General features: G+C 47.1%; 1 protein-coding gene across 6 annotated transcripts; it reads right to left on the reverse strand.

Annotated features, from left to right (window-relative positions):
• Nucleotides 1-227,839: 227,839 nt before the first annotated feature.
• CDADC1 (cytidine and dCMP deaminase domain containing 1) lies at nucleotides 227,840-899,362 on the reverse strand. Of its 6 annotated transcripts, none has more exons than XM_069639919.1 (11): nucleotides 899,169-899,362; nucleotides 865,484-865,593; nucleotides 838,858-839,035; nucleotides 706,948-706,989; nucleotides 581,176-581,754; nucleotides 534,142-534,191; nucleotides 505,336-505,511; nucleotides 417,431-417,620; nucleotides 374,341-374,402; nucleotides 334,400-334,439; nucleotides 227,840-228,060 (listed from the first exon to the last, which is right to left on the reverse strand). In XM_069639919.1, exons 1-11 carry the CDS (start codon nucleotides 899,245-899,247, stop codon nucleotides 227,908-227,910), a joined length of 1,659 nt encoding a protein of 552 aa, XP_069496020.1. In that variant the 5' UTR covers nucleotides 899,248-899,362; the 3' UTR covers nucleotides 227,840-227,907. The 6 variants fall into 6 exon arrangements, with proteins under 6 accessions (XP_069496020.1, XP_069496024.1, XP_069496022.1 ...); XM_069639923.1 differs by having other exon boundaries at nucleotides 334,386-334,439; XM_069639921.1 differs by lacking the exon at nucleotides 706,948-706,989.
• Nucleotides 899,363-1,070,114: the final 170,752 nt, after the last annotated feature.

The raw sequence follows: 1,070,114 nt of genomic DNA on the forward strand, positions 1-1,070,114 counted from the left end.
ATGCTGTTTGACTATTCCCTGTTGTCAGGCTGGGAATCCTCAGTAATATTAAAGCAGTTTCATTTAGAAAATAAAAGAAACTGCGGATCCGCTGAGAGGGGGGGGTGGCGCAAGATGGCCTCGGGCTAGTGGAGCTCCTGACAGTGCAGGGACGGATCTGCAAAATTATGCCTGAGATAACAATCTAATTGCACCACATGGAGGAGAGCTGAAGCGCATCCAACCAGGATCCAGAAAAACAAAAGTGCAAGTAAATCGGTGCACGATATCCCAAACTATCAGACAGCGGCCGCTCCAAGTAAGCGGCTCTAGCAAAAGCCTGCCAAAACCATTGCATACTACCAACGGGCACCTGGACGGTCGGCAACGAACAGACACAACAGGGCACACAACAGCTCTGACCAACAGAGGAGCAGACTCCCGATCCTCCTTCCCCTTCGGATTGGGCCTTTGCAGACCCCACGGTACATCCCCATGAAGTCCAATCAGCCCCCAACGTCGAATAAAGAACCGCAAGACCGAGTGAGTGAACGCTGCGTCTATCCCATGGCAGATGGCCAGGGGAAGTGGGGACATCGGCCCCTGCACTGCTGAGCAGGGAAATCCCCCCCCGGGCTGCAACACCCGGGCGGATAGTGCTCCACCGTCTCCAGACATCCTGCCACCCCCTCCGGAAAGCAGAAGGGCCCAGCCAAAGGACGTCACACCCGGAAGCCGAGGCATTCGAGGAAAAGAGCCTTCAAAAGCATATAACAAGTAAGTGGGTTGAGGGGAGGGTGTGCACGGAGCAGGCCCGGCGAGCGGAGGTCACATCAGCTCCAAACTGCAGAAGGGAGCCTCATAAACGCATACAGTGGGCAGAATCCCCTCAGCCTGGGCCCCTCCCCCCATCCATCCCGGTATGGGGAAGTACGTAGCACTGAGAGCGAACCAGGGGGGCAGTGTACCCATGAACTGCACACCCCCATGACAGCCGCATCCACGGTAGCTAACGGGAAGTCAGACTGTGCATAGCATATGTTCCTGCGAAAAAAGGAATTTAATCCCTCAGGCCCTGCGCAACACCAGGCTCCGCCGGGGACCCACTGGCCTATCCCCTCCCCCCACTTAACTGGAGGCTACAATCGGAGAGCCTCAACAGTGGGCCCCGCACAAGCATACACCGCACATGTTCAGAGGAGGGGCATCCAACAAGGAATCTCACCGGACCATCCCAGCCCCCTGCCAGAGCTCTGCTACAGCGGGTGGGGAGAATCTCAACCACCCCACAGCAGCAGGGGGAAGTCAAGCCTCCAGCACACGGGTAAGAGCACAGCCACAGTGCACCAGCTTGAACCGCAGCGGTACGGTTCGGCAGCCTCCACAACCAGCACAGTGAACGCTAGCAAACGGCGCACAAACTGCCCATGGACCGCACCACATAGTACTTGGGGCGCCTACCCCGCAGAAGGTTGCGGAACACGCACGGCAAGCCCTACAACGGACTCCACTGCCCCCCACAACCCAGTGGATGATCGCCCAGACACCAGGTCAATAACCCGGCTACTTTGCAGATTGGCAAATGCACACTAGTCCTATCACACCCCCAAGATTTCTGCCTCCTTGCCAGCAAACCGAGGGAGGAGCACGTGGACACAGAGGAAGTGAAGACTGTTTGTTGTTTGTTATTATTGTAAAGTTACTTGCTGATGATAAACTGTATCGAAGTACACATGCAACAATAATTGATAATTGTGCAGTGAACTGTTACATGTAAATTAGAAAAACCAATAAAAACATTTCAAAATAAATCAGAATGGACCCCACAAACGGCGACCTGTGCCTGCACAAATCCTGGTGTCGGGGAGATCCCCCAGCAGACAGACGAAACCGGACTCTCTAAAACGCGACGGAAAAATCAAAAGTGCGTGGATCCCACGCAGAGCACAAACGCAAGGTGCCACAACCCACCAACCCAGCAGGCACCACGAAGGGGATCAAGAACAACGGGTTGACCGTGCATGCTAAAAGAAAGCTGCACCCCATTAGCAGAAGAGCCACCGGCCCCCGCTAATCCCAATCAGCCAAGGAGCTCCAACCGGAACAAGGCGGAGATGGACGTGCAAACGCAGTTACAGACCATCCTGGCTGAAATGCGGCTCATCTGACAACGGACTCAAGAAACAAATACAGTACTGGACATTAAGCACGATCTTCAGGACGTCCATACCCGCCTAGGCGCTCAGGCAGAACGCATCACAGACAACGAACAGCAGATTAGCACAATAGAAGACAATCAGACAACAACTCAAACTGACCTAGACGGGTTTGGGCGTGAAAATAGATGATCAAGAAAAACGCTCCCGCTGGAACAACCGAAGGGTGGTGGACCTACCTGAGAACGCTGAAGGAGCAAACCTCGAGACATACATTCACGGCTTCCTACGCGACACCCTCAAAATCCCACGAGAACTCATTGAGAGGGTACACAGGGCACCAATACTGAAACCATCACCGGATCAATGCCCACAGATCATAACTATCCGCCTTCTCAACTTTCAGTACAAGATGGCAATCCTAAAAGCCTACAGGGTGGCCAGCACCATCAAAGTAGGAACAGCAGACATTTGAATATACAATGAATACTCAATGAAGGTCTTCAGGCGACACAAGGAATTCAGCCTGATATTCGAAGCGCTGAAAGACTCTGAAGTCCGTCACTACTTGAAATTTCCAGCAACATGGTGTGTCCAATTAGACAAACAATGGCACAGCTAGGAGGACCTGGAAGCAGGGTGGCGCTTCCTCCAACAGCGTGACATAGTCACCAGAAACTTTGAACGACCACCACCAGAGACCCAGTGACCAGACCACTGTCCGTACCCCAACCCAGAAAGACCACAGACAAGTGGAAAGTGGCACAAAAATAGCTGACGCCCGAAAGTCTGGGGACCAAAGCTCTGAAAGTATAAGGCCACACCAATGGACCACACAACAACCACCAATTAACTAACACTTATCTGGGCCCCAAGCTGGGCCAGACCCGCAGATAATATCTGTATCCTTGCATACAGCGCATCGGACGCCTCTCCTTTAGAAAGTCAAACGAACACGAAGCACATGCCGCAGCAGCCGTGCCCGGCTAATTGAGGCAGGCCGCAGCCTCGTCAGGATCACATGGGGGCGTAAAGCACCCGATGTCGGCTGGGGCACGAGGCAATGGAGGACGCAGGGAACATTGGCTCCACAGCACCTCTTTTGTTGGGGTCTGGCGACTGATTAGACCTACCCAACGTTTGAAATAAAAATGTTGGTTAAGAGTTAGTAATGGCTAATGTTGGAATCAGAATGAGTTGCATGCTCCCAGGGTAAGACGGCGGCAGCACCACCAAGCTGCCATCACATACAATAACACCTCAGGACAAAATCAATCCGTGAACGACAAGACGCAAAAACACATACACACAAGCTATTGCACTCACTATCAACTTAGTGGCAATTAACATCCAGGGCTTGGGCCACCCTATCAAACGCAGAAGAATGATTAACAACATGCGGGATCTCCAAGGAGACATAATATTCCTCCAAGAAACACATCTAGGAAGCGTAGAATCTGGGAAGCTACAGCAGGGGATGGGTTCAGTACCGCAATTCACTCTCCACACCATGGAAAAAGAGGTGTATCCATACTCAGATCCAGGGCAGATATGTACTTGTTCAGGGCCTATTACACCAACATCCCATCACGCTCCTCAATGTGTACGCACCCACCTTGGACACCCCATCCTTTTTCACCAAGATGGTTGAGACCTGCGCACAGTATATGGGTAATCTCACGTTTATACGGGGAGACCTCAACTTAGCCCTAGAGCCTCTACTAGATCGCCAAGGCATGGCCGCAGGAGGCCCTAGCTCACCCAAGAAACGGGCAGCACTTCACTCATTAATACACAACCTTTGCCTAATCGACATATGGAGAGATATGCACAGGCAAAAACAGGACTTTACGTTCTACTCACACCCACATGACAGCTACTCCCGGCTGGACTACTGGCTAGCACCAGCTAACACACGCTACCTGATGACTGACTGTATTATCCTCCCGACCACCCTATCAGATCACGACCGGTCCGCCTAAGCATCACCCTACAAGACACAACACGCCAACCATCCCCTTGGAGACTAAACCTGTGCATGCTCCAATACCCTGACCTCGTAGGGCAGCTTGTAGCAGACACAGAGCGGTTCTGGGAGGTCAATCTAGTACAGGACTACACAGCCCATATGTGCTGGGATGCATTCAAAGCCTACGTGAGGGGACAATGCATCTTGCGCTGGGCACATAAGCGTAAAACGTGGGGGGAAGAAGTAGCCTGCCTAACAGCACAACTAGACAAAGTAGAGAGGGACCACAAAAGCCCCAGGAACAAACACCTACGACCACTACTAAAAAATCTCAGCGCCAAAATTGGTCAGTTACCGGCTGACAGGGCCCAAAAATCATACACCAGCTGGTCTCAATCATACTATATCAAAAGCGACAAGCACCTAAGGTCAATGGCCCTGCCCTTGAAACGAAGACAAGCCGCGCAAACAATAGTCTCCATTCAAGACAAGGAGGGAAAGCTACTGGTGGGGACGCCCAGATCAATGCACGTTTCGCAGAATTCTACAAAGAGCTATACATGGCTTCGGACGCTTCCACAACCCAAGATATTGAACTCTTCCTAGACTGTATACAGATCCCAAAAATCCCCCGACCATAAAGCCGCCCTGGAGGCCCGGAACACGGCGACAGAAATATCTAATGCTATAGCCACATTATCCGCGGGGAAGGCAGCAGGGCCCGACGGGATCCCTATTGACCTCTATAAAGAGTTGGGGGAAGAAATTGCACTCTGGTTAGAAGAGGTATTCAATGAGGCAATCTCCCAGGGCCGCCTCCCCCAGTCTATGCTTGCTGCATATATAATAGTCTTCCACAAGGGGGGGAGGGACCCGGAAATGTGCGGGTCCTATAGGCCCATATCTCTCATAAATGCAGACGCCAACTTTCTAGCGAAGTGCCTAGCTAAACGCATAGAAAACAGCCTCCCAACCATCATCCATAAAGACCAAACGGGCTTCATACGAAATAGACACTCGAGCGACAACATCAGAAGACTGCTGCACATGGTATTGGGCGATGGAGACCCGAAAGACCTAATACTGGCAGTGGACACGGAAAAGGCTTTCAACAAGGTGCAGTGGGAGTTCATATTCAGAGTTTTACCACGATACGGCTTCCCCCCCACCTCGTCCAACTGATTAAACTACTATATACAGGCCCTACCCTTGCTGTAGTAACCAATGGAATTACCTTTCCCGCTTTCAAACTACTGATTCAAACTACAATCAAGCATGCGCAAAGGGTGCCCGCTGTCGCCCTTACTCTACGCCCTATCTTTAGAGCCAATAGCAATCAAGCTCCACACAGGGGATGGGCAGGCATCATACAGGGGGGCGAGGAACACTGTGTGTCCCTTTACCTAAGCAACGGTCCCACATCTCTCCCATACATTGGAGCGTTGCTACTCGAGATCGGCCCAATGGCCGGATCCAAAATCAATTGGAGCATATCAGAGGTTATGCCCAGATATCCGTGCCCCGGGGAGGGGAGAATGGGTAGCAGCCCCATTCTCTCTGCAGATGGACCATCTTAAATACCTCGGCATTAATATAAGCGCCTCATTCAGTAACCTCAGGGACCTAAATTACCCACATAAAATAATGGACATGTGTCAGGATCTCAAAAGATGGGATACCCTAAACTTTTTCTTGACAGGTTGGATAAACGCCCTGAAAATGAAATAATGAAGCATGTTTGACGCTTACATTATCATTCTAAGTTGCACTTGTCGTATACAACTGAAACTATGCGCAAAAATATGCTTTTTGTCTGCACATTGATTCCAACTGTATGGTACTTGGTTTACAAATGCCAATAAAAATATGTTTTAAAAAAAGAAAAGAAGCTGCAGTGGCTTTAGTTGTTATAGTGTTATAGTGTTGTTTTGGGTCATTTGCCCCTTAGCCAATAGGCAGTGCTCTGCCCCGAAGGCCATCTTTAGATTCTTACCGTACGGTCAAGTGTTGGAAGTCCTCTCCTGTTACTCTACTTTCACTGGATATTTTGGAGAAGAATTCTACAAACTTGCTTTTCACACTGTTGGCAAGCCTAAGATAAGTACTTTTTTATTGTGGGTCTATAGAAGTGCTTCACCCGTTTGGTACTCACCTACCAGGTACATACCTCCTGTGTTCCCCAGGGCTGGGCCCTGTGGAGTGTCTCTTCTTTTCTCCTACCATGACTGAATCCAAGATTAAAAACAGTCTTTTAAAGGCCTGTTCTACTTACCACCTCAAGAACATCTATATTGAAGACCAACATCAAGTATGTCTTTGTTTATATCCACGCCATGATCTCAACTCCTACTCCATATGTCACTCCTTTATTTATTAAACTTTGAAAGACCATCACAGGAGACAGGTACCTGGCTGGGTGAGCGGACTGTGGCCTCGGACTCCACATCCGTGAAGAACCATGCCTCACTATGCCATAGTAGGACCCCAGAGCGTACTCTTCCCTTCTAAGAGATTGAGATCCTAAGAAGAGGCTTCCTGTGGGAAAAGAGTGAGAAAAGGTAATGCGACCCATGCTCCTCAACCCTGGGTAAGGCTGCTTTGGTGTGGGGGCATGGCTAAGTAGCCATGGAATAGGACGTGTGTCTCCTGTTGATCCTACAATACCCTGTTGTGCACCAATGCTACAACTAGTGCACTTGTGACATAAATGAAGCTACTGCTGTGGGAATATGCTAGGAACAAGATGACTGTCTTTTTGTGATGACCCGCGGTGTGAAACTACAGCTATGACGAAAAGAAATGAGAGAGAATCCCAAGCTGCAATAACTAAAATGGTCCTGCCCCGTAACAAAGGGCAATACTGTGAGCTGGACCGCAACACGACGGGGTCGGTCACTTACAATTGTTTGCTGTAAACGCTGCAAGCCACTGGAAACAGCGGACACATAAGACTCTACAGACTCGATGCCTATATGAATTGCCGGTAGACGGAGGAAGACAGTGAATTGTGCCCCAACGACGAGGCGTGTATGGCATGAAAGCAAATCTTTCTCCCCAGAGTGCAGTGATGTCGACCGGAGACCCACAGTCGTTCGTTATGGGAGCCCCAGCAGGACATGATTGCTCGACATGAAACAAGTCGGTACAGGCGGACGTACAGAAAGGCAAAACACTCCTTGATTTTGCAGCACAGACAAGGTTACACTACTGATCATATTAGTAATAGCTACCGTATGGCGCTGTTGTGGCCAGAATCTGCCAACAGAGCGGATAGAGGTGCCACGCGGGGCCTGTGGAGAAACCGGTGCAGTTGAACCCAACTCACAAAACCAATTGGAGCGGCAATAACAGGTTTTCAAGGCGGCTACAGTAGCCGGAGCAGAGAAGTGTGGCTCATATCCCGTACAAAAATGAAATGCCAAGCATCAATCAATCCGAGTTTTAAAGGGTTACATTGTATCCGCAGAGGAGCAGCAATGACCAATAGGGCAGGGCAATAGCTGGAGCCCGCGGTAGGGGTGAAACTGACAAAGCCAGTGTCCAGGAGAATCCAAACAGTAAGGACGCTGGAGGAACAGTTAACACAAAGCGACACACAGAATAAAAACATTAACCAGCAGATGACGGCACAGATGAATATGAACTCCATGACCGAGCTCTCGCCGATCGTGATGTAGGTGATTTCCCCATGAGGAAAAGCAGCAGGGTGACGTCCCAAATAACAAGAGCCAGCGTGGACTAAACAGCCCCGACAGCAGTCCCGCGAGGGCAAGTGGAGGTGAGAGCCAAACAAGGGTCACATGTATTGATTGCTGGTGGATTTTGAGCCCGGGACACTGAATATGCAGGAGTACTGAGAAAAAATATGGCTAAATGGTGGGACTCCCAGAGCAGGGAACATAACAGTTAAACACTTGAGCCTGATGCCCGAATTGGGGTGGGAGGGAAATGCCACTAAATTGTGTAAACTGCGCTCATAATTGGGGCGCTGGGCTGGAAAGTAACACTACGGAATTGTTGCAGTGGGGCAGGAGCTCACAAAAAGCCCTTACACCACAGTAAACAACTGGCAAGGCGGAGGTGCGCAACAATCGCCGTAGAACGGCTGGAACTGCACCTCCCTTAAGTGAGATTGCTGGCCCCAGCAGATAAGCAAACACTGGCAAAATGGATACAAGACTGGCACCAGCAGAAGCAAAGGTGAAAGCCACATCTGCGAACTGCAAGGATGGAGAATAACAGGAATTACTGCACAAGAGTGGGCTCCTATCGAGTCATAAAGGACACATGGCATCAAAACTGGGTAAATCCAAAGGGAAACAGCTGTCAATAGATATTTGTTCTAAACTAGCTCAACTCAAGCAAGGGAGACTGCAAAAGCCGGGTACAAAGCATGCAAGGAGAAGTAACCCCACCACAGGATGATCACCAGATCCTGGAAGCCATTTCAGAGTTTAAATCATCATGGGAGTCCAAGATTGACACCGCCATCGGAGAACTGAAGACCTCCTTGGAGTGCAAGATTGACGCCCTAAGTGTAGATGTTAACCTGCTGAGACAAGATGTTATTGCGCTAGCCAAACGCACAGGAGGGTTAGAAAAAGAGGTTAAGACGAACCCAGCATTTGCAATACCAGCCCCAAGGTCGTCTACACATTGCAGCAACAAGTGCGCAACCTAGAGTGCAGAGTAGAAGAAGCAGAAGGACGCATTGTGGGATTTCCAGAAACAGAGGAAAGTCCGGATACGAGCAATTACATCAAAAATATGTTGCTGCAAGAAATAGTGGGGGAATGCTCACCCTGGGGTTCACAGTGGAGAGATCGCACAGAGCACTGACTCTGCAAGAAATAGTGGGGGAACGCTCACCCTGGGGTTCACAGTGGAGAGATCGCACAGTGCCCTGACTAGGAAGCCGCCACCAGGAGCCCCTCCCCGGCCGATCAGAGCCAAGATATTGAACTACAAAGACAGGGAGAAGATCCTGGAGCACTTTCACAAAGGGGGGACAATAAGCAGAGCGTCAGCGACCATTACGGCGTACCCAGATTATACTTTCCTGGTACAGAAGCAACGTCTGAGCTATGTGGCAGTGAAAAGAAAGTTAGGCGAGTCTGGCTTCAAATATATGTTGCTGTACCCAGCAAAACTAAAGGGCCTGCACAAAGACAGAGCGTTTTTATTCCGAGACTCCGGAGGACGTCACAAAGTGGATGGACATGATGAAATGCCCAGCAGGAGCGGAGGACCAGACGGAGAACGGAAGGGGTAAGTGAATCTGTATTTCTTCTATGACACGCTATCGGACAGAACGTATGCAGGTGTGTAATGTAATTTAAATGACATTGAACTTGATATAAGAGCATAACCCAGAATAAGATATAACGGATATAATGAGAACACATAGATGATCAAGTATTAATTAATGTGCAGCGTACTATTAGCAGAATGCAGGAGATGCTGGGAGTGCACCCTTATAGACAGCGATAAAGAACACGTTCACTCCCCAGTAGGTAGTTAGTCAGATTACAGGTACTGCAGTATCCTCCTGCAGCACACCGAGTACCAACTGTCGGCCGGGAAAAGGATGAGATGCAGGGTAGCCTGAGATCCAGGGATGGAGCTGGGCAACAGTTGGGGACAGTTGGGGTAGAGGGAGGGGTGTGATTTGGGGTAATTAAGGTGGGGGCGAGCCTACAGACACAAGCCAAAAAGTGTGATCAGGAGGGTGGGGGCGTAGATGGGAGGAGTGGAAAATGGATAAGATGGCTGAAATGAAGATAGTAACCTAGAATGTGAGGGGACTCAATAACTACATTAAACGTAATAGGGTTATGATGTACTTGAAGAGACAGAAAATAGATATAGCATTGCTGCAGGAAACTCATCTGACCGAGGAAAAGCAGGATGTGATAACAAGGAAATGGAAAGGGTTAACCCTGGGAGAAACATATTCAGCGTACACTAGAGGGGTCATAACATGGATAGCGCCACATGTCCCGTTCAAGCTACTACAGTCCACCATAGATAAAGATGGTTGGATGGTATTAATAAGGGGGCTGGTGGAAAATTAAGAAGTGTGTATCATCAACGTTTATGCCCTGAATCAAGATACTAGAGCCTACTTTAGAACCCTATATACCAAGATAAGTCCGTATATGGACAGAGGGGTGGGGGGACTTTAACTGTAACCTGGATCCGGTGATGGATAGGTCGGACAAAAAGGTCACAAAACCGACCCCGGCAGCGAAGGCTCTATAAGCACCCTGCTAAAAGCGTTTCGGCTAGTATGGAGGCTGAGACACCCACAGGATATAGGATACTCACACTACACCGCCCCACAGAACCTGCACAAGGCTAGATTATATATTTATTGGAACGGAGCTAGCAAAAGAAGCGACACAAGCAGAATACAAAGCCTTGGTCCTCTCAGACCATGCCCTGCAAGTGGTAACGTGGCAGATTCTACCACCCAGAGCCAGAATCCTGACATGGAGACTTAGGGTCTGAATCATTAAAAGATAGTGTTCAGAGAAGACATGAGATAGAAGAGTATTTCGAACACAACACGGGTAGTGTAGATTCGGCTGGGACACTGTGGGAGGCATTTAAGGTAGTAGCGAGGGGAATGGCAATGTCTAAATCAAAGGGGTTGCAAGGCGGTATAACAAGGGAATTACAAAACGCAGAACGGGAGTTAGAAACGAGGATGCGGGAGGGCACGGGATTCCCAGAGGAGGCCAAGACCATAAACCAATTACAAGAAGAGTGCAGGGATCACTGGGAGAGGCTAAGTAACCTAAGTTATAGGAAATATGTTGAGAGGCAGCATGCCGAAGGTGACAAGCCAGGCAGACTACAGGCCTGGTTATACAAAGGTGAGACCCCTAGACAAACAATTAGAGCAATGCAAGGGATGGATGGTCAGATACAAGAAACCCAGGAAGGAGTGAACAAATGCTTTTTTGAATACTGTTAGGGACTATATGCAGACCACACTGAAGGAGAAGAGATAGACGTACGGGGAGCATTAACAGAGATCAAACTCCCAAACTCGATGAGACAGAAAGGGAGAACCTAGAGGCCCAATAACGTCAGAAGAGGTAGAACAAGTAATCAAGCTACTGCCCACCAGCAAGGCCCCAGAGGCAGATGGACTCCCGAGTGAATTCTACACATTTTATAAGACAGAAATACTCCTCCCCCCCCCCCCAAACCCCATGCTAACAATGCGCAATGAGGCGGTTAATACAGGCACATTGCCTGGACTTTACGAGAAGCAATCATTATTCCGCTCCTGAAACCCAACAAAACGGACATGGAGTGCGGGTCCTACAGGCCGCTCTCGCTGCTGAATCAGGACAGTAAGATCCTGACAGCAGTGATGGAAAAGAATAATAAATAAAAAAATAATAAATAAAAAAAGGCTGCTTTGCTGCCTGCCAAAATCCTGATCACATAAATCTCCAGCTTCGTCGACAAAGCCTCCAGCAGCGGCACTGTCAATGAAACCATACTGTATGCCAACAAGCTGCCCCCCATCCAAGACATGATCGTCCACTACACAATCTCCACTTACAAAGCTTCAACAGTCGCTGATTTGTTCATCAACGACTATGCAAATCTCGTCAAGCCTGCTTCAACAAGGGCCACCACGCCCAATACAAAGAAATCGTGTTGACTGCATCTTTGACGACCACCACCTCATCGACGGCAACCACCAAGCCAACCACTCTGTCGATGATGTCACCACATCCATAATGGGTGCCTCCACTGCTCAAGTTCTCTAAGAGACCTAAAGAGACAATCTTCACTCTCCAGCCATATGCTCGGCTGGCTTTTTCCCAGAACATCAAATGTGCCTCCCAAGGAAATTTTGGAACAAGTGATTGACAAAGATTTTGAGGGCCCGGAAGGAGTTTTGTTCAGAAGAGGAAGATAAAAGATTTCCTCCTGCGCAACCACCTCATGCAGCACCACACCACCAGCACAGCCTGGCCCATCACTGCTGGGGTCTGATTACATCTCCATGGACATCCTGTCCACACTTACATACATTAGTGTCGGAGCTGCAAACACAAGCTCCCTCTTTTTCCCCTCCACAGGGCCAGCCTCCTATCCAACTTCACCCCCATAATCGCCTTCCTCCATCAGCACCTCCTCCTTCAGAACCTCTATCAGACTCTGACTATCATGCAGATCCTCCTCTGGACACTGCTTCCACCCATTCTTCATCCCTGGACAACTTTGATGTTTTGGTACGCGCTTAAAGAGAACCAGAGAAGCTCCCGATCAGAAACTCTCCACCCAATGAAATTGGGACATTGCATACCGTCATATCCAAGGCAGCAGAAATGTTGGATCTTCTCCCCATAGAGCAGAGAAAAGAGGGTCTCCTCTATCAACAATGTGAACAGGATAGTAAGACTGTAATTTCTACTCCTGTTGTAAACACCATCTGAGAGGATGGCCTACTTACCATGAAGAAACCGTTTACTGCACCTTCTAAGAAGAACTGTTTTTTTAATTAAAAGGAATGGGGCACCAGACATTGCCCCCAAGTGTTTCCATGCCCAACCCAGTCCTAACTCGGTTGTTTCTGCAGCAGCTTGGAAGAAATCCGTCAACTTCTCCTCTCCATGCTCTGTACCCCGTGCCTTCAGCCTCTGCATGCCCACAGCACTTGCCTTGACACGCACTGGCCTTCGCCACTGTAGGCCTGCACTTAGCCATGTATGTATTAAAGCTGAAAGTGCCTAGCACTTCCTACACTGGGCACTTAAACCTGCTGCTCACTCACGAGCACGAGCACTCCAGCACTTCCCCCCCCTCCCCTCCCCCTCTCTTTCTGAACTTGTATGCTCTGAACGCTCACAAGGCCTAGTAGATTAGCCTTTATCCTCCATTGTTTTAATAGTTTTCTATTCCATGTTATATCCCTGTTGCCCTGTGGGCGCTTTGAAACACAATTTACTTGTATAAGCGCCTAACAAATGCACAATAAATAAAATAAACTATGGCTACTACCATCAAAGCCCTAATTCCCTTGCCATTTTGTCCAGGTAAGATCTAAAACTTTGGCATAAATTGTGCCCCCATTCTCATTTCCTGGGTGACAGTTAGGAGGAAGCCTTTGCGTTACTTCATGAAGGCAAATCTGCATCAGATTATGCCATCGCCATTACTTGTTTCTTTCTAATGGGCAATGGAGTTTTGCTAGGTCGTCAAGGGTGGCTGGAGGCCACACACTTCTTCCCAGATGTCCAGGGCGAGGTTGTAAATATGCCTTTTTATGGGGAATACCTCTTTGGCAAGGAAGTTGGCAATACCCTACAGGCAATTAAATCAGTTAAAACACATTAATACTGCCCGATCCCTGGGCACTTTGCACCAACATTGCTCATACTAGTCCTTTCTATGCAAGCAGAGCCATTTTTCCAGATTGGCCATGATTATCGATCTGCATCCCGCTCCCATTCTTACAAAGAAGCAACCTATGCATCAGGTGACGACTTCAAAACCAGGTTGCAGCTGCACAAAGGCAACCAACAGCGCTGTGTTCTTCCAAGGCCAAGGACCAGCTCAGCAACCAAACCTGATTCTGACATAGCACTGCCCTTCTGCTTCCGCGCCCAAGTAGGAAGACTCTCCTCGTTCCAACATCAATGGAAACAAATTACTACAGATAAATGGGTGCTTTCACTGCTAAGCCAAGGGCATACCCTGGAATCCCTCAAATTACCTTCCACCACCCTTCCCGCAGCAAACAAGGAGGAAAAACAACTTCACACACTCAAAATGGGAAGTTCTCACGCTCTGTTAAAAGGGAGCAGTGGAGCAGGACCCCTGCGCCCAGTGGAACCATGGTGTTTTTTTCTAGCTACTTTCTTGTCGAGAAGAAATCAGGTGGTTGGAGACCCATACTAGACCTCTGCTTTCAAAACACTTTATTCGTTCCCAGTCCTTTTGGATGGTCACTTTGCAACAATTCCTCATTCAACTAGTCAAAGGGGATTTTGTGTCGTCCCTGGACTGGAAGGAACCATATTTCCACATCCCCATTCACCACTGCCGCCATGGGAAGTTACTGCGATTTTCACTGTGCCAGGCCTGCATTACCAATTCAAGGTCCTTCCCTTTGGCCCCATGCCCACCCCAAGAGTGTTCACAAGATGCCTGGCCCCTGCGGCTGCACACATCTGGAAGTTGGGCATCCATGTTTTTCCTGTATTTGAACAACTAGTTGGTTAGGGCCCCATCCCTGCACCTTGCCTAAAAACACACGCAGGCCACAATATCCAACCTTTCCTCATTGGGTTTCTCGATCAACTACGACAAATCTTTCAACTCCCTCCCAGCAAATGCTATTTCTGGGGCCACAGCTGGACACCATTTCCTCCACTGCTACACCGTCAACCGAAAGGATAAATACTCCTTTTCCCAACACGCCTTGCTGTCACAGCAGCAGGTCGCCTCAGTTCAGACACTCATATAGCATTGTCAGCTTCACAAGCAACATATCCAGGAGTTCTTCGATGCCCTCTAGCAACACATCTTTGGACATTGGGACATAAGACATTCTTCACAGTCTGTTCTACGATGCCCTACTTTGGTGGTCAGATATCACCCATCTTGGGGAGGGAGCTTCGTTCGTCATCCCCTATCACCAAGTGTCGGTGACAACAGACACGTCTATGGAGGGTTGCGGACCTCACACTGCCGGTTTTCGCGCCGGGGCCTTTGTTAGTTGGACGAAAAAGCCCTGCACATCAACATTCTAGAACGAAGGGCGGTGAACTGGGCTCTGAAGTTGAAGTCCTTTCTGCCTCAACCGCAGGGGAAGATGATTTGTGTGTTCACAGACCACAATGTTCTTTAATTCGAAACAGGGTGGCACCAGATCACCTATCCTGTTCACCGAAGCACAATCTCTATGGAACTGGACCATTTTGAACAGGAAGTTCCTATCCCTATTCCAACTGCCAGGTATCCACAACTCCAGGACCAATTTCTGTTAGCAGATTACTCTCTGGAAACTCCTCCAAGGTCAAGTCCTACTCCCATTTCGGACATTAGGCACCCTAGACATAGACCCCTTTGCCACCAAGGACAACAAAGTGCCTTGCACTCACAAGCCGGTTACCGCAACCGGACAGTCTGGTAGACATCTTCACACCTTCCTTTGTGCTTTTCACCCATTCCCGCTCATATCGAGAGTCCTACACTCACCCAAACAGCAGCGGCGCAAACTGATCCTTGTTGCTCTGGATTGGCCTAGACAATTTTGGTTCTCTGTACTACTGCCACTTTCTGCGGTCCTGCCCATCAAGCTTCCGCCAGTGTTCAACCTACTGTCCAGGAACAAGGCACCAGTCCTTCATCACAGCAGCCTCACTCAACCAGATGGCCTGGCGCCTGCATCCATAGATTTTGGAAATATTGACGGCTCCACAACTTCAGAGACATCTTGATGAAGGCTCAAGCACCTGCTAGCCTTCTCCAGCTATAACAGTGAAAGGAAACGCTTCACTGTGTGGTGCACTGCTTATGGAGTGGATGTTCTCCACTTCCAGCCACAACATATTCTGCTGAACTTACTCGCTTTAGCACATTGCAGTCTGGCCCATGCCAGGGTTCACTTAGTAGTGACATCTCGCTTCAGGGTCACTCCAGCTATGCCTTCATTGTGGTCTCATCGTAAATGGGAATTTCTTAAAGGCCTCTTCCTTTCCACCAGTAAGTGCATTGGCTCCTGCTTGGCAACTAAACATCATACTCTCTAAATTAATGGGCCATCCTTTTGAGCCATTACATAAGGCCGACATTAAGTACCTTTCATGGAAAACCGCTTTCTTCGTCATTACCTCAGCCAGGAGAGTTGGCAAAATCCAGGCTCTGTCCCCCAAACCACCTTTACTTTTTATAACTTGCCAGCACACCCAAGGGCCTTGGGTACACCTTACCTTGTTTACCACAGTTCCAAGTTTCTTTTGGGGACAAACCCTTTGTTCATACCTAAAATTCCCTCATTGTTTCACCTCAGTGAGCCTCTGGTACTGCCAGTGTACTTCGGCTCTCCTTCCTCACCTGCTGGGCACTTCTGGATATCATGCAAGCACTTAAGTATTATGTTGGCCGTACCAAACCATTCCGGAAGTCCTCACAACTATTGTGGTGTTTGGACTCATTGCTATTAGCAAAGGTCTGTCTAAGTCTTACATCTCCCGATGGCTCTCTGCTTGCATTTTCTTTTGCCACCACCTTGCTAACAGGCCGCTTCAAGGTCATCCTATGGCGCATTCCACAAAGGCTGCCTCATCTACTGCCGACTTCTTCTCCAGTGCTCCTCTGGCAGACATTTGCAAGGCGGCTACGTGGAAGTCTGTTCATTCCTTCACCAAGTTTTACTGCCTCGACAAAGACTTGATGGAAGAGTCCAAAAAAGTGCCTATACTAAAAAACCTATTGACAATTCCTTACAACTAATTATAGAAAGAGTGTGAGATAGGGGTTTCAATAATGAGAGAAGTGTTCACAAATAATAAGTCGGGATGTGATTGCCAGGGGTCTCCCATCCTCACGTTTTAAGCATGGGACAAGATGGATCTCCTGAGCACAGCACACACTCGAGCTTTCCCAGCACAAGCCAGAAGTTCAGTTCCAGCTATCAGGTTCTTAGATGGTTAAGTCTGTTTGTAATAAAAAGTCTCTCCTTCGAGGGCCTGATCATTTCCACAAACAAACACAAAGTTCTGTTTTTTTTTTTCAACCTTTCACTTTTTTGTTTTATAGTAGTGATAAGTAAAACAAAGTAAACACGGGAAACGTATAGCTTTCGGCAAGACATCGGGTCTAGGGAGACATTAAAGCTTTGTTTCAACAAATCTGACAGAACAGTCATACTGAGGTCCGAAAAGGGAACAGTGGGAGGGGGGGGGAGTGGATACGTAGGGAGCATAAGTTTACACAATAAGCTGTATTGGGGGTCAGTCTCTTTCTTGCTGCGTTGCCTTGGGGTAGGCGGGGAGGGCCGTCGTCAGGCCTGGGTTTGCCCTGCTGTTCGGGAGGCGAGAGGATGTTGGTGTTGGGCTCCGGCAAGGCCAACAAAGATGTCTCCATTTTGCCTCCGTCGGGTGTTCAGTCCATTTTCTCCAGCCATCGCAGGTTTGGGGGCTGTCTTGCCACTTCGGGGAATTGCTGCGTATAGTCCAGGAATGGGGCCCATGTTTGGTAGAATTTGCATCTGCTGTCGAAGCGCACAGCTGTGATTTTTTTCAGCTGCAACTATCTCCCAACATTTGGTCCACCACATTGGGATTGATGGGCCCTCGGGGTGTTTCCATAGTCTGGCGATCGATATTTTTGCCGCCGTTAGTAGGTGCAGGCAGAGGTCAGCTAGACAGCGGGACAGAGGGAATCGACCTTCGCCTGTTGACCCCAACAGGACTGCTCCAGGGTCCCACGGAATCGTGAGGCCTGTGATTAATTTGATTTGGTCGAGGACGTTCCTCCAGAATTGGGCCGCTTTGGGACAGGTCCATAATAGATGGTATAGTGTGCCTTTGTCTGAGCATCCTCTCCAGCAGTTTGGTGGGATGGAGGGGTTACATTTGTTGAGGATTTCTGGGGTTCGGTACCATCTGTAACACACCTTGAAGGCCCCTTCTTTGTTGGTTACGCATTTGGAGCTTTTGTGGACACGGGACCAGATGTGGCCCCATTCCGCAGGGTCAATCTCTCTTCCCATGTCCTTTTCCCAACTTATGTAAGGCTCCTTCTTGTTCGGGTCCGTTCTATCTAGTAGTCTATATAGGGTGCCCACTTTCCCTTTGGGGGGTGGTCTTGAGAGTGCTCTCTAGGGCTGACAGCTCTCTGCTTCCGCCTTGCCTGACTCCATCGCTTGATAGCCAGTGCCTGAGCTGGGCGTACCTGAACCTTTCTGTTTCCGGGACCTGGAATTTAGTCTTACAGGCTTCAAAGTTCAGCGGAACGCCGTTTTCAAAGAAGTCTGCGATGACGCGCAGTCCGCCCGCTTTCCACTTGTCGAAGCTGTTCGGGGAGATGCCGGGAGAGAAGTCCGGGTTGTCCCAGATGGGGGTGAGAGGGCCTGTCGTAGTTCTACGGTTCCATTGGCGGGCTGCTTTCTTCCAGCTTGTCACTATGTTTTTTGTCGCCGTCAGCGGTTCCTCGTTGTTGGAGTGGTCGGGCCTTCTCCTGTGTGGAAGGCCTTCTATCGGCGACTGGCACCAATTGTCCTCCAGAGTTAGATACGGGGTCGGGGGTCCTGTAGTTTCCATGCGAAGGAGTGAGAGAGCTGGGCTGCGAGGCAGTATCTGCTAATGTCTGGGACCCCTAGGCCACCCGCCGCAGTACTTCGGAGCATGATACGTCTTGGTATTTGCGTCTTCTTTCCTTCCCAGACGAACTTTAGGAGATCTGCCTGTAGCTTTTGGATGGCAGTTTTTGGGACCGTAACTGGGAGGGCCAGATAATGATATAGTAGTCTTGGGATTAAGTTCATTTTCACCACGGTAATCCTTCCGAACCACGAGATTTCCTGCTTTTGCCATCTGATTAGATCTTATCGGAATTCTGCGAATAGTGGGCGAAAGTTTATTTTGTAGATCCTTTCCGTTTTAGTTGGCATTTGGACTCCCAGGTAGGTGAGATGCTGCTTTGCCCATGGGATTGGGTATTTGGCCGCTAGGGGGGCCTTGTGTTTCTCTTGCATGTTGAGACCCATTACTGCGGATTTCGAGAAGTTTACCTGGAATCCTGCTGCTTCTTCGAACTTTTCTAATTCTTGCCATATTGCTTGCATGGACTCTTTAGGCTGAGCGGCTGTTAAAAGAATGTCATCTGCGTAGAGGGCTACTTTGTAGGACTCGCCCACCGACCGAGAGACCGTGGATCGCTGGGTTCGCTCTTATTCTGTCTGCAAAGGGCTCCATGGAGAACGCGAATATAAGGGGAGATAGGGGGCAGCCTTGCCTGGTGCCTCTTGTGATAGTGATTCTCTCGGACTTGATACTGTTCACTCTGAGATGTGTAGAGGGGTGCTGGTAGTTGGCTAGGACCCATATGGTGAAGTTTGGGCCGAATTTGTAGTGTCTTAATGTTTCCTTGATGTAGCCCCAGTCCAGCCTATTGCAGGCTTTGTGTGCATCGAGTGACATGACTATCAGCTCCGACCCCATCCTGTTGGCCGACTCGATTGTGTTGATTGTACGCCTGATGTTATCGTGTGTGCTGCGGTCTGGGATAAAGCCGGTTTGGTCCGGGTGGATTATACTTGGGAGAGTCGGTGCCAATCTGTTCGCCAGGATCTCTGCGAACAGTTTTGCGTCGTTGTTGAGCAGAGTGATAGGTCTGTATGAGGGTCATTGGGCCCAGTCTTTCTCCGGCTTTGGGATGAGGACTGTCACTGACTCCTCCATTGACCGGGTTGTGGTGCCCGTTTCGAGGAAGGAATTGAATAGGATTGCCAGCTGGGGAGATAAGATATTGGTGTATTTCTTGTAGAACTGGGCGGTAAAGCCGCCCGGGGCCGTGTTCTTCAGGGTGCGGATCGTATCGCCTACTTCCTCCGCTGTGATTGGGCGCTCCAGCGATTCGAGTTGGAGCTGTGGCGGTGCTCCTTGGGCGGGAGCCAGGAAGCTCAGCTCTGCCCGCTTGGATGTGGGGGGTCCGGACATGGTTTCTTTGTGGTGTTGTGCCATGAGTTCAAGGATTTCCGGCTTTGTATAGTGGATTTTGCCGCTCGGGTCTGCCAGGCCTTGGATGTTGTTTTGCGAGTGAACTTTTTTCAACTTGTACGCTAGGAGGCGATTCGCCTTGTTGCCATTTAGGTAGTAGAATTGTTTTGTATATGCCAGGGCCTTGGCTGAGCGGTCCGCCAGGTGCATCTCTAGTTCAGATTTCGCTCTCTTCAGTGCCCGGCCGGTAGCTTTAATCTGGCGCTTTTTAAAAGTATCCTCCAGAACCTTGACCCTTTGCTCCAGCTTGTCTTGCTGTAGTTGGTTAAGTCTCTTGAGCCTTGCTGCGCAGTTGATTGCTCCGCTATGAATCACCGGTTCCATGGCATCCCAGAGGATTGCCCCTGAGGTGTCGATGGTAGAGTTCTCTGCGAAGTAGTTTGTGATTGCCTCGGCAGTTTCTGTTCTGCAAGCGGAGTCCGCTAGGGTTTGGTCTTGTAGCTTCCAGGACCATTTCAGCGGTTCCGGCATTACCAGTGTTCGCAGGCGCATTATCACTGGAGCGTGATCCGAGATGGCTCTCAGGCCGATTCGGGTGTCTTCTGTGCAGGGGAAGAGCTCGCTGGAGGTCAGGAGCAGGTCGATTCGTGAATGGCCTCTGTGGACATGCAAGAAGAATGAATAGTCCCGTTCCTTTTTGTTAAACAGCCTCCAGGCATCTACGTTGTCGGTTTCCCGCAAGAACTCCGCCATGGCCAGGGCTTTGATGTAGTCCTCCCTAGTAGGAGGGAGTGTTTTGTCCAGGTCAGGGTCTGGTGTTAGATTGAAGTCCCCGCCGATCAAAAGCCGGCCCTCGGAGAATGATGCCACAACTGGAATCAGGCTGTGGAACAAAGTTCCGTTTTACGTATGGCTTTGGGTGATGACTTCACCCCTGGGTCCCCCTTTTCTGGGCGCAAACCCCAAACACAAAGTTCTGTTTCACGTATGGCTTTGGGTGACTGAAGTCGTGCTCACCAAATCAAATAAACCGTTCCTCTGTCAATGAACTTTGGGTGGTGGCTTTCCACCCCTGGATATCCCTCCTTCGGGCTAGGATCTCTTCTCAATCATCAGCCTCCCTCCTTCGGGTTCACAATGGCTTTTCTTGTATTCACCACTCACAATGTTTTTTTACACATATCACTGGGGACATCCCTCCGCCGGGTTCACTCCTGTCAACACAATGGTCATGAGACTTCAGAGTTCGTCCCTTCTTGTTAGCATCCCTCCGCCAGGTTCACTCTTGCCAACCTTTACGTGTACTACTTTGACCATGCAGGCTTTGTTTCCCTTAATTTCCCAATCTGTCAGTCAATGACTTTTGACTCTACAGAGGATTTGTCATGACCCCCGTTTGACCACTTTGACCCCCCTTTCTCTCCTTTCTCCCAAGGCCTTCTGGTTACTATAGTGCAATAGCAGGGTAATCGCCTAGCGTTTCTCAAGTGAACACCCACAGGGTGTTTTGATTTTGTTATGCTGGCTTTACCCTTTTCCAGTAAGCAATCAGTAATTTGTTTATTTAAAGTTCAATTGGCTGCTTGCTACTTTCTTTTAGCACCGTTCGGTTTCTTTATCAGCTCTCTCCTCGACTGTGATGAACTGCTTTGCTATCTTGTCTTGTTGTCCTGTAGAGTCAAGGCCAGTACCATTGGGCCATGCGTCTCTCCCTGGCTTGGCTGTCAGCGGAGGAGGCGCCCGGGTACCGCTACTGCAACACACGCTTCCTATTGTTGGCGGTCTTACGATTCCTGCTCTTGAGGCTTCACGGGTCTCTGTCAATAAGGGCAAGGTCACTTCTCCCCTTGGTATCCTCTCGAATCGCGCCATTTTGACTGCGGTGACAGACCGTTTAAGACACAAACAACTTTTCCAATTGAACTCTAGATTTATAAATCCAGAACCAGTAACACTTGCATGGAACAAAAATCATTAGTGCACTCGGTTTTATTTCGCATGCTTAAAAACATCTTTATTTTAAACATTCATGAATATCCAAATTGCAATTCATTCAACCAGTATGGACTTACAAACAGTGTGAGTAGTCCCCAGCGTTGTTCAACACGCCACGCGTTCCTCCCCAAACACTGGGATTTATTCAGGGCAAAATTACATGGTGTTTTCCCTGGCATTGTTTGTTTCTACACACTTATGAGTCACCTATTTGTGAACATGTGACTCGCTCCTACTGCAATAGTAAACATGAAGAAAAGCCAGCGGCCAGTTTAGCCTGGCTTTGTAATAGTTAATCTATGCTCGCATTTATTGATAATTTGTATTGTCTGTTTTAAATGAACATTCAATATACTCAATTTCTTAGAACTCACTGCCTGTATGTTATGAAATCTTTTTTGCCCATCCAGCCAAGTGGCTTAAAAATCTCCATTGTTAATAGCCACAACAGTATAGTCCTGCATGGCACGTTTAGGGCCTACTCACATTCTAAGAAGTTGAATAGTATGGCGGATTTCATTGCCTAATCCTCTAATATATTGTGCTGACAATTTGACACTGACATTGATTGAGATTCGATATAATCTTTCAAGTTCACCCCAGTGGGCTTGATCCCAATGAATCTCAACCAAATAGTGTGCTATCTTCATTGTTCAATTAAAAAAATGTAATGTTAAGGTGCTAAATGTTCAGTGCATGGATTGTGTGCAACTAGTGCAACGATTTCTATATGATACAAAGTGCTATGTGCTCAGTGCAATTTCAGTTTGCAAATCATTCTGTTTTCAAATTAGGTCAAATCTCAACAACCTTCAAATATAAATTGTTAAACTAGGTCTATTATACCTGATTTTAAGTTTTCTAAAATCATTTTCACCTATAAAACCAATTAATACATTTATTCTAATTGTTCTAAAAACATCTTCACACTTCTGATTAAATTCATATTCTGTTACATTAAAACCAATAACCTCATTGATATCAAAACATTATACAAATTCAATTAATCCATGTGCTTTAAATTCAAATTTTGATTTTGACTCTCTTTAATACTAAAGTTCTATTTAGAATGGATTGTGTCCTCCCACGTATTCCTCATCTTGTGATCTTGTGATATTCGTATTCGTCAGCTTCGCTGCTTCAGAATGTTTTTTTCGCCAGAGGGCGCTGTGCATGAGGTCATGGCGTCGATGTCCCTCGACAGGCTCCGTACCGTGTCGACGTCACCATCAGTATAAATAGCTTGTGCCGCACCCATTGGCTTCAGTTCCGTTTTTCCGATTGCTTTGCTCTCGAGAACGGCGCTTTGACATTTTCTCCGAAAATGTCGTCTTCATCTACCGCTTCTACACCCAACATGGGGTTAAAAAAATGTATCGACTGCGGTTCGAAGATGTCGATAACAGATCCTCACCGCATTTGTCTTTGGTGCCTGGGTTCAGATCTTCGAACCGGCGACTATGGCTCCTGTCAGTCAATGACAGAGAATGCCCTTCGTGAGAAGAAAGGTAAACTGGCGGTGGGGCGGGATGCTTCTAAGGCCTCGTCAAAAAGACATAAAAAAATCATCCGATTTGAAGGAATCGGAGCGTCACAAAAAACACTAAGAGATCCCGATCTCGTAGATCGAGGCACTCTTCATCTTCCTCTTCTAAAACAGTTAAAAGGAGAGCTAGATCTCCCTCATCATCATCCGATACGTCGATTGAATGGGTACGATGCCCAACTAAATCGGATTCCCCAAGAAAATGGGAAGATTTTGGAAGAAAGATGATGAAGGTCTTTGCGAATGCGCCTCGACCCCCTCAAAGAAGCCTCAAAAGAGCCAGACCCCGGTCGCTGCATCGGACGACACAGGGAAGTCAGAAATACTGCGATAAAACCCTGTAGTATGGGTGAAACTCATAAGACTCAAGCCAACGTCAAGTTGTTGAGGAATCCTCGAGAGTCGAGTGTTTCTCCGACACGAACAGAAGTCATCGAAAACATCTGCGACTTCGTCGACACCATCAGCGCTGATAGCTTCGACAGTGAAGCCTAAAGCGTCTTCGACGCCTTTGTCGAAGACACCATCAGTGTCGTCGAAGATTCCTTCGATACCATCGAAGGATCCTCCTAATCCTTCGACTAAAACTCATGAACAGGACAGGAGATTTACTCCATTACCAATTTCAGACTTTTTTAAGTCTGTCTTCGATGTTTGAAGAAAGTGGCTCTGAAGATGAGGTTTTTCCCTTTGGAATGCAATATGGCACTAGACAGGTTCCAAAAGAACTAATAGATCCAGAATCAAATATGAGAGACCTGTGTGAGACTCTTTACTCTGCTAGCGGCATTGATACGTCACCTGTGCTAGAGTTTGCGAGATCTGACCCTGCAGAATATGCAGATTCAGGGTACGGGATTTTAATGAATAGAGTAGTGGAATATATGGGTTGGAGTAGAGCCTCACCCACCTTTGATCAGGATGACATGACGGACATTCTAGATCGGGGCGCCCAGAAGGATCCAGTTCTCCCCTTCCATAGGACACTTCAGAGAACAGTAGAAAATAACTGGGAAGCTCTTTACAACATTGCTGCAGTAAACAGTAATTTTCCTAAGAAGTATAGAACTTCAACTTCTGGTCCTGAGGATTTGAACAGGCATCCCACTCCAGAAAGTCTGGTTATTCAGGCTGCAACTACCTCAAGACAGACTGCATATCCAACTATCCCTCCGGATAAAGAGGATAAAAAGGTAGATGCTTGGGCCTGTGAAGTTTTTACTTCGGGTAGCATGGCTTTAAAGTCAACTAATGTCACCTGTACCTTGGCCAGGTTCACACATACCCTGTGGGACTGTATTTCAGCGGTGGCCGAACATATTCCGGAAGGCAAGGAAAGGGAAGGCTTCCTGAATATAGTCAAAGACGGAAAGGAGGCAATGGGGGAATGTCTCCAGTCTGGACTGGACACTGCTGAAAGTATTAGCAGGTCCATGGCAACAAGCACAGTGCTACCCAGATTTGCGTGGTTGAGGAAGTCAGGGTTTCACCAGATGTGCAGGCCAGACTTCTCAACATGCCTTTTGATGGCTTGAGGCTGTTTAGTAGTAAGGCTGATGAAAGCCTAGAAAGACTACAGACCTCAAAAGCGGGCGCTAAATCTCTTAGCGCCGCCATGCAACAGCCTCAGAAACCCTATTCGGGCTCATCTTCCTGGAGGGGTCGTTCTTTTCGGTACTACACCTATTTTGGTAGAGGGAGAGGACAGGCCTTTCAAAGAGGCAAAAGAAATGTCACTCGTGGTGGACGAGGAAAGACTGCAAAGCCATCCTCAGGAACAGCATCTTTACCCTCAGCCGCTCCTGCAGCCGCCTCCAAATCACTCTGAGGCTTTATCACACAAAACCCCAGTGGGAGGCAGAATATCTCAGCATCTGAAAGAATGGCGGGGCATTACTTCAGATGCTTGGGCACTGGAAACAGTAGCTCAAGGTTACTGCCTTCCCTTCCTAAAAAGTCCTCAGGACCATCCACCGGGAGACACCTATACCAAAATTCCACACCTGCTCCTGTTGCAGGAAATTTTAACCCTGCTAGAGAAAGGTGCAATAGAACATGTACCTGTAGCGGAGAGGAACAAGGATGGTACTCCCCTTACTTTCTCATCCCAAAGAAGGACGGATGATTGAGACCCATCTTGGACTTAAGAAACTTGAACAAGTTCCTCAGGAAGGACAAGTTGAAGATGGTAACCGTTTCTCAGATCCTTCAGGCTCTCCAACTCCAAGACTGGTTGGTATCATTGGACCTTCAGGATGCTTACTTTCATGTGCCAATCCATCACAGGTACAGAAAGTACCTGAGGTTCGCAGTTGGCGGTTCTCACTATCCGTTTCGAGTTCTGCCATTTGGGCTGATCTCCCCCAAAGGTTTTCACCAAGCTGATGGCGGTAGTGGCATCGAGTCTCAGGAGAGGGGGGATTCATGTCTACCCCTACCTGGACGATTGGTTGATCAGAGCACGTTCTCCCGAACAAGCTCAGAAACATCTGTTGATCACCTGTCACTTCCTTCACAAACTGGGCTTCTCTCTCAATTTCAAGAAGTCCCACAAAATACCATCCCAAAAACTCCAGTTTATCAGAGCAGTTTTGGACACTTCCTCGGGCAAAGCCTCGCCTCTCGAGATGAGAGCTCCCCACATTCTGCAGATGGCAACAAAATTCCAGAATGCCCAGCATCTGCTGGCCTTCGATTTTCTGAGGTTGCTCGGCCTCATGGCATCCTTTATCTTTCTGGTGCCAGAGGCCAGATTGAGAATGAGATCCCTTCACTGGGCCCTCAGAACTCAGTGGTCCCATTCTCGGGGAGTATGTCGGATCTTCTGCAAGTCCTGAGCGCAGTTGCTCAGGATCTACTATGGTGGGCTTGCAACAACAACATCCTCAAGGGAGAATCATTTTGGCAACCATGGCCGGGCATAACAGTAGTAACGGACGCCTCACTCACGGGGTGGGGAGCCCACACCAACGATCTGACAATCAGCAGACTTTGGTCTCCATCGGAGTCCAAACTACACATCAACCTATTGGAGCTGAGGGCAATCAGACTAACTGTTAGGAAGAAACCTGTGCAGTTCCATTGGGGACCACTGCAAAAGATTTAGGACTACAGGTGTTGGTAGTAAACCCACTTGGTAGCAGTCTGTACCACCCAGATTTACCTGGTAGCTGTGGCTGAGCAGTCAGACATCCCTCAAGAAGAGTTAGGCAGTATGTAAAGTATACTCAATAGGCACTCGGACACAATAGCACAAGCAAACACTGACCAGAGCTTTGGCATCAAGGTATATAATTATTTATTTTAAAACACACTTATTGAAACACTCTAGCACTATTATTGTAAATCACTCTAAACACAGTTACTATTATTATATATACATCCCTTATTCCTTATCAGACAAGTCTTAGTTAACACCACTTATTTCCAGACAGAGGTGAGCGCTTAACTATAGATGGCACTCCAATAAATTAACGAAAAAGGGAGGGAAAAAGGCAGAATGTAGGAAAATACACCACACTAATACTTAGGAACTCTTAAGCAAGGCAGGAAAGTCAAAAGTTACTTGTGAGCCAAAGTCCACTCTTGGAGAGAGCAGGGCACAAATGCATCTAAGATCACACAATGACAACAGGCTTAAAAAGCCTTGCAGGGAGTTCAGAAAGGTTTTAGTTAGGCTCAGAAAAGTTTAGCCAGGGTGTCCCAGGCTAACCCAGGGTCAAAAGCCGGGGGCTAAATCTACCCCGTACAGTCGGTTGCAAGGGAAGCCAGGCGGAACACGGTACCTTATGTGGAAAGGATCCTCCAGCGGAGGCAGTTGTTCCTGGCAGCGGGTGCAAGTCGCGGCTTCGTCCAGAGGAAGAGAAGATCTCGACATGGTGGAAAGATGAAGGTCGTTGCACTGCCAGAGAAGAAACCAGCCGTGGAGTTTTACGGTTAAAGGTACTACCCTTTGATTCGCGGTAGTGGTAAAACGTATCCCGGTTGCCGGGGTGCTTGGCACAGGCAAGGCAGCCACGAGATGCTCCAGGAAGCGAAAAAGGAAGCAGACTGGTTATCCCCACCAGTCGAAGGAAGAAGACTCTCCGGGCTGGAGATCTCCTCTGTCGTTGGGAAAAGTGGTGAGACGGTTCAGCAGGGCTCCACCGGTGGTGTCGTAGCAGGTCGGCTCAGCTTCTCCCTCGTCGGATTCTTAGGTCATGTGGCGACTTCTAAAGTTCCAGTCCGCAAAGCCCTGCTTTTATGCAGAAAACCCCCATTCACTCAGCCTAGCTGTCACTCAAACATGCTAAGTGGTGAGCCGGGCGGCTCACCACTTGGGCCAATCAGGACGGAGTGCGACTTGAGTTGCCTAGGCAACTCAGTCCAGGGTGCCTAAATCCCCCTCCACCCCTCCTAAGTACCCCAGACAGTGTGGCACCACTTTGGAGGGATTCTGTGGAGAAGCCCGCCAAAAAAGTGGAACAAAGGGCTCACCTTGGGTTGGAGTCACAGAAGCGAACACAAACGCCATTTTAGAACCGAGTTCTGGCAAAAAATACCAACCGGAGAATTAATATTAAATAAATAAACCGGTGGTATGTTCGAGGCTATAGGAATTAAATAATTAAAGTTGGTAGCCTCAAACAATGGGAAATCCCATAGAGATATATTTGTGGTCGAATATAAAAAGTAGTATCCACTGCCAGCAGCCAAAACTCGATTAGGGGGGACGGAGACGTGCCCCCTCGACTAACAGACCCTGGGGCAATCGAATTGCCCCGGCCAGTACATCCACAATATGATGGTTTGCACTGGTTCTGTTCAGAATTTGAGACTAGCAAAGTCAATGGTGATCTTACATGCCCTGGGAGACAGTAGTCAGTCCCAGGGTATGGAGTCTATCTTGGGGGGTCACTATGACACCCCTGTGTTACTGCACTGAGAGTGCTGTGTAACACACATCACAAAAACACATGAAGCCCTATGGAGTAAAAGACCCCATAGCCCATTAAACACATCTAGCGTCAAAGAAACACTCAAATCATGCCCAAGAGTGAGGGTAAAAGGGTCTCACTCTTGGCAGGAGAAAAAAATAAACCCCAAAAATCCAGCAAAGCTGCTGGCGGACTCACTAGGTTAGGAAATTCAGCCTAAACAGAGAATTCTCCCTAACACTAGCGCTGAAAGCTTTCCTGCCCTCTGTACAGGGAAAGAATGTCCTGATAATGACGGTCAACACGGTGGCCATGTACTACCTCAACAAGAGCGGAGGCGTAGGGTCACTACCACTGTGCAGAGAGGCAATGCAGCTCTGGTTCTGGGCAATACGAGAAGGAATCTCTATCGGCAGTTCACCTAGCCGGAGAGCAGAACACGGCAGCAGACGCTCTGAGCAGGCAGAGCACAGTCTGCCACGAGTGGGAGCTTACTCAGGAAGTCCTTCTGGAGATCTTCGCCCTTTGAGGAACCCTTCAAGTGGATCTGTCCGCGACCACGGTAAACCAGAATTGCAAACAGTACTGCTCAAGGGAATTTCCTCCGAGAGGAGCTCTAGGAGACACATTTGTGGTGGACTGGAAGTTTCCTCTGCTGTTCGCGTTTCCTCCAGTCCCCGTGATTCCTCAAGTAACCAGGAGGTTGAGAAAGTTCAGGAAAACCATGATCCTAATTGCCCCGGATTGGGCCAGGAGGACGTGGTACCCGGACCTTCCGGACATGTCCATTTGCCCTACAATACGTCTTCCGCAAAGAGAGGATCTTCTCTCGCAAGAGGAAGGCCGCGTTCTCCATCCAGAGGTCAAGACACTCAACCTTCACGCATGGTTTCTGAGAGTTTGAGATACAAGGATTGGGATCTTCCGGATTACGTAATGGAGATTTTGCTTTCGGCCAGAAGGCCAGCAACAAAACCCTTGTAGTGGTGTTGGAACAAATTCAGTAACTGGTGCAAAGATAAGGATGTGGACCCTTTTCAATGTGGCACCCCAATGGTGCTCTATTCCCTATTGCATCTAGCCAATCTCGGGCTCCAGATCGGAACAATTAAAAGTATATCTAGCTGTGCTGTCCATTTTCAAGCGCTCATCGGAAGAGGTTTCTTACTTGAAAATTCCATTAATCATTCAATCCCTAAAAGGGCTTACTAACGTATATCCTCCAGTACCTTTTCATGTCCCAACTTGGGATTTAAATCTAGTACTTAAGTTTCTACCTTGTATCCCTTTTGAGCCTCTGCACTCCTGTCCCTTGAGGCTTCTAACATTGAAGACTGTCCTTCTTGTAGCATTAACATCAGCCTGCAGGGTTAGTGAACTACAGGCTCTCTCATGTAAAACCCCATATACTACATTTTACAAGGACAAGGTAGTTCTTAAAGTTAAACCATCTTTCTTACCAAAAGTAGTTTCTGACTTCCATTTGTCACAAAAAATCATATTACCAACATTCTATCCTCCTCCTCATTTGGGCAAAGAAGAGGAGAGACTGCATAGACTGGACCCTAAAAGGGCTCTCAGTTTTTACATTTCAAGAATGTCAAAGTTACGTCAAGATGACCAACTTTTTGTAGGATATACAGGTCATAAATTGGGATTAGCGGCGACAAAACAACAAACTATATCCCGCTGGATCATTCTGGCTATAATTGAGTGCTACTGATTGGCAGGAAAAGACCCACTGGATGGGCTACGAGCCCATTCCACCAGGGGGATGGCTACTTCTGCGGCTTTGAAGAGGGGAGTCCCTGCAGCAGATATTTGTTTGGCTGCAACATGGGCATCAATGCATGCCTTCATCAAGCATTATTGATTAGATGCCTCTTCCTCCAATGAGGGTTTGTTTGCCAAGGTGCTACTTCATTCCGTCCATGAGAACAATAACTAGTACTCCCACTTCCAAATTCTCCACTGCTATGGGAGTCTATCACAAAATGAGGAATACATGGGAGGACACAATCCATTCAAAGAACAAGTTACTTACCAACTGTAACGTTCTTTCGACTGGATGATCCTCCCACGTATTCCTGTGTTTCTTACACATTCCTCTCACGAACAATCTATCAGTCACGTGGCACGCCACGGTGTTCCTCAAATATTTCCTCGTAAAAACAGAACTGAAGCCAAAGGGCGCGGCACAACCTGTTTATGCTGATGGTGACGTCGGCACGGTGAGGAGCCCATTGAGGGACATCAACGCCACGACCTCGTGAACATCGTCCTCTGCCGAATTATTTTTTCCGAAGCAGCGATGCTGGCGAATACGAATATCACAAGACCACAAGATGAGGAATACGTGGGAGGAACATCCAGTCGAAAGAATGTTACAGTTGGTAAGTAACTTATTGGTCTGTCTCTTTCGTTTGTCATTATTAGAATTCTCTACATAACAGCAGATTCAAATATAATGCAACCATCATTTCTTCAAAAATATATACTTAAATGGTTGAAATAGAGTGCAATATTTTCAGAAATCATATTTGGTTTGGTTACTCAATCTTGTAGTAGATGTACAGGCAATTCCTCATCAGAATTATGACCCATTGATTTTTTTGAATTAATTGCTATTATAAGTTTCGATTCCAACTCGCACAATTTGCATTCTTTATTCCCCTTTCTTTTATGTGCTGGTATATGTACAAGGTCAAAGCATCTGATCTGTGTGGCATCACTGTTGTGTTTCTCTGCAAAATGTATCGCTAGGCGATAATTATCATCCCCATTCAAAATAGCCCGATAATGTTGCAGTATAAATATCTTTAGTTGCCAGATAGTAGAGCCTATATACATCTGTTCACATGGGCAAAGAATTGCCTATACCACAAATTTGGTCAGACAATTGATCTTGTGTGTCGTATACCAATGTTTTTGTTGATTAATGCCATAATGTATTTTTTCTTTACTTTCAGCATATCTACAAATTTTGCAACTTTTGCATTTTACAAACCCTCTCTTTGAAGATATTTTCTTTAACCAATTCCCTTTGGGTTCTTCAATTCTTAACATACTTTGATAACATGTCTTTAAGTGACTTAGCCTTAGAGAAAGTAAGCAACAGATTAGTACATACGCAAGGCTATAGCAGGACCCCACGTGCATGTCAGCTACAGGCCCAGGCAACACTGGGTGGTACCGCTAGAGTATGTATGTGAGCAAGCGGCGAGGAAAGCCACGAAACACGTTAACGTTCCCTGCGCGCACAATATTCTTTGCACTTTGGGAGAGCCAAACTTTGATGGCTTTTTAACTTGTTTTTGCTGTTTGCAAGGCACTAATAAAAACTGTTATTTTAACTTGATTTGGTGTCCGGACTTCGTTTACATTGGAGAAGTGAAGAGTGCTACTCATCCTGCCTGATTCAATCAGTCCGAAAAAAAAAGATATATATATATAGATATATGTTGGGCACTATTGGAAAATGTGTCTAAACTGGTAGATGAAACATTGATTAAATTTGTTACTAGCCTACCGTCATACTTAAAAGACACGAAGGATTTCCTGAATAAAATTGACGGTATACCATGGGAAAAGACCTACCAACTAGCCACATTAGATGTAGTCTCCCTGTACACTTCCATTAATCACAAAGATGGACTACAGTCTTGTGAGTACTTCTTAAAGACAAGATCCTTGAACTACCTCGAGCATGGTAAAATGATTTTGGAAATTATCAACTTTTGCCTAACGAACAACAGTTTCCTATTTGACAACAAGTTTTATACCCAGTTGCAAGGCACGGCCATGGGAACAACATTTGCTCCTTCATACGCAAATCTAACGATGGGCTGGTGGGAGAAATTTGTAGTATGGGTCCCTTCTAATAAAGACTTCACGGACAAAATTGTCCTATGGCTTCGTTATATAGACGATTTATTTGTCATTTGGGATGGACCCACAGATGAACGGATGGTCTCTGTTAAGTCACTCAACTCAAACGAATACAACTTACAGTTTACTGAGTGTCACAGCAAGACCACTATTGTCTTTTTAGACATAACTGTAACTGTGGCCCAAGACAGTTTAGTGACTGAATTGTATCGCAAACCCACAAGTTCTAACACACCCCTCCATGCCAAAAGTAACCATCCAACATTGTTAAAATGGAGCATCCCTTATGGTGAATTCATTCGAATTAGACACAACTGCTCACAATTGGAAACTTTTGACAAGGAATCTAAGTTTATGGCACAGAGGTTCCAACAAAGGGGTTATCCGAAAAAAGTGTTGGACCGCGCCTATTCTAAGGCACGACAGAAAGATCGTTCAACATTGTTGATGCCTAAGGTACAAATTGCAAAAGACATAGAAGAGACGGAAACGCGACTCATCTTGACATTTAGCAAAGCCTCTAAGTACATTCGACACATAATGCAAAAACATTGGCATGTACTTAAGCAAGATGAGCATTTGGGGCGTACCTTGGGGGCTAACGTCAACATCACTTATAGACGATCTACCTCTTTGAAAGACAGCCTAGTCTCAAGTTATATGAGTCCCAAAAGTACATCAGTGTTCCCGGGTTGGCTGCGAGCAAATCCTGAAGGTTTCTATAAATGTACAAAATGTAAGGCATGCAAGTTTGCTAAAAATATTAAGAACTATCAACATCCAATATTGAAAAACAATGTGAGCATAAAATCTAGAATTACATGCGACACAGAGTTTGTTGTATATGTCCTGCCCGTGTAACCAATGGTATGTCGGAAGTACGATTTGTAAGCTAAAATTGCATATTTTACAACATATAAGAGCAATTAAAAATATCGATCCGACATACCCCATGGCTTTACATTTTCAAGAGAAACACGGAGGGAAATTGGAAGGCTTTGGATATTTTGGAATACATGCCATCACCAATCCTGTAAGGGGTGGACATCGGGAACTCGTTTTGAGACAAACAGAAACTAGATACATTCTGGATTATGAAAGCCACATGGCCATAATCTGGATGAAGAATTATATACATTCCTTGGCACCTGATTGATGAAATGACATTTGAAACTAGTTTGATGCATGATAAGATTTTAACAAACTCCTAACTCCAACACGGTTGATTTAGTCCTTACCTCCTCAAATAGTGTATGGTTTTAGTACTAATGTAATGTCTAATTTAACTAATAGCCTCATGATATCGTAAATGCAGAACATATTAGTTTGCTTGCAGCTTATCTGGCAACTATGCTGTCCACTAGTTCAAGGGTGCGTAGGTCTCTCAACAGATTATTTTTTACATCATTTGAGAACTTCATGCATAATGAATCTCCAGTGAGGCCTGGACGCCGTTTATTTTAAAGTATTTAAACATTTATTTTCACATTACTTTTTCTCTTTTTTTTGGCAGGGCTAGCATTTCATCTTTTGCTTAAATATGTATGGACACAGGAACTATACGCGCATTTCTCTTTCCAGAAGGGTAAATTAGAACTTTATATTGATGCAGCAAATCATGACACATGTAATCTTTAATGTACCAAAGGGAAGCCTTTTATGCACTAAGCACTTTATTCCATATTGAAATGGAGAATTTTAATGAAGGTCATTAGATGCACTAAGCACTTTATTATCCGGAGTTACACTCCGTGGAGCCTGCTAGCACATAGCACTTTAACAGCATTAAGCTGTACAGAGCATATTTTGCACAGCAATTCCAAAAAGGTACTACTGCATTAGAACTTGTAATTTAAACATACTTGTGTCTTAAAAACGAAGAGTTTGTGGGCACTATGCACTATAATCCGTTCTTGTTTTTATCAAATGGGTAAAATAACTGCATTGATTCAATTACAAAAACTTAAAAATCAAAAGATTTAATATTGATGTGACTTGAATATGTTTCCATTTATGTTTTAGAAATGGTCGTCTTGAACACATGTTCCACTTAAGTCTATTAAAATATGTGCTTGTTTTTAACTTTTGAACCCAACGTAAAATGGTGGACACGTGTGTGAGAGAAGGGTCTCAACGACCGGTGGGGGGTGTCTGTACTTCCGCTCCCTATATGGTGGAGGAGAGGCACAGGAGACCTCAGCCAAGATTCTCTATTCGGTAGCAATGGTCGAGCAATCAAGGCCTAGCTTCTCAGGAGGTGATGCAGGCTGGTTCTTAAGTACAGTGTATTCCCCAAGCCCCCACAAAGGAATATCCACACTCTGTATTGGTTAGAACACAGTCTTTATATAATCAATATTTAAGGTTATGTACATTTATCATAACTCACTTTGTACTCCGGAAAAATCAACAATGGCAAATATATACAATCCTAAAGTGGTACCACCCTAGATCTCATTACAGTGCATTAACAATACTGTACAATGTCACACAGACCAATAGAGTGAAACCAGCAATAGAGAGAGGAGAGAAAACAAGATGGTTGAGCAGTAGGCAGAATACTGGCCCCTACCACTAGGCACAGTTCTGTGTGGAGATCCCCCCACCTGGGCAACCTGTAAAACAAGATATAGCACACGCCCAGTCCATATACTGCTCTGCAAGTCTTACTCTCTCCTATAATGTTTTTACCCCCCCAATGTACCTGGTGGAGTCGAGCTCCTTGAAGAGACGTCGACAAACGTCGAGGAACTCGCTGTTCGGCGACGGGGAATCGACGGCCCTTCTTGAATGCCTTCCCTTTCAAGCGGGAGGCACGGGGCGTCGAACGTCCGTCGACAAATGAGGTAGAAAGATGTCGATGAGGCGGCAGCTTCGTCCGAGCGGTGCTCGTCGGCTTCGGAGCGTCGGCGTCCTGCAAGGTGGAGGTGTGCGGGGCACCTCGGTGACAATAGTTCTGGATCGCAAAGATTGTAGAGACGGAGGCCCAGCAAGGGCGTCGAGTCGTCCGAGTCTTTGAGGTCGTTGGAGTTGCGGGAAACCCACCGGCAGGTTTCTCCTCGGCGCGTTGGTCGCCCTCGACTTTCTCCGGCAGGATAAGCGGTCGACGATGTGGTCGAGAGAGTCCTTCGATTGAATGTTCTTAGGCAAAGGAGCGGACGGCTCCAGTCGTCGGCGGCACAGCGTCAAGTGGTTCCCACGGCTGGGCAACACAACTTCGACGGGCCTCCAGCGGTTACACCAACCTGCGAACCCTGGTCAACGGCAATGGACTTCGTCGATGTCCGGGTGCTTCACTTCGATCTCCTCAGCGGTCCCGTCCCGTCTCGGGTCGACAGCCTTTCGAGGGTCTGTCTTCCAGGGCGCTTCGGCGAAGAAGGAGCGGTGCTCGATGGTCCCTCGGAGCACGGGAAGAGGGCGCCTTACACGGTCCTCTCTCGGGTCAGCCCTCGACGATCTCGTCAGCCTTCAGATCGGTCGAAGCAAATGCCACAGCAAGTCTTCTTCTTCCAGATGGACGTCGAGGATCAGCAGTTCCAGTTACTCGTAGAGTGGAGACTCAGCTCCCTGGCTGCTTTAGGAGCACAATGGTCGCTTCTCAACCAAAGGTCCCTTCTGAACACTTTTCCAGTGGTGAGAGGTCCCCAGATATACTATCCTCTCTCTCATCCACGCTGCTGGCACACACTCAGCAGCCAATCATACTGCAGGGCATTCATGCAGTCAGTCAGCCAATCAGGCACACAGTGCATTCAGGCCACACTCCTCCCTTCCAGACACTCACAACAGGGAATGTGGATTGGGACAAGTACCCAGCCATTCAACACTACACATTGCATTCAGGCCAGTTTCGGGCAGGGCTGTCTCAGTCTTTGTCTCTCATGCCAGGAACCAGACAACCACAACAAGGAGCGTATATTGATCACACACTCCATTCACCCAGGTCCCACCCACAGGAGGTACCCACAACATACAGACACTGGGAAGGCTCCAGTCAGTCTAGCTGGGCCTTCACAACAATACCATACATGGAACTTCCACCCAACAGCCAGTCAGGGGGAAGGGACAGAGACAGGGCTTCCCAGGACTTTGGGAAAACAAGATAACAGGCCATAGAAAGCAAGAGGCCACAGGGGCCATCTTGTTTCCTATCAGGAATCAACAGATCCCAATGGCAGGGCCGGGGTATCCCAAAATGGAGGACACCCGGAGCACCTGTCAAATTCAGCACGGAGCTGCCACCAGCCCATACCCTGCTCTGGGGTCACCCACAGGTACCCAAAAACATACACTAGGGGCACAGGGTTGTACCCCTACCCATGGGTGCCATAAGGGTATCCCATGGGTCTGTTCACCAAACCAAAAGAGAGAGCTGCACTGCCAGGAGTCCCACATGGACTCCGGGGCAGAAAACATAACAGAACACACGGTAAAAACAGTAACAGGACAAGGATTCAGAGGCCCTGTCCCTCAGATGCATTTCCACCATCACAGTCGCCCCCCCCAGACTGAGGTGGAGGGTGTCTAATCTCCCACGGGATAGACACCCTCATCCAGACGGTCAACATACCTTCTGGAAAGGCCATCTGCATTATCGTGACTCTTCCCTGGTCTGTGCTCTATGGTGAAGTCTAGCCCTTGCAGGCTAATGGACCACCTGAGCAATTTCGGGTTCTCACCCTTCATCTGCATAAGCCACTTCAGGGGCTTATGATCTGTTTGGACCTTGAAGGTAGACCCCGTAAGGTAGGGCCTAAAACGCCTAAGGCTCCAAACTATACTAAAACACTCCTTTTCAACAGTAGCCCACCTAAGTTCTCTACCCTTGAGTTGTCTACTGATGAATATGATAGGGTGTTCTCTCCCTTTGTCATCTAACTGGGACAAGACAGCTCCAATTCCGGTGTCGCAGGCATCCGTCTGGATGATAAAGGGTCGGCTGTAGTCAGGCGCACTCAACACAGGTGCCCTACACAGACTTTCTTTCAAGCCATCAAAGGCCCTCTGACAGTCTTCGGTCCAATTAACCTTCCTAGGCTGCTTGGGTGACGTGAAAGCTGTCAGGGGGGCAGCTATGGTCCCATAGTCTGCCATGAAATTGCGATAGTACCCAGTGAGGCCCAAAAAGGCTCTCACCTGGGTTTGAGTAGTGGGAGTCTCCCAGTTCTGTACATCCTGCACTTTACTGGCGAGAGGTTGGATTTGACCCCCTCCTACCTCATGACCAAGATAGGTAACTTTCCCATGAGCTATCTGGCACTTAGTGGCCTTGATAGTGAGGTTAGCCCTTTTCAAGGCCTGCAACACCTTATCCAGATGTGTCAAATGCTCTTCCCAGGTGGAACTGTAGACGGCAATGTCGTCTAAGTAAGCCACACAAAAGGCTTCCAGCCCACTGAGCGCATGGTTGACCAATCTCTGGAAGGTGGCAGGGGCATTCTTCAACCCAAAAGGCATGACCCTAAACTGGTAGAGTCCCTCAGGTGTTGAGAAGGCCGTCTTTTCCTTGGCATGGTCCGTCAGAGCTATTTGCCAATAGCCTGAGGTAAGGTCAAAGGTGCTCACAAACTTGACAGCACCGATGGTGTCCACGAGCTCATCAGCCCTGGGCAATGGGTGCGCATCAGTTTTGGTGACGGCATTGACTCCTCGGTAGTCCACACAGAACCTCCAATCCTTGGTACCCGCCTGGGAACTTGCCTTGGGGACAAGGACCACTGGACTGGACCAGGGACTGGTTGAGGGTTCAATAACACCCAGATCCAACATCTTGGCGACCTCAGCCTGGATGTGGTTCTTGACGGTATCTGACATACGGTAGCACCTGCTTTTGACAGGTACACTGTCACCAGTGTCAATTTCGTGCTTACACCACGGTGTAAGGCCTGGCTTCAGTGAAAACAGAGAGGCGTACTGTTGGAGCAAAGCCCTACAGGCCCTCTGTTGCTCTGTTGTCAAATCTGGAGAGAGATGTACTCCCTCCACTGAGCCATCCTGAGGGTTGCTATGCAGCAAATCAGGAAGGGGCTCACTCTCATCCTCTTCTTGCCCGGAAGCTAGCAAGAGACATGAGACCTCTGCTCGCCGGTGGAAAGGCTTGAGCCTGTTGACATGGAATAGCTGAGGGGCTACCCCAGGGGCTCCCATGTCAACCAGATAATTGACTTCGCCCATCTTGGAGATGATCCTGAAGGGTCCAGTCCACTTGTCTGCCAAAGCTCTAGGCTTGGTAGGCTCCATCACAAGGATTTCCTGTCCCGGAGTCCAATCCACTTGCGAGGCTTTAAGGTCATGTCAGTACTTATTCAATTCCTGGCTGGCCTTGAGATTTGCTGTTGCCTGCCCCATCATCTGTGTCATCCTCCGTCTGAGGCCTAACACATAGTCCCCCACTTGCTTGGCGGGACCCGGAGGGGTGGCTTCCAAGCCTTCTCTGATCAAGGCGAGGGGCCCCCTCACGGGATGTCGAAAGAGTAACTCAAAGGGGCTGAAACCAACACCCTCTTGAGGTACCTCCCTGTAAGCAAACAGCAGGCATGGCAGGAGGAGATCCCATTTCCTCCTTAGGGGTTCTTCCAAAGCCCCTAGCATGCCCTTGAGAGTTTTATTAAATCTCTCAACCAGACCATTGGTCTGGGGGTGGTAAGAGGTGGAGAACTTGTAGGTTACCCCGCACTCTTTCCACATGGTTTTCATGTAACTAGACATGAAGTTGGATCCTCTGTCAGAGACAACCTCCTTGGGGAATCCAACACGGGTGAAAATGCCCAGGAGAGCCCGGGCAACCACCTTGGCCGTAACAGTCCGAAGGGGTATCGCCTCAGGGTACCTGGTGGCATGATCTACCAAGACCAGGATGAACCGATGTCCACCTGAAGTGGGAGGGTCAAGGGGACCGACGATGTCGATGCCCACCCTCTCAAATGGGGTGCCAACCACTGGCAACGGCTGCAGTGGGGCAATGACACTGCCTCCAGTCTTGCCAGACAACTGACAAGTTGGGCAGGTCCTGCAGTGGGACTCCACCTCTACTCCCATCCGTGGCCAGTAGAAATGGGCAGAGAGCCTCTGCTTAGTCTTCTTGGTCCCAAGATGACCAGCCAAGGGCACCTCATGCGCCAACTGCAGTAGGAAGGGCCTGTAAACCTGGGGTACCACCAACCTCTTGCGGGCACCAGGTTCAGGCTTAGTGGGCTCACTAACAAGGAGCTCACCCTCCCAATGAATCCGGAAATTCCTAGGCACCTCTCCTTGTGCCTGGGCCAGGGCCTGTTTCCTCAGTCCCTCGAGAGAGTGGCACTCTCTCTGTCCCTTACAGAAGTCTGCCCGGGAGGGTCCCCCTTCAGCTAACAAGCATTGAAGGTCGGGATGATCCTCCGGGTTGAGAACCTCTCCCACAGGAGAGTCTTCTGTCTCTTCTCCCAAAGGAGTTGAGTTTGGGTTTCCCACTGGACCCAGCCCGTCCGGAGCATGGATCCCAATGGGTGCTGTCGGAACAGCAGGAAGAGAAGGTGCTCCCTCCACAGAGGTGGCCTTCTTGGTCTTCCTTCTTCTTACCTTAGGCCTCGCCTTTGGCTCGGGTACCTGACCCACAGCCAGACCCGGTGTCACCTGTGACCTAGTGACTGCAGCAGCAGTCATGGGAAGACCATCCGAGATCAACCCCAACTCTACTAGATCATTCCCTAACAAAATGTTAGCAGGGACATTGTCCTGAACCAGGACAGGAAGCTTCGCTGTCTTGTCTCCAATCATGAGTGTGACTAAGGCTACAGGTGATAATTTGGGAGGCCCACCAGCTAACCTGGTGGTTTGCAGAGGAGCACCTTCATAGTCCTCTGGCCTGAGCAGGGTCCTGTCCACCACTGTCATGCTTGCCCCAGTGTCTCTCAAACCAGTAGAAGGCTGGCCATTCAAGAGGACACTTCTCAAAAACCTACGGGTGTTCTGTGGGATAGTCGCCAGTACTTCCGCATACTGGTCCCAGGCCCCAAGGGACACTAAGGAAATCTCCACCGGAGCACCAAATGTGACCCGGGCAGAGGAGGGGAGGACAGTGGCCTCCACCTCAGACACGGGGTAAGGGTAGGTCAGGCTGACAGCCTGTACTCCAAGTGCCTTACCTTTACACTTGGGGTCACCCCTTTTGTGATCCAGAGCCCCACAGTCCCAACAAGCGCCAGGAGTGCGGGGTATGGTACTGGAACCACTGGGAGCCTGCTTTGCAGCAGGTGGACCACTACTCTTATTCCCACCTCCAGATGACTTATCCCCACTAGATTTTTGGGTCTTAGGAGAGGAAGGTTTTGGTTTACTCGACTGTGATTGCTTGGGGGACTCCTCAGCTTTCTGAGAGGCCCCCTTCTCTTTGTCCTTGTCCTTCCCACTGGAGTCCTTAGGGGACACCCGGTGGGAGACCCACTTGTCAGCCAACCTAGCCAGCTTAAAGGGGTCCAAAATGTTCTGGTCAGCCATATACTGACGCAGCTCTGGTGAACAGGCTTCAGAGAAATGCTCAAAAAACAAAAGGTGGGACAATTCAACAAAAGTCTTAACCTTGTATCCATCGATCCACCCCATCATGTTCATGTGCGCAGCACTCACCCAGTCAACCCAAGACATATTCTCCTTTTTCTTAAAATCCCTGAACCTTCTAAGGTATTGGGTAGGTGTCATGCCGAACTTGGCAATCAAAGCAGACTTCATACACTCGTACTGACCCCTTTCTTCCACACTCAGCTTCAGAATACAGTCATACCCGGTTTGAGGCACTCTGCTTAACAAACACTTCGCCCAATCTCTTTTATCCACATCATGAATCGCACAAGCCATTTCAAACGCTTCAATCCATTGGAGGATATCCGAACCCTCCACAAATACACCAACCAAATCTTTCATAAACTTGGTGGCTGGGGACCTGACACTCTCACTGGTTCTAGCTGAAGTCTCCACTCTAGCTTTCTCTAGCTGGATCCTCTGACATTCAGTGTCCTGGCTCTTGAGTTCAAGGTCCTTATTTTTGAGTGCAACTTGTTGAGCCAACTCCTCTTTCTTAAGCTCAGCATTTATTTCCAACTTGCGGTATTCAAAGGCCAATTTCATCCTTAATAACTCAAGCTCTAAGGAATTGCTGGAGTTTGGAACAGAGGCAGCAGGAATGGCGGCATTCCCAGAAACAGATTCAGCAGAAACCCCAGGGGCAGAGTCCTCATTGGTTGCATTCCCCCCCTCATCAAGAGTTTCACTATCAGTCTGGTAGTCCACCAGGGCAGCTATCAGCTCAGCCCTAGACTTATCCACAAAGTCTAACTCCCTAGCTTCACAAGCACTCTGGAGAGCCTCCAAGCTCATCCGAGTTAATTTGCCATTCGCAATAGACTCCATCGTTTGTAATGCAGTTACCTTGTACACAACTAAACCTTAATTTAATAAAGGGCAAATATCCTTTGTAAGTGGCACGGTTATACACTGATTCTTAAAACCATAAGCATCCCACCGCTTGCCACCAGTGTGAGAGAAGGGTCTCAACGACCGGTGGGGGGTGTCTGTACTTCCGCTCCCTATATGGTGGAGGAGAGGCACAGGAGACCCCAGCCAAGATTCTCTATTCGGTAGCAATGGTCGAGCAATCAAGGCCTAGCTTCTCAGGAGGTGATGCAGGCTGGTTCTTAAGTACAGTGTATTCCCCAAGTCCCCACAAAGGAATATCCACACTCTGTATTGGTTAGAACACAGTCTTTATATAATCAATATTTAAGGTTATGTACATTTATCATAATAACTCACTTTGTACTCCGGAAAAATCAACAATGGCAAATATATACAATCCTAAAGTGGTACCACCCTAGATCTCATTACAGTGCATTCACAATACTGTACAATGTCACACAGACCAATAGAGTGAAACCAGCAATAGAGAGAGGAGAGAAAACAAGATGGTTGAGCAGTAGGCAGAATACTGGCCCCTACCACTAGGCACAGTTCTGTGTGGAGATCCCCCCACCTGGGCAACCTGTAAAACAAGATATAGCACACGCCCAGTCCATATACTGCTCTGCAAGTCTTACTCTCTCCTATAATGTTTTTACCCCCCAATGTACCTGGTGGAGTCGAGCTCCTTGAAGAGACGTCGACAAACGTCGAGGAACTCGCTGTTCCGCGACGGGGAATCGACGGCCCTTCTTGAATGCCTTCCCTTTCAAGCGGGAGGCACGGGGCGTCGAACGTCCGTCGACAAACGAGGTAGAACGATGTCGATGAGGCGGCAGCTTCGTCCGAGCGGTGCTCGTCGGCGTCGGAGCGTCGGCGTCCTGCAAGGCGGAGGTGTGCGGGGCACCTCGGTGACAATAGTTCTGGACCGCAAAGATTGTAGAGACGGAGGCCCAGCAAGGGCGTCGAGTCGTCCGAGTCTTTGAGGTCGTTGGAGTTGCGGGAAACCCACCGGCAGGTTTCTCCTCGGCGCGTTGGTCGTCCTCGACTTTCTCCGGCAGGATAAGCGGTCGACGATGCGGTCGAGAGAGTCCTTCGATTGAATGTTCTTAGGCAAAGGAGCGGACGGCTCCAGTCGTCGGGCACGGCGTCAAGTGGTTCCCACGGCTGGGCAACACAACTTCGACGGGCCTCCAGCGGTTACACCAACCTGCGAAACCTGGTCGACAGCAATGGACTTCGACGGCGTCGATGTCCGGGTGCTTCACTTCGATCTCCTCAGCGGTCCCGTCTCGGGTCGACAGCCTTTCGAGGGTCTGTCTTCCAGGGCGCTTCGGCAAAGATGGAGCAGTGCTCGATGGTCCCTCGGAGCACGGGAAGAGGGCGCCTTACCAGGTCCTCTCTCGGGTCAGCCCTCGACGATCTCGTCAGCCTTCAGATCGGTCGAAGCAAATGCCACAGCAAGTCTTCTTCTTCCAGCTGGACGTCGAGGATCAGCAGTTCCAGTTACTCGTAGAGTGGAGACTCAGCTCCCTCGCTGCTTTAGGAGCACAATGGTCGCTTCTCAACCAAAGGTCCCTTCTGAACACTTTTCCAGTGGTGAGAGGTCCCCAGATATACTATCCTCTCTCTCATCCACGCTGCTGGCACACACTCAGCAGCCAATCATACTGCAGGGCATTCATGCAGTCAGTCAGCCAATCAGGCACACAGTGCATTCAGGCCACACTCCTCCCTTCCAGACACTCACAACAGGGAATGTGGATTGGGACAAGTACCCAGCCATTCAACACTACACACTGCATTCAGGCCAGTTTCGGGCAGGGCTGTCTCAGTCTTTGTCTCTCATGCCAGGAACCAGACAACCACAACAAGGAGCGTATATTGGTCACACACTCCATTCACCCAGGTCCCACCCACAGGAGGTACCCACAACATACAGACACTGGGAAGGCTCAAGTCAGTCTAGCTGGGCCTTCACAACAATACCATACATGGAACTTCCACCCAACAGCCTGTCAGGGGGAAGGGACAGAGACAGGGCTTCCCAGGACTTTGGGAAAACAAGATAACAGGCCATAGAAAGCAAGAGGCCACAGGGGCCATCTTGTTTCCTATCAGGAATCAACAGATCCCAATGGCAGGGCCGGGGTATCCCAAAATGGAGGACACCCGGAGCACCTGTCAAATTCAGCACGGAGCTGCCACCAGCCCATACCCTGCTCTGGGGTCACCCACAGGTACCCAAAAACATACACTAGGGGCACAGGGTTGTACCCCTACCCATGGGTGCCATAAGGGTATCCCATGGGTCTGTTCACCAAACCAAAAGAGAGAGCTGCACTGCCAGGAGTCCCACATGGACTCCGGGGCAGAAAACATAACAGAACACACGGTAAAAACAGTAACAGGACAAGGATTCAGAGGCCCTGTCCCTCAGATGCATTTCCAGCATCACAACGTGAAACGAACGAATAGAGAATGAGCGTGACTTTCTACACCGCAATCATAGAGTTTCAATGTGGATAAATTGTCCTTCCTTAGTGTTCATTGCCCTGAACGTGAGCAAGCGGCCAGTTGCTGCGAAACGCGTCGTGTATCGTGTGTTTTCTTTTTCTGTCCTGGACATATGTCGAAATAAAGTATAATTTTTTGACTGAACTTAAATGGATTGCTGCCTCAGTGTTTTGCCGTAATTATTACCAGCAGAACTCGCTTCCTGGAGTGCCTTCCGCTTTCCCTGAACTTGCGTACAGGGTTGACTATATATATATATATATATTTGGAAAAAAACACTACGACAACAGGGGAGGGGGGAAGGAAGGGCAACAATAATAACGCTGAACTAAAAATAGAATGCTCTCCTAGTAAGCAAGAGCTGGGATATCACCGTAAGTGAATGATCTTTAATACAGGAAGTTGTCTTTGTAGCACATTGTCCCTTTCCTGAGCCTCCTAGACCTAAGTTTACTACACCCGTTACTCTCCATGTGACAAAAACCATCTTCCTCATGCACACCATCTTCTTCACATACACTTCCTTTAGTTTCATCGGGTGTGTGTACGATATAATCATGAGACCATTTTGTACCGTCCTTCAATATCACTCTTTTTGTACCCACACTTTCCACTACCTGACACTCTCTATATTTGGATAAATCTTAACACTTTGCAGGATTCCTCAATTTGCCCCAATCTGCTTTGCTGAAATTGGCTTCAGATGTTACTTTAGTGTGATCATAGTATTCTTTGTATCTACTCTGTTTATCTTTTACTCTTCTCAAAATCCCTTCCCTTTTCTTCACGTGTTTCTTCGTACACCAAAACGAATTTAGACTATTGCAAACTGCTCTCCCTCTCATCGCAAAAGGCTCTACATCTGTATTGGAATGAGTTGTCACCCTGTAGGCAATTAAAGTATCTTTCAGCATGTCCTTCAAGGCAACAAATGTTCTAACGCCAGTTGTATAGTGTTTTTAATGAAACCATCCACTCGGCTATTTTCCATGGGATGATACAGAGGGGTACGCCTGTGGCATATACGTCTATCTCTCAAGAATTCTTTCATTTACTTCCGAAAATGAATTGAACTCCATTATCTGTTATTTCTTCAGGATCACCCTCCCTTACATTTTTCCAAAAATGTGCTACCTTCCTGTGTTTTGCACCACTCCCTACTCAACCCACTTGGACGTATAGTCCATAAGAATGATGATATAAACTTTGTAGCTTTCTAATGTTACAAATGGCCCCACAATGCCCATTACAAGTTTGCTTCACACATTTTCGGGTAGCTAAACAGATGGAAGCGGTGTTGTGCAGGGTTTTCTCTCTTTGGCACTATTTTTATTCCATAGGCACTATGATGAATCGGAGGACCCTTCTCATGTAGCCAGGGAAAGGCAGATGCTTCCTGATCCTGCCCCTGGGGGTGGTGGTCCGTGGGAGGATCACAGGGGAGGGACTCGGGTCAGGAGAATTGGGAGAACCCTCGAACTTCCCTAATGATCCACAGTCATAATGGCCTATTGTAAAATTGAAGCCTTTGATGTAAAAAAGAACAAAGGAACAAGAACATTAGTACTGGGACGAGGAAGAGGGGCTCAGAGGTGCACAACTGCAATGCACAGTCTAGTGGTTCCAATGACCCACACCTGAGCAGGACTTTAACATGTCAAGTTGAATCAAGAGATGTGCCATGGAACTTGACACTTTTCTGACCACTGAAATGGCACATTCTTCTTCAATACGCCCCACATGCTCTGTTTTATCGGTAAAGTGTGGGATACATTTTGTATAATACTCCACCATCCCTAGGAAGGACCGTAGATGATTCTTGTTGATTGGTGAAGGCGCCTTAGATATTGTTTCAGCACGTTTTTCTTTGGGTTTTATGACATCACAGATGATGATGTGCCCTAGATATGTCACTTCAGGCACATTAATTGAGCATTTTTCCAGTTTCCGGATGAAACCTCTTTCCCGGATAGTCTGCAGAACACCTAGTAACTTCATGCTCCTCCTCTTTTAGAACCACTATAAATTTATCATCTTGAAAATAATGCACGCTGTCTATCCCCCCAAAAAGTTGTTCCATTCATCTTTGAAACACAGCAGCTACTGAAGCAAAGCCAAATGGCATGGTTTAAACATGTCACAAATTAAGTTAAATGCTTCAATCCTTCTAAAACAATCTGATAGTAAGCAAATTACAAGTCTAGGCTTGTGAAAAATATGACTGGTTTCTTGGTAGTTAGCATTTCATTGATGTTCGAAAGGGGGTGTCTATCGACCCATATATTGGCATTCAGAGCCCTCATATCGACACACATTCTGATAAAGTTATCAGGTTTACAGACTATCCCTATTGGGGCAAGCCATTCAGAAGATTCGGTGAGTTCAATGATATCCCCTTTAGATAACCTGTCTAATCTTGTAAGGCATCTTTTGTCCCTATGAGTATGCTCCTCATTTGTGCACAGTGGCCTTTGCTCCCTTTTTTAAGACTGTATGGGGTTTAAATCCTTTAAGTTGACCAGTTATGTCAGTGAAAACTTCAGGAAATGCCCTCACTAACCCTTCCTTAGATTACACTTCTTGTTCGGTGATGTACAATATTGGATTTTCCTCTCCTGGGTGTTAATTTGTAGGGTTTACTGTTCTTAGCATCCAACTATAAAAGAATCATTTCTGACAACAAACAACTTGAAGTAAACAAACATGTATGTTTAAATGAACCCATTTGTAACTGAGGATAGAAATGGGAGTTTTTTCATAGCCAACCACTCTAACCTTTTAGGATCTTAAGTCTTCTATGTTGCCTTTCAGTTCATTAGCATACGTGCCAATATTGTGTATGGTGACCCTGTGTTTGCTATCATGTTCAGTACTGTGTCATTTATCCTCATTTGTTCCCATGGTCCTTTTTTCCTGTTGACACTTATGGTCACTGTTAGGCAGACACCTGTGCAGTTCCCTTAGGGAACACTGCAAAAGATTTAGGACTACAGGTGTTGGCAGTAAACCCACTTGGTAGCAGTCTGTACCACCCAGATTTATCTGGTAGCTGTGGCTGAGCAGTCAGACTTCCCTCAAGAAGAGTTAGGCAGTATGCAAAGTATACACAATAGGCACCCAGATACAATAATACAAGCAAACACTGACCAGAGCTTTTGTATCAAAGTATATAATTATTTATTTAAAAACACACTGTTTGCAACACTCCAGCACTCTTATTGTAAAACACTCTAAACACAGTTACTATTATAATATACACACCCCTATTCCTTATCAGATAAGTCTTAGTAAAACACCACTTATTTTCATACAGAGGTGAGCACTTAACTAGATGGCACTCCAATAAGTTTGTGAAAAAGGGAGGGAAAAAGACAGAATATGGAAAGGTACACCACTCTAAGATTTAGGAACACTGTTAGCAAGGCAGAAGAGCAAAAGTCACTGGTGAGCCAAAGTCCAAAGGCTGGGCCCACTCTTGGAGAGGGCAGAGCACAAATGCGCCCAAGATCACACAGTTACACTAGGCTTAGAAAGTCTTGCAGAGAGTTCAGAAAGAGTTTAGAGAGGCTCAGAAAAGTTTCGCCAAGGTGTCCCAGGCTAACCCAGGTTTGAAAGCCGGGGGCTAAATCTACCCCGTACAGTCCGTGGCAAGGGAAGCCAGGCGGGACACAGTACCTTAAGTGGGAAGGATCCTCCAGCGGTGGCAGTTGTTCCTGGCAGTGGGTGCAAGTCGCGTCGTCTTCCAGGGGAAGATAAGATCTCGACTTGGAGGAAAGATGAAGGTCGTTGCACTGCCAGGGAAGAAACCAGCCACACAGTTTTCTGGTTAAAGGTAGTACCTTGTAATTCGCGGTCCTGGTAAAATGTGGTATCCCGGTTGCCGGGGTGCTTGGCACAGGCAAGGCGGCCACAAGATACGTCGGGAAGGCGAAAAGAGGGTGAAACTGGTTATCCCCACCAGTCAAAGGAAGAAGACTCTCCGGCGGGAGATCTCCTCTGTCGTTAGGAAAAGTGGTGAGACGGTCCAGCAGGGCTCCACCGGTGGTGTCGTCGTGGCAGGTCGACTCAGCTTCTCCCTCGTCGGATTCTTAGGTCCTGTGGCAACTTCTGAAGTTCCAGTCCCCAAAGCCCTGCTTTTATGCAGAAAACCCCCATTCACTCAGCCTAGCTGTCACTCAAACATGCTAAGTGGTGAGCCGCCCGGCTCACCACTTGAGCCAAGCAGGACGGAGTGTGACTTGAGTTACCTAGGCAACTCAGTCCTGGGTGCCTAAATCCCCCTCCACCCCTCCTAAGTACCCCAGACAGAGTGGCACCACTTTGGAGGGCTTCTGTGGAACAAAGGGCTCGACTTGGATTGGAGTCACAGAAGAGAACAGAAACGCCATTTTAGAACCGAGTTTTGGCAAAAAATACCAACCGGAGAATTAATATTAATTAAATAAACCGGCGGTATGTTCGAGGCTATCGTAATTAAATAAATAAAGATAGTAGCCTCGAACAATGGGAAAATCCCATAGAAAAATATTTGTGGTTGAATATAAAAAGTAGTATCCACTGCCACCAGCCAAAACTCGATCAGGGGGGACGGAGACGTGCCCCCTCGACTAACAGACCCCGGGGCAATTGAATTGCCCCAGCCAGTACGTCCACAATATGATGGTTTGTACTGGTTCTGTTCAGAATTTAAGACTAGTAAAGTCAATGGTGACTTTACATGCCCTGGGAGACAGTAGTCAGTCCCAGGGTATGGAGTCTATACTGGGGGGTCACTATGACACCCCTGTGTTACTGCACTGAGGGTGCTGTGTAACACACATCACAAAAACACATGAAGCCCTATGGAGTAAAAGACCCCATAGCCCATTAAACACATCTAGAGCCAAAGGAACACACTCAAACCATGCCCAAGAGTGAGGGTAAAAGAGTCTCACTCTTGGCAGGAGAAAAAAATAAACCCCAAAAATCCAGCAAAGCTGCTGGCGGACTCACTAGGTTAGGAAATTCAGCCTAAACAGAGAATTCTCCCTAACACTCGCCCTCCCCCCGCAGACTAAGGGACAGGAGGATTTAATCCACTCTGGATGAACCTCACACCTCTAATCGATGACATACATCCTAGAGAGTCCATCAGCATTTTGATGGTGACACCCTGACCTGTGCTCAATGGTGAAATCAAACCCCTTGCAGGCAGATTGACCATCTCAATAGTTTTGGATTTTCTCCCTCCATTTGCATTAACCATCTCAAGGGTTGGTGGTCAGTCTGAATGGCAAAAGGAGAACCATACAAGTATGGCCTAAACCTCTTCAGTGCCCACACAATAGCAAAGCATTCTCTTTCGATTGTTGCCCACCTTGTCTCAGGATCCTTCAGCTTACAGCTGATGAAGCAAATGGGGTGCTCCCTACCCTTCTCATCCAGTTGGCTTAGAACCACACCTATACCTACATTGGAAGCATCAGTTTGTACAATGAAAGTTTGGTGGTAGTCAGGAGCTCTCAGTACTGGAGCTTGGCAAAGAGCTTTCTTCAGTTTTTCAAAGGCCTGATTGCACTCCTCATTCCATTTGACCTTTTTAGGAAATTTTGGAGAGGAGATTACATTCAGTGGAGAAGCTATGGTCCCATAGTTCTCAATTAAATTCCTGTAATACCCAGTGAGGCTTAGGAAGGCTCTCACCTGAGTTTGAGTAGTAGGTGTTGTCCAATTTTGCACAGCTTCAATTTTGCTGGGCAAAGGCCTTATTTCTCCACCTCCTACCTCATGCCCAAAGTAGACCACCTTACTTTGACCTATCTGGCATTTACTTGCCTTGATAGTCAAATTGGCCTGTCCAAGAGCCTGCAAAACATGCCCTGGGTGGTTCACATGATCCTCCCAGGAGTGGCTGAAGACTGCAATGTCAATCAAATATGCCATGCAGAAGTCCTCCATCCCAGCTAGAACTTGATTCACCATCCTTTGGAATGTAGCAGGTGCATTTTTTAATCCAAAAGGCATGACCTTAAACTGGTACAAGCCAACTGGGGTGGCAAATGCTGTTTTCTCCTTGGCATGGTCTGTCAAAGCTATTTGCCAATAGCCTGACGTAAGGTCAAATCTGCTGAGGTACTTGGCTGCACCAAGTTTATCCACCAACTCATCTGTCCTTGGCAAAGGGTGGGCATCAGTCTTAGCGACTGCATTAAGAGCTCTATAGTCCACACAGAATCTCAAGTCTTTGGATCCTGCCTTTGGTACTAACACAACTGGGCTAGACCATGGACTAGTAGAGGGTTCTATTACCCCGAGATCAAGCATCTTCTTGACCTCCCCCTTGATATGGGTTCTCACATTTTCTGATATTCTGTATCCTCTGCCTTTGACTGGCAGACAGTCACCAGTGAGTATCTCGTGCTGTCCCCAAGGGGTCAAGCCTGGTGAGAGTGAGAACAGGGAGGCAAACTGATTTAACATAGATTTGCACTCCTCTTGTTGCTCAGGTGTCAGACCTGAAGAGAGATTGACTCCTTCAATTTTTTCATCTAACGGTACACCTCTGAGGAGATCAGGGATAGACTCACTCTCTTCTTCCTCTGCTGCTGAAGCTAGAAGAAAGGCTCCTACCTCAGGTCTGGAGACGTATGCTTTCAGTCGGTTGGTGTGGAAGACTCTAGGAGCTTCCCTGGGTCTGCCCAGATCCACCAGATAGTTGACCTCCCCAAGTTTTCCCACAACTTTGAAGGGTCCCATCCATTTGTCTTGCAAGGCTCTCTGCCTTGTTGGGAGCATAACGAGAACTAGCTGGTCTTGAGTGAACTCAACCATGTTAGCCTTTTGATCATGCCAATGCTTGACCAAAGCTTGTCCAGCTTTCAGGTTATCACTAGCTTCTGCCATCATGTGTGACATTCTCCTCTGGAGACCTATCACATAGTCAGTCACTCTGACTGGCTTGAGGGGAGGAGCACCTTCCAATCCCTCCTTAATCAGGGCCAATGGACCTCTGACTGGATGGCCATAGAGAAGTTCAAAGGGAGAATAACCTACTCCCTCCTGAGGGACTTCTCTATAAGCAAAAAGAAGGCATGGCAGTAGAAGGTCCAACTTTCTTTTCAGAGGTTCCTCTAAAGCACCTATCATGCTCTTCATGGTTCTGTTAAACCTTTCTACCAATCCATTGGTCTGGGGGTGGTATGCGGTTGAGAACTTGTAAGTAACTCCACAGGTTTTCCACATGGCTTTCATGTAGTGGGACATAAAGTTTGACCCCCTGTCGGATATTACTTCCTTAGGAAACCCAACCCTGGTAAAAATACCAAGGAGGGCCTTAGCCACAGCCGGAGCTGTAACAGTCCTCATAGGAATTGCCTCAGTGTACCTAGTAGCATGGTCTACTACAACAAGGATAAACCTGTTGCCTGAGGAGGTTGGGGGATCAAGGTGACCAACAATTTCAATCCCTACCCTCTCAAATGGGACTCCCACAACTGAGAGAGTCACTAAAGGTGCCACATTCTTGGAGCCAACCTTACCAGAGGTTTGGCAGGTATGGCAGCTCTTGCAAAACTTATCTACTTCTGCCCCCATTTTTGGCCAATAGAAGTAGAGTGAGAGCCTTTCCTTGGTCTTCTTGAAACTCAAGTGACCAGCCAAAGGAATCTCGTGGGCTAAGTGCAAGAACTGTTGTCTGTTTTCTTGAGGTACTACAAGGCGTTTGTAGTCTGCAGGTTCAGACTCAGTTGGTTCACTGTAGAAGAGGCCATCTTCCCAGTGCAACCTATACTTCCCAGGCTCTTGCCCATCAGCATGAGCAGCTGCCTGGTGGTGGAGACCCTCCAGAGTTGGACATTCTCTTTGCCCCTTACGGAAAGCTGCCCTGCTGGGCCCACCTTCTGCCAGTAAAGACTGCAGCTCAGGATGTTCCCCAGGGTCTAGATCTCCAATAGGTTCTTGGCCTCCCACTAGCTCTTCTTCAGAGTCTAGTTCAACTACACAGGGTTGTACCTCCCTCTCAGCCTCAGCTAGAGGTGGAGTTACAGGTGTAACTGTTGGAAGCACAGGAGTGCTTGCTGCTGACTTCTTCCTAGGAGTCTTGGGTTGCCCCTTTGCTCCCGATCTGGTGGTTACTGCAGTGAGTTGCTCCAGTGGTAACGGAGTGATCTCGGCCATCATCTCCTGAGATAACCCTTGCAGGGATTTCTCTCTTGCACGTTTTGTGAGCTCCTGTAACCTTTTACTAGGTGGTCTGGGGGTATGTCGCACAACTCCAAGAGCTTTCAGGTCATTACCCAACAGAACCCTACCTGGTACTTCACATTGTATACTGACAGGTATCTTTACAGCCATATCATTACACTGGATGAAAACTGGTAACTGGGGACACATCTGCACAGGCCCTCCAGCTAACTTGGTGAGGCATTTGGGTGCCTTAGCAACATCCTCTGCCTTGAAAAATGATTCATCCACCACAGTTATGCTGGCCCCAGTGTCTCTAATGGCAGGAGTCTCCTGACCATTCACCAGGACACTGTCTTTATAATACTCTTTAGTATTATCTGGGATAGAATTATACACATCTAAGTTCTGTTGTTCCCACAACCCCAGAGAGACTAAAGAAACACTGGCTGATACACCAATGGGTTCATCAGCCAGCAGTAGAAAGTTTCCACTTGCCATTGGGACTTCCTCTTCTGGAGTGAAGGCTAAGGAGGCAAGTTGGATCCCTGAAGGTTTACCCTTGCATCTGGGATATCCTTTCACATGGTCAGTAGAGCCACAAGCAAAGCATTTTCCGAATGCCTTTTGGAATGGTGGCTTGTTCTGACCTCCCTCTGGTTTGGCACCAGAGGAGACACTATTCTGCTGTGGGTTCCCTTGTGGCTTACCCTTATGGTTTTGTTTGGGGCCCTCTTTGGAATTTGCAGTATTAGAATTCTCTTTGGAGTCCTTTTTAGGCTGTTTCCCCTCATCCTTCTTCTGAGTTACCCCAGAATCCTTGTGAGTGGCCCTGTTGGCAACCCGCAAGTCAGCAGCCTTAGCTAGTATTCGGGAATCTAATTCCTTTGAATCAGCCAAGTGCTGTCTCAGTTCAGGAGAGCAGGCATCATAAATTGACTCCAACATAAAAAGAGTCTTCATACCTTCATAAGTGTTCACCTTGTAACCCTTAATCCATCCCTCTAAGTTTTTCAACCCTTCACTCACCCAGGTAGCCCAAGGGGTACCATCATGCTTTTTGAGAGTCCTAAACCTCTTAAGATACTGGGAAGGGGTCTTCCCAAATGTAGCTATCAGAGCTAGTTTCACACATTCATACTCTTTTCTATCCTCCTCCCCCAACTCCATTACCACATCAGTTGCAACAGGGGGAAGCCTAGAGAACAACCACGTGAGTAAGTCATTTCCTGTGATGTTCTGGAGCCCATGATTATATTCAAACAGAGACAACCAATCCAACACATCTAACTTAGGCTCATACATACCAACCAATTCTTTAGGCATCCGGGGTCTTTTAGGACTGGAACTTCTAGAGGAGCCAGAGAGAGAAGTATTTTCAACAGATAATTTCTTCATTTCTAGCTCATGCTTGAGCTCCATTTCCCTTAGCCTTAGTTATTTTTCAGTTTGAGCATTAAGTTTCTTATACTCCAATTCTAGTTTCATTCTCTCCTGTTCAAAGTATTGTGGACCAAATGTGGGACCTGATAAAGGTCCAGTAGGTACAGCAGGTAGAGCAGACCGAGGCCTAGGAAGGACAGTCACAGCAGCCTCACCCTCCTCTTCTGACTCTTCCTAAAGATCATCAACATTTTGTTCATTTTCAATCTCAATACTGTTATCTACAGTTGCTGGAGTGGTAGGTTCCTCTGAACCATCATCCAGACTTTGGTTAGCTAACAACCTTTCTATCAATTCCATTTTCTTGCCTTTAGTTAGGAGATTCTTATGCTTACAGAGAACTCTTAAACAATCAGCAGTTTTTGTAGCAAGGGACTCTTGACTATAATTTTCCATAGTTGACATGTTAGAAAGATTACTTTTTCAGTGCTAAGATTTGTGGTTCGTTGCACTAAGGTATCCTAAAGCACTCTAAAATGTATACTCAATACAAATCCCACCGCTGTACACCAGTGTTAGGCAGAAACCTGTGCAGTTCCCTTAGGGAGCACTGCAAAAAATTTAGGACTACAGGTGTTAGCAGTAAACCCACTTGGTAGCATCTGTACCACCCAGATTTACCTGGTAGCTGTGGCTGAGCAGTCAGACTTCCCTCAAGAAGAGTTAGGCAGTATACACAATAGGCACCCAGATACAGTAATACAAACAAACACTGACCAGAGCTTTGGTATCAAAGTATATAATTATTTATTTAAAAACACACTTTTTGAAACACTCCAGCACTCTTATTGTAAAACACTCTAAACACAGTTACTATTATAATATATACAACCCTTATTCCTTATCAGATAAGTCTTAGTAAAACACCACTTATTTTCATACAGAGGTGAGCGCTTAACTATAGATGGCACTCCAATAAGTTTATGAAAAAGGGAGATAAAAAAACAGAATATGGAAAGGTACACCACTCTAAGATTTAGGAACAATATTAGCAAGGCAGAAGAGCAAAAGTCACTTGTGAGCCAAAGTTCATAGGCTGGGCCCACTCTTAGAGCGAGCAGAGCACAAATGCGCCCAAGATCACACAGTTATACTAGGCTTGGAAAGTCTTGCAGAGAGTTCGAAAAAGAGTTTAGAGAGGCTCAGAAAAGTTTAGCCAGGGCGTACCAGGCTAATCCAGGTTCGAAAGCCGGGGGCTAAATCTACCCCATACAGTCGTTGGCAAGGGAAGCCAGGCGGGACACAGTACCTTAAGTGGGAAGGATCCTCCAGCGGTGGCAGTTGTTCCTGGCAGTGGGTGCAAGTCTTGTCGTCGTCCAGGGGAAGAGAAGATCTCGACTTGGAGGAAAGATGAAGGTCGTTGCACTACCAGGGAAGAAACCAGCCGCAGAGTTTTCCGGTTAAAGGTAGTACCCTTTAATTCGCGGTCGTGGTAAAACATGGTATCCCGGTTGCCGGGGTGCTTGGCACAGGCAAGGCGGCCACGAGATACGTCGGGAAGGCGAAAAGACGGTGAAACTGGTTATCCCCAGGAGTCAAAGGAAGAAGACTCTCCGGCGGAAGATCTCCTCTGTCGTTGGGAAAAGTGGTGAGACGGTCCAGCAGAGCTACACCGGTGGTGTCGTCGTGGCAGGTCGGCTCAGCTTCTCCCTCGTCGGATTCTTAGGTCTTGTGGCGACTTCTGAAGTTCCAGTCCCCAAAGCCCTGCTTTTATGCAGAAAACCCCCATTCACTCAGCCTAGCTGTCACTCAAACATGCTAAGTGGTGAGCCGGCCGGCTCACCACTTGGGCCATTCAGGACGGAGTGCGACTTGAGTTGCCTAGGCAACTCAGTCCAGGGTGCCTAAATCCCCCTCCACCCCTCCTAAGTACCCCAGACAGAGTGGCACCACTTTGGAGGGCTTCTGTGGAGAAGCCCGCCAAAAAGTGGAACAAAGGGCTCGACTTGGGTTGGAGTCACAGAAGAGAACACAAACGCCATTTTAGAACCGGGTTTTGGCAAAAAATACCAACCGGAAAATTAATATTAATTAAATAAACCGGCGGTATGTTCGAGGCTATCGTAATTAAATAATTAAAGATAGTAGCCTCAAACAATGGGAAAATCCCATAGAGAAATATTCGCGGTTGAATATAAAAAGTAGTATCCACTGCCACCAGCCAAAACTCAATCAGGGGGGACAGAGACGTGCCCCTTCGACTAACAGACCCCGGGGCAATTGAATTGCCCCAGCCAGTACGTCTACAATTTGATGGTTTGTACTGGTTCTGTTCAGAATTTAAGACTAGTAAAGTCAATGGTGACTTTACATGCCCTGGGAGACAGTAGTCAGTCCCAGGGTATGGAGTCTATACTGGGGGGTCACTATGACACCCCTGTGTTACTGCACTGAGGGTGCTGTGTAACACACATCACAAAACCACATGAAGCCCTATGGGGTAAAAGACCCCATAGCCCATTAAACACATCTAGATTCAAAGAAACACACTCAAACCATGCCCAAGAGTGAGGGTAAAAGAGTCTCACTCTTGGCAGGAGAAAAAAAATAAACCCCAAAAATCCAGCAAACCTGCTGGGGGACTCACTAGGTTAGGAAATTCAGCCTAAACAGAGAATTCTCCCTAACAACAACCCACTAGAAGAAAGGCCAAAGTCGATCTTGTAAGGATAACCAGTTTTAATCTCATACACAGATGACCGCAACAGCAAAGGGCTCTGCTTCCAAGAACGTTCTGCCGAAAAGTAGTACATGCAGAATCTTATAGAAGAAAAACATCATCTCTAATGATTCAATATATACAGTAGAAACACGCGCGGCTGTTTGGTGTGCACCTATCCACCTGCTTCATAACAGATGCCAGGTCATTGGTTCCAGCCCAGACCATCGTCTTCCATCACATGGGTGCTGCAGTGATCCTCTTCTTCTCATGTCGAAGGTCACGGAACAAATTAACTATACTCCTATCACATTGCTACTTTGTCATTATACTGTGCACCTGACAGACTTTAGGGCTGGCTCAAAGGAGGTTCTGGGGCCCTCTGACCTTCACACTCGCTCCCTTCCACGCCATCCGGCACCAGGTCTCCACCCTTGTGTTGAACTGTAATTTCTCTCCCAGCACCTTGCAAGAAAAATCACATGGTTGTATTTCAAAGACATACAATGGCTGTTCTCTTTGAACATCCAGGACCTGTTACTTTTAGGGTTGGTGGTCAGAGGGCATATGGTCCCATTGAATTCTGGGGTCTCAGCGCTCAGTCAGTTAAAGGGCTATAACTCGTGGTCACCTGGGGATGGACCGGGTCATGCTATGGCCAGTGTGAGATAACATGCACACCTGGCACTCGTCTCTGATTGCAGCCTTGTAGGGCACATTCCTCTTGGGTAAAAAACACATCTTTGCAACACTGTTGGAACAATGAATAGGCGTTGTGGCGGTTGGGGGTGGGGACTGTCCTCATGGGAGCTTGGGCATGGCTGGAGATTTCCCTTGTCTCGCAATTTGGGCCTAATGCATGCACTGCTGCATTTGCCACGCAGGCCTTATCTATTAACTACAATTACTAACATCTATGCAAAAATAGTAATGTTGCTCGCACTCTGCGCTACACTATGTGGTTTGATTATATTATATTATATTGAGGTGGGGTGGTCTTTTCACTGTCTCCCCTCCCACCTGACCCATTATAGTTTTTCAAATGCAGCTTGCCTCACTCTAAAGCGCTTGGGGGGGTGGGACAGGGCTTTCCCTTCCCAACATTCCACCGTTTTGTTACTTCTACAGTAACAAACTCCGTAATACCTCTGCGCTCCCTCCTCTATGCTTCTACATATGGCTGAGTTCCCTTTATTAGCACCCAGGCCCTACATACTGACCGCAAGCTCTCCCCCCTACGCGCATACTCTTCATATGAGCAAGTTGTATAGATGCACCCCACCTCCCAAAAACCTGTGTAATTTTCTAGATCAGGGGGTGGGATAATGATAGTATTTTATAAACGGTCCCCCTCCCCCTCCCGTCTCCATACGGGAGGGGGAACATTTCATACTTCAGACCACTCTGTGGGCTGACAGTCTGTGCTTTATTTTTTGTCTTTGAGGTGCTTTTGGAACCTCAATTGATACCATCATTTTTGCGCTATGGGATGCTGCACTAGTACATCGAAGGCCTCTTTGGCAGATACAGAAGATGATTAGTGCAAACACGATAATGGGTATCAACATCTTCGATTGCTCTGAGCCAAGACAGGCCCAATTGAACACCAAAGTAAACCAATCACTGTCCTGTATTCCTCCCTCCTTCATGCGAACACCTAGACCATGGACAGCTGCAATGATGTGGGAATAGCGATGCATTCTCTGCATGCTCTGGAGACACTAATGTGCAGCCGGAATCACCAAATTGTTTGCAAACCCCCCCCCTTCCACTGTTGTTAACATGTCCAACACATATCGGTTTTGCATCGTCATAAGTCTTAATGCACACAACTCAATGTTGAGCACATTGAACCCGTTCTCTATCGTTGGCCAGCTGCGGCCTTCGCTCCCAGCAAAAGTAAAGATGCGAAAAAGGATTCTGCTGAGCTGAAGAGCCTGAATTCTGCTGGTATTTCAGCAAGCAATGCGGAAGAGTCTTTAGATATGTAATGCAATCTTTTTCTCCTCTTTAGTTGTTGGAACTGTCCTTTTCCTGACGGGATGTGGAGCGCTTGTGTGGGGAACAGGTCCTTATCCTCATTTTCGAATGCGGGGAAACTGGTGGCCCCTCGGCAGGCAGTGCTGCCCCTTCAGGTGTTTTTCTGTGATTACTAATATGGCTGAGTGCAATGTGCCCAGCGAACAACAGCAGTAATCCATCATCGCTGCTGTTGCCTTCCTCATGTCTGAAATCAGGAGAATCTTATTGTAACGTTCGTTCGAGCTGGCGAAGACTATTGCTGCTGAAATAGTCTATATTGTTCTTCCTTGTGCACTCGCACTGACTTTTCCATTGTTGCAATCCACGTCAGCTTTGTGATATGCTCTGTCCAGATTTGTGCACAGAAATTGTCCACCCGTGCTATCCTTTCCTTGCTGTATATTACCAGTCCTTCTGCCAACCAAGGTAGTGTGGTATCCTGCCAGTTATTTTTGACATGTTTATACCCTTTCCCCATCAGATGGGGTAGCTCGGACACTTGATGTTTTTTAAATCGCTGCTGCACTGTACAAGATCTGGACCAACCATTTGCAGTTGCACACTGTGTGCCTGGAACGTTCCTTTTATTCTACAAAGCGCAAGATGAACTAGGCATTGTGCCTCTATAATTGAGACCACTTGTGTTACGCTCACCTGGTTCCCACAGGGGCGTCGATCGGACCCGGACAGCTGCGGTCTCTACCAACGTGATGCGTAGTGAAGAGATGACAGTGTGGACTGGCCCGCCTAATCTTGTCTGCTGGACTCGTAGAAGTATTCTCCTGCAAGTGGAGAAAGGTATTTAGCCACCTGTGGACTTTAGTGATGGCCCCCCCCAACTGTTCTCGTTCTCCCCACTAATCACCTCCGATATCCCCTCTTGGTAACCTCACCTTATGTTTTTAAATGATGAGCTCTCCATCCTGCATGGCATGCACGGGCGCTTAGATACCAGTTACTTCACTGGTTTGAAGGTACTGGAGGAGTTCCAGAGGAATATTGACTCCAGTGTCTATAAAGTTCAAATAGTACAATATGTCCGATGTTCACTCTTGTTCCATTCCCTCGTTAGGTTGCAGCTGGGTCCAAAAGAATATTGCCTGGAGGCAGCTGATGGCGTTCAGGTAAGAGTCTTTATTACCAAACACGGTAAAAGTTGCATGAGTTTAACTTGCTGTTTTCTCTCCCTTTATAGGTGCGGCATAGAAAGATGCGGCGAATTAAAGGATAATACCTCCGGTGCTAAAGCAGGTAAGCCTATAGTGGCAAAGAGATTGTCTTTGTCAGTTCTCTCGGCTCACCTTGTTATTCCTTTTGTTTTCCCCCCAGGTGCTGGGTTTCGACGAAGAAAATGATGGAGGCAGCGCCGAGTTGAAAGATGCAGTGGACCGGTGAGTATAACGCGGCGCTGCTGCTGGCGACGCATGCTGAAATAATGTCCTTTCCAGGCTCGGAGATGTGCTGGGTCCGGAATCAGGTAAGGAATCAAATAATGTCCGTGATCTAACCTCTTCTCCTTTCTTTTCCTTTTGTCTAGGAGCTCCAGATTCGAGGCGGGCGTGGCAGAAGACTGGATGCTGACTTGCAGACACGGTGAGCGTTACGCTGCTGGATGCAGAATAACACAAAGCATGAGCTGCTGTTCGGGCGTGGTTTAAATAGCCTGCAAAGTAGTCCCAGGTAAGAAGTTCCCCAGAACCACACCCAAGTAAAAAATAGTCCCTGTAATAAAATAGTCCCATCCAGGCCTCACGTTGGCTTGGACTCATTTGCAGCATGGTCTGCATAAGGTAAGTAAAGTCTATGAGCCTGGCGCCAGGACTGATTTCTATGATGAGCCTGGCGCCTAAGGCGCCAGGACTGAATCCAAACTGCCCCCAGCCGGGGCTGTTGGGGTTTTAATGAGTATCTGGATGCCTGCTCCCGGGGCTGATGGACTCGATCCGGATGCCCGGGGGTAGGCATCATGACAACTTGTGGTACGAACACCTTGGGAGTCCCTGACGCTTGCAGAATGAGTGAACACACATAACCGCTTCCATTCACAGCGTTTCTTCCCATACCACTCATGTCGGAATACCATGAGTTGGTAAACTCGGGATGACGGATATCCTCAATCTCATACAAACCCAGTCCTTGATTCCTATCATACTTTCTTCGTACTTCACTTTTCATTATTCTATACACACTGTCAGGGATGCCAGCTTTAACAGTGCTATCGAAAATAACATCATATTGTTTCAAATTGTTAGACAATCTCCTACTTGCTAAAAACAACCTTTTCACTGTTTCTCCATTGTTGTGTTGTACCTGTTATAATCACCACTAACACTTGTGTCAGTAATATTGCTACTCCTATATTAATTTCCATTATTATTGTTAGCATTCACACTATAACTAATATATGTAACTCAGCTAACATGTATATGTACTCTCCCATTTAGATGATATACAATCCCATTCCCCCCCTTTATAGGACCTCCCCCCTCTATCAGCCTTCCCCGAATACAGTCCCAATAGTACCATCAATATTACACAGACACTTGTGATAATGGTCAACCCACAATAATGACCATAGGTCCATATTTTATCATTCGTGCATCTACACCTATGGCCCCTACTTAAATTATTTATATTAGTCATGCCCATCTTCTTCTCTCCTGAAATGAAAACACAGATACACAAGACAACGGAAAGGAGAGATGAGCCAGATGTACTTCTTACACAGAGAAAGAGAGAGAGAAAGAAAGAGCTCCTGAAAAAGAAAGATATGCAGCTAGCAGCTGAACTTCGGCCCATCAATGGAGTGTGTCACTGCACACCTATAGCGCCTGGGCAGGACGGTGAGGTAGATGGGGTACAGGCATTGCTACCCCTCCTTTTAATATAACTGATGTGCCAACATATTATCTGGAGGTGCCCTGCGTACATCGGAGAGGAGGACTCAATAGCGCAAGCCCTTTACTTTCACCGTGAGAGGAGTGCAAAACACCACCTTGTAAGGCCCATGGAACCGAGGGTTGTTCCACTTGTACATGAAAGTATGAACATATACGAAATCACCAGGCAGCAGCAGTTTGTGGTCATGTGCTCAGGATCTGTCAAACAGTACACCCAGTTCTTCTTCAACGAGGTACAGTTTGACAATTTACTTTTGAGTAGCCCATTGATCCTCTCCACAACGCTGTTGGCCTGTGGGTGATAAATTGAACACATCTGGTGCTTAATGCCGAGTAGTGCTTTGACATGCTGAAACAGTGGATTGAAAACTTTTGTGCCGTTGTCTGACCTTAAATCCTCGAACAGACCCCACCGAGAGAAATTCTCATGTACCAAAAATCTAGCAGCACGTTTGGCATCCGGATGTGCGCACAGCCCCGCCTTCACACACCTTGAGAAGGGGCAAACCAATACTATGACGTACCGGGAGCCATTGCAACGGTCACCCATATCGGCATAGTCTATGTGTAATTCACGGAACAGCCCCGTAATGTCATCCGTGTACTGAAACTCGAATGTGGCGTAGTGTATGACCATTTCTGTAATGCTTTCCTGGATGTTTGGTATACACCAGTCCTCGTGTAGATCTGCTGCTATGTGCTGCATCAAACTGTGAGATGGGTAGTTTAACTGTTCTAATGCCACTGCTAGCAGCTCCTGGGGCATTACTGTCTTCCCAGAGCTCTCTTGTCTCCATAACAAATCTGTTGAGGATTGCTTGCAACCCCTTTGTAGCCATAATTCTTTCTCCCTCCCTGGTGCCCTTCCTTGTAACTCGATAATCTGAGAGATGGGCAATGCTGAATAAGGTATTGGAGGTTCGCTTACTAGTGGGGTGGTGACAATGTATTCAGCAGGCCGTTCATTTGGCAGATACACTGCCATTTTGACTGCCGCGACAGACCGTTTAAGACACAAACTACTTTTCCAATTGAACTCTGATTCATAAATCCAGAACCAGTAACACTTGCATGGAACAAAAATCATTAGTGCACTCAGTCTTATTTCACATGCTTAAAAACATCTTTATTTTAACCGTTCATGAATATACAAATTGCAATTTATTCAACCAGCATGGATTTACAAACATTGTGAGTAGTCCCCAACATTGTTCGCCACGCGTTCCACCCCACTTCTTCAGGCGAAATTACATGGTGTTTTCCCTGGGCATTGTTTGTTTCTACACACTCATGAGTCACCTATATGTGAACATGTGACTCACTCCCATTGCAATAGTAAACATGAAGAAAACCCAGTGGCCATCTTAGCCTGGCTTTGTAATAGTTACATTTATGCTTGCATTTATTGATAATTTGTATTGTCTGTTTTAAATGAACATTCAATATACTCAATTTCTTAGAATGAATTGTGTGTATGTTATGAAATCTTTTTTGCCCATTCAGCTAAGTGGCTTAAAAATCTCCATTGTTAATAGCTACAACAGTATAGTTCTACACGGCACGTTTAGGGTCTACTCACATTCTAAAAAGCTGAATAGTACGGCGGATTTCATTGCCTAATCCTCTAATATATTGTGCTGACAATTTGACCCTGACATTGATTGGGATTTGATATCATCTTTCAACTGCGCCCCAGTGGGCTTGATCCAATGAATCTCAACCAAATAATCTGCTATCTTCATTGTTCAATTAAGAAAATGTAATGTTAAGGTGCTAAATGTTCAGTGCATGGATTGTGTGCAAATAGCACAACATTTTCTATGTAATACAAAGTGCTATGTGCTCAGTGCAATTTCAGTGTTGCAAATCATTCTGTTTTCAAATTAGGTCAAATCTCAACAACCTTCAAATATAAATTGTTAAAATATGTCAATTTTATCTGATTTTAATTTTTAATTTTAAAATGTTTTATTGGCATTTGCATACGTACAAACATGCATTTCAAATGTTACATATCAAGTAAAGAGCTTTATACTTGTAGCGTTATATTGGTAGCAACAACAAACAACAAACAACTTTCTTCACTTGTCAGGCATTATTTCTTTTCCAAACTCTTAGTGTGAGCCTACCAGGATCTGGGGCCCAGCCTATGCTTCCCATTTCTACTCCAAGGCAGCGATCGGTCTGGACAAACTTTATTCCGACTGCATCAAAATCAGGGTCAGATACTGTGCGGTAAGACAGATAGATTTCAAGGGGATTTGTTGTCAGATGGGGGGAACATGTCCCAAACCAGCGCCTTCCAGGCCGCACATTTATCACTTCCATCAGGACCCGCTCTATTTGCCCCTTCCATCCACACCTTAGTCTCTGCTTCAGCACAACGCTCAAATTCCCTGTGCCATCTTACGTATTGTGGGCCCCCAGCAGATTTCCAGGACATAGCAATAGTCCTTTTGGCTAATATACATGCCATGTCCATAAACTTGATCACATGTTTATATTTGCTAATTCGAATGGATTGTATCCTCCAACGTATTCCACATCGTTCGAGGAACATCCAATCGAAAGAATGTTACCAGTTGGTAAGTAACTTGTCCTCTGGGGGAATGCTCCAAGCAAGCATTCTTTTGGTTACCACTCATAGTTCACTATTCCAGCCTCCCTGCAGGCCTGTTCAATTCGTACCCAAAACCCTTGCACACGCACACACCCAAAACATTTGTATTAAGTCTGCATCACCCACCCCATACCATGGGCATAGTGGTCGCACATTCTTATAGAACGTTGCTATCTTGTGCAGCGTCATATATGTGCGGTATAATATGTTTAGTTGTATCAACATGAAGCAGGGGTTTCTCGATACTTCTTTGGGGTACCCCAGTATCCTTTCCCATTCCTTCTCTGTTATGTCTGTGCCCAAGTCCTTTTCCCATAGCTCTTTCAGCACCGTGCTTTTGGGGTTGGGTTTATCTATCAGTGAACTAAACAATCTGGATACCGGCCGCCATCCATCACTCAGACTATACATTAGGGTCAGCAGGGGGTTCACTGACGGTTCCTCAGGCCAGCCCTCCCACTTTTCTTTGGCCGCCTTTTGAACTCTTTAGTACCAGAGAAACTGTCCTCCAGGCACTTCTTCCTTGTATTGCAGCGAATCAAACTCCCTGAAGACCCTCTACTCGTATACATCGCCCCAAGTGTATAAGCCCCATCTTGTCTCACTATTGCCATGTTTGCGCTATCTCTACAGGTGTCAGCCGCAATCGGCACCTCGGGTGAATAGGAGTTTCCGAGTTTCAACATAGACACTGCCCTCCATATCTTCCTTCCCAATACCACCACCATGGGGGAGTGTCCCAAGCAGGCACAGTGTAGCAAGTGACATCTTGTGGTGGGCCGCGCCCCACAAAAATTCACAGTGCAGCGTTTCCAGTAGGCGGAAGAAGGACGCCTTAACGTAACAGTGTACATTGTTAAAATAGTACAGAAATCTTGGTAGGATAATCATTTTGGTGATAGCCACCCTACCCATTAGGGACAGCGGCAGCCTGAACCAAAATTTCATGGATTTGCTCAAACCTTTCACCACTGTTGCTGTGTTGTTTTCGTGCGTTTGTTCTGGTGTGTGTCGTATGTTTACCCCCAAGTACTTGAATGATTCCAGCTCCCATCGGAGTCCTACTTCCGGCAGTTCTCGTGTGTCGTCCCCCTCAAGCCAGCTTTTGGGAATATGCAGGATTTGGTTTTGCTGAAGCAAATCCCAGACACTCTTGCATAGTTGTCTGGTATATCCAGAAACACTGGGACGTTTAGATGTGGATCTCTCAAGTACAATAGCACATCGTCCGCGTAGAGTGATATCCATTGTCCCACTCCCCCCACCCAGATGCCTGCATCCAGGTACTGCTTTCGAAGATAGATTGCTATTGGCTCTAGTCCCAGCACATACAGCAGCACGTACAGCATTGGAGACAGTGGGCAGCCCTGTCTGGTACCCCTCTGTATGTCCCTGGCTAGTTATACCATCCTTCCAGTTTTCACTCTTGCTACTAGGGCTGTGTATAGTATCTGCACCCATTTGGTGAAATGTTCCCCGAATCCAAATTCCTTTAGCGTTGCCACTAACCATTCCCAATTTATTGAATTGAACGCTTTTATTGCGTCTAGGTCGAGTATGGCGTATTGTGTCTGGGAGTTTACCGTTTGCGCAAGGACATGCTGCAGTCTGCATAGATTTAACACAGTACTGCGCCCCGGAATTAAACCATTCGGATCACTGTGGATCAAGTCCCCCATTACCCTGCTCAGTCGCTTGGCTAGTATTGTGGTTAGGATCTTAACATCATAATTTAACATTGCTAGTGGGCGGTATGAGTCACACTCATCAGTTGGCTTCCCTGGTTTGGCTATCGGGATAACTAGGGTTTCCCTCATGGACTCTGGCAGCACCCCTTTCGTGTATGCCTCCTTGAACACCTCGAGCAGCACTGGGGACAAGACTGCCTCATATGTCTTATAGAACTCCTGGGGGAGTCCATCGCTTCCGGGTGTTTTGCTCGAGGCAGTGATCTTATCGCCTCAGATATGCCCTCAACTGTTATGTTCCTCTCCAGTGCCTCCCGCTGCGTTGCCCCCAGATTGGGCAGACCGATTTCCTCAAGTGTGTCCAGTATGTCCAACTGGGGCACCTGGTAGTCATTTCTGTAAAGTCGGGAATAGCATTTCCCAAAAATGTCATTGATCACCACTGTACCTGTTTCATCCTTAAGTTCTGTGGTCGGGTGTTTTGGATAGTCCTTTCTGCACAGCCACACCAGCAGCCTACCTGGTCTATCGCCCTCTGCATGCGCTCTGGTGGTTTTAACTGTGTAGCCAAATTTTGACAGCCTTCCTCACGCATCTTGGCAGCTACCCCTCATCTGTGCTAATTCAAGCTCCTCCTCGCGTGTCCCTTGCATGCGGAATGCTCTTTGTTTTATTTCGTCTTCCCACTTTTCCAATTCTAGTCTGTGTTTTTCTGATGCCTCCCACACTAGCAATAACCTCCCCTCTCGCCACCATCTTCATTGCTTCCCAGACCGTGCCCCACCGCTCAAAACTGCCCAAGTTCCTCTCAATATATTCCTCTAATTTGCTTTGTAATTCTTCTTTGAAGGCCTGATCTGTTAACGCTTCCCAGGGCATACGCCACAGCGGTATAGGGGGCCTAGGGCCTCGTATTCTCCAGGTCAACAGCAGTGGCGAGTGCTCCGATATTGACCTGCCCATGTATTGTGCCGATTCCACCTGCGTGAATCCTGGTGTGTAGGTTATGCGGCGAGGAAAAGAAAGAATAACCCCTATCTGTCGAGTGTAGTTCTCTCCACACATCCACCAGATCTAGGGCCCGTAGTGTGGCATTCAGTGCCCCCATAGCCGCCTCGTTCCGGCTTCCCGGAAGTCTAGATCGATCCAACTCCCAGTCTCGCACGCAATTAAAGTCACCACCCCAGATGAAGAAACATTCTCGGTATGGGGCTATCTTAGCACCCAGTGTGTTAAGGTGCATCGGGATCCCATGATTGGGGAAGTAAGAGTTAACTATACATATTTGTACCTGTTCAATGTAGCCCATTGATATCAGATACCTTCCCTCTGGGTCTGTTTCCCTCCCAAGTAGCTTAAAGGGAACTGCTGGGTTTATCCAAGTGAGAACCCCACGGGCATATTTAGAGTAGACAGCCCCACAGCACTGTCCACCCCAGTGTTCCTCAACCGTGGCCATGGATTTCTGCATTAGGTGGGTCTGTTACAGCAGTGCAATAGACACTCTTTTGCTATTGAGGAAGGACTTCACCCGGTTCCTACGCAAATACGTGCCCAGTCCCCGGACATTCCACGTCAGCACCTTAATGTCAGCAGCCATAACAATGTTGTGTCCCCCCTCCGTACCTCCTTATTTCTGTGCACCCAGACTCCCGACACAAACACTCTCAGCTTTTCCACACTCTGGGCAACCCTCACTCCTGTCCGTTCACTCAACAGCTCATATGCACCCTGCTAATACATGCCTCTTTTCGTAAAGAATTCAAAACATTAATAACAACAAACCAAAACCAAAGAACTGCGCTCAGCAGCCATGTTCCGTCCACAGCGCTCTAGCGCCCCCGCACCTTCTTGACCCATCCGGGACATAGTGTGCGAGCTGTGTTGTGTCAGCAACTGGCCGACACCTAACAATTCGTGGGATGGGTCTTCCGACTCTGTTCGAGGATCCTGGTATCACCCCCGCCATACAAAAGAACAAAAACTTGATTGCAGTAGCACTGTGTGTCCACTGCCTCACCGCAGCACACCTGCGGTCCCATCAATTGCTATGCTCGCCCCACTCCCCGCACCCCCATCGGGCCAGCTGTCTCTCATGTAACTGCTTCTTTGCCTCCGTCCAAGTTGTGTTCCATCCACATTGTGGCCGCTACAGGTGTTTCAAGGAAGACAGGTCGTCCTCAGTAGATTACTTTGAGCCTAGATGGGTACATCAACATGTATTTGAGGTTTAGTTGCCTGACTCTTGCTTTGATTGGCACGAAGGAGTTCCTCGCTCTTTGAACTGTGGGCATGTAGTTCGGGTATATGGCTATGTTGGAGTTGTTGCTTCAGTTCTCCCCACCTTCTCTCGAGTATTTCAAGATAGCCTCCCTGTTGTGGAGGTTCAGAATTATTGCTATCATGGGGCGAGGGTGCGAACCCGGTGGCAGTCTTTGTGGGGTTTGAACCTTCCATTCCCTCTGGAATTTCTAGAAGACATATGTTGTTGCGCCTGGCGCGTTCCTCAGTGTATTATGACCGGGCTTCCAGTGCCACATTTTTCCTCTCTAGTTCTGATAGTCTCTTTTCAAGGTCCTTGGTGGTCTCCATCATTTCTTTCAGACCCGTCTGCAGTCGTGACTCTTTCTGTGAGGTTGCGAACATCTTGTCGCATCAATTGCATATCAGCCTTAACCACCTCAATTTTCGTGTCTATAAAGGATCTCAAAGCTGCAATTGCATCTAGCACCTGGTTCTCCTTGGTTCCAGCCTCCATGTCCGGTTGACCTTTTTTGTGCCTCTGCGTTGCTCTGTGGCTGCCCCTTGGGCTTGGTCACGTTGAAGGAGTCGATGATTGTGGAGTCCTTCTTTCCTTTAGATGAGGGCATGTCAGCGATATCAATGTAGGGCTATTCGATGATTGCCGTCAGCTTCGCATCCTCTCCACCACTTTGTGGTCACTGGCCCGCATGTGGGCAAAGTTCCTCAGACCAGATCAGTGACCTGCCAACAGAACTCTCACGCTGTATGCTCATTGGTCTGTTCCTCGCCCCCTAAGAGGTGCTCCGTGGGTGCTCTGCGTTTCAGCGTGGGGCCAGAGGGCCCTAACTGCGGAGTAGGTGTTGCAGCTGGCTATGGCTCTGCCTTCGTGGCAGCTGAGGGACTTTACTGTGGTTGCCTCAGTAGGTGGTCCGTGATGCCTTGTGACATAGGCGAGCACAGTAATATCTTATAGTCCAGTGAGACTAGCATTCTGCTGAATTGTGCCGTGCCCAGTTTCCTGCCTGCACAGTCAATGTTCCGGGGCAATTTCACAGTTGTACTGTGTAGTGAATGCAGCTGTGGCTTCCTGCCTCCGTCTTCCTCACCCTTTATTACGCGTGGTGGCCTACATGCTGTGCAGGATTTGTAGTGCGCCTGCTGCAGGTGTCTCGCCAGCAACCGCCGCACTCGGCACTTGATTGTGGTGTGCCGTGTCTATGACAATGTGGGGGCCCTCTCAATTCCAGATCTTTGTTTCCCCTTTTGTCAGGAAGCATAGCATGCTGGTTAGCTGTTGTGGCTTTCGTGGGTGCTACCGCAAGTGATCTCTGTGCCCAACGTCCCACTGTGTCAGGGTTATCTCACTTATGACTGCTCACCCTTCGTTGCTTCGTTATGCCCCCCCATCCCTGGGTCTTCTCCACTTAATTCATGTGCGTATTCCACTGCCTGTAAGGCTTCACCATTGTAGCCCCTCAATTATGCAGTATTGCGGCCACTAGGTAGCTGCCAGCTTGTTAGCCTACCTTCTGCTGTTTCAGGGCGACTGCAGCACTTCTTAGCGTCCTCCTTTCCGCTTGGCCCTTTTCCGTGTAGCTTGCTCTCTGGGCTCTGCGTCGTTCCTGCAGCCAATGATCACGCCGTGCCTCCACTGGTCAATTTTGAGTGCTGACATGTGGCAGGGGTGAACCTCTCGGGCCCACTGTTCCCCAACCAGCTACATCCCAGTCCTGGTGCACGGTTCCGCTCTGTGACACCAGCCGGTAGTGGCCGCAGCGCAGGCTCCTTGGTTTAGTACTCCTTGTCTGATTTTGTGGCGTATTATCTGTCGCCTTTCCGCTTTGCAGATGTGTTTTGCTGCCTTCCTTCCTGCTCATTCCAACAATAACACGCTCGGCTCACCGATATGATACCGTCATCGGTCACCCGCGGTGTAAAGTACCGCTCTTCAGCCCCAGTTTGCCCGCCAAGATGAGACACCTGCTCTGTGGGGGCTACCACTCGACGTGTGCAGTTAGTGACTTCTACATCAACTTCACCAGTGTCCTCCTTCAGGACACCTACTCGCCTGAGGTTCCCTCCAGATGCAGCTCATCCGCCCGCTTCCTTGCTTCCCTGTAGCTGTTTGAGGCCACCCAGCCTCTCACGGAGCCCCAACTGTCACGTTGGGTCTGCCGCAGTGTTCAAAGCTCCCGGGCAATAACCGTGGGGGATCCGGGGTACAGGGCTTTGCCCATTGCCGCAGTCTGCCATGCGTGTGATTGCCGCGCTATGGCTCGTAGGCAGCCCTTCCCACTTTGCAGCACCGCAGACACCTCTTGCCAACTCGCCCGCACCAGCCCCTCCTCCACTCCACTGCCATCTTGGCCACACCAGGCCTCAACTTCGCTGGCAAATTTCACTTAAATCCCTTTCTGATTTTCACCCACACTGCACTCCGGGGCTGGGGAATCAGTTTCAGTACCGGCAGGTATGCTTAATTTTGCTCAGATCACCATTTATTGCAAGTTTCCAAGATAAAATAAAGGATCTCGGCGGGAGCTTTAAGGAGGCGCAGCCTCACACCATGAGCTCAGGCCACGTCCCCATCTATTTTACCTTATTTTAAGTTTTCTAAAATCATTTCCACGCATAAAACCAATTAGACCATTGATTCTAATTCTTCTAAAAACATCTTCACACTTCTGATTAAATTCATATCCTGTTTCATTAAAACCAATTACCTCTTTGGTATCAAAACATTATACAAATACAATTAATCCATGTGCTTTAAATTCACATTTTGATTTCGACTCTCTTTAATACTAAAGTTCTATGTCTGTCTCTTTTGCGTTTGTCATGATTAGGATTCTCTACATAACAGCACATTCAAATATAATGCAACCATCATTTCTTCAAAAATGTATACTTTAAATGGTTGAAATAGATTGCAATATTTTCAGAAATCATAATTGGTTACTCAATCTTATAGTAGATGTACGACCAATTCCTCATCAGAATTATGACCCATTGTTTTTTTTGTATTCATTTCAACTATAAGTTTCGATTCCAACAATTTGCATTCTTTATTGCCCTTTTTTATGTGCTGGTATATGTACTAGTGCAAAGCATCTGATCTGTGTGGCATCACTGTTGTGTTTCTCTGCAAAATGTATTGCCAGGGGATAATTATCATCCCTATTCAAATTAGCCCGATAATGTTACAGTATAAATACCTTTAGTTGGCAGATAGCCTATATACATCTGTTCACATGGGCAAAGAATTGCATATACCACAAATTTGGTCAGACAATTGATCTTGTGTGTGATATACCAATGTTTTTGTTGATTAATGCCATGATGTATTTTTTCTTTATTTTCAGCATATCTACACATTTTGCAACATTTGCATTTTACAAACCCTCTCTTTGAAGATATTTTCTTTAACCAATTCCCTTTGGGTTCTTCAATTCTTAACATACTTGGTGATGACATGTCTTTAAGTGACAGCCTTAGAGAAAGTAAGCAACGGATTAGTACATACGCAAGGCTATAGCAGGACCCCATGTGCATGTCAGCTACAGGCCCGGGCAATATCGGGTGGTACCGCTAGAGTATGTATGTATGTATGTATGTATGTATGTATGTGTGTATATTACATGGCCTGCGGTAGCGGCCATGTAGTTATGGTTAAGTTGCTAAACCCATAGGAAGAGCACTTTTTGGGTGGCTTTTAACTTCGCTCCCCCTGGACAAATCCTCGCCAAACTTTGCAAAAAAAAGTATATGGCCCACTCTGAATTTGTTTACTAAGTTGAGTGAGGTTTGGTCAAGGGGGGGCAAAGTTATAAGGGGGGGGTCCCAACATTTATTTTTTTCCCATAGACTGAATGGATAAAAAACTTTGCTCATGCCTACAACCCAAACCGCTGGACGGATTTTCACCAAATCTGTGGCAGGAGCTGTGGCTTGGTCCCGAAAGCGTGCTTTTGTAAATTTGGTGGAAATCCGTCCAGTTTTTTTTTTAAATGTCCAAAAAGTAGTTCCCAAAAAATGTGATTTCTATGTCCGCTCCGCGGACACACTTCCCTGTTCGCTCCGCGGACAGGACTCTGATTAGCTTAGAAGGCAACGTGGTGTCGCGGACATCGGACGCGCCCACTGATTGGATGGTGAAATGCGTGAAGTGCGTCAGATTTCTGGAAACTCCCGTCATCTTGGATTCGTGGACATCGGCCGGTGTCCGCGGACATTGCGGTAAAATCATATTAAAAAACACAACATTGCACTTGTCAAACTTATCAAATAATCTCAGGGGAGGTGATGGGTGATGAGGTTGGGATGGCACATGGCTGCAAGAAGCAAAAAAAATGGTGTTTTTCACTGTGAAAGTCCGCAAACGGTTCGGATGTTTGCGAACGGTCCTGGGAAGTTGGCGGACACCTCGGAATTACAGGGTTGTTGAAGAGGAGAGAAGCTGAAGACATCTGCAATGATTGAACCAATGCTGAAGCCCTGCTGCAGATCCTCACCACTTTTCTCCAACGACTCGAGAAGATCTTCACCTGCAAGAGTCTTCTTCCCTTGAGCTGGTGGGGCCAACCAGTTCACCAATTGGCTTCCAGGACCTCCCTTGGTCCAATCACCAGTGCCCTGCACTCAGAGACCGGATAGCCAGGCACCTGTCCACCACGACCGCGATTTAAAGGAGAGTACCTTTTATTCATTTTGGCAGCACCACGGCTGGCTTCATCCCTGGGCAGTGCAGTAACTCGAACCTTCCTCCATGATGAGAGCCTCTCTTCCTCTGCTGGATCTCCCGAGCTGCAGGAACAGCCAGGAACTACCGCCACCACAGGAGCCTCTTCTACTTTAAAGGTACATTGTTCCGCCAGGCCTCCCGTTTCGTTGGGTATCGCTAAAGGTGTTTTAAATCCTTTACTTACCTACTGGGTTGGCCGCCCCTATCGTCTAACATTGTCTTTTACCTTCTGCAACTGCCTTTTCAATTAGTTAAACGAAGACTTGACTGCAGCTACTAGAACAGTTTGATCCTGGGCACATTGCATTGTACCATTGACTCTGGCACAGGCCTATTGACTCTGGCTAAATCTGTTACTACTGCCTTCACTAGATTGCTTTTCACCTAGAAACGTGTTGGTGCACCTAACGCTTATAACCACCTTTTTCCTTCCCCGTCTTAACATTGTGAAGTGCCATTTTGCTTGGTTATCACCTCAGTATTGCATATGCTAAAGTACTGCCTTGCCTAACTTGTTCGCAATCTACTTGGGAAGTGTTGCTGGTGTGTTAAAGAGTCTAATCACATCACATATAACTTGTCCTTTCCCTCCCTTTTGAGAAATTGTTAGAGTGCCATTTCTGCTTGGTTTACACTGTGCCGTTTTGCTCAGTTTTCACTCTTGCTCAAACTTGTCTACAATTTAAATAGGGAGTTGTGTATACTTTTCTTGACTGTTTTAACTTGCTTTAATAATAGTGATTTGTGTGTGAACATCAGAGTGTGTAAAATAAATATATATTCTTTTGATACAAAGCTTTGGTCAGTGTTTCCTTGTGCCATAGTATTGTAGTCCTATTGTGTAAACCCTGAATACTGCTCATCTCCCTCTTAGGATAAGTCTGACTGCTCAGCCACAGCTACCAACTAAATCTGTGTGGTACGGACTGACACCAAAGGGGATTTATTGCATATACCTGTAGTCCTAATCTTCTGTAGTGCTCCCTAAGGGAACTGCATAGGATTCTGCCTAACAGCTAAGTAAATGGTCCATAACGCAAACGTGTGAATGAAAAAAAATCCTTTCATGTGTCAATGTCTTGCTGCTCTCCCTGAAGCAAGGCTGTGCCCAATCCCTGACTCTTGGGTAGGTGCGGAGGCCTATGGCCTCCGCCCCTGCACCCGAAAGCCTACGCCTTGCCCACAACCACTACAAGGCAATGGAGGCATGCATGGGAACATGTGGCCACGTACCATACTTTACAAAAGTACCACAGCCACCGACACCCCTATCCACTGCCACAACACAATGGGAACCCACAAAGTCAAGATACCCACCGGCACCCATAGCCCACAGCACAACCTATTCTCAATTCCTTTACATCATCTGCAATGCAGTCCCCATTCCCAAGGGAGCGTCCATGCAATCGCAACAGAAGGTAGTCGCCTGATGATCTACTCGCAAATTGCCTCAGTCCTCTCCCATGCATGGCAGCATTGCATCGCGGGGGTGGTGCCCAAGCCCTAGGCTCTTGGGTACAAGCAGAGGCCTACGTCCTCCGCCCATGCACCCAAAAGCCTACGCCTTGCCCACAACCACTACAAGGCAACTGAGGCATGCATGGGAACATTTGGCCACATACCATACTTGCCCAACGTTCCACTGCCACCAACACCCCTACCCACTGCCACAACACAATGGAAACCCACAAAGACAACATAAGCACCGACACCCCTAGTCAACAGCACAACACTTTGTCAATTTCTTCGCATTATCTGCAATGCAGTCCCCATTCCCAATGGAGCATCCATGCAGTCACCACAGAAGGTTGTCGCCTGAGGAGCTACCCACAAATTGCAGCATTGCTTGCGTACACTCCTCGCACACCACCGTCTTCTTTGACCTAAACAAATTCATCATATTTTCTGCTTTTCACTCCCCCAAACTTTTCTTCCCCTCATTCACCCACCTGGTCCAGCAAACCATGTTTTCCAACCCCTTGCGGTGCAGCACTATCCTCTGATACACCATGGCAGCGCTTCCCAAAAATGTTGACGCACAGCACCTTTCCCTCCAGCCAACCACCGGCTGTGTCCAATATTCAACGACATCACGGCATACTGCAAGACAATGAGACTTTTGTCTGCGGAGTGAACAGGGAAATGCGTTTGTGGAGCGGAGCCAGATTTCGCTAATTTTTTGAGACATACATTTCAATTCTTTGCAACAAAAGTACTGGTCGAATTTCCACCAAACACACAAAAGCACGCTTTCGGTACCAAGTCCCCGCTCCTGCCACAAATTTGGTTAAAATCCTCCAGCCGTTTGGGCTGCAGCTGTGCGCAAAGTTTTTCCCATTCAGTCTATGAAAAAAAAAAAAAAAGAATTTGGACCCCTCCTATAACATACCCCTGCACGAAACCTCACCAAACTTGCCAAAAAAAGTCTGAGCGGCCATATACTTGTTTTTCAAAGTTTGGTGAGGATTCCCCCAGGGGCAGCAAAGTTATAAGCCGCCCAAAAAGTGGTCTTCCTATGGGTTTAGGAACGTAACCATAACTACACGGCCGCTACTGCGGGCCGTGTAACATACATATACAGAAGAAAAATCAACATATTGGAATAAAACAACATGACAACAGGGGAGGGGGGGGAAGTAAGGACAACAATAATAACACTGAACTAAAAATAGATGCTCTCCTAGTAAGCAAGAGCTTGGATATCAACGTAAGTGAATGATCAGTAATACAGGAAGTTGTCTTTGTAGAAAAGTGTCACTTTCCTGAGCCTCCTAGACCTAAGTTTACTACACCCGTTACTCTCCAGGTGACAAAAACCATCTTCATCATGCCACCATCTTCTTCCCATGCACTTCCTTTATTTTCATTGGGTGCGTGTATGATATAATCATGAGACCATTTTGTATCGTCCATCAATATCACACACTTTTTTCCCCCCACACTTTCCACTTCCTGATGCTCTCTATATTTGGATAACTCTTAACACTTTGCAGGATTCCTCAATTTGCCCAAATCCCCTTTGCTGAAATTGGCTTCAGATGTTGTTTTAGTGTGATCATAGTATTCTTTGTAACTACTCTGTTTGGCTTTTACTCTTCTCAAAATCCCTTCCCTTTTCTTCGTGTGTTTCTTCGTACACCAAAACAGATTTAGCCGATTGCAAACTGCTCTTCATCTCATCACACAAGGCTCTACATCTGTAGTGGAATGAGGAGTCACCCTGTAGGCAATTAAAGTATCTTTCAGCATGTCCTTCCAAGGCAACACATGTTCTAACGCCAGTTGTATAGTATTGAAACCATCCGCTCTACCAGGCCGTTCTCCATGGGATGATACAGAGAGGTACGCCTGCGCCATATACTTCAATTTCTCAAGAATTCTTTCATTTACTTCCGAAAATGAATTGAACTCCATTATCTGTCACGATTTCTTCAGGATCACCCTCCCTATTAAATAATGTTTCCAAAAATCTGATTACCTCCCTAGTGGTAACTGTGTTTTGCACCACTCCCTACTGAATCCACTTGGACGTATAGTCCATAAGAATGATGTTAAAAATGTTGTAGTTTTCTAATGTCACAAATGGCCCCACAATTCCCATTGCAAGTTTGCTCCACACACTTTTGGGTATCTGAACAGGTAGAAGCGGTGTTGTGCAAGGTTTCCTCTCTTTGGCACTATTAGCACAGGCTTAGCATGTCTTCATTAGTCTCTCTGCTTCGCTCATCATGCCTGGTCACCAATAATTTTCTCTTAGTCGCTGTTTCGTAAGGGTCTTACCAAGAGGCCCTTCATGGGCAGGCTGTAAGGTTTTATTCCATAGGCACTGTGATGAATCGGAGGACCCTTCTCATGTGGCTAGGAAAAGGCAGATGCTTCCTGACCATGGGGGTGGTGTTCTGCAGGAGGATCACATGGGAGGGACTCAGGTCAAGAGAATTTGGAGAACCCTCTAACTTCCCTAATTATCCCACAGTCTCAATGGCCTATTGTAAAATTGAAGCCTTTGATGTAAAAAGGAACAAGAACATTAGTACTGGGATGAGGAAGAGTGGCTCAGAGGTGCATAACTGCAATGCGCAGTCTAGTGGTTCCAATGACCCACACCTGAGCAGGACTTTTACATTTTTAAAGCCCTTTCAGGTGTCGGCCATTAGACAGCAGCAGTGGGAGCAGCAGAAGCAGACCCCAGAGCCGCCGCTGTGTTTGCAGCGGAACGTGGCACAGAGAGAGACGTAGAAGGTGAAACCCTGAAGTGCAGAGGATGCACAGCGGGTATCAGTGCTGTTACTGGCTGTCCGACGGGAGAAAGAAGCTCTCCTGGTCTGGTATGCCACTCCGGTGGTTGGCTTTCACAAAAGTGCGAGGAGCAAGATAAGCTCCCTTTTCAGAAGGTACAGGTCACAGGAGTGTGACCAGAGCTGTCAGACGCCCAGGACCCGACGAGAGAAGAAGGAATTAAAGCAGCAGCAGGTCGAATGGAAGCGCAGGGAAAGAGCAATGAGTTGACCCAGGGGCGCTCTGCAATAGACTGCTTGCTGCCAGGGAGCCTTTTGAATACTGAACTAATGAATTAAAGCAATGTTGGCCTAACACTCATATTGAGAGAGAAATATTGTAACCAGCATTACCAAAGTAAAGAGGGGGTCATATTTTAACTAGATGAAGATAATCTACAAAAAGGAGATTTCCTGAAAAAGAAAATAACAACCAGCATTGCCTAAGCCAAATAAAGGCAATTAGAAATAAAAGGGGATACAGCTTTCCTAAAGGTGGCCCTCTGAAAAAGAGACATTACCAGCAGCTAAATTATGCTGTAGAAGGAACCCAAAGGTGGCAGGAGAGAAGCCCTCCTTGTAGAAATCATCAAGGGGGAGAGGAACATGACTGCCATTGCATGTGGTAAACAAATCAGTGGAACAAACGGCATCAATGTGTACTGTACATCTATGGAAGAATTTGTTAACCCCAATGTTGCTGTTGAAAGTCAAAGACTTTCCTAAAGTGTGAAACAAGCCTCACCACAGTTTATGTTTAGTAGCGGTAGGAGTTTTATCTTGGCAGGTGAATATACTAGGAAAGGGGTTTTTAGTGGTTAGTCCGGGCAGGTTTGTGGACCGGGAAGAAGACATTGCAGTGTGGTGGAAGGTTGTGATGGAAAGAAAGTGGCAAATCCACTAATGTGTTATGATGAACTGTGGTAAAACCATCCTGACAAAACATTGTTTACGAACAAGAAATGTGGAAGTGGTTGTTCTCCAAAGAAGAGAAGTTATATTGAATACTGTCTAGAAGTGTAAAGACAAAGGGCCTCATTACAAGCTTACCGGCACAGTTGTTTCCGGAAAGGCAAACTACGAGTCCGCCTGCAGGAGCCGCTGTGCCAGACAGGTCTGACCTTGCTGGGCACAGAGGCCACGGTAGGCAGACCGTCATGGAAGCACCAGCACCGTCATTAACGGTGCCGGTGCTTCTGTGTTCCCCATGTGTTCCCCCGTGTTCCCCATTCCCAGAAAGTCCAATGGCGCTCTATGGGAATGGGGAATTACAATTTACCGGCACCTGACTTTCCAGACTGCCAGGGTTTTAATACCCCTGTGTTACCGGCAAGTCAGGCGCTGATAAATATTCAAGGGTCCAGCGGCAACCGGCGGGTAATACTGGCATGGTTACCGCCGGACTCGTAATGAGCTCCAAAGTCTTTTTAGTTTATCAAGCAAGAGATTGTGGAAACTTTGACCAACATTTTGAAGAGTTATAAGTCCTGTTTAAAGGAATAGTGCGCTCAAAAATGTCATTGTTCTGAGCGTTTGGGCATGTTGTTTTAAGCAAACTGTGATTGATCGTAAAAACATTTCCTATGCACCTTACCTTCGTTTCCCTCACTTTTACACATGCAAAATCAACGAGTAGAGCGTGACCATCTTGTGCTAATCTTATCCGTGGATTGATCGCCCTAAGTTCAAGTGCCCCTGCGGCACTAAATCATATCACCCGCCCCTGAAGCTGACATCACTATTCCTAGCGATATTCTCCACATATTTTCATGATGTTAGTGGGCAGTGTAGCCAAACGTGTCCAGTCATTGCCTATGTCTTAACATCAGTTGGTGCAGAACCCGGAATAGCAACACACACATCCTCTCACAGCAGAGCGTCTCCCAAATCGGAAAAAAACACTATTTTTAAAGGAAACATCAATATGCTGCAATTTATAATCTGCTTTTATTTCACAAAAAACGCTGCGAGAACATCTGCTGATTTTTATTAACCACACATTTTTTGAATGTCCTTGGGTTAGAGCATCAAAACTTTATCATGTGGCGCACACTGCTACTTTTGGGAGAAGATGCACATTCGACGCACCTTGAATCGCAAGGCTTCGGCATCGGCTTCTTGCTAGACTGTAAATGATGACAGGTTGCTCATTGTCGCTGGTACCGCTATAGGGCATATCGGTCCCGGGCGATCGTCCCACATCAGCGTAATGGAAATCCATCCGTTTAGGCGTATCTGCCACTGCTGGCTGAAGAAACCATCTGTCGGTATCTGGAAACTATGGCATTCGCAGAAAGGCAGAATGTAGCTGTGCAGAAAACATAATAAAAATATATTTTAGTAGCCGTTCTTTATTCAAATGTGCCATTTACCCTGTAATTTTGCACCGGATGAAACCCAATAACGAACACTAACCACAAACAATGGAAACACACAGAAAATATCGGGGAAAGTTTGAGTCTAGCATGTGCTTGAGAGGTTAGCGCTGTGGAGTATGTATAGCTCCCAATGGGATGTGGAAGCTGACGGAAAAATGTAACACCACATAGACGGCATTATAATCTGAATATTTGCAAGGAACTTGTGGTTGGTGAACCTAAATTCCCTGGGGGAAACCAGACGTGGACTCCATGGTCACTGTGCTCAGAGAGGCACAGCTCCACCTCACTGATGCGGCCCAACAAGGCTGAAACACGCACATGGTGTTGCTGTAGGTACTCTTGTTCAGAAGGGAATTGCCATAGCATTTCGGTGCCTGACTGCCTATGTGGGTGCGGATATGCAAATGGGTATTTCCCATCTATAAAAGGTACATTGTGCAAAAGGCAATGAAACTCAAAGTGTGAAAAAAAACCACATCCCACCGTGTACCACCAGTAATGGGAGAAGAAGAGAAAGGAGAGAGCACAGATACCATATGTAGATTCCATAGTTCTGGCGAGGGAACGACTAAAAGGGTGTCGGTTGGGGCTTGCCTGGAGGAAACACTGGTATAGGTATCAGCGATGGGGAGGCCAGGATTGGAGAACAGGATGTCCTTTTTAAACTTCTATCTACCTGATTTAGTGAGGAGAGCAGAATATTCGGCAGAGAAGCATTTAGAAACGAAAGGAGAGACAGAGAACACCATACAGTATGGAGGTTGTGGAGAGAAGAGGAAGGGTGGTGGAGGCGGCAGGGGGAACACATGGGATGGACACAGGAAGGGGCTCATGAAAAGCAAAACCCTGTTATGTTAGTTTGTTATGGGGTTGACACAGGTCAGGCAATTGATCATTGCTATGAAAATCTTACCCACTATAGGACATCAACGCCAGTGCCATGAACGTCATGTGTGGATGTGGTTTGGGTCTAGCGGAGGGATTTACAGACACCAAGCCTCAGTGTACCTTTGCCTAATGGCAAATATCCATTTTCCTAGCAATAATTCAGAAACCCAAATGGGCAGTGTTGCACCGATGTGCTAGGGCAATTCTATTTTGAAATATATCACCAATAGCAACCACAGACATGTGTCTTATCGATCTAGGACCAGTAATATAAATGAAGGGAAGGCAAAAGATATATTAGAGTGTTTTCCTTTAGTCTTATTTTAACAGGTAGGGAAATCCTTGTTAGGTTATGGAAAGCAAGGCGTTTATCTCACCCTTATTTAATGAAATGGCTACTTGTGAGATAACTCGATCTACTTGTCCATCTCACATTCCTTACTCCTCACAGCACAAAGGGGGTATCAAACGTTTGCCTCTGATTAAACATCCAGAACTCTCTCCTATCTCTACACTTACTCGTGCATAACTGGAAATGTGTCTTTTTCATCTCTCCATTTTGAACCATCAATCGTAGCCAATACATTTCAGTGTCCTCCTTTGTGGCTTCAACCCATTCTTCCTTTGATATTGCAGGTTGGATTCTTACTACGACACTCTCTCTGAGTTCTTCACTATCTGCTCTCACATCTTCACTTTCCCAAGGTAATCTCGAAAAGCAATCTGCCACAACATTTACATTTCCTTGGGTGTACACTACTTGGATGTTGTATTGCATGATTTCAACCAGCCATTTATTAATCCTGGGAGACATTGCCAACGACTTAGTTGAACACATAATGTGAACAAGCGGTTTATAATCAGTTTTAACTATTACTGGTAGCCCCCATATCAGTGTCTTGAAATGTTACACAAATGATTTCTGGGAATGAATAACTGCAGGGCATAACATCTTACTAACCAATTAAGTGTAAAACATATTGCAGAGGGTGGATTTACTGACATTTTAGCAGTTTAAAAACATAGTGTTTCAATGAATTGGTGCCTTTTATTATTTGTTTTTTTCTTTTTTTTATCTTGTTTCTCATGTTTTCCTTGTTTTTATTTTTCTCTTTTCTATTTTCTTATTTTAAAATATGTTCTGAATGTATTCATGTTATGAAAAGTCGATTTGTTTCGGCTGTATCATCATAATAATTTTAAAAAAAATAAAAAATGTGCAGGGCCCAGTAAATCCCCAGTGCCCCCTTTTCAGCCGTCGAGTAATTCTGTTCCGACTTGTTCAGAATTCGAGATGCAAATATTACCATCACATCATTACCACGTTGAATCTGCTTAAGTACACTACCTAAGCCCACGTTGCTGGGATCCATTGTTAGTGCATTAACTTCTGTTGGTGAAAACATCTTGAGTGTGGGGGTTTCCATGACACATCTCTTGATTCAACTTGACACTTTTCTGACCCCTTAAATGGCACATTCTTCTTCCAAACGCCCCTCATGCTCTTTATTTTATTGGTAAAGTGTGGGATACATTTTGAATAATACTCTGCCATCCCTAGGAAGGAGCGTAGATGATCCTTGTTGATTGGTGAAGGCGCCTTAGATATTGTTTTTGCACGTTTTTTCTTTGGGTTTTATGCCATCACAGATGATGATATGCCCTAGATATGTCACCTCAGGCATATTAATTTAGCATTTTTCCAGTTTCCGGATTAAACCACTTTCCCGGATTGTCTGCAGAACACCTAGTAATTTCATGCTCCTCCTCTTTTACAGCCACTATGAGTATATCATCTTGAAAATAATACATGCTGTCTAACCACCCAAAAGGTTGTTCCAGTCATCTTTGGAAGACAGTGGCCGCTGAGGCAAAGCCATATGGCAACCTGTGTCATGAATGAAGTTAAATGCTTCTATCCTTTTAAAACAATCTGATAGTAAGCTGATTACAAGTCTAGGCTTGTGAAAAATGTGTTTGGTTTCTTGGTCGTTAGCATTTCATTGATGTTCGGAAGGGGGTGTCTATCAACCCATTTATTGGCATTCAGATCCTTCAAATCGACACACATTCTGATCGAGTTGTCAGGTTTACAGACTATCCATATTGGGGCAAGCCATTCGGAAGGTTCAGTGGGTTCGATGATATCCCCTTTACATAACCTGTCTAATTCATCTTGTAAGGCAACTTTTGTCCCTATTAGTATGTTCCTCATTTGTGCACAGTGGCCTTTGCTCCCTTTTTTAAGACTTTTGGGTGTTTAAACCCTATAAATTCACCCATTTTGTCAGTAAAAAATCAGGAAATGCCCTCACTAACCCTACCTTAGATTACACTTCAAGTTCGGTGATGTAAAATATTGGATTTGCCTCTCCTGGGTGTTAATTTGTAGGGTTTACTGTTCTTACCATCCAACTATGGAAGCACCATTTTGGCAACAAACAACTTGAAGTAAACACGCCTGTCCTTTTAAATGAACCCATTTGTAACTGAGGATATAAATGGGACTTTTGTCATAGCCAACCGCTCTAACCTTTTTGGATCTTAGGTCTTCTATGTTGCCTTTCAGTTTATTAGCATACGTGCCAATATCGTGTATGGTGACCCTATGTCTACTATCATGTTCAGTACTGTGTCATTTATCCTCATTTGTTCCCATGGTCCTTTTTTCCTGTTGGCACTTATGGTCAATATGTATTCGGGACCACTGTCATTTTATGTGAGGGTGAGCAAACTACTAGGTTCACTATTTCTTCAAGAGCCCTAATTGTCCCTCTTTTGGCCTTTTCTCAGGACTTCCTGCAAGCTCTTCTGTAATGACCAATCCTATCTGAAACATTTAGTGTTGGCGGCAGGGCATTCTTTTTCTCCATCAAAATGCTTGGTGCTTCCACACCTGAAGCATATGGATAATGATCAATTGATCACTGCATTTTGATTCATTGATTTACTCTTGCCATCTGCCAAGTTCACTTTGGATCTTACAGTAGGCTTTTGGCCCTTCGTAATGAGTGCTACTTCAACCTCTTGATCTTCTGCTATCGGTTGTAAAATGTTTGCATAGTGGGTGGATTCTTCTAACGCAGAGAATACAACCCACTAAGTAAGAAAGGCCCAAGTCAATCTTGTAAGGATAACACTTTTTTATCTCATACACAGATAAGCGCAACAGCAGAGGGCTGTGCTGCCAAGAACGGTCTGCCGAAAAGTAGTACAGGCAGAATCTTATAAAGAAAAACATCATCACTTATGACGCAATATATACAATAGAAACATGTGCGGCTGTTTGGTGTGCACCTATACAAGATCTGCCTGCTCCACAACAGATGCCAGGTCACTGGTTCCAGCCCAGTCCTTTCGTCTTCCATCACGTGGGTGCTGCAGTGAGCCTCTTCTTCTCTCGAAAGTTAAGGAACACATTAACTATACTCCTATCACATTGCTACTTTGTCATTATACTGTGAACCTAACAGACTTCAGTCCTGGCTCAAAGGAAGATATGGGGCACTCTGATCTTCACACTCACTCCTTTCTGCACCATTCGGCTCGAAGGTCTCCACCCTTGTGTTGAACTATAATTTCTTTCCCAGCACCTCACAATAAAAATCACATGGTTGTATTTCAATGACATACAATGTCTGTGCTCTTTGAACATCTAGGACCTGTTACTTTGCATTTGCCACGAAGGCCTGGTCTCTTAACTATAATTACTAACATCTATGCAAAAATAGCAATGTTGCTCGTGCTCTGCGCTACGCTATGTGGGTTGATTATATTTTATTATATTGAGGTGGGGTCCTTTTATATTAGGGGTGGTCGTTTCACTGTCTCCCCTCCCACCTGACCCATTATAGTGTTCCAAATGCATCTTGCCTCACTCTAAAGCACTTGGGGGGGTGGGACTGGGCGGTCCCCTTCCCAACATTCCCCCCTTTTGTTACTTCTTCATTAACAAACTCTGTAATACCTCTGCGCTCCCGCCTCTCTGCTTCCACATATGGCTGAGTTCCCTTTATTGACACCCAGGCCCTACACAGTGACCGCAAACTCTCCCCCCTACGTGTGTACTCTTCAGTTGAGCAAGTCGTATAGATGCACCCCACCCCACAATAACCTGTGTAATTTTCTAGATCAGGGGTGGGATAACGATAGTATTTTATAAACAGTCAACTTCATCTCCATACAGGAGGGGGAACATTTCATACTTCGGACCACTCTGTGGGATATCAGTCTGTGGTTCGCTATTTTTTGTCTTGCAAGGTGCTTTTGGAACCCCAATTGATACCATCATTCTTGCGCTATGGTGTGCCACACTAGCACAACATCAAAGGCCTCATTGACAGGTACAGATGATGTCTAGGGCAAAAACAATAATGGGCATCAACAGCTTCAAGATTGCTCTGAGCCAAGACGGGGCCCAATTGAACGCCATAGGAAACCAATCACTGTCCTGTATTCCTCCCCTCTTCATGCGAACACCTAGGCCATGGACAGCTGCAATGATGTGGGATAGCGATGCATTCTCTGCATCCTCTGGAGGCACAAATGTGCAGCAGGAATCACCAAATTGTTTTCAAACCCTCCCCCCCTTCCGTTGCTGTTAACATGTCCAACATAAATCGGTTTTGCATTGTCGTAAGTCTTAATGCACGCAACTCAACGTTGATCACATTGAACCCGTTCTCTATCATTGGACCATCTCCCCTGTCGCGATCTGCACCCATTTGTCATTTGCTGAGGCTTTCACTGCCGGCAAAAGTACAGATGCGAAAAAGCATTCTTTTGAGCTGAAGAGCCTGTATTCTTCTAGTATTTCAGCAAGCAATGCGGAAGAGTCTTTGGATATGTAATTCGATCTTTTCATCCTCTCTAGTTGTTGGAACTTTTCTTTTCCTGGCAAGATGTGGAGCTCTTGTGTGGGGAACAGGCCTTATCTTCATTTTCAAATGCAGGGAGACTGTTTGACCCCTCGGCAGGCAGTGCACCCCCTTCAGGTGTTCTTCTGGGATTACTAATATTGCTGAGTACAATGTGGCCAGCGAACAACAGCCCCTCCATGATAGTGGGATGTGCAAGTAAGCTTGTTGGCTACAGACCCAGTAGTAATCCATCATCACTGCTGCTCCCTTCCTCATGTCTGCATTCAGGAGAGTCTTATTGCAACGTTCGTTCGAGCAGACAAAGACTGTACTCTTGCTGCGGAAATAGTCTATATTCTTCTTCCTTGTGCACTCGCACTGGCTTTTCCATTGTTGCAATCCACGTCAGCTTTGTGATATGCTCTGTTCAGATTTGTGCACAGAAATTGTCCACCCGTGCTATCCTTTCCTTGCTGTATGCTACCAGTCCTTCTTCCAAGCAAGGTAGTGTGGTGTCCTGCCAGTTATTATTGACATGTTTTTGCCCGTTCCCCATCAGATAGGGTAGCTCCACACACTTGATGTTTTTTAAATTGCTGCTGCACTGTACAAGATCTGGACCCACCATTTGCAGTTGCACACTATGTGCCTGGAATGTTCCTTTTATTCTGTATAGCGCAAGATGAACTAGGCATTGTGCCTCTATAATTGGGACTACTTGCGGTAGTAACACCTTGGGAGCCCCTGACGCTTGCGGAGTGAGTGAACACACAACTGCTTCCATTCACAGCGTTTCTTCCCACACCACTCCTGTCGGAATACCATGAGTTGGTAAACTCGGGATGACGGATATCCTCAATCGCATCCAAACCCAGTCCTTGATTCCTATCGTACTTTCTTTGTACTTCTCTTTTCATTGTTCGATACAAGCTGTCAGGGATGCCAGCTTTAACAGTGCTATCGAAAATAATATCATATTGTTTCAAATTGTTAGACAATTTCCTACTTGCTGAAAACCACCTTTTCACTGTTTCCCCATTGTTGTGTTGTACTTGTTATAATCACCACTAACACTTGTGTCAGCACAATTGATACTCCTAAATTAATTTCCATTAACATTGTTAGCATTCACACTATAACTAATATATGTAACTCTGCTAACTTTAACATTTATATGTACTGTCCCATTTGGATGATATACAATCACATTCCCCCCCTTTATAGGACCTCTCCCTATAACAGCCTCCTCCAAAATACAGTGCCAATAGTACCATCAATGTTACACAGAGACCTGTGATAATGGTCAACCTACAATAATGAACATAGGTCCATATTTTATCATTCGTGCATCTACACCTCTGGCCCCTATTTAAATTATTTTTATTATTCACGTCCATCTTCTCTCCTGAAATGAAAGCACAGATACACAAGACAACAGAAAGGGGAGACGTACAAGAAGAAGAGAGAGAGATAGAAAGATCTCCTAAAAAAGCAAGATCTGGTGCTAGCAGCTGAGCTTTGGGCCATCAATGGAGTGTGTCACCGCACACCTATAGTGCCTGGGCAGGCCGGTGAAATAGATGGATACAGGTATTGCTATCTCTGCTTTTAAGATAACTGATGTGCCAACATAATATCTGGAGGTGCCCTGCGTATGTCGGAGAGGTGGACTCTTTACTTTCACTGTGAGGGGAGTGCAAAACACCACCTCGTAGGGCCCATGGAACTGAGGGTTGTTCCACTTGCACACACAATTACGAACGTATACGAAATCACCAGGCAGCAGAAGTTGTGTGGTCATTTGCTCAGGATCTGTTGCCCTTGTGGTTGCTACGTCTGGTGTCTCTGTCATCTCAATCCTGGAAGGTGCAATGTGTCAGGAGACACATTTACTTGCCCTAGTTAATGTGGTCAAACAATCTTTGAACTCATCGCCTAACACCGCTGCTGCCCTATGTGCATCTGAAACTCTTCTTACAGGGGACATAGGGATGTGCATACTCTGACCAGTGACCACTTCGTGAGGTGACAAATGGTGGTCTTTGCTGGGCTGTGTGCGTAAACTGAAGAGGGACAGGGGCAAACAGTGCACCCAGTTCTTCTTCAATGAAGTACACAGTTTGGACAATTTGAGAAACCCATTGATCCTCTCCACAACGCTGTTGGCCTGTGGGTGGTAAATTTAACACATCCGGTGCTTAATGCTGAGTAGAGTTGTGACGTGCTGAAACAGTGCATTGAAAACATTTGTGTTGTTGTCTGACCTTAAAGCCTCGAACAGAGCCCACCGAGAGAAAACTCCATGTACCAGAAATCTAGAAGCACATTTGGCATCCGGATGTCCACACAGCCCCGCCTTCACACACCTTGAGAATGGACAAACCACTACTATGAGGTACTGGGAGCCATTGCAACGCTCACCCATTTCAGCATAGTCTATGGGTAATTCATGGAACAGGAACAAAGAGTAGTTCCCAATTAGGGAACTCCTGTCCCCTGCACACTTTCTATGGCCGAATATACAAGCCAAACAGCTTAAAGTTTTTCTTGAAGAGTATTTCAAATTTACACAGTGTTGTTTTTCAATAATTCATACACAATTTCTTAAATCAGTACCCTTTACCATTAAGTTGCAATTCCATATACAATTTATTAAAACAAATAGTGTGGCCCAACGCGTTTCGAGATAGTTCTCTTCTTCAGGGGCGAATAATCTTTTCCAATTTAATCTATAGAGAAAGTCAAACATACATTTCAATTATAATTGTGTCTCAATATCATTACAACAATTAATTGTAGTTTAAGATTATTACAATTGTTCACCAGAAGATTTTGGGAGAATGTTTTGAAAATCATTTCAAATCATAAATTCAAATGAACCCTATCATGGACCTCGTGGTCTGTTCCATGATCATCACTTATACCGTCTTATCTAGTAATCTATTGGAATCAAAATGTGTTTTTTGAAATGTGTTCTTGAAACCTGCTTCACAAACTAATGGGAATGTACAATAGTAAAATCGCAGAATAGGTATTAACTATGACATATAGATATGAATATCTATCATTACAAACACCAAGATGAAAACCATCTTTAGTCTTTACTAAACTAATCACATACATAATTTCCATCATTTCACTGTGATTACGTCACCGTAAATCAATCACATTTCCTTGCTGCCTTTTTACTTTGCCACATGACTTCTTATTAATTATGGGGCAACGTTCCAATTTTTACAGAGTCGCAATTCTACAATGTGACATAGGAAATTGCTGTATATAAAGGAAGATGCACACAATGAAGATTGTTTTTAGGACATTTCATAACACCGGACACACGTGGTGTCAAACTTACTTCATTCTAAGCACACAGTAGGAACTTTATTTATTTTTATGACGTCATGCATGTTAGAATGTGTTGACGTCACCAGTAAACAAAAACACTGCACTTCTTTGCGGCCATCTTACTTTGCCACATTAATCAAGCGTACCTTATTAATCAAGAGGTAACAATCTAAATCTTTCCAGAACCACATAATGTAATGTGAGAATGATGTTCCCTGAGTATACTCCCCTGACCTAGATCCCAAAAAAACAGACCAAAATATTTTTGTTATACAAAAAAAATAAGATCTATTTACCATCATGACGTCATGCAAATTCTAACGAGATGACGTGACTACAAATCGCCGCGATATAAGCGGCCATCTTAAACTGCCACATCACATCTGTTTGGCAGGCAGACTCATCCGGCTCACAGTTCTACTCCAAGTAAGTACAATTAGCAATGCTAATTTAGACCCTAGACTGCCTTAGGCTTTATTTCTTTATTTTGATCGCTGAGGCTCTATCTTCAGGAATTTCTCCATTATTGAGATTCTGACATCCTGTTTAAAAATTTACTTACACATACTTTCGTAGATTACTTTGCATAATCGTCAAACCGCTTCATATAATGCAGGATTCTGGCAGCTGCCCAGGTTCTTCTACTTACATGATGAACTCAACTTCCTTGGTGAGATTTCTTAGAATGCTCTATTAGTGCAGAAAGTTCTGATAGTAGATAACATGTACTTAACCGTTATGCATGGAATGCCCTAATAGAACACCTTTAATTATAACCTCTTAGAAATACCATTTTGGGCCATCCTAAAGAACGTATTTCGGTGTGATCGACACCATCTAAACTTTTGGAGAGTAAGACAACGTCATATTCCACTTTGGTAAGAACTTTTACCAGATCTTTTTACCTCTAACTTAGTGCAAAACCTTAAACAAGGGACCTGGGCGTGGCTTGAGGCTCTGACGATGCAGACGCCTCACTAAGAGCACCATGGGACGCCCGGCTTGCTGCCACAAAATACCTTATTTTTAGCTCAACTCCCGACTTGGAGATAACCTGACTAGCGGCGGAACCTCCCAAGAACCTTCGGCCCGACTCTGGGTGAAAATCGGATCGGCAAAGCCCCTGCTTACTGGTCCGCTGAAGCTCACCCGGGGCCCGAACTCAATGCCCAATATGGCAGCCATGTGGAGCCGATGAACCGGGGGATCGAGGACAGCCGCTAGGACACTGCCCCGCGGCTTGGGGGGGTACGGCAACAGACCAGAGCCACCTAAACCATGAGTTCCACAACCCGAAACATCCCGTAACGAAATCCTGACAACAATCGGGACCCCTGACTCCTGTGGCGAGCGAAGACTGCAGGCCCCGGTGGTCCATTGCGCGCCAAAACACTTGCACTCTTTGGAGCACGGTAGCCCACTGTCCGCGGGCACAGCCATACGCCTGAGGAGGAGCTGATCCTGGTGCAGAGGAGAGCCATCTAAAGACTCCCCTGGGGTGCGACGAACGCACCAAGAAGACAAACGGACAAACGGTACCAGGCGTGCTCGTTTCTTACACGTAGGACCCAAGGATCGGATGCTGCTGGGAAATCCTGAGCATACGTGGGCTGCAGACCGTGGGTTGCCTACCACCCGGGGGCGGTCCATGGGGCCGAGCTGTAGCGGGCAGCAATCACACCAGCTGGTGTTCGGAATGCCTGAAGCAGCCTGCTCCTCGGTGCTGGCCCTTGCCCCCACCAACACTGCAGGAGGCGAGGAGGACCTCACATAGCCCCGGATCCTGTGGGTTGGTCCCCTACCCTGAAAGCCTGTGCGGACCAGAACCAACCTCAACCTGGTGCAGTGGGTGAGGCGGAGTGGCGAGCCTGAAGGTACGTGCCCAGAGCACTGTGGGGGAGGGTCCCTGCCTCTGCAGGCCCATCCAGGGAGCCTGAACTCTGGGCAGGAGGTGCAGCGGCTCTAGCGGTGAGACCGGGGGCACCTGACACCCACACACTGCCACAACAACGAGCCATTCCGGTCGGCTGAACTCTGAGGCCTCCGGCCCATTTGAAACATTCCACACAGCAAGTGAATGCCCGGCCCATGAGGGTCCTCACCCACTGATGCTGAACATCACACGTCATGCAGCAATAAGCAAACGGCCGCCCCAGGCTCACAGCAGTCATCCTTTAGCCCTTGGTGGGACAAACAGCCCGGGCATAAATGAGCTGTGAGGCAATCCTACGACGTTAACTGGCAGGGCCTAGGAAACATAGCACCCTGCTAAAGATGGTCGGTCGGCCGGCCGTGTCCCCCCGGACGTGCTCCACTGCACTAACTGTATCATAGCTGCCAGACCAACCGGTAGCATCTTTGAACACTGAACCTCCCCAGCCCGCACAGATATCGATGCGCCCAACACCAGTTTGGGCCTGCCCATCGTCAGACCAGCACTACGCCTCTTGGCCCGTGACAGGCCTACATACCCTGACATTGGCGTGGGGAGGGCCAAGGCAGCCCTCCTTGATCTTCATTTGCCCCATTTGATGCCCCCCTCGGGGTCCATCCACCCCGGCCCTCGTGGACCCAACGGGCCACCTTGGGGCATCCCCCCCATACACACTATTGAAGGGCTACAGGGACACAGCGCCAGCCATATCTCACCAACCCCACCACACACCTGAAGCCTACGGGCTTTCGCCACTGCAGGCAACATGGAAGGATCCGCCTAGGTGGGCCCCCTGCATTAAAAGGGGAGCATGGAGAGCAGCAGGTGACCAGCAGCCCAAACGTCATGGCGAAGCAGTAGTAAATGGCCCAGCCACTGCAGTAAACCTCAGCAAACACTAGTCAGTAGAGGCCCTGGAACCCCTGCCGGCGGGACCTGACAGGCGGCATTGTCAAGGTAGGGCCCCCCCCCAGGACGCCCTGTGAAGATCCAAGCTCCCAGCTTGGACGAAAAGGGGGTCACACCCGAAACTGCCCCCCCCCCCCTCAATGACAGCCTGCAGATACCACTCAACTGTGCGGAGGGCTACCCAGACCCCAAAATGTCTAAGTAGAAGGGCCCGAAGTCAGCAGACATAGCCAACTTCACCTGAAGAAGAAACCTAAACAGCCGGACGCCCCCCAACCTAACCTTCCTCGCCCACAAGAGCCCAAGGACAATGGGCTACAAAAGACGATATTCAGGGCCTCCTCGCCGACATCAAAATGGAATTCCGCAACTGCATAGCAGAGGTTACAACCAAAATAGATAGCGGGGACAACCGCGTTGAGGAGGTGGAACATACTGTCAGGGATACAGAAGATCAAGTCCTGGAGCACATGGTGCAGATTGCAAAACTGCAACAGAAAATCCGGACTCTGGAGGACAACACAGAAACTATGCACCGCAAACAGGAGGACCTGGAAAACAGGACCCACAGAAACAACATCCATATCAAAGGGGTCCCCACCCGACCCCAGACCAAACCCTCCTGGCCTACATCGGAGATCTCTTCCAGACTCTCCTACCGGACTGTGATAAGTCGCTACTTCTGCTCGATCACACTCATAGACTGCGAGGCCGCAGGAATGCCCAATCGGCGGCTAGCCCTGAAGTAATCACCAGTGTAAATTTTTTCTCGACAAAACAGGAGATGATGAAAGCGAGCCGCTCATATGGCGACCTGACATACCAGGGAGCCGCCATACAGCTGTTCCAGGATCTAGCTGCCCCCACAGTCCAACGGTGGAGAGCCCTGCAGCCTCTAACATGCCTACTGCAGGAGCGGAAAAATCAAATATCATTGGCTCTATCCGGCCTCGCTTCAGTTCACACTTGAAGGCCAAACAAGGGTAATTCATGCCCTGGAGGAGGCAGGCAGCATTATGGGAAGCAAGCCCTCGACACCCAAAGAAGATACAACTACCTCCCCGACGGATAAACCACGCAGCTCAACACCGAAGCCCCAGCATAGCCGCTGGATGAAAGTTCCAAAAGGAGGGAAAACTCCCGCTGCACACGATTAGTAACCGACCATCAGCTCTCCAAGCTGGAACCGGCACTCTTGGCACCCGGACGTCCCACGCAATGCCCCAGCCAAGTGGATGGACAGTCACTTCGGCCAGAGGCCCGTATGGGCTAGTTTGGTTAACTTTTGTTCCTTCCTTTCTTCTCTTTGGGCTGGAACTTTCCCCAGCCCCCTAGATTGCTGGGGCCCGGTTGGCCCTGAGTTGGACAAAGTTAAAACTCGGTTACAGCTGAGTCATGCTGACATCGGCTACCCGTGGTATTCCCCCAAGCACAGGATTAACCCCCGCCCACCACCCACCTGAATCCTAGTAGCACCCCGCTGACTCCCCCCCCCTTGGCACACACCAAACTCTGCTACATCTCATTGAATGTCGGGGGCTGAACTCTCCTACAAAACGTGAGTCTGTCCTTCGACGCCTGCAGGACCTTCAGGCCTCGGTGGGGTTCCTCCAGGAGACCCACCTCTTAGCAGAGGACTTCATCAGACTGCGCTGCAGAGCATTCCCAACACAATATCTGGCCTCTGGTCCCAGCAAGAAAGGGGGCACAGCGGTTCTGCTAGCGAAAGGCATCCCCTTTAAAGAGAAGGAGACCCTGCGCAGCCCAGATGGCAGGTTCGTAGCGATCAAGGTGGATCTCTACGGTCAACTCCACATGCTGATCGCGGTCTAAGCACCAAACGATGGCCAGGCAGCCTTCTACACAACCCTGGAAACATCTCTCCTGCCCTTCCTCGAAGGACAGGTGGTCCTGGGCGGAGACTTCAATCGGGTACCCAACCCCTCACTGGACATGCGCCTCATCCACCAGGGACTTCAGGTTAGCTTTGGGCCTCTGCCACCTGTTCAAAACACTAGGCATAGTAGACACCTGGAGGGTCCTTCACCTGGACACCGCCGACTACTCTTTCTTCTCCCACGTCCACCGTGCCTCATCCCGAATAGACCTGATTCTAGCTAGCCCGCAGCTCCTGCAGTTCACAGATGATGTGGAAATCAGCGCGAGGGTGTTGTCAGACCATGCCCCAATTCTCCTCACGGCAAGGGTCTTTGACCCGGATCCCCTAGAAAGACGCAGATGGTCCCTATATGAACCAATGCTCCATGATATGGCGGTGCGCGATGCCATAGCCAAGGCTATCAGCAATTACTTTAAGGTATACCACCCTGACCTCACCTCTACAGCAATGAGATGGGAAGCCATGAAGGCCGTAATCAGGAGGAGAACCATAAGCAGAAACCAGCTAGAGAAGGAAATGATGGAGGCAGATGCGACCCTAAAAAAAGAAGTGGTCGCCCAAAGCGGGCAAAATGGTTAGGCTAGCTCGCACCAAGCTGAAAGCTCACTATGCTGAGGAAACAGCCCAGACCCTGCTCCGGACCAAACAGAGCTACTACGTGAATGGCAACAAAGCTAATAAATACCTGGTGAGCAAACTAGACAAAACCCGCCGACGGAACCACATTGTCGCACTGAAGGACCCGAAAGGCAGAACCCTGTACGGAGAAGGGGCGAAACTATGGGTGGCGGCAGCCCATCTAGCCAACACCCTGACCTCAGCCCCCTGCCCACAGGTCTTCCAGGAACAATATATAGCAGATGCCTGACTACCACACATATCAGAAGCAGACTGAGCCGCCCTGGAAGCCCCAATTACAACTGAAGAGGTGGAAGAAGTACTCAAAAATCTGAAACCCAGGGCCCCAGGCCCAGACGGCTTTCTGCCAAAGTTTTACAAACTCTTTCGCCCCCTGTTGCTGCACCCAATGACAGAGCTATTTAACTCTTTTCGGGACACAGGCACTATCACGCCCTCCATGCAAGAGTCTACCACAAACATTCTATTAAAACCCGGCAAGGACCCAAAGGAGTGCTCTTCAAATAGGCCGATATCCCTGCTCAATGTGGACGCTAACGCATACTCAAAGGTACTGGCGAACAGGTTGGTGCAAACCCTCCCAACTATCATAGACCAGGACCAGGCAGGGTTTATCAGAGGGAGAAGCACCATGGACAACATCCGCCGAGCGCTCAATCTCATCGAAGTCACGACTCGAGCGACAGGGCCTGGCAGTCTTAACTCTGGACATCACCAAAGCATTCGACATGGTGGACTGGAACTTCATGCGCCTCACTCTGGAGGCATTCCGGTTCGGCCCAACATTCCAGAAAATGGTGTTAGCAAACTACAAAGCCCAGAGAAATTCACTCCGGCTGATTCAGAAAACCTTGTCCCAGATCCGGCTCTTATGCGGAACGAGACAAGGTTGTCCACTCTCCCCACTGATCTTTGCCCTGGTCATGGAACCATTCGTCCAAAGGACACGAGCAACCGAGCACATCACTGGGCTAGAGATAAACGGCGAACAATTCAAGATCTCCCTGTATGCCGATGACGTGATGATCTCCATCACCAACTGCCAATCCTCCTTGCCTGCTACCCTAACTGAGCTGGAGGCGTTCGAAAGAGTGGCTGGATTCCAGGTGAACTACTCCAAATCCGAGGCACTGAGCGTCAACCTGGGCGCTCCCCTTGTAGCCAACCTCCAGGCACTCTGCCCGCTAACATGGCCACCTCTTCAATGGCCTACCTGGGAATACGCCTCACAGCAGACCCGAAGCAGCTCTACACTACCAATTTCCCCACGCTGCTCAAGGAACTGGAGGAGGACCTCCAACGATGGGACAACCAAGAGATCTCTCTATTGGGATGTATCACAGCATGTAAAATGAACCTCCTCCCTAGACTGTTGTACCTGTGCTCCGCCCTCCCGGCCATCCACCCCCCCCCAAAACAGGCCTTGGAGCAACTACAGAGGAATCTAGCGAAATTTGTGTGGAGGGGACGCAGAGCCAGAATACCTTTGAGGGTCATGACCGGGGCTGCAAAATGGGACGGCTTCGGACTCCCCAACCTGATGAACTATTTCCTGGCGGCCCAACTAGCGAGCGCTGTCGCCTGGGCGAGCTTGGAGGCCCCCCAAAATGGGCCCGCATTGATCAATCCAGATGCCAGCTACACTCCCTGCTACATATCGCAGGGTCTCACCGGAGCCACGGACCTCAGATGCTATCGTCTACCAAAGCGACCCTCGAGGCCTGGGCGTGGTCCCGACAGAGGAGGAAGGTGCCCAGGGGCACGAGCCCACTCACCCCGGTCATTTGGAACCCTGACTTCAGGCCAGGAATGGAGGCAGCTCGCTTCGCCGATGGACCACAGGAGGCCTCCGTTCCCTCTCCCAACTCTACGAGGCCAACAACCCGCTCAGCTTCGAGGAATGCAAAGACTGCTTTCAGCTGACGGAAAGAGAGAGGTTTGCATACGTCCAACTTTGCCACTGGATCTCGCAGCCCGCAGTTTGTATGGGAGCCACTGGGGACCCCCACTCTCTTGAACAGGCGATGGGGGATGAAACAGGCCTGGGTCGGATCACCAAACTGTACCACCTCCTCCAGGAGGACATGCTAAAAGTTAGACCGCCATACATGTCCGGATGGGAAGCGGACCCGGGACACCACATAGAGGACCAAACATGGGTGGAGATATGGTCCAGGATTAACTCAACTTCCAGATGCGTCACAAACAAGAATGTGCCCTAAAGCTTCTCCACCGCTGGTATTACTCCCCAGTTCGCCTGCACCACTGCAACGCTGAGATAGACCCGAGCTGCTGGAGATGCTGCGGCGAGCAGGGATACTTTTTCCACATGTGGTGGGAATGCCCGACAGTACAGTCCTTCTGGAGGGAGGTCCAGCGGATCACTGAAGACATCACCCAACGTAAAGTACTGATGGACCCGGAGGTGGTCCTTCTCGGGGTGGCAAGCCCAGACTGCTATCCCAAAACAGGTCGATCTGCCAAACTGCTCACACACCTACCGCTCACAGCCAAGATCACAGTGGCACGGAAGTGGAAAGCCCAGGAGGGTCCTCTTTTGGCCCTCTGGTGGATACAGGTTTGGGAGATCCTGGTGGCGGAGAAGGTCACAGCGACTAAGGAGGGCTCCCCCCACCACTTCACCGGCTGCTGGGCCCCGGTACTGGAATGCCACTCCCGATTCCCGGCATTAACATTTCAATCCCGCCTGGTATCGAACTTCCTGGGCCCCCAAAGCCCTGACAGGTCTCCAACCCATCAGAACACCACAGAATAAAGAGGTTGCAGAAGTGGGACCATTGGGAGGGGGTAATGGTCAAGCCACATGCATACTAAATGTAAAGGGAGTCACAATAACACATGTAATACAAAGATAATGCTGTAACCGAAATAAATAAAGCTGTTTAAAAAAAAAAACAAGGCACCTTGCACTTACCTTGTCCATTGCCACAGGTTAGGACTCTAGAACCTACCTTCTTTAAGACAGTAAAGGCAGATCCACACTCGGACTGATTAAGGCATAACGTATTGCTTCAAAAAGGAAAAACTACCTTCTATTAGAAACTAATGGGATACTTGAAAGTATAGGGGGAAAAGGTTAGTGATTGATGTACCTAATATAAGAATTAAACTTTTTTGGAAACATCCACACACAAATGTAAAGGGTTAATGTCTGGGAATGTCCAATATGGCAAATGTGTAAATATGTTCCATTTTATCTATTGTTTTGAGTCCTTTCTGAAATCAGATCCCCAGCTGGGATTAGAGTGTACAAGTGATGATCATGGCACAGACCACAAGGTCAATTCTCCCAAAATCTTCTGGTTAGAAATTGTAATAATCTAAAGCTACAATTAATTGTTGTAATGGTATTGAGACACAATTGTAATTGAAATGTATGTTTGACTTTCTCTATAGATTACATTTGAAAAGATTATTCACCCCTGGAGAAGAGAACTATCTTGAAACGTGTTCGGCCACACTATTTGTTTTAATAAATTGTATATGAAATTGCAACTTAATGGTGAATTGTACTAATTTAAGAAATTGTATGAATTATTGAAAAACAACATCGTGTAAATTTGAAATACTCTTCAAGAAAAAACTTTATACTGTTTGGCTTGTACATTTGGCCATAAAAAGTGTGCAGGGGACGGGATTCCCTAATTGGGAACTACTCTTTGTTCTTGTCCAGTTTACAACCCATATGCCAGGGTTGATTTTCTTCTCCCCTGCACCTAAAAATTCCATACAAATGAAATCAAGATTCTGCAATAAAACTTTCATAAAATCAAATTACACTAGGAGTGCGAAGTGTCTCATTTCGCTTAATTCACAGAACGGCCCAGTAGGGTGGGGCAATGTGCCCCGTAAAGTCTGTAGTGTCATCCCTGTACTGAAACTCTGACATGTGTTGCAGTGTATGATCATTTCTGTAATGCTTTCCTGGATGTTTGGTATACACCAGTCCTCCAGTATATCTGCTGCTATGTGCTACATCGAACTGTGAGATAGGTAGTGTAACTGTTCAAATGCCACTGGTAGCAGCTCCTGGGTCATTATTGTCTTCCCAGAACTCTCTTGTCTCAATAACAAATCTGTTGGGGATTGCTTGCAACCCCTTTGTAGCCATCATTCTTTCTCCCTCACGGGTGACCTTCCTTGTAACTCGATAATCTGAGGGGTGGGTGATGCTGTATAAGGTAGTCGATGTACGCTTGCTAGTGGGGTGGTCATAATGTATTTACCAGGCATTTCATTTGGCCGATACACTGTGATTTTGACTGCCACGTCAGCGACTGCGCTCCCCATTGATATTTCGTCTGTTGCGTGAGTGTCGTTGGCGCACTTGACGATCTCCACAACAGAAGGCTTGGATTATAATTTTATCAGTATTTCTAGCAGGGGATCTATGTGCCCTCTGAAATCCCCTCCTCTTCCAGCGGGATAGACCGGCATTTACTGTTGTTGTGACGTGCGCTGACTCTATAATGCATGGGCACTCTTTTCATGACCACTGTCTTGTACTCTCCTTCCTCAAGTCGTACCACTGCTGCCCCTGTATGTCTTTGCCCACTCTCCTGGTCATTTGTGGATGGCCCGTCAGTGAAAAATAGCTCACCCTCTGACAATGCCAGTCTCTTGCTTTGGGTATGTTGTCCTCCCCCTCGTATGTTGCACAGTCATGCACTATTAAATCCTCTGTAGTAGGCATGTCTGCTAGGAAGGTGGCAGAGTTCACTGTTTTGCATTTAACCACATGAATGTGGGGTTTAGAAATGATCATCTCATAAGCAGAAGACCTTTGTGTAGTCAAGAGTAGATTGTGATCTGTCTATAATGGCAAACAAAGTCTGTTCCACATACAACGTGTCTGAGCACCCCATTACACTTGTAGAACTTTTTCTATTGCAAAAGCAGCAGCTGTTGAAGCTTGTTTGCACGCGAATTGCCCTTGCATCACTGCATCCAGAGTGCTGCTGTAATAGGCCAGTGGCTTATGGCCCATAGTGTTTTTTCTGTGTCAGTACCACTGTCATGAGCTGGCCATCTGAATGAGGGAGTAAGTAAAATTCCTGCGTGTACTCTGGGGGGCGCCTTCTCCAACGTCTAGAGAGACTCTGGCTCAAAACCCCCTTGCTTTCCAACCAAACCTCCTATTTCTCTTACCACGCTCTCTTCGACTCTTGTCTTGCCTCGGCTAAACGCTCCTACTACTCTAACCTTCTCCACTCCCAAGCCTCCCACCCTCGCCGTATCTTCCAAACTCTCTCTCGACTCCTCTCCCCTCCCACTCCTGATCCCTCCTCCTCTTCCACACTTTCTCCCTCTGACTTTGCTAACTTCTTTTCCTCCAAGATTCTCACCCTTCGGCAAATAATCAACTGCTCCTCGGACTTCCCCTCTTCTCCTCCCTCTGAGCCCCCTTCATCCTGCATGTCCTGCTTCTCACCTATCTCCCCTTCTGAAGTCTCCACCCTCCTCTCCAAAGCCCACCCCACGTCCGCTCCAACTGACCCTCTCCCATCCCTTCTCATCCCTATGATCTACCCTCTTCTTATCCCCTACCTTACTTCCTTCTTCAACATCTGTCTTTCCTCAGCTACCTTTCCCTCTGCTTTCAAACATGCCACGATCATCCCTATTCCGAAAAAACCATCTGCCGATCCCCTCCTCACCTCTAACTACCGACCTATCTCTCTTCTCCCATTCCTCTCCAAGCTTCTCGAGCACCTCGCCTACTCCCAGCTCTCATCCTTTGTCACCAATCTCTCTCTCCTACTCCCGTCCCAATCTGGATTCCGCCCTAAACACTCTCCTGAAACTGCTCTCACCTATATCCTTAACTCGCTCCTCTCTGCTACGCACTCTAAGCAATCCTCTATTCTTATTCTCCTTGACCTCTCCGCTGCCTTCGACACGGTCGATCATCCCCTTCTTCTCCACACTCTTTCCTCCTTTGGGTTCAAAGGCTCTGTTCTCAACTGGCTATCTTCTTACCTCTCTTCCTGCCCTTTTACTGTTTCTTGGGGTGTCCGATCCTCCCCATCCCAACCTCTTGAATACGGCGTACCTCAAGGTTCGGTGCTTGGACCTTTCCTCTTTTCCCTTTACACCTCCCTCCTAGCCCCTGTTATCTCCTCATTTGGCATTTCCCACCACTTCTATGCTGACGACACTCAACTTTTCCTCTCTTTCTCCTCTTTTTCAACTGACCTCCACCTAAAACTTTCTTCCTGCCTTACTGCCATAAAGAACTGGATGTCTTCCCGCTTTCTCTCCCTTAACACTGATAAGACTGAAGTCTTATTCTTTCCCTCAAACTCTCTACCCTCTCCCTCTCTACCGCCTTTCATTCACTTTCCTCCCTCCAATCTCCCTATCTCTCTCCATGCTCGTAACTTAGGCATTCACTTTGACTCCTCTCTCTCTTTCTCCCACCAAATCTCGCTCACTTCTCGCACCTGTCGCTACCACCTATTCAACATTCGCAAAGTCCGTCCCTCTCTCACCTTCCATGCTACCAAACTTTTAATCTCCTCCCTTATCTTCTCCCGCCTCTTCTACTGCTCTTCCTTATCTTCGGACTACCTACTTCTCATCTCGCCCCCCTCAAATCCATCTACCACTCTGCTGTTCGTACTCTGTCTCCTTACCACCCGAGACTCCATCACTACTTCCCTCTCCTCTCTTGGCTGGCTTCCATTTCACTCTCAACTCAAATTTCACTTCCTTTGCCTTGTCTTCAAATCACTCCATGGTCTTGCTCCCCCTTACCTCTGCTCCCTCATCTCTCTCTACTCCCCCTCCCGTTCCCTTCGGTCTGCTGACCATTTCCTTCTCACTGTACCTCTGTCCTCTTGTGCCCCTCCCGTTTCCGCTCCTTCCAACTCCTAGCCCCCCTGCACTGGAACTCCCTACCTCTTGCAATCCGCTCTTCCCCCCACCTTCTCCTCATTCCGCACCTCCCTTAAATCTCTCCTTCTCCACTCCCCTCCTTGAAACTCCTTCCCCTTCCTGCCTCCCCTCCCTCCCTCTCTTTCCCCTTTACCATTTGCCTCCCCTCCCCACCTCCCCACTCTCTCCCTTCCCCTTCCCTCCTCCTACCCCTCACCTGTCCCCACCCCACCTAGTCCTACTCCACTATTCTCCCTATCTCCCTTCAGTTAATTGCTCTTCTTGCTGTTTTATTGACTGATTCATATTGTAACTTCGCTTCTACTGTTATATTGTTTACGTTTATGTTTTATGTATTAAGTTGTTCACTTGTACATCGTGTTGGTGTAAAGTGCTTTATAAATCAATAAATACAAATACAAATACAAATACAGGTGCCGAACTAATGACTTCTTTTAAATTGTTAAACTGTTTGATCATGTCTGTCGTTCACTGTTACCTATGGTCTTTTATTTTTGGTGCTTCCATACAGGCTTGCAAAAAGGGGCCTTGTGTATGCCACGTAATCGAAAATCCATGCCATACTGTAATTGCACAGCCCCAAAACCTCTTTGTTTCTTTAACTGAGGCGGGTCTGGGGATGGGGCGTACTGACGCTGCCCTATCTTGCAGTATCCTTTTACCATTCACTGATGTAAACTGCCCTAGATAGAGCACCTCCTGTTAGCAGTATTGTAACTTGGCCTTATCAACCTTGTACCCCTGGTAGGCCAGCAATTGTAGGAGCGTAATGGAATCCTTGCGGCAGTGTTTCTCACTGTTGCTAAACACTAACAAAGTGTCCATGTACTGGATAATCATACTGGGGACATGAATGTTCCCTAAATCGGCATGCAATATCCTGTTAATGCTTGGGCTCTCGTAGAACCCCTGATGTAAACTAGTTTGTTCAAACCGCATCTGGCCCTGTGTAAATGCTGTGAGATACCTTGATTCAGGATGGAGTGGAATCGAGAAAAATGCATTTTTCAAGTCCACTACAATGAAGTATGTAGCTTCTTTATGGATACTGCATAAAATTGTCACAGGATTAGGAACGACTGGAAATTCTTTTTGCACCACATCATTTAGGGGGCGCAAGTCCTGGATCATACTCCAGTTGCCCCTGTCGATTTGTTAACAAGGTATATTGCTGAGTTACACGGAGACGTGGGCAGTACGATAATGCTCTGGTCCATTAGGGCCTGTAGTGTATTTCTAATACCTTCCGTGATAACGGATATTGTGTTACCCTATGTAGCACCGCACCTGGCTTCAATGCTATATGCACAGGGGTCACGTCTTACAGTAATCCCACATCATGTGGATTTGCAGTTCACAAATGAAGAGGCAAGTGTTGAAAGTCTTCATCAAGAAATAGAGGAGGGTTAGTGCTGCCATCAAAGGGCACTTCACCCAACGGTATTGTACCATTATGTCACAGGGGATACAAATTTCTAATATTATTTCACCATCTTTATCATTGTTCTCAAACAGCTGGGTAGCCGCCAGTTCCGATAATTGTACTGTTCGAGATATACAGAGCACTGTGCGCCAATCATACCAGTCCCTGTCAATTCCTAGTAGGGCAACCCTCTTGTCAGAAACCAACAATCCCTGTAAATCCAATGACAATATTCTTCCCGCAACCATCTCAGGTGACACAACTGGGCGAAAAATGAAATCTGTGGGCACCCTCCAACACTGCTTGGCAATCCCGAGGCACTGCCTCCACAAGCACAGTAATACCATAAATGAACAGGTCCGGGTCCACGGGAATCCTGTGAACCACCACCTCCCTAGTTGCTGTGTGTATTATCAGCATTGCCCTTATCACGCACATCCCAGGTGTGGAACAAACTATACAGCGATCAGTAAATGATATATGTTTAATTTGCTGAGAAAGTCCCTGCCCAGCAAATTGACCGGGGAACTTTCAGAATATAGCAAGAGAGCCTGCACCACCTTCCCTCCCACTTTTATGTCCAGCTCCTCAGCATATGGAACCTTGAAAATAGCCCCAGAGAATCCCTGCGTGTCAAGATATTTGCCTGATAATGGAAAATTCCCCTTGATAATGCATGATTTCATTGCACAGGAGTCCACCATAAATATCCACTGCTTGTTTTCTATCTCCACCTCCACGAAGGGTTCCTCCTCAGGGTGGATGGTCGCTGACAATACCGGACACACAAGTGCTCTCTGTGGGCTGTCCTAATAAGGGTATATGTTTGTTCCAGGGAATGAGAAGGGGGTATCCCCATTACTGCTCCTCCTCCAAAGGGAGCAATGGTCCCACCCAGTACCCTATTGACCAGTGTAGCACAGCCCTGCTGCTGCTGCTGTGGCGACTGCTGCACATGTATATCAGATACATGAGACTGCTAGTTATATGTCTAGGGCTGTCCCTGTAGATACTCTTGACTTTGATACCCTTGACACTGTTGCGGATACCCTAGTCCTTGGGGCTATTGGCCCTGCTGCAGTGACCCATAATTATAGCCAATTGTAGGCCTACTCCTGCACTCCCTTGCAATTCCAACATTGTGATTATCCAAACCCACCACCTGTGCATCCAAATCCTCCTGCTCTCGCTCCTCGGACGCCCCCTCTTCTTTGCTGTGGTCCTCCCTGCTGCCACTGTGGGCTGTGGTACTGTTGTCACCTGCCCCACTGTCCTTGTCCCCCTTCTGTCCAGAGCGCAGCAATGGCGGCACTCACAACTTGTTGGGAACTCTCTGTCCCCTCCGCCTGTACAGTCATCAACACAGGTACCTATATGACAACCTTTGCCAATTTCCTTTCTACCAATTTAGCTTCCTCCGCCTGACTCCTTTCAGCTGTTTCCCTCTCCTGTTTCTTAATCCTTTTGCAATGATGCACTATTATACTCTGTATCTCCGGTCACCCCTTTGCCTCAATACCCACAATCTTGCCTAATGCCTTTCGCACTTCGTTTGGCAATACTCTCTTTACAATAAAATAGAAAAATGATATTGAACGATCCCACGGACCTCCCACTTCAGCTCTCCACATCTCTTATAATTTAAGTATGAATTTTGCTGGATCCTCATCATCACCCATTGTACAATGCATCAGGGACTGTAAAGCAGGGGTTTCTGGCAAAGCTCTCCGTAACGCATCACACACCTGTGCTCTACTTCCGTTAAACAATGCTCCATCATATTCATTGTCCCCAGAGTTATACCCGGATTCCCAGCTTTGACCCACACATACCCAGCCTGGTCCCCAATTATAGCAACCATCAAGCTCTTAATATCACCCACTGCCAGGGGCACCCCCGCTGTTTACTTTTCAAACTCATATATCCATTTGCTTGCTCCTGCTGTGAGCTCTGTGAGAGCCTTAAATTATTCTTATCCATCTGGGGCCAAGGCACATGCTGTGTTCTCCCCGCTCCCTTACGTATCGGGGGCATCTGCATCTTTGTCCCACTTCCCACATCCTTCTTCACAATTCCCCTTTTTCTTGCTAATGCCTTCCAGCCGGCTATACTCCTCAACCTTCCCCCTCCCCACATGCCTGCTGCTTGGGAGGTATTATCTGCCGCCTCTTCACCCTTTCCTTCTCCTTCAGCCCTTCCTTCTCCTTCACCCTGTTCCTCAGCAAACAAGTCACTATCATCCTCCCTCTCAATATTTCCCTCCACTGTATCCTCTTGTCCAAAGATTGTCCTCTACCTCCTTCCTTTTCAACACATACATTTCGTATTCCTCTCTTATCCATTCTGAGCAAAACAATCTACCTCCTGATCTCCATTCCCCTGATCCGTTTGCCAGTGTGCCCTACATCCCCCACCTCTCTTGAGGATGCTTGTATCATGTTCAGTTCTGCTAACAACTATGACAACCTGTCCTTTAACTATTTTGACCTAACACCTGTGGATGCCGACGTTTCAGGCGGGTTTGCATACAGGGGTGAGAGAGCGGTATCCTGCATTATTACTGGTGTTGAATGGGTCCCTATCACAGCTGAGGAGGTCCCTATCACGGTGGGTACATACATTGGATTTGTGTACCCTTCTGCAGGGCACGCTGTCAAGGGATATAATCCCTGCGTTCTGCTGGTGTCCCTTCCTCTCCCTTCCTGCACTTTCCATCCCTCTGTCTTTATGCCCATCTTCCGTCCCCTTGATCCTCTGTGTCCTCGAACATACACCAGAGAGCCAAATGTTTTTTCTCTTCTGTAGCTGTTTCCCCTTATACTTAGCTACTAGAAATGTGGACAGATTATTTCAGGATGCTCTTATTGTGGGAGCCCTGCTCTGGCCACAGGCAGGGCATCCCTCCTCCTCCCATTTCTGCGATGCAGTGCTTATGGTATTTCTCCACCCTGTCATGATACAATGGCTGGGTCTTATACCTACACTCTAATGGTGTTCCCCCACCCATGTTAGTGCTGTCAGTTATCTTACTAATCCCACAATGCCCCAATAACACGCCATGCACGCTGCCGCTGCTTGTAATGAGAAAAAGGAAAATCAACCTCCACCCTTTTCTGTTCCCCAGCCCCACGCCTACACACTACCGTTCAATGACACACCGCGACACACACAATTAATGCCCCTGCTAGGGCCTGTCCTTCATCCAATGAAACATGAATACAATAAACTGAAATAACATACTAAAATAACCACTTCTTATTCCAGGCCTATTACTTATATGAGACCCCCACTTTTATTTCTGTATTCCTCCTTTAAATATACTTTATAGTGGTACCACCTTCCCTCCCCTTCCGAGGAGGGGCTCCCTGCCTTACCTTTGCCTTACCTTATAATGCCTTACCAAAATAATCTCTTCACAGTACAAACACCAACAAGAAATAACACAAACCTCACCCATGTCACATCGAAAACCTTGTTCTCCATGTGTTCACACCTCTCACCCCATGCATCTGTCCCCTACTTGTTATTGCTTACAAGAGTATACTCACATGTGTGTGCTCACCCAAACTCCTCCATGACAGGGGTCCTAACACCGGCCTGCACTCTCCTCTGAGCCTCGCCGCACTTTAAAGAGCAGAGAGAACTTCTCTTAACCTTTTAACTCCCATGGGTTCCCCCCCAGTGCCAAGGCCTTTTTTGGTGATTTTGGTATTTCGCCATTCAATGCCTTCTAATGTTTTCTGTTTCATTAACCCCTTAAGTGCCAAGGACGAGGTATCTCGTCCTTGGCAACAGGGAGGTAATCCTAAGGACGAAATACCTCACCCATGGCACTTAAGAGGTTAAAATGGCTCCTGCTAAACCACTCGGAACACATGTTTTTTCGGGACCGGTCGCTGTAGGTGGACGTGGCTCCTTCTGTAGAAGCGGCCTGGAAGCCTCTGCAAGTACGGGGAGCGATGTGATCACATCAGGGTCACCAATTGAAGGCAAGTCCCTGAACGCTCACATTAGAGAGAAAACAACCCCCTAGGGAAGAAAGCCCCAAGTTGATCTTGTAAGGATAAAAAGTTTTAATCTTATACACAGATAAGTGCAACAGCAAAGCACTTTGCTGCCAAGAATGTTCTGCCGAAAAGTAGTACAAGCAGAATCTTATAAAGAAAAACATTTTCACTTATGTCGCAACATATTCAGTAGAAACCTAGGCTGCTGGTTGGTTTGTGCCGATACATGATCTGCCTGCTCCATAAGAGATGCCAGGTCATTGGTTCCAGCCCAGTCTGGCCATCTTCCATCATGTGGGTGCTGCAGTGATCCTCTTGTTCTCACGTCGAAGGTCAAGGAATAAATTAACTATACTCCTATCACATTGCTACTTTGTCATTATACTGTGCACCTGACAGACTTTAGGGCTGGCTCAAAGGAGGTTCTGGGGCACTCTGACCTTCACACACACATCTCAGTCACTCACTCCCTTTCATGCCAACCGGCTCCAAGGTCTTCACCCTCATTTTGAAGTATAATTTATCCCTCCCAGCACCTCGCAATACAAATCACATGTTTGTATTTCGAAGACATTCAATGTCTGTGCTCTTTGAACATCTAGGACTTGTTACTTTTAGGGTTGTAGTCAGAGGGCACCTGGTGCCATGGAATTCGGAGGTCTCATGGCTGAGTCAATTATATGTGCTATAACTCATGGTCGCCTGGGGGTGGGCCGTGTCATGCTTTGGCCAGTGTGAGATAACATGCACAATTGGGGCTGGTCTCTGATCGCATCCTTGTAGGGCACATTCCTCTTTGGTAAAAAACACATCTTTGCAACACTGTTGGAACAATGAATAGGCGTTGTGGCGGTTGAGAGTGGGGACTGTCCTCATGGGAGCCCTGGCATGGCTGTAGATTTCCCTCGTCTCGCAATTTGGGCATACTGCATGCACTGCTGCATTTGCTGCGCAGGCCTTTTCTCTTAACTACAGTTACATCTATGCAAAAATAGCAATGTTGCTGCGCCCTGTGCTACACTATGTGGGTTGATTATATTGTATTATATTGAGGTGGTGTCCTTTATATTATGGAGTGGTCTTTTCACTTTCTCCCCTCCCCTCCCCACTGACCCATCATAGTGTTTCAAATGCATTTCGCCTCACTCTAACGTACTTAGGGGGTGGGACGGGGCTATCCCCTTCCCAACACAGCTTTCTAGCATGTATTGGCCAATTCTATTGTTCTTGCTATATCTATGGCTTTCTCTAGTGTAGGATCTTTTGCTTGCCACAATCTTTGTTGGGTGTGATGATCCGCTGTATGTAACATGAGTTGATCCCTGAAGTATTCATCAGCCACTTCAGTGAATTTGCAGGTCACAATTAGGTCTCTTATGGCTCCTATATAATTGTCCAAGGATTCTTCTTTATTTTACCTTCTTGTAAAGAAATAGTACCATTCCAGGACTATATTAGTCTTCTTGCCAACATATTTCCCAATTTGGCCAGCCCCCCCCCCCCTTCTATTTTGTTGAAGATGTGGCGCTAGGCTCACCATAGCCATCCTGAACCACACACTCTGGTAGAGTACGAAAAATCTGCAGCCCTTCAACTCCTAGGCAGTTTAAGAGTGTTGCCTCTTTTAAGTCATCACTGAATTTTGCTCCACCTATAGCTGTTAGTGTTAGATTAGGGAGACCCGGACGCTCATAATGATTTAAAGGCCTTTATTAAGAAGCTAACTCTATAAAAAGACCCCCAGCACTGCTAAAACAGCACTCATACAAATTGCTGGCCTTCCACTGCCTAACATAGAACTCCCAACAGAAAGTAAACAAGTACATCATAACATAGAACAATGACAACGCCTGATGACACCATCACATTCCAGCCTCAGCAGCATTGCATATTACACAATACACTTATCAGGCTAAATAACACTGGCTTACAAGCCAACACTATAACACATCTTCCTCCGTTTATTCATGCCAAGCATCTGCAATGCATATGGCATACCATCCATCACCCTCTTCTCACAACCACTATTCTATCCTTGTTTCACACCTGCCCTCCTACCACACGAACAGCACCATGCATCACGGCCACTACCCTGACGGGGTCGGAGTACAACATTCCCCTTTTCTTCTTATTACACCCTTCTTAATTCTCACCATGTCCCCACATTCAACCCTCAATTCTTTCTTACCTCTCCTCACATTCTCCCTTCTTCCTCTTCAACTCTCTCCTCATACCATCTACCACATAGTCACTCTCTCTGCTTCTACCCAACCACGGTGGACTAACTGCAGTGTTGGGCTTTCACCCTCTCATCAGCTCAAATGGGCTTCTTTCCGTGGTACATGTGGCGACATCCGCATTGCAAATAGTCTTTCCTGAATTGCCACCTTTTTGTATCATCCAGTTTCCATGGCTATACGTATGCTCTCCATGATGCATCTATTTATTCTTTCAACACATCCATTAGTTTCGGGATGATATAGGGCCATTTTCTAATGTCTCATCCCACACTTCATTAAATACTTGCCAAAACAGGACCATTGTCGATTAAAATACATTCCTGAATACCCTCCCTGGAAAACACTTCCTGAATCTCCCTCACCATAGCTTCTCCCGAGATTTCCCTCACAATACAATTTTTTTTTTCTTTTTTCTACCTCCCTCACAATACTAAAGTCGCACCATCGGGAAAATAAATCAATAATGACTACCACAAACTTTCCTCTCCCGTAACCCAGATCCACTGGGCCGAGAATGTCCATAGTAAGTCTTTCCAGACACCAGCTGGCACATCAACTTCCACTAGAGTCTGTTTTCACGCCTCATGCCACTTCCCTATTTTGATACACAATTGACACTCCAACAACCTCCTCCCTACATCTCTGTCAAAACCAGGCCACCAGTAGTCGTTCCTCAAAACACCCTTGGTTTTAGTGATTCCTATGTGTCCTCCATGAGCTATGTCAATAACCCTGTTGTGCATCCCTTTAGGCACTACAGCACGCTCCCATCTGAATATCACTCCATCCACCACACTTAACTCGTTCCTCACCTCCCAAAACCGTATGACCTCCTGACGAATATCTGCCTTTCTAGGCCACGTACCCGACTCCACATAAACCTCAAATAACTCCAAAATCCCATCCTTACTGACATCTTCTAAGCACTCCTCCTTAGACACAATCCCTTCTGTGTTAACAAATACCAATTCCATATTCTCACATTCCATGTCAGCATCACTCCTCCCTCTCAACCTCGATAGGCTATCAGCTAAGATATTTTCCTTTCCAGGAACAATTTCTACCACAAAACTATGGCACTTCATCCGAGTAATCCATCCAGCCACTCTCCTCGACACTTTGTCTAATCCTTTATTCTTCAATATGTCCTTCAGGGGTTTATGGTCTGTACGTAAGACAAAATCAGTCCCCCATACAAAATTCCTAAACTTCTCTATGGCCCAATAACATGTGAGAGCCTCTTTCTCCAACACCGAATAACGAACTTCGGCACCCCTCAAACCCTGCGAGGCATGAGCAATAAATATCTCTGCACCCCCCTCATCCATCTGAGACAAGACAGCACCAGTGCCTCTTTCCGATGCATCAACTGTAATCCTGCTCTGATGCCTTGTATCAAAATGCCCCAGGGGTTGCGCTAGATCTATCTCGTTCTTCAAATTGTCAAACTCCTCTTCACACTTTGTGGACCACACAAATTCCCATCCTTTCTTCAGCAATTTTCTCAATTCCACTACTTTACTAGCATAATTGCAAACAAATTTCTGATAACATTCTGTCATTCCCAGAAAGGACCTTAATTGCACATTGTCCTCCGGACACTTGATCTCTTTTATGGCATTTACTAGGCTCTCCTTAGGTCTCATCCCATCTACGGATATCTCATGAACCAAGTATTCCACCTGGTTAACACCAAATTTGCATTTCTCCTCCCTCAATACAGTGCTACTCTTCTCAAAAATCTCCAATACTTATCCAATCTCACATCATGTTCTTCTTCCTTTCTCCCACACACCAGCACATCATCCTGAAAACAAAACACTCCACCTATCTCTATACCACCAACTAGTTTGTCCATGACCTTCTGAAACACTGCTGACACAGACAAAGTCCAAAAGTCATTTGTCTGAATTGGAACACCCCCTCATGGGTAATAAACACGTCAACTTGCGACACCTCTCTTCCAATTCCACCTGGTGGTACGATGATGCCATATCCAGCTTAGAAAACACTTTCTCTTGCCCTATTCTTGACAGCATTTCTCCCATGTTCGGTAGAGGATGACGGTCCACTAAAACACACTTGTTGAGTTGGCGTAAGTGGACACACAAACGTAGCTCACCCAAGCTTTTCTTAACCACAACCAGAGGAGAGGTCCAATCTACCCCTCCCACTCTCTCAATAATCTCATATTGCAACAGTTTCTCAAGCTCCCTTTTAACCCCTTTCATCACTGCCAGAGGGCCGGGTCTCAATTTGGCCACAATTGGTACACTACCTTTCCTCAGTATAATCTGGTGCTGCACACCTTCGATCTTACCAACTCCCTTTCTGAACACCCTCGGGTGCCTACTCAGAGCAGTGCTTCCAATTTGTAACACTTGCTCTACTTCATTAGGATCCAATCTGATCTTCAGTTTCCTCTGCTCCCTCCACCCCAACAATGTGAGGCCCTTTTTAGTTACGTTAACCTTCTCTTCACACATAAGCCCTTTAAATTTAAACTGCCCTATGGTATACCCCAAGAATTCAATGGTATCCGATTGTACCCACCAGGGCTAATATCAGGCTTCAACAAACTCTGGACATCACCTCTCATATCCCTCTCAAACACTTCCCTAGACACCAAAGTAATCTTTGACCCAGAATCTGCCATCATCCAGACATCCCTTCCATTGACCTTCACATTCGCGTAAGGATGCTCACATTCTTCATCATCATCCCCACATTTATGGTATTAACAGTAATGTTTTCCACAGGGTAATCAATTTCTTTATCCGACGACTTCTGACCTTCTTCCTCATTTACATACAAGACCCTCCTTTGATTGAATGGGTAATTCTTACAGCTGTTGGCAAAGTGTCCTTTCCTCTTACACTTTGAACATGTCGTCTTCCTCCCAGGACATATGGCTGAAGCTGCATAATGGGTGATACTGGCGCACTGATAGCACAAGCGTTCCTCTCTTCTGGCTTTTTCACCCTTTTGTTTCCCCACTTTCATATCAGTGCCACTAAGAGACAGTTGCTTGTCTTTGTCTTTCATTTTGTTTTTGTTCTTGGATTCACTCACACTCAGAACCTCTGACTTTACTTCGCTTGTCTCTTTTCTTGACAGTTTTGCAATACAAGCTAAAGAATGTTCTACTCTGCGGACAATGCTCAAAACTTCATCTAAGCTTGGCTCGTCCATAAACCATAATTCTTCCCGTATTCGGTCTGAACTGCAATGCGTCATAAATTGCTCTCGTAAATGTTCATCATAGGATCCCAAAAATGTGCAAGAAGAAACCAATTGCCGGAGAGCAGTCACATACTCCTCTACGGATTCTCCTGGCTCTGGAACTCTCATGCGAAAGTTAAAGCGTTCCAGAATAGTGCTGGTTCTGGGGTTAAAGTGTGCATCTAGCTTGGCAAACGCACTTTCAAGTTTGTTCATGGCATCACCCTTGCCTTCAATTGGGATCTGCGGAAGAGTGTCAAAGATTCGTTGCCCCTCATAGCGTGGATGGTGCATTAAGAGGGCAAGCTTCCTGTCATTGGAGAAGGAATTTCCACCTACTGCTTTGAGATAATGTAAAAATCCCTTCTATACTGCGCCCCCTTGATTTTTACAGGTCCCAGGACAGCCATAAACATTGGTGGCCCACTTACATTGCCATGTCTGCGTGAGTGTTCTGATGGGGGCTCTTCTAAACAGTTCAGACCTTCTCCACTTTTACTTCTCCTTTATTTCTTTTCTTCTTTCTCCTCTAGGGCTCATGTCACTCCTCTCTTAGGAAGTGGAGGCTTCTCTTCCCTTATTTCTTGTTTTGTCCTCTTGTGGTCCTAAAGCTTAGGATCACTCCTTTCCTTTACTTCTGATTTCTTTGATTTCCTGAAAGACTCCTTCTCTCCTTCACTTCTGCTTTCTCCTCTTGTGCGCTTTCCCCACTCCTCCTTCTTCTGCTCTCTCCTCTTGTACGCTTTCCCCACTCCTTCGTGCCCCTCCTGCTCACCTCTCTCTTTTCTGCTCCCTTCTCATCTGTTTTCTTTCTGCCCTTTCAGTCTGTGTTTGCCTGCTGCTCTCCTGTACTCCCTATGCTCTCTTCTCTCTTGTGCCACTGGCTTCAGGCTGCTGGGGTACCGTATCTGTCGACCTTCAGGTTTGCTGCTCTGCTATACCAAGCGTTACAGTGCCTTTGCCGAACTTGGCGGGCGGGGCGTAGGCGTTGCACGACTGTGCACAGAGGATCGGGACGCGACTACAGCGGAGGCTGGGTAGGCGGCAGGCAGGGATGGGGCTGCGATCTCTGGCGAGAGGTGCTGGGACTAAGATGCGGGGGGCGTGGGTGGGAAAGAGAGACTTACTTGGTGCCTGTGTATGATTAGCGGTGGCCGCTGCAACGGTAATGAAAGTGGAGCGGCTGTCTTTGTTGCCCGTGGTGTGGGAGGCAACGAATGTTCCGCGTCATCCGCTGCTCTTCCTTCCTTCGTTGGGGGTCTTACACATTAGATCCTCATCACCAATGTTAGATTAGGGAGATCCGGACGCTCATAATGATTTAAAGGCCTTTATTAAGAAGATAACTGTATATAAAGACCTCCAGCAATGCTAGGACAGCACCAATACAAATTGCTGGCCTTCCACTGCCTAACATAGAACTCCCAACAGAAAGTAAACAAATACATCATAACATAGAACAATGACAACGCCTGATGACATGATCACATTCCAGCCTCAGCAGCATTGCATATTACAAAATACACTTATCAGGCTAAATAACACTGGCTTACAAGCCAACACTATAACACATCTGCCTCCGTTTATTTATGCCAAACAATGGCTTACAAGCCAACGATATAACAGTTAGGTATACCTGAAATTAACCAGTCCGATGCTCCCATGGGATTGGTGGTTCGCCCAGGGTGGCATGGAAAAGGCACAGGACAGGCATGTTTAACATTGCAGCCAGGATTCATTTGTGTTGTTACTCTTTATTTTAGCTCTCCCTCTTTTTTTAATTTTTTTATTTGTATTGCTCACTCACATTATTTTGCTTTATATTGTTATTCTGTTCTGTACTCTTCAGTAGTCAAAACCTTCCCACCATATGTCATAAAGGCAGTGGGTTCCTTTGTTCTTGGAACCAATTTCCTTCCAACATTCCTGGCTGCACGTCACAATGCAGCTGAACTTAAATCGTCTTGGAACTGCAGAGCTATATAATTCCTGGCGTGACATCACAATGCCTGTCCGTTACCAACCAGGCTTTCTTGTAGTTGTAGCAACATGCATCTGGTCCCGGCATGGTCCTTTTCTCTGACCCACACCGATGCAGAATGGCAATTTGAAAGAGTGGCGCTTGGGGCTGCGCTCATGCTCTGTCACTATGTGCATGAGCCTTGCGGCCCAAAACTGGTCCATACCGCCTCCACTGCACCCCAGACAATGGATGCTTCTCACCACCGCAGGACCAAAGCCGTGGGACCTAATTTCCACCCCACAGAGCTGGAATGAGTGCTGCCCCTGCACCCAAGGGGTCACAACGATGGGCAGTCACCAGCAGTGTTAAGATGTGAGGTAAGGCTCTGACCAAGTACACAGACCAGCCGTGGAGCCATAAACCAGGATGCTTTCTTTTACATAGTCACATATGTACAAACTCCAGTTACTTGCAGGTATGTACATTGAAGGATCAGGTAGACACAGGTAGACATTAAAGGGACAGGCACACAGGCCATCCTCTCCCTCCCAGCTCAGGCCCCTGTTGCGTATAAAGTTATTATATATATATATATAATACGCAGACGAAGTCTTCTTGTATACAGGTTGGTTTATTTATACGAGAGTTCCCCCGAAGTGTGTATGCTCCGGTGTCGTCCTCTTTCCGTCAGTCTCCTGGTTCCAGAATCCGACGGAAACAGACGTCACGGAGATTTCAGAACATAAGGTTCTGAACTTCAAGATCATAACAGCCCCCAACTGATATTCATTGAACACTCACACACAACACTCAATCAACATTCTCCTGAGCTGTCTATCATGCATATATCAACATTCCACCAGCATGCACTCCTGGCCAGTGACACATAACAAGACTGACTCACATTACAAAAAGCAGCTCCCAGAATCCTCCTCCAGATCCCACCTTCATCACCAAAATATGTGGTGGTTGATAAGATCGAAGCAACACTCAGTTAAGTGGTAGAATGTGGTTTATTGAGGACCCTGGTGAGCCGCTACAAGAAGCTCTACTTTCCCTCTCAACAGTATCCTCTTTAATCCCTCAGGGTTCCAGAATAAGATGCAAGAATAGAACGTACACATCATGGCAGATACATAACATTGTAACTGTATTGTGTTCAAACAGCGTGTGAATCTATGATAGATACAATGCAGAAGAAGGAATAAGTTGCTTTCCTGTAACTCCTGTTCTCCAACATGGCATCATTCATAGATTAACATGCGACTCTCCCGCTTACTCATCATGTGGCTCAACTTAGCATTGTTACGTGCATTATATGAATCTGAAGATGACCTCTAGGGGGTGGAGCTATTGGAGGCACTGCCTATTGGCTAAGGGGTAGGTGACCCAAAACAACACTAAGAGAACACCAAAGTGACTGCAGTTTCTTCAATTTTCTAAATAAAACTGCGTCATTATTACCGAGGATTCCCAGCCTGACGATAGGCAGTGTTCAAACAGCATATGAATTTATGACAGATACCAATGCTGGAGAACAGGAGTTACAGGTAAGTAACCTATTCCTCCTGAGTCAGCATGGCACTTTTCCCAGTGTCTCCCTCTGCTTATGTGACCAATGCTACAGCCAAATAAGCCTTTCAAAAGTAACTTGTATGGGGAGGGGAGGGACGTGGCTTGGCAGCCATGGACTAGGCTGCTCTCCTTATGAGCTCCTGGATCCGACAATCGATACAGACAGGCGCATGCCTATTAACATCAAAAACCAATGCGAAAAAGAAGATGACTGAAATATGAAACATAGCAGACTTTAATGCACGTTGCCGTGGGCTGATCGAGCAAGCACATCAAAAGTTATGGAACTTTGAAGTTCCAGACGAAAGCTGCTGGTCTGCTATCAAAATGGCGGTGGGCCCCGAACAAAGGAGCCTCTGAGCGTAAGGATAGTGCCCGGCAAAGAGAGCGAGGTACCTAGAGAAACCGGCGTCCTCGCGAAGGGTGCCGATTACCGCAGACAACAAGAAACACGCCCAGCGGGTACACTGGGAAACCCGACAAAGGCAAGCAGTACGCTCCCGGGCACCAGCAAGATAGATGCGGCAGTGGCCTCCCTGGAAGAGTTGCAGAGTGTGAAGCGCACCTCTGAGGAGGCGCAAGATTGACCGTGCGTGATGCCCAGAGTCCCCCATAGCGAGGATATGACAAGCCACGAACCCGGGCTAACCCAGGAGCTGCGGCCGAATGCGAAATAAATACGAAGTGTGGTCGGCACAAAGCAGGTCAGTGTGTGTAAAACAAGCGTGCGACTGCCGCACTTCAAAGACGTGCTGCAGTGAAAGAGAAACGGAGGCCCCGGCGGACTGCACGGAACGGAAAACAAAAGGACGGTGGACACCGCCAACGGAAAAGGACTGATACATGTTGCAAGGCAAAGTCTGTAGCCCTGCCATAAGAAGAAAAATGGGAACATTGATGCATCATTACCCCTGTAGACAACGTGCTCTCTCTTTAATGGAACAGTGCACCCAGACCTCGGAAATAATGTTATAGTAAAATGCGCTGGGCACGTGGCACGGAAGAGATAGCCCCCCCCCCTCCTTGAGATAAGAACGGTGGATGCTCAGCCCCAGGGTGCCAAGAGACTGCCTCCAGAGAGCGCGGGCACCGAGACGGGCACCGAAGCAAAGCCACAAATACAGAGCACAAGAAAAAGGAGCCCTGGAGAGACGTGACAAGTGGATAACACGATGCTGATGCAACGAAGGAGAGGTAGCAATTAAGCCCCAATAATAAGTGCACGGGAAGCTAGCTGTGCCGCAGGAGGGAAGAGTTTACGGAGGCACACTTCACATAAATAAGAACAGTGATAGACTATCAGGAGGGCGAAACTGAGGAGCACACCACCGGTGAAGAAAGCAAAGACCGCTATACAACTGGAATAGCCGCTGAACAACAATCAGACCCCGCCAGCCACACATCAGGCTATCCGACCAGCAGAACCAGCAACAGACTCATCTCACCCTGCCGAACGGCACCCAAGTCCCGGGAGGAGATATAAACACATCCCAATAGCTGGCAAAGGCCATTGCCTGATGAGAAGGGGTGCACGTGGGACATATAGGAAAGGGGCCTGTGGAAACTAAGCTAAGGCCCCTACACAGAACTGAGTAGTGCCTGGACCCCCGATAAACAGTTGAGAACCGGCAGGCCCGAGAAGCCGGGGCGGCCTATACACTAAGGAACAAACGTGCGCAGCCAGCAGCGCCACTAGGAGGCCCGACAACTGCAGGCCAAACCTGAATCAAATTATGGCCAACAGCACGCAACCTTAAGCTGAAGACGGGCTGAGCCGAGGACGTATGGTGTAATGGCTCTCAAGGGAGGCAAATGAAAAGGCAAGCAACCAACAATGGATATTTTCACCAAACCACATCATACCCAAAATACGCCCACACAAGCAACGACCACCACACCGGAAGGCGAGACTTTGCTGATAAGTGAACACCAGATTTTGGCAGCCATAACCAAACTGAAATCCTCATGGGGGCTGCGATGGCAGACCTGAAAGCGGCCCTGGAAACGAAGATTGATGCAGTAGGGATGGAGGTCAGCTTACTTAGGCAAGATGTAAGAGCACTGACAGAAAGAACGAGCGGTCTGGGGAGCGCAGTGAAAGTTAACACAGAGGCCAGTACTACCAATGCTAAGGAGATCCACATACTAAAACAGCAAGTGTCCAATCTGGAGAACCGTGCTGAGGAGGCCGAAGGGAGAGCGCGGCGCAACAATATACGCTTGGTAACCCTGCCGGAAGGAGAAGAAGGCCCGGACCCTACAGACTGTGTGGAAAATATGCTTATCCAGGAAATTGGGGCCAGCAAGCTCTCGCAGGGATTTGCAATAGAACGAGCGCACAGGACTCTGATGAGGAGACCTCAACCCGGAGCCGCACCCCGGGCAATCATAGCAAAGATACTGAATTACAGAGACAGGGAAAAGATCCTGGAATTTTTCCAGAAAGGGGGAACAATAACACGCGCATCGGCGACGGTCAATGCACACCTGGATTACACTATGTTGGTACAGAGACAACAGTACAGCTATGTGGCGGTGAAAAGAAGATTGCGGACAACTGGCCTCAAATACATGCTTTTGTATCCTGCAAAACTTAAGTCTTACACAAAGGCAAAGCACACTTCTTTGACACTCTGGAGGAGGTGACGGATTGGCTAGACGCTCAGGGCCTCCCAGAGTCTGGAGACGGGCAAGGAGGAGAAGGACAGGATAAGTGACCCGGCGCTTTACCTGAAATTGTGGGAGGTGGGGGGAGCTCCAATGGGGAGATCAGAAATGAGGAGGGTGTTGGTAAAGTATTGATTTAAACACCTTATATGCATAATAGATGAACTTGTTCGACTGGAATATAAAACTGTATAATGAAGCTATGAGCAACAAATGCGCGATGTGTGGTACCAACATAGGATACACGGGATGTAGAGGACCTAACCCTAGTAGGTAGAGTAGTTAAGGCGCCAGTAGGGCGACACTTCCCTGCTGTGCCCCGAGTACAGATGAAAGCCAAGAAAAGGGCTAGATGCAGGGGTGCCTGAGATCCAGGGATGGAGCTGGGCTTCAGTTGGGAGGGGGGGCAACGTTGGGAGTTAGGAAGTATGTAGGGGCTGGGAGGGGACAGGGGAGGGAGGTTGGGGGAGTTGGAGTGTTTAAAGTTAAGGGAAGTTTATGTTGGGGAACAAGCTTACACTCTGGACAGGGGCTGGGAAGATACTGGAGGGAGGCGGAAAGTGGCTGAAACATGGGGGACCTTAAGGTAATCTCCTGGAATGTCAGGTGGCTCAACAGCCACCTAAAGAGGAATAAGGTCATGATGTACTTAAGAAGGCATAAAATAGACATAGCTCTCCTACAGGAGACGCATCTTACGAAAGAAGTTGGAGGTGCTCCAAAAGAAATGGAAGGGAACTGTCATCGGGGCAACATATTCGGCGTACGCCAGGAGGGTTATCACATGGGTAGCACGCAAGTCCCATTTCAATTACTACAGTCCATAGTTGAAGCGGGCAGGGGGATGGTGGCGATACAGGGATTGGTTGAAAATAAAGAAATTTGCATAATAAACACATATGCCCTGAATCAGGACACAGTGAAATACTTCAGGAACCTATATAATAAATTGAGCTTGTACATGGGGGTGCGGCGATCTGGGGAGGTGACTATAATTGCACACTGAACCCGAAGGTAGACCGTTCGACCATAAACAAGACAGGCCCTCCCCGGCAGCTAAGGCACTACAGACTCTGTTGACAGAGTTCCGCCTAGAAGACACATGGGGGGGTCCACTACCCACAGGATAGACAATACTCACATTACTCTGCCCCACAAAACTATAGAATATAAGGCAAGGGTCCTATCAGACCACTCGCCATTAGCCCTAATATGGCAATATAGACGTCCAAGAGCCAAGAAACCAACTTGGCGACTAAGAGCTGAAGCACTGAAGGACATGGTATTTAGGGAGACCTGAGAGAAGAGATTGTAAGATATTTTGAGACGGTGGCCTGGAGCGCCGACGATGAGGCAGCTCCTTTAATGGCCTCCGCATGGGTCCGCGGTCACCATTGATTTTCCCCCGGTTCCTGCTCTGCCCGCCGTGCAATTTATCAGAATGCTGCAGGGGAGCATCCCCCGCACCGATGGCCACAATCTGGGAGCCTAACGCCCCCGAGATCCCTAAAAACGCAGCAGAAGATCTTTTCTCCGGCGGCCGGTGCGGCGACCATGATGGCGGCTGCTTCCTTCTCCCTGCTGGTGTGCAGCAGACCTTGGAGACGGGGGTTCCCCCCTGTGCACTCGGGAGGTGCAGTGACGGCGCACGCCTTCGCCCGCTAGCCTCACCCCCACCCCACATGGATCGCCTGTGCCGCTGGCTCGCCCCGCTCCCCCTGAGCCCTGGAGGCACGAACTGAGTCTCCCGCCACCCGCGGCCACCTGTCCGGCCCGGGTGCGTCATCGCTCCGGCCTTCCACCATTCGGAGACTCTCCCGCTCCATGTCCGCAGTCCGTGGGTTCCTGGCCTGCAACCCCATTGGCCCCGCCTGCGCCAGGGCCCCTGTGCCCATCCTGCGGGAGCCTGGGGCGGGGATCCTCAACTGCTGGCCCCCTCCTGGAGGAGTGGGGCCCCCATGCCACTTGCCTGCCCCTCGGCCCCCGGCTTTCAAGAGGGACCCTTCCGCCATTTGGGTGAGCCCGGTGGCCCCCCAACACCGGAGGAGGGGCCCCCATGCCGCCTTGCTGCGCCTCGGCCCCTGAGAGGAGGCCCCCAGCACCAGACCCACAACTGCTGGCCCCTCCGAGAGGGGGGCCCCATGCTGCCCACCTATGTCTCGGCTCCCAGCTCCTGAGAGGGACCCTTCCACCATCCAGGTGGGCCCGGTGGCCCTCGGTGCTGGTGGCGATCCCGCTCTCTCCTGCCTGGAGCGCTCTGGGGATTTTCCTCTTCTGTCCCCCGTTGGCTCCGGGGCCTTCTGAGTCTCACAGCATTCCTACAGCCCGCCGGGTTGCCCCTGGTCCATCGTGACAACCTCCTTGGCCTCCTGGGGCGCCCCTGCACACCCCTCCTCACCGCCTACCGCCTGCACCTTGGGCCCCTGCAGCGGAGGATGAATCGGAGACCCATAGCTATCCTGCACAGCGGAGCCCCAGCCTGAGCTACGCCGCTGACTTTCCTGGAGTGCCCCTGACCATCCCCATTTTACAGATGAGGGGAACAGACCTACGACCCTGGCTGCCTGACCTGCTCTATGGAGGGTGACCTGTGGACCTGCTACCTCCTGGCCTCTTGAAGCGAGGCCACCAAGGTATTTGATCACTCTTGGGGGGGACTTGACCATTGACTGTTTGCACTGCCTCCTGGGGCGCCCCGGCCCACTCCACTCCCCTAGCTTTGCTGTCCCCAGAATCCGCGGCCGGTGCCCTGAGTCTCGGTGCGTGGTTGCCGGGCCGAGCCCCCTGAACTGATCCTTCACCTTGAAACCATGTCTAAAGCCTCAAAAACCACTAAATCGGGTGACATTTCCACCATGCTGCTGGCCCCAGAGAGAGGGAAGAAGTCCGACCCCGCCCCCCAAACTCACTCCCAGAAATCCACTGAAGATAAGGGGTTGCTTGCAACCAAGGAGGACCTCCAGGCTTTTATGACCGACATCAAGTCGGAATTCAGGTCCTGCATGACCGAACTAACGTCCAGGCTGGAGCAAATGGAACAACGACTCAGCAACATCGAAAGTAGGTTGGGGGAGTCGGAGGAGCTGGCTACGGATCACACTAATGCACTAACGGAGGTCCAGCGCTCTATCCAGACGCTAATGGACAGAACCGAAATCCTCTAGTTTAAGCAGGAGGATTTGGAGAATCGCTCCCGGCGCAACAACCTCTGTATTCGTGGGGTCCCTTCCACGATCTCCGATAAGGAGCTTCCCGGATAAGTAAGCCTCTTTTTTCAATCCCTGCTGCCAGACATGGATGAGACACAGCTCCTGCTTGACCGCACTCACCGACTGCGGCCCCGCCGGGGATTGGACACAGAAACTCCTCCGGACGTCATTACAAGAGTGCACTTCTACACCACTAAGGAAGCCATCTCGGTGATAGGCCGTTCCAAAGATGAACTCTCTTTCCAAGGCTCCCCATTGCAGATTCTTCAGGATCTCTCCCCCTTGACCCTCTAAAAGCGCAGGTTGCTGCGCCCTCTCTCGCTCTTCTTGTGAGACCAACAGATTCGCTACCGCTGGCTGTTCCCCACAGCGCTACAGTTTTCATATAAGGGCACTTCTCGCACCATTAGCCATTTGGACGACGCAGCTGCCATCCTCCGTCCGAACTCCCCTGGGTCTACAGAACCACACTCCTCAAGCTAGACAAGCTTTGGTCAAGACGCTGCATCACCCAAGCCAAAGCGGACCCCGTGGTCGAGAGTGCAGCGGAACCGCAAACCCAGATAGCGGGGGCTAGTAGCTCCAAAACACATATAACGCAGGAACCACTGAAATACCCACAAGCTTACCGTGGACCCAATACGGTCCATACCCTCCTCCAGGGTGGATGTCATTTATTTTACCCCTGGAGAGACTCTCAATTACATTGGAGATGTCGCCCTGCGACGTCCAGGGTGGCCGGGGGAGTCACCGACTAATCAAATTCGGTCCCCCCGGTCACAGTTTGGCCCTCTCGTTGGAGGCCACTGTTGGAAGTTTTTGTCTCCCGTTGGAGACTTCCTTTAAAAACGTTCAGCCATTGGAAACCTTAATCCTGCATGTCCCTCACGGTTATGGCTGACTCGGTTCGCACCACTTCCCCCCCCCCGCAACAAGCGGACTCGGGGCTTCACCGCCCGCACCTAACTTTGAAGCTCACCACTCTAAACGTCAGAGGCTTGAACTCTCCCGCGAAGCGGAAATCCATCCTACACATGCTGCATAATGAGGGAACCTCTATCGCATTCCTGCAAGAAACACATCTGCTCCCGACGGACTTCTCTCGCTTACGAAGCAAGCTCTACCCCCTGCAATTCCTGGCCTCCGGAGGTACCAAGAAAGGAGGCACTGCGATTTTATTTGCAAGGACCCTGAAACCTCAGATCCTAGTCTCGTTGAGTTGCCCCGAGGGCCGCTTCATAGCAGTCAAATGCTCAGTACTTGGTCAACTCTACACCGTGGTCTCAGCTTACACCCCGACTGAGCACCAGGAATGCTTCTACCAGGACCTGGAGGATTCCCTCCTTCCATTCGTTGAGGGACAGGTGATCATTGGAGGTGACTTCAACGGGGTCCCGGACCCACTCAGAGATAGGTCTCACCCCTCGCCAGCTAGAGACCTGAAGCTGGCCACGGCCCTACTCCACTTATTCCGTGTGCTGAACGTTGTTGACTCCTGGAGAGTGCTATCTCCTGAAGAGAGAGACTTCACCTTCTATTCATACGTTCATCATACCTTCTCCAGGATCGACTTGATGCTGGTTTCCCCCCAGATTCTGTCCTTCACAAACAATGTTAAGATTGGCTCCCGGATCCTCTCAGACCATGCCCCGGTTTCTCTCACCTTGCGGGCTCACGACCCGGATCCACCTCCCCGCCGCCAGTGGAGCCTGTACGACCCCATCCTGGGAGACATGGCTATAAGAGATACGATTGCTACAACAATTAAAAACTTTTTCGCTGAAAAGCCCGACGAAGACACCTCCCCGGACAATACCTGGGATGCTATGAACGCTTACCACAAACAAAAGCAGGCAGCACGGACTATCCTAGAAGCGGAGGTTCGCGAGGCAGAGGCCGTTCACAAACGCAAAGGCTGGTCCCCGAAATCCTACAGGGCCCTACGGATGGCGCGGCAGAAACTTGAAACGCATTACGCTGACGCTACAGCGAATCTGTTGACCAGAACCAAGCAATGGTACTACGTCCACAGCAACAAAGCCAACAAATTACTGGTCACTAAACTGGCCAAGGAGAAGAGCAGGAATTTCATGCCAGGCCTGCGTAATGCGCAAGGAAGGATCCATCACTCGGAAGACGAGAAATTACAGTTGGCGACAGCCCACCAGTTGGAGATAATGACCGCGACCCTGCGAGACCCAGATCTTCAGCGCGCCTACATTCAGGAAGCCTCGCTTCCGCCCCTCAATCCGGAGGCGAGGGTGGAATTGGAGTCCCCGATTACTATTGAGGAAGTGGAGGAAGCTATCAAAGGCCTAAAGCCGAGGGATCCTGGCCCTGACGGGTTCTTCACACGCTTCTATAAAGTCTTCCGCCCTCAACTGGTGGCCCCCATGACCCGCCTCTTCAACTCGTTCACGGTCTCCGGCACCGTCACCCCATCGATGCAGGAATCTATCACCATTTTAATTCTTAAACCTGGAAAAGACCCCCTAGAAAATAGCTCTTATAGACCAATCTCCTTGTTGAACTTGGACGCTAACATCTACTCCAAAGTCCTGGCCAATCACCTTGCCCCAATCCTCCCGAGCATTATAGATCCAGACCAGACGGGGTTCATCCTCCACAGATCAACGAAGGACAACATCCGCAGGGCTCTAGATCTAATAGAAGTCACTGCCCAGGGTTCCCAGCAATTGGCCCTGATCGCCCTGGACGCAACTAAAGCCTTTGATAAAATAGACTGGCCTTACCTCTCTTTCGCCTTAACGGCCTTTGGCTTTGGACCAACGTTCATGCAGATGGCCCTGGCGAACTACCAGACCCCGAGGATCCGGCTGAGAGTCAACGGTCGCATGTCGGATCCGATCTCCCTCACATGCGGCATGCGACAGGGATGTCCGCTATCTCCCCTGCTCTTCGCGTTGGCCATGGAGCCGTTGGCCCAGTGAGTTTGCCAGAACCCCCTCATCTCTGGCCCGAAGATCAGCGCTACCCAACACAAGATTGCCCCCTATGCGGACGATGTGCTGCTGACCATCACAAACATCAAAGATTCTATGACGGTGGCCCTAGCAGAGATCCAGACTTTTGGGGACGTTTTGGGTTTCGCTATCAACTTCCACAAGTCAGTTGCCCTCGGCGTGGGACTGTCCCCAGGCGAGATAGAAGCCTTGCAGAATCTTAGCCCGCTCCAATGGAATACTCAGGCGATCCCTTATCTGGGTGTCCAGATCCCCGCTGACCCTGCGAAGATCTACCAGGCCAACTTTCCCCCACTCTTTGCGGAACTAGAGAAGGACCTAGCCCGTTGGCAGACACAGGAAATCTTGCTTCTGGGGCGCATTACGGCAAGCAAAATGAACCTTCTCCCCCGATTCCTCTACTTATGTGCTGCCCTTCCAACCACAATCCTCCTCCCCCCTCTGCAGCGGCTCCAGAGGAAAATCGTTGGCTTTATATGGAAAGGCAAGAAAGCCCGGATTCCCCGGAGAACAATGATGTCCCGTACAAAACTGGGAGGGCTGGGAGTCCCGGACCTCTGGAAATATCACATTGCAGCACAATTGGCCCAATTTCAAACTTGGGACCTGGCCTCCAATTGCCCGAAATGGGTGGAAATTGAACAATCTCGCCTTCCTCTTCCCCTCCCCTTCCTCCCGTTCACTATTCTTAGACGCAACTGGCCAGGGATACTGACTGCCACTAAGCAGACCTTGAAAGCATTGGAATGGGCCCGCAGGCGTGGAGGCATCCCTGGATCCCTTAGCGCAGCCTCCCCGATTTTTCTTAACCCCGCCTTCACCCCGGGAGCTCGCCCGCAAAACTTCAGGAACTGGGTGGCAGGAGGCCTCGAAACTTTGGGACAGCTCTTTGAGAACGATGCTCCTCTCACCTTTGAACGATGCAAATTGATTTTCCAGCTTGCAGAGACGGACAGATTCTCTTATGCCCAACTAAGGCATTGGTGCACTCACCCCCAGACTCGAGCCGCTGCAATCAGACCCCTGGCCCCCCTAGAACTTATGATTAAGGACCTGCCGGCCCGGGGTAAAATCCCGGCCCTATACAAACTCTTGCAGGATGACCCTCCTACTCTTCAGGCCCTCCTATATGGCCCAATGGGAATCGGACCTGGGTCGAGCGATCGAAGACCACACATGGATAGACGTTTGGACGATAACACGTACGACATTCCGATGCATTACCAATCGGGAATGCGCTCATAAACTCTTGTTGCGCTGGTACTACCCTCCCCCTTACGCCTCCATCATTTCCAGCGAACCCTGGACCCCCAATGCTGGCGCCAAAGTGGCTCTATAGGTTACTACTTCCACATGTGGTGGACTTGCCCCAGAGTAAAAGAATTCTGGACTCAATGCCTGGCCATTATCCGAGAGATGACCCAGATGGATCCCCCTGACGCCTGAACAGATCCTCTTGGGGATTCCACTTCCGGACTTGTATCCGAGAACAGGGAGAAGAGCGGCACTGGTCTCCCAGCTGTTATTGGCTACCAAAATCACAGTGGCTCGCACTTGGAAGTCTGTAGAAGGCCCCCTGATAAGTCTCTGGTGGCTTAAACTATGGGATATCTTAATAGTCACAGCAGCCAAAGCGGGTCTGCTTCACTGATTCGCTGACATGTGGGCCCCAGTTTTGGACTATGACCGGAATTACCCGGCCTTGACTTTTAAACCCCGCCTGATCGCCCGGGCCCTCTCCCCGTCGGAGGGGGGCTCCCAACTCGCTCAGGCCGAATGAGACTTCCTCTGCCGCTGACGCGGGATCCTGTGGGGGTGGGGAGGGAAGGGGATTTTAATCTATTTTGTTTGATTTGCCTGTGGGACTTACATGCCATTAGTGTCTTGTTTCCTCTGTGCTGTGTTATAAATAAACAAATAAAAAAAAAAAGATATTTTGAGACCAATACTGGGAGCATGGAGTCAGCCGGCACATTGTTGGAAGCCTTCAAGGTGGTGGTGAGAAGGTTAGCGATAGCTAAATCCAAGGGGCTGCAGGGGGGCATACTAAGAGACCTGCAGCAGACAGAAGCCGAACTTGAGATAACCTTGAGTAAAGGTGGGGACACAAAGGAAGATTCTGAAATTATAAGCCAATTGCAACAGAAATGTGTAGAGCACTGGGAAAGACTACGTAACTTGAATTATAAAAAGTACGTGGAAAGGCAACACGCAGGAGTTGACAAACCGGGAAGGATGTTGGCATGGTTTTTCAAAAGGGAGACCCCCAGACCTCTGATCAGAGCCACAATAGAACAAAATGGGCAGGTAGCAGACACTCAGGAGGGCATTAACCGGGAGTTCTTAGAATATTATCAGAAATGATATGAGGACAATGAATGGTGCGATAGCCGGGAAATAACGGACACACTGGAGGATATAGGCTTACAACGAATAAGCGCGGAGGAGTGAGAGGACCTAGATGCCCCGATCATACTAGTAGAGCTAGAAGAGGTGGTAGTGCAGCTACCCACTAGTAAGACCCTAGGGGCTGATGGGCTCCCCAGTGAATTTTATAAAACGTACAAAAGTGAGGTGCTTCCCCCACTGCTAATAATGCTAAGTGAGGCACACGAGACAGGAAGGCTACCAGAGTCCCTAAGAGAAGCAATTATTATCCCATTACCCAAACCCAACAAACTAGGTAAATATTGTGGATCCCTCAGGCCGCTATCGATGTTGAATCAAGATAGCAAAATACTTACAGCGGTATTAGCAAATAGAATGAAACGGATTATTAACAAACTAATACACCCAGACCAGACAGGATATGTCCCGCGCAGGAACATATCCGACAACCTTAGAAGACTTCATCGGGTCATAGAATATACAAAAGAAGACCCGGATGAAATGGCTATTGTATCACTAGATGCAGTTAAGGCCTTTGACTCAGTCAAATGGCCCTGGCTGATTGCAGCTTTGACGCACTATGGGAAAGGACCAGTGTATCTTAAATTGGTCAAACTACTGTATAGTGCACTGATAGCTCGAGTAAAAATGGAGCTATTATCTCCACAAAATGGCAGCTGGACAGGGGCACTAGACAGGGATGCCTGTGGTCTCCGATGCTTTACATCCTAGCACTAGAACCTCTTGCAATATGCCTGCGACAGCAGCACAAGGAAATAGGAATCAGAATAAAAGGGGAGCCGCACTTACTTTCACTATATGCAGATGACATGCTACTGTATTTGAGATACCCTGCAGAAAACCTCCAAAATATCTTGGAGGTGATGGAGAGATTTGCGCTGTTCTCCGGTATAGCAGTGAACCCAAAAAAATCATGCATATTTCCATTAGGAAGATATGTAGGGACCCCATACAGCAAATTACCGGTTTTACAAATACCATGGGAGCCAAATACGTTTAGGTACCTGGGAATAGATATTTATCACATGGTAGAAGCTGAACATCAGCACAACACTGATAAAGCAGTACAGAAAATTGAGAATAGTATGAAGTTTTGGTCCAAGCGCCCCTTGGAAATGATGGGTAGAGGGGCGCTGCTGAAAATGGTGGTATTGCCGAGACTATTGCATTATTTTGGGAATATACCATACTTGATACCGGGGCGATTCTTCATGAAACTACAGAGCATATGCAGGGGATTCTTGTGGCATGCGTCAAGGAATAGAATCGCCCTTAGGAAGTTGCAGAATACACATGATGAGGGGGGATAAAACTGCCAAACTATGAGATCTATTATCTAGCTAGTCAACTGCAATACGTGGCCAAATGGTTATCCGAAGACCCCACCTCAGAATTGAGATTCCTAAGATTAGAATGTGCCCCGTTCTTCCTTAAAGAGATGATATGGCTGCCCAAATCAGAGTTGAAAGTGCGCTCAAGGATGCTGGTTCTGGGATGGGAAGTATGGCGCAGAGCGTGTCAGGTAATGGAGAACCCAACCCCGTGCTCGCCACAGATACCGGTGGTAGCACTGGCAGGAGGGGACGAGCAGCTAATAAGGACAATAAGGAGGCACTGGGAACCGGCGAGTATTCTAACAATAGGAGACATATGGCAAGAAGGGGAGATAAAGGCATTTGAGGCGTTGTCGGAGGAAATGGGGCTCCATGAAGGACAATATATCACATACAATAGATTGATACGGTGGATTAAAGATACATGGTCGGAAGTAACGCTAGATGAGCAACCCAACCCTACCATAGAAACGATATAGCAGATGGGGGGCACGAGATATCCAGATTATACAAACTATTGATGTCTAGAGTGGGGAAAGAGGTGCCACAATTAAGACATAATTGGGAAAAAGAAGTTGGCGAGCCCATGAGTGATGGGATGTGGGAGTGGGTCCAAGGATGCCATAAGAAAGTGTCAAGAAATGCAAGGCTTCAACTGATACACTTATATATAACTCACTGGGCATATATGACTCCCCAAAAAGTTGCCAGATTTAAGAATGCAAACAGGCAGACATGTCCCAAATGCGGGGAAGCGAATGTGGGGATGACACACATGTTTTGGGCATAGCCAGAAATTGGGAAATTCTGGGCACAGGTAGCCCACCGGCTAGATGAAAAGGGGATCAAAATAAACATTGGATCAGTGTGGGCATGTTTAGTAGGAGGATTCCCTAGGCCACGGCACCTAAAGCATGTAAGCAAATTAAAAGATCTGGCGTATATACTTGCCAAGCGTAGAATTGCCATGGGATGGAAGGCATGCAATAGACCTCAGATAGAAGTCTGGTGGAAAGACTTCCAAAAATGGGTTGAAGCCAAAACAGCAATATGGCAGGAAGTGGGAAGCAGAGGAGGGGAGGAGGAAGCGGATTCCATGAGGGCCTGGAAGCACTTAGTAGCCACATTATACGGGCCCACCCAGGACTGGTCGAGTGACCAGGACTCAGATGAGGATATTGGAAAAAGATCCCCTGAAGTAAGAACTGAGGCAAATCAAGAAGCCGAGTAGGCTTGGAAGGGAGGGAGGGCGGGATGTAGGCAATAGACATGGACACATAAATGCACATTTTTTGTAATATAACGTTAAGCATTGTAAGTCTGTTGTATGTTGTTTTGGTTGTAAAATTAATAAAAATTGTTTTTAAAAAAACTTGTATGGGGAGGGGGCATGCAGTGTGCTCAGTATCTACTAGCTCCTGCATGGATACCAAAATATGTATATTAAAAGGTCATCCATAAGAAATGTACCTATACCCAGTGGTAGTTTCTCATTAGGGGGAGAAGGGCTTTGATCCCACTTTGATTGATTGTTTATTTGTATAGCGCCTATACACAGTGTGTTTCAAAGCGCTTCAAGGAGGAAGGGAGCATGGGAAAATACAGTTACATTCTTACAGGTCCTTCAAACAAATCAGAATGTGAGAAAAAAAACGCTCATATCAAAACCGATAGTACAAGTGCATGAAACAATGAGGGAGAAGTGGGGAATGAAAAAAAGGAGACAATACTAGCAGTAACATTACTATGCCTGACAGCAATTCTTGCAGTGCAAGAATGACAAGAGGAGGGGGAGGAGGGGAAGGTGTGGGGTAGGCGAGAGAGGGGAAGAGGAGAGGAACAAAATAAGTGACTATCTTAAAGGGTCGGCGACTGAATAAGGTAGTGCTGGGGAGGGAGAGGGAGAAGAGGACAAGAAGGATAGGAGGGGGACAGACAAGCTATTATCAGAGGTCAAAGGACAGTGATAAGAGTAAGTGCTTTGGTGGAGGAAAAGTGAAAAGGGGGAAGGGGAAGGGGAAGGGAAGATGGCTGCAAAAAGCAAGCAACTACAAATACTATGCCTGACGGCAATTGAGGTACTGCTGACTTACACAGGACAAGTGGTGGGAGAGGAGGGAAGCTGCTGCAAAGGACAAGCGGCTACAATTACTATGCCTAAGGACAATTGGGGTAGTGCCTGAGTTTAACAGAAGGAGGGAAGGGAGGGGATGGAGGGGAGAGGTAATGGGGAGGAGAGAGAGGGAGGAGGGGCTAAGGATGAAAGAGCAAGCAGGGGGAAGGGAGGAGGCAAGTAAGGAAGGTAAGGGGTAAGAGAGTGGGGAACTAGGGGACAAAGAGGGGGGACACACAGGTGGACACGAGGGCAAGGGTGTCACACAGGTGGACATGGGGGAAAGGGTGGGCGCACACAGGTGGACACAGGGATAAGGGGGGGCACACAGGTGGACATGGGGGAAAGGGGGGCACACAGGTGGACATGGGGGCACACAGGTGGACAAGGGGGAAAGGGGTGCACACAGGTGGACACAGGGGCAAGGCAGGGCACAAAGGTGGACACGGGGGCACAACAGTGGACAGGGGTGCAAGGAGGGGCACACAGGTGGACACTGGGGCCAGGTGGGGCGCACAGGTGGACACAGGGGCAAGGGGGGGTGCACAGGTGGACATGGGGGCATACAGGTTGATGGACATGGGGGGCATACAGGTGGACAAGGGGGGTATACAGGTGGACAAGGGGGGCATACAGGTGGACAAGGGGGAAAGGGGGCACACAGGGGCAAGGCAGGGCACACAGGCGGACACAGGGGCACACAGGTAGACACAGGGGCAAGGGGGCACACAGGTGGACACAGGTGGCACACAGGTGGACATGGGGGAAAGGGGGAGCACACAGGTGGACAAGGGGGGCGCACACAGGTGGACACGGGGGGCACATAAGTGGACACAGGGGCAAACAGGTGGACACAGGTGTAAGGGGGGCACACAGGTGGACGGGGGGAGCAAACAGGTGGGCACGGGGGCAAGGCAAGGGGGGGCACACAGGTGGACATGGGGACACACATACTCATGGGGGGCGTCCCTGCGGCGTACCGTGGTGGACAGGGGTAGACGGGGCCTTGTTGTGGGCCTTGGTTAGTGTGTGCCGGCTCCCACCTCCCAGTTGCTCTGATTGGCCTATCTAGGTCAATGCAACCAGTGGGAGGGGGAGCAAGGCCACACCAGGCATCTCACTTAAGTGCAGATAGAAAACGTCCCTCTTGGAAGGGCCAAGCATGTGAGGCACCACAATCAAGCCACAGTGCAGGAAAACGAAAAACCCAAGCAGTGGGTAATAAACAAGAAGTAGATTGCTCTTCACGCCTCGGGCCTCAGGCAATTTAAATTTCAAAATTGGCAGTTCTGATGCAAAATCCACAACAGCAGCGCGAAGCTACTTTCCCACAATACCTTACATCATACTGCTACTGAAGCAAGGCACTCCCTCCCCAATGTGATTTGATTTGCAGTGTTTGTATACAGATTAATTGGAAATGCAATCACTACAGTACCTGCCACCATGTGCTGTGGTGTGCTGTGATGGTCCAAAGACAACGATGAACAGATTGCATATGGGTCAAGAAAGTCGTCCTGTTGTTTCTCAACAAAAATGTTTGGTACCATAAAGAACAATAGTGTACATACAAAGATTAAAATGATTAGTACAGCATACGTTTATTCTCCAAAACCTGCATATTATCATTCTGACCTTTAAGTTAGATGGCACACTGAAACGCGTAGCTGACAAAGAAAAGCAAACCTTACCCCACCGATCCCCTCTCCCCCCCCCCATCAGCACAAAAGTGCACTCAACAACATGTTCCTCATTGAGCATAGTAGACTGGTAGCAGATCAAGTGCTCAGAGTCTTTTAGCCACGTACAGTTCGAAAGGTAATGGCCCAAAAGGTCGCCCTCACAATTACGATGGCCGAAAATGCAGATTTTTTATTTTATTTTGAACCCCCCTTACACCACATATATATGTGTGGGGGTATATGATGTAATATTAATATGTGGGGGTCGCATATATATGTGGTGTGAAGGGGGTTAGAAAAATAAAATAAACAAAAAGAAGTCGGCATTTTCGGGTCGTAATTATTACGGTCTCAGTGATCACATAGATCTGTTGGAAATGATCCCTTGCTGCATATATCAGGAAGCATGACCAAATCTTACTGAATTGTCCGTGTGTACCCCTAATCGTAGATACTTAGTATGCCTCATACTTTCTGATACCATTGTAGTTCAGAGGGAGGTGTAGGTTTTCTCCACTGACTTACACCGTTTTGCGCATAATGAAAGAAGCTTACAGACCAAATATTTCGTATGTTCCATGTTCTCTCCCTCCTCCTGACTGATTCCCAATAGACAGGACGCAAGCTCGTCCAACATCATAGTCACTGTAATTTCAGGGATTCTAGATTTGACCATCTGCCAGAAACCATGCAGCTGCAAGCAATAGCACCATTTATGGAGTGTAGATCCCACTTGTTTGCACCCCCCCCCCCGCCATCCCCACCAAACCGAGGATATGTCTGGGTCGATTTGATGCATATGTATGGTTGTGTGGTGCCATCTGGGCACCAGCTTACACTGCAACTCCTGCCTCTGAACACACCCTAAGGAAGAGTAAATAGATGAGGAGGTATATCCCCACTCATTCTCTGTAAACTCCCTCCTTAAGTTCCTGGACCACTTAGCTTCATGCAGGTGGCAGCCAGGATGATCACTCGCCATGCGTAGTTCATATATAGCTGAGCTCAGTCTCTAGAGAAAACAACATCGAGAACCAGAGATTCACCCTGGCCACTACATATAAAGCGCTTCGAACCCAATGTCTTAGTTGATGAAAGGCTAGCTGCTCACTGTTGGTCAGGTTGATTCTTTCATGCCATCTCTAAATGATTCTTCCCACTTTTGAACAAATCTCCTAGTCTGACCACTCCCCCGACCCGTCTCCTAAACTCCAATCCAGTGGGAAATCAGGGTTTCTGAAAAGGGGAGGGATAGGACGAGGATATGGCTACAGGATCTTCCCCTTGTTAACCAAATTCCACACACTCAGCACGCACCTACTAACAGGGTTAAGTTCTAAGAACTGAGCACTCCTTCCTCTTGCCAACCATGGCTGCTTCCATAACTGTGCACCTGCGGGGGCCCTAAAGCCACCCAGTGTTCCTTATCTATCTGATGCAATTTGTCCAGTACCCTAACCGGTGCTACCTGATGGTATCTTAGTATATACGAGCATGGGATCCCTCCCCTTTCTTTGGGCTGATACAAGATTCTCCTAGAGATACTGGGTTTCTTTCCACTCCACAAACACTGCATACATTAATTCTGAATTTGTCGCAAGACTTTGTGGGGCACCAGGCTTGGGATAGCTTAGAAAAAAAAGAAAGTCATCTCAGTAGAAGGCTCATCTTTAAAATGGCCACTCAAAGTATTCAAGAAATGCTCAGTCCCCACCATCTCATCAAGTCTTTCTGGATTTGGCCTAGTAATTTAGAATAGTTGGAGTGATAATTCCACAAACTGAGCAAAACAAACAAGCTCTAGCCACCAGAAGTAAAAGCGCCTCTCGAACCTTCGCCTGAACCACAACATAAAAGGCTAACAGACCAGAAATAATGCTCATTGAAGAATTTGAATCATTGTGCAGGATGCTTTGCCCGCACCTTTAACGGATGCTAGCGTAATGAGCACCTCTCATACCCGAAATGTGTTATTAGAAAGAGAACTGGACCCACCATTGCCTAAACTTTCCAACTAGAACAAAAGAAAGAAGCAGAAACCAAAATGTAATGAGAAAAAGCAATCAAGAGATTCTCAGAAAGAAAACAAAAGTTCACATTTATTATATATAAACTGGTATGATGTGACCATCGGTTCCACAACTTTGCCCAAGAAAACTACAACAAAAAATAAAAATGCTAAAAACAAAACCCATGTTCGGTAATTGGCTAATTAAATTAGCCTGCTGATTTAAAGAACTCCTCCAGTATTGAGTGCAAGTGTTAGTGTTGTATTTATAGACATCATGGAAATTGAAAATTTGTAATCGATCGACAAAGGCGCTAGGAAGTATCAAGTGAAGGCACCTACCGCAATGAACCTATCAGCACAGACAGTGGAGCAGTTATGGATGTGGTTTCTTTTACAATTATTGATTTTTTTGGAATGGATTCTTGTGCAGAACATCACTGAACAGGAGCAAGATACTTGCTCTGTTGAATTTCATACTATCACAACTAGGGATTTAGATCACGTAGAATTCTTCTCAGATAAGGGCAGTTATGCCACAACGGTTCACTGAGTTTCTTCACATATAGTTGCATTGCTATTAGCTTATGTAGCTAATTTTCAACAGGTGGGGTATGAGATTGTAAAATGCACTGAGAGCACCAGAACAACTCAGATTAATAATCTGACTTGTTTTGAAAACATTATGATCATTAGTACTGTAATGGGTAGGCAAACATGGTTGCCAACCACAACAAAGCAAGAAATTGCATCAAATAATACGGCTATGTCATGGGATTGGTTTCCCTCTGTTTAAACAACTAAATGTCAGAGTAATTCCTAGCCCTGAATTCACGGATTTACATTTTTTTACACCAGACGACATACACAAACACATTACACACATCGAATAAATACAATTTAACAGAGTATACACTCTTGGGGAATAATCCAAATATATTAATAAGTGTTTCGACAATCTGTATTAACAAACAAATTCTGACAACCCTGGTTGTAACTATGTATGATCCTCTGGGAATAGCACGTACAAACAATGTAATGTTACACATATTAGAAGTATCAAGATAACTAATGTGAATAAATGAAGAGATAATGGTTTTAGTCAGGGGCGATTTAAATGCATATTGTGCCATGACAGATGTAGAGTATACAGTAACAAGACTATACAACCATCATAAACCAGTTATGCAAATAAATAAAAAAGAGTAGGATTAAGGGAAAAATGGGCCCAATTCATAGAAGACCTCAGACTTCTAATGTTTAATGAGAGAACCCCAGGCGATACACCTGGCCATATAACCTGGGAGATGCAAAGGAAATCAAATATTATAGACTACATATGTGTAACTGGCACATTCCATAATCTGAATAACAATTTAAAAATAACATTCAATAATTGTAGCTATCATGCTACTTTGGAATTAACATTAACTTTACAGATAACCCAAAACGTTAAATAGGATGTAGGCCAACTTTCCATCTACTTCAGACAAAACACACATAATATGGCATGAATCCAAACTATGCAACATGAATAGGCATTTGATGAATTAACTTAAGTTATAAAGGATAGTTAGGTTAGCTGGTATAATAAAAAAAAGCATGTCATCCGTGAAAAGGGGCACTATATATAACCTTAGCCCACTGGATTCCCTTGACAAGATTATTACGCCCCGATGTTCCCATGAAGGGTTCCATAAACAGCACAAAGTGCAAGGGGGAGAAGGGGCATCCTTGTTTGCAGAGGCGTTATAAGGAGAGCTGAGGGGGCTATAGCTCCCGGTCTTTTTGTTGTAGCCCCGATAGAAGCTCGGGGGCTACAACCAAAAGGCTAGCCAATCCCAACAGTCCCAACATTAGTGTAGAGGCAGATCTTTCCAAGACCTAGCAACACCCCTGCTTGTTTGATAGCGAACTGTATGGTAAAAGGTTCTGTGAGCACCCCATTAACCCTCAGGCTTGCCTTGGGTTCAGCATAATTTGCTCTGACCGTTCTCCCTGCTATGGGGGCAAATCCTATCCCATGGATAACTTTTAACAGGAAAGATCAGCTTTCCCGTTCAAACGCCTTCTCGGCATCCAGAGTGAGTCTCAAAGAAGACTTGTATGTTTTTGATGATTTATCAATTATATGAAGAGTTCTCTGGATAATATAAAAAGCAGTGCACTATTTAATGAAGGCAGTGTGTGCTACAAATTGCAGGTTTCCCTCAATCCTGGAAGCCAGGACACTGTGATAGATTTTTGTATCTGTTACAGGACGATATGCGGAGCGAGCTGTTCATCTTTACCCTACTTGAGCAGCAACATAATATTTGTTACTTTCATAGACCTTGCTATATTATCATTGGCTCTAAAAGTATTGCATAGCTTAGTCAAAAAGGGTGCGAACGACGGGGGAAAAACTGTATACAAAACGGATGGGTATCTATCAGGGCCTAGACTTTCTTTTTTTATTTAGTCAGATTATGCCTTTTGTTTTTTATCTCTCTTACCATGATATGCTGTTCTAAAAACACGTCATGCTTCGCTGCGGGAGCGGGAACCTCCCATCCATCAAGAACACTATCTTGTGCTTCCTCATCGCATCTATCTACCGCATACAAGCTTTTGTAAAAGCTATGCATGACTGTCCTCTTGTCCTTTTTGAGATAGCGAATGTGACATTTAGCTTGCTCACTTTTTCTATAAACACTTTCGGCTCCCTTCCCTTCAATCTCTAGCTACCAGAATCCCAGATTTGGTGCAATGTTCATAGAAGAACTGTTTTGCTGGTAGCATTTTACTTTCTGTTTTTTGTTTAGGACTGCCAGCAGTTGGCTCTTTAAGTTTGCCAATTTTTTACAGTTGTGTATTCACTCTGTTAGTTTACTCTGCCTCTCTAGAGCAGATATTTCCAAGAACAGTTATTTTTCACCATGCTGGATAATTGCACCCACCATTGTGGCCCTTTCCCAGATCTCCTCTGTATCTAAATCTATCCTGCTTATCTACATCAGACCCATACACTAGATTGCAAACTCTTCTGTTTTGATCCTTTCTACATACTGTTTATCTCTTAGAACATTGTTTTCTAACCTCCACTCTCCCTTACTCTTAATTGTCCCGCCCACTCCCCATTTGGGGGGGACTGGTGAATGGTTCAACAAAGCAGTGATGCCCATGTAAGCGTCAAGTAATGATTGTACTATAGTACTAACAGTTTATGCAAGATATATATGTACCTGGGGGTAGAAAGAGTAGCCTTTCTCCATAGGGTACCAGTATCTCCATGTGCCTATCGATCAAGCCCCGCTCGCTCAGTATATTCCTCACAGAAGCAGACATAGCCCTGTCCCAAACAACAACCTCTCGTGCAATCTATCCTTCCCAGGGTCAGCTATCCAATTAAGATCGCCAGTCATGAGGACTTCCCCTTCTCCAAAAGCTTACAGTTCACACAGGTCCCTCTACAGGAAGGTCTCTTTACCTTGGTTAAAGGCATAGATGGAGATAAATGTGTACTTATGATGCTGCCAAACTTCTTTGATAAATATGTACCTTCCGTACCTCTTTTCACTGAAATATTCTTAAGGTCCACACCCTTACGTAAGAGTTTTTCTACACTCACCTTTGTGATAGCCGGCACTTCATGATCTTGGTTTGGGTGCTCCGTACTTAACAAACTTCCTCCGTCCTCTTTAAAACAATACGTTTCTAGCAAACACACCTGATCAGGACTTGCTTCTCAAGATGCCTCAGGATCCCAGCACTTTTGCACTAGGAGTTACCGCCCCTTACATACCTGGATAAAAGATGTGACATTGAGTTTCTGATATGCCATCATATGCGCCAATCATTCGCCCCCTGAACCAGAATCCAAGATCCTAAGAGAAGTGTTAACATGGATAACTGTTTTAAGACCACACTGGCCTGGTGACTAAATTCCTGCCCTACAACATGGCTCTACTCTGGAGTCTCTCTCCAGCATCATAGCATGCCCTGAAAGCCATTGCTGACTGTGGAGCCCCACCCCTAGCCCTGAACAGAGCTCATACTCATTCAGCAGAGATTGCAAGATTTCTATCAAACAGTAAGTAAAATAATAAACCAGTTCCTTCTCAATACAATTAATTATGAGAAGCCTTACATGCTTCTTTTTCTTGACCTTTGTGTCAGGGTGCTCCCGACCACCTCCTCATGCCAAGTGTGTCCCTACGACAATGTGTGGACAGGCCACCATTGTTTCCCTTGAGGTCTAAAATTGTATCACCCTCTTTAACCATGCTGGTGGTCTTTTAAACATTGTCAATCTTCACCTGTATCTTAGTGGGAAAAAACCAGTGATATCTCCTACTTTTCACCGGTTCTGTTGTGCTAGGTCTTAACATCCTTTTTTTAAAACATTTTTTTATTTTATTGTGTTTTAGCCAAAACGAAATCTTGACATTTTACACATTTCATCTTCAAAAACACAAAAAGTTGAAGAAAAATTCAACAGCATAAATACAAAGAATCTCCAATTTAATACAGTCTTAAAACAATAAAATTTCATGTAATAAAAGAAGCACCAGATAATAAAAGAAATGAAAATAGGGGAAAACAGAGAAAAAACATTATCTAAAAAAATCAGGGGATCAAGTACGAACTCGAGAGGAGCAGTCATCTAAAGCTTTTTATGTTTCCAGCTTTTACATTACGTTCTTTCCAGTGAGATTTAGTTTTTTCAAAAGTTTCACCACTTAAACCACAAGGAAGAGTTAATTTCCCGACGCCAGCCTTTCCCAAAACATAATGGTATCTAAAGACCCAGCATCATGTACAAATCTTTGAAATCTTTGCACTCTCCGGTCCCAAGTCTGTGAACATTTTGATAGAAGATGTTGGATTGATTGTCTTTCCATTTACTCACATTTTTCACATATATCTGTGGGAAAATGTACTTTATGTCATGTGTTGGATTTCTAAGGTAGACAAAATATAAAGTCTAAATCTAAGGAAGTCTGTTCTAATTCCTGGGTCCGGCAATTTCTTTAGATAGACAGGCAGAAAAGACCTAGGTTTGTTGGTTGAAGTGAAAGAAGATATTTTTGCTAATCTCATCTTCTCTATGGTCCTTATCCAATCCATTTTCTTCATGGATTCCTTCGTTTTTAGGGGGTTTTGAATCAGGATTTCAATCATACTATCTGATTGAATTAATATATCATTACACTTTGATCTTAGTTTATTCACAAATACATTATCTGCTTTATGCATTAGTGTTGCCACATCCTCATATAGGGACTATATGGGAGATTCGAGGATTAGTCTATGCATAGACACCAATTTCCATTCCAGCCAAGCCTGAAGATAGGTGAAACCCAGTTGATATCTTATTCAGGCTATTGGGATGCAATTAGGAAGTGCAAAGGTTCTTTTCCATAGTTTTGCTTCAATTTTGTCCCAATCTATATCAAAGACTTGGCGATTAGAGTCTAAGCCAAATAGAATAACCGGTACTACTTTTCCAATGTAAAATTTTATTATGGGAAGAATGGAAAATGTACAGTATTTTTATCAGATTTTCTTCATTGCGATCCCATATTTAATATCTTTAGGTCTAAGGTTGAGAGTAAATGGATTTTAGTCAGGAATGCTCTAATCTGTGATCCCAGATAGGTTACCTCGTTTGTGACTGGAATTGGTTGATTGTCATTGTGCCAAGTAAATGCTTTTGTAGCCCTCATAGGATGTTTAAATATGAGTATTTTTGATTTGTTCGGATTTATTTTCAAGTCATTTTGTAATGCATATTCAACTAAGACAGTCAGTAAGCGTTGTAATCCAACTTGTGTATTGTCTAATATTGCAATATCATCGGCATATGCCAACTAGTTTATTTTCATAGTGACGATTTTAGGACTAACCAAAACAATCTCTTCAAGCCATTGGAACAGATGTGATAAATACAAATTGAAGAGAAATGGTGCAATCAAATAACCTTGCCAAACTCCTCATTCGATACCAATAGCTTGAGACAGATCCCCAATCGAGTCATTCTAACTCTTAGGGATGATTTTTGATGCAGTTCTATTAGGATAGCTAGCAGATTTTCAGGTAGACCTCAGCCTTTTAGGTTACCCCATAACCGATCACTATTAATGATATCGAAATCCTGGGATAAATCTACCCAGACTCTGAATAGGGGTATACCTCCCTTTATGAAGGACCCTGAGCTGACACAGCTCAGGATGAGGCCATTCACCGAAGTAGATAATCCCCTTCTAAATCCTGTCTGCTGTTTTGGAATTATCCCCTTAGCCCAATTTTCCAGATCTCTTACGATTATGCCCGCAAAATGTTTGCCATCCGCGTCTAGGAGTGAGATTGGGCGGTAGTTGGATGCTGCTAATTGGTCTTCTCTCCTATAAATCAGGATAATAATGGAATTTCTCCATGACTCTGGAATTTTTTTTGTATCGATTATGTTATCAAACAAAGTTTTTAGGACCCTTGCCCATAGGGCCGGGTTCATCTTCAGTTAGTTAGAATGTCTTCACTTGTACAGGTTAAGGCCCAATTTGAGTTTATTTTAATCTTTGATTCAAGGGTATCCGATTGCCCATAAACCTTAGAAAAATGATCTACACAGGTCTGCTCCTGAATAATTGTATTTTGAGAGTAATTAATCGGATTCTCTATAGAGCCTATTTCGCAAATTTTTCAAGCAAATTGCTTTCAGCATTACCTCCCCGTCTCTTTGTAATCTCATAAACCTATGAGACCTAATCCAATTTCTGCAACTATTATTTATTAGTCTAATTTCTTCTTCACATTCTTTTACATCTTTTGCTGTTTTTTAATAGGGCTTTTTGACGTCTTCTATTTATTTTCTTGTCTTGGAATTGCGTATCAAAAGAGTGTTTGTGGGACATGTGCTGTGTTGGCCATGGTGGCCCAGTCATATTCTGCAAGGTTTCTCCTCTCTTCCCCCTCCAGTGGTTTTAGGAATCACAGCTTAGTTTGAACCACCTTCCCTTTTCCCCAGGACGAAATGCCATTGTTCCACCAGACTGCCTCCCTTGTTTTATGGCTTGGTGTTGTTTTCTTGATCCTATCCAAATGCAGGCAATTTCATGCAGAAGCATACAAACATCCAAGTACTACTACGGTGGTAGCTAGCCCTGGTTTGCCAGCCACTTGACACTGGCAAGGGTTAGGCGCACTCCCTAGAATGCCTGAAGGAGCCACTCATGCCTGTATGTGTGGGAGGAGAGCTCTCAGCAGGCCGTCCTAGAATGAGCCTGAGCAGCACCCTGGGGCATGCCTGAAACCGGCTTTGTGCCGTGCTCACCCTGGTCAGCTCCTACTGGGTGTGTATACTAAAAAGTATTCCCCGCTGTATTTGTGTCTCAGGGGCCTCCATGCACTGTCCAGCCTCTGCACAATCCTGTCTTGTCTGGGGTTTTAGGCGGCTGCCCCAACCCCCCATAAAGCAGAAGAGGGTGTCCTGATCCCAGCTGAGCGCCCACAAATCCTACGGCTCCTCTCCCGAGCTTTGGGGCTCCACTCGACCGCCTCCAGCCTGCGGCAGTCCCCAAGTTGCTTCAGGGCAGCATCAGCCTCTCCCCACCAGGAGAGCTCCGTGGCTCTCACCCCAAGCTTTGTTCCACTCGTGCTCCAAACCACTAAAATATCTGTGATGTTGCTGTTAGGTCTGTCTCCATGCCACAGCGCATATTTTATGGGTACATTGTGTGAAGCGAGAGCCTTTCACTTCCAATTAAGTTGATGTCTTGGACACACTCCAGTACTTTTATTTTTGTGATGGGAAGCATTGAAGCACTTGCACACAGGCCACTGGGGCAGTAGAATGAGAACAGTTCTGGAGGGCAATGTGAATAACACATGGGATCTCTGGAGCATTGTATAGAGTCTTGGGGCTGTTTGGGTCAATGCATAGTGGCATGTGGGGTTTAGGTCTACTTGGTCGAAAATATTTGACCTTTTCACATTTGACTGAATTTGTTTTGGTCGAATATGCGGGGGGAGACCTCTGCAACACCCCCACCCCCATTTCCCCTACCCCACCCCCATATATATATTTAATTAAATTTGACCAGATTTCAACCCAGAAATAATTTTAAAAATTCAGTCAAAAGTAAAAAGTCCAATTTTTTTTTAACAAGTAGTCTAATATCAGACGGGGTAATGAAGATTCCCCCTGCTAATAGCGCAGGGAGCTTTTGATTCTATTAAAGACAAGGAGGCGAGCATTAAGCTTTCTCTTCTCTTTAATTCACTCTCCAGCAGTTTCAACAAATACATCATATTTCGTGAAAATATAAAAACTTTTTTTTTTTCAATAAAAACTTCAAGTCCCATCATTCCCTGTAGTTCCAGTCTCTAGTCTCTGTGCCTTGGCCCTTCCTGTTCCTGTGTACTTCCTCTTCTTTGACTGCTTAACTGTAAACCTCTGTAACATTAACTTGCCAATGGGCTCAACAACTTCCCTTTTTCCTGCTTTCAGCAGCGTTCTATCTCTTGCCTCGGAACTTGCAATCCGATCGGAATCATCCACCCTCATCGAATATTATCATTCGTTCTTTTGGTCATCTCCTAGTGTTGGAAAGTAAACAATAGAGATATGTTAGGGCTGGGAATACACCCCTATATCGAGGAGAAATCGGTCATCATGATTATTCGCAATTCATATCTCTTACATTACAATATTCTTCCCGTTTTCTGTGTATCTGGGTCGGGAATTTAATGCTTGCCTCCTTGTCTTTAATAGAATCAAGAGCTCCCTGCGCTATTAGCAGGGGGAATCTTCATTCTATGTCAAGACAGAGGCGAGCATTAAGCTTGTTCAAATCTTCTTGCTACCGCAGTTGCCATCGTGCTGATTGGTCTAAAATAAAACGTCCTAAATGTTTTATCACTAGACCAATCTGCTGCCTTCATGATATCTTGTAATGATGCGCCTTGTCCTAATGCTTTCGACGCCATCGCTCCTCTGACAGAGTGTGCTCCAAATGCCGATACATCAATGCTCGCTAGGCTCATGATAGTTCTGACCCATCTTGCTATTGTGGCTGATGCTACGCCTTTGTGTGGTTTTCTGCGCGCTATAAGTAGTTGGGTTGTACCTACTGGTCTCCTTTCCGCTGTCCTACTTTAATATTCCTTAATACATGAAGCCACGCACCATTTGGGGTAGTCCTGCATGTATGGGTATGTGATTGTAGATGAGTCTGTTTTCATTCTCTTCGCCAGGAAGAAAGTTACTCCCTCTGGTCCATATGTTTTCCTATCTATTTCCAGCACCTTCACATCTGCTACTCTCCTGCACGATACCATACACAGTAATATGGCTAGTTTCCCTGATAGCTGTTCTAGTGATAGGTATCTGTTGCTAGGCCAGTCTGATAATAGTTTCAGCAGCACCGATACGTCCCATAGTACCTTGTACTTAGGTTGAGGTGGCTTCCTAAATCTTATGCCTTTCAGGAGTCTAATCACTGCTATGTTTTCCCCTACCGGAATATCATCCAGTGGCACGTGGCCTGCAGAAATTGCAGATCTGTAGACTCCTATGGTTCTATATGCCTTGCCGTCCTGCAGAAGTTCTGCTAGGAAATTCAGAATTTCGACTAAAGGTGCAGAAACGGGATGAAGATCTCTCCTTCTGCACCATGACGACCACTTATTCCAAGCTGCGTCGTAGCTCCTTCTGGTTGAGGGTGCCCAGGACTCGGCGATAAGACTTGCAGCCTGCGCCGAAATGCCCGGGAGGTTCCAGCGTCTCCTGCTATCCTGCACGCCATCAATGGCAACGTCCCCTTCACTCTCAGAGGGTGAAATGACCCAACTGGGTCCGTGAGCAGGTCCACTGCTTGTGGCAGCCTTCTCGGATAATCTACTAGCATTTCTATGAGAGTTGGGAACCAAACTTGTGATTTCCATATTGGTGCTATTAGTATCAGATTCGCCGCCTCTCTGCGAGCTTTCGCTAGCACTCTGCTCAACATTAAGAACGGCGGGAAGGCATACAGCGTCCGTTCCCTCCAGTCCTGCAGGAATGCATCTACTCCAGCTGCTGCTGGGTCTAATCTCCAACTGAAGAACCTCGTTGTCTGTGCGTTCAGTCTGGACGCAAACAGATCTGTATGGGCCGGTCCCCAACGTTCTTCCAGCTGTCGAAAAACTACTCGGTCCAGCTTCCAGTCGCTGGAGTCCGAGAGGTATCTGGAGTTCCAGTCTGTTATCACGTTTTGTGATCCTGGCAGGTATTCCGCTACTACTGAAATCCCTGATGCCAGGCAGGAGTGCCAGAAATCCTTGGCTATCTCTGCCAGAAGTTTGGATCTCGTTCCACCTAGATGATTGATATATTTCACTGCTGAAATGTTGTCCATTTTCAACAGAATACAGGAGTTCACTTTCCCTTTCGTAAACGCCTTGATCGCAAATGACCCTGCTAGTAATTACAGACAGTTGATGTGAAGTTTGAGTTCTTCCGAGCTCCACTCCCCTCCTGTCTGAAGGTCTCCGCAACGGCTCCCCAGCCTGCTCTGCTGGCGTCCGACTCTATGATCAGGTCTGGGCGATCGCCGAAAATGGCTCTCCCGTTCCATGCTTCCATATTTGCTAGTCACCACTCCAGCTCTGTTCTGGCCTCTTGGTCGATGTGGACCATCTGATGATATTGCAGACCCTGCTGCAGGTGTCTTATCTTTAGTCTCTGCAGGGCTCGATAGTGCAGGGGTCCTGGAAATAGTGCTTGTATGGAGGCTGCTAGGAGGCCTACCACTCGGGCTATCGCGCGTAGTGATATAACTGGTCTGCTGCGACATGTCTTTATCTCTCTTTTTATGTCTCGAATTTTTCTGTTCGGAAGCTCTAGTGTCGCTGATCTGGTGTCTATCATGAAGCCTAGAAATTCTATTCTCTTGGCTGGTTTCATTTCCGATTTTTCTCGGTTCACTAAAAATCCCAGCGATGTCAGGAGATTCACTACCCAGTCGGTCTGATAGTGGAGCGCCTCCCTGCAGCTGGCCATCAGTAGGATATCGTCCAGGTATATAATCATACGAATCCCTTTCTCTCTGATCGCTGCCGCTACTGGTTTCATAATTTCTGTGAAGGCCCAAGGTGCTGATGCCAGGCCAAACGGCATGGTAGCAAACTGCCATAATTGCTCGCCCCAGTAAAATGCTAGGAATGGGCGGAACTCTTTTCGAACTGGTATTGTCAAATAAGCGTCTTTGAGGTCTATCCTCACTAACCAATCGTCTTGTCGGAGTGTGTCTCTGAGGTGATGAGTACCTTCCATTTTGAAGTGGTTGTAAGCTACCCATCTGTTCATGTCCTTTAGGTTTATTACGGGTCTCACTTTGTCCTTTCGATGGACTAAAAACATGTTGCTCACGAATTTGGGAGGTGTCACGCAAGGCTCTATCACTTGCTTCTCTGCTAACTGCAGCAGTTCTGTGTGCAGAAGAGCTCTCTCTTTTCGTGTTTTCGCTAGAAGGCGTGGTTACTGACCCTGGTAAGGAGTCTCTATAAAATCTATAAGCATGCCTTTTGTTGTCTGTAACACCCATGCATCGCCAGAAAGCGCTTGCCAGTTCTTCCAGAATATTGCTGTTCTCCCCCCAACTGGTGGATAATTTGAGACTCTCACCTGCGGGAGAATTGTGTCCTCTCCCTTGTCCTCTGCTACGTCTTCCTCTCAGGAAGCGACCCCTTGGAGGGAAGAAGGCGTCTGGCTGTCTGTTTTCCCAGTAATTACTCCTGTTTCCTTGAGGCCTCCTGAATGTTTGGTAGCGACCGGCCGCTCGGCCTCTAGACCGACCGGTCCCTCCAAAAATTCGTGTCGGGAAAATCTTTTTCATGGATGCTTGGGCCTTTTCTAGGGATGTGTATGTTCCAACAAACCTCCCCATTTCTTTTCCGAAGGTTTCTCCGAATAGAAGGCCTTGTGCGGCTTCGCCCGCTTCATAGGATGACAGGTCTCCTAACTTCTGATCAATTTTTAGTAGGAGTCCTTTCCTGCGTTCAGAAGAAATTGCGCAGTTCGCATTGCCTAGCAGACATACTGCTCTCTGGGCCCAGTTTGCCAGAACTCCTGGGTCCACTTCTTCCCCCGTGTCCTACGCACGTTCTGCTAGATCCATGATCTTCGCTAATGGTCCCGCTATGTCAAGAAGCTTCTCCTGACAGCTTTTCCAAGAGCGGTCAATGCCCTTTCTTGGATCTTTATTCGCCTTTGATACAAATGACAGCATTTTGGGATCAAGCTCCAGCGCCTCTGCTACCTTCCCCGGTAATTCTGGTTTCGGGCACTCTGCCCTCATCCTCTGCCTCACTTCTTTTTCTAAGGCCTTTCGCAATCTCTGCGTCATGTATTTCGCCACTCTTGGCGACGGTACCCATTTCTGATGATCTTGGGTTTCTGATATCCTCGGGATTAAACATATCGGAGGTCTCTTCCTCCTCTAAATTGTTGAGCTTTCTGAGCCTCTTCATCAGCGGAGGCTGGCTGCTCTCGTCCCCTTCGTTGTCCGCCTCTTCTTGCGAGGAGGTAGGGGATTCTGGGATTTCCTCTTCGGGAAAAACACCCTCCAAATTGCCCATATTATCATCCCTGGGTAGGGGGTCTCGAGGCTCGGCACCTGTGTTTTCTTTATGAACGCTTCTCTTAGCTTACTAAAAGCGTCTTCAGCCTCCGGGGCCTCAGTATTCGCCCCCTCAGTTTGGCCCGGGGGGTCAGAAGAGTCCTTGCTCTTCCGGGCCTTGATACACCCCTTGGGGTCCTTTGCAACGACCCTGGTGGACGTGCTGTCTCCGGTGTATTTACCTTGAGTACTCAGGTATAATTCTATGGTATGTAGCCTGTCTTGCAGGGGTCTCACACCCTGCGCTATTGCCTCTGTCAGCGAGTCTCCCAGCACTTCTTTAAAGCTGTAGGCTAAATCTTCTGGGTAGGTAGCCTCTTGCTCCTCATCACTCCACTCAAAGTTAGACATTATTGTGCTGTTCAGGTGCCTTCTCAATACCTTTCCAGGTGTAAGTGCACGTCCACTGCTCCGCTCTATGAGGCTGCACCTGTTCGCCATTTTTTCCTGCAGTGCAGGGTACTTCAGATATGGGCTTTCTGATTTATCAGTGAAAGAATGTGCTTTTCAGCTATCTGCCGTGTAATGAGTCTTTTCCGTGAGCTTATTAGTGCTCCGAACACGAAACGCGGTGAAAAAACCCTTTCAAATTCCGTATTTCACCGCTTTGTGTATATTGCTCCTCCTCCCCAAAGGTGGGGGCTCTCAGGAGCTTCACTCTTCCAGGAGGAGGAAGTTCCCCTCTCCTAGAGCACGAGCTTCCAGGTCCTCATGCTCTGCCACCACGATGGTGGGGGCTATCTCACTCCCTAGCGCGAGCGGGAAGACAAGATCTCCCGCTCGCGCTGCTTGCTCCGCCTCCCCAAGGGTGGGGGCCGCAAGCCCTCGATCGCGCTGTGGAGCGCTGCGGGCTTACCTGAGGAGATCGGCAGGCCCCTACTGTGTCGGGTAACGCGACACAGAGCCGCCGAATCTCCTCAACCAAGTGTAAATTGCTATGCTGCGCGCTGCACTCACGTCTCGCAAATACTCTTATAACAATGTCTGCCTTATAAAAATGTTAACACACGATCTACATGTCTATTAAATAAACACATTCGCGGAGCTCTATAATAACGTGTTACTTACCTGGAGAGCAGGAAAAGAAGAGGAAGTACACAGGAACAGGAAGGGCTAAGGCACAGAGACTAGAGACTGGAACTACAGGGAATGATGGGACTTGAAGTTTTTATTGAAAAAAAAAACTTTTAATATTTTCACGAAATATGATGTATTTGTTAAAACTGCTGGAGAGTGAATTAAAGAGAAGAGAAAGCTTAATGCTCGCCTCCGTCTTGACATAGAATTTCTTCGTTATTGTGAGTTGCATGAGGCATTTCTGGGAGAATGTGTAGTGCTTTGGGGAAACTATATGGGAAATATGTCGTGCTATGAAGAAGGTTTGGAGGTAATGAGTGCCATGGGAAAATCGGGGCAACCTGCAGTGGCATTAGGCAGTTTTGGGGGCATTATGAAATGACATGGAGCAGTTTTCTAGGGGTATTGTGGCATGTGTCATTTTCAAAGACAACAATCTGTTAGACCAATTTCCTGAGGGTAATGGAGGAACTAGAATACCAATGCACTTAACTGCCATAACTGGCATGGCACTGTTGGAACTGACATGATATTTTTCTGGAGGTAAGGAAGAAACTAGTATCACTGTGATCAAAAGTGGTAACGCTGGGATTGCACTGTTGAAACTTCCATGATTCTGTGATCAATTGTGGCAGTTTTAAACTGGATTGGAAATGTGATGATTTACGTGGCAATTAATAAACCGACAGGCTAACACGTTCAGTTGAACACTAGCATTTTCAATAGTACCACAGTGCCCCTAGAAGGTTGCCACATTGAGCATCAGATTGTTAGCAGCACTTTAGAGATTCTGAGATGTACCATGTTATTACTTAGTACCCTGGATTATTTGAGAAATACTTGGATATGGATTGTAATCATTCAGGTCAACTGTGATGAATCTGATGTCCTCACTCCTTTCCCGGAGGTGGCCTCTCCTCATGTGGCCGGTGGACAGCAGCAGTTACCTGGTTATTTGAGGGAGGACCACATGAGGGGAGGCGATCCTCAGGGGGGTGGAGCGATATCATTGGGTGAGACATTGTATCCCCCATTCCTTCTTAGAGACACCCCTTCAGTACGTAAGGTCCACATGTCATATTGATATGATATGGCATTTATAATGCGCCTATGCACAAATGTTTCAAGGTTCAACGAGGCAAGGGAGGGGGAACAAAGGGAAGACAGAGACAGCTATCCTACTAGGCCAGGATACATGGAGATTGCGCAAATGCAGGGGTGGGGGAAGGTGAAAAGTGTGAAGAGAAAGGGGAGGGGGCAGTGCAGTACATAGGAATAACAGTAAAATATATAAATAATAAATAAGTGCAGCAGGGTGGTGGCAAGTGCTGGTAGGGGATGTAGGGCTACAGAGAACCGCCCCCGAGTGCAGGGGGGCAGTGCAGGTGTGGAACTGGCTGGGCGGGGACATGGGCCCGAGAACAGAGCGTAGCCAGGTGACCAGTGCAGTTTCAGTTTCAGCCAGGAATTTAGCAGGGGAGAGGAGGAGAGAAAGCAGAAGCAAAGAGGAAGGTATTTAGGTGCTTACGGAACCATAGATGGTTCTCTTCAAGTTTCATTGAGGCAGGGAGTCTGTTCCAAAGGGAGGCCCCAGCTGAGGAAAGAGATTTACCACCAACTTGTTGCTTGGAGAAGCGACTGACCTTGAGGGAGTTGGAGGTGAATGAGCGAAGGCCTTGAGAAGGAAGATATTTAGGAAGAGAGAGTTGAAGGTATTGAGGCCCCAGGCCCCAAAAGGCCTTGTGGATAATGCAGAGGGTTTTTAACTTAATCCTCGCAGCCACTGTGAGCCAGTGCAGAGATTTCAGTCCTGGAGAGATACAATCCCTGGGCTTGAGGCCAAGGACAAGTCTCACAGTCCTGTTTTGGATGAGTTGCAGAGGGCAGTGTCTAGAAGCAGGCAGATTTAGAAAGAGGCTGTTGCAGTAGTCCACCCTGAAAAGAACCAGAGCTCTGGAGACAGTGAGCCTCTGGGGGAAGGAGAGGAAAGGAAGAATGCCTCTGAGAAGGTGCAGCTGGTAGTGTGACTTCTTAGAGACATCAGAGATGTGAGGAGAGAAGGAGAGCGTGGAGTCGAAGATGACTCGACCTTCCACTGTAGCCGTAACCCTCAATATTCTCCAACACTTAGTCATAGAACTTTTAAACATCACACATTTACATCAGTGGCAAATATTGACACGAGGAGGAGAGCAACCTGAATGAAGATTGCTCAGCTAGACCCAAATGAGCGGTCTAGTTGCTTGAGAAATCCAATTGTCACCAAAGGACTCCTTTCAGTAACGTGGGAGTTCAAAGATGGAGCCATGGAGAACTGCAGAGAGATCTGACCGGCTATTGACTACCGTGGAAGCCAAGTTGTCAGGTGGACACGCGAGCAAAGAAGCGGCATGAAGAAAGAGGGAGGTGGCATCTGTGTCTCATTCATGGTTCCTCACACAACTCTAAATCTTAATCCGGTCTAATTTGATCTACATCTAATACGCCTTTTTTCAGAATCTAACAAGATCCTAGACACTGCCCAATCAGTCTTCAGACCACTCCAGGGAACAGAGTCTTGCTTAATTTCCATTTGGGACAATCTAAAAAAACACACTGACTCAGATGGATGTACTCCCCTAATCCTGCTCGACCTCTCGGCAGCTTTTAAAACCATTGACCACTCCATCCTCACTGAGTGACTAACCCCCTAGGCATGCTTTTTCTAGCTCTGAACTGGATTGCCTCCTTCCTCTCCAACAGAATGCAAATATTCCACTTACCTCTGTTCTCATCGCTCCACCCGGTCCTTCATAGGGTTCTGCAAGGTGCCCTCTCTCTCTCTCACTCCCCTCTCCTCTTAAACCTCAGCACGCTGGCCGCCCCCATTCGATTTCACGGTCTATTAAGCTACAACTAAGCAGACGACACCCAACTCGTCTTCAAAATCTCAAATAACTCTTTTCTCCATCTCTCCCAATCTCACAACCTGCCTCTTCGAGATCGAAGACTAGATGACAGCTAATCACCGGCTACTCAAACCATGTAAAACCGAGATCAAGCTATGTGGAAAAAAATACTCTCTTCCCTGAACCCATCCCCTGGCCCCCCTCTCTGGGCCCAACACCCTCGACCTCTAATATAGTTAAAAATCTTGGGTGGCTTATTGACTCCGACCTGACTCTGTCACCTCACATGAACTCAGTGGTAAAAAGCTATTTCCTCCAGTGTCCTTTGCCACTTGTTCCCCTTTCCTAACAGAGTTACTGCAATTATTTCAATCTTACTATCACACCTAGACTATGCCAATGGACTATATTTAGGAGCCCCCACCATGCATCTGAGTAAACTCTAAGTTCAAAATACGAAACTCTTTAGGTCCTTGAGAACACATCTCTCCTGACCTCGGAGTCCTCCATTGGCTTCCGATCGGTTGACGTGCTACCTTCAAAGTGATATGTATCACTCATTGAGCCTTCTACAATAAAGGACCTGAATACTTGCAACAAAAGTTTACTTGCTACAGACTGTGAGGAACCAGGAATGAGGCACGGACACAGAGGACTCATAGTGGTTGTGTGAAGACATTATGAAGTACGACTCAGACAACAGACTTAAAATTCCAATACCAGATATTTATAAAATTAAATGTCAGGATGGTTGAAAGCCTAACTTGCCCTATCCTAAGGTGGAATTTCCCTACCTGAACGAAACTAATGAAAGTCTGAGTTAAAGGGTTCAACTTAAGTCTGTCTGTGTCCAAACCTATTCTTGCCCTCACAACTACAATTAACCAATGTGTAGGGCTGTCAAAGTCAACATAAATAGTGTTCAACACAAAGTTTGGAGCTGCTTCCAGCTCTAAGCTCTTTCTTCAGCTCCCTTCCCCAAGTTCAAGAAAGTTCCACAAAAGTTTTAGAGTTACCTTTCTTCCACTCAAGGTAAAATAGTTCCACACAAGTCTAAGGGTTCCCCTTCCCATGTTCCAAGCAATAGAGTTCAAATAGTTTTTTTAGTGTTATATTGGTTAATTAAACCATTTAACACTAGAAACGACATGTTTATATATCTTAAACGTATTACAAATATACAATAACATTACAAATTTACTGCTAAATCTTTTCAACAAAACCGATTAAAAATACATAATATGATAGAGCTACGATATATCAATATAAACATATAAATATCATTCTTAAAACCTATTTCACATATCAATTCACCAATACAAATCATAAACTATCAACCAATTTCATATGTAATGCGAGAAACCCAAAGGTATTCTCACTTCTTTTCCCCCTGGATCCTCTGCTCAGGTGGCCAGGGCATGGCCATCGCCTTTGGGTGCAGACCCTGGGGGTGGACCAGTGCAGGAGGATCACCTGGGTGGAGGGACCTTGGGAATTGGGAGTGGGATGCCCACAGGTGAGACGCAGTATTCCCCTTTCCCTAATTGCCAAACATCCTATTCCTCCCAACCCTAGCAGGATATTGTGAATCTTACTCTGTCTCCCCAACACAATTTTGAAAGCCACTGGGAAAAAGAAGAAGAGGAACAGAGTTATGAAGATTTCCCATAGGAACCAATGTACCATGGATCCCTATGGGGCAGTCTCCATCTTGTTCCATTAACGAGGACAGCCAGAGTCAGGCCTCCCTTTTGAACCACCCACACCTGAAACTTGTTAAATCTCCATACTAGTATAAAAAGAAGAGCACATGAACTGACTCTGAGAGAGCTGTGGATGCTGGAGGGTGCAAAGAAGCCAGAGGGAGACCAATCGAGCTGGAGAGAACCTGGAAGGCCTGAAGGATGAGGAACTGCCCAGATACTGCACCTTTGAGTGCTGGGGAGGCTGCAGTGTGGAGTATGAGCTCTGCCTCCAGGGAGCCAAACCAGGGGGAGCTGGGGTTGCCTGGTGCCACCCACATCAGGGCTCATCCCCTGGGGGAAACAGGAGAGCCCAGGCCTTTGAGGGGCACGTGGTAGGACACTGACCTCAGTCAGACACCCCCTTGTGCTCCTGTTGCTCCCTAACCCAGAAGAATGCTGTTTTCAGGGAGCTGGTGATGTAGGAGCGAAATACACGTAACTGCATTCGGGGACTGGAAGTCCAAAACCATTTCGTTTTGAAAACTGAGAAGGGTCCAAGCCTGGCTGAGGGAAACCCTTGTGTGTGAACATTAAGGAGGGGTCTGAGAACCCAAAGAGCTTTCGGGAAGAAATTGAGAGCAAGGAGAGGACCTGGAAAGCCAAAGTGCAGAAAAAAGCCTTGAGAGAATGGAGGGGAACGAGACGCTGACTCAGTGCTGGAGAGAGACTGTGGTGTGGCTAGGGAGATTTATCTCCAGGAAACCGGGAGAAGGCAGGTTGCAAGCTGCTGGCCATGCCCTGAATGAAGGCAAAATACAGGAGGACTGCGAACACGTCAACGGGTGAGTTTTCCAGAATGAAAGAAACCATGTGCGTGGAAGTGTCAAAGGAATGAATGTGAAATACATCAAAGTGGTCATGCAGAGGTTAAGCAAAGACTTCACACAGTCGAAAGTTTTCGATTATCTATGGAAGAAGGAATTGTGAACAATAGGTCTGAACCCGGCTGAGCAAGATCTGTAAACGTGTGAATAAGGTGTCAGAGTCCAAACGAGGGAGACCAATTGTGAGCATTATGTTTAAGGTGTCTGAGCCCGAATGAGGGAGACCAATTGTGAACATTGTGCTAAAGGGGTCCGAGCCCAAACGAGAGAGATCTGTGTTCTGATCCTGATCGAGGGAGACCAATTGTGAACGACAGGTCTGAGCCCAGCTGAGGGAGACCTTTTGGGAATTTGTGTTTGAGAGGTTCTGAGCACGGCCGAGGGAGACCCACTGCAGACCGTGAACCCCTAAACTTGTGAATTTTGAAAAAACCTGAAGATGAGAAGGAACTTTGTTTTGTTTTGTATGTGTGCAGGCATCCTGCGAACAAGAGATTTTATTTTGGGGAAAAAACTTTGTCGCAGAAAGCCCTGACTTATGTCCTGAACTGCATCTTCCAGCCACAGATGCCAGAGTGTGTACGAAGCTCAAGTGTGCCACCATGTCTCATGTTGTAAACGTGGGGAAGGGACCTCATTTATTCCGTCATTCTGCCCTATTATTTTCTGATCACACTTTCTTTTGCATACATAATTTCCCCACACCATTTGTATTTAGAAGTAAGGATTGGCAATAGGTTTATTAGTATAGGCTCTTTTTATTTTGTCAAGACTCTACTAGGACTGCATTATTTTTGCTTTGATGGTTGTAGCTTTCTCCCATCCTTAGATTTAGGGTTAGATAGGCGTCCAGCCAACCCTTTTAATGTCAATAAACACCCTTGAACTGTGATCACAAGACTGTCTGTCTTCATTGTTTGATACCATGCCTTCCTTACAGTATTCATAAAATCATCCTACTAAGTACTAAAATCCCCATTGTCATACATTTGATAACCTATTAACAATTTCGTTCCACATATGGTATAGTGCAACATTTTAAATGATACTTTGTCCTGAATACATCAAATTCCGTGTTTGATCTGTCTGGTAGTTAACAATCAGATATCGTACATTTAAAAAGCCTTTAGTATGGATATCATGTAACCCAGTGCCTTTTGTAAGGAGATGTTTAGGTGTTTCTATCTCACACCAAATAAACGACACAGTCTCATCTCGTATGCTATATTATTCCATGTGAGATAATGTAGGTAATAACTTCAATCTCAAAAAGAGAATACATCTTCTGATGCGATGATTAAAATGGTTAGTTAGGTATGTACATGGAGTATCTATAGGGAAGCCTTGTTTAACAATAAGAATGTATTTTTCTTTTTCCTCAAGAGATTTTGCCCTTGGATGTCTTACATTGTGCATTCAATGAGATGATACCCAATTCAAAGATAATTGCCCTCTATTGTGGCGTTCTTCGGTAAACCTACAATTCTTCTCCACTGTTTACCTTCAACTTTCTCTTTCCATTCAGTTTCCTTTATTGAAAAAATGTCCAAACCATAAGAAAAGCTAGGAAATCAAGGAGGTTTTATACATTTTTTTAAACTCTAATGAGTAACCACCTTTATGTTTAATGAAGTTTAATATTGAGATAAATCTTCTTTCCATTTTCAGTGTTATATAGCTTTCAATTGTCCTTATTTTCAGAGAGTCAGAGATATACATACCCTGGTATAAATATCATCACACATTCTCAATGGACTCTTTCCCCATCTTCCAATTCCATTTAGGACTTCTCCTTTTTCCTGGTTGAACAACCATCATTTTTGCTTTCTGATGATTTATAATCAGACTGTTTCTCCTGGAGAAGTCGAATAATGTATGCATACTCCGTTGCAGTCCTATTTTGTGTTTTATCCATTAACCGAGTATCATCAGCATAGCCCAACCAACTCATTTTCTATTTATTTATTTTCGGGGGAAGTTATTGCAGTCATCTAAATGTGGACCAATATCCAAGACATATAAGTTACATAAGGTAGGTGCCAATGGGCAACCTTGCTTCAGGCCAAAATTAGTATCCATTTCATCGTTCAACAAACCCACCTGGTCTAACCTAAACTGGATTTTAGTGTTTGTATAAAATTCCCTGATGAAATATAGGATCATAGGGTTCATATTCAGGTTTTAACCATAACAAGCTGTGATTAACAGTGTCGAATGCTCCTTTAAAATCTATAAGGTATATAAACAGTGCACCTTCTTTTTTCCTTAAACAATCTCGCATTAAATAAGTCAAGGACCATAGATTAGATAACACAGCCTTGTTTTTCCTAAACACACTCTGTTGATTAAAGAGGAGCTTATTACTTTTTATCCATTTGTTTATTTCTGGGAGTAATAATTTAGCAACAATCTTAGCACATACATCGGTCATAGCCACCAATCTGTAATTAGCGGGATTTTCTCTGGCCCCCTTTTTAATTACAGGAATTAATATCAAGGCTTTCCAACTAACCGGTATCAGGCCCGTTAGGACAATGTTAGTATAGATATGTCCCAATGTAGTAACCCAAAAAGCAGGGTCTTTTTTATATACTAAATTGGGTATCTCATCCGGGCCAGGTGCTCTTGTCTTTTTTAAATTAATGATTGCTCTTTCAACATCTTCATCCCAGAAAATGCTCCTCATAAGATCCGTCACTCACATACAATTGATTGATATGTTTTTCCACTCATACTCAGTTATACAATTTCGTTCCCTCACTTCTACTTCTACTTATGGTATATTTGTGCATAATCCAAAAACAGGAAAAATCAGATCCTCTGATCATATCCCATGGCCAAAGCAGAGGTTTTTATGTCACCTAACAAAGTTCCTATATCTTGTTTTGATATTAGCAAGTCTCTTTGATGTTAGCACCCTATCCACTCCTTCCTTTTTCAAATTTCCTATCTCCTTACCTAATAATCTTTTTTCTTCAGCTATAACTACATCAAATGCTTTGCTGTGGAAGGAGCTTTTTTCCCGAATCGCTTTGATTTTTGTCAATAACCTGTCACTTTAGATAACCAGCATAAATCTTGCACCCGCATAGTGCCATGTGGACAATGAGATTCTCAAAACATAACCTTTAATTATCAATGTTTTTTACCGACCAGTGTATTCTATTCCCGGCTCCATTGATCATAGTCTGTCCAAAAGTTGTATTATTATTTGTTTCCAATTTTAGGCTAAATCTGTTAACAACATGATCGCTTAAAGTGTTACGAATCAATGATAATTTTCCGATTATTTGGAATAGGGATGCTGGGAATAATATGTAATCAATCCATGATGCAGTGTCACCAGAAGACCAGGTAAACTGTTTAAAAAGTTCATCACTTTGGGTTGTAAACAGCTGGTATAAACAATTAGCTCTAATAAATACTGACCACCGGTCTTTTAACACATTCTAATCATCCATACAATGAATGATAATAGAACCTATTTCATTACAGGATAACACGGTTCGTTCCAGATCACAATCATTATTTTTATATCATAGTGATTTTGTCGAGTGCAGTTTGTAGCAGGAAGGACTTCTAGGGCTCAGCGCATCTACTACAAACCATTGTGGACCTTTGGGGACTATTGTGCAACTTTATTTGATTTTTAACCAATGTGCAGTCACTAGCTCCACCCTCTGCTACCCACTGACTGCAAAGGTATCTGGCTGCGCGCATTTGCAAGAGTGCTTTTGTCGAGTGCAGTTGGCAGCAGGAAGGACTTGTAACGCTCAGCTGTACGTCGTAAGGAATACTACATATCTGCAAGTCTTCATCATACTGGGAATACAGCTATATATTTATCGCATCTTTCCTTACTATTTTAGCATCTACTACAAACCATGTGGACCTTTGGGAACTATTGTGGAACTTTTTTAGAATTTTAACCAACATGCAATCATTAACTCGGCCCTCTACCTCCCACCGACAAAAGAACCTACCCGCCGCATATGCGTGAGTGCTTTTGTCGAGTGCAGTTGGCAGTTGAGTTGGTGAGCCTCCACCTACACTATATGCTTTGTCTGGGTTGTTGTATTGTTTTGTTTAGCACTGTTAACATGATTCAGCTGTAAGCACCTGTGGCGTGTGTTTGAAAAAGCCTCTCGTTCAAGTTGGTGTAGACATGAGTCCTGCGTACAGCCTAAAGTCGGCTATGACAATCGTTACTATGGCGGCTCCAAGGATGAAAGAGATACCCACTGTTGTGGTGTCTCATACCCCTAGCGGGTCTCCATGAGCCCCCAGCCCCCTCTGTCACAGACTCACACGGAAGCGTGTTGTAGGCTAGGGCTCCCCGGTTGCACTGCACGACACGGGCATGTCCCCTTTATTTAAAGGCACACGGTGGAGTGCAATGTCACTCCACCGCGTGCCGAAACCCTTAAAGGGGCAGCCCCACACTCCTCCTTTTTCATGAGGACAACACATAACAACATGAACTGAATAATCACTCTGAACTCAAAACTCATTAACAATATCAAACCACACAACTGTACCCAACAAACCCCTTTATTCACAGCCACCCCAGGGCCCTCCGGCCCCCACGCTTGGCAGACCCTACTCGGGTCAAACACAGTCATTGCTCCAAAACATAGTCACTGAGGTGAACAGGCTTCCCTCGCCCTGTCCTCAGGGGGTACCTCCTGCTCACCTAGGGGATGGGAGTTCCACTGGTAGCCGTTATACTGACAGGAGACAGAGGGAGGGATTCAGCACCCCCGCCCTCGTCGGTATTGTCCGCAATGTCCTGGTCATGGGGTACCTCCGCCCTGGGCTCCCCCAGCTTCTTGAAGAAACTGACATTCCTCGTGACCGAAGCCCAGCCATCCGAGGCGGTCACCATTGACCCTTTTACCGCAATCACGTCCAGCGGCTCCGGTTCATATGTCAGCAATAACTTCCCCCGGGGGTGCCTGTTTCGAATTAGCACCTCGTTCCCGGGCACCAGTTGTTGACATCTGAGGCCTCTCCTCGCAGTCTCCTGCTCGATCCTCAACCGTCGGTCCTGCTCCACCTGCTGGTCATTGATGACTCCCGGTTCCTTCTCACCGACCTCAGGCAGCAGCCCCCTCGGTCACCGCTTGAACAGGGCTTCTGCCGGGGCCTGCCCCGTCAAGGTGTGGGGGGTTGTCCGATAGACCCGCAGGAACTGATACAGGGCTCTCTCCAGGCACTGCCCTTTTCCTTGTGCAATTCGGAAAATGTTGTTCAAAGTGCGCATTAGCCTCTCTGCCTCCCCGTTGGCCCTCGGCCAGAGCAGAGTGACCTTCCGATGCTGTACTCCATAATCGTCCATTAGGGCAGTAAATCACTTTCCTTGGAAATGGGCCCCATTGTCTGAGCACAGGGTTGTGGGGAGACCATGAGTGGCAAACACTTTCTCCATCGCCACCTCATGTGTTCGAAGGCCACAGCCTGGTTGAATTCCACCTCTGGATACCTGGAGTACTCATCAACCACCACCAGGAAGTGAGTTCCTTGCGAATTGGAACCAAAGTCTGCATGGACAACCTCCCAGGGATGCGTTCCTGAGGGCATAGCTTTGATGGCGGACTCCCTCTGTGCAGGAGAAGCTGCCTGGCACCACACACATGAGGCTACGTATTCATCGACCCGTCGCTCGAGCTCCAGGAACCATACCTTGAGGCGTAGGCGTGCCTTGGTCTTTCCGGCCCCCTGGTGGCCTTGATGGGCTAGGCCAATCACCTCTTGGACTTTGGCCTGCGGGACCACAATCCGATCGCCTCTCAATAGCAGTCCGTTTGCTGAGAATGACAGTTCTTCCCGCACCCTCCACAGCTGTTCGAGCACCACCTTCGCCTCCTGCGTGTGCCCTGCCAACGACTCCAGCCTGCTCATCCAGGACCCTTGTTGCATGGCCACTCTGAGGACGGGGAAGCACTCGTCCTGCATGGCCGCCACCTCCAGTTCCTCCAGTGGCAGAGCATTTGGGGTTGCTGCCTCGACCACCAGTTGAACGTGATCATCGCCTCTTCTGCACAGGCATCCACCTTGCCATCGTGGCACCCACCGGATGGCGAGAGAGAAAGTCGACTGCGTTGTTGGAGCCAGGCCGATATACCAGAGAGACCCCATACTCCAGAAGAGCAAGCATCCACCTATCGATCCTCGACTGAGGTTTTGATGACGATCTGGCCAGGATAGGCAGCAGGGGCTTATGGTCGGTCACCTCTGTCACCGGCCTCCTGAGAATGTTCAGCCGGAAGTGCCTACACCCCCAAAGAAGAGCCAGCACCTTCTGCTTTATCTGAGAGTTACGCTGTTCAGTTTCAGACAAAGCTTTGCTGGCGTAGGCCACGGGTCGGACGCTGGATTCAAGCCCAACTTGTGTCAGCACGGCTCCCAGACCAAATGGGCTAGTGTCTACGATTATCTCGGAATGGAGGGCAGAGTCAAAGAAAGCCATCGTGTCCTCCTCGGTGAGGGCACTCTTAATGTCCTTGAATGGCCAGGGGAAGGAAGTAATTGTGTAAACAAGTCTTTGCTGCGCCATAAGACCCATCTGTAGGCTGGAGGGAATCACAAATCTCGTACACCGCAGGTCCGGCGGCATAAAGTAACGTGGCCAGCTTGCTGTCATCACTGGTTTCCATTGTTGCCCGAAAATACATGTCTAATCGATCAACCCATCGCCTCCACCTAGGTCCCCGGCTGGATGCAGGGCCAAACACATCAAACTCAGGGATGGGGAGAAGTGACGCCGGGGCCCTCATCTGGGCCATTCCTGGAGGTGGAGGTTGGGGCAGTCCTTGAGGCTGCTGTTGTGCTGCTGGCTGGCCTCCATCTTGGTTCGCTGGATCACTCATGGGTCAAGCGCACGAGCACCCCTCTTGGATTGCACAGGGGCCACAAATCACCCAGCTAGATTGGCCTATTGAGGCCAACTTGATCTTCCGAACTTCCACACCAGGACACACACAGGACAAAACCCTTGCAGGCCTTTTTGATCTTCAGAAATCCCCACCAGCACAGCTCCAGGGCACAGAGCACCCTACAGAAAGTCCAGACAGGGTAAATGGCCACCGAAGGTGTAAACAGGCCCCCAAAGTTCAGTGAGGAGTGTCCAAAAATTGAGCCAGGAAGGCCTAGGGTAGATGCATAGAATAGTCAGTATCCCCCAGTACCTCACCTTCACTCGACGAGATTCACCTCGTCAAAAATTGCAGAAAAATCAAAATTCCAGGCATGTCCATGTAGGAATAGCTATCAGCTATTCAAATTTCCAAAAATTATGCATGGATGGCATTCACGGGCCCCTCCAGAGCGCTGCGAAACATCTGTGTTATGAAGGACAAAATGGCCACCGCCTCGTGGGCTGCACCCTCCCCAGGTGTAGAACGAGTGGATTCCGTCCCTCGTTCATGAACAAAAATTGCAGTAGTTGCCACTGCTGGGTCCGGGTTCATCACCGGCCTCGTCGCCACTGCTGTGGGGGTGTCCCATACCCTTAGCGAGTCTCCGTGAGCCCCCAGCCCTCCTCTGTCACAGACTCACACAGAGACATGTTGTGGGTTCGGGCTCCCCGGTCGCACTGCGCGACGCATGCACGTCCCCTTTATTCAAAGGCACGCGGTGGAGTGCAACGTCACTCCGCTGCGTGCCGAACCCCTGTACCCACGAAAACAACAAATAATGAGGTTATCAAATTACCATCTTGTCAATTACCAACACGCTCTTGTAAGCAAACAAAGTCACTCACCTCAGATATACGAGAGTTATGTAAGGTAAAAATGAATCTGGCGACTCCTCTGGCTGAGCTGACTCACGGCAGCAGGGAGCTAGCCGTGAGGCATGCAGTCCCAGATATTTCTGATAACATGCTAATTGACTTTGCAAACATGCCAAGAGTTGAGGCGGTGCTGGGATGCCAGTCCGTAGAGAACACAATTCTAACGCCAACCCAAGCCTCATCTGCTAATTTCCCTACTGCTGTGCAGATAAATCATTCACTCGGAAATTACTGAGCAACCATTTTTGTCCAGCCCTCATCCTACCTTGGTAGTCGCATATTCTTTGTCCTTATCTAATACAGTAGACACCATGAAGGAACATGACTCTGGCACCTCTGGCATAAATTTTGCGCAGGTGTTGAATCATAATGCTATGGATAAGAACAAAGCCATTCAGTCGGAGGTGAACAATATTAATAAATATTGATTACAGCAATGCCGATATAGCAGAAGAGCACAAACATTAAGCAGGTGTGTCCTTGCACAACCTGGGGCGCCGGTCTGCGGTCACGTGGTAGAACATGTCAATCTGAGTTGTCCCCTTACAATGCCTGCACCTCCTTCCTCTTTCACGGAATGTGAAATCTCAACTCATTCCCCTCAAATGCCTGTATCATTCACCACTGTCAGTTTCCTATGCCAATCCAACACCCCGCAGAGTATCACTCCAAAAGCAAGTCCCCCCCGCTGCTGTTGGAGGTTACATTGGGGGACGATGAACGTGGCACTGATATCACTAACTAAGTTTTATGAGAATTTGGACGACAATATGCGCAAAAATAATGAACTGCTGACAATACTATTGAAAAGACAGCAAACAGCCGAAAAGGGTGCAGTGCATTCTGTACTAGATAAAAGAGGTTTTAATGAACTACTAAGGAATAAGCATGACATACAACTAGGTACAGTGACGCCAGAGAGTCGAAGGCCCTACAAGGTTACTCTGACTGTGCCACTAAATGAACAGTTACATTCACAATATGCTGTCCTTGATGGCTTGCCCATCTTGGTTGAAACAACTCTCGTGGAGCAAACAATGTCCCCTCTTTTTGACAAGCTCAAGAATCCACCCAATCCCCCAGAAGAAGAATGCATTGTGATACAAGAAACAGTGTAGAATTTGGATTTAAAGAAGTCTAATTCCACGTGCTTACCATATACCATATTTACCAATACAAAAACTGTCAAACAGCCTACACAATTGATTTAAAAAACTAAAAATCAACAAGCCCCAGTCAAATCTTGCCAAGTGAGATCTCATGACTTTATTCAATCTTTATCATAAGCAAATTCACAAAGATACAAAATTAATAACCAAAAAGTATGCCAAAATGGCAAAGGCGTGGAAAACTGTAGCTGAGGTTAGCATAGATAAGCCACCAAAAAACACAACATCTGTGATGAATTACGAGCCGCTCAATTAACTGCTATGTGAAGTTGAGCACCTGAACAACAATACTGCGCCGTTGGAGGAAACAGCTAATCCTGGTTTGGTCTCAATCACAAATACGAGATCAGAAACATGTGTGGGAGACAGATAGAGTAGGCTACCTCCTATGCTTGAATCTAAATTCCTCACATTAGAACAAAAGAGAAATGAACTTGTCAAGTCTGCCACTTCTTATACCACATCTTTTCATTCAGGCATGATGACAACAACTCGAACCAATAGCTGGACCGACATAACCCATAACAATATAAATCAAAATCTAGCAAATAAATATGCGAGACCTCAAGTAACTTTAAATACACACACTACTCATCAAGAGAGGTGTCTTATTACTTCCCAAAACTTTCACTCCTTGCTATTACAATGTAGAGGTGGTGAATATCAATCCTACACCCTGAATAGGTCCAGTATACTGGCTATCTTCCGTGACATTCAATTACTCGAAGATCTCTGCTGACCAGATATACCCCAATTTGAGTTCCTCCATGATTGAGATCTTACGCAGGTTAGATTATGGATTCAGTCTGGAATCGTACTAAATACCATATGGGAAGTGAGAACAGTTGTATTTCACATGGGCTTCATCTTGAAGCAGGACCATACCCGTAAAGTGGAGATCACAATAGATCAAGATGATGGAAATGACTGCAACTCTGAGGCACTATGTTTAGAATCGCCTCTGCTCATGGTGCCTTTGATTCTTTAGAGAGGTTATGGGCAATGCTGCAAGTACCAGGCGAGGCCAGGTAACCTGTGCCGCATGGCAGCCAGACTGGGGAGAGGGACGAGCAACAGCCCCAACAAAACGGTGGGGGGTGCTTCTCCCTCTCCCCCAGGACACTACGAAGCGACACACTGTCGCCTCTGGCCCGGGAAGAGAAGAAGGAAGGGCGAGGTGTGAAACAACACCTTGCCCTTCCTCCCCAAGGGGTGCTAAGCGCCAGCGTCAGGAAGAGGGGCAGGAACAGAGGATTTCAGGCACCACATGGTGCATCTATTACCATCGGCATCATCCAGCCAGGGGCCAGCACCCAGCCCCCAACAGAGGACAACAAAGAACCAGGGGCAGCCCGGGGCATAATATAAGGAAATGCTCTGCAATGACAACCAGAATCAGCTTGTGGTCCCTGCATGGGGACCTAAACAACAGAGTTCTCTGCAAACACAGAGTCTCTTCTTTTTCCCAGAACCCTCCCACCCTAGAAAAAGGGAGAGAAGAAAGAGAAAGAAAGCAGGTCACCGAACAGTGACCACACACTGTCGTGGGACAAGAAATGCGGCATGGGCCAGAGGGGGTAACCTCGGGCCCGATGCCCAAAAGTACAGCATATTATGGTTACTGTAATTATGATTATGTTTTGTTATGACTATAAGTGTGCAATAAAATCTCACACCTTTTTATTGCCAACACTCACCCAATGCTTTAGCATACTACCTGGGAGGGAAAAGGTATGGGGCGTCTGTCACACCCAGGCTATGTTACCACTCTGCCTGCATATGGGTCCACTGGTTACACCGGTTCCCATGGTCACTTCACAGGATTCATGGAGACCTAACCATACGCAGGTTAATATGAGAGTATGTGATGTATAGCAACCTGTGCAACTACCACCGTCCACTTTCAAGATAGCCTGTTGGAATACGAGAGGATTTAAACTTCTGCTCCGCATTGAGCACAATCCTCTTAATGACTTTGATATTGTACTACTACAAGAAAGGTGGCTCTCTGAACCTTCGACGTGGCACGGGTTCATACTATCTTTATTACCTGCTAAAGCCTCTTCCCGCGGTAGACCCTCTGCGGGGTTGTTGGTTGCAGTAAGCACAAAATCTGGCATTATTTTAGAGCACTGGGCCTCTCCGAAGATTGTTGGCCAATTTTGCATATGGGATCCACATTTCTTGAACATTTGGATCAAATGTTGGAATTAATTATGCAAGACAATTATTAGCTGGCGACATACATTACCTTGCGGGTATTAGAGTCCACATAAATGATTGAAATCAGAAATGGCTGGAAATTATGGAGGAGAGATACTTTAATATGCTCAATGGATCCCTCAAGGGTGATATTCCTCTGAAACCGACATGAAAAAGGGGAAAACATCTGCCATCATCAATTTATATATTTGTTCAGCAAGCCATGCTTAATATTGTTCAAGAATTCCAGGTATTCCCGCAGGTTCATAGTGATCATGATTTATTAGCCATGACTTTGTGTCTGATGATGCCCTCACATGAGTCGGAACACTATGTGCCTGCTTTAGAAATTTTTGGTGGCCGCAACAGATTTCGATGTTCAGCTGCCCTAGTGACAGACCTTGAACATCTTCTGCGAGCTGACCCTTGTCATTTAAACCATGACTTAATAATGTCAGAGGGCCTCTATGTAGCAGCAATTAATTTGTTCAAATTGCAACCATATCTTAATCAAAAACCAATCTTCAAACACAAGCATGTGTTTGATAAGGAGATAAATAACAAAAAAACAGAATTGCGCAGAGACATAGGAATATTATGCCATCTGACTATGAGTGCAAGTCGCCTAGCCATTCGAACCTTAAAGATGAAATTCAAGAATTGGCTAAAATGTCATTCTGCCATTGTCTATCAAAGGGAATTATCAGAACAAATGATCATGACATAGCATCTAAAAACAGTGCCCACATTTGGACATGCCCCATATCAAGCAGCACAAATCACCTATCAGATTAATTCTGTTTCCAAAGAAACCCGGATACAACATTTCCAAGATCTATACGCTTGTTGTAATCATGATTCAGCAAAGGACTCATGTCTATGGACAACTGATGATAATTTGTCGTTTGATAAAGTTGACATACTGTACCAAATAGCAACATTAAGCACCTCACGCGCCCCAGGTCTCAATGGACTCACTAACAAAATGCTCAAAAACCACCCAGAGGAATGGGAATTGGTTCTATATGCTGTCTTTTGCAAGCTAATTAAGCAGAGACAAAATCCTCCAACGTGGAAAAAGTCAATTATTGTACCAATATTTAAGAAAGGAGATGGCGAGTGCCCGGGCAATTATCGTCCATTATCCCTACTAGATATCCCGGGAAAAATATTTGCAAGACTGTTGCTGAGAGATTTCGCTATATGGGTTAAAGGATGTTTTTTTCTCGATGTATCTCAAACAGGTTTTGTTCTGGGCTTGGGAACTGCAGTCAATTTGTTCTCTCTAAGGACCCTCAAAAGCCATGGATTGCAAACCCTTATATATGCCCTTTGTTGATTTTCGAGCTGCCCTTGATTCTGCATCGAGAAATATATTATTTACCAAAATGCAAAGAGTGAAGTGTCCACCATACATACGAGCCCTAGTTTCTCAACTCCATAAGAATACATCGGTGCAAGTGCGTTTGTCCATAGAGGACAATCTATCCAAGCCTATACTAACTTATCGAGCACTCAAGCAAGGGTGCATCCTAGTGTCCTCTCTATTCCATTTTTTCATAGGTGATATTGGACATTATTTTAAGTCAGATAGCTCAGATCCCCCAAAAATTGGACAACATGCATTACCATGGCTATTGTATGCTGATGACTTAGTCTTATTTTCTAAACTCCAAAAGGCCTACAAAATCTACTTTCTGCATTAGAATCCTATGCTAATGACAATGCTTTGAGCATAAATTTGGAAAAGACCATGATAATGATATGCACCTCTAAACAGGAGATCAAAAAGCCCAATTGGCTCCTGTATGGGACCAAAGTAGATGTAATTAATGAGTATTGTTACCTTGGCCTCTATACAAATAACCATCCTACTGACTTTGCCTACATTGAAGAAAGAAAGAAAAAAGCTCAGACAGCAACTGCACAAGCCACGATAATTCATAAAAGATATGAAAAATGTGCCTTAGAATGTGTAATTAAATTTTACATGCAAAAAGTAATACCAGTATTAACGTATGGAGCAGAAGCTAAGGCCCATCAAGAGGTGGCCTTTTGGACAAAGTTAGAAGGTCATTTATAAGAAATGTATGATGAATAATGTTGAAGGATCGTTACTATCAATTCTAGCTACTCATCTAAAATGCTGGACAGTAAATAATCTAGTGCCTTGGAAGAAAAACTTTGCAGACACCATGTTAGCAGCAGGAATCTCGCTAGATATGCTAGTAAGTGACCTGGAGCGTGCAAAAAAGAAGCTGTGGCTCCATGATTGGATACTCACTCGGCAACAATGTATGCACTACAAACCTTTTGAGGAAGGCAATTCTCAAATGAAAAGCCTTAATAAACCGGAAATATATTTGATAAGATTTCCCAGCTCAGAATACAGAACTATGTCCTTTAGGCTTAATCTATGGCCTACTCGCGAGCTCATAGGTAGAAGGACAAAAGCTGCACATTCCTTAGAGCTTGAAACACTCAAATATCTACTTGTTTCTTGTCCAGCATTACTAGCAAAAAGATGTTATTTAGAGCGTTCATACTAGGACTTTCAGTATACGTCCTGTAGTATGTTATGGGAAAGTATATGTAACGGAAAGCGTAATTTGATGATCTTTGCCACAATTAACTTTTTAGACTCATTCAGACTTGAAAACATTTAGCTAAAAATGTATAATACCATATACTGAAAAACAGATATGTTGACATTTTGATAAACACTGACAATTTAAATAATTATATAATCAACATTGTGCATTGCATTAGTTATTTAATCTCATAACAGCATGATACAAATTGAAATTCCTTGGAATCTTAAGGTGCGGCTTCGACTAGCAAATAATGTTAATATAGATCACTCTCACATGAAAGGCGAACTTAGAAGTGTCACTTGGTGTTGTATATTTTAGATATTGCACCGTTTCAAAAACACTTTGAAAGAGATGAAACCCATTCTATTATTGTATTGATTTTAAACTATTGTCTGTGAAATTGTGCTATATTTGTATTGTAGAATACAGTTGAAAGGTTGAAAATCAACCACACCAAATAAACATGTTTTAAAAAATATATTTTTATTACATCTCTGGTAATTAGTGCCTCAGGAAGATTCCATCTCCATGCATCAAGTATTTTCTCTAATGCCTCTATAATTTCCACAGTGCATCTGTTATTTGGAAGATTATACACATTTAGAATCCGTACCATCTGTTCTCTCTCCAACAACCTCATTTATTCGCACAACCGCTGTTAATATATATGGTGAGTTTTCGACCACACCATACTTGAATATTTTTAAACGTTTTTTGTCTCCCAACACCAAACCCCTAAATGGTCGTCCTCTTTCCCCTCTTGTAGCCTTTCTCTGCAATAGTAACACGAGGGACAGCCCTAGGTCGGACAGGACATGGTGGGCTAGAAATGTAGTATATATAAACAGGGGGTAGCCCTGTCCTCAAAAAGATAATGACTGCAACAACTTTTTGCAGAAATTATTTAAACCTTCCTGATCAACCAGATCAACAGTTAACTCATACGTGCCGCTGGGGGACGAACCATCCAACTACTGAGGTTGGTCTACATTTGCCTTTTTATTATTTAGGCTAAGTATGTAGCTTTCATTAATTTTTTATAAAGAAATGTAAAAACAGGCTTGACTTTTTTCAAAACAAACATAAAGTAAGTCACACTATGCAAACAACAATCAGTGAGTATACAATCAACTACAAAAATAGAGCAGGAGAAACATCTTAACAGTTTGATGTGCCTATACATATATAGCCAAAACAGAAAGGGATCAGGCTAAATATTACTTTATATAAGTCTCATCCTAAACATCAGTTCCTGTTTTGTGCAAAATCACATTTGTACCTGCATGAATTAGTACAAAAATGGATCAAAAAGACCAATGTGAGTGGACCCTAGATCAAGTACATATTAATGCGTCTACACGTTCCTGGTGTAATGAGTAATTATGTCTCTTTCCGGGCATTAGGATCCCAACACTGAGATGTTAGGTCTGTTGGCTGTCCGGTCTGCAAATCCCAGTAAACTGGTGTGTATGTCCACTATTGTGAACCACTCAGACTTGTGAGGTTAAGTCTGTTTGCGCCTAGCGCTTGTGGAATGACCAAGAGAGACTGGTCGACGTCTGTTAAAAGATAGAGAGAATTTGGTGTGGTCCTTGAACGTGGTCCTGGGATCTCTGCCACGTGGATCACTGACTTTTCATTTTCAATAAATCACAACCTTCATCTGGGGCCATGTGTATGCAGGTCTCCCTAAAGAGAAAAAGGACATATGTATGCTCAGTGCCAAGTGCGTTGGTGGAGCAAGGCTGAATAAGCAATTGGAAGGTTTAAAACCTTTTTATATAAAAAATAAAGGTAAAAGCATGTGATGGGCTCGTGGCTCTGTAGCCCTAAGACTGACTTTAGCGTGGGGCAGTAAAGGGATACTACCCTGAATATTTTTCTTTATGGACAGCAGGCACCCTTTTGAGTATTGGCTGCTGCTAATGTATTACAGGGCTGCTTTAATGGAAACTTGATAGGCTGCAAAGCTGGACAGGGCAGGGACTTGATCGTGACCCTGTGATATGGAGAGGAAAAGGGGAGCAACAGAAACAGGAGGGTTGGGGGAAAAGAAAGGAGAGGGCACAGTTAGGTGGTTGCCGGCATGGAGCATTAAGGGATACAGTAAGGAAAGCCAAGAAAAAGTGTTCCTTGGTGCACCGGGAATGCACTGACCTGAATAAAAAGAAAAGCCGGTAGCTCAAATTCAAACCGTAGCTTCCCGTCAGTTTGAGTCGCTGACAAAAAATGGAGCTGTGTGTAGGAAATGCCATAGCGCATGTGTAAAACAAGAGTGGCTCTGTATCGCACATGCGCAGACAGTGTCGTCGCCTGTGGTCATGGCGACAGGAGAGCAATGTAGCTCTCATAATGGAGGTTGATAGTGTAACATCTGTTGTAGATCGGTGGCATGGATCTTAAATTCACTTTGGTTCTGTGCAATTTCTGCGGATTCTGAGAAATTGTCCATAGGGGCGATTATTGCATAGATTCTTCGGGTGATGGCTATTAAAGTGCAGGATCGTGTTTCTATCCGTTTCCTTTCTAAAGACACAACATTTCAGTTTGTTACTTGTGACACTGATGTTAAGGTCCAGAAAATTGATGTTTGTATTGCTGTTGTCAATGGTGAATTGAATGTCCACAGATTGGGCATTAATCTATTTGAAGAAATTCTGTAGTTCTTGCTTCTGTCCTTCCCAGATTAAGATGATGTCATCGATATATCTGCGCCATAATCGGATGTTTTGCTGGAATGGGTTGTTCGTGTTCAGTACAAAGCTCTGTTCATATTCTGCCATATAGATTATGGCCATGCTAGGGGCAAACGCCGCGCCCATGGCAGTTCCGCAAGTTTATAGATAAAAAGTGTCATTAAAGGAGAGGAAGTTGTTGGTGAGAGCTAACTCGAGTAGTTCCACTATGAAATTAGCTGGAACTCTCCTTTGTATCATATGTGCGGTGAGATGGTGTCTGATACACTCAATTGCTTTATCCTGTGGGATGCTTGCATATAAGCTTTTTATGTCCATAGTTACTAGTTGGTTGTTGTTACTGTCAAATGGTAGATGCTCAAAGGTCATGATGGTGGCCATTGTATCTCTGAGATAAGATGGAGTCTTTTGGCACAAAGGTTTGAGAAAATAGTCAATGAATTTACAAATTGGTCTCAGGATAGAACCGCAGCCTGAGACTATCGGTCTTCCTGGAGGTGTATTGCTATTCTTATGTATCTTGGGCGGCAGTGCATAGAAAACGGGAATTCTCTCGTTCTGTGGTGTTGTCAGGTGAGTTTTGCTGCCGTTTTATATATTAGGGTAGCGTTCCGGCCCGTTGCGGGTACTTTTTCGTGTGAAAATGTAGATTTTGGTCAGTAATGGGTTAATGACAGCACATTGTTCAACCTCCCCCATTTCCAAAATGTTCTTCATGTGTGTTTGCATCTTTTTCAGGTGAGTTTTGCTGCCGTTTCATATATTAGGGTAGAGTTCCGGTCCGTTCCGGGTACTTTTTCGTGTGAAAATGTAGATTTTGGGCAGTAATGGGTTAATTACAGCACATTGTTTACCTTACCCATTTTCAAAATGTTCTTCATGTGTGTTTGCATCATTTTCAGGTGAGTTTTGCTGCCTTTTTATATATTAGGGTAGCATTCCGGCCCGTTCTGGGTACTTTTTTGTGTGAAAATTTAGATTTTGGGCAGTAATGGGTTAATGACAGCACGTTGTTCAACCTTCCCCATTTCCAAAATGTTCTTCATGTGTGTTTGCATCGTTTTCAGGTGAGTTTTTCTGCCGTTTTATCTATTAGGGTAGCGTTCCGGCCCGTTCCGGGTACTTTTCTATGTGAAAATGTAGATTTTGGGCAGTAATGGGTTAATGACAGCACATTGTTCAACCTTCCCCATTTCTAAAATGTTCTTCATGTGTGTTTGCAAAATTTTCAGGTGAGTTTTGCTGCCGTTTTATATATTAGGGTAGCGTTCTGGCCCGTTCCAGGTACTTTTTCGTGTGAAAATGAAGATTTTGGGCAGTAATGGGTTAATGAAAGCACATTGTTCAACCTTCCCCATTTCCAAAATGTTCTTCATGTGTGTTTGCATCATTTTCAGGTGAATTCTGCTGCCGTTTTATATATTAGGGTAGCATTCCGGGTTTTACACTGTTCCGTTTTTAAACAATGCCTTTATTTTAGCTAAAAGAGACATTGCAGCTCTTTGGATCAAGTCAGACCCACCGTCCGTCACTAAATGGAGACAGGGTGTGGACAGGACAATGGAATGGGAAAGGTTGATCTACAAAAATAGGGGATGTCCACAAAAGTTTGGGAAAGTTTGGGATACATGGGCGAACCTTCAGAACTGGGATTAGGGGTATTCAGAGATGTTGTGGCATTTTGAAGAATTGTTAGAACTTGGCCTTATTTGTGGTGTATGCGCTTCTCGTTCAACCTGGAACAGTTACAAGGAGTGGGGAAGGGGAGAAAATGCATCACATTGTCCTTGTTTAATACCGTTTTTATTATAGTTTATATGGAAAGATGAATTGTGATTGATATTTGTTTAGTATTCTTGTTGTATACATTAGGCTGCCTTTTCATGGCCTTACGGCCGGACTAAGTTATTGATTATAGTTTATTAAGTGTCACAAATGAAAAAAAGAGATTTAAAAAAAAAGAGGGTCAAATACCCCTTTCTCGGTTCGTTGGGTGTTGCATGATTCCTGAGCACTTATCCCAGTAATGGACTATTTGTGAGCTTTCTAGAGTCCCTTGTCCAATGGCTGATTTCAGAGCTTAGACTTGCAGCAGACTAGTCAGCAGCAGTAGTAGACTTGCAGACATGGATCGTATCCCTTTGGGTCTGCCCTAAATTGCCCTTCCTGCTTCTTCTCCCTTCTTCCCCCGTTCCTCCCTGATCTTGCCATAATCTCCCTGGCTGATACTAGCTCCTCTTCCCACCTGCTGGCCCAGCTTTGTGCCAACCAGGCCTCCCAGAACATTCCGATTCTGGCTAACCACAAGATGCGCTCAGTTCCACCTCCACCTCCTAATGTTAACAGTTCCTCCTCTGCACGGTCATCAGATCCTGGAGATATCACCACCCCCTCTTTGGTATCTTACACTTGTTGATGTTATCCCGCCTCCTCTTTACCACCTGATGTTATCCCCAACACATCTTCACCATTTCCACCGGTTATCCCTTCCTCCTTCTCTGTGCCACCTTCCCTACTTGTTACTTCCTCCTTGTGCCCCCTTTGTCTCACCACCTCCTCCTTCACCCTTGTAGCTCTCACCACCATCTCCTTGTCTATGCTGGTGGCAACTTTACAAACTCCCCCATTTTTTTTTGTTGTTGTTGAAACATCTTTTTATTAAATGTTTAGAAAGAACATCATAAGAAAACTTCACAGTGCCACATCGATGAACATTAGCATGTTACACTGCTACAAGAAAGAAATATATGTAATTATATAATGTCAGTGCCTGGTGATCTCCGGCCACTGCCTACTCCCCTGTCTCTCCTACCCCACCAATAAACCCCAACCCCAGCATCAATGTTGTTATCTACCATTAGGCCATATAGCAACCATCCACTAGGATTTGCCCTGGCCGGGTTCGAGTCCAATCACCTGATATGGGTGTCAACAAGGTCCCAGATTAAATCCGCTTGTGTAGTCTTCCTTCATCTCCTCAACGCAGCACACTCCATTGTACACACCCTAAGGATCAGGCCCAAATAGGCTTGCTTGGTAGGGGGCTGGGGCGACTTCCATTGCATAATCAACAGTTTGCGTGCCGAGAACAGTATTATGTGAACCAGGTGTCTCACCACCGGGTCTGTGTGTCAAGTTTCATCATTGGTACCAAAATGCATGGGCCGAGGGGCAAGGTCAACAGTTGCATTTGGGATACGAGAGATGAGATCATACACATGATTCCAATAACCAAGTGTGACTGGGCAGGACCATATGATGTGGCCCAGGGTGCCGAGCCCGTCACACTGACACCAACATGCGGGGGAATGTATAAACCCATTTGGTGTAATTTACTAGGAGTGAAATAAAGCTGTTAAATCAATTTGTATTGGATTTCCCTGTTGCGTACGTTGTAAGATATGGAGGGTATGCTCTCAAAATACTCGTATACATCCCCTGGGTCAACTGGAGTATGTAGGTCCCCGGCCCAATGCGCCACTAAAGTCAAATTCTGTGTGGTGTTGTTGGGGGTGCAGATGGAGTCAAATGGGCATAGTCTGGGGATTTCGGTATGGTTCCGGCCCATTTCCTGTTCACCTGACATGGTGGTATCATGTAGCATCTGCATGGTTGTTTTTGCTTTGATCAATCTGTGTATGGTGTGGCATTGTAACCACTATGTTCGTCGGAGTTGCCTTGATAGCTTCTGTGAATCCCATTGGGTCGTCATCATTGTATAAATCGGCTACCCGAATTTCCGACCACAGGAAGTTCTGGTGCTTCTGTAGGGTATAGTCTAAACCTATAGATAGGATTGCACGCACACTAATCCACACCGGTGCGGCCTGAGTGTCGGCTCCCAGGAGTCCTCTCAGTCTGTGACACTGGGCGAGGGTAGGGCCAATTAGCGGGTGAATTCTAATATTGTCTGACAGTTTTTTCCATGGGATAGCTAAGATTTCCGCTGGCTTATAAGGCACTATTAAGGAGGCTTCGATCTGGCACCAGATGGAAAGATCAGTCGAATCCAGCCATCTCTTTGGCCAACATACTTGGGCGGCTTGGTAGTAGTTGCGCCAGGCCGGAACCGCTAGGCCACCATCACCATTTGGACACTTGCAGCATCTCCAGCCGGACCCTGGCCTTTTTACCCATCCAAAGAAACCTGGACAGTTGCTTGTCCAAGTCCTTGAACATTTTCTGTGGGAGCGCATGGGGGCATTAATGCTACATATATCAGTTTCAGTAGCGCATTCATTTTTTAAGCGTCAATACGTCCTACCAGCAATAGTGGGAGCGTGTTCCACCTAGCCAGGTCTTCCGCGATCTTTGCCAAAAGAGTCGTATAGTTCAGGTGTCTAAATTCCTGGACAGACGGGGTAATACAAATCCCTAAATATTATATGGAATGTTCCCGCAATTGCAATGGGGCCAGGGTCCCATGGAATATCTGGCCTGAACGGTACCACCTTAGATTTTCACTAATTCACCCGATAACCCTTCATGGGTCCGTAATACTGTAGCAGATGGCAGAGGCGTGGGAGTGAGTATGCAGCGTCCTGAAGGTAGACCAATAGGTTGTCTGCATACAAGGAAATATGGTGCTCCTCCGTTCAGGAGAGGGGACAGAGGGCAGCCTTGCCTGGTCCCTGAATATAGGATAAATTTATCCGAGGTGTACCCTTTTGTGATTACAGAGGCTTGGGTGTCAGTGTATAGTAGGTGTATAAGCCTTAACAGCTCCGGCGGGAAGCTTGAGCATCAAGTCTCACCTCACCTTATTGAATGCTTTCTCAGCGTCGATTGTCAATATGAATTCATCGGGATTATTCTGCCAGGACATGAAGAAGTCTCCGGACATTGTCCACAGAGTGGCGACAGGGGATGAATTCCGTCTGGTCCTTATGGACGAGTTAGTGGAGCAGTCTGTCGATCCTGCACACTAAGCACTTGGACAAAATTGTTGCGTCCGCATTTATGAGCATTTACGAGCGAAATTGGCCAGTAAGATCCACAGTCTTTGTGGTCCCGCCCCGGTGTGTGGAAGACAATGATGTTGGAGGCCAGCATCAAGGTCGCTAGGTTTCCCAAAGAGGCTGCATCAGAGAAAACCGAAGCAAGTAATGGAGCCATAGTGTCATGATCACCTCCAGGGTTGAAGGTTTGGGACCAGGTATGCAGGCTAGCAAGAGTTCTTTGTGCAGATCTGTGGGGGCTAGATGGCTACTAGCAGGGCGTACCAGGCATTCTTCACAATCCTCAGTATCAGATTCACGGTGGGCTCCCATAGAGATCTAATGGTTAACTGGTTCCCTTAAAATGGTTGCCCTGCGGGTCGCAGACTGAGTAGCAATAGTGAACTAGTAGTTGGGCGTGGAGGACTATATAAGCCCCACCCACGCAGTAACACATGCCTTGCGTTAGTTCCGCTGACAGCGGGGTAACGCTCACCAGCGCTCTGCTCACAGACCTGTAGAGACAATAGAAAAGTCATGTTATGAACTTATCTAGTTAACAGAAAATCCACAGACCAAAATTCACTGTACCTGACAAGAATTTCCGCAGCAGCAGTAGTCCTCCAGCAGTTGGAATCTTCCTCCGAGTTCAGCGGTTCATTCCGCTACCTTCTTCTTCAGCCTCGGCTTCACCGTGGATCCTTTGACCTCCGTTCAACCTGCAAGACAAGGTATTACAGTTAAAGAAAAACCTTTTAAAATATTAGTCGCAAGTGAAATTTAACTACGCGCTTACTTACCCGAAGCTCCCACGAACGTTTCTGAGCATTCCAAAATCTTGGCTTCACAGAGGGAGAATCTTCAGCTTGGTCACAAAGGCATGTATCACTGCGCGCCTTTCCAATTACGCGTGCATGCTTGCCTCAAGAGAAGACTTCATGTTTTTTCTTCGACAACGCCCGTGTTTCCTCAGGTGTGATTCTCTCCTCATCTAACCTGCAAAAGAAAGAGAAAGATTTTAGACTTTCATCAAGTAAGGCTATCGCAACAGTTAAAATTTTCCCTCAGAGTCTTCAACACCCAACTGACTACAGCAAAGGCCCTCAGCCATCAAGACCCTTACCTCTTTGAGGCTTTCAACGCTTTCCAGTCTAGAGCATTCTTGTGCCTCATATCAACGCACCTCTGCAGGAAAGCAGGACGGAGAGCTCCCTAACAAAAAAACACAGGTGAGAAGGGGAACGGGACATTTAGATATTATAAGGGCACTCAGCAGTTTGGGGAAGGGGAGAGCCATAGTATAGTGACCCGGATTAGATTAATTCCATTCTCCCACCTTTTTTCTCGCTTTGATGACAAGGGAAGGTCCTGTATATCCAGTAATTGCAGAACACGAGGAGGGTATTCAGGCCATTTACGCTCCTGCAGAGATAAGGTAAGCGTTACACATACAGTCACTCAATACCTTGTAAAGATCTATCGGTATGCCATCCGGCCCGGACGCCTTTCCCCCTGATAGTGAAGCAATGGCTTGGGAGACTTCATGTACCGAAATTGGTTGTTCAACCACTGCCTTTTGTGGATCACTAATGGTGCGCAGCTGAAGCGAGGCGAGGAACATCGATATATGCTCGGGAGCAAGTTGGCAAGGCTATTCACATAGCTCGCAGTAAAATTCCTCAAAACGTTTGTTCATATCCTTTTCATCTTTGAGCAACCTTCCCTCCTTGTCTCTAATGCTGAGAATTTGCTGGGAGGCCTGTCTCGTGGGTAGGGCAAGCAGCATTAGATGGAGGGGCCTGTCGGCATCTGAGAAGTAGGTATGTGACCAATTGGTGAACGACTTCTGTGTGCGCTGGGTTGAGATTTGCTTGAGTTCCCCCCCTAAGCCTATTGAGTCAGGCTTAAATGTTACGGTCTTAGGTCCGCTTTTGTTGAGCTTCTGTGTGTGCAATGTCCGCTTCCAGCCTGTCTCCTCTCTTCTGCCACCCTTTCAATTTGTAGGCCCACCGTGATATACACTGTCCCTGGTAATAAGCTTTAAAGGCACCCCAGCATGAGCCCGGGGTGTATCCTGGAGTTAGGTTAGTACGCCTGAACAGGTCAATATCCTCTCCCAAGAGTTCTGTAACATCTGGGTACGTAAGTGTTCTCAGGTTCAGATGCCATGCCGGTCGCACTGTGGGTGTGTCAGTTATTCTAATGAATAGGCACACGGGGCGTTGTCTGATATAGTCATCAGGAGGATTGAGCATTGGTGTATAAAGGAAAGGGCACTCAACAGGGCCAGCCAAAAGTCCAATCTAGAATATGACCTATGAAAGTTGGACTAGAATGTGAAGTCTTGACGAAGGGGGTGAAGGTGTCACTAGATGTTAGTGAGCCTCAGGTCAAACATGAGTGAGAGTAGGGACATTGCTTTATGCGGGTTGAGGGGGACTGCAGTGGTGCGCCCTTTCGGTCCAATGTTGTATCGAGGATCGTATTCGTATCCCCACCCAGGAGTGTAACCTTCCACCAAAACGGTGCACACTTTGCCATTACCTGAGTAAAGAACTTGGGCGAGTCTCCATTAGGGGCATATACATTACGAAGACCGATAGGTTGTTATCAGAACAGGCCCTGTAGTATCATGACAAATCTGCCCTCTGCGTCAGTGACCTTATTGAGTATGCTAAAAGGGACACGTTTGTGGATTAGGATAGAGACACCGCTATCCCCCCGATGGGGAAAGTGGACCGCCAACCTGACCTGATCCATCCCAGTTTTAGTTTGTCAGATTCTAATTGATCTAAATGGGTCTCCTGCAGGAAGGCCGATATCGCAGAGCGTGTCACGCAGATAATTGACGTTTAATTGGGTGCTCCATGCCTTGCACGTTTAGGGTTAGGTGGGTAATTTAACCGTATTTGGACATTTTTGCTATGGTTTTAAGCAAGAAAGTCACAACACTAGTATCAAAACTAACTTTAACATTAACATTGGGGCTAAGGAACATTGCCCCAATACTTCAGTGAGCCTGCCCATGCACTGCGGAGTGAGGGAAGGAGGGGTTAGCCTCTATTCCTCCATCTCCCAGAATGGCGTGATCCCCATCTGTGGCTATCCGTATAGCCAGTGGGGTCTCAAGGAAGGGGCAAAGGGGTGAGGCCGGGTCGCGGCTGCAGGCAGGAAAAAACCAGTCCCTGGACTGAAGTATTTATTCAAGGACCATACGCTGTTAATGGTAGCCTTCGGTACATGTATATATGCTGTATATTTTTGTAACTCACTGTTACAACTGCTTTTTGTAACATGTTTAAGAGTATGTACATGTATATATGCTGTATATTTTTGTAACTTCTGTAACTACTGCTTTTTGTAACATGTTTAAGAGTATGCGCCCGGTTGCACCTGGGCCTGGTTTTTTGCACTTTATAAATAAAATAAAATCAAATCAAATCAAAAGGTATGCAAGTGTATCTCGTTCTTGGTCAGGTGTGGTCACTCAGGGGTGAACAGGTGCTAAAGCGAAGGGTGCCACATTGGCATTTTCGAGAAGTCCATACCTGTGTGCTGGCTTGATCTGTCCATCAGGTCATTGGCAGAGTCGCCGTGCGAGCCGGCCCCTCTGGCTGTCTACCGAGCGTTGTCGCCTACCACGTGGGCATTTTTGTTGCTGGGGCTGCCAAAGCGGGCATCCGGTTGCTGGGAAGCACCTGCATCATCAGAGTCAATGGAGAAGTCTGTAGAGACCAGGTCGTGTTGCCTCAGGAGGTGCCATTCGTCTTGTGGATCATCAAATGAGTGCCATGTTTTATCCAGAAGAATGCACCAAATTGCTAGGAATTTCAAATAGAATTTATGCGATGAACCTCGGAGCGCGTTAAACAATGGGGCGAACCTCTTTCTCCTTCGAGATACCTGCATGGAGTAGTCGTTGAAAATGCAAATTTCTGCCCCCTCCGACCATATGACTCCGGCTTCTCTGTAGTATGGCGACCTTATGCTGGAAGTTCAGCAGTCGCAAAGTTATTGGCCTTGGTCGTTCTCCAGCTGGTGCTTTCGGTATCAGTGCCCTGTGGATTCTTTCAATGGTATATGAGTTTGGGTCTGGGATCCGTAGCTGGTCTTTCAATAGGCGGTAGACGTAGGCCTCAAGGTCTGGGCCCTATGCTTGCTCCGGAAGGACAACAATTTGCAGGTTATTTTGTCGAGAGCGATTTTCTTGATCCTCAACTTTGGCCCTATGGCGCTGCACCTCTTTGATGAGGCCGTCAAAGTCAGGGGCTGCTACTGCACAGTTATCCTCAAGCACGTGATTCTCTGCTCGTTATCTGTGGTCCGCTCAGCCTGGGCGTTGAGGCGAATTTGCATGTCTTGAATGTCCCTCTTGATCTCTAATACCGTGACATTAGTTTCCTGTGTGCTGTGACCGATAGCACTAATTTCCGTAAGCAGGGTCTGGAGCTGATTTTGCACGTCCATCTTCCTGAGTTCTCTTGTCAACCGGCGTTGCAGTGGGGCGACGGGCCTTGATGTGTGATCCCTTTTTTTGGCGCTGTCAACAAGGGCTTCTGCCATGCCCCCCTCAGGGGCCGCTTGGTAGTAGAGGATTAAGCAAAATGGAGTGCGGATGATGTTCTTGGAGTTGCGGGTGCTCCGCTGGGGATGTAGGGCATGACCCTTTCCTCCTAGCGTTCCCCCTTCCCCACACCCAGAGGGGTACCGCAGCCTGGTCCCCTGACTGTGGTGTTGCTAGGCGGAATGCACTGGCTGTGGTTGTGGTTTTGATCACTAGCGCCCACACAGATTCGACCGTCGCTTCATTCAGCTCCCTCTGTCATCATGCGCTGCGTTGGTGTGACTATTGCCTGGGGTGAGGGCCAGACCATATCCTGTGATCGTTGTGCTATCCCCTCCTCTCCAGGGTGTGGGGGGGATGTACGGGCACCTCCTGGTCTCAATTTTGCATGCAATGTGAGGTCATTCATCCCTGGTGTGATATTGATTATTGGTTCCTGGAATAATACGTGTCCCTCCCAGGGGGGAGTTTAGGTCAGCCAGCAAGTATTGTATGCCCTCCAGGCGCCGCTGGTGAAAAAAAAGGGTGCATGGTCCACTGCCCGCCATAAGCCACTGTTGTGGGAGCGGTAATCCTGCGGTGCTCTGGTCTCCAGCGCTATCGATCAGCGATGGGGGTATCGCATAGGTGCCCCAGTCAGCGTTGCTGAACCAAGCTCTGGTGCATATGGGTGTCTTCAGCTTGGGTTACTGACTTACGGGCCAGGTCTGGGTCTGGCCTGTATGCAGGTGGATCTCTGCCACAGTGAAATGCAGCCCCGGGTAAAGTTGGGACTGTGGCTACAGGCCCGCGCTGCACAGCTTCCCTCACCTGCTTCTCGTGGTGTGGCTGTTTTATGGTGCCACGCTCCTCCATCGCCTTGTGGTCTCACCGCGTTACAGGAGCCTTCTCGCTCTGCTTGGGTGCACACCAGCCCTTTGCTACCCCGGGCTATGTCAGGATGTAGGCGGAATGTTGTGGGTTCAGCACTGGCCACTTCAGCGCGTGGACTGCTGAAGGCTTGTTGTGCGTTAGTGGGAGCAGGGAGGAGCACACCCCTTACCCCACCTGCTGGAGGAGCGCACCCTTCACCCCATCCGCTGCTTATGTGACAAATGGCAACTTCAGAGAGTATTTTCATATGCTCTATCCAATCAAATGTATGCACAATATGTGTTTTGTGTAGATTGCTAATGTGGTACAGTGCAGCAAGACCACCAATAATGGCAGAAGGGTACTATACAAGACCACTTACATTACAGCAAGAAAACATTAGGCACTTTGCAAAACTTTTACATATGTCAGAGATATGTAGTAGTAACAACGTTGGGGGTGTTCAATGAATCAAGAAACGGTATGATGTTGTAGGAAGTGCAAATGTTGATTGTCCTTGCTAATGACAGTTTACTTTGTTTGCTGTCTGAAGATAAGGTATGTGCCTCTTGTTGATTTAGGGCTAATATTCTGTTGATCCCTCTTTTGATGGGTGCTGTCTGCTGTATCATCCCAAAACGTTTGATGTTCACTAAGGTGTTTTCTTGCAAATGTCTAGAGAGTAGTTATGTAGCATATTGTTTCTGATGGCTCTCAAGTGTTCAGCAGTTCTTTCTTTGAGAGGCCCCATAGTGCTGCCAGTATAGGCTTTGTTGCAGACACAGATCTGAGTGCAAATGTATTAATGTGGTTTTCAGTGAATTAAATGTTTTTATTTTGTGACTGGTGCTACTCTGGAAGTCAATGGTTCTGTTGAGTGCGACAAGGCAAAGAACTAATGCCTCACTCGAAACGCCCCAGGACTAATGCAGGTATCCATGTGTGTTTGTGTTATCTGCCGGATTATCCGTGAACTTCTAAGGCCTTTATCAAGTTTGAGGATGTACAAGTGCTGATGTAGTTTACCATTGATCTGATTGCTGTGTGCAGAATATTGAGCGATGAATCAGACTTTCTTGAGAAGTGTTTTTGTGGGGTACATTTGATGTAAGGAGTACAGGTCTTTTCTTTGTGTTAGTAGCCCTTACTGATTTGTTGTCATCTTGTTTTTTGTATCCTCTCGTGAGAAATCTTTCCTGAATGTAATAGTTTGCACACAATTTATATCTGTATGTATGCAGTTCCCATGGCTCCAAGAAATTCACACACATACATGTTGGACATGTGGTTTAATCAATTCACATTTTAGACATAAATCAGTTTGTTTCTTTTCGCTTATGAAAAAGTGTGGCTTCTTATGTTCCTTGGACGATATATAGTTCAAGATCCAAGAAGGCAAATCTGGTTTTGCCAAATGTGAGTGCGAGTTGTATGGAAAAAGCGTGTCATTTAAGTTAGGGACACTTGTTGAGATCTTTATTTTCACCATCTGATCAGATTAAAAGGTTCATTTATGCAGCTATTCTATCTGATGAGGTGTGTCATGTGCTTGTCGTTGGTGGTGTGACAGGCAAGTTGGAGTTCGTAGAAGGACATGAACTGGTTCACCAGGGATCCCATGGATACCCCTTGTCTTTAACTATAGTAATTAACACAAAGAAATATGTTGTTCTTCATGGTGAAGGTTAGCATCACAATGATCATGCTGTGTTGTGAATAATGGCTGTTGGAGCTGGAGGACAAGAAAAAGAGTAACAGTGTTGATAGTGAGATCTTGTCTGATGCCAGTGTATAGCGTTGCTGCATACAGTGTAACTAATATGCACGTATTTTTCCATTCAAGCGTGCTCAGCTAGCTGGTTGACAACATCCATAGTGTCCATGGAGATTGCTAGAGGTGTTCCGTCAATGGCCCAATTCTTCTGATAATGGCCCAAAAGATGGGAATGCGTTTTACATCCTGCGCACTTTGGATAAGAAATATATGATAGTTAGTTACCTTGGGGTGAGGTATTCGTAGGCAGTGTCTTTCATCTTTGTCCTTCACATAAGTCCATCTGACTGCCCCCCTTGAATCTTACTCAGTGATTGTTTGTAGCTCTCAGATTCGCACTCAGAAGAACAAATTACTTACCTCTGGTGATGTTCTTTCTGATGGATAGTCCCACGCATTGTTCATTTCAGATGTATTCTGCTGCAGCCGAACAATTTCGGAATTTTCTGACAAAAGGAGCATTGGAGTCGAGCAGCTCAATACTCCTTGACATTGAGTGACGAGTAGGAGTAGTAAGTATATGGCAATGCGCCTTCCCTGGATTCATTGATTAGTGGATTAGTAGCTTTCCTTTTATTTTGTTACCTGCTAGCAGATCCTGGCCATGACTGATACTCACCAGTCAGTCGGATTGTGAAATTCTTAATTGGAATGCTAGGTCTAAATCATGCGCCTGGGTGCCTATTTGAATTGAAAAAAATTACTTTATTCCTAATTTGTTTAAGTTAGTGTTTTATTAACATCTTGATTTCAGATTGTGCACGGTGCCAACATTCTCCTTTTTGGAGGCACGTGCCAGTGTATAATATGCATAGTTGTGAGCTGTGTGTCCTATTAGTTTAGTTTGTATTCAGATACCCAATATTACTTTGAAATGTATCGGTATAAGGTAAACATTCCATGCTGATGCGTCTCATCACAGCTGTAAACTTTTTCTTTTTACATACAAATCTAATACATTCACAATTGTTAGTGTACCACACAATTTATTCTCAACACACACTTCTAGTAAGTCATGTCACATATTGTGGTTTTCCTCATAGTCAATAAACTAAGTTTAGATCCTAGGTGGTTCCTGTGAAAATCACTGTTGTGCCCATTCCCGTTAAGTTGCGTTATCCTTGTTAGCTATGCTCATCTAGTGGTCCAAATTTACAATTGAAGGCACCTTATTAGGTTGCTGTATGGTTTCTTCTCATTTCCTTTCAGGATGGTGGTATTGATTCCAGACGCAACTCCGACGCTAGTATAAATAGGCAGCATTCACTCAGTTTCTCTTTTCCGTATTGCTCAATCACGAAATTGACTTGTATCTCACACTCCTCAAGGAAGCCGTAGGACTTGCAGACTATCCTGAGCCTCACGGCAGAGAAGGAGAGGTTTAAGAAAAGCCAATTAGCGCTCTAATTTGTGGGCCAGGTTGGGAGAACGATGAAGAATCTGTGGGAGGACTATCAAGCAGAAAGAACATTCCAGAGGTAAGTAATTTGTTCTTCTAATGGATAGTGCCCTTGCACAGATTCCTCATCTTAGATGGACTCTCAAAGCAGCACTAGCCCCTTTGAGGAGGGAAAAAGAGAGACAGGGACAGAGACAGAGAGAGGGAGAGCGCCACTCCCATCCTCAAAACCCTTACAAAGCCTCTTGTAAGACAGCTCTGCCAAATTGGGCCTCTTTACTACCCAGGTGTCCCGGCAAAAATGCTTGGTGAACATGTCGATAGAAGAGCATATCGCTGCCTTGAAACTGTCAACAGTGGGGGCTCCCCTTTGTAGGGCTGAGGAGGCTGCGATTTCCTTAGCTGAATGGGCCCTCAACCCTTCAGGGAGTGATTTGCCTCAATGGTGTAGCATTCCGAAATAGCCAAAATGATCCATCTTGAAATTATTGATTTGTTATTTATTATGCACCTATACACAAGTGTTTCAAGGCGCAACAAGGCAAGGAAGGGGAACAAAGGGAGGACAAAACAAACAATCTTACTAGGCCTTGTGACATTCAGATCGTACACGTGCGCAAGTGCAGGGGATGAGGTGTAGGGGGGGGTAGTGCAACCAGGGCAGCAGGCTCATGGTTAAGTGCAATGGAGACTGGGCAACACGGTGCAAACCCAGCCAGGAAGTGCAAGGTAGGCCAGGTGGCAGTACAAGGCGGGCCATGTGGCAAGTGCATGAGGACTGGTTGGGGGGGCTGGTGCCCTGTAAGACTCAGAGGGCACCACACAGCCAGTCAGCAGAGTAGGAGGAACCCGAGCAAGGGTAGGTTACCAGGGAAGAGGGAGGGAGAAAGAAGGGGAGACAAGGAAGGTCTTGAGGAGCTTATGGAATTTAAGGAAATCCGCTCAAGATGGAGGGGGGCATGCTCCAGAGGGGCACGCCTGCAAAAGAGAGAGATTTTCCGCCCATTCTCTGCTTGGCAAAGCGAGTGACCCGCAGAGAGGTAGAGGTAGATGAGCAGAGGGCTCCAGAAGGAAGGTATTTAGGAAGAGAGAGTTGAAGATAGTGAAGGCCACGGCCCCAAAAAGCCTTTTGGACGATGCAGAGGGTCTTGAACTTACTCCTTGCAGCCACTGGGAGCCACTGGAGGGATTTCAGGGCCAGTGAGATGCGGTCCCTGGGCTTGAGGCCAAGGATAAGTCTTGCAGTCCTGTTCTGGATAAGTTGCAGAGGACAAAGAGCAGAGTTAGGCAGATTGAGAAAGAGGCTGTTGCTGGAGTACAGACTTGAGCAAACCAGGGCTCTGGAGACAGTGAGCTTCTGGGGTAAGGTGAGAAAAGGGAGAATACCTCTGAGGAGATGTAGCTGGAAGTGGGCCTTGATACAAGGTCCGTGATGTGGGGAGAGAAAGAGAGAGAGGAGTCGAAGATGACCCCAAGTTTATTTGCCTCACAGGAGGATAAGGGCAGAGGGCCCAAGGAGGGCAGCCAGAGTGAGAGAGGAAAAGCGGGAGAAGGGGTCCAGATGAGGAGGATCTCTGTCTTACTGGCAATAAGGCAGAGAACGTTGGAGGCGCAGCATGCCCTAATAGTGGATAGACAGTCAGGAATGAGCGAGGTGGGGGCGGAGCCTGAGGGCAGCCTGAAAGAGAGCTGTGTGTCATCCACATAACACTGAAAGTTAGAGGAGAAGGTAGAGATCAGGAGGGCCAAAGGGGCTAGATAGATATTGAAGAGCCAGGGTGAGAGGATAGAGCCCTGGGGAACACAAAATGTAGAAAGAGAGGTGGTGGAGAGAAAGGACCCAGGCTGGACCTGGGAGGGTGGGTCTGAGAGGAAGGAGGTCAGCCATGACAGGGCCTGATCTGTGATGCTCAGGTTCCTGTGGAGTCGGCTAATCAGGATGACGTAGTTGAGCGTGTCAAAAGAAGAGGAAAGGTCAAGGAGGACAGAGGGAGAGCTGGCGTCAAGGTTAGAGAGCAGATCTTCACGGGTGTTCAGGAGAGCAGTTCTAGTGCCTGTGGCTGCTCTAACGCCAAACTGATGGTCGTGGAGACAACCAACAGATTCATTTTCAGTGTGGAGGGTTAGCTGGGAGATAGTCAGCTTCTCTAGTAATCAGGCGATAGTTAGCCAGACAGGAGGGGACGGCAGAAGGCTTTTTTTTAGTAGCAGGTGCACAAGGGAGTGCTTAAGAAGAGAGGGGAACGATTCAGTGATGAAGGAGTGATTACAGAAAATGGCCAAGGCTGGAGCGAGAGAAACAATGTTGTCCTCAATGGTACTGGAGGAGCAGTGGGGTCACCTGTTAGGATGAAACTTTCATAGACCAGACTTGTCTAAAGACATCATCAGGTGTTATAGGAGAGAAGGAGAGGAGGTGGGTGGGGGTGGCTAACGGGGGCATGGGAGAGGAAAGAGAGATATGGGAAGCAGGAGAGAGTGCAGACAGGATGTTCTGGGTTTTGTGGTGAAGTGAGAAGCCAGAGCTATGCAGACGGCCTGAATGGGTATAGAAGAGGTGGATTAGGATTGGCCAGCTCCTTGCATATTTTGAAAAGTTTGGCCGTGTTACTAGAGGGCGCAGAGATGCGGGCTTGAACATTGACCTGCTGCCATGATGCATACCCCCGGGCATCCAGACCACGTCCATCAGCCCCGGGAGCAGGCATCATGTTGCCTTGAGAAAACCCAGCAACCCCTGCTAGGGGCTGTCTGGGTTCAGTCCTGGCGCCAATGGCGCCAGGCTCATATGGGACATCAGTCCTGGCGCCATAGGCGCCAGGCTCATAAGTGCACACTTACCTGATGCAGACCATGCTGCAAGAAGATCCAAGCCCATGTGAGGCCTGGAAGGGACTTCTTTACCTTAGGGACTATTTGTTACTCGGTGTGGTCGGGGAGGAATACCTACCTTGGGACTACTTTGGAGGCTATTTAAACCATGCCCGAAGAGCAGCACACGCTTCGCGTTATTCTGCATCCAGCAGCGTAACGTTTACCGTGCCAGCAGCAGCATCCAGCTTTCTGCCATGCCCGCCTCGAACCTGGAGCACCTAGAAAGAAGAAAAGAAGCAAAGGTTAGAACAAGAGTATTACCTGATTTCTTACCTGATCCCGGATTCATCGCATCTTTAAACCTGAGGAAAGACTTTGTTTTAAACGCGTTGCATCGCCTGCAGCAGCGCTGCGCCATACTCACCGTTCCACGCAGCATCTCTTCCATCCGGCGCTGTCTCCATCTTTACATCGCCGAATTCCGGCATCTAAGGGGGACAAGAAACAACAAGGTGAGCAGAGAGAACAGACAGAGACAATCTCTTTAGCCGCCATATGCTTACCTGATTTTACCGCAGAGGTATTATTCATCAGCACGCTACATCTTCTTATGCCGCACCTGTGAGAAGAGGAGAAAGCAGCAAGTTTAACCCTTGGCATTATTTACCGGACAGAATTGGGTAAGACAGACTTTTACCGGAGCACTTTCAGCTGTTAATCTTCTTATTGGGTCAAAGCTGCAAGATAAAAGAGGAATTGGACAGGAGCGAATTCCAGACATTTTGAACTCTTACAAACTATATACTTATGGCTCTTCGCCAGGATCTTTTGGAGTCAGGATTCGTCTACAACTCTTCCAATATCTTCAGGCCAGTGAAGTAACTGGTCATCAACGCGCCCCTGTGTACTTCGCAGGATGGAGGGCTCATCCTTCAAGAATATAAGGTGAGATTGCTGAGAGGGCACTTCAGTGGTGATTAGAGGGGAGGACAGTAGGGGTGCTATCAATTGAATCCACAAGTGGCTAAATCCATCTCTCCATTTGTAGGAGAATATTTCTACGGGTCAAGCAGACAAGAATTGGAGGGCAGATCCAGTCAGTCATCGCTGCACTACGCATCAAGTGGGTGGAGGCCGCAGCAGTCGGGGTCCGACCGACGCCCCTGTGGGAGCCAGGTGAGCGTAACACCCTCTTTTTAGTGAGGATGGAGAGTCTGTATTGCCTTTGGAGCAGGCAGCAGGCCAGTTTGTCAGAGGGTGTGCCTGAAGTGCCCCACTTCTACTCTGCACTTGTGTTTTAGAGCAGCCAGGTCGGAGTCATTCAAAGAGTTGCACTTGGAGGCAGGCTTCAGGCGGATCCTCATGACAGGGGCAAGGATATCAAGAGTGTTAGAGATAAAAAGGTGAAGGTTGGAAAGGGCTGTGCCAGAGTGGGAGTCAGTCGCAGGGGTAGGGGGGGGAGAAGGTGGAGGCAAAGGGGGCACTGACACTCGCTTCATAGGTCGAATAACCGCGAAGGAAGGTGGCAGTGCTGGGTGTGGCTTTGCCAAAGGGACAGGCAGTTTCAAGTGAGAAGAAAAAAGAAAGTGATCACGCTAAGAGAGTGGAGTAGTAAGACGATTAGAGAGGGGGATGTCTGAGGAGATGAGAACATCCAGGGTGTGTCTAGCTGAGTGAGTCAGACCAGAGGGTAGGATAGAGAGGGAGAGAGAGTCACAGAGGTTGCGGAAGATGGAGGATGGGTCTGGGGAGTCCAGGTGGATGTTAAGATCCCCAAGGAGGAGAAGCCGAGAGGAAGAGAAACAGAGATAGGAAGTGAGGTCAGACCATTCAGCGAAGAAGAGGATTACCTTGCCAGGTGGCCTGGGTCAGACAGAGGCCAGGAGAGATAATGAGCCTACAGACCAGGTATTCAAAGGAGGAATAGGTCTGAGTGTGGATGATAGAAGCAGGGATGCACTCGGGAAAGATCAGGGCCACTTCACCTGCAGGCTGGTTGGGCCTCGACTAGGAGAGGCTCTTGTTTAGTTTAGTTTATTATTTATATAGCACTCCTAAACCTGGGGTAACTGGGCGCTGGAACTTGTGACAGAGTTACAGGCAAACATAAGATTCCATCAGACAAACGTGCTAGTTGACCATGGGCTACAGGTTAGTTGATATGCATATAAATACATGGGCATCAGCACTTTTTCTGGCCTACATTGGAGATATACAATCAATTGAGGCGTCTACAAGAACCTTTCCTTCGAAGATTGGTAACAACATAATAGGACGTTTGCTTTACGCAGACGACCTCACGTTGTTAGACCAGACACAAATAGGGCTGCAACGCCAACTAAACGGCCTTCTACAATATGCAAACAACAATCACCTTGAAATCATCAGAGACAAAACCAAAATCATGATCCTCCAAAAACACGAAAGGACAAACACAGACTTCAACTGGTACTTGGGGCAAAAAAGAATTGAGATTGTCAAAACATTTAAATATCTGGGAGTCTACCTACACAGCTCACAGCAGGAAACGACCATGCACTACGAGCTGCAGACAAAAATCAACAAATTAGCGGCCCAAGCAAAGGCCATAGACAATACATTTGGGAAATGTTCCATGTTGCCAATCATCAATTTTTATAGAATGAAAGTTGTACCCGCCGTCACATACGGCACCGAAGCTGTGCCAACCATTCCCAAGCAAATATGGACCAAACTCGAAGCCTCGTTCTGGCGACAGGTGCTTTAACTCCCGAATTCAACATCAGGAGTAGCAATCAGACGTGAACTAAGTCTCCAGTCATTAGAATGCACTGTGAGCTGCAACACCTGGTTTAATGCAGCCTCTGGACCATCTCTGGCCCTTGCTATATCAAATGACTATGCTATCATAAGATGCGATAGAAACACCAACCAAGTGAAGGGAGGCAGACTTGCCCTCATCTGCAGAAACACCTACGACATTAGAGTCATTCAGGATGCTCAAATTCCCTCTGCCGAATCCCTGTCCATCAAACTGCCACTATCACCTAACCACACAGCAACAGTGCACCTTATCTACCGACCACCAGGACCCATTTCCTCATTCATAGAGGATATTGTATCCCTTGTATCCACTGACAATAAACCTAATTCACAAACTATCCTACTAGGGGACTTCAACCTTGCATTTAATGACCCCACGAATAATAATGCCCGTGATCCAGCTAACGCTCTATCAAACTTGGGTCATACCCATATTATTCATGAGCCCACACATATCAAAGGAAGAACACTGGACTGGCTCACCAACCTTAACTGCTTGATCGATCTTCTATCCAATGATCCATGTATTTGGTCGGATCATAAAATAACCTTTTCCATCAGAGCCAACACACAACACCCTGCTCCTATCATCGCTCCAGCCACCCGCACTAGAAATAAGAAAGACATTACACCAGATAAACTCCTACTGCTATTACTTCCCCCTTCTTGACAACATGGCCACCTCCGACCCCACAGTCTTAGTAGACATTTACAATCAGGCAATACTGAAAGCCTTGAATACCATCGCCCCCCTAAAATTGCAGAAACCTAAACCACAACGTCACCTGAATACATGGTTCACGCCGCATCTTAGAGAACTACGTAAAACTAAGAGAACTGCAGAAGCACATTGGAAAAAGTGCCCTTCAGTAAAAAATAAAAATGAACTAATTCTAGCAACTTCTAGCTATAAACAAGCCATTATACTTGCCAAAAAAGACACCTATAACAAAAGGATCGAACAAGCGGAATCTAACACAAAAGAACTTTTTAAGATTCTAAAAGAATTAGAATCCCTGATTGCCCCTATTGATAAATGTGTCACAGATGCACTATGGTGCAGCAACATCCAGAAGGCACTTCTAGATAAAATAGCCCGTTTACAATCTAAAATCAATGCGAAAAAAACCTGTTACTCGCTGACCCTGACCACAAACAGCTTCCTAGCAAGTCACCTACCTTTGAGCCAACCTGTAAACCATTTAGTTTCTCACCCTTCTCAATTTGGGAAGTAGAAAACATCATTAGGAAACTTAAACCATCGAATTGCCAAGGCGACGCTTGTCCTGCTCCGATTATCAAAGCAGCAGCTCATGAACTGGCACCATTCATTACTAACCTTATCAACGCCTCCTTCAAAATGGTAGTAGTGCCTGATAACCTAAAAGACGCCTGGGTCATCCCACTAATCAAAAAAACCCACTCTTGACCCAGCCAACCCGTCTAACTGTAGGCCGATAACAACTGTACCCTTCTTACTAAAGATACTAGATAGAACAGCCTACCTGCAAATACAGGCTTATCTAGAAACAAACAATCTTCTGGGACTAAGACTATCCGGCTTCCGACCTAGGCATGGCACGGAAACTGCCCTAATACATCTCACTACTCAGATTCAAATTTTAAAAGACAATGGCAAACTAGCACTGCTCTTATTGCTTGATCTGTCAGTAGCTTTTGACTTGGTCAACCACCAAACGCTTTGCCACCACCTGAAATCTGCAGCTCACTTTTCCGACGCAGCCACTGCCTGGATCAGCTCCTTCTTGGCTAACAGAACCATGAGGGTCTTTTCTCCTACTGACTTGGCTGAACCCTCACCAGTCCCGTGTGGTGTCCCGCAAGGCTCTTGCGTGTCCCCAACGCTCTATAGTGTATTTACGAAGCCCCTTTTCGATGTCCTTGACTATCTGGGTGTCACGTATACTAATTATGCGGATGACACCCAGATATTCATTCCCATCTCTGGCGACTATTTTTTTTGTTAAACGTATTTTATTGGCATTTATATAAGTACATAATAACCATCAAACGGTAACATAACAAACGAACAACAACTAATTAACTACCACAGTCTTCATAACTCAACGTATTGTTCTTAATTGTGATGAGGGGGAGGGGGGCCGGTGGTCGGTTTACCCAAGGTCACGGGGGTCGAGTTTCCGGGTTGTCCATTCTTGGGGGTAAACCCCAGACAAGTCTCTGGTAGGGGTGAGAACTCAGAGGGGTTTGTGATCCGAAGCGTATTGGATGTCGCGCAACAGGGCCCTCCATGCTTCTAGGGTGTCATTGGAGTTATCATCGCTTGAGTTGATTCCATCTTGCCAGGCTCTGGTCTCTGCCTCTGTCCACTTTTCCAGGTCCTTAAACCAGTGTCCATGCCTCGGGCCCCCTGGTGATTTCCATGCCATAGCTATGGACCTTTATGCGAGGATGCAGGCTGGGTCCATTAGTTTGACCAGATGTTTGTATTTGCTGAGTCTGGGGTGGGCTCCCAGTAAGCATTCCTTTGGGTTCCATTCATATCTTGTGAGTCCCGCTTTGGTGCAGGTGCTTTCTACCATGGACCAGAATTTCGCCGTTTTGGTGAAGGTCCAGAACATGTGGATCATGTCCGCTTTATCATTTCCGCACCAGGGGCAGTTCGGAGATGCTTGTTTGTTAAAGGTAGCAACTCTTAGTGGGGTCATGTATGTTCTGTATACCACATTCAGTTGAACTTGTTTGAATCTAATGTTCCTCGACACCTCTTTGGGGAATAGTAATATTCGCTCCCATTCACTGTTAAATAGTGTGATCCCCAATTTGGTTTCCCATTTTTGTCTCAGGGATGCGCTTTTTGGATTGGATCTATCATTCAGTTTGATGTATAAGCGAGAGACCGGCTTCCAACCATCTTCTAGGTCGTACATTTCCTGAAGGAGGGGGTCCGGTGGGGGTTCCTCTGGCCAGACGGGCCATTGTGCCCTAGCTGTCCTCTTGAGGCGGTGGTACCACAGGAATTGGGTGTTTGAGATGCCTTCATTAAATTGTAGCGATTCAAGTTCTCTGAACATGCCGTCTTCAAAAAGGTCTCCCCATGTGTAGATTCCGGCTCTCTCCCATTTCCTAGCTGTCGCTAGGTCCACCTGAGTTTTGCATTCATCCACCAGAATGGGGGTGTTGGGATTGTAGGGATGTTCTAATTGTCGAAGGAAGCCAGTTGTGGCCCATATCTGCCTGCCCAGGGTAACAATCATGGGAATTTCAGATGTTTGTTTCGTCGGGTTCCAAAGCATTTCTTTGGGGAATAGCTTGGAGGTTGCATGTCGCATGAGCCCCAATTCAGCTGACGTGTCATCGGAGAGCCATTTCGTCACGTGGCTGAGCTGTGCAGCTAGATAGTACCTTTGCAGATCGGGCAGTTGTATCCCTCCTTCCTTGTACGGGAGCGTAAGTGTAGGTAAAGAGAGCTTGTGTCTGGATGACCCCCATATGAAGTCCTTGATTAGAGTCCAGTTTTTTGAAGAAGGGAGGTCTGATGTAGAAGCAGACGTTCGTGAAGTGATATAAAAGACGGGGGAGAACTATCATCTTGACTATTGCCGCTCTGCCCATCACTGCCAGTGGTAGCTTCGACAAAAAGTTCATGGATTTGCGGAGGGCACCCACTGCTTTTTCAGTGTTGTGTTCATGCGTGAGTGCAGGGGTATGACACACATCGACTCCTAGGTACTTAAACTTCTCTAATTGCCATTGTATCCCGACGTCTGGTAGATCGGACTTATCCAGACCCCCGAGTCTGGCCAGTAGAAATGCACATGACTTTAGCTTGCTAAATGTTATCCCAGAGTATCGGGCATAATTGTCTAGGATGTCCAACGCGACTTGTGCATTGAGTTGAGGGTTATTTAAATACAGGAGGACGTCGTCCACGTACATGAATATTATGGAATGGTCACTGCCCAGCTCAATGCCCGCGTCAAAGTGTTGTTTCCTGAAATAGGCGGCCACTGGCTCCAGGCCCAGTATGTATAACATCGGGGACAGCGGGCACCCTAGCCTCGTGCCCCGCTGTATCGCCCAGGCTTTGGACACCGTCCCTCCAGTCTTCACTCTCGCTGCTGGTGAATTATACAGTACCTCGACCCATTTTACAAAGCCCTCGCCAAAGCCGAATCCCCTTAGTACTTCGATCAGCCACTCCCAGTAGATGGAATCAAAGTCTTTTATGGCATCTAGCGATAGCACCGCTAGGTCCTCATCTCGATCATAGGTCTCTGCCATGATGTGCTGCAGCCTCCTCAGGTTTGCGGTAGTATTGCGTCCTGGAACGAAACCATTCTGGTCCTCGTGAATCAGGGTTCCTACCACCCTTGCCAGCCTCTTAGCCAGTATTGTGGTCAGGATCTTGCAGTCATAGTTTAGCATGGCGATTGGGTGGTATGATTCACAGTTGTCGACAAGTTTGTTGGGTTTAAGTATAGGGATGATAATTGTTTCTTTCATGGAGTTGGGTAGGATTCCGTTTTCGTACGCCTCCATATACACCTTGTGGAGTATCGGGGTGAGGGTCGCTTCATACGCTTTATAGAATTCTGGCGGAAGCCCATCACTCCCGGGGGTCTTGCAGGTGGCTAGCGATCTAATCGCCTCTGTCACGTCTTCTGGAGTGATTTCGGCATCCATTAGCTCACTTTGGGCCTCCGTCAGTCTTGGGAGCTCAATCTCTGCCAGTGTAGCCCTTATGTCCTCCACTGGTATTTTGGTGTCGTGGGCATACAGTTTGGAGTAGAAGGCCGCAAACGCAGAGTTAACATCTTGTTGCGTCCTGTGGGTTGTCCCCCTTTCATCAGTTATTTCGGTTGGGAGGTGTCTTGGGAACTCGCGTTTACACAGCCAGGCCAACATTCTACCAGGTTTATCTGCTTCTTTGTGCACCCTGGCTATGTAGGTCGTCTAGTCGAATTTAGACAGTCTATTCCAGGCCAAAAGGCATTCCTCCCGGGTGCCCTTCAGTTCTGTTTCAGCGTCCGGCATGATGTCGATTTCAGATTCCATGTGTGTAATCTTATTCTCCAGATCCTCCAGTTCCGACTTCAGATGCAGCTCCGGATATGACTTCTTCCCGTGTCACAACCTTCATAGCCTCCCAAAGTGGGCTCCAACTTGACACTGAGCCTGTGTTAATGTCTAAGTATTCCTCGAGTTTAGCACCAAGTTCCTCCTTAAATGCGTGGTCTGTGAGTGCTGCCGGTGGCATTCTCCATAGTGGGATTGGCGGTCTGGGTCCTCTAGGAGCCCATTGCATAATCAGCGGAGAGTGATCGGATATGGTTCTGCCCAGATACATTGTGGAGTCTACTTGTTGAGCCAGCTCACGATCTATGAACTATTATCCTCGTATAGACCTTGTGCGGGGCCGAGTAATAAGAATAGCTCCTCTCGGTGCGATGTTGTTCCCTCCAGATGTCCACTAGGTCGAGTTGCTCTATTGTGGTGTTTAGCATGTTAGATGCAGGGCTATTTAAAAGACGGGGGGGGGGGGCTCTGATCTGTCCATAGCTCAGTTCCTGATGCAATTAAAGACGCCACTCCATATGAACGCACTCTCTCTGCGAAGAATCATTTTAGCACTAAGAATTTCGAGGTGTGAGGGTATTCCGTGTTGTGGTAAGTATGAGTTCACCAGGCACACTGGCGTGGATTCGATAGTTCCCCATAGTATTCGATATCTGCCCTCTTTGTTGGCTTCATAGTCCAGTAGCTGGAAGGGCACTGTCGGGTTCAGCCACGTGAACACTCCTCTAGCAAATTTGGAGTATGGCGCCCCTCTTCCGATCCCACTCCATCTTTTGGATAATTTGGCTGTGGATTCTTCCGTGAGATGGGTCTCTTGAAGCATCGCTATCGATACCTTTTTCCTGCGCAGGTAAGAGTGGATCCGATTCCTTCTCAGGTACGTGCCCATACCCCTCACATTCCACGTCATCACCTTAAGTTGGAGTGCCATTGAATTGGTGTCTTGGTTTCATCTTTCCGGTCGCCCCAGATTTCACAGGGCGGCCCCTTCTCTGGGTGATGAGGCTCTCCTCCTGGGTTCCGGTGTTTTCTCATCCTCGGCCCCCATGGACCTCCGGACCCGTGCTTCCCAATATTTCGAGGACTGTGGTGTGAACGAAACGATTAACAAAACTGGAACTGGTGCGCCCAGCAACGACAAGTTCCTGCTGGTGCTCAGGTGCTCTCATACTGTCAGGACCCATCCGGTGTCAGGCACGAGGGAGGTCGGTCAGGCAACTGGCCTGTCCTGTACTGTTCGTGGGGGTAGGGCTCTGTCCTGGCGTGGGCCGAGCGAGGGCCGCATCTATGTAGCTGACTGTTGGGTGATTTTACTTTCTCTTTGGTCATTTGCCCTGTGTCTGAGTTAGCTTTATGAGTCATGGATCCGTCCATGTCTCAAGCGCAGGGGATTCTTCAGTTTTCCGTGGGTTGAGGATCCTTATCTGCAGCTAGATTGTTGTCTTCCAGCCACATGTTGGCAGCTGCTGGGGATTCCAGGAAAATGGCCCTCCCCTTGTGGATCACTTTCAGTCTGGAGGGGTATAATAGCATGTACTTCAGGTTCAGTTGCCTGAGCCAGGCTTTAATCGGCACACATGAGTTCCTCTCTCGTTGGACCTTCGGGGTGTAATCAGGGTAGATCGTTATCCTGGAGCTCCCACGTTCAATGGGGCCCTCTACTCTGGAGTGCCAGAGGATGGTCTCTCTATCCTGGAAGTTGAGTACTTTAGCGATTATAGGGTGAGGATGCGAGCCCGGCGGGGGTCTCTTCTGAAGTGATCTATGCGCCCTTTCGATCGAGAATCCTTGCGTTAGTCTTCCAGCACCCACCTCCTGTTGTATCAGGGATTCTATATAGGCTGTCGGATTCGAGCCCTCGCTTCCTTCCGGGACCCCAAGTATTCTGATGTTGGCGCGTCTGGCCCGGCCCTCAGCCTCCTCAGCTCTGGCCTCAAGTGTGAACACCTTTCGTTCCAGGTCCAGCACCTTAGCTTTCAGCTCCACGGTTTCGTCTGACGTTTCTTTTATGGCTGTTTAGACAGTGGTCACTCTTTCTGTTAAGTTGCGGCATCCTGGCGCATGAGTTGTAGCTCGGATTTGAACTCCCCGATTCTGGAATCTATAATTGTGCGCAGTGACGCAATTGCCTCCAGTACCTGGGCTTGATTTTCGAGGGAGTCCGCCGGTTTTGCTTGGGGAGGTTCGGGGGTGAAAGAGCGTGGCTGCGGAGGAGTTTTCGCTTTAGTAGATACATACGTGTCCATGGTGCTTGTTTTCGTCTTATTCCTGGCCGCCATGATGAGGGACGTTCAGGGACGCCACTCGGTTATGTGTGGGTAGATGATAGTGGACGTCGCCTCCTCAGCTATGCCCCCACCAGCCCAGTGATTTTAGTGTGTGGGCTGGGGGAGCTTATGGTTCCAGGGTGGGGTGGTCAGCTTGCAGCATGTGGGGACTGTTTTTCGCGGGTCTCCAGGGATCAACAGGGAGGCAGCGGGTGGGGGCCCCTCTGTAAAGGCTGCATCGGCCTGTTGGGATCAGTGTTCAAGTTCTCAGAGTGGCATACAACAGCCCACCGATGGTGCGGCGCTGTGGTCCCCTATGCTGGGGGTGTTCGATTGGGCGTGTCTCTCCGGTTCTCACTCCTCAGCCGCTACGGATGCCAGAGCCCAGGGCCCAGGCCCAGTCTCCCCGGGCGGGAGCGCCGCTTGTCTCCCCGGTCAGCCGCTGCAGCAACAGCAGATCGGACCCGGTTGGAGGGGCAGGCTCCTCGGTCGTGGCAGCAGCTTATGGGCCGGCTTCGCTGCGAAGGCAGTTGACGTTTTCCTCCGGCGCCGGCTTCAAGAGGTGGCCGCCATCTTGGGTCCTGCCAGCAGTGGGGGGGGGACCTTTACAGGGGAAAATCCGTGGGTTTGGAGGTCCAAACCCAGGAGAAAATCACAGGATCGTGTCCGGGGTCGGTTCTCCTTCCCTCGGAACCGGTTCTTTCTGTCTCAGATGTAATTTCAGGCAGGCAAAAGGATCGAGATACGGCGTCTCGGCCGGAGCACGACGACTCAGCTTCCACTCGCCATGAGCTCCAGGCAACGCCCCCCCTGGCGACTATGAAACTGATAGCAAAACCCTCAATGAAATATACGCAGTAATATAAGCGTGGATGGGACACCATGGACTTTGTCTCAATGACGAAAAAACAGAGTTGATTATCCTTGGTACACACGCTTAGCTAAAAAAACTAAATACTGCTTTCAAATCGTTCACTATTGATGGTAATCCCATCCCTGTCTCTAATAATACTAAAACCCTTGGTATCTACCTCGATGCCACATTATCGTTCACCAAACAAACCAATGAAGTAGCGTCTTCAGCCGCCTACACATGTAAACTTATTACCGCACGTAGGCTGTTTATCTCCACTCCCAACTGCATTACTCTTGCTAGAACGTTAGTCTTGTCCAAAGTAGATTATTGTAATGCCCTCTACTTAGGCAATAGCCGCAAAAATATTCACAAACTTCAAGTAACTCAAAATAACGCCATTAGGGCAGCCCTCAACATCCCTAAGAAGTCGCATATATCTGAGATTAGACATAATCTGCATTGGATCCCTATAGAGCAAAGAATATCCCTCAAAGCTCTTGCCCTTACCCACAAAGCCAGGGCTAACCTCGCACCATCCTACATCTCTAACCAATTTACCCCACACACATCTACAAGACCACTTAGAACAGCTCAAGTTAAAACTATGTCTATACCAAGATTCAAACTCCATAACTCGGGAGGAGTTAGTTTTCCCTGTACAAGCCTCAAAGCTATGGAACACGCTACCTGTTCCAATCAGGTCTGTAACCTCCTTTAACCTATTTAAACGCAACACCAAACGTTGGCTTCATGACCTGGACACATTGACAGCTTAACATTTTAGAGCTTAGATTTACTGCCTACCCACTGTACATATTGTAAATAATAGTACTATCGGTCTCACCTTCGGCCCACCCCCTTAATTGCAACATGTATGCTTGTACCTGTAATACCAATGTATGTATTTATTTGTAACCGCAACTATTGTAACTGTTGCCTACTGCTTGCTAATGTAACTGTACTCTTATGTAACATGATCAAAAAATTACGCGCCCGTATGCCCCTGGGCTTGGTTGCGCTTTATAAATAAACCAAATACAAAATACAAACACCATAATGCTTTTTAGAAAATGCAGAATGGAAAACAGCAATGCAATATTCCGCATGATTAAACTCGAGATGGATGGGCAAAAATCTGAGATGCTGATCAAATGGCAAAAAGAAAATCAAACTGTGCTCCAGACAATCGCGTCAGATGAAGATGAATTAATTTCAAATCCCTGTAGAGTTTTACGTAAACCCAAAGACGCGGATTGGGATAAGACTAATGACATGGCAGCTAAACTAAACTCATTTCACATCTTCCAAGCAACACAACAAAACGAAACGAGCCACAGCAGCTAATAAAGCAATTTCCAAATAAAAAAGCTTGTAACTTAATCCTACTCGCTCGTCTGAATCTCTTCAAAACTAATGAAATTCTCCATATTAGAGGTCTCAGTCAATCGTCGCAGTGCCGATTTTGCCATAACGCCACACCCCCTCCAACTGAAACAATACATCTTTTGATGGCGTGCCCAACAACCAAAGAAATCAGGCAATGCTATTTGTTCACCATGGTTGGACTTGATATCCTACAAGAACAAGAGACATGGTGGCACAGACTCATTGGAGGCAATCGCACAGTTTGGCAAATCGCGACATCAAAGATTTTAGAACACATTGACAGCAAGTTGCTTACTGCTGATCTGTGACTCGGTTAAGCAGTCATTCACAACTAATTAATAATGAACAATCAACAGCAGCAGAACCACCCAAGACAAAAATGGACTTTACAAGCACACAATGTGCATGTGCATGCAAGAATGATTGTACAATATTGTAAAAATCTTATTTTGATTAAACAATAAAAATAAAAAAGAAATACATGTAAGAGCATAAAGAGGTTGCTGATGTTTACAGTTTAGACGACAGTGCAGGACGGACAGTGATACATACATTGAAACAGAAAAGGTGAGCAGGGGAGTATACGTTTTTTGGCAGAGGAAGGTAGAGAATTGGCTGGCAGCCAGTTAGTGGTTCTCATTGGAGAGCCCACTTTACTTTAGCTCTAAAAGACCAGAAGGAGGGTTCCATTCTGATGGGGAGAGGGAGAGAGTTCCAGTATTTGGCAGCAAGCACTGGGAAGCTGGCTCCTCCAGCCATTTTAAGTTTGTTCCTCGGGATAGTAAGGCAACGAGAGTTAAAAGATCTAGTGGGTCTGGCTGGTTGGTGTTTGGAGAATTTGTCCGACAGGTATTTAGGGGCGGAGTTTGACAAGCATTTATGAGTGATGATTAAGGTGCGGAGCGAGATTCTGTTATGCACAGGGAGCCAGTAGACATCCTGTCTAAAGCTAGAGATATGGTTGGACCTAGCGATCTTTAACGCTGATATCAATGGATTTTTTTGTAAGACCTGTAGTCTGTTGCCCTCAGGGAGGAGAGTGTCGAAACTCATGAGAGAGCTGTCCTTAAACCATGTGTGGGTAAGAGGGAGAACATCTAGGTCTTGGAGTTCAAGGAGATGGCAGATGTCGGAAGAGTGTTTGACAGCCGAGCGAGAGTTGAGAGTCGATACATGGAGCAGGTTGCCACTTTTGAAAGATTTCCATGGAGGGGTACAGGAGAACGTAGTACTCATAGGAAGTGGCAGAGGAGCGGAGGGGGCAGAGGAGCCAGAGAGGTGGTAGGAGGGGTGGAAGAGGAGCCAGTGAGGAGAAAGAGGGAGTAGCAGGAGAAGGAAGGAAATTGATGAGGCGAGGGAGGTGTCTATCAATAGGAGGAGATTGGGCTGAGGGCCCCAGACCATGACAGTGCCGTTTAGATAGACATTAATGATGACTCTGAAGGACAGGCAGGAGGCCATGAGACCTCCTACCGAGGGCCACCATTAATGGCAGAGGAGGAAGAGGGAGAGAGAAGTGTGACCATATGAAGGGTCCATAGGTCAGGGAAAAAAACAACAAAGTGGATGTCAGTGAGAGTCTGTCTGGTGGAGGCACTGACATAGGTGTCCATGATGGGGAGGCCTGGGTTTGAGACCAGGGTTTCCTTATTAAGCTTCTTCCTTCCTGACTTAGTGAGAGGGATAGGATAGGAGATAGAATAGCAGTTAGGATGGGGGAAATTGAGAGCACCATAGAGGGTGTGCTAGAGGAGGGAGAGCGCAGGCGAGAAGAAAAGGATGCATAGCACAGAGGTATGCCACACAGGAAACACATGGAGGGGTCTAGGGAAGGGGTAGGGGGAACAGAGGGAAATAGCAAGCAACAGCAGAGCACAGACAGATAGGAGTCAACAGAGGGCAGTACAACAGCAGTGAGTGGAACAGTAGTGAGCCAACCGGGCTCAGCTATGACCTAGGGAGGAAAAAGGCCTAGAGGACACAACAATAAGCAGTGTGACAGGCACACGCAGGATCATCTCACCTAGAGGTAAAATCAGAAATGTGCACAAGAATGCAAAGAGACAGTAGCGGAAACACAAAGCTACACGGGAGAGGGGAAAACCCTATGGGTTGCCAGAATCAATGTAGAATGCGTCATGCGTTGCAAAAGGAGTAAGCGCAAGTTAGGGTAGTTTAGTAGGGATCATTAATTGCTACTCCCCCCCTACTCGCACCTTTCCTACCTTAGGGTTGCTACATGCTCACACTCCCCTTCATCGCCAAACACCTGCATTGCACACCAGCGCACCCTTAGCCTATGCAGCCTTTGCCACAGTGTCCGATCCTCAGTTCTTAAAGGATACGCTGTGTGGGTGTACTGCAACATGTACTGCAACATTCACCGTATCAATTGGTCAGTGTTTCCTGCGGTCCTGGGTCAACACTGCAGCCTTGGCATACATGGATTTTGACACAGAGGGTCCGATCCTGGGTTCTTAAAGGATAAGCTGCGTGGGCATATGGCAACATGTTATATATCAATGAGCCAGCATCTCCTGCGGTCCTGTGTCGCACAACACTGCACCCTTAGCCTATGCAGGCTTTGCCATGGAAGGTCCGATCCTCGGTTTTTAAAGGATACACTGCGTGGGTGTAGTGCAACATGCTACGTATCAATCAGCAAGGGTCTGCTGCGGTCCTGCGTCGCACAACACCACGCCCTTAGTGTCACGCTCACCTGAATCTCTGTGGGAGCGATGGAGTTTGCCGACCTTGGCCCTGCCCTCTTCTCACCCGGAATACTGGGAGTTTAACCTGGAAGGAGAATGACGGGTTAGTGAGTGGTGCTACCCAAACCCAGGAACCCCCTCTCCCCTCTGTGTGCTGCAATATAGTGTCTGGGGGCTCACCTCTTAGTTTGGGATGGCGGGCTCTCCGTCCTGCCTCTGCAGGTGAGCTACGGTGCGGGACCAGCAGGCCTTTGCGCTGACTCGATGCAGGTTTTGCTGGTTGCTGCACTGGTTCGGCGATGTAAACTCCACCTTTTATTTTAGATAGTGGAGTTCTGGAGCTCCCAAAGAGTGTCCCAAGGCCAGTTACCTCACTGGATCCTTCGTACTGCGGGAATAGCAGATGTGCACAAAAGGAGTCATTTTCGGAATAAGGTAAGTGCTATATGTCCTTGGAATCCCACCATTTGCTGCACTGGGTTAGCGCGTGTGAAAGAGTCCAGGTTTGTATTGTCTATGAAGGTCTTTGCCAACAAAGTGTCTTTAAGTCCTAACCTGCTTTTCCTTTGGTTTTTCTCTTTGCAGGTTGCCGGAGTCACTCAGGGATGGAAAATCCGGATGAGCTTGCAGAGAAGATGAGCGGGAGTGACTTGTCGGTCCGCAAGTGATAAGGAGTGGCGAAAACTCCAGAGGGGCGCTGAAAAAAGGTGAGTAGAAAACCGCTTGTTAGCTTAGGTCTCTGTGCTTCTCTTTTCAGGAGAGGTGATCGCAGTGAAGAAGACTGATCTGCCAGTCACAAGGGCTGAAGAAAGCTGTAGAAGTCTCAGGAACCAGGTAAGCGTGTGCTCGAAGCTACAGAAATCACACGAAGCATGGGTTGCTCATTGGGCGTGGCTTTTATAGAGAGCCACGCCCGAAGACTAGAGTGTTCAACTTAGTTCCAAGTTGGCACAAAAAAGGATCCATACTAGTGGAAACAGGAAGTCTCATGTTATTCTATGGGAGTAGAGAGTACCAATGGATGAAATGGATACTAACCCTATCCTTGCTCGCCATGCTCTCACCCACATTGCTCCTATCTATTTACCCTCTTGCCATGAATTGAATATGGAGGTGACTTGGAAGTGCTAGCTACGCTAGTGCCCATGACAGTCCTCCCCCCCAAGGCCCCTCTCAAAGGTGTGCTTCCTGGACCAGGCTTGGTGGAATTGTTCCGATGGTATTTGAGTAGTAACCGAGGGGCATGAATGTTCTCGCTTGGCTCCCATGACCTATCTTGGGGCCCATATCATTTCCAATCCACTAAGTAATACAGGGTGTTTCGTACTATCTTGGAATCCAGTATTTGCTTTACCTCGTACTCTGTTTCCTCCCCTCTGATTTCTATGGGGGCTGGTGGAGTTAGTGTTCTAGTCCCAGGGTGTACAGGTTTCAACAAGGGAACATGAAAAACCGGGTGTATGTGCATTTGTGGTGGTAGAGTCAACTTCATGGCAACAGGAGTAACTACGCTTTCAATTGTGAACGGGCCTACGAACTTGGGTTGGAATTTTCTTGGTCCTTTTAATGCTATATATTTAGATGCAAGCCATACCGAATCTCCTGCTTGGTAATTTGGGGCCTCTCATCGGTGCCGATCAGCATACCTTTTTTGTGTAGCCTTGGCTGCCTCGAGATGTTCAACCGCATCTTTGGTTGCGTGTGAGATGTTTTCGTGTAAGGTCTTAATGGCTGGCATCAAGGCGCTGGTTACAATAAGCACAGTTTGTGAGTCAGATCTGTATGGTACAGTACATGCAGATTTGAGTCAGTTACATGGATACAATGCATGCAGAGGTTTTTGTTTATAAATCTTGTGTGACCAGCCACGTTTTGAGGCGTTTTGTGGAATGTCCAGAATGACGGTTTGATTCTTAAAGGTAGTGATAAGGCATTCCAGTGTTTTGGGCCACTACCAGGAAACTGGTGCCCTCAGCTCTTTGTGATTTGAATCTAGAGATGGAGATCATGTGTGAATGGGTGGCCTTGGTTGGTCTGATGGATTGCGATTCGGTAAACTGCCTAGATAAATATCTTGGTTCCGTATTTGAGAGGCATTTGTGACTTATGGTGAGAGATTTAAACAGAATGCGCTCTCGAACGGGCAGCCAATGAATAGCTTTTCTCGCATGTGATCTGTGGTCTTTTTTGGGAATGTTAAAGGCTGCTCTTTCTGCATTGTTTTGAATGATTTGTAATTTCTTGATGTTGCCAGTGGTAGAGCCTACGAGACATTAGCCTCAACGTATGTATCCCATTGCACCTGCGTAAATCTTTTCAGGATTTATACAACTACAGACCTAATATCTTATGTGTGACACGCTGTTCATTAGGACAATTTCTGCGATTCCTGTCTGCAGCACACCCTTTATTTAGTAGTACCACATATCCACTACAGTCCCACACAACAAACAATGCATCGGATATCAACAAACACAACACTGTCGATGTTTATATGTACTCTGATTTGGAGGTACAGACCTCTGTAATGTTTTGAATCCGTATAATAATTCTACATGATGTTTGTGTTGACCGTGTTACTTTCTGTGCTCATTATTCATATGCACATTATGCAATTTATTTATAATTTTTTTTTTTTTTTATTTTTAAGGCGCCAAACCCCACAGGCATTAGAGCAATCTTTGTTACTTTTCTGTTTTTTAATCTGTTTATGACCAATACAAGTACTTTACATTTACAACACTACTGTATTATTGCTTCTCCCATACCATACTTGCAAACGCACTCTCGGCTATGGTTATGCAGATTTCTTTCACCGATATGCAGAACCTTCAGTCTAGAGAAAGTGATCCGTTAGCATGAAACACGTGTCAGCTGTACTTTTAATTCTTTGAACTTTTTGCACAATAAACCGTGCAGCCATATCTATGATTCCACATGCATTGAAGCTAAACCAGTCTGGACAATGATTCTTCCACTTGCGTGACTGTCGTAAAACAAGCAGAAGCTACAGCCCACAAACCCACACAATAGGCCTCATTACAAGTTTGCCGGTCCGGACATAAGGGTGCGGTAACAACGTACTGGCACCCTTTCCGTACCGGAAGACTATAACTCTGCTTTCCTGGGCCTCTGCGCCTGGTAGGGCTGACCTGCTCGGCGCAACAGCCCCGGAAAGCAGAGTTGTCACGGAAGCACTGGCACCATTATAAACGGTGCCGGTGCTTCCATGTCCTCACTCCCATGGATTCCTGTGGGACTCCATGGGAATGCAGACTAACATTTTCCGTTGCCTGATGTCCCGAGCCATCAGGGCGTGTAATGTCCCAGTGGCACATTTTAAAAAGTTTTTTTATTGTGTTTATTTATGGTTAATTAAACCTTTAAAACACATATGCCAACAAGGAAAAGCAATAGAATAAAATACAATAAGATAAAATGTCAAGAATAAACAATGCATTGAATAATGTAGCAGCGTACAAAATTACAGATTCAATGGTTATTATAAAAACATTTAAGTGAGGAATAAAATTAAGAAACAAACAAACACACACACACCGATTAGCCTATGATCCAAATAGCTGCAATTGCTTGTAGAATACATTACGCTTGTTAAAGTCCATCCGGCGGAAAAGTGATACTCGTTGATCTTATTTCTATTACAGTCCAAGCATGTTATGCAGCAGAATTCGCCTAAGTACAATTACCAGAAAAAAAGATCAGACTGGTAATTAGTGATAGGGTATTTCAAATTCAAATACCCTCTACTGTATACCTAACTTAGCATACCACAATTTGTTAAGAGATGCCTGGAAGTCCCAATTTCCCACATAGTCTGCAAAGTCATTGTCCTAGTCTATTCCTGCTCTCGACAATGTTGGAAGCAGCTCCAATCTTAATAGTAAGACAAATCTCCTGAATTTGTAGTTAAAATGATTGATCAAATAAAGGCAAGGTGTGTCCTTAGCAAATAGCTGAGAGCTATACAACTGATAAGCTCTAAGTTCTTTCAATCTCGAGATACTTAATTCTCTATCCCAAATGTAGGTACACTCTTTTAATGTCTTCTCATTTCCAGTGTCTGATACACTGAAACCTATTTTAGAAAATTAGGTCTTACATCAATTAGCCACACAGCCAATGCCTTACAAGGAGTCTCTTCCATAAGCATATTTTTGAAATTATAGAACATAGACTCAATCAGGACAGATACATTTGTCTAGCATCTTATATAGAAAATGCCCATGGCAATACTTCTTTGTGTGGACAATGATGTAAGAGCAAGTTCACGATTGATAGCCTCCATTGGGGCACTCTTTGGTAAATCCAACACATTTTTACAGATCTTCTGCTCCAATTATTTGATCCAGGAGACTTCATCAAGTATTGCGGCAGGGTGTCTATTTTTCTGTGTTCATTAGCTGCATTTCTTTGACATTTATATTCTAACTTTTGTTCTCTATGCAGTCTTCTCTTTTTACCTTTTCTTTTACTTTGTCTGGATTCGTGATTAGTTTTTCCAGTGTTGAGTCAAGGCTGTCTAGTTGTTTGATACAGCTGTCCTTCCAGATTTTAAGTGAGGCCGCACTCCTTCGTTCTCTGTTATTTGATAAGATTTTATAGCCAACCACAGGTGCCGGTAGGGACAGCTTTCTCAGTAGGGCCAGGGACTTCCATCTTCCTACTGAGTAAAGAGAGGACAGGCCTAGCTCAGCTCTTATGGCAGCGAATGGCAAGCAGCTTGGAAGTTTTAAGATTTGTTTCCAGAACCTACTTTCAAGCTTTGGCCATGTTTTCCAGTGTATGTTCAAGCCTGCTTCCCCACCATACGTATGGGCATTATTTTCTGAACGTAAAAAGAGCGCAGAGGTGCCAATGAAAATGTTCCAAATCTACTGTTCAGTATTGCTCCTTGTGAGTTTAGCATTTTTATATTTTAAAGAGGTCATTTTCCTAGCTTTTTTCTGCTACTGACTGGAATTTGATAGCCAAGTAGGGAATCATTTTAACCTTGCCAAGACTCTTCTCACCAATTCTCCATTTGAATTTCTTCAATAGTGTCTCCTATTGTTAACATTTTGGCTTTGTTAATGTTTATCTCTAGGCTGTTGATCTTCATGTACTCTTGCAGCTTGTTTAGTAGATATTGTAGACCGATTTGAGTCTGGTCTGCGAGAACTATGTCATCAGCATAGCATAGTATTGAAATCTCATTGTTGTTAATTTTCGGGGGAATGTACCTTGTTTGGCTCAGACCTTCTGGTAGATCGCATATGTTTAACTTAAAGAAGGTGGTGGCCAATGGGCAGCCCTGTTTAACACCTCTTTTTGTTTTTATGGGTCCAGATAACGCTCCTTTGTTGTTGTTCCTTACTCGCATTGTGGTACTCTCGTTAAGAGCTTTGATGGGTTCCAAGATCTCCACAGGACACTTCCACATCTGTAATTTTAGCCATAGCTTTTGACGGTTAACACTTTCAAAACCTTGCCTTAGATCTATAAAGGCTATATGTAATCTCAGAGGAGGAATGGCAGAGAGAGACTGATTGAGAGCCAGCGCTAGACCCAAGGAAAATTAATTGCTGATGGGCTGCAGGTAAGAGCAAGGTGTGGGTTGCCTGCCAAGTTCCCCACAGTCAAGGGTACTATTCACAAAAAAGATTTTGCTTTCACACTGCGCACTTAGACAAGAGTCACTGCAATATTTGCAAGAATTTAATTGAGTACAGGACAGCCTGACACATGTTTTGAGCTGTAAGGCTCTTCCTCTGAGGCTGAGAACAACATATACACCAATAATGCAAAATTGCACCATAGATGGTAATCAATGCAATATTATCCAACACACAAGGGAAGCACAGTTGGTGAATGATTGGTCATTAGTTAGGCAAACGGGTTAATCAATGGGCAGTAGCCAAATTGAATAAAAGTATAATTGCCCACATTGGAACACATATAAAAAATTATACAAAACAAATTGTGTGGCCATTGCATAAGATACCATGTAAAAAAAGGATATTGGTCATCAGTTAGATGTCGCAGAATGTTCAATTTTGAGGGGATGCAATGCAGCAACAACAAAACAAAGGAGAGGGGAAAGACACAGCCATATTAGCATAGAGTCCATAATGGTTCAACATGTGCACTTATACTAGATGCATGAAAGCCATATTGATACTTTACACTACAAAATTAATGTTGTACCTTTGAATTACTTGTTAGTCATGCGTAATGCTAGAGAGAAAAATGAGGGGTTTCGTTGTCGGTGAGAAGCTTGTGCACAAGATTCCATAGAAAGAAAGAAATGCCAGTGACTCTAGAAGACTATTGCCACTTACCAATTAGTTATTGTAAATTCTGCTGATCGTACAATTCATAACAATGGGCTCCACTGAAAGTGAGAAATATTGCTGTCACTTAGTCTGCATTTAAAGTTCATTGCTGCCAGCCAATTCTATTGATCAAGAATAATTAATATAAAATAAAACAAGTGCACATACCTATATATGTCGCTGTTGCAACATTATCTGTTGCAAGATAATGTCCCTCTAATTAGTTGGGGACAATTCTTCAACCACATTGGGCAAGTTGCAAATCACATAGGTGAAGCAGAGAGGAGAAGGGGAGAAAGTACGCTAAATTAGTCCAATTCATTTGGCTGAAAGGTCACATGCGCTTTCTCAGCCCCTAATGGGCCTGCTAAAGGACGTGCGCAAAAGACCTCATTTACCAGCGTTTCCGCGTGAATGCCGAGTACGGAGCCTATCGCGGCAATGGCTTGTTGCTTTTTTATCTTTTCAGCAAAGCTAGTGCATACGTCATGTTGGCGTGCGGCTGTTGCCTGCGGCCATGCTGGATGTGTGGAAGGGATCATAGTAAAACCTAATAGTCAGTTACACAAAGTGTGCATGGAGGTTACCAGCTACGTCTGATGAACCTAAGATCAAATTATGGTTGGATGATAATTAGCAATAAAACAATCCATGGAGAATTGGATTGTATATAGAAGGAGTATGTGGGAAAACAGTATGGTCATAATTAGTAGACCACGCATTTGGTTATACAAAGGCATATACTTGGAGTGGTAATCCACAGAGATCCGCATGCTTATCTGCACCTTCTCCATAAGCATAGAGTGAGCCAATACAGCTTGGACTAACACCGTTCATGCACTAAAGATTGATTAAGAAAACTGGCTTCCGCGCACCTGTAAAGGGCAACATGCATCTCCGGTGATGGACACGGTACATATATTACCATAATGATCGTAAGCAGTTGGACCAATCTTATTCATGAATTCAATTAAAACACCACAAGTAACACATGTGCTGTACATGGCTTCAAAGGAACACAGATAGTTCATGGTCTGTATTAAGTCCGTGTGCAACAGTACAATATCGACGTATAAGGCAGGCTTCCAATCGCCTCCGCTTCAGAACGAGGTTGCCCCCTCACTGAGGTAAATATACTTTTGCCATACCCACAAATCTGATCAGTTGTTTGTTATCCATTTGGTGAGATTTTTGCCAATTAATTGCCAAAGGGTATTTTGACTCCTTATTCGAAATAGTGGACAGGTGTTCACGCATTTTAATTTTGAGTGGCCGAATTGTACTGCCTATATAATGCTGCCCACATATACAGATAATACAATACACACAAAATGTGGTGTTACAATTGATAAAAGAATTAACATTATATGTTCCTAATTTGCCAATATCAACTTTTCTAGTTTCAAACACGTGGGCACACATTGAACAACCCCCACATTTGTAGAAGCCATTGTTGTGGGCTTGGTGAAGCCAAGTATGCTTAGATTGTGGGTTGGACATGAATGATGGGCACAGTATATTCTTTAGAGTTCCCGCTTTGTTGTAAATAAAGTTGGGGGGAGGGATCCAACCATGTCACGATGTCTCTGTAGTAAATGCCAATGTCTTTTGACAATTGTATATATACTTGAACTATCTGCATAAGCGTGTAATGAATTTCAGTTTGTTACTGTGTGTTATATTTGTACGTGTTTTTGGAGTGAGCAGATCCACCCTATTGATGCTTTTGACAGCCTGTTCGGCCTTGGTTAAAATCTGATGATCATAGCCATTTGCCAAAAATCTTTGGCATATCAGATGACATTCTTGTTTGAAGTCACCAGTGTTTGAGCAGTTCCTTCTTGCCCTTATGAATTTGGCCTTTGGAATGTTAGAAATTACCGCTTTTTTGTGACAACTGTTAGCGTGTAATACTGCATTAACTGAAGTAGACCTACGGAATGTCCTAGTCTCGAAACCCTGTTCTGATATACTGATTGTTAAGTCAAGAAAGTTAATGCATCTGTCACTATATGTGTGTGTAAATTGGATCCCCAATCATTGGTGTTGAGGTATGTCACAAATACATTTGGGCACTCCACTGTCGCAGTCCATACCATAATCACATCATATATGTAGCGTTTCTACACATAAACATATTGCAAAAAAGTATCGTTAATAAATGCATACTGGTGCATAAAGATATTAGCTAGGGCTGGCGCAAAGCTTGTCCCCATAGCTACACCAATTAGTTGGTTGTAATAGGTGTTGTTAAACAGAATGATATTATTAGAGATTGCACATGACAATAATTCTTTCACCTTTTCAATATGTTCAAAATACGAAGTGGAATGCTCACGAAAAATATAATCCACACTTGCTATTGCCTTCTGATGGTCTATAGAAGTGTACAAAGCGTTCACATCAAGTGTGACCACCAACAGATTTGGAATGATAGTTAGCTGCTCAAATATTTGAAGAATATGCATAGTATCTCTTACAAAGGTTGGTCTTGTGACTACCAATGGTGCTAGGCATTCATTAATATAAATCGAAATTGGTTCCATTATGCCGCCACCTCCACTTAGAATGGGTCTCCCTTCAGGGATTTTAGTAAATGGTTGGTTTACTTTCGGAAGAAAGTAGGCTGTAGGCATAACTGGTCCAACTACAGTCAGGAATTGTTTTTCCACGTCTGTTAGAAGGCCACGTGAATACCATTTAGTCAGGAGTGTGCTACTGCTGTACGTAGGCTCGGCCGGGATTGGATGGAAGTGACTCATAACATCCAGGGGAGTTAAGATGTAATCTCTCTTTGGTTTTGATGGAGTTTAGCTTCAGGAGTGATAAAATGAACAGATTTAGGTCCATTCCGATACCTTTTGTGAATCCCATCTGACGGGGGATCAATGAATTGTCTTTTCTCTGCCCATTCTGACAGACTTCTCTGCAGATGTGATGCAAATAACTTCCCATTTACATCGAGAAGTGCAATGGGCCGGTAATTTCATGGGTCGACTCGTTGGCCTTTTTTGAAGATTGGTACAGTGATGCTTGCTGTCCTGGATTCAGGAACCAATCTCTGCTTCGCAATGTTCCTTACGATCAAATTGATCATGCAGGCCCATTTTTGGGGGATCTTTTTTTTAGGTGTAGATTAGTTAACTCATCTGGCCCAGCTGCTGAGTCATCTTTCAGCTTTTTAATCTGGATCTCAATTTTGTCTTCTTCCATCAGTGTCCTCTATTGGTAGGTTCTAGTTGCCAAATTGCGTTTTCCTTCGTTGTCTGCGCTACCAAAAACTCTTGAGTAGTGGTTAATCCAGTCGTTTTCGGACACTCCATTTATTAAGCAACATTGTTGGTGTAGGGTTTGATGGTTTATAAGCGCCCACATGTCTCTTGTTGTCACTTGTGCCATTGCCCTGAGCATTCTTTCCCCTTGTTCAAAGTCTCGGTTTTGTCTGAATTCAATCAACCAGTTTTTATAATGTTGCTTCTCAAATTTAATTTGGCAGATTTGCTCTTCGCAGGTTTAGTTTGTTTTCTTCAATAGTTTTATGTCATGTCTTAGTTGTTTCTTCTCTTTTACCACTATCTCACTGTATTGATGTTTTGGCTCGAGTAGTGGTCATTTCATTCCAGTTTTTTTTTCTTTGTATATTTTTAGTAGGGAATCATATGATGTGTTGTGTGATCCGTTCCTCGTTTGTTCATCGTATTTGTCTGTTATTGCTATAATATCTATTTTCCTTGATCTCAGTCGGTTGCCACCCTGACTGAGTTTCAGGGACGCTAAGTAGTCATGTGCTTTGGTCTCTTTTTCTTCGATCCATGTTAATCTCAAGATATTGTGGTTGCTTGCATGTTGTGGTAACGCGTCAAAACATTTCACCTTATGAAGCTGGTTCTTTGAAATACGGATGTAGTCAATCGTTGATTCATGAAACCCGTTCGTCCACGTTGGCTTACCTGGGATATCTCCCTCTAACTGTCCATTTAGCATGAATAAGATGTTTGCTTCTGCCATCTGTACCCACTTTGCTGCGTCACTCTCTATTTTTAAGTGATCAGTTCTTGGGAGACCCTGTTTACTCATACATTGCATATTTAGATCACCACATAAAACAATAGTCGTGTGAGACTCTTCTTCCATACCTTCGCTTATTTTTTTGTTCATTCTGCTTGTAGGCTTTGATGTCTGGAGTCTTGCGTAATTCCAATATAAGTTTATCAACAGTTTTGGACTTTTTGAGGCTTTCTGGTCTTTCCTTTCAATTATTGCCCACTGAACATAAATGTTAAGATTTCCGTGTCTTGTTATCGTGACATTAGAAGGTTGTTTTACCAACATCAGTAGTCCAGCAAAGGGTCTTCCGTTGATTCCTTTTTTTGCTGGATTCATTATTACTTCATAGTTTTCACATATTGGCATTTCCTGAAGCCATGTCTCTTGCAGGCAAATAATTGTGGCACTCATCAAGTGTTGGTCTGATCGATTAAACAGATGCCTAAAGCCTCTTGTGTTCAAAGAGATTAAAAAGTCTGCTTGCTCTTTTCCCTTTGTTTGCTAATCTTTGTTTGGGTTATTTAATGCCGACGCCAACCAGGATCAATCCTTCATGGTCCCTTTGTGTTCGTTCTTGTCATCCATTTGTTTAGTCTTTGATCTTTCCAGACTTGTGTTAGTGAATGTTACTTTTAAGGATTTCCTTCCTTATTGCTCAATAAGCCCTCCATTGTTGTTTTGGTTAGTGTGTTCCATTTTTTAAAATTCTTTTCCTGTTTTTTGTTTGTCTTCATGTTCTTGTGAAGGACTGTCGATCAACCTGTTTGTGTGCTCGTTTACCTCAATCCCAGTTTGAGTAGTTTGGAGCTTCCTTTTATCAGGAGATCTTTAACTTTCCATGATCTTACGTGTAAAATCACCTTTATCCACTCTTTTTCATCTATCTATATATTCTACGACTGCAGTGACGTCTGATGAGATACTTTTCAGTGTTTCTACACAATGAAGTAGGTGTAGCACATTTTTCCGGTTTAGGTTTGTGTCTTTCCTTTTTTTAAAGATATTTTCAAGTCTCACCTTTAATCTGTCAGTGAAATCTGTCCTTTTTGAGTGATGTGGGCTGTGTGCCTTTGTAACCGCAAGTCTTTTCGTGTTCCAGTTTTTAGGTTCAGCTGTGTCTCTCTTTGGCTGGTTAATGTTTGAGTGCTTGTCTGGAGTGCATCTTGATTTTCGCTTTTGCGTCACAGAAAGAAATGGAGATTCTTGCTGATAGCTTTCATCTTCTGTTTCTTCCTCTTGCCTGAGTGAGCTTTCATTTGCCAATTGTTCGCTGTGAATGTTTTGTGATTGTGCCTGCTCTTTTAGAGGCTCTACGTTATCTTCCATGTCTGTTTGAGATTAGTTTAGCTCGATGTAAAACGAGACGTTGTCTATCAAGTCAGGTGTCTTTTCTCTGTCTTCTCCATCAGAGCTGATTTCGCACTCTTCTTCTGTTGTGTCTTGTATTATGTCAACCTTCCGTACTATTACTGCTCCGTTAGCGTGCCCCCCAGCCTCTACATGTTTGTTGCAGGTTGATGGTTTGGTTCGGGGTGGCATGTGGATGTTCCGTAAGAATGCCCGAAATCCGTTTGCCCTTCCCGTGTCCCCGTTTTTTATGTTTAGTTTTTTTCTCTCTGGCATTTCCTGCCATGGTTTTGATTTTGTATTTTGATTGTTGTACTTTGTGCTCCTCTAAATCTTTTCTATCCGTCATTGGGCATGTTTTTCCAAGAAAACTAGGTAGATTGTTCCTTTTCTCCCTTCTACACTATTTGATGGCTTACTTCTGTGATTGTTCCCGTTGGGACCTAGTTGTTCTTCCTGTGCTATTTTCATTTGAAGTGTTGTTTCCTTTTTTTTCACAAGGGTTATCGATACCTCCAACTGCTACAGAGCTTTTCCTTCCATTGATACCTGTCAATTGATTGTAACTGTCTGTCCCTTGTCGTCCTCCTTGCGCCTTCCTGTTTTCTCTTTTCTGTTATCCCTCGAAGCTTCAAAGTCGTTTTCTTTATATCGCTCTGATCTTGTTCGGGTGGCCTTTTAGCATAGCCTGCGTTGGGGTGAATTGGGCTGATTGGAAGTTGCCCTAATCCTCGCACTACCTGTTTTCCTTGTGTTCGCCACCTCAAATTCTCTATGTTGGCCCTTCTCTGTCATCAACCAGTTTTCTCATGCATTTTATGGAGTCCATTAGTGCTTCCATTGTGGTAGTTTTTTTCCCCTTGCTCGTTGCTTGCTAGCTCGCAAAGCTTTCTTAGCCATGATGCTGAAGCTTCAGCCTCTTGGCTTAGTCGCGCTTCGACTTTTGTTGTAAATGTTTACAAATGTACCAATTCGAATGTAGCATTGCAAGCATAGTCGAGTTGTCCTTTACATTTTCATTTAACATCTCGTATAACTTTGTGTATGGTGCTAGCGAGATGGTCATTGCCGCCATAACATTATTGTGGATTTGTATCCCTGCTGAGAAGATGTTTTTCTTCTGTATTTTGCATATTGAGGTCTTTAGTGTTGGAACTTGAGCCAGCTGGAGCCCTTTGGCAATCAGTTCCTTTAAATGGTAATTGTGTTTCCTGAGCGTCTACTCCTTTGGCTCTCTCTCAATGCTTTGTGAGACTACAAGTTTCTGCTGTCTATTTCCTCTGTCCCATCTCTTCTCGTTTTACTGCGTTGTTTACCTTCAATTGTTTCAGTTTGTTGTGACCTTTTTTGTGGTTCCGAAGATTTTACTTCTTCCCCTTGTTCTTTTCTTAAGTTGTTTTCAACTGCCCCTTGATCTGATTTTTCTTCATATTCATGAGGGCTTTCTGTAGATCCTTTGTCATCCCTTCCTTTTAATTCTCCTTGTGGAGATTTCGGTTTTACTTCCTGAGCTGGGGTGTTTGTGCCAATGTTTTAAATGATTGCCAGGTGACCAGGTGTCTTTTCCCTTCATCTTGTTAATGAAACTAATGCGTCATTCGAATTCTCTTATATCGTCCGCTATCGAATTTTGGTGCAGGTTAACATGCCATACTTTCCTCCTATTCCCAGTTAAGGGAGTTGACAATTGTATCCTTGTTGGTTCATTCCTTGAGCCATATAGTGTCACTGTGTTGTCTATGGGCTGTTCCGTCCGCTCTCTGGCATCTTCGTTATGTCTGGAATTTGTTTTTGGACCGGTAGTAAGTCATTGTAGTCATTGTTCACTTCTACATCTATTTCGTCTGTCTCGATGTTGGAATTGTCAGAGGACTCATTTGTTTCTGTGAGTTTGGTGGTGTCTATGCCCTCCATGGACTCGTTTGTTGCCACAATCATTTTTTTGACATTTTTGTTGGATTTGGATTGGTTTGTGTCCTCGCTGCCAATCTCAGCATTTTTTATATCCCGACCTCTACAGTCATATCTTGGGACGTATCAAACATATATTATGGTGGAATTGTGATTTACATTTGGCACTCCAGACCCTTTGTTCGGTGTAAGGATTGCATTGTTGTTTCCATCTTGTATCTCTCCGACTGTGTCATTGAAATTGCCATGCTATACCCTCTCCTTTTGTGGTTTTCGAGCAGCATGTGTTCAAAATGACATTTTTGCTTTCACTTTCGCCTTCTGGCTGAAAGAGCTCTCGGTAGCTACTAACTGTATTCGGGTGCTCCTTCCTTACGGCAGGTGAGTTTCTGTGGTCTTAAGAATTGTGTTGGTGTTTGGGAGTGCCTTAAGTTGCTCCTTGTGGGTTGTATGGGTTGTGTGAGCTGCGGCGGGCTGTCCATGAGAGACGTCTATAAAAGAACCGATCTCAATCAGCTCGGCATCTGTTAGATCGAGAATTGTTGTTTGTACGATCAATGGTTTTGAATTTTCCAGGCCTTCAGCATTCGCTTCACTCTCGAATACAGCCGCGTCCCCTTCACTTGCTCCACTCGCACAACACTCTTGTTCATAATCAGTTTCACTTACAGACTGCTGCAAGGTGCTTAATTTACCTTTTAGCCTTGCGCTCAATATTATGTTGATTGCTTGTTTCCCAATCAGTGTTACGAGCCGCAGCTTGGCCCTTGGGTTTTGGCCGAGTTGATGTATCTCGAAGCTTTTCAACGTCCATGACTCCAGACACTTCCGGACTCTGACTGAAGTATGACTGGCTTACACGCCTCAGTAGGGTTTTTAAAGGAGGTGCCTCCAGTTAAAGATGCAGTCCTTAATTTCAATGTTGCAACAGGCGACAGAAACACGGATTCAATTCTCAACACACTGGAGTACGACTGGACTCCAAATCGGACTCACCCGCCATCCATTTATTCAATTCCACCAACAAGAGTTTAGCAAATATTTTGGCGCACACATCAGTCATGGCTAATAATCTATAGTTGGCCGGATTACGTATTGCACCTTTTTTGAATATGGGCATCACGACAATGCTTTCCAGCGAACATGTATTGTGCCAGTTTCTTTTATGGTTAAGAATATGCTTGTCAAGGTTTTGGCCCAATAACATGAATCTCTTTTGCACATCAGATTCCATATCCCTTCAGGACCTGAAGCCCTGGAGTTGTTTAATTTGGATATAATCCAGTGGAGATCATCAATATCTCATGTTAGGGCATTCATACCCAATTGGATTTCTGACCAATTATAGAAGTCTGGTTTCTTATAATAGAATTGTTCTATATAATGTACCCACTGTTGTTCTGAGGTGCAGTCAATCTCCATTTTTACAATCTCTTTTGCACCTGGGTGTGTTTGAAAGTCCCTTGTTAAATATTAGGAACCAGTTTTTTACAACCATGGAAGTATTATGTCTCTTAACGAAGTTTCTATACTTCATTTTGAGATTAGCATTTTTTTAAATATCACTATCAAGCCCATCACTTTTTAAATTTTTGACATCTTTATATAATATTCTTTTTGCAACTGCTATTATTTATCATAGGTTTTCGATCTGTATGAGCTGTTAGTCATTGTTTTCATTGCTTGCTGTGCAAACTGTTTGGCACCAGAGATAAAGATTCAACATTCAAATATCTATTCATATTGTTTGATCCTGGTTTGACCACTTGTACCAATGTTGAATGTCAGATACGATTGTTTTACCACATGGTCACTTACATTAGTCAGGATTAGTGTCAACTCTCCCATCAGATGGAACATTGTAATCGGGAACAGTATATAGTCAATCCATGATGAACTTTTACCCACCAACCATGAGTGTTGTAGTGAGTTACGATCCTCCATGTTCACAAACAATTTAAATAGACCATTGGTATCAATAAAGGAGGACCACAGATTATACGAGATACAATCATCCTCTGTATAATGTATAAGCGTGGCCCCCAGCCTATCTTTTGACCAAGTCATGTTTTTGTGCCCAAGAGAGGTACATTTCCTCGAGTGTTGGAAGGTGGGTCGCCCAATATCAAGAATAACGACTCAGGGTTTGCTTCCCTCCACAGATCTGTAATTCTTTCAAGCTCTTCAATAATCTCAACTCCATACACATTGTCTGGTGGATTATATACATTTAATATAAGTAGGCTAAGATCTTTATCTGCCACCTTGACTTCCACTTTACCGGCTAATATATTGTGCTGATCTAGGCCTACATCATAGTTTAAGTTTCAGATGATTTTTTGTCCCCAAGGCTAAACCCCCAAACGGTCGACCTCTCATTCCTTTTTGCACTTTTCTGAATAATGTAATACCTATTCAGTTCAAATTCTTTCATTGGACAGGTTTCTTGGAGAGCAAATATGTCAACATTAAGGATATAACTAAGACCTGTTTAGATAAAAAAAAAGAGTGATGGCCTCTAGTATTCCAGGACAAGAAGTCCAATTTATCTCTATGATGTTTTGTTCTATATCAATTGACTTCCTCACAACTCTCCACAACATTCCTTGTCCTACCCTTATCCATACTGGCTGACGAGAGTTTAGCTAGTTCTTCCACAATCCGCTTAACCAAATTGTCTGTGTCAGTATCCACCAAACTGTTTCTCTTTTTCTTATCCTTCACTACTTCCTTAGTAGATCTAATGGGAAGGTTTTTATCAAAATCATATCCTGATTGTGCAAATTCGGCTCAATAGGCCATCATCAATTCCGCTATAATTGGAGATACCAATTGTATAATAGCCCAGTTGGGCTCATAAGGAGAAGTACGGATTTGTACCAGTAGGATATCTTTACTTGAGATGATCACCAGGTCAGGGATCTTGTGAATCAATTCCAGTGTATTCACTCTATTTAAAAAAAGGACTATTGGTAGAAGCGTATATATCTGTGACCTTAATAGAAGATGTTTTCAGTTCTGGGTGGGCCAAGAAGGTTTTTATATCCATTTCTTTTTTTTCATTGTTATGCTAGCTTAGTCCCTGACATTAATATCCTCAGCTTTCACTGTCCCACACTCAGTCAGATTAAGAACATCTGTAGTCTCCCAGTAAGGAGGCTCCTCTATATTTATGTCACTATGCTCAAATGTGACTTTTTTCCACATAACCAGGCGGTTTACTGCTCAGCCATGTATCGATACCATGTGTTTTTTCCTTTCATTCCATACTTTTTTATTCTCCTCCTTGGTATTGTTTTTTTTATTAGTTTCTCCTGCACTAATCAGTCAGAATATCTTATCTGTTTCAATACATCTAGTTCTCTTCTCTTAGCAATGATGTCCGCCAAAGCACCCGAGTTTCTATGTCCACCATTATTCTTAGGCGGAATATTCAGGTGTTTCCTCTTTTGTTTGCACTTCCTATGTCTTTGACATAAAAGATCTTGAACTGATTTAGGTGGTGGAGAATCACTCATCACGTTTACCTGAACCCTAGGAACCACCATCTTCTCAGCATGCACTGTGAGTATAGAGTCGTCCCCATTTATTATCCTCTCTAAAGATCTTTCTGCCACTGCCTGCATTTCCAGTTCATTTTGCACATTAGAGCAGCCTGTCCACGTTATCCTATTGTCATTATTATTATTGCTATCCAGGAGCACATCCACAAGCATAATTAAATCCTGCTTCATTATTTTTTGTTCATTAAGTAAATTGTTACATACTATAAATAAGTTTTTGTTCCGGCTCATAGATAATATCCTCTGAAGAGTCTTGAGGATGAGAGTGAATTATGCCTAGCTGGACAGGTGGCATAAACAGTGGCTGCAATCGTGGCCGGGTCAGGAGTTTTCTCTAAATTGGTTTGAGGAATATAATCTTGCCTAGACATCCCTGCTTCTTCAACAATAATCCTGCCCTGTACTTCACTGGTCTTGTCCCTTAGGTTCAAGCATATATTTAAGAGAGAATTATTGTCTATGAGGTCCACCTCTAACCAATCATCTGTCCCCATAGGGGCATTAGGGTCTAATACCTGGGGCAGACTGTTATCCACCGGTTTATTCAGTACTTTAAAAAAAAGTGGTAATTTTTTCCTGACCCTTGCCGGACTTGCCCCTCTTGTCCCAGACTGTTTCTATGACAAAAATCTCTACAAGCCAATCGAACAGCACTTCTACGTTGGTACCTCTTGCAGATTGGAGGCATCCTCCTATTTCAATTGCGTAGTTTAAAATTCAACAAGGAATATATTAATCAATTCAAGCTATGTCACAAGATAAAATCAATATCAGTTACATATAATACACAACATATGAACGAGCCCAACATAGGGCACACAATACTGCATGTACTAAGGGCTTGCAGTGATTTACAGCATCAATATCGGAGAGCTTTTAGCCCCCGATATACACCCACCACAACACTGCCAAAAAGCACTCACTGGAGTACTCCTTGGTGTCTGCGCCTGGTGGTTTAAATCCTCATTTGGCGGGCTAGGGGCATGGCTAATGTCTGTGCCACTAAAGTTAAAAACATCCAGCAATATACTCCCGAATAGTCCACCTGTAAGGGATAAAAATTTAAGAGCTTGTTTGAACCTTCCAGGTATGTCTCTGTATCACTATAATCAAGGTCGATGCTCGAATACCTGCTCTGCTCGTATAATCCAAATGTTAGTCACAGCGTCACGTGATCCACAGCGAAACAGCGCCCACTGGAGCATGCGCTGGTGCGCATGCCCAGTGGTTTGAATCCTCTTTTGGCGGGCTAAGGGTGGGACTAATGTTCATGCCAAAAAAGTTTGAAACATCCAGCAATATAATCCCCAATAGTCCCCCTGCTCCGCTCGTATCATCCAAATGTTGCTTAGAATCACATTGTTGCGTGATCCACAGCGAAACAGCACTCCCTGGAGCACTCCTTGGTGCTCCAGTGAGTAAACAGACTAGTTCCGCAATTGTTGAGTTAGTGCCGATGTGAACAATCTCTAGTGGGTAATGATGAACTTGACATTTCAACCATTGTGAATGTGTTGAATACCAGTCTATGCAAAGTGAACAAGGCAGTCAACATAATTCAATACAAAGCTTAAGAGAAAGCACACTGAAATTTACCTTCCTAGAAACCTTGGTGCCCAGCCTCAGGGAAGCCCTCCTTCTTGAAAGTACCTGTCGGCAGGGATATGTAGGGGCACCGATGACAGTAATTTGCCAAAAGGTAGACTATAATCATGAAGGAGTCTCACAAGAGGACCCCATCTTTACCATCCCGAAAACGTAATGGCCACATGGAAAACTGCAAATTAACGTGCAGTGGCAAAATGTTTCTGGTGATCAGGAAGGTATTGCCCAGATTAGGAGTAATTGACACATTCCCATTCTCCGTCCTTTCCTTGAACCTCTCCCCTCCTTCCCTCACATTACCTTCCTGCTTTGAAGTGGCATGGTACAAAACTTGAATGAATAAATAAAAGAAACAAGTGTGCCCTCAAACACAGGGACTTTCATGGCCAAAACATGGGCAAAACACTCTCCCAAAGAGAACTAGACTGTTTAAGTGATTCATCCGTTCAATCAGACATGACCCCCTTAGGGAGAAAGTGCCCCAAAGGCACAGTATGAGTAGGTATAAGATTGCACACACCCCCCTAGCAGCTGCCCCTTACACAGGATGTGGTGCATGTTTGAAAATCCTATCCTGCTCCACTTCCCTCATGGATACATTATCAGAAAAAAAGGAACAAGTTACTTACCTGTAACTGTTGTTCTCCAGCATGGGTCTGGCATGGATTCACATGCTCATGAATATTCCCCGTCGTCAGGCCGGGAATACTCAGTAAAGAAAACATCAACATCAGTTTTGTTTCTGATCTGTCTTTCTCAGTAGTAACCAATCACTGGTCTCTGGGTCATACTACCCCCAGCCAATGACTTCCCTCTCCCTAAGCCCCGCCTCTGGCAGCCATCCTCAGATTTGGTAGCACGCAAAGTGGCAGTATGACCATGTGAAGAGCCGCAGAGGAGTAGGAGGGAGGGTTTGCATGTGAATCCATGCCAGACCCATGCTGGAGAACAACAGTTACAGGTAAGTAACTTGTTCCTTCTCCAGCATGGGGTCTGGCATGGATTCACATGCTCATGAATATAAGAATACATAGCAGTACACACATGCACAACCAACGGGAGGTGGCAAAGGCTCAACATTAAGCATTACATCAAAACTCAACATTAAGCAATTCTTACCTCCTCACCAGGCTCACCTTAGGCGAACAGGTTGCGCAGCACTGCTTGGCCGACCCTGGACTCCTCCCTGGAATCCCGGTCGATGCAGTAGAATCTCGTGAAGGTGTGCATCGACCTCCACGCAGCAGCCCTGCAGATGTCCAGCAGGGGCACACCAGACAAGAACGCTGTGGTAGCAGCGATTGTTCTGGTCGAATGGGCTCTCGGACGGCCAGGCAATGGTCGGTTTGCCAACCGATGACGGTGCATGATGCAGCCAGAGAGCCATCTGGAAATGGAAGCCTTCAAGAGAGCCTTCCCTTGGTTCACAGGTCCAAAGTTCACAAATAGCTGTGATGTCTTCCGAAAACTCTTTGTGCGGTCCACGTAGAACTTCAGCGCTCTAGCCACATCCAACGAGTGCAAAGTCGTCTCGGCCGGCGACGAAGGCGACGGGAAGAAAACAGGTAACACCAAGGGCTCATTGAGGTGGAAGTCCGACGGCACCTTGGGCATAAAAGGAGGGGTACGTCCTCAGCACCACCCTCATGTCGTGAAAAGTCAAGTATGGAGGCTTGCCGGATAGGGCCTGGATCTCTCCCACTCGTCGTGCGGAGGTGATGGCCATAAGAAATGCTGTTTTCCACGACAGGAACTTCAACAGTGCTGAATGCAGGGGCTCGAATGGCACCCCCATGAGCCTGGTCAGCACCACGTTGAGCTCCCACGCCGGGGCAGGGGCCTTCACCGGCAGGAACGATCGGAACAGTCCCTTCATAAATTCCTTCACCAGGCGATGGGACCACAAGGATGCCTGTCCTGTGGTTCTGGTGTATCGGGAGATCGCAGGCAGATGTATCTTGATGGAGGCGTGAGCCAGTCCAGCCTTGGCCAGCGACAGTAGGTACGGCAGCACTTGAGGAGCCGTAATCTGTAGAGGGTTAATCTTCTGTGCACGGCACCAGACAGAGAACCTCTTCCACTTATGTCCATAGCACTTGAGAGTTGAGGACGCCCTGGCCTTTGCAAAAACCTCTCTGCAGTCAGCCGGAATATCGTCCCCTCCAAACTCTAGTGCTGCAGGAGCCAGGCCTGCAAGTTCAGCGACTACAGGTCGTGGTGAAGTATGGCACCTCCTTCTCTGGAGAGAAGATCCGCGTCCGTCGGCAGCTTGACTGGTGGGGACGCTGACAAGTCCAGAAGGTCCGGGAACCAGATCTGTCTCGGCCACGCCGGTGCAACGAGGATCATCCTGCACCGGGAACTCTTGAGCTGGTTGACGAGTCGGAGCAGCAACGGAAACGGAGGGAACGCATATAGGAACAGGCTGTCCCAGGGGAACGAGAAACCATCGCCCATGCTCCTTGGCTGGGGAAACCTGCTGGCGAACCTCTGGCACTTGGAGTTCGTCGCTGTCGCAAACAGGTTGATCTGCGGTTTTCCCCATCGTCGGAAGAGTCGAACCACTTGATCCCGACGTAGTTCCCACTCGTGGCACGAGCGCAGCTCCCTCCTGAGTGAGTCGGCGATGGTGTTTTTTATCCCTGCCAGATGAAAGGGCACCAGAAACATCCCTTGGGCGACGGCCCAATGCCACAGATCCTGGGCTTCCTTGGAGAGAGCTGGGGATCTGGTTCCTCCCTGCTTCCGGATGTAGAACATTGTGGTGGTGTTGTTGGTGAAGATTCTCACCACCTTGCCCTTGAGGGACGGGAGAAAGGACCTGAGAGCCCAGAACACTGCACGGAGCTCCAGGATGTTGATGTGGAGCGGTTTCTCCCCCGGTAGCCAAAGGCCTTTCGCGTGAAGTTCTCCGGTGTGCGCTCCCCACCCTTCCAGGGAGGCCTCCGTCGTCACCGTTATCTGGTGAGATGGGGTCTGAAAGTCTGTGCCCGCCGTCAGATGAGCGCGGGTGCCCCAACACTGAATCGCTCGTCGGGAGGTCTCGTTGAGCGGGATCCTGTCCTCGAAGCTGCCTGTCGCTTGGATCCAGCGGGCGTTGAGGAACTCTTGCAGAGGGCGCATCGGAAGCCTGCACAGGCGCACGAGATATATGCAGAAGGACATCATCCCGAGGAGGGACTTGATGGACCTCACCCTGGCCACGTCTGTGGCCAGCAGACGCTGCACCTTGCCCAGGATGGCCTTCGTCCTTTCCTCCGACGGCGAGGCCAGGCGCGCCACTGTGTCGAGCTTGGCTCCCAGAAACAGTGCGACTTGCAACAGGACCAGGTGGGATTTGGGAAAGTTGATGGAGAATCCCAGGTCCGTGAGCAGATGGACGGTCTTCGCTGTGTGTCCTATGGCGAGCTCCCTTGTCCTTGCTCGGATGAGTCAGTCGTGTAGACATGGATCCCCTACCTGCGCAGCCGCGCCGCCACCGGTGCGAGGCACTTGGTGAACACTCTGGGTGCCGACTTCAATCCGAACGGGAGGGCCTTGAACTGGTAGTGCCGTCCTTGGACCACGAACCTGAGGAACTTTCGGTGTCCTTTTAGAATGGGGATGTGGAAGTACGCATCCTCCAAATCCAACGACGAGAGGAAATCACCCTCCTCCAGCTGTCCCAGCACGTGCTGGAGGGTGACCATCCAGAACTTCTGTGCCTTGATGTACTTGTTCAGTCGTCGCAGGTCCAGGATGGGGCGCCATCCCCCCGTTTTCTTTTTCACGAGGAAGTTCCTTGAGTATACTCCGGAGCCCCGCAGCCTCTTCGGGACGAGCTCAATGGCACCTTTTTTGAGCATCGCCCTTACCTCCAATAGCAGTTGAGGATCGTGACTTTCCTTCCTGGCCACAGATGGAATGCGGGGGCATTTTTTTAGAAATTCGAGGGCGTGCCCCTGGGCCAGGGCGTCCAGCACCCAACGGTCGGTGGCGATGGACTCCCACACGCTGATGAACTTCACCAGCCGGCCTCCCGCCGGGGTGCTTCGGTGGGGGCCCGACACCACGGTCGGTTCAATCTTGCTTGGAGGACGCCTTGCCACCTTGGCCTCCCTGGCGATGACGGCGGGGTCCACCCGACTTGCCTCGTCCTCTATAGGCTTCCTGCGACAAGGAGCAGGCCGCTTGGCGGTAAATAGAGGAGCCACCGCCGAATCCCTTGGAGGCACCCTGCTTGCCTCCGGTGCTCCGAAAGGACAGCCTTCGTTGCCGGAGAACGCCTTGGGCCTTAGCTGTCTTCGTGTCCGCCTTGATGGCTTGGAGGGACTCATCCACTGTTTTCCCAAACAGATTGTTCCCTTCGAACGGCATGTCCAAAACCTTGGCTTGTACGCCCTGGCGGAAATCCATCGCCTTGAGCCACCCTCTTCGTCTAAGGCAAACGCTGTTGCCTAGCTGGCGGAAACCAGTGTCGGCAATGTCCGTTGCCACCGTAATGGCGTGGTACGACGCCACTTCGCCTTCTTGCAAGATCTCCAGGGCCTCGGCCCTCTTGTCGTCCGGTAGGAAGTCCAACAGGGGGGCGATCTTGTACCATAACTCCCTGTCGTAGCGGGCCACGATCACAAGGGCGTTGGCCACCTTAATCGTTGTTGCCGCCGACGAGATAACTCGTCCCATTGAGTCCAGCTTCTTTCCTTCGCCGTCCGGCGGGGAAGTTGATGTTGAGGCCGAAGCCCCCCCGCTTTCTTCTTGGCCGACGCTGGGATGACCGAGTCAGGGGTCGGTTGTGCCCTAAGGCACAAAGGGGCCACGTCGGGGACCCAGTACTTCTTCTCATACCGATCCCTCTTGGCAGGCGTCGTGGACGGGTTCTTGAGAAGGGTGAGGCCCTCGTCCCAGATGTCATCCAGCAGAGGCCCAGCGAGGACTGTTTTCCTCTTGGCCTCGCGCCATTGGTAAAGGAAGCCTTCCTTTTTGTCTTCGGGGCAGAGCTGAAAAAGCTTGGATGCCCTGGCGATCATTGCATGGAAAGATCCGATCTCGTCGGGCGGGGAGGCCCGGGCTGGGGGCGATGGGAGCTCCGTCCCGTCGTCATCGCCGTTGTCGTCGGTACCCGTCGTGGCCGTGTCCGTTCCTGTGTCATCCCCAGGGACGGGGGACGTGGGCAAAAGTTGAGTAGGCTGCGAGGGCTGAAAAGACAGGGCTGGATGGATCTGTCTTCTCTTGTTCAGGGGGCTTCCCGCCGGGCCTGGCTCTGGCTCCTCCGTAGAGCTTGGTTCCGGTTCCTCCTTCGGTGGTAAGGGAAATCTCGTCCTCATCTCCGAACCTAACGATTGTATTGCCAGCTCCGGAAGCGACGGGTGACTAGGACCCTTGCCGGCGCCGCCGTCACTCTCGTTGTCACCTTCGTCGGGATCCCTCCCGTGGGAACGGGCCTCTTCGACGCCCTCTAAGACTTCTACCAGCTCCTCCTTGGATGCTGTGTCCGTGTCCACAATGGCCACGGGCCCCCTCCCTTTTTTTCCGCCAGGGTCTACACGGGTGTCTTTTCGATGGGTCTGAAAGAGGCTTCCCTCTGCGGAGGCAGGGAGACTCTGGGCCCCAAGGTCGCTTCCACTGGTGTAGCCTCCACAGGCTGCACCAGGGCCGCTGCGACTTCCTCGATAGAGGCCTTGGCCGGGTGAATCAAGGCCTTTGCCACCTTATGCGGGCCTGTGGCCTTCACCTTGGGGGGAGGGTCACTGCCTCGCTCCCCCTAGGCGGGGGCCTCTGCAGAAGCTTCGCCGGGTTCTTGGCCTTCCTCTTCCCTGAGCCAGAGCGTTGGCTCGTGGTTGATGGCGCTGGGGAGGATGCGCCCTGCCTGGCAGCCGAGGAGCCCGACCGTTCGGCGCTCCCGGTGCCCGCGGACTCGCTGTGCTTTGCCTTCTGTTGGGCCCCCGTCACCAGGGCACCCTCACAGGACTTAGAAGACTGCTCAGACTTCTTATTCTTCTTCTCACCTGACGGGCTCTTTCCTTCCAGCCAGTTGGAGAGACAAAGGTGTCGGTCCCTGATGGTCTGTACCGACATGTTCCCGCAAAACGCACAGTCCTTCTCCACGTGTGTTTTGTCCTCATGAAGGCAGTAGAGACATTTCGAGTGCTCGTCCTCCTTGAACACATTCTGCAGCTGGCATCCAGGGCAAACCCTAAACGGCTATCCGGGCGTCGAGCTTCCGTTCTCCTGGGCCATGTTCGGGTAGGCCGCAGAAACTCCTGGACCCCTCCAAGAAGCATAACTCGACGAAATCTTCACCCTTGAGGGGCGTAAAAAAATCTGACACGGATCCCTGTTAATCGGATGTAGAGACGGTGGAGCTTGAGGCTCTATTTGACCGAAAAATGAGAAATTCTCTGTGAAAAAGCGCAAAAATGCAGCAAAAGCTTGAGAGCTAAACACGAGGACTCCCAACACTTGAGCGGGAGGTAAAAATCTGAGGATGGCTGCCAGAGGCGGGACTTAGGGAGAGGGGAGTCATTGGCTGGGGGCAGTATGACCCAGAGACCAGTGATTGGTTACTACTGAGAATGACAGATCAGAAACGGAACTGATATTGATTTTTTCTTTACCGAGGATTCCCGGCCTGACGACGGGGAATATTCATGAGCATGTGAATCCATGCCAGCCCCCATGCTGGAGAAGATCTCAATTTGTCTCTGTTCCCATCTGACCTCTCAATTTTGCATTGTCAGGCATACGTTACATGGGAAATACAAATGAGACATGGGAAGCAGGCAAGGAATCGAGCCCCGTCGAGGAAGATGGCAATAGTTTGTCTTCTATTCTATCACTGGGGGCTCTAACGTGGTGAAGCAGATGATGCTTTGAGGTATTTTAAACAGTAGCTCAAAGTTAAAGTTATTTTGTTGATTTTTAAATATTCCAATTATAGGATGACCCTTTTCATAACATTAATGTTGTCTTGTGTGCTTGCAGATGAGAAAAATTGCCATTTGGTCTATTAGGGCGATTCCTAGATAGGACTGCTTTGGAGCTTGCGGTTCTATTTTCCATAGCGTCTGTTGGGGCAAGGTTGCATTGCCGAATAAAGAAATTGGCAAGGTAGCTGATTCAATCGGAGTTTTGAATATGTGCCACTGTTATCACAGAGATAGGAATTTGAGGTAAAACCGCATTCCTGTGTCCCCCAAAAGGTTAATAAATTACTAACTCTTTCCGTTGCTTGCTCGCCTCTGCATAAAAATCATTAAACATATGTTCGCGGTTCCATCAGTCTGCACCTCTCACACTGCTTTGTACACCCTCTGCAATTAATTTGTTGTGCTGAAAGCTGAGCATTACAGAATTCATAGGTGTTGGCCTCTCCGACCTTGTTGGTTTTGGGATGGGAGTTCTGTGGGCTATTTCGATGAGGAGATCTTGAGTGTCTGAGGTGTGAAGTGTGAAGCTGCTCTCAACATTCTGGTGATGAAGGTGATAAGCTAGTCCCACCTCCTGGGCCCACCATCGACACACTCACAGCATAATTATATTACAATACAATCTATTGTCTTGATGATCATTTGTAGTTGTGAGACTCTGGATTTCACAAACAGGTGTGTCACGCTCTGTCACAAAGGTTTCAATTATTTCCAGATGTGCAGACCTTGTATGCGTTCCGCTTGGGATGGCATTCAGACACCCAATTCTTTAATTGATTTCATAGTATTCTCACTGTTTTGATTTGATTACTCATGGCTCTGAGGAATGCTTCCACGAAGGGTCTTCTTGGATGTATTATACACCTTTTCGAATGTATTTGAGGCTGATCCACCAACACTACTAGCCCCAGAGACAGAGGTCATGTTGCAGCACAGCCACAAACATGAGTGTGTTCTCAAATATCAGGTGCAATATCGAGAGTATACAGCTGGAACTGGTGGCACACCGCAAGTGAAAGCACTTCACGGTGCGTCCACCACTTGTAGATGTCTCCAGTAGGTCGTAACACACTTTTGATACTAGCAAGCAGAGTCCCCGCTGCAGCTTCCCGTGAGTCTGTTGCCCAATTCTGCCAGCACCTGAAGTCCCGAAGTTGGTCCATCAAGCGGGACAACCTTGCCCTCCAAGTACCTGCTTTCCGCAGTCAACTCTGATTTCTACTGGGTTTTACACTATCTTTGCCTCAGGTGCATCTTTAACTCTGCCATCCCAGCTTCCTGAGTCTGCAGCTTACAGGAGGGTTATTAGCAAAGCAGGGCGGACAGTGGCATTCTCTAAGCATTCGGCATTTGGCTAGCCAGATCATTGTTTAATTATGATATGGGAACATATTTGTGTGATGAGAAAAAGGAGACCCGACATCCTAAACTACCTTGCAAGCTCATGCAGAACTGCTTTATTACTTTCAATCTTTTAAAACGTTTTAAATGTGCGTCTTTTAATATTTGTACACAGAGGCAAGACTTGATGAAATGTATTTTAAAAATGTGTGTTTACCTCTTCTAATCATGAACAAGACAATAAAAAAAAGAACAGAAAAAATAGGACGACCACACTTGACATATAAAATAAATATATATTTACAAGTAAATAGGACTTAACATTTAAAATGATCAAATAAATTACTTATTTAAAAATCAATGCTCATTTTCATCAACAAGCAAAGTGCATTAGCAACAAATGTAAAATCATGTTTCTTTGTCCATTTTTGATTTCTCAAGACACATTTTCTTGAAGTGGTGTGGGTGATCCACATCGTCCGATGTAATATTTTCTCTGCAATCTAAATAGGAGATAATCACAAGATTGAGTTAGATATTTCAGATTTGAACAAAATAAACATTTTTAATTTGCCTTAAGATCACAGTAACAATATATGGTAGCCAGAAAGTCTTGCACCATGTGCCAACAATGCTGCACAGATACACGAGCAACCATTTTCTAAGAGAGAATAACATTTATTCGGCATCAGTCATTACCAAAAAATGCACATCACGACATAAATGATAAAATATAAAACCAAAACTCTAATATTGTTATAAAAACGGTCTACCGTACCTTCTGAGAGCCTCTTTTACAAACGTCTAATATAAAATCCAAATAATTAAAATTCATAAATAAACACATAGCATTCGAGATGTCTCTGATGCCAAACTTAACAAAACGATTTCTAAAAGACGTTCTTCTAAAAGCATTCAAAACAGGACATGTCAACAGGAAATGTAAAATATCTTCAAACCCTAACCCACAAGAACATTCTTTATGGCCACTCAACTAGGTAATTCTTGCTAAAAATGGTAAGATATTTAAGCGAACCATTAATATTATTTTGCTATGCTCTGGAAATCTCAAGGAGCTTACAAAGCCTTGCTCAACAATATTCAAGTGGAAGGCGACGGAAAATGCCATTGACGGTAATGAGCATAAGCGATTCATCATGCATACTTGTTCCAGCCTAACAGCCTTATCCCTAAGAACAGTCTTCAGTTATGCTGGTCAATTAATTTGATTAAGTACAATTATTTATCTGAATATTTCTGTATTTGTACCATGTATATTTCTCTTGGGCTGGAGACAGCCTCATTTCCCTCTCTGCACTTAGCCTAATGGGGTTTTGAATAACAAACCTATTGTTTTTAACATAACATTCCAAAAACCTACGCTCAACAAGAACATCAATGCTATGAACCCCAAGTTCTGCTCGTAAAGCATCCCCTGCAGCACTGGGGCCAATGGCTTCTATATTCCTTAGGAATTTGTTCTGTACCACATCCAATCTTGGGCAGTTAGAGAAGCCCCATATTTCAGAGCCGTATAATGCAGACAAATGTACTTTAGCTTCCATTACCCTTAAACATGTATCCATTCTCTTACATCCATATTTATAATAGAAGCACCGTAGACCTCTAAATCATGTTTGAATTAGTTTTACTATCCTTTTAATATGATGGTGCCATTCCAATGGAACAAAATGCCTGAATAGTTATGTGTATTCTCCACTAAGATATTGACATAATTTATAGCCCACACAAAGATCTTTTTACAATTTCCAAATTGCACTTTCTTTGTTTTCTCGAAATTCAGTTCAAGACCATCTTCTTAAAAAAACCTAGCTGCTGGAGATCAGAAAAAACAGGCAGAAATAAAAAGCCTGAGACCTGACCCAAGCGCAACCCACCAGAGCGTCCACCACAGGAGCAGGAACCAGTCCCACCTCCACCCATGAGAGACGATTGAGGTGTAGACCTCCAGGCTGGAATATTGTACTCAACGACCGGATAAACCCAAGGGGCACAACACTATGTATAGAGTGAAGCCCACCTCAGCCATGCATGGAACTTAGGCTATGCGGCCCGGCACCCCACCCCACCAGATACGTCACACTGGCACTGCCAAACCCATTGTGCTTCTGAAGCCAGTGACGCAACTTATTTGTATGTTTGTTGTTTGACTTTCTGGTAGCCGACTGTTTTCTTCTACCAGCAAGTTCGGGCGATAGATGCTTCAGGTTGGGACGGAGTATAGGGGCAACGGGAAGTTTGTAAAGTTTATTATTGTTCTCCAATTCACTAGTTGGAACATAGACACACATGGCACCCTCAAGCCTACCTCGCTGATTCGCATACATGCATCGCCCTCTAGTTTTCCCTCATGCAAGGACGCATACAGGACAACCAAGCAGAAATGGTTGGAAACAGTGTTAAGGCGTTGACATTTCTGACATGGAAGATTAATGACTTGGGCACTGGAATAAAACGACGCCTAGTTATCCAGTTTCTGAATAGACACTCCCCTGATATTGTTCTCCTCACAGAAACATATCTAGCAGGTACTACATGCAATTTATTCCGACGCACGAACTACCGCACAGCACTACATGCTGGCTTCTCCATGGGCTCCAGGGGAGTTCTGACATTGTTGCACAAGAGGTTCCCCCTCAAAATGTCTAAAGTGATACAGGACACTAGTGGTAGATATGTCCTGCTACACGGCACACTATGGAATGAAACCCTTAGCATTCTAACAGTGTATTCTCCGAGCTGATCCCGGACATCACCCCCGTAATCACAGCCCACGCAGCTGACATTTGGATAATGGGGGGCGACTTCAATGATGTGATGGATGTAACAGTAGACCGCACACAACTGCAGGGCAGAAATCCTATGGCAGGCACCAAGCTTGCCACCTTTACCTCTGTGCTCGGACTAATAGATGTATGGCGAAACCTACACCTGATGGAATGTGGATATTCCTAGCATTCTGGAGTCCATGCCTCCCCCTCGAGACTAGACTATTTCTTCCTTCCAGAAATAGACGCATAGTGCCACTTTGCTTCCATGTGGTATATCCAACCATTCACGAATAGGCCACTCCCCCCACCCCTCACGGCGTCTAAATAACTACTACCTCGGCTTCCTGGAACTTATTGAACATATTCAACAGACAACAACCGCTTACTTTGAACTGAATACCGGAACAGTAGACAACCCAGCAACACTGTGGGAAGCATATAAGCCAGTACTCGGGGGTGAGATTCTCTCCTGGACCTCAGCCCACAGAAAAAACCACCGACAAGTGGTGACAGAAGCAGAGGGAGAAGTAATGCAAAAGGAAAGGAGCACATAACCATTGGGTCCCCTGACACACACCGATCCCTCCTAGTGGCTAAGGAACGCCTTTGTAATGTAGCTCTAAATAATGCTAAACAGACGTACTTGGAGATGCGCATGAGAATTTATAAAACTGGGGACAAAGTTGGCAAGATCCTGGCCGTGCTGGAGCGAAAAGGTGCTGGCCACCAGCATGTCAGGCAAATTTAAACAACGCAGTTGAGACTATTACAATCTGATCGCGATATAGCCTAGGGTTTCACTGTCTATTATGCAGACCTATACAAAGCCCCCAGTGAACCTATCAACACCACTCTACACGAAGACATTACATTCCCCTGCCTAGACCCTGCACAAAAAACACTCCTGCATAATGACATTACGGAAGATGAGGTAGTATGGGCAATGTCACAACTGCAATCAGGGAAAAGACCAGGACCCAACAGGTTCCCAATAGACATATGGAAGAAACTTGAAGGGAATGAGATGGTCCTGCACCTGTTCAACATGTTCCGGCATTGTAAGGAGCAGGAAATCCTACCCCCTGATCTACGCAAAGCTAATATAAGTGTCCTCCCCAAACCAGATAAGCCCCCGGATCTCTGTAGCTCATACAGACCGTTCTCCCCATCAACAGCGAGACGAAAATCTTGGTGAAAATCCTCACAAACAGATTACAGAGAGTAATATCGTCGCTGGTCCATCCTGACCAGTGTGGATTTATGCCACAAAGATCCACGCGCATGAACATTCGTAGGCTTTATCTTATATTGGAAAAGGCCTATACCCTCCAAGAACCTCTAGCAATGCTGGCAATTAATTTTGAGAAGGCCTTCGACTCGGTCTTCTAGGAAGCCCTCTGGGAAATCATGACGCAAATGGGGTTCGGGAAGCCTTTATGTGATGGGCCCAGCTCCTGTACGGATCTCCAGTGGCGGAGGTCTGGGTAAATGGGTGGCCCTCAAGGCTTTCAGCTGGGGAAGAGAACAAGACAAGGGTGCCCCCTCTCTGCATTACTTTTTGCACTAATTATCGAACCCCTAGCCATACTTCTACGTCAAACAAATTTGTGGATGGGCTTCTGCTGACCTGAGGGTGAAGAGGATAAAATCTCCCTATATGCAGATGACCTAACATACTTAAGAGACCCGGTTCGCTCCTGCCCAGAAGTTACAAAGGTACTTGAAATGCATGGGTCCTTTAGTGGTCTAAGAGTGAACTGGAGCAAGTCCATTCTTGTCCCAGTCAAAGGGGAGGCGCAAGCAATCCCGCCACATTGCCCGTATCGCATTCAATTAGAAAATGTTCGCTACCTAGGGATACAGATCACGACAAATATTTTGGAGTACACAGCTAGGAACCTACACCCGATCATGGAAAAGTTTGCAGCGGATGTCCAACACTGGGTGTTACTCCCACTGACATTGCTAGGTAGAGCTGTGCTTTGTAAAATGCTTGCCCTACCACGCTTTCTATACATCCTCCATAATGCCCCACTCCGGATAGCAGACCTAGAATTCCATAAGACTGATAGTAGTCTCAGCCAGCTGCTATGGAGTGAAGGGCACTCGCATATTGTATTATGAACGCTGCAATGAACTGTTTGGTTGGGTGGTGGAATTAGGCTGCCCCACCGCAATCGTATTACTAGGCTAGCCAAATGGCGGTGGTCAATGACATCCTACACAGACAAAAAACTACCCCAGATTCGAGCGGAGATCGCCACGAAGCGGGCCATGTCCCCGCTCATGTGCCTTCACCAACTCTACTGAAACCTCCTCCCCCCACAATGACAGCCCACATCACCCTGATCTGGAAAGACACTCACAATCATATTGACTGGGATGAAAAGATTACCCCAGTGCAAACACTATGGAAAAACAGTAACCTGCCTGAACTGGGCACACTACCGCTATGGCTGAGCTAGATAGCAGTAGGGATAAGTAAAATAGGAGATGTAGTAGTCGAGGGCAAACTGACCTCCTTTGATGATCTGTCTAAGTTTTGGCCTCCCCCTCACAGAACACTATCGCTACCTCCAACTAGCACATGCACTGCTAACACATCTCCCTACACTATCGGATATGCCAGAGTGTACACCACTGGAGAGGAATATAGTGATAGAGCGTATACCCAGCAGAATCACCTCCATCATGTACAATGTCATATCCTCCTTTGCCACATCTGACTCATGTAACCTAAAGCTCAAATGGGAGAGGGATGTTGGACCGATACAATCGGAAGACTGGCTGGGAGCACTGATGTACCCGCAGGAGACCGCGATCTCTGCCAGAATTCGACTGATACAGCAACATTTTTTACATAGAGTATACTACCCACGAGTCAAACTGTATCAATGGAATCGTGCCACCAACCCCAATTGTTTACGATGTCTGCAGGAAGAAGGCATGTTCTTTCATATCTTGTGGGAATGCCCCCATATTCAGTAATACTGGCAGGAATGCTGTACTCGGCTCAATGACGTTCTGTGACATACCGTTGCTAGAGATCCAAAATTGATGCAGTTTGGTATTGTGGAGGAGGGAGAGGTGACACGCTGTGAGAATATATTCCTATCCATGGCCACATGATTAATCAAACGAAATATAGCGAAGCTGTGGGGATCCGGTGTCACTCCGCTCCTCGCACAATGGGTAGTGGATGTAAACATCTGTATGTCAATGGAGTACTGCATATATACAGCCAAAGGGTGCCCTGGGAAAGCGAAAAAGATCTGGCAGAAATGGGAAGATGCAAATTGAAACATACCTAGAACATCGCACTAATATATGGGAATGGGTACAGAGGGTGATGCACTGTGCTAAATGTTACGCTCTTATGCTATTGTGTAGATTATGTTATGATGGATTTGTATGTTCTATTATTATTGTTACAAAACCAATAAAATGCATAATTTAAAGACTGTTAGAGACCCTTGTGTGTTATGTAGGCCAGAGCCTTGTCATTGGCATACATTAGTGCCCTGTATTTTGTTCCATTAATAACCAGTGAATTAGTCTTCATCAAAGAATTGCATGGTTCAAAATCTGATAAAAATAGGACAGACAATAATGGGGGAATGGGGCACCCTTGTCTAACCCCTTTATTAGTAGCAAATTCCTTGGAATAACTAGTCAAGTCTGGGCATCTTATGACAGCAGATATTTCTGTATTTAAAAGTTGGATTAGCTGAAGTAATCCTGCAGGCACACCCAGCCTGTTCAGTTTTTTCCACAAAATGGCCCCATCTCAAGATTTTGAATGCTTTCGACAGATCCAGTAATGCAACAAAAACACATCCCTCCCTAATCGCAACATATATTTTTCTATAATTATATTCAATAAATAGCAGTGGTCCACCATGAGATAGCCTTTTCTAAATCCTGCCTGTGTTTGGGAGAGAATGCTGTTAATATCTGCCCATTCTAATAAACCTTGTCAAAATACATTTTGAAAACATTTTACTCGTACTGTCAAGCAAAGAGATACAATGTGTATCACTGCCTGAACATTTTTTTTTTTTTTTAATCAGAACAATTAAACTATTTTTCCATGACGCCGGCAGTATCTGAGATCTCCCTATAGCGTTAAAAACCCTGGCGAGGGTGGGGACCCATCACATAGGAAACTACTTAATGACCTCGATATTAATACCATTTGGTCCAGATGCTTTTCCACCCCTAGATGCCAAGAAGGAGGCAATAACTTCTTCTTCTATAAATAGTGGACTATCAGTGGCAATAGCTCCATACCCTGTCATAGGGCTACCAACCCGTGATGGATTAAATAACATTGCTGAAAAATCGGAACTCCAGACCTTAGGCTCAATTACACTGATGTCATAATTCACTGGGTTTTAGCCCTTTAGCTACCATCCTGCAAAACACCAGAATATTATTTTCTCAAACCATTTGATCCAAACTGTCCCACAGTTTTTCTGTGTGGTCAGCTTTTTTTTCTTTTTACATAGGCTTTTGTAGCCCAGCTTTAAAGCATGAAGTACCCCGCCTTCAGCACCGTGATCTTAATTTCCTGACATAATTTCAGTTTTGCCAGTTAAGAGCACCACTAATATCTGTCATAGCAGCTCAAAAGAGACAACTATTTTGAAATCACCCTCATGACGATCAAGTATAGCTCATTTTAGGAGACCAATATCTACACGATTTAACATTGTTTCAATCAGTCCCTTATTTAAGCTAATTCTTCTTGAATATGGCTTGCCAAAGTCTCTTCAATTATCTAGCCAGGTTCATCACCTGGTATTTCCCACTTAACCACCAGGGGATTATGTTCACTCTATGACCAATTAATAACAGAAAAATCTAGAATATTTGTATGCACAAAATAATTTACCAACCTGTCATCAATAACAGAGGCCCGCACCCCTGATCTAAACGTGGTCTTCCGAGGACTATATCCAAAGCATCTTCCATTTAACTCTACCAACCAGACATGCTTCATGAAGTCATTAATCAGACATCCCCTGGCATCCTGTTTTGGAAGAAACAGACTATGATCCGGGAATGCCACAAGCCTTAGCTAAGGCGGACTGGTCCTCCTCAAGTTCTTCCTTTGCCCCTAATTTTGCATTAAAATCCCCCAATATCAAGCAGCTAAAATTGTCATTGTGTGACAGGAAATTACTGAGAATACCCCCAGTCTTAAACAAATGACCATATACCTCCTTGGGGTGAATATACATATTAATGATACAGAGTTTCTCACCTAGACTTGGTTTAATATGTAGAGAACCTATAATACCTACTTTATTATCAGAATCATGTCCCTCCACTTTGGCAGGGAGACTTACGAATAAAAGTAGCAATTCCAGCACTTGGGCGACCTGGTCCTAATTGCCTTGCATCAACTGAGAATACTTGAAACTCTTTAAAATAGTTCAATAGGCAGCTCTCATCAACAAGGCATGCTTCCTGCGTACAAATTACTTTGTGCTCTATAAGCAATTATTAGGACATGCTTGGGGGTCCATGTGTAATGCAGCCATATACTGACTCACATGCCTGAAGTGAAATTCTGCTTTGAGTTAACGTATAGGGGAGGGAACTCGTCTCAGATTGTGTTCCAATTGGTCCATAAAAAGAGGATTATCATCAACAGAGGGAAATAAAATACTACATTGGGATTGTACTGATTTGGTGTCATGCAAATGACATGTGTTATGCTTTGTATCTTTGAACACCTGAATACCCTTATGTGACCGTGCTTCTCTACAATGTATTACACATGCCCTAAAAAACGGGTTGACCAACCACAGAACATACAGTCTGATCAAATCTGTGTCACAGTAAAAATATTAAAAAGATAAATCTCGGACTCCCAGAATTTCTGCTATTCTAAACCTTATAAATTGCGCAAAGGAGGCCTTTTACGTTTGCACGCAAGTGCACGCTCCATGTAATTTCGACATTGTCACTATGCAAAAGGAAGCAAAAATCAGGAAAAATACTGTTTACTCCTTTCTGCCCCTAGTATTGCAAAATGTAAAAATGTCACCTGCCTTTTATGCATGGCATGTAGTATTTACAATAGATCCTTAATGAATCATCCTGCTTTTAGCAGTCGAAAAAAGCAGGTGCTTTCCATAGGAATCCAATATTCTAACGTCAGCAAGAAAATCAGGTGCTGGAAAAAATGCATGTGGATTTGTACGAGCGATCGAATGGAGGTGGCGAAAGTCCACTCTGTGTACCCGCTCCGCCAACAAATCAAAGAAAATGTGGCAGAACGTAAAAGTATGCGGAAAATGGTTTGGCATGCCAGAGGGGAAGGCCCTCCAGAATGTTACTTCATTTAGCGCTGGATCTCCAAGGTCGAAATCCTAGCAAATTTCAAACAACGTTTGGAACAATTCCTCCAGAGTCTGCAAGGCTCATGGACAATGTAGATGTTAAATAATATATACCGCTCAAGATCACTGCAAGGTAAGCATGAATTCTTCTGAATTTCTGTCAATGGCCCACCTTAGAATTCATTTTTAGTTTTGACTACTAGATGGCGCTTTAGCCCCAACTATAAGCTGAAACTAATGCATTGGAGTAGAGCTAGCGAGAGATGGTAGATGAGGAGAGAGACAATGCTTGTAGGAGTGGTTTGGTTATTTACTCACCCATTGACTGCCTATGGGCATGCTAATCCCTATGGCCATTCCCATCCACTACCTGCCCGTCCCCAGCCAAAACATACCCTCCTGCGATCTATTTGAGCTAACTTTATGATGCCGTAAAATCATACTTTTGAAAAAGCCCTGGCAGGCACTTATAGTGCAGTTTTCTGAGAGGCAATGGTTTAATTGGGGCTGTAAATAAGAAACTGGTGTAAGGAAAAGGTCTTAAACCGGTCTGACTTATAAGCAGTATGCTTGTCCTTCACTGAAGTCCTGTTAAAAACAAGCATTAGCAAAGCCATCAGTTTCGGCTTTTGCCTAGGCATTAGATAGGCATTCGCCAGGCACTGCTATCATATGCCTGGGTATGTTCACCATTTTCCAGCTGCTACCATTAATGGCAAGTTAGCACCATTGTGGCAATGCCTGGAAAATACCTTTCCCATATCTACTCAAAATCCAAAAATGTTGGCATTGGCAATGCTTGTTTAAGAAGTGATAGCGAAAATGCACAGTACCCCAGGATGGGCGGTCACAGATGTCTCTGAAAGATACCAATGTTGCAGAATCAATGCTCTCAGGATCAGCACCCTGGCCAACCTGTGAGCCGTACATGTATTCAATATCAAGGCAGCAGTGTCGAAAAAATGTAAAGGTGTATACATATCCCATTTATAAGCAACCCTGATATCTTGCCTACCTGAGGACTGGACCGTGCAGTATGTAAGCAAGGAAGTTTTATTTACTGGAATTCCATGCAGGCTGCAACCCACTTGCTTAGAAAGAGCATTCGCTTTTCAACCAGAGCCATAGACAACAAAATGAAAAGTAGTTAGTAATTATTAGTCGGGGGAATAAAATATCCAAGTGCCCTTTTGATATGAACAGTATTTAGAGCCTGATCCACTAGAGTGGGCAGTGAAGAAAAGATCTGGGAGAAAATACAAATGAATATATGATACTGTCGTGTGGCAAGGGTATCCACGTTTACAGAAATGTTATAAGAGAGAAAGCAAAACAGATATGATGCTGCAGGTGAAAGTGAATAGTGGTAGGGTCTGTCAGTGATCTTGGAAATAACCGAACACTTTCGTTCAGTGTTCCTGACCTTCCCCACTTCCCACCTGAACGGGCCCAAAGGGAACTGAGACAGGACAAGTTAAAAGAGCACTGTTTCCAAATCCAATGATGCACTAAAACAAGGTAGGTTTTACACAGTTCTTGAGTTGGGCTCTTTGACTCTAGTCCACAGTCTGCTCGATTGCCCTGGTTATTGTATTCAAGGCTTTCACGGTTCTCAAACCTTCTTACTCTGGCCAGGTAGCTGGCTGTGGGTTTCCTCCAGTAGCTTGAGGTACCATTGGATCTTCCTCTGGATGGGGACGTTCTCCCATGGTCAGGTGAATAGGCTCAGGGCTCAAGCCTCTTCTGACCACATTCCTGGTCGAAGATCCTTGTCCCCAAGGCACTCCTCTGCTAAATAGTCCCTGTCATAAGCTCCATGACACTCTGTGATCTTGCACCATCTCATAACACCTCCTCACGCCTTCAAAACCTGCCTTGACCGACCTGGTCTGCCGGAACATACCTCACCTCCTTTTTGTTTCTCTGGGCCTCACCCCCTCTAGCTTTCTTCCGTCGCCCTGCCAATGGAGTGTTGGTCTATATTGCCACGACCTCCAGGCATCCCCCTCCAGGTGTCTCTTCTACTTTAACCCCCCTCAAGGTGTCTTATTTCAGATGTTTTTCCTTCTCCAACCACTTCAATACTCTCCCTCCAAACTGCAAATCAGATGGTCTTCAATACGCTCCCTAGCCAACTCTCTTCTCTAGATGGATGCAAGTTTGTATCCGTAGGGTTTCCTCTGACTGTGTGTGAATGAGTATATTTACTGAAGAGTCGATGCCTAAAGGAGAAATGTATTTATTGAGCGTAAGCGACTTTGTAATGTAGCAATTTGTTTTCCTTAAAAGGGAAGGTGTTACTTCCTAGGTTAGGTGTTGGGGTCTGGCCAGGGGCGCTGCAAAAGTTCCCTAAGTGGTTCCAACTTATGGAAAGGGATCTCTGTAAGGGTCTATGTTCCCCTTTTCATCACTTGTGGCCACTGGTGTCTGCAGGGGTGGTGTGATATGAGTGGCCCTGTGACTGCCCCATTGATAGCCAATGGGGTCTGTAGGAGTGGCAGGGTTAAATGTGTTCATGTGACTGTCCCTGTGTTAGTCATGGGAGTCTGCAGGTGTGCAAAGTGGCTTTAGAAGTTCCTGTGAATGCCCTGTGCATTAGTTTAGGGAGCCAGCTGGGGTAGTGTGGTGATCCCCCATACACCTCCTCTGGGTGCACCATCCAATAGCTTGGGGTAGAATACTAGCCTCTGTGACCAACCCACCCACTGTCGGTCCCCAAGATTAGGCAGATGACTGATACACTACACATACAAAGAGACCCAAAAGGCTTGGCAAAAACAACACTAATCTACTATGAAAGATACTTCTCAAGACGAGGTTGGAATACATCACACTTAATTGGAAGAAAGTAATCTGGCGCTCCAATCAGTGCTTCTTTAAGGAGTACACGAATCAACTTGCATGAAATAGCCAGTTAAAGAAGTTGACAAGTAATATGTATTGATCATTGAACATTTATAAGATTGATATCCCTTTAGCAAATTTAGTGCAAAACCAAAGCCATTTGCTTTGTCTGAATAGACAGCCTCCAGACCAGTTTGAGGTTTTTCAAGTATCTTGAATGGGGGGAAATCCTATATGACCATAGGTTAATGTGCCTGGTACGTGCTGCAAAATACAAGAATGCTGTGGAGAAATCCACTGAATTCTCCTTTTGTGACAGAAGATACCTGCCTTACGTGGCAAGCAGGGAGAGATTCAATGGTCAATTCCAAATGATCTGGGAAATTGTGTTGGGTCTTTTGGGCGTCTCCCTAGAACCATTGGATACCTTGCAAAGCTTCAGAAGTACATTGACATGAGTTGGTTAGGAAGACAACCTAGAAAAGAACCAGCACAATCACTACACGAGGAATGCATTCACCAGAGAGCAAGATCATCTCTCACTCCAAAAGGTGAATGGTGTTGCATTTGTAGCAGGCATTAGTTGCAAATGGATCCATCTCTGGGTACCCCAAGTGGAACAAACGGCTCCCAATCTCGTTTTAGAGGTCCTGCTGGTGAGGAGCTCAGCTCAGCCTGCTGAACTGGCTATATGTTCTGTATACCTTAGGAGTGGACCAGTGACACCTGAATGCCCTTGCCCTGCACCCACAGCTGAAGATCACTTATTGCATGACACAGGCTTGAGTACCTCCATCCTTGCTTACATAGAACAGGGCCATGGTATTCTGGGTCAACACCACCACCATCCTTTGGTGTACTAGAGGGAGGAAGCCCTTGAATACCAGGACTATTGCTTCAACTGTTTCTATGGAGAGCTGTGTCTTTGGAGGGTGAGACCTGCTATATATGGGAAGATTCCAGTATAGTCACCCTAAGCATCCACCTGCTTTCTGAACTGTTATTTTAAATGTCAGAAATGTCGCAGGGTCTTCCTGATTCGGTAGATTAAAAAAAGAAAGCGTACCATGTGTGCGCCCATTTTGGACCACCTAATACAGAATTTGTAAAACCTCAGATGAAATTCAAAATGTACTAAGTTGTGGATACAACAACAACATAGTTAAGACTGGGTCCTTTGCCTCCCCAGCTTGTATCCCCGTAGCACTTTGTATCCCCCTAACCCAATCGTACAAATGGCGCAATCAATATTCTGTCCTAATTGTATCCATAGTATTGTACCCTGTAACTATATCCCCCTGTTGTACAGCGCTGCTTCTTCACAGCTAGGTCTGCACTAAATAAACCCAGTATATACCTACATAAATACATATAAGAGACCCCATGGAGTCTATAGGGTCATGTGCCAGCCTAGAACATGAATGGGGCTAACATTCGATTTTGACCAGAGGCAACATGATCCTACTCTTAGACAAGTGTTTATTTCAGAGAAGACAGTGGAGGAGTTTACATAACCCTCAATGTGCTTCTTCCACAGTACACCCTGAGCAGAAAAGGTCGGACTAGCCTTGATATTTTGTAACCAGAGCCTTGGTCACTAATGCCATGAAAGAGCTAATAAAAGCATATATTGCAGATGCCACACAGTGGAGGTCCATCAACAAATAGGCCAGACCAGGGAATCGGGCAAACAAAGCGTTTTATACAGGATTGGTGAAAATAAACAAATAGTGACTGAATTAAAACTAAAAGTTGTCAGGATGGTTCCTTTCCATGGCAGGGTAGTGCTCTGGCACAACATAGCCAAAGAAAGTGTCTCTCATGAAAGTAAAGTGTTTCAACAAAGGTTCTGCTAGTGCTACGTCTGTCCAGGGGCTGGGTGTCCCCCCGTTAAATCCACACAATACTTGTGAGCTAACAGTCCTGAGTTTAAAGGGGATCGGGCACCCTACTTCTCACACTTATTGATCTCTTTTACTAGGTTCTCAGTCCCAGGTGTTCGCACCTTCCAAGATGATTGAGCCCAGGGGTGACAGGAGGCTGCCCTAAAGTTGGAACAAGTTTCTCACTATGTCCCTTACTTCATCCCTCTGTGTAAGGGTTCAGCTCTGCCCGCCACTGCTCCATTCTCTCTCCTCACCAGTGTCTCACCCACACATCCTTGCCCTCTACTATTGTCTTCTTGGGTGTACCATTTTTCTTTTATGATCAGAACCACCACCTCTGCTTAACAATTCTCTGCTTCCCACTTTGATCTAATACTGCCTCGCCTAGTCTCTTAAGAGCTCTCCCCCTCAACTGTTCAGTTTCTCCTACTACCTCTGCCTGCTCCTGGAGGATACCCAACATTCCCCTTTCACTTTCTGTCACCCCAATTCCTGCCTTCCTGCGGGTTCTCCACTCCTTCACTGCCTGCAATACTTCCTCCGCCCACTCTTCTTCACTTTCCTCAATCTCCTGTTCTGTTCTTATCCATCCCTCATCAATAGATTTTTGCAATAGCCATCTATTCTCTTCTTGCTCATCCCATTGGGCCCCTCTCCCACAACACTTAAGATAGTCCAAGTCACTTTCAACTTTACCAACTTCCTTACCCCTTTGGGCTCTTTCTTAATAGCCGCTACTGTTCTCAACTTCTCCCCTATTTCTGCCACTTTCTAGACCTTTCTTTCCTCGACTTCCCACATCGTCCTGCCAGCACACTGGGTCTCTTAACTCCCTACACTTTAGGCCTGCCTTTGGCCAACCTCCTAGATCCTCCCTGCAGCCTCCTGTCTCTTCTTTACCTCAGCCTTCCCGGTCTCTCCTCCAGCCTCTTGCTTCCTGCTCTACCCAGGCTCCAAGAGCTCTGCTACAATCTCCTGTCTCCAGCACGAACGTCAACTCCTTCTCTTCTTCCCACCAGCCAGCACTGAATTAGTGCTTTCTCCAAAATCCACCACCTATTAACTGAGCACTTGAGGTTTTAAAGAGTTTCGGTCCCTCATTCTAGCTTTGCTCTGGTGGAAGCAGATGGGGAGTTTTCATATAGGGAGCTTGAATATTGTAGTTCTCTGCCTGGATGTGTCTGGACTGCAGCTTTCAGAAACACGTTCACCATATTGGAGTTCTGAACACACACTTGTTTTTCTCAAGACAAGGTTGATGTACATTACACTTAATTTGAAGCAAGTAATTTGGTGCCCCTATCACAGGTGCTTTAAGGTTTGCTTGAATCACCTTGCATGGCAACGTTGGTTATAAAGCCAACAATTAAAATAGTTTAATCGCTGAGCACTTATAAGATCAATACACCTTTAGCGAATTCAGTGCAAAATCAAAGACATATGCTTCATCTGAATCCACACCATGCATGCCGCTTTCGGGATTTTAAAAGTATTTTGATTTGGGAAATCCCAGATGACCATAGGTTAATGTGCCTGGTACCATGCAGCAAAATACAAAAATGATGTCTAATTGGCTCAGGGGTATCTTAAAGGATAGTTCCGGGACTTTTTTTTTATTGTCCCTACGGGTCGGCCATGTGTTTGTAAGCATAAATCGGTAGATCGTAGGAAACTTTCCTATGGACCTTACCCGACTTTTCGCCCATTATCGCACTCGAAATCAGCCTCCATTTTGTGATAATCCTATCATTCCGCCGCATCGACCTGGCTCACCTGCCTTTGCGGCACTAAATCAAATCCCCCGCCCCTGAGCCTGACATCAGCAGACGCGTACTGCCCATTTCAAGCACGTCTCGTGTCAACAATCGCTGCGCCTCAGCTATTGACGTGTTGCCATGGAAATGGCAGGACGCCTCTTTCCCCAATAAGTATAAACAGACCGTTTCACAACACACAGCAGCAGATTTTCGATTCCATTCCTCTCTCTGTGTTACTTTGAGTATTCTGTGACTCGTTTCAGTGCTCTGGTCAGCTACCTTCGCCGCTTGTAGCCCGTGTGAACACCTGTACCATCTCTGTAAATTATTTTACTATCTTTACCGCACAATGGCCACAATAATGCCGTATATGTACGAGCCCGAGTACACCGAGGAAGAACTACTGGAAAGTCAAGCACGCGAAAACGATGGGGATTCGGACGGCAGTTGGGAGGACCAGTCAACGGATGAAGAGCCTGGACCATGTCGCATGGACGGCGTCTCCACCTGGTGCACGTGCAATCGGTGCGAGCTAATGCCAACTGAGGAGGAGAACTGCTGCTGCCGTGAAAATTCCGGGTGCTTGGCCTACATTTCGGAAAGCGAGCAAAGTCTGCAGGAAGGCGAGCAAAGTCCGCAATGCATCACCGAGCTGCCAGAGTTCAGGGAAGCCTGCCTCTCACGGACCGTGTTGAGGATGATGATGGTGCTTATGCACGAACTTCGCGGCACTGTTCGTCCGCGTAATCCGAGTAACGAGTAAGTATACTCTGTTTGTGATGTCAGTGATGCCACCACTATTTCATGGTCGTCTCCCACATATAAAATTACATTTACATATCATTCGAACGCATGTAAATTTGTTCCATATAGTGCATTTTCTAGATATAATTTTTTTCTAAGAAAAATGACATGTGTTACCTGAATCGACATTGATAAGAAAGTTTGGTCAGTTTAATACAGTTTGCATCTTTTTTTTTCACAGGTGGTACAGGCTGGTGGCCTATCGTTGCTTCACTTGGTGGCTTCACGGGAGGCTCGGACACCGCGTTCGGAGAGTAATACCTGCCTGTGCGGTACTTGCCATTAGACAACATTTCCCCAGTGACAGTGGACAATACCGCGGATTTTCCCTCGATGTGCTGCAACCTCAACTTTACAATGTGTAATGTTTATTATTTATGTTTAATTAAAATCTAAAATAAAGCCCAACATATATTTTAACAATGGTTGTTTTGATTTTTTAAATGAATCTAGTGTATATTCTCCTGGGAGGGTGAGGTATTTATAAACTCACCCCCCTGCATTCCATGTAGTAGATCCTGCAGCCATCCTCTTACATTCAGTTAGATGGCCTCTCCTTGGTGAGGCCCTGCGGCAAACGGGTCTTGTCTGCACGACCACCGCCCCGATCCACCCCCCGCCCTATCAAAGGCAGTTCGCACCGGGGTACTTGTGCTGGCAAGTGGAGCTGTCAGGGAGCGATAAAGGCCAAGAGGTGCCAAAGACCATGTACACTTCAAAGTGGTCTATAGAGCATGGGTTGTTGTTCCCATGTCTACCTCCAGACCCCGTGTCTCCTGCCAAGCATCCCCCCTCACGCTGGACGGCCCCCTGCAATCCACATAAGTGTGTCTCCATTCACGAGTCTTCCTGTGTCTTGTCTGCACGACCACCGCCCCGATCCACCCCCCCGCCCTATCAAAGGCAGTTCGCACCGGGGTACTTGTGCTGGCAAGTGGAGCTGTCAGGGAGCGATAAAGGCCAAGAGGTGCCAAAGACCATGTACACTTCAAAGTGGTCTATAGAGCATGGGTTGTTGTTCCCATGTCTACCTCCAGACCCCGTGTCTCCTGCCAAGCATCCCCCCTCACGCTGGACGGCCCCCTGCAATCCACATAAGTGTGTCTCCATTCACGAGTCTTCCTGTGTCTTGTCTGCACGACCACCGCCCCGATCCACCCCCCCGCCCTATCAAAGGCAGTTCGCACCGGGGTACTTGTGCTGGCAAGTGGAGCTGTCAGGGAGCGATAAAGGCCAAGAGGTGCCAAAGACCATGTACACTTCAAAGTGGTCTATAGAGCATGGGTTGTTGTTCCCATGTCTACCTCCAGACCCCGTGTCTCCTGCCAAGCATCCCCCCTCACGCTGGACGGCCCCCTGCAATCCACATAAGTGTGTCTCCATTCACGAGTCTTCCTGTGTCTTGTCTGCACGACCACCGCCCCGATCCACCCCCCCGCCCTATCAAAGGCAGTTCGCACCGGGGTACTTGTGCTGGCAAGTGGAGCTGTCAGGGAGCGATAAAGGCCAAGAGGTGCCAAAGACCATGTACACTTCAAAGTGGTCTATAGAGCATGGGTTGTTGTTCCCATGTCTACCTCCAGACCCCGTGTCTCCTGCCAAGCATCCCCCCTCACGCTGGACGGCCCCCTGCAGACCGCATAATGCCACGACATATACACGTCATTCATTCACAAACACACCCCTGTTTCGAATTCTTTATAACCCACTTCATATTTCTAATGAGAACTTCTTTGCGCTTTGCTAGTCAACCCGTGAAGGTGCTGGTTATCTGCTCTTCGTCTCTGTGAACTTCCGTGACCACTTTGAGCAAACTCGTCAGTTTGCAACCTGTGAACTGCTCCCTGTTCTACGACAAGAAACTACTCTGATCCCTGCATCTAACTGTTTGTTCGTCAAGGTAAGTCCATGTACCATAATCATTTTGCGTCCAATTTTTTAATTTATATCTATTTGCTAGTAGTCATCAAATTGCATCCATGTTTTCTTTTCGTTCACGACAGTACATGCAAGGAACTAGTCACATGTTCTGAGTTTAGTCAAATTACTTTTTCTATTTTTTGAAAGTTATTGAAATACTTATCCGCATGTGAATAACATGTATAGTTCCAAGAACCAAAACGGACCTTGCATTGAACCTTTTATGTGTCATTTAATGTTTTAACACATTGGTATTCATAGAGAATTGTTGATCTTTACTTTTCAGAACTTTCCATAATGCCTGCCTGTTCCATTGGCGGTTGCCCTTCGAAGACCCATAACAAATCTGAAGGTACTATAATGCATGTTTTCCCTAAGACAATAGATCAGATAAGAGAATGGGTCCGATATTGCGGATATCCAGCCTCTGAGATAGAAAGTAGAGTCCTAGAAGTCTTTGCGGACAAGAGGGGTGATCGATACCGCATCTGCAGCAGGCACTTTAGCCCAGACATGTACTCCACATCATTGCTAATAAGGACGAAAACACTGCGAGCGAGGCGAAAATTGCTCTCAACCGCTATTCCCACTCTATTCGTCCACATCCCTCCACTGGTGAGTCAAGTTTACGTATTTATCTCTCGGCATTGCGGTAGTGTGTAGCATTAGCTAACAATAATTTCCCCATTTATGTATCCACTCAATATGAAGGCTGAAGATTCTCCATCCGTGTCGTTATTGCAGTCATCAGCCACTTCAAGCGCCTATCGGGTAATCTTACTTAGCTATTCTGACACTGACTTGTTTTAGGCATGTAAATCAATAGTTTTAATTGATCGTGTAATTATTTTACCTAATGGTACACCACAGTACTCGTCCTCTAGTCTTTGTTTTCAGTTATAATTATTGTTATCCAAAATAATGCAAGTACTGTCTTTCAGGGAGATGCTGAGGAGTCCAACGCATTGACGACAACCGTAGATGTCACTCAGATGCTCGAGGTACGTTTCAGGACAGTTCCATCGATGGAGATCATCAGATCTTGCATTCTTGTAGCGTGATTGTTACACACAATGTTTCTTTCGTTTTTAGCCATTGATATGTCCTTCTGTCGTCGCCCTCGTATGTGTCTTCTTTTTTCAATATTGTGTTCATTACTAATGAAAGTCCTATGTTTCAGGGAGTCGATGGAGCATTAGTCCAAGAAGAAGGGGGAGCGTGCAGTTACGGGTCGGCGCAACAGCTTGCAGAAGTGTGCACCGCAGTTACAGCGTCCCTTGATGTTCTTATGCATTTCGAGGTATGGATACTGACAGATCGATCAAGCGAGATCAAATGACGTGATTACATCCGCTATACTTCCTTCTTTATTAACGCAAGTACTATGTTTCAGGGAGCTGACGGAGCTTCTTCAACAAGAACATCACCCCTAGTAGTTGATGCAGATCTCTGGGTGGTGACACTTCCAACGATGGAGCAAATCGAATCATATTTAGATATCCATTATTTATTTTAGACAACTGATCAAAGATTGTGCAGGTCTATTTAGATGAGCTGTTGACGCCTGCACAAAGTTTATGTTCTTTTTAACAAAATAGAAAACCATACTAATGCAATTACTGTGTTTCAGGGAGTTGCTGAAGCGTCATCTTCAATAATATCATCAATGGAAGTCTATGCGGAGCCCGAGGTATGGATCTTGACAGTTCAATCTAACTAGATCAACAATGCGTGAACTATTGTCGTTTGAATGTTCTACACAATGCGTTCATTCGTGTTTTGCTATTGAGATGTACGTATGGGTATTGGTCCCCAAGTACATTTTGTGTTTTCAATATTATTATACATACTAATGAAAGTTCTATGTTTCAGCGAGTCGATGGAGCCTCAGTGAGTGATGGATATGCTTATCATGAAAGTATAGTCGTTGCAGCGCGAGAGGAAGTGGAGACATGCACACACGAGTCGGAGCAACAGCGTCCAGATGTTGAAGTTCGAGGAAAGAAAGTTTCAAAGAAAAGAAAGCAAAAGAAGGTTAGTGTCCTGTTCACTATATTATGTTGTCTTTCACTGTCAATAGTTCAATACTGTAAGTTGTGTTTAAACTGAACATCCCTTTTCTAATCTGTCCTCTAGTTGCGAGTGGGTGTAAGAACTAGATCTACACAGACAGTGAAGCGAACGAGAGATGTTGCTTGTCAAACCTTTTGGCAGGGACTTGAGACTGGAGATGCATCGTGCCAATGGGAAGAATATGAAGTGATTGACAACGGAGCTATACCACCACCAGCCATTGATAGTGAATGTCCTCCTGGTAGTTTGGATGCAGTCGTAGATCAATTCACAGAATCCACACCCGCAAAAAATAAGAGCACGCGAAAGTTGAAGACATTGTTTTTTTCTCCCATCTCCGGACAAGGAACAGATGTTGCAATGGAAGAGAATGAAGTGGACGACAATGAAACACCATCAATATCACTCAGCATAGCGGAAGACGATATCAGAGATTGTACCTTTCATGCGAGTGACATGTCCTCAACGTTACAGGCCGAACCAGCTGGGATGCAGAGTGACAGTATAAGGAAAGAGGCCAAATTCATTGTATTCGATAGCTGTTTGATGGATATTATTATGATGATGAAATGTGGGCATTGGGTTGGTGGGGAAGTATGTGGGGAGCCATTGATTAATGTGACTCGTGCAATTCGAGGCACTAACCTTAAAATACATGCCACCTGTACACAATATCATCCGTTCGCATGGTCTGCACAACCCATGCTGGGGCAACTGCCAGCAGGCAATCTACTTTGTGCAGCGGCCGCACTTTTTAGTGGTTCAAGTTTTAAAAAGTTACAGTATTTCTTTCAGTTTGTGGGAATCCATTTCATTGCGAAAAGTCAGTTCTACAAATACCAAACCGATTATCTATTTCCAGCCATCAGCGAAGCTTGGAGAATGGAAAAAATGTCAATGGAAAGTACATTCGCGGGCAAACGCTTCAGGCTAGCCGGTGATGGACAATGCGACAGTCCAGGATTTTCAGCCAAGTACTGCACCTACCACTTTCAGGACATGGAAAGTAAGAAAATTGTGAGTTCGGTGGTCGTGCAGGTGTCACAAAGTACATCCTCAGTGGCCATGGAGAAAGTTGGCTTTGTAGCATCATTGCAAGAACTACAATCGCGGGGAATGGTGATCGACCTGATAGCCACGGACAGACACGTTTCAATTGCCAAGACAATGAGAGAACAGTACAAAAATATAAATCACCAATTTGACGTATGGCATCTTGCAAAAACAATCAATAAAAAATTGTCGGCTGCAGGAAAAAAAAAAGATATGCAAGGTATTTCACAGTGGTCCAAGTCAATCAGCAACCATCTTTGGTGGAGCTCAAAACCATGTGAAGGGTCGTTGGAAATTCTACTGGAAAAATGGCGGTCAGTAATGTTGCACTGTAGCAACGTACATCAATGGTCGACAAATGAGCATTTCCACAAATGTGAACATGGCCATTTGTCCACAGAGGAGGCACGGAAGAAGAAGTGGTTGATTCCTTCATCACCCACTCACAAGGCCATTGAAAAGATTGTATTTGATAAAACTATAACAAGAGATTTGAGGGGACTCACGGAATTCTGCCACACAGGAGATTTGGAGGTGTTCCACAATATGTGCCTAAAGTACAGGCCCAAAAGATTGCATTTTGGCATGGAAGGCATGATAAATCGGACTCTTCTAGCGGTCTTGGCACATAACCATAATGTTGGCCGTCAACAAAGTAGGACGACCGGAACTTTAGGGACGCTTCGCTACAATAAGGCCTTCACTAAAAGAAGTAAACAATGGGTGATCAAACCAGTGTTTGAGGATATGCAATATGAGTTTATTGAGAGACTTATCGTAGATGTCCTCGATAGGCACATACATGGAGTGGTGAACGAACCTATGCAGGGGACAACTGCATTGCCACCCAACATTGCCTCTGTTCCATGTCCACCTAAAGCAGAGCTCATTGAGAAATACACATCACGGTTTAAATGATTGTAATTCGATTGTCTGTTCTCTCGAGTCTCCTCATGTTGCAGGCCCATTGCAATTAAACCAAACAGTAATATAAATCATTTTTACAAAAATTATAGAATGTTTCCGTATTACAAACACATGGCCGACCCATAGGGACAATAAAAAAAAAGGCACGCAGACAAGATGCCCTTACACTAACTGGAGCTAACTAGAAATGTGTGCTCGCTCAAAGTGAAGGTCAGCTGCTTTGATGTTTTGCTCGGGTGGCGGAAAGGCCCACGACCCAATATAAGGTTCTATTGTGATTTGACCTTGACAGGCCGGGACCATCCTGAAAGACTAAGAAAAGATAATGAATAAAATTTCAGAAACGAAACGATGAGCCACGTTCATTAGAAGAAGTAACGTCGGCAAAGAAGGAGTGGTGTTTCGGGTCTGCCCTACACAGAGACACAATGGAAAATGCAAATATAATGTAAGTAACTTTTGATGAGTTTATACCGCAATTTCATTACTATACAGTGGCTTTAAAGACGGGTTCAGTTGTACTTGTTCGTTCTATGTGGCATAGTGTTTTCTACCGCGCACTATCTGGAGGAGAACCATCTTCTTTTACTGAAGCACCTCAAAACCTTCCTCTTTGCTTCTGCTTTCTCTCTCCCTCTCCCCTGCTACAACTGGTCCACTGTCTGCGACCTCGGTCCTGGGCCCTTCCACTCTCCACCTGCACTGCCTCCCTGTCAACCCCTGCACTGGGGGACTGTCTCAGTATCCTACAGCCCCCCCTTCCCAGCACTTGTTCTGCACTTACCTTGCACTTGCCACCAGCTGGCCCTATTTATTTATTATTTTATGCTACTTACCTTGTACTCCACTCCCCCCCCCTCCATGCCTCGCCACGCCTTTAAACACTTGTGTACACCCAGTAGCGCTGTCCTCGCTATGAAATGAATAATTTTAATAAGGATCTGATGGTGAGACTAATTTCATTTTTTATGTTTTTAGGTACATCATTCACTACTGTCTGTGTCACGAGTACCAGACACCGGCGGACGGCTTCTACAGCCGCCAGTTGCTTCTCCGCGTGAACAACGTTACCACCCTGACCATTTTATGGGACGATCGCCAAGTACAAGTATGCCCTTACGCGGTACTAACGGTTAGATGCAACATACCTACCGTTGTGGTGGCCTAGTGCCTCGTTGTTGGAACAGCCATGCGATTATCAGTGCGACAGAAGAGCTTATTTTTATCGTAAACCAACACCCTGTGTACTGCACACGAACATCGCTTCCCTCAAGACGAACTAATTTGGATCGAGAGCAAAGAAAAATGCAAATCGCTGAATATTCTCTAAACATTTGATGTCCAATAAACGTACTTTGCCAAATGTACAATCTTGCCGTTTGCTTTTAAACCACGGTTTCACATTCCGAATTGTGGTGCTGTATTGTGAGATGCTCTAAGACCCTGTGTACAGCAAAGGACCATCGCGTTCCTCAATACGAACTTTTTGGAACATGAGCAAATAAAAATGCAAATCGCTGAATATTCTCTAAACATTTGATGTCCAATAAACGTACTTTGCCAAATGTACAATCTTGCCGTTTGCTTTTAAACCACGGTTTCACATTCCGAATTGTGGTGCTGTATTGTGAGATGCTCTAAGACCCTGTGTACAGCAAAGGACCATCGCGTTCCTCAATACGAACTTTTTGGAACATGAGCAAATAAAAATGCAAATCGCTGAATATTCTCTAAACATTTGATGTCAAATAAATGTACTTTACCACATTTACAATCTTGCGGTTTGATTTCAAAGTACAGTTTCATATTCCGAATTGTGGTGCGCTGTATTGTGAGCTGATCTGTGTTGATTTCCGGGGTCTGTGTGGAGTCGCGTAGAAGACGCCTGGGCGCGTTTGCCTACGCAGCTCAGTCACGTCACGGATAGAGGCGGGGAATATGAATGTTTTGATAAAGTCTGTTTCAGGGGCGGGGGATTTGATTTAGTGCCGCAAAGGCAGGTGAGCCAGGTCGATGCGGCGGAATGATAGGATTATCACAAAATGGAGGCTGATTTCGAGTGCGATAATGGGCGAAAAGTCGGGTAAGGTCCATAGGAAAGTTTCCTACGATCTACCGATTTATGCTTACAAACACATGGCCGACCCGTAGGGACAATAAAAAAAAAGTCCCGGAACTATCCTTTAATCCAGCTCAGTTCCCAGTCATTATTTAAATGGACTCGCACCAGAGTAGCATCAGCACCTGTGGCGCGTTATGAAGACAGGAGGGAAACCGTTTTCCCTGGTGGGGTGACCACTAGATAACAGTGGTGGCCCTGGTGCTCAGCAACCGAAGCAGGGAACAGGAAAAAGCCTGAAAACCCAAACTCCACAAAGCGAGTGGCAGCACAGACAAGACAAGAATGAAAGTACAGACAAGACAAGAATGAAAAGGAAAGCGACCAACTTAAGGACACCAGTGAGAGCTGTAAACTTTGGGGTCACAGACTGCCAAAGCCATCCACGGTACAAGAGGATGGGAAAACGGAACAGGCATAAGACCCAGATAAAACTGAGTGAGTGAGATAGGAGTACTGCATATCATGGCTGGAGAAGACACCAACAGTATGAAAGTCTGAACGAGTGGAACGGGCACGCGACCCAAGTAAAACAGAGGGGAAGAGATACGAGCACTGCATATCAAGGCTGGGGAAAGCGCCCACAGTACAAGAATCTAAGAGAATCGAATGGGCACACGCCCTGTTAACAAGAGAGTGAAAGGGATACGTGTGCGTGTTACCAAGGCTGCAAAAGCCGAACAATATATGAGATTAATTGGACTGAGAACCAATAACCCTATTAAAGGGCCACATGACCAGTGGTCGAAGTGAGCGGGAGCGGTGCTCCTCTACTTTTTTAAATTACCTTTTACAGCTCCTATACTTTTATTTAAAAAAGAAACCATTCCGGAATGGTTTTGTTTTAAAATAAAAGTGTAGGAAGAAGTAGAAACTTGCCCTTTCAGTGCAATGCACTGAACGTTCCCTTAAACAGCAGGTGCAAGTGTTTGGTGTTGTGTATTGTGTGTGGGAGGCAACGTGATGATGGAGTTTGTGGGGAGTAGGTGCAGGCCAGCAGGGTACATAGTTCCACTACTTCTTTTTGTGCACTTCGACCACTGCACATGACTTTGGGGGAGTCCCAGTGCCACAAAAGTGGGATACAAGGAAGAGTGTGCAAAGTAATCCGGAGGGATTTAACCACTGATAAAAAGCTGACGTGATCCTAGAGGGATATATCCATTGGTAAAAAGCAGAAAAACATAAGTAGAACCATTCTTCTTTTCCCACAGGGGGAGGAGAAAACAATCCAGAAGATATTTAAAATGTTAACCGACTAACTCTATACAAAGACTGTGAACTGTGTAAAGACATTCTAAAGAAACTCCGTGATGAATAATAAGTCCTCTAAGGTTCGGGCCAGGCAGAAGCTCATTCCGAGGCTTTTGTGCAAGCCTCCATTTCTTTTCAGTTACATTTTCTAAAGTGGTAGGGCCAGCTAGCAACTAGGAATTTGCACTGAGGACTCTTTATTTTCGGCCTTTCCACAAGCACCCTTAGTTTTCTGTTTTACAGGGTAGGGAACTTCCCTCATAGCGATATGGCCAGATAGGCATTTTTCTTTTTATTTGAATAAACACATCTGCACCATGACCCATTGTAGTACGAGTCCTCCTCCTGTTTCGCTACAGGGTCCACTTTGCAATGGAGCACGAGCCACGTCAAGGAATGTCATAATGAAAGTCCATTCATACACGTTGAAAGAAAGCCTGTTGAAAGGGCATTAGGAACAACAGCCTATGAGGGAAAATCGGTGCTCAAATTTTAAGACATTCAACCACGATTCTACAAAAAAGGCAGGCTTTCAGACCACCAAGATGAAGCCAGCCTGGTGGACATCAAGCACACGTGGACATTTCATTTTGGACTGCTATTAACATAGGAGGGGGAACATGGCTGTTGCAACAACTTGGAGGAGGTGGACTTTCCTATCAGCATAGCTCTTCAAGCATATACAGATACTAGAAAGACATATAAGGAACAGTGAACAGTCTTGGCATGGTGAAAGAACATTAAAAAGAAGCAAAAGAGCAAGCAATGCTCTGTCCACTTTACAATTAGCTTCTTGAGATTTTCCTTTCTAACAATAACTTCAATTATGGAGTTTAGTATAGCAAACATGCTAAGATTACGATACAAGTTTGGCGTTATCCCTTTGGGGAGGCAAGACACATCCTTGAACAATTTACCTTGATGGTCAATAAGAATGTTAACTGGCCCTAGGTTTGTGAGCTGTTAAACATGCTAAACGTACCTCTGCTAAACCCCTTGATGATGCTGTTTTTGCACAACAAATGCTCACCTTGATGGAAATGGAAGTTTACTTCCCATGTGATAGGGTGATGGGAGGCACACCAGGGCAGAGCTTGGGTTCAGGAGATGCTATTGAGCATTCTAGGGTTTCTCTCCATGCACCATTGCCTTGCACGCTTGGTAGCTGACCCTGGATATCTGGGAGCTTTCAACAAGAGACAGATCACTTTGTGGATTCCTCTGAATGTTGTGTTAAATGTTTTTACTGGGTTGGGGTGGTTGTATCTGTTAAGACGGATTTCTGAACTCTGACCTGGTGGGCAGAGGTTCAGAAGGCCTGCATAGTTTCCTGGAACAGGGTTACCTTCTGGACAAGCCAGACCAATCAAGGTAGCAGTGGCGGCGGTCAAGACTAGGTCTCGGGAGGGGTGAGGGTGACTGAAAGACCTCAATGAGCACACAGAGTAAAGGACACTTACAAAACACTCAGAGAGATATATATATATATACAAATACATTTATTTCAAGGCCTTTGAGATTCAACACACAATAATACAAACACAGTAATACTTCTAAGCCAACACAATCCTATCAATATACATATATACAAGACCAAAGGGGCCTAAAGGATTAATGCACAAAATGGGCCCACAACCTGGAAAGGGAAGGAAGCAGGTAGTGCAAATAGTTTTTAGGCAGTTCAGCATCAAATACAATCTTAACTGAAAGGCAGTCCAATCCCTAAGATGAGGGGAGCTTAGTGCTCAAATGTACTTGCGATGCTGGCGCACGCGGTAGAGCAGATGGGCGAAACAGGGTCTTTTTTAGGGGCTGTAGCAGCTCAGGAAGGCAGGTGAGGTGATGCAGAATAGATTCCCACTATTCGAGGAGGGTCTCCCCTTGAGGGCGGGGCAGGTTCCAAGTGTTGGGAATAGTTTGCACTAGCAGTGGAAAGGAGAGGGGTCGTCAGGGGCCACTCGTGTGTAAAAATTGATGGATGCGCTAGGGGCCACCGGTTAAGGTTGCAATTACTCACCGACCCCTGGCACACTCCGGACCAAACTTCAGCAGTCAAGTCCACTTTGGTTGCAGGTTCAAATGCAGCATTCTCGCGGCTCTCAGCAACAAAGTTAAGCGATGATTCCCAAACGGGACTGTGGCAATTTCTCCACTCCTGGTGGATGGATCAGGCCAGTTCCGCTGTAGCAGGCTTCAGGGCACAGAGGGGGACAGCTGCAATGAACTTGCAAAGTTCGTCCCCACGGCTGGGCAACACAGTAACCGCGGATACTCCGGTCTGGACGCTCTCTCTTTACTCCAGACCTGGGAACGCCAAGTGTATGAAATTCGGTTTGATAGTGCCGTGAACACAGAGCTTGCAATGTCCCAAGTTTCAAGGGCCTCCTCAAAACGGCAGCGTACCAGGGCAAAGATCCAGCGAAAGCCGATGAGCCCACTGGTTGGCCCAGGGACACTTCCGAAAAGGCTTACTTGCAGGGTTTGATTAAGGTGCAGAGAATAGTTGGTCCCACTATTCCAATGGGTCGAAGCGTCTTCACAGACCTTCTAGGATGAACAGATGCAGAGGGGACCAGCGGAACAACAGCAGGCTCAGGGTGCCAAACCTTCCAGCCGGTCACCAGCGGTTCCTCGACTCAGCTTCTTAATTTCAGGATACTTGGATCCTATCCTTCGTTCAGTAAGAACTCCAGGGATCGACATGTTATGGGTGTTTGGAGCCTTCTCTTATCCAAAATCTCCTTCGCGCAAAAAAGGAAGAGGACCCAATGGGAGATCTGCTTACATACAGGCATACCATATGTGGACCAATCATAGACCACGGTGGTCCCAGGTATTCACAGCACACCAGACCCTCTGGCACCCAGGATGTGTATTGGAACCAGACAGTCCAGCCCACATCCTGGAAGCACACACACAAGGCATGCAGAAGCCTGCAAAAGCTTGGCGTTTCGTGGCAGAATGCATGCCCAAAGAAGGACTGACCCGGGTCGGCACGACCTGGGGAAGATGAAGGGGCAAGATGGCCAAAGGACAGGACAAAGAACATCGTGGCATGGCGATTTTGTAGCCAGGCCACCTATTCGCGCCAAATGTGGTATCCGCGGTTTACCTGGCAGGAAAGGGTTGAAAATACATGAAAAGATAAACTGCCACCAGCCCTCTCCAAGGCACATCTGCACTTCTAAAAAAATCCTTCCAGAGCATACAGGGCCTCTAGAAATGACGGGAAGACCCAAGTGCACTGTACTGCAAGGTAAATTGTGAACTTGCAACATGTTGCAGAAAAGTTGCAACATTGACAAGGACTAAGGGAACCAAAGTCTCACAGCACTTACTGTCTTTAAGGGCATGTCAGTTTCCCCATAACAAAGTGAGCGAAAAGCCCAGGGGAGTGCAGCTTAAGGCTGTGCTCCTATGGTAAAGTCAGACTATGGTGTTTAAACAAAGCAAAAGGTTGGGGGGTACACAACTGGAGGGAAAATTACACATGAAATGGGAATCTTTCCTAACAGTATCCATGAGGGATAGAGCTCACAGAGTTCTGGGTCTCCTCCTAACACAAGTTGCTAAATCACATTTTGAGGCGATCTGTGGAGCCTCTGTTAGTGCACAATATGCTGAACATGCCTATAAAGTGATCTCTAGGTGGTACGTTATTCGAGACCGTAAAAAAACATTTCTCAAAAGCATAGACTGGTCTCTGTTGGTGGGGCGGCAGAGGTGCCGATACCTGCTTTTATACTGTCCTAAATTGAAAGGTATAGGCAAGTTTTTGGATATTTTAGAAATACCTGGGGTTTTCACCCTAAGTTATGAAGGGAAATTCAAATGTGAAACCTTTGCTCTGGGTGCCTAGAGAGACATAGCGTCACTTTCTTCACTGAAGACGCAGAACAAGACAAAGGCATGTATCTAGAGTTGCTGTTGGTACTGTTGTTCCGAGGAGAAATGCCTAGCATTTCAGTGGTGATCATCCTTGGACCACCAGTCTGGTCAGCAATTGGATATTTCTTCTCTGGTAAGGTACAGTGGGCTAAAACATGATTTTTTACCCTCCTGAGTGGGCCCCTTCCAACAGAACAGAGCATTTTAGCCGTGCCTGTCCTCAGAAGAGGGGCTCGCACATTTAATGGCTAATTTTGAAAAAAGGTTGAAGGAAAGGAAAAGGAAAAAAGACCCTCTAATACAAAGGGTCTAGTCTCAAAGTTATATCAATGTCTAATGTCACAAGATAGAAGTTTGAAAAGATACCTCAGATTACACTCAAACATGGCATAGGGATTTACAAGGGGTGTTGGAAGAGGAGCGTCAAGGGAACATTTTGAGGCAAGCCCATGAAACCTCGCTCAATGTACAATATGCTGAAAGTGCCTATAAAGTGATCTCTAGGCGGTACCACAGAGAGTAAAAACATTTTCTTGAAAGACAAAATGGAGCCTGTATGGTGGTGCTGTGAAGGTGCAGGCACTTACCTTCATATGTTTGTGGTTTTGTCCTAAGTTGCAAGGTTATTGGGAATAGATATTATCCGTGATAAGAGATTTAAGGAATACCGTGACCTCTTATCCCAGACTTCTGCTTATTAGGAAATGATGATGGAATGCATTTTCTTACAGGGGGAATTTGTTGCAAAGGTGATACTGGTTGTTAAAAAGACCACAGCACCCAGATGAAAGTCCCTACCTTCCCCCACAGTTAATGACTGGATGACTAAACTATGGAACCTGCAAAATACATGATAGAACAACCATATTCTTTGTGGTTTGGAAGGATTTTAGAACTATGTCAAGGTTTCAAACAAGAATTGTACCCGACCTAGGAGACTAAGAACATGGACTTCTTAACTAGACTTATCAATATGAAGAATGGTGAAAAAGGGACATGGGTATTAACTTTTGAAAACAGTTTGTTTTGTTACACGTGGCTCATGGTGTATATGTGAAAATGTTAGGAGCAGTGAGCCAAGACACAGGGTTTCATGATAGCTTTGTAGAGTCTCTGGCCTCTCCAGCCCTCGAGCCATCCTAGTAGCCCATACATAACTAGAGCATGAGTGGAGTGGGTGTGTAGTACCCCCTGCTTCTGTGATGACAACCCCTAAAATGGCGGGCACTTCCCTCAAGGTTTGCCTTGATGTAGGTCAGGCTCGGTGCTCAGGGGCATAGAACAGATGGGCCATGGTACAGAAAACCCCAGAAATTTGAAACGACGACGAACAGCACAAACTACGATACCCATGGTACCTAACAAGTATCAGAGTAACGCAGTGACATCATTGTGCAAACCACATCGACTGAATGGGGGCGTCTCTGATTCTGGAAGACCGCGGTCACTGGCATAAGGTACCGTGACAGCAGAATCACAGAGCTTTCTCAAACAAGTGAGTGTATGGCTTGTGACTGGCATTTTGATGTTCAAGTCTGGATTGTCTTGTGTTCTGAATTCTGCCCGACACTTGAACTCGCCTCCGGTTTGTCCTTCATTGATTACTGCCCTCAACATTTGTGTCTGACACCTGGCTGGCCCTAGAGTGCTATGAATTTTGATTCTGATGCTGTCATGCCTCCATGGTTCCAACCCTGGTTCTGTTCCTGGATTGCTTTGGACAACTCTCCAAGTCTGGTTGCATGTATTGTCTTGGCCCCTGCCTGTCCTTGGATAGTTTAAACCCCTTTGTAAAGACTGCTTCATCCTCATGTTTTTTGTTCTCTGTTTATCCCGGATGAACTCTAGGGACTTTACCAGCTACTCTTCTTGCTTCACTCAACCCTTGGATTACATATACTTGTTATTAGAGACTGGATGTGTGTATCCTGGAATTTTGATACACTACACGGAAGGAGGATTGTTTGGTGTTGTACCCCAGCCGTGATCGGTGTCTTGTAGGTGAGTCCTTGTTCCAAACAGGTCCGGTGCCAGCGCAGTTCTATTTCTTTCTATTTTTTCTCCTACTTTTTCTGTTCCGTACCCTGCTGGGCGCTGTCTGGTCTAGGGACCTCTCCACATATCCAGTTCTCTTTAATGTGTGACTGCGTCCTCAACTCTTCTACAGGTATACACAGATGGAATATCAGTAGAGTGGTAAGGAATGTAGGTACTTTAGCCTGTGGTAATTCTGTTTCTGTCTCTTTTCCCCTGCAGCCCTGGACATGTGTTGATCAACATCCTTTTTATTTTCATCGGAGCCATCTGCAGCTAGTAGTTATATTCTCCAAGAGGAAGTTCTCTCAGAAAGAAAGTCCTTCATAGGGGGACCCCACACCTGGGTTACAGTTAATAAGACCCTGTCAAATTCTGACAGGTTCGTAAGCCCATTATTCCTATACCAGAGTGTGTGGAGGCAGTAGCAAATCCTATTTCAGCCATTGTGAAGGTAATTAATGATTTACATATTGACACAACCCCTGCTCATACCACCATAAACCAAAGAACTGATGCATTACAGTGCAGTTTTCATCCTATCACAGCGGATGAAGAATTTGCTGGGGCAGGAATTGATGTTGTGCAATGCACCCTGCATCTGCCCTCAGCCGAGGCACTGCCTTCAGGTCTGGCGCCTTTGCTGGTCCCATCCCCATTTCCCCTAGCCATCACCTAAGCAGTTTCCAAGAAATTCAAAACAAATACTGTACCTTTAAGGTAAATTGCATTTTTTGTGTCGTCCAGCAGCATTTTCTGATGCCACTATGAAACCTGCCTTTGCCCTTTCTCATTTAGGAGGTAGAGCGGCAGCTTGGGCTAATCCACTCCTCATAGCTAGCAATCCTATACTCTGACATCTATGTGCTATTGGCTGTGTAGTTTTGTTTCTTTGTAATTTTTACCAGGTTACTCACCATAGTGACCACCTTACTCCTAGTCCATACTGCCCTTTCCTCCATACTTATGGGACATCTCTCCGTCCTGTGGGACGGGACCGGAGCACTTTTGTAAAAAGCATCCACATTTTTTAAAAAAATGTGTCCCTCCTCTCTTTCCTGCGTGGGGCCCGGCACGCGCCGTAACCCCGCTCACCTTGGCTCCGCCCCGCGCATCGCCCATCAGTCCTTTTCTATCGCGGGTCCAAGACCCATTAGCAATAACAGAGGAACCTTATTAGAGGGTACGGCGGGCGGGCGTATGGAGGAAAGGGGACTATGGACTAGGAGTAAGGTGGTCACTATGGTGAGTAACCTGGTAATACTCCTACGTCCCGTCCCCTTTCCTCCATACTTATGTGAGATTCCCAAGCACTCCTTACAGGAACTATGAGTGGATGGAAATACCCCTTACTGAAATAGGTTCTTCAGCACAGCCTGGCCGAACTGAGCGTCAGCCCTAGAGCTCATATCGAGGCAGTAATGCTTACAGAAAGCAGATGGGGAGGCCCAAGTAGCCACTCTAGCGATGGGCTCCCAGGGAACATACTTCTGAAAAGCAACCGCAGCTGCCTTGCCTCGCACCTGATGTGCATGGATACCCTTATCAGGTTTCAGCTTTTGGACGTTGAAAGATTCTGTGATACAGGCAGCAATCCATCTGGAAATGGATGCCTTAGACGCCGGCCTGCCCTGGGGTTTACCGAAGGTCACAAACAGTTCAGAAGAGCTCCGAAGCTTGGCAGTCCTGTCCAGGTAGAACTTAAGAGCTCTTCGGACATCCAGGCAGTGTAGAACCCTTTCCGCCTCTGAGGCTGGGTTCGGAAAAAAGACCGGAAGGGAAATCGACTGATTCAGATGGAATTCGGTCACTACCTTTGGTAGGAAAGCTAGGTTCGCCCGAAGGGCTTCCTTGTCCTTGTGAAAGACCAAGAAAGGATGCTCCACCGACAATGCCTGGAGCTCACTCACTTTCCTCGCTGACGTAACGGTGACCAGAAAGGACACTTTCCAGGACACGTACTTGAGGTCAACCGTAGCCATTGGCTCGAAAGGTTTATGGCACAGCGCCGTCAGGACTACGTTTAGGTCCCAGGGCGGGTGCAGACTACGAACCGGAGGGTAGATGCGTGTCAAACCAGCAAAATGTCTCTTCGCCACCGGCTTAGTTAACGAATAAGAACACTGGTCTGTAGAGAGGTAGGCGGAAATCGCTGAAAGATAAGTCCTGCAGCACAAGACATGAACCCCTGACTCTGCTAGGGAGGAGACAAAGGACAGCACCGTGTCAATCGTCGCCACCCTCGGGTACAATTCTTTCTCCAAACACCAATGACAGAACCTGAGCCATTTACTCTTGTATTGAGATCTGGTCGAGGGCTTCCTGGCTGCTTTGATAATGTGCATGTTATCCGCAAACAAACCCAAATGCTCTAGAGCCATGAACTCAGGCACCATGCCGCCAAGTTGAGCGATTGTGGGGAGGGGTGCCACATCTGCTGTTTCCCTTGGTGAAGAAGATTGGGAGTTACTGGTAACCTGATCGACGGACACACCGACAGGTGTTGAAATTCTGAGAACCAAAACCTGGCCGGCCACCACAGAGCTATCAGTAGAAGAGAACAGTTGACAGAGCTCTTCAAGTTCCAAATTGCTCGATGAACCAGAGGAAGAGGCGGGAAGGCGTAAGCTCTCATGTTGTGCCATGGAATCTCAAGTGCGTCCCCCAGAGAGGAGGCTCCCAGCCCCCCTCTGGAGGCGTACTGAGGAAGCTTCTTGTTTACCGCCGTGGCGAAGAGGTCCACCTCCAGTGTGCTCCAACACGAAAAAATCCATGAGAGGATCTCCGCCTTCAACTCCCACTCGTAGCTGACCACTGTCCGCCGGCTGAGGGCATCCACGGTGACATTCAGCCGGCCCGGGATGTGCACTGCAAGCAGCCAGACCCCATGGAGCACGGCCCACTCCCAAATCTGGATGGACAGATCCACGAGAGGGGGAGACTTCGTTCCCCCTTGCTTGTTTATGTAGTACATTGACACCGCATTGTCCGTTCTTATGCGGACCACCTTGTTGACAATGAGAGGTCTGAATGTCTTGAGCGCCAGAAAAATCGCCAGAAGCTCCAATTGATTTATGTGCTTGACCTGAGGTGACCAGAGGTCCGAGACCTGAAGAAGATCCAATGTCGCGTCCCACCCGAAAAGGGAGGAGTCTGTCGTGATCGTCACCATGGGGGCTGGGTCCTGGAACCCCACGCCCACTGACAGGTTGCTGAGAGATGACCACCAGTCCAGGTCCACTCTCATGGAATCCGGAATTATTATCCGTTTGGAATCCGGGTCCACAGCCCGATGCCAGGAACTCCGAAGAGCCATCTGGGTCCGTCTCATTTTGAGACGAGCAAGAGGAAGAGCCAGTACACACGAGGCCATGAGGCCCAGAAGCCTCTGCAACCACCAGGCCAACATGCTCTCCGACTGCGTAAACATCTGACACGTGGCCAACAGATCCGCCATTCTGTCCCCGGTCAGATACTCGGCAGTCTATCGTGTTCCAACGAAAACCCAGGAAAATCAGGTCTTGTGAGACCGTCATGGAGGATTTCCACCAGTTCACCGACAGCCCAAGATGGAACAGGAGCTGAAGGAGAGACTGGAGGTTGCCCGCTGCTGTCAATGGACAAGGGCTGTGTAGGAGCCGGTCGTCCAAATAGGGATACACATGGATACCCTGGAGACGAAGATAAGCCGCGATCACCAACATAATCTTTGTGAAGATACGCGGCGCCGAACTGAGGCCAAAAGGAAGCACCCGAAACTGGAAGTGCTCCTCTCCCAAAGAGAAACGGAGGTATCTCCTGTGTGGGTTGCAAATCAGGATATGCATGTACCCATCCTGAAGATCCACCACGCTGAGCCAGTCGCCCGTCTGCAACGAGGAGCGAATCTGGCCGGGCGTGATCATCTTGAATTTCTCTTGGGGTAGGGAAAGATTGAAATGGGAAAGGTCTAGGATGGTGCGCAGGCCAGCCTGGTTGGGTTTGGGCACCGTAAACAGCTGGGAGTAGAAGCCCTCCCCTCGCTCCCCAAGGGGAACGGGTTCCACAGCTCTGAGGAGCAGAAGTTTCTGAACCTCGGCCTTGAGGGAGGGTGAGCCCGACAGCTGAAAAGGAGGGTTGAGGGGTGGGGTAGTGGGTAAAGGTAAGCAGAAGCCTGCTCGAGCGACTGACAAGACCCATCTGTTTTCTGTGATGGCTTGCCACACCTCCCAATGAGACGCAATGCGTCCTCCCACCGGGGTCTCATGCGAGCGTGGAAAACCCTCATTTGGCAGGTTTATCGTTGGCGGTGCCACCTGAACCTGATGAGGCGGCTGAGGAGCGGGAGAAATACCGCGTACGGTGTTGTCTACGGCAGTTATTCCCTGCAGGGGTATCCACTCTGCGATTTTGCGGTCGAGGAAGCCCCTAAAACCAGAGGAAGGTCGACCTTGCGACAACGGCCTTTGAGCCTTGAAGGGAGCTTTGACCAGAACAGAATGATTTGGCCGTCTGAGTGCTGTCTTTGGTTTTGGTGAGTTCTACATCAGTAGAAGAGTGCAAAAGCTCCTTACCATCAAATGGAAGGTCCAGAACCTTGTCTTGCACCTTTTTCGAGAACTTAGTGGCATGTAGCCATGCTTGCCGCGAGGTATCAACCCCAAGCATCAGACCCTGAGCTGAGGTGTCTATGTGATGAACCGCAGCCTCCAGGAGATCCTGGGCTAAGACCCTGGCATTGGAAAGGCCTCCTCTGAAATCCTCCAGCTTCTCGACCGGAATGTGCTCCTCAAACTCCGACAGACCGCTCCACATCCGCATTTTAGCTCCCGCCAAAATCAATTCTGCATTGGCCTGCCTGAGCTGCAAGGCCGAACTGGCAAAGATTTTCCTCCCTAGGGAGTCCAGGAGCTTGTCCTCCTTTCCCAAGACCTGAGTAGCCGTCGCGGAGGAGGATGCTGCAGGTCTGGATTGCAACGTGGCCGCAGCCACCACTGTGGAGGAGGGAGGCGGACAAGACGACAAGGCCACTTCTTCCGAGGAAAGTAGCCTGTACCTCGCATCAATCTTTTTATTGACAAAAAGTCCTGAGTGTGGCTTTTCCCAAACTCTTCGGACCTTGGCCAGAACGTCCTTCTGCAAGAACAGGCCGGTATGCTCCAAAGGAGACAAGATGAACGCCCCAGAAAGCACGCCCTCCTGCGGAGCAGGTGCCTCGGGCACCGGAACATCTAAGAAGCTCATCATGTCCAGTAACCGGTCATGGAAAGCTCTGGTAGAGCGGGGCAGGTCCTTGTTGTCCTGATCGCCTTGAGGGTCATCTGACAGGTCAGGATCCTGTTGAACCGTGTCAGGCACTGCCTTGTCTACTGGGGACAATGGTGGCACAGACGGAAGCGCAGGGGGAGGCACCACGGGCAAGGGAGTCGCCGGCAGAACCACCGTCGGAACGGGCAGAGCCGGAGGCGCGGGTGGACATATCTCCTTGAAAAGCCCTTTGAAATATTCCCTCATTGGGTCGGTGCGCATAAGCACTTGAAAATTACCGAAAAAAGCGTCCTCAGGAGATTGTTTCAGAACCTGAGGAGGCCTCTCATGAGGTGGACAAATCCAGGGACATAACGGGGAAGGGTGCCATACCGGCCCCTCCGCCGACGTATCCACATAAATCAAGGGAGTCGCCCCCGCGGGCAACGAAACATTGTGCGGAAGAGGCATCTGGGCGTTCCAATCATAAACCGGCCGGTAAGGATGCGCACAAGGGACCTTGGGTTCACCCGAAGGACCGAACCCTACACCAGGGGCCGATGGCGTAGTTGTAGGGGTAGTACCTAAAATGGCCGCCGTGGTCGTGGCGGGAACGGCCGCCATTTTGTCCTCATCTGAGGGGAACTGCGGCACGTGAGGAAGTGAGGTAGGGGTCCCCGTTGATGGATCAGGGGTCTTAATTTTAGCCTTAACTTAAGGAACCTCGGCAGAGCCGGTACTATGAGGCCTGCAATGTTTCTGCGACATACCAACCGCCGACTGAGCCTTCGAAGGAAGAGCCTCGGCACTGCCGGTAAAAGAAGAAACTTTCTTCTTTGCCCCCTCAACAGATCTGGTGTCACCACAAGAGCGGGAACGGTGCGCTGTCACCGACAGGGCCTTGCCGGGCCCCTCAGAACTGTTGGTTTCCTTAGCCTCTGTACGAGGGACCTCGGACCTAGGCCCGGTAGAAGCCTTATCAGCACGGGCCAAGCTCCGGTACCCCACGACTCAGTAGAACTGGGTCTACAAACAGCCCCCACAGGAGGGGCCTCGGAGCGTACTCCGGTGTTCACAGGCCCCTTACGGAGACCCTCGGAGAAAACGCCGGTAGAATTATTAGGCCCGACAGGCACCTCAGGGCGAACCCCGGTAACAGAGCGATCAACGCCCCTCCCGGCTCGATAGGAACCCGGGAAGGTATCCCCCGGCCGGGGTGCTCTGAAAATTAAAGAACTTACCGTGCGTTTTTTCTTCTCGTCGATAAACGCCTGAAAATGCAAAGGAGGAGTCCGTCCGAACACCTCCTCCCACCGCTCCAACCGACGTTGAAGTGCCCGGACCGAAAGGGAGTCACAGTAAAAACAGGAGTCCCAACAGTGTTCCGGACCCAAACACTCTAAACAAAGAGGATGGGGATCCGCCCTCGCGAAGCGACGGTGACACTATGAATAGTCTGGAAAATCTAGTTTAAAAGACATAGACAGACTAGTAAGCGAACGCTAGCGAGAGCCAGAGAGGGAAAAAAAGGGAAGAAAATCTTGCGAGGGTGCAAGTGCGTCCGGCCCCGATCGTGCGGAGAAAAGGACTGATGGGTAATGCGCGGGGCGGAGCCAAGGTGGGCGGGGTTGCGGCCGCGTGCCGGGCCCCGCACAGGAAAGAGAGGAGGGACACATTTTTGAAAAAAATGTGGATGCTTTTTACAAAAGTGCTCCGGTCCCGTCCCACAGGACGGAGAGATGTCCCATAAGTATGGAGGAAAGGGGACGGAATGTAGGAGTATTATTTTTTTAAACATATTTTTATAAAGTTTTATCATTATCAAGAACCAATAAATTCCTTACCTCCCCCAAACAAACACAAAAAGTGAAACAACCAACAGCAGAAGGTACATATGAAGCTCATCGGGTTAAAAGTTTCCAGAAATGTGCAAACAGTGTCACAACTAAGCACCATGAACATCGACTTTCCACTGATAACCCAATCTACTTAGGGGATCAACTCCCAAACGTTCTGGAGCTTGGGAGCACTTCCGCCCTAGGATTCTTTCTCGACAGGTTCTCCCCTCAACTACCTATCCTTCCTCCCCTTTCTTCTTCCCCTCATTTGCCTATCCCCCTCTGTTACTGTGTCTTTCCCCTTTCCCCTTTCTTCCCTCTCTTCTTCTCGTGGTTCACACCTTGATGGATGTAACTTCTAGTGCCCCCGAACCTCACTGACTTCCCCATTCTTCCTCAAAGGGTCCCATGTCCTTGTGTACCAAGTACATCATTTTTTCCATTGAATAAATGTCCCAAACCTTGATATGATATATGTCATTTGTAACGCGCCTATACAGAAGTGTTCCATCACTTGTGCAGTCATTCCTGTTCATCACTTAACCCCTAGCTTTTCAATTTTTGGGCCACTGCCAACCTGCCGCCCTAAACATGGCTTCCACTGGAAACCGGTACAATTCACTACCTTAGGGGGAATACCCAAGAGAACAAGCATGGGGCTCAATTCTAGTTGTTCTCCCGTCACCTCTTTCATCCAACTTAACACTTCCGCCCAATGCATTTGAGTAAGAGGACATACCACCAGATGTGAGAGAACCAACCTGCCCCCAACCCCGAGCACACAATAGAGAGGCCCCGGGATACAAAATTTCAATATCTTACGCGGATCACTGTGCCAACCATGCAATATCTTGAAATTGTGTTCCATGGGATGCGTGGAACGGTTACAATGGAAGTAACCTTGTAGATATTTTCCCAGGTGAACTACAGGATGTCCTCCCTGGCCAAAGTATCCCAATACTTTTTTTAAGTTGGTCTAACCTTAAATTCACTATTGATAAGAACCCTATATATTTTCTAGATTATGCCTTTCCTAGAGGTTGATTTGCTTTTCAGACCTTCTCAAATGCATAAAGGTCCCTCTCAAAGTGTGTGGCCCATCCTGGGTCCATCAGGTGTCCCTTTAACTGTACATACTCAAAAACACCTATGTTCTTTCAACCTAACATTTTGATGACCTCTTCATATTCCTTAAACTTGCCCTTTGTGAACTGACACAGTCGTTCTAAGCCCCTGTCAGAACACTCTTGTAAGTTTCAGAATCCCAGACTAGACAGATTGACAGGAGCACCACACAGAGAGCTGAATGGAGACGGCCACGTGGATACTTTCTCTGTCCGACCCAGTTGTATTTTTTTCTTTTAAGTTTTGTAACAATCCCCCAGATTATGTCACTGCTCCCCAGAGGGGAGCCCCTTTCTATGAGGCTTGGGAGGTGAGGCCGCTAACTGATAGTCCCCCTAGAGGTGGTAACATGCAGGCGGATTTCATGCGGAGGGACTCCCCTCCTGGGGATAAGGATGTAAGTCTGGGGCGCAACCCTTTATCTCCCAACCATACAAGGTAATAACGCCCAACCCTTCCTTACATATGATAAAGTCTGAGACTATGGACCTCATTAGGAGGTTGAGCGGTAACCCACTGGTGCCACAGGCGAGTCGCCGCCGACCCCAAAAAACTGTTTCATGGCGCCTGACTTCCCGGTGCCTCCGGGACATTACAAGTCCCGGCGGCGCGGGAAGTCAGGACTCCATGGGGGATAGAGACTCGGAAGCACCGGCACCTTTGTTAACGGTGCTTCTGTGACAGCTCTGCTTACTGGGGCCGTTGCTTCCGGCAGGGACAGACCAGTCAGCCGCAACGGCCCCTGCAGGCAGACTTGTAGTGTGGCAGCACGGAAACAAGAGTGCCGGTAAGTTTACCGGCTCCCTTGTTTCTGGACCTCCACACTCGTAATAAGGCCCTATGTGTTACTGTAATGTGCCAAACAGTCTCACTATGATAAGTACTCAGACGAAGAAGAACCCAAGAACGCCACAGTCCAGTATGAATAGTGTTTGACCAGCTGTTCTTAATCAAACTGATGTTACGCTGGGGAAGTCTCAGTTACTTAAGCTAAACAGTTAAGATGGACGAGGAGAGAGACATCCGGAAGGAGACATTGGCGAGCTAAGAGGCCGCCAAAAAGCCTGTGAGTCGGAAACGGGGCGAACAAAGGCTGTGTCGAAGCAGCAGTGTGGCCTGGCGAGAACGAACAGAGGGATGCCAGGAAAGCATCTCACCAGTCGGCTGAAAGTAAACAGCCTTGAAACTGAGTCAGTGTGGTGGTGGCATGACCTGTGGTGGGTGGACTGTGCAGTCCAAAAACTTTGCAGCCAACACTAGCCTACTGCAGAGCCATGTAGGTGATGGCATGTGAAGTATGAGGAATTGTGGTGGTTGCACACCTGCAACGGGTGGACCAGCTTGTCTGAAACTTGTGCCCAGACCGCCAACAGAAATGGGCCGTGAAGTCAAGCGGGCTGAAGAAGAAAGATAAAGAACGAACGAACGAACGAACGAACGCGTGACCCCTGGCGAAACCAGTGAAGAGTTCCCTGAAAAAAGTAAAAGGAACAGTAAAAAGTCTGGGAGAGGGCTTGGAAAACTTGAGAAAGTGAAACCAGAAGACAAGAGAGACATAGATCATTTTGTGAGGCAACTCCCTGACCAGTTTCATAAGACTGTGGTATTGAAGAGTCAAGAAAAACTCAGGGAACCTCTTCCTTGTCCCGGTGGGGGCAGTTTGAAAATTGGTAAAACAATAAAGAGTCAAGGGGAGCTTGGGGAGTCTCTCCCTCATCCCAGAGGGGGCAAGTTGAGGGACGGTGTTCAACTGGAGTTAATACAAAATCCATGCAGAGAACGTAAAGTAACTCAAGGAAAACCTGTTGAAAACTGGGTGAAAACTAGGAAACAGGAGACATTTTCCTAGTGATATTTCTGGAACTTTGGGGAAACCTGAACTTTGAGAGACTTCTACCGAATTTGTGTTTGAATGACAGAATAGGAGTTTTGACTAAGACAGTACCTTTTCTTTTGACAACAGACTTCCTGACTGGCCCAAATTTTAGTTTTGTTGAGGTAGGGAAAACCACCTCTAGTTTTAGATATAGATAGTATTGTATTTCCTGTTAAATAAGTTTGTAACAAAAAACATGCCTTCATTTAGTCAGACTCCTCATTCCAGGTTCCCAGTTTGTTCTGTTCTGTGCCCCGGTGGGTAGTTGTCTGGTCTAGGGGTTCTTTCACAAATCCGGTTCTCCTTCAGGTGTGACTGAGTCTTCAAGTTTTTTTTTTTTTTAAACAACGTTTATTTTTGTATAACCATAGCAATTTACAGACTTGCATAAACATACACAGTGCATTACATTTCAATTCCTGGCTGTCTGCTGCCCTATGCCCCCCAAAACCCTCCTCCCCTACCCCGGCCTACGTCGCACCAAATAATTCCACCACCTCCCCTGTTAATCTTCATCAACCACCCTGCTATCAGCACCCTTCTGTATGGGAATATTCTCAGGGTCTTTGGCCCCCCCTGTGCAGAAGTGGCCAAATCCGCAATCATCTGCCTCCAAGTGTCCACACCCCCTTCTTGTTCCGTGTTCTGACCTATTGCTTCTTGCCACACCACAGTTTCTGCATTCGCCCATTTTAACAGGTCCCTCCACCATACCTGTACTACAGGCCTTGTCTGAGCTTTCCATCACATCACTATCCTGCGTTTCGCCAGTATATATGCCAGATCCTTAAGCTTACTCACGTGTTTAGCCCTCTTGGGCCTTGCAAAGCCCCCTAGCAGACAAGCCAGGGGGGATCCGATATCCAGGGTGATATCTGCCTTTGCTAGTGCTTGGGCTACCTCCTCCCAGAATCTAGCATTCTCTGTGCAGGCCCAGAACATATGAACCAGATCTGCATTAATCTCTCCGTACTTCGGGCATGATTGTGTTGCTGCCTGGTTGAACTCTGCTATTTTGTTCGAGGTTAGATATGCTCTGAGGGTCCCATATAATTGAATCAATTGGAGCCTTGCATTTCTAGACACCTTTTTGTGGCACGCCATAGCTCTAATCCACATTGCTTCTGACATTGGTTCCTGTAAGTCTGTCTTCCAATTTTGCTTTGTCTGCCCTAACTCCTTCCCTACGTTGGACATCAATAGCTCATATATCCGTGAGACTTCGTGTCCCCCTTCCGACACATTATAGAATGTCTCGATCATCTCGTCTAATTGTAAGGGCGCTTCGGTTTCTGGCCATCTGCGTCCAAGATTTCTCAGAATGCAGGAATACGTGATGTGCTGCTCCCGGTGCACTCCAGTATCAGCTGTCAGTTCCCCAAAATCCTTAGGCAAACCCTCCTTTAGTACATCTCCCACCATCGCCACGCCCGTAGGTTCCCAGTACTTACTCACATTTAACCTCAATTGCTCATCAACCCCTTCCAGCACAACGAGCGGGATGTGTGGGGAATATGGTGTTACGTTCCCTATCAATTGTCAGGCTTTGCGCCACATTACATACCCCAGTCGCAACAGCAAGGGTGAGCGAGTCAAATAAAGGTCGGTTGTCTATATCACTTAGTTTAGAAAGAACAGGGAACTCATTGCTCGCAACAACCGTGCTTCGGGTGTTTGTTCATCAGACAGCCATTTAGCTACAAATTGCAACTGACTAGCAACAGAATATACTTCAAAATTGGGCAATTTTAGGCCCCCTTGTTCATAAGGGTTCTGGAGCTTCCACAATGCCACCCTGCATCTTGAATTATGCCACAGGAAGCTCTTGCATATACCATGTAGTTTTTTTGAAGAACAGTTTCGGTATCGCAAACGGGACATTATGATGAAATAAAGAAGGAGTCTCGGTAGCACCACCATCTTTAGCAATGCTGCACGTCCCATCATGGATAACGGCAATCTGGCCCAGAAAGACAAAGGGCCTCATTACGAGTCCGGCGGTAACCGAGGCGGTAAAACCGCCTGGTTACCCCCAGACTCGTATTACCATTCCGCCTCCGTGATTCCCGGAATTACAGGGGCATTACAACCCCGGTTTTCCGGGAATCACGGAGGCGGAATGGTGTTAATCCCCATTCCGATTGAGTCCTATGGGACTCAATGGGAATGGGGATCATGGAAACACCGGCAGCATCTCGTAATGCTGCCAGTGTTTCCTCGTCCGCCTGCAGGCGGGCAGTGTTAAACCCGCCAGGTCAGACCTGGCGGGAACATCACCTCCCGCCTGCAGGAGTCGGGATCAGGCGGTCTGGAAACAACGGTGGCAGCGGTTTTACCATCACCGTTATTTCCGGACCGCCTGATTTGTAATGAGGCCCAAAGTCTTCAATTTTGTTCACTGCTCTCACCGTGTTCTGTGTGTGCTCTGTCTGAGGAACACGATAAAGGTCTACCCCCAGGTACCGCAATGTGTCTATTTTCCATTTGATTGGTTGCACCGGCAGCTTGCGCAGGGGCTCCCCAGCGTATCCTCCCAAAGGGAACAGACTCCACTTCTGTTGGTACATTGTTAGGCCTAACAAAGCAGCATATCGTTCCATCACATCTAAAATGTATTGCAAATTCATCTCAGGGTGTTGCAAGTACAGAAGCACGTCGTCTGCGTACAATGAAATTAAATGCCTCCCTCCCAGAGTGACTATGCCCGCCTCCCCATATTCCTCCCTTAAATAGACCGCCAATGGCTCCAACGCTAAAACGAAGAGCATCAGGGACCACAGACATCCTTGTCTTGTGCCCTTTCTTAACTGCCACTGTTCTGAGATGATTGTGCCAGTTTTGACCCTAGCTATCGGTTCATTATACAGCAATCACACCCACTTGATGTACGTGGGCCCCATACGGAACCTTTCCAGCACTGATAGCAGCCAAGGCTATCTGACTTAGTCAAACGCCTTAACTGCATCTAGTGATGCCACTACGAATTGCTGTGTATCGCCTCGGGTGCCATCTATTACGTGGTGCAATCTTCGCAGGTTATTGGTAATATTTCTATGTGGGACATATCCTGTGTGGTCCGAGTGTATAAGCTTGGCTATAACCGGTTTAAGCCTTTGTGCCATTACTGCTGTAAGAATCTTCTCATCTTGGTTCAGTAACGAAAGGGGCCTATACGAGCCACAGTCTGTATCCGGCTTATTCAGTTTAGGAAGGGGGACAGTGATTGACTCCTTCAAGGATCCGGGCAGTCTGCCCGTGTCCAATGCTTCATTAAGCATTGCCAGCATTGGAGCCAGGATTTCGGTCCTGTATTCTTTATAGAATTCACTGGGAAGCCCATCCGCTCCTGGGACTTTACCGGTCGGTAGGTCTTTAATCAAATACTCCAATTCTTCTATCGTTATGGGGACTTCCAGCCTGTCTCTCTCCTCCGTATTTAGCTTGGGCACCTCTGACATATCACACTCTGAGGTTTCCTCATGCTATCGCTTATAATAATCATAAAAACATTTATTTACCCCTTCCTGCGTCTCACACAATGCTCCGTCGGTTCCCACAATTGCTCTAACTGTCTCCCGTTTACTCTCACTTTTGTAGAGTCAGGCTAACAATCGCCCGGTTTGTCCCCTTCTGCACGTTGTCTCTCAATATATTTCCTATAGCTTAAGTTGCTCAACCTATCCCGGTGTTCCAGACATTCTTGTTGTAGGCGGGTCACCTCCTGTGCCTCTACTAGGGACCTCTCTCCTGCCTGCGCTATGGCTTCCAGCCTACATTCTGCTTTTTGTAAATCCAATAAAATGACATCTTGCATCCCTTTCGACTTCGCTATAGCCGCTCCTCTCACCACTACTTTAAAAGCCTCCCACAGTGTACCTGCAGATTTCACACTGCCCGTGTTATACTAATAATATTCCTTCAACTCCTCGCTCAGATATTCTCGAAACCCTGTGTCTCTGAGTGCCTCGACTCTAAGTCTCCATGTTGGAATTCTAGCTGGATGTGGGGGGGGGCATGTAGCTGTTCAGGCCTCTAACATTCCAGGTTGCTATTTTAAGTTCCCCCATCTTCTCTCATGGTTCTCGCTCTCATTTCTACCCTGTCGCATTCGCTATACCCTCTCCGTGCGTATCTGTAGGCTAACTCCTCTCTAACTACCCCAACTCGCTTCCCTCCCTCTTCCCCAACATTTCCCAACTTTTGCCCAGCTCCAAATCTAGAGCTCAGGCCTCCCTGCATCTCAATCCTATCCCTGCACTATTGCTGGTATTCGGAGTGCACCAGGAGGATACTGTACTACTAGTATGCTAACCTATCAAAGGTACTGTGGGTTATAGTGTGATTCCTTGGCGCCACCCATATCAGTGTGGCACCGGTGGTTCCTGCATTTAGCAAATTTGAAGGTCGGACCATGTGACCTTCCACCTGTATAATAATCTTGGGTCATCCGTAACAGCTACTATGCAGCTTAAGTATGCATGATTTAACAATACAGGTACACTTATCGCTCCCGCCTGGTCCTTTGTTTCAGCCGGCATGTACGCTGCATCCATCCACTTGCTCACCTCTTCCGGGGTCTCAAAGAAAAGAGCGCAATCTTTATACAGGACCTTCAATTTAGCCGGATACAACACGACGTATTTGAGATTAGCGAACGTAATCTTCTCTTGACTGCTAAGTAGCACATCCTCTGCTTCTGCACCAAAAAAGTATAGCCCGGGTATGCCGTGATGTTCGCTGATGCTCGACGGATCGTTCCCCCTTTGCGAAAGTGTTCTAGGAATTTCTTCATGTCTTTGTAATTTAGGATCTGGGCTATTATCGACCGAGGTTGGGCCCCAGGTGGTGGTTTTCTTGTCAGGGCCCTGTGCACCTTCTCCACCGTGAACCCTTGAGTGAGTGCACCTGGGCCTATTTCCTGCAGCAGCATATTTTCGATGAAGACTGTCAGGTTTGGTCCTCCTCTCTCCGTAAGCCCGACAATTCGCACATTGTTCCTCCGTGCTCGTCATTCCGCCTCCTCTGCTCTACCCTCAATAATTCGTACCTGTTGCTGCAGTGACTGAGTCTTCAAATTATGTTATGTTGTCTTGCAACTCACACTGTTACCATTGGCATAGTCTCCAGGCACTCTAAGAAAGTGGGTTGAGAAGGTTAGTGAGGGAAGAGGGAGTGGGATAGAGGTTGTGCTTTTCTTTTGGTGCTTGTAGAACCAGGAGGAACTTGCTCTAGTGGGGGTCTGGTTTCTAGGTGTGTTTGGATTCTGCACACTGGGACTATTGTGTCCGGATGGGAAGCATCCAGTAATTATGTGCTTGTTTGTGGCAGTTATGTGGTGGATGTGCGGGTTGTGTGTTTCAGTGGGAGTTAAACTGATCCAAAGGATTGTGTGAGGTAAATGTGGGGTATGCTGGAGAGTGCATGGAAGTGGGGGATTAGTAGTAAGTGGCTTTCCTTTTGTCCCCATAGGCATCACTGGCAGTGTCCATTTTGTGTTGGTCATTTGGGCGCTGAATACCTATGTTTTTGGTTGTTTCTGAAGGTGAGGTAGTCTTCTGTCATCCTATTTTCCATCAGTGGTGTGTTTCATAGATTAGTATTTAGACGCGAGTATGCATTTCCTCCGAATTTCTTTTTTTTTTAATTGTTTTGTTTAGGAGGTTGTTGCTTGATCTAAGAAGGTCTCTTCCTGGTTGGTAGCGTTTGATCTTGGCCTGGAGGAATTCAGCTCTTTGTCCATGTAATTATTTGTGGGCAATGCAGAGGGCTTTGAATTGAATGTGTTTTTTACTGAGAGCCAATCTGGCTGCTGAGAGCCGGTGTGATGTGATCTTTCCAGTTTAGTCTCAGGAGTATTCTTGCTGCAGTGTTTTGGATGCCTTGGGAGTTTTTTGGTGAGCCGTTATGGCATTCCAAGCTAGAGGCTGTTTGCCTGGTCGATTCTTGATAATAATAGGGAGAGGATTGTGAGGGTTCTATGTGGGAATGAGAGGTAAGGAAGCATCCCTCTAAGTAGTACCAGGAGGTAGAAGCATTTCTTTGTAATAGCGTTGATTTGTGGTTCCAGTGCGAGTCTGTTGTCTATGAGTATTACCAGGTTCTTTATCAGGTTCGATATCTCCAGTTGGGTTCCCATGCCGGGTGGCCAGTCCAATTGTAAGTCAGTTGTGTTGTCCTCAGAGAGTGAGAACATTATTTCTGTTTTGGTCCGGTTTAATTTGAGGGTGTTCGTTGTCATCCAGCTATATGTAGGTGCGGCAATTGTTAAGGGTGTTGCTTGGGTCATGGGAAGCTTGACAATGAGGTGTGTGCCGTCTGCGTAGTTGTGGGCAGTCAGTCTTCTACAGGTACACACAGAGGAATAAGGGAAGAGTGGGATGGTTACTAGGTACTTTAGCCTGTGGCAACTCTGGTTCTGTTTGTATTCTCCTACAGCCATGGACAGGTGCTGGTCGACTTCCTTTACCTTTTTATTGGAGATATCAACACTCGATAGTTATATTCTCTAGGAGGCAGTTCTCTCAGAAAGAAAGTCCTCCCTAAGGGAGCCCCATACTGGGGTTACAGTCAATAAGACCACGTTAGATTCTGACAGCCGGCCACTAAGCAGATGAAGACCAGGCTCGGGTATAGCCTGTCAAACACATGGCAGCTGACCTGCAGCTGCATGGTTCTTTAATTACAGTAGTATCTGGCCAGTGAGGAGTGATGCTGTAAGCAAGCTGAGGAAGTGCAGGGATTTTGATGGAGCAGAGCTTGCCCATACTCAAGGTGCAACTCGAAGCACAGTCCAGGCCTTTACTGCGGGTCAAGTGTATGCAATTATAAGAGTAGAGTCAACCTGATAATGCCCAGTGTTTAGTGCTCATGGCTCTGCGACCGGCGTAGCCCAGTGCAGTCCTAGATTGGGAAGACACAGGAAACACATGCAAAGCAAAATAAGGCTCCATATTAAAAGATATGCTCTGTGTATTCTTGTGGAAGTGTATGCTGTTGCTGCCTATTCATTCTGCTTTGCTGGATACTGGAGCCTATCTGGTAGTCTGTCAACCATTTCCGTGAATTGACTGACTAAAAGCCCCAACACAAGCGGCGCACGATATGTCCGCTGTGGGTTCTTGTATTCCCGGGCAGCCGAGTGGCTGAGCGGCAGGGCGCGCATCGAGCAACCTGCAAGTCCTGGACTGATCTGCTTATATCCATCTCGCCTGCTACATTGGCACTACAGGTACTGTTTATTGATGAGCTCTGCTACACAATGCCCCTGCATGCATACTGCTAAATCTCCTCTGATCTGAACACCCTGTTACCTTGCTGTGGAACATCGGAGTGTGCCAGTTATCTGTCATAGCCGGTGATATCCACAACTTCATTCAGCGTATGGGAGTGTGACGTGAGGTTTCCCCCGCCATAGCTTGCCGCTTGGACTTTAGGGTAATAACAGGGGTGCTCCTTCTTAGAATTTGCCATTCTATACGATCAAGAAATGCCGCATTACACTAAATCACAGAGGCCTTGCTACAATTTAAGGAAAGGGGGGAACAGGATGCTCCCCCCAAGCTACGTTCTGAAGGACCTGATAAGGTCAAAACTAACAATGTGGCCTCACCAGCACACAGGGGTACTATACTGTCTTTTTTCCCATGCGAGAAGGCTGGGTCAAAACTCCCATCTGTGCAGGAGGCGGCTGAATGTTCTTTGCAGAAGGGGGACATATCACATGGTTCCCTCAATTTCAAAGACATTGACAATAATTCTCTACTTGACCTTTGCTTATCTATTCAAAAGACTATGGTGGCTACAGTAGAAAATCCTCTACTATCCAAAGGGGATCAAGAGACTGAGCGCACATGTAATACATGCAGAGGAGAGTTTTGCACCTATGATGTCTTCAGCCTGGATATCGGCATCCCCCAATCTTATGATAGACACGGAGGGGGCTGTTCAAATTGAGGAATCAATCGCCTTGGAAGCCTCTTTCAGTAACAGTGATTTATGCTGAACTGCACTCAGTTCGCAATGAAGATCCTATTAAAGCTTTGTGGACACATACATGAAAATATTCAACAGCCCTCTAATACAACCAATCCTCGGAGGAACAAGAATCTGCAGGGAACTTGCTGAATTCTCCTAATCAGAGTTTGCCCGTAGCCTCTCCCACTACAGTGGCGAATTATGCTATCTCTCAAACCTCTGCCATCTTTTTTTCTAGGAAACAACGGTGTATGGCAAGACGTGCTGCTGCCCGGAACATCCCTTACAAAATGGCACCTTCACTTCCTAACACTAACCTTCCAGTGAAGAAATCTAAGAGAGCACGTAAAAAGGCTGTCCCCAGTAAAAACCATCTGAGTAAATTAATGGGCAGTCTCACAAGTTTGATAATTCCAGACAAAATGGGAGATATTTCCAATGCCAGCATGGACCATCAAGAATCTAATTTGTTACAGAATCCGGTGTAGCCTTTGGCTAACAATTCTACTCCCAACAGGCCGCCTAAGAGAATTCTATTAAGTGCTCCTATGCAAAAGGAGACACAAATAGAAATTGTACCTCTTCTCAGCAGCTGTCCAGAAAGTAAGATCTGCTTTTTAAAAGATCTTAACCAGAAACCTCGGGATAAATGGTTGGCTAGATCAGCCTGTCTGGCATGGCTTCATTCAATCCCTCAACTACGTGTGCAGCTCACCGAGGACTTTGAGTTCTCCAGCATGGGGTCTGGCATGGATTCACATGCTCATGAATATTCCCCGTCGTCAGGTCGGGAATCCTCGGTAAAGAAAAAAATCAGTATCAGTTTCGTTTCTGATCTGTCTTTCTTAGTAGTAACCAATCACTGATCTCTGGGTCGTACTGCCCCCAGCCAATGACTGCCCTCTCCCTAAGTCCCTCCCCTGGCAGCCATCCTCAGATTTGGTAGCACGTAAAGTGGCAGTATGACCAAGTGAAGAGCCGCAGAGGGGAAGGAGGGAGGGTTCGCATGTGAATCCATGCCAGACCCATGCTGGAGAACAACATTTATAGGTAAGTAACTTGTTCCTTCTCCAGCATGGGGTCTGGCATGGATTCACATGCTCATGAATATAAGAATACATAGCAGTACACACATGCACAACCACGGGAGATGGCAAAGGCTCAACATTAAGCATTACATAACTCAACATTAAGCAACTCTTACCTCCTCACCAGGCCCACCTTCAGGCGAACAGGTTGCGCAGCACTGCTTGACCGAGCCTGGACTCCTCCCTGGAGTCCCGATCGACGCAGTGGAATCTCGTGAAGGTGTGCGTCGACCTCCACGTAGCAGCCCTGCAGATGTCCAGCAGGGGCACACCAGACAGGAACGCCGTGGTAGCAGCAATCGCTCTGGTCGAATGGGCTCTCGGACGGCCGGGCAGCGGTCGGTTTGCCAACCGGTGACAGTGCATGATGCAGCCGGAGAGCCATCTGGAAATGGAAGCCTTCGAGAGAGCTTTCCCTTGGTTCACAGGTCCAAAGTTTACTAACAGCTGTGACGTCTTCCGAAAACTCTTCGTGCGGTCCACGTAGCACTTTAGCTACATCCAGCGAGTGCAAAGTCCTCTCGGCCGGCGACGAAGGTGACGGGAAGAAAACTGGTAACACCAAGGGCTCGTTGAGGTGGAAGTCCGACGGCACCTTGGGCATAAAGGAGGGGTGCGTCCTCAGCACCACCCTCGTGTCATGAAAAGTCAAGTATGGAGGCTTGCAGGATAGGGCCTGGATCTCTCCCACTCGTCGTGCGGAGGTGATGGCCACAAGAAATGCTGTTTTCCACGGCAGGAACATCAAAGGCGCCGAATGCATAGGCTCGAATGGCGCCCCCATGAGCCTGGCCAGCACCACATTGAGCTCCCACGCCGGGGCAGGGGGCTTCACCGGCGGGAATGATCGGAACAGTCCCTTCATGAATTAATTCACCAGACGATGAGACCACAAAGACTCCCGTCCTGTAGTTCTGGTGTATCGGGAGATCGCAGCCAGACGTATCTTGATGGAGGCATGAGCTAGTCCAGCCTTGGCCAGGGACAGTAGGTATGGCAGCACTTGAGGGGACGTAATCCATAGCGGGTTAATCTTCTGTGCACGGCATCAGACAGAGAACCTCTTCCACTTGTGTCGGTAGCACTTGAGAGTTGAGGACGCCCTTGCTTTTGCAAGAACCTATCTGCAGTCAGCTGTGATATCGTACCCTCCAAACTCTAGTGCTGCAGGAGCCAGGCCTGCAAGTTCAGCGACTCCGGGTCGTGATGAAGGATGGCGCCTCCTTCTCTGGAGAGAAGATCCACGTCCGTCGGCAGCTTGACTGGTGGGGACGCTGACAAGTCCAGAAGGTCCGGGAACCAGATCTGTCTTGGCCACGCGGGTGCGACGAGGATCATCCTGCACCGGGACCTCTTGAGCTGGTTGATGAGTCGGAGCAGCAACAGCAACAGAGGGAACGCATATAGGAACAGGCCGTCCCATGCTCCTCGGCTGGGGAAACCTGCTGGCGAACCTCTGGCACTTGGAGTTCGTCGCTGTCGCGAACAGGTCGATCTGGGGTTTGCCCCATTGCTGGAAGAGTCGATCCACTTGATCCTGATGCAGTTCCCACTCATGGCACGAGCGCAGCTCCCTGCTGTGTGAATCGGCAATGGTGTTCTTTATCCCTGCCAGATGAAAGGGTACCAGAAACATCCCATGGGTGACGGCCCAATGTCACAGGTCCTGGGCTTCCTTGGACAGAGCTGGGGATCTGGTTCCTCCCTGCTTTCCGATGTAAAACATTGTGGTGGTGTTGTCGGTGAAGATCCTCACCACCTTGCCCTTGAGGGACAGGAGAAAGGACCTGAGGGCCCAGAACACTGCACGGAGCTCCAGGATGTTGATGTGGAGCGGCTTCTCCTACGGGAGTCAAAGGTCTCTTGCGTGAAGATCTCTGGTGTGCGCTCCCCACCCCTCCACGGAGGCATCCGTAGTCACCGTCACCTGGTGAGTCGGGGTCTGAAAGTCTGTGCCTGCCGTCAGATGAGCGCGGGTGCCCCACCACCGGATCGCTTGTCGGAAAGTCTCGTTGAGAGGGATCCTGTCCTCGAAGCTGCCCGCCGCCTGGATCCAGCGGGCGTCGCGAAACTCCTGTAGAGGACGCATCCGAAGCCTGCACAGGCGCACGAGGTAAATACATGAGGACATCATCCCGAGGAGGGACTTGATGGACCTCATCCTGGCCACGTCCATGGCCAGTAGACGGTGCACCTTGCCCAGGATGACCCTTGTCCTTTCCTCTGACGTCGAGGCCAGTCAAGCCACTGTATTGAGCTTGGCTCCCAGAAACAGTGCGACCAGTGACGGGACCAGGTGGGATTTGGGGAAGTTGATGGAGAACCCCAGGTCCGTGAGCAGCTGGACTGTCTTCGCTGTGTGTTCTATGGCGAGCTCCCTTGACCTTGCTCGGATGAGCCAATCGTCCAGGTAGGGGTAGACGTGGATCCCCTGCAGGCACAGCCGCGCCGGCACCGGTGCTAGGCACTTGGTGAATACCCCGGGCGCTGACTTCAGTCCGAACGGGAGGGCCTTGAACTAGTAGTGCCGTCCTTGGACTACGAACCTGAGGAACTTGCGGTGTCCCTTTAGAATAGGGATGTGGAAGTACGCCTCCTCCAAATCCAATGACGACAGGAAGTCGCCTTCCTCCAGCTGTCCCAGCACGTGCTGGAGGGTAACCATCCAGAACTTCTGTGCCTTGATGTACTTGGTTAGTCGACGCAGGTCCAGGATGGGACACCATCCTCCTGTCTACTTTTTTACGAGGAAGTATCTGGAGTAAACTCCAGAGCCCCGGAGCCTCTTCGGGACGAGCTTGATGGCACCTTTCTTGAGCATCGCTCTTACCTCCAACAGTAGTTGAGGGACGTGGTTTTCCTTCCTGGCCACGGGTGGAATGGGAAGGCACTTCTTTAGAAATTTGAGGGCGTGCCCCTGGGCCAGGGCATCCAGCACCCAACGGTCATTGGAGATGGACTCCCACGCGCTGACGAACTTCGCCAGCCGGCCTCCCTCCGGGGTGCTTCGGTGGGGGCCCGACGCAACGGCCGGTTCAGTCCTGCTTGGAGGCCGCCTTGGCCTCCCTGGCGATGACGGCGAGATCCCCCAGACTTGCCTCGTACCCTGTAGGCTTCTTGCGATGAGGATCGGGCCGCCTGGCGGTACGTAGAGGAGCCACCGCCGAATCCCTTGGAGGCACCTTGCTTGCCTCCGGAGTTCCGAAAGGACGGCTGTCGTTGCTGAAGAACTCCTAGGGCCCGAGCCGTCTCTGTGTCGGTCTTGATGGCTTGGAGGGACTCATCCACTGTCTTCCCAAACAGATTGTTCCCATCGAAGGGCATGTCCAAAACCTTGACTTGCACGTCTTGGCGGAAATCCTTCGCCTTGAGCCCCCCCGCCGTCTAAGGCAAACGCTGTTGCCCAACTAGCGGAAACCGGTGTCGGCAATGTCCGTGGCCACCGTTATGGTGTGGTCCGACGCCACCTCGCCTTCCTGCAAGATCGCCAGGGCCTCCGCCCTCTTGTCATCTGGTAGGAAGTCCAACAGGGGGGCGGATCTTATACCACAATTCCCTGTCGTAGCAGGCCACGATCGCCAGGGCGTTGGCCGCCTTAATCGTCGTCGCCGCCTCTTGGCAGGCGTCGTGGACGGGTTCTTAAGGAGAGCAAGTCCCTCGTCCCAAATGTCATCCAGCAACGCTACCGCGAGGACCGTCTTCCTCTTGGCCTTGCGCCGCTGGTAGAGGAAGCCTTCCTTCTTCTCTTCGGGGCAGAGCTGGAAAAGCTCAGACGCCCTGGCAATCATGGCGTGAAACGAGCCAATTTCGTTGGGCGGGGAAGCCCGAGGAATCGGCGACGGGAGATCCGTTCCGTCGTCACCACCGTCGTCATCCGTCCCCACCATCGTCATCTGTCCCCGTCGTGGCCGTATCTGTTCCCGTGTCATCCCTTGGGATCGGGGAAGGAGACAAAGGCTGAGAGGGCTGTGAGGGCTGACAAGGCAGGGCTGGATGAATCCTACTCCTCTTGCTTGGAGGGCTTCCCGACTGACCCGGCTCAGCCGGGTCGTCCGTCGGGGGGAAGAGGCAATCTGGTCCTTATCTCCGTGCATAAGGCCTGGATTGCTGTCAAGATGGCCGCCGAGTTGTCCTGTGGCTCGGGCCGTGACGGTTGCAACGGTTGCTCCTCCTCCACGGGAGCCTCGTCATCGCCACCCTCGCTCTCGTCGTCCCCCTCGTCGGGATCCCTCCCGTGGGAACGGGCCTCTTCCAAATTCTTGTTGAGTCCCTCTTCGACTTCTACCAGCTCCTCCTCGGAGGCTGTGTCCGTGTCCATAATGGCCACCGCCCCCCTCTTTTTCCACCGGGGTCTTCACGGGGTCTTCTCGATGGGCTTAAAAGAGGATTCCCTCTGGTGAGGCAGGGAAACTCTGGGCCCCGAGACCGCCACCACAGGGCCGCAGCGACTCCCTCGATAGAGGCCTTGGCCGGGTGAATCAAGGCCTTCTCCACCTTGGGCGCGCTTGAGGCCTTCACCTTAGGGGGAGGGTCACCACCTCGCTCCCCCTCGGCCGGTTCCTCCGTGATCGACCGGGGCCTCTCCAGAAGCTTAGCCGGGTTCTCGGATTTTCTCTTCCCCGAGCCAGAGCGATGGTGTCGGCGAAGGTGCGCCCTGCCTGGCAGCCGAGGAGCCCGATCGTTCGGCGCTACCTGTGCCCGCGGACTCGCGGTGCTTAGCCTTCTTTTGGGCCTCCATCGCCAGGGCGCCCTCACAGGACTTAGAAGACCGTTCTGACGACGACTTCTTCTCACCTGCTGGGCTCTTGCCTTCCAGCCAGTTGGCGAAACGGGTCCGACGATCCCTCATGGTCCGTTCCGACATGTTCATGCAAAACGCACAGTCCTTCTCCCCGTGCGTTTTGTCTTTGTGAAGGCAGTAGAGGTACCTCGAGTGCTCGTCCTCCTTGAACAGGTTCTGTAGCTTGCATCCAGGGCAGTTCCTAAACAGCTTGCCGGGCGTCGAGCTTCCTTTCTCCTGGGCCATGTCCACGAGGTAGGCCTCAAACTTCTGGAATCCTCCAAGAAGCGTAGCTCGATGAAAACTTCACCCTTGAGGGGCACAGAAAATTCCAAAATGGGTCCCCGTTAATCGGAAGTAGAAACGGTAGAGCTTGAGGCTCAATTTAACCGAAAAATGAGATAAATCTCTTTGAAAAAGCGCAAAACGCAGTAAAAGCTCGAGAGCTATAGCACGAGGACTCCCAACACTTGAACGTGCGGTAAAAATCTGAGGATGGCTGCCAGGGGAGGGGCTTAGGGAGAGGGCAGTCACTGGCTGGGGGCAGTATGATCAGTGATTGGTTACTACTAAGAAAGACAGATCAGAAACAAAACTGATACTGATTTCTTTCTTTACCGAGGATTCCCGGCCTGACGACGGGGAATATTCATGAGCATGTGAATCCATGCCAGACCCCATGCTGGAGAACAACAGTTACAGGTAAGTAACTGGTTCCTTATTTGAATCATTGAAAGGCAACAATCCTAATGTTTTGGCAATACATTGCAAGTATATGGCTACAGCACAGTTGCCCCATAAACATTGTGAATCCCTACTGGTGGCAGGTGTTGAGTTAGATGTGGACCGTGTTTTGATGGATCCGTTATTGACGATTGAGAACAGCGACCTAGGTGACAGCACTGGAACAAAGACGATTCTTCCGGCCAAGGATAAAGTCCAGTTGTCTGATATACAGACCATGCTGAAGTGGCTGGCTGATTCTTTGCCAGCAGCTATGCATAGACAATGAGATTAGACACTTATGTCCTGGAACACTAGGGGGGGGTTTACCCATTTTCTGTCATCTACCAGTTCATTACCCTATATTACTAACCATACATTCTTTCTTTTACAGGAAACTTGGTTAACCTCCCCAATTTCTATAGATGGTTATACCATCCACCAAACTTTGGGCAAGAAGACCTTATGGGGGCCTTACCACTGGGGTTATACACAGTTTGAAGTCAAGAAAGATCATGTCAACTCAATGTGAATATATGTTAGCAGTGGAGGTAACTATCCCTGCCATAGATCAGTGTGATAAGGTACTACTGGTTAATGTGTATAACCTGCTGGGGCAGATCAGAGAGAACAGCTGCAAGAGGAGTTGCAAGAGTTATTTATCAGCTGGGCAGATGACTTAGTAGAGAAAAGTATCATAATCGGTGGTGACTAACTGTCATATGGCTGAGGGTGTGGATACAACTGATAATCCTGAACTACTATCTACAAGTATAATGAAACAAAGCAATATGGACCGTAAGGGCTCCGGCTGGCTGAATTTCTTTAACAGCTGGGAATTAGAGATACTAAATGGATTCACAAAAAGTGATACACCGGGGAATTGTACCTGGAAAAGGGATAAGGCTATTGCAACCCTTGATATTGGTTTCATAAGCTATGAAGTGGCTTTGAGGGTGTAGGACTTATCTATTAGTCATACATAATACCTGGAGCGACAACAAAGCTCTTATTCTAAATTTTAGTGGTCCCGCCATCAGAACTCTTGTAAATCTGGTGGGGGACTTGCTGACTAACCATTCAGCTAATCCGATCATATGGTCCGAGAATAACATTATTAATGCCAACAGAGCCACGTTCCACATGACTCCTATTAACCATCAGTCATTTCAAGAAATGCCCCTTGATGATATTGAGAGATGGATATTATCCTTCTCAGGTGAATATGCCACAACGAAAGCTAAAATGACAATGAGAGAGCATAGGTCACACAATCTATGATGAAACTATCAGAAATGCGAAACGCAAACTTCGGGGTGATCTCTGGAAAGCTAAGCTGGCAATTTTATCGCAGGGGAATTACCTTCGAGTAGCAAGGAAGCTTATAAATCTCTATCGTAATTGGCTCAAACAGTGGAGGCGCTCCGGCAAAGATTCCCTATGGTAACAGATGGTGACCACACTTTGTGGAGGAAACTCTTGCAGTATTTGGTCCCTTTTGGGTGAGGCAAAAGGAAGCAGGGAAAAGCCCTTAATCAATCCGATTAGTGCGCACTCATGGGTCTCTGCTCTGACTAATCGTAATTCTCATCGGCCAACGCATCAATACCTACAGGTCGATCTTAAACCTGAGTGGCCCCCTTTCACAATAGATGCTGAAGACATAGCAACAAAAATTAAGAACCTTAAATCCTCGAGGGCCCCAAGGCCAAATGGGTTGGCTAATGTGATTCTTAAGAGCAATCGCCCATTTTGGTCCCTCTTATTTAAAATCTTATTTGATAAAGTGCTCATAGAGGGGAAGATACCAGACTCATGGCAAATGGCAATCTTGATTCCAGTGCTAAAAAAGGGTAATAAGACCGACCCTAGTAACTATCGTTTACTTTCCGTGCTGTACTGATCCGGGAAGCTCTTTGCATCTCTACTGCATTAATTACATGGATGGGTGGAACAGAGTGGCATCCTGGACAGATTCTAATGTGGATTTTGCCCAGATTACTCTACAGCCCATAATCTCCTATTAACGGATACCATGGTCACTCGTGCGCTTCGCCCAAATAGCGCTCCACTGTTCGCTTTATTCATAGATTTTAAAGCAGCTTTCAATACAGTGTGCAGGGAACGACTTTGGAGTAAATAAGAATTGCTGGGCTGCCCACCGGGGATCTTGTATTATTTAAAACTGCTGCATAAGAATAACACTGTATGCCTAAAATTAGATGGAAAGGGCAGATGACTGAACCTATTATCCAGAAATGTGGTGTAAAACAGGTATGTGTGGCAGCGCCCTTGTTGTACAACTTATTTGTGTCAGACCTGCCTGCCTTTTTGGCATCGATTCGTAATTGTCCCCCTAAAATTGATGCCACGCATTGTACAGTCCTGGCCTACGCCGACGATCTGGTGCTGCTGGATCACACCTTTAATGACATACAGCGTTCAGCAGAGGCACGTTGGGCTTATGTAGACATGAATGGCCTGATAATCAAAAACTCAACTGATGTTATTCTCTGGTAAACATATTGCTAGACTTCGTCTGTATGTTCACGCCATAGAAATTTCTTATGCTTCGCATTATAAATATTTGGGTGTTCAATTTGATACTATTCCAGGTTTTAGTACCTGTATTGAGATGCGTAGCAGGAAGGCGGCACAGTTGACTGCACTGGAGGACCAATTCTCTGAAAGAAGAGGCAGGTATACACTGGTGGGAGCCATACAACTGTATTTGCTGTGCCTGGTACCTGCAGTTATATATGTGCTTGAGTCTCTTATTGGTATCAATCTGAAATGGCTTCAGCAGGTGGAGGGTAGGCTCTGGAGGAAGCTGCTGGGGTATTCCCAACTGTGTTCTGATGGCGATAATCAGGCTAGAACTTGCTATTATTCCAGTGAAATCACTTGTTATAAAAAAGAGAGCTCTAATGTATGTTAAGATGCTGAATGGCCCTGCTAACCCGCTCTTGACAAGTATGGGCAAGGAAGAGCGCAGGCAACAGATGAAATCCCCTCTCAGTAAGAGTATAAACATCCTATTCCATAGCGTGGTGTGGACCCCTAATTTGGGGGATGATTACATCAACATGAGATACTCACTGGGAAATCGTATTGATCTTTGGGATTGGAATGAAAACATATTGCATTTGGGCCTACTAAAATGTTAACCATTTGTGTCAGACGTCTTATATACATTTAAGAAAGCTCAACCCTATTTGAACATATGTCCATCTTAGAAGATTTATTCTCCTTCTACGTATGAACGGCTTACCGGTGTTGGCTGTAGTGGGCGCGGCACTCTGTTGCGGAACAGGAGCACTTCTGCCGCATTTGCTTCAACCAAGTCGGAGACTGCGAAGCATGTCCTGACTGAATGCCCTTGTCTGGGGAAAGTTTACATATCACATCTAGGTAGATTTGTACATCATCTAGACACAATTAAAGAGCCCCTATTTTGGAATCAATGTGTCAATATTAACAATAGGGGACTTTATATGGCACTATACAGGATATGGAAGGTGGCAGAAAAGTGCATGCTTATGGTGGAATAGGCATGTATAGTCTGTGATTTCTGAGGCTGATAAAATCATTCAGATGTTGATATTATGATATCAGCTAATATATTGTAACTACCTTATTATTTGGTGCCTTTGGAACACCGTCATAACATTAATTGGTGAATGTGACGATAAGGGGTTAGAGTTGTTATGGCCCATACCCTTACTATTCTCACTTTTGTATTCTACATTGAAATACATATGAATTCTATCTACATCAAAACATGCGCAACGAGTCTGGTAACATGTGCGACCAATTGCCATTAATTGTTAGTGTACGGTGTACCTCTAAGAGGAGGGGCAATGTTAAAACATAGAAGTATGGAGATTAAATGTTATGCTATGATATGTTAAGATTTATTAACATCAATATTTTCCCTTGTGATCTGCACTATGATTATTTGAGTCTGCCAGTGCCCCATTCTGTTTCAGGAGTATGGTTTTACTTATTCTTATTTCTAAATAATGAATGTAATGAATTATGAATCAAAGTGATCATGAATAATGAATAAGGTATTGTTTGTGTATATTTAAAAAACATTTTTTATGTGTAAAGTTTTATGTTAAAACTGTATCACATTAAATAAAATATTAAAAGAAATGCTATTTTTTTTTATTGCAGACAAACAGCAAAACAGAAGACTTAATAAGAAGATAGCTATCACTGAATTAGTCATGCGAAGTGCCACTAGGTGTTTATTTTTAATACATGTACATTCTGCTCTTCTAATAACTAAACAAAGAGCAACCATTTGGCTGAGTTCTGCAACCTGAAAGTAACTCTTGAGTGTTGGAATCCAATCTCCGAGTGGATCGGATTGAATCTGGAGACTTTACAACAATGTGCATCAGGCTATACAGCTCGAGTTGCCATTTATGTGCAACGTGATCATACTTCCCGCGCAACCTCTGGAGCTGGGACCATTTAAGGCTCCTAGGGCTTGCACCACACTGACCCGACGCAAGCACAATTCAATGGCAAAGACACAAAGGAAATGGAAAGGTTTTATATGGCTAACAATTCATGATGCAGGCACAAGAGCAGAATAGAAGCGACAACAAACAGCAGCAAAAATTCATGCCTCTCCTAAAATGAAGGGATGGTGGCCCTGGCTACCAAGAATTAGCTCCCTCTCCTAGTACTGGAACTGAAAAAAGAAATTAAATGGGGTCCTGTAGAGCTGTCAAACTCTATAGCTGATTTGAAAACATGTCTTGGCAGCTGAAACAAGTCTGAATAAAATGGATGATAAAATATGCGACCAAGCGTGCAAACAAGACAGACTTTCTTGGCGAATGGAACAGCGTGAGTTCATACTCTTAAAACAAGAAGATCTCACAAATTGGTGTAGACGGAACAATGTTAGGGTCCGCAGAATTCCGAAACAAATACAAGATTCAGAATTAGAATAGTTTGTCTAAGGATTGTTTGAACCCATTCTGAGTCTACTGGATGACGCTGGACTGCTGGAATTTATTTCACATATCAACAATGTAATATTCTGACACTGGACGTTCGAACTCGAGTCAATGTTTTACATGTGAAGGAGAAAGTTATGCTAATTGCCAGCAGATCAAAGTACATTCGGTTTCAGGATGCAAACCTCTTGCTGTTCAGCAAGGGCTGGAGCAAGCTATGGTAGCAAGGAGGAAAAGTGTCTGAAGGGTCATGAACGGGCTACAAGACGAGGGCATCAAATATAGATGGAACCATTGATGCAGGCTCATTATTTCCTATGATAACAGAGTATTTAACTTAATTTAATTAATTAAAAAAGCAACATCTTTAATGAACCCAGGATTTACTGGCATAACACTGTATATGCATTTAGCAGACACCAAATTGGAAGGAAACCAAGAGGAAAAGAAGGTACTCTGGAAAAGGCAGAGGAAAAAGTTGGGCTTTTAAAGTCTAAAAGGAATGCAGACGTGGTGCACAATCTGACAAATTCACCCAATCGCACTGCCAATAGTTGTTTAAAAATTAACAAAATATCGGGGCATGGCCAGCCGAGGACGACATCGGATGCCTCCCATCCTGAGGCCCCAGAACCCCTTAAACAGACTTAATTGCCCAAAGAAACAGCTCTGAGGGGTTCCATGTGATAATATTGCCGCAAAAATATCGCCATACAAAAGTTTCGCCATATTTTTGCTGTGATATTACCCCATGGAACCTGCGGGGGACACCCCCGCAACCCCCATCCATTTACCCCATAAATTATCCCCACCAAAAATATCGCCTATGGCCGTTCCTGACGACCATATGTACGGCGATATTTTTGGTGGAGATAATATTACCTGATACCCTCTGAGGGCGTCGGTGGAGTGTGGGAGCCGACTGTGCTAAGCTGGAGAGCAGCAGACATGGAGGGGTAAGGAGCCAAAAGGCGAGGAGCCCAACGGTTCCAGCCAAAATGGTGAATGAGACCATGAGACTGATCGCAGCACCTGCAGGGGCGTTCAACAACCTCCGATGAAGATATGAGCAACAGAAGGGATTAACCGGACGGAATCCTGAACACGTGGAGAGCACCCTGCCCTGAGCCGCTGGTGATCGTGAGCGAGGGGCCCTGGCTCTGAATCCGGAGCCAAAGTGCCTTGGTGGAAGACTCTTCCCCCCCCCCCCAGGCTCGCGGACCGTCTCCCCTGAGTCGGGTCCTGAGGAGCGAACCCGAGGAAAAGTGGGTAAGGAGACGCTGGGGGGCAGCAAGGGCGGGTGCAGGAGAAAGGAATTGCCACGCTTCTCAGGGCGCATCGAGGGGCCGCACCCCGGCATGGATTTCAAACGCGTTGTCAGACCCTGGGCTGGCATTGAGGTGCGCGGACACCAGCGTGACATAAAGCTGCCGGAGCTGTCCTGTACTGCCGGCGGGGAAATAACGTGGAGGCATAACGAAGTACCTGGCAAGTACAAAGAAACTTGAATGTGCACGCGCCCAGAGACGGGCTGCAGGAGTTGCTTGTGATCCTAGAGGGAGTGCTCTGCATGAGCCGCCGCAAGATATTTGAAGGGCACCGCTCCGAGTCTTCCGGAGCTCTCCAGTAGGCAATACATCTGTGAAAGGAACGTGGAGCAAAACACACCAATTCATAACGATAACTCCATGATCAGCTAAAAAGGCAGCAGAAAGGACTCAGAACGGGAGAAGGGCATCCAACGTTGACCTGGAGTGGGGAGCAGGAGCTCCGGCTCGGAGCCCAGAGCCAAGCCGATGCATCAAGAGGTCCCTCCCCACACCCCCCGGCCCATCTCCTCTACAGCAGGCTTGAAGAGGAGGGCCCGAACCAGGAGCGGGTAAGGAGGCGCGGGAGGCTTAGGGGTAATAGGGTTGGATGTGGAAGATCGCACGGCTTGCCGCATCCAGGAGGGCTCCCTTATGCGCTCGAAGGGGATCCCAAGCGCACAGTGAGCAGAGCGAACACGGAGGGGCGGGGGCACCCACGTATTACAAGTCTGGAGCTGCTCTGGATCTCCAGCTGGGAACTAAGGCGGCAATCAACACCCGGCAGAATCATTAACATCTGGGCAGCCACCCGGATTGAAACAAATGGCAGACTCCTGGCAACGAGATCTGGGGGAAAGGCGGCATATGTCTGAACCAGGGAAGAGCCAGGTGGAGCACTCTTAAGGTTATTACCCTAATTGTTCATTTACAATTGTTCGAACCAACAATTGACTGAAATTAAAGGGCCACAATTGACCTTATATATGTGTATATATATATCAATTGTGAAAAGGTCAATTGTAATTCGAACAGTTGTAAGATGAACAATTCGTATACAACCCTCTTAAGTGGCCATACCCTGGTGGGAATGCTCAGCAGGGGCTGCAACAGGACAAAGGGAGAACACTGCTCCTGCCAACAGCGGCTGAAAGGGATTAAGGCCTGCCAAAGGGCAATACCTGCAGATAACATAAGGTACGGCTAGGCGAGCCTAAACCGGGGCAACAAGCAAGAGTACCCGTCTTCATCTAATACTAAGCAATATGTCCAAGCAAACAAAGAAATCAAAGGGTCAAGGCTCCAGAGACATCAAGACCCTGATGCAGACTGCAGAGATTCAGAAACGTAACCAACTGCAGGCAATGGCCCAGATACACGCCCCCCTCCGGAGAGGTCAAGAGATCTTGAGGATCCGCCTATTTGTAAATCGGACCTGCTGGCAATGGTGCAAGAGCTCAAAAAAGACATTAAAGACAGTGCAGCTGACCTGGCCAAATCCATTTCTGACCTTAACAAAGGGGTTCTGGCGGTAGAGAAGAGGATCGTCGAGGTGGAAACCGTGGTAGCTGAACAAGGTCATGAACATGAAGTGTTAGTCTAGAGGGTGTACGAACTTGAGCAGCAAATGGAGCGCGTCCAGAGTAAACAGGAGGATGACGAAAACAGGTCCAGACGAAATAACATTCGGATCCGTGGAATCCCAAAGTCGGTAATGGACTCTGACCTGCAACAATATGCGACAGACCTGTTTCGGCAAATCCTGGGCGCAGAGGAGAATAGAGAAATCATATTGGACCGGACGCACATGGTCTACACCGCATACCAACTCAATAAAAAGAACAAGTTACTCTCTTACCTTGTAATGTTCTTTCGATAGGATGGTGTGACGACGTATTCCATATCTATGACAGTGATCACCACAGCTGTGCTGCTTCGGAAATCTTTCGGCGTCGTGCGTCCTGCTTCGATGACGTCGATACGCCGCCCCCGAGGACCTCCTCCGACGGCCGACGTCACTGGATGTTATAAGTAGGACGCATGACGCCCGTAGCCTCAGTTGTAGTTTTTTCCCCAGAACGTGTGGCACCAGTCTTCTGCCAGTTTGACCACACAAAGCCTTGCGGAAACGTAAGCTGCAATCACCTAAGAAATTCTGTAGCGGGGACAAAGGCCAGATCCTGCCCATGGATGGAATAGAGGGAGTACTGACGTACAAAAGTATGGACCGAAGCCCAGGTGGCTGCATCACAGATGTTACAAATAGGAACCCCCCTCTATAGGGCAGTAGAGGCAGCCATACCCCTGGTAGAATGGGCCCGCAAGCCGATCGGTGGGTCCTTACCTGCCAAGCGGTAACATTCTGAAATTGCCAGAATAATCCAGCGAGACAAAGTCTGCTTAGTCACAGCTTGTCCCAAACGCTTTCCAGCATAACCAATGAAGAGTTGATCGTCCACTCTGACCCGGGACATGCGTGAAATATAAAAGCTTAAAGATCTCCTAGGATCGAGCTTATTGAGCCTCTCCTCTTCCTTACCAGGATGCGGAGGAGGAGAAAATGCCGGAAGAATAACCTTCTGGCCTAAATGAAATTCCGACACCACCTTCGGAAGAAAGGAAGGACAAACTCTAAGGACAACCCTGTCCTTATGAATTACAGTGAAGGGTAGCTTAACTGAAAGTGCCTGTAACTCACTCACTCTGCGAGCGGAAGTGACCGCAACCAAAAATAGTTTTAAGAGTTAACAGTCTCAAAGGGCACTAATGCAAAGGCTCAAACTGAGCATCCATCAGAAATTTGAGGATAAGGTTCAAATCCCAACCGGGCACCTGGAAAGGTGACGGAGGGAACACATTAGTGAGCCCTTTTAGAAACTGAGAAATTAAAGGTATTTTAAAATAAGAACACTCTTCAGACGAGTGCTTAAATATGGACAGCGCCGCCGGGAACCTTTAATGGTACCCACTTGCAAGCCCCTGTGGGCTAAAGAAAGCAAAAAAGACAGAACCACAGGAATGTCACATGAAAACGGATCCACATTCTTAACCCTGCACCAGTTGCAGAACTTTCACCAACAGCAACGGTACAGGGACTTTGTTGCGGGCCTTTTGGCCAAAAGCAACACCTCCATCACGTCCTCAGGGAGGTCCCAATCCTTATACCTCAACCTTTCAGAAACCAAGCGTGAAGGTTGAGGGATCTGACCTCTGGATGGAGAACCTGACCCCCCTCCCTTGAGAGCAGATCGTCTCGATAGGGAAGACGACGTGGAGGGCAGATGGACAAGTCGAGAAGGTCCGGGTACCACGTCCCCCGGGCCCACGCCGGAGCAATGAAGATCATCCGGGAACCGAACCTTCATAACCTCCGCAGCACTTGCGGGATGACGGGACTGGAGGAAACGGGTACACCAGTGGGAATGACCACTCCACCACGAACGCGTCTCCTAAGGCTCCTCTTGGAGGAAATTCCCGCAAGCAGAACCTTTTGCACTTCCGGTTGACACTGGAGGCGAAGAGATCCACTTGAGGGGTCCCCCAAAGGGCGAAGATCTCCAGGAGAATCTCCTGAGCCAACTCCCACTTGTGAAAGATCCTCTGCCTGCTCAGAACGTTGGCCGTCTCGTTTTCGTCTCCCGCCAGATGAATTGCCGAGATCGAAACTTCCTGCTGGATTGCCCAGAACCAGAGCTGCATCGCCTCCCTGCACAGAGGAAGTGACCATGCTCCCCCCTTTTTGTTGAGGTAGTGCATGGCCACTGTGTTGTCCATCAGGATCAGGACATTCTTTCCTCGCACAGTCGGCAGAAAAGCCTTCAGGGCAAGCCTGGCGGCCCTCAGCTCCAACAGATTGATATGGAGTCTGGACTCCGACAGAGACCAAAGACCGCTGACTGTCAATTTGTTGGCATGAGCTCCCCATCCCGTGAGGGATGCGTCCGTCACAATCGTCACCTCCAGCCAGGGCAGCCAAAACGGAGCCCCCCTCATCAGATTGCCTTCGACGGCCCACCACAGAGGGTCCTGGGTGACCGAGGACGGCACCTGAACAGGGTCCGACATCCTTCTGGAGGACTGAGACCACTGGAGCTTGAGTGTCCATTGCAAAGATCTCATCTGCAACCTGGCCTCTGGCACCAGAGGAATGCAGGCTGCCATGAGGCCGAGCAATCTCAAGAACTCGAACGCTGGTAGACTCTGGGCATGCTGAAACTTGTGCACCATCTGCTGAATGTGATGAGCCCTCACCTGGGGAGGAAAACACTGCCCCAGGGACGTGTCGAGCACTGCTCCGATGTAGTGGAGCCTCTGAGTTGGCGTCAAGTGGGACTTCTTTAAGTTGAGGGAGAAGCCCAGCTTGTGGAGGGAGTGGCAGGTGACTGACAGATGATCCAGGACTTGCTCGGGAGAGCGCGCCCTGATCAACCAATCGTCCAGGTAGGGGTAGACGTGAATCCCCCCTTTCCTGAGATGCGCTGCCACCACTAACATGAGCTTGGGTCGGAGGTCAATCCGAACGGCAGGACCCGAAACTGAAAGTGCGAGTCGCCAACCGCGAACATCAGGTACTTCTTGTGCTTTGGATGGATCGGCATATAAAAATAAGCGTCCTTGAGATCGAGAGGCACCAACCAGTCCTGAAGTTGAAGGGCCTGGAGGACTTGAGAAAGAGTAACCATCTTCAACTTGTCCTTCCTGAGGAGTTTGTTCAAACCGCGCAAGTCCATGATGGGTCTCAACACCCCGTCTTTCTTGGAATTAAAAAAATAAGGGGAATACCATCCCTTGTTCCTCTCCGCTACAGGCACCAGTTCTATGGCGCCTTTCTCCAGCAGGGCTTGAACCTCCTGCACAAGGAGCGGATCCGGACTCTGCAAAGAGAGATTCCCCAGTGGATTGTCGTGAGGCCTCAGCCGAATGGGAAGACAGTAGCCGTGGGCTATGATCTACAGAACCCACACATCTGAAGTAATGGCACGCCATTCGACAAGATGCTGCGCCAGCCTTCCCCCAACCGGCGAACCATGGGACATGGCCTCATGACTGAGCTGAAGCGGTTGCGGCGTTGCCTGAGGGCAAAGAGGCAACTGCCCGAGCGGCCTTGGCACCACGAGTACCCTGCTTTCCACCTCTGGCACTCCTACGGTGGCCCCTTTGACTGGCAGCTCCTCTCGCTTTACCAAAGGATGAGTAATAACGAAAGGAACCTCCCCTCCATTGCTGTCCCCTAGGATGAAAAGGCAGAGGTTGGCGAACTGCAGTGCCCAACGACTTCACTGCAGCTTTGAAGGTCTGCAACCTCTCAAGGCTCTCGTCAGCCTTGCTGCCAAAAAGATGTTCACCGTCAAAGGGCATGTTGAGGAGCCAGGCCTGCACATCAGGAGCAAACCCCGACCTCCGCAACCACGCAAACCTGCGTATTACGGTGCTCGCCGCCATGGACCGGCTGACGCAATCTGCCATGTCCAAACCCGACTGAACGACCTCACACATGGCGCCGTTGCCATCCTGGACCATACCAATAAAACCATCCCATTCGTCCCCTTTGGGAATATGTTCAGCCGCTAAGGAAACACAGTTCCACAAAGTATGCATGAAACATGACAAGGCACATACGGAGTTGGCCGCCTGAAGAGCCATACCCCATGAAGAAAACACTTTCTTCGCCCAACCATCAAAATGCTTGTCGTCCACATCAGGAGGGATGGTAGGATATGACGCCTGCTTTGCTGGGGCCGTAGCCGCCTGCACCACCAAACTCTCCGGAGTGGGGTGCTTGGTCAAGTAGCAGGGGTCGCTACTGGCTGGGTGGTATTTTCGCGGCAAAGACTTGCCCACTGCTGGGAGACTCTCCGGAGCAGTCCTAGCCGCCGCCGCCGCCGCCGCCACCCTCCTCTGTAGAGCCATATGGAACGGCAGTACCGGGTCAGTTGGTGGACCTTGGTCGAGGATATCCGTGAGGTCATCCTGAAGAAAATCCCCAGGGGGAGCAGACCACCCCAAGTCCTCGGTGACCCTAGACATAAGGCACCGGTACGAGGAGTCGGCATGGGTTCCAGGCTCAGGCCTACAAAACTCCACCTCCGGAGAGGTGTCCAGACCACTGGCGTCGTGCAGGGACTGACGCAGGTCCTCAATCTGGCTATGGCCCGAGAGAATCTCATCTGGCACCGTATCAGGAACGTATCAGGCGCCGCCCCGTTGGCAGGTACCGTACCCCGGCCCCTATGGGGAAAGGACAAGAGACATTTCTGGTGAATGATAAGGACATTTAGAGGGATCGCCCTCATCACTACTCACCTCGGCAGTTTAACCCCTCGACGCATCGCCTTCATTCTGCACCTGAAATAAAGGACATATCACAGGTCAGAAAGACAACATAAAGGGGGCCTCACTTGAACTTTAAACTTTCATACTTACGGCGCATCGCTCAGGAAAGTCAAGTGGATTTTGCCAGCGCCATTCTGAAAACCAGTGAAGTAACTGGACGAACGCGCGCCCCTGCACCAGAAGCAGGATGGAGAGTTCATCCTTCCAAACCATAAGGTGAGCTTAAACCGGGGTTTGGAGGAAGTTAGAGAGGAACGAAGGGGGAAAGGGGGGAGCTAGCACACTATTCTGCAGACTGTTAATCCACTTTCTCATCTGCAGAAGGATATTCCTACGGGCCAGGATTTGGAGGTCCTGTCCAATCGGTGTTCCGGGTCCTGCGCATCACGCTAGAAGAGGCCACAGCAATCCAGACTAGACCAGCGCCCCCGTGGGAACCAGGTGAGCTTTACAAAAACCCTCCCAGCCACTCCTAATGGCCACATGTTCAGACAGGCCCTAGCTAAATTTGTGAGGGAATTACACCTATTAGAAACATGGCGATTTTTTCACCCGTAAGGGAAGGTATATACCCATTACTCAGTGGTGCACAGGGGTCAATCCCGCATTGATATGGTGCTCATCTCTGACACGCTGATCCCACAAGTTACGGGCCTAGAAATCGGAGTGAGTTGTCTATCAGACCACGCCCCGGTCCTCTTAAAGCTGGAACCGATTAGTCCACAGCAGCAGCCCCACAAACCATGGCGCCTAAATGAGGTGATACTGAGAGATCTAGCCATTAGAGCAGGCATAGAGCAGGCCTTAAAGAATTATTTTCAAGAAAATGTGACACCGGGAGTTGACTGGTCCACTATTTGGGACGCCAGTAAAGCGGTGGTAAGGAGTGAATTTATCGCGCACACATCGAACTTCATTAAGAGACAAAAGAGGGTGAGGCAGGACATGGAGGCCAAAGAAACAAAGGCTGAGGCGGAATATAAAGAAAGCATGGGGAGGATTTAAAAAGGTTATGGCGGCACTAGAAGCTCATTTAGCGGATGAAGCTGCACGACTCCTTGTGCAAACTAAGCAATTTTATTATATAAATGGGGACAAGGCCAACCGATTCCTCGCAGCAAAATTGAGACAGCAGAAGCTCCGGGAAACATATAGTCCAATTTAGAAATGGGGACGGGGATCTGGTGAGGGGGGAGAAAGAAATAGAGGAGGTCTTACTCATACTACACCGATAACTTGAAAGGGGAAGATCTGCAGAGGGAGGCACAGATAGTATTTCTAAATCAGGTGGCTTTGCCGCAAATCAATGACTCAACCCATAACAGAGGAAGAAGTAGGGAAGGCTATAGGTGCACTGCAAGGGCACAAATCCCCGGGTCCAGACGGGCTAAGTAATGCATACTGTAAAATATTTAGGGTTACCTTAGTGGGCCCCCTAACAAACTTGTTTAATTTCATTAGGGATATGGGGCAAACTTCCGGAGATATGAGCCCGGCGACCACAGTGCTCCTATTGAAACCGGATAGGGACCCGCTGGATTGTGTAAGTTATCGCCCTATCTCCTATTAAATGGGGATGCGAAAATGTACTCCATGGTCCTGGCCTGAAGGTTAGCAGTGGTCCTCCCGGGGATGGGCCACCCAAACCAAGCGACCTTCATGAAAGGGCGGCACACCTACGACAATGTTTGCAGGGCCATAGACACGATAGGCTCGGGACGAAGAACGGGGCAGGGGTTCTCGGTAGTAGTGCTGGATGCCTCCAGAGCCTTTGACAACCTGCATTGGGGATTTTTACAACTGACCCTTGAAAAGTTTGGGTGTGGGCCGACCTTCACCCGCATGGTGTTGGCCAATTTCGCACAACCATCCACACGATCAATGATCAACGGGCGGCTCACAGAGAGTATACCTATCCAGAAGGGCACGAGGCAGGGGTGCCCATTGTCGCCTCTGAGCTTTGCTATGGCTATGGAGCCGTTAGCACAGAGGGCCCGTGACGATCCGAGAATCCATGGGGTGGGGTGGGCACCAAGAGACCCCAAAGGGTAGCTCTCTACGCGGATGACGTCCTCATGTTCTTGAAGGACACTGCAAACTCACTACTGAAGGCCATAGAGGGTCTCGGGGTTTCTTATCAACTACCCTAAATCCACGTCTCTTAACATCACTGAAAAGACAGAACAAGTGACAGAATGGGAGAATCAGTAACCTTTGAAATGGGAACAGAAATCAGTAAAATACCTGGGAATACAACTGACTCCCAAGTATGAAAGACTATACAGGGCTAATATCCCGGACCTACTGAAGGCATTGGCAGGGGACCTAAAGTGCTGGGACATGCAGGAGATGTCATGGCTGGCATGGATAATAGCGGTTAAAATGACCCTGCTCCCTAGGTTTCTGTATGTGGTAGGCACCCTCCCTATACGCATCCCGGGCACAGCCATCCAAAAATTACAGAGGGAGGTGATGTCCTTTATCTGGGGAGGGAAGAAACCAAGAGTTCCAAAAAAGGTATTATTCAGACCACAAGCCCTGGGGGGCTGGGGGTTCCAGAATTCTCGCGCCTTGAAACATTTGTGTATAGGCGCGTTATAAATGCCATATCATATCGTAGGTACTTATGGGCAGCACAAGTAGCACCAATGCTACAATGGCCATCACGGGAAGGTCATAACCGATGGGCAGCCCTAGAAGTGAGGCAACCAAGACACCCCTGGGGAACCTAGGCTTTTTTGCTGCACGACACAGAGGCAAAGGAGGCACACTACTGGAATCGATTTAGGCCACCCTATGTACTGGCACAAAGGCACAAAGCACTAAGGGGTAGGAAGGTGAGGGTGGGGGGCGGGGGGTCCTTCAACACTAGTTGCTTATAACCCAGATTTCACCCCAGGGATGCAGGCTGATTTTTGGGTACATTGGGGGGGGAGAGGGAGGGGAAGCAAACTCTGGTATTGAAAGACTTCTATGCAGAGGGGACACTCCTAACATTTGAGGGCTGTAAGGCTAAGTTTGATATACCGGAGTGCGAGCGATTTCACTATATTCAACTCCGACATTGGGTTTCGAATGCAAAGGTTCGGGAGGGGGCAACTAGGGATCCAGTAGGGTTGGAGCTTGCAGTACAAGAGGGCCAGCCTGAAGAACAAGTTACTTTCTTACCTGGTAACGTTCTTTCGATGGGATGGTCCGACGATGTATTCCATATCTATGACATGTAATCACCACAGCTGTGCTGCTTCGGAAACTTTTTTCGGCGTCTGCGTCGATGATGTCGATGCGCCGTCGTCGAGGACCTCCTCCGACGTCATCCGATGTGATAAGTAGGACGCACGACGCCCGTAGCCCCAGTTGTAGTTTTTTCCCCCAGAACGTGTGACATTAGTCAACTGCCAGTCAGACGCAAAGCCTTGCGGAACGTAAGCTGCAATCGCAAAAGAAATTCTGCAGCGGGGAAGGCAGGGAGGGAGCGATATGGAATACGTCGTCAGACCATCCCATCGAAAGAACGTTACCAGGTAAGAAAGTAACTTGTTCTTCGAGGGGATTGGGTCCTCCGACGTATTCCATATCTATGACAGACTCCCAAAGCAGTACCAGAGCAAGGAGGAGGGAAAGAATTTAGAATCAAAATTTAGAATAGCCAATCAAATAGCAGAGCAAAGGACAGCCTTGCCAAAGGCCAGATCCTGTCCTCGGATGGAATCGAGGGAATAGTGACGTACAAATGTATGTACTGAAGCCCAGGTGGCTGCATCACAGATGTTGCGAATAGGAACACCCCTCTGCAGGGCAGTAGATGCAGCCATACCCCTGGTAGAATGGGCCCGCAAGCCAGCCGGTGGGTCCTTACCCTCCAAGCGGTATCACTCCGAGATGGCCAAAATAATCCAGCGAGACAAAGTCTGTTTCGTCACAGCGTGCCCCAAACGCTTTCCAGTGTAACCAATAAAGAGTTGATTGTCCCCTCTGACCCGGGACATGCGTGAAACATAAAAGCTTAAAGCTCTCCTAGCATCAAGCCTATGGAGCCTCTTCCTTACCAGGATGCGGAGGAGGATAGAATGCCGGAAGAACAACCTTCTGGCCAAATTAAATTCCGTCACTACCTTCGGAAGAAAAGAAGGACGAACTCTAAGGACAACCCTGTCCTTGTGAAATACAGCGAAAGGTGGCTTAACTGAAAGTGCCTGTAACTCACTCACTCTGCGAGCGGAAGTAACCGCAAACTAAAAACACAGTTTTCAGAGTTAACAGCCTCAAAGGGCAAGAATGTAAAGGCTCAAATGGAGCACCCATAAGAAACGTAAGAACAAGGTTTAAATCCCAACCGGACACCAGGAAAGGTGATGGAGGGAACACATTAGTGAGCCCTTTCAGAAACTGTGAAATTAAAGGGATTTTAAAGTAAGAACACTCTTCAGACGAGCGCTTAAAGATGGACAGTGCCGCCAGGTAACCTTTAATGGTACCCACTTGCAAGCCCCTGTGGGCCAAAGAAAGCAAAAAGGACAGAACCATGGGGATGTCACATACAAAAGGATCCACATTCTGAAATCTGCACCAGTTGCAGAATTTACACCAACGGCAACGGTACAGAGACTTTGTTGCTGGCCTTCGGGCCGAAAGCAACACCTCCATCACGTCTTCAGGGAGGTCCCAATCCTTATACCTCAACCTTTCAGAAGCCAAGCGTGAAGGTTGAGGGATCTGACCTCTGGATGGAGAACCTGACCCCCCTCCCGTGAGAGCAGATCGTCTCGGTAGGGAAGACGACGTGGAGGGCAGATGGACAAGTCGAGAAGGTCTGGGTACCACGTCCTCCGAGCCCACGCCGGAGCAATGAGGATCATCCGGGAACCGAACTTCTGTAACCTCCGCAGCACTGGCGGGATGACGGGGACTGGAGGAAACGCGTACAGCAGCGGGAATGACCACTCCACCACGAACGCGTCTCCTAAGGCTCCTTTTGGAGGAAATTCCCGCGAGCAAAACCTTTCGCACTTCCGGTTGACAATGGAGGCGAAAGAGATCCACTTGAGGGGTCTCCCAAAGGGCGAAGATCTCCAGGAGAATCTCCTGAGCCAACTCCCACTCATGAGAGATCGCGCTCTGCCTGCTCAGAGCGTCCGCCGTCACGTTTTCGTCTCCAGCCAGATGAACTGTCGAGATCGAAACTTCCTGCTGGATGGCCCAGAACTCGAGCTGCATCGCCTCCATGCACAGAGGAAGTGACCCTGCCCCGCCCTTTATGTTGAGGTAGTGCATGGCCACTGTGTTGTCCGTCAGGATCAGGACACTCTTTCCTCTCACAGTCGGCAGAAAAGCCTTCAGGGCTAGCCTGACGGCCCTCAGCTCCAACAGATTGATATGGAGTCTGGACTCCGACGGAGACCAACGACCGCTGACTGTCAGCCCGTTGGCATGAGCTCCCCATCCCGTGAGGGATGCATCCGTCACGATCGTCACCTCTGGCCAGGGCAGCCAAAATGGAGCCCCTTCATCAAGTTGCCTTCGACGGCCCACCACAGAAGGTCCCGGGCGACCGAGGGCGGCACCTGAACCGGGTCCGACATCCTGCGACCATTGCGTCTTGAGTGCCCACTGCAAAGATCTCATCCGCAGGCGAGCCTCTGGCACCAGAAGAATGCAGGATGCCATGAGGCCGAGCAACCTCAAGAACTCGAACGCTGGGAGCGTCTGGGCATGCTGAAACTTGTGCACCATCTGCTGAATGTGAAGAGCCCTCACCTGGGGAGGAAAACACTGCCCCAGGGAAGTGTCGAGCACTGCTCCAATGTACTGGAGCCGCTGGGTTGGCGTCAAATGGGTCTTCTTTAAATTGAGGGAGAAGCCCAGCCTGTGAAGGGAGTGGCAGGTGACGGACAGATGATCCAGGACTTGCTCGGGAGAGCTCCCCCTGATCAACCAATCGTCCAGGTAGGGGTAGACGTGAATCCCCCCTTGCCTGAGATGCGCTGCCACCACCACCATGAGCTTGGTGAAAACCCTCGGGGCGGAGGTCAATCCGAACGGCAGGACCCGAAACTGAAAGTGCGAGTCGCCAACCGCGAACCTCAGGTACTTTTTGTGCTTGGGATGGATCGGCACATGGAAGTAAGCATCCTTGAGGTCGAGTGACACCAACCAGTCCTGAAGCTGAAGGGCCTGGAGGACTTGAGAGAGAGTAACCATCTTGAACTTTTCCTTCCTGAGGAGTTTGTTCAAACCGCGCAAGTCCATGATGGGTCTCAATCCCCCGTCTTTCTTCAAAATCAAAAAATAAGGGGAATACCATCCCTTGTTCCTCTCCGCTACAGGCACCAGTTCTATGGCGCCTTTCTCCAGCAGGGCTTGAATTTCCTGCGCAAGGAGCGGATCCGGACTCTGCAAAGAGAGGTTCCCCGGTGGATTGTCGCGAGGCCTGTGCCGAAAAGGAAGACAGTAGCCGTGGGTTATGATCTCCAGAACCCACACATCTGAAGTAATGGCTTGCCACTCTACAAGATGCTGCGCCAGCCTTCCCCCAACCGGTGAACCATGGGACATGGCCTCATGACTGAGTGGGAGCGGCTGCGGCGTTACCTGAGGGCAAAGAGGCAACTGCCCGAGCTGCCTTGGCACCACGGGTACCCTGTCGTCCACCTCTGGTACCCCTCTTTGACTACCAGCTCCTCTCGCTTTACTAAAGGACGAGTAATAGCGAAAGGAACCACCCCTCCACTGCTGTCCCCTAGGACGAAAAGGCGGAGGTTGGCGAACTGCAGCGCCCAATGACTTTGCTGCAGCTTTTGAGGTCTGCAACCTCTCAAGGCTCTCGTCAGCCTTGCTGCCAAAAAGGTGTTCACCTTCAAAGGGCATGTTGAGGAGCCGGGACTGCAAATTAGGAGCAAACCCCGACTTCCGCAACCACGCAAACCTGCGTATCACGGTGCTCGCCGCCATGGACCTACTGACGCATTCAGCTAAGTCCAAACCCGACTGAACGGACTCACACATGGCATCCTTACCATCCTGGACCATAGCAAGGAAACCATCCCGTTCGTCCCCTTCGGGAATATGTTCAGCCGCTAACGCAACACAGTTCCACAGAGTGTGTGTGAAACGAGACAAGGCACAAATGCAGTTGACCGCCTGAAGCGCCATACCACCAGAAGAAAACACTTACTTCGCCCAGCCATCAAAACGTTTGTCGTCCCTATCAGGAGGGATGGTAGGGTACGACGCCTGCTTTGCCGGGGGCCGTGGCCGCCTGCACCACCAAACTCTCCGGAGTGGGGTGCCTGGTCAAGTAGCAGGGGTCGCTACTGGCTGGATGGTAGTTTCGCGACAAGGATCTGCCCACCGCCGGGAGACTCTCTGGAGCAGTTCAAGCCGCCGCCACCCTTCTCTGTAAAGCCATATGGAACGGCAGTACCGGGTCAGTTGGGGGACCAACATCAAGGATGTCCGTTAGATCATCCTGCACAAACTCCTCTGGGGGAGCAGACCATCCCAAGTACTCAGAAACCCTAGCCATAAGGCGCCGGTACGAGGAATCGGCATGAGAGCCAGGCTCAGGCCTACAAAACTCCACTTCCGGAGAGGTGTCCAGTCCACTGGCATCATGCAGTGACTGCCTCAAATCGTCAAACTGACTATGGCCCGAGACAATTTCATCTGGAACCTGACTAGGAACCAGGCCATCACAATCCTCATCCGCCTCTGAAATATATTCCAGGTGGTGAAAAGAAGGCACCCGAGAGTGCTTGCTCTTAACCAGAGCATTCCTAGGGGGTTCCCCCGTGCCATGGGGTACCTCCGACACGAAAGGCGTTGATGGCGTCGAGCGAATCGGCGCCGGCGTCGAGAGAACAGGCATCGGCGCCGAGAGGATCGGCGTCGACGTCGAGGAAATCGGCGTTGACGTCAGATGCAGCGCTGCCAGCATCGGCGGCATCGACACAGCCCTCAAAGCCGGAGCCCCGAGCGTGTCCTTCGACGACCTGAGCGTCGACGGCTTCGACGACTTCCTCGGAGCCGGAACCTCGAGAAAGCCTGTCGACGCCCTCGACGCCTCAGACGTCGATGTCTTCCTCGAAGACCTCACAGGTGCACACTGTCTCGAACGCGTCGAGGACCGGGACCTGGAACGGGTACGTCGAGAACGAGTCTCCTTGTCCGAACGGGACCTCTCCCGTGACTCGTGCCGATCACTCTTGCGAGCGGTGTCTCTCGACCTCTCACGACCGACCCCACTCGGGGGCGCGGACGGCTTAGTACCCTGCGACTCAAGAATCGCCAGCATTTTCTTCCCGAAGGAAGCCCATTCCTCCGGCGTCGCACGGCTGGTGGGGTAAGCGACGTGCGGGGCAGAGTCCTCCGAAGTGGACCTTGAAGACGACCGGTGTCGGCGCTTCCGAGAATGCCTCGAAGAGGCCGAGGAGTGGCGAGACCGACTCCTAGAAGCAGACCCACGAGACCTCCGACGATGACGCGGAGAGTCACCCCTCGAATCATCCGTCGAAAGCCCTGCAGACCTCGACTTCCGGGGCTTGGACACCCGACCTACCGACAACTTCTTCTTACGTTCGCGTAAGGCTTTGGACGTGAGCGACTGGCAGTTGAGTCATCCGTGTCGTGGGCCTCCCCGAGGCACCAGAGGCAGGCGTCGTGCGAGTCCGTCACCGACATCTTGGACCCACACTCCCCGCACTTCTTGAAGCCCGGACGCGGGGTCGAAGACGAAGTAGAAGACATCTTCACACGAAGGATTTTCACAAAACAAACAGGTTCGAAGAACCGAGAAGAACAGAACTCCAAAGAGTCGAGGCGTTAACCGAGATTCACGAAGCAACACGTTCGCGGAAAAAACGGAACTGAGGCTACGGGCGTCGTGCGTCCTACTTATCACATCGGATGACGTCGGAGGAGGTCCTCGACGACAGCGCATCGACGTCATCGACGCAGGACGCAGACGCCGAAAAAAGTTTCAGAAGCAGCACAGCTGTGGTGATTACATGTCATAGATATGGAATACGTCGGAGGACCCAATCCCCTCGAAAAAGGGGTATCAAACTGTATCGAATGATGGGGGTGGTGGACCCAGAAGAAACTCGATCGTATATGCAAAGATGGGAGACGGATGTGGGGAGGCCAATCTCCGGGGAGACTTGGGGCCGCATATGGCATAGAGCCGCCAAAAGTTCCAAATGTGCTTCAATCAAGGAGGCGGCATACAAACTTTTTTTGCTATGGTACATGACACCCTTACGCATGCACTCCATTAATCCGGAATACCCCATGTCTAGCTGGAGGGACTGCAGACAACTTGGGGACCTAATCCACATGTGGTGGTCCTGCCCAGTGGCACAGATCTACTGGAAGGAGATCTTGAGTCACATCAAAGAGATAACAGGGGCGCAACTTCCTTTTGACCCGCTGGTGGTTTTACTGGGAGAGGCAGTTGAAGGGTGCTACGCGAACGATGGGTCCAAAACTACTCTTATTACCCATCTGCTAAGCGCGGCCAGAATAACCTTGGCGCAAGCATGGAAGAACAAGCAAGGACCAGTGGTAGCCACGTGGTGGGTGAGACTATGGGGAGTAATGGCTATGGAAAAAGTAATGCCGATAACCCATGCTTCCTATTCGAAATACCTGAACACTTGGCTGCCATTACATGAATTCACAGACAACAAGGAACAGATGTATTTCAAACCTAGGCTACTTCATACAAATTTCTGTTATCTTACAATGCAAACTTTGAGCTGAAAGAGCGACTCAACCCATTGAACACTTAGGAAAACCTGAAAAGTGCAGTTCTTCACCCAAATGTTTGGGTGTTTTGTTGGGGGTGGGGCGGGTTTGGGGGTCGGGGGGGGAGAGTTCCAACAGTTACTACTCATGAGCAAAAGAAACTTAAAAGCTGGAACAAATAAAAGGGAAGACATGGCGAAGCTATTGTTTATTACTCTCTTATGCATGCATGTCTATAATCTATGCTCTTGAAAACTAAATAAAGTTGTTAAAAAAAAATTAACAAAATATCACAACAACTTGTTATTTGGGGCTGTTAATGAGGAGCTTTGTCTTTTATCCACCTGTCTCTGAACATCAAGAGAGACGGTAAAGAGGTTACTTATCTTGTATTGGTATACTCATAGAGCAAGACAGGGAATCCACAAAAGGAACACACCATTTAACGATAAAGGTTGTGTGCTGGGGTCGAGGACTGATTGGGATCTGGGGGAATAATGATCTTTCATATAGGTGAACCCACTGTTAATATTTCTCAAATAGAGGGCAATTTACTTTGAATTCTAACCTTATGGGTTGGATGAGATGCATTGGTTTGAAATTATTTCTATTGATATTGGTTTTATTTTGGTTACCATTCCTAAATATTACCTTGACCAGTGGAGAGGGGTCCAGATGGAACTTGAATATGTGCTCACAGAAGACTTCTAGGTTAGAATCTCTACAAGTCTTTCCTACCCAATGGCTGCCTGAAGGATAGATACCTTGAATGTTTCGGGACTTAATTTCCCCATCTAAATGAAACTCCATTGCACAAAGACTGATTGATCTGGATATCTCAATTGCTTTCCTTGAATAGACACAGCTCCTTAAAACAGGACAAAAAAAGATTAAGCCATAAAGTGTTTATGAAACTTTCTTTTGCATCCAGTGGCATGAATGGTTCTATGATATTTCCGCATTTTAAAAAACCCAACACCAAAAAATACGATTTATTTTCAGCTGTTTTTGTGTAGTTTTAAATTGCGGAAATATTTTCTGCGCCCTCGTCTGGTGATACCCACCCCACTCTCCCCTAGTCGTATTCATAATCGGGTGGTTTAACCCCCCCCATGCCCCCAGACTCCCCATTTCCCCAGCCACCTCCCCCTTCCCAGTACAACAAACACACAGGCCAAAATACATTTTCCTGACACTCCCTCAAAGACTCTTCCGGGTCTCGCTGTGCCCGTCAGCCCCTGTGAGCACTTGTGTGCGTCGCAGGCGCTGACAGTTCGATTTAGAAAGAGCGCTCTGTGCTCTCACAGAGAGGTCTTTCTAATTGATTTTTTTCTCAGTATAGTTAAAACGATGTTTTCACTTAATAACGAAGGAACAGGAGTGGCGATTCTCATAAATCAAGAAATTAACTTTACTGAATGGTCTATATATGGAGGGCACATTTTTAGACTTCTTATGGTTTATGGTAAAGGGTAACTGGAATGATCAAATGTTTTCCCTTATTGATATACATGCAGCACATGCAAAACAGTAACAGTTTTTTTTAAAGAGATTGTCAATGTAATGGAATCCTTCTGCGAAGGGAAACTAATATTTGTTGATGATTTCAATTGCACATTAGGCCCAAAAACTGCCAGAACTCTGTCTCTAATTCAGACGGATGTGAGAAGTCAGCATGCTCTATCTAAAATACTTAGGGTTTTGTCAGTGATCGATGCCTGGCGGTTTTTCCAATGGGAGGGAAGACATTATGCCTTTGTTTCTTTTGTTCAGATGGGGTTCTCTAGAATATTTAAATTATTGGTTTCATCTATCTTGATTCCAAGGGTGTCCTTACGAGAGGCCAAATATATTTTCAGATCACTCCCCAGCATCACACTTCAACCACTTAACCAGCCCACAGGAAGGAGAGTCCATTGGAAACTAGACTTTATGATCTAATGAGCCCCCATCATTTGCACTACCATCTCTCAGGCCTACCCATTAAAAAAATTAAAAAGATACTTATAATTTAATTTAAACTGGAGTGTGGTTGGGGATGCAGGTGAAGCAGTGATTAGAGAGGATATCAAAAGTAGGAGAGTAGTTTTTATGAGGTCAACTGAGGCACTATGCAAAAAGCTAGAAGACAGGGTGACCAAATGTGATCAACATCACAATCGATTGGTTATGTGAAAGTGTTACCAGCCCTGAGAACAGTTAAAATACAACGAAAAAACACATTTAGCGGACCATAATTCAAACAATCCTATTGAGAAAAAGGAAATAAGCAAATGGTTTCCTTGCTGCTGAACTATGGAAACAAAAGGGCACAAAACTAGACTGAAATTTAGTGATCAAACGGGTATAGATATGTTTGGTGAAGGGGAAAATTGAGTCTATGGAACCCTTTTACAAATCTCTCATGACAGGGGATTCTTTGGACCACATGAATCAGGATAATTATGTGGTTTCTCTTGATCTACCTAGGCTCTCCCAGATGGATAGAGATGCTATAAAAAGACCTAAAACCACATATAGATACCCACGATTGTGCCTCCTATTGTCCTATTTCCCCTTCTCAATAATGATGTTGGAATCTTCACTAAAGCTCAATCAGGGTTTAGGATCCATCTAAAAGTACATGATAATATTTGCAGAGTGATCTTCTTGGCACGCAGGACATAACTTTACTTTCCTGGCACTTGATGCCCATAAAGCTTCTGTTTTCATTGACTGGACATACATCAAACCTCCTACATAAACCTTTTTGGCTTTGGGCCGGTCTTCAGTACATTTATTTTGGAAAATGTTTTTATACCACACACCTAAATTAATGTTAACAACTCTTTGACTAACTCAATACCAATTACTGGAACAACATGACAAGGCTTTCCCCTTACCCTCTGATTTGTGCTTTGGCAATGGAGTGTGATGAAGTGCAAGGCGTTGTCACTCCGAAAGGGGGAGGAGCCCCTGTTTATGACTAGACCATGAAAAGAAGATTGCAGTATCCTCGCCCATCATCTGACCTTAGACTCCCTTCTTCCAAACCTAAGAACAAACCCTTCCCAAATAGGCTCATGAATTGTGGTCCTCTTAACATTTCCCTAGAAAATACTGGGATGAGGAAGATCCCCAATAACTAACAAGGAAGTCTAAAGATCAGTACTGTGATGAGGGAGATGCACGGAAGCATGAGGATCACACTTGAGAACCACAAGGAATCGTCTAGTTATTACTGGTTTCCGATTGGTCCATCTAGTTTAGATATAGAGGAGGGAAACCAGGATGTGTTGTCAATCCTTCCCTGGGGAGCAGGAATCCTGTGCTTCAACAGAGGGGCTGTGGACCACTGCAATACCCAGAGCGAAGGGGAACCCTTGATCCCTAGCAGCCTGTGGGGAACTGAGAGAAGTTGGAATCACTCTCACTGGGGAAACCCTGGAGTACTGGCAGTCTGCAAGGGTCTAAGGAAAGCAGAAGACTCCTTCACTGAATGATCAGCTGGGGAGCTGCTGAAGGAAGACCTGAGAGCCATGGGGAAACCACAAAAGCTTACTGGTGTTGCAGAGGACCGGAACCCTCATGGACCAAGTGCAAGGGTACGCAGAGGGCGACCAGGAAGGCACAGGGAGACCCCAGCGAGTGCAAAAGGGCCAGGGACCCATTGAAGTCTAAGGACGTAATGCAGAAAAAGTAGAAGCAGCCGAAGCAGAAGGGGAAGCAGAAGCAGTAGAAGATCTTTATGAAACATGAAGAAGGCAAGTCTGTTGGAACTCGCACCCATATGAAGAGTGCAGCATGCTGAATCGTCATAATCACAGCACTTGGCAGGATAGTGCACCAGGTTGGCTGTGGTACCAGCAACAGTATATTGACCATGCGAGGGGAGTCACTCCACCTGGTGTTGAAACCATAGGGAAATAAGCCAGGAGGAGGGAAGCACCCTCTTCACCAGTGATTATTTGTGAGACTTACAAGCCCCTCATTGAGCATTTGGAGGGCACGACAGTCTGAGAATAGGACTGTCTTTGAGAACTTTTGTGTGGCAGCAAACCATGGCAAGGGAATCGTCCCGCCTGGTTTAACTGGAACTTTCATATTTGGAGAACTGTCAGGAGGAGGGAGGCACTCAGGAACTTTAGTTTTGGATCTTCTTTTTGCACCCTGTTTTTGGAAAGTATACAGAGTTACAAGTGTAAGGGATGGAAATAAGTTTGGACACGTTTTCAATTTCGACATCCTGACAAAGACACGTGGTTAGGGAAACCCCTGTTAGCTTTAGGGCAGCTAGGAATGTCCCCAACCCCTTTTTGCTTTTAATAAAAGTTTGTAGCAAACAAAATGCCACCTTTGTGTCCACCTCGTGCTTCTGATTCCTTACAGGAGCTATTAGCCCAAAGTATAACAGCAATAGTAAATTTCAGGGACTGGACCATGAAGGCTCCTACCACCAGGCATTGGTATACACAGATGATACTCCTTTTTTTGTTTTTTGTTAAAGAAGCAGATGCGTCTCTACTGAGCTACCATGCAGGAGCTTAATATGTTAAATTGTTCCCCTGCTCATTGTCCAATAAACAGCTAGATAATTTAGGTACATCGATAATTCCATCACATGAGCTGCAACAAAGGGTTCATTTTCCACGTTTATTTAAATTGGTGAGGGAAAACCTTGAAAGATTGGGATCCGAGGAAATGTCCTAGCTGGTTTATATAACTGCTATAAAGAGGACTTTCTTCACAAACCTTTATGTGCCTTCCGTGCACCCCCTAATAGGAATCCGATAGGGGCTATACATTGCTTTGAGGGATTGATTTTTAAGTTCATTTGGGTGGGGAAGTTACCAGAATTTTGCAAAGAGTTCTTTTTTGCTCGCCTCTGTTGTTTTATGTGGTGGGCTTGCCCGCTAGCGCCAAATTATTGAAAAGAGATGTTAAGTTACATCAAGATACTCATAATTCTTATCTCAATTCATGCTTCTTGTATATATCTGTATGCTACACATGTTTTATTTGTAATTATTTTGTAAATACTTTGATTGCTTTATCACTGCCCTGTGTGAGACCTTTGTAACCATGTAACGCGCCCATATACCTCTGGGTTTGGTGCGCTTTATAAATAAAGAAACAAACAAACAAACCTAGGTCTGAAAGTCTGATCCTCCACATGGACCTGCGGTTGCTTGTGCTTCGCAACACTGGCCTAGAATGGACTTAGGCTATTGTCAGTTGTGATAACTGCTTTAATAAACACACCTATAAAATGCAGCAAGATTGACAACAGCACAATTTTGAAAGCCCACATCTGGCCCATTAATAGGGAACTGATGGGCTGAGATTTGCAACATTTTGGCTAATGAGAAAGTTACACCCCTTGTTTATAATAGATTTCCATAATACTTTCAAATGTGCTTCCCCTTTCTGGAGTATTTGAAGAATAGTCAGCAAGTATTCAAAAGACCTAAAATTTTACAAATATTCTCCATGATTTGAAATGTCCTAACTCGGTTTGACTACCTAACTTGTATGTTGATAAATTCATATAGGAGCGGGCTTTGACTATGACGCCTGAATTGGAGCACTTTGAGACTATTGGGACAATACCGCCTTTCCAGTTGTTTCATTTATTTTATAAACCTATACAGGAACAAACTACTGTCTGATGTCAATCCTTTTGAACACCATATTAGGCTGTGGAAGAGGTACATCGATGATGTACTGTTGATTTGGCAGGGTGATGCTATGAAGTTTGATGATTTCTTTTGGCTGAATCAACGGAATCCATATTTGAAAATCACAAATAATAAGAGCAATAGCAAAATACATTTTTTGGATCTAACTATTTATGCAGACCAGATGAGCAGTGAACTGAAGGTTAAATCATTTCACAAATTGACAGATAAGAACTCGTTGCTCTGTTTCAGTAGCTTCCAACTCAAGCACATGAGAGAAAATCTACCTGTAGGACAATTCCTACGTTTGAAACGCAACAGTTGAAGCCAAGAAGAATTTAAAAAAAGAGACCACTAACTTAAGTTGTAAACTACAAGCAGAGAGTGTATCCTAAGAAAATAATTAGGAAAGCATGGGAATGAGCCTCCAATACCCACAGGGGAGCACTACTGGAATACAAGAAAGAATGAGTTGACAATGACAACATTACATTTGTAAGTACTTTCAACACATTGTTCAACCATTTCCAAAGAATAATTCTCAAAAAATGGAACATTCTAGCCAAAGGAGATAATGCATTAAAGCAACCCATATGCACTTATATAAAGCTGCAAAAACCTGAAGGATATTGTGACACAAAATGATGTATATGAAGCAGTGGACACCCAGTTGACACTGACAGAGAAATAGGGGATGCCGAGACCCATAGGACATAGTCCATGGGGTATGGCAAATGTTGTGCACAGACCATGAGGACTTTTGAGGTGGACATAGGTCTTGGAATGCAGCAACACAATTTTACTAATTGCAACAGCAGTTGGGTTATTTATACGCTTTGGTGCCCTTGTCAAAAAATCTATATAGTGAACACTGAAAGAAAGGTGTAGATAAGGATCACAGAACACAAAAGCTGCATTAGGAACTCCATATTGACAGCCCCCATGGTGGGTCATTTCAAAGCAGTTTGGCATACCCGTGAGGAATTGAAACAGACTATCCTGATGAAATTGAATCCCGAGCATGAGAAAATGAAATTGTCTACGTTGGAAACACACCGCATTTTTTTAACCAGGAGTCACAAACTGATTGATGAAAAAATGGTTTGGCACTTGATAAACTGAGTGTGGATGACTTCAGAAGTACAGAAAATCAATACTGTGATGTCACCCACACGTTAGAGATGTTTTTTCACATTGACAATAAAGGTCCATGTTGATCAGCAATTTGAGATATGAATTGAGATAAACACTAATGTGTAACTAGGCTAAAGTGGCTGCTTGCTTTACGCCTGAAAGGCAAGTGCTTGAATTCTTAAACCCACGTGACTGCTATTTATGTCTCTAAGTCGGAGATCATGTGACACACAGTGTACAGAGGATGTGCCTGTAACACGTAAGAATTCCATTCTGAGATCACAGAGGCAGTAAGTGGTGAGCGGAGACGTTTTCGTTGCCGTATTGAGATAGCGATTACTTGATATACGACCTTTAGCTAAACAAAGCACTAGGCACATTTAAATACCACAGCTATTAGTGCCGCTCTTTTACATCGTTCTGCTGACTGAATATAAAGCTAGTATTATGTTTACGTAATGCGCAGTACACAGCAATAGTTGCCCCCACAGTAACGAAGCATGTTTGGTTACCCCACAGCCCGTAACTAACGTTATGTCCCTTGCTTGAAAGCAAAATAGAGCCGGTGTCATGGCCATGGGCATGGAACACAAGACCCTGCACCATTAGGGTACGAGAGTAAGGGGTAACACAACCTTTAATAGTCCCTTGGGGACAAGGCAACATGGAGGGCCCAGCTGGACTCAGTCCTGGCGCCTTTGGCGCCAGGCTCATAAATAAATGTGCACTAGCACATTTTTATTTGGTGCAAGTACTTTGTTTCCCCTGCAGGAGCCCCCACGTGCATTCGGTCGGGCGTGGCTGCTTGGGAGAGTCAGACTGCACGTGTAAGCATTCTTTAGGAGTGGCAGGGTGGGGCCGATGAGTCAGGACTAATGGCCGTGGACAGATCTAGGCTATATAAGCCTGCTCAGCCCTCATGCATCGCTTCGAGTTATTCTGCTATTGCAGCATAACGCTCACAGCCGCCTAAGCGCATCTTACCTGTTTCCAGCTACCAGCCTGAGCGCATCTTACCTGTTTTCAGCTACTCGCCAGAGCGCATCTTACCTTGTTTCCAGCTACCAGCCGCAGCACTTACCTAGGAACCTGCTTCCTTCGGCACGCATCATCGTGGACTCTGGCATTCATCTTCCATCTCCAGACCTCCGGAAAGCAGCGCTCCAGCCCGACGTCGTGACAGACGGTGCCTGCAAGAGAAATAGATAAAGACAAGGTTAGAATTTGCTGAGACATTACGTGTAAGGTCGCGCTTAGACAAATCCTTGCCCTTCACCTTAAACCAACACTCACCTGTCGTCAGAGCATAGTGGACTCCATTATCTTCCCATTTGGCCCCGCTTCATGCACTGCAACTACCGCTGGGCCGCATATCATCTATTGGGAGAAAGCAGAGCAAAGACATCATTAAAAGAACACGGACAATAATCACGAATCAACATTACAATATTTTTTTCATAACATTTTATTAGGTTGCACAAATCAACAAGACATCAACGACAGCACAGTGATCATTAATCGCAACATTTGAGTAATACAGGATCATAGGGATGAGGAGGAATTAGTTGATGTTAGCCAGAACTCCATTGTCCGATACTTTGTTTGGTCTTGGTGGACATATCGGCAGCTGTAGGTAAGGTGACTATAATTGAAGACTATGAGCTGGTCAATAGAGGGGGCTGCTTTGTAGCCATCTAGTGAATGGTGGCCTTCTGGACAATATCGGGAATCTAGTTGCATAATCCATGAAAGGATCCCAGATGTTCATGGTTTTGGTGAAGGAATTATTTCGGATAGCAGTCACCTTTTCCGCCAACGCAATGTCCCAACATTTGGACCACCATAATGCTACTGAGGGTCCTTCCTCGTGTTTCCACAGATGGGCCATGGCAATTTTTGCTGCGAGGAGTAAGTGCGTACACAAACGAGGAATGTGACCTGAGATTGGTAATGCCCCGCCCCCCATTTCCCCTAGAAGAACGATCTCCAGATCCCAAGGAATGGTGAGTCCAGTGATGTCTATGTCTGGCACCCCCAGCCCACCCCGATTCTTGTCCCGCATCATTATTCGTTTACCAATGCGTGGCTTTTTCCCTCCCCAGACAAAGCCCTGCAATTTCTTTTGCATGTGCACCCGTACTGGGCCCGGAATGCGGGTCAGTATTGCTGTGCAGAAGTATAGCCACCTGGGGGCAATATTCATTTTTATGGCCGCAGTTCGCCCAAACCAGGAAATTTCCCTAGAGGACCAGGTCTTTAGGTCATTCTTAAGATTTGTAATAAATTGTGGAAAATTTGCAGCATATAGTTGGGCCGGGTCTTTAGTGATTCGTACCCCTAGGTATTCTATCGCATCTTTTGCCCATGGGATCGGCATTAACGGACGAAGGGCGACTCTTCCAAGATTAGGGGCATTGATCGCCATAGCCAATGATTTGTCTAGGTTAATTTTAAACCCTGATAATGCTCCAAATTCGTCAATTTCCTTCCATAAGGATTCAAGGGATGATGCCAAGTTCGATGCTGTTATTAATACATCATCCGCATATAGTGCGATTTTATATTCCCGGCCTCCTATCTTGACCCCCCCCCCTATCCTGGCATTCTGCCTAATTTTGGCTGCAAAGGGCTCCATTGATAAAGCAAAAATCAGCGGGGATAGTGGGCACCCCTGTCTAGTGCCTCTTGATATCTGTATTGTTTCAGATCTTCTGCCATTGACCCGTAACTGTGTTGTGGGAGTTTGGTAATTGGACATAACCCATGTGGTGAAATTTGGGCCAAATCCGAAATGTTCCAAGATCGCCCGCAGGTACCCTCAGTGATTTGATGGCTTCGGTTATTTCCTCCGCCGAAATAGGCATCTCAAGGTGCTTCAGCTGATTCATGTTCTGCTTGGGTATTGACTGTAAATACTTTGGTAGGGTATCTAGTACAGTTGGTGACCCTCTCATGATTTCTGAGTGGTATCTTGATAGCTCCTCTATTTTATCCGCGTCAGTGTAGAGTGTTTTACCGTCCGCCCCAGCTATTTTAAGGATGTTGTTTCTGCTTCGAGTCTTTTTCAGTTTTTGCACTAGTACTCTGTTCGCTTTGTTCCCCTTCATGTAGTAAAACTGTCTTGTGAAGGCTAAGGATGTAGCGCTGCGGTCGGCGCAATGCATTTCCAAAGCTGTTTTGGCTTTTCTTAGCTCTCTCTCGGCTTTACTGGAGTACCGCCTTTTCAGATCGGTCTCCAGTTGGTTCACCCTCTCCTCCAGCCTGGCTGCGGCTATGTTAGAGACCCTTTGTTGTTCCGCTCCTGCGCTAATCAGAGAGCCTCTGACAACTGCCTTCATTGCGTCCCAGATGATATTGATAGGGGAGGTCTCTGTGGTGTTTTCTTTGAAATAGTTGACTATTGTGTTCTCGACTTCCATCTTAATGCATTCATCCAGTAGCAGAGTGTCATTTAGTTTCCAGTGTCTTTGTGTAGGGCGCTTTTGCCCCGATACAGCTAATTTCGCCGTCACTGGGGCATGATCCGAGATCATGCAGGTGTGTATTGACGTTGCATCCAAGCATGGGTAAATGACTCCTGAGATCAAAATGAGGCTGATTCTTGAGAAGCCTTTGTGCACCTGGGAATAGTGGGTGTAGTCTCTTGAGGTCCCGTTAAAGAGCCTGCAGGCATCCACGGTTTCCGTTTCCCTTAGTAGCTTGGCTAGTGCGAGTGCTTGTACATAGTCAGATTTAGTGGGCGGAAGGGTCTTGTCCATCTGGGGATTTGGCATTAGTCCCCACCCATGATTAGATGCCCTTCCTGGAACGCTAAAATGGTTGGGATTAGATTTGTGATGAAGTTAGCTTGAGCAGAGTTGGGACCATAGATTGCAGCGATGGTGATTGGGAGCTCCTCGAATATCCCCTTGAGTAGGAGGAATCGCCCATTTGGAACTCTTTTTATAGTCATTTTTGTTAGGGGGATCCTATCGCTTAAGAGTATTGCTACTCCTTTTTTCTTCTGGCAGAGGTGGCAAAATATGCTTTTTGGTACCTGTTAAATCTTACTCTATGTTAGTCTTCCTGTAGTAAGTGAGTTTCTTGAAGAAGCACAATGTCCCCCGCTAATTCCCCAAGCCAGTGTTCGACGGATTTCCGTTTCTGTGACGAGTTGAGCCCTTGCACATTCCATGATAGGATTGTTATTGCGGTCGTATCCGCCATATTTTCCTGTTCGTTTTTTATCTGAGATTGAGTTCATGTCCGCCTGCTGGTTGTGATCTTCCCTTCCTGAAGTTACTTTAATGTGTCGGTGATGCTTCGTTGTTGTCGTTGATGTCATGATGTGATCTTGATGTCTGGGCCGAGCAACTAACTGGGGCTCCAAGACCCACGGTATTTGTTTATCTTCCGATAATCCCATTCCCCTACCCCACCCCCCTTAGAACGAACATGTAGGAAGAACAACGTCCTACTGCCACTGGGAAACTGGTGGCACCTATGCGCTTATATAGGCCAACTGGGCCGCCGAACAAATTGTCAACTAGAAATGATGCCGTATACCCACACTGCCCGGGGTATCGATCTCTGTACCGCAATAAGAATTAGCCCCAACATGAGACTCCCATCTTCTTTTGGACCCGTAGATACGTCCGTCTTGCCTAGCGCAGATCAGCTCGTTCCATTGTAAGGTTTCTATGATCCGCAGATTTTGGTGGATGTATGTGACTAGATCATCCGGGGTTGGAGTTTTTCCTGGGTGGCCCTCGTGGTCTGCGTCGTCGGGCAGGTTTCGACCACGCTCTGTCGGAAGGTCTGTTGTGCCGAGATCGGGATGGTTCCTCGGAGTCCGACCCGCCTCCTGTTTCTCCGATGCCCATGAATTTGTCGGCCTCTTTCAGAGAACGGATTTGTGTCTGAGCCCTCTCCCATGTGAACCTGACTGAAGTTGGGAATCCCCAATGATAGGCAATCTTTTTCCCCCTCAGCCATTCCGTGAATGTCCGCAGGGCTCTACGCTTCTTAAGCGTGGAGTTCGCTAGGTCTTGATATAGTGATATTATAGATCCTTGAAATGTTATTTGGCCCATTTTTCGTACTTCATTCATGACTTCTTCCTTGATTTGGTAGAAATTAACCCTTAACAGGACGTCTGGGGGGAAGTTGGATGTCGATCTCAGAACTGCCCTATGTACTCGGTCCAGCTCCAGAGGTGCCTCATCCGGTAGGGTTATGATGAATCTGAGCAGCTGCGAGACGTAACTTCTTAGCTCTGTGTCTGGTATGGATGATGGGATCCCCCGGAGGTGAATGTTATTTCTCTGCGACCGATTTTCCGCATCCTCCTGTCTAGCTTCTATGAGTTCACATCTTTCCTCTAGAGCTTTGATTTTATCTCTGTCGATCTGGTCTTCAAACCGCTGGTCACAAACTTCTGATTCGAGCTCCGCCGTCCTTCTCTCCACCTCAACCACTCTTTTGTCCAGGGAGTTTATTTTTTTTGTTACTTCTTCTGTGCTTTTGTGAATTTCTTTTGTCAGTGCGGTGAGTAGTTCCTGCAGGTCATTCTTGGTCACCATTTGTGCTGTACTATGCGCCGATGCTGCATTGGCGGGGCCCTCTTCACCGGGGGGAGTCTTAGGCGTTTCCCCTTTCTTCGAGCGATCGGTCGAGGCGCTGGCCATTAATGCCACAATGTCTGTTTGCTTGGACATCTCTGCTCCCGACTGCTCACTGCCTTTCCCCCTTACTGCTCTATCCGCTTGTTTACCCTGCTTCAGGGCGCAGGGGACATATATGAGTTGAGGGGGGGAAGTGGGGTCAGGTAAAGCAACTTCTTTGGTGATTTGGGACAGCAGTAACATTATAGCAAAGCTTTAAGAATGGCCGCACCGGATAAAGTGCGGGGCGCTGCTTCTCTGCAGCGGACTCCCTCCCCACTATGGTTGATCTCTCAGGCCTTGTTGTGGGTGTATGCTGGGACGAATCTGCAGAGTACGGTGACCTGCTCCTCACCTTATGTCAGCCAGACTGCAGTATTTATTGCTGGGCTGTTTATCCCGCCCGTCTCCAGGGCAGCGGAGGCTCTGGTGTGTTGCCTGCAGCAGGCAGGTCGGGTGGGTGCTTGATCTTTAATGCGCTCTGTAGCGCTACGCTGTGGCTCCGTAATAGCGCTGTCTCGCCTAGGCCTCCTTCACATGCCTCGAGGCGGGCGGTGCCATTTTTGTGAACGGTGCTCGTTTAAGTGCCGCGGTTCCACGCGGCAAGTGAGATCTGCGTAGGTGGGCTCCAGTTCGTAATACCATGGGACGGCGTGAGCTGCCTCTCCTGCTTCCTCCGGATGCTATTCGGGCTAGGGGTGTGGATTGATGCCAGGGCGGGATCCCCGGAGAGGCAAGATAAGTTCTAAGGTCTCCTTGAGTCCACCCCTGGTCCGGGCCCCCTCCGTCGGGATTCTCCTCCGCTCAGCTACCGGTTACCTCCCAGGAGCTCTCTGTACATGGGTTTTGGAGCGCCTCCAACCTCCCGGGACCAGCTGTTGGACTTCGGGCACACGGTACTGTTCATTAGGGCATTGCCGGACTGCTTGGGTCGGTCAGTTCACTCGGCGGCCTGTGTTGTTTTCATACGACTGCCCCTACCCCATTCCGCCGCTTCTTGTGGCCCAGTGATGCGGCCGCCGTCTTGCCGCCCGGAGATCTCCGGGACCAAAATGTGTCCAAACTCGGAAAATTGGTCGCCGTTCTGGGAGCCACTCGCCATGGAGCTGCTGCGGAACTTCCCCCACGCTATGAGCCGTTTTCGGTGGAAAACAGGGGCTGGAAACAGCGTTGTCACATTCTGCGCCTCAGCCCAGCCAGGAGCTCCTACGAAGACATGCCGATCGGGCCAGCTCCAAGCCACGCCCCCCAACATTACAATATTATAAAAGCCATAAGACACTTACCTTCAGGAGTGGTTCAGCCACAGCCTGTCTGGGATGCCATGCCAAGGAACTCGATCCATCAAAAGCGCCCCTGCGGTGAGAAGCAGGATGGAGAGCTCCCCATCATCAATCAAAAGGTGAGACTATATGGGTCGGCGCATGCTCACCACATTCTGGGAAGAAGGGTTCGAGAGAGACAGCAGTCATATAGCAGCATTCTCACGATCTCTCATATCCTAGCATGAGCAGTGCCCACATCCAGCGCAGTCCACAGCACACGAACAGGGTAAGAAGCCTGACAAGGGGAATTCACTTCCAGGGAGGGCTGCAACCGTGCCCCAAAGTCCCCGCAGAGACCAGGTAGTTGTCTACCTACAGCCTCCAGAATTGATTAAGAAGCTAGATTACTCTTCGTGCACCCTGCGCAGTAATCTCATTTTTTTTACAAGCAGCAGCCCGCTTTATTATCTGCCCCAACTAACGTACATAATTGTACGCGCATCGTGAGGAAAAAGTGCTTTTTAAACTGCCCGCCATTGATGCACACGAGGAAAGCATCCATGCAAAGATGGCCGCCCTGCCTCCACACTACCTCGAAATGGCCCAGCCAGCCCACAGTGCTCTTTGATTGGCTGCAGCTGTTCTCAAAGCAGCCAATCACGCACCGGAGGCGAGAGCCGGCTCTCCTCCCGAAAGGCCCACGAATGCAAGGCCATAGCCTGTCCCAGCCTGTCCTGAGCGGTCCGGACCGTCGGCCAGACACGCTGCCTTAACAGCCCCTCACTATGTAAGTACATGAGCGTCTATGATTAATACTGCTAATCCAAACATTTGCATCGACGTCCCAGTCATCCCCAACTTCACCCTTCATGATCCCAAAGAGCCTGTGGCGCTATGACCACCTCCAAACTACAGACTCACCCGAGACTCTCTCCATGCCTGTTGTTGGTAATGCCTGTAAATTGCTTGTTGCGTCGTGTTAACCCTACCATTTCCAGCGAACAACGATCTGCATTCATTGTGAAAGTGTACACAGGCAAACTACGGTCATGATATTCGCCCCATTGCTTATATCATGAAAACTGAACCTAGGTATACTATAAAGTGACCCATCCCCCACCTCTGAAATTGTACTTAGTTATCTGATTATTGCACACCCAGCTTATACTGTGCTTGTTGAACCCAGGTGAACCCCTATTGTTGAGACTGGACCTAGCCATCGGTATACTGCATTTCTAGCTTATATTGTGATTGTCAAATCTAGGTGAACCCCCATTGTTGAAAATACACCCAACCATCTGCACACTGCATTTTTAGCTTAAATTGTGACTCTCAAATCTAGGTGAACCACTATTGTTGAAACTGCACCTAGCCATCTGCACACTGCATTTTTAGCTTATATTGTGATTGTCGAATTTAAGTGAACCCCTACTGTTGAAACTGCACCTAGCCATCTGCATACTGCATTTCTAGCTTATATTGTGATTGTCGAATCTAGGTGAACCCCTATTGTTGAAACTGCTTTTAGCCATTTATATACTGCATTTTAGCTTATATTGAGACAGTTGAATCTAGGTGAACCCCTACTGCTGAAACTGCATTGAGCTATCAGTATATAACATTCCAACCTATACAAAGGATTGAACCTAGTTACAGTACAAAACACTATGGCTCTCAACTTAAAATTGCATCTACCTAATTGTATACAACCTCTCAGACCCTACTGTGGAGATTTAACCTAGTCATAGCCCTTTAGCGACACCTGACGCTAATTGCAACTAACTGATAGCGCTAGCAAAGCAGCTACTGCCTACAACTACCTTGCCTAACATGAGTAAAAACATACATACCCAGACTCTCCTACTCACGGTTGGTCTCCTCACAATCATGGCCTCTGCTACTTCTAGCACAAGCCCACCCATAGACAGAAACATGAGACTCAGGTCAAGATTACCTTGCATTTATGAACCCAAAAGAAACAAAACAAGTAATACCACTAGACTCCTCTCCATCCATGACCACCTGGCTATGCGAACACAGGTAACTTAAACAGACACCCTAAACTTTGTGCCTGCCCACTCTTACACAAAGAAGCACTCGAGCCAAAATAGACATACAATCAAACCCTCTCACAATCCCAATCTTACGAGTAACTTGATGTTAACCGGGTCGCTCATCAACGCTAGATCCATGGTAGCCCATGCCACCGAAATTGCAGACATCCTAAGTAACAGTAGCCTGGACCTACTCGCCATAACAGAGACCTGGCTCCACGAGACAGCAGGACCTACCCTAATGATAACTGTACCCGACAGCCACCAGATCCTCAGAGTAGATAGACCCAACGCCAAAGGCAGTGGCCTAGCCATCATCACCAAACCTACCCTGCCCATTAGGCTCGCCACCGCACCTCCTTGCTCATCCTGTGAAATACTCACAGCTAAACTGCTGTTATCCAATAACTGCACGCTGACCATCCACTTGATTTACAGGCCCCTAGGACCACTAGGAACATTCGAAGATGACAACACTAGCCACATAGCGAATAATATTCAAAACTACTCCCAAACCCTGCTGATGGGTGATTTCAATATTGGCTTCAACGACTCAGACAACAAACATGCCCACTCAATAGCAGCCCTACTTAATGATCAGGGGCTCACCCAAAAAGTCCTCTCCCCTACCCACATCAAAGGTAGAACCCTCAACTAGGTATCCGATCTCAACTGTCACATTGCCATCACAGACATCACCCCACAACTTTGGACGGACCAGCACTTAATAAACTTCACCGCCACACTTGATCTCCTCAGCCCTAAAACTATCAGTATGATACCCCCCCTACCAGAAGCAAAAAAATATTACTGCCGAAAAACTCATCCCTCTTCTCCTCCCCGCTATTAATGGCCTGGTAAATAACACTGATCCAGACACTTTAGTGGACACCTTCAACAAAGCTATGACCACTGCACTAGACACTATCGCACCAACCAAACTGCGCAAAGGCAAGCAGGTAGCGCACTCGAATGCCTGCTTCACACCTCAACTCAAGGATCTAAGAAAACAGAAAAGAAAGCTTCAAGCCATCTGGCACAACTCACCTACCTACAACAACAAAGATAAATTAGCCCAACTCTCCAAACTCTATAAGAAAGAAATTATCAACACAAAAAAATATCTATTTGATGACAGAATCACAAAAGCCAAATCAAACGCTAAGGAATTCTTTTCCATCCTCCGGGAAATGGAATCCCCCTTACAGCCATTAGACATTGTCCCCAAGGACAAGATATGGTGTACTAACATACAAAACGCCCTATCGAATAAAATCTCCACCCTCCAACTCAAAATAACAAAAGAGTCTCTGCCCCTCTCTGACCAACAAATACCACTGCCCGCCGAGCCCAATATTATTCCACCCTTCAGTTTCAAAACTATTTCAATCATTGACACTGAAAAGGTCATTCTCTCCCTGAAACCTTCCAATTGCAAGGGCGACAGCTGCCAAGCGCAAATAATAAAGGATGCAGCTAGGGACTTAGCCCCTTTTATCTCGAAGCTTATAAACTCCTCCTTTAAATCAAATACAGTACCTACCAACCTGAAAGAATCTTGGGTTCTCCCCTTACTTAAAAAACAAACCCTTGATCAAGCCATCCCAACCAACTACAGACCTATCACCACCGTGCCATTCCTACTCAAAATTATCAACAGAGTAGCCTATTTACACATTCAGGACTACCTGGAAGCCAACCACCTGCTGGGCTCTCGGCAATTGGGCTTCCGCCCCCTCCATGGCACCGAAACAGCCTTGCTAGACCTTAAGACAAAAATCGAGTTAAAGAAGTGGAAAAACAGCTTTGCTATTTCTACTGGACTTGTCAGCAGCCTTCGACCTGGTGGATCACGCAGTTTTATGCAGCCACCTCAGGCTTGCTGCCAACTTCATAGGGGAAGCTATAGCCTGGGTCCAATCCTTTCTAGCTAACCGGACTGAGAGTTTTCTCCACCTCAACCTGTGCTGATCCCATCCAAATAACATGCGGAGTCCCACAGGGATCCTGTTTCTCGCCTACCATGTATAACATTTTCACCAAGCCACTGTTTGACAAGCTGGTCAGACTGGGCGTCACCTACACTAATTATGCAGATGACACCCAGATCCTCATACCCCTTTCGGGCAACTATGAAGCGGACTCGGCCTTGGTGAATAAGATATACATCCTCATTCAGGCATGGATGGCGACCCATGGCCTCTGCCTGAATGACGATAAAACTGAGATACTGCTCCTCGGCTCTGACTCCAACCTAAAAAAGAACCCCAAACTACGCATCCTTTAACATTGATAACAATATCATTAAGGTTATGCCTGTGGTAAAAACCCTAGGATTCTATCTGGACTCCTCTCTCACCCTCAAGAAGCAAGTCAACTCGCTTGCCTCCACAACAGCCTACACTTGCAAATTAATCCGAGCTGCCAGACCATTCCTTTCCAGTGCCAGCTGTGTCACCTTGGCCAATGCTCTTATGTCCAGACTAGACTATTGCAATGCCCTGTACTCAGGAGCCAACAAGTATGTCACTGACAAACTTCAAAGATTGCAAAACAATGCCTTAAGAGCAGCGTTGAACATCAGGAAAGAAACCCACTTGCTAAAAACAAAGGATAGAATATTCCTCAAAACTATCTCTATCACTTCCAAATACCTAAACAATCTAGCACCTCCTTACTTATCGGAAAAAATCTCCAGGAGAATTACGACCCGACCCACGAGATCTGCCAATACATTTATGCTTGAAATCCCTAGATTTAAACTGACCATGGCCGGAGGAACCAATTTCCCAGTCAAAGCTGCGCAATCATGGAATACACTCCCAGTTGACCTTACACGACCCCAACCCTACACCAGATTTAGACACAATGCACTCAAATGGCTTCGTACTAACGACTTATAACCGTTTCTTCCCTCTATTGCCGCTCTACCCTCTTGACATAACCCGGACAACCACTGCCCTTAACATTACAACTCCAACCAATACAATGGACCCTGTTGTCCATAGCTGTAGGCGCTCCCTTAAGTATCCGCAATTTTAAGCTTGGTCCCTGTCATGTATCTATGATCAGCTATATCCTCCATGCTCATTGAATGACAAATGTCTGTACTGTATAATATGTTGTATACACATGTATGTACCTGCCTGCGACAGGCACTGTAACTAAGCTTCGAGACTTCTTGTACTGCTGCGCCAAGCTACCTAAGGGTTTGTTGCGCATTATCAAATCAATAAACAAACAGGTGAGCGTAACAGCAGGCTGGACCTTCTAAGAATCCAGTTAACAGTATCTATTCCAATGAACGTGCAATCTGAAGTAGTGTTGTGTATTGAGCGGACTTGATGAAATACAGGTTGTCTGACTGTGTCCATAATGCTAGTCTAAATATTACACTCAATTCAGATGAGATTGAAACAGCTATGTACATTTATTTTGTTACAGCACCATAACGGATTAGAGTGCATTTAACGTTTGAGAACAAGAACTACTTCGCTAAATAAATCCATATCAATGTCAAGCGAATTAACTGATATCTAATTACACAACTAAGTGCTGCTTACTTTCCTTGATAATTATGGATTCAGATTAGCAAATAGTTGTTAGTTCATTTTTCCCTTCGGGAACACTAATGGTGAGAATCAACATGGGATATTTGACTTGTGTTTTCTCAGGAGAAATAAATGAAGAATTAACTCTTCACTGCTTACCAGACATATCGGTCCAACAACGGTCTGAGGTAAGCTTCCACTGTAAACCATCACTTTTCATAACTTCAGTTCTATATACATATTTCTTTTGCTTAATATGAATAGCACTAAAAATAGCTGTTTCGGTAGCTACGCATTGCAGTTCCAAATTAGTTGGTCTGAAACCTACGGGCATGACATCATACAACTGAAAAAGGGTCGCTGTTTACAGCAAAGAAGGCTATTCGCCCCCGAAATATTTCCCGTTATTTCAAACATATCGAGATGGAATGAAACATGTTGGGTTGTTAACGTAGACACCTATTGGGAAGGAGTGTACCACTAGGAGCCAATTGTTTGTTAGAGGTTGTGCAGAACATTTGACAGCACCCAGCACGACCTATCGTTTATTGTGACTTATTTGTTTTGTTTATGTTTGAGTCCTTCTTTGCTCTTTGGTTAACCTTATGTATTAATTACTAGACTGAACATCTTAATTATATATACACGATTAAGTTATATTTCTGATGCACATGCCACTTTATGTATTACACTTTATACTTGCCTAGAATCCTAGAGTAAGTTTTTAAGGTTTCAATGAATATAATACATTGAATGTATTATTAAAATGGGTAATAGGCTAATGGAATAGTTTATTCTTGCTGAAGCTCTGCTATCCTCCTGTATCATGAACACTTTACATGCTCAAGGTCTGTTGGATTAGAGTTGTTTAATTTTTTACCGGAAATTACCTTGTAGCATTATATCCTGGAGTCCCTTCTTTTGTTTCAAGAGTTTCTAGTATGGCTATCGGTCGTGGGACAATCATTGTCGAGGTGATTTCAACAACATAGTCGGGTGGAGGTTCTTCCATCATCACATGTTGCTAAAACCATTTTTGCACTGGATGTTGGATGACTTTGACCCGGCAGGAGCCTGGATGACCCTGCAGCCGAGAGCCAAATATATCACTTATCACTCGATGCTTCAAGATATGTAATTTTTTCCCATTTTGACCTTCTGGCAAATTGGGTCATTCTTCGTTGCATATTCTTCAATCATTCCCCTATTGCACTCACTGTGCAATTTAAGGAGCTACCAACCCGAGACCTCCTTGGCACTTGGCTGCACCTTCATTACTGGACCCTACATTGTAATGCTACGTCTCCCAAAAAGACAGATCTCTATTTTCTAATCAATGTGTGCTTCGTATGCTCCTAAGCTACCCTTTTGTAGTCCTTTAAGATCTATATTTGTTCAATTGCTTTGTCTACTACCTATAGGTCTGTAAAAGCTGTTCCGTTGGAGTTAGACACTATTAAAGAACAGCTTAATACACTAAAGTAACAGCATTCTATTGCTTCATCGCCCTCTACTCCAAGGGCCATTAACAAAACACTGCAGGAATTATGCTCTCAGTTCGTGAAGTAGAATTAATTGTTGGCTTGTTCAGGCCCCAGGTTATAGAAAGGCAGGGTATTACCCAAATTGACCTTTTACAATTGACCTTTTGCACAATTGACCTAATTATAGTGGTCCCAATTGACCTTCTGCACAATTGACCTTTATATTATTTTAGTTATTTTATATATGTATTGGGTTGGTTTTGGATTATAAATAATATAAGGAGATTGGGTGGGGTGTTGCGGGGGGGTTTGGATTGGGTGGGAGCTGCGGGGGGTTTCCCCCTGTATACATGTCCTAATTGACCTTCTAAATTAGGTCAATTCTCCCGAGGTCAATTCTCCCGAGGTTAATTGTGAAAAGGTCAATTAGTATACAACCGAAAGGCAGATAGGCCTGGAAGAGCATGTGCCAGGCTTTTGCATGGTGAATCAGGTCAGATGTACATATATACCATGCAAGGCAAGGATTGTTCTTTCGAACATCACTCTTATGTTATTACCAAATCCTTTGCTTTTTATAGCTTTCTGTAGGTCAATCCTGATAAAGTAATCGCTAAGGACATGTCGTGCACCTCAATAATATTCCCCACCCAACCCTGACCCTTGAGACTGCTGTATAGATATTTTCTTATTTGAGGCCCCCCTACCTCGGTGGGCTATTTGCAGAATTTTATAAAGAATTGAAAGTGATACTGGCTCCACATTTTCACCAATTATGACAGGAACCGCTTCATAAAGTGCAGACTCTGCCGCCTCTTCCCCAGCTTGTAATAACATTGCTTCTCAAGCCAAGTAAACCCCCACTAATTGCTGATAAAATCGTTTGATACATTTTAACACAAAGATTGTTTTCCAGGTTGCTTACTTCTGGAATGTTGCCATATATGACCATTTGGTCCATCCAGATCAATCCAATTTTATACCCCAAAGATCTACAGCATTAAACCTCCAGATTTGTATCATGTTACAACCGGACCTGCGAATCCCAGCTGTAGATGCGATGCTGGAAGCTGAGAAAGTGTGTGATTTGTCTCTTGGCTACCTTTAAATATCTTAAATGTAATCCTGATTTCCTCACTTGTATAAGGCTTTGTAGTCCTCTGCTATGGCCAGGGTGAATACGAATAGCTTTTTCTCTGCTCCTTTTTCCTTTTGGCCGCAGTACTCCCAGGCTTCCCTGCTGTTTGTTTGTGGGTGAGACCCTTATTCGCTCTAGACCTGGTTTCAGGGCGTTTGTATGTTCCATGTTCCTAATCTAATTTCATGTCTTTGTTTATTGGTACTTCCTGTAGCAATCTTGAGCCAATTATGCAAGAAGTCAGAACTGTTGGGACCTATTCTGCTTTCAAGGTAAACTGAACTAAGTCTGCACTCTTCCTACTAACAGGTACGAGTTACCCCCCTGAAGACATCCAAGGCATTAACTGGGTTCCTTCACATATTGGGCTTCATCATCAGTTGGACGGTATCCCAGCAGTATTACCGCTGGGATTCTGCCCACGCTAATAGTGTTACTGCCACCCGGTCCAGCGCTATTAGTGCTGGATCAAGGGTTGAGCGGTAATGGGGCATTTTCAGCGCATTTAGCTCGCGCTAATAGCGCCGTGCTCATTGCGCCCGAAAATGGCCATTAAGTTGGTGCAGTTACCCCCAGTTTAGAGCTGGGGGTAAATGCTGCCAGACTCGTGATTCTCCAATGTTCCTATTTAGCTTAGTTGACCCTTCTTTGACATTCTCCATTGTATAACGATTAGCTGTATATGGATGTTCTTGCATTAAGTGGTAAATAAGGTTCTTCCTTATGCTCTTGGTGGTAATGCCGTCCCTGATTTTGCGCTGTATTACCTTGTTTTCCAGGTCACCAAAAGATGTGCAGTGATTGACATGCAGTGGGTTCTAGGTCACATGATCTAGATCCACTTGCAGCAGCTCAACAACTACCAAAATTCTAGAAAAATAGGAACATAAATAAAAAAATAACAATGCTACAACTAATTAATACCCTAAAGACCCACCTCTGTAAAGGAAACATAAAGAATGCAGACTTAGTATAAAGGACACTCAGCATTGATAGGCAGGGGTGCTCAGGAAAAAGATTTCAGTAGCAATGTCAATGTTCCAGGATATATGTCTTCTATAAGATAAAGAAGGGCGCTTGAAAGTCAATAAGGGCCTACAAATTGGACCATGTGGACCGGGCCTCTTCAAATACCTTATGTTCATGTTGTTGGTGATCAACAGCATCGAGGCAGTGACTGGCTCTAATGATGCAGTTCTCTTCAACAGCAGCAAAAGCTTGCGATTCAAAGATGCTGGGGATAGCAGGTGAGGCCAGGTCAGTAGCGCTGAAAGACACAGTAACCTTGGGTGCAGAGAAGCGGAGACTGACATTTAGCAGTGAGAGGGCTCGACTGGCATAACATGTCATAGGGGGTACTGTAGCAGCTACAGCTTCGAGCTCGAAGAAGCTTGTGCTCGGCAGTGGAGATGAGTTGGAGACACTGGAAACATTTGTAGGTCTTGGATGCAGAGACAGTGCAGTTTGGCTGTGAAGCTAACCTCGGAGAGGCAGAGGCACAAACCGCAGAGGATGGATATAAGTGGCAGTTCCCATGCAACAGTTTGGACAGTGTCATAAGTGCCCAACCAGCATCAAGGTGGTGTGAAGATGTAGAGAGCCAGGGGTCACTTGCTTTAATCTGTGGTTGCAAAGGAACCCACTCCAGACTTTCAGCAGCAAATCAAGTCCTTTTGTGTGCTTCCCAGGCAGGAAGGATTGTAGATTACACTTGCAGGGTTCTGCCACCTCCAGTAAGCAGGTTCCTGGGTACCATTGCCTCAGTTGCAGAGGTCTTGTCCAAAGCAGAGATAGATTGCATTCCCAACAGAGTTCCAGTAATCCTCCTCCTTCTGAGAGCCCAAAGAAGTAAAGACAGGATTTCCTGCCCTTATAAAGGTACATCGGTCCGACAGCACAGCGAGTAGAGCGCTCGCTTTGACATCTGTGCAGAGCCTGCTGATCCAGGTTTAAATCCTGGCAAGGGCAAATTCAGCCTTTCATCCTTCCGAGGTGGATAAATGTGCATCACACACAGTGGGTAATAATAAGCAGTGCTCTGATGCCTGAGGGTTCGTAGCGCTATATAAATGTTAAATTATTATTTTTACATTGCTACAGGAGATTGATCCAAAGCAAGCCTGTTGTCGGGTGTCCAATCCAGGCTGCTGTCCTTTGCCTTCTGATATTCTACCCAGAGTGCTCTGTCTGTAGGATTTGAGGGGGCAGGATGTGTAGAGAGCCCTAGAAGAAACCAAGATGTTAGAACTCCTCTCTCAGCCTAAAGGACTCCTCTGGCTACTCCAACTCAATGCCATTCCTACGTCTGCATACTTCAAAAGGGACACAAGTGATCAACACCCTGGTGTGAGAGTGGCTTTGTTATGTGAGGACTGTCTTTGAAGTCCGGTTCCCAGGGTACCTCCGGGGACGGTTCCTGTGCCATGGAAGAGAGTTGTTGGCTTTCCTTAGTGGGATCAAAGAATTAGCTTCTCGGGCATCGCCCCACATTGCTGTTGTGGAGATATTCATGCCAGACAGCTAATATACAAAAGCCCTGTCGTGGCTGCAGCACTGCTAATTAACCTGACACAATAGGATATTCAAATGCTGTTGCTGTAGAATTGTTTGACCTAAGTAGGCACCATGTCAAAACCAGACATCTCTCATATTATAGTTTATTGTCCAAACAGGCTGAATAGGGTATACAATTATTATGTTTTGAATCTGAGGTGCAGAAGATTAAAAAGCCACCTCTTTGTGTTCTAGGAACGGTCAGGTATAAACATGTAACCTTTGCACCTGTCCTGCTGCCACTGCAGGGCAGCTGCTAGAGATGCTAGGACTCTGTCGCAACTAAGGCACTTGAGTGTACTATGCTTTTGGCATTGATGATTACAAAGTGGGGGGGGGGGTGGATATGATTAGCAGACCTCCCTTCAGAAACACAATTACCAGCATCATTTTATTTATAAAAATTAAAATAGCCTGCCATACATGGCTAAATGGGAAGCTTATCTGGGGAGCCCCACTGAGGACGAGGCATGGCTGAGAATCTGTGATAGGATGATGAAGTCCTCTCGTTGTGTTACTTCTAGGGAATGCAGTTATAAGTTTTGATACAGATGGCATCTCATGCCGGAGAGGCTGCATCATATGGACGGGGGTTACCCGGCTACCTGCTGGCGGGGATGTGAAGCTGTAGGCTCCCTCTTTCACATGGTTTGGTCATGCCCCAAGGTGAGCGTCTACTGTAAGGAGGTGCTGGCCAGAATAAAAGATCACAGGGTTGTCCCTCCCTATGGACCCACATGTGGGGATTTTGGGCGATACGGGGGGTGACGGGTAAGGGGGGAGGGGGGAATTCCCTCTTATGGCCTCAATGGCTTCCCTAATTGGCCACCTTCTTTCGGTAGCAAAGCTGGCAATTGCCCGCACTTGGAAAGCGCCTGAGGGCCCAGTGGCTCAAATGTGGTGGGTTAAGGTCTGGGACATACTGGTGGCAGACAAAATGTCATCACTTTATGATGGCCGTTATCCATAGTATGTCGCAGTGTGGACCCTGTTCATTGACTATGCCATAAAATACCCTGCGATGATTGCTAGGCCCCCACTGTTGCACCACTTCTTTGTGACTTTGTCCTGTCCCCGTGGAGGTGGGGGAACGAGGCTGGCACCATCACCCCTCCTGGAGCCTCTGGTGATTGGGTTATCTAGTCGGACTGTTTTTAAAAAGGCCAGGAATGCAAGTGTTTTCAGACCCAGGGGGAGGGTAGTGAGGGCAAATTACATACAATCGCAATGTCATGCTATCCAGCTAACCTGTACTCAGAGGGTTATTTTCAATATGCATACCAACTGTACTGTACCTAATGTGGCACGTTTTCCTGTACTCACAATATGTTAATTTAAATAATGGTCATTTGGAGAAAAAAAAAATAGCACTCACCAGGCATTCTGTCACATCTGTCCTTCCTGTTGCTTTGTAATAACTACCCTCACACCCCTTTTGCTCCCTTGTGCTTCCCTTTACCTCACGGCGGGTGGTCCTGGTCTCTGAACCACCTCCTCCAACCTCTCAGGCTCTCTTGCCGCCTACCTCCCTCCTATGGGGCTCTGTAATCTCTGTCTTCCCTGGTTAAATTCTTCTAATTTTCTCTCACAGCTTCTGGCCTCTACCCCTGGTTGGTTCCATGGGTTTATATCGCCGCATAAATATCGGCATACAAAAATATTGCCACATTTTTTAGCGATATTACACCCCTGCAGCCCCCATATTTTTTTTTATGGAGTAGGGGACACCCTTGCACCCCCGGTCCTAATAACCCCATACATTATCCCCACTAATAATATCGCCTATGGCCTTACCCCACGACAATATATATGGTGATATTATTGGTGGGGATAATAATAACCGATACCCCCTGGTCTAGCCAAACCTCCACCTTAGTCTACTTGAGGCCGTCCTCTAGGAATGTCTCCTATAGACTCCTCTACTTCCTTTCCCTCCTTGAGGTTTTTTGGGGCACTCCTGCACCACCTAAATCTCAGGTGCGCCAATGCACCCCCCTCGCCATGGGGTAACCCCTGTACTGCCAAACCACAGGTAGACCCCTGTGCATGCCAGAATCTTGAGGTGAAGGCCCACTGCACCAGGGTGATGCCTGTGCCACCGAATCTTGCGGTGCACGTCCTGGAGCCCCTCCTCAGAATTCCTAGTTACCTTCTGTTCCCCATTCCTCGTTACTCTATAGTGTTTCAAATCAGCCAGGCTCTGCTCCAGCATCTCCTCTCCAGTTGGTCCGCTCTTCCATCTTTTTAAGGTTCCATCTTCCAATGTCTTCTCCTACTACATTGCCTCTTAGACCTAGGGCTCTGGCTGTTTAGTTTGAGTACTCCTGCCTCTGGACTCGCCTTCTATGCATGTCCTGCCCCTGCCCCTGTGTGACCTGGGCTGTGCTTGTTCCTACCTAGGTCATGTGACATAGGGGTTAGGTGAAGATGCGTCTTTCTCTATGCTGGTGTTTTTGGGCTGTGGTACATTGACACTGCTGGGATCGTTTGATGCTACCCATCCCATTCAACCATTGCATTGTATGTCCCCAAAGTCAGGCAGGGGAGGTTGTCAAACTCTGCCTGAACATTAATGTGGAAATCAGCAACCAACAAAAAGTCCAGATTCACATCAACCAATCCTTGAAGAACTTGCATTGGCTCCCATTAGCATCGAGGATCAAGTTAAAGATACTAGGGTTTCAGGTTTAGGCCCTAGTAAAATTAAGCAGGAACACAATTGTTTGCTCATGTTAAAGGATTTCCATAACCTAGGGTTTTAGGTTTTACTGCTTGGTGATTTGTTTTTTTCCCCCTCATCTTGTAAAACATGCATCTGTAAATTTGTTGCGATAGGGACAATGGCCTTTTGCTCTCACTTACAGTGCTGAAAACCCATGAAAGCCTCAGTAACAACAGAATTGTCCATATTCATCTCACGTCTGGATAAATATGTTTGCTAGAGATACAGATCACAGTTCAATGGTCCAGGCTGCTGGAGGAGAAACAAGAGTTCATGTGACTTTCCCTTCAGTAATCTCCAAGATAAACTAGCAGAAACTGTACCCAAAAGGTACATTCCATTTCAATGAAGTGCCATTTAAAGCCATTTCCAATAACCCTCAAACCTAAAAACAAAGATATTCTCCAAAAGACCTTATACCATCACAAGTATTAAAAGTGTTTGTCGGAATGATTACCCCTACCATAATGAATTTCATAAATGTCCCCAAAACTCTGGAAGAGGCAACCATCTTCCAAGCTTTCAAAAGAACCTAGCTCAGACACAGCCCTTATGCAGAATACTTCTAGATACCAAACGTTTTTGCACAGCTTGAAGAACACCTCAAAAGTTGTGAAAATTACCAGAAATCATAAACACATGGGGTTCCAAGCTGGTCGCTTCTGCATGTGATAGAGTTTAACACTTCACCATTGTTAACCTTCTTAAAGCAGTTGAAGGACCATCAGAGAAGGACGTTCACGTTTTCCCTTTTTTTCTCTTGAATGGAAAGCAAAACACAAAAAACAAGATACCTTTTCGCTAAAACATGTCGCTGAGTTTTAGAGTCAGTAACTTTCAGTATTGTCATTATTTTTCAATTCTATTCCCAACGTCCTGTGAAGTCCAGCCAAACATTGGGATACATTAAAATCCATTACATGGAGTGACGTCTTACGGTTTGAAACTCACTCTGCTCAGCAGCACTGGAATACGACTGATGTAACTGCCACTGCAGAAATAAAAAAGGTAACATTAATTTACAAATACGAAAATAAAAATCTAACATTTTGTATATAATAGTAATACTGAGCAATAAAAGGTATAGCATCCATAAAATTAGTTTTCCTAACGTGCTTGGGTTACCCTGACTTAATCAAAGGAGGCAGGATTATATGTTTTATGTAGGATCGCTAATGTGCTCACATAGATTGCTGGTATCAAGAAGGAGAGAGTACTGGAACAAAGTGGTTGAAAGGAATAGAGGATAAATGCTGTGGGAGAGGGATAGACTGGTGGTGGGCTTCATGAAACAGAGTTCTGAACACTTGAAATATGAAAAGATTTCCAATAGGGATTGTGTGTGGCAGGTGCTCCAGAGCAGATCCCCCTGTATATTATGAGCCAAAAGTAAGAACTTGATCTAAACAATATCCTATCCGTGCCAAAGGTTATGGTTGTAGATAGAAATAGACTGGTGTAATCTATGGATAGTGACTGAACTATACAGAGACCAGCTGAGGAGAACAGCAGCCGAAAGGCACAGCAGCCCACCGGGGGTTAGGGGGTAACTTCCATAGGATCGCCAAGCCACAGATACCTGTGTCTTGCGCAAAACACTCAACTGAGTCAAGGTATCGTCTCCACTTTGCCAACAAGATTGTCCAACCAACAAGCCAGTCACCCATCAACCATGGGCAGTCAAGAATCAGTTTAGCCTCGAGAAAGACCCTTATGGGTCAAAACATGTGTCAGCTGACATACTTGAATCACTAATTAAATCCTGTATATGAAAAACTCAAAAAATGTAATCTTTCGTAATATCAGCGCAAGCATTACGGGGTCCAAACCTTTCATGCTATATACACATTAAAAATCTAAAGAAAAAACAATATACAGTATAGACATAAAATACAATGCTCTGAACCTACACTAACATACATCAATTTAATATATTCTCAAAGATAACAGAATTCATACAAATCCGTAGTAAAATTAGAAAAATAAAAATGGTTGTCCTACAGATCCTCACATAAAACTGCAAAAAAGAATTCCAAAATGTCCATCTCTTCATTGCATATTTGCATTTGTCTTTTATACCATGAAACTAGCTCGCGAGCAATGGAGTACTTTACACACGTTAAAGAGAACAAAATTGGTAAATTTACAAGACAATTGCAGAGCAGTTGTAATCGACGTACAGTAGATTCTTAGTCACATCTAGGAATTTCTTAAAACGCAGGGTCTTCAAGTTTTTTTCTGAACTGCAGTAGCGGTATTGATTGCAACCAGTATGGTATTCCAGTATGGTGGAGCACAGCAGGAGAAGGACTGTTTCCTGGTCTTCACACTGCATACCACTTTTATTACAAACCTTGCAATGGTCTAGCTCGTGGAGGAATGTGTGCCACCAGCAATGAAGTTCGGCAGCAAAATAGGCAGGCTGTCAGGTGGTGGTTCCCTCATATGTGACAAAGGTGATTTTGAAGAGAATCCTGATGAAGATAGGGAGCCAGTGAAGTTCACGCAAAATGGAGATGATATGGGAGATTTGCTTGGGAACCAGTTATGAGGTGTGCCTCAGTATGATGGTCTGCCTTAGAGGGGCCATTTGTACAACAGGGAGCCCTGGTAGGAGGGAGTCTCCCTCGTGAATGTGTACAATCTCGAGGGCTAGTAAAAGGAAGGGCTCAATGTTACGGAGCAGTGTGAGCTGATACGAAGTGGTTGGATTCCATTTGTTAATATGCTGCAGGAAAGGGATGTTACGGTCTATGATGAACCCAAAGGATTTGGCTGAGTTGAAGAGTGAACCCATCCAAGTGCATGTCATTCAGCCATCATTCGATGATTTCCTGTTTGGAGGGGTGACTGGGGAGAACAAATTATGTTTGCTTTGGGTTGAGCTTTAGGTATTGCAGAGGGTCAGAAGAGGAGACAGATTAGACTTTTCCATTTTGAACACAGGTTTATTAATAACAAAAGAAAAATGCCTCACTTTCCCTAAGATATGGGTTTCCCTACCTAACACAGCAAACTAGGGTGCTCGTTATCAGTTGTGAAGTCCAAAGTAAAAGTCTGTCTGTCCAAAACTAGGCTGCTCTGACCCTCCCACTAATACTAAAACACTAATGACTCCCTTCTCATGGGGCTGCTTTCGCAGCATATTTTATCAATATACAATCTTGAGATAATTGTTGGCTATCTCTTGTAACAGTTTGTTTAACTCGCTTGTCGGGCTTTCCGATGCCCCTTTGTTCCCTCTCTCTTGGCTTTTCAAGTCCCTCTGTACATATGCTACGATACCTTGAGGTTCCTTCACTCTATCCTTCTCATATGAACTTGAAAGTCTCTCCCTCTCTCTGACACCCAACTTATGCCTTGAGAATTATAAACAGTCTTTTTAACACGGCTCGTAATCCTCTGATCTCTTGGCTTTTCACTGGGACGAGTATGATGTACCCAATGATGACTTTTATTCTTCTGGTTATTTGGTTTTTCACTGGGACGAGTATGCTATGTCAATTTATACCATGCACCGTTACCACCCAAGGGCAATCTCCAGGTGCTCACGTGGCTCTGCAAGAGGGGAGGGCTGGGTGTGTTAGTGGGGATGGGACAGGTTCAGAACCGGGAGGAACTGGCGTCTAAGTGTTGTTTGCATGTGGGAGTTGCTTCAGAAGGCCCCTTTATGACTCCATTGGTTGTCTTTGTCTCAGTACCAGGCAGGTACTTGTTTTCACATAAAACACCTCAGTATCAGATGTATAAGGATTCTTCCTGTTTTCTCCCAACAGGGTTTACATTGTTGGGTTGCTGAGTGAGTTGGGAAGAGAGTTCCTCATCGGAACCAGCGTCCTTGGCCCCATTGGTGTTTTTAGGGGGGTGGGGGGAGACTCTCCCGGTGAGAACCTGCTTGCCTCTATCCCTAGGGAGGGTATCGCGTAGTGGGCTCACCTCCCTAGCCTCATAAGAAAAGGCTCCCCCTTGGGGAGAAGTGACAGAATCCAGCGATTCTTCACAGTATGCACCATACCATTCCCTTTGAAATGGGGGAAAGACATTTTTGGAGTCTTTTGATCGCATGGGAGCAGTTCACTCGGAGGTACAGCTTTCCATCGTCTGCTGTGGAACTCCACAGGTAACCATGCAGTGGTCAGATCTGAGGTTGCCCACTTCAACAGCTTGGTGCCTGTCTGATAGTTAGCAGAGAACCAACTGAGAACCGTACCTAAGAAGCCCATTCTTTGTGTGAGGAGGCTGGTCCGATGTGGTGGTCGACCGTATTCACAGCAGCAGAAAGGTCCAGAAGGAAGGGGTCTCCTTTGTTGATGATCTGGAGGCATCGTCAATAACCTGTATAGTTGCTGTTTCTGTACTGCACTTTGGATCGAACCACGGGTGGTATTCCCCGGGCAGGTCATGGGGGTCGATTTGCTCAAGGAGTTAATTGCCTACGGTCTTCTGCATAATTTTAATGATAAATGAGAGGCTGGTGATTAGCCAGTAGTTTCTAGAGCGCTTGTTTATTCATTGTCAGTGACACAGCAATAATGAACCCTCACCATGAATATAAAGATCTAAGACAATTGCTTCATATTGGGGTGCCCCTTAGAGGAAGAAGTTCTTTAAACCTTAAGGATATTGTACCCCAATGAGCAACTTCAATCCTTTTTGACCATCTCCCATGTTGACAACAAGAGAAGCACAATATTATGGAAACATGAATTACCTCCCACAAACTGCTGTCATAATCTATACATTTGTTTAGTCTGGTTGTCACAGAAGGCTGGCTGATAACCCAACATGTGGGAAATATTTTGATCCCTTTAACATTCTTAAGGTTGTTTAAGAGTTTAAGGTGCTGCTACTTCCAATGATGAGGCAGCTGAGAAATCCAGTAAGGCAGGGAGCTCTGATCCTTCCACAGCATCGATGTATGTTCTCTACCAGTCCATGGCATCGGACACAGCTGTTAAACAAGGTTTAAACTAGACTGACTCAGGCCTATCAGGCTTTTTGGGTTGCCTTCATGAGGTTGAGCAGTGTGTGTCGGATCATAAAGTCATGATTCGCAGGAACGATTTTGAATCCAGGGAAGGACAAAATTACATTTGCATTCCTAGAGTTTCCGTGGGGCCTGAGGCATTTAACAAAGAAGATAGTGACTCTGCTTTTAGATGCTGTGCTTCATTTACAAATTCCAGATTATACTGAGATTGACTGAACACACCACTCTCTCCGACCACATCTGAGAAATCCAATAAAACGGGGAGCTCTGATCCGGACCACATCTCCATGCTGGATAGACTTTGCGTCCAATAATGGTTTGTTTCCTGTGACAAGCTACTCAAGAGAAACACCCACTACTTAAAAAAAGAGAAGAAACTGATTCTATTGGAAGGTCATGAAATATAATTTACTCAGGATCTAGAGCCTGGAATCCTTGTGAAAAGAAAAAACTTCCACAGTGCAAAACCTTTACTTCAGGAGATAGGGCTTTGTAACATATGGGGGTTTTCGCGGTTTCTCTAACATTCCATATTAGAGAAGAGTCTTTTGAAGGTGCTCAAAAGAGGTTTCAAATATATCAGATTGCTCTTAAAACCAAAATGGGTCACGATCTCTGCCTATGCCTCCGAACGCTGCCTCCTCAGCGGGGTCAGAATGGTTTACGGGCATATCATTGATGGAGAACTGAATGGGACACATTTAAATCAAATTTGGATAAGTTTGTTCCTTGAATAATGTCATTGTTTTCTGTTTTTACACATATGCCACTGTTTGAGATACGGGTATGCTCTGTGTGACGAATCCTATGATGTGCCCTTTCCCGAGACTGAGACCCTTTCAATGAGGCCAGGCAGGTGAGGCCGCTACCCGATAGTTCCCCTGGGGGTGGTTGGTGCTCAGCGGGTGAATCTCATGGGGAGGGATTCCCCCTCTAGGATTCAGGGAGGAGATAATGGGTCAATACGGTATGTGTACCCTCAACCTCCTTTCTTCCCTCACCTTCTTTCTCTTAGTTTGGTCACCCAAGTTCCCCCCTATATCTTTGCTACACCAATAGCACCACTTTTACTGAGACAAGGAAGATCAAGACGGACCCCAATGAACTATTACATCAAAATACTGAGATGAAGGAGATGCTCCACACTAAAAAGAACTCACTAAATCTTTCTGTTGAGCAGTCTAGTTTTTTATCTTCCATGGAACTTAAAAATAGAAGAGGGACTAAAAACATGGTCAGTCCCTCCTCATTGGCACCGCGAGCGGAGGTCCTTTCCTGCACCAGGAAGAGCTGATCCTATGGCAGCTAACAGGGAGGAAACGGGGAGAGTTCAGAAGCCCCTACCTGCTTTGCCAAACAACTGACGTGCCCAAAACTAGCAGAATAGACGGCCCGGGGAGCACTGCACGTCATAGACGAGCAGCGACGCTCTGCATGGCTCCACAGAAGAGTGGCAGAGCTGCGTAACCCATCATGAGAACAGGAAGAATCAGAGGAGAGTTGCCAGAGGACGCCTGGAGACCCGAGAAGAAGGAGAAGGACCAGCATCCATGAAAGAAGGAAATGGGGCTGCCCTGAGACCGCTGGGACTCAAGAGAGGCTACTCTGAAGGGATCTGGGACCCACATTTAAGAAACCAAGATAAAGGGGTCTGGGACCTGACATTAAGAAACCAATATGAAGGGATCTGGGACCCACATATGAGGCTTGAAACCCCGGGCAGGAGAGTATGCAAGGGCTGCCTAATGAAGAACCAAGAGGAGCCAATGAAGGGGTCAGGGACCCACCAGGGCTGTCCAGTGAACTGCCGAAAGAAACCTGAGAAAGGCCTGAGGTAGGGAGGCATTCCCCCAACCACTATGAAATGTCAGAATGAGCCTGAGAAAGGCTTGGGGAAGGGAAACATTCCCCCAACCACTTTGAACTGTCAAAAGGAGCCTGAGAAAGACCTGGGAAAGGGAGACATTCCCCCAACCATTTTGAACTGTTGAAAGAAGCCTGAGAAAGGCCTGGGAAATGGAGACATTCCCCCCCAACTACATTGAACTACCAAAGAAACCCGAGAAAGGTCAGGCGAAGGGAGACATCCCCCTTATTTTACAAACCACAACCGTCCAGAAGAAGGGAGTCATTCTTCTGGACCAAGAAGAGACAAATGTACTTTAGTTGGGTTATAAGTGTAAAGTATAGAAGTCGGTGTTTGACACTGGAGGGTGGGTACTTTATTTTCAGACATTCTGACATTTCCTTAGTTTTTGCTAGGGAGGGAAACCTCTTAGAGTTAGGGATAGATAGGTTTTCCTCTTTCTTTTGATGAAAATAAAAGTCTTTACCCAAAAAATATGCCACCAGTGTGTCAGACTCCTCCTTTCACACCCTTACATCTGGTGTAAATTCCCTTGACTAGTCTTCTCTGTTCAGCCCAGGGTATTCTTACTTTTGATTAGGGCTAATGCCCACCATGCAAGTCAAATGGCTGACATCACATTTCAAGTGATGGAGACCAGACTATAGTTTCATTCCAAGCATTACCACTGGTGTTATGGCAGCCTCCATTCTTAAGATACTTAAGTGAGCATTAATGGGGTTAACAACCCAGTTAAGCGAACTAAGATACTAACCCTCATTATGAGTGAGCCGGTTCGGAAATAAGGTGCCGGTAGTAACATTACAGGCACCATTTCCAGACCGGCTCACACCGTGTTTACTGGTAGGGGCTGTGAACTACCGGCAGGCCTGAACTGCCGGTAGTTCAGGTCCCTACCGTCAAATAAATCATTGAAGCACTGGCACCATTAACAACGGTGCCAGTGCTTCAGTGTTCCCATTCCCATGAAGTCCTATGGGACGGAATGGGAACTTACTGTTCCGGCGCCATCCGTAATGTCCTGGTATTACCGGGATATCAGGAGGTGGAAACAGTAAGCCGAGGTTGCCCGTAGGCCGCCGGTTACATAAAAGACAAGGCTCCAATATTGCAATAAACTTTTATTAAGGAAAGAAACATGACAAATTATGATTATGCTGGAAGGGTCAAATAATTTATAACTCAGACTCAGCTTTGAAGGAGTTTGGCGTAGCCTTTTTCAAATTCCTTCTAGTCTATAAAGCTGTCGATGGTCTTGCTCCTCAGTACCTGGCTGACTGTATCCAAGTATACTCACCATCTCATTCCACCCGCTCCTCTTTAGCACTCAACCTCACTGTTCTATGCCCTTATGACTCCTCTCACTTCCGCTCTTTCTCCCCACTCCCCCGCTCCATTGGAACCCATTGCCCGTCAAAGTCAAAGCCAGACCGACTGTAGATCTCTTTAAAGCTTGGCTTAAACTTCATATACTAACCAAAGACTGATTTCCCTCCTCCCTCCCCCATCCTCCCTACATGAACCACCAGTCCCTCCAGTGCTGCCTAATGATGTAATTTTGTATATTTGTACAGTAATCCTCTTTAGTTTGCAGCACATGCCCCCTTAGGTTAATGTGACCTTTCTAGGCCATCTGTGTTTTTGTTATTTTGCCCCTAATTTATTTATCACACCCTCATAAATTGGCTCACCACTTATACTCATCATTATCTTAATGTACCAGCACCCGTCTGAGGAATGCCTCCCTCATCTGTCAAAATTGACATCCATGTTCTTCAACTAAATTCAGAATACAAATACAAATTGGTCTTTGAATTTCCTTTTAGCGATTACTGTCCTTACGGATAATGTGAGATGATGGTTCCTGGTATGCTGGGCTTTCAACCAATCAATTTAGGTTCAGTATATGGTCCTAATCAATGAGTCAGCTTCTGCCAATAAGTCAGCTTCTACTTTTCTCATCTCAGTAAAGTTTTCTAGCCATCTGAATATATGTTGAGATTGGAAGGAATTTCTTGATATCAAAAGCCCTCGCAAGGCTGCAGTGTTGTGCGACGCAGGTGCGCAGGAGATGCTGCCCGTTGACATGTAATATGTTGTGCCTAGGTACACAAATCCAAATCTTTAAAAACCGAGGATTGGACCCTATGTGGTAAAGCCCTTGCAGGACAAGGCCGCAGTACTGTTTCGACGCAGGTGCACAGGAGACGCTGCCAGTCAACACGTAATATGTTGCGCTTGCATACATGCATCCAAAACTTTAAGAACTGAGGATCGGAAACTCTGTGGCAAAGCCCTCACAGGACAAGGCTGCAGTGTTGTGCTACACAGGTGTCTGGCGGCAAAGGGGTCGCGGCGTAGAGTGCGATCGCGCGGTGCACCTGTCGACCTTCAGCGTCCAAAAGGTAAGAAAGGTGTGGGTGGGGGGAGCAGCCACTACTGCGCTCTACTAAACTTCCCAGCCTTTGCGCGTACTTCCACCTAACCATCTATCATAACATACCCTGTTCCTGCACAACCCTAGGCTCTCCCCTTCCAGCGGTTAGCCGTACTCTTCTCTTTTCTCTAGGTCTCTCTTTTGCGATTACTATGGTACTGTGATCTGTGTCTTTTTAGGCTCCCTCCCACACTCTAGGACCCCCCCCTCAAGTGGGGTTATTGTGTACTGTGTTTGCGTACTGTGTTTGTGTCTTTAGGCTCTCTCCCATTTTCTAGAAGCCCACTAGCTGTACTGTTGAGTGTGCTTGTCTGCCCCTTCTGTGTGTTCCCTTCTGTGTGACCTCCTTCACCCTCCCACTCCCCGCTGTGCATCCTGCGTTGTGCGGCACAGGCTGTGCATTTCTTTGTCTGTCTCCCTTGCTCCCTCCTCCTCCCTACTTCCTCCTCGCACCCTCTATGGTGCTCCCTGTCTCTCCTATCTTCTCTAACTGCTACTCTATCTCCTATCCTATCCCTCCCACTAAGTCAGGAAGGAGGAGGTTCAAGAGGGACATCCTGGTTGCCAATCCAGACCTCCCTATCGCTGATACCAACATCAGTGCTTCCCCAGACAGACACTTACCAACATCCTCTTTGTCGTTCCCTCCCCAGGCCTACCGACCCCTCATATAGTCTCTGTTCTCTCTCCTCTCGCCTTCTCTCCCATGAATGGTGGCACTCGGTGGGAGGTCCTCGTGGCCTCCTCTCCCTCCTCCAAGACCCTCATTAATGCATATCTGAATGGCACTGTCTTGGACCAGGGCCTGAGTCCAATCTCCTCCTTTTTGATAGGCGTCACCTGCGTCTAATCAACTTCCTTTCTTGTCCTGCTAGTCCTACCAGCACCTCTCTGGCTCCTCCACCACCTCCTTCTGCCACCACCACTCTGGCACCTACCTCATCCTCTTTGGCTACCTTGCCATCTCCTTTTACCGCCTCTGCCCCCTCTCGGGCCCCTCTACCACCTCTGCAGGGCATACCACAAGCCTGTACCCCTCCACAGAAGTTTTTCAAACATGGCAAAATGCTCCACGTCGCTACTCTCAACTCTCGCTCAAACACTCATCTGCCATCTGCCACCTCCTTAAAAAAACTTGACCAGGATGTTCTCGCTCTCACCGAGCCATGGTTCACGGCCAGCTCTGTCTCAAGTTTTGACACTCTCCTCCCTGATGGCTACAGAATCCTCTCTGAACCCAGAACCAACCGTCCCATAGCTGGAGTAGCTCTGATCTTTCCCGAGTGGGTCCCTACCTCTGTCATTCCTACGCAGGCCTAATCCTCCTTTGAATGCCTGGTCTGCAGGCTCTCCATCTCTCCTGGCCTCTCACTTACTGTGGCCACCATCTACAGGCCACCTGGCCAGGTCACCCATTTCCTCTCAGAGTGGGCTGACCTCTCGCCTTCTCTCCTTGCTCTACCTCTCAAACTCCCCTCCGAGACCTCAACATTCATCTGGATGCTTCTAATCCCTCCTCGGGACTCTTCTGCAACCTCTGCGACACTCTCTCTCTCCATTCTACCCTGTGGTCTGACGCATTCTGCCGGGCACACCTTGAATGTTCTCATCTCCTCAGACATCCCCCTCTCAAACCCTCTCACCACTCCTCTCTTGGACGGACCACTTTCTGCTTTCCTGCACCTGAAGCTCTCTGTCCCCCAGGCAAAGCGGACTCCAACACTGCCACCTAGCTTCTCAGTCATCCGGCCCATGAAGCGTGTGTCAGTGGAAGCCTTTGCCGCTACTTTCTCTGCTCCTCCTACACCTGCAGCTGACCTGCACTCTGCCACAGCCCTCTCTAACCGGAAATGGTCCAAAATGTCGCCCTCACAATTGCGATGGCCGAAATGCCTGACTTTTTTTTTTTAAACATCCCCTTTACACCACATATATATGTGGGGGGGGGGGGATGGGATATTATAGAAATATGTGCGGTTGCGGGTGGTCTCCCCCCGCATATCTATGTGGTGTAAAGGGGGTTTAATTTTTAAAAAGTATGCATTTTCGGCTGTCGCAATTATATGTGGTGGCAGTGATCATATAGATCCTCTCTAACCTACATCTTTCTATCTCCAACACACTGGATGCCCTTTCCCCTGTCATGAGAATCCACCTGAAGCCTACCTCCAAATGCAACTCTTGGTATGACTCCGATCTCTCCACCCTGAAACGCAAGTACAGAGTGGATGAGAGACAGTGGAGGGCTGTGGGCGCATCGTCTGACAAACTGGCTTGCCGCCTGCTCCAAAGGCTGTACAGACTCTCCATCCTGTCCAAGAAGAGAGCTCACATCCAACCCGCATCTCTGTGGCCTCTAACACAGCCAAACTCTTTAAAATCTGCAAAGAACGGGCCAATCCTTCTGCAGTCTCCACCTCTACTATTCCCTCCCAGACCCTCTGCACGGCTCCGACATCACCACTAAAACTCAGGACATCCTGGTCTCTCTCTCTCTCCTCTTTCTCTCCCTACTTTCTCCTCTTTCTCTCTGACCACTCCCGACGATGTTTCTAGATAAGTCCGATCTATTAAAGTTTTGTTCAAGCGGTGCTCCCTTGCTCCTCCAGAACCATCAAGGACCACATTGACACCATCGTCCCAGCCCAGGCCGATTTCTGTAATCACTTTTTTGCCACTGGAACTTTCCCCTCTCCCCTCAAGCACTCTCTTGTGCACCCCCTCTTGAAAAAGCCTTATGCCAATCCTTCCTGTCATGCAAACTACAGTCCGATCTCTATCACTCCTTTCCTGGGCAAACTCATGGAAAAGCTGGCCATCTCCAAACTTACTCTCCAAACTGAATCTGTTGGTGGTCTCCATGACCATCAGTCTGGCTTTAGAGCAGCAGAGAGACATGGAAACTGCACTCCTGAACACCTGTGAAGATTTGCTCACTAATATTGATGCTAACCTTCCATATGTTCTCATCCTCCTACATCTGTCTTCTGCTTTTGACATGGTCAATCATGCCATCCTGATCAATCATCTCTGTGAGAACCTGACCTCCTTCCTCCTGGACCGACCCTCCCAGGTCCAACTTGGGTCCTTTCTCTCCACCACCTCTCTCCACATGTGGTGTTCCCCAGGGCTCTAACCTCTCACCCTGGCTCTTCAATGTCCTACCTTATACCTTGACACTCCGCTCTCATTCAGGCTCCCCTCCGCCTCCTCATCTTTCGCTCATTCTTGACTGTCTATCTGCTATTCAGGAATGGTGCGCTTCCAGCGATCTCTTCCTTAATGCCAGTAAGACTGAGATCCTTCTCATTGGGACCACTGCTCCCGCTTTTCCCGCTCTCACTCTGGCCGCCCTGCTTGGGCCCTCTTCCTTCGCCTTCCTGTGAGGCTAAAAACCTTGGGGTCATCTTCGACTCCACTCTCTCCTTCTCGCGTCACATCACGGACCTTGCCAAGAATGCCGACTACCAGCTGCACCTCCTCAGAAATATTCTTCCCTTGCTCACGTTTCTGCAGAAGCTCACTTGTCTCCAGAGCTCTGGTTGTCTCTAGGCTGGACTACAGCCCCTTTCTCAATCTGCCTTCCTCTACTGTCTGCCCTCTGCAACTAATCCAAAATAGGACTGCGAGACTTGTCCTAGAACTCAATCCCAGGGACTGTATCTCTCTAGCCCTGAAATCTCTCCACAGACTCCCGGTGGCTGCAAAGATCAAGTTCAAGACCCTCTGCATCGTCCATAAGGCTTTCTGGGGCTGGAACCGGCACTACATTCAACTCTCTCTTCCTAAACACCTTCCTTCTCGAGACCTTCGTTCAGCACCACCAACTCTGAGGGTCAGACACTTCTCCAGGCAGAAAGTGGGGGGTAGAACTCCCTCCTCTGCATGTGCCTCCCTCTGGAATGGCCTCCCTGCCCCTCTCAAACTTGAACTGGACCACCTTAAGTTCCGGAAGCAGCTCAAAATCTTCCTTTTCGCTTCTGCTTTCTCTCTCCGCAAACGGTTGTGGTAAATGTAAACCTATGTAGTTCAAAACGAAACCACTGCCATCAGCCAGTCAATTAAGGAACGGGTAACATAAAAAATGTTACATGAGGATTTAGACACAGGGCATACTAAGTAACCCCTCCAGCACTCTATTGTAAGATAGGATGTGCTGGGTCTAGCAAGTACAATGCTAAGTAAAGTCAATTAGTTAGTTAGACTCCATAACCAAAATGAAATAGTGTATAAAATCACATTAAAATACATGAGAGAGTGGGAAAAAGGGTCTCACTCTCTCCATGTAAAATAAAAATCAATTCCTCAAAATCCAGCTGGGGGTCTCTAAGGTGGAGGGAATTAGCACATTTTTGAGAATTCTCCCCAACAGTGGGTGTGGTGTGAGGTCTGTCTCCCCCCCCTCCTTACCAGTGAGCTCCCGATGGGGGGAGGTGGAGTGCCTTAACTGCAGCGGCGCGCGTCATCAGCAGATCTGGACCACGGGGCACTTCCACTCGGCCTCCCAGTTGTTACGGCTGTTGTTAGGGAGAATTCTCTCTTTAGGCTGAATTTCCTAACCTAGTGAGTCCCCCAGCAGCTCTGCTGGATTTCTGGAGTTTGTTTTTTTCTCCTACCAAGAGTGAGACTCTTTTTCTCCCACTCTTGGACATGATTTATGGTGTTCCTTTGACTGTTAATGTGTTTTATGGGCTATGGGGTCCTTTACTCCATAGGGTCTCGTGTTTTTACGATGTGTGTTACACAGCACCCTCCGTGCAGTAACACAGGGGTGTCATAGTGACACCCCACCATAGACTCCATACCCTGGGACTGACTACTGTCTCCCAGGGCATGTAAAGTCACCATTGGCTTTACTGGTCCCAAATTATTAATAGAAACCAGTACAAACCATCATATTGTGGACGTACTGGTCGAGGCAATTCGATTGCCCCGGGGTCTGTTAGTCGAGGGGGCACGTCTCCGTCCCCCCTGATCGAGTTTTGGCTGGTGGCAGTGGATACTACTTTTTATATCCGACTGCAAATATTTCCCTATGGGATTTTCCCATTGTTCGAGGCTACCAACTTTAATTATTTAATTCTCATAGCCTCGAACATACCGCAGGTTTATTTAATTAATATTAATTCGCCGGTTGGTATTTTTTGCCAGGACTCGATTCTAAAATGGCGTTTGTGTTCTTTTCTGTGACTCCAACCCGAGTCGAGCCCTTTGTTCCACTTTTTGGTGGGCTTCTCCACAGAAGCCTCCAAAAGTGGTGCCACTCTGTCTGGGTACCACAGCGGGTGTAGGAGGGGGTTTAGGCACCCTGGACTGAGTTACCTTGGTAACTCAAGTTGCACTCTTGTGTGATTGGCCCAAGTGGTGAGCCGGCCGGCTCACCACTTAGCATGTTTGATTGACAGCTAGGCTGAGTGAATGGGGGTATGCTGCATAAAAGCAGGGCTTTGGGGACTGGAACTTCAGAAGTTGCCACAGGACCTGAGAATCCGACGAGGGAGAAGCTGAGCCGACCTACCACGACGACACCACCGGTGGAGCCCTGCGGAACCGACTCACCACTTCCCGATGACAGAGAAGTTCTCCCGGCTGGAGAGGCTTCTTCCCCTGACTGCTGGGCACAACCAGTTTACCTTCTTTCTTCGCACCCAAGACCGGTTTGTGGTCGAACTGCCCGTGCCAAGCACCCCGGCAGCCGGATAGCCACTCACCACTGAACCGCGAATCAACGGACCGCTCCTTGTACCCGAGAAACTCCGCGGCTGGTTTCTTCCCTGGCAGACAACGGACTCCTATTTTCCTCCCCGACGAGATCCTCTCTTCCCCCGGACAAAGCACTGACTTGCATCCGCTGCCAGGAACAACTGCCCCCGCTGGAGTGTTCTCACCACTTTAAGGTACCGTGTACGCCAGGCCTCCCTTTCTAAAGATTGCTACAAGGTAATAATAACCCCTTAACCTTCTGGACTGGGCTGGCCGTCTTGACCCTCTAACTGGTCCCTTTCGCTGGTCCAACTCCTTTTTGAACCGTTACAAGACTTTCGTGAACTGAAACCGTGTGACCATGGATACATTTCGTTTGGATCCTCTTAAGCGGATCCGGCCTACTGACTCTGAATTCCTAGTGTTACTTTGCCTTCCTCCCTTGTGTTCGTGAAAAAGTGTTGGGATCTGTTTCAATTTATTCTCTGTTTTTCTCTCCCTTTTTAAAACGAATTATTAGAGAGCCATCTACGTTAAGCGCTCACCGCTGTCTGAAAATAAGTGGGACTTTACTTAAGACTTGTCTAATATTCTTTTAAGGGAGTGTATATCTTTTACTGACCGTGTTTTTGAATTGCTAACTATTAGTGCCTGTGTGTTTTTCTAGATGTGGTTTTAAATAAATAATTATATCTCTTTTACACCAAGCCCTGGTCAGTGTTTACTTGTTCTATTGTGTTCTCTTGACCTATTGTGAATACTCTGTATACTGCCTAACTCTTCTTGAGGGAAGTCTGACTGCTCAGCCACAGCTACCAAGTGAATCTGTGTGGTACAGACTGCTACCAAGTGGGTTTACTGCCAAACACCTGTAGTCCTAAATCTTTTGCAGTGGTCCCAGAGGTTACTGCACAGGTTTCTGCCTAACAGCTGTGAAGTGCGCCGCAGAGGAATGGTCCCTGAGCCGTGCTCCTCGCGCCCGGTCGTTGGCTGGCGCTCACCTCGTTGTTGTGAGGGTGCGCCAATTCGCTCAGAGCCTGGCCCGCCCGGGTAGCTCCCAGGGGATGGGAGGGCCAGCGAGCCACATCTTCAGGAGTACGCTTCTCTTGGAATACGTCTGGGCGCCCTCTGTGTTCTCAGCACTGGTGCGTAGCCTCGCCATGCCATCCGGCCCACTCTCCTAGAACGCTAGGGCCACAGCATGGATCTTAGGCAATCATGGTCCGATTCCCGCAAGGATTGCACTGAAATGTAACTGGCTGCTTCCGACTGCTTTCCTGAGGGTCGGGACGGCCTGCGGGCTGGGCAAAGCTGTTGAAGATCGATGTTGCTCTCAGACTCAGAAGTAGGTGAGTGTTCAGGCGTCCATGTTGCCTGCGCCCCCTGGTGGTCTCCCTGCTGGGCAGTTGTGAATGAGAAGACCACCATTGTAGATCGTGAAGCAATTCCAAGCGGTCAAACCAGGAACCCCATCCACGGCCTGATCTCCAGCGTGGAAAGCAACTTTACGCTCCTGGAGGATGAGAACACAGAATAAGAAGGGATCTCTCTGTTCCCCTGATTGGCTCCAGCATTGTAGAGAGGCAACACGTGCACCATAATTTAACCATCAAAGACATGGGGCATTTAGAAGTACAGTAGCTTATTTGGGAAAAAGGGGCACAGAGTTGCACAGAGGGGTGTACGTGTATAACGGATTTCTGGGTCCAGACAGCTCACTAAAGCTGTAAGTCAATCTCTTGCTATTGTGTTAGGTCAGATGCAGGAGTCAGGCACAAGGGTGGTATTTTGGTTATAAACGTATTTCCAATAACAAAACAATGCCTACCTTTCCCTAACTCTAAAGAGAAATCCCTAACTAAAGTAAAGCTACCTTGATGCTCTTCGTCAGGTTAAATGTCCAACCAAAATAAGCATCCTCTGTCCAAAACATAATCTTCTGTCCTGACCACTAATCAAAAGAAATAACTAAGAAAGAAAGATCAGGAGGAGACGCCCTGCTACTGAAATAGTGCACCATAATCATGTGACAAATAACTAGGGAAATGTTTGATGTCAATTGAAGGGCTTAGGAGAATGACTCCCTTCTCCTAATACATCAAATTCCAACCACGATGACAGTCTCTAAAATACTGGTGGAAATTCAACAAACAATTCTCTTCTGGTCTTGGGACCCCTTTCAGGCATGCCTCTGTAGTCTGTTGCTTTAGTGTCCGATTTAACAGCCAGTAGGATGCCCTCTTTCTCCTGGTACAACATAGGCTTTCTTCAGGATCAAACAATACCTTTCAAGAGCCTTGTAGCTTCTTCCAAACTCTTTTGAAGGTGAACTTAAATTCCTCCTTTTTATTCTGGTTTCTTCCGCACTGAGGGAACTTAATTACCTCACCTTGTTTAACTTGAATGTTAAAACAAAAAAAACAAGCATTGAGAGTCATCGGACCACTAGGACTAGAAATGCCCACGGTACTCGTCTGGTCTTGAACCTCCTTTCTGGCTTCATTCTGTACTCTTTGGTTTGGCTCCCTTCTCCTGGTTTCACATATGCGTTCAAGACCAAACAATACATCTCCAGAGCCCTTATAGCTCCTTCCAAACTCCTTTTTATAAACAACAATCTTCTGGTTTTGAACCTCCTTTCAGGTTTGACGCTGCATTCTGTTGCTTGAGTATCTGATTTAACAGACAGAAGAGTTAACTCCCTTCTCCTGTTACAACAGAGGCGTTCTTCAAGATCAAACAATACTTTAAGAGCTCTTGTAGCTCCTTCCAAACCCCTTTTACAGTGAACTTAAACTCCTCCTTTTTGGGGTCCCTCACCCACTGAGGAGACTTAGTTGCTTCGTCTTTTTGAACTTTACAGTCCTTCAGAGAAGCACTGAGGTTCAAAGGGCCAATAGGACTAGAAAGACCAGCCCAGATGGGATCTTCCTCCTTCTGACTCTTAGTGGTAATTCTTAAATCGGGTATGTCAATCCCACTGCTTCTTCTATCTTTCTCTCTTATACCAGACTCATGGTGATGAAGGGCATCACTCCCCAAGAGACCTTGTAGCTCCTTCCAAACTCCTTTTAAGGTGAACTTATAAACCTCCTTTTCCTGGTTTCTCCCCCACTGAGGGAACTTAGTTACTTTGCTTTATTTTTATTTTTTTTAACTTGAATGTCTCTCAAACAAGCATGGGGATTTGCTAGGACTAGAAAGACTAATTCTGCTAAAATCTTCTTCCTTTTGACTCTTATTGGTGATTCTTAAATCAGGGAGATTAACCCAACTGCTTCTTAAGTCTCTCTCACTTACATCCCACTCACAATGAGGAAGGGAATAATTCCCAGTGTACTTGCTATTTAAGCTTATTGTATCCCAGTCTCTCTGCGGAGGGAGATCACTCCTGTAGCTTCTCACACTGGCTCTATATTCATCACCCTCTCTACGACCTGGGGGACCCTTCTTATTCGTGTTCACCCTTGAGGCACTTGCAATGTTTCTGTCTCTATCACAGAGATGAGGGAGCTTACTTCCTGGATACTTTCCCTTTTTTGCAGCTATGACTGAACTAATGGGACGAGTAAGAACGCTTTGGATACTGCTCTTGGCTGTCCTCACTCCCTTGCCGGACCTCCTGTGTTCCCAGTTACCTGTGGTTGTAGCAGGACACATCATTGGTTCTTCGAGGGGCAGTGGATCACTGTGCCAGCCTTTAGGACTGCTTTCCTCTCTCACGTCCTGCTGCGACTCGCAGCCACCTCTGCAGCTCAAAGCTGTCGGTGCCGCTCTTGGAACAGCCTGTCCACCTCAACAAGGTCGCGCCACCGTTTTTCAATTTCAATCTTCATAGTAAGCCTTCACTCCATCAGACTTCAGCGGACTCTCTCAGTTTACCACTGGCTTCCTCATCGGCTTCCCCAACCTTTGTCCTCTCGCACATTTTGAATCTGCCAGGCTCTCCAAGCTTCACACATGGTGCTCCTCTTTTCAGGTAGTCCATCCTCTCTGTTTATACAAATAGGGTGGGTCGTCCCCAGCATACGGTCACATTCCTTACCCGGTTTCCTTTGGTCCATCTTCATCCTTCCTACAGGTCTCCTCGTCTAAGTACTTAATGGGTGAACACTCTATATGCTTCCCTGAGTGCTCTTTCTCTTATCAATAGCTTCAGGAAAGACTTGTAACTGCCCTGACATTTTATTCATTTTACTGTGCTCAACCGCTGAACAAATATTGGCTAGAGAATTACAATACAAAACAGTAGTGCTTTCAGGTGAGCTGGTAATACTTTGATGTCTTGAAGTCTCATGGATGAGAGGAGTAAGGGGATCCTGAACAGAAAGGTAGTCCCTATGCCCAAAACGAGAATCCCTCCTTGTGATGTCCTCCCGCTTTTTACCACCCCTAGGTGGATTATTGGGTAGCGGCTTCACCTCCCTAGCCTCACAGGGAAGGACTCCCCTCTGTATCCCATGAATCATAATACCATGTCTAAACCCTCAGCCAAATCCAAAGGTCAAGATATTAAAGCATTCCTGGAAGAACCCACTGATAAACAGCTGCTGATGGTAGTGGCGCAAATCCATGGCGAAGCACAACACTCAGAATCCATGGAGATCTTAGCAACAAAGCAAGATCTGCAGATCGTACTGCAGAAACGAAAACACTAAATCAAAGGCAGCGCTGAGAAACTCTTTCAGTCAATAGCAGACTTAGGGGCTCATTACGAGTTCCCCAGTCCGGACAAAATGCCGGTAATTTTAGCACCAGCATTTTTCACGGACCGGGGAAACACAAGTTTGTCGGTGGGGCAGTGGTCTACTGACAGGCCTGACTTGCTGGGAGTTCAGGCTCCTACTAGCAAATAAATGCTGGCATCACCGGCACAGGTACTAACAGTGCTAGTAATTCTGGCAATCCCATCCATGGGGTCCTATGCAACTCCATGGAATGGGAATTTACCAGCGTCTCTGCCACCCGTAATATCCTGGTCCTAACGGAATATCGGGTGGCGGAAACGGTAAGGCAGTTTTGCCGGTAGGCAAACTATAATGGGGCCTTAGACAAGCACGTAAGGGCAGTCTAAAACCGTTTGGAGGAAACAGAATGCAATTTGTGAACAAGTGCACAAGCATGAAGAACTGAAACAGCGTAACTGGGCTGGAGGAGGAAATGGAAGTGATATACTCACCCATGAGGATGCTAAAAACCATGCTCAGCGCAATAGTTTTAATGTTAGGGGCATCTCAAAGGAGGTACTGGATCAAAAGCTGGAAATAATTAATCCGGAAGCTCTTTGTTTGGTTTGTGCATCTAGTTCTATATGCTTTGGGGATGATAGGGGCAAAGCATTACAGTTCAGAGGGTGGGGTGCCCGAGAGGTCTATGATACATTTTCAAATGGAAAATGTATAGAACGACAATCAGTCGTCCACATGACATTAAAATACAGACCCTTAATGTTAGGAGCTTTAATTCCCTGATGAAGAGTAGGGCTTTATTGCAAAGGGTGGTTGCAAAATATCTTACGATTATCTCATCAGGAGACTCAGCTTTCAATATACGAGAGAAGGCTAACAAACAGAATTCAATCGCTGCTTTATTGCATCAAGTAACAGCAAAAAAAGAGGGGTGGCAATTGTCTTTCAGGAGGGCTTATCATTTACAAAGCAGGCAGTGGAGGATCTGGAGGGGAGGTATAATGAATAAGGGGGTTACATATAATCACAATATATGGTCCCAATGAAAATCTAGACCACATTACTGTAAGCTCCTTCCAGTTTTTGGAGCCTTCGCAGAAGGGAACCTAATAAATCGGTGGAGATTTTATTGCGTGAAGGATCCGCTGATCAATAAAACCCTACTTTATCTCCAGGAGACAGCAGAAACTGGATGATGTTGGGCAAGTTACTTAGGGACTTTTCTCTGATTGAAACTTGTACGTTCTTTCACCAAACAAATAGGGAATACACTTTGTTTTTGGCTGTTCATAGAGGGTTCTCCAGTTTGGAAATGTTTTTATTCGCCTAAACACTAATCCCTAAATCGCTATAAATCTCTATGGGGACTAAGGTTTCTTCTGACCACACCTCTGGCAATTGACTCTTGAGCTGGGTGGCTTCCCTCGCCTCCATTTTAGACCCTGGCAATTCAATGAACTCTTCTTACAGGACCCAGTCATGGTTCAAAATATAAAGGAATCCTTGGAGAATTACTTTAAAGATAACTCTGATAATATTGGTCAGAGAATCCTCTGGGACGCTGGGAAGGCAGTACTAAGGGGAGAGATATGTCAGAAACTCACGGCCTGCATTACGCCCACATGGTAAAGGCAGGGTGGTTGCAGGGATTGTGGGTGGAACGTTTCTGAGTCGCTGCCACCTTTGTCCCCATTGCAGATGTACTTGGTGTAGGGGTACAAGGTGTGCAGGACTCAGAAAACCAGGAAGACTACGCTTCCCAGCAGCCCCGGGCTTGAAACTGCAGTTCCAGCAGCCCAGGAAACGCCCAGGACAACGCCCGACACAACGCGCATGCGCGAAGAAGCTACCGCGCATGCGCGATCCCAGAAAGCTTGTCCGTGCTCGACTCAGCTGCCGAGAGGACGCATCTCACGGAGCTCCAGCGAAGCTTCTCGCGGGGCCGCCCTCGCCACTGGACACACCCTCAGGCCCCGCGATGTCAAAGATAAGTACCCTGCCTGCTTTTTAAAGTTAACCAGAGGGAAGTGTGCACTGGAAAGAGACTCCGCTTACCAGTGACTTTTGATGAAACTTACTCTGCGGGGGAGATACGCGAAAGTTCGCAAACTAACTAACCCACTAAACTTGCATGTGACATGCATTCGCCAGTTGCGGGTGCAAAACGTAGCAGTATACTCGCCTGTTGCGGGTCATTCTATGCTGTATTCGCAGTAGCGAGCACTTGTGAAAAGCCACAAGGCGTGAAAGGGCAAAGCTAATTTTCTCCCTTTTTGTCAGGAGTGAGCCGCTATCGACAACGACCAGATCGTTTCGCAACGCACAGTCTGCGGAGCCGGCGGGCGGAAGAAGCACACTGGAACACTCAGAACACTAGAGCTAAGTGCATTATGTGTCAGAATATATGTTTTACTTGTGGTGTTCCGTAACAAGGGGCAGACGTTATTTGCATATTGAAGCCCGATAGACTATTGTGTTTACAGAAAATCCGAAAACTGGGGCAAACTTGTGAATGTGGTGAACAAGTGCTGGGTTCCAGTTTGAGGGTAAAGCATGCATGTGGTAAGAATGCATGACTGAATGAATGCCCAAGGAGTTACAAAGGCAACTACAAAGAGAAGGTAGTGCAGGCTCAGAAGGTCAGAGTCTGGGAACAACTCAACCGTAAAAACCCCTCCCTATCCATAACAGCTCCCTAACCCTCAATCCGGTTATCCTACCATCCCGAAACCCATCCAATCCGTGGACCCTAACCCTCTTTCCCCGTGGGGGTCGCGGTGACCTGTGCTTCAGCTAATCCAGGCGCCAAGACCGTCAAGGGGAGGTAGGAGTTCTTGCTACTTCCGCGTTGGGACAGACTTCGCCTTGACAAGATATAGCAGCTCTAACTAAAGCCCGCAAGCAGCACAGAGAATCCCTAGAATGGAAGGTCAAAAGATTTGAGATTAGCCATAAACAGAAAAGCTCAATCAAATCCCTAAGAGAACTCTAAATAACGAGAAATATTCTGGAGGCCCATTTGGCATGAAAGGCAGCCCAATCACTTTTAAACACTAAATAATTTTATTACACCAGGGGCAACACAGCTAAACTGATTTTGGCTGCCAGGCTGAGGAACTGCTCCTCCAGAAATGTCATCAGTGGTCTTAAAAACTATTCCTATGCACTGATTATGTCAGAGGAAGGGAAACGAGAGATTTTGGGAAACTACTCCTCTGTACTCTTGTCAGAAGTCCTGACAGACGTCAGGGAAATAGACTATTTTGCCCCACCGGACATCCCTACAGTAACAAAGGAAGATAGGGAACCTTTAGAAAGCCCAATAACAGCACAGGGAATAGAAGAGACCAATATGAAACTCCCTGCCGTGAAAAATCGAGGCCCAGATGGCTTGCCGGGCTCCATCTACAGGGCATATAAAGTTATCCCAAATCCTAAACTCCTACAGCTTTTCAACTTGTTTGTAACTTCAAGGGTTGTGATCCGTTCCATGACAGAATCCAACACAACCTTGCTCCTAAAACCGGGCAAGGATCCCAGGGAATGCACATCCTACCATCCAATTTCACTTTTGAACAGTAATGCTAAAGTTGTTGATAACATTCTGTATAATAGACTAATGGAAGTCCTCCCTGCATTGAGAGATGCAGATCAAACAGGTTTCATAAGAGGAAGACGCACACATGATAATATAAGGTATGCAGCAATATAATACAGCATGTTCCACAATCGGATCTGAAAGTCATACTTTGGGCACTATACACTAACAAAATCTTCTATAGCATCAATTTGGCCTACCTGCTTAAATTAATGGGTACATTTGGATTTGTCCCCAAAACTAACAATCGGCCTCATTAAAAGTCAGCTGTTCCGGTAATAAAGTGCTGGTATTAATGTATACCAGCACTTTACCGGACCAGTGACTACAGGTTTGCTGGTGGGGCACCTGTGTTACCTCCAGCTGAGAGCTGGAGGTAAGGCAGATGCCTTACCGGCAACAAAATCTGTCATTGCCAGGTATTGCCAGTGCCGGTAACGACGTCCTATGGGACTCCATAAATGGGGATTAACACCGTCACTCCAGCACACGAAATTCGGCTGCAATACCGCCGGACCGAGATCCGGAAACGGTAAGGACATTTGCTGGTATCCTGGCGAATCTACCGCCAGGATACCGGCAACCTTATAATGAGGTCAATAGCAAACTTACTGAAGCTATTAGAATAAGACGAGCTACACGACAGGGTTGCCCCTTTCCCCTCTCTTATTTTTGCCATTGCCATGGAGCCGTTTGCTCACTCAATTAGGGCAAATGCAAAGATTGAAGGGATCTCAGCTTTTGGGACCACATGCAGACGATCTCCTGGTATTTTTAGTGAACCCGGGAGGTTCCCTACCAGAATCGTCATTAAGGATGAAGCAATTCAGTGATAACTCCAGCTTTAAAATAGACCCTCAAATCAAAAATCTAAAGGGTTAAACATAACAGAGTCAAGGGACACAATAGAACAATTGTGGACACTAACACAATAGGCTTGGTCTGAACATCCAATCCAATACTATATATTTTACCTCTCGTTATGATTCCCTATATCGAGTCAATATCCCAGAATTATGGAAAAAAGCCTAGGCACAACTAACTAGATGGGACATTCAAGAGATCACATGGCTAGGTCATGTCACTGCAGTTAAAATTACCCTTATTCCCAAACTTGTATGTGTATTCAGGACCCTACCCATTCAAATATTGTACAAAATGCTTAATTGCCTTCAAGGGGCAATTTTTAAGTTTATATGGGTAGGAAAAATTACCAAGAGTATCCCGTAAAATACTGATGAAAAGCTCTTTTCTAGGTGGACTGGACCCCCTGTGTTAATCATAACTGATTGGAGCACAAACGAGTAATTTCAGCATGGACGAGGCACTGAAATGGGGATAGATCAGCCGCCATGGAGCTGGGAGCATCCAAATTCCCACTCTTTCAACTTCCCTTTTTACCCCAGTGGTCGCAGGACCTGCAAGAGTCTCTTCTATCAACTACAAGTTGCACTTTAAGCTACTGGGAAAGAGCCTGCAAACTCTTGGGAATAAAACAGGGCCTAAGCCGACTTACCCCTTTCACACGCAACCCAGAATTTACAACGGATATGGAGGAAGCAGCATGCTGCGAATGAGAGGATCATGGCCACCTAAGGTTAATTATATCAAGGAAATTCCACCTAAACATTAATTGAATGCAAAGGGAAATGTAATCTCCTCGAAACTGAAAGGTTCCATTACACCCTATTATGCCATTGGCTAACCAGCAGGGAAGTGCTATACATTTTTTGAATTGGTAGATCCAGAGGATATGCTCCTGTATATGACCGTGTGGGAAAAGGGACTTAGAATTTAGCATCCCAGCAGAATATTGTTCACATATATATTGTCACATATATAGGAACAGGCCAAAGGAAGCTCTAAACGATTAAAGAATGTGTCTATAAGATCTGTCTCCAATGGCACATTACCCCAAATAAATTGAATAGGATCTCCCCCCCAAATCTGTGAGCTCTGCTGTAGAGGGTGTGGACTAGTTGGCACCATGAGACATTTGTGGTAGGGTTGTCCAACTATTGAAACTTACTGGAAGGAAATGCCGGTGCAAATTAAGAACACGGTAGGCACCACTATCCCATGGGACCCTTTAATCATAATACTGGGAGAGTCCGACACAGATGGTAGCTATCCAATGTTGGGCGACAGCAATGTTAATTACTCATTCGATCTCAGAAGACTGAATAAAGTTAGCACAATTTTAGAAAAGCCCAGAGAGTCGCAATATCACCACATGGTGGGAGAGAATCTGGGGAATTTTTGCAAGATCTCATCTAAGTTCATGCAAATATGGGATCCATTTATCCAATAAGTTAAGGACACAGAGCAAATATTTGGGAGACCTCAATTGTTGAAGCATGTATCTTTGATATAGCTATGAACTCCATTGATTAATAAACCGTTATCATAGGTCATCAAAACCACTGAAGAACAGAAATTAGAATTGTTGGATTACAAAATGGATTACTAAAATTATGCCTCACACCCTATACCTTAACTGTAGATATTCCATGTAACTATTTAATCAACGGTCAATCCTTTGTCCCTGTAATTCTAAACATATCTGTTTTAATGTACTATAATGAACTTGTTAATGTTTGCTTTAACTGTAATATTCTTTTAATTGAAAAATGTGAAAATAAAGCATGAAAAAAATGCATTTCTGTTATCAAATCACTGGGCACAAACAAAACCTCAGATTACATAACAATTTCAACATCCTAATACACACATATAAACATACAATTCATATATGATAACAATAGATCTCCAGATTATTCTAACAATTACCAATTCAACATTTTAGCAAGTTATAACTGATCACCACAAACCCCAGGTAACCACTTATCCCTTTCCCTCAGTTGGATAATTAAAAAATATATATGTAGTTCCTCCAAAGACTTCCAAAAATGTAAAACTGCAGTAACCATCCTGATTAGTGTCCCCAGAAACAAACGATTCCAAAATGCATCCCCTATCATTATTCTGTATTCGCCTATAAAGCGGTCAAAAACTAACCATCTCAGAGAACCTATGTTATCACAGTCAACATACAAGTGCCACAGAGTCTCCATACTTCCATCCCTTTCACAAATTCTGCATGGGGAATTTTTGCTCTTCCACCCAATCTGTCCCAGGTAGGTAGCAAATTTAATTTAAAAAAAGCATAAAATGCCTTGCCATTCCTTACTGGGACCTCTTCTGCAATAGGACTGAGCTTGTTTGAAGGCAACAACAGGTTTGGCAGAACAAGTCAAAGTCCACAGCGCTTGCACACTGAAGAAATTAGGGAAGCACTAAAGCTGCAGGTGGCTGAGGGGTGTGGGAGCACTGCCAGATGCCACCCACAGTTAAGAACCTAAATGAACACGGACAGTTCTCAGTCTCAATGCGCTGAACAGTGCAATAGTGACAGGTGTTCCAAGTAATTCAAAGAAGGAGGGATTTCTCATGAGTCCAATGAGTTTAATAACGAAGTAGCCTGACACGTGTTTTGAGTCATCACCGACTCTTCCTCTGAGGCTGAAAGTTTCAAGAGCTAGCCTAACCAATTAAGTATATCGTGGCCAGTGCCAGATGCACTCTCTCACTGCTTTGCAATTGCGGAACTCTGTGCAATGCTGCTGAACTGAATTAAATGAAAGTAAGCCCAGGCTTACTTTAATTTCTTTCAGTTCAGTAGCATTGCCACGATATACTTAATTGGTTAGGCTAGCTCTTGAAACTTTCAGCCTCAGATGAAGAGTCGGTGATGACTCGAAACACGTGTCAGGCTACTTCGTTATTAAACTCATTGGACTCATGAGAAATCCCTCCTTTGAATTACTTGGAACACCTGTCGCTATTGCACTGTTCAGCGCAGTGAGACTGAACTGTCTGTGTTCATTTTTGTTTGAAGGCAAGGCACATAGTGGCTAGATATGAGAGTGATTGAGTACTTACAAATGTAAATAATCCCTTTCTATTTCCCACACCTCTATTTTATGGAAGCGATTCCAATGCCACTTCCAGTGTTTCTAACAAATTCTCTGCATTTAACTTAAGAGTTCTACCAGACTTCCACTTCCCCTGTTGCATGATGACTAAGTGCCCCCCACCCCCCAAATGGTGGAATAATCTGTTAGGGCATACATTATTTTTTCGCAAAAAGTATAAGCCTTCTTTTCATTATATGTATCCTTAAGGATGATAGTGCCAGGTCTTCTTTTATTGCTTGCATAGGGATACATACAAGTAAGCCCTAAAGATATCTTAATATAATGCCTTCTAACCCATCAATCCCTTTTCAGTCAATCCCGAAGTTGATTTCCAGCCCATAAATCAACACAGGAACACTGTTTGACTGTTATAGTTCTATCATGGGCAGCCATGAATACTTTCCCCTCATTCTATCAAAATGTTTGACTTTGAAAAGGATAGGCAAAACTTTCTGTTTTAGGCTTTGAAGCAAATTACATTTGCCTAGACTTTTAGAAATAGTGAAACCAAGTATTTGAACTCTTTCACCACCTCCACAGACTCCACTCCGAGGCCCCACCTATACTTTTTCAATTTGAACCCTTTCTCATGGATAACCATAATCTTGGTTTTTTCTTCATTCAAAATGAGGGTGTTCTGCGCATATCTGTGTATAGACTTGAGGCTCTGCTGTAGCCCAATAGGTGTCTTGTCCAGTAGAGTAAGGTCATCAGCATAAGCCATCCATCTAACCCTCAGTCCGCCTAACCTAGACGGGAAATTTAAAGTCTGATCGATTACTCTTGCATAATCCGACAGATAATGATTAAACGGGAACAGAGACAGGACACACCACTGTTTTACTCCTCTGGTTAATAGAATGTTTCTAGATAACCATCCCTCCTCATTTAATCAAACCCTGACCCCTTTCTCCTCATATAGCATAGTGACTATAGCTAAAAACTCCTCTGTAATGCTTAGGAACTAGAGTTTCTTCCAGAATTTCCTTTTATCGTCTGTTTCAAAAGCAGATTTAAACGTTCAAGAAAGCAATGTATAGTGGACTCCTATTACCATTACCCTGTTGTTCTATAGGCATTTTAGAATGAACCCTCATACCTGGGTACCAACACCTTTCCTGACCCCAGTTTGGAAAATACTCTGTTTTTTCTTATTAGCCCAGAAATCTAATCTTTGCAAAATGCAACAATCTTTCCCACTGTACCCAACAGCAATATGGGCCTATGATTATTAATGTCCATTCCGGGTCTTTTCCTATACATGAGGACCAGCATACTTTGGCACCAGGGGACTGGAATGCTATGCTTGAATAAACATTTTTTCTTTTAACATGTTTTTATTGATTTTCACATATCAACTCATAACAAACAGAAATTCCCCCCCGCACCCCGACTCCTCCCTCCCTACTTTCGGGCAGGCATAGTTCTCTTTCATGGCTACATTATGCATGGAAGATGTCTGTTACTTTAATATTGTGTGGGCACCATTGTTCCATAGAGTCTGATCGGAGCTACTCTACAACACCTCTGCACTCGTCCTCAAACCTGTCTCTCGTTCCTTGGATTGTGTGAGTGACTTTTTCCATCGCCAATTGTGCCCATATTTTTTGTAGCCACGTAAATGTCAGAGGGGTGTCTTTCTTTTTCTTTTTCCAACTTTGTGCTATTGTAGACCATTCCGCTATAAGTAGACCCATGAAGGATCTCCATTGGGCTTTTTTGTACTTCCTCGCCCTTTCATCCCTCATCCCGCACATCCACACCCCATCTCCCAGTTGACCCACATCCCGAAACATTTTCCCCATCTCTCCCTTCACCTCCTCCCAGAACGGCACAATCTCTTTACAGGTCCACCAAATATGCTTCCATGTTCCCTCTTCTCCACATTGCCTCCAGCATCTGTTTGACGTGTTGGGGAACATTGAGTGTAGCCTCTCCGGGGTGTAGTGCCATTGCGTAACAACTTTGATCCACATTTCTCTTGTCTGGGCTGATCTAGTCATCTTGGGGATCAGCGACCATAAATCCACCCATTGATCTCTTGTAGGTTCCTCCCCCAAAGTTCTACTCCATTTAACCATGTAAGCCCACTTAACCTCTTCCTCTTGAGTGTTTATGAAGGAGTATAAAGTCGACACCCAGTTCTTTGCACCTGTGTTGGTTATAACGTAGTTCTCAAACGGAGTGAGGACTCTAGTGGCTGCCCTAGTAATTTCCAGTGTTTTTAGCCAATGCTTAAGTTGCTCATATCTATATTTGTCTCGTTTGGAGAGTGCTTCACAAGGGAGGCACAATTCGGGAGGTCTAATTTCGTCATCGATGAACATTTCTCCAATTTCTGTTATTCCTGCCTCCTCCCATTTTTCATACGCCCCCTGCTCCATACCCGGTGGGAATTGCGGGTTTCGCCATAAGGGGGTGAATAGGCCTAGGGTGGTGGTCATTATACCTCTCCGTGTCTGACTGTCCCACGCTTACATTGTTGTTCTCAGTATTTCACTAATCCCTATGTTGGGATATCTATTTTGTTCCTGCTTCCAGAGAAGCTCCACCAGTGGGGTTCTTGCAAACGCCCTGTCTTGCTTAGCCCAAATCTGTTGCGGGTTATCGCCCAGCCATTCCCGGAGTACTTTTAGCTGCGCTGCTTGGAAGTATCTCTGAAAGTGGGGTAGTGCCAGTCCACCCTCCTTGGTTGGAGCGGTTAGGATCGCTCTGGCTAGTCTAGGGGTTTTCCCTTTCCAGATATAGGAAGAGATCGCTTTCGCTAATGACTTGAAAAAGGTTCTGGGGACACCCACCGGAATAGCCTGAAAGAGGTAGAGAAGTTTAGGGAGAATGGTCATCTTAACCGATTGAATTCTGCCCCACCAGGAAATCATCAACAGATTCCACCTTTCCAGATCTCTACGAATACTTGCAAGGATGTGCGGATAGTTCTTCCCATATAGTTGCCCCACCTTACTAGTTAGAGTAATTCCAGATATTTGATGCCGTCCCTTGCAATTCTAATGCCCATTGTTTTTGCTTCCCTCTCTATTTGGTCCCGGTCCCCCGCAGTATTAAGATATCTGACATGCTCCTATTAATTTATAGACCTGAGATGGCCCCAAATTCCTCCAGCGCGCCCACTACCCCTGCCAGGGATCTGTCCGGGTCTTCTAATGCAATTAATATATCATCTGCGTACGCCATCGCCTTGTGTTGCAGCCCTGCCATGTCAATCCCTTTAATGTGCGTGGATTCTCTAATCTTCATAAGTAGGGGTTCTAGAAAGATTGCATACAGAAGTGGGGAAAGCGGGCAGCCTTGTTTTGTCCCTCTTGTTATTATTACCCTTTCTGTTACTTCCCCGTTAACGGCCACTCTGCTACTCGGGGAGTTGTAGTTCGCTTTAATTCTCGCTATAAATTGCTCCCTAAACCCCATGTATTCCAAAGTTCTAAACAGCATGGACCATTCAACCCGGTCAAAAGCTTTCTCAGCGTCTACTGCAAGCAAAATCGCCGGGGTATGCGTTATGCCTATTTTCTCCACTAAGTGGATGATCCTCCTAATGTTGTCATGGGTTTGTCTACCCGGGATAAATCCTGATTGATCTAAGTTTATTCATTTTGGAAGTAGCGGGGAAATTCTTGCCGCCAAGATCTTGGTATACATTTTGGCGTCTATATTTATGAGGGAGATTGGTCTATAAGATGCGGGGAGAGCCGGGTCCTTCCCTGGTTTGTGAAAAACTAGAACCTTCGCTTCATTCATTGTGGTTGTAATGTTTCCGCTGTCTTTAAATGAATTTAGAAGCTTAGTTAGAGCCGGGGTCTGTATGTCCACATATTTTTTGTAAAAAGGGGCTGTGAAGCCATCTGGGCCCGGGACTTTATTTGTCGGGAGATCTTTTATTGCCTTTCTAACTTCCTCCTCTCTTATTGGATCTTCTAGGGCCAGTTTGTCTTCTTCTGAAATTTGTGTGAAGTGAAGGGTTCTAAGATATCTGTCCTGAGCCTCCTCATCCGGGTGGTCTGTGGAGTATAAATTTTGGTAGTATTTCCTAAACGCCTCCCCTATATCCTGCGTACTAGTCAGCTGCCCCCCTGTCCCATCGCTGATATTCTTAATTGTTGTATCTTTCTGTTTCGCTCGGAGTTGCCTCGCCGGTAGCCTGTCTGCCTTATTTGCTTTTAGGTAGTATCTTTGTCTTAGAAATAGTAAGATTCGTTCTGCTCCTTTCGTGCAAAGCATCTCTAATTGGCCCTGTGTGTGTTTTAGCTGTTTCTTTAGTACTCTAGTGGGGTGGGCCGATATTTTCTCCTGTAGGTCTGTTATAGTCTTTTCTAGTTCTTTTTCCCACATATGCCTCTGCCTATCCTTCGTAACCTTCAGTGCCATCATCTTCCCCCGGATTACAGCCTTAAAAGCCTCCCAGACTGTACTCATGGATACCTCTCCTGTGTCATTTTGTGTAAAATACTCCAAGATCATTTCCCTTACCGATTCTCTCAAGACCGGGTCCTGTATTATATCCCCTGGTAGCCTCCACCTCCAAAGCCCATTTTTTTGCCCAGGGAAGTTTAGCTCTAGCCATAGGGGGGCATGGTCGGACAAGGCGATAGTCCCCAGTTCCAACCCTTGTATCCTGCTGAGTAACCCCACCGATGCCCAGAAGTAATCTATCCTTGACAAGGAATTGTGGACATGTGAAAAATACGTTTACCCCCTCTGTTCTCCCATCCTCTCCCTCCACACATCATTCAGGGCCATTTGGTCCATCTGTTGTTTTAGGCGTTTAGAGGGTGCCCCTTGACCATGCATACCCCCTGTGCTTCTGTCAAGTTGCGGGTTCCATGCCATGTTAAGGTCTCCCCCCTGGAGCACCTCCCCCTTTGCGAAGGCTTCCAGTTTTCCCACAGCATCTATAAGAAAGCCATCTTGGCCCACATTTGGTGCATAAACTGACGCCAGAGTTGACCGTTGGCCCTCTATCACCACATTTGCGAACACAAACCTTCCTTCTTTGTCTGTGGTTACTTCCTCCAGCATGGCGTCCAGTCCTTCTCTTATCGCTACCAACACCCCGCTCTTTTTTCTGTTGCATTTGCTTGGGCCCAGATTTTATATCCCCTTATGCGTGTTTTGTGTCTGTCCCGCATTCTGATATGGGTTTCCTGAAGTAGGAGAAGATCCCCTCTTTCCCTTTTAAGAAATTTCTCCAATTTTGTCCTCTCTGTGGGGTGATTCATGCCCCTGATGTTAAAAGTTACAATGCATATTTTCCCCATTTTATAGAGTACATGGTGCCTGACCTTGATTCCCTCCTCTTTGCCGCTGCAAATGTTTGCCTGCCCCCCACCCCGACCTATCCCTTTGAACTCATCCCCCCAACTAATACCCATGAACAAAACAACTTGCCCCCGAGTAGGGCAAGGGTTCCTACTGATGCTAGAGCGTTGCGCCCTGAGCTCCCTGCCCTGCTTGTACTCAGGGATATTTTCGTAGGGAATCCTAAACCCCACATTACCTTCCGATCTTACCGGATTCCACGCCGGCTTGGCCCGCCCAGGCCGCCAGGTCTGCCGCATCTGTAGCAATTCTTACTCCTTCACCCACCCCGGTGGGGGCCTTGTCCGTGTCGCCTCCCGTTTGTACTGCCCTCCTCTTTGCTTTATGTTTCAAAGCTTCTTCCTGTGGCCTTCCATTCCCACGGTTGGCCTTTTCTTTTTTATCGTTTCCCAGACCCTAGGTTTCCTCAACAGTTCTCCTCTAGGTTTTGCTTGGTCAAATTCCTCTTTGTCCTCCTGGATTCCCATAATATTGAGGCCTTCCTCCCAGGTGGTCACTCTTCTCTGTTTCCTTTCCCACGTGAAGGTCAGCCCAAAAGGGAAGGTCCATTTGTATCGTATTTGTTTTGCCACCAGAGCCTTAACCAGTGGGGCCATGGCTCTTATTTTTTGCAAAGTCATCAGGGCTAGATCTTGGTATAACTGTATGTCTTGTGCATTCATTCTAATATGGTCCATTTCGCTGGCCCTTCTCAAGATCTCCTCTTTCTGTGGATACGAGGAAAGACCCACCAGTACGTCCCGTGGTCTCTCTCCCGGTGCTCCTGATCTCTTCGGACCGACCCTATGGACCCGGTCAATCCTGATCATGTCCGTCTCAGGTACTTCGAAGATGTCCCTGAACACTTCCTTCACTGCGGTCTTAAGATCTTTATCCAGGACTGTCTCTGCCATGTTTTTAATGCGTATATTGGAGCGTCTGGAGCGGTTCTCCAAGTCCTCACATTGAATTTCCAGATTATGGGTAAGGGTCACCAATCGTTCCTGCGTTTCACTGACCTGCTGCGTTTCTTCTTCGCTGCCCTGTACTGCCCTCTCTAGGATATCTGCTCTCTCCATTTTTGCCAGATCTGTTCTAAAATCTTGCACCACCTGTTTCATGTCATTTTTCATTGTAATAAACTGTTCCTGTACTGTAGTCATGAATTTCTCCTGCAGGTCCTGGAACCAAGCATGCATATCTTCTCTAGAGGGGGCTAGCTGTTGGTGTGTCCGTGTCATTCCCTCCTCCAGTTGGTCCTCATGGGGCTTCCCCCTTGGTTGCGTGCTGTGGTCGGATGACCACATCTATAGGATGTTTGCATCTTGCTTTTGTGCCAGTGGAGTCTGTTGAGAGGCGTTGCTTTTCCCTTTGGCCCTTGACATGGTCTCAATGAGTTCCTGGGCTCCTGAGTTATGCGGGGGGTCACCGCTTCTTGTCAATGCTATATGTAGATTTCCTTCCTCTGCGGGTGCCTTTTCAGATCCTAATGATCTGCGTGTTCAGGAGGGCTTCTTCCTCCGGAGTCCTAGCTTGGGTCGTCTCCCGCTGGTTTCCTCCTTAAGTGGCACACTTCCCTGAGTCTAATCGTGCTGGGGTCTCCCCCTCTCCACACCCCCCCAACCTCAATGTCCAGGGGGTGCTGATCGGGGAAACCAAACACCCGCTGAGCTCTCCTCTGTGCTCCTCAGCACTCCCCGCTCATCTCTCCCCTCAAGTCGGCAGCTTCAACGGTCTCTTATGAAGGCAGGGGGCGGGGCAGTGTGGGGTCACAGGCACCCAACACACGGTTGCAGTCCGCCCCTGTGTCCCACCACCCCTATTCCCCTGTGTATGTTGCTGCGCCACTCCGGTCCCCTCGTTTCGGGGAGGACGGGGGACCTCTCCGGTCTCCTCGTCACAGGGAGTTTCCTCGTTGTGGGGGCGTCGGGGGGACACCTCTGATGGGTGCAACTCACCTCCTCTCCGCGGCCCGATCCGCCACAGCCGCTCCTGATGGTATCAGGGAGGAGGATTGATTCTCCCCGTCCTCCGGCCCCGCTCCTCCTTTCCTCGATGCCCCCGCCGCGGATCGCGCACCACCGGCGAAGGGAGGGGGCTGTCCGTCCCGGCACCTCCGAGCCAGCTCCAGGGGTTCCTTCGGCCTCCCTGCTCTGCTACGAGGGTGGCGGCGGGCATTCAAGCTTCTTCCCGTTGGGGGGATGGGCCGTCCCGCACCCCGTGTCCGCTCGATATATGTAGCGTATTGTGAGCGCGATTGTCTCTCCGGGAGCCCAGGTGGTTTCCGGGAAGAGAACAGATCACTTTCCTCGTCCGAATTGCTGCTTTACTAAGCTTTCTCTGACGGCCCAGGCGGAGCGCGGTTTAAACGCGACCAACTTCGCCGGCGGCTATCTTGTAAAACTCTGAATAAACAATTTTTAAAACAGTACAACTAAGATTTGCAACCAGATATCGGGATTTTGTTTTTATGATCCAAGGTGGTAATCCATCCCCACCCGCTTAGTAGCGGGTGGAGATGGATTATCACTAGAGGTATTAGCGTGGCGGTAATAGGGCAGAAGAGATTGTATCTCTTCTAAGGAAAAAGACAGTACATTGTTGCTCCATTATTACTGTAGCAGATCTTTGAAGTAGTTTTCCCCCTCAAATATTCTACCCATCCCGCTTCCTCTATTTTTTTCCTTTCACTTATTAGTTATCAAAATGTACATATTTACAAATTCCATCCCCTATACTATACCTCAGCTTCCTTATAGGCGTATTCTAATTGACCAGTTTGCAGCGCATGAGGTGCGAGGAGTCGTCCAGGTCGGTCAGTTTCCTAAATAGTCACCCCCCCCTAACTAAATCTTCCTGCCTCTACTCACCGACCGTTCCAACTTATCCAGAACAGCACTGCCAGATTTATCCTTGGCCTCAAGCCCAGGGATCGTATATCTCCTGCTCTGAAATCTCTTCACTGGCAACCCATGGCTGCAAGAATCAACTCCAAGACCTTCAGCATCGTCCACAAGACTTTCTGGGGCCTGGCACTGCTCTACCTCCACCTTTCTCTTCCAAAACATCTTCCTTCTCAAGCCCTACGCTCATACACCTCCAACTCTCTGAGGGTCAGACGCTTCTCCAAGCAGAGAGTTGGGGGCAGATTTATCTCCTCGGCTGGGGCCTCCCTCTGGAACAACCTCCTGGCCTCTCTCAAACTTGAGCAGAACCACTTCTGGTTCCGGAAGCACCTCAAGACCTTCCTGTTTGCTTCCGCTTTCCCTCTTCCTCTTCCCTACTGATGCACCTGACTGCTCTTTGCACTGGTCACCTGGTCACCCTCTGAACCAGGGCCCAGTCTCCTGCATGTCCACTTGCCCTTGCACTGCCTCTGGGCTCCCCAGCACTTAAGGGTCTGTATCTGCAACCCTACAGTCCCTGCTCTCTGCACTTATGAGAAACCCATTGGCTGCACTTGTGAGTTAACTACACTTCCCCCTTCCACTCCCCGCTGGTACTTCTCCCCTTCTCTCTTCCCCGCACTTGCATGATCTAAATGACACAAGGCCTAGTAAAATCGTCATTTTGTCCTCCCTTTATTTCCCGCTCCTTGTCTTGTTGTGCCTAGAAACATTTGTGTACAGGTGCGTTATAAATGCCACATCATTTCATATCATATATCATATCATGGCTGAGCAAGAGTGGTCTGTACATCAACATTCAATTTATGTGCATTTTGATCCAACCATTTAATGCACTTTTTCCCCATTATTCGCCTCCAGTACCCCCTTGCCACACTCGCGTGTTTCATGTTCCCATTCCAGTTTTACTGTTAGCTGTTTATGGTCACTGTCCTCCACATCCGTTACAATCAATTCTTGCACCTCCCCCCACAGAGTAGTGGACACAAAAATATAAATCGAGGGTATATCTTCTTTGGCCATTTGACCAAGTCAAAATCCCAGGAGAATCACCTTTCGTCTCACCATTTTGCATCAGAAAATCCCACGAGTGAAAATAATCTGCCCATAACTGTACATATTTGTCACTTACTTGTTCTTGACTTCTAAAGAACAAACACTGTCCCACATTTTATCAGAAATACAATACCTATCAGGATACCAAGCATTGAAGTCACCAATAATCAGCACATTGAACAAATAACCTGCCCCCTCGAAATCTTAAAATATCAAATTCTCTCTTATAATAGCTGCCTTAACCCTCTTTGGCAGATTATACAAATTAATAATTAGAGTAGCACCCCTAGCCTCCTTAATCCCTACGCCTACATTTTCTATAATCTTGATCGGCAGACAATTTATAGAGAAGTTTAGCAAGTTCTTAATCATAACTAATAGTCCTTCCTCAAGACCTTCCTTTTTGCTTCTGCCTTCGCTCTTCCTCTCCCCTGCTGATCTGACTGCTTCGGCAGTGGGCACTTGGTTACCCTCTGATTTCGGGCCCAGATCCCTGCCCACCCAGCCACACACCTGCACTGTCTCCTGGCAACCCTTGAACTTCGGTCTGTATCTGCTATCCTACAGTCCCCTTCTTGCACTTATTAGACACCCATTGTCTACACATTATTCTTGCACTTACCACCTGTTGGCCGCACTATCTGTCGTTGTTCTATCACGTGTCCAGCACTTTTCACTCCCCCTCTGCCCCTCACACTTTCCTCCTTCCCTCTCCCTGCACTTGCATGTTCTCAATGTCACTGTGCCTAGTAAGATTGTTGTTATGTCCTCCCTTGTTCCCCTTCCTTGCCTAGTCGCGCTCTGAAACATGTGTATGGGCGCAATAAAAAATAAAATATATCATATCCAAAGGCCTACATCTAGGCCCCTGCCGAGCTGGATACAGCATGAAAACATAACTGTCTACATTCGGTACTTCCCTCAACTATACCTCTTGGCAGCAAATAATATCGAAGCACTGGCAACAAGTTGCTAGTTTCTCATTACACAAGAAACTATTAACACCATCAGAATTCCATGATAAAATTGGGAGGGCGTCAGTTTGAAGGATGCCTGCCCACCATCCTTCCCAAACTACTTGGGTCGAGACCCAGGGAGCACTGGGAGCATAGCTGGGAGCCATGACCAGTCCATGACAGCTTCCTCCCTACCCTCTGGTCTCGTTACTTTACGTTGTGCACCATCTTCATTAGGGTTAGAGATTTGTAAACCCAACCTCAGACCGCCCCACATCCCGCTGTTCCGTGTGGAAGATACACACAGGCCTGGATGATGTTACATTCAAACCTGACCTTCATCTTCCAGGAGCGAGGGGTGTACATCACCCCTATATGGGACAGGTAAAACATCAACACCCAAAATCAAGAACACGTCCAATTCAGTGAAAACTCAGTTCCTAAAGTACACAACCACCGAGCCCACACAATGGTCCTCCCCCAGTTACACCCAGTTAATGTCTGATGCCTTTAACACTCCCAATCTTGGAATCTTATTAAATAGTGTATGTATTCTTGATCGATTTAAATTAAGATGGTTTCCAGGTGTGCAAGCAGTCTAGATTACTATTCTTGCATATGAGTCAATCTAGGAGCACATTCACTTTACTTTCATGCCCACTCTCTCCAATTTGGCTAGCTGGCTGCCTGAGGAGCCGTTCAATGCTGATCTTTGGGCTCACTGGTAATGTGGTTACCTTGCAGTCTGAAAGGTTCCCTCCCTGCTTCTCGGCCCTGTGAGGTGGATTTACTGTGGGTTAAACTGTATTGAACACACACAGCTCCTGGCATAGGAACCCTGAGCTATGCAGTAACTCACTCTCAGACAATATATTGTCACAATATCAAACACTCCTCCCTCTTTCCGAGTGCCATGCTGGCAACATATCCTAGAATGTGTTCACAGATCCATAGCAGACTGTCATAGCCTTTTGTTCAGCAACGACATTCACCTTACACAGTGTCTATCTTAGACCAGGCCATAACTGGCCTCCTGAATTGGCAATCGCAAACTAGTTTTCTGTAGTTTGCTCCGTGAAATAACTGAAAAGAATTCCTGGGTCGAAACGCCAAGACGATTCGACTGGATGGCTGCAACACGTCTCAAGCCCATCAAAAAGCCAAACACAAAGTGTTTTTGACTACCTAATGCCCACTACAATGCCTTACATAGACAATCGCCTCATTGCAGTGCTAATCTCTCCAAAGAGATTTATATATCACCAAGATTAGGGTCTACATTTTAGAATGAATGCACACTACCATGGTGTAGGATTCTCACATCTACCCACATAACAGCTAGCAAATCAGGGTGGGCCTGGGAGGCGTTACCTGCCAATTTGATATAACTGGGCTAAGGAACTACAATGTTCAGGACAGTTTGTAAAATAACTTACCTTTGGCATCTATGCCTTTAGGTCATGAAAAACCAGATAATAATGTAAGTAAAGAACATGTTTATCAGATAATCTCAGAATTGGTTTACTAAATTTTCACTATTCTACATCTGCATGACTGGATCATAAGCAGTATGAGAGACCCCACACCTTTTTCCAAATCCCACCAAAAAAGACATTGGGCCTCATTACAAGTTAGCCGGTCCGGATTTAACGGTGCTGGTAAAACCGTAACGGCACCATTTCTGGACCGGCTAACTACGAGTTCTGCGGCCAGTGGTGTTACACCTGCCAGGTCTGATCTGGCGGGTGTAACGCCAACAGCCGCAGACGAACGTGGAAATACCGGCACCATTACCGCATGGTGGCAGTGTTTCCACGGCCCCCATTCCCGTGGAGTCCTAATGGACTCCAAGGGAATGAGGTGTAACGGAATGCCGGCTCTGGAATTACCGGACCACCGGGGCTGTAATGCCCTGGTAATTCTGGCAATTCCAGAGCCGGTAATTCATTCCAAGTACGGCAGCAACCTGCCGTTTCTCCGGCTCGGTTACCGCCAGATTTGGAATCAGGCCCATTATCTCATAAATCAACGCAAGAATTACAAGGAACATATGTAGATTACTTCCCTTAATCTTTAGGTACCAGGGATAACTAGTTTACTTGATTCATTCGGGCTAGCCCACTCCCATGCCTATGGTTGCCAACAACATTCACCTTCTGACACGTACCTATCTTGGACTAGGCCACATTCTGGAGTGCACTTGGCAGTTCTGTAATTATTAATCAGGCCCTTAACTGTGAATAAATAGACACTGACGATATTATAAGCTAACATATCTCAGAGGATTGCTCAAGCATGCACTCAACACCCTCACGCACTTAACACTACTTGATCTTTACCTAAAATTCTTCAAAATTTGCCTTGGAATCACAATGTGTATATAAACCCAAAACATACTTTTCAGTGCCTTACCTCACTGGATGATTGTCCATGTACTAACACACAACCACGTTAATACAAAGCATTTTCCCTGCCTGAATCGCCTCCTGCGTCTGCAACCTACTTCCCTGCTTTCCTTTTCTTTTGCTTCACTTTTTCTATAGTTGCCAGCAGACCAAGGTTTGGCTTCCCCAGGCGGTGGCACCAAACGACACTGACAAGGCTTGGCACTTTGAAACTCCTGCAGTGGTGATTCATGTGAAAAACAGAAGGTGTCTCACCCACTCGTACCCGGGGATCGGTCATCCAGGTGGCCAGGAAACAGCCATCAATTTTTGATCCAGTTACTGGGGGTGGACCAGTGCAGGAGGATCACCTGGGTGAGGGGTCTTGTGGGAGTAAGACACTGGATGGTGAAACGCGGTATCCCCTTCCTTATAACACCTTTACCCCATCCTACCAAGTAGGATATTTAAGAACTCGAACCCCCCCCAACACCCTTACAACACAAAAACTTTCTCACGGACAGCCGCTATGAGAGAAAACGGATTAACACCCGAGCCGTATACGTGACGTGTCCTAATACAATGGTCAGGCAAGGTCAGGCAATTACAGAAGGGGATTGCAAGGAGGGAAGTTCCCTTGACCTTTTCGACAAGGACCCGTTGCTTTCATGAGCCTTCGAGATTGGAAAGCATAAGACCAGAAACGGGCTGAAGAATCCTGTATTGTGTGTTGGAAATACCTGGGGCACTCCTGCGTCAAGAATCAAGGTAGGGGGAATCACCTGCTGTGGTACTGTCCTTGGCGCCCAGAACAAAGCAGCGTCAGTGAAGCAACACAGCCGGTGAGTTGAGGCGACTGATACAGGACCAGTCTATACGTATTAAAGCCAAGGTTGCAAGCGGCAATATTGTCTGGCGAGCGCTGGAACAAACATGGTTTGAAATACGTGTGATAAAAGAAACAAGTTAAGTTGAACTGCTGATGAGTGATTGAACTTTGAAACAAAGATACAATACCTTTGACAGAGTGGTCCGGCACCACGTGGGTGCTCAATCGAAGGTCTCTGTAATGTATCCAGCTAAAAAGTGGAAGAGTTGTAGAGAATTAAGAATCAAAGTGGTCCTGCGACTGGTCAAGCAAAAGCCCACGCACAATCGAAAGTCTTCGATGTTGATACAGTAAAGAACATTTGTGGCAAAGTTGATGAAGTTGGTCCAAGCCTGGCAGAGGGAGATCAGTTGAAAGCGTTGTGTTAAAGTGGGTCAGAGCCCGACATAGGGGGATCCGGAGTGAAGCAAAAAATCACCCAAGAAGGTTTTGTGTTCAAGTAGCTCTGAGCCTGGCGAAAGGGGACCCGGGGTGAACAGAAAATCACCCGAGAATTTTACGTGTTCTAAGGAGAAAGGAACTTTGTTGTTTGTCGTATGGCATCAGGCACTCTGTAAAAGAGACTTTGAATGGCAGAGAGACTGTTGAAGTTTTGAACTGCACCTTTGTGCTAGGAAAGCCAGAGACTTTGCTAAGCTTGAGTGTGTTGCCTTGTCCCGTGTTGGAAAAGTGGGGAAGGGAAGCCAATGGCTTGAATATCCTGACATATCATTTCTTGAACACTGTTCTTTTGCATAACATTGTTTCCCACACTGTGTATTTAGAAGTAAGGATTGACAATAGCTTTATTAGTATAGGCTCTTATTTTGACAGACTCAACTAGGACTGCATTATTATTTTTGATGGTCATAGCTTGCTCCCATCTTTAGATTTCAAACCCAATTGAAGTTCAATAAACACCCTTAAACTGTGATCCCTTGTGTCTGTCTGTCTTACTGTTTGATACCATGCCTTCCTTACATTCAGCACTGCCCAAAAGCATAGTTACATAACATAGCATAACTATGAAACAACCCCACACCTTTTTATTACTAAACCTGGGGAAATACACATCCTCCTGTGGGAGCCATCACCCTATTTCCCTTCTTGATTGATTATTAACATTTATTTAGGCCACCACACCTCTTAAACAGGTAGGTCTCAGGGTGCTCGAAATCAATACTGCTTAATGAAAAAGGAAGGGTTTCAGGTCTCTCCTAAAAGAGAAATAAGAATATATCGATTGAATCTGGGCTGGGTTGGAATAACAGGCTTTGGCAACCTCTAATGAAAAGAATAAACCCCAACCCACCCCTATGAAGTGAGTTTAAAGCGAGGGTCTTGGGGAAACAGCCTGTGTGAGCTTCTCAAAGTATGTAAACGAGAATACTTTTGAAATCTTACATTCCAAACATTGTGAAACAAGTCCATTAATACTCTTAAAGCCAAACAGTCCGATTTAAATTCAACTTTATTGGTTATCCCCAGCCAATGGGGAGATTTCCATTCCTTGGAACGTAATGCTTTTTATGGAGAACACAGACTGCCCTGATAGGTGTCCATTTCTGCTCATGGGTCGAATGGCTGGGACAAGGGAGTCACATGTTTCCTTTGTGTGGGACGCTGGTCATTTGAGGGTGAAGGGGCTTAGCACTGATGTGACTTTGTGCCTAGGGAAGCACAGCGGGCACACACAAATTAAGCTGTGGTAGCGGGATGTGTATCTGAGTGGCAGCAGAAGCATGTTGTTGGCAGTACAGGGTGCCTGTGCTGTTTTCTAGGTGTATTAGTGGCATGAGTGATGTTTTGGGTAGGGGGTATGTCGTGTGTGCACCCAGGTTGCTGTTGGGGGTGGGGGGGCACACAGGGCTTTATTGGTGTTGTGGACGATGCCCTTGACATTCATGTCACATGTTGATACAGTAGTGTGTGCAGGGTGGACAGGGGGGTTGACATTACATTGGGGTTCCGTATACTCACCAGCCTCTTCAGGTGTCCTGGCTCCAGCCTCTGCAGCACCAACGCCTTTGATGGCCTCGAGGTGCAACACACTGCTGCACGTCTCCTCCCAGGGCAGCAGGCGTATTGGGGATGCACTTGCACCACCTAGGGCCATGCATTGTCTGCGCTGGGCCAAGAGGAGGTTATGCACCCTCAAGCGTAGGTCGTCCCACCTCTTGTGGCAGTCTCGCACTGTGCCAGGCGTTGTGCAGACTCCAGAGACTTTCTGGGAAGCCTCTTCCCAGATGCTCTTTTTGCACACATGGGCTTGCCTGCGCTGGTCGTTTGCAAAGAGGTCTGCAGCATGCTGGACTATGGTCTCCGATAACATGTTAAGCTCTGCCTCACTGAAGCGTGGCTTACACCTCTGGGTCTCACAGACACTTGATGACATAGTAAGGGTGGAGTGGTGGAAGTCGCTTGTGCTCTCAGGATTGAAATGGATTGTGTTTTAGTAATGGCTGCCGGACGATTTCCTGTTCCGACAATCACTGAATTTCCGGTCACGGTATTTGCGGCAACGCTGTTACTGGTGCCGGTGTCTCCGGGACCATGTTGCTGGATTCTGAGTCACCGGCACCGAGAATGACAGTGTTGTCATTTTTGGGGGGGTTTTGAAGGTGTTTCCAGCATGCCGGTACCGCTGTTTCTGGCATGCCGGAATGTGCATGCATGCCAACACGGAATCAGCCGGAGATTGCAGCACCGCAGGTTGCCAGACACGGTGTAACCGGCATGCCGGAAAATCAGATTTCGTAAAGGGCAGACTTGTAATGAGGCCCAATGTCTTGTTTGACAGATATATTACTTAATTCTTCCTCAGCCATTTAAATGTTGCTTCCTTGTTTTTGAGCTGATAACTCTTCTTGTGGAGTGCCAATCTCTGTCTGGTCCTCCTCTTATCTCCCCTCTTTCCTCTAAATTCATAGCGCATGTTTACGCATCTGATTCTGCGGGTTGGAATTGTACATGTTTTACTATCCGTCTCTGGTTGGCCCTTTTGTACCATTTGATCTGTTCTAAACAGCCTCTGCCAACAGTAGAGGTTTCTATAGATGTAGTGCTGCTCGAAACTGATGTTTCCAATATACCTTGTGATGTTTCAGGTTCAGAATCTATGTCTGAGCTGAGCTAGAGAGGGTGCTAATGTGGAATCCCTAGATTGCGTCTTTCGATTATCGTCCTATTTGGGTTGAAATGTGTATACTCTACCTTCCCTGTCGTTACAGTCATCCCTAAAGAACTTCTGTGATTTTCTCAACTTAACATCATCCTGATATTCCTTCAATATCCTGGACATAGTGGTATAGTTCTTAGTTGTAACTGTTTCTTGGAATCCATGTCTGCTATTTCTTGTTTAATTGTGTCAATCTGTGTTTGGATGCTCTTGATTGATCAATGGACACTCATTTTGCACATGGTGATTTTCACTCCACTATCACCTCCCCATTATCCGCGCTGTACTGGAGATGGGTATCAACTTTATGGTGAATAGCTGTCAGGGCACTGGCATCCTGGAAGGCGCATGTGTGTTAATCACCACAAATTAACATTTTGCAATGTGCTGTAATTGCATATAGCTTTCTAGATGGAGTATTTAGTTGCACTTTCTTTTTTTTGTTCCCCTTTTCTCTCTACAACTTTCCTTTATCCTATGGGACATTTAATTTTGTGTTGTTGAACAAATTATACAATTTTTGCATTTGATGCATTGACACCGATAATGGTCGGTCTGGATTTCATCTGACATGTCTGTCCTTATTTCTGACACTTCTCTTATGTTTATATTTTGCTTTCAAATTTCAATTGTTTATTTGATGGATTGATTGATGTACAAATTAATAATGTTTTGAAACATTTGTGTAAATATGCAATTAACAAAGACTGCATTAGGTTGAAACACGTGTTGGCTTAGTTAGGACACTACAGGGATTTGTTAGCAAGGAAATATTGTATTATGATTACATATTTAAATATAACAACCCCAGTTGCCTCAGCGCAGTAGGTCTGTTTTTACATACAGCATTCCAGTCTTTGGCAGCTATAACCATGCTAGCACGGTTACGGCCAGGGGTTTGCTTAAAATGAGGTATATGTACAATACCATTTCTGGTGATATATGCATTCATCTCGAAGAATTAGAGGTTATGCATACTACAGTATTTTGCAGAACATGAAAATATTTACGGCATATTCCAGATAGCCTGCATGAATATTACAACAATCAATCTTAGAGCAAATAATGGCTCGACCAACGCACAATGTATCTCTGAAAGCAAAGGACTGTTTGTCTAAGCAGAATAAGATGACAATTGGCAGTAGTAAGAATGGAATTAATCTGCGGTAAAGTAGACTGGAGTCAAATATATCTTTAAATGTTTTCACCTTCTGTTGCACAGTCAGAAAAAGATATTTCAGGGTAATTACTCAGAACGGACTTCAAAGACTAATGAAGCTACAGAAAGGAGCTGTTTTATTGGATTTCATCCTAGCCAGATAGCTGCCATCCATCTTTCCACCTGTCTGAAGGTGTACTTCATCTTTCCCTAGCCTAGATAAAATACAATTTGCATGTCATCAACATAATTCTGAAACACTGCGCCTAAATCCTTCAAAAGGTTGTTGAGAGGTTTTATGTAAATGTTACAAACAGCATGGATAAGATACAGAACCTCTATGACACACCAGAGACTTTGGTATCAAGTTTAGATGTAAAATCTCACATCTTCACCATAGATGTTCTATCGGGCAAAAAGGATGTAATCCATAGAGCAGGGTTGACTGATACTCCAGAACCTCTTGAAGGCTTTTGAATCAGAAACGCATGAACTAAAGTATCAAACGCAGAAGCTAGATCCAAAAGAACGAGCAGCCCAGAGTCTCCTCGATTAATGATTTGGGATAGGGAATTCTTGATATCGATTTCAACAAGTTCTCTGCCTCTCACTAGGCGTAAGCCCAATTGGTGATTGCCTAATAAAGACTAGCCTTCCACAAAGAGCTGAAGGTGTTAAGTGGCTGCTTTGTCCAACATTTTTAAACAGAAGGGGGCATTGGTGATAGGACGATAACTAGAAGAGGTCTAAAGTAGATTTTATTTGAAGAAAGGAGGGACCCATGGCTGGTTGCAATCATAAAGAACATGTGAGTTTTAGATGTGTGTGTTTAAAAGGACTGTAATGATAGGGCTTAGTGTCTTGATGCAATATTTAACAATGTTGGATGGACATGAGTCATTAGGACACATTGTGGGGTTCAAGCTGGATATGATGGGCCAAGCGCCTTGTAAAGAGATTCTAATGGGACACGAGTTAATGCTTTTCCAGATAGGGACAGTTGGCCACAGCCACTTTCTCCATGATTGTAGTTTTAAGAGGTAGAGATGTAGCCAGCCTGTGATTGGCAGGAACAGAGGGATGAAAGGCAATTTTCTTGAGTAGAAGATACAGAATTTCTAATTCAGGGAGGTGGGTACTAGTCCTGCCTCAAAGCTGGCTTTGAGTATCAATGAACTATCTTGTGATAATAACTAGGGATGAACTGGCGTTATCGACCCAGCCGTTTAAGGTGAGGTAGCAATGCTTTGAGATGGATGGGGATGCAGAAGATACTCAAACATCAATAATAAAACTAACTCAGGAAGTTGACAAATCACATCTGTTTTATTTGTGATTGTCTAAAACAGGGACTTACAACGAACATCGACAATTCTCTCGATCTTCTCGCTCAGCAGGTTTAATAAAAAAGCAGGTTATCAAGTAAAAACATATGTGCATATATGTCGAGCTGACAAACAGGACCCGCATTTAGATTTACATATATGTCGAGCTGACAAACAGTGGTACATAGTATCACTCTTTGTACAGTCTCAACTACATATGTAGAATTCATATGTTATGCAATTTATGCTATGAACCAATGTAATCTTTCAGCATATAATTCTTATTTGATTTACATGGTTGTTTTGATTTGTCCACATTTTTGTCTAATATAATTGTTTGGCGTTTTGTTTTTAGTATCACAATTGTTTTATGCGTTGATACATGAATTACACTTAATGACATACATCCTGTTTATGTGAAAAGAAGTTTAGATTAAATATGGACATTAATGGTTTGAAAAAATTACAACTATGTAGACTGATCTTTATTTCAGCTACTTCACTTTACGGACAAGTTGTATATCTGTAAAAGTGTTTTCCAAGACCTAATTAGATTTTAGGTTCTTGGTTTCTCTTGTGTTTATTTTCATTTTTTAGGTTGAGGATGGTGTATTTTTTCACACCTCAGTCGTAATACTGGTTTTATTTTGAAGCAATTTTCCATAACTGGAACTTGCACATACATGTTGGGAACCCACCCCTGGTTCACGTTATGAAGTAAAAACTCAGCATTACTAACGTCATCCCACGTAGTAAACTACAAAAACCTACTTGAGAAAGTGATAGGATTAGATAGATAGGATACATCTAGGTATACGTTCCATACTTGTCGGGAAAGTGATTGGGTCTCTAACATCAGGTTGGACAATTTAGCCCTCCTCTAGTGCAGGTCACTACAACCTTTATCGAATACACAATGTCCCATTGGTTACACAAACTATAGGTCCCTTTACTACGTGGCCCTCTATAATTGGTTGTTACCCTTGTATCCGTCAGTAGTTTCCAAATACGCCAGTAGCACGCAGGCTGGAATCCAGGTGCTGGTGGGCTGGTCTTGACCATAGCTTACCACCAATTAGCCTACTATCCATCATCACTCTGCTGTCTGCCAGTCAATTAGCCCTTTGAAGTTTGGCCCCGAGTTTGTTCTTCGTGCCTGGGAATAAGAGGAGTATAGCATACTCTGTCTCCTGGATTTGGAGTAGCACGTCATGATTATCTATTTTTCACTCCACCACGTGACTGAAGACCATGTTTTAGAGTTATGCTGCATTTAAAATACCCTTATTTAATGAACCTCTGACGTCTTCATTGTTCTCGTGCCCATCTTCTGAACAGGAGATTGTTCTTTTCATACAATTGTAACCACTGTCTGATCCTTCAGGCCCAGAACAGCCTTGGCTTCTTGGTGCTGGCCCAGCCTCTCCTTTCTTTGCTTCACCTCTGTAATTCAATTGCTTTTCAACTGCGACACACTGGAAAAGCCTTTCTCTCTCCGGGTCGAGCTCTGCTAAAATGCGTAGTGGAATCATCCACAGTTGTTTCACTCCTATACATATATATTTGGCGCATGCCGCAATCTATTCACTACATAGCTAGCCTTAAGAATACTTTGTCTGCTTGCGTTTCCTGCATCTGAACACGTATAAAAAGATTTGATATCTTCACCTTTTCTGTAGCATAAACATCTTCATCTCGATCTCGAAATGTTGCTCATCTTCAACACTTTCTTAAGACCTATAGAATGTTTATGTTCTCTTGCCTCTTCATCTCTTCTGGGTGTGTCAGCCCTGCTTTGTGTGACATCACCAATCTTCCCTTTTGCTTACTTTTCCCACTTCTGGGATTTCATTCAAATGATCATCATATTGCCAAGTATGCAGGTATGGTTTTCTCAATGGGAACCTTGCTTCCAGGATTCTCCTTGGTATTGGCATCTTCACTGGCACTGCACTTATTTCACACTCTGGTTCCCAACATATAGGCAACATGGGAGCGGTGCTTTAGATGGGGGTACTTGGCTCCTTCTCTACACTCCCCCCCACTGGGCGATCCATCAACCACTCTCCCATCAGTCTTCATATCTAGACATCCTAGTCTGAAGAAATGCTTCTTTGGGACCCGTGTTTTTACCAGTCTTTTTAGGCATCCAGCTGATTTCACATGCTCATCCTTATTACAAGTCATAAGCATGCACTGTCCACTTGGACTGCAGCAGATCCACTTCCCCAGAAATTTCTTGTGATCCTTTGGATACAGGAACTTTGTTCCCTCAGGTGCATGGATGCTGGCCTTCACATAGTCTCTGATTTCTTCATCTGTTATCTCTTTAGTTTTCCATCCTGATTCGACATCAATCATGATCTTCATTCCTATTGTTTTTTTGCAGTCTTCTTACATTGAGAGATAGCCAATCTGATTACACAGAATCCAAGCAAAAGCATCACTATCAGGGCTTCAAGGAACTTCAACATATCTGCCATCCATTGTGGAACCCTTGAAAAGAGTGATGTAAACCAACTATCATCAGCAATGTTTTCCACTTAATCTACCACTTGGACGTGTAGCTTTGTCAGTATCTCTATGGCCTCTGTCAAGATGCCATTTTCGTCATCATGAGATGGTATGAACGTGCAACATGATTCTCCAATTTTGGCCCAAACACCTCCATCCATAGCTGTGATCATGTCCAAGACGTATCTGTTCTGTAGAGTCATCAGTCGTATGGCTCTCAACTCTTCCTTGATAGCGTTGAATGCCTTTAGGGCATTGTTGACTGTCTGCAACCACTTCCATCTGGTTATTTGTAACCACTTAGTATTTGCTGCTGTCTGGATCCTTGGTATGAAGATTATCGTGAATATCTATGAAGTCTGGCTGAACAATCTGTGCTCATATGGAATGGAATCAAAAGCTTTTACTGACTTAGCTGAGATATAGTTCTCTCTCTTCATTCGATTTATCAGCTCCACAGATCTCTTCTTCCTCAGATGAGCATCTGCTTTTAGAAAGTCGCCAATGTTTAAATCGCTTTTAGGGATCACCAATGCTGGAACAATAATGTTCACTATAGAACACTGTCCTCCCCAATCTTTGGGCAGCTTCATGTAAGCGCTGGATCCACAAGCCCAGTATTGATACATTATCGCTGCTGTTCCAATGCTCATTCGTGGCACGTCAAAGATTCGACCACAATTCTGGTTCTCTCCAACTTTTCTTGTGCCATTGTTTCTGAAACACAGCTTTGCATTTTCCAGAGGCACTATCTGTAAAGGCCCGCCTTTGTCTTCGAAACAAGTCAATAGTTTAGCAAGTCTCAGCCATAAAGGTTTGCATCCATTCTGTACAATATCAATGGTTGGTTTGTAGAAACCAATGACTAACCACGCTCTGCAGATGACCACACCTTCCTCCCATCCATCTGGTGAAAGTACTGATCTCCAAATCTGCGTCTGGCCTCTATTCTTCCATCTTCGAACGTCTTCTGCAGTTTTTCCTGGACTCTCAAGTTTTCGGTTTACTTCCCATCTGATTCCAGCTCCTTTCACTCCAGGTGGTTTCGCATCTTATCACATAATTTTTAATGTGGGCTCTTCATCTTGTCTTTGTGTCTTGCACATAGTCGTCTTCTCCTGGATCCGCCATTCAGTTGCCCATTTTAGGTAGGCTGTTCGGCCATGAACTGACCTCTTGTTCGACAGAGTGCAATGTCAGATAGACAACGTGCTGTCTGGACATCTATTTCAATGGCTATGAACATCTTAGACTTGCCCATACTATAAGGAGTTGTTCTTACTGTCTCTGTTGCCCATTCTCAATCTTTTTTAAGGAAGAAAAAAAATCAAGCTTTATTCGGACATCAGAAAATACTCTAGTAGTAGCTGGATCTGCTCCACAAGCAGCTGGCTGATTGCCGGACGATTAACAGGATTCCTGATGAACAGAAGGGGGGAGTCCTTTCGCCAAACGAAATGAGGATGTGCTTCTAGTAAATAATAGAAGACCAAGGACAGTAAATTCTGAACTTCTTCTCTCAAAAGCGTCATTCAAGATGTTCTGTGTGCTCTCTCTGAAAATACATGTACTTGCCCTATGATGTCATGTAGCAATTGATTGATCACCACTAGAATGCCGTAAGAGGTCTGCGCAGGGACTCGCCCCAGCACAGGTCATGCAGGACACTCCTCAACTGTAAGTAGAGCAACAGGGCTATTGCAGTCCCATGCTGTGCTTCTTCCAGCTCGGCTTTGGAAATGTAGGTGCCCTCCGTCCACATCTGCCCCGCTCTCACCAGACCATTGTCGTACTGAGGTTGAAAGCGATGGACTCTGGCTAGTTTATCTCTAATGGAGGGTTCCCAGATACAGCTGATGAGAGAAGGCCAGGACGTAACCCCTTTCATGCTTTGGGAGGGATGCCAGAGACCAGAACACAGATAATATTGGGTGCTCCCTAATTCTGCATAGTAGGGACCATAGCCATTCACCCAGGGTGACCAGAGAGAATAGATTGTTTTCCAGAGCCACCCATTGCTTCTCTGGGTTTTCCCACAGATGGTCTGCAAGGACGCAGAACTGAGAAGCCAAAAGTACTCAAAGATCAGGATATCCCATACCTCCCCTATCTTTCAGTTGAATCAGAGTGGAGTAGGGGACCCGAGGTTTCAGATTCGCCCAGTTATGCTAGAAGAGATTGCTTAACTTCTGTGTAAAATGCTACTGGGAGAATCACAGGGAGGGATTGAAAGAGAAATAAAAAACGGGGACGGACATTCATTTTGATCGAGGGATACCTTGCGGCCCAGGAGAGCATCAATGTAGACCACCTCTCCATGTCTGTCTTAACCGCTTTCCAGAGGGGCCCAAAGTTTGCCTCGAATAAGTTGGCCAGGTCTGCCGTGATCCCCACCCCCAGGTACCGCAGCCCTGTGGTATGCACTTGGAAGCCCCATTCTTTCACTAGGTTGGCCCGGAAGGGTCTCATTCAACCAAAGCGTGAGGGCCACTGTTTTAGTGAGATTTGCTTTGAAGCCCGACAGCTCCCCATACTGCCTCAAGGTTGCGAACAGAGTAGGAATAGAATCCAGTGGCCGAGTGATATAGGCCAAGATGTCATCCGCAAATAACACTAATTTGTACTCCCTTTCCCCCTCTTCTCATCCCATGAATACAGGGATTCACCCTCATTGCCTGCGCGAAGGGCTCCACTACCAGAGTGTATAAAAGGGGGGATAACGGGCATCCCTGCCGTGTGCCCCTTGTCAGGCCGAAGAGTTCTGAGGCCACCCAATTTACCAGAACTCGTCCAGATAAAGTGCTGCCGCGCCTGATATCCACTGACTTCCCAGTCCCACCCAACTCATGACCGCCCGCAGGAAGGGCCATTCGACTGTCGAAAGCCTTCTCTATGTCGATCAATAACAAAATAGGGCAGTCCTCACTGTCCGGAATAGTTGCCATCAAATCGAGGGTTTTACAGACATTATCTGCACCCTATATGCCTCTCATGTAACCAACCTGGTCTGTGTGTGTACCAGCCGGGGCAAGGCCTGGGCCAGGCTGTTAGCCAAAATACTGGCATAAATCTTTGCATCCACATTTGTTTCAATGAGATCGGACGGTATGATGCACATTCTGTGGGGCCTTTACCCTCTCGGGCAGGAGTACTATTCTAGATTAAGTAAAGGAGGGTGGGGGGGTGCTTGGCTGGATTGCATAATCAAGTAAAAAAGTTTCACTAAAAGGGGGTGAGTGTGTTCCAGTTTGCTTTGTGAAAGGCTGGTGTAAATCCCGGGGCCGAGCCGGCCTTCATCTTAGAGATAGCTAATTGAGTCTTGGTGGCAGAGATCGGAGCGTTAAGCATGACCAGGTGTTCCTCTGACAACTGTGCCTCGGGAAATCTTGACAGATATTGATCAAGTTCTAATTCTGCCCCCCCCCCCCTTCTCCAGTATACAAGGAGGCATAGAATTTCGAGAACTGTCCAACTATGTCTAGGGGATCCATGAGGTCCGGCCCCCGCCTATCCTTAATCCTGGGGATTGCTCTATCTGCCCTCTGCTTCCTCATTCCATTAGCCAGCATAGTGTCAACTTTGTCCTCCCTTTTTTAAAACCTTTGCTTCAGATATCGCAGTTGCAAAAGCACTTTATTCTGGCAGATACCTCGCAGTTCTTCCCGAAGCTCACTAATCTGTGGCATAATTTCCTCCCTCCAAGCAGGATGTGTCTGGAGGTCCCTCTCTCTGCCTGTTATCTCCGCTTTCAGGTCTTTTTCCCTCTTCAGCCTTAGTCTATGTGTATGTGTCCCTTCAGCAATTAGGACCCCTCAGATCGTGGCTTTTGCTGCCTCCCAAACTGTGTTTAAAGATGTTGCGCCCTTGTAGTATTCAACAAAGTAATTCTCAATAGCGTCAGTGAGGGTTTCCTTAAATAATGGGTCTTTATAGAGAGTGTCATTGCACGTACATCTACGTTCAGTGCATGGTGGAAGGCCCATATCCAGTTGAAGGAGGCAGAGATCGCGATCTGTCCAGGCCACTATTTCAATGGATGTATTTAAGATAGCACTTTCACTCTCTGCACCTACCAACACATAATAGATTCTTGAGTAAGTGATATGTGGGGTGAGTAAAAGGTGAAGGCTCTCACATTCGGGTGTGTTGTGCGCCAGGTGTCAATTAAGTGGCTGGCTCGCAATTGGCTGCAGAATCTTTCCCCCGGGGAGCTATTTGGTTGTTGGTCACCATGTCTCATAATGTTGTCGCCTCCGCACACCAGCGTTCCCTCCCTCCAAGAAGTCAAAAAGTGATTCACTAAAATGTGTCTGGTTTTGGTTGGGGGCGTAAGCGGAGCAAAGTGTGACTGTGTATGTACTCATCTTCCCTTTCAGAGCAGGAAACCGTCCCTCCACATCCCAGTGAATTTGATCAATGTGTAAGCCCAATGATGCCTTATATATGATTCCCACTCCCTCTCTCTTGCTGCCCCCCAGACGCCCATAGTGTACCCCCTATTCCCTTGCCGATCACTTTAAATTCCTTCCCTTGAGCATATTTTGTTTCCCGTACAAACAATACATCGGACCTCGAAAGTCTGAATTCCCTTGCCAGCATTGAACGCTTGTGTGGGGAATTGAGGCACTTAAAGTTGAGGTACCAGAATTTTATGCCCACAAGTGTAGCCATGTTGGTATATTAAGAGTTGGGCGACTGCCCCACCGGGATGATTGGCCATGCGACAGACACTGTTGCAAGCTTCTGTGATGTGTTGGGCATGTATGGCTGAGTTTGCAAATAACAGACTCTAGTGCAAATCCTTTCCCCCTGATGCAAGTCCCTTCCCCCATGCCCCTCCCTTTTCCCCTGAAAAACGCCATTCTTCGGCACCCTTCAAGTAAAGAGATGCCCTTGAAAAAGAAGGGCCACAATACAGGGGCCCCCTCTATATGACTATATGAAGCTCAAGTGTTCAAAAAAGAAAAAACTTCACGGCGGGAAGATCCCATAACGTTACCAAACTCTAACCACATCGTAACTGTCACAACTAAGGTAACCATGAGTTTCCGTCCCTTTTCATGGACTGTGTGCGGGCGACAAGATGCCCACTATCAGAAAGATCAGCGGTTCGCTACAGAGTGCTCAAGTCAAAACACTCCCGGAAAAACATTTACAGGCCTGGGTCTCCTTCCAAATACGTTAACTGTCGGGAAGTGTTAAAGCGCTTGTATTTCCTGGATCCTGATGCTCGGCCCCTCCTCAGTGATGAGGGTAAAGGTTTGTTCAGCGGGCCCGTGGGCTTTCTGGATGGGTCTCTGCCGGAGCCCGACGCCCCCATTTGTAAGTTCTCCAAGGCTCCCATGGCTTCATGCTCTGAGGGGATGCAGAAGCTCTCTCCATGTTCGAATTTGAGAGACAATGGGAACCCCCAGCGATACCGGACTTCATGGGCCTGCAGCCAAGTGCTCAGAGGGCGGCACTCTCTGCGTCGGTTCCGCGTGGCGACTGAAAGGTCCCGATAGATTTTTATGTTGGAGCCTTCGAATTCTATGGGCTCCCTTTCTCTTGCCCTTTGAGGTATGTCCTGCCTCTGCCGATAGTAATGGCATTTAACAAGAACCAACCTAGGGCCGTTTGGGCGGCCGCCCGCTCTATATATTCTGTCAAAATCCATGGTCGTGGCTTCTGCAGGGTCAAAAAGGGATGCCACCAGGGCCTGCACCCTGCCCTTTAGGCTAGCCGGAGTTTCGCCTTGCTTCTCGCTGAGACCCAGTATGCGAACATTCATCCTGTGCTACCGGTTTTCCAAGTCATCCAGTTTTAGTTGTATGTCCCTCTTTTTTTGCTCCAAGTCTTGGAACCTCGCTTCGTAGTTCATCGCCACCAAGTCTCCCGTCAGCTGGTTGCTCTCCACCGCTTCCAACCTGTCCTCGACCTTCCCATCCTGGTCTGTAGGTCTGACTGTTTCTGTGAGAGTGAATTATATAGAGCGGAGTTCCCCAAGCAGGAGGCGCATGTCCACTTTAGTGGCGCTGTCTCTATCGTTTCCGGGTATTTCTGTGGAACTCTGGACCTCATCCTACTCCATTTCTCCCGGGGGGCGGCTGAAGGATCTCAGTCTTTGGAGAGTGCTTGGGTCCAGCGTTTTGGCGGTGGTGAGTTATGCAGCGCTGTGGGATGCCCCCTATGCTCTCCAAGTGATGGGGCTTCGAGTCTGCACTCCGTTTCTATTTGAGGGGTACTCTTCTTCTCGCACAGGCTGAACCCTGAATCCTGGATCTATCTTTGTCCAACTACCCCGGGTACCCCCTTCTTTCTTGGGCTAAAGTTGTACTGCGGCCTTTGATTGTGGCGTGGACAGAGGTATTCACTGGCCCCTGTGCTCTCCTCGCTGTGGGGCGGTTACAACGGGCGGAGCGATTGCGAAGGTGCTTGTCAATAGTGAGACCCCTCCTGGGTGACTGTCTTCCCTGCCTGGTCCGCTTCCACCGGTGTAAACAGATGCTCTGACGTTGACTTAGAGGGAGATCCAATTTTTTGTTGTGGTAAGTTGCAGCAGTTCGCTGGCCCAGCTTTTTCCCAGCAAAGTGCCCTCCCGATGCACCAGGGCCAGGGAGTGAGTCTGAATCCTTCAGTGTGGCCTTAGTGGTGCTTGAGTGGGGCTCTCTCCTTTATCTATTGCTCCTGACCCAGTTAGCAGTGTGTCACCCCTTTCAATGTGTCCCTTAGGGGCCCCTGCTGTGCTAGTTGCTGTCGTGCCAGTCACTGAGCACTGCTGCCGGTGTGGGGGGGGCTAAGGCCTACTCGCCCTTGCTGTCTGGTAGCCTGAGGGATGCAGTAAGTTGCTTAGCTCTGCTTTAACTGCAGAGGTTTGTGGACGCTTCTGGGGGTATGCTGCCCTTCGTTGGGGCCCCTGCATGGCTCAATGCCATGCTGGCTTGGAGTGCTAATGCCGCAGATGATTTGGCCCAACAAGCAGTGTCTCTGCATGTTGGGACACTGGGAGTTGCTGCAGGAGCGCTGTGCCTTACCGTGCAGAGGTAGAGTTGGTTGAGTGAATCTCCATGCACGCTCCACTGTGAATGGCGCAGGCTGCCGTTCGGTGAGGAGCAGTCTGCAGCAGTAAGAGCGGTCCGCCTCTCTGCTCTTTAGTATGTGGCGGTTGGCCCTCAATTATGCGAGAGGGTACTTTCTGCGCTTCCCCATCACATTTGGCCTGAATGCCACGCCGCCTCCATCTGGAGGGTGTTTCCACTCTGGTAAAGGTGCCGGGGACGTCTTCTGCCATCTTCACTGTGTGCCCTGTGGTGGCGAACGTGGCGGCCTCGTCGGGACGGCTTCAGGGCCATCTTGGAGACGTTACACAGATGGAGCTGGTACGAACTGCCATGCTCAATAACACGCCAAGTCGGGTACGATTTTGCCTTTCCTTGTACCCACCGCTGCCTGAGCCATTAGGGCACCGAATCTTCTCGTTTATAGTTGTGTGGTAGATGTTTCAAGGGGGAACTCCTCGCCATTTTCTGCAGCCCAGAGAGGAAGACAACGGCTTAAGCAGCCACGATGCCTGCGCCTCCTGGTGGTCTCCCTCTGTCCATCATTTTGATCTATTTTTGAAGAACCGTCAATAAAGAGAATTTTTTCCAGCTGCTAAAGCATTTTCTTTCACCCTTGCGATCTCATCATAAAATTCCTCATAATGTGGGCAATCATGTGCTTGCCCGTCTTCTGCCAGTGGTTCCACTATAAACATGGCAGTGTTCACTACTTTGTCCCTGAATATTTTTATTGCTGGATTTGATATGACCACCTCATAAGCAGAAGCCCTTTGAGATGTGAAAGTACCTTTGGGTTTCTCCAAAATAGCAAATAAAGCATGCTCAACAAATAACGTCATGGAACACCCCATCACTATGCTGGCAGCACGGCGGCTGCCAAAGATTGTTCGCAAGGGAAGTGACCCCTCATTACTGGGTGCAGAATCCCACTGTAATATGCTAGAGGCTTATACCCCAACTTAGTTCTCTGCGTGAGGGCTGCTGTCATGACTGTGCCATTTGTGTGTGAAAACAAAATAAATTCCTCAGCATAATTGGGAGACTGGAGCTGTGGAAATTGCCTTTTTCAACTCATCAAACCCTTCCTCCATTTCCTCAGTCCGGGCAATCTTTTCCTGTCTTGCCTGTGCCTTTTTCAGAGCCTGTAACAAGGGTCTTATATATTAACAGAATTAACAGAATTCCGCCTCCGGAATTAACGGGTCACCAGAGTTGTAATGCCTCAGTGATTCTGGCAATCACGGAGGCGTAATGGTAATACAAGTCCGGCGGTAACCTGCCAGAATTTCTGGCACAGTTACCACCGGACTCGTAATGAGGCCCATTGTTTTAGACTTCTGCTACATTTAAAATACCCTTATTTAATGAACCTCTGACGTCTTCATTGTTCTCGTGTCCATCTTCTGAACAGGAGTTTGTTCTTTTCAGACACTTGTAACCACTATCTGATCCTTCCGGCCCAGAACGGCCTCGGCTTCTTGGTGCTGGTTTAGCCTCGCCTTTGATTCACCTCTGTAATTCAATTGCTTTTCAACTGTGACACACTGGAAAAGCCTTTCTTTCTCTGGGTCCAGCTCTGCTAAATTGGGTAGTGGAATCTTCCATAGTTCATTCACTACTCAACATATATATTTGGCACATGCCGCAACCTAGTCACTACATAGCTAGCCATAAGAATACTTTGTCTGCTTGACTTTCTTGCATCTGTACATGTTTAAAAGGACTTAATATCTTCATTGTTTCTGTAGCATAAACATCTTCATCTCGATCTTGAAATGTTGCTTATCTTGAACACTTTTTTAACACCTATAGAATGTTTATGTTCTCTTGCCTCTTCATCTCTTCTGGGTGTGTCAGGCCTGCTTCGTGTGAAGTCACCAATCTTCCCTTTTGCTCACTTTTCTCACTTCTGGGATTTCATTCAAATGGCCATCATATTGTTGTGTATGCAGCTATAGTTTTCTCAATGGGAACCTTGCTTCCAGGATTCTCCTTGGTATTGGCATCTTCACTGGCACTGCACGCATTTCACACTTTGGTTCCCAACATACAGGCAACATGTGAGCGGTGCGTGAGGTGGGGTACTTGGCTCCTTCTCTACAGGGATGTTATAACAATACCTACTCAGCACAGAATCACACTTTGTTTGCAGCTTTCACTTGCTTATTAAGAGACTGAACCCAGTGAGGTTCAACTGGTGACATCAAGAAAACTTTAGACATAGATCATAGAACTTTAGACATAGAATAGTCGGTTGTATAAGAATTGTTCGTTTTACAACTGCTGGAATTACAATTGACCTTTTCACAATTGACCAAATTGTGAAGGTCAATTGTAACATATATGTGGGGGGAAACGCCCCACCCAACACCAAACCCCCCAAAACCCCTATATATATATGTATTACCAAACCGATATATATATATATATATATATATATATACGGTCAATTGTGAAAAGGTCAATTGCGACCCTTTAAATTCGGTCAATTGTTCATTCGAACAATTGTAAACGAACAATTTGGGTAATACCGAATAGTCACAGAAGAAAGAGTAGGCCAGTTAGGCCTTTGTTCAGTCTTAATATTGATCTTAGGATTCTGACTAAGATTTTAGAATAGTGAGTTCAAAAATGTATTCAGCACATTATTCACACTTACAAGACGGAGTCTAATAAAACGGATGTCATTTGACAACCTTCAACGGATCATGCATATAATACACCACTGTAAGACAATGGAGGGCACCCCAGCCCTGGTTTCAGTCGATGCAGAAAAAGCATTTAACCATGTGTACCCCTTTATTAGAGGCTCTTTTCTCGGATTTGGTTTAATTTTGTATCCTAGTTTAGTAACTTTATAGTGCCTCCACGGCTCAAGTTTCCTCAGGCAACCTGAGAGCACAGCTTTTCATATTAACAAAAGGGGCACATCAAGGATGCCCCTGCTTTCTGTCATTGCTTTTCCTAATTAATGTGAAGTGGGAACTTGTCCTCTGGCATGGATTAACAAAGAAATACCTTGTTTACCCTTTGCGATTAAGATTAGGCCACCCTCTGAAATTGAGTGCATCACATGTGTTCAGAGAATAAATTACTACTCTACAATGATGACCTTCTTTTAACATTAAAGGATACGGGTATCAGTGTTCTGGAAATGTTCTCTTGGTAGAAGATTATGGATTGCATTCTTGTATAGAATCAAATGGCATAATATGGAACTACTCTCAATGACCCACGACCAGACAGTTTTTTTTAGATGGAGGCGACAGGTTTGCAGTATACACTATGCTTAGATATGTAGGCATATCCCTCCTTAGAAATGTATACAATTTAGTAAAAATACATTTTGACAAATTTAGGGGGAAACAAACCAGGATTTTCAGAAGTAGGCCACTTTACCCAATTTTCTTGCTGGGGAGGATACCTTTATTCAAGATGATTGTTACACCTCAGGCCTTATATTCCAATCTGTGTAGAAAATAAATACTTTGAAGTCATGGAAAGGTGGTCGGTGAAATATTTGTGGGCTAGGGGAAACCCTAGATCCAACTATTAGATCTCTATTAAGTTCAGCCTACATGATACAAATGTAAAGTTACATATGTGGGTTACTAGCTTGGCTCAGCTTGCGAAGATGCACCTCCAAGTCCCCGAAACAATCAGCATGGGTCAGGTCTTCTTGTTATCTCCATTTACCACTCTTCAATGGCTGGGTTTCCCTACAGATTCTGCCCCATTCATTGGGTAAGATGTCTCAGGAACCTGAAATTGTTTAAGCAGCCAAGAAATCTGAACTCAACTTTAAGATGTTCAGCCAAACTGATTCAGTAAGCCATAAGCATAAGTCTAATTTACTCCTTTTCTTGTGCCTGCTTCCACATAGGGAAAACTCGCCCTGAGGAAGGCATCCTTTGAAACCATTGCCTGGCAGGAGGCACTGTTGCCGAAAAGTGTGGCAGATGTCCATTTTGTCCACCAGCACGTAGGCAGACCTGCCCAGAGAATATTGAATCATGAATAATGAAGGACAACTAAACTGAGAATTTAGAAGTTTAGAAAATTACTCCTCCTCCTCTTTTTCTTTACACCAAATGTTTCCACACTTTTTCTTGTTTCAAATCTATTTTCTGTTCTAATATTATATATATGCTCAAGTGTGATTTTGAAAATGTTGCCCAAAATGTTTTTTTCACTCAGTCCTAAATATGTTGTTAATAATTCCCCTTTTTCCTTAAGAAATTTTTTCCCCCCACAAAGGTTTTATTTATGTATAATGGAATAATTTGATGTTATTTATGATTAAAAAAAATTACTTGCTGGCTTACAGAATCGTGATTTGTCTCACATCAGAACCCCAGTGAAATAACTATAATACTGTAACAAAAAGAATTACCTCTGAGAGTTACTGAATTTCCTTCTTTATCACGGTGGAACTGTTTTATTTTTTAATATTCCTGTCCTACTCCACCATAGTATACAGAACACTCCCCATCACGTGAATGTAATGATCTATGGTCATTTGGATATCCATTATTAAGGTCTTAGATCTTTCACCTAATTTTCAGGGTAATTCATAGAATTTCGCAGAAAAGTGTCGCAAGCGGCTGGCGCAGAGTGTCCGCGTGCGATTGACTGCGCCAGGCACGTGCGCTAAAACCGATTTCCGCGCACAGCGTATTCATGGATTTCATGCTCCCAAACCAGCCGTGGCGCAGAGTATCGCAGCGACCCTGCAGCAGCGCCAGTAACGCCCCCAAGAACGCCCTCGCGCAAGGAAAAGCCAGCAAAATCGCTAAATCATCGCAAAGGGCTGCGCTAACCCTGGACCAGTTTACAGGGCAGCCAAACAAGGAACGCAAAGCGGGTAACGTGCATATCAGGGGTACACGTGAAGTCATACACGCGATTAGCCAGGGTAAGTGTATTACAGGGGTACACGTGAAGTCATACACGCGATTAGCCAGGGTACGTGTATTACAGGGGTACGCGGGAAGTTTAACACGCGATTGGCCAGGGTATGTGTATTACAGGGGTACGCGGGAAGTTTAACACGCGATTGGCCAGGGTACGTGTATTACAGGGGTACGCGGGAAGTTTAACACGCGATTAGCCAGGGTAAGTGTATTACAGGGGTACACGTGAAGTCATACACGCGATTAGCCAGGGTACGTGTATTACAGGGGTACGCGGGAAGTTTAACACGCGATTGGCCAGGGTACGTGTATTACAGGGGTACGCGGGAAGTTTAACACGCGATTGGCCAGGGTACGTGTATCACAGGGGTACGCGGGAAGTTTAACACGCGATTAGCCAGTGTAAGTGTATTACAGGGGTACACGTGAAGTCATACACGCGATTAGCCAGGGTACGTGTATTACAGGGGTACGCGGGAAATTTAACACGCGATTGGCCAGGGTACGTGTATTACAGGGGTACGCGGGAAGTTTAACACGCGATTAGCCAGGGTAAGTGTATTACAGGGGTACACGTGAAGTCATACACGCGATTAGCCAGGGTACGTGTATTACAGGGGTACGCGGGAAGTTTAACACGCGATTAGCCAGGGTAAGTGTATTACAGGGGTACGCGGGAAGTTTAACACGCGATTAGCCAGGGTACGTGTATTACAGGGGTACGCGGGAAGTTTAACACGCGATTGGCCAGGGTACATGTATTACAGGGGTACGCGGGAAGTTTAACACGCGATTGGCCAGGGTACGTGTATTACAGGGGTACGCGTGAAGTTATACACGCGATTAGCCAGGGTACGTGTATTACAGGGGTACGCGGGAAGTTTAACACGCGATTGGCCAGGGTACGTGTATTACAGGGGTACGCGGGAAGTACAACACGCGATTGGCCAGGGTACGTGTATTACAGGGGTACGCGGGAAGTTTCACATGCGATTTGGCCAGGTACGTGTATTACAGGGGTGCGTGGGAATTATCACACGCGATTTGGCTTGGTACGTGTATTACAGGGGTGTGCGGGAATTATCACACGCAATTAGGCTGGGTGGGTCCTCACAGGTGTTCCCTGTACACCCTCCACAGCCCCTGCAGGCAGCCCACAAAACAGGGGACTACCCTGCACACCTGCTCATGTCCCCCTGCACCCCCACCCCCCAGCAGTGCAGGGGCACCCTCCACCAGGCCCCCACTCATGTCTCCCACCACCCCCACCCCCCAGCAGTGCAGGGGCAGCCTCCACCAGGCCCCCACTCATGTCTCCCACCACCCCCACCCCCCAGCAGTGCAGGGGCAGCCTCCACCAGGCCCCCACTCATGTCCCCTATCACCCCCACCCCCCCGCCACCAGGGTCACCCTCCACCAGGCCCCCACTCATGTCTCCCACCACCCCCACCCCCCAGCAGTGCAGGGGCAGCCTCCACCAGGCCCCCACTCATGTCTCCCACCACCCCCACCCCCCAGCAGTGCAGGGGCAGCCTCCACCAGGCCCCCACTCATGTCTCCCACCACCCCCACCCCCCAGCAGTGCAGGGGCAGCCTCCACCAGGCCCCCACTCATGTCTCCCACCACCCCCACCCCCCAGCAGTGCAGGGGCAGCCTCCACCAGGCCCCCACTCATGTCTCCCACCACCCCCACCCCCCAGCAGTGCAGGGGCAGCCTCCACCAGGCCCCCACTCATGTCTCCCACCACCCCCACCCCCCAGCAGTGCAGGGGCAGCCTCCACCAGGCCCCCACTCATGTCCCCTATCACCCCCACCCCCCCGCCACCAGGGTCACCCTCCACCAGGCCCCCACTCATGTCTCCCACCACCCCCACCCCCCAGCAGTGCAGGGGCAGCCTCCACCAGACCCCCACTCATGTCTCCCACCACCCCCACCCCCCAGCAGTGCAGGGGCAGCCTCCACCAGGCCCCCACTCATGTCTCCCACCACCCCCACCCCCCAGCAGTGCAGGGGCAGCCTCCACCAGGCCCCCACTCATGTCCCCTATCACCCCCACCCCCCCGCCACCAGGGTCACCCTCCACCAGGCCCCCACTCATGTCTCCCACCACCCCCACCCCCCAGCAGTGCAGGGGCAGCCTCCACCAGGCCCCCACTCATGTCCCCTATCACCCCCACCCCCCGCCACCAGGGGCACCCTCCACCAGGCCCCCACTCATGTCTCCCACCACCCCCACCCCCCAGCAGTGCAGGGGCAGCCTCCACCAGGCCCCCACTCATGTCTCCCACCACCCCCACCCCCCAGCAGTGCAGGGGCAGCCTCCACCAGGCCCCCACTCATGTCCCCTATCACCCCCACCCCCCGCCACCAGGGGCACCCTCCACCAGGCCCCCACTCATGTCTCCCACCACCCCCACCCCCCAGCAGTGCAGGGGCACCCTCCACCAGGCCCCCACTCATCTCTCCCACCACCCCCACCCCCCAGCCACCAGGGGCACCCTCCACCAGGCCCCCACTCATGTCTCCCACCACCCCCACCCCCCAGCAGTGCAGGGGCAGCCTCCACCAGGCCCCCACTCATGTCTCCCACCACCCCCACCCCCCAGCCACCAGGGTCACCCTCCACCAGGCCCCCACTCATGTCTCCCACCACCCCCACCCCCCAGCAGTGCAGGGGCAGCCTCCACCAGACCCCCACTCATGTCTCCCACCACCCCCACCCCCCAGCAGTGCAGGGGCAGCCTCCACCAGGCCCCCACTCATGTCTCCCACCACCCCCACCCCCCAGCAGTGCAGGGGCAGCCTCCACCAGGCCCCCACTCATGTCTCCCACCACCCCCACCCCCCAGCAGTGCAGGGGCAGCCTCCACCAGGCCCCCACTCATGTCCCCTATCACCCCCACCCCCCCGCCACCAGGGGCACCCTCCACCAGGCCCCCACTCATGTCTCCCACCACCCCCACCCCCCAGCCACCAGGGTCACCCTCCACCAGGCCCCCACTCATGTCTCCCACCACCCCCACCCCCCAGCAGTGCAGGGGCAGCCTCCACCAGACCCCCACTCATGTCTCCCACCACCCCCACCCCCCAGCAGTGCAGGGGCAGCCTCCACCAGGCCCCCACTCATGTCTCCCACCACCCCCACCCCCCAGCAGTGCAGGGGCAGCCTCCACCAGGCCCCCACTCATGTCTCCCACCACCCCCACCCCCCAGCAGTGCAGGGGCAGCCTCCACCAGGCCCCCACTCATGTCCCCTATCACCCCCACCCCCCCGCCACCAGGGGCACCCTCCACCAGGCCCCCACTCATGTCTCCCACCACCCCCACCCCCCAGCAGTGCAGGGGCAGCCTCCACCAGGCCCCCACTCATGTCTCCCACCACCCCCACCCCCCAGCCACCAGGGTCACCCTCCACCAGGCCCCCACTCATGTCTCCCACCACCCCCACCCCCCAGCAGTGCAGGGGCAGCCTCCACCAGACCCCCACTCATGTCTCCCACCACCCCCACCCCCCAGCCACCAGGGTCACCCTCCACCAGGTCCCCACTCATGTCTCCCACCACCTCCACCCCCCTGCCACCAGGGGCACCCTCCACCAGGCCCCCACTCATGTCTCCCACCACCCCCACCCCCCAGCAGTGCAGGGGCAGCCTCCACCAGGCCCCCACTCATGTCTCCCACCACCCCCACCCCCCAGCCACCAGGGTCACCCTCCACCAGGCCCCCACTCATGTCTCCCACCACCCCCACCCCCCTGCCACCATGTGCAGCCCCCACCAGGTCCTCACAATGTGCGTAATGGTCAGCCTCCACAGCCAAAAAGCCCTACCAAGTAACCCATTCACCCACATGGAAATGGAAATCACATGTTACACCCCCAATGTTCATGAAGCAAATGAACCCATGTCCGTCACACACATATTTTCCAAATGAATGGGAAAACACACAACATGACATGCATGAAACCAATGAGATGAAACCACACAGTGAACAATGTAAAAAAAAAATGTATTAGAAAAAAATACGAATGCTAAAGAAAGAAAACTAACTACAATGTAAATGTGAAAAAAGAAGCTGCATGTCCGCATAAAAACACAAAACTAGAAAATCAAATCCAAAAAATTTTGTCCAAAGTGAAATGTCAAAACTCTCCGTGCAACAAAGAACTATGTACAAAAATAACAAGGGTCCATCATCACAACAGAACTAAGGAAACCTCCTAAAAAACCTACCTAAATATCAACTATATACAAAAAGTGGAGCAGTGTCCGTCGACTCCAAATCATAAGAAAAAACAAAGGAAACCTAAAACTAAAGAACTATATACAAAGGCGGCGGGCAAGTCCAGCGGCTCACTCTGTGGTGTTCCGGGCCAGGGCATCATCGAACTCCTGTTCGATGTCCCGGAGGTGGTCCAGTTCCATGGCCCCGAGGGTCCGCAGGGACGACGCCGTGTCCTCCTCCAACCCCCTGCGGATTGCCTCGAGGCACTCGGCCCGCCTCAGGGCCCTCCGCATGGAGTTCTCCGCCCTGACCATTGTGAGCCGCGCCTCTTCCGCCCGCCGCCGCTCCGCACCTATGGCGTGGCCCAACCGCTGCCACACGGAAGACACTCTCTGTCCTGGGTCCTCCTGCCCTCCGGCCGATGCCTGCCCCTCCGATGTCGAAGGCCCCGAGCCTTCATGGCTCCCACCATCTTGCTGCTGCTCTGCCTCTGCCTCTGCCCGTGCACTGCCTCCTGCTGCCTGCACATCCTCCGCCGGCTGGGGTGCAGTTGTTGATGTGGCCACCCCTGCTGGACGTCCGACTCCCGACTGTGGCAGGGATGCCTCCTCCACCAGCCTGGCCGCACTGTCAGAGGCAGCTCCACAGGGCACCCAGGTGACTGATGGGTGGGAAGATGGCACAGAGGACGACTGGCGCGTAGGGGGTCCAGTTGAGGAGGGGGTCGGAACAAGCCCCATCAGACGGAGGAATCCGGTCTGGGTGACCTGTCCCAGCAGGCTGACGTGGTCAACGAGCCATTCGAGATGACGTGCAGTCTCTCCATGAAAAGACTGCAGGTCACCTCGCATGGCCCGTTGACGCAACGCCACACCAGCCAGGACAGGCTCAACCCGGACCTGGATAGCCACGTCCGCAGGCAGAGGAAGGCCAGTTGACGTCAGCTCATCCCCTGCCTGAAAACGGGTCTGGACGTAGGCATCCCTGCTGGTGCAAGATGATGCAGGGACAGGATCGGGGACAGGATTGCACACAGGCACCTCCGCGGCCGCCTGTGCTGCCTCCTGTCCCTGGTCCTGGACTGCACCACTAGCACCAGTGGGATCCCCACCTCCAGACCCCGTCTCTGGTGCTTGCGCGGCCCCCTCCTCCACCAAACCCCCCACCAACCTGGATGACTCTGTGCCATCTTCCCCTGTTGGGCCCTGTGGGGTCCCAGCTGCCCCTTCTGCTGCCGAGGAGTCCAACTGCAACCTCCGCCTCTTGGACCTCCCCCCGGCAGCTGCGGCCTGGGACGCGGCACCGGACTCCTCACTCCCCGACGAGATGACAACACGGGAGGGGAGCCGGGCCTTGCGTCTCCGGCTGGCGGTCGGATCCCCGCCGCTGTGCTCCACAACACCTTCTCCGCCCTCTTCATCAGTTGACGCTGCAGACAGGGAGAAACAAAACACAGGCATCAGGGCACTGTACAATGGACACATACACGCATGACAGTTGCACATGAGTGGCATTGGCAAACCTCAGACATGTCATCACAATCCCCAACACACATGTCATTGCAACTGGCACACATGAGCCATACCACAGCCATATCGCAACTGCCACCACCATCCCTACACATACAACAGCATCAGCAGCCAAAGGGGAGCCATACATCACATGCAACACAGGAAGTGCACCACACATGTACACACACCACCACACTTGCATGCATGTCTACACCTCTGCCAAGTGTCGCACTGTTCAGACGGGCATCCATGTCACATCTGCAAATCAGGCTTCCACATACCGCTGTCACATGCATCCATGTAGCATCACTGTTGCACCTTTGACAAATACACACACATGCACATGTACACAGTGCTCATACATGCAGCCGAAAACAACATACATGCCTGACATCACGGACATGTCTACTTACATACACATTCATCCAAACATGTGTGCACGCACAACTGCATTTGCCATGCAAGCCCACACACACAAGCACCATCCATGTCTCACACATTACAGCCCTCGCATGTGTCAGCCCCACGGCCCTGTACACCCCCACCCATACTCCACCCCATACAAACAGATGTGCAACCGGCACAATGGGGAATGATCACCACACGCCCTGCTCACAACCAGGATGCATGTACACTCACCGCTCGACTCCAGACGGCTCTGCTTCTCTAGGACCTGGACGTGGAGCGCTGGGGATATGCGTTCCAGGACCCCCATCTGTTCTTCCGACAAGTGGCCCCGGCGCCCCTTGGCATCCGCTGCCTTCAAGAGGCGCCGGGCCTTGTTCAGGGTCCTGGACCTGAAGTCCTCCCAGCGCTTCCTGACATGTTGTAAGTCCCGGACTGCCACCCCCTCCGCGTTGATGGCAGTCACGATGTCTGTCCAGATCCGAGTCCGTCCTTCCTTGTCGGCGCGGGAACTTCCAAAGAGGTCAGAGTCTCATTGCGTGTGATTGGTGGAAATGGCCGTACACCGGGATACAGGTGCGCTGACGTACTTGCGTGTGTAAGTGTCCGCGCACACCTCATATACACGTACATAGGCCAATCGCGTGTACACGCACTTTTGTCCAATTACACGCGATGAGACTCTGACGTGCAGTCTTTCCACGTGTGCTCTGTCATCACGTGCTGTGTGGGAAACACCCGTGCGGGTCACGTCACAGACGCGCTTACGCGCTGAGGGCCTTTGGTCCAATGGAATCGCGTATGCGTGCTGACGCGCTTACGCGCTAAGGGCCTTTCCTCGGTTTTCACGCTGACGTGCAGGATTTTCACGTGCCAATTCACTCCGTACCAAGCTGGCCACGCGTGAGCACACGGGAGACCATGCTCCTGCCCAGAAGGCCGATTTACTGCCCCCCAGAGCCCCGAGCACGCTCCCACCTGCTATCTGCTGCTGCCTGACTGCCTGCTGCCCACGTGCACTGCCATTTGCTGCCTGCACATCAGCCAGGGGTGCTGTTGCTGTGACCACCCCTGCTGGAACAGAAGACTCCTGACTGGAATTCCATCGCTCCACAGCCCAGCCCCAGGACCCAGTTGCCCACCCACTCCTGCCTCTGGGGTTGTCATGTCGGGGCTAACACCATCTGTGACCACTGACAACCCCCGGCCAGAGAGGCAGAGGGGCACCAGCTTCAGTGCCACCGAAGTTGGTGTCCTGGTGGAGCAAGTCCTGGGGCAGTATGATGCCCTCTTTGGAAGTTCCCGCGCCGACAAGGAAGAACGGACTCGGATCTGGACAGACATCGTGACTGCCATCAACGCGGAGGGGGTGGCAGTCCGGGACTTACAACATGTCAGGAAGCGCTGGGAGGACTTCAGGTCCAGGACCCTGAACAAGGCCCGGCGCCTCTTGAAGGCAGCGGATGCCAAGGGGCGCCGGGGCCACTTGTCGGAAGAACAGATGGGGGTCCTGGAACGCATATCCCCAGCGCTCCACGTCCAGGTCCTAGAGAAGCAGAGCCGTCTGGAGTCGAGCGGTGAGTGTACATGCATCCTGGTTGTGAGCAGGGCGTGTGGTGATCATTCCCCATTGTGCCGGTTGCACATCTGTTTGTATGGGGTGGAGTATGGGTGGGGGTGTACAGGGCCGTGGGGCTGACACATGCGAGGGCTGTAATGTGTGAGACATGGATGGTGCTTGTGTGTGTGGGCTTGCATGGCAAATGCAGTTGTGCGTGCACACATGTTTGGATGAATGTGTATGTAAGTAGACATGTCCGTGATGTCAGGCATGTATGTTGTTTTCGGCTGCATGTATGAGCACTGTGTACATGTGCATGTGTGTGTATTTGTCAAAGGTGCAACAGTGATGCTACATGGATGCATGTGACAGCGGTATGTGGAAGCCTGATTGGCAGATGTGACATGGATGCCCGTCTGAACAGTGCGACACTTGGCAGAGGTGTAGACATGCATGCAAGTGTGGTGGTGTGTGTACATGTGTGGTGCACTTCCTGTGTTGCATGTGATGTATGGCTCCCCTTTGGCTGCTGATGCTGTTGTATGTGTAGGGATGGTGGTGGCAGTTGCGATATGGCTGTGGTATGGCTCATGTGTGCCAGTTGCAATGACATGTGTGTTGGGGATTGTGATGACATGTCTGAGGTTTGCCAATGCCACTCATGTGCAACTGTCATGCGTGTATGTGTCCATTGTACAGTGCCCTGATGCCTGTGTTTTGTTTCTCCCTGTCTGCAGCGTCAACTGATGAAGAGGGCGGAGAAGGTGCTGTGGAGCACAGCGGCGGGGATCCGACCGCCAGCCGGAGACGCAAGGCCCGGCTCCCCTCCCGTGTTGTCATCTCGTCGGGGAGTGAGGAGTCCGGTGCCGCGTCCCAGGCCGCAGCTGCCGGGGGGAGGTCCAAGAGGCGGAGGTTGCAGTTGGACTCCTCGGCAGCAGAAGGGGCAGCTGGGACCCCACAGGGCCCAACAGGGGAAGATGGCACAGAGTCATCCAGGTTGGTGGGGGGTTTGGTGGAGGAGGGGGCCGCGCAAGCACCAGAGACGGGGTCTGGAGGTGGGGATCCCACTGGTGCTAGTGGTGCAGTCCAGGACCAGGGACAGGAGGCAGCACAGGCGGCCGCGGAGGTGCCTGTGTGCAATCCTGTCCCCGATCCTGTCCCTGCATCATCTTGCACCAGCAGGGATGCCTACGTCCAGACCCGTTTTCAGGCAGGGGATGAGCTGACGTCAACTGGCCTTCCTCTGCCTGCGGACGTGGCTATCCAGGTCCGGGTTGAGCCTGTCCTGGCTGGTGTGGCGTTGCGTCAACGGGCCATGCGAGGTGACCTGCAGTCTTTTCATGGAGAGACTGCACGTCATCTCGAATTGCTCGTTGACCACGTCAGCCTGCTGGGACAGGTCACCCAGGCCGGATTCCGCTGTCTGATGGGGCTTGCTCCGACCCCCTCCTCAACTGGACCCCCTACGCGCCAGTCGTCCTCTGTGCCATCTTCCCACCCATCAGTCACCTGGGTGCCCTGTGGAGCTGCCTCTGACAGTGCGGCCAGGCTGGTGGAGGAGGCATCCCTGCCACAGTCGGGAGTCGGACGTCCAGCAGGGGTGGCCACATCAACAGGTGCACCCCAGCCGGCGGAGGATGTGCAGGCAGCAGGAGGCAGTGCACGGGCAGAGGCAGAGCAGCAGCAGCAGCAAGATGGTGGGAGCCATGAAGGCTCGGGGCCTTCGACATCGGAGGGGCAGGCATCGGCCGGAGGGCAGGAGGACCCAGGACAGAGAGTGTCTTCCGTGTGGCAGCGGTTGGGCCACGCCATAGGTGCGGAGCGGCGGCGGGCGGAAGAGGCGCGGCTCACAATGGTCAGGGCGGAGAACTCTATGCGGAGGGCCCTGAGGCGGGCCGAGTGCCTCGAGGCAATCCGCAGGGGGTTGGAGGAGGACACGGCGTCGTCCCTGCGGACCCTCGGGGCCATGGAACTGGACCGCCTCCGGGACATCGAACAGGAGTTCGATGATGCCCTGGCCCGGAACACCACAGAGTGAGCCGCTGGACTTGCCCGCCGCCTATGTATATAGTTCTTTAGTTTTAGGTTTCCTTTCGTTCTTATTATTATTTTGAGTCGACGGACACTGCTCCACTTTTTGTATATAGTTGATATTTAGGTAGGTTTTTTAGGAGGTTTCCTTAGTTCAGTTGTGATGATGGACCCTTGTTCTTTTTGTACATAGTTCTTTGTTGCATGGAGAGTTTTTACATTTCACTTTGGACATAATTTTTTGGATTTGATTTTCTAGTTTTGTGTTTTTATGCGGACATGCAGCTTATTTTTTCACATTTACATTGTAGTTAGTTTTCTTTCTTTGGCATTTGTATTTTTTTCAATACATTTTTTTTTCCATTGTTCACTGTGTGGTTTCATCTCATTGGTTTCATGCATGTCATGTTGTGTGTTTTCCCATTCAATTTGAAAATATGTGTGTGACGGACATGGGTTCATTTGCTTCATGTACATTGGGGGTGTAACATGTGATTTCCATTTCCATGTGGGTGAATGGGTTACTTGGTAGGTCTTTTTGGCTGTGGAGGATGACCATTACGCACATGATTGGGGATTGTGAGGACCTGGTGGGGGCTGCACATGGTGGCAGGGGGGTGGGGGTGCAGGGGGACATGAGTGGGGCCCTGGTGGAGGGTGACCCTGGTGGCTGGGGGGTGGGGGTGGTGGGAGACATGAGTTGGACATGGGTGGGGGCCTGCTGGCAGGTGCCCCACAGTGCTGGGGGGTGGGGGTGGTGGGAGACATGAGTTGGACATGGGTGTGGGCCTACTGGCAGGTGCCCCACAGTGCTGGGGGGTGGGGGTGGTGGGGGACATGAGTTGGACATGGGTGGGGGACTGCTGGCAGGTGCCCCACAGTGCTGGGGGGTGGGGGTGGTGGGAGACATGAGTTGGACATGGGTGGGGGCCTGCTGGCAGGTGCCCCACAGTGCTGGGGGGTGGGGGTGGTGGGAGACATGAGTGGGGCCCTGGTGGAGGGTGACCCTGGTGGCTGGGGGGTGGGGGTGGTGGGAGACATGAGTTGGACATGGGTGGGGGCCTGCTGGCAGGTGCCCCACAGTGCTGGGGGGTGGGGGTGGTGGGAGACATGAGTTGGACATGGGTGGGGGCCTACTGGCAGGTGCCCCACAGTGCTGGGGGGTGGGGGTGGTGGGAGACATGAGTTGGACATGGGTGGGGGCCTGCTGGCAGGTGCCCCACAGTGCTGGGGGGTGGGGGTGGTGGGAGACATGAGTTGGACATGGGTGGGGGCCTACTGGCAGGTGCCCCACAGTGCTGGGGGGTGGGGGTGGTGGGGGACATGAGTTGGACATGGGTGGGGGACTGCTGGCAGGTGCCCCACAGTGCTGGGGGGTGGGGGTGGTGGGAGACATGAGTTGGACATGGGTGGGGGCCTGCTGGCAGGTGCCCCACAGTGCTGGGGGGTGGGGGTGGTGGGAGACATGAGTGGGGCCCTGGTGGAGGGTGACCCTGGTGGCTGGGGGGTGGGGGTGGTGGGAGACATGAATTGGACATGGGTGGGGGCCTGCTGGCAGGTGCCCCACAGTGCTGCGGGGTGGGGGTGGTGGGAGACATGAGTGGGGCCCTGGTGGAGGGTGACCCTGGTGGCTGGGGGGTGGGGGTGGTGGGGGACATGAGTTGGACATGGGTGGGGGACTGCTGGCATGTGCCCCACAGTGCTGGGGGGTGGGGGTGCAAGGGGACATGTGTTGGTGTTCAAGGAGACATGTGCCTTTGCTGGGGGGCATGCCCATGTTGGGTGGGCTGCCTGCGGGACATGACCAGGGATGCAGGGTAGTCCCCTGTGGTGTGGGCTGCCTGCAGGGGCCGTGGAGGGTGTACAGGGTACACCTGGGAGGACCCACACTGTCAAATCACATGTGGGACTCCCCGGCACCCCTGAAATACACGTACCGTGCAGACATCGCGTGTAACACTTCCCGCGCACCCCTGAAATACACGCGCCCAGGCTATTCGCGTGTAAAACTTCCCGCGCACCCCTGAAATACACGCGCCCAGGCTATTCGCGTGTAAAACTTCCCGCGCACCCCTGAAATACACGCGCCCAGGCTATTCGCGTGTAAAACTTCCCGCGCACCCCTGAAATACACGCGCCCAGGCTATTCGCGTGTGGAACTTCCCGCGCACCCCTGAAATACACGCGCCCAGGCTATTCGCGTGTGGAACTTCCCGCGTACCCCTGAAATACACGGGCCCAGGCTATTCGCGTGTGGAACTCCCCGCGCACCCCTGAAATACACGCGCCCAGGCTATTCGCGTGTGGAACTTCCCGCGCACCCCTCAAATTCACGCGCCCAGGCTATTCGCGTGTGGAACTTCCCGCGCACCCCTCAAATTCACGCGCCCAGCCTATTCGCGTGTGGAACTTCCCGCGCACCCCTGAAATACACGGGCCCAGGCTATTCGCGTGTGGAACTCCCCGCGCACCCCTGAAATACACGCGCCCAGGCTATTCGCGTGTGGAACTTCCCGCGCACCCCTCAAATTCACGCGCCCAGGCTATTCGCGTGTGGAACTTCCCGCGAACCCCTGAAATACACGCGCCCAGCCTATTCGCGTGTGGAACTTCCCGCGCACCCCTGAAATACACGCGCCCAGCCTATTCGCGTGTGGAACTTCCCGCGCACCCCTGAAATACACGCGCCCAGGCTATTCGCGTGTGGAACTTCCCGCGAACCCCTGAAATACACGCGCCCAGGCTATTCGCGTGTGGAACTTCCCGCGAACCCCTGTAATACACGTAGCCCGCTCCCCCAGGCCCGATCGCGTGAGGAACTTCCCGCGCACCCCTCAAACTCACGCGCCCAGGCTATTCGCGTGTGAAACTGCACGCGAACCCCTGAAATACACGTAGCCCGCTCCCCCAGGCCCGATCGCGTGAGGAACTTCACGCGAACCCCTGTAATACACGTAGTCCGCTCCCCCAGGCCCGATCGCGTGTGGAACTTCCCGCGCACCCCTCAAATTCACGCGCCCAGGCTATTCGCGTGTGAAACTTCACGCGAACCCCTGAAATACACGTAGCACGCTCCCCCAGGCCCGATCGCGTGAGGAACTTCACGCGAACCCCTGTAATACACGTAGCCCACTCCCCCAGGCCCGATCGCGTGTGGAACTTCACGCGAACCCCTGTAATACACGTAGCCCGCTCCCCCAGGCCCGATCGCGTGTGGAACTTCACGCGCACCCCTGTGATGCACGTACCCTGCAAATCGCGTGTGACACTTCCCGCGCACCCCGGTATACATGCACACGTATTTTTTGTCAGCGGGTGTCCGTGTTTGTGGGTACCCCTTTGCACGTCATTTTTCCTGGAGGGCCACAGTATGGGACATTCATCATGGCAGTATATAGGTGCTATTTGTTGGCGCACCTTTTGGCGCACATTTCTTACAGCCGCAGAGACGCTACCGCCTCCTTTCTTGTGGCGGTCGTGTTTGTGCCTGTGCGCTGGTTTGAGCGTGCGCTTTTTTCCCCTATTCTATTCCATGAATACGTGTTGTAGGCGAGCGTGTGGGCGTTCCGCGCACTTGTGCCCTGTACTTCCCCCGTGACGCCCACGTTTTGGCAAGTTGTTCCCCATTCCGAGTGTTACGCCCGTGTTCCGCCTACTTTTATTGCGTGCGCCGCGCTATGTGCGAATTTCGCTGTGGCCTGTGCGATTTTCGCTGTGACCTGGCGCACGCTGTTAGATGGCCTGTGCGCCAACGTGCGCCAACGTGCGCCGCGCACTTTTTTTTCGCACATCCGCTGGTTTTCTCGCGCACGGCCTTCCATGAATCGACGTGCGCTGCTTTTCGTGCGATTTTCGCACGTTCACTGCGATTTTCGCTATTCCACTGCGATTCGCACGTTTTTGCCCACTTGCGCCGCGCTAATTATTCCATGAATCGGCCTCTTAATCTGTAGTGCCCCAACTTGTCTCAATGGTCATTTTAAGATGGGAGGAAAGTCTCCTAGGTGGACCCATTGAATGGAAACAGATTTTCTATTATTGGGTCAATATTTTCAAGATGAGATTTTAGTTTAATTGGATAAACTTCAACAAACATGTAAAAATAATTAAAAAAAACATTTGGAGGTATCTTCAATTGTGTAATGTACAAGCATTAAGAAATTGGTAACCAGAGTCCAAATAAAACAATGGTAGATAAGCAGCTCGGGACTTTGAGCCTTATGAAACGTAGCATACCTTGGACTTCTGCACTTCTTCAACCAATGAGTGATGGTCCTATGGACGGATTACGAAAACTATGAAAAATATATTTCGGAAAGGAGTTAAATCAAGTTCTTTCATATGACTCTTTGTTGGAACAGCATTACAGCTCTAGAGACTAACGCTCAACTGATTTGATACAATAGCTAACATAGAACATACCAGGAGGATACAAAATAGATAAGGGGAAGATGGCACGCTCATTTGTAATGGGAGTGCCTAATGATACCCCCGTTTTGGGCTTTGCTGGGAATGGATGCATCGAGTGATCTCTAGAAAAAGTGGCATCAAGACACAGAGAAGCAACGAAGCACTGGTATGCTCAGGGAATGGTTACATATGTTATGAGTAACATCAAATTAGGGATAACAGCATTAAAAGATTTTTTTTTGAATTTTGATTAAGGTTCTTCATAGTGTATTTTGTGTGTTATTTTTGGGACCTAAAGATTCATACTGAGGAACCCCAATTGATTGTTAAATGGTCGTCTTCGCTATATTTTATACTGGCTATCAATAACTGGAGAAAGAGAACGGATACGATTGGTGGGAATGAGGGTTTCCTAATGTTCTTGAATAATTATTTTTCTTTATGTTTGGTAAATTTACAAAATAAATAAACATTGTAAAGAAAATAATTGTGGAAGGGACAGAGTAATGGGTACGGGGCACCGGCAAACCAGAATGTAAGGTAGGGCAACGAGTCATTTCAAATTGTCAAAATCTCTAGTAGAACCAGAACTATGAAAAAGAGTCCAAAAATGTTTTATTGTTCTAGGGATGAACAAAATTATACCACTGAACTTCCCATTTAGATAACTTCCAAAAGGAACACAGAGGTGGCTTTTCACATTGCATCAGATCTGCATCCAAGTCAACAAAGGGTAATTTTAAAGTGGTGCTGCAACTCCTCAACCCTGCCCCATTAGCATGGCCACAACTCCTTTGGTTGTTTTCTGTAATCAGCTGACATATTATTTATTTACAGATGTTTGCAGAAAATGTAGCCAAGATAAACAAACATTTTGGACTGGCTTGCTCAACCACATTCTTGTTTCCAATAACCTGGTCTGCTTAGCATTCACATTGACAGGAAAGTACTATTCTATCCCCCACCCCCCTCAAACTACCAATAAATCTCAGCATGTTCCTAACTGACAGTAAGTGTTTTGATTCTCCGAAAGACCCTTCTTCAGCTACAATACTGAAATGGTATCTGCTCTCTTCTCAAGTCATTTGACAAACCTTAATAATGCTTCAATTGGCACAGGTCTCCATCTATCTGCCTTGAAATAAGCCCCTTACTGAGAAAACATGTTTGAACCTCACTTATCCAGCCACCTATCAGCTAACATCAAATATGTCCTTTACAGTAAAGTTCTAGGAAAAAATGACTACTACCCTGATTTAGACGTTTATCAAGGACCGGGGACACCTGCATCTACTCCGAGTTGGGTTTGCATCAGAAAAGCAAAACAGAGTATGTTCTGGTGGCGGCTCAAATGGACAACCTAAACATTGCTATAGTTAATAATGGTGTCAGTGACATGCTTTGCTCTACCTTTCAGAGGCATCTTGACATTTGGATTGACTGCTACCGTTAGGTCGGGCTGGGGTCGTCATCCCTTTCTGAATGTCTGGATCTAGGAGATTTTCAGCACACCATTAACTTAAATATCTGTGATTCTGGAGTGAGGATCCCTTGTGGTTCCTCCTCTTTTTCTTTTTTTAAACTTTACTTATAATGGTTCACTTTCACAGCAATCTACTAAAGAGTACAACGAGGTCACAATTCAAAGTAATTGACAGTAGGTTAAACATAAAATTTCTCACAAAGGACATATGAGAGCACCCCGCCCTCTACTATCTAATGTCGCAGAGATGACAAGGAGTCAAATTGAGCAATTCTTCAATCATAGAACCTTTACAAAACATGACTTTGACCAAACACCTCCTTTCGTGTTACTTCTCCATGACTGGTTACTTCCCTTGACAGTAGCAGGGCACGCACCAGATCCCATATATCCCAGGCCTGGATGTAACAGGTTGTAGTCTGCAATATTCCTGTTTGATATCACAGCACCACGCTACGTCCTTCAACCACTTTGCCAATGAAGGAGCCACAGGACCTGACCAGAGCATTAAAATACATTGTTTTGCTAGCAACATGCTAATGGACAGCAGCTTCTCCCCTCACCCCGGTAGCCACCTAAACCAACAATAAAGAATATCTTGCCAGAATTTGCAGTTGATCACGGTCCCTATAATTTCAGTCACCTGCCGCCAGAAAGTTGCCAGGAGCGGGCAATTCCATAGGATATGCATCAAATCAGCGCGATCGTATTTGAACCTAGGGCATCATCCATCACAAGTCATATCAAATATCTTTTGTATTGCAAGTGACATGCATGCCCGATGAAGGATTTTATACTGTAGGAGTTTAAATTGAGAATTGATCGACTAGCTTTCTTGAATATGAGCACACATCTCTATCTGGAATCTCCCAAATCCTCACTAATATCCACCCCCCATTTTGACCTGCTAGTTGGCACCTCCCGGGGGGCAGAACCCAACACCATCTGATAAGTTGCGGAGACCACTCTCTTAGCATTAGCAAAGTTAACCAGGAACTAAAAAAGGGGAACTGTCTGTGGTTCTTCCGGAAATTACACTGATCAAGCATGAAATGCCTCCGGATTTCTAAAGTATTGAAATGCCAGCCCAAATGTCTCCCCCAACTTAGCTTTAATTTCCCCCAACTTAGCTTTAATTTGCTCCCACGTGACAAACTGCCCATCAGTGTAAAAAATCCAACATGTTCCATACCCCAAAGCGATACCAACCCCCTCTAATCTTGCCATCCCACGTTGGGGCCAAACACTGAGTATCCCAGACCCCGAGTTCAGGGGTGTAGGGAACAGCCACAGACAACCGTTGACACAACTTCCGCCATGCATGGACCGTACACTCCGCCCGGTCAAAAAGGCACTTAGCGTTAATTTGTCTAGAAAGCAGGGCGCTCTGCAATGAATACGGGAAATCCGACCTCCTTTCCATCCCGACAAGCGGGTATTGTTGGGAACCCGGCATTCAACACGACACAAATGATACCTGTGCCACCAGATAATACAATTCCAGATCTGGTACATTAATTCCTCCCTGTTCCATGTCCCAGTAAGCGTTTCACCTTTGATTAACCATTTATTGACTGCAGCGTCGCGATAAACTGTGCACCTGGCCACACCGGGACATTAAGAAAAAAATGCAATAATTTAGGGAGGACAATAATTTTTATAATTGCTACCTTCTCCAAAAGCGAGACTGAAAGCGACACCCACCGGTCGATCTTACCCCTCAGTGCTTCTAGATAAGCCCCATGGTTCTCTCCAAGTAGTTGAGAGCGACTCCTGCTCATGTGGATACCCAAATACTTTGTAGAAGTTTGCTCCCAACTAAACCTTTCTGCTACTGGGGGCCACAGAGTAGCCTCGTTCAGTGGGAACAGGATTGATTTAGCCCAGTTAACCTGTAGACATGATACCCCTCCAAATGCTTCTATCTCCTGTGAAAGAGGTAGAAGATTACTGCCCGGATCCTTAATGATCATCCTCATAGAGTGAGACCAGTTCCCGGGTCCCCCCCAACGCAAGCCCCCAATGTTTATGAAATGCCCTCAAAAGCACGGCTAGCGGCCCATCGCTGTTGCGAATAACAGCGGGGATAGCAGACACCTCTGCCACGTTCCCTGCCCAAGAAGTTCAAATGCTGCTGAATTTCTAACAAATAGGCCAATCTTCGCAAATACTTAACACATGCCATAAAGTATTGTGGTACTCTGATCTTCTCTAGTACCACAAACAAATAATCCAAAGCAACTGAGTCGAACGCCTTCTCCATATCAAATGGCACCCTGATTGCCTGTACAGAGGACCAATCTGTGTGAATACACCAAACAGCTGCTATAAATTAAGTGCCGTGGAGTGACCCGGAATAAAACCCACCTGGTCAACATGCACAATAGAGGGAAGAAAGGGGAGTAACCTATCAGCTAATATTTTGGAGAATATTTTCATATCCGTATTGATAAGGGATATCGGCTTGTAAGAGGCACAATTTAACTGGTCTTTATCTGGTTTCAGTATCAAGGAGATTATACCTTCTTGCATCGTAGTAGACAGAGATCCCACTTCAAGGCTCTCCTGCCATACCTGGAGTAAGTACTTCACCACATAGGGACCCAACTCCTTAAAAAAACTCAGAAGTAATCCCATCTGATCCCGGTGCTTTGGCTGTCGCGAGGTCCCAAATAGCTTTCATAATATCCTCAGCTGTTATTGGCGCACATAACACCTTGTTCGCTTGACCACCTAGCCCCTCCAACCCGGCCTCCTCAACAAAGCACCTCATAATATGCAGGTCTGCGCTATCCCGATTTGCATACAAATTTCTATTAAAAAAAAGAAAAAAAAATAATAAATCGCAAAATTCCACCAATATCAACTCAGGATCGGAAAACAGAGAGCTATCCGCCCACCTAACTACGGGTATGCCCATCTGGCCCCTGGCATTCTTCACCAGACTGGCCAAATACCTACCCGGTCTCCCTTCTTCTCTATACATGCGCGCCAACTGCAGGGTTGCTAGAAAGCGCACTTCCCTATCCAAAACCTCTCTAAAGTGATCTAGTGCAGAACGAGCACCCGCCTATGATCTATCAGAGGTACACTCCTTATTTCCAACCACCAGTGTTGTAAGTTTGTCCTCCAGTTCGCCCAGTCTTCTACGAATCACCTTGAGAACCCCACTTTCGATCGAGATGCAGCGATCCGTCAGATTTACTTTAAATGCCTCCCAGAGGGTCCCCGGCTGAGGCCACCGATCCAACATTACATGTGAAGAATGACGTAATACTCTCCTGTACTTTGCTTCAGTATACCGCATCTAATTTCGCTGGACTCTTGAAGCGCCATTGCGGGCGAGCAACCGCTAAGTTTGCCAACCAAAACTGCCACACAATAGGGGAATGGTCAGAAAACGTCCCTGGAAGCATTATGCAATACTCAGGACTGAGTACCAACGCCGGTCCTGCCAATATGTTATCTATTGGAGAACTCACATCATGGACAGAGGAATATATGAGAACCCTCTCTCATCAGGATGTAACGCTCTTCACAGATCTACCAAACCAAGACCAACCATTCCCCCCAGTATTGCTCTAGCCATCTAGGATAATGGTCTTACACTTACACTGGATCTATCTCGCCCGCTTATAGGATAACGTTTAAATCCCCAGCCACTATTAATTGTGTATGTGAATACACCATGCATTTAACCCTAAGGGCGTCATAAAATCCAGGATCATCCACATTCGGTCCATACACATCGACCAATCTACTTAGGTTATGAGACAGCATTCCCGACACTATAACAAACCACCCCCTCGGGATCCCTCTCCTGATGCAACAGCCTAACACATAGTGAATAGGAGTATGAGGTATAAAATCAAGCATCTCCCCAGGACTTTGCTAACCCATCATTCAGTTTCCCCATCAGGTGCGTTTCTTGGAGAAACAGTATCTTAGCACCATGTTGCTCACCATAAACCACATTTTTACGCATTTTTGTATGGTTGCTAAGGAGAATGCAATGTGCTTGCATCTGGATCCTAGCCATTTGTGTATTTGCATTTGTTTATTAATTGTATCGCGCACCAAACCCTGAGGTAATTGGGCGCTTGAAAAACTTAGTGGTTACATACAGAAAATGCAATACAGTCTTATCACAGTCATGTGAGAAATCAACAATGAGGGACCCTGGTTACAGGTTGGTCCGGCAGGAGATCATAAGCATAGAATCTGGTATGACAGACTAAAGATTAGCAAAACGTAAATCAGCGATGGTCAATTTACATGGTGGAGGCCTTGTAGTGGGGAGAATTATTGCTCAGCCAATTTTTTATATTGGCTTTAAAGGTGAGGAAGGCAGGTTCCTGTCTGAAGGGGATGGGAATGGAGTTCCAGCGTTTGGCCACTTGTACTGGGAAGCTAGCACCCCCGGCTGTTTTTAGAATGAATCTCGGTACCATCAGTTTGTGGGAATGAGATGATCTGGTAGTGCGTGTAGGTTGGTGTTTGCAGATTTTGTCCGCCGGGTATTTTGGGGTTGAGTTAGTGAAGCATTTATGCATGTTGGCCAAGGTGCGTAGTGTGATTCTATCACGTATGGGTAGCCAGTTGGCGTTCTGTCTATGAGAAGAAATGTGGCAGGATCTGGGAAGGCTGAGGGCTGCTCTCAGACAGTTATTCTGAAGTACCTGGAGTTTATTTAGGTTGTGTTCAGAAGAGCCCAGGAAGTGAGTGTTGCAGTAGTCGAGTTTGGATAGAGCAAGTGCTCTAGCCAGTGTTAGGCAGCTGTTTGTGGAAAGGTAAGCTTTACAGCTGTAGATCAATTTGTTGGTATAGGCTGTAGAGGATGCTATGCTGTTTGCCTGTTTTTTGAGAGAGAGAGTTGAATCGAGGTAGACCACAATGTTTTTATTTCTTTAGAGACCTTGATAATATTGCCGTCAATGACGAAGGAGGAGTATTTGGGGTTGAGTTTATTCAGGCGGGCCTGAGTCCCCACGATCATTAACTACGTCTTGTCGTCATTGAGACAAAGACTGTTGGTGGCCATCCAGGCCTCGATTCCGAGGTGGATGGTGTTTAGTAGTTTGGGATCATGGTCGTAGCAGCCAGTGAGGGGGATGAGAACTTGAGTGTCATCTGCGTAGTTAGTGTAGATGACACCAAAGTTGTCCAGGCGGTCAAAAAGTAGCTTTGTAAATATATTATAGAGAGTGGGCGACACACAGGATCCCTGTGGGACGCCACAAAGTATCGGTGTGGTGTCAGCTGAGGCTGATGGGGAGAAGACTCTGGTGGTCCTATTTGATAGGAAGGATTTAACCCATTTGGATGCATTGGTGGAGAAAGCTGCTGCTGTGTTAAGGTGTATGGTAAGGATTTGGTGGTCGACGGCAGCGGATAAGTCTAGGAGTAGGAGGATTGTTAGCTTATCATTGTCAATCGCCTCATCCATTTGGATCTTTAGATCTAGGAGAACTGTCTCGATTCCATTTATGGGTCTGAAACTTGACTGTCTAAGTCCAGGGAGTACATTCTCCTTCAGGTGCTTCTGTATTTGCAGATAAGCCACACGATCCATTCCTGCTAAAACTTCTGGGACGGTGGTGATGGGCCTGTAGTTAGTGGGGACATTTAGGTCAAGGTTGTTTTTTTTAGTAAAGGCATAACCATCACCTCATTGGTTCCGTTTACACCTCCTCCTCAGTTTAGCAAGACAAAAAATAACCTTGTGTACTCTACACAGCTATTACAAGATACATGAACGTGATTTACTTGAACACCCCAAACCATAACATTTCCGTGTCTGCTCAAACACCCTCCACGCACTTACCACCCCCCTACCTTCATTACAGAACACACCCACCCCCACTGCCCTAACCCAACCAGCAGCAATATCTCCTCCCCCCACCCTAAGCAACCACAACAAATCCCTTTCATCAGGACGCCTACCTGGGGGCACCCGTCTCAGCGACTTCGCTTGACCAACCAGCCTGAGCCACCCGTAGGGAGGAAGGGGCTACTTTAATCAGGATAAACAGCAACTAACCCATTTCTTTAAATAACCTAATTATCACAGCAGCCAACCCAGGAGCTGTACCAAATATCCCATTTCTGACAGCTTATCCTCTCTCATCCCAGTCTCATGAATCGAATATAATCGCAAACATAACTATGTACTCATCAGAAGACACTCTCATACAGTGATACACCCACATAGAACCCCACCCCCTCAGGTCTTAGGCAAGGATTCAATGTATGCAATTATTTCAGCCGGGTCTGTAAGAAAATGTGCTGTGTTTCCATGGATGACTCGCAACTTAGATGAGTACAGCATGGCGTATCACAGCCCCCTTTATGTTGGGCCACTCCCCAAAAGCACCCACGTGGCCCGGGAATTCCAATCGTATTCACAGAGCCTGGGCCCAGGTCTTCCCACGGCCTCTCCTCGCACATGGGCTGCAGTGAGGCCGCAGGGCAGGGGCTCCCGATGACCGGGCCAGCAGCCCTCGGTGCAGGTTTACCCTTCAGATCCCAAAACGCAACTGCGGGGTCACTGCTGTATACTCATCTGCAGCTGAGTAGGGCTCCCGTAGCTGGGCCAGCCCATAACAGACTTGGGCCCCCTCCTCCTCCTGATCACTATCCTCTGAGCTAAAAATGCAGCTGTCATCTTGGTCGCGAGCTCTCGAGCGCCCCCATCGTGGTTCCTCCTTAACCCCTTTCTTGTTTAACTTCTAGCTCCACCCATTTGCGTTCTTCATTGAGTGGCTTAGCTTTTCCTTCTCACTTATGCAGAAAATTACCTGATGGTAAAACGTGTAGTTAATCTGGGGTTCAATGCTTTAAGACTGCAGGTGTGTTTGACGGAGTTAGCAACTGCATAATGGAAACTGCAATTAAGGCTTGAAGGAAGGGATGGCAGTAGTCAGAGATTTGAATGAGTTTTTAGTCTCAAAAGGTAAATGACGTCACTAAATCATTTTTACTCAGATTAAGATGATAACGGAAAAACTTTTTTTTTTTTTTTTATTCAAACTCGACCTCACATGTTGGTGAGCAATGCCTTGTATCTTGACTGTGGCAATTGTCTTTTCATGGAAATGCTAGCATGCATCATAAAACATATGGAACAGTCATTTATGGTGGCTCACTACTAACAGGAACATGTGGTGAGAGCTAGGGTGGAGGTGTACATTGGCTTTCCGTGGGATTCCAATGTGTTTTCTTTCCTTGGCCTATCCCGCTTGCGCTAAAACAGTTTGGTTATTCTTAGCGACACTCATGGATGCTATCACACCTTAGGATGTAACTTTATTAAAAATGATTAATAAAGCTTTTGGAAAAAAGAGCAGTTTTCCAGCCAGTAGGTCTGCTGTCTTTAGTAATATGCTGCTTCTTCAACATTTGTCATCACAGTTTAGGGCTCTGAATCCCAAACTGAAAGCAAAACCCATCATATGTTTAAACTCCAAAGTTGAGAGACTTACGGTATATTTTCCAACGCCCTCAAGTTCGCCGTACTTCATGTAGGAAATATCTGCCTTCTTTTTGCCAACATCTACGTCGCCGGAATAGATCTGCTTGATTCCTGCGCCTTTTATCAATGGCACGCATTCATCACAGGGGCATTTTGTCACAAATATCATGGTTTTCTCCTCTGTTTTTATTTCTTGGCACCTACATGAATTAATAACATATGTTTTAGCAATAAGCCAAAATGGTGAAGTTTGCATTACAATATGTAACATGGGAACATTTCCCCCACGCACCCTTGCCCAGAACACAAACGCACTATTTTGTTTGCTCATTTGTACAGTGATTTAAAAAGTGATACCACTCGGGGGTGTGTGTAGAAAGTGGAGTGTCATCTTATTATGTTCAGCTCAAAAAGCTGTAAAGCAACGTTTTCTTTTATTGCTGTACTGCTATTAAAAAAAGTATTTAAGAAGGGGCGTTTGTCTAGTTTTAGGACTGTTTTAGAACACCAAATAGCTGGGCCTCCTTAACACCTGGAAGACTAGCTATACGAATCATGAGCTGTAACTTTTCAATATAGCCCAAAGAAAAGATGCTTGTGCTGTCCCCATGCATACTTCTTGCATGCACAGTTAGGCTCAGTCTGGAAGGCATTAATACAGATGATGTGTGGGCACTCCCAAAAGGGAGTGGCCACTGTGACCTCATCCAATTCCCTTTTACTTGGGAAAAGATCAATAAGAAGGGACACTGAGTGGTATATACAGTGTTTAACAATAAACCAGGAACAAAGCGCGCAGCCTGTTGAGATTAGTAGCAACCACCCAAGTGTCATACAAGAACAAGTATCTGTATTCTACAAGGGAAAATTCCTCCAAATGAAATGTTAGTCCCCATTCCCATAGAGTACCATAGGGCTCTAAGAGAATAGGGACTCGGAAGCGCAGGCACCATTGCTTCTGTGAATGGTCTGCCTACCGTGGCTGCTGCACCCGGCTGGGTCAGACCTGTCGGGCGCAGCAGCGCCGGCAGGCAAACTTGTACTTTACCGGTCCGGAAACAAGGGTGGCTGTGAGCTTACCGGCACCCTTGTTTCCGGACCGGCAAACTTGTAATGAGGCCCAGTGTCTCCAATGCCCATACTAGAGAGTCTGCCATGCAGTGCGTTATGATTATATTACTTATTGAACAAAGCAGGAAGTTCCAAAAGGATCAATGATCCTGACTAACCACGGTCGACTCGCCATCTGGGATGGACCAAAGTAGATGTAATAATTTTACTGAGTGCTGTACAGTAGTCATGATTTTGCTTGATGAGAATCCAATGTACCATAATTTCCTACAACAAATTGTAGCCGTTGTCCTACTACTTTTATATTAAATCTGATATTAAACAATCATTAAGAACTTTGCGTAGGATGCTAGCAGTGACTTAATTCACTTCAGAATTGTGGGATCGTCAGGAGAGCCAGAGGCTCCTTTGGCTTTGCCTATTTTGATTAGGAGTGGAGGAACTGAAAGGAGTCAAGTCATCAAAACTACACTGCAATGTGTTTGCTAGGGATGGTTGCTCCTGGAGCACAGATTTCTGGATTTTTTTTCATGCAAGAATTTAGGAATACTATTGTACAGTGGCACAATGTCAGCTCATTCCTTATCAGGGTAAGACCATTTTACTCACGAATGATGCAGTTTAGCTCCTTATGGGATTGACCAGTGTAATGTAGCCTGTCATAATCATACTTCTTTTCTGCCTGCACAATCTGCTGCTTAAAGAGTCTGGACACTAGTTGAAGATTTGCTTTCTCCGAGGGATCATAGTTCATTCTCCATTTGAGTTTTAATGTGTCTTTTCTTTTTAGTCCAAGGATAGTTCAGAGTTCAACCAGTTATTTCCTTTAGTCTATTTTTGTATTTGTGTATTCTATTAATGATATTTGCTTATCTATACCTTCATCTGAGTAATAAAATAATCATTTTGGTTACAGTGACTTTTACTTGGGTCTTTATTTTTAATTGAACTCTAAGTCAGTCTAATTAAAATAATTAATGAGTGATTGAAGGTAAAACCTTGTCCACACTCGGCTGGCATTTGACAGGGGTATGGTAAAGAAGGTGATATTCCCACCCCTCATCCGTAAAAAACACACATTGAGGGAAATCTTGTCATCAGCTGATCTTTCCACAAGTAGGCACTGCTCACTGTGCCCATAAAATATGCAGTTGATTGAAATTCCAACCAAAAGACATGATGGGTAGAAGGTTGTGAATTAATCTTAAACGCTGTTTTTATCTTATCTGTGCCATTGCAGAAGGGACCGTCATATGCAAATCAGTGTTGGTTCTGCCTTCAATGGGAGCAGACTAGACCGAACTGCTTGGCCACGTCCCCGCTACACAGAAACACATCCAACCTAGACATGTTTCGCCTTGTTGAGCCTCACAAGTGAGGCACAGCTTGGTTCCTTATGGTGCAGGGAGCAAAATGTCCCATGTTTAGTCATATGTTTTCTCACTAAGGGAGATACACTATAACCAAGAAATGTGTGATGGGTGGAAGGTTATAAATTAATGTTAACCACTGACCTTGTTCCGGGCAACCTTCCAACTCATTGTTTTTATCCAACTCCTCTTTGAGGCCGAGAGGAAACATACCACATTTCCAGCAGTCTTTAAAATATTTTTTAATTGCTTTTTTATAACGCGTCTAATACCGTACCTGAGTTCGGTTTCTAAGCGTGCATCTGGCATTCAAACGTTGCTTTACGTGGTCTTGCTTCCAAGACCAGCCTTGCCCCTGTGCTATCCTCTGTTAAAATAGAGCGGGGCATGTCCATAGAGTGGTTTGTGAGGAATGGAAATTAGTTTCAATACAGCTCTATGCTTTACTGGTAACCAGGGCAATTTTCGCAGGACCAGAGAAATAGGTGCATGTCTTGAGGTATTTGTTATAATCCGTACCACAGTATTTTGCACTACGTGAAACGGGTGCAGCATGGATTTAGAGGCACCTGCATGTAGGGCGTTACAAGAATCCGATCTGGAGCCAACAATTGCCCGAGCAATAGTTGAGCAGTGTTTTTCAGAAAGAAGTGGTCTAATCTGTTTGAGGAACATCAGATGGAAGTTTACCTGTGAACTAGAGTGGAATACAGGCTAAAACCTTGGATTTTTACTCTAGGTAAGATTTTAGAGCATGCCCAGCCAGCATAAATTTGGGATACATTGTTAATACATTATTCACCAGTCAGCACATTCAATCACGATGGAAACAATGCTGCTAATTCAGTGGCTGGTTGGAGAGGCCCAGACGAGAACCCAGGATATACAATGGGAGGCAGACTGATCCCAGGGATCGGGAACCTCCTCAAACCTGCAGACACCAGCCAGGAAGGGTGTGAAAAACCCTCAAGTCCAAGACTGAGATTAAGAGACTTGGGTTCTATTCGTTCCTTTATTTTTCCTTTCATGCTGTAAAATAATACTTTGTTTTTCACTACTTCTGGAGTCCTGCCTCTGTGTATCCCACTTGGCTATATGAAAGGTTCGAAGAATCCTCCGGTGATAGATGAAGTTTACTTTAAGAAAAGGAAAAGTCAGAGTATAAGACACTCCACATCTAGGAGGTCTTATAGAAGACTCAACACTTTCAACTGCCCATCTCAGAACCCCCATGAACTAGGATTCTAAAGTGACTTCTAACAGCAGAATGTAAACGCTTTTTAGTAGCTTTGAATGATTTACTTGTAATACGTTTTGCTTGGAATTGCCAAAATTGGGCTTGCAAAATATGCCAGACAGTTTTGAGAAGGCAGAAAAGGCAGAAAAGGAAAACAGGCCTGGCTTTGCAGCTAGGAGACATACAGACAAGTGCTTTTTGGTATACATCTAGGACTCTTTTCTAAGACAATGAGTGATTGCATCAGCGCATAAGCACTTCCTATCCACTAGGATGCACATAAATAAATCCACCCCTTTAACTTAATACCGTGACTAATGTTCTATTGTAGGTGACCTGCCTTGAGTTCTTTTAGTTCTGAGTAGAGGGCCCTGGACACATCACTCTAGATATTTTATACATGCGATTTGTGTTCTCAAGTGTAAGCATTGGAAATAAATATAATTCTGTTGACTTTGCAAATAGAGTTTATGGAATTTAGATCAGCAACTTCAGAGGCTAAAGAAAGGGCAATTACTTGCCTATAGCAATTTCCCGAGCCTTTTAGAACAGATCACTACGCCAGATGGTACTGTGTAAGGAAGGCATAGTATCAAACAATGAAGACAGACAAGTGGTTACAGTTCAAGGGTTCAAGGTTTGTTTATTGAACTTCAATGGGTTGGTTGAAAGCCTATCTCAACCTAAATCGAAGGATGGAAGCAGGCTACAACCATCAAATAATAAATAATGCAGTCCTAGTGGAGTCTCTGTCAAAATAAAAGGGCCTACACCAATAAACCTATTGCCAATCCTTACTTCTAAATACAAATGGTGTGGGATAACAAAGTATGCAAAAGAAAAGTGTTCAAGAAAGAATATGTCAGGATAGTTGAGAAGTTGGCTTCCCTTCCTCACCTTTTCTGCATGGGACAAGGCAGCACGTTCGAGCTTCGCACACTCTGAACGGTATCCTCATGGCAGAGAGGCCAAAGTATATGTATCAGGGCCTTCTGTGCCAAAGTCTCTTTACCATTCAAAGTCTCTTTAATGTAGAGGGCCTGACGTAATAAACAAGCACTAAAGTTCCTTTCTTGTCACGTTTGTCACATTCACAAGTTCTCAGGTTCACTATTCACCATGGGTCCCTCTCCTTCAGGTTCGGACCCCCTTCATCACAATATTCACAATTGGTCTCCCTAAATAGGGATCAGACCATGGATCACCCTGGTTCGGGTTTCAGACCGTGTCAAAATCGAAGACTTTCCATTGTGCAAAGGATTTTGCTTAAACCGTCGCAGGACTAATTCGATTCACTTCATTTCTCATCATTATATTTTGCTTTTCACAGTTCATCACTTTTAACTTGACACCTTACAGAGACCTTCGATTGAGCTCACTCGCGGTGCCAGACCACTCTGTCACAGGTGTGGTATCTTTCTTCTCTTACTTCAAACATCCATCAGCAATTCAGCTTTCCTTTCGTCTTTCATCACACGCGTTACAAATCTGCCTTCTTGCGCTCGTTATACAATGTTGCCGCTTGCAACCTTGACTTTAACACAAACCGGTCTTGCACCGGTCTCCCAACTCACCGGCTGTGTTAATCTTACTGGTGCTGGTTTAATCTTGAAGCCAAGGACCGTACCATGGCGGCTGCTGCTCCTCCCCGACTTGATCAGCCATGCAGGAGGGCCCTGGGTATCTCTGACACACAATGCAGGATTCTTCAGTCTTGTTTCTTGGTCTTACACGTTTCGATCTAAAAGACTTTGGAAAGCAACTGTTTTCTGCCAGAAAGGTCAAGGGTATCTCCCTCCAGGTGCACCCTTCTTGGTTTGACGTCTTTCTCCCCTCGTTCATCTGCCGTCTCGAAAACACTGTTCCTTTGTGTGCTTTGCCTCGCTCAGAGTGTGCTCTCGCGCTCCGCCTTTTATCAGTGGGGGGAAGCTTAATGGAAGTCAGGTGTGAGTGGTTACCATTCATTGCCTGACCATAGTATTGGGGCATGTCAGGTAATATGCTCGGATGTGAGTGTTTTCTCCCAGAGCGGGCTGTCCAGGGGATACTGCATCTCGCCGTCAGGTGTCCTACTCCCACTCCCTGAAGACCCCTCACCCATGTGATGCTCCCGCACTGGTCCACCCCAAGGGTCTGGATCCAAAAGGCGATGGCCGTGCCCGGGCCACCTGAGAGAGAGATCCCCGGGGACTAGCGGATGAGACACCTTCTGGTTTCCCACAACTGCAATAATTGGCATTTCTAATTACCTCATTGTCTGGGATGGAACCCCAACACTTATCACACAAATGTTTAAAAATCTCTATATTGATCTCTCATTCTCAGACAAAACTAACTCTATGGTTAAGAGCACATACCTCCAACACAAGCTCCTTGAAGACAATGCCTTGTCTAGAGCTCAGGAACTGCGTGGAATTAATCAGGATTCTTGGCCTTTCTTGGCTGGATTAGTGGAATTCTAGGCACACCAAAAAGACCAAGAAAACTTCAGACTGCAAATCAAAGAAGCAAAAATGGGTCTTCTTAACCTTCGGTAATGGGACCATGCCACTTCCTCCATGAAAGCGATACACTGGCTATCAATATAAAAAGTTTCTCATAATATCATATGCTGTCATGATGCCTACCCCCGGGGAACCAGACCAGGTCCAGCAACCCCGGAAGCAGGCATCAAGTTATTTTGAGCAAGCCCAAAAACCTCTGCTAGGGGCTGTTTGGGTGCGGTCCTGGTGCCTATGGCTCCAGGCTCATATGGAGAGTCAGTCCTGGCGCCATAAGCGCCAGGCTCATAGAGTTGAACTTACTTGAGGCAGACCATGCTGCAAGCTTACCTGATGCAGACCATGCTGCAGAGCTCCTAGCCAAATGAGGCTTGGAAGGGACTATTTTACCTAGGGACTATTTTTTTACTCGGGTGGGGCTGGGGAGGAATACTTACCTGGGACTACTTTGGAGGCTATTTAAACCACGCCCGAAGAGCAGCACACACTTCGCATTATTCTGCATCCAGCAGTGTAATGCTTACCGTGTCTGCAAGCCTGCATCCAGTCTTCTGCCACGCCCACCTCGAGTCTGCAGCTCCTAGAAAAAGGGAGGAACAGAAGGAGAAGAGGTTAGAATAAGAGCAAAACCTTCGATCCTTACCTGAATTCCGGATCCACCGCGCCTTCGAGCTGGAAGAAAGAAGCATTTTACACGCACCGCCTCGCCTGCTGCAGCGCCGCGCTGAACTCACCGGCCTTCGCAGCATCCTCACGATCCACCGCATCCTTCTACACGTTCCCGCCGCACTCTGGCACCTAAGGGGAACACAAGAACAGCAAAGGTGAGCCAAGGGAATAAACAGAGGCAATAGTAACTACCCCCATAGATTTACACGATTACCGCCGGGGGTACTATTCCTCTTCACGGGTCGGCGCAGTCTCCATTGCATCCTCGCCGTACCCCGGCCCCTAAGGGGAACAAAAGGACAACAAGGTTAGACGAAGGGACAAACAAGGGGAACTCTTCTCACCACAATAGATTTACCTAATTTTACTGCCGGAGACATTATTCCCCGAACTTCATATTTTCTCTCCACACCTGAATAAGGGAGCAAGCCACAGGTTACATTCTGGCCTTATTTTATTGAACTGTGTAGGATAAGCCAAATCCTTACCTGAACTTCATCAGCTACCACGAGGAACCCTTTGCTGGGGTCAAACTGCAAACTGTAAGGAATCGGACAAGAGTGAAAGTCAGACATGTGAACTCTTACGAACTACATACTTTTCGGAGTCAATATTGTTCTGGAACTCACCAATTCCTTCGAGCCAGTGAAGCAACTGGTTATCAACGCGCCCCTGCGGTCAATGCAGGATGGAGAGCTCCTCTTTTCAAACCATCAGGTGAGACTATAAGAGGGGACATCAAAGGTGATCTGTGGGGAGAACAGCGGGGGTGGGGGGATTTACGCTCAACCCCACGGGTGGTTAATTCCCTTTCTCCATTTACAGAAGAATATTCCTACAGGTCAAGCAAACGAAGCTAGGTGGGCCGGTCCAGTCTGTCATCTCGGCCCTACGCGTCACATTGGTGGAGACCGCAGCTGTCCAGTTCAGATCGACGCCTCTGTGGGAGCCAGGTGAGCGTAACAGAATGCGAAGCCTACCGACAAATTCCCACCTGGGTGTTATGGATACCTCAGAGACTGACCAATTGGCCCAATTACTAGGGGAACTGAGGGCTGAAGTGCATTCCGCCCGTCAAGAAACCAATGCTCTTAGGAGAGAACTGATTTTGTCAAAGGAGCGAACCGATTACCTTGCTAGGCAACTATTGCAAAGCCAGGCTGGACAAGCACCCCTACCTGGTTCCGGGGGAAAACCAGCTCCTGTGTTATCGAGTAACCCTGTGCAAATAAACCTACCAGGAAATATTCCATTAGCCCCACCCGAACGCTTTGCCGGAGATCCCAAAAGGTTCACCGTGTTTATGAACCAATGCCGCTTGCACTTTTTATGCAGACCTGGAACCTTCCCAAACGATCAAGCCAAGGTAGCCTTTGTATTGTCATATCTCAGCGGCAGTGCAGCTGATTGGTCAATTCCACTAGTTACTCAGGATGACCCAATTCTTCGGGATTTTCAGGGCTTTCAAACTAGCATGCAAAGACTATTTGCCCGGCACTCCCAAGGACAGGCCCTGGATAACAAACTTTTGTCCCTACGACAGGGTTACCAGGACCGTCTATCCTACATCGCAACCTTTAATAGGTTAATAGTGGAAACTGGATGGCCTGAGGTAAAACGAATCACGTTATTTCATCAAGGGCTTCGAGGAGAACTCAAGGATGTCTTGGCTCAAGTCGTGAACCCACCTCAAGACTGCGCTGAATATATAGACCTAGTGGTCCAGTTAGATCACAGACTTCAGAACAGAAAGGCTGATCGAGCCAAGTTTGAGAATCGGGTTTTGGTCAAAACCCATGCTAACCCCAAAGGAGCAGATGCTTCAGAACCCATGCAAATCGGAGGGGTTAAAGGACCCTTAACCTAGAAGGAAAGAGAAAGGAGACGGCAAATGCAATTATGTCTATATTGTGGAACTTCTGGACATTTTCTATGGGAATGCCCTGTAAAACCACCCAAGAAGGTGGTAGGAGCTGCTGATAATAGCCATATGGAGTCAGACTCGGGAAACGGCCATGCCCGACGAGCGTAGGGGTCCGCTTGCCGAGCTTAAAGAAGGATACTCAGACCTTGCATTTCATCATACCAATGGTCCTCGTAGATCCAAGGCAGCCATTGCGTATGCACGCACTAAGGGCATACATTGATAGTGGGGCCATAGGAAACTATGTGGACTATGAATTGGCTTCCAGGATGAATCTACCTCTCTGGTGAAAAACCACCTCAGATGTCATCACCACAGTCGATGGAACTGAAATAGCCTCTGGGCCTGTAACTCATTCCACCGCAGAGATGACACTATTGGGTCAGGATGGGCATCGAGAGACTATTGTGTTTGATCTAATCAAAGCCCCACAGTTCCAAATAATTCTGGGGATACCTTGGTTGGAAACACAATACTTGTATTGATTGGCGAGAGAAGAGAATAACCTTCCCGGATTGTGCACAAACCTCTTACCCAAAAAAATATCAGAACGCAGGCCTGGCCACAGTACCCACAGCAGTCATGCAACTACCTCCAGAATACCAAGAATTCAAGGATGTCTTCCAAAAAGAACAGGCAAACACCTTACCTCCTCACAGATCGTACGATTGTCAAATCGATCTCATACCCGGTGCACAACCCCCTTGTAGCAGGATCTATGCCCTTACGGAACCTGAGAACCTTCACCTATGACAATACTTAGACCAGTACCTTGCCAATGGCTTTATTCGCCCATCCAAGTCCCCTGCATCTTCAGCCTTGTTCTTCGTGCCCAAAAAGGAAGGTGACCTCAGAACGTGCATAGACTACCGCGCATTGAACCAGATAACTGTTAAGAACCGATACCCGTTGCCTCTGATCCCTGAACTACTAGACCAAGTGAAGGACGCTTGTATATACACTAAATTAGATCTTCAAGGGGCATACCATCTAGTACGTGTAAAAGAGGGCGACGAATGGAAGACTGCTTTCCGCACTAAGTATGGGTTATTCGAATACCAGGTAATGCTTTTCGGGTTGTGCAATGCACCAGCAGCCTTCCAATACTTCATGAACGATGACCTTCGTGAACTTATTGACGTTGTGTTGTCGTGTATATCGATGATATTCTAGTATACTCCTCTTGAGAATCTGACCATGTGAAGCACGTCCGAGCAGTCCTTGAGAAATTGCGCCAGCACAAACTATTTGCAAAACTAGAAAAATGCGTTTTTCATGCCACAGAAGTTGAATTCCTTGGGTTTATCGTGACCCTAAGGGAGTCCGAATGGACTCGCGAAAGGTGGACGCAATCCTTAAGTGGCCATCACCAAGTTCAGTTAAATGAGTACAAAGCATGCTCGGCTTTGCCAATTTCTACCGCAGATTCATCCCAGATTTTTCACATGTCGTACATCCCATCACAGCACTCTTACAAAAAAATAAACGCTTTATGTGGATTGAAGAAGCTGAAAATGCCTTCCAAGAGCTGAAAGCGAAATTCACGTCTGCACCTGTGTAAAAGCACCCGCGCCCTGAACTTCCATACATAGTGGAAACTGATGCATCCAGTCTAGCCATGGGAGCTGTCCTGTCTCAAAAGGACCCTGAAACTGGCCAGCTTCACCCAGTAGCATTTTGGTCCAGAAAATTCTCGGCACCCGAGTTAAACTATGCCGTTACCGACAAGGAGTTAATAGCCATTAAATCCGCCTTCAAGGCTTGGTGGCACTATCTTCTCGGTGCCAGGCATACCTTTACTGTGATCACCGGAACTTACAGTATTTAAAAACAGCCAAGGCCCAATCGTCACGTCAACTCCGATGGGCATTGTTCTTTGCCGAGTTTGATTTCGTGATAAACTATCGACCAGGTTGTAAGAATGGTAAAGCAGACGCCTTAACCCGAATAGGGATAGGAGAGGCAGAAGTGAACCCAGAACCAGTACCTATAATTTCCGAACAAAGGATTCTTGGCATGACTACTTGTTAGGGAGAATTCTCTCTTTAGGCTGAATTTCCTAACCTAGTGAGTCCCCCAGCAGCTTTGCTGGATTTCTGGAGTTAGTTTTTTTTCTCCTGCCAAGAGTGAGACTCTTTTTCTCCCACTCTTGGATATGATTTGTGTTTTATGGGCTATGGGGTCCTTTAGTCCATAGGGTCTCATGTGTTTTTACGATGTGTGTTACACAGCACCCTCCGTGCAGTAACACAGGGGTGTCATAATGACACCCCACCATAGACTCCATACCCTGGGACTGACTACTGTCTCCCAGGGCATGTAAAGTCACCATTGGCTTTACTAGTCCCAAATTATTAACAGAAACCAGTACAAACCATCATATTGTGGACGTACTGGTCGGGGCAATTCGATTGCCCCGGGGTCTGTTAGTCGAGGGGGCACGTCTCCTTCCCCCCTGATCGAGTTTTGGCTGGTGGCAGCAGAAACTACTTTTTATATTCGACCGCGAATATTTCCCTATGGGATTTTCCCATTGTTCGAGGCTACCAACTTTAATTATTTAATTCTCATAGCCTCGAACATACCGCCGGTTTATTTAATTAATATTAATTCGCCGGTTGGTATTTTTTGCCAGGACTCGATTCTAAAATGGCGTTTGTGTTCTCTTCTGTGACTCTAACCCAAGTCAAGCCCTTTGTTCCACTTTTAAGCGGGCCTCTCCACAGAAGCCTCCAAAAGTGGTGCCACTCTGTCTGGGTACCACAGGGGGTGTGGGAGGGGGTTTAGGCACCCTGGACTGAGTTGCCCTGGTAACTCAAGTCGCACTCTTGTGTGATTGGCCCAAGTGGTGAGCCGGCCGGCTCACCACTTAGCATGTTTGATTGACAGCTAGGCTGAGTGAATGGGGGTATGCTGCATAAAAGCAGGGCTTTGGGGACTGAAACTTCAGAAGTCGCCACAGGACCTGAGAATCCGACGAGGGAGAAGCTGAGCCAACCTACCACGACAACACCACCGGTGGAGCCCTGTGGGACCGACTCACCACTTCCCGACGACAGAGAAGATCTCCCGGCTGGAGAGGCTTCTTCCCCTGACTGGTGGGCACAACCAGTTTACCTTCTTTCTTCGCACCCCAGACCGGTTTGTGGTTGAACTGCCCGTGCCAAGCACCCCGGCAGCCGGATAGCCATTCACCACTGAACTGCGAATCAACGGACCGCTCCTTGTACCTGAGAAACTCCGCGGCTGGTTTCTTCCCTGGCAGGGCAACAGACTCCTTTCTTCCTCCCCGACGAGATCCTCTCTTCCCCCGGACGAAGCACCGACTTGCATCCGCTGCCAGGAACAACTGCCCCCGCTGGAGTGTTCTCACCACTTTAAGGTACCGTGTCCGCCAGGCATCCCTTTCTAAAGATTGCTACAAGGTAATAATAACACCTTAACCTTCTGGACTGGGCTGGCCGCGTTGACCCTCTAACTGGTCCCTTTCTTTGGTCCAACTCCTTTTTGAACCGTTACAAGACTTTCGTGCACTGCAACCGTGTGACCTTGGACACATTTCGTTTGGATCCTCTTAAGCGGATCCGGCCTACTGACTCTGAATTCCTAGTGTTACTTTGCCTTCCTCCTTTGTTGTGTTCGTGAAAAAGTGTTGGGATCTGTTTCAATTTATTCTCTGTTTTTCTCTCCCTTTAAAAACAAATTATTAGAGTGCCATCTGCGTTAAGCGCTCACCGCTGTCTGTAAATAAGTGGGGCTTTACTTAAGACTTGTCTTATATTCTTTTAAGGGAGTGTATATCTTTTAGTGACCGTGTTTTTGAATTGCTTACTATTAGTGCCTGTGTGTTTTTCTAGATGTGGTTTTAAATAAATAATTATATCTCTTTTACACCAAGCCCTGGTCAGTGTTTACTTGTTCTATTGTGTTCTCTTGACCTATTGTGAATACTCTGTCTACTGCCTAACTCTTCTTGAGGGAAGTCTGACTGCTCAGCCACAGCTACCAAGTGAATCTGTGTGTTACAGACTGCTACCAAGTGGGTTTACTGCCAAACACCTGTAGTCCTAAATCTTTTGCAGTGGTCCCAGAGGGAACTGCACATGTTTCTGCCTAACACTACTCTAAAGACACTAGAGGACATTCAGGTAAAGATCTAGCAACTCTTTGGTCCTACAGCCCTGCAGGACCGGGTAAAGAAAGGCCCGGACTACTCTGTCACCAATGATCTGCCTTATTACCAAGGGCGGCTATTTCTGCCACACAAGGAACTACAAGAGCTAGTCATTTCCCGTTATCATGGTACCCTAATGGAGGGGCACCCAGGTATTGCAAAAACTGAAGCTAAAATTAAAAGACAATTCTGGTGGCCCACCTGGCGAAAGGATATTAAATAATTTGTGATGTCTTGTGGCATTTGCGCCCAAAACAAAAGTCAAAAGAAAAAACCAGCTGGACTCTTACAACCTTTAGACATTCCGCCTACACCATGGCACACCTTATTGTTAGACTTTATTACCGATCTACCTCCTTGTAATGGGTTTAACAACATTCTAGTTACTGTAGATCTTTTTTCCAAGATGGCCCACTTTATTCCTTTAAAAGGACTACCTTCAGCCTCAATCCTGGCCAAAGAATTCCTCGAAAACATTGTTCGCATACATGGATTTCCGTCCGTGTTGGTCTCTGACCGGGGCAGTCAATTCATTTCACATTTCTGGAAGAAATGTTGTCAATTGGCGCAAATCGACGTGAGATTATCGACCAGTCACCACCCCCAGACCGATGGTCAAACGGAGAGGACCAACCAGACTCTTGAACAATATCAGCGTTGTATGTTACATCAGACTGAGAGTAATTGGAAGGACATTCTTTGGATTGCCGAATATGCATACAATAATTCAGTACATTCGGGAACTTCACAAAGCCCCTTTTATGCCCTATATGGGCACCACCCTCGAACCTCAGACCTTGACTCACCCCAACACTTAGAAATGCCCGCAGTGGACAATCTACACGCTATGATCACACAAGCCTTTAAGGAGGCAACTGCACATTTAAGACAGGCGAAGGAGAAATATAAGAAAGATGCTGATCGGCATAGAAGTGATACTCCACAGTACCAGATAGAAGACCAAGTATGGTTGGCCACAAAACACATTCCTCTCAAGGGAACACGGACCTTTAACCCTAGATATTTGGGACCTTACTCGATTAAGGCCATTATCAACAGGGTGGCCGTCAAGTTGACTTACCTGCTAATATGCGAATTCACCCCGTCTTTCATGTGTCACTTTTGAAGCCAGTGCAACCAGGGACAAGACTAACCAAGCCACCAGACCCCATCCTTATAGACGGGGAACCCAAATTTGAAGTTAAGAACATCCTGGACTCCAAGATGGTGAAGGCAAAACTTTTTTATTTAATCGACTGGAAGGGTTACGGACCACATGAAAGGTCTTGTGAACCTAGTGACCACGTGCATGCACCTCGATTGGTGAAAAGATTCCACCAAGATTTCCCAGACAAACCAAAACCACGGGGAAGAACGACTTTAGGAGGGGCCTTGGGGGGGGGAGTGCTGTCATGATGCCTACCCCCGGGGAACCAGACCAGGTCCAGCAACCCCGGAAGCAGGCATCAAGTTATTTTGAGCAAGCCCAAACACCTCTGCTAGGGGCTGTTTGGGTGCGGTCCTGGCGCCTATGGCGCCAGGCTCATAGAGTTGAAGACTTATCTGAGGCAGACCATGTTGCAAGCTTACCTGATGCAGACCATGCTGCAGAGCTCCAAGCCAAATGAGGCTTGGAAGGGACTATTTTACCTAGGGACTATTTTTTACTCGAGTGGGGCTGGGGAGGAATACTTACCTGGGACTACTTTGGAGGCTATTTAAACCACGCCTGAAGAGCAGCACACACTTTGCGTTATTCTGCATCCAGCAGCGTAACGCTCACTGTGTCTGCAAGCCTGCATCCAGTCTTCTGCCACGCCCGCCTCAAGTCTACAGCTCCTAGAAAAAGGGAGGAACAGAAGGAGAAGAGGTTAGAATAAGAGCAAAACCTTCGATCCTTACCTGAATTCCGGATCCACCGCGCCTTCGTGCTGGAAGAAAGAAGCATTTTACGTGCGCCGCCTCGCCTGCTGCAGCGCTGCGCTGAACTCACCGGCCTTCGCAGCATCCTCACGATCCACCGCATCCTTCTTCACGTTCCCGCCGCACTCTGGCACCTAAGGGGAACACAAGAACAGCAAAGGTGAGCCAAGGGAATAAACAGAGGCAATAGTAACTACCCCCATAGACTTACCTGATTACCGCCGGGAGTACTATTCCTCTTCACGGGTCGGCGCAGTCTCCATTGCATCCTCGCCGTACCCCGGCCCCTAAGGCGAACAAAAGGACAAACAAGGTGAGACGAAGGGACAAACAAGGGGAACTCTTCTCACCACAATAGATTTACCTCATTTTACCGCCGGAGGCATTATTCCCCGAACTTCATATTTTCTCTCCACACCTGAATAAGGGAGCAAGCCACAGGTTACATTCTGGCCTTATTTTATTGAACTGTGTAGGATAAGCCAAATCCTTACCTGAACTTCGCCAGCTACCACGAGGAACCCTTCGCTGGGGTCAAGCTGCAAACTGCAAGGAATCGGACAAGAGTGAAAGTCAGACATGTGAACTCTTACGAACTACATACTTTTCGGAGTCAATATTGCTCTGGAACTCACCAATTCCTTCGAGCCAGTGAAGCAACTGGTTATCAACGCGCCCCTGCGCTCAATGCAGGACGGAGAGCTCCTCTTTTCAAACCATCAGGTGAGACTATAAGAGGGGACATCAAAGGTGATCTGTGGGGAGAACAGCGGGGGTGGGGGGATTTACGCTCAACCCCACGGGTAGTTAATTCCCTTTCTCCATTTACAGAAGAATATTCCTACGGGCCAAGCAAACGAAGCTAGGTGGGCCGGTCCAGTCCGTCATCTCGGACCTACGCGTCACATTGGTGGAGACCGCAGCTGTCCAGTTCAGATCGACGCCTCTGTGGGAGCCAGGTGAGCGTAACAATACATCATGCATAGTCACAGTGCACCCTAGAGCAAGGTTCCACTCACCTATTTTATCTACCTTTCCAGAGCATGAGTCAAGATGACAGAGTGACACGGACGATTGAAAACTCTGCCAGGCCACTTCTCAATTGGTTACATTTCACCCATGTGCGCCTCCAATTACTGCAATTCAACCTCCCTTATCTGCCTGGCTGACTGCCTGGACACTGTAGAGCTGAATTGCCGCAAGGAAGAACCATGGAAAACCATCATGGCACAGAGGACCCTCCCCCCGGGGCCGTCTGGAGCAGACATCTGTTGGAGTTGGGCTCTTGCAGATAGATCAATGGGAGTCCAATTCTACTGAGTCACAGAACTCCTCTATTGAGTCTCAGTTGGAGAGGAGGCGAGTGCCTTGTTTCTTTTTTTAAACATCTTTATTTATTGTTTTTTTTTGTGAGACAAGAGGGTGACAGCGCAGGTCAACAAATACAGGAATGAGCGGATAAAAGAAACGCATGAATATACAATGTTACTTAGAAAACAAACATAGGATTGTAATACACTGTCCAATTTTGCATCAACTTATGACACTCAAACCCTTATCTGGCAATCAAAGCAAGGCTGGATATTTGTACAGTTTGGGCTTGTGTGCCCCCGTGGTAGATGTCTAGTGTATAGTGGATGAAGGAAAGCCAGGTAGCAATGCAAGAGGTATACCTCCCTTCAGTTAGAGACAAGATTTTTCCAGAGGCTAACATTTCCCAGATTTCCCAACACCACATTGCAAACCCTTTCCCCTTCCTACAATTAAACCAACTGTTTACAGTCTTCAAAAGGTGAGTGGAGCTCCATCTTTAAAAAAAATGGCCTAAGTTTGTTCAGGCCCCCAGAGGTCCAGGAAGAGAATGCTGATACATGTTTGCCAGGGGTAGACGCAGGATTGCAAACAACTGCCCGGCCCATAGGGGTGCTCTACCTTTTAGTTGCAAAATCCCAGCATGAGAGTGTGTGGGAAGTCGAGGAAAGAAGAGTAGGACCAGCCGAGTTACAGCCCAACTTAACAAATGGTAGCAGTTCTCTTTCCGCAATAGGCATCTCTTGACTATTTTAGGTTTGCGGTATTGCCAAATGTATGCAAGAATTTTTCAAACTACCATCAAAACTTCACTTCACAACTACTTTTGAAAAATAAAGAACTAGGCCATGTAAAACCATTACAGCAGGATTTTCCCTTTTAACAGGTGCAACTTCTGCGCTGGGACAGCAGTCGGGAGAGCTTAGAAGTGATGGATCAGTCTTGGGACAATGGTCATCTGTACTGCTGTAACTCGGCCTAACCACAAGATCGTTTGCCTGTGCCACCGCTTTAGATCCAATTCTACGTTAGCCAATAATGATGGGAAAATGGCAGTATACAACGATTTGGTGGAACTAGGGATTTTAAGGTCAGATATTCAATATAGTCCTGCTTCCATGTAATCGGGCAGATCTCAGCAAATGTCTCAAGGTCCACAGGTGATAGTGCAGCTAAGAGCCCCAGGGATTTAGAAAAATTGACTGCAAACTCAGAGACCTCCCGAAGTCTTTCAGTTCGACCATCAGGACAGGGACCGACCGTCTAACCCCAGTCAGTGAGAGCAGGATATCAGCATAAAGGGAGATTTTGTGTTCCTGGAGCTGACATGGGATACCCCGAATGTCGCAGTGATCATCAATACAAACCGCTAGGGGTTCCATAAAGAGGACAAAAAGAAGGTGGGACAGGGGACCCCCCCGTCTCGTGCCTCAGAGAACCCTAACCAAGGAGGTAGCTTTTCCATTGAGTAATACCTGGGTAAGCAAAGCGGAGTATATAGCTAGTATGGACTTTTGGCATCTCAGTCCCAAGCCCGACCTTTGTTGAACAGCTGCGAGATGGGCCCAGTTCAACTGGTCAAAAACCTTGTGAGCATCGAGAGCCAAGAGACCAGCTTTCGCATGCATCTTACGAAGTTTAGGCCTTTTCTAATGTTATCATGCGCGGACCGGCAGGCGATAAAGGCAGTCTGTCCTAAGTGGACCACGGTTGGCAGGACCGTCATCAGCTGGGAAGCAAGGACTTGGATATATTTTAGCAGTGTCATTTATAACAGTAATCAGGCCCTATGAATCGAGAAGTTTAGGTTTCAAAATCAACATGGTCGAGGTCTCGAGCATTGTAGGCATCATTGTACCGGTGTCTGGGAAGGAGTTAAAGAGTTGAGTTAATTGAGGGGAGAGAATCTCGCAATATGACTTGTAGAACTCGAAGGTAAATCTGTCAGTAGTTCCCCTGTCTGTTTGCATCTGGGGGATGGTGGGGTGGGTACCATCCCCACATGATATTTGTGCACATAAGCAAGTTCATTCTTTCCCGTGAGGTGGAGCACCCTCTACTCAAAGCCTCGGCATTGCTCCAGGCACTATATTTAGCCAGTTTATGGACTGGTTAGCCTTATTCCCTCTAGTATAGTAATACAGGTTTTGTCTTAGGCAGGGCCTGAGAAGTGTACTCAGCTAGTTGGGCATTCAGCTTGGCTCTAGCAGTACATAAGTGTCACCTCACTCTCAGAGAGCCCGAGAGCTTATGTGCAGCGTCCTTTAGCCAGACCTACTCTTCCAAGTCACCCTGGTGGCGGGCTCTAGCATTCAGATAAGAAGGCGTCACACTCATGACCTCCACCCTGACCACTGCTTTCATAGTGTCCCAGACCGTGCCAAATGACATGTCATCCGTGAGGATATTTTAAAAATAAGAGGTAATCCATGTGCCAACCACCCGGCAGATCACTGTGTCCTTAAGTATCGGGTTATACAATCAACTACTCTTAGCTCCTGGAGGAGTTTCATGGAGGCAAGCGAGTTTCTGAAGTCAGCTCTAGTAGTCTGTAGTATCTTGTCCATATTTGGGTCAGGTGCAATGTATTCAGGAGATCCAGAAAAAAGAAGTCCTGCCAGTCATTATGGGGAATATACAGCAACAAATGTGAAGGTATTACCCCATAAATGATCCCTTGACCCCCAGGTACCTCCACCCTAAGTCACGCAGAACCCCAGTTGAAAAAGGGCATCGATTTGCCAAACAAGACAACTACACCCCTTCTCTTGGTCCCACTAGAAGCAGACCACCCTGGCGAGAAGCGAGCATACATAAACCTCTTCTCATCAGCTCTCAGGTGGGTTTCTTGGAGGAAGATCAGATGGGGAGAAGTCAATTAGCTTAGACAGAACGGATTTCCGTTTGACAGGCGAGTTTAAGCCCTGGACATTCCACGTGAGGACAGTGTACAATCTTGCTATTTATGAACCATGCCAGCCTTGTGGCGTATATATAAATTCCATTAAACAGTGATCCGCTGGGCCTGCCTTCACATAAATCCTGTAAGTGCTGTCCGCCCTCTGTCCCAACGTTTGAGCATACCCACTCCCCCAAAAATGGAAAATACTTCCAATAGATCACAGCGGGCAACAGTATCTTACACGCGAGTAGTAACCATCCGAGACATGTAATTGCCAATATTCTGTACAGAGAGATCCTCAGGTTGAAAAGAAACTGTAGCACATGATCAGCATATATGACCAATGTTGATCAATTAAGAAATGTAGTCAACGAAGATAGAAGTATCGCAAACTGAAAGAATCAATGACCAAAGCTGAGAATATCATGAGAGAATTTCTATTGAAAGACAAACCTAAAAATATCATACAAACATCAACTACCAAATTCATCACAACCTACAGCTCAGAGGCATCAACCATGCGGAAATTGCTAAACAAGTACTGGCATCTATTGAAACTAGATGATAATGTCCGTGAGCACCTGGATGAAAAGCCACACATATGTTATCAGAAAGCCCCCACCTTAAAGAACATGATTAGCCCTAGTCATCTGAAACCTTTGAAAACAAAAGACCTTAGAAGCATACTGGACCAGAATCCTTTACTTGGCATTTATAGATGTGGTAACTGTAAACTATGCACTCAAATTTCGAATGGAACCAAAAGCATTGTCCTGCTAAATGGCAAAGAGAAGCAAATATTACAACTAATGAATTGCAACAGCAAATTTGAAATATATGGTATAATGTGCATCGGCAAAAAACGATATATCGGGAGCACAATCAGGTCTCTGAAGACAAGAGTCTGAACATTTGCAAACAAACCGGAATAAAGATCTAAGATACCCACTTCTGTATGGACTATACAGACTCAAATGTTGAACAGATGACAATCTATGGGCTAGAGCAGATTCAAGTCCTACCAAGGGGTGGAAATAAAGAGCTAATATTGAGGCAAAAAGAAGCAAAGAAGTGGATTTGCCTCATGGACACTTGCGATACAGGATTAAACTGTGATGAGTATTTTATTTGGTTGTAACTATATCTGTATGCACTAATTGATGTTGATGCACAATTAACTTTAATATGCTAAAAATAATCCAAGAGATATAGTAAGTAAGACAATGCAGTATTAAAAGACTAGGGTACTGTAAATGAGATACTGAACTTTGATAATTGGCTAAACTTTTATTTCCAAGCTCAAACAATTTTGAAAAAGAAGTAATTTAGATGATCCAATACATGACAAGATCTTAGTATCCAGGTATATCCAATATGCCTATATACCATGACCTATGTAAAAGCATAATAATGTTTTACTATAACGGTTGTGATACCAACAAATTGTTCTATTTAAAGTAGAAAGGCTCACCCATTTACATCTGGTTCATGTTCTCTCAAGTATCCTCTTTTGATGATAATATAACAAAAATAAAGATTTAGGTTTATGCTCTACTAGTATCCTTTATTGTAAGGAAAGAACAATAAATTAGACTTAACGTCTCTCACTTTAAGCATACATAAAAAACTGGGATATAAATACGCGGTTAACTTTAAAACACTATAACATTATCCTCCAGATGGCCGCGGCGCAACGACGTAATCGCGCATGTTCTGATTTTGCGTGATGATGTCATTGCGGTGTCTTCCGGCGCTTAAAAACCTGTGAAATTCACAAAAGATTTATGAAACAGATCGGCTGCATCATCCTTAGGGCCAAACGGATCCCATCTCCTAAGAAGGCTGAAATTGTAACCTTAGGTAAGTGGATTCGCTAACTCTATGCATCCCATCTTTTCCAATACAGCTAAAACAAGCAACTCTCCCAGAAACTATAGTATTTGAATTGCTCACACATTTTGTAATTTGTGATTATGCTCTCTTACCTTGTCTAATTCCAGTGACTGAAATTCTCTGGATTTAAAAAAGAATTAAGATTACAACTCTATGGAATCTATTCAAATTAAAGCAAGTACACACCAGAAACTATATGTGTTTTAGGTCAGTAGCCCCTCTAAAAGTTAACTACTCATGTGACCTTTTCAGTCTTAACTAGTTAAGCCGGCAGAGCATATTTCAAAATTAAAATAATGCAGGAACCTGGCACTGACTGACCAATTAAGCTCAAAAATGTGAAAAAGTAGATTGTTTTATTTTTAATATGTGTGTAATATTTTCCTTTAAAATTTTGGCTTTTCATTATGTATAATATGAGTGGATTTTTATGTTTACTAAGGTATATGGAACTTTCCTTTTAATAGATACTCTCCTGAAGAGCCCTCTGAACCCAAGAGGGTGAAACACGTGTAGAAAGTTCACACTTTGCAAACAATTAAAGGATATGCCCGCGGAAATAAACAGAGTGGAACTGTCATTTTTTGGCGCTCAACTGGAAATTGAATATTAGACTTACAGTTTGGCGCAATTAGGACTATACGTACCTCCAGAACATGCCATCCTTGTGGCATATATATAAATTCCATTAACCAGTGATCCGCTGGGCCTGCCTTCACATTAATCCTTTTATGTGCTGTCCGCCCTCTGTCTTTGTGTTTGAGCATACCCACTCCCCCCCAACAATGGGAAATACTTCCAATTGATCATCAGTGTAACCAACCATATCAGTGTAACCAACCATACAGGTCGTTAAGCGACCAAAGACTAAATACAGGGCAACTAGTAACAGGGAGAAACATATCCCTGAACATTTAACAAGAACCATGTTTGCCTACAGCTAAGCAAGCTATTGCTGACTTGGAGCCCAGAGGGTTAGCAAGAACTCTAGAGTCAGTGAGTGCGAGTCGTGGAAAACATCCAGAGATATTCAAGTCATAAGTCATTGTTACACTTGGGATCACACAGGAAGATCTGGCTCTTTCTTCCTCATCGGGCCCTTCCCCACCATGGACTATGGGCCCAAAGAACCCTGGTGCCCGCTCTAGCCAGAGGGCCCAGGGCCAGCTCCGTCGCAGCAGGCGATGTCCCCAAGTCAAGGGAGAGAAGCTGCTCAGGGTCCTTCATCGTGGCAATAGACCATGATCGAGTCAAGTGAGCCAAGTGGACGGCGGTGGGAAACCCTCATCTGTAGTGAATATCCTCCTCATAGAGCCATTCCGTGAGTAGCCGGAGTGATTTGTGCTTGAATAGAGTTACAGAGTTACTCCCAACTAAGTCTTGGTATAGAGCCAAGGTAGATCCTCGAAATCGAATCTCCTTCCTTTCGCGGGCTAAAGTCAGGATCTTTTCCTTTAGCTCATAGAAGTGGACTCTTGTGAGGACATCCGGAGTGTAATTTTCACGCTCAGGACCCATCAAAAGGACTCAGTGAGTCCTATCCAGCTCAATTGGGTTATCAGCAGGGACGTCCAGGATCTGACGGAAGAGATCGACAATATAGGCCCCCAAATCTCTGTCCAGCAGGCCGGTAGGGATTCCTCTGATTTGCATGTAACGATGAGACAGATTCTCCGAGTTGTCATATTTGTCCCCAAGAAAAAACACATTGGGCCTCATCATGAGTTGGGCGGTATCCCAGCGGAATTACTGCCGGCATACCGCCAGAGCGAATAGCGTTACTGCCAAACCCCCCGGCGCTATTAGCCCTGGATCACGGGTTTGGCGGAACGGTAATTCGCCATTGGGCCCACTCCGGAATTCCCCATTCCCCATTGCGCCCAATGGGGAATTTTCAGCGCAACTACCGCCAGCAGTATTACCGCACGGTAATTGCGCAGGAAATCAGCAAATTCCCAGCGCATTTACCCCCAGCTGAGAGCTGGGGGTAAATGCAGCCAAATCCGTGATTTGGCGGACCCTTAAATGCGGCAGGAATAGCGTTACTGCCATGAGCTTGTTTATCTTCCAGAGCCTCTATGCATTGGGCCCATTCACTTGTCTCATACGATTGGTGGCCCAGAGTGGTGTCAATGTCCTCGATCCTACGTTTAGTTTCGTCCAGGTGTTTTTTCAATAGCAGTAACCTTCCCAGGTATCTTAGCCAAGCTGCCTTGGATGTTCTTCCTGATCTCTGTGAGCCACTGCTGCAGGGCCATCCTTCATTGCCAGTTGAAGATTGGGATGGGATCAAATCATTATTTCACCCGCCTAGTCAAGAAATTATTGTGTTTGCACACTTAGAATGACAACCTCATTTGAATTAATAAGAGAGGAATCAAGAGGGATTCAGCCTCTGATGAAGGCCCCAATACCTGGATATTAGTAGGAGGTTGAAACAGGAATGTCGACACATAATAAATAATGTAGAATCTTTTGTGAATTTTAAAATTGCCCCCTGCCGTTTTCCATATATTAAACTCATGTTTAGGCATGCACTTTCCAAGAAATCACCATTTTCTCTCACCATTAATTTTTGTAAAGTAGCTGAAAGGATGTTTATATATTACTTGAACTATTTTTTTAAAATCCCCACAAATCTATGCAGGTTGGAATAAATTAAGTGACTTATTTGTAATACCAGGTTGTCTTGTTTCAAATCTGTGTACGTCTGCACAACTATCTAATAGCTTTCCTATTAGGTCTCCACTTTACAAGGTAACGATAAGGTCAACCGTTTCTGGACATCCCACTTCCCTTTGGTGGTCAATAGTATTTTTTTTTTTAAACCTTTATTTTTGGTATTTAAGACAAAAAGTAAAACAAAATCATAACATAAACAAACATGGAAGTAACTCGTGCTTCTTCTTCCCGTCTCCATTTCCCGCTTTCCATCACCTCTCGGTCACACCCTAGCTTGAGTTAATAGCAGTTCTTGGTTATTTGCATTGTTGGTGATGGGGCCTGTGTCTGTAGTCTCCTGTGGGGGTGCTGGAGTTGTATCTCGAGGGGAGTCTCTGTTTTTGGTAGATAGTAAGTAGGCAATGTAAGGGCCCCAGATGTCAGGGGGGTCTTGCGTGTAGACGTAGTAGCTTTATGAAGTTTGTTTCAGTGTCTTGACTGTACGTTACGTCTTTCATCCACTGTTGTATGATCGGGGTGGGACCTTTTCCCCAAGACATTGCGATTCTTCTGCGAGCCAGGAGCAGTAGCAGCCCTCCCAGTCTGCGAGTCACAGGGGGAAAGTGTTTGGTGTATCCCAGTAACGTGATCTTGGGGTCGGGTTCGATAGGTGTGTCCGTTATTGCGGCTGTCTTTTCCAGTACCAATGTCCAAAAAAGTTGTATTGTTGGACAGGCCCATGCGAGGTGTAGGAAGTCAGCCTGTGGTGCGTTACAATGGCTGCATTGTGGGGGGGTTGAGGGGTGGTAATGTTGAATTCTGGCGGGAGTGTGATATATCTGGTGTATGAATTTCAGGTGCATTAGTTTATATCTTGTATTTAGTGATTGTGCTAGGACATAGTCCAATTCTTCATCTGGGATTGTGATCCGAAGAGCCCTATCCCACCTCGCCTTAGGTGCTGTCGGGTTTGGGGCTGTGTCTGTTAGTAGAGATTTGTATAACATCAAGACCAGTTTGCCCTCTCCTTGTGATTGGATGACCCCATGGAGTAACTGCCATGTCTCAGGTTTTTGCGGGAATGCTGGAAGAAGCGTTTGTAGGGCGATAAAGAGGTCCTCCATATTTTTAATTTTTAGTTTGTCAACCCAATCCAGATACACTCTCTCAGCGGTTAGTGGGACACCATGTATGAATTTTACAGACAATAAGGGGGAGAACCTGGTCTGTATCTCGTATTTTAGCGCTATTTTTTTCCATATTGCTATGGTGGAGAGAACAGGATTCAGGGTTTGGTGCGGGGTGTGTGTCAGGCCTAAGATGGCTGCCCTGAGTAGATTGGGAGATGCTAGGGCTCGCTCCAGTTGGACATGGGGGCGGATGAATAGTGTGGCGTACCAGTGTCCCAGGAACTGGGTTTGTGCAGCCGAGTAGTATCGTTCTACGTCGGGGAGGGCCATTCCGCCTTTGTTTACTGCTTGGATCAGTGAGTTATAGGCTATTGTGGCTGGCTTGCCTGCCCAGAGGAGTTCTAGGATCATGCTTCTCAGGTGTTGGAGCTGTTTTTGGGGTACTAGAAGGGGGAGGTTTACAAATAAATACAGGAGTTTGGGGAGTATTACCATTTTTACCAATGATACGCGACCCCCCAGGGTAAGTGGAAGTGATTTCCATCTTTCTACTTTCTCTTGTAGTGATTGGATTACCTTCCCATAGTTGTCGTGGAATAGTGTTTGGTGATCACGGGCTAGTTGGATGCCTAGGTATCGCACGTTGGAATGTTCCCATTTGAACCCATAGTCATCTTGGAATTTTAGGGTCTCTGGAGTGAGTGGGAATATGATGGACTTACTGTGATTGATCTTCAACCCGGAGAAGTTGCCAAATTTTATTATGTCACAAATTACTGGGTTTAGGTTGGATGTCGGGTCTCGTATGTAAAGGGCGATGTCATCTGCGTATATGGATATTATTAGTTTATGGGGACCGAAGGACAGGCCTCTTGTATATGTTTAGCTCGGATGTCTGAGGCGAGGGGTTCCATCACTAGCGCAAAGAGAATGGCGGAAAGCGGACACCCTTGCCTTGTTCCTCTCTGGAGATCGATTGCTGTCGATCTGGTTTTTCCTAATATAATGTGGGACCGGGGATGGTCGTACAGTAGGGCTATTAATTGAAGGAATCTCTTGCCAAGGCCCATCCTCTGAAGGATTTCAAAGAGAAAAAGCCATTCAATGGAGTCGAACGCCTTTTTGGCGTCTAATAGGACTGCTACTGCTTGCTGGGAGGAGTCTAGTGCTTCCATGACCCCAAATATGCGTCTTATGCTGAATGTGGTGTTACGGCCAGGTACAAATCCGGCTTGGTCTGCCAGCACCAGCGCGGGCATCAAGGGGATGAGTCTAGTGCCCAGGATCTTGGCTAGTATTTTATTTTCTAGGTTGATGAGCGAAATTGGCCTACACGAGCCGCATTCTTCTGGGGGTTTATTGGCTTTGTGTAGCAATATCATATTTGCTTCTCGGAGTGTCGGGGGTAACGAACCGACCTCTAGTGCCTCTCCGTATACCTGCTGTAACAATGGGGAACGGATGGGTGCAAACTTTTTGTAAAATTCACCTATCAGTCTGTCGGGGCCTGGGGCTTTGGTGCCCGGTAGATCTTTGATGGCCTGGTGGATTTCGTCTGTCGAGATTGGCGCGTTGAGGGGTTCCCTTAATGTGGCGTCTACCCAGTATAATTCTATGTCTTCTAGGTAGCGAGACATTGTTTCCTGGGTGGCATGAAATTTGGTGCTATATAGATTTTGGTAAAAAATGCGAAAGGTCTCTGCTATTTCTTTATCGGTGTTTACTAGGGTGCCCTGATGGTTCCGGATCTGTTCGACCTGTGTAGGTTTGCGGTCTGCTGCTATCAGCCTCGCGAGCAGTGCTCCTGGTTTTTGGCCCTCACCATATTGGCGGATACGATGACCATGTGATAGGAATTTCAATTCTCTGTCCGCGGCTGTTCTGAATTTGTCGAGCTCTGTCTTCAGCGATGCCAGTACCTGTGGTCCTGGGGAGATTGATTGTGTTGTTCTAGTTCTTTTAGACGTGTCTCGCTTTGTGATAGTTCTCGTCGAATGAGCTTCAGGATGCCTTGCTCTTTGGCTAAGGCATACTCCTCTGACGTAGCATTTCAAGGATTCCCACAGGATCCCGGCTGAAGATACTGAGCCCTGGTTGATTTCAAGGAACGTCATGATTTCTGTGCGTAGTTCATCTGCGAATACCTGATCCTGCAGGGACCCTGGTTTGAGCCTCCAGTGTCTCCTCCCTTCTGATGGGTCTGGTGGGGTGTATTCGGCCATGACCGCTGAGTGGTCCGACATGGATCGAGGCTGTATTTGGCAGTTCGCCCATTGGGCTTGGCTGTGAGCGGACACCAGGATGTAGTCCAGGCGGGAGCTGGTTTGGTGGACCCAAGAGTGAAATGAGTAGTCTCGGGACTCTCCATGTTGGAGTCTCCAGATGTTGACGAGACTAAATGCTTTGCAGATTTCTAGGACCTGGAGAGCAGCTTTGGGGGTGACCGTGGTGGTCGGGTGTGATTTGTCCTTTTGTGGGTCGAGGGTGGTGTTCAAGTCTCCCGCCCAGATAATTGTTGCGGACCTTCTTTCTTCCAGGTGTGTCAGGACCCAGTCAAAATTATTATGTCCGTCGGTGTTTGGTCCATAGGAGTTTATGAGAATAACTTCAGTGTTTCCCACGGTTCCGTGGATCAGTAGTGATCTCCCTTCGTCGTCGCTTTTAACTGAGTGCAGTTTGAATTTCAGGGTTTTGTTTATTAGGATTGCCACTCCCCTGGCGTTTTTGGAGTATGACGCAAAGTATCTGTGGCAGCCCCAGTCTCTGGCACATCTGTTCTCTGTTCCCGGGAGGAGGTGGGTTTCTTGGATCAGGGCGATGTCCACTCTGTGTCTCTGGAGGTACTGTGTCATCTTCCTTGTTTTGGTCGGGTTATTGCCCCCTTTAATGTTCCAAGTGGCTAGCTTGAATGTTGTGGATGGTTGAATTTTGAGCAGGTTGTTGGCCCGAATGGCGGACTGTCTTGTTGTGCGGTGCGCTGGTTACGCTGTTTCTGGGCACTTGTATTTTCGGATGAAGGCTGGCTTTGGTGTTTCCGCTGGGTGTCGCCAGGTGGCGGCAGGTGGAGTGTGGACATCTTGCAAGCACGCTTCCGTAACATAAAACTGTTTCCCTCCCAAACATGGGCAACCCCCAACTTGCCCATTGACTCTTCCCTCCCTGAAATCCCCAACATAACTTTGCAGTGCTTGGGGCGCTAGGGAACTTCCAAGGTCCAGCACACCTTTAGCTTAACTGTGGATTTCAGGGATCGGGGGGGGGAGGGGGCAGATTAAGTGGCGCCGAGCAGCTTGTGATAAGGCTGTAATGGGGGTCATGGTGGGTCCCCGTTTATTCGGTCTCTCCTTTGTGGCCGTGGGTTGTTGCTGTTTTGGTGGCATCCTATCCTATCGAGAAATAGATTTGCCTCCTCGGGAGTGTTGAAGAATTGTGACTTGCCATTGTGTTGGATTCGCAGTTTGGCAGGGTAGAGCATGGAATACATTAGTTTGTTGTCCTGAAGCCGGCGCTTCACACCGGTGAAAGTTCTGCGCAGCGCTTGGACAGATGGGGAAAAGTCGGGGAAGAATTGGATTTTGTCCCCGCCATATTGTAGGTTTCCTTTCTCCCTTGCAAGGCGGTGGATTGTATCTCGATCTTGGTAATTCAGTAGTTTCGCTATGATCGGGCGGGAGGGCGCCCTGGGGATTGGTCGGCTAGTAGGTACCCTGTGGGCTCGTTCCACCACGAATAGGTTGGAAAGTGCCGAATAATTCTTTGCACAGGTTTTCAACAAAGACCTCCATTTTTCCCGTGTTTTGCTGCTCTCTCACTCCAAGAATCCTAATGTTGTTGCGGCGTGATCTTCCTTCGAGGTCTTCGTTTTTGGCCATGACCGCTTTCATCTGTGCTTCTAGTGTTGTTACCTTGGTGGCTATGGAGGATGTGTTGTCCTCCATGTCGGAGATACGTTGTTCAGCGGAGTTGAGCTTGTCTCCATGTTTATCTAGCCGGTGTTGTAGTTGATCAACCTTGGTGGACAGGGAGTCGAGTTTGCTGTCTATGCTACCGATCCCCGCCTTTAATTCGAGGAAGATTTCTTTAATGTCTGTACTGTGAGCGGGTTCGGCGTCTCGGGGTACAGTTTCTTCGGGGTGCTCATGTCGCTCGCTTGTTTTGGGGGTCTTAGCTATGGCACCCGCTTCGAATGTCAACTTCCGTTGGGCTTTGTCCGTTTTTCCCATCGTGAAGGCTGTGTGTCAAAAATTATCAGGGATGCCTTTGCTCTTGCTGTTTTCTCGTGGGGGGTGTTTGGTAGTCTTTTGTAGCAGGTTTTTTGTTCCCGCGGTTTGCCCGGGTGTTATATCAGATGTGGGTGCCTCCTGTGGCCTCTATGCTTCGGCCGGCTCACTTTGTTTCTTGGGTATTGCGAGTTCGGGGGGGGGGGCCCGCTCCCGCCCCGTATATCGTCCGGGGTGTTGTGTGCCTCGCGAGTTGCCCGGGGTTGTGAGGTTGCCGGATTTCGGGCTTATTTAGGCACGAGGGGGGGTGCCGCCGGTCGAGTTGGGGTTGTCCTGAGCTCTGGGTAGTCTTCAGGGCCTGCTTTTCCCCCCGGTTCGGCGTGTGCCGAGTGGCTCGGGGCCTTGCAGAGTGATAGTGTGGGCGTTAGGCTTTTTTCCACGCACCCCCCGGCCTGCGGAGTTACTGCAAGTGCCCCTTCGCTTTAGTGGTCCCCTGGTACGATCCTCCCACCTCTGGGGGGCTGGATGGCCCCCGGACTTGCTGGACTCCAGAAAGGGCGGGTTCCTTCCCGGGAGCCCCGGCCTGCACTGGTCGCGTTGCCGCTGGCGGTTGGGCCCGTGGGTTGGCTGGAGCTCGCCAGCTCCGATTCCTAGGAGCGATCCACGCGAGCCGTTGCTCTGTGGCTCTCAGGGGCAGTCGCGTGTCTCGGATCTTCTCTCGCAGACCCGTCTCCCCGTAGCGGGAGGTCACGGCCCGATCGCCCGCGGCGCTGTGCCTTGGATGCCGTTGTGGGCTATGGGCCGGGGCCCCCCTCCGCTCCAAGTCCGCGTCCGGCAGGCCGTGGCGGGTGGTATTTCTCGTTGACTGGGGGGGGGGTTCCGTCGCTGGAGGGGGTTTGATGGCCCCCGGATCCGCTGATATTTCCAGGATTAATGGGTGTGCTGTCGGAGCTCACGCCAGTGCGGCCATCTTGGTCACGCTCTAGCGCCCTCCTCTTGGTGGTCAATAGTATAATGCTCTCTTGGAATGCCAAGGGAATTAAAGGAATATTAAAGAATTCTAGAATATGGTCATACATTTGAAGGGGACACAGAGTTTAGTTTAGTTTGTTTATTTATAAAGCGCGTCCGAACCCTCAGGTAGCTGGGCACATAATCATGTGCACAGCAGAGTTACATATTGTTACACAAACACCTTAATACACCAGTCAGAGCATACATTAGTCCAGGCTCTGAGTAGTTACATACAAGAATAAAGTATACGAGAACAGGGTACAAGAAAGTTACAGTGGAGAGTGAGGACCGGGTTACAGGGTGGTCCTGAATCGGATAAAGCCAGGGTGAACATTACTACATGGTGGCGAACGGCGGCTGGCCGAACGTGTCATTGAGAGATTGGATGTTTAGGCTAGTAACCATGATTTCACCATGGCTCTGAATGGCCAGAATGCGGCTTCCGATCTAATTGCAAGAGGGAGGGTATTCCAGCATTGTGCTGCGAGCACTGGGAAGCTTGAACCTCCAGAGGCAGTCATGCTTGATGGAACACACCTGACAGTTAGTTGAAGAACACGATAAGGAGAACAAGTAATGGGGAGGAAAGATGATCAATTTGTGGTTCACATTCTCTTCTCGGAAGGGGATGTCTTATGGGTGAAAGATGGGGTTCCTTAGCATATAGGGGAGTCACTGCAAGGTGGGAACAGTAGATATGCCGGGCCTACTGTGCAGTTCATTTACACTACATTTTACCTGTGAACGAAATGCAGAGGATTCTCACTTCTCACAAATGATGGGGGGTTTGAAGAAGATATAGGGCTTGGCATGTATTATGGGTTGGTGATTTTTTTTTAATCAACTTTATTTAAACAATTTCAAATAAAATACATCATTACAAAACAACATATATGGAAAAAGTAAAATTGCAAGTAAAACAAAATAACAATAAATAAGTCAATAAATAGAACAGAATCAATTAGCGAAATGATCTAAATATTCTTACCCAAATTATAACAATTACAATTTCAAAAGATACAGAGTCAAAAACAAGAGTAAAAAGGAAAAAACACAAAACACACTACCACATAAAACAAGACAAACAAAAGATATCTCAACAAATTAACCACCCTAAAGTTGATCATAAGTCCAACCAGTCTGTTAGCGCTCACTTCAAGTGTAAAGCTCATTAAAAGCATTCCACTGCTTCTTATAAAAAACTTCTCTATTTAAAGCACAATATTTAATACTTTCAAACCTTGAGAGTAACTGCACCTGCAATAACCATTCATCAATACATGTTTTTTTTCTTGTTTTCCAGAGGCGCAAAATTTGCTGTGTCGCCACCAGAAACACCTTAGTAACCCAACACAGAGTCGTATAGCTCAAATGATGCGTGGCAATCGGCAATTTCAAAAGTACCGATAACGGTGTCCTAGGAAAAGATATGTTCCAAACCAAATCAACTCTATCTAAAACATCCCTCCAAAAATCTTTAACCCTTAAACAATCCCATAACATGTGGAGCATAGTGCCTTCATCTAAAGAACAACTCCAGCATTTGTTAGCTTCTCTTAGACCAAATCTATGCATTCTAACTGGAGTCCAAAAAAGATGTCTGAGAATCCTCTGCTGAATAAACCACAGATTCAGATCAATCTTCATCCTAACAGAAACTTTCCATAGACCTTCCCAATCTTTCATAGAAATGTCCCCACCCAATTCATCACACCACCCCAGATGTAAAGCATTCCATGAGGATCCAAACTTTTCCTCTTCCGCAAACAATTTCAAATAACTAGACACTTCACGAGGAGCAACTACAATAAAACTACACCTCTCCGGCCTCCGTAACCAAGGTTCATCAAGCATTAATAATTTCTCAGAAATCAAATCTTTCAACAAATTATATCTCCTCAGTTCCCTATTATGGAATGCAAACTTCATCTTCAGAAACTCAAACGATAACATATCCTCCTCACTCCATACATCACTCAGAAGTACTATACCTTTATTCATCCAACTTCTCCAACATATCATCCTATTATTGATCTGCAACCCCGGATTCTGCCAAATGGAGGCTTCTCCATATAAATAAAGCCCTTGTCCCCCACCTATAATCATTGATGTGATTGCATCTTTGGTAGCAAGCACTGTCTGCAAACTACTAGCCGATTTAGGTAATTTACCAAGAGAGTACAAAGATTCAATTCGGAAGGGTCTCATTCTAAACTCCGCTATCCAAGCCCATATTGGAACCCCAGACTCATTCATCGAGAAACAGGAGATCGACTTTTTAATCAAAAAACGTTTGTAATAATTCTCAATGATAGGGTAACCAAAACCCCCATCACCTACACTTCTAACCATCAAATATCTGGGTATCCTAGGTTTCTTCGCAACACCCCACAAAAACTCGATCCACTCGTCCCAGAACTTTTTTGTGAACTTTAAAAGGCAGGGAGTGAATAATACACAGAACCTTATGTAAGAGCACCATTTTGATAGCATTAACCTTAGCCCAGATGGATAACGAGAGCCTACTCCATTTATGGACAATGCTTCTCATGTTTTCCAAAACCTTATCAATATTGAATCCAGCCATACCTTTCAAGTCTCTGGACAAAAATACCCCCAAATATTTCACCTGACAATTTTCCCATTTACAATTCCAATCTAATAACTGACTACGCACTGGATTATCCCGAGCCGGGAATACAACAGTCTTCTCCCAATTAATTTTATAACCTGAGAGTCTGCCAAACTCATTAACCATACTCCTTAAAATGCCACCTCCTACATCAGGATTACTAAGGATAATCACTACATCATCAGCGTAAGCCAGAATTTTTACTTCAATCTCACCAATTTTAAAACATGTGAGACAGCAAGACTGCCGGATATATATTAAGAATGGTTCAAGGGCTAAATTAAAAAGATAAGGTGATAAGGGACATCCCTGGCGGGTACCTTTAAATAATCTAAAAGAGGATGAAAGCACCCCATTCACCCAGACCCTGGCACTTATACCCCACTGTAATGCCCCAACAGCATTTATGAATAAGGGTCCAAAACCCATTTTTACCAAAGTAAAATTTAAAAAAGCCCAAGTCACACTATTAAATGCTTTCTCAGCATCTAGAAATATAAAACTAAATCATCTGATCCTGTAGATGATAAATTGAAAATATCTAAGAGGGTCCTGATATTATCATATCCATGACGTTGCTTCATAAAACCCACCTGAGTCTCACCAATCAAAGTACCTATATGTTTATCCAGCTTAGAAGTAAACATTTTCGTAAATATCTTTGCATCCACATTCAAAAGCGAAATGGGGCAGTAATTACAGCAATTTGATGCAGCTTTCCCTTCTTTGGGGATCACTGAAATCATTGCCTCCTTCATTGAAGGACATAAAATACCCTCCATAAGAAACAGATTGTAGAGTTCACATAACTCCAGCGCCAACTGCTCAGTAAAAGATTTTTTTTCCATTAAGCTTTTATTGAACATTTTATGATAACCAAGAAACCAAACACTTTTACACAGTAGAAAATCAAACTCAAGAAGATCTAGAAAATCCCAACACCCCTCCTCCCACCCTACCCAATAGTTGCCGAGTACTGACTGGGACCACCAAACCTGAGGACATAAAAGAAAGAACTAAAGCACGAGATCATGACACCACCAATAGATGACCCAAATGGGTTCCAATCCAACAACCTACAAGGACAGAAGATAGCCAAAGGTTTGTTTGCAAAAAGTATATAAAACCAGATGGAAATCCATGCCTCCAGCAAAGTCTCAAAGTTGCAGTGCCTCACAGTCTTCATGAAGGAGTACCAGAGTCCAGTCCCGCAGAAAGGCTTCAATTTTATCGTGTGTCAGAGCAGACAGTTTCTCATAGGTAAAAATGACCCACAATGTGGACAACCAATCTGATTTAGATGGTGTTAAGGTCCCTTTCCACTTCTGCGCCAGAGCCAACCTCCCTGCCCTCAACATACCCCTGACTACCTGCGGAAAGCCTCCCGCGTCTACCTCAGAAACTGAAACACCGAAAAGTATTTAGGCACAGCAAAACCCACTATGTCTTTGATCCAACTCAAAAGCTCCGCCAGTAAATTTGAGCAGACGGGCACTCCCACCACAGGTGAAACCACGTGCCCCGCTGGCCACAATCCCTAGGGCACAAGCGGGAAGAGACCCTGAAACATCTTTGACAGCCTGTCTGGGGAAAGAAACCAAGCATGGAGTGTCTTAAAGTTATGCTCCATAGCTGCAGTGTAGAGGGAGCCCGAGAACAGGGCCTCATAAATTCTAGACCAGGTGGAGTCCTCTATCACCCTCCCAAGTTTATCTTCCCAGAAGAGTTTAAACTCTTGTCTACCGTGCAGTTGAGCTGTAAACAAGACCCGATACATTTTGGAGAGGGCTCCCCTACGGGAACAAGACTCTATGATCACTTTCTCAAAAGGCGTGAGAGGGCGCACTAACATCTTGAGCCAGGGGGGTGATGGGAGGTTACCTTTAATGCGGAGAAACTCAAAAATTGACATTGGGCGATCTCCCATAGCCTCTACCAGGGAGTCCTACTCTATAAAAGAGGCCTGTGGGAACAATTGAACAGCCCTTTCCAGACCCATATCTGACCACATCTGGTTAAAATGATTACTGTTGGCTTTCTCACACAGGCACCAAGTTTGTGCGCAAGGACCATGAAGGGTTCATGATGGAAAGAAATACTATGTCTAACATTAGGCAATTTATCTGATGCGAGGCATGCGCAAAGAGCACTGCAATAATGGGCAAGGTAAATTTAGATGCACATAAAACGTTTGATTGTGGGGATTATTTTTTTATGTTTAAGGTACGGAAGAAGTTTGCCGTGAGTGTTAGCTTTATAAAATTAGTCCAATTACTTGATCACAATCCACTTTCTGGATTAAGGCGAATAACCCAGGATTTCATTATGAGGAAAGCATTTTCTACATTGTGATTTTCGTTGCAGGGCAGATGTATGTAATATCATTGTAAACAGATTATATACTGTTATACATTACTAAACCAGCCTCCACTTTCCATGCTGTGCTGGAACAAATTGAGAAGCTTGGGATGATATCAGGATTGCTAATTATTTGGGGAAAATTCTTATTGTATCCTCCCCCAGACACAGTGATTCCCCTATTAAAAGACTTGTACACTTAGGGCCTCATTACGGGTTTGGTGGTATATCAGAGGTAAATCCTCTCAGATAACACCAAACGGAATTACAGTTACCACCATTCGGTCCTGTGGAATTACCACTGAATTATAAGTGGTTGTAGATGGTGTAAATCCCCATTTTCTGGAGTGCATTGGACTCCATTGAGGATTTTGAGGATTGAGGATTACCACTGGTGTAATTGCCTAGTGGTAATCCTGCCAATTCTTGGAGGTAAAGCGGAGGATTCACCTATAGCATCATACTGGTGGTACATCCTCCAATTTTTGCTAATAAAATCGGCGGAATCACCACTCAGCAATTCCATTGGTGGTAGTTCTGCCGAAAATTAGTTGGAACAGCTTAGCTCCGTTTGTTTGTTTATTAATTTGTATGGCGCACCAAACCCAAAGGTAGCTGGGCGCAACAGAGAACAGAATACATGGATACTTAAAAGCTTAGTTACAAAGTGAGGCACAGGGTACAAATAAATCATTACAGATAATAATCAGATCTATAGAAATAATATACATATATACAAGTAGGCTAGGTTCGTTCTTCAGAGATTGGCTATTAGAAGGTTAATCTTGGTAGTCGGAGTGTAGCCATGTGAGAATATTCCGTCTGAAGCTAAAATACGATTGGTCTATTCTGATGTCAAGCGGAAGAGTGTTCCAATACTGGGCCGCCTTAACAGGGAAACTACTGCCGCCTGTTTTGTAATGCCTAAATTTGGTTATCTGAAGGCAGTTGGAAGAACAAGTTACTTACCAACTGTAACATTCTTTCGATTGGATGTTCCTCCCACGTATTCCTCATATTAGATATAATCTGCCAGCTTGCTGCTTCTTCGGAAAAACAATTCGCCAGATGGTGCTGTGCTCGAGGCCACGTAGCATTAGTCCCTCGAGGGCCGTCGTCGAGTGTCAACGTCATCCGTCGTATAAAGGGCTCGAGCCGCGCCAGTTGGTCTCAGTTCTGTTTTTTCAGCGTTAATGGTTGCATCAGTTGTATCAGGCATCGAAGGATGTCAGGCTCTTAAGGAAGTACAAGTGCAAAAAGCGTAAAAACTGTATGGAGGGGTAAGTTGGGAGGGTCGATGAGGAATACGTGGGAGGAACATCCAGTCAAAAGAACGTTACAGTTGGTAAGTAACTTGTTCTTCGAATGGATTGTGTCCTCCCACGTATTCCTAATTTCAGATAGACTCCCACAGCAGTAGTAAATTGGAGGAGGGAGTACCAGAGTTTTTAATTATGTACTGAGCGAAGAACGGCTTTTGCAAAAAGGCCTCCTTGGAAAGAAGTGGAGTCTAAACAATAATGTTTTACAAAGGTGTGCATGGATGACCAGGTGGCCGCTGCACAAATGTCCTGCACAGGAACACCCCTCTGAAGAGCCGTGGAAGTTGCTATGCTCCTGGTTGAGTAAGCCGTGAATCCATGTGGAGGCTCTTTCCCAGCCAACCTGTAACATTCAGATATTGCTAGGACTATCCATCTGGTTAAGGTTTGTTTGGACACACCAGGGCCCAATTTGTGTTCAGTGTAGCCGACAAATAACTGATCAGTTTGTCTAAATCTTTCAAGTCTAGAGATATAGAAGCTGAGAGCCCTTTTAGGGTCTAGCTTGTGGAACCTTTCTTACTCTTTACTAGCGTGCAGGGGAGGGTAAAAGGAAGGTAAAGTAATCTTTTGTGACAGATGGAAATCTGAAACTATTGTAGGTAAAATGAACAAGTTACTTATCTTACCTGGTAACGTTCTTTTGATGGGATGTTCCTCCGACGTATTCCACATCTATGACAGTAATGACCACAGCTGTGCTGCTTGGGAAAAAAAATTAGGCGTAGGCGTTGTTAGGGAGAATTCTCTTCTATGGCTAATTTCCCTTACCTATAGAGTCCCCCAGCAGCTTTGCTGGATTTGAGGGGTTTATTTTTTTTCTCCTGCTAAGAGCGAGACCCTTTTTTCCCACTCTTAGGCAGATTGCTAGTGTGTGTTTTAGGCTATCTTGTGTGCTTATGGTCTATGGGGTTTTTCTCATCCTCATAGGAATCATCTTTTTCATGCGTGGTACACAGCACTTCTGTGTCTTACCACAGGGGTTTCGTAGTGACCCCCAAACATAGACTCCATACCTCGGGACTGACTACTGTCTCCCAGGGCATGTAAAGTCCCCATTGACTTTACTAGTCAAACCTTATGAACAAAACCAGTACAATCCATTTTACTATGGAGGTACTGGGAACGGTTAATAGTTTTTCCCTAGTGTTCATTTTCTAGGGGGTACCGTACAGTCCCTCTCTCAAAAGTTTCTGGCTGGTGGCTGTGGTTACTACCGGAAATATTCGACCGCAAATATTTTCCTATGGGATTTTCCCATTGTTCGAGGTTACCATTTTTACTGACAGCCTCTAACATACTGCCGGTTTATTTTAATATTAACTTTACTCCGGTAGGTTTTTATTGCCAGAACTTTGATTTAATTTATTTCTCGTGTCTTTCTCTATAGTCCTAACCCAGGCCGGGGATCCTTTGTTCGTCCTTTTGGCGGGCTTCTGCACAGAAGCCCTCCTTTCGGCGCCACTGAGTCTGGGGTAGACAGGATGTGTGGGAGGGGGAATAGGCACCCTGGACAGGGTTGCCGACGCAGCCCAAGTCGCACTCTGCCCTGATAGGCTGGGGGGTTCTCCCGCCAGGAGAGCCACCCCACTGTGTGAGTGACAGCTAGGCTGTATGAATAGGGGTCTTGCTGCATAAAAGCAGGGTCCTGAGGACTGGAGGACAAGACGTCGCCACTGGAACTAAGAAGCCGAAGAGGAGAGAAGCCAAAGACATCTGCAACGACTGAACCACCAGTGAAGCCCTGCTGCAGATCCTCACCACTTTTCTGCAATGACTCAAGAAGATCTTCACCTACAAGGGTCTTCTTCCCTGGAGCTGGTGGGGGCAACTAGTTCGCCAATCGCCTTCCAGGACCTGCCTTGGTCGAATCGCCAGTGCCAAGCACTAGGATACTGGATAGCCCGGCACCCGTCCACCCGGACCGCGATTTAAAGGAGCGCACCTTTTATTTCGTTTGGCAGCACCGCGGCTGGTTTCATCCCTGGGCAGTGCAGTAACTCGAACCTTCCTCCACGACGAGAGCCCCTCTTCCTCTGCTGGATCTCCGGAACTGCAGGAACTGCCAGGAACTACCGCCACCGCAGGAGCCTCTTCTACATTTTAAGGTACATTGTTCCGCCAGGCCTCCCTTTTCGTTGGGTACTGCTAAAGGTGTTTTAAATCCTTTACCTACCTACTGGGTTGGCCGCCCCCTATCCTCTAACATTGTGTCTCACCTCCTGCAATCACCTTTTCGAATCGTTTAAGAAAAGCTTGACTGCTGCTACAAGAACATTTTGCTCCTGGGCACTTTGTCCTGCACCACTGACTCTGGCACATCCCTATTGACTCTGGCTAAATCTGTTACAACTGCCTTCTCTAGATTGCTTCTCACCTACAAATGTGTTGGTGCACCTAACTCTTGTAACCACCTTTTCCTTCCCTCTTTTTAAACTTGTGAAGTGCCATTTTGCTCGGTTTTCACCTCAGTATTATACATGCTAAAGTACTGCCTTGCCTAACTTGTTCACAATCTTCTTGGGAAGTGTTGCTGGTGTGTTTAAGAGTATAACCATGAATAACTTGGCCTTTCCCTCCCTTTCGAGAAATTGATAGTGTGCCATTTCTGCTTAGTTTTCACTGTGCCATTTAGCTCAGTTTTCACTCTTGTTCAAACTTGTCTACAATTTAAATAGGGAGTTGTATGTACTTTTCTTGACTGATTTAACTTGCTTTTAGAATAGTGATTTGTGTGTGAACATCAGAGTGTGTAAAATAAATATATATATTCTTTTTGATACAAAGCTTTGGTCAGTGTTTCCATGTTCCATAAGTGCTGTAGTCCTAATGTGTAAACCCTGAATACTGCTCATCTCCCTCTTGAGATAAGTCTGACTGCTTAGCCACAGCTACCAACTAAATCTTTGTGGTACAGACAAAGGGGATTTATTGTTCATACCTGTAGTCTTAATCTTCTCTACTGCTCCCTAAGGGAACTGCACAGGATTCTGCCTAACAGGCGTCCTGCGTCGATGACGTCGATATGCTGTCCGTCGAGGGTCGACGTCACCGGATGTTATATCTAGGACGCACGACGCCCATAGCCTCAGTTGTAGTTTTTACCCAGAACGTGTGGCACCAATCTCCTGCTAGTATGACTGCAGAAACCTTGCAGAAACGTAAGCTGCAAGCGCACAAGAAATTCTGTACAGGGGCAGGCTGGGAGGTTTCGATGTGGAATACATCAGAGGAACATCCCATCGAAAGAACGTTACCAGGTAAGATAAGTAACTTGTTCTTCAAGGGGATTGTGTCCTCCGACGTATTCCACATCTATGACAGACTCCCAAAGCAGTACCAACGAATGGAGGTGGAAAAAGAATTTACAAATTTTGCATTTTAGCATGCCCAATCAAATTGCTGAATACAGGACTGCCTTCTGCCCATGGATGGAGTCCAAGGAATAGTGTCTCACAAAAGTATGGACAGAGGCCCATGAGTCTGCTTCGCAAATATTGCAAATTGGAACACCCCTCTGTAGGGCAATGGAGGCAGCCACACCCCTAGTAGAGTGAGCCCGTAAGCCTACTGGAGGGTCCTTTCCCGCCAAACGGTAACACTCAGAGATCACCAAAATTATCCATCTGGACAAGGCCTGCATGGAAACAGCCTGACCTAAACGCCTTCCAGCATAACCAACAACGAGCTGATCGTCCACTCTGACCCGGGACATCCATGAGAGATAGAAACTCAAAGCTCTCCTAGGATCCAACCTATGGAGCCTCTCCTCTTTCTTGTCAGGATGTGGAGGAGGATAAAACGCTGGAAGAATTACCATCTGGCTCACATGGAATTCCGACACAACCTTCGGAAGAAAAAAAGGCTGCACCCCAAGGACAACCCTGTCCTTATGGAACACAGTGAAGGGTGGTTTGGCGGAAAGTGCCTGCAACTCAATCACTCTGCATGCGGAAGTAACAGCAACTAAAAATACAGTTTTAGAAGGACATCAGTCGCAACAGACAAGAATGCAAGGGTTCAAACGGAGCTCCCATTAGGAACTTTAAAACCAGATTCAAATCCCATCCCAGCACCTGGAAAGGCGACGATGGAATCACATTCGTCAGCCCTTTTAGAAACTGAGAGATGAAAGGGATCTTAAAATAAGAACATTCCTCAGACGAGCACTTACATATGGACAGCGCCGCCAGGTAACCCTTAATGGTACCTACTTGCAGGCCTTTGTGGGCTAAAGAAAGCAAAAAAGACAAAAACAAAAGAATGGAACATTGGAAAGGACCCACATTCTGTACCCTGCACCTGTCGCAGAACTTTCTCCAACGGCAATGGTACAGAGTTTTCGTTGCGGGCCTTCTGGCAGAAAGCAACACCTCCATCACGTCTTCGGGGAGGTCCCAATCCTTATACCTGAACCTTTCAGATACCAAGCGTGAAGGCTGAGGGATTTGACCTCTAGATGGAGAACCTGATCCCCCTCCCGTGAGAGCAGTTCGTCTCGGTAGGAAAGACGGTGTGAAGGGCAGATGGACATGTCGAGAAGGTCCGGGTACCACACTCTCTTGGCCCATGCCGGAGCAATGAGGATAATCCGGGAACCGAACCTCCGCAACACCTCCGGAATGACAGGGGACTGGAGGAAACGCGTACAGCAGTGTGAAGGACCACTCCACTACGAACGTGTCCCCTAAGGCTCATCTTGGAGGAAACTCCCACGAGCAGAATCTTTCGCACTTCCGGTTGACACTGGTGGCGAAGAGATCCACTTGCGGGGTTCCCCAAAGGGCGAAGATCTCCAACAGAACTTCCTGAACTTTCTGAGCCAGCTCCCACTCGTGAGAGACCGTGCTCTGCCTGCTCAGAGCGTCCGCTGCCCCGTTTTCGTCTCCAGCCAGATTAACTGCCGAGATCGAAGTGTCCTGCTGAATGGCCCAGAACCAGAGCTGCATCGCCTCCCTGCACAACGGGAGTGACTCTGACCCCCTTTTTGTTGAGGTAGTGCATGGCCACTGTATTGTCCGTCATAATCAGGACACTCCTCCATCGTACAGATGGCAGAAAAGCCTTCAGGGCCAGACAACCCGCAGCTCTAACATATTTATGTGGAGTGGGCCGCTGGCCGTCAACTCGTGGTCATGAGCACCCCAACCCATGAGGGATGCGTCCGTCACAATCGTCACCTTTGGCCAAAATGGCGCACCCTTCATCAGATTGCCTTCGACGGCCCACCACAGAAGATCCTTTGCGACTGAGGGCGGAATCTGAATGGGATCCGACATCCTGCCGGAGAACTGTGACCTCTGCATCTTGAGAGCCCACTGCAGAGATCTCATCCACAGCCTGGCCTCTGGTAACAGGAAAATGCAGGATGCCATGAGGACGAGCAACCTCAAGAACTCAAACGCCGGGAGACTCTGGGCACGTCGAAACTTGTCCACCATCTGCTGAATGTGATGAGCCCTCACCTGGGGAGGCGAACACAGCCCCAGGGATGTGTCGAGCACTGCTCCGATGTAGTGGAGCTGCTGGTAATGCATCAAATGGGACTTCTTTAAATTGAGGGAGAAGCCCAGCTTGTGAAGGGAGTGGCAGGGGACGGACAGATGATCCAGGGCTTGCTCGGGAGAATGCACCCTGATCAACCAATCGTCCAGGTAGGGGTAGACGTAAATCCCCCTTTCCTGAGATATGCTGCCACCACCACAATCAGCTTGGTGAAGACCCTGGGGGCGGAGGTCAATCAGAACAGCAGGACCCGAAACTGAAAATGCGAGTCGCCAACCGGGAACCTTAGGAACTTCCTGTGCTTTGGATGAATCGGCACATGAAAGTAAGCATCCTTGAGGTCTAGAGACACCTACCAATCTTGCAGTTGAAGGGCCTTGACGACTTGAGAAAGAGTTACCATCTTGAACTTGTCCTTCCTGATGGGTCTCAATCCCCCGTCTTTTTTCGGGATAAAAAAATAAGGGGAATACCATTCCTTGTTCCTCTCTGCTACAGGCACCAGTTCTATGGTGCCTTTCTCCAGCAGGGATAGGATTTCCTGCGCAAGGAGCAGATCCGGACGCTCCAAAGAGAGCTTCCGCAGTGGATTGTCGTGGGGCCTCTGCCGAAAGGGGAGACAGTAGCTGTGGGTTATGATCTCCAGAACCCACACATCTGAAGTAACGGCACGCCATTCTCCAAGATGCTGCGCCAGTCTGCCCCCAACCGGCGAACCATGGGACATGGCCTCAGGACTGAGCGGACGCAGCTGCGGCAGTGCCTGAGGGCAAAGAGGCAACTGCCCGAGCGGTTTTGGTACTTTTACCTCTGGTACTCCTACGGTAGCCCCTTTGACTGGCAGCTCCTCTCGATCTACCAAAGGAAGAGTAGCACCGAAAGAAACCTCCCCTCCATTGCTGTCCCCTAAGACGAAAAGGCAGAGGTTGACGTACTGCAGTGCTCAAAGACTTTGCTGCAGCTTTGGAGGTCTGCAGCCTCTCAAGGCTCTCGCCAGCCTTGCTGCCGAAAAGATGGACACCATCAAGGGCATGTTGAGAAGCCAGGATTGCACATAAGGAGCAAACCCTGACCTCCGCAACCACGCAAACCTGCGTATCACAGTGCTCGCAGCCATGGACCGGCTGACATAGTCTGCCATGTCCAGACCCGACTGAATGGATTCACACATGGCATCCTTGCCATCTTGTACGAGGGCTAGAAAACCATCCCGCTCTTCCCCTTCGGGAATATGCTCAGCTGCCAAAGATGCACAATTCCACAGAGTGTGAGTGAATCTTGCCAAGGCACAAACGGAGTTGGCTGCCTTTAAAGGCATACCGCCAGACGAAAATACTTTCTTCGCCCAACCATCAAAGCGCTTGTCGTCCCTATCAAGAGGGATGGTAGGGTGCGCAGCCCGCTTCGCTGGGGCCGTAGCCGCCTGCACCACCAAATTCTCTGGAGTGGGGTGCGTTAAGAAGTAGCAGGGGTCATCACTGGCTGGATGGTATTTTGTCGGAAGCGACTTATTCACTAATGGGAGACTCTCCGGAGCAGTCCAAGCCACCGTCACCCTTCTTTGCAAAGCCATATGAAATGGCAACACCGGGTCAGTGGGTGGACCTTGGTCCAGGATATTCGTCAGATCATCCTGAAGAAAATCAACAGATAGAGCAGACCACCCCAAGTACTCAGTCACTCTCAACATGAGACGCCTATACGAGGATTCGGCATGCGTGCCAGGCTCATGCCTGCCAAACTCAACCTCTGGAGAGGTGTCAAGACCACTGGCGTCATGAAAGGACTGACGGAGGTCTTCCATTTGACTGTGAATAAATCCAATCTGGATGGAGGAGCAGAGAAGTGCTCAAAAACAGGCCTCATGGACTTACAGGGAGCCTTCCTCAGAGTTTCCGCAGCCCTACGGGGCACCTCCGGCAAATTCTCCTCAAAAGGCGCCAAGGGGCACCGATGGAATCGGCGTCGACTGAGGCACCGATGGCGTTGACGACTTCTTCGAAGCTGGAGCCTCGAGAGAGTCCCTCGACGGACACGGCGCAGACGGCGTCGATGCCTTCTTGGAAGGCCTCACAGGCTCAGACGGTCTTGACGGCGTCGAGAACCGGGACCTGGACATGGCACGGCTATGGCGATCAACCATGTCCGATCGAGACCTCGACGGCTCCCGATGATCGCACAGCCCGCCCGAGCCCAAAGGCGTACGAGTGGTGGCTCTAGCTCGTTCCTTGCCGGCTTCTCTCGAAGGCGCGGACGGAATGGTGCTTTGCGATTCGAAAATCGCCATCATCTGCTGGCGGAATGCGTCCCATTCGGCTGGCGACGAATACTTGGTGGAAAAAGACACCCGCGTTCTGGCGGAGTCCTCTGACGAGGACGGGGAAGGCAACCGGTGACGGCGCTTCCGAGAATGCCTAGAAGAGGCAGAGGAATGGCGGGACCCACTCTGAGACCGAGACCCCCCCCTGGATTTATGCCGACGCGGAGAGTCGCCCCTCGAGTCGTCGGTTGAAAGCCCAGCAGATTTCGACTTACGTGTTTTAGAAACCCTACCTACCGATAACTTCTTCCGCTCCTGCAAGGCCTTCGATGTCAGGGACTGGCAGTCATCGCAGTCGTCGGTGGCGTGGCTTTCGCCGAGGCACCAGAAGCAGATGTTGTGCGGGTCCGTGATGGACATTTTGGAACCGCAGTCCGACACTTTTTAAAGCCCGACTTCGGGGTAGAAGAGGATGAAGACATCGCCAAAACAAAGTAGAAGAACCGAGCGCGCCGAGATTCCGAAGCGAACACGTTCGTAGAAAAAACGGAACTGAGGCTATGGGCGTCGTGCGTCCTAGATATAACATCCGGTGACGTCGATTCTCGACCGAGGCCCTCGAGGGACAGCTCATCGACGCAGGACGCCTACGCCGAAAAAGAAATCCAAAGCAGCACAGCTGTGGTCATTACTGTCATAGGTGTGGAATACATCAGAGGACACCATCCCCTCGAAAAAAGGTTTGACCTTCAAAATAACTTTATCCTTGTGGAAAATATAGTGTGAGGAGGCTTACAAGAGAGCGCCTGCAACTCACTCACCCTGCGGGCTGAAGTTAAAGCCACTAGTAAAACAGTTTTAAAAGTTAGGAGCCTTAAAGGGCAAGAATATAAAGGCTGAAAAGGGGCACACAAGACATTTTAAGACTAAATTTAAGTCCCAAATGGGAACCTGAAAAGGTGTATGAGGGAACACATTTGTTAAACCTTTAAGAAATTGGACAACTAAAGGCATCTTAAAATATGAAAATTCTTCTGAGGAGCGCTTGAAGATATCCTTGAATAGTACCAACTTGGAGCCCCGAGTTGGCCAAATGTAAAAGAAAGGAAAGCACCATGGGAGTGCTACATTGAAAAGGATCCACATTCTTATCCCTGCGCCAGTTACTGAATTTCTTCCAACGACACCGGTATAAGGATTTTGTTGCTGGCCTTCGAGCCGAAAGCAAGATTTCCATAACGTTGTCCGGAAGGTCCCAATCCTTATATCTCAGCCTCTCAGAAGCCAACGGTGAAGGCTGAGAGCTTTGACCTCTGGATGGAGAACCTGACCTTCCCTTTGGGAGAGGAGATCCTCTCTTTGTGGAAGACCTATTGGAGGGCAGATGGACATGTCCAGAAGGTCCGGGTACCACGTTCTTCTGGCCCAATCCGGGGCAATTAGGATCATGGTTTTCCTGAACTTTCTCAACCTCCTGATCACTTGAGGAATCACAGGGACTGGAGGGAACGCGTATAGGAGTGGAAATATCCAGTCCACCACGAACGCGTCCCATAGAGCTCCTCTCGGGGGAAATTCCCTTGAGCAGTACAGTTCGCAATTTCGGTTGGTACCGGTCGCGAACAGATCCACTTGAGGGGTTCTCCAAAGGGCAAACATCTCTTGAAGGACTTCCTGAGCTAGTTCCCATTCATGGGAGACTGTGCTCTGCCTGCTCAGAGCATCTGCCACTGTGTTTTTCGCTCTGGCTAGATGAATCGCTGAGAGAGATTCCTTCTTGCATTGCCCAGAACCAGAGCTGCATTGCCTCTGTGCACAGTGGGAGTGATCTTACGCCTCCTCTTTTGTTGCGGTAGTACATGGCCACTGTGTTGTCCATCATTATCAGGACATTCTTTCCCCATACAGAGGGCAGAAAGGCCCTCCACGCTAGTCTGATTGCCCTCAGCTCCAAAAGGCTGATGTGTAGCTTGGACTCCGATGGAGACCAACGACCGCCGATAGTCAGATCGTTGGTGTGGGCTCCCCACCCTGTAAGTGAGGCGTCCGTCACTACCGTTATCTCCGGCCATGGTTGCCAAAAAGGAGGTTCCCCCTTGAGGGTGTTCTCCTTGCAAGCCCACCATAGAAGATCTTGAGCCCCCTTGGTTGAAACTTGCAGAAGATCTGACATCTCCCCCAAAAATTGGGATCATCGAGTCCTGAGGGCCCATTGAAGGGATCTCATCCTCGATCTGGCCTCTGGCACCAGAAAAATGCAGGATGCCATGAGGCCTAGCAACCTTAGAAAGTCGAATGCCGGTAGATGTTGGACATTTTGAAACTTTGTTACCATCTGCAGAATGTGGTGAGCTCATTCCTCGGGAGGCGAGACTTTCCCTGAGGTAGTATCCAGGACTGCTCTGATGAACTGGAGTCTTTGGCTTGGAATCATTTGCGACTTCTTGTAATTGAGGGAGAAGCCCAGTCTGTGTAAGAAGTAGCAGGTCATGGTCAAGTGTTCCTGGACTTGTTTTGGTGAACTCGCTCCGATTAGCCAATTGTCCAGGTAAGGCTAGACATGAATCCCTCCTCTCCTGAGACTCGCTGCCACTACAGCCATCAGCTTGGTGAAAACCCTCGGGGCGGAGGTCAGCCCAAATGGCAGAACTCGAAACAAAGTGAGATCCACCAATTGCAAACCTCAGGTACTTTCTGTGTTTGAGATGGATTGGCACATGAAAGTAAGCATCCTGAAGGTCTAATGATGCCAGCCAGTCCTGAAGCTGAAGAGCCTGAAGGATTTGAGAAAGGGTCACCATCTTGAACTTGTCCTTCCTGAGGAACTTCTTCAAATTTCTTAAGTCCAAGATGGGTCTCAATCCTCTGTCTTTTTTGGGGATGAGAAAATAGGGGGAGTACCAACCCTTGTTCCTCTCCGCTACAGGTACATGTTCTATTGCACCTTTCTCTAGCAGGGTTTAAATCTCCTGCACAAGGAGCGGGTCTGGAACTTTTGCATAATTGGCTCCCGGTGGATGATCTTGGGGTCTTTGATGAAAAGGAAGGCAGTAAGCATGGGTCTCTAGTGCCCAGGCATCCAACGTAATGCCCCGCCATTCTTCCAGATACTGAGTGATTCTGCCTCCCACCGGGGTATTGTGGGTTAAGACCTCAAAGTGGCTTTGCAGCGGCTGCAGCAGTGGCTGAGGAGGTAGTAGCCGCTGCTGTGGACGATCTTGTGCCTCTCCCTTTTCTCCACAAAAGGGTTTACTTTGTTGGCCTCTCTGACTGGCCTACCCCCTCCCTTTTCCAAAAGAGGAATAGAAGCGAAAAGGGCGACTCTTCCAGGAAGATGAACATGCGTAAGAGTGTTGTTGAGGTTGCCTTATAGCGGCGCTAAGTGATTTTGCTGCCGCTTTCGAGGTCTGCAGCTTCTCCAAGCTCTCGTCCGCCTTGCTGCCAAACAACCTCAAGCCGTCAAAAGGCCTATTAAGTAATCTAGACTGCACATCAGGTGCAAAACCAGATTTCCTTAGCCATGCAAATCTACGCAAGACTGCGCTAGAAGCCATGGACCTGCTTATACTATCTGCAGTGTCCAGTCCTGACTTGAGGCACTCCTCCATAGCTTCCTTTCCATCCCTTACTATTGCCAGGAAATCATCCCGTTCCTCACCCCTCCGGGATGTGATCAGCCGCTGCATTCAAGCAGTCCCACAAGGTGTAAGTATATCTAGTTAATGTACAAGTCACATTAGTAGATTTAAGGGCCATACTGCCGAATTGAACACTTTCCTCGCCCAAGCATCAATCCTTTTATCGTCCCTGTCAGGGGGCATGGAGGGATAAGCTGATTGTTTATTTGCAGCCGCAACTTGAATCACCAAGCTCTCAGGTGAAGGATGCTTAGACAGATACTCTGGATCTGAAGGTGAAGGTCTGTACTTTTCCACACATTTTTTATTTATAGCTGGTAAAGATTCTGGGATTTCCCAATTTTCCATAACTCTCTTTTGTAGAGCTTTGTGGAAAGGAAGGATCGGGTCCTTCTGACGTCCTTCATCAATAATATCTGTCATGTCATCCTGGTCATAACTCGGGGACACTGTCTTCCACTCCATAAAATCGATCACTCTTCCCATGAGGTTCCTATACTCAGATTCTGCGTGTTCAGTAGGGTCTATCCTTTCAAATTCTACCTCAGGTGAGGTATCTAGGCCACTGGCCGATTTTAGGCAGTCAAAGGTCTGCCATCTTGGAACTAGGATCTATTAATTCCTCAGGAACTTCTCCCAAATCTAACACCTGCTGTTGTAATTTCTTCATCAGATGATTGTTCTTCAAAAATAGAGGACATGAATTAAAAAAATTCCTGCCTGGGCAGAGGATGGAAGATTTTTTCTGGTAAAGGCAGCGGCATTGACCTAGGTATAGCCAGAATTGTCGTTTTGGATATCGGTATAAAAGATTTCCCCGACAAAGGAGTCGATGGAATCGACGATGGCTTCGATATGCTTGAAGGAATCCTCAAGGTCATCGAGGAAGGCTTTGTGGTCATCGAGCAAGGCTTCGACACCGAGGGCGAAGGTATCGACACCATCTTTGGCTTCGACGTAGTCGTCGAAAGACACGTCGAGTCGATGCCTGACTGCGATGATGAGGACGCCATTTTGTCCTCTGTTAACCTCGATTTGTGCACCAAAGGTTTTTGTTTTGTTTTATGAGGCACTGGAGAATCATCCTCCGAGGACGCCCTCGACTTTTTGTCGGATTTAGCGTGTACAGTTTTAGATTTCCCTCTTGTCACTTTTGGAGTGGACAGGGGCATGCTCTTCATGCAACTTTTTTTGAGGGGGTCGGGCCGCTTTCTCAAAAATCTTCAGCACTGAAGACCTAAAGGCCTCCCATTTTTTGGGTTAATCATGCTTAGAAGGACATGAAATGAACCTTGTGTCAGATTAGGATGAAGAAGAGGAAGAAGATTTGTTACCTTACTTCTTCAATTTTTTAGATGAAGAGGAGGAAGATTTCCTCAAGCGACTCTTCGACCTCGACCGCCTCGAGACAAGATTTTCTACTCGACTCTCCCGAGTCTTTTAGTCTTTTTGCAGACTTAAAAGACTCCTCTCCCACCTCTAGCTTAGCTTGGCATTAAAAAAGAGCCTTGTTCCACATCGCCTGACACGAACCACACTCGTCAACCCGAAGGTCGGGGCTGAGGCACCAAAGGCAGTTGCGGTGAGGATCCGTAATGGACATCTTCCTTCCGCACTTCAGACACTTTTTAAACGCCGTCTTGGGTGTTGTCGGAGTTGAGGATGAAGACATTTTTAATGAGAGAACTGACGCGCTGTTTCGAAACATGAAGCAGAAGCTCGGAAAAACGGAACTGAGACCAATGGGCGCGGCTCAAGCCCTTTATACGACGAATGACGTCGACACTCGACGGCAGCCCTCGAGGGACTAAAGCTACGTGGCCTCGAGCACAGCGCCCTCTGGCAAATTCTTTTTCCGAACAAGCAGCAAGCTGGAAGATTATATCTAAGATGAGGAATACGTGGGAGGACACAATCCATTCGAATTGGTGGTTCTGGTGGGGCGGGTTGAGGTTCTTCTCACTATTCTCTCCCTAAGTTAAGGGGGAGCTGCGTTGTTCATGCATTTAAAGGTTAGTAAGGCTGTTTTAAGTGATATTCTGTCGCAAATTTTTTGCCACTTTTGTTCTCTTCTTATATTGGAGATGTGTTCTCTCGTGGGTAAGTTCAGGGCAGTTCTAAGTGCATTGTTTTGTAGTATTTGAATTTTGTCAATGATGTATTTGTTGGCTCCCAGGTACAAGGCATTGAAACAGTCAAGTTTAGATGGTATAAGGGCGTTGGCAAGGATGATACAGCTGGCTTGTGTCAGGAAAGCTCGGCATGCCCTAATGAGCTTGCAAGTATAGGCTGTGGAGGAAATTAGGGCGTTAGCTTGTTTCTTCAGCGTCAAGGTAGAGTCAAGGTAAAAGCCTAATGTTTTTACTACCTTAGCAACTGTAATTGCCATCGATGTTGAATGTGGAGTAGGTGGAGCTACGTTTTATTCATGTTGGCGGCAGAACCGAGGAGCAGGATTTCGGTTTTGTCATCATTCAGGCATAGGCCCTGAGTGGCCATCCATGCCTGAATGATGATAGATTTCATTTACCAAGGCTGTATCAGTGACAAAATTGCCCGAAAGGGGAATGAGTATCTGTGTGTCATCTGCATAGTTAGTGTAGGTGACACCCAGTCTGTCCAATGTGTCAAATAGGGGCTTGGTAAAAATGTTGTACATAGTTGGCGAGATGCAAGAACCTTGGGGTATACCGCAAACTATTTTGATGGGGTCCGCTGATGCCGATGTGGAGAAAACTCTCATAGTGCGGTTGTCCAGAAATGATTGGACCCAGGCTATGGCCTCGCTTGAAAAGTGGGCAGCCGATGCCAAGTGTTCGCACAGGCCAGTGTGATCCACCAGGTCAAAGGCAGCTGACAAGTCAAGAAGGAGTAGCATGGCGGTGTTCCCCTTGTCGTTAAGCTCATCAATCTGTGCTTTGAGATCAATAAAGGCTGTCTCTGTGCCATGTTGCGGTCTAAACCTAGATTGGCGGGCACCTAGAAGCTGGTTGGATTCAAGATATTGCTGGATTTGTAAATAAGCTACTCTATCTATTATCTTAAGAAGGAAGGGCACCGTGGTAATATGCCTTTAATTGGTAGGGATAGCAGGGTCTAAGGTCTGCCTCGTGACGAGAGGTAAAACCCTTGATTTTTTTAAATTACTTGGGATGGTGTTGGTAAAGAAGGAGGCATTAATCAGTTTAGTTATGAAAGGTGCCAAGTCCCTTGCTGCATCCTTAATTAGTTGAGCTGGGCAGTTGTCGCCCTTGCAGTTGGAGGGTTTGAGGGATGCAATGCTCTGACCCCGATACGCTGTCAAGCTGCAGCGCCATATCTGAAATAAATACTTAATTTAGAGCGAGATAACTGAATTGAAACTTTGTTTATTGCTCACCGTAACTGATTGTTTTGCTACTGACTAAGATGACCATCCTCCTTGGGGATTACTAAACAAACTACCAATTACCAGCTTGCTCGTGTGTTTTGGTGGGTGTTGGAGGATCTTTAAACTCCAGCACTCTGACTGGGGAAAACAAAAAGCACTGTTATATTCTGTGTTTCACTGACATTCTTACCAACCCACTGAAAGGTTGACACGCTCTTCCTCTGCTGGCAACCTTGGTTGCATACAAGCTCGCACACATTGGAATCAGTGAAAGACTTGGGAAACTACATTTCCCAGCAACACCGGCATCGCTTTTCAAGAAACGTCTGGCGCTTCAGCGACAAGCCGGTCCACGCCGGACAACGCCGTTCGGCGAGACACTCTGCTCCCTTTACCACCAAACTTCAGGAAATCCCAAAGATATTGCAACCAACGTCTCAGGCAAAACTACTGCACCAACTGTCCACAGTGCAGCGTTTCTTAGATACCAGGAGGGACATACTGGATCTTTCTCCAGCCCCAACCACTTTTAACACGACACCGGAAGTACCGCCATCCCATACAATGCTCGGAGCAGATCAAAACCAAAACCTGACTCCCCAACATCACAAAGGTGACTTGCATTTAGAAACTGAAACAAACACAACTCTTCCACCAGATCTGAAACCAGACAAACAGAGAAATGCTTCACCAGAATACATTTCTTCTGTAAAATTAACAAAGTTCCTAGAAGTCAAAATAGGCCTCTTGAACACTCGATCCATGAATAACCACACTCAAAACATTCACGACTACATAATTCAGGAAGAACTTGACATACTATGAGCCGGTCAAGTGGCACAGCGAGTAGAGCGCTCGCTTTGACATCTGTGCAGAGCTTGCTAACGCAGGTTCATATCCCGGCAGGGCCAAACTCAGCCTTTCATCCTTCCGAGGTCGATAAATGAGCACCACACACCGCAGATACCCGAGGGTTCGTATCGCTATATAAATGCGAAATTATTATTATTATTTTTTTTTATGCCTAACCGAAACTTGGTTGCAGGAACCCTTTGGTCCTACCATTGATATCGCGGTTCCCCAAGGATATAACATCCACTTTAAAAACAGGGAAACAGGAAAGGGCAGGGGAGTGGCCATAATAGCCAAACAATATCTTAATCTTTTTCCTTCCCCTATGCACTGCACAGGTTGTGAAATACTCCTGCTCAAAATTACACCATCAAAAAACAGTTGCATTAATCTCATTGTAATCTATAGACCTCCCTCACTCACCTCTGATTTCAATGACAAATTAATTCACCTACTGACCAACCTAAAAGGACCCAACATAGGTGTTAGGGAGAATTCTCTCTTTAGGCTGAATTTCCTATCCTAGTGAGTCCCCAGCAGCTTTGCTGGATTTCTGGAGTTTGTTTTTTTCCTCCTATCAAGTGTGAGACTCTTTTTCTCCCACTCTTGGACATGATGTATGGTATTCCTTTGACTGGTAATGTGTTTTATGGGCTATGGGGTCCTTTACTCCATAGGGTCTCATGTGTTTTTCCTATGTGTGTTACACAGCACCCTCCGTGGAGTAACACAGGGGTGTCATAGTGACACCCCACCATAGACTCCATACCCTGGGACTGACTACTGTCTCCCAGGGCATGTAAAGTCACCATTGGCTTTACTAGTCCCAAATTATTAACAGAAACCAGTACAAACCACCATATTGTGGACGTACTGGTCGGGGCAATTCGATTGCCCCGGGGTCTGTTAGTCGAGGGGGCAAGTCTCCGTCCCCCCTGATCGAGTTTTGGCTGGTGGCAGTGGATACTTTTTATATTCGACCGCAAATATATCCCTATGGGATTTTCCCATTGTTCGAGGCTGCCAACTTTAATTATTTAATTCTCATAGCCTCGAACATACCGCCGGTTTATTTAATTAATATTAATTCGCCGGTTGGTATTTTTTGCCAGGACTCGACTCTAAAATGGCGTTTGTGTTCTCTTCTGTGACTCCAACCCAAGTCGAGCCCTTTGTTCCACTTTTTGGCGGGCTTCTCCACAGAAGCCTCCAAAAGTGGTGCCACTCTGTCTGGTTACCACAGGGGGTGTGGGAGGGGGTTTAAGCACCCTGGACTGAGTTACTGCGGTAACTCAAGTCGCACTCTTGTGTGATTGGCCCAAGTGGTGAGCCGGCCCGCTCACCACTTAGCATGTTTGATTGACAGCTAGGCTGAGTGAATGGGGGTGTGCTGCATAAAAGCAGGGCTTTGGGGACTGGAACTTCAGAAGTCACCACAGGACCTGAGAATCTGACGAGGGAGAAGCTGAGCCGACCTACCACCACGACACCACCGGTGGAGCCCTGCGGAACCCACTCACCACTTCCCGACGACAGAGAAGATCTCCCGGCTGGAGAGGCTTCTTCCCCTGACTGGTGGGCACAACCAGTTTACCTTCTTTTCCTCGCATCCCAGGACGTCTTGTGGTCGAATTGCCCGTGCCAAGCACCCCGACAACTGGATATCCACTTACCACTGGACCGCGAATAAAAGGACCGCTCCTTTTACCTGAGAACTCCGTGGCTGGTTTCTTGCCTGGCAGTGCAACGGACTCCTGTCTTCCTCCCCGACGAGATCCTCTCTTCCCCCGGACGAAGCACCGACTTGCATCCGCTGCCAGGAACAACTGCCCCCGCTGGAGTATTCTCACCACTTTAAGGTACTGTGTCCGCCAGGCCTCCTTTTCTAAAGATTGCTACAAGGTAATAATAATCCCTTAACCTTCTGGACTGGGCTGGCCGCCTTCACCATCTAACTGGTCCCTTTCTTTGGTCCAACTCTTTTTTTGAACCCTTTCAAGACTTTTGTGCACTGCAACCGTATGACCTTGGACACATTTCGTTCTGATCCTCAAGTGGATCTGGCCTTCTGAACTCTAACTTCACGGTTTTACTTTGCCTTCCTCTCTTGTTGGGTTCTTGTGAAAGTGTTGGGATCTGTTTCAAATGATACTCTGCTTTTCTCTCCCTTTTTAAAACGAATTATTAGAGTGCCATCTGCGTTAAGCGCTCACCACTGTCTGAAAATAAGTGGGGCTTTACTTAAGACTTGTCTAATATTCTTTTAAGGGAGTGCATATCTTTTAGTGACCGTGTTTCTTAACTGCTTAACCTTAGTGCCTGTGTGTTTTACTAGCTGTGGTTTTAAATAAATAATTATATCTCTTTTACACCAAGCTCTGGTCAGTGTTTACTTCTTCTACTGTGCTCTTTTGACCTATTGTGAATACTCTGTATGCCGCCTAACTCTTCTTGAGGGAAGTCTGACTGCTCAGCGACAGCTACCAAGTGAATCTGTGTGGTACAGACTGCTACCAAGTGGGTTTACTGGCAAACACCTGTAGTCTTAAATCTTTTGCAGTGGTCCCAGAGGGAACTGCACAGGTTTCTGCCTAACAATAGGGACAGTGCTCCTTGGTGACCTCAATAGGTGGAGAGGAAACACCAAAGATAAGGAAGCCCTATCCCTCGAGAAAGATCTACAAACCACAGACTTCCTTGTGATAAGCCCACCTCAAATAAAAGGAACCAACTGGACTGGATAATTTCCAACAACATGGAAACCTCTATGCTTGGAACTTTTCAATGCATATGGTCCGACCACCATAAAATCGAATTGATACTGACACCCAGAGACAAAGTTAGGAAATTGAACAACACACCTAACAAAGTCCAAGGTAGGAATTTTAAAAGAATCACATCCCTCATCCTGACACAAGGTATAGATTACATCATGATCACCACGACGGACGAGGAGAAAATAGCGACAACATACATTAACCAATTGCAAAAACTTCTAGACCAACACACCCCCCTCAAAAACAAACAAATCAGACCTAATCCAAATCATCAAAATTGTTTTAATGATGAAACCTGCAAGCTTGATATGATATGATTGGTTATTTATAACTCGCTTAATACCTAGAGGTTTTTAAGCACGGACCCGGGGATATAATCTATGTTGCTCCATGTCGTCTTGCTTCCAAGGCGAGCACGTTACCCCTGATTTATCCTCCTGAGACAAAGCTTAAGGAAGAAAAAAGAAAATTGGAAAGAAAGTGGCAAAAAGACCCCACCGATAATAACAAAGAGAACTGGAAAAAACTTGACAGCTTATATAGGAAAAAACTGACAGAAACAAACAAAATTACTGTAACGAACAGATCACTGCAGCCTCCAGCTCAACTGGTTAACTATTTCAGATTTTGAAATCAGTCGAAAAAAACCAACAACCCTGCCCCCCCCCTTCCAACCGTCTCACGAAGACTGTGATAAAGTCCAAACAGCCTTTCACATTAAAATCCTAAAAGCCTGTAAAACCATAAAAACCTGTAGGGTAGATAGCCATTGTCTCCAAACCTCAATAATTCCTGAGCCTAGCCATCTTGAGAGGATGAAATTCCAGTTCTCTCCCGTCTCCTTAGACAAAATGAACACAGTCCTATCCATCATCAAATGTACATCCTGCTCAGAGAATATACTACCTCTGAAACTAATCCTGGACAACATAGAGACATTGGCCCCCTATCTCTGTAGAATGGCAAATGCTTCATTTAGAGATCATAAGGTACCTTCGACAAAGAAAACTGTCACTGTCACACCCCTGGTTAAGAAACCAGGTTTAGACCAGCATGACCCTGCAAATCTCTGCCCGATCACAAATTGCAACTTTCTTTTGAAAATATTAGATAAAGTTGCCACCAGTCAACTCCAAGAATATGTTGATAAGAAGGATCTCCTACACACCCAACAATCAGGATTTAGAAGAGCACACGGAACAGAGTCTGCCCTGCATTGATCGCCAGACCAAAATGCTCAGTATCTTGGATGAGGGAAAGGCAGGCATGTTAACACTATTGGATCTCTCGGCAGCTTTCGATTTGCTCGACCATCAGACGCTCCGGGAGGCCCTAGACAAATCAGGCAACTGTTCTCAAGAAGGCATCGACTGGGTAACTTCCTTCTTAGAAGACAGGTGCTCTAAGATCCAATGGGGTGACCATTCCTCCGCCCCCCGAATTGTTGACTGTGGCATACCCCAGAGGCCAGTATTTCACCCCTACTTTTCAATCTCTACTTGCTTTGTCTATGCACCCTACTTACCAATTTAGGAGTCTTTTTTACAAATTTTGCTGATGACACGCAATTGGTCATTGAACTAAGCGGCTGTTAAACCACAGACAGCAATAAGCTCACTTGCATTTACAAGTCCATCGAGGCCTGGATGAAGACAAACTAGATGTGCCTCAATGGAAGCAAGACCGAGCTCATGATATTTGGATCTTCTCAGGCCAGGGCTAAACTAGATCCAGCCTACTTGACCTTTAAAAGCAAAGACTCAAAGGTCATGGTCTCTGACAAAGTTAAGACACTAGGTGTCTATCTATAAGCATCTTTGGGAGCTGATGCTCATGTTGCATACCTAAAACGCAACTGCCAATACCACCAGAGACTACTCACACGGATTAGGCGCCTGCTAATTCAACAAAACAGCTCCATCATTGCCAGAGCCACAATCTTATCAAGATTGGACTACGGGAACTCGCTGATGTTGGGGGCCAGCAGCAAATGTATTAACATTGCCAAATTATCCAGAACAATGTGGTTAGGACTGTCACAGGAAAATCAAGAGGGAACATATCACTGTGGACAGAAAGTCTCTTCACAGGCTGGCCCTGGAAGACCGCATCATCTTTAAATCAATGTCCATTGTTCATCATTGCCTATTTGGTTCGGCCTCTGCCTACCTAAATCCAGTCACCCCATATGAACCAAGCCGCTCTCCAATATCCAAAGCCCAAGGGCTAGTGAAAGTTAGCTACTCAAAAAAAGCCAATGGACTCGGCAGGGCATTCCCCTCCAAAGCGGCAATCAAATGGAACAAGATCCCTAGCCACCCAAGACTAGAACCTAACTATCTACAGTTTAGGAAAAAACAAAACCTTGCTGCTCAAATAATCGACTGCCTTAATTACTAAGACGAACTATCACAACCACCAAGCTGTACTGATACCATGATGTCCTGTCTTCTTTCTGTCCCGGTCTAGTTGTAATGCGCCCTGATGCCTGTGGGCTGCGGCGCTATAGAAACAAATAAATAAAAATAAAATTGTAATTTGGCGGTATTGAAAAAATGGAGGTAACCAAATTAACTGCACTTTTCCCCGTGCCACCAAACTCATACTGATGCCTTTAGTGTGAAACCTTTCACATATATTGATTTACAGATCAATGCAAAATATGTGAAAACATACACATTGACAATGTACACAGAGTCTTAACTCGACGGGAAGAATCAAGTTCCTGATGTCATTAACGGCTAGAGTTTCCTAAGCCAAAATGAGCTTACCCAGGTAATTTTATATTTCTCGGGGAGTACGGATGTCCATTCTGACTGATGTGTTTAAAAGGCTCATAAACGTTCTGTAAAATCTGTCTTGGAATAATATACCTCCCCTCCCACCCCTGAATTGGCATTAACATGCTGAAACTGTCATTTGAAGAGGGGGGATAAAAGCTTGATTGTGCCACCAAATTGCTGAATATAAGCATTGCTATGAAGGGTACGGATAACTTCAATGCCCACTCATATGTGGGCAATACCCCAGGTCTGGAATAAATGTAGCAAACATAGGGTCATAAATTAATGTACAACTCTATACTCCCTATATGGGGCAGGACATTTGTCCCAAGAAGCCTGCAAAGTTAGTGGGGAATAACGGTACTGTGATGAATAAAAGATGTTCCGGACAGCTGTACAGTGAAGGCAGACTCCTGAGGTGTGATATGTTTTGTTCGGTCTTGAGAATGGATAAGGCATTCTTTCTGACTCATGCTGCTTGAACTAAAAAGAGCAGGCTTATGTGCCGAAGGAAAAGCCACTGCATAAGGTTAAAAGTACTATTATTTTGTTGGGAACAGGAGGTTAGCGCATGAAGGATCAAGAACAACAAGTTACTTACCAACTGTAACGTTCTTTCGATTGGATGTTCCTGCCACGTATTCCTCATCTTAGATATATCCTTACCTTCAGCTTGCTGCTTCGGAATTTTTTTCTCTCCTTTCCACCAGAGGGTGCTCCTCTCGAGGCCGCGGCGTCAATGTCCCTCGGCAGCACCCATCGAACACCGACGTCATCGCCTGTATAAGAGCCTCGAGCACGCCCGCTGGCTTAAGTTCCGTTTTTTCTTATATTGTAGTCAACTGATTTTGATTAATGGCGTGCCTCTTTTGACCCAAGCCTTAAAAAAACTTGGAGTGTAATACACGTAAACTGTACTGTGGGGTTGGTTGGGAGGGTCAATGAGGAATACGTGGGAGGAACATCCAATCGAAAGAACGTTACAGTTGGTAAGTAACTTGTTCTTCGAATGGATTGTGTCCTCCCATGTATTCCTCATCTTAGATAGACTCCCAAAGCAGTTTTGTCTCGGAGGTGAGAGTACAGAATTTTTCTAATCGTGTACAGAATGGAGTACAGATTTAGCAAACAGACTTCCTTGAGAAGAAGTCGAGTCCAGAGCATAATGTTTTATAAAATGTATGCATGGATGACCATGCGGCTGCTGCACAAATGTCTTGTACAGGGATAACCCTTTTTAGTGCTGTCGAAGTTGCCATGCCCCTGGTTGAATGAGCTCTCAATCCATCAGGTGGTTCTTTCCCAGCCAATCTATAACATTCTGTTATAGCCAAAATGATCCATCTAGATAATGTTTGTTTGGTTACCGCCAGTCCCAATTTGCGTCCAGTGGGCCCCACAAAAAGTTGATCACACTGACGTATTTTAGCCAATATTGGAATGTAGAAACTAGGAGCTCTTCTGGGATCTAGTCTATGTAGCCGCTCATCTTCTTTGCTTACATGAGGAGGAGGGTAAAAAGTAGGTAAAGTTATTTTTTGTGACAGATGAAAGTCTGAAACAAATTTTGGCAAAAAAGATGGTTTAACTCTACGAACTACTTTGTAGTGTGAGGAGGACTGCTAGAGAGCACCTGCAACTCACTTACCCTGCAGGCTGATGTCAATGCTACAAGGAGTATTGTTTTCAAAGTAAGGAGCCTTAGCGGACAAGAGTGTAAAGGCTCAAATGGAATACATGTGAGAAATTTTAGCACCAAGTTCAAATCCCATACTGGGACCTGGAAAGGTATTGGTGGAAATACATTGTTTAACCCTTTCAAGAATTGAATTATTAAAAAGGTATCTTGAAGTAAGATTCTTCTTCTGAAGAGTGCTTAAAAATGGATAGCACTGCTAAGTATCCTTTTATCGTACCAACCTGGAGCCCTAGATTAGCTAATGTAACAGAAAAGATAAAATGGTGGGGATATTACATTGAAATGGGTCCACATTCTTCTCTCTGCACCAGTTACTGAACGTATTCCAATGACACCGATACAGAGATTTGGTTGCTGGCCTTCTGGCCGAAAGCAAAATCTCCATCACGTCATCCAGAAGATCCCAATCCTTGCATCTCAACCTCTCAGAAGCCATGCGTGAAGGTTGAGTGTGTCGACCTCCAGATGGAGAACATGACCTTCCTCTCGCGAGAGAAAATCCTCTCTTCTTGGAAGACGTATTGGAGGGCAGATGGACATGTCCAGAAGGTCCGGGTACCACGTTCTCCTGGCCCAATCCGGGGCAATTAGGATCATGGTTTTCCTGAACTTTCTCAACCTCCTTATTACCCGAGGGATCACAGGGACTGGAGGAAACGCATACAGAAAAGGAAACTCCCATTCTACCACGAATGTGTCTCCTAGAGCTCCTCTCGGTGGAAATTCCCTTGAGCAGTACAGTTCGCACTTCCTGTTGACACTGGTCACTCACAGATCCACCTGCGGGGTTCCCCAAAGGGCAAAGATCTCTTGAAGGACTTCCTGAGCTAGTTCCCACTCGTGGGAGACTGTACTCTGCCTGCTCAGAGCGTCCGCTGCTGTGTTTTGCTCTCCGGCTAGATGAATTGCCGAAAGAAAGATCCCTTCTTGTATTGGCCAGAACCAGATTTGCATCGCCTCTCTGCACAGCGGCAGTGACCCCACTCCTACTCTCATGTTGAGGTAGTACATGGCCACTGTGTTGTCCATCATTATCAGGACATTCTTACCCCGTACAGAGGGCAGGAAGGCCTTAAGCGCTAGTCTGATTGCCATCAACTCCAAAAGGTTGATGTGTAGTTTGGACTCCGATGGAGACCAACGACCGCTGATTGTCAGATCATTGGTATGGGCTCCCCATCCCATGAGTGAGGCGTCCGTCACTACTGTTATCTCCGTCCATGGTTCCCAAAAAGATTCTCCTCTGAGAATATGATGTCTGCAAGCCCACCATTGTAGATCTTGCGCTACTTTGGCTGGAACCTGCAACAGATCTGACATTTCTCCTGAGAATTGAGACCATTGAGTTCTGAGAGCCCATTGAAGGAATCTCATTCTCAATCTGGCTTCTGGCACCAGAAAAATGCAGGATGCCATCAGACCGAGCAACCTGCGAAAATCGAAGGCCGGGAGATACTGGGCATTCTGGAATCTTGTTACCATCTGCAGAATGTGGTGAGCTCTCTCTTCGGGAGCAAGACTTTGCCCGAGCAAGTATCCAGGACTGCTCCAGTAAACTGGAGTTTCTGTGATGATATCATGTTTGACTTTTTTAAATTCAGAGAAAACCCTAGTTTGTGAAGGAAGTGACAAGTCTTGGACAGATGATCCTGGGCCTGCTCCGGGGAACATGCTCTGATCATCCAATCGTCCAGACAGGGGTAGACATGAATCCCCCCTCTCCTGAGACTCGCTGCCACCACCGCCATCAACTTGGTGAAAACTCTTGGGGCAGAGGTTAACCCGAATGGCAGAACTCGAAACGGAGAGTGAGACTTGCCAATCGCAAACCTTAGGTACTTTCTGTGCTTGAGATGGATTGGCACATGAAAGTAAGCATCCTGAAGGTCCAATGATACCAACCAATCCTGGAGTTGGAGAGCCTGATGGATCTGAGAGTATGTGACCATCTTGAACTTGTCCTTCCTTAGGAACTTGTTCAAGTTTCTCAAGTCCAAGATGGGTCTCAGTCCTCTGTCCTTCTTTGGGATGAGGAAATATGGGGAATACCAACCTTTGTTCTTCTCTGCAATAGGTTCATGTTCTATTGCACCTTTGTGTAGCAGGGTTAAAACTTCCTGCAACAGGAGCGGATCCGGATGTTTGACAGAGTTGTATCCCGGGGGGGTGATTCTGAGGTTTCTTTAGAAAAGAAAGGCAGTAACTTTTGGATACTGTTTCCAGTGCCCAAGCATCTGAAGTAATGCCCCGCCATTCTTCTAGATGCTGTGAGATTCTGCCTCCCACCGGGGTGTTGTGGGTCAAAACCTCAGAGTGGTTTTGCAGCAGCTTCAGCAGAGGCTGAAGGGACAGATGCCACTGCTGGGGCAGATCTAGCACCTTTTCCTCGCCCTGAGGAAATTTTCTTTGACCTCTTTGACTGGCCTGTCCTCTTCCTTTTCCAATTGAGGAATAATAACGAAAAGGACGACCCCTCTGGGAAGATGAGCCTGTGTAGGGGCATTGCTGAGGTTGTCTTATGGCGGCACAGAGATTTAGCCACCGCTTTGGATTTCTGCAGCTTCTCCAAACTTTCATCCGCCTTGCTGCCAAACAACCTCGAGCCGTCAAAAGGCATATTAAGAAGTCTGGATTGCACATCCGGTGCAAAACCAGACTTTCTTAGCCACGCAAATCTAGTTAGAACTTTGCTAGTTGCCATGGACCTACTCATACTATCAGCTGTGTCCAAACCTGATTGAAGGCATTCTCCCGAAGCCTCCTTTCCATCCCTTATTATGGCTAGAAAGCCATCACGCTCTTCACCTTCTGGGATGTGTTCAGCTGCCGTTGACATGCAGTCCCACAGGGTATATGTGAACCTTGCCAAGGTACAGGTTACATTAGTATATTTCAAAGCCATACTCCCTGATGTAAAAATCTTCCTAGACCATGCATCCACCTTTTTATCGTCCCTATCTGGAGGGATTGTAGGGTAAGCAGCATTTCTTGTGGATGTGGTTGCTTGTACTACCAGACTTTCTGGAGCTGGATGTTTACTCCGGTATTCTGGATCAGAATTGCAGGATCTATATTTAGACACACATTTTTTATTAACTGCCGGGATGGCTTCAGGGTGTTCCCATGCAGAACTAACCCTTCTCTGCAAGGCAATGTGAAAATGGAGAATGGGGTCTTGTTGAGGAGTTCCTGATAGTAAATCAGTCATGTCATTATCTTGACAGACTGGTGAACTCCTACCTCACCCCATAAATTCTGTAACTCTATTCATGAGTTTTCTGTTACCCGGATCAGCCTGCTCTGATGGGTCTTGCTTGTCAAATTCGTACTCTGGAGAAGTGTCCAGACCACTTGCAGTCTGTAAACATTCTTGTAGATCTTCAATTTTTGATTGAGGATTCATTAATTCCTCTGGAACAGATCTTGTGTCAAATTTAACACCAGCAGAGGTGACTTCTTCCTCTTCTGATGATTCTCCCTCAGATAGATGACATGGTCCTGAAAAAGTCATGTCTATTCTCAGGTTGAAAAAACTTTTCTGGTAATGTGGGATTTTCCCTTATAAAAGGCTTGGGCGTCGACGAAAACGTCGATGGCGCCGATGTCATAACCACATCCTTCAACGTCGTCGAGGGAACCTTCGATGACCTCGATGTAATCGTCGAGGGGGTTGCGGAAACTGTCGAAGGAGCTTTCAGAGTTATCGAACGTGAACTCGACGTAGCTTCCTTCGAAGGAATTTGCGACTCGAGGGCTTTCGAAGTCTTCGATGGTGTTGATGTCGACTTCGATGGCTTATGATGTTTCAACGCCATTTTGTTTCCCTCTGCCTTCGATTTATGCACCGAAAGGTCTTTTTCATGAGGTGATCGAGAAGATTCCCTCGAAGACACCCTCAACGACTTTTTATCAGCTTTTCTTGTTTTGGACCTACCTCTGTCACGTTTTTCGTGAGTAGGGGCATGGTCTTCTTTAGCCTTTTTTGAGGGGGTCTGGGCCAGGTTCTCAAAAGTTTTAAGCATGGAAACATGAAAAGCTTCCCATTTACTCGGGAAGTCATGCTTTGATGGGCATGCTATCACCTCCTTGGAAGACGTCGAGGAGGATGAGGGAGATCAATGCTGTCTTTTCTTTGCCTTTTTGGATGACGAAGAAGAAGACTTTCTCGATCTACTCCTCGACCTATGCTTTTTACGATACTTTTTCGAAGACTCGGCCGAAAGTAGAAAGTTTCCCTTTCGAAGTAGACTTCGATGAACCCTCCCCCATCGCCAGTTTACCTCTGCGTTCTTTCAAGGCTTTATGGGTCATCGACTGGCACGAACCACAGTCTTCCATCCGGTGGTCGGAACCGAGGCACCAAAGACCATTTTTGTGTGGATTTGTCAGAGACATTTCTTTCCGCACTTCAGACATTTTTTTAATCCAGTCTTCGGCGTGGAAGGGTTCGAAGAAGACGACATAGCTTTTTCTTCACAAAAGATTGAAACGCTGTTTGAAATGATCCAAAGCGAAGCTAACGGAAAAACAGAACTGAAGCAGGCAATGACGTCTGTGTTCGACGGGTGCCGCCGAGGGACATCGACGCCGCTGTCTCGAGGGGAGCGCCCTCTGGTGGAAAGGAGAAAAAAATCCTAATTCCTAAGCAGCAAGCTGAAGGTAAGGATATATCTAAGATGAGGAATACGTGGGAGGACACAATCCATTCGAAGAGTCTGTACTCCCAAGAATCTAAAGCAAGAGTTAAGCAACATGCAAGTGGGGAAGCAGACCTAGTGATCAGGTCCCTTTGGAGGTCTTACAATGCCAGAGGGCATGCCTTAACACAAAAGAAAATTCTCAAAACTTTATCTGTCTTCCTGAAGTAAGAAGAGTGGGTCTATGTTCCCAGAGGAAAAGCCACTGCATAAAGTAAACAGTACTATTTCTTTGCTAGGAACAGGAGGTTGCTGGATTAAAGAGCTTCATAGAGTCTTTGCTCCCAAGAACATAAAGAAGCAAGGGCTAAGCTACATGCAAGAAGAGAAGCACACCTACAGTGGGGTCCCTTTGGAAGTCTCACAATGGCAGAGGGCATGCATTAACAAAATAGTGCCTTCTCGAAAGATTAAACTGATACATTACAAATGCCGACACAATGTGCATATCTATCTCTGACCCTATTACATAAAATGCATTCAAATACAGATGGTCAATGCCCGAGATGCAGATACCCTGCCCACCTTTCTTCTCAGGTGGCATGAATGTTCACTTACACAAACCTTCTGCAATTAAGTGGCTGAGGTGTTCAAGGGATTCTTGGGATGGACACAGACTGAATATCACACTGTGCCTAATTTGACTAGAACCTGTCAAGAAAAAAAGTAAATTGGCGTTTAAGTCTGTTACTCTCTTTGCTGGTTGGATGCCCCCCCCCGTTTGAGTAGCACAATGGTTACAACCCATTGTGCCATTTCTCTAATGTGTTTGGTTTGTTCCATGTAAACCATGAGCATCCATCCTACATTTACTGTGCAGACTACTTTCGGCATGTGATTTGGGTGATTGAAAAACGATAGTAGTTCAACAGTTTGGTTGACATGGAATTTGGATATACATTTTGGCGCAATTCTTGGATGTATGCAAACACCATTTCCTTGCGTATGGCTATAAATAGCTCACTAACTAAACAGTCCACTGCCAAGGAGCATAGTTCCTAAAGGGAAAAATAACTGTCTACCATCCAACCAGATCACTCAGATCAAGCAACGGCATTCGCTTAGAACCAAAACCATACAATAAAAGAGAATTCAGAGGATCATCTTTCGCTCATCTGGCAGCTTTAAGCTGGAATACCCTACCAAAAAACATACGCAACACAAGGGGTCATCTCGAGTTCAGAAAACTACTCAAAACTTGGCTCTTTGATCCAGATTCAGGAGGAAACCTCTAGGAAGCAGGGACCCAAAGGGAAACGTGAATCCCCGGCCATGTCCACACGCCACCAATCCTAAAGGAAACTTGCATAGGTGAGGACACCCAACCGGATGGGCAGTGAGGGACCAGCCCTCTGACCAAAACTTTACCAGCCGCAAGGCAGGGGAACTAGCAGAAAGCAGCTAGATACACATACCACTGGAATCACACAGAGGAGGGCTCCCACTCTTCAACATGCCTGCCAACTAGGCGGACAACTACAGTACCAAACACACATGATAACTATAGAGGTTAGGCGCAGAAACGCAAAGACAAAGTGGTAAAATAGACAAAATATTATAAAAATAAACTAATTTTAACCGTACCTTAGAACCTCAATTTTCTGCATACACTCACCATCCAGAAACTCACACAACTATCTCTCTGCACAGCAATCTGCACACACTTCACCACATTGCAACAACAGACTAACACATAGCCTGACACAACAGCACATGGGAATTTAGCACCGACCTGAAAACCACACTTAAGCTCAGCGAACGGTGCAAACCGAACTGAAGCAGCCAACAGGACATCTCAACTCTCACTTTCCTATTCTAACTACTCCCTATTAACCCCCCTACCTCTTCACACACTAATTTTCAGACCTGCCAGAGCTCCTAGGGACCACTCCAGTGGTGACGGTGCGTGGCACAAATACCTTTAACATTAACTCTCCTGAGCGACTTTACTCCTAACAGAAAAGCAAAAAAGCAACTGTGAATGTAAGATGTACTTGAGCGTAGAATTATGTAGAGGTTAAAAGGGTGAAAGCATAGGTCTATGTAACACTACACCTGGTGCTAATATGGAAACCAGGGGAGTGCAGACTTTTGATCCCCTCCATGAAAGCCCCAACTGGAACATTTCTGCACGTAATCTTGTGTTGTGATTTGGCATATGCTGCTAAGACACGCAAGTGGATCTTAATTGAATTGTATGCTAGTCCACTACATAATAGATGCAAGAGATCTTTATTGATCCCTGATTCTATGCATTTTGATGGATGCATCTGTTGCCGTGTGCACCATTATAGCTCTTCCTTTTGTTAAAACAACACATGTTTGGTTTAGGAGCTTGCTTTCCTATGTCGTTTCATTGTGTGGCAGATGTTGGTGTCCAAACGCTAGGATTTCAGGAATCAAGTCGGAGTTCAGAGTGTGAGGTTGAGGGTGTGTGATCTTTTGTCTGCCCCTGCAAGAGCAGACTGAGATGTGGATGCGGGTACCAAATCTGTCTGGCTGACATTGATGTGATGATTATTATTGTCATGCAGAATAACTGCACGTTTAGTCTTTCTGTGAATGAGTGATATCAGTGGAAAATTGTGTAGGAAGACCTTTAACCAACTGATCCATAGGTAAATACCCTAATCCCCTGCAGTCTGTCTCTGGATGGAACATGTTTGCATTTTACACATACAAAATTAGAGGTTTACAGTGAAACATGGGGCTCTACAACACTGTCAGCTTGCGCAGATAACTCCTTAGGTTTATGAGTTCTGGTGGTAACAAGTTGCATTGTGTTGCGGTAGCACAAATGAACGGACATTGAACATATATTTCATATTTATAGCTCTCTGTCATGTTCCAGTGGCATTATTAGTGGTAGATAGTACAGTCCAAAGTTTCTGGACAGCTCAATGAGACCAACTTCAACATATGATGCTAAATTAAGTACTCTCACTGATAGTGGTAATCTTCACGGATCACTGAACATAGAACGGAACATCTACCTGCGGGTTGGTAAAAGTACCTGTTGCACTCAAGTGCATGTAAATAGAATAACACATTTGAAGCCTGTGGGTTTTATGCAAGCATAACATATTACTTACACCTAGAATGCACACAATCTCTCCATGCCAGCAAATCTACTATTTCTGCTCCAGGTAAAGAGTTGTATGGAAGAAATTATCATGGCTGCTTACTTTGACCAGTACAGCATAAATGTTAAAGGCAGTCAAGCTGTTTTTGTTGGAAGAGATCACAACAGTGGCAAATCAGGCAACCTGGGACAGGGCTTATACTCCCTTATTTTCCATTATTGTCCCTGAAATTCAGGTCTAAAAACGATGTGGTTAACACCCAAGCTTCTGTGACGAATCGTGGGATTCTGTCACTTCTCCCAGAGAGGAGCTTTTCCTTGTGAGGATAGGGAGGTGAGCCCACTACGCAATAATCCCCCTAGGGGTAGTGGCATGCGGGACCTCACAGGGAGAGACTCCCCTCTGGGGCACTAGGACTCCTGTTCCGCAGAGGAACTCCCTAGAACCCTCTCTTCTAGAACAACAGTAACACCAGTGCTCCAGAGACATTTACCAAACCAAACCACTATTTGTTATTGTAACATAAGACCTAATATCCAAACTGAGGATCAATGTATGTGACGAAGAAGAATGAACAACAAGTAATATCGATTACTCAATGGCTGGAAACCAACACTACTGTGAATAAGAATGAACAAATAATGAAGAGGGTTCAACTAAAAGAGAACGGACTATAATCCTACACTGGGGAGGACCCAGCAGCCAATCATAAAAAGAGACGATGGACTACTCTACTGTCGATAAGAAGTGGAACACAGGAGTTTCAAATCAGCCGAGTGAGCAGTGCTGAAAGAGACCGGGAAAATATCGGCAAGAAGCACAGAGGAATCCGAAAGCCAGAGAGAGAAGGGAATGAAAATCCCAGGAGAAGGAGCGTGTCGAAAGTGGTGGGGTGACACTAGAGAGGTGGACTGTACAGCCTGGTAACAACGCAGAGACAGCTATAGCACAGGTGCTGCAGAGCCCTAGAAAAGAAAAAGAAAGAGATGGATCGAGAATCGATGAAATCCTGACTGCGAAGAAAGTCCCTATCCTGCGAACAGGCCTGGTGATGCTAACCTGTAGAAAACAGGGTAATTTTTATCCATTTGATTTATTTATTTAGATTTGTAAAGCGCACTACAGACCACAGGCATTGGGGCACTGTTTCATGAAGATGTCTTAGTTACAGGTAATATAGGCCTTGCTCATGGTTACAGAGAGCGAGGGGCTAATAGGGCAAAGCGGTACAAGAATAGGATGGGTAAAATGCAGGATCCTTGTAGGACTCCACATTTGATCAGTTTAGGGCTGGCGCAGGCCTCGCCCGAAAAAACATTCATGGCTCTTTCTTTAAGGAAGGATGAGATCCAAGCTATAGCATTGGGAGAAAAATTGGCAGCGGTAGAGAGGTGGTGGCATATGGTATCATGGTCCACCAAGTCAAAAGCTGCGAACAAGTCTAGGAGCAGCAGGAGAGCGGGTTTGCCTGCGTCTCTGAGATCCTCAATCTGGTTTTTAAGGTCCATTAAAGCAGTTTCGATCCCATAGCCGGGACGGAAGCCAGACTGTCGGAGACCAAGCAAGTGATTTGTCTGTAGGGATTTGTGGACCTGCAGCTATGCGCCTTTGTTGATAATTTTCAACAGCAAAGGGACCGTGGTGATGGGTCTGTAATTCCCTGGAAATGTTGGGTCGAGCGTGGGTTTTTTCAAAAGTGGTCATACGCATGCTTCTTTGAGGCAGGCAGGGACATGATCTGATTTGAAGGAGGCGTTGATAAAGGTAGTGAGGAAAGGAGCTAGGGTGGAAGCACTCTCTATGATGAGCTGCGCTGGATAGGCATCTCCTTTGCAGTTGGAGGGTTTAATAGATTTAATGAGTACAATGACTTCCTGTTTGTTCATTTCCTTGAATGAAAAGGCCAGGGCGTCACAGGAGGTCTTACCGTGGAGGTTAGATAGTTGTTGTTTTAGTGCCTGTTGGTGGTTGATGATTTTGTTATGAAGGATGTTCAGCTTATCCAGCATAGCATAGCATCCTGGATACTATTATACCAGCCCTTGTCCTTGGTGAGGGATGGCATGGTGGGAGAAGGTGTTTCCAACTCCCTGAAGATGGCAAAAATCTCTGGTGCCTCACTTCGCGTTTGCTATCCTAGTGTTGAAGGAATTAGACTTTGCTTAAATAATGGCCGCTTTGTATTCTTTTGAGATGGTCTTAAAGGCTAGTTTACTGTAATCGCTTGGTTTGGCTACCCAGGTTGAGAGAGCTGTTCTTTTCCTGGAGTCATGGGAACTCCGGGAGCCCCAGGAGGTAAGACTGGGATAAAGAGTACTCTCCTCCTACTTGTCCCAGTGAGTGGCCCGAAACTAGCAAGAATGAAAAACACTCTGGGACTCATCATACTTGTCAGAGTGAATAAACCAAAACTAAGAAGAGTGAGAAACACTGTGGGGCTCAGCCTACTCGTACCAGTGGAAGGCACAAACCCAAGAAGAGTGAGAAGCAGTATGAAACTTCTCTTACTCGTCTCAGGAATATAAGACTTGGACAGGAGAATAAGAATAACTGTTGGGTCTACAATAAACCTCTCAAGCAGAAAGACCTGGGACCAGAGGAGGAGGAACAAGATGTTAAATGCCTTATTCCGTAAAAGAACTACAGAAACACAGAGGATAATAACCACAGAACGAGGGATTCAGTATCCCTAGTAATCTCAGAGAAGGAGAATCTTTCAGAGACACTTAAGAAAGACATTGTACAAGAATACCTGAAGCCCATAACATTGAGGAGAAGCCTAGAAAGAGAACGAATAGGGGAGCCAAAGACTTGGAAAAGCCCCCTAGAAGAACTAAATACATTAATCCAAGAGATAGCTAAAAGGTATCTCAAAATTGGCTATTAAGGCTGAGGAAGCCTATGATATGATATGATATGATATGGCATTTATAACGCGCCTATACACAATTGTTTCAAGGTGCGACGAGGCAAGGGAGGGAAAACAGAGGGAAGACAGACAACGATCCTACTAGGCCGGGTAACATTGTGATCGTGCAAGTGCAGGGGACGGGGAAGGGGGAGAAGTGTTGGGGGAAAGGGGAGGGGGCAGTGCAGTACATAGGATAACAATAAAATAAAAACAATAAATAAAAGTACAGCCAGCTGGTGGCAAGTGCAAGGGTAAGTGCAGACATCAGGGGCCAAGTGCTAGTAGGGGCTGTAGGGATACAGAAACAGTCCCCCAGTGCAAGGGTACCCAGGGGGCAGTGCAGGTGTGCAGCTGGTGGGGAGGGGACCTGGGTTGAGATCAGAGGGTAGCCAGGAAACCAGTGCAGCTTCAGATTAAGCCAGAAGATCAGCAGGGGAAGAGGAGGAGAGAAAGCAGAAGCAAAGAGGAAGGTCTTGAGACGCTTCCGGAACTGGAGATCGTTCTCATCAAGTTTCAGAGAGACAGGGAGGCTGTTCCAGAGGAAGGCCCCAGCAGAAGAGATTTACCACCAACTTGTTCCTTGGAGAAGCTACTGACCCTGAGGGAGTTGGAGGCGGATGAGCGAAGAGCTCGAGAAGAAAGATATTTAGGAAGAGACAGTTGAAGGTATTGTGGTCCCAGGCCCCAGAAGGCCTTGTGGACAATGCAGAGGGTTTTGAACTTAATCCTCGCCGCTACTGGGAGCCAGTGCAGGGATTTCAGTCCTGAAGAGATACGATCCCTGGGCTTGAGGCCAAGGACAAGTCTTGCAGTCCTGTTCTGGATGAGTTGCAGAGGGCGGAGAGTAGAGACAGGCAGATTTAGAAAAAGGCTGTTGCAGTAGTCCAGCTTGGAGAGAACCAGAGCTCTGGAGACAGTGAGCCTCTGGGGGAAGGAGAGGAAAGGAAGAATACCTCTGAGCGGGTGCAGCTGGTAGTGCTACTTCTTAGAGACATCAGAGATGTGAGGAGAGAAGGAGAGTGTGGAGTCGAAGATGACCCTGAGGGGTTTAGCCTCACAGGTGGGAGCAGGAAGAGGGCCAACAGAGGTCGGCCAGAGAGTGACAAGAAACCAGGGAGCAGGTGTGCAGATGAGGAGAATCTCGGTCTTACTGGTATTAAGGCAGAGATCATTGACGGCACACCACTCATGGAGGGCAGACAGACAGTCAACGATGAGAGAAGGAGGAGAGGTGGCAGAAGGGATCCTGAAAATGAGTTGAGTGTCATCCGCATAGCACTGAAAGTCGGTGCAGAGAGCGGCAATGCGGTGGGAAAGAAGTGCCAGGTATTGGTTGAACAGCCAGGGAGCGAGGTTAAACCCCTGGGGAACACCGCGGGAAGAGATCGAGATAGAGGAGAGAAAGGACCCAAGTTGGACCTGGGAGGGTCGATCAGAGAGGAAGGGGGTCAGCCAAGCCAGGGCCTGATCACTGATACCTAGGTTATCAAAGAGACGGTTGATCAGGATGGCTTGGTTGACCGTGTCAAAGGCAGAAGAGAGGTCAAGTAAGATGAGGACACATGGGGTGTTGGAATCCAGGTTGGAGAGCAGGTCTTCACGGATGTTCAGGAGAGCCATTTCCGTCCTTCTGGCAGCTCTGAAGCCAGACTGATGGTCATGGAGACAACCAACAGATTCAGTGTGAAGATTAACCTGGGAGATAGCCAGCTTTTCCAGGAGTTTGTCCAGGAAAGGAGTGATGGAGATTGGACGATAGTTAGCCGGGCAGGAAGGGTCAGCAGAGGGTTTCTTAAGAAGAGGGTGCACAAGGGAGTGCTTCAGGAGGAGGGGAAGACTCCAGTGGCAAAGGAGTGGTTGCAGAAATCAGCCAGAGCAGGAGCCAGGGTGTCAATTTGGTCCTTGATCGTTTTGGAGTAACAGGGGTGGAGAAGGGAGTCATTCTACTGGTATTTTGTTATTTTGTATTGGTGGTAGGGACAGAGCAGCTTAGCTTTGGATGGAGGACAGACTGTTTATTTTGGACTTCACCACAGACCAAAAGCACCCTAGTTAGTTTGGTTAGCCAGGGAAATCCATACATTAGGTATAGTGAGGCCTTTTTTACCTATTATATTAAAAGAAAGCAAAGGATACCAAAAACGGATTGGTCTCGTTCTTCTGACCTACCACACTTCCTTTTAAAAAGCAGCCATGTTAAAACTGGCAAGACAAACAAGAATAGTGGAAGAAATAGGCCCTTATGTCCCTAACAACTGTAAGAGGATTCAATTCAACACTACAGCTAAGTCAACGCCTAGTCTATAATACTAAATGAAAACCCTTATTGATATATCTTTATGTCCAGTTCATGCGTTCTGGATGACTACCCCTATATAACACCCCTCTCTTGGAATCCCCCTGACCCCACTGAGCCAAGAAGTAGTTCTGTCTTGCAAGTTAAAAGGTTTATTTGATAATTTAAACAAGAGATGTGTATATCACACCTTATAATAAATTAATAATTGAATAGCACACTTAATCTGATATGATAAAGATTAACAACGGAGAATCTGGCACTAGCACACTTCTTTATAATCACTAAGGAGTTGACATGAAATGGATAAGGTAGCACACAGGTGAATAGGAACAAAAGAAGAAGGTGGTACAAAATGCTTTATAGAGTTCAAATGGATGCAAGGTTGAATGAATGAAATGCAGTATAGAAATACTCAATATGATTTCAACAAAACAATGTAATCACTTTTCTCTGGCAATCCCCTCCCCCCCTTGATGCAAGGCAAGGAAATGGAAGGAAAACACACAGTTCTCAGAAATGCAATCAAATGTGATTCAGTTCACCCCAGCAAGCTTAGACTACAGAAGTTTGAAAACACAGGCCCAAATTGCTTTGATATGTGCTGGCAATGAATTAAATAAATATGCTAAAATGCTTTTAATTCCCTTTCAGAGGTTCAGGGTGAGTGGTATCTAGTTAATATTAGGCCCGGCTCACACTAGCAATGATGCAGGGATAGTTAGCAGGTTAAACGAATTTCTGGCAAATGGAAGGCAAGCAGCAGCTGTTTTTACACGAGGAGAAATTTGCAAATCGCGGTAAAATTTGCGGATGCGTGTTCCGCGATTGCGGTAAAACTATAGGGGGTAGGAATGCGGTTCTTAGTGCGATTAAAAGCTTAGATTCTCAACTTTCAGATGAAAGTTACTGCAAGTCTCTAGCACAAACGGTTGCGGAGATATGAGCGATTGAATAAAGGTCGTTTTTCAGATTTGAAATTTTAAAAGCTCAAAAAGACAAGTGCAGCTTGCAACTAGAAAATGACAAGTGACAGCTTTACAAATGACAGGTGACAGTTAGGAGACAGTTCTACTTAGATTAAAATAGGATTGAATTATATTATTTTAACTAGGAGATTGGTTCTGCACAGTTTTCTAGGTACTCACACTATATTCTTGAGTGAAATGGGCCTCGCCATGGATCTGGTCAGGTTTTAAACTCGCCTCTGGTCTCTGCACTTCACAGTGATCTGGGTCAGCTCTCTCTGGTTCTCTGGTCTGGGTCTCTAGTTCTGGATAGATTGAAGTCTCTAGTTTGGCTCTCTGGAGGTTTGATGGAGGTAAAGTATGGATTTTTCCGGCAGAGCTTCCAGCGGCAGATGGATTTGAAAGTCCCTATCTGTCCTGTCTGTCTGCTTTTATGTGTTTAGAATGTGGGTGTGTTCTAGCATCACTGACCCTACCTCTCTCTCAGCTTCTAATTGGTCAAACTTCCATTTCTCATTTGATTGGGGAACTAAGTTGTGTCAGAGTGATGTCAGCCATTTATGATCTCTTGAAAAAACCTCCCCTGTCATCTGTGCACCCAAATCTATATATGATCAAAATCCATATTTCACAGTTACACAGTTGTTTGAAATTACATATACATGGTGTGGCTGAATTTAGCCATGTCTCTGTCCAAATCTGTTGTTTCTAAGAGCTTGCATTCAGAAATGGCACATAATTGACTTTTTAACTGATTTTTCAATTTCTGACATTGACCCAACTTTACATACATGTGCGCAGGGAGTATGGACATTAACTGATGAAGTTTCAGATTTTTAACATGCATACATTTAGAGTAATATCCACTTTTCCGCTAACACCCCCCTGAACATACCACCGGTTCTAAAAACCTCTTAAACTGTGGGCAGAAAAATCACAAGAATTATGGTATCATTTATAAAATTTTCACATGTCCGCTCTATGAATGATCCATCTTTTTAAAGTTATGTTCTGGCTCCAAAGGGGTGTGGTTTCCTCTCAGCACAAGGTAGAAATACTGGTTTATCCAGTTCTGCCAAGCCAGCTTGCTCTCACAGGCAGTGCTCCTCCCAGCTTCTGCCAAGAGGAAGCTACATTTTACGACCGCTGTAATAAAACCTTTGCATGAGTCAAGACAGGCTTTGTTCAGAGCTCCTGTAGAGCACAGGTAATTCAATTATCAGATAGATGGCATTTCCTTAGTGTGAGCAGCAAAAGGGCAGCTAGGCCTGGGAACACAGCTGTGACTCAAGTTTCACTCCTGATGGGGGTAGTTGCCAGGCAGAATTCAGTTCCTTAAGCCAGACTTTCAGCTAACTGCCATGTTTTTTTGTTGCTTTTTAAATTAACTTGCAATTTTACACATGCAGCTAGAATGCTGATTCTAAGTGCAAAACTATGACATTTCAACAGTTACAAAGGCATGTGACACCAAACATAGGTCACTCATTTAATCTAAACATTTTCGATTTTAGTGTCTTTAAATCCAGTGCAACTTAAACTGCTGACTCCATAGCAGTTTTGTTATAAGCATTGTTTTGGGCTCTTCATTTCCCAGATTTTGTAGGCACACAACACTCCATTCTACCAAATGTCTGCTGGTGTCCAGTGAGTTTTTAGATGTGTTGCAATGTTTAAAATAGACAGTTTGAGCCTGCCTTCAGAGAAACACAGGGTGGTTTTAAACTGCCGGCTTTTGGATAGTGGTGAGTACTGGTACTGCACCCATTTTTGGGATTTAAGAAAATGAATTCCCAACAATTCTAGGTTGCATTTGGCAATCAGCATTGCCATTCCCAATGGTTTCAGACTACTGTGCGGGTAGTCCAATGGTGGTTTTAGGCAGTGTCCTTCTGTGCCCATAACATCGGCAAAAATGGGTGGCAGCCTATTCTTCATGCATTTCCCTGTGCATTTTCTGGGAAGCTCTGGCCACCATGATGTTTTCCATGTCAGTACTGCACAGTTTCGAGGTAGGGCTCGGATGCATGGGTAAATACATCCCACAAGCCCCCCTTCTTGCGGTGGCCATCTGATCCTTCACTGGTGGGACCCGCAAGATCTGGGATGTAGTTCTCATCTTCTTCCGGTAGATGGCACAGTTCAGCATTTTCTTCTCCATCCGGTACTGATCGATCGGTCCTCCTCGCTGGTCCTGATGGGAATATTGGGCGGTCCACTGGGCCCATTGGATCTTCGTTCCCGGTCTCCGGATCGTCCTCCTTGGCCCGTCTTCAGGTTTTCTTTCTCCTAGGACGACAAAGGAAGAGCGGCAATACCTACTCATAGACGTTTTTCCACCACTGTTGAGATAGTGGGGCAGCATATGCATTTCATCATAACGAAACATTACATTCTTATTTTGAAAAAAAAACAGTATAACTAAGAGACAGTTTCATGCAAATCACAATATTTTAGAGACTAGATGTGGTATGTTTTATGATTGGAACAGAATTAGTCTGAGACAGTACCCGCTAGGATACCAGAGGATTCCTCCAGTTGTTGCAGAGTGTGCCTGGGATGGCAACATTTCAACTGGTTTATGTGTACCCACTTGTCTTCCCCCGCTGCCAAAGGACCTTTGGGGATGTGGATTTTGTAGGCCACAGGGGAGATCTTGTCGATGATCTCGAATGGTCCCTTCCATGTAGGCAAAAATTTTCGCTGCTTGGCCTGGTTCCTTTGGAAGTTGTATAGATAGACCCGGTCTCCCACCTGATATTCCTTCCTGGAAGTTTTCAGGTCATAATGGGTCTTCATGCTATCAGCTGATCTTTCTAGATTCCGCTGAGCATAAGCAAAAGCATGTTGGAGGTGTTTCCTTAAATTCTCTACATACTCATGAGTAGTAGAGGCATTTATCAGTGTCTGCTCTTGGGTCCTGTAGAGCAAATGCTGAGGAAGCACCATCTTGCGCCCAGTCATCAACTCAAATGGTGACATTTTGGTTGCAGATGAAGGGGTAGATCTGATGGCCATTAGGACCAGAGGTAATCGGATATCCCAACTCGGCCCAGAATCTGCCACAAACTTCTTTAATATGCTCACAATTGTCCGGTTATATCTCTCTACTGCCCCAGAAGAAGCTGGTCTATAAGCAATATGCAGCTTTCTCTTGACCCCCAATATCTCCCACATCTTTGTCATTACTTCACTGGTGAAGTGGCTACCTCTGTCTGACTCAATCCTTTGAGGTAGACCAAAACGGGAAAAGATGTGGTTAATCATCAATGCAGCTGCAGTTTCTGCCTTGCAATTTGGGGCTGGGAGACATTCCACCCACTTGGTAAACAAGCATGCCACAGTCAACATGTACTTATTCCCCCTAGCCGAGCGAATCACAGGGCCTACAAAGTCGATTTGTAAATCTGACCATGGCAGTGTCATCCCCCTCTTTTGGAGAGGCGCACGGTGCGTGAGGGAGGATGGCTGAAATTGTGCACACACAAGACACCCCTTTAAGTATTGGTCGAGGTCCTGCCCCATGTGTGGCCAGTATGCAACCTCTCTTAAGATTTCCAATGTTGTGTGAAACCCCCTATGACCGGCAGTGGCCGCATCATGGGCGTGACTTAACATCAGGCTTCGGAATGAGGTAGGAACCACCCACTGATCGTGGCCAGCTTTGGATTTCCTTACCAGCAAACCGTCTTGGATTCGGAACATTTTTGGACATTTCATCAACACTCTTAGGTCCTCTTTCCCAATGTAATCGGTATCCGTCAGGGGAAAGTTCTCAGGGTCCTCAAGGTGCTGGTAAAATTTACCAATTATTGGATCCCCCTTCTGAGCTGTAATCAAATCAGCATCAGGGGTCTCCTTACTCCATTGTGCAATTGAAAGGTCGTTGTGAGCATTTGTCTGGGACCTAGTGATAGCAGTGACCTGGATTTCCCCCAACAGGGACTCAATCTCAATTAGATCCCCTTGGATGGCCCCGGTTTTGGCTAGCTGATCAGCTAAGTCATTTCCAGTTTTGTCTGGTCCCTCTACTTTGGAATGACCCTTGATCTTTTTCCAATAGATGGTCATTCCTTTCGAGGTGACCAGATCATCAATGTTTTGGATCAACTTCCCATGTTTCAAGGGTTTGTTGTTAGCACATAACATGCCTCTGGTTTTCCAATTAACCAGGTGCTCCACGAACCCGTTCCGTACATAATCCGAATCTGTGATTATGACCAGTTCGTGGAGTTGATGCTGGACAGCAGTGAGGATGGCCTGATGAACATGCAATCAATTCTGCCACCTGACTACTTCGGGGACCAATTTTGTATCCAGCTGAGGGTTCTGGGAACTCATTCACCCATGCATTCCCTACGCCGGCCACCAGTTCTTTCTCCCCGTTGTTGTCAACATGGTAAGAGCATCCATCCTCATAGACAGTGGGCATTCCCTCACACTTGTCTTCTTCAAAGACTTTGTGGGGGGAATTAAGGTATGCCTCCATGTTGTCCTTTATTTTTAGACTTTCGTCCTCGAGACAGTTTTCTCTGGCACAATCATGCAAGTCAGCCAGACCTTGCGCGAGTGGACTCTTCTTGTTTTGGCCATATCTGACCTCCACAGGAAAGCCTTGCATTGACAGAATCCAGGAAGTAATTCGGGAATTACTCACATTTCCGGCCCGGATTCTGTCACTTTGGAGATATTGCAGAGGCTGGTGTGGAGTCTCCACTATGATGTGTTCCCCCTGGATAAACGGGCGGTAATTCTTTAATGCCCACACCGTTGCCAGGAGTGCCTTCTCACAATCGTTGAATTTTTCCTCCACAGAGGATAAAGTTTTGCTCGCATAGGAGATTACTTTATTGACCTTGTCATGCTTTTGGTATAATACTGCCGTCAGGCACGTATTAGAGAACCCTGTCTCCAGGAAGAACTCCTTGTTTCTGACAGGGTAAGCTAGGCAGGGCGCTTGTGAGAGGCTTCTTTTGAGTTGTCTTACTGCCTCGGATTGTTCTGGACCCCATTCCCACTTGACCCCCCCCCTTCAGGAGATGAATCAGGGGTCTGGTGATCTCTGCGTAGCCCTCAATGAACTTTCTGCTGTAATTAGTCAGTCCAAGGAGGCTCCTTAGTTCTCGCAGAGTTGTGGGGTCTTTCAGTTTCTGAAGTGCTTCCACTTTCTTTTCCTGGGGACAGAGACCCTGAGGAGTAATCTCATGCCCCAAGAAATTAACACGGGTTCTACACCACTGTGCTTTCTGAAAGGAAAGTTTTGCTCCGGCGGCCCTCAACTGTGTTAGAACATAACGGATCTCCGCTATGTGTTCCTCAACAGTTGAGCTTTTGATGAGGACATCATCTACATAAGCCAGGTTACCCCTCGCACCCAGGTCGGGCATGGCCTTATGTAGGAAAATGTTGAATTCATTGCCGGAGTTAAGGTATCCGAAGGGAGTCCGGGTCCATGTATACTGCTGGCCCCCAAAGGTAAAAGCCAGCTTGTATTGGTCCTCCCTACTGACAGGCACGGTCCAGTATCCATTGGTCAGGTCTATTGCAGTGAATACCTGTGACCCCTGGATCTGGGCCAGCCCTTGGTCAATGTAGGGGAGAGGCCATCGGGAAGTATGGACCCGTTTGTTGAGCTCCCTAAGGTCGGCGCAGAGTCTCCACTGGCCGTTTGGCTTCAATATTCCCAGCACCGGATTATTGAAGGTGCTGTGGACTGGACGGATTATTCCCCGGGACTCAAGGTTCTTAATTATTTCAGTAAGGGACTCCATTGATGCGAGAGGCAAGCGATATTGCTTCACAAACACAGGAGTCATGCCAGGGTCTGTGGGGATTGTTGTTGTGTGGATGTCGGTGCGACCACAGTCATATGAGTCTACCGCAAAGAGATCTTGGAAATCCAAGAAAACTTGTTTCAACTTTTGCTTTTGTTCCAGAGTCACACAGGCATCAGCTAGGTTGACTCTCTCTTCCACCATCTGCCTGAAGCCTGGAAAGACTTCTGGTTTGGCTATTTCAGCGGCCTCCTCCAGCTGGGTGGAGAAGTCCCTGGTCAGAGTGCTGATTTGGACTGGAGGCTTCAGGTGGGAAAGGCAGCCCTCATGGACCTGGAAAATCACCTCATCCCTCCTGAAGTCACAAGTCACATCTTCCTTACCATAGGGGCAGGAAGTGTACACCAGGAAGTTCCCCCCATGCCGGGTAAAAATCCTGTCTGGTGTTGTATTGTCATCACTGTCACTGTCAAAACAGTCCTTGGGGATTGGTCCTAACAGTTCATTTACTAAGTCGATGGAAAAATGTCGATCATCAACCGCTATTCCAATAATGGTGCCTGCGGCTAGAGTAATACTCTTTAAGTCGCTGTTATCCACCTCTATTAGAATGGTGTCATGTTCTATGTTGACTAATGGAGTTGGGTTTACCCCCAACCCTTGCTGTTGGAGAGAAGCGTTTAGATGTATGTAAGCATCAGGGTTTTGCAACTCTTGTCCCCTTTGAACTTTCACTTCCAGGGAGAATTGTCGGGTCCTTTCTGGGATGGTGACTTCCTCTTTAACCTGAATTTCAACTGCATAAGGTAGCAATTGAGCTGACCTAAATGCTTTTTCTGGATCATCAAAGCCCATGGGATTATCCGCTAATCGGGACCAAGCTTTGAAGTTTATTAGGTCCAAACTAATGGCAAAGCGATTGAGAATGTCACTGCCTAAGTAAAAGGCGGCAGGGACGTCTCGCACGACCCAACAATTGTGGACTATGCTCTTGTTGCCAATGGAGATTTTGAGCATACACCTGCTTGGCAGGAGATGTTTTGAATTGGGTGCTTCCAGGTCCATTTCCCACTTGTCTATCAGTTTGAAGGTGGGAATGGCTGGATCTTTTGGGAGTTGGCGAAACATGGCTTCGCTGATGAAGCTCTTACCATTGTTCACGCACACTCGAGCGAGAACAGAGTCCTTCCCATCATTTAACTGAACAGGGATGAACAACTGCTCTCCAATTTGCTGAATATCAGCCAGGCTCTGAGCTGATTTCACATCTTTCTGGACTATAGGAGTGGGAGTTTCAGATTGTGGATTGGTATAGAATTTCAGAGTGTTTCCTTCCAGCGTGGAATACCACTTTAGACTGGAAGGAAGGTTGATTTTCAGAAATAGAGAGGACCCCCCATCACCAGTCTGTTGTCCTACTGCTATTACTGTCACGTCAGGAGTTTGGTTGTTCTGGAAGTGAAATTCTACTTGGTCAGATTTTTGTTCAACCATGTGGCATGTGCCGTTTAAACTAACATGGTTGACACTCTGTTTTAATTTTATTGGTCGGCTAGTCTGGGTCCAGAGGACCTTGTTTACACAATCTATTAGGGGTGACAACCTTCTCAGGAGGTCATTCCCTAGTAAACAAGGGGTGCCCTCTGGGGTCACAACTATGACCGGGTGTTTCAACTTATGTCGCCCAATTTTAATGTCCAAATCTGCCGTCCCCTCGACGGGAATTTCCTTCCCGTCAAAGTTCTGGAGTTGCCCAGGAAGAGAGGTGAGAGGAATTTGGTAATTCTCTCCCCTTCCTGCATTCAGTTCGTCAAAGGCCCTTCTGGACAGAAGGGTAGCTTGAGATCCAGTGTCCACCAGTGCCAAAATTGTACCCTGCCCCTGTACTTGTACCGGGGCATAATATCTTCCCTCCTTCTCCTCAAGGGGGCACAGATAATGTACATTTTTGGACAACTGGTGGGCTAATTTTCTGGTTTTGGACATCGCTAGCGAAGAGATTTGGGCAGAATTCTGTGGAGAGCCTTGGGAATCTGAAAGAAAAATTTGGCAACTGGAGATCAGAGCCATTGTGGGTTCCCCTGGCTCCGGTTCTGGGCCGCCCCCCCCCCTTTTTGGAGGCAGTCACCAGGATGGGTTTGAACCAGGGGATTTTCTTGCGGTTGGTTCTGGGATGAGATGGTGGGCGGCAGTAGCTCAGTCTCCACATCTCCCCAGTCTGGATTTGCATCCCTAGGGACCCATTTTTCTTTGGGAGGAGTTTCCCCCTCTCTGAAGGAGAAGATCCTTTTCCCAGGATCCTCTGGGGATCCCTCTCCCTCAAATTGGAAGATCCGTACCTCCTCCTCAAACTGAGTCTGTTTGGGTCTTTTGTTTCTCCTACCCCCCCTCTGCTCCTTAGGAGGCAGACTTTCAGGGGCAAGAGATTTTGTTTCCGGTTCCTGGGTTTCCAGGGGCTGTTTACAAGTGAGGAAGGAAGCTTCCTCCAAGGCTTTACACCCCCCTTCCCTTTGTGCCTCCTCCCTGGGAACCGGTGAGTTATCGGGGTGCTGCCCCCGTCATTGTTCTGGAGCACCAGGTCCAGAGTTGGGTGCGTTCTGCGCCGGCACGCCCATCTGAGGGTTCTGATGAGCCCTCAGTATGTGACCCAGATCCCGCGCCATGTTTTGACCCTGGCGCTCTAACTGGGAAACCCGCTCAGGCTGATACGGGGCCCTGTTTTCTCCCCTGGGCTGATCCCGGGAAGGGTAGCTGTCCCTCCTCTGGTAATACCCCGGGTTGGGAAGATTTGGGTACCCCTCCACCCTTGGCCTCCCCTCTCCCGGATTCAGTGGTCTGGGCTCAGGGAATTGGGGAAAGAAGGATGGATGGTTTTGGGGCTGAAAGTCGGGTGGATATCTGGGGAAAAAGTTCTACCCAGGGTTTGGTAAATTTCTGCCCTCCTGTGGGAAGTTTGGAGGGAAGTTCCCTGGGTTAGGTGCTTGGCTGGATCCCCCCCCTTGGGCTGGAGGAGTCCACACATAACCCAGGATGGGTCGATTTCCCTTGTAACGGGGACTTACATAATCAGGAGAGCGAGGGACCCCATTTGTGGGGCTGCCTCTTTGGCTCCCTGTCTGTGACTGACCCGAGGACCTCCTGGGCCTAGCATTATTAGGTGCAGGTAGGTTTTTAGGCCCCCCCCCCATCTCCAAATCCAAAACGGGGGTGACCTTTACCTCTGCCACCTTGGCAGCAGCAGGGGTGCTGTTGGCTTTGGGGTTTTTCTGGGCATTACTTTTGCTATCTATCGGTTTCTGCACCTCATAGATCCGGGTAGCCTGTTCAATGACCCAGTCTAAAGATCTTTTCTCGTGAAAATCCCTCACGAGCTGGGTCATGATATATTTGGGCAAGGCATGGAAAAACGTATTTATAAATTCTCTGCTATCCGTGCGCACCCTTCTTGTGGTCTGTGCAAAAGCACGCTTTAACTCCTGCACAAATTCTTGTGGGGCCTGATCCTCCCCACATTGCAAATTGTAGGCTGCCTTGCGAGCCTCTTGAGGATTTCTGTGAACAGAAAAATGTTTCAAGATGGCCGCCTTATAGGTGGACCATCTTAAATGATTTTGGTCCTCCAGCCCCGCAAAGAAACTGGAGTATTCCGGGGAGAAGGTCCACTTTACATATTGAATACAGCTTTGGCTGTCCTTCAAATGGAAAGTCTCCATCATTTGTTCAAACAACTCTAAGTGCTCCCAAACAGAATACTTAGCGTTCTTATGGTAAGGCGTGATGACGCTCCTGATCGCCTTAATCTGCTTTAAAGGGTCCTTAAGCAAGGCCCTTTTTGTCTTATTGGCCCTTTTTGTCCGGGTAACCCTGGTCCAATCGTCCTCGGACTCAGAGGCACTGCTCCCAGAGGTTCCCGTCTGTTCTTCCAGGTTTTCCCGGATTCTGCGAGCCTGGGAATGGCTGGCAGAATGTGGGGACCTGGTCTCCTGTGTCCTGCGCAGTTCAGAGGAGTCTTCAGATTCCTCCTTGCTGCCAGGATTTGATGGGTACCCCCCCCCACTGACCTAACTGGGCAGAGGTTTTCAGGATGCCCTTAAGGGGCCTACTCTCCTGGGGTTCCCCACTGAACTGTACTGTACTTGGGTGCCCATACCCGGATGCCCACCCCTCCATTCCTGGGTGGTACTGGCCTATGAGCCCCATACTCTTAGCTGGATAGTAATCTGCCATCACTGTGGCCCTGTGCTCACGTGCGCCAGGGGACATGGGGGTGGCAGAGTCCAGGGACTGAGAGGTATGAGGGCCTCTGGTACTAGGGCTCCTGAGGTTATGCTCCGGAGTTTCCATTTCCCAGCGAACCTCATCTCTATCCGCCCCTGCTCCCTGTTGCAATGCAAGAGGCTGCATTTGTGCCTTCAGTTCCTCAGTTAAGGCCTTACTGGACTCTATCAGTCTCTCCTGCATCGCTACCTGTTGCTGGAGCCTCTCATTGTGCTGGCAGAGAGCCTCATTTTCCCTCTGTGCTTCCTGGTTGGTCCTGGAGAACTGGGCCAGTCTTTGCTGCAGGAGGGTTACCTCCTGAGCTGTGTCCCTATTGGCCTGCTCCTTTCTTGCTAGAGCATCTTCCACCCTTCTGGTGTGCTCTACCAAGTTCTGGTTTTCTTTTTGGAGGTCACCCAGCCCCTGGTGGGCCAGGTGATTTTCATCTGTTTTCCTTTTTAAGTGGCAGACTTCCTGGCCTAAAGTGTCTCTTTCCTGACTAAGAGCCTGCATCTGCGCCGCCAGGTCGTCCCTTTGCCTTTGGAAGGCGCTGGCTTTCTGGCGCTCCTGATCAAACTCTGCCTGGGTATCCAGGTCTTTCAAAATTAGTTTGTTGCTCTCCTCTTTCTCTCTGTCTAGTTGGATTTGCAGGGTGGCTACCTGCTCTGTGCATGCCCTGTTGAAATTGATCTGTTGCTCCAGCTTTTTCTGGCTCTGCAGTAGGGAGTTCAAACTGTCTTGGTGCTCCTTCTGCAAGGCCAGAAATCTGGTATCCTGGTCTGTCTTTTCCTGTTGCAGTATATCCATGTCCTTCTTTATTTTAATGATGTGCTGCCTACTATCATCTTCTGACTCCTGGCTCCTCTGCAGCCTCTGCTCAGAAGAGACCAGGTCAGATTGGACCTTCTCTAACGCCATCTGTTGCCTATTTGCCAGATTTTGGCTTTCAGCACATCTATCCTGCATGTCTCCCATATATAGGTACAGGTATGCCGCTATCCTGGCAATCTTATTGTGTTCCTCTTTGGCTTTAGGAGCCATATATAGTTCACTCAGGGCCACATGTAATGGACCCTGATCTCTCCATAAGTCTGACCCTGTTTCAGTGACCTGTCGCGTGATGGCCTGCAACCAGGCATCCTGGCCCTGCTCAGCCCATTCACCTCTCACAAATAGCTTATGCAAGAGGTGCTCTCTGGCTATTTTCATGTCTACTAAGGTCGTCATTCTAGAGATTGGTCTCTGTCCTGACTTACAGAAGTTTGTATTTTATTTTTGCAGAACAGAACTTTTCTTGGAGTGTCCCTTTTGAGGAGTGCTTCACAGCGTAACACAGCGTGGTGATCCGACCGGATATCTGTATCCCGTCAGTTAGCACACTGTATTAAGCTGCACAAGTGGTATTCTAACCCAAACGTCCGGCTCGAGCCCCCAATTTGTAAGAGGATTCAATTCAACACTACAGCTAAGTCAACGCCTAGTCTATAATACTGAATGAAAACCCTTATTGATATATCTTTATGTCCAGTTCATGCGTTCTGGATGACTACCCCTATATAACACCCCTCTCTTGGAATCCCCCTGACCCCACTGAGCCAAGAAGTAGTTCTGTCTTGCAAGTTAAAAGGTTTATTTGATAATTTAAACAAGAGATGTGTATATCACACCTTATAATAAATTAATAATTGAATAGCACACTTAATCTGATATGATAAAGATTAACAACGGAGAATCTGGCACTAGCACACTTCTTTATAATCACTAAGGAGTTGACATGAAATGGATAAGGTAGCACACAGGTGAATAGGAACAAAAGAAGAAGGTGGTACAAAATGCTTTATAGAGTTCAAATGGATGCAAGGTTGAATGAATGAAATGCAGTATAGAAATACTCAATATGATTTCAACAAAACAATGTAATCACTTTTCTCTGGCAATCCCCTCCCCCCCTTGATGCAAGGCAAGGAAATGGAAGGAAAACACACAGTTCTCAGAAATGCAATCAAATGTGATTCAGTTCACCCCAGCAAGCTTAGACTACAGAAGTTTGAAAACACAGGCCCAAATTGCTTTGATATGTGCTGGCAATGAATTAAATAAATATGCTAAAATGCTTTTAATTCCCTTTCAGAGGTTCAGGGTGAGTGGTATCTAGTTAATATTAGTCCCGGCTCACACTAGCAATGATGCAGGGATAGTTAGCAGGTTAAACGAATTTCTGGCAAATGGAAGGCAAGCAGCAGCTGTTTTTACACGAGAAATTTGCAAATCGCGGTAAAATTCGCGGATGCGTGTTCCGCGATTGCGGTAAAACTATAGGGGGTAGGAATGCGGTTCTTAGTGCGATTAAAAGCTTAGATTCTCAACTTTCAGATGAAAGTTACTGCAAGTCTCTAGCACAAACGGTTGCGGAGATATGAGCGATTGAATAAAGGTCGTTTTTCAGATTTGAAATTTTAAAAGCTCAAAAAGACAAGTGCAGCTTGCAACTAGAAAATGACAAGTGACAGCTTTACAAATGACAGGTGACAGTTAGGAGACAGTTCTACTTAGATTAAAATAGGATTGAATTATATTATTTTAACTAGGAGATTGGTTCTGCACAGTTTTCTAGGTACTCACACTATATTCTTGAGTGAAATGGGCCTCGCCATGGATCTGGTCAGGTTTTAAACTCGCCTCTGGTCTTTGCACTTCACAGTGATCTGGGTCAGCTCTCTCTGGTTCTCTGGTCTGGGTCTCTAGTTCTGGATAGATTGAAGTCTCTAGTTTGGCTCTCTGGAGGTTTGATGGAGGTAAAGTATGGATTTTTCCGGCAGAGCTTCCAGCGGCAGATGGATTTGAAAGTCCCTATCTGTCCTGTCTGTCTGCTTTTATGTGTTTAGAATGTGGGTGTGTTCTAGCATCACTGACCCTACCTCTCTCTCAGCTTCTAATTGGTCAAACTTCCATTTCTCATTTGATTGGGGAACTAAGTTGTGTCAGAGTGATGTCAGCCATTTATGATCTCTTGAAAAAACCTCCCCTGTCATCTGTGCACCCAAATCTATATATGATCAAAATCCATATTTCACAGTTACACAGTTGTTTGAAATTACATATACATGGTGTGGCTGAATTTAGCCATGTCTCTGTCCAAATCTGTTGTTTCTAAGAGCTTGCATTCAGAAATGGCACATAATTGACTTTTTAACTGATTTTTCAATTTCTGACATTGACCCAACTTTACATACATGTGCGCAGGGAGTATGGACATTAACTGATGAAGTTTCAGATTTTTAACATGCATACATTTAGAGTAATATCCACTTTTCCGCTAACACCCCCCTGAACATACCACCGGTTCTAAAAACCTCTTAAACTGTGGGCAGAAAAATCACAAGAATTATGGTATCATTTATAAAATATTCACATGTCCGCTCTATGAATGATCCATCTTTTTAAAGTTATGTTCTGGCTCCAAAGGGGTGTGGTTTCCTCTCAGCACAAGGTAGAAATACTGGTTTATCCAGTTCTGCCAAGCCAGCTTGCTCTCACAGGCAGTGCTCCTCCCAGCTTCTGCCAAAAGGGAGCTACATTTTACGACCGCTGTAATAAAACCTTTGCATGAGTCAAGACAGGCTTTGTTCAGAGCTCCTGTAGAGCACAGGTAATTCAATTATCAGATAGATGGCATATCCTTAGTGTGAGCAGCAAAAGGGCAGCTAGGCCTGGGAACACAGCTGTGACTCAAGTTTCACTCCTGATGGGGGTAGTTGCCAGGCAGAATTCAGTTCCTTAAGCCAGACTTTCAGCTAACTGTCATGTTTTTTTGTTGCTTTTTAAATTAACTTGCAATTTTACACATGCAGCTAGAATGCTGATTCTAAGTGCAAAACTATGACATTTCAACAGTTACAAAGGCATGTGACACCAAACATAGGTCACTCATTTAATCTAAACATTTTCGATTTTAGTGTCTTTAAATCCAGTGCAACTTAAACTGCTGACTCCATAGCAGTTTTGTTATAAGCATTGTTTTGGGCTCTTCATTTCCCAGATTTTGTAGGCACACAACACTCCATTCTACCAAATGTCTGCTGGTGTCCAGTGAGTTTTTAGATGTGTTGCAATGTTTAAAATAGACAGTTTGAGCCTGCCTTCAGAGAAACACAGGGTGGTTTTAAACTGCCGGCTTTTGGATAGTGGTGAGTACTGGTACTGCACCCATTTTTGGGATTTAAGAAAATGAATTCCCAACAATTCTAGGTTGCATTTGGCAATCAGCATTGCCATTCCCAATGGTTTCAGACTACTGTGCGGGTAGTCCAATGGTGGTTTTAGGCAGTGTCCTTCTGTGCCCATAACATCGGCAAAAATGGGTGGCAGCCTATTCTTCATGCATTTCCCTGTGCATTTTCTGGGAAGCTCTGGCCACCATGATGTTTTCCATGTCAGTACTGCACAGTTTCGAGGTAGGGCTCGGATGCATGGGTAAAATACATCCCACACAACATTACAGGAATGCCATGGGCGACATACTTTTTTAAATGAACCCTTGAAAAGGTTTTCCTGACGTTATCAACGCTGTACTAATACTTCCAGAAGAAGAAAGAAAAATGTGACCTTAATGAGTCATTTCCACTTCTGTTACTTTAACAAAGCATGTAGAAAAGAAACTTTAGAAAAATTCCCAACACGTTGCAAAGTAAACAACTTTGTGCCGCAATTAAACCAAAAACAGAGTCGCAAACCTGAATGTTAAGGCGTTCTGCTCAGCATGTATGATATATCTGAACTTTCGGATTTCTCTATCTTTTTGTTTGTCATCCATGTGTGGGAAGTCCGCATACTCTGAGCCAACAGGAAAAGCATTATAACCACATCCAATGAAGTACATATCTCCTGTTCCATCACATCGCCACGGGCTCTGCAAAGAAGACAAAAAGTTATGGTTACGCCAGACTTTATACAAATGCAGTTTAATGAGGAGCCTCAAGGATGATTCGTTTATTTATTTTTTTAACCAACTTTATTTTCAATTTTACTGAGACAAAAACCGGTAATCAGTTACAACTTGTACTATGAAACATTACTACCCTCATTATACCACTGTCAACCATGTTGGAAGCCTTTGCATTGTCTACAGTAAGTGTCCTCTTGAACTTTCCCTTATCTTATTTTCCATACCACCTCCCTCCACCCTCTCCCACCCTACCCACCCTCCCTTGCTGTTGTCTTTACCAAAAGACCTTGGTTCTTGTCCAGTTCAGTTCCTTGAGCCAAACCACCAGCTGTGGTCCCTCTATGTCTTTTCATCTGATATGGATGTTTGAGCATTTGTGGTTTGAAATAGTGAGCCTCCCTTGCTCCTACATAGTCCTGGAGGGGTTCCCATATAGCAAGGAATTTCAGGTACCTTCCCGATTTCGTGGCGCAGATGTTTTCCATTGCCATGACTCCCCACACTTTGACCCACCACCAAGGTGCGGTGGGGCCCTCCACCGCCTTCCAGCGTTGGGCCACTGTCATTCTTGCTGCTGTCAATAGGTGGGTTATGAGGGCAGCTCTATTCCTTGAAACAGCATATTTCCCTTCCGCTACTACGCCTAGCAGGATTACTTTTGGTGACCATGGTAGGTCAGAACCCGTTATGTCTCTAATGTGGCACAAGATTTCTTTCCAATACACTATCATCTAAGGGCACGACCACCACGTATGGAACATGTCTCCTCTTTCCCCACATTGCCGCCAACATTCCGGGGGATACGTAGGGATCATTTTATGTAATCTATATGGGGGCATATACCAGCGGTAACAGAGTTTGTACGCAGATTCTTTGATTTCTGTAGATTTGGATAACTTATACGCCCTCATCCATATTTGACTCCATTCTTTCTGTGTGATCTCCTCTCCTATATCCCACTCCCAATCTTTCATACATTGGAGGGTAGAGGCTGTTTGCGCCCTGTCCAGGAGTTTATATAATCTGGTTATCCCTTTCGTGGGTGTTCTCTCCCGTATTGTTAATTTTATGCCCAGTGGAGGTCTTAGCCTGGCCTTCTTTACTGCTGTATGTGAGATCCAGTGGCGTAGTTGTATGTATTTATATTTGTGATTTTCGCCAATGCCAAATTTCTCTTTGCAGTCTTCAAATGAGAGTGGGGCTCCTTCCTGATACATATCTTGTAATGACAATGAGTCAGCGTCCTTCCACCCCAACCACCGGGTGAGAAGTCTGTGTTATGCACTAGGGGGGATTGCGGACCCAGTCCCTGTCTTACCTTACTGCCCCGGATTGCTCTATCCCAGCTGGATGATTCGTTTCTTTACGAGATTACATTTTGTGTCTTTGTGAATGCATACAACTGCTTTCTATGGGCAGCTATCCCAAAAGTTACATGATTTGCACTAGAAATGGAAACTCACGTTGGCAAAGACAATAGGTCTCAATAATGCCATTTGCTTCCATTAAAAGCCATGTGCACCCACACATGCCCCAATAATCTGTTATATTCAACTACTACATTATAGCGTTTCAATGGGTAGGTTCATGGACGATTTGATATCGTAAAAAGATGTTGAAAAATCTATTTTATTTCCATTCATTAGACATAATGATCAATAGATAATAAAAACGCTTTCTGGACGCATATTTCTAAAATGTACGCTCAGACTGAATGAAGACCTGAATGAAGATCCCAAAATGTAACTATATATCCGTACAAGCAATAAAGTTAATCACACTACAAATTGAACCTTAACTCACTACTACACATCACTTGCTTTAAATATTAGTTATCATCACATCCATGTTCCTTTTAATTGAGTGTGTTGAAGTGGTGATTTAGTGCCCCATGTCACCTACAAACGACTTGTTCAAGTGCCTAGACAACTACAGGAACACTTATACCGAGCCCAAGCTGCATATACACGCCAGGCTAATAGAAATCAAGCCATGGTCCTACCTGTTCTGTGGGAGATAGGTAACTAGTAAAAATACAAACCCTATCCACCGTTGACTGCCCATGCCAACGATTCCCTACGGCCATTGCAACCCATCGCGGCTAAACATACGCTCCTGGGATCCTTCCGCTAGCTCTATTGCTCGGTAGCCTCAAATATGCGCTTTTATGGGGCTGCCATTGTTAATTCGGTGCTGGCAATACTCTAATTGGAGCTGTACATCTGCTCCTGGCGTAATGATGAAGTGTTAACCAAGTTTGCTTTCATCCACTTGATTTTTTTAGCAATTTGTGGTAGCACTGCACCCGTTCCTTGCAGTGAATTAGATTGGAAACGCCAACAGGTGTCTCTCTCTTATAGGCATTGGTTAGCCATTTGCAAGGCAATACCATCATATCCCGAGTTACTCAAACCTTTTGCCAGTTACTATAGTTGGCTGCACTTCTGATTTACCTGCACTCCATCCCGCCCTTCTCCCCCTTACACTTCCTCGCACTTGCGTGATCTGAATGACCCAAGGTCTAGTAAGATCGTTGTTTTGTCCGTCCTCTGTTCCCACTCCTTGTCTTGTTGCGCCTATAAACAGTTGGTGTTATAAACGCCCTATCCTAACAGAGGAGGCTGGCAAATGCATTTCCCGTGCTTACATAACAACCAAAACAGTTCCCTTTCCCTTCTTTTCATTTCTTTTTTAAATGGAGCCATATATTTATTAGCATTGGAGTGACCACCATAAGAAGGATATTGTAAAGCAGATAAAAAAAATAGTCATCACTGATAGTATGACCTTTACGGTCTTTACTGTCCTTTGCTTCCTTGCTTGTTCGCCATCTTTGCTTCTTCATAGTTTTCTAAAGGCCTTCCGGCTGCTTGAGAGCACCTACTCTACTGCGTGTGCAAATGTATCTGGTATCCATGCTCAGTGTTGCTCCCCTGCTCCCCTTGTCCCCCCCCACCCCCTCCATGCTCAGTGTTGCTCCTATGCTCCCCTTTGTCCCCCCACCCCCCCTCCATGCTCAGTGTTGCACCGTTGCTCCCCTTGTCCCCCCACCCCACTCCATGCTCAGTGTTGCTCCCTCTTTGTCCCCCCACACCCACCATGCCCCGTGTTGCTCCCCTTGTCCCCCCGCCCCCCTCCATGCTCAGTGTTGCTCCGTTGCTCCCCTTGTCCCCCCTACCCCCTCCATGCTCAGTGTTGCTCTGTTGCTCCCCTTGTCCCCCCCACCCCTCTCCATGCTCAGTGTTGCTCCCCTTGTCCCCCCCACCCCCTCCATGCTCAGTGTTGCTCCGTTGCTCCTCTTGTCCCCCCAGCCCCCTCTATGCTCTGTTGTTGCTCCCCCTCTGTCCTCCCACCCCCTCCATGCTCCGTGTTGCTCCCTCTTTTGTCCCCCCACCCCCCTCCATGCTCTGTTGTTGCCCCCCTCTGTCCTCCCTCCCCCTCCTTGATCCGTGTTGCTCCCCTTTGTCCCCCCTCCCCCCCATGCTCCGTGTTGCTCCCCTCCCCACCTGGAATTGTCCCCTTGCCCCCTCTCCTCCTCTCTCCCCTTATCTTCTCCTTACCCCTCCATATCCCATGGCACTCCCCTGTTATTTGTCTTTACGACCCTCCTGCCCTCTCTCCCCTGTTACTCCTTTGGTGTGGTCTTTCTCTCCCTCTGCACTCTGCTACCTCATATCCTTGCATAGACATGCTTGATGGCTGCATGTCTTATCCCCCCCTCTCTTACTCCTATCCCCCCCCCCCTCTGTCCCTCATGCCATTTGGCACTTAATCCTATCATTTGTCCCTAGACCTTTGATAGCAGCCTGTCTGCCCCCCCGCCCTACTTGTTCCTCTCCCTTTTTCCCCATCATGCTCTATTCTGAACCGCCACCAGACCAAACATGATAGTCATTAGTGACTTTTTTGTTCCTCCCCTCCCCCCACTCCACCCTCCCCTTCCTCCTGTTTTTTCACTTGCACTACACTGCTCGTTTGTCCTCATGTTCTTTCCCTCCCCCTCTCCTCCATAAATATTTCAGCACTTGCACTGTCGCCAGGCCTAGTACGAAAATGTCGCCAGGCCTAGTACAATAGTTATTTCACGTTCCGAATTGTTTCAAGGACTTGTAAGATTTGTTTTCTCCCATGTTCCCTCCCTCCTCGAAGCTCTTTGAAACACATTGTGTATAGGCGCTATACAAATAAACAATCAATCAATCAATCACATTTCTCACAAGCTTCTTCAGAGTTTCATCAGTCCTTACTGTAACAACAAAGTGATCAATTCAGTTGCTTTTGCTCTAGTTATCCCCTCATGGGGGCTAGATCCAGTTTGTCAGCTCTCCCTCGTCAACACCATGTTAAAGGCATTTTATTGGCGATGAAGCCACCCACTCTTTCAGTTCACTCACAACAAGAATACTAAGTCCGAGACATTATTTCTTTTTTTTTTGTCAAGATATTTTTATTGAAATATTGATTACACATTAAATTCATCAAGAGTCGCTGCAGGAGATAACATAATTCATCTCAGGGTCTATGAAAATCTAATTCAGTATCATTTGCAGTTCATTAGTCATAAAGAAAAAAACTTCAGTGACTTTAAAGAATGGGTAAATTCATAGCTTGTCATAACAGTTGATCCAGCAATTAGTCTCTTAATCAAACATCAACATTTCATTTCAACATTTTGTAATTCATCCAATTTGTAAGTATCTTAAACGTCCTCTGGGAGTAGGATATTGTAGCTTGCCATCATGTAGCTCTTTGAACTGAAGATAAGAGAAGAAAGAAAAAAAAAAAATTAGGGGATCTCACCATAGCTACCAGCAGGTCCTCACCTTGCCCTGTTTGGGCGGTATCATTTCTCCGGCTAGAAGTCCATCTGATGACTAATTTCACAATGTCAGAGGCATGTTAGGGCTGGAAAAGGTATTTAACCATCCTGGGTTGGAAGAACATATGCTCCTTTTCTGCGACGTGGTCTAGAAAAGGTCCCCAGACGCTTGTGAATTTGGGTATCTGATTTTCTATAGTTGCTGTTAGTTTGTCCACCCCCAGGAGTTCCCATATCTTCACCCACCAATATGCTATGTGAGGACCCTCTATTTCCTTCCAGAATCGTGCTCGTGTAAGTCGGGCCGCCATGAGTAGTTGAGTAAGCAGGCGAGCAGTGGGGCCAGTGCGGGGAGAAGACCCGTCGCTTGGTGAGTCTCCTAGCAGCATCACTAGTGGGTCCATGGGGAGGAGGGTTCCACATATGTCTTTGATCTTTGACCTAATTTCTAACCAGTAAGTTTGAATGACCGGACAGTGCCACCATAAATGACCCAGGTCTCCCTTAGCCCCGCATCCATGCCAGCAGGGGTCAGGATATTCTGGATTCATCCCATGTAGTCTTTGTGGGGAGAAATACCATCTATAACAAATTTTAAGAGCACATTCCCTTACAGCCGTGCATGTAGAGGACCTATGCGCTCTGTCCCAGATTCTCTGCCATGACTCTGGGGGTATTTCAAATCCTAATTCTCTCTCCCATGCCAACATATAAGGGAGCTTCTCGTCCTGTGGAACATTTTCTAGGAGGCGGTAACAGACTGCTACTCTATGTGGGTGTTGCCCCTCCGCGACTGTTAGTTCTAGGCCTGAGGGGAGCCTAGTGGCAGCCTTTTTTGGTAGTCTGGTTGGTAATCCAATGTCGCAATTGTATGTATTTAAATCTCTCGGTCTCCGGGAGAGTGAATTTCTCTATGCATTGGGCAAAGGTCAGTGGGACGTTGTTGTCATAGAGATCTTGCAGTCTAAGGGCTCCCTCTCTTGACCAATTTTGATAAGAGTTGACCTGAAGGCCGGGTGTGAAGGTGGGGTTCTGCGTGATTGGGGAGAGCAGACTCAGCCCTGGGGAGAGTCCCCTTAGCTTGTATTGTCTATCCCAGCAAAGAAGAGTGGATCTTGTGGTCGGGAGAACAAGCTTCGGTGAGGTCTGCGCCTCTCGCGGAAGGAAGGGAAGGTGGAAGAGGGGCGCTCCAGAGAACTGGTGTTCAATATCCTGCCACTTGGGGGGATCCTCTGGATTGGCCCAACCCAGGATCGGGGCAATTTGAGTTGCTCTGTAATATCTTAATATAGAAGGGCGTCCCAGACCTCCCAAATGCCTGCCCCAGGTGAGAATCTTATGCTGAATTCTAGACGTTTTTCGTTGTCAGATGAACCGACTAATCTCTTTCTGTAAGCTTAATAGGTCCCGCTCAGGGATGAATACAGGGCTTACCTGTAGGGTGTAAAGAAGCCTAGGGAGCAAGGTCATCTTGACAGCGCTTATGCGCCCCAGCCAAGATATCTCTTCAGTGGCCCACTTCTGTAAGGATTCCTTGGAGGATTCCTTGGCGCCTTTTAGTAGGGGGGGATATTAGCTTTCTGTAGGCTCGAATAGGTCGGGGTCAAGTGCACCCCAAGGTATGTAATTTTGAGTTTTCCCATCTAAGAGAGTGTTTTGCAAGGCATTTAACGCGTGTAGTGGTTCTGATAGGTTCAGGCCTATCGATTTTGTCGTCTTTATTGTGAATCCTGAGATCACTGCGAATTGGTCAAGAAGCCCCATGAGTGGAAGGACTGAAGTCTGAGCGTCCTTTAGGAAACAAAGCACATCTGCATAAAGTGCGACTTTATGGCATTGATCCACCACCTCAAACCCCCGAATGTCGGGGTGGAGGCGGATATGTTGGGCTAGGGGCTCCATCGCGAGTGCAAATACCAGCAGAGACAAGGGACACCCTTGTCTGGTCCCTCTGCCGAGGGATAACTGGGATGTCCAGCTAGAATTAACTCGTATTCGAGTGGAGGGAATCGGGAAATTCGATAGAATCAATTTAGAAAATTGTGGGACAAAACCAAAGCCCTTCTGGACTGCTTTCAGATATTCCCAAGACATGCTATGAAATGCCCTATGGGCGTCCAGGGATAGTAGGGAGTGAGGACCCGGGAGCAATGGGGCCAGGGCTATCAGGTCTATAGCTCTGTGAATGTTGTCGTGGGCAGATCGGCCATGGATAAATCCCGTCTGGTCCCTGTCTATTAAAGAAAGTAAGGTTTCCCCCAGACGCCGCGCTATGATCTTGCTATATAGCTTTGCCTCCGTACTGAGCAAGGCTATGGGCCGGTAGGATGAGCATTCTGCCGGGTCTTTCCCTGGCTTTAGAATTAGGGTTGTATTAGATTTTGCCATGGACTGTGTGACCGTACCTGACTTCCAGCACTCATTGAATAGCTTCTTGAGGTGCGGTGTGAGCTCTTTGCAAAAGGTTTTATAAAACTTATTTGTAAAGCCATAAGGGCCCGGGGCCTTGCCAATAGGGAGTTATTTAACAGCTAGTTCCACTTCTTCAGGGGATATTGGCTCTTCTAAGGGTTCCTGCAAATCTAGTGAGATTTGGGTTAGTTCAGCCATAGCTATGAAAGCCTTGATAATTTGTGAATCCCCCTTATGTGGGGCCGCATGGTCCCTGAAGAACTCCTCGACAATGTGGCATTTCCCTTCTTCGGATGAGGCATTCTTGCCTTTTTAATCCCGCAGGTTATCTATCCTATTTTGTCGTGTCTGTTCCCCCAGTTTGGCTGCGAGTAATTTATTAGCCTTGTTTCCATTGGTATAAAAGAATTTTTTGGTGCGCATCATGCCGTATGCTGCCTCTCCTATGTGGTGCGCTTCCAACGCTTTCTTAGCTATGCGTAAGTCCCTTAACAAGCACCAAGAGGGTTTCTTTTTGTGTGACTCCTCTAGCCTACGGGCTTCCCCTTCCAGCTGTTCCCAGATCAACTTCCTGGCCCTCCCCCATTGTGCTGCTTGCTCGATGAGGTGTCCCCTATTCACCGCTTTACTCGCCTCCCATACCATGCCCAAGTTCACGTCTTCCGTGTCATTCTCATTGAAATATAGATCTATGGATTCACTGATATGGGCTCGAATCGCTGGGCCTCTAGGAGGAAGTGATTTAGCCTCCAGGAAGGTCTCATGAGGTGAGACACCCGGGGGGAGCTATAGCTAGAAAGACTGGAGAGTGGTCTGCCAGTGCTTCAGGGAGAATATCTACCTCCAACACTTCGTGGATGAGTGAATCTGACACAAAAAACATGTAAAATCTAGAGAAACCCCCATGAACTGCCGAAAAGTAGGTGTAATCCCTCTCTTCTAGGTGATAATACCGCCATGCTTCAATCAAAGAGTGCTCTTTCAGCAGAGAGGTGAGCGCCCTGAAGTTGTTTCTGTCATTTACTGTAGGCGGTAATGTTTTGTCGACCAGAGGATTAATTACAGTGTTAAAATTCCTGCCTAGAATCACCTCCCCCTCTGCGTGTTCAAGTATGGCTTTCGACAGTTTCATAAAAACAAATCTTGTTTGACGTTAGGGGCATATATAGAAACCAGTGTGGTTTTGCGCCCATTTAACATGACATTGATCAACAAGAACCTCCCTTCCTCATCCCGTACCACCCCTATGGTTTTAAAGGAAATCCCCATGCGCACTAGGATGGCAACCCCTCGCTTCTTCAGTCCACTGGAGGCAAAAAAATGTAATGGGATAGAGCCTATCATTAAGGCGGGATTCATCTTCCAGTCATAGATGGGTCTCTTGAAGGAATAAAACCGATGCATCTAGAGACCCTAATCTATGGAAGAGCGCTTTTCGTTTCAGAGGGGAATTCAGGCCCTGCACATTAAGAGAGATACATCTAAAGCTCGGGGTCACCATTAACCTGTCGCATGAGTTTTCGCTCCAAACCAGCTCCCCTAAGAGGGCCTAAATCGGAATAGCCAGTCAGATCAATGCAAGTAACCTGTGGGGTATCTGTGGTGAGTGAAACAGTAACGCCAATTTAATGGCTTCAGGTTGAACTCAAAACAATAATTAAAGCAATAAAATATATAACAAAAAGGCCAAGTTACTTTCATTGCAACTTGTGTTATTCCCACAACCAGAGACAACTTTAACCAGGTGTGAACTATGTTGGGCGCCTTCCACTCAGGCGCCCAAGCCAATTATCATTTGGAAATTGCCAGGCTCTTAAAAATCGCCAAACAGGGCATGCGGGGAAGTAAGGAGGTGAGTAACTTTCAAATTTATGTTGGGGCTAGCCCATTCCTCCTGGTCTCTCGGTCCAAGATTGGAGCTATGTCGTTCACGGTTACGACCGTAGAGAGGGGCAAAGGGGCCATCATCAAAGCTCTAAGCTCCCCTACTTGACCCCGATAGGTCTGTTTTGCTGAAGCACGTCAGAGGCCTGAAAAAGACCTCCTGTGTGGTCCTATTTACTTGGCGCAGGAGATTACTGTTAATTGGGGTCAGTTCAGGTGGCCGCCCAACCTTCCTCATCTCCCGAGTTTCGGGCTGAGGTCTCCTCTGAGTTAGTGATTATTTTCTGAGGGCCGAGATCTTGACGTGAATGTGCCGCAGATTGGTGCCGCCGCTTGATTTTCCCTCATCCGGGCCTCTGCAAAGGGTGTAGGGTACACCCGTCCATGTTCTGATCATGGGGGTTTGACTCAGCATTATCAGGCTGCTCTACCATCAGGCTTCTCGCTTGTTCCGCAGAAGAGATTATGTAATGTTGGCTATGGAAGTCAAAGATCAGCTTACACGGGAACCCCCACCAGTAGCAGATCTTCTAGGGTTCTCAGCCAGGCAGTCACCTTCTGCAGGTGCCGTCTACATGCCAAGGTATAGGGAGCCAAATTCTGGAAAAGCTGGACCCTCGTACCCTAGAATTGTATCGAGTCTGAGTTCCTGGCTGCTGCCATGATTGCTTCTTTCTGGCAAAAAAAGTGTACTCGGGTGAACACATCAGGTGTCAGATTCCTTTTAGGTTGAGCTTAGTAGTATACCCGGTGGGTTCTATCTAGCTGTAACTCTTCGTTTGGCGAGAGGTCGATGAGGGATCTGAATAATGTCTCTACGTATTCTGTTAGGTTCTGATCGGAAATCTGCCTGGGGATTCCCCGAAAGCACACATTATTCTATCTCGACCTATTTTCTAAGTCGGCCTGCTTTGCCCATATGTCTTCGATGTGCTCTTCAATGATTTTCACTCTTTCTGCCAGTGCTTCACTGTTATGAGATGGTTCACATACTGTATTTTCCAGGTCGTTAACCCTGGATTCAATCCCCCCCAAGATGAGAGGTAAGGTCTGCAAGGGATTGAGCCAATTATTCTTTGGAGGTCTCTTCCTTAATCTCATGGGTGATATCTTGTTTGAAGGATCTGAGCATCTGTTCCAGGTCTTCCTTGGACATCGCCATGTTGAGGGTCAGAGCCGAGGATGGGGCAGCGTGGATTTCGGCTGTGATCTTGCATGCAGGTGGTGGGTCCGCAGGCGGTGGTGACAGGTAGGCTTGTATGACGTGTCCCTTCTTTTTTACTCCTGATTTGGGCATCCCTCGAGGCAGGAGTTGAGGTCTTCCGATCGTGATCCCAATGAGGATAGGGGGAGAGGGGAATGCAGATAGTGCAGGGTTGGCCGCAGGTGTTTTGCTGTGGCGTGGTCGGGTGGAGCCCAGAGGGGGTGAAGATCCTCTCCCAATTTTCAGAAGGTTTTGTTATGAACCTAAAAGAGATTGGAGAGGCCCTCAAGGTTGTTCTAGAGCAGCGAGTGTGTCTTGTAGAGTCAGTAAATATCTCCACTCCTGACCCGGGGTGATGTAGCACACAGGAGTGTTCAGCAGTCAGCAGGTCTAATCCAGGTAAGTTTTCCTTTCATAGGCTTCCGACCCCTCCTCCTCCGTCTGTTGCCTAGAGGTCAGGAGGTTTTTGTGATCCTGTGTCCGCACCCTATTTTGGGGCTGTTTCTGTCCACAATGTGATTTGTCCAGGCTCCTCGGGTGGCCTCCGCTAGGCCCCTCCCCGAGCAGGCCAGTTCGCAGGGGCAACGCCGCGCCGGGAAGCCCAGCGAGCCGAGCTCCCAGTCCGCCACCGCCCAACAAGGATTCCGCTGTCCCAGCATCTCCACTCCGTCCGCCCCAACACAGGGGTGTCCCGCCTCTAGACAGGCCGCCGGATGGTCTCCCCCCTGCGGGTGCGTAGAGCCCTCCTCGGCTGTTTCTGGGGAGGTGGGGCTCACAGGGGGCGGGAGGCCTTTACCCTCGGTCTCGGCGGAGCTTTGTGCCCGGCTCCCGAGAGGTTTGTGGGGGCGCTCAGGGTTGGGTCATCCCAGCGTGGAGGGCGTTCGTCTGGGAGTGGAGAGGTGGGGAACCCTGGTCTTCGTCCAGGGTGGGGTAACACTCACCCGTGTGCCGCCGGTCCAGGGAGTTCCCGCCTCTTGGTTGTTGGAGGTGCCCCTCCACTAATCGGCGACCAGGGGGGAGAGTTGTCTTGTGCGCCGCCCCGAGCAGACAGGCTCCCAGGGGCAGCGCCACAGAGGAGAGTCAGGCAGAGCGGAGCACCAGCTCAATCGCGCCTCCCCAGGATTCAGCCGTCCCAGCGCCCCTGTTCAGGTCTTCACTCTGCTCGCCACTGCCAAAGGGCGTCCCACCTACTGGCAGGCCCACCAGCCGGCCTCCACTTGCAGCGCCGCGCCTCCTCCCCGCTCAGCTCTCCGTCAGCGGGTGTTCACAGTCGAGGCAAGCTGCCGTGGGCCCATGGGGGTCCCGCTGGGCCGCATCTCAGATTTCTGGGTCGAGGGCGTCCAGACCTAGATACGGCGGGATCGGCAGATCTCTTACTCCTTGACTACCTTAGATGCCACATGTCGCCATTTTATGCTTCGGTTCCCGCCGGGGTTCGTATTCATCAAGCAAGCTACATCTGATGCGTTTTGCTCACAAAAGCTCCTCGCTGCATTGGCACGTCTTTTTTTTTTTTAACATGTTTTTATTGGCATTAGTTATTGAACATACATTTCGAATTGTAAAGCGGTTATATCAAAGTTATTAAAGTCTCAAACAACATTTAACAATAAACAATAAGCAACAACTTCTGTCTGTGGCTGCCGAGGTGGGTTCTTGGCAGTTTCTGCTCAGGTGGTGTGGTGGTGTTAGCACTGTTATGGTGGACATGGAGGTTCCTCGGCCAGGGTATCTGTCAATGTTCACTTTGTGCTGTTTTCAGTCTGTGGAATAATTTTGTGCTTTTTCAGGGGGGGTTTGTGGTCTCCTGTGAGGGACAAGTCTCTGACTAGGGCCTTCCATGCTTCCAGGGTGGGGCTTGTATCGCTGTCTGAACCTTTGTTTCCTTCAGTCCAAGCATTGTTCTCTGCTGTTGTCCATCTTTCCATTTCTCTGCTCCATAGTGTGTATCGAGGGCCTCCAGGGGTTTTCCATGCCATGGCGATTGTCCTTTTTGCCAGTACACATGCCAGGTCCATGAATTTCACTTCGTGTTTATGCTTGCTTAGTCGTGGGTATGTGCCCAGTACGCATTCCTGCGGAGTCCAGTCGTATTTGCGTGCTCCCACTCTTCTGCATGCTTGTGTGATCTTGGCCCAGAATCTTTGTGTTTTGGGGCAGCTCCATAACATGTGCTTTAAGTCTGCCTGTCCATTTCCACACCAGGGGCAGTTTGGCGAGGCTTGTTGAAGCTTGCAACTCTGAGGGGTGTCATATGTCCTGTATAATATGTTCAGTTGGATTAGTTTGAATCTAGTGTTTCTGGACACCTCCTTCGTGTGCACCAGTGCCCTTTCCCACTCTTTCTCGGACATTGCGACGCCTAGGTCCTTCTCCCATTTTTCCTTTAGGTCGCTGCTGCGTGGGTTGGGCCTATCTGCTAGTTGGTGGTATAGTCTGGACACTGGTCTCCAGCCGTCGCTCAAGTTATGCATCTCTGTGAGTATGAGATTTTGTGTTGGTTCTTCTAGCCAGACATCCCATTTTTTCTTTGCTGTGTGCTTGACCCGTTGATACCAGAGAAATTGTCCTTTAGCCAGCCCCACCTGCACGTGCAGCTCTTCAAACTCTATAAAGACACCATTCTCAAATATGTCCCCCCATGCATACAATCTAACCTGTTCCCATTTCCTCATTGCTGGTATGTCATGCGGGCACTTTGCAGACATCGGCCAGCATTCGGACCTCTGGTGCGTAGGGCTGCTGCATTCGATTTATTGCCTTAGTTCTGTTCCGTATCTGGCTGCCCACTGTAACAATCATCGGCGGGTGGATTGTGCTCGTTGGAGGGTTCCACAGAATTTCTTTGATATATATTGGGGCTATCAGGTGCTGCAGGAGGCCAGTCTTGGGTGTTGTTTCCTCCGATAGCCATCTTGCTACAAGGCTAAGCTCTGCTGCCAGGTAATATTTCTCTAGGTCAGGGAGTTGTATCCCTCCCTCTTTGTATGGTAGTGTAAGTGTGTTCAACGATATTTTGTGCCTGGCTGGGCCCCATATGAAGTCTTTAATCAATGCTTCTAGTTTTCTGAAAAAGGGCAGTCGAATCTAGTAGCATATGTTTTGAAAATGATATAGGAACCTCAGGAGTATTATCATTTTGGTTATCGCTGCTCTTCCCATCATGGACAGTGGTAATTCGGGTCCAGAATCTCATGGATTTATGTAGGGCGTTTTTCACTGCTACTATGTTATTTTCATGTGTGAGTTCTGGTGTGTGTCTGATGTTTACCCCTAAGAATCTGAATCCCTCCGCCTGCCATCCAACTCCCACCTCAGGTAAGTCCTTGGGGTTTACCCCTCTCAGTTTTGCCAGTGGGTATGCGCATAATTTATTCTTGCTGAACTGTATCCCGGTGTAGCGCGCGTAGTTGTCTAGTATCTCTAATACTGTCGGGGCGTTTACGTGTGGCTCCCTCAGTATAGTAGCACATCATCGGCTTATAGGGATATTATGTTGTGTGTGCTGCCAATCTTTATACCCGCGTCAAAGTACTGTTTTCTTAAGTAGATGGCTATCGGTTCCAGCCCTAGTATGTATAACATGAGGGATAGTGGACAGCCTTGTCTGGTACCTCTCTGTATCTCCCACACCCCGGACACCGTATTCCCGGTCTTCACTCAGGCCCGGGGGTTGTTGTAAATCACTTTGACCCATCTCACAAATCCCTCTCCAAAACCAAAGTCCCTCAGCACCTCCACTAACCACTCCCAATATATAGAGTCAAACGCTTTGATTGCATCTAACGACAATACTGCCAGTCTTTCCTCACTTCCCGCTGTCTGTGCTATTATGTGCTTTAGCCTGCGTAGGTTGGCCGTGTTATTGCCGCCTGGCACAAATCCATTTTGATCTTCGTGTATTAGTGATCCCACCACTCTTGCTAGCCGTTTGGCCAGTATGGAGGTCAATATTTTACTGTCGTAGTTCAGCATCGCCAGTGGGCGATATGAGTTGCAGGCTTCTGGAGGTTTGTTTGGCTTAGGTATCAGGACAATCAGTGTTTCTCTCATAGTTTCCGGCAGGGTCCCCGCCTCATACGCCTCCATGAAGACCTCGTGGAGCACAGGCGCCAGGGTTGGCTCATATGCTTTGTAAAACTCTGGCGGAAGTCCGTCGCTGCCCAGGGTCTTACATGTGGCTAAGGATCTAATGGCCTCCGTTACGTCTTCTACAGTAATGCTTTCGTCTAGGGACTCTCTCTGTTCGCTGCTTAGTTTGGGTAGGCCTATTTCTTCTAGTGTTTGTCCAATGTCGGCTATCGGTACTTTGTTGTCGTGGGCATAGAGCTTGAAGTAGAATGTGGCAAATGCATGGTTTACTGATTGTTGTGTCATGTGTGTTGTGCCGTTGTCTTATTTTCTGGGGCAGGTGTTTCGGGTGTTCTCGCTTACACAACCAGGCTAATAGGCGACTTGGTTTGTCTGCTTCTGTGTGCTCTTGCTGTGCGCCTGGCATAATCAAATTTGGAGAGCTTTTCCCAGGCTTCTTGGCATTGCGTTCTGATCTTTCAGCTTTGGCTCATCTGCCACGTTGGGTTGGGCATTCGACTCTAGTTGCTTTATTTCCTCTTCCTTGGCCTCTAGTTCGAGCTTTAGTTGTCTCCGTACCCCCCCAGCTCCCGCTATCACCTCTCCCCTTGTCACTACTTTCAACGTTTCCCATAGAGTGGCCATTTTGCTTACGCTGTCCTTGTTTATTTGCACAAACTCCTCTAGTTTGTCCGCAAGCTCTTCCTTAAATGCTGGGTCTGTGAGTGTCATGGCTGGCATACGCCACAGTGGTATAGGGGGTCTGGGTCACTTAGTTGTCCACTGCATGGTGAGGGGGGAGTGGTCTGATATTGTTCTGCCTAAGTATTGCGCGTTCTCTACCTGTGTCATTTGGTTTCTGTCAATAAACAGGTAGTCGATCCTGGTGTGTAAGTTGTAGTGGGAGTAGCCTCGGTCTGTGGGGTGTAGTACCCTCCATGCGTCTACTAGGTCCAATTGTTCTAACATTGCGTTTAATGCCTGTGTGGATGTGTTGGCCCTCTGCTGCGTTGAATCCGATCTATCCAGGGCTGTGTTTTTGACGCAATTGAAGTCCCCACCCCACATGAAAAGGCCTTCCCTGTGATGTGTCATTTTAGCGCATATTTGTTGAAGGTGTGCAGGTATGCCATGGTTAGGGAAATAAGAATTCACTACGCATACCTTAGTTTTTTCGACCATTGTCACCTTAATATCCCAGCAGTTGGAATGGGGTGTCAGGGTTCACCCACGTGAATACTCCTCTTGCATACTTAGAGTAGGACGATCCTTGTCCTTGACCGCCCCATCGTTCTTTCAGTCAGATTGTGTCTTCTACCGTTAGGTGTGTTTCCTGGAGTAGGGCGATCGAGATCTTTTTCCGTTGGAAGTAGGATTTGATTCGGTTTCGTCTCATGTAAGATCTCATACCCCTCACATTCCAGGTCATTATTCTGAGCTGCATGGCCATGGTCCTGTCTTGGTTTCTCCTCTCTCCCCACTCCTTCCATTCCTGCTGAGTTCAGCCTGTTATTCGAGGGTGCTTCCTCCATATCTTGGTCAGGTATCTCCCTGTTTCCATTAGCATGGGCTCTATTGGCCCCTTTCCCACCTATTGTTTGCGGCAAGCAGACAGTGTGACAACAAGAACAAGTAACATAAACGGAACTGGTGCACCTAGCAGCTGCATTAGAAGTGTAGCGCTCAGGTGCTCTTGTGCTTTCTGTTCCCATTTAGGGTTTTGGGCGCGAGTTGTTTCGTGTTGGTAACAGGCCAGCACTGGTAGGTTCGTGGGTTGGGGCTCTGCGCTTGGAGGGGGGGAAGTCAAGCTCGTCTTGTGGCCATTTGGCGTACTCTCAGTGCTTCAGTGCTCTTGTCGTTCGTTTGTGCTGAACCTCATTGTTACGCTCACCTGGTTCCCACGGGGGCGTCGACCGGAACTGGGCCGCTGTTATTTCCACCAGCGTGATGTGTAGCGCCGAGATGACTGACTGGACTGGCCCGCTCAGCCTAGTTTGTCTGGCTCGCAAGAATATTCTTCTGCAAAGGAGAAGAGGAATTAACCACCCATGGAATTGAGTGTCAACCCACCTTCCCCACTCCCGTTATCTTCCCACTGATCACTCTTGATGTCCCCTCCTTAGTCTCACCTGATGGTTAGGAAGGATGAGCTCTCCATCCTGCGTCGACCGCAGGGGCGCGTTGATGACCAGTTACTTCACTGGCGTAGAGGAATTGGTGAGTTCCAGTATTGACTCTAAAGTCCAATTGTTCATAAGAGTTCAAATGTCTGCTCTTCACTCTGTCCGATTCCTTGCAAGTTGTCGATTAATCCACTCGAAGATTTCCAAATGGCACTCGGTAAGATTCAGGTAAGTCTATTGTGTTTTTCCCCTTAGGGGCCGGGGTACGGCGATGAAGCAGAGTTGACTGTGCCGACCCGAGATGAGGTGAGACCCCCATGGTAAATCAGGTAAGTTTTGTGGGGGGTAACTGGTATTGTCCTTGCTTTCTCCCCTTAGGGGCCGGGGTACGGCGATGAAGCAGAGTTGACTGCGCCGACCCGAAATGAGGTGAGTACCTACCGTGGTAAATCAGGTAAGTCCTTGGGGTAGCTTGTATGGCCTTAGAGAGTCCCCTTGCTCACCTTGCTGTCTTTGTCTCCTTAGGTGTCGGAGGGCGGCCGCGAGATGGAGAGAGCGTGATGGAATGCTGAAGTACCACCAAGCAGGTGAGTTCAGCGCGGCGCCGTAGGAATGCGAAGCGATGCTTCAAAGACTTCTGTCTTTCAGTTCCGTGGCGAAATGGATCAGGATTCAGGTAAGGATTAAAGTTAAAACTCCTGTTCTAACCTTTATCCTTTTTGTCTTCTTGTTTCAGGAGTCCCAGGACTGAAGCGGGCGTGGCTGAAGACTGGAGCTGCTGAAAACACGGTGAGCGTTACGCTGCAGCCAGCAGAATAACGCGAAGCACGTGTGGCTGTCCCGGCGTGGTTTAAATAGCCTTGGAAGAAGATCCAGGTAAGTATTCTTCCACAGCCCCACCCAAGTAACAAAATAGTCCCTTCAGTAAAATAGTCCCTCCTAAGCCTCATTTGGCTTGAGTCTTCATGCAGCATGGTCTGCCTCAGGTAAGTTATCAATAATGAGCCTGGCGCCCATGGCGCCAGGACTTTACCCAAACAGCCCCTAACTGGGGCTTTTGGGCATGCTCCAAGTGGCATGATGCCTGCTTCCGGGTCTGCTGGGCCTGGTCTGGTCTTCCGGGGGCAGGCATCATGACAGCACTCCCCCTCAAGGCCCCTCCTAAAGTCGTTCTCCCCCTTGGCTGTGGTTTGTCTGGAAATTCCCGATGGAACCTCTTCACTAGATGAGGTGCATGCACGTGGTCACTAGGTTCCCAAGACCTTTCCTGTGGACCATAACCTTTCCAGTCAATTAGGTAAAAGAGTTTTGATCTCACTCTTTTTGAGTCCAAAATATTCTTGACTTCGAACTCGGGCTCCCCGTCTATGAGGATAGGTTCAGGTGGAGTGGTTAGCCTTGTTCCTGGTTGCACTGGCTTCAAAAGAGACACGTGGAAAACGGGATGGATTTGCATATGAGCAGGTAGGTCCAACTTGACGGCCACTGGGTTAATAATTGCCTTGACAGAAAAAGGTCCCAAATACCTGGGGTTAAAGGTCCGAGTCCCCTTGAGTGGTAAGTGCTTAGTGGCTAACCATACTTGGTCCCCTATTTGGTATTGAGGAGCTTCACTTCTGTGCTGATCCGCATCCTTTTTGTATTTTTCCTTAGCCTTTTGCAAATGGATGGTTGCTTCTTTAAAGGCTTGTGTAATAACAGCGTGGAGATGGTCCACTGCGGGCATCTCTAAATGCTGGGGTGAGTCCAAATCCGAGGTTCGAGGATGGTGCCCATAATTGGTAAAAAAAGGACTTTGTCCAGTTCCTGAGTGTACGGAATTATTGTACGCATACTCTGCGATCCACAGAATGTCTTTCCAATTCCCCTCAGACTGATGTAGCATACAACGGCGGTACTGTTCAAGAGTCTGGTTGGTCCTCTCTGTTTGACCGTCGGTCTGATGGTGGTGACTGGTCGAAAGCCTAACATCAATTTGTGCCAGTTGGCAGCATTTCCTCCAAAAATGTGAAATGAATTGACTGCCCCGATCTGAAATTAACACTGAAGGAAAGCCATGCAGGCGGACAACATTTTCAAGGAATTCCTTGGCCAGGATTGAAGCTGAAGGTATCCCTTTTAAAGGAATGAAGTGGGCCATTTTAGAAAAAAGATCTACAATAACTAGAATGGTATTGTAACCTTGGTACGGGGGTAAATCCGTGATGAAGTCTAATGACAAGGTATGCCAAGGGGTAGGTGGTATATCTAATGGTTGCAATAATCCAGCAGGTTTTTTCTTTTGCCCTTTATTTTCTGCGCAAATGCCACAAGACATGACAAATGACTTGACATCCTTTCGCCAGGTAGGCCACCAAAATTGCTTCCTAATTTTAGCTTCGGTTTTTGCAATACCCGGATGCCCTTCTATTAAGGTGTCATGGTAATGGGAAATGACAAGTTCCTGTAGTTCCTTTTGCGGTAAAAATAGCCGGCCTTGGTAATAAGGTAAACCATCGATGACAGAGTACTTTGGACCTTTCTTTGCCGAGTCCTGTAGGGCAACGGAATCAAAGAGTTGGTGGATCTTGTTTTGAATGTTCTCCAGTGTCTGTATGAAAGTCAGGCCAAGGATTCTCTGTTCTGGAATTATGGGTACGGGTTCTAAAGTTATTTCTGCTTCTCCCATTCCAATCCGGGACAAGGCGTCTGCTTTACCATTCTTACAACCTGGTCGATAGGTTATTACAAAATCAAACTCGGCGAAGAACAATGCCCAACGGAGTTGGCGCGAAGATTGGGCTTTGGCTGTCTTTAGGTATTGTAAGTTGCGGTGATCGGTGATGACCGTGATGGTATGTCTGGCACCCAGTAGATAGTGCAGCCAAGCCTTGAAGGCGGACTTGATGGCCAGCAGCTCCTTGTCGGTTATGGCATAGTTTAATTCAGGGGCTGAAAATTTTCTTGACCAAAACGCCACTGGGTGAAGCTGGTTAGTTTCGGGATCCTTTTGGGAAAGGACTGCTCCCATGGCTGAACTGGATGCATCTGTTTCCACTATGTAGGGAAGCTCGGGGCACGGGTGTCTTAATATGGGAGCAGATGTGAATTTAGCTTTTAACTCTTGGAAGGCGTTCTCGGCTTCCTCTGTCCACACAAAGCGTTTGTTTTTTCGCAATAGTGTTGTGATGGGATGTACAATGTGCGAGAAGTCCGGGATAAACCTGCGGTAGAAATTGGCAAAGCCAAGCATGCTTTGAACTCCTTTGATTGAACTTAACGAAGGCCAATTAAGAATGGCATCCACTTTTCGTGTATCCATCCGGATTCCTCTCGGGGTCAGAATAAATCCAAGGAATTCCACTTCTGTAGTGTGGAAGATGCATTTTTCCAGTTTAGCATATAATTTATACTGGCGTAACTTCTCTAGGACTGCTCGGACGTGTTTTACATGCTCAGATTCTGATAAAGAGTATACTAAGATGTCGTCGATGTAAACGACCACACAAACGTCGATAAACTCTCGGAGGACATCGTTCATGAAGAACTGGAAGGCTGCTGGTGCATTGCATAGTCCGAAGGGCATCACCTGGGACTCAAATAGTCCGTAGTTGGTGCGAAAAGCAGTCTTCCATTCGTCACCCTCTTTGACACGTACCAGATGATATGCCCCCCGAAGGTCTAGTTTCGTGTATATACAAGTGTCCTTCACCTGGTCTAGTAGTTCTGGGATCAAAGGCAGTGGGTATCGATTCTTGATGGTTATCTGATTCAGTGCGTGGTAGTCTATACATGTTCTAAGGTCGCCTTCCTTTTTCGGTACGAAGAACAAAGCTGAAGATGCAGGGGATTTGGACGGGCGAATGAAGCCATTAGCAAGGTACTGGTCTAGGTACTGGCGCAAATGAAGATTTTCGGGTTCCGTAAGGGCATAGATTCTGCTGAAAGGTGGTTGTGCTCCAGGTACAAGATCTATTTTACAATCATACGATCTATGAGGTGGTAAGGTGTTTGCCTGTTCCTTTTGGAAGACATCCTGAAAGTCTTGGTATTCAACAGGCAATTGCATGGCTACTGGAATTACTGGGGCCAGGACTGAGTTTTGAGTTTTCCTTGGGTAGCAGGTGTGAGCACATTCTGGGAAGGTTAGTCTCTTCTCTCGCCAATCAATACAGGGATTATGTTTTTCCAACCAAGGTATCCCCAGTATCAGCTGAAACTGTGGGGCCTTGATTAAGTCAAACATAATAGCCTCTCGATGCCCATCTTGACTCAGCAATGTCATCTCTGCAGTGGAATGAGTTACGGGTCCAGAGGCTATTTCCGTTCCATCTACAGTGGTGACAACATCGGCCGTGGTCTTGCGGGTGAGAGATAGATTCATCCTGGTAGCCAATTCCCAGTCCAAGTAATTTCCTATGGCTCCACTGTCTACGTACGCCTTTACCGCGTGCATGCGTGATGGCTGCTCTGGATCTACAAGGACCATGGGTATGGTGAAATGCGAGGTCAGAGTGTCCTTCTTTAAGCTCGGCAAGCGGACCTCTACGCTTGCCGGGCGTGGTCGTTTCCCGAGTCAGATTTCACATGGTTTTCGTCTGCTGCTCCTATAACTTTCTTGGGTGGTTTTACAGGGCAGTTCCGAAGAAAATGACCAGCAGTTCCGCAATATAAACATAATTGCAGTTGCCATCTTCTATCTCTCTCCTTTTGGGTTAGGGGTCCTTTAACCCCGCCAATTTGCATTGGTTCTGAGACATCTACTCCCTTGGAGCTTACGTGGGTTTTAACCAACACCCTGTTCTCAAACTTGGTTCGGTCAGCCTTCCTGGTTTGAAGTCTGTGATCGAGCTGGACCACTAGATCTATATATTCAGCACAGTCTTGAGGCGGGTTCACGATTTGGGCCAAAACATCTTTGAGTTCTCCTCGAAGTCCTCGATGAATAATGTGATTCGTTTGGCTTCAGGCCATTCGGTTTCCACTACTAATCTATTGAAAGTTGCAATGTAAGATAAAAGATCCTCGTTACCTTGACGTATGGATAAAAGTTCGTTGTCCAAAGCCTGTCCTCGGGAGTGTCGGGCGAATAGTCTTTCCATGCTTGTTCGAAAACCCTGGAAATCTCGAAGAATCGGGTCATCCTGGTTAACTAGTGGAATGGACCAATCCGCCACACTGCCGCTGAGATATGACAGTACAAAGGCTACCTTGGCCTGATCGTTTGGGAAAGCTCCAGGTCTACATAAAAAGTGCAAGCGGCATTGATTCATGAATGTTGCAAACCCTTTTGGGTCTCCGGCAAAGTGTTCAGGCGGAGCCAAAGGAACGGCTCCAGGTAAATTTATCTGCACCGGGTTACTCGATGGTACAGGAGCTGGACTTGCCCCAAGTCCTGGTAGAGGTGTTTGTCCAGCCTGGCTCTGTAATAGTTGTCTGGCCAACTCATCAGTTCGTTCTTTTGACACTATCAGTTCCCTCCTGAGGGCATTGGTTTCTTGGCGGGCGGAATGCACTTCGGCCCTTAATTCCCCTAATAATTGGGCCAACTGATCAGTTTCCAAGGTCTCCATGACGCCCAGGTGGGTATTTGTGGGTAGGCTTCACGTTCTGTTACGCTCACCTGGTTCCCACGGGGGCATCGACCGGAACTTGGCCGCTGTTATTTCCACCAGCGTGACGTATAGCGCCGAGATGACTGACTGGACTGGTCCGCTCAGCCTACTTTGTCTGGCTCGCAAGAATATTCTTCTGCAAAGGAGAAGAGGAATTAACCACCCGTGGAATTGAGTGTCAACCCACCTTCCCCACTCCCGTTGTCTTCCCACTGATCACTCTTGATGTCCCCTCCTTAGTCTCACCTGATGGTTTGGAAGGATGAGCTCTCCATCTTGCGTCGACCGCAGGGGCGCGTTGATGACCAGTTACTTCACTGGCGTAGAGGAATTGGTGAGTTCCAGTATTGACTCTAAAGTCCAATTGTTCATAAGAGTTCAAATGTCTGCTCTTCACTCTGTCCGATTCCTTGCAAGTTGCCGATTAATCCACTCGAAGATTTCCAAATGGCACTCGGTAAGATTCAGGTAAGTCTATTGTGTTTTTCCCCTTAGGGGCCGGGGTACGGCGATGAAGCACAGTTGACTGTGCCGACCCGAGATGAGGTGAGACCCCCGTGGTAAATCAGGTAAGTTTTGTGGGGGGTAACTGGTATTGTCCTTGCTTTCTCCCCTTACGGGCCGTGGTACGGCAATGAAGCAGAGTTGACTGCGCCGACCCGAAATGAGGTGAGTACCTCCCGTGGTAAATCAGGTAAGTCCTTGGGGGTAGCTTGTATGGCCTTAGAGAGTCCCCTTGCTCACCTTGCTGTCTTTGTCTCCTTAGGTGTCGGAGGGCGGCCGCGAGATGGAGAGAGCGTGATGGAATGCTGAAGTACCGCCAAGCAGGTGAGTTCAGCGCGGCGCCGTAGGAATGCGAAGCGATGCTTCAAAGACTTCTGTCTTTCAGTTCCGTGGTGAAATGGATCAGGATTCAGGTAAGGATTAAAGTTAAAACTCCTGTTCTAACCTTTATCCTTTTTGTCTTCTTGTTTCAGGAGTCCCAGGACTGAAGCGGGCGTGGCTGAAGACTGGAGCTGCTGAAAACACGGTGAGCGTTACGCTGCAGCAAGCAGAATAACGCAAAGCACGTGTGGCTGTCCGGGCGTGGTTTAAATAGCCTTGGAAGAAGATCCAGGTAAGTATTCCTCCACAGCCCCACCCAAGTAACAAAATAGTCCCTTCAGTAAAATAGTCCCTCCTCAGCCTCATTTGGCTTGAGTCTTCATGCAGCATGGTCTGCCTCAGGTAAGTTATCAATAATGAGCCTGGCGCCCATGGCGCCAGGATTGACTATCTTTATGAGCCTGGCGCCATAGGCGCCAGGACTGTACCCAAACAGCCCCTAACTGGGGCTTTTGGGCATGCTCCAAGTGGCATGATGCCTGCTTCCGGGGCTGCTGGGCCTGGTCTGGTCTTCCGGGGGCAGGCATCATGACACTCATGCTCGTAGGTCTTTTCCTTTATTGTCCACCAGGTTGTTATGCTCCAGCCACATGTTGGCCGCCGCCAGAGTTTCCAGGAATATTGCTTGCCGTTTGTGAATCACCTTCAACCGTGATGGGTACAGTAGCATGTATTTCAGGTTGTGTTGTCTGAGCCTTGCCTTGATCGGAATGAAAGAGTTCCTCGCTTTCTGTACTGCCAGAGTGTAATCAGGATATATGGTGATTTTGGAGTGATCTCTTTCTATTATACCTCCTTCCCTGGAATATTTGAGGATGGTCTCTCGATCTTGAAAATTGAGAATCTTTGCGATTATTGGTCGTGGGTGAGAGTCCGGTGGTGGTTTCTCCTGTAGCGATCTGTGGGCCCTCTCAACCACGAAGCCCTGTGTTAGTTGGCTCGCTCCAATTTCTTGTTGTAATAGGGTCTCGACATAGCCCGTCGGGTTTGAGCCTTCGGTTCCCTCAGGCACTCCCAGTATCCTTATATTGCTTCGTCTTGCACGCCCGTCTGCGTCTTCGGACCTTGCTTCCAGTTTGGCCACCTTCTTTTCCAGTTATGATACTCTCTTTCTGAGGTCTGCAATGTTTTCTGTCTCTTCTTGAAGTGTTTTTTCTGGGTTAGTTACTCTCTCTGCCAGGTTTCTTGCATCTTGTCTCATTAACTGCATATCTGTCTTTACTTCTATTTTTGTGTCGATGAAGGTTTTTAACGCTGCTATGGCCTCTAATACTTGACTGTCCTTGTTGGTTTCTTCCAATGCTTTCTGGGGTTCGTTCGTGGGGTCCCCCTTTTGTGGTGTCTGGTGTAGTTTGATGGAAGCGAACGAGTCCATGATGGTGGCCTTCCCCTTATTTCTTGAGGATGACATTGTGTCCAGGTGCGGCGTCCACGCTGTTGCTCTGTTGTCTGCTGTGTTCTGGGGGCTCCTCTTCGCTTTTTTCAGTTACACCACTGTCTTGATGCAGAATTTGTCTGGGCTAGAAGGCAGTGTATTCCCGTGCTCTCTAGTTAGTTTATGGGTCAGTAGACTCTGACCATGGGCTTGTGTGTTCTGCAACTCGGTTTAGCGTGTGGTCGCTTTGTTCAAGGCTTGGGGGTTGGATTTTGTCCCATGTTGACTGTGGCTCGCGTTGTCCTCTCAAGGCAGTTCAGTGGCCAGGTTGGGCTGTTGTTTCTGAGTGCAGCTTTACGTTTCGTGCCCGCCTGCGGGCCGTGTGTGTCGTGTGGTACTTTGTTTTGTTCTCATGCGTGTCCGGATCACCTCCCTGGGTTGTGCTCCCCCGTGCTTCAGCCCAGGTCCCCCGGGGCAGAGTATCTGTGTGCTGTGCTTTGGTTCCCCAGCTGGGGAGCGTGCTTACTCGTGGACCGTTGTTGGCTGTTGTGCGTGGGCTGGGAGTGCCGGTTGCTGTGATGCCCTCTGAGGGCATGTACTTACCCTGCAGGGCTTTTTGGGTTGCTGTGAATGGCGTGGGTGTGTGTGCTCCTTGCTGCTAATTGTTGCTGTCCCCAGGGTACAGGCCTCACCTTGTGGTCTCCAGCGCACTCCCGTTATGCAGTGTTCCCTTCCTTTTCTCACCGCTGACTTACGCGGCCAGCCTGCGCCCACCTCCCTGCTCTTCAGCGCTTCCTTGCGTTCTGCTTCACCTCTCTGGGGGTTTTAATCATTCGGCTCCTGGTGTCCCGGGCTCACCGTCTCCCACTTTCCGCCTCTTGTCCTGGTCGGGGTGCTTCTGTTCTTCTCCTCCTTCCGTTGCGGTTTCGCTCCCGCTTCCCGACCACATTGGCTTCTGGACCTGCAGGTTCGGTGTCCATGCTGGCACTGGCGCTCGTTGGTGGTCGCACACTTTCAGCCGGCCTCCTGCTGCTGGGTGTCTCCGTTGGGGTGTCCCCAGGCTGTTTCAGCTTTCGGCTTGTGCGAGTGGAGCTTTGGGTCCCTCCTCCTCAGTTGCGGTGTCCTCGAGGAGCGCCCGCCATTTTGGATGTTGCTAGGGGATCCATTTCGAGGGAGTGCCAGCTGCTTTTGCCGATCCGATTTTCAGTTTTTTTGGTGGCACCTTAATGAGAATCGCTTCTGCTTTTGCGGGGTGCCTTTTTGGGTCGATTTTGTGTCGTCCTTATTACCGTCGCAGGATCATATCGTGGGTACTCGGCCAGAGCTCCGCGGTGTTGCTTCCTCACTCCATTGGCGCCAAGCCACGTCCGCATTGGCGCGTCTTCTTACACATTTAGCGAATGATTTCAAGCCGGAATTTCCATGTGGAGAGGGTAAAATACCGTAGCTTGGGTGCCTTGATGAGGAGCTCAAGGGAAGCACAGCCGCATAGCGTGCTGCCTAGCCACACAAGACATTCTTAATTCATACATGACATGGATCCAAGTGGAATATCTTATTCACTGGATAGGTTATGGTCTGGACGACAGATTGTGGGAATCAGCCAATAAAGCCAATGCCACTGTTTACAGCCAGATTTCATTGACTACATCCTGTCCACTAGTGCCTGCATATGAGCATGCAGGAAGGGTACTATCAGAGTCCAGGATCCTAAGCGTGCCCCCGAATCACACCATATGGAGTGCTAGTCTCCCATTCTGGAACCCCAGATTGGAGGTTCAGAGCATAAACCCTGCAAGGCCAAAGTGCTTTATCAGTAACAGCATTGCTGTTGCTCCTCAACAAGTAGTGTTACTGGTCAGAGTATTTGCCTTTCTAGCGTTCCTCACTCCAAGTTCTGGTTGTTTATCCTGCTGTTTTTCTAACGCCTTTTGTTCTGCAAACCAAAGCCCACAAAGAGTAAAAGAGCTTCGGTACCAAGAGGGCAAAAATAGACGCCACAGTAGAGATTCTATCCCTTACTAGGTAGAAGAAATACAATAAGCAGGAGATTACCAGGGACATAAGTGTTCCAGGTATGCGTGTGTTTGTTGGGCTATGCCTGGCCTGGTTCATAACTTGAAACTACACATTTGGCAATGGTTGGCAAAAAAGAGGTACCGGATGTAGTCAGTTTTCACAAAAGTTGATTACTGCAATATCAAATATAATTAAAAGAGAAAACACTGAAGAGGGTTAGCCAGGCTACCCCAAATCTATCTCCCAGCACATTGTTAGACAGATTGTCAAGGCTCTTAACAACCGACGGACTGCCAGTCCCAAAGCATGCAAACTAGCCAGGACACTGATAGAAGGGGAATGATGAAAAGCACACCATCTAATGGGCACCTCAGGAGAGGAAAGAGGCTGCCTACCTCCACAGGAATCCTGGGAAAATATTGCATCATGTTCACATGGTCTGAAAAATCATTTGATTAGAGAGGCCCCCTGCTCGTGTGGACGAGGAGTTTGTTGCCCGTCATACTAAAAGATAAAGGACCTCATTACGAGTACAGCAGCATGGGAAAATGTAGAGGTGATGCAGCAGTAACTGCATTACCGCACAGCTGTGATACAACTTTGGTGGTAAGGTGGACGATTTTCCTCCAGCAAAATGCACGAGGTAAATCCTCCACCTTACTGCCAAAAAAGTGGAAAAATCGTAATTTCAGCCAGCGATAATTCCACCGAATTCCACATGAAGTCCTATTGACTCAGCCTACAACCACTTATAATACCACTGTAAATCCGCGGGACTAAGTGGCGGTAGCAGTGATTCCGTATGGTGGTATTTCAGCAAATTTACCACCAAAATACTGTCAAACTTGTAATGAGGTCCCTAATGTTTGTAACGTAAAACCAGTAACCTTAAAATGCAAGCTGACATATGACCAACAAAAGGAATACTTTGGCAGGAAGGAAGTTGCTTGGCAATGACTCACACAATCACAAGACTTGCATGACACAAATCCCTGCTGAGTGCTATTAAGCAATTAAAATGTCAGCAGGCATGCCTTCTGGGTTAGTATAAGGTTCAGGAGGTCGGGAATCTTGGTGGAATCAGAAGATGCAGGTGCAGTGAGCAGGAGAGTGCAGTGAGGAGGTTAGAAGCAGAGAGAAGATGGCGGAGAAGTAAAACGAGGAGACAGTGAAGGAGAAGATAAAGGTTAAGAGGACTGGTGTGGTGAATACAAATGTGAGATGGGGAGGTGAAGGGAACAACTACAGGAAAGGAGGGAGTGAAGAAAAAAGAAGAGCGGAAGGGAAAGGGTCGGTAAAATTGTAAGGATGAGGTGAGAACAAATAACACGAAGGAGGTGGTGAAGAATCACAGGAGTGGAGAAGAGGTGGAGGATGGTTAAAGATATCAAAAAAGGTGTAGAAAAGAACTAAGGGACTGGAGGAGGGTATAGAAGACATTAAGGAGGTAATGCAGAAATATGCAGAAGAGAGGATGAGAAATAGTGGCGGCAACAATGAGAGTTGGAAAAGGAAGAGGAGAGGCATCAAAGAGAAAATGATGAAAGATGACAGAGGATGGAAAGGAAGAGAATAGAGATAAAGAGGAAGAGATGGCTGAGGAGGAGGAGAAGGTGCCCAATTCAGAGGGGAGGGAGCTGACAGGTAGGTTGAGGCCAAAGTGCTGGGGAAGGGTCTGTGACCAGCACTGATGGGGTCATGGACGACATTCTCTGGGCCAGCCACGATCTTGAATAAAAAACCAACTGAGTCTGGCACCTGGACAAATTCCAGATGACCCTGTGCTCCAGGGGTGGTGATGCCGATTCTGCATCTGCAGAAGAATGGCATCCTGACAACTTCTATGAAAGCCAAGCATCCAACCACAAGAGCAAGAAACAAAAGAAGTTCTGGGACAACAAAACCCCAAATCACCCGTTGGCAAAGAGCAAGGAAGGGAGGGAGGGAGGGACAAGCTATCCCACTACAGTCCTCCAGAAAGCCCGCTTTTCTTTTGTTATTTTGAATTTCCACTATGTTACTTTAATTCCACCTAATCCCATCGTTTTACTATTTTTAATGGAGAATCTTGAACTGTGAGACCTTGGCTTCGAAATTCTCTGTGCATTTCTCCACCGTGGCAGCAAAGTCCACCAATTTCCATTTGTAGCTAGCTACAAACACAAAATTAAATCTACTTAAAAACGTGCAAGGGGTATAGATACTCACTGATTTCCCTTCCGCCCAGATTACTGCTCCAACTCCAGTTTTGTGATCTTCTAAAACATAAAATACAAAACACACCAATATATTTAGGAACAGTCTTATTCATTATTAACACTTTTACTTTTAATTATGATAATATGGGCCAAAATTGGAAGGAGGGATTCTGTGCTTGAGACTAAGGGGCATTGTGTCCAAAATACACGAGCTTAAAGTCAGCAGGGATAAATCTTGGGAGGATAGCTCAGGGGCAACATGCTCGCCTTGGACGCAAGACGACACAGGTTCGATCCCCAGGTCGGCGCGTTAAAAATAACCTATCTTATCATATCAATCTGCAATACATCCAAGTACCTTACTGCAGTAAGATCTTTCGAGGAAGTGACCCAAATTAGATTCTGAACCACATGGACATTCTAAAACCTGCAATCCAGCTTGCACAACATAAAAGCTAAACCACTTCATGCAAATGTTGAAAGGATTAGGTTTTCACCATAGAAAGGGTATATTCCTGACCGAGACAGCTTGCTCTTTGTTCTCAAAGAGATGCTACATCGCATTTCACTGATGAGGAGAAATAAGGCAGAAACATGTGTCTGGGGTTGCTGCTGAGACTCTTGCTCAGAGGGAAACTACCGGACATTTTGGTACATGATTGTACATGTGGTGGAACTAGACGGATGTGCAAGGTGCATGACTACGTGTGTGTAGAATCGAGATATGAAGATTCTATTGCAGTAGATTTGGTCGAATGCAAAACCATTACATTTTTGTGACTGAATTTGGCCTAAAATATATGTGGGGGTTGAGTAAGGGTAATACATTAAAGTTACTCATAGTCCATAGTCCCCTACCTCCATCCTTGTGGGTGTCCCCCAACATGGTGATGGTACCGGAACCTTTGGCAGCAAACAATTGAGCTTCCCCTTTAAATTTAGTATATTGTGTAGGGGTGTGGCCTCGGACCTCAGAATGCCACGTCAAGCCCCCCCCCCCCTTTCCAGCGTCTCACCTCAGCCTCCTTTGAACACATCGGATGCTTAGATCCCTGGCTACACTTATACATATAAGACTTTGGCATACTAGCGGGGGGAAGGTGGGTGGGACATATGGAGGAAAGGGGACAATGGACTAGGAGTACTCTATTCACTACAGTGAGTAACTTTAATTACTCATACGTCCCATCCCCTGGTTCACCGAACAAGAAACATAGGGTGGAGCTGTGATAAACTGCCTCATATCTAGGATGAAGCAAAAAGGTTCTTCAGAACCGCCTGGCCAAACTCTGCATCGCGCCTGGAGCTGGTGTCCATTGAGTAGTGTCCCAAGTAGCCACCTTGCTATGACATCCCAAGATGTGTGTCTCTGAAATGCGACGGCTGTGGCCTTGGCTCTGACCGCATAAGCATGAATTCCCCTCAGGAACAGGTTGGCCCATGACCATATACACCTCTGAAATGGTCTGAAGCATCCAATGGGCGATGGAAGCCTTAGAAGCCTGAGAGCCGGGGTTGGAGCCCCCAAAAGTCAAACAATGCTTCAGACGTCCTGAAGCATTTTGTCAGAGACTGAGATAAAATTTGAGTACCCTCCTGAGGTCCAACGAATGCAGGGCCCTCTCTGCCTCTGACTGCAGGTTCGGGAAAAACACTGGCAGGCAGATCTCTTGATTCAGATGAAATGGAGAGACCACCTTGGGCAAGAAATGTGGGTGAGTGCGCAAGATGACCTTGTCGTTGTGGAACGTGGTGAATGGCTCGCACGAAGACCTGCAGCTCACTAACTCTGCATGCAGAAGTGGGAGCCACCAATAGAATAGTCTTTAGCATCGCCAAGCCGATTTCCACAGAAGCCATCGGCTAGAAAGGCTTGCGTTGCAAAGCTACATGAACCACATTTGAGGTCCAAGACAGGCTGAGGTCTATGCACCGGAGGAAAAAGCCTAGTGATAGGCAGAAACATGTGCAGTTCCCTTAGGGACCACTGCAAAATGCTTAGGACTACAGATGTTGGCAGTAAACCCAATTGGTAGCAGTCTGTACCACCCAGATTTACCTGGTAGCTGTGGCTGAGCAGCCAGACTTCTCTCAAGAAGAGTTAGACAGTATATAGAGTATACAAGATAGGTACCAAAATACAGTAGCACAAGCAAACACTGACCAGAGCTTTGGTATCAAGTATATATTTTTTTATTTAAAGACACTTATAGAAACACTCCAGCACTATTATTGTGAGCAAGTTCAAAACGCAGTCACTATTAATATATATACATCCCTTATTCCTTATTAGACAAGTCTTAATTAACACCACTTATTTTCAGACAGAGGTGAGCGCTTAACTAAAGATGGCACTCCAATAAGTTATCAAAAAAGGGAGGGAAAAGGCAGAAATTAGAAAAGCACACAACACTAATACTTAAGAAGCACCCAGCAAGGCAGGAAAGTCAAAGTCTACTTGTGAGCAAAAAGTTCAGAGGCCAGGCTCCCTCTTAGAGAGAGTAGAACACCAATGCGCCCAAGATCACACAGTTTAAGAGGCTTGAAAAGTCTTGCAGAGAGTTCAAAAAGGAATTAGTTCAGCTCAGAAAAGTTCAGTTAGCCAGCCTAGGGTCAGCCCAGGTGGTAAGTCGAGGATTTAGTAGTCACCCGGTACAGACTGTTGCAAGGGAGGCTAGGCGGGCACAGTACCTTTAAGATGGAGAGGATCCTCCAGCGGGGGTAGTTGTTCCTGGCAGCGGGTGCATGTCGCAGCGTCGTCCAGAGGAAGAGAAGATCTCGACGTGGAGGAAAACTGAAGGTCATTGCACTGCCAGGGAAGAAACCAGCCGCGGAGTTCTCCAGTTAAAAAGGTACTACCCTTTTATTTGCGGTAGTGGTAAATTGTGGTATCCAAGTTGCTGGGGTGCTTGGCACAGGCAAGGCGGCCACGAGATGGTCCGGGAAGGCGAAAAGGCAGGCAAACTGGTTATCCCCACTAGTCAAAGGAAGAAGACTCCTCGGAATGAAGATCTCCTCTGTCGTCGGGAAAGGTGGTGAGACGGTTCAGCAGGACTCCACCGGTGGTGTCATCGTTGCAGGTCGGCTCAGCTTCTACCTCTTCGGATTCTTTGGTCCTGTGGTGACTTCTGAAGTTCCAGTCCCCAAAGCCCTGCTTTTATGCAGAAAACCCCCGTTCATCAGTCCTAGCTGTCACTCAAACATGCTAAGTGGTGAGACGGGCGGCTCACCACTGGGCCAATCACACAAAAGTGCGACTTGTGTTGCCGAGGCAACTCAGTCCTGGGTGCCTAAACCCCCCTCCCACACATCCTGTAGACCCAGACAGAGTGGCACCACTTTTGGAGGCTTCTGTGGAGAAGCCCGCCAAAAAGGGGAACAAATGGCTCGACTTGGGTTGGAGTTACAGAGGCAAACACAGACGCCATTTTAAAACCGAGTTCCGGCAAAAAGACCCAACCGGGGAATAAATATTAAATAAATAACCCAGCCGTATCTTTAACATTGCACCAAAAAGTGGTGTGTTTAAAATGAATGGGAAAATCCCATTGGAAATATTCCGGTGGAATATTTCACGTGGTAACCACTGCCACCAACCAGAAACTCGACGAGGGGGGACTGCACAGTGCCCCCTCGAAAAACAGACCAAGGGGCAATCTAATTACCCCTACTAGTACTTCCACAATGTGATGGTTTGTACTGGTTCTGTTCCCAATTTAAGACTAGTAAAGTCAATGGTGACTTTACATGCCCTGGGAGACAGTAGTCAGTCCTAGGGTATGGAGTCTATGTTTGGGGGTCATTATGACACCCCTGTGTTACTGCACTGAGGGTGCTGTGTAACACTTACCAAAAACTACATGAAACCCTATGAAGTAAAATACCCCATAGCCCATAAAACACATTACAAAGTCAAAGGATATCTCAAATCATGTCTAAGAGTGGGAGAAAAATAGTCTCACTCTTAGCAGGAGAAAAAAATAAACCCCAAAAATCCAGCAAAGCTGCTGGGGGACTCACTAGGTTTAGGAAATTAGCCTTAACAGAGAATTCTCCCTAACACCTAGACAACCCCTTAAGGTGGGCCTTAACCACCGGGCTGGCTGCCGAAAATACATGCTATGGGGAATTCTTGTAAGCCCCAATTACTGCCAAATAGGTGCAGCAAGTATCCAGCAGGACTCCAGAACGAGCCAGGTGTGCTGAAAAAGCCAGTACATCATACAGAGAACAGGAGACAGGGTCCAGACCCTTGTTGCAAGCCCAATGGCAGAACCTAATCCATTCTCTTATACAGGGACAGAGGCGAGGGCCTCCTGGCCTGCTGGATGATGTCTCATCTACAAAGGGGGAACGCCAGGGGGATTAGCATTCCGGTCAACCCTGGTTACAAACTTAAAGAACTCAAAAAAGGACCGGATACTATAGTTCACTGCATTAAACAAGACCATGTGAGAAGCATTAAGGGAAAAATAATTCAATTTACCCTTGTTAATATAAGAATACAAACATGTTTTATTTAGATACAATTATATTGTTGAGATCAATAAAAACAACAGGTCAAAAAGGAGTAAATAAATACCCTGTTGGTACTTCACATTCTTGTGACCTATATTCAGAAACTCAGTGACAAGGAAAGCAAACCTACAGAAACATACAGTTCACGCTTCACAATACAGTAAAGCAACCTAATTAATAAAAGCTTCAAACAATTACACAAGTATAACAGTGCTCAAATTCATAAAGCCTACTATATACGGCTCCTAACAATCATACTGAATGAGGTCCCTGTTGTCATCTGAAAATTGAACATGCTGAAGTCTCAGCTGATCAGGAACCAGGCCGCTAGGGCCAGTTTGTCTCGGTCAGGATGCTCCACTGCCCCGCCCTGCTGCATCAGGAAGCCCCTGCTGTGTATTGAAAGATGGACAGGACCCGGGGGGCACAACTGCAGCAGATCCTAAAACCAGGGTCTCGAAGGCCAGTGGGGGGCAACCAGGATGAGGCTGCAACCCACGGAGGCCCGGAACTTGCGAGAGCCCGTTGGAGCATGTGTGGGCAGGAACGCACAACACCTGCAGCCGTACTAACAGATCTGGAAGGCGTCTCCCAGTGACCCCTGACCCGGACCTGCCCATGAAGGAAACGGGGTGCTCTTGGCATTCTGAGGGGATGTGAACAAATCCAGGTCTGCGACCCCCAACCCTGGAACAGGGGCAACAAAGAGACATTTTGCAACTCCCACTTGTAGGTGTTGAACCCCAAGCGACTGAACTGGTCTGCTTCTGCATTGCTGTCCCCTGGGAGGTAGACAGCTGAGATCCAAATCCCCTCCGTCAGGCCCCATTCCCAGGTCGAAACTGCCTCCATGCAGAGGAGGGGGAACGACAGGTGACACCCTGCTTGTTCAGGTAAAACATAGTAGAGTTGTCCGAACTGACCAGAACCGACTTGTCCCTGAGGAGGGGGAAAAATGCCTTAAGGACCACGCCCACTGTCCTGGGCTCGAGCAAATTGATAGGCATAAGGGCTTCCGTCCTGGACCACGCTCCATGAATCGCATAGACCTCCACAGTAGCCCTCTGCCCAAGAGTGAGGAGTCCATCGTCACCAGCAGAGTAGGCTCTGGTCGGGTGAAGGGGGCTCCCAGAGACATTGGGCCTCATTACACGGAAGGCGGTGAGCCATGGCGCTATTAGCGGCATGGCTCATGCCGGTAAAATACCGGCACCACCTTGGCGGAAAGGGGATTTACCGCCCCATTCCAAGGTTGGAGGGGCGGTAAATCCCCCTTCCGCCATTGCCCTTCCCCATTCCCATTTCTGCCCCATAGGGCTTTATGGGAATGGGGAAGGCGCTAATTACGGCACCGCAATTTTGCGGTGCCGTAATTAGCTCCGAGGTCCCATAGCGGGTTGGTTTTTAACGCCTGCAAAAAGCAGGCGTTAAAGCACCAACCCGCTAAGGGACCTCGTAGTAAGGCGGTAATGGTTAACGGTCACCGTTACCATTAACGGTGGCCGTTAACCATTACCGCCTTCCGTGTAATGAGGCCCATTGTCCTCCATCAGCCACCAGCGAAGATTGGGCAGCAGGAGCAGTGGTATTGGGATCCTGTCCGACTGAGACTCCATCTCCTGATCCCAATTGGGCACCAGGTGGAGATGGAGGCGCCTCATCCTGAGGCAGGCGTGCTGTACAGTGAGCACGCAGGAGGCCATCAGACCCAGAATGTGCTGGAACAACCATGCTGAGGTGGTCGAGTTGGCCAGAAAGTGTCCCACCGCGCTGCAGAGAGACATAAGCCTCTCAGGTGTGGGGAACACCTGCTGAACGGTAGTGTTCCAACGCACCCCTAAGAAGACCAGTTCTTCAGATAGGCATAACTGAGATTTCCTCTGGTTGAGGGGAAACCCCAGCTAGTGGAGGGTATCTGCCAATATCTGGCAGGAGTGCACCACCCCTTCGGGTGACCACGCCCTCACCAACCAGTCGTCCAGATAAGGGTATAGATGGTGGACCTCCAAGCAGAGAAGGCCTCCCACTGCGTTCATCAACTTCATGAAGACACAAGGGGCTGTGCTCAGACCAAATGGCAGCATTTTGTACTGGAAATGGTACGACAATCGTGAACGGCAGAAACTTCTGATGCGGCTGATATATGGGTACATGTAGGTACGGATCCTTGAGGTCCAGGGAACACATCCAGTCCCCTGTACATAGATACTCAGCTATATGTGCGGGAGTAATCATCTTGAAGCGTTCCAGCCATAAACACAGATTCAGAAAGGACAGGTCCAGGACTACTCTCAGGCAAGCCTGGTTGTTCTTGGGTACCGCAAAAGTCCTGGAAGAGTAACTGAAGCCCCTGTCTACAATAGGAACCGGTTCCATTGCTTGCATCTCCAAGAGCGAAAGGACCGCCCGTAGAAGAGCCGGGACCCGATCTGACAAAGAGGAGGAAAGGAAGAGGAAGACTGAAGCCTGTGGAGACTATGGCTAGGATCCATGGGTTGCAAAAAAGATTCTTCCAGGTGTCGGGGAGCTGTGTTCCCGACCTTGACGTCACTGCTTCTTGGCGTCAGAGGCAGGGGGAGCTGAAAAAAAACATGCAACGTCCTCTGCTGCTTCTTTCTGTTGCCGCTGAGCGACCTGTCGGGCATCCTTTTACCGTGGTCTCTGAACCCCTTGAAGCCAGAGAAAGCGCAGGGTTTGAACTCCGTCCTACCCTGGGATTGAGGGAAGGATTTCTGACCTGGTTTCGTCAGGATGGCCAATGACTTAGCGGTTTGAGTGGAGGTTTTCTTCTTTGTTATTTCATCATCAGTGGACAAATTAAAAAGGTCCACGGCCTCATAGGGCATATCCAGGATTCGCTCCTGCACATCAGACAAAAACTTGGTGGCATGCATCCACGCCGTCCTTCTCTTCTCGACCCTGAGGTACAGCTCTCTGCTGACTGCATCGATGTGGGCGACCGACCGAAGATTCCTTGGGGTCCTGCGCAATGGCCCGGCAACTGCCAGACCGTCCTTGAAGGCTTGCTTCAGCTCCTGGTTAGCCGCAGCCAAGAGGGCATCCGCGTTGGCCTGCCGCATATGTAGCCCTGAGATGGAGTAACAGCGCTCAATCCTCCTTGGAGTGGCAACTGGAGGCAGCTCCCATGGAGGAAGACAATGGTTTAGAATACAACAAGGCTGCAGCCACTACAGAGGAATGGAGTTGCGGGTGAGATGTCAGGCTCCTCGTCCATCAACCGAAACCTGCCGTCCAACTTCTTATTCATCTGAGCATTGGCCCTGGACTTCTCCCAGACTTTCGGCGCCACCTGTAGTGGAATGCCATACTGGATCATGGTGTGCTTGCCCAAGACCGCTGCTAGCACTCCTGACTCTTGGGGGGCTTCCTCGGGAAGAGGGACCCTCAAAAACTCTGGCAGGCCCTGAAGGCAGTCATGAAAGGCCTTGACAGATGCTGAGGGTTCAGTGTCCTGGGCGTCATAGTCGTCCTCGACCCCTGCCCTCTTTTTTACAGAACAAGGGGATTCCGGGCCCTTGGACACAGGTTCCAGCGGAGTCCCCCCCAAACCTCCCAGGTCCGGAGTGGCAGACCGGTCCAACGGCTGTTGAGGGGATGGCATTGGTGGTACAGGAGGAGGTGGGAGGGTGGGGGGTGTCAGAACAACCGCTGGGACCTGAACCGCAGGAGGGTCTGGTAACGGGACCAGGAGCGCAACAGGAATGGAATGAGTACCCAAAGAGGGGGCCGGGGCGGCGCAACCTGGGGGTCTGAGAAAGGATGACCATATTAAACCTGTCCTTCCTGAGGAACTTTATCAAGCATCTCAAGTCCAAGATGAGTCTCAGTCCTTCATATCTTGGTCAGATGGTTCATGTTCCTCACAAATGGAGGTCAAAGACTTAAAACAATCCTTTCTAGGAATTGTCTTGTATGTAGGATTTCTCTACTTCCTTTGACGGAATCAAATGTTTCAACGCCAATGACTTCGACACTGATGGCGTTGATGGCTTCGATGGTTTTGGTGTCACAGACTTCGAAGCTACCAGTGTCGATTGAGCCCTCCAAGGGCTTGACCCCTGACTCAAGGGAGTCTTCAATGGATGAGGACTTGTCCTGTCATTGAGAGAGAGACCTCAACGTTTCTCTGAGGGGTCTCTTGCTCGTCTCCTGTGAACCCAGGATTTGGCCTTCTGATGTCACGACAGGAGCATGGCTGTTTGGTTTCTCCTTCGAGGGGATGGCCCGCCTTCTCAAAGATTTCAAGCATTTTTTGCCTGAACACCTCCCATTCGGCTGGAGTCGCCGACTTACTTGGGCAAGCTATTTTGCTTTCTGGCAAGGAATCAGAGGAAGTGGAAGGAGACCTATGGTGCCTTTCCTTCATCTTTTTTGATGAAGACGCAGAATGGTGCAGACTGCTCCTGGAACAAGAGCATTTCTTGGACCTCTTCCTTCGAGGCGAGGCGCCTTTCAACTGGTCTGACAAGCGCCTTTTCATTGGTGTCATCGAGAAGGATTTTGTAGGGGACTGCTATTTTCCATTTACGCTTCTTCAAAGCCTTACCTGTCATTGACTGGCAAGACCTACAGTCTGCCATCCTGCGCTCGACACTAAGGCACCACAGAAACACCCTATGGGGATCTGTAATAGACATCTTGGCTCCGCAGTCATGACACTTCTTCAACCCGGTCTTTGGGGTTGATGAATCCGATGACGAGGCCATTTCTCAATATGTCACAGTTTTTGAATAAACCGAAGCGTGTCATAATCTCGCAGCGTTAGCTATCGTGAAAAAAGTGAATTGCAGCCAATGGGCGCTACACTTGTCATATACCAGTGATGAGGTCGACCTTGAGACAGAGGCCCTCGAGGGACATTGAATCGACTGCATTGACGCACAGCACCCTGTGCCGATTTTTGTTTCTGAATAAGCTAGAGAAGATATCCAAAGATGAGGAATATGTGGGAGGCTACAATCCATTGAAAACATATTTATAATGTAACTCCAGAAATCTCAAGTAACCTCTCTACCAGATCTAGAGGGTGTGTGCATACTTTTCTGTACAAAATAGAAACTTACCAAAAGAACTGTGACTATAGACAGGGGCGTGGCTAGAGAGCCATGTAGAAGGGGCGCTTTTCGTTGAGCTCCTGTCAATCCGGTATGATCCTGGCCTGCACCACCAGACCCTGCGTGTGTGGATCCCTATAAACACTACACCAGAGAGATGAATCATTGGGGCATAATTGAGTGCAAATAGAACATGTTGGTGCGCAGATTGCAGAGATCGGCCTCGCAGAGAAAGTGACCCGATCGGCTGAGACGGAAGCAAGATGGCGGACGTGCAGCAGTAGCCTAGGTCCAGAAAGCAAGCAAGGTTGTGGTGAAGAGATTGATATCCCGGTGGCTGGCTGGATCCCGCGGTGTGCCCACAGAGGAGTTCGGGCTGTCAGGCAAGGGTTGTAAGTGAGAGGATACCAGCTGCGGAGTGAGGAGCGGCACCGTATTGAGCAGACAAAGGAACCTGGGAGCCGGACCAGAGGCAAAGCAGCATTGGCGCCATGGCTGCGAGAGAGATCACAAGCGAAGCGAGAGATCAGTGAGGGATAGCACCGCGTTGTGGAAGGAATGGTCCCGGGAGCAGGACCAAAAGGCAAAGCAGAATATGTGGCTGACAGAGGCGGCAAGTGAAGGGGAGCGAAATTAGCTGGACCGTGAGGAGCAGATAAAAGGAGCCTGGGAGCCGGACCAGAAAGAGAACAGCATCAGCGGCTGTCGAATGGGCCGCAAGTGAAGCAGTGAGTAACTATTCAGTGCTGGGACCGCTGCAGAGCTGGACTAGAAAGGAAACAACGTCGGCGGCCGGCGAGGCTGCTGGAGGGACAGCAGCATGGCAGACAGAACACACATACAAATTCTGTAACGTTGCCTACAGACATCTACCATGCTGGAAACACTAGTCGACTTATATTGTAATGCAAGGCACCAAAGTCATTTGTTACTAACCTCATACAATTTTATGTATTGACTAAACCCAGAGTGATTGTATGGTTCGAAAATATTTAAAATTATTGTTCTACCACGTTTCTTTTTTATATGTTGATATGAATAATACATTTGTGTTTTTACCTGTGGAAATAAGTACCTGAAGATCAGATTTTTTTAATACATCTATCTCTGGGTTTCACTACTAAAATACTTACCAGTGACAAAGGGAGGGGTAGCCTATATCTAACCTGCTTTAACTTTAATAGATTTGTCCCTCAAGAGTTAGGCCCCCCGTAACCAAAAAAAAGAGAACACCTATCCCCATGCTTAATCTATACTATACCATTTAAGACAGCATACCCCCGAAAGCAGGACAATTTACAATAAAGACTGGCCATCCCAGCGGATTGGTGATCAGCTGGATGCAAGGCCTCCAGTATTGGGGGAGATTGCACATTTGCATGACAGACATATGTGCTTAAGAGTCAACAATTCAACAACTGGAGGATAAGCCCACACAGTGACAAAACAGTAGTGTATATGTGAGAACAGTTTTCCTCCACTAGATTTAGAAGATCTCAAAGAGCGGCCTGAATAGGCACATGCACCAGCGGAATCAGATACAAAGCGATGCTTGCAGACAAACGCCACCCTGCCGGAGGTAGACCGAGATAAACAATAGCACGGGTATACCACAGGTGGTGCATGCAGCCGCCTCCTTCGGCAGTATACCAACTCCACTAATAAGTGACGCCACCAACAGCGTAATAGGTCAGAGACACCTAGAGAGCAGTACAGCTGCGCTTACCATAGTGAACAGCTCTCACTCAATAACAGTGAGCGACCTGTGGGAAACTAGTAGCGAAAGCGCCTTTAGAGGGGGGGAATAGCCAGCACGGCAAGAACCGTCCATGGCATCCAAGTCCCAAAAAACCAAGTCTAAGCCTACATTGGACACTTTCACGAAATCCACGATCGTGGCGGAGAGTGCTGCACCAGGGAATCTATCCCCAAGAGGAGAGTAAAATCAAGCAAAAGAAGACAAGCAGGTCCTGGAGGCAATAGCAGCCTTGAAGATTGCTCTGGAATCCAAAATGGATGCCATTAGCCTGAATGTGAATCTTCTGAGGCAAGATGCTTGTGCAATCGCAGAATGCACAGGGACACAGGAAAAAGAAGTGGCAGCGAATGCACTCAGCCTGAAGGACAACTCAAAAGACATGTCAATATTACAGCAGCAAATGTGGAATCTTGAAGGTAGAGTTGAGGATGCAGAAGGGATGGCCAGACGCAATAATGTAAGAATCATCGGACTCCCCCGAAGGGGAAGAGGGCACGAACCCTAGCAACTTTAAAGAGAACATGCTGTTACAGGAAATCGGCCTAGGCACCCTCACCCAGGGCTTCACAGTGGAGAGGGCACACCAATCACTGTCGAAGAATCCGCCACCCCGAGCCTCTCCACGGCCCATCATAGCCCGGATACTAAATTACAAAGGTAGGGAAAAGATCCTTGAGTACTTTCGGAGAGGTGGCACAATACAGTGAGCGTCGACCAATATAACGGCATACCCGGATTATACCTTGCCGGTGCAGAAACAGGATGCACTTTATATCTGTCAAGAGGAGGCTGCGAGGGGCAAACCTTAAGTATATGCTACTATATCCAGCAAGGCTGAAAGTGTTAAATAAAGGCAGAGCCTTTTTCTTTGACACCCCTGAGGACGCACACACATGGATGGACATGGAAACCTTGCCAACTGAAGTGGACCAACAAACGACAGGAGAAAGGGAAACGCGTTGAATGGTTTGCAAGGTCCCGCGAGAAGGAGACCAGCACGACCTGCAGACAACCGGGGGCAGTGGCCTTTTACACTCAATTCAGGCACCAACAATTATGAATAACAGGAACCGTCACCGCATATTCAATCTGTAAACGTGCTGCGGAAGGGCGTTTCACCCACGAGTGGATTTGTTTTTGGATATCAGTTGTCGGGTGCCTGCCGCACTCCAGACACCAGGACAAGTAACTGGTGCATGAGTGAGAAGCAGGGATGCCTGAGCACAAGGTATTGAGCTGGGCAATTGTTGGGGAAGGGGCGGGTAAGGGAGATTGGGTAGTTAGCGGGAAGTTAGCCTATAGATCCACACATGGAAAGTACAATACACACATCAGAATGTCGAGAATTTGAAAATGCTTAGTCTAGATGTGTGACCTTAGAATAGCCTCGTGGAACGTCAGGGGGCTTAACAGTTATATCAATCGTAATAGAATAATGTTGTATTTGAAGCGCCAGAGAATTGACATGGCACTTTTTCAGGAGACGCACCTCACGAAGGAAAGACAAACCGCTCTAGTGAGAAAATGGAGGGGCATAACTCTAGGTTCGCCATACTCTGCGTTTGCAAAAAGAGTGCTGACATGGGTGGTGCCGTCAGTACCATTTAAGGTCCTTTAGACAATTGGAGATGATGATGGTAGGATGTTAATAATTCAGGGTCGGGTGGAACAGAGAGAGCTGTGTATTATCAATACATATGCACCGAACCACGATACAGCTGCCTTTTTCCACTCGCTTTATTCCCAAATTGGCACATATAGGGATGGAGCAGTAGCATGGAGAGGAGACTAACTGCACGCTGAACCAGTTACCAGAAAGGTCAGTTGAGAAATGTGTTAATCCAGGCCTGCCAGCTGAAGCGTTGAATACGTTATTGCAAGAATTCAAGTTGTCCGATATTTGGAGAACTGGACACCCACAGGCCCGGGGATATTCTCATTATAGCGCTCCCAAGGATCTATATACTAGATTAGACTCTGTATTCACATGCGAAGAGACACTAATGGAATTTAAGGTGGTGGAATATAGAGCACGGGTGCCACCAGATCATGCTCCCCTAGTGGTCACGTTGCAGAACCGTCCTCGTAGGGCACGCATCCCGACTTGGAAGCTCAGAAGTGAGTCCCTTAGAGATGCAGCGTTCCAGGAACATTTGAGAGAAGGAGTGAAGGACTACTTCAAGAATAACACAGGAAGTGTAGACTCAGCAGGCACACTGTGGGAAGCCTTCAAGGTGGTGATTAGGAGACGGCATTAGCTAAGGCAAAGGGTATGCAAGCTATGATAGAAAATGATTTATGTATAGCGGAAACCAAACTGGAGGCCATGGAGTTCTCCAGAGACTTTTCCAGAGATCGGGCTCAAGACGTCACCCACCTCCAGCAAGAATGTATTTTATACTGGGAAAGATTAGGTAAACAAACTATAAGAAATATGTAGAAAGAGCATGCTGAAGTGGATAAGCTGGGACGCTTATTGGCCTTGTTATACAAGAGTGAGTCTAAGCGGGCGGTGATACGCGAGATCGTAGGAGGCGGTGGGAGGGTTGTATGACGCAAGAAAGCATCAACTACTGCTTTTACGATTATTATAAGGATTTATATTCAGAAACATCTGAAACACCAGCAGTAGAAATGGATGAGGCCCTGGCACAGATAGATCTCCACAAGCTGGATGCAGATGCAGTGCCTAGCTTAGACGTTCCCATAACTATCGAGGAGCCACAATAAGAGGGTTGCCAACCGGCAAAGCCCCGGGCACAGACGGATTGCACAGCAAATTTTACTAGGAATTCATTGCAGATGTGGCGCCCCCGCTGTTGGCTATGTCGAACAAACACTGGACACGGGCATACTACCAGGATCACTGGGAGAGTCCATTATATTCCCATTATTGAAGCCCAACAAGCCGGACACTGACTGCAGTTCCTATAGACCTCTATCGTTGCTCAACCAAGACGGGAACATTCTCACAGCCTTAATGGCCAATAGGCTCAAGTAGTTAATAGCCAAACTTATACACCCAGATCAGTCAGGATATGTCTGTCCCAGACAGAAATATAACGTGTAACCTGAGGCGGTTACACCATGCAATCGACCACACCTACGCCAGTACACGTCAATATGCAGTGGCGTCGCTTGACACAGTAAAAGCCTTTGATTCGATCAGATGGCTGTGGTTATTAGCAGTGCTGAGGGCTTTTGGTATGCGGCCAACATATATTAAATGGGTACAGCTACTGTATAACAGCCCAACAGCCAGAGTTAAGACAGGCACCCAGATTTCAGATCAACGGCATTTGGGTAAAGGAACGAGACAGGACTGTCCATGGTCTCCTATGCTATTCATAATGGCCTTGGAGCCATTGTCGGTGTATCTTCGGAAGGAATTTCAGGCAGTGGGCATAGTCATACAGGGCAATAGTAACTGGAGTTCACTGTACGCTGACGATATGCTCATATACTTGCAACACCCAGAAACCAACTTACAGTATATTCTAGATGTGCTGGAGTGCTATCCAGATCTATCTGGCATTACGATTAATGCGCAGAAATCGTGTTTGTTCCCTTTAGCAGCATATAGGGGGAAAACTTACATTACCTGTGCTACCGATCAAATGGGAGCTGCACACATTCAGATACCTGTGAATGCATGTTTTCCATGACCCCTAGACTGAACACACACAGAACACAGTGAAAGCAGAGAAAATAGAAATGTCCATGGCTTTTTGGCCCAGATTGCCACCCTCACTGATGGGAAGGGCAGCAATGTTAAAAATGGTGGTGCTCCCGAGGCTTCTCCACTTCTTTACTATAGTTCCGTACAATATCCCCAAAGGATTTTTTAGTAGACTCAAACTACATGCCACAGCTTCTTATGGCACAATTCAAGGTGCCGATGGCACTAGCAAAATTGCAGAGTCCGTGTGATCAGGAGGGATAAAGGTGCCCAATTTTGAAGCATATTTTGTGGCAAGTCAGCTACAATTTGTCCCAAACTGGCTGTCGGATTAACAGACCTAGGACACCTTGATGCTGCAGCCATTATGCGCCCCATTTTATTTGAAGGAGTTGATATGGACTGCAACACTGCATGCCCCGAAGCCCCCGCTGCTGCTGCTGCTGGGTAGAATGCTGTGGCACAGGGTCTGTCACTTTCTGGGGAAGCAGCCACCCTACTCCCCCCACGCCCCATTGGTGACACTTAAGGCAGAGGATTCACAATTTAGGTTAAATGTAAGGAAGTATTGGGAGACAATCGGGGTAGCAACAGTGGGAGACTTGCTACGTGAGGGCAGAGCGATGGACTTTAGCATACTCACCTCGGAAATAGGTATACACGTATGGCAACACAACGCACGCTTCACTCCTCTCCAAGTTAAAACAGCAATGGCCGTGTATAGATGGAGAACTACATGAAGATGACACTATAGACACACTTCACAATATTTCGGAGGGTGGACACGCCGTGTCAAGAATATATGAGCTATTAATGTCACAGAAGGTGGACATGCTGGCACAGACTAGGCAAAGGTGGGAGGTAGATTTGCAAGTGCAACTAAATGATGCAGCCTGTGGTAGAGCACTAGCCTATCACAAAAAAGTGTAGAGGAACGTAAAGCTCCAGTTAATACAGCTGTATGTTACCCATAGGGCATACCTAACCCCGAAGGACATTGCGAAATTCAGTAAGGCAACGGAACAGACCTACCCCAAATATGGACTTAGTTTTACAGACTTGATACACATGTTCTGGGCTTGTACGAAGATCCAGCAATTTTGGGAAGGGATTGCAAGCCTTAGCCAAGGCAGGTACAACATTGGACACAAGTTCCCCCGCGGCCTGCATGCTCAGCATTTTTGGGTAACCACAACAAGCTAAGCTAAAGGACTTACCATATATCCTAGCGAAACGTAGAATAGCAATGAGGTGGAAAGCTCACAAGAGTACAGAAGTGCAGCTGTGGTGGAGCGAACTTCAAAAGTGGATGCTCGCAGAAACCGCAGTGTGGCAGGAAGCGGCCCGCCATGGCTTCGGAGAACAAAACATAGACCTAGACTCCTGGAAGCACATGGTGCATGAGCTGGTGGCCTTGGCGCACATCGATACCCAACTAAAAATATAGGTCCTGCCACGGACTGTAGACTGATGTAAATGTATATACCCAACACAGGTCGAAGTAAGGTTATAACAATGCATGTGGAATGTTAAATAAGCTGGGTGCATGAATCATACTATAGGGTAGAATACTTTATGATTTCAGATAAGTTAATGAATGAAGTGTCCGTCGACCAGAGATGTCATTTTGCCAAAATGCCAGGGGTCGCGGAAGTGACCTCACACGACCCTTGACCTCTGATGACATCACAGGAAATGATGTAATTTGACACCGCCCACAGGTGACCGCAAGGGAAGTGATGGTGCACAACCTTTCACCCCTTGACAAAACAGGAGGTAGTATCGCATAGCACTGTTCCGCAGTACATTAAGAAGAATACGGTTACGATATCATTGTAGTATGAAATACATTTCATACAAGAATGGAGCGGCGGGGGGCATGGCCAGCGGGCGTAAGATGAGGACGTGATCCCTCGCCGCTCCCGGCCGCCAGCCCAATCCTCCACTCATCCTGCTGTTAAAATACAACTGCGAAGTCCCAAAACTATTGCAGAGACGTCCGAAACTTTTCTGCTTTGATCCAGAACATCGCGGACCAGAATCGGTGCGAGATGTGTGAGATACAACCCTCTGCGATCACAGACAACAGATCGTGGTGGGTGACCAAGATGGCCGCCTGAGGACACGAGAGGCGGTGATCGTGAGGCCTGGAGCTGCATCAGGCCCAACTGAGAACGAGCGACACGCAATCACCTACCCATCGGCTCCGGAAAGGGAATCAACTGCTCCGAGCCGGCATTCGCCCGCCCCCCCAGCTGCGGGGCTACACCGACTATCCGGGGCGGCGACGGGCGCTCCCGTGCGCGCGACTGCACGGGGAAACCCACCCGCCGCACCTGGGCAGCAACAGATCCAGGCGGCCACTGGCGGACGCGCGGAACACACAGCCCGGTGACCATCTCGTCGGAAGGAGCCTGAGGAGAATTGCACTGTCACCCCAACGGGCGCGTGGAAAAATTGCCAGAGAGCCCTCCATCCCCCTTTCCCGGAGGGTGCCAACGCGAAGCGGAGTCCGCCCCGAACCGCCGACTGCCCCTGTATTGCGGATGTGGGCGCTCCGCTCCTCGTAGAGCGCCCGCGCGTCCTCCCCGGCTGCCCTGCTGCGGAAAATACTATGCCGGTAAGGAGAGGGGAAGGAGGGAGAAGTGATCCTTGTCCCCTGGCCTGTGACATACGGGCGGCCCCGCAACACGCTGCCGCTCGGACCAACGCGGCTCGAGGCGGGCCCTGATGTTCCCCACATAAGGCGTAGGAATCCCAGACACAGGCCACGCAGAGAAAACAACACGGCAGTGAAGCTGCAAAACAACGCGGGTGCCCCGTGCTGCGGGGAGCGCCCCAAGAGCTCCAACGCCAACTTCTGCCCATCTCGCCGGCGACTCTGGTGGCGCGGGGAGTATTGTGGACGTGGGATAGAACCCGGTCATCCTGTGTGACATTGCCCGGACATACATGAATAAATACCACGCTCTGAACGGCATAAATGCACTACTAGGCCACAAACCCAGCTCCCAGCCCCGGAAAGTTACCAATCTAGCGCGTATTGCCAGCATGTAACGGCGAGTAAACCCAGGCTATCTTGACTGTATACCAGAGGGCGTTGAACAAACCACGCTGTTGCTGCAGGGCCCTGCGTGACTGCTATCCCTGTGCCTCCTCTGCTTGGACAGCGCCGTTCTTCTCCACCCGATAAACGCAGCTTCGAAAAATCAAGCACCATTGTCCTCCCTGCGCGCACTTATAGAGCTCCCATACACCATTGTGAGGGTACTGGATGAGACTTCCACGGAATCGCAGTGCGTAAAATTGTCCCTGACACGCACCCAGGCGTGGGCTCATGAATTGTAAACATCCCTACTGCACAGAGTTGGAAGAGCGGACCTATCATACTGGAATCTCCCTCCCCTTCAGCAATACTTGTTTCCCTGCCCTCCAGCAGGCCTCCCCTTCCAGGTAGGTCTTGGACCTGCATAACCATTTCACCGAAATACCTGCAATGGGGAAAGATAAGCCCAGAAAGACCTCCACACAAAGCAGGATTGAACAATACGTAACCACGCCAATGTCTCGTTCCCCTAAAAGACCAGTACAACAAGACTCGGATTGCATGGAAGAGAATATCTCCTCAGAGACATTATGGGTGCCATTGCCAGTTCTAGAACTTCCATGGAGAAAAAAATGGACAGTATAGGTGCGGATGTATCCTTGTTAAGGCATGACCTCCAGAAGCTAACTTCAAGCACCGGGGAGGCGGAGATGCGGATCTCCGAAACTGAGGACAACCTCCGTGGAGTTAACCGCCAGATGTCTGGCATATTGGCACGAATAAAGCTCCTGGAAGCAAGAGCAGATGATAGTGAGGGCAGGTCAAGGCGCAACAATGTCCGTATTCTCGGCCTTCAAGAAAAGGCAGAAGAAGATTGTATGGAGCTTTTCCTGGAGGGGTGGATCACGGACATACATGACGCACAGTCCATCTGCAAGTTCTTTTCCATTGAGCGTGCTCATCGCATCCCTACCGGCAAGATCACACCAGGAGCACTGCCTCATACATTCATAGCAAGGTTCCTAAACTATAGAGATAGAGATACAGTCCTGCAGCTGGCGAGGTCTAAAGGAACTATTACGTACAATGGATCAAGAATTGCTTTTTCCCCGACTTCACCAGAGAAGTTCAGAAAGCGCGTCAATCATTTGACACCCTCAAAAATCGCCTCCAATCAATGGGAGTTAAATATGGGCTCGTATTCCCCGCCCAATTTAAGATATTTCACAAAAATACAACAGTACACTTCACTGATCCAAGGGAGGCGTGGAGCTGGGCTGAAAGGCATGTAGAAGGCGACTGGAGTGCCGACGGAAGACGGAGAGGAGAACGGAATAGACCTCATCCTGAGCGACCACCTGATCATGAACCGCAACAACAACAACAGCAGATAGGAATAACACAACATGTGGAGGCTTAGACATCATTGCCAAGATCTTGGCCATCCATACCACTACTAATATACAGCAAAATACTGTATTGCACACCGCAAAAGTGTCAACGACGACAACCCCGGCTGGCGGCCACCCAAACGGTGCCCCCCCCCACCGGGCATAAAGCAAACTCGGAGCGCCCCATAGCGTAGCTCCGTTGCCCTGCCTTGTGTTTCTCTTAGTGTCGCAACACCTGGCACATCTGTGCTCTGGACTCGGATTGTCACAGGGCAGATCGATGTAGTTTACAGTTAATTTGTTTAAAAGTTAAACACTGGGTCGACAGATGCTTCATTTGTGGGTTGAGTATGGGGAGGGGGAAGTTGGATTTATTATATGTATTCAATGTTCAGCATACAGAGGCAAGATGGGTACGCTATGCAGACTAAGCTTGATGGATATAACGTGTATGCGACCAAAGAGATCCACCTGTGAAAGCAAATCCCAGACGAAAAATGGCAGCGGAGACCACTCCAACCCAAAGAAAACTCAAACTCCTGGTATGGAATGTGAACGGATTAGGCAACAGCATCAAGAGACGGCTGGTCCTGCAGCATCTAAACAGACATTCCCCAGATATAGTCATGTTGACCGAAACGCACCTAGCCGGAAACATATGCAAATTCTTCCAAAGATCAAATTACCGCACTGCGGTGCATGCTGGCTTCTCTATGGGCGCGAGGGGCGTCCTCATACTAGTTCACAAGAGGCTTCCTTTGGCAATCACGAACACACTGCAGGACAAAGGAGGCCGATATGTGTACATTCAAGCAACGCTATGGAATCAAACACTGGCACTCATGGCAGTATACTCCCCGCCAGCTCTTCTTAATGACCTGTTAAACAAAATTACCCCCATTGTGGCAACGGGACTTGCAATGGTGATAGGGGGTGACTTCAATGAGGTCATGGATTATACCCTGGACCGTACACACCTGAGGGCCAGGAACCCTGCCACCACGACTAGATTGGCTTCATTCGTGTCAGCATTGGGCCTATGTGATGCGTGGAGAGCCCTTCATGCTCAGACACGACAGTATTCCTTCCACTCGGGGGCCCACGCCTCGATGTCTAGGATAGATTACTTCTTCCTCCCACATCAAACTATTCACAAACTAAGCAGTGCATCCTTCCTCCCCCGAGGAATCTCCGACCATTCACCACTCTTGCTTGAATTGGAAACGGCAAGACCACGACCGCCCCCCTCATGGCGGCTGAACTCCTACTACCTGGGATTCCCAGAATTTCAGGAGATGATGGAGACAACTACCTCCGATTACTTCGAACTTAAAGGATAGTTCCGGGATTTTTTTTTTATTGTCCCTACGGTTCGGCCATGTGTTTTTAAGCATAAATCGGTAGATCGTAGAAAACTTTCCTATGGACCTTACCCGACTTTTCGTCCATTAACGCACTCGAAATCAGCCGCCATTTTCTAATAATCCTATCATTTCCCCCCATCGCCCTGGCTCACCTGCTTTTGCGGCACTAAATCAAATCCCCCGCCCCTGAGCCTGACATCAGCAGACACGTACCGCCCATTTCCCAATGCCAAAGCACGTTTCGTGTCAACAATCGCTGCGCCTCAGCTAATGAAGTGTCGCCATGGAAATGGCAGGACGCCTCTTTCCTCTATGAGTATAAACACACCGTTTCACAACACACAGCAGCAGATTTTCGATTCCATTACTCTCTCTGTGTTACTTTGAGTATTCTGTGACTCGTTTCTGTGCTCTGGTCAGCTACCTTCGCCGCTTCTAGGCCTTGTGAACACCTGTACCATCTCTGTAAATTATTTTACTTTCTTTACCACACAATGGCTACAATAATGGCGTATATGTACGAGCCCGAGTACACCGAGGAAGAACTACTGGAAAGGCAAGCACGCGAAAACGATGGGGATTCGGACGGCAGTTGGGAGGACCAGTCAACGGATGAAGAGCCTGGACCATGTCGCATGGACGGCGTCTCCACCTGGTGCACGTGCAATCGGTGCGAGCTAATGCCAACTGAGGAGGAGAACTGCTGCTGCCGTGAAAATTCCGGGTGCTTGGCCTACATTTCGGAAGGCGAGCCAAGTCCGCAATGCATCACCGAGCTGCCAGAGTTCAGGGAAGCCTGCCTCTCACGGACCGTGTTGAGGATGATGATGGTGCTTATGCACGAACTTCGCGGCACTGTTCGTCCGCGTAATCCGAGTAACGAGTAAGTATACTCTGGTTGTGATGTCAGTGATGCCACTACTATTTCATGGTCGTCTCCCACATATAAAATTACATCTACATATCATTCGAATGCATGTAAATTGGTTCCATATTGTGCATTTTCTAGATAGAATTTTTTTCAAAGCAGAATGACATTTTTTACCTGAATCGATAGTGATAAGAAAGTTTTGTCATTTTAATACAGTTTGCATCTTTCATTTTCACAGGTGGTACAGGCTGGTGGCCTATCGTTGCTTCACTTGGTGGCTTCACGGGAGGCTCGGACACCGCGTTCGGAGAGTAATACCTGCCTGTGCGGTACTTGCCATTAGACAACATTTCCCCAGCGACAGTGGACAATACCGCAGATTTTCCCTGGATGTGCTGCAACCGGAACTTTACAATGTGTAATGTTTATTATTTATGTTCAATTGAAATTAAAATCTAAAATAAAACCCAACATATATTTTAACAATGGTTGTTTTGATTTTTTAAATGAATCTAGTGTGTCTCCATTGAATAGTCTTCCTGTGCCTTGTCTTGTCACACCACATGTCTCCGTCCAGCATCCTCCCTCACGCTGGCCGCCCACCTTCAATCCACATAACCGTTGAACCCATATGCAGCAGACATACATATGTTATTTTGCGGGTTGGCATCAAGCCTCCCGGCCTTGCCTCCTCCCCCAAAAATACTTACCACACCACTTTGTTCAAGCGTTGGCAATAAAAGGAAGGCCGTTGGATTTTATTGATACAAAACATGGTTATAGGTAAATAATCCATATGGTTGATCATAATAAATCATCCTTTTGGGCACCGGGTACAGAGATGACCCCCTCTGGCCCGTGCCGCCTTGCCACCACAGGCCAGCCTGCTGCTGACTAACTGCCTAGGCATCCAGGGTCTCCAGGGTGAACTGCACCCATATATTCTCCTGGGAGGGTGAGGTATTTATAAACTCACACCCCTGCCTTCCATGTACTAGATCCTGCAGCCTGCCTCTTACATGCAGTTAGATGGCCTCTCCTTGGTGAGGCCCTGCGGCAAACGAGTCTTGTCTACAGGACCACCGCCCCAATCCACCCCCCCCCCCGCCCTATCAAAGGCAGTTCGCACCGGGGTACTTGTGCTGGCAAGTGGAGCTGTCAGGGAGCGATAAAGGCCAAGAGGTGCCAAAGACCATGTACACTTCAAAGTGGTCTATAGAGCATGGGTTGTTGTTCCCATGTCTACCTCCAGACCCCGTGTCTCCTGCCAAGCATCCCCCCTCACGCTGGACGGCCCCCTGCAATCCACATAAGTGTGTCTCCATTCACGAGTCTTCCTGTGTCTTGTATGCACGACCACCGCCCCAATCCACCCCCCCCCGCCCTATCAAAGGCAGTTCGCACCGGGGTACTTGTGCTGGCAAGTGGAGCTGTCAGGGAGCGATAAAGGCCAAGAGGTGCCAAAGACCATGTACACTTCAAAGTGGTCTATAGAGCATGGGTTGTTGTTCCCATGTCTACCTCCAGACCCCGTGTCTCCTGCCAAGCATCCCCCCTCACGCTGGGCGGCCCCCTGCAAACCGCATAATGCCACGACATATACAGTCATTCATTCACAAACACACCCCTGTTTCGAATTCTTTATAACCCACTTCATATTCTAATGAGAACTTCTTTGCGCTTTGCTAGTCCACCCGCGAAGGTGCTGGTTATCTGCTCTTCGTCTCTGTGAACTTCCGTGACCACTTCGAGGAAACTCGTCAGTTTGCAACCTGTGAACTGCTCCCTGTTCTACGACAAGAAACTACTCTGATCCCTGCATCTAACTCTTTGTTCGTCAAGGTAAGGCCATGTACCATAATCATTTTGCGTCCAATTTCTTTTCGTTCAAGACAGTACATGCAAGGACCTAGTCACATGTTCTGAGTTTAGTCAAATTATCTTTCTATTTTTTTAAAGTTATTCAAATACTTATCCGCATGTGAATAACGTGTATAGTTCCAAGAACCAAAACGAACCTTGCATTGAACCTTTTATGTGTCATTTAATTTTTTAACACATTGGTATTCATAGAGAATTGTTGATCTTTACTTTTCAGAACTTTCCACAATGCCTGCCTGTTCCATTGGCGGTTGCCCTTCGAAGACCCATAATAAATCTGAAGGTACTATAATGCATGTTTTCCCTAAGACAATAGATCAGATAAGAGAATGGGTCCGATATTGCGGATATCCACCGTCTGAGCTTGAAAGTAGAGTCCTAGAAGTCTTTGCGGACAAGAGGGGTGATCGATACCGCATCTGCAGCAGGCACTTTAGCTCAGACATGTACTCCACATCATTGCTAATAAAGAAGAACACACCGCGAGCGAGGCGAAAATTGCTCTCAACCGCTATTCCCACTCTATTCGTCCACATCCCTCCACTGGTGAGTCAAGTTTACGTATTTATCTCTCGGCCTTGCGGTAGTGTGTAGCATTAGCTAACAATAATTTCCCCATTTATGTATCCACTCAATATGAAGGCGGAAGATTCTCCATCCGTGTCGTTATTGCAGTCATCAGCCACTTCAAGCGCCTATCGGGTAATCTTACTTAGCTATTCTGCCACTGACTTGTTTTAGGCATGTAAATCAATAGTTTTAATTTATCGTGTGATTATTTTACCTAATGGTACACCCTTGTACTCGTCCTCTAGTCTTTGTTTTCAGTTATAATTATTGTTATCCAAAATAATGCAAGTACTGTCTTTCAGGGAGATGCTGAGGAGTCCAACGTATTGACGACAACCGTTGATGTCACTCAGATGCTCGAGGTACGTTTCCGGACAGTTCCATCGATGGAGATCATCAGATCTTGCATTCTTGTAGCGTGATTGTTACACACAATGTTTCTTTCGTTTTTAGCCATTGATATGTCCTTCTGTCGTCGCCCTCCTATGTGTCTTCTTTTTTCAATATTGTGTTCATTACTAATGAAAGTCCTATGTTTCAGGGAGTCGATGGAGCATTAGTCCAAGAAGAAGGGGGAGCATGCAGTTACGGGTCGGCGCAACAGCTTGCAGAAGTGTGCACCGCAGTTACATCGTCCCTTGATGTTCTTATGCATTTCGAGGTATGGATACTGACAGTTCGATCAAGCGAAATCATATGACGTGATTACATCCGCTATACTTCCTTCTTTATTAACGCAAGTACTATGTTTCAGGGAGATGACGGAGCTTCTTCTACAAGAACATCACCCCTAGTAGTTGATGCAGATATCTGGGTGGTGACACTTCCAACGATCGAGCAAATCGAATCATATTTAGATATCCATTATTTATTTTAGACAACTGATCATTTGTGCAGGTCTATTTAGATGAGCCGTTGACGCCTGCACAAAGTGTATGTTCTTTTTAACAAAATAGAAAACCATACTAATGCAATTACTGTGTTTCAGGGAGTTACTGAAGCATCATCTTCAATAATATCATCAATGGAAGTCTATGAGGAGCCCGAGGTATGGATCTTGACAGTTCCATCTAACTAGATCAACAATGCGTGAATAATTGTCGTTTGAATGTTCTACACAAAGTGTTCATTCGTGTTTTGCTATTGAGATGTACGTGGGTATTGGTCCCCAAGTACATTTTGTGTTTTCAATATTATTATACATACTAATGAAAGTTCTATGTTTCAGGGAGTCGATGGAGCGTCAGTGCGTGATGGATGTGCTTATCATGAAAATATAGTCGTTGCAGCGCAAGAGGAAGTGGAGACATGCACACACGAGTCGGAGCAACAGCGTCCCGATGTTGAAGTTCGAGGCAAGAAAGTTTCAAAGAAAAGAAAGCAAAAGAAGGTTAGTGTCCTGGTCACTATATTATGTTGTTTTTCACTGTTAATAGTTCAATACTGTAAGTTGTGTTTAAACTGAACATCCCTTTTCCAATCTGTCCTCTAGTTGCGAGTGGGTGTACGAACTAGATCTACACAGACAGTGAAGCGAACGAGAGATGTTGCTTGTCAAACCTTTTGGCAGGGACTTGAGACTGGAGATGCATCGTGCCAATGGGAAGAATATGAAGTGATTGACAACGGAGCTATACCACATCCAGCCATTGATAGTGAATGTCCTCCTGGTAGTTCGGATGCAGTCAGAGATCAATTCACAGAATCCACACCCGCAAAAACTAAGACCGCGAGAAAGTTGAAGAAATTGTTTTATTCACCCATCGCCGGAGAAGGAACAGATGTTGCAATGGAAGAGAATGAAGTGGACGACCATGAAACACCATCAATATCACTGAACATAGCGGAAGACGATATCAGAGATTCTACCTTTCATGTGAGTGACATGTCCTCAACGTTACAGGCCGAACCAGCTGGGATGCAGAGTGACAGTATAAGGAAAGAGGCCAAATTCATTGTATTCGATAGTTGTTTGATTGATATTATTATTCGGATGAAATGTGGGCATTCGGTTGGTGGGGAAGTATGTGGGGAGCCATTGATTAATGTGACTCGTGCTATTCGAGGCACTAACCTTAAAATACATGCCACCTGTACAAAATATCATCCTTTCTCATGGTCTGCACAACCCATGCTGGGGCAACTGCCAGCAGGCAATCTACTTTGTGCAGCGGCTGCACTTTTTAGTGGTTCAAGTTTTAAAAAGTTAGAGTCTTTCTTTCAGTTTGTGGGAATCCATTTCATTGCGAAAACTCAGTTCTACAAATACCAAACCGATTATCTATTTCCAGCCATTAGCGAAGCTTGGAGAATGGAAAAAATGTCTATTGATAGTACATTCGCGGGCAAACGGTTCAGGCTAGCCGGTGATGGACATTGCGACAGCCCAGGATTTTCAGACAAGTGCTGCACCTACCGCTTTCAGGACATGGAAAGTAAGAAAATTGTGAGTTCGGTGGTCGTGCAGGTGTCACAAAGTACATCCTCAGAGGCCATGGAGAAAGTTGGCTTTGTAGCATCATTGCAAGAACTACAATCGCGGGGAATGGTGATCGACCTGATAGCCACGGACAGACACGTTTCAATTGCCAAGACAATGAGGGAAGAGTACAAAAATATAAATCACCAATTTGACGTTTGGCATCTTGCAAAAACAATCAATAAAAAAATGTCGGCTGCAGGTAAAAAAAAAGATATGCAAGGTATTTCACAGTGGTCCAAGTCAATCAGCAACCATCTTTGGTGGAGCTCAAAAACATGTGGAGGGTCGTTGGAAATTCTACTGGAAAAATGGCGGTCAGTAATGCTACACTGTAGCAACGTTCACCGCTGGACCACAAACCAACATTTCCACAATTGTGAACATGGCCATTTGTCCATAGAGGAGGCACGGAAGAAGAAGTGGTTGATTCCTTCATCACCCACTCACAAAGCCATTGAAAATATTGTATTTGATAAAACTATAACAAGAGATTTGAGGGGACTCACGGAATTCTGCCACACAGGAGATTTGGAGGTGTTCCACAATATGTGCCTAAAGTACAGGCCAAAACGATTGCATTTTGGCATGGAGGGCATGATAAATCAGACTCTTCTAGCGGTCTTGGCACATAACCATAATGTTGGCCGTCAACAAAGTAGGACGACCGGAACTTTAGGGACGCTTCACTACAATAAGGCCTTCACTAAAAGAAGTAAACAATGGGTGATCAAACCAGTGTTTCAGGATATGCAATATGAGTTTATTGAGAGACTTATTGTTGATGTCCTAGATAGGCACATACATGGAGTTGTGAACGAACCTGTGCAGGGGACAACTGCATTGCCACCCAACATTGCCTCTGTTCCATGTCCACCTAAAGCAGAGCTCATTGAGAAATACACATCACGGTTTAAATGATTGTAATTTGATTGTCTGTTCTCTCGAGTCTCCTCATGTTGCAGGCCCATTGAATATGTGTATCTATGTAATGTGTAAATAAAAGTGATTGCTCAGTGTACATGCAATGTCTCTATCCAACCTTGTTCATTTGCACATTAAATTAAACCAAACAGTAATATAAATCATTTTTCAAAAAATATAGAATGTCTCCGTATTTATGGTTCTCTGGGGCTGCAAATGCACGCAGACAAAATGCAAAGATGGAGTGTAAATTTCAAGTCCTGTGAGATGGCCTTACACTGAATGTAGCTAACTAGGAATGTGTGCTCGTTCAAAGTGAAGGTCAGCTGCTTTGATTTTTTGCTGGGTGCCGGAATGGCCCACGACTCAGTATAAGGTTCTATTGTTATTTGACCTTGACAGGCCGGGACCATCCCGAAAGACTTCTTTTTGGGGGTGTGGTGCAATAACGTAAACGATAATGAATATAATTTCAGAAACGAAAGCCATTTAATGTTCGTTCATTAGAAGAAATAACGTCGGCATAGAAGGAGTGGTATTTCGGGGCTGCCCTACGCACAGACACAATGGAAAATGCAAATATAATGTAAGTAACTCTTTAGATGAGTTTATACCGCAATTTAATTACTATACAGTAGCTTTAAAGACGGGTTAAGTTGTACTTGTTCGTTCTATGTGGCATATTGTTTTGTACCGCGCACTATCTTGAGGAGAACCATCTCCTTTTACGGAAGCACCTCAAAACCTTCCTCTTTGCTTCTGCTTTCTCTCTCCCTCTCCCCTGCTACAACTGGTCCACTGTCTGCGACCTCAGTCCTGGGCCCTTCCACTCTCCACCTGCACTGCCTCCCTGTCAACCCCTGCACTGGGGGACTGTCTCAGTATCCTACAGCCCCCCCTTGACGTATAATACCCAGTTGCACTGTCCTAGCTATGAAATAATTTCCCGACCTAATATATAAAATGAATAATTTTAATAAAGATCTGATGGTGAGACTAATTTCATTTTTTATGTTTTTAAAACAGGTACATCCTTCATTATTGTATGTGTCACGAGGACCAGACACCGGCGGATGGCTTTTATAACCGCCAGTTGCTTCTCCGCGTGAACAACGTTAGCACCCTGACCATTTTATGGGACGATCGCCAAGTACAAGTATGCCCTTACGCGGTACTAACGGCTAGATGCAACATACAGACCGTTGTGGTGGCCTAGTGCCTCGTTGTTGGAACAGCCAACACCCTGTGTACTGCACACGAACATCGCTTGCCTCAAGACGAACTATTTTGGATCGAGAGCAAAGAAAAATGCAAATCGCAGAATATTCTCTAAACATTTGATGTCCAATAAATGTACTTTGCCAAATGGACAATCTTGCCGTTTGCTTTTAAACCACAGTTTCATATTCTGAATTGTGGCGCTGTATTGTGAGATGATCTAAGACCCTGTGTACAGCAAAGGAACATCGCGTGCCTCAAAACGAACTTTTTGGAACGTGAGCAAATAAAAATGCAAATCGCTGAATATTCTCTAAACATTTGATGTCCAATAAATGTACTTTACCAAATTTACAATCTTGCGGTTTGATTTAAAAGTACAGTTTCATATTCCCAATTGTGGCGCACTGTGTTGTGAGCTGATCTGTGTTGGTTTCCGGGTTCTGTGTATAGTCGCGTAGAAGACGCCTGGGCGCGTTTGCCTACGCAGCACAGTCACGTCACGGATAGAGGCGGGAATATGAATGTTTTGATAAAGTCTGTTTCAGTGGTGGGGGATTTGATTTAGTGCCGCAAAAGCAGGTGCGCCAGGGCGATGGGGGGAAATGATAGGATTATCAGAAAATGGCGGCTGATTTCGAGTGCGTTAATGGACGAAAAGTCGGGTAAGGTCCATAGGAAAGTTTTCTACGATCTACCGATTTATGCTTAAAAACACATGGCCGAACTGTAGGGACAATAAAAAAAAAGTCCCGGAACTATCCTTTAATGCAGATTCGGTGGATAATCCCAGTACATTGTGGGAGGCGTATAAACCAGTTCTTCGCGGAGAAATTATATCATGGACGTCCCATAAAAAGAAGAAACACTGTGAAAAAATCATCGAGGCTGAGAGTGAGGTCATGTCCAAAGAGCTGGACCACATCGCCAGTGACACCCTGGAGACGAATAGGGCCCTATTGTTGGCACAGAAAAAGCTGCACAATCTGTCTTTGGACTGTGCTAGGAAAGCACATGCTGCAATGAAGGCACGTGTATATGAAACAGGAGACAAGGCAGGCAAAATGCTTGCGTGGCTCGAAAAGCGAGACGAAGGACAACAGAAGGTGAACTACATTGGAACGTTAAACGCAAATCTAGTCCACACCGATGCAAAGATTGCAGAACGCTTTGCTGAGTTCTATGAGGACCTATACAAACCCCCCCATCAATGCCATAGATACTACTATACTAACCAATATTACTCTCCCAACACTCACCACAGATCAAACCACCGCTCTAGACAGCAAAATCACTACTACTGAAATATCAACTGCCATTGTGCAACTCCAAGCAGGCAAGACCCCAGGCCCGAACGGGTTTCCAGTTGACATCTGGAAAAAGCTAAACCATCTGGATATACCCGCTCACCTGCTCAACGTGTTTGAACACTCCCTAAAACATGGCGAGCTTCCAACAGATCTCCGCAAGGCCACCATCATAGTGATTCCCAAAAAGGGTAAACCCCCAGAAGAATGCACCACCTATCGACCCATATCCCTCATTAATAGTGAAGCCAAAATACTAGCTAAAATACTAGCCAATAGATTACAACTAGTCATTACATCTTTGATCCATCCGGACCAATGTGGCTTCATGCCCCAGAGGTCGACCAGAATGAACATTCGTAGATTACATCTCGCACTGGAGAGAGCACCGGCCCTACAACAATCCCTGGCTCTGTTGGCCATAGACTTTGAAAAAGCATTTGATTCTGTTCATTGGGAGGCACTGTGGGCCATAATGCGCAAGATGCAATTCGGGGAACCGTTCATACGATGGGTACAACTCCTATATAATAATCCACTGGCCGAGGTTAGAGTAAATGGGTGGCCGTCGCGCACTATCCGATTAGACAAGGGAACCAGACAAGGTTGCCCACTTTCGGCAATGGTATTTGCATTAATAATAGAACCATTAGCAGCCCTCCTGCAAGACACCAACATGTGGACTGGCTTCAGATGGGGCCTGAATTGGGAAGATAGAGTATCCCTCTATGCAGACGATTACCTAGTATACTTGGGCGACCCAGCGTCCTCCTGCTCTGTGGTCACACAAATCCTAATAGATTATGGAACCTTTAGCTGACTCAAAGTAAATTGGTCTAAATCCGTGTTGTTCCCAGTTAAAAGGGTAGACTGCATACCATACCGGCATCCGGTTCCCCATATAAGGTTGAAACCAATCAGTTCCGATACTTGGGCATTTTAATAACCAATGGGCTAGATAGCTACATAAAACAAAACCTACATCCAATTATTAGAAGATATGAGCAAGACGTAGTCCACTGGCAGGCGCTACCACTAACACTGTTAGGAAGGGCGGCACTCTTCAAGATGTTGACCTTACCCCGCTTCTTATACATCCTCCAGAACGCCCCCCTACATGTTCCCACTGCGGAATTCCACAGAATAGATACCACAACACGTACACTCCTATGGGGTGGGAAACGCCCGAGAATTGCCCTCTCAACTCTCCAACGCTCGGTTTGGGAAGGGGGAATCGGACTCCCGAATATCCAGATCTATTATTGGGCGACTCAGATGACAACAGTAAATGACATATTACACAGAGACCCGACCATCCCTCACATAAGAGCAGAGCTAGCAGCGAGACACGGTATGTCCCCACTTGAAAGCCTCCACTGTAAACAAACCCGCCCGCCCGAATGCACGATAGCAGTACATACATCCGTGGTATGGAAGGAAGTGCATAAACATTTAGGTTGGGACAAGAAAATTACCCCAGTCCAACCCATATGGAACAATGCTCGGCTCCCGAACTTTGTCGATCTCCCGAAATGGCCAAACTGGGCCGCAGCTGATATACAGACAATCCAACAGATAATTGTGAATGACCAACTGATACAGTTCCCTGAGCTCGCTATAGCACATGGCCTCCCAGAGACTGAACAATATCACTATGGACAATTGCAGCACGCACTTCCTTTGCACAGGACCCAACTTGTGGACATGCCAGAATGCACACCAATAGAAAGGAATATAGTCGTTGACAGTGTGAGTAACAAAGTTACATCTACCATGTACAATGCTATTTCTTCATTTGCCACAAAGAAACTACTGAATCTGAAGACGAAATGGGAAATTGATATTGGCCCTATATTACCTGAAGACTGGATTGAAATCCTGATGTATCCTAGAGAATGCGCAATCTCAGCACGCATTAGATTAGTGCAACTCAAGATACTTCATAGGATATGCTATCCTCGAATAGCCCTTTTCAATTGGGGCAGAACATCCGATCCTAATTACCTACGCTGCAAACAAGAAGAAGGATCCTTCTACCATATCCTCTGGCAATGCGCACGTATACAACGCTTCTGGCATAAATGCAGCGCGAGACTCTCTAGGGCCATATGCCGCCCGGTTCCAATGGATCCCAAACTCCTTCTATTGGGCATCGCAGATACAGTAGAACTGTCACGATTTGAAAAATTACTTGTTTCAACAACCACAGGAATTGCTAAAAGGAATATTGCGCATCTGTGGGGTTCAGAAAACATCCCGAAATATGATCATTGGATATCGGACGTGGATGTAACCATCCTAATGGAACGCCGAGTCTACCAAGCTAGAGGTTGCCCGGGCAAAGCAGATAAGATCTGGGGAAATGGGAACAGACTATATAACTCTGTTAGAATAGCGTAAAATTGTATTGTTGTGAAAGTGTACAAGGCCTGCATCCGCTAATACCATCCTTTGAGAGGTCTTGAACAGTACCACTATGCACATACTGCCAGCTGTCTTACCGACAAACATATTTACACTACTGGTATCTCTAGGGTTGTTTATATTTAAATATCCTTATCCATGCTACTCTGCCACCTGCATGCGAAGTCTTAAAGTTAAGGTTTTGTATGTTGTTGTTTTATTGCACAAAATGTAATAAAAAATATGTTATCAAAAAAAAAAAAGAATGGAGCGCCATATGTTGCCTTAATATCAGCGTGTAGGCCCATATTACCAAATTACTGTGAATGTAAGCAGATATCTAGCACAACAACCTGGACTATTGTACATCACTCGGGCTAAACTGTTAACAGACAGAGCATCTCGAAGAGGCCTTAACCCCAAAGCGCAGACATCCAGTGCCTGCCAAGTGTCTGGCCACAGACTGGAAACCGCAACTGACCATTACAAGTCCAACCATAAAAACGATGGTCTAGAGGGTTGCCCAGAGCTGTGCCAGTGGTCATGAATGATTTGAAACCTTCCAGCCATCACCTTTCTGTTTTGCTTATTTGGTAAGTAACCCACCAGATGGTTTACTTCAAACACGGAGCGCAACTTCATGTAAATTAATGATCTCACCTTGCGTCCATCTACAGTGTGCCTGTGACGCACGTCTGGCAGATCTGGGTCAGGTCACACAGTGCCCAGGCAGGATTGGTGGCAGAAGCCACTGGGGCACACCCCTCTCATCACAGGCCCAGTAGCTCACTAGATGTGCAAAGCAAACAAAGAGAAACACTGATGAGATTTGCCTTCATGCTGTGCTGTCACCGAGTACTGCAGGCTGCTCTTACCCATTCCCAGCTAGCCTTAGCCCCCATACCCTACCTGTTGGTAGAATATGGGGTATGAGCTGCACAGAAAGCCCCACCTCTGAACCCAACCATTCAGGTATTCATCACTAATGGACTGCCAACCTGTCAGTGATGGCGGTGTCATGGTTTTTCCTGTGTCCCTGTTATTTCTCCAGCTAAAGAGATCTAGATTCCAGGTGAAAAAAGCTGTTGCACATTTAGCTGCATTTATAACTGCCTTTTTCAGGTGCAACTCAGATATCTGCTCTTAGCACTGCCTCTTTGTCTAGTGGCCCGGGGTCGCAAGGACAGGTCTAGAGGTAGCAGAGGACCACCCAGGGGTAGCAGCTGCTACCCCCGACTACCCCCAACCGACGTTCATGCTGTCGACATTCAAGAGAGGGGGATATCAGTTCATGCAACTATATTAATGAAGTTGAATTGCATTCTCATCGGAAAACAAGCAATATTAGATGGAGATTGAAATCTGGCATTTTGAAACATGCAGATTTGGGAGAGGCAATGGGGAGATCGATTGAGAGATACATTTTAGAGAACGTTGGCTTTGCGGATATTTTTATGACATGGGATAGCTTTAATGTGGCGATAAGAGGAGGGTTTATAAGTTGATTATGCCACATTAAAAAGAATGGGTTACCAGAGTTGGTGTCTCTAGAACATAACCTCCAGGAAGCACCAAAAAGGTTTGCTTTTTCAGGAAAAGACATGGATAGATGAGAGGCAGTTCGCCCGGATTCCGGTGGGCGCAGGACCCTCATCACTGCAGGAGCAGTGCTGCCCCCACGCCAGGTGAGGCCAGGGCAATTATACATGGCAGGACCGCCATTCTCCACCTTTTGCACCCAGCGCGACGAGCAGATTCGAAGTCTGCATTACCTGCCCTAAATCCAGCAAAATCGCTTGATCAGTGCTCCGTGCAGCTCCGTGCCACGGACACTGCACTGAGGCTATTCCTCGCTATTGCCCGCCATTAGCCCCCTCGAGGCTACCACCTACTCCAAGATGGCCGCCCGCCCGCAATCGCCAGGTCACACAGCCCACCTCAGTGTGAACCCGGCCTGATTGGCTCCCCTCCCGCATTTCAGCCAATCCAATCGCCGGCAGGCGTCAAGCCGGCACACCCACGAAGGCCACACACTAAGGCTGCCTGTCTGGAGCCTGTCCGGAGGCGTCCTAGGCCTGAGCCACGGACCCTGGACCCACTGCGGTAAGCCTATCATACCGTTTACCTGATATGCGCAATGGTCGGTATCGCCGATCGCCCATAATCGGTACCCGCTCATGCACCATAGATATTATGGGAAAAATCGCTACATGATTCAGCCTACACACGCCGGCGCTGACGCACACCGCAGAGGCAGTCACCTGCTGATACAAGGAGTCTCTTATTCAACACAGACATAGACTACACTTTTACAGTAAAACAATTTCCCACAGGATCGCTACTTTGCCTGCTATTGTGCACACCGCCTACTTAATGCTTCCTACTAGGTGTCCCACAACGCATGCGTTTTCAAAGTACTGTTCCCTGGCCCTATTGCAATAGTCAACCCTAGGTCACCAGAAAATACTATCCAATTGTGTTGTGCATTATGGTCGCTAGAGACCACTGAACCACTGTGTTGTGCCTTATGGTCGCTAGAGACCACCGAATCACTGTGTTGTGCCTTATGGTCGCTAGAGACCACTGAATCACTGTGTTGTGCCTTATGGTCGCTAGAGACCACTAAATTTTTTGTGTTGTGCCTTATGGTCGCTAGAGACCACTGAATCACTGTGTTGTGCCTTATGGTCACTAGAGACCACTGAATTTTTTGTATTGTGCATTATGGTCGCTAGAGACCACTGAATCACTGTGTTGTGCCTTATGGTCACTAGAGACCACTGATTTTTTTGTGTTGTGCATTATGGTCGCTAGAGACCACTGAATCACTGTGTTGTGCCTTATGGTCACTAGAGACCACTGATTTTTTTGTGTTGTGCATTATGGTCGCTAGAGACCACTGAATCACTGTGTTGTGCCTTATGGTCGCTAGAGACCACCAAATCACTGTGTTGTGCCTTATGGTCGCTAGAGACCACTGAATTTTTTGTGTTGTGCATTATGGTCGCTAGAGACCACTGAATCACGGTGTTGTGCCTTATGGTCGCTAGAGACCACTGAATTTTTTGTGTTGTGCATTATGGTCGCTAGAGACCACTGAATCACGGTGTTGTGCCTTATGGTCGCTAGAGACCACTGATCTACTGTGTTATGCCTTTTGGTTGGTAGAGTTCTCTGTGCCACAGTATTGTCTAACCTATAAGGCATCCCAGCTCCCACAGTCCTATCCCAATATGTACACCACTCACACACCATACATCCTCTTAGGTATAGTCCACATCGTACTCACTAGCAGTATTGTCTACCTCCTGCCCATAGGGCAACTCAATAGCCATAGCATGGAACTCAGACACTCCACCACACACGCTACTCCCCCCAATATGCCAGAACTCATACTTAGGCAGCACAGACTCAGAACACGTACATTCCCATTAGCACTCCCCTCCACACCTATGCAGGTAACACCTAGGAACTCACGTCTAGGCTCACGCACCCATGCTAAGACCCTCCGCCCGCCAAACAACATTACCCATAAACACCTTAACAAGGCTCTAACGCTTGCTCCTCCTAGACCTCACTTGACTAATAAACCCACTCACACTACCAAAAAGCTTATTCCAACCACCGACCTCAAGCCACCACAATCAATAAAACTCCAACACCTGAAATGTGCCCTATTAAATGTTCGATCACTTAACGCCCACGCATTAGAAATCAATGATATTATTACCATCCAAGACTTAGATATGTTAGCCTTAACAGAAACTTGGTTGCATTCTGCATCTGGCCCTACTATCAGCCTAGCTCTACCGCCAGGATACTCAATCTTAAGACAGGACCGATCAGCTAAAACAGGAGGAGGGGTCGCACTAATTTTTAAAGATTCCCTAGCCCTAAGGCAGACCTCCACCACCGGGGAAGACACCACTGACATTCTGTCGGTCAAACTCACCCTCTCTCCTAAAGAAACAGTTAACATTCATGTCATATATAGACCTCCAGGCCCTGCCAATAACTTCACAAACATAGTCAACCACCTCCTTGGGAAAAACATCAAACAAACCTCTAAAATCCTGCTTCTAGGAGACCTAAACCTTGGATACAATGATAAACTTGACAAAGCAGCCACCTCACTCGCTAGAAATCTCACAGACCTAGGATTCACACAGATAGTTACTGCCCCGACCCACAATAAAGGCCGTATCCTAGACTGGGTGGCAGATCACAACTGTGGCTCCACCATCAACTCTAACACAGCCCTCCCATGGTCCGACCACAACTGCCTCCAGTTCTACATCCCCATATCCTCATACTCCAAACCACTTATACCTGCACCAGCCAAGATGGTCAGAAGTGCCAAAAAACTTACAGCAGACAATATACGTCCCTTTCTCAACAACCCTTGCCTAGCACCTCCTTTCTCCTCTGACCCCAACATTCTAGCAGAGATTTTCAAAGATACACTCACCCATGCCATCAACGCCGCAGCTCCTCTTGAAAGCAAAAAAGAAAAAAAATCGTTTCATTCCAACTCATGGTTCACAGAGGACTTATTAAACCTACGCCAGTGCAAGCGCCAAGCCCTCAAAACATGGCAGGCCAATCCCTGTGACGCAACCAAAATAGACTTTCTGCATATTTCTAAAAAGTACAAAAGTGTTATATTTCAGGCTAAGTCTGAAACATACAATAAACATATTCTGGAAGCCAACTCCCACTCAAAAGAGCTCTTCACCATCTTTAAAGAGCTCACTATCCCCCCAATCTGTACAGATGAGATTGTTAAGGACGAAGCATGGTGCAATAGCATCCAAATAGCGATGTTAAATAAAATAGACCTTCTTCAAAATAAAATAGCAGAACACTTCAAGGCTCTGCACCCCCAACAGACCCCTGTCGCCAATACCGCTAACAACCAGCACGCCTCCAATTTTAATTTCTCGCCAATCAGCGAAGCAGATGTGCTCCAAATCCTTAAACAGCTTAAACCATCTCAATGCAAAGGAGATATATGCCACCCTAACATCATTAAAGAATGCGCAGCACCCCTCACTCCGATCATCACAGCATTCATCAACGCCTCATTCAAGATGGGCATAGTCCCTGACAGCCTTAAAGAGGCTTGGGTGCGTCCGCTCTTAAAGAAACCAACCCTGGATCCTTCCCAACCTAACAATTACCGACCCATCACAACGGTCCCATTCCTTCTGAAAATCTTAGATAAAGCGGCACACATGCAGATACTGTCCTACCTGGAAAACAACTCTGTCCTAGGTAAAAGGCAGTCCGGATTTCGCAAAGGTCATGGCACTGAAACCGCCCTACTAGATCTGAAGAACCAAATTACCCTAATACTAGACAAAGGGAAACTGGCCCTTCTGCTCCTCTTAGACCTCTCGGCGGCATTTGATCTAGTTGATCATGCCATCCTCACGAACCATCTCACCCAGGCCGCACATTTCTCCACAAAAGCCACAAACTGGATCACCTCCTTCCTCGAAGGAAGAGTAATGAAAGTGTTCTCCAATATAGCTAAGGCAGAGCCTACTACCATCAAGCATGGAGTCCCGCAAGGCTCATGCACGGCGCCTACCCTCTATAACTTGTTTACCAAACCCCTCTTTGATAAACTGGATGCACTGGGGATCACATACACCAATTACGCTGACGATACCCAAGTACTCCTCCCGCTCACAGGACTCTACCACCAGGACGCAGCCACCCTCCAGAACATATACGCCACCATCCAAGCTTGGATGGCCACAAACGGCCTATGTCTCAACGGAGACAAGACTGAAATTCTCATCCTCGGTCAAAAATCCACCCTCACTAACCTAGACCCACTCTACACCAACTTCTCCATAGACAATTGCATCATCCCAGTACTACCTTCTGTAAAAACACTAGGAGTACACATTGACGCCTCACTCTCCATGGACAAACAAGTCAACTCCATTGTTTCTGCCTCCGCTCTGAGCACTAAGTTCATCAATGCCATCAAACCCTTCCTAACTAAAGATAACTGCCTCTCTATCGCCAGAGCCACCATTGGAGCCAAACTAGATTACTGTAATGCGTTACTGGCTGGCACCGCCAATTCCAATCTCATTAAACTCCAAACAACACAAAACAATGCTCTAAGAGCAGCTCTTAATATACCAAAAAGGGACCACATTGCACAAGCAAGAAAGGCAGCACACTGGCTACCTGTCAAAGATCGCATCACATTCAAAATACTCACCACTGCACACAAGTGTATCAACCTGTCCGCACCCTCCTACCTGTCTGACACCCTAAGTCAGAACCAACTCCTCCAGACCAACGAGGCAATGCCACTCCAACCAGCTCAGGGTCCCACGCATCAAACGAGCTAGAGCAGGGGGAATAAGCTTCCCCTACATTGCCCCTAAGCTATGGAACGCTCTACCTAGCACACTCAGAGCAGAAACTTCTCTCATTGCCTTCCGAAAACAGCTGAAAACCATCTTGTTTAACTAATTCCTCTCCTTCTAGTTCGCTACGCTCTCCTCATCTATCTCCACTCCTCTCTTCCTCTCCTGTAGCTATTTCTCGTTCTCTTGCAACTAAGTAATGATTTCAATGTATGCACAACTAACCATCTCTCATAGCTGCAATCTTCTCATGCAACTATTAAATGACTTCATTGTATGTACAACAAATCATATCTGTAACGAGCGCCACGATGCCCCCTGGGCTGCTTGTGCGCTAAACAAATGCGAATAAATAAATAAATAAATAGAGGCGGAAAGGCTAAAAGTTCTTCTTGGTAGCAAGGTTGATCTGCTTCCAGACAAAGGGATATTCTTTACTAACCAAGCGTATTGGGAAAGGGGAGCTAAAGGGGGCAAATAGTTGGCTGATAGATTAAAGAGAATGCTGCAACACACACTAATCAGAAATTTAGTAGATAAGGTTGGAATCCCTGTAACACCAAATGGTGAGATATGTCAACGTTTTAAGACATTCTATGAGTTATTATATACTAAGGAATCGATCCTACACAACCATATATAGAAATGTTCTTTAGAAAAAGAATGTAACTACCATGCCTCCCGATTAAGGATATAAACATGTTAGATGCGTAAGTTATACTGGAGGAGGTGGTTGCTGCCATTGACCAATTGAACAATGGGAAATCCCTGGCCTTGGATGGTTTACCAAAGGAATTCTACCAGACTTTCTCAATGCGCCTGGCCCCTTTCTTTTTTTTTCATAACAACATTTTATTAAATTTTTCAATTCAATACAATCATCACAAAATGCATCAATTATGAGTTGTTTCACGTTAACATGTTTTCAAAATATTTGTCGATTGCGGGGACTGCTGATGGCTTTGTAGCCGTCATCCGTGGAACATCCCGATCGGACAATAGCTGCTCTGTCTTCACCTTTTCTTGGGTGTGAACCATTATTCAATAAAGCGGACTACACTGGAGCCATCTGGTGAGAGGGGGCCTCCTGGTGAGGGTTTGAAATTTGGCCGCATAGTCAAAGAATGAGTCCCAAGTGGTCAGTGTTCTGTTCAGGGAGCCTGATCGAATAGCTGTGATTTTCTCGGCTACTGCTATGTCCCAACATTTGGACCACCACAATCGAAGGGCCACCTTCTTCTTTCCATAATTCGGCCATTGCGATTTTTGCCGCTAGAAGCAGGTATGTGCATAGGCTGGGTACTTGCCCTGAAAGTGGGAATGCGCCGTTTCCTGTTTCGCCCAATAGGACAATACCCGGATCCCAGGGTATGGAGAGACCGGTAATGTCTTTAATGTGCTTTATAATTTCTCTCCAATGCATTTCTGCCTTCGGACAGGCCCAGACCATGTGAAACAGTGATCCAGGTGCCGAACAGCCACGCCAGCGGGATCCAGGGGTATCCGGGATGGCCTTGTAAATTTGGGCTGGAGTAATATAGTATCTATAGCATAGTTTATATCCCCCTTCTCTATTCGTGACGCATTGAGAGCTTTTGTGCAATCTCGCCCATATTTTCCCCCACTCTTCAATCTCTATTTCTCGCCCTAGGTCTTTTTCCCACTCTAGCATGTATCTTTCTTTTATCCCTGGGTCTGACCTATCTAGGAGGTGACAGATGGTTGAAATCCCACCCCTTCTAGTTGGTGTTGTTAAAGAGAGTTCCAGCGCCGTCAGGTCTCTGGAGCATTTTTCTCGAGTTAGCCTGTGGAACATCCAGTGCCTGATCTGGGCATAATGGAACCTTTCCTGTTCCCCCACTCCAAATTTTACTTTACATCTCTCGAATGTCATGGGGGATCCCTCTTCTAGAAAATCGCCAGTTTTACCTAGCCTACCCTCTATCCAGGATTGGAACTCCCACGGGTGCCTTACCGGTGAGATGTTAGGGTTGTTCCAGATGGGGGTCAAAGGTCCCAAGGAACCGCGCACACCCCATCTCCAAGCTGCAGCTTTCCAACAATGGATCGTGACAGACGTGGCTGCAAGTGGGCCGCTATTTGCCTGTGGCTTTATATTTGGTAGGTGTGGGAGATCAGATAATGTGACTAGGCACCAGAATTCTTCGATTTGCATCCATTTCGGGGGGTCTGTTTCTTGCACCCAGGAGAATGCGTGTGATAATTGGGCGGCTAGGGTGTATCTAGCCAGGTCTGGAACTCCCAGTCCTCCCTGTGTCTTCCCCCTTAGCATGATTTGTTTGTTAATTCGAGGTCCCCCACCCCAGACCAATTCTAGTATTTTCTTTTGGAGAGCTCTTAGGGCCGGGCCCGGGATATATATAGGTAGTGCTGAGCAGTGGTAGAGCCATCTGGGGATTAGGTTCATTTTGATGGCGGTAATTCGCCCAAACCAGGAAATCTCCTCCTGTTTCCATCTTTTAAGGTCGTTTTGCAGGCTGTGAATGAGTTGTGGAATATTGCTAGAGTACAGCCGCGATGGGTCTCTTGTGATTTGGACCCCGAGATATTCAATTGTGCCCTTTGCCCATGGGATTGACAACAGGGGGGGCTAGAGATTCTTTTTCTTGTGTGGAGAGGTTGATATCTAAAGCGGAGGACTTGAACAGGTTCACCCTAAATCCTGACAGGGCACCAAATTCCCCAATTTCTTCCCATAGCGCTCCCAGGGATGTTGCTAAGGATGATGCAGTGATTAACACATCATCTGCGTATAACGCAATTTTATATTCATGGTCTCCCACCGATATCCCCTTTACATTCACATCTTGTCTAACTCTGGCTGCAAAAGGTTCCATCGACAGGGCAAAAACCAGGGGCGAAAGTGGGCAGCCCTGCCTGGTACCCCTAGAAATAATTATATGGTCGGACCTAGTGCCATTGACTCGCAGCTGTGTAGTGGGCACTTGATAGTTGGCCATCACCCATGTGGTAAAATTGGTGCCAAAGTCAAAATGTTCAAGAACCGCCCGGATATATCCCCAGTCTACCCGGTCGAAAGCCTTATGGGCATCCAATGAGATCACGGCCATCCCAACCTTCGTTTTGCAGGCGCTTTCAATTACATTTATTGTTCTCCTAATATTGTCGTGGGTGCTTCTTCCCGGTATGAATCCTGTTTGATCTCGGTTAATTAACACCAGGAGGACTGTCCCCAGTCTTTTAGCCAATACTTTAGTGAATATCTTGCCATCGTTGTTCAGGAGAGATATTGGGCGATAAGAATCCCGAGATTCAGTATCCTTCCCGGGATTATGTAATAAGACTGATCGATTCGGCCATTGAATTGGTAACTGATCTTGTGGATAGGAAGGAGTTAAATAGATTGGCCAATTGGGGAGCTAGAATTCTGGCGTATTTTTTGTAAAAATTTGCAGAGAGGCCATCTGGCCCGGGAGCAGTAGATTTGAGGGATTTAATAGATTCAATAATTTCTTCGACATTAATGGGCTCCTCCAGGAATTCCAATTGGGCTGAGCTCTGAGGGGGAATAGCACTCAGATATTCCGGCAGCTTATCTAGGAGCGTGGGATCACTGGGCATTATGGATTTATGGTGCCTCATCAGTTCATTGATTTTATCTATTTCGGAGTAGTGCAGCTTCCCATCCTCTCCCCGTATCCTTAGGATGTTGTTTCGGCTATGTATCTTTTCTAGTTTCTGCGCTAGGACTTTATTCGCTTTGTTCCCTTTGCTGTAATAGAATTGTTTTGTATATGCCAATGATTTGGCGGTTTGATCAGCGCAGTGCATTTCTAGCGCTATTTTAGCCTTTCTCAGAGACCTTTCAGCCTTTATGGTGTAACGCACTTTCAGTTCCGCTTCTCGTTGGGACACTTCTTTTTCCAGCTTAGCCATTGCGATATTTGATATTCTTCTCAGCTCCGCCCCTGCATCTATCACTGCACCTCTAACTACAGCTTTCATTGCGTCCCAGATGACATTAATAGGGGATGTTTTCGTAGTGTTCTCTGCGAAATAGTTAGTTATTGTAGTCTCAACTTCAGCTCTGATGCCTTCGTCTAGTAATAAGGAGTCATTTAGTTTCCAGTACTGCCGAGTAGGGTTCCTTTGGCCCGATATAGCTAAATTTGTGGAAACTGGAGCGTGATCCGAGATCATGCAGGTGTGTATTTCTACGTTGTTTAAGCATGGGAACACCACTCCGGAAAGCAGAATAAGGTCTATTCTCGAGTATCCTTTGTGAACAGTAGAGTAGTGTGTGTAGTCTCGTGAATTGTCATTAAATAACCTCCAGGCATCCACGGTCTCTGTTTCTCTGAACAGCTCGGCTAGTGAGAGAGCATGCTTGACGTCAGCGGTTGTGGGGGGGGGTGGGGGAGTCTTATCTATTTGCGGGTTTGGCATGGCGTTAAAATCTCCACTGATGAACAAGTGGACTTCTCGAAAGGCTAAGATAGTTGGGATGAGGTCTTTGATGAAACTGTTTTGGGATGTCTTGGGGCTGTAAATTGTAGCGATTGTGATAGGAAGTTCTTCGAAAAAGCCTTTGAGCAAGAGGAAGCGGCCCTCTGAGTCTTTTCGTATTGTGATTTTTGATAGTGGGACTTTGTCACTTAATAATATCGCTACCCCTCTTTTTTCTTCCCTGCTGTAGCGAAATAGGCTTTCTTATATCGATTGAATCTTATGCGGTGTTCATCTTCCTGTAGCAGGTGGGGTTCTTGGAGTAGCACAATGTCTCCGGATAATTGCTCCAGCCGGTGTTCCACTGAACGGCGCTTTGTTGATGAATTCATGGCCTGCACGTTCCAGGATAGGATTCTTATCTCGCTCAGATCAGCCATCGCCAGGTCTTTCTTGTTGATTATGCATTATAATTTGTTCCCCGCCTGGGACTGTGGGATTGATAAGCGGGATCTGTAGTTGTGTTGAAGTGGTACATGTCTTATTGTTATTATTGCACGCTGTAATGTTGTTCGAAAGGACGTAGCTTAAGATGGTCAGAGTCCGAAACTTTGGGATTGTCCTTTTAAAACCCCTTTCTTCCCAACCTCCCCCAACAATGAACTGGTAGGAGAACCGTCATCCTACTGCCACTGGGAATCTAGTGGCACCAATGCACTTACTGATGGCCAAATGGGCCTCCGAAGTAAAGTTTGGTGAAGTTCAGTCATTGCTCTCGCTTCATTCACATGCATGAGTGCAAATTTTCTCCCTTTGTATAGATCCCATTTTCGCTACCGAGTGGAAGCTGATTGGAGACCAAAAGCAGGAAATCATTGGAGCCTCCTTCGAAGGGTACTCAGCCCATCTCACTGTCTTTCTTCGAGGGGCCCCGAGGTCTGCGCCGTCTACTGGTTTTTATTCCCTCTCCCCCCCCTAGCATTCTCCAGGTGGGTGTGAGATATACAAATGCCAGAACAGAGGGCCAAACTCTCAGATACTGTCCCTGCCAATATTTTGTTCCACATACAGGTGGCTATCACCAGCACAACTAACTGATGAATCTGATGGTGTCATCACTCCTTTCCCGTTGGTGGCCTCTCCCCATGTGACCAGGGGATGGCAGCTGCTACCTGATCCTGACCATGGGGGGGGGGTGGATGGGCGGCTGTGTGAGGGAAGAGCACATGGTGGGGAGGTGACCCTCAGGGGTTGTGACATCATCAGACAAGACATGGTGTCCCCCTTTTTCGTTTGATTATACCCCTGCCATTCACCATGCCCTAAGGGCATATGGTCATCCCTCCCCTCACTTGCCCTTCAGGATCACTAAGAACACTGTACCAAATTTCACATCCAAATTATCAGAAACAGGCTTTTATTTCCCCAAGTGTGAGTCTGCACTCTAGTTGTTATGGAAACCTACCTGAAGCTGGGAAATTTAAACTCGCACAACAGCTGGCTGGAGAAAGCTACCCCTCTAGGTGCTGCCCGAGGAACCGCAGGGCTGGAGTGGTGTCCGTGGAGCAAAGCCGCTTTCCGACAAGGGAAAGGAAAGTAAACTGCAGGCAAACGTACACGGCAAAGGAAGCCAGAAACAAATAGAGCTTCTGGGCAATCGCTGGTACTACAAAGCAGCCTCTGTTGAACCGAAGCCCGGAGAGACGGAGAACAGAGAAGCAGGAGCCGCGCGAGAGGATGTAAAACTAGAAAAGCAGAAGCATCAAGACAAGGCAGAATGCCGGAAGCCTGCCACCAGCTTGCAGCGGGAGAACCAACATACGCCAGCCAAACTGGTGAGTCCACCCAAGGGTAGCGGGGACACAAGCATGACAAACCCAAATAAATGCAAATAAAGCAAATAAGTAAGAACCAACAAGTGAAATTCTCTCAAAGAGGCATTACAGAATAAACAGAAAAGACTGTCAAGCGTGTGAGTGTATGCAATACACCTATGAGAGAACCCCTGGCAGGATAGTATACCAGGGGGATTCAAGACAGGACATTACAGATACAAGAAATTATCAAGTCTGTACATGTGTGCAATGCTCACATGAGAAAGCCCTGGCAGGGGAGTATACCAGGCAAATTAAAGGTGCAAGAACATACGCATAAGAAAAGTCCTGGCAGGAAAATATAGCAGGCAGATTAAAGGTGCAGGAATATACCTATGTGAGAAAGCTATGGCAGGAGGGTATACCAGGAAGATACAATTTGCAAGTATATTTAAGTGGAAAAGCCCAGCCAGGAAAGGTATACCAATTATGGTCAAGTTGAACAGTGTGTACGATACAGTACCAGTGAAAGTTCTGATTAGCGTGTAACAGCAAAAAGGTTATGAAAACACATCAAAAGGAAGTGGAAACCTGGCAGGAGAGTACACTAGATATCCGAGTAAGACATGTACTAACAGTCAAGTTGTTTTGTGTGGTTGTTCAAGAGAAACTTGAGGAACTGATATTCTTGAAGGGAGCCACCCTCTGGAACAAGGAACTCCTTTTGTGTGGAAGTTACGCATTTCATTTTTGAACCTTTTCGACTTAGAGTGATTTTTCATAGATCAGAGGGCCAGAATAGTACTTTGGACACAGGACAATTTGCTTTAGACAGACTGACTTTGGACAGACACTAAGTTTTGGATTTAGGTAGGGAAACACCAAAGGGCACAGCGGCATTTCCCAACCCCTTTTTATTTTAATAAAAGTCTTTGACCAAAGCTATGAAACCAATGTGTCCGCGTCTCATTCCCGGCTCTTCACATTACCATAACAACAAAAAATAGCCTCAATAACTAAAACAAAGTCATATTTTATTATGATTTAGAAAGTCAACACATAATAGCATAGGGTGCGAGTCTATGTACCTCAAAAGCCAATTTGACCCATCGCTCGTACCCCGCCAACACTCTGCTCAATTGGCTTAATAATATAGTAAGATAACAGGGGAATACAGCCTCGGTTACCAACCCTTAAACTCTTTCATAAAAGTATTATTGTAATGTGCTTAGCTTTTTGCTGCCACTGTTAAAAAAAAAAAAAGAAATGTAGTTATGTTTAAATAATATATAGTGCTTAGTTTTATTGTGATAATTTATAGTATTAAATGAAAGTGTTTTTCCAATAAAATAGCAGGTTATTTGTTATTTCCGAATTTTTACCAAAATTAATTTCGACAAACGTTATTTTGACTTCTTTTTTTTGACCTTTTGAATACAGGAAAACTTCAAAAACTTTGAAAGTGAGTTAGTGAATAATGGGTCCCAAACTGGAACTGATGCTTCTTTTACTGAGAACTGCAGCAACAATCTAGCCGGAACTGCTGATCGTTGGGGGGACAGAAGGTTCTCAGTGGCCGGCCCTCGGGCCTGGAACACTCTTCTGTTTCATTTACATAAAATTGACTGTGTTAAGGAAACAGCTTAAAACATATTTATTCTAGTAAATTGAAATTGAGTAGCTGTTATTTTGTTCCATGCATTATTAATAAAACCTCCGCCTAGATGTGGCTTTCCGCTTGGTTCATTCGGGATATGTGTATTGCAAATCCCAAATCAAATCAAAATCAAAAAGATGTGCAGAATTTGTGATACTGCACCCCTTAGATCACCACAAACAGTCAATGACGATGGTATGTATTAGTCAAAATAAAGGCCTGGATAACCATTCTATCACAAATTCATGATCCAACTAAGGCGACTCACCTGTGCGGTATGCCAGTAACCTAGCCTGTATCATGCAGTGCCTTGCGATTTCCTGCGACAAGCCTGGATTGTGGGTGGTGTTGTGATGTTCAGCTTCTCGACAGTAAAAACCAAAACCTTGCTGTTGTGGTATGCTGGAAGCCACAGTACTCAAGAGAATTACAAGATCTTTCATATTCTGACGGAGGTTATTAAAATATGGATCTTCACATAAGTTTTCCAAACCAATGGTCATCAGTATCTGCTTGTGCTGCTCTTCACTTGAAATCAGAAATAAAGTTTCATAGTTCTTCATGTTTTCTTGTCTCCATTTAGAAAACATGTCAGCTGTGAAATTTGGGGTTGTTCTTTCAATGATTTGAATAAAATCGCACTTTACAGAGGTTTCTTCCACAAACTGTACCATGTAACATGCCAAAGGCTGCAACAAAACACACACGTGTGCCCGGCTGTTTGCCTTTAATCGTTCTACTGCTTTTGCATCAAGTTTTGCATCCTCAATGCTGGTACAGGAAACCAGTTCATTCAGCAGGCTTATTTCAGGATCTGCAGGCCAATAGGAAATCCTGTTCACGCCGGCTGAAACAAAGGACAATAAACTGTTAAAGGGGAAGTGTTAGCAGCCACTCTGCAATATATCTTACAAGACACATCAATGCCTCAAAAATACCTGTTGGAAATTAGGCAGTCATTTAAAAGATAGGAGTGTAACATAGGTCTACTCCCTGCCATAGGGTTTCAGGGTCGGTGTCTGAAAATAGAGATGGCAAGAGTAAAGATGCTGTTGTCCATTTGAGGGGGGGGACTGCCAGCACCTTTACATTGTAAGCCAGAGGAAAACATTGATTCCATTGTAAAAGGGACGGTGGGGAGGAAAGCGTCTGCTAGAACTACACACAAATACACATTTCCCCACTTTGCTTGTTTTGAATGTGCTCAACAGGGCTGTAAGGAAGAGATGGAGAATACAAGTGGTGTTAACTGCTTAGGACATCTCTAAAAAGGCTTCGGCTGAGAGAAAAGGAATGATTGCCACCAGCTATTATGACAGTTAAGACTGCAATGTCCGAGAGAAGGCGGATTTTAGGGAGGTCCTTCCAGTTGGAGGAGGCACTGTAAAGAGAAGAGGTGAAGGCGTGTTTGTAGCGAATGGCTCTTAAACCATGAGAATGTAATGTCCCTTTGCTTAAAAGCTCAACAATTGTTGGGGGAGATGGTATTAACGTGAGCGTGAGATGGGGACTAAAACTGGCAAGCATAACCAAAGGTCCTCCAGAAACACTGCTCTAATACAAAGATGTTGATTTCCACAATGTTGGTGGATGTTCCTCATATGGGATTTTTGAGCAAGGGCCAAAGAATCCGTACTTCACAGTGAGCACTCGCTCTTTGGCTGGAACCTTGCTTGTATACTTAAATCACTTGTGACAGGGACTGAACTTCAGGCCGAGGTACAACAACTCGCGATTCTGTGCACAATACCTGCCTAGCTCACGCCAATGGCTAGAGAGGACTTTATAACCAACTATTAAACTGACCCTTCCCACACTCATATGAGAAAAAGATTTCATATTTGATATCCCACCTGCTTTCAAAGCATTTGAATTACTCTTAGTTCCATGGTTTGCCACTTGTCGGCAGGAAGCTGCATGAAAATGATGTTAAAATGCAAATTTGTGATGATGTCCTATTCTAGAGCATTATTGTCCTTTTAGGTAGCAACCATGTTGTCCCAAGCAAATTGGCCCAGCAACTTGCAGTCTGGTGGGAGGCATAGGAAATTCGAATAAAAGCTGCAACCAACAGAGGCCCTATGACTCGAATGTATTTGAAAAACGTTATACCGTGGTCTAAAAAATGAACACCATATGCTAAAGCAAAAAGGAATGTTTGCATGCAGCTATGCAGTAGGTTTGTGTGTTGGATGGCCCGGCACTTAACACATTGGAAGTAACAGATGGACAACCACTATTGGAATCATATTGATCTACATACACAAAGTTGAAAATAATTGTCTACATTCGAATGAAGACCTTTTTGGTTGGGATTGATATTGACAGGGCCAAAAGCTTGAAACATATGACAATCTGGGTGATAGAGTGTTTGCGTGTATGTGTGTTTCCATGAGAGAGAGAGAGAGAGAGAGAGAGAGAGAGAGAGAGAGAAACATCTAGTAGCTATGAGTAGAAGCTCAATTCCATTTAAGAGCCACATGCAATGCACCCTGGATAGGTCTGCTCTGGAATTTTGTCATTGGCTTCTAGGTCAGTGCTATTTTACACATAGCTATTTCAACCCAAGACATATAGCCCTCAGGGATGCAGACAATTGCATACACGTGTCAGCCGTATTAGGGATTATCAATGCAGCATAGTCTGACATCCTTGTGGTTGGAGCATTGGGGATATGTTTAGCAAATACCTGCAAAGTTATGGTGAGTTCATAAAGGCTTAAAGGAACCTCCATCACACAGGCCCCCCCGCACCCACACCAAAATACATAATTGTGTGGGCAAAATCACCATTGGGTAAAGAGTATAATCAAAACCATTTGGAAACTCATAATATGAGTTGAACATATTAATTGACCACGCACCACCTCAATGACATAGCCTATCATGCAGCCCATTACAGTCCATCGCACAACGTTAGATTTATTGGATCAGATCTAATGGGGAGAGTCATCCCCATTGGCCCCCTCTGCTTCCCGGTCCCGAATAACTAGGAAGTTCTGAAACTCTGCTAGCTTCCATTGTGGTATTGACAGGTTTCGATAGACTCGCTCCCTCTCCTTAGATGTGTGTACGTCTGCAACCGAACACATAACTAGGGACACACTTCCACATCCGAGTGCATTGCGTCTCTCTGCCATGACAATGACTAGATTACAGAACCTGATCTGAAGTGATGACACGCCAAACTAATCCCCCAGCACATTAGCCGTGAATCTGTTATGCTCACCTGGTATCCACAGGGACGCCACCCAGCCGGGTTAATCGCTGGTATGCTTCTCAGCTTTGCCCTGATGTGGTCTGCGGGGAAGGTTCTGCCTGAAAATACAGGAGGACTGTGTTCAAGACTGACCAACTGGGGTAAGTATCCTGCCTCCACCCCCGTATGATTTCAGTCCCTCTGGCGCCCTCTCCTCACCTTGTGGTAGAATTAGGCGTGTTCTCCGTCCTGCCTTCTTTGCAGGGGCGCGTTGTCTTTTATGGGTGAGTGCAGTCCAGTTACTTCACCGACGTCGGCCCATTTGATATTGTTCAGGTAGGTCTTATTGCTGTTCTTTAGTTTTGTTGCTATCCTGCATGCCTTTCTTGTTTAAAATGTCTCTTTAGTCTCCCTTATGTATGCAGAGCTTCAGCGCGGTGAACTGGCTTGGTTGAGCCCCGTTGGTAAATGATGGCGCATTAAGAGCGCTATGATGCAGTAAGTAAGCGCTATGCGCAGCGCTGTAAAGTCTTGCCTTTGCTAACCTGTGTTTTCCTTCCTTGTAGGTCGCAGTGTTCTTCAGCGCGATTGGAACGTCCGGAGTGGTGCCAGCCGAGAGGCGACCAGCCAGGTAAGCCTTTTGAGCAGTTCGTAATTTGTAAATGTCTCTACTGCTTTCTTTAATGTTGCCTCTATCTTCCTTTTTCAGGTCGTTCTGTCCGGGAGGTGTGCAGATTCGAGGAAGCTATTCTCATGCTGCTAATGATGTTCCTTTCGTCTCCTTGCAGGTTCTGCTTCTCCGAGGTTTGAGGGAATAGCTGGACACAGTGAGCGTCACGTTGCAAGCTGCAAAGTAACGCGAAGCGTGTTGTCTTGCTCGGGTGTGGTTTAAATAGCCCCAACAAAATAGTCCAGATAAAGTAGTCCCTAGGCTACCACAACCAAAACACTAGACCACATAGCTTGGTTCTTAGGAACCAAGCTATGTGGATGCCTCCATGTTGGCTGACAATACAATAAAGTAGTTCCCAAGCACATTGTTTTTCATGGTGTATGAGGCTGGCGCCATAGGCGCCAAGACTGGCCCCATGAGGGCTTTTGAAGAGGTTGCCAGGCTCTAGAGCCCCGAGTCCTGACTCCACCTGGCCAATGGGTTTGCCAGAGGGGGTTTTGGGCGAGGGTCGAGACAGCACTCCCCCCTAAGGCCCCTCCCATGGTGTTCCTTCTGTCTGGCCCAGGTTTGGTTGGGAAGTTCCGATGGAATTTCCTGATTAGATGTGGTGCGTGGGTATTCTCACTGGGCTCCCAGGATCTATCTTGTGGTCCAAATCCATTCCAATCAACGAGATAATATAGCTTGGTCCTAGAGTATTTAGAGTCCAAGATATCTTTGACTTCAAATTCTGGTTCTCCGTCAACAAGTATGGGCTTAGGTGGTGTCCCAACGTGTGCCGGGTTGCATTGGTTTCAGGAGGGACACATGGAATACGGGGTGGATGTGTAGATTAGGTGGTAAATCCAGTTTCATGGCTGCTGGGTTGATAATTGCCTTAATGGTATAGAGTCCTAAGAATTTGGGATGAAAGGTCCGTGTTCCCTTGATGGGTACGAATTTAGCGGCTAATCAAACTTTGTCTCCTACTTGATAATCAGGGGCCTTTTTCCAGTGTTGGTCGGCGAATCTCTTTTGTTATTCTTTGGCATGAATAAGATATTCCTTTGCCCTTTTGAAAGCCTGAGTAATGGTTGTGTGTAGAGTCTTTACCGCTAGCATTTCCAAGCTGGCTCGAAGGTCTATTTCAGAGGTACGTGGATGTCTGCCATAAAGGGTATAGAAGGGCGTTTGTCCCGTGCTTGAATGCAAAGAATTGTTATATGCATATTCGGCTATCCATAGTAGGTCTTTCCAATTCTTTTGTTCGTGGTGCAGCATGCACCGTAAATATTGCTCGAGTGTCTGATTGGTTCTCTCGGTTTGGCCGTCCGTTTGGGGATGGTGTCTGGTAGATAGACAGACATCGATCTGCGCCATTGCACAACATTTTTTCCAGAAGTTTGAAACAAACTGGCTTCCTCGATCAGAGACCAGAACCGAAGGGAAGCAATGTAGCTTAACCACGCCTTCCAGGAACACTTTTGCTAAAGTGGCTGCGTCTGGGAGGCCTTTGAGAGGAATAAAATGGGCCATCTTCAAGAAGAAGTCCACAACTACAAGGAAGTGTTGAACCCTTGGCTTGGAGGTAGATCAGTGATGAAGTCAAGGGAAAGAGTGTGCCATGGAACTGGAGGAATGTCCAATGGTTGCAGGAGACCAGATGGTTTTTGTTTCTGTGATTTATTTTGTGCACAGACACCGCAGGACTGAATATACTGAATGATGTCCTTACGCCAGGTAGGCCACCAAAAGTTCTCCTTCACCTTAGCTAGGGTTTTGGCGATCCCAGGATACCCTTCGATCGGTGAATCGTGATAGTTTGAAATAATATGCTGTTGCAATTCCTTCTTGGGTACATATAGGCTATCTCTAAAAACGGGTAGATGGTCCTTGATGGTATATTGTTCTCCTTGAGTTTGTCATGCGAGGTAGGCATCAGGATTCATTGTCCGTTGGATTTCTTTTCGCAGTTCTGCTTGTGTTAAGGCTGTCGTGATACCCAAGAGTTTGTCTTCAGGTATAATAGGTACTGGGTCTGGAGTTGTATATACTATTTCATCTATGCCCATGCGAGATAAGGCATCCGCCTTTCCTTTTCTGACTCCTGGTCAAAATGTGATTACATAATCATATTCGGCGAAGAAAAGGGCCCACCGTAATTGGCGTGAGGAATGGGCCTTGGCTGTTTTGAGATATTGCAGGTTTTGGTGGTCTGTGATGAATGTAATGGTGTGTCTGGCCCCCAGAAGGTAGTGCCTCCAGGCTTTAAAGGCGGATTTGATAGCCAGGAGTTCCTTGTCCGTGATGGCATAATTAATCTCTGGAGGTGAGAACTTTTTCGACCAGAAGGCCACAGGATGTAGCTGGCCGGTTTCCGGGTCTCTCTGTGAAAGGAGAGCCCCCATTGCTAGACTGGACGCATCAGTTTCAATAACATAAGGGAGGTCTGGACGAGGATGTCGCAGGATTGGAGCAGAGGCAAACCTTTGTTTAAGTTCCTGAAAGGCTTCTTCTGCTTCTTCGGTCCAAGCAAACTATTTATTGTTTTTTCGTAATAGTACTGTGATTGGGTGCACAACCTGAGAGAAGTCTGGGATGAACCGGCGGTAGAAGTTCGCAAAGCCCAGCATGCTTTCTACCCCTTTCAGAGACGTCGGTGAAGGCCATTTCAGAATGGCATCTACCTTGTGCACGTCCATTCTGATGCCTCCTGGAGTAAGGATAAAACCAAGAAATTCGACTTTGGTGACATGAAAAAAAGCATTTTTCAAGCTTTGCAAAAAAGCGATGTTGACGGAGCTTGGTGAGGACTGAATGAACGTGCCTGACATTATCTTGTTCCGAGGCGGAGTATACTAATATGTCGTCTATGTACACTAAGGCGCACACATCAATTAACTCTGTTAAGACGTCATTCATGAAATATTGGAATGCCGCAGGAGCGTTGCATAACCCGAAGGGCATGACTTTATATTCAAACAAGCCGTACTTAGTACGTAAGGTGGTTTTCCATTTATCTCCTTTTCTGACTCGGACCAGGTGGTGCGCTCCTCGAAGGTCCAATTTGGTATAAATCTGGGCATCTTTAACTTGGTCTAGCATCTCAGGGATAAGTGGCAAGGGGTAGCGGTTCTTCACAGTGATCTGGTTCAATGCCTGGTAGTCAATACAGGTTCTCAAGTCTCCTTCCTTTTTCGGTACGAAGAACAAAGGACTGGCTGCGGGGGACTTCGAAGGACGGATAAATCAGTTTGCAAGGTACTGGTCTAAATAGGATTTCAAATGAAGGTTTTCTGGTTCTGTGAGAGTGTAGATCCTGCCCCAAGGGATTTGTGCACCAGGAACAAGGTCGATCTGACAGTCATAGGGCCTGTGCGACGGCAATGTATTGACTTGGTCCTTTCGGAAAACATCCTTGAAATCATGGTATTCAATTGGCAAGGTATTAGTTGCTCCTAGGGTTGATACTGTCGCTCCGGGAGTCATGGGGATACAGACGTCGGGTTTCTCCTCTTGGTAATAGCAGGCAGGGGAGCAGTCACCGGGGAAGGTTAATTTTCGTGCCCGCCAGTCTATCAAAGGGTTGTGAGCAACCAACTATGGAATCCCTAGTATTAGCCTGAACTGAGGTGCCTTGATGAGATCGAATGAAATAGACTCCTGATGTCCGTCCTGGCACAGCAAGGTTACCATGGCTGTGCACTGGGTTACTGGTCCGGAAGCGATTTCTGTCCCATCCACGGTGGTTACCTTGTCCATAGTTGGCTTAGAACTCAAAGGAAACCCCATCTCTGCTGCCAGTTCTTGATCAATATAATTTCCAACTGCTCCACTATCGTATGCTTCAACAGCATGCATTCTTGACGACTGTTGGTGGTTAATTAAGATCACTTGTATTGCAAAGTGTGAGGTCAACAACTCTTTCTTCTCACTCGACAAACTGACCTCTACGTTTGTCGAGCTTGGTAGTTTTCCGATTCCTTATTTTCATCCTTCTATGTGGCCCTGACTGTTCTTCTTGGGGGTTTTACTGGACAGTCCTTCAGGAAATGTCCTGGTTTCCCACACTACAAACAAAGCTGTTGTTGTCTTCTTTTGTCCCGCTCTTGTTTTGTTAATGGAGGCCGTATCCCTCCAATCTGCATGGGTTCTGCAGCATTTTCAGGTACACAGGGTGTGTTTTCCCTTGGTCGAACACACACAGTCCGAGGGTCCGTCTTAGACCGGTCTGCCTTTCGGTCCTGCAACCGGTGGTCTAGCTGCACGACCAGATTTATGAATTCTGCAGAGTCTCTGGGTGGATCAACCACCTGGGCTAAGACGTCCTTTAATTCGCCCCGTAATCCTCGATGGAATAACGTGGTTCTTTTGTTTTCTGGCCACCTAGCTTCGGCAACCAGTCTGTTGAAGGTAGCAAGGTACGTTAACAAGTCCTGATTCCCGTGTCGGAGGGACAAGAGTTAATTGTCTACTGCTTGTTCCTGGGTATGGCGAGCAAAATGTTTTTCCATTTCTCTCTGGAACCCCCCAAAGTCATGTAATAGAGGATTGTCATGGGTTACCAACGGCACCGACCAATCTGCTGCACTACCACTCAGGTATGATAAGACAAAAGCTACCCGAGCTTGGTCGTTTGGAAATGCTCCAGGCCTAAAAAGAAAATGAAGGCGGCACTGATTGATGAATGCCGCATACTTCCGTGGGTCGCCTGAGAACCTTTCTGGTGGTGCCAGAGGCACTGTTCCAGGTAACGTGATCTCTACCGGAGTGGGTGGTATGGCAGGGTTTTGCATCATTGGATTGCTTCCAGGTAGAGGTGTCTGTCCTGCCTGTGATTTCAAGTATTGCCTGCTAATCTCTTCAGTGCGTTCTTTGGTCACTATTAGGTCTCTCCAGAGGGCACTAGTCTCTTGTCGGGCAGAATGAACCTCAGCACAAAGCTCTCCTAGTAATTGGGCCAATTGGTCCATTTCTGATGTCTCCATGGCGCCCAGGTGGATTTGTTATGGTAGGCTTTGCGTTCTGTTATGCTCACCTGGTATCCACAGGGCCGCCACCCAGCCGGGTTACTCGCTGGTATGCTTCTCAGCTTTGCCCTGATGTGGTCTGCAGGGAAGGTTCTGCCTTGTGGTAGAATTAGGTGTGCTCTCCGTCCTGCCTTCTTTGAAGGTGCGCGTTGTCTTTCATGGGCGAGTGCGGTCCAGTTACTTCACTGACGCTGGCCCGTTTGATATTGTTCAGGTAGGTCTTATTGTTGTTCTTTAGTTTTATTGCTATCCTGCATGCCTTTCTTTGTTTAAAATGTCTCTTTTTTCTCCCTTGGTTATGCAGAGCTTGAGCCCCGCTGGTAAATGATGGCGCATTAAGAGCGCTATGATGCGGTAAGTAAGTGCTATGCGCAGCGCTGCAAAGTCTTGCCTTTGCTAACCTGTCTTTTTCTTCCTTGTGGGTCGCGGTGTTCTTCAGCGCGAGTGGAATGTCCGGAGTGGTGTCAGCCGAGAGGCGACCAGCCAGGTAAGCCTTTTGAGTAGTTCGTAATTTGTAAATGTCTCTACTGCTTTCTTTAATGTTGCGTCTATCTTCCTCTTTTAGGTCGTTCTGTCCGGGAGGCGTGCAGATTCGAGGAAGCTGTTTTCAGTAGCTGTAAGTATTTAAAGATGAAGACTGCAGGTAAGATGCTGCTGCTAATGATGTTCCTTTTGTCTCCTTGCAGGTTCTGCTTCTCCGAGGTTCGAGGGAATAGCTGGACACGGTGAGCGTCACGTTGCAAGCTGCAAAGTAACGCGAAGCGTGTCGTCGTGCTCGGGTGTGGTTTAAATAGCCCCAACAAAATAGTCCAGGTAAAGTAGTCCCTAGGCTACCACACCCAAAACACTAGACCTCATAGCTATGTGGATACCTCCATGTTGGCTGACAATACAATAAAGTAGTTCCCAAGCACATTGTTTTTCATGGTGTATAAGCCTGGCGCCTAGGGCCCCATGAGGGCTTTTGAAGAGGATGCCAGGCTCTAGAGGCCCGAGTCCTGACTCCACCTGGCCAATGGGTTTGCCAGAGGGGGTTTTGGGCGAGGGTCGGGACACTTGCCGGTGGGGCAGTCACAACGTACTCAGCGGGACACTTGACAACCACCACAACTAATGGCTGCGATAATGCTTCTATCAGTATTTCTAGCAGTGCTGCATGCTGCACTGGGGATCCAACTGCCCTCCAAAACCCCTTCCTGTTCTAGCAGGATAGACCAGCATTTACCGTTGTTGTAACGTACACCCAGTCTGAATATATTGTAACATAGCACCCTTTAGATGCTCTTAATGCTTCAATGAGCGCTATGAGTTCTGCCACCTGTGCAGAATAATGCATGAGTAACCATTTCATGACCATCGTCTTATACTCTCCTTCCAGGAGTCGTACCACTGCTGCCCCTGTCCGTCTTTGCCCAAACTCCTGATCAATTGTCAACAAAAAGTACCTCGTCATCTGTCAACGCACAGTCCCTTGCTTTAGGAATGTTGCCCTCCTCCCCCTCATATGTGGCACAATCATGCGTAGTTGAGTCCTCTGTAGTAGGCGTGTCCATTAAAAAGGTGGCAGGGGTCACTGTTTTGAACCTAAACACATGAATATGCGCTGTAGAAATGATGACCTCATATGCCAAAGATCTTTGTGTAGTGAGAGTACATTATGAATGGCAAACAAAGAATGTTCCACATACAACGTGACTGAAAACCCCATTACAATTGTAGAACTTTTCTCTATTGTGAAGCTTGTTCGCACACAAACTGCCCTTGCATCACTGTATCCAAAGTGCTGCTATAATAGGCTAATGGTTTATGGCCCATAGTGCTCTTCTGAGTCAATACAGCTGTCATAAGCTGGCCATCTGAATGTGAAAACAAAAATTCCTGCATGTAATCTGGGGTGGCCAGTACGGGTGCCGAACTAATAACTTCTTTTAAATCATTAAATTGTTAGAAAATGTCTGCCGTCCACTATAATTTATGGTCCTTTGTTTTTTGTGCTTCCCTAATTCCCTGTAAGAGTGGCCTTGTGTATGCCACGTAATCCATGATCCAGGCCCTACAGTAGTTACACATGCCCAGAAACTTCTGCATTTCTTGAACTGAGGCGGGTATGGGGGTAGTGATTACTAAAGCTGCCCTATCTGGTAGTATTCTTTTACCATTTGCTGATATGTACTGCCCCATATAGAGCACCCCCTGTTGACAATATTGCAATTTGGCCTTGTGGACCTTGTACCCCTTACAGGCCAGCAATTGTAGGAGTGCAATGGAGTCCCGTCGGCAGTGATGTTCGCTGGCACTACACACTAACAGGTCGTCCACGTAATGAATAATCATGCTAGGCACCTGAATATTTCCTAGATTGGCATGAAGTATTCTGTTAAATGCGCTCTGGCTCTCGCAGTATCCCAGAGGTAACCTAATATGCTCGAACCGCATCTGGCCCTGCCTAAATGCCGTGAGGTTCCTTGATTCAGAATGAGGAGAAATGCTGCATAAAATTGTTGCATGATTAGACTGGAAATTCTTTCTGTACCACGTCAGTTAGGGGGCTTAAGTCCTGAATCATTCTCCAATTGCCCCTTGTTGATTTTTTGACAGGGTATATCGCTGTGTTACACTGGGATTTAGATGGCACAATGATCCCCTTGTCCAGTAGGGCCTGTATTGTCCTTCTAATACCCTCTCAGGCTTCCCTCGATAATGGATATTGTCTTACACTGGGCAGCACTGCACCTAGCTTTAGTGTTATACGCACAGGGGGTCACGTCTTTCAGTAATCCTACATCATGTGGATTTGTAGTCTACAGCTGTGAAGGCACATGTTGCAAGTCTTCATCAAGGAATAGGTGTGGAGTTAATACTGCCACCAGGGGGCACTGCACCCTTCGGTACTGTATCATTATATCACAGGGGATAAAGATCTCTAGTATTATTTCCCCATCTCTGTCGTTATTTTCAAATAATTCATAAACCGTCATTTCCTTTAGCTGTACCTTTAGATCTACAAAGAGCACTGTGCGCAACTCACATCTATCCCTGTCAATTGCTAACATGACAACCTTTTTGTCGGAAACCAACAAGCCCTGTAAATCTAGCGACAATATCGGTCCTGCCACCACCTCAGGTGACACTGCTGGGCAAAAGATTAAATCAGTGGGCACTCGCCAACACTATTTGGCAATCTGGGGCACCGCCTCCCCAAGCAGTGTAATACCATAAATAAACATGTCCAGGTCTATGGGAATCCCGTGGACCACCACCTCCCTTGTCATTGTGTGTAGTCATTGTGTGTATTATCAACATCGCCCTTACAGTGCATATCCCAGGCATGGAACAGACTATACCATGATCTGTAAAGGATATAGTCATGTTTAACTGGCTCAGAATGTCCCTGCCCAGTAAATTGACTGGGGAACTTTCGGAATATAGTAAGGGCACCTGTACTACCTTCCCTCCCACCTTTAAGTCCAGCTCCTCAGTGTATGAAACGTTGGAAATAGCCCCAGAGAATCCATGCATGTCAAGATATTTTCCCGATAATGGAAAATGTCCTTCCATGATACATGATTTAGTTGCACCCGAGTTCACCATGAATATGAACTGCTTGTTTCCTATCTCCGCCCTCACCAAAGGTTCTTCTTCAGGGTGGATGAGTGCGCTCTCTGTGGGATGTCCTAATCAGGATACGTGTTCGTCCCAGGGAAGGAGATGGGTTTGCTCCCCCACCCCCCATCACTGCTGCGCCTCCAAAAGGAAGAGGTAACTCCACTTGGTGTTCTGCTCACCGGTGCAGCGCCGCCCTGCTGCTGCTGTGGCGGATGTCGCACTTGCATGTCAGATGCTTGAGGCTGTTGGTTATATGTTTGGTTTTGCCCCTGGGAATACCCTTGGTTCTGATATCCTTGAACCTGTTGCTAATACCCTAGTCCTTGGGGCCCTTGGCCCTGTTTCTCCGGCCCATAATGATATCCCACAGCAGACCTGCTCCTGCATTCCCTTGTGAAATGCCCCCACCTCAAACAATTCCAACATTGGGATGGTTCAAACCCACCCCCGGGTCCAAAACATCCTCCTCTTGCTCCTCAAAATCCCCCTCTTCCTTGCTGCGGCCCTCCTTGTTGCCATTGTGGGCCGGGATACTGTTGCCCCACTGCCCCACTGTTGTTGTCCTCCTTCATCCCAGAGCGCAGCATTAGTGGCACTCGCGACTTGTTGGGTGCGCTCTGTCCCTTCTACCTGTACGGACGTTGATACAGGCACCTGGAAAGTAACCTTTGCCAATTTCTTCTCCACCAATTTCGATTCCTCCCCCCGACACCTTTGGATGTTTTCCCTTTCCGGCCCCTTGATCCTTTTACAATGATGTACTTTTAGACTCTGTATTTCCGGCCACCCCTTCACTTCAATATCCACAATCTTATCCAAAGCCTTCTGCACTTCCTTTGGCAAGCCCCTCTTTACAATATAATAGAAAAATGATATCAACTGATCCCACGGCCCTCCCGTTTCAGCTCTCCACATCTCTTGGATTTTAACAATAAATCTAGCTGGGTCCTCATCATCACCCATAGTATACTGCATCAGGGACTGTAAATCAGGGGTATCTGGGAAGGCCCTCCGTAGTGCATCCCATACCTGTGCTCCAATTCCATTAAACGATGATCCATCATGTGCATCGCCCCCCAGGGTTACTTCCGGTTATCCGGCCTTAACCCACACATCCCCAGCCTGGTCCCCTATTATAGCAACCATCAAGCTCTTGAGGTTTCCTATTGCCAGGGTAGAGCCTTGATGAAATTGTTTTTATCCATCTGGGGCCAGGGCACATACTGTGTCCTACCTCCCCCTGATGTATGAGGGGCATCTGCATCTTCGCACTACTTCCCACATTCTGCTTCATGTCTCCTCTTCTCTTTACCAACACCATCCGGCCTGCCCTGTTCCTCAACCTGCCCTCTGCCCACAACCCTCCTACTTGGGGGCGGGGGTACTCTCAGCCACCTCTTCACCCCTTCTTTCTTCACTCTTACCCTCAGCGAAGGTATCATCGTCCTCTTCCTCCACATTCTCTCCCAACACTGTATTCTCCTCTCCCAGGATTATCAACTCACACGGGTTTCCTTCTTTTTCAACACCTACAAGTCTTATTTCTTCAGTATCCATTCTATGCAGCACTTCCCAGATTTCCATTCCCCCGACCCTTCTCCCGATGGCTCTATTTCCCTTACTGCTCTTGGGGATGCCTGTATCCTTTTCATTTCTGTTTGCAATCCTGTCAGCCTTTCCTCGAATTCCCTTGACCTGAAACCCTCGGATGTCTATACTTCAGGCAGCTGAGTATATGGATATGGGGGAGCAGTACCCTGTGGTGTTACTGATGCTGAAGGGGCCCCTACCACAATGGGTGCATAAGCTGGATTTGTGTACCCATCTTTAGGATACGCTGCCAAAGGATATAATCCCCCACGTTCCGCTGGCGGCCCACCCTCTCCTTCTCCCTTTCGGCACTTCCCTTCTTTCTGTATCTGTGCTTCGACTCCATGCCGATGGTCCTCTGCGTCTTCAAACAGGCACCAGAGGATTAAGATTTATTTTCTCTTCTGTAGCTGCTTCCCCTTATACTTAGCTACTAAAAAAGTAGACATATGTTCCAAAATGCTCTTATTGTGGCATCGCTGCTCTGGCCATGGGCAGGGCACCACCCCCGCCCCCTCCTGTCTCTGCGATCCACTGCTTATGATATTTCTCGACCCTGCCATGATACAGTGGCAGCACCTTATATATACACTATATTGGTGTTCCTCCCCCCATGCTGGTGCCGTCCATCGCTTATGGACCCCGCAAAGCCCTGCTAACGCGCTCCACACCCTGCCACTGTTGCTAAAAAGAAAAAAACAACCCCCACTCTTTTCTGTCACCCTTCCTTGCGCGCGCACACACCACTCCACAGATTTATCCAATACCACACCACGCCGCAAAACACACAATTACTGCCCCTTCTAGGGCCTGTTCTTTATTCAATAAAACACAAAACACTCTCTTCATAGTATAAATTTTAACAAATAACCCTAACCTCACCCACGTCGCATCACCAACCTTGCTCTCCACATACTCACACTTTCACACTTCCCCATGCATCTGTCCCTTACTTATTATTGCTTACAAGAGTCTACTCACATGTGCGTGCTCACCCGAACTCCTCTGTCACGGGGTTCCAACACAGGGCCTGCACTCTCCTTGGAGCCGCACCCTGCTTCAAAGAGCAGAGAGACTTCTCTTAAAATGGCTCCTGTTAAACCACTCGGAACACGTGTTTTTTCAGGACTGGCTGCTGTAGGTGGGCGTGGCACCTTCTGGAGAAGCGGCCTGGAAGCCTCTGCAAATACAGAGGGTGCTGGGATCACATTGGGGTCAACTATTGAAGGCAAGTCCCTGAACGCTCACACCGGAGTGAAGACAACCCGCTAGGGAAGAAAGGCCCAAGTCGATCTTGTAAGGATAACACGTTTTTAATCTCACACGCAGATGAGGGCAAAAGCAAAGAACTCTGCTGCTAAGAACATTCTGCCGAAATGTAGTACAAGCAGAATTTTATAAAGCAAAACATTGTCATACAGGATTTTATATTCTCCCTAAAATTCACAAAAGGACGTCCCATCATTGCAGCTACTGAAAGTCTCTTGGAGCCGCAGGCCAAGTATCTAGACAAGATTCTGCAGCCCCTTATCCAAAATACGGCCACTTACATCAAGGACACCATGCATTTCTTACAGAAGCTTAAAGACATACAATTTGTGAAGGGGAGAGACACATTGTCCACGATGGATGTGACCTCGCTGTACACCAATATAGTACACGAGGCTGACTTGGAAGCCATTGAATGGTTACTACTAAGATCGGAGAACTGTCAAGGAGATCGACTGTTCGTCTTGAACAACTTAAGTTCCAGGATAGATTCTTTCTTCAGATATCAGGAACTAGTATGGGTGCCGCCATGGCACCATGCTATGCTAATACGTATATATACTCCCTTGAACATGAACACGTTCTCTCATCGCCCAGATGGCTGCGTCATTTATCCATCTACGTTCGGTACATTGACAATATCTTTGGCATTTGGACTGCACCAGCCAACGAGCTCCGTGATTTCTTCAGCATGATGAACAACATGCATCCCAGAATCAAGTTCACTACAGAAACCAGTGACTCACTGATTCATTTTCTCCATATCGAAATCTACAATAAAGGACAGAAGCTCGAAACTAGGGTCTTTACTAAGATTACAGACAGAAACAGCTTACTGCTAGCTACCAGCTTTCACCCTTAGAGGACCATCGACAGCCGGCCGTTGATCCAATTCCTTCGGTACAGAAGGAACATTTCTGAACCATCTGAATACTCACACCAATCCTCACTCTTACAGTCTAGGTGAGCAAGAGGCTATAACACCACACTTCTTGCAGAGATTGCAGAGAAAGTGGGCTCCATAGATAGACACTGCTAACACTGAGGCCTCCTCAACTGGGAGAACCCCTGGTGTATGTCACTATGCATTCAACAGAGTGGGCGAATCAAGAGGATTATCCCAAAAAACTGGCCTATGTTACAAATGGACCCACAACTACAACAACTATTCCGACAGAAGCTTACCTTTGCATACAGGAATAACAAAGCGTTGCACAATAGCTTGATTAAAGCTGAGATGGAAACATCGGAAAAAGGAAAGAACATATTGAAGGGTACAATACCAAGCCAAAACTGCCAGCATTGTGGCAATATAATAACAGGGAAAAGCCTTACATACCCACACTCAGGTAAGCCAATTTGGTTGAAACACTCATGTACCTGCGACTCCATGAATGTCATCTATGGACTCAAATACATGTGCGGCTACTATTATGTGGGTATGACGACGAGGAAAGCTAAAACAAGATGGAAGGAGCATATATCCAACATCCGTACCAAAAACCAGAAATCCCCTACACTTCTCTGAAGCAAGACATACTGTGGCTCAATTAAAATGTGTAATCCTTGAACAAATCAAACCAGGTAGTAGAGGAGATGTCCACAGACAATTACTCCAGAGAGAAATCCTCTGGATTGACCTGCTGGATTCACTTAGCCCGGGGGGGGGGGGATGAATTAGGACTACGACTTGATATGCTTTGTTTGAAATGCTTGGCAGGGTTGTACCGGCTTTGATCTTACCACATTTCTGTCCTTAAGGGGTGACATGGCCTGGATCCCCCTTTGACTGCTATTAAACGAATGCCAGAATACAGTAGACTATATGCTTTTGTATACAGATCTTTTTGTGAATGTTGTATGATGCCCTACTATTCGTTTCTGATATCCACCAATGCCTATCAGCTAATGATGTGACAAGATTGTGAGCGGGGGTGGTCCCGAGAGCAGTGCTCTAACTATGTGTCGTATGCTCCAAAGGGTTAATCCTTAGCTCTGCTCTGTATCTTTGACTATGTTGATGATCACTCCTTAGTCCACATAATATATTAAAACACTGCCCTACACTCTGTACTATATTACCATTAGGATCATGGCCTTTTTCGGAGCTTCCAGATATTTTGGCCTCCCCCTGTGGTGATTTAAGCTAGGCTGGCAAAGGGCCCCAGGCAGACTCTGATCCACATACCCCCTGTTGCCCACTACTTACTTAGATCTACTTGGAGTAACTGGTCCCCTCCCTGGACCACCTAGAGCATTTATTGGCGTGCTTCAACATGTGTTTCTCCCCTTTTCACCCATCCAAGTGGACTCAGATATTCGAGCCGGAGGGGTCAACACCTCTTGACTTGATTGCTGGTACCATTCACTATGGACTGCCACATTCTTTTAATGGTCCGTTGAACCTACATTCTATAATACTATATGCCACGGTATAATGTGCCGAAGCTCTGAGATAACTGTCTACTCACACGCTTATCTCTGGCCTTGGAACATCTTTGTTTCAAGGGGAGATGCTTTCGAGAGGGGTCTTAGAGTTCCCATTAAGTGCTACATGCATCAATGGTCTCCATAGCAATGTAGCCGACTCCCACACCAAGGTGGAGGTCCCCCGATGTGGGCCCATTGTGCATGTGCGTGGTCTCCATGATGATGCACATAACGGCATTCCAGACGTGCGTCCTTTCGGCAGACGGCTGTATGCTTTACTCCCAGTACTTTTCAGGTAAGCTTGTTCCCTCACAGGCACGGGCAATACCATTTTACTGTATGCAGCTAAGATCAGACACACGTTTATATATCTTTCGAGCACTCGCGTGGACACAGAGATCGGCATTCCAGACTCTGAGGTTCCCAAAAGACACACGGTCTGCTCAAGCCTAGAGTGCAACTTTATGTGGCTCTGCCATTTCTTTAACATCGAACTGGCTAGAAGATTTAATGCAGTCGTATTCAGTACACGGCCACTTTTCTATCACTTAAAAAATAGAGATCACAGTTTCTTGATACGATTGTTTATGTAAATCTCTATCAAACTTTTCAGTGAGATACTACCAAGAGTATCCCTGTAAACCAAATTTTGGTTTCCTGATAGTGATTTCCCTGTTACTTCATTTTTTAACAGTGCCCTGAAGACCGGCTGCCACTCAATCCCGGCTGCTGTAGTGCTTACGTGTACAGCTGGGTGAGTCTAGTCTTATATCTTACATCCAATGTTATCTAGAATTTACAGTATGCTGATACCTCCAATCGTTGGTTTAGATGCAAATTACTTTTATCCTTACTTAACAGGTAGGTTTGGACGGAAGGTTAGTGCTATGTATAAGAGTGATATACACATACAGGGTAATTCATAGAAATTCGCACAAAAGTGGCGCACGCGACTGGCGCACAGCATGCCCGTGCGTATGTCTGCGCCAGCCGCGTGCGCTAAAATCGATTTCCGCGCACAGCGTATTCATGGATTTTCGCATCCAAAACCAGCCTTGGCGCAGCGTGGCGCAGCGACCCTGCAGCAGCGCCAGTTACGCCCCCAAGAACGCCCTCGCGCAAGGAAAAGCCTTCAAAATCCCCAAATAATCGCAAAGGGCTGCGCTAACCCTGGACCAGTTCACAGGGCCGGCAAACAGCAAACGCCAAGCGGGGAACGTGTATTTCAGTGGTTCCCGGGAAGTTCCACACGCGATTGTCCTGTGTACGTGTGCATCAGGGGTGCGCGGGAAGTATCACACGCAAAATCAGCAGGATACGTGTATTTCAGGGGTGCACGGGAAGTTCCACACGCGATTTCAGCAGGGTACGTGTATTTCAGGGGTGCGCGGGAAGTTCCACACGCGATTGGCCCCGTGCGAGCAGGGTACGTGTATTTCAGGGGTGCGCGGGAAGTTCCACACGCGATTGGCCCTGTGCGAGCAGGGTACGTGTATTCCAGGGGTGCGCAGGAAGTTCCACACGCGATTCCAGCAGGGTACGTGTATTTCATTGGTGCGTGGGAAATATCACACGAGATTTCAGCAGGGTACGTTTATTTCAGGGGTGCACGGGAAGTTCCACATGCGATTCCATCAGGGTACGTGTATTTCAGGGGTGCGCGGGAAGTTCCACACGCGATTGGCCCCGTGCGAGCAGGGTACGTGTATTTCAGGGGTGCGCGGGAAGTTCCACACGCGATTCCATCAGGGTACGTGTATTTCAGGGGTGCGCGGGAAGTTCCACACGTGATTGGCCCCGTGCGAGCAGGGTACGTGTATTGCAGGGGTGCGCAGGAAGTTCCACACGCGATTTCTGCAGGGTACGTGTATTTCAGGGGTTCTGGGGAGTACTACACGTGAATTGGCCGTGTGGGTCCTCCCAGGTGTTTGCTCTACAACCTCCACAGCCCCTGCAGGCAGCCCACACCACAGGGGACTACCCTGCACCCCTGCACATGTCCTGCAGGCAGCCCATCCACCATGGGCATACCCCCCAGCCAACCCACATGTCACCTTGCACTACTGATCAACAATGCATTTCTCCCACCACCCCCACCCCCCAGCAGTGCAGGGGCAGCCTCCATAAGGCCCCCACCCATGTCTACCACCACCCCCACCCCCCAGCCACCAGGGGCCGCCTCCACCAGGCCCCCACTCATGTCTCCCACCATCCCCACCCCCCAGCAGTCCAGGGGCTGCCTCCACCAGGCCCCCACCCCCCAGCAGTGCAGGGGCAGCCTCCACCAGGCCCCCACTCATGTCTACCACCACCCCCACCCCCCACCCACCAGGGGCAGCCTCCACCAGGCCCCCACTCATGTCCCCCTGCACCCCAACCCCCCAGCAGTGCAGGGACAGCCTCCACCAGGCCCCCACCCATGTCTCCCACCACCCCCTAACCCCCAGCAGTCAGGGGCACCCTCCACCAGGCCCCCACCCATGGCTACCACCACCCCCATCCCCCAGCCACCAGGGGCAGATTCCACCAGGCCCCCACTCATGTCTCCCACCCCCCAGCAGTGCAGGGGCAGCCTCCACCAGGCCCCCACCCCCAGCCACCAGGGGCAGCCTCCACTAGGCCCCCACTCATGTCTCCCACCACCCCCACCACCCAGCAGTGCAGGGGCAGCCTCCACCAGGCCCCCACTCATGTCCCCCTGCACCCCCACCCCCCAGCAGTGCAGGGGCAGCCTCCACCAGGCCCCCACTCATGTCCCCCTGCACCCCCACCCCCCAGCAGTGCAGGGGCAGCCTCCACCAGGCCCCCACCCATGTCTACCACCACCCCCACCCCCCAGCCACCAGGGGCAGCCTCCACCAGGCCCAAACTCATGTCTCCCACCACCCCCACCCCCCAGCAGTGCAGGGGCAGCCTCCACCAGGCCCCCACTCATGTCTCCCAACACCCCCACCCCCCAGCAGTGCAGGGGCAGCCTCCACCAGGCCCCCACTCATGTCCCCCACCACCCCCACCCCCCAGCACTGTGGGGCACCTGCCAGCAGGCCCCCACTCATGTCCAACTCATGTCCCCCTGCACCCCCACCCCCCAGCAGTGCAGGGGCAGCCTCCACCAGGCCCCCACTCATGTCTACCACCACCCCCACCCTTCAGCCACCAGGGGCAGCCTCCACCAGGCCCCCACTCATGTCCCCCTGCACCCCCACCCCCCAGCAGTGCGGGGGCAGCCTCCACCAGGCCCCCACTCATGTCTACCACCACCCCCACCCCCCAGCCACCAGGGACAGCCTCCACCAGGCCCCCACTCATGTCCCCCTGCACCCCCACCCCCAGCAGTGCAGGGGCAGCCTCCACCAGGCCCCCACCCATGTCTCCCACCACCCCCTACCCCCCAGCAGTCAGGGGCACCCTCCACCAGGCCCCCACCCATGTCTACCACCACCCCCACCCCCCAGCCACCAGGGGCAGCCTCCACCAGACCCCCACTCATATCTCCCACCACCCCCACCCCCCAGCAGTGCAGGGGCAGCCTCCACCAGGCCCCCACTCATGTCCCCCTGCACCCCCACCCCCCAGCAGTGCAGGGGCAGCCTCCACCAGGCCCCCACTCATGTCTACCACCACCCCCACCCCCCAGCCACCAGGGGCAGCCTCCACCAGGCCCCCACTCATGTCCCCCTGCACCCCCACCCCCAGCAGTGCAGGGGCAGCCTCCACCAGGCCCCCACCCATGTCTCCCACCACCCCCTACCCACCAGCAGTCAGGGGCACCCTCCACCAGGCCCCCACCCATGTCTACCACCACCCCCACCCCCCAGCCACCAGGGGCAGCCTCCACCAGACCCCCACTCATATCTCCCACCACCCCCACCCCCCAACAGTGCAGGGGTAGCCTCCAGCAGGCCCCCACTCATGTCCCCCTGCACCCCCACCCCCCAGCAGTGCAGGGGCAGCCTCCACCAGGCCCCCACCCATGTCTCTCACCACCCCCTACCCCCAGCAGTGCAGGGGCAGCCTCCACCAGGCCCCCACCCATGTCTACCACCGGCCCCACCCCCACCCCCAGCCACCAGGGGCAGCCTCCACCAGCCCCCCACTCATGTCTCCCACCACCCCCACCCCCAGCAGTGCAGGGGCAGCCTCCACCAGGCCCCCACTCATGTCCCCCTGCACCCCCACCCCCCAGCAGTGCAGGGGCAGCCTCCACCAGGCCCACACCCACGTCTACCACCACCCCCACCCCCAGCCACCAGGGGCAGCCTCCACCAGGCCCCCACTCATGTCTCCCACCACCCCCACCCCCCAGCAGTGCAGGGGCAGCCTCCACCAGGCCCCCACTCATGTCCCCCTGCACCCCCACCCCCCAGCAGTGCAGGGGCAGCCTCCACCAGTCCCCACTCATGTCCCCCTGCACCCCGACCCCCCAGCAGTGCAGGGGCAGCCTCCATCAGGCCCCCACTCATGTCTCCCTCCCCCCAGCACTGTGGGGCACCTGCCAGCAGGCCCCCACTCATGTCCAACTCATGTACCCCTGCACCCCCACCCGCCAGCACTGTGGGGCACCTGCCAGCAGGCCCCCACCCATGTCCAACTCATGTACCCCTGCACCCCCACCCCCCAGCACTGTGGGGCACCTGCCAGCAGGCCCCCACCCATGTCCAACTCTTGTACCTCTGCACCCCCACCCCCCAGCACTGTGGGGCACCTGCCAGCAGGCCCCCACCCATGTCCAACTCATGTTCCCCAGCCAACATGTCATCACAATCTAGATCCCTGGTCCCTATGGTCAGCCTCCAAATGCAAAACACCCACCCGAGTATTGCATCCACCCACTCATAATTGGCAATTACATGACAGAACACCAATTGCAAGTTCCGAAACAAACACATTTCCCTCACATACACCCAATGGGTGTCAGTGAATCTCAAAAGCCATATCATGATATGCATTAAACCAATGAGATGATACTACACATTGAAGTTTGATAAAAAAATATGTATCGAAGGAAACAAAAATAGGATCAAAAATAAAGAAACAGAAATGGGAATGTACAAAAATGAAAATAAGCATGTCCGTGAAAAAAAGCAAAACCAAAAATCAAAATCCAAAGTAATGGTGTCCAAAGTCACTGTCCAGAAAACAAAATCCAATGGGAAATAAAATAGAAAGCCATTGCTCCATGGTTAAAATGTGAAAGAAAAATACAATCCAACAGTGAACTATGTACATACGAACAAGCCAGGGTCCATTATCCCAACAAAAGAAAGGAAACCTATCTAATTACACTAACTAATAAAATAAATTATATACAAAAATGTGGCCAATGTCCGAAAGGTCCAAAATAAATCCAAAAAAAAATGAAACCTAACACTACCTACATAACTATGTACAAGGGCAGCGGGCTAGTTTGACGGCTCACTTGTGGATGTCCCGGGCCAGGGCATCATCGAACTCCTGCTCAATGTCCCGGAGGCGGTCCTCCTCCAAGGCCCCGAGGGTCCGCAGGGCCGTCGACGTGTCCACCTCCAAACCCCTGCGGATTGCCTCGAGGCACTCGGCCCGCCTCAGGGCCCTCCGCATGGAGTTCTCCGCCCTGACCATTGTGAGCCATGCCTCTTCCGCCCGCTGCCGCTCCGCATCTATGGCGTGGCCCAACCGCTGCCACACGGAAGACACTCTCTGCCTTGGTCCTCCTGCCCTCCGGCCGATGCCTGCCCCTCCGATGTTGAAGGCCCCGAGCCTTCATGGCTCCCACCACGTTGCTGCTGCTGCTGTGCCTCTGCCCGTGCACTGCCTCCTGCTGCCTGCACATCCTCCGCCGGCTGGGGTGCAGTCGTTGATGTGGCCACCCCTGCTGGACGTCCGACTCCCGACTGTGGCAGGGATGCCTCCTCCACCAGCCTGGCCGCACCGTCAGAGGCAGCTCCACAGGGCACCCAGGTGACTGATGGGTGGGAAGATGGCACGGAGGACGACTGGCGCGTAGGGGGTTCAGTTGAGGAGGGGGTCGTAGCAAGCCCCATCATACGGAGGAATCCGGCCTGGGTGACCTGTCCCAGCAGGCTGACGTGGTCAACGAGCCATTCGAGATGACGTGCAGTCTCCTCATGAAAAGACTGCAGGTCACCTCGCATGGCCCGTTGACGCAACGCCACACCACTCAGAACAGGCTCAACCCGGACCCGGATAGCCACGTCCGCAGGCAGAGGAAGGCCAGTTGTCGTGAGCTCATCCCCTGCCTGAAAACGGGTCTGGACGTAGGCATCCCTGCTGGTACAAGATGATGCAGGGACAGGATCAGGGACAGGATTGCACACAGGCACCTCCGCGGCGGCCTGTGCTGCCTCCTGTCCCTGGTCCTGCACTGCACCACTAGCACCAGTGGGATCCCCACCTCCAGACCCCGTCTCTGTTGCTTGCACGGCCTCCTCCTCCACCAAACCCCCCACCAACCTGGATGACTCCGTGCCATCTTCCCCCGTTGGGCCCTGTGGGGTCCCAGCTGCCCCTTCTGCTGCCGAGGAGTCCAACTCCAACCTCCGCCTCTTGGACCTCCCCCGGCAGCTGCGGCCTGGGACGTGGCACCGGACTCCTCACTCCCCGACAAGATGACAACATGGGAGGGGAGCCGGGCCTTGCGTCTCCGGCTGGCGGTGGGATCCCCGCCGCTGTGCTCCACAGCACCTTCTCCGCCCTCTTCATCAGTTGACGCTGCAGACAGGGAGAAATAAAACACAGGCACTGTACAATGGACACATACACACATGACAGTTGTACATGAGTGGCATTGGCAAACCTCAGACATGTCATCACAATCCCCAACACACATGTCATTTCATCTCGCACACATGAGCCATACCACAGCCACATCGCAACTGCCAGCACCATCCATACACATACAAAAGCATGAGCAGGCAAAGGTGAGCCAGACATCACATGCAACACAGGAAGTGCCCCACACATGTACACACACCACCACACTTGCATGCATGTGTACACCTCTGCCAAGTGTCGCAGTGTTCAGATGGGCATCCATGTCACATCTGCCCATCAGGCTTCCACATACCGCTGTCACATGCATCCATGTTGCATCACTGTTGCACCCTTGTCAAATACACACACATGCACATGTACACAGTGCTGATACATGCAGCTGAAAACAACATACATGCGTGACATCACGGACATGTCTACTTACATACACATTCATCCAAACATGTGTGCACACACAACTGCATTTGGCATGCAAGCCTACACACACAAGCACCATCCATGTCTCACACATTCCAGCCCTCGCATGTGTTAGCCCCATGGCCCTGTACACCCCCACCCATACTCGACCCCATACAAACAGATGTGCAACCTGCACACTACTGAAAAATCACCACACACACAGCTCACAATCAGGATGCATGTACACTTACCGCTCGACTCCAGACGGGTCTGCCTCTCAACGACCTGGACGTGGCGCGCTGGGGATATGCGCTCCAGGACCCTCATCTGTTCTTCCGACAAGTGGCCCCGGCGCCCCTTGGCATCCGCTGCCTTCAAGAGGCGCTGGGCCTTGTTCAGGGTCCTGGACCTGAAGTCCTCCCAGCGCTTCTTGACATGTTGGAAGTCGCGGACTGCCACCACCTCCGCGTTGATGGCAGTCACGATGTCAGTCCAGATCCGAGTCCGTCCTTCCTTGTCGGCGCGGGAACTTCCGAAGAGGGCATCATACTGCCCCGGGACTTGCTCCACCAGGACACCAACTTCCCTGGCACTGAAGCTGGTGCCCCTCTGCCTCTCTGGCCGGGGGTTGTCAGTGGTCACAGATGGTGTTTGCCCCGACATGACAACCCTAGAGGCAGGAGTGGGTGGGCAACTGGGTCCTGGGCTGTGGAGCGATGGAATCCCAGTCGGGAGTCTTCGGTTCCAGCAGGGGTGGCCACAGCAACAGCACCCCTGGCTGATGTGCAGGCAGCAAATGGCAGGGCACGTGGGCAGCAGGCAGTCAGGCAGCAGCAGATGGCAGGTGGGAGCGTGCTCGGGGCTCTGGGGGGCAGTAGTTCGGCCTTCTGGGCAGGAGCGTGGTCTTCCGTGTGCTTACGCGTGGCCAGCTTGATACGGAGTGATTTGGCACGTGAAAATCCTGCCTGTCTGCGTGTAAATCGAGGAAAGGCCCTTAGCGCGTATGCACGTCAGCACGCATATGCGATTTCATTGGACCAAAGGCCCTTAGTGCGTGAGCGCGTCTGTGACGTGAGGCGCGCGGGTGTTTCCCTCATTACACGTGATGACAGAGCACACGTGGATTTCCACCAATCGCGTGTGGAACTTCCTGCGACCCCAGAAATAAACGTACCCAGGCCAATCGCGTGTACGCTCACTTCCCTCCGATTACACGCGATGACACTCGGACGTGCAGTTTTACCACGTGTGCTCGCTGTGACGTCACGCGCATGGACGTAGAGAATGGCGCGTGTAAAAATGAAGAGATACACGTCCGAGTGTCAAAGCGCGTAATTGGTGGAAATGGCCTCATTGCGTATGCGCGTCTATGACGTGTGTATAAAAGGTACGTGTAGAACGCCATTTCCTTGTATGTGCTTTTCGTGGAGAGCGAGTGGGTGAAATCTGTACTTCTTGTCGGTTCACACGCGATTTACTTCATGGCGTTTCCAGTTCGTACTCCCTGTTACCTCTGACAGCTTTTTCTCTTTTCCTCTTTTTCCTGGGCCTGTTTCCTCAAACAGCTTCCCTACTACTGTTTGTGTCCTGTCTCCTCAGACACCGTACAATTCTTCTTTTGGCGGGGGTGTTGCCAACGCGCACACGCGCATATTTTTCACGCTTTTGTTCCTGGCGGACGGTGAGTCGCGCACGTATCTAACATATGTGCTTGCCCCGTGTGTCGCTTACCCCTTCAGAGGCCATTCTAGGCTGCGTGTGACACGCATACGTTCATTCTTGTGTTCCTGGGTGCCACAGCATGGTGCAGGTTTATTTTTCCACGCACGTGGTCTAGGAGGGGTTGCGTGCACCTTACTTCGCTTTTTTGGGGTGCCTGTGCATTGCGTGACCCGTCATCTTTCCCCAGGGGTGACATACAGCCTTGCTAGAGCACTAGGGTACGATTACCATCTGGTACCCAACCCCTTTGACCCCCAATTGCCCAGTACAATAGTTCACATCGACTCCCATACGCACAATAACATCAGTGCCATGGCTGGGAGGCAAACAAGCTGTAAGGGTGGCAAAGGTGGCCGAGCCCCAAGTGGTGGCCGTGGTGGATCCGGTAGGGGACGTGGCCGTGACTTGCAGGGTGCCCCTAGCCCCCCCCATGTGTGGAGGAGCAGTCAGGGACACCCATGTCCGCCCCCCCGGTTGAGGTTACCGTGGCTGACACCATCCATGCTCAGCCCTTGTTGGACCAGCCCACTGTGGAACCAGACCTGGCACAGGGTGACTCCATGGCTGACTTCCAGGTCAGCAGGTCTAGGTCACGTGCGCCGGTGAACGTTGGTGTCATCAGGCCACGTGGATCAGGGGCAGCTAGGTCATCTGCTGCCCCGCGTAGGCAGGCTGGGGAGGCTGCAGGGGCAGCTGCGGTTCCATCCACCCCACCTCTCACACACCCATCCAGGACAGTGTTGGTCCAAGTCCATCATGCTGACATTCCCCCTGACACCATCACACTTGAGATAATGCCTGCACCAACTCCCATGCTGAGTGTGCAATCCCACGCTCCTGCCCCTAGTGTCCAGAGCGGCGCAGGACACTCCGGATCCCCACCACCTTCCAAGCGGAAGAGGAAGAGTGCTTGTCCAGTAGAGGCTGATGCCCCAGACACGGCTACACAGTCCGGCCCGTCAAGGAAGCCCAGCTTCGAGAGGGCGCTAGAGAGCCGTCCAAGATGGCGGCCTCCTTGTGAGCTCCGTGAAGCTCCCCCAAGATCCTGAAAAATCGAGACTTCCGTGGCAGCCAAACAGTCTGGAATCTCCAGCCACCGAAAGCCAAAGCGTTTCTGCACAGACCTCTGCAGACCTTTTGCCGAACACTTGCGTTTTAGCCCGTGAGCGACGGACGGCGTGGTGCTCCACTCCCCCCTCCCTTCACCCGCCCGGGGTGCGCGGCCTTCGCTGGAGCTGCGGTGGACCGGCCCACGGAGGGGCTGAGCCGGCGTACCAACGCGAGGCGCCGTCCGCGTCTCACCGACATCCCTGCAACACAGTGCGCAACGAGCGGCGGCGCCCTTGCTGCCCTGGTCGGCGCTGGTCCAGAGCGCCCGCCGCGCCCCGCTGGTGCTCCCGGAGGATCGAGGGGAGCCGGCGATAGCGCGGCTGCGGTAGTCGACGCGGGATCGGGGGGCCGCGGAGCTTGCCGCTCCTGCGGGGAACAGCAACACACCAACGGGAGACCAGGTACGAGCGCTCTGCGCACCCCCCCAAGGGTCTATCGGGCCTCGGGGCTCCCGCGATCCCCATTCAGCAGTCGCCTCGGCCCTGCAGGCACTGCAAGTGGTCACTCACGGGAGGCAGTATCGTCGGCTGGAGGGCTGAGCAACAGGAGCCCCGGCTCTCCCGCGCCACATTCATCCCAGGGCCCCCAACCCCGCCCAGGGAGTACAGCGTTGTTGCAGGACGCACAACACGCCCGCCATCTTGGTGCCCATAGCCCGTACATCCCACAAACACAAAGTGAAGGTCCACTCTGCAAGAGGCTGTTCCACTACCTCAAAACGCCTAAGACCTCACGTGCATTACCCACCCAGCACCTGGAAAATCGGCCTAGACCCCTGAATCAACTGGAGGGCGCACGGGTTGGCATCCTCCCCGCTGGAGCAGCACAAACTCCCTCTTAATCTTGGTCAGGACACTATAGTGGCGGCAGGGCGGAAACAAATCTGAGATCAGAGCACCGCAGCACACGCCAGAGACCCCCCCGACCATCTAGACACCAGGGTATCCTACGACCCTCCAGCTGGGCCCTTTGAGCGTGTCGCCCGTGGTCCCTCTGTCGCCCGGACTCACAACAAAGATGGGGAAGAATGATAGGTCCCAGAGAAAATTAAACTTTGGCTGTTCCTCCGCCAAAACGACCTCCTCAAACAGCAGACCGCAATCACCCAATCAAGATCAGCCCCACGAGGTTGGAGAGGCGCAGGAGCTTGACATCAGAGAAATTCTGTTGGACCTCAAGGCCGGAATAGGGGGCCTGGGGAGCAAACTGGACTCTCTTTCCTCTAAAGTCGACCAGCTCCAACATCGACTAGACAAGCACGCTGACAGATTAGACTCTGTCGAGCAGAGGGTTTCCGACCTTGACGACGGCACAGCGTCTTTAACCTCCAGAGTATCCTTATTAGAGGCCCAAGTGAAAGCTGTGACCGCCAAAAAACGAAGATCTTGAAGGGCGCTCCCGACGGAGTAACGTAAGGATCGTTGGCGTTAGAGAGCATCAGCTTACTCAAAAAATGGAAGAATACGTCGAGAAGATCTGCATAGACCTGTTCGGAGCGGAGACCCTATCAAAGATTTTCATCGTTGAGAGAGCCCATAGAGTACCTAACGCGAGGCCTGTCCTAGGAACAAATCCGCGGCCCATCATAGCGAAGCTGCTCAATTACAGGGACCGGGATGCCATCCTGAGAGCCGCAAGGGACAAAGGCGCGCTCCAATATGACGGGGACAAGATTCAATTTTTCCCAGATTTCTCCCAGCCAGTTCAAGCGCAAAGGCGATCATTCACAGCAGTGAAACGCAGACTACAAGAGAATCAAATTCAGTACTCTATGCTTTTCCCTGCGAAACTCCGTATACAATACAGAGGCAAAACTCAGTTTTTTCAACACGCCTGAGGAGACCGCTGAATACCTGGACCGCAATGGCTGTAGATCCGCTCAAAATGACGGAAACCCCCAGAGGGGAAATAGACTAAGAAGAGATCCGCCATAAAGTATAATCCCACAACTGTCGCAAATAGGAGATACCTCGATATCACAAAGGCACAACATCGCCACCACGGATCAAATTCACATTGGGGTTGGGAGCAAGCCGCCTCTTGGAGGGCCACTAGCGCCCCTAGCACAGCAATGCTGACTGTTTTGTTTACAGGGGACTGTACATCATGGGCCAGTTGGGAGATGCCCATGCAGGGGGGGGGGTATATCGCGGGCCTGTTGGGGGTTGCCTGCACAGGGGAGAGAATCAAGAGTTATCAAGTTGTTTTCGCCCAATCAACTGCGTTCAGGTGCACAACAAGCACAGATCCTCATTCCGGAACATGTGAGCTGCAACAGGTCTCTCCGCACTCCTACGTACTGTCTGATCCGCACAGTTGGGGTGACGCCAATCCCCCCTTTTCAATTCCTGCAAACTGGGTTTACTTAAAATTGCTACTTGGAATATTAGAGGCGGCAACCAACCCCCAAAACTCAGGAAGGTTCTTCAATACCTACGGAGACACAAGATCACCATAGCTATGTTACAGGAAACCCATCTTACACCATCGGCAGAGCAATACTGGGCCCGCTCGTGGGGTTGCCATAGATACTTTTCTTCGTACTCCTCATATGCAAGAGGCGTTGCTATACTGATTGAAAAGAAAGCCAGCTTTAGCCTGATTAGCTTTAAGAAGGATGAGGAAGGCAGGTTCCTGCTGGTAAGGGGACTACTTGCCGGGAAGGAAATAGTTTTGGTGAACACCTACGCCCCCAATGTCGACGGCCCGAATAACTTTAACTGGATTATGTCAAATCTGGGTGCGTACACATCAGCAACAATCATTTGGGGTGCAGACCTCAACACCCCCCTAGACCCCCAGACCGACAAATCGCATGGTTCAAGCAACACAATCTCCAGGGCCAGTCGTCAGGTTACAGAGATCTGTCAGGCATTTGAGCTATCCGATTTTTGGAGACACACCCATCCAAACTCCCAGGACTACACATTCCATTCAGCGGTCCATAACACCAGCTCTCGCATCGACTACTTACTGGTATCGACCCACAGTCCATACAATTGGGGACCCTGTCAAATCCTGCCACGCTCTCTTTCCGACCACTCCATGGTCACACTCGAGTTCATGCTCGTGGAGACCCCAAAACCCCCAGTGAACTGGAGATTTAAATAGGGCTCGCTTTTAGATCCCGTCTTCGCGGATGGGCTCCAACAAGACATCACCACTTTCCTTGAGATAAACCAGGGCTCAGTGGCATCGGGCGGCACGCTATGGGAGTCACTGAAATGCTACGTGAGAGGGGTGTGCATGGCCAAGGAAAATGGCATCCTGAAACTGATTAGGCGAGAACTGACAGACAGTGAACAACGCCTGAAAGACCTTGAAAATAAACAAGCGGCATCCCCGGAGGCGCAGACCCTGGCCGACCTAAAAATGGAACTATCAAAATTCCATGATGCAGCCGAACGTGAACTGAAAATCTTGGGCCGCAATCACAGGATCAGACAGTATGGCGAGGGGCAAAAACCCGGGGCGCTCCTGGCCCGCCTCCTGAGACTTGACCAGGCACTCCCTCGGGTGGAACGCATCCGAGACACACAAGGGAACCTGGCCTACGCCGCGGAGGATATTGTAAACACATTTCACAAATTCTATCAAGACCTGTACAGCTCTCAAATCACTACTAATCCTGAAGAGCTTCAGAACTACCTTAATGACCCCGAACTGTATTGGGTGATTCAGGATCTACGCGAACCACTGAACCTGCCCATCTCTCAAGAGGAAATCACAGAGGCAATAAACTCTCTCCCGAACACCAAGGCACCTGGTCCAGACGGTCTCACTGGAGAATTTTACAAAGCACACGTGTCCATGCTAGCCCCGTTACTCCTCCGAGTATACGAAGAGGCCCTAGAGCGAGGGATTCTTCCACCCACCCTCCGTGAAGCCAATGTAGTCCTCATCCATAAACCAGGCAAACCCCAAGATGATTGCGCCTCCTACAGGCCGATCTCATTAATTAACCTTGACAACAAGATTCTGGCCAAGATTCTAGCAAAACGTCTCCTCCCCCTCATGCCCGCGCTGGTGCTGGGTGACCAAGCCGGCTTTATTCCTGATCGCAATACGACATATGGTATCCGCCGACTGTTTGGAGTCATTGCAGCACTCGACCCCACACAACAGGCCATCGCAGTTTTATTAGATGCTAAGAAGGCCTTCGACTCCGTCGAATGGCCATATCTCATTGCAACACTTACACAAATGGGCCTTGGAAAACTCTTTATTAAGATGGTGTCACTACTGTATAACGAACCCCGCTCCTACATCAGCCTTGGAGCGATAAGATCCCCCGGAGTCAGGTTGGAGCGTGGCACTAGGCAGGGATGCCCCCTGTCAGCCCTTATATTCGCCCTGGTTATGGAACCACTTGCTTCCAGACTAAGAACGCACCGAATCAACAGAGGCCTCACTCTTGGCCCACATAGATTGATCGTCTCCCTCTACGCAGACGACGTGATGCTGTTCATCAAGGATCCCCAAACTAATCTCAACCCAATCATGCGCGAGGTGATCCGATTCAGCGGCGTTTCTGGTCTTAAAATAAACCACTCCAAATCGGTAATATTCCCGCTGACATTGGCTACTCCTAAGTTCCGAGACGATCATGGATTTAAGTGGGGAAACACCGGGGTTCGCTACCTCGGCATTCTCATGTCGCTCAACCATGATGAGATATTTAAAGATAACTACGGACGGGTGCTCCAATCCATCCGAGAGCGTATCCAGAGATGGAAGTCGCTCCCCTTAACGCTGTGGGGAAGGGTCTCATTGATTAAGATGATGATTCTCCCCAAAATCCTTTATCTATTCACGAATATACCCCTCATACTTCCACGCACATTTCTTCAAAAAATTAGAAGCCTTATTCTTGAACTAACATGGGCTGGCAGACCAGCAAGAGTCGCCTATACGACACTGACATTACCAGTGTCGCAGGGTGGCCTGGCACTCTCTGATATAGAAAAGTACTATTGGGCCGCTCAAGCCCAATTTCTAAGCCACTGGTACGCCACTGAATATGTCCGCCCTCACGTTCAGGTTGAGCGCGCCTTAGCCTCCCCCGACCTCTTAACAGCTGTTATCCTCAGCAATCTCCCGTTCCCATATAACACGCTAAATACGGTCCTATCCTCATACGCCATCTGGAGGAAAATCGCCCGTAAATACGAACTACAGATAAGATACTCCCCGTTACTGCCAATCAAGTTCATCCCTGGCATCCCCCTGACCAACGAGAAAGTATTCCTAATATGGCTCGATAAGACCAATATCCGATCTATAGGAGACCTCTTCCCTGATGGCGTGTTTTTGACCCCACAGATGATCAGGGAGAGAGGCGGCACCACCTCGCTCGATATTTTCCTTTACTTCAGGCTCCGCCACACCCTGCAGGCCCTCTTCCCAACATTCCCCAAACAACCACCGACGTGGCCCCTATTGCATAATTCGATCCAGGCCAAAGGGGAGGGAAGGTTAGTTTCCTCTATATATAGGTAGTTGCTCGCTGATACGACCCCGACCGCCATAAGGGCGAAACAGAGATGGGAGACGGCCCTCCACTTCACAATACCCGAAGATGACTGGACGTACATCCTCCGGCAAACCCAAAAAGTTGCTTTAAATACCCGATTTAAGCAGATCCATTTTAACTTTGTGCATCAAATATACTACACCCCCCAAAAGAAACGGCGACACCACCCCGAAACCTCTGACCTATGCGAGAGATGTGGTGCTCCCTCCGCTGACTTCATTCACCTTGCATGGCACTGCCCGGGGGTAGCCCGATTTTGGTCCTCAGTCTTACAACAGTCAAGTGACATAATAGGTGAGATACTGGCCCCCGACCCGACCATTGCGCTCCTGAGTATGACAAAACACTTACAGGCCCCAGTGAGGAGGTTGGCTTCTCTGCTCCTGGTGCTCGCCCGTAGAAGAGTAGCCCTGGCGTGGGGACGAGGTCCCCTACCTTCACTCACGGCATGGAAAAAGGACATTCTCTATTGTCAAGACATGGACACTGAGTTCATACGTACCCTTCCCCTACATGCACGCCCACCAGATATCTGGAGCCCATATATTAGTTATCTACTTTCCGCTCCTGACGTGGTGACCTCGCATTCTTGACTCCGCAACTCACAAATCTGAGTATAAGCAGACCCCTAATACTCAACACAGCTACCTAGCAGAAGCGACCTTCCTGAAGGACAATATTTCCGTTGATCGCCCGACCCACAGCTCTCGGATGTGTGCAGTATGTGCTATGAACGTAGTGTTTAGTTCTGTTACTTGAACCTGTGGTTACAGGATGTTATTGTATGCTTTTGCTAAAAACTGCAAAAATAAAGTTTTTAAAAAAAAATAAAAAAAAATAAAAAAAAAAAAGGAAGCCCAGCTTCAATGAGGCCGAACTGAATGCACTTGTAGAGTATGTGTCCGCACATGACCGCGAAATGGTGATTGTTGCAGGATCCAAGACCACACCTGCACAACGTCAGGCACACTGGCAGACCATTGCGGACATCATAAGTGCCCTTGGAATCGTGAGGCGCACAGCTAATGAATGCTACAAGCGCTGGAATGACCTGAAGCGCAGGGCAAAGAATAAGCTGGCCTCAAGTCATGCCGCAACTCTAGTGACTGGAGGTGGGTCTCCAGCAGACGACATAGAACTCACTCCACATGAGCAGGTTGCTGGGACCTACATCACGGAGGAACAGATCCAAGGCGTGGGAGAAGTGGCAGATTACGAGGCATTGTCCGGTGAGTGCACATGCATGTGTGTGTCATCCATGTGCATGGTGTGTGTGGGAGGGCTTCTGTTTGGGTGCCAGGGGAGGGTGTGTGTGCCTGAGTGGTTCGGCTCACCCATGTGCCTCTTCCTAAACATTCTTGGCAACAGCATTTGGGTATAGCAGCATCCCTTCGGCCAACATTAGACATCCAGCCCAACACCACGCCAGTTGCCCTTGGAGTGTCATCTTGCCACTACACTGTTGCTTATTTACCTCTGTTTATTCAGGCAGATTGTTTGCATACCACCACTTTTACTCGGGATTTCTCAGTCCTTTTGTCACATGTCTGACATGGCTATGGTACAGTGGACTGGCTCAGTTTCGTGGACAGGATTAGTTTGGACATGTCCCTGTGCTATAGGACCATTTTTGACTGGCAGCTGCATGTTAAACATTTGAACCATTACAATGAAAATAATCAATCATATGAACAAACTGGACTGAATGAACAATTGGTGACCTCCTCCCCCTCTTCACTTCATGGCTAGGGTACATGCCATCTGTGTGATGGCATGTGTATTTGACCTGCCAATCACTGGCCAATGTGTGATGCCACTGCTAGGCAGCATGCAGCAAATGTGTTCATCTTCCATCTTGGTGTCATCAATGTGTGCCATCTGCCTCCCCATCACACGCAGTGATGGTGCATGCATGGGAGTGTTTTAGTCCTGTGGGACATGTGTCAATCAAGTACTGTTTCTGTAGCCTCTCAGCACTCATTGTGTGCCATAGTTCTAATGCCTGTTTCCATTTGTTTTCTTTTATGTTTTTGCAGGGGAAGACGCACCTGTACTGCTGGGGTTGTGGAGATGGTGCAGACCCAGGAGGGGTCTGAGGGCCGACCGACCACCAGTGAGGGACGTAGTGTGGTGGTGGGTGAGAACCCACAACTGCTGCAGGTCGTGCTCTCAAGGGGTGTCTCTGGCTGCACCTCCCCCGAGCTGTACTCAGGTGTTGATTCGGATGATGAGACCTACGTGCCGTCGCAGGTGAGTGTTCCTGGGAGGGATTCTGTTCTGTCCGACCCACCTGCACCAGGGTTAGAACCCTCAATGGGGATGTCAGTGTTGGCAGGTACGCCTTTGGTGGTTACGGATGCAGGGTCACACTCCGCGACATCTGATCCTGTTCCTGGGCCAGCAGATCAGAGGGGGAATGCAGTCCTGCAGCCTCAGGCAGTGCCGGCACAGCAAGGCGCAGTTCGCCTTGCCCCAGACAGGTGTGGTGCCCGCCGACGTGGTGGCCGTACGCCACCTGCCAATACCGCATGGGAGCAATCCATTTACGGTATGGCAACCCAACAGGCAGCATCATCAGAGATGATGGCTCAGGCCATGGATAGGGTGGCCACTTCCATTGTCCCCCCCGAAAGGCTGATGGAGCGACTACAGCAGGCAACCGACTCCATCTGCCAGTCACACAGGGAGGACATGTTGGCGTCCGACAGGGACAGGCGGGCGACACTGGCGACTCTGCAGGAAGCCATCTCCATAGAGTCCCAGGGCCACAGGGAAGCCCTGAGGCTGAAACTCCTTCACCTCAGGACGACTCTTGTTGAGCTTGAGGCTTCAACAAACCGAAGGACAGAACAGCAGCTGGAGCGTCTCACCCGTATGCTCTCAGCTGAGATGCAGGCAACTAGGGCGGAGGTTCGGGCATCCCGTGAGTTGTTGCATGGGGACCTCCGCACACTCATCCTCCAGAACGAGACCTACCACACCCGCATGCTTGCAGCCATGGAGGAACAGACTAGGGCTTTGCGTGGGCTGCCTCCCATAGTGCCACCACCTCCGGATGCAGCTGCAGAGGGTGAGGATAGCGACAGCAGTGATACTCCCACAATAGGGTAGCCGTGTAGGCCATGAGCCCATGGAGGTGTTTTTTTTCTGCAAGATCCACACAGGTGGGTTTTGGTGTGCACCCTGTCCTCGGACCTCCTCGGTGGCCTCCCCAACCCCCCCAGGCCCATTAATGGCCATTTCTTTCTTTTTTTTGGGGACAGTGTGTTGCCTTGTGTGGCTCCCGTGGGCATACGCTGCATTGTGGCTGGGCACATGCAGGCTTGTCATGGATTTGGTTCAGATGCTTGGGTTTTTGTCACACACACCCCTCCTGCTTCCCGTTTCCATGGGCTTGCAAAGGGTGTGCCCAAGTGACATTGACGTACATGGTGACATTGGACTCCCATGAGCTGTGTGGGCAGTCTGTAGTCAATACTGTGTATACATTCATAGTGCATATTGTTGTTGTATTGTACACTGCGTGGTGTATTGATATGTGCCTCTGCATCCATCTCATCCTCCATATTTGCAGGTCCATTCCTCATGTCTTCACAATGCGATCCACCTTGGAACTGGAGTCCATGTTGTAAGCAGTGCACCTACACTCTTGCGTGGCGCTAACACTGTATACTTGCAAGTGTTCGGAGGGCTGTCATCATCAGGTGGTGAGGCTAGTTAATTTTTAAGTCTGTAATGTCATGTTTAAGGTAGGTTGGAGGTTGTGTAGGTGATTGGTATTCTTGGTAAGTATTTGGTAATGTGGGTTGTAGGTCCTGCATTACTGTGAGCATTTCATGTGTGGACATGTTTCCATTAGGGACACTGTAGCTGCTGACACTTGGGCCATGTTGTGGGGATTCATTTCTTTCCTCTCACATTGCATGACATGCCATGGTGTGTTGTGTGGCCGTGCCGGGGAGGGGGTGGGTGACATGGCACTGTTTTCATGTAGTATTTTGCAAGTGGGTATTCATTTCTGCAGCATGGAAGTGTTTTTTCATGACACTGCATTGGTGGTGTTTGTGTAGGTAGGGATGCACACATTGTGACACTTCCACATGAACAATCTCAGGCTGCTATGGTTCTGACAGTTGACAGTCCCTTTGTTCGTCTTAATTGTCAGGTCGAGTCATCATTGCTTATCAGATGGTATGTGCCAGGCCTGTGTGCACTCCACTGGGGTGTGATTTCTATGTGAAGTAATTAGCCACCAGCTGTGTACAGGCTGCCTCACCCCGTGCCCTCTCCCCTCCCATGCGCAGCGGGCGTGCATGTGGTTGGGGATGTGGGGGCACCACCATGTCCACGGCCAGGCCCCGGCATGTTGCAACATTGTGCAGGACACATGCTGCCACTATGATCCTGCACACTACTGGGGGCGCATATAACAGCTGCCCGCCAGAACGGTCAAGGGAGCGAAAGCGTGACTTGAGCACTCCGAATGTGCGCTCCACTATGCCCCGGGTTGCAATGTGGGCTGTGTTGTATCTTACCTCTGGAGGAGTGATGGGGTTCCGAATTGGCGTCATCATGTGGGTGCTCAGAGGGTAGGCACTGTCCCCTGGTGAGGAGGTGATGGGTATCATTAGTGGGGTAGTGACATAACTCTGCATCTGACATGCATGCATGTGCAGTGGCATTCATACTCACCAAGCAGCCATGTATCGCCATGCCGCCCAGCTTCTAGGTCCCGGCTTAGGGTAGACATTCGGTAAATGAAGCTGTCGTGGGTGGACCCTGGATAGTTGGCATATATTGAGGTGATGATTCCCTTAGCATTACATACTACCTGCACGTTGATGGAATGCCAGTGCTTGCGGTTCCTATAGATGTGCTCAGATGCCCTGGGGGGACGTAGTGCCACATGGGTGCAGTCAATGGCACCTAGCACTTTTGGGAATTGTGCCACACCGTAGAAATCGAGGGTGGCAGCCTGCATTTCTGCAGGTGTCCTGGGCAGGTATATGTGCCTAAGGACTGATGGGCGTGCAGTGATGATGTTCAAGACCTGGTGTAGGCAGCGTGACTGCGTGGCCTGTGACACCCCACCTACTATGGCACTTGTCCGCTGAAATGATCCTGTGGCCAAGAAGTGCAGTACATTGAGGACCTTCTCCAGGGGGCTGAGTGCTTGGGAGCACAGGGTGGGTGATGTGAGGTCATCCTCCCACTCACTGACCAGGTCCAGTATTATGTGTGGGGGAAACCTGTACCTACCATACACCTGGTCATCAGGCATCCCAAAAAGGCTGGTTCTGGGAGTGAAAATTCGGGCCCTCACTATCCTCCTCCTCCTTTGGTAACCCACGGCCACTGCTGCTAGGAATGGTATATTCATCCTGGCTTATGAGCTTGTTTGTTGTTTGCGCGCACTTTTATGCTGCACGGGTCGACGTACGCCTGATTCATGCTGGCGTACGTGTCTCAGGATTGGACCATTTTTCGGCACGTCGTAGGCGAACGTGTGAATCTTCCCGCCCACCCCAGGAATACACGTAGCACGCTCTCACAGGCACAGTCGCGGGTAAATATTCCCATCCACCCCTGGAATACATGTAACCCACTCTCACAGGCCCAATCGCGTGTGGAAGTTCACGCGCACCCAGAAGTACACGTACCCAGGCCAATTGCGTGTGGGACTTCCCGCGCACCCCGAAGTACACGTACAATCGCGTGTGGAACTTCCCGCGCACCCCTTAGTACACGTACCCAGGCAAATTGCGTGTGGAAGTTCACGCGCACCCCGAAGTACACGTACCCAGGCTAATCGCGTGTGGAACTTCCCGCGCACCCCGAGGAACACATACCCAGGCCAATCGCGTGTGGAACTTCCCGCACGGCTGGGGGGTGGGGGTGGTGGGAGACATGAGTGGGGGCCTGGTGGAGGCTGCCCCTGCACTGCTGGGGGGTGGGGGTGGTGGGAGACATGAGTGGGGGCTTGGTGGAGGCTGCCCCTGGTGGCTGGGGGGTGAGGGTGGTGGGCGACATGAGTTGGACATGAGTGGGGGCCTGGTGGAGGCTGCCCCTGGTGGCTGGGGGGTGGGGTGGTGGGAGACATGAGTGGGGGCCTGGTGGAGGCTGCCCCTGGTGGCTGTGGGATGGGGTGGTGGGAGACATGAGTGGGGGCCTGGTGGAGGCTGCCCCTGCACTGCTGGGGGGTGGGGGTAATAGGGGACATGAGTGGGGGCCTGGTGGAGGCTGCCCCTGCACTGCGGGGGGGGGGGGGTAATAGGGGACATGAGTGGGGGCCTGGAGGAGGCTGCCCCTGCACTGCTGGGGGGAGACATGAATGGGGGCCTGGTGGAGGCTGCCCCTGGTGGCCGGGGGGTGGGGGTGGTGGGAGACATGAGTGGGGGCCTGGTGGAGGCTGCCCCTGGTGGCTGGGGGGTGGTGGTAGACATGAGTGGGGGCCTGGTGGAGGCTGCCCCTGCACTGCTGGGGGGTGGGGGTAATAGGGGACATGAGTGGGGGCCTGGTGGAGGCTGCCCCTGCACTGCTGGGGGGTGGGGGTGGTGGGAGACATGAGTGGGGGCTTGGTGGAGGCTGCCCCTGGTGGCTGGGGGGTGAGGGTGGTGTGTGACATGAGTTGGACATGAGTGGGTGCCTGGTGGAGGGTGCCCCTGGGGGGTGGGGGTGGTGGGAGACATGAGTGGGGGCTTGGTGGAGGCTGCCCCTGGTAGCTGGGGGGTGAGGGTGGTGGGAGGCATGAGTTGGACATGAGTGGGGGCCTGGTGGAGGCTGCCCCTGGTGGCTGGGGGGTGGGGGTGGTCATAGACATGGGTGGGGGCCTGGTGGAGGCTGCCCCTGGTGGCTGGGGGTGCGGGTGGTGGTAGACATGAGTGGGGGCCTTGTGGAGGCTGCCCCTGCACTGCTGGGGGGTGGGGGTAATAGGGGACATGAGTGGGGGCCTGGTGGAGGCTGCCCCTGGTGGCTGGGGGGTGGGGGTGGTGGGAGACGTGTTGGTGATCAGTAGTGCAAGGTGACATGTAGGTTGGCTGGTGGGCATGGCCATGGTGGATGGGTTGCCTGTGGGACATGAGCAGGGGTGCAGGGTAGTACCCTGTGGTGTGGGCTGCCTGCAGGGGCCGTGGAGGGTGTAGAGGGAACACCTGGGGGGACCCACATGGCCAAATCATGTGTAGCATTCCCCGGCACCACCGAAATACACGTACCCTGCAGAAATCGTGTGTGAATCTTCCGCGCACATCGGAATACAAGTACCCAGGCCAATCGCGTGTGGAACTTCCCGCGCACCCCCACCTAGCCAGTCCAATCGTGTGTGGAATTTCCCGCGCACCCCGTAGTACACGTACCCAGGCCAATCACGTGTGGAACTTCCCACGCACCCCCACCTACCCAGGCCAATCGCGTGTGGAACTTCCCGCGCACCCCGAAGTACACGTACCCAGGCTAATCGCGTGTGGAACTTCCCGCGCACCCAGGAACACGCGCACATGCTATTTTTAACACAGCGGGTGTCCGTGTTTGTCGGGGCCCTTTGCACCTCATTTGTCCTAGAGGGCCACTGTATGGGCCATTCATCATGGCTGTATATGGGTGCTTTTTGTTAGCGCACATTTTGGCGCACATTTTTTTCAGTCGCAGGGGCGCTACCGCCTGCTTTCTTGTGGCGTACTTGTTTGGCCCTGTGCGCGTCTTTGACTGTGCGCTGGTTTGCCCTATTTGATTCCATGAATACGGGTTGTAGGCGAGCGTGTTGGCGTTCTGCGCACTTGCCTCCTGTACTTCCCCCGTGACGCCCATATTTTCACGCGTTGTTCCCCATTCCGAGTGTTACGCCCCATGTTCCGCCTACTTTTGTGATGTGCGCCGCGCTATGTACGATTTCGCAGTGGCCGTGGCGCACGCTGTTGGATGACCTGTGCGCCGGCGTGCGCGGTGCACATTTTTAGCGCACATCCAATGTTTTTCTCGCGCACGGACTTCCATGAATCGCTGTGCGCTGGTTTTCCTGCGATTTTCGCACTTGCACTGCGATTTTCGCACTTGCACTGCGATTCGCACGTTTTGGCACCTCTGCGCGGGAATTTTCGGCGCACATTAATTCCATGAATCGACCCCTATATGTCACTACAGTCTGTTTGAACACTGCAAACACTATTCATTATATAGGATACCTTGCTGTTGTTTGAGTTGATTTCATTTATTTATGTATTTATTCATCGTCGTGTTTTGGACATGAACTGTCTGACATTTGTTAAATTGTGTTAAGTGTCTTGACAACTTCTTTCGGTGCTTTAACCCCTTAAGTGCCAAGGGCGAGGTATCTCATCCTTGACATTACGTACGCAGTGCCAAGGACGAGATAGCTCGACCTTTTTGGCACCTTGTCAAAACTGTAATCCAACCCCCAGGCTATGTGAGGAGGAGGCCCCCCCTCACTGGCAGGGAGCTGGATTACCTTCAGTTTCACGTCGGCGTGCGTAAAGCACGTCAGTGTGAATCTGAAAGTAAATTCATTGCAGCAGCCATTTTCGGCTGCTGCAGTGAAGAGAGAAGGTAAGAGCCCTTCTTTGTCCGCCGCGATCTCCGGCTGTATTTCAAGCCGGAGATCGAGGCAGGTATCGTTGGAAAGGGAAGATTCTCCCCTTTCCAGCGATACCTTGTGTGACAGCATTGCTGGTCACGGATCGGGCGCAGAGCTCAATCCATGGCCAGCAATGGCCACTGGCCCACCAGGGATCTGTTTTGGGAGCAGGGGGAGGGGGGCTGCTTACTAGGTAAGCGGCCCCCTTTCCCCCAAGCCCCAAAGGATGGCGCCACAGCGCTGGAGACCCCTGGGGGCAGTGATCATCTGCCCCCAGGGGTGAAAATGAAAAAAAAAACAGGGATATTGGCGAATGTGGTGTTGTTGGAAAGGGGAGATTCTCCCCTTTCCAATGACACCATGTATATGTAACGCTCACCTGATTCCCACGGAGGCGCTGATCCCGGCTGGGCTGCTATCGTTTCTTCAATTGAGAAGCGTAGAGCTCGGACGACTCTCAGGACTGGGCTTCCTCTTATCGAATGTCTGACTTGCAGGGTAAGTTTTCTGCAGGTGGAAGAAAAAGGGTTAATCACCGTTTGATGGGATTCCTTCTCCCACCAATCGCCAGTTTCTCCCACAGCCTAGCTTTCTACTTGTCTCGGCGAGCTCTCACCTTAGGCGTATAAATGCTGAGCTCTCCATCCTGCATCTGGTGCAGGGGTGCGTGGATTCCAGTTACGTCACTGGATGAGTTCAATGTTGAGGCTCAAGTCTTTTGCAGCCTTAGTTGTGGCACTGGTGCTGGGATGCCGCAGTTACTGCATGAGCGGATGCCTGTAAGTATACTGTAGTCTTTAGGCTTTAAAAGATGGGCACCTCAATAATGTCCCTTTTCCTTTGTTTCAGACGTCGGGATGCTGTGGGCGTAGGTTTCCGTTGCCGCTGCACGTGCCGATGCATGTAAGTATAATGTTCGTTGGCCGCTTTTAATGGCACCTCTAATAATGTCCTTTTTCTAGTTTTCAGGTGCCGGGATGCTGCGGGCTTTATATCCGTTGCCACTGCACGTGCCGATGCACGTAAGTATAATGATCGTTGGCCGCTTTTAATGGCACCTCTAATAATGTCCTTTTTCTAGTTTTCAGGTGCCGGGATGCTGCGGTTGATGCGGCCGCTTCTGCGCGTGCAAAAACTGGTAAGTTAAGATGAATGCGACTGCCTTCACCCGAACCCCTTTTTAATTATGTCCTTTGCCTTTCAGGTGCAGAGAAGCTGCCGAAGAGAAGGCCGCGGTTAGCTCCGTTGCAATCACGTTTTCATCAGGTAAGCGGGCGCGGCTGCGAGCGAGTTGCACTTTTCTAATCTTATGTTTATTCTTTGCAGGTTTTGCCGGTGACTGGATTCGGGATCTGGTAAGTATTGTTCTGTGTCTTTCTTCATCCACAGGTTGCTGCGCGGAAGCTGAAGATGACTCTGGACCTGGAATGCAGGAGCCGACTCGGTGAGCGTCCTGCTGCTGCTGCATAATAACGCGAAGCACGTTTTTTCCATCGGGCGTGGTTTAAATAGCAGAGAAGTGCTTCCAGTGTGTGTTCTTCCACCGGTTCCACCCAGGTAAGAAAAGAGTTGCTGAATGGAGGGAATAGTTCCTCCCAGCCCTGATGGCTGGGGACTTCAACCAGACTGGATTGTTCTGGGTAAATATGCAGCATGGTCTGCCTCAGGTAAGTCCACCCAAGCATTATTACACTGTTTATCAATATGAGCCCGGCGCCTATGGCGCCGGGACTGAAACCCTTCATGAGCCTGGCGCCAAAGGCGCCAGGACACGGTCCAAAGGGCCCCTGTAGGGGTCTGCTGGGTCCGGAGTAGTGGAAGACGGGTCTGCTTCCGAGGGCGCTGGGCCAGTCCTGGGCCCTCTGGAGTAGCGCCTATGACAGCACCCCCCCTCAAGGCCCCTCCCAAACTTGTCCTCCCCGGGGGTTTTGGTTTATCGGGAAAGGTTTGGTGAAATTTCTGGACTAGACGAGGAGCATGGACGTGGTCATAGGGTTCCCATGACCTTTCCTGAGGTCCGTAGCCTTTCCAGTCGATTAGGTAGAATAGCTTCGATCTGATGATTTTAGAGTCCAAAATGTCTTTTACTTCAAATTCGGGCTCCCCATTCACTTGAATGGGCTCTGGAGGATTGGTCAATCTGGTTCCAAGCTGCATGGGTTTCAAAAGAGATACGTGAAATACAGGATGTATTCTCATATGGTTTGGCAATTCTAATTTAACGGCCACTGGATTAATTATGGGCGTAATTGGATATGGTCCCAGGTATTTGGGGTTGAAGGTGCGGGGCCCTTTAAGCGATAAATGTTTGGTGGACAGCCAGACTTGATCCCCAACCTGGTATTGAGGGGCATTGCTTCGGTGTTGATCTGCTCCTTTTTTGTACCTCTCTTTAGCTTGTTGTAGATGTGCAGTCGCTTCCTTAAAAGCTTGGGTAATAATGGTGTGCAATTGATCCACGGCGGGTGTTCCAAGATCTTGAGGTGGATCAAGGTTGGAGGTTCGAGGATGAATCCCATACAAGATGTAGAAGGGACTCTTCCCGGTACCCGAATGAACTGAATTGTTGTAAGCATATTCAGCTATCCAAAGGATGTCCTTCCAGTTACTCTCCGACTGTTGTAGCATGCATCGTAAATATTGCTCAAGAGTCTGGTTTGTTCTCTCGGTTTGCCCGTCGGTCTGGGGATGATGGCTGGTCGAAAGTCTTACATCGATTTGAGCTAATCGACAACAGCTACGCCAAAAGTGGGAAATAAACTGGCTCCCCCTATCTGAGATTAGTACTGACGGGAAGCCGTGTAGCCGGACGATGTTTTCAAGAAATACTTTGGCTAGGACTGATGCTGAAGGTAAGCCTTTTAGCGGAATGAAGTGGGCCATTTTAGAAAACAGGTCCACAATAACAAGAATGGTGTTGTACCCGGAACAGGAGGGTAAGTCTGTGATGAAGTCCATGGAAAGGGTATGCCAGGGACACGGTGGGATGTCTAATGGTTGCAGAAGACCAGCCGGCCTCTTCTTCTGACCCTTGTTTTGAGCGCACACACCGCAGGACATCACAAATTCCTTTATGTCTTTTCTCCACGAAGGCCACCAGAAGTGTCTCTTCACCTTTTCTGTGGTTTTGGCAATGCCAGGGTGACCCTCAATTAATGAATCATGATAGCAGGAGATTACCTGTCTTTGTAAATCGGCGTGTGGTAGGAACAATCGTCCTTGGAAATAAGGCAAGTCATTGCTTACGGTGAAATCCTTTCCTTTTTGTAACCAGTTCAGTAAGTCTGGTGAGGTTACACGTTGTTTCGTTTTTTCTTCAATATCCTCAATGGATTGTCAAGAAATCAGACCCACGATACTTTGTTCAGGAATTATTGGTACAGGTTCTGGATTGGCAACGTTATCTCCCATTCCAATTCGGGAAAGAGCATCCGCTTTGCCGTTCTTGTTGCCGGGGTGATAAGTGATCACGAAGTCAAATTCAGCAAAGAATAGAGCCCAGCAAAGCTGTCTGGAGGATTGAGCCTTGGCGGTTTTCAGATACTGCAGATTTCGATGATCGGTGATCACTGTGACGGTGTGTCTGGCCCCGAGGAGATAATGCCGCCATGCCTTAAAGGCTGATTTAATCGCTAGAAGCTCTTTGTCTGTGATGGTGTAGTTGATCTCAGGCGCCGAGAACTTCCGAGACCAGAATGCCACAGGATGCAGTTGGTTAGTCTTTGGATCTCTTTGTGATAGGACTGCTCCCATTGCTAAGCTGGAGGCGTCGGTTTCAATGATGTAAGGGAGGTCCGGCCGTGGGTGTTTCAGTATTGGCGCCGAGGTGAATTTAGCCTTTAGCTCTTGGAAGGCTTGTTCTGCTTCTGCGGACCATTCAAAGCGTTTATTTTTTCTTAAGAGGGCGGTGATGGGTTGTACCACTCGTGAAAACCCTGGAATAAATCTACGGTAAAAATTGGCAAAGCCTAGCATGCATTGAACGCCTTTCACGGAAGTAGGAGACGGCCATTTGAGGATAGCGTCTACTTTTCTCGAGTCCATGTGGGCTCCTTTGGGTGTCAGAATAAATCCCAAAAATTCGACCTCAGTGACATGAAAAACACATTTTTTGAGCTTGGCAAAAAATGTATGTTGGCGAAGTTTTTCAAGGACCGCCCTAACATGATTTCGATGGTCAGCTTCTGAAGATGAGTACACAAGAATGTAATCTATGTAGACGACAACGCAGACATCAATGAGCTCTCTGAGGACATCATTCATAAAATATTGGAAGGCGGCCGGTGCATTGCATAGTCCAAAGGGCATCACTTGGTATTCAAATAGCCCATACTTAGTGCGAAAGGCCGTCTTCCATTCATCTCCTTCCTTGACCCGTACCAAGTGATAAGCTCCCCGGAGATCAAGCTTAGTATAAATACAGGCGTTTTTTACCTGGTCAAGGAGTTCCGGGATCAGAGGTAAGGGGTACCGGTTTTTTACTGTTATCTGGTTCAGAGCACAATAATCTATACAGGTTCTGAGGTCACCTTCTTTTTTTGGTACGGAGAACAGAGCCGAGGATGCAGGGGACCTCGACGGACGGATAAAGCCATTGGCCAGGTACTGGTCTAAATACTGTCGCAGATGAAGGTTCTCAGGCTCGGTAAGGGCGTAAATTCTACTGCAAGGGGGAGTTGCACCGGGTAGCAAATCTATCTGACAATCGTATGATCTATGGGGCGGCATGGTGTTAGCCTGTTCCTTTTGAAAAACATCTTGGAACTCTCGATACTCTAGAGGTAATTGTGGACAGTCAGCCGTTACTGACGCTAGGCCAATGTTGGGTCGTGGATAACAAGTTGGTGTGCACTCTGGGAACTTTATCGTCTTTGCTCGCCAATCAATCTGAGGATTGTGTTTCTCCAACCAAGGAATCCCTAGAATTACTTGGAATTGAGGAGCCTTGATCACTCGAACACAATTACCTCCTGATGCCCGTCTTGGCCTAGTATCGTCACTTCAGTAGTGGTATGGTTCACTGGTCCGGAGGCGATTTCCGTCCCATCCACCGTGGTAATGACGTCTTTAACCACCTTTGGACAAAGAGGTAAGTTCATCCTGGAAGCCAATTCGCGGTCCACAAAATTTCCAACTGCTCCGCTATCAATGTATGCCTTAATTGCATGCAAACGATCCGGTTGCTCTGGGTCTACGAGGACCATTGGCATTATGAAGTGCGAGGTCAAAGAACTGGTTTTTACGCTCGGCAAGCGGACCTCTACACTTGTCGGGCGAGGTCGTTTCCCGGCTCAGGCTTTTCAGAACTCTTATCAGAAGCTCCCACTGTCTTCTTAGGTGGTTTCACCGGGCAATCTCGAAGAAAATGTCCTGAATTTCCACAATAGAGACATAGTTGCATTTGTCGTCTCCTGTCGCATTCTTTTCCTTTACAACCCCAATTTGCATAGGTTCGACGGCTTCAACTCCTTTGGTGTGACTTTGAGGCTTAGGGAACACTCGTGTTTCAAACCTGGATCGATCCGCCTTTCTGTTTTGTAGTCTGTGATCCAATTGGACCACCAAATCAATGTACTCTGAACAATCCTGAGGAGGATTCACTACCTGGGCAAGGACGTCTGAGTTCGCCACGTAAACCCCTGTGAAAAAGCGTGATTCTTTTGTCCTCAGGCCATCTGGTTTCCACGATTAGCCTATTGAATGATGCAATGTAGGCCAAAAGATCTTGATTGCCCTGTCGTAGGGAAAGGAGTTCGTTGTCCAGGGCCTGCCCCTGGGAATGCCTTGCAAAAAGTCTTTCCATATTTGCCTGGAAGGTCGGGAAATCACGAAGGATCGGGTCATCCTGTGTAACCAGAGGGATCGACCAATCAGCGGCACTGGTGCTAAGATACGAAAGCACAAAGGCTACCTTAGTCTGGTCAGTCGGAAAGGCTGCAGGTCTACAAAGAAAGTGCAATCGGCATTGATTTATAAACACTGCAAACCTTTTCGGGTCACCAAAGAAGCGTTCAGGCGGTGCCAATGGCACATTTCCGGGTAGGTTGATTTGAACAGGATTGGCTGAAGCTGCTGGGATATAGCTCCCTCCTGAATTAGGTAGCGGGGTTTGCCCCGCTTGTGTCTGTAATAACTGTCTGCCGAGATCATCAGTTCGTTCTTTTGATATTATCAATTCCCTCCTAAGGGCATCCGTTTCCTGGCGGGCAGCATGAACTTCAGCTCTTAATTCCCCTAATAACTGGGCCAGTTGGTCTGTGTCGGAAGTTTCCATAGCGCCTGGGTAGGAGGTTATTGGTGGGCTTCGCGTTCTGTAACGCTCACCTGATTCCCACGGAGGCGCTGATCCCGGCTGGGCTGCTATCGTTTCTTCAATTGAGAAGCATAGAGCTCGGACGACTCTCAGGACTGGGCTTCCTCTTATCGAATGTCTGACTTGCAGGGTAAGTTTTCTGCAGGTGGAAGAAAAAGGGTTAATCACCGTTTGATGTTATTCCTTCTCCCACCAATCGCCAGTTTCTCCCACAGCCTAGCTTTCTACTTGTCTCGGCGAACTCTCACCTTAGGCGTATAAATGCTGAGCTCTCCATCCTGCGTCTGGTGCAGGGGTGCGTGGATTCCAGTTACGTCACTGGATGACTTCAATGTTGAGGCTCAAGTCTTTTGCGGCCTTAGTTGTGGCACTGGTGCTGGGATGCCAAAGAGCGATGCCGCCGTTACTGCACGAGCGGATGCCTGTAAGTATACTGTAGTCTTTAGGCTTTAAAAGATGGGCACCTCAATAATGTCCCTTTTCCTTTGTTTCAGGCCTCGGGATGCTGTGGGCGTAGTTTTCCGTTGCCGCTGCACGTGCCGATGCACGTAAGTATAATGTTCGTTGGCCGCTTTTAATGGCACCTCTAATAATGTCCTTTTTCTAGTTTTCAGGTGCCGGGATGCTGCGGGCTTTATATCCGTTGCCACTGCACGTGCCGATGCACGTAAGTATAATGTTCGTTGGCCGCTTTTAATGGCACCTCTAATAATGTCCTTTTTCTAGTTTTCAGGTGCCGGGATGCTGCGGTTGATGCGGCCGCTTCTGCGCGTGCAAAAACTGGTAAATTAAGATGAATGCGACTGCCTTCACCCGAACCCCTTTTTTAATTATGTCCTTTGCCTTTCAGGTGCAGAGAAGCTGCCGAAGAGAAGGCCGCGGTTAGCTCCGTTGCAATCACGGATGGATCAGGTAAGCGGGCGCGGCTGCGAGGGAGTTGCACTTTTCTAACCTTATGTTTATTCTTTGCAGGTTTTGCCGGTGACTGGATTCCGGGATCTGGTAAGTATTGTTCTGTGTCTTTCTTCATCCACAGGTTGCTGCGCGGAAGCTGAAGAGGACTCTGGACCTGGAATGCAGGAGCCGACTCGGTGAGCGTCCTGCTGCTGCTGCAGAATAACGCGAAGCACGTGTTTTCCATCGGGCGTGGTTTAAATAGCAGAGAAGTGCTTCCAGTGTGTGTTCTTCCACCGGTTCCACCCAGGTAAGAAAAGAGTTGCTGAATGGAGGGAATAGTTCCTCCCAGCCCTGATGGCTGGGGACTTCAACCAGACTGGATTGTTCTGGGTAAATATGCAGCATGGTCTGCCTCAGGTAAGTCCACCCAAGCATTATTACACTGTTTATCAATATGAGCCCAGCGCCTATGGCGCCGGGACTGAAACCCTTCATGAGCCTGGCGCCAAAGGCGCCAGGACACGGTCCAAAGGGCCCCTGTAGGGGTCTGTTGGGTCCGGAGTAGTGGAAGACGGGTCTGCTTCCGAGGGCGCTGGGCCAGTCCTGGCCCCTCGGGAGTAGCGCCCATGACAGTATATGACGCATTGCTGGTCACATAGGACGCAGAGCTCTCGATCTGTGACCAGCAACCCACTGGATCACCAGGGATACGTTTGTGACGTGGGGGGCTGCTTACGGTAAGCAGCCATCTCCCCCCCAGCCCCCAAAGCAAGGGGGCACATATGTGATAAACCCTGGGGGCAGATGGCTGATCATCTGCCCGCAGGGAAGGGGCAATAAAAATAAAAGATACTAACAAAATCGATGGGGGGATGGGGGCGGGACCCGGTATTTTTTTATTTTTTTGCCCCCCCTGAAATGGTGGTGGCCCTCCCCCTCCCACACCAAGTGGAAAGGGGGGCCACCCCTTGTAGCCCTCCCTGGGGGCGATTTATGCCCCCAGGCAGGAGTACATGATGTGGCCCCCAATCCAAAGGATGGGGCCTGCAGGTTAGGGCCCCCCTGGGGGCAGATGGCTGATCATCTGCCACCAGGGAAGGGGCAAAATGAAAAAAAATGAAAACAAAAATTACAAAAAGGGAATTTTGGGTGGGAGTGGGGGCCACCAGGGATATATTTTACCGAAAAGGGGGTGGCCCTCCCCCCTTCACCCCAAGGGGAAATGGGGGCACCCCTTGTAGCCCTCCCTGAGGGCAGATATCTGCTCCTAGGAAGGGGCATCTGACCCCAGGGAGGGCTGCATGAGATGCCCCCCTCTTATCTGCCCCCAGAGTGGGCTGAATGAGATGGCCCCCCTGCATTAGGTGTGGGGGGGGTAGAGGGTCACCCCCCATTACATTAGAAAATTACCTGGCAGTTTAGGGTGCCCCTCAGCCTGCCCTAAAGTGTAGTGTACCATTTTCCATTTGTTTGCTTTGTTTACATTGGTGTGCCAATCTGGCCCCAGGGTGCCCAAACCTTACTGCCCCACCCACCGGGGGGCCTGTCCCACACATTTTTGGTGGCCCTCTCCCCCCACCCCAAATGGAGGGGGGTGTACGTCACGCAGCCATTTGTAGGAGGCCCAGGGAGGCCTGCATGAGGAGCCCCTGCCACCCATTTGGGGTGAGGGGGGATAGGGCCATCAGAAATTGTGGGACAGGTCCCCCAGCGGATGGGGCAGCAAGGGTTGGGCACCCACCGAATTTGGGGGTAAAAAACAAAATTTCGAGACACTTCGCTCTGCTCACCCACCGAAACACGCCGCCAACAACAGATGTCATACCTTCCCACGTTCCCACAGGTGTCCCAACGAAAACCGTACCTCACATGTGTGGGTTCACCAATCTAGCCGCAAAGGGAAAAGGCTAACCCACTGGTAACCACAAAAGGGTTTGGGGAGATAACCTACAGATTTGGGCCTAGGGTGTCCAAGCCACCAAGGAAAACTGGGAACCCCATGCATTTCTGAAAAGAGGGCACCAGTGGGAATCCACAGAGGTCCAACTTGTGCGGAGCGGACCAGAATGCTTTACCCAGAACCTCTGACAAAGTAACAAAATGTGGGGTTTTTTGGCACATTTCAGACTTTGCCGGGGCTTCTGGGTAATACATTTGAGGCCGATTTGCACAAATCACACCTCTGCGGATTCCCAGGGGTGTCCTCTTTTCGGAAATGCATGGGGTTCCCTGTTTTCCTTGGTGGCTTGGACACCCGAGGCTCATATCTGTATGGTGTGCCCGTCTGCAGAAAGTGTGAAATTCACATGTCAAAACAGACTTGGGGTTACCTGTGTTTTAGGCTTTCTTCTTGGCGCCCAGGTAGGTGCACCCACACATGTGAGGTACCGTTTTCATCGGGACACCTGTGGGAACGCAGGAAGGTGTTAGGGAGAATTCTCTGTTTAGGCTGTATTTCCTAACCTAGTGAGTCCCCCAGCAGCTTTGCTGGATTTCTGGAGTTTATTTTTTTCTCCTGCCAAGAGTGAGACTCTTTTTCTCCCACTCTTGGACATGATTTATGGTGTTCCTTTGACTGTTAATGTGTTTTATGGGATATGGGGTCCTTTACTCCATAGGGTCTCATGTGTTTTTACTATGTGTGTTACACAGCACCCTCCGAGCAGTGACACAGGGGTGTCATAGTGACACCCCACCATAGACTCCATACCCTGGGACTGACTACTGTCTCCCAGGGCATGTAAAGTCACCATTGGCTTTACTAGTCCCAAATTATGAACAGAAACCAGTACAAACCATCATATTGTGGACATACTGACCGGGGCAATTCGATTGCCCCGGGGTCTGTTAGTCGAGGGGGCACGTCTCTGTCCCCCCTGATCGAGTTTTGACTGGTGGCAGTGGATACTACTTTTTATATTCGACCGCGAATATATCCCTATGGGATTTTCCCATTGTTCGAGGCTACCAACTTTATTTAATTCTCACAGCCTCGAACATACCGCCGGTTTATTAATTTAATAGTATTTCGCCGGTTGGTATTTTTTGCTAGGACTAGATTCTAAAATGCCGTTTGTGTTCTCTTCTGTGACTCCAACCCAAGTCGAGCCTTTTGTTCCACTTTTGGCAGGCTTCTCCACAGAAGCCTCCAAAAGTGGTGCCACTCTGTCTGGGTACCACAGGGCGTGTGTGAGGGGGTTTAGGCACCCTGGATTGAGTTACCTTGGTAACTCAAGTCGCACTCTTGTGTGATTGGCCCAAGTGGTGAGCCGGCCGCTAGGCTGAACGAATGGAGGTGTGCTGCATAAAAGCAGGGCTTTGGGGACTGGAACTTCAGAAGTCGCCACAGGACCTGAGAATCCGACAAGGGAGAAGCTGAGCCGACCTACCACGACGACACCATCGGTGGAGCCCTGCGGAACCGACTCACCACTTCCCGACGACAGAGAAGATCTCCCGGCTGGAGAGGCTTCTTCCCCTGACTGGTGGGCACAACCAGTTTACCTTCTGTTCCTCGCATCCCAGGACGTCTTGTGGTCGAATTGCCCGTGCCAAGCACCCCGGCAACCGGATAGCCACTTACCACTGGACCGCGAATAAAAGGACCGCTCCTTTTACCTGAGAACTCCGCGGCTGGTTTCTTCCCTGGCAGTGCAACGGACTCCTGTCTTCCTCCCCGACGAGATCCTCTCTTCCCCCAGACGAAGCACCGACTTGCATCTGCTGCCAGGAACAACTGCCCCCGCTGGAGTCTTCTCACCACTTTAAGGTACCGTGTCTGCCAGGCCTCCCTTTCCAAAAATTTGCTACAAGGTAATAATAATCCCTTAACCTTCTGGACTGGGCTGGCCGCCTTGACCATCTAACTGGTCCCTTTCTTTGGTCCAACTCTTTTTTGAACCCTTTCAAGACTTTTGTGCACTGCAACCGTGTGACCTTGGACACATTTCGTTCTGATCCTCTTAAAGTGGATCCGGCCTTCTGAACTCTAACTTCACGGTTTTACTTTGCCTTCCTCTCTTGTTGTGTTCTTGTGAAAGTGTTGGGATCTGTTTCAAATGATACTCTGCTTTTCTCTCCCTTTTTAAAACGAATTATTAGAGTGCCATCTGCGTTAAGCACTCACCGCTGTCTGAAAATAAGTGGGGCTTTACTTAAGACTTGTCTAATATTCTTTTAAGGGAGTGTATATCTTTTAGTGAGCGTGTTTCTTAACTCCTTAACCTTAGTGCCTGTGTGTTTTACTAGATGTGGTTTTAAATAAATAATTATATCTCTTTTACATCAAGCTCTGGTCAGTGTTTACTTGTTCTACTGTGCTCTTTTGACCTATTGTGAATAATCTGTATACTGCCTAACTCTTCTTGAGGGAAGTCTGACTGCTCAGCCACAGCTACCAAGAGAATCTGTGTGGTACAGACTGCTACCAAGTGGGTTTACTGCCAAACACCTGTAGTCTTAAATCTTTTGCAGTGGTCCAAGAGGGAACTGCACAGGTTTCTGCCTAACAGAAGGTATAACATTTGTTGTCTTTGTGTGGTTTTCATAACGTTTCGACCCATTTGCTGGTGCCCTTTGTCACACAACTCTTTCATTTCACAAATGTGCCCTACATTTAGTCGCTGCTTTAGGCACCATACACTTCTGTAACCTGCACAAGTCACTTATCTTTGAAAAGGTCTGCCTGTGCTCTTTCAAAAAATTTATGCTTGCCGTTCCTCACCACATTGGTTTTCCCGATTTACACATGCTAAGTGCGTCTGTTCAGGCCGTGAGAATAAAACTCCTGTGTACCATGGCTCAGTGTTTGGCGTGTGGTATTGCTTGTTTTGTAAAAAACTACAGAAAATGTGTGCTTTCCTAACTGCAAGAGTCGGGGGAATGTAGCGGAGCATTGCTTTTCTCAAAATTCATAGAAGCCATTGCCGTACCAAGCCAACCATGTCCAACACATCTTTTTTTTCGGTCATTTTCCCGCTTTTCTCCCAATCTATGGCATTTTCCCCTACCTAGTTGTTGCCCGACCTACACGAATCACCCCTTCCTAAACTTGGAATTTTGTCTACTTTTCAGAAATATATGCCTTTCTGTCCTCCAATTCGGCTTTCCCACCCTTTTCTTCCATTCCGTCCATGCATGTCCAATTGGCAAAAATGGCCAAAATCGCCTACGTTTCACAAAACGGTTGATAACCACATCAAAATATTTTTTTTTCGTTTCCACTCAACCTGTTCTTGAAAGCCAGGAAATCGGGGAATTCAGCACAGCAAACCATTTGTTCCTAGCTCTTACACGGAAAAAACCACAGGCTTCTTTGTACATCATTTTATTTGCATTTTCTGAAAAAAACTAAATTTTCGCCCTTTTTGCTTATTTTCTCTCACCCCCCCTACAGCAATCTAGGATTCCTGGGTTGCGTTACGACCGCCTACATGTGGGAAAAAAAGGAGCCAAATTTGGCCGAGATATCTAATGTAACAAAAAAGGTACAAGCCATTGAATGGCGAAATACCGAAATCACCAAAAAAGGCCTTGGCACTGGGGGGAAATACCCATGGCACTTAAAGGGTTAAATATTCCCATGATGTATATGGGTATTCTTCTAACTTTGATGAGATAAAGTTTGGACCTTTTGCCAACCTCGACATGTATTGAATTCTTTTTGATTGATTTAGACTGCTATGTCTAATTAACTATGAACTTTTGAACGGCCTAACCAGACCTGCTGCTTACTTATTCTGAACTCATTGTTCTATTGAAACTCTTGAAATGTGTTGAACCTTATGGTCTACAAGTGGGTTTGTGGCACCCGGACTGCAGATCACTGTACAGTATTTGGGACTCGATGTCCCCTGAAGAGTGCACATCAGGGCTACTGGGTGGCAACACACAGTATCGTCTAAGGTCGTAGTCGTACCAAGAGTTGCACTTGGATTTGGGCTTCAAGCGGATCCTCATGAAAGGGGCAAGTACATCAATAGTGTTAGTGATAGAAAGATGAAGATTAGATAGGGCTGTGTCAGGGTGTGAGTCAGGTAGGTGGCAGTGCTGGAGTCTGCTTGGTTGTGAGGGGAGGAGGAAAGAGAGAGAATGGAGAGGGAGAAAGAAAAAGAGAAAGAGAAAAAGAGAGAAAGAGAAAGAGAAAGAGAAAGAGAAAGAGAAAAAGAAAAAGAAAAAGGAAGAGAGAAAGAGAAAGAGAGAAAGAGAGAAGGAGAAAGAGAGAAGGAGAAAGAGAGAAGGAGAAAGAGAGAAGGAGAAAGAGAGAAGGAGAGAAAGGTAAGTACATCAAGAGTGTTAGTGATAGAAAGATGAAGATTAGATAGGGCTGTGTCAGGGTGTGAGTCAGGTAGGTGGCAGTGCTGGAGTCTGCTTGGCTGGGGGGAGGGAGAAAGAAAAAGAGAGAAAGAGAGAAAGAAGGAGAGAAAGAGAGAAAGAGAGAAAGAAAGAGAAAGAGAAAAAGAGAGAAAGAGAGAGACAGAGAAAGGGAAAAAGAGAGAAAGAGAGAGACAGAGAGAGACAGAGACAGAGAGAGACAGAGAGAGAGACAGAGAGAGAGACAGAGAGAGAGAGAGAGAGAGAGACCAGCCAGAAGAAGTTGAGAGGTAGAGTCGAGGAGAAAGGAGGAGAGGTCAACCCACTCAGAGAGGATGGGTGCAGCCTGTAGATAGTGGCCACAGTGAGAGAAAGGCCAGGAGAGATAAGAGAGTCTGCAGACCAGGCATTCAAAAGAGGAGTAGTCCTGCATAGGAATGACAGACGCAGGGATCCACTCAGAGAAGATCAAGGCTACACCCCCACTGGGACGGTTGGTTCTGGGTTTGGAGAGGATCTTGTAGCCATCAGGAAGGAGAGTGACAAAGCTTGCAACCGTGAGCCAAGTCTCGGTCAGACCAAGTAGATCCAAATCGAGTTCTTCAAGCAGACGGCAGATGTCAGAGGAGTGTTTATCAGCTGAGCCAGAGTTAAGAGTAGCAATGTGGAGCAGCTTGCCCCCTTTGAAGGACTTCTGTTGAGGGGTGCAGGTAAGAGGCACGCCATGGGAACAGTTGCAGCTTCCCGAGGATGGGCAGGTTAGGAAGGAGGAGAAGAAGGCAAGGTAGCCAGGGAGGAGAGAGTGGGTGCCAGAAGGGTGGCGGAGGAAGAAGGCAACAGGGTGGCCGGACAAACAGCAGAGGCAGCCGTAGAGGTGGCAGAGGAAGGATGTGACAGAGAAGCCAGAAAGGGGAAAGCAAGTTGATAAGGTGCGGGAAGCGTGCATCATAAAAGAGGAGGTTGGCCTGAGGGCCTTGGACCAAGATGGTGCAATTTAGGTAAATATTGATGATGATCTTGGAGGAGTGTGGGGGGCCAGGAGGGCCTCCCACTGGGTGCCACCATTAATGGATGAAGAAGAAAAAGGAGAGAGAACAGAGACCATATGGTGGGTCCATAGGCCTGGAGAGCGAACAAGTATGTCAGTATGGGTCTGTCTAGAGGAAGCACTGGTATAGGTATCAGCGATAGGGAGGCCTGGGTTGGAAACCAGGATATCCCTCTTGAGCTTCTTCCTGCCAGACTTAGTAAGCGGGATAGGATAGTGGTTAGAAAAGCAGAGAAGATAGGTGAGACAGAGAGCACCATAGAGGATGCAGAGAGGAGGTGGTAGAAGAGGGAGAGGAAGGGGAGCACAGGGAGGGGCCAGAGGAGGTAGCGCTGGGTAGCAGGCAGGCAGGAGGGAAACAATAGGGAGGACACGGGAGGAGGGGGCAGACAGGGGACAGAACAAGGACAGAAAATCAGATGCAATGCATAGACAAAGTCAACCACCAAGGAACCTAGAAGTAAGGAATGAACACACAGGAACGCTGGCAGAACAATGTAAACCAAACAACCCTGGAGAAACAAAAACAACAAGGAACAGAACCAATCACCAAAGGAACCTAGAAGAGGGTGATGAACACAGCAGGAATGCAGGCAGTACAGTGTAAGCAAACAACCCTGGAGAAACAAAAACGTCAAGAACAGTACACAAAAGATCGGGGGGAACAAAGAAGAGGGGTAGGAAGGTCTGCAGGTGAATGCGGGGAGCGCAGCCGCAGAGGGAGTGAGGGGATGGTCCACATAGCCGAGTAGAGAGACAGCGCACGCAACCTAAGAAATGCACAGTGGTGCCGGTGCCTAAGTAAGAGGGAGCGCACGCGGCCTAAGTTGTGAGGAAGTGAACGCAACCTAAAGTAAGAATGGGCGCACGCAGCCTAAAGTTGCGCGAGGGAGTGCACGTGGCCAGAGTTACGAGAGAGTGAAAGCAGCCTAAAGTAAGAGGGGGCACACGTGACTTAGAGTTGCACGGGAGTGCACGCAGCCTAAGTTGCGAGGGAGCGCAACAAAACAGGGGGGGTTCCGAGGACAGAACATGGGGGGAAAACGTGCATGTGCAATAGTGAGAAGGGGCACCAGGTCAGGGGGGGATGCGTGGAGTGTAGCCAGCTAACTCTCCCCGCACCGTCTTACCTGGCGGCTGCAGACAGTAGGGTGAGGTCGTCCCCACTCACTGTCTGTGCCGCTCCCCATCACCGCCAAACACATGCGTCGCTCAACACGGCAGCCATGTCCTATGAGGGCTTTGCCGCAGAGGGTCTGTACCTCGGTTCATATAGGTACGGAAGCGTGGACATAGTGACGCAAGCTACGTATAGTCAGGCAGCGTCTCTTGCGCATCTGCGTCACTCAAACCCCCAGCCTTGTCCTGCAAGGGCTTTGCTGCAGAGGGTCCGTACCGCAGTTCATATAGGCACGGAAGCGTGGACGTGGTGATGCACGCTACGTATAGTCCTGCAGCATTTCCTGTGCATCTGTGTCGCTCAAACACGCGGCCTTGTCCTGCAAGGGCTTTGCCACAGAGGGTCCGTACCTCGGTTCTTACAGGCACGGAAACGTGGATGTAGTGAAGTGTGCTACGTATAGTCGGGTAGCGTCTCCTGCACACCTATGTCGCTCAACACAGCGGCCTTGTCCTGCGAGGGCTTTGCCGAAGCGGGTCCGTACCTCGATTCTTATAGGCACAGGAGCATGGACGTAGCGAATCGTGCTACATGTAGTCTGGCAGCTTGTCCAGCGAGGGGTTTGCCGAAGCGGGTCCGTACCTCAGTTCTTATAGGCACGGGAGCATGGACGTAGTGAAGCATGCTACATATAGTCAGGCAACGTCTCCTGCGCACCTGCATCGCTCAACACTGCAGTCTTGACCTGCGACATAGGGTTTTGTCAGTCCCCATCTGTTGCACACACACTATGACCCTCAATTGTATACCTTTCATTCTGGGATGAGGAAGAGGCGACTAGGAGTAATGCATACTTCTAGTGGAACTGAGACAAGGAAGATGCCTATGGAGGATGAGGCACGTCCAGTTAATTTGTGTAATGAGTGTCAGGCAAACTACTCACACTGGCAACCTATTGGAAGGCTAAAGGTGCCGAAAGGAGGCCCAAGCAGCAAAGCAGGGAGAACCTGTCTGGAGAGAAAGTGGCAGCTGTCTGGCAAGGAGCAGGCTGGAGCAGGACCGGCAGAGAGGACGATGTGTGTTGCCAGGGGAAGAGGGAGGTGCCGCGACTCAAGCTGGACGGAAGAGGACCAAAGCCCCTGCAATGACCTGAGCCGCATAATCCCAGCTGGAGCTGGGGCGCATGGAAGCCTCCTAACCACAGCGGGACACTGCACAAAGGTTTTCCCAGCAGCGAGCACTGCTCGCTGGAGCTCCTGACACATACCCGGGAGTGGAGGGAAGGAAGGAGAATGGCAACAAGATGCTTGGCGAAGCAGAGCAGCCCTGGTGAGTGCGAGATAGGGAAAACGTGTACCATGGTGCCCTGGGGCGGATCTTGGACATTTAATGTTTGCAAGCAAGCGAACAGCTTACGAGAAGGAGGTTTGGAACCCAAATGAAGAAATAATGAATCATGAACAAGTTGTCAAGTATTTTGGGAAAGGCAATGGCATATATTGAATACTGAACTAAAGAGAAGATATGGAAATCATGTGAAATTATAGCACGAGTGGAAAGTGAATGATGTGCTATTGTGAAAGGAGAGAAACTTGCTAAAATAGAGTGAAACCTGTCATGAATACTTATGAACTAAATGAAAAGCAAGTGTGAAATACAAGTTGTTACAACTAAGAGGGGCAAGGTGAAAGCAAGGTGGTGGAAGAAGATATAAACCACAGAATAAGGTGAATGCAGGTTGTGGCAAAGCCAAAATACTGTCAATATACAAGTGGTAGCCAAGGCCTAAAGACTGCCTGAGAGAAACCATAGCACGTGTTAAGTACTGACATTGGTGCTAGGTGGAATACCGGTGTTAATCAAGAAGAACTAAGAGCATCACAAAGTGCCAAGGGTTATCGGTAGCGTGACCTGTAATGGGTGGACCATGTGGTCCGACAACTACACCTAGCCCGAGTAGCCCAACTGGGGAAAGAACCAAGAGAAGGCCAAAGAAAAAGGCTGAGTGATACAAGTGGTAAAGAGAAAGAAAGCATCTGTTTGAATTGAGAAAATGGCAATATTGGTGAAAATCAAGAGACTTGAACCATGTGGAACTGTGTTGAACTTGGGGAAGGTAACCCCAAGATATCCTGGAACTGTGTTGCACTTGGGGAAGGGCACCGCCAAGTCCTTTTTGTGGAACTATTTTGAACTTGGGGAAGAGAAAGCTGAAACAAGACCGAGCTGGAAGAAGCTCAAAACTTTATTTTAAACACTGTTTCTTTTGGTGCTGCCATCCCTACATATTGTGTATCTTTAGTTGGGAGGGCAAGTATAGGTTTTGGACACAAACTTAAGTTGAATTTACTGACACAGAAATCCCACCTTAGCATAGGGCAAGTTAGGCCTTAATCCATCCCGACATATAAAATAAAGTCCTTTTTGTTAAGAAAGTGAATCTGTTGTCTGTGTCTTGCTTCATGAGGCCTTCACGCAGCCAATATTGGATTCCACTCATCACCCCTAGATAACAAGCCTAGGGCTGTAAACCTCACCCTCTTTGGCATATATTGGTTGTCCCCAGCCACCGGATAGAACACATGGTGTACACAAGACATCTACCAGAGATGCCCCCAAAAGTGTCCTAGCCCAGATGCTGGTCTGTAAGGAAAAACAATGTCCGGATCCTCACATTTTTGCATATGGTGCCTTTTCTGCATAGCCTTGAATGGTGCTGAGGTAATTCCCACGTTGCCTCAAATGCCATCATCAGTTGGATCTGTCAAGCCCTGGTCAACTGAGGCAGCGACAAACTCACCAAAGCTTACTGCCAAGACAGCCATAGATTCCTTGATGGCTGACCCCACATTTTCACCAATTTATGGTCACAGGCCAGGGTAACAGTCACAGATAAAGGTGGCTAACAGTCTGCCATTCCACAGAGCCCACAGGTTCAGATTGTAAAGGAAGAGGATTTACAGCTTGTTTTTTCCTTCCCAACCATATTGTATGGACAAGAGGGAAAAAATAATCACTAAGAAAATAGACAAAAACAGGTAAAAAGAAAAAACCGGGGAGCAGAGGGCTGGCGTGGCTTCTAAATCATGAAAACGCTCTCAGTTCCGTTTCTATTACTGTTGCAGAATTGCTCCAAGGACATGTCCTTTACTCTAAACCAGCATTGGGCATGCAGCAATGTTGCACTCATTCAGAACTTCTCGACTGCTGTTGAAACACTGTCGCCCCCGGGAGGCGAGGACAAAAATAACCAAAAATAGGGAGGTGGACAAAAGTGTGCACCACTCACCATCGCTGGACTGTCTCAAACCTGCTCTGTGGTGGTGACGTAGATCGCAAAACCAACCTGTGCTAGTGACCCACAGATCCTGCACCAACTCGCTGCAGCTTGCTCGGAATGAAAAACCTGTACTAGCTCAACGCTGGCCATCTCTCCAACAATGTAACAGTTACCAATCTCAGTAATATTAGTGTAGGATACTAAACTACAAAAAGGTATACTTATCTCGTTGATAGGAGCAGCAAGGCAAGAGGATGATGGAAGACATACAGGAAGTCCTATAGGAACAGACTTCAATATGATTGGAGGACAGAGAGAAGAAGGGGCACAAAGTATTGATTGTGGGAGCAATAGTTCTGTATGGATTTTTACATTTTTCTTGCTGCTATTTAAATTAAGAGTAAAAGAGAAGTGCATAATATGTATTTGTATTTATTAGGTTTATATAGTGCTTTACGCCAAAGCGCTGCACATTTTAAACAACAGGGTACATTTAACGATAACAAATTAACAGTAACAGTAGAAGCAAATCATTTTTTGAATCAGACCAACAAAACAGTATGTAGAGCAATTAGAGAGAGGGGAGGAGAGAGTAGTGGAGTAGGACTGGGAGGAAGAGGGAGGAATGGGTAGGAGGAGGAGAAGGGGAACGGGAGGGGCGAATGGGGTGTGGAAGGAGTGGAAGGGGGTGTGGAGGGAGGTGATTAAGGGGAAGAGGGAGAGGGGGAGGGGAATCATGGCGGAGAATGGAGAAGGAGAGATTTAAGGGAGGTGCGGAATGAGGAAAAGGTAGGAATAGAGCCGATTGAGAGAGGTAAGGAGTTCCAGTGGAGGGGAGCTAGGAGTTGGAAGGAGCGGAAACGAGAGGAGGCACAAGGGGAAGGAGGAACAGTGAGAAGGAAGTGGTCAGCGGAGCAAAGGGAGCGAGAGGGAGTGTAGAAAGAGAGAAGGGAAGAGAGATAAGGGGGAGCAAGATCATGGAGAGATTTGAAGACTAAGCAGAGGAAATGAAATTTAAGTTGGGAGTGAAAGGGAATCCAGCCAAGGGAGGATAGGGAAGCAGAGATAGAGTCTCGGGAGGTGAGGAGACAGAGGGTACGGATGGCAGAATGGTAGATAGATTTGAGAGGGGCGAGATGTGAAGTAGGTACACCAAAGAGTAAAGAGGAGCAGTAGAAGAGGCGAGAGAAGATAAGGGATGAGATTAAACGTTTAGTGGCATGGAAAGTAAGAGAGGGGCTGACCTTGCGAATATTATAGAGGTGGTAGCGACAGGCGCGAGAGGTGAGAGAAATATGGTGGGAAAAAGTGAGAGAGGAGTCAAAGTGAATGCCTAAGTTGCGAGCGTGGGGGGAGAAAGTAAGATTAGAGGGGGGAAAATTAATAAAAGGAGGGAGGAGTGGGGGGAAGGGAGTTGGAGGGGAAGACAACAAATTCAGTTTTGTCGGAGTTAAGGGAAAGGAAACAAGAAGACATCCAGTTTTTAATTGCAGTAAGACAGGAAGAGAATTTAAGGTGAAGGTCAGAAGAGAAGGAAAGAAAGAGCTGCATGTCGTCGGCATAGAAATGGTGAGAGATGCCAAATGAGGAGATAACAGGGGCAAGAAGAGAGGTGTAGAGCGAGAATAGGAAAGGGCCAAGCACTGAACCTTGTGGAACTCTGTATTCCAGTGGCTGGGAAGGAGAGGAGCGGCCTCCCCAGGAAACAGTAAAAGAACAGGAGGAGAGGTAAGAGGATAGCCAGTTGAGTACAGAGCCTTTGAAACCAAAGGAAGAGAGAGTGTTGAGAAGGGGGTGATCACAGTGTCGAAGGCAGCAGAGAGATCAAGAAGAATAAGGACAGAGGATTGCTTAGAGTGTCGAGCGGTGAGGAGGGAATTAAGGATGTAAGTGAGGGCAGTTTCAGGCGAGTGTTAAGGGTGAAAGCCAGATTGAGAAGGGGGAAGGAGAGAGAGATTAGTCACAAAGGATGAGAGCTGAGAGTAGGCGAGGCGCTCAAGAAGTTTAGAGAGGAATGGGAGGAGTGAGATAGGACGGAAGTTAGAGGTGATCAGGGGAACTGCAGAAGGTTTCTTCAGAATCGGAATGATTGTGGCATGCTTGAAAGCAGAGAGGAAGGTGGCAGAGGAAAGGCAGGTGTTGAAGAAGGAAGTTAGGTAGGGGATAAGAAGAGGGTAGATCTTACGAATAAGAAGGGAGGGGAAGGGGTCAGTTGGAGCAGATGAGGGGTGAGCTTTGGAGAGGAGGATGGAGACGTCAGAAGGGGAGACAGGGGAGAAGTCAGTCATGCAGGTTGCGGGGGAGAAGGGAGAAGGGGTAGGGGTGGGAGTAAGAGGAGGAATTGATCTTTTGCCGAAGGGCAAGAATCTTGGAGGAAAAGAAGTTTGCAAAGTTAGAGGTAGAAAGGGTGGAGGAGGTTGGGGGATCAGGGGATGGAGGATCGAGAAGACGAGAGAGAGTTTGGAAGATACGGCAGGGGTGGGAGGCTTGGGATTGAAAAAGGTTAGAGTAGTAGGCGCGTTTTCAGAGGAGAGGCAAGAGTCATAAAGGGAGTGGTAAGAGAAGTTGGAAAGCGAGGGAGATTTGAGCCATAGTCTCTCAAGACGTCGGAGGAGACGTTGCACGGAGAGGAGAGAGGGTTTCCGGGTTGGACGGAAGAAGGAAAGGGGGTGGAGCAGATCGAGTGAGGAGGAGATAGAAGAGGAGAGAGTAGACAATGCGTCATTGGCCGATAGTAGAGAGAACTCTTGAAGAGAGGGGAGAGAAGAAGAGCAAGTTTCAAGAAAGGGGGAGGGATCAAAGCTATGAAGGTCACGCCGTGAAAAGATAGCAGGGGAAGGCTTAGGAGAAGGAAGGGGAGAGGGAGCAAGGGAGGAGGAGAGTAGAGCATGATCAGAGAGATAGAGAGGAATTGTAGAGACAGTAGAAGAGGGGTAGGAAGAGTTGAAGATGAGGTCAAGAGTGGAGCCAGAGGAGGGAGTAGGAGAGGAAGGAAGAGGGGAAAGAAGGTAGGAGTCAATGATGGATGAAAGGGGAGAGGAGTGAGGGGGAGAAGGGGAGTGAAGATTAAAGTCACTGAGTACAGTTAGAGGAGAGGGAGAGATGAGAGAAAGGAGGTGATCAAGGTCATAATAGAAAGAAAAGAGAGGGCCAGGTGGACGATGTATGATTAGGAAGGAGATGGGGTGAGGAGAAGGATTTGTAAAGATACTCGAAAGAGGGGAAGAAAGAAGAGATGGAGAGGAAGGAGAGGAAAGGTATTTGGGGTGGAAGAGGAGGCCAAGACCACCGCCACAGCCAGTAGGACGAGAGATATGGGAGAAGGAGGAAGAAGGGGTGGTTAGGGAAGCAGGGACTGTAGTGTTGTGAGGAGGGATCCAGGTTTCAGTAAGGCAAAGGAAATGAAGGTTGAGTCAGAGGAACATGTCAAGAACTGCTGCGGTCTTATTACAGAGGGATCTAGCGTTCCAAAGAGCAATGTTGATGACAGAGGAGGGTTGGACTGTGGGGGGGGGGGGTGGAGAAGATTAGGGCGGTGAAAGAGAGAGTAGGAGTAGTACAGGAAGAGTGGGGGAGGGGATTAAAGAGGGGAAAATGCACCTAATATGCACCTCTGTGCCATGCCCTAAAATTTGTTAACAACCACCTCCTGGTCCAACCAGCAACCCGGCTGAAAGAATGTCCAGAGGACGTATTCATTTTATAAATGAAGTATCAACATTTTATTTTAACATGATACAAAATGTCAAAAAATGTATCAATCACACATTACTAAACACTTCTTAATTATATTTGCATTGCAGGACGCATGAAACTACATAAAAGTTATAAAAACCATACCAAAATAATTCATTCACATCTGCCTCCCTCAAATGACAGATGACATCCTGCTTCCCAACGCCCTTCCCCAAACCAAATGTAAAAAGTGATCCATACTAGATGGATTGTCCATGTGACTAGGGTCACGTGGACGAGTAAATAAAAGGAGGAGGAAAGCCCGCAAAGGGTAGTCCCTGCTCCAGGTACCAGCACAACTGTGTCCTGTGTCTTCTCTGACGTGCCCGCGACCTGCGCAGCGGGCCGCTCCAGGGCAGCACTTCACACTGGCGACGAAGACGGGATCTCCCAAGACCTGCGCAACATGGCCCCCACAGAAACAAGAAAGGCGGGCAGCCCAGATCTCTTGCGCCAACAAAACCGGGGCCTGGGAGGTGTGGAGGTAGAGAAAAAAAAAAGGTGAAAACCTCCGGACAACACAAAGCCCCGTGGCTGGGCAACTGCTAACGGGCAGACTTTATAATAAGTGTGCCACGCGCGGCGGCGGCAAGGCACGTGCACAAACAGACCCAGCACAACACAGCTGGTCACCCGACATGCGACCCCAGCAGCACATGCGGCCAAAAAGAAGACGAAAAAAAAAGAAATAACAAGAAAGACAACCCAAGGAGAGGGCAGAGCAGACCCCTACAGACCTCCCTGGTGACCACCCGCACGCTGAAAACACCACGTGCCAGCTCCAGCCTCACAGGCAAAAGGCCCATGGTCCAGGGAAGCCCCACAGCCAACAGTATCTGCATACCCACAACGGGGAAGACACCAACGATACGCTGGCACACAAGAGCACAGTGGCAACGAACCCAAGCCCAACACAATATGACAGACGACATCACAACACCACAAAGACAACAGGGCCGCAACCCAGATACTAGCACGTGGCTAGACACCACGCAAGGGACATTTATGCAGCCTTTTCAACCCTTCGGACCACGCACTGGCCTTTGATGGGAGCTATGGATCCAACAATTCGAGCTATGCCTCCTCACATGCGACATCAACAATGAAGAGATGAGAGCATTCCTCATGCTCAATCTAGGCACAATGGCACTCCGCATTTTCAATGCCCTACCAAACCGAGGCACGTCAGATGACTATGAAACAGCGAAAAACGTACTTGCGAGAAAATTCAAACCGAATGTCAGCCCCGACTTCGAGAGGTTTAAAAGGAGCCAGGCCAGGCAACGTCCAGAGGAAGGCATTGACGACTTCCACAGCCGCCTGTGAGAAATGGCACTGGCCTGAGACTTTCCAAACAAAGAATTCTCAGTGAGACAACAAGTCATTCACAGCCTGTCCTTTGAAAAACTCATACACGCCATTCTCTCGGAAACAGACCTTCCGTTGAACACCATCCTGTCCATGGGACAACTGTAAGAGAGGACGGACGAACATGTGACAGAAATGGAACAAATGATAAGCCGCCTGCCACTGGACACTGAGCCAACAAAGAACAACGCATCGACAATCAATGCCCTAAGGCAGCAGAAACCCCGACAAAGCCAGCCCACCACCCGGCCGAAAGACTGCCTATTGTGTGGAGGACAAAATAGCAGAAGCTAACCATGCCCAGCATATGGTACCACATGCCATCAATGTGGGAAGGTCAACCAGTATGCATCGATGTGCCTAAGCTCCAGGCAACCCCAAGACTATTCACCCCAGAGGAACACTCCATACCACAGGAACGATACAGGACCTTGCAAACGACATGGCTGCCAACAAAAAAAGACAGCCAGGCAGGACACACAACGGCAGAAGTGGACTCACCCGCGCTATTGATGACGAGAACATGGACAGCTTCAGCAACGATGAAGAGCGATCCAGCAGGGAACAATCCCCAGACCAAGAGGGCAGGCCCCGCAACCCGAGAAGGGAGAGGGTGCACATGATCTCGCCAGTAAAAGCCGGATATGGAAATCAGCCAAGTGGGAACAGGTCACGGCGATGCACCATATCAGTAGGGGATATCCCAGTAACTATGATGATCGACACAGGGGCAACAGTAAATGTCATGCCAACCACCAGATTCAGCAAACTCAACCCCAAACCCACACTCCGGTGGCGATCAATCCTACTCTACGCCTACGACTGCAAAAAGCCTCTCCGTGCCATTGGATGCTTCAAGACGACACTCTCACACAGCAGAGTCAGCTGCAAAACCTGCATCCATGTTGTAGATGCCGGGATAGAGACATTACTCAGCTGTGCAACGACAGAACATCTGGAGGTTATCCAGTTCAACCTCGCCATCCAATCTTAAGACATAGAGCACCTGCTAGCGAAGCACAAGAACGTCTTCACAGGAATCGGCGGCCTGAAAGGCAGGTCAGCGAAACTTCACATCGATCCCACCATCGAGCCACGAGCCGTGCGACACAGAAGAGTACCCTTCCACATGAGGGCCTCAGTAGAGGCAGAGCTCAGTAAGCTGGAGGACCTCAAGATCGAGAAAACCTCAGGGCCCACCCCATGGGTTTCACCAATGGTAGTCACAGCCAAACCAAAGCAACCCAATGCACTCCGCATATGCATCGACATGCGGCTCCCCAAAGCTGCAATAGGGAGAGATACACATCACGCCATTAGATTAATTGATCTGACTGGCGCGACCATTTTCAGCAGGCCTGGTCTCCGATCAGGCTACCACCAGATCTGCTATATCACCAGATTTTCCTCACACCCGGGTCTCCAACGCTACCACTGCCTCAACTTTGGCATCTCCTCAGCGGCAGAGGTATTTCAACACGAGATACGGAAAGTCCTACAAGACCTGCCAGGAGTGACAAACGTTAGCAATGATATCCTGGTCTACGGCAAAACGGAGGCTGAACACACCAAACGGCTTGCAGCCACCCTATGACGACTCGAAGACTCAGGGCTCACACTCCATGAGGAGAAGTGCAAATTTGGAAAACGCTTGCTGAGTTTCTTTGGCTTTGTCTTCAGCGAGCATGGCAAAGTTGACGACATTAAAAACACGCAGGCCCCAACCACGGTGACCGAGAATCTGAGTTCTCTAGGCATGGCCACTTACTGTGGTTGTTTCATTCCAGGCCTCCCCCTACAAGAACTCACGAAAACCAAAACTCCCTGGCAATGGTGTGACAAACAAGAACAAGCATTCAAGAAGATTAAGGACTCTCTCTCCAGTAATGCCACAGTGGCATTCTTTAATAAACAATGGTCAAGCCAACGGATTTAGAACTAAGTTCACTTCAAAGGACACAGTCCCATCGGCAATGTAGGAACAGGAACCCGCAGTCAACACCGCAGATCACCCCATACAGACCACAGCAAAAGCTTTAAAAAAAATACATTTTTTTATTATTTAGTAAAATTTCATTAAGAGAGTATTAAATAGTTTGAAATTCACACAAGAAAATAACATACAAAAATATAACACTAGAAAAGTGCAATGTGTGATAAAAGAGCTAGTCCGAGCATATCGGCTGACCCCCCACTCAACAACCCGGGTCAGTCCAGCAACTATGATGTTCGGAGTCCCCATCCAGGGAAGCTTACCTCCTACACCACTCCTGGAGTCCTCCACTGGTAGACCTAGAAGGTGTGGAAAACAGGCGTGAAGAACAGGACTCAAGAGGGGCGTGGCTAACGTGCCATGCAACGGGACGTGCCTGAGAAGAGCTGCTCCAGAGATCCGACACAAATCCGTGACAACATGCGCTTAAACTTTATAAGCAACTCTGAAAACGGGTGTGTGAAGGGATGCTCTGCCATCGCTGAAAATGCTGAGCTGATTGTATGGACAGCGGCGGTGAAACTGACAACGAAGCTCTTGTTGGCCCTGCAACTTTGTATCCAAAATGGCGGCTAACAAAGGGCGAGCTGCCGTGACTGTGCGACCTGTGGGATAGATCAAGCAGTGAAGCGAAATGGATACATTGTACCCATGGATTTATGAAACACTAAACAGCCATTGAAGGCGGGGTCGCATGCTGCAGTGTGGGGCTTGGAGGAGCGGGTGTGCCCGTGCAGCGTGCACAGTGACCGCGTGAGCAGGAGACAGTGGGACTGGCATTGGGTGCCTGTGCGGCCCCCCCAGCCACTGAGACGGCTGTGAGCACGGCTGCCCGCTGACTTGAATGGTGCGAGAGCACGGGGGCCACGCACTGAGGAGGACGAGCGGTGGATGGCTCGTGCTATGAGCGGAGCGGGAGGTACATTGGAAGCAAGATAGATGGACTATAAAGATATAAGGGCGGGGATGGCCGCTGCTTGAAGCCCGCGCGGCCCCGCGCAACAGTAACTATCGAGCGGGAGGCCTCTTATCACCCGTATGTGAGGGGACTGTGGGGACACGGGCCTGTAGAACAAAGTGGTGCATGAACAAAGGACTCGTCCGCGGTGCTGCCGCCGAGCACTGTGCTGGCGAGAATTAAAGATCCCGTGTGCACAGGCTGGGCACTTTTGAAACACACAAAGGCATCCTTGCAAGTGGGGCTGTCAGGCCAGGCATGGCTGTACACATTGGTAGCCGGATTGAACTATGAGGGGGAGAGGTGAGACTCGCTGAATGTTGTGCTTGCAAAACAGGCAGGCTCTACGTTGCACTAACTACTGAGAGGAGTCACGGCAGCGTTGATGGAAATGTAAAAATTAGGGCATTGTAACTAAGAGCCCCTCACTGCGTATGGCCAATATTGGACTGAACTGCCTAAGAGAGGAGGGCTCTCGCACTGAATGCTGGTGGGGTGCGGGAGCGATTTGTAAAAGGTGGAGCCCAAATACATGCAGACATTAATTGCACAGTGAGAGAAGCGATGTGGCTAGCTGGGCATTACATCTGCAGGACAAGCATGCCCATATGCTTTAACAACTGATGGGAAGAGTCATGGCCGCATTAATGGAAATATAAGGACAAGGGCACTGCAGCAAAGAGCCCCTGGCCGCTCACGGCTGATACTGGTCTGAACTGTCGTGAGGGGGAGACTCGCGTACCAGAGGCTGATGGAGTGCGGGAGTGGCCCATGGACGGTGAAGCCCAAATACACGGGGACATAAATTGCGTTGTGTGGAAGATGAGCCAACTGATACGTGGGAGGACATAACCCACTCGGGCGCATTGCTCAGTGCGCGGGAATCCTTGCAGATGCCTCGGAACAATAATCAGAACCAGTGGCGACCTGCTGACTACACTGTGAAATTGAGCAACAGAATTGCGGTATCGCGGACGGAGCAGTGTGAGGTGCTTGCCTCGGATCACAATATGACAGGGAGAGTGATCAAGGGCAAGAGCAAGCAGCTCACGATGGAGGCGTTCACCAAGACACAGCATTCTCCAGCTGCGTCGGCGCTGGGGAGCGCAAGCGGACCCACAGGAAGTTCCCCGGGGACAGAAAAACACCGGATATTGGCAGCCATAACGGAACTAAAGGATTCTTGGGGGGATAGCAATGGCGGACTTAAGGATTTCCTTAGAGGCCAAGATCGACGCGGTGGGGATTGACGTCAACTTGCTGCGACAAGATGTCAGAGCGCTGGCAGAAAGAACAAGCAGTCTGGAAAGCGAAGTCAAAACTAACACGACCACCAGCACTGACAATGTGAAGGAAGTCCACATACTAAAACAACAAGTGGCTAACCTGGAGAATCGTGCGGAGGAGGCAGAAGGGAGAGCGAGAAGGAACAACATCCGAGTGGTTGGTCTGCCGGAGGGAGAAGAAGGCCAGGATCCTACAGACTATGTCGAGAATATGATCCTGCAAGAAATAGGAGCTGACAAACTCTCACAAGGATTCACAGTGGAGCATGCACACAGAGCCCTCACGAGGAAACCAAAGCCCAGAGCCCCTCCCCGCGCAATAATTTCCAAGATTCTGAATTAGAAAGATCGTGAGAAAATATTGGAGTATTTCAGAAAAGGGGGTACGATAGATCGAGCTTCAGCTACCATCACAGCTTATCCTGATTATACGATGCTGGTCCAGAGACAAAGGTACAGCTATGTAACGGTGAAGAGACGGCTGCGCACGGCTGGCATCAAATATATGCTTCTATACCCCGCGAGACTGAAAGTGATACACAACAGTCAAATGTTTTTCTTTGATACCCCAGAGGAGGCGGCTGCATGGCTGGATTTACAGGGCTGCCCAGAACAGGATGCCACACGAGCCCAAGGAGAACGAGATAAGTGACTAAAACGATTTATGCATACTGGTATATCACATTGCAAGGTATCCCAGTAGAGAATCGACAGGAACACTAAGAGATGAGTAGTGATGAGAGGTGTGGAAACTAGGTTATGATATCCTTGATTCTATTGAAGCGCATTGGACTGGAATATAGAGCCTTGAGTATATAAGCAAACTTGATACTAGCATGTTGTAATATTGTGGCAAATAGGAGCGGCAGAACACAGGCGCCCTACCCCCCCAAGTAGTAGTAAAAGTAGCAGGATAGTCATTAGGACTACCTCACCCCGCTGAGCTTCGAGTACAGGCTACTGCCGGAAAGGGCTAGATGCGGGAGGGCCTGAGATCCAGGGATGGAGCTGGGCAATTGTTGGGGGGGGCAAAGTTGGGGAAGGGAAGGGTGGCGGGGGGGAGAGGGGTGTTTGGGGTGTTTGTGGTTGAGGGTAGTTTCACTTGTTGCAGGAAACTGCGGAAACAGACGGGAGGATGGTTATATTGATTGGATTGGTGGAGAATAGGGAGATAAGCATTGTGAATATATATGCCCGCAACCAGAATACAGCAACATATTTTAGGACCCTGAGTACTAATCTTAGTATGTGTATGGTGAGTGCGGTGATCTGGGGTGGGGATTTTAACTGTGTGCTAAACCCTAGGATAGATAGATCGGAAGATGGATAGACCCACCCCTGCGGCTAAAGCGCTACAGATGCTGCTAGATGACTTTGGTCTGGCGGATGTGTGGAGAACAAAACATCCCCAAGAAAGGCAGTACTCGCACTATTCCGCCCGCAACAGTTGCACACGAGGCTAGACTATGTCTTTGCCACGTCAGACATACTGATGGAAACGGCGTAGGCAGAGTACAAGGCGAGGGTCCTCTCAGATCACTCACCCCTGGTTATCGGCTGGCAGTACTGCCCCCCCCTCCGAGAGCAAGGATTCCAACATGGCGGCTTCGGGGCAGAGGCACTTAAGGACTCCCTCTTCAGCGAAGACATAAGAGAAGAGATTATAAACTATTTTGAGGTGAATACGGGCAGCGTGGACTCGGCGAGCACGCTATGGGAAGCTTTCAAGGTGGTGATGCGGGGAGTAGCCATAGCAAAATCTAAAGGCCTGCAAGGCGGGATCCTGGCTGATCAACAGGCGACAGAAAGGGAATTGGAAAAGGCGCTCAGGGATAGAGAGGACACTGGAAGGGACATGGAGTTGATTCTTAAATTACAACAGACATGTGCGGAGCAGTGGGACTGACTGTGTAACCTCAACTTTAGTAAATCCATAGAAAGACAGCATGCGGGAGGAGATAAAACAGGGAAGCTCTTGGCATGGTTATATAAGAGCGAGATCCCCAGACCCACCATTAGGACGATAACAAGTGAAGATGGCAGTGTAGTTGACACCCAGGAGGGAGTGAATCAGGAGTTTGCAGAATACTATAGGAAACTTTACGGGGATGAGGAGGGAAGAAACTTTACGGGGATGAGGAGGGAAGCAATTATGAAGAAATAACAGAAACACTAGAAGACATAGGTCTGCCTACAATAAGTGCTGAAGAAAGAGAGGAGCTAGATGCGCCAATTACCTTAGAGGAGTTAGAAGAAGTGGTGAGGCAGCTACCTACTAGTAAGACCCCGGGGCGGACGGGTTTCCAAGTGAGTTTTATAAAGTGTACAAAGCGGAGGTGCTCCCCCCGATGTTGAATATGCTAAATGAAGCGTTTGAGACAGGACAGCTGCCAGAGTCGCTTAGAGAAGCGATTATAATACCGCTTCCCAAGCCCAACAAACCTGGGCATTGCTGTGGCTCTTACAGACCATTGTCAATGCTGAACCAGGACAGTAAGATATTGACGGCTGTCTTGGCAAATAGATTGCGAAGAGTCATTGGCAAGCTAATACACCCCGACCAGACGGGCTATGTCCCGAATAGGAACATAACTCACAATCACAGACGTCTTCATCGGGTTATTGAATGGGGGAGCAGGAATGAGGGTGAAATGGCAATTGTGTCCTTGGACGCTGTGAAGGCCTTCGATTCTGTTAAATGGCCATGGCATAATATGTACATATTAGCTTTGGAGCCTTTGGCGATATACCTCAGACAACAGTATGAACCTATAGGCATAGAGGTGGGAGGGGAGCGACATTTGATTTCACTGTATGCGGATGATTTGCTACTGTACCTAAGACACCCGGAGGAGAATCTCCAGTACATCCTGGAGGTGATGGAGAGGTATGCGGGGTTGTCGGGCATAGCAGTGAATCCTCAGAAATCTATAATCTTCCCGCTGGGGAACTATCGGGGAATCCCTGTCAGACGGTTGCCGGTGCTGCAGACTCCTTGGGCTGTTGGTACTTTTCGGTATCTTGGGATAGATGTTTACCACACAGTGGAAGAAGAACATAGGCACAATACCGAAGTAGCCATAGGGGAAATTGAGAAGTGTATGAAATTCCGGGTGAAGCTGCCTCTAGCAATGATGGGACGAGGGGCAATGCTCAAAATGGTGGTCTTGCCAAGGCTCCTGCATTATTTTGGGAACATTCCGTACCTGATACCTAAGAAGTTTTTCACTAGACTTAATAGCATGTGCAGGGATTTCCTGTGGCATGGCACCAGGAACAGGGTGGCACTATGGAAGCTGCAGAACTTTTACGAAAAAGGTGGAATAAACTGCCTAATTACGAGGTCTATTATGTAGCGAGTCAACTGCAATATGTCGCCAAATGGCTCTCAGATTAATCGACCCCTGAATCCAGGCTGTTTAATCAAGATTGTGCCCCATTCTATCTAAAAGAGATGATCTGGCTGCCCAAGACAGACATGAAAGAGCGCCCTAAAATGATGTTGCTTGGATGGAAGATCTGGCGCCGGGCATGCCAGATGATGGAAAACCCATTCCCATGCTCCCCGCAGATACCGTTGGTTGCACTGACAGGAGGAGATTAGCAGCTACGGATGACAATTAGGAACCACTGGGAATCGTTGGGGCTGGTAACGATGGCAGATATTTGGTGAGAGGGGACTATCATACATTTTGGAGAGTTGGGAGAGGAGGTGGGATTACACGTGGGCCAGTATATCACATATCTCAGAATGGTGCAGAGAATTAAGAAAACATGGCCTGAAACGATAATAGAAGAAGAACCAGACGCTACCATAGACACAATATATGATACTGCAGAAGGAGGGCATGAGATCTCTAGATTGTATGAAATGATGATGTCTAAAGTTGGGAAAAGAATTAATACAACTAAGACTAGATTGGGAAGCGGAAGTAGGAGCTCCGATAGAGGACCGGATGTGGGAACGTGCCCTGGGGTACCATAAGAAGGTGTCCAGAAACGCAAGATTAAAACAGATACAACTATATGTTACGCACAGGGCATACATGACACCCCTGAGGATATCGAGGTTTGAAAATGCAGGGCGACAAACATGTCCTAAATGCGTCGAAGAACAGGCTGACATGGTACACATGTTCTTGTCATACCCGGTAATTGAGCGATTCTGGGGTGAAGTGGCGCGGAGACTTGCGGAAAAGGGGATCACTATTGTCATAGATTCAGCCTGGGCCTGCTTGCTGGAGGGGCTCCTCAGATCGCAGAAACTTAAACATGTCAATAAACTAAAAGATCTAGCGTATGTGCTAGCAAAACGAAGGATTACCATGGGATGGAAGACCTGTCATAGGCCACGGGTGGAGATGTGGTGGAAAGAGTTGCAGAGGTTGGCGGAGGCAGAGACCACGGTGTGGCAAGAGGCAAGTAACATTGGGGGAGAGGAAGAGGTGGGAACCCTGATGGCATGGAGATTGTTGATAGTGGAACTATTTGGAACGATACAAGATCGGACAGAATCCACGGAAAATGAAACCCTGCTACGCGGGCCGGATACAGAGTGACTGGAATGAATAGGCTCGCAAGGGGGGGTGGGATAAGGGGAGCAGTGACCAAATTATGCAAAGAACAATGTGCACAATTGTACTGGTGATAACTGCACTGCGTGTTTGGCTTGTATCAATTTTGTTTGTTTGAATTTAATAAGAACTGTTTAAAAAAAAAAACAGGACTCAAAAAGGGAAGACCCTCCACTATGAATCCGCACCTTGGACAATATCTCACTGGTAACATGGCCTCACCTCGGCCACCCGAGGGCAGGAAACAGTGACCAGGAACGTGTCCCACTTCCGACAGATGTCGCTGACTCTATGGGAAGAGGCGAACATGAACTCCAGCCCCACAGGAGCACGCCCCACGGCGAGTGGAAGACCAGATGAGGATCCAACTCGAAAGTGCCCAGATCCAGAAGAAAGAGAGAAGAGCACGGCCATGCCCCGAACCCAACAACGAGAGAGAGGGGAACACTACTCACTACTCACTCCGAAAACGACTAGTGCCATCAACCAGACTGCAAGGCTATGTAGTGAACGGCCTCTACTCTCGCAAGGGAAGCTGAAATCACAAGACGAGCACCACCAAGAAGTCAAAGAAAGCCCCAATTCTATTGTTCCAATTTTGACAATGTGTTTGTTCTCCTATGTTCACTGTTTGTTTTGTTCATCCAAAGTTAGAAAGGGATGTGATATCCATGTGACAAGGGTCATGTGGACGAGTAAATAAAAGGAGGAGGAAAGCCTGCGAAGGGCAGTCCCCGTTCCAGGTACCAGCACAACTGTGTCCCGTGTCTTCTCGGGCGCACCAACGTGCCACGCAGCGGCCCGCTCCAGGGCAGCACTTCACACTAGAGTTCTTAATGCTAGCCACAGCGCTTCGTGGTCTGACAAATCCCTTCGCACGTCGGCCCTATTCTTTAGCATAATGATTGCTGGAGTTTACCCATCTGTGTTGTGCACCCTATTCATCAGCAGTTTTGCAGAATAAATCTGAAATGTGATTTGTCGAGATGATCCTTCTAGAGGAGCACAGCCAAACGTGCCCAATGATCTCTCTCCACCTGAAACCCATTGGACAGGGCTGCCTCTGGAGGAATTTCACATCATCAAGTTTTCCATAAACAGAGCTGGTGGTGTAGGACTCCAGGGTGGTTCTAGGTGTTTTTACAGAAATTATTTTTCACTGCAGAATTTTACCGCAATTTATTACCAATTGTTTCTGCCACTCAACACAGGGAGATGCCAAAATCCCATCCTTTATTGTTCACCACTCAGCCCGGCCTCTACCCATACCATATTGCCTCACCCAAATACTCATCCAGCGCTTTTTTAAAATTTGTTTATTTATAACACAGCACATCGGAAAACATATACATTAACATTTGTTTGCAAACCCTCGAAATGCATATGAATTGACATTACCCCTGTCCCTTCTGCATTACCCCTAGATGGGTCTTATCTCCCAGTCTCATTGGGTCGGACCAGGCAATGAGTGTTTGCTGGTTAACTGGAGGGCTCTCGCGATCAAGCGTGGCTTATAGGTCAGGGCCGGGTAGTTCAGGTCATAGTCTAACAACAGTGAGCAAATGTTCATAAAACGATGGAGAAGGCTCGCTATGGCAGCCGTGACCTTTTTGGCTATTGGGATGTCCCAAATTTTGATCCACCAAAGGGTAATCAGTGGGCCTTCCGCGGACTTCCAGGTGCGTGCCACCATACATTTTTGGCCGCCAGCAGGAGTTGGGTTATCAGCGCTGCCTTCTGTCCTGTCCTTGGGTAGGAGCCTGGGATCGGGATTCCCAGGAGGACCTGCTCGGGGGCCAGCGGTATTGTCACTTGGGTAATCTCCTTTATTGCGGCGAGGCATTTGGACCAGAACACCCTTACCTTAGGGCATGTCCACCACATATAAATATAGGATCCTGGAAGGCCGCAGAGGTGCCAGCAGTTTGGGTCCAAAGCCTGCTGGAAGTGGTGAAGGCGGGGGCGAAATACCAGCGCAGCAGCAGTTTGTGGGCGCATTCCCGATTAGTGATGCAGGGGGAGGACGTGCGCGTTCTCGACCAGATGTCCATCCAGGTATGGTGCTCTATACCGTGACCTAGATCTGCCTCCCATTGGGTCATATAGGAGGGCTTAATGCGGAACGGGTCCTCCTACAGTAGTTTATAGAGGGCCGAGATCCTCGCCCCGGGCCAGCAGGTCATTTACTGTGAGCTCTAGTGGGCAGGGGTTCCAGTTGCTGCTGCTCGAGTCTGGGGTGGGCACCAATGCCTCCAGGGCGTAGGTGAACCTGTCTGTTTCCGCAAGTTGGAAGATTATTTAGCATTGTTCGAAGGTGCGAGGGGTGCCCCCTTCGAAGAGCTGCCCCAGTGAATTCTAAAGTTCATTGGGCAGGAGCCCGGGGGAGAAAGCTGGGTTAAGGAAGATTGGGGAGATTGATTATGCTCAGGTCCCCTGGGATACCTTTGTGCCTGCGGCCCAATCCCAGGCCCTTATTGATTGTTTTGTGGAGCTCAGCATGCCTGGCCAGGCTCAGCGCAGTGCAGAGGGAATAAACAGAAGAAAGCGGAGGGGGAGAGAAATGCAGGATTGTTCGATCTCCACCCATTTCGGGCGCCCCAAAGCGATTCCCCATGCTTGAAAGTGGGCCAGCTGTGCTGCCATTTGATATTTGCGGAAGTCTGGGACCCCCAGACCTCCCAATTTCGCACTGCCCATCATGGTTCTTCAGGGGATACGCGTGCTTTCTTGCCCTGCCAGATAAAGTCAATCATTTTCCGTTGAAGCCGCTGCAGAGGGGGGAGTGGGATTGAGGCGGGAAGAGAGGAGCAGGTGTAAAGGAACCGTGAGAGAAGGCTTGTTTTGTCATGCCGTGATGCGGCATAAGAGGGAGATCTCTTGCGACTGCCAGCGGTTGAGGTCCTTTTCCATTTCTCCAAAGAGGGGGGGAAGTTTGTCTGATACACTCTTGCTGGGTTGGGCGGGGATCTGGACCCCTAAGTATGGGATAGATTTGACGCTCCATTGGAGTGGGCTTTGCTTCTCTAGGGCTTCGCTCGGGCCTGGGCCCAGTCCCATCCCCAAGGCCACCGATTCTCCAAAATTGATGGTGAAACCTGCTACCCTCCCGAAACTTTGGATTTCGGCAAAGGCCGCCTTAATGTCAGTAATGGTCAGGAACACATCGTCTGTGTAGAGAGCAATCTTATGTTGGGCGGGGCCTATCTGAGGGCCTCTGATCCAAGGGTTTCAGCGCATGCATTAGGCCAGGGGTTCCATGGCCAAAGCGAAGAATAGGGGGGACAAAGGGCATCCTTGTCTCGTTCCACATGTGAGCGGGATCAGGTCCGACAAGAGGCTGTTGACTCACTGCCGAGTCTTGGGGGCTTGATAATTTGCTAAGACCATTCTCTGGAAGGTCGGGCCAAAGCTGAAGGCCTCAAGGGTGAGGCGTAGATAAGTCCAATCCACTTTGTCAAAGGCTTTGGTTGCATCCAGAGCCAGCAGGGCGAGCCAGGCGTAGCTTCTCGCGTTCCGCAAATTGGATCACCCCCTGTGGGTCGGAGGCCTAGGATGGTATTTCTTTTCTTCACTTTGGCCAGCTTGTTTGCCAGCAGCTTGTTAGCTTTGTTATTATTGACATAGTACCGTTGTTTTGTTCTGGTTAATAGATTCACTGTGGCATTGGCGTAATGCGCCTCCAATCTCTTTCTTGCCATCTAGAGGGCCCTATAAAATTTCGGGGACCAGCCCTTCCGCTTGTGAGTGGCTTCCGCTTCTCGGACCTCAGCTTCCAGGATGGCGCGGGCCGCCTGTTTTTGTTTATGGAAGGCTGCGCCTTGGGCGATCAGTTCCCCTCTGAGCACTGCCTTCATGGCGTCCCAGGTGTTAGCTGGTGAGGTATCCTCGTCACGGTTTTCCATTAAATTTATTTGTATTGTTCTGTATTGTTCTGGCAATGGTGTCCCTCACTGCCATGTCACCCAGGATAGGGTCATATAGCTTCCATCGGCGTTGAGGAGGGGTGGGAGGGTGTCACCGGGTTGGGAAGCTCACAAGATTAGTGAGACTGGGGCATGGCCTGAGAGGATCCGGGGGCCAATGGAGATGTCGTCTGTGAAGGCCAGGACCTGGAGGGAGGCCAGCAGCAAGTCAATTCTAGAGAAGGTGCGTATGAATAGCAGGTGAAGTCTTTCTCTTCCGGACATAACACTCCAGGTGTCAACGACATTCAGCGTCCGAAAAAGGTGGAGCAGGTCTTTTGCCAGTTATAGGTCCCTGGGTGGCGGGGGGTGCGATCTGTCTTTGAGAGGGTCTGGGGCTCCGTTAAAGCCTCCCCCAATGACGACTTGCCCTTCAATGAATGGGAGGAGGGACTTCTCTAAGTCTCGCTAGAACCATTCCTGATGCTCATTCGGAGCATAAGGGTGCAGAGTTGGCCAAAGATGATGCATTTGATTGCGATGAAGCGACCCCTCCATCGTAGCGTGACTAGAACCTGTGGGCTCAGGTCCTTTGCGAAAGGAATGGTGGTGTCTCCCTTCTTGGTGCTGTTGGAAGCCAGGAATTGTAGAGGAAAGAGACTTCTGCGCAGGCGGGAGAAGTCCGCCGGGATTAGGCGAGTCTCTTGCAGGAAAGCTACTGAGGATCCCTCATCCTGTAGCATTTGCAGGATGGATTTCCTTTTCGGAGGGGAATTTAGGCCTCTGCCATTTAGGGTGGTCAACTTCAGTTTCGGTTGTGGGGGCAGGCCCTCCGAGCTCTCTTGCTGCGAGAGGGAGGGCTGGGGGGGGGGGGAGGAGTCAAGTCAGCCATAGTCCTGAGAGGCAAGCTGCTTTGGGTTCTCCTGAGGCTGAGGGTTTTCAAGTAGGCTCCAACAGGAGGTATAAACTGCTAACATAGGCCTCCAACAAGGGGCCAGAACTGCGGCCAGGGGGACCGGATTTAATATATTGGTGCACCCCACGCCACCCAGGCTGACATCAGCCAACATGGTTGAATTTCACTCCAAGGGTAAAACCGCGACATCCACCTTGGAGGAGGGTATGGACCGCGTGGGGCCCGCAGCAGGCTTCAGTAAGCAGAGTTGGTTCCAATGCTGAGTTCTTTAGGCGTTTAGTTGATCTTTATTTAGGTTTGCGGCTTCTCTGCACTCTTGTCCAGGGGGTACGGCTCGGCTTGGGGGAAGCTGTACCTCACTTGGGAATCTTTCGGCCGGGGGAGGACAACCCCGTGCCCCGTGGGGAGCCGAGGTGCAGGATTGATGCTGCGTCGTCGAGGTGGCTGATGGTTCGTGGGGTGCCATTGTGCGAGAATTTTAGAGACTTCAGAAACAGCCACCGGCAGCGGATCTGCTGGTCTCGGAGGAAGAGCCTGAGTGGACGCAGCATTCTGAGCTTCTGCAGGGTTAGAGGGGAGAGGTCCTGGAATATCTGGAGATGTGAGCCCTGAAAAGATAGTTTGTCGCATGTGCGACCTATCGCCCAGATGGCCTCTTTGCTGGTGTAAAAATTGACTCTCGTGATTACTACCGGGGGAGGGGGAGGTGGTTCGAGTCGGTTCCTCGATGTGGGCGCAATCTGTGGGTGCGATCGAGTAGGAGTTGAGTCTCATTCAGGTTCGGCAGCAGCGACTGAAGAAATTGCCCACGTACTCGGGTAGCTCCCTGTCAGGGATTGAGGAAGGCACACCTCGGATGTGCAGTTTATTGCGGCGGGAGCGGTTGTCCAGATCTTCCTGCTTGAATTCGAGGATGTCAGTTCTGTCCATTAGGGTCTGGATTGTGCGTTGCACTTCCGCCAGTGAGTTGGAATGTTCTATGGCTAGTTCTTCAGATTCCCCCATACTGTGTTTGATGTTACTGACTCTTTGCTCTGTTTGTTCTAGTTTTGCAGTAAGTTCCGACATGCAGGATCTAAACTCCGCTTTGATATCAGACATGAAGGCTTGGAGGTCTTCTTTGGTTGCGAGGGTCTCTTTATCATCTGGTGCTTTTTGAGGTGTGAGTTTAGGAGGGTTGTTGGGGAGAATTCTCATTCTATGGCTCATTTACCTTAACTTTAGAGTCCCGCAGCAGCTTTGCTGGATTTGAAGGGTTTGTTTTTTTCTCCTGCTAAGAGTGAGACTTTTTCCCACTCTTGGGCAGGTTGCTACGTGCGTTTTAGGCTATTTTTGTGCTCATAGTCTTCTGGGTTTTTCTCACCCTCCTAGAGATCATCTTTTTACATGTGTGTTACACAGCACCCTCAGTGCAGTGACACAGGGGTGTCATAGTGACCCCCAAACATAGACTCCATACTCTGGGACTGACTACTGTCTCCCAGGGCATGTAAAGTCCCCATTGACTTTACTAGTCAATATTTATGAACTAAACCAGCACAACACATCTTACTATGGAAGTACTAGGAAGGGTTAATAGTTTTTCCCTGGGGTTCATTTTCGAGAGGGTACCGTACAGTTCCTCTCTCAAAAGTTTCTGGCTGGTGGCAGTGGTTACCACCGTAAATATTCCACCGCGAATATTTCCCTATGGGATTTTCCCATTGTTCGAGGCTACCAATTTTATGACAGCCTCTAACACAGCCGGTTTATTTTTATATTAACTTTACTCCATTAGGTTTTATTTGCCAGAACTTTAATAATAATTCTTTCTCGGGTCTTTCTCCGAGATCCTAACCAAGGTCGGGGATCCTTTGTTCATCCTTTTGGCGAGCTTCTGCCAAGAAGCCCTCCTTTCGGCGCCACTGAGTCTGTGGTAGACCCATTGTGTGGGAGGGGGCGTAGGCCCCCTGGACAGGGTTGCCTAAGTAACCCATGTCGCACTCGGCCCCGATAGGCTGGATAGGCATCCCGTCAGGATGACCACTCCACTGTGAGCGACAGCTAGGCTGTATGAATGGGGGGGTTTTCTACATAAAAGCAGGGTCCTGAGGACTGGAAGAGCAAGACGTCGCCACTGGAACTAAGAAGCTGAAGAGGAGAGCAGCCAAAGACATCTGCAACGACTGAACCACCGGTGAAGCCCTGCTGCAGCGTCTCACCACTTTTCTCCACACGACGAGAGAAGATCTTCATCTGCAAGAGCCTTCTTCCATTGAGCTTGTGGGACCAACCAGTTTGCCAATCACCTTCCAGGACCTGCCTTGGTCGAATCGCCAGTGCCCTGCACTCGGAGACCGGATTGCCAGGCACCCGACCACCACGACCGTGATTTAAAGGAGCGTACCTTTTAATCAGTTTCAGCATCACCGCGGCTGGCTTCTTCCCTGGGCAGTGCAGTAACTCGAACCTTCCTCCACAACGAGAGCATCTCTTCCTCTGCTGGACACGAACTGCAGGAACTGCCAGGAACCACTGCCACTGCAGGAGTTGCTTCTCCTTTTTCAGGTACATTGTTCCGCCAGGCCTCACGTTTTCGAGGGGTACTGCTAAAGGTGTTTGAAATCCTTTACCTACCTCCTGGGTTGGCCGCCCCAATCGACTAACATTATCTTTTACCTTCTACACCCTCCTTTTGAAACGTTAAACCAAAGACTTGACTGCAGCTACTAGAACAGTTTGATCCTGGGCCCATTGCCCGGTCCCACTAACTCGGGCACAGGCCTATTGACTTTGGCTAAATCTGTTACAACTGCCTTCACTAGATTGCTTTTCATCCTCAACTGTGTTGGTGCACCAGAAAACCTTTATAACCACTCTTCCTTCCCTCTTAAGTATTGTTGAAGTGCCATTTTGCTCAGTTTTCACCTAAGTATGACTATTGCTAAAGTGCTACCTTGCCTAACTTGTTCACAATCCACTTGGGAAGTGTTGCTAGTGTGTTTAAGAGGTTATCTCTGTATAACTTGTTCTTTCCCTCCCTTTTGAGAAATTGTTAGAGTGCCATTTCTGCTTAGTTTACACTGTGCTAGTTTGCTCAGTTTTCACTCTGGCTCAAACTTGTCTACATTTATATAGGGAGTGGTGTATACTTTTCTTGACTGTTTTAATGTGCTTTGATAATTGTGATTGATGTGTTGAACTAGAAGTGTGTAAAATAAATATATATATTCTTTTTAATACAAAACTTTGGTCAGTGTTTCCTTGTGCCATAGTATTGTAGTCCTATTGTGTAAACCCTGAATGCTGCTCATCTCCCTCTTGAGATAAGTCTGACTGCTTAGCCACAGCTACCAACTAAATCTGTGTGGTACGGACTGATACCAAAGGGGATTTATTGCATACACCTGTAGTCTTAATCTTCTGTATTGCTCCCTAAGTGAACTGCACAGGATTCTGCCTAACAAGGGTCTGCTTTCTTCCCCTTTTCCGTTGCCAGCAGCATGGCAGAAATGTATGCAGATTTAGGAGGTTTCAGAGATTTGGCCATGGCTCCAGGGTAGGGGCGACTCCCAGCGAGCTTTGCACGATGTTAGAAATGTTAACTGGCGGGTAGGGTGCTAGTTGACCCGTAGAAAGTCCCGAGATGCCAGTTCAGGAACCACACTATCTAGCTATAGTGGCAGCAGGGGGAGGGGGGTTAGAGTGGAAGAGAGGGTGCTGTTGGAAGGGGACATTAGGGAAGATGAGGTGTGGAAAGCAATAGCAGAGCTCCAGTCGAACAAAGCACCGGGCCCAGATGGGTGCACGGCTGCATTCTATAAGAAATACACGCGCGCTGTGACCCCTTTCTTAACAAAGTTATTGAATACATTTAAGGATGAAGGGATGTGATCTAGTCTATGAATGAGGCCAAGGTTCTAGTCTTCCACAAAGCAGGAAAAGATCCATCCCTACCAGGATCACATCGCCCAATTGGATTAATCAATTTGGACTCAAAACTGTATGCAAAAATATTAGCAGCTAGATTGTCACCGCTCCTCCCCAAATTGATAGAAAAGGACCAATCAAGATTTATCCCGGGCCGACAAACTCACGATAATCTGAGGTGAATAATACACCCGGTAGAGAAGATTGGAGTCAAGCAAACCCCGGCAATTCTACTAACCTTAGACGTCAAAAAGGCATTTGACAGGGTGGAATGGTCAATGCTGTTTCAAACCTTAAAATGTATGGGGCTCGGGGCACAATATATGAAAATGATCAGGGCTAACTATAATACCCCCTCAATTATAATTGCCATAAACGGGGACGTCACGGGCAGAGTGGAGTTAACAAGGGGCACTAAGGGGGCGTGGCTAGAGGGCCATGTAGGCAGACGGGTTCCCGGAGAAGCTCCTGTCGATCCTTCATTGATTTGTGCAAAAAAGTGTGCCCAAATGTGGCTGTAACGATTGAGAATATGTATACATACATATGAAAAAGCGGAGTGTGACTGGAGTATGTTTTGTGCTCGCAGGAAGTCTTGGTCTCAGAGCTTTGTGCTGAAGAAGATTGGGGAAGATTCGCAGCCTGTAGATACAAAATGGTGAAGTGACGAGAACAAAGGAACGGCACAACACGACGGACCATCGAGAAGCCAGCGGCGCGAGGATTGGCGGTTAAAGGCACAAAACATTGTGCAAGAGTGGATACGAACCAGCAGAGCAGAACATGCCCTACGCGGCACCAGGGAATCATAATAAGGGCTGGATGTGCTGACCGGCACGGCGTGTGATCCATGCGATATCAGCTGCGCATAAACAAGGTCAGGCGACGTTGTAGCCTCGGACCGGCAGATCAGAGCATACACACAACGGCTGCCGGTAGCAGACCGGCAGCTCGTTAACAGTGTTCCAACACAAAGGAGGAGGAAAAAAAAAAACACGAGGTCTGAGGGCACGGACACACGCCTGTCGGGATTCCAGCTGCCAAAGCACCAGAGAGATACACAGTATTGCTGCCGTTCAGAGCAGCTGGGAAGCACGGGAATTGTGCGGCAGCAGCGTGCCCAGGAACAGATCACTGTGGGCACGTTAGGTGTGAGTGATATAATGGCACCAGGGTCCAGCTACTGAACTGTGCAATGGACGCATTGGGGCAAGCGAACAAAGAGCAGGGGCTGGAACAGGCACACGGCAGCTAAGGAGGGGAAACAGACTACTGATGCACATGAGCCGCAGGAGTGCAACAGAGGTGCAATCGACCCCTCATAAGCTTCGAAGGGGAACCTGTGCTGTGAGCTGCCCCTGCTGGGAGGAGAAGTGCCTTAAAGACTTCAGTGATGCACAAGCACTCCACGTGTTGAAGGAACCAGTGCAGTGGATGAGGAGGAGCGGTGTAGCACACCTTCGGCCAGTACGACCATATACCCAGATAGCTACAGGAAGTGCGCGCTGCACTAAGGTACTACAGTGACACCCTTGGCAGCACTGGGGAGCGGATCACAGGGCACGCAATGGCCCATGTACACCACTGCAGCGCACAGGAGACGCACTAAGAGGTTGGAGAAGCAGGGGGGCGCTGCAGCTCCTGTTGCGTTGGGTTAGGCACAGCCTTCCTGAATGCAGTTGGTATGGACAAGCAAAACGCCTCATATGGCTCTGCCATATGAGGTGTAACACAAGGAGAGGCAGTCACACTGTATGTCCGGCTACACGTCTATTGGAAGACAACGTGTAGGGGGGAGTGAAGCGGATCCCCACTGTCAAACCAGACCATTCACGCGACAGGATACTAAGAACAGCGGAGACGGCCCATGGGTTGTGTGAGCAGACCACGGCAGACGATAAAACAGAGTTCCACGGAAGCACCTGGGAACCTGCACGACAGAGCGGCCAGAGACGACAGAGCAATCAGAGGAGTAATGATGGCGTCAAAACAGGTTAAATCAGAGGCGAAACAATCTTCTTTGGACATTTTCACCAAACCAAACCAGTCTGAGGATGCAGCGAAGGCAGCAGAACTGAGCACACCAGGGAAAGCAACTACATTACGGGGGGACCAACAAATACTAGAGGCCATTGCCGATCTGAAATCAACCTGTGAGTCCAAACTTGACAGCTGTGGCGGAGCTAAAAACATCCCTGGAATTTAAGATAGACGCTGTGAGTGTAGACGTCAACCTCCTAAGGCAAGAAGTCAGAGCTGTAGCTGAACGCACAAGCGGACTGGAGAAAGAGGTGAAGGCCAACACAGAGTCCTGCACAGAGAGCGCGAAAGCAATCGACGCATTGCAACAACGAGTGAGTAACCTGGAAAGCAGAGCTGATGAGGCTGAAGGAAGATCGCGTAGAAATAACATACGCATAGTCATGCACCCTGAAGGAGAGGAAAGCTTGGACCCGATGAACTACATAGAGAACATGTTACTGCAGGAAATCGGTGGTGGAGTGCTCACTCACGGGTTTGCTGTAGAAAGAGAGCACAGGGCCCTATCCAGGAAACCGCCGCCAGGAGCTCCGCCCAGGTCGATCATCAGCAACATTTTAAACTATAAAGACAGAGAAAATTTTGGAGCATTTTCGCAAAGGAGGAACAATTAACAGAGCGTCGGCGTCTAATACGGCATACCCGGATTTTACCTTCCTGGTACAGAAGCAGCGCCTGAGTTTTGTGGCAGTTAAGAGAAGGTTGCGAGAATCAGGCTTGAAGTATAGACTGCTATACCCAGCGAAACTGAAAGTTCTGCTCAAAGACAAGGCAGTTTTTTTTGAGACACCGGAGGATGCGGTGGAGTGGATGGACAAGATGAACTGCCCAGAGGACCCGGAAGACCAGACAACGAGCGGGAAGGATAAGTGGACCAGCATTGTGTCAGATGTGCTGTGGGATTAATGTGTGTGAGTAGTGTAAAGATTAGCTAAGTATCAATGACTTTGAGACTCAATCGCAAATAGACTTGAGCCCGTTGAAAGACTGAGTACCCATAGTAGGGGCGTAGACGCCCCCCATAACTGGCACCAAAGGGTTGGCGGAATGCGAGACGCATAGAGAAATATTACGAGAGAAAACCGAGTAACACAATGTTAACCCCAATAGATAGTTTAGTTCGGATATTAGTAGTATAGTATCCCCCTGCTGCGACCCGAGTACCAGTGAGTGCTGGGAAAGGGACGAGATACTTGGGAAGGCTAAGATCCAGGATGGAGCTGGGCAAAAGTTGAGTAAGGTTGGGGTTAGGTGGGTTTGGGGAATTGTGGTAGTTATTGAGAGTAAGGCTAATGCCAGGGGGAGGGGAGGGCAGTCTGCCGGGGTAGTTGGAAGGAGGAAAGTGGTGGGGAGGGGGGGGGAGTTAGGGGTGTTGGGAGGAGGAGAGCACACAATCATAAGCCAGTCCTTAAGAAAAGAAGGGCGGGAGCAGAGTCAGGAGGAGTGGGGAATCGTTGACATGGGGGTCCTGAAGATAGTGACCTGGAATGTGAGAGGGCTAAACAGTTACATTAAACGGAATAAGGTCATGATGTACCTGAATAGACAGAAAATAGACATTGCATTGTTACAAGAAACCCATCTGACCAGGGATAAGCTAGAAGTGGTGAGGAGGAAATGGAAAGGGACTACAATAGGCGCAACATATTCTAGGTATGCTAGGGGGGTTATCACGTGGATAGCACCACATGTTCCGTTTAAATTACTCCAACATATGCAGAGACGGATGGCAGAATGGTATTGCTTAAAGGGTTAGTGGAAAACAAAGAAGTGAACATTAGCAATATATATGCCCCGAATAATGATACCACGATATATTTCAGGAACCTATACGCTAAGATCAGTACATATATGGAGGGAGCAGTTATACTAGGAGGGGACTTTAACTGCACTCTAGACCCGAAACTTGATGGATCAGATGAGAAGGTTGTCAAGACCACCCCAGTGGCGAAGGCCCTGGGGGCCCTTTTGAATGATTTCCGATTGGTAGATGTGTGGAGAATGATTAATCCACAACACAGAGTACTCGTACTCCTCAGCCCTGCACAACCTACAGACCCGGTTGGACTATATATTTGCTGCCAGCGAAGTAACAGGAGGTATGAAGAGCGCGGAATATAAGGCTGCAGTCCTCTCAGACCATGCACCGATGATCGTAGCGTGGCAGATTGTTCCGCCTAGGTCGAGAATCCCGACGTGGAGGCTCAGGGCCGAGGCATTGAGAGACACAGTATTCAGGGAGGACCTGAGGGCGGTAATAAAGGACTACTTTGAGCAGAACACAGTAAGCGTGAAATCAGCCGGTACGTTGAGGGAAGCATTCAAGGTGGTGGTGAGAGGGGAAGCAATATCAAAATCGAAAGGATTACAGGGTGGCATAGTAAGGGAATTGCAGGACACGGAAAAGAAGATAGAGGCTAAAATGCAGAAGGGAGTAAGCTCTCCAGGGGAGGCTGAGGTCATACTTCACCTACAGGAAAAATGCAGAGGCCACAGGGAGAGATTAAGCAACTCGAATTACAGGAAATATATCGAAAAGAAACATGCAGAGGGGGACAAACCGGGCAGGATATTAGCCTGGTTATGTAGAAATGAATCCCCCAGACAAGCGATTAGGGAAATGCAATGGGGGGATGGGTGGCTAGAAGACACTCATGAAGGAGTGAACTAATTCATTTATGAATACTACCGGAAGCTATATGCAAACACTACTGGGGAAGGGGAAATAGACATATTAGACACACTGAGATCAGCTTGCCTAAGCTCGGGGAGGCGGAAAGGGAGACCATGGAGGCCCCACTTACGCAAGAGGAGTTAGAGCGGATGATCCAGACACTACCCACAAACAAGGCCCTGGGGGCAGATGGCCTCCCAAGCGAGTTCTATAAAACATATAGGGCAGATTTGCTTCCACCGATGTTAGCCATGTTGAACGAGGCATTTGGTAAAGGAAGGCTAACTGAGACTCTTAGGGAAGCGATTATTATTCCGCTCCTCAAGCCAGATAAGCAAAGCACAGACTGCAGATCTTATAGACCGCTCTCGATGCTCAACCAGGACAGCAAGATACTCACTGCAGTGATGGCTAACAGATTAAGGCTGGTAATAAACAAACTTATACATCCTGACCAGACGGGGTATGTCCCGCGCAGGTGTATCTCCGACAATCTCAGGAGGCTTCATCATGTCATAGACCAGACAGATGGGAGCCCCCAAGAAGTGGCAATAGTCTCACTGGATGCAGTAAAAGCCTTCGACTCGGTCAAATGGGCTTGGCTGATGGCTGTTCTGAAGGAATATGGGATGGGACCGGTGTACTTGAAGTGGGTCCAGTTGCTATACAGCGAGCAGGTAGCTTGAGTCCGAACAGGATCGATCACATCAGAACAGTGGATTCTGAGCAGAGGCACCAGACAGGGATGCCCCTGGTCCCCGATGCTCTTCATCTTGGCACTGGAACCTCTAGCAATATATCTGGAGGAAACAATATGGGGAGATGGGAATCAGCACGAAAGGAGGACAGCATCTGATATCATTGTACGGAGATGATATGTTGCTATATTTAAAATACCCCGAAGAAAACCTACAATATATTTTAGGAATAATTAAACGATATGCGATACTCTGACATAACGATCAATCCTAAAAAGTCAAGCATATTCCCCCTAGGTAGATCTGTTGGAATACCACCACACGACCGGCCAGTGTTACAGATAAGATGGACGATGGATACTTTTAGGTATCTGGGGTGGATATATATCACTGTTAGGACAGTTTTTCTGAAGTCCAACTAAGGGCTTAGCAAAACCATTCTACTGAGGCAGTACAGGACTCCACTCTTAGTATAAGGCTGTGCCACCTGAGTTCGGGGTAGCGTAGACAGAGCAGCCAGGCTTATCTTAGGAGGGAGAGAGGGCAGTAGATACAGTACAAATGAAATTGTCATACAGATGATCCAAAGAAACACAAACACTATGTATTGTAAAAATAAAGGATTTATTTAAATACAGGTAGGCCCAGATAAATCTAGGGGTTAAGTAAGTACTAACACATTATATGGCATCACAATATAACACAACACTATACTTGAAAGTACACAGACCCAAGTATAAACCTTATTTGGAACACCTAACAGCAGTTCTAGGGAAATCAAAACCTTGTTATACACATTTAGTATAGGTCAGGCCTATTCTTTGGGAGTAAATGACCAATGGTTACTTTTAGATTACTTTTGGTAATACAAGGACAGTAGGTTCTTCCAGTTGTACAGTGACTCTTGGAACAAATCACAAACAGTCAACTGGACAATATACTTTTGGTGAATAGTGAAACACTTATTCTAGGTGCAGTAAAAACCTATAACTACTTTTGTCATAACACACAGTTATACCAGGTGAGTAAAACCTAAGGATGTAATGTACAATTACAGATGCTTTGGAAATCAGGGAACCCCAGATTGAGGTAAGTAATAACTCTGGTAACTTGTTTTGGATGGCACACAGCTAACACAAGGTAAGTAAAACCAACTTACTTTAACTTCACAATGAAGGGGAAAGTAAAACCCAATGTCACACTCTACTGAATACTTATTCTAGGTAGGCAACAACCTAATGTATACTTATTAAGGACAGGCTAGCAGCAAGTCAGGAGAAGCAAGACCCAGTTGCAGAACACTCATATAGTTGTCCTAGCAGGACTAACCTGGTAATACGAACAGTTGGAGGACACTCATACAATTACCCTACAGGAATAATCTGGTGAAACCAACGCATTACTTTTGTAAAGAGGCACACCCTAATCACAGGAGAGTAAAATATCTTCACATCTACTTTCTTTTAGACTGGTAAAACAGTGGCTAAGGAAGAAAAGATGTAAACCATACTTTTAAGAATAGTGCATCACACATTCAAGATCAGTAAGAACTTTTGTAAGTGTTCACTCTGAGAATTACAGTTACCCACCAACTCTACAAGTAAGTAAAACACTTGATTTCTTTTCTAGGCAGAAGTCCCAATCCCTTCAAAGTCTTTCCCTTAGAGCATGAGTGTTCTCAGTAGCAGAAGGGGGGTCACTAGGACTAGTGACCAACAGGCAGTGTTAGAATAAGTTCTTTAGTAGCAAAAGTCAGAGTTTCCTTAGGATAACTGGCAAACAAGTGAGTACTTTACTTCTAGGGTTAGAAGAGGGTACAGGGGCTTCACAGAAGACACCCCAGCCGGATTCTAGCAGTGGGACTGGGTGCACTGGATGAGGGACCTCCCAATCACAGAAAACACCCCAGGACTACACAGAAATCCCAACAGGCTTAAGGTAAGTATATACCCAAGCCAACACAGTACCTCAGCAAGGAAGAAGAGATTGCAACAGGAGAACTTCAGGGACTGCAGCCAAATACCCGGTCAGTGGATTCCTTTTCCTGGAGACTGAACACAAGACCTCAGAAGGGACTTTGCAGCAGGGATCGATGAAGAATGCTCTAGGCAAGATTTCTCTCGGGGCTGAATGCGGTTTTGTGGGTTTGGCGCCTTTTCAAGGAGCACAGAAGAAGACAGAAAATCGCGGTTGAATTCTCGTCGTTTAAAAGGTCCAGCACTCTTGTGAGGGGACTTTTTGGACTCGATTCGTGTCTCTGGAGATACACCAGGATGCCCCCGAAGTTTCATCGAGATTCGGAATTCGGAAAACTGTGCACCGCACAGTGGCTGGTGGTTCCAGGGTATTGGGGTATTGCAAGAACGCAAGGTCGCAGCAACCGTGGGATGGCTCAAAATGTAGGTCTTCTCGAGTCTAGTGGGTCTCACCAGGTCCTGGGTTTGGGTCGTCGTTTTCGGAGACCCCAGGTCGATCGGAAGGAAGGGCTGCAGCAGGCTCCGGTTACACGGCAGGCTCTCCGGACGCTGGAAATCATTCCCGCCGCTTTTCCTTCGTCATCCTCTTCGGTTTTCTGTTCCAGTGGTCGACATGACTTCAGCTTCCAGGTTTCCAGTATTTATCAGTAACTGCAACACAACCTCTGCATTCTCTCCCCGCATTTTACAAGAAAGGGGCGGTTGGCTGTCCAACCAGGACAGCCAACCCCCCACTGGGATTTGGCCCAGTTGAAGGAAGGCATGAGACAAAGGAGGGGGAAGTTTTGGACTCCTCCCCCACTTCCTGTGCTTACAGACTGAATGGAGCCTGGGAGGGGGGGTCCAGGGGACTCCCGCAAAAGAGAAAACTCGAAGGAATTTCCTGCCCTGGATGTCAAGGGAAGGAACAAGAAACGACAAGAAACACTAAAATGGCAGAAAAAGAAGACAGGGGCCATTTTGGTAAAATGAGCATCCTTAGGTGCCTTTACTGCAGCTGTGATTACAGCCCGCGGTAAACGTGCACCAAATTAGTAAAAGGTATCACTGCCACCAGCCATTAAAGGTAAGCTTGTCACTGTAACAGAATTGTTACAGTTTAAATGTGAAAGGGGATACATTGCATCTCCAAAGCACTCCACATAAGGTGGGGTGTGCTGGTTTCACAGAATAAAATGTAAAAGGGATCCAAAGATCCTTTCTACCCTTGGGAACTGTAGTTCACTCAAGGTTAGCACAAGAAAGTTAAATGGGGAGCCCCTATGGCAACCCAGCAACAACAGGCACTTATTGCCAATAAGTTGTTAGACATGATAACTTTAAAAAGACACTATGGAGAGTCTTAAAAATGACACCCATAAAAAGAGTTAAAGATTGGGTGAGTGTGGAAAAAGGTTCCCACTCACTGATGTATTAATGAAAAATATCCCACTAGAAAAGCAAAAAGTTCTGGAGTTGAACCAGGAAAGGAAGATTTACCAGCTCTGTGGAAATCTTACCTAACAATCACAAAGTGGAGGATGAACACAAACTTAATACGGAGAAGGCAGTGACAAAAAATGGAACGCAGCATGGTATTCTGGGCCCGGTTGCCTTTGACCATGATGGGTAGTTGAATATGGTAGTATTACCCAGGTTACTACACTATTTTGAGAATGTTCCGTAGATGATACCTAAACGGTTCTTCACCAGAGTACATAGTATATGCAGAGGGTTCATTTGGCATAATTCTAGAAATAGCATAGCATTGTGGAAATTGCAAAACCCATACGAGCAAGGAGGGTTAGACTGCCTAATTTTGAAGTGTAATACTTGGCTTGGCTGGCACACAACTTCAATATGTGGCGAGATGGTTATCTGAGGACCCCACACCAGAGTCTAAATTGTTGGGATCGGAGTGTACACCTTACTTTCTGAATGAATGGATGTGATTGGCAGAAACACTGAATGTGAGAGAGCCCGCACTACTAGACCTGGGGAGGAAGATGTGGCGTAGAGCCTGTCAAGTGATGGGGAGCCCGCTCCCCTGCTCCCCACAGATACCAATTGGCATTGAAGGGGATGGATGAGCAACTGAGGAGGACTATTAGAGAGCACTGGAAACCGGTGGGAGTAACAACTATTGGAGATGTCTGGCAAGAAGGGGGGGGTGGAATTTGATACGCTAAGAGAGGAAACGGGTCTACACAGTGGACAATATATCACATACGCTAGGCTAGTGAAAATAGCAAAGGAAATGTGGTCAGAGGCAGAGCTGACCCGGCAACCTGATGCTGCCATTGAAACGTTTCAGGCTGTGTCTGATGGAGGCCATGAAGTCTCCCGAATCTATGAGCTAATGATGTCTAAATTTGGGAAGGAGGTGACCCAGACGAGGCGAGACTGGGAGGAAGATGGTGGGGGATCAACGGGAGACTGTCTATGGGTCAGAGTGCAAGGATACCATAAAAAAGTCTCAAGAAATGTGAGGCTGCAACAGATTCAGTTATATGTTACCCTCAGGGCGTATAAGGCCCCCGAAGAAGACTGCCAAGTTTACGAACGCCAAAACACAGACATGTCTGAAATGTGGCGAGGTTGATGCAGGGATGGTACATATGTTTTGGGCATGCCCTGACATAGCGAGATACTGGAAGGAGGTAGCATACCTCTTAGCAGGTAAAGGAATAAACTTGGATGTAGACTCTTTGTGGGCGTGCATGGTGGGTGGGTTCCCTAGACCACCGCTCAAACTCAAACATGTGATCAAACTTAAAGACCTAGCATATATACTAGCTAAACGCAGGATAGCGATGGGCTGGAAGGCAAGCAATAGACCGAAGGCAGGGGCCCGGTGGCAGGATCTCCTGAAATTGGCAGAGGCCAAAACAGTGGTGTGGAGAGAAGCGGTGGACAGGGCCGGGGAAGAGGAAGCGGGCACACTTACAGCCTGGATGCATTTGGTCGCCTCGTTGTCGGGGTCTGTTCAAGAGGAACCAGAAGAAGATAGCTCCTCGGACAGTGAGGGAAGCAGGACGCCCATGGAATAGGAAAGGAAGAGTTGGGGAGGGGGGGAATGTTGAGAAACTGTATTTGTGCACAGTGTTTTGGTGTAATGTATGATGATTGAGTTGAAACTAATAAAATGTTTTTTAAAAAAAGAAAAAAACAAGGGGCACTAAACAGGGATGCCTGCTGTCACCCCTCCTATATGCCATCTTCCTAGAGCCACTCTTAATCAGAATAAGGGAATCGCAATCCATAGCAGGGATAGAAATGGCAGGGACATAAGGTGGTAGCGTACGCAGATGATATGCTGCTCGCCCTCTCAGACCCGTCTCGCACCCTCCCGGAAGTACTTCAAGAATTAGAGAAATTAGGGCCAATCTCAGGGCTGAGGATTAGCAGAAACAAATAATTCTTGTAGGGGATAGAGGAGAGATTAACCGGGAAGCGGCCGCCCTAAATTTAAAGATAGTGGATGAAGGGATAAAATACTTGGGCATAACCCTCACGGCTAGGGTGGATCTCTTATACAGGGAAAATTATCCGGATCTGCTTGGGAAAATTAAAAAGGACATGGAGCGGTGGAATCCACTGGCGATCTCTTGGTGGGGACGGATTACCTCGATAAAGATGACCATTCTTCCAAAACTGGTATACTATCTTCAGGCTATCCAAATAAGCAATATCTTCATTCACATGGAAGAAACCACCAAAGGTAGCGAGGGCAGTACTCATAGATGCAATTCAAGAGGGGGGCCTGGCTCTTCCGCATTTCTACAGGTACTATCAGACGGCGCAATAATCGGTTTAAAAGGAATGGATGGGGGAGGAACAGCATAAAATCTGGGCAGAGCAAGACAGGGCGGTGGCAAGATCCCCATTAAGGGGGATGCTGTGGAAAGGGAAACAATTCAGGCACCCTAATCTCTGCATTAGTGAGGTCATGAGGGCCCCACTGCAAGCATGGGACGACCAAGCGCGGAAGGGCAGCCTAACAGAAGTGCCAGCCCCATTCACATCCATGTTTGAGAACCCAGATTTCCTTCTGGGAGTGGAAAAGGGGGCATACGGTAGATGGGAACAGGCGGGGTGCATGAAAATTGGTGCATGAAAATTGGAGAAATGATACAGGACCAGGATGTGAAATTGCTTGAGGTTTGTAAAATGCACCTAAATCTCAGGGAATCGGACAGATATAAATATGAACCGTTTTTTGGGTGCGCTTACACCTTTTCTGCGCCAATCAATTCATTCCTCCCGTTTGAAATGTTTGTATTTACAAAAAATGAAGATTCTAATCGAATCTGTGCATAAAGTGTTTATTTGTGATTGTGTCCTTTAGGATGACACGTGTTTCACATTATCTTGGAGAACAGCAATAACGAACAGCCTGGATTTGAAAAAGGCAAAGTTCTAATGCCGAAACATGTGTCATCCTAAAGGATACAATCACAAATAAACATCTTATGCACAAATTCGATTGGAATCTTCATTTTTGGTAAATACAAACTTTTCAACGGGAGGAATGAAATGATTGGCGCAGAAAAGGTGTAAGCTCACCCAAAAAACTGTTCTTGTACCAACGGAGTGGAGGAACTCAAAGTCTCCGTAGATGCATACACCGATGCGACACACATAAGGACACTTGGTACAATTGAACGAAATCAGGGAAAATATTTTGGTCGCGAAGGTACATCCATAAGATATCACCAAAAAGTTACTCAAGCGCAAACACTATAAATATGAACAGTTTAGGCACTGGCTCGCGACTCCATCCATTAAACAGGCGGCTGCCATCCCTAAACCACAGTGGGAGGAACTCTGGGGAAATATCCCTAAACTGACCCGCTCGGTCCAAATGAGGGAAATGTGGGTAAAGGTCATGACACAATGGCACTACACCCCGGTGAGGTTAAATACGATGTTCCCAAACGTGTTAAAACTCTGCTGGAGGCTGCACGGGGGAAGGCACTTGGAGACATGTTTGGTGGTAATGCAAGGGTATCCAGGGGTTCTGGGCCGAAGTGAAGACACATATGCAGGGAATGTTCCCAAATGTGGCCCAATTGGGAGAGAGGGTATGGCTGTGTGGGATTAGGGATTCAGTAGCGATGAAATACACAAAATCACAATGGAGAAGCTTTATGGGCCTGGTCATAGCGGCATGGGCAGCAATAGCCCAGAATTGGAAACAACAGGACAAGCCACTTGTATTTGGTTGACTACAGATGGTATGAACACTAGTGACAATGGAAAAGCTAACTCATTCCTTGCAGGGCACAAAGGGACCCTTTATGAAAGAATGGGGGAGTTGAGGGGTAGGGAGGGTGCTGGAATATCTCCAATGAGATGATAAGGAGCAATGGTGTCCACATAAAATAAGAATCTTGGACATTTTTGCGGCATGAGCGATCCCCACAGGGAAAGAGAAAGCAATCTTCCTGAGGGAAGGGGAAGGGAGGGGCTGGGGGAGAAATGTTGCTTGTGTGTTTTTATGTATGTGAAACAATAAAAACATACTTTAAAAAAAAAGAAATTGACAGAGACATTTAGATTTGGAGATGGATTCCAAAATATTAACGAGACCCGAAATGTACTACACACAGTAAAGGCTTTAATTGAAGACAGATTGCAGTGAAAACAAGAAACTAAGGCATTTTTGATCCTTCAACATTGTGAGGGATAGAAATATTAGATGACATGAACAAATTGTGTGTTTATAGATCCTTGAACGTAATTAACTGAAAGTGTATGACATAAATTGAAAAAGTTGCTAAAAAAAATAAAAATGCATTTTAAAACTGTTTTGTTAGCAATAGGATTGGGCGAAATTACCACCTGTGAAACAAAATTGGTGGAATTCAAAACAATTCTGTTTTGCCTACCGGGCACTTGTTCCCTGCTCTGCCACATGTCATTTTTCTTTTTTTACTTGGAAATTTAGTTTTTTTTAAATTTTCTTGGGCACGAACAAAAAACCTGAAATTTTTGTTTAAATCTAAATTTAAGGTGGAAAAACATGCGTAATTTACTTATTCACATGATACATTTGAAATAAAAAAAATGCTGAGCTAGAAGAAACTAGAAAGAACAAATGCCGCACAGCAAGCAAAATTTGGGGACTGAGCAAATTCTTCTCAGAATGAAAGCCGGGATCTCAAAGCTATATCAACTACTTTAAGTACAACGTTCACATAAAGATCCTTATATGATTGCATGGGAAAGGGAGGTGAACACACCACGTACCAAAGAGTCATGGGAAAAGATTGGGATCCGGACCAATTGCTCATCCCTGTGCGTCTCCAACAAGGAACGTGCATCCATAATCTTGTATAGATGATTCTTGTACCCAACATGTAAACATATCATGAAACAATCATTTCCATCTAAATGCTGGGGAAACTGCAGTGGGAATAGGAACATGTTGCACATGTGGTGAACCAGTCAGAAATCTCAGATATTTTGGAAAGATGCCTTGCACAAATTAAACAGATCACAAAAGCATTAGTACGCCTGGACCCACTGATGATATTTCTAGGGGTTGCCGATGAGGGGTCGTACCTCTTGAGTGTGGGGGTCCGATGTATTTTGATCACCCATTTGCTTATGGTGGCAAGAATAACATTGGTGAGATGCTGGAAAAACATGGTAGGGACACCCTGTTCAATTTACGGTAAATAGGATCTGCTGAGAAGGTGACATCTATTCTCCAGGGGCAGTTTGCCAAGTCTGTTCAGGAATGGGATCCGGTGCAAAACAATTATATTCATTTTCAACAATGTGTGATAAAACCAGCCGTGTTTGGGCACTTTTCTTTATTGTAGAAAGCTGGTAATGGAAATTCTCGAGTCTCAGCTTGAGATCACTGGAGGTTCATCTCCTGCTCGGACACTCAGGGATTGGCTAGGAGAGAATGCAGAACTTTGTATTCGTATGTTGCAGAATGCAGAGATGTGCTCTAGTGTAGAAATGGTGCCTGTATAGTTGGTACAGTTATGTTTATTGTCCCTTGAAAATAATACAAAAAGAATATTTGAATGCATATATTTGTATTTTAATGCATTGTGATTATAATTTATGAACATTTACAAACACAAAAATCAACAAAACCTCTTACCAACAGCATAGTACATGGAAGAGTTAATCTCACTGCAAGAGTAGTATTGATCTTTTCTGGCATTGCCACATCTACAATATACTTCACCGGCAGCTGTATGGTTGCCTATCATTCTTTCAATCAAACATACTGTCTTGCTTTGCCATGAGCCATTAGGGGTTAGGACTAGCCTCTTTTTTTTGGTGCCTGCTCTTCAACCCTTGCCATCCGATGATCTGGATAAATGGTGGTCCTGATACTTCGCTATTTTCCATTAACCTCAAAACGCAATGTTGCCAGGCTGATTACTACACTAGCCTTCTAAAATAGTTTGTGTTCCAATGCTCCACGAAAGATGCAGCAATGACCTCTTTGCATGCTGTTTTATGGCACATCCAGGTACTCTTTGGGGCCAGAACAGCCATCTCTTTTGCACGGTACATGACAGTCTCAACCGTGGGTGACAGTGTGTAGATCACTCACTGTATGCCCACTGTCTTGCTATTCTTCTCCAGTGATCCTTCACAAGAGCTGTGGTTTGGGGCAGTCCCACCTTCTGGTATGCCTGCTGGTGTCTGTGTGCAGCAGGCAGGCCACTCTCAACTGGTGAACCACTTTGGCTTCTAATTAGCACTTGCTGGACTTTTCTACCATAGAAAGACTCCTGACAGGATGATGGATGGAATGTGGTAGTATGTATAATGTTCAAATGTATATTCCCTCTCCTAGTTAGATAGATAACCGGAAAAGGTTACTGGGGTTAGTGAATGACCATTCTAACTTATGCTTATCTTACATTTGGTTGCCCGGAGAAACTGAATCTTGCCAAGCTGCATATAGATACTTGTACCTTATTCAGTTTTCAACAAAATAATATTGGAACATGAAAGCCCATCAGTGGGTCTGGGTCCCTGCTGAGATAAATGCCATCAAAAACTCCACTTGTATTATTTTAGTAACTTCTCTAACTTCTGTTCAGTCTGTGCAAGTAATTATGGAACTTGATGATATGAACCACCACCTCCCTCTCCCAGCAGCCTTACCAGTATGAGTTTGCAACACAGACTATACATAACCTACATCTCTTGGACACCACGCTAGAATTGTTCAATAAATCAGGTTTCTACACTCTCATTCTGACGGTAAAGGCAATAAGGGGAAAGACAATTAAGAGCAGCACTAGATCCACAACCTTTAAAATACAATTTTGCATTTAGTAATTTAAACCCCCATCTTTCATTAATACAGGACGCAGATTTGTACTCGCCACTGGCCATTGGCTAGTGAGAATTGACTCTTGACGAGTAAGAAATGGTGTGCTGCCTCAATTTATAGAATTGAGGTGCTGTGTGACCTCTAATAGCTGGCTAGTAGCTAGGAGCTTGCAACTTGACATTGTGCGCCTTGATTAATATATTATATGTATTTAAAGGAGTATGTCTACTAAGTGAAACAGGTGTGTATTCCTCTCTAGTAAGAATGTTTAGAATATGGAGTGGTTACTGTACTGTTCTTTTATTATTCAGTTTCACGGTTTGTTTTGTCAAATTGAATTTGATTAAGTTTTATGATCAAGAACACCCACAACAGAAAAGCTTTCCAATGTGTAAGACAGTTACTCATATAAAATATAGCCCTGCTGTATTCATGGGGTAGTTACCAGTCAAGCCTGCAAGGCCCCAGAGTGGGTGATCTAGCTGCACCACTGAACCACAATCTCACATTGATTTCCCCACCTCAGTCAGGTTTTACACACCTCTAGGGCAACGTTTCTGTAACATCGTAAGTTTCAATTAATGAAGGTCATAATTATAAACATTACTGAACACTTTTTTACATAACAATACAATACAATACAATTTCCATACCCGCCAGCTGTCTCTGCCGTGAAACCCAAACAGAGCTCAAAGACTAGTGTGGTTGATGTGCAGACCTTTTATTAAACCAGTTAACATGACTGAGCTGCATACTTCAGAACAAATGACAGCCATTCCTGCTCTATGTTGATTGGGTACTCAGTCAGCATATTCATTCTCCTCTCCATTTCATATATGTGACGGGACCTACAGAGCCATGCTTTATTAGTTGGGGTGTTGGGGCGTTTCCAGGCCGTCACCAGGTAAGCTCTTGCTTTTTATCAATAAATTGTGCAACACGTGTGACAAAATAGACGCCCGCATCTTCAACTCTAAGCCCAGAGAGCACTAAGAGCAGACCCAATGGTCGACAGAACCGATCAACCTCTCTGAAAGAACCTTCTTTTCAGCCCTCTTTTGCATGTTTGCAGGCCCACCACATATGTGCAATATGATCCTATATAACCACAGTCCCGGAAATACAAATAACTAGCTCTTGAAAACATCTTGCACAACCTAGGAGGTGAGTACCGCACAGAGGGAACAATTGTATTCTGTGTATGCTCGACTGTGCAGCCAAGGAGGTCTTACTTGTTTTGAACAAACCGTGACAATTCTTCCATAATTTGGCTCCCCAAATCTCGTTCCGGTAATGCTCGTACTCTAGGTTCAGTGATAAAACCTGCCATAACCATTTCTCTGTATACAGAGGATACCAAGCCGTTCATGCGATCATGTGCGACCAGTAGCCTGTTGAAATAGGTTAAAGCCCTACAAAGCTTTCCTGCACATATGGAGTCAGTCAATGCTCCCTTTAATTGTAGGTACTAAAAGGCCAAGATGCAATGCATGGCTAGTTCCAGTTCAAGCTGTTGCAAAGTATTATGTTGGCCTTCTTCCCACTTTAGCTTTGCTTTCTCTAAACCTACTTTACACCAGACCTAGTACCTCAAAGGGTCAGCAATATGATCTCGTATAGGTAATGTGGGGGGCACAGAGACGGAGCTCAGTGGGGAAGGCCAAGTGAAAAGACATTTCGAATCCTGCCTAACCTTCCATAAATCCTACAATCCTGCAAATATCAGCTGGGTATAAATCCTCCCGGGGAACATAGTTACTGGGACCCAAAACCAGTCAGCTGCCATGATGGGTGAGAGATTCTCATTTTCAAAATATACCGATTGGCTAGCCAGATCTTCTCTTAAATGACCTCTCAAGATTCTCAATTGGCATGCCCTCTAGAAGGCCATAACATGTGGAAGGCCCCACTTCTCCCTCCTCCTTAGGGAGCACCAATGTGCTTTGAGCTACCTCCAGCTTCTTTCCCACATACTCTGTAAACAATATAATACAATTGATATTTGTACAGTTACAGTGCTAAACATTTTAAATAAATGCCTGGGCACAGTACAAACTCATTAGCTAATTAGCCTAGAACTACTTGAAGTGTCAAAACCTTTGTATGCGAGTGGTAGCCGATTGCTCCAAAAAATCTAATTGTAGCGAAAGGGAAAGGGGGGGCTGCATAAGAAGGAGGGGCACAAAGAAAGAGGTCTACTAAAAAGGTAGGACATCCGAGGTGCTAATATTTAACCTGAGACTTATACTGGGCCTCATTACAAGTACATTACAAGTGTGGCGATAATAACACCAGCAGAATTAACTCTTGCAGCAATTCCACCAAGAATCAGCAGAATCTGCAACAGGGCTAATTCTACCGAGTGAATTACCGCCAAAAAACAAAAACACATCACAAGTCCAAAAAACAGCAGAATTACCTCACAAAATCGGAGGAAATTCCGCCCAAAACACAGCACAGTTACCTCCAGAAAAAAGGAGGAGGTAAATGCATACAGGTGTCACAAATCAAGGCCCAGGCACACCAGAACCACTCAGGAGTATAAAAGGGCCACACCCACCCCCAACACACATCCAAGCAACATGCAGCCACACGCAGACGTAGATTATGGGCCCCACAACCTGATACTCTACATCCAGCTACAGCAGCATGCTGGACCACAGCAAGGAAGGAGGCAAGCACCACGAAGGCACAGGAGTCGTATGCTGGGGAGGGCACTCATACCACGTGTCCTCCCCTCCCCATGGACACTCACAGACATCCAAATAAGTCACCCTATTCCGACTGGACCGTCCAACCATCAGCAAACTGCTCACCCTGACACAGGCTGAACTCCGGAGTGCCATTGCCATCCAAACTGCCATCCCCAACCTGCTGAAGCTTGTGGCAGTCCTACACTTCTGTGGCACAGGTGCCTTTCAACACACAATTGGGACACTACATGGGATGTCACAGCCCACATTCTCCAACGTGCTGGACCAAGTCCTGGATGCCCTATGAGACACGCAAACCAACACATCTCCATGCTCATCACCCAGGTGCAGGTGCATGCAGCAAAGGTAAGATTCTACAACATTGCCCATTTCCCCAAACCACTGCGGCATTGGATTGCACCCATGTGGCACTGGTACCCCTCCAGGCAATAGAATAGGCATACTGCAACAGGAAACACCATTCGATGAATGTGCAGATGACCTGCGATGCCGACCTCACCATTACTCACTGCTGTGCTTGATATCCTCGCTGATACTGTGCAACAGCACCCTACCCGCATACGTGGAGAGGCATAGAGGCAGCACACCTGGCTTGTGGATATGTAGCACTCATACCAGATTGCCAAAATCACTGACACACAGCTGGGATACGTACGCATTAGCAAAGTGGATCAACTACAAGTCCCACAATGCAACAAAAACAAATGCACAGAACAGGCCAAGCACCCTGACTTACCCACCCCAGGACACAGACTTGAACCATATGACAACACAGGGTATCCAGCTATGCAAGGCAGCACAACGCAATCAGAGCAACGTACAACCCAAGGAAGCATTGCCATGGGCCCTACATGACGTACTGCGACACCATAGTTGACCAGTGCATTGCCAATGTCATAGCAGTGAAAAATACCGCATGACTGCCGACTCCCACAATGTTAATGCCAGCAAGTGAACCATGTAGCCCAAGTCCCATCATCCTGGAATCACACAAGGAGCACCATGCACAACCACCGAGTCATACACATGGGGTATACACGTCATGACCATTAACCTGTCTCCCGACCCACACGCCGCCATGTCTCACAGAGCCCATTCATGTTTTGCAGGCGACGCTGAATACCTGCAGTTGCCATGGCTAATAACCCCAGTGAGAAACCCTGCTACATCACAGGTCACCACAGGCTACAATAAGGCACAGAGGAGCACCAGGGCATGTATCGAGCTGACATTTGGTCTGCTGAAATCAAGGTTCAGGTGTCTTCACCAGACAGGCGGTGCACTCATGTACAGCCCATAGAAGGAAGGCAACATCATAGTGGTATGCGCTATGCTGCACAACCTGTGCATGTGTAGGAATATTGAAAGGCCTGCAGACGAGGACAATAACCCCCCCCCTAGCTCTGATGAGGAAAACAGTGAAGGAGTGAACAGGGCACCACAGGACATACGTGGGTATGCAAGGGAAGGTCTGATGGTCTACCAGGACCTCATGGACAATTACTTTTGACTCAGGACACATGCCGCCCATATATGCAATGAAGGCGCATGTTTAAATTGCATTGAATGAAAACTATCAAAATGATCATGATTCAATTGTGTTTATTTCTGTCAACAAGGTAACCCCAGCCCCAACAACAACTCCCACCCCCAACGCCTACACCAACTCCCACACCCAGCCCAAACAGCTCCCACCCTTAACCCCAACAACTCTTCCCACCCCCACCACGAGCCCCAAGAAATACTCCCACTAGCACTTGTGCTTCTCCCCCTTGTATGCAGGTTTTGCAGCATTTGAAGCACGCTGTTGTGAGCGCCTGAGTGGGCCGCTTGTCAATGACCTCCTCAGTAAGGGTAGCAGACTGAGCTCCCCTGCACACTCACCCGTAGGTGGTCCATGCTAACATTTATGACCCTTGCCATGGACTAATGGGACGAGGACAATTGTCCAGCCAGCTCCCGTAGCCTCTATTGTGAGGCACAGGCTTGCATTGTAAGTAACTGTGCTCCTGCAAAGACAGCCAATGGACCTCGACAACCGTTGAGCGGCCCCCTAGATGCATCCACGCATGGCCTCAGCATGCCCCAATTGTTCCATGGCGGGCATCTCTGCCTGCCTCTGTTCCATCCAGTCCAGACGGCCTGGAGCATGGGGACAGGCACTGCCCATGGTAAATGTCCACTGTCATGTTCCTCATGCTGCCCTTGACGGCGAGCATTCCCGGCCTGCTCGTCAGATTACTCCTCCGCATAGCATAGCGCACGGAGTGATGCACGATGGGATGGTGGTGTGAAGTGGGGAGAGGCTGCACAGGGGGAAGGATTCAAGTGAAAAATGGTGGACGACGTAATGTAGCTGGCTGGATGCAGAGGAGTGACACTCATACTGCTCGTCTGTAGCGCCTGCAATGACCTGCTCAGATTGCAGGCTGTTGTCCACACTATGCCCCACCTCTGCGTCCGCAGTCGGACCAGCTGTGGCCACTTATTTATTTGTATTTTTAAAGCGCACATCAGCCCGTGGGCATCGAGGCGCTGTTACATATAAGCATATCTGGTTACAGAGGAAATCTTGATGGTTACCTTGATATTTGAATTTTACAGTTCATTTTGAAGTTACAAAGTGTAGAAGAGGATACATAGTATGGAAAAAATAGGATATGATGCGTAGGGGTTCATCTTAAGGTTGCAAAGTACACGTAAATAGCAAATATGTTGCAGCTAGTGGGGGTAGTTCAATGTGAGGGGCTAGTGTGTAGATGTGTCATGATGGTTTATTCAAATAGTGTAGTCTTGAGGGATTTGCGAAAGCAAGTAAGGAGGGCTCTGCTCCAAGTGAGTTGAGGAGGGCATTCCAGAGCTTAGGTGCTACGTGGGGAAAGCTGATGCCGCCGGCATTGGCTCTTTTTATGGATGGAACACGGGGTATGTTAGCATGGTGGCTTCTTGTAGGGTGTGTGGAGTTGATTTTGATTATTGTTTCTGAGAGGTAGGATGGGGCGGAGAGATTGATGCATTTGTGCGTAAGGGTGAGCATTTTGAAGTTGATCCTTTCCTTGACTGGGAGCCAGTAGGCTTCGCGTCTGGCCTGGAATATGTGGTCACTTTTTGGGATGTGTAGTGCTGCACGGAGTGCATTATTTTGTGTTATTTGGAGCCGGTTGATGTTTTTAGTAGAAGTGCCTGCCAGGAGGGCGTTGCAGTAGTCTAGTCTGGCTCCTATTGTAGCTCTGGCTATGAAAAGGCTGTTCTGAGTGGCCAGAATGGGTTTTATTGCAGTTATGAGTTTGGTGGTGTGGGCAGAGGCAGAGGAGATGGCGCTGGCCTGTTGGTGGTGGCATGGTTTGCACAATTGCAGTCTGTGGTGGCCCTGTGGGCATGTCCATCTGGATGGCCGTAGTGTCAGTTGATGGCCTGGTGGCACACTCACATTCCCCGAAATGCCTTGGCCTGGCTGCTTGCTGGCAGTGGTTGGTGCAGGTGTTGTGGAGGGGCCAGCCTCCTCGGTTGTTTCCTGGGTGTCTTGCATTCCTGTTGGGGCAAACTGACACATTGGTGCGGAGGTACATGCCACATTAACATTCACTGTCACTTGTACTATGTCGTCACTGTGTGTTGGGCCTCTTGGGGGGGCTAGCATCATGTGTCGGCCACTGTGTACATGGCATGCAGTACGTCTGGCTGGCCAGGTGTGGGTTGGTCGGCTTGCTTTGGTTGTGCAACTTTGGGAGGGTTGGGTTACAGACTGTCCTGTCCAGTGGTGCATCAGGACTGTTGGTGACAGGTATCCAGTGGTGCAGTGCATTTGGTTGTGCGTCGGTCAGGTGGCACTGCTGTCAGACATGTACTCCTCTATTTGTATCTACATGGAGCATTGCAGTCACGGGCTAGTGCTCGGAGGCAATTATCCACTGATGTGCATCTATGGGCATGGACGTTGTTAGGAAAGATTTCCATTTCATGTGTAATATTCCCTCCAGTTGTGAACACCCCCCCAACATTTTGCTGATGTCTGAACACCATAGTCTGACTTTACCAGACGAGCACAACATTCTGCTGCACTCCCCTGTGCTTTTCGCTCACTTTTTATGGGGAAACTGACATGCCCTCAAGACAGTCAGTACTGAGAGACTTTGTTTCCCTTAGTCCTTCCCAATGTTGCAACCTTTCTGTAACATGTAACAGGTGTAAAATGTACCTTACAGTACAGTGCACTTGGTCTAGTCATTTCCAAAGGCCCTAGATATTCTTAAAGGATTTTTTAGGAGAAGTGCAGATGTGCCTTGGACAGGGCTGGTGGCAGCTTATTTCGCATATTTTTAACCCTTTCTTGCCAGGTAAACTGCATTTACCGCGTTTGGCACGGTTAGGTGGCCGGCTCCAAAATGGCCATGCCACAAAGTTCTTTGTCCTATCCTTTGGTCATCGTGCCCCTTCACCTTCCCCAGGTCAAGCCGACCCAGGTCAGTCCTTATTTGGGCATGCATTTTCCTGCGAAGCGGCAAGCTTTCGCGGGCTTCTGTATGCCTTGTGTGTGTGCCCCCATGATGTAGGCTGGAACGCCTGGTTCCAATACACATCCGGGGCGCCAGAGAGTCTGGAGTGATGTGAATTATTGGGACCACATTGGTCCATTATTGGTCCACGTATGGTATGCCGCTATGTGAGCAGATCTCGCATTGGGTCCTCTTCAATTTGGCGCTATGGAGATTCTGGATAAGAGAAGGCCCCAAACACCCATTCCATGTCGATCTCTGGAGTTCGAAGAAGAAGCCGAGTCGAGGAACGGCTGATGACCCGCTGGAAGGTTTGGCACCCTGAGCCCACTGTCGTCCCCCTGGACTCCTCTGCATTTGATCGTCCTAGAAGGTTTAGAAGGTCTGCAAAGGCGCTTCGACCTATTGGCATAGTGGGACCAACTATTCTCAGGCACGTTCGTCTTAACCTGCAAGTAAGACTTTTCAGAAGTGTCCCTGGGCCAGCCAGTGGACTGAACAGCTTGCACAGACGTTGGGCTCGGATACCACCACCGTTTTGAGGAGGCCTTTGAAACTTGGCACATCGCAAGCTCTGTGTTCACGGCACTCTCATACTGAATTTCATACACTTGGCGTTCCCAGGTCTGGAGCAAAGTGAGCGCGCCTGAACAGGAGTTTACGTGGTTGCTGTGTCGGCCAGCCATGGCGACAAACTTTGCAAGTTCATTGCAGCTGTGGTCCTCTGTGCCCTGAGGCCTGCTACAGCAGAACTGGTGTGATCTATCCACCAGGAGCGGAGAAATCTCCCCTGTCCCGTAGGGGAATCAACACTGTAACTTCATCGCTGAAAGCCACAGAGCCGCGGAATTGCCACATTTGAACCTGCAACCGAAGTGGACTCGACTGCTGAAGTTTGGTCTGGAGGGCGCCGGGGGGGCGGTGAGTAATCGCACCCCTAACCGGTGGCCCCTAGCGCATTCATCCATTTTTACGCACAAGTGGCCCCTGAGGGCCCCTCTCTGTTCCACTGCTAGTGCGAACTAGCAAACTATTCCCAACTCTTGTAATCGACTCTGCCCTCAAGTGGAGGCCCTCCTCGAATAGTGGGAACCGATTCTGCATCACCTCACCCATCTTCCTGAGCAGCTGCTACAGACCCTTGAAGAGACCCCGTTTTGCCCATCTGCATTACCGTGTGCGCCAGCATTGCAAGTACATTTGAGCAATAGGCTCCACTCTTCTTAGGGGTTGGACTGCCTCTTAGTTAGGAGTGTGTTAGATGCAGAAGAGACTAAAGACTGTTTGCACTGCCTGTTTCCTTCCCCTTTTAGGTTGTGGCCCCATTTTGTGCATTAGACCCAATTGGTCTTGTATATATGTATCTAGATAGGATTGTGTTGGCTTAAAAGTATTACTGTGATTTGATTTGTGTTTTGAAACTCAAAGGCCTTGAAATAAATGTATTAGTATTTTTAATATGTATACACCTGACTGGGAGTAATTTGTAAGTGTCCTTTGCTCTGTGTGCTCTTTGAGGTCTTTCAGTCACCCTCACCCCTCCTGAGACCTAGTCTTGACTTCCGCCATAGATACCTTGATTGGTCTGGCTTGCCCAGAAGGTTACCCTGTTCCAAGAAACTAGGCTAGCCTTCTGAACCTTTGCCCACCAGGTCAGAAATCCGTCTTAACAGACATGCCGTATGGTTGCATGGTGGCTATGTTGCCTGCGCATGGGTGTCATGTTAGGGAGGACCTGTACCCACTAAATGATGTTGTTGCCCATGCCTCTCATGGATGGTGAATGCTTGTTGCTTGCTTTCATGGCAGTATGGGTGTTGGTGGAAGCCTGCAGGGTTGTCCATTTATGGGAGCATAGATCACTGTGGTATTCACCAGATTCAGCTTGGCTGTTGGCTAACTCGGCCGTGCCCACGCACTCGATCCCGACCATTTGCAGGATGCCACTGATGATATCCTCCCACAGTGTCAGTTGCAGTGGTTCCACTGACCGACATCCAGTGGCAGCTGTCTCCCGGCGGTGGATGGAAATGAGGATCCTGACCCAGGCCCTGCGGTCATTCCACCTCCTTTTCATGTCCTCCACCTCACGTTGGACGTGGCCTACAGCCACAACCATGTCCAGGATTTCCACCCATATGGTGTTCTTGCGCTGTTCGCTGGTCTATCTATTCACTGCCCCATACAGCTCCTCAGAGTGGGCGACCACTTGCTCTGTCAACACCATGAGCTCCTGCTCCGTGAATTTAGGCTTATGTGCCTCATATCGGCACCCTGCCTTTGCCCTTTCCTGAAGACATGTTTGGCCTTTGCTGGGTGTCTGGATGGCACTCCTATCTCGAAGATATTCAATGGATTGTGATTTCCAAAATGGCTGCTGCGGTGCTTCTTTATATAGTGATGGTGAATTTCCGCCGGTGGAATTTCCGCTGACCTCCATGGCAGTAACAGTAATTCTGCCGATTTTTTGCTGCATTTCATAGTTACACTGGTCGTTCGGCGGTATTTCCGCTAATCCACATGGCGGTAATGCTAATTCCGCCACACTGGAATTACTGCAGATTTTGGGTCAGACTAGTAATGAGGCTCATAGTACTTTAATACTAAAAAATGTCAGCTAAATCAATACCCCTTTATGTTAAGAAAGGATCTATATGAAGCACAAAGAAGGACATTTTTTTCTGTTCCGTTCTCAATCACATGTTACTGTGTGTTCCGAGTTCCTAATACTTTCCACATTACAGGCATCTGACTAAGTGTGGTAATCATTTGTGAGATAGATTTAGTTAGAGTCTCATAAGTACACCAATATAAAACACATTTAATTTAGTTTTCACCATTAACAAACAATACAATTCATAAGCATTTGGCAATACGTTAACCATATAAACACATTAGAAATACTAGAACAAGGAAACTACATACTAAAATAAAAATCATACATCCCAAATTCTGCATCCTATTTTGCTCTAAGTGGTAGGATCCTGCTCTCCGGATATCATATGCAATGTTTCACAGATATATGTAGCCTCAGCGTAATTAATATAATGTTTTCAGCTTTTTAAATTAGATACATAGCTTCAGATCTCAACCGTAACCCATTTCTATAGAGGTTAGGTCCGATATGCACCTTTCTTACCTCTATGTGTTTTGTACAAGAAAACATGAAATTAATCAGGTCATCCGCTCTTCTCGCCATGCAATCACACTCCCTATCCCAAATACAACCATTCCAGCACCACGTTTCTATCCCTTATCCTTAAAACAATTAAGACGCATACCAGTGATTAACCTCCTTGGAGCAGGGGCTTTCATTAAGATCAAAAAGGATTGTATCCATAATTTCAAGGAACTAAAATGTATTTGGGGCTAGTCAGTCATTCACTCTGACACTTTCTTTAAGAGGCTCCTTTTCACATCCTCCCTGAGGTATCAGTATATATGGTAAATCCCATTGCTTTGCTAGGTTAGAAGTGTAGTGAAACCAAGAATATTTATTTATTCAAATAATTCTCTTCAATTACCTCTGTCTGTTGCCTTTCTAAAGATACCACGTATATGCTGCATATCCTTTGCTAAAATACATCACCTTTGTTTTTCCCAAATTTGTAACCACATTTAACTGCTTTAAAATAACCTGTTGCGGCTATCACATTTGCTGGAGGCCCGTAGAGGTTGGATCTAGCAAGGATGTCATCCGCATATAATACAGTTCGATATTTGGTTTCATTAAAGTGTGGGTGGTCTGATTCAACTCTATCCATTAACATGCCCATATCTGATAGCAACAAAATAAATAACTGGGCCTGAGAACATCAATTCTTCACCCTTTTGTTTATCAAAAAATCTTTGTGACATCACCCACGTACCGAATGGAAGCAGAAGTATTACTGTACATCACTTGAAGTAACTTGAGAAGACCATTAGGAACCTCAACCGTGCTTAATTTTTCCAATAGATGTTTCTGGTCAATGGAGTCAAAATCATTAAAAGCTGATGTACATCACATTCTTTTGCATCTTGAAGCGTATCTTCATCTTGTTTACTTGGCATATCATCTGCTGACACTTAGCCAAAGAGGCAGTGTATGCTTCTTTCCAATTGCAAATTATGTAATGCAAGGTTGTAGCGATTTGCCATGTTGGAAACCAGACGTTGAGATTTTCTGAGGAGAAAGTGAGAGGAAATCAAGGATGTGCCGACTCTGCTCTACCCCCCAACCTTCCTAGTGTGCCCCAGTCTGTATAGCTCAAAGGGAGTACTTTGTTGTGGGGATCCGTAGCAAGAGACCGCAACCTCAGATGGAGGAGGCTCTGTAGGGCAGCTTGGTCAGGCACACAAGTCTGCTGGTTTTGAGGCATACTGACCACAATGTAGGTGGCTCAACTAATGAAATGCTGTGCATATGATGCTGGTGTGACAAAGCATAGTTTGTAACACATTCAGTGAGCACTATCATTAATCCCACCATCGTGCAATGGCTTACTCTGTGGGTACCCTAGTAAAAGTGTCTGGAAACCCGAACCAACAAACAAAAGATCTGAAGTGTCTGTCTGGGAGATTATCTTGACTGCAAAGATTTCACAGACCATCAGTGACCACAGATATGGCAGGAATACAGGAGTTTACTGGGTTTGAGGAGGTGCATCAGGCTGTAATATCCACCATGGCAGATATCAATATTATTCTGGATGTGATTATGGTGCTTAGGATGGACATCCAAGCCACTCTTCTGGAACTGAAGGGCTGTTTTGATCAAATGAAGGACAGAGCAGTAGACCTAGAAAACAACCAGCTGTCTAGAGATCGCTTCAAGTATGAGGAGAGACTCAAAGGTTTAGAGAAGAAGGAGGGGAAGATTTCTCTCAAAGTGGAGAATACAGAAAATAGAGAACGCTGCTGCACTGTTCACAAATGGGGCACGGGGCGGAAAAGGATAGAGTCTTCAAAAAATGTGCTATGCGAGTTGTGAGTAATCTGGGGAATCAGGAGGTTTTGAAGTAATTGCTTTGAGGGGCAACAAGAGGTGATTCAGATGCATAGAGTACCTAACAGGAGTTCATGTTGCTCCAAATTGTAATTTGAAGGTGTGGACCTGGTACGTTTTGCACTCGGGCATAACCAAGTCCCCAGCGCCAATTTTACATCATTTACATGGCAGAGTGCAAATGTGCAGGGCAGAAGGTGGCCTACATGCGTGTATGCCACCTTTTGCTCCGCACTTTAGCACTCCGCCATGCAAATGAGTAAACATTGCAAACCATGCGCGCATGGCAGGCATAGTTTAATTGCACATGCAGCCTGCCGTGCGCATAAAGCGGGCAAGCTCCATAGCGCATTCCGCACTCCTCTCTGCCATACAAATAAGTGAAAATGTGGCGTGAATGAAAGCTTTTGCGCGTTACATTCACATTATGACAATGAGAAATATGAGCCCCATAGTATATTATGAATTCAGCAGTCATTTCCTCAGTCCAGGTGGTTCCAGTTCCATTGTCACTTACCACTTCTTTAATCATTTTGAATCCTCTCTGCTACCAAAGGGCCCTAGCCAGAAGCGTATCCACTTTATTCGCTCATAGATAATAATATTGCCTCGTGTCTAGCAGTAATCAGCCCGTCTTGTTCTAATTATCTGCGGTTGGCCCACAGTTCCCCTATAAGCCTTGAGGTTTGATCTACATGGTTTTCTATCCATTACCCTTTCTGCTCTAACAATTAATTTTCAAGACTCTATTTGATGGCTCTCAATTATTTCTCTCTTTGGGATTTGAAGGATATCATCTCTCCCCTGAAATGCTTTAAACGTGTCCCAAGTCACGGTGTAGGGTTCTCCTCAAAGTAATTCACAATTGTTTCACCTGAACTACATTGTGGTCTGAGATGGAAATATTGCCTATTTCAGTGTCTACATCTCTACCCAGGATTGTTTCTAATGCCCAAATATAGTCTATTCTGGAGTAGGTCATATGGACGCTAGACTCGGTCGTGTTCCCTCAACTCTCTCAAGACATCTCTGCGTTTCAGCCTTTCCATTCCCTTTTTTCAAATGTTTGGCTGCGGCCACACTTCCCAGACGCCCTGGCATCTGTCGAGGGTTAATGACCATGCTATATTAAAATCTCTCATAAAAATGATTTCCCTTTTGGCAAAATCACCTAACTTGGCGAGGACCTCTTGAATAAAACTATCTTGACCAGAGTTAGGGGCACAGATTGTGGCAAATTAGAATGGCAAGGTTTCATTTGGTCCGCTGATGAATAGAAAGCAGCCATTTTTATCCTCTCAGACCGTTCCTACTCTAAAGTCCAGTCCATCTTTAAATGCTATGAGAACGCTGCAACTTTTGTTGGCAGATATTGAATAGAATATTAGAAAATAGTCCAGAGTCTTACTCTACCCTGGTCTTGGTTTCGTAGGCAAGTCTCTTGAAGGGCTACCACATCTGCCTTTCAATCGCGAAGGTAGTCATCAACCAACTACTTTTGTAGGATGTGTGCTCTGCCTTCGCTTTTTTGCAAGGTTGTGCCTCTCTAGCATCGGGTGGCCAGGCCCTCAACCCTTCCATCCTTATGTAGATTATTGTTTTTGAGTCGCCTCCCCAGATCCCGAGACATTTCTCCCGCTCTTTTCCCTACACATGTTCTGTAACAATTACATTTGGCAAAATTAGAATTTAAACACAAAACAGTAAATTTATGGGCTGTGGTCATGGCTCCAAAGGGCAGAGTGTTATAACGCCTGGTTTAGACCATTTCTCCCCAATGTTAGAAGGGCGCCCTAAAGCCCTCAACTTTGGATTCAGAGATTCCACCTCTTCTTCTCTACTAGAAGGGCCACAATAGTGATAATAACCAATCCAAATAACCAATCCGGATTATCACTGAGGATAAATAGGCTGCAATTTCCAGAGTGTGCGCCAATTGAGCAGTGATATTTTGAGTATTCAAGGAGGTTCATGTGATGGTTGAATTTTACCCTGAGTGTTGGAAAGAACTTGCAGACCCTTTATGATCCATGAAGGTGTTTTTTGGGACTCTCGATTGAAGACGCCACTAACCATTCCCAAGGTTTACCTTTTGGGTTTGCCTCTTGCGGGAGACTTGATCTTCGTTAGTTTCATCCGCTTCATGATGAAGGAGGTTCAAGCCCTCTTGTAAGGCAGTGATGCGTCACTGTGATCCTTCCAAGGTAAAGGAGGCCAAATGTAAAAGCCTTTCTGGAAAGCTCTCTTACTATTAGTGCCATCTCCTTGCACTTTCGAAAGGTGCTTTTGAAGGTCTTGAAATAACAGAATATTTGTTTCCCCCCATCTGGATGGGTCCCCTCAATCGCGCTGCTGCCAAGATGCTTTCCTCCTGGGTACATGAGGACATGGTGGCTAAGACATCTCTTGGGTTGCGTCTTGTTCCATTCCTTTTAGGGCCGGTGCGATGCACTCTATCAATCTGGATCGTGTTTGAGGAAGTAATGTATAAGAAGTCGCAAAACAGGCTCTGGGTGCAAGGGTTTACCTCTGTCGGCAATTTCTTCCAGTAGGTTTCTTATACGGATGTTCAAACACCTTGACCGGTTCTCCAAGTCCTCACTCTGTAGGTCCAAGATGTGGGATATTCTATTTCGATGCTTCAGCAGTTTGCTGTGGCTGCCCACATTATTTGCCAAATCCTGAAGGCCATTTCATTTGTGTCTGTTCTCTACCATATCTGCTTCTGTTCTCCGCAGATAACTTATGAGATAAATGGGTCCTGAAAATGTAGACAGACATTGCTGGAACTTACCAGTACTAGCGTGTTTTTGCTGCTCGCCACTATTTCTCCTTTGTGTGTGTAGCATCTCTGTGGCCCCAACAAGGCTGCAGGCCTCCATTCTGCATTGAGTATTGGGACTTTGAGCGCGGTTTGCCTCATTACCTTTTTGTTTCGGCATCTGGTGGGTTCGCTCATCTGAGTTACACTAGCCAGTAGACCCTAGGGCCCTTCTGTCACTAGGAGTGACAGCTCTCCTTTGCGGCCTGCAGATCTCCATGAGCCCAGTGAAGGATCTCTGGGGCTTCACCGGTCAGGGGTGATGTTTTCCCCTGTAGCAAGACGTCTGTCAATTGGTTCACCGTTAGAGAGAAACCACTGTGAGGTGAGGGGGTGCCTTCTGATGGAACCATATCTCTCCCAGTGGTTATGTTGGACCTCTTCAAGATCTATCCCCGTGCTGTATTTGGCAAGTGAGTGAATCATAAAGGCAAGGTCATTTATGGTTTCTCCTTCTTGGGAACTCTTACAGTGTGCTGCAGCACCCCTGTCCCCAGCCCTGAGTGTATTCTCAGAGCCACCTCGCCCAGCATATACCTTGTTTCTGATGTGGGAGCGAGGATCGAGGCCATCAAAAGCCGAGCCTGCATGGTCAGGGCTGCCAGAAACGAGGCTCCAGTGTGGTGTCCGTCGTTATTACAGAGGCGGTTGTCAGCTTAGTAGCCCAGGCGTCCATTTGAAAGAGCCCTCTGAGCTCTGTGTTGTGTGCAGGCGCGCTTCCCCTTAGATTGTGAGGACTGGTCCAAGGACGGGAGGCTGTGGGTAACCTCAGTCTGTTCCTTTCTATTGCTAACGTGGTTGCTCCGAGGATTTTACGTCATTGCGGTCAGCCAGGCAGAGCTGAGAGTTTGACGTCCCCTCTGTTCCCAGTGCCATTTTGGAATCATGTAATTTCATTTGAATGTCCCAATGCTCCGCTGGAAGCTGACATGTACCACTCAGTGAACTCTCATATAACTTAAGTTAGTGCCACTGAATTCAATAAAGGGCTACACGTCCAAAGTAGACCTGACAAGATAACCAACTAGGCAGATTCTACACACTCGCTGAAATGAAAGTTCGGTTGCTACGCTCTTAACAGAACAAGGTAATGGCACCCCAGACTGAGAAAGATGGACATGGCTGGATTATGGATATTAACTCCCATAAGAGCGCAGCCTCAGCCGAAGAGAAATCAAGCCTCCCACAACATGATCCCTATAAAACTCCAAGCAGGCATCAAAAATTTCTAGTTAGCATAGTCCAGGACATTGTTCCAAAAGAAACCACAGCTTAAATCCCACCCTCATTAGAGAGTACCTAGATTTCCTCCCAGCGGGGCAACTGGATAAATAGAGCAGTTGCTCTCCTGTTTCTCCGTGCAGTGCAGTGGTTGTAGTCACAAGTGGTACAGAAAGGCTTCAAAGCATGAACAGCCCCGAGCCAAAGGGATACAAACATAACTGGAACTTTTCACACAAAAAGGTGCTATATTGTCCCTGTATAAAGACCTTATAATGAGCATTTGCCCTTCTGGAGGGTTGTCCTTCTGTGAATATTTCCTCTGACCTAACACGCTTGCCATGCTTTATTTTACAACCTCCCCTCTGAATTAATTTCTTTTCCAGTGAACATCTCTATGACCCTCAGGGAAACACACTTAAATGGGCCCTGCATTAGTGCATTGTCTAAAACAGCAGACAGGCAGCATATGAAGAGGTCACAGAAGCAGCGCATGATGCACTGACACAACTTGCACTATTGAATGTGCCCTCATTGAGAGGCACTACATGTAAAGCTCTTGCAGGGCAGTCGTCACTTCCTCATCCCTATTACCTCTCCACCATTGTGGTTTCCCCACACCCATCTTCTTCACAGAGCCAATCCTGGTCTCGGTCACTACTGACAGTTGGCCTGGCAGTTCCAGATTATATGCCTGGGATTTGCAGCGGGTGCCTAAACACTCTGCCTGGCATTTCTGGCCTCCAGACCTCAGGGGCTTACCGAACACATTGCAGGCCATCAAACAACTATGCTTTCACTACTTCACATACACTACCCCCCCCCCCCACCTACTATGAACTGCTAACACCAATACTGAAAAATGGCTTCTTACCACGAGATTTCTCATCTTCCTACTTTAACGATCACCTTCCTGTTTGATCCCACTTCTACCATTAAACACGCACCCCCCTTATACAACATTTCCCTGGACCTCAACATCAGGATATCTTCCCAATGTGTTTGTTCTTTACGTCCCTTGTGCATTTCTTCTTCTCTCTACACATCACTTTTGCACTTTTTCATTTGTTCCTCCTCCAAAGAATACAATCTGGTTATACCGGGCAGGGGCACAATACGCCAATTTCCTGGACACATCACCTGTGCAGTAAAACCACTGCGGGGATGACTGGCGCAGCCTAAATGATTTGTAACATAACATAACCTGCCATCAACATTTGAATTCAAGAAATACTCTGCTGTGTATGTGTGGAGAATTGAGGTGATCAGTGACTTTTCTTTGCCTGGCTAGTAGCTTGAAACTTGACATTTTTACCTCCGACATGACACAGTAATAGGGTTTCTTACATGGGGGCAAAATCTGGGCAATTTCAGAAATTGCGGCATTACACACAATTTGAAACAAACATGACATCTGAAAAATGTAACCTCCATGAAGCACATTTAAGATGTAGGTATAAAAAAAGTGACCGCTCATACAGAAGTGCACATAACACTGCTGGAAGGAACAAACATTACAAGCGCTAAAAGATGCATTTTAGTGGTTGGAACACGATAGCAAGTTTATAAGAGTAAACCCGGATATCATGGAAAACATAATAAAGCATAGCCAGCTACACGAAGAGAGGGGCACATAAATGCAGCAATTGATTAGCGCAGATGTTTTAAAAGCAGGCAGTGCTAAATAAAAAATAAAAAAAAATACAAGAAAAAGCAGACGCATAGCACACGTGGCATCATCAGAAAGAAGCCAGCTCTAAAAGTCTAATAAAATAGGAAACAATTAAGGTTCTGGCGCGGTTGACAGTGCTTGCTTGGTTCGCAAAACCATTGCTGAAATGGAGGAATGAAATTAAGATAAAGATGGGTGATACCAAAAAGGCAAACATAGGATACAGAGGCCTAGTAAAAATGGTTTGTGTAGCAAAAACAAAACCTCGGAAACCTATATTTAGTGAAGGCATTACCAGCCATGCTCTAGTGAAAATGCTCCTAGTTCAAGCTGTGGCGCGCATCCACTGACCAGCACCAAAGCAGAAGGTAACAGAAAGTAGGGTTCAATGGTAGAAACCGGAGTAGCACCATTTTGATGAGCTGCAAGCCCCAAAATACGAAGAAGGAGACACTGCCTATGTGTTTATGGACGCTCTGAAGATTGCGTATGCCAAGAGGAATCTGAATGGTTCGGGGGAGGGTGCTGTGCTGTGAGATTAATCAGATGGTGGGAGTTCGAGGCAGACTCAGCTTGAATAAATGACATCTAACCAAAGGATGGACAGAGCCCCTGTGCTGTAACGCAATGATAGAGAGACACAAGTCTGATGCATGGATGGGGTCTTCGCCTTGTCTGGAGTGCCTGAAGAATGACGTTTGCCATGATATGAGGCAGGCAAACAGGATCTGATGGACAGAGGTACATGCCCCTAAGCCCGAAAAAAACTTGCGGTTTGTCATTGACCACTGAACTGGGATAATCTTGTGGCCTTGTGTTAGTGGTCCCAGGCTAAGCAAGAAGTTAACAGGTGGTACTGAGGGATGCCATCAGTTACCTTACTGCAATGCCACTGAAAAAGACAACAAGGAACCACCTGGGTTCTAGCTTGTTCTAACCCTAGAAATCAAGTTGAGGAGCTTCAAATCCATGTACAATCTGGAGAAGCCTCAGCTTTCTCATGGGGAGAGGCTTTTAAAACTTCATGAACCCACTGCACAAAAATGAATGGCCTGGAAACCAAATTATCAATGTTGGAGGCTACTCTGTGGTAGCTTTCAGGGCAGATGAAAAGGAGTGCAATGGTGTTCGGGCTTATGGAGAAGAAACTGTAGATGAGAGAAGCAGCAGGAATAGTGGTGAAATAATTAGGTGGCTATGGATACATTTCAGTGCTGTGTAGTTGGAAACATTGTGGAGGTGAACATGGGCCTGGAGTGCCTTGAAAACAGATCAAGGGAGGCTTGCGTATGTGTCCTGGGCTTTCCTTCTTAGGTTGATGCCCTTAGGCACTTAAAAAAGGATTCCCTCAGGTGTGTAGTGTCCCAGGCCTCCTCTCCTGACGTATATCAATATTGCAGGTATATCAGTTGCACGAGTGGAAGGTAGAGACGGAAGTGAATACCGGGACAGCAATAATGGCAGTACTCTATGACCCATGGGTTAGGGAGCTGTGGAAGATCAGAAGAAGGAGGTAGACACTTTAAAGACATTTTCACCATATAATTTATCTAAATTAAAATAAGACCCGTCTTTCCGTAGGTCTATGGGGTGTTCCCTAACTATTTTACTAAGGTGCTCGTCAGTCATTGTGAATGTCCAAAACAAGTCCATCCACTGTCCAAATCTAAGTTATCTGAACCTACCACTAACAGGCTGGTAAGATAGTTCAGCGGGTTGAGCTCTCACTGCTGCGACCTGAGCGTGATATGCAGGTCGCAGGTTCGAATCCCGGCAAGGCCAACTCAGCCTTTCATCCTTCCAAGGTCGATAAATGAGTACCAATTTCGGTTGGGGCAACTGTATGTAAATATGGGCTCTGTAAAGCGTTTTATATTAAGGCGCTATATAAATAACACATCATTAACATAATTTACAAAGGCCAGGAGAAGGACCCCCTTCTCCTGGTTGCTGCGTTTTGTCTGAGGGTTTGCTTGGCTCTTTTGTTGCTATCAGTAGACCATTTGTAAATGATCTATGGTTATGCTGTAGATTAGGTACTGCAGTTCTTTTAGGTGTTAGGCAGAAACCTGTGCAGTTCCCTTAGGGACCACTGCAAAAGATTTAGGACTACAGGTGTTGGCAGTAAAACCAATTGGTAGCAGTCTGTACCACCCAGATTTACCTGGTAGCCGTGGCTGAGCAGCCAGACTTCCCTCAAGAAGAGTTAGGCAGTATATAGAGTATACAAGATAGGTACCAAAATACAGTAGCACAAGCAAACACTGACCAGAGCTTGGGTATAAAAGTATATATTTATTTATTTAAAAACACACTTTGTAAAATACACTAACACTAATATGACAAGCAAGTTCAAACACAGTCACTATTAATATATATACATCCCTGATCACTTATTGAACAAGTCTTAGTTAAAACACCACTTATTTTCAGACAGGGGTGAGAGCTTAACCTAAGATGGCACTCCAATAAGTTAATAAAAAAAGGCAGGGAAAAAGGCAGAATTTAGGAACATTCACAATACCAACACTTTAAGAGAACCAGAGCAAGTCAGAAAAGGCAGAGTCTACTGAGGAGCAAGAAAGTCATAGGCCAGGCCCACTCTTGGAGAGAGCAAGGCGTAATGTGTCCAAGATCACACAGTTGAATAGTATTTTTAAAGAGTCTTTGCAGATAGTTCAAAAAGGGTTGCATCAAGTCACGAAAAGTTAGTTAGTAGGTCCCAAGTCACCCCAGGATAGAAAGTCAAGGATTTACGGGACACCTTGAACAGTCTGTTGCAAGGGAGACCAGGCGGTAGTGGTGAAGCGTGGCTTTCCGGTCGCCGGGGTGCTTGGCACGGGCGATTCGACCACGAGACGATCCAGGAAGGCGAAAAGAGGGCAAACTGGTTATCCCCACCAGTTCAGAGGAAGAAGATTCTCCGGGATGAAGATCTTCTCTGTCGTTGGGAAGTGGTGAGATGGTTCAGCAGGGCTCCACCAGTGGTGTCATCGTTGCAGGTCGGCTTAGCTTCTCCCTCTTCGGATTCTTTGGTCCTGTGGCGACTTCTGAGGTTCCAGTCCCCAAAGCCCTGCTTTTATGCAGAAAACCCCCATTCATCAGTCCTAGCTGTCACTCAAACATGCCAAGTGGTGTGCCGGGCAGCTCACCACTGGGCCAATCACACAAGAGTGTGACTTGAGTTGCCGAGGCAACTCAGTCCAGGGTGCCTTAAACCCCCATCCCACACATCCTGTAGACCCAGACAGAGTGGCACCACTTTTGGAGGCTTCTGTGGAGAGGCCCGCCAAAAAGTGGAACAAAGGGCTCGACTTGGGTTGGAGTTACAGAGGCAAACACAAACGCCATTTTAAAACTGAGTCCTGGCAAAAAGACCCAACCGGGGAATAAATATTAAATAAATAACCCAGCGGTATCTTTAACATTGCACCAAAAAGTGGTGCGTTTAAAATGAATGGGAAAATCCCATAGGAAATATTCCGGTGGAATATTTTGCATGGTAACCACTGCCACCAGCCAGAAACTCGACGAGGGGGGACTGCACAGTGCCGCCTCGAAAAACAGACCCAGGGGCAATCTAATTACCCCTACCAGTAGTTCCACAATATGATGGTTTGTACTGGTTCTGTTCACAATTTAAGACTAGTAAAGTCAATGGTGACTTTACATGCCCTGGGAGACAGTAGGCAGTCCCAGGGTATGGAGTCTATATTTGGGTGTCACTATGACACCCCTGTGTTACTGCACTGAGGGTGCTGTGTAACACATACACAAAAACAGATGATACCCTATGGAGTAAAAGGCCCCATAGCCCATAAGCACACAATAAGTCAAAGACATACCTCAAATGATGCCTAAGTGTGGGAGGAAAAGAGTCTCACTCTTAGCAGGAGAAAAAAAAATAAACCCCAAAAATCCAGCAAAGCTGCTGGGGGACTCACTAGGTTTGGGAAATTAGCCTTAGCAGAGAATTCGCACTAACATTAGGGAACTGGTATTTTCCCCTCCCTCTTTCTTTGAGAATGCTGTAGTTCTGTTCAGGTTCCTTCTTTCCCTCTTAAAGGGTTTGAGGCCCTCTTGTATATTGCTCTCCTATCGAATATTTTGGTTGTTCAACTTGCAATTATAATCCACCTCTTCCCAGGGTGCGGTTTCATGTATGAGGCTCATCTTCCTGAGCTTGCGTGTCTTTATTCCCCAAGTAGCTTTCTCTAGTATGCTCTCTTTCTTATCGGGATATGGGTTGCCCTTTCCCTTTTCCAGCGTAACAAGTTTCCAACTTTGTTTTTCTCTCCCTTGGTGGTTTTTGGCTCTCCTGATCTCATTAACACAGTTCTGGTTTATCACAATATGTACACTTCTTTTCACATTAGTACTGAGACGAGTTTTGTTTAACTTATAATGAGTGCATCTTGCTATCCCGGCATTCCAGTTCCCTGAATGACCTTCTGTTTTCAGGGGTAATGGTGTTACCTGTAGGGTGCGGGACTCTTTCTTGCCTTCTTTGTAGTTCTGCAGCTTACTTTCCACTGCATCATTCTCCTCTGCGTCCAACTCTTGCCTTCTGGATAGCGCTGGTGCTGTGGCTAGGATAGGGAGTTCCTTCTTCCTACTGGTGGTGTCGGTGCCATTGTAAAGGCAGGCTGACCACCACGAATGCTTTGTGGTCACGCCACCACCAAACTCTCTGTTCCACCATATTCTGATTTCCTCTGCTTTCAGATGCTGGTTCCCCAGCGTTTCTCGCTCCGCCTCAGAACTACTCTAGTTTACGGGGACTTCGCGTTCTGCAACAGCCCCGCCTCCTTCCACTCTGCTACATACAGGGGGATTCCCCTGGCTCACTCGGCCTCTCACTCTCTGTCGGCTTTCTGCACTTTCTTTCTAGTCCTTTGGCATATCATCTCTTTTTAGTATCCTCGACACAGTCCATTCGAGACTGTGATTTAAAAGAATAGCCTCAGTTTCTTGTCGTTGATAATATAGGTTCACTTTATCTTCATGAAACTAATAACATTCTGATGTATTACACAAGTCCATACAAGCCATATTTTTGAGGGGCCTCAGGGAGTTCCTCATGGGAACCGGAGTCCTTGTCCTCAAGGGGGAATCCCGCCCGGTGAGGTCCCACTTGCCTCGACCCCTAGAGAGGGTGTTGTGTAGCGGGCTCACCTCCGTAGCCTCACAGGGGGTGGGGGGTTCCCAGTTGGGGAAAAGGGACGAATTCCCTCAATTCATCACATACCCCCCACTGACCGATTTCCATGTCTTTGTCTTCTTTACTAATAGGGAACGGCTAAAGAAATCAACATACCCTTGTTCTTGACATTTCCGATGTTGGACCATAAAACAGAAGGTTTGGAGATCCAAGAACCACCTCATTACTTGGGGATTGGTGTCCTTTCGCAAGCTCTTCCATGTTAACGGGGAGTGGTCTGTGATTAACCTACATTTTCGGCCTGTCAAATAGTATTTAAAATGCGTGACTGCCATTTTATGGCAATAGAGCCTGCAGTTCTACTGTAGCGTAGGATTGTTCTCTCAGGAAGAGTTTCCAGCTCGTATATAGTATAGGATGTTCAACGCAGTCATGTTCGTGGGAGAGCACGGTCCCTAAACCCACTTTAGAAGTGAGTTTGTAATAAAAAAGTCTCAATTGAAATAGGGCATCCTACGGATGGGCTCACTACACAGGATTTTCTTCAGACCGTCAAAGCACGCTTGATCCTGTTTGTTCCAAATTAGCTTTTGGGGTTGGGCATTCTTAAGCTTATCTGTTAGTTTGGCTGCAATTGTGGAATAATTAGGAATTAATATCCTATAATATCCAGTCAACCAAGTAAAGCACAAAGGGATTTTATTCTTGGGGATGGGCGTTAGCTGAACTGCCTTTACATTCTTGTTTTGTTGTTGTATCAGAGTATTCCCTACGAAAAATCCTAGATATTTCTCAGCAGACTGTGCAAGATTACACTTTTGAAGGTTGGCTGTGATGCCAGCTTTTCTCAGGGCCTTAGTGATCTCATACAAGTGATGGACGTTTTCTAGCCAATTAGCGCTATGGATTACAATATTGTGTAGATATGCCCCGAAAAAGCTTGAATTAGGTTTTAATAGTTTATCCATTTGCCTCTGAAAAAGTGGCTGAAGCTCCATGCAACCCAAAGGGTAAAATATTCAAGTGGAATAATCCTTGTGGGGTAAGGAATGCATTAGTTTCTCGATCAGATGGGTTTAATGGGACCTGCCAATAACCCTTTGTTAGATCCAACGTGGAGATGTTTTTGGCCGAGCCCAACTTTTCAATGAGATCGTCTATTCTCGGCATGGGATAATTATCAAACACTGATACTGAATTCAACGTTCTAAATTCCCTCAATTGGTCAGAGCCCATAACCAGGGAGGCAGAAGTAAAATAAATAAATACATTTAAAAAAGACATCTCATGAGGGGAGGAAGATTTTTCAGTTCCCAGACGAACATTAATTCTCTGTCCAGGCAAGGGGACATGATGGATATCAGGAGGAACCTCATGAATGGAGGGGTGTTGGCGATAGCAGCTTACCCTGCCAACCTGAAGGTGTTTCAAAAGGGAAGGCACTTTGTCTTTGTAGAGGTGGGGGCAGTGAGATCTATTTTGTAGAATCCGTAGAAATGACAGAAAAAAGAATGGAATATTAATTCGAATTTCGGCCGTACGAAAATTACGAACAGTCGAAAATGTCAAATAAATATTACATTCGGTTAGATTATAGTGAACAAGGGGAGCAGGGGTGTCCCCTCTGCAGTTTTTCACTATAATCATAACTGGGGTGTCCCCTGCGACCTAAACAATAAATATATATTTTTTAAAAGAACAAAAAAAAAAGGTCCCTGCAGTGCCAGTTCCGATGCACATAAGTAAAAGGAACCAGCGTTGCAGTGGAATGGAGTAGTCAGCAGGACACAGCGAAGTGTGCCGCCAAAAGGTAAGTAGCAGATGAGGGGATTAGGGGGTTGCGGGATGCCAGAAATGTCCACGAGAAAAAGAAAAAAAACCTAATTTTCATTTAAATGACTTCCTTTTTTTTCTCCCTCTGACATTTCTGATTCGAACAAATGGACGATCCTATTTTGTAGGGTCTGGAACAGGGCGTGGGCTATAGGGTCCCAAAGTGGTCACCAATTTTTGTGATTGATACTAACAGCAGTTCTATTTGTTTTGGCCCAGCAAGGCACAATGAAGAACTATGCCACAACGGGGGAAACCATGAAACTGCTGTGAAATTATGTGGGATTTATTTAGTGCCGAGTTGGTGGTGTGGAGAGTTAGTAGTTTTTCTTTGTGTAACCTGTCCCTCACCCATCTCACTTCCTGACAGTCGAGGGGGTGATATTGTAATGCACTGGGTGTGTAGCCTTTAGGAGGAATTACATAAACTGTATTGGCGTGTTGTGCAGCAGGGGGTTGCAGTATTGGATATATTGTGCAGCTAAACTGCTGTTGTCGCGTGTGTTATATTGATCAATAAATCATCTTGGAAATGTGCCTTTATAATGGCATCAATTTTCTGAGTTCAAAAAAATAGAATGAATCTAAGTCCTACCTGTTGGCACCCTACCACTACCGCTACATGAGAGATGTGCAATGTCCCGACCCACTCCAGTAAAGGATTGTTTATCCATTGTGGTGGCTGGGTAGGACACATTTACGCTGAAGCAGGAAGGGTCTGAAATGGATACATCGAAGACAGGAGTGTGCCCGCCTTTTCCAGAGCCATCAGTATGGATGCCACCATGTTTGGACTGCTCACACTTGTATGGCAAACTGCTGCTTCATTTCTGGGCATGCACGTTGTAAAGCATCCTTAGCAAAGCCTCATCAACCACCAAACCAAGGTGCATGCTCATTACCAGAACACTGGGAACATAAAGACAGATGCAGAAGAGTTAGTCTTCGGAATGTCAGCCAGCTGTCAACTTTGCTTTCCACCTTGGGCCCAGCTTTCTCTGTTACTTCCTCTTTTTGGCTTCTTCTCAGTTCGGAGCATCTTTTCCTTTCCCTCGAGTTTTCTAAACGCCTGTTTTTGCTTGACTTAACTTTGACAACCCTCTGGTTCTTTGATTTCCCTTACCTATCAGCCGTCTTGCCTCAATGACTACTACCTGGTTTTTCCAAACCTCTATCCTCCAGCCAGTTCTCTAATCCATTTGCCATCTAGTCAAAGTGCTTCTACTGTCTATGTACTATACAAAAAGTGCGTGGATTAAGTTCATAGTGCAGGGAGCAGGCAACATTCAGGTGTAGGTGACATTTGCTGCCAGGCTGGGTTAGGGCCATCTTCACACATTTACTAGTGCTTCTTAGAATACGCTATAGACCTCACTGGGGAAATAACTGCAAGTGACACATGGCGACAAACAGGTTTGTGTTGCGCCAGCGAGACACACAACTTGATATCCCTCAAAACAGCACATGCTTTGTTTTATTCTCACCAAAATGATATGTGCACTGGCAGAGAGGTGGATGCAATCAGTGATGGACACAAACGTCCACAAAATAAGTTTTTATTCAAACAACCCATCTGTCATATTTAGAAATGCCAAAAGCAGTGACTAGCATTTGTAACGCCACACACTGGTGGGCAACCAACCCTCAGTCAATGTATATTTATTATCCTTTTTGAGTGGCAACATAAAATAAACTGGACCACTCGAAGTAGAAAAGTAAGCTATATTAGCCCACCTTACCAAAGATGGAAGCAAATAACCGTTAGGACAACTGCATAAAGAAATGCGAATGAACAAAGAGGCTGAAAGGTCTACAACAATAAAGGACAAAGATGGGACAGGTGATGACTGAAGCAAGGCAACTGAAGCGTACAGAACAAGCAAAACAGAACTGCTAAAAAAAAAGTGCTTGAACATCTGAAAGTCAACTCGGATTACCTGGACAGTCAGAGCTGCACATACAATCTCCGCCTGCTGGTTCTAGAGACACAAGATGGAAACAGTATGGTGCATTTGTTAAAATCAGTAATAGACAGATCTCAAAAGACTATACAATGTCAACTATTTTCAGGTATAAACTTATTATTAAACACAGAGTACTTTGAATATAGAGTGATACAACTGTGAGTTAATGGAGGACAGGGGAACTGGATCTCGGACATTGGTGCTCTGTGCATCAGGGTTTCTTTTTAACTTGTGGTGAGCTTTTGAAAATCACAGCTGAATTGCCACTTCAACTAAAGCACTGTGAAAATAGCTACTGGCATCAGAATACTAAACTAAATCCAAGTACTAATTTAGGAAATTGACACATAGCATTAAAAAGAGGTCTAGAATTCCCATTATGGTGGCCATATTTTCCAAATACAAAGATCATCATTTTGAGTTGGACGGTACTACCAAACTCAAATTGCCAAAATCCAAGAAATAACTTTGGATTCTTTGCTCTTGTTTGAACGTAAATGAACCCTCTTTTCCAGCTAGCTCATCTTAAAAGTGTTCCACAATTATTACTTTTAAGATTTAATTAAGGTTTAACTTGATTTACAGAAGACCGCACACAGTGACAGCACAAGAACAATATTCAAAATATCTTACAAAAATACACTATTTTCCAAGCTCATTATTTATATACATTAAACTTTCCAATAAAAAAATCTAACAAGTGCAAGCAAAGAGCCACCTGCTTGACAGATAGGTTGACACACCCAAAAAATACCGGATTCCACTGTATGTGAATTATAAACAACATTGTTCTATTGGTTAATGTGTTGCCCTCTTTGATTTAGTGGTTCAAGTTCGCAATCATACATTCCAAATGACAAAATCTGCATAACCTCTTTGTGGGTGCAATTTCTTTTCTAGGGCCTTGCACTCCATCAATTTTCAATAGGTTAAGGGGAATCACATGAATATTCCTCAAAAGAACATATCTAGAAACATGCTAATATAAAAAGGCATAATGTTACCATATTTGGGTTAAAATAATTGATATCTCCCTTGGTTTTATTTTCTAAATATACATTTGTATTCCAGTCCCAGCAGGCAGAATTCTTTATTTCTTAAACATCTGAATGTTCATCTATTGCACCCCAAAGAGTCCCAATTGCATCAAAAAACTTTGTTTAAAAATCTGAATTTTAGTATTTGGTTAGGGAAACCCATACTCCAGGTCTGTCTTAGTATATACAGCAGCTCACCCTTTTTTCCAGACATGATTTTTAAAAACAAACATGTTCTATGGATCTCTACGGTGGTCCTTATTAATACTAACCCTAGTTGGCACTTCAAGATGACCGCCGGGACTGAGTAGACGTGCAGACGCGCTCCCAGCCCCGAGGAGAACAAACAGCGTGTCCGCCACCCCGCTAACGAACCCAAAGATGGAGCAACACCGAGTATTAAGTTATTGGAACACCCGAGAGAAGAAATCAGTAAAGAGGAGAATGCGGCAGAGCGCTATCAGCACAGAAACAAGAGGAGGCAGAGGGAGGAGAGTGAAGGGCCCCAGCGGAGTGGCCGCAAGAATGGGACTCCTGTCGGTAAGGGAAGGAACCCACTGAGGAGCACTTGGAGGCGCTGTGACACCCTGACCAGCAAAGTGAGGAGCGGCACAAGGAGGAACCCATGGACCAGAAGGCACGAGGAGCTGGAGAGGACCCCGCCAGAAGAAGAGAGGAGCGAGCAGTGCATCCACGGAAGCGGGAAGAACGAGCCAGGTCCCGGGAACCTCGGGAGCAAGCAAGAACAAGGCAGTGAGTCTGGAGGGCCCCCTGAAACAACGGGCGGGGGCACAGGGCAGCAACACCACAAGGGAAGAAGCCAGGACGTGGGGGACACTCCGCAACAGCCGCAAGCCCCCTCCCCCCCACAGGCAAGAGCAGCGAACGCAAAGCGGGGAAGGCACGGCGGGACATTTGGAACACTCCGGCACCGCCGTGAGCAGCCCCACAGAGGGTAGCGCAGTGAGCACAAAGCGGGAAGGGCACAGCGCCCCCAGCAGTGGGAGGCAGGACTAAGTGGACAATAACGGGGAGGATCATGCCCGCAACATGTAGGGAACCTAAGTGTACGCAGCTAGCACAGGCACTCTAAGCTGCAGAGCGCTGGAGAACAGACACAGCAAAACTCCTCACATGAGACACGGCAGAGGTGAGACACCTACCTAAAGCCCAGAAAACGAGGGCATTCATGCAATAAAACAGACAAAGAGCAACAAGGACTCACCTGGAGGGCCCAACAGGAGGGGGAAGTCACAACAACACCATAAAGATACCCCCTGTATAGGATAAGGGGGCGGAGAAGCAAGAGATGTGAAGAGGACCTAAGCACAGGGGCAAATTGGAGGGAAAACCCCTGGGGCCGGCAGAGAAAAAGTGAGGGCCAGAAACTGACAGGCCTTCCATAAAGGAGACGAGGCACTGGATGAGCAAGGGGGGAGAGAGGGGTAGCCCAGAACTAACCCCGGTGGGGTCTGCTCAAAAGGCAAGAGATTTCTGGCCAAAAAGCTGAAGCCCTCGAGGAAACATGGCACTGGACAGCAGGTAGGGAGGGGCCCGGACCGTTGCGGAGACGGGGTCTTTCCCTGAGCAACGGAAGGGAAGGCCCACAGGCTTAGGGCCGGGGCAGGGAAGCGCAGCTCCGACCCAAACTGACAGCCCACTGAAGGCGACGGCCCTCAGGACCCCACGGGAACCATGACAACGAAGGCTAAAAACAGGGCCACAAAGACGGGACCAATACCGGGGGACACTCCAGGAACACTCCCGATGATGTGGCCGGCTCAGGACACCAGAGATGCACCCACAGGAATCCAGGGGTGCAACGGGACACAACACCCCCGATGACATGGAACCAATGACTCCTACGTCACGGCAGGACGTCCAAGGGGAAATGCTCACCTTGCAGGCCACTCTGGCCAGGACATTTCAGGAGCAGTTTCAACTCATGAGGTCGGATCTCAACTACGCCTTGGTGGAGATATGACACGACATGGGGCAATTCGGTGAAAGAACAGACCGACTAGAAAAGGTGCTACAGGAAGTGGACAGGGAAACAACAGCAAATAGCGAGGCCATAGAGTGATTGGATGTGGCAACGCAAAACCTAGAACTCCAAATGGAGGATTTGGAGAACATATCCCGGAGAGTCAATATCAGGCTGAAACTGCTGCTGGAGATGTTGATGGACAGAGAATTAAAAGGAGTGGCTCAGGGAATCTTTGCAGAGCTCCTGGAGGAATCGGACCTAGGTATCATTGAGCTGGACCAGATCCACAGAGTAGGACGAATGAACAAAAGCCGAAACGCAAGACCAAGAGATGTCCTGGCAGCATTTACCAGGTATGCTCAGAAGGAAGCAGTTTTAAGAGCAGCCAGGCAACAGGAACCGGTTACATACAAGGGTCAACAAATTGTGCTATATCAGGATTTAACCCGCAGTACACTAATTAAGCAACGCCAAATGGGCCCGATACTTAAAGTACTCAACGAACAGGGAATCAGGTGTAAGTGGACTTTTCCCCTCAGGACTTCTCTTTGAATGGGAAGAAGTGCAAAAACACACAGTTGCACCGCAAGAAGGGGCAGATATTCTACACGTAGATCTGGGACTGGACCAACCAGATAATAGATGACCGGCAATCGAGAACAGAGCGAGACCCAGACCATTGGAATGGACCACAGTGGGGGAAAGACAGAGAAGGAGAACGACACTGCAAGGACCACTGAGGAAGGAGAAAGAAGAGAAGACAACAGAGGGAGCCAAGGCAGCAGAGGGAGAGCACTGAAGAACCTTAAATAGCCAATGAAATAGGGGCGGTGGACTCATAAGGGATGATTAAGTGACGGGAGGTGGAGGGGGGTAACATCTTGGAGTTAGAAAGGGTGGATATGCCCGGGAGGGGAGAACAGAGGGTACGGGAGGGACAGGGTGACCCGCAAGAATGGGGTTGGGGTGCATGGGGGGATTGGGGAGGAGGGGTACACAAAGAGGGAAGAAGATGGGATGGGAACCAGAACGGGGGTACGAGGACAGGCTAGGACAAATCGGCGAGGGGTATAAACCTGTGGAGGGAAATGGGGGATGTTACAAGGAAGAACGGAAGACGGGGGCAGAGCCCAGGGGGGGGCGGGAAGGGAGGGAGAACCCCAATGCGCACTACACACCAGGATGCACATTCAAATGGCTGACCCAAAATGAATAGGGGCTCAATAGTCCCGTGAATAGGAAAAAGCTAGAGAGATTCACCAGGAAAGAAGGCCCAGATGTGCTTGGTATACAGGAGAGGCACCTCCTGAAAAAGGATCAGGGACAGATAAAAATACGAGGCTTTGACCCGATATTTCATGCCTCGGCCACAACATAGACAGGGGAGTGGCCCTGGCTATCAAAAATACATTGGACTTTATGGTGGCTGAAACTCTCTGGGATAAGAAGGCAGGTATATAATAGTAAGAGGGCTACTTATGGAGGCCCCATACACTATGGCATCAATATATGCGCCCAATACAGGCCAAGAAACGTTCTTGAGGTGGTTCTTATTCATTCGTTTTCCAGTTCTTAGATCTTTCTCCTGTGTGGTATAGATTCAATCTATAATGAATATATACCTTTCGAGTGTATTCACAAGGAAATAGCATAACATGATCATATCGTGGGATGCACTGTTTGACATATAAACCATATTCTTTATATAGCCTGTAGGTCATGATTGTATCAATAGTTGCGCACCAATCCATTTCAAAGAGCTTTTTTTTGGCAAAGCAAGGGCGATATTGTTTATCATCAACAGTGATGTTTGCATTACCTAATATTTGTTGCATTTTCGAATGGTAATTGAAAAAAGAATTGCAGGTTTGAGAGCCCAGCATTTTGTTCGTGTCCGTATACAATGAATTAGCAGGTGGGTAATGTATCTTGACATAATTGTACAACTGTCTCCATTTCCATCGAGTTGAAAGTGATACCAGCCCAAATTCATGTCGGATGATGGCATTTGGAAATGACATTGGTAAGAACATTGCGGATTTCAGAAGAGAGCCCTGTAAGCTATCAAGCATAATGGTCATGTCGCATAAGCAGACATCAAGTGTGTAAAGTATGACACTTTCAATTTTTAATGTCATAAATTCTATTAGCGGGATTAAGGAAAATTTGCAATACCGGGTATATATATCTTTTTCAATTGAGACAGTAAAGGTCGAGTCTTACTTTCAATAATTGCAGGCCATGAATTAATAGAGTTTAAGGCTGATATATAATACCCTAAGTTAATTGCATTATTAACACAAAAGATTTGTGTATCCATTATTTGCCACCTGAAATTGCCTCTTTTAGATTTCACTCCAAATTTCATGATGCCAGTTTTAGCTGGGTTGGGCATCAGATTATGTGCTTTTGCAAATGTCTCAAAAAGTGAAAGTTTGGTTTGAAGCCATGCCGGGGTAGGGTCAAACAAAATAATATCATCTGCAAAAGCAATCCATTTCAGATGAATACTCCCAACCTTAACAGAGAACAATTTCCAATTTTCCCAATTCTCACCCAAATCAGATAGATATAGATTAAACAGGGTGGCCGCAAGGTTGCAACCCTGTTACAGGCCAATTGCTGTACAGATTGGAGCAGTAGTACCACCTTCTGGTGAAATTCTTATTCAATATGATGTATTCGTATGCAGCTTTATAATCCAATACAACAAAACAGTTGGAATCCCTAGCTTCCTCATTTTCTTCCATAACAAGTTACGAACAACAGTATCAAAAGCTGAGCTCATATCGATCATCGCTATATAAACAGGGTTAGAATTCTTATCTTTTACTCCAGCAATAACATGTGACATAATACTAGCATTTAAGGTTGTGCTCATGTTCTTCCTAAAACCAGTTTGAAATCTTGAGTATAAGCCATTAACCTCAATAACTCTCTTGATTTCATGTAAAACAAGGATCGCAAAGATCTTAGCCTCGGTGTCGATTAGGGATATTGGACGATAATTCTCTGGCCGAGATGGATCACCCTTTTTGAATATGGGTACTATATTTGCAGTTAGCCATGAGGGTGGAACATCCCCTGACTTGAAGATAGTATCGAATTTATTTTTTTATAATGTCAGCCCACAACATGGGATCCGCCTTATAAAGACATGGGGGGAAGCCATCTGGTCCTGCAGCTTTTGAGTATGACAGCCTGGAAATTGCCCAGGTAATATCACTGCAGTTCCACTTCAACCTTGGAATATTGTGATATTCCAGAGAAACATTTGAGACAAGCTGAAATTCGCAAGGCAATTGGTATTTAACCTTTATAAACTTTTGCCATATTTGATCAGGAATACAGTTCGGAGAGAACAGTGCGACACATTTGTTGTCATCTTTCAAGGTACGCCATATTACACGTGTATCATGGGACGTGATGGCGCAAATTAATGCACAATTCACCTCATTGTATCTTGAGATGGGGGCAAATCTTAAATTTTGTTTATATACAGGTAGAATTTTATTCCGCCTTGCCTTACTATCTTCGGTGCCCAAATTGCTTCTCTTCAAATAGCTCAGTGCCCTATTTTTATCCCTTTTCAGTAATTTGCATGTGTGATCGTATAAATATGTATGTTTCACATTGTTTTGAATTTTACAAAACCGCGCAAGTACTAGAGTAACCATTTCAGAGTATTGCGCACCAGATATTTTTCCAAGATTTCCCCCTGCTCATCTGGTCCTCTCGATTTCTAAAGATATACGTTTTACAACATGATTGCACATCCCTTGATTCCATCTAATAGAATGCTGAAGTCGATTGGTTTCCACAACTGCTAATGTTGTATTTGGCCTGAGCTTTTGACATTTCAAATTTAAGAATGTAGAGAGTTGTGCATGGTCACCAATCTCTATCTGGCCTATTTCTAGCGGTGCCATATGCATAATAAGATTGTGAGAGACATATATAAAATCTATCATTGAGTTCCTCGTGCCTCTTGCCCACGTTACTTTAGATTTCATGTCATTCCTGACCATTAAATCCATATCCCACTCAGTGAGGAGTTCTCTAAACTTAGCTCCTCTACTACGTGAAAGAGTGGAGAACTTGGATATATGGCTCTCAGTCAAATCTCTGCAATTACAATTAAAGTCACCACCTATAATAATTTCACAAGTCGGATACCTAGCAGATATATGTTCTAAACACATATCCAATTCATCCAACATCTCATCAACTGTTGAAGAGGCAGGATTCCAGTATAAGGAAAGTATCATTAATGAGGAATATATAAGTGATTGTATAGTAAGATGAATCCCCAATATACTAGCAGATTCCCAAACCAATTCCGATTGAGCCTTCAAAGATATATTAACTGCAACCGCCAAGCCCCCAGATGGACGCCCTTGCAGAGAACTCTTTGCGGGCGAAGAAAAGGTCGAGTATCCAGGAATCAAATGTGGTTCAGTTTTCATAGTTTCTTGTGCCATTATTATTGTTGGTTGGTCCTCAAAGGTTAATGCAGAATGCCATTTCTTTAAGTTTACATATCCACAAGAGTTCCACGATATAATTTTTATACCTATCTTGTTGGGTGGCTATGTAACAGAGAGAGATGTTTTAGGACACAAAATCACCGATAGCATGGGTTCCAACCATGGTAGACCTTTTATATTGGCTACTGATTTCAATATTTCCAACATTTCACCTTCTAAACCTGCTTCAGATTGCATGCAAGATCTACCTACTTCTGTGAGCTTTTCAACACCCTTACCCGGGGGTTCTAAAAATTCTATAGCCTCCACCTCGGATTCAAAAGTAAGCAGCACCAGGCTCTCATTTTTTATTTCCTCACGGCTAAACCAGACACATTTCATTATAGCCTCAGAGCTGAGATAACAAACAGCCCCGTGATTATTTGCTCTTGCCAAAGAGACCCTTGTAATATCTTCAGATTGTATCATTCTCAATTGAGGTATGTTTGAGAACACGGAGAATATAAAGGATCGATTAATGCGATTGTCCGCCAAATCCTTTCCATCCCCCTCAAATCCAATGCTATACTGTCTTTCAAATTCAATTTGTTGAGGCCTAGTTGAATTTATATTTATTGCTGTATCTCTTAGGGTAACTGCTTTAGAAGAAGCACTAGTAACCACACGAGGAAACTGTAGCGGCAAAGTTCTGCTAATACTGTTGACATTTTGATTAATCTCAAATGAGAGTTTGCTCTTGCTGTCAAGTGATTCATCATCGCTGTATAAATGACCCTTGTTAGCCTTGATTTCAGATAAGGACCTACTTAATGCAGGTCCGTGAATTGATATATGACTAGGGACATGCAAAGTTTCCATAAGATCCACATTGTTAGCTTTATTGATTGTTAAGTTCCCAAGCGGGGTAATAGAGGGTACCACAGCCACTTAAGTTCTTTTCCCCTTACCGTTTACCACTACTAAATTCTTATTTTTGGTCAGTATACAATCACCAGACATCAATGATTCAACTCATGTTGCTTTCACTTTATTACCGATACTATTTCCTGCTTCTAATTGTTTTTCTTTACTCACCATACATTCATTAGTAACATTTGTACCTTTGTTCAGAACATTGGTACATACCTCACTATAAGATTTCCTTATGGGTATATTTAAAGAGACACTGCCACGCAAATCAGGATATTTTGTATGGCTTTTTGACGTGCAGCGTCTACCTACAATAGGAAAATAATTACTTAAGGTAGGTTTTACCGAAGTTTTAATAGTCAGATCAATATCAGTCATTTCATTTTCTTTTTCATATATTACATGGGCCTTTGGGATTGTTATACCTGTATTTAGTTGTGTTACAGTTTTACAAGTTATTGATTTCTGAGACACTGCTTTTACCAATTTTGTGTTGCTAGTTTTAATAGTTCCCTTCTTAGGATACATGTCTTCCTTCATTAACGGGGGATTGCCAAGACTTCCACTTCTCGGTTCCACTGATACATTAATTGCAGGTGTAAGTCCATCTTGACTCTCTTCTCTGATATTAACAAGGGCAGCGAAATGGGGGAGAGCATTAGATGGGGCGCGTTTAAAGCTACAATGAGGGGGGAGCCGATAGCAGCAAAGGCCCAAAGGGAGAAACAACTGAAGGCATTGGAGGCAATACTAGAGGTTGCAAGGAAAACAGCAGTACAAACCCCCACGATGAACACCCTTATAACGTATAGGTGGGCAGTTGGGCAACTTGGGGTTCTCAGAACAAAGAAAGCGGAAGGGGCTCTACTTTTCTACTCCAACATTGTTCACTAAGCAGCACTACAGGATGTCGCCCACCCAAAACAAGAATAAGTCCATGACAATGGAATCACTCATGTAACAGGGTAAAAGCAGCAGCGCCACGCAAGCGGCCAACCTAAACCAACACACGATCCCTGTGAACCCACAAGATCCACAAAAGAACCAGGTTCTTGCAGCGATAGCGGCCCTGCGCTCATCCTTTGAATCAAGGATAGATGAGGTCAAAATTGATGTACAGCTCCACCGACAGGACATCAGACAGCTAGCTGAAAGGGTCAAGCGCGCTGAAGTGCTCCTGAAAGAGACATCAGACTCTACCAAGGACCTAGAAAGGAGGGTCAAGGAGCTTGAGAGACGAAATAACACACTTAAGATGCGAGCGGAGGACGCGGAGGGCAGGTCATGCAGGAACAATGTGCGGGTGTTTGGTGTACCAGAGGGAACTGAAGGATCAGACACCACTTATAAAAGAAAACGTGTTGCTCCAGGAGATTGGAGCAAGCAAGACTCAAAATCGTTTACAAAGGCAAAGCGCAATTCCTAGAAAGCCCAGAAGCTTCTGCCATGTGGATGGACCACAACAACCTATTTAGCAAAAACTACTCTGACCCATGCGTACAGCGGCGCAAAGTAAGTTACTCTTAATAATAAATAATAAATGGGCCGCACAATAGCAGGCCACTCCCCTCTGGTGATTGAATGGTGACTTGCGTATCCTAGACCCCCCTATTCCGATGTGGCGCCTACCTATTTGGGCACTAATAAAAAGTCACTGTCAGACTTCCTGCTCGATTTCCTAGAGAACAACGTCGGGAGCATAAACAGTTGGGACACCATCTGGGAAGCCATGAAGGTGGTAACAAGAGGTGAGGTTATAGCTAGTGCTCGGGGCATCTGCCGGGTACTAAGTGAGGCACTAGAATCCACAGAAGAGGAAATTAAAATACTACAGACCAAACACCCTGGCCAACAGTCCACTGAGAAGAAACTGACTGAGGCACGATCCAGGTGTCGAGACGCCTGGCAGGGGCTATCTAAATTGTATTACACTACCCAGACAGCACCATCACACATATATGGGGATAGACCCGGGAGATTATTGGCATGGCTCTGCAAACGGGAACATCCGAGACCACATCGCTTTATGATGAATGCGGGGCTCCATGGAGATCTCAACTGGTGATTATCGAGACATTTACCTCTTTCTACACACAATTGTACAGACACGATAACCCAGTTCCTCAAGAAGACCAGGATGAGGGGTTCTCCCAGATTCGACTCCCGAAACGCTCAGTCAGTCAGCGTGACACCCTGGACTTACATATTACTATTGAGGAACTGGGTCAAGCTATCGCTTTCTTACCCACTGGTAAAACCCTGGGCACAGACGGGCTCCCCTCAGAATTTTACAAAGCTTATGCTGCTACCCTGACACCAACACTCCTGAAAGTATTTGTAGAAGCTTGCAACACAGGCATGCTCCCAGGGGGCATAAGGCAGACCCTAGTGATACCCATCCCCAAACCTGGGAAACCAGCAGACAGGTGAGACCCATACCAACATCTGGCAATGCTAAACTGCAGCATAAAGCTACTTACAACAGTGCTAGCTAGACACCTCCGGAAAGTCATCACAACATTTGTGCACGTGGATCAGACAGGATTATACCCGGACACAGCATGGCCCTAAACCTTCAAAGACTAACACATCAGTGATCAAATGCACACCTGCAAAGAATAATATGTGGTGGCATCCCTGGACACCACTAAGGCCTTTCATTCGGTGTACTGGGAATGGTAGCTTACATCACTGGAACATTTTGGGCTGGGCTGGGAATTCATCAGTTGGGTTAAACTCCTATACACCTACGCAGTGGCTAGACTGAAGTCAGTTAAACAGATATCCGGGATATGGAAAATGCAGCTAGGAACCTGTCAAGGCTGCTCATTCTCGCCTATGCTATACATACTGGCCATGGAAGCCAGAACGGCACTTCTGCGCCAGGAATACTTAGATGCGGGCATCAGCTCCAAGCACTTTATATCGCTTTATGCAGACGATGACTTGCTGTACCTCTGTGAGCCACAACACAAGCTCCCTATCATTTTGAAAGTACTAGTTAGATTTGCTGAACTATCAGGGATCTTGTTCAATAGACAGAAGTCCTGTCTCTTTCTACAGGCTGGCCTCCGCGAGGTGGACCCGACTGCCTTACTGATTTGAGACTCCCTTGGGAGACTAAGTCGTTCAAGTGCCTGGTTATCTGGATTGCACCCACACCCACAGAAACACACAACTGCAATATGCTCCGGGTACTGGGGGGCCTAGAGAGATCTCTATCCTTCTGGTCCAGACTGCCGCTATCAGTCATGGGTAGGATTGCCATTATTAAAATGATAGTACTCCCAAGATTTCTTTATGACTTCACAAACATCCACCATTACATAGGGGCAGCTTTTTTTCGCATTCTAGACTTGGTAATCAGAGACTTCTTATGGGAAGCAGGTTGCTGCAAACTAACCTACATCATATTGTAATTACCGTACAAAGACGGCGGGGTACAACTACCTAATCTTAAACTTTATTATTTGGCCGCTCAGTTAAGTTTTGTCCCAAAATGGCTGGCAGAACCACCCACATCAGAATCGCGTCTGCTACAACAACTGGTGACCCCAGCCAGACTCAGCGAAATCCTATGGCTCCCAGTGAGCTGTGCAAACACAACCCCCATGTTGTTGCGACTGGGTAGGCGGATCTGTTGCAGGACAATGCAGCTACTTAAAATACACAACCCACACTCACCTAATGTACCGATAATCATATATATCTGTACAAACAGAGCAGACCTGGGAGCTGCTAGGCTTTGGGAAGAGTGGGATGTCTACACATGGGGGGACATGTACGAAAACGGGCAGTTCAGAGATCTAGACAATACATCACAACAGTCAGGTCTGCCCAAGGGACCATTCTTGCAATACATGAGAGTGAAGAGTATAGCAAGATGCAAATGGGGGAGGGGGCCCGAATAACCGGAGGAGTCAGGACTTTTGGACTTCATGTACATGCTGGAGGATGGCTGGAGGCCCGTGACCAGACTACACAGTCTCCTACTAGAAGAAGTTAGCATCGGAGACCCCAAATTGAAACTGAAATGGGAGGAGGACTTGGGTACTGTTATCATTGACCTAGAGTGGGAACGGGCGCTTCGCTCCCCTAGACAGATGTCCTGGAATGCTAGATTCAAACTGCTCCAAATGAACGTACGCCACTGTATGTACATGACCCCCAGCAGGGTGGCTAAATTCAACAAAGAGGCTCACTCCTTGTGCCGCCCCCGATGCCACCAAGATGAAGCAGACTTTATACACATGTTTTGGAAATGCATCAAAGTACAGCCTTTTTGGTCCCAAATCGAACAGGCTTGCAGGGCAGCAGGGGTTGTTAGATACTCCTGGAACCCAGAGGAATGCCTAGACGCCCCAGACAAAGTAAATATAAACACATCACTAGATTTATGAACCTGGCATGCATACACGCGAAACGGCAGATTGCTATGTTATGGACATCACCAAAGGGTCCCCATTACAAACACTGGATACATGACTTTAAAATCTGGTGCGAAGCAGAGACGTGGGCCTGGGAGGAATCAGTAATAACGCAAGATGATGACCTTGCTGTCTCCTTGGAGGCCTGGAAATTTGCCATGTTCCACCCATCGGATGATAAACCACCATGACAATAACGATGGAAGTGATATGTAGCATGGATACCTTAGATTACCCAGGAACACTCGACTAGAGGGAGTCCTTCCTGTACAATGACGTAACACTGTCACTTTTAACACAGCCCTTGATTTAGTGGGTCGCTCCTCACCTGACTGGCAAAGGAGTCTGACCTTGTAGGGAACGTTGTTTAAGTTCAAATGTTTTTGTTGGCCTTCTGACCTATTGTACTAACTAACAGAGATGTGACTGCCCAATTATCCTACAATTGTGATTTGCTGTAACTGTCAAATTGTATACATGGTAAATGCCAATAAACAAAATAAATAGTAATAGTTCAGTGTCTTGACAACCATTTATCTTGAGCATCGAGTTTGAAGGATTTCAAGGTCATGTTTTGATAAGACAGAGAGGAGCCCATGGCTTGCCGAAGCAGCTAGGGGTAAAATCTCAATGAACTCCCCCATTTATACTTGGTCAGAGATTAATGTTTTGTGCTGGTAGCAGTTAATATTTCGGGGATCAAGAGCTTCGCAGCAGACAACTTGCACCCCATTTCTCTTTTACATTCTGTATTTCTGCCCTTTGGTTTTTCCAAGGTCATTGCTTAGGGACTCTGGGTTCTTGATTTATTTGCCTCCTTGATGAAATACCAAATTTCCCAATGTATGTCTTCAGGTCTCTGAATTTTATGGGTTAGCCCCCTTCTTCAGCTCTGTGAAGATAGGTAAGATCTACAATTGTTGCAGAATATTCTCATACCAGGGTTCCATCTTCCTCTCTGATACAATGAATATCAACTGGGATGGTGGAGTTGCTGCTTACTGGATGAGGGCACAAAGGTCCCATTGCTTGATATATGTAGTATGGCATCATGCCCTTCCTCCCATACCTTTCCGGCCCCCGCCCCATCTAAAGGTTGAGCAAGGGAGAAGATTTTGAAACTTCTGGGAAGAGAGTTTTGAGTTTAGTCCTCTCTGAAAACAATCTATTTGGTTATTTTGTTCCCTCACCATGGCAGATTTTAGTCGTATTCTTAGATTATGTCGTTAACAATGTGCATTGTTTTATGATTCCTTCAGTTAGTAATAAAGCTTACTAGGAAGAGGGACGTGGAGGTTGTACCTTGATTGAATATGGTGCTTTTCATTATTTAACTTCCTACTCCAGCACATAACATTTGTTTCATCCCTCCCAAATTATGGGTATTGGATATTTAAAGAGACGTGAAGGGACTGGAACTACCATAAGTGATGAAGAGGATCGTTTTTCCAGTTAGTAAAAAGAAAAAAGGAATGAGCTGATTGACTGTCGAAGCAATACCATAGCTTGGTATAACCTTTAAGGGAACTGGACGGGTTCTGGGAAGATGAGGACGAGGCCTGGTGCATACCACATATGGAAAGTAGTTTCCCTTCAAAATCACAAGGTAAAGCAGTCTACATGGTTTGATCCCTACATAGCCTTGAGCTACGAGCTTAATGGTTGGTTTCCAACAGATCAACCAGCCAAGGCCACGTACCAAGAACCTCAACGCAGCTCCAGAATTGACAATGGCTTTCGTTATAAGTATGGCAGTCTGGAAATAAGGGTGCTGGTAGCAACGTACCGGCACCCTTTCCGGACCGCCATACTACAACAATGCTGGTATGGGCCATGGATACCCCGGCAGGCCTGACCTGTCAGGTTTTCAGGCCCCTACCGGCATGGTTGTCACTGAAGCACTGGCACCGTTCGCCAGTTGTTTGCTAAATGGAGCAGAGGAAGAGACGCTTGTTCACTCTATGTTTATTTGTGAAGGGCTGAAATCACCTAGAGTGAGGTATCGTAAACCCTTATTTCGATTATATGGCATCCGCTTTATGGCAGATGCTCTCGCTTTTTGCAAATCTACCTCTAATCTAAATCTTGTATATTTTGTATCACGATACGTTCACCGAGCATGGTTAAAGGAATGGTTCGGTAAACAATGTTATTGTCCCTACGGGTCGGCCATGTGTTTTTAAGCCTAAGTCGCTCGATTTTAGAAAAAATTCCTATGGACCTTACCCGAGTTTTCGTCCATTAAACGCATGCGAAAACAGGCATCAGGGAGCTGCCATTTTGTGATAATCCTATCATTTCCCCCATCACCCTGGCTGACCTGCTTTTGTGGCACTAAATCATATCCCCCGCCCCTGAGCCTGTCATCAGCAGACGCATACCGCCCATTTCACAACGCCAAAGCACGTCTCGTGTCAACATTCGCTGCGCTTCAGCTAATGACGTGTCGCCATGGAAATGGCAGGACGCCTTTTTCCTCAATAAGTATAAACAGACCGTTTCACAACGCAAAGCAGCAGATTTTCGATTCCATTCCTCTCTCTGTGTTACTTTGAGTATTCTGTGACTCTTTTCTGTGCTCTGGTCAGCTACCTTCGTTGCTTGTAGCCCGTGTGAACAGATACCATTACCACCGCTATAAATTATTTTAGTTTAACACACAATGGCTACAATAATGCCCTACATGTACGAGCCCGAGTATACCGAGGAGGAACTACTGGAAAGGGAAACACGCGAAAACGATGGGGCTTCGGACGGCAGATGGGAGGACGATTCAACAGCTGAAGAGCCTGGACCTAGTCGCATGGATGGTGTTTCCACCTGGTGCACATGCAATCGGTGCGAGCTACTGCCAACCGAGGACGAGAACTGCTGCTGCTGTGAAAACTCGGGATGCGTGGCCTACATTTCAGAAGGCGTGCCACGACCGCAATGCATCACCGAGCTGCCAGACTTCAGGGCAGCCTGCCCCACACGGTCCGTGTTGAGGATAATGATGGTGCTTATGCACGAACTTCACGCAAATGTTCGTCCTCGTAATCCGAGTAACGAGTAAGTATACTCTGCTTGTCATGCCACTCCTATTTCATGGTCTTGTACTATATCCAAAATTAAATATACATATCATTGTAACGCATGAAAGTCGTTCAATAGTGTGCAGTGTCTAGATAGCATTTGTCCGAGCAGAATGCCATTAGTTACAAGAATTGTCATTGACAACAAACGTTTATTAAACTTATCTAGTTCATTTAAAAACAGTTTGTATCCTTCTTTTTCACAGGTGGTACCGGCTGGTGGCCTATCGTTCCTTTACATGGTGGCTTCACAGGAGGCTTGGACACCGCGTTCGAAGAGTAATACCCGCCTGTGCCGTTCGTGCCATAAGAGAAACGTTCCCGAGTGACAGCGGTCAGTACAGGGGATTTTCTCTCACTGTGCTGCAACCTGACCTGTACAATGTGTAAAGTCTTGTATTTTTGTGTCATCAAAATAAGATACAAAATAAAACACCACATATATTTTAACAACCGTTGTTTCAATTTTTTAAATGAATCAAGTGTGTCTCCATTCAAGGATGAACGTCAGACATCTGTGCTCCGAATGGGTGAAGGTCAGGTCGCTTTGAAGCAGGGTGGTCACTATCTAAGCTAACATAATATATTCTCAATAATGCCTGCACTAAATAATACTTGTTCAAAGTCTTTCAGTCGGTTATGTCTCTATAAAAGTCACACATATATCTATACTATCAATCAACATTGGATTATACAGGCCTTAGGTTAAGGGTCTTGACCACTATAATACACTGTTTGAAGTGTGGGTCTGTGCTCACATGAATCTCTGGTATGTGGCATTTGTTATTGATAGGCAACGATATACTGCAGTAGGGGTATAATGTTAGTTAGGGATCTGCTAGGTGGGCATCATGGCGTGGTCAGTGGTCTGGCACATGAAGAGAATACCTTGCAGGGACACAGGGTCAGAATGGCCGTAAGTTTCCACTGGGAGGGTGCGTGGGCAAGGATACGTTTGTGGAGATTAACGAGCTATGTGCTTAGTTCAGGCTGGTTCACATGCAGGACAGTGATCTCAGAGGAAGAGTGATGTGTTACATTTATTAGCTGTTGCAAATACCTCTGGAGTTTTCCAGTCAGAGTGGGAACGAGGGTGGGGCCATGTGCTCTGCGCAGTGAGGCCTGGGCACCAAGATGGAGTGGAAAGGGGGTACAAAAATGGATGCCCCGTGTCCTGCTTAGTGGTCCCATCTACGCGAATGTCAACCAAAGTTATCACATAAGGGCAAGGGGCAAACCCACTACTGGAGGCACTTGGTCCGAGTTTCTACTGAGAAGTAAAGGATGACTCGCTCCCACACACTTGCCTGCATGCCCACCGGCCCATCCATCCCACCCCCCTCTATCAAAGGCGGTTCGCACCCGGGGATGAGCGCTGGCATGGGGGCTGTCACAGGCGCAAACGGCCAAGGTGCCAAACAGCATGTACACTTCAAAAGGTATCCCATGCCCAGGGGCCATCGCTCACATGGCCTCCTCAGACCCAGTGTCTCCAGGCAGGCCTCCCCTGAGGGCGGCCACCCCCCTGAAATCCACATAAGTGTGTCTCCATTCAGCAGTCTTCCTGTGCCTCATCTGCACGCCCAACGGCCCATCCATCCCGCCCCCTCTATCAAAGGCGGTTCGCACCCGGGGATGAGCGCTGTCATGGGGGGCTGTCACGGGTGCAAACGGCCAAGGTGCCAAACAGCATGTACACTTCAAAAGGTATCCCACGCCCAGGGGCCATCGCTCACATGGCCTCCTCAGACCCCGTGTCTCCAGGCAGGCCTCCCCTGAGGCCGGCCGCCCCCCTGCAATCCACATAAGTGTGTCTCCATTCAGCAGTCTTCCTGTGCCTTATCTGCACGCCCACCGGCCCATCCATCCCACCCCCCTCTATCAAAGGTGGTTTGAACCCGGGGATGAACGCTGGCATGGGGGGCTGTCACAGGCGCAAACGGCCAAGGTGCCAAACAGCATGTACACTTCAAAAGGTATCCCATGCCCAGGGGCCATCGCTCACATGGCCTCCTCAGACCCAGTGTCTCCAGGCAGGCCTCCCCTGAGGCCGGCCGCCCCCCTGCAATCCACATAAGTGTGTCTTAATTCAGCAGTCTTCCTGTGCCTCATCTGCACGCCCACCGGCCCATCCATCCCACCCCCTCTATCAAAGGCGGTTCGCACCCGGGGATGAGCGCTGGCATGGGGGGCTGTCACGGGCGCAAATGGCCAAGGTGCCAAACAGCATGTACACTTCAAAAGGTATCCCACGCCCAGGGGCCATCGCTCACATGGCCTCCTCAGACCCCGTGTCTCCAGGTAGGCCTCCCCTGAGGCCGGCCGCCCCCTGCAATCCACATAAGTGTGTCTCCATTCAGCAGTCTTCCTGTGCCTTATCTGCACGCCCACCGGCCCATCCATCCCACCCCCCTCTATCAAAGGTGGTTCGCACCCGGGGATGAGCGCTGGCATGGGGGGCTGTCACGGGCTCAAACGGCCAAGGTGCCAAACAGCATGTACACTTCAAAAGGTATCCCACGCCCAGGGGCCATCGCTCACATGGCCTCCTCAGACCCCGTGTCTCCAGGCAGGCCTCCCCCGAGGCCGGCCGCCCCCCTGCAATCCACATAAGTGTGTCTCCATTCAGCAGTCTTCCTGTGCCTTATCTGCACGCCCACCGGCCCATCCATCCCACCCCCCTCTATCAAAGGCGGTTCGCACCCGGGGATGAGCGCTTGCATGGGGGGCTGTCACGGGCGCAAACGGCCAAGGTGCCAAACAGCATGTACACTTCAAAAGGTATCCCACGCCCAGGGGCCATCGCTCACATGGCCTCCTCAGACCCCGTGTCTCCAGGCAGGCCCCCCCCTGAGGCCGGCCGCCCCCCTGCAAACCACATAATACCACGACATACACACGTCATTCATTCACAAACACACCCTTCTAATACTTTATAAACCACTTGATATGTCTCATGAGAACATCTTTGTGCTTTGCAAGTCAACTCCTGAACCTTATACCTGAGAAGCACTGAGATCTATGCTAATCAATCGTCGTCGTGCTATCTGTGACCGCTTCGAGCAAACTCGTCAATGTCTTACCTGTGGCCATCTACCTGTTCTCCTGCAACATACAGCTCGGCCTGCTGAATACAACTGTTTGTTGGTCAAGGTAAGGCCATGTATCCCAGTCATATTTCGGTCATTTTTACATTTCTATCTATTTGCGATTACAGTACCCAATAGTGCTATGGTCATTGGTCTCATTGCTATTGACTTGAGTTTCAATTGTTATTCTATCAATAGATCTATTTATTTTCATCTATGTCAATTGTCATCGAATTGCATCCTTCGGGGGTCCAGTCTATAATGTAAGCATGTTTCCTTTTCGTGCAAGACAGAACATCCAAGGGACGAGTCACATGTTCAGAGTTTAGTCACATCATTTAAAAAATGTCTGTAACTTATGCAAATACTAAGCCGCACATGATGAACTGGTATAGTTCCGGCGACCAAAACAAACCTTGCATTGAACATGGTATGGTTCATTTACTTTTTTATTTACTTATATTTACTTACTTACTTATATTTACTTTTCAAAATTTTCAACAATGCCTGCCTGTTCGATTAGCGGTTGCCCTTCGAAGACCCATGATAAATCTGAAGGCACTACAATGCATGTATTCCCGAAAACAGATGATCGAATAAGAGAATGGGTCAGACATTGCAGATATCCACTGGATGAGCTGGAAAGTAGAGTCCAACAAGTCTTGGAGGACAAGAGGGGTGATCGATACCGCATCTGCAGCCAGCACTTTTCCTCGAACATGTACGCCACATCTTGGGTAACAAAGAAGAATAAACGGCGAACGACACGAAAATTGCTCGCAAACTCTATTCCAACACTATTCATCCACATTCCGCCACTGCTGAGTCAAGTGTCCGGATTTTGCTTTAGGCATTGCGGTAGTGTGTAGGTAGCCGAATGGATTAATTGATATTTTAGGTGGTGTGTCCCTTGTAATACTCCCTTGTAATACTTTCGATATTGATATGAGTGTATAGCTTTTTGAATAATGACATTTATCAATACATTATTTTTCGATTTTATAACCCCCAAAGGAAATCTATTTCTGGGCACAGGGAACTGTACTATATTGCGCATTTTCAATAGCATTATTCTCAAGTATTCTGTCGGTTTACATGGCAATTTTCTAATATTTGCATTTCATTATCAAACAATAATTTACCTTTGCAACTGCTTGACTATCCACTGAATCTGAAGCAAGAACATTCTACATCCGTGACGTGCCCGCAGTTATCAACCACTTCTAGCGCGTATCAGGTAATCAAACTTGGCTATTCCGCTACAGACTTCTTTTATGCATGTCAAGTAATAGTTTTTATGTATCGTGTGATTATTTTACCAATTGTTTGGTTAGTGCTTTCCAATTGATATACACCTTAGTTGTCGTCCCCTGGTGTTTGTTTTCAGTTATAATTAGTGTTATCCATACTAATGCAAGTACAGTCTTTCAGGGAGATGCTGAAGCGTCCACCACATTGACAACAGCCCTAGATGTTCTTCAGCAGCACGAGGTATGGCAACTGACAGCTCCATCGACCGTGATCATCAGGACTGGAACACTTGTCGTTTGATTGTTCTACACCATGTTTCATTTGTGGTTAGCCATTGATATGTACCTGTGCAGTCGACCCGAAGTGTGTGTTGCGTTTTCAATATTGTAATCCTTACTAATGCAAATACTATGTTTCAGGCAGTTGTTGAAGCGTCAACCCACGCACTTGATGCAGAGCCTGACATTCAAGTAATTCCGGTGGAAGCGGGACCATGCGGATACGAATCGGCGCAACAGCTTTCGGAAGTGCGCACCACATTTACAACATCCATAGATATTCTTCAGCAGCACGAGGTATGGAATTTGACAGCTCCATCGAGCGTGATCATATAACGTGATTCCATTTGCTATACTTTCTTCCCTATTAACGCAAGTACTGTGTTTCAGGGAGACGATGGAGCTTCCACTACAATCACAAGATCCCATTTAGATGATGCAGATGTAAAGAAAGTGGAAAAATAAGTCGATTAAATCTGATCATATTTAAATATTCCTTGATTCTTTTAGACAATGCAACATTTGTGGTTATCTCTTTATATGTACCTGTGCCGTCGACCCCAAGTGTGTGTTATGCTTACAATATTGAAAACCATACTAACGCAAGTACTGTGTTTCAGGGAGTTGCTGATGCCTCCTCTTCAATACAATCATTCGTGGCAGTCCATGCAGAGCCAGAGGTATGGATACTGACAGCTCCATCGAACTAGGTCATCAGAGCTCGAATACTTGTCATTTGATTGTTCCACACAATGTTTAAATCGTGTTTGGCTATTGAGATGTACCTGTGTGTTCGTCCTCACGTGTGTTTTATGCTAACAATATTTTGATACACAGTAATGAAAGTACTATGTTTCAGGGAGTCGATGGAGCCTCATTCCGTGCTGTCTATGCGGATACAAAAAATATAGTCGTTGCAGCGCAACAGGAAGGGAAGAGATGCGGAAACGAATCGGAGCTACAGCGTGCAGATGTTGAAGGTCGAGTCAAAAAAGTTGCAAAGAAAAGAACTTTAGAATTTTTTTTTGTGCTGGGGATTATTTTATGTTTTTTTCCAGTCAATTGTACTATACTTTATCTTGTGTTTAAACTGAACATCCGTTTTCAAATCTATCCTCTAGTTACCCGTGGGTGTTCGAACTATACATACACAGACAGTGAAGCGAATGAGAGATGTTGCTTGCCAGACCATTTACACTATGGAGGAACTATTAATTCAGACGCTGCGTGTTGAGACTCGAGATGCTCATGTCAATGGCCAGAACATGAAAAGAATGTGTCCGGAGAATCTAGCAAAGTTGTATTGGACCTACAGTGCGACCGCACCACCACAACAACATGATACTGGATGTATTGAAGATAGCTCTGAAGTAGTCGCAGATCAATTCACACAATCTACACCCGCCAAAAAATTGTCACCAAAAGAGCCGTCGACATTGTTGTGTTCTCCCATCAATGTTAGCAGATGTTGAAATGATAGAGAATGAACCAGCAGCAGCATTTACCGACGCATCAGAACTTGATAGCAGCAATAGTTATTTCAAATGTGGTGATATGTCCTCAACGTCACAGGCCGAAACAACTTTGACGCCGGATGACAGTCTAATGAAGGAGGGCAAATATATAGTATTCAACAGTTGTTTGATGAATATTATAAGTAAGCTGAAATATGGGCATTCCGTTGGAGGGAAAGTATGTGGGAAGCCATTGATTCATGTCACTCGGCAAAAAAAAGGCAGCAATGTCAAAATAAATGCCGCCTGTAGATTAAATCATACGTTCTCATGGTCTGCACAACCGATGCTGGGGAAACTGCCAGCAGGCAATCTACTGTGTGCACCTGCATCACTTTTTAGTGGGTCCAGTTTTAGAAAAGAGAGTCTTTCTTTCAGTTTGTGGGACTGCATTTCATTTAAAAGACGCAGTACTACAAATACCAACATGACTATCTGTTTCTGGCCATTAGTGATGCTTGGAAAATTGAACAATTGTCTGTAGCAAGTACATTAGAAGGCAAACGATTCAGGCTAGCCGGCGATGGACAGTGCGACAGACCTGGATTTTCTGCCAAGTACTACACCTACCACTTTAAGGACATGGATAGTAAGAAAATTGTGAGTTCAGTGGTCGTGCAGGTAACACAATGTACATCCTCAGTGGCCATGGAGGAAATAGGATTTATAAAATCAGTGGAATATCTATAATCGAGGGAAATGCACATCGACCTCATAGCCGCGGGCAGACACGTTTCAATTGCCAAGACAATGAGAGAGCAGTTCCCACATATTAAACATCAATTTGACGTATGGCATCTTGCTTAATCAATCAATAAGAAAATCTCGGCTGCAGGGAAAAAAAAAGGTTTGGAAAGTATTTCAGAGTGGTCCCAGTCTATCAGCAACCATCTTTGGTGGAGCTCCAAAACTTGTGAAGGGTCAGTGGAAATCCTACTTGAAAAATGGCGGTCACTGATGCACCACTGTACCAACTTGCACCGCTGGTCAGAAAACCTACATTTCCACCAATGTGAATATGGCCCTTTGTCCCCAGTGGAGGCACGGAAGAAGAAGTGGTTGATTCCATCTTCACCGACGCACAAAGCCATTGAGAAGATTGTTTTCGATAAAACTCTATCAAGAGATTTGAGTGGACTGACAGAATTCTGTCACACAGGAGGTTTGGAGGTGTTCCACAATATGTGCCTAAAGTACAGGCCAAAGCGCTTGCATTTCAGCATACAGGGCATGAGACATAAGACTCTACTTGCCGTCTTGGCCCATAAAGAGAATCTCGGCCGTGAACAATCTAGGACTACGGGTAATGTAAGGATACCTCGCTACACTAAGGCCTTTTCAAAAAGAAGTAAGCAATGGGTGATCAAACCAGTCTGAGGAAATGGAGTTCGACTTTGTCAAAAGCCTTATTGTTGCTTTATTAGAGAAGCACAGATATGGAATTTTGAACGTTTTTGTGCAGAGCACTGATCCATTGCCACCAAACATTGCCACTGTGCCATGTCCACCCAAAGGAGAGCTGGTTGTGAAGTACAAATCCCGGTTTAAATAATTGTAATACGATTGTCTTTTTGTAAATAAATGTTATTGTACAGTGTACATACAAAGTATGCTAACCCTAACCCCTAACTTCACCATTCTGGGTGGCGAACAACCTGGGTGTCATCTTAGAATTCTCTCTCTATTCACCTCATATTGCTGACCTTGTCTATATGTGTATGTATATATTTTTGTTGATGTAACTAATTTTCGCAATCTCATGTAAATGCTGCGCACTGTTAACCGAGGGGAGGCTTGCGTATTCCAAATAATAAAACAAACAAACAATAAATCTCACTTTCAACTCAACTCCTCGGGTACTTTATACTTTCCCTGACCTTCCCCCAAAAATTAAATTTGTTCATAGTTATGGTTCTTTGGGGCTGCAAAGCTCGCAGACAACGAGGACAAAATTGGGGGCCTTAGAACGCGCCAAGCGAGCCGTTGCAGATGGGAGAGAAGCCAGTTCACATTTGCACATTGAGGCGCAGTACATAGATGGATTCAAAACTTCAAGTTCTCACAGATGGCTTTACTACAGGATGTTGCAAAGAAAGAATGTAAGCTCATTTCTAGTGAAGGTCAGTGGCTTTGATTTTCAGATCGCGGCCTGGAGAGGCCCACAACTCGCACTGGCAGTTTAAGGTTCTATTGTTTTTTGACCTTGCGAGACAGGGACCATGCCGAAAGAACTTCATTTGAAGGGATGGTGCAATAACGTAAGAGACGATAAGGCAGAAAATTCTGAAACTACACCGAGTTTCATGTTAGTTCAGTATACGAAAAATCGTTGTCAAGAGCACAGTCGGATTTACGGACTGCATTACGCAGAGACACAAAGGTAATTGCAAATATAATGTAAGTAACTCTTTAGACGCTTTTATACCGGAATGAAGAATTAATAAATGGATGCATGAATAAATGAATGAATGAAGAGCTAGGAAAACGTTTGTGGGAACGTCCTTGTAGCGGGCACATGGGCATGCAGGTCCACATTCCACACGCATGTAGACAAACAGTCGTTTCTCATTGTGTGCTAACCTCGATTTATTTCATTACTTTTTGCATTGATTTTAGAGCCGAACATACTCCATTGCACTATCCTTGCAAGCAAATAGTTTCAGATCGGCCGTAATAAATAAAATGAATGATAGTAATAAAGATCGGCTGGCGAGACTAATTATAATTTTTATGTTTTCAAAACAGGTATATCCTACCCTACTGCTACTGCCACCAGTTTCAGACCCCAGCAGACGGCTTCTTCAACGGCCAGCTGCAGCTTCTTGTCAACAACTGCACCACTTTGACGATCTTATGGGACGATCGCCAAGGGCCCATATGCCCTTACGCGGTACTAGCGGCTAGAAGCAACATATCAACCTTTAACGCTGGCCTAGTGCCTAGTTGATGGAACAGCCTTGTGGTTCACCGTGCGACCAAAGTGCTTCTTTTAATGAAAGCTAACACCCTGTGTACCATAAAGGAACAGCGCGTGACTCATGATAAAACGGAACATGGCAATTGCTGAATATTCTATAAACATTTAATGTCAAATAAATGTACTTTACCAAATGTACTGTGTTGCTGTTTGATTTTAAAGTACAGTTTCATATTCCGAATTGTGGCGCGCTGTGTTGTGAGTTGATCTGTGTTGGTTTCTGGGTTCTGTGTGAAGTCGCGTAGAAGACGACTGGGCGCGTTTGCCTACGCAGCACAGTAACGTCACGGAGAGAGGCGGGGAATATGAATGTTTTGATAATGTCAGGCTCAGGGGCGGGGGATATGATTTAGTGCCGCAAAAGCAGGTCAGCCAGGGCGATGCGGCAAGTGATAGGATTATCACAAAATGGCAGCATCCTGGTGCCTGTTTTCGCGTGCGTTTAATGGACGAAAACTCAGGTAAGGTCCATAGGAAATTTTTCTAAAATCGAGCGACTTAGGCTTAAAAACACATGGCCGACCCGTAGGGACAATAAACATTTTTACCGAACCATTCCTTTAAGGAAAAATATGTGCCTACATGAGGCATCCTTAGTAAACCTACGATTATTTTTTGTACTTGTTTTTCAATTTGGATTGTTAGTAACTGAGTTGAGCAAGGACGGTTTTATCCATTCATATTTGTATTTTATTCGTTGTGATTTTAATCTTGTTTTTGGTTTTATGATTATTGTAATTAATAGCTAATTGATGTCTTCTGTACCTAATGACATCATAGTCGAATAAAGGTTTACAACAACAAAGTAACTTTTTTTAGGCAAGTTGGTGAATGAAAGCTGAAATCCCGATCTTGGGCACAACTTTTATTCATTGCGATTTTAACCTCGTTTTTGGTTTTCTGGCACAACTTCTTAGGCTTGTCTCACAGTTTGAAGCAGTCTGAAACTTCTGAATATCAACCACATTGATGATTTCTTGAGTGACGGTTTCAACCATAGCACAGTGCTCTCCTTTTCACCCTTGGCACTAACGTGATTTTTGGACTGGAAGACTACTCTCAGTTTGAGAACCTCCAAGTTAAGTGGTGGGTTTTCTGGGATGATTCTTTCCTGACCATTTTCCTCCCTTTTAGAACCCAAGTGGAGCTGGAGGGTGTCCTCCTGATCGTTCAGCATTTCCCCGGTTGTCTGTTGTGAATCCTTTTTCTGCCAGTTTCAGGCATTTCAGCTCTAAGCTATTGGGTACTCCTATGTTACAAGTTTACTCACAAAAGCGGAGTCGTCATTGGTTTAGTACATCAGCTACTAGGTCAGTGAAAAGGTTTTGCTCTAGCGTCTGCCTTAGCGGAATGTGGTATTGTTATAACTTCTACATCTCCGGAATGGATGAGTCTTGGAGCCCAACAGACCAAACCCTGGTAAAAATAACTTTTGCAGCGTTATCTTTGCACACCAACACTGACACTAGACAGAGCAGAGTGTAGATTCTCCCACCAGTCCCTCAGACATCTTTTTCCATTTGCGTGAATCTTGTAAGGCTTTACCAAATAGATGCTTTAAGATATCGAGCTGGGTCTTAAATGCTTTGACTATTGTATGTTATGTATTAATGTTCTGTGTCTCCTTTAAAATACTTTGTCTCATCATCGTTCTGAAATGAATTATACAAGCTGTGGTTGCAAATTTGGGTTTTAAGTTGTGGTTTTAAATTATATCAGCTTTGATCTATTTGTATGTATTTGCAAGCTTTGCTGGTTTTGTGCCGAAATAAAGAAACTTTGACTGACTGACCTTTTCCATTTGGCCAAACTCTGCTCAAATTAACTTTTAGAGGGAGACAACCTGAGCAACTGGCTAGTGCTAGGTGTATACAATTAGAAGAGGGTTGTCATTGCTAATTTTGCCCTATACATATATCAAGTTGAAGAGGGAAAATGGGACGGTCACTTCCCCCGACCCACGTACTAACTACGGCCAACAATGTCACGACCAAAGAACCCCAGCCACACAAGTTTGCACCTCTGTCCACTGCCCCGGATGACAATGAACACTGTGACCACGCTCCACCTGCAAAACCAGGCCGCATCCCGCCCAAAGCAGGAGGTGGGAACCAAGACAGAGCTGGGACCGATCACATGGACTAGCTCGACTAAACGATTCACAACCTAAGCTGCGATTGTTAGAGATGACACGACGACATAGCTGCAACACACAAACACATGTGTTGCCGCGCACCTGGATCAGACACATCAACCCACATGAAGAACACGCTTAGTGCTATGACTTAGCAGACCGCGTACACTCAAAGACGTGCACCATTATTATTTTTCACATAGGTGTCATAAATCTCCCCTGTCTCACCTGGGATCGCTTCTTGCTCTGTTCCGCGGTAGGATTCCTCTTGTGGACGGATCGGGTCTTGTATAGACTCGCTCGAGTCTCGTCCGGCTGCAGAGCGCGTTCAGAGTTCCGGGAAGGCCGCTGTTACAGGATGTCCAGGAAAGTAGGTAGCGGTCGCTAAGAATGGGGATTCCAGGAGTCGAAAAGAGGGAAATGGAAAAGGAAGGAGGAAGGGAACCAGATCTTGGATAGAAGATTAGCCGAACAGCACACACACGTCAAGTCACTACCTAATGATAGCGTTGAGACGCGCGGGGCCGCGGGGGCGTGGCCAATTTATAGGACGTGCCGTGTGCGACGTGAAAGCTGGTGTGAGGCAAGTCGCTTGTTGCGGCATTGTAGGGAGTAACAAGGAATACAAGCCCCGGTGCAATAAGGACCAGGAGGTCCAGAAGGGACAAGTTCTATGGGTCATGACAATAGGCCAGCAACCGCTTCGCAGAAATGCAAGACGCCGGAAGAGTTTGTATATATGGTTGCAGAGGCTTCATGCTACTAACCCTGGAGACAGCACCCTACAAATGGACCGATGTACATGGAACCACACTGCACCCCACACCCCCTCACCTTATGCCACAACATGCAACCAAGCCGAAGTAGGCCTCAGACCAGAGTCCACAGGCCCAGTGCAGCTCATACAGAGCTACAAAGGTGCTGAGCATACAGAACAGCCCCTGGCTGGAGCCACCGCAGCCAAGGTCACAATGTTGCAATCCACATTCCGCGCTCTCCAAGCCAAGGTGACACCTGCCACTGCTGCAACTACCTGTAGCAAAATACAAATCAAATGCCCGTAAATCTGCCTCAGCCACGGTCTCTCAACACGTCACCAGGCCGACCTGATACAATGCCAATTCCCGAAGACTGAAGGAGCACTGGTGTCCCACGTCTGGGACCCCTCTTGCAACAAAGTCGTAACAACTCAAGCACAGGCAGCGATGGGAAAGGAGCGCTCTAATGGCAGTAGCAGGACCTGTCCATTGTTTTCCACGGACACATAGTCATATATTGTTGCCAGCCCCAGGTACATCACGGGTTGGGAACAACGATGGTCCCAGACGTGGGGGTTCGCTGATGGACCAATCAGGGCACGGGGGTGGGGGGTGGGCTAACCACTGACAACAATACCACACAACCGATCACTAACTCTCTCCATGTATCCTTTTCGGAGTAACAGTTTTTACGGACGAACCAACCATACCACCCGACCTCTACTCCACCAATAACCCCTTTCACTATATGGTCCTATACTGAACCTACCACTCGGGGAACCAACCCGGAGTTCCGGTAGATTCGGGGACGAGCTTTCGCAAGTGAAGCACAATGTTACGTCACTCAGGTACAAAATGGGCCTGCAAGCCCAACTAGGACAAGAAATTGCCTGGAACCTACGCTCCACGTATCTGTCCCGGTCTGTTTTCCTGTAATAAATGACAGTAACTAATTGCTCTTGTGTGGCCCCTCTACTTCTTCGGAACGCGGAAGGAGTTAGGGCCTTCCGAGAGCTGGAGGTCCGCGGACCCCGGGTACGGCTCTGCCGACCACCAGAAATTCCCGTAACACGTTAGAGGCCCCAGCAAGATCCTCTGTGATAAGGTGGCCCGGCGACGTGGCCCCCTCCGCTGCTGCCCCACTTGTAGCACTGCAGGACCATCGCAGAACTGCGAGATGACCGGACTCTGCAATCTGGAGATTGGTCGTTGGGAGCAGATTTCAGAAGTTTCCCGCCCGCGGTTTGCGAGAGTCCAGACGCGGTCCTGGTGAGGGGAAGTGGCAAGCTGATTGGGAGGGGTGCCCGCAGCCAAGCCCACCGGCAGACGTGAGCCTAATGCGAGTATGGACGACACAACGAGCAATATTATGTTGTGCGGACGGTGGGAAGTATTGTAAATAGGGTGGCGGGTGGTTGTACATTGTCGCAAAATTTGGTGCATCAGTGTTGATCGGCACGTGAGTTGTAGTAGGGAACGGAGTGGAGGGAGTCCCTTCTTGTGTTGATGAGCATATTGGGTGGGGTGATGAGTCCCCACGTGTTGGACGGAGTGCAGCGCTGATTGGTCTGTATGGGGGTGTGGTATTCCTATGAGTCTGCGTTATAGTTCGATGAGTAGATAATGATTCCTATTAATTGAGCGTTTTAGCTCGGTGAATAGATGATGTATTCCCGCTGGAGGTAGCTAGAGTCTCTTTCAGATTGCGGATGATAGTTGGCTGGTTAAGTTCCCCAGGTGAGGGAGCGTATCACATGCGAGACGACGCAGTGGGTGCAGACTAACTATATTAAGAAATTGATTGACGGATACTCCACTCCAGGCGTAGTGGGAAGACAGCTGTGGGGATTGTGGGGTTTCATTATGTGAAACGGTACGCGCATCATATGTCAACAGTGTGTATGTAGTATATTGTGTTAGCTGGTGACCCTTAGAAGTTGCATAGGACATTGTGTTTTTTTTTATTGGAGATTGGAGCTGCGGAGAGCGGCTAAGGAGGGCTAAAGGTAAGCAGGCGGCCGCACACGGTGAATGCCGGCACATCCTCGAGGGCATATGCAGCGCGTGCTGTGAGGCAGTAGAGGAGAGGAGGGGCTCGAACAACAACACGGGCGCGCTAAGCAGCGGCAACCCCAAAAGGGTGGGCGGCCCAAGAGCATGCCGCGCAGGGTGTGAGGCCATAGGGGGCTTTGCACACCACAGGTCGAAGGGGGCCATAGAAGCACTGAGGGGCATCTGAAAACGGCAGACCAGTGCAAGACAAAGAGAAAACGTGATTAAGAGAATTTGAACGCACATTTTTTTCTTCCTGTTGACAGCGGAGTCAGAAGTCCCCAACTATGGGCCAGGTAACAGTGGTATATATTTAAAAAATGTCATCGTACTATGGGATAGGGACCCACCATGGGTACCACACGTTAACAACACCATTTGAATACATATGTACAACGCTGCCGCCATACAGAGACAAGCTAGTAAAGTTCAGTATAGAATGGACTAAAGGTACAGACCAAAAAATAAGGATAGCTTGGCCCCCTAATGGTAGCTTCTGCAAGGAAACTCAACATTCATTGTTAGCGTATTTACACAACACATACAAGGGGAAGAAACTGACAAACCATTTAGAGATTTTCGAGCTGTGGAGGATGTTTCAGGGATACGGCCCAGGGATGCTGAGCATGCAAGAAGTAAAGGAAGAAGAGGAGAGCGAGGGAGAGGGGAGCACTCTGCCCCAGAGCCCTCCCAGCGGTGTCACAGACAGCGCTGAGGGGAGCGAGAAAAAGACTGAAGGGCTATACCCAATAAGAGAATTGAAGGAAGCAGCCAAGCCCTGAGAGCTGACAGCAGCAGAGGGATACACAAACCCTACATACAACCCACCACGTTTGCTCCGGAGGAGCCCTACCGAAAAACGTTACTAAAGAGAGACACGGTAGGTACGGAAGGAACACAGGCGAATGGTGATGGCATAAAGAAAGCACAGCTTGAATTAGCAGGTATAGGGCCAGACGAATGGATAGCAGCACAGGTGCTGTTAAAGCTATAGGGGACGATCATGGGGAAGGAAAAGGAGGCGATGAAGGAAATAGACACAGTGGAAGCAGGACGAACGCAGAAGGATGGAGAGGTAAGTAACAAGGAAGAAGGGAACTCCACAAAAGATGAAGAAGCAGAACTGGAGGAAAAGATAGCCGGATTAAAGAGAACACAAAGCATACTCACTAAGCAGCTTGAGCTAAAGGAACAGGAGGGACAGATGCAGCTGGGGAGGGAAAAAGGTGTGAGGATGGAACTTGAGAAGCAAGGGGACGAAGAAAGGGAACAGGAGGAGGCACGCAAACAGGGTATCACAGAAAGGGCAGCGCGTATGGAACAGCGGGAGAATAGGAGAAGAGAAGAAGAAAGGGAAGAGACAGACCGGGAAATGACACTCTGGAAGAAAAACATTCTATCACAAAGCACACACAAGTACTTAGAGGGCAGGATACTAGACAGCATACTAGCAAGGGGTAGTGGGGAAGTGAATACAAAGGATAGGGACGCGAAGGCCGTGGACGAGGTGAGTGACGCCACAATGAAGGATCTACGCAGGGTCAGGGCGGAGATGAAACATAAGGATGAAGGGCCAGGCGAACAAGCGCAAAAGGAAAACGACAGAACTACGAGGAGTAAGTTGAGTGCACACATTAGCGAATTGGTGACAGCACCCCAGGCAAGGGCAGACACTATGGATGCAGATAAGTGCGTAGACACAGATTTGGAAACGGTAACAGTCCGATACCCCCCGCCCACGTACAAACCTCACATTCTCCGGGGGGGGGTTCTGCAGTGATGAGGAAGAATCGTGCGAAGGACAGAGCGATGAAAACAAAGAAGGGCTTAGAAAATTCTACATCACATGTACAGGCACAGGGTCATCGTGGGAATGTAAAACACGAGAAGAGAAAGCAGCTGGACAGGGAGGTACAAGCACACAGAGGGAAGGGACACTACAAACAGTAACACCGTCAGCCACACACACGCCATCTGTCAACCGACTTAGAGACCTCCGCAGGCGCAGAAGAGAAGGGTCGGCAATAGCACAGAACAAGGGCCATTCATGCCAATGCGGGGAACACAGGGGAACAGGGGATACGCAGTATCCACGCAACCTCATAGATCATTTTGACGATTTATCCGATATGGAAGACGACACAGAGGATGTACAGAAAACGCAGTATAAGCGCACACCAGAGGAAATGGCAGAATACACGCAGATGCCATTACTGGAAAGGGGTGGGACAAGGCCACAATATGTACCATGGAAACATGCAGACAAGGAGAACATCAAGTGCAGGCTACCCTCCTTAAGCTGAGGGGCGGGGAAATGGATATATGAAATGGAAAAATTGACAGCAGGACACACGCTAGCGTTTGGTGACATCAAGGGGCTCTTGATCTCCATTTTGAGTGACGCTGCAGATGACATTTGGAAGAGGGCAGGGTTTCCTAGGGTGACAATCAACAACACATCACACGACGGATCGCCATTTGCAAATTGTAGACACGCAGTATGGCAGGCATTGAGGGTACAGTAAACCAACAAACAATGGTGGGAACCTCCAAACCCCGACACCTAGAGGTAAAACAATACATATGAAACAGGTGGTGGTGCCGGAAACACGAGAGCAACTGAAGAACAAGGCAAAGGATATTACATCAAAAATGTATTTTATTTTGTTATAATTTGTAAAAAATCTTTAATTCGTTCATTTTATAAAAAAACATCCTATATAGCAGACATTCATACATTCATTCATACTAATACAGCTCTAAAAATAGTACATTTACATTTTTTAAAGGGAAATGTGAAGCAAATGCAACAACTGTTCCATTGTTAAGATAAAAATTACACTTTCAAGAAAAACAATTAATGGGATCAAAGGAAAGCAAACAGATACAAATTCTGTGTAATGGAAATGTAAACAACACTTCCAGTGTTCAGTAATAATGGTTCACTCCGGACAAAAGTTATCTTAAAATGTAAATGTACTATTTTTAGAGCTGTATTAGTATGAATGGATGTATGAATGTCTGCTATATAGGATGTTTTTTTATAAAATGAATTAAAGATTTTCTACAATTTATAACAAAATAAAATGAATTTTTGATGTAATATCCTTTGCCTTGTTCTTCAGTTGCTCTTGTGTTTCCGGCACCACCACCTGTTTCATATTGAGGGTACAGTACCCTGACAAATCAGATATAGGGGCAATTACGTCACGCAAAATGCGTGAGAATCAGGATCCTGTTAATTACATCCAAGAGATTCAGGAGAAGTGGCGCTTGGAAACGCAGGAGCCGTGGGACAAAACACTAGCTATATTTTATCACATACTGATACAAGGGCTCCCAGAACCCGTGCAGAGGCAATTGAAAAAGTTGGTGAGTATGAAGCAAAGGCATGGCCAGAGATACAATTACCCATAGTGCACCATTGTAGATTACGGCAAGAGAAGATGAAGCAGAAGGAGCAGAAGGAGGAAGACAGGAAGGCAGATGAGGCAAAATTGGTTTAGAAAAAACTGTCGAAGGGACAGGGAGCGCTCATAACCAGCCCCGCCCCACCAGTACAACCACTCGCACAACAACAACCAACCATAGAACAACAAGTACCCACCACGACCCAACAATTGCCACCCACGCCCCCATACACAGCACAACAACAACACGCACAACCAATGGGGGGAGGATACACAACAATGGGCAACGGCTACACGAACAACTACATAGGGAGAGGAGTTTCAGCAGGGGGAGGGGGTTTGGACCATCAGCAGACCAGCCGGGGGTGGGTTTCGAGGATATTCCCAATATGGAGAGCAAGGATACTTGGATAACACAGGGGGATTCCCATGGCAAGCACGGGAGCCGCCCACCTGCTGGACATGTGGGTTGGTAGGACATGTAGCACGCACATGCAGGGCAAGACCGGCACAACCAGGATGGGATGAACAGGGTCAACAGGGCTACCGAGGTGGACCAAACAACCACTACCAACAAGAAGCACAACAGACAGGTCAGGTGCAGATGGGACATCAATATACCATGCCACAACCACAGCCACAACAGCAACAACAAGTGATGCCCAACACATAGCAGGTATCACACCAACCTGCTCAACAACAGGCACCACAGCAAATGATAGTGACACAGCAACAACACGTCCACACAGTGCAGCAACTAGCACAATTGCAAGACGATCCACAACAACCCATGGACACCACAGTACCAATGACGCAAATGGGGGGAGTAACGATCATGGGACATACCTGCTACACGGGCAGGCGACAATCATTGTACCCCCAATATACCCCCAATAGGACAGCCTACAGACTTCCTTGTTGTGTCGGTAACACCTAAACCTGCGGAAGAACCACGCATAAAGGTGGCGAAAGGTGACAAGACATTTTCCTTCCTAGTTGACACAGGAGCTACTAGATCTTGCATCAGGGAGGGGAAGTTCAAATTGTCAGCCGATGACATGCACACTCAAGGATTTTCTGGGGCTCGAGGGGTGGTTCCATTTACTGATAACATCTCCTTATCTGTTGGAGATCACGACCTATCTCTGCCCTTGTTATACTCAAAACAAGTGCCAGTGAATATACTTGGGCATGATATCATGAGCATGTTGAACATGACCATCTCCTTCACTTACAAAGGCATAATATGCTCCACACCAGGCATACACATGCTCACGGCGAGGCACATACTTCAGGCTTTTTGTGGTAGGACAGTTGCAAGGGTAGAACCAGTGGACGCCAAGATCTTCCAATACGGGACAGACATGCAATAGCATGGCTACCAGGCATTGAGGGTAAAGTGTGGAGAAGACCAGCCGTCTACCTTTTCCGGCCAGAGACGCCCGCAGGTGAGGGAGAAGGGACAATAATATCAGTGGACATTGAAGGAATAGTAGCCAAGCAGGACTAGATTGCTGTTCACGCTCAGGATGAGGAAGGAAAGGCATGGAGAGCAGTAATAGCACTGGCAGAAGGGTGTAGGTTAACACAGGTATCAGACGAGGAACTGTTCTCGGAAGAAGAAGGTGATGGTGAGATGGTGTTCCAGATGAGTGTTTACGTCTGGTTAAAAGTAACATACAAGGAGGTAACACAAAAAATGGCAATGGCACTAGAGGCACCCCTCCCAGCACCACTGGATTTTTGCGAGGAAGACTTAGCTACTGTACCTGCCTCACTATGGACAACTAGTCCCTATGATGTAGGTTGCATAAAGAGCATTGGCGGGGTGAAGATAAAACTGAAAAAGGGAGCAATACTGCCCAGAGTCAGGCAATACCCTCTGTCAAAAGAAGCTGATGAAGGAGTTTATGAGACAATAAGCACACTAATAGAGAAGGGTATATTGGTACCATCGAAATCACCATGCAACACTGCGGTGTACCCTGTGCGCAAGGCCAAGGGAGGGTCTTGGCGTTTCATACATGATTTGAGACCCCTTAACCACATTGTAGAGGCAGAATACCCGGTGGCAGCTAACCCTGCCACAATATTGTGTGGGATACCAGCAAAAGCATCACAATTCACTGTCATCGACCTCAAGAACACGTTCTTTTCAAAACCACTACACCCAGACTCACAAGATCTGACCAGCTTCACATACCACAACACAAAATGGAAACACACTAGATTACACCAGGGATACTGCGAGTCACCATCCATTTTTAACAGAGTTATACAGATGGACCTGGGGAATGTCGAGCTTCAGAGCACGGTATTGCAATATGTGGATGACATCCTCATCTGCAGCAGCACCGAAGAGGAGCGCAGGAGGGACTCCGTGAAGATGCTCACAGTGTTGGCCGAGAAAGGGTACACGTTTTTTTTTTATACTCTTTATTGGCATTTTGTAATAACAACCTAAGCAACCAGCCCCCTTCCCCGCCCACCCCTGTCCCCGATCCCCCAAACCCTTCCCCTACACACACTGAGTAACTTTAATTAACAACATTAGTAACTCCCTAACCCAACCCACCCCCCTCCACCCCATCCCCCCCTTCCAGTGTCCAGATTAGCCCGTCGGGCCTCCAGTCCTTCCAGCGATCACAGCATACAAATCTACAGCATCCATGGTTTCCCTGAGGATTCGACTTGTCCTTGCCAGCTCACTAGTACCTGTTAGGGAGAATCCTCATTCTATGGCTAATTTCCCTTACCTATAGAGTCCCCCAGCAGCTTTGCTGGACTTGAAGGGTTTGTTTTTTTCTCCTGTTAAGAGCGTGACTCTTTTTCCACTCTTAGGCATATTTGCTATGTGTGTTCTAGGCTATTTGTTTGTGTGTAATGTCTATGGGGTTTATCTCACCTCCATAGGAACCATCTTTATCCACAGGTGTTACACAGCTCCCTCCGTGCAGTGACACAGGGGTGTCATAGTGACCCCCAAACATAGACTCCATACCCTGGGACTGACTACCGTCTCCCAGGGCATGTAAAAGTCCCCATTGACTTTACTAGTCAATCTTTATGAACAAAACCAGTACAACCCATGTTACTATGGAGGTACTGGCAAGGGTTAATAGTTTTTCCCTTATGTTCATTTTCGAGAGGGTACCGTACAGTCCCTCTCTCAAATGTTTCTTGCTGGTGGCAGTGGTTACTACCAAAAATATTCGACTGCAAATATTTCCCTATGGGATTTTCCCATTGTTCGAGGCTACCACAATTACTGACAGCCTCTAAAATACCGCTGGTTTATTTTTATATTAACTTTACTCCGGTAGGTTTTATTTGCCAGAACCTTTATATAAATTCTTTCTTGTGTCTTTCTCTAAAATCCTAACCCAGGTCGGGGATCCTTTGTTTGTCCTTTTGGCGGGCTTCTGCCAAGAAGCCCTCCTTTCGGCGCCACTGAGTCTGGGGTGGATCCATTGTGTGGGAGGGGGAGTAGGACCCCTGGACAGGGTTGCCTCAGCAACCCAGGTCGCACTCTGCCCTGATAGGCTGAAGGGTCTCCCGCCAGGATGACCACTCCACTGTGTGAGTGACAGCTAGGCTGTATGAATGGGGATCTTTTTGCATAAAAGCAGGGTCCTGAGGACTGGAAGAGCAAGACGTTGCCACTGGAACTAAGAAGCCGAAGAGGAGAGAAGCCAAAGACATCTGCAACGACAACCACCGGTGAAGCCCTGCTGCAGCGTCTCACCACTTTTCTCTACACGACGAGAGAAGATCTTCATCTGCAAGAGCCTTCTATCCCTTGAGCTGGTGGGGCCAACCAGTTTGCCAATCGGCTTCCTGGACCTGCCTTGGTCGAATCGCCAGTGCCCTGCACTCGGAGACCGGATAGCCAGGCACCCGTCCACCCGAACCGTGATTTAAAGGAGCATACCTTTTATTCGTTTGGCAGCACTGTGGCTGGTTTCATCCCTGGGCAGTGCAGTAACTCAAACCTTCCTCCACGACGAGAGTCTCTCTTCCTCTGCTGGATCTCCCGAACTGCAGGAACTGCCAGAAACAACCGCCACCGCAGGAGCCTCTTCTACATTTCAAGGTACTTTGTTCCGCCAGGCCTCCCTTTTCGCGTGGTAGTGCTAAAGGTGTTTTAAATCCTTTACCTACCTGTTGGGTTGGCCACCCCTACGCTTTAACATTGTCTTTCACCTTCTGCATCTACCTTTTCGAATCGTTTAACAAAGACTTGACTGCAGCTACAAGAACATTTTTGCTCCTGGGCTCTTTGCCCTGTACCACTGACTCTGGCACAGGCCTATTGACTCTGGCTGAATTTGTTAGAACTGCCTTCTCTAAATTGCTTCTCAACTAGAACTGTGTTGATGCACCCAATTCTTATAACCACCTTTTCCTTCCCCTTTTTAAACTAGTGCCATTTTGCTCGGTTTTCATTTAAGTATTATACATGCTAAAGTACTGCTTTGTCTAAACTTGTTCACAAACTTATGGGAAGTGTTGCTAGGGTGTCTAAGAATATATTCCTATATTCCTGCATAACTTGTGCTTTCCCTCCCTTGTGAGAAATTGCTAGAGTGCCATTGTTGTTTGGTTTTCACTGTGCCCTTTTGCTCAGTTTTCACTCTCGCTAAAACTTGTCTACAATTTAACTAGGGAGTTGTGTATACTTTTCTTGATTGATTTTAACTTGCTTTAATAACTGTGATTACTGTGTTAACTTAGAAGTGTGTGAAATAAATATATTCTTTTTAATACAAAGCTTTGGTCAGTGTTTCCTTGTACCATAGTATTATAGCCCTATTGTGTAAACCCTGAATACTGCTCATCTCCCTCTTGAGATAAGTCTGACTGCTTAGCCACAGCTACCAACTAAATCTTCTGTAGTGCTCCCTAAGGGAACTGCACAGGATTCTGCCTAACAGGACCTACCTCCGCCCATGCCCCCTTATCCTCTCATCCTCCCATCCCTGTCCGTATACCCTCACAGCGGTCGTAAATCGTTGTCCTTTGACAGGTCATTTAGCAGTTGGGCCCATTGGACCGTAACATCTTCCCCTACCATTTCGGAGTCCACCTTCTGCAGAACCGTCAATTCCGCCAAACCCCACCTCCGCACATCCTTCCACCAGAGGGTGACCGCAGGTCTTGGAGGGCACTTCCACGCTATCGCCATTCGACGTTTAGCCAGTATAAGCAGAAACCGGCCAAATCTATTCCGCACTTTATGCCTCTTCCCCCCCTGGGAGCTTACCCCATACATACGTTTCAGGACAACGTTCCAGTCTAGTTCCCAACAAACCATTCACTCCTTTTAGAACCTTCTCCCAATATGCCACTATTACCCTACAATCCCATGCCATATGCCAGAACCCTGCTTGCACCACCCCGCATCTTGGACATTCATCCGATAGATCCCTGTTCATTGCCCGGAGTACCACCGAGGTCATATACGTCCTATGTAAAATATTAAATTGAACCAGTTGAAAACGGGCGTTCCTTGATGTCTGCCGGATCACCCCCCAAACCTTCTCCCATTCTGCACTCGGTATTGGGCGACCCATTTCCGCCTCCCACCTCCCCTTGATATCCAAATTTCCCCTCTCCCCTCCCCTCCCGAAGGGCCTTATAGATACGCGAAATGCGGGCCCTACCCCCCACCTGGTCTAGCAGTACTCGGAGTACCGGACACGACTCCGGCTCCTTTGGAATTTCTACCCACAACTCTGCCAGCCTACGGACCACTGCCCCATACGCTAGAAAAAACCCCTGTGATAGGTCAAATTTCCAGCACCAATCCTCACAAGTAAGTAGCTTCCCACCTTCAAAAAGATCCCCCACCGTTCCACAGCCTCTCTCCCTAAGTCTCTGAACCAGTTGAAAACGGGCGTTCCTTGATGTCTGCCGGACCACCCCCCAAACCTTCTCCCATTCTGCACTCGGTATTGGGCGACCCATTTCCGCCTCCCACCTCCCCTTAATATCCAAATTTCCCCTCTCCCCTCCCCTCCCGAAGGGCCTTATAGATACGCGAAATGCGGGCCCTACCCCCCACCTGGTCTAGCAGTACACGGAGTACCGGACACGACTCCGGCTCCTTTGGAATTTCTACCAACAACTCTGCCAGCCTACGGACCACTGCCCCATACGCTAGAAAAAACCCCTGTGATAGGTCAAATTTCCAGCACCAATCCTCACAAGTAAGTAGCTTCCCACCTTCAAAAAGATCCCCCACCGTTCCACAGCCTCTCTCCCTAAGTCTCTGTATCCCTACCCTCCCAATCACCTGACGGAGCTTCCGATCAGCACCCCATGGGAGACTGCCCTCATATCGCCCTCCGACCCCCCTGCCACCAACATACTTCCTCCACGTCTCCCTTACCGCCTCAAACACTACCGTTCTCCCTCCATCCCCCAATGGATACCAACGCAGCTCCACGGCCTACAGGTTGGTGGCAGACTCCCTATCAACCCCTTAAGGGCCTCCCCCCGGTTGATCCCACACCAACACCGCCTGCAATTGTGCCGCCACAGAGTATTTCTCATAGTCCGGGAGACCTAGTCTCCCGCCCTCCCTCGACCTCCGCAGTGTCTCCAAGGACATCTTCCTCCTCCCTGTATCCCATAACAACTCCCTAATCTTAACATCTAGCATTTTAAAGAATACTCTCTTTGCCACATATGGTATGTTAGTAAAGAAATAGAGCAACCGTGGCAGGATCACCATTTTATAGAGGGCCACTCTACCCATCAGAGAAAGGGGTAATACCTTCCAGAATTGGACCGAGTCCCCTATTCTGTACAATGCCCTCCCCGTATTGTGTACAAACGTGTCTTCTAGTTCATGGAATACCCGTATCCCCAGATATCGAAATGACTCAGTCTCCCATTTTATCCCCAGCTCCAGTAGCTCCCCCAGTGGGCGACCCCGCAGCCCCCCTAACGGGAAAGCACCGACATCTCCAGATTGATCCGGAAACCTGACATGTACCGAAAGTTCTGCAGTATCTCTAACTCCTCCGGGAGATATACCTTGAGCTCTACTACATACAACAACAAGTTGTCTGCGTAAAGGGACACTGTGTTTTTGACCCCCCACATCAATCCCAGCCTCCATCATTTCTTGCCTCAGGAACGCTGCTGAAAGTTCCAGGGCCAGGGCAAACAGAATTGGGGAAGCCGCACATCCTTGCCGCGTCCCCCTTCCCAACTCCCATGTCTCAGACACCCAATTGTTTGTCCTAACCATCGCTAGCGGTTTTTCATATAGAAGGGCCAACCATCTACAGATCTTTTCACCAAACCCGAATTCACGCAGCACCCAAAACCACCATTTCCACTCCAGGGAATCAAATGCTTTCACGGCGTCGAACGAAGCCAACGCCATGTCACGACCCTGCGTTTTCACTAGGTCCATAACGTGATGCAGACGAGAGATGATACCCGATGTATTCCTTCCTCCAATAAACCCACATTGGTCCGGATGGAGCAAGCTCATCGCTACTCCCGCCAGCCTAGCAGCCAGGATCTTCCTTAAAATGTTCCCATCCACATTCAATAAGGAAATGGGTCGATACGCCGCGCAAGCGCTTGGATTTTTCCCCTCCTTTAAGATCACCGTAATCACACCTTCTCTCATCGTTTCCGCGAGACAGCCTCTCTGGAAAGCCTCCTCATATACTTTCTGAAGCTGCAGCACCAGGAGATCAGCAAACATGACGTAAAACTCCACCAGGAGCCCATCACTACCCGGAGCTGTGCCTCTCCTCATTGAGCAGATCGCCCAGCACATGTCCCCCTCCTCAACCGGGGCCTCCAATTCTTCCCACCTATCCTCCCCCAATTTCGGTAACTGCAGCAACTACATGAGATCCTCAACATCCTCATCCACGTATCCTCCCTCACTCGCATATAACTCCTTGTAGAATGCTACAAAAGCGTCATTGATCCCCTTCTGGGTCCCAACTACCTCCCCCGTGTTTGACCTTAGCTGGGGTATAGCTCCACTCAGACTAATCAACCAAGCCAACAACCTGCCCGCCTTGTCCCCTTCCCCATGCAATCTAACATCCCGCCTACTGTTATCAAAGTGCGACAACTCTGCCAGGTTTCCCAATAGAGTTCCAGCTTCCGCGCCAGGGTCTCCCCCACCTCTACACCCCTCGCCGCCTCTCTATCCAGCTCCGCCACCTGTTCCTCTGCTCGTTGTAATGAGGCTAGGTGTCTCTTACGCATCCCTAGTGCCATGGATAGGCATTTCCCTCTCACAGTCGCCTTGAAGGCTTCCCACAACACTCCCCTAGATTCCACTGAGCCCTCATTTAACTCAAAGTACGATCTAATCCGTTCTCTGAGTTCACCCACAAACCCCATCCTGCAACCCTTCCCTTTGCAAACGCCACACCCGCCGCGGTGGTCTCTCTGTGGACCCAAATAGTGTGGCCACTAAGGGGGAATGGTCCGACAGAGACAGAATACGCCCCAAGTATCTCGTTTCCCCAAAATGCTGACCATGCTCCCTCCCCGTTATAATATAATCTCGATGTAAATATGAGCCGTGCACACCCGAATAGTAGGAATAAGCCCTCTCCTCACCATGCTTCTCCCTCCACACCTCCACCAGGTCAGTCTCCTGCATTATCCCATGAAGAGACCCCACCATATACTTCTTAGGCACCCCTCTGCTCCCCAACCCATCCAAGCACCGTTCTACCAACCTCATCCTTTGATACCGCCTCCACCTTCAATGGTTTCCCCCTTTCCATCCAAATAAGTACCCCCCCTAGCCTGGGTTGAATATGTCGTACCAATCACTTCCCCCCCCCCACAAATTTTCCCAAGTTTCCCCAGCATCTCTGTACCTGCATGCGTCTCCTGTATCAAGGCCAATTGTATCCCCTGCCTTTTCAAAAACTCCTCCACTCTCTGCCTCTTCTGGTAGTTCCCCAATACCCGGACATTCCATGTCCCGATTTTCAAGCTTCCCAGCCTACCCACCTGAGCTGTTAATGACGTCACTCACGTTATCCCCTCAACTCTCCCAGACCCCCTAGTATCCGTTCTCAGGTCTACCCCTATCTTCCCCTCACACCATTACTGCTGTGTCAAATCGTGCCTCCCCTCCTTGTCCCCTACACCCCTTCTTGCACCTGTCCCCAACTTGGCGCTTTAACCTCCAAACCCCTCCCGAACACCCTCCCCACCCTCCTCGTCCCTGTCTCCTCTCCCTCCGTATCCCCTCCCCCATTCCCCCCTCCGCCCCTCGATCCCCATAACTATCATAAGTAGACCCACCCCCCTGAACTCCAATCCACCACTCCTTCCTTCTCCGCAACTGTAGACCCATTAACCTACTCAAACCCTCTATCCTCTCCTCCCCCCGGGGCTAGCGGCCAATAGCGTTGTTTGGACTGGGGGCTCCATCACCTCCCCCATGCCACCCCTCCAATATCATACCACTCTATTTCAATGCCTGCTCACTCCCAAATAGCCCCCCCCTGTAGTGCTGACCCCTTCCCATGCAGCATTCAACATTACCCACATTCTTCCGAGTCTGGTCCTGCCGTCTCTGTAGACCCCCCAGGCTGGGGATCCATTGTATGCAACCTCGTACCCAACCAGTCCCAAACCTCCCTTGGGGATGCGAAGAACCAAGACCTCCCACTCGCCAACACCCTTAGCTTTGCCAGAAAGAACATCATATATTTTAAATTGAGATCCCACAGACAACTCCTCACAGCATCGTAGGATCTCCTCTGACGCTGCACCTCCAACGTGAAATCCGGGAATATCCTCAACTTTGCAGTATCAATTGCACAGTGGCCCTCTCTGCGGGCGTCCTGTAGGATGGCGTCCCAATCCCGAAAGTTCATAATTTTGGCCACCATCACCCTCTGTGGGGCACCCGGCAGGGGGGCCTCCCCGGGACCCTATGGGCCCTTTCCACAGTGAAAAGGTTGGATAAGCCTTTGATTCCCCAGTACTTTTAGGATCGAATTTTCCACAAATAGTTCTGCACTGGGGCCCTCCTCTTGCTCCGGAATCCCAACCAAGCGAATGTTGCACCGTCTAGAGCGGCCCTCCGTGTCCTCCGCTCTGTCTTCCAGAACTCTGGTTGCCCCCACTAGGCCCGCCACCTGGTTTTTGAGCTTTTGGACGTCATCCTCCACCGTACTGACCCTCTGCTCCACTTCAATTACCCTCTCGCACACTTTGCGAAGGTCAGGCCTCACCAAGGAGACATCCACCCCCACCTCTTTGATGCTTTCTTGAAGGGCGCTTCTGTATCGCCTCCATTAGCGAGTCCAAAGTAACTATGCTCCCTTCCCCTCCTGAAGATGTCTCCCCTGCCGGCCGATCTAGTCCATCCTGTCCATGTGGCCTATCTTTTGCTGCTGCATATTTCTCGATTTGTTGCTGGGTTTTGCCCATGTTGGACTCAATTCCCGCAGCTCTGTCCCCTGCCGGCGCTCCAGCAGCCGATACTGCTTGCCGCACGCTGTATCCCCCAGCGGTGTCTCAGCTCCCTGCCAGGCCTCCGCCAGACTCAAGATTCCACTCTCCACCACACGTCTCCAACTCACCAAGACCACTGCTCTAGGGGGGGGACCTCCAACTCCAGTTCTTGTGAAAGTTACTGCCGTAATCCTTGACACCGGGCCACTCGTTGCCTCCCAGCCCAGTCTCCTACCTCCACCAACCCCAAAGGGGATACCTTCCACCTCCTCTTCTTCTCCTCCTCTGCTATGCCACCACTTCAGTCCCTGGGGGCGGCTACTGCGTCCACCCCTACTGTCTCTTCAACAGATGCCACTCCCAGGCACCATCTGCTCTTGGCTGCGGGACAGATCCAATGGCAGGGACACCATGAAATGTAACATTTACGTTTCCACTGCCCTGGCTATTCTCTTCAGCTTCTCCGCCACCTCCGGGGTTCCAGCTACGCGTTACATGTACTCCTCCACTCCCGCGGGCTCCTCTGCAACACACGGCTTCACGGCCACCTGCCCGTGCCGCGTGTACTGCTGCACTCTTCTTCGGCGCCGCTGCTGCAGCTCTCTCTCCCCCTCAAGGGACGGCCGTCTCCACCCCAGGGAAGGGAGAGGCTTCACCAGTCCCCCTGTCCCACGCGCTGCTCCTCCCTGTCCGCCTGCTCTTCGTTTCCGACCGGGGGCCCCGCCTCCAAGCCTCTCACCGCCGCTGCAACCCAGCGTATCTCGGCTCCCCGCCTGCTCTCCGTTCCTGCCAACCCGGGTGTGCAGTGTCTCTCCTCCGCTCCCGAATGCCGGGCGGGCCACCCTCACCCTCCTCAGATCGTTGCCGGGGCCATCTTGGAGGCTCCTTCCCACCGAGCAGCGATGTTTTCGGCAGATCGTAGGGCCGGTTCCCCGCCTCGCTATGGAGTGAGGATGCAGGCTCTCAAACACAAACGTTTATCCCCTTCACTCTGGTATCTTTTCCTGGGGGTTTTCACACAGGATTACAGCAGGATTCCTACAGTGGCACGGGAGCTCCAGAGGTTTACGTGCGCACCATTTGGCAGTTGGCCTCACCCCCCGAGAAAGGGTACAAGGTTGACAAAGCAAAACTGCAATATTACCAGGAACAGGGCCTATACATAGGACAGATCATTTCACAAAAGGGGCGAAATACTGCACCACAGACAATAAGGAATACACCACAGCCACACACAACATGAGAGTTACAGCAATTTCTTGGCTTATGCAATTACTGCAGAGCATGGGTATTTGACTACAGCACATACAAAGGACCCCTATTGGCAGCTCTCAAGGAAGCGCAAAGAGGGGGTAGAAAGTTGGGGTGGACAAGAGAGATGACTGATGCATTCAATGAGCTAAAGGAGGCCATATCAACAGCACCAGTTCTGGGTACCCTCAATTACAAAAGAGAATTCTACATCTTTTTACATTGCAATGGTGCAGTAATAGAAGTAGTGCTCACCTACAAAACGAGCATGGGACACAAACCTCTTGCATTTTACAGCAGGCACCTGGACCCAGTAATGATGGGACATTTCCCGTGCGAAAAACACTTGGCTGCGGCAGCATTCGCAGTAGAAAAGTCATCATCCATAACAATGGGGTGCTCTACAACATTGTATGTGGAGCATGCCCTCTTTGCAATTCTGCACAAATCAAAAATCACACTCACTACCCAGAGAGCAACGGGATATGAGATCATATTATCAAGACCAGAATTGAAAATAGTGAGGTGCAACAATGTTAACCCTGCACAATTCATAGCAGAAGAAGTAACAGAGGGCGAACATGCACACGATTGTACATATGCCATTGAGTACTACTCGTCCACCCGAAAGAGAGCGGAGGTGATGTTCTGTACAATGGTCCTCAACCATTGATCAGAGGGATGGCATAAGAAGAACAGGTGCAGCTGTAGTGCGATTAAGGGAGGACTGGACAAGCGAGCAAGTAAAATGTGTCAAATTGCTCCAGCAATATTCTGCACAAGCAGCAGAATTGGTGGCCCTCATATTGGCCCAAGAAGAAAGTAACGGCAAAAGAGTAACAATATATTCTGACAGTGCCAATGTCACGTCTACAGTACACTCAGGATTAATAAGGTGGCTCCGAAGGGGATTTAGAAGAGCAGATGGTACCCTGGTGCAACATGCTCTACTCGTGGGTGAACTCATAGAAGTAATAACATACCCACATGAGCTAGCACTGGTGAAATGTCAGGCACACACAAATGGTGAACATCCAATTTCCATAGGCAATGAAGCAGCAGACTCCATGCTGCATATTTTGGCGAGATGTGGGACACCTCCAAGAAAAACAAAAAGAGAGTGGGAGGGCAAGACAGATGATCATGAAAGTAGGCTACATGCACCTCCCTGAAACACAGATTATGGAACTACAGGCGGCAGCCCCAATGACAGAAAAGGAATTGTGGGTAAAAAGAGGATGCACAATATCCCCAACAGATGCACTATGGGGACAAAATAACACAGGAAAAGTAGTTATGCCCTTAGCACTAATAAAAACAGCCCTGGCCCAACTACACCACCCCACTCATACAGGAAAGGAGGTCATTGCAGCACGAATAAAAGAGTCATGGTTCTGTCTCGAACTAAATACGCATGTTGCAAACTTAATCAGCAATTGCCTTACCTGCCAAGAATTTACGGCCGGTCACACGTTACAAGTGATCAAAGGACCAATACCACGGCCTGATCAATGTCTGCCAAGGCTACCGATACATGATTGTGGTAGTATGCCCCTTTTCAAGGTGGATTGAGGCTAGCCCGTGCTCCCATGCCGACGCACTTAGGGCAGCAACATTTCTGGTGAGGGAGGTGTTCCCGAGGTGGGGGTGTGCGAAGAATTGAGGTCAGACAATGGTCCACATTTCGCGAATGAGCTATTCCAGCACATCACTGCGTTACTTGGGATCAAACATAAATTCGCCTGTGCGTATCACCCGCCTCAACCGCCTATTAAAAGAATCCATTGCGAAAACACAGCAGGCGACTAAGAAGAGTTGGCTCTACTGCCTTCCCCTGTCCCTGTTCCAGCTGCGAAATAAGCCTGGCTCGGACCACCACCTCACGCCCCACGAAGTAGCAACCGGGCGCCAAATGCACCTCCCATTAACGCCACCCACAAGAGCCATGTATGACTGTGAAGGAACAAATGATGCGTTTGGAAAAGAAATATATGACTGTTACTTCTCTGGTTGCTAGTGCCTCTTTTATCTCTCAACAGATTCGACAGGCACAGAGGAGGTCAGAGAACAATCAACAGGAAACAGCTAACGACGAGGACCAAACAGGACAGTGGAAGGTAAAAGAGGGAGACAGAGTACTGCTCAAAAACTATAATAGAAAGTGGAATTCCCCCCCCGGTTTACAGGGCCACATATCGTTGAGAGAGTGGCACCAAGAGCAGTAAAGCTATAGGGAAAAGCTGTTTGGAGTCATCTGCATGAAATCAAGCCCTACATGCAGATGACTCCAAACAGCTGTGTTTGGCGACCTCGCCCCACCACAGCAGCGACATGGCCAACGCATCAGCAACCGCAACGACAGGAGATGGAAAAGACACACCACAATCATCAAATACCCCCAAGGACACAAATGAGCCCCAGCTCGTGTTCCAGCCCGTAACCCACCCTATGCTTAGGAGATCACAGACACAAAATGTCCCTACTGAACAATTAATAGATATATGAGGCCACCAGATTGAACAATAAAATGTACCCCTGAAGAGTAATAAAGAACGCAATAAAATAAATGAACAACGGCAGTTAGTAAACAATAAACATCAACAGGGGTATAGATGATATGCACCATAAACACATATCATAAACACATATAAACACGTGCATGTTCTCTTTTCTTTTTTGTCTCGCACATGCAGGTCTTGCGAATTGTAATGGTATATATGAATACATGATTTAAAAAAAAAAAAACATTGATCGGTGCCCAGGCTTAAATGTTGCCTCCCATTGACCATCCAGAAGTGCGGTCACACCAATTCCTACACGGGCTGAGAAGGCCAACTCATTCAAGACCGAGACGGCCACGCGTTTATTATAACGCTTTTATTCAATTCATTGTGTGGTCAGACCCAAACCTCCACGTGGCCTTAACGCCTTGAGAGACAGGGTAGTAAGGAGAATGTGGGAGGAGCTTTTCGCATGGGCATTGAATGATTATTTGATCGGCAGGGCTTGAGTAACAAATACTAACAGTAACAATACAACATTTTAGACAATTTCAGGCGGGCACCTATATCATCTCATCTCAATAGCTGCAGGATGGTAGCAAAGGTAAGATCAACATGCCAGTGGTCGCAACAATTGTAATTAAAGTGTTGGGGGTGATTTTGACCACTGGGCTGATAACTGCCACTGTCTGGCAGGCCTACTATGCTTTGCATGCACCCGCAACACCCAAGACTAACATCTCCCCTACGTCAGCTGCAAGGAGCACTGTGTCAGGTGGAACGAGTAGCACAGGACAAAAAGGTAAGAAGAGGTAAACGTAGCGTTTCCCTTGATGTACATGGGGTTGACACATATCTTACAGAATCCGCACACATCTCTAACAACATGTGGTATAAACACATGTTAAAAATTGGTAAAGACACAACAAAAGGACAACTTTTACGTTTGCTCGTTGATCCTGTATGCCACGAGCGCCTCCCGAACATTTGTGGCCACTGAAGTACCAGCGCCCACAGCAGAGTGCCTACTATATCTGGCGCAGTTTCAGACACAAGGACGATTCCAAGATAGAACGGCAACACTAAGGTGGAAATCAAGGTCAACGTACCCATACAAGGATAACTTCATTAAAACACTACTTATGTTCGACAACTATTGGCAACTCCCCGAAGGACTACAGTACATAACAGATGGGCTAGACAAAGGAGAAACAAAAGAAGTGAAACTGGACTATCTGCCATCAATGGAGCGCAAGAGAGATAGGAGGAGAACCTGGGGTCTGGGAAAGACCGCTGATACTCATCTATGGCAAGGTGTATACAAAGAACGATGGATGGACGGAGTAGTGGGAAGCAGGATATTGAAGTTGGCAGAATCGCCAGTAGTAACGGTACAAGAAGAAAACGACAAATACTACAAGGAGTGGGCAAAGAGTACAGGGCTGCTCACATGGTTGGATAAGGAGGAGGAGCCATTAACAATAATTCCTGTTGCATCGCCCACGCTATGTTACCAGCATGATGGAGTGGTTGCTGTAGGAGTGAACGAAGGATGCACAAGAATAGTGATGCTTCCTGGGGGGGGTGCTGGAACAGCAGTACTAATGAACCACTATTGCGCCTGCGGGGCAAAAGCATATCACAGCCTACCTCAATCATGGGGTGGAGTGTGTAGTTTGGTACACGTCAATATACCATCCCTAGTAGTACCACAGAAACACATCAAAACGGAAGACTTCCCAAAAATGGATGAAGGAAATAGGAGAAGGAGAAGGTCTCTGGGGCAAATTGGCAGCACATTGCATGGGGTCACCCCCACAGGCAAGACTCTAACAAGAATAAAAAGACAGGTGAACCTCTTACTGGAAATTATCTCTGGGGTAAATCAGAAATAGCCCTCAGCGACATCCCAGCACCTCACAGACTGTTCAGTAGAGCTGCCATGTTATTTTCGTCAAAAATACATCCGGGGGTACAAGCATATGCGAATGCGAAATGGCTGCAGATAACCAGGTGGAAGCTGATGATGACAACAAACTCCACAGTGAACGGATTCAACGACATTAAAGAAGAATTGAGAGCAATACGAATGGTGACCCTACAGAACAGGTACGTGTTGGGTCTCCTCACTGCAATGGAAGGAGGAGTTTGCACAAAAATTGGAAGTTCCTGCTGCACATTCATTCCCGTGATTGATGAAGATAATGGCACACTATCTGAAGCAGTATCACAATTGGCAAAGATGCACGTGAAGATGGAAGACTAAGCTAAGGGAACAAAAAAGGATGGAAGCTGGTTCTCGTACATCTGGTCATGAATGCCATCATGGCTAGCGGATGGCCTCAAGGTGTTAACAGGATGTACAATACTGGCACTGGCATCACTGATGAGAATAAAGTTATGGATGGCAAGATCAAAACGGACAGCAGAAGAGATGATCGGTATGCATATCCTTATGCCTGCAGAAGACGAACTACACACAGACATCGTCCTCAAGGAACATGAGCGGCTGCGCCAGCAGATAGTGGAAGCAGATTTGTACCCACCATCAATAAAGATTGAAAATCCACGAAATCCGAAGTCATGTGTTGGAAAATGGGTTTATTGTAAGCCCGGTGGTGGATGTGTATACATGTATTGGTCATTTCAAGATCAAGTCAACCGCTACAGACATCTGGCGGGAATAACAAAGGTTTGGCGTTTACGGGGTGACAAACGAGTGGACAATTTGTGGTCGACAAGTCGACCAGAGGGGGGACTGAAGAGGACAAATGGGATGGTCTCTTCGCCCGACCCACGTACAAACTATGGCCAACGACATCACAACCAAAGAACCTTCAGTCACACGAGTTTGCACCTCTGTCCACTGCTCCTGATGACAATGTACACCGTGACCACGCTCCACCTGCGAAACCAGGCTGCATCCCGGCCAAAGCAGGAGGTGGGAACCAAGACAGAGCTGGGACCGATTGCATGGACCAGCTCTACTAAACGATTCACAAACTAAGCTGCAATCGTTAGAGAAGACACAACGACATAGCCGCAACACACAAACACATGTGCTGCCACGCACCTGGATCAAACCCACCATGCCACACGAAGAACATGCTCAGTGCTACGACTTAGTGGACCGCGTACACTCACAGACGCGCATCATTATTATTTTTCACATAAGCCAGCAACCGCTTCGCAGAAACGCAAGACGCCGGATGAGTTTGTGTATATGCTTGCAGAGGCTTCATGCTACTAACCCTGGAGACAGGACCCTACAAATGGACCGATGTACACGGAACCACACCGCACCCCACACCCTCTCGCCTTATGGACCTTATGCCACAACATGCAACCAAGCCAAAGTAGGCCTCAGACCAGAGTCCACAGGCCCAGAGCAGCTCATACGGAGCTACAAGGTGCTGAACATGCAGAACATCCCCTGGCTGGAGCCACCGCAGCCAAGGTCGTGATGTTGCAATCCACATTCCGCACTCCCCAAGCCAAGGTGACACCTGCCACTGCTGCAACTACCCAAAGCAAAATACAAATCAAATCCCTGTAATTCTGCCTCAGCCACAGTCTCTCAACACGTGACCAGGCCGACCTGATACGATGCCAATTCCCGAAGACTGAAGGAGCACTGGTGACCCGCGTCTGGGACCCCTCTTGCAACAAAGTTCTAACAACTCAGGCACAGGCGGCGATGGGAAAGGAGCGCTCAAATGGCAGTAGCAGGACCTGTCCATTGTCTTCCAAAGACACAGTCATACATTGTTGCCAGCACCAGGTACATCACGGGCTGCGAACAACAATGGTCCCAGGCTTGGGGGCTCGCTGATGGACCAATCAGGGCACGGGGGCTAACCACTGACAACAATACCACACAACCAATCACAAACTCTCTCCATGTATCCTGTTCGTAGTAACAGTTTTTAGGGACGAACCAAGTGTACCACCTGACCTCTATTCCACCAATAACCCCTTTCACTATATGGTCCTACACTGAATTTACCACTCGGGGGAACCAACCCGGAGTGGCGGTAGGTTTGGGGATGAACTTTCACAAGTGACGCACGATGTTACGTCACTCAGGTACAAAATGGGCCTGCGAGCCCAACTAGGATGAGAAGTTGCCTGGAACATACGCTCCACGTATCTGTCCCTGTCTGTTTTCCTGTAATAAATGACAGTAACTAATTGCTCTTGTGTGGCCCGTCTACTTCCTTAGGATGCAGAAGGAGTTAGGGCCTTCCGAGAGGTGGAAGTCCGCGGACCCCGGGTACGGCTCTGCCAACCACCAGAAATGTCCCTAACAAAGTTTTATGCAGTCAGAGTTTCCCCTCTAAAGGTGATTTAAAATTATGAATGTGCTGTTTCAGTATTATGTCTTTTTTCTAGTAAGAGGTGCCAGCTGCCCACTATTGTCCCCAAGCTAGATCCACATTGTTCCCTAACAATTAAAGCTCCCCAGTGCAGCACCAATGCTATTGCTGTAGTACAATAAGATCCAACTTGGTCTCAGAGCGCAATACTCAGCCTATACAAGAAGGTTGAGAATGTACACTGTCATCAGTATGTGGATATTCCACTTCACTCGAAGAAGAAACTAGTTCTTGTCCATGGACCCTTAGGTTTCAGGAAATAGGGGGTCACATGGAACATATCTGTTGTAACTCACGTAAAGCTATAATTGCTGGGTTAGATCTTGATATCCAAAATTACAGGACAACAAAGATACTGGAGAAACCTTCACACGAAATGCCCAGGAGAAAGTGCTCAATCAAATGCAAAAGAGTCTGGTCAATTTCTGCAAAGAGAGGATGCATTGTGCAATATTTACATGTTTGATGCAGAGGTGGCTGTGGTGAAGCCGCAAAGTCAACAGGAAGCTGAAGAAATATAATTCTATCTGGGTTTGCAGCACAATCACACATTTGAGATGCTGGGAATGGTTTCCCAAGAGATGGAGGTCACTGACTTGCTTTGGTTGCTTTCTTTCACAAATCTGCCTGTGCCGGAAAACTAGGAATGAGAGATTTAATCTGCAGACTAATGAGAAGGCTTCCAGATTCCTATCCCAGCTGTGTACAGAAAATTTGTTGTCACCAAGGCATTCTGAACCGTCCCAGCCAAGAAGTCTGATCTTCATTCAGAGATGAAAAATATGCAGTTAGGGACTTCACAATACCTCATGCAAGGTGCTGTGCAGGAGGTTGATGAGACCTTAACATCCTAGAACACCTGGGTGCAGGGTTATATTAGAACAGAAGGGATACTTCACAGAATTCTGCGAGATCCCAATCAAGGCACAACAAGCTCTGAGGAATTGCCATTCCAATGGTACCAGGTGCAAAGACTACTGGCAATCACAATGCTTTAAAGTATGGTTAAAGAAATCAGCCAGGAGGCCACTTCACTTCTTTTGACTAATGCCCTTTTCACTGGTTAACCTATCTGCTGCCCTGTCTGCTGCATCATCCACCAGAGAAGCCTGCCCTCAGGGTAAAACACACATCTACTCAAAGGGCATTTGACATACTATGGGTACAGTTTCTTCAAAGGCCACATGAAGCTCTAGGCAGCAGAATCACATTTTAACAAGCGCAAAAGTGAATCAGAAGGGTAACCCAGCCAGATACAAGGCACTATTACAGATTGGATTCTTCTTTAATATGTAAATAAAGCTCTGAAGTCTATGCAGTTTTTAGAGAAAATAAAGTGCTGATGGAGAAGACTTCAGAGAGATTTTTATCAAAAGCGAATTCAGGTAGAACTAGGGGGACTACAGTTTCAGGAGTTTTCCAATCTTTCTGCTGTCGCAAGAACAAGCAAAACTCTTACTAGGTGGCTTCAGGTGAAAGCATTCCCCTTGGCACTTGTTTTTGAATGGGATGAGGACATCAAGGAGGCCATGGAGAACCTCATGGGACATCGACAAGATAACCTCGAGGGGGGGGGGGGGCAGGGGAAGGGCCCTCATCAGGTTGAGAAGTCAGGGGCCCAAAGATGGACGCTGGATGGTGTAGCATTCAGGGGGCCGGGACATTACAGAGACTTAACACCCCCTCCCCCTGCAAGGAGGCTCCATGAGGGGGACTAAGTTGATTGTTGAATGTTATTTGTTACTCAGGTTTGGGAAACTTCGAGCCTGGGTCCCTGCTAGGCCTGGCAACCAAGTTTAGGGGATGTTCTCTGTTGATGTTGGTTTTGTAGAGCTGTAGGTTGGTAAAGGGGGGGAAGGCAATCGGTTGGGGGCAAAGGAAGGGTGAGAGCCGACGAGGATGCTGAAGGGGGAAGTACTGTTGGGTGAGGCAGGGATGCAGCATATTGGGGCGGGAGTAGGGGATGCTAGTGCGGCCAGGGCAGGGGCTGCAACCCTGGTGTTTCGGCCGGTGTATCCGTTATTGCCAGAACGGGCGCCGGGTGCCTCAGAGAGAGGGGGTGGGGGAAGTGGTGGTGATAGGGAAGAACAAGGGAGCGGGCAGGGAAAATAATGGGGTACTAGATAAGAGCATGTGCAGCGTGGGGGTGAGTACGAGGGGGGAGGGTGAGGTCATGTGGGGTGGGTTACAAGCGTTAAGTCATAAGGGAGATGGGAAATGGGGCTGACCAAGGGCATGCATTGGCTGTGGCTTCAACCATGGTGAAATTATTAATTAGAAGGTAGCTATGCTCAATGTGAAAGGGCAGAACTCCCGGAATAAAAGGTCCCTCACCGTGAACATGCTCTGAAAGGCAGTAAAGCAGCAATCTTTTTGCAAGAAACTCACTATAGGCAAGGGAAGGAGCAGAGGTAGGGCAAACATATTGGGCCTCACACAAAACGAGTAAAAAGGAGGGAGTGGGGATTGTCTTGTTGCACGCCATGCAACTGAGGGAGGTCCTGGCGGGGGGAGATTTTGGAGGCCGGTTTGTGGCAGTGAAGGGGGGCTTGAAGGGGAGGTTGCTGACCCTTGCGCCCGTTTACGCATCCACCGCGATCCAGCTGGCCTTCCTTCGAAGGGTGTTCTCTGTACTAGAAGAGTGGGGAAGAGGGCATGATAATGGTGGGAGGGGACTTTTAATTTGATCACAGATCCTGCAGTTGATTGGTGGTCGGTAAAAGGTGACGAGGTTAAAATAAAGGGGGGGGGGAGCATAACGCATTTTCACAGCTGCTGCAGGATCATTTCTGGGTAGACGTGTGGAGATCTAAGTTCCCCCAGGAGAGAGGATACACCTTTTCGCCCCACACCAAACAAACTAGGTTCCGAGGGAGCAGGAGGCTATTGTGTTGTCACCATGGGTGGAAGTGGTGACCTGGTTGGACCATGAGATGGTCTCAACAGAGTGGCAGATAGAAGAGGGGAGGAGGGGTATGCCACGTTGGAGATGTAATGACAGCCTCCTGCGAGACTAAGTGCTCAGGGACTTCTGTGGAAAGATATCACATACTATTTTGAGACCAATGACAGGGCAAGTTTACTGGAAGACTGTGTGGGAAGCAGCCAAGGCAACTGTACGAGGTCTGCTTATTGCAGAAGGTGCTCGAAAAAAGGAGGGAGAGGGCGCTGATTGAGGGGTGGGTGCGAGAGGAGCTGAGGGGCATGAGGGCACAGCTAACAATGCCAGTGGTGGACCGGGAGGGATTACTAAGGGCAATGCGGGACAAATGGAAGGAACTACACTCACGCCTGATAGGGGCGTGGTGAAGAAGATGCGACGGTTTTAGAAGGGATCAGAAAGGGGGGGGACGCTACTGGCGAATACGGCCAGGGAACGCAGGTCAGAGAGGAGGGTTCACAGCCTAAAGGATGAAGGTTATCGCAGAGCGCTTTGCGGACTTCTTAAAGAACTTGCATTTACAACCGGTCGCGCCGGGGGAAAGGGTGATGACAGAATACTTGGAGAAGCTTCCCATCCCGCTGCTCACTGAGGGGCATGGGGGGGCGGGAAACAGACATCACAGAGGAAGAGTTCTGGGGGCAATAAGTCACCTTAAGCTGAGCAAGGCGCTGGGGGAAGACAGCTATACAACTGACTCTACAAGCAGTGGGACCCTTGGCTATAGTCTTTAATACCATCTGGAATGCAGAGAATTTGCCACCCACATTCCTGGAAGCGCTAATTACAGTTCACCTCAAGCAGGGGAAAGATCAGACGAGTTGCGCCCGTACAGGCCAATATCTTTGCTAAACATGGCGCAAATATATCCACGAGAATATTAGCATGTCAGTTAGGAGAAACATCACCTCTGGCTGGTGCACCCAGACCAGACAGGGTTTTATTAAAAACAGGCAAGGGGTTTTATCCAAAACAGGCAAAGATCAAATAATCTAAGGAAGACTATGCACATACTGAGCGACCTGGGAGCACAAAGGGACGGGGTCTTGGTTCTCTCCCTAGATGCCGAAGGCATTTGACTGGGTCAACTGGCCCTTTATGAAGGCGGTACTGGAGGAGAAATGCATGGAAGAGTGATGGATGGGATTGATCTCGGCCCTGTACTCTTCCCCAAGGGTGAGGGTAGTGGTGAACAACAGTGTCCAGGGCAATAATGCTTAATAGAGGTATTTGTATTTTATTATTTATATAGCGCTTTACACCAAAGCGCTTTAAAGCATAACCACCAGAAAACATTAAACATGGAACATAGAAGCAATAAAATATACATGACAGGAGTGCCAGACAGGAATGCCCCCCGTCACCCCTGCTGTATGCACTGGTTATGGAACCATGGCCAATTGGTTTAAGGCAAAGTAGGGATATAACAGGGGTGACGATGGGAGTACAAAGTGAGCCTGTTTGTGGACGATGCACTGCTCTACCTCATGAAACTACGGGACTCAGTGCCGGCCATGCTAAAGGGCCTGGGGGAGCATGGGGAAATGTCAGGGTTCAGGGTCAACTTCGATACATCAGTGGCATTCTTAGTGAGGAATTGGAGTTGGGAGGACAGTGAACAGGTAAATGAATGGTGTTTCACGACGAGATGGGAGGGATTTTGTTTTCTCTGGATCGCAAAATGAGCTAAAGACCTGGGATTAGATTTAACTGACCAGCTGTGCGGCAAAATATGTACGAGGTTCAAGATGCCCACGCTGTCTTTGCAATACCCTATGCAGTAGTTCAAGCTGATCCATAGGTGGCATTATCCACCAGCCACTTTGGCGAAAATATACTGACTCATGCTTTGGTGCTGTAAACTGGCAAATAGTGACTATTACCATATGTGGTGGAGCTGCTTGCACATTCAGATATACTGGGCGGAGGTCTTGGGGTGGCTTAAAGACTTGGATGGGGAGCAGAGGCCTATGGAGCCAAGCATGCTGCTGCTAGGGGTTTATGAGAAGGAGGAAGATGTGGGGGAGGAGGGTCACATGGTCTGCACCCTACTAGAGGTGGCGAGGAGTTGCATGGCGCAGCACTGGACGAGGGGTGGGTGCCCACAGAGAAGGAATGGGTATAGGAGGCGAGGTCCATATACAACAGATTTCCTGACACACCTCCTGGACAAGGCAAAAACAGACACAGAAGGGACCTGGATACCTTTCTTTAACAAGTATGGTCGTTAGGCTGCCTTGGGAAAGTACTAGGAGGACGTTGGACTACATTTGTTGTGACAGTGATCTAGGTAAAGATGACAGTAATGCATGTAAGGGGGGATGGAAGGGGAGGAGGGATCAGGGGGTGAATTGCAGGAACCAATTGTTTGGTGTTTGGATGAAAATGTTGATGTTGCTGAGAAAATGACAAAATTGATTTTAAAAAAAAAGAGGGCACATGAAAACGGCCAGTATTGGTTGTTCAGAAGGATTGCTGAAGGCGTGCGCAAGGTGAGATATTGGTTGTTGGGAGAAAGTTGTACTTGTGTGTGCATGCGTTCAAGGTGAGTGAGACTAATAGGGGGATGTTAGTAGAAGGGGGAGGGTAGTAGAGAGGAGAGGGGGGAATAGTAGAGCAGAGAGTGGAGAGTTGTCGAGCAAAAATGGAAGTGCAGTAGAGCAGAACGTGGAGAGTAGTAGTAGACGGGAGAATAGAGGGATAGAGAGAAGAAGAGAGGCCAAGAAAGCACGGAATGGGAGGAGGAGACTTGAGGAGAGTAGAAGGGAGGGAAAGGAAAGATAGACCATTATAGAAAGGAGCAGAAGAGTGTAGGAGGAGAAGATTAAGAGAAAGCTGGGTGATTGGAATGCACCTCTTTTTGGTAATATTCTTATTATGGGGAACCAGGTTAGGATCTACCTGGATCATTTTAAAAGGCCGCGAGGGAGATAAGGTTTATGTAGGCCATGTAAGGGGACAGGAATGAGACAGGGACACAGGGGATTCATGAATTTGCTTGTTTTTTTTTCATTTATAATGCGCGCCAGACCCAGGGGTATCAGGGCGCAAAGGTTACAAAGTGATGCACAGCAGGGATTACAGGAATATGTTACACATGTCAAACAGAAATAGAGCAATAGTACAGGTAAAATACAGGGGAAAATCAATAAATACGTGGAAGAGCACACAAGCAAGCATGCTATGTAGGGGTAGCATGGGTGGATGTGTGGAAGGTGGGCAGGCTGCCGGGCGTTAATGATCAGTTGACTTGAGAAAGTTAATGTAGTTAAGTCTGAAGTTGAGGTATGATTGATCTTCTCTGAATGAAGACAGCAAGGCGTTCCATAGCTGGGCCGCTTTGACCGGAAAGATACTGACTCCAACTTTCGATAGCTTAAATTTGGGAATGGTGAGGCAGTTTGTGTTGGCTAGTCTTGAGGGTCTGATGGAAGTTCTTCTGTGGAATCTCTCAATGAGATAACTAGGAGCGGCGTTGTTCAAGGCTTTATGGGTAAGAGTATCCATTTTTAGCTGGATTTTGTTGTGGGTCGAGAGCCAATTATTTTGGCGCCTAATCTCAGATACATGAGTTCTTCTAGTCACGCCAAGGGCCTCTCTAAGGGCATTATTTTGAAGAATTTGGATTTTCTGGATAATCAATTTATTGGAGCCAATGTACAGAGAGTTACAATAATCTAACCTGGAGAGGATGAGTGCTCTGGCCAGGATGGTGCAGCTATAGTCAGAGAGAAAGGGTTTGCCATTTCTAATGAGTGTAGGCAGTGGCAGAAGCCATGGCGTTCACTTATTTGGTGAAGGAAAGAGTTGAGTCGAGGTAAAAGCCAAGGGTCTTTACCACACCAGCCACTTTAATGATGTTACCATCGATTATGAAGGGAGAGCAGTACTGGCCTACTTTTTTGAGATTGACGGGGGTACCCAGGATGATGAGCTCTATTTTATCATTCAGGCATAGACCGTGGGTCGCCATCCATGGCTGGATGATGAGGTAATTTCTATGCACCAAGGCCAAATCCTTAACATAATCCCCAGAAAGTGGGAGGAGAATCTGAGTATCATCTGCATAGTTAGTGTAGGTGATACCAAGATGGTCCAGATCATCAAAAAATGGCTTAGTGAATATGTTGTACAGAGTAGGGGAGACTCAAGAACCCTGGGGCACCCCACAGGTGATGGCAATGGGGTCTGCTGCTGCGGAAGGGGAGAAGACCTCATGGTCCTATCACTTAAAAAAGACTCAATCCAGGTTATGGCCTCCTTGGAGAAGTGCGCTGCTGAGTCAAGGTGGCTACATAGGACCTTGTGGTCCACAAGGTCGAGTTCAGCCGAGAGGTCAAGGAGAAGGAGGGCTGATTTCCTCTTGTCTCTTAACTCATCAACCTGGGCCTTCAGGTCGATGAGGGCGGTCTCCGTTCCGTGTTGGGGCGGAAGCCTGATTGTCTAGCTCCTAAAAAGGTGGTGAAGTTACAGGTATTTCTGGATTCGAAGGCAAGCTACCTTGTCTAATATTTTTTAAAGAAAGGGAACTGTCATGATGGGACGGTAATTTGTTGGTATAAGTGGGTCTATGGTTTGTTTTTTTTAACAATGGGAGCACCCATGATTGTTTGAGGTTGGTAGGGATGGTGCCAGATGCAAATGAGGCATTCAATGAGTTTGCAGATAAAAGGGGCAAGTCCCCTTGCTGCAACCTTGATAAACTGGGCTGGACCAAGGTTGCCCTGGCAATTGGAAGTCTTAAGTGAGAGAATGACTTTTTCTACCTCGACAATGGAAGTTTTAGTGAAGTTGAATCGGGATGGAGAGGAGTCAGATGTGTTCTTAGGAGGGATGTCAGAGGTCATGTTTTTAGGTGGTGCTAGTGAGTTTAGGGATACTTTTTTATTGGGCAATTTTATTTTGGAGGGTATTGACTTTTTTGGCCAATGCCTGTTGGATGTCTGAGCACCAGGTTTTATCTTTGGTACAAGTGTCAGATGTAGGGTTAGTGGTCTCCAATTCTTTTAGGATCTTGAATAATTCCTTCTTACTGGAATTTGCTTGAGAGATGCGGATGTCGTAAGATTCTCATTTGGCCAGGCAAAGTTCGATTTTGTATTGGGATGATATCTGAGTCAATTTACTTCTATTTTCTTCTGAAGGGAATGATCTCCAGGCAGTTTCACATTTCCTTTTTTTTGCCGTAAGTTTTTTAATTGTGGGGTGAACCACTTATTCAGATTGGGTTTTGGGCTTACTTGGTCGGAGTTTAATCGGGGCATTAATATCTAGCAAGGTGAGCATGATTTTGTTGTACTCGTCAACGAGCTTACTGGATCTGAGCTATCCGCAAGAGAATTAAGGGTAGGGAGAATAGCCGGAATAAGTTTGTCCGCTGTGATACTGTTTTTATTCCTAGTTAAGATAGGTGGGACAATAGGAGTGACTGGGGGGAGGGGTCTGGTAGTGGTATGTGCAAGAGACAGGAGGGAATGGTCCGTCCAAAGTTGAGGGGAGATAGAGGTGATATTAGCAGTGCAGTTATAGTCAGCCACCCAATCTAGGGTTCTCCCTTTATTGTGCGTAGGCACGTTAATTTTTGGGTCAAGCCAGGTTTGGCCGGGATATTGGCAGTAGAAGTGGCTTGTTTATCCAGAGTGTCGTTGAAACCCAAGTTGAGACCACCTAGGAGTAGTAGTTGCGAAGTAGTTTTAAGGTTGTTAGAAAGTATAGTATAAATATCCTCCCTGAAGGTTCAGATGGGACCAGGGGGTCTATAAATTAGATGAATAGTAAGGGCCTGGGAGTTGACTAGTGGAAGTTTAACTGCGAAATCTTCGCAGGATTGGATATCTTGGGAAGGTACAAGTCTCATAGAAAAGCTGGATTTCGATATAATGGCGATGCCTCCGCCTCACGCTTTATGTCTTTCTTGTCTTAGAATCGTATAGCCGTCAGGGACTACTAGCGCAAGTATGGGGCCTGTTGCATCATGCACCCATGACTCGGTGATGGCAAGAAAGTCAAGGCTTTCTGCCAGAATCAGGTCAGCAATCTCTGTGGCATGTGCAACCAGAGACCTGGAGTTTATTAGGGCCCCCTTAAGTGGGGAGGGGGGTGGGCATAGCTGTGGTCGCTAAGTGGGAAGTTGTCGAATCTGCTCTCTTTAGTTGATGGGCAGTACGGTTCTTAGCTGTAGCATGTAGAGGTGTCCTGATGTGGGTGGGGTGGCACTTGTAGTATTTTGGCATATATGAGAGATGGTTTTCTTAATGGAGAAGGGCAGAGATCTGGCGAGGGGTTTAAAAAGTTTGGATAATCTAGAACGTAGTCTAATATTCCTAGTATCAGTATTGCAGGGACTGCTAAGGAATGAGCTCCGTTTAGAGGTACTAGGTTGTGCAAAGTTAGATAGAGCATCTATAGTCATTGTAAGGTTGGACGAGCTTAAAGGATCTAGATGGTAGGGGGGAAAAGCCTAACTGAGCACAATAGGATGTTAAGTGTGAATAGAGTACCTAAGGCACTAAGGTTATGAGCTGTATTAAACATACTGCGATGGAAATCTCAGTCGTTTATGCGATGGTGTGTACAGGTATAATCGCGGGCTAAGCAGGTCTGATATAGTATAATCACCAGAAAAGGCTATTCCAACATTAGCATAGGTACATAAAATCTGTGGAATGGGCAGGCCTAACAATCAGCAGAATAGGGTAGTCCATGGGCAAGTAGATCGGGCCGGTGCAGTGAAGGAGAAGGCAGGCCGAATATATTTGGCAAAAATAGGCTAGTCCAACATTAGCAGAGATAGGTACCATCAGTGAATAAGCAGGCCTAAAAATCAACAGAATAGGCTAGTCTGTAAGAGAGTAGATAAGACCGGTGCGAACAAGGAGAAAGCAGACCTATTACATTTGGCAGAACATTAGCAGAAGTAATAATAATAATAATAATAATAATAATAATAATAATAATAGGTAGGTATGAACAATGAATCAGGCCTAAAATCAGCAGAATAGGCTAATTCGGCATGAGCGTAGTTAAATCGGGTGTGATCAAAGGGGTCAGCGGGCCTAATAATATTGGCAGACTGGGCTAGACTGTTAGCATACGCATATGTGCATGATGAGCTATACCCATCTGTTACGAACAATGTACTAAGTAACTTAGGCTGAATTCAACCTTAGCATACATAGGTACTATCAGTCCTACTACTAACAGTAGATTACCAAATAACATCCACAAAATAAACTTAGACCTACTCTTACATAAGGTCAACACACCTTGGAGGACAGGCAATCCATTGGTAACAGTAGCATTTGCTATAGTGAGCCTGAGCAATTGATAGTGAAGGAGTGAGAGCGAAAATCTCAGAGCAGGCAGAACCAGTCAAAATGAAGAATACAGAGTATACGTTGGTTGAATGTCGATATGGGGGATGAAAAGCCCCAGTGCTTGTTTAAAGTAGCCACAGATTGGGTTGCACTTACCCCAGTGAACCATGGAGGAAGGGGTCGACGACTCCTGCTCCGGTGCGCTAACAGGGAGTTAACAGGGCCTTTATCTGGCCTTCGTCGTGCCGGCGTATCCGCCTGCCGGCAGATGTTGTGAAATTAAGTAGCAAAGGAGTTGCTTCGGAACGAGGCCCAGCCGCCGCATTGCGCCCGCCCTGGCGAAGTCAGGCGGAATGATGGGACAAGGTCAGGCAGAACTGGCACTAGATAGTAACAGGATTGTACTAAGCAGAGTGCACGTTCTACAAGAGTGGGCAAATTGATAGGGCATGGGGGAGGGAGAGTGACAAAAATCTCACCATTTAATCAATTTTTCCATGCTCTATGCGCAGAACGGCGATGATGCTGCAGGTGCTGCTCCAGGACCGTGTAAATCAGCTGGTCATCTCAAAGTGTCTCGTTGTTGCCCGATGCTGCTCCTCAGGTGGGGGAGAGGGCTCCTGCCCTCTTCCCTCGTAGAGAACTGCTGTACTGAGGGAAGCCGAGTTTTAACAGGGCCTTTGTCTGGCCTTCGTCGTGCCGGCGTATCCGCCTGCCGGCGGATATTGTGAAATCAAAGACTTTATTAAAATAAAAGGGGGTTGGGAAATGCCGCTTTGTCCCTGCTCCAAGAGGTGTTTCCCTACCTAAAACCAAAACTAAGGGTCTGTCAATGTCAGAATGTCCAAAGCAAAACTGTCCTGTGTGACCAAAGTACTGTTCTGGCCCTCACATTCTAAAAATCAACTCCTAGGTGAAATGGAAAAACGGCTTTGGCCTTTAGTAGTGTACAAATTTTCAAAAAGGAAATATGTAACTCCAAAAACAAAAAGTTCCAGAAGAAAAGAGTTCCTTGTTCCAGAGGGTGGTTCACCTTCCCCTGGATTTCTCTTCACACTTCACGAATATCAGTTCCTTAAGTTTCCCTCATCAACAGCAAAACTGGTATAGAAAACAACTTGGCTGTTAGTCTGCATCTTTCCTCTCTCCTTGGGTACTGTATATTGCACATTGTTCAACTTGACGATGCCTGGTAGATTTCCTGCCAGTGCTTTTCTTCATATATATGCTCTTGAAGCTTTAATCTGCCTGGTATATTCTTGCACCTTTAATCAGCCTGGTATATTCTGCTTCCAGGGCTTTTCTTATAGTTACATTTTTGTGACTGGAGTCTGCCTGGTATACTCTCCTGCCAGGGCATTCCTTATATGTGCACTGTGCACACTAACAAACTTGATAATCCATTATGCTTATTCTGTCTGGTCTTTTGAAGAACATTTCACTTGCTTGTTTTCTCTCACTTAAAATTGTTAATGTTTATTCGGTTTTGGCGGGGTTGCCAATATGCCCCAGTGATTGATTGATACGTTATTTATAATGCGCCTATACACAAGTGTTTCAAGGTGCAACCAAGCAATGAGGGGCGGGGGGGGAGACAAGGGAGAACGAAGACAAAGTTCTTACTAGGCCTAGTATCATTTAGATCATGCAAGTGTGTAAGACAAGAAGTGCAGGGGAAGGGTACAGGGAGAAGTGCACCCAGAGCAGCAGGACCCTGAGTTAAGTACAAGGAGGGCTGGGCCTCCCAAGGGAATCACACCCCAGTAGTGCAAGGTAGGCCAGGCAGCAGTGAGGGCTATAGAGCAGGCAAGTGCAGTGGGGCTGGACAGAGGAGCAGGGGGCTGGAGTCCTGTATGACTCAGAGGAACACCAAGCAGCCAGTCAGCATAATGGCGCAGGAGGAAGGGAAGGTTAGCACAGGTGAGGCAGAGAAGGACGAGGAGAAATGAAAGGTCTTGAGGAGCTCCCGAAACTTAAGGTGATCCGCCTCAAGGCAGAGAGAGGCAGGAAGGCCGTTCCAGAGGGAGGCACCTACAGAAGAGAGAGATCTACCACCCAGTCTCTGCTTGGAGACGCGACTCAATCGCAGATAATTGGAAGTAGACAAGCAGAGGGCTCTAGAAGGAAGGTACTTAGGAAGAGAGTGTTGGAGTTAGTAGGGACCCCGGCCCCAGAAAACCTTGTGGACGATGCATAGGGTCTTGAACTTGATCCTTGCAGCCACAGGGAGCCAGTGGAGGGATTTCAGAGCCAAAGAGATGCAGTCCCTGGGCTTCAGGCTAAGGATAAGTCAAGCGGTCCTGTTCTGGGTGAGTTGTAGAAGGCGATGGGTGAGTTAGATATATTGAGAAAGAGGCTTTTGCAGTAATCCAGCCTAGAGAGAACCAGGGCTCTGGATACAGTGAGCTTATGGGAGAAGGTGAGAAAAGGAAGAATACCTCCAAGGAGGTGCAGCTGGAAATGGGACTATCTGACAATGTCTGTGATGTGTGTAGAGAAGGAGAGAGTGTAGTCGAAGATTACCCCAAGGTTTTTTGCCTCACAAGAGGGTGAGGGCAGAGGGCACAGCTAGGCCGGCCAGAGTGAGAGGGGGAAAGCGGGAGCAGGGGGACCCAAAGGTTGGCGTATGTTGGTTCTCGTGCGGCAAGCCTGTGGCGGTCCTTCTGCATCTCGCTCCCTCTCGCCGCCTCTCCTTCTCTGCGTCCCTGCCTCTTGTGGCTCCCGCTCATCTGTTCCACGTCTTTCCAGGCTTGTGTGGTGTGGCGACTGCTTTCCAGTACCCGTGAACGCCCAGAAGCCTTCCCTCTGCTTCTGGCATCCTCACAGCATACCCTTGCCTGTAGTCAGCTCTCCTCTTCCTTGTCTATGAGCCGGTCGGCTCGATGGCCCTCGCACCAGCCCCACAGGTAGCACCGCGAGAGGTAGTGTTCTCCAGCCAGCGTCTTTCGGTCAGCTGGTTCGCCGCTTTAAATTTCCCAGCATCCGGTATGTTTCTGCAACAACCAGAGAGCAGCTTATGATCTTGGCCTCCATTGATTTCACTACTCGGCCCATCTTCGGCACAGTAAAGTGCCCTCATCATCTTCTATTTCCACCACAGCCACCCAATCAACGGTTTTGGGCTGCAAACCATTCATTGCTTTTGCAGAGTTTGGCTCTGATAGTTTGCATGCACAGTTGGGGAAAGTCTCTGCCTTTTTTATTTTTTTTATTGCATTTGTTAAACGCCCAAACCCCGAGTTATCACGGTGTAGTTACAGACATCTTAAAATTGGTTCGACAGTATTCAAGCTACATACATATAAAAAGAACAATAATACACAAGAAAACATTTAAAAATAACTATAGGCATACATGGGTTAATATATTACATATTCTGGAAAGAATCTACGTTGAATGGGAGTCTAACTAGACCTGATGTGGCTGAATATTGTTAACTATGTATCAGTTACTTAAAATTGGTTGAATAGTCTTGAAAGGCAAATCAGGTTTTAATGACTTGCATGCGGAAGCTATGACAGTGTCTTTAGTCCCCTTCTTAGGTGAGTGGGGGGGGTATGACAGTATGCCATAAAGGCATGGGGAATGGTAGGGGTCTCCTCAAAAGAAAAAAGGGGGATTCCATGTCTCATCCGATGATGTCATGACACCTCCCCGCAGGCTGCCTGCCCCCATCTGATCCTCCTTCATATAGCCACCCCCAGGGTCAGGATCAGGTTGTGGCTGCCTTCTCCTGGCCAAATAGGGAGAGGTCGCCGCCAAGAAAGAAGTGATGACACCATTGGATTCATCACAAGAATTAATAATCCTATACAGCGAACCCAGGAGAGGTGGAGACTAAAAGTGGATAAAGTAATATCAAACCTAGGAGAAGTTAAATTTAAAGACTGAGTAATATACAACCAAAGACAAGAAGGTGGGAGTGTGCTCAAGGAAAGCTATCATAAACCTATCACTAACGAGAGTACAAGATCGAGGAATGTTTTGTAAGAGTTACAACACCTCAAAAAGGAGATATCAAGAGAATATCCAAGAAGATTATCTTAAGAAACATATGTTTGAAAGAGAGACATTTCTTTAAAGAGAATATGAGGAGAAAATAAAAGACCAGGAGAAGAGACATTCTTTTGGCCTATTTTTGAGCTCTTTGTACTAGTGGTAGGGTCAGGTAGAGTTGGATTTGGACCGCGGACATTTATTTTGGACTTCCTGATTACAGACAACCTTTAGTTATTTAGATAGGCAGGGTAATCCCTTTAGCGATAGGGAAAGATAGGCCTTTTTACCTTTAGTTTAAAATAATAGGAACCTTAAAATGTCCTTAAAGTGTCTGACGCCTTACAACCCACTACAGTGGGTATCCTCTCTGGGGATTGGTTATTCACTCCGAATCTACATCCCAATCGTCTTATTAGTCGAGGTATAGTACTAGTTCATCGTTTGAGTTTTTTTTATGTTAATCAGCGGGTTTGAGTTTTCTCTTTTTGATGGTATGCTATCGCTGTCCTTAGCTAGGACAATCCGAGGGATTGGAAGGACCTCTTGGGTTTCAAGCACACCAAAAAATGTTTTCAAAATGTTTTTATGCATTCATGCATTTTTTCTTGTTTAATTCAAAGGCACTTGTTTAATCCAAAGGCACAGGCAAGCAGACGTCCAGTATTTCGGTCCTTCGACCGTCCTCAGGGACCAACGTCTACAAACTAATCAATAAACATCATTGGTACTCCAACAAAAATTCTATTTTGTACCCATAAATATTTAAAAATTCATTAATAAAAGGAGTAATCAAAAGAAGTGCCCCACCTGCCTGTTTTTTGTATATTTTTTACATCCATGTCCACACCTAAAAATGATGTATGCCATATTTAACAATATTTCACTGAAAGAGTGCTCTGAGTGCTGTTAGGCCGGTGGATACTCTGCGGATGCTATACAAGTGTATTTTTGCATTGGACTGCACTGCTCACTTGTTTCTGGTCTTTGAAGCAGCCTGCTTTCTCATTGGTGGAGTGCTGCCCATCCTTCCGGTACCTGGAACTATTTAAAACCAATGCCCGCGTGCGCACAGCCAGAGCGTCTCAGAGTGCTTTTAGGCTGTGCCACTGGGTACCATTTAATTAACAGCAGCGCTGTAGCAACTATCAATGTTCCATATTCATTGCGGGCCTCTCGCGGGTTGTTCAGAGGGCAGGTGCCCGGCGAAACAGTGGGGGTAAGTCCTGCTTTACGAGTTGACATTATTGTATAGTTGGAGTGCTATTTGCTTTTAACTTGTCTGAAAGATGTGATACACATTCGCGTTAAGGAGTAAAATGCCCTCATCATCTTTTCTTTCCACCACGTCTACCCAATCACCGGTTTAGGTCGCTAGCCATTCATTGCCTCTGCAGTCCATGGCTAATCCACTACCTTTAACTCTGCAGCCCCGTTTTACTTCTGATATACAGCTGCATTTGCACTCACAGAGAATTGCTAACTCAAGGGCGGCAACGGTTTCTTTATTAAGTTCGAGTGCTGAATTTAGTTATTTGCCCATTGATCAGCCTAATAAGAAAAACTGACCATTGGCCTCCAGCCAACTATTTCCCTCTGGTGAAATACCTAACACCGCCTTGTTGGCTGGTGTCCTGGTGACAGTGCAATTATTACCGCACATGAGAGCCATACCACCTCCAAATAGTTCAAGCTCATTGGCAACTCTCTCCGAGAGGTCTATTCACCTTAACACAGAACTGTTACCTGTGCTAGCTCATATAGGTCCTCATTCGCGTTGAGTCTTTTTATGACCAGTCTGCACCTGTTCTTTTGGCCAACGATCCAAAGCAAGCAGGTGAGAGAAAGTTACTGTTATGGCGACTTGAAGGAGGTTCGGTGCCCGCTTTTTCGGGTGATGTTTTATTCAATGGAGAATGGAGATGAGGGAAAGCATTTATTACAATCACCTGGGAAGAGCGCTCAAGGAGCCTTGCATTTCAACTCCACACATAGAGACTTTTCTGCATAATGAATTATAAGATACCCCAGTGCTTTACTCAGAGTCTCTAGAGAGTTCTTTAGACAGTTTGATATAATTTGTGCATCCTACACCCAGGCGCTCATTTGGTATGGTTCCTGGTGCCTCATCATCCACAGACACTTCCATTCCATCAATGAATCTTTCTATGTTAACCTTAGTAAAACTTTATGAGTCTCTGAATGTCAAAATTAAAGATCAATTCACTTTAGTCTCCTCATTGAACCCTAACGTTTCTTTCAGTGAAGGTTCTTGACGGCCTCCAGAATGAGCACTTCAACACTTGCGGACAAAAAACAAATGCTTAATAAAACTGTTACAACAGAAGCAATTTTTTCAAACTGATACACCCTTGCAAGTTGTTTCAATACCACAGGTTTCTTCAGGTTCCAACTCCGTCAACAACTCAATTAATCACTCGTCTTTTTGCCTTTCTCCTAGAATGATCCCGGAACCATCACTTGTGGTAATAGCTTCTCCTGGTGTGCCACTTATCAAATGTAGTTCAAGAAAGACAGTAATATGAAACACAGACCCAAGCCTAAGTCGAATACAAGTTACAAAAAAAAATAAAAACGTAAAATCAGAAAGTCTCAGCCAAACCTTCAACTAGAGGGTCCATAACGATTGCTCTGGTTGACACCCTTGAAACGAAAACCTGTCCCAAAAGCAAAATCAAACGTTTGAATAAGTCACCAGATATCCAGGTCTCTGTCTCTGTTGAGTCCGGGTCACAAATCCTCACAGGCTGAAGAATGCTCAGATTCATCCATGATAAGTTACTGAATGTTACTACCCATTCTATTGAGTCAGAAGACTCCCCTGTGGCTATGCTGACATCCCCACCGCAGGTTCAGCAAGTACTCTCTCCAATTATGCAATCCTTGCCTACATCTCTTGTTCAACCTCCTGTGATTTCACCGGTGTCTAATCAGCAGGCTGTCAATCAAGTCCCTCAATCTTCGGCCTTCCTTACAATGGAGCAGAAAAGGGCCATATTGTCTCAAAAGCAACATCCTGGAATCAGACACTTAAGTTTTTTCTCATCTGACGGTTCCAGCTTACCTGCTCCCCGGTTAGGGGCTTTTCAAGGTTTTAACAGGCCAGCATATTCAACAGTGGCTCAAAGGATGGTCTCCTCGGACTTCGAACCCTGGCGCCAGCAGGATGTTTCCATTAAGCAACCCAGATCCAATGCTCTAACAAAATCCTTGCATCAGTGTCTTCTTTTGGAGCAGTTGACGGATCCGAATGACTCCATCATACTTAACTGTTCAAATGTTTTGGATTTGTTTGACATCATTCCCTCTCTGCGAACCAGTCACTCTAGGGACATTGCTCAGATTGAATTTATAAATGATACAAAATTAGATCGAGTCATTCTGCATGCTCCCTCAAGGATAGTTAATGAGATTATTCTGGATGCAGTGCATTTGTTTTTCCTCGCATATTAGACTACAATATTTTCTGAAGTGGACAGGGTCGATAGTCTGCATGCTGTAAAAAGTGTTTTAATCCCCTTAATGAACAGACCTGCTACTATATCTTTTCCTCCCTTGAGGGTTACAAGTATACAATCGGTGCAAGGCCAATTTAGACTAATTGAACTTACTAACTGTTCCATTAGTGATAGAGATGGAAAATTGGGTCTGGCTTCTGGGAGCACTAGTCAATGGGCCAAAAAAACATTACACTAGACCAAGTGTCTATCGTAAGGTATTTTAAGATCCTAGAATACCAGGGCCATAAGCAACTCTTGCAGCAGGAAGGCAACCCGTTGGGATCTTTGGATGCTCTTCTACTACAAGAAACTTGGCTCACTACCCCACCAATTATGGATGGCTATTCGGTCATCTTGTCTTGTGCATGCAAAGGTCCAAAGGGGCGTCCAACTTCTGGGTAATTAACAGCGCTCCACAATGGCTGTGGATTTACTCTGCAGGCATTTGCTTCCCCCAAATCTTTCTTGCATGCAACTAGACTGGAGTGGGAAAGGAGCCGTTTTAAGAATTTGGGGGTTTGAGCATTAAAGGCATGGTCTAGTAAAAATTTTTATTGAAAAAATAGATAGGCAACATAAAAAAAAAATACTAGCATTCTCTTTTTTAAAACTTCCTATGTAAACTTTTGAGCTATTCAAGCTCAAAATCCGCAAAAGCAAGCACATGGGCGCATCCATTTTGTGAAATGGATGCCCTCCTGTGCTGGCTTTTGCTTTTGCGGCACTAATGAAGGAAAAGCCAGCCAGCTGTAGTAAACAAAAGCTACCGCTGGGTGGTTTTCCCTTCATTAGTGCTGTACGCGGAGGACGGGGACCGGAGACCAGAGCAGGAAAGCTGCAGCTGAATCTCGGTAAGTGCTATTTATTTTTTTTTAAAAAATAAGCACTAGCTGGGGTTTCTTTTCTAAGTTTTCCGGGCTGGAGGAGCCCGGAAAACTTAGAAATAAAACCGCAGCTTTAAAAACGTATTTATGTTTGCGGTCGCTTTTGAAGCGACCGCAAACATAAATACAACGTTATTGTGTTGGAAAACGCTGCCGTTTTTCTTTCCAAGTTTCTCAGGCTCATCCGGCTCAGAGGAGCCTGAGAAACTCGGAAAGAAAAACCGCAGCGTTTTCCAACACAACCGCGTTGTGTTTCTGCCTGAATCTGCTTTCCCATTTGGGGCTCTCGAGCTCCCCATGGGGAGCGCGAGAGCCCCAAATGGGAAAGCAGATTCAGGCAGAAACAACGCGGAATTGCGGAAAACAACCACGTTGTTTCTGCCTGAATCTGCTTTCCCATTTGGGGCTCTCTGCCCCAAGTGGGAAAGCAGATTCAGGCAGAAACAACGCAGCATTGTGGACAACAACCGCGTTGTTTCTGCCTGAATCTGCTTTCCCATTTGGGGCTCTCGGGCTCCCCATGGGGAGCCCGAGAGCCCCAAATGGGAAAGCAGATTCAGGCAGAAACAACGCAGCATTTCCCATTTGGGGCTCTCCGAGAGCCCCAAATGGGAAATCAGCTGTAGGCACAAACACTATGCGGCATGTAAACACAACCGCGTTGTGTTTCTGCCTGCTGTGGCTTTCACTTTGGGTCTCCGGTGCTCCGCTGGGAGCACCGGAGACCCAAAGTGCTGGGAGCACCGGAGACCCAAAGTGATAGCCACAGCAGACAGAAACCCAATGCGGTTGTGTTGGAAAACGCTGCGGTTTTTCTTTCCGAGTTTCTCAGGCTCCTCCGAGCCGGGGGAGCCTGAAAAACTTTGAAAGAAAAAACGCAGCGTTTTCCAACACAATAACGTTGTATTTATGTTTGCGGTCGCTTCAAAAGCGACCACAAACATAAATACAAAGTTTTTAAAGCTGCGGTTTTATTTCTAAGTTTTCCGGGCTCCTCCAGCCCGGAAAACTTAGGGAAAAAAAACACAGCTAGTGCTTATTTTAAAATAAATAAATAAATAGCACTTACCGAGATTCAGCTGCAGCTTTCCTGCTCTGGTCTCCAGTCCCTGTCCTCCGCGTACAGCACTAATGAAGGGAAAGCCACCCAGTGGTAGCTTTTGTTTACTACAGCTGGCAGGCTTTTCCTTTGTGAGTGCCGCAAAAGCCAGCACAGGAGGGCATCCATTTCACAAAATGGATGTGCCCATGTGCTTGCTTTTGCGAATTTTGAGCTTGAGTAGCTCAAAACTTTACATAGGAAGTTTTAAAAAAGAGAATGCTAGTATTTTTTTTTTATGTTGCCTATCTATTTTTTTAAATAAAATGTTTTACTAGACCATGCCTTTAATCAAAATCTATTGGAATCCGGCCGGAATCAATACTGACAACTTTTTAGATGCAGCTGCCGATTTGTTGGATGCATGTTCCTTAGATCCACATATTACACCTATAATCATTGCTGGAGATTTAAACATCACCTGTACAAGTGGGCCTGCTGAGCTTCAATCTGTACAACCCTTAAGATCTCAAGCTAGAAGTAAAAAGTGTCTCATCTTGATGGAGGAAAGAGGTCTGCTCACGGTTAACGACTGTGTTAAGGGCGATATTCCTCCCCTCCCTGCATGGAGACTGGGTAGTCAATCTGAAGCAATTGACCATTTCTTCGTCACCAGTAATATTTTTCCACTTATGGATGAATTTCAAGTCATTTCCTCATTGAGGAGTGACCATGAGCTGTTGGTGACTACTTAGGAGACCCTCGCAACAAGTTGTATTTTACATTCCATCTATTGCCATTAATCCAGACAGAACCCGCTTTATATGGAATGTAAGATCTTTGGTTGACCCTAATGACCACCTCTTGAAAGCTTTTGCTCACAATAGGAGTCAGAATATTTGCCTGCCTGATGTCAAGGTTAGTGTGTTGAATCTTTTGTACAACACACCTTTCCATGAAGGCCTTTTTTCACCCATAAATACATGCTTTATTTATTGGTCCAAAATCAGAAAAGAAAGTTAAGAGTTGACATTAGGAACATTTCTATCTGGGACCTACTCGTAAGATACACGAAAAAGAAGGCAATTAAGGCAAAGTTAAAAAATTGGCTTCAGGGCTATCGAAATCTACTGGCACAGAATGATTCAAAGCAGATGTTGGAAGCCTTATCTCCTAAAAATTCTGTGCAGCTTTGGCACCTTTTAAAAAAAGATGATTCGCAACCATCTGCATTGCAGTCTAATCCAGTCTTTGAGGAAGCATGGATGGTCTACTTTACAGATTTGTTTGCGGATACGGCTCAGCCTCAGCAGATAACTTTTGTAATCCCAGATGGAAAATGTGATATTTTGTCTGATAAAGATGATATTGTCCTCCTGATAGCAAAATGTAGTAAATCCCAAGCCCCCGACGGTCTCGCAAATGTTATGTTTAGGGCCTACCTCTGGCCTGGGCAGAAATTCTATCGGTTTTATTTAAACAGGTGTTGAACTTTATAAGGGTCCCTTCTTCCTGGGGAAAAAAATAAAAACAAAATCAGAATTCTAATCTTCAAGAAGGGCGATCGAACAAGTCTGCAGAATTATCACCCTATCACCCTTCTTGATGCTGCAGGAACCATCTTTGCCTCTTTGATCTTGAGGCAACTCCTCGACTGGGTCAAGGAGAACTCCGCTTTTATCGTTTTCAATCGTGGTTTAGTGCTGTGTTGGGCACCTCAGTGAATGCCTCCTCTTTGGGCCTCATCAAAAAGAGGGTTTTGCTTTTAGGGCAGCTGATTTTTCTTGCTTTTATTGATTTCTGAATGGCATTTCACTGTATACATTGAAATTTCCTTTGGAAAAAGCTTCATTCTTGGAATTTCCTTCACATTTGTTAAACATCATAAAAGATCTGTACAGTCAAACATCAATGCAAGTTAGTTTAAATTGGTGTGGGCAACTTACGCAACTGATCACCACTTTTTGGGCTTGAAGTAGGGGAGCATATTAGTCCCTGCTTTATTTAATCTGTTTATTGTAGATTTAGGCAAGCATTTAAATGCAGCCCAAGCTTTCCCTATGAGATTCGATGGCTGCCCGATCCAGTGGTTGCTTTATGCAGATTATCTGGTCCTTTTGGACCAGACACCTGTAGGTTTGCAAAGAGAGCGTGCGACGTTGGATCGTCAAATAGGTCTATCAACTTCAGCTCCCCCCAATGAGTGTGTTGCTATATCTGCATTTGGTGTGAGCTGCCGTATGGGAGTAGCAGGTGCAGGTGATCCATCGGGGGGCCATGCGGATATTGATGCTGGTAGTCTTGCGCATCTTGTGCCACTGTACCAATGTAGGCCCTATAATGGGGGGCCATGTGAGTGTTTGCGGTGTGCAGGTATATCCAGAACCTCAAATGGCATGAGCGGAAGGAAAGACTGCAGTTCCATAGCGTGCCAGCTGGTGGTGTCCTCCCCATTGAGCCACTTCTCCGCCCACCCTACATGCGCTGCCAGGTAGTAAATCCATCAGGATGCTAGTGCTAGTCCCCCGTCTGGATTAGTAGCCTGGAGGATGAGCCTGTTTAGTCTGGCCCCATTTCCCCTCCATATGAATTTTGATGCCTGCCGATCAAACTCAGCAAATTGCTCTTTGGAGGAGGGCATTGGTAGCATAAATGCCAGGTAAACCAACTTGGGCATGGAGTTCATTTTAATAGCGTTAATTCTTCTGGTGAGGGAAAGCGGGATAGACCTCCATGTGATTATATCTTGCTGGACTCAGTCTGATATTTGCGTGTAATTCAGGTCGGCTAACGCCTGTAGCGACAGCTCGTCCACACCTCCAGGTATTAGATGGCATGCATTTGCATTTTTAACGGAGCCACACCTCACAGATCCCAAAGAATATCGGATCGTCGCGGCATGACCTCAGACTTTTCTCAGTTTATGCTACAACCAGCAACAAGTCCGTAGTCGAGCAATATTTCCGAAATGCGGGGCAATGAGCTAGCGACACTCGATGTTCTCTGTTCCCTTTATTACGCTGGTCGATCGATCATCACCCCTGAGTTAAGTTGTCGGCGGCTCAATCACCAGAGCATAGAGTAAAGGCCAGAGCGGGTAGCCCTGTTGGGTCCCCATATGTAAGGGGAAGGGTCAGATGTCAGACCATTTGTGACCACTGAGGCTCATGGGGCTCTGCAGAGAACCCGCATCTTTTGTAGAAAGCACCCAGAAAACGAAACGTGCGCAGCACCTTGAACATGTAGTCCCAGCGCACTTTGTTGAATGCCTTTTACGGCTTGAAGTCATAGGACCACATCGTCGGGTGGGGCCTCCCCTTCCAGGATATGCAACAGGCGTTGAAGGCTATCGGATGAGTGCCTGTGTTGAATAAAGACAGTTTGATCTTCATGAACGAGTCTGGGGAGCACTCTCTCTAGTCTGCCTGCCAGGCATTTCGCTAAAACATTTGCATCAGAATTTATAAGGGATATAGGGCGTTAGGAGCTGCAGAGTGTGGAATTGCACCACTTCTTATGGAAAACAACTATGTTGGCCTGTAGGAGAGATGCGGGTAGCTGGTGTGATGCCAGGGCCTCACAAAACATCTGACCCATCCACGGGGCAAGTTCCTCCAACATTACCTTATACACATCAATGGGAAGACCGCCCGGCCCAGTAGCTTTACCCAAGGCCAAACCCATCCGCGGGGCAAGTTCCTCCAACATTACCTTATACACATCAATGGGAAGACTGCCCGGCCCAGTAGCTTTACCTAAGGCCAAACCCTAAATGGCTTTTGTGAGCTCCTCATCCACTAGTGGAGCATTCAAAAGGTCAAGCTCAGCGGGTGCGAGCATGGGAAGGTGACACTGATAAGAAATTCACTTAATTTGTTCTAAGTCTCTGTGCAGCAGAGCGGCAGAGGTCTCTGTAGAACTCGACGAACCTGTCATTGATAGCCTAATCCCACATGAGCAGCCTGCCATCAGTCCCTTTGATAGAGGCAGTAAATTGGCTCCGCTGTTTCCCTTTGACAGCCAGAGCGAGCATACATAGAGGTCTTTCCACCGCCACATAGAGATCTAGTGCCCACTTGGAGAAGGCTTTTTGGGCCCTCGCCGGAGTAATATGCATAATCTCTGATCAAAGTTTGACTATTTTGGCATGGGTCTGGGTGTCCCTTTTCGCCTTGTGTGTGCGTTCAGCTACAGTCAGTTCTGATGTTAGTTGAGATTTCCTTTCCACCCAGGATTTCCTGACGAAAGGCTTAAAGGAGTCCCAGCACCGGAATGTGTTGAACTCTACCACCAGGTTATCCTGCCAGAATGCGCCTACGTCCTGTGTCAGCGAGTCTATCAGGTCAGGGTAGGGTAGGGCAACACCATTAGGTTCATTCTCCACGTGGGGGCCTTAGTTGGTGTGTCTGGGAGGGCAAGTCGCATAAAAACAGAGGCATGATCTGAGAGTCATGGGGAGGATCCAACAGGACTCTACCTTATGTAAAAAAATAAATTTACAAAAATAAGTGTCCCGGAGTAGCCAATAATCCTGCCTAGAGTAGCTCTGATGATGGCTGGAGTAGTATGTATAATCCCTAGAGTGTGCGTGCAGGCGTATCCACACCTCTACCAGGTGTAAGTCTGCTATCAAGGTCCAAAGCATTCGCTCTTTTTTTGGAAGTGTGCCCCCTGAGTGGTTGTGCCGGTCAACATCTGGCTGTAGTGCTATGTTTAGGCTGCCCCCCCCCATCAATGTTTGGCGGCCCATGAGCTACACGCCAGTAGCGAACATCTGCGTAAAAAACCCTGGGGTGTCCATCGTGGGGCCATATAGGTTTATGAGGGTGAACATCTGGCTATAGAGCAAACACTGCAGGATAATAAACTTACCCTCTTTATTGGCCGCCGTGGCAAGTATCTTGATGGGGACCCGCTGATGAAACAAGATTGATACACCCCTCTTCCCGTGCGAGGGGGGCTCAACCGCTACCCCCACCCAACCCCTGCACAATTCAGCCGACTCAGTGGCCTCTAGGTGGGTTTCCTTGAGGAATGTAACATCCCCATTCAAGTATCTTAGTAAATTGAGCAGGCGGTGCCTCTTAATGGGGTGCCCTAGACCCTGCACATTGAGGGTGATGCATGTGATTACAACTGTCTCATAATAATGCCTGTTTGGGCATGTCTGAGGCCTCTACGAGGGGTCGGCCATTTCGGTATTGCTGATCTTCTCTCGAGGGCATGCAGGAGCTCGTTTGTTATGGGGCTTGGATGCGTCCAATCAAATATTCCCTTCCTGGTAATCAAACAACCCTCCGCTAACCAACTAAACAGTAAAACATTGGAACCCATAAACTTGATCCCAATATAAGTATTAGAGATGAACAGACCCAATACACGGTAGTATGCAGGTGCAGCCCCATAGCCACGGCCTGCATCCACGCATATCTGCAGTCGCCGGTAGGGAATGTTACCCATTTTATCTAAGCCGGTCAAGAGCACAGACGCAAGTAGGTGGGGGCCAGAGATATCCCCTGGGTGACGAGCCCAGTATTGCGACCCGCCCCAGCGGACCAGCTTTTAGGGATAAGATAATCATGTAAGCAGTTCAATGCAGTTCGTAACGGTCTCTAGCAGCCAGGTGATGAAGGAGCGCTCATCACATGTGCTGATCCCGTCATGATAGTCAGGCAATTTTTGGGGAGCATTTTGTTCGTATTCCGGAGGCTCGCAGTTTCCCCCGTGGAGGAGTCCATGTTGTTATCTGTCTATGTAGTGGCCTCACTTCGCTGATACGTCTTGATGCCATCTCAGTCCTCGTGGCTTCCTGCCCGCCTAGTACCAGCCCACACGAGATCTTGTCTGCCGTTGCGTGCAGGGCTGTGGGTGTGCCCCCTCTGGCTGTTCACCACAGAATAGACCCCTGTGCTGGACCACTTTGCAAAGTTTTAGGAAGCGCCATGCTTCCTCTGGATCCTCAAATGAGTGCCATTGTCGATTCAGCTGGATAGCCCACCCTGCAAGGAATTTCCAATGGTGCATATGCTCAGACCCTTTTAGCGCCTCAAAAAGGGGGTTGAAGGCCCTCCTGCATTTTGACATCTCGATGGATTAATCATTGAAAAGGCATATTGTACGATTCTCAAAGCAGACAGTACCAGCTTCCCGGTATGCTTTGAGTAGGGTCAGTTTATGTTGGAAATTCAACAGCCGCATCGTGATGGTCTGTGGGACATCGCCTGGCGCGGGCCTGGGAATGGGAAGTCGAGGTGAAATCTGTCCTGCAGTAGACCATATATGAAGCCCTCCAGATCACTCCCCTCTGCATTTTCAGGGATGCCGGCCAGGCATAGATTGTGGAGTCTTGACCCGTTCTTCTGGTCCTCCAGCTTGGCCCCCAGACTTTGTACCTTTGTACCCTGATGAGACCATCTAAATCAGTATTGGCCATGTCATAGTTGTCCTCGAGCTTGCTAATATGCTGGTTTCACCTTCATTCATGTGTTGATATCTTAAATTTCCCCTTCTGATATCCTGGACAGTGACGTTGGTCTCTTGCGTTCTCTGGCCAATTATCTTCATCTTTCCCAGAATGGCCTGCAGTTGCATTTAGATATCCATTTTCAGAGGATGTATGGCAGATCTGTGGAGCAGAGGATTGATGGGGCAGCAATCCTCCCCGCTATTGGACCAATGGATCCCTGATGTCTTTTGAATGCCCTGTGCCCTCTGTGCTGTAGGTAAGTTAGAACCCAGGTTCGTGGCCAGCTCGGCTAGCAGGAGCAAGGGCTGACGAGTGCAGGGTGCTGCGTCCTATGCGCACACCAACTTGTAGCTTCTGTGTCCCTATGCCAGCGGGTCTGAGCACTGTGGCTGCCCCCCTCCGAGCTGATTATTCGAGGGTTTGTTTCAGCGTGGCTAGGCAGTCTCACCCATTGCAGGCTTGCAGCTCGGTTTGGCCCCTGTGCTGAATGTGAGAACCCGGGTGATATCAGGTAGGTAGGCCGCTTTGGCGTGGGGCTATCTGCCTAATTCTGAGGTGGCATCAATTGGCTGTGTCTCATGAGATGTGAGGTCGGAACCATACACTCACAGGTCAGTAAAGTGGCAGACGTGCATCATGGTGCGCAGAATTAGAGTAGTGCTGCCTAGAAACATGGATCTCTGCACGACAGGCGTGCTCATGCTATGGCGTGGCCCGCTCTTTCTGGCATTTTCAGGGATCAGCAGCATAAGCAAGTGACCCCACGTGATCACAGCGGGTTCCAGGTACCACCGACGTTACGGCAGTCATGCCTTGCAGCGTTATATAACATGCACCAGGGGGGCGCTGGAAGAATTACAGGGCAAAGCGTCCTCTGTGCAGAACTGATCACGCGGTGTGTGGTGGCTCCTCCTGCCCCCCAGGCCTGCAGTGTAGCGGAGGCATGCCGCCCCCTTGAGGCCTTTCGATTAAATGGTTGTGCAGGTACAGTGAGAGCTGTGAGGAACTCATGGTGGCAACAAGACAGACAGACAAGTGATCACAGTTCAAGGGTGTTAATTGAACAATGAATGTTATATGCAGGTTGGAAAAACGCCCAACCTAAATCTAAGATGGGAGTAAGCGTCAACCATCAAATGAAAGTAAGGCAGTCCTAGTGGTGTCAAACAAAAAGGGGCCTATACTAAGAAACCTATTGCCAAACTTTACAACTAGTACAGAAAGGGTGTGGCATAGTTTTCAAGAAAAGAAAGTGTTTTCAAATAAATGTCAGGATGCAGTAGCCTGGGTCTCCCTTCCCCAGGTTTTGAGTATGCTGTAAAATGGGAGTTTGGAGCACAGTATAGTCTTGGGCTTCTCCGGCATGAGACGACAATTCCAATGGCAGTTCTCAGGACCATCGATGGCCAAGTCTTGTTTCCTTTAAAAGTCTCTTGCCCGACATGTTCAAATAAGAAAAACAAAAGTTCCTTTGGCCAAAATTTGTTAGGGTGATAATCATTCGTCCTCTGGTTCTCCCTCTTCTGGGCGCTGACATTTTTTAAAAATCTTTTTTATATATGGTTACAAATTTAACCTTTCACAAACATACAAAATGTTTAAACTATTAATAAAATCCAAAGCTTAAAAGAAAGTGGATCCAAAGCAGGTAAATCAATTTTTTTTTACAAGAACAGAAGAAAAGGCGATGAAAATTGAAGGAAAAGAGAGGACAAGAGCAAAGGTTAGAGAGAAGGAGACAAAGAGACTTCCACAGAAGGTCAATTGTCCAGGATTTAGCATTCTCAGCGGGCAACATAATGAGTTCCAGACCCTCAAGCAGCCTTTTGGCAAGATTTAACAGTTCTAGCTTGCAGTCCTCCAGCATTTTAACTACAGCAATCGTCTTTTGTTGGGATTGACCATCAATCAGGCTTTCCCAAAGGTGGTCGTGCCCTCAGTATGTTGAATGAGAGATGAACCTGCTGAAGAACTGTTGTTTGGAGCTTCTCATGCCCTCACACTCCAACATCAGATGTTTGATGGATTGATTTTCTGGCTTGGCACAAATCTGACACAAATTCAAGGCTCGGGCCCCAAGGCCTCTTCTCACTAGGATTGCCCCGGTATGTAAAATGTTTAATCTTAATCTCAGAAATGTATTCCTCAGTCTCCAGTCTGGGAACTTAATTAGATATTTACTGAGGAAGCCCAGTTTTCTTTCCGACATTTGGAGAGGATTCAGATTAGGCCCTGATCTTATTTTTTCAAGTGTCTGGAGCCAATCCATTTCCTCCCACTTTAGTTTAGCCTTTGTTGGGTTTTCCTCCAACTATTTTGGGTCTATATTCGCGCTCCCAAGCTGACCCTTTTCAATTGTAATCCACAGTTCAGAAAGGGTGATGGTTTCACCCCTGGGTCCTCTTCTTATGGACGCTGACCCTTCACGTATCGTATTCCTCAATTTATATGCAATTTCTTTTCTTACTTGAAGTTTGGATGATAGCTTCACCCATGGATCTCCCTCAACTGGGCTCGATCCCCTCTTGACTGCTAGTACTTGGGTGATAGCTTCATCTTGCTGTCTCTTTAACCTTTGCTTTCACTTTTCATAATCTTGGGGTGACTTTTCACACTTGGATCCCTCTCTGCCGGACCCCTACCCCTATCGAGTCGAAGCCTCTCTTTACCAGGTTTATTTACTGTGGCTCTCGATCAGGACGATAGTGGCTCACCATTGGGTCCCCCGCTTCTGAGCGCAGACCCCCTTTTACTTTCAATGTTCTCCTTTTTACACAGTTCAAGGTTTATGGGATTCACCTCCCTTTCTTTCACACTGCTTGAAGATCAAAGTCTTTTGTTGTACAGGGATTTTGCTTGACCCTCGGTATGACCACTTTTACCTATTTCGCTGGCCCTCCTACGCCATTCTGGTAATCGTAGTTTCGTTCACATGGGGATCGACAAGCGTCTCCTGAGTTTAGCACCCACGTGGTGCAGGTTTCCCGTTGTAGCTGGTCTCCCCTTAACACTTTTACAGTTCTTTCATAGTTTATCAGATTTGGTTCAAAACTTGCCACTTTGCGATTCTCACTCAACACAGCACGGTTCTTATCGGTTCTCCCCCTCGACTCACCGGCTGTGATGAACCGCTTGGATTTTGGCTTCTCTGGAGTCAAGGGCAGTGCACGGGCACGGGAGCTTGCCCCGTGTGCCATTTACATCTGCTGCAAGAAACTGGTGCTATTGTTCGCGGTCTTGGGCTCTCTTGCACAAAGGTTCTGCAGGTCTGGTACGAAAAGGGGAAGGTCACTTCTCTCCTCGCCACCCTCTCGACTCCTGCCACCTTACTCCTTCTCTTGAACTGCCTCGCCTGCTTAGCTGTCTCGTCGTGCGGTCTACCATTCTCACCTTGCTCATACTGCACTCTCTTGCCCCACCTTTTATCCCTGTGGGGAAAAGGAAGGGCCGTCAGGTGTTTGTGTGGTTCAAGTTAATCGCCTGACTTTGCCTGACCCTTGTGTCAGGACATGTCAGGTATATAGTTCTATTACAAGTTCGGAAACCAGTGTTCATGTCGGAAAAGGAAGGGGTTGGAGTATCGGAAAAAGCGGGTGGTAGAGTTTCCAAACACCTTACAGAACAGAGTCAGAAGGGAAAGAGGTGATAGATGGAATTATAACCATAGGATTAGGGTTTACGGTGATCTCAGAAGGGTAGATTGTGTAGGGTTTGTGAAATAACCAGGAGGGTTTGTGAGAATTCTGAAAATGATAATCAGAGGAACGGGATTGGTCGGGTTTGTGGGGCAAGCAGGAATAGTTGGGTCCGTGACATGAACAAAGGGGATTGTGGGAATCGTAGTGTTATGTCTGATCAGGTTGGGAGTGCAGAAAATAATCAGAGGGACAGGAAGAAAAAGGATGGGGAGTATTCAAATGGAAACCAGTGAAACCAGGATTCTCTGAGTTGTGCTTTTTGTATGTAACCGGGTTTGGGACCTTAGAGGATTGATTACGTACGGCGGGGGGGTTGTTGGATCTGGGCAGGAGAGATCTAATGGGAGGAAGGGAGGCAGATGCAATAGAGCCCATGAAAGCCTCAGATATCTCGCCCTCCTCTCCTTCTCTGGCACAATACCGCGTCTCACCTGGGGCATTTCACCGAGGACAACCCCAGGCTCCGCCACCTAGATGATTCCCTTTCGCTCTTTTGCCCACAGGGCTGGGATCTGAGCATGTCAAGCTTCCTTTGGCCACCTGAATAAGGGCTCCTCAAGGTTTGCTTGGGAGAATACCCTCCGGTTTCTGACAGAGGGCAGCAAGTTCACGGACCATGGACAGGGCCCCTCATCCCAGGGGCGCCGGATCTATACTGCTGTTTCAGCTGAGGCGAAGCGCGCAGGGGTCATTCATTTCTGCATTTGCAACCGCTGTGCGGGATTACTTTTACAAATATAGTTTGTCCCGTGAGGAGCTCGTTCACCCAGCAGCCATCTTGCTCGGGCTCTCAAGCACCTCTCCAGGCATGTCCAGGTTTACAACCTTTTTATCAAGGTGTGCTATGTTTGGTTGAAAGTATTATTAAGTACCCGAAGTGACCGCAAGTGAGAGCTGTTTGGCTGTGTTCCCCTGGAGCCATGGACCCTAGTCCTTAAGAGGAAAAATCATTGTGTTACAATTGCAGAGAAACTGTTGGATTTGACTTGAAGTAATTACCAGACTTTTCTGTGACTTGGCCCTTTGGGACTTTGCCCTACTCTTGCCCCGTGCTTACACCTTTTCTGCTTTCTTTTTTTCTATCTACACCATCTCTACTGCACGTTCTGGCCCCGCCCTCCTTTTCTCAGCAAGCCTACTTCTGCCGTGCTTACGCGAACCCGCAGTGACCGTAAGTGAGAGTTGTTTGGCTGTTCGGCAGGCGCATGGCAGAAAGCACACTGTATTGTGCAATCTGTTTGCATATACCTTTGCATATGCCTCTGCCCAATAATAAGTGGCAACAAAATTCAAATGGTAGAATTTAATTATATGCATTTACATTCTGCACAGTTCTGAATGACGCCATAGACCGATTTAAGGTGAGCCCACAAGCGCAAGATTGGAATTGGTAGTCTATAACAATTGCAAGGCATTTGGTGTCATTTGTAGCGGCCTGATGTAGCGAGTTTGAGCACATGTATAAACCTACTGTTATGTAATTGCCACTGTATTACAATCCATTTTCCATTTTTGCATATATTAGCCGCTTGGGGGCATTCATGCACTTTGGGCACTGAGAGGCTCTTTGGGGAATTAAGGAGAGCCTTGCAGGAGGCTGCAGCACCATTCTGGCAAAATATGTAACTTCTTTTGATTTCCTGTAGTAATTTTGCTTTTCTCCATTTTACTTTGCCTGAACTGTCTTTCTGTACAGCTCCTCTTTATTTATACTGCTATTCTTTATTTCTATAAACATGCAGAATGAACCAGGAACAATGACAAGGAGTGTGAAGCTACAAGGGGTGCAGATGTACGATGACATCTTATCCGCCCCCCTTGTCTTCACTCCTGTAAAGAACACCATGCGCATGGCTCGTACCATGCTTCTCCCTCCGCGCCACCTATCACGGATTCAATGTTGTTAGAACATGTGGAGGGGATGGGTTCTATCATTCTTATGGAGTCTGGGGTAACAATGAATGATGTAGAGGCATGTGCTGAACAGAGCAAGAGGTCTAATATGGATCTCATGGACCACTCCTTTCTTGACACTCCACCAGCATTCCAGGAAGGGGAAATTTCTTTATTGGCTCTGTCACAATACCCTTTAAGGGCAGAAGAAACCGGGAGATCTCTCTTCAGCACAACCACATGCAAAGTCTCTTAGTGGTTTAGGAGTAAGTGAAGACATTGTTAATGTCGATTTTGGCCGAACTGAGACTCCACACCTCTTGTTTGCAAAACCTTGCAATCATTATGAGTGATCTCTCAGTAGTTGTTCACGAAATAGACAAAAGATTTACAGGTTCTAGTCGGTTACCAACTAATGTCAGGGGTATTTGGGATTCACTGGTAATCGAGATCCAACAAAGCCCTCCCCCCGGAATTCCCAAATAGGATGTTCTCTTTCTTAGTGAACCAGAGTCAAATATCTTGGTCACTTTAGTCACGGATTCCTCTTTTTTTTTAAAAAAAAGAAGAAAAATAACCCAAAAAAAGCATCAATCCCAAAATCAGCTTCCTTCTTTATACAAAGGAAGGAAGGCAGCTTCGGGGAAAAACTGGAGATCCTTTGTCACAGAAGAGGTGGAGGTCACTGCATTATTTGGGGCGAGATTGGATGTCGAATTTGAAGCTGAATTGAAAACTGATCAGTGGGAGGGGTCCCTTGCAAGCAACACTCTAACGGATGAAATGACTCAAAGGGTTGGTAAATAAAAAAGGCTGCAAGAGCAACAATAAAAGGAAAACAGTGACTAATAGGGTCACTCCACCTTAGTGGTGAATGCAGAAAATGTAAAGATTCAATCTCACTTGTGACAAGGGAAACCCAGGTATTCAAGAAGGAAATATATTAACTATTTGTTAAGAAGCAGGGCAAAACATCGGGCCCTCAAACAACTAAAGTACAAACGAATGACAAAGATAACTTGGCTAATGATATGAAAATTGGCTCCACTACCTTCGCTGAAGTATTCAGAGAACAGATAGAGGCTTCCCAAACCAATCCCATAAGTGGCCAATTATAGCTGATTCTTCATATACTGGCGTCACTGTGGAAGAACCCAAGACCACAAAGGGGACGCCTATTCTAATTTCTCCTGGTGTTCCACTTAAGGCGAAGGGACCGGTTACTACTCCTAGGAATGATGAGTCACGAACCGTTAAGTCTATAGAGCTAAATAGTGTATTGACGACTCTGATTCAATCTACCATGAAAGAAATATTACAACCATACTTGAATCATCATGTAATCTCTAAATCACTGCCATCCGCCACTCTTAATACTCAAGCTTTGCAGGTGGTGGAAAGTACAGATATTGGGCCTCATTACGAGTTGGCCGGTAAAAACGGGTCCATTACCGGCATGCCGGTAAGAGCGGGTCCGTGTTCGTAGCGGGTGATTACGAGTGCGCGAGCCCCCATGCCGGTAATGGTAATACCGGCATGCCGCTAAAGGCCCTCCAACCCCCCTATACCGGCATCGCGGGACCCGCCCATAGCGGTACCGCCTCATACCAACCCCTAAATACTGGCATGGTAATACCATGTTTGCAAAAAACTGACCCGGAAATTACGTCATCGTGCCGGAACGGGAAATGGGCCGGCAGCCATCTTTAAAAACACACTCCATTGCCATCCTCCTCAACCACCAGTTCTTTTGTGTTGTGCTGTGGCAGAATAGAAGCAGGATGTCCAAGGCTACCAGGAAGGCGACCCCCAGGAAGCGCAAACAGCATTTTTCAGACGCTGAGCCAAGTATGCTCGCTGACACCCTGGCCCAGCATGCGGACACCATCAGGAGCACCGACATGAAGCATGCGGCCCAGACCAAAAAGAAGGAGGTATGGCCGGAGGTCGCACAGAGGGTGTCAGCAGTGGGAAGCACCCCAAGGAGCATGCGCGACTGTCGAAAGCGGTGGGATAACCTCCACCTCAGGGTGAGGAAGATCCTGTCGGAGAACAGGAGGGCCGCAATGGCGACAGGCGGAGGCCCACATTCCCCAGTGAAGTTGACGGCATCGGAGGAGACAGCCAGTACCTTTATAGATCCTGAATCCATAGAGGGAATCGGAGACCAGAAGGTGGGCGCCGCATCATCCACAGAAGAAGGTGAGTGACCCATCACATCCGTGTCGGCTAAACCATGATGTGGCACAAGTGACGTGAAAGTGAGACTAGCCAAGGCAATGCATGTCCCAGGCCCACATCAACATATCCAGTCAAGAATGTGTGCCACACCCTGCTACACACGCATGCTGAGTGCCAATCCCAATCCCAACACAAGTGCAACATGACCCAACCGTGCCCATGGAACTCACCACACATCCACCATACCAATGCCATGCCACCAGCCATGCATTGATTGCCCACATGCCCCCTCAGAACACCAACTGCCACACCCCTAAAATAATTTGATGCATGAATGTATGAACATATCACAGCGCAATGGATTATCGCTGCCATGTGACACCATCATTGATGACCTGCATCTCTTCTATCCCCCAGGCACCGATGAGGAAGATGGCATGCAGGACAGGGGTGCAAGTTAATCCACTGCACGGCAATGGACCAGGGCCACCCCCACCACCCAGCCCAAGAAACTGCCCAGAGCAACAGGCAGTGTGCCACACCGGGCAGTAACCCTGCAGGAAAAACCTGCACCCACTGTCCAGCAGCAGCCACCCAAAACAGTGGGAGGCGATTCTATTCATGCTCCACCAACCACCGCGGACGTTGTGGATGCAGAGGTGGAGAATGAGGGTGACATCATGTCCGGCACACCCACCCCAAACCCCATTACCAGCATCCCTACCCCTACAGAGGCAGAGAGCATGTACGATCCCTGCCTCCACGACTCGGACCTTGATGAGTCAGACATATGCCTCTTTGAGGAGGAGTATTCCCTGGACGCGGGCACCACACAAGTGCCATCCACCACCCTGCCTACCACCACCCTGCCTACCACCACCCCGGTCACCAGCACTCCTGCAGTCAACGACTCCTTCGAGGCTCACCTGTCAATGGTTGAGGCACAACAGGAGTCGATGCTTGAACTGATGCAGCAAAAAAATATCAGATGGAAATGACTCCATGAGGCCCATTGCCACAGCCATCACAGCCAACATTGCTGCTGTTGAGGCATCCACAAGTGCCATGAGGGAGTGTCTGGGGGCACTTACGCAGGCCCTGCTTGCAAACCTGCCTCATATGCAGCGCCCACACCTTGGGGCAGGCATGGGACTGACCATCGACACCTCCACTGCCACAACCCCTTCTACCTCGGCCCAATCAAGCCCCGTGTGGATGACGCGGAGGAGTGCACGGCACTTGACCATGGCACCCCCGGATCCCAAAAACAAAAGAAATAGAGTGGGCAGACAATGACATTTGAAAAATGTACGTTGGTCAAGGGACCAGTGTTTGTTGTACATATGGGGACATTTGGGGGGTTTGTAGGGTGGGTGAGGGAGTTTACTTGGGTATTTTTGTGGTTTGTAGGGTGGGTGAGGGAGTTCACTGGGGGTTGTGAGGGGATTATGTTCACATTATCATGTGTCTGGAAAATACACCCGTTGTGTGCAAGAAAATCATTGGCTGGACAAAACAAGTGTGCATGTCCAGCCAGTGGGTCACAGGCACATTACTTTCATGGTCCCTGCATTTCAAAAGTATTCGTCAAATAGTGCTTGGTGTACAGCATGGCCAGCCCATGCAGCACGTACTGGCAGGGGGGCTCCTTCGCCTCCGTCTCCATCCCCTTCATCCTCACCCAGGCCCATGCATGTCAATGTCAGGTGGCAGTGGTACATTCCTTTGGACACACATGTTGTGCAGCACGACACAGGCCATGGTGATCTTTGCCACCTTCTCAGGCCTATATAGGAGTGCCCCACCAGACCTGCTTAGGCAGCGGAACTGCTGTAACGCTCACCTGATTCTCGCAGAGGCGCCGGTCTTGACTGGGCGACTACCGTATCTTCAAAGGTGATGTGCAGCACCCGGTTGGCTCTTTGGGCTGGACCTCTGTGCCCTGTATGCCTGACGTGCAGAGAAGATGTCTGCAGATAGAAAGTACGGGGTTAATGAACTGGGGTTATTGGGGTGTCCCTATCTCCTCTTCTCCTCTCCTGTAGACCCCCACAGGTTAACGCTCTCACCTTAGGTAAGTGAATGCCGAGCTCTCCATCTGCCTCGGGGCAGGGTGCTGTAACCAGTTTCTTCACTGGATAGGTAGCGCAGGCCTCTTGACTTCAGAGGACTGCTGTCCGTCGTTTACTGCACGAACGGTAAGTTTCGAGTAACTCAAATGTCTTTAAAGTCTTTAATAATGATGTCTCTTGTTTTGCAGGGTTCCGGCGATGGCGGATGACGGGCTGAAGTGAGTTGAAGATGGAGCCCGTGTGATGAATAGAAGCGCCTGGAAGCACGTAAGTAAGCGCTTGTTGCCAGCTTCACGATGCGCTCTAACTGTCTTTTATTTTGCAGGAACAAGTTCGGAGCGGCTGCAGGGTGCCGGGATACCCACTGGGTTAGATGTGGAAAGGAGTAATGGCACGTGAGTATTAAAGTTCCCCAATGTCTTTAAACGCACCTTGTTTTGTCTTTCAGATGCGGGATGCAGCGCCGACGGCCTCCGGAGCGTGCGAAGAGTTGGTAAGCTTTTGTCTTTCAGATGCCGGAATGCAGTGTGAAGACCTCCGGAGCGCACGAAGAGTAGGTAAGCCTTTGCCTTTCAGATGCCGGAATGCTAACCTGTTCTTTCTTGTCTTTATAGGAGTTGCTGAAGACTGGATTCAGGATGGTAAGCCTTTTTCCTTAGGCCCAGGACCGGATGCAGAAGACACGATGAGCGTTCTGCTGCAGAGGGTGCAGAATAACGCAAAGCAAGATTCATCCACCGGGTGTGGTTTAAATAGCCTCCTGTAGTGCTTAGGTGTCTCCTTCCACAGACACGCCTAAGTAAGAAAAGAGTTCCTGCCTTCCAGAAGAGTACAGTGTTCTGAATCTAGGGAGTGGCTCCAGCCCCACCCAACAGGAAAAGTAGTTCCAAACAGAAGAGGATCAGAGACTCAACTGGCAGGCAAGTAAGCAGCATGGTCTGCTGCAGGTAAGTCCACCCAAGCATTATGAGCCCGGCGCTTCCAGCGCTAGGACTGGGCATATTTATGAGCCTGGTGCCACTGGCGCCAGGACTGGGTCCAAAAGGTCCCAATTGGGACTGGTTGGCACTCGGAACCTGGGTTATGGATCTGCTTCCAAGGGAGTTGGGAAAACCCTGACCTTTTGGAAGCAGAGACCATGACAGTACCCCCCCTCAAGGCCCCTCCCAAACCGGGCTTCTCCGGGGGTTTTGGCTTGTCAGGAAATGTTCGGTGAAATCTTTTGATTAGGCGAGGAGCGTGGACATATTCAGCAGGCTCCTAGGATCTCTCTTGGGGGGCGTAGCCTTTCCAGTCAATTAGGTAGAATAGTTTAGATTTGGAGATCTTGGAGTCCAGAATACTTTTGACTTCAAACTCGAGTTCTCCATCAACTAGGATAGGTTTTGGAGATTTGGTTAGTCGGGTTTGAGGTTGCACAGGTTTTAATAGAGAGACGTGGAAGACCGGATGTATCTTCATGTGCGGGGGCAAGTCCAACTTGACCGCTACTGGGTTTACTATGGTAGTGATGGAATAGGGACCAAGGTATCTTGGGTTGAATGTGCGTGGCCCTTTTAGAGATAGATATTTGGTGGATAACCAGACTTGATCCCCTACTTGGTAGTGAGGGGCTTCCTTCCGATGTTGATCTGCTCCTTTCTTGTATTGTTCTTTAGCCCTTTGAAGGTGAGAAACAGCTTCCTTAAAGGCTTGGGTGATTGTAGAATGCAGGTAGTCTACTGCTGGTGTTTCAAGATCTTGGAGGGGATCCAACTCCGAGGTTCGAGGGTGACTGCCGTACAAAAGAAAAAACGGGGTTTTCCCAGTTCCCGAATGGACAGAGTTATTGTAGGCATACTCGGCTATCCAAAGGATATCTTTCCAAGTTTTTTCAGTTTGTTGCAGCATGCAGCGTAAATACTGTTCCAGAGTTTGATTGGTCCTCTCGGTTTGTCCGTCGGTCTGAGGGTGGTGACTGGTCGATAGTCTCACATCAATTTGAGCCGACCGACAGCAACTTCGCCAAAAATGAGAAATAAATTGACTACCTCGATCCGAAATTAGAACCGAAGGAAAACCGTGCAGTCGGACGATGTTTTCGAGAAATTCTCGGGCCAGAGTTGCTGCTGTTGGCAAGCCTTTGAGCGGAATGAAATGCGCCATCTTGGAGAATAAGTCCACGATTACTAGAATCGTATTGTATCCGGAGCATGGAGGTAGATCGGTGATGAAGTCCATAGAAAGCGTATGCCAAGGGCGAGGTGGGATGTCAATAGGGCGTAAGAGGCCTGCTGGTCTTTCCTTTTGACTCTTGTTTTGGGCGCATACTCCACAGGACATTATAAAGTCTCTGATATCTTTTTTCCAAGACGGCCACCAGAAGTAGCGCTTGATCTTTTCTGAGGTCTTGGCTATACCGGGATGACCTTCCATTAAAGAGTCGTGATAACAAGAGATTACTTTTTTCTGTAAATCTGTGCTGGGTAGGTATAATCGTTCTTGGAAATACAATAAGTTGTCCTTTACTGCAAAGTCGTTTCCCTGCAGATGCCAATTCTGCATGTCTGCTGGAGTTACAAGTTGCCTGGCTTTATCCTTAACTTCCTCTATGGATTCTGTGGCGATTACACCCAGAATTCTTTGTTCGGGAATGATTGGTACAGGTTTAGGGTTGATCAAGTGTTCTTCCACTCCCATCCGAGAAAGGGCATCGGCTTTACCGTTCTTTGTACCAGGTCGATAGGTAATTCTGAAGTCAAACTCGGCAAAGAATAATGCCCAACGGAGTTGTCTAGAGGATTGGGCTTTTGCGGTTTTCAAATATTTCAGGTTTCGGTGATCCGTAATCACAGTAACGGTGTGTCGGGCCCCCAGCAGATAATGCCGCCAAGCCTTAAAGGCAGACTTGATAGCCAGAAGTTCCTTGTCAGTAATCGTGTAATTGACTTCAGGAGGCGAGAATTTGCGGGACCAAAATGCCACGGGATGCAACTGATTGGTTACCGGGTCCTTTTGTGATAGAACTGCCCCCATGGCAAGGCTTGAAGCATCAGTTTCCACGATGTAGGGGAGTTCGGGGCGAGGGTGTTTTAAGATTGGTGCAGAGATAAATTTAGTCTTCAAATCCTGGAAAGCTTGTTCCGCCTCGGTAGACCATTCAAAACGTTTGTTTTTCTTTAACAAGGCAGTGATGGGCTGGACTATTCGAGAGAACTCGGGGATAAACCTGCGGTAAAAGTTAGCGAAGCCTAACATGCTTTGCACACCTTTTACGGAGGATGGTGATGGCCATTTGAGAACTGCATCGACCTTCTTTGAATCCATACGCACTCCGCCAGGTGATAATATGAATCCCAAAAATTCAACTTCAGTCACGTTGAAAACACATTTTTCCAACTTAGCGAAAAGTTTGTGTTGACGCAATCTTTCGAGGACCATTTTCACGTGTTTCCGATGTTCAGATTCCGATGAAGAATAAACGAGAATGTCGTCGATGTAAACAACAACACACACATCTATGAGCTCTCTGAGGACATCGTTCATAAAATATTGAAAGGCGGCTGGGGCATTGCAAAGTCCGAAGGGCATGACCTGATATTCAAATAGCCCATACTTGGTGCGGAAGGCCGTCTTCCATTCATCGCCCTCTTTTACTCGTACCAAGTGGTAAGCTCCTCTAAGATCCAGCTTTGTATATATGCATGCTTTTCTGACTTGGTCCAGGAGTTCAGGGATCAAAGGTAACGGATATCTATTCTTAACGGTGATCTGGTTCAGGGAGCGATAATCGATACAAGTTCTAAGGTCTCCTTCCTTTTTTGGAACGAAGAACAAAGCTGAAGAGGCAGGGGACTTGGAAGGACGAATAAACCCATTTGCCAGGTATTGATCCAGGTATTGTCGAAGGTGAAGGTTCTCAGGCTCGGTGAGGGCATAAATTCTACTACAAGGAGGAGTAGATCCAGGTATCAGGTCTATCTGGCAGTCATAAGACCTATGAGGAGGTAGAGAGTTAGCCTGCTCCTTCCGGAAAACATCTTGGTATTCTAGGTATTCGGGAGGTAACTGGGGAGTCTCTGAAGAAATTGCTGCCAGTGCAACACCAGGTGGAGGGTGACAAGTAGAGACACATTCTGGAAACTGGACCGTTCTTGCTCGCCAATCGATCAGAGGATTGTGTTTCTCTAACCAAGGTATTCCTAGAATAATCTGGAACTGAGGGGCCTTGATCACATCGAACACGATCTTCTCATGGTGTCCATCTTGACTTACTAGCGTCACCTCTTGAGTGGTACGCGTTACTGGCCCGGAGGCTATCTCCGTACCATCCACCGTAGTAATGACGTACTTTACAGCCTTGGGACAAAGAGTTAGATTCATCCTCAAAACCATTTCATGATCCACATAATTGCCGATGGCACCGCTGTCGACGTAAGCTTCAATTGCATGTAATCGATCCGGATTATCAGGGCTAATGAGGACCATAGGTATCACGAAATGCGAGGTCACAGAACTGGTTTTCACGCTCGGCAAGAGGACCTCTATTCTTGTCGGGCGAGGTCGTTTCCCTGCTCAGAGTTTGTAACTGTGGTAACTGCAGCTCCTACTGCCTTCTTGGCAGGTTTCACCAGACAGTCTCGAAGAAAGTGCCCTGAGTTTCCGCAATATAGGCATAATTGCAACTGTTTTCTCCTTTCCCACTCCCTTTGTGTTAGAGGACCTTTCAGACCCCCTATTTGCATGGGTTCCCCGGAGTCTACTCCTTTGGATGGAGTTGGCGGTTTGGAAAATACTCGAGCATCAAACTTGGAACGATCGGCCTTCCTGTTCTGCAGTCTGTGATCTATTTGAACGACCAAGTCTATATAATCCGAACAGTCTTGTGGGGGATTCACTACTTGGGCTAAAACGTCTTTGAGCTCTCCACGTAGACCTCTATAAAACAGCGTAATCCTTTTGTCCTCAGGCCATTGAGTTTCCACTATTAGTCTATTGAAAGATGCAATATAAGCCAAAAGGTCTTGATTACCCTGTCGCAACGAAAGAAGCTCATTGTCCAAGGCCTGCCCCTGTGCATGTCTTGCGAACAGTTTTTCCATACTAAGCTGAAAGGCTTGAAAATCATGGAGAACCGGATCATCTTGATTAACTAGAGGGATCGACCAGTCTGCCGCATTGCCACTAAGGTACGAAAGTACAAAAGCTACTTTAGCTTGATCAGTTGGAAAGGCTGCTGGCCGGCATAAGAAGTGCAACCGGCACTGATTGATAAATACCGCAAACCTCTTTGGGTCACCAGAAAATCGTTCGGGCGGAGCCAGAGGTACATTCCCAGGTAGGTTGATCTGCACTGGATTCATAGAGGATGTTGAAGGAAGATTTGCCCCTGATGCGGGTAGCGGGGTCTGTCCGGCTTGTGACTGTAGCAATTGTCTAGCAAGATCATCTGTTCTCTCCTTGGAAATAATTAGTTCCCTTCTTAGAGCGTTCGTTTCCTGACGAGCTGCATGCACTTCTGCCCTTAGTTCCCCAAGTAACCGGGCTAGGTGGTCAGTATCCGAGGTTTCCATAGCGCCTGGGCAAGAGTTTTGCGGTAGGCTTTGCGTTCTGTAACGCTCACCTGATTCTCGCAGAGGCGCCGGTCTTGACTGGGCGACTACCGTATCTTCAAAGGTGATGTGCAGCACCCGGTTGGCTCTTTGGGCTGGACCTCTGTGCCCTGTATGCCTGACGTGCAGAGAAGATGTCTGCAGATAGAAAATACGGGGTTAATGAACTGGGGTTATTGGGGTGTCCCTATCTCCTCTTCTCCTCTCCTGTAGACCCCCACAGGTTAACGCTCTCACCTTAGGTAAGTGAATGCCGAGCTCTCCATCTGCCTCGGGGCAGGGTGCTGTAACCAGTTTCTTCACTGGATAGGTAGCGCAGGCCTCTTGACTTCAGAGGACTGCTGTCCGTCGTTTACTGCACGAACGGTAAGTTTCGAGTAACTCAAATGTCTTTAAAGTCTTTAATAATGATGTCTCTTGTTTTGCAGGGTTCCGGCGATGGCGGATGACGGGCTGAAGTGAGTTGAAGATGGAGCCCGTGTGATGAATAGAAGCGCCTGGAAGCACGTAAGTAAGCGCTTGTTGCCAGCTTCACGATGCGCTCTAACTGTCTTTTATTTTGCAGGTACAAGTTCGGAGCGGCTGCAGGGTGCCGGGATACCCACTGGGTTAGATGTGGAAAGGAGTAATGGCACGTGAGTATTAAAGTTCCCCAATGTCTTTAAACGCACCTTGTTTTGTCTTTCAGATGCGGGATGCAGCGCCGACGGCCTCCGGAGCGTGCGAAGAGTTGGTAAGCTTTTGTCTTTCAGATGCCGGAATGCAGTGTGAAGACCTCCGGAGCGCACGAAGAGTAGGTAAGCCTTTGCCTTTCAGATGCCGGAATGCTAACCTGTTCTTTCTTGTCTTTATAGGAGTTGCTGAAGACTGGATTCAGGATGGTAAGCCTTTTTCCTTAGGCCCAGGACCGGATGCAGAAGACACGATGAGCGTTCTGCTGCAGAGGGTGCAGAATAACGCAAAGCAAGATTCATCCACCGGGTGTGGTTTAAATAGCCTCCTGTAGTGCTTAGGTGTCTCCTTCCACAGCCACGCCTAAGTAAGAAAAGAGTTCCTGCCTTCCAGAAGAGTACAGTGTTCTGAATCTAGGGAGTGGCTCCAGCCCCACCCAACAGGAAAAGTAGTTCCAAACAGAAGAGGATCAGAGACTCAACTGGCAGGCAAGTAAGCAGCATGGTCTGCTGCAGGTAAGTCCACCCAAGCATTATGAGCCCGGCGCTTCCAGCGCTGGGACTGGGCATATTTATGAGCCTGGTGCCACTGGCGCCAGGACTGGGTCCAAAAGGTCCCAATTGGGACTGGTTGGCACTCGGAACCTGGGTTATGGATCTGCTTCCAAGGGAGTTGGGAAAACCCTGACCTTTTGGAAGCAGAGACCATGACAACTGCGCCTTCAACAGGCCAAAGGTCTGCTCATTCACAACACGGGTATGAGTGTGCACACGATTGTACTCCTCTTCATGGCTGTTCTGTGGGTTCCGCACAGGGGTAAGTAGCCACGGCCTCAAGGGATATCCTCCATCACCTGCAAGCAGATACAAATAGAAGTGTGTCACTCTGAACTGCCACCTTCAGGGAGCACAGTCATGGCAGCAGCTATTTGGTGTGGGCATGCACATGTCTCAGTATGTGTACAAAATAGTCACCTATATGCAATGTATACTGTAAAGAGGTGTGGTACACTGGATGGGGTTCAATAGATGATGCAGGGTGTAATCATGCATGTTCTGGCAGATGTGCAGTGGTAGTGCAACAATGTTTAGCCTCCAATTCATGATGTGTATTCTTTACTATGCATGGTCACACTAGCCGCATTGCCACAGTTGCCATCCTATTCAGTCATGCATTGCTTGCTATCACCATGGTGCCCTGGTTGTGCCACTTACTTGTAGTCATCCATTTGCATTATTTGGGATATGTGGCCCAGTAATGTGTCATGTTCCGTTTGGCTAGTTCAGGTGAGGTGTGTTTAGATCTGCATGCATTCTCCAATCACTGGCTATTGCCACCCAGGTGCACTATTCCCCCCCCTTTCCCACCCCAGTGAACTATCCCCCCCTTTCCCACCCGGGTACAGTAGCCCCCCCCTTATGCATCCGCACACATCAGTACCCCACAGCATGGCCATGGGCCTGTTGTGCAACTCGCCAGCAGCCAGGCATGTGGTCCAGTATGTGTGAGAATGGTGGTTGTGAAATGCCATGCAGCTGGCCCACTGTGTGTTGGTAGGTGCCTGTGGCCAGGAAGTGTAGCACAGACACCACCTTAAGTAGTGGGGGGATGGCATTGCATATTTCTATGTGGCTGGCAATGTCGTTCTGTATCATGTCCACTATGGTGGTGATGGTGTCACGGTCCAACCGGTACAGGGTGTGGATCTGCTCAGGGGTTAGGTTGAATGGGCTGGGTCTGGTGCGAGGGTTTGTTGGCTGCGCTGGTGGTAATTGCTGAGCCTGTCTCACCCTCCTTCTCCTCCTGCATCTCATCTGTGCTGCCTGTTGTTGCTGCTGTAGTTGTAGTTGTTGTTGCTGTAGTTGTAGCAGTATAGGCATGTCCTCCAGCGCCATGATTGCAACTGCTAGTGGTAGCATTTTGGTGTAGGAAGGGGGGGGGGGGGTGTGTAGGTGTGCTCCTTTTGTTCTGGGCCACTCAACATTGCCTACACCTGTGGGGGGGGGTTGTGGTGTGTGGGTGTGCTCAGTTTAAACTGGCACAGCCTCCATTGACTCCACCTGTGGGGATTGTGTGCACCTGTGGCAGCTGCCTTGTATCCTGCTTGCTGTTTGCGGGTGATCCGCGATGCCTGTATGGCCGGCATCGTGCAGCCCGTGATTACCGACTTTGCGATGCCGGTATTTGCATCTATGCATGGGTTGGAATTACCCCCTATTACCGGCATGCCGGTATTTGCTCTCGGAAGGTGCGCGTGTACGCACCTATGTCGCTATTACCGGCACCGTTGTTTAGTGTGCCGCTAATACCGGGTTTGCGGGTCAGAAAGCAACGGGACGGTAAACGATATTACCATACCGGCATCGTTTTTGCCTTACCGGCATACCTCGTAATGAGGCCCATTGAGAGTAATCTTGTTAATCCAAGAACATCTGTTGTGAAAGATCAAGATCTACAGAACGAGAAAGCGGGGAATGCCCAGTTGGGAGGTAAGCCCGGAGTTCTTACTACAACAAATGAACATGATACTTATCTGTATCTCAGGATGAATCAGTAGACAAATGCCCCAATACTGTATTTTTGAGTGACCTGAAACATGTTCAGTGGCTTCAAGCAGCCTTCAATGACAATCCTGGTGTCCTCCTCTATTACCTATTTGATCATGGAAGAACCTCCTCACTAAACATTGAACAAGTCCTGGCCCTGTTTGATGAGATTCCTTCCCTCAGATTAATCTCTTTAGCGAATTTAAAATTAAATAGATTTTGTACATCCTACACGGTATGACCACGTTAGATTGGTCTTTTACACTTGGTCAGTTTATGAGACAGTACTGAGGGAGGTCTCAGGGTTCAATCGTATGGGGTATGACATCTTGATCTTCAGCCAGGTTTTGTGCAGCCTAACCCAGTAGGGTCAGAGTCTACATTCCCAATAGCCAACAGGGTGAAGAAGGACTTAGGAGTCCTAACCATAGATTTCCTATGGCAGATGACGAACAAAGCTGGAGATGGCTTGCCCTAATATTCAGGGATTCTATTACTCAGGTGAAAGCCTTGAATAAGGACCTTTAACCATAACGTTTAGTTTAATCATTTCTGTTTGGCTTCCTGGAATTCGATAGGCATGTCACATCTTTCTTCATCTGAAACATTATGTATATCTGAAACATTATGTATAAAATTAAAAAACTACCAAGTGATATGCATCCAAGAATCTTGGATGGCTATTGAAATCCACCAGATCCTCCAATACTCTAGGCTTGCCAGTTCCCATATTCCACCTAATAAGAGCTGGAGGGGCAAGCTTCACAGTATTTGCCCCCAACTCTGGAACACCCTACCTCTCAACATCAAAACTATCAAGTCCTTCCAGATCTTCAGGAAGCAGATCATCAGCTGGCTCCTAAGCAAAGAGTAGCCCCACTAACACCAAACCTTACACCCCCTGTGCTGTAAATGGTTTATGTACTGTATTTATATTGTAACTGTATATTGATAATTTGTATATATATGTATGTATTATAAATCTGCACGAAGTATGCAACACAAAGATACTTCTCAACGCTGTAACCGTATTCTTAAGCGCCCTTCTACCCCTGGGTTAGGAGCGCTATACAAATAAAATAAACAAACGAAACAAACAAATATAGACGGATTCCATTGTGTGCATCAATTGGCTAAAAGGGGAACCAAAGGTCGTCCATATGGTGGACTCTGAATTGCAGTAAAAAATGGTGAAGGTATTCTTATCTTAGAAGCAATTGACATCACAATGGGCGCTTTGCAGGTAGTCCTGAAATTGCAAATCGCCAATACATTTTCCTATATTGTGGTTTTAAACATTTACTGGAACCGGGTCCTTGATTTTAACTCCACCGTCAAAAGGATTAATGCGTGTTTAATAGATCTGATGGCAAGATTTTGTGGCCTACACATAGTCATAGTGGGGGGCATGAATGCAGAGATGCCATATGGGTCAGGAATACACAAAAATGTGGGTTCTGTCACAGCCCTCAATATTGTTAATACAAAGAGAATTGAGGGGGCTCCTTCTGGAATGTCGAGGAAACATGTTCATGGATACTTTTGGTATAGCTTTTTTATAAATTGGGGTCTTCTACATGATAACAATATTCGGGAGCAAGAACTGGTATCCCACACCTGGTCAGATGGAATAAGGGTCTATACTATCGCTAACATATTTTTATCTCAAAGACTTTTTGATGCTTGCCATAAATTCAATATTACATCTACAAACTTAAGTGACTACTTGATTTTGGAGGTTGCTATTATGATGGATTTGAGTAACAACGTGACCAGTAGATATACCTACCAGCTGGTTGCAAATTCCTCTCGGAAAAGGATTAAATGGCACGATGGAAATGTGGGAAAGCTTAATGCTGTATTTTTAGCAGAATTTCATACAAATTCTTTAGATAACAGACGTCGGCTATTCACGGCCACTGCTTTCCCTGCTTATATGAGCGTGTTGATTAGTAGTTCTATCAAAGTAAGGGGTGGTCCACCTCAGAGACAAATTAGTTTGCACGTTTTTGTTCCCCTAGTCACCCAACATAAAAATCAAAACAAAAGAGATTCAGAGGGTTAAGAATAGTTCATTAACCTGGGAAGAAAAGACCTTAAGAATACAAACTCAAGCAGCCATTGAAAAATTGGCTCAAGAGCCATAGGGCAAGGATGCTTCAGGCAGATAATGAAGCCATGTTATCAGCCCTTAAAGATGGAACCGCCAGAGAATTCTGGCGTTTAACCAACTTAAAATAATCTTCGTAAATATCGGCTCAATCCAATTCTATAGCGGAGAAAGTATGGGCTGGCCATTTTGGCCGCTTAATACTCTGAGAAACTCCATAAGTTCGATAAAATACCCATATTAAAGGCGGAAGCATGGGATTTTAGCTTTACGACATCAGATATTGAAAAACGAATTTAAAAATCTAGTTAGTCTAGAGCATGTGGCCCAAACGGCTTGGCAAATGTCATTTTGAAGGCCAACCCAGGAGGTATGGGCCAAATCATTATTTATGCTGTTTTCTGGCATCACGATGAACATGCAAATTCCAAAATCTTGGCAAATATCCTATGTAATCCCGCTTTATAAAAAAGGGGACAGGAGTTTACCGGCAAACTACCGCCCTATCGCCTTGATGGACGCTGAATCTAAGATCTTTGCGAGGCTAGTCCTAAACCAATTGGTGGAATGGTCTGAATCAAAGTCTTCTCGTATAGACAGTTCGGCTTCCGCAAGGCCATGGGAACGGAGATTGGGGGGCTGTTGTTCACTTTGCTACACGAAAAAGCTTGTAGGAAGGAGTTTGCACCAATATATGTAGCTGCCATTGATTTGTCACTTGCTTTTGATCTTGTTGACCGGTCTTTATTATGGTCGAAACTCTTATCTATGGGGATCCCTTCAGGCATTCTTTCATTACTGATCCATCTTCATGAAGATGCTGCTGTGCAGGTGAGATTGAATGCAGAGGGTCAACTCTCTTCCCAGATAAATGGTTTACGTCAGGGGTATATCTTTGCACCGACATTCTTTAACCTGTACGTGTCAGATGCAAGACAGGGCCTGGATATCGCTTCTTTGATCCCTCCCAAAATTGAGGGTGGGAAAATCAATTGCTGTGCCTACGCTGACAATTTCCTCCTGATAGATAGCACTTCTATAGGCCTTCCAAGCTTTTTCTGACTATACAACCAAGAATGGCCTTGAAATAAATGAGGAAATCAGCAGTTTTATGCTTAAGTGATCGTAAAAAAAAATCTCCTCATTTAATTGGTTCTTGAAGAATCACAAACTCGCAAAAATTAGATCCTTGCAATATTTTGGCTTTCCTGTATTTGATACCCGGAAAAAGTATTTGTATTGGAACTGCATTATGGAGCACACAGGCCAAATGAAATTACAAATGAGGAAGGTTGCTCAGAAGTATTGCAAATACTCCATTTCCCTGCCTGATTCATTTTTATAAACAAAACCGTATGACCAAAGTATGCTATGGTTTAGAACTATCCCCACGTCACTGCAGAGCTGCAGAAGATTGAGGCCAACATTTGGAGATCATTGCTTTTTTGTCTACCAAAATGTATACCATTGGCAGCTTTGAGATACAAATTGGGCTTACAGTCTCTGCGTAGTTTGGTAGAATGGAAGAGAATGTCCCTGTATAGAAATTTAATTTTGTCAGAGAATAGTCTTTATTCCCATTTGGGAGTTAAATTACAAACCGGAAAACCAGACTCAGCCTGGTTGACTTGCTTGCAGGAAATGTGTTCAGTTGCGAGTATAGAAACTACCCTACCAAAACATAGAAGGTATATTATGTTGGCCAAAAACCAATTGCATCATATGCCCTACATCGCCTACATCGCCAATAAAGGATCGTCAGCATAACCAGAAAGCGTCCATTTTGTGTAAGATCCAAGATTTGCTCTCTTATTTCATTCAGCTCATGCACGGAGCAAGGCCACAAGTTACATGTTGAGAGACCGGCCCAGACAGAAATGCCAAACAGTACAGAAATACATGGTTTTCCTCCCTCACAAGTCCCCTTGAAGGCGAGCAGAGAGGCATTTAATCACAAGGCCAGGTGCCGGCCGGTCTCGCTGAAACTGTAGAAACAGGCCGTTAAAGCATGAATTATACTTTCTTAGCGGCCCTCCCTTCGGGGGCCCTCCTTAGATCAGGCTGACCCCTAGTTCACAAATAGAAACCAGAAGATAACATGCTCTGGAATGTGTCTCTCCTACGAACACAGTTTCCTCGCTAAACAAATGCCTTGTGTTCTTCATAACAAAGAACTATGTCTGCTTACTGCAAATTGCAACTGTTGCTAAAACGAGTAATATAGATCGAGTAAGAAACGTGTCATATTTGTCATAATTGTCAATTACCGAACCCTAGCTCAAGAAGATACATTATGGGCGGGCGGTTTTGATGTGTCACAAAGAGATTGTATGATTGTCTTTTCATATATATGATACTGTTGTAGAATGTTCGCTCTCTTGCGTCTCACGAGGTCTGGGTGACGCACGTTGCGAGATGTTAAACCCAGTTGGCCAACTGAGAGTATTTGCTTTGCAATAAACCCTAGTCCTTGGAATGGTGATTGTGCCTGGATTCCATACGCGAGGGTCTTCAGAGCCTAGCAAAAAATGGTGCCCTCTGAAAGTGATGAGACTCCTTTACAGATCTGTACACAACCGATCCCTGATCGATGAGCAGCGGCCAGAGAGCATTGAGGCGAGGGTCCTGAAACGAGGCAGACTGAGCCAGATACGGAGTCACAATGATTCTTGGTTGCGTCTGTATACGGACGAATTGCGTCTTGAGGGACAAACTGATTGATCAGGTGAGTCTTGCCCCGATTCTTAACAGCCCTGATATTGGTTAAGTGTTGCTCTTGCAAGATCAAATGCCCAGGGTAAGGTACGAATAAGATCAACATGCCAGGGAAATTGTCTTCCTCTCTAGTGGGATTTTTCCACTGCGGTAGACAATCTTTGGAAACTGGCCAGGTTGCGCCGACCATATCGTCGCCAGCGTCTGAAATGTATGTGAAATATGGAATAGGAGCGATAATGTTTAATGACATTTGGCATAGGCAGACCAGACATGTAGTAGATTTGCAGTGGCCGAAAGACGGTACTTTTGAGATGGCCCGTATAGAACACTTAGAATCAGTACTGCTGAGCAAGAAAGCACGCCCGCAACATTTGACGTCATAAGAGACTGGAGGAAAGAAGCTAACCTCTGTTTAAAAAGTAGGGAGAAACATGCACGAAGGCATAAATCAAACACAGAAAAAGCGATAGAACTAGAAGAGCTCAAATGGACTGAGGATATCAGAAGAGGGGATAGGATATATCCACAACAAGAGTTACATGCATCAGATGAACTAATAAATAAGATTTTGACTGAAAAGAGACAAGAACGCCCTCAAAGTAATATTGACACAATTGCACCAGTACCCATTGCTCCACCTCAGTTGCCACCCCCATTCCTGTTGTTCCAACTGCACCATCTCCCCCTGTGCACGTGATACCATTTCCCCCACCGCCGACAGAGCAGGAACTGGCAGCTGCCGGAGAAGGCAGCTCTTCAGAGGCGGGGCTTGCACAGAGAGGAAGCACCAGAGTAACCTGTATTATGGTTAGCAGGGAGAGGAGAGAAGAACTTAAAGAATGGGCAGAAACGTACATTGAAGGCAATGACGAGGGATCCACACTGAGTGCAATGTATGACTACAAGAAGCTTGGTGAAAAACAGGTATTGTTAGAATGCATGGGGGAGTATCTTATAGACAGATGGAAGAAATTGACTGGTATGTTAGCACCGCAGAAGTTACGGAATCTGAATGCTTTTTCGCGTATGAGGGAAAGTGCGGCAGAGATAAAAGAGCACGTAGACAGGCTTTTTGAGTTTAAAAACGAGCTTGATGAATTGCATGAAGAGGTGAAAAGAGGGAAACAATAGGTGGTACAATATGTTGACTCTTTTTGACTGCTTACTCTCTGTTCTCTCCTCCCCTCCCCTCTCCCTTTTCCCCCCATCTGCTCCCCTCCTCCCCCTACTTTCTTCTATGCACTTACTCTATCAGAATTGTCCCTGGACCTACTATGATAGCAACCTCGTCTGTCTCTCCCTTATCCCCTTACTGTTGTCCCCCCCCCCTCCAGCACTATATGAAACGTTGTCAGGACTAGTACGATAGTCACTTGTTTTGTTCCACCCCTCCCTTTCTGCACCCCTCTGCCTCACCTTTCGTTTTCCTCCGGCTCTACCAGAAATGTCATCAGGCCTAGTACGGTAGTCACCTGTCTGTTTCCATTTCCTTCCCACTCTCCAACTCCCTTCCTTATCTATGTCTTAGCACTTGCACTATTTGAAATGTCGTCAGGCTGAGTACGATAGTTAATTTCACATCCTTACTGTTCATGGCCTGTAAGAATGTCGTATTTTCCCTTGTTCCCTTCCTTGCCTTCAAGCGCTTTGAAACACATTGTGTATAGGCGCTATAGAAATAAACTATCATATCATAAACTATCATATCAAGCAGCGATTTTTTCTACCATCAAAACCTGTTAGTGAGGAGATGAAAATATGCACACGAGAGCTTAGATGGATTACGGAGGCTACCATTTCTCCAACGGAGGTGCACGATACGTTTGATGAGTATACAGTAGAGATGCAGAGGAAGGTATTGCAGGTGATGGTTGAGTATTTGCAAGATGAATATTTTTGAAAAAAAGTATTGTTGCCCCTCCGATTTAATGACAATATACAAAAGAGCGTTTTTACCTGAAACTGGAAAGACTGCCCTTTCCCTCGATTTAGCTATAGTGCTTAATAAGCGAACCAATGAGGAAAGGCCAGTTCGATATTTCCCATGAGAGAAGTCCCTCCCTACCGTTGTGCCAAAAGTAGAGATTGCTGCCACTGAAACCACTGACGCACAGGTAATAGAAGCCAATTATACGGCACAATTCGTGCATGTCCCTTTTTCTAGGCAAGAGGTGAATAATATAAAACAAACAATCCCTGATTTGAGAAAGAATCCGGCGGGATTTTATAAAGAAATCGAGTCCTATTTGAAATGGTCTATTTTCACGATGAGTGATAATGATCTATTATTTCCTGTGATTCTCCCCATAGATATATGGAAACAAATTAGAAATGTAGATGATATTGATATTTTGGGTGAGACATGGGAGCATTTGGTTAAAGGAGGATACAGACAGGAAGGCTGGCGAGAAGCCAGTTTTATTAGCCTTACCAGCGCGAATAGTACAGACATTGAAAATACTAATACCTGAAAAAAGAATTGTTTGGGACAAATTAACGGCATGTGTGCAAGGTAAAGATGAATTGGCTGCTGACTATTTTAATAGATTTGAAGTAGTATTTGCAGATTTTAGTGGCCAAGATTTAAGCACTGAACCCGGGAAGAGACTATTTGTTGACAAATATGTAAGAGTGTTGCTGCCGACAATTGAAAATGTAACAATGACATCTGAAAGTGTGTGGCAAGTGAAATCACAGTGAAATATTACACATGGCACAATACTATGAGAATAGAGTAAATGCAGAGAAAGAGAAAGAAATGAGGGATAGGGTGAATCTAAAAACGAGAGTATTGATGCAGCAGGTCGCGAATAATAATAGGGGGCGGAGGTAATGCACAAACGATAGGGAATTTCTCCAACATGCACGGAGGTCCAATTGGACTGAATCAATGCGCATATTGTAAGGAAGAAGGTCATTGGCGAGCACAGTGCCCACATTTACAGAATAGGCATGGAAATGCCCCGAGAAGGCAGAATAGAGGTTGCCCGGGAACGTAAGGACAAAATAGAAATACTAGAATGCCACAAAATCAGAATAACCAAGGAAATAACTTGGATCAAAACCAAAACCAACATCAGCAGAATAGTGCAGGAGAAGGAAACGTTTTTGATACTCCGCCCAATTCATACTATTCCGGCGACTTTACATCGGATGATGTATTGTTCAACTAGGACAGCCCAAGACAGGGGTCAGAACCAGTATCTATTCCCGTTGATCAGAAAGGGCCCTACGTAGAGATGAAAGTTGGGAATAGAGAGCACACTTTTCTAGTGGACACAGGTGCACAAAAGTGTTCGATTGACCATCACTTGGTTTCGGAGATACCACTGTCAGGGCAAAAGAATGTTTCAGTAGGGTTCGCAGGTACACCAGTAATCAGTCCAGTGTCACAGTCGGTACCTATAACACTAGGTCCATTCACTGAGTCTTGCCTGTTCCTTTTACACAAAATTGCGGCGAGAAATTATTGGGTTTAAATTTGTTGAAGAAATTAAGTGCGGTTATTCATTGTTCTCCTGATGGAGTGTATTTGACAATATCACCACAAAAGATGCCGGTGTCACAATTTTTGTCTAGATCATTACCAACTGAATTAAGTAACGTACCAACTTGTATATGGGCGATGAATGATAATGATGTTGGTTGTTTGAAAATAGAGCCAGTGAAAATTGTTTTGAAGGAGGGAATTACATTGCCACGTATCCCACAGTATAACATTTCGGTGGAAGGTGAGAAAGCAGTGAAATGCATGGTTTCCGATTTGATTAAACAAAACGTGATAGAAGAGATTACTGGTAGCACTTGCAACAGTCCCATTCTTCCAGTTTATAAGAAAGGAGGTAATGAAATACCATATCGTTTTATAATTGATTTGCGTGGATTGAATAAAGTAGTTGATCCCCAATTTCCATTGGTCCCAGATGTCATTACCATTTTGACAATGATTCCAGCCTCTGCTTCGCATTTTAGTGTTGCAGATCTGAAGAATGCATTTTTTAGCATTCCAGTACATACAGATATTTATTTGCTTTTACGTTAGGAGGACGTTCTTTCACATTCACATGAATTCCACAAGGTTACACAGAGAGCCCGAGTATTTATAGCAGAGCACTAAAAGAACAGCTCGACATGTTAGAGTTGCCAATGGGTTGTGTACTATTGCAGTACACTGATGACCTATTGATTGCTGCTGACAAAGAAGACATTTGCAAAGAGAGTACCGCTAAATTGTTGACACATTTGGCAGCACATGGACATAAAGCTTCATTAAACAAATTCCAGTATTGTCAAAAGGAGGTGAACTATTTGAGCTACCTACTTTCGAAAGGGGGAAGGAGACTGACACCAGAAAGAATAGAAAGCATCTCTGGTATGCCTATTCCAAAATCACAAAAGGAAGTCAGAGCCATAATAGGCATGGCTTCCTATTGCCGGCAGTGGATTGCTAACTTTGCTATGATTGTAAAACCTAGGGTGGCATTGACAAAGAAGGATGTTGCTTTGCCTTTGCCATTGAGCGTGGAATGTCAGAATCCATTGGATCTGCTCAAAGTTGCATTGTGCTCAGCTCCAGTTTTGGGCACACCAAATTATGAAAAGGATTTTAAGTTATTTGTGCATGAAAGTAATGGTTGTGCGTTGGCTGTGGTGACTCAGGAACAAGGAGGAAGAAATGTACCATGTGGTTATTTTTCTTCCGCGCTGGATCCTGTTGCATGCGCTTTGCTGCGCTGTTTGCGAGCTGTTGCTGCGGCTGCTGCGTCAGTAAAACAAATCGAGGGAATGGTTTTGGGTCACGCCTTCACTTTGATGGTGCCTCACACAGTAGACGTTCTTCTGAATAGAACGCAGACACAACATCTTATATCAGCTAGACTGACGAGATATGAAATTGTCCTATTTGCACCGCATATTCAAATTTTGAGATGTTGCGCTTTGAATCCTACAGAGTTAACACCCCCTCCCAATGAAAGAACGGGGGAAAAGGAATCACCACCCCATGATTGTATAATGGTTACTGAACAAGAAACAAAAGGAAGAATTGACCTAACAGACACCCCACAGAAAGAACCAGACAGAGAACTGTTTTGTGACGATTCCTGTTTTAAATTGCCCGATGGCACATCAACTGCTGCACATGCCATCACGACACTAAATAATATTGTTGAGAGCAAAAGGATCCCATATAATTCAGCACAGGCTGCAGAGATAATAGCATTGACCGGAGCATGTGAAATTTCTGAAAACCTAAATGTAAACATATATACTGACAGTCAGTACACATTCAGGGTGGTACAGGATCTTGGTCAACTCTGGGCTGAGAGGGGTTTTCTAACATCACATGGAACCATGATTCAACATGGTGCTTTAATAGCAAGATTGTTGTCTGCACTGGCGCGCCATAAGCGATTAGCAATAATGAAATGCGAAGCGCATAGGAAAGTAACATGTAACGTTGGAAAAGGAAACCCATTTGCAGACAAAATTGCGAAACAAACTGCCACTGATCCACACACGAAAATGTTAATAGCTCAGTCAGAAGAAGTGCCCTGCATGATAGAAAATGGGATTGCCACAGTCAAGGAGATGCAAACAGAAGCAACTGCAGATTAAATAAAGAGTTGGCTGAGGGTTCAGCAGAATTAGACGTAGTGGGTTGCTGGGTAGAGAAAGAGAGTAGAAAGTGGATGCTGCCCAACTCCTATGTAACCGCGATGGTCATCATGCCCCACAGTCCCACACGTGCTAAGAAAATGATTCAGAATTTGGCCAAAGTATGGCAGAATCCACACATTAGAAAAACTGCTGAAAGACTAGACCAGAATTGTATGACTTGTTTGCAACATAACATTGGAAAAGGAACAACTACTGCAGTAGGTAGTTTTGCCCCCCCCCTCTATGCCCTTTGAAGTCAGCCATTTTGGTTTCATACAAATTGAAAGATGTCAGGACCTTAAGTATATTCTGGTGGTAGTCTGTGCATTCAGTAAATGGGTGGAAGCATACCCGCTTAAGGACTGCACAGCAAGGAGCACAGCAAAAGTGATGCTGAAAGAGTAGTTTTCTAGATTTGGCCTGCCACGGGTCATATGGTCAGACAACGGCCCGCATTGTGTTGCCGCCATGATATTACAGATTTGTGCAGGCCTTCAGATTGATAAACAATTCCATTCGGTCAGGCACCCGATGAGTGCCGGTCTTGTCGAGTGCCAGAACGGAATCTTGAAGAATAAGATTAGCAAAATCTGTTCAGGGAGTCAATTGAGGTGGCCTTATGCGCTGCCCTTAGCTTTGTTGTGCATGCGCACGTCTGTGCAGGCAAGGACTGGACTCTCCCCATACAAATTCGTGATGGGGAGACCCACGAATGTTTGGTGCGCCCCGCAGCCTAGGCACTTGAATGAAGTAGAATATACCCTTTGCTCAGCACTTATAGTAACGTGTTAACTCAGAAACTACATTTTGATTCCTCAGCAGATGCAGGAAGCTCTTCCTGTCAGATAGACAGGCCCAGGGCATTGTCTGCAGCCGGGAGAGTGGGTTCTGGTGAAGAACTTTGAAAGAATATCCTCACTCGCACCCCGATGGAAGGGCCCGTACCAGATTCTCCTGGCAACACAGACTGCAGTCCGAGTAGATGGTCCAAAGGCGTGGATTCATGCCACCCAAACGAAAAGAATTCCATTTCCGTTGAAAGAGCTGCCTGATCCAGACGACAAGAAAGAAACAACTGCCCTGGACTCGAAAGACACCATCGCCAGTTCTCTGGCACAAGTACTGCCTAAGCCTGAGAAAGAGCCTGAAAAGGTTGCCACGAAGGAGAAAGGGCTAAAGGTGCCCCAACTTTGCCCAGCTGAACCTGCACCATCGCGGGCTGACATTGAGCCTGCTTCATCACTTATTGCATCACAGGCTGACACTGAGCCTGCATCTGGAAATGAATCTGCATTGTTCATTGATCACACAGTACCTGGAGCGATAAGGTACAACCTATGTTCTCAAAATCGGAAGTGATCTGATCTACATGTTTTGTTTTGCCTCTATTCCCAACACGGATGAATTGGGAATCGGAGGCCTAGGGAAGTGGAGCGTGGGAGTTGTATCAATCTGCATCTAATTGAAAGCTCTGCAACGTGGATTCCCGGTGCTATCTTTGAAAAAGTGACTGACCTATGTTGATCACCCCGTGCAAACAAGTGGGGCGCATATGGTACACACACAATTGATGCTTGCTCTAAAGTCTTTGGAGCACTGTGCAGAGTCACAATAATCTTGCCACATGTTTAAGCAAGTCGGGCTGACGAGAACTGGCCTAGACGCTTTGCTGATCTCTTTGAACGCTTTGCTGTTTTAACGGGCACTGCTGTAAATAAATTATTCGACGAAAATTGCCCACAATGCCTATACTCATTTCTGTTCCCTGCGGCACCAATGCTGATGACGTAACAGATATAGAGACTATAAAAATGTCTAGAAGGATTTGCTGTAGGAAATTCATGCTAATGATTATAACACTACTTTGTATTCTGAGTACATTGATCCAAGTATTATGGTATCTGGAGAGCGTGCATCCATTAAGTTCTCTTTTGCCTGCTACCAATGCACCAGCCACAGACAGTCCAGTCCATGTACTCTCTTATACTCTCCCTCCACTAGAAAAGAAACACAGAGAAGGGTATGATAACAACATGTTGCTTTTGATCATGAATATGACTCACTCTATCCTGAATAGAACAAATTGCTGGGTCTGCTCCCGTTTACCCCAGCATGGCGGGAAAGGAATGGGTTGGTATGTACAGCCATTACCCCTTAATACGGCATGTTATGCATCACTAAGTGCACTATTTTATGGGAAGTGGAATAAGAGTGATACGGGTCAGTTAGATGGAACAAACATAGATTAATTTGAAAGAGTAGTAATAGAACCTGTAGGTTGTTCCATAGATTTAATGTGCCTTATAACTCATCTGTAATCACGTTTCACATGAATCAAATAGGGAACAAGGATGTTGTGCCCCCCTCCTATACTATTAAATACAATCCGTGCACTATCCCATTTTGCTTACGAAACAAAGGTTCCTATTCAGTAGGGACATTCAATAGATGCATGAATATTGCAGTACTTGAGAGAGAAGAACCAATATATGTAGGTGATCCCGTTTATTTTATATGTGGAGAAAAAGCTAATCCCTGGTTGCCTAGAAACTGGGGAGGAACCGGTTACTTAGGGATCCTTTTCCCTGGTGTGTTCCTTTCCAAAACATCAGACATATCCAAATTATCTAGATCCAGGCCCCGGCGGGATGACACAGGAGTAATTGCAGAAGACATAGCAAAATCATTTATCCCATTCTGGGGGCAAGCAATATACAGAGATTGTCCAGAATATTAGAAAAAACGATAAATGGAACGACCGACATATTGTATAATATGACCCTAGAACAGAAGGCAGTTAGATTAATGACACTTCAAAATAGAATGGCTCTTGATATAATCTTGGCAGACCATGGAGGTGTTTGCAAATTCGTGGGGTCAGCGTGCTGCGTATTTGTAAGGGACTCCTCCCCTACGTTTTTAGAAGCAATCAAGACATTGCACATTCTGAGTTCTGACATTCATACCCTGACATGTGGTTGGGAGCTGAATAGAAGTTCCTGGTTTTGGGAGTTATTTCGCTCCAGCGGAAGGAAACTAATTGCAATTTTAGTAACAATACTTGGGATCATCATGACATGTTGTTGCATACACTGCCTGCCAATCATTTGCTCTGAAATAACAAATGAATGCATACACATGATAACAGAGAAAATAAATTCCAAGTGGGTACAAATGCAAACAACGAAGCGGAAACTATAAAAGAGTTCATGTCAATTAATATTGATGATGACGATTACAGGAGTATGCATAGCTCAGAATTAGATACATGGTCAGATGAAGATGCAATGTATGGATGATGCTCTTGGCTTACGGCCAAAAGGAGGGTTTGTGAGTTTAGAAACTACCCTACCAAAGCATAGAAGGTATAGTATGTTGGCCGAAAACCAATCGCATCATGTGCCCTACATCGCCAATAGAGAATCGTCAGCATAACCATAGAGCGTCCATTTTGTGTAAGATCTGCCATTTGCTCTCTTTGCCTTTCTGTTCAACGCTTTGCAAAATGTATTTTATTTCATTCAGCTCATGCACGGAGCAAGGCCACAAGTTACATGTTGAGAGACCGGCCCAGACAGAAATGCCAAACAGTACAGAAATACAATGTTTTCCTCCTTCAAAAGTCCTTGAAGGCGAGCAAAGAGGCATTTAATCACGAGGCCAGGTTCCGTCCGGTCTCGCTGAAACTGTAGAAACAGTCGTTAAAGCATGAATTATACTTTCCTAGCGGCCCCCCCTTCGGGGCCCTCCTTAGATCAGGCTGACCCCTAGTTCACAAATAGAAACCAGAAGATAACATGCTTTGGAATGTGTCTCTCCTACGAACACAGTTTCCTCGCTAAACAAGTGCCTTGTGTTCTTCATAACAAAGAACTATGTCTGCTTACTGCAAATTGCAACTGTTGCTAAAACAAGTAATATAGAGTAAGAAACGGGTCATATTTGTCATAATTGTCAATTACCAAACCCTAGCCCAAGAAGATACATTATGGGCAGTTTTGATGTGTCACAAAGAGATTTTATGATTGTCTTTTCATATATATGATACTGTTGTAGAATGTTCGCTCTCTTGCGTCTCATGAGGTCTGGGTGACACACGTTGCGAGGCGTTAGACTCAGTCGGCCGACTGAGAGTATTTGCTTTGCAATAAACCCTAGTACTTGTAAATCGAATCTCTTGTCTGTCTTATCACTTTGTGTATGGTGATTGTGCCTCGTTTCCATACGCGAGGGTCTTCCGGGCCTAGCACAGTGGCCTTGAGAAATATTGGACTTTCGATAGAAGACCTCATGGCCAGACCATTGTGAGTAAAACGCCTGTTACAAAATCAAGACTGGGCAAATATTATGGAAGGCGTGCTCAATTCACCTATATATTACCATCTGGTATCCAATTGGAAACCAATGGGTAACATCATACCCGATTAGATTTCCAGATTCTAAATGGCTAAATGCTTACATGCGGTTTCGCTTTAATGTTTTACTAACAGGTGAGATAATCCAATTCACGGATCTTAAAAGGCAGGGGGCTTGTGCCATGCAGCTTTTGCCAAAGCATAGATTCAAAGGAAAGCCAGAGACATCTTCTTTTAGAATGTGCTTCTATTAGACATAAAAGTCTTGATTACTTTGGAAAATTTCTATCAAATCCTGAAAGAGTGTTTTTAGACCAAGTATGGTGGGCGATGCATGGGAATTCTGTTGCTTTAAAATTGGCCCTGATCAGATTTCGCTCCAAAGTATGCTGTTTAATCACATTTTGATCTTGTGCGTTGTCAAGTGAAAATGTGGCAGTAAATGCTGATGTGATTCTGCATTATATAAAAAGAACGCTGGGATTGGGGTGTATCTCAGCAAATATATTCTGGATGTTCTGTTTTTTCTATTATCGGTGAAATCCATAGTATAATAACTGTTTTAATTTTTTTTCGAGTTATTCTTTTAATATTTGTATAGACAGGAATTATGCAATGTAAAAAAAAATGTAATTGATAGATATGCTATGTTTTAACTTTTGTATTGTAAAGGTTTTCTTTTTTTAAAATGAAAACCAAAACAAATAAATGAAATTGAAATTATTAAGTAAACACTTTCTGTGGGAACCACGGGTGATGCTCTTAGATGAGTCAGACAGAGATATACATCATCTAAATCCACTTTATCAATTGATCATAAATATTTAACAAATCAGGGCAGAATGGGGAAAGATAGTGACACCATCATCTAATATATTGCAGATTAAACTTTGGCATGATAAGGCACTGGAAAGACTAACAGTGGAACTTCAACAAGAAGAATCAAACGTTTGGAACATAGGACAACAGCTTCCGAATTATATGGCTGTCATAATAGAGACCTTCCTAGCCCCACTAGGCTTAGAGCTTTACAACCGTTTGGCCCCACTGAAAGACGGTTACTACAGTTATTTAACCACCAAAAAGATCCACCCATATTATATTTATTTTTATTTATTTTATTTATTACATTTTTTACTCGCCCAGACCCGAGGGTATCACAGCGAAATTGCAGATGAATTCTCACATTTTTATACAGTGTTACAGTTACAGACAAATAAATCAACATTTATACTAAGTTACACATAGAGTCATAAATCAAGTTTCATATACTAAGTTACAATGGGTCAAAGTAGCAGGTCACAGTTCGTTTAAAACACTAGTTGCGGGTCTGAAAGTGCCCCCTGGAGATACATGTGGACCATGGGTGCTGGATTTAATGTTTCGGTTCAACGAAGGGAGGTAAACCTGAAGCGTTCTAGTACTGAGGTAGAGTAGGACTAGTTAGGGTTAATATTTGTTGAATAGCCAAGTTTTCAGCACTTTTTGGAATTTTAGTGGGGAGTCCTCGTTTTTGAAACATGATAAAATCATGTTTCATGTAAAGCCAGCCCTGGTAAAGGTAGAACAGGGAAGGGGAAGTTAATTTGTTCATACATTTAATTCTTGGTAGCTGATTATTACAATCCTTGCTCCTCCATATGACCAAAACCATCAATAAAAAATAATAGTAATAATAATGATCTCAAATTTATTTAGCACTTCATGACAGATTTCTTCTATTTCTAAATACTAAATAGCAGTTATTAGCCAAGTTAATGGTACTCAATTTATCATCCTGTAACTTGTGAACTGCAGGCTGGCCACACTTCATATGCGAGCGCTTAACACTTCTACTAGCCACAGTACAGAGGCATAGGATTGCCACAACTTTTATACCGGATTAGGGAGTACGCACAGAGGTTTTTTCATTGAATGAGGGAATCAAGCTCTTTGGTGGACTACATTTTTTTCTCTTGACAAACTCTCCAAATGGACTGTGTGAAGCATTGCCATTTGGCAATGGTGTAGAAGCCCTGGCTTTTTAAATGTGTATTTAAACATAACATGACACAGGTAATTCTCTCAGAGAGAGTGGTCTTCTGAACAGACTGCCCCTCTCCACAAACTCCATGCAAAAAGCATTGTACATACCTGTGCCTAGATTAATCAGTAGCCTGATTTGCATCCCCTGCTGTCCTGGTGGCGCGTTAAACTTTAAACATAAGCTATAGATAATTCAGGGTATGATGGATGGACTTTTTCAATTATTACAGCGACATTCAATTGATATCACATGTGTCAGCCCTGCAAACCCAGCTTGCCTGTGGAAGGGTCATGTGTATTTGCCCCAGCCAGGCTGCTAGCAAGACAGTAGCCCTAGAGGTTGCCTCTCTTTGTTCTTTTGTGAGGACAAGTAACACCCTCCCCAGAGAGATTAGCCACTTCATAGTGAGCTGTCTCGGAACAGGAATCAAAGAGCACAACCATTCATAAAAGCAGTAGCCTCACACCAAGGTGCTCCATACCAAAAGGGTCTTTGATTCTATTGAGAAGGGAAGGGGCGAGGTTAGTGTAGATCACAGGAGTTCCTTATAGCCGGAGGAAGATGCCACCATCTGGTTTCTCTTTGCCTGAATCTTTCGTCCATGTCCCTGCCCCCTCCACTTGTTTCAAGGACAGGTATTGGACCCTTACAGCAGGCTTGCTTTTGCAAATCACCTGTAGACATTTGCCTTTAAAAGAAGGGGTCTTCCTCCATACTTCTGGGATTCACTTGGGAACAAACACCTAAGGAAGAGTCCGTTGGACCTTTGTGAGGAAAGTTGACTTTCCAGAGCCCTCCCCCAGTGAGGTGAAGACAGAGTGTCAAGGCAGAGAAGAGATATGTTGCCTACCACTCACAGGGTGCTTTGGTAGTGGCTGTTGCTGCTAGAACAAGACCTGGATCACTGCCAGCCACACTGTTTCCCAGGACCGCATTGTGGTAAAGGACTCCTGACTGTGTGGGCCAGCCTCCTTTAATGGGAGCCCGAGGACAAGGGCTGAACTGTCCACGAGAACTCCAGAGTGAGACTCACACCATTCTGAGAGCCATGACAGCCAGCATCTCGTTTTACAATTACATCGAACCAGTCAAACTGCCTTTGAACCAGGTTCACCGCATGTTGAACCTCAGGAACCACTTGTGCTGCTTTTGGCAATCTATCAAATCTTTGTAACCACTGTGCTTGCAACTTAGAACCAGCTCAATGCTGCACTGTATCCTCGCAGAGCCCGTAACCTGCTTGGATCAAATCAACTGATCATCTCTGGCACCAACTCGTACTGCTGGAGTGTCACTCATCGACTCGAACAGGTAGTTAGAAAAGGACTCCACCTTGAACTGCACACCAGAGCAGCAGAATCACAACTTCGAAACTCCAACCATTGACTCGAACCACCGGAGCATCACACATCAATCCTTCCCAGTGATTACCACACATCTGGAACCGGCTCCACCACGAACAGATCCTGGTGAACACTCCGACCTCTAACACTGAATGTCGCCCCCGAACTGCTCAGAGCGACTGTGTTCGAACCCGCTCAGCGCCTGCTTGCTGCTTGGAACAACACGATACACAGTACCAGACATGAGCTCGCTCTGCTTGCAGTATTGTTCAAAGCCCAATTCGATGCTGTAGAACCACCAAGAAGGTACTATTTACCCAGAACTTCCACCTTAATCCATTTTATGCCCTAGAGACTGGTTAGGTCACTATTGCACCTACTTAATAATAAAGGCATATCCTTTTCAAAGAACACTGATTGGGTAATGAGACAGAGGTGAAAGGTAATTCACCAGAGTACTAGATCTTTCAATCTATTGCATTTTCTCTGTTCTTTTCACAGGGGTGGGTTTTGCATAGCTTTTTTAATTAGTTATTCTTCCAGATGGTGTGTTTAAAATAAATATATATATTTGGAAGAGGCCAGGGGGGCGTTCCTGGCGGCTGCCTGAACGTTGTGCTCTGTTCCCAGTGGGTCAAGAGTGGACTGAGCCCCGGTTTTGGAACCCCTTGGAAGGCTGATTGCTAAATATGTGAAGTGCAGGCATGGGGAGCATCTAGATTCTAGGCAAACGTTTGGAGCCCGAACTTAACGGGGTCCAGAGTTACAGGCGGAGGACATCCTGCCTTGGTGTGCGTCCTGGTTTGCTGTGAGAGGAGCTGCGACTGGTCTGGTGTCTGTGCTCAGTGAGGCCCTCTGTGCTGTGGAGGTGAAGTCCCAGGTGGCGGCGGTGCACCAGAGCGACCACACAAAGAGGAGGCGAGTGGGGTCTGCGGGGAGCTGCAAGCCCGCAGACCCGACGCATCTTGCCTGGGAGGCCGGGAACCAGGAGCTCCGCCGTAGGTGCTTGCACATGCCCTGTGTGCCGGCATTGCAAAGGAGGGCATAAGGAAGCAGAACAGGGGCTACGGGGAGACCGAGCCGTCCCTGGAGCCGCCGTCAAAAGGCACACTTTACTCCCGCCTGATGGGAGGAGAGGCAGGCAACGGTCCACCTCATACGTGGGACCGCATATAGTACACAGTGCGGTGTGGGCCCCGGGGAGCTGCGGAAACGGGGGTCAGACCGCTGAGAAGTGGGTCTGCAAGGGCCAGACATAACAGAAAGAGTCCTGCACCTGACAATCCAGCCCAGTCTGAGCGGTGATACACAGTGGGTTATCAGGCCACTATAGACTTGCTGTAACTGTCTGAGCCTGGGCTAGGTGAGGGATGCACCGGCTTTGCACCTCAATGGACCCCTGTGGGTAGTCGGCCTGGTGAGAGAATTTAGGTGGAGGGGCCCCCTGCAGTTGATGAGCCCCTGAGGGTCGGCGGCCAGTGTGAGGGTTGCTGTGCGGGTGTGGGCCCCTGCAGCTGCAGATGCAGCAGGTGCCAGAGAGACACCGGAGCCCCAGAAAGGAAACAGTGCAGTAACGTGGCAGGGGTGGGAGACAGAGGCAGAGCTCCCTAGACCTACTGCCGCCCAGGGGCTTGCTGGAGGTGGGGAAGTGACGGACGTGGCCCTGAAGTGCAGAGGGGTTGTAGGTGAATATGGAGCTGCAGACCAGTTAGCTTTGAGGAAAGTCCCATGCCAGTGTGTGTCCCCCACCTCTGAGCCGTTGTTGCTGGAAGTGCTACTTTTCAGTCTTCATTGCCCAGACGCTGGACTGCACCTTGGGGACTGGGATTTGAAGCAGGGAGCTGATAGTCTTGTCTTGTGTGAACCTGGTCTGGCTGAACAGAGGGGTTCCCGAGCACTGTAATGCTTACCTGTGGCAAGGAAAGGCTGGAGGCTGGGGTGAATAAATAGCTGGACCCCATTCCCCTTGCACCCCGATGGACTGGAAAACCTCCCTAAAGAAGTTAAACTTTACCAGTTCCTTCACCCCGGTGTTGGACCATGGAACAACTATGGAGACAATGGCAGAGTCTGACCCAGTTTCCACCAAAAAAGACATAACGGCTCTACTCGAGGAGATTCGTGGCATATGTGCCGACGTTGGGATGCGTATGGATAATTTGGGCAACAGTGTAGACAAGATTGACGACAAATTGCAGAAAACAAGCAAACCTCCTTGGATACAATGGAAGTGCACATCGACATGCGGCTCTCCGACTTGAGAGGTGAGAATCGGCGATGACACTTCGAATGGATGATTTCGAAAACCGCTAAAGGCGGAATAATCTGTTTTTTTGGGATTCAGGAACAGGGGGAGGACGCAGAAAGGGATCTTAAAAAGGTGATCTATGAGGTGGTTAAGCTCTTGTTTGGTGCGGAGTCCACGGCCGAGCCGACTATTGACAGGGCACACCGGGAGATGGAGGTAGGGGCCTGAGGTCAGTGGTGGCACACTTCCACTATTATGAAGAGAAAACAAAAGATTCTTGAGAAGGTGAGGAGGGAGGGGCCAGTGTCTCTGGGAGATTTGAAGATAACTGTATTCCAGGACCTCTCTTGAGTCAGGCAGTTTGTGCAAATGATTGTGGAAAAGTAAAAGTAGGCACCACTACCTCCCCACCCTCCATGATGGGCAGTTGTTGGGACGTTCATTGAGGGCACCCAAGTTTGGGAAGCTACTTCAATAGACGTGGGTGAGTAACTATTAACAGGAGAAATACAACATCCTACGTGTTTACAATTTTCGGAGAAGATATAGCCCTCCAATTTATTTAATTTGGCAAGTATCTGTAGTTGGGCGGCTTTCACTTCCCGTATTTCATAATGGGTATAGTCGTGACCCCTATCTAGCAAGTTGAGAACTCTAGATAGAACAGGATATGAGGCTTTGAGATTATGCATATTTTCAGATGGGTTCAGTAAATCAAAACCCAAAGGGAGAGTACCATGGGGCCCGAACAAAAAATTGGTCTCATAATGCTCAATCTCAGACTTGTCCTTGTTGTCGGTGCCCTGTGGAGGACCTTTTGCACTTTGTGCCGTTTTGCCCAACCTACATGGACCTAAGGAGGAAAATACTCCTGCCATTACTGAGGTCTGCTGGAATGTCTCAAGGTGGACTACTTGAGAAAGGGCCAGCATCGGAGAACTAAAATACAATTCAGCATTCGGAGCACATTAATTGGCACACACACACTTTTACATTTTTTTGCCATTTTATGTAATGTGTTTTTACCATAATGTCATGCACTCTATGTTGTATTTTATCTTGCATTGTTGCTTATGGAAAGATTTGTTTCCGAATAAACGTATTGAATTGATTGATTACCATCCACTATCGGCCGCGTTGGTGAACTTTGGTTCTTTATTTCCAGTGGAGGTAAGTCGTTGTTCCCATAATTGCCAAGCGCCATACCATTTACAGGGACAGTTAATGAACATTACTTTATGGGCATGTTGGCATCCAATTCATTTAAGTGCATCGACTTACTTTGAGTGGAATCTTCATTACAGTGCAAGTGTACGTTTGCGATTTTAACTTTTGATGCCGTTACAGGAGTAGACGGCCCTATTGACAAGCGCACACGATTTTCTAATTCCCCCAATACAGCAGACGCAAGGATAGAGATATCGACAGAGAGTGCATGGCAGGGCCGTTGCTAGGGGGGGCTAAGGGGGCTATAGCCCCTGATCTTTTGGTTGTAGCCCCGGATAGAATCTCAGGAGCTACAGCCAAAAGACTAGCTAGCCCCCAGTCCCAACAGTTCCGACATCAGTTTAGCCCCGGGTCTTTTCCAGACCTAGCAACTCCCCTGGTGTATGGAGTCATCCCCTATCTCACCCGTCACCCCGTACTCTCGCATGCTCAAAAAGCTTTTCCGTGAATTCAATTCGAGTTCATTCAAATTTCGAGTATCGAGTGTCTGTCCGTTAATATCTATGTTACCATGTTCATTATTACGTGTTTTTGCATATGAAAATGCTAATTCATGGCATATAGTATCACCATTTGTATGAGTTGGTACAAGGTATTTATAGCGAGGTTCCCCATATGCTGATATTGGTCACCCTCATTTGATACAAAAGGGGGCTTACCATGGTGCTGGTCAAGAGTCGCCTCTTTCAGGTTTACTAATTTAGATTGCTTTAGAGATGGCTCTTGAACTATACGCCCACTGCGCAACTTGGACGTCATCGTCTTAATTTAAACAGGCAGGCTCCAAGAACCTCTGGTGGGAGTTCACCACACACAGATGTTATATAAACAGTGCACTATGCTGCAATGCTACTGAACACCCGCTAACTACCTATTTTTTGCACATGCATAACATCCTTACGAGTTTGCTTAAGTAGAGTGGTTTCAGAAAGCATTCAACTTACAAGTTAGATTACAGATTACTATTAGCTTGCAAAATACCTTAACTCTGAAATCGTTGTTGCCCCCGTATCCCCCTTTCCCACCCAAACAGTCACTTGCAGGCACTTACGGGTGCGCTTACCCCTGCTGTAATAAAGGCTGTTGGGAGATGTGGTGGGTGGGCGGGGTGCAGCGTCACTAATTGTGCTGGGAAAAAAGAAGAAAAAAAAAATTACACGGTCACTCTATTTAACCAAAGCGCATCAGCGTGAGTCCATTAGAGTCACAGTGCGAGTCCCAATTTAACAACAGTAAGCACAGTCTTGGAGGATATTTACTTGTTTAACGATGCAAATCAGTCCTCCACATTACCGCGCAATAGGGGGAAAACTTCCTCTTGCAGACACCGTTCTCAGTACGAATTCAAGGCTAGGTAGCACGATAGATGACGGCAATGCCTCCAAAGAGCACACAGCCAAACAGTCACTTGCAGGCACTTACGGGTGCGCGCACATGGCCATTTCAAAACCTACCATGCCAAAAATATTCTCTTTTGTGTCGCTCTTTTCAGTAAAGAAGGCCTGGATCACTGTACTCTGTCCATATGAATTAAAACATTGGGGTGCTTTAGAAATTAGCAAAGAGTGTTGGATACAGCTTTCAAAAATAGACAAGAGATGATATAATTGCCTTGAATCTATACTCTTGTGAAGTCTACTCCATAGTAGTATCTAGTGGTTCTGATGAAGAATTCCTATTGCACTTAAAGGTGCCTTCTTGTAACAACTACAGTGAACCAATGTAAAGTTATTCTTTCATTTTTATACTTGTTACCAAAAGGATTATGTTGACTGAATCAATAGTGAAGGGATAAGAAATGATACAGCAAACAGTCTGGTATTTTAGCAGAATCTTCACTTCCTTTAAGACCATGTTCCACAACCATTGCCTCTCTGCCTTAGTTCAATACAGTTAGTCAAACCGTCACACTCAGTATCTGGGATTATAGTGTCCTAAACACTTTTTTCTTGGATAGGTGCCCTCCTTGCTGGTGCAGGAGTCGTTAAGGCCTCCTGTTGGTCCTCCAAGAATCTGCAACACTACCATGGTAGCTGGGGTCATCTGCCTACAGTGGGGGTCAGGCATCAGACACTGCCTAACCAATTGGAGCCCATGGTACTGCCACCTGTTTTCGCCTGCATCTTCTTGGAAATAGCCACTCTTATCTTCTGGCTGTGCTTGAGACCACCTTCTCCAATTTCTTCAGCTTAGCTCTGTGCCTTGATAACAACCTTCCCTGTGAGCTTAGGAGGAAATTCCTGCCCAGGTATCAAAGATCTCCAATCCCTTTTGCTGCCTCCCACTACTTGGTCCCCTTCTCTTGTTCTGGATATTCACCCCCCCTCAACTTGTTTATCTGCCTCATCTATTTAGCTCTCCTTTTCCCCCTACTCCATTCTTACCCTTCTGTGTTCCTTCTCCATTACTTACCCTCTCAATAGAGGTTTCCCTTCTCCCACTCTTGCGGTTTTTCCTTCACCTCCTCTCCTTACTATCTCTTGAAAGTGTACTGCCTCCTACTCTCCCCATATCCTCTTATTTCCTCGACTTTCTCTGCTTCACTACGTTCTCAACTCTCCCACCGCTATCCATCACCTTCTTCTCCACTCACCTCACTCTATGTTCCCCAACAGCTTCAAAACTACCATAATCCTTTTATGCTCTACTTCGGACTGTAAAGTTCTCGTGATCGGGAGACCTGGGGTAGGTGGACACTAATCAGAAGCAGGCCTTCCGAATGACAGCAACATGAGTCCACTACAACATCCACTTTTGCGTTTACTGGTGCTGTGGTTCAGACGAGCAAGGAGGGAGAAATACTATTTACCATCTTGGGGTCAGGCAGCCCTTGCTCCATTACTGCCAAATTCCTAGACGGCCCGGGACAGGTATGCGGGACAGGTATGCCACTGTTAAGCTCCTCTGCTTGGGAGATCACTTGCCTCTGCGCAAAGATAAGATCCCCATCTCAATGCAAGGCTTACCTACTAGCCACTTTGTTTTATCCCATTCCCACACGTCACTTTTCATTTGTTCAAAGGGAGGTCAGTGAAAGACATCAGCTTCATGAATGCAACCTTTGTAAGTAATGTAATGTAATGTATTGTAATGTAAAGTGGTCATATATAGTGCTCTTCTGCCAATAATGTTGGCCACACTGTACATGGAGCTGTAGGAAAGGTGGGCAGGGTGCGTTTGTCGGATAGCAGGAAGGCAGATGCAGAAACCTTTGGCATTGATGAATGTAGTTCAGAAGTACCCATTACCTGTGTGACGATATGAAAATCTCTATGTTGTTTGTGGTTGGTACTGACTGGGCAGGTTAGCCATATGGACAGCCCCCGGATTGTGAAGTGCAAAAATTGGAAGCATGGTAGAAGATGGATAGCGTCTGAATCTGTTAAGTGCACTACACGTGGTGGTCGTCTGAAGGAATGTGGAGATGTAAAGAGGCAATAATTTAGTAGTGAGGAGTTAGTTGTAGGATGGTGGGTGGGGAAAAGGTAGCAGAGTGAGGGTGTTGTCACTTCCTGTCCTGACTCTTGGTTGTAAATTTCACTGAAATGAAGGTGTGGACTAGGATCCATTAATCAAATTGGTTCCTGTAGGGGAGGCATGGTATCACAAGTATGACCCACACAAAAGATAAAATTTGTAACACCTTTATTAACTTTGTGGGGTTTGGAAAATCTCTTACTTTGCCCTCTAACTAGGATGAGAGTCGTCTCGACCATCAAATAATAAAGAAAAGTCTTAGTCGTGATTGTCAAATCAAAATGGCCTATGCTAACAAAACTGAATGCCTGCCCTATCTCTTGTACAAAATGTGTAAAGGAAGTATGTATATAAAAGGAAAATCAGTGTTCGACAATGAATAAATGTGTCGGAATCAGCTCTCCTGCCCCCGTTTAAACAGCACGAAATAAGACAGTCTCTGTAGGCAGGATGACACACTGAAATAGTTCGGAAAGTGGATCGAGGCCCGCCTGGCTCTTGTTCCAGTCTTCCCCAAATAACAAAACTAAAAGCTCACAATGGCCCCCCTCTGTCAGGCTCCGACATTGCACAGTTCAACGTTAGTCCTCTTCTGCCGGGCTCAGACCTTGCACAGTTCAACGTTGCTCCCCCTCTGCCGGGCTCAGACCTTTCACAATTCAACAACACTTCCCTGCGCTCCCTTCCCCAAGGTTTTGACACTGCGGGTCTCCCTTTGCCGGGCTCAGACCACTTTTCGGATGTCAAAGACTTTCGAATGGGCGGGGCTTACTTAACAGACCGCTGCAGGACCACTACGACTCAGCATTCAATGTTTAGCTTTCCCTCTCCCCTTCTCTCGGGGTTAACTTCGTTCACTTTTGCTTTTACAGTTCATTCACTTTTATCGTCTCAAACAATGCACCATTCACTCGCATGGGATACTCGTCTTCACCGGACCACTCCGTTACTCAGTATCGCTGATTCCACAGCTATCGTTATCTTAAAGTTCACTCACAGGTTTGCCTTTCCTCGTGTCTCATCCACACACTTGCAGCCTTCACTTGCAATATATTGTTGCAAACGTCAATCTTTCGTAGCACACACACCGGTCTCAGGTCTCTTGCCAACTCACCAGCTGTGTGCAGTGCTTGCTTGCTTTTCCGATTTTCAATTCACAAGTCAAGGTTAGTACCACAGGCTTGGCCTCGCCTCCACAACTCTGCTGTTCACCCGGGACGGTCGCTGGAATCCTTGAAATACAATGCAGTCTTCGATATTGGGATCTGGCCTTCTCCACGTGTCATTCGTGGTGGCAACAACCTTGTGTAGGGAACTCTTGGAGTTTTCAACCTGCTGCTCTCCTCCCTTTATCAGTCGCTGTAGGTTCGCCTTCGACCTGGAAGTTCTGATTGTACTCGTGTTCCACCTTGCTCCAAGTGCGTCTCTTGTTTCCGTGTGAGGAAAGCGAATTGGAATCAGGTGTATGCACTTGAAGTCAAGTGCCTGACTCGACTAGCGGGACATGTCCAGTACGTATATGAGTGAATTTTGTTACTCTCAGTCGCCCTCTTCCTCGGCCTAGTGTTTGTGCACAAAGGGCGTGGGTAGGAGAAGAGTTGGGACATCAGGTCCAAAAAAATAGGAGGGGTTGGATGTAGAAAAAAGGGGTTAATACTGTGTCTCACCATCGGCTATCTCACCCCCACTCCTCGAAAACCCCTCTCCCAGGTGATCCTCCAGCACTGGTCCACCCCCAGGGTATGGATCCAAACGCGATGACTGTGCCCTGGCCACATGAGAGAGCGATCCCCGGGGACTAGCGGGTGAGACACCCTTTGGTTTCTCACATTCCCCACAAATGAGAGTGCAAAGAGTTTTGAAAATTGCTTGCCTTAAATTAGCCCAAGTTTCCGGTAAACAGTTTTAAGTTGATTGCTATTATTTTTTATTTAATTTATTTTTGCATTTGTAAAGCGCCTAAACCCGTGGGCATCAGGGCGCTGTTATGACCAGATACACACAAGGAGGAAAGATAGAGGTGGTACACTTCCTCCGCTTAACGTTCAAATATTTTTCTCCATATAGGAGCAGAGGGTTACATACTTGGATCATGTTAATAAATTACATATAAGGTCGTCAGCATTAAGCAAATAGCCAGGTTTTCAGTGATATTTGGGAGACCCAATAGGATTCCTCCGCTCTTAGGGCCGGCAGGAGGGAGTTCCAGTGTGTAGCTGCCACTGTTGGGAAACTTGATCCACCAGCTCTAGCTCGTTTGAATTAAGGTTGAGCAAGGTGGTGTGCATGGGCTGCCCTTACTGGTTTGGCAGAGTTAGCTTCCATGATTTTGTGGGATAGGTAGGCAGGGGCTGAGTTTGACTGGCATCTGTGTGTGATGGACAGAGTTTCGAATATAATCCTTTTACAAACGCGGACCCAGTGGGCCTCCTTTCTTGCTGCCGAGATGTGGTCTCTTTTTGGTCCGTTGAGGGCAGAGCGTAGAGCATTGTTTTGTATTACATGCATTTTACCGATGTTCTGTTTGGATGTGCCGGCACAGAGGGCATTACAGTAATCGAGCCTTGCACCGATGACCGCTTGAACTATGGTGAGGCAGCGGGTGGGCGTGAGGAATTGTCTGGCAGTGTTAATCAATTTGGTCGTGTAGGCTACCCAGGATGCAATAGAATGCACTTGTCTTGTGAGGGAGAGGGTGGCATCCAAATAAACGCCAAGTGTTTTCACTGAGGCCCGAGACGGGATCTGTATACCATCAGTATTGAAGGAGGTATATTGGTTATTGAGCTTCTTCAGCACTGCTTGGGAGCCAACCAATAAGATCACCATCTTTTCATCATAAGTGGTTCGTGGCCATCCAGGTCTGGATTGTCAGGTAGATTTTGTTGATGGTAAATGAGTCATCGTCATAGTTGCCCGTCCGAGGGAGGAGAATTTGGGTGTCACCAGCATAGTAAGTGTATGATATGCCAATGAGTCCAGGAGGTCGAAGAGGGGTTTGGTGAATATATTATAGAGGGTGGGGACACACAGGATCCTTGTGAGATACCATATGAAATGGGTGCTGGAGGGGCGCTGGCTATTTCTGAAAAAACTCTCATGGATCTTTCTTCAAGAAATGAGGCAACCCATGTTGAGGCCTCTTAGGAAAAGTTAACAAATGCTGAGAGGTGGAGACACAAAATGTGATGGTCCACCAGGTTGAACGCCGCTGATAGACCAAGGAGGAGGAGCAAGGCTGGTTTGCCCTCATTGCTAAAGTTATCAAGTTGATTTTACAGATGGAGCAAGGTTGATTCTGTGCCATGACCAGGCTGGAAGCCTGATTGGCACATTCCTAAATGTGGTTGGTTCCTAAGAAGATCTGTATTTGTATGTAGGCAGCCCTATCCAGGATTTTTAGCAAAAATGGGACTGTTATTGGGTGCAGGATGTTGGGGTCTGCTGGGACCAGGGGAGGTTTTTTCAGTACATTGATCACCCAAGATTCTTTGAGGCTCATGGGGGACATGATTCGAAGGGGAGTAGAAGTTGATGAACTTGGTGATAAAAAGGGATTAGGGTCTCTCAGCAGTCTGGATGATAGAAGCTGGGCATATATCCCCTTTGCATTTGGATGGCTTTACACGTTTGAGGATGTTGGCGGTTTCTGATTCAGGGACCTCTCTGAAGTGGAAGGTCGGAGTCCCGGGAATCAGGTTACTGGGTGGCCGGGGGTGTGGGTTAGAGGGTGATTTGACTGACTATTGTTTCGTGGGCAATTATCTGCTGGAGGGAGTTTATTTTCACCTGCATAGCGTTTTGTATATTCATGTACTAAGGCTCATCCTTTATGGTGGAGGCTGGAGGGGGGAGATGGGGTTTCTAACTCCCTAAGTATTTTGAATATTTCTTGGGAGTTGGAGACAGAATTGGTCATTTTGGTGTTATAGGCTGCTGATGTAGCAGTGATTATGGCCTGCTTGTATTGTCTGGCTGAATTTGTTCAAATCACGATTTGTGGGCGTCAGAGGGAGACTCTTTCCAGATTGCGTCTGCCAAGCGTTTTGTCCTGCGCAGTGCCTGGAGGTCAGGGGTGAACCAGGCATTGATATGCCCTGCAGGTTTGGCCTTACGAAGGGCTAGTGGGGCTACATAGTTCACCTCATTGTCAAGGCGTTCATGTAGATAGTTGAATTTGAGAGAGGAGAGGCAAAATTGAGTCTTGTCATCTTACGTGAACTGCGGGCCCATGTAGGTGGGAGAGCAGGTAAGACAGGTATGGGCCGCTTGGTAGGCGGGAAAGTGAAGGCCAGTATATGGTGGTCCGACCAAGGGCACGCGGTGTTAGGGGAGATGGTGATCTGGCTATTAGGATCAGCTATCCAATCCAGGGTCTGGCATTTTGGGGCTAGGTGCAGTTACACAGTTTTTGAAGCCAATGGCAGAGTGTGTTAGCCACTGAGCTGGCGTTGTGATCTAAAGTGTCGTTGAATCCCAGGTTTAGGCCCCCCAGCAATATGATTCTGGTGGAGAGCTTAATGCTATTGCCCACGGTGTGTAGGAGGTCCTCATCAAAGGATGTGGAGGGACAAGGTGGGCAGTTTGTCTGTCCGTGGTGGTGGTAGATCATTTGACCGACAGAAGTTCACAGTTGCCTTCGGAGGTGATGTTGGTGGGTCTTATTTGAAGGGTATCTTTATAGATTAGAGCAATGCCTCCTCCTCTTAAATCGAGCCTATCACTTGAGGATGGCAAAGCCGTCGGCATGGCTAGGCACAGATCTGGTCCCAAGGCTGGGTGTAGCCAGGTTTCCGTAATAGCTAGCAGGTCAAGGTCTTGGAAAGTGGTAAGGTCATATATCTAGGGCGTGGGCCAGGATAGATCTAGCGTTTATGAGGGCTCCTCTTAGAAGTGGCAGTAGTGGAGGTGTGGCTAATGGGGAGGTGATGTCGGGCAGGGAGGGTGTGAGACTAGAAGTCTCAATGGCCAGCCTGGGTGGTTGCCTGATAGACGGTATGGCCTGGTGAGATGTAATATTCGGGTAGGGTGACCTAGTCGGTGCTGGTGTGTTAGCGCTCAAGGATTAACTACGGTTGGGGATATAGGAGGACAGTTGTCTGCTAGTGGCCCTGTAAGGCTGTCTGCTAAAGGCATCACAGTAGCTGTTTGATGGGCTGTCTGTTTTGTATTGGCCTATGGCCTCGAGTGGGCTGGATGTTCGTCTGAAGTGCTTTTTGGCTGGTATGTGTACGTGCACCTGGCTTGTGGTTTCTTGATACATGGCTGTGAGATAGGCAATGGCGGGGTGGAAGGAAGGCCTGGCAACAAAGTAAGACAGACACAAGTGATCACAGTTCACGGGTGTTTATTAAACAGTAAAAAATAGGTGAGATAAACACCCAATCTAAACCTAAATCTAAGATGGGAGCATGCTACGACCATCAAATAATAATAATACAGTCCTAGTGGAGTCTAGTTAAATAAACATGGCCTATACTAAAAATCCTATTGCCAATCCTTACCGTTATGCTACAGGAGTGTGGGATAATGTTCACAAGAAAAGAAAGAAGTGTTCACAAAATGATAAGTCAGGATGTTAAGGTCGGGCTCTCCCTTCCCCACATTCTTAGCGCAGGACAAGGCAGGACTCTCAAGCACAACACACTCCTGGGCTTCTCCAGCAGGAATTTACAGTTACTTTTCTCTATATCAGGGTCTTCTGTGCCAACGTCTCTTCCCATGCAAAGTCTCTTGCTTCAGAGGGCCCGATACTTCAAAACAAAAGTTCCTTCCATTATCTATTGTGAGTCGGGTGATTACCTTTCACCCTTGTATCCCCCTCAGCCGGGCTCTGATCTTTCTCTCAGTCGTCAGTCTCCCTCAGTCTGGCTCAGACCAACCAGAGCACTTGCCAATCCAAACAAACTTCAGAAGGATGATCTCGTCTCGCTGGGTCACTGTTTGCTTAGGTTAAGCGCGGTTTTCACACATCCACAGTTTGCACAGCGTTTCCCACAGCCGGGCACAAACTCCTGTTCCACAATGTCAAAACTTAAGCAATGGCTTAAGGACTTGCGATTGACATTAACCTCATGTACCATCCAGCGGGGGTTGCGAGGTAAGAGCCTGCTGCATATAAAGTTAGTTTCCCCCTTCAAAGAGAGGTATGAAACAGGAGTGCCTTCTTTACTGCTGCACCCAGGTGGCTTTGAGTAGTTGCCAGCAAGTGGTCATTTTGAAGCTTTCTTTGGGCACCATGTGATTGATTACTGGGACATGGTGGCTTAGAATAGCTTTAAAGGGCTAGCAACAACAAACCCTTAAGGTGGTAAGGAGGGAACTCCTATCAAAGCTCGAAGATGTGGCAGGAGCCAGTTTATTTTTGACATTGGATGTGCGGGTCGTGCAGGCTTGCAGTTTCATGGCGGCATTGGTCGACCAGCCAGGTGGCCAATAGTTAACTCTGTGGACGCATACCAAAGCTAGAGGGTGTGGCTGGAGATAAATGGTGGCAGGTGACGCCCACTGTGTTCTGAACTCCAGATGCTTATGGGGAGTTTCCTGGGCAAAGGGCTCCTTATATATTTTGTCCCACTGGCCTAGATGGGAAATTCATGATGACTTTGCATGTGTGGGTCATGCATGCATACAATCTTGTGGCGGCATTGGTCGACCATCTAGACGGCCAATAGTTGACCCTGTGGTAAAGGCTAGGATTAAGTGACCTACAGTAAGCATATGATTCTCAGAATTAATGATCCTACAAAGATTGTGGGAGTTGGCTCCTCACATGGTAGCAGTGCTGAAAGGGACCCTAATAGTTTGGATTACATCAAAGTGCAACAATGTGTTGGTTTTTGTAATGGCGATTTCCCTAGTTGTGGGTTAGGGTGTGGTCACCTGTCCTAGAGGCCCACCAGCCGAGACAGAGGGCTGGTACCCTGGGTTGCCCATGAAGATGGGGGAAGGTTCTGTGACTCTAGGAACCACCATTATATGTCCCACAAGTTTGGGATTACACATCTGTACAATGTAATAGCTGTCCCGGTTAGACATGCTGATTTTACGGGACCTGGGAAGTATGTCTGTGTCAGGGTAAATACTTCTGGGTCATGTACAATTTTGGATGATGACCACTGAGGTGGTACCCGTCAATATGAACATTGTTCGATTGTAATAAAGCATTGTGAGCATACCCTTCATAAGGGCTCCAAAGGCTAGGGGGCGGGATCTCTTCCTGCTGCCTCACTAGGACGCGCAGCACATGATTTGACATTTTCCTCACCTGGATGTTTTAGTACTCCACCTGGGTGGCAAGATCATGGCACGTTGGGGTGTGTTGAAGGAATTTGTGTTTGATGAATTAATCTTTTTGGCACAATTACTTGAACGACACTACTGCAGTGTGGTCCGAGATGATCCCAGGACAGTACTGAGGGAAGAGGAGACACCCCTTGGCGATGAACAATGCAGTGAAGAAAATTAACATTGAATATTTCAAGCACACTCGGTCACAGTGGCAGCGCTATTTTAGGGATGGGCTGTAAACCACTCCTCCCGAATATTTGCACAGAGATGTGCATCTGTCCGATGAAGGGCTGGATGTGTTCATTCATGTTTGCTGGGATGTAGACACAGGGGCGTGCACCCTAGCATGGAGGGGAGGGCTGTTGGACAATATCCCATCAGACCTGTGGCGCTGTTGATGGAGAACTACATAATGGATAATGGATAATGGAAATGTTGGGACCATGACCAAAAAAAAAATAAAATGTTGAACTAAGATCAAGTATGATTTTGCTACCTGGGTTGAGGGATCCACTCGTGTCCAATAGGCCAAAATGGCGTGGACGGTCAATGTGGCCCTTCAGGTAGCCCATTGGGTGGAAATGTAGCCCAGGCTTGGGTGTTGGACTGTCCGGCTGGACATTGGGTTCTGCAAGTAACCCTGGGACAGCTCGGACAGCTAGTAGGCAAAACCAGCAGCTGGTGGGTCAGCAGGGCTGCAAAAGTCAAGGTCATGTTAACCAATTATGGTTGATGGAAAAGCCATGTGGTTTCCTCGTCACAATTTGAGATATTTTCTGTAATAAAATGCACCCTGTTTACCTCCAAAACTGATGTAGTATCCCCATTAAGACTACCCTACCGAGGGCTATATCACCCTACATACTCAGGCTCCAGCTGACAAAGCCAGATGCCAGCGCCACCCGTGAGAATAATGGTTCAGAAACAACACATCCACAGACGCTTGCTAACACTCAGATACAGTTTGTGCATTTCATCCAGTATTTGTGGATAACCTCTTAGGGCACCAGCTGTGAAAAGAGACTTATTGAGATTCCATCATTTCTCTGGAATGGGCAGACGGCACTCAGTCTTTTTTCCCCCAGCTTAGCATATTTTGGCCAAGCCTATGCCAGTCTTTTTGCCGGAGCCATGACCAGCTCCCCCAGCTGTACTGTCTAACAGGAGTTCATTCAATCCTTTCTTAATAAGAACAAATACAGGTGTTGAAACTTCCCCAAGTGTTGTGTGTTCTGTTGTATCCAGCAGGTGACACTGCATTAAAGGCACTCCTTAACAGAACCATCTATGACTCCTATATTAAGAATATGTTCTGTTCCCTCTTAATGAGACTTTTACCCTCCATAAATCGTACTCTGAATACATTTAATTCAGGATGCTGTTTTACAGCACAGACCTCTGAGCCACATTGGGCTTTACGGCTTCATTGTAGCCTTTGACAAAGATACATTGGAAGTAGGTTTAGCGATTCCATAAGAAAAATGTATTTTTGAGTTCGTCCCTTTTAGTAAAGTCAACAAAGTTGCCAATATAGCTAGGAAATTCACTCATGCGACAGAAAAAACATTTTCCCTCTCCAGTTAAAGAACCTATATGCTCAGGCAAGCACAGACATTGTGCATAATGACAAATACAATGAGAAAGCCAGTGGTCAACAGGAGTTTATAGCTGGTCATAATACTCCTGGCTGAAGGGCAATCATATGGCTCGTATCCCTTTTGCTGCACAGGTAGCAAATCCTCTTAAGTATAACCACCATTACTTAAATGCTGAAAGTCGTCAAGTATTCACCCGGGTGCAAGAGGATAATGCTCTTGAACCTCTCTTAGCCCATTGAAAAACAAAAACAGGAACACCTAGAATGTTGTCCGTTTTAAGAGATCCCTCACGGATAGTACTGTCGAACAGGTAGGTGGTAGAGCATTCGTTTTCATGTGGCTTTTCTGATGATCCATTGATGAATATGTGCATGCTGCCCCTGTAACAAGATGTGTTTGTCTTGGGGTTTGCTGGTCTAGTCCCCATACTACTATTGCCCTTCTCTGAAACAGTCCTACTGCTTCTCCCCATGGTATGTTTTTCCAGTTCATTGTACCTTTTTTTGTTGGGCGATCTAAAAGAGGATTCCCTCCTGCGTGATTAAGCTAGATATTCTCAATGGATTCTTGTATTGTTAAACTCTTATCAGATGGTGTTCCATGTCATTCTGCCCCTACCCTTTTCTACTGATGATCTTGGACTTGTTCTCCGGACTCCATAGCCTGTTCAAGGTCTACAATTCAGTAACATGTCATCAGGTGAGCCTTTTGTCCCGCTTTTGCACCTACAGGGGTACAGGTAGAAAGGGTGTTATTTAGTTGGTCATGGACTGAAAGTTAACCCTCTTCCTCCGCCTTAGAAACATAAGAGTTCATGGACTGACTGCCCTCCTATTTATACTTTCATACTCACTTTCCTACAACTCTAGACTAGATGGTTCAAACCCCAAGCCGACAGGGGACGTCCTGTAGGCAAATCATTGACACACACAGATACCGAGTGCACCCCATTAGTAGTGTGTCTTAACGCACAGATGCAAAGAGTCACCCATCATGCAAACAAAGTTGTTTAATTAAAAACAGAAGAGAATACACACTTACCATTTACAATCATTTTTAAACACATCGAACATGGCTTTCGGGAGAAATAAAGGTTGCAGTCTTTAAGTCTTGATCCATGCTTTATAACAGCAATTTGTCCTGCATGGAGGTCTACACTGGAACAGTGGAGTCCAATAATCTTCATATTCTGCACCACAACAAGACCAGTTCTCTTCATCTGTAACAAAAAATGGAATGCATAAAAGTCAGTTAACATCAGATTTGTATCGTTAGATTTTTACCAAAATGAAAAAAACAAGTTTAGGAGGCTTGGAGTACACATTTCGGCCGTAACAATAATCTATGCTTACTGTCCATTTAGATTAAGCAGTTACCTGCTGCTTTTGGACCGCTCTACAAAAATGCCAACATGGTGCAAAAAGGCACAGAAACCACATAGGAAGTCAGCAGTGGATGCTTCATTATTCACTGAACCCACTATCAGCCACTGTGAGAAACCAGAAGGTGTCTCACCCACTAGTCCCCGGGGATGTGTCATCCAGGTGGCCAAATTACGGCCATTGCTTTTGGATCCAGGTCCTGGGGGTGGACCAGTGTGGGAGGATGACCTGGGTGAGGGGTCCTCGGGGAGTGAGACACAGGATGGCGAGACGCAGTATCCCCTTCCCCGTAACACCTTTACCCGATCCTACTAAGTAGGATATGTAGGAACTCTACCCCCCCCCCTTTCTCAACACGGACAGCCTGCTATCAGAGAAAACAGATTAACACCCGAGCAATATACCCGACGTGTCCCAATACAATGGTCAAGCGAGGTCAGGCAATTACTGACCATCACACACACCCGACTTCCATTAAGCTTCCCCACATGGATAAAAGGCAGAGCACGAGAGCACACTCTGAGCAAGGCAAAGCACACGAGGAAACAGCAGTTTCGAGACAGTAGCTGGACGAGAGAGGAAAGACGGCAAAACTGAAGGAGATCACAAGGAGGGAAGTTCCCTTGACCTTTTCGACAAGGAACCGTTACTTTCCAGAAAGCTCAAGAATAGAAGGTGTAATCCTACATTGTGTGTCGGAGATACCCAGGACTCTCCCACGTCAATAATCATTGCAGGAAGACGCAGCCGCTGTTGTACCGACCTTGGCTCCAAGAACAGAGCAGCATCAGTGAAATCAAAACAGCCGGTGAGTTGGGGGAGACCGATACAAGACCGTGCCTGTGTTGAAGCCAAGGTTGCAAGCAGCAACATTGTATGGGGAGCGCTGGAATGAACATTTTTTAAACGTGTGTGATGAAAGATGCAAGTAAAGTTGAACTGCTGATGAACTATTGAACTTTGAAACCAAAAAACTATACCTTTGACAGAGTGGTCCGGCATTGCGTGTGTGCTCAATCAAAGGTCTCTGTAAGGTATCCTGAGAAGTGGCAAAGGTGAAAGTTAACGAGTTGTAAAGAATTGTGAATCAAACAGGTCCTGCGACGGGTCAAGCAAAAACCTGTGCATAGGGCAGTCTTCGACATTGATTCAGTAAAGAAAGTTTGTGTAGATAAATTGGTCCGAGCCCGGCAGAGGGAGACCGATTGAAGATTTTGTGTTAAAGTGGTGTCACGATCCATGCCCCTGACCCCCTCAGGTATACAGCCCCTTGGCAGCAGTGGGGCTAAAGACCTTCACACCGGCCCCAAGGGCCTGAAAACTCCATCAGAAACATACATGGAGTCAGTCGTAGTGCCTTTGTCGCCAGGCTCATTATCAGGAATAAAGCAATACCAGTTTTGAACCTTAATCCAACATGGAGGCCTATTACACAGCTCAGTTCTTTAGAACCAAGCCATGCGGTCTAGTGTTTTGGGTGTTGCTGGGCCTGGAGATACTTGGCCTGGAACTACTTTACCTAGGCTATTTAAACCACACCCAAACAGCAGAACACGCTTCGCGTTACTCTGCACTCCTGCAGCGTAATGCTCACTGTGTCCAGCTCCTGCTCATCTGCGTCTCCGGTGGCCCGATCCTGAAGCCCTAGATCCAGATTCCATTAATAAGCTGGATGAACAAGAACAGCCTTAGCGAGCAAGAAAACGTACCTGCGCAGTAACCGGCCTTGAATCCATCCTGCGCTTCGCTTACCTCGCCCATCTCCGGAGTTCGCCGCAACCTGCAAAGGTAAAGAAACAAGGACAGCATTAATAACAATTCTTACCTGGGCAAGCAGTGAGTCCTGGCAGCACCCTGCGCTTCTCTTAGCTCCCCCATCTCGGGTTTAGCCGCAACCTGCAAGGGAGAAGGAACAAGGTCAGCATTAACAAAGCACTTACCTGGGCAAGCAGCGCTTTGATCGCCTATCACTCCGGAACATCACCGCAACCTGTACAAAGATGAGAAGAGAACACAGGTTAGCAATTAAAACCAATGAACAGCGCAGCGCTCCGCGCATCAATAAATCACTGTGGTCTTCGCCATCGGCGCTGCAACTCCGAGATCGCAACCATCCCTGTGAAAACAAAAAGAGATATTGTTAGGGAATAGCGTAGTGGAGCACGACGCCGAGAAGACAGAGAAAACGGAGGGAAAGAAAGAGACATTATAACTCACCTGGAAGACAGCAAGCAGAGTCGGAGTCACAGCCGGTCTGGACCCGACATAAGGGCACACGGACCAGTGAAGCAACTAGGTCCACGGAACGCCCGCACCAACCACGCGCCTCTCCACAGAGACGCAGGACGGAGAGTTCAACACACAAAAACCTAAGGTGAGCAATAACCCCAAGGGAGGGGATTTGGACCAGAGGGAGATGGGAGTCCACCCATCACAGAACCAGTATCTTAATCCTCCATTCCCGCGTTATAGGCGCTACCCAACGTCTGGCACATAACCAAGCAGAGAGAGGTCCGGGATAGCGCTTAGACCTCCATCCAGTATCGTGTGGTGCCCCGTGGATACCAGGTGAGCGTAACAAGTGGGTCCGAGCCTGGCGGAGGGGAACCCAAGGTGAATAGTGAATCACCTGAGAAATTGTGTACATGTGAAATCCTAAGAAGAAAGGAACTTTAATGTTGGTTTGTTGCATCACGCTCTCTAAAAGAAGGGACTTTGAATGGCAAATAGACTTTGGCACAGAAGGCCCTCATGCTGAGGTTTTGAACTGCATCCTCGTGCTAGAGAAGCCAGAGAGTGTGCTAAGCTTGAGTGTGTCACCTTGTCCTGTGATGAAAGCGTGGGAAAGGGAAGCCAACAGCTTGAATACCCTGACATATCATTTCTTGAACACCTTTCTTTTGCTTAACATTGTTTCCCACACTATTTGTATTTAAAAGTAAGGATTGGCAATAGGTTTATTAGTAAAGGCCCTTTTATTTTGACAAGACACCAATAGCAATTCTTTATTATTTGATGGTCGTAGCGTGTTCCCATCTTTAGATTTAGGATTACATAGGTGTTTTTACAAACCCAATTGAAGTTCAATAAACACCATTTAACTGATCACTTGTGTCTGTTTTACAGTTTGATACCATGCCTTGCTTACACCACACAAATGTGCCCACTCTTGCTGCACAACCTAGGATGTCCCTCTAGTAATGTAATACTAGGGAAAGAAAAAGCTTTCTAATGCCTTTCATGATAACCATTCTACAGCAGTCATACCGTTTGTCTTTCACCAGCATAGACACTGTAGATTGAAAAAATGATTAATTTCGACATTAAAAACAAACTTTGTAGTATAGTGGTTCTAACAGATCCTTAGGACGTTATGGAAGGCAAAAACATCTGGTCTTTGTCACAAGGTGGATTTTGCACACTGATCTCTCTACAACTGATCAGATGTTTGGTTATACGTCATATTTTTCTAATTAATTTCCCAATAATGAGAATAGGCTTTTTCTTGGGGGGATTTTTGTGTGCGACTTTTGTTAAACATTGGGGACGTCTCACCTGCCGTACCTCCCTCCGCAAACCCTTGCCCCTACCCTAGAATCCTATACAGCGGATGACCCTGAAAATGGAGGGCAGGGGAATTGAGCAAGAGAAATGGACACATAAGGAGCCAGTGTATCCAAAAAATAGCCTTTAGTGCACCCATATGAAAGATAAGCGAGCATACTAGCTGAGACAGGCACGAAGATTGGTTGCCGTTGTAAATTGTTCCCGACTGTATGGGTGTTCATATTTCTACTGCTTAGATCGCTCTAAAATATGCTGTTGCCGAAGTATGTGGGTGGGTGGGGTGTAAGGAGGGTGTGTTACATGGGTTGGATGGGTTACACAGGTTCATTGTTGGACTTCTAAAGGTTTGTGTGTATGGTTTTGGTTTGACTAATGAAACAATTTAAGTTGTTGAGACCTCAAATGTCAGTGATGTATAACTCGGCTTTGAGTGTTTGTAGCACAGTATGTTGGTCCCGAATCAACCTTTAACAATAATAAAATTCAATGAAAAAAATCAATTAAAATAAATAAAAATAAAGTACCATTATCCTCTGTATGGTTTTCGCTTTCCCCTTGGTAAATAAAGTTTCTCATTTTACTTTTCTCAGGTTTTGTTTCAAGTATCCAAATCCCTCCAGGATTATTGAAAAACACTTCTCTGTATCCCACCTTCGTGGCACTGGGACTCCCCAAAGTCCTGTGGCTCTTTGGTAGATGTACTGATTCTTGATCACAGTATTTAATTTGGAGCGTCTACCGACTCGGGTATTGCAGGTTCCCGTTACCTCATGCGCTTTGCTAGCCTTGCAGGAGAGCATTCCTCCTCCTTTGACTCTGTTCCACGTAGAACGTATGCCCGACCATCTTTAGTAGCTTTGTCAGCTTTCCCAGCCTTGACATAATGCAAACATATTTCTGTTTTACATAGGGCGTGTGCCCATTAGCTCCTCCTAAGTTCTCTTGCTTTTGGCGGCTTTTCCAGCCTGGATATACAATGTTCGCATCTCTTTCACTCAGGTTTAGCGGGACATGTGCTCACTCCATTCTCTCTTGTTCTGGTACCTTTGTCGGTTTCAGCGCTCCTGGAAACCAAGAGTCATAGGCATCCGTAGCATCCACAATTCGTAGTGTCTGCTTCCCATTCAGTACTTTTCTCAGCGGCAAAGGCACTTGCTGAATAGAGTTTGGGGACCTGGGGACTTTTCCTTTCTCTGGTCCTGGCGTCTTGGGTGACAGGCCCACCACTGCTCTTCAGTGGTTGCGTTACCAGAGAAGACTGTTGTCTTCCGGTCGTATCTCTTCCCTTGACGGGAGCCTCTTGCTCCGTTAGAGCACCCGCCATTCAGCTTCCACCTTGCGGTCTCTCTTTGCTCATGCCACCGCTGGCTCTGTGGCTCGGTGTGGCCCCGCCCCTCCAGGACATCAGGCTATCCTCTGCATAGCGGTTACTCTCCTACCTCTGTAGGAGTCCCTCCTCCATTCACAGTCCGCTCTGTCCTTATGCACGTCATAGGAACAAAAAGAATTGTGTCCATCTTTCTTGATCATGGCATTCAGGCAATATTCAGGATTCTCTGAAGGCAATAGAGTGAAAGAAGGGTCTCTGTTGAATTTAGCCATAACATGAGATGCCAAAGTCTTTCCAACATCCATATAGGCAGAATTTTTGGTTTTGACTGGGAGTTCCTTATTGGAACGGGAGTCCTTGTCCCCAAGAGCAGAGTCCCACCCAATGAGGTCCCACTTGCCCAGACACCTATGGAGGCTCTTGCTTAGCGGGCTCACCTCCCTAGCCTCAAAGAGAGCAGCTCCCCTCTGCTAATTAACAAAGGGGGGTCCTGGGAGTCCCTCTGCCAGACATTAGTCCTGGTTACGAGAGACTTACCCAGAGTCTTTTACTCACTCTCTTTCACAGAGAAGAAATATCCATAACATATCAGTCTTTGTCCTGCCCAGGGGCAGTCCAGCCCCGAAATGCTAGGCAATTCTTCTCTGAACAAGAGTACCAACAGAAACCCCAGACACGTGTTTCAGTCTGGTTGGACCTCATCAGTAGGGTGGATCTGTGCCTCTCTAAGAATAGTGAGCAAGGCATATAGGCAGAATTTGTGGTTTGGACTGGGAGTTCCTTATTGGAATGGGAGTCCCTGTCCCCAAGAGCAGAGTCCCACCCAATGAGGTCCCACTTGCCCAGACCCCTATGGAGGATCTTGCTTAGCGGGCTCACCTCCCTAGCCTCAAAGAGAGCGGCTCCCCTATGGGTAGAGGGGACGCATTGTCCAGATTCGTCGCACATTTTACATAATACTTTAATCTGTTGCGATATTCAATGTCTTTCAATCAACCGATTGATTCCAATTCTTTTTCTCTTTCTTCTCTTGACAAACTATCCAAGTTTGATGCAGACACATGCAATAAGTCTGTGAAAGAGTCTTTCTCATCTTAACTTGATCAATAATGTCTAAATATGGCATTGACTCTTCAAAATCTATGACAGCGACTCCGCAGGGCAGAATTCTACTGGCACAAAAATAGATAATTTAAGAATTGTTCAATCTTTATTTAAACACACAAAGCTTATGCATCAGCTTTAAAGGATGCTGAAGTAGAATATTATCAGGCTCTTCTATCTTGATTCTTGACCCCATTATTGTCCTATACTATTAGCAGGCTTCTCTGAGCCCCATCACCTGACCCTCCCCTTTCACCCTCATTAGACTGTAAATACACTGCTTCCTATTTTGTCACAGACATTGAAGACGTGTTCTTTTTAAACGGTAGCTTACTCCAAATTGCAAATTACCACTTTTTTCTGGTAATTGTTAATTTCTCTCTATTTCTTCTGTTTATCAGTCGGATGGTTTCTCAGTCATTAGTCTTCCCCTTACTTGTATCTGACATTGTATTTTTATTCAAAACATAACTTCAATCTGGCTATTTTCCAACAAATTTCATACATGCTGTTATTCTTCTTCTAATAAAGTACCTAAACATGTTTCCAATCTTTCAAATAATGTCATATCTCTCCTACCTTATTTATCCAAATTGTTAAAAAGTACTGCTTATTGTCAAGTATCTGCGTATGTCAACTCCAATAATGTATTGTCTCCACTACAATCTGGCTTGCATGTTGGCCATTCTACAGCAACTGCCTTGTTAGCTGTGTCTGATTTCAATTTACAAACCCATCATTGTAAATTATCTTTGATTATGGTACTTCAGGTGCTTTTGAAACTGATCATCACCCTTTATTTCTTACTTCTTTAGCTTTACTTGGTTTATCTGGTACTGCTCTTTCCTGGAATTCTCCCTACTTGAATCATCGTTATTTCTTCGTTTCCTGGAAAGATTTGTTTTTTTCTCCTTCTCAGATGCGATACTATGATGTCCCACAAGGTTTATTTCTTGTGGTTTACTCTACACGCTATCTTCACTTACCGCTCTTGTTCAGTCTTATGGTTTTTAAGCACATCACATGAAGACGATACACGCATATTCTTTTCTTTTGCTAGATTTATGGATTGACTACATCAGAATATCTACCAATTTCTATTGGCTGTTTCACTGTGGATGGCCACTAATTTTCCACAACTCAATACAATATTGTCGTTCCCTGCTGCTTTGACATTTTCAAGTCCTAGTTTCAATTTCTTTTCCTCTGCTGCAATTGGAATTCACCTCATCAGCATGCAACTTTCATATTTGACTCTGCTTTAAAATGTTCAAAGTCAAATTCTGTCGTTTTCAACTTTATAAGACTAGGAGGATCCGGGGGGAGCGCTGTTGCGCCGTAGCAAGATGGCCGCCTGAGTGAGAAGCTCCGGACTACGAGGACGCATATCCTTGACTGCACCTCGCACAATATAGTGAAATCTCTCGTTACTACTGTGGCTGCGACGTAAGACTCTACTCTATACCCGAGCCGACTTTGGGATCTGTGGACCCCCTGTGAGCCGCGCTGACAACGCTGGCGGGGCGATGGTGCCGACGGCTGAATCAACCTAGTGCGGGGCTCCGTGGAGCTCGGATTGCTGGGCCACCCGATACCCCGGCGCAGGCGGCCTGCGTGGGGGAGGGGCATCGGGACACATGTGCCGATCCTGACGGCTGCGCAGCCCACTTCACCACCCGGCAGACCTGTGACTGCATTCACACATCGCAGGCTGGAGGCCGGATTCTGTGAACTGTGATCCCCTTTGGTTCGGGCTGGAGCCGTGAGTGGTCGGAAGCCGCTGCAGCCGCCCCAGCGTTCCCGCGCTGGCCGTCTGCTTGCTCTACCGCTCCTCATCTGGTGGCGCTACGGCCACGGTCTCCAGGTGAGGTGGGGAGGCGGTGTGGCGGGAGGCCTTCCCCCTGGAGCTGGGGAGCCGGCCCCCTACGGCCGAGGACTGGCCTCGAGCCCTATCTGCCCCCGCTGGTGAACGGGGCGGACTGTGACGGTTCGTGGCACATGCTCCTCAGAGCACTTCTGGAGGCCGGAGATCTGCATCTTCTTAGATTCTGCGGGGGGCCGCCTCTCTCCACCCCCACCCCCAGCCTCGGCATATTTAAGACATTATTATCCGGCGGGGGTGCCGCCGAGGGGGGCCCGTGTCACATGCTCCTTGTCCTTCTGGGGGGCTTGGGCTAGGGGGGAAGTGCCCTGGCACTGGGCTGCGCTGGAGTGACCCCACTTGATCCCATAACTATCGGGCCAGCCGGTCCGCTTGATGCGCCTATGCAGCACAGATTTGGGTGGTTGTCACACGCATGCTTGGGGTAAATAGGTGCTGCCCTTGGTTCCCAGCGCCACCCAAATATTATTGACCCCGCTGTCCTACCCCGCTGGCGCCTTCACCCCCCACTGTCTCCCCACTGTCTCGGCCTTAGGGATCATCCCCACTGTTGCACCACAGGTGCAGGCCCTGCGCAAGTTAGGACACGCCTGTAGCCTACTGGGAGAGATCTGATCACTCCTTCATTACAAGTTGGACACTACCCACAAGCCTGGAAAATACATAGCCATTAACTCGTTTATTCCTACCCTGCGGCCGGCACCGTGGGAACTATAACACCTACTAATACCTGGGTTCCCGCTCCCTTTATTTGCTCCGTGCTGCCTCCTTTGTGGGGAGACCTGCGATAATATTACAGAGCCCATGGAGGACTACGTGGAACACATCCTTATGACGCTCCTTGACTCCCCCAAACTCTCCTCGCAGTTCGCTGTTGAGAGAGCGCACCGCTCTTTGACCGCCAAACCCAAGCCGGGTGCACCGCCACGGCCCATTATAGCCAGGATCTTAAACTTCCGGGATCATGATGCTATCCTGCGAGCGGCCAGGATCAAGGGAGAACTTCTCCTTGGAGCGAATAGGATCCACCTCTACCCGGACTACTTTGTGGCGGTGCAGCAGGAGCGCCAATCATTTACAGCAGTGAAAAAAAGACTCCGAGACTTGGGAGTCAAGTACTCCATGCTGTTTCCCGCAAAATTACATATTGAACATTCCAACAAAACTTTCTTTTTCACAATACCTGAGGAGGCCTCCAAGTTCCTCGATGAGCATTTTCCTGGCTGACCCACTGCTGTCACAGGCCCAGTTTGCTATATCTATTGTATTGGTTTGGTATAGTGATGAGCCGCATTTAGCCCTACTCATTAGGGTTCTACGCCACACATATTGACTCAGGTTCTTCACTGGCTGAGCCACGACCGCCACGGTCCCAGCTTGTCACAATATTCAATATATTGCTCTGAATCAATGATGGTCCGCTTCTATCCCCATTCACGATGTTCCCTGCCAGGCATACCGCCTCTGCTTACTCATCTGGTTCTTCTCCTTATTGCTTTGACCCTCGGTCTCCCAGTCCTACTGAGGAGCGGGTTCTTGCTATGTTTGTCTATTGGGAATATCTTCTAATTGCACCAGTTTTATGGTTTGGTCTGTGGCTGCCAGCTCCCCCTGTTGGGGAACTGGCGCTGATGGAATGTTTATAATTTGAATTGTCTCAGGGCTGGAGTCTATGAAACTGCATGAACATGATACTACTCTGTCCACCTGTTCTCCACCATAATCCTCCACACATGTAACCTGAACTGAACACGCTTGTTACTCTAACTGTATTTGCACTCTACTTGCCCTCATATAGTCTGTCGCGCCACGGCTAGAACGGCTAACAGGCCCCCAGGCGCTGATGCAGAGTTGTTTGTGGTTGCTTTGTTGTGGGTTGGGTTTCGTCCCTCTATTTGGGGGAGGGATGTGGGTGGGGGAGGGGGGGAGAGGATGTTTTAGTTAAAATAAAGTCTTGACAGCCACCGAAGGCGCCACACGCGCCACAACGTAACACCTTACATTTGCAGACATGTACCCGCATACATTCAGATTGTGTTCTTTCCACTTTCCGTTAACCCTTTCGCAGTAATTCAAGCACTACCCCCTGAGTTATGGCTAGCACCGACTTGACCTTTATGAGCTGGAACATCCGGGGGTTAGGCAACTATAAAAAGATGCGGCAGATTCAGCTCTATGCTGAACGCCACGGAGTTAAAATTCTGTGTCTACAGGAAACCCACGCCCGCTCTGAGCAATGTGAGCGATTCGCCAAACAATGGGGACCCCAAAGGTACTACACCAACTATTCTACCCAAAGCCGTGGCACCCTCACCTTAATACACAAGAGCCTGAAATGTACGTGTCATCGCTCCCACATAGATCTACTTGGTAGGTATGTCTTGGTCACTGGCAAACTACAATATCAGGAGGTGGTCATCCTGAATATATATGGTCCCAATGTTGACGACCCCGATTTCTATCTACACCTGGCCACTCTACTTGAAAGCTACCCCCTTACTCCTATTTTGTGGGGTGGGGATTTTAATACAATACTGGATGTTACCCTAGATGGATCGGGCTCCACACCTCGCCAACTGTCTAAAGCAGCATATACTGTCCTTACCACACTTCCCCGGCTGGCACTGGTGGATGCCTGGCGCCTGATGTACCCGGATTCTCGTACATACTCCTTTTACTCCTCAGTACACGATTCCCACTCTAGAATAGACAGATGGCTTATCACAGACATGTTGGTCAGATGCCTATCTCACCTGGCTATACTCCCCAGGACACTATCGGACCATTCACCGGTAATTATCTCCTTAAACTGGGGACCAGATGCCAATAAAACCAGGCAATGGAGGATGAGTCCTCATTCGCTCCTTGATCAGGTTTTCGCGTCCGAGCTGGAATCCTCCATTGAGGAATACTTTGAAATCAATACAAACTCTGTGTCAACACAAGCTATGCTCTGGGAATCCTTCAAAGCACATAAGAGAGGGATCGCCATCTCTAAAAGCTGTGGAATCCTAAGGGGCATTCGCGCCGCTATTGGCAATAGCGAGTCAGCCCTGGCTGTCCACGAATCCCAATATGCTGAAGATCACTCCCCAGCCACCCTAGGGGCGCTAGGAACTGAGCTGGACAGGTTCCGTGCCCTTGCTGATCGCGAGGGTAAGTTCCTGGACTCCCCTCAATCGGCGAAGACGTATGGTGAGGGTGAGCGACCTGGTCGAATGCTAGCTAGACTATTGCGACGTGAACTGGGTGCCCCCAACATTTCGGCCATAACTAGACTGGATGGCTCACTCGCTACCTCCCCACAGGTCATCCATTCCGAGTTCCTTTCGTTCTACACATCCTTATACTCGGAGGCCGACGGCCCCCAGGTCCCCAAAATTGACTCTTACTTAGACAATCTTCCCCTCTCCGTCCTCTCAGCCGACGCAAGCAGCTTCCTTGAGATGCCCCTCACGTTGGAGGAACTAATCGAAGCCATTGAGTCGCTGACATCTGGGAAGGCCCCTGGCCCTGATGGGGTCCCTATGGACTTCTATAAACAATACAAATCTCACCTAGCACCACATCTACTGGCCCTGAGGGAGGAATCATGCGACAGAGGAATACTACCCCCGACTCTCCGTGAGGCTCTGATTACAGTGCTCCTCAAACCTGGCAAATCCGCTACTCAGTGCGGTTCATATCGACCACTTTCGCTGATTAACAGTGATATTAAAATATATGCGAAACTACTAGCCAACCGCTTAGCCCCGTACATGCCCCACATCATCCACCCCGACCAGTCGGGATTTGTCCCTGGTAGGTCCACTTCCCTGAATCTGCGAAGGCTCTTCAATGTGATCAGCAGGATCAACCCGTCTACACAGGCGGTTGCGGCCACGCTGGACATGCAGAAGGCATTTGACTCGGTCTCGTGGAAATATCTGTGGCGAGTGCTCGAGAAATGCAAGTTCGGCCCCAACTTCGGCCAGAGTCCGCACGGAAGACAGATGCTCCGTCCCCTTCTTGATATCCAGAGGCACTCGCCAAGGATGCCCCTTTTCCCCACTCATCTTTGCCATAGCCATGGAGCCCTTTGCTGACATGGTTCGGAAATCACACTCGCACAGGGGTTTACGCTCTGCCGGCCAATCCGATATAGTTTCCCTCTACGCTGATGATGCCCTCCTCTACATCCGTTGCCCTGAAACCAACCTTGCCCCATACTGGCTGATGTAGCCCGTTTTGGAGACATATCTGGTTTGAAAGTGAACTGTTCCAAGTCTACCTTATTCCCACTCACAGAATCAATGCAACCCCCCCCCCCCCCCTCGGACCTGCATGGGTTCATCTGGTCTCCGTCTGGCTTCACCTACCTGGGGATGGTGGTCTCCCGCCACATGGCGCAACTACAATTACCAGAGTTACCTCACTAACCTGGCGTCAAAAACCTCTCACTGGACTTGGCTCCCCATCTCACTAGCAGGCAGAATTAGAATACTTAAAATGGTTGTATTACCCCAATTGCATTACCGATTTACCAATCTGCCGGTCTGGCCCGGTGATGCTTTTTTCCAAACACTGCGTGCCATCAGCAACACCTTCCTCTGGCACTCGGGCGCGGTCCGCCTCAAACTGTCCACATTGACCGCCCCCAAGATGCTGGGCGGATTCAACGCACCGGACTTTCTCAGGTACTGGGTGGTGGCCCAATCCCAATTCGCTGCACATTGGTTCAACACCATCGACCCCCCCCCACATGTTCGCCTAGAGAAACTGACGGTCAGTGACCGAGTGATTGGATCTCCGATCCTTAAGCCGATCCCCCCTGACTCGAACTCGGCAGACCCTGTCGCTAGTACATCCTTGGCTTTAACCAAACTTTGGGCAATGCCCGACACTCCTCACCCATTTCACGGGGATCTACCATTATGGAACTTCCTCCCGGGTACCCCACTCATCCCACGATCCGTAGTATCTCATTGGGCGGACGCCGGCTTTCTGATGCTCCGCGATGCATTTGAACAAAGTAATTTTGTCGAGTGGCCTGATCTCCCTTTTTACTCAAACGCCGACCCTCGGTGTGGCTGCAATACTCTTCACTCCGGGAGAGTCTCAAATCCAGGTATCCCGAATTTCCTGCCTTGCCGCCTGACAAGCCTATAGTTGGGAAGCTTTGTTCCTATCTCTCCTTTAGGGGTAAGGTGTCGAGACTTTACTCTTTACTGCAGACTAGAGCAGCCCCCAACTTTGCCAAGCTGAGGAGCAGGTGGGAGGAGGATCTCGGGGTTGAAATTACAGACGAGAGATGGTCTCGAATGTGTGCTCGAACCCATGATGTGTCCTATAACACCAAATTTAAACTTATTCAGTTCAAGGTTCTGCACAGGTTACACCATACACCAACGAGACTTCATCGCATGTTCCACGCCACCACTCCCACATGCCCCAGATGTGGCGGGTCAAGCTTCCTATATCCATATGCTATGGGACTGTCCCTGCCTAACCCAATTTTGGCTGGATATCTGCTCCACAATGCCGGACATCCTGCAACACACTATTGCGCCCACCCCACTGCACTGCTTGTTCCATGACCTCCCTCAATTGCCCCGCGACTCTAAGAAACTAGCAGGCCTCTGCATGCTGCTGGCAGTTCGCTGCGTATTACTTTGTTGGCTCTGCCCTAGGGCGCCTACCTATGCACAGTGGCTCAGATCAGTCACATGGGCTCACGACACTGAACAGTCCTGGAACGCAATGCAGCACCCGCATTTCAGGCCAAGGGACATCTGGCACAGATTCCGGGAATATATGGCCGCCATGGCTTCACCATCTAATTCTCCACCCTCCTCCCCGGGGGGCTCCCAGTAGATGCATTTCCTCTGGTACAGTTGTTAGTACTCTGTATATTGCCTGTTTCTCAATGATGCCTCAGTCTGTTCTAAGTGTACTGCCTGATATGTATGCCGTTTATGTTTTAATGCTGGGGCCGTGTGGCTCCCTCTGTTTTCTGGTAAGCTGTCAATTCAAATAAAAAGAGTTTTTTAAAAAAATTACAAAAATAAAAATTAAAAAGACTAGGAAGATCCAACATATTTTGACTTTTTCCCACAACAAACTCTGCTTTAGACCTTGGTGTGTTCGGATAACACATCACTGCCCTTTGGATTTCTGTCTGAGTGGAAAAGAAAACTGGTAATTGCATATTTTGATTAACAGATAAGTAAGTACTCTTAGAACAGAATCTAGGGTTCATGCACAATACAGCCTAATCTCTCAAAGGTTTATGTGCCGATACGATGACACAAAGTCTGTAGCTTATACTTCTTTCTGTCTGACATGATGGCCATCAGGAAGACTACCTTACTTGCAAGGTACTCTAACATACTTTTCTGCAGAGGCTGAAATGGATGAAACATCAATTAAGAACACTAAATGAAGTTCCCATGCTGATGATGGCTTCTTTACTGGAGGGTAATGAAGCAGGAGACCTTTCAGAAAATCTTCTTTAACATTTTACTTGAAAAGGCAACTCTGGTCGAGTCAGAGTCTGAATCTGAAGATTGCCCCCAGATTAGCCTTTATTGCGGAGAGTGGGAGGTACAACCTTGCTATGTATGGTAGAATCTGAAACGGATGACTTGTGAATGGCTGTACTGATTTATCTTTGTCTAGGGACAATAAACTCTTCCCTTTGCTCTTGTGTGTAAGGCTAGTTGAAGGAGCTCTCACAATGGCCATATTCTAGCTGCTTTCAATATCTTTTTATTGATCATTATCAAGTACAAATCATTTGGAAACTCATGTACATTTGCAACAACAGCATCAACAGTCCTCCCCCTTCCCATATCCAACACACCTTAGTGCATTCCAACTACAGGCCCAACATGCAGATCAGATTTCTGTCTTGCACATGATTCCTACGGATATCAGACCCAAGGCAGCCTTCGCTCTGCAGCTCCAGTGCCCAGCAGCGACCTTTACATATCCACCCACGTCTGCACCATCCGCCTCACCATATATATCTGAATCCACCCTATACCCCCCATCATGGTGGCATCAAATCCGGCGACTCCAGCTCTGCATGCAAGAACTCATCCCAAACAGAGTATATGTGCTCTTGTTCCATGGACACCGTCTGCTTAAACCAGATATCCCTTTTGGCTGCGACCCATTTGATAATGTCTGTAACCCAACTTTCAAGCTACAAGGCAGTGGACTGCTTCCACCGCATTGCTATCTGTCTCTTTGCAAGAGCGATCCCTAGCAGTGCGAACTTCAGTTGTACCCCAGTGTTTTACTTCTTAGGGAGGATAGCAAGCAAGCATCCTTTTATTCACAATGGGAGTGACCAGCCAACGACGATTGAGAGTACCTCCATTATTTGGCACCGAAAATCTTGTACAACCGGACACACCCACCACATATGTATAAACATGGGCTGTGTGCACTTACATTTGGGGCATTCTACATTGACTTGATCATACAATCTTCTGCAGCATCATAGGTGTAATGTATCCCCGATGTAAGCGCTAAAGTGTATCAATTTAAATTTCATGTTGAGCGATAAAGCTTTGGCGTTGACACGTCCTTCTCCGTTCTATGTCTTCTAAATCCAGCACTATATCGTTCTCCCATTTCCGTCGTACTATTTGCACGCGTTACCCCCTATCCTCTCGCATGCTTTATATAATGTTGTAATACATTTAGCCCCCCCCTTTCCCTGACAATATGACTTGTTTTACGGGGTGCATTGGGGTACGTTCAGAAATCCTTCCTATACTCGCCTGCTACTTGCTGCCAGCTTTGCGTTCATCAAGAAACCTGCACTACTCATGTGCTATAGCAAACGGACACTTAAAACTAAAATACTCATCTTCTTCATACAGCTGTCCCAGCGTTCCATTTCCTTTGCAAGAGTTCTATCCCTCACCCACCCACACCAATGTCCTTCATTGATGGCGTTTCTCCATCCAGGCTATTGCTCTATGAACATGTACTTGTACCTTTCCAAATTCTTCGCATTGTTTGCATCTGCCTTGGTGACGCCCTTGCATCTTTACTGTTTAACAGTGGTACGTTTAGCAACTTCTGAGGGGCTATCATTGCTTCTAACAATTTCTTAACTGTTTCCTCCCTAGACCATATCACTGCGTACTGCAACTGTGCCGCCGCAGAGTAAAGCCAGAAATCGGGTGCCCTTATCCCCCCCCTCTTCATACGTGGCTCTTAGCGTCGGCAGCCCTATCCATGGGCATTTATCACCCCAATACAAGCTCTCCATCAACCTGTCCATCCTATGAAACTCTCTTTCGGGTATTGGTGTATGGACACCCTGGGACCTATTCGATAGGCATTATCCGCGTCTTATCAACTTCCTTCTTTCTCCTACTGCTCCTAAATACACCTCTCTGGCTCCTACGCCAGCTACCTCTTCCGCCACCTCTCTGGCACCCACCTCATCTTTTCTGGCCACTCTGCCACCTTCCTCCCCCTTTCTGGCACCCTCTCCAGCCCCTCAGTCTACTCTGCCATATCCTTCTTCCTCCACTGCCCACTATCGGGCCCCTCTACTACCTCTGCAGGGCATACCTCTGGTCTGTACCCCTCCACGGAAGTCTTTCAAATGTGGCCATCTGCTCCACGTCGCCAACTCTCGCTCCGCTGTCAAACACTTGTGCGACATCTGTCGCCGCCTGGATGTCCTCTGTCTCACCGAGACATGGTTCACGGCCAGCTCTGTTACGAGTTCTGACACTCTCCGCCCGGATGGTTCCACGATCCTCTCCGCACCCAAAACCAACCGTCCAAGAGATGGAGTAACTCTGATCTTTCTGCTTCTGTCATTCCTACTCCTCCTTTGAATGCCTGGTATGAAGCAGCAATCTCTCTGCTGGCCTCTCACCTACTGTGGCCACCATCTACAGGCCACCGGGCCAGGTTGCCCTCTTTCTCTCTGAGTGGGCCAACCTCGCCTCTCCTCTCCTCTCCTTGTCTCTACCTCTCAACTTTTCCTCCTTGGAGACCTCAACATCCATCTGGCTGCTTCTAACCCCTCCTAAGGGCTCATTTGTAATCTCTGCGACTCGCTTGCTCTTTCTATTCTACCCTCTGGCCGACACGCTCAGCCGGGCACACCCTAGATGTTCTCATTTCTTCTGACATCCCCTCTCCAACCCTCTCACTACTCCTCTCTCGGACTGACCCTACAGTCCCCTGCCTCTTTGCACTTACTTAGAACTGGCCACCTTGGTGGCACTTACTTCAGCTTTGCTTGCACTCTCCCTTTTCCCTTCCCCCGGCACTTCTCTCCCTTCCCCTTGCACAATCTTAATGACACAAGGCCTAGTAAGATTGTTTGGTTCCCCTTTGTCTTCCCCTTCCTTGTCCGGTCGCGCCTAGAAAAAAAAACTTGTGTACAGGCGCATTATAAATGACTTATCATATCAAATAGAAGTCTAGGGAGGGCCTCCATTTTAGACATGTTATAGAAGTGTCCAGTTTTTCTAGATTCTGTGTGACATTAGTTGCATATACTTCCTCTGCATGTACACTTGCCATGATGCCCAGGTAACCTAATGGCGACACTATGTCAGGGATACCAGCCCCGCTAGGGCCTCCTGATCAATACCCGGCATGCCATAGAGACATGACTACGACCAACCTATTTCATATCCCGAGAGCAGCCAAAATTCTTATATTGGCTACAGAATTTGCAGAAAGTGCCCCGCCGGGACCTTGACATACAGTAAGATATCATCTGCATACAATGACATTATATGCAACTGCCCTGATAGGATATATCCAACCTCGCCGAGCCTCTTATTCAGCAGACACAGCAGTGTCTCCATTACCAGAGAAAAAAAGTAGATAAGAGTGCAGACACCCCTGCCTCGTACCTCTACCAACAACCCAGCGTCCCGAGATTGCGCTATTTGTTTTAACTTCAGCATATAGTTCACTATACAATAGTTTGACCCACACAAGGAATGTTTCGCCCATCCTGAATTTTCAGAGCACCTCAGTCATACAATACCAATCGACACTGTCAAAAGCCTTGTGCAGCCCACCCATTGCCCTCCCTCCTTTACCATCCCTTCCATCATTGTGCTCCTCTGCAGAATGAGCCCAGTCTGACCTTCATATACTAGCTTGCACATCAACCTTGACAGCCGCTGAGCCAATATTTTAGCCTGTATTCAGCAATTACCAGAGACAATAGCTGGTAGATTCCCCTGGGTCCATCCCTCTATCAGCAGCAGTATTATTATTGATGCTTCCCACATTGTATGCAGCATTATTCCTTTCTCAATAGCGTCCATATACACCTCATGTAGTTTGGGAGCCAGTAAGACCTTATAAAATTCTATTGGTATGCCTTCTCCACCCGACGTTTTCCCCCAATTTGTAGGTGCTCTACAGCCCAGCAGAACTCATTGATCTCCAGAGGCTTGTCCAGCTCTGACCTTTCCACCTCTCCCAGTCTCGGCAACTCTGTATCTGCCAATATATCCCCAACCTGAGCCTCATCCTCCTGTTCACGCACCATTACACCCACACAGTTTTCTGACAGTAGTTATGCTGCCGCTCATTCGTTCCCTGCTGACCTGCCATGGCAGGGTTCTGCCTGGTTTGTCCATTTCTTCATGGATCATACTCACATAGGCTGCATATTCTATCTTACCAATGTGTTCAAAGTCCACATACAGTTGCTCCCTTTTGGCTGCTAGTGCACTCTCCAACATCCCATCCATAGCTACCTTCTTCTCCAGTTCCACAATCTCCCCTTCCAGTCGTCTTTGCCTTACAAGTAGTTGATTGAGACCACACAAAGTGAATCTACATACCCCTCTCTCATGGGAACCTTAAAGGCTTCCCATATTGCACCCTTGTCATCCACCGACCCATCATTACACCCGAAAAACTCCTCTATTGCCTGCTGTAGCATACGCATGTTCGCCCCATGGTTTGTTTGTTTGTTTATTTATTTCTATAGCGCTCCGGACCCAGGAGTATAGGGGCGCTTAGTCCAAGTTTACAAGGCACGGTACAGGGTAATAAACAGTGAAGCTAGAACAATTTAAATAGCAGTTATATACAGGCAGTGAGGGTGAAAGCACCCAATAGTAACATAAGTGAGGAATAAACAGTCAATACATTATATAGCTAGGTCTGACTTCAAAGTTGGCTATTTGTCAGAAGCCACCCAATGACCAGTTTCCTGAATGACTGGAAGGAGTTGGATGCTTTTATGCTCAGTGGCAAGGAGTTCCAGAGTTGGGGGCGAGGACAGTAAAGCTCGAGCCTCCGGCTCTTTTGGAGTTAAATCTGGGCACTGTACGGCATAAGGTATTGGAGGATCTAGTGGTTCTAACGGACGGTTTCATGGCGAGTTTGTTGGTCAGGTATGGGGGTGCTAGATTGTTGAGAGCTCTATACGTCAGGCAAAGTGTTTTTAGGTTGATTTTATGTTGGATGGTGAGCCATCTGCATGTAGTTCTGGTGGCCGAGATGTGCTCACGTCTGGGGATATTTAGCGCTGCCCTAAGTGCATTGTTTTGAAGGACTTGGAGCTTGTTAATTGACGCTTGATTGGCACCTAGGTAGAGGCTATTGCAATAGTCTAGTTTCGATTGTATAAGGGCTCTGGATAGTATGAGGCAACTGTTAGGGGAGAGAAATGGTCTACAGGCTCTAATGAGTTTTCCGGTATATGCCGTGGCTGAGGCGGTAGCATTGATTTGTTTGGTGAAGTTAACGTTGGCATCAAGATAGAAGCCAAGTGTTTTCACATTTTTGGCGACCGGGATGGTGTTGCCATCGATAATGATGTTAGAGTAGTTAGGACTTAATTTTTGTAGGTTATTCGGTGAGCCAACAATGAGCAGTTCGGTCTTCTCGTCATTGAGGCAGAGGCCATGTGTGGCCATCCATGCATGAATGACGGAGAAGATTTCATTGATCCTGGCTACATCAGTATCGTAGTTGCCCGAGATAGTGAGGAGTATCTGGGTGTCATGCGCGTAATTTGTGTAGATGACACCCAGGCGGTCCAGTTTATCGAAGAGGGGCTTTGTAAAGATATTGTAAAGGGTGGGTGAGACACATGATCCTTGTGGGACACCACAAGATATGGGGATAGGGTCTGCTGCTGCCTCCAGAGAGAAGACCCTCATAGTTCTGTTGGCTAGGAAGGACTGTATCCACGAGACAGCAGAGGGGGAGAAGTGGGCGGCAGAGGAGAGGTGGTTGCAGAGTATTTTATGGTCAACTAGGTCGAAGGCCGCTGAGAGATCTAATAGGAGAAGGATGGCAGCCTTGCCCTTATCTTTGATTTCGTCAATCTGACTTTTAAGGTCGACAAGGGCAGTTTCTGTTCCATGCTGAGGCCGGAAGCCAGACTGACGCAATCCAAGTAATTGGTTAGACTCTAGGTAATGCTGAATTTGCAGGTAAGCAACTCTATCGAGTATTTTTAGCAAGAAGGGAACAGTTGTAATGGGCCTGTAATCTGTGGGGATGGAAGGATCCAGAGTCTGTTTTTTTAGTAGTGGGAGGACCCATGATTGTTTCAGATTGTTGGGTACCGAATTAGTGGAGAAGGATGCGTTTATGAGCTTGGAAATGAAGGGGGCGAGGTCTCTAGCAGCATCTTTTATGATCTGTGCAGGGCAACGGTCCTCTTTACAGTTTGATGGTTTGAGGGAGGTTATAATTTTTTGCACTTCAAGTGCGGTTACGTTTTTGAAGGTGAATCCCTGGGTGGTGTTAGGGGTGGTAGGTGAGCTGGGCATGATGGGGCTAAAGGTGGGGCTGCTATTAGAGAGTTGAAGTCTTTTGTTTTCGATTTTAGTTTGTAGGTCGGTAATTTTGTTTGCCAGGGCATCTTGGATATTTGTGCACCAAGATTGGTCCTTCACAGACGAGTCCATAGGTGGGTTGGGGTTTTCTAGCTCCTTCAGGATAGTGAAAGCTCTTTGGTACTGGAGCTGGCATTACTTATTCTTGTGTTGTAGGCTTCCTTTTTTGTGCAGATAATTTCTTTTTTATAGAGGGAAGATGCATTTATGAGATTGACTTTATGTTCCGCGGAAGGGTTCTTTTTCCAGAGGGTCTCCATTTTGGACTTATTTTTTCTTAGTAATTTGAGTTCTGGAGTATACCAAGAATTGAGGTGTGCTTTAGGTTTACTTTTACGTAATTTTAGTGGAGCAACACGGTCATAGCATTGGTCATGACGTTATTGTAGGTGTCTACTAGAAGGGTAGGGTCTGATGTGTTAGGGATCATGTTAAGGGTAGGTAGAACCAGTGGGATGAGGGCTTCAGCGGTGATGTTCCGTTTGTTTCTCGTCAGGCATGCTGGTGCAGGCGGGTGTTGTCTGTGGAGGGGGTTGTTAGTACTAATGTCGAATGAGAGTAGGAAGTGGTCAGTCCATATCAGTGGTTGTGGGTCCCTGCAGATGATGTTGCAGTTATGGGCAGCAAGCCAGTCTAGGGTTCTGCCTTTTTGATGTGTGGGTAAGGTGTTAAGTTGAGTGTAGTTGTGTTCACCAAGTACATTGGCGAGGGAGGAAGCTGGAATGTCATGAGGGTCATTGTAACCCAGGTTGAAGTCACCGAGGATAATATTCTGTGATAGAGGTTTGGATTTTTCGGCTATGAGGGTGGTTATGTCTTCTTCGAATGAACCTATGGGCCCAGGGGGTCTGTATAATAGGTCCAAGGTAATGGAGTTCTTGGGGGAAGTTTGAATTTTGATGGATAAATATTCGCTGGACTTTAGAGGAGGGGCGGTCACCGGTCTAATGTCAAGCGAGGATTTGAAAATGAGTGCTACACCTCCTCCACGGGCATCCGGTCTGTCGGCCCTGAGGATGGAGTAGTTGTCTGGAACTGCAAGAGATAGAGAGGGGCCTGCTGCAGTATGGAGCCAAGTTTCTGTGGTGGCGAGGAAATCCAGGTCTGCTGAGCAGATGATGTCTGCAATTTCCGTAGGGTGGGCCACAAGGGATCTAACATTGAGTAAGGCTCCTTTGAGTGGCACAGAGTTTGCAATGGTGTTTTTATTGGTGATTTTAGTGATATGATTTGTGGTCATTTTGCTAAGTACGGTAGGGAGTCTACAACCTAGTCTGTCGTTACGGGTCATGATGTTGGGGTAGGCTACAGGGCAATGTTCAATCGAACTGCGCAAGTTTAGGATGTTGTCAGAGTGGTCATCTGTAACTAGGCTGAGTGGGGTATTACCTAAAGTAACGCTCGTTTTAGTAATAGGGTCTATGGATGCGCTGTGGGAGAAAGGAGGTAGGGAAGGTAGGGGTGTAGGGCAAGGAATGGGGTGATGTCTAGGACAGGCAAGCTTAGAGAGTCCATTACTGAATGGGATATAGCTATTTCTACTGCATGGTGTGCAGTCAGGCATAATGCAAAAGGGGAACATGATGAGTATTAGCCAGGCTGGCATAGTTTGAGTGTGGATTTGGGTAGTATCTGGCTAGCAACCAGAGGGCCCAACACAATGTGGTCTAGTAGCCAATGGCCAACACCCGCCCCCCACGCACGCCATTCCACCAAGTTGGCGACTACATGCAAATTTGCAGTCATATAACTGCCAGTGATGTCACTTCCTGTATTTGTCACCCCCCGCCCCCCAAATTCATAAGTCAGCTCCCCTGGTAAGATGCAGCACCCAAGCAGTATCAAGAGATGAAAAGTTGGTAATGAATCCAATTTCTAGCATCTACGGGCAGGAATTTAAAACGATTTGATTTTGCATTTAGAGAAAGAGAAAAGACGGTGTGAAATTACACAATGAAAACGTTGCCAAAAACGTGTTCAGTTAAATAAACAGCTTAGCAGAGGATGGTTTCGATCCATCGGCCTCTGGGTTATGGGCCCAGCACGCTTCCGCTGCGCCACTCTGCTCCTGTGCTCAACGGCTGCTTGTTTGTCTGATCAGCGCCATTTGCAGCGTTTTGTTGTATGACGTGGAGGAGGCGTTGCTCTACTACAGCATATCAGGCAGTTATGACTTTGTATTATTACTATATTCAAGTGAAGAGAGCGACATGTCCAATCCGTGTCCAGCTGCCAATCTTAACACTAGCGACAAGGTTGTCCTGCTCTGTGGTCGTGAGGAAGAGAAGAGGATTCGGCTTGGCCCAGACGAAAACCGCCCACTGTCTACGGCGGAGGGCCTTCCTGAGGTGTGTGCAGCCCCATCGTGAAGCGGAAGGCTGGGGAGAGCAACAGGCACAGCGTCCACCACACTCAGGTTAGAGCGGAGCGTGGCGTAGTGGAAGGAGGCAGGGGCCATAAGTGCCTCAGCCTTAACCTCCAAGTTCGAATCAGGTTTCTGTTACGCGTCCACCAGAGAGTGGCCAGCATAGGCGCATGGTCCGTCAGTGACCTGTCAAGATTATTCAGTAGCCTCCAATGTGGCCACCTCCCCCCTCCTGCAAGAAGACAAAATCTATTCTACTGTATGCCCCATGTGCTGTTCAGTAAAAAGAGTATCCCCTCTCCGCCGGGTGCAAGTGGCGCAAGACCTAAGTAAGCTTATGCTCCATCACTGTATTTAGTAATGTTTTAGTCGCAAACCCCAGTGCTCTCCTAATCCTAGACATGTCTAGCTCAATGTCAAGATGCAGTTGCAGTCACTCATCCATATGACCTCAAGTGCCGCACAATGGCACAATAGTGCTGAGAGCAGAGTAAAAAAGTCGGGGCTACCTATGTGCATAGCAGTGCTGTCATCTTCAGTCCAGTTTTCCAGTGACCATGACATACCGCCCCTGCTTTATCACGCTCTAGTGCTTCCAACTGCCATGGCACAGTATTGTGCATTCAAATGAAGACCACCCTGGCCGACGAAGTGAAGGAAGAGCTATACACATCCCCTCGCCATCTTATGCCCAAATTTGCATGTTCCGCATCTATGAGGCGCATTTTCTGTAGCATGGCAATATCAACATTTCGTCTGCAGACATATGACATTATTCTAGCCTTCGCCACCACCCCATTAATCGCTTTCACATTCAGAAGTAATAGGTTTCAGCTTCTCCATCACACACGGTTTCTAAGTAACTCCTGCCCTGGCAGCATGTTGCTTTGCCCTATTATCGTTCGCTACCCAGCAGTGTGTCCGACCCTTCCTCCCAATAAAGCAACCATGGTGCTTAAACAAGCCACCTCATCAAACTCCCCCCTCCCTCCTGTGTATCGATTACGTCCACAACTTGCATGCCACAATAACACTGTTAGCAATTTCCAACTCATAACCCTCTCCCCCAACTCCAAAGCCACCACCCTTGCAGCTTTTAAATTCAATTTAAGCATTCCTACAGAAACGCACATGCCCAGTCGGTCCTCTACCACTGAACATATGGGAGAATACCACTGGCCCTATGCCGCTAGGGGAGGGCAGCACAACTTAAGAGCCACAAGTGTAATACGCTTTCCTGCATAGACTAAAAAACATAAAATGGCCCAGATGTTATTACCCGCCATGCCTATGACACTGACATATGTAGTTTCAATGACCTTGCCCCACTCCACATCTCACTCACCTAATGCAACTCAACAAATGTTTGTTTCGATGTAATGCATTGCAGATTTAGCATAATCAAAAAATTGCCATTTGCCCTCCACATCAATGCGCAGTCTCGCCGAAGAAAATGGTGCATACAAGATCTTCTTGGCCCTTAACCTCCTCAAATGTCTTCCTAGGTTTCTGCGTCTCAATGCCGAAGTCCGGGTAAAAGGACAGTATATTACCATCGAGCACCACGTTCCCTTGTGCTCAAGTCAGTTACAACAGCTTAAACATGCCACGATATTGCAGCAGACGAATCATGATGGCGCGAGGAAACGCTCCCGGCGGTGGTCTCAGACACACCACGCAGTGCGCTCTGTGCACGTGTATGCCCTGCAGCTCTGTCCCATTGGCAAACGGTGTTGTCAGCAGTGACTCCAAATACACTTCCATATTGCCTTTCTGTGTGCCCTCAGGGAGCCCCAGCAGCCTGACATTGTTCATTCTAAACCTGTCCTCCAAGTAACCCAGCTTGAGCACCTGCAGCCTACTCACTTGATGTAGTTGGGTCAGCTACTTTCCGTTTATGTTCCCATTGTCATCCAGCGCCGATACTCTTCTCACCAGTTCATTTGTTCTCTCACAAGATTTCCCCACATCCTGCCTCAATTGTGCCATTGACAACGACAGTGAGTCTATTTTGTCTGCTATTTGCTTGTTACCTTCCATAATTAGTGCCTTGAGCTCTGCGCTAGATGGGCTGCACACCAGGCCGTCAACCGCCTCCACCACCCCCTGCTCCATCATCCCCCATGTGGTTGTGCTTTTGCGTGGTTTCAGAGAAGCTCAGCTCCAGTGGGCCACGTGTCACTAGCATGTTTATAACTCCAATTAAATCATTAACTCTCTGAGGAATACTTCGAAAAAACACTGGCAGGCACTGAGTACAAAGTTTGATGGTAAAACTAGATTAAAGCAAGCTCAAAAGATTTTCCATGAGAAGGTTTTATGGGAGCGGCAGAAACTGGGTGAGAAAGGCTATAGGGATTAGAATGGTCATGGGTGGGCAAATAACCAAACACCTACAAGCTTTGTGTCCCTCCTCATGTGACATTTCTCCCAATCTGTACTCTAATGCTGTCGTTTTGGCTTCTTATAAGTGGTGCAAGCGCCACCTAATACCCCGAACTATAAAAGAAAACTCGCCATCGAGGCATTCACCATCAAACACAAAATCATTCAAACCATCAATCGCAAAGAGGCTTTATTTTACACCAGTGACCCAGGTCAACATTCCATACATTGTTTTTCAAAAGCTTGATTTCCAGATGACAAAATACACAAACCAACTCAGCCAGACTTGTAATACATAATTCCAAATTGCACTACACAGAACCAACACTTCATACTCAATTGTCAGAAGCAGACCCAAGGCTCAAATTCAAAACCAAGCCCACAATTCATAAATACTTAATTGACAATACCTGTCCCTTACCCCCAGCAACAATTACATCCTACATTCTTCCACGCAATTTCAAGGCTGACTCCAAGTACATTATGGAAGACCCACTCTACAAGAAGAAAGCTTCCAAAGGGAAACAATTCGCAGTTGCACCCCACACCCCCAAATCTGGAAGTCTCGATTTATGCGGTATTGAAAACCATACTTCATGCAAAAGCAAAAAAAAACCCACACACACTGCTTTCAAACAAGGATAAAGATCATTATAACCATCACCCTCAGCTTCAGCTCTGACATCCAAACCCAAATCCATTACCCACAATAAGCAAAGTACTTTAAATTTGAAGGAAAACAATAAAATAAAAAGAATTGCTATAAATAATATACAATTCAGCACTCAATTATGACAACAGCAAACTTACAGTAACCATAGATTTATTATTTTTCTTTTGATCCTCATCTGATGGGAAGAGTTCCATCCAGAGACTTAGCAAAGTGAAAAGGTTCACTTTTGAAAGTCTTGGCGTCTGTCCTGCAGAAACAAAAACAATACAGAATTATTCATTATGTTTGTTCTGAAGAAATAACAGAGAATAAAAACAACACTATATTTTCTATGAAACGACTGCAGGGGTGCTGAACCAAGTGTGTGAGACAAGGAGAACCAAAGTGAAAGGCTCCAAACAAACATCTGCCATTTTGTTGATTAAAACTGTATGCAAAGTGAGGTAAAGTATGACTGGACTCGAAAGTGCAATTTTTGTTGGTTTTCTGAAAACCCTATCATGAAGTACACCATTTTTTTAAATGTAATCTTTTTATTAAAAGATGAACCTAACCAAAAGACATTGCAAATTATAACAGTATGACATTCAATACAAAGGCATCATGCGCATGTGTGCCTCAAATTTAGCCGTACTAATGAAAAAAATACCCTCTCCTTCCCCCAACATCCCCTTTCCCCCTTTGAGCACCAATCATAGAGCAATCACCATAGTAATAGGCAGACAGACTACTACAACGTATCCTTTTACAACCACCAGTTATATCAAAGGAAGGTCTTTTGCTTTTTTTTATTTTTTTTTTTAGCTGCTCTCCCTTGGCAGCCCTCTGCCAGGCAGCCCCCCCTTAGGCGAAGGGCCCCCAGGCAAAGGGCGGCTCCCTGATTAGCGGCTCCTTGTTGTGTCTGCAGGTGTCCGCAGGGTACGCCGGTCGCCTGCTGCCACACGGCCTTGTCCTGTCCCCACCTCCCCCCTCCTACTTTCATCCCTAGCGGACCCACAAACCTGTTGTGTGGTTTCCAGTCTTCTTATTTGCTCCATTTAAATACCTATAATATGCACTGGCTAAGTATTTAAATTGGATTGCTGAACCTAGGCCTTTCTCCCTCTATTCAGGATTCTCAAATTTAGGTGTCTCTTATCCTGTATAATATGCACTGGCTAAGTATTTAAATTGCATTGTTGGACCTAGGCCTTGCTCCCTCTATCAGGATTCTCAAATGTAGGTGTCTCTTATCCTGTATAATATGTACTGGCTAAGTATTTAAATTGCATTGTTGAACCTAGGCCTTTCTCCCTCTACTCAGGATTCCGCTCTCATTTTTGCTGTCTCGTCTCTCCTATTGTATTGTGCAATATGTTCGCTCTGTAAATCTGAGTGGCGTCATCCTGTCCTATTGTGCAACTTTCCTGCCTCTTGCTCTTGTCTGCCTATTCTAGTGCCCTCCTCCAGTACCTCCACCTCTCTCCTCTCTCACCTACTCTATGGTGCTCTCTGTCTCTCCAATCTTCTCAAACTGCTTCTCAATTGACTATCCTGACCTCCTCACTAAATCTGGTAGGAAAAAGTTTAAAAAGGACATCCTGGTGTCCAACCCAGACCTCCCTATCGTTGACACCTATACCAGTGCCTCCTCCAGGGAAACTCTCACCGACATCCTCTTTGTCGTGCCTTCTCATGACTTATGGACCCTTCATATGGTCTCTGTGCTCTCTCCTTTCTCCTCTTCTCCCATTAATGGTGGCACCCGCTGGGACGCCCTCCTGGCCCCCTTCCTTTCCTCTAAGGTCATCATTAATGTTTACTCAAATGGGACCGTGTTGGTACAAGGCCCTCAGGCCAACCTTCACCTCTTTGATAGACGCTTCCCATACCTCATCAACTTCCTTTCTTCTCCAGCTGTCCTCCTTCCCCACTTTCCTTGGCTACGTTGCCCTGCCCCTCCCTCTCTGCCCCCTCTACACCTCCGCAGGGCGTACCTCTGATCTGTACCCCTCCCCGGAAGTCCTTTTAGGATGGCAACCTTCTCCTCACTGCCACTCTAAACTCTCGTTCTGCTGTCAAGCACTCCTCTGATATCTGCCGCCTCCTTGAAGAACTTGACCTCGATGTCCTCGGTCTCACTGAGATTTGGTTCATGGCTAGCTCTGTCATCAGCTTTGACACACTCCTACCCGATGGCTACAAGATCCTCTCCGCTCCCAGGCCTTTCCGCTCTGGTGGTGGTGTGGCCCTCATCTTCCCCGAGTGGTTTCCTGCCTCTGTCATTCCTACGCAGACCTACTCCTCTTTTGAATGCTCGTCTGCAGGCTTTCTCTCTCTCCTAGCCATTCCCTTACTGTGGCTACTATCTATCGGCCACCTGGTCAGATTTCTTCCTTCCTCTCTGAGTGGGCAGACCTTATCTCCTCACTCCTGGCCTCAACCACTGAACTCCTCCTTCGTGGAGATTTCAACATCCACCTGGATGCCTCTTGTACCCCCTCTGCACTCTTCCGCGACCTCTGCGACTCTCTCTCACTCACCATTCTCCCCTCAGGCCCGACTCATTCTGCAGGGCACACTCTCGATGCTCTGATCTACTCTGACCTTCCCCTCTCTGTCCCCCCTCTCCATTCCTCTCTCCTGGAGTGATCACTTTCTCCTATCCTCCCACCTCACCCTCCCCACCCTGCAGGCCAAGCCACCTCCATCACTGCCACCCACCTTCTCGGTCATTCGATCCATCAAGCGCGTGTCAGTTGAGGCTTTCGCTTCCACCTTCTTAGCCCCTCCTCCCCCTTTGGCTGACTCTCACCCTGACACAGCCCTCTCCACTCTTCTATATCTGATACTCTTGATATCCTTGCCCCCGTCATGAGAATCCGCCTGAAGCCCAAAGCCAAGTGTAACTCCTGGTATGACTCAGACCTCGTCACCCTAAAACGCAAGTGCAGGGTGGCCGAGAGGAAATAGCATGCTTCATGTTCATCCTCCGACAAACTGGCCTGCCGCCTAGTACAAAGGCAATACCGGCTCTCCGTCCTCACCAAGAAGAGAGCTCATATCCAAGCCCGCATCTCTGCGGCATCTAACAACTCGGCTGAACTCTTTAAAATCTGCAAGGATCTGGCCAATCCCGCCGCAGTCTCGACCTCTCCTGTCCCCTCCCAGGCCCTCTGCACGGCTCTGGCTTCTCACTTCATTTTTAAAACTTAGGACATCCTGTTTTCACTCTCCTCCTATCGCCTCCCTCCCCCTATCGCCTGCTCCTCCTCTGGTCCATCTGCAGCCACCCCCCCTCCCTCCTCCTCTTCCTTTCCCCATTTCTCTGCCGAAGATGTTTCTAGACAAGTCCGATCTATGAAAGTCTCGTCGAAACAGGTGCACCCCTGTTCGTCCAAAACCATCAAGGACCACATCGACTCCCTGGCTCTTGCCCTGGCTGATTTCTGCAATCACTCCTTCGGCACGGGAGTCTTCCCATCCCTGCTGAAGCACTCCCTTGTGCACCCTCTTCTTAAGAAGCCCTCTGCCGACCCCTCCTGCCCGGCTAACTATCGCCTAATCTCCATCACTCCCTTCCTGGACAAGCTCCTGCAGAAACTGGCCATCTCCCAGCTTAATCTCCACACTGAATCGGTTGGTTGTCTCCATGACCATCAGTCTGGCTTCAGAGCGGCCAGAAGCACGGAAACTGCTCTCCTGAACATCCGTGAAGACCTGCTCTCCAACCTCGACCCCAACACCCCCTGCGTCCTCATCTTGCTTGATCTCTCTTCTGCCTTTGACACTGTCAACCATGCCATCCTGCTCAACCGCCTCTGTGATAACCTGGGTATCACTGGTCAGGCTCTGGCTTGGCTGACTTCCTTCCTCTCCGACTGACCCTCCCAGGTCCAACTTGGGTCTTTCCTCTCCGATATCTTTTTCTCTACCTGTGGTGTCCCCCAGGGATCTAACCGCTCTCCCTGGCTTTTCAACCAATACCTGGCACTCCTTGCCCACCGCATTGCCGCTCCCTGCCCCAATTTTCAGTGCTATGCGGATGATACCCAGCTCATTTTCAGGCTACCCTCGGCCTCCTCCTCTCCTTCTCTCATCTGTGACTGTCTGTCTGCTCTCCAGGAGTGGTGTGCAGCCAATGACCTCTGCCTTAATGCCAGTAAGACTGAGATTCTACTCATCGGCACACCCACTCCCTCCTTCCCTGCAACTCTTTGGCCTGCCTCTCTGGGCCCTCTTCCTGTTCCCACCTATAAGGCAAAAAACCTTGGGGTCATCTTCGACTCCACACTTTCCTTTTGCCATCACATCTCTGACGTCTCCACTTGCACCTCCTCAGAGGTATTCTTCCCTTCCTCACCTTCCCCCAGAAGCTCACTGTCTCCAGAGCCCTGGTTCTCTCTAGGCTGGACTACTGTAACAGCCTCTATCTAAATCTGCCTGCCTCTACTCTACGCCCTCTGCAATTTATCCAGAACAGGACTGCCAGACTTGTCCTTGGCCTCAAGCCCAGGGATCGCATCTCTCCAGGACTGAAATCTCTGCACTGGCTCCTGGTGGCTGCGAGGATTAAATTCAAAACCCTTTGCATTGTCCACAAGGCCTTCTGGGGGCTGGGGCCGAAATACCTCCAACTCTCTCTGCCTAAATATCTTCCTTCCCGAGCTCTTCGCTCATCCGACTCCAACTCCCTCAGGGTCAGCCACTTCTCCAAGCAACGAGTTGGTGGTAGATCTCTCTCTTCAGCAGGGGCCTCCCTCTGGAATAGCCTTCCTACCTCCCTGAAACATGAGGAGAACCACCTCCAGTTCCGGAAGCACCTCAAAACCTTCCTCTTTGCTTCTGCTTTCTCTCTTCCTCTCCCCTGCTGATTCCTGGCTGAAACTGCACTGGTTACACGGCCTCCCTCTCTGCTCACAGGCCCGGCCCAGTCAGTTGCTCACCTGCACTGCCTCCCTGCCTACCCTGCACTTGGAGACTGTTTCTGTACCCCTACAATCCCCCTACCCGCACTTACCTTGCCACTTGCTGGCCATTATTTATACTTACCCGTTATCCCATGTATTGCACTTTCCCAACCCCCTGCACCCTCGCACTTTTCCCTTTCCTCCTTCCCATGCACTTGCGCGATCTGTATGACACCCGGCCTAGTAGGATCGTTATCTTTCCTCCCCTGTTCCCCCTCCCTTGCCTCGTCGCGCCTTGAAACACTTGTGTATAGGCTCATTATAAATGCCATATCATATCATATCTCCATTAAGCTACTGATTTGATCAGCACGTGCGGTAGATAGCGACTTTCTCAAGCCGGCTCGTTCAGCATGAAGGTTGTTGGATAAGAAGCCTCGCCATTTCCGTTTATCCAGTGCATCTACCGACTTCCATCCTATTAGGGTGGCCTTCCTAGCAGATACTAGCACTGTGCATATGAATTTGTGTTTTGTGGGATCATCGTGCCACTCCTCACTATTGAGGCCAAAAACTATTGCAATCAGGGTGACAGCGAAATCACAATTTGTAATTCTAGCGAGACATCGCATTATCATCTCGCAAAATGGTTGAATACCTGGGCATGTCCAGAATATATGTGGCCTGTGGATCCCATCTCCCCGCATTGTCTCCAGCAATTAGGTGCCAGTATGAGACCCATAGCATACAGTTTAGAAGGGGTGCAATGTGCAAGCTGCAGAATTTTGTATTGCATCTCTCTGCGTTAAGAGGTGTCCAGTAGTCTCAAAGGCGCTATAGAGGTCTTCAGCGTACAGTGGTGTTGCAAGATCTTCATCCCACAGTTCAGCTAGTGTTACGTTTCTTTGAAGGTTATGTGGTATGTAAAAATTGTAGGCAGTCCGAAGTTCCAGGGAACTCCGACACATCCCATCCGAATTCTGCTTCGCAAGGTGATGGTTCTTTAGCCCTAGATTCTACCATAGTGAATCTGGATAAAATTGATTGTATGAAATTATAGGTCAGCCAGTCCTGAGGGGCCAGACCGAGTTTATCACAAGCCTTTGGGAATTGCAGTCGGAACGATCCATCACTTGGTACCTTGTCCCAGGAGGCGATTTGCCGGACTTGTAGCTGTGAGGGGGGCCAAAGGACACACAAGAACAAACACATTGACAATGGGTGTCAGCCCAATGCAAAGAGCATTGGCCACTCTAAACGTGGTCCCAATACAACTTGAAAGGAGCCAGCGTTGTGGGAATCGGAACTGACCCAAGGAGATCTATCATGAGCCCATGGCAGCCATTCCACCCCAAAGTGGGTCAAGCGGAGGTGGCGAGAGATGGTACACAGGCAATGTCCAGTCCATTGATATGGGTGAACACCCATTTGATCATTCAACAAGTAGATTGTGCCAGGGGAGGGATGTCTCACGCCTCCCCAAGTAATCCAAGAAATAGCTGTTAATGCAAAAAATGATGTAGGGAAATATTATGTAAATCCCTCATCCTAGCCGGAGGGACCACAACATGAATAAGCCCAATAATTACCTCTGGTGGGTCGTGGGGTAGGTGGTGGGTTCCATTTTGATAAACGTATTCAGGTGCTGGAGGCCAAGATCTATTCTGCTATATTGTACGCCAGTGAGACCTGGGGAAGCGTGAGCTGATCTTCCTTGGATCGTATCTCATATATTTAATTGAGAAAGCTGTTGGGTCTGACGTCCAGTACTCCGGGGTCTCCCCTTGCTTTGGAGACCATGTTTTAAATATTGGCGTTCAGGCTGAATTTAGGTTTTTAGAGTTTTTTTCGCAAAGTATATTCTGTCTTGTTGGTGACCCCTACTATTGTGAATGTGAGCAAAGAATTAGCAAATGCTGCGACATATGCTATTTACCCCTGGCATAAGAGGTGTTCCATCTTGTTCAAAAAAATGGGGAATTGCTTTTGATGAATTAAGGGGTGGCTCTATTACAAAACAACAATTGCTTACAAAAGCCATAAGTAGAAACTTTGATCTTGCGATGAATAGCATGGAAACCATACTCTCACTGGGTCACTTGATGAGGGTTCGCTGCATCTACTGTGAGAATTTTTCATTAAGTGGCATTCGTTCCCTGGTGCAAAGGCGCATCATTGCAATGGTGCGGCTGAATGCCTTACCACTGAGGGCCCAGAAGACGTAGTTTTTCAACACAAAGCGTTGCACTTGTGGAAGTGGGGCTGATGAGGATCGACTCAATTTTTTATTTATTTGCCACACATTTTTAGACCCGAGACGTCTATGGTCGAGAAGTCATTTTAGCGTCAATAATATCTATATCTGATGCTATGAATTTCGTCTTGTCTTGTGTTGATGGTCGTTTTATTAATGATTTATGAGAGTATATTACTGCAGCCTTTAAACGTATGGCAAGAAAATTTTAGGTGTTTTAACTTGCTTATTTTTTATTAATGTTACCTTATATTTTAACTTTATTGTTGTTAATAGCTTGAACTGTATTGTATTTAAATTGTCGTTAATGGTGTAAACCTTCAGGAATTTCCAAGCCTCCTTGGGGTCCTGGCAGGAGTGCCAATGTCTATCAATTTGGATATTCCAGATTGCCGGAAAATATAGATAGGGGCGATGGTCAGAGTTCTGCAGTGCGTTAAATATCGAGTAGAAGTGTCTCCTGTGTCGCGAGACCTCCACAGAGTGATCACTGAACTTCCGGACTGTTGTATAGTCGACACATATAGGGCTGCCGCACAATATGCTATTAAGATAACTATTTTGTGCTGAAAATTAAGAAGACAGAGCGCGATGGTTGTGGTTTGGGAACAGCTGCGCGATGAGTGTACTTGATAGTGAGGCTACGTGGGTCAGGCAGATTGAGTTTGTCCCGAAATAAGTTATATAGGTAACTTTCAATGTCTGACCCCTCCTGGTTCTCAGAGATCCCCACGAGTCACAGATTGCAGCGTGACCGGTTCTCCTGGTCCTTAGCCTTTGCACCAGACATTGTACTTTTTTAATGAGTCGACATCCGTTGCCGTGGATTCATGGTCGTATTCGAGTGCACGTATGAGCTGTACATCTGTGGTCTGTTCTGCCTGCAGGTCCAGATGGCCACTGATGTCCTTGAGCTCCTTTATTATATCCTGCACCGTGCTGTGCGTCTCTTGCGTGCGTTGGCCTAGGTTTTTCATTTCGGCCAAGATAGCCTGCAGTTGTGTGGGGCTATCCATTGTTTCCCTGCGCCTCATCGACCTTCATGCAAGTATTGGATCAATGGCCTGGGTGCTCCGAGTCTCCGCCTACGAGTCCGATGAGAGCTGGGACATAGTCCGCAGGGCCCAGTGCCACAGCCTGTTGATATATGCTGGTTCAGGTGGGCCCAACTACACACACAGGACCTGGTTGCAGCGGTGTGTGCAGGTGAGTAGAAGGGAGTATAACTGACTGAGGTGGTATCCTAGGGCAGGCGACACCGCTATTGTGGCACCAGGTGTGTGCTATAGGGCATGGAGTCCTAGGTACTGCTCCATCAGGTGTTAGGTGGAGCACTGCAACACTTCGATCAGCAGTGGCAGCCTGGCCAGGGCACATGCAGGTCAGCTCACCGGCTCTCAAATGTACACATTAAGTATTTAGTATGGTTGGAGGTGTGGCCAGGGCTCACAGGGTGAGGTCGCAAAGTGTCTGAGCTCCCGCCTCGATCCCCTAATTGATCTTGAAACGGGTGTTACATGAAGCTTTGGCAGAATTTGCTAGCACGCCTGGAGAGTGGCCAAAGGAGAGCATGGACTGTGTGCCTCCCCTGGACAATTGAAACCAGAGAAGCCTGGGTGAGGGCACTGAGGCATGCACCCGGAGTGACATTCCAAAATGGCGGCTGCAAGGCCATAGTAAGGGGGAAAACAGCCTGCTAGCGGCGAGACCAGAGAGCGGAGGTGCCCCTTGTATCCAGCCTCCCTGCCCTTGCTGCAGCTGGCGGCCCCATTAGCATGTTGCGGCTGGACCTGGCTGCCCGGCTGGCACTCCGGCTTGCGGCACAGTCCACAGTAGTCTACCAGCCGGAGGAAGATGAGGAGAGGGCTGTGACGTCTTCCTGGGTGGGAAGGTGAGGGACACAGGGTCGCTGGCCAAGCGGTCTCCCTCCCACCCCACTGGAGGAACAGGAGCTCCACCCTGAGGGACAACGCCTGCTGCCCCGGTGCGGTGAGTGCATAGCCCACATTCTGTACGCCTGAGATTGCACCCACCCTCAGTGGCACTGAGGGGGAAGTTGGACTTCCACCCCCTGCCCCTTTTGTTTATTCTTTCTGATTTGGCTGGTGAGCCAGAGACGACACTGTGAGACAAGGTGCTGGGACTGTGAGGCCCTCTGTACACAGTGGGCCCCTCGTTGAACACGGAGGGTGGTGAGTTCCACTAAGGAACGTTACCTGGTAAAGTAGGGGTGAGGAGTGGTGCCAGCTTTGGACACTGGTGCTAGGGAGAGACCTGTGGAATGAGCCTGGGTGCCGCCCGCCCACCATACTGCGATCCATGCAAAGAGTGCTGGGCACATAAAGCACCAATAGAGGAACATGCTGGAAAACTGATACCTGGACACCTGGAGAAGGGGAACTGCTCCTTAGAAGTCGAGGGAAACAGGTGGTGCTGTGGGCACCGGTAACGTATGGACAATTGGTGAGACATGAAGCATAACTAAGGCTCGATATACTGAGAAGCGACTAGAGAGGGCATCCAGAAGATCCTGCTGGAGTAACAAGGGGGAACTGCAGTGAGGCCTGCGCGACCCTGGAGCTGATTTTGAGGGCTATAGGGGAGAGACACACAGACCGCTGTGCCCCCATACACTGGACAAACTTAGCTTAGACATTGCCTTCAGATGCCAGGCAAGGGCAAAAAGGGGAAAGCCAGGCAAACTGTCATGGAGGCCTACACGCACAAGGATGGGAACCGCCCGGCACGGCAGAAGGACAGGGCAACACCAACTATTACGCCACAAACTGCTGTGCAGGACATTAGCCCAATACTTGCGACTACAGCTGAACTGAAAACGGCAATGGAATACAAGATAGACTCTGTAATCGTGGATGTGGGGATGCTCCGCCAAGACGCCCGTGCGATGGCTGACTGCCTAGGTACAGCCGAACAAGTGCGGGACAACACTGGAAACATCGTCAGTGCTCAGGCCCTGATGGTGGAACTACTGGACAGGGTGAAGACCCTGGAATACTGAGCTGAGGATGCAGAAGAAAGGGCCCAAAGGAATAATATCAGAATATTAGGTTTCCCTGAGGGGGCAGAGACCCCACAACATATGTGGAGAACATGCTGCTGCAGGAGGTGGGCCCGGGCAAGAGTCAGGGATTCACGGTCGAGCAAGTGTACAGATCACTGGCAAACAAAAAATATGCTGCTGGGGCCCCCACCCTAGACCATTGATTGCAAAAGTCATGAACTCTGAGGACAGAGAACGGATCCTAAGCTTCTCAAGGGTCGGGGGAAGTATCACAAGGGGATTCTCAAAACTGTCCATCTACTCAGACTACACTGCACTAGTGCAGAAGAGAAGAGCACTATTAAGGCCAAACAAAGAACAACTCTGACTCCGAAGAGTGAACATTCATTATATACAGATTTACCCTGCCAAGTTGAGTGTTCTCATAATGGGAAATCTCACTTCTTCGAAAACCCGTTGGCAGCACAATTCTGGATGGCCTCAAAGCAGTCAACTCAACTCCCGGGCAGGAACAATAGTGACCCGTAACAGGAGAGCTCAGAAGTGACTGCCCAGCAGCTTCTTGTCCCTACGAGAGCCATTCCTGCTTAAAGGCTGCAGACATTTAGTAAACACTAGCGGGAGCACACAAAAGCAAGACCCAGACCCGAGAGCAAAACCTTGGGCAGCAACTGCATAGAGCAATAGCCCTGAACTCTGGTTGGAGTTTCAGATGCCATGTCTAAGGCATCAAGCTGTTGCACGTTACCTGGGTGAGGGGTGGCGGTGCGGGAGAAGTGGCTGGGCCTTAGTAGAAGACTTAACGCTGGGCTATTGTTTTGTTGTGGGGTGTGGTTGGTTATCGAGTGACTTTAATAGGGGACCAGGGGGGCAAGTGACAAGGGGTGGGGGGGAAATGTTGAATTGGCAGACTGGTTGGACTATGGTGAGCGAAAAAGTAGTGGGCATTGGGCACTGGACGACACTGGGCATACCAGGAAATTTGAAATTAACAAAGCTCACTTCCCAGTATGCGCTGAAAAACTATAGCATATAATTTAATTGGGTAAAGTAGGGGGTCTGATAAACAAACTTCTAAATCACCCTGTGTTTATTTTATAGCGACAGTCTGGGTGAAACAATAATTGCCATGTGCATCAGTGGTCGAAGTGTACCAAAAGAAGTAGTGGAACTATGTTCCCTAATGGCCTGCCTCTGCTCCCCACAAACCCCATCACCACGGTCCTAACCATTCGCAATTCAAACCCCAAAACACACGTGCCTGATGTTTAAGGCAACGTTCAGCGCAATGCACTGAAAGTGCACGTTTCAACTGCTTCCTACACTTTTATTTTAAAAGGAAACCATTGCGGAACCGTTTCTTTTTAAAATAAAAAGTATAGGAACGGTAAAACTTAATTAAAAGAAGTAGAGGAGCACCGCTCCCGCCCACTTCGACCACTGATGTGCATTTTTCCCCAAATTTGTCAAACTAAACTGCTAGCTTTTTAAGTGTGCAGGAAAATCAAAATTGCACAGCACTACATTTGTAATTGTTTATGTTCACTAATCCATGCTAATTATTTCTTGAATTGAAATTGAGATAAAGTACTGTGATTTGTGCATTTCCCCAATTAATTTGAGTAATGTATTTGTGTAACGAGAAGTTGATTGTGAGCCACGAAGAAGGTGACTGGTGTAGTTTGTGCGATTTTACTTATGATCAAATTCAAATAAACAGTTCTATACAAATTTGCAAAAAGCCATTTTTTTTTTTTAATGAATAAAATTGAATTAGATGATGCCAGGAGACATTTCCTTCCAAAGCTGTCCATTCGTGGTGAGTGGACTGAGGAGGAAGAAGGGAGCTGGCAAGCTAAACTGATGCTAAATGTCACATTAGGAGGAATTGATATTTGGTTTGAAGGTGGAATATGGCACAAAGCATTAGAGGCATTTTATATGACCCAAAATACTCAAGAACTGAGTCAAAGGGTTCAGCTCACAGCTTATCTATACTTCCACTTGCGCTTAGTGGAAGAGCGAGTGCAGAAGAGTGAGGCTTGTGCACAAAGTCCGACTGAGAATCTAAAAGAGGTAATTATAATTGTTTATTTATAAAAACACTTACACCCAGGTGGAGTAATTAAAAACGCTTCAAGCTGTGAAGGAACAATGGATATACAGTAATCATTCTTAGGCCTTGAAGTTTCTGAATGATCTAACAGAAAATCTAGCATACTAGGCCTGACAGCATTTCTCCTAGTGCAAGTACACAAAGTGTTACAGTTTCGACCAAGCTAGGGAGTTGGGACAATAAAACAGGGGGTGAGGGGTGCAGAAAGAACTTAAACAGTTGGAAGATGAAGTACAGCAGAACAATATTTTCGAGCTAAAACAAGAACGCCACATTTAACAACTAAAACATTTGCTAAAAATCCTGCAGCAAGAGCATGCAGAGCGTGAAACAGTTTTCTGGACTGCAAAATGCACATAAAGAATGTGTGGAAAATGTGAGCACAGTACAACATAAGGTTAATGATCAGATTATTTATAATAGTGGGCCGTTAGATAACCTAATGACCTTTCAATTACAAATAAAGTAGTTGAAACATGAAAACAGTCAGTTAATTATAAAAGGGGTCGATTCCAAAAATGACTTTGATCATATATATCACCAGGAACATACTTTAAAACAACAGAAAATTCAACTGGTGAAGAAAAAGACCTCTTTAACCGAGTGAGACAAATAGAAGCAATAGAACTATTAGAGGCAGCAAATTGTAGGGATGAGCAAGAGAAAGATTACTCTCCTGAACGAAAAGCGCCTTGAATTTGCATGCAGCATACAAGGCTCACATACTGTCATGGGTATCAGGCAGGTAGTTGGGGCAAGCTAGGTACAGGCTTGGCAGGCCTGGCATAGGCACACAAAGAACACATTACAAATCCCTCCTTTCATTCCTTCCTAGTGTTTGTAGTAACTTCCTGGTTACCACTTCCTGTTGCCAAACAGGAAGTGCATGATAATTCATGAGCTCTCTAGTGTTTGGGTGTGGCTAGCTATATAAGCCACGCCCAAGATTCTTCCAGTGCTTCGTGTTGCTTACTGTGAGCTGTATCAGCAACACACTTGCCGTGCTCTGGATCAGCCAGCATCTGCTTACCTGCTCCGGATCATCCTGCTTCCGCTTACCTGCTCCGGATCATCCTGCTTCTGCTTAGCCGCACTGGATCAGTCTGCTTCAGCTTACCTGGTTCTTACTCCACGCCACAGCTATCTCCAGTCAAGAGGGGACTTCTACACCGGCACCTGTAAGAACAAAGAAGAACTGCGTTAGCACGCGCACATCAGTAACGCTGCACATACTCACCGAATCTTCCTGCGACGCTGGAATCCAGGTTAGTTGTACGAGCACACAAACCCCTGTAAAAGAACAAAGAGACATTATTCATTGCGCCCGCCCCAATAATGCAGACACTTATTTCACTGCGCTCTCTCTCGCTCTACGCGGTGCATACTTACCAAAAGCCTCCATACAAACTTATCTAACCACCAAGTCTCCAGTAGTGCTGAACCCGGACTCGAGGCGCTAATACCACATAATTTTGCCTGCAAGGGAAAGGGAGAGACATTACCAGGCACGCTCGAATTGAAGGCGCTGCGCAAACCTACCAGCAGCTAGCTTCTACACACAGCGCTACTCACCCACAAAAATACTGGCAAACAAAGACAATACAGACAATTTTGGACACTCAACATTCTCAGCGCAACGTTCACTTGTGGGAAGGACTTTCTAGCCAGTGAAGAAACTGGTGCCTTGAACTCTCGGCCTCGCTATGAAGGCATAAAACAGTGTTTGGCATCTGAACTCAGCCTACAGACATTGGCACCAATCACATGAGTGAATCGCGCCCCTGCGAATGCAGGATGGAGTGTACACCCTACTAAAGATCAAGGTAAGCCCATAGGGGGACATCACAGCACACAGTAAAGAGAAGGGAAGGGCCCAGGGGAATCGGGTGAATTCAGGTCTGAGTGTACACCTTGCATTTGACAGGTATTCCTCCGGGTGAAACAGGGGAAGTGAAGACTCTGGGTCAAGGGAGGCTCGTCCATCGCTCCTGCAGAGACACAGATGAGTGTGACATATAGAGAGAATGAATCACTTCAGCACGAGGTGTAGCAAACAAAACTTCGGTTGTTAGCTCAGAGCAGGGTGCTTGACGCTAATCAGGGCTTAGTGTCAGAATTAAAGAGCCAGCTCTCCGACTACCAACAGTAAATAAGGAAAGAGAGACACAGCAGTAAGAGCCTCACCAAGGAAATTGAAAATTATCAACAGGCCCTGAGGCACCCTGACCAATCAGGATATGGGACAAGACCCACTGATGAAGGTGAGGTGCCCCTCCCAGCAGGGGCCTCATGCCAGTCATTTACAACCTCCCATGTATAAATGAGAACCAACCTCATGCATGCCACCTATTAAGAACAGGGCGACAGTTAGCCTTATCCAGGTATAGCCTAACTGATCCATAAGTCCAGTCTCTGTCTGATATTGCGAGTATTCATCTCTGCCACACAGAAGGGAAAGTGGTTTAACCATTGTGTCCTGGAAAGTAAGGAATAACACTAAGTACTCCAGACCATGAAAACTCTTATAATGATGAAGTCAGGGAGTTATATTGGCTGAAGATGGGACTACAGAGAGACCACCTAGCTCACTTCGATGGAGAAGACCATTTAAACCCTCAGCCTAGAAAGGGTATTCTAAAAACCTCCATACAATTGATGGCCTCATTCCAGATCAGGAATAATGTGAATTGTATAGCATTTGTCAAATGGACGTTCAGTTTCTTTGCAGGACTGGAAGACCAGGATCATTATAAATGGTCCACCTATAAGGTGGATATTTTAAAACATTTTTCCTCACACAGAAACCCACAGGAGGCCCATAAGGCTGCATATAATTTGCAATATGGGGAGAATCAGGACCTTAGGGAGTTTGTGCAGGAGGTGAAGTGGGCGTTTGCTCAGACTTCCCGGCGGGTGAACAGAAATAGTAGGGAGTTCATAACTACATATTTCCATGCACTCCCCAAATACATCTTGACTCAGTTGATGCGTGATTTTCCCCCAAGCATGGGACCCTGGATTGGGTGATTGAACAGGCCACCAGGATCTATGAGGCCCAGAAGCCTGCTGAGAGTAAAAAAAAACAAAAATGTTTCAAAAACCCAAACCATCTCACACCCCTGCTGCTGAGAAGGTGGCAGAGGTAAAAACTACCCCTCCATTGGAGCTGGAGATGGGGCGGCCTAAAAGTAACCCTCCTGCCAACAAGAAAAATGGAAGGCAAAAAGGACCTGCAACCTGGCCCAATTGAACGGTAGTCAGGTAGTGGGCCAGAACAATGATCCCTCTGACACTATATAAGCCCTAGGTACAAGGGTACCAAACCAATCCTGGGGTATGTATACACTGTTCCAGCACAAGCGGGTGGAGGAGAGCAATCAGGTAAGTACTGCCCTGGGAAACTTCCCTCAGGAGAGAAGTATCAGTCCATCTCCCAATTTCAACTTTTTCCCCAGATATCCCCTGAACCAGAATTTCCAAAATAATCCGCCTCTCTCTCCCCGGTTCCAGGGCAATAGATCCCTGAACCGGGAGAAGGGAGATTCAGGATGGAAAATTATGGGGGAAATTCCCATTGCCCGAGCTACTCTGGGAGAAGGGACAGTTACCATTTTCAGGAGCAGCCGAGGTATGACTTGAGACCTCCCTACCACCCAGAAAAGGTCTCGCAAATGGAGTGACAGGTTCAGCAACTGACCAATGATCTGCAGTGCATGCTGAGGTCCCAGTCCAACTCTCAACCTAACCCTGATTCTCAGAATTCGCCAACACCCAGGTCTGATGCCCTAGGGGGGAAATGACAGGAAACACCCAACGAACGACAGGTTCCCAGGGAGGGGAGATGCCAAGCTGTAGAGGAAGCTTTCTTTCTCACCCAGACAGGACCCCTAAAAACCTCTCAGCCTGAAAGTGTCTCTTCTACCCCCAAAATGTTAGAACCCAAAGAACAATGGGTGAGTAGGAGAGACCAAAGAAGAGCCCACTTTGTGGAGGAACTCCATATCACCCCCTTTGAAAGAGAAGAACCCCTGGAGGATTCAGGTAAGCACCCCTCTTTCAAAAATGGGGGGGATCCCTCCCAAAGATAAATGGGTCCCAAAGGGCCCCGAGTGGTACAGGGTAAGTATAGAGACCGACCCAGAACAAGAAACACTTCACCCCGAAAGGACGTGCCAGACAGAATTGAAACAGAGGGGGTGTCCTTTCTCAAAACAGGTTCTGAAAACTGTTGCAAGGTAAAGGTGGACAGCCAAGGAGCTGGGGAAAAGGAGGATTCTACAACCACTCCCATTGCGAGTTGCAACATTTTCTTTACAGATCCCCGAACTCTGACACAGAAAATTGCCCAAGATCACAGTGTCAGAGTTCAATATTAAGAAAATGACCACTGGGCTTTGAAATAACTTACACTTTCTTTGCACCTTGTAGGAGAATAAAGACCAATTTTATGCAAAGGTCAAGGTGCAGGGCAATTGTGACACATCAGCCACCCTCCTGTCCAAAAAGGCCTTTTACCAACTAAACTCAGGACAGGGGGGGGGGGGCACCAAATTCTGCTCACAGAACTTCCCAACCATCTCCAAAATTTAGACAGGAATGATATTTCCAATGAAGGGACTCTGGATCTGGAAATAAAAATTGGGCGGCATTGGCTGAAACTTCGGGTGACAGTTGCGACTCCAGAAGGCACACCTTGTTTACTGGGGAATGATCTCCTGAGGAGGTTATTACCTCTGATCGACTCTGTAAACAAGGTCCTCTGGACTCAGACTAACCACCCTATAAAATTAAAAATGAGTATCAATTATATGAGCCTGAATGGTACCTATCACTTAATTGATCAAAGTTCTGAGAATGTAGAGTTCCATTTCAAGAATAACCAAGTCCCAGACCTCACTGTCATCTATGTAGGAGAACAAACTGGTGATGGGAACCCTTCTCCATTCTTGAAAATCAACCTTCCTCCCATTTTAAAGTGTCAATCCACACTGGAAGGGAAGGAACATCCTAAAATGTTACACCAACCCAAAGTCAGAAGAAAATGTAAGTCCTGTGAATCCAGATAAGGAGGAACCTGCACAGAGTCTGACGGACATTCGGAAAAGGGGCGAACGGTTGCTTTTCAGTTCAGTTAAATGAGGGGGAGGAGCCAGTGCTCACGCAGAGTATGTCTGAGTAACAGAAGGAGCTTCATCAGCAAAGGATTATTCAGGTAACTCCTAAAAGATCAGTCCATTCCCACACTTAAATTGATTGACACACGGGAAGTAGGTCTGGAAACCCCAAATTCCAAGCATCTCCTGCATAGCAGTTGTATGCTAAAAATGTCCATTGGCGACAAAAGCATAGAACATAATTGTTGGGTCGTGAGAGATGTCCCTTCTGCCTTTTATCTGGGAAGTGACATTCTCAACCTATTCACAATCAATTTGGACCTAATTAATAATAATGCCTGGTCCCAAATGGGGGGTAACCCCATGGGCTTTGAGAACACTGAAATATCATTCTGGCCATCTCAATTGCTGCCTTATGCCGTTGAAGTTCAAGTGCGAGAAGAGGTTACCATGCCAGTGCAGGTGCAACAATTTACTCTCCACCTCATAATTAAGCGAGGACAGAACCTCAAACATATAAATCTAAATTCCCATCTCCAACAACAAGGTTTGTATTCAAACCGGACACCTTTAGTAGACCTCCAGTGTTTGTAAAAAAACAATACTGGTTACCTTTCGCGTCCATGGAGTCACTCACAGACATTATTAAGAACTTGTGAGATAATTCGCCTGATCCACAGGTACTTAAATAACCTGGTACAGGGGATACTCAAACCAAAGAGCCAATGGAGACTATGTGCAGAACTGAGGGAGTTGAACTTATGGGTCCACATGTCAAGATGGGCACTTCCCTACAACGATCAGGGACTGGCCCAGATCCAAGAGTCAAAGGTGTACACCACCATTGACCTGACCAACGGTTACTGGACAGTACTCGCGAGTAGGGAAGACCAGTACAAGCTTGCCTTTACCTTCATGGGGCAGCAGTACATGTGGGCCCAAACGCCCTTGAATACATCAACTCTGGCTCTGGCTACGTTTTCAACATCTTCCTATGTAAGTCCATGCCCGATTTGGGCGAAAGTGGAAATCTGGCCTTTGTGGGTGATGTTCTGATCAACTGTGGAGGAACATATAGCAAAATGTTGTAACCCGGTTGCTGAAAGCCGGAGCAAAACGTACCTTTCAGAAGGCACAGTGGTGTAAGACCTGAGTGAACTGTTTAGGTCACAAGATCACCCCGGAGGGTCTTAATCTTCAGGCGAAGTAGGTGGAAGCCCTATTGAAATGAAAAGACCCGACTACTCTGCGAGAATTAGGAAACCTTCTTGGACTCCCGAATCATAGTTGAAAGTTAATTGAAGACTATGCCAAGGTCACTCGACCATTGGTCCATTTAATTAAAAGCCGGAGTCAAGTGGGAGTGGGGTCTAAAATGATCTGAGGCAGTTAAACAACTGAAAAGAAGCCTTTGCCAGGCTCCTTGTTTGGCGCACCCCATAAAGAACAAGAAGCTCCTCTTGGAGACAGGGTTCTCAGATACCTGCCTAACAGCAGTTTTTTTATCAACAGCATGACAAGTTCAACAAAGTCATCTCGTACCCAAGCAAGTCTTTGTCCTATGTAGAGGAAGAATTCAATGACTGCGAGGAGGCACTTCTGTCAATGATGTGGGCGTTGAAAAATGACCGCCCATTCAACCGGGGGAGCACATCATTGCCTAGACTCTTCATCAACCCTTGCATTATCGACAAAGTGATAGAATCCAGGCAGGAATGTTAGTAATTCCAGAATACTTCCTGGATTCTGTCCAAGCAAGGCTTTCCTGTGGATGCCAGATATAGCCAAAACAGTAAGAGTACCCTAGTGCAAGTGTTGGAAGACTTGCATGAGTGTGCTCAAGAAAACTGTCTCGGGACGAAAGTCTAATGACCAACCACAACATGGAGGCATACTTTACTTTCCCAAACAAGGTTTATGAAGAAGACAAAGAAGACACGTGTTAGGGGATATCCATAGTTTAGGTGGATGGGTGCTCCTACCATGTTGATAACTGCAGGGAAAAAGAACTGGTGGCTAGCATTGGGAATGCCTGGGTGAGTGATACCCCAGGACCCTCTGCTGGTTATAAAATAGGCCCCCGAACTTCTGTTTGCAGAGTTGAGGACCGTTCATCAAGCCATCCTCACTGCAGCGCACCACCAACTCAATCAATGAACTGGACATAATCACTGACACTGATTATGCAGGAATTGGTTTGTGGAGCACCTTATTAACTGGAAGAATCGCGGCCTGCTTTGTGCCAACAATAAACCCTTAAAGCATGCCAAACCGATCTAGTCAATTGACAATCTGGTGACCTGCAATGAAACAATCATCTATTGGAAGAATATAAGAGGTCATTCCAAGATAGAGAGGCCATATAAGACTGGGAATTACCTGGCTGACCAGCTCTCTAAAACCAGAGCTCAGCAGGAGGATTGCATAGAAACAGAATCCCTGCTGGGTGAAATCCAAGTTTCCCCTGCCGCCAGGTCACAAACTCATGCGAATAGTGAACTCTCAACTGCCCAGTGGAGTAAAGATACCCCAGATGCCGATTTGACCACTACACAGAAAGAGGACCCGATCATTGGGAAGTTTTCCTCAACACATTGAAGACCCTGCAAGCTTTCCTCTAAAGAGTTAGATTTTACTGGTAAAGAGAATATCTGGGTGTTGATCAAGTTTTCCAAGATGCTCCGGATCCAAGACAGTTAGTTGGTAAGGAAAGTCCTATCTCGCTGTGATGAGTGGGTGGTACCTACCTCCTTCCGAAGCCTGATGTTAAATCACGCCCATGACGCAGCCACTGCTGGTCATAGGTGGTTTCACATGACAAAAGAAATATTGCACAAGGTTGCCTACTGGCCACACATTGACCAGGACCTAGGCACTTACCTAAAAGGGTGGCTTGTGTGTGCTCCATTTCAACCCAGTTCACTCACACAGAGCTCCCCTACAAAAAAGGGGAATGACAATGCCTTGGTCAGATTTCCAAGTTGATCTCATCAGTCCAGTGATTTGTTCCTCTAGAGGAAACAAGTACACGTTGACTGTGATTTCTTGTTCATAAAGTGGTTAGACTGTCTTCCAGCCCTGAATTGGAAGGCGGCTGGAATGATCAACCACATCTTCTCGCGTTTCGGCCTCCTGCAAAGGATTCAGTCAGACAGAGGAAGCCATTTTACCAGTGATGTGATGGCAACGATGTGGGAGATTCTAGGGGTAAAAAGAAAACTCCACATTGCCTACCGCCTGGCCTCAAGCAGGGGGGGTTAGAGAGACACAACAAAACAATTGCTAGTATCTTAAAAAGTTCACGCCAGGGGGGGCGTGGCTTGGAGCACAATCGATGTGGTCGCTCCTCTGAAGCCACCCGTGGGATGCCCGCCGCCTCCGTCAAATTCTGGCGGTTCCTCTGAGGCTACCGAGTCGCCAATACCATCTAAGGCAACCGGAACCTACACAGCACAACCTGGCCCAACATGATCTTCGAACGCAGGAGCGTTCTAACCAAATCTAGCCGCCGAACCCTACCCCCGTCACCAGCCGAAGGAAACAAGATGGCGGCCACACCGGAGCCTAGCAGCACACTACGTGCCTCACGGTGACAAGGCTGTGGAGTGCCGAGGAGGAGGAGCGGACGGACGCCTGACTTTCCTCAGGGGCCCACAGAACCGCCCAGATCGTGTTGGTGGCGGCCGGAATCCACGGCAGGAGCTTCCTCGGCGGCTTGTGCCTGGAGCGTGCTGCGCTCGCATGCTCGGCTGCGAGCGGGGTGCTGGAGCCCTCTCCCCCTCCTTTCCTGAGCGGACCCGGGGCCCCGACGCACAAATCGGGGAAGCAGGTGGATCTCCCTCACCCCCGCTCTTAAGATCGACACCGGGCCTCCCCCCAGCACCAGCCGGCGGCATTACTAACCACACGCTGGGAATGTACGGGGGGATACAAGGTCTCCCCAGCGACCAACCTGCTGCGGGGACAGGGGGGAATGAACAGAGGCCCCAAGGTCGCCCCTGCCATCCAGAGAGGCCCCGGCCTTGCGGGTCTCACGGCAGCAACACCCTCCCCCCTCCACGCAACGACTGGCCGTCCTGAACCGGACCTAGCCTGCTGAAGAGGCAGAGGTCCCCAGCAATCACCCAAGGTCCCCCCCTGACTAACACTTCCTGGGGCGCCCCGGCCCATTCACTGCGGGGCAACGGCTGCTCCCCGCCAGCTTCTCTTCTACGTTCAGATACTCCTTGACAGCTAGCGGCGTAAGCACACGACCTACTGCCCCAACGACTCTCTGGACTCTGCGGGACCAGATCAAGCAGGGAGCTTGGAGCGATATTCACCCCTGGAGTCGTCTCCCACAATCCTAGTCCCCTCTGCGACTCTTCCGGCCGAGACCGCTCAGCACAACCATCATGTCCAGGCAATCAAAGGTTGGCAAGGGCACGGATATATCCACCATGTTCATCGCACTGGATAAAAGTAAGATGCAAGATCCTCCTAAACTGACCCCACAGAAACCACAAGAGGACAGGGGAGCCCTCGCTACTAAAGGGGACCTAATAGCCTTCATGGCGGACATTAAGTCAGAGTTCCGCTCATGCCTCTCAGAACTTACCACCAAAGTGGAGCAGACAGACCAGAGGGTTACGGAGGTTGAGCAGAGAATCGGAGAAGTCGAAGACCAGACTCGGGATCACACTACCACTCTAGGGGAAATGCAGAGATCCATTAATACCCTGCAACACAAATGCAAGATCCTGGAGTTTAAACACGAGGACCTTGAAAACAGGGCACGTCGCAACAACCTCCGCATTCGGGGTGTCCCAACCTCCGTCCCCGACAACAAGCTGACGGACTACGTGTGGAGCTTCTTCGAGGCCTTACTCCCGGACCTGGATAAATCTCAGCTCTTGCTAGACTGGACCCTCAGGCTATGCCCGCGCCGGGGGGGGGGTGGGTTCAGATCCCCCCCCAGATGTTATTACCAGGGTCCACTTCTTCACGACCAAAGAGGCAATTTCGGTGATCAGCCGCCAAGGGGAGGATATTACCTTCCAGGGCACTCCACTTCAGATTTACCAGGACCTCTCACTACTCACCCTACAGAAAAGGAGAGTACTCCCGACCCCTTGCACTTTTCCTCCATGACCAGCAGGTCCGCTACAGATGGTTGTTCCCGACGGCTCTGCAGTTCACATACAAAGGCACCCTGCACCGGATTAGCTGCCTGGAGGACGCATAGAAAATCATGCACCCGACCTCGCCCCGAGAGCCCTCCACGCCGAACCCGGAGGGGGCTGGGGACTCTGAACCACTCCCCTCCCCAAAGTCTAGACGATCGTCATGGTCGACAACACAGCAGGACAACAGAAGGAGATGATCAGAGGTGCTTCTGCGTCCCCAGATACTAACATCATCCTAGCCTGGACTCACTTGGCCTCACCTAAATTTGGATCCACCACCTCACTCCTAAACTGATAAGCCTCGAAGACGGAGACGGCGGGCTATACCCAGGGCTCATACCCATTCCAAGGATACTTTCCACCTCTGGTTCCTTGGAAACCCACAGTACACAATACTCAATGGGACAGTTGGACCTGTTGGCCAAGTGTGCATCCGTAGTCACAATGTCAGCCCACCCGTCAGTTCAAGTTGCGGCCCCCTGTTGGGGTCCCGCGTTAAAACCTCAAGCGCAGGATGATACTCTAAAGACTCACAGTGGAAATGGCAGTTGAATCACCAGCTCACGGCTCCCCCCCCAACCCAAGTAATAGAGAGAAATGACATCAGACCACCAAATCCTGAGGCTTCTCTCCCTAAATGTTAATGGACTGAACTCTCCTAACAAGCGAAAAGCAATTCTACTAAAACTCCAGAACGAAGATGCTGCGGTAGCCATGCTCCAAGAAACTCATCTGCTGCCGGCGGATGTTACTCGGCTTCGCTCTCGGCTATTTCCGCTTCAATTTTTCGCCTCTGGAGCAAGCAAAAAGGGAGGCACTGCGATCCTTTTTAGAAAAGACTTAAACCTGCAGGTTCTGGAAACTAAAACATGCCCGGAAGGCCGATATACAGCTGTCAAATGCCTCCTGCTAGGAAACCTATATACCTTTATCTCGGTGTACGCCCCTAACACGGGTCAATCGCACTTTTATGACACCCTGGGCTCGTCTCTCGCCCGTTTCGTAGAGGGCCAACGATAATCGGAGGGGATTTCAACGGGGTTCCTGACCCCACCAAGGACAGATCGCACCCCCCGACTCCAAGCGATTTTGCCCAGGCACTAAGCATCCTCCAGCTGTTCAGGTCCTTAGAGATAGTAGACGCATGGCGGGTGCTTCACCCCACCGAAATAGACTACTCCTTTTACTCATTCGTTCACCAAACCTTTTCGAGGATCGACCTTTTCTTGACCTCCCCAGAAACCTTGGCCTTCATCAAGGAGGTATCCATCGGCACAAGAGTCATATCTGATCACGCCCCAGTGATCTTGGAACTCCGGGCCTAGAACCCCAAACTCAATAACCTACGTAAATGGTCCTTATACGACCCGATCCTTAACAATATGACTACAAGAGACAAGATCGCACAGGGGATAAGAAATTTCTTTGACGAGAATCCAGCCTCAGACACCTCGCTGGCGAATAACTGGGACGCCATGAAGGCAGTGATTAGAGGCACCCTGATCGCCCAGGGAGCGGCCTATCACCGGGATAGGCGACAGACTCGGATAGCTTTGGAAGATGAGCTGAGGGAGGCTGAGGCAGTTCTCAGGGAAAAGGGTTGGTCCCCTAAGACGCAGCGAATCATACGCATGGCGAGGAAAAAACTAGAAGCCCACTATGCGGAACAAACCGCACTGCTGATGGCGAACGCCAGTCATACTACGCAAAGAACAACAAGGCAAACAGATTCCTGGTGGCCAAATTGGCCAAGCAGAGACGCATTAATACGATCACCGGCCTGCGTGATCCCAATGGGGTCATACTACATTCAGAACCCGAAAAGCAACGATTAGCAACAGACCATCTGACCCAAATCATGACGGCAACCCCACGGAACCTACCGCAACAGATGGAATACCTGCAGAAGGCAGCATTGCCCCGTCTCCCTGACACGATGAGGGGCGAATTGGAGCAGCCCATTACAGAGGAAGAGGTTGAGGAGGCCATTAAATCACTTAAAACATGGGCCCCAGGCCCGGACGGCTTTTCAACCAGATTCTATAAACTATTCAGATCCCAGCTGATTCCCCCCCTAGTAACTTTGTTCAACTCCTTCAGGGAAACGGGATCAGTAACTCCATCGATGCAGGAATCAACCACCATCCTCTTGCCCAAACCAGGAAAAGATCCAAGAAACCTGACCTCCTGTAGGCCGATTGCACTTTTGAACATTGACGCAAACCTATACTCCAAAATTTTGGCGAATCGCCTGAGTCGCGTCCTACCGGAGATTATCCACCCCGATCAGGCAGGCTTCATCTTACACCGCACGACAGGAGATAACATTTGGAGAACCTTGAACCTTTCCTCCCAGAACTCCCAGAAACTAGTCTTAATGGCACTGGACACGACCAAGGCATTTGATAGGGTGGATTGGGCGTTCATGAAACACACCCTAGGGGCCTTCGGCTTTGGGACAGCATTCCAAACAATGATTGTAGCTAACTATAGCAGGCCAAGAACCTTCCTGAGAATCAACGGGCACAGCTCGGCTCCGATCCCCCTGTCCTGCGGAACCAGACAGGGCTGCCCACTATCACCTCTGCTCTTTGCACTCACCATGGAGCCCTTTGCCCGGAGAATCAGGCAAAACAACCAGATCAAAGGCCCACAGAATGGCCCCACGAAACACAAAATATATGCGGACGACGTACTGCTCACGATCTCGGAGGCCCATTCATCCCTGAAACATGCACTACAAGAAATAGCCAGCTATGCTGAAGTCTCAGGCTTTACAGTAAACTTCGACAAATCATCGGCCCTAAGCATCGGCCTCACCCCGGCAGAGCGTGAACCACTGGCCAAGATGTGCCAGATAACATGGGAAAAAAAGAGCCATCCCCTACTTAGGGGTCTGTATCCCAGCTGACCCAAAAGACACATATAAAGCTAACTTCCCCCGGTTGTTCAAAGAACTGGAAGGAGACCTGAAACGTTGGGCGACCCAGGAGATTTCACTGCTGGGGCGCATTACAGCCTGTAAGATGAACCTCCTTCCAAGGTTCCTGTACGCCTGCGCCTCCCTCCCAGTAGCGATTCCCACACCAAATCTTCGCGATATCCAGAGAAAGATGTTGAAATTTATCTGGAAAGGTAAGAGAGCGAGAATCCCCCTCAGAACTTTACTAGGGGGCTCCAGACTGGGAGGGTTGGGGGTCCCAGACTTACAGGCATACAGAGTGGCGGCTCAACTAGCACAGGTCCAGGCGTGGCAAACTACTACAAATCGCCCTAGATGGGTAGAACTGGAACAATCGCAAGTGCCCCTACCCCTATGATTTTTGCCACACATCCCACCCCCCCTCAGAGTGCATTGGGGAGACCTCCTCCTATCAACCAAACATACCCTAAGCTCCTGGGACTGGGGGCTGAAGCGTAAGGGAGTGCCAAGAGGCTTGAGCCCACGATCCCCGGTCTTCCTTAATCCGGCATTCTCACCTGGAGCGCACCCCCGCAACTTTCAGAACTGGATAAATGGCGGGTTAGAGACTATAGCCCAGCTATATACGGGAGAGATGCCCCTCACATTTGAGCAATGTAAGGAAAAGTTCCAACTCCAGGAAAGGGACAGATTCACCTATATCCAACTGTGCCACTGGTGCTCGCACCCTCAAAGTCTGCAAGCAGCGACACGCCCTCCCACCGCCCTGGAACTCACACTTGGAGATCTTCCAGCTTGGGGGAAGAGTATCCACTCTGTATAGGCGCTTCTTAGGTGACTTCCTGATCGCAAGAACTCGCTGCATGGCCCAGTGGGAGGCAGATCTGGGTCACCCAATAGACGATTAAACCTGGGTAGACATTTGGACCAGAACTCACGCCTCATCCACCTGCATCACCAATAGGGAATGTGCATATAAGATCATGTTACAGTGGTACTACCCGCCCCTTAGACTCCACCATATAAATCCACAATTAGACCATACCTGCTGGAGAGGATGTGGCCGCCCAGGCTCCTTCTTTCATATGTGGTGGGCTTGCCCAAAGATCCAGCAATTTTGGAAGACGTGTTTGGGAACCATCGCGCAAATCACCGGAATGGCGATCCCCCTGGAACCAGAGCCAGTCTTGCTGGGAGCTCCGTTTCCCGCGATCTACCCACGCTCCGGGACCAGATCGAAACTACTCACACACTGTCTGCTAGCAGGGAAAACAGTGTTGGCCCGCTCCTGGAAATCCCCGGAAGGCCCTCACATGCCCCAATGGTGGACTAAGCTTTGGGATATTTTGATTGCGGAGAAGGTGACGGCAGCGCAGGTGGGAACTCTCCACCGATTCCAGAATATTTGGGCCCCAGTACTTGAATACGACCAGCACTTCCCCGCCCTGACCTACAAACCCACCAGGGCTCGATGGATCCTGAAAGACCAAGTGATCCCTGAGGGAGAAGCATAGACTTTGAGGTGCAAAATAGGCGATCTAGGAGGGAGGAATCCGCCTCCGAGGACCGAGGGGGAAGGTGGGACGGGGGAGGGAGGGGAGGTCAGGAGGAAAAAAGGACTGGGGATCAACATACCTGAATGATTGTTGCTGACAATGTTTTGTAATTATCAACCTGCCTTGATTTAAAATAAACAAGTTAAAAAAAAATGTTTTAAAAAGTTCACGCCAGACTCTGGACCCAGTTGGGACATCCGATTAATACTTGTCCTGATGTCTCCATTTGAGCTCATGACCCGATGAAAAATTGTGTTAACACAGCATCTGCTCTATAGGAGAAGAATTTCTGGGCCTGGGGACCACACTATCTTCAACTTTATCTTACTAAATACTCTCGCTCTAGACCACTACGGTCCTCTGTCACCAACTCTTTGTGTGTAAAGTGTTTTGCTAAACAGAGGGTAGATGGTTGTTTGTTTGCTCAGCTGGCTCCCTCCTATAGAACAGCCTCCCCCTCCTTCTGCACCTTGAGCAGGACTTACTTAAATTCCGGAAGCTCCTTAATACTTTCCTCTTTACCTCCTCCTTACCTTCCACTCTCCTCTGCTAATCCCACAGTAACTGCGATTGATGACCGGGGCTTTTATGCATCCTCGGGGGCTCCTGACCTCCCACACCCAATCGGCCCAGCTCCTGTCTACCCTCAGCACTTGCATTGGCACACCCTCCACCCCGGAGGTTCGCACTTACACCTAATGTGGCTCTGGCCGTTTAGCACTCAAGAATCATAGCACTTAAACCCATGAGCTCAGACTCCCCAGCACTTACCACCACTGCCCTCGTCCTTGCTGCACTTGCTCATTCTGATGACATGGTCGGCATGAACCGGGTTGAAGTGCGCACGATGAAACACAAGCCCAAGGTTTTCGGGGCAACCACCATGAACCTGTTGGGCTATATACTGGATACAGTCGAATTCAAGGGGAGAGTAGCGAAGACCAAAGTCTACTTCTCGGAAAAAGGCCCAGCTGTGCTAGGCTGGAACAACCAAGCTAAGCTACAGATCAGATTAGATCCGAGCGTAGAGGGACAAGTGTTATCCATCACCACAAGAGGAGTTTTGGTGTCCAGTGAAAAATTTCCAGATTTAGTCTCTGACAAACAGGAAAATCAAGAACTATGTGCACAAAATAAAGTTGAAGCAAGGAGCAGTCCAGGTGAAACACCATGCGAGACCTGTGCGGTGACATCAAGGGGTGTGTTGCAAGCGCAACTGGAAAAAATGCTAAAGGATGGGATGATAGAAACCGTTGAGTCATCCGAATGGCTAAGCCTAGTAGTCCTAGTAAAAAAACAACACTCAGATGATCTACGTATCTGCATTGACTTCCCGACGTAGTAGCCACTACCCAGCATAAATGAGCCGATCCTACTAATGAAAAAGGCCAAAGAGTTCTCAAAGCTCAACATAAGGCACAATGATCAAATTATCTTGCATAGAGAGCCGAGACCGTTGACAGCGCTCATAAACCCTTTTTACACCTACCAGTTCACTTGCATGCTGTTCGACCCATCTTCGGCTGCATCAGCGTTTCAGCGCATGATGGACTCTCTTTTACGAAACATAGAGAACGTATCATACTTTCAAGACAATATCTCGGTATACACCAAGGACCTGGAGACTCATGACATGGTGCTTCGGAAAGTGTTAGTAAAACTACAGGAAGCAGGCGTCAGGTTGCGCTTCAACAAGTGCATGATAAAAGCTGAGGAAGTGGAATACCTGGGCTACAGGATCTCCAGGGCAGGAATTACCCCCGAAAAGAAACTTGTTGCAGGCCATTTTGAAGGCACCAGCACCAACCAGCAAAGAAGAACTGAGGTTGTTCCTAGGCCTGATGGAATATTATGCAAACTTCTCAGAGACCACCACCATCATCAGGGAGTTATAGAAAAAGGCACTGGGTACCAAGGGTAATAAGAGCCGTTTACAGCATTTGAGAAGGTTAAAGAGAGTATCATACACGCTCCCTGATTGCAGCCATTTAATCCCCAGTGGAAAACTGTAATAACCACTGATGCCAGCTCATATGGACTAGGGGCAACGCTGACCCAGAAGAGGGATGACGTTGAGTACATAGTGACCTTTGCATCCAAAGCGCTTTCCCAGGCAGAGAAGAACTACTCTACAGTGGAGAAAGAAATGCTGGCGTTAGCATGGGCGGCTGACTATTTCCAAACATATGTGTGGGGCACAAAATTTCAATTGGGGACAGACCACAAACCGTTGGTGCATATGCACAGTCCAGGAGGGACCAGAAAAGTTACAGGAATATACCTACGACATTGTGCGTATTACAGGGTGGAAAAATGCCCAGGCATACTGCATGTTCAGGCTGCTGGAACAAGGTGATGCAGTGACCAGCTTCCTCAAGGACAAGTGTGTAGTAGCGTCTTTGGGAGATCTCACACGTAAGGAATTCATTGAAATGAATTAAAAACATTGGAAAGAAGAGTCAGTGAATGATGTGACAATGAGGAATCTCACAGAATGGGTCAGAAAAGGTTGGCCGGATGAGAGCGATCCCCAAAGACCTGCATCGTTATTGGAAGGTGGCGGAAGACATTTTTGAATGCAAGGACATGTTGATGAGAGGTGATCAAGCCATCCCACTGGTTGCGTTGAGGAAGACCATCATATGCAGGGCCCATGCAGGACATTGGGGGAGCTACATGACAAGGGGTTGAGTGAGAGTCCTATTGGTTGCCCGGCAATGACCAAGATATAAGAATAATGACAGAAAGGTGTCATGAGTACCGCAACAGTGATGAAAGGCTGAAGTGATACAAGCTCTGTTGCACCCCGCAGAGATACGGAAGGTGTGTGGTTTCAACTGGGACTGAACTTTATAGGTCCATTGGAGTTTATGCAGCCGGAACACAGGCATGGAATTGTAGTAGTCGACTATCTATTGAAGTGGGTAGAAGTAGAGATTGTTCCCGGGATCATGGCGTCCACAGTTATTGGTATTTTGAAGGAAATGGTGCCTTTCAGATCAAAATAGTGGTCCCCTCCAGTTAAGCCGGCAGGCTTTGTGACATCACATGACCGACCCGGCTCATTATCTACAGTGGGGGAATTGCTGTGTAGCAATGCATCCCCTATTTACAAGCTGTAAACAACTTCAAACAACCAACTTCAAAGAGACTAATATAAACTCGGGTTACAGGCTGGCCCAGTGAAAACAAATGGCCTTGAGGCAGGAGAGCTACCATTTGTCCAACATGAAGATTTACTATTAATTTAAAAGGTCTATTGCTATTTAGCCATTTTTCTCAGCAACCATAAGTTGAATTTTCTTTATTTATGGTTCATTTTTAGATAATTTCCAGAGGATTTTGGTGATACAAAATTCATCCACCTATGACTTAGGGAACTGTAATGGCCAGTTAAACTCGGTTCCTGGCTGACCTGAAAATGTCTCTGATTTAAGAGTTGGCGAACTGGTGAAGGGTGAAATTAAGAATGTGGAGAGTAAATAGCATGTTCAAAACTTATGCTTTCAGTGAAAATGGCAGCCAATTGCTAAACGGTTGTGCAAAATGTTGCAGACCAGGCTGTCGTTTTATTTAATTCCCTATGGTTAGCTGAATTGGAAAACATTATATATATATATATATATATATATATATATATATATATATATATATATATATATATATATATATATATATATATATATTATGGCAGCTATTAGTAAATCAGAAAGTTTAGACACAACTAGATTTTTGCCAAAATTTGACATGAAAACAAAGGGGATTGCAAATGAAGCTGCCATATCTGCTCAAGACTCTTAAAGCAATCCATAGAGAGAGACAGGAGTTGAGGAGACGCGAGAAGGGTCACTGTCCAATCCTATTTGCGAAAACTCTTACAGGATACTCCCCAGGATTGTAAACTTGGTGGTGTCATCTCTGCTATATTAAAGGGGATGCACTATGAGGAAAAACTGCCATTGAGGTGAGCTGCTAAAATTACCATCAACAGAGATGCTGAAACCACCATCCTTAAATCCTGGGGGTATCTACCAGCCTTAAATCCTTTACTTTGATAGTGGGCGGGATGGAGAGGGGCCAAACTGTGTAGCTCCTTCACCTATTTAACTAAAAATATTAATTTAAATTAATTCCCTTTGGCAGAACACTAGCGGGGGACTGGTGGGAGGGGACTCCTGGTCCTACTCTCCTCGTCCTATTACTTATTGAAGGGTGCCTGCATCCATCGACAGGCACACCCAGTGTTGCTGTTCTTTTCCTTTTAAACTCCTCCTTGTCACCAGTCTTGTATTTGGGAGTCTCTCCCAATTAAACTTCCTGACAATACCAAAGACAATGGCGAGCGCTTGATGAACAACACACCTGGGGGGATGGAGGGACATAAGTAATAGGCCAAGAAGGTGTAGGAATCAGACTAATGAAGATTACCCCCACGTAATCAAAGCATTACCACAAGTACCTCTTCCCCCATCCCATCACTTAGTAATTGAAGGATTACCAAAGCCTGGGGAAGTAAGCACAGGTGTTGATTACCCTATAATAAAAGAGTCCACAGTAAAACAGGTGCCATAATGTACGCCAAGAGTGCGAAAAAACAATGACTTCAAACTCCAGTGATCCATGCAGTCCTACCTCATAATTATATCATGTTTATGTTTATTCATTTATATTGCGCACCGGACCCGAGGGTATGAGGGCGCAGGAACAGCAAGATTATTCTCAGCTTGATTACAGTGCTGTACATTAATTTATAGTGTGTACATAGGTTAATACAATTACAGTGAACACAGTGAGCCACAGTATACATATTTACAAAAATTACAAGGCGATGTCAGTTATTGGTCATTGTTCTTTAGCCACTGGATGTAATTACGTCTAAAGCATAGGTAGGTTTTTGGTGTCCTTAAAGAGGGTGGTAAGGAATTCCAGTGTTGCGCTGCTTTCACCTGGAAGCTGTTGCTGCCCATTTTGGTTCGTTTGAACCAGGGGACTGTAAGCAGGTTAGCATTACTAGTTCTGGTGGGTCTATTAGGGGTGTGTCTTGCTATTCTGTCGGTTAAGTGGCGGGGGGCTGCATTATTAAGGCATTTGTGTGTTATTTTATCTGTGGTTGTGAGCCAGTTATGGGATCTCCTGATGTTAGAGATGTGTTCTCTCTTGGGGATGCTAAGAGCTGCTCTGAGAGCATTATTTTGTAGGGTCTGGATTTTATTGGTGACCTGTTTGTTGGCTCCTACATAAAGGGTGTTACAATAATCCAGTTTGGATAGTACATGGCTAGGGTGATGCAGCTTTGAGTGGATAGGAAAGGTTTGGCTGCTCTTATAAGCTTACATGTGTAGACTGTAGTGGAGGCCATGGCGCTAACCTGTTTATGGAATGAGAGGGCGGAGTCAAGGTAGACTCCTAGGGTTTTCACTTCCTTGGCTACTTTGATGGGATTGCCATCTATAATAAAGCTGGTGTAGTTGTGGTCCAGTTTGTTTAGATTAGGGGTGGATCCGAGGATGATGAGTTCAGTCTTGTCATCATTCAGGCATAGACTGTGGGAAGCCATCCAAGACTGGATGATGAAGTACACCTCGTTCACCAAGGCCAAATCCTTGTTGTAATCTCCCATTAATGGTATGAGAATCTGTGTATCATTGCCATAATTAGTGTAGGTGATACCCAGACCTCCCAGATCATCAAACAGGGGCTTCGTGAACACGTTGTACAGTGTGGGGGAGACGCAAGAACCCTGAGGGACCCCACATGTGTTGGGGATGGGGTCAGCGGAGGCCGAGGTGGAGAAGACGTGCATAGATCTGTTGCTCAGAAACGACTCAATCCAACCAATGGCTTCTTGGGAGAAGTGGGCAGCCGAGTGCAAGTGGTTGCACAGAATTTTGAATCAGATGTAGAAAGTGAGACCACTACTATCTAATTACCAGACAGGGGGGTGCATTTCTTGCTGAGAAACAAGAAGTGAACTGGGTACCTGAGTACAGGAAGCTCCAGGGACCGCTCCCCTGTATTTTCCCAGGAGGGCAATCCTCAACATTTGCATTCACCATTAGCCACCAGCGTGTGACAACAACTCTTGTGCGCAAGGAACAGTGTACAGAGAATTGAGAGGGCAAGTGACTTCCTATGCCTGGCCAGTAACCTGCAAACAAAGTTCCACCCCTGAGAAAGGTAAATGAGCAACTGGAAAGAGAAAGGGCCTCCTCACAAGTACAGTGGTGTGGGAACACCGGTGGTAATGCAGTGGCAAACTTGTTAACACTGCATTATCACACTGCCATACTACAACTTCGGTGGTGAAGAAGAAGGAAATTGTACTGCTTTGCTGCTAAAAACTGGGCAAATTGGCGGAATTACAGCCAGCGAAATTATGCTGAAATCCCCATGGAGAATTACCAAAACAAGATATAGTTCAAATTAATTCCTGTATGTAATATTGTTGTGTATGTTGTTGTTTACTTGTTAATTTAAGTACACGTTAAAAAAGATAAAATTGCAATGATTTAATAATGTAAGATAAGGTGTGCAGTCAGAGGGACAAGGAAAGGGATACATTCTAATGTGATATCATTTCATCCAGCCTGGAGCATTTCGATGATTCTGCAGGACAATCGGTTTGCTAAACAGGTGTTGGTGAGAATAGAACGTCTGTAATTACATTTCACTTTATACTTCTCCGCCAAATTGCACTGTAGCCCGGTATATAATTACCCTCCCCATGTCCAGTGCCTGCCTGTGGAGGGGTGAGCGTTAGAAAAGCCTTGCCCTCTCACTCGCCTGGCATGCTGTCGGTCTGGGTGGTGCAGTGGCAAGCTGATCCACGCGGCACTGCACCCTCATTCTGCTGCCTGTGCATCAGGACGCAGAATTACACTCTCCGGTCTCTAAACTGCTGCATCGCCCGACTTGTTTCTTCCGGCTGTAGCTGTCATTGACAGGTGCTGCTTTCTAGGATAAGCCGCGTCTATTGTGCGCGCCTTTGCGGCGGGCGCCCTGGTTATGACGCCACCAAGCAGCGGACTTTCACACAGGGGAGTTGCTAGGTCTGGAAAAGACTCGGGGCTAAGCTGATGTCGGAACTGTTGGGAGTGGGGGCTAGCTAGTCTTTTGGCTGTAGCTCCTGAGATTCTATCCGGGGCTACAACCAAAAGATCAGGGGCCCCCTTAGCCACCCCCCCCCTAGCAACGCCCCTGCACAACAGATCCTAGAGTACTGTTAGCCGCCTTCATTGCGCCTGGACAACTACGAAGCTGCGAATATAGCGGACGTGCATACTCTTCTCTTGTCAAACCAAAGAACAATGTAACTCATAACTAGCTACCCGTGCTATGCTGCGGTTTAAGTCGATTACAAACAAAGCCCAAAGTTTATGAAATATGAGGTTTATTTATAGGGGCGGCGCTGATAGTCACCCAAAAGAGTAGCACGCAAGGTGGGTTTCACAGCTAAACAAAGGTCTCACCTGGTTTAGCGTTCCAGGTTCTAAGATATCTGGTGTTGTGTTGGAGAAAACTAAAATTATACTACTACCACGCACCCCGGCCACAAGGACACAGCAACAATAGCAGGCACATTACGGGGATGTTAATACAAAGGGTAACTTGACTATTAATCGACCGGCTTTCCTAGTAATACGAATAATGTGTGTGGGCTCCTGCGATCCCTTGCCACTCGCAGCCTAGATTAATAGAATATTCCCTTTCTTTTTTTAAAATTTATTTATTTATTTATTTGTTATTAGTGCACAAGCACCTTTGCAAATATTTCATTGCATAACTGTATTAAACATATGTACATATACTAAAACATACATGTTCTAAAAACTTAGAACAGAAATAGCAAGTTGCATCTAGTAGAAAGAGAACACAAAACTAAAATCCACATAGATAACAGGCCGTTATGATTCATTATAACATAAACCACATAAAGATGAATGAATGCGAGGAATAAAATTGATACAAAACAGAGCAGAGTAAAAGCATGTAAAACGAAATAATATAAACACATATAGCTCATAATACGTGTTGCACAGAAAACATTAAATGCAAATAAGACATCTGCATATGATCTAGTCATAGAGAATCCAAACAGGATTTAAACATCTGTCATTTGTTGTTCAGATCAAACAGAAGAATCAGTACAAGGGTCACTGTCAATTGGACATTAAAACATATACTAAACTCCTGATTCGTACTACAAAGAAAAGTAGAAAGCCAAAGAACATTTGATCTATCGCAAAGTACACTTTATCTCCTATGCCGTCATCTCCACTATTGCCTATACAAATATAGCAGAAGTGTTAGTGCTAGTAAACTAACAAACCGGCATTGGGTAAAGTGCGATAACTGTCACGAAAAATGCTAAGAATCAGCAATAGGTGAAAACTCAGCAAGAACACACGATTACACGCAACTAAACCAGTTCCTCTTCAAGTTTTGTGTTGATGTAGTTCAACATACGAGAAGCTACGAAGATGATCGAATTTGAGCGCCCCCACATACATCTCATCCAAATTAGATTTCGGGATAATGGCGGTATTGCGGTAGATAATTCGGTCATAAAAATAGTTCTAGAACTTTCAAACTGGGGACACTCGAGAAAAAGATGTTTTAATGATTCCTCAACCCCTTTAACACAACAGAAGCGACAATCGGTATCAAGCCATGGTGCAGGACCAAGAGACCAACTCTAGTACGGAGCTTCGCGTGAAATAGATCCAAGCGGAATCTCATATATAAAGTTCTTGTTTTATTGCAGGGAAACACAATTAGGTATGGCAAACGCGGTAGCTGATTATGCCTAAATTTTGCATATTCTTTAAACGAAGAGTAGGTCGAAATAAAATCTGCCGTAGATGCCCAATCGTTGCAAAAGTGTCTTTTTTTAGCCAAAGCAGAACGCCACTTGAGATCTTGAGTTGTTAGATTCAAGGATGCAAGTAAGTTTTGCATGCGAGATTGAAATTTTGCTATTGAAACGGGAGAGAGCTTAGATAGCATAATAGTGAGTTCTTCATAAAGAGAATTGGGTGGCGGCAAACACATCTTTGCGAAGTTAGATAGCATACGCCAAGTAAACTTCTGTGCCAAGGAAGAAAGACCTAGTTCGTGTCTTACTATAGCATTGCTAAATACCTTGGAAGGCCTAATACTGCTTTCCAAATTTTTCCTTGGATTTTATTTAAGAAGGGGCTGATTTCGGCAAGACAGGTCGAGACCGTAAAGAATAACGGCCTCCACTTTCATCAGGTAGAAATCCAAGAGAGGGACAAGTGAGAATTTGCAGTGTTTGCAGAATATGATCTGCATTTGTGATATGAGATGTGTAGTTTTAGATGAGATGGCTGTCTGCCATTTAGTCAGCGATGTAGAGTTCGACAAATTATATCCTAAGTAGATCATCTCTGAGGAAACCTTGAATGCATTAAAGTTAATGGTCCATTTATATGCACAACATTTTTTTTGGGCTGTGAAGATTAGAATATTGGATTTGGATGAATTTATTGCCAGATTTTTTTGAACGCAGTAAGAGAAAAAGAGATTGTACTTATTTTGGAGACCGAAGGGTGTCCGGTCCAAAAGGATCACATTGTCCGCGAATGAGAGCCATTGGAGTCGTAGGTCACCCAATCTGACAGGAAAAACCACCGCAGCATTCCATAGGAGATCGGTGTCAGTAAGGTAGAGATTGAATAAGGTGGCAGCCAGATGCTTGACACCGATCTCAGTAGGAATTGGATCTGTCAAAAGGCCAGAGGCATTAATACGAAATCTAAAATTGGTATTGTGGTGCAGTAGGGAGATAAGCGCAACAATGTGTGATGGAATCCCATAAACCAACATCTTATCCCACAGACGCCCTCTAATAACACTATCAAAAGCTGATGATAGATCGAGGGCAGCCATATAACTGGGCCCGACAACAGAGTGTTGGGTGGAGGAGATGAGATGAGCTAATATTGTGGCACTTAATTGCGTCCCCATAGCCTTTCTAAAGCCAACTTGCGCTTTAGACAATATAGCTTTCTGTGCCACAAAAGTTTCCAAATCATTGAGTATGAGAAGGGCGAAGATCTTTGCTGCCACGTCGATCAACGCAATAGGCCTAAAGTTAATAGGATTGTCAATAGGGCCTCTTTTATGGAGGGGAATAATGATAGAACTGAGCCATGAGCAGGGAATTTTTCTGAAATGAAATACATTCTTGAAGATTTGTAAGAAGAACATCGCCCAAAAGAGTGGATCATCTTTTATCACACATGGCGGCAGTCCATCTGGCCTGGCAGCCTTAGAGTGTTTTAGTTTTTGTATGACCCAAATGATGTCTTTTATGGACCATGGGCAAGATCTCGGGATATGCTGACGCAAAGTGTCTACTTCAAAGGGCATATGCTGCAGAGGTAAATCATATTTGGATTTAAAAAAGATCTGCCACGTTAGGCCATCAATGCTGGTATTCAAAGCAGAACGGGTTTACCCCAAGGGCTTCCTCAAAATTGCCCAGATGTCTTTGGTGTTATGTTTGCAAAGGAGCTGCACCATCTGCTGATTATCTTGTAGATTTTATATTGGGCAATAATGTTTTTCTTGGCCTTCATATACGTATCAAGATTATAATTTATCGCTTTTGTTTTTCTTGTATCTCGATTTTTAAGTCTCTTAAGGGAGGCAAAGTCAGATGCGAATGAGAATGCAATGGTCTAGGCAGAGAAATATCTGAATGTGACAGATTACGAAGATGGCCATTAATCATATTCATGTTCCATACAACTATTTTCTCCATAAGTTGACAAGAATGGGCAATGTTGGAATCGACCCAGCGATCGCGGTTTACTAAGTAGGCGAGATGTCTACAAAGTCTTGGATTCCAATTATTCCCTTTCTCCAACCACATCGTTCATGATATATCACTACTTCCTAAGGAGACAGCGCTTTTTCCAGCGGCTATGAGTAATTCGCTCGGTATGCTTGAATGTCTTTTATCATGTTTGGCTCTCACCTGCAAGTACTCACCAAGTTCTACAACGTTCTCTTATACTGTGTGCCTCTTGTTATAGTGTTTCTTGTATTTGGATTGTTTCTTTCCAACTATTTAAGACTTCATATTGGCCTTAATGATTTCCTTAATTAGCAACGAGGGGGGATTCAACTTGCAGGTGGGCTTCCGGCCCCTCAATTGAAGGAAAGGTTGCATGTAGTGTTTGAGTGAGGTAGGTGATCCCCCTACAATGTGCCATAACATGCTCTTACATATCCCCTGATTTACAGGAACCAAAGTGAAGAGCGCTGAAACATTTCTGCCAAAGAAGCTCAGACCTAAAACCAGAGGTGTAGCCAGTATTGTCTAACTAGTGGGGCCTGAAGCTAATGTAGTTGGGCCCACCACATTGACATTAACATCTGTAAATTGTGAGGGGTCAGAAATGTGGGGCGGACAACTTTTAGATGATTTTCCAATAAGTGCCTTTTTATTAAGTCATGTTTCAATAAACACCTCACTATCCCTACCCTGATGAGGATTTCCCTGCCTAAAATAAACTAAAGAAAACACTCTAACAAAGGATCTCTGGCCCTCACACTTATACATAAAATACACAAGAAAATATATGGCAATTCACGACGACAATAATTGCATTTGTAATGTATTCACAATCTCTCTTTATAACCTGGGTGAATTCCCCTTCCCAGGATACAAGTTAGATTCAGTTCTACTGTTCATAAAAAAGAAACAAGTACATGTGGGTTTCTAACAAAGTTCCAAGACAGTTCTTTGCACCTTCAACTTGTCAAAAGAAAGTTCCAAAAATCCACAGTTCAACAAAGGAAAGAGTCCTCTTCTTCCTTAAATAGATATTTTTGGTTCATCAAATGGCATCAGCGATATTCTTGGTCAGGAGGATTTGCCACAATTTACAAGATTCAAAGAATCACAGCTTCTTGATATTAGCTTTTCTCAGCTCTCTTTTCAACACCATAAATCACACCTTGTATCTTTGTCAGGATAACTTCACAGCACTTCCACCTGGTTTACTCCCATGCCAGGCCTACTTTAATAAGAATTCACCATGCAAGTTTACTCGCCTGCCTGACAGCTTTCCACCATCGACAGTGCTTCTGAAGTTCTAGATCTACTGACAACCAAAAGTTCACAACAGCTTCAGCAGTTTGAAGTTTTGTGACTTCAACAACTTTTCACAAAAGACGATTCACATTAGTGCTCCTCAACACCTTCATGTAAGCAAGGCACTTTTTCTGAACATTCACCTCCCAGAAGGGTATCCTCTATGCCACTCTTGTCTTCCTGCAACACCAATCACCAAATACTTTTGAGTTGCCTCCTTTTGACTTTGGCAATTTGAGTTTTTATACCAGCTTTACATTTATAGAACAATCACAAATCGACAAGTTTCACCTTTCAAAACACTTCATTCGTCCATTTTCTGCCTGTTGGCTATATTCATTTAATTGTATGCCTTGTTAGTCTCTTTTGGCTTGGGCAGTGTTTGTATAACTCTTGGCTTTGGGCAAATCTTGTATGTTCATTGAAACTCACAATCTTAAAGTCGGGTCACTTGGTTTAAATGCTACAATGGTTTTGGCTGCTTTACAAAGGATTCTTCGGTTAGCTTTCACGTTAGAGTCACTTTTACATAAACAAAATTGGTATTTAAGCTGTTTTCTTTATAGCGGTATTCAAATAATATTATCCCAGCAGAATTGCTGCTATGCTAGTGTGACTTTTGTTGCCTACATTGTTCGACAATCAAACTTTCGGATTTAAAGCAATTTCGCTCCTACGCAATGGACTCCTTCTTGCTACTGTTGCCTGCCTTTAATACGCAAAAGGGATTGGGGCCCTCTGCAACACTCACCAGCTTCTTCCTTTGCCTTTGATCCCTTCGCGTGCCGAAGGGCTTCCACTGCTCTGGCTTTTCTTGAAAAAACACACTTCCTCGCTGAAGTTGCCTTCATTCCTGCCACTTAAGCACAGAGCTTGGTGTAAAGCGCTCTATAAATAAATAAATCAATCAATCAATCAAGCTTTGCTTGCTCCTGAGACTCACTTGTGCATACCAGCACGCAGCAACAATATTCTGCACGCTTCCTGCTGCGCTGCCTCTGCAATTCGGTTCTCATGGAGGAAAGCCTTCCTTCTTCGTGCTTCCTTCTGTGCAACCTCTGCACTTCAGACTAAGGGGGAAAAGGACCCTCTCGGGACCGGCAGCTGGAATCTACCCTGCAGTGGTCCCGGCGCCCTTTCTTTCCACCAGTTTCAGCTTGGACCGCCAACAATGTGCCTGCTGCTGCTTTCTCCTTCTGCTGCTGCTGCTACTAATGCCCTGCACCTGAGGGGGCCTTTTAAGCCTCTGCCTCCCTCAGGTGTGGGTCATTTGCACTAACAAGCATACCACTCCTGCAGCATTGCTCTTGAGCCCTCTTCCTCGTCCCAGTACTTAGGGAATGATGGGACTTGGAGTCCCCAACAACAAAATCGGGTTTTATACTTTGGAACTCAAGTTCATATATTCTAAGTGTATTTAAGGAAACTGAAACAAAGCAGCCTTCTTGGACACTCATGTAGGTTCCTTCAGTTAAGCTTTATTATAAGTCTCTTCAAGATGTTACAGAGCGAACCGCTGGATCCCATCACCCAGGCTGACTTCCCCCAACAAACTCAGAGTTAAGGATTTGAATCAGGCGACACACACCTTGGTCTCAGCCTAGTATGTAGCGCACAACTGAGATGCCTTTCTCTTTATTTTATGCAAATTCAATTTGAGATGGTACACAACTCGTATCACACGCCCTTTTTCAAATACCCCGTGTCACAATGGACCATGAACCAGGCCGGGTGGTGAAAATATAATATTTATTTACTATAAAATCAAATTAAATCATACTATTTTTAATATGGGGCAGCAATCACCAATGGGGTGATGATTACAATGAAAATGGAAGCAATGCACTTGGTTAACCGTTTAGTAGAACATATACAAAGCACAAGTGAATAGGAGCACTTTTTGAATTAGGAAAGATAGCGCTGAAGCTAAAGTTTCCCCCTGAAATGTTCCCTCAACCCACAAGTAATCAGAGTCTGAATGGATAGAAAGAAGCAGCAGGTAGTCAGGAATAAGGGACAGAAGACAGAATCAAAATCCGACCTTCCCTCACAAAGTAAGAGGTGAAGACCCTTTGCAATGGCATGAAATGACACTCGGAAATGGACAAATAAATAATTAATGTGAGGTTAAATGTGCAAGGCAAATATGATTTCTCACAATGGCAGGAATGCATAAATACTAGCAATCACAAGGCAATGGATCAACAAGAAGCATACAATTCGAAAATGAGTAGAAAGTTAAAACATGCTGCAGCCAAATGACACAATTTTCTCAATTCCCGCTTTAAATTACCCAAATGGTTTTTAATAAAAATGGGTGAAATAGTCTGATTTGGGCTGGGCGATAGACATCTATCACAGGGACAATATAGAGGTGAAAATAGGTTTCTAGCTGGTGAATTGAGAGAGATTTAGAAGGTAGAGTGAGGTTTGTTTTTAGGAAAATAGAGCAGTTAAAAGGGAGAAAATTGGTTTTGAAAGAAAGGAAAATGTTACTTACGCTAAATTATCTAGGCTATATTGCTAAAGAGGAACAAAGTAAGCTCCAAGGTTGATTCGCGAGGTCAACCTTGTCACCCCAGTGCTCAACCCCAACAATAAAATATATGGAAATTAGTTTGATTGCTCCAAATATAACTATAGGCTTATAATTTCCACCAGGCAAAATTGAAAAGAGATGGTGTTAGCACTTAAACATTAAGGACAGGATACAAGGATAATTCTAACAGTTTCAACAAGTCACCAGGGTATAAAAATGACTACATAGAGAGTGGGATAAGGACAAAGGCAAAAAAAGATAGACTTTGTGTTTCTATGGGCTGGGGATCATACTCACAGTCCACTTTTTGGTTTTGGGATTTTTGGACAGTCAAAACGGTATGGTCACCACACGGCGCCGCGCCTGGCAAAAGTCAGCTGGGCAAGGTCTGGTCACCGGGTAGCGAATAGCTGGGCAATTTGGGTCACTGGATGGCACAGGTACCGCTGGATGCAGTTAGTGGGCAAGCAGTTAGTGGGCAGCAAACCGGGCTGATTTCAGGATGCAAAAGGTACCACAGCTTTCACCTTTTTAATGGGAGATTAGTGGGTTGATTCTGGATCAATGGCCTTGCTGGGAATAGGATCAGCAATGCTGTGGCCTTGCAGTGGGGTCTGGAATCTGGACGGATGAATGCAGAAGATCAGGAACTCAGGAGGAGGAAATTCAGGAACAGTGTGTGTCTACCGTCCTGTCATGCACTCTTATTTATAATGCATAGTGACATCATAGAAGTATATGGCTGGATTGGTCAGGGGAGATAGTCCCCGCCTCGCTCTCAGCTGGTTTGATTTCAAGCGCAGGATGTCAGATTTATGATGTGAGTTTTACAATGTTCAAAAACCTCCCACAGTTAGTTTAGCTAAAATCCGATTTTGCCACAAATGATACATTTATACAGTTGAAGTCTCTTAGCAAATTACATAAACAGGTTACATATTTTATGCAGACCATTGCAGACCAGCTCTGCAATCTGTGAGACATTGTTTTGTACGTTTAATAATCTTTGGTCATTTTCAGTGTGAAATGTTCGGCCTAAAATTCTGTGACTTCACACGTGCATACATACTATCATGGGGCCTGTTTCTGTAAGTTTTTAACATTCCATCATGTGTCCTTTCCCCATGATTCCCATTCTTCTGGCGTTCGTGTCCCATAAATGCTATTGACAGCCAAGGGATCTTATTTGAAAGCCACAAAAATCACATTTAAACTACTAAATTTGTACATGTTTGCAAAGTCCTGCTGCAAAGGTAAAAGTCTTTAAAGTTTATTTATAAAATAGTCTCTGGAAACAGATAGGTGGTCCTATGTCCTGCACTGGACCATTTTTTTTATTTTCAGCTACCACCAACTGTCATTTCCTCCAGAGTAAGGTGGGGGTTTCCCAGCTTGATTGAAGGTTTATTGCCCCTTCTCCACTTCACACTTCTGTGTCCTGGAAATTCCATTGTCAGAGGGTTCAGCCCAGACCAGATTCTGTCCAACCTAGTAATTTTCACTGGGGTGTTAGTATCTACTGAGAGGGTCCCTTTTATTTCTGTCATCCTCTCAGCAGAAACCTGTCTTGAGCTGATTCCTAACCCCATGCAGCCACTGAAGTTTGGTTTAGTTCTATTTATTTTTGCTCTGAATTGGAAGAAAACCTGCTGAATAGAATCATCTCATCCATGTATTGTCACAGCCATCCATGTATTGTCACAGCACAATCCCCTTTCACATTGTTAGGCAAGAAGAAGTTTTTGTTCAATATAGTACTCACAAACAAGCATTTATCTTCTCTAGTTCGCAAAGCCCATTTTTACACATGTGGAGAAAGCTGCTAGCACTTTGCTTTCAAATTCGGTTTTTGACTTTCCATCTGGATTCCTACACTGTTTTGCAGCCATAGTTATTTTCTTGGGGGCAGTAGTTTATTTGAACCACCTATGCACTGAAACTGACATAGCCCAGAGCTGGAGCCTCTTTGAATTACTGATCATTGACACTTTGTAACTTAAAAGTGAAGCTTTTTCCCGTGCGGCGGAAAATTAAGTTTCTTTGTTGATTTTTCTTAGATTTGGTTTGACAGAGCCTGTCATTCAGGGGTCATGCTTGGTTCTGCTGAAGCACAATGGGGATATGAATGGGCATGGCAGGGCCTTATTACTAACAGTAGTTTGAGGAAGAACAGATAAAAATACCGTCAGAGCAGCATCATTTTAAGGTAAAATACCCCCTTTTCAATGGGGACTTTGGGGTGGCAGCAAAGCAGTGCTGCTTTTTCACTCTATTTCTTTTGCATATCGAAGAACACACTGGCAGACTTCCTCGGTGGGCCCCCTTGTTCCATCCTGCCCAATATGTGCTTGGCAAGATGGTGCAGCCATCTTTTTGTCGCTGCAAAATGCAGTTTTGAGGCCACAGTGCTCACAGGAGCCAGCGCAGCCATTTTGCTGGTGACTGCAGATGCGCAGCTTGGTTATGTGGGGAAGTACTGCTGAGTGGGCAAGTATATCACACACATTCCCCCCCTGACTCTTCTGAGATTCCGAGTCGAGGGAGAGTTGGGCAACGTGGGATTCATCAGGCAGGGAACACAGGGTTTATCAGGTATGAGTCCTTCCATCATCAGGGAGTGTTTCGCCACGATCCTCTCACTGTCTCCCGTTGGAGCATGGAACGACACCCACACCTTTCTCTTGGATCTTTCTTTATGGTGTTGAGCGCCACACCCAGATTTTCTTTGATTTCTCCCTTCCAAGTCACCAGGGAGGTCCTCCTTGGTCTTTGAATAGGCGCAACCAGTACAAATCTATTAAATAAATAAGAACTGGTTACTTCATTTTCCCACTAACTGCCTTCCAACAAGGGTTGACAGCAGTTGGACACGCATGCATTCAATAATGACAATTGATAGTGAAGAAAAATACTCCCTGTTACATAATTATACTTATAAATCCATCGTTTCCTTCTGATTCTTCTTTTTCTTATTCTCGTGCTTCAGATGTCTCCTCTATTTGATTCTCTCTTGGCTCCTCAATTTGCTGCAAAGTGTGCCTAGGGTGACAACTCTTTAGCTGATTAATATGGACCCATGTCTCTTCTGTCAGTTCTCCTTTGGGGATGCGGATTCTGTAGGCGACAGGTGAAATTATATCTACAATTTCAAAAGGACCCCGCCAGCTTGGCAAAAATGTACGCCCTTTGGTCTGGTTCCTTTGGAAATTGTACAAGTAGACCCTGTCTCCTACTTGGTATTTCTTTTTGGTTATTTTTAAATCATATTGAGTCTTCATACCCTCTGCATATCTTACCAGATTCTGCTGAGTGTGCGCAAAAGCATTTTGAAAGTGTTTTCTTAGATTCTCAACATACTCATGAGTTGTGGATGCGTTTATCAGTGTCTGCTCTTGTGAGCTATAGAGCAGATGCTGCGGTAGCACCATCCTTCGTCCAGTCATCAGCTCAAATGGAGACATCTTGGTTGTAGAAGAAGGTGTAGATCTGATGGTCATCAGGACAAGCGGTAATCGGATGTCCCAACTTGGCCCAGAGTCTGCCACAAACATTTTTAGAATGCTCACAATGGTTTTATTGTACCTCTCAACTCCACCAGTAGAGGGCAGCAGTATGCAATGTGAAGTTTCCTTTTTACCCCAAGTATCTCCCACATCTTTGTCATCACTTCGCTGCTGAAGTGACTACCTCGGTCTGACTCAATCCTTTGGGGTAGGCCAAAACGTGAGAAGATGTGGTTGATCATCAGGGCAGCTGCTGTTTCTGCCTTGCAATTTGGGGCTGGGAGACATTCCACCCATTTGGTGAACAAGCATGTTACGGTTAACATGTACTTGTTCCCCCTAGAGGAGCGAATCACAGGCCCAATTCTGACCAAGGCAGTGTCATCCCCCTCTTCTGGACGGGAGCGCGGTGTGTGAGTGAAGTTGGCTGAAATTGGGCACACAAAAGACACCCGTTCAAGTATTAGTCGAGGTCCTGCCCAATGTGTGGCCAGTATAAAACCTCCCGCAAGATTTGGTTGCCAGTCAAAGCCAAGGAGACTGGTTTTGACTTTCTTGGGTTTATTGCAAAGTGAAACTACGGACATACCAATCCTAACTAGACTTTGCAATGTCTCTTCATGTAATAAGTTGAAAAAAGGGTTGACAAGGTCCCTAGCCGCACTTACATACAAAGAGTCCTCTGCCGCCTTGTTGCATTTACGCCACAGGTACATACGTTTCCATGCAACAGTAGTGGCAAGGGAAGTTAGACCAAATTCATATTTAATTAGTTCAAATGGCAAACATTTAGGCAGAAAAAAGAGTACGACCTCCAAATATTACCTTCTATATGAGTCAAGTATGTATGTAGATCATCAGAAAACAGTTCCAGGCCATAGGTAAAACGGGGTATGGCTTTACTGATATAGAACTCCCTCATTGGAGTCGCTGAAAACTTCCCAAATTTTGTATCAATCGCACGCATTTGTCTAATCACAATCTCAGCTTTTAGTTTCAGTTGATTTTTAATTACAGTATTAGACCCTGTCCCAGAGAAGTGGAAGCCCAAATACTTGAAAGCAGATTGGGCCTTGATGGTTTTATTACCACAAAGCCAGGAGAAAGCGTTTTCCTTCTTATTAGGTCTACCAAAGCGTACAATGACCGTCTTGGACGGATTGATTTTTAATCGTAGGTCACAAATGAACTTCTCAAAGTCCTTGAGCAATTGCTGAAGGCCGACCTTAGTGTTGTCCATAAGAAGGAAGACATCTGCATACGCCATCCAAGATAAACAGAGGCCATTCAGTTTGGGACTAATCAAACCCTTATTATTCAAAGCCTTATTGGCACCACTCACATAAAGATTAAAAATCGTGGGGGCTAACATGCAGCCTTGTCTAAGGCCATTGGGAATGACAAGTCCTTTGGAGAGGAGACCTTCTGAATTTAGTCTCACTCTTATCCTAGTATCTGAATAAAGAGCCATGATAATTTGAAGCAAATGAATAGGGATATCAAGATCTTTGAGTAATAGCCATAGTATTTTCCGGTCCACAAGATCAAAGTCAGAGCTAAGATCCATTGATGCCACAAAAGTGGGTGGGTTGCCCTCCTTTATATATCTGGAAGTTAGAGATTTTAATATTAGGCCTCCACAGTCGGTACCAACATTTTTATTGAAGCCTATCTGTTTTACATCAAGAATATGCTTGTCAGTAATACATTTTTACAAATCACGTAAGACAAGAGAGGCAAAGATTTTGGATTCTGGATCCGCAATTGCAATAGGTCTATAACTTGATGGATCTAACCGAGAACCCTTTTTAAATACAGGAATTACAATAGACACCCTCCAAGATAAAGGAATGTATTTACATAAAAGAACATTTTCCAACAGCAAGAACAAAATGTGGGCCCAATTGGATGGATCAAGCTTAAGCACTTTGTTAGAAAGGTTGTTGGGACCAGATGCACCCGAGTTCTTGGATTTAACAATAAGGTTCACAATGTCCTTTTTAGAGTATTTTAGGTTCCAATTCGAACTCCATTCTATCTCCAAAGGAGCAGCACTTGTGTTAAGAGTGAACAGATTAGCAAAATGACCTAGCCATATATCTTCATCAATGGTATTCATATTTGACAGCTTTTGAGGTCTCTCCACTTAATTGATTAAAGACCAAAAGTTGGAGCAGTTGGAACCTTTCAAAGCACGTAACATAGCTTCACCATCCATTTGTGAGAGATGACCTTTGTGGTGGATCAGCCAGTTTTTGTAGATTTGTTTGATTTTCTTTTTTTTAACGTGATATCTAGTTGGGAAAGACTTGATTTATAAAGATGTCTTAATTCTTTCCTATAGGCACATCTACGTTCATGGACTGTGCTATCAGTACTATGATTCTGACTTTGTTTTAATTCCATTTTTTTGCCTATTTGTTTTTCTATTTTGTTAGTAGTGGAATGGATGTATGCAGTAAATTTCATAACTGAATAACAATCTGCCCGTTGACAAGGAGTCATGGTATCATAGTCTGTCACCATAGTGGAGGTGAACTTGACATTCTTACCATGTGTCCATTTTATTCTGTTTCCTTGTAAACTGGAGGTCAGATCATATTTGTACATATAAACCTTTGTACTTTGTACATTGACATTTGTTTCGAACATCAAGAAGCAATGGTCGCCACAGCTAGTTTCTTTGATCTCAAATTTGCGCATACAGATAGATAAATCAGTAGATAGAAAAATGTAATCAGTGATAGAGGTGAGACCTTGGGCTTTCCATGTAAAATGGTCATTGTGCAGTAGATCAAGAGCCCATAGTTCTGCAAAATGAGTCCACATTCTACCCCTCGTCTTGGGGTTACCCCCAGTTTTACCCAAATCACTATCATTGGCTAAGGTGATGTCACCAATCAGACGTTCAGTGTAGCAATCGGCATTGAGATCTCCTGCAATCACAATCTGGCCACCTTTGTTATTATCCAACCACAATTCAATGATAGATCCCAATTTAATTAACTCATTGGCGAGTTCCTGATCCGAGAGTTCATTTGGGTTCCAATACACATTGACAATGAGAAGGACTATACAATCTTGATGAGCCCCAAGCTGGAAGGAAACCACGAGAAAGTGATGAAGACATCGCCATTCCCCCGTTTTTACCAGATCATTTGTTATTTTGGCGGCTATAGTAAGGCCGCCTTTGGGGCAACCCTTATTGCCACCATGTGCACAGTTAGAAATCATCAAGTAGCCATCCCAACATAATTCTGTTCTAGACCATGTTTCTTGTAATAAAATAAAATCAAACTGTACCAAAAAACACATAAGATCCTCATTATATAGGAGGTTAAAACTACCCCTCGAGTTCCAACTTACAAAATTTAGAGCACGCTCAGAGCTAGAGTGGTTTGCCTAGCTGTTTGAGCGAGTCGATCGACTCGCGCAAAGACAGGGCTAGCCACCTCCACTCTTGCTTATCAAGTTCAGAGTTGGCGTCAGAGTTAGCCCTTTCTACGTTGTGGATTGGGTGGCCTGTATCACCTTTCGCTTGCCTAGAAGGCCTGGTGGGGACCTCAGGTAGATTAGCCTTGTGTTCGTATATGTCAAACCCTCGAGATTAGAGTTGCTCGGCCTCTTTCAAGATTAGCGCTCTCATCAATGGAGATGGAATGATCAATATAACATAGTCATACCTGAATTTATGAAGGAAATCAACCAGAAAGATGTCAGTGGATGAAATGAGACTAAGTTCAGGGATAGCAGAAAACAGAGATAAGATGTATGTTCTATTTAAAACGGCATTGCTGTTGTCATCAAATAGCATTGTAAGAATTAATCCAGGTAGATCTGGCCTTGCTAGAGGTCTAAAAATCAAAGTCAGGCTGAACAATAGTTGATATTCTCTGTTCGTAGCATTCTTTAGATTCATTAGGGTATAGTTGCTCACCAGAACCCTTAGTCACTCAGGGGTCAATTCCTCTCTCACTATCACATTCAATTGTATTGTTTTTGGCTGGTGGAACGGGCAGGTTACTCTCAGGTTGTAGTAGCCATTGTCTTTAAGCACTTTCCGAATAAGTTGGTACATTTCTTCCTCCCTATTATCACAGACAAGCCCCTCTGGCCCTTTACCCACAGTACTAGGTAACTTAGGGAACTCATGGGTGTTATTTGCCACATTGACAGGGTGGCCTTGACAGTTTGCTGTTATCAGAGTGGGGGTTTTAGGTACTTTTGGACCGGTGGTAATCAAGCCAGTACTAACAGTAGTGCCACAGTTCTTTCCAAAGTTGACCATGGGTCCGGGTTTAGGGACCTGTTGGTCAAGTTTCTTCTCAACCATACAGTTATTTACAGTCATGTCTGCTTGAACCTTCTTTCCCCAGACCTGATTAGTAAAGGGCGGCCCTATATAATTTTCTAGTGAGGGGGATGCTTTGAAAATCTCATACATGGCTTCCCTTTTTTTTTCAAAACATTACACAAAGCCTGTTCCGCCTCAGAGAAAAAGCCTTGTGTATCTGGGACATTCACTACATCTAAGTCCGCAGGGTTACATTGTATGTTCATGTTTTTTTTGTGATTTACATCCGCTACAAAAATTACATCCACATCTTCCAACATTGCCTGTTTGATTTCAAGTGCCCTCATGAATTTACGAGATGATTTTTTAAAAGCTTCATTACTATTTTTTTTCCTAATTTTGGCCAGTTTTTTGCCCTGTCTTTTTGATAATTTCACTTCAAAGTCATTGTTATTGGAGATCTCTTTTTCAACTGTGGACAATTTAGCTTTCTCCCCTTCACCATGGGTCTGAGCACCACAAACCTCCTCCTGAGTCGGAGGTAAAATTATTATTTCATTGGTTGTTGGGGGGTTAGTTGTCACATTCAGATTGTTGCCACCTTTTTTATCCCTCAGTTCGTTCACCAGAATAGGAGGGAGTACCATAGCGATTGACTCACACATCTTCTCAGGTAGGTTCCCTATTACAGAAGCCAGATTAATTAGTGCATCTGTCTGTTTGACGAGCCACAAACCTCATGTAGGTGGGGCATGTAAGGGAGGGGGGGTCTTCTGGACCTTTCCTCCCATACATTTCCCCCTTTCGTTACTTAAGTAACGAATACTGTAAGTCACCCAGCCTCTGGCGCTCTTTTTCATCCGCAACAGCCTCGTCCCATGCTGGTGTACCTTTTATTGGCATCCAGGCTCTACACACCCCTCTCAGGCTTTCCTCTCTCCTAGCATACTCATCTGGTGTGCAGGTCATGTATATACATCCCCCATCACCGTACAGGTCCACCCACACCTCTGTATACCATTTCCTTTCTTGAGGTTCCTTTATTGTGGTGTGATACAATCTATCTACTATGTCCCCATCGTAAGGTAGAGGTACCAATCTGTACTTTGGCCCGGGATCCTCTCCTGTTTGTACTTGAGCCTCATGCATGACCTGTGCCACTCCTCTAGTGTTGCCCATTGTCACCATCATCATTGCGCCATTAGGCACTGCATTTGTGCAACATCAAAGACCCAGCTGGCCCACGCAAAAAATCAAAAGTAAAAATACCACGATAGGCATCAGCATTTTGATCGTCAATCCAAGCCATGATGGTACCCAAGAGAAGAGGTTGTCGAACCAGGTGTGGCGTCTGCTCCTCCTTTGTTTTTCATTTGTTACCCCAGGTTGTGCACTGCTGCAAAGACATTTGAGAACATACCATTATCTGCGTCTTCAGAGGGTACAAGTGTACAACAGGCACTCCCGATTTTTCGGCAAACACTACCGTCCATTGCCGTTAACAGGTCTAGGACATACCTGTTATGCATCGTCATTAACCGCAGAGCCCTTAGCTCCACCTTGATCACGTTAAACCCTTCTTCAGTGTCGTTAGCTAACTGGATCAGCTCCCAACGTGTGATCTGGAGCCATTTTCCATTTGCCCGTGCCTGGATGCTTGGAACAAGTGAGGCAAAGAATGTTTCTGCAGAGCTGAACAGTCGATACCTGTCTGGAATCTGCGCCAATAATTCTGAGGATGCTTTGGAGATGTAATTGGATGACCTTCTCCTCCTCGAAAACACCCCTTGCACATTGCCAGAAGACAGGACATACATTTGTGGCTCTTCTGTTGGCGGGGTATTTTGTTCACGGGGGGCTACTGGCACTCCTTGTCCCCCAACAATATGACTCTCCGGAATCACTATCAACGCTGACTGTTGTGTTGCCAACGAACACGTGCCCCTCCAAGACTGTGGCAGGTACAAGTACGCCTGTTTGCCACAGACCCAGTAAGTGTCCATGAGTGCTGCTGTTCCTTTTTTCATGTCTGGGATAGTGAGTGTCCGATTACAGTTTTTGTTCACACCCATTGGGTTCTTTCCTTCCCCATGGAAGCATAGAACATAGGATATTTCTTTTTGCAATTTGAACGGCTTTTCAGTTTCGTGATGTGCTCTTTCCAGACTAGCGTGCATGTTTTTTCGACCCACTGTAATTTTTCTGCTGTCAGCCCTCGCAGCGCCTCAGCTTCGCACGATATTCCTTCGTCTTTCCATTTATTGTCCAAAAACAATGTCCCTTTGATCACGAAAAAAGGTTCTTTCAAGCATATCACTCATTTCACTCTTGAGTAGCAGGTTTTCTCATTCTGCAGCATTTCAAAGGATACTTTGTGTGCCTGAAAGGTGTTCTTAATTCTGCACAAGGTAAGATGAAGGAGACATTGGGCATCTGCAAGAGGAAATTCTTTTGGCAACAAAACTTTAGGTGTGCCTGAGGCGTGGGGGATCAGGGAACAGACATAACAACTCTCGTTGGTTGTCTGTTTTGCGGTGGAACTCATGTCTGCATACCATTTGCTTGAATGGTGTGGATGTCTCGGGTCTTCTATTGTGTCTAGACCCAGGCCAGAGTATTCATCATATTTTCTCCTCCCCACCTCCCTCTTCCTCTTATTGCTTCTAAGGTAGCTCCTTGCTTCTCGGGCTATGTGTGATATTGGCACCCCTTTCCCCGCACCCCCCTTTTCCCATTCATCATATAGAGACAGAAACTTCTCTGACATTTCTTCATTCTCTTCCTTTTCTCCTATAGGTACTGTAATGTCTGTTGTGGGAGTAGCTTCTAATGAGGGCGGTGTGGCAGTAGTATCATATAGCCATGATATGACAGAAGGGTTGCGGTCATTTAAACTGTACACATTATATTCCGAGACATTTGGGAGTGAGGTTAGGTTGGTGTTTGAAATCCATCCCATATTAAGTAATCACCCTCTTTGGCCACTTTGGTTGCATTTTTCATGTTAGTTTCATTCCCCCCTCCCCCCTCATTCATCTCGATAGGGATTAATGAAATGAACCAGTACGTAACGAGACCAAACATCATTGTAAAGAATAAAACAGCACACACAAACAGGCCACATTCATACGAATATCTACACATTAAATACATTATTTACATTTCTAACTGCCCTAATGCTATTCGTTGCGGGCTGCCCGTTTATTGCCATGGTCACTCCTATATGTTAAAACATAAAAGTGCATTAAGCATACTTAAACAGTTGAGATTTTCATTTCCGAGAGAGAGAGAGAGAGAGAGAAAGAGAGAGAGAGAGAGAGAGAGAGAGCTTTATATTTACAATCCAACCTTATTTGTATTTTCATTGTTAGTTTTCATTTATCACACAAACACTTTTTGGCATTGTACATTTTTTCTTATTTTCAATCTTTTACTTTGTGTCACCCGCAGGCGTTCCGCTTGGCGGCTTCTCCCGCGTTGGAAATTAGGACACAGGTATGCAGGGCACTAGTCCCTCCTTTGTGTCCATCACGCTTCCTCCTCACGACGCGGGGCCGCTGGGAGTATAATTACCTTCCCGGCCCAGCGGTCCCTGCGTTGCAACTGTCCAGTGGAAGCCCTCGTTGCTTCCTGGTTCTTCGCTCCTACCCCGTTTCAGCTTCCGTCTACTCTGCTCTGCTCTGCTCTGCTCTCGCGCCCCTTCACGGCGTACGTTTTTTCTCTTTTCTCTCTCTCCTCCAGTTTTCCCTGTAGTCACCGTGCCTCGGCGACTTTGTTTCAGTTCTCTGCGGTTCCGTCCTCGCGGATAGGCTCCGCCCCTTTTTTCCTTCGTTCCTCTGCTTTCTCTCTGGACTGCCTTGCCGGTGCCTTGCCGGTGTTTTTTTTCCTGACCTCCTCCCATTCCTGGTCCTCGCCCCGCTAGTTGCTTGGCTGGCAGGGGTTTCGGGGATTCTTCCACTCAGTAGGACCCCCCTGCTGCCTTGCTGTTTCCTGCAACCAACACGGATCCTGCTTATTACTTTCTCCTGCTCACCTGCACGGCCACGTACAATACTACCTTGCTGACAACCTGAGGAGTCCCAGGGTTTTTTCCCCATCAGGGGTTTTTTCCCCTATTTTCGGCTTAGTCCCGGAAGGGAGGTCCCCGGCCAGCTGTTCCCAGCAGCAGTCAAGGTGGCCTCCCTCCGTGACAAGCAGGCACTTCGAAAAAAGGAGAAGGACTATCTTACTCGACGGCGGCTACAGGATCCCAGCAGTAATTCCGGCAGTTCAGGTGAGGAGAGCTGGACAGAAGGGGGAGAAAAGGGAAATCAGGCACCTAAACCATCACAGATTGCAACGCCAAGTAAAGACACGATGTCCGCTGAGGGACAAGTGCAAGAGCTTTGGAAGGCGATCCAAACTATGTCTCAAGAACTCCAGGGAGTCAAGGCGGAGAACGCCCTCCTTAGACAAATGGTTTCCGCCAGGGAACCCCCTCCTCCAGAACTACCACCTACGATACTATCCTCGGGAAAGTTTGACGGTGCCCCCAAGAAGGTGAAGGAATTCCTAGAGGCATGTACTGTCTACTTTACTTTCCGACCCCGCACTTTCTCTACGGATCAAGCTAAAGTCGGCTTCCTAATCTCGAATATGACCGGCAATGCTTTGACTTGGGCTACTCCCCTAGTCATAAGCAACAATGCCATACTTCAAGACTACTCAGCATTTCAGAATTCTCTGAGACAGACATTCGAACGCCCAGAATTATCATTCACTGCTTCTGAAGAATTGTTGGACGTCAAGCAGGGTTCCTTGGATGTCCTGTCATACATTTCGGCCTTTAAGACAGTAGCTTCTGGCGCTGGCTGGCCAGAACCTGCACAGTATGCCATTTTCAGGAGGGGTCTCAAAGAGGAAATTAAGGACGAGTTAGCCAGGTCTACTCGCTCGCCTACTTTTTCGGACATACTAACGGCTGCACTGCATATCGAGTATCGTCTACAAGAAAGGAAGACAGAAAGACGCAGACAACGTGGCTCAGGATTCCCCCTGGATGTTCGGGCATGCTCTCCCCCTCGTCGCTCTTCCACTGCCGCGTCAGAAGAACCCATGCAGATAGGCGCCACAAGAGCACCTTTGACTGCTGCCGAAAGACGGCGAAGAAGGGAAAAGGGACTTTGTGCCTATTGTGGGTCAGACCAACACCTTCTTAAGGATTGTTCTGAATTGCCTAGCAAGAGGCAGGGAAACGAGCACCCTCGGCATCAATAGGGACTAGTGTCCGGGGGTTTCCAGTTCTCTCTACTCGTCCCTATGTTTCGCTTACAGTTTCTTCTTCTGAACTCAAGGAAGATACCAGACTCATGGTAGTTACTGCCACTCTTACGGTAAAAGGTGAGAAGGTGGAGACTCTCGCGTTACTGGACTGCGGAGCAGCCGGCAACTTTGTTGATACCCTGTGGGCAGACCAGGTCGGTCTACGCAGGATACCCCGGAAGGAAGGACAGAAGATAGAAGGAGTCGACGGCTCTCCCTTATCATCCGGACTCATCACCCATACCACTGAAGATCTGTCCTTAACAGTTTTTCATCATTCAGAAGTGGTAAGATTCGACATTATCCGGGCTGCACATTTCCCAATCATACTGGGAATCACATGGCTTCGCAAACACAATCCCCAGATCAATTGGACTAAGAACCAGCTGAGCTTTGGTTCTTCATACTGCACCGAACATTGTCTTTCTCCGAAGAGCCAGAAGGGCCCTGAATCCGTTACGGCCTATACCTCGGACTGTGTGAGAGTGTTTGCATTGCCCAACTATTGTTCAGAATACTCTGAGGTGTTCCGGGAGAACCTTCACTCCATACTGCCACCTCACCGGCCCGAAGACTGTACTATAGATCTGGTACCCAATGCCCTAGTTCCCTTTGGCAGAATGTTCTCCCTTACTCTGGCCGAGAAACTTGTGTTACGACACTATCTGGACACTAATATGAAGAACGGGTTGATTCAGCCTTCAAAATCCCCAGCAGGGGCTCCTCTGTTTTTCATAAAAAAAAGAGACTCTACTGATCTGAGACCCTGTATCGATTACAGAGGTCTCAACAAGGTGACGATCCGTGATCGTTATCCTATGCCACTTATCTCCGACATCATCGAGGCGGTACAAGGGGCCAGAATATTTACAAAACTTGACCTCAGAAACGCTTATCATCTGCTCAGAATCTCCCAGGGTGACGAATGGAAGACGGCATTCCGCACTCCATTCGGTCTATATGAGTATAAGGTGATGCCATTCGGGCTAGTTAACGCCCCGGCTGTGTTCCAAAGATTTATGGACAGAATGTTTTCTGACATGCTCTCTACTTCCGTCATCATCTATTTGGATGATATCCTTATCTACTCCTCCAACCTACAAGAACATATCGGGCATGTCACTCAAGTCCTGGAACGTCTACAAAAGAACGAGCTGTTAGTGAAGGCTGAGAAGTGTAAATTCGCGGTCCCTTCCGTGCAGTATCTGGGCTATCAGCTGTCCGAAGAGGGTATAGATATGGATCAGAGGAAGGTTCAGGCCATCCTCGAATGGCCCGCACCCACATCTGTCCGGGAGGTGCAAAGGTTTCTGGGACTTTCCAATTATTACAGAAGATTCATCCCCAACTTCTCTGAAGTAGTATATCCCATCACTCGCCTACTCAAGAAAGAGGCCTCTCCGTTCTACTGGTCGCCCGATACCGAAAACAGTTTCAGACTACTCAAACATCTTTTCTGCTCGGCTCCGATCCTCCACCACCCAGATCAGACTTTGCCCTTCATCCTGGAGACTGACGCTTCTGCAATCGCGATTGGAGCGGTTCTACTTCAGACTGTCAACGGTGTGGAGCATCCAGTAGCCTACTTATCCAAGACTCTCTCACCTAGCCAATTGAATTATTCGGTCCTAGAAAAGGAGTTGTTGGCTATGAAATTGGCTTGTGACGAATGGCGCCATTTACTCATGGGGGCCAGGCATCCATTCCTCATCAGGACTGACCACAAAAACCTGAAAGCCCTCCAAGAAATGGAGTGCTCAAATTCCAGGCAAGCTCGTTGGGCCTATCTTTTCTCACAATATGATTTTCAGATCTCTTACATTCCCGGTTCGCTTAACCGTCTGGCAGACGCTCTATCTCGCAAGGACTCCAGCAAGGAAAGGGCTTCACTAGACACTGAACCCATGTTTCATCACAATCGGATATTGGCCCAGGTCAGTACTTTCCTACAAGGGGTTAAGACCGCCGTGAGTCAAGAGCTTCCTCGAATTGCGTTGCACCCCACTTCTCCTTATCAAGAGAAAGACGGCTGGCTGTTCTTCAAGAAACGTCTATACATTCCGGAAGGCCCGCTGCGGAAGAAGATTCTGGATTGGTGTCACACATCCCGCCTTGCGGGTCATCGCGGGGGAATCAACACTCTGGAGCTCATCTCGAGAACCTTTTCCTGGCCCACCGTGAGGAGAGACACCCTAGACTTTGTGAAGACCTGTCCTATTTGTGCCCGATCAAAATATCCGACGGGGAAACCGTTGGGATTACTTACCCAAGTTGAAATGCCTACTCGCCCTTGGGGGTTGGTTTCTACGGATTTCATTGTAGACCTCCCGGAATCTGGATCATGTACCTGCATCATGGTCACGGTAGATGCATTCTCCAAGATGGCACACTTCTCCCCTCTTTCTGGGGTTCCCACAGCCACCAAGATGGCTGAAGTGTTTGCACGAGACATTTTCAGGCTACACGGTCTACCCGACAAGATCATCTCGGACCGGGGAAGCCAGTACACTTCCAGATTCTGGACAGCCCTGTGTACCCGTTTAGGAATTGAGAGAGCACTCTCTTCGGGTTTTCATCCCCAGTCCAACGGGATGACGGAACGACTTAATGCCACTCTCGAACTATATCTGAGATGTTACGTCACTCAACACCAGGAGAATTGGGTTTCCCTACTCCCTACTGCAGAATTCTCGTATAACAATGCCAAACACTCTGCCATAGGTCTTTCACCTTTCTTTTGTACCTATGGGGTTCACCCTAAGTCCTTTCTCCCTGAAATTCCCAGTTTCACCAATTCCCCGACGGCCGAAGAGGTGTTAGATCAGATCAAGGATGCCCATGACACAGCATTACAGAGTTTGGAGAACAGCAGGAGACGATCTAAGATGGGAGTGGATAAACATCGCAAAGAATGTCCGGACTGGAAGCCAGGCGACAAGGTGTGGCTGTCCACCCGGTTTCTACCCAAATGGACAAGACCCTCTAAACTGTCCCCTCGTTATCTGGGTCCTTTTCCCATTCTTCTTAAAATCAATCCGGTGGCTTACCGTCTTCGGCTGCCGCCTTCTCTAAGTCGCATTCACCCAGTCTTTCATTCCTCTCTCCTTAAAGACTTCTATTTCGATTCCCATCACAGACCAGTGCCCAGACTTGCTCCATCACAGACCCCCACTCAAGCAGAATATGAAGTCTCCAACATCAGGGACTCTAGGTTCTATCGAGGCAGGTTGGAATACCTTTTGTCCTGGAAGGGTTATCCGGAGTCGGAGGACTCTTGGGAACCGGCTTCTCAGGTGCATGCGCCTCGTTTGCTCGCTAGATTTCACCGCCTGCACCCAGGGAAGCCGGGGGTGATACGGTCTGGAAGGGGGCATACTTTCACCCGCAGGCGTTCCGCTTGGCGGCTTCTCCCGCGTTGGAAATTAGGACACAGGTATGCAGGGCACTAGTCCCTCCTTTGTGTCCATCACGCTTCCTCCTCACGACGCGGGGCCGCTGGGAGTATAATTACCTTCCCGGCCCAGCGGTCCCTGCGTTGCAACTGTCCAGTGGAAGCCCTCGTTGCTTCCTGGTTCTTCGCTCCTACCCCGTTTCAGCTTCCGTCTACTCTGCTCTGCTCTGCTCTGCTCTCGCGCCCCTTCACGGCGTACGTTTTTTCTCTTTTCTCTCTCTCCTCCAGTTTTCCCTGTAGTCACCGTGCCTCGGCGACTTTGTTTCAGTTCTCTGCGGTTCCGTCCTCGCGGATAGGCTCCGCCCCTTTTTTCCTTCGTTCCTCTGCTTTCTCTCTGGACTGCCTTGCCGGTGCCTTGCCGGTGTTTTTTTTCCTGACCTCCTCCCATTCCTGGTCCTCGCCCCGCTAGTTGCTTGGCTGGCAGGGGTTTCGGGGATTCTTCCACTCAGTAGGACCCCCCTGCTGCCTTGCTGTTTCCTGCAACCAACACGGATCCTGCTTATTACTTTCTCCTGCTCACCTGCACGGCCACGTACAATACTACCTTGCTGACAACCTGAGGAGTCCCAGGGTTTTTTCCCCATCAGGGGTTTTTTCCCCTATTTTCGGCTTAGTCCCGGAAGGGAGGTCCCCGGCCAGCTGTTCCCAGCAGCAGTCAAGGTGGCCTCCCTCCGTGACAAGCAGGCACTTCGAAAAAAGGAGAAGGACTATCTTACTCGACGGCGGCTACAGGATCCCAGCAGTAATTCCGGCAGTTCAGGTGAGGAGAGCTGGACAGAAGGGGGAGAAAAGGGAAATCAGGCACCTAAACCATCACACTTTGTATCCATGTTTAATGTGCATCATTTTGCTTTCCTCTTTATTGTTCATTCTCTGCTGTTGTTTGTGCTTCCTCTTCTCGTTCCTCTTGGACACTATCATATGCTTTATGCACGTCGGTTAAATGTATCCAATATCTCAAGCCCTTTACTTTCACCGCAGTCGGTGTGCAAAATATCACTTCATAAGGGCCATGAAATCTTGGAGCATTCCACCTCCGTACAAAACTTCTGACATAAATCATGTCCCCTGGCATTAACTGCCCTTGTTGGCTTTGCTCGACAAGTGTTACTGCCTCACTCCCTTCTTCTCGAGTAAATGGTGGTGCGAGCTGCCTTGATATCATGCGGGCTGCTCTTGTAAGTTTTGTCAGATAATCTGTAAATTCTTCTCCTTGTATCGTGGCACTTTTGTGTGCATCTGAATGTCTGCGGAGTGGATTGTGTGCTGTATGCATGCGCCTTCCCGTCACGATCTCGTGCGGTGACAAATGGTGGTCCTTGTTTGGCTGATTTCTCAGCTCGAACAAGGCCAAAGGCAGGCAATGGACCCAGTTCTTTTTTAGGGAAAACACAATTTTGACAGCCTGCCTTTTAGGAGGCCGTTGATCTTCTCAACCACGCCATTGCTTTGCGGATGATAAATTGAGCATAGCTTATGTTTTATTCCTAACAAGGCTGTTACTTCCTTAAACAGCTCGTTAACAAAATGAGTGCCATTATCTGAGCGAATCACGTCGCAAATTCCCCAACTCGGGAATACTTCCCTCACTAAGAACTTTGCAGTGCATTTGGCATCAGGTCGCGCACACGGCCCTGCTTCAACCCATCTGGAGAATGGACAGACAACCACTATCATATACCGTGCCCCATTATACCTTTCCCCCATATCTGCATAATCAATATGCAGCTCTCTGAAGGGCCCTATTGGTTTGGGTATTGTTCCTCGTAGTGTACTCAGTGTAATCCCTGAATTGTATATTTGACATGTCGTACATTCCATTGCTAGTTTTGATATTTTTTTTTTTAAAAAAATTTTTATTTAAAAGTTGGGTTCAGGTTTTTCACACAATTTAGACAGAAATTAACAATTTTACATTTACGTACAAATACAAAAGAAAAAAAAACATTTTTTTTTTAGTCCACCTTAAAATATACGACTTGTAAGTCATATAACTATTTACAAATAAAAGCATCATAAGTACCTACAAATAGTCATAGTATGTACATGTGCCTTGTTTTCATGATAGAAATACATTCGTTTCATTTCCTTAACGATGTAAGGGCAGATTTTTTGGTTTTGGGGGGTAGGGGCTTTCCGGTTCTGGCTTATGCGGACGATACAGTCCTAATAGCCAGAACACCAAGGGCCCTACAGGTCCTGATTGATGCTTATGCATCCTTTATGAATAATCTGGGCCTAAAAATTAACTCCAAAAAGTCAGCGGTTATGGCATGTGTTGGAAGGAAACGCCCTGCACCAATGAAACCCATGCTATGTGTTGGGGAAATTATCCCCAGAGTGAAGGTGTTCGACTATCTGGGGATTAGTTTCTCTGAAACCCTAAATGGAAGGGCTCATGTGGCAAAGCAATCGGCAAAGATGAGCCAACAGATAGGTGGGCTCTTTAGATTTGCGTCAAGAAGCAGAGCTCAGCCTCTTGACGTGATTCTGAAAATATATGGTGCACAAACTTCGGCAACTACTCTGTATGGCGCAGCCATTTGGGGTTTCCAGAATGCGGCTGTAATCCAGAGTAAAGAAAATAAATTTTTTAAAAACCTGCTGGGGTTACCGACCAGCGCCCCCGGATTAGCTGTTCATAGAGAATTGGGGGCAGAGTTCTGGGAGGATCAGTGGGCGATGGCACCATTACTTTTCTGGATTCGGCTGTGGGCAAATGAACACGCAACGCTGTGCCATTTCATCTTACGTACAGTGTTGTGCACATTAGGTTGGAAAAAAATCCCATGGTTAGCTTATGTGTCGGCAAAATTGGGGGAAGTCAACCTTAGTGCCCTGTTCCCGCCCGAATTTCTAATCACTAAGCCAGAGGGGGCAGCTTATAAGGCTAAACTGGGTGAAATTGTAGTTAGGAGGAAAATTCTCCTGGGATATACCCAGAAATCTGATTCTTTTCACTCCAGTATTAGTAATCTCTCCGAAATTCAACCATATTTGACTAGGAGCACTTTTAAATCAGAAAGGTGGTTGATCACGAGGGCCCGCTTTGACTGCCTCCGGCTACAGGGAAATACATGCAATTGGAAAAGTTTTCCTAGTGATGCCGGCTGTCCGGTCTGTGGTCACAAGCGCGAGGACCTTTCGCACCTATTGTTCTTTTGTATAGGATATGCGGGTATACGCAGAGTGACCTTGGTCCCCGCTCTCAAGAAAACGGAGATCCGTTTACATAAGGCAGCACTCGAGTTTCTTCTGAGTGCTGAGTCAGTTTTTACATCCTGGGCCCTGTTGTCTTTTTTAAAAAGAGCGATGCATTTTAGAATGAATCTATTGAATCTACAAGATGGGGGTAGTTAGCGCCACCAATTCTAATAATGAATTATGTTGGGGGAAAAGTGGTTGAGTCTTGTTTTATGCTTGATTATAATGTATAATTTTAAAATATGCCCTCCTGACTGGCAAGCAAGTGTAAGTTATGATTATCAATGCTGATTGTGTTTTGCAATATTCGGTATCTATTTTTATCCGTCTTTTATTCAATTGGTGCTTTTGTATTATTGGAATTGTGTAAATTATATTTCTTTTTTTGTCGTTTAATGGAAATTTTCTTATTTCCGAATAAACTTGTTTGACCTGACCGTTTCATTTCCAGACCAAAGCATTAGATATAATTAATAGGCTTCATTAATGCCATGTAATTCACATTATATGGATGTAACATTTAGTGCGATATACATAGAAGTCCAGATAGTTTCATAGCAGCATAAGTTAGCCAAAAATTAAGCTTTTAATTTCCAATTGTTCATTTATTTTGTATAATAGTTTGGTTAGAGCAAGGACCATATGCATGCTGTCGCCCTGCATGCAGCGTTCCCAGAAGGAGATCCTTGCAATAAGAGTCAGACTAGGAGCGTATTCGCCCAACGTAGTAATTCTAAGTTGTTCAAATATGGACAATAGACCAATCGATGTTTTATAGTCTCTTTCTGGATCGAATTACAATAGCGACAATTTCGAGTCAAATTTCGATATCTTACATGTACCCATTTCTGCATACGATCAAGAGTCGGAAACTGGTTGAATTTAAATCTCATGAAAATATTTCTGGCTTTATTACAAGGACATAGTTTAAGATAAAGGGGGCAATTGCCCAACTTTCGAGGTCTTAAGGAATATTCATTATAGAGGGTATATTGTTTATTTTGATCTAAGGTTAGCATCCAATCCCAATCATATAACTTTCGTTTGTTTTTTGGGAGTCCGAGGATAAAGTCATCAATCGTGACATCGATAGTTTTCAGTAGCAAATTCATTTCATTTTTGAACTCTTCCACAGAGGGAACAGATCTATTCATTAATAAAGTGTTCAGGTCCTGATAAAGTGTATTACTTGGAGGCAGTAACATTTTTGAATAGCAGGATAGTTTACGCCATTTCCAGTTAGTCGCTAGCGCTGATATACCCAATTCCTGTCGAATGATGGAATTGGGTAAAGCCAATGACAGCCCTAGAGTTTTTTTCCACAGTATACCCTGAATTTTATTTAAAATCGCATCAACATTTATCAAACAAATATCCAACCCATATAGCAAAATGGGCTCAACTTTTTGTAAGTAAAATTCCAGCAGCGAGAGGAGTGAAAACATACAGTATCTTCTGTAAATGATCTTCATCATCGATTGCAGCGTACGTGCTTTCGATGCTAGAAGGTCTTGCCAGAATTTAATAGAGTAGTTATTGGCTAGAGCATATCCTAGGTACTTTAGTGAAGTCACCGTTTCCAATCTTCCTCGATTTAGTGTCCAAAAATATACTTTTTTCTTTTTTTTCCCATTATGAAAGATGATAATGTGTGATTTGTTTAAGTTCGCAACAAGGTTATATTTCTGCGCATACAGCTGGAATGAATCAAGCTTCAACTGCAGCCCAGACGGCGTCTTGTCGAGTATAACAATATCATCAGCAAAACATAAACAATTTATTTTTAGAGTATCCAGTTTTGGTGGAAACATACCATTATTGGACCACAGGGTGTCCATATCGGTTAAGTAAGGATTAAACAGGGTTGTGGCCAAATTACAGCCCTGTTTAAGACCCGTCTAAATTGAGATACAGGGGGTTACATAGCCTGCCCTGCATATTCTGATTTGAAATGAGGTCTTGGTATGTAACATAGCTATAATCTGGATAAGGTTTTTCGGAAAGCCCAAGATCAGTAATTTTGTCCATAAAAGTTCCCGTATGACGCAGTCGAAAGCATTTGTTAGATCCAAGGAGGCAAGATATATGGATCCTGTGTCTGGTATTTTGGATTTAGCAAAGACATGAGCTAGTATAGTTGCGTTAAGAGAAGTTCCGATATTCCTTCTGAACCCAATTTGGTATTTCGAATAAATGTGATTTTCATTAATGAAAGAGTGTAGTTTCTTTACCAGTAGAATAGCAAAGACTTTGGCAGAGGCGTCCATAAGGGCGATCGGCCGAAAATTGGCCGGATTGTTGCTGTCGCCTTTTTTATAGATTGGAACAATAATCGCATTCCGCCAGGATGGAGGAATGGAATTTGTATCAATGATCGTCTTAAATTTAGAATAAAGAGTTGCTGCCCAGAAGATCGGTTCATCTTTTAACAAACATGGCGGCACCCCGTCTGGCCCGGCCGCTTTTGAAGCTTTCAAGGATTTAATAGCGTCCACTATTTCTTGCATAGTAAAACACAATTTATCTGTGATAGTTTTGTTGAGAATACCAGAATTTACATCAGAAAATTTTGCGGGAAGTTTAAATTTATTGAAAATATATGAGATCCACGCATCTGCAGACACGGATGAGCTTAATTCATTTTGGTCTATTTTCTTAGTATTATTAATTATAGACCATATGCGGCATGTGTCTTTAGCTAATAACGCTTTTATTGTCCGCTGATTGTCACTTAATTTCATTCTGTATCGTACGTAGTTTAGCATATTCTTGTATTTCTGTATGATCTTGGTTTTGCATTGCAGGTAAATCTCACAATTTACAGAACTTTTTCTCAGTTTTCTCAAACATGCATTTTGTTCTTCTTCTAGCCTATTTATTTCATGCACAAAGACATGCAAATGTTGAGGTTGGGTAGATTGTGCAGTATTTGTTATAGTCGTGAGATGCTTATTTATTATCAGTGTGTTCCAAGCTTCACGTAATTGTGCATTACAAGAAGAATAATCATCCCCGGGCATTTTTCATAGATCCTTATTAATCAAATAATTTAGTTGTCTGCACATAGATAGCGACCATCCTACAGAAACGTGAGAACGTTTCATTTGTATCATTTTGAGAATTGGACGTTCTTATAAGGGACGAACAGAAATTTTTCTTATCAAGGATATGTTGGCATGGTCACCGTATCTAATGTCTGATATGGTTACCCTGTGAATATGACTCATTAGCCATTCAGAAACAAAAAAATAGTCTAGATAAGAGGTTGCTGTTCCTCTTCTCCATGTTCCATTATGTGCGGTGGCATCAAAATCCACTTGAATAAGATTCTAGTCTTCAAGGTACTGAGTCCACTTTTTCCCCTCTAATGATTAAGTTCTCTTTGTATTTGGATTTGAAATTAGAGGAGTTAAAAAATTCTGCATTAGGACATTTCGCATTCAAATCGCCACCAATTAGAATCGTATACTTTGGATTATGATCACATGCACATAAAAATAAAATATCTAGTAAATCTAGAAATGTTTCAAGCGAGCCATCCGCTGGGTTAAAGTAAATACATATCAATAGATATGGACAATCTGGATATTCATCTAAAATGAATTTGATCGCCAACACATTATTGTCCTCATATATCATTTTGGATTTATGGTTAATGGTGTTAGTGATCAAGATTGCCACCCCCCCGAGGGGCGACCAAAGGTTGCCCGCTGCGCAGGCCTACTAAAAACTTCAAATCCATCACAAAAGAATGTATTTAGGCACATCGTTTCTTGTATAAATAAAATCAATGGTAGATGCATAGAAATGGAATCATTGAGTCATCTATTAAGGTTTTTCATCCTACAGCAATTCCATGAGATGATCTTAAGCTCAGTTTCTTCAGGATTGTTTCTGTTTTGATGCCATGTCGATCAAGGAGGTCATTAAAGGACCCAACCAGGTTATGTTTGAGGCGACTCCTACCAAAGTGGAAATTTGATTCATAAATACTGTAGCATGTTCTACATTTCCACTGGGTGCTTTTTCATCAGGTTGGTTTTGTACACGAGCTAGTGGAACATCTAGAAATGCATCGGCTTCTTCAATTGATCTTAGTAACGATAATTCTAAGCCGCATAGTTCAAAGTCTTTCCTATGTTCCCAAAGAAGCTTAGTGATAATCAATGATTGGGGTGCACAGATCATACGTAAGTTGTTATGATTTGCAAGCCTTAACCATTCAATATCACTATAGATCAGTGTTCTCAATTGGGGATTACCCTTAAACATATTAAATATAAACGATCTGTTCAATTGTTGTTGTCCGTTTAATTGCGGATCGCTTTGCCACCCAAGTATGTATCGTGTGTCACGTGAGAATGGGAACTGTTCTAGATCGTTCTCAGAGTTATGACGTGATCGTTGGTCTGGAGATTCAGGGTCAGTTTCATCTTGACTCTTCTTTTTAAGTTTATGTAAAGGGTTCATTGTAGACAAGGAAGAGGCGGCTTTTTCTATATTAGCCAGAGTATTTTTTATATCCGGGTCAACGGTTTTGATTTCCTCAAGGTTGCATGTCTAAGTCGTCTTGATTGTCAAATTTACTTGTTTTAATTTTAATAACAGGATAGAAGGTTGATAGACGACCTTGTTTTTGGTTTAGTATCTCATCCGAAGCGCTGCCCACCTTAATTTTTTTTTTCTTTTAGTAGGGCTTTTGATTGAAGCGTTTTCAATTTGTTGTCATATGGTAATGCCAGGTTCAACAATGCTTTGGATTCCTCGTTTAATTGTGATAAATTAATCACTAGTTCATTACTTGTGTCATTTAGATGGTCTATATTGTTAGTTTCCTGGTCAGTGGTGGTAAGAAATTGCTGCCCCTTTTTTTTGTTCTTTTTTGATTTTATAGCCTCTTGTGGCAATTGACTAGGTTTTTTTTGTTATTATTTTTTTTGATTGCCTTTTTTAGGGCTTTCACTTGTGCACGTTTCATTTTTCGCGATATAAACCCTCCACTCATATCTTTAGAATTTTCATCTTCTGTCACCTCTACCTCATTATTGAAGTTAGTTTTTTCATCAATAATGTTTACCATGTTTCCACATAGACGTTTGTCAAGTATTTCCTGTTGATTTAACATCGCGTCCAGGAGTGGAGTAGGGCTGTCTAGAGGAAGTTGAGCAGTGGTCATAGACGAGAGACTAGAAATTGCCTCGTGAGATGCTGTTGGAATTATACATTTATGTAGAGTCTGTTGTACCGTCATACGATACAGTACCTCATCAATTTTGTCGGAATTGGCTTGGATTAATTTTAGCATAACGCCAGAGGATGTAGTTGGAACTAGTTTATGATCAAGAGAGCCAGTATTCAAAGCATTCGCATATGAGCGCTCATCGGTCTGAGTACACAAATCCAAATTCAGTATATTTTTATTCCGAACATGTTGTGTAATGTGAGCATCTAACATAGTTATTTTTTCTGCATGACCAGAGGCATAGGCTAGCATAAACCCCTCCATTTTTGACATTTTACTTGAGAGATCAGAGATATTGTCCTTAATCGTGTTCAAATAAACATGCCTAAGATCGTGACCCTTATCCAATAAGTTAAGAATTGATGTAATTACAGGAAAGGGAACATTTTCTTGTGCACTATTTATCGAGCTGAGCCCATGCATCTCTTCTATGACAGAGTTATTGTTTGGAGGCAGTTTATCACTTGATATTTGTATCTCAGCATTTTCGCACATGATATCATTATCTGCGCTCACATCCTGATTAATAACTCCCACCGACCCTCCAATCTTCCCCATGATAGCATTAGAAGGGGAACTTGTTGAGGGCCCCACGAGTAATGGGCTTTGCGGGAGTGGATACCCTATTGCTGGGGTTTTCTGTGAGGCATCGTCAAGATTATGCAAATATATGCTTTCAATTTGGGCAGGATGGAGTATTGCAGGTGAGCTAGGCCCTAATGAAATCCGAACACGTTTTTCCCATTCATCAATAAGAGCAGGGGCCATTATGGAAACGTCAGATAGTTCATTTTTGTGCGGTTTGAAATCAGAAACCGATGGTTGTACATATTTGTAGGGGGTCATAAAGTTAGATATTTTAGAGTCATCTTGTATAAATTGCTTGCCCAAAAATGACTCACACTGCTGGGCTATAATCATACCAATATCATCGTTTGGTTCAACTGAAAGCAATTGCAGGCTATAGGATACAGTATTACCATCCATTTCACGTTCTAGATAGGGCAGCACACTTGGAAGTGGTGCTGATTCATTAAGTGTGGAATCGTGAAGCTGTAACGGCGCTGTGCCATTCAGCGCCGAATCGGACTTCACTTTATTCACGCTTTTACCGCTGCGTAAGCTGCCAACCATGATCAAATGTATGATTTATACTATTTGTAATTGTACAAGAATACCGTAAAGACCTGTCTCCACTCTGAATCTTATTCAAGGTAAGGCTATAAAATGATTTATGGTTAGCCTTATAGCATAATATCCAAAAATATATATTTTTTTTAGGATCAGCTTACCTATATCACGTAATTAGACACCCGACACCCGCCACACCGTCAAACAGTACAACAGGACACTTCTATTGCACTTCCGGTGTGCGCGCGGTGCACGTGACTGGGAAGGTTGAAGGGCAAAGCACCAATCAGATTCAAACAGGGAGGCGGAGACTGATGACGCTGTGGGGAGGTGTCTAAGAGAGGGACGAGAAGAAAAAGATGTGGAAGAATGGTTTAGTTTGGGCAGCAGAGGTCGCAGAAATTGCACCAGTGCAATTGCACTAGTGCTAGTATAACCAAGGGAAAACACCAAAAGTTACTTTTTTATACTTGAGTCCACATCCGCATGTTTTTACACACGGCAGCCTTCCTCTTGCCGACTCGAGCAGTTTTGGCACGCCGAGTCATCACAATCCAAGGGTCCAAGCGAAAAAGGCACAAGAGCACAATCCCAGTAACGCAGTACAACAGTACACTTCTATTGCACTTCCGGTGCGCGCGCGGTGCGCGTGACCGGGAAGGTTGAAGGGCGAAGCACCAATCAGATTCAAACAGGGAGGCGGAGGCTGATGACGGTGTGGGGAGGTGTCTGTCATGATGCCTACCCCCGGAGCACCAGGCCAGGCCCAGCACCCCTGGGAGCAGGCATCACGCACCCGGGTAAAAGCCCAGCGGCCCTTTATAGGGGCTCTTTGGACTCTGTCCTGGCACCGTTGGCGCCAGGCTCATGTTGGACATCAGTCCTGGCGCCACAGGCGCCAGGCTCATAAGGGGAAGTGTTTGGTGCACTTACCTGAAGCAGACCATGCTGCACACTCACCTGATGCAGACCATGCTGCATGAAGAACCAAGCCAAATGAGGCTTAGGAGGGACTATTTTTCTGAAGGAACTATTTTGTTACTTGGGTGGGGCTGTGGAAGAATACTCTCCTGGAACTTCTTCCAAGGCTATTTAAGCCACGCCCGGACAGCCACACGTGCTTCGCTTTGTTCTGCATCCCAGCAGCTGAACGCTCACCGTGTCTGCTCCTGCACCTGGACTCCAGCCACGCCCGCCTCGAACCTGGAACACCTGTAAGGAAAGAAGAGAAGAGAAAGGTGAAAACCAAGAACTTATTCAACCTTCTTACCTGCATCCGGAATCTTCACGCCAGCATTCCTGAAGGAAGACTTCCATTTAAAGGCACTGCGTTGCTCGCTGCAGCGCCTCGCTTCACTCACCTGTTCCCGAGACGCCGCCCGGCTCCATCGCGGCTCTCAGCACCGGTCGCCACATCTCTGCACCTAGGGGAGAGAAGAAGAGACAAAAGGTGAGCAAGGGAACACAAGAGGAAAGCCGAATTTTCAGCCATATTACTTACCGGCTTTTCTTGGTGAACCATTCCACATCTCGGGTCGGCGCCGCATCTTTGGCAGGTACTGCACCCCAGCCCCTATGGGGAAAGGACAAAAGACATTACTGGGGAATTATAAAGACATTTAGAGGGGTCGCCCTCATCACTAACTCACCTGATTTTAACACCGTCAATTTAACCCCTCAACGCATCGCCTTTGTTCTGTCCCTGAAATAAAGGACAGATCACAGGTTAGGAAAAACAACATAAAAGGAGGCTCACACTTGAACTTTTGCATCTTCATACTTACGGTGTATCGCTCAGAAAAGTCAAGTGGATTTGCCAGCGCCATTCTGAAAACCAGGGAAGTAACTGGACGAACGCGCGCCCCTGCACCAGAAGCAGGATGGATAGTTCATCCTTCCAAACCATAAGGTGAGCTTAAACCGGGGGTTTTGGAGGAAGTCAGAGAAGAACGAAGGGGGAAAGGGGGAGCAAGCACACTATTCAGCAGACAGTTAATCCCCTTTCCCATCTGCAGAAGGATATTCCTACGGGCCAGACAAGCAAGATTTGGGGGTCCTGTTCAATCGGTGGTCCGAATTCTGCGCATCACGCTTGAAGAGGCCACAGCAACCCAGACCAGACCAGCGCCTCCGTGGGAGCCAGGTGAGCATTACAGAACGCAAAGCCTTCCTACAAATTCCCACCCAGGCGCTATGGAAACTTCTGAGACTGATCAGTTGGCCCAACTACTGGGGAAATTACGGGCCGAAGTACACTCCGCTCGTCAAGAGACTAATGCTCTCAGGAGGGAAGTGATTGTAACAAAGGAAAGAGCTGATGACCTGGCTAGACAGCTTTTGCAAGGTCAAGCTGGACAAACTCCTTTACCTGGTTCCGGAGGGAACCCCGCTCCTGTGCTTTCCAGTAACCCGGTGCAGATTAATCTACCTGGAAACATGCCGCTGGCCCCACCCGAACGCTTTGCTGGGGACCCCAAACGATTCGCCGTATTCATGAATCAGTGTCGTTTGCATTTCCTGTGCAGACCTGGGGCCTTCCCTAATGACCAGACCAAGGTAGCCTTTGTATTGTCATATCTCAGCGGCAGTGCTGCCGATTGGTCAGTTCCACTGGTAACTCAAGATGACCCGATTCTTCGTGATTTTCAAGGATTTCAAGCAAGCATGGAAAGGTTATTTGCTCGTCACTCCCAGGGGCAGGCTCTAGATGACGAACTTCTATCTCTGCGACAGGGCAATCAAGACCTCCTTTCCTACATTGCAACCTTTAATAGACTAATTGTGGAAACTGGGTGGCCAGAGGATAAAAGAATCACGTTATTTTATCGAGGTCTACGCGGAGAACTTAAAGATGTCCTGGCCCAAGTTGTAAATCCGCCCAAAGAATGCTCAGAATATATAGACTTAGTGGTACAATTGGATCACAGACTGCAAAACAGAAAAGCAGATCGGTCCAAGTTTGAGACCCGGGTGTTAGTCAAGACCCACGCTAACCTCAAGGGGGCTGAAGCCTCTGAGCCAATGCAAATCGGAGGAGTTAAAGGACCTTTAACTCAAAAGGAACATGAATGAAGACGGCAGATGCACTTATGTCTTTATTGTGGATCCTCTGGACACTTTCTACGAGATTGCCCATCAAGGCCGCCCAGGAAGGTGGTAGGAGCCGCTGATAAAATCCATGAAACCTCTGTATCGGGAAAGACCCCGCCCGACAAGCTTAGGGGTCCGCTTGCCGAGCTTGAAAACAAACTCTCAGACCTCGCATTTCATTGTGCCAATGGTCCTCGTAGATCCGGAACAGCCTAAGCGGTTGCATGCAATAAAGGCATACATCGATAGCGGGGCTATAGGAAACTACGTGGATCGTGAATTGGTCTCCAGGATTAACCTCCCTCTGCGTCCTAAAACCAGCAAAGATGTCATCACCACAGTTGATGGAACCGAAATTGCCTCGGGACCGGTAACACATTCCACAGCTGAGGTGACACTTGTAGGTCCGGACGGCCATCGGGAGGCAGTTGTGTTTGATGTAATCAAGGCTCCACAGTTTCAGGTTATTCTCGGAATCCCTTGGTTAGAGACACATAATCCTCGAATTGATTGGCGAGCGAAGAGAATAACCTTTCCGGAGTGTGCACGAACCTGCTACCCAGAAAATCTGAAGATCAGTCTAACATCAGTAACCTCTGTCTACATGCAACTACCTCCGGAATACCAAGACTTTCAGGACGTCTTCCAAAAGGAACAGGCCAACACGTTACCTCCTCACAGATCATACGATTGCCAAATCGATCTGGTGCCTGGTGCACAACCCCCTTGTAGCAGGATTTATGCCCTTACTGAGCCGGAGAATCTGCATTTGAGACAATATTTAGATCAATACCTAGCCAATGGTTTTATTCGCCCGTCAAAGTCTCTGGCATCCTCGGCTTTGTTCTTCGTGCCAAAAAAAGAAGGCAACCTTAGAACTTGTATCGATTACCGCGCATTGAACCAGATAACTGTTAAAAATCGTTACCCTCTGCCTTTGATCCCTGAACTCCTTGACCAGGTGAAGGACGCTTGCATATACACCAAGTTAGATCTCCGGGGGGCTTATAATCTGGTACGAGTAAAAGAAGGCGACAAATGGAAAACGGCCTTCCGTACAAAATATGGACTATTCGAATACCAGGTGATGCCTTTCGGGTTGTGCAACGCGCCTGCTGCCTTCCAATTCTTCATGAACGATGTCCTTCGGGAACTCATCGATGTCTGTGTTGTCGTGTATATCGATGACATTCTGGTGTACTCCTCTTCGGAATCAGATCACAGAAAACATGTCAGGGCTGTCCTTGAGAAATTGCGCCAGCACAAAATGTTTGCAAAGCTAGAAAAATGCGTTTTCCATACTACCGAGGTTGAGTTTCTTGGATTCATCCTGACACCTAAAGGGATCCGAATGGACTCACGGAAAGTGGATGCCATCCTCAAATAGCCATCACCTAGTTCGGTGAAAGGTGTCCAAAGCATGCTTGGTTTTGCCAATTTTTATCGCAGGTTTATCCCGGAATTTTCACGGGTGGTGCAACCCATCACTGCACTCTTGCGGAAGAATAAACGTTTTGAATGGACCGAGGAAGCTGAACAGGCCTTTCAGGAATTAAAAGCTAAATTTACGTCCGCACCTATTTTGAAACACCCGCGTCCTGATCTCCCATATATAGTCGAAACCGACGCATCCAGCTTAGCCATGGGAGCTGTCTTGTCTCAGAGAGACCCCGAAACCAACCAACTGCACCCCGTAGCATTTTGGTCCAGAAAGTTCTCGCAGCCGGAGACAAATTATGCAATCACCGATAAGGAATTATTAGCCATTAAGTCTGCCTTTAAGGCTTGGCGGCATTATCTTCTTGGCGCCAGGCATACCATCACCGTGATCACTGATCACCGAAATTTACAATATTTAAAAACTGCCAAGGCTCAGTCTTCACGACAGCTCCGATGGGCTTTATTCTTTGCTGAGTTCGATTTTGTAATCACTTACTGTCCCGGCTGTAAGAATGGCAAAGCGGACGCGCTATCTCGAATTGGAATGGGAGAAATGGACACAAACTCAGAACCTGTGCCGATAATTCCCGAACAAATAATCTTGGGGATAACCACTTTACAAACCCTTGAAGACATTCAAGCACGGGTAAAACTATTCCTGGACTCTTCAGCCTTGCAGGATTGGATCAACAGGGGGTCTGACTTTTCAATCAACGATGGCTTACCTTACTTCCAAGGACGTTTATTTTTGCCAGAAAAGGAATTGCAAGAACTGGTTATTTCCCGTCATCACGATACTCTGATGGAAGGACATATCATCCGTCTGCATGGATTCCCGTCCATACTAATCTCTGATCGGGGAAGCCAGTTTATTTCTCATTTTTGGAAAAAGTGTTGTCAACTGGCACAAATCGACGTAAGACTTTCAACCAGCCACCACCCACAGACCGATGGTCAGACGGAGAGAACGAACCAGACCCTTGAACAATATCTACGATGTATGTTGCACCAATCGGAGGGTAATTGGAAGGATATTTTATGGGTGGCTGAATATGCATACAATAACTCGATACACTCTGGAACTGGTCAGAGCTCCTTTTATACCCTATATGGACATCACCCTCGTACTTCAGACTTGGAATCACCTTTGAGCCTCGAAATGCCCGCAGTGGACCATTTGCATTCTACGATTACTCAAGCCTTCAAGGATGCTACTGCACACTTACAACATGCGAAAGGGAAATACAAAAAGAATGCGGATCTGCATCGAAAGGAAGCGCCTCCATACCAAATAGGGGATCAAGTATGGTTGGCTACCAAACACTTATCGCTAAAGGGACCTCAGACTTTTAATCCAAGATATTTAGGCCCTTACTCGATCAAAGCTATAATTAACCCAGTGGCAGTCAAGCTAGATCTACCAGCTAACACGCGGATTCACCCCGTTTTTCATGTGTCGCTTTTGAAACCAGTGCAACCAGGAACCAGATTAATAAAGCCACCAGAACCAATCCAGATAGATGGGGAGCCTGAATTCGAGGTGAAGAACATTTTGGACTCTAAGATCTCAAAATCAAAACATTTCTAACTAATTGATTGGAAGGGGTATGGAAAGATCTTGGGAACCCAGCGACCACGTACATGCACCTCGGCTAGTAAAAAGTTTCCATCGGAATTTCCCGAACAAACCGAAACCTCCTGACGGAACGACCTTGGGAGTTGCCTTGGGGGGGAGTGCTGTCATGATGCCTACCCCCGGAGCACCAGGCCAGGCCCAGCACCCCCGGGAGCAGGCATCACGCACCCGGGTAAAAGCCCAGCAGCCCTTTATAGGGGCTCTTTGGACTCTGTCCTGGCGCCGTTGGCGCCAGGCTCATGTTGGACATCAGTCCTGGCGCCATAGGCGCCAGGCTCATAAGGGGAAGTGTTTGGTGCACTTACCTGAAGCAGACCATGCTGCACACTCACCTGATGCAGACCATGCTGCATGAAGAACCAAGCCAAATGAGGCTTAGGAGGGACCATTTTTCTGAAGGAACTATTTTGTTACTTGGGTGGGGCTGTGGAAGAATACTCACCTGGAACTTCTTCCAAGGCTATTTAAGCCACGCCCGGACAGCCACACGTGCTTCGCGTTGTTCTGCATCCCAGCAGCTGAACGCTCACCGTGTCTGCTCCTGCACCTGGACTCCAGCCACGCCCGCCTTGAACCTGGAACACCTGTAAGGAAAGAAGAGAAGAGAAAGGTGAAAACCAAGAACTTATTCAACCTTCTTACCTGCATCCGGAATCTTCACGCCAGCATTCCTGAAGGAAGACTTCCATTTAAAAGCACTGCGTTGCTCGCTGCAGCGCCGCGCTTCCCTCACCTGTTCCCGAGACGCCGCCCGTCTCCATCGCGGCTCTCAGCACCGGTCGCCACATCTCTGCACCTAGGGGAGAGAAGAAGAGACAAAAGGTGAGCAAGGGAACACAAGAGGAAAGCCGAATTTTCAGCCATATTACTTACCGGCTTTTCTTGGTGAACCATTCCACATCTCGGGTCGGCGCCGCATCTTTGGCAGGTACCACACCCCGGCTCCTATGGGGAAAGGACAAAAGACATTACTGGGGAATTATAAAGACATTTAGAGGGGTCGCCCTCATCACTAACTCACCAGATTTTACTACCGGCAATTTAACCCCTCAACGCATCGCCTTTGTTCTGCACCTGAAATAAAGGACAGATCACAGGTTAGGAAAAACAACATAAAAGGAGGCTCACACTTGAACTTTTGCATCTTCATACTTACGGTGTATCGCTCAGAAAAGTCAAGTGGATTTGCCAGCGCCATTCTGAAAACCAGTGAAGTAACTGGACGAACGCGCGCCCCTGCACCAGAAGCAGGATGGAGAGTTCATCCTTCCAGACCATAAGGTGAGCTTAAACCGGGGCTTTTGGAGGAAGTCAGAGAAGAACGAAGGGGGAAAGGGGGGAGCAAGCACACTATTCAGCAGACAGTTAATCCCCTTTCTCATCTGCAGAAGGATATTCCTATGGGCCAGACAAGCAAGATTTGGGGGTCCTGTTCAATCGGTGGTCCGAATTCTGCGCATCACGCTTGAAGAGGCCACAGCAACCCAGACCAGCGCCTCCGTGGGAGCCAGGCGAGCGTTACAGTGTCTAAGAGAGGGACGAGAAGAAAAAGATGTGGAAGAATGGTTTAGTTTGGGCAGCAGAGGTCGCAGCAATTGCACCAGTGCAATTGCACTAGTGCTAGTATAACCAAGGGAAAACACCAAAAGTTACTTTTTTATACTTGAGTCCACATCCGCGTGTTTTGACACACGGCAGCCTTCCTCTTGCCGACTCGAGCAGTTTCGGCACACCGAGTCGTCACAATCCAAGGGTCAAAGCGAAATAGGCACAAGAGCACAATCCTAGTAACGCAGTACAACAGTACACTTCTATTGCACTTCCGGTGCGCGCGTGGTGCGCGTGACCAGGAAGGTTGAAGGGCGAAGCACCAATTAGATTCAAACAGGGAGGCGGAGGCTGATGACGGTGTGGGGAGGTGTCTAAGAGAGGGACGAGAAGAAAAAGATGTGGAAGAATGGTTTAGTTTGGGCAGCAGAGGTCGCAGCAATTGCACCAGTGCAATTGCACTAGTGCTAGTATAACCAAGGGAAAACACCAAAAGTTACTTTTTTATACTTGAGTCCACATCCGCGTGTTTTGACACACGGCAGCCTTCCTCTTGCCGACTCGAGCAGTTTCGGCACGCCGAGTCGTCACAATCCAAGGGTCCAAGCGAAAAAGGCACAAGAGCACAATCCCAGTAACGCAGTACAACAGTACACTTCTATTGTTTTGATATATGTTCCTGGAGGCCGGGTACAAACCAATCCTCTTGTATCTCTGCATTGACTTTGAGGGGCATTACCACCTTCCCTGTATTATTCTGGTGCCACAAAAGATCTGTTGCTGATTGACTGCAACCTCTCTTTTCCCACAGCCCTTTTTCCTCCTCACTTGCTCCTTCCTGTAACTCTAGTATTTGTGACACGGGCATGGTGTTGTATCCGTCTGGAAGCTCCTCCACTATCTGTTGATGCACTAAGTACTCACCTGTTATTTCTTTTACTAAATTGGGTGCTTCCTTGGCTGCTGCGTCTGCTGCAGCGTTTCCAAAAGAGATAACGTCCGCGTTGGACGTATGGGCTTGGCGCTTCACTATTGCTACCATAGTGGGTTCTTTCAACGCCTCAATGAGTTCTTTCAGGAGCTCAGCATGTTGTACTGGTGACCCATCTGCTCTGCGGAACCCATTCCGTCCCCATCTCGCTAACCCACCATGTACTGTAGTAGTCGTGTATGCTGAATCTGTGTAAATAGTCACTGTACATCCTTTCGTTGCACGTAATGCTTCAATGAGGGCTATAAGCTCAGCTGCTTGGGCTGAATAATGGGAGGGCCAGCAATGCTGTACTATCACTTCGTACTCACCTTCTTCCAATCTAACAACTGCCACCCCCACATACTTTCCCCTGTGTCAGTGTCGATTGAAGCTGACCCATCTATGAAGTAAACCTCTCCTTCATTTAGGGCATTCTCACTTACCACCGGGCCTTCCCCCTCCTCTCCTGTGTAAGTGGCACAGTCGGGTTCCTGCATGTCTTCTAATGTGCATGGCTCTGTAATGAATGTTGCTGGGTTTACTGTTTTGTGTCTAACTATGTGTAGTTTGCACTGGACAGTATTATTTCATAAGCAGTTGCTCTTTGTGTCGTCAGTGTGCTTTTTGATCTTTCTAATATAGCAAAAAGGGAGTGTTCCACAAATAGTGTCACAGAGCATCCCATCACTATTGTTGCACTTTTTTCAATGGCGAACACTGCGGCTGCGAGAGATTGCTCGCAAGCGAAGTGTCCTTGCATCACTGCTTCTAATGAGCCACTGTAGTAAGCAAGTGGCTTGTGTCCCAGGGATGTTTTTTGTGTCAGCACTACTGCCATGAGGATCCCCTTGCAGTGGGAGAACAGGTAAAACTCGCATTCATAATCTGGGTTCGCGAGTACTGGTGCGCTTGAAATCAATTCCTTGATTGAGGTAAATGAGTCACTCATTTCTGCTGACCATTGGATTTCTCTGTTCTCCCGCTGAGCCTCTTTGAGTGCCTGCAGTAGTGGTCTTGTGTATTCCGCATAATCTAATATCCATGCTCGACAGTAGTTACACATGCATAGACATTTTTGCATGTCCTTCACTGTGCTCAGTCTCCTCACTGCTGTAATGGCATCTACTCTGTCTGGTATTAACTTTTTGCCATCTTTTGATATTAGCTGCTCCAAGTACAACACTTCTGGTTGGCAGTACTGTAGTTTCCCTCTGTCGACCTTGTATCCCTTGTGGGCCAATAGTGTCAAAAGAGTGACGGAATCTTTTCTGCATTCTTCCTCATTCTGTGCGCAGATGAGCAAATCATCTACGTATTGAATAATCGTGCTCTCAGCTGTCATGTTTCCTAAATCTTCATGGAGGATGCGGTTGAATATACTGGTACTCTCATAGTACCCCTGGGGTAACCTACAATGTTCGTACCTCTTTCCCCCCAGTGTGAAGGCTGTTAGATACCTGCACTCTTCTGCCAATGGGATGGAGAAGAAGGCATTTTTCAAATCAACCACTGTGAAATGTGAGGCATTCTTGGGGATGCTGCACAGTGTCGATGCAGGATTAGGGACCAAAGGGAACTCTTTTTGAATGACGTCATTTAGTGGGCGTAGGTCTTGGATCATCCTCCATGCCCCACCTTTTGCTTTTTTAATTGGATAGATACAGATATTACATGGCAAATTTGAGGGCACCATTATTCCTTGGGCTAGTAATGGACTGATTGTTTCTTTTATCCCTTCTTCTGCTTATCGGGATAGGGGGTATTGTTTTACCCTGGGCAAAATGGCCCCAGGTTAAAGTTTAATTTTGACTGGAGTGACTCCATGCAATAATCCCACATCATGGGGGTCTGTAGTCCACAGATTACTGGGCACTAATTTCATATCCTCATCAAAGAAGGAAGGCGGTGCCCCCACCACTGCTATCAGCTGTACTGGCACCTGCCTCTCTTGTATCATGATGTCCCAGGGTATTGCTATTTCCATTATTATCTCACCGTCACTTTCAGAGTCTGAGAAAAGATCTTCGTCTGACAGATCCCGCAATGCAATGTCGGCATTGATGCACAACACTGTGCGCATTCGCAGCCGTGTATATCCATTGCAATTACGGCTATTCTCTTGGCTGAGATTTGAACTGCATGTAAATCTAGGGACATCATTGTGCCTTGCACAACCTCTGGGCGTGCTATGGGTCGGAAAATGAATTCTGCTGGCACTCGCCATTCTAGCTTTTTCAGCTCAGGTAATACTTGTGCCAATGTTTTCAATCCTTGAATGAACATATCAGGATCCACCAGTATGCCACGCACTTCTGGTGCTGTTGCTTGTGCGTGCCCTACCAGCATAACGCGCAAAGGACAGATCATTGGGGTGGAGCAAACTATCCCTCTCTCTGTGAAGGAGATAGTCATATTAAGCTTGCTGAGAAGGTGCCTTCCGAGCAAGTTAATTGGGGACTGTTTGTAATATAGTAGGGGTGCTCTCACTGTTTTACCCACACTGTGATGTCTAAATCTTCTGTGTAAGGAACTTCGACAACAGCCCCAGAGAACCCCTGCGTCTCCAATTTACGATTAGATAACGGAAACCGTCCTTCACATAAACATGATTTTTCAGCTCCCGAGTCCTCCATAAATATGAACTGTTTATTCCCTATCTGCGCCCCTATCAATGGTTCCTCTGCTGCATTGTAGGTCGTAGATAGAACAGGACACGCAAGTGCTCCCTGTGGGCTGTCCTATGCTGGATGTCTCATGTTCCCCCCCTTGACTGAAGAAATTCCCTGATACCACTGCCACTCCGCCATATTGGGCAGGTGCACCGTTAGCAGTTGTGGCGAAGGGTTTACCTTGTGTGTATTGCATGTGGTCGCGGTTTTGTGGATGCTGCTGTACATTGTGAGGGTGTTCTCTTCGCTGTTCTACATACCCCCGCTCTGGCTGCCCTCGTGGTCCTCCCAAGGGTAATCCATTGGGGCTCCCTGGGTGAGGATGACCACATTGTTCAATATCTTGATACACATTGTTTGGTCTACTTCTGCATTCTCGTGAGAAATGTCCCCACCTCCCACAATTCCAACAGTTCCCCTGTCCCCCCCTTGGACCTTGTCCTCCATACCCTCCATTTCCCCTGTACCCTTGACCACCCCCTCTGCGGCCCCTGTACCCACCTCGACTTCCGCGGGGGGCCCACTCTTGCCACTTCGGACCTCCGTATTGCTCCTGTCCATTCCACTGTGGCTGCCCATTGCCTGCCCAATTTGCTGCCATCCTCCCTTGTATTGCTACCAGCCCCTCCTCCTCATCCCCCTCCCTGTCATGGGGGAGCGCCGCCACAGTTGCAGTGACCTTCACGAGTTTCGTTTGTACTAGCTTGGCCTCATCTGCCAACCTTTTTTGAGCAATCTCTTTCTCCCTTTCCTTTATTCTTTTGCAGCGGTGTACTATTATGCTTTGTATTTCCGGCAACCCTTTTGCTTCGATCCCTGCTATTTTGTCGAGTGCTTTTTGCACCTCCTTTGGAAGCCCTCTCCTTATTATGAAGTAAAATAAGGAAGTTGACTGATACCAGGGTGTGCCCGTTTCGGCTCTGCACATCTCCTGAACCCGGAAAATGTAATCCATAGCATTCTCCCCATCATTCATTGTGCACTGCATTACTGATTGTAAATCTGGTGTGTCTGGAAATGTTTCTCTTAATGCATCCCATACCCTCGCGCGCACTGTGTTAAAAGATGCTCCATCATGGTGATCACAATCCAGTGTCACTCCTGGGAAGCCAGCCTTTGCCCACACTCTATCTGCTTGGTCACCCACTGCCGATACTAGTAGACCTTTGACATCTCCTACTGCTAATGGCACTCCTGCAGTGTGCTTTTCGAATGCATATATCCACTTACTTGCCCCTCCTGATAGCGGGGCAATGATGTTAACAAATTGGCTTTGTCCATCTGAGCCCAGGGTATATAATTTGTTCTCCCACCTCCCCTATGTATCAATGGGAGTTGTAGTCTGCCCTTTGTCGTTTTGCCAGTACTCACCTTCAATCCTTTCCTTCCTAACGGTGCCATTTTTCCAATTCTATTCCTTAACCTTCCTGTTCATTCCTCTTCCATTGTTCTTCCCAGAGATGTTCCTTCTCCTCTACCGGACCCTCCTCCCATTGCCACACTCAATCTCCCACTTTCCTGTTCATCATCCTCAATATCGCACCACAATTCTTCCATGCCCCCGGTAGCCATTCCCTCATCACCTGTATTTTCATCCATCTCCTGTGGCCCCAGTTCTATTATTCGAGTTGGCTCTTCCTGAATTCTGAACAGTATTTCCCCTTTCTTCCATCCCTCTTCAGATGACTTGTCAAGTGCCTGTGCCCTAGGTGTTTGCTCACCTCTGACAACATAAGTTCCATTCTGCTCACATATATTTCTTATTCTAGATAACTCATCTCTTGCCATAGAGAGCCTGGAATTTAGGTCTTCCGTCAATTTTTCTATATCTACTGCAGTTGTGTTTACCTGTCCGCGCTGTCTGGGGCACTCATATGGTGGTGCAGTTGGTCGTGGTGTGGCTGTAGGTGCTGCAGGGGGTACATATGTGGGGTCACTAAAACCTTCTGCTGGCACTGGTTTGTTTAGGAGGGGGTACAATCGTGTTACCTCAATCGATCCCTCTGTTCCTACCTCTTCCTTTCCAACTTCAGGTATGAGTAAGGGACTATCAACTGTGGAGGGCAGGTTAGACACCGACTCCTTCCTTCTGAGGGGAGGCACTTCCTCAAATAACCTCCATAAATCTAGTATTTCTCTTCTATTATGAAATTGTCTTCCTTTGTACTTCATGAATATGCATGTGGCTACCATATCTAGGACACTCTTATCAAACGATCTGTAACGCTCACCTGATTCTCGCAGAGGCGCCGGTCTTGACTGGGCGACTACCGTATCTTCAAAGGTGATGTGTAGCACCCGGTTGGCTCTTTGGGCTGGACCTCTGTGCACTGTATGCCTGACGTGTAGAGTAAGATGTCTTAGGTAAGTGAATGCCGAGCTCTCCATCTGCCTCGGGGCAGGGTGCTGTAACCAGTTTCTTCACTGGATAGGTAGCGCAGGCCTCTTGACTTCAGGGGACTGCTGTCCGTCGTTTACTGCACGAACGGTAAGTTTCGAGTCATTCAAATGTCTTTAAAGTCTTTAGTAATGATGTCTCTTGTTTTGGAGGGTTCCGGCGATGGCGGATGACGGGCTGAAGTGAGTTGAAGATGGAGCCCGTGTGATGAATAGAAGCGCCTGGAAGCACGTAAGTAAGCGCTTGTTGCCTGCTTCACTATGCGCTCTAACTGTCTTTTTATTTTGCAGGTACGAGTTCGGAGCGGCTGCAGGGTGCCGGAATACCCACTGGATTAGATGTGGAAAGGAGTAATGGCACGTGAGTATTAAAGTTCCCCAATGTCTTTAAACGCACCTTGTTTTGTCTTTCAGATGCGGGATGCAGCGCCGAAGGCCTCCGGAGCGTGCGAAGAGTTGGTAAACTTTTGTCTTTCAGATGCCGGAATGCAGTCTGAAGACCTCCGGAGCGCACGAAGAGTAGGTAAGCCTTTGCCTTTCAGATGCCGGAATGCTAACCTGTTCTTTCTTGTCTTTATAGGTGTTGCTGAAGACTGGATTCAGGATGGTAAGCCTTTGCCTTTCAGATGCCGGAATGCTAACCTGTTCTTTCTTGTCTTTATAGGTGTTGCTGAAGACTGGATTCAGGATGGTAAGCCTTTTTCCTTAGGCCCAGGACCGGATGCAGAAGACACGATGAGCGTTCTGCTGCAGAGGTTGCAGAATAACGCAAAGCAAGATTCATCCACCGGGTGTGGTTTAAATAGCCTCCTGTAGTGCTTAGGTGTCTCCTTCCACAGCCACGCCTAAGTAAGAAAAGAGTTCCTGGTAAGAAAAGAGTTCCTGCCTTCCAGAAGAGTTCCAGTGTTCTGAATCTAGGGAGTGGCTCCAGCCCCACCCAACAGGAAAAGTAGTTCCAAACAGAAGAGGATCAGAGGCTCAACTGGCAGGCAAGTAAGCAGCATGGTCTGCTGAAGGTAAGTCCACCCAAGCATTATGAGCCCGGCGCTTCCAGCGCTGGGACTGGGCATATTTATGAGCCTGGTGCCACTGGCGCCAGGACTGGGTCCAAAAGGTCCCAATTGGGACTGGTTGGCACTCGGAACCTGGGTTATGGATCTGCTTCCAAGGGAGTTGGGAAAACCCTGACCTTTTGGAAGCAGAGATCATGACACGATCCCCCTTCTGGCCATACTTGGGGTAGTCCTTCTCCCTTCAGTTCTGTGACCCACTGATCGTGGTATTTTTTTATACGTTCAGCGTAACCAGGTAGATTTTTACAGATGTGGGCCAAGGAGTGTTTCCGCCCTCATATTGTATTTTCGGCTCTTTTTAAAAAAAATTGTTATCCTCTTGTACTAGTCGTATCTAACGCTGTGTAGTATAAGTGTGTGCGTGGCTTCTATCTTAGACAATTCTTGGGCATATGCAAAAGGAACACTTGCTCACACTATTACTACCTTCAGATCCAAAACATTTGCTTCCAATATTATTACCTTTAGATCTTACCGGGTCACATTTACGATGACCATACCATAGAGCTATACAATGGGCCTCATTACGAATCAGGCGTTAAGGGGTTAACGGTGCCGTAAACGGCGCCAACCCTTAACGCCTGATTACAAGGTCTGTTAGCGCCATGGTGATATTAACGCCTGCTTTTTGCAGGCGTTAAAATCCATGGCGCTAAGGGACCATGGTGCTAATTACGCCACCGTAATTTACGGTGGCGTAATTAGTGCCTTCCCCACTCCCATTATGCCCTATGGGGCAAAAATGGGAATGGGGAAGGGTAAAATGGGAAATGGGGATTTACCGCCCCACTCACCTTGGAATGGGGCGGTAAATCCGCCATCCACCATGGTGTAAACGCAGTTTACACCATGGTGGTAAGGGTACGACCCAGGCGGTAACTTACCGCCTGGGTCGTAATGAGGCCCAATGTCATCAATTCAACATCATTTCTTTGCAATTCATTAAAACATTGTTAACTTAACATATGCAACATGGGACAGACACTTAACAGACTTTTGACATACAACACATAACATTTACCCCTCCCTTTTCTCCTTGCCCTGTGCTTCTCTCCCTGGTAAAGCCCTCTTTCCCTAGATCATCAATTGTCCCTACACCTTTTAAACCTTTTATCTTTTGCTCAACACTAAGGTACCCTGACTAGAGTGGAAAGAGAAAGAAAAAGAAAGTAGCAGTTTCTAACGTATACACCGTGTCCCCCTATTATCAGACACTTTTATTTTATTCTCCACTTTTTGACTTATTCCCAGTACTAGTTGAGATAGCACTACGCGGCGCTGCCTTCTACCCCCTTGCAGAGCTAGGTTCCCGTCTCTTATCTTCTCTTACTTCACCTTTGTTGGCCTAATGGCCATATGCAGAGAAAGTAAAGTAAATACAAATAGCATTAATGGTTAAAGGTATCCCTCTAAATTACCTTGTGTACCTGACTCCCTTCCCCTTTGCCCTTTACAATCACTTGCACTTAATACTCACGTGCCCGTCTTGAATCGAGATTCTCCGGACTGGGTCCGTCCAGGCGGCACTGCCACACACTCAATGGCCGCCCCCGGCTCCGGCGAGCGGTACTCAAAGGTTTTTTTTGGAGCGGGATCCTGTACCCTTTGTTTTATTCTGTGTGCACGTCTAAGCGTACCAGTTGCCATAGGCGGGCAGCTCTCTTAGGCGGGCGCACCGTGCGTCTCCACTGCCGCCTGGAATTTCTCGCGTCAGAGGTGACGATGAAGACATTTTAAAATGTAATCACGCTTTCGGGGTCACCACTGGAGACAAGCGTCCCCAAAAGGCATTACCCTCCCCGCAATGAGAGGCAGTAACGGACACACCCCAAGAGGGAATGAGGCCAAGACCAAGTGCCGGTAAATGTAAAAGGTTCTTTAATCAAATAGGGCATGCAAAGGACTCTGCAAGCTCCGAGAGTGCTCTGTCTGACAATAGCAAAGACCGTCTTATTTATTAAAAAATGTCATCATAAAAAACCTACACACTATAGGGGGCACATAGTCTTGGGGATTGGGTGGCGTCGACTAAGTATAGGTGCAGTAGTGACGAGCAGCTCCATGATTGGTGGACATCAGCGTGGTGCCATTGTGGAGCGGATTGGTCAGCTGGGCTCATCGGGGTGGGGCTGCCAGGCCAGGCGCGGCCAGTGTCATTGATGGACGATTTGCCCTGACATTCTGCCCTTGTGGCCACACACACAAACATTCATCCGTTTAGATAATTCCGGTTGTCCTGTAAATTCTGCAGTATGTTACTCTAAGGGTTAATAGGACACAGAAGGAATACATATGATGTGAGGCTTTACCAGTACATCAAGAAACTGTTACTTTTGACCTGTTGACCGGATGTCATAAACCTGGGTCTCTGGTCTGAGGGCATGAGGTTAGCTGCACTGTCATTCTGGTCTCGTTAGATGTAGTGAAGAATTACTTTATAATGTGTTAGTACAGGGTTGAATATCTGCTCTCCAAGGCCCATTAACTTGGGGTGAACCGGAGCAGGGGTGTTGCTAGGTCTGGAAAAGATCAGGGGCTAAGCTAATGTCGGGACTGGCAGGACTCGGGGCTAGCTAGCATTTGGGTTGTAGCACCTGAGCTTCTATCCGGGGCTAGAACCAAAAGACCTGGGGCTATAGCCCCTTTAGCCCCCCCCTAGCAACGCCTCTGAACCGGAGTTCCACTAGATCAGCGAGGGTGTACCTCTGGCCCCTTGGGGCGGTGGGGTTTCAGGACCGGGTTGTAAATAATTCATTTGGCCGACCATGGCGGTCTCCGACATGAGGAGGCGAATACTTGAAGCGGGTCCAGCAGAATGGGGGGAGGTGAGGCTGTGCTGCTCGCACACCAGCTTGTCCTGGCGTGCCTTGGTGGGAGGGGAGGGGAGATGGCCTTGAGGTGTATGTGTGTGAGCAATTCTCTGTGCTTGGGCTGCACACTATGTAAAACAAGGAAATGATTAATAAAGTTAGTGATATTAAAGCGATCACACATTTCTACTGTCTATACACTCGTGTATTATTTTATATTTGTCTACAATAATTTGGTAGTGTCTCATACATCACTAAACATCGGACGACTATATTTTAGCGATTTCACACGGTAGTATCTGAATAACACATGAGGTAGCATTAGGTTTGGTGGTGTACTCAGGAGCATAGAAGAAATACATTCAGAGGCGATAATACATTTCCATTCTGGCTTGTACATTTAAACGTGTCCCTCTGTGCAACACACACATGCTTGCAGTAATGCTTTTTCTGCCTTCCTTTGTACTTAGCAGCATTCGTTAGTTAGCACTAGGTGGTCTGTACCAATTTCTTTTCGTTAAGTCTTCTAGGCACATGGTATTGTGTATGAGCTGAGGCCATGCTTACTTTACCGACACTTATGAACTTTCATCCCGTCCCTAAAACATAAATGTGTATAACTAACATAATAACCCTTATGATTCAGTAGGCTTTCGGGGGTTGTTGAACATCGATAGGGGTTCATGTGAGGAGGTTGTCGGCACCATATGGTTTACATGTTAGGGGTTAGATGCGGGGTCGAGGCCTGTTCTATTAGGATGGTTTTCTGTTATTTTCCAGACTTGAACCACGAGTCAGGTCACTTCGGGGACAGTGATGTACTGCGGAAGGTAAATGATACAGTGTTTGTTCTGATACTTGTTCGTGTCTAGTTGCTCGTGGGAACGGGCCTTCAGCGGATCTGCCATGGTGTGGAGGCACCGAGGAAGGGCTTTGCCCTCTGTGAGTGGAGGCCGAGCTACAGCATTCGCAGGCAGGCTGTCTCGTTGGGGTTCGGGTTGCTAGTATCTAAAATGGAGTCCTGAGGCTTCCAAAATGGTATCCATGGTCTGTTACAGTACAACACGATCAGTCCTGTGTATCGATCAGTAGTCACCCCGTCACCTGGGCCCTGGCGACAGGGGCCCCTGACGAGCCACGAACCTCATGTAGGTGGGGCATGTCGGGGAGGGGGGTCTTCTGGACCTGTCCTCCCATACAGGTTCAAGGATGGGTGATACTGAATCAGTCCCCACACCCACCCAGTCTTCATTTAGATCTCTTGGGACCCATTTTTCTTTGGGAGGAGTTCCCCCGTCCCTGAAGGAGAAGATTTTTTTTCCAGAATCCTCTGAGGATTCTTCCCCTTCAAACTGGAGGACACTAATTTCCTCCGCAAAATGGGCCTTTTTAAGGTCTTTATTTCTCCTACCCACCCTCTGTTCCCTGGGTTGCAGATTTTCGGGGGCAAGAGATTTTTATTCCGGTTCCTGGGTGTCCAGGGGCTTTTCACGAGTGAGGAAGGAAGCTTCCTCTAGGGCTTTACAGCCCCCTCCCCCGTGCCTCCTTCCTCTGGAACCAGTGAGTTGTCAAGGTTCTCTCCCCGTCATTGTTCTTGGGTGCCAGACCCTTGGTTTGTGGGGTTCTGAGCCGCCATGTTCATCTGAGGGTTCTGTTGAGCCCCTCAACATGCGACCCAGATCCTGGGTAAGGTTCTGGACCTGGCGCTCAAGTTGGAACACCCGTTCCGGCTGGTACAGGGGTCTCTCTTCAAATCTAGGTGGATCACGGGAAGGGTAACTATCCCTTCTCCCCTTGTACCCTGGATATTGTGAATTTTGGTAACCCTACACTCTTGGCCTCCCCTCTCCCAGATTGGGTTGTCTGGTTTCCTGAAAGTGGGAAAAGAAAGGAGGGTCATCCTGCAGGTTGGGGTTTTGTGAGTACCGTGGGAAGAATCTTAACCCAGCATTTGGGGGATTACTGCCCTCCTGGGGGAAGTTAGGAGGGAAGTTTCCCAGGGCAGTACTTACCTGATTGGATCCCCCCCTTGGGCTCGGGGAGTCCTTACATACCCCATGATTGGTTGGTTGCCCTTGTATCTGGGACTTATATAATAAGGGGAGTTAGGGGTCCCATTGGTGTGATTACCCCCCTGACCGCCACCTGTTTGTGATTGGCCTGAAGGCCTTCTGAGTCTCTGATTTTGCTGATTTTGTGTTGGTACATTTTTAGGCTCCCCCATCTCTAGGTCTAAAATGGGGCAACCTTCACCTCCGCTACCTTAGTAGCAGCAGGAGTGTTGGCCGGCATTGGGGTTTTTGGTCTGATTTTTGTTTTCTGCAGGTTTTTGGACTTCATATATGCGGGCCGCCTGCTCTATTACCCAGTCCAGAGATCTTTTATCGTGGAAGTCCCTCACAAGCTAGGTCATAATATACTTTGGGAGCGCATGAAAGAGGTAGTTATAAACTCCCTGCTATCCATGCGCACCCTCTTAGTGGTTTGTGCGAAGGCGCGTCATAACTCCTGCACAAATTCTCGTGGGGCCTGATCTTCCCCACACTGCAGATTGTAGGCCACTTTGTGAGCCTCCTGGAGGTTTCTGTGGGCGGAAACGTGTTTCAAGATGGCCGCCTTGTTCAGAACCATTCAAGATGGAGGACCATCTTGAATGGTTCTGGTCCTCCAGTCCAGCAAAGAAGCTCGAGTACTAAGGAGAGAACGTCCATTTAACATACTGTATGCAGTTCTGGTTGGCTTTCAGGTGGAAAGTGTCCATCATTGCTCAGTTCCAAGGGTTCCCAGACAGAATATTTAACGTTTTTGTGGTATGAGGTTATGACACTCCTAATGGCCTTAATCTGCCTAATGGGGTCTTTTGTCATAGCTCTCTTGAGTTTATTTGCTTTCTTAGGCTTAGTCACCCAAGTCCACTCGCCCTCAGACTCAGAGGCGCTGCTACTTGAGGTCCCCACCTGATGATCTAGGCACTCCCTGATTCTGTGGGTTTGAGAGCGGCCTGCAGAATGGTGCAGCCTAGTTTCTTCACTCCTGCGGCGCACAGGAGAGTAGTCTTCTGACTCCTCCCTGCTCCTAGGGTTGGCAGAGTATCCCCCCTCACACTGCCCTGATTGGGTGGTGGTCTTCAGGATGCTCTTATGGGGCCTCTTTTCCTGTTGTTCCCGAGCAAATTGAACCAACTGGTGCCTTTGGAGGTAGTGCTCCTGCAGATCTGATTCCCTGACTCTCTCCTCATAGGAGGTTTCCTTGTGAGAGACATCAGCCTTTATATTCTTGTACCTGCATAGGGACACCTTCTATCAATGTCTAGGGGGCGCTGATCTGTCAGCTCCATTATGCTTGTCGTGTTAAATTCTGATGTCCTCATGGTTTCCGGCTCATGTGAACCGTCAGCCATGAAGTCAGCAGTGCGCAAAGGATTAAATTGGTGTGAGTCCCTTAGTATAGAGGTCATCATACTATGATCAGGGGTTGCCCTGTCCCTCTCTACCTGTTCGGGGTCCCTACAGTTTGTATTAGATCTAGGATACTCCTTTTCCAACCCAGCTAGTTTTTCTTTCTCAGCCCCTATCTCTTGATAATATGCAAAGTTCTGAGCCTTTTGTTCAGCTATCAGGGTTTTACTGGACTCTATGACCCGCTCTTGTGCTGCCACTTGTTTGTTGAGCCCATCATTCTCTTCATATAGGGCCTCGTTATCGCTTTGTGCTGCCTGTATAGTTTGGGCACCCTGAGCCAATTTTTGTTGTAGGAGACTCACCTCCTGAGTTTGTGCCTTTTTGGTTTGGGTGTTCTCTTCCAGAGCACCTTGCACCCATCTGGCGTGCTCCAGTAGATTTCCATATTCTGTTTGGAGTTCATTTAGTTTCTGGAGGCCTAACTCACTTCCATGTAACTATGTTTTTAAATTGCTTACTTCCTGGCATAGAGTGTCTTTCTCCTGATTTAGGGTGCCCCTCTGTTCAACTAGGTCATCCCTTTATTTCTTGATGGTATTTAATTTCTGGCGTTCTTGATCAAATTCTGTTTGAGAGTGGAGGTCTCTCATAATTAGTTTATAATTTTCCTCTTTCAACCTTTTGACCTGATCTTGCAGCATGGTTATTTGTCCTGAGCAGGCCCTGTTATATGTTAATTGTTGAGTCAGCTTCTGTTGACTCTCTTCTAGAGAGTCAACCTTTTCCTGACTCTATTTTTACTGCTTCCAGTTGGGTCTCTATGTCTACATTATTCCGCTGTTGGAGAGCCAAGTCCTCTTAATTTTATGATGTAATTTCCAGATTATACCTCCAAATCTTGGCTCTTTTGTAATGTTTGTTCTGCTAATTGTAGTTCTGTCTGGATTTTATTTAATAGTTCAGATTGATTCTGCGCTAGAGTTTCATTTTCCTCATGCTTTTCCCGCATCACTCCCATGTGGAGATACATTTAGGCAGCAATTCTGACAATTTTGAGTTGCTCCTCTTTAATTTTTGGGGTCATATATAACTCACTCAATGCTTGGTGTAATAGGCCACCGTCCTGCCACATATCCAGGTTTATGGCGGTGACCTGTTGTGTTATTTCTTCTAACCAGACTTTTTCATCTTGTTCTGGCCATTCACCTCAGACAGATAACTTGTGCAGAAGGTGCTCCCTAGCCATATTGATCTCTACTGAAACAGTAATTTGGCAAAGTGTTCTTTATTAATGTATTTATTTATGTACAGGTAACCTGTGTTCTGTTGCTTTCTGTCTATTTTGGGGTTGATTTAGAGTATTTTAGACACAGGCCTGGTACTTAGAGTATTTGTTTTGGGGAGATGCTCCTACAGTGTAATACAGTATTCCAACTGCACAAAGTATCACTACCTTGCAGGTTAGTCTGCTGTGTTAGACTGCCACGGGTGGCAACCAAACTCAATCCCAGCTACGAGCCCCCAAATTTGTTAAGGATTTCAATCAGGAGACACACACCTTGGTCTCAGCCTAGTATGTAGCGAACAACTGAGATGCCTTTCTCCTTATTTTATGCAAATTCAATTTGAGATGGTACACAACTCGTATCACACCCCCTTTTTCGAATACCCCAGGTCACAATGGACCATGAACCAGGCCGGTTGGTGAAAATACAATATTTATTTATTTTTAAAATCAAATGAAATCATAAAACTTTTAATATGGGGCAGCAATCGCCAATGGCGTGATAATTACAATGAAAATGGAAGCAATGCACTTGGTTAACCTTATAGTAGAACATATACAAAACACTAGTGAATAGGAGCACTTTTTGAATTAGGAAAGGTAAAGTTTCCCCCTCGAATGTTCCCTAAACCCACAAATAATCAGATTCTGAGTGGATAGAAGGATGCAGCAGGTAGTCAGGAATAAGGGGCGGAAAAAAGAATCAGAATCTGACCTTCCCTCACAAAGTAAGAGGTGAAGACCCTATGCAATGGCATGAAATGACACTCGCAAATGGACAAATAAATGATTACTGTGCGGTTAAATGTCTGAGGTAAATATGATTTCTCACAATGGCAGGAATGCATAAACACTAGCAATCACAAGGCAATGGATCAACACAAAGCATACAATTTGAAAATTAGTCGAAAGTTAAAACATGCTGCAGCTAAATGACACGTTGGAAAACTTTTCTCAACTCCCGCTTTAAATCACCCAAATGGTTTCTAATAAAAATGGGTGAAATACTCTGATTTGGAGTGCAGTTGTTGGGCCTGGGGATAGATATCTATCACAGGGACAATACAGAGGTGAGAATAGGTCTCTAGCTGGTAAATTGAGAGAGATTTGGAAGGTAGAGTGAGGTTCGTTTTTAGGAAAATAGAGCAGTTAAAAGTGAGAACATTGGTTTTGAAGGAAAGGAAAATGTTACTTACACTAAATTATCTAGGCTATATTGTTAAAGAGGAACACAGTAAGCTCCAAGGTTGATTAACGAAGGACAACCTTGTCACCCCAGTGCTAAACCCCAACAATAAAATATATGGAAATGAGTTTGATTACTCCAAATATAACAAAGGGTTTATAATTTGCACCAGACAAAATTGAAAAGAGATGGTGCTAGCACTTAAACATTAAGGACAGGATATGAGGATAATTCTAACAGTTTAAACAAATTACCAGGGTATACAAATGACTACTTAGAGAGTGGGATAAGGACAAAGGCAAGACAAGATAGGCAATTTGTTTCTATGGGGTGGGGATTATACTCAGAGTCCACTTGTTTATTTTGGGATTTTTGGACAGTCAACAGGGTCTGCTCACCACATGGCGGTGCACCTGACAAAAGTCAACTGGGCAAGGTCTGGTCACCGGGTAGCGAACAGCTGGCCAATTCGGGTCACTGGATGGCACAGGTACCACTGGATGCAGTTAGTGGGCAAGCAGTTAGTGGGCAGCAAGCCGGTCTGATTTCAGCAAAAGGTACCACAGCTTTCCCCTTTTTAATGGGAGATTAGTGGGTTGATTCTGGATCAATGGCCTTGCTGGGAATAGGATCAGCAATGCTTTGCCCTTGCAGTGGGGTCTCGAATCTGACAGGATGAATGCAGAAGATCAGGAACGCAGGAGCAGGAAATTCAGGAACAGTGTGGGCCTGATCATGACTTGGCCGTTACCGCCGGCGGTATTACCGCTGGTGGTAATAGCCCTACCGCCGAACTCCCCGGCGCAAGTAGCGCCGGATCACGAGTTCGGCAGTAAAGTAATTCCCCATTCCCCATTGAGCCCATTCGGGAATGCCCCATTCCCCATTGGGCTCAATGGGGAATTTTCACGCTCTCACCACCGGCGGATTTCTCGCCGGCGGTAATAGTGCGAATTTTTGGCAGATTTCCCCCCAGCTCAGAGCTGGGGCGAAATCCGCCAAAGACCTGATTCGGCAGACCCTTAAATCCGGCGGTATTAGCGCTACCGCCAGACCTAAAGGTTACCGCCGAAGTCGTGATCAGGCCCTGTGTGTCTAGTGTCCTGTCATGTACTCTGCATGGTAAAATCATAGAAGTATAAGGCTGGGCAGGCTTAGCTAAACACACCACTAAACCAGTGGATTGGGCAGGGGTGATAGTCCCCGCTTCGCTCTCAGCTGGTTGGATTTCAAGGCCAGGAAGTCAGATTAATGATGTGAGTTTTACGATGTTCAAAAACCTCCCACAGTTACTTTAGCTAAAATCCGATTTTCCCACAAATGGTACATTTATACAGTTGACGTCTCTTAGCAAATTACATACACATGTAACATATTTTATGCAGACCATTGCAGTCCAACTCTGCAATCTGTGAGATATTGTTTTGTACGTTTAATAATCTTTGGTAATTTGCAGTGGAAATGTTCGGCCTAAAATTCTGTGACTTTACACGTGCGTACATACTATCATGGGGCCTATTTCTGTTAATTTTGAACATTCCATCGTGTGTCCTTTCCCCATGATTCACATTCTTCTGCCATTTTTGTCCCATACATGCTATTGACAGCCAAGACCTCTTATTCGAAAGCCACAAAAATCACATTTAAACTACTACATTTTAATATTTTTGCAAAGTTCTGCTGCAAAGGTAAACGTCGTTTATTTATAAAATAGTCTCTGGAAACAGATGGGCGGTCCTGTGTCCTGCACTGGACCATTTTTTTTTCTTTTCAGCTACCACCAGCTGACATTTCCTCCAGAGTAAGGTGGGGGTTTCTCAGCTTGATTGAAGGTTTATTGCCCCTTCTCCACTTCACACTTCCGTGTCCTTGAATTATTATTGTCAGAGGGTTAAGCCCAGACCAGATTCTGTCCAACCTAGTAATTATCACTGGGGTGTTAGTATCTACTGAGAGGGCCCCTTTTGTTTCTGTCATCCTCTCAGCAGAAACCTGTCTTGGGCTGATTCCTCCCCCATGCAGCCACTGAAGTTTAATTTAATTATATTTATATTTGCTCTGAATTGGAAGAAAACCTGCTGAATAGAACCATCTCATCCATGTATTGTCACAGCACAATCCCCTTTCACATTGTTAGGCAAGAAGAAGCTTTTGTTCAATATAGTACTCTCAAACAAGCCTTTTTCTTCTTTAGTTCGCAAAGCCCATTTTTATACGTGAAGAAAGCTGCTAGCACTTTGCTTTCAAATTCGGGTTTTGACTTTCCATCTGGATTCCCACACTGTTTTGCAGCCATAGTTATTGTGGGCAGTAGTTTATTTGAACCACCTATGCACTTAAATTGACATAGCCCAGAGCTGGAGCTTCTTTGAATTACCGATCATTGACACTTTATAACTTAAAAGTGAAGCTTTTTCCCGTGCGGCGGAAAATGAAGTTTCTTTGTTGATTTTTCTAAGATTTGGTTTGACAGAGCCTGTCATTCAGGGGTCATGCTTGGTTTTACTGAAACACAATGGGGATATGAATGGGCATGCCAGGGCCTTATTACTAACAGTAGTTTGAGGAAGAACAGATAAAAATAGCATCAGAGCAGCATCATTTTAAGGTAAAATACCCCCTTTTCATTGGGGACTTTGGGCTGGCAGAAAAGTATCGCTGCTTTTTCACTCTATTTCTTTTGTATATGGAAGAACACACTGGCAGGCTTCCTCAGTGTGCCCCCTTGTTCCATCCTGCCCAATATGTGCTTAGCAAGAGGGTGCAACCATCTTTTGTCGCAGTTTTGAGGCCACAGTGCTCACAGGAGCCAGCGCAGCCATTTTGCTGGTTACTGCAGATGCGCAGCTTGATGATGTGGGGAAGTACTGCAGAGTGGGTAAATATATCCCACATCAGGGTGGAACCTTGACACGACATTCACACCCAAACATTCTGCTGCAGCACACCAACATTCTCTCAGCTCATCCTGAACATACATTCATTGCAAGCACATCACAATATATCTCCCTCTCTACACACAAAGAACGACAAAAGGGTAAGCGTGGGGAACACACCAACAGTGCATCTTTTTAAAGAGAGATGCGACTCTAATAAACAATGTTGGGGAGAATCCCCACAACATACTCAACATCCGTGCTTGGAGGGCGTCCGCCCCTTACTTCATTTGCTGCCTTCCTTTCAGCACTCTTCAAAATCTCGGGATACTCATCCCTAACAGGTACAGATACATTCTGCACACTCACTTCTCCAACTGGAGGCGTGACTATCCAGTTCCAGTCCCTGTGAGACATAGCCATACTCACACAACTAGAAAGCACGACCCTCTAATTGCTATGTGTGACACCTTACCCACATACTTCACTCACTTCTTTACCGGAAGGCACAACCCTCCAACATTGTAGGACACCATACCCACATACTTCACTCACTTATTTACCAGAAGGCGCGACCCTCCAACTTTGGATGACACCATACACCCACACTTCCATATGGAAGGCACTACCCTCCACTCTGTGGGTCACCCTACTCTCACTTCACACTCACATGGAAGGCACTACCATCCATTCTTGTGGAACAATATACACCCACTCTCACATGGAAGACGCAACTCCCAAACTCTTTCCACTCACACTATGCCTACATACCTCTCAGCAGGCATTGTTAATTACATTAACTCTCCACTTCAAAGCTTCAAGATTGAGCAGCTAAAGGTCCATGCTGGTTAACAGCTCTATCCCTGAAAATCCTCAAAAACAAATGAACTCTAATCCTACTCTTAGCTCCTCACAACACTCTGGCACTTCACTTGCCTTTATTAACCCAATGACTTTGTTTCCTACAAGTCCATAGGTGCTTTGCACCTCTAAGCCTGCAAATCCTAGAAAATGTCAACTTCTAATACACTTAAATAGTGTCATAATATACACCCACACTCAACTATTGGAAGGCGCTACCCTCATCATATGCACTCACTTCACATAGTGCATCATCCACCTCAAAACACACACAATCAACGCTTCAAACATTTTCCATGTTATGTTATTGCAGAACATTTCCATTCAGTTGTTTATTGATTTGTAAAGTGCACCAAACCCGTAGGTATCTGGCCAGTATTTGCAGAACATTACCAGTCATTATTTGGAACGGTAAAAGGATACTGTAGCTGTATCGGTAATAAAACAAATTCAACAACCAGTAGCTTCAGTCTCTTCTGAGTTTTGCTTCATAAATCTGCGCAGCACTTCACTGCTCTCCACGCATTATTTCACATTGTGCCGATATGTCATGCCCACATTATTTTTCTTTGGGGCTGTACACATGTCCAACACTAACTGTTCCGCGGCCTGATTCGCCCAGTCATATGCCGCCAGTCAAATAATAATAATGTCACTTTCCTACTCCTTGGGGCGAACTATGTGAACATCCTGCATCACTCTTCACTCCGCTCCATTGTCTGTTGCTAGGCCGCTTCTCCTTCTTCCATAAGCAACGGAAGGGGCTTTTCTTTAACCTTCCACTTCCTCGCTTATTTCTGCGTTGCTTGCCTCATTTTGGACATGTCCAACATCGACTCACGTTACTTCCCTCTTAACGGCTCTTAAAGGAACACACTTGCAGGAGCGTTCTGGTTCCGCCATGCTCCACACCAGCCATAGTTACTTCATCATTCGCTCCCTCTACTACCACGGGACAACAGCTCTGTCGTCTCTCCTGGGTAATGGCCCCCGATCGCACAGCAAAGCCATGCTACAGCTATCAGCGTCCTGGGGAATGCCTTCCAATCTGCCTGGACTGCCCTGACACCTCATACACAGCCGGTAAATTGCTGCGTTAGTCGTTCCCACTTAGGCAGTGCTCCCTTCACTACACATCATACAATTTGAGGCTTTGGCGGCTCTTTATGAAACTTGCTGAAGTTTCACTTCCAGCATACTGGACATGCCTCCCAACAGCGTCGCTCCAAGCCATTGGCTGATACGATCACAGTCATTATTTTGACCAGCCTCTGCCACCAGTCCTCACTATGTTCATGGCACCCTTACGGTCATTTTCTATGCAGGGACACTTCACCCCTTTTCATCAACTATCACTGGGTAATTTGCAAAACTACCCAGCACTGCAAGCTTCGCTGTATAAAACAGGTCCCCCACTCTTCCACTTGCGGGACTGTCACAGCACTGTTTTCCTTTTGCTTTGCTTGGGATTCTTGGGGCCAAAAGATCTCTGTGCTGGAGCTTACTCTCACTTTCCTGCACTCTGCACTGGGACTTATCCTCCTCTTCTATTTCTCCTGGGTACCCTGATTGGGCTTACATCAGCTTACCTTCTTTTTCTCCTGTGTACAGTGCTGAGGCTTATCTTCTATTCCCCTGGGTACTTTGATGGGACTTATGCTTCCCCTCTATTTCTTCGCTGGGTGATGGGATGTACGTACTTATCATGGGGGGCAGTGGATCCTTTCCTTCTCTTCTGCCCCCCGCCCTCAGCAGACTGCTAGAACTTTTCTTCTTCTTTCTTTCTTTGCAGGTAGGTACTTCTTAGAAGAAATTCTCGTCACCAGTGAAACAAATCAGCCTTCTCGGACACTCAGGTAGGTTCCTTCAGTTAAGCTTTATTATAAGTCTCTTCAAGATGTTACATAGCGAACCGCTGGGTCCCATCACCCAGGCTGACTTCCCCCAACGGACTCAGGATGGAACCTTGACACGACATTCACACCCAAACATTCTGCGGCAGCACACCAACATTCTCTCAGCTCACCCTGAACATCCACACATTGCAAGCAAAACACAACAGAAAGATCATAAGAAATTACTTGGAAGGGGAAAGACAGTTAATTTAAGCCATTATTCATAGATTTCCTTTCACTATACCTCTGGGAGTTAGAATGATTGCTAACTTTAAAAGTGTCAGACAGGCTTTAATTTTCTTAAGATGGTTAGGGATTTTACCATAGCTTTATCACATTAAGATGTTTAATTTGTGGATCAGACAAATCATAACAATAATAAGCCATTACCAGCCTTGGTATTTGTAAAAGGTTCTTCTCATTGGGATCTGCGTGATTTTTTTGTCGCGGAATAGTCCACGATGGAAAGGTTTGCATGAGAAATGTGCGAACCACAAAAGGTTTGCACATTTCCCATGCAAACACGCATTTAAAACCGCTACAAACCCACACCCACAACACACCCACACCCTTAACACCCCCACACCCCCAACATAACCAAACACTACTTACCGTTCCTTCACGCTGTGTCCCTGCGGTGCCAGTTCCCTTTCACTTCCGTGATCGGGAACTGGCGCCGCAGGGTCCTTTTTTTTTTTTTGGAAGCTGCAGGGGTTTCCCCCGCAACCCCCGCTCACTATACTTTAAATTATAATGAGCAGGGTGTTGTGGGGGACAACCCTGCAGCTCCCGTTTAAAAATAAAAATGTTTTATTCTTTCTCGGGTGTGCTGCGGGGGTGTCCCCCGCATCACCCTGCTCTCTATACTGTATAGCATAGTGACTGGGGTATTGTGGGGGACACCCCCGCAGCCCCCAGTTTTTAAATTTGTTTTCTTTCTCGAGTGTGCTGCAGGGTGTCCCCCGCAACACCCCGCTCACTATACTGTATAGCATAGTGAGCGGGGTATTACGGGGCACACCCCTCCAGCCTCCGTTTTATTTATTATTTTTTTATTTTTAACCATCACTGTAGTGAGCGGGGTATTGCGGAGGACAACCCCCCAGCCCCAAGTCCGAGCCCACCGAAACACCTAAACACACACCACAAAAAGTTCAGACTTTTGGTAGTCCGAACTTTTCGTGGTGTTTGTTTTAGGTCTTCTTTTGGTGGGGTCGGACTTTTGAAGTCAGTAAAATCGTACAATACCTCCCATTGGGAGACAAATACTGCGTCTCATCCCATGAACTCTGCTCACCACCCTGAGCCTTGTCTCCTCCTAGGTGATCCTCCCGCAGAACACCACACCCAAGGTCAGGATCAGGAAGCGTCTGCTTTTTCCTGGCCACCTCGGATGAGACCTTAGGCATGAGTTTAGTGAGGGATCCGCAGGATTAATTCCAAAATGCACACACAGCGCTGCCGTGTTGGGCATTTACAGATTTTGGGTGGTCCTTGCCCGCTCAGGCCCTACACTCTCTACGCCTCTGCCTATATCTCTCATGAACGTGAAGGTGCACGGCACATTTTTGGAAAATATTTAGTATTTACTGAAAATGAAGCAGCACAGACACATTTTCAAGGGAAACAACAACTGTTTTCTAATGTTATAATTGGTGCAGAAATACTCCAGTCTGTGACTGTCGTGCGGACAGAGTGGGGACTCCATGACAGAAGCTTGATGGTGGCAGTGTACTACAAAGGAAACACAGGGAAATGGAAGTTTTGCAGTTGCTGCATTATTGGGGGATACCCTTTAATGCAGATGTGACAGCGCAGTCAAAATATTGCAAGCAGAAGAGCCTGTCAATGTAATGCTATGGCTGTTTGAAGGCATGTATGATGTAAGAGCCCTTGCAGGGAATGTGTGTATTAAATTAAAGTCAATCTGCTGGACAAGTCTGATCATATACTGCAGGTATTGTGAAGACATCCTGAAGTATGACGCAGACAACATACTTCAAGTTCAAACAAAAGATATTTGTTAACTTATATGTCAGGATGGTTGAAGGTCTAACTTGCCCTATGCTAAGGTGGGTTTTCCCTGCCTGAATTAAAGTAAGGAAAGTCTGAGTCAAAGAGTTCAACTTAAGTCTGTCTGTGTCCAAAACCTATCCTTACCCTAACACCTACAATTAACCATTGTTTTGGGATGTCAAAGTCAAAAGAAACAGTGTTTAATTCAAAGTTCCGAGCTTCTTACAGCTCACAGCTTTGTTCAGCTCCCCTTCCTCAAGCATAAGAAAGTTCCATGAAAAAGTCGTAAAGTTTATCTTTCTCCAATTCGAGGAAATAAAGTTCAGAAACAATATTTGAGGTTCATTTCCCCAAGTGTCAAGTAACACAATCCAAAACAAAGGGGCCTTGATACTCCGGTCCCAAGACAACACGTGTAGTCCTTTAGGTCTCAGGATTACCTTCCCCAAGTCTTCAATGCCTTTAATTACACTTGTCTTAGTCAAAGCTCATTTGCAGTGGTTTTGGTGGGCTTGTTTCATGGTGTCCTTAGCTTACACCATTCAGGGCTCTGTGATCTAGGCGCAGTTGTCAGACCACATGATCCACCCATCACAGGTCGCACAACCAGGACACCTGGGCTCCTCAGCCCACACACATAGGTTACTTGGTACTTGTTCCTGTGCACCAAGGCACTGTCACTTGATTGCTTTTACTGGGCTCTTGGTTTAGGGTGTAGTCTACTGCTCCTCCGGCTTCTCCTTGGTCACCTCATGGCTCTGCCAACATGTATCACACACCCCTTGCCAACCTGTAGCCTTGCCACACTGCATTCACTCCTTAAAGTTCACTGTTTGGCTTCCCTCAGCTTTTAATGTATTGGACTTCATGGTTTGGGTTAATTCGTTGTGCCGGATATATTTAAAGTTCACATTCTTTTTATTTTTTATTTAAGTGCATTTGGCAAATTACACATATACAAATATATAAAGCAAATTTCGACACACATATCAATACATTTCATTAAAATACATTTCTTAAGTAAGATGGGAAAAGATTACAATCCTTCTAATCATCATTTAAAAACATAGCCTAACCTAAATTCATACTACATATAAAAGTCAATTTGCCTTCAGATATATAGGCAGTTTTAGTGAACCAGACCTTTCAGGGTTTAGCCATCTGGGGTTTTAATTTGCCCAAAAATGGCCCCCATATGTGATGGGCAGTAGCACTGATGACCAATGATATGCCCATAAAAATCGTAGACCAGAATTGGTCTGAGAGGTATCCATTCTCTTCATTTAAAAAAACATGATAGCCTTTCCTATACTGGAGTACTGGAGAAGACTTCGCAGCCAGTAAGGATGTGTTGCACTGTTTCTACCTGGGCAAAGCATAATCTGCATTTTCGTCTGTCCCGTGGTGTCTCTTCCCATGCACCAATATATTCTTGTACAGGCAGTATGTTAAAACGCAGGTAGGTTATGAACCTGTGTAATTTTACACTAGACCATTTTGGGAGATAGCTTTGGGGGATATTCAGTGGAAAGCCCTGCTTTGCATATTCTGTGTATATCTGTTTTTTACTTAGTTGTTTTGTGCTTTCCACTTTGTCATTATGTTTTGTGCTTTCCACTTTGTCATTATAAAGTAACTTTAATTTAAGCTTTTTTTATAAACATGTTGTGTGTCTTCCGCCTCTACCAAAGGCAGATTTATTGTATCCAAGTGTTGAGGGACTGTGGTACTTAGCTCACTGTATACTTGATTTATCCGAGTTCCCTTTGCTCTCCCAGTCAGCCATCTCATGTGGTCAACCATGGTGTTTCTTAGCGTGCGGGCCTCATGCGCTTCATACATTGTTCTTATATTTAGGGAGCATCTTGCGATCTTCCAACGTGTTTTCAGTGAGAGCATACCCAGTTTGCGACGCAGCGCCTCGACCGGAACTGTCTGGGGCACTCCTAAAATAGATCAGAGAAGTCTACCCTCTAATTGATCCTGCCATTTTACATGATTTCCGGAAACGTTTCCTACGCATATAATATAACAGGCACCAGACATTTTGCATGGGTCTCACACATGGCCTCAATACTTTCCCCACATCTCCAACTAACATTGTTTTTAATAACCTGCCATCTGCCAAGAATCCTAATCTGTGCTAGCAGCTTGTATGCGTTGCTGCTAGGGGACACTAAAATAGGACACCCTAAGTATATGTATGAATCAACCACCTTGAGCGTAGACCCTCCCAAATATCAGTTGAATTTAAGGCTTCTTTGTTGCCTCCCCTCCCAAGATCATAACCTTAGTTTTATTTCGATCGATCAGTAGCCCATTGTCCTCAGCATATACGTCTAGCACTGCCAATGATCTATGTAGCCCCAAGAGTGTCTGATTCATTAGGACGGTATTGTCAGCGTAAGATAAGAAAGTCACAGATTGGCCGGCTAATTTCCTGGGGAAATTATTACTTTTCTGCAGTGCGTTGGATAAGTCACTCACATAAAGATTGTATAATGTTGGCTCAAGAACACAACCTTGTTTCAACCCCAAATTAGTATCCATCGGATGAGTGAGTGAGCCTCCTTGTGTTGTTCTAACTGTTACTTTTGTGCCTTTGTATAGTTCCTTAATGAGATGTAGTAGAAGTGTTTGATTGATACCCCAAGATGTTAACTTTTCCCACAATCTGGGTCGATTGACCCGATCGAACGCACATGAGTAATCCACAAGAGAAACATATAGACGGACACCACATGCTTTCTCAATCTCCGCTAATTTTACCTTAATGGCACAAATACAATGCACTGTACCACAACCCTTGCAAAAACCCAATTGGGTCATATCAAGCAATCCTCTGCTTTCGCACCACCTGTTTAGATCCCTCAAAAGTAATTTTGTAAATCTTTTACTGCTGGCGTCCAACATCGCCAGCAGTCTGTAATTCTTACGAGCGACTCTCTGACCTTTCCTGTGGACAGGTATGAGAACAGAGGATGTCCAGCTGTCAGGAACCTGACCGGACCTCACTATAGCCTAAAAGTCTTGACAGAAGAACTTCGCCCACAACGCCCGATCCCTTTTGATCACAACATTGGGTAGCTGGTCCGGGCCAGGGGCCCTGGAGGACTTTGATTTTTATAATCAATTGGTAAATATCCTCAGGAAATACCAGTTGACCTGGTCCGGATAGTTCCTGCCTTGTTCGAGTTTGCTCTATATTCTCGGCCTCTATGCTAAAAGTTTCACCAATATATTTAACCCAGGAAGCTTCTGTTATGTTCACCAGTTCCTGGGGTACACCTTTCGCTATATGAGTGTAGTGTATTTGCCAATAACTCTTAGTGTCTTTAGCCCTGATCAATCTGCAGACCATCATCTAATTGCTTGAATTTGTATTTGATATATGATGTCTCAGAAGAGATCTATACTTGGTTTGAAGTTTTTTCAGGGCTAACACATTTTCCTCACATTTTAGGGTTATCACTTTTCTGACCAGTCTTGAGCTTCTAAGATGTTGCTTCTTTATCTTATATATCACCACATCGTAGAAGTTCTTCTTATGGTCTGTAATAAAGTGGGTCCTCTTATCTAATTTAACAGCGTCTGTGATCTTTTGTGCTAAGTCTGAGATGGTTTTCAGGGTTTGTACTCCCTGCTCTCCGATCTGCTGAGTAAACTTACTTAACATTTTAATGGCCAAATCAATATTTGCAACCGCCCATCTTATTTGATTGCTTTGGAGATTGACTGTCACTAAAGCTGCTAGTGACTACTTAATTAACACCCCAGGGGATGCTAGTGTGACTGAGAATAATGCATGATCACTCATATTATTAAACTTGGCCTCATACTCAACCTTCCTTATGTTTACATTTTCAGTTACAAAGATGGCGTCACATGCCAAGTGCACAAACTCAAAAGGTCTGAGCCGTCTGTCGGAACTAATGGGTGCATGCTGAACTTGTTTAAGGCTATTGACATTATTTTCTCTTTCTCCAAAAGTATAGAATGCCTTCTGCTGCACAAGTTCATCTTTACACTTATACTCTCATCCCCAAAAGTTCCAACTTCCAGTTCTTCCATCGCTAAGCAGTGGGCATTAAAATCGCCCGCCAGGATCCCAGCCTTCTCCCCTGGTGACTCTTCTGTCGTCCATCTCGTCCGTGTCTTATTTACATCCTCAAGTAGATCATTAGAAGAATTTCCATCTGGAGGGTCGTACAGGGTCATAATCAGGGTTTTAGCATTGGGTCAGGGAAAGTGGCTAACCGCTACAGCAAGGAGATTTTTCAACTTTATGCCACTTTCATAGGGAAGCACTTCATAGGTCATTCGGGTTCCTATGCACAGTCCGCCAAACGGTCTACCTTCTTTCCCCTTGCAGGTTGATAGAGTTGTTAACATAACAACATCAATCAGCATTTTTACCACCGCCCAGGTCTCCTGTAATACAAAAATATCTACTGAATTTAAAAGAGACCGACCTTCGGGGTTCACCATAAAAGAGTGGAAACCCCTGGTATTCCATGGTTGTGAGATTGACCTGCATCTCAAAACCCGAACTGATCACTACATGAGGTCATAAGTTGGACAATAAAACGTGAGACAAAAGTTACTACAACCCAATTGGTACTACTTCCCAACTTCAGCAGGTCCACCTTCCAAACGTCTCCTAAAGTCATTATGTTTAGTTCCGGAATCAAATGAACCAATTGTAACAAGTTTGATCAATTTAAGGAAGGGCTGTTGGTGGAGGTGTTTTTTTTTCCGACAGTAGAATTGCATTTATAGGCAGCCAAGTGTTCTGCTGAGGATATATTACCTTCTGCGGTATTTCTCCAATTCTGCTATACCAGGTATTCTTTTCTGCGGAGTGGCCTTGTTGACCAACATCAGCGTGAGGCACTTATTTTAGGTTTCCATTTTGGCTACAGGATTTGTTGTCCTGTGCCTGATCTGCCTCACTTTCTGTCACCCCTCTTGCTTTAATAATGGGTGTGCCCCCTTAATCTGTTTCCAAATACCGCTGTTGTCAGCGAGACTGTGGGATGTCTGCTCCTCATCGGCAGCATATGCCTGCAATTCCGATGCCATCTCTGTAGGTCTAAGCCATTTATCCAAGCATTGGTTAGCGTTTGCTTTAAAGGAATGGTTCGGTCAAAAAATGTTATTGCCCCTACGGGTCGGCCATGTGTTTTTAAGCCCAAGTCGCTCGATTTTAGAAAAATTTCCTATGGACCTTACCCGAGTTTTCGTCCATTAAACGCACGCAAAAACAGGCACCAGGGAGCTGCCATTTTGTGATAATACTATCATTTCCCCCATCGCCCTGGCTGACCTGCTTTTGCGGCACTAAATCATATCCCCCGCCCCTGAGCCTGTCATCAGCAGACGCGTACCGTCCATTTCACAACGCCAAAGCATGTCTCGTGTCAACATTCGCTGCGCTTCAGCTAATGACGTGTCACCATGGAAATGGCAGGACGCCTCTTTCCTCAATAAGTATAAACAGACCATTTCACAACACACAGCTGCAGATTTTCGATTCCATTCCTCTCTCTGTGTTACTTTGAGTATTTTGTGACTCGTTTCTGTGCTCTGGTAAGCTACCTTCATTGCTTGTAGCCCTTGTGGACAGATACCAGTACCACCACTATCAATTATTTTAGTTTGTGCAACACACAATGGATACAATAATGCCCTACGTGTACGAGCCCGAGTATACCGAGGAGGAACTACTGGAAAGGGAAACACGCGAAAACGATGGGGCTTCGGACAGCAGTTGACAGGACGAATCAACGGATGAAGACACTGGACCTAGTCGCATGGACAGCGTTTCCACCTGGTGCACATGCAATCGGTGCGAGCTAATGCCGACCGAGGAGGAGAACTGCTGCTGCTGTGAAAACTCGGGATGCGTGGCCTACATTTCGGAAGGCGAGCCACGACCGCAATGCATCACCGAGATGCCAGACTTCAGGGCAGCCTGCCTCACACGGTCCATGTTGAGGATAATGATGGTGCTTATGCACGAACTTCGCGCAACTGTTCGTCCTCGTAATCCGAGTAACGAGTAAGTATACTCTGCTTGTCATGCCACTCCTATTTCATGGTCTTCTACAATATCCAAAATTACATATACATATCATTGTAACGCATGAAAGTCGTTCAATAGTGTGCAGTGTCTAGATAGCATTTGTTCGAGCAGAATGCCATTAGTTACAAGAATTGTCATTGACAACAAACGTTTATTAAAATTATCTTGGTCATTTAAAAACAGTTTGTTTCATTCCTTTTCACAGGTGGTACAGGCTGGTGGCCTATCGCTCCTTTACATGGTGGCTTCACGGGAGGCTTGGACACCGCGTTCGAAGAGTGATACCCGCCTGTGCCGTTCATGCCATAAGAGAAACATTCCCGAGTGACAGCGGTCAGTACAGGGGATTTTCTCTCGCTGTGCTGCAACCTGAACTGTACAATGTGTAAACTTTTGTATTTTTTTGTCATCAAAATAAGCTACAAAATAAAACACCACATATATTTTAACAACGGTTGTTTCGATTTTTTAAATCAATCAAGTGTGTCTCCATTCAGGATGGACGTCAGACACCTGTGCTCGGAATGGGTGAAGTTCAGGTCGCTGTGAAGCGGGGTGGTCACTATCTAAGCTAACCAAATATATTATCAATAATGCATGCACTAAATAACACTTGTTCAAAGTCTTTCAGTCGGTTATGTCTCTATAAAAGTCACACATATATCAATACTATCAATGAACATTGGATTATACAGGCCTTAGGTCAAGGGTCTTGACCACTATAATACAGTGTTTGAAGTGTGGGTCTGTGCTCACAAGAATCTCCGAAATGTGGCATTTGTTATTGATAGGCAACGATATACTGCAGTAGGGGTCTAATGTTAGTTGGGGATCTGCTAGGTGGCCATCATGGCGTGGTCAGTGGTCTGGCACATGAAGAGAATACCTTGCAGGGACACAGGGTCAGAATGGCAGTTACTTTCCACTGGCGAGGGTGCGTGGGCAAGGACACGTTTGTGGAGATGAACGAGCCATGTGCATGGTTCAAGCCGCTTCACATGCAGGACCGTGTTCTCAGAGAGTAATGTGTTACATTTATTAGCTGTTGCAAATACCTCTGGAGTTTTCCAGTCAGAGTGGGAACGAGGCTGTGGGCCATGTGCTCTGCGCGCTGTACTATCGCAGTGAGGCCTGGTCACCAAAATGGAGTGGAAAGGGGGTACAAAAATGGATGCCCCGTATCCTTTAACATCACATAAGGGCAAGGGACGGGTGCAAACGGCCAAGGTGCCAAACAGAATGTACACTTCAAAAGGTATCCCACGCCCAGGGGCCATCGCTCACATGGCCTCCTCAGACCCCATGTCTCCAGGCAGGCCTTCCCTGAGGCAGGCCGCCCCCCTGCAATCCACATAAGTGTGTCTCCATTCAGCAGTCTTCCTGTGCCTTATCTGCACGCCCCAGGCCCATCCATCCCACCCACTCTATCAAAGGCGGTTCGCACCCGGGGATGAGCGCTGGCATGGGGGGCTGTGACGGGCGCAAACGGCCAAGGTGCCAAACAACATGTACACTTCAAAAGGTATCCCACGCCCAGGGGCCATCGCTCACATGGCCTCCTCAGACCCCGTGTCTCCAGGCAGGCCTTCCCTGAGGCAGGCCGCCCCCCTGCAATCCACATAAGTGTGTCTCCATTCAGCAGTCTTCCTGTGCCTTATCTGCACGCCCCAGGCCCATCCATCCCACCCACTCTATCAAAGGCGGTTCACACCCGGGGATGAGCGCTGGCATGGGGGGCTGTGACGGGCGCAAACGGCCAAGGTGCCAAACAGCATGTACACTTCAAAAGGTATCCCACGCCCAGGGGCCATCGCTCACATGGCCTCCTCAGACTCTGTGTCTCCACGCAGGACTCCCCTGAGGCAGGCCACCCCCCTGCAATAAACATAATACCACGACATACACACGTCATTCATTCACAAACACACCCCTGTTTCTAATACTTTATAAACCACTTGATATGTCTCATGAGAACATCTTTGTGCTTTGCAAGTCAACTCCTGAACCTTCTACCTGAGAAGCACTGAGATCTATGCTAATCTGCTTGTCGCCATGCTATCTGTGACAGCTTCGAGCAAACTCGTCAGTGTGCTACCTGTGGCCATCTACCTGTTCTCCTGCAACATACTGCTCGGCCTGCTGAATCCAACTGTTTGTTGGTCAAGGTAAGGCCATGTATCCTAGTCATATTTCGGTCATTTTTACATTTCAATCTATTTGCTATTACAGTACCCAATAGAGCTATGGTTATTGGTCTCATTGCTATTGACTTGCGTTTCAATTGTTATGCTATCAATAGATCTATTTATTTTCATCTGTGTCAATTGTCATCGAATTGCATCCTTCGGGGGTCCAGTCTATAATGTAAGCATGGTTCCTTTTCGTGCAAGACAAAACAGACATTTCTGTAACTTATGCAAATACTAAGCCGCACATGATGAACTGGTATAGTTCCGGCGACCAAAACAAACCTTGCATTGAGCATGGTATGGTTCATTTACTTTTTTATGACATTTTTATTCATCAAGGTTTTATAATAATCTTGATATTTACTTTTCAGAATTTTCAACAATGCCTGCCTGTTCGATTAGCGGTTGCCCTTCGAAGACCCATGCTAAATCTGAAGGCACTAAAATGCATGTATTCCCGAAAACTGTTGATCGAAAAAGAGAATGGGTAAGACATTGCGGATATCCACTGGATGAGCTGGAAAGTAGAGTCCAACAAGTCTTTGAGGACAAGAGGGGTGATCGATACCGCATCTGCAGCCGGCACTTTCCCTCGAACATGTACACCACATCTTGGGTAACAAAGAAGAACAAACGGCGATCGACACGAAAATTGCTCGCAAACGCTATTCCCACTCTATTCATCCACAATCCGCCACTGGTGAGTCAAGTGTCCGTTTTTAGCTTTAGGCCTTGCAGTAGTGTGTAGGTAGCTAAATGGATTCATTGATATTTTAGGTGTTGTTTCCAATTTGTAATACTTTTGACATTGATATGAGTGTATAGCTTTTGAATAATGACATTTATAAATATATTATTTTTAGATTTCATAACCCACAATCTATATATGGGCACAGGGAACTGTGCTATATTGCGCATTACTCAAGTATTCTGTCTCCTTACATGGCAATTTTAAATATTGGCATTTCATTATCAAACAATAATTTACCTTTGCCTCTTCTTGACTATCCCTTGAATCTGAAGCAAGAACATTCTACTTCCGTCACGTGCTCGCAGTTATCAACCACTTCTAGCGCGTATCAGGTAATCATACTTGGCTATTCCGCTACAGACTTGTTTTATGCATGTCAAGTAATAGTTATTGTGTGATTATTTTACCAATTGTTTGGTTAGTGCTTTCCAATTGATATACATCTTAGTTGTCGTCCCCTAGTGTTTGTTTTCAGTTATAATTAGTGTTATCCATACTAATGCAAGTACTGTCTTTCAGGGAGATGCTGAAGCGTCCACCACATTGACAACAGCCCTAGATGTTCTTCAGCAGCCCGAGGTATGGATACTGACAGCTCAACTGACCGTGATCATCAGGACTGGAACACTTGTCGTTTGATTGTTCTACACCATGTTTCATTTGTGGTTAGCCGTTGATATGTACCTGTGCGGTCGACCCCAAGCGTGTGTTGTGGTTTCTTTTTTTTTAAATTCTTTTTTATTAGGCAGCATGGCAGCAAAACAACAGGCGAACAGCGCCCAGCAGGTACAGACTGACAATACAGATCATGAAACAGTCATACAGAGATTACACATTAGATGACTCAAAAAAAAAGAAAACAGAATTACAAACGACATACGGGGAGGGGAGGCTGATCAAAATAATATGGGGGGAACTCTCAGACTAGTAAGAAAGAGCAGGTGGAGGGGAAGCAGCCGGAGTCATGTCAAGGTCGGACAAGTAGGAGCGGAATCTAAGCCAGATGTCCCAAGGCCTGGAGTGAGTAGGTTGCATGTGAGACCAAGTTTCCTCAGAGTCAGAGGCCCAAGTAACCGCCTTTAACCATTGGGCATGTGTGGGGGTAAAGGGGCGAAGCCAGCAGAGCAGGATGGACCGAACCGCTAAGAGCATGCAGAGGCCAGTCAGTTTTTTAGAGTTACAAGGGAGACCAGGGAGATCATGGAAGAGACACAATGCTGGAGAAGGATCGATGGGGTGATCGAGCATAGCAGATACCGTCGCGCAAACCGCTCCCCAGAACTGTGTGAGGCGGGGGCAGGACCAGATCATGTGGATGTAGTCCGCGTCATCATGCCCGCATCGAGGGCAACTAGAAGGATGCTCACTGGACATGCGATGCAATCTAGCCGGAGTATAGTGGAACCTATGCAGCACTTTTAACTGAATGAGTTTGAATCGGGAATTAAAGGACACCCGGTGAGTCCGGTCGCATATATGTGCCCAGCGGTCGTCCGATATTTCCGCCCCCAGGTCCCTCTCCCAAGACCCCCTGAGTTTAGAAAATTCTGGAGAGGATCTGGACTGCAGCATGGAGTATAACCTAGAGATTTTACCTTTCATGTGTGAGGGGGAAGTGAGTTCCTCAATGGCCGGGTCGTCTGGTGGTAACGCAGGGAATGTTGGATAATTACGCTTAAGGGTCTTACGGAGAGAAGCGTATTGAAGCCAGACACTCCGGTCACTCCTCAAGGGTAGGGGAAGATCAGTCCACTCGATGAATATGCCCTGGTCAAACACGTCCCGCAGCAGCTCATAGCCTGCCTCGGCCCAGCGACGAACAATAAGTGGTGTGACCTGGGGAACCCCCGGGAGGAAGTTCCAGAGGGGAAGGTTGCCGTGGAAGGCGCAGGCTATTCCAAGCAGCTTCCATGTTTTGGCTAATGCAAGGGATGTGCAGGCTACCGGACTCTGTGAGTCCAGCACCTGAGGAGCGGGTTGTATAACCAAAGAGCGGATTTCGCGATCACAGACCGGAAGTTTCTCGAGCCGGACGTGGGGGGGGGGGGTCAGTTGTATTAAACCAATGGGAGATATATTGGATCTGGGATACTAGCCAATATTTGAGAAAATCAGGGGCACCAAAGCCCCCCCTGGCCATGGGGGTGGACAAGGTCTCATACTTAAGCCGGACCGCTCCCGAGTGCCAAAGGAAGCAGTTAATCGTACGAGTCAAGTTGCGAAAAAAGTCCGCACCTGGCCACAAGGGTACGTTGGCAAACTTGTAAAGCAACTGAGGTAACACCACCATTTTCAATAGACCCATTCTGCCCGCGAGAGAAATCGGGAGCTTGTCCCATGCTAAAACCTTAACAGACAGGAGTGTAAGGTATTTCCGGAAGTTCTCTTCGAGGGTTAGTGCCTGCTGGCGCGTTACTGCTATCCCCAGGTAAGTGAACGTGGATTGAGCCCATGTGAATCCCAGAGTGCCGGGGGGGGGGAGAGTGCATTCCGTGAGTGGGAAGAGGGTGGATTTCGAGCAATTCACCCTAAGGCCCGAGACCCGGCCAAAATAAATGATATCCTCCAGCACTGGAGGCAAGTTGAGGGATGGAGAGCGAATGAACAGCAATGTCCGCCCTCCCGGCAGTACGGAGGCCTCTGTGGGCGTGGCGATGATGAAGCATGTCCGCGAAGGGCTCTATGGCTATTGCAAAAACCAAAGGAGAGAATGGGCACCCCTGCCTCGTCCCCCTGGCGATCCCAAAGGAAGGAGAGCAGTGGTCACCTGTACGGACCCTAGCCACGGGGGACGAATAGAGTAGCTTGACCCAAGAGAGAAAGGAGGGACCAAATTTACAGCTCTCGAGAACCCGCCAAAGGAATTGCCATGAAACCGAATCAAAGGCCTTTTGCATGTCCAGCGTAGCCGCTACAGCCTGAGTCTCTGGGCTAATCCTGTCAATTATATTAAATATACGCCGTAAGTTCAGGGAGGTGGACCGCCCCGGGACAAAGCCCGCTTGATCGGAATGAATGATGGACGGAAGGATGGGGGCCAACCTGAGAGCCAGGGCCTTTGCGTATATTTTGGCGTCGCAGTTTATAAGGGAAAGCGGACGATACGATCCACAATGCGAGGGAGGTTTGCCAGCCTTTAGCAATACTGTAATCGTGGCCTCACGTAGTGAAGGGGGGAACACACCTGTCTCGACCGACTCCTCCCACACAGCCAACAGGTGAGGAAGGAGAAGTGATTTATAGGACTTGTAAAATTCGACTGGGATACCATCGGAGCCGGGGGCTTTCCCCGAGGATAGGGAATCGATAGCGTCGGAGAGCTCTTCCAGTGTGAGTGGGGAATCAAGAGAGCCCGCGGCCTCAGGGGATAAAGTTGACAAGGGAAGGGATTTGAGAAAGGAGTCGATTTCTTCCACTGATACTTCGTCCGCATTGGAGTATAGGGACTCGTAAAAATTAAAGAATTCCGGGTTGACGTCCCGGGAGGAGACAGCCAAAGAGCCGTCCAGTCTCTCAATCCCGAGAATGTGTGGGGAACCCGTCTCATGTCGGATCAACCTCGCGAGGAATCGACCAGGGCGCTCGCCCTCCCCGTATTTCCGCGCGATACCTGGGTTGTCCAGAAACCTCTGTTCACGATCAGCCAGGGAGCGAAATGTATCCAATTCCGTCCCAATGGCCGCTAGGTTACCCGGAGAAGAGTGAAGTGAACATGCAGCCTCCAGGGTCGACAGCTTGGATTCACTCTCGGCTAGGGCTCTCCTAATTGATTTGAGGACTCAGTTTTCCTTGGAAATTGCAATCCCTCTAATATAGGCCTTGAAAGACTCCCATAGTGTGGCTATTGATGGTACCGAGCCTGTGTTTAACTCGAAGAACTCTTCAATAGAGTCCTCGAGCTCGGAATGAAACTCTGGATCAAGAAGGGCAAGGGGTTTCAGTTTCCAGCAGTGGGACCGGTCAGGATCAGGGGCCCAACTCACGGTGATGGTCACTGGAGAGTGGTCAGACAAGGTTCTGGGTAAAATCATTAACTGTTTCACGTCTTTAACCAGGACATTGGAGATCACCCAGCGGTCAATTCGGGAGTATGAGTCGTGGACTGAAGAATAAAATGAATAAACGCGAGAGTCGGGGTAAAAGAACCTCCATGCATCCACCATGGCCAAACGGGGCAGAGATGATAATGCAGCATAGGCTGCCCTGGAAAGATGACGGGGCTTGGTCCCAGATCTATCAAGGGCCACATCAAAGATAGTATTAAAGTCCCTCCCCAGAGAATTGGAACAAGGGGGAAGCCATCTAGAAGGGACGTGACCTGTCTGTAGAACTCAGGGTCATCGAGGTTGGGGCCATAAATGTTCAGCAAAACCACTTCTTTCCCTTGAAGCGTGGCGTGTAACAGTACAGACCTGCCCAGGGGGTCAATATGTGAAGAGATGAGGGTGAACCGGAGACTCTTGTGAATAAGGGTCATGACCCCACGACTTTGAGTAGAGAAGTCGGTAAAAAACCTATGGGGGCCCCAGGTTTTGGCGAAACACACGCATTGTTCCATGCGAGCATGTGTCTCCTGCAAAAAGAGGATCTTGGACCCATGGCGCTCAGCCTGCAGCTGGAGCTGCCTCATCTTTCTATAGTTCTCCAACCCCCGCACATTCCAACTCATAAAGGTTAAGTCCCCCTCTGCCATGGATGTGGTAGTGGTATAGTCAAAAAAGGTGTCCAAGACCAATGGGTGAGTGCTGCACCCCAGTCCGCCCTCGCTGCCAGTGCCAATTTTCTGATAATAAAACCCCAAACATGTCCCACCCCCACCCACATCCCCCTCCCAAACAGAGGAATGACAATCCCAAACCCCCTCAACCAAAACCAAACTAGAGGCATCAGCGCCTGGGGGCCTGTAGGCCGGGCTGACCGCAGCGCTCCGGGCCGCAGCAGGACCAGTAGAGCTCAAGGTGCAACTTCAAACATTGAATGTAACTTAAGCAGGGTGTCTTGCACTTAGCAGTATGGCACATCATTGAAATGAAAGGAGAAACTTGAACAAGCCGAATCCGGGAGAGAGGATCAATGCGGCACCGGCGACGGGGACGGGCCGGACCCGGCCTCCCCCCGCAGGGCCCAAGGGGGAAGCTGCAGAGTTGTGGACAAGAGAAGGAAGTCAGCCTGGGAAGTGTTCGTCCATAAACTTGGAGGCCTCTTCCGGGATCGTGAAGAAGAACACCTGATTAGCGTGTTCTATGCGCAGTTTGGCGGGGTAGAGCATGGCATATTTAATGGAGTGATCTCGCAGTCTCCGCTTCACAGCCTGGAAAGTCTTGCGTTCTCGTTGGACGGCGGTCGAGAAGTCGGGGTAAAGATAAATCCTCGCACCTCCCAATAGGAGCTCGCCCTTGACCCTTGCAGCTCTGAGTAGAGTATCACGATCCCGGTAGTTCAGGACCCGGGCGATAATGGGATGAGGCGGAGCCCCGGGTTTGGGTTTAGCGGTAAGGGCACGGTGCGCCCGCTCAATAGCGAAGTGGGGGGAGTGCTTGGGCGAATCCACGAGTGACATTAATGTGTGCTCAACGAAGTCCTCCATTGGCTCGTGCACCTCGTTCTCAGGGACCCCGATGATGCGAAGGTTATTGCGCCTTGAGCGGGATTCCAAGTCCTCGTTCTTCTTCTCCACCTCGAGGACTCGGCTCGAGAAAGCGACAACCTCGGAGTGCAGTGCACCCAGTGCATCCTCGGCGGAGCCGATCCGTGTCTCGACCTCAGACACGCGGCTATCGGTCCTCTCGATGTGGGCCTTGATTGAGGATATTGTGCCGTTCATATCGTCCAGTTTTGAGTGTAGGGCAGTGAAACCCTCCCTGATAAAGTCCATCATGCCCTGGGGCTCAGGTGCCACTGCGGACGACGACGCCACAGGGGCCCGTTCAATGGGGTCCTCCGGGGATCTAACAGCCGCCTTCGCAAACATGTTGATGGAGCTCTGTTTCCTCGCGCCCCCCTTGGTCATTTTGACAATGGTGATGGTTGAGTGGGTTAAAGGGGAGTCACCAGCAGCCCCAAGAGGGAGACGGGGGGGATCCCAGGCCGTGTAAGTCAATAATCCAGGTAGGGTGCGTGACAAGAGAGGGAGGCAGGAAATATCGTGGCCACAAGACTATGCCGTAGAAGTGTAGGCTGCAGGGCTCCCGCCCAATCAGGAAGGTGTGGAAGACAGCCAGATATGGAAGAGTAGGGACCAGCGGTATTGACGGAGCCCTTCTGCAGAGTATCGCTCCGGGTGGAGTGGCAGTAGCCTCCAGAGTACTGAGGCGGGGAGAGGCCAGCCCCCAGTGAATGATAGGGCCACACAGAACGAGGGATTCCAGCCAAGGTAAACGCAATATGAGGTTGGTGAAGGCCGAGTAGCCCCCCAAGGGGGGGGGGAGCTAGAGCTGGGCCCCAGAGCAGGAAGGTCAGGGCTCACCAGGCGGAGCCGGTCGTCGTTGCTTGTGGGCCTCAGATACCCCACACCGCAGAGAGGAAGACCCGCCAAGGAGGGGTGACCCCAGAGTCCCGAGGCAGGGTGGCGGCAGTTCCGGCGTGAAAAGTCAATGGAGCCTCCCCAGCACGCACCCAAAGGCCACGTTGCCCCACCGGCACAGGGTGTGCAAGCAGGGGGGGGAAGGTCCCCTCGACCCCCCTGCTGGGTCCCAAGGAAGAAGGAGAGAAGACCACACGGCGACTCCCAAGCTGGGACAAGGGATCAGTCCAGGCGCCTCTCCAAGAATGACGGGGGCGGCGCGCCCCAGGCCACCCGGCACCAGGGGGAACGAAAGCCCGGCCCCCCCCAGCAGATCGCAGGTGCTGGAAGGAATTCAGCAAGGCCCCCAGGCGGATTCGTCCACCCCCCGCCGGGGCCGGCCGCGGCTCACAAGATCACCCCAGGAGGGGGGGTCGGCCCAGCGGGGCCCGAGGGCTGCAGGAGCACCGAGGCGGCGGCCGCAGGATCGCCCCCGGAGGCAGCGAGACCCCCGCAGCACGTACCCGGGAGCCGCGCCGCTCCAGCAGCGCAGCGCGTGCCGTCGGGAGGGAGAGGCTCCGGCGACTCCCCCACAGGTCGCGGAGATCCTCCGGAGAGGGCGAGGAGGGCCCAAGATGAAGTGTGCAGCGGGGGGGGGGAGCGGGATGGCCGCGTCACAGGTCCAACGTCCCTCCAGGGACACGGGGGCAGCCCGCCCCAGGCCGCACCGTCCCAGCAGAAGCCGCAGCCCCGCCGGCGGGCCACGATCCCGGGCCCCCGTCGGCCCCACCGCCGGAAGGGATGAGGCACGACGGCCCCCACCGATGCCCGGCAGATGTGGGAAGCAGCGCAGCAGGACCCCGGCGGGTACGACCACTCTCCGCCGGGGCCGAGTCATCGGCACGCAGGAGCGCCGCAGGCGGGGGGATGGGTGTTACGGAGTCGGGGAAAGCCCTTCCCGGCTCCGATTCACAGCAGGATCGGGTCCGCTGGATCCCCGAAGCCGTGGCAGCAGAATCGTGTACCCCATACACGGCAGCAGATAGGAGAGGCGCCAAAGAACAGGATTATGAGGTCCGCTCGCCACGGAGCTCACGCATCAAGCGGCCATCTTGCTCGGCGCACAACAGCGCCCCCCATGTTGTGTTTTCAATATTGTAATCCTTACTAATGCAAATACTATGTTTCAGGCTGTTGTTGAATCGTCAACCCACGCACTTGATGCGGAGCCTGACATTCAAGTAATTCCGGTGGGAGCGGGACCATGCGGATACGAATCTGCGCAACAGCTTTCGGAAGTGCGCACCACATTGACAACAGCCCTAGATATTCTTCAGCAGCATGAGGTATGGATACTGACAGCTCCATCGAGCGTGATCATATAACGTGATTCCATTTGCTATACTTTCTTCCCTATTAACGCAAGTACTGTGTTTCAGGGAGATGATGGAGCTTCCACTACAATCATAAGATCCCATTTAGATGATGCCGATGTAAAGAAATTGGAGAAATAAGTCGATTAAATCTGATCATTTTTAAATATTCCTTGATTCTTTTAGACAATGCAACATTGTGGTTATCTCTTTATATGTACCTGTGCCGTCGACCCCAAGTGTGTGTTATGTTTATAATATTGAAAACCCTACTATCGCAAGTACTGTGTTTCAGGGAGTTGCTGATGCCTCCTCTTCAATACAATCATTTGTGGCAGTCCATGTAGAGCCAGAGGTATGGATCCTGACGTCTCCATCGAACTAGGTCATCAGAGCTCGAATACTTGTCGTTTGATTGTTCCACACAATGTTTAAATCGTGTTTGGCTATTGAGATGTACATGTGTGTTCGTCCTCACGTGCGTTTTACGCTAACAATATTTTTATACACAGTAATGAAAATACTATGTTTCAGGGAGTCGATGTAGCCTCATTCCGTGCTGTCTATGCGGATACAGAAAATATAGTCGTTGCAGCGCAAGAGGAAGGGGAGACATGCGGATACGTATCAGAGCAACAGCGTGCAGATGTTGAAGGTCGAGTCAAAAAAGTTGTAAAGAAAAGAAACCAAAATAAGGTTAGTTACAAACAGTTCATAACTTTAGAACATTTTTTGTGCTGGGGACTATTTTATGTTTTTTTTCCAGTCAATTGTACTATACTTTATCTTGTGTTTAAACTGAACATCCCTTTTCCAATCTGTCCTCTAGTTACACGTGGGTCTACGAACTATACACACACAGACAGTGAAGCGAATGAGAGATGTTGCTTGCCAGACCATTTACACTATTGAGGCTATGGAGGAACTATTAATTCAGACGCAGCGTGTTGAGACTCAGGATGCTCATGTCCAATGGCCAGAACATGAAATGAATGTTTCCGGAGAATCCAGCAAAGTTTTATTGGACCATTGCTACAGTACGACCGCACCGCCGCAATAAAATGATACTGGAAGTATTGAAGATAGCTCTGAAGTAGTCGCAGATCAATTCACACATCTACACCCGCCAAAAAATTGACACCAAAAAAGCTGTCGACATTGTGGTGTTCTCCCATCAATGTTGAGGTAGCAGATGTTGAAATGACAGAGAATGAACCAGCTGCAGCATTCACCGACGCATCAGAACTTGATAGCAGCAATATTTCTTTCAAATGTGGTGATATGTCCTCAATGTCACAGGCCGAATCAACTTTGACGCAGGATGACAGTCTAATGAAAGAGGGCAAATACACAGTATTCGACAGTTGTTTGATGGATATTATAAGTATGCTGAAATGTGGGCATTCCGTCAGAGGGAAAGTATGTGGGAAGCCATTGATTCATGTGACTCGTCAAAAACAAGGCAGTAACGTCACTACATCATACGTTCTCATGGTCTGCACAACCGATGCTGGGGAAACTGCCAGCAGGCAATCTACTGTGTGCAGCTGCATCACTTTTTAGTGGCTCCAGTTTTAGAAAGTTAGAGTCTTTCTTTCAGTTTGTGGGACTCCATTTCATTTAAAAAACGCAGTACTACAAATACCAACATGATTATCTGTTTCCGGCCATTAGTGATGCTTGGAAAATAGAACAATTGTCTCTAGCAAGTACATTTGAAGGCAAACGATTCAGGCTAGCTGGCGATGGACAGTGCGACAGCCCTGGATTTTCTGCCAAGTACTGCACCTTCCACTTTCAGGACATGGATAGTAAGAAAATTGTGAGTTTGGTGGTCGTGCAGGTAACACAATGTACATCCTCAGAGGCCATGGAGAAACTAGGATTTATAAAATCAGTGGAATATCTACAATCGAGGGGAATGCACATCGACCTCATAGCCACGGACAGACACGTTTCAATTGCCAAGACAATGAGAGAGCAGTTCCCACATATTAAACATCAATTTGACGTATGGCATCTTGCTAAATCAATCAATAAGAAGATCTCGGCTGCAGGGAAAAAAAAGGTTTGGAAAGTATTTCAGAGTGGTCACAGTCTATCAGCAACCATCTTTGGTGGAGCTCCAAAACTTGTGAAGGGTCAGTGGAAATACTACTTGAAAAATGGCGGTCACTGATGCACCACTGCACCAACGTGCCCCGCTGGTCAGAAAACCTACATTTCCACCAATGTGAACATGGCCCTTTATCCCCATTGGAGGCACGGAAGAAGAAGTGGTTGAATCCATCTTCACCGACACACAAAGCCATTGAGAAGATTGTTTTCGAAAAAACTCTATCAAGAGATTTGAGGGGACTGACAGAATTCTGTCACACAGGAGGTTTGGAGGTGTTCCACAATATGTGCCTAAAGTACAGGCCAAAGCGCTTGCATTTCAGCATACAGGGCATGAGACATAGGACTCTACTTGCCGTCTTGGCCCATAACGAGAATCCGGCCGTGAACAATCTAGGACTGAGGGTAATGTAAGGATGCCTCGCTACACTAAGGCCTTTTCAAAAAGAAGTAAGCAATGGATGATCAAACCAGTCTATGAGGAAATGGATTTCGACTTTGTCAAAAGCCTTATTGTTGCTGTATCAGAGAAGCACAGATATGGAATTTTGAACGTTTCTTTGCAGAGCACTGATCCATTGCCACCCAACATTGCCACTGTGCCATGTCCACCCAAAGGAGAGCTGGTTGTGAAGTACAAATCCCGGTTCAAATAATTGTAATACGATTGTCTTTTTGTGAATAAATTTTATTGTACAGTGTGCATACAAAGTACGCTAACCCTAACATCTTTGAATTCTCTCTCTATTCACCTCATATTGCTGACCTTGTCTATATGTGTATGTATATATTTTTGTTGATGTAACTAATTTTCGCAATCTCTTATAAATGCTGGGCACTGTTAACCGAGGGGAAGCTTGTGTATTGCAAATAATAAAACAAACAAACAATAAATCTCACTTTCAAATCAACTGCTCGGGTACTTTATACTTTCACCTGACCTTCCCCAAAAAATTTTAAGTCTCAATAGTTATTGTTCTTTGGGGCTTCAAAGCTCGCAGACAACAAGGACAAAATTGGGGCCTTAAAACGCGCCAAGCGAGCCGTTGCAGATGGGAGAGAAGCCAGTTTGCATTTGCACATTCAGGCGCACTACATAGATGGATTTGAAACTTCAAGTTCTCACAGATGGCTTTACTACGGGATGTGGCAAAGAAAGAATGTATGCTAATTTCTAGTGAAGGTCAGCGGCTTTGATTTTCAGCTTGCGCCCTGAAGAGGCCCACAACTCGCACTGGCAGTATAAGGTTCTATTGTTTTTTGACCTTGAGAGACAGGGACCATGCCGAAAGAACTTCATTTGAAGGGGGGTTTGGCGGGTGCAATAACGTTTGAGACGATAAGGCAGAAAATTCTTAAACTAGACCGAGTTTCATGTTAGTTCAGTATACGAAAAATCGTTGTCAAGAGCACAGTGGGATTTACAGACTGCATTACGCAGAGACACAATGGAAATTGCAAATATAATGTAAGTAACTCTTTAGACGCTTTTATACCGGAATGAAGAATTAATGAATGGATGCATGAATAAATTAATGAATGAAGAGCTTTGAAAAGGTTTGTGGGATCGTCCTTGTAGCGGGCACATGGGCATGCAGGTCCACATTCCACACCCATGTAGACAAAAAGTCATTTCTCATTGTGTACCAACCTCGATTTATTTAGTTAGTTTTCGCATTGATTTTAGAGCCGAACATACTCCATTGCACTATCCTTGAAAGCAAATAGTTTCAGCTCGGCCGTAATAAATAAAATGAATAATATTAATAAAGATCGGCTGGCGAGACTAATTATAAATTTTATTTTTTCAAAATAGGTATATACTCCCATTTTGCCACTGTCACCCGTTTCAGACACCGGCAGGCGGTTTTTTCAGCTGCCAGCTGCAGCTTAATGTAAACAACTGCACCATTATGATGATCTTATGGGACGATCGCCAAAGGTACTAGCGGCTAGAAGCAACATATCAACCTTTACGCTGGCCTAGTGCCTACTTGATGGAACAGCCTTGCAGTTCAACGTGCGACAAAAGTACCTCTTTGAACGAAAACCAACACCGTGTGTACCATAAAGGAACAGCGCGTGACTCACGATAACATTTTAAGGATTTGCGGATAGAGATAAAAGAAAATAAATAACTTTCGGAGTTCACATGGCAATTGCAGAATATTCTATACACATTAATGTCAAATAAATGTACTTTACCAAATTTACCGTGTTGCTGTTTGATTTTAAAGTACAGTTTCATATTCCGAATTGTGGCGCGCTGTGTTGTGAGCTGATCTGTGTTGGTTTCCGGGTTCTGTGTGAAGTCGCGTAGAAGACGACTGGGCGCGTTTGCCTACGCAGCACAGAAACGTCACGGAGAGAGGCGGGGAATATGAATGTTTTGATAATGTCAGGCTCAGGGGCGGGGGATATGATTTAGTGCCGCAAAAGCAGGTCAGCCAGGGCGTTAGGGGAAATGATAGGATTATCACAAAATGGCAGCTCCCTGGTGCCTGTTTTCGCGTGCGTTTAATGGACAAAAACTCGGGTAAGGTCATTTTTTCTAAAATCAAGCGACTTATGTTTAAAAACACATGGTCGACCCATAGGAGCAATGACATTTTTTGACCGAACCATTCCTTTAAGTGACATCAAATCTTTGCTTTTGTTAGTGCTAGTTTATTTTATTATGTCGCATTCTTTGCCTTTGACACAAGTTTTTCCATGGCTCTTATTCTGTGCCAAGGCCTGACTATTCATCCTTTCTTTTTTATGCTTCATCGCTTGACTCGTCCCCTGCTGTGTTTTGTGGGTTAGTTGCTTCTTTTTTTGTCTTCTGTATTTAGTCACAGTTTTGTTTTTCAGTGTGTTCTGTGATGCCTCAGAGTTCAGTTCGATGGCATAATTTGGGCCCTCCTGAAGAGCAGGCGGGCAATGACAGTGGCGTACCATAGTGCGGGAGCAGTGACATATTGCACCGCAGTTCCTCACTGTTATGGAACACCATCCCCAGGCTGTTTGCCAGTATGATATCTTCTTCTCTCACCAAAATGAACTTTTGATCCCCTGTTCTTGCAGCAGTGTGTTGCACGCAGGCAATATAGCATCTGTGGTAGCCGCTAACGCCATCCATTTACAAATATTCGGGTCAATAACTGCTTGGAAAAATCACTAGTGAAGGAGTCGCCAGAAGAGGAGGATTGCATTTTTTCCAAATCGGGCATGAGTGAAAGGTTTGTATTTGCAGTTCCTCTCAACTGGATGCATCTGGATTTGAAACTTTAGTTGTATTTAACTATTCAGACACAAGTTCAATAATTCATTATTATTGTCTATGGACATGGATGGCATTGGAGAAATTGTACCGGCTGTTGTTACTGCAGCCCCACGTTGGCTTGTAGTTTGTTTTTTGCCTGCCGTCAGCAAGAAGCCTGTAAACATAGCTAGCCTGTCTTTGACTGATCGAGTACTGACTCTTCTTGGACCGTCTGCAGTTGCTGCTATTTGTGGGGCGTCAACTACATTAAGCCCATTAACCTGTGAGGTTCCTGTTGCCTTCCCCGGACAGTTCATTTGATCATTTAGAATATTTGGCTGAGCCGCCCCCGACAAGTTTCCTACAATAGTCCGGACCTCCTTTAATGTTTTGCCCCCTCTAAGTGTAGTTGATACTTCCCCTGTTTTACCTCGTAAATCAGGCAGCCTCGGCAGGGGTTCTTGCTCAGGTTCTTCCTTCGCCCTCGTACCATAGTCAAAGTACTTATTTTCCATACCATGTTATTTGAAGTTTCAAAATTCAGCACAACAACAGGAACTGCACCCAAATTGCTGAGAATTGACCTTATGGGGTTTGCACTGCTATTTTATAAGCGTCTTCGATGAAGTTCTCTGCCGGGCGTCGCTGTCGCATTCTCAGGTATTCCTTTCCAATTCAAATATCCCACCGCGGTGTCAGCTCCACGCACCCACACACACACCCACACGGACGGCCTGGGCTTGGCTGACACTCACAACCAGTTCAATCCACTTTGCGGGTCAATGTGAAACAGCTCCTAGGGATCGGGAAAGTCTGCGAGGTGACAGACACCGCAACAGGTCTGAGGCCCAAGCCCAACACCTAACAGTCGCTCCTCCTCTCAGCCATCACAATGGAAGACAGACTCTCAGCCCAAGGAGCGTGGCAGCAAAACTCAGCAAAGTCAGGTCCCAACATCTAACACTTCAGGACTCTGCTCGCTCCGCTTGTGCTGAGTGTTTTTAGAGTAGTGGCTCCTCCTCTCAGCCACCGCAATGGAAGACAAACTCTCAGCCCAAGGAGCGTAGCAGCAAAACTCAGCAAAGTCAGGTCCCAACACCTAACACTCCAGCACTCTATGTATACTTGTTCGATTTCATGTTAAATTGCTATTTAATTTGGTATTCAATATGCGCTGGTTTTATTTCCAATGCTTATTTCGGTATGCAGTGTGCATTGGGTTTTCAATGTTACATTTAGTTCGATATTCAATATGCTTTTGTTTTTTGATGTTGCAAAGTTCTATTTAGTTCGGTATTCAATATGCACTTAATTGTTTACTCTCATTGACGGTTACTCACTTGTGGTCCTTTAGGAGCTCCCCGGTGCTGGAGTGCATCTCCGACCCTCGCCTGCCTTCTCAGCATCCTCCCGGTGGTTCCCGCAACTTCCTTTCCCTCTTGAAGTCGGGAAAACCCACCATTGTGAGCTCCGCTCGTTCACCTTGTGCTCTCTGATTCACAGCGGCAGCTCTGACGCTTGTTTCCAGATTCGGACAGCGTCCTCATCATTCCAGCTCCTGCTGCACACGTTGACGTTTGGAGGCTCCCAGGCTTTTGGGGAATATGGAGCCCACTTACATCGGGTTCCACAAGTCCTCTGGGACTTTTGTCAGCGTCCTGGTTCTTTCTCCTGGGCCACCACGGCTGCCTCCTTTCAAGGGTCTCCTGCTGCTTCTCCACACTCGGGTCTCCTTGTTGCTTTACCTGTTGTGCCCTGCCCTGCTGGGCTGGTCTCCCTTTACACACCTGTAGCCACTTGACAGGCTCCAGGTGTGGAAGTCTGATTGTCCCTGCCTGACCACAAATAAAGGGGCATGCCTGCCTGACCCTCGTAGTTCCTTGCAGGCATCTTCTTCGCCCCAGTACTAAAGTGATGTAAAGGTGTAGTCTTCATCACTCTTAGTTGCCTCTTCTTCGTCTCAGTACTGTCAAGTGTTACATGTGAATATTTGAGGGGAACTGGCTTACAATAGCCAACAAAGATTGCAGATGGGTTGTAATGCTTGTGCAAAAATGAGAGCCAGAATAACATGGCGTCGATGCGCAGCCTTTTTGGACACTCGTCTCCCATCACAGTAATACAACCTGCATTTCAGCGGGCCTCACAGAATGAACGAGTAGCAGCGAAAACAGAGCAAGGTCACATAAATATTATCCGAGTGAACTTACTGCGGAGAATAGTTATTGTATTGTCCATTGAAGGACAAATACAGAAAGGGAGTCGGAGCACACTGCAGGTGCATGATAAGGGGTTCTGGGAATAAATGCGAGAGAGAGAGAGGGGCGCTGGATTTTTCCACCCTCTGTCCCTTCGACTTGTGATCTGCTCTTCAGCCGAGAGCAGAACGCAACAGAGAAGGGTGGGGAAATGCCCCCATAAAGGAAAGTGCACTGCTTGGCAAAAGTTAGTTAGAATTTGGACTCCCGGGTGATGCAGTCTCGCTGAAAGGGAGGACGCTCCGCTTCAGATCCCGTTAGACCCAGTGATCTCTTTGACTACCTGCTGAGGGACTAAGCAGTGTTGTGGTGGCCGAGATGAAGTTTCCTTCTGCATCCTGTCTAGCGGTGATGTTTCCTATATCCATATTTTTATATATCTAAGTGTATATTTGTTTATTTGTATGTATATATCGAGTGAATAAAGGGCCTATAACGAGCCATTTGTTTTATGATATTGTATTGTTTATATTTGATTTGTTGTTGTCCGAGTCCAATAACCCGCTTTTACTAAGGGGGGCCGGGGAGACGCCAGTGGTAGTGCTTCCCCCACATAGCCAAACAGACGCAAAACATTTTGGCGCTGTGACCAAGGTCTTTGTGCTGATTTGAATGCCAAAGGATCCTGCTAATAATTAGAAATTAAAGTTTTTGGACTCGGAACGGCGAAATAAATCTTTTTTTTTCTTTTTTTTTTTTGTTGAAAGGAAAAGACAGACAACTTTGGTGCATAGGTGCATGTTTGTTGTGGTATTGACGTTAGGGAAGTGAAACATCCATTCAAATACAATGTCTTCCCTGTTTAGGAAACAAAGTGGCTCTGCTGGCGGAGATTGTCCAGAGGTAACTATCCCGGGGTGGCCTAAGAGCCCGTATGATAAAATTGCACAAACCTGGGCATGTGGTGCAGGATTGAGTGAGACTTGGGATACTAGTATAGAAGAAGCAAGTCCAGACGAATTGATCAAATGTTTACAACAAGTTCCAATGGAAAAGGGAAAGGAGTGTTCGGCTCTTGGGAGAAGAGGCTGGATTTTGTTGCATGCTTTTCGAAAGATGCATAAAATGAACTTAGAATTACAAAATAATGTTCAAAGATTGGAATAGGAACTGGCTGCTGAAAAATAAATTGTGTTAATGCAGCAACTTCAAATGAAATGATATCATGATAAAGCAGATAAATATCAAGCAGTGGCTGAACGGGCTGCGGTAAGAGTTGCTCGCTATATATATCGAAAAAGAAGAGGGAGAGTTAATTCTTGCAAGGTCGCATCTGTGATTGCCTCTGCAGCTGTTGATTGGGATCCTGAGCAGTGGGATGGTGACGTTTTTGACAGCACTACCGCCAGCAGTGACTCTGAGCCAGACCCTAAAACAACGCCTAAACCAGCATGTAAAGAAGTAACAGGTAATCCTACAATACGTAGAAAATTGGGTCGTCACGCATCGAATCCTGGGGGTGGAGTTGTAGATATGACTGCTCTTGAAGATTATTCCCAAAGAAAAGTTGGGGAAATATTCAACAGGCTAAAACAGAGAGTGGGGGAATCTTTGCTGGCTTGGATGGTCAGAATGTTTGATGGAGGGTCTGCAGGTCTTCTAGTTGATACGACTGATTCTGCTCGTTTTTTGCCCTTGTCGAATGATGTTCAAATACAGGAGACCCTGCGCGCAGGTCCTCCTCATGATGGTAACGGTGACGATGGGCAATTGTCTCTATTGCAACTAGCTGCGCAAGGGTGTAACCATAAATATCCTATTACATCAGATTGGCCTACTGATAGCAAGAAATGGTACACATTGAGAGAAGCTATTCAGAGAATTATGGAACATGCTATGAGGAAAGCTATTCACCTAGAAACACCGGAACATATGGGATTAGTGAATTTATCTGTTTCTGCTAGAAACACATTAGTTCGAACAGCCCCCCCGCATATAAAAACGTCATAATGATCTTATTAGGAGGTATGACGGGGAAAGTTACTGATGAAGTAGTCAATGCGATTCGACAGCTCGCTGATTTGGGTGAATGGGAGAAGCCAGAAGAGCGATCCCGGGAGAGGGAGGGGGGAAATGAAAAACGCACTCCTGGCAGGAGATTTGACAGCCGAGATTCCCATGTATCTAGGAAAGATATGTTCTTGACTCTACTGAAGGATGGTGTGCCACAAGAAGATATTGATGGGATTGAAACACGTGATATGTATTTATTGTGTAAAAAACGAAGTTTGGATGAGAAAGAGCGCTACAAACAAGTAAAACGACAAGATGTACCTAAGCCAAAAAAGGAGGTGGATCCTTTTGTATCATCCCCTGAGGGGTGTGATGACGAGTCCTCCACTAAATCAATACCCTCCCAGCCAACTTATGCTGATTTGAGAATAATGCTTAGTGCCATGGTAGAGAGGGAATCTAAGGGTTCACACTCTAATGAGGAATAGGATGTGGGTCAAACTCCTGTAGCAACATTCGATGTTAAGGTAGACAGACAACCTCATGTTAAAGTGACATTGTTTTGGCATTCCGGTAATACACAGGAGGTTCAAGCCTTAATTGATACCGGGCAGAGGCCTCTTTAATACATGGGAACCCTTCCATATTTAAAGGAAACCATTTTATGATTAAAGGATTGGGAGGTAAGGAAACCTCAGCAGTACAAACAGAAATTGACATGAAAATTGGGCAATTAAAAATAAACAATTATTAGGTGTTAATTGTTCCCTTAGCTGAATACATCATTGGATTTGATATTTTAGAAGTATTGACTCTTGGGTTAGGAGGTAAAATGTACCAATTTGGTGTAAGTGCAGTTACTTGCAAGCCTGTACTAGTTGGTCAGTTGAAGATGCCCCATGTGTAGGTTCCAATAGCTACTAAAAGAATGTCCGTGAAACAATATTGGATTCCCAGTGGGCAGAAAGACATTTCGGAAACGATCAAAGGATATGCTGAGGCAGGCGTATTACATTCTGTTACCACGGCTTGGAACAATCCCATTTGGCCTGTCAAAAAACCAGATGGTAGCTTCAGAATGACGATTGATTATCGTGTATTGAATTTATATACTCCTTCATTGGTGCCAGCGGTACCTGATGCCATAACGTTGGTTGAAAATAAACATAAATTTGAGGGCACTTGGTACGCAGTGTTGGATTTGGCTAACGCCTTCTTCACCTTACCGATTGAGGTTGAATGCCAAGAACAGTTTGTATTTTCGTGGAATGGGAGACAATATACTTTTAATCGCTTGCCTATGGGCTATATGCATAGTCCAACGATTTGTCACCGGCTGGTGGCTGAACACTTAGACAATATTCCTTGTAAACCAAATGTGTAAATTGTGCATTGTATTGACGAGATATTGATTCAAGGTAAGGATGAGCAGAGTGTGCAATTACATTTGGATCTCATCAGGGAAGGTTTACACAAAGAAGGATGGGAAATAAATGATGCTAAGACCCAAGGTCCGGCAGAGACCGTTATTATTCTAGGAATACAATGGCACAATGGGTATCGAGAGATGGTGCCATAGGCAAAACAAAAGATTCTTGAATTTCCGACTCCGAGGACCAAAAAGCAGGCACAACAGTTTATTGGGTTGTTTGGATTTTGGAGGCAACACATTCCACATTTCAGACAAATTTTAGCACCCCTTTACAAGATTACACGTAAAAAATGTGAGTTTGTATGGAGTGAGGAACAGGAGATGTCATTTCAATAAGCGAAAGATACTATTCAAAAGGTACTTGATTTATGGCCATTAAGGGATGGTGAGGTGGAGTCGAATGTGTCCACGCAAGATTCTTATGCAAGTTGGAGTTTATGGCAGAAACAAGACAGAAAACGAGTGCCTTTGGGATTCTGGAGTAGAAAATTAGCAGATGCTGGTATACCCACTTGTAGTCACTGAACAGATGACAGTTGGTCATGATATTATAATCTGACCGGAAATACCTATTATGCAGTGGGTACTTAGTTCCCCAAAGACGCACAGAATTGGTCATGCACAAGAAGCTAGTGTTATTAAATGGAAATGGTACATTCAAGATCGTGCCAAGCCTGGTTAAAGTAGCGTAGCTAAATTACATGAACAGGTAGCAGGTGTTCCACTGACAGATCTCGAACCGGAGGGTGAGAGGATTATTGAGAAATCTCCAGTTACGTGGGGGATCCCATATGGAGAATTATCTATTGAACAAGTTGAACATGCATGGTTTACTGACAGCGCAGCCAAATATGTGTGAATTGAACGTTATTGGAAAGCGGTTGCGTACAATCCCAAGATGAAGAAGGTGCTTACCACCTCAGGGAAGGGGAAGAGTAGCCAATTTGCAGAACTGTATGCTGTTTATCAGGCACTGAAACAAGAAACGCCTGTGTCATGGTTCCTGCCCCTCATGTCCCCAGCCCTCCAAGATGTCAGGCTGGAGCCAGGCCACAATCACCTACATGGCCCTCAAGGGCCTCTCCATCCCTAAAGACCCACTTGGAGTCAGACTTGGCGCTTGTGGCACCAGACTCACTCACTCCCATAGGATAACATTGGGGATTGGACTTGTAGTGCTTTGATGGGGACAAGATGGATGCCCCCACATATTTCGGTTCCCAGAACTGCATGTGTAGTCTAGTCTTTTGGGTGTGGTTCAGCCCAGAGACACCTGGGTTATCCAGAGACTATTTAAGCCACGCCCAGGCTGAGAAACATGCTTTGTGTTTTCTGCACCTGCAGCGTGACACTCACCGTGTTCGGATCGGTCTCCAGTAGGCCTGCATCTTTCTTCTGCGCTCAGCTCCTGCAAGAACAAGAACACCGTTTGGAACAGCCTTACCTTGCGGCGCTTCTGCCCATCATTCATCGGTTCTTCTGTTCTGCGGGCATCTTCGGTGGTGTCATTCCCATCCCGGCACTCCGCTTCCTAAGGAAAAGGGAAAAGACCAGAAAAAAGGCATTAGTAAGCATTCAGAAAATCTTCGCTTATTTTTAAAGACTGTACGAGCTTCAAACGCTTACCTGCATCCCAGCCGCTCTGGGGGAACTCGGTCTCCGGAACTTCTCATCCATCTGCAAGAGGGAAAAGACACTCCAGGTTAGCGTGGAAACATCTGGAGGTGCCGCATACCACGCTTATTCACCACATTTCTTCTTCACAACCGCATCCACGCTGAAAACGTTGCAGCACCTTAAAGACACAGAAAAATAACTCAGTTCAATACAAATACGAAAGGGTTTTGGGGTCCTGGGGCCCACTAGACCACCAGGGATATGGCAAAAGTGGTGTCCTTGGAAAGGGAAGGTTCTCCCCTTTCCAAGGACACCATCTACATGAGGCATTGCTGGTCACGGATCAGCGCAGAGCGCTGATCCGTGACCAGCAACTCACTTGGATCACCATGGATCCATTTGTGAGTTGGGGGGGAGGGTGGCTGCTTCAAGTAAGCAGCCCTCTCCCCCTTCCCGTCCCCCAAAGCATGGGGGGACATGCATGTGAACCCTGGGGCAGATGGCTAACCATCTGCCCCTAGGGAATGTAAAATAAAAAAATAAATGATGGGAAAAGGGGGTGGGTGTGGGGGGCCACTAGCCACCACAGATTTTGTACTGAATGAAAGGGGGGGTGGCCCTCCCCCTCAACCAAAGTAGAAAGGGGGGCACCCCTTGTAACCCTCCCTGGGGGCAGATATCTGCTCCTAGGAAGGGGCATCTGACGCCAGGGAGGGATGCATGAGGTGGGGCCCTCCATTTGGGGTGGGGGGTGTGAGGGCCACCCCCAGTTGCCATACATCATTCGCTGCCAATTTAGGGTGGCCCTCAACCCCCCTAAAAAGCAGCCTACGATTTTGTATTATTTTCTTTGTTTACCCAACTTCGCTTGGCGCAGATGGGCACATTAGTGTGCCAATCTGCCCCCAGGGTGCCCAAACCCTACTGCCCCATGCATTGGGGGTCCTGCCCCACTTTTTGTGGTGGCCCTCTCCCCCCCACCCCAAATGGCTGGGGGGACACCTCATGCAGCCCTCCATGAGCCTCCTAGGAAGGGCTGCATGATGTGCCCCCCTTCCTAGGAGCCACAGCACAATTTGTTCATGTGGGCAACCTACAGATTTGGGCCTAGGGTGTCAAAGCCAGCAAGGAAAACAGGGAACCCCATGCATTTCCCAAAAGCGGACACCCGTGTGAATGCACAGAGGTCTGACTTGCGCGAAGCGGCCCAGAATTTATCACCCAGAACCCCAGACAAAGTGAACATTGTGTTTTTTCCCCACCAAATATCACACTTTGTCTGGGATTGTGGCTAATAAAAACAGGGGCATTTTGCGCAAGGCAGACCTCTGTGGATTCCCACAGGTGCCCTCTTTTGGGAAATGCATGGGGTCCCCTGTTTCCCTTGCTGGCTGGTAGGTGCACCCACACATGTGAGGTACCGTTTTCATCGGGACACCTGTGGGAACGCGGGACGGTAGGCCATGTGTTGTGTTTGTGTGGTTTTCATAACGTTTCGACCCATTTGCTGGTGCCCTTTGTAACACAACCCTTTCATTTCCCAAATGTGACCTACATTTAGTCGCTGCTTTAGGCACCATACTCTTTTGTAACCTGCACAAGTCACCTACCCTTGAAAAGGTCTGTCTGTGCTCTTTCAAAAAATGTATGCTTGCCGTTCCTCACCACATTGGTTTTCCCGATTTACACATGCTAAGTGCGTCTGTTCAGTAAAACTCCTGTGAACCATGGCTCAGTGTTTGGCTTGTGGTATTGCATGTTTTGTAAAACACTATAAAAAATGTGTGCTGTCCTAACTGCAAGAGTCGGGGGAATGTAGCGGAGCATTGCTTTTCTCAAAATTCATAGAAGCCATTGCCGTACCAAGCCAACCATGTCCAACACATACCTTTTTTTTCGGTCATTTTCCCGGTTTTCCCCCAATCTATGGAAGTTTCCCCTACCTAGTTGTTGCCTGACCTACGCAAAAAACCCCTTCCTAAATTTTGTCTACTTTTCAGAAGTATATGCCTTTCCGTCCTCCAAATCGGCTTTCCTACCCTTTTCTTCCATTCCGTCCATGCATGTCCAATTGGCAAAAATGGCCAAAATCGCCTACCTCTCACAAAACGGTTGATAACCACATCAAAATAATTTTTTTCCATTTCCACTCAACCTGTTCTTGAAAGCCATGAAATTGGGGAATTCAGCACAGCAAACCATTTGTTCCTAGCTCTTACAAGGAAAAAACCACAGGCTACTTTGTACATCAGTTTATTGGCATTTTTTGAAAAAACCCAACATTTTCCCCCTTTTTGGTTATTTTCTCTCACCCCGCAACCTAGGATTCCTGGGTGGTGTTACGACCGCCTACACGTGGGAAAGAAAGGAGCCAAATTTGGCCGAGATATCTCATGTAACAAAAAAGTTACAAGCCATTGAATGGCCACATACCGAAATCACCAAAAAAGGCCCTGGCAGTGGGGAGAAATACCCATGGCACTTAAAGGGTTAAAAAGACTGATTTTGAGAAACGATTATGTACTAGATCTATAAATGTGTGTGCTGATGTTTCAAATAATATGATATGTAACTTTATTATCATCACAGCTAGCCACCTGAATCAGTAGGTTATTTTCTTGTGGTTACTTTACTTATTCATACATTCCTGCTAATATTTCAGGTGTTCCGTGTGCTTTGACACACCTTGGTTTGATGATGTATCCAATGAAACCTGCAATTGTAAACTTCTATACGTGACTCTTCATATACTACTTTATTACTAGATTGCAATTCTGAAGTGCATTTACTTTCTGAAGCTGAAGTGTTGGCATTAGCTATTTTCCTTATTGGAATTTGGGGTCTAGCCGCTGAGGGTTATAAAACCATGATTAAACTTGCTTGTTTGGTAGTTAAAGGGCTAAATGAAACTTCATAAGCTTTGACTGAGTTGTTAGAAAATAGAAATTTTAGAAAAGCTAGTTTGCAAAACAGAGCAGCTATTAATTATTTGTTTTTAAAGCATAATTTTAGGTTGCGAAACAGTTGAAGGCATGTGTTGTTTTGACCTGACTGACCATTCCCGCTCTATTGAGAAGAATATTAAGGGTATATAAGATCTGGTGGCCCAGGTGACACAAGATCAAGATGGGGATTTGTGGGAAAACTTGTTATCATAGATTCCTGAAGCATTGCGTTCTGCATTGCTTTGGCATTTTGGCACTACTATAGTAGTCATTTGCTTTTGTTGTTGTGCTTCATGTATTCCTGATGTATTGAGAATGATTTGTAGATTTTGGGTGTCTTCTGACCTCCCACCAGGCTATGGGAGTTAAGTGTCCAAGGGGTGGAGTGTTATGCTTGTGCGAAAATGAGAGCCAGAATAACATGTCGTCGATGAGCAGCCATTTTGGACACTCGTCACACATCACAGTAATAAACCTGCGTTTCAGTAGGCCTCACAGAATGAACGAGTAGCAGCGAAAATGGAGCAAGTGGACTTCACAAATATTATCCGAGTGGACTTACTGTGGAGAATAGTTATGGTATTGTCCATGCCGAATATAGAAAGGGGGTCGGAGCACACTGCAGGTGCATGATAAGGGGTTCTGGGAATAAATGCGAGAGAGAGGGGCGCTGGGTTGTTCCACTTCTAACTGTATTTTTCCACCCTCTGTCCCTTCGACTTGTGACCTGCTCTTTGGCCGAGAGCAGAACGCAACAGAGAAGGGCGGGAAAATGCCCCCATAAAGGAGAGTGCATTTCTTGGAAAAAGTTAGTTAGAATTTGGACCCCCGGGTGATGCTGTCTCGCTTAAAGGGTGGACGCTCTGCTTCAGATCCCGTTAGACCCAGTGATCTCTTTGCTACCTGCTGAGGGACTAAGCACTGTTGTGGTGGCTGAGATTAAGTTTTCTTCTGCATCCTGTTTAACGGTGATGTTTCCTATATCCATATTTTTATATATCTAAGTGCATGTTTGTTTATTTGTATGTATATATCGAGTGAATAAAGGGCCTATAACGAGCCATTTGTTTTATTATATTGTATTGTTTATATTTGATGTGTTGTTGTCTGATCCCAATAACTCGCTTTTGCTAAGGAGCGCCAGGGAGACGACAGTGTTAGTGCTTCCCCCACATGGCCAAACAGACGAAAAACATTTTGGCGCTGTAACCAGGGTCTTTATGCTGATTTGAATGCCAAAGGATCCTGCTAATAAATTGAAATTAAAGTTTTTGGACTCGGAACGGTAAAAAAGATCTTTTTTTTCTCCCTTTTACTTTTTCTTTTGTTGAAATGGAAAAGACAGAAAACCTTGGTGTATATGTGCATGTTTGTTGTGGTATTGATGTTAGGGAAGTGAAACATCCATTGAAATACAATGACTTCCCTGTTTAGGAACGAAAGTGGTTCTGCTGGCGGAGATTGTCCAGAGGTAACTATCTCGGGGTGGTCAAAGAGCCTGTATGATTAAAATTGCACAAACCTGGGCATGTGGTGCAGGATTGAGTGAGATTTGGAATACTAGTATAGGAGAAGCAAGTCCGGACGGATTGATCAAATGTTTACAACAAGTTCCAATGGAAAAGGGGAAGGAGTGTTCGGCTCTTGGGACAAGAGGCTAGATTTTGTTGCATGCTTTTCGAAAGATGCATCAAATAAACTTAGAATTACAAAATAATGTTCAAAGATTGAAAAGGAACTGGCTGTTGAAAAACAAATTGTGTTAATGCAGCAACTCCAAATGAAATTATATCATGATAAAGCAGATAAATATCAAGCAATGGCTGACGGGCTGCGCTAAGAGTTGCTCGCTATAAATATCGAAAAAAGAAGAGGGAGAGTTAATTCTCGTAAGGTTGCATCTGTGATTGCCTTCACAGGTGTTGATAGTGAACTGGATGGTCTCCAGTCAGCCCTCTGACTAGGGATCTCCAAACAGCCCTTTAAATTGAGTATCAGTACCCTTGAGATAGATGGGGGTGCAGATTCGTACTCATGCATCAAATAATTATGACAACTCAATAGTTTGGCAAAGTGAGTCCGTTTAATGCCAAGTACATAAAACGCGGAGTACAACGAACATCAGCAACCGCTTGATCTTCTCTCTCGCTTCCAACTTAATTTCAGAAAAAACACAGTATTTATAGCAAAAACTCATCATCACTGACACGCAATCTTAAAAACCTAACATGCAACGTGATTGGTTATAGGAAGGTAACTTTATCATAGGTACTATATCTGTATGTGGTAACAGGGAGAGGGGATTGGACAATCAATGTCAGGTGGGGCAACTAAGCCTTTCCTTCAAAATGGCCACTATGAATGTCACTAAAAGTACGACGTCCCATTGACTCTACTCTCTATAGGACCCTAGATTACATGGTCCATTGTGATTGGGTTGGCATCAACCCCATTCATACTTTTCCACTTACGTCTAGCAGCATGCAGAACAACCAGCCAGGTGCAGGGAGTTAGTCTGCACCCGAGCTTCCTTCCCCTTATGTTACAATCAATCATCATCTCAGTGGTCATGTGTCAATGCTTTGTAGTTTGGCCTCAAGTCTGCTTCTTGGTCTGAGAATTTTTAGGGAGCATGGGGATGGCAGAGATCCATGCGTAGGTGTGAACATCTTACTCTTCCCGCCTGCCTTGTCACATGGCCAGGACACAGTGAAATCAGCCTCTTCTTCATGTATTTTCGTGTATTTGATTTAATTTTGACAGTCTTCTACCATCTGTGGCTTATCTTGACCTTTCTGAACAGGATACTCTATTCTTGCCTCCTTAATTGTATCCACTGTCTGCCTTTTCCAACCAGATACGACCATGGCTTCTTGGCATTGTTACTTTCAGCTGAGTTTCGCTCTGTCTTAATTCTCAATTTGTTTGCTGCGACACTCTCCTCTTGAGACCTCTAGTAACCTTTGTTCAATTCTGCTAATGTGTGTAGTGGAGTTACACTCATGTATAAAGTGCTTTTGAGGTATATATATATGTATACTTTGGCGCTTACCACAATCTATTTTACTACTAAGCATAAGCAAGCTTCACGATTTCTTTGCTTCTTGCGGTTTCTTGCATCTGTACACGTTTAAACTAACTGAATATCTTCATGGTGTGTATGGCATACGTTTCTTCATCTTGGGTTCAAGATGTCATTTATCCACAAGACTTTGTTTTCCATCGGCACTCTCTGGTCTTATATCATCTATGTGTGTGCCCCTCCAATGTTTTATGATGTCACCATTCGTCTTCCTTCATTATCTTCTTGGCTTCTTCGGGTATTCCATTCTGACAACTGTCATTCAGTCTTGACTGTAGATATGGTTTTCTCAATGGGTACCTTAATGTCCAGGTTTTCTTAGGTGTCGGTACTTCAATGGGTACTGTTACTCTGATCGGCACTGGCAGAGCCCAACCGTTGCTCTTTGCTGGTTTATTTGTTCATCATATGTCACATACTTTGGCGTGAATGTACCGGGTACTACGAAGGGGGTGGCTGGAGTGTGGATGACACTTGGCACTTCCTCTTCAATTGGGATCCCGATCAGGTGGATGGTGACGTTTTTAACAGCACTACCACTAACAGGGACTCTGAGACAGATCCTCAAACAAAGCCCAAACCGGCATGTAAAGAAGTATCAGTTAATCCTGTAATACATAGAAAATTGGGTCATCACCCATTGAATCCTGGGGCAGAGTTGTAGATATGACTGCTCTCCTATATCCATATTTGTATATATCTAAATGTATGTTTGTTTATTTGTATGTATATATCGAGTGAATAAAGGGCCTATAACGAGCCATTTCTTTTATGATATTGTATTGTTTGTGATTTGTTGTTGTCCGAGTACAATAACTCACTTTTGCTAAGGGGAGCCGGGGAGACGCCAGTGTTAGTGCTTCCCCCACATGGCCAAACAGACGTAAAACAAAACAAGGGTTAGGGTGGTTGTCGATAGGAAAAGGGGGCTACCATGTCTCACCCAAGGGCACCTGCGAGAAACCTGAGGGTGTTCTCACTCCTGTTCCCCATGGATCCTCTGCGCAGGTGGCCAGGGAAAGGCCATCGCTTTTGGATCCAGACGCTGGGGGTGGACAAGCGAGGGAGGATCACCTGGGTGGAGGGTCTGTGGGGACTGGGAGTAAGATGCCATTAGTACAGACATGTTATCCCCCTTTCCCTAATAATGACCAAACTAACACATCTCCAGTCTTCTTGGGGTATTAGAAAACAACTCCCCTGAATAATTCACACATGACCACCAAAAGAACGGAGACGACGAAGAAGCAACCAAGAGCAGTGAAGACTAGTTGCTTTCACCAGTTAGGTACTGGGACAAAGAAGAGGCCTGCTGAGATCAGTAAATGTCAGGCATGTCCCTTTAATGAGGGTCATGCAGGGCTGATTGAGAATTCACACCTGCAACCTGTTACAGCCAGTGGATTTTATAAGCAATATCTTTGTCAATGCCTCTGTTCCTTGCACTGAAGTCCTGTCTTAAACAAGCACTCACAGTAAAAGTATTAGACAGACATTTGCCAGGCAATGCCATCATATGCCCAGGTACTCACACTGTTTTCAAGCTGTTCCCATCTCATGGCCAGGTGGTACCCTTATGGCAGTGCCTGGCAAATGCTTATCCATGCTTAATCAAAAGCCCAAGCTCTTGGCTTTGCCAATGCATGTTGGCTTCAGGTTTTCTCCCTAAGCGAACTTGTATATGCCCAGATGTGGGTACCTGCTTTATACCCCTAAGGATTCAAGCTGAACCTCACTGAGTTGGTCCATCAAGGCCCTACCTGAAAATGATAAGGCTAGGATGACATGTATGGAGCAGTGTCATATGTTCTCATGCATACTTACCAGTGGGGCTCCGACCTAAATAGAATGAATCTTTGTGTGGAAGCCTAGTCCACTCTGTCAGAACGTTTCATGATTCTATTATTCTAGTACTGACTTGATAACCTCATACTGTTTGAGTAACTTAACAGAGTTTGCATGCAAACAGAATACATCATGGGCCCGATTCATAGAAAAGTGCACATTGATCCTGCAAAGTCCCCATGCCCAGAACACCATTGTGTGTGCCTACGTGCACATTTTTCCTATGTGCGCTCCGCATATTCAAGGAATTTAGACTGTATTGGAAACCTAAGGGCAAGTTGCGGCCCGAAACACCTACGAAACGCCCCCAGGCAAAGCACATCCAGCCACATATACCTACCTTTGCGCGCTCCATGGCCGCAAAGTCATGCACCCCAGTGATACTGCATGGGTTCCCCCGCAACCAAGCCAGCACTCCGGCGACACTGCGTCGGTTCCCCCGGAAATGTTACTAGTACCCCAACAACATGCATACCATTTTCCGTAACTTGGGTAATTCTCCAGTCAATCTGTGTGCAAACCTCTGTAAACCGTGGCTACACCCCGCTATTCTGAATATGCGCACCTCTAACTGTGAACAGCATCCTAACTGCATGCATGCACCCCTAAATCGGTCCTTACCTTTCCGCAGTGTTTCCTTTGCGATTGGGGTCTTGCGCATGTCTTCACGTGGCAGTGTGAATGAGAGCTTTGCGTGCGGGTTTCGCAGATGCGATGTTGCACGTTCAGATCCATGAATACGCTTGGTTTTGCGCAATGCTGGGTGTGTGATTTCCTCGCACAGCCGTCCCTAGACACGCCCACATTATTCCTCGTTCTTCCTTATTCTGCATGGAAAATGGGGAATATGCATGTTGCACCCCTATTTAAAACTCTGCACAGGCCCGACCCACACTCTGGGTGGTGTCTCGCGCAAGGCTCTCGACTGCTCGCAGAGTCGTGCTGGACCTACGCAAAGTCCCTGCAAAGTCCTGAAAATTCCTGCAATCTCGATTCCATGAATCGACCGAGAGTTTTTTGCACACAGAATGGCCTGCAGAGTCACTATTTTCCCTGCACATAATTCCATGAATTGGTTCCCATGTGTACAGTGTGTTGTTTTTGGAACGTATGATCTATGATGTAAATCCTGGGTGCTAGGTGTTTAGGCAGTGCCGGAAATGAAACATGAACACACGCAAAATAACACAAGTGAAGAGTGTTTCCTATACTGTTGTGGACAAAGTATAAAAGGTGTACTTTTTTAGTGAAGTATTAAAAGAAGACATCTCATTAGAAATGTTAATACATTGCCCCTCAACGTGCTAAACTAAAGCTGCAAAGGAACGATTGGCTGAAGACGTGCAAACATAAATTGACTTATGTCATGAACATAAACTGTGATGCAGATATAAGAGCTATGAATGAAACAACTGCATATCTACAGTTATTTCCAGATACAAAGTACGCGACTTATTCTTGAAGATAAGATTGAACTTATTGCCTACTCATCAAAGGTTAATAGGCAGTTGCCATCTTCAGAAATCTACTGTCGATTTTGTATGGCTAAAGATGTTCCTGAAACACTGTACCACATAATCATGGTGTGTTCAGCACTTGACTATAAGAGAGCTCTGTTTGGTAGTTTTTTTGGAATTGAAAAACAACAACTAGAGCCTGCCATTAGATGGGCTCAGCTATTGAGTGGCCAAGATAATAAGTCTATATTTACACTCACGCAATTTATTACAAACTTACTAGACCTGGATAAGAAACTGGTCTAACAAGCGGATCTAATGGTCTTTCATAAGGCATTTCTGGAAGTCGAGGCTGACTTTCTCTGGTTGTTCTGTGGTCATGATTATTATTTTATTTTTGTTTGCTTCACTGTTTGTGTTGGTGATATGTTTCTTGGCAATGTATAAATTAAGAATTTTGATGCTGTATGATGTGATATAAAAAGAAAGGAAGAAAAAATTGAAAAGTTTGTATATAAACCATAACATTAAAAAATTAAAATTAAAAATAAAAAGTGGACATCTTTTAAAACTAAAAAACAATATTTAAATATTTTCTAAAGAGTGCAATCAGAGGTGGATTTAACATTTGGATAAGGGGTAAATACCCATTTCGCCCTGCTGTGTCGCTCTCTCTCCTCAAATACAAACAGCCGGGCCATTCCAGTGAGATCTTATCTTTTTGACGTGTCTCAGACGCAGAAAATTTACAACAGGAATTGATTAGAGATGAGAAAAGGTAACAGTCAGTGACCATTGCTGTGGGATTTGTTTCTTAAAATTATAAAGGTTTTTAAAAAGCTATTTAAGTTTGATTGTTGGGTGATTAGAAATTAAGGGGATACAGAACAAGGTGTGTGAATCAATGACCTTGTTATGCATTTCTTTTCACTTTGTGTCTGTATGAGATTATTTGTAAATTCTCAGTAGTTGCTATGCTGGAGCTTCTAGGTTTCCAATCAGGATGTGGAAAATAAAGCTACAATCATTGGGGGTCAAGCAGTGGAAGAAGTGGCACTAAATGCATTTATCGCCACTTTTCATGAGCTGCAGGATTTTGTATGATTTGGCAGGTGAAGTTGGAGAGCAGATCAAACTTGACAATCCGATTAGTTTTCCACCAGTGCATATTTTTACGTTGGCAGGAAACCAATGGATTCCTATGGGATCCACCTGACATTTACACCGGATAAAAGCAGGCCGATTCCAAAGGAACCCATTGTGGATGGCTCCCACAATCATTAATTTTGGAAATGATTTACACTTTTTCAGACACATAGTGGAAAAGTGAAGAGCAAAAGTGATTTTCGCCTGTGTTTTACTCTTTACTTTTCCAGTACTTTGGTGGAAACAATTAAAATTAACGAATTGCCCTTTTGCAAAAAAGTGCAAACAGGAGTGGTCCCCTCTGTGCAATTTAGGATTCAAAACAAAATGCCCCCTTACTCTTTTCATCAACACGTTTCTACAATGATGAATACATTGCCAGGTTGATTTATCATGTGACTTGTGCATTGTCAAAGTAATCTGTATACAATTGAGTTATTTTAGGTCTTCAAAACCAAACTTTAACACATATTTCTACTACCCTGAGCCCAGAAAATGTGTGATCATGTATCTAAATTTCAGGCTAAGCTCAAACTCTCGCTTTGCCACTTAACCAAAGTGTGTGTTAATTAAATTAGGTGCCCCTAGAAGTGATTCAGTTTGCATTATAAGCTATTCCAAAAAGCCTTGCTCATGGTTTGATAGATGGGCAGCACAGGAATTAGGACCCGCCAAGAACACACACAAGAACACACACACACGCATGCATCTTTTATTGAAAATATCAGGCTACATTTATTGCTAATGTTAATGGATCTTGTACCGTGCACTGTTGCCACTTGCATAGTCTCTTGGCACTCTGGGGTATCTGCAATGGAAGGAAGGTTTGGTGGGGGTTTGTTAGTGGGATTGAGAGGGAGAAGACCAAGAGAGCTTGGATGTGCTGTTGGCAGCTTCAGTTCAGAGAAACTGGTCACTGAGCGTTGGTGCGTTTCCAGTTGGTAGCCGTTATTTGGTGTTGAGGTATGATTGTGTATGGTTTTGTTTCATGTTGGGTGTTGCAAAGTGTGGTCAGTTTGTGATGCGGTAGAGGTGTGGTTGTGTTTGAGTGTGAGAATGCAGAATGGTGAGTTTTTAGTATGGTTCTTTAGTAATAAACACATTTCCTACCCCCAACAATCCATCTGGGTGCAACACATTTCCTACCCCCAACAATCCATTGAACACAATTGTATCATTCAATAGAAAATCAAAGACAACACATCAAACAAAGAGTCATCATGGACTATTGCATATTGTAACCAGTATGTTCCAGACAATGTTCTATAGGGGCATGGCAGGGGAGCAAGGCACTCTCCTCCCTGTTATGCCTCAACTTGAGCGATACCATGATGCCGGAAACACCTCAACCAACACTGACAACCTCCCAATGCAGTTCTTCCAGCCCTAGCACTCTCTCCTACATGCTAGCACTCCCCTGCACCCTCAATTCAATTAAAATGTGCTGCAAAAATGCAACCAAAAATAAAACATTGTGTTTAAAATGTAATTTTGTAAGAAACAAAATCTCCTATTCCTGTCATGATGCCTACCTCCAAGGTGCCAGACAAGACCCAGCTACCCCAGAGGCAGACATCATGTCTTCAAGGGAAGTCACAACAGCCTCAAGTAGGGGCTCTTTGGACTCAGTCCTGGCTCCTTTGGCGCCAGGCTCATATCGGGCCACAGTCCTGGCGCCATAGACGCCAGGCTCATAAAAGGGGACTTTGTGTTAAAGGTGCTTAGTGTTAACTTACCTGATGCAGACCATTCTGCAACATCCAGGCCTTCTGAGGCCTGAATGGGACTACTTTATCTTTGGAACTACTTAACCACACGGGTGTGGTCAGGGGAGGAATACATACCTGAGAGAAAGGATACATACCTGGAACTACTTTGAAGGCTATTTAAGCCATGCCCAAGCAGCAACTCACGCTTCACGTTGTTCTGCATCTAGCAGCTGGACGCTCACCGTGTTTGCTCCTGCATTCTGTCTTCTGCCACTCCTGCCAGCATCCTGGAACACCTGCAAAGAGAGAAGAGAAGAGAAAAGGGTAAAGAAGAGTCCTTACCTGCTAAAACCGCATTCCGGAGACATCTCGCCGACGGTCCTGAAAAGGAAGACATCCATTTAAAAGCACATCGCATCGATCGCTGCAGCGCCGCATCTCACTCACCTGTATAAGGTACCACCACGTTCTATGGCGACATCTGGACTCGCAGCCACATCACCGCGCCTAGGGAGAAAAAGACAAGAATAAAGGTGAGAGGGGAAAGAAAACAAGGAAACCTTAATTTCCATTACAAAGCTTACCTGTTGGGTTATTCCAACTTCATTTCGGGTCGGTGCCGCATCCTGGCATTTCCGGACCCCGGCCCCTAAGGGGAAAAAGAGACATCAGCGTTAGTGGGCGCATGAAAAGACATTACCCAAACGCCCATTAAAGACTTACCTGATTTCTTCTGGATTGAGCTTCGTTTCGGGTCGGTGCCGCATCTAGGCATTTCCGGACCCCGGCCCCTATGGGGAAAAAAGACATCAGCGTTAGTGAGCGCATTGATACAAGGACACTGAGAGAACTCTCATCAAGCTCACCAGAGTCTCATTCTTCGGTTCCACAGCTCTTCTCGGAATAGTTTCCGCACCTGAAAAAGAGACAACGAACAATTATTATTGCAGAATCATACTCATTAACAGAATCCTTACGGTACTATACCGGGAAAACAAAACTTGAACCCTCTACAATCAAAATCCCAGTGAAGTAACTGTATACAACGCGCCCCTGCATGAGAAGCAGGATGGAGAGCTCAACCTTTGAAACCCTACGGTGAGACTTCACGTGGCGGTCGCAGGAGGGTTTCGTAGAGGGGTGAGAAGGGAGCGGGAGGCTTATACTTTCTCCCGCAGTTTGTTAATACTCCCTTTTCACATACAGAAAGATATTCCTGCGAGCCAGACAAGCCAGATTCGAAGGTCCGGTCCAGTCCATCTTCCGGGTCCTGCGCTTCACCATAGAAGAAGCAACAACACTCCAAACCAGACCTGCGCCTCCGTGGGAGTCAGGTGAGCGTAACAGAACGCAAAGCCTACCTACAATTTCCCACCCGGGCGCTATGGAAACTTCCGAGACAGACCAGCTGGCTCAGCCTTTGGGGGAATTAAGGGCAGAAGTACACTCCGCCCGCCAGGAAACTAATGCTCTCAAAAGAGAATTAATCTTATCCAAGGAAAGAACTGATGACCTGGCCAAACGATTGTTGCAGGGTCAAGCAGAACAAACTCCTTTACCTAGTTCTGGGGGTAATGCCTCGTCAATGGTTTCGAATAACCCGGTACAAATCAATTTACCTGGACACATGCCTTTGGCCCCGCCTGAACATTTTGCGGGGGACCCCAAGAAATATGCCGTTTTTATGAACCAATGTCGCCTACACTTTGTATGCAGACCTGGGGCCTTCCCTAATGATCAAACCAAGGTAGCCTTTGTATTATCTTATCTCAATGGCTGTGCTGCCGATTGGTCTGTTCCGTTGGTAAGTCAGGATGACCCAATTCTCCAGGATTTTCAAAGCTTCCAGGCGAGCATGGAAAGATTATTCGCTCGACACTCTCAGGGATAGGCCCTTGACAACGAACTACTATCCTTGCGACAAGGTAACCAAGATCTCTTATCTTATATTGCCACCTTTAATAGGCTGGTTGTAGAAACGAGGTGGCCCGAAAATAAAAGGATCACACTATTTCATCGAGGCCTGCGTGGAGAACTTAAGGATGTTCTAGCTCAAATAGTAAATCCACCTCAAGCCTGCGCAGAATACATTGACTTAGTGGTCCTACTTGACCACAGACTGCAAACTAGAAAAGCAGATCGGTCCAAGTTCGAAACTCGAGTGCTGATCAAAACTCACGCTAACCCTAAGAGTACCGATGTTTCAGAACCTATGCAGATCGGCGGTGTTAAAGGACCATTGATGCAGAAGGAACGAGAGAGAAGACGGCAAAAGCAACTATGTCTCTATTGCGGGGCTTCTGGTCACTTTCTACGAGACTGCCCGGTAAAGCCACCTAAGAAGGTGGTTGGAGCCACGGACAACAATTTAATAGAACCTGATTCGGGAAACGGTCAAGCCCGACAAGCGTAGAGGTCTGCTTGCCGAGCTTGAAAACAGACTCTTTGACCTCGCATTTTGTCATGCCAATGCTGCTCGTGGACCCGAAACAGCCTCAGCAGTTGCATGCTATAAAAGCATACATCGACAGTGGAGCTATTGGAAACTACGTAGATATAGTGAATTGGCCTCCAGGATTAATCTTCCTCTCCGTCCGAAAGTTAACAAGCATGTCATTACTACAGTAGATGGAACCGAAATAGCCTCAGGGCCGGTAACACATTCCACTACAGAAATGACACTAGTGGGACAGGATGGACATCGGGAAGCAATTGTGTTCGATGTAATCAAGGCCCCACAATTTCAAGTAATTCTAGGAATCCCTTGGTTAGAAACACATAAACCTCGAATTGACTGGCGAGCAAAGAGAATAACCTTTCCTGATTGTGAACTGACTTGTTATCCAAGAAATCCAGATATGGGTCTGGCCACAGTAACTTCCACCACGATACAACTACCGGTTGAATACCAAGAGTTCCAAGACGTTTTTCAAAAAGAACAGGTGAACACGTTACCTCCCCACCGGTCGTACGATTGTCAAATCGACCTGGTACCCAATGCTCAACCGCCCTGTAGTAGGATTTATGCTCTTACTGAACCTGAGAACGTTAATTTGCGTCAGTATTTAGATCAGTATCTTGCCAACGGTTTTATTCGCTCGTCAAAGTTTCCTGTTTCCTCAGCTCTGTTCTTCGTGCCGAAAAAAGAAGGCGACCTTAGAACATGTATTGACTACCGCGCCCTAAATCTCCTCTGCCTCTGATACCTGAACTTCTTGACCAGGTAAAAGATGCTTGTATATACACCAAGTTAGATCTTCGAGGAGCTTATCACCTGGTACGTATAAAAGAAGGCGACGAATGGAAGACTGCATTCCGCACCAAATATGGGCTCTTTGAATATCAGGTGATGCCCTTCGGATTATGCAACGCACTTGCCGCCTTTCAATACTTTATGAATGATGTTCTTCGGGAACTTATCGATGTTTGTGTCATCGAATATATCGATGACATCCTGGTATACTCCTCCTCGGAATCCGAACACAGAAAACATGTCAGGGCAGTTCTTGAGAAATTGCGCCAGCACAACCTGTTTGCGAAACTCGAACAATGCGTTTTTCATACCACAGAGGTCGAGTTTCTCGGATTCATCCTGACACCTAAAGGAGTCCGAATGGACTCGCGAAAGGTGGACGCCATCCTCAAATGGCCATCTCCTAACTCTGTTAAGGGGGTTCAGAGTATGCTTGGCTTTGCCAATTTCTATCGAAGATTCATCCCGGAATTTTCTCGAGTGGTTCAACCCATAACAGCCCTCTTACGGAAGAATAAACGTTTCGAATAGACTCCTGAGGCAGAACAGGCCTTTCAAGACCTAAAGACCAAATTCACCTGCGCCCCTGTATTGAAGCATCCGCGCCCAGATCTCCCTTACATTGTTGAAACCGACGCTTCCAGTTTGGCCATGGGTGCTGTGTTGTCTCAAAGGGATCCAGAAACTAACCAGATGCACCCTGTAGCCTTTTGGTCCAGGAAATTCACGGCTCCTGAAATCAATTACGCAATCACCGACAAAGAATTACTAGCTATTAAGTCCGCCTTCAAGGCTTGGCGTCATTACCTCCTCGGCGCAAGACACACCATTACGGTGATTACAGATCACAGGAATTTGCAATATCTAAAAACAGCCAAATCCCAATCATCCCGCCAACTCCGATGGGCTTTATTCTTTGCAGAATTTGATTTCATAATCACCTACCGCCCTGGTTGCCAGAATGGCAAAGCGGACGCTTTATCCCGGATTGGAATGGATGAAAAAAATTCAAACTTAGAACCAGTACCAATTATACCCGAACAAAGAATTTTAGGCTTGACCTCTTTACAAACTATAGAGGACGTTCAAACTCGAGTTAAACAACTTTTAAATTCCACAGCCTTGCAAGAATGGACTCAAAAGGGGGTCACACTTTTCCGTTAATAACGATTTACTGTACTTCCAGGGGCGGTTATTTCTGCCCAACAAAGAACTGCAAGAATTGGTCATTGCTCACTATCATGATACATTAATGGAAGGACATCCTGGTATCGCAACAACTGAGGAAAAGATCAAACGACAATTCTGGTGGCCATCCTGGAGAAAAGACATAAAATCTTTTGTGATGTCTTGCGGAGTTTGTGCCCAAAATAAAGGTCAAAAGAAGAGACCAGCCGGTCTCCTACAACCCTTGGATATTCCACCGGCCCCTTGGCACACCTTGTCAATGGACTTTATTACCGACCTGCCTCCTTGCTATGGATATAACACTATCTTGGTAATCGTGGATCTGTTCGCCAAGATGGCCCACTTTATCCCTTTAAAAGGGGTACCTTCAGCCTCCATCTTGGCCAAAGAATTTCTGAAAAACATAGTTCGTATGCATGGTTTTCCATCCATATCAATCTCAGACCGAGGAAGCCAATTTATTTCCCATTTTTGGAGGAAATGTTGCCAACTCGCACAAATTGATGTACGCTTATCCACTAGTCACCACCCCCAGACCGATGGTCAAACCGAGAGGACTAACCAAACCCTTGAACAATATCTTCGGTACATGTTGCATCAATCTGAAAACAGCTGGAAAGATATTCTATGGATCGCAGAGTATGCATTTAACAATTCTGTACATTCTGGAACAGGACAAACCCCTTTTTACACCTTGTATGGTCATCATCCTAGAACCTCAGACCTAGACCCTCCTCAAAACCTGGAAATGCCTGCAGTTGATCATTTGCATTCTACTATAACCCGAGCCTTCAAGGGAGCTACAACTCATTTGCAACAAGCCAAGAAAAAATACAAAGAAAATGCTGATCTACATCGGAGTGAAGCACCTTCGTACCAGATTGGAGACCAGGTGTGGCTGGCAACCAAGCATTTGCCTCTCAAAGGACCGCAGACTTTTAATCCCAGATACATTGGACCCTATCCCATCAAAGCTATAATTAACCCGGTGGCCTTTAAACTCGATCTACCAGCCAACATGCAAATTCATCCCGTTTTTCATGCATCACTGTTAAAACCGGTGCAGCCTGGAACCAGACTAAGCAAACCACCTGAACCAATTCAAATCGATGGGGAATTAGAATTTGAAGTTAAGGACTTATTGGATTCCAAAATGTTAAAATCAAAACTCTTCTATCTAGTTGATTGGAAGGGGTACGGACCTCAGGAAAGATCTTGGGAACCAAGTGACCATGTACACGCCCCGCGATTAGTGCAAAGATTCCACCGAAAATTCCCAAGCAAGCCGAAACCCCCGGAAAGGACAACCTTGGGAGGGGCCTTGGGAGGGGGTACTGTCATGATGCCTACCTCCAAGGTGCCAGACAAGACCCAGCTACCCCAGAGGCAGACATCATGTCTTCAAGGGAAGTCACAACAGCCTCAAGTAGGGGCTCTTTGGACTCAGTCCTGGCGCCTTTGTCGCCAGGCTCATATCGGGCCACAGTCCTGGCACCATAGGCGCCAGGCTCATAAAAGGGGACTTTGTGTTAAAGGTGCTTAGTGTTAACTTACCTGATGCAGACCATGCTGCAACATCCAGGCCTTCTGAGGCCTGAATGGGACTACTTTATCTTTGGAACTACTGAACCACACGGGTGTGGTCAGGGGAGGAATACATACCTGAGAGGAAGGATACATACCTGGAACTACTTTGAAGGCTATTTAAGCCACGCCCAAGCAGCAACTCACGCTTCGCGTTGTTCTGCATCTAGCAGCTGGACGCTCAACGTGTTTGGTCCTGCATTCTGTCTTCTGCCTCTCCTGCCAGCATCCTGGAACACCTGCAAAGAGAGAAGAGAAAAGGGTAAAGAAGAGTCCTTACCTGCTAAAACCGCATTCCGGAGACCTCTCGCCGACGGTCCTGAAAAGGAAGACATCCATTTAAAAGCCCATCGTATCGATCGCTGCAGCGCCGCATCTCACTCACCTGTACAAGGTACCACCACGTTCTACGGCGACATCTGGAATCGCAGCCACATCACCGCGCCTAGGGAGAAAAAGACAAGAATAAAGGTGAGAGGGGAAAGAAAACAAGGAAACCTTAATTTCCATTACAAAGCTTACCTGTTGGGTTATTCCAACATCATTTCGGGTCGGTGCTGCATCCTGGCATTTCCGGACCCCGGCCCTTAAGGGGAAAAAGAGACATCAGCGTTAGTGGGCGCATGAAAAGACGTTACCCAACGCCCATTAAAGACTTACCTGATTTCTTCTGGATTGATCTTTGTTTCGGGTCGGTGCCGCATCCAGGCATTTCCGGACCCCGGCGCCTATGGGGAAAAAAGACATCAGCGTTAGTGGGTGCATGAAAAGACATTACCCAAACGCCCATTAAAGACTTACCTGATTTCTTCTGGATTGAGCTTCGTTTCGGTTCCACAGCTCTTCTCGGAATAGTTTCCGCACCTGAAAAAGAGACAACGAACAATTATTATTGCGGAATCATACTCATTAACAGAATCCTTACGGTAATATTCCGGGAAAACAAAACTTGAACCCTCTACAATCAAAATCCCAGTGAAGTAACTGGATACAACGCGCCCCTGCATGAGAAGCAGGATGGAGAGCTCAACCTTTCAAACCCTAAGGTGAGACTTCACGTGGGGATCGCAGGAGGGTTTCGTAGAGGGGTGAGAAGGGAGCGGGAGGCTTATACTTTCTCCCGCAGATTGTTAATACTCCCTTTTCACATACAGAAAGATATTCCTGCGAGCCAGACAAGCCAGATTCGAAGGTCCGGTCCAGTCCATCTTCCGGGTCCTGCGCTTCACCATAGAAGAAGCAACAACACTCCAAACCAGACCTGCGCCTCCGTGGGAGTCAGGTGAGCGTAACAATTCCAGACTTCAGTATTTTGGAGGGGAGGCCTATCTTTCACAACAAGATGGAGGGACCACAAACACCTCCTCCGGGGCGTGCTGGGAGTAGCCACAGTGTTCCAGAAGGCATTGTTGGGGGAACTTCTTACACACACCCGAAAGACTAGAGGAAATATTTCTCTAGACCACGTGTGAACAGCCCTCTACAATTTGGTACAATACAATATATTCACAGGGTCACTTGTTTCCCCTTACACCATTCGTGTCTGCCAGTTTGTATGTGTTATTATTATTCATTAAATCATCACATACTCATTTAAAGTATCAAAAATATCAATTTATTGTTTTTTTTTATAAAACATAGAATCATAAAAAAGAATACACTTTTATAACAAACGTGCATACATTAATATAAAACAGATTTACAATGTCTACATATTGACACTGTACTTCAACAATATATTGTGGTCTCTTAATTCTTCAATGTTTTTCCTTCTCTCATTAAATTAATTTTCAGCATGGATCTGAGGTCAGAAACCCTCTCCAAATGAGATGGCACACCATAGTCCTTTTCACTTTCACCCGTCAGTGTTTACTCCACTCATTCCAAACTTTCTTACTGCATTCACAAACACTCCCAACATGTTTCTTTCCTTAAACCTTTGTGTTTATTGTTAGGAAATTCATCAGGGGTAGAGCCACATTCAATTGTCATATACAATACAATGTTATCTTCTTGGAACCATTAGGGGATCCACACATCGTTCCTCCCTTTGTTCCTCTCTTCAGGCTATGACACCGAGTGGATATCGTTGTGTCTGATTTTTATCTCTCAGTTTTAACTTTGCTAGTTTCTCAAAATGCTTGCTCTAGAGTCTTCACGTCTTCTTCTGGTTGTTCCAATTGTCCTCACCTCCATTGGGCATTTAGGGGCAATTTCATTTTCCGGTGTAGTTTAATGAGTCTAGCAGGGTGAACACCATCTGAAATGGTACACAGACTGGGGACCTCACTGCTCCGCCGTCTCAGAGGAGGAGGCAGGTATTACCCTAGATTCTCTCCAGCCAGGCCAAGAAAGGCATGCAGATGTTTGGTGGGAGTAGGTAGGGGTGGATGTAAATGGGAATGGTGGTTAGGGGATCTGAAGGAAGGTCACTGGGGGTAGAGGTGAAGGAGGATCGGATATCATAGAAAGGGGAGAGCAGATGGGAAGGGAAGATAGACAGATTGATGTTGCAACACTATTTTCCTTTCTTCTCTTTTGCTCTGTACTGTTTTTTTTTTATATAGGGGTTGTGAGAAACCAGAAGGTGTCTCACCCACTAGTTCCCAGAGATCTGTCATCCAGGTGGACCAGGGCAGGAGGATCACCTGGGTGAGGGGTCTCCAGGGAGTGGGATACCGGAAGGTTAGACACGGTATCCCCTTCCCTTTAACACATTTACCCCATCCTACCAGCTCGGATATTTTGGAGCTAACCCCCCTTGCCCTTTTACAACAAGAACACATTCTCACAGACAGCCGGCTATGAGAGAAAACGGACTAACACCCGAGCCGTGTACCTGACATGTCCCAATACAATGGTCAGGCAAGGTCAGGCAATTACTGAGCATCACACACACCTGACTTCCATTAAGCTTCCCCACACGGATAAAAGGCAGAGCACAAAACCACACTCTGAGCGAGGCAAAGCACACAAGGAAACAGCATTTCCAAGATGGCAGTTTAACGAGAGCAGAAAGACGGCAAGACAGAAGGGGTGTCGCAAGGAAGGAAGTTCCCTTGACCTTTTCGACAAGGGAACAATACTTTCATAAAACCTCGATAATAGAAAGCGTAAAACCAGGAAACCAAGCTGAAGAATCCTGCATTGTGTGTTGGAGGTAACCGGGGCACTCCCTGTGTCAATAATCAAGTCGAGGGGAATCGCCAGCTGGTGTGGTACTGTCCTTGGCTCCACGAACAAAGCAACGCCACAGCGAAATCATCACAGCCGGTGAGTTGAGTAGACCGATGCAAGACCTGTCTGTGTTGAAACCAAGGTTGGAAGCTGTAACATTGTATGGTGAGCTCTGGAATTAACATAGTTTGAAAAGCGTGTGATAACCAACACGAGTAAAGTTGAACTGCAGATGACTGACTGATTGAACTTTAAAACCAATATACAATACCTTTGACAGAGTGGTCCGGCACCGCATGTATGCTCAATTGAAGGTCTCTGTAAGGTATCCAGCTGATAGTTGACAAAAGTGAAAGAGTGGCAAAGGATTGTGAATTGAAGTGGTCCTGCAATGGGTCAAGCAAAATCCTGCGCACAATTGAAAGTCTTCGATGTTGATACAGTAAAGAACATTTATAACAAAGTACCTGACGTGTCCCAATACAATGGTCAGGCAATTACTGAATATCACACACACCTGACTTCCATTAAGCTTCACCACACGGATAAAAGGCGGAGCACGAAAGCACACTCTGAGCGAGACACAGCACATGACGAAACAGCAGTTCCAAGATGGCAGTTTAACAAGAAAAGAAAGACGACAAGACAGAAGGGGGTCGCAAGGAGGGAATTTCCCTTTACCTTTTCGACAAGGAACCGATACTTTCATAAAACCTTGAGAATAGAAAGCGTAAGACCAGGAAACCAGGCTGAAGAATCCTGCATTGTTTGTTAGAGGTACCCAGGGCCCTCCTGAGTCGATAATCAAGGCAAGGGGAATGCCAGCTGCCGTGGTACTGTCCTTGTTGAAGCCAAGGTTGCAAGCAGCAACATTGTATGTCGAGCGCTGGAACGAAGATTGTTTGAAATGCATGTGATAACCAACACAAATAAAGCTGAACTGCAGATGAGTGATTGTCAAAGTTATCGTATCTTGGTTTTAAAGTTCAGAGTGGTCCGGCACTGTGTGTATGCTCAATCAAAGGTCTCTGTAAGGTATCCAGCTGAGAGTTGACAAAAGTGAAAGAGTGGCAAAGGATTATGAATTGAGGTGGTCCTTTGATGGGTCAAGCAAAATCCCACACACAATTGAAAGTCTTCAATGTTGACAAAGTGAAGAACATTTATAGCAAAGCAGATAAAGTTGGTTCGAACCCGGCAGAGGGAGACTGATTGAAGATTTTGTGTCAAAGTGGATCTGAGCCCGGCGGAGGGGGATCCGGGGTGAACAGTAAATCACTCGAAAAATTGCATATGTGAAAATCCTGAGAACATTGTGATAAAGTGGATCTGGGCCTGGCGGAGGGGCATCCGTGGTGAATAGTAAATCACCTAAGAAAATTGTGTATATATGAAATACAAAAAGGAAAGGAACTTTATTGTTTGTTTGTTTTAACTGGCCCTCTGAAAGAAGAGACTTTGAATGGCAAAGAGTCTTTGGCACAGAAGGCCATGATGTTGAAGTTTTGAACTGCACCCTCATGCTAGAGAAGCCAGAGACTATGCTAAGCTCAAGGGGGCCGCCTTGCCCCGTGCAGAAAACGTGGGAAGGGAAGCCCATCGCTTGAATATCCTGAAATATGATTTCTTGAACAATTTTCTTTTGCATAACATTGTTTCTCACACTATTTGTATTTAGAGGTGTGAGAAACCTGAAGGTGTCTTACCCATGGGTGCCCGGAGATCTGTCGTCCAGGTGACCAGGACACGGCCATTGCTATTGGATCCAGTTCCTGAGGGTGGACCAGTGGGGCAGGATCACCTGGGCGAGGGATCTTCGGGGAGTGGAAGTGGGCCACCGAGGGTTGAGACATGGTATCCCCTTCCCTGTAACACCTTTTCCCCATCTTACCCTGTAGGATATTTAGAAGCTCTGCTCCCCCCCCCTTTCCCACACAAACACTTTCTTACACTGTAACAGACAACAGACTAACACCAGAGCCATTTACCTGACATGTACCAACACACAGGTCAGGCAGAGTTAGGCAATTGATAATAACCACTCACACCTGACGTCCCTTTACCTTCCCCACAGGGATGAATGGTGGAGCACGAAAGCACACTTCGAGCAAGGCCAAACGCACGAGGAGACAGCTACACCAAACCGTCAGTTCAAACGGAGGAGAAAAGCGGTGAGACGTGTTAGGACAACAAATGGGGGATTCCCCTTGCCCTTTTCAACTTTGCCTCGCGAAGCCTCCGAAAGGGAAATCGTACGACTGGGAGTTACAGCTGGCGTGCGGAGCAGCAGATGTCAATGGTACACGGGGGCCTCGCACATTGATAATGCAGGCGGAGAGGCAAGCTGGCTACCGTGGTACTATCCTTGACTCCAGAGATCAGAGAAGCCAACGCGTTCAGCACATCTGGTGAGTTGGAGGAAGCTGATAGCAACCCAAACTGTGTTGAGCCCAAGATTGCAAGTAGCAACAATTTGAATGCAAGGAATTTGAAAGAGAAAGAACTTGTGTGTGTGTTTGAACTTTAAAGAAAGCCCAGTTGAGTACCAAGTACAGAGGGTTCTGGTGCCACGTGGGCGCTCATTCGAAAGACTATGATCCAAGCCTAGTGGAAGGAGATGCTGGGGACAAAGAGCAATCGCCCAAGGTGCAAGATTACTGCGAGAACTTTTGTTTGTTTGTCATTTTTTAATCAGCAAGCCTCCTAAGGCAAGAGACTTTTGCAGGAAAGAGACTTAGCCTCTGAAGGTCTTTGATATCGTTGAACTGGAACTGTGAACCTCGTACTGACAATGACAAGGAGTGTGCTGTGCTCCGAAATCCCGCCTTGTCCCGTACTTAAAACGTGGGGCAGGGAGACACAGCCATACCATCCTGATCTATCATTTTGTGAACACTTCTTTCTTTTCTGATGAACATTTTCCCACACGCTTTTTGTAATTTAGCAGTAAGGATTGGCAAAAGTGTTTTTAGTATAGGCCTTTTTTATTTGACAAGACGCCACTAGAACTGCCTTATTATTATTTGATGGTCGGAGCTTGTTCCAATCTTAGATTTAGGTTTAGATTAGGTGTTTATCACACCCATTATAAAGTTCAATAAACACCCTTGAACTGTGATCACTTGTGTCTGTCTTTACTGTTGCCACCATGAGTTCCTTACAGAGATAAGGACTGGCAATATGTTTGTTGGTATAGGCACATTAATTTTGACAAGACACCACTAGGACTGCGTTATTAATATTTGATGGTCGTAGTCTAATCCCATCTTTAGATTTAGGATGAGATATGCATTTTCAAACCCAATTGAAGTTCAATAAACACCCTTGAACTGTGGTCACTTGTGTCTATCTTACTGTTGGTACCATGCCTTCCTTACAGGTGCAAATGTATTTTTCCAGCTCTGAGAAGACTTTTTTGCTGGATCACAGATCTGAGAAATTTGGGCCAACCCCAGGACTTTTTTAAATGTACTCCTAGACCCACACCCAGTGGAACTTTGCCCTCCCCCCGATTACAAACCTGGCCCACACAGACAAATATTCCTGAAGCTGGGCATGTGGAGCCCTGAAGCAAGAAGGAGAAGGCCGGAAGTTCTGCACTGCTGGGACGCACATCAAAGCAACCAGTGAGTTTCCAGATAGAAAGAAACCCGGTGTGCAAGTGTTTGATGCTGCGCATAAGGATACTTTGTTACAGAGTGGTCGTATGGATTGAAAGACACGTTGTCGAAGGTCTCTGAATATAATCCTTACGAAAACCGACAAACATTAAAGACTTGACTTGTTAAATCATGAAAGCCAACTGAATACTTTGTTACAGAGTGGTTACAGGCAAACGAAAGCCTATCATCGAAAGTCTCAGCATGATGAGAACAATTTAAAGGCCCCATAAGAATTACAAAACCCAACGAACTGAACGAGCATAACCAAGTTACTTATACTTAAACCATATACATATCACAGAGGTGCAGATGTGCAGAGAATATTCTAACAATAAAGTCTGCACCCTTTTTGAATGCTGCATTTAACAACGAACTGAATGAAAGTAACTTACCTTAAACCCTTTACATGTTACGATGGTGCCAAATGGTAGAAATAATTTAACTTCTAAAACTGCATCATTTTGAATACCGCATTGAAGGAAATCAATAGAAGGGAAGCTTTTTCAATATAATTAAATACATCGGATGATAACATTCAAAGTGAAAGAAGCTTTACATTGCAACTAACTTTCAACTATGTACTTTCTACAAAAGCATTGAATATAAACATAAAGAGGCCAATGAATGTTGAACTACAAAGTAAATGCCACAGCCAGCAAACGCAATGTTTATATTTTCTCAATTTGGGAAATTAACTTTAAAAAGATGAACTCAAATGATTTATCAGTTTCAACCAAAAACCTTATTTTGTGCTACAATGACCAGCAATATACAGAGGGCCTCAGAGTGGCATAGAACATTAAAAAAATTGGGGAAACGTCCTCATCTGCATACGTCTCTGAAATTGTGCCTTAGGGAAGGGATCCCTGGGGTTGGAATTGTTTCTTTGTCTTGAGGACAGAGCCTCAGGATTTTGTGACTGAACTGTGTTTTGAAACTTGGGGAAGGGAACCTGGAGTATTACTCAACTTTATATCACTTTGAATCTCAAGAGAATCTTCAGTCTTTTTATAAGAACCTTATACTTGGGGAAGGGAGCTGAAAGAACACAGCAAGCTGAACCGAGTTCTGAACTTTATATTGAACACAATTGTTCTGGTTATTGACATCCCTACATGTTGTACTGTTGTGAGGGCAAGTATAGGTTTTGGACACAGACAGATTCCTAAGTTGAACTTACTGACTTTGACTTTCCTTAGTTTTGGTTTTTTAGGGCGACCCCACCATAGTATAGGACCAGATATGCATTTTTCCATCCTGGCATTTAAGTTAATAAAAGTGTATATTTTGAACTTTGAATTTGTTGTCTGTGTCTTACTCCAAGATGCCCTCACACACCCCACTCCCAATCCTCAAAGGCCCTCCAACTTTGTGATCCTCCCTCACTTCTCTACCCCCAGGGTCAGGATCCAAGAGCAATGGTTTTTCCCCTCGCCACCTGTGCAGAGGATCCAAGGGTATTAGGAGTGAATACACCTGTTGTTTCCTATTGCCTTTGTATTTTTTCATACAAAATTCCAAAGCAATGTTTAGCAACACACTATAACTACAGTCAGGTATCACCTATTCCAACATGAATACAACAGAACCTTATGATGGGTGAGCATGAAAAGAGTACTACTATAAACAATGATATATGATCGAGAACATGGGATATGTTTGCCTATAGTTGCCTGTCCTTCCTCCTTTCAATCAGGTCCCGGTCCACCTGTTGCCTCATCATAAACCACATCTGAAATGGCTGCTGTGGAAGATGGTACCATAGAACACGGTTGTTCGGTAGCATATAGTATGCAAATACTATTGCACTAAATTCCCCACTGACAAAAGGGCCATGACGCCTAATAGAACAGGTATTATCTTCTTTTGGCACCTGGCTATATATTGCATATGCATTTGGTTATTTTCTGAGTGAGGGCTAACATTTCAGTATGAAAGGACTGCTGTAGATCACAGCTTCTATTAATGACTGGCGTCAATCTATCAATGTTCTTCTCCACTTGCATCAACTCATATACTCCTAGGATGACATGGAGTCAGCATGGGTAAAAGCATTGTCACACTCCATAGCAACAGTGTGTTTGTGTAGCATCCTGGACAAAGACAACATATTCTGAGCTTGTTCGGCTAAGTTACGCTACTAATATTTCGCATACACCTGATTTCTTATGTTATGTTAGCAAATCTTTTAAAGCGCACTAACACCGCGGGGTATCTTAGCACTAGCACGGCACACACAGAGACCACAGGCCACGGCCTAAAAAAAGAGAGTCTTCAGGGAATGTCTGAACTCCAGGTGATTGGAAACTTGGCTATCACAACCTCCTCACACACTTCTAGGTTTTGTGCTTGGGTTGGCTCCTTGCTCTGCCTTGAAAGTAAATGACCTTCAATGTCTCCTAGGTCTAAAAGAACCCAAAGCTCCTTGCTCTGCATTGAAAGTAAATGACCTTCATTGTCTCCTAGGTCTAAAAGAACCCTATTGTTTGGGTTAATCGCAACTGCACCAGTCATGTAATCTTCCGCTGCCTCAGGTTGCTCCTTATGACGCCCTCCCAACACATAGTGTTCTTCACGGTCTGAGGTATCTGCTGGGTATGCTGGATTGGCCACTTCCAATGTTAGGACCTATTTGCCTTTCTGGTTGTGTTATTTGTGCTGTGTTGCATGTAGAATGGAGTAATAAAAGACCAAAAAAGTCATTCAGTTACTAAGATATACTACATACTACAGCTCACCGACGATGCCCAATGAGGCTGAAACATGTCTGTGGTTGCTTGTGGTCTCATACAGAAGGGATGTGACCAAGAAGTTTGGGTTGACCTGCCCCTTTTGTGGTGGAAACAAGCCTGATTTGCATGTGGTCTTGCCCCTTTCTGTAATGGCTTGGCAGGCGAAGAACGATCGACTTGAGCGTTGCCCATAGCAATTCCAGAGGTTGAGATTAATTCTAAACCTTCCAGCCATCAACATTTTGACTGATCAGCTCTCTGGCAACAACCGAGAACTGCAGTCGCCACTTCCAATACCGCCACCTACTGAATACAGACACCCTGATTCCTCTCTTTCCAGCCTCCTGCCTTCCTCCTCATCCAGTCCACATCCATGAGCATGGCTAGGCCAGGTACAGCAAACACCCACCTCCACCGCTTCTCACCTGCAGCAGCAGCTAGTCACCACCTGGTGCCCCCAGCTGAGTAACCTTGGTCAATCTTGGGGTTCCCCCTCGCCGCTCTGGCTCCGGCTCCCACTGCTCCACACGTCCATACCTCCAACAGCTCCCCACCGCCCAATCCGCAGTTGCCCCGGCCCCTGAGCCTTGCCTTCTGAATGCAATGTCAGACCCTATCCCCTCTGAGCCCTGCACAGCCAGCCGCTCACTCCCATGCCTGGGCCTACAACCATTGAACAAGTTCTGCACCCACACCAGGTGCGTGACCTCGCACACACTCCTCGCAGGCCTATCATGGCCTTTGAAGGACCCAAATAGAAGCCTCAGGCTCTCCTCATGTACTACCCCCTGCCCAGCCCCTCCAGACTACTACCCCTATCCCCTCCCCTGCCCCCCTACGACCTCCTTGCCAATACCCTACCCAGAACCCACTCACCATCCAGGTCGGCTCACTTCACTGCGCCCTATTGAATGTCCGCTCCCTCAGAGCCCATGCCATAGCAGTTCATGATATAATAAAGGAGCAGGACCTCAACTTCTTTGCCGGCACAGGATCTTGGCTCCATAAGGCATCCGGCCCTAATCTCTCCCTGGCTATCCCCCCCAGCTACAGCATTCTCAGAGCGGATAGATCTAACTCAACATGAGGCGGCGTACGGATAGATCTAACTCAACAGGAGGCGGCATAGCCCTTATCGATACAACCTACCTCAGTGTTAGAATAATGGACACCCTGCCTATCCCAGCATACAAAATCCTCCTCACTAAACTGGCTTTCATCCCCAAGACTACCCACAACCTACTGCTCCCACTTTCCGCCCAACTCGAGATTGGGCGCAGCGGGCTCCTGTTACTAGACCTTTCGGCTGCATTCGATTTGGCCGATCATGGCATACTCGACCTTCACACTGATTTCCACTTCTCGACCTCACCTACAGCCTGGATTAAATCGTTTCTCAGTGAACGGACCTTTAGGGTAGCAATTAGAAACTCTGTGGCCGACCCCATTGCTGTTCCCATAGGAGTCCCACAAGGTTCCTGCCTTTCCCCCACACTTTGCAACATGTATAATAAACCGCTCGACTCCCTCTGCATTAGTTACACCAACTTTGCCGGATGTCACACAAATTCTCATCCCCATCTCTGGAAACCACTCAAACGACACGATCACGATTAATAGGATTTACAGTATCATTCAACATTGAATGGCTTTACACAACCTATGCCTCAATGATGACAAAACCGAACTGCTAATTGTGGGCTTCTCATACCGTCTTAACGGCCTAGACCCGGCCTTCTCATCTTTCCTCATTAATGGTACCCTTATACCCATCACTAAACACTCCAAAACCCTAGGCGGGCACCTTGATGCAGAACTCTCCATGAATAATCACATTAATTCCCTCGGCCCCTCCACTGCCTACACCACCAAACTCATCACCCTGAGTAGAAAATTCCTCTCCACCGGAAACTGCCTCACACTTTCCCCGAGTTATTATCATCAGCAAAAAACCTAGAAAAACTACAACTGTTACAAAACAAAGCCCTCAGGGCCTACGGAAAACAAATCACATCTCAGTGGCTAGATGCAAGAAAGCCTGCATTGACTTCAAGATTCTGGCACTGGCTCATAGATGCATCTACAAAAAGGCCACCCTTCCTCAACAGCTGTATTTTCCCGAAACAAAATGTGAACTTGCGCTCTTCCTCCTGCCTCTCATTGTCCATCCCCAGATACTGCAGTATAAAATCAGGAGGCTCAAGCTTCCTAGTATCCGCCCCCTCACTCTGGAAGATATGCAGCGCAACTCCTCTTCCTAGGGTTAGACTTCACCCAGGGACAGCATTGTCCTTCATTGAGGGATAGAGGTAGTTTAGTTGGATATGTAAATTTAATCAAAGCATCACAATTTTTGTACGAACTACAGTCACCTATGTGTGTTATAATATATCCCTCTGGTGACAGAGTTACAGAAGCCTACATGCAATAGGCTGCCTGTATATGTTTGCAGCGACAAGAATACACCACAACAAACACCACAGCACCAACCAAATCTGTAACCCTGAGGCTTAACACTTCCAAATAAGCAAAACAAAGCATTGGAGCCACCAGAGCCCACCGTCAATTGGGTTGTGGGTGGTGTGTGCGCAAGCAATACATATGTCAAAAGAGGCCACGCGCCAATTTAGTACAAAGACTCTGTGCAAGGCATTCATTGACTAAATACTAGCAATCTGCTCTATTGTGTAAGGGTAGTGTATTGCACGCGTGGACGGCATAGTAGGATCGCTGCCAGTCTACTAGCTTTTCAGAATGGTGGAAACACTGATATTTCTCGAGAAGCAGAAGGATACTCTACAACGGACGGCGTGTTTTCTCTCGCCGACCTTCAGTCAAATTCAATATTTGATGTCATGTGTTCCTTTCTATTATGAACAAAGGCACAACGTGGCCGTTACATCACCTGTACAGGCTGTAGCTGGGTGCTAGAGATTAGGGCCATTTCTACGAGTTTCATTTACTTTATAAAACCTCCAGCAAATATTGAATCAAGTTGAAACATTTGGTCGTTTACACAGAAAATATGTCAGCTCTAATGGATTATCCCAGCTCTTTTCCTTTGAAATGCTGCTGATGGAAATCAACACATAAACAGATTGGGAATGCTTTGACTGTCTCTGGGCTTTTTGGGAAAGTACCATTTCCTTGTTTTATGTCGATATTGTTAAACATATTTTGCTACCTGCTGCCAAGTTCCAAAGGTTGTTAGGGTGTTTGCTACTCCATGCAGTATTTTGCTGATTTTCACAAGATAGCCCATATATACATAGTCATAAGACAATAAAGGTTTCATTAGAACATATAGTGTGAATGGTTGTGTGGATTCTCGGGTGAATTAGGTATGCAGAGATTTGAAGTTGGGTAGTGGGTTGTATGCCCTGGTTCCAGCAGTTCTTGTTCTGTTGAACTAGCATTCCTATGGGTAGGCTTAGTTGCTGCTTTCCTTTCTTGACCATCTAGCTGTTGTGGGTGATGGCGCGGCGCGTTCCCGGCTCTATTGTATTGTCTAGTCCCCTCCTCTGGTGTTGGCGCTGTGGACTGGTCACCCCCTATTCCCTCGCTATCCATTTTGACAGGGGTCTGTTGGAGCTTGGGTGTAATTCGGGGGCCAGGGTGCTATTGATGAATCGTCCTTGTCCTTCCGTCTTGGTCTATGTATTCAGTCTTTAGTGTCATCCTATCATAGCTATCTCTCAGTTTGTAGTTTGGTATGTCATAGAATGTCTTCCTTAGATTCTATTTGTAATTGAATGCTCGGTGGGATCCGGGATCAGTATCTTTACTCATCATTGTTTAAGCTACGTGGGTGCCACTATGGCCGTCTCCTAGTTACGCAGTGAAGAGCCAGGATTTGAGCAGTTTTTCTGAATAGTAGGTGGTTTCTTATGTTACGTATCTTCTTTGGTAAGTCGTTCCAAGTTTTCGGTGCTTGGTGAGAGAGTTTTCTTTTGTTGTAGGGTTTCGGTTCCAGGCTGATGTAGTTGCTTGATCTGAGCGTTCTTGTTGGTTGATGTAGGCCTAATTTGTCTCTCAGGAACTCTGCGCCTTGGTTGTGGATTGCTCTGTGCGTGATGCACATTCGTTTGAATTTCATTTGTTGTTTTATTGGTAGCCAATGTAGTGTCTTTAGCGCAGGTGTGATGTGTTCTCTTCAGGATAGTTTGAGAAGCAATCTGGCCACCGGAATTTGTATGCGTTGTAGTTTTTTTAGAAGTCATTCAGGCATACGCAGGTAAAGGCTATTGCCATAATCTACTCTGGACATGACAAGAGTGATTATGGTAAGTGTTTTGTTGGCGAATGACAGGAACGGTAGGATTCCTTTTGCCACTTGTTAGGAAAGATTTCATAATTGTATGTAATTTTCCCTCCATGTGTACACCCCCAAACTTTTTGCTGCTGTTTAGACACCATTGACTGACTTTGCCAGAGAAGCACAGCCTTCAGCTGCACTCCTGTGGGCTTTCGCTAACTTTTTATGGGGAAACTTACATGCCCTTAAGACAGTCAGTACTGGGAGACTTTGTTTCCCTTAGTCCTTTTCCTGTGTTGCAACTTTTGTGCAACATGTAACAAGTGTGCAATGTATCTTACCATACAGCACACTTGGGTCTATAGTCATTTTTCCAAGGTCCTAGATAAAGTCGCTGGACTTTTAATGAACTGTGCAGATGTGTCATGGACAGGACTGGTGACAGCTATCTTTTCGCATTATTTTTAACCCTTTCCTGCCATGTTAACTGCGCTTGGCACGAATAGGTGGCCTGGCTCCAAAATGGCCATGCCACGAGGTTCTTTGTCCTGTCCTTTGGCCATCTTGCCCCTTCACCTTCCCCAGGTCGAGTCGACCCGGGTCAGTCCTTATTTAGTCATGCACTTTCCTGCAAAACCCAATACTTTTGCTGGCTTCTGCATGCCTTGTGTGTGTGCCTCCAGGATGTGGGCTGGAACGTCTGAGTCCAATACACATCCTGGGTGCCATAGAGTCTGGAGTGCCATGAATGACTGGGGCCACTGTGGTCTGTGATTGGTCCACATATGGAGTGTGTGTTTGTGAGCAGATCTCCCATTGGGTCCTCTTCGTTTTGGTGCAAAGGGCACTTTGGATAAGAGGAGGCCAAAAACACCCCTACCATGTTGATCTCCTGAGTTCTCACTGAACAAAGGATAGGATCCAAGTATCCTGCAACTACGAAGCAGAGTCGAGGAACCGCTGGTGACCCGTTGGAAGGTTTGGCACCCTGGCTCCACTGTCATCCCGTGGGACCCCTCTGCATCTGGTCGTCGTGGAAGGTCTGACCCATTGGAATAGTGGGACCAACTATTCTTGGCACCTTCATCAAACCCTGCAAGTAAGCTTTCTCAGAAGTGTCCCTGGGCTGACCAGCTTACCCGGTTGCTTTGCTCTGTCACCGCCGCCATTTCGAGGAGGCCCTCGAAACTTGGTACACTGCTAGCTTGTGTCCCCGGCACCCTCACACTGTATTTCGTACACTTGGCATTCCCAGGTCTGAAGTGAGACGAGTGCACCAGGATCGGAGTGAACACGGTTACCGTGTTGCCCTGCCGCAGCAACGTCTTTTGCAAGTACGCTGCATGTGTGACCCTCTTGCCCCTGAAGCCTGCTGCAGTGAAACTGGGTCGATTCATCCACCTGGAGCGGCGAAATCGCCACTGTCCCGTTTGGGAATCATCGCTGTATCTCTGGAACTGAAAGCCGCAGAGACGTCCTTTTTGTTGTGTTCGAACCTGCAACCCGAGCGGACTGAACAGTGAAGTTTGGGTCCGAGTGCGCCTGGGACCGGTGAGTACTTCCAACACTAAACGGTGGCCCCTGGTGCCAAGGGCCCCTTTTATGCACAAGTGGCCCCTGCCGGCCCTCTCCTTTCCACTGCTAGTGCGAACTAGCGACTCCATCCCGCTCGCTGTAACTGCCTCTGCCTTCAAGTGGAGGTCCTCCCTGAATAGTGGGAACTTGTTCTGCATTGCCTCATCCACCTTCTTGGACTGCTAGAGACCCCTGAACAGACCCTATTTTGCCCATTGGAACAACCGAGTGCGCTTGCATTGCATGTACTATTGAGCACAAGGCTCCTTTCTTCTTAGGGCTTGGACTGCCTCTTAGTTAGGTGTGTTGTCGATGTTGAAAGGGCCTAAAGGCTATCTGCACTGCCTGTTTCCTTCCCATCTAGGTTGTCGACATATTTCATGCATTTAACCCCTTTAGACCCCAATGGTCTTGTATATATATTGTATCTATTGTGATGTGTTGGTTTACTTAGTGTTACTGTGATTCTTTTGCTATGGTCTATGTTACAAAGGCCTTGTAATAAATGTGTCTATATTTTTCATATAACACCTGTCTGGAGTAATTTGTAAGTGTCCTTGCTTTGTGTGCTCATTGAGGTCTTTCAGTCACCCTCACCCCTCCTGAGACTAAGTCTTGACCGCCTACCATAGCTACCCTGATTGGTCTGGCTAGTCCAGAGGTTACCCTGTTCCCTCCAGGTCAGAGTTCAGAAATCCATCTTAACACCGCTCGCAGGAGAAAGAAGCATTTCTTGAGTAGAGCGCTTACTTGTGGCTCTAGAGTAAGTTTGTTGTCCATCAGGACCCACATGTTTTTACAGTCGACGATGGGGCTGGGGTTGTACCGAGTTCCCTTAGCCAAGGGATGTAGTGGTTGTCTCCTCTGTTTTTTGTGATGATGATTATTTCTGTTTTGCCTGCGTTGATTTTGAGGTAGTTCGAGTTCACCCAGTTGAATTCATCACAAAGTCAGTTCTCTAGTGGAGTGTTTTCTTCTTGAGTGCCTTGTATTTTGAAGACTATTTGTGTGTCATGTGGGCGTAGTTGTGGCAAGTGAGACCATGTCTTTTGATGATTTTGATTAGATGAGATAGGTAGATGTTGAATAATAACAGGGAGAAGGATGATCCTTGTGGTACTCCCCATGTGGATTCTCTTGGGTTGGATTTGAAAGGTTTCATCCATATAGTTTCTGTTCTGTTTGTTAGGAAGGACTTGCTCCACAGTAGGGCGGTGTCTGTTATTCCCAATCCTTCTAATCTTGTGATGAGGATGTTGTGGTTAACTGTGTCGAATGCCGCAGAGATGTCTAGAAGTATCAAGGCAGTACTGTTGTCTCAGTCTGTGTTTGCTTTTAGGTCATCCCATATTCAGAGGAGAGCTGATTCTGTTCTTCTCAATGGTCTGAAACCAACTTGTGCCTGATCTAGAAGCATTGCTCTTCTATGAATTCTTGGGTTGTTTTGTATATGTGCGTTTCAAGCAGTTTGGCTGTATATGGGATGTTGGAGATGGGGCTGTAGTTGGAGAGGTCCTCTTCGTTTCCTGCTGCATTTTTGAGTAGCGGTCTGATGTACACTGATTTGAAGGATTGTGGCACTTTCCCTGTTGAGATTGAAAGGTTGAGAACATTCCTGTGGTATTCCATGGGTGTTCCATGTTTGAGAATTTATTTGTATATGTCCGGGGGGCAGGCATCCTCAGAAGAGACTGTTTTGTTGCTTTGATTTACCAGTTTGACGAAAGTCTCCACTGATTTTTTGGGGAAGCTTTGTAGTTTGTTCGGATGTTCCTCGTGAGGATAGGTGGGTTCCGTACTCTGAACGCATGGTCTGTTTTGTATGGTTTGTTGGATGGTAATGATTTTGACGTGTTCTGCTAGGTCATTGCATAATTTCATCGATGGTGTTGGCCTGTTGTTGCAGTCAGGTGGATTTCATATTTCATTTTATGATTTTAAAAGAGTCTCTAATCTTTAAACAGGGTTTGTACTGATCAGCCTAAATCACCCTATAAAGCAGTGTGACTACATGGGAACCTCCCGTAAGACCCTGCATAAAGAAGAGCATATTAGATTTGGCTCACACTAGACTTACTTGGCTGTCGCTGGAACTTCTAGCTAGCATTCCCTCACAGCATTCATGAGACCAGCAAACCGCAAAAAGCGGTATGTTCTGATGGGTACACACAGCATCAAATGGGGAAATCACCTCTCCACTATACAGATCATGACATATAGTAGTATATACCCCTTTAATTGATAGGCTAAGCTCTATTATCGTAGTAGTTAGCAAAATAAGGTAAACAGCAGATCTGGCAATTCGGTGCAAACAGAGAGCTGCAGCCCCATTTTTTTGAAGTTCTGACGGAGATTCTACAGCCCAGGTTAAATAAAGAATTGCATCCCTGCCTGTGTCGGGAGCCCCAACAAAAAAAGACCTCTTGTCAAATAGATAAATCTAAATGTACAGAAGACTGCTCAGTGTTCACTCTGTCATCAAACCACTGTGAAACAAACTGAAGGTATACTGCCAGGTAGTATGCTTCTATATTGGGAGCACTTAGTCCCCCATCTTCGAACATCCTCCGAACTGTGTGAAGGGAAACACTACACGCATCTTTTCAACAAAATTGGAACAACATTTTGTCCTGTCGAGACATACATCATCGAACCAGAGAATGCCTACAAAGGGTGCAGAAGGCCCACCATCTTCCTCATTGCCCCTTGATCTCTCATGGACCATGGTAATGAGAACTAAAAATCTTATGAGCCCTGGAATTTGGTCAATAACCAAGCTTTATTCCCATGAAAGAAGGTTTGACATTCCCTTAGAATACGAACACCTCAATATTTGAAAGTATCCCAAGCCCATGGAGTGGGAGATATGGTAAGTTGCTACTTATGGGGGGTATAATTAATTTGGGAATCTAAACAAATTCCATAACTTTCAATCATCTCCAACATGGGCAGAGGTATATTCACTGGGGTCCCTCATAAAGAAGATTGTGTCGTCTGCATACATTGCCACGTCATGTTCAACTCACAAGACTGTTATACCCATACCCGCAACACCCTGCTGCACAGCCTTTGCCAAAGGATGAAGCACTAATAGGAATAGCAGGTGGGATAGGGGACATCCCTGCCCCATGCATCTCTCCATCACATCAGTGGTTTGCCACTGGGATATTGTTCAGCAGGCAGACACCCACATCCCAATTCAATAACTGAAGGACCCAAATCATTACCAGTATGATGATAACTATCTTGGAGTCCACACTTAACAACAAAAGCGATCTTTATAAGGAGAAAAGGATCTGGTCCTTACCGGGTTTCAGTAAGACTGAACAAATTCAAATCTATTTCCTGAAATTGAAAACTGAAATTGAAATAAGCGTCTCTCTCATTGAGGTGAGGTGAGCTACCTCTAGTGCTTCATCCAATTCCTCCATCAATCTTGAGGCCAGTATTTCCTCAAACATACAATAATGCTTGATTGGGAGGACATCAAGATCAAGCGCCCCTTCCTGTTTGCTCCTTTTATTTCCTGAATCGTCACATGGCCCTGCAAAGACCGTCTATGCTCATTGGTCAGTTTGGGTAAATCCCCTCATTGCTTCTGATCCTTATCTTCTAGGGGAGGATGAGAGTAAAGTGAAATGTAATTTTGTATAAATACTCTGTTAATATTCATATCACTTGCAGCAACTTTGTGTCTCTCATCTTTAATGGATGTTATAGTGTGACTATTCTCAGGGTTCCTAACCAACAAAGCAAACACTGTACTTGTTTCATCACTGTGGATGTTGCTTGGCTCGCCAAGAACACTCGGAATTCCAGTGCACTAACGTAACACCAAGGAGCTTCATCCAATGAGTTGTCCCACTTTGTGCTCAAAAATCTATTCTAGGGAAGAGATCAAGTATTATTGCCCTTAAAGGTGGTCACATGCAGCCTCCTCGACCCCCACAACTGCAGATACAACTGCCACAAGTGATCAATTTAAAGGCATCCCAAATCCTCCCCTTTCATTCTAGAGATCCCTTGTGTCTTTTAAAGTAATGCTTCGTATCATGTTGAGGGTGTTGCATAACACTATGGTCAGATAACTCCCCTGATAGGTATTGTAGTTTTGAGAATAAACCCTTCAAACCAAATAACTGATCTATAAGTGTATGAATGTCGTGATTTTAGTAAAGATATATGTAGTCTTCACAAAGCTGTTCTCTACACATGTCCATCAACCTTAACTGTTTCAGTGGTAATCTATGTGAGTTAAAGAACTGTGTGTGTGGCACTCATGCTGGACGGGACCTACCTCAGTATTTGTCCAAAGTGCAGTTTTAGTCCCCGCCCCAGATTATCAACTGTCCTACCAGCTCACAAAACAAGACATAAGGAAAGGATAGAAGATCTTATCTGCCATATTAGGAGCATATATGTTAGAAATATTTGCATGCTGCTCAGTCAAACAGGCTGTGATGACCTCATTTCAACCAGCAACATCAATCTAAACCATATCCACTTCCAAAGGAATCCTCGGTGTGACCCATGTCAACACTCCCTTGTAACAACTGCAGAAATACATTTCTGATATTCTCCCTCCCAATTTCTGCCCCAGCTTTAAGATTGCAGCTGCAAGTAAATGGGTCTTATTGAAGGAAGGCAATTTATACTCCATGGAAGCCTAGGAATGGCCAGACACTGAATCTTCTGACTTAATTATTTAGCTCACAAACGTTCCATAACATTAATGTGGCTTCACCTGTGAACGTTCCCACCCCTATACCGACTAACATCAGCAACACCTTCCTTTGCTCTTTGGTGGGAAACCATGAAAAATAACTGCCCACAATTTTCGCCTTCCTGCTCTGTCCCGCTGAAGTTGGGGCTGTGTGGCATAAAATCCATCCAGGCACCAATTAAATATTGTCCCACAATCACACATTACAATTCATTACTATTTAGAATAGATGGTTTGAGTACAATCCAAGTGGATGTTTTGGGTAAAATATGTTGCAAATAATACATTTGAAAACATATTTGCTTCGCCGTATTGGTTAAAACTAGTGTAGTAACTTATGAAACTGGCCCATTGGGCCAAAAAAGTGGTTAATTCAGTTAAAAAAAAAACGGGGTCAGCCTGGAATCATGGACTGGCACTTTGGGTAACACCCTATAGGTCAGTCTGAGCCTGCCGCTGAACCTGGTCCTGGTCCACATTAACTTTGCTGCCTCACCCATGTCAGATTCCTATGTTATACTACTTAAGTCGGGCGCAACATACATCCCAAAATAAAACTGCTAACACAACAATGACTTGTCAGTGTGTTTACCCAACCCGTGGTTTCCTCATTGTTCTTTTACCAAGCAATAATAATCATTTGGTGATTTATACAGCACTTCAAGGCAGATTCCTCCAGGTTCAGAGTGCAGCAATAATCAGTGTCACTATTACTACCCATTCGTGGTACTCAATTCTATTGACTGGAGGATGAAAGGCCCAGTCAGACCAACCGGGATATCAAATCCACAGGGAGGTGTAAATACTAGGCAAACATGGCGGCTGCCTATGGTGCTGGCCAACAGGGGGCACCAAAAGCAGGTTTTCCATCTGCTGTCATGAATAACAAAATATATGCACACCAATCTGTAATAAAGTAGCTGCATAATGTCGTCTTGCAATTAGGAGGTGCTCTGCTGTGAATCATAGTGCTCACATTTCTAGGAGTCTCTAACATGGCAGTGGAAGCAGGGCCATTGCCCACTGACATATGTTTTTGAGCAGTAAAGTACATGGTCTGTCTCAAATACAAGAACGGTGGCCTAACAGGAAGAAACGTTCATAAAACAATGTGGTCATAACCAGGGCACTCACACCAGGAAAGTCAAGATTCATGGTAGAGTCCTTCTGGAACATCTGACAGTAGGAATGGGCTAGGTGAAGTACACCTCACAAGTAGGGGAAGGAGGGACATGTGGTAGGTCTAGGGGCCTCATGTAAGTTCTGCAAAAAGTAGTTAAAGCTCCTTATTCACATAATCTCTGAACAGGTCTGCTGAACTTGCAGCACATTTCCCCAGAAACATTGTCATTAGCACGATCAACCTGATAGATATAACTTGAAAAAGGATGTCTTGGTGGGGAGCACCCACAGAGTACTGCATAGTGCAGTTAGAGGCAGTGGTCCCCTTGGTGTTGGTGTGTGTTTCCCAGCGAACTTCTAATCTTGCAACATAAGTAGCCTAAACCAGGCTCTCTCGGTACGGAGAGCATCAGGGTTTTTCAATTTTTGTCCTCTTTTAACTTTCACTTCCAGGGAGAATTGTCGGGTCCTTTCTGGGATGGTGACTTCCTCTTTAATCTGAATTTCACCTGCATAAGGTAGCAATTGAGCTGACCTAAATGCTTTTTCTGGATCATCAAAGCCCATGGGATTATCCGCTAATCGGGACCAAGCTTTGAAGTTTATTAGGTCCAAACTAATGGCGAAGCGATTGAGAATGTCACTGCCTAAGTAAAAGGCGGCAGTGACATCTCGCACGACCCAAAAATTATGGATTATGCTCTTGTTGCCAATGGAGATTTTGAGCATACACCTGCTTGGCAGGAGATGTCTCGAATTGGGTGCTTCCAGGTCCATTTCCCATTTGTCTATCAGTTTGAATGTGGGAATGGCTGGATCTTTTGGGAGTTGGCGGAAAATGCCTTCGCTGATGAAGCTCTTACCGTTGTTCACACACACTCGGGCAAGAACAGAGTCCTTCCCATCATTTAACTGAACAGGGATGAACAACTGCTGAATATCAGCCAGGCTCTGAGCTGATTTCACATCTTTCTGGACTATAGGAGTGGGAGTGTCTGATCGTGGATTGGCAACGAATTTCAGAGTGTTTCCTTCCAGTGTGGAATACCACCTTAAACTGGAAGGAAGGTTGATTTTCAGAAATAGAGAGGACCCCTCCATCACCAGTCTGTTGCCCTACTGCTATTACTGTCACGTCTGGAATTTGGTTGTTCTGGAAGTGAAATTCTACTTGGTCAGATTTTTGTTCAACCATGTGGCAGGTGCCATTTAAACTAACATGGTTGACACTCTGTTTTAATTTTATTGGTCGGCTAGTCTGGGTCCAGAGGACCTTGTTTACGCAATCTATTAGGGGTGACAACCTTCTCAGGAGGTCATTCCCTAGTAAACAAGGGGTGCCCTCTGGAGTCACTACTACGACCGGGTGTTTCACCTTGTGTCGCCCAATTTTGATGTCCAAATCTGCAGTCCCCTCGACAGGAATTTTCTTCCCGTCAAAGTTCTGCAGTTGTCCAGGAAGAGAGGTGAGAGGAATACGGTAATTCTCCCCCTTCCTGCATTTAGTTCATCAAAGGCCCTTTTGGACAGAAGCGTAGCTTGGGATCCAGTGTCCACCAGTGCCGAAATTGTACCCTGCCCCTGTACTTGTACCGGGGCATAATATCTTCCCTCCTTCTCCTCAAGGGGGCACAGATAATGCACATTTTTGGACAACTGGTGGGCTAACTTTCTGGTTTTGGACATTGCTAGCAAAGAGATTTGGGCAGAATTCTGTGGAGAGCCTGGGGAATCTGAAAGAAAAAGTTGGCAACTGGAAATGGTTTCGGGTTCTGGGCCGCCCCCCCCTTTTTGGAGGCAGTCATCAGGATGGGTTTGACCCATGGGATTTTGGTATTGTCGGTTCTGGGATGAGATGATGGGCGGCGGTAGCTCAGTCTCCATATCTCCCCAGTCTGGATTGGAATCCCTTGGGACCCATTTTTTTTTGGGAGGAGTTCCCCCATCTCTAAACGAGAAGATCCTTTTCCCAGGATCCTCTGAGGATCCCTCTCCCTCAAATTGGAAGATCTGTACCTCCTCCACAAACTGGGCCTCTTTGGGTCCTGTGTTTCTCCTTCCTCCTCTCTGCTCCTTGGGAGGCAGGCTTTCAGGGGCAGGAGATTTTGTTTCCGGTTCCTGGTTTTCCAGGGGCTGTTTAGAAGTTGGGAAAGAAGCTTCCTCCAAGGCTTTACATCCCTCTTCCCCTTGTGCCTCCTCCCTGGGAACCGGTGGGTTATCGGGGTGCTGCCCCAGTCATTGTTCTGGAGCACCAGGCCCAGAGTTTGGGGCATTCTGTGGTGGCATGCTCATCTGAGGGTTCTGTTGAGCCCTCAGTATGTGACCCAGATCCCGTGCCATATTTTGGACCTGGCGCTCAAGTTGTGGAACCCGCTCAGGCTGATACGGGGCTCTATTTTCTCCCCTGGGCTGATCCCGGTAAGGGTAACTATCCCTTCTCGGGTAATACCCCGGATTGGGAAGATTTGGGTACCCCTCCACCCTTGGCCTCCCCTCTCCCGGATTAGGTGGTCTGGGCTCAGAGAATTTGGGAAAGAAGGATGGATGGTTTTGGGGTTGGAAATTGGGTGGATACCTGGGAAAAAAGTTCGGCCCAGGGTTTGGTGAATTTCTGCCCTCCTGTGGGAAGTTTGGAGGGAAGTTCCCTGGGTTAGGTGCTTGGCTGGATCCACCCCCTTGGGCTGGAGGAGTCCACACATAACCCAGGATGGGTTGGTTTCCCTTGTAACGGGGACTTACATAATCAGGGGAGCGGGGGACCCCATTTGTGGGACTACCTCCTCGACTCCCTGTCTGTGACTGGCCCAAGGGCCTTCTGGGCTGTGAATTATTTGGTGCAGGCAGGTCTTTAGGCCCCCCCATCTCCAAATCTAAAACGGGGGCAACCTTTACCTCCGCCACCTTGGCAGCAGCAGGGGTGCTGTTGGTTTTGGGGTTTTTCTGCACATTACTTTTATTTTCTATGGGCTTCTGCACCTCATAGATCCGGGTAGCCTGTTCAATGACCCAGTCTAGTGACCTCTTCTCGTGAAAATCTCTCACTAGCTGGGTCATGATGTATTTGGGCAAGGCATGGAAAAAAGTATTGACAAATTCTCTGCTGTCTGTGCGCACACTTCTGGTGGTCTGCGCAAAGGCACGCTTCAATTCTTGTACGAATTCTTGTGGGGCCTGATCCTCCCCACATTGCAAATTGTAGGCTGCCTTGCGAGCCTCTTGAGGATTTTTATGAACAGAAAGATGTTTCAAGATGGCCCCCCTATATGCGGACCATCTTGAATGGTTTTGGTCCTCCAGCCCTGCAAAGAAACTGGAGTATTCTGAGGAGAATGTCCATTTGACGTACTGGGTGCAGCTACTGCTGTCCTTCAAATGTAAAGTCTCCATCATTTGCTCATAGAGTTCCAAGTGTTCCCAAACAGAATACTTGGCGTTCTTATGATAAGGCGTGATGACACTCCTTATTGCCTTTATTTGTTTCAATGGGTCCTTAAGCAAGACCCTTTTTGCCTTATTGGCCTTTTTGGTTCAGGTCACCCTGGTCCATTCATCCTCTGACTCCGAAGCACTGCTGCCAGAGGTGCCCGTCTGATCTTCCAGGTTTTCTTGGATTCTGCAAGCCTGGCAATGGCTGGCAGAATGTGGGGACCTGGTCTCCTGTGTCCTGTAACGCTCAGAGTCTTCAGATCCCTCCTTGCTGCCAGGATTTGATGGGTACCCCCCCCCCACTGACCTTACTGGGCAGAGGTTTTCAGGATGCCCTTAATGGGCCTACTCTCCTGGGGTTCCCCACTAAATTGCACTGTGCTTGGGTGCCCATACCCGGATGCCCGCCCCTCCATTCCTGGGTGGTACTGGCCTATGAGCCCCATACTTTTGGCTGGATAGTAATCTGCCATTCCTGTGGCCCTGTGCTCATGCGCGCCAGGGGCATGGGGGTGGCAGAGTCCAGGGACTGGGAGAGATGAAGGCCTCTGGTACCAGGGCTCCTGAGGTTATGCTCAGGCGTTTCCCTTTCCCAGCGAACCTCATCTCTGTCAGGCCCTGCTCCCTGTTGCAATGCAAGAGCCTGTGCTTTCAGTTCCTCAGTTAAGGCCTTACTAGACTCTATCAGTCTCGCCTGCATGGCTACCTGTTGCTGGAGCCTATCATTGTGCTGACAGAGAGCCTCATTTTCTCTCTGTGCCTCCTGATTGGTCCTGGAGTATTGGGTCAATCTCTGCTGCAGGAGGGTTACCTCCTGAGTCCCATCCCTACTGGCCAGCTCCTTTCTTGCCAGAGCCTCCTCCACCCTCCTGGTGTGCTCTAGCAAGTTGTGATGCTCTTTTTGGAGGTCACCCAGCCCCTGTGGGGAGCCAGGTGATTTTCTTCAATTTTTTCTTTTAATTGGCAGACTTCCCAGCCTAAGGTGTCCCTTTCCTGACTAAGAGTCTGCATCTGTGCCGCCAGGTCGTCCCTTTGCCTTTGAAGGGCACCAGCTTTCTGGCGCTCTTGATCAAACTCTGCCTGGGTATCCAGGTCTTTCAGGATCAGTTTATTGCTCTCTGCCTTTTCCCTATCTAGGTGGCTTTGCAGGGTGACTACCTGCTCAGCACATGCCCTATTGAAATCTAATTGTTGCTACAGCTTTTTCTGGCTCTGCAGTAGGGAGTCCAAACTGTCTTGGTGCTCCTTCTGCAAGGCCAGAATTCTGGTATCCTGGTCAGCCTTTTCTTGTTGCAGGATATCCATATCCTCCTTTATTTTAATGATGTACTGTCTACTATCATTTTCTGACTCCTGGCTCCTGTGCAGCCTCTGCTCAGAAGCGTCCAGGTCAGATTGGGCCTTTTCTAATGCCATCTGTTGCCTATTTGCCAGATCTTGGCCTTCAGCACATTTGTCCTGCATGGCTCCCATTTATAGATACAAATATGCCGCTATCCTGGCAATCTTATTGTGTTCATCTTTAGCCTTCGAAGCCATATATAGTTCACTCAGGGCCACATGTAAGGGACCCTGATCTCTCCACATATCTGACCCAGTTGTAGTGACCTGTTGTGTGATCGCCTGCAACCATACATTTTGGTCCTGCTCAGACCATTCACCTCTCGCAAACAGTTTATGTAAGAGGTGCTCCCTAGCTATCTTCATATCTACCAAGCTCGTCATTCTGGAATTTGAGTTCCTTCCTGACTTACCGACGTTTGTATTTTATTTTGCAAAACAGACCGTTTCCTTAGAGCGTTCCTTTGAGGAGTGCTTTACAGTGTACCACAGCGTGGTGATCCGACCGGATGTATGTATCCCGTCAGTTAGCACACTGTATTAAGCTGCACAAGTGCTAAATCTAACCCAGAAGATCCCGGCTACAAGCCCCCACTCTGTAAGTGACTCCAATCAAGCAATCCCACTAAGTCAGTGCCTTGTCTGGGATGCCCAAGGGAAGCCCTTATTTATATATTTTTATGGCAAGTTATGATCTGGATGATGAACCCTTGTATAACACCCCTCTCTTAGAATCCCCCTGACCACACTGAGCCAAGAAGTAGGTTTGCTTTGCAAATTTAAACGGTTTATTTGGACAATTCAACAATATATATCTATATCACACTTTTATAAGAAATTAATAATTGATATCACACTTCTGAATATAATGTTGATCAACAATGGGTAATCCGACACTAGCACACCTCTTTACAATCAATGAGGAGTTGGTATAGGATCGATAAGGCAGCGAAAATACTTTTATGGTTTCAAGGGAAAAGCAATGAGGAATTGTCATGATCTCTGCTTCCAAAAGGTCAGGGTTTTCCCAACTCCCTTGGAAGCAGATCCATAACCCAGGTTCCGAGTGCCAACCAGTCCCAATTGGGACCTTTTGGACCCAGTCCTGGCGCCAGTGGCACCAGGCTCATAAATATGCCCAGTCCCAGCGCTGGAAGCGCCGGGCTCATAATGCTTGGGTGGACTTACCTGCAGCAGACCATGCTGCTTACTTGCCTGCCAGTTGAGTCTCTGATCCTCTTCTGTTTGGAACTACTTTTCCTGTTGGGTGGGGCAGGAGCCACTCCCTAGATTCAGAACACTGGAACTCTTCTGGAAAGCAGGAACTCTTTTCTTAGGCGTGGCTGTGGAAGGAGACACCTAAGCACTACAGGAGACTATTTAAACCACACCCGATGGATGAATCTTGCTTTGCGTTATTCTGCATCCTCAGCAGCAGAACGCTCATCATGTCTTCTGCATCTGATCCTGGGCCTAAGGAAAAAGGCTTACCATTCTGAATCCAGTCTTCAGCAACACCTATAAAGACAAGAAAGAACAGGTTAGCATTACGGTCTTCAGTGACAGCTCTTCACTTACCTGGTCCATCGGCTGTCGCCAACGCCTCGCGCTGCATTCCGGCATCTGAAAGACAAAGGCTTACCTACTCTTCGTGCGCTCCGGAGGTCTTCACACTGCATTCCGGCATCTGAAAGACAAAAGCTTACCAACTCTTTGCACGCTCCGGAGGCCTTCGGCGCTGCATCCCGCATCTGAAAGACAAAACAAGGTGCGTTTAAAGACATTGGGGAACTTTAATACTCACGTGCCATTACTCCTTTCCACATCTAACCCAGTGGGTATTCCGGCACCCTGCAGCCGCCCCGAACTTGTACCTGCAAAATAAAAAGACAGTTAGAGTGCATCGTGAAGCAGGCAACAAGTGCTTACTTACGTGTTTCCAGGCGCTTCTATTCATCACACGGGCTCCATCTTCAACTCACTTCAGCCCGCCATCCGCCATCGCCGGAACCCTGCAAAACAAGAGACATCATTACTAAAGACTTTAAAGACATTAGAATTACTCGAAACTTACCGTTCGTGCAGTAAACGACGGACAGCAGTCCTCTGAAGTCAAGAGGCCTGCTCCCCTTATCCAGTGAAGAAACTGGTTACAGCACCCTGCCTCGAGGCAGATGGAGAGCACGGCATTCACTTACCTAAGGTGAGAGCGTTAACCTTTGGGGTTCTACAGGAGAAGAGAAAGGGAAGAAGAGAGAGACATTCAATAACCCAGTTCATTAATCCCACATTTTCTATCTGCAGACATCTTACCCTTCGAGCCAGACATACAGTGCACAGAGGTCCAGCCCAAAGAGCCAGCCGTGTGTTACACATCACCTTTGAAGATACGGTATACGCCCAGTCAAGACCGGCGCCTCTATGGGAATCAGGTGAGCGTTACAGGAATGAAATGCAGTACAGAAATAACTTGATATGATTTTAGCAAAAGATAATATAATCACTTTTTCTCTGGCAATTCACCCCCAAGCCCCTTTGCAATGTAAGAAATGGAAGGAGGAGCACACAGTTCTCAGCAATGCAATCAAATACAATACGAAATTCAGTTCCCCCCCAGCAAGCTAGAGGAAAACAGGTAGAAGTTTGAAACACAGGCGAATTACTTTAATGTGGTTTGCAAGGAAGTGAAAAGGTGCTAAAATTGCTTTTAATTCCCTCTAGAGGTTCAGGGTAGGTGATGGCTACTTTATATTAGTTGAGGCTCACTTTAGCAATACTCTATGAGTAACTAGCAGGTTAAACGAATTTTAGCAAAGGAAAGCAAGGAGCTGCTGACTTTTTTACTGGAGAAGAAATCAGGCCAAATCGCAAATCGCAGTAAAATTTGCGAGTGCGTGAATCGTGATTACAGAGGAAGTATAAGGAGTAGCAAGTCGGTTCTAGGTTTGTTGGAAAGCCTAGAATCTCAGCTTTAAAATGAAAATTAAACGGTTCCAAAGATACGGACAATTTAGTAAAGGTAGTTTTTCGGATTTAAAGTAAAACTCAGAATGACAGGTGACCGCTTGCAGCTTTAGAATGACAGATGACACGATTTCTAGGAGGCAGTTCTACGTAGGTTAAAATAGTTTGGATTAGATTATTTTAACTAAGAGATTGGATTCTGCACAGTTCAGGCGGATACTCACTCCTAATTCTGAAACGAATGGGCCTCGTCACGGATCTGGTCAACTGGACTGGACTTCGGGCGGTTCTGCTCACAGCGTCTGGGTCAGCTCTGCTCTGCTGGTCTAGCCTCTCTGGATACAGCGGCCTCTGGTTCTGGATACTGCTCTGCTTTCCGGTCCGGATCAAGTGGATTCTGGATGTAACACTGCTTTCTGGGTACTGGCAAAAGTTCTTGGCAAAGAATTCAGACAGCTCGCCCGGCTGTGGAATAGTTTGAAAATGATTTTAAGGATGCTGAAGCCTGCTGAAAAGAGTTCTCAGTTTGTGGGTTTAGGCCCTTGCTTTAAGTTCTGAAGTAAAGTTCTGGTCTCTGGAGATGGATGTGAAGTCTGGAGTCTCCCGGCAGAGCGTCCCACAGAAAATGGAATTGAATGTCTCTACCTGGGTTTCAATGTTCCGTTTATGTGTTTTGAAAGTGGGTGTGTGCATAGCATCACTAAGCCTGCCCCTCTCTTGATTTGATAGGTCAATAGATTCTTTGATCCCTGATTTGGGAAGGGATAGTGTGTCAGAGTGATGTCATTTTTATGGCCTCCAGAAAGAACACTCCCCTGTCATCTTTACACACAAATCTATTTCTGATCCAAATACATATTTCCCAGATACACAGTTGTTTGACATCACATACACACATCATATATCACTTAAGATAGTCCCTGTCCCCACTCTGGCGTTTCTAGGAGCTTGGGTTAAGAAATGGCAACTTATTTTTGATTTTAGTGGGTTTTGCAACATTGTTTTTTCATCAAAAATTATACAAAGGTACACCCCCCTTCTCCAAATATCCCAGTAAATTTCCAGGTCTCTAGCTTAAATACAGTGTCTACAATATTCATAATTAGCGGGGTTTTGCCCCAGAACATCACCCAAATTGGAGTTTGGTCTTGAATTGTGGGCACAGTTTTCATTTTAAGGATCCCCAAATTTCACATTTCTGTCATCTGGTTACAAAGAGTTATCAGTGTTTTTATGAAACATATATTTGCCTTCAATTCAACTCCCCAAAGTGTTTGGGTCCGCCCCCAGAAGCTTGGGTGGGCCAGGGAACACATGTCTCTGCTCACAGGCAGATCTTTGTTGACAGTCAATACTCAGAATTAACATACCCCATTCAACTGAAAGGGGCTATTGTCTCTCTCCTTCAGGCTGAAGGGGAAACCCCCTCCCTCTCACTCAGAAGGGCCATGCGATATCCTGCCTCCTGTTGTGAGTCTCTGGGGTGTTAAGAGTTCTCAGCCTCTTGGCCTCTGGGAACAGCAGGTGGCTAAGATTTTTTAATTACCCAACAGGCTTTGAAGTCCAGTTGACTCAGGTCCCTTTGTCGGCCAGTTCTCCTGTCAGAGTTTAGACCGCTAGCGCCGCCTTGTGGAAAAAGCTGGTAGTGCACCCATTTTTGGGATCTGTCTTGAATTACTGCATTTCAATAGAGTGGTCTTTTGCTTGATAGAATAGGACCCTTGCTTAACATTGTTTTGATGGCATCCTTACAGTAGAGTGGTGATGTGGAACCCCCCAGAAGAAGGTTGTATCTTTGGAGTGGTCTTGTGCCAACTGCCCAGTACTCCTGGATTCTGGCGTGAATGTGGGCGGCGACAGGTCATCCATACATCCACCCAGTCTATTGATTTAGTTTGTTCTGGGATAGAATAATGGGCGGCGACAGCTCATCCCCACATCTACCCAGTCTATTGATTCAACATGGGTCAAAACCCTTGACAGTGTACATGGGGAGAGGCAAGCCGAGCACTGGCGAGAAGGAAATAGGAAGCCCTGCTGCCAGAAGACAAAGGCGAAGTCGCGTGAAAACTTCCATAGGCGCTGGACCTCCGCCTCACCTGCACCACAAGTAAGCAGAGCGAACTCAATTGTGGTCGCAACACAAGCGGTAGACTGCGGGGGACACCCCTTTGATCCTGCTTGTTTGTGCTATTTCTTCCCCTTCATCTACTGACAGCCTCTCCACTACATCTCCCTCTCTCCAGCCTACCCGCTTCGCAACTCCCCTCATGCCCCTCACCTGCCTTGTGCTACTCGCTCGACCATGGCCGCCCCTTCTGCGCGCCGCACCAAGCAACGCGCAAAACTCCTTTCACTCATCGACACCCCGAAGAGCAAGCTCACAACAGCTGTAGGAAGGCTACTGCAGCCGGACCTTGACTCTGCTTCCGCAAGTGATGTGCCGGTCCCGGATCTTATCAACTTAGAGCCGGAGGGTGAGGGCAGCGACGCTCCTGAGCTTCAGCGGCGGCTGAGCGGCATGGATGAGGAGCAAAGGGGGAAAGAAGAAGGTGAGGAAATCCCTTTGGCGCACCCCTTTTCTGGGTCCCAGGCGGCAGTAAAACAAACAATGAAAACAACAAATTCGACTCAGAAGTTACGTCCGCCCAAAATGTTGAGGAAATGGAGACAAACCCTTTCCTGAACAGAAATATCCCTATGAATTTTGACATGGAACAAACACCAGTAATTCCAATTCCACCGAACACTACACCGGATGAACTCTCTCAGAGCGATTCTAAAGCACAGACTCCCCCATATCCATTCACTCAGACCAAAGCAGACAACAAAAAATATAAACATGTCAAAAGCGATGAATCATTGTTGACTTCTCCAGAACCACAAAGTACCACATAGGACATACATCGAGGAAACCCTGCCGGCTTTACCTCGCACCACCACCAGTATAATAGAAGATACTACGAAGGACTATTTGAGAATCGCCAACAAACAAGCAAAGGCAGGAAATAAAATAGCAGCAGCCCATAACTCAAAAAAACCTACGATTACACCCTTAAGGGCAATTCAAGCAAAAGAAACATGGCAGCAAAACTTTGACACACAACAACTGAACAGCACAAACAGTGGTGCACTTTCGACAAACCGAGAAAAACAACGTGCTGCCAGACTCTCTCTCGACATCACAGAGATCAAGTCAATAATGAATGACCAAGACAAGAGAAACGAAGTCTTTGGAAGCTTCTCTCATACCCGACTCATTCCAAGGGATCTTGAAGGGTCCTCCACTCAAAATTTGGTAAGATTTCAGCCAATCTTCACCCATGAGATAATCCTGTCCAACCCACGCAAGATGGGAAATATAACAAAACACATAACCAAATACATACTGCACATGACCTCCAAACCCCACATGAAATGAACAGTAATAAAGAGATGATAACTGCCTCAGACCTTGCCTTAATTCCATTAATTAAATGACATGAATCTATCAACAAGGCCATGCGCGACCAAGCTACCCTAATTGCGATGAGACACACTAAACAAATACATATGGAGACGTTGGCCACAAAGATCCAGACCCGAATGGACTCTGAGGCAGAAATGAGCAACAATTGGCAAAATCGCCTATTTCGATGTCGCTAGGCAGGATCGAATGGAAAATGAGCAAATGACTACCATGCTGATTAAATTACTTCTGACAAAAGAACAAGAAAAATGCAGCACAAACCCCTTTGCCCCATATACCATCTGTTCCACCCAAGACACATGCACAAATCGATATTAATGCCGAAACATCGGCACCTTGTCCTAAAGGGAATCCTGAGCAAGATGAAATGCTTTCAACGAAAACAACTTCAGGCGCCTTTCCGATATTTGATCAGGCAAAAAAAATCCTGATCACTAATGGAAAGAACACCAACAACGCACAGGGGAAAACCAAAACTGCCACCAAACCATCTAAGAAAGCTCTCATGCCTTCTTACGAAATCTGACTCTACCTTTAACATTGAACAAACCAGCGACGTTAAAAGAGACTTAAACAGCTGTTCCAAAAAATAAAGGACACTCTCTGCAAGACCGTAGACCTATAGAAAGACCTATCAATCCAACGGAACAGAAAATAGCAGATAAGAAAAACCTATTGATAAACCTATCAACATACGATGAACCCTAGCCTGAACGGCAAGCAGCAAATAACACAAACCTCTCTGGAAAAAAAATAGGCCATCAGCCATTGGATGTCTCCAGCGACACTTCATCATTGTACATAGTTGATGAATACATAGAAGGAAACACAGAAACCAACGAGAATGAAATTCTTACTTGCAAATAAATTTGGGACGCAGAAGGAGATTGGACAGCCCTTCCATTCTAATCGATCCCACAAGTTTGACAGTACAAATAAACACATAAAACTCCCGACCTTTGTCAATCCGTGAGAAAAAAAAATAAAGCACAGAATTGAGATCTGCAGATCAGGGTCCATGCACGATGATTTAATCCTGAACAGGACAAATCTGCTGAGATTGCGCCATACTATCCCCACTCTATGCGGAATTCAATCAGGAGACATAAAAGTGGTTGAATTTTCACACGATGACAAAACAGATGCTATAATAATTCAATTCAATTAACAAAACACAGTCAACAAAATCATGGAACAAACAAGACAGAACACTTGGCTTCAAATGCCTGCCCATTCACGATACTGTGAACTATTCCACCAACAGAAATAGAAAAGAAGAAATACTGCCATGGCAAGAGAATAGAAGCAGAAGCTGGGAACCCCACGCAATTCTAGACCTTTGTGAAGCCACGCAGAAAGTGACATGGGAACAAAAAAGCCAGTGGCACGATCGCCGCAATCAGAGTAACATACGGAGAGTTTTCTCTCCTATAGCATCCAATAAAGCATCCACAGAAAACCCCAGAAGAAAGGAAACAACTACCCATCTATAACGCCAACAGTTGGAACAAACTCAGACCTTCAGCCTTTGCTCCTGGAACACCAGAGGCTCTGCGCACTTGTTCGGAAACGCACGCAGCGACCTTACAAACTATGAAATAGTCTGTCTCCAAGAGACTTGGCTCTCCAAACCCCCAATATGCGACGGATACTTGAGCCACATGACTCCAGCCAAAACAGGAACAAAAGGCCGTCCTCAATCAGGCCTCCTCACGCTTTGAAAAATTGAAGCCAAATATGAACTCATTGAGACACTATTCCCCCAATTAGTGCTTCCAAATAACCATTCTCAAGCAAAACCACTTTGGAAACTCTAAAACTTGTAAACCAAAAGACATGATCTCATTGGACATACCAAACATTTATTGGATTCTGTCGATCCCATCAGACGAGGGTTTTCTAGACGAGATATTGACCCACATTGATGACCTCTATATAAAGCATAAACACCTGCAATTAATCATCTGTGGGGACCTTAATCTCCACTTGTTCCGAGAACGGGGGATCAAAATTGCTCCCAACAATCTGAGCCTTAAAGCTAAATTTTGGACAGCTGCTCGATGGAGGCGAAATCTCATACTCCTCAATGGGAACACCAAAGGAGATACACCAGCCAGGCCGACCTGGCGTTGCAGCAACTCCAGTGGCTATCTCAACTACATCCATATTTCTCCTAATTTGCACTCTAACTTTCCAGATTTCAAAATGAAGACTGATAAACACAGTGATCACGCTAAAGTAACAATGACGTGGAATGTTCCACTCCAATACCTGGACAAGATGAAAAACCCGAAAATAACCATCAACTCCGGCCTCAATCGATTACGCATACCGGAACATGAAATGGAAGGACTAGAAGATCTATTTAAAACATCTGCAAGAAGCGCCAAGGAGAAAATCAACTACGAATGGCTACTTACACCGTACCTCCAGAAAAAAAGCACAGGGCTTTCCACACAAGATGACACACGCACATGCCTATTATGAAGAAATTACTCTTGTCAAGAAACAGTTAAGACAATCGCCAAGAACACCTAAGAAAATGGATTCCATCACCAAAAAGCAAAAAATGAAAAGTATCAAATAAAAATACAGAAATTGGCTCAAAAACATCAGAGCAATGGGTACTGAAAACGACACAGCATCCATGTTACTTGCATTGAACAAGAGAAACGCCAGGGATCTGTGGTCGATACTCAACCCCACCCAACCAATTCAACAGCGCCTGATCTTGGATGTGTCCGAGGATGTTTGGGTAGACCACTTCCGATCTCTATACAACAAAATCCCCAGTCAACCTGGCGACAACAACATTGATAATCCTGACAATAAAGACTGGTACAAACAATGGGATTACCACGAAATCCTTTCACACATCAGATGGTTAAACACCTCGAGAGTTCCCGGGCCTGACGGCTTAAGCAACAACATCATCAAAAGCCAGCCCGAAGCTTGAGCAAAACTATGTGTGCAAATCTTTACACTCATCTCGGAAAATAACTGTATACCTAACACCTGGAAAATGGCGATTATCATCCCCGTCTTCAAGAAAGGCGAAAGAAGCCAGCCTCAAAACTATCGACCATTGGCGATACTCGACCCTATTGGGAAGATCTTTGCATCAATCTTGGTCAAAAGATTCAACGAATGGACCAAAAAAACAATAAACAAGACCCTCATCAAACTGGATTTGCTAGATGTGTTGGCACTAACATCAACCTGCTAATCCTCAACACACTGAAACAGGAATCCCTCAGAACTCGGACCAATATCCATGCCATCTTCGTCAACCTCCAAATATCATTCGCCAGTATTAATAGAGATAAGCTGTGGAAAAAACTCCAGGGACAGAATTGTTCTACTGAGTTGCTGGAACCCATCAAAGCCCTCTATAGAAACACCACCATCCGATTTCGGCTGACCAACGATGGAGTCCTGTCTTCTGTGATCAATACGACCAATGATCTCAAACAAGAATGCCCATTAGCTGCCATACTCTTCAACTTCTATCTATTGGACATCAGTGAAAATTGACCAATTCCAACAACTAACCCGCCGAGACGCATACAACATCTGTCCCCTACATACTATACGCAGACGATATTGTAATTATGGCTAAAACCCAAGTTGGCCTCCAAAAAAGGCTGAATAATCTCGAAAACTTCATAAAGAAAAACACCATGAAAATCAGTTCGTAAAAAACCCCTGTCATGTCACTGGGCTAATGCTCCAACAAGCAAAACGCTTCTCTAAGATTATATCTAGCAGGACAAAAACTTGAAGTACTAATGAGATCAAATATCTCAGCATCTGGCTCTGCCAATCCCATGTTGAACAGACCTGGACCACTTATCTCAGGAATAGAGCTCTCACCTTAGCCAGACAAGGCCTGATTATCCACAGGAAATACGGCCAGTGCACCATGAAACCCATCATAGCTTTCTACAAACAGAAAGTCACACAATATGGCAGTTGAACATTACTCAACATATCCTGTAATATCTGGCCACTAGTGGAAGGCCTATTCTGGCACAAAATACTCACTCTAGCTCCATCCTTTGGGATGCCGAGAATACGATATGAACTGGGACTCCAATCAATAGACTCCATCAGAAGTTGGAAACAACTGGATCTCTACCGAAAGATCATCAACAATGATGACATCCCGGCAATCAAGATTTTGTTCCAAGTGACAGAACATCGAAATCAGCTACCTTGGAACTATGGAAAGAAGTATGTTCACTACTCCTCAACCAAAATGACATCACAACAGAGATGCTAATAAATAGACCCACGAAGGCAAAACAGAAAATCAAGGCGAACGACTGGATGAAAACAAACCAGGACAAGGCCCCGTACAAAATAAACATAACCTCTGAATTTGAATCTAGAGCTCTTAATGAACTACCTCCATATCTAGAAAGATTCCCATCTAGAACAATCCAGCTTAACACCTTACCCACAAAAGAATACCTAGCTGCAACCAAACAAATAAAAGATGAAGAAAGCTTCTGCAGATTCTGCAAAAAAAGTAATCAAGCTGAGACGATCCACCATATCTTGATGAAGTTTCCATCGCTCTTTGAACAAAGGAAGCAATACACTAACATGATGAATCCACAGAAAATAAGCCACAGAGATGAGGATACGTGGTTCCAGGTAATCTCCAGCAAAACCCAGAAATGTATTGTTGCGATCATCCAATTCTGGAACGTTATCATGACGAAAGGAAACTGATAACAAAAGACAATACACATTACGCCTCTAAGAAAACTTTTATTTTAAAGAAATCGTATGAATGCTATATATGTGGAGAAATAACATAATGTAAAAGTTTGTAATACAAACTAGAACATTAATTTAAAAAAAAAGAAGAAAACAGAGGGTAAAAAAGGCAATGACCTTAAATGGATCAAGAAAGGGATGAACCAGGAAATTCTTGAGGTTGCTTAATTTAGAAGGGAACGACTTAATGATAATCCCTGGAGAAATGGAACCTGCAATAAATAGCAATACGGACGAATCGTCACTACTGTTTGTACAAAAGAGTTGCCACGCCAAAAGAAAAAGAAGGAGATACGACAGCCAAAAGTTGCTGTAAAGTCACCTTCTAACAACAAACACAGCGGTACAAAAAAACAAAGGGGAACACATCATCGATTGTTCTCTTCTTGCAAAGAATTAGGGTGGGGCATAATGAACCTGGAGTGTACAAAAGTATACCAAATTCCCCACTATCACTGGACTTAACAAATGTAACAACCCACTCCATGGAAGTAATTGAAGTAGTTGTAGCTGTAAATTCTGACGATTCTCCACCTAAAGAGGAGCTGTGTCTTCAGTGAATGTAGTTAACTCCAATTTGTCTCAACGGCAAGAAACCATCAATGATCTGTCTAAAAGGCAAATCATGGCCTTCAATCATACTTATTCCAGGCCTCAGTCAGTGTCTCATTTACTAGACAGAGAGCATTTCTCTTTATCGATAGGTCCGGAAAGCCTCTTCAAATGTTCCAGACTGCATGATTCTCAATCGGAAAATGATTCTTTTGACTTAAGTCTCGATTCCAGCCTTAAGACTCCTCAAATTCGGGGGTGCTGTTGCGCAAAATGGCGCGCTAGACTTGTTCCTGTCTATCTCCGCTTCGGCAGAGGTTCGACTCGGCAGTTGCCTCCATACATCGAAAACTGGGGCCATCCCGGCAGGTCCTGGTGTCGGAACGACAAGGGAAGCAGGAGAGCCGCTCTGACACAGGCGGGGAAGCCGTGAGGAGGAGACATTTGATCCCTATGGGAGACGCCAGCAGTGCAAAGATGGCGGTGGCCGGTGACGGTGGCCCAGCTGAGACAGAGGCCGTGGAGGCAGTGTGGCACAGGAGTGTGGGAGATAATATCCTGGCCCCGGAGGTGTGGGGGGAAGAAGCAAACTGCTCCCCAGACATGCTGCAGAGGAGTGAGACCCATGTGGGAGCAAAGGCAAGTTGAGCGCTCCCCACGTGGTTCATCACAAGGCAAGCAGGTGAACGGAGGGGGCGGGAAAGCAGGCCAACACATGGCTCCTGCCCAGCAGCACTCAGGAATTGATCCCCTTGTCCTAGTGTAGGGTGCAAGAACAGCTGGCCATGCCAGCACAAGGGGCAAGTAGCCAAGAGAGGAGGGTGCAGGCATACCCTCCAGGCAGAGGGCTGGGAGACTGGAATCCACCCTGCTGTCGGAGCCGACACTTATCGGGGGCTCCCCAAAATTTTCTATTTCTATTTGTTTGTATCGCGCCAGCCGTCCGCAGGCATTAGGGCGCAACAAATAGACGCTAAACAATGGGAAAAATAAAGACAGGACAGCTGGTGGGCCGGAGTGAGCAAGGCAATTATATGAGATAATGTCTATGGGCCTCATAACACGGTAGGCGGTAAGGGTTTACCGGTACCGGTAAGGGCACCGATACCGGTAAACCCTTACCGCCTTACTACGAGTTCCCTTTGCGGGACCCGACCATAACGGCTGGTTTTACCAGCTGTTAAATTAGGGTGCCGCAAAGGGACCTCAGTGCTAATTACGGTACCGCAAATTGCGGTACCGTAATTAGCTCCTTCCCCATTACCATTATGCCCTATGGGGGCAAAAATGGGAATGGGGAAGTGCCTTGGCGAATGGGGAATTACTGCCCCCGCTCACCTTGGAGTAGGGCGGTAATTCCGCCATCCACCAAGGTGGACACGGTAAAATACTGGCGGCAACCATGGCGCTAATAGCGCCATGGTTACCGCCTACCGTGTAATGAGGCCCTATATCTTGTTTACCTGAAAAGAAGGGTTTTCTGTTTTTTTCGGAAGCTCATGAGGTTGGACTCTAATCTCAAATTTAGTGGTAAATTGTTCCATTTGTCAGTGGCGACAGTAGGAAAGGCTCTACCTAGTCTGAACCACAATTTGGCCAGAATTTTCTGATTTAAGGGATCTGCTTGGCACATATCGGGAGATTTTCGATTTAAGATAAGGCGGGGCTTGCCCATAGAGACACTTGTGGACCAGAGTCATTGCTTTAAACAGGACCTTGTCTTCCACTCTGAGCCAGTGCATTTGTTTTCTTGCATTGCTAATGTGTTCTGTTTTGGTTTTCTGCTTAATAATTCTAACTGCATCATTTTGAATGTGTTGGAATTTGGAGATGCATTGCTTACTTGCGCCGAGCGTTAGAGCATTTCCGTAGTCAGGTCAAGACGTGAGAGGATGATTGCTCTGGCTAGCGTGGCACAATTCTCCTCACTTGGGAGCGGTTTAATCGCTCTCAGGAGTCTTAGATAATATGAGCAATTCTTGCTCACATACGATGCGATGCTCATAGAGGCCTCAAGAAACACTCCTAGGGTCTTGACCTTGCTTATTACTGATATTGGGATGTCTTTAATGAGTAAGGATTCATATTGAGATGTCAGTTTAGCTTGAGCTTGAGTGGATCCAAATACCATTAGCTCGGTTTTTATTGCCCTTAAGGCAGAGCCAGTTATGGTCCATCCAAGATTCAATATTATTGTAGATTGTGTTCATGGAATAAGATTCCACAGAAGAGGAGGTGGAAGCTGATCTTGGCCCGAGAAAGAGACCCTGCTTGGGGGGGGGAGGGGTGGAATCATTGAGTGGCAGGACATCAGCAGGGAGCACCAGAAAGCTGCAGGGGCACCCGACAGGACGAGAGAGGAAGGTGAGAGCGGGACAAGGAGAGAAGGCAAGGTGAGAAGCAGGGAGTGCAGACATCCCATGCGCAGCGCAGCTCAGGAGGAAAGAGACACAGAGGGGACCCATAGGTGAAGGTGGCAAGTGACGGCGGCAAGACAGCAAGAGGATGGCGAAGTAGAAGGGGAAGAAAATGACAGTCAAGGCGAGGATGGACTCATTCATGTTGCCACCCAGGGATCCCCTTAGTGATGCAGGCAGTAAAGACACTGGCACGGGCACAACAAAGAAGGCACCCACGCTAGGCTAACTACTTTTGCCACATAGGAGTCCAAATCTTCACTGCAAATATTGAATCAAGTTGAAAAATTTGGTCGTTTACACAGAAAATATGTCAGCTCTAATGGATTATCCCAGATATTTTCCTTTGAAATGTTGCTGGTGGAAATCAACAAATAAACAGATTGAGAATGCTTTGACTGTCTCGGGGCTTTTTTTGGAAAGTACCATTTCCTTGTTTTATGTCGATATTGTTAAACATATTTTGCTACCTGCTGCCAAGTTACAAAGGTTGTTAGGAGGTTTGCTGCTCCAGACAGTATTTTTCTGGTTTTCATAAGATAGCCCATATATACATAGTCTTGGGACTATACACGTTTCATCAGAACATATAGTGTGAATCAACACACACAGAAACATCACACAACAAAGTCTGAAATCTGTGAAGTTAGGACATGGCAGAGTACCCTTTCTATAGAGTAGTGCAATGCTGTGGTCTCAGTTCATGGATTGCATAGTACTATAGTATACCAATGTCAGAGCTTAGAAATGATAGTATCGTGTGATACTGGAACTTAGAGCACAGCATCACACTTCTCTATAGAAAAGGGCAGCAGATAATGATAAATCAACATTTATATTTTAAAAAAACTGTAACATATTCACCTTGGAAAAAAAGGGAAATGAGGTGTTAAGGAAGTATTCATCAATAGAAGGAAAAACACCAAATACAAGTCGTCGTCGACCATTGTGTATTGGGGAAGTCCGGGTACAAATTAAGTGAATCCTTACACGTTTAGCTTGGGTTTTCCATTTGGGCATCAAGGCAGGTAGGTGTCTGGGGGCCATAATAAACCATTCAATATTATATTCCATTCCAGAGCGCTATTCTCTTCATTGTCCCTATCCCTGTCCAAATGAACCAGTGGTTCACGCTCCAGGGTGGTAAATGTTATCATATATGAGGACCAGGCCCCTACTGTAGTAGCAATAGCAATACAGCTCTTAGTATGAACACTAAGGGTGCAAACATATATTTCATCCTACGTGAATGCGTATTAGATGTGAGCCCTAACAAACATAGCTCAGGAGTTCTCAGGCCTGATTTCCCATCAAACTTTCCAATTCTGCGATCACCAAAACCGGGATACGGACGGTCACAGCCACAGTAGGTGACATAAGGAGCTTTCAGGATCTTAACACCTGTGCCACTTCGGGACAGAGACAGGTCCATGCAATGTTTGGCTATTGGGGTGATTTGAATTCCTCTGTGGCCTTTATCCCCACATTTTGTCTGCATTCCTGATATGTCATGACCTCTTGGCCCTTGTACATGTCTCTTAATTTCCTGCGGCCTGCTTTTGACCAGCTCCGGTATGAGCTCTGGTGCAGTCCGGGTTGAAAATCGGGGTTACCGAATGTTAGGCAAGATTTGGTGCAGTACCCTTTAGGTGCACTAAAACAACCTTGACCTCCTGGCAATAGGAACCCAACTTTTGGTATAAGCCTGTACTACACAGGTTGGTAGTGTGGCTGAGCAGCCAGGCTTATCTCAAGAGGGGTCAATGTGAGCAGTAGGGTGGTTACACAGAGATTCACCGTGACAAGTATCCAAATATCCACTTACACTCAAGGTTTCATGATTAAACAATTTTGAATTTATTTAATAGTCAGTTTGAATAAGCCTTCTTCAGAAGGGGCAATATAATAGTAACACACAACAACACTCATTCAGAAGGGGCAATATAATAGTAACACACAACTACACTCCAAAATACACACTCTTAGTTTCTCTAAATTTGCAAGTACCCATTTGGGATGGCTCACAGATACTTTCTACACCCTTAGGTGACTTAAATAGCTAGGACACTGTGGACATTAATATATCATTTAGAGCAATACTGAGATGAGTGTTAAAGTAAAGAGGTTTCAGAGTAAGACAAGAGATCACACAAATATTCGGAAGCAGGTAAGTACTTTTGAACCCCCCAATGCAAAGTAAGTTAACCCTTTCCTGGAAGGAAGGCAAAACACACATTCAGAGGGGAGAAGAGTCATTCAGGGAGCCAGGTCAGCCAGTGTCAATTGGGCAAACGTCTAGGTGAGCTGAAGCACTTCTTGCAGGTAAGTAAAAGTCTTGCACAGTGTTTTAGAAGTCTTTGTAGAAAAAGTAGAATCAAAGTAGGGCCACAAGCTGGGAGGCTTGTGAGGTGTAGAAGATGCAAGCAACTCTACAGAAGAAACCAAGACATGTCTCAACTGAGAACAAGTAAGGTTACAAGACAAGAGGTAAGTTCTCTTAGACTTTACAGTACCTTTCCTTAGAAGAAATGGTTCGAGATGGCTTCTGTTCCTTTGTGGCTCTGCAGATCCCTTTGTTCCTGTGCCTCAGTCATTGGGACAAGAGGTAGGACTTCTGGGGACTTCAATTTAGTGGCACTTCAGCGTTTCAGCTCCTCGATTCTGACAGCAAATAGCAACACTGCGGTTCTCGGATATCAGTTCAGACTTTCCTTGCTTCTGGGGTCCAGCACTCTGTTGAGGTGGCTCAGGCTTGGTCAGTCCTGCATCAGGGAAGTCCGGAGGATCTTCCTAGAGCTCTGGTCCGACTTAAAAGCGATCTACTCGATTTGTTGTTCCTCTTCCTGGCAATTCGGTTCCAGCAGCAGCAGCAGTGGAAGTACAGCCAGCTTCGAGAGGATGTCCAAACGAGTTCACTTCGGATTTGATTGGTCCCACCAACACAAGGGTAGAAGTTGTCCTTGCAGAGCTTCTCTAGTCGAGGCGAATTCAGAGCTTCAGCACAGCAACAGGGCTTCACCTGGCAAACCAACGGTCCAGGAGTTGCAGCAGGCGTCTCTTCCAAGCTTTCTTTGGATTCCTTCGTCCAGTGGTCGACTCTGCCTTCCAAGCCAAAAAGCCTCGACTTTTATGCAGGTTTCTCCCATTCATTCCAGCCCAGCTTTCAATCACACAGCAGGGTGGATGTCATTGCTGGACAGCCAGGCGGCCAATCATCGTTGGGTGCATTTCTGCAACCCAGGGGATTAGGCACAGGGAGTTTCGGGCATCAAAGACAAAGTGAACAAAGGGACCAAACCTGGTTTGGTGCACAGAGTAAATCTCAAGACGGACCTTTCCAACAAGAAATGGCAAAAAAGGAAGACCTGGGGCCATTTTGACAAAATCGGCACCAATGGGTGCTTTACTGCAGCTGCGAACGCAGCCCGCTGTTAAAACTCCCAATGGTAGTTAAAAGTAAACCACTGCCACCAGCCATTAATTGTAGAAAGGGTAACAGAAAAATGTTACATGCGAAACTAGACAAAGGGAATACTAAGTAACCCCTCCAGCACCCTATTGTGAGATAGCGTGTGCTGGGTCTAGAAAGTTACAATTGTAAGTAAAGACAGTTTCACTTTACTGCTCTTGGAAACAGTCGTTTATCCAAGAGAAGGTATTTAAACCTTTGGGAAATCTAAGAGACTTCCCTGTGCCGCTGCACTGAAGGTGCTGTGTGTCATAATGCAAAGATACCACCTATGGAGTTTGTCAGACTCCAAAAACCAAAAGAAACACAGTGTTTAAATCACAGTAAAATACATGAGAGAGTGGGAAAAAGGTCTCACTCTCTCCAGGTTAAAAATTAAAAAGTCCTAGAGTCCAGCAATAGTGCTGGGGGTCTCTAAGGTAGAGAGGAATTGGCCCATTTTCTGAGAATTCTCCCTAACACCGAACAGCGGGGTAAACGGAGACAAGAACGTCATTAGGGTACCCCTTTTGGTTGCCTCATTCCAGACCTCTGTCCCCGCCCCCATTACCTCACTTATTTTGATGTTCGGATGTCTGTGGTGTTTTGGCAACTATAGCAGGTTGGAGAGGGGGGAATCCCGCCACTGCCCAATCCTGTTTTGGCCATGTGTGTTGGGGGGACTGAGCCACCCATTCCTTTATGACTCTCAATTGCGCTGCTTCATAGTACCTTCAAAAGTGTGGTAGCGTTAGCCCCCCTTGGTCTTTTCATGCTGTTAAGGTTGACATTGCCAATCTGGGTGATTTGTTTTGCCATATGAAAGTTGTCACCAGCTTGTTCAGGACCCTGAAGAATGATTGCGGTACTTTTACTGGAAGTGTTTGGAAGTAGTACAGAAGCTTTGGCAGGACCAACATTTTTATGACTGTCATCCTTCCGCACCAGGAGATGTTGAGAGGGTTCCATTTCTCTAGGTCGTTTTTCAAATTCGCTAGTAGGTTTAGAAAATATGCATTGTATATCTGTCCAATCGCGAGTGTTAATGTAATTCCTAAGTACTGGATACCTTCTGAAGCTTTATTCAGTTGAGTAGCCCGGGCCAATTTGTCGATTGTTGGTGGATCTTCCGTCAAGTTCAGAATTTCTGATTTTTGCGTGTTGATCTTACGGCCGGAGATGGCTCCAAATTGGTCTAATTCTTGTAGAAGCGCTGGGAGGGAGAGTTCTGGAGCCGTTATTGCTATCAGCATGACTTCGGCGAAGGCCATGGTTTTATGCTCCTCGCCTTCCATCATTATGCCCCTCACTTGGTGTGCCTCTTGGATCCGAATCAGGAATAGTTCCAGAAATAATGCATAGAGTAGGGGTGATAGAATGCAACCCTGTTTCGTGCCTCTGGTCACGGGTACCTTCCTTGAAAGAGTGTTGTTGACCGAGATTCGCAGTGAGGGGGTTTTGTAATTTGCCTTGATCATTTGCATAAAGTGTAGGCCAAAACCCATTCCCTTCACAGTGTGGAATAGTTGGGTCCATTCTACTCTGTCAAATGCTTTCTCTGCATCCAGAGATACTAGAATAGTGGGGATGGGGGTGTGTTCTACTTTTTCTATAAGGTGACATACCCTCTGGGTGTTGTCTGCGGTTTGCCTCGTGGGGATGAATCCTGATTCATCTGGTCCAATTTTTGCTTTCTCCTTCGGGAGTAGTTGGGTAAGTCTTTCCGCCAAGATTTTCGTGTAGAGCTTAGCGTCCAGGTTGATTAGGGCTATCGGGCGGTATAAGCCTGGCAGGGTTGGGTCTTTTCCTGGTTTGGGGAAGAGGATCAATTTTGCTTCGTTCATGGAGTCTGTGATATTCCCTTGTGTCCTAAAATTGTTGTATAGCTTTGTCAGTTTCGGGGTGAGTACTTCCCTGTACTTTTTGTAGAAGGCATCTGGGTAGCCATCTGGGCATGACGCTTTGGTTTTTTGGGAGGTTTTTGATTGCCTGAAGTACTTCCTCCTCTTGTATATCTCTCTCCAGTGCCCTTTTGTCTGCATCCGAGATCTGGGGGAGAAAGAGGTTGTCCAAGTCTGCCTTCTGTTTAGGTGCCTCTGACTGTTGTAGGGTCTGATAGATAATATGCTCTCATTATTTCTCCAAGGTCCTCGTTGCTTGTTTTCATCTGTCCATTATTATCTCTTATTTGTAGTATGGTAGTCTTGCACCCCTTCTCGCGAAGTTTTCTTGCAAGTAGCTGTTCCGATTGTTGGCGCTGATGTAATGCTTGTGTTTAGACTTAATAGGGCCAATTCTGCTTTCTTGTTCTGTATCAGGCCAAGTTGCCCTTGTATGTGCCTCAGTGCTAGTTTCATCTTTTTACAGGGATTATTTGCCAGTTCATTCTGCACTCATTTTAGCTTCCCTTCCAATTCTTCCTCCCACTTTCTTCTTTGCTTGTCCCTTTGTGCTTTCATTGCTATCAGGTCTCCTCTTAGCACTGCCTTAAAGACATCCCATACTACACTCTGGGGGGTTTCCCCTGAAGCATTTTCAGAAAAGTATTGTATCTTCCCCTTAGTTGTTTCCGCTCAAATGTTGTCTTGAAGGATATCTAATGGGAATATCCATGACCAGTTGCTCTCTCCGAATGTTAAACAATGCCGTTATTGGGGCATGGTCCAAGAGGGATATTGGACCAATTTCTATATCTAACATTTTCCCAAGCAGGCTCGTAGATGCCCAAAAGTAATCGATTCTGGATTGGAAGTTGTGTACATTTGAGAAGTGGGTGAATCCGCGCGTTTCCCCCTGCATGGCACGCCAGATATCCCGGAGCGCTAGAGTTTCGAAAGCTTTCTTCAGGACCTTTGAGGGGGTAGTCGCCCCTGCTCAGGTTTTAGAGCTTCTGTCTCGCTGGGGGTCCATGCCAGATTGAGATCCCCCTAGTATTATTTCCCCTGTAGCAAATCCCTCTAGTGCCCTGAGGGTCCCTCTCAGGAAACCATCTTGTCCTGTATTGGGCGCGTAGATTGAGGCTAAGGTAAGTTGCTTGCCTCCTATGTTTACATTAAGGAAGAGGTAGCGCCTCTCCCCATCTGCCAGGGAATACTGCACTTGAGCATTGAGTGTATCTTGTATAGCTATAAGGACGCCGGCCCTCTTCTCCCCTGCGTTTGCTTGGTACATTTGAGAGCACCCCCCCTGAATTTGACCTGTGCTTTATCTTTCCTCTTTATATGGGTTTCCTGTTATAATATTATATCTGCATGCAGTCTCCAAGCCTGACGCTCAAGTTTCTTCCTTTTGATTGGGGTGTTCATTCCACTAACATTGTATGACTGGACTTTTATCGGTTTCGGGTTCCCGCTATCCATATTCCCCTATATGGGTTTGTACGCTGTCCTGGTGACCTACCCCACTAGCTTGTTTTCCTGTCCCGGACCAACCACAGATCCCTTCCCCCATTTTACCTCCCCCCATTGCCCATCCCTACCCTAACTTCCCCTTCCCCCTGAGGGTTAGGTTCCTAGGAGCGCTCTGATGTAGTGTCCCTTGCGCCAAGCCCCTTATCAGCCTCAGTTTCAGTTTGTGGGGGGTTCTAATCCCCACTAAGGATTCCAACATCGCCCTTCCTCCTACTGCCCTGGGCCTTGAGTTAAATGATTCAGGGTGAGTCCCCACCCCTCCCGCTCTTACTTTTGAATTGTCGGCAAGTGCATTATTTTTGCTTTCTCCTTCCTCCGCTGGTCTTTCTCGCAACTGTTTTCCAGCCTTCCAGTTTGTTGAGAGTTTGATCCTTTCCTTGTGTTTGGTCCTGCTCGTCTCCGTCATTCTGATGCAAGCCTAAGATTTGTTCCCTTTCCTCACATGTAGTGATCATGTGCTGTCTTCCTTCCCATGTGAATAGGAGTCAGAACGGAGAAGTCCATTTGTAACGCACTTGGTTGGACATTAGGTGTTGAACTAATGGGCCAATTTTCCTTCTCTTCAGGAGGGTGGTTTGGGCGAGGTCCTAATATAATTGTACTTCCTGACCATTTATTCGCAGCAGGCCTGCCTTTCTTGCTTTTTGTAGAATTTGCTCCTTTTGAGAGTAGGACGATATTGCCGCCAGCACGTCTCTTGGGCGTGCTCCTGGTTCGCGCAATCTTCTTGGTCCCACTCGGTGAATCTATCGATCTGGACCCGAGTTTCTGTTTCTTCTGCTAGAATTTCCACAAAGAGTTGGAGGACCATTTCTGACAGGTCTTTATCCTCGACTGTTTCTGATACATTTTTGATTCTGATATTTGATCTTCTCGATCTATTTTCTAAGTCCACACATTAGAGTTCTAGATTGTTGGAGATGCGTGCTAGCTGTTCCAACACCTCATCCAATTTCTGAGTGTCCTCCTCTATTTGCTGCACTGCTTTTTCTAGCGTGTCTGTCCTCCCTTCCAGTTACGCAATGTCTATCTTAAACTCCTGCAAGGATTGTTCATATCTTCTTTTAGTGTCTAAAATTGTTCCTGGACGGAGAATAAGATTTGATTCTGGAATTCTTTGAAGCAGTTTAGCATATCCGTTTTTGTCATGGTGGTGTCAGCCATGTCTTGCCGGTCCTGGGCAAGAGTTTCTCGTGAGGCTTCCCCACTTCACGTTGTCGTCGTGTCGTCCACACTCCAAAGCTGTTTTAGGCTTTTGGCCTGTTTCCCTTGGGGAGGGGATTGGGCTGGGGTTGTGTTTTTGTCTCTAGATTTGGACATCAATGCTAATGTTGCAGCCCTTACATGCTCCTGTTATCCGTCTTAAGCTCCGGGTTGTGAGGTGTCTACTGTGCTGCAGGGTTTTGCTTGGCGTTCCCTTCGCTTATTTGGATTTGTGAGTGCCGGGGGCATGTGGTTGCAGGGCTCGTTTTTCTCCTCTGTGTATTGACTGAGTTTGTCTTGCTGCTTATGATGGTGTATCTAATCTTTTGTCTCCTGTGTTCTTTGTATCCTTAGTCTACGATGACCTGTATGCTCGCCCTCCTGCTTGCGTGATGGCATCTGGTTAGGGGCTCCTACTGCTGTACTTGTCCCAGTCCAATTCGGGATAATTAATTATATGCCTTGGGGAGGGGATGGGGTATAGGGGGAGGGTGAGGTGTGTCACTTGCCCCTGTTTTACTCTGGTCTTCAACTGGGATTACCCCTTTTGTTAGCCTCTCTTGCACTTTGTTTTTCCCCTGGATTTATGCCCCTTTACTGCCTCACTTACTGCTCGTCTCTCCGTGGGGCTGGGATCCTTTCTTCCTGCTTGTAGCGTTATCCCCGCTGTGATTCTGAGGTCTCACCTTCAGTGAATCCCTCGTGCATTAGAGAGCCGGCATGTGCGTCCGCTGTCCCTTCTGCCATTGTCCCAGGCCCCGGTGCGCTCTTGCTGATGGAGGGTCTGCTATCTTTGGGCCTAAACTGTGTTGTGAGTCGTCGATGTTCCTTCACTCCAAATGGCCGTGAGCCACCCGCACTGTTTGGAGCTTTACAGTCTTGGAGCTGCGTGCCAGCTGCTGCTGTGGTCATACGTTTGTGATTATTGGTGGTTTTCTCTGTGGGGATCGTCTATTATGTCCGGCACCATCCGGGCGCGCTGTTGTTAGTTGTGCCGCTATGCGCAATGGAGAGGCCTCAGTGTGTTTCTGCTTTTCTCCCTTGTTCGGCTCCCGCCGGGGGGCTGCGCTTGTATTTCGCTGCCTTTGCAGTTTCTTTGATTTTGTTGCGCTGGACCGTGGTAACAATCCGGTTGCAACGGATTCTGCTATTAAGACTGGCCCCCGACTGGAAGTCCCCAATCGTGGGGCGCAATGCCTCTGTGCTTGGAGGGGCCCCGGCGGGGGGGGGGGCACTCGCTCGGGTCTCCCGTGCATCCCTCCAGAGGGTCTCTACTCCCTCTTGGGTCCCCCTCCCAATCCAATCTCCATGCGTCTTGGATAACTGATGGGGAGGCCCCTCCTGTGGTGCCCGCTGCCACGTTGTGCGTCCCTTCCTTCTTTCCGCTGAGGCACACCTCTTACAGCTCTGCATTCTGCTGGGCCTTCTTCTTTTCCCGGTGCCACATCGCAACCCAGCTGGTATGGGCGGCCGGGTGCGAGTGGCGCTCGGATGCCATTATTTGTGCGTGTTCTGGCTCCTCCTGCGCCGGATAAGGTCTCTGGGTGTGCGGCTACTCACAGGGGCTTGTCCGGCTTGCTTGCATACTGCTGCTTCTCCGATGCGACTCCGGCCTCAGTTTGCCTTGATCCAGCGGGGGACAGCCTCTGGTTCTTGCTCGCGGGTGGGGCTTTGGAGTTTCTCCTTCTCTTTTCTGCTTGTGCCGTGGAAGTCTTCCCCGTTGCTCTGGCATAGGTGTCTGCTTTCAATGAAGTTCTGTTGGGGCGGGAAATCAACCTGAATGCTGTGTTGATGTGCTTAATTGGCACTGCCCGGTGGGGAGAGACACCTACACATGTCCTCCTCTGCCAGCCGCCATCTTCGAATCCCGAAGTTCAGACGTTTGTAGCGGGGTAAAATGTCCCAAGTATGTCCCAAGTATGTTGCAAAGTTTGAGATGTAGCAGGACTCTTCCCCCAGTTCCATTTGATGGTATCCGTTGTTTAGATCTAAGCGAGAGAAGATCTATGCTCCTTTGAGTAAGTGCATCATATCTGTGATGCGTGGCGACTAGTGGTGTTCTCGTAGTATCCCTCTGTTCGGCGCATCGCATGTCCACACCCAGTCCGATGTGTCCCTCTGGTCCCTTCTTTGGTACTGGCACTACTGGGGAGAAACATGGGGTTGGACCACAGGCCGGTTCTATAGTATCATCTTCTTTACCCTGATGCTGTATGTTGAAAGGGATACACTCAGTAGTGTTGTGCAATGGGCTGTATTGGTTTATCGATGTGCAGCTGGATTTTGCACCCCTTCAGTCTCCCTATGCCTTTGAAGAGGTTTGGGAAACTTGCTTCTACCTTGGCGGTGGGAGTGATGTATTTGTCTGCAATCACTTGCTACAGTATGTGGATGAGTCCAATCTGTGTTGCAGATTTCAAAGTAAGTATGCATCCGCAGAAGGCTTCGGTGTTGAGGACATGAATGAGCACACAATGCCTCATTAGAAGTTTGGTGGTAGCCTTGCCGGTAAATCCGGCAGGCTGCCGCCAAACTTCTTAAAAAAAATTCCGGCGCCCGCGAATGGGCAATTATCGGGTCATTACAGCCCTACCGGACCCGGTAATTGCCCTTTCGCGGGCGCCGGAACGAAATGCTCCCCATTCCCATTGAGCCCCACAGGGCTCAATGGGAATGGGTAGGCGGGATGCACTGGCACCGTTACAAACGGTGCTGGTGCATGCGACATGCTGTGCTCGCGGGTGCCGGGTCAGACCTGGTGGACAGAAAGGCACTCGTGAGCACAACTCGTAGTTTGCCAGTACGGGAACTACGGTACCGGCAAGCTTACCGGTACCGTAGTTCCCGGACCGGCAAACTTATAATGAGGCCCACAGTCTTGCTTGTGCTTGTGTTGACAGGTGGTCATGAAGGCTCACAGGCATGGGAGTGGTCGTTTCTCTCCATAAGCATAGATGTCCACATGGGCTCCCTTCAGTTTCGGTGCTCGTGTGAGCTTGCGGTATTCACATTCTGGCATCACGTTGCACCTGGCACCTGAGTCCACCAGGAATTCGAATTCTGTCCCATGTATGGTTACGGGCAGTGTGGGGCTATGTGTGGGGCTATGTTCCGAGGCTGATGAGTTTCCTAGGGCATATAGATACCCTCTTTTCGCGCGGGCATCCAGGGAGGGGGTCCGCTTCGATCTGGTGTGTGGTCTTTCCTTATTGTGTCTCCTCTCTGTGTACCTTGTCTTTTCCTCGCGGGACGGTCGAGGGGTGTCCTGTGCCGGTGGGTCCCTTGTTCTGTTGGGCTAGGCCTGGAAGCCTTGGGGTTGCGGCACATCATCCTGAAGTGGTCTCCTCCACAAGCAGAACATATTTGGCCAATGGCTGTGCAGGATCCGCCATTTGTGTAAGGTCGTAGCCGCATCGAAAGCATTGTCGTTTTTCCATCTTGATGTCCTGCGGCAGGGTTGGCTGGGTCAGGATCTTGTTAACTGTCTCCTCTTTTATTGCAACTGCCGGGGAAATGTGGATTTTGCTCAGAGTGGAAATCTGGAAGTGAAGCGCTGACGCTAGAATGAGGATTTCTGCTAGGGTGTGTGGTGTCTGCAGCAGCTTTTTCTTCAAGGTCATTGATTTGCATCCTGCGATAGCTTGTGACTTGATGGCTTCATCATAAGTGTAAAGGTGAAATTTGCAGTGCTTCACTTTGGATCAGAGGCGCATCACAAACTTATCGTTTAAGGTCCGGGTATGAGTATTTGACATCTTCCAACCGTTCAAAGATAATGTCCCTCACTCCGGGCCAGCTGTGATGGTGAGTAGGCCGATAATACGCGTGTCCTCTTGCGGTCCAAGGGCACAGAGGTATGCATCAAACACTTTCATCCATCTGATCCATCGCGGTCCCAGGCTGGTGGTGTCAGTCAAGTTGAAAGCAAGTAGCGACAGCAGCTGGATTGCGTCTCTCCCTTGTGGTGCTGTCGTGGCAACTTCTTGGGCCTGTGCGGGGACATTCATGCTGCTACCAGTGGTGGAGGATCAGTTCCTTCGGCTTCTCCCTTTGGTGTCTGTGGCACTCCCCACATGGAGCTGTGTGTAGCTGTGGCTTTATGCACGCGTGTTCTGGGGCTGCAGTGTGCTCGCATAGGGCCCTGTGTGCCCTTTGTTTCTTTCTTTACAGGTGCTGTGAAGGCCCTGCAAAACTAGAGTTCCTACCTGTATTCTCAGTCTGGAGCATGCAGCAGGTGTGCAGGCCAGGGGCAGGATCAGCAGGAGCACCCTTCTCTCTTGTGATGGAGGTGCCGTAGAAACAAGGGTTCCTACCTCTAGTTCTGTGCCTCGAGGCAGGTGGCAGCGTGTGTGGGCTCAGGGCTGGCTCTGCAGGGCCATCGGCTTCGCCCGGAGCATGTGAGCTGGCTGACAGGCGTGTGCTCTGCCATCTGATCTTCACTCGCGGGGAGGATATCTCCGGCGGGTTGCACCTTCCTCAGCGAGTGCAAGCGTGGAGCACAGTGCAGTAGCAGTGACAGTTAACATCTCGTCACCATTGTCAGATCTCCGTGACCTGGTATGCGCGCAGTGCAACGCACGCTGGAAGGAGTCAGAGCCACACAGTAAAGTGGTGAACTGAAACTGCTTTATTGCGCACTTGCCGTGGCACGTTAACTCTGGTCACATGACCTTGCGGGCACGTAGCTCGCAGGACGCTACAACTATTTCAGAAACCCGGGCTAACATTTTTCACTTTACTAGAAAAAGTGGTATCTGTGTCAAATATTCTGAGACAAGCAGTGAAGTCAAGATAGTTATTAAGAAGGTTTTTTGGGCCTGGCACCATGACCTTTTTTTTTAGGGTTAAGCTGAAGCTTACTTTCGGTCATCCAGGTTTTGATCGCATTAGCGCATGCAATAACTTGGTCAATTACTTTGGGCGCAGATTTTAATCTGACATAGATTTGTGTGTCGTCAGCATAGGAATGGGATGGCAAGTCAAACTTCGAGAAAATGTCAATTAAAGGTCGGAGATACACATTGAATAGTATCGGGTACAATGATGACCCCTGTGGTACTCCGCATTGGACGGGAAGGTTGTTGGAATAAAAACCTCCAAGTTTGACTACTTGGGTCCTATACTGTAGAAATGAAAAACCATTTCAACGTACCTTCTGACACCCGAGCAACCACCGAACGTCTGGTCAACAATAAGCCTAAGTCCACTGTGTCAAAGGCCGCTGACAAATCGAGCATGATCAACATGCTAAGATCACCATCGTCAGCGGCCTGTAAGATATCATCCAAAACTGTCACCAGAGTGGTTTACCATGGATCTTTGCGATCCATGGTAAACCTGCAATAGGTTGATAGTTTTCCAGTGCCTGATGGTCCAGGTAAGGTTTTTTCAATAAGGGTTTAATGACCGATTTTCTTAGGTCACATGGTACCATTCCCTGAGTCAAACAAGCATTCACAAAATCGATTAGGAAACATTTAAGAAATTAGGCTTGTTGCACCACCAAATAGGCAGGGATGGGGTCGTAATAAAGATTAGTTGGTTTCAATTTCTGAATTAAAGCTTCAATGTCTTCTGATTTGTCAATGAGAAAAATATTCAGATAGCATAGAATAAGGTACAGTCACATAGTTCTGAGATAATCAGATGGAAGTAGAAGAAGATTGTATATCAATGTTTGTACGGCTGGAATGAACCTTGTCATGGAAATAAGTATTAAACTCATTAGCCAGAGTACGAGACAAGGGTAATTTATAATTAGCACAAAATGGAGATGTAATCTTTTAATTATGGCAAATAGTTCTTTAGATTGTTTTTTTGAAGAAGCAATTTGATGTTGAAAAAAAGGGTGTTTGCCTGAACAATACCTTTGTCATGAAACCTCCCTTGTTTGCAGGTTTAATTGTGATAGACTGGTTCTGAAATAGCCCTTTTATAACTTGTTTTTCGTTCCGAGTAATGTTGTTATGAGTACAATAGTTGTAGTCAAATTGCTAAGAATAAATATGTAGGGTGGTGTGGCTAAAAGCAGGAGCACGAAGCTTGGCTCTGTGACAGCTCCTGGCCCGATCCTGACAACCATGCCCTGAGATGCGGCAAAAGTTCACAATATGCACCTAAAATGTCTACCAGAGCGGGAGGTCCCACAAGGGGCGGCTGGTGAAGCTTGGAGCCACACTTTCTCTTCCATTCCAGAGCTCTGTGCTCGGTTGCCCCGGCAGACCGAAGTTCAACATGGCGCCTGCGCCTTTACAGCCTGGTGTGCTGCGGTGTGACCCACAGGGGATCGTGCAGTGAATGGCTGTGGGCTCTGCCTCGTGCTCGGTTCCCTGCAGGAGCCCCCTCACCGCCCAAAGCCGCTGTCTGTTTGCTGACTCTGTCCATGTTCCCTGCAGTGCGCAAAACACACACAATCTGTGCTGGGTCCTGCTGAACAGGAGGGTTGCTCGGAGTGACTGGGAGGCCCCGGCTGTGGCTCCTGGCTGTGGTTTGGAGAGCCAGGAGCATTCAAGCCACTGGAAATTGCGACGTCCTTCTATAGAGCACAGAGATCTGCGGCCACTGGAAAACTAAAATCCCTCAGGTTTACATGATCACTGTTTTATGAGAAATGCGGGCTGATGAGCATGTGGATTACAGCAAGACCCAAGGTTTTCCAACAATTACATTCATCTGAGACACAATGGAACCCAGTACTCGGGCGTAAGGCAGGGTGACAACTCGTCAATCAAGGTCCAGTAGCTCAACTCTTCAGCAGCGAGGTACCTCTAACCGAGATCACAGTGAAGCGGGACCCAATGGGGAGATATATACTGGTGAAAGGGCACCTGCATGAGCAAACCCTCATATTTGCATCACTTTAATGTCCGAACAGTGCCCAAGATCGGTTCTTGCGCACAATCTCCCCAGACATTGGGGCTCATTAAGACTATGTAGCTCCGGAAACAACGGTGCTGGTAAGCTTACCGGCACCATTGTTCCCAGACCGGCATATTACAGGTTGGACCCTGCCAGGCACATTGGCCACGGTAGGCAGACCGTCACGGAAGCACCAGCACCGTTATTGCCAGTGCTTCTATGTTCCCCATTCCCATAGAGTCCTCCAGGACTCTGTGGGAATGGGAATGGGGATTTACAATTTACCGGCACCTGACTTTCCGGACCGCCGGGGTTGTAATCCCCTGGTGTTACCGGCAAGTCATGTGCCGGTAAATCATTACGGTCTGGCGGCAACCTGCTGGTAGTACCGGCAAGGTTACCGCCGGACTCGTAATGAGCCCCAATATCTCCGTTGCAGAGGGCCGGAGGCTCGTGGGGGGAGACTTCAACTTGGTCCCTGACCCAGGGGCTGATAAAACTCTACCGCCCACTAGAGAAAATTACATGAGGGCCGTGGGGTTTGCCACATTTCTTAGGGGGGTGGGGATAGTGGATGTCTGGAGGTTATCCAACACAGGCTTCCTCTCAAGAATAGAGCTGATCCTCATGTCCAGTGAGTTCTTCCCCTGCCTCGAAGGAGTCAGCATTATGCCAAGGGGGATATCGGACCGCACCCCGGTGGTGGCCCGTATTCGGGCAATTGGCTTCCCAGCTTGCCCCAAGGGTGTTGGAAGCTGCAAGACTCCTTAGTACAGGATTCAGCAATTCGGCGTGAAATATCACCCGCCTTAGCCAACTACTTTGCGGAAAACTCTTCTGCGGGATGCTCACCCTCAACAGTCTGGGACAACATGAAAGCAGTGATAAGGGGGAATTTATTAGGTTCACGGCAGCGCTCTGGCGAACCAGTCAGCTGCAGCAGGCACAGCTAGAGTGTAGGGTCGCAGAGCTAGAAAAGACACATAAAACCAGCCAGTCCACTAAGTCCATGCTGGAAATACACTTAACTGATAAATCCGCTCGGGTCCTCGCATACACCAAACAGTTCTACTACATGAATAGCAACAAAGCGAATCAGCTGCTGGTGTGCAAACTGAAGAAAATACATACTTGCAACAACATCCAAACGCTGAGTGGTCTGGATGGTACCCTGAAGATTTTGGAGGTGGATAAGCTAAGCATGATGCTGAAGCATCATAGAGGCGTGATGGTGGGGGCCCCAATCGAGAGCGCATTACAAGCTAGCTATTTGGCCACCATCCCCCCCTGCCGCCATCCGACTGGGCCTGCTGGACCCCTTCGAGCACCCCATCTCCCCTGAGTAGGTAGCAGCAGCAATTAAGTCCCTGAAACGCACAGCTCTGGTGCCTGACGGCTTTAAGCCCGATTCTACAAAGTATATGCCCCAGCCTTAACCCCCTGCCTGACCACACTCTTTAACTCCTTCCTAGTGACAGAGTGCCTCTCACTTTCTATGGAGGAATCCCTAACTGTGCTCATACCTAAGCCTGGGAAAGACCCAGAGGACTACTGCTCCTAAAGGCCCATAAAACTGATGAACAATGATGTGAAACTCTTCTCTAAGATCCTGGCATCTAGGCTCTCTGGCGTCCTGCGCCACCTGGTGCACCATGACCAGACAGGATTCATCAACAACATCTGTGGCATTCTCAACCTTAATGAGAGGATCTCTTGGGCAGGGGTGGAACTGGGCGGCATCTCGCGGGATGCCCACAAAGCATTCGAACCGGTGGATTGGGGGTAAATAAAATGGGTCCTAGCCAACTATCAGCAACCTACTACATCGTTGAAAATCAATTGGCTCTGATCCTCAAATTTGGTAATCTCACAATGACCTATCGCCCCTAATCTTTGCACTATCGATGGAGCCATTTGCAACTAGGATACGGGCCAACCCGCGGATACAGGGAATGCAGATAGGGGGACACTGCTACAAAATCTCTTTATATGCGGACAACTTGCTATTGTGCCTCACACAATTGGACACCTCCCTTGAGATGCTATGGCATGAAATCTCAGCGTTCAGTGAAGTGTCAGGCTTTAGGGTCAACTATCTGAAATTCAGTGCCCTGGAAGTAAACATTCCTCAGAGGCTGAGGGTACTGGTGGCTAGTAGCAGTCCAGTCCCATGGGGTAAGGCCCACATCCCCTATCTAGGCGTCTGGATCCTGAGCAAGGTTAGACAAGCTTATAAAGCCAACTTCCTGCACTTATTTAGCAACTTGCTGGACGACCTAGACCATTGGCACAAGCAAGAGGTGTTGTGGTTTGGAAGAATCACTTCTCTTAAAATGAATTTAGTCCTGAGGTTCGTTTACCACTGTCTTTCATTGGCTGTCGCGATTCCTGAGAAGGAGCTGGGGAAACTACAGAGGGGGATGATGAAGTTCATATGGGGTAGGGAAAACAACAAGTGTTGCCAAGAAGGTTATGATCAGGGGGGTCCCCAGCGGTGGCCTCAGGGAGTCCCAGACATCTCCAGGTACTGCCTAGCGGCACAACTATCCTTCCCCTTTGAATGGCAAGACCAACGACCCACTCGCCCCGATGGAAGCAGATTGAGGAATCATGGGCCCTAGACCCTGTTTCCACCCTTCCCCACCTTAGGCCGATGCGTCAAGCCCCTGAGACTGGCCCACTGGCTTCTACCAAGAACTCCATCTGCTGTTGGAGGAGGGTGGTCAACCAATGGCGCGTCAGCACTGCCTTGGGCCCTCTCACCCCAGTCTGGGGTAACGCAGAATTCACACTGGGATGCAGGTCAACAGGGTTTGGTAGATGGTGGGAGGGAGGCTTATCTGAATTGAAAGACTTCTATAGCAATGGGGTCCCATTTCCTCGAGGAATGCAAAGCCACGTTTTAAATCCCAGACGAGGAAAGGTTTAGGT

Source organism: Ambystoma mexicanum, chromosome 7q (assembly GCF_040938575.1).
Source record: "Ambystoma mexicanum isolate Mex_15411 chromosome 7q, UKY_AmexF1_1, whole genome shotgun sequence".
In the NCBI taxonomy this organism is placed as follows: Eukaryota; Metazoa; Chordata; class Amphibia; order Caudata; family Ambystomatidae; genus Ambystoma; species Ambystoma mexicanum.

Coding starts and splice junctions, on each gene's coding strand:
- CDADC1 (XM_069639919.1), bottom strand. CDS start 899,247: ATGCACAGGCAGCAGAATGAGGGTGCAGTGCCGCGTGGATCAGCTTGC. Junction 505,512..534,141: donor TCTGGGCGGAAGGGAAATCA/GTGAGTATCTAT, acceptor TCTTCTTTGCAG/AGCCCGTGGCGATGTGATGG. Junction 374,403..417,430: donor AGGGCGTTGGAAAATATACC/GTAAGTCTCTCA, acceptor TCCACTTTTTAG/CTGGATACATTACAGAGACC.